Source organism: Stenella coeruleoalba, assembly GCF_951394435.1.
Source record: "Stenella coeruleoalba genome assembly, chromosome: 8".
Classification (NCBI taxonomy): Eukaryota; Metazoa; Chordata; class Mammalia; order Artiodactyla; family Delphinidae; genus Stenella; species Stenella coeruleoalba.
Genome location: NC_137154.1, coordinates 67,819,017 through 68,960,014, shown reverse-complemented (window position 1 = coordinate 68,960,014; position 1,140,998 = coordinate 67,819,017). Strand labels below are relative to the sequence as shown.

The 1,140,998-nt window shown below is 40.8% G+C and overlaps 2 protein-coding genes and 1 long non-coding RNA gene across 12 annotated transcripts; 2 read left to right on the top strand and 1 right to left on the bottom strand.

Moving 5' to 3' along the window:
* The first annotated feature begins 145,760 nt into the window (after positions 1-145,760).
* Positions 145,761-191,647, top strand: SLC36A4 (solute carrier family 36 member 4). Of its 2 annotated transcripts, XM_079928304.1 has the most exons (11): positions 145,761-145,942; positions 156,700-156,823; positions 157,990-158,080; positions 159,536-159,624; positions 160,649-160,744; positions 162,799-162,883; positions 167,731-167,958; positions 169,897-169,995; positions 173,014-173,183; positions 181,441-181,610; positions 187,487-191,647. In XM_079928304.1, the coding sequence occupies exons 1-11, from the start codon at positions 145,891-145,893 to the stop codon at positions 187,792-187,794; spliced, it is 1,512 nt and encodes a 503-aa protein (XP_079784430.1). In that variant the 5' UTR covers positions 145,761-145,890; the 3' UTR covers positions 187,795-191,647. The 2 variants fall into 2 exon arrangements, with proteins under 2 accessions (XP_079784430.1, XP_079784431.1); XM_079928305.1 differs by lacking the exons at positions 145,761-145,942; positions 156,700-156,823 and having other exon boundaries at positions 158,062-158,080; positions 159,536-159,595.
* Positions 191,648-346,972: 155,325 nt separating this feature from the next.
* FAT3 (FAT atypical cadherin 3) lies at positions 346,973-1,044,663 on the bottom strand. 9 transcript variants are annotated; one of them, XM_079929100.1, is made up of 28 exons: positions 921,853-921,915; positions 906,675-909,980; positions 734,992-735,306; positions 558,508-558,569; positions 494,893-495,207; positions 492,359-492,569; positions 483,619-483,758; positions 456,390-456,665; positions 453,743-453,953; positions 444,808-448,881; positions 440,443-440,639; positions 439,271-439,424; positions 436,475-436,708; positions 404,542-404,931; positions 401,788-402,002; positions 400,443-400,580; positions 399,163-399,306; positions 395,987-396,184; positions 392,074-392,872; positions 380,490-380,624; positions 378,330-378,487; positions 370,540-371,008; positions 357,874-358,027; positions 354,892-355,547; positions 351,191-351,304; positions 349,038-349,097; positions 348,249-348,284; positions 346,973-347,620 (listed from the first exon to the last, which is right to left on the bottom strand). In XM_079929100.1, exons 2-28 carry the CDS (start codon positions 909,961-909,963, stop codon positions 346,995-346,997), a joined length of 13,770 nt encoding a protein of 4,589 aa, XP_079785226.1. In that variant the 5' UTR covers positions 909,964-909,980; positions 921,853-921,915; the 3' UTR covers positions 346,973-346,994. The 9 variants fall into 9 exon arrangements, with proteins under 9 accessions (XP_079785226.1, XP_079785220.1, XP_079785218.1 ...); XM_079929094.1 differs by lacking the exons at positions 348,249-348,284; positions 349,038-349,097; positions 921,853-921,915 and adding an exon at positions 1,044,642-1,044,663; XM_079929092.1 differs by lacking the exons at positions 348,249-348,284; positions 349,038-349,097; positions 921,853-921,915 and adding an exon at positions 922,291-922,333.
* Positions 1,044,664-1,100,697: 56,034 nt separating this feature from the next.
* LOC307190518 lies at positions 1,100,698-1,134,799 on the top strand. The gene is made up of 3 exons (XR_013829483.1): positions 1,100,698-1,101,367; positions 1,129,328-1,129,375; positions 1,134,696-1,134,799. It is a non-coding gene; the product is annotated as an uncharacterized lncRNA (long non-coding RNA).
* The last annotated feature ends 6,199 nt before the right edge of the window (positions 1,134,800-1,140,998 follow it).

Sequence of the window (1,140,998 nt, the reverse complement as noted above, 5' to 3'; positions counted from 1 at the left end):
CTGGTCCTAATTTGATCCATTGTAACCATTGAGAACAAATGCCTTTTCAACACTGTAGACTATAAAATACTTGAATACAGTTATCAATATGCTGAATACAGTTATCAGTGTACCTCCAGATTCTCCCTGAGTCTTTTCAATGTTCAATATTTGAGACTGAACATACTAACAGACAATGCCAGAATATACGGTAATGGATTCTGACCCAAAACCTTTGCAGCAACAGTCCTAGAATGGTCAAGACTTGGTCAATGACTGACAGCTTCCCCAATTTTGCCTCCACTTCCAACTCAGGACCAACCAGAGAAAGGCAAATATGTTCCCCAAACCAATCACATAGGAGGCCCTGCTTCTAACGATCCTGCCTCTAGCTTCCCCATGTCGACAGCCTAGGGCTGAGGCATACCTGAAGCCTTCTGGTTTTTCACTGTTAAGCCTTCCCACTCTCCTGCCTGTCTTTGAGTCTGCCAAATGCAAGTGATAGCTGACTCCCTTTTTATAGAAATCTTTGAATAAATAGCCTTCATTTGTTCTTATTGGGTGGTCTTTGTTTATTTTCACAAGTTATCTTTATTTCCTTCAATTGCTTGTAGAGATTTTTTTTTTTCTCTACCATTCACTACCTAGTATACTGTCTAGGAAATACTACATGCTTAATATACAGTTGTTGAACTGTGTATTAGTTGAAGAAATGAATGACTATTTTAAGATTTTCAGAACCTTCATAATCCTGGTGGCTCTCCTCTGAACAAGTTCCTTCCTGTTTGTCGATTTCCTCCTTGAAATGTATTGTTCAGAACTTTAACATGGTACCCAAGGTATGGTCTAATTAGCTCAGAGAGGGACTCTCACATCCTTTGTTTTAGGTGATACATACTTTCATTCAAGCAGATGAAGATCACCTTAGCTTTGAATTTGGGAGGGGGAAGGGTAAAGCAGTGATATCATATGACTTTTAAGGCGAGTTTTTTCTTGCTAAACATGCTTTTTCCTTTTCATGAATGCTATGAGTAGAGCCACCTACTCACTATCTTGTGATTGTTTCATTTTGGGGGATGCTCCAAGGGCAGGGATTTATATTTATTTTCATTACATTTCAGTGTTACAGTTTCAGCCTCGATGTAGGTTGTCATCACTGATTCTTTAAGGAAGCAAACATTCACAGGTGACTTCTCCCCACTGTGAGAGGAACTAGGAAGATAGAGACACAAGACCAACTGCCTGTGTATAGGAAGACTTGCAAGGCAGGCAGGTACAGTAACAGATTGATGAATACATACAGTTCTTTTGGGAACAGAAAGGAGGGGCCCGAATACCCCTTGGGTATTGGACAGCGTGGACTATCACAGAAGCCTTCCTGAAAAGAGGTAACACCTGAGCATATATTTTGTGATCCTGGTACTGTCAGAGAATATATTCACTATACCTCCCAATTTTGTGTCAGCAGCAGATTTTATAAGCATTACTTGTTTTACATATACAGTTTTTTTTCATACAAGTGATTGTTAAATGTCATAAAGGACAGGAGACAGGACAGAGCCCTCTGGCCTTCCATTATCAAGCCCTTCAGGGTCACAGTGATCTGTTGATTATTTCTTTTATTATAATCAGATGTTAATCCACTTAATTAACCTTACTTTTTTTCCCCACAAAATATGTGGTGAAAAGCCCTATAAAATATGCCAAAGCCCAAGTACATCTCTGTCTATATGTTCTCTGATGTACCAGCATATTTGCACTTTGAAGCGAGGCTGGTCTAGCATGCAGTGGTCCAGGCGCATCCACGCTGAGTCCTGGTGGCCACTGCTTCCTCTTCTGGATGCTCACAAACCACTGATAATCTTTTCCAGAGTCTCACCTAAGATTCAGTCAAACACACTTTTACATCAAATTCAGCTTTTGGTCATATTTAATACTCCCTTTTGAAAGTCAATTGTCTAATCTTGTAGTATATTTTCCCTTCTTCAGTTTCTCAGAGATAATTAATAGCAGTTCAGCTGTCTCAGTATCAATATCTGTTCCAAAATCTAGTGAACTTTAAAATAAAATACAAAAGGCTTAGTTTAGCCTCCTCCATAACTGGACAGTACATCATTTATATTTTTATTTCTTCCTTTAGTCAAATGCTGACTAACACTATGCTAATTACTTTCCTGTACTTCCTGTCATGAATCCTCATAACATCCCATAAAGTAGACCTTATTATTCCAAGTTTAGAAAAGTTGACTGAGGAGCTAAAAAAGAAAAAAAAAGTTCTCTGAATCTTTCAGCATTGGAGACTGGTTGGATTGTGCTGGATAACACTACTTAAGACATGTAAACCCCCGCCCTAACTATTGGGTTTATCCTTGGGAGCAATTCACAAGAGAAAGATCCTGCGGTCAGGACAGCAGTCTGAATGCATTAAGCCAGAAAGGAGGGGGCACATTGAGACTTGCAGGGTAACATATCAGTCTGGGGATCCTAGAGTTAAAATATCAGGACATCATTATTTGGAGATGAAGAGAGAGCAAACTAGAAAGCTGGTGATGTAAATGGAGGCAGTAGTGGCAAGTGTGTTGGGAAAGGGCAGGGGAATGGAATGTGGAGAGAGTCATTCAGAGTAAAAGGGGCTAGAGTAAGATACATGTAATATATGTCACCCCAAAGTCCTTTAACAATGGGCTTAGGTGCTGATTCTTTTTTTTTTTTTTTTTTTTTTGTGATAGACAGGCCTCTCACTGTTGTGGTCTCTCCCATTGCAGAGCACAGGCTCTGGACGCGCAGGCTCAGCGACCATGGCTCACGGGCCCAGCCGCTCCACGGCATGTGGGATCTTCCCAGACCGGGGCACGAACCCATGTCCCCTGCATCGGCAGGCGGACTCTCAACCACTGCATCACCAGGGAAGCCCAGGTGCTGATTCTTAAAAGGCAGACCTTCATCAGACAGATAACTATGGTGACCACATGATTTGTTATCCAACCCAGGACAATTTTAAAAGTGAAAGGGGCACTAATATTAATTATTCCAGGACAACAGGTATAAACAGTGGCTGTTCTCAGCAAACTGAAATGTAGGGTCAGTCTATACATCACCAGTCTGGAAAACAGAAGGGGATAACAGGTCTATTTAAATAAAAAAAGAGTGAGTTCAGTTTAGGACATGAGAGATGTCTGACAGAAATGGATCTTCACCTTGGGAGAGAGAAGAGGGGCTTTGCCTTAAAAAACAAATATAGAAGTCATCACAGAGAAAGGGGAGGGAGAGAGGAAGGGAAGCAGGGAGAAAAAATAAAGAGGACACTATTTCATGCAACATGGACAAGCCTAAGAAAATGAGTTTCCAAAAGGCTGATAAGCAATCTTATTAGGTCTTACCTTTTTCAAAATATTCTAATAAAACTCATTTTAAAAATGTATTAACATACTATCTGTCTTAGTTATATTACTATTATTTAGTTCTACTAAATGTATAGTGACACAATATATTCAAAGTGGTGAAAGAAAAAAATTTTCAACCAAGACTATTCTAACCAGCAAAGTTATCATTCAGGAAAGATATAAAGAATTTTCCAGAAAAGCAAAAGCTAAAGGAGTTAATCACCACTAAATTGGCCTGACAGGAAATGTTAAAGGAACTTCTTGAAGCTGAAAAGAAAGGGCACTGATTAATAACAAGAACACATATGAAAGAATAAATCTCACTGGAAAGATAAATATATAGTAAAGGTAGTGAGTTAATCACTTATAAAGCTAGTAAGAAGATTCAAAAACAGGTAGTAAAAATAACTATGATTACAACAATTAAGGGATATACAAGATGAAAAGATGTAAAATGTGACATCAAAAACATTAAATGCAGCAAGGGGAAGAGTAAGAATGTTGAGCTTTACAATGGTATCAAACTTAAGTTATTAGCAACTTTATATCAACTGTTATAGATAGCAATTGTTACATGTAAACCTCATGGTAACCACAAAGCAACAACCTATAGTAAATACCCAAAAGATAAAGGAATATAAGCATACCACTAAAAAAAGTCATCAAATCACAAAGGAAGAGAGCAAGAGAAGAAGAAAGGAACAGAGAGGAACTGTAAAAACAGCTAGAAAACAATTAACAAAATGGCAGTAAGTGCACAGCTATCAATAATTACTTTAGGGACTTTCCTGGTGGTCCAGTGGGTAAGACTCCACACTCCGAACACAGGGGCCTGGATTCCATCCCTGGTCAGGGAACTAGATCCCACATGCATGCCACAACTAAGAGTTCACATGCTGCAACTAAGAGTCCACACGCCACAACTAAGAAGTCCACATGCCGCAACTAAGAAGCCCTCATGCCGTAACTAAGAGTCTGAATGTCACAGCTAAGAAGTCCACATGCCAAAACTGAGACCCAGCACAGGCAAAATGAATAAATAATAAATAAAAATAATTTTTAAAATTAAAAAAACTAATTACTTTAAATGTAAATGGACTAAATTCTCCAATCAAAAGACACAGAGTGGCTGAACAGATAAGAAAATAAGGCCCATCTATATGCTGCCTACAAGAGACTCATTTAGGATGTAAGAACACACATAGACTGAAAGTGAACGGATGGAAAAAGATATCTCATACAAATGGAAACTGAAAAAAAAGTTGGAGTAGCTATACTTTTATCAGACAAAATAGACTTTAAAACAAAGACTGTAACAGAGACAAAAAAGGGCATTGTATAATGATAAAGAAGTCAATCCAACAAGAAGATATAACATTTGTAAATATTTACACACCCAACGTAGGAGCACCTAAATATATAAAGCAAATATTAACAGACCTAAAGGGAGAAATAGACAGCAATACACTAATAGTAGGACACTATAATACTCCACTTACATTAATGGATAGATCATCCAGACAGATAATCAATTAAAAAACATCAGCCTTTAAACAACACATTAGACCAGATGGACTTAATAGATATTTATAAAATACTCTATCCAAAAGCAACAAAAACACAGTCTTCTCAAGTGTACATGGATCATATGTTAGGTCACAAAACAAGTCTTACTAAATTTAAAAGGACTGAAGTCATATCAAGCAACTTTTCTGACCACAGTGTTATGAAACTATAAATTTATTATACAAGGAAACTGGAAAATTCACAAATGTGTGGATATCAAACGACATGCTACTGAATAACCAAAGGTTCAAAGACGAAATAAAAAGAGATAGTAAAAAATACCTTGAGACAAATGAAAATGGGTATGTAACATACAAAATTTATAGAATGCAGCAAAAGTAGTCCTAAGAGGGAAGTTTTAGCTATAAATACCTACCTCAAGAAAAAAAAAGTCTCAAATAAACAATCTAACTTTACACCTCAAGGAACTAGAAAAAGAACAAACAAAACCCAAAGTTAGTAGAAGGAAGGAAATAAAAAGATTAAAGAAGTAAATGAAATAGAGATTAAAAAGACAATAAAAAAAGATCAGTGAAACTAAGCTTGTTCTGTGAAAAAGATAAATAAAATTGACAAACCTCTAGCTAGACTCACCAAGAAAAAAAGAGAGGACTCAAAATCAGAAATGAAAGAGGAGATATTATAACTGATACCACAGAAATAAACAGATCATAAGAGACTACTATGAAAAATTATACACTAACAAATTGGACAATCTAGAAGAAATGGATAAATTCCTAGAAGTATACAATCTACCAAGACTGAATCATAATGAAATAAAAAATCTAAACAGACTGACTGCTAGTAAAGAGATTGAATCAATAATCAAAAACCTCTCAACAAACAAAAGTCCAGAACCAGATGGCTTCACTGGTGAATTTTACCAAACATTCAAAGAATTAATACCAATCCTTTTCAAACTCTTCCAAAAAAAAGGAGAAGGGAACTCTTCCAAACTCATTTTATGAGGCCAGCATTACCTTGATACTGAACCCGGACGAGAATGTCACAAGAAAAGAAAATTACCTGGTGAACACAAATGCAAAATCCTCAACAAAATATTAGCAAACCAAATTCAACAGGCATACACTACGATCAAGTGGGATTTATTCTAGGGATGCAAGAATGATTCAACAACCACAAATCAGTCATTGTGATATGTCACATAGATAAAATAAAGGATAAAAATCATATGATCATATCAATAGATGCAGAAAAAGCATTTGACAAAATTCAACATCCATTATGACAAAACCCCTCAATAAAGTGGGTACAGAGGGGACATACAAAAGTACTTCAACATAATAAAGGCCATATGTGACACACCTACATCATACACAATGGTGAAAAGCTGAGTTTTTCTTCTAAGATCAGGAACAAGAAAAGGATACCTACTCTTACCACTTTTATTAAATTTAGCATTGGAAGTCCTAGCCAGAGTAATTGGGCAAGAAAAAGAAATAAAAGGCATCCAAATTGGAAAGGAAGAAGTAAAACTGTCTATATATGTGTATATATATATATATATATATATATATATATATATATATATATATATTATAAAGACTCCATCAAAAAACTGTTAAAAACTAATAAATAAATTCAGTAAAGTTGTAGGATACAACATCAATATACAAAAATCTGTTGTATTTAAATAAACTAATAATGAACTATCAGAAAGAGAAATTAAGCAAACAATCCCATTTACAATTGCATCAAAAAAGAATAAAATACCTAGCAATAAATTTAACCAAGGAGTTGGAAGACCTGTATATTGAAAACTACAAGACATTAAAGAAATTGAAAACAATACAAATAAATAGATATTCCATGCTCATGGATTGGAAGAATTAATATTGTTAAAATGTCCATACCACCCAAATCAATCTACAGATTCAATGCAATCCCTATCAAAATCCCTATCCCAATGGAATTTTTCACAGAAATAGAACAAATAATCCTAAAATTTGTATGAAACCATAGAAGACCCCAAATAGCCAAAGCAATCTTGAGAAAGAACAAAGCTGAAGGTATCACACTCTCTAATTTCAAACTACATTACAAGCTATAGTAATTTAAACAGTATGATATTCAGAGAAAAGCAGACACATAGATCAAAGGGACAAAATAAAGAGCCCAGAAATAAACCCAAGCATATATGGCTAAAGAATTGATGACAAAGAAGCCAAGAATACACAATGGGGAAAGGACAGTCTTTTCTATAAATGGTTTTGGGAAAATTGGACAGCCACATGCAGAAGATTGAAACTGGACTAATACTTTTACACTATACACAAATATTAACTCAGAATGGATTAAAGACTGGAGTGTAAGACCCGAAATTATAAAATTCCTAGAAGAAAACAGGTGGTAAAGCTTTTTGACATTATGCCTTGACGATGATTTTTTGATTCTCACACCAAAAGTACAAGGAACAAAAGCAAAAATAAACAAGTGGGACTACATCAAACTAAAAAGTTTCTGCATAGCAAAGGAAATCATTGACAAAATGAAAATGGAGAAAACATTTGCAAATATCCAAAATATATAAACAACTAATACAACTCAATACAAAAAAATATGATTAATAAATGAGCAAATCTGGGGCTTCCCTGGTGGTGCAGTGGTTGAGAGTCCGCCTGCCGATGCAGGGGACACAGGTTCGTGCCCCAGTCCGGGAAGATCCCACATGCCGTGGAGCGGCTGGGCCCGTGAGCCATGGCCACTGAGCCTGTGCGTCTGGAGCCTGTGCTCCACAAAGGGAGAGGCCACAACAGTGAGAGGCCCCCATACCGCAAAAAAAAAAAAAACCAGCAGATCTGAATAAACATTTTTCCAAAAAAGACATACTGATGTCCAAAAGACACATGAAAAATACTCTTTATCATTAATCTACGTCACTAATCATTAAACATAATGCAAAAAAAAAACCCACAATGAGATATCACCTCACACCTGTCAGAATGGCTATCATCAAAATGACTAGAAATATAAAGTGTTGGCAAGGATGTGGAGAAGAGAGAACACTTGTACACTGTTGGTGGGAATGTAAATTGGTACAGTTTTTATGGAAAACAGTATGAAGTTTCCTCAAAAAATTAAAACTAGAACTACCATACGATCTAGCAATTACACCTCTGGGCATTTATCTGAAGAAAATGAAAACACTAACTTGAAAAGATATATGCATCCCCATGTTCATTACAGCATTATTTAACAATAGCCAAGTTATGGAAACAAAGTAAACGTCCATTGATGGATAAATGGATGAAGATGTGGTACCTGTATGTATATGTGTGTGTGTGGATAGACACACACACACACACACAATGGAATATTATTCAGCCACATAAAAGAGTGATATCTTGCCATTTGCAACAACATGGATGAACCCTGAGGGTATTATGCTAAGTGAAATAAGTCAGACACTGAAAGACAAATACCATATGTACTCTCTTATATGTGGAGTCTAAGATATATATATATATATATATATATATATAAGATATATGTATATATAAACTAAACTCATAGATACAGGTAACAGATTGGTGGTGGCCAGAGGCAAGAGGTGGAGGTAGGAGAAATGGATAAACTGTTTTTTCAGTTTCAAAAATAATAATAAATAGAATTGAACATTTCTGTGGTGGCTCACAAATCCTATTTGCACGTCACATTCTGTACTACACCTGAAACATAATTAGAACCAAATGAGAGAGACTCCAGCAGAACCCCTAGAACTCACTTTTGTAGACATGTCTGTGGTGTCAGCCTGCTCTTTAGTCAACTGTCTCTCCTAAAACAGTAAATGAAAGATTTATCACTTTATGATTTTTAGGTCATAGTTTCATGGTTGTCCTTGTTCAAAATTAATTATTGAATTATAGTTAAAAGTAGCTTTTTCTCAAGCACTTTTTTTTGTTGTCCAAAAAATGTTATTTACTGTCACCATGAGTGTTTGCTGACATACTAGCATTGCAATGCCTATTCTTATTGCATATTTGAGATGGTGGCTCATATTCAGCCCATTCTTTGCTCTCATTTGTGATAAGCTTAATGTTAGGATGTGGAGGAGGTGTAAATCCCACTATTCCAATAAAGCATGCTTAACTGTACTTATAAAGGCCTTATTCTAAAGCCTTCATTATAATCATCAAAAAAAGATGTTTACAGAAAGAAAATGCAATGTCATAGCTTTCAAGTCTCTATCAATGTTTTATAAGAATTCTAGGTACATACAAATTTAAAATCTCATTTTTTTTATGTTCTAAAGGGAATGGAAATTCTGTTTAAAGATCTACATTACAGATAAACTTTTTCTTGAAACTTTTCTATGATAATTATTCACATTCTGAGTAACATCTTGGTTCACAGATCGAATGAGGTAAGGAGACAGTGAAATGTTAGCAAGCACTAACCCTCTTTCTTCAGGGTGATTTCTACAATCATCTAGAAGCATAAATAATTATCTGAAAAATGATTCCATATTAATACATACAAACATAGGATACAATTAATAGTAAATAAATATTTACACACGCATTAGCTTAGATTTTTTTGTTTGTTTTTTTATATTTCTTTTCTTAAGCCTATGGGAGAGGTTGAAACTAAAGCAAATCTGGACATATTATAAAGCCACTGAAAAAGTATGAACCCAAAATCAAATTTGTATCTGACGTATATTGCTATCCCATTTTCAACATCTATAATTACCCTTTATAATTTTTTTGACTATTTAAACATTTAAATATTTAATTATTGACTTCCACTAATAACCATAAGTATGGATTCTATAAGCCAATCTCTTAAGACAATTAAAATTCCCTCCTGCCAAAAGGTCTATCTGATGAGAGACTGCAGTGTTAGTACATGTGAGGACAGTCACTTTACCCTTTTTCTATTTAAAACTACAGCCGTCTATTTCACTGGATCCTAACAGTGAAGAATCAGGCAAACACTGATAAAATCTGTTTTTCCAATGCTAGAAAACTAAGAAATATACTGTTCCCTAAATGTTAGAAATTTCTAATGAAACTTCTAATGCCAGCTTGTTCTGATAACTTCCAAATCTGTATCTGCAGCCTGAGCTGCTGAGCTCCGGACTTCTCTAACCAACTACCTATTCAACACTGACATTCCCATAGGTGTCTATAGGCATCTCAATCTTCACAAGTTCAAAGCAGAATGCTAGACTCCCTGTGCCACAAACCTGCTCCCACTCCAGTCCACTCCATTTCTTTAATTGGCACCATAGTTACAGTTACTCAAGATAAAAAACTCTTCATGATTCTAGATTTGGGTTTTCCTCAAACCCCAGAACCATAGTCCTATTGGCACTGCCTCCAGTATACTAAATTCTGACTACTTCTCACCATATCCAGTGATAAAACCCTAGTCTGAGTCATCCTTATCTCTTGTCTGCTTCCATCCTTATCTCCTATGTGGCTAGTTGCCTACTCAACATCCAGCTTTCCTTTCTTCCATACCAACAGAGCTCTGATGTTATTCAGTGTGGAAATGTGTCCAGTGAAAAAAACAACTACATTTCCCAGTCTCCCCTGGAGCTAGGCAAGGCCATGTAACAAAATCTGGCCTATGAAATGTAAGCGGAAGTTGCCGTGAAGCTGTTGAAAAGAAGGCCACAGCAGTTGCTGTTGGTGTCCCACACATCTCTCACACTTACCACTTCAGGGCACTCAGCCTGACTTCCAGTGGACAGAACCTGCATTTCTTTGCCTAAGTGTCTTCTCTTGCTACTGGAGTCCTCTTTGCCTCCTGTGTGATAGGCCAGCAGTGACAGGGAATTGAAGCCGTCCCAGGAGCAACCTTCAACCAATAACTGTCGGTTACTGGTGTATAAACATTCATTTGCTTCTTGGATGGAAGAACTCTGAGGAGTGTGATTTATACAGGGTTCCAGAGTTTCCCCATCAGGATTTTGCTCCAGTCACCCTCAATGGTACTTGGTTTGATAACCTGCCTTTCCTTGTTTTACTTCCCCAACCCTACAGGTGATAGGCTGAAAAATGGCCACCAAAGATGTAAGGTCTGAGTCCCCAGAACCTGTTCATGTTATTTTATTTGGAAGAAAGTTCTTTGTATAAATTAAGTGTCTTGAGATGGGGAGATTATCCTACATTATCTGGGTGGGCCCTAAGAAAGAGGCAGAGGGAAATTTGACACACACAAGAAAAGGGGATATGAAGATGAATCAGACACAGATGTGAAGATGCTGGCCTTAAGGATCAGAGTGATGTAGCCACAAGCCAAGGAATGCTGGCAGTCACCAGAAGCCTGAAGAAGCAAGGAATGGATTCTCCCCTAGAGCATCTGGAGGGAATGCAGCCCTGCTGACACCTTGATTTTGGCCAGTGACACTGATTTTGGACTTCCAGACCACAGAACTGTGAGTAAATGCATTTTAGTTGTTTTAAGCCACTGAGTTTGTTATACAGCAGTCATAGGAAAATAACAGACCATACTTTCATCTCCCAAATAAACTATTTGTATCCAAATCCTTGTTTCAGGGCTTTGGCTTCTGTAGGAACCCCAAATAAAATGCTGGCATGCTCTCTTTTGTTTTTACCCATTGCCCTTCCTCTGCTCCCTTCCTGGAAGGCAGATGCGATGCTGGAGATGGTTCTGCCATCTTGCAATCATTAGTTGGGGCCAAACAATAAAGCCACACACTGAGGGTGATAAAGCAGAAAGATACATGTAGACTTGGATATACAGCTAATTATTTGATCTTTACTTGGATGGCTAACAGGCATCTCAAACCAAGCTTGCATTTTCTCCAGTCTTCTTTATTTTAATAAATGACAATCTTATCTTTCCAATTGGTGGGACAAAAGCCCACCATCGCATCTCCTTCCTGCACACTCCACATTCAATCCATGATTTCTAAATATTATCAGCTTTTCTGTCACAACATCCCCATTTGTCACTATTTCTACCAACCTGATCCAAACCACTGCCATCTCCCACTGAATTAGAGTTCAACTTGTCTGTCTTTTCTACCCTTGCTTTGCTATGGTCTAGTCTTCACATAGCAACCAGAATGAGCCTTTCAAAACTTTAGGTCAGAAAATGTCACTGTTTTGCTCAAAGCCTTCCAGTGACTTCCCATTGTACAAAGTGAAACCTAAAGTCTTTACCAGGGTCTGGAAGGCCCTACAGGACTTGGTTCTATTTGTCTCTCTCAGGTCACCACCTACCACCTTCCTCCCGGCTTGCTCCTCTCTAAACACACTGGCCTTTTTTTTGTTCCTTGAAAATACTAAGCATGTTCCTGCCCCAGAACCTTTGCTTTTGTTGTCTCCTCTGCCTGGAATGCCATTCCCCAGGCCATATTGAATATATATATATGAATTATATATTTTCATATATATGAATATATATATTTCATATATATATTCATATATATGAATACATATGAAGAGAATCCTCACTTTCTGTAGGTCTTTCTTCAGATGTCACCTTATCAGATGTACTTTGTAACTCTCTACTACCATAACCTGATTAATTTTCCTTCAAAGCAGTCACTACCATCCCTCTGACAGAATATACCCTCATTTATCTGTTAAAATCTGTCCCCCCACTGCACTGTAAGCTCCATGAATCCCTGATGGTATGGTAGAGCCAGTGTCAGCTCTGAACTGCCAACCTGCAGAAAAATAAAAACCCTAATCTGTTTGGGTATTGTGTTATGAGACTCTGGGTCCTTTATAAAATTTGTGCTCAACAGGCCTTTTCTGAGAATGCACCATCAGAGAGATGGGGCGCTGTCTCACTCCTGCCAGGCCATGGTGGAATCCACGTTCTTGACTAAGCATCTGTTGCTACTTGGGAGAAGGGACTCCTCATTACTGCTGGGTGGCCAGGGGAGGGGTTCAGGCTCCCCACTAGTCCTTTGCCAATACCACCATGGCTGAGAGGGGCAGGGGTGTCCTCATGGCCCCCATGGACACTGTGGGAAGTGGGTGGCCTCGTTATCATTCACTGCTCAAAGTGTCTGTTTTTCTTTGCCATCGTAAGTATGTATGTATCTCCCTGAGACTGTCTGTGATCTGAGGCAAGATTTGCGTATTCCAGGGTCCCTGGGCCACAGTACCAAATGTGCCTCATATCCCACTTCAGTTTCTTATATGAATGGTACTGACTTCATCTGTACTCTGACCAGCTGTCCTTCATGAGTCAGCTGTTTTGCTGATCCACCCATTTTTTCCTATTCTTGAACTTTTTAAAAGTATTTTCATAATTTGAAAATAAGATTATCACAAGATATTTGCATTTCTGCTTTTCTCTTTTTTAGAGAAAATTTGGAAGCCATTTCACTGCATGATTCTATAGTGCACCTGGCTCTGTTATGCTCTTTTTGTACATAGCTTTTACATGAGCTACGGTCCAGTGAAACTGCTTTTTCCGCCGCAGGGGAGAGAACTAACGAGCTCCTCCTGTTTCTATCATTTTCATGTTTTAACACCTCTCTGTTTCACCAATGCTCTGACAAGAGGCTTGCAACTGCTCCAAGTGGTTCTAAAGTGCCAGACCACGGAGCATCTGCAATGTCAGGTCAGGGTGAGTGTGCCTGGATCCTGATGTACATGCCTAGGTTTACACATATCATGGCTTATTTCTTTTTCATTTTTTAAAAAATGTAACTAATACAACCAACCTTTTGTAAACATTGTCCTGTAAAAATTACGTGCAAATCTATCCTACACAGAGGTAATCTTTAATCTTTGCCTTAACTTAATAGCAGCTTAACGAGTCTTTCAAAGGAATCTTTCTCTTCCCTTCTTTCTTCCCTCACTCCCTCCTCCCCTCTATCTCACTCCCTCCCCTTTCTTCCTAAGGGTCTTTCCCTCCTTTCAAAGTCACTCAGTGAATTCCTACAACCACTTAGCATTGTGCTAACACTTCAGGGTCTAACTTCAAAGTCTGAGAGATCAGAATTCTACCCTAGGTCCACTTCACTTTGCTTCCTCAGAGAAACAAGAAACTAGAACTTGTTAAATTTGATTACTCTGGAGAGGAATATGTGTATTTTGTGGGGGATAAATTATGAGGGAGGGAGAATAATGGGGTATAGTCTGGGCCACTCAGATACGAGAATCAATCAAATTAAAAATAATTTTCAATGTGCAAAAATAATACATGACAATTTATTAAACTACAAACATATATTGACTTATATTAGAATTATTTACAAATTATAATTAAAACTGTATTTAACTCATAAGAAACAGGTAAATAAAGTTGTGATTATGAATAGGCCTCAGAGGGAAAGGACACTCTAAAGGTTAAGAAAGTTGTATACTCGGGGTCTTTTGTCTTTCCATAAAAATTGTGAATTTTTTTTTTTTTTTGCGGTACGTGAACTCCCACTGTTGTGGCCTCTCCCATTCCGGACGTGCAGGCTCAGCAGTCATGGCTCACGGGCCTAGCTGCTCCAAGGCATGTGGGATCTTCCCGGACCGGGGCACAAACCCGTGTCCCCTGCATCAGCAGGTGGACTCTCAACCACTGCGCCACCAGGAAAGCCCAAATTGTGAATTTTTTGTTCTAGTTCTGTGAAAAATGCCAGTGGTAATTTGATACGATTGCACTGAATCCGTAGATTGCTTTGGGTAGTAGAGTCATTTTCACAATGTAGACTCTTCCAATCCAAGAACATGGTATATCTCTCCATCTATTTGTATCATTTTTAATTTCTTTCATTAGTGTCTTATAATTTTCTGAATACAGGTCTTTTGTCTCCTTAGGTAGATTTATTCCTAGGTATTTTATTCTTTTTGTTGCAATGGTAAACGGGAGTGTTTTCTTGATTTCACTTTCAGATTTTTCATCATTAGTGTATAGGAATGCAAGAGATTTCTGTGCATTAATTTTGTATCCTGCTACTTTAACTAATTCATTGATTAGCTCTAGTAGTTTTCTGGTGGCATCTTTAGGATTCTCTATGTATAGTATCATGTCATCTGCAAACAGTGACAGCTTTACTTCTTCTTTTCCAATTTGGATTCCTTTTATTTCTTTTTCTTCTCTGATTGCTGTGGCTAAAACTTCCGAAACTATGTTGAATAAGAGTGGTGCGAGTGGGCAGCCTTGTCTTGTTCCTGATCTTAGTGGAAATGGTTTCAGTTTTTCACCATTGAGGACGATGTTGGCTGTGGGTTTGTCATATATGTCCTTTATTATGTTGAGGAAAGTTCCCTCTATGCCTACTTTCTGGAGGGTTTTTATCATAAATGGGTGTTGAATTTTGTCAAAAGCTTTCTCTGCATCTATTGAGATGACCATATGGTTTTTCTCCTTCAATTTGTTAATATGGTGTATCACACTGATTGATTTGCGTATATTGAAGAATCCTTGCATTCCTGGGATAAACCCCACTTGATCATGGTGTACGATCCTTTTAATGTGCTGTTGGATTCTGGAGGAATCAGGCTCCTAGACTTCAGACTATACTACAAAGCTACAGGAATCAAGACAATACAGTACTGGCACAAAAACAGAAATATAGATCAATGGAACAGGATAGAAAGCCCAGAGATAAACCCATGCACATATGGTCACCTTATCTTTGATAAAGGAGGCAAGAATATACAATGGAGAAAAGACAGCCTCTTCAGTAAGTGGTGCTGGGAAAACTGGACAGCTACATGTAAAAGAATGAAATTAGAACACTCCCTAACACCATACACAAACATAAACTCAAAGTGGATTAAAGATCTAAATGTAAGGCCAGACACTATAAAACTCTTAGAGGAAAACATAGGCAGAACACTCTGTGACATAAATCACAGCAAGATCCTTTTTGACTCACCTCCTAGAGAAATGAAAGTAAAAGCAAAAATAAACAAAAGGGACCTAATGAAACTTAAAAAAAATTTGCACAGCAAAGGAAACCATAAACAAGATGAAAAGACAACCCTCAGAATGGGAGAAAATATTTGCAAATGAAGCAACTGACAAAGGATTAATCTCCAAAATTTACAAGCAGCTCATGCAGCTCAATATCAAAAAAACAAACAACGCAATCCAAAAATGGGCAGAAGACCTAAACAGACATTTCACTAGAGAAGATATACAGATTGCCAACAAACACATCAAAGAATGGTCAACATCATTAATAATTAGAGAAATGCAAGTCAAAACTACAATGCGATATCATCTCACACCGGTCAGAATGGCCATCATCAAAAATCTACAAACAGGGCTTCCCTGGTGGTGCAGTGGTTAAGAGTCCGCCTGCAGATGCAGGGGACACGGGTTCGTGCCCCGGTCAGGGAAGATGCCACATGCCACGGAGCGGCTAAGCCCGTGAGCCATGGCCGCTGAGCCTGCACATCCAGAGCCTGTGCTCCGCAACGGGAGAGGCCACAACAGTGAGGGGCCTGCTTACTGCAAAAAAAAAAAAAAAAAAAATCTACAAACAATAAATGCTGGAGAGGGTGTGGAGAAAAGGGAACCCTCTTGCACTGTTGGTAGGAATGTAAACTGATACAGGCACTATGGAGAACAGCATGGAGGTTCCTTAAAAAACTAAAAATAGAACTACCATATGACCCAGCAATTCCACTACTTGGTATATACCCTGAGAAAACCATAATTCAAAAAGAGTCATGTACCCCAATGTTCATTGCAGCTCTATTTACAATAGCCAGGACATGGAAGCAAACCAAGTGTCCATCGACAGATGAATGGAAAAAGAAGATGTGGAACATATATACAATGGAATACTACTCAACCATAAAAAGGAACGAAATTGAGTTATTTGTAGTGAGGTGGATGAACCTAGAGTCTGTCATACAGAGTGAAATAAGTCAGAAAGAGAAAAACAAATACCGTATGCTAACATATATACATGGAATCTAAATAAATAAATGGTCATGAAGAACCTAGGGGCAAGATGGGAATAAAGACGCAGACCTACTAGAGAACGGACTTGCGGACACAGGGAGGGGGAAGGGTAAGCTGGGACAAAGTGAGAGAGTGGTAGTGTATATATGGACATATACACACTATCAAATGTAAAACAGATAGCTAGTGGGAAGCAGTCCTATAGCACAAGGAGATCAGCTTGTTGCTTTGTGACCAGCTAGAAGGGTGGGATAGGGAGGTTGGAGGGAGGGAGATGCAAGAGGGAAGAGATATGGGGATATATGTATATATATATAACTGATTCACTTCGTTATAAAGCAGAAACTAACACACCATTGTAAAGTAATTATACACCAATAAAAACGTTAAAAAAAAAAGAAAGTTGTATACATAGAAGAGTACTCCTTTAAAGGAGTTTTCTGAATTCAGATGTGAGAATGTGCTTTATATTCATCTGCCTTGATCTTTGAAAATATGACTTTCACAGCAGATAAAAACATTTTGGTAGATCATGTAGCAGTACCTAGATTTTAGGAAGGATTTTACAAGATTCTATGAGTGAGATCAATGACTCAGATATAAGTCACAGAATAAAGAGTAAATGATTCAGTAGAGAAAATGAGACTTTTGGTTGAAGGTGGATGAACATGCAAATTTTGCTCCCTTCCCAAATCCTACTAAAATAAAGCAAAGGAATATTTTTAACCTACAAGGTTAAACCTACAGGACAAAAAAATGGGAGCTGGTATTGGAAAAAGCCAAGAAGCAACCCATTAGATATTTCTGGAAGTAGGAGGTGAACGCTGGCTGCCCAACTTATACCCTGTAAGCAGGAGGATTTCGAATCACGTTCTCTGGAAACTGATCAGCCTGAGACAAAGGAAAGAGACTACCCTGATAATCAGACAGTGAAGACCACTATTAACAAGCCCTACCCCTATACACTGGATCTTCCCATCAGCTTCCAATGCCATTACTCTCAAATAGGAGCAAGCAGTCAGAGATCACAGACATCTGAGGGAAGCAGTTCACACAGCGAGGTCAAATACACACAGAAAGACATTGTTTGAAGAAAATTACGCAGAAAGAAGAAAACGTCAAAAAATTTATGATTAAGATACTAGAGGTATTAGCTCCAGGAAAAACAAAACATGCAGGAAAGGAAGAGTAATCACAGTATACTATATGGCTCAGAGGTGAAGAGTATTTATAAAGGTAGAGGTATTTATAAAGTCATAACAAGGCAAACAGAATATTGATCCAACCAAAATTATAGTGTATTGAGAGAACAGAGGAATGGTGTGTGTGTGTGTGTGTGTGTGTGTGTGTATGTGTGTGTGTGTGTGTGTGTGTGTAGCAGGGATGACGAGGTGACCAAAACTGAAAAATCAAGAAGTAGCAATGTAAGCATGTTCTTTAGAGATATGGAGATAAATATCAAAGGATTAGCCAAAAGAAATGAAAGTGGTTGCCTTTCGGGAGTGGAAAACTGGAGCAGGAATAGGAGATTGCTGTTTTTTGGTAACAGTGACAAAGAACCAAATGACTTTTTAAATTACATACATGAGTAACTAAGTAAAGGAAAATCTGGATAAATATTGTTTTTCAGTTAGAAAAGATATTTTAAAGAAAAAAATCCATCATATGTGCATCCACTTATATTGTACAAGGAAAATGACATTTTTCAAAACATCACTCCAGAATTCAGAAATTTTGGGACTCTCTGTGTTTTATTGACCTTAGCATTGCTCAGTGCATTTGTGGAATTCCTATTTAGAAATGACCTTCAGAGATAAGTTTATTAAACATAAGCTTTAATAATCTTAAATATATTAGACTGCACAGCACATTGGATGGTGGTTATACTGAGCCCTTAGGGAGCTGTAGCTGCACTGTAGTTGGTGGAATGATTTCTCTGGAAACGTAATTGATTTCTCTTCTAGAGTAGCAGAGGCTGGGAGAAAGGCAGCGCCGTGGAGTAATTGTTGGGGTTTGGAAAGAGGCACAAATTGAAGGATGTGGAGAAATATACTGGAGCCACACCCACAGAATGACTGACTATAAAGGAGTTAATATAAGAAGCAAGAGATAATTTCAAACACTTCTTATTCATATTTTTAATGAGTCAAAGGGTGTATTGCATTGATACAGAAAAGCAATTTACTATGTAAAAGGAACAAGGAAATAAACATACAAAAAAGAAGTATTGGAAATAAAAACATGGTTGTAAATACTAAAGATCTCAAGAGAAGCAATAAAAAACCAGAATGTAATCATTGCTGAAATAAAAGTGACAAAATGCAAGGAATTCCTCCAGAACACAGAACAAAAAAGACAATGATGGAAATTATGAGAAAAAAAGAAAAAGATGTAGGCATTCTAGTAGATTGGAACAAGATGGTGGAAAATTACTAATCAAAGGAATAGAAGAAAATTTCACTGAGCTGAAGAGATTTGAATCTTCAGTAATAAAAGTGTTCACCAAATGCTGTGAAGGATTATTGAGAAAGGATCTATACCTAGAAAGTTATCTTGGTAAATTTGTAAATTTCAAGGATAAAAAGAAATCCCATAAGCCTCCAGATATGAAAAAAAGAAAAAGAAAGGGATAACAAAACCTGGAGGAGAGAATGAGACTGGCATTGGACTTTCCATCTTCAACACTACACTTCAAGACCATGGGAGTAATGACTGTTACAGAGTTCCTGTGTAAGGGTAAAAATAAGACATTTGGACACGAAAAAAGTTAAGAAGTACACTACCTATGTTCATTTTTATGAAAAGATTACCTAAGGCAGTACTTCAGTCAAATTAAAAATGAATTTTAAATAAATTAAATTAAGAACAGGGAAAATTTTATATAATAGTAATAAGCGATGCAATAAAATTTACAGCTGTTAAAGAGGATTCTTAAAAGAGGAATAAAATAGATAACATTATCCTATATATAATCATTTATATATAAATTAATAGAAATCAGGACTAGAAATCCAGATTATTTCTTGGAGGTGAAGTAAGGGAATGCGGAAGCAAAAACAGTACTAAAGGTGAAGTCTTACATAGGATTGAGGGAGGTCAAAGTTACACTAAAAATTCGGGAAGCCAGACTAGAAATCCAAATTTTAAATATTTGTTGGGCTTCCCTGGTGGCGCAGTGGTTGAGGGTCCGCCTGCCAATGCAGGGGACACGGGTTCGTGCCCCGGTCCGGGAAGATCCCATATGCCGCGGAGCGGCTGGTCCTGTGAGCCATGGCCGCTGGGCCTGCGCGTCCGGAGCCTGTGCTCCGCAGTGGGTGAGGCCACAACAGTGAGAAGCCCGCGTACCGCAAAAAAAAAAAAAAAAATTTGTAAAAAATGTAAATTAAAAACTTATAAAATAGGATGTAGAACTTCTAAGAAAAAAAGGAAACTAGATAAGCCTAGCAAATGCTGGCAAAGCAAAAAGGGTCAAATGTTAATATATTAATGATCATAAAATCCTCTTTTTAGTGGCAAAGACATTCCAATTGAGGTATATATATACATTAATCTAACCATATGCTACTTATAAGAGACACAATATGATATTAAAAAATATTGCAAACAAGGGTATGGGAGAATAGAAAATATGTATTGGTCTCTGCCCCTGGTTCTTGGCACAAAGTTCCTAAAACCCTTGTCATTTCCTAAGTGATAAGAACTCTAGGGGCATCTCTTGCTCTAATATTGGTCTTAGACCTTGGTTCCTGAAACCTTAGTAATTTCCTGGGTGATAGGAGTGTCTTTTGTTCTAATGAGGCAACTTTGGGCAGGTTCCTAGATGACTCCTGGATGAGGGCTGGTCACCAGAAAGACCAAGTCATGACTAGAAACTTGGAATTTTCAGCCCCGCCTCTCCCCCCTCCATTCCCTTGTGTAGGGAGATGGTCTGAAAATGGAGTTAGTGATCCATCATGCCTACGTGATGAAGCCTCCATAAAAATCCCCAGAGTATGGGGTTTGGAGAGCTTCTGGGTTGGTGATCAGGTGGAGGTGCTGGGAGAGTGGCATGCCACTCCCCATATACCTTGCACTATGCATCCTTTCCATCTGGATGCTCATCTGTATCCTTTAACAAGCTGGATGAAAGTAAGAGTTTAAAGGTTAAGTGTTTCCCCTAGTCTGTGAGCTACTCTAGCAAATTAATCAAATCCGAGGAGGGGCTATTGGAACCTCCGATCTGTAACTGGTTGGTCAGAAGCACAGGTGACAACCTGGGCTTGCAACTGGAGCTGAAGAGGGTGGTGAGCAGTCTTGTGGGACTAAACCCTCAACCCGTGGGATCTGGTGCTGTCTCTAGGTAGACAGTGTCAGAACTGAGCTGAATTGCAGGACACCCAGCTGGTGTCCCAGAGAATTGCTTGGTGGGGGAAAAAACCTCCACACATTTGGTGACCAGAAGTGAAGTGTTCTCTGTGAAGGTAAAGGAGACACACAGGGAAGAAAGACACAGTAGGGAAGAAATGGGTTTTTCCCTACAAAGGAATGAGAAGACTGAATTTTTTCCTTTATAAAAGGGATGAAGAAGGCTATTACAGACTAATGCAAATTAAGAAGAAAGCAGAGATGGCAATATCAATATCAGGCAAAGTAGGATTCAAATAAAAATCACTCACTTATACTTGTGAGACATTCTATGAAGCTAAACCATATAAAATACCATGAAGATGTAACATCCATGAACCTCAATATATTGAGCAACAAAACACTGGACATATAAAATTAAAACTGCCTGAAATAAAAGAAGAATTGGATAAAAATTGCAATTATAGTAAAGATCTGTCTTAAAATGTGACAGATCAAATAGACAAAAAGGTAATAATGGATTTGAAAAGCATAATTTAAACATAATAATAATAACAATTAAACAGTTTAGCTATATATGTATAACTTTTTAACCTTTTTTCTTAAGCAAAAGAGAATATACATTTGTTTTCAATGCCTAAAGGACATTAATAAAAGTTGATCATGTAACAAATCATAAGAATAATCTTAATGAAACTGAACTATCATATAGGTCATATTCTATGACCATGGATGTAGGTGGATTAGAAAGTAATAATAAAAAGATAATTAAACCCCACCCCCAGAAGTTACATCTCCCAAATATCTCTCGAGTCAAAGAGGAAATCAAAGCTGAAATAATAGACAATTTAGAAAATGAGAGTGCGAACACTAATTCTATGGCCTGCAGCAAAGTTGAGCCCAAGAGGAACTTTAGCTTTAAATGCTTGTATTATTTAAAGAAATCATGAAATCCAGAAATCATGAAAATAACTGAATCATATTTTTCAACTCAAAAATCAGGACAGGATAAGTAAAATAAAACATAAAAGGACAAAGAGCAGTAATTCATGAATAAAACAAAAACAAAGTAAAATGTAGACATGGTTCTCTTAAAAAGTCTAATAAAAGTAGATTATTTATTCATTCTATAGTTATTTATGTTCTGGGCATACACTCTGAAAACAAAAAGGACAAACTTGTCTGATTCACTTTGTTGTATAACAGAAACTAGCACAGCATTGTGAAGCAGTTATACTCCAATAAAGATGTATAAAAAACAACAACAAAAAACCCCCATGACAAAAATAAATAAATAAATGTTTCATTTAGAAGTTTAGGTTGATAATTATGGCACAAACACCTATTATTGGGAGAAATCTTGGATAAATAAAAATCAGACCCTGTTATAACCTAGATGTCAGAGAATCATGACTCACCCACATCATAAATGTTCTGTGTAAATGCTCCCACCTCAGGCCTTTGTGTTTTCTGTTCTTCGTGTCTGGAACCGTCTTCTCCCAGACGTAAGCTCTGCTCAAATGCTGCCTTACCAGGAATCTTTGCTTGACCACCCCATTTTCATCCTCAGCCTGCTTTATTCTTCTTCATATCACATATGAAACATGTTGATATCTCCCATTGTCTCTCCCACTAATGTAAAAATCCCTTGGAGGAGCGGGCTCTAGTGTGTTCACTGCTGTCTTCCTGGTGCTTAGACCAATGAATGGCTCATTGTAGACTTTAGATAAATGAAATCTTCGTCAAATGAAGGTTGCTCCACAAATCACTACTGTGTATATAGGTGACATAGTTTGATAAGCATATAACAAATCCGTGATGAGTGAGGTTTTATCATCTTCATGATCTAAATTTTTACATATTTCTCAATAGTGCATGGGACAGAGGCAAAGCCAACCCGGCTCTCCATTCTTTGGAGACCAAGGTCGACAAGGTCTGGTCCCATGTCTGCTGTTGTAAGTGGTGGCTTTCGCATGGAAACCTCCAGTAATTCTCATTCACTTCTGGTTTGTAATCACATTGTACCCAAATGAGCTCTATGGCTCCCTACTAAATACTAAGTTCTTTAAGGTTTGTTCCTTAACGGTCTTTGTATGAGTCAGAGAGCTTAGTGTTGTGCCTGGCATACAGTCAGTCCTCCATACTTTTTTTCCAAAAGAATGAAGAGAAACAGCAGTCTCCATGCCTCAGATTTGCAGGAGTGAAGTGATATCTGGTACCCAACCTTAGCTTCAAGACCTTCAATCTGCATCATAGCCCTTAGTGCCATCTTCACACCAGGGACTTACCACCTGCTCAATTCAGAACCCTACCCTGGCTCTGCTATGGGTTCCAGGCAGGATGCTCCCCACATCTTTTTGCCATCCATTTCTAATGTAGCAAAATGCTGGGATTGGAGCCAGACATATCTGCTGAATTCAAATCCTACCTTCTCCAGAAACCAGCTGTGTATTCTGGGCCAAGTTCCTGCTTTATTTCTCTTTCTTTCTGCCTTTCTGAACTCACTGTGACAGAGACTGCTAGTTGTTCACCAATATCCATTCTTTTTCCTTTTACTATAGTACCTCTAAGCTTTAACTGGCCATATGGCTGCCCAGTTAGAGACTGCATTTCTCAGCCTTCCTTGCAGCTAGCTCTTGCCCTGGGGCTAAGTTCTGGCCAACGCGGAGTGAACAGAAGCAAGGCTTGTCACTTCCAGGTCATACTCCTAAGAGGAACCGGTCTTACTCTCTCCTCTTGCCCTTCCCCCCTCCCTCTGGCAGGAGCACAGTCATGACGGTGGGAGCTAAAGCAATCACTTCAGGCCCAGAGCTGGAAACCATGTAGTGAGAATGGCGGAGTTGCCCTACCAGCCCTGGTCTGCTCATCTCTGGTCTTGTGGACGAAACAGAAATACACTTCAATCTTTTTTAAACCTCTGTATTTGGGGGTCTCTTTGTCACAAGAGCTTAGACTATACTCTAACTAATATGCTCCATTTTGTTAGTTGTAAAATGAGAATGATACCTAGCAGGTAAAATGAGAATGATACCTAGCAGGGCTGTTCTAAGGAGTATGCAGAAGTTTAAGAATTGTGCAGCTTTTAGCCTGATGTCAAAGTCACAGTCTGAGCAGAATAACTGAAAGTAAGATATCTGGAGTGTTTGACTAGTGCCAAAGTGAGTCACAGTCAAGATCAGGCACTATAGTATCACCCCTATCCCCAATCCCTCTCCCACTTCCTCCACTCCCTCTCAACTCCCTAAGTTCTAGGGTCAGCCAGTGGCCAGTTGGCTAATGAAACAGTAGGAAGAGAAACCTTTATGGTGCTGGTGGCAGGGCAGGACAGACATTTGTCAAAAAGAATTTAATTTTTTACACTGGCAAATGCCATACAAACTCTATTCCTTATCTCTTCCTGAAACGTTTGGTAAAATATCCAGTTCTTGCTGCAGTTTTGAGGAGCTAAATCTGTTTTGAGGCTATGTTTACGTTTTGAGTTCAGCCTTAAGGGCAAGCCTGGAGGGATGCTTGGACACTCAATGCAGCAGGAAAGGAGCAAGCTGGCCAGGAGCTGCTGCACTGTGGAAACCCAAGAGCACATGAGGCCTATGTGGGCATCCATCACCCTAGAAAACTGGAAAATTTCACTAAAAGTTGGAAAATGGTGATTTTTGACTACAGATCCATAGTTAAAACTGGAAAGACTCAAACTATAGATTCTTAATTAAAGTCACTTGAGTTTCTCCCAACCTCCTCACCAAAAATAACTGGTACATCCTCTATTAATACTAAATTTCAAAATTCACATATCATCAGGGAGATTTTGGCATAATTAAGTACCAACGTAATTAAAAAGCAATGTCTCAGCACTTACTCCACTGTATTATGGGCTTGGTTCTCCATGTCAAGAAACTGCTGCATCTGGTTTGTATTTCTTGATTTTTAATCTGTGAGGAGGAAAAAAATGATCTAGATTCCTAAAATGCTTACATTTATTAACCTATAAAACAAGAAAATTTTGCTACTGGCAAACCATGTTGTTATATGAGTTTTTCTGAGTGTAGTACTCTTGGTTCCACAAAACGTAGAAACTTGCATGAGTGTGTGTGCCCCATGCATTTACTGGCTTAGTGAGGGGTTGAAATAGATGCTACTGACTGAAGTGAACATTCATTCACTATCTAATGAACAACAGCTTGGTGCCAGGTACTTTGCAAAGTGCCAACACATGAGATGAGTAAAACAGAATTCCTACTCCAGATGGGTCCCAGCTGAAGGGACTCAAGCTTTCCTTCCTGGTGGTTCCCCTAAAGGTCTGCCTTTATTTGAGTAGATTCTTTCTTTGGTCCTGTCTGGATTTAGTTAGAATGAATATACCACGAGATTTAGGACAAAAAACGTAAAATTGCCTAAAAATAGAAAAATAGAAATAGAAAATAAAAATAGAAAAAGAAAATAAAAATAGAAAAATAGAAATCTTAACAATTCCTCAGTGGCTCTGTGGGCACCTGCTCACCCTTTTGACAATATAGGGATGTTAGTACTTCCTAAAGTAAAAAAAAAAATGGTTTTCCCAGCAACGTAGTTTTAATTAAAAAGAAAAAAATCTATGAGGATAAATGGACAAATATTGAAAAGGACTTTGACTCCTCTGAATAAAAGTTAAACAGCATTCAAGATGGTAGAAAGAGGAGGAAGACAGGCGGGCTCAAGTCCCTCTCAAATCAAAGGGATTAAAGAGAGACCCTGGAATCGCGAGTGGAGCAGAAGGGCGAGGAGCAGGAATGGGCAATGAAAACTTGACCAGTACGTTCAGATGAATAATTTCATTTTGTAGGTTCTCAAATCCCTCACTTTAACATCAGGGAAACTGAGGCACAGACGAGCCAAGTGACTTGCCCAAAGCCACACAACTAGAACACAGACCTTCCAGTTTAGGGAGATCTCTGTTCTGAATTCTACAGGGTCAGTCCGAGCCTCTCTCCACCCGTCCCACAGCCCGCGCCTCCCGGGAGGGTTCAAGGCCAGCCTCCGCGGAACAGCCTGTCTGTTGGGGGTCCCCCGCCCCTCTTGGGCAAGCTGGGCTAAAGGTCGAGGGTCCGAGGAGGGTTACCTGCGCCGCGCCGCGCTCTCCCGAGAGGTCTGAAGCCCCGAGAGTAGGAACGCCGGGGCCACCGCCAGCCCGGCCCGCCCCGAGGGGCCCCGCCGCCCGCCGCCCGGGCCCGCCAGCCCGCCGCGCGGCCTCCGAGGCCGTTACGGCCTCTCGCTCCCGGCCCGCCGCCTCCACAGAGCCGCCGCTGGCTGCCATGGGGACGCGGCCGAACTCGCTGCTGCGGGGGGTGAGGCGGGGGATGGGCTCGGCGGCGCGGCGGGCTGACCCGCGGGAGGCCGCGGCTGCCGCGCCTTGCCGGGCTACCCGGGACCTCGCCGCCCTGCAGTTCTGCGTGTGGGGTCTGCTCAGCAGACGGAGGGCTCCCCGAGACCACATTCTGGGTGCTGTCCACTTTGTGGCTCCCACCGCTTAGCAGAGTGTCCGGCACTCGACGGGGATCCGAGAAATATTTGTCGAATGAATGAACGAAATAACGAGGGAACAAAGTGTAAACAGCTGGGGGGAGGGAGGGTTCTGCATCCAGGTTCCTTAAATCCCCCTGGCTTCCCCCTCCTCTTACCCACATTTGAAATGATACGAAAAAGAAATAGACTTACGGCAAAGAGAGCTGCCTTTCGAGTCACCAAAGTGGCCCCAGCTAGGAAGAGCTTTACTTTAAGCAGCAACTGTACCTGTCTTTCCCATCCAGCGCATTGGGTCCTTAGAGCAACTCTGCGAGTTAGACGGAGCAGATAGTGTTGCTTCCCTTTTAGGGAGAAGGAAATACCTCCTAAGTGGGGGAACACGGACGGAACTCAGAGTGATTGATTCCAAATTCTTTCTTTTTTTCACCAAATTCCAAGTATAACTGATGACAGAAGCTCTGTTTCATGGTTCTGATTTCAAAGAAATGATAGGAAAGAATATATGCATAAATACTTGTACGTACACACACACACACACACACACACACACACACACACACACATATATATATATACCCATTTTTTTTCTACTGATACCACGAGTGATATTTTAAGCACTTAGATTTTGTGTTTGGAAAATATTCTAGCATCTATTTTAGGGACAGAATTCCTTGCAATACATTCAGTCGATTAATTCCTAATTCTTAAAATCTTTTATTTGCACTCCACTTTCATAATATTAACATTAATTTGCTACATTAATATGGCTATCAATTTAATACTGACCTCAATTCCTCCATCCAAATTCCAAAATAACATTTGCTGTTTCTCGACAAATTGAGTTTCATAGATGAATTGTGTCAAGTAACTCAGGTCATTAGTGCTAATAAGTGTTTCATAGTTCTCATTATGTTTGAATGAAGAAAGTGATCATTTTATCTTAACTTGAGACCTTCCATTATTCTGTAAACCTTAGTCATATTCTCTATTCTTGTCTAAACTGAATGGATCAATGTATTTATTCTGACCCCAGGAAGGGAAAATGGAACTAGGAATGAAATTTAATGAAGTTTCAGGATGCCCAACATCACTCTTGCTGTGTAGCTCTTTACCATTGGTAAGTACTTTTATGTTCATTAGTTCCTTATATGCTCAAAATGTACCATGCAACACAAGTGTGACAGGTGTTATTGTAGCTCTTTTTAGCATGTTAGGAACCTAAGGTTTAGGGAGAATAAAAAAATTTTGTCCAAGAGGATTCATCTAGTTCAAGTGCAGCTAAGATATGAACCAAGATCATCTTACTTCAAATCCAGTGCTCTTCAAACTCTGTCCTAAAATTAAGGTTGAGCAGGTTTCTTTAGCAGTCAGAATCTTGCACAGGTAACTGTAGATGTATTTAAAGCCATATTTTCACAAGAAAGAATGAATGTGAGCAGGGCTTGCAAAGCATAGGTATGTGAGAGTTCACATACTATGACAGATTTAAAGAAAATTTCAATACAGAATAGAAATACCCCATTCAATTTAATAGGAATAAAGGTTTCATTTCAGGGTGAGACTTAAAACTTAAAATGCAAAGACCTACCCTCCCCCCCTCCTCACTGCTCCATGACTCCCCGCCATCAAGTAAGAACTGCAAAGCCTTGAATTTACCCAGAAATGTACCTATTATTAGATCTTTTCAGGTGAAATTGTTTGGAAAGGGATGAGGAGAGGATCGAGGATGGTGTTTGGAAGAAAAACTAAGGGATGAATTATGTAGAATACATAATAATCATTATAGACTGAACCTTAAACATTGAAAAACCTTCATTAACAAAACAGTTTTCATGCCAAAATTTATAATAGTAGTACAGAAAACAAACATACAACTTTAATATATGGAAGGTTATATAAATTATCTTTATGTCTGTCTTTTTATCAACATGGGAATATTTATTTTTATATCATTTTCAAAAGAAGGCTAAAAAATTATATATATATATTACAATGAAAAGTTATGACTACCTTATGCATGGAAAATATTTTAGAAAAAAATTTTAATAATAATAATTATGAAATAACCATAGAATTGGAAGAATTCATTAAGGGCACCTAGTCCAACCCTTCATTTTATATAAAGAAACTCAGACCCAAAGAATTAAAATGATTTGACTAGTTTTATTTCTAGTTAATGACAAAAATAGAGATTAGAGTCCAGGTTTTTTCCTTATGGTATCTTGCCACTTCTATAAGTGGAAGCAGGTTGAGGGAGTTTTCTGGAGATGCTTCAATGCATATTCCAGTTGAGAAAATAGCCATTCAGGAAAAGGAGATTCGGTCTTTAGAACCAAGGCCACCCTAGAGACAGCACTGGCCCATAGAAATATAATGCATACCACCTATCCACCCATGTAATTTAAAATATTCTAGTAGTCAAACTTAAAAAGTAAAAAGAAACAGGTGAAGTTAATTTGAAAAGCATATTTATTTAACCCAACATATCCAAAATATGTTTTCAACATAGAGTCCGTATAAAAAATTGAGATATTTTACATTCTTTTTTTCTATACTTAGTCTTCAAAATCTGGTGTGTAGTTTTTACTTCCAGCACGATCAGTTCCTAGAGCCATATTCAAGTGCTCAATAGCCACACATGACTGGTGGCTACCACATTGGACAGCATATCCCTGGAATACGGGTGCCTGGTCAATGTACTAAAGCCCTTTGTTAAGTGTGAAGGGTCATACAATGAGAGAGATTCTAAGTAATTTGGGTGTGATTTGAGAGGGACTATGAAAGTCTCCTCCCTCAAAATCCTCATTAACCTTCTCTGCATTGGGAGAGGGATTGGAGCAAAGCATAACTAGGCCCCTTAGCCAGGCAGGGTGAGGCCTTTCACTGCATCATGACTCACAGTCCTGTCAATTCTCCTCATCAGGGCTGCTTCTCCAAAGAGAATTCAGACAATTCAGGTTTGATGGGAGGGCCTCTTTGTGTGGGCTGGCCAGGGGCCCAGGTGCCACAGAAGCACGTCCTCCTGATGGGAATTAGGAACACCGGATCTCATTTTAGGTTCAGAAAACAAAACTAAATTTTTTGGAAAATGGCTACCATGATTTTTTCCTATAGTTTTCCTTCTTAGAGGTCCTTAGTGTTTTGCTTTGTGGTTTTGAAAATGTAACCCTCTCTTGGATATTAAAGGGAACCAAAGATTTTTTACAGTCTTGAGCTAAAGTTTCATGGGTGGAATAGCTTATTTCCTGGAATCAGGCATAGCAGGGTTAATACTGAAGTGAAAGGTTCCCAACGGGGAAGACAAATTTGGAGCCAGGGGTCAACTCTTTCCAAAAGCTCATCTCTGTTAAAACCTTTCAGGTCTCGAGCTAATATGATAGTGAGAAATTATTGGGTCAAAATCGAAGAAAGGCAAGGACCTAGAGAAGTGAGTCCAGAGCTCAATGCTGCTATTGCCTGGAAGGCATTCGATGTTCTGGAAGGAATAACCACAAAACTGAGCAGCAGTTCTGGTAGTCTTGGGAAGCAAAGTGGCCAAAAGACAAAGCCTGGGCTCACCCCAGATAAGGAGTCAATAAATACCCTCTGCCTTTAAGCTGGAATCCCAAAGAGCTTGGCCCTCAGGAAAATGGGAAGTGGAAATAAATCAGTCCTCTCACTAACCTGCAGCCCAGCTTTGGATCACCTAAGTAATTCAGGACAATCTCAGTCTCTGAGCATGGATAAGGCAGTGTTGGACTGGTAGATTAAAACACCTGGAGAAAGTTAGCAAAAATATTCTCTGGTGAAGATTAAAATCATTCTAGGCCTCAAATTCTTCCTAAGAATAATTTCCCAAATAGCAGAACAGACGCAAATATAATCTAGGACCAGGAAACAAGATACCAGCAGGGAAAACTGGTAGAAAGTACAGACCACAGAAACAGAACCACAGAAGATTTATAATTGGAATCAGACAAAGATTATAAAAATATGGATAATATGATTAAAGAAATAAAAATAAGATTGAAAAATCTGTAAGGAGTGCTAAATATAAAAAGCAACTTGGCGTATTTGAAAAGGAACCAAATAGAAATTCTAAAGCTAAAAAAATTACTAATAACAAAAATTAAGAACACAGCAGATGCGTGTAATAGTAGATTTGATACAGGTACAGAGAGAATTTGTGAACTGGAAAATAGATCAGAAGAAATTTTCCAGATTATAGGGAAAAGACAAAATATTGGAAAATATTTTAAGATGAAGGTTTACAACTTTAGTACTTATTAATAGAATTATTTGTTGTTATGAAAATAAAAATAGATACTATATATGAAAGTATCTAGTACATGCCCTTGCATTTAGTGGGTACTCAAGAAGTATTTGTTGAATTTGAAATTTGGTTATTTCACAAATCATCTTTGTCACTTTTTATAAGTTCCATTTCTTTGTCAAAGTATTCAGGTTTCTCTTTTAATTTTTAAACATATTAATCATAGTCATTTTCTATTCTGTGTCTTATAATTCCAATCTCTGAAATGTTGGGATCTATTACTGCTATTTCTTATCATGTTATCTTATTTTCTTGTATGTTTTATGAGTTTTGACTATAAGATAATTTGGGGGGGCATTTATTTCTGGGACATCTTTGAGGCTAGAATTGAGGTTAAATTCTTCCAGAGGATTTGCATTTGCTTTTGAGAGTTGCCTTACGGCATAACCAACCCCAAATTATTTTATATTAAATTTTTGACGGGAGATTTTCTTTTGCGGTACACGGGCCTCTCACTGTTGTGGCCTCTCCCATTGCGGAGTACAGGCTCCGGATGCGCAGGCTCAGTGGCCATGGCTCACGGGCCTAGCCGCTCCGCAGCATGTGGGATCTTCCCAGACCGGGGCACGAACCCGTGTCCCCTGCATTGGCAGGCAGACTCTCAACCACTGCGCCACCAGGGAAGCCCTTGACAGGAGATTTTTAAGACAACACAGGTAATATAAATGAATGAAAAATAAGTGTAGGGACAACTTATGATATAAATTTCCAGAGAAAGAATTTTCCTTCACTTAGGGTCAAAGTTAAGATAGGTATGTGTTCTGCTGTTCCATTTTTGTGACCAAAAATAAGTGTCTTTTATTTTAGAATAGTTTTAGATTTACAGAAAAATTATGAAGATAATACAGAGAGTTCCCATATACCCCACATCCAATAGCCCTTATTATTGACATCTTTTATTAGTATGGTCCATTTGTTACAATTAATAAACAAATGCTGATGTATTATTATTAACTACAGTTTGTACTTTACTCAGATTTCCTTAGTTTTTACCTAACATCCTTTTTTCTGTTGCAAGATCCCACCCAGGATAACACATTACCTTTAGTTATCATGTCTGCTTAGGCATCTCTTGGCTGTGACAGCTTCTAAGAATTTCCTTGTTTTTGATGATCTTGACAGTTTTGAGAAGTGCTGGTCAGGTATTTTGTAGAATGTCCTTCATTTGGCATTTGTCTTGTGTTTTTCTCATGATTAGACTGGGATTATGGGTTTGGGGGAAGAAGATCACAGAAGTAAACTGCCATTTTCATCACGTTGTATCAAGGGTACCTACTGTCAACATGGTTTATGATTGTGGGTGTTGATCTTGGTCACCTGATTGAGATAGTGTTTGTCAGGTCTCCCCACTGTAAAGTTACTCTCCCCTCCCTTTCCACTCTGTGCTCTTTGGATGGAAGTTATTATGTAGAGCTCACACTTAAGGAGTAAGGAGTTTTGCTCCATCACCTCCTTAAGGGTAGGTTCTCTATATAAATTATTTGAAATTCCTCTGCATGGAAGTTTTGTCTCATCTCTATCATTTATTTATATCTGTATGGACTCATGGATATTTATTGTATACTTTGAATTATAATTCAAAGCTTTTTTATTTAGTTTGTTTCTCAAATTGTTCCAGCTTTGGCCATTGGGAATTCTTTCAGTTAACTTCTATGTCCCTTTGACATACTCTCATCATTGTGGGTTTTAGTTTAGTTTAGTTTTGGGTTTTTTTGAAGCACTTCATGACTTTCTGGCATTATAAGATGTTCCAGGCTCATCTATATCTATAAATGTCTATATCTACAAGTATCTATGAATGCTTCTGTATGTAACCATTTGTTTCTTTATTAGGCTAAACATGAGTTCCCATTGTAATCTCCAACTAACCTATTATGTGGATCATTCTAACCTCCTCTCCTTGCTTATGTGTAAACTCCTACTCCAACAGGAAAAAACTGGCTCCCACCATCCACCATCTATTTACTTAATTACTCAACTGCATAAGTATACAGGTATCACAGTATTGGAAGCATTAACCTGTATCCTCTGAAAAACAACTTTATCAATTAGAGTACAGTACTTATGTACAGTTAATTTTGCCTTTTTCTATTCATACCCAAAGTTACTTAGATCAGTACCTTTTCCCCTTACCTCTTTCATACATTTATAATACAGTTAGAATGTCACATTTTGCATTCCATCCTGGGATCCTTCAACCCCCTAAATCACTTTTTAAAAATTTGTATGCATTAAAGTTTACTCTTTGTCTGTCATTTACTTTTATAGTGAGAGTAGACTTTGGGGATCCCAGTTTTTTGCAGGGGTCTTCTATTGGAATCCTCACCTGGGCTGGTCCTGGGCTTTATATCCATTGCCCTTCTGCCCATAGTCATCACAGTGTAAGAAGAAACACTCAGGGCAAAGCTGCTGTTAGCATTCACTCCCTTGTTAGAGGTCTTGCTTCTACTTGGGTTTATAAATCTATCGGTTCCGTTCTTTCTTTCCAACTCAGCAATATATTTATATTTTATATTTTATTTGTTTTGATAAGGAGGGTTTTTCAGTATACCTAATCAAACATGCTGCCAGAAATGGAAGTCTTTTCTACATTATTTAAAATTTTTTCGTATCATATTATATATAAATGTTCTTTAAGTTTCCTCAGCTCTTTATTTTTAGAAACAGCAACAGTAAAAATTATGAATGAGTTAAATAAATAATGCTTCAAGATCAGCCCCCATCTGCTATAGATGGTGTTGTTAGTGAGAGATTAGAGAACAGACTATAGCAATGTGTAGAGTAAGAGAATATGGCTTTAAAATATATTTAGAACACAGATTTTATATTAGGAAATCTAACTATCATTATTTTATTGTTATTTAATTTTATTGAAATGACTTCTATGAATTGAGAATTACTTTCTGTGTATCTCTGAGTGTCATGTTTCCTAGTTATCCTATAAACAGTGGTTAATGTGCAGGTGGCTGAGTAAAACTGAATTAGAGATACATGAAGAAACAAATTTCAATGAATAAACATTCTATCATCACCACGAGAGACTGCAGCTCCTGTTTTAGAGAGATATCAGTGTTTTATCCATTTTAGTGTCACCCTTCAATGAGCATGTGAAACAACATAAAGGTTGAAGGAAAGTGACTCCTAGTACCTTTGTTTCTTAGGTTTGTGTTGCAAGACTACTCATCATGTTGCCACCATTATGCCTCTTTTCGTTCCTGGTATAAAGCATGTTAGCACTGTCCCTGTTGCTACCTAATATGAGTTGTTATGCCTATCATAAAACGTTATTCCAGGAGGCATCTGAGTTCAGTGTTGAGGGAACATGAGTTTGCCACATTCAATAGGAAAAAAGAAAACCAGAACATTTTTCTCTTTTCCTTTTCCTGGACAAAAATGATGAAACCTCTTAGATATGTCTCAGAAAAGGAAGCAGAGAAATATGTACCATGAAATCTAGTTCCCAGTGCCCTTACATATAGTGCCACTTACTCCCCACCTGCTTGCATTCTACAGTGCTTGATTCTACAGAAAACTTGTTAGAAAACAACTTTTGACAATTTAGGGATTGATCATCTCTAAAAAATAAATTTACATCATTCTGATGGAACATTGTGGAGTGTCACCTGAAAAGTATACTTGCCTTCAGTTTATGGTAACCTCAACATCCAGAAACCAAAATTATCTCTGAAAGTTTGTAAATTGCTTTGTAAAGAAGGCATCAATCTCATTATCATGGGGTTGTGCTGAAATTCATTATGCAGTCCTATATCTGAACTGACTGGGAGAATTTTCTCAGCTTGACCTAGATCCTTAGATGGTAGAGACTGATGATCATTGTGAGAAGAAACCACATTTTCTTTTTTTTTTTTCTCTTTTCATTGTTAAATGTTTCAATTGCATTTCTCACTTTAACTGGGGCTAAGTCACTTACCTGTCATGGCTGAATTAGGTTTGTTAACAATGAAGGAAAGGAAATTCATTCTTCTGAAAAAAGAATCAATAGCAGTAGACAGTGCCCTCCAAGCAGGAAAAAATATATAATTTCAATGTTCATCATTTAAAATTGTGGAATTCTTATGTTGCACCCTTCTTTTCCTTTGAATATACAATATTAAAATACAACTATACAAGTGATTTATTTCTGAGAAATTCAGCTGAGCATTACAGAAAGAAGATGGGCTTTGAATTCAGACAGATGAGATTTTGAATCCCAACTCTGTTATTTAACAGCCATATGACTGGCTAATTTATTTAATTTCACTGAATATTAGTTTCCTCGTTCCATAGTGGGAAATAACAGTAGTTACAGGGCTGTAGTAAATATTAAATTAGGTCAATGATGTATTTAATGTGCTGTGCTTGTCACTCAGGAGGTACCTAAGAATAGTTGGAATTAGCATCACTACATGGTTGTTTCTATTGTAGTGTTATTATTTGTTATATAACTATTCTGCTGTGTTTTATATATTCAGAGAGAAAAACTTTTAGAAGCAAATTAGCCTGGACAAGTTAAAATAAAGAGCTTATTCAGAGAACACCTGAATGATAATTAAATATTGATAAAGGGAAAGGGAAAGGTAATTAAATTAATTGGTTGCTAAGGTATTTTTCCCAATTAAAAGTCAATCCCATGGGGTTAAATAAAGACTTTCTGTGTGTCGAAATTTCATTTACTATTCCATTATTCATCCATTCAAAAACAGCACATTTATGTAATGTGAACTATATGCTAGGCATTGTGGGAGAGGAAAGATCAAGGGGTAGGAGCATGCAAAGGGAAATTCATATGATAAGCAAGGTGCTTTTTTCAAATCATAAATATACAAAAAAATGCTCATCCTCACCAATAAAGAATACAAATTAATAAAAATATCAAATAGGATTGAGAAAAATTAGAAAGACTAATAACATTTAAAATTGGCAAAGAGAGAGAGATTCTCATCTACTGTTTGGGAGAGTATAAATTGTTACAAGTATTCTCGGGAGGCAATTTAACAATATCTACCTAAATTTAAAATGTGCAAGCCTAAAATTCCAATTTTAAGAATTTATCCTATAGAAATAATTTCTTGAGGACATAAAGATATACATACAAAGAGGTTTTGTTGCAGCATTGTTTATAATAGCAAAAAAGGAAGGGGGAGAGCAACAGAATAGTGTACACCTGTATTAGCTATGTATTGCTGTGTAACAAATTACCCCCAAAATTATCAGTTGAAAACAACAAATATCTATTACCTTATTTCTTTAAGGGTCATGAATTTGGTTTTGGCTTAGCTGGGTGCTTCTGGCTCAGAGTCTCTCATGAGATTACAGTCAGGATGTTGAACAGGACTGGAGGCTTTGAAGACTTGACTGGGACTGAAGGATCTGCTTCCAAGATGGCCCACTCCTGTCTGTTGGCAGAGGACCTCAGTCCCTCTCTACATGGACCGTGTGAACCTTTCCGTGGAGCTTCTTGAGCATCCTCATGACATGGAAGCTGGCTTCTCTCAGGAAAAATGATCTAAAAGACAGCAAGAAGGAAGCTGCAATGCCTTTTATGAACTAGTCTTGGAGATCACACATTATCATTTCTATAATATTCTATTCATCAGCACCAAGTCAACAAATCCAGTCTAAGCTCAAGGGAAAGTGAATTAGGCTCCATTTTTGGAGGAAAGTGTGTTGAATGATTTATGGATGTATTTTAAAACTCTTTAACTTGTCCTCTGGCCACAGATTAAAATTATTCTCACATAGAAAATATACTCATCCCCTTCCAACATCCCCCAACCAACCTGTTTCAACAATTTATTGCATCAGTTTAAAGTCCAGAAACATGTCAACTTAATCAGATCCAGGTGAGGCTTCGGCTTGTCAGGTGTCATTCCTTAAGTGAAACTCCTTGAGTATGGTTCCTTAGATCTCAAGCCCTGTGAACTAAAGAGACAAGTTATCCATATATATATACATCCATATACACATACATAAATACATACATGAGGGGATAACTCATCCTATATATATACGGGACAGGCACAGGATAACCACTCTGGACATTCTTGTTCAAAAAGAGAAAAAATGAGATGTCCAAAGCAGTCACTGTTCCATAGCAATTCTGAAATCCACTCAGCTACATGTTAGAAGTTCTTGATTCAAACTCATTCCTACTCCTGACCAGGAATGATTGTTCATGGCTCTTGGCTTCAAGAACCTCTGAAGGTCACCTGGTACATCAGGTACATTTTCTACTTTCCTGATTCATTCCTTGAAAGTTAGCCTATTTTGGAGCTGTGTAGTTTTCTCAGTAAAATTTTGGAGTTCCAAATGCCTGTTTTCATTGTGTACTATCTCCTTCAGTCTAAGCTGGTGTTATTTCTGTAATTATAATTATTTTTAGAAACTCTGTGGGCCTGCCATGAATCTTATCAGGGTTTACTTCATTAGACAAAAGCCACACCCACAAATCTCTTCAAGGTAAATTCTTCTCTACCTTGAACTTCTGCTGAACTATGGAAGGACAGTATCCTTTAGCTTCTTCAAAGCTCTGTTGTTTGAACAGTTCTCTGAGGCACCATCTTAGATCTTCCTGAGGTCATAAGCAAAGTATTTTAAAGCTATACTCTTAGCCTCATCTCTAAACTAGGCTTTCTTGGCAGTGGCCTGGAATTGATCTTTGCTGCAAACACATTTCTTCATTTTAGTTTTGTTTGCCATCTGCAAAGACAGAATTTTTAAAAACCATCCAGTTCTGGCTTCTTTGTGTTTGACAATCCTTCCTTTGGTTTCTCTCTTTCATATTTCATTACAATCAGCAAGAAGAAACCAGGTGGCACCTTCAGCATTTTACCTGGAAATGTCCTTAACTAGATCACCTGGCACATCATGTACATTTTCTACTTTCCACATTACCACAGGGGACAGTCTTACTAAACTTTCTGCCACTATGTAACAAGGATCCCCTTTTCTCCAGTTTCCCTAAAGCTGTTCCTCACTTTCCTGTAAGCTCTCACCAGAGTCTCCCTATGGCAACCAGGCCTCTATTAACACTTTCTGACACTCTCCTCAAAGCCTTTACAGCCTTTGCCCACTACCCAGTTCCAAAGCCACTTCCACATTTTTAGGTACTTATTAGGATAGCACCCAACTTCCAGGTATCAAAATCAGTATCATTATCTACTGCTGTGTAACAAATTACTCCAAAACATAGCAGCTTATAACAACCATTTATTATATCACAATTGCTGTGGGTCAAGAATCAGGAAGCAATTTAACTGGGTGGCTTTGGCTCAGGGTCTCTCATCAGATTATAGTCAAGATGTCAGTGGGGCTGTTTTCACTTTTGTAAATTGAAGTATAGTTAATTTACACAGTTGTGTTAGTTTCAAGTGTACAGCGAAGTGACTCAGTTTTATATATATATATATATATATATATATATATATATATAATCTTTCTCAGATTATTTTCCATTATAGTTCCATTATAGGTATTACAAGATATTGAGTACAGTTCCCTGTGTTATACAGTAGGTCCTTGCTGTTTATCTATTTTATATACAATAGTGTATATATGTTAATCCCAAACTCCTCCCGTGGCATTCTTAAAGGCTTCAGTGGGGCTGGAGAATCCACTGCCAAGATGGTTCACTTGAATGTGTACTGTCAGAGGGCCACTGTTCCTCACTGGCTGTTGGCATGGGACCTTAGTTCCTGGCCATATAGGTCTTTCTTCAGGGCTTCTTGAGTGTCCTCATGACAAAAAACTGGCTTCTCTCAGAATGAGTGATCTGAGAGAGAAAGAGAAAAGGGGAAGCTGCTATGCCTTTTATGATCTAGTCTCAGAAGTCACGTAATGTCACTTCCACCACATTCTATTCATTAGAAGCGAGTCACTAAGTTCAGTCCACACTCAGGGGAGGGGAATTAGGCTCCACCTTTTGGAAAGGAGTATCAAGAATTAATGGACTTCTTTTACTTTGTGAATGTATTTTAAAACCATATCGATACCCATTAAAAATAATGAGGTATGTTAAAAAATACTAACTTAGAAAAGCATTGTTGATATATCATTAATTAAAAAGAACAGAGCAAGCAATGATATATATAGCGTGATTTTTTATTTTATTTTTATTTTTTATATATTTATATATATAGCGTGATTTTTTAATTTAATTTTATTTTATATATAGCGTGATTTTTTTATTTTGCAACCAAATCTTACATATGTAGGTGTAAGCATAAAAGTTTCTACAAGCTTACAGATGAAAATGTTGATAGTACTTACAGAGGTATGGTAGGTGGTTGGAAATGAACCTAGTGGACTGCAGAGGAGTTTTACACATTACATTGAAAAAGAGGAATAATTACAAGTAATTTTTTACTCCTTCTTTGTGTCTTTCTGTGATTCCAAACTTGCTAAAATAAACATGTATTGCTTATATAATTAGAAGGTAGTAAGTGTGCATAACAGGGAGAGATTTAACTTTTAGCTATAAACATTGGATTGAGATTGGAAGAGAATGGAGATGAGACCTTACCCAGATCTCAACATAATGATCAGAAGCCCAACAGGAACACCAGTTTGTTAGTACTGAAGACCTGATTTGTTGAAAGTGGATAAAATCAGCCCTGTAAATTGTGAAAAACATAATTTCAATTCTATCTGTTGGACGACAGGGTGTTGACAAGATTTTAAGAAAGAATATATAACAAAGGATTTCTGATTAATACAGAAGATTGAAACATACCTTCCCTACTCTCCTCTCCTGAAATTCCACTACAATGTCAATAGAAGATGAGCTAGACACACACACACACACACACACACACACACACACACACAGAAATAGAAGAAGAGGGGAGAGGGAGGTAGATACTGATAGAGAAAGAGAGAGGGAGAGAGAGAGAGAGATTGCAATAGAGAGAGAGAGAATGAGAGAGAGAAGGAGGAGAGAGAAAGGGAAGGGAACAGGAAGAGAAAGAACAGGAAGGAAGACAGTGGTGTAATTTTGGCAGCTGGAAAGCTGATGGATTAGTGGTGACTGACTCCTTAGACCAGGGGAAGCTGAAATCTAAGCCTACAAGAGCTGAAGTACGTCAGCTCATGCCAGGGATTTCCAGAAAAGAAAGCTCAGGAATTGAATCCACCAAGTACTTCAAAATATTGGGGAACAGGTAGGGAAGAAAACAGAGTGTTGATTGAACATCTACATAGGGTGTACCCAGATCCTTCCCTCTATACCATTCCCCAGCTGGATAACTGCCTCTTCTTGAATCTGGCAGAAAACTAGAGGTTTACTCTCTGGAGATGTCAAACCAGAGGTCTCCAGACTTAGGGCATTCAGCAGAGAGGAGGACGGAGTACCATACCAAAAACAGGGGAACTGAATGAAAGCCTCTATTCTAAACAACCTCTTCCATGGCTCAGCTCTTAGAATGCTGGCAGTCATATTTAAAGGCAGGAGATTAGAGGATTCCTCTCTGAGGAAAGTGATCAGCCAAAGAGGAAAATGAGAAAAACAAAATAAACTACTTGCACTTGGGAGACCCCTGATGAAATAGCTGTGTTCTACTCATTATCCTTCAGTGAAGCCAAGTCTTTAATAGGCCCTATTCTCTCTTCTCACAATTTTAAGTCCTCTTTCCTAAATATGAGCAAAATAAGAATAACAAGAGATTTGGGGAAACTTTTAACAGCAGACAGACCAAAACAAATAGAAAAAGTTAGCACAGATGAAACAACATAGGAAGCAGAAAAAACAAAAACAAAAAACTATAATCATCTTCACGAATGATTACATCCCTCCATTACATCTATGACACATGCACACAAAAGTTATAAAAAGAACATTTAGAAAACCAAATAGACCTTAGAAATTTTAAAATATGATACAAGAAATTACAATTCTGGAATAAAGTTTAGAATGCATTAATGATAGGTATATAGAAAGTTATCAAATGAAAAAAGTTAACTATTAATTCTAGGGAAAACATAACATTATAAAAGAAAAGAATATAATACAGTACTTAGCTAAGATAAAAATAATGTTCACATAGACAAAATAATGCAAACTCAAATAGTGATCTATTTAAAAATATGATATAGATAAATGTGTGGGTAGATGAAGGAGGAGTCTGTGTGGTGTCCAGGGGTGTCATGATGTATCTTCAACAGTGGGGAGAGCCTAGAAAATCTCTAAAATACAAAATTAATAAATAGTAGAATAAACTTGCTCATTAGAAAGCTGTGGTAGGTATTTGTCATTTCTTTTCAGGCTGTCTAACTCCTTTTGAACAACATACTGTTATATTTGGGGAATTTACTGCCATATGAATCCTGTATCCCCAAAATAAACTCCCAAATTCTGTTCCAGTGTCCTTTTCAGCTAGCACAGACCCATGTGACCTGGGCTCTGCCAGCAGACTCACTCCCGTGAGATTCTGATCTAGAAGTGAGCAACTTGAGGAAGGTGATCCCATATGGAAAGCATTTGGCTGGTGAGGGCTGTAGCAGAGCAATTCAGCTTTGGAGGGCGGCCACAAGGTTGAGTTCCAGAGCAGAATTGACATCCATGGGGCACGTGGTGGTAGAATGTGTCTTTTTTCAGGGGAGTCTGCTGTATGGTTTAATCACTGTTCTTGGAAGCTTAGCATCCCCATGAGCTACCCCATGTCTAGAGTCAGTCTGTTGTTTCCAAGTACCTAACAACTCTCAGAACTACAGAGGCAAATACGAAAAGAATAGCTAAAGAACTTGAAATGGTTACCTCTGGGAGTGAAAATCAAGGGTGGGAAGAGGTTGATCAGGAAACTACTGATTTTTGTCTTTCTCTTGGGCTTTCTAACCATGACTATTTGACTTTCTAGCTATGTACATATATAAGTTTGATAAAAATTAAAACTGAAACAAAAGAAAACAAAGAGACAATAAGAACTATCTTTTGGAGAGTATAAATGCACCACAGAGTGCTGCATCTCCTTTTTTTGTCTGTGGGAGACATCACCAACCGATAAAGCTCTCATTCCCTACAGAGGCTGGAATCTCACTCACAGTCGTTCCCAGCACTTATTTTTAGATATATTGGAGTTCAGTCTTCAGTTGAAAACTCTTTGCCATTCTTGGCCTAAGAGGAGATGCTCAGTCTTGTGTAGGCCTGGCCTTGCATTTCTGAACTTAAGTGAAAGAAAGCCCAGAATATGTTTCACGGTATACAGAATTAGAACATATATCCTAATTCTGAGAAATACCTTTATTAAAGGATGTACGTCAGTACTATAGAACTCTGTTATTCCAGTGAAACTGCTACAGTTGAAAGAAGTCATTTAGGTTTCTGAACATTAACATGAAGATATACTTTGAAGCTTTACAGCACTATGATTAATAGAATTTTATTACCTCAGAGTTTTCAAAGTAGCTTAATCTCTTCACTAGCAGTATCGGCCTAGCATTTTATAAGAAAATCATGTTCCTTCAAGTCAACATATAATTAATTCACATCTGGAGATGAGGCTACTATGACAACATGACAATTTATTGTGGTTTGAACACCTTTGGAAAAGGAATTATTAAAAGGAAGAGAACAGAAATGCTTTGGGATAGAAAAATAGAATACCAGAATTATCTGGACAATTTTTAACAGTCATTTGCAAGGACTTATTGGCACTCTTTTATCTTGGTGTTCTTTCTTTCTTTATTCATTTCTATGACACAGTGGTAGAATTATTTGTTCTCTAATGAAAATGAGTTTCTGTACAAGATTCAAGAAGCATACTTAAATTCATCAAGTACAGCATCTGTTAAAATCTCCTGGCATTAAAGAAAATGTTTAACTGGATTTATTTCCAACCTTTTTATGAAATGCAGAACAATTGAGAACTAATTAGAGATCTAATAACCCTCTCTACTATTTCTACAGGTTGGACCATTGCTTTATGTAGAGAGAGGTATATCAAAAACCACTTTCTAAACAGCTTTAGGGTAGACATGAAATTGAATAGAAGGAATACATTTTTCTCTGAGTCTACTGTCTTCATTGTAAAGGTACAGAAAGACGTTAGCTACGAGATGAAAGCCTTATGTGAAATGTGTAGAACAGGAGCTAGTGGGTTCCCTCAGAGTTTCCTGACACAGCCGTGGCATCTGTGCTATTCCTCAAGCAGGACACATCTGCACTGTCTTTGATTCTTCCTGCTCTCTCACTTTTTTTTCTCAAATTGAAGTACAGTTGATGTAACGTATTATATTAGATTCAAGTGTTCAACATAGTGATTTGACAATCAAATACATGACAAAATGATCAACACAATAATTCTAGTAATCATTTGTTACATACAAAATTATTACAGTATTATTGACTACATTCCTTATGTTGTCTATTACATCTTGTGACTCATTTATTTTATAACTGGAAGTTTGTACCTCTTAATCCCGTTCACCTATTTTGCCAAACTCTGCCTCCTCCTCCCCGGCAATCGCCTGTTTGTTCTTTGTATCAATGAATCCATTTCTGTTTTGTTTGCTCATTTGTTTTGTTTAGATTCCACATGTAAGTGAAATTATACAATATTTGTCCTTATCCGACTCATTTCACTTAGCATAATACCTCTAGGTGCATCCATGCTGTCACAAATGGCAAAATTTTATTCTTTTTTATGGCTGAGTAATATTCCTGTGTGTGTGTGTGTGTGTGTGTGTGTGTGTGTGTGTGTGTGTTACATCTTCTTTGTCCACTCATCTATCCATGAGCATTCAGGTTGCTTCCATATCTTGGCTTTTGTAAATAATGCTGCAGTGAATATAAGGGTGCATATATCCTTTCAAATTAGTGAAAATTTGTTTTCTTAAGGTAAATACCCAGAAGTGGAATTGCTGGATCATATGGTAGTTCTGTTTTTAATGTTTTGCAGAACCTCCACAGTGTTTTCCATAGTGGCTGCACCAATTCACATTCTCACCAGCAGTGCACAAGGGTTCCCTTTCTCTGCCTACTTGCCAACACTTGTTATTGATTGTGTACTTGATAACTACCATCTTAACAGGTGTGAGGTGGTATCTCACTGTGGTTTTGATTTGCATTTCCCTGATGATTCGTGATGTTGAGCATCTTTTCATGTACCTGTTGGCCATCTGTATGTCTTCTTTGGAAAAATGTCTATTCAGAACATCCACCCATTTTTTAAGTGGATTGCTGGGTTTTTTAAAGAAAAATATTGAGTTGTATGAGTTATTCATATATTTTGGATATTAACCTCTTATCAGACATTTTTGCAAATATTTTTCCCATTTGGTAGGCTGCCTTTATATTTAGTTGATATTTTTCTTCTCAGTGTAAAAGCTTTTTTAGTTTGATATAGTCCCATTTGTTTATTTTTCCTTTTGTTTCGGTTGCCTGGCTCCAATGCCAGCCAAGGGCACCTGCCAGGCCTGGTGAAGTGTGGGGGCTGCTTTGGAAGAGCACCGTGCTGTTGGGTTCATGGGTGAATCCAGGGTTAATTGGTTGCATGGGGAGACTCAGTAATGGCACCTGCCAGCACTGGGCCAGCTAGGTAGAGGGTGAGCTAGAAAGAAAAAAACCCAACCAACCAAACAACAAAACTGGCATCCACCAGCTCCTTTATAAGAAAAAGTTCCATCAGATCCCTGCCCTCAGGCACATACCCTAAACTTGGTCAATGAATCTCTAGGTGCCTTTCATACTGCTGCTTCTGTGCTGGGCCTTGGAGTTTTTGTGCGTGCCCCTTAAGTGTGGATTCTCAGTTTCCTACAGCCCTCTGGCCCACTTGGATATAAGTCCCACTTGTTTTCAAAGCCGGATGTCATGGGGGCTCATCTTCCCTGTGTGGGTGCCCCGGGCTGGGGACCCCAATGTGGGATTTGGAGCCCTTGCTCCTCAGGGGGAACCTCTGAGGCTGTGATTTCCCTTCTGCCTGTGGGATGTGGATCCCAGCCAGACCATGTCTCCACCCCTCCTATTCATCTCAATGTGGCTTTTACCCTTTACCTTTTTACTTATTTATTTTTTGGCCACCACGTGGCATGAGGTATCTTAGTTCCCCTACTGGGGATGGAACCTGTGCCCCCTGCAGTGGAAGTGTGGAGTCTTAACCACTGGACCGCCAGAGAAGTCCCTACCCTTTATCTTTAGTTGTAGCTCTCTTTTTTGCTAGTCTTCAGGCTGTTCTCAGAGATAGTTTCCCCATATGTAGTTGTAAGTTTGGTGTGTCCATGGGAGGAGGTGAGCTCAGGATCTTCCTACTCTGCCATCTTGAACCACCTCCACACCTTTACCCTGGCATTTTTCAGTCACACTTTCCTATTCCTTGGAATTTGATTGTGTCTGTCTCGTCTTTATTTTAATCACATGGCTAATGTGCAAGGGCACATGTTTATAGCTTGAATTTTCTGGCCCACAAAGTCTCAGAGGAGGTTGCGTCTCAGGTCCTGGAGAGGAAGACCCAGCAGGGCATGGTAAATGAGATATGGGGCAATGTGGGTAATGACACAGTGTTAGACAAAGCATCAGAAAAACTAGGTTCCCAAATTCTGCCAAAGCAGTGGAGCGACTTTGGGTAAGCCACTTAACCTCTGAATCTCATTTCTCTCATCTGTGAAATGAGATGATTGGGTTTAATCATCTCTAAGATCCTTCCCTGCACCCAATCCCTTAATATTGATGTGGCATGTCTTAACCTTTTAGAATTCCTATGGATGAGTGTTAAACATAGAAAGTATGTAGGAAGGGTAGCCTGTATTCTCTTAGGGTAGAGGTTTTTTTAACCAAAAAACATGACCAGTGTTAAAGCAGTGCCAAGACAAGTAGAGTTCACGTAGGAATCCATTTGAGTAGTTTAAGGTTGCTATGATTATGTCTAGTTAGAAAAAGGTATTAAGAAGCTGAGTATAAAATATCTTTATAGGAACTATCTATGTAAAGAACAAAGCTTCAAGAAAAATGAAACGTAAACTCCCTAAAGGCATAAAGTGACTCACATATGTTTTTAGTTGTTTGTTTTTGAACAATGTATAAAAAGGAATAGTATACTTTTTTGGTAAGGATACTTAACTTGGTTGGGTAGGATATGGGGGGTGGGGGCAATTCAGATCACAGCCTTAGCCCTATCTCACAAATTTGGGCAAAGTAATTATTTTTCTTTATTTCTGGTTCATCATCTTTTAAACTTTGAAGGTTTACTGTTTACTTTTTAGTACTGTATAAAGGAAGGTAATTCAGCAGAGTGTTAGGGGACAAAGACTGTAGAGTCAGACAGAACTGGAGGTGAATCCCAGCCCCATGACTTACCTCTCATGTGTCCTTGGGAAAATGAAGTAATCTCTTTGAGCTCAGTTTTCTCATCTGCGAGGAGAGAACAGAAATCTTCCATTTTTGCCTACCAGGCATTTTTCTACCTTCCCGTAGGGACACTCACTCCACGTGCTTAGCTCAGTAGGGGTTGAGCTCTGTTCTATTCGCATGGTTGGATATGACCTGGGCCTGGTCAACCACATTGCCCACCTCCCTAATCAATCTCAACTTCAGGGAGAGGCAGAACGCCCAAGGGAGCCAATCAGACAATTCCCTGGGATTTTACTCCCAGACTGTAGAGAAGATGCTTCCCTTTTGTTTGGGTTACTAAGGGGGTAGAATATAAGTATGAGTCTATTGACGCCCACCATGATTGCTATAGGAAGAGAGATTTTGGCGAGATAGAGATGGGGATAAGGAAAGGGATATAGATGGAGCTCGAGACAGAGGAGAGGATAGAGATAGAGCTGAGGAGAGGAGTAGAGTTAGGGATAGGAATAGGAATACAGTTAGAGATAGGCATAGAGATAGAGTTGGAAGTAGGGATAGGGACAGGGATGAGGGTAGGGTTAGAGGTAGGGATACAGATAGTACCTTAATAGCACTGTTTGAGCCCTGGATCCAGCTGAACCACTACCCCCAGATCCTTTGGCTAATTGAGCCAGTAAATTCGTTTTGCTTAAACTAGTTTGACTTGTGTTCCTATCATTTACAACTAAAAGAATCTGAACATAATACTTATCTCATGGAGTTATGGCAAAAATTAAATAGAACAAAGCATGGAAAGCACATACCACAGGGCTTGGCAGGGACAAGTTGCCACAGTAAGATGCTAAACAGGTGGTGGCCATTATGATAAGTAATTAAAGCTAACATGTACTTATTTATACTTTTATGCCATTTTTTACCCTAAGAAGGTTCAAGACAAAGAAGGTAAAATATAAAAATTTAAAATAGTATAGTATAAAATGTTGATATGTTTTTTTAAAAAAATAAAAGAGAGGCTGCCTAAAATCATAAGGCCACAGACACCCCAAAACACAACACCAGATGTGGACCTGCCCAAGAGAAAGACAAGATCCAGCGTCATCCACCAGAACACAGGCACTAGTCCCCTCCACCAGGAAGCCTACACAGCCCACTGAAACAACCTTAGCCCCTGGGGACAGACACCAAAAACAGCAGAAACTATGAACCTGCAGCCTGCAAAAAGGAACCCCAAACACAGTAAGTTAAGCAAAATGAGAAGACAGAGAAACACACAGCAGATGAAGGAGCAAGGCAAAAACCTATCAGACCTAACAAATGAAGAGGAAATAGGCAGTCTACCTGAAAAAGAATTCAGAATAATGATAGTAAAGATGATCCAAAATCTTGGAAATAGAATGGAGAAAATACAACAAAAGTTTAACCAGGACCTAGAAGAATGAAAGAGCAAAAAAACAATGATAAACAACACAATAAATGAAATTAAATATATTCTAGAAGGGATTAATAGCAGAATAACTGAGGCAGAAGAACGGATAAGTGACCAGGAAGATAAAATAGTGGAAATAACTACTGCAGAATAGAGCAGAAAAAAGAAAAAAGAATGAAAAATATTGAGGACAGTCTCAGAGACCTCTGGGACAACAGTAAATGCACCAACATTTGAATTATAGGGGTCCCAGAAGAAGAAGAGAAAAAGAAAGGGACTGAGAAAATATTTGAAGAGACTGTAGTTGAAAACTTCCCTAATATGGGAAAGGAAATAGTTAATCAACTCCAGGAAGCACAGAGAGTCCCATACAGGATAAATCCAAGCAGAAACATGCCAAGACACATATTAGTCAAACTATCAAAAATTAAATACAAGGAACAAATATTAAAAGCAGAAGGGAAAAACAACAAGTAACACATAAGGGAATCCCAAAAAGTTTAACAGCTGATCTTTCAGCAGAAACTCTGCAATCCAGAAGGGAGTGGCAGCACAGATTTAAAGTGATGAAAGAGAAAAACCTACAACGAAGATTACTCTACCCAGCAAGGATCTCATTCAGATTTGATGGAGAAATTAAAAGCTTTACAGACAAGCAAAAGCCAAGAGAATTCAGCACCACCAAAGCAGCTTTACAACAAATGCTAAAGGAACTACTCTAGGCAGGAAACACAAGAGAAGGAAAAGACCTACAATAATAAACCCAAAACAATTAAGAAAATGGTAACAGGAACATACATACCTTAAATGTAAATTGATTAAATGCTCCCACCAAAAGACATAGACTGGCTGAATGAATACAAAAACAAGACCGGTACATATGCTGTCTACAAGAGACCCACTTCAGACCTAGGGACACATACAGACTGTAAGTGAGGGGACGGAAAAAGATATTCCATGCAAATGGAAATCAGAAGGAAGCTGGAGTAGCAATTCTCATATCAGACAAAATAGACTTTAAAACAAAGACTATTACAAGAGACAAAGAAGGACACTACATAATGATCAAGGGGTCAATCCAACAAGAAGATGTAACAATTGTAAATATTTATGCACCCAACATATGAGCACCTCAATACATAAGGCAAATACTAGCAGCCATAAAAGGGGAAACGACAGTAACAAAATCATAGTAGGGAACTTTAACACCCCACTTTCACCAATGGACAGATAATCCAAAATGAAAATAAATAAGGAAACACAAGTTTTAAGTGACACATTAAACAAGATGGACTTAATGGATATTTATACAACATTCCATCCAAAAACAACAGAATACACATTCTTCTCAAGTGCTCATGGAACATTCTCCAGGACAGATCATATCTTGGGTCACAAATCAAGCCTTGGTCAATTTAAGAAAATTGAAATCATATCAAGTATCTTTTCCAACCACAATGCTATGAGACTAGATATCAATTACAGGAAAAAATATGTAAGAAATACAAACACATGGAAGCTAAACAACACACTACTTAATAACCAAGAGATCACTGAAGAAATCAAAGAGGAAATCAAAAAATATCTAGAAACAAATGACAATGAAAACACAATGACCCAAAACCTATGGGATGCAGCAAAAGCAGTTCTAAGATGGAAGTTTATAGCTATACAAGCCTATCTTAAGAAACAAGAAACATCTCAAATAAACAACCTAACCTTACACCTAAAGCAATTAAAGAAAGAAGAACAAAAAAACCCCAAAGTTAGCAGGAGGAAAGAAATCATAAAGATCAGATCAGAAATAAATGAAAAAGAAATGAAGGAAACGATAGCAAAGATCAATAAAACTAAAAGCTGGTTCTTTGAGAAGATAAACAAAATTGATAAACCATTAGCCAGACTTATGAAGAAAAAAGGGAGAAGACTCAAATCAATAGAATTAGAAATGAAAAAGAAGTAACAACTGATACTGCAGAAATACAAAGGCTCATGAGAGATTACTACAAGCAATTATATGCCAGTAAAAGGGACAACCTGGAAGAAATGGACAAATTCTTAGAAATGCACAACCTTCCCAGACTGAACCAGGAAGAAATAGAAAATATGAACAGACCAGTCACAAGCACTGAAATTGAAACTGTGATTAAAAAACTTCCAACAAACAAAAGCCAAGGACCAGATGGCTTCACAGGCGAATTCTACCAAACATTTAGAGAAGAGCTAACACCTATCCTTCTCAAACTCTTCCAAAATATAGCAGAGGGAGGAACACTCCCAAACTCATTCTACAAGGCTACCATCACTCTGATACCAAAACCAGATAAAGACGTCACAAAGAAAGAAAACTACAGGCCAATATCACTGATGAACATAGATGCAAAAATCCTCAACAAAATACTAGCAAACAGAATCCAAAAGCACATTAAAAGGATCATACACTATGATCAAGTGGGGTCTATCCCAGGAATGCAAGGATAAGAATCACTATAAGCAAATCAATCAACGTGATACTCCATACTAACAAATTGAAGGAGAAAATCCATATGATCATCTCAATAGATGCAGAGAAAGCTTCTGACAAAATTCAACAACCATTTATGATAAAAACCCTCCAGAAAGTAGGCATAGAGGGATCTTTCCTCAATATAATAAAGGCTATATATGACAAACCCACAGCCAACATCATCCTCAATGGTGAAAAACTGAAACCATTTCCACTAAGATCAGGAACAAGACAAGGCTGCTCACTCTCACCACTATTATTCAACATAGTTTTGGAATTTTTAGCCACAGCAATCCAAGAAGAAAAAGAAATAAAAGGAATCCAAATCGGAAAAGAAGAAGTAAAGCTGTCACTGTTTGCAGATGACATGATACTATACATAGAGAATCCTAAAGATGCTACCAGAAAACTACTAGAGCTAACCAATGATTTTGGTAAAGCAGCAGCATACAAAATTAATGCACAGAAATCTCTTGCATTCCTATACATTAATGATGAAAAATCTGAAAGTGAAATTAAGAAAACACTCCCATTTACCACTGCAACAAAAAGAATAAAATATCTAGGAATAAACCTACCTAAGGAGACCTGTATGCAGAAAATTGTATGACACTGATGAAAGAAATTAAAGATGATACAAATAGATGGAGAGATATACCATGTTCTTGGATTGGAAGAATCAACATTGTGAAAATGACTCTGCTACCCAAAGCAACCTACGAATTCAATGCAATCCCTATCAAACTACCACTGGCATTTTTCACAGAACTAGAATAAAACATTTCACAATTTGCATGGAGACACAAAAGACCCCAAATAGCCAAAGCAATCTTGAGAAAGAAAAATGGAGCTGGAGAAATCAGGCTCCCTGACTTCAGACTATACTACAAAGCTACAGTAATCAAGACAGTATGGTACTGGCACCAAAACAGAAATATAGATCAATGGAACAGGATAGAAAGCCCAGAGATAAACCCACACATATATGGTCACCTTATCTTTGATAAAGGAAGAAGAATATACAGTGGAGAAAGACAGTCTCTTCAATAAGTGGTGCTGGGAAAACTGGACAGCTACATGTAAAAGAATGCAATTAGAACACTCCCTAACACCATACACAAAAATAAACTCAAAGTGGATTAAAGACTTAAATGTAAGGCCAGACACCATCAAAGTCTTAGAGGAAAACATAGGCAGAACACTCTATGACATAAATCACAGCAAAATCCTTTTTGACCCACCTCCTAGAGAAATGGAAATAAAAACAAAAATAAACAAATGGGACCTAATGAAACTTAAAAGCTTTTGCACAGCAAAGGAAACCATAAACAAGATCAAAAGAGAACCCTCAGAATGGGAGAAAATATTTGCAAATGAAGCAACTGACAAAGGATTAATCTCCAAAACATTCAGGCATCTCATGCAGCTCAATATCAAGAAAACAAACAACCCAATTCAAAAATGGGCAGAAGACCTAAATAGACATTTCTCCGAAGAAGATATACAGATTGTCAACAAACACATGAAAGAATGCTCAACATCATTAATAATTAGAGAAATGCAAATGAAAACTATAATGAGATATCCTCTCACACCAGTCAGAATGGCCATCATCAAAAAATCTACAAACAATAAATGCTGGAGAGGGTGTGGAGAAAAGGGAACCCTCTTGCACTGTTGGTGGGAATGTAAATTGATACAGCCACTATGGAGAACAGTATGGAGGCTTCTTAAAAAACTAAAAATAGAACTACCATACGACCCAGCAACCCCACTACTGGGCATATATCCAGAAAATACAAAAACTCTAATTCAAAAAGATACGTGCACCCCAATGTGCATAGCAGCACTATGTACAATAGCCAAGAACTGTAAACAACCTAAATGTCCATCGACAGATGAATGGATAAAGAAGATGTGGCATATATATACAGTGGAATATTACTCAGCCATAAAAAGGAATGAAACTGAGTTATTTGTAGTGAGGTGGATGGACCTAGAGACTGTCATACAGAGTGAAGTAAGTTAGAAAGAGAAAAACAAATACCGTATGCTAACACATATATAGGGAATCTAAAAAAAAAAGAAAATGGTCAGAAGAACCTAGGGGCAAGATGGGAATAAAGATGCAGACCTAGTAGAGAATGGATTTGAGGACATGGGGAGGGGGAAGGGTAAGCTGTGACAAAGTGAGAGAGTGGCATGGACATATATACACTCCCAAACATAAAATAGATAGCTAGTGGGAAGCAGCCGCATAGCACAGGGAGATCAGCTCAGTGCTTTGTGACCACCTAGAGGGGTGGGATAGGGAGGGTGGGACGAAGGGAGATGCAAGAGGGAAGAGATATGGGGACATATGTATATGTATTGCTGATTCACTTTGTTATAAAGCAGAAACTGACACACCATTGTAAAGCAATTATACTCTAATAAAGATGTTAAAAAATAAAAACAATAAAAATTGGCTTATCAAAAAAACAAAACAAAAACACAAACAAACAAAAAAGAACAAGCTGGCTTGTTCAGGCAACAATGATCACAAGGATAAGCCCACATTCACGCATGCACTAGTGCATTTGTTTTGCTCCATAAAGATCTGAACACTTATACATGTGTGTGCATATATGCACATGCACATACACGTACACGCACACACTATACAACAGATCAAAAATGTTGCACTACAATTCCAAGTAGGTTGGTCACAGAGATTAATAATAAACATGAAGCAGCCCTGTCAATTCCAAAATCCAGAGGATTCAGCTTTCTTTTTAATAATGGCAAAACCAGAAACAGCCTTATAAATATTTTTAAACATAAACTCCTAGGCTGTATTCCTTACAAAAGTTTTCAAGTTCAGGGGAATTCTGAATATTTTATGATGTCAAAGGATTTGGGGGGATTTGGGAATTTTTAAGAGCTAAAATTTAAATATTTTAGGTAATAGTCAAACTAAGTATAGTCATTAAATCACTGTTTTAGACACTGTGAGTATCTGTAAATCAGAGACTGGTTTTCCGATTCCCAAGACAATAAGTCCTTAAAATAAACAGTCCAGTGGGTTTTAGCATCAGCAAAGAACAACTTACGAAATCTATGACACTGTTAGATTTCCATCTGTTCCAGGAGCTGTTGACGATACATGTGAGGTTACCCAGGCACTATTTCAAAATGATGTGAACTGTAGGGATCTTTAATCATTTGCAGAGTCACTATGTGAGGACGCCACATGCCAGGTGCAGGAGAGCAGATGCAGTCCCCAATTTACCAGGTTCATGTCACAATTCATTCCCATTATGGCAGTCTGGTATTCAAAATCTGCTTGAAACTAGACAAACATATGCTGGATGGCTGCATGTTTCTCAGGCTCATATATTATACCTAGCAGGTTTCTGGATAAATTAATTTATTCCTGATCTGCAAGAATCATTTGGAATTGTCTCTGGTCATCCATGTCAAAACCTTAAGGTGCTAGAGACTACAGCAGGATGAAACTCCCAGGCTTCCCAGGACCATGACAGAGCCTTCCACACTTGATGCTAATATATTGTAAAGTATGTGCTAATGAATTACAAATGGTGTCACACAGTCTTTGCACGTTGTCATATTAATTCAAGATTTCAGAATTTCAAAATGCATTTTCAATATGGTTCAAGTGTATAAATATCAAGGAGGCATTGACCTTTATCAAAATGATTTTTTCCTGTGTTAAAAAGATCAAAATTTAACATAACAGGGCACACGATTTGACTTTGCTGTAAAGTGGTTGATGAGGAGAACTGTATCTGCCCCCAGATTATTCACATGAGGACGGTGAAACCTTTCATTTGCACTTTTTTTGGGAATGGCAGGAGTGTGGATGGGAGCTGGGGGAGAAAGAGGAATATTGCAACTAGTGAGAAAAGAGAACTGAAGGATGTCAGTTCTTTAATTAACATGCTGCTTGTCATCTTTAGCACAGAGAATAACAAAACCCTGCAGGCACTAAATAAAATGAGCCTTTGAGAGGTTTCTCATCCTAGGCAATCTACAGTTTGTGTCAATTTGGAGTCACTGATGCAAACATTTTGTTCAAATACTTTATTGTTTGCTAGCTGCATGACATCCACAAGAATGTTTTCAAGGTCAAATGAATATTTTGATAAGTCAGAGTGTGGAATTCTGTGAAGTGGGCTCCTTGAGGTAGATCAGGGACCTTGAATGAAGCAAATTGGAGCTTCACCTCAAGTCCCCAAACCACTAATACGCTTACACAGCTATCAATTCCCCCCCACCTTTTTTTTTTTTTTACTTTATATACTTTTTTATTGAAGTATAGTTGATTTAAAATACTATATTAGTTTCAGGTGTACAGCACAGTGATTCAGTATTTTTACAGATTATAATCCATTATAGCTTATTACAAGATAATGGCTATAATTCCCTGTGCTATACAATATATCCTTGTTGCTTATCTATTTTATACATTGTGGTTTGTATCTCTTAATCCCATGCCCCTAATTTGTCCCTCCCCCCCTTCCCTCTCCCCTTTGGTAACCATTAGTTTGTTTTCTATATCTGTGAGTCTGTGTCTGTTTTGACATATTCATTTGTTTGTATTATTATTATTTTTTAACATCTTTATTGGAGTATAATTCCTTTACAGTGGTGTGTTAGTTTCTGCTTTATAACAAAGTGAATCAGTTATACATATACATATGTCCCCATACGTCTTCCCTCTTGCGTCTCCCTCCCTCCCACCCTCCCTATCTCACTCCTCTAGGTGGTCACAAAGCACTGAGCTGATCTCCCTGAGCTATGCGGCTGCTTCCCACTAGCTATCTATTTTATGTTTGGTAATAACACCCACTTTGTCTCCAACAGGATTTACGACTGGAATCAATCAGTTCCAGCCTCAGGGGAGCCCAGATCAGAAGAAAATAAAACAGTAAAAATACTGATTTTTGTCTTACCTTGTCAGAATCTTCAATTTCAGGGGCAAATGTTTTGGGCACCTTTATGACCACCGCATCATTCCCCATACTATTAGAGCAGCAATCACATTGAACTTGTTCATTGCCATGTCCCCATTTTCTGGCCCAGTGCTCGGCACATAGCAAGTACTCAATAAATATTTGTGAACAAAAAATAGATTCAAGGGTCACACGATTAAAACTACCTCTTCAAACTAACTTAGGAAACATCCCAGGGAGTTTTAAGCAATAATTAAAATCTTATATTTTGACTCATGTCCCAGAAACTTCTTAAGGGACTTGTGAATTTCTAATATGCTAACCTCTCATTTTGTAAAGAATCGTTGTGTGTGCTTCTGGACTTATATGCTAACAAATAATTGAGGTATTTATCTACTCGTAACTGTAGAAAACGAGTCCAAACTGTAGGAGCTTTCTGTATTAAAACAACCCTCCCAAAAAAGATTTACTCTTTAGGGGAATAATATAAATTGTGGGACATTTTAAATTGTGATTACATAGACAATTCTAATAGGACATCACCCCATGGAAGAATAATACATTCTAACCAACATTTTCACCTGTTTCATTGGGAAGGGAAGTCCTTTCATGAAAACATCTTACACAGCAGCCATCAGGGGGCATCATTAGTGTGATCGTAGCATTGGGGAACCTCTGTTCCCCATCATACTGAACAACACCTTAACGTGGGTATCTTGGGTTGAACTCTGATTAGAGTTCCCATGGGTTTATTTGGGAGAAAAGGGGGAGAGTGAGTGATGAGTTCCCTCTAAGTAAAAATACCGTAGGACATCTCAGGCTCACTTTATTCTCCCCATTCTCCATTCCCAAGTACTGCCATCACTAATCAAATCGGTTTCATTCTTTCCTAGTTTATCATTCTAAAAACTATGTATTGGGCTTCCCTCGTGGCACAGTGGTTAAGAATCCACCTGCCAATGCAGGGGACACGGGTTCGAGCCCTGGTCCAGGAAGATCCCACATGCCGCGGAGCAACTAAGCCCATGCGCCACAACTACTGAGCCTGCGCTCTAGAGCCCACGAGCCACAACTACTGAGCCTGCGTGCCACAACTACTGAAGCCCGTATGTCTAGAGCCCGTGCTCCACAACAAAAGAAGTGCAACAAGAGAAGCGTACTGCAACAAAAGAGTAGCCTCCGCTCACTGCAACTAGAGAAAGCCCGCGCACAGCAACGAAGACACAATGCAGCCAGAAATAAATAAATAAATATAAATTTAAAAAATAAATAAACAGGGCTTCCCTGGTGGCGCAGTGGTTGAGAGTCCGTCTGCCGATGCAGGGGACACGGGTTCGTGCCCCAGTCTGGGAAGATCCCACATGCTGCGGAGCAGCTGGGCCCGTGAGCCATGGCCGCTGAGCCTGCGCGTCCGGAGCCTGTGCTCCACAACGGGAGAGGCCACAACAGTGAGAGGCCCGCGTACAGCAAAAAAAAAATAATAATAAATAAATAAATAAAAAATAAATAAATAAATAAGTAAAAAATATGTATTGTCCTTTGCTGGATACTTCCTAAAATGTGCATATTTAATACTTAATTTAATTTTTAAATGGTTGCTGTGGCACTGACTGCTAGTTATCGCCCAATACATTATATAAATGAGTTATACAAACATGTTATAAAAGATGATCTTGGTCTATTGACCCGTGGGTTGTTTATCACTTCACCGCATGTTGAGATCTATTTGTTCAAAAGTCTACTGGCATCATGCTCAAAATTGTACACATCCAATTCTTTTAAAAATAGCCCCAATAAGCAGATTTTTAGCCATTTAGAGCCCAACTGCTTTGTATACCCTGTGAAACCTTTCCCAAGGTTGTCATGGTACCTGTCATGTCCTGATAAGGTAGAGCCCTGTGGTTATGAGATCCCAAGCTGCTACGGCCCTTCCGAGCTCTCTGACCCAGAGACTTATCACCCTCTCCTATCCTCCTCTCCTGTGAGGTCTCTTGCTCTTTTCCTCCTAGATGGTTGCCCCCACATTGTAACTTCTGGACTTTCTCCAGCAGTGATGGACTTCCCTTCTCACACAACTTCATCCAAGTGCTCCCCATGTGAGGACACAGTGAGGAGACAGCTGTCTATAACAGGAAGCGGACCCTCACCAGACACCAAATCTGCCAGTGCCTTGATCTCAGACTTCTCAGACTTCAGAACTGTGAGAAATAAATGTTTGTTGTTTAAGGCACTCAGTCTATGATTTTTTTGTTACAGCAGCCCAAACAGAATAAGACAACAATCATCATAGGAGAAAGATTACAGGCAAGGCTCAGAGAAGTGTGAGCAGGAAAGATATTTGGGGAACAGCAAACAGTCTAGTGGTTTAAATCATACAGTGCATGCAGGGAATGATTGGGAGACACGTTTGAAAAGTGTGTTTGGGTCACATTAGAAAGCCCTTAAATACCAGGGCCCTGAATGCCATTGATTTTGGCTGGCAGTAGAGGGTCCCTAAAGGCTCTTGAGTGAGACAGTGATGTGATGGGAGCTGTGTGCCTGTAAGATGTATCTGGAAACTGTGTGAAGACTGGACCAGAGAGGGGGAAGACAGGAGATTAAAAAGATACCACTTCAGTGGCTTTGTAGTTATCCAGCAAGATAATGAGAGTCTGAACTAAAGTGGTGGAGGGGGAAGATACAAATAACATTCAGAGATTATTGATCATTCCTCCAACCGTAATACAGATGATGCCATCCTAAGTCTCTCATTCTATTTTTATCATTGATGCTATAGGTAGCCAGACAAACTGGCATTGCTTGTAGCATGATTATATTTCTTCACATCAAACACATCAACATACTCACAAAGAGATCTTGAGCTTCCCAGAAATAGACAGAGTACATAGGTAATTTACCAAACTGATAGAATTAAATACTCTAATAGAATAAAAACAAAATGGTTAACTGAAGAGCCTTGTTGGCTGGAAACAGCAATTTCCCATAAAGACATTTATTTCATTGAAAATGAAGTTCATAAGTTCATGTGTTGGTGGGGTATCTTTCTATAAAATACATTTGCATTTTTCAAAATACCTACTAGCCTCAAAAACTAATAAAATTTAGGTTAAAGATTTCACTTGGAAGGAAATAAGCATAGTGGGCTTCTACAATGCATGTGAAGTAATTATCTCAAATAACATTAATTGCCCAGGTGCTGCTAACAGGGCCCAGGCAACTGGGACATTAAAACTGCAGCCATAATAGAGAATTATTTCAGAAGTTACTTTAAAAAGCTTTTGCCTATTAGTCTCAGTGGGCTGTTTGCCTCTCTGGCATTTCTTTTACCTCTTCCTCTTCCCCAAATTGTGGGCAGTCCTTTGGTTCTTGAAAGTCACTTGGAAGAAACAAGTGACCTATGCTATACTAATTGTTTTCCATCACTGAATGTTTCCATTTCCACGGGGAATGGTTCAGGACTCATGATCTGACAGGGAATCTATGGAAGATCACTGGCTTTTCCTTGTTAATAACAAAAACTCTGACTCAGATTGGCTAAAATAATAAAGACTTTTATTTCCTCTTACAACAAGAAGTCTAAAAGTAGAACAATCCCAGCCATACCATAATAAGCTTTCCAGGGGCTTTCCTGGTGGTGCAGTGGTTAAGAATCTGCCTGCCAATGCAGGGGACACGGGTCAAGCCCTGGTCCGGGGAGATCCCATATGACGCAGAGCAACTAAGCCCGTGCGCCACAACTACTGAGCCTGCGCTCTAGAGCCTGCGTGTCACAACTACTGAGCCCGTGAGCCACAACTACTGAGCCCGCATAGAGCCCTTGCTCCACAACAAGAGAAGCCACCACAATGAGAAGCCAGCGCACTGCAACGAAGAGTAGCCCCTGCTTGCCACAACTAGAGAAAGCCCGTGTGCAGCAATGAAGACCCAACGCAGCCAAAAATAAATAAAATAAGTTTATTAAAAAAAAAATCTGCTGACCTTTAAAAAAAAAAAAAAGCTTTCCAGGTCTCAGCTTTGTCTCCTCCATAGTTTGGTATTGTCCTCAGGATAGTTTTCCTCATGATCACAAGAAGGCTGCCAGTAGCAACTACCACAACACACTTCCTTTCTTATACCAAGCAGGTGAAATAGAGAAGGAACCTCTTGCCTTTTGATATAACTGGGCTAATTTAGGACATAAGCTCAACCTGAGATAATAACAGACCAGGAGAATACTTTCCTGATTAGCTTAAACCTTAATTCCTGATTCAATCATTGGTAAGAGGGGTAAAAGTACTATGATTGGATTATACTAGTCAGGATCCATGCTAGGGGCTAGAGATGGGATGAATATCCCCCCAAAGCAATGTTCTCTTAGAAAGGCAGAAATTAGAGGTGGGAAGAGATGATGTAAAAAAATGTTAAGAATACATGTATACATGTAGCAACAATATGATCAGTGAGTTGCAAAATAGATTACTCTGCAGAAATGTCAAAGTAGGTGTAAGAGATGGCAGGGAACTGATTAGATGAGTTAATCCTATCAAGGACTTAAAATAGTAGAGGGTAGAGAGAGAGGATTAGGTGTGAAAATTTTTTAAAGAAAGAGATGCTGGTGTGCTATGAGTCTCAAGCCCCCATCCTAAGGGGGAAGAGTGTCTACTCCTATGGGGGCAAAGAATGTCACCTGCATTTCAGTTAACAAAGAATGTCGCCCGCCATCAAGCCATCAGCCATTGCAGCCATGCCCCCCTCCACCCCGCCCATGGTGTGCCCTGGGGGGAATTCCAATGGAGAAAAACATATTTTGGCCATAGATAGTTAAGATGCATATCAAAAGTATAATTCCAATGAGCCGAGACTCTTGGATCTTCTCACACTTAGAAAAGCACTAAAATCATTAACTTGATATGTCTGTTTCTTGGGATTAGCAGTAAACTTTTGATGGTCAACTACATGTTTGTTTTTGTTTCTGAGCAAAAACTCTTATATTTCATGGCTTCTCCCTTACCTCCTTGGAACAGTTCCTTGGAGCTATCTGAGAGCTTATCTCCTGGGCTATAATCTTCAGTAAGGTCTCAGGATAAAACATAACTTGCAACTTTTACGTTGTGTGGGGTTTTTTTTCAGTCAACACCTAACACAAACTGAGTAAGAGGGGCCGAAAGGGAATCATTTGGGTAGCTTGCTGTTTCCCCTGCAGTTACAGAATCAGCATGGATGTGGCTTGACTCCTCTCCTCAAAATCTACAGGCTGGAGATGGGTTGGCAAGCTGTTTTGGTGGCAGAGTGACGGAGGCTTGCTGCTATGCTATGATGGACCTGCACTCACAGAGTTTTGGGGACAAGGAATGTGGGAATGTTTCCTGTGGCCGGGATGTGGGCTATATGTGAGAGCCAGTGGGAGAACCATCTTTAATCCTTTCCATTAGGATCATCGTAGAAACAAAGAGACCTCAACAGAAATGATACTGAGCTGGATCACCCATTCCCTAGAGCTTGTAGAGGAAGGAATTGCAGGCATAGCATGTGTTCGCCCAGATCAGAGAAACTGCAGGTGAAAGACCACAATGATATCAAGGCCTCTAAAAGTGAGTAACTTTAAACGTCTGCCAGACCCAGAAAGTGTGAAGCCGTATTACAAAGTACCAGTCAAATGAGAAACTCTCCTTTCCCTTCCGACCTCTCTGATATCCACTCCCCAAGGGAGCATATGCTGGAAAACAAGTTGGATAAAGAATGAGGAAAGAAAGAAGGACCACACCCTAGAATGCCCTGCAGGTGGCCAGTCTATAGCAGGACCTGGTTTTGTTGATTTTAAATTTAAATCAAGTTCAGAGAGCATTTTAAATTATTGAATTGACACTGTCTTTGTATTCTAAAGTGACTTTTGAACCTTGTATTAGTTAAGAGAGATCCATAAATCATATGCTCTCCAAGAGTTTTCACCCTGGAATCACTTTCCCGTGGCCATGATCTGCATGAGCAAAAGGGATACTCTGTGCCTTGCCTTCAATATCCAGGAAGCTAGTGACTGACTCTCAGACCTCTGCTACAGCTGCCGCAAAAAAGCAAGTGCTTTGACAACTGTGCTTGCAAAAAGCAGCAGAAGCGTGGCCTCTTATGCATGATGTCACTTCCTCCCAAATGTGGCACGGGTCTATCTGCCTGATAGACTCTAGATCAAGCTGAAGGGAGTCTGGGCATGTAATCTTAACTTGGCAGGCTCCAGCAAGAAGCAAGCACACCCCTGTCAGGGGCTGGCATGGGATGGAGGGAGCCAGCCTGCAGTGTCTGCCGTAATGCCCACACCACACACCTGGTGGTCTACATCCTGAGTAGTTTCACTGCATGAATGTGTCTACTCAAGAGACAGGATTAATAAGAAATTGCTTCATGGCCTTACTGTACACTTGGAAGCCATCTACTCACCGGCATCCAGGTGACATCCAGGTGTGACCTCTCTCACTCTCTCCTGCCAACTGGCCACCTTTCTCCTGGCTCCTCCCTTTCCTTGAGCAATGAAGCTTCTCCCCACAGGTCTCTTCAGAGCCTGTTCACATCTTACCCACCCTTTGGGGTCTCCCTGAAGGGCCCCCGGCCCCAGGAGCCTTTCCTTGGCTTTCCAGGTTCCTCTGCGTTCCCTCTTTTTCTTCCTGTCCAGAACACTTCCATTTTGACATGGGATTATATAAGCCTTGGATTCGTCTGCTAATTCATTCATTCAACAAATGTTTAAGGAGCCCATACAAGGTGCTTTGTTGAATGTCAGGTGGTAAAGGCCTGGTGCCTGTCTTCTTAAAGCTTACAGACTATTATAGAGGAAACAGACATTAAACAAGTAAACAGCATGTAAATGTAGAATTACAGATTGCAATCAGAGCTATGAAAGAAAACTTTCAGATGTGTTGAGAGAGTCAATCAGTGCTTTGTCTCGAGTGGTCAAAGAAGGTGTCCCTTAGGAAGTGAAATCTAAAACAGGAGGTCTAAGTAGGGGCTAGCCAGATGAACAGGGGGAGCAAAAACATGCCAGGAAGAAGGAATCATTAAAGGCCTTGAGTCAGGAAGAGATGAAAGCATTTTAGGAATGGAGAGGACAGTACATTTGGGACATTGTGGCAAGGGGCAGGTGGCAGCAGTGAGAAAAGTTTAGAAGTATAACCTGATTATGTGGGTCCTTCCTGGTTGTGTTAGGCACTTTGGACTTAAAGCTAAGGATACTGGAAACATTTTTGAAGGATTTATAGCAGAGCAGTAATATGACCCAATTAATGTTTTAGAAGAATACCCTAGTTCCTCAATGGAAAATGGATTGCTGAAGAGCACGAGTAGAAAAAAAGGAAATTAGCTAGGGAGCAATTACAAAAGCCCAGACGAAAAGTCATAGTGGTTGGCCACTAATGGTGGTGGCAGGGGAGATGGAAAGAATGGTTGATAATTGAGATCATAAGCTTCATGTCTTTCGTGCATGCCAGGCATCTGGCTTGGTGAAAACCTATAGCTCTACTCAGTAAGTAAATATAATAAATCAATACAGTAATTAGTTAATTACATGCTGCTTTAACCTTTTAAAAAGAGGAGCTGATCTATATTGTTAACTGGATCAAACATCTCACAGCAGCTGAGAAAGCAATTATGTAGACATATAGTCAATCTGGTTTGTTTGCTAGGTCAGTCTGGTTACTTTGGCTATATTAACAACTGAATAATATAGACCATGTGGTTATCCAGAGTTCTGTTTAGTCACTGTACTAGTTCAAGATAACACCAGTTCTGTTTAGGTCATTTTCATTGCTCATTAAATAGAGCTTTGAATGCACAACTTAGGATTTTATAGTATATAACCGTGGTTCCTAAATATTTTTTATTCCGTAAACCAATATTCTTTTCTTTTCAAAAACTAGGGGAACTGCTTAATGTGACCCCCTTTAGTTTGTCAAGAATGGGTATTAGAACAAACAATCAAGTAACTACTCTCAGAGCGAGGGTTCTTAGCTGCAAGCGATAGAAACTAAATTCTGTCAGATTTAAGTAGGAAAGAATTTATGATGAGAGTTTTGTGTGGCTCACAGAATCACCAGGAGGGCTGGAGACTTAGGGCCAAGCTATCAAGAACACTGTCCAAATCTTTGATGTGATGAAGATCGCACAGCCACTGCCAGTGCCATTAAGCAGTCGACACCATAGGTTAATCACTAAGATCACCAACGCTGCCACTGGATGGCTCTGAGAACTGACACGTGGCCCTTGGAAGTAGATATAGCCACTGCTGCTGCCACCGTCCCTCCCCAGAATGGTTGCTGGGCAGTCCTTGCTTCACAGTGCCGTTTTCGGTTCAAAGACTGGTATGAACTTACCATTAGTGAAGCGTAGCTCAGGGGCTTGTGTCCTCACTGCAAGGAAGATAGGAAACTGAGCTTCCAGGGCTGGAGGTAGGCAGGGCTTCCCAATGAGATTTACAAAGTGCAGAATTTTCCAAATATAGGAATAGAGTTTGTACATCAGGATCCTAAAAAAAGAGTAACAACTACCATTTATTATCCCCATCAGTTCATATGAGAAAAAAAACATTTAGTTCTAAACTGTAAAAGGGGACAAATTACAGTATATAGAATAGCCTATTAATGGAATAAAGTGTTTTTTTAAATAGAAAACTCACTGTATTGTCCTTACTGTTTTCTTTTCTTTATTCATGGGGAAACTCTGCCTTGAGGCAGCTTGATTGACAGAACAATTTTGGAAACCCTTGTGTATAGAGGACACGGGCCTTGGATAACAAACTTGGTCTTGGCATTTCAGCTCTACCACTTACTTAAGCAGTTGTATAATCTTAGGTATGTTAGATCTGAAATTCAAGGTCATCCTTTTTAAAATGGGGATAATACTTCCTAACTCTTAGACTTGCTGGGGGATTCGATGACATAATATATGTAGATGTATAGCAGGGCCTGGAACATAGGAGCCAGGGGTAGATGCTCCTCTTCTGTTCTTCCCATCTTGTGCTGTAAGGGGTCTGCATCCTGCACTAGAACCTGAGACTCTTAGCCCTTCCAGCCATGGGCTGCACTAGTGCTGTTTGCTGTTGAATCTCCAAAACCTAGCTCAACGCCTACAAAATAAGTGCTCAGTGACTGCTTGCCAAATAGACAAGTAGGGCTTCCCTGGTGGTGCAGTGGTTGGGAGTCCGCCTGCCGATGCAGGGGACACGGGTTCGTGCCCCGGTCCGGGAAGATCCCACATGCCGCAGAGCGGCTGGGCCTGTGAGCCATGGCCGCTGAGCCTGCGCATCCGGAGCCTGTGCTCCGCAACGGGAGAGGCCACAACAGTGAGAGGCCCGCGTGCCGCAAAAAAAAAAAAAAAAAAAAAAAAAGTTATGGCCAGAGCGTGTGATAAGTGCTTAGTTAAGATGGAAATGGAAAAGTCATTAAATTTGTACAATAAGATATTGAGAGAGAGAGAGAGAGGGAGACCACGTTCCCATAAGTTTTATTATAATATACTGTTATAATTGTTCTATTTATTATTAATTATTGTTAATCTCTTACTGTGCCTAATTTATAAATTAAACTTTATCATAGGTATGTAAGTATAGGGAAAAACATACTGTATATAGGGTTTGGTACTATCTGCAGTTTCAGGCATCCACAGGCGCTCTTGGAATGTATCCCTTGTGGCTAAGAGGAGACTACTGTATCTCATTCCATTTTGAATTTTAAATGCTGGATTAAAAATAACCTTCCTAGGCATAAAAGAGCAATCACACATAACAAATATTCACTAAGTCAAAATCTAAGGAAACTTAAAACTCAGGGAGAACTTCAAGTCATTTTTGCCCTGATTATTTTTATTGGCCCAGAAGAAACAAAACTTTATAAATGAGTCTCAGTTCTGATAGCCTTGCATTCCAATGGGGATCAAATTCCATGTCTCCTACCCAAGGAGTTTCACTAGGTCCCATTTGTTGATTTTTGTTTTTATTTCCATTTCTCTAGGAGGTGGGTCAAAAAGGATCTTGCTGTGATTTATGTCATAGAGTGTTCTTCCTATGTTTTCCTCTAATAGTTTGATAGTGTCTGGCCTTACATTTAGGTCTTTAATCCATTTTGAGTTTATTTTTGTGCATGTTGTTAGGGAGTGTTCTAATTTCATTCTTTTACATGTAGCTGTCCAGTTTTCCCAGCACAACTTATTGAAGAGACTGTCTTTTCTCCATTGTATATTCTTGCCTCCTTTGTCATAGATTAGGTGACCATAGGTGTGTGGTTTTATCTCTGGGCTTTCTATCCTGTCCCATTGATCTATATTTCTGTTTTTGTGGCAGTACCACACTGTCTTGGTTACTGTAGCTTTGTAGTATATTTTGAAGTCAGAGAGTCTGATTCCTCCAGCTCCATTTTTTTCTCTCAAGATTGCTTTGGCTATTTGGGGTCTTTTGTGTCTCCATACAGATTTTAAGATTTTTTGTTCTAGTTCTGTAAAAAATGCCATTGGTAATTTGATAGCGATTGCACTGAATCTGTAGATTGCTTTGGGTAGTATACACATTTTCATAATATTGATTCTTCCAATCCAAGAACATGGTATATCTCTCCATCTGTCAGTATCATCTTTAGTTTCTTTCATCAGTGTCTTATAGTTTTCTGAGTACAGGTCTTTTACCTCCTTAGGCAGGTTTATTCCTAGGTATTTTATTCTTTTTGTTGCAATGGTAAATGGGAGTGTTTCCTTAATTTCTCTTTCAGATTTTTCATCATTAGCGTAGAGGAATGCAAGAGATTTCTGTGCATTAATTTTGTATCCTGCTACTTTACAAAATTCACTGATTAGCTCTAGTAGTTTTCAGGTTGCATCTTTAGGATTCTCTATGTATAGTATCATGTCATCTGCAAACAGTGACAGTTTTACTTCTTTTCCAATTTGGATTCCTTTTATTTCTTTTTCTTCTCTCATTGCCATGGCTAGGACTTCCAAAACTATGTTGTCTTATTCCTGAACTTTCAGTTTTTCAGTTTTTCACTAGTGAGAATAATGTTTGCTGTGGGTTTGTCATATATGGCCTTTATTATATTGAGGTAAATTCCCTCTATGTCCACTTTCTGGAGAGTTTTTATCATAAATGGGTGTTGAATTCAACAATTTTTGTTGAATTTCAGCATCTATTGAGATGATCATATGGTTTTTATTTATTCAATTTGTTAATATGGTGGATTGCATTCATTGATTTGCATATATCGAAGAATCCTTGCATCACTGGGATAAACCCCACTTGATCATGGTGTATGATCCTTTTAATGTGCTGTTGGATTCTGTTTGCTAGTATTTTGTTGAGGATTTTTGTATCTGTGTTCATCAGTGATATTGGTCTGTAATTTTCTTTTTTTGTAGTATCTTTGTCTGGTTTTGGTATCAAGGTGATGGTGGCCTCATAGAATGAGTTTGGGAGTGTTCCACTCTCTGCAATTTTTTGAAAGAGTTTGAGAAGGATAGGTGTTAGCTCTTCTCTAAATGTTTGATAGAATTCACCTGTGAAGCCATCTGGTCCTGGACTTTTGTTTGTTGTATGATTTTTAATCACAGTTTCAATTTCATTACTTGTGATTGGTCTTTTCATATATTCTATTTCTTCCTGGTTCAGTTTTGGAAGTTTGTACTTTTCTAAGAATTTGTCCATTTCTTCAAGGTTGTCCATTTTATTGGCATATAGTTGCTCGTAGTAGTCTCTTATGATCCTTTGTATTTCTGTGGTGTCATTTGTAACTTCTCCTTTTTCTTTTCTATTTTTTTTTTAATTTGAGTCCTCTCCTTTTCTTTCTTGATAAGTTTGGCTAAAGGTTTATCAATTTTGTTTATCTTCTCAAAGAACAAGTTTTTAGTTTTATTGATCTTTGCTATTTTGTTTCTATTTCATTTATTTCTGCTCTGATCTTTATGATTTCTTTCCTTCTATTGATACTAACTTTGGGTTTTGTTTGTTCTTTCTCTAGTTGCTGTAGATGTAAGGTTAGGTTGTTTATTTGAGATTTTTCTTGTTTCTTGTGGTAGGATTGTATTGCTGTAAACTTTCTTCTTAGAATTGCTTTTCCTTCATCCCATAGGTTTTGGGTCATCGTGTTTTCATTGCCATTTGTTTCTAGGTGGAAATTCTGTATCTTGATTGAGGTGGTGGTAACATAGGTATATACATTTGCAAAACTCAGTAAACTATTCTTTATATGGTGTACATTGTTATCCATAAATTATGCCACAATTCATATGATATAACAAATTTAAAAATAAGCACAGATGTAAAACTACAAGGAAAAGGAAGAAAATGATTATCCCAGTGATTTCCTCCATCTAGAGGAACATATGGGGGGGAACTTCTAGAGTCCTGGCAATGTTCTATTCTTGACCTGAGTTGTGGCTATCTCAGTTTCACTTCATAGTTTTTTTTTGTTAAACTGTAAACATATGTTTCATGTACTTTGTGTGTATGTAAGTATGTGTATGTATATATTTCACAGTAAAACAAAAAATGAGACATAACAAATTTCATAAAAACAGTGTTTTCCTCTTTTGCACTCATGGAGTGGAAAATCATGAGGCAATCCTCATTACCATTCACAGTTAGGTAAGGGGTACAGTGAACAGAACATGTTACAGTGATCATGTTGGTGGAAGAACCTAAGCTTATTTATTTAAAACAATTTATGGCAAATGCCTTGTTTCAAAAAATATTTTAGTTGCATATAATTTCCCTCTGATGTAAGTATGGGATTTGGTCCCTGCTTCAGTGCTGAGTACAAGAGAAATTTCTCTAGATTTTGAGACGGAGACTCAAGTTAAGAGAGGTTTAACACCCTTGTAAAGTAAACTAGATTCTCTGGATTATGTTTGGACTCTGAAATATATACATTCCAGATAAGTGTTTTTTGTTTATGCTTTTGGTTTTTATTATTACCATGTTTATATTCCCAATAAATTGCCATATTTTTTCACAGAAATGAGTTGATGATTTTATCAGCCAGGATAAGTTAGATTATGCCATGGTAATAAAAAATGGCAAAATCTCAGAGGATTAATAGAATACATGTTAAGTGCTCAGTCACACCAAGTTTCCTTTTGGCCTGGGTGGTTCTGCACACAGGGGTTCTCTATGTGGTGCAAGGTCAGGATGCTGGGCTGCTTCAATCTCATGGTACCTCCATGTCAAAAGGCACTTCCAGGACCACCAATGTGGGGTGGGGGGGGCAGGGGGAAAGGAGAGCTGCACAGTCAAGCACTGGCAATGAAATGTTTCCGCAAGCAAGTGATGCATGCCATGCATTTCATTGGCTAAAGCAAATCACATGTTTATTACGTTCTGGGGAGGGTTGGGGGGTGGGCAGGGAAGCATAATTCCCCTACGTGGTCAGAAGGAGAGGAGAACCGATGTGTTTGTTAGCAGTATAATGTCCGCCTCCATTACATAGCAGAATTAGGCCAAATTAATGTTATATTTTGTAAAGATGAATTGAGTCCCACTCAAATGGCAAGCATAATGATGATGGTAATATCTTACTTTTGTTTAATACTTTGGAAGTTATGAAGCATTTTCTCAACATATTTTTCATTCATTTATTCAGCAGAGTTTAAAGCAATGGTTATGGGCCAGGCACTATGCTAGGTACAGAACATGTGAATAAGACAGAGGCTCTGCCCTTCTGCATGATAATCATGTGGTAATTGCAATATCGAAGCTTGGATGGGTACAATGATGGCCAGAAGGAGAGTGCTCTGTATCATCAGGGAAAGAAAGAGGAGGACCTCTTACATGAAGTGATACTTACTTAAGTCTGGGTTTCAAAGATAAGTAGAAATTTATCAAGCAGAAGGGATGGGGAGATGGCAAAGACAATATAGAGAGTGAGAAAAGCAAGTAAAAAGGCATAGAGAGTTATCTTACATGTTCTCCCAAACCTCCAGGAATTCGGTACTTGCCCCTCTCGCAATTGTATAGGTAAGGAAACTAAGGTACAAAGGAGGAAATGATTTTTCTCAGCTCACAAACTTACTACAACGGAGACTAGAACTGAAGTCTTTTAATCCTATGTTCTAAACACACATCATTAGCATCTAAACAAAAAACACATTTTAAAGTAACGAACATATATAATTCACTCAACATATCTTATCCATAATTAATGGCTGGCATAAAATCAATATTCAGTAAAGGATGATAAAATGTTAAAGCTCTAGATGACCCTGCCTACTATGCACAAGGTATTTTTGCTCCATATGGGCAAAAATTGCATCTCTCTCTTTTTTTAAAAAATTGAGGTATAATTGACATATAACATTATATTAGTTTCAGGTGTACAATGTTATGATTCAAGATTTGTGTATATTGTGGAATGATCAACACAATAAGTTTAGTTAACATTCATCATCACACATCGTTAAAAAATTTTTTTTTCTTGTGATGAGAACTTTTAAAGTTTACTCTTTTAGCCACTTTCAAATATGCAACACAATATTATTAACTATAGTCACCATGCTGTATATTACATCCCCCTGACATTTATTTCATACCTGGAAATCTGTACCTCTCATGTCCCTTTTTTTATAATCATATCTGTGGTTTCAAGTACAGTATCTGATACATTATAGGTTCTGTATAAGCATTTATGAAAGGAAGGAAGGAAGGAAAGAAGGAAGGAGGAAGGGAGGAAAGAATCTCTAAGTCCTTACTTTTAAACTAATGGGAAAAGTTTCCTTAATCTATTTGAGCACTAAAATAATCCCTTAATTTGCATTCATAGACCTTCCAGTCCACTATATGTTTTTGTGTGAGACAGTTCATTTTTCACTATGACGTACAGTAGATAGGACACAGAAGCATGGGTCACAGGGAAAAAGCCCAATGCAGTGCTTTGAACATGGTAGCTATTCCCTAAGCATTCATTGAATGGCTGAATGGCAAAGTCAGGTCGGTCATTATTCATCTGAAACAACACATCTGTGTGGTTTAAACCTTCAGAGACTAGAGATTTATTGCACATTAGCGATTACTTCAAACACTGGAGATTAATGAGGCATGAGATATTACTTCGGACTTCAGTGATCTCAGGAGTTTAGTAAACACTGCAAGCTCTCCAGTCAGTATTGAAAGGTCTGATGGGGCCACAGCAGGCCTTATTTATAGAAACTCTGGTTCTGCACCAGTGATGGGTCTGCCCTTTTTACTGTGAGAGAAGATTCAAAAGACTGTCTAGGGTGATTGCACGTCAGTACTTATCTCAGTGGCATATCAAAATGCCCCAGGCAGTCACCTTCAGGAGTGTGGCTATTCAGATAGCCTTGTAGCTGAAAACACAGAAGCTAAAGGCCACCTATCAGTCAGCAATGAGTTTTAACAACTTACTATGCACCAAAGAGTACATCAGTCAGTCATTGAAATGGATACTAGAGAAACAAACACAAGGAGTATTCTTTGCTCTTAAGAAGGATGCAAACCAGATGGGGCAGTATAAGAGGATAATGAAAGAAGTCTTGAATCAAGTGTCAAATAATCGGCCAATAGCTCTACAAGAAAGGAGAGGCCACAGGGTACCAGGAGCTCCTAGGAAGACTTAATGAAGGGAACGAGACTTGAGGTTGCTTAGTTTTGGACACTCACTCCTGCCTTCGGACTCCTGTGATCCAGGCACACAGTACTTCACCCCATGTGAAATACACACATATATTTCCTGCGACATATATGAAATTATAGGTGTCATGAAGTTATTCATGGGCTGCTCACTCTGCCTAGAATATTTTTCCTCCACTTTTCAGCCTGGCTGAATCCCTCTTCAAGGTCCAGTTTAAAGATGGCTTCCTTTCCCAGGGTGCTCCCCACCTCCTTCGGCACCCGGGCAAAAGTTAATCACTTCCTCCTTAGCGCTCCGACAGCCCTTTGTACGTGTCTCAGACGCAGCACTAACCACGCTGCACTGTAATGAATCGTTCATGTGTCTGCTTCCCCACTTCATGCAGCCTGGCAAGGCATGAGCCCTCATTAAATGCTGCTCGTATGGGTGGATGGATAAATTAACTGCAGGAGAGCTTTCAAATGAGAAACCAGTGGGAGATCTGGTAAGATGGGTTCAGACTTTGAAGGACCTTTTAAAGACAAGCCAAAGGGATGGGGGGAAGGAAGGAAGGAAGAAAGGAAGTAAAAGATATGCTTAAGTAGGTTAAGGGAGAAGACTGGAGCTGGATTATTTTTTTAGATGACCCAGAAAATAAAAGCCCTCCATAATCCCACTTCTCAGTGTTATCTACTATGAACATTATTTGTGTCTCCCCAGCAGTTTTTCTATGCATAGAAATACATTGGCAAATTTCCCTACAGTTTACATTACCACTATTCATGTAGGAGAGTGTCCAAAAATCCAGCCACGCAACAAATATTTATCGTGTGCTCATGAATTACTATATAATTGTAGACAAATCAAACATTATCCCTGCCTTCCATGGATTTTACAGTATAGTGGATAAAACAGCACCTAAAAAATTATATATTGTTAAGTAGATGATTAAAATGTGCAAAGGTTCATCTCCACCATTGCTTTGGATGTTTTCAGCAGAGGCATGATATGATGAAAGTAGCGCTTAGAATGATTAAGATGCCAGCAGAATAAATTGAAAAGGATAAATGTTATGGGGAGCTGGGCATGGGTAATGGCAATGAGGATAGAGAAAAAAGTGAACCCAAGAAATACTTTAAAGCAAAATTTCTTAATCTGTGGACCATTTGGGGCTACAAGGATAACTATAGAATTCTGAACCCTCAAGTTTAGACTTTATGTATAGTTTATCTATGTATTTTTCTATGGACAGTAAGTTTTATAAGTTTCATTAGCCTCCCTGTAGGGCAATATAGCATAGTGTTTTAAAATCACTGACACTGGAGTTAGAAAACCTAGGTTCAAACACTATATCACTTAGTAGCTTTGAAACCTTAGTAGAGTTACTTAACCTTCTAGAGATAACAAAGCAACAAAAGAGCAACGATGTAAAGTACCTATAACCCAACTGTTTTTATTCTACACGGTCCATTATCCAAAAGATAAAAATCAATACTTTAAATAAAGAATGGATGGGAATTCCCTGGAGGTCCGGTGGTTCGGACTCTGAGTTTCCAGTGCTGGGGGCCTGGGTTCGATTCTTGGTCAGGGAACTAAGATCTCGCAAGCCACGTGCCACGGCCAAAAAAATAAAATAAAATAACATAAATAAAAATAAATAAATAATAAGAAAGAATAGACAAGGCTTGATGTCAGACTGATAATGAGGGAGGAGAGAGGAAAAGGAGTAGAAGAAAAGGGATTCTGGCAGAGGAGGTAAAATGGATTAAGATTTACCACAGGAGCATGAAGGACTCCCAGAACGGTCCACCTGTAGTGCACAGTTTTCAGAATGCAAGGAGGGGCCAGATTATAGACTTGCTTTCGCAGGTTTAGAGAGTTTGGATCACTTTGCTGATTACCAAAAATGTTGACTCATTTTCACTGAATACTAAAAGCAGATGTGGCAGAGTGGGGAAGGGAGGAGGGAGGAGAAGAAAGCTGAATGGGAGAATGGGGGTGGACAAGAAGACTTCCAAGGTCCTTCAAATTCTGAACATCTATGAGTAGACACTACTGACATTGCAACAGATGAAATCATTATACTTGACTGGGAGTTGGGGAGGGACTTCAAGACTTTGTTTACAAATAATAATGTAAACATTACCATTAAAAATAATAATGTTTACATTATTGTTATTATAATGTAATATAATACATTACACTATAATAATAATGTCTCTATCTCAACAGAGACACCCTGACAAGATTCTAAGTTGTCAAAGATCATACAACTTAAACATGTGTATCTCATTGCCAGACCACACCATCTATAGTATACTGTCAGTTAATGTATTTATCTTACTATATTTTCTCCTTTTCCTTTTATAATTTTAAGACTAAACTATAGAAATGCTATAAACTGACCATTAAATTATTTTTGTTATACTTCCTTCATTGATTAATACTTGTGTATATCTTTCAATTGTCTTAGAAATAATAGAGTTGTATTGCATTGTTTTGTGTTTTATAATCTTCTTTTGACTTAAAAATATTTTTTAATGCACAAAAAATAGAGGTGACCTGGGCCTCTCTTGTTGTCTAAGTAATCCTTAACATCTGTTAAGCCACTGTGATAAAAGTGGCACCTCGGGCTAGGAGAGCACAACATTTTTAAAGGACTCTGGATAATTTCTGCTCTAGCTGTACCTTGAACACTGTAAAAAAATAGAAGAAAGAAAGAAAGGAAGGAAGGAAGGAAGGAAGGAAGGAAGGGAAGAAGGAAGGAAGGAAGAGAGAAAGGAAGAAAGAAAGAGGGAGGGAGGGAGGGAGGAAGGAAGGGAGGAAGAAGGAAAGAAGGAAAGAAAAAAGGAGAGAAAGCAGGGTACCTTCAAGACGGTGGCAAAGTAAGACATGGAGATCATCCTCCTCCCCACAAATACATCAGAAATACATCTACACGTGGAACAACTCCGACAGAACACCTATTGAACGCTGGCAGAAGACCTCAGACCTCCCAAAAGGCAAGAAACTCCCCACGTACCTGGGTAGGGCAAAAGAAAAAAGGAAAAATAGAGACAAAAGAATAGGGACGGGACCTGCACCAGTGCGAGGCAGCTGTGAAGAAGGAAAGGTTTCCACACACTAGGAAGCCCCTTCGCGGGCGGAGACTGCGGGTGACGGAGAGGGTAAGCTTCGGAGCCATGGAGGAGAGCACAGCAACAGAGGTGCGGAGGGCAAAGCGGAGAGATTGCTGCACAGAGGATCAGGGCCGACTGGCACTCACCAGCTCGAGAGGCTTGTCTGCTCACCCGCCGGGACGGGCGGGGCTGGGAGCTGAGGCTCGGGCTTCGGAGGTTGGATCCCAGGGAGAGGACTGGGGTTGGCGGCGTGAACACAGCCTGAAGGGGTTAGTTCACCACGGCTAGCCGGGAGGGAGTCCAGGAAAAAGTCTGGAGCTGCCTAAGAGGCAAGAGAATTTTTCTTCCCTCTTTGTTTCCTGGTGCCGGAGGAGAGGGGATTAAGAGCGCGGCGTAAAGGAGCTCCAGAAACGGGCGCGGGCCGCATCTATCAGCGCGGACCCCAGAGACGGGCATGAGATGCTAAGGCTGCTGCTGCCGCCACCAAGAAGCCTGTGTGCGAGCACAGGTCACTCTCCACACCCCCCCTTCTGGGGAGCCTGTGCAGCCCGCCACTGCCAGTGTCCCGTGATCCAGGGACAACTTCCCCGGGAGAACGCAAGGGGCACCTAAGGCTGGTGCAACGTCCCGCTGGGCTCCACCGCCGCAGGCTCACCCCACATCGTGCCCCTCCCTCCCCCCCGGCCTGAGTGAGCCAGAGCCCCCCAATCAGTTGCTCCTTTAACCCCGTCCTGTCCGAGCGAAGAACAGACGCCTCAGGTGACCTACATGCAGAGGCAGGGCCAGATCCAAAGCTGAACCCCGGGAGCTGTGCTAACAAAGAAGAGAAAGGGAAATCTCTCCCAGCAGCTTCAGGAGCAGCCGATTAAATCTCCACAATCAACTTGATGTACCTGCATCTGTGGAATACATGAATAGACAACGAATCATCCCAAATTGAGGCAGTGGACGTTGAGAGCAAGATATATATATATTTTTCCTTTTCCTCTTTTTGTGAGTGTGTATGTGTATGCTTCTGTGTGTAATTTTGTCTGTATAGCTTTGCTTTTACCATTTGTCCTAGGGTTCTGTCTGCCCTTTTTTTTATGTTTGTTTATTTTTTAGTATAGTTTTTAGCGCTTCTTATCATTGGTGGATTTGTTTTTTGGTTTGGTTGCTCTCTTTATTCTTTCTTTGTTTCTTTTTTTATTACTTGTAAATTTTTTATAAATATTTTTTATTTTAATAACTTTATTTTATGATTATTATTAGTTCATTCTTTCTTTTTTTCTCCCTTTTATTCTGAACCATGTGGATGACAGAATCTTGGTGCTCCGGCCAGGTGTCAGGCCTGTGTCTCTGAGGTGGAAGAGCCAAGTACAGGACATTGGTCCACCAGAGACCACCCAGCTCCACATAATATCAAATGGCGAAAATCTCCCAGAGATCTCCATCTCAATGCCAAGACCCAGCTCCACTCAATAACCAGCAAACTACAGTGCTGGACACCCTATGCCAAATAACTAGCAAGACAGGAACACAACACCACCAACTAGCAGAAAGGCTGCCTAAAATCATAAAAATGTCACAGCCACCTCAAAACACACCACTGGATGCAGACCTGCCCACCAGAAAGAGAAGATCCAGCCTCATCTACCAGAACACAGGCACTAGTCCCTCCACCAGGAAGCCTACACAACCAACTGAACCAACCTTAGCCACTGGGGGCAGACACCAAAAACAACGGGAGCTATGAACATGCAACCTGAGAAAAGGAGACACCAAACACAGTAAGTTAAGGAAAATGAGAAGACAGAGAAACACACAGCAGATGAAGGAGCAAAGTAAAAACCCACCAGACCAAACAAATGAAGAGGAAATAGGCAGTCTACCTGAAAAAGAATTCACAGTAATGATAGTAAAAATGATCCACAATCTTGGAAATAGAATGGAGAAAGTACAAGAAATGTTTAACAAGGACCTAGAAGAACTAAAGAGCAAACAAAAAATGATGAACAACACAATAAATGAACTTAAAAATTCTCTAGAAGGAATCAATAGCAGAATAACTGAGGAAGAAGAATGGATAAGTGACCTGGAAGACAAAATAGTGGAAATAATTGCTGCAGAGCAGAATAAAGAAAAAAGAATAAAAAGAATTGAGGACAGTCTCAGAGACCTCTGTGACAACATTAAACGCACCAACATTCGAATTATAGGGGTCCCAGAAGAAGAAGAGAAAAAGAAAGGGATTTGAAGAGATTATAGTTGCAAACTTCCCTCAAATGGGAAAGGAAATAGTTAATCAAGTCCAGCAGGCACAGAGAGTCCCATACAGGATAAATCCAAGGAGAAACACGCCAGGACACATATTAATCAAATTATCAAAAATTAAACACAAAGAAAATATATTAAAAGCAGCAAGGGAAAAACAACAAATAACATACAAGGGAATCCCAAAAAGTTTAACAGCTGATCTTTCAGCAGAAACTCTGCAAACCAGAAGGGAGTGGCAGCACAGATTTAAAATGATGAAAGGGAAAAACCTACAACCAAGATTACTCTACCCAGCAAGGATCCCATTCAGATTTGACAGAGAAATTAAAACCTTTACAGACAAGCAAAAAAGAGAATTCGAAAGCTAAGAGAATTCAGCACCAACAAAGCAGCTTTACAACAAATGCTAAAGGAACTTCTCTAGGCAGGAAACACAAGAGAAGGAAAAGACCTACAATAACAAACCCCAACCAATTAAGAAACTAGTAACAGGAACATACACACTGATAATTACGTTAAATGTAAATGGATTAAATGCTCCAACCAAAAGATATAGACTGGCTGAATGGATACAAAAACAAGACCAGTACATATGCTATCTACAAGAGACTCACTTCAGACCTAGGGACACATACAGACTGTAAGTGAGGGGATGGAAAGAGACATTCCATGCAAATGGAAATCAAAAGAAAGCTGGAGTAGCAATTCTCATATTAGACAAAATAGACTTTAAAATAAGGATTATTACAGGAGACAAAGAAGGACACTACATAATGATCAAGAGTTCAATCGAGAAAGAAGATATAACAATTGTAAATATTTATGCAACCCAACACAGGAGCACCTCAATACATAAGGCAAATGCTAACAGCCATAAAAGGGGAAATTGACAGTAACACAATCATAGTAGGGGACTTTAACACCCCACTTTCACCAATGGACAGATCAACCAAAATGAAAACAACTAAGGAAACACAAGCTTTAAATGATATATTAAACAAGATGGGCTTAATTGATATTTATAGAACATTCCATCCAAAAACAACAGAATACACTTTGTTCTCAAGTGCTCATGGCACATTCACCAGGATAGATCATATCTTGGGTCACAAATCAAGCTCTGGTAAATGTAAGAAAACTGAAATTGTATCAAGTATCTTTTCCAACCACAATGGTATGAGACTAGATATCAATTACAGGAAAAAAATCTGTAAAAAATACAAACACATGGAGGCTAAACAATACACTACTTAATAACCAAGAGATCACTGAAGAAATCAAAGAGGAAATCAAAAAAAAAAAGAAACAAATGACAACGAAAACATGATGACCCAACACTATGGAATGCATCAAAGGCAGTTGTAAAAGGGAAGTTTAATTACAATCCTACCTTAAGAAACAAGAAACATCTCAAATAAACAACCTAACCTTACACCTAAAGCAATTAGAGAAAGAAGAATAAAAAAACCCCAGAGTTAGCAGAAGGAAAGAAACCATAAAAATCTGCACAGAAATAAATGAAAAAGAAATGAAGGAAATGATAGCAAAGATCAGTAAAACTAAAAGCTGCTTCTTTGAGAAGATAAACAAAATTGATAAACCATTAGCCAGACTCATCAAGGAAAAAATGGAGAAGACTCAAATCAATAGAATTAGAAATGAAAAAGAAGAAGTAACAACAGACACTGCAGAAATACAAAGGATCATGAGAGATTACTACAAGCAACTATATGCCAATAAAACGGACAACCTGGAAGAATTGGACAAATTCTTAGAAAAGCACAACCTTCTGAGACTGAACCAGGAAGAAACAGAAAATATAAACAGACCAATCACAAGCACTGAAATTGAAACTGTGATTAAATATTTTCCAACAAACAAAAGCCCAGGACCAGATGGCTTCACGGGCAAATTCTATTAAACATTTAGAGAAGAGCTAACACCTATCCTTCTCAAACTCTTCCAAAATATAGCAGAGGGAGGAACACTCCCAAACTCATTCTACGAGGCCACCATAACCCTGATACCAAAACCCAAGCAAAGATGTCACAAAGAAAGAAAAGTACAGACCAATATCACTGATGAACATAGCTGTAAAAATCCTTAACAACATACTAGCAAACAAATCCAACATCACATTAAAAGGATCATACACCATGATCAAGTGGGGTTTATTCCAGGAATGCAAGGATTCTTCAATATATGCAAATCAATCAATGTGATAAACCATATTAACAAATTGAAGGAGAAAAACCATATGATCATCTCAAAAGATGCAGAAAAAGCTTTTGACAAAATTCAACACACATTTATGATAAAAATCCTCCAGAAAGTAGGCATAGAGGAAACCTACCTGAACATAATAAAGGCCACATATGACAAACCCACAGCCAACATCATCCTTATGGTGAAAAACTGAAACCATTTCCACTAAGATCAGGAACAAGACAAAGTTGCCCACTCTCACCACTGTTATTCAACATAGTTTTGGAAGTTTTAGCCACATCAATCACAGAAGTAAAAGAAGTAAAAGGAATCCAAACTGGAAAAGAAGAAGTAAAACTGTCACTGTTTGCAGATGACATGATACTATACATAGAGAATCCTAAAGATGCAACCTGAAAGCTACTAGAGCTAATCAGTGAATTTTGTAAAGTAGCAGGATACAAAATTAATGCACAGAAATCTCTTGCATTCCTATACACTAATGATGAAAAATCTGAAAGAGAAATTAAGGAAACACTCCCATTTACCATTGCAACAAAAAGAATAAAATACATAGGAATAAACCTACCTAAAGAGGTAAAAGATCTGTACTCAGAAAACTATAAGACACTGATGAAAGAAATTACAGATGATACAAACAGATGGAGAGATATACCATGTTCTTGGACTGGAAGAATCAACAGTGTGAAAATGACTACTACCCAAAACAATCTACAGATTCAATGGAATCCCAATCAAACTACCAGTTGCATTTTTCACAGAACTAGAACAAAAAAATTCATAATTTTTTTGGAAACACAGAAGACCCCGAATATCAAAAGCAATCTTGAGAAAGAAAAATGGAGCTGGAGGAATCAGGCTCCTGGACTTCAGTCTATATTACAAAGTTACAGTAATCAAGACAGTATGGTACTGGCACAAAAACAGAAATATAGATCAATGGAACAGGATAGAAAGCCCAGAGATAAACCCAGCACATACGGTCACCTTATTTTTGATAAAGGAGGCAAGAATATACAATGGAGAAAAGACAGCCTCTTCAATAAGTGGTGCTGGGAAAACTGGACAGCTACATGTAAAAGAATGAAAGTAGAACACTCCCTAACACCATACACAAAAATAAACTCAGAATGGATTAGAGACCCAAATGTAAGACTGGACACTATAAAACTCTTAGAGGAAAACACAGGGAGAACACTCTATGACAGCAAGATCCTTTTTGACCCACCTGCTGGAGAAATGGAAATAAAAACAAAAATAAACAAATGGTACCTAATGAAACTTAAAAGTTTTTGCACAACAAAGGACACCATATATAAAACAAAAAGACAACGCTCAGAATGGGAGAAAACATTTGCAAATGAAGCAACTGACAATGGATTAATATCCAAAATTTACAAGCAGCTTATGCAGCTCAATATCAAAACAACAAACAGCCCAATCCAAAAATGGGCAGAAGACCTAAATAGACATTTCTCCAAAGAAGATATACAGATTGCCAATAAACACACATAAGGATGCTCAACATCACTAATCATTAGAGAAATGCAAATCAAAACTACAATGAGGTATCACCTCACACAAGTCGGAACGGCCATCATCAAAAAATCTACAAACAATAAATGCTGGAGAGGATGTGGAGAAAAGGGAACCCCTCTTGCACTGTGGGTGGGAATGTAAATTGATACAGCCACTATGGAGAACAGTATGGAGATTCCTTAGAAACCTAAAAACAGAACTACCATATGACTCATCAATCCCACTATTGGGCATATACCCTTAGAAAACCATAATTCAAAGAGTCATGCACCACAATGTTCATTGCAGCTCTATTTACAATAGCCCAGAGATGGAAACAACCTAAGTGTCCATCATCGGATGAATGGATAAAGAAGATGTGGCACATATATACAATGGAATATTACTCAGCCATAAAAAGAGACGAAACTGAGCTATTTGTAATGAGGTGGATAGACCTAGAGTCTGTCACACAGAGTGAAGTAAGTCAGAAAGAGAGAGACAAATACCGTATGCTAACACATATATATGGAATTTAAGAAAAAAATACAATGTCATGAAAAACCTAGGGGTGAAACAGGAATAAAGACACAGACTTACTAGAGAATGGACTTGAGGCTATGGGGAGGGGGAAGGGTAAACGGTGACAAAGCGATAAAGAGGCATGGACATATATACACTACCAAACGTAAGGTAGATAGCTAGTGGGAAGCAGCCTCATAGCACAGGGAGATCAGCTCGGTGCTTTGTGACCGCCTGGAGGGGTGGGATAGGGAGGGTTGGAGGGAGGGAGATGCAAGCGGGAAGAGATATGGGAACATATGTATATATATAGCTGATTCATTTTGTTGTGAAGCTGAAACTAGCATACCATTGTAAAGCAATTATACCCCAATAAAGATGTTTAAAAAATAAATAAATAAATAAATAAATATCCTCTGGGTCCAAACTAATGTGAATAGGAGAAAGAGACCTGAGTTCTCATAAAAAAATAAAAAATAAAAAATAAATAAATAAATGGATAAAGAAGATGTGGCACATATATACAATGCAATATTACTCAGCCTTAAAAAGAAACGAAATTGAGTTATTTGTAGTGAGGTGAATGGATCTAGAGTCTGTCATATAGAGTGAAGTAAGTCAGAAAGAGAAAAACAAATACCGTATGCTAACACATATATATGGTATCTAAAAAAAAATGGTTATGAAGAACCTAGGGGCAGGACAGGTATAAAGATGCAGACCTACTAGAAATGGACTTGTGGACACAGGGAGGGGGAAGGGTAAGCTGGGACAAAGTGAGAGAGTGGCATGGACATATATACACTGCTAAATGTAAAATCGATAACTAGTGGGAAGCAGCTGCATAGCACAGGGAGATCAGCTCGGTGCTTTGTGACCACTTGGAGGGATGGGATACGAAGGGTGGGAGGGAGGGAGATGCAAGAGGGAAGAGATATGGGGATGTATGTATATGTATGGCTAATTCACTTTGTTATAAAGCAGAAACTAACACACCATTGTAAAGCAATTATACTCCAATAAAGATGTTAAAAAAAAAAAGGAGAGAAGGAAAAATGCAGGTTATTTTCCATTTACTGCTAAGCAAATGTTTGTCTTCAATAAGACAGGTCACAAGTGCTCTTTGAAAATCTATTTTTTATTTGCCTAGGAACTTAGGAAATAAAAAGAAATTAAAATGTATGGTTTTCTGTTCTCAAGCTCTCAATCTAACTGTGGCATCAAGATTTATGCCTAGGAAATAACTATGAAATAAAAGTAGACAAAACCTGGACCGTCCCTTGGGATGCTGTTTTCCTATTTCTTTCCTTTTATGGTGTAGGAGGACAGTTTGTAATAATGTCTTTAATTATGTAAAGCCCAAACTATATCTCCAGGCTGATGATGCTAAATGCATTCCATTTCCTGAACACAATGTGTAAAGCACTAAACGCACGCCATGTTCATCTTCTCTTCCAGAAAAAAGATGGTTCCTCGCACCCAAAGTTACCTGGATTAGTGTCATGTGACCCTGTTACCTGGCCAAAATTGATTGAACCAGAAATCAGGGTCAAAAGTAATTGTCAAGAACTGAGCATAGTAATAGAACTAAATATTTATTGAGCACTTAAGTCTGTGAGTCAAACACTATGCTGAGGTCTCCGTTGGATTGTTTTATTTCATCTTCACAACAGTCCTATGAGATTGGCCAGAATATTATCAAATGCATCCTAATAACAATACACATATAGTTACAGAGATACCCTGACAGGATTGCAAAAGTTGTCAGTAATCATCCAACTTTAACTGCGTGTCTCATGACCAGCCCACATCATCACAGAGGCTTAGTAACTGGTCCAATGTCACAGGCTGGTAAGTGGGGCTGCTGGGGCTTGAACCCACCTTTCTGTTTGCCTCACTGTAGAGCCCTTACTCCTCACCCTTAGCCTGAGTGGTCAGCTCAGCCTGTTCAACAAGGATGTTCCATATTGTTTGGCTTGACTGAATCAAATCCTCTCTCCCTGGAGGGTATGTTGAATGTGACATTTTTAGAGAGAGAGGATGGAAGTAACAGAAATATAAAAGAAGTAAAAATAAGAGAAAAGGCTTAGGAGAATGGACGTTAGCAGAAACCAGGAAGATTGAGATGATAGCTATGTCATTAGGGATAAGGCAAGGTCACAGAAATGCTGAACACACTAAAGGACCCTGAAAATAAGTTCATTTGTATCATTTTTTAAAAGATTCCTCATATAAGCAATATCATACTTCACTTAGTATGATAATCTCCAGGTCTATCCATGTTGCTGCAAATGGCATTATTTCATTCTTTTTAATGGCTGAGTAATATTCCACCATATATATATGTACCACATCTTCTTTATCCATTCCTCTGTCAATGGACATTTACGTTGCTTCCATGTCTTGGCTATTGTAAACAGCACTGCAATGAACATTGGGGTGCATGTACCCTTTTGAACCATGTTTTTCTCCAAATATATGCCCAGGAGTGGAATTGCTGGGTCATATGGTAGCTCTAGAGAATGAATTTATGGTTACCAGAGGGGAAGGGTGGGGGGAGGGATAGATTGGGAGTTTGGGATTGACATGTACATACTGCTATATTTAAAATAGATAACCGGGGACTTCCCTGGTGGTCCAGTGGTTGGGACTTCACCTTCCAATGCAGGGGGTGTGGGTTTGATCCCTGGTCAGGAAGCTAGGATCCGACACGCCTCTTGGCCAAAAAACCAAAACATAAAACAGAAGCAATATTGTAACAAATTCATAAAGACTTAAAAAAAATAAGATAAAATAGATAACCAACAAGGACCTACTGTACAGCATGGGGCACTCTGCTCAATATCCCGTAATAACCTAAACGACAAAAGAATTTGAAAAAGAATAGATACATGTATATGGATAACTGAATCACTTTGCTGTACACCTGAAACTAACACCACATTGTTAATCAACTATACTCTAACATAAAATAAAAATTTTAAAAAAGAAAAGTAAGCAAATAAAAAAAATAATGACCCTGAAAGATATTCAGCATTCCAGCTTCACTAGGCCTGATGCTGTGACACCTCTTCAAAGAAGTTACCTGAGCACATCTCTGCCCTCACTCCCTGAGCAGCCCTACGTGACACAGAAATGACCTTTGGCTTGGGCAACAATTAGGTTCCTAAATAAACTGTCAGAGAAGAAAGTTAACTCTGGTACCTAAAACACATGGAGTGCTCTTTAATTAATGACATAGATTACCCGCATTTCAAGAGAATTTAAGAGCTAATTTGACTATGAATTCACACCAGTTAAAAGCTTACTTGAAGCAGTTTCTGAGACTGAGAGTCTTGGTAGTTTTCCAGCCCCTCAGCTTCTTGAAGTTCTCTCCCAGCATTAAATTAGGCCACCGTTGAGTGAAGATATAGTATTATAGTTTTTGCTCTAAAGGAGAGTCATGTAAGGAGCATCATTTGAAATAATAAATTCACTTTGTTTCACTGGAAGGAAAAGTTCATTTTTCCGGGTGAATTCCTTTAATCATAAAGAGAATTTTAATAATGGATCTCAGATGCCTGGGACCATTTATACAGCTGCTGTTCAAGTACTTTTTGTTCTCACTTAAAAAAAAAATGACCTGTTTTATATGTTTTACTATGATACGTTATCCCGGACATTTTTGAAAGTGTTAGGTTGAACCATCTGAAGTTGGCAGTAGACAATCATTTTTAACCTGTAGAAGGAGCAATTCCAGATGGTTCAACCTGTAAATCAGAAGTAAATACTTTTGGATATACATGCATGGGGAAAATTCCCAAAGGGAATATGGCAAAATTTTAATGTGAAATCCTGTAGTGGGACAATATACGCTTTTTATTTTTTATTTCCTGCTTTTTGTATTTCCTAAATTTTCTATTGCTTCTACTTTGCTCAACAACATTGTTGCTTCTTTCTCTTTACTTCTTTCATAGATTGTGACTTAATACCCTGTACCTATTACCCTGTACTTATTATCCACAGTAACTACCTCGCACTTATTACCCTGTGATTATTATCTCGTATTGCACTTTTTTAAAGGAACAAACCCTGCGTGTCTCTTCTGTGAATTTCTTGAGAGCAAATACTGTGTCTATTTTATCTTTATAGTCACTGTACCTGGCACACAGGAGGGATTCAACAAATGTTTTACCAGTTGAATGAATAAATGTATCTATGTCTGGCTTAACCAAATCAGAACACAATTCATATACAGTTTTTTCAAGTAATTGATTTTTCTAAAAAAAATTGAATAAAGCTTCATAATGACTTCTCATACTTTACATCTTCTATTAATGTGCTAACCTTTGGATGACATACATTCTTATATTATATTCAGGTGACATTTACATTTCTTTTCAGCTTATTCTGACCGAACAGTAGCTTTTAGCATTGCCTGACTATAGCTCGAAGATCATACTTGGATGTTTTCCAGATTTTTTAAATTGAACAGAGGCCATGTTCAAAGGATGTGCTTGACTCTTGTCCTTGTGGCTTGGAATTGTTTCTTTTAATGAACCTAGGATATCCCAATTCTACAGCAGATAACCTTGAGGGCATTTTGACTCAGAGCTTTCCTCTGTGTTTTACATCAGTCAGCCTGTGTAGTTTACAGCATCTCTTTAAGAATGACCGGTTTCAGATCATAATGATGCCTTGGGCTGAAATGTATTAACAGAGCTCCACTTTCCCATGTACACAGAGGCGATAGGCTGTGATAAAAGCCAATGCTTCTCAAAAGTTAATGTGCATACAAGTCACCTGGGAATCTTGTTAAAAAGCAGATTCTGATTCAGTTGGTTTGGGTTGGGCCCGAGGTTCTGCTTTTCAACAAGGTGCTGCAGGTCTGAGTCCACAGTTTGTTTTTCTTCCTTTTTTGCGGTACGCGGGCCTCTCACTGTTGCGGCCTCTCCCGTTGCGGAGCACAGGCTCCGGACGCGCAGGCTCAGCGGCCATGGCTCACGGCCCCAGCCGCTCCGCGGCATGTGGGATCTTCCCGGACCGGGGCACGAACCCGTGTCCCCTGCATCGGCAGGCGGACTGTCAACCACTGCGCCACCAGGGAGGCCCAGCCCTGGGTATTCTTAAGTGCTCCAATTTTGGAGTCTTAAGAGGGTTCATCTCTAGTAAAAGTTCCACAGGCTGGTGGCATTGCATATAAGCCCTGCCCCAGGTTAGCTAAAGTTTCTGGTGGTTCTCCATCCCCCTTCATCTTTCTAAATGCCCTCTACAAGGTACCTCACGGAAGCTCAGGGTTCTCACTGTGGCTTTCTACCTGGGCATCCATAGCCTTTCCCTATTCTCCAAATGTCCTGTCATGCATCCAATCAATCCAAGTTCCCACTTGAAATTAATTTGAAGAACCAGTGCTCAATAATGTGTCAACAGACAACACAGTTTAATGTGGTGATTTTCAATTTGAAAACAAAGGTCTTTGGTTTACATCCTTGCCCTGCCATTCACTAGCTATGGTTCTCAGCAAGTCATGCAGTGCCTGTGGTAGGAGGCTGAATAATATCTCCCAAAGATCCTAATCCCTGGAACCTGTGAGTGTTACCTTGTGTTGCAAAAGGGACTTTGCAGATGTGATTACATTAGGATTTTGAGATGGGGAGATCCTGGATTATCTTGGTGTGCCCAGTGTAATCAGAGGAACCCTTATGAGAGGGAGGCTTGAAGATAAAGTGGGAGAAGGCAATGTGAAGATGGAAACAGAGATAGGAGTGATGCAGCCACAAGCCACGACAGCCTCTAGAAGCTAGAAGAGGCAAGGAACAGACTCTCCTGGAACCTCCAGAAGGAACCAACCCTTCTGATTGATTTTAGTCTCGTAAAACTGATGATAGACTTCTGGCCTCCAGAATTGTAAGAGAATAAATTGCATTGTTTTAAGCCACTAGGTCTGTGGTAATTTCTCAAAGAGCATTGGGAAAGTAATACAAAGTTTCTGTTTCTTAGTCTGTAAAATGGGGCTAATGATAGCAAGGCTAATAGCAGCATTGACATGAGTTTTCAAAGGGATGCCTTCCTAATTGAGGACACCCGAATCAAATGCACCTTGTCTATAAAAGCAGTGCTCAAAGAAGAGGACAGACAGATTTAAAAGAAAAGTAAAGAGATTTTATTTTGTGTTAGGCACTAAGTTTCTGTTCTGAAGGAACTCACAATGAGCTGGGCATAGATATGGAGTCATGACAGGGGCACGTGTAAAGGTTCAAAAATACTAGAAGAGTCTTTTGGTAGAGGAGTTAAGAATAGCCAGCACTTATGGTGCTACTAACCACTTTAAAGTGCCTACAGCCATGCCTGTACCTTTCCTTAAATACACCTGTCCTTCATACTGTTACACAAGCCCACAGGGGGGTAGCTAATTCTGCTTGGGGATGGTGTGGTGTTCAGTTTTATGTGTTGACTTGACTGGTGCTCAGATATTTGGTCAAACATTATATTGAGTGTGTCCGTGAGGATGTTTTTGGATGAGTTTAACATTTCAAATGATGGATTGAGTAAAGCGGATTGCCCTCCCTAATGTGGATGGACCTCACCCAATCAACTGAAGGTCTGAATAGAACAAAAAGGGTGACCTTCCCCAGAATAGGAGGGAATTCCTCCTGCTTGACTACCTTTGAGCTGGGACACTGATCTTTTTTTCCTGCCTTCTCGCTCAAACTGAGACATCGATTCAAGACTGCTGGCCTTCAGACTAGAACTACACCACAAGCTCTCCTGGGTGTCCAGCTCGCTGACTGCCAATCTTGGGACTTGTCTGTCTCCATAATTGCATGAACCCATTCCTTATAATCAGTCAATCAATCAATCGATCTCTCTCTCTCTCCCCATCTGTATCTCTATCTCTATATATGCATCCTATTGGTGCTTTTTCTCTGGAAACTCTAATACAGATGAGTATCTGGAAAGGCTTCACAGAGGAGGTCACTCTTCAGAGAGATGTTAAAATCATGGATAATCTATTTCTAAATATTCTACTTCATAATTATAAATTGTCAATTCCTCTGCCATTCATCCATTTCAAAATACATTTAGGGTTGAGATGAATTTAGGGAGTGCTTATTGTGTGCCAGGCACTTTGCTAGGCACAGAGGTGGTATCAAAGAAGACCTCAGCGCTGACCCTCTAGTGAGGAAGTAAGGTTTGACCCTCTAGTGAGGAAACAAGACAGAGCAATGTCATGTGCACACATGATCTTTTGAAAGTGGCAGTCCCATTCTTACAAAAGAAAAACATGATGCCCAGTTAAGATTGCCAGATAAAATACTGCATGGTTCATGCAACTATTTGTTATTTATCTGAAATTCAGATTTAGTTGGGCACCCTGCGTTTTTAATTGCTATATCTGGCACCTCTATGTCCAGTTCTCACCCTACATCCAGAGGAGTATAGAGACATGGCTCTCCTTTAGGCTCAGAAAGGAAGATGCTCTTCTCTTCTCTTCTAGATTATGGCATTCTGTCCTGCTGCCTCTACCTGGGACTTGCACTGCAGACATTGCCCTTCACACTTGCTGGCAGAGCAAATCCCCTATATATCCTTTCAGAAATGACGGAGGGAAGTCCTGTTGGGACACAGAAGAATGCCTGGGTCTCTGCCACCAGGGAGTGGAGAGGACCTACATGACCTGACCCTATTCTGCTTTCCCCAAAGCCCCACCTTCCTTGATTTGCTGTTTGAGGTACTTTTAGTTAGTTAAGGTCAGGGCCAGGTTGGGAAAGATGCAATCACTGCTCAACGGAGGTTGAAAGCAGGGGATTTGGAATTAGCAAGCCTGCGTTTGAATTGTTACTCTGTCACTTAACTCGCTCTATGAACTTGGGCAGGTGACTTAACCTTCCTAAGCCTCCATTTCTTCATTGATAACGTGGGGATGATCACTCTGCTATGAGGATTAAATACAGTGATGTGCATAAGGATGGTGTCTGGTACGTAAGGACATGTGCTCAATAAATTGTTGCTGTTATTATTAACACTTCTGGGTCTCTTTTACATCTAGTTTATTACTAATTTTTGTTTCAAATATGCTAATGCTAACATTTTTGTGCATTGGCTTTTCTTTAAGTTTTGAATTTGTTTCTTGGAATAAAAGCCTAGGAGTGGGATTATGAGGTCAAAGACTATCAGAGGCACAGACACTGAGCACAGACTCTGGAGCCAGACTACCTGCGGTCAAACCTCGGCTGTCCCTACTGCCTGGCTGTGTGAGTTGGGACAGGTTCCTTCACTTCTCTGTGCTGTGGTATTGTAGAATCTAAATTAGTGTTAGTTGTTATTATGACTATGTGATGGAGCTTAGCGTAACGGGCAGGTTATCTTCAAAAATGATAATAATTTGATAACCTATGGTAACTATCCCATCAGACTAACAGCGGACCTTCTTTGTGTATCATTTTATCAAAAGTGTTTTCACATTCCTTCTCTGCTTTTTAAAAATCTAAATCTTGGTTTTTTGTGTCATGTATTTGTTTATTTTTGTTTTTCACCTTATCTGTCATTTCCATCACAAAATTTTCCATTGTTTCAAGGCTAAAATTTGGTACTTTGAGAAGTGAATGGGGAAGATCTTTTGGGAAAAGGAAGCCTTTTTAGTTTTTAATTCATCAACTTCTGTTTTTAGTTCTAATTAATTCCATTCTTACATTTTCCTTAGGTTTGTTTGTGGTTCTCTTTTTCTGATTTTTTGGGTTGAGTGTCTAATTGATCTATTTCCATTCATTATTTTTTACTGGAGTATAGTTTATAATGTTATATTAGTTTTAATTGTACAACACAGTGATTCAATATTTTTATAGATTATACTCCATTTAAAGTAATTGTAAAATATTGGTTATATTCCCTGTGATGTACATTACATCCTTGTATGTTATTTACTTTATATCTAGTGGTTTGTACCTCTAATTCCCTACCTCTATCTTGCCCCTCTCTCCAGTCTTCTCCCCACTGGTAACCATTAGTTTATTTTCTGTGTCTATGAATCTGTTTCTGTTTTGTTATATTCATTTGTTTTTATTTTTTAGATTCCACATATAAGTGAAAACACAATATTGTCTTTGTCTGACTTATTTCACTAAGCATAATACCTTCCAGGTCTATCCATGTTGTTGCAAATGGCAAAATATCATTCATTCTTATGACTGAATAATATTCCTGTGTGTGTGTGTGTGTGTGTGTGTGTGTGTGTGTGTGTGTATCACATCATTATCCATTCATCTGTTGATAGACACTTAGGTTGCTTCCATATCTTGACTACTGCAAAAAATGCTGCTATGAACATTGGGGTGCAAATTAGTATTTTTGCTTTCTTAGGGTATATGCCCAGTAGCGGAATCATATGGTACTTCTATTTTAATTTTTTGAGGAACCTCTATAGTGTTTTTCATACTGGTTGTACCAATTTACATTCCCACCAACATTGAACTACAGTTCCCTTTCCTCCACATCCTCACCAACATTTATTATTTGTTGTCTTTTTGACAATAGCCATTCTGACAGGTGTGAGGTGATATCTTATTGTGGTTTTGATTTGCATTTCCCTGATGATTAGTGATGTTGAGCATCTTTTCATTTGCCTGTTGGTCATTTGTATGTCTTCTTTGGAAAAATGTCTATTCAGGTTTGCCCACTTTTTAATCAGGTTGTTTCTGGTTTTGTTTTGGTTTGTTTGGGGTTTCTTTGATGTTGAGTTGTATGAGCTCTTTTTCTTTTTTTTTTTTTTTTCAGTACGCAGGCCTCTCACTGTTGTGGCCTCTCCTGTTGTGGAGCACAGGCTCCAGACACGCAGGCTCAGCGGCCATGGCTCATGGGCCCAGCCGCTCCGCGGCATGTGGGATCTTCCCGGACCAGGGCACGAACCCATGTCCCCTGCATCGGCAGGCGGACTCTCAACCACTGTGCCACCAGGGAAGCCCTGGGCTTTGTTCTTTTTCTACTTTAGATGAAAAGGTTAGGTTGTTTGAGATTTTTCTTGTTTCTTGAGGTAGGCCTGTATTGCTGTATATTTCCCTCTTAGAACTGCTTTTGCTCTGTCCCATATATTTTGGAAAGTTTTGTTTTTATTTTCACTTGTCTCAAGGTATTTTTTTAATTTCCTCTTTAATTTCTTCATTGACCCATTGGTTTTTTTAGTAGCATATTGTGTAGTCTCCATATGTTTGAGTTTTTCCCATTTTTCTTCCTGTAATTGATTTCTAGTTTCATACCATTGCTTGGAAAAGATGCTTAATATAATTTTCTGTTCTCTGAATTTGTTGAGACTTGTTTTGTTTTGTGGCCTAGTATGTGATCTATCCTAGAGAATGCTCCATGTGCACTTGAAAAGAATGTGTAGTCTGCTGGTTTTGGATAGAATGTCCTGAGGTTATCTATTAAATCCAACTGGTCTAATGTGTCATTTAAGGCCACTGTTTCATTACTGATGTTCTGTCTGGATGATCTGTCCATTGATGTAAGTGGGATGTTAAAGTCCCCTACTCATTATATTATTGTCAATTTCTCCCTTTATGGCTGTTAATATTTGCTTTATATATTTAGGCGTTCCAAATTAGGTGCATATATGTTTACAAATGTTAAATACTCTCCTGTATTGATCCCTTTATAATTATATAATGCCTTTCTTTGTTTTTTTATTACAGACTTTGTTTTAAAGTCTACTTTGTCTGATATGAGTATTGCTACCCCAGCTTTCTTTTTGGCTTCCATTTGCATGGAATATCTTTTTACATCCTCTCACTTTCAGTCTGTGTGTGTTTTAGCTCTGAAGTGAATCTCCTGTAGGTGGCATACAGAAGGGTCCTTTTTAAAATCCAATCGGCCATCCTATGTCATTTGACTTGAGCGTTTAGTCTAATGACATTTAAAGTTATTATTGATAGGTATGTACTTACTGCCATTTTGTTATTCATTTTCTGGGTTTTTATAGTGCTTCTCTGTTCCTTTCTTCTTCTTTTAGTCTCTTCCCTTGTGGTTTGACGCCTATCTTTGGTACAGTAAGTCTCCTACATATGAGAAATTTATGTCTGTCAAAGATGCAAACGTGTGTTCCAACAACGTCAGATGTGAGTGAAATTGCAGCTTGCCCTCTGTCTCCTATTGCTGACGATCCTTCAGCTCTACCATCTCCCACCTCCTCTCCCTCCTCCAGTCAGTAACTCTCCTTGCTTGTTCACTTGATGCCAGCCCCTGTATGCCAGCTGTTGTACTGCACTACTGTACTTTCCAAGGTACTGTACTGTAAGATTAAAAATGTTTTATTTTGGGGCTTCCCTGGTGGCGCAGTGGTTGAGAGTCCACCTGCCGATGCAGGGGACATGGATTTGTGCCCGGTCTGGGAAGATCCCACATGCCATGGAGCGGCTGGGCCTGTGAGCCGTGGCCGCTGAGCCTGCGTGTCCAGAGTCTGTGCTCTGCAACGGGAGAGACTACAACAGTGAGAGGCCCACGTACTGCAAAAAAAAAAAAAAAAAAGTGTTATTCTGTTGCTTGTTTTCTATGTATTATTTGTGTGAAAAGTATTATAAACCTATTACAGTACAGTACTATATAGCCGATTACGTTAGTTGGGTACCTAGGCTAACTTTGTTGGACTTACAAACAAATTGGACTTATGAATACACTTTTGAAATGGAACTCATTTGTATGTAGGTGGCTTACTGTGTGATGTTTGTGTTTCTTTTGCTCTAGTTTTTGTATATCTATTGTAGGTTTTGATTTGTGGTTATCATGAAGTTCATATATATTGACCTATATCTACTTGTATAAAACTGATAGTTATTTAAGTTCAAACACATTCTAAAAGGTCTACAATTTTTACTCCCCCGCCTATGTTTTTTGTTTTTGACATCATATTTATGTCTATCCTTTAACTGTTTATTGTAATTTTAGTTGATTTTACAACCTTTGTCTCTTAACCTTTGTATTAGCTTATTTAGGTGGTTGATCCACACCTTTACTATATATTTGCCTTTATCAGGGGGATCTTCCCTTCCTATAATTTCTTATTTCTTGCTGTAGACTCTTCTATTTCACTTAGAGAAGACTCTTTAACATTTCTTTTAGTGTCAGTTTAGCATTGATGAACTTTTTTAGTTTTTGCTTGTCTGAGAATCTCTTTATCTCTCCTTCAGTTCTGAATGATAACATTTCTGGATAGAGTATCCTAGATTGTAGGGTTTTTGCCTTTCAGCACTCTAAATATATCATGCCATCCCCTACTGGCCTGCAACTTTTCTGCTGGAAAGTCAGCTGATACCCTTATGGAGGGTCCCTTGTATGTGGCCCTTTGTTTTTCTCTTGTAGCCTTTAGAATTCTCTCTTTATCTTTAACTGTTCCCATTTTAATTATGCTATGTCTTGGTGTGGGTCTCTTTGGGTTCATCTTGTTTGGGACTCTGTGCTTCCTGGACCTGGATATGTTTCTTTCTTCAGGTTCAGGAAGTTTTCAGGCATAATTTCATCAAATACATTTTCTACTCCTTTCTTGCTCAGTTTTCCTTCTGGGACCCTTATAATGTGAATGTTAGTATGCTCATTCATTATTACTTAATAATGAAAGAACTTAAAAATACAAATTTACCTCTGAGTATAAATTTGGCCATATCTCAAGTGTTTGATATGTAGTGCTATGATTGCTGTTTTCTAAGTAGTCTGTAATTACAGTTTGATTTCTCCTTTGCTCTAAGTTTCATGGAGACAGTTTTATTATTTTCAGAAAGTTGAATTTTTTTGTTCACACTTGTCAATAATTTCTGTTTCTATTGTATGTTGATAAAGGATATTGATGGAAAATTCTGTTTATTTTTAGAATTTATAGAGATTTTCTTTGTGGTTTCCTATATAATCAATTTCTATAAGTAATCCTCTGAGCACATGAAAAGGAAAAGTGCAATAGTCTAATTTTCCTAGGTATAGAATTCTACATATATATTTATTTCATTACCTCATAATTAAATTATTTCTCTTGTCTGTATTAAGATTTTTAAAATGGGTGACCCATGGATGAGCTTCAGGAGATCTGTGTGCACTTTTTTTAGGGAGAAGGCTCACAGTTTTTTCAAGTTCTCAAAGGGATCTGTGGCCCCCAAAACATTAAGAAACTCTGCTCTATATCCTACTTGATCTGTCAAAGAGTAAGAAAGGAGAGTTAAATTACTAAATATAACTTAAAATCAACACTAAAAATTATTCTGAAATAAATAAAAATTATAATTATTTTATTAAGATACAGGATTCCTGAGAAACGGTTATATTGATATTTACTACTTATACATCCTGTAAATAGTGCTAAGTGGCTTTGCTTATTTTATTCCAGGACCTTGAATGAGATTCATAAGGAAGCTGGGCTTCTATAGGATAGCAGAAAAAGGGCTAAGTCCCTTTAGCAAAATTTATTCTGGAACAAGTTGGTCACATGTTTTCCATTTTCCCTGTGAGTTTTGCCCTCAGTCTTTTGCAATCTCCTCTGATGAATTCTTCATTTCTTCTTTGAATACTCCTCCTCAGTTAATGCTCTGAGGAAAAAGTCCCATTTTCGAAAGCTAATCATGTCCTTAAGGTGACTCAGTTCAAAGTCACGTACTTCCTAAAGTGAGGCAGAGAGGTAAATGCATCAATTTCTAGGATGGGAATGACAGCCACTTAAAAACCAACAGCCAAACTATAGGTGTACATGGAACAGAAAGTATCTGCTGACAAACAAGTCATGCATTTTTAAATGATGTACATGAAGAATTTAAAGTCCACCTTAAAAGAAAAATTGAAGAGGTCTTAAAAGGAACAGTGATGATTGAAATTATGATTTATGCTCTACAAAAGTCCCTATACCTAATCCTTAGAAGAATTAGAAGTTCTCAGTGCTAACTTATCCAATAGATACGCAATACTAGGCTCCTATGCATAATACTTTCAGGGCCCATGAAAATACCTTAATTTTAATTTTGTTTAAAAGCTGAAGAAAAAATGACTATAACAGTAATAATGTATATATAATAATGAATACAGCCTGGATTGCATTTGCCTTTATACCAATGCAGTCATAAATATAACTGATAAATATATATTATACATAATATACATATATATTACAGATGTACATCATGGGTCCCATTTTTTTTTTATGGAAGAAAAGACCCATGAAGGCAAAAGTGCCTACATCCCATTAAAGTCATAATGGGGCCATGCAAATAATTATCTTCTCAACATTGTGAATGGTCAGTAACTAAGTAGATGCCTTTTGAAAGTTTTTGATGTATGTTTATGCATGATTTTGAGGCATTGTTTAAAATAAATTATATTCTCTTAGTAGAATGAAAATTAAGGCTGTGTAGCCTCTTTATATCTGTGTTTCTTTCTTCCTGTTTGCTTCACTCTGGCTCTTTCCACGAACTTTTACTTGCTCAGTTCTTGCACATGGCTCAATAGTCCCCAGCCCCAACTCAGCATCAGATCTACCACTGACATCGGTTTTTTGTGGATCTGAGTTCAAATTCTCTGCTGGAGCAGCCTCTAGTCAGCTGTTCACTGTACATCCAATTAGCTGTGACTAATCTTTCTCCTCTCATTCTTCCCCCCACACTCTTGCATGCCCTTCAGTCCCCATGGTATGTGTGGCTGGCCCTCCTGCAAGCTGTGTTGGGGCAGCTAACGAAATATCTTCTACTGTATAGTTTTAATATGACTAGATTATACTCACAGCAAAAAACAATTACAGGAAGAATGAGCCTAGCAGTAAGTAGTGGTCTTACTATAATTATATTATTATACTTTCTCATGCCCTTGATTGTCATTTTGCTGCCTATTCAACACATAGAAAACAGGAGGCTCCTCCCCAGGAAATGCCACTTGCAGAGACTATGTCCAATCTAGGCATCAGTGAAGAGCTACGTTTCATAATCAAGCAGGATTCCTGCCTTGAGACTAAGCCATTATCTGAAGATTTACAGACATCCCTCTAAGTCCCTTTTTGCTGGATGAGTGACCTATCTGAGTATTCACATCACATATGCTTCCTGTCACTTTGGGGTTGTAATAAGCCTTCTTCATTAATGGCTATGTATTAGGAACATCTGAGTAGATGTGACTTTAATAGCAATTTGAACTTTATTTAATTATCACAGTGTCACACACTTTTCTACCTTTGTAGAATTTTAATACTCAATAAGCACAATATTGTTCCACTATAAAGAAGTATGATTGGTGCATAGCAATTTGGTATTACTAAGACTTGTATTATCTATCTCAGGTAAGATGAACTATGAGATACAAAACTTTTATCTGTCATATTTTCAATTTATAAGTGTCACTCCTATTTAAATTGAAGAACAGGAAAGCTTATGGTCTTTCGTGATAAGAAGAAAACCTTGAGCAAAAAATACTATATCAATGACAGTTGTTTTTCCTTTAATATTATCTTACTAACAGAGAAGTAGGAAAAGTTCTTTTATGGATATTGTATCAGCCATGGTTAAGTTTTGAAGAGCAGAATCTATTCAACAAGTTTAAGAGAAAGGGATTAATTAAAGGATGTTTTATCATTTACTGTACCATTGGGAGGCAAAAAAAAACAAAGGCCCTTTTTTGAGGGCTGAACTTCCAAGATCAGCTCCCAAGATGAAACTATGGAAATGGGTCAAGGGAATAGTTGCCTCTGCAGTGGTCAAGAGGCTGCAGATTCAGGAAGCTGATATCTTAGCTCCCTGCTCCTAGACACATTGCCTCTCTGCCAATGCCACTGTCCATAGCCAAATGGTGTGCCATCTTGTCTCTCTTCCCATATGGCTTAGGTCTGAATCAAGCCTCATTTGACTACACTTGCTTTGTGAAGGTCTAACTGCAAGGAAGTCTGAGAAGTGTGGTTTTTAGCTTTCTGGCCTCTATATGTTAAAAGGGGACTAGAATGGGGGTTGAATGAGCCAATTTAGAGTATTAACCATGGGTACGTGATTGGGTAATATTGAAAACTTGAGTAACAAAGGTGCAAATAAGATATGGTCATCTTTGGGGTTTATTTTTCCCCTTTCAGGACTGGAAATGTATTAATCACAATCTTTGGTTCATGATACACTCATATCAGTGACCTGTGTATGGACCCCAAATTACTTAATAGTAAATTAATATCATGGACCCACCCATCACCAAAATAATAGCTAGGTCCTTGACAATAACCAACATGTAACCAAATATTCCCTGATACTCCCTTACCCTAGGAAACCATCACCCTGAATTTCATGTTTTATTGCATCTATAGGTATACTTGCAAAATACCTTTTAAAAAATTTTAGTAGTTTCTGTACTGTTATAAAGATGGAATCATACTCTATGTAACATTTGGTTCTTACTGTTTTCATTGAATATTCTGTTGCTAGATTCATCTATATTTTTGCGTTTCACTGTAGTTCATTTCAACTGTTGTATTCTATTGCTGAATATGATAATATTCCATTATGTGAGTATTCATCCATTTTTCTCTTAATAGACATTTGGACTGCTTCAAAATTTTGATGCTGTGAATAGTGCTGCTGTAAACATTCTTTCATACATACAAGAGTTTCTCTGGGGTATTTACCAAAGATGGAATTACTGGGTCATGGGAATTTTTTAGTTTGGATTGGAGTTCTACATGTTGAAGGTCATCAAAATATATATAATTTTCAGCCAAGTCTGGTTTAAAAGTAATAAACTAGGGCTTCCCTGGTGGCGCAGTGGTTGAGGGTCCGCCTGCCGATGCAGGGGACACGGGTTCGTGCCCCAGTCCGGGAAGATCCCACATGCCGCGGAGCGGCTGGGCCTGTGAGCCATGGCCGCTGAGCCTGCGTGACCAGAGCCTGTGCTCTGCAATGGGAGAGGCCACAACAGTGAGAGGCCCACGTACCGCAAAAAAAAAAAAAAAAAAAAAAAAAAAGTAATAAACTAATATAATCATCAAAGAATATGAAGGGCTTAGAGTTTTTTCTCAAAAGGCCTATATTCCATTGGAAGAAACAATTAATATTTTATCTTTGGTATTTTTTGTACCTACTCATCTTCCAAAATACTTCTTACCCCAGGGACCCAACATACCTTTCCTACTCTCATTTGAGAGTGGTCAGCTAATAGAAGTTCCTTGATATTCAACAAACAATCATGCTTCTTAGACTACAACCTTAGGACCATGATCTCCATCACATTTCTCCAAAACCAATTCCTGTTCACAGTACACTCCCTTAGCCATTGAAGCACAAAGCTATTCTGCCACACTGTAGGGAAATCTTGGGGTTCCAACCACATTAGTAGGAAATTGATGAGGACACAGGGTGTCCATTAAATCCAGCTTGATTTAATGTAACATAATCATCAGAGGGTGATCAGGTTTTTGATTTACATCAGGCTGCCTAAGCTATAGAGAGAACTCTTAAATTTCATATCTGTCATAGGATGGGTTCCCCTGGAAAATGACTCTGATATAAAGATTTATGTGCATGTGTTTTATTGGGAGGACTCTCAGTTACAATAGCTGTCAGGGAGTGAGGAAAGCAGGATTGAACAAAAGAAGTTAAATTGCAATACAGTTGCAAGAGAGGCCTCAGCTGAATTCCTGGGAAGCTCCGACTGAGATGAACCTTTAGAGATGTCCTGAATTCAGCAAGGGGCCAAGACCTTTGTACCACATATAGAACAGTTATAGGATGCATGCTGCCCTTGGGAAGGGGGTGTAATCTTGAGTGAGTCAGCTCCCTTTGACCAACGGTGATTCATGGGGAAGGCCTCTTGGCAGCTGAGAGGAATGACTGCTCAGTTCTGAAGAGGGATCTGGGGAGCATATCACAGCGTCCGCACAAGTCCATCTCTTGGGCTACATGGATCCATTTGCTTCTTACAAATTCACCCCATCTTGGAACAACAACCTGAGGATTCTTGTTGGTCTATTTTCTTGGGGAAAGTCACAAGAGGAAAGTTAGTGGCCTAAACTATATGCCCCTTCAGCTTATGGTCATAAGTGATGCTCCAAGTGTTGCTCCTTCCTCTACTGCCCATTCTAAATTCCCCACACCCCAGCTAGCACCTCTGCTGGTCTAGGTGGCTGACCTGGTGTGACAGTTCAGACTCTCATTACCGTGGGGTCTGAGCCCCTAGTCAACATGCAATTCTTGGGCCATGGCTACTGTTAAAATTAGGTAAGAGAATAACAAGGGATACTGCAGTGGTTCATTGGGATGCTAAATATATTCTTTTTTGCTCCTGCTGTGTAAGAACATAGCAGCTCTATTCACAAAGGCCGAGACATGGAAACACCCTAAATGTCCATCAACAGATGAATGGATAAAGAAGATGTGGTGTGTACACACACACACACACACACACACACACAATGGACTACTACTCAGCCGTAAAAAAGAATGAAATAATGCCATTTGCACCCACATGTATGGACCTAGAGATTATCATATTATACTAAGTGAAGTAAGTCAGAGAAAGACAAATACCATATGATATCACTTATATGTGGAACCTAAAATATGACAAAATGAACCTACAAAACAGAAACAGACTCACAGATATAGAGAACAGACTTGTGGTTGCCAAGGAGGAGAAGGGGTGGGGAGGGGGTGGACTGGGAGTTTGGGGTTAACAGATGCAAACTATTACATATAGAATGGATAAACAACAAGGTCCTACTGTATAGCACAGGGAACTATATTCAATATCCTGAGATAAAAAAACCATAAAGGAAAAGAATATAAAAAGAATGTATATATATATGTATAACTGAATCATTTTGCTGCACAGCAGAAATTAACACAACATTGTAAATCAACTATATGTCAATAAAAAATAATTCAGTGGCACCCTTACTTGTCACCTGGTGGAAGCATTACGTATCTGGGAATCAGAACCTCTAAACATGTAGAGCATATAATGTGAAGATAAAAGCATAAATTACCCCAATGGGTCACTGGTGGTGATGATAAGTGGGACCGCTTCTACTTCTACTCCTTCTTGGACCTATGTAGTCTACATATTGGGTCCAGTACCTTACAGTGATTATTGGTTTAGTATACATATCAGGCCCTAAAGGATGGTACACCATACTCATAAAGCATCATCACCAATCTGGTGTCTTAACTGTGCCTTCAAAGAGCTGTTCCATTGCTCTATCACGCCAACATCCTCTGGCTGGTGTGATATGGAATAGGACTATTGGATCTCATGGAATAAGTCCCTTTGTTGTGAATCAGGTCCCTTGGTCGATTGCAATGTTATATGGGATCCCATGTCAACAGATCAGTTATTCCATGAGCCCTCAGATGGTAGTGCTGGCTGAAGACATGCAGGCAGGAAAGGCAAATGCATACTCAGAATATACATCAATTCTAGTCAAGATGAAGTGCCAGGGTCAAAGTGGTCCCATTTACTTATTTTGCCGTCAAATGGCCGGTTAGTCTCTTCAGGAATGGTATAATAGCAAAAGCTCAGTCCTTGTCTCTATTACTGACAGGTTAGACATTTCACAACAACGGTAGTTGTATTAGTCTTGGAAAGTGGGAGCCCAGGTTATGAGGCCCACGCACAGCATTTATCCTTGAAAGCATGGCTCCTCTTGTCATGCACTCATTGTGCCAGTAGTGGGCTGGCCAAGTCATTCTGTCTACTTGGTGATTTAGTGCTTATTTCATGGTGGATGCTCTCTAATGTGATTTAACATGTCATACAAAAATCTTCGCACTTTTCATCCACTCCCTAAGGTCCATACACAAGCCTCTTGCCCAGTTCTCCTGGATTGTGACCTAATCTTTCTTCTTCTAAGCCCCTGACCATGAGTTTGTACAGACGCACACACACACACATTTAATCTCGGGACAGTTGTCTTTCCACACAAAGTGTCTGGTCAGGTACATTTTCTGAACTCTTTGGGAGGATTTCCCTTCATTATTGTCTTTTACAGCCATTCTTGATTGGGGCTGCAGTGCAGTAATAGTCTAATTTCAGTTTCACCTACATATTGAGCTGGCTCACCAATGAACCAAGTTCGTTCTATTTCCTCTTTCATCCCCAGGTCATAAAAGACCCATCTTAGTGTGAGCTAAGGGAGAGGCAACAGTGGTGGATGGCATGGGAGTCTAACTGACCTGATCATTCAGCTTACTTATGCCCTTTGTCCCTGTTCACACTGGTCCCAGATATACCACTTCCATCTTTTGGAGAATTGCTTCTGGAACTGCCAGACTTCATGATTTAGTGAGTCTGACAGAATCCTGATCGTGATGGACAGTTTTGATCAAATCATCACCTATATCCTATGGTCAGGCTCTATCATGGCTCTTTTTCAAATAACGTATAGTTCTCTGCTGTCAATGGCATGCCTTACTCCAGAGCCCCAGAGTTCCATGTTGTGATTTTTCTTACTGAGATTTGTCATAAGCTTCACGTGGCCTCTCTCTACACCACAGATACATCTAATACTACGCGGTCTGTCATGTTATATGGCTCAAGTTGTAGGGCCACTTGTCCTACAACCTGAACTGCTGCAAAGCCTGTTCCTACGCTGGTCCCCACTCACAGCTGGCAGCCTTCCATGTCAATTGGTGACTAGGCTAGAGCAATTGCCAAGTGTGGAAGTTGCTGCCTTCAAAGCTGAGAAGGCCTTCTAGATGTTGTGCGTCTTGCTTAATGGTGGGAGGTACAAGTTGTAATAATTTATCCTTTACTTTGGAGGGAATGTCCCAGCATGGCCCACACCACTGGACTCCTAAAAACTTTAATGATGTGAGTCCTTGAGCTTTAAAGAGTTTATATCCACTCCCTGGTGAACATATGTCTTTCAAAGGCTTCTAAGGTTTCTGATGTACTATTTGCTCATCTGGTTCAATTAACATGTCACAGACATTGTAAACCAATTTGATGTACTATGGAATGATGAGATGGTCTTAGCCCATTCAGAATATACTATGACAGAGGATGGTAGAGTTAACATAGTTCTGGGGCAAGACTATAAATGTACACTGTTACCTATCCCACTTGAATGTCAACTGATCCTTCTTCATGGTAGGGATGGAAAAGAAAGCATTCACCAGATCAATAACTGCATACCACATACCCAAGACCGTGTTAATCTGCTCTAGCAAAGATACTACAACTAACACAGCCACTGAAAATGGAGCTACTACTTGGCTGAGTTTGTAAAAATCCACTTTCATCCTCCAGGATCTGTTTGGTTTTTATAGGGACCAGACTAGTGAATTAAATAAACGAGGATATGATGGGGCCATCATGCCTATAGCCTGTAGGTCTTTAAGGGTAACACTAATCTCTGCTCTTCCTCTCATCAAGTGATATTGTATTGATTTTATAGTCTTGGTCAGGAAGAAAGGAAGTTTCAAAGGCTACCATTTGGCTTTCCCCACTTCAATAGCTCTTACCCCATACACAAAAGAACAAATGAGAAGGTTCAGCCAACTACCAGGATGCCCACACCAACTATATATTTGGTACTGGGTCCATGGAACCAGTGAACACACAGTGAACCGGGAACTAGACCATGACTCCATTTATTACTTGCCTCCATATATCCCCACTCTCATAAAGGGGCCATTTTGAAATAGGCCTCAGTGGTTCACATGGGTATCATTGTCAACTTGGACTCAGTTTCCAATAGTCCTTGAATGTGCAGATATTCTTCTTTGAGTATATGGTAGCCTGAATAGATGGCTGTAGGTTCCTCTGGGGAAGGACTGGACTGGGGAATCATTACTCCCATATACTTGCCATAGGTCCACACACTTGCAGGTTCCTTCTTTATGGGGACTTGGCCTCTCCTTCAGCCAATGGGTTCCTTGACTAAAAGTTGCTCAGATAGGACGGGGGAGAAATTGAATGGCAATGCATTATAACTCAGCCAATCCTATGGGGAGCTCTGAACTGGGATGGCCATTCAGAGATGATCTGAATCAAAGCAAGGGGCTGGGCCTTTGTATCCCCATATCAACTAGTCACTGGATGCAGGCAGCCCCTGGGGTGAGACCACAGACTTGGGCCAGGCAACTACCTTCAGCTGAGCGCAAGGTCCGGAGAGGGCCTCACCTGTGAGCTGTCAACTTACATTTCTCAAAGCTGGGGAAATGAGTTCCTTGATCTTCAAGGGGGCATCTGAGTTTTGTCTTATGGTACCATTATAATATCAGAAGTACTTTCTCTGGAGTCTCTTAAGCACCATCTGAAAATTCTCTCCTCAAAATCCAGCTAACACCTCATTAGCAAGTTGTCAGTGTCTTGGCTGTTTTCTTTTCTCAAAATGTGTTCTACAGAACACTAATACTATGAGATGTCCATCAAAAAGAATTCCATAACCAAACAAGTTTGGGAAATGTGGCCTAGCTTATGCCACTCTTGCAGGCTCACAAGCATATTAACACATTAAATTCTCTGAGATGACTGTCAGTATAACAAATTGTTTCCTAATATTAGTATTTCTAAAACTTTACTTCTTTTAACAGTCCATGCAACTAGAATTCCAGAGAACAAACTTTGGATGAAGCTCTTTAATGCTTAAAGAGATTTCTCTTGGCTTTCAGCTTTCAAGGATTTTTCTAATTGATTGCTCTTCAATCAGGTAATGAATGTATACCTTTCTTTTCATTCCCACTGCTCTCAGCCTGATCTAAGTCATTATGATCTTGCAAACCTAGACTACTGCCATAGTCTCCTACCAGTGACCTTCCCCTAAGCTTCTCTTACTTTCAGTCTTTTACATAGACCTGAGTAGAATCAATGGTCTAGAACTGCACTCTCTAAAAAGTATCCACTAGCCACGCGATGGAAATAAAACATGCACAGATGAAGCAACTTGAATTAACTAGAAAATAATAGATCAACCACAGCATGTACTTAAAATAGCCTATAATAGTGTGATTCAAATTGAATACATAAAAGCAGAGGAGAAGAACTCTTTATTCCCCAGCATTGTGTACACAGTTTCAAAGCCAGAGGTCAGAGGACTGTTTTATGATGACTGGCTGCCTTGCCCAACAATATGCCAGATGGAGGCTTAAGAAATTGTCTCTCAATTCTAAAATAGTAACGTCTACAAAGCTGAACACTGTTCCTCTGGTTTATCAACCATTAAGGAATAAGCGGAGGGCCAGATTTTTTTTTAACAGAATTACCTGGAGTGATAATGTTCTAAATAAAGATCACATGAAGTAAACATCAAAGTTAATAAAATTACTCTCTTAGTTTCCTTTATTTCGGGAAGGTACTTAACTGGACCCATGTAACTTTCTTGGCCTGTGCAAAGGATAATATAAATCCCTGAAATTCATAAAAAGATGAGGCTCTCTCCAGAAGGTATAGGTCTCAGGGTAAACCACACTATGTGGTCTTCCCAACAGCCAAATGTTCATGCCATTGAAATCTGGATAAAAGGGACACAATTTTAGCTTTAGAGAGGAACTGAAGGGCAAGAGGATGCAAAAGGGCAAGATACAGCCTGAAGAACGAAGGATTGGGGATGTCAAATGGTTGGGTACAGTTCCATTTACTAATTTACTAATTAAACATTTAGACTAAGAGAGGCAAAGTAAGATGAATATAGAGTCCATAAGTAAAATAGATGAGGGAAGCGGTAGAGAGAAAAAATAGCAAAGCCTCAGATGTCGTGCTCCCAAGTAAGAAAGGAAGTAGAGAATAGTTGGGGCCAGGCCAGCTAGAGACTACATGTCCCATACAAGGAGGGCACGGCCTCTACACAATTTCCAATTGTTGCCAAATGGAAATTCAGAACTTGGGTTGGCAGAACTTCTGATTTTATAAGAGAAATATTTAAAATATTCCACTTAAAAAAATGTCCTGGGGATCAGTTGTAGGGTTGAGGGAGCGATTTAGTATATTTAAGTCCAGAACTACTTTCATAACTCATGCTTTGGACCTTGACTGGTCCAAAGCATGAGTCTATCTTGAAGAGGTTGATGTGATCAACATTGATTGTTTAAATGAGTCGCATATAAAACAGGCCACAATATATCATCAGGCTAGATTTAAACATAAAATCTGTAAATGCAAAATCTGCATCTTTGTTATTTAGTGATGACACATTGAGAATAGTTTCCTCAGTCAGGTGCCCAGTAGTTTTCTTCACAGAGTCAAGGAAAACAAGGCTTGGAAATGACCCTTTTCTCTTTTCCAATGTTAAGCCCTTCAAAACTGCTTCTTAAAGACATTCAGTCTTCCATCATTGGCCTGAACATTAATGTTGAGATCATAGATGCCAAATGAACCATGGGAATATCTCAAGGGAGGAAATCTTTACAAACAAACGCAGGTTTTATCTTCCTCATTCAGAACAGCTGCCTGATATCACATAGGCAAAATCTTGCTATAACACAGTGTTTTGATGTTGTATAGGTGCTGCCATTATAGAGAATGCTGCCTACAGAGGTTCATGGCTCATCAGGAAAATGTTGCTCAAGTACCCTTTCTTCCATAAGAAAATTCCAGAAAGGCTGTTTTTGTATTTTTATCTTAAGAACCCTGGAGACTCCCATGAGCCTAACTAGACTTTTACATGTTGAAAGTATCCTGCTGCACTGATGGGAAGGAAGCAGTAGCCCCTTAAGTCATCAGACAGCAGCTATGAAATGGCCCCCAATTCCTAGGTACAGTTGGGACAAGAAAGCCCTGGATGGGAGGGTAGAGGAAGGGATCCTGAGGGGCTATTTTCAGAGCTAACTGCAGGGCTGTGGTCAGGCTTAATCTCATAGTCATAGCAGCAAGTGCTCTGTGGAGAAGAGAAAAACAGAGAGATTGTCCTAGATGTCACTTTTTTGGGAGGTGGGGTGGGGGAGGAGATGGAGAGGGCAGAAGATAAAATATAATTAGGGTCAGAGTCAAAAATTCAGAATCTTTTATAGGTAGGAAAATCTGTCTGCTGTTCCAGCTAACCCCATCAGTCTATCAATTGCCTGTCTGTGATACTCCCTTGCTATATTATTTCTAACTCCAGCTTGCTGTTCCCTATTTAATTCTTTTGAAAAAGGATTGAACTAATGAACTTTTATGAACTAATGAACTAATATTGTTCATTTTAACTAAATTTTACCTATATAAACATTGTGATTGGACCGGGGGGAAGAAACCCACAAGGACTTCAAATATCAAAATTACCAAATAGATATAATAAAGCAACTATGCTGACGTTTTTAAAAGAAATAAAAGACGAGTCTGAAAATATTTTATGGAACAGAAACTATGAAAAGGGATATAACACATTTGAAAAAAAACTAAATAGAATGTCTAGAAATTATATATATATATATATATATATATATGTGTGTGTTTGTGTGTGTATATACATATATATATATTTGATATTAGAAACTCAGTGTACAGACTTAGAGATGGAAACAGCTGAAGATAAAATTACTAAACTGGAAGAAATAACTGCAGAAATTAAAAAGAATGAAGCACATAGAGACAAAAAGATGAAAATATGGAAGAGGAATTGAGAAACATGAAGAATAAAATGATACATTAATTATATCTAAAAAAAAAGGTCTAACATACATTTAATTGGAATTTCAGAAAAAGAGGATCAAGAAAGTGGGCTGAAAGATAACAGCTAAGAATTTTCCAAAACTGAAGAAAATAATACATAGTTTCAGGAAGCATAAACAATCATAAGAAGGATAAATAGGAATAAATGAATCATAGACAAATCAAAGTGAAATTGCAGAATACAATGGCAGAAAAATCTTAAAAGTTGACACAGATAAAATATTACTTTTTTTTGAAGTTTATTTTATTTTTTTATGCAGCAGGTTCTTATTAGTTATCTGTTTTATATATATTAGTGTATATATGTCAATCCCAATCTCCCAATTCATCCCACCACCACCACTCCCCAACCCCCAACTTTTCCCCCTTGGTGTCCATATGTTTCTACTCTACATCTGTGTCTCTATTTCTGCCCTGCAAACTGGTTCATCTGTTACCATTTTTCTAGATTCCACATGTGTGTTAATGTATGATATTTGATTTTGTCTTTCTGACATACTTCACTCTGTATGTGAGGTGATAACTCATTGTAGTTTTCATTTTCATTTCTCTAATAATTAGTGATGTTGAGCATCACTCATTTTCATGTGTCTCTTGGCCATCTATATGTCTTCTTTAGAGAAATGTCTATTTAGGTCTTCTGCCCATTTTTTGACTGAGTTGTTGGTTTTTTAACATTGAGTTGCATGAGCTGTTTATATATTTTGGAGATTAATCCATTATCCGTTGGTTCATTTACAAATATTTTCTCCCATTCTGAGGGTTGTCTTTTGGTCTTGTTTACGGTTTCCTTTGCTGTGCAAAAACTTTGAAGTTTCATTAGGTCCCATTTGTTTATTTTTAGTTTTATTTCCATAATTCTAGGAGGTGGATCAAAAAAGATCTTGCTGGGGCTTCCCTGGTGGCGCAGTGGTTGAGAGTCCGCCTGCCGATGCAGGGGACATGGGTTTGTGCCCCGGTCCGGGAGGATCCCACATGCTGCAGAGCAGCTGGGCCCGTGAGCCATGGCTGCTGAGCCTGCGTGTCCGGAGCCTGTGCTCTGCAACGGGAGAGGCCACAACAGTGAGAGGCCCACGTACCACAAAAAAAAAAAAAAAAAAGATCTTGCTGTGATTTATGTCAAAGAGTGTTCTTCCAATGTTTTCCTCTAAGAGTTTTAGAGTGTCCTGTCTTACATTTAGGTCTCTAATCCATTTTGAGTTTATTTTTGTGTATGGTGTTAAAGAGTGTTCTAATTTCATTGTGTTACATGTAGCTGTCCAGTTTTCCCAGAACCACTTATTGAAGAGGCTGTCTTTTCTCCATTGTATATCCTTGCCTCCTTTGTCATAGACTAGTTGACCATAGGTGTGTGGGTTTATCTCTGGGCTCTCTATCCTATTGCATTGATCTGTATTTCTGTTTTTGTGCCAGTATCATATTGTCTAGATTACTGTAGTTTTGTAGTATAGTCTGAAGTCAGGGAGTCTGATCCCTCTAGCTCTGTTTTTTTCCCTCAAGACTGCTTTGGCTATTCAGGGTCTTTTGTGTCGCCATATAAATTTTAAGATTTTTTGTTCTAGTTCTGTAAAAACTGCCATTGGTAATTTGATAGGGGTTGCATTGAATCTGTAGATTGCTTTGGGTAGTATAGTCATTTTCACATGTTGATTCTTCCAATCCAAGAACATGGTATATCTCTCCATCTGTTTGTGTCATCTTTAATTTCTTTCATCAGTGTCTTATAGTTTTCTGCATACAGGCCCTTTGTCTCCTTAGGTAGGTTTATTCCCAGGTATTTTATTCTTTTTGTTGCAATGGTAAATGGGATTGTTTCCTTAATTTTTCTTTCAGATTTTTCATCATTAGTGTACTGGAATGCAAGAGATTTCTGTGCATTAATTTTGTATCCTGCAACTTTACCAGATTTATTGATTAGTTCTAGTAGTTTTCTGGTGGCATCCTTAGGATTCTCTATGTATAGTACCATGTCATCTGCAAACAGTGACAGTTTTACTTCTTATTTTCCATTTGAATTCCTTTTATTTCTTTTTCTTCTCTGATTGCCGTGGGTAGCACTTCCAAAACTGTGTTGAATAATAGTGGTGAGGCTGGACATCCTTGTCTTTTTCCTGATCTTAGAGGAAATGCTTTCAGTTTTTCACCATTGAGAATGATGTTTGCTGTGGGTTTGTTGTATTTGGGCTTTATTATGTTGAGGTAGGTTCCCTCTATGCCCACTTTCTGGAGAGTTTTTATCATAAATGGTGTTGAATTTTGTCAAAAGCTTTTTCTGCATCTATTGAGATGATCATATGGTTTTTATTCTTCAGTTTGTTAATACGGTGTATTACATTGATTGATTTGCGTATACTGAAGAATACTTGCATCACTGGGATAACTCCCACTTGATCATGGTCTATGATCCTTTTAATGTACTGTTGGATTCTGTTTCTAGTATTTTGTTCAGGATTTTTGCATCCATATTCATTAGTGATATTGGTCTGTAATTTTCTTTTTCTGTAGTATCTTTGTCTGGTTTTGGTATCAGGGTGATGGTGGCCTCGTAGAATGGTTTGGGAGTGTTCCACCCTCTCCAATTTTTGGAAAGAGTTTGAGAAGGATGGGTGTTAGCTTTTCTCTAAATGTTTGATAGAATTCACCTGTGAAGCCATCTGGTCGTGGACTTTTGTTTGTTGGAAGATTTTAAATCACAGTTTCAATTTCATTACTTGTGATTGATCTCTTCATGTTTTCTATTTCTTACTGGTTCAGTCTTGGAAGGTTATAGTTTTCTAAGAAATTGTCCATTTCTTCCAAGTTGTCCATTTATTGGCATAGAGTTGCTTGTCTGTTACGATGCTTTGTATTTCTGCAGTGTCCGTTGTAACTTCTCCTTTTTCACTTCTAATTTGATTATTTATTTATTTTTAAAGATTACCCATTGGTTTGCTTTATTTATTTATTTATTTATGGATGTGTTGGGTCTTCGTTTCTGTGCAAGGGCTTACTCTAGTTGTGGCAAGTGGGGGCCACTCTTCATTGCGGTGCGTGGGCCTATCACTATCGCGGCCTCTCGTTGCAGAGCACAGGCTCCAGATGCGCAGGCTCAGTAATTGTGGCCCACGGGCCCAGTTGCTCCACGGCATGTGGGATCCTCCCAGACCAGGGCTCGAACCCGTGTCCCCTGCATTGGCAGGCAGATTCTCAACGACTGTGCCACCAGGGAAACCCTCTAACTTTATTGATTTGAGTCCTCTCCCTCTTTATCTTGATGGGTCTGGCTAAAGGTTTATCTATTTTTTTAATCTCAAAGAACCAGCTTTTAGTTTTATTGATCTTTGCAATTGTACACTTTGTTTCTATGTTATTTATTTCTGCTCTGATCTTTATGATTTCTTTCTTTCTATTGATACTAACTTTGCGTTTTGCTTGTTCTTTCTCTAGTTGCTTTAGATGTAAGGTTAGGTTGTTTATTTGAGATTTTTCTTGTTTCTTGAGGTAGACTTGTATTGCTATAAAGTTCACTCTTAGAACTGCTTTGTTGCATCCCATAGGTTTTGGATCATAGTGTTTTTGTTGTGATTTGTCTCTAGGTATTTTGTTTGTTTGTTTTTGTTTTTGCCTTACGTGGGCCTCTCACTGTTGTGGCCTCTCCCATTGCAGAGCACAGGCTCCAGACATGCAGGCTCAGCGGCCATGGCTCACGGGCCCAGCTGCTGCACGGCATGTGGGATCTTCCCAGACCGGGGCACGAACCCGTGTCCCCTGCATCAGCAGGCGGACTCTCAACCACTGTGCCACCAGGGAAGCTCCTCTAGGTATTTTTTGATTTCCTGTTTGATTTCCTCAGTGACCTCTTGGTTATTTAGTAATGTGTTGTTTAGCCTCTATGTGTTTGTGTTTTTTACATTTTTTCCCCTGTAATTGACTTCTAATCTCACACTGTTGTGGTCAGAAAAGTGCTTGATATGATTTCAATTGTCTTAAATTTATTGAGGCTTCATTTGTGACCCAAGATGTGAACTATCCTGGAGAATGTTCCATGTACACTTGAGAAGAAAGTGTAATCTGCTGGTTTTGGATGGAATGTCCTATAAATATCAATTAAATCTATCTGGTCTATTGTGTCATTTAAAGCTTGTGTTTCCTTATTAATTTTCTGTCTGGGTGATCTGTCAATTGGTGTAAGTGAGGTGTTAAAGTCCCCCACTATTACTGTGTTACTGTTGATTTCCTCTTTTATAGCTATTAGCATTTCCATTATGTATTGAGGTGTTGGCTATGTTGGGTGCATACATATTTATAATTGCTTTATCTTCTTCTTGGATTGATCCCTTGATCATTATGTAGTGTCCTTCCTTGTCTCTTGTAACATTCTTTATTTTAAAGTCCATTTTATCTGATATGAGTATTGCTACTCCAGCTTTCTTGTGATTTCCATTTGCATGGAATATCTTTTTCCATCCCCTCACTTTCAGTCTGTATGTGTCCTGAGGTCTGAAATGGGTCTCCTGTAGACAGCATATATATGGGTCTTGTTTTTGTATCCATTCAGCAAGCCTGTGTCTTTTGGTTGGAGCATTTAATCCATGCACATTTAAGGTAATTTTCTCTGTGTATGTTCCTATGACCATTTTCTTAATTGTTTTGTGTTCGTTTTTGTAGGTCCTTTTCTTCTCTTGTGTTTCCCACTTAGAGAAGTTTCTTTAGCATTTGTTGTAAAGCTGGTTTGGTGGTGCTTAATTCTCTTAGCTTTTGCTTGTCTGTAAAGCTTTTGATTTCTCTTTCGAATCTGAATTAGATCCTTGCCAGGTAGGGTAATCTTGGTTTTATGTTCTTCTCTTTCATCACTTTAAATATATCATGCCACTCCCTTCTGGCTTGTAGAGTTTCTGCTGAGAAATCAGCTGTTAACCTTATGGGAGTTCCCTTGTATGTTATTTGTCATTTTTCCCTTGATGCTTTCAATAATTTTTGTCTTTAACTTTTGTCAATTTGATTACTATGTGTCTTGGCGTGTTTCTCCTTGGGCCTATCCTGCCTGGGACTCTCTGCAGTTTCTGGTCTTGGGTGGCTATTTCCTTTCCCATGTTAGGGAGCTTTTTGACTATAATCTCTTCAAATATTTTCTCAGGTCCTTTCTCTCGCTCTTCTCCTTCTGGGACCCCTATAATGCAAATGTTAGTGCATTTAATGTTGTCCCAGAGGTCTCTTAGGCTGTCTTTATTTCTTTGCATTCTTTTTTCTTTATTGTGTTCCGTGGCAGTGAATTCCACCATTCTGTCTTCCAGGTCACTTATCTGTTCTTCTGCCTCAGTTATTCTGCTATTGATTCCTTCTAGTGTATTTTTCATTTCAGTTATTGTATTGTTCATCACTGTTTGTTTGTTCTTTAATTCTTCTAGGTGTTTGTTCTTTAATTCTTCTAGGTCTTTGTTAACATTTCTTGCATCTTCTCAGTCTTTGCCTCCATTCTTTTTCTGAGGTCCTGGATCATCTTTACTATCATTATACTGGATTCTTTTTCTGGAAGGTTGCCTATTTCTACTTCCTTTAATTAGTTTCCTGTGGTTTTATCTTGTTCCTTCATCTGGTACATAGCCCTCTGCCTTTTCATTTTGTCTATCTCTCAGTGTGGTTTTCGTTCCACAGGCTGCAGAATTGTGGTTCTTCATGCTTCTGCTGTCTGCCCTCTGGTGGATGAGGATATCTAAGAGGCTTGTGCAAGCTTTCTGATGGCAGGGACTGGTGGTTGGTAGAGCTGGGTTTTGCTCTGGTGGGCAGAGCTCAGTAAAACTTTAATCAGCTTGTCTGCTGATGGGTGGGGCTGAGTTCCCTCCCTGTTGCTTGTTTGGCCTGAGGTGACCCAGAACTGGAGGCTACAGGCTCTTTGGTGGGGCTAATGGTGGACTCTGGGAGGGCTCATGCCAAGGAGTACTTCCCAGAACTTATGCTGCCAGGGTCCTTGTCCCTGCAGTGAGCCATAGCCACCCCCTGCCTATGCAGGAGACCATCCTACACTAGCAGGTAGGTCTGGTTCAGTCTCCTGTGGGGTCACTGTTCCTTTCTCCAGGCCCTAATGCGCACACTACTTTGTGTGTGCCCTCCAAGAGTAGAGTCTTTGGTTCTCCAAGTCCTACTGAAGTCCTGCAATCAAATCCTGCTAGCCTTCAAAATCTGATTATCTGGGAATTCGTCTTCTTGTTGCCAGACCCCCAGGTTAGGAAGCCTGACGTGGGGCTCAGAACCTTCACTCCAGTGGGTGGACTTCTGTGGTATAGTTGTTCTCCAGTTTGTGAATCACCCCCCCCCCCCGCCAGCAGTTATGGGATTTGATTTTATTGTGATTGTGCCCATCCTACCATCTCATTGTGGCTTCTCCTTTGTCTTTGGATGTGGGGTATCTTTTATGGTGAGTTCCAGTGTCTTCCTGTCGATGACTCTTCAGAGTTAGTTGATTCTGGTGCTTTTGCAAGAGGGAGTGAGCACACGTCCTTCTACTCTGCCATCTTGAACCAATCTCCTAAAATACTACTTTTAGTAGTATTAGTAACAGAGTAAGAGTTGGACCAAAAGCTGACTACTCAGCCACAAAATGGAACACAGAATATTTTCAGTGTGTTGAAATTAACTGCTAATCTAGGATATTATACCTACTTTTTATTTCAAAAATGAGGAGAAAAGACATATTTTTAGCTCAAGGACATCAGACAGAGTTTAATATGAGCAAACCCTCACTAAAGGAAATTCTAAACAATATACCTCAGGTAGAAGAAAAGTAATCCCAGATGGAAGGTCTGAGAAGCAAAAAGAACTCAAGAGGAAAGAAAGTGATAAATAAGTGAGTATAAATAATAATAATGCATTAAGTTAAAAAACAAAGAAAGAATGAAAATACATGATGATAGGGGACTTCCCTGGCAGTCCAGTGGTTAAGACTTCACCTCCCAATGCAGGGGGTGTGGGTTCGATCCCTGGTTGGGGAGCTTAGATCCCACATGACTGGAGCCCAAAAAACCAAAACATAAAAACAGAAGCAATACTGTAACAAACTCAATAAAGACTAAAAATGGACCACATTAAAATAAATCTTTAAAAAAAAAAGAAAATACATGATAACATTTATGTTGTGTGGGTTAGAAAAATGGATGAAAATGTTCTACGGAAAAGACAAATACCGTATGCTAACACATATATATGGAACTTAAGGGAAAAAAATGTCATGAAGAACCTAGGGGTAAGACAGGAATAAAGACGCAGACCTACTGGAGAACAGACTTGAGGATATGGGGAGGGGGAAGGGTGAGTTGTGACAGGGCGAGAGAGAGTCATGCACATATACACATTAACAAACGTAAGGTAGATAGCTAGTGGGAAGCAGCCACGTGGCACAGGGATATTGGCTCGGTGCTTTGTGACAGCCTGGAGGGGTGGGATAGGGAGGGTGGGAGGGAGGGAGACGCAAGAGGGAAGAGATATGGGAACATATGTATATGTATAACTGATTCACTTTGTTATAAAGCAGAAACTAACACACCATTGTAAAGCAATTATACCCCAATAAAGATGTTAAAAAAAAAAAAAGAAAATGTTCTACGGTTCTAAGGTTATATTATGAAGAGGGGTAAAGTATTAATTAATTTTAGAGGTTTATAATTTAAGTGTAAACGTTGTAATATTTAGGAAACCACTACAAGAATGGAAACAGCAGGCACATGTTCTAAACTCATGGAAATAAAAATAGAATGATAAAAAATATTCAATCCAAAAAAGACAATAAAGGGGAGAATAATAAAGAGGATTGGTGGGACAAATAGAAGCACAAAATGAGGTGGTATATTTAAACCCAAACATTATCAGTAATTACATGAAATATATATTAATTAAATGCTTCTGTTAAACTTGTATTTCACCAAACTGGAAACTACTTAAATGTCATCTACAGTAGAATGAATAATTATAGTATAGACACAGTATGGAATATTGTACTGCAAAAAATAAGGGTAAAGACAATTTAAAAAATCTGCAGCTATATACAACAGCATGGATGAATCCTACAAATTTAATACTGAGCAGAAAACAGAACACAAAAGAATGCACACAATATATTCCATTTAAATAGAGTTAAAAAATAGTCAAAATTCAACTACTTAGTTTAGGCATGCATATACTGAAGGAAAAACTATTTTAAAAGTAATGATATGATTATCATTCAATCTTGAACAGTGTTTATCTCTGAGGAAAGGGGAAGGTTTGTGAGCAGGACATGACACATATGCGGGGAGGGTCTGGAAGGCTGCTAATGTTCTATTTGTTATTCTGCAATGACTGCAGGGTGTTCACTTTATAAATATTTGGAAAAATGTACTTATATGCATTTGTATGAATGTAGGTTACATTTGACAATAAAATGGTTTTAAATCATAAATTTAAAATTATTTACTCTCATATTCTCATGAATATGATTTATTGTCAGCCAGGTATTCTACTCATTATATAATTTTGAGTGCTCTGCAGGTACTCATGCAAGGGGACGGATTTCTGTCTTCAAGACACATAATTTGTACAGGGGCCTCTAACCTTTCCAAGTTTAATAATGCATTTTTCATATAAACAATTTTCAGCCTCAGGAATTAGGCATTTTAGTAGCTGTTACTTGGAGATTTGTTAATGGGAGGGGGAAGATTTTATTAAATCAATAAAGCCTTTTAATAAATTTTTATTTTATTATTTTATTAATCACAATAGCATCTATCTGTCAAACAGTAGAATGTATTTATATGAGCCAAATATTTCATTTGTAATTTCATTGGTAATGCTTTATGTGCATATTCATTCATTCATTCACAAAAGCCTTATTGAGATCTACTTCTAGCCAGACACTATGACTCTGGGTTCATGGACCCTGAGCAATATTTTTAAGTCCCCTCTACACAGGTCTGTGGTACCCAGGTTGAGAATCATTGATTTATATCACTTCATCATAGTAATGTCTCTATACTGGCCTCTCTGCTGAGAACTTCACACAAAAAATTAAAGGGACACAGATCTTGCCACACCAGATAATAAGGATATGATGCAAAGTCATGGCTGTGTACACAGATTCTCAGAAGGGACCAAATCTAATATATTTGTTTTAGGATATTATCCCTTTTATTTCTCTAGCAGCCATTATTTGCCTAGGATTCATCACAAACACTAGATGGACATTGTTCTGCTTCTCAAGTCTATTTTATTTTTGTTTATTAATTCTAATCTTATATATATTTCCAAATTCACCTCCAAATCTGCCCCTTCCTGCAGTGTAGCATAGGAGGTAAGAGCATGGGCTCCAGGCTCAATCTTTACTCGTGACTTCAACAAGTTAATGCGTTAATGCATCTCTCTATGTTAGTGAAGAGTCTCTTGGATGCAAGCATCAGAAAACCTTGCTGGAACCGTATTGTTTGTAATTTAGAGAATAAATTGTTAGTTTCTTGATTTTCACTTTTGTCCAGATAAATGGCACTGGAACTAGACATTTGCTAAGGAATAATAATACTAATTTGCAAAGATAGGAGACGAGGAGAGCAGTGCACAAGAGGTATTGTAAGATATTCTGGATAAAGCTGTACCTGGATTCAGCTGTGCCTGAACCAGATTGATCCTGACTTAGAACAACTGAACATATGCTGCATTGCCAAGGTTTTGTTTAGGTCCCACTTCTGCAAGGGAGCTGCTCCTTACCAGGAAACTCCTAGAGGCCATACTGAACTGGGAGGGTTGTTTCCCTGAGTAGCTGCAAGAGTGTGTGTGTGTGTGTGTGTGTGTGTGTGTGTGGCAGGGGGGTGGGGGGGAAATGAACTGGACTCAAATGACTCAAATGGGCAAAACCAAGGTTGCGGGAAGGCAGACAGTTCCAGAAAAAAAGTGAGGTCATAATTAGATGATGAAAAAGGAGGCAGAAACTGATGGAATCAAGACCCAGAAAACATAAGAGGTCATAGAGCAGAGTGGTTATACGTGGATCCAAGAGCCAGAATCCTGGGGATGATAGCCAAGATCCACTAGCTTCTGTTTCACCTTGGGCAGGTAACTGAACCTCTCTGTGCTTCAGGGCCCTCACTGAGGAAATGCACATGAGAAGTCAAAGTGTGATACTTGTCAAGCACTCCCATCTATGCCTGTACCATGGAAGGGACTCAACACATGTTAGTTATAGTTACTACTCCATCAGCATCATGTTTTGCTTTCACAGTCCATATGCTGGTGTCTGACTGCCCAGTGCTCCCGAGTTTTACAGGAAAGCAGGGAGCCACCACCCTCTCCCTTCCAATCCTAGCTCTGAAGTTCCCACAGAAGATATCTTCCCTGCATGAAAGCTATGACTAGAAAACAGGGTCACATTGTAAAAAAGTGACCACTCACACCAAAATAGATGAACTAGGGATCATAATTCAAGAAAAGGGGGAGCAAATCAGTTTCCATAACAACAGATGTGAGGAATGACTTGGGAGATAACATAACAGTACAAACAGCCCATTGATGGGCCACCTTTATTCAAAATTAAATCGTCCTTCTCTATACACAATGCCAAAGTGTACATTAAACCTGAATATGTGACCCAGATGGAACTGTGCTTAGCCAGGTCAAAACTGATATTTCTGTGGTTAAGAAAAAAAAAAAGATTCCACTCCATGAGATCAACACTTTTATTTTATATCTCACCAGGTTTTTATTCTGTGGCTTTTCTTTCAGTGCTCTACTTCTCACTGTTTTATCTCAGAGTTTCTGAATGTTCTCCTCTAACAACCAATATAAACACAATAAACAGTGTAACAGTCAAGACCCTTGATATAGAAGTGGAGGCACATTAGCAGCAAGGCATCCAACGACACTGAGATAAAGCAGAGAAAAGCACAACATAGCTGTGAGTGGGGCTCAATGAAGAAGGTACAGTGGTGGGGATTGTGGTGTGGGGAGAAGGCTGAGAGCTAAATTTCAGGTGTTATCAGAATATTACATAGGTATGTTTGTGGCCAATTATAAATATAAGAAATGCTTAGAATGGTATTATAAACAGAGTAAGTGCCAAATAAATATTATTCAAGTGAATGTAGGAATGAATGAATGAGAGATCAGGCTTTTGCTACCATTAGCATATAGGCATTTTGATAAATCATGGAATCTTAAAATTAAAAGGGGCCCAAAAAAATCCCTTTGTCTACTTCCCTCACAAGTGGTTTTAGCTGAAGTACCTCAGAATCTCGAGTGTGAATTAAGAGCCAGTAAGAAAGAAAGAAAAAGAAATAAACACTGAAGCATAGTTTTGTTTGTTTGTTTGTTTTTTCTTTAGGGAATACAAAGTGTTCTAGAATAATGGATCACTGAAGGACAGTTTTTAGCAAAAAAGCTATCATGGGAGAATTGGAAAGGACCCCAAAAAGGTCACCTGTCATGCCATCTCTCCTTCAGCTGTAAAATACAGAAATCATTAGTTAATACCAACACTGTTCTACATTTGTATAGTACTTTTGGTTCCCAAAGTGTATTCAAAGACATTATCTCCATTAATCCTCAGCAGGAAGTAGGTATTCTTTTCTGGTATCAAAAGAAATGACTAGCCCAGAAGTAATGGGTACTTGTTGACTTACAGAAGCACAGTTACCTGAAGACAGAAATATGGAATGTCTTTATAAAAGACTGCTCCACAAAAATACACACTCGTTCATTTGGTAACAGGGAGAGCTGTTGAGTTAACTGGTATCTTGTCTTTTTGAAGCTGTAAATTCATCAGCATTAATTTGGAAAGTATTTTTCTCTCCCCATCCCAAGACCACAGCAAGGATGATTATCCAAGTGGGGAGGGGAGGGAAAGTGGGGAGTGGTCCCGCCCTTGAGAAGACTTCTCAGGCACTGGGAAGGGTAGAGGGGGTGTGTGTTCTGGGCCTCACCTTGTACCTGTGCACCATTTGTAGGCAGTGTTGGAGAGGGACAGGATTTAGAAGGGAGTCCTGCTGGCAGGGGTCAGAATAATGGGGGTGAGGGGTATAGTGTAATCCTCCCAGAGCAGCGAGCCCAACTGGTTGCAAAAGACCAGAGCTTCACTGTACAGCCCTTTACCTCCACTTCCCTCAACTGCATAACTCTCTTAACCCTGGGATTTTGCTATGAACTGTAGGAGGTGGAAAGAATTTTTAAAAATAATAAACTAATACTGGACTTGCTGTGAATCTTGGTAAGTTGATATTTGATTTGATTTAGAAATATAAAGAGGTAATGTTTCTTGCACTTGAGTATCATAGAACAATTGTGCTTGGGTTAGTCTTCATTCAATAAGCATTTATTGAGCACCTACTGTGAATATGAACATACTTTAGGATACATGCTGGGGATGTAGTGAGAAACAAGACAGAGATGGTCCCTGTCTTTGAGAAGCTGGTTCCATCTATCAGGAAAGATAGACAAACAAGGAATAACACTGCAATGTGCTGAGTGTTACAACAGGACAAGTACAGGCTCTGACACACCAGTGACCAGGGCTACGTAACCTGGTCTGGGGGCCTGGGAAGGCACCCCTGCAAAAGCCATATTTAAGCAGAGGCCTGAAGGATTCTGTCCTGCATTACGCACTTCACTCCCACCATTACCATATTAAGCCCTTACCACCGTTATAGGGTATTCGCCATTTTCAAATCTCTCACTCAGTATTAAGCTCCTGGAGGTCTTGGAGCACGATGTAAAAAAAAAATTTTTCAAGTCTCTGTATCCCCAGAACCTCTTGCAGTCCCCTTCAAACAGCAGCCTTTCAGTGCACGGCAGCTTCGTGGAAAAAAAAAAAAAAAAAACAGAATAAATGAATAAGTGAATGAGTGAGTGAATGAATGGGTGGAGTCTTAATCGCACTATATGGCAGAACTGCTAGTGTTTCTTTTCAAAGGATGCAGGCTGTATGCTGCATCCTAGCTAAGCAGTGCCAGGACAGTGCTCTTGTCCACGTGGCCAGGTGAGAAGCATCCGCTAATTAAGGCTACACTGCCACTGTGAGGACAATGCAGGTAGTGCCAAGATTGGGCAGGACCTGATACCCGCTTTGGTTCTCAGCTTCGGGCTGGTGAGAGCACTACCAATGCAGACTCATTGATGAAGTAGGGAAAGGCCCCCATCCTCATGGCCCCCTTATTCAGGCAGCCACCTGCCCTACTGCAAAGCAAGGGCTTGCGGTCTCTCTTGAAAGTGGCAGCCCAGGCAAGAAAATAGAACTGCATCTTCATGGCACAACTTTGGGGACACAAAGAAATTGCCACATTTCTTCCTCATACATAGGCTGGAGAGGGGACTTCTAACCCCGCCCCACTGCTCCCATTGCCCTGGAAGAGCCCCTTGTTGACCACTGACTTAGTTCAAGTTGCTTTAACCAAATGCCAAGCATAGGGTGGCTTAAACAACAGAAATTTATTTCTTACAGTTCCAGAGGCTGGAAGTCTGAGATCAGGGTACCAGTGCAGTCAGATTCTGGTGAGAGCTCTCTTCCTGGTTTGCAGATGGCTGTCTTCTTGCTGTGTCCTCACATGGAGAGACAGACGATCTCTTTCGGGTCTCTTGTTCTAAGAGTACTAATAATCCCTCTCCTGAGGGCTCCACCCTCATGACCTAATCATCTCCCTAAGGCCCCACCTCCAAATATCATTACATTGGGGATTAGGGCTCCAGGATATGAATTTGGGGGGCAGGGAACACAAACATTAAGTCCCTAGCAACCATTCTTGGATGAACATGATGCATCGCCCCATCGCAAGACCTGGCACGCCTTAACTGAAACGTTCTCCTCATTGGCGTCACTTCTTCTCTCCTCTCCAGGGAGCTTTAAATGCTGGTAAACACCTTAGAAGGAATAATGTGCTAGCGCCTTCCCCAGGGAGTCTCCTGGCCAGTCCCCCAAACTTCTGTCCTGGCCACTGCTGGGTGGCCTGAGGCACTGGGAGCCAGGACACCTGGGTTCTAACCCCAGCTCTGCCCATTCTAGGCATTAAACCTCAGGTTAGTTGATTAATGTCTTTGAACCTTAGCTCATCTGTAAAATAAACATGAAAATACCCTATCTATCTTACAGGACTGCTGAAAGAATCATATGGTATGTATATTAACCCTCCTTTGTAAGCTTTAAAGCACTACACACACACAAAGTATTAGTTTCATTAAGTCCTACATGTCTGAAAAATGTATGAAATAGCGATGCTGAAAAAATGTGCGTTCATGTTGTGGAATTCTCACTGTCTCTGCTTGTCACCCACATAGCCCCGGGAACCACGAGCCTGTGTCCCTTTCCCTTCTTTCTCTCATTTCTTTCTAATTAGATCACTGAAACAATAGTTATGAGCAAAATTTAACATCCAAACTATTTATTTAGTGCCTACTATGTATCAGGAAGGGTTCCAGGTGCTGGAGATACCAGAGATGAATGTAGACAGGTTCCTGCCCTCATTCACTGGGGCTAGAGCAAGGGGGTGAAAGCAGTCCCTGCCCACAGGGGCTTACAGTTTAGTGAGGGAGGTGGGAATTAAACAATCACACAAAACTTAACTCATGCTAAGTATACAGAAAAGAAGGCAAATGTTTCGTATTGTCCAGAGTTTCTATCTTGTCCTTAGAAACCCCCAACTATTAGCCAGGGGGGAGCATTAACTAAATTTCCAATATTTTAAAACTCCTTTCAAACCAATACTTTAAACAATTCTCCATCAGGCAATGCTCAGAATCACCAGCAAAATGCTCAGCTTTTCAGACTGTCCTCCCTTACTTCTGTTTCAGTTCCAAAACAGGTGGGGCGGTATAGGATGTGAGGCAGGGGCAACAGTTGAGGTCCTCAAGCTGTGCGTCCTCTCTCTCTTGCAGTCTCCAGGGAAGTGCCTCTTGCAAAGTGCCTCCTGTCCTCCGGCGGACCCGAGTCTTTGCCACATTCTCTCTCTAGCCTGTGGGCTTGACAGTCTACTCCTGACGTCTATTGTGACCTGCCATGGCTGACCTGATGGCGGACCCAATGACTTTCCACTCAGCGTCTATTCGATACGGGAACTGAAAGGTCTCAGGAGAGTTAAATCTCACGGCCTCCATCTGTGACCACACCATTAGATGTGAGACCTGCCCCAAAGACCTGAATGAGAGAGGGCGGTAATGCTCCTACTGATCTGATGAGTCGTCCCCAGTCCAGACCCAAATGAGGTCTACTGGGACGCACACGTCTTGTTCTCCTCTCGCTCGCTACTTCTGCCTCTTCCCACCAATGCTTGGGGTTGGAAAGTAGGTGATATTTCTTTTACTGCCTATACATGATATCTGTCTCATCGTACCACTGGTGAGTCTTGTGGCTTCACTAAATACCCGTTGGGAGAACCTGGATGCTAAGTCCCTGCTCCCAGTGAATTCATTATCCCTGTTCACTCCCTGGTCTCCCACAGCTGCTGACCTTTTCCACACTGCTTTCCGCATGCCTGGACCCCGCTCCCCGACTTCCGTCTAAAGCAGTGCCAACCATGGATGTTACATGCACTAGACTCCTCCTGAATGACAGGGAGTGAGGGTGTGGGGATGCAGCAAAACACAAGATGGGAAACAATTGGAAATCAACTGGTAGAAGGCACTGACTTTAAAGACCCTCTGCTGTCCCCACCATAGTGAATATCTCGCTTGTGACAATCTCAGCTCTTTCACAAAGCCCTGCCTGCCATCGTTTCCTGGACTCCTTTCACCTCCCTCTAGCCAAACATTTCTCTAACTCTCTCAGTACCAGAGACACTTGTTAACAGGCAGCCAGTCTACTACTCTGCTACGGAGAGAATTTTAGTTCTCATTTTATCTGATGCTAAGCTGAGAAGCAGCACAGAGTAATGGTTACGCTTATGGGTTTTAAAGCCATTCTGCCCAGGTTTCAAATCTGTACCACAGTTTCCCCATCTGTAACTTGGAATAACCAACAGCTCTACTGACTGGGGCTATCATGAGGGTTATATGAGGAATATACGTATGTAAGATGCTTATAACTGTGCTTGGTACCAAGCGAGCACTCAATGAAAGGTAAATGTTATTTTCTCAACTTCCTCTTTCCTAGGCTATTCCTAGACCATTGGTTCTCAAACTTTAGCACACAACAGAATTATCTGGAGGGCCCAACCCTGGAGTTTCTGATTCAGTAGGTATGCAATGCAGCTGGGGAACCTGTACATCTAATAAGTTCCCAGGTGTTGCCATGAAGCTGCTCCAGGAATCATACTGTGAGAACCATAGGTCTAGACAATTGTTTTCCATTTAAGAAAGTACCATTAAGGTTTTCTCCTTGACATGAAAACCATTGATCTCGCCTTCCTACCCTTAAGAAAAAGTAGAAGCTTCAACTTGTACTTTGTACAAATTCCACAGGCAGAAAAGAATATATTGAGTATGTTGCGTGTTCTGTGCGAAAGAAGAGAAAAAAATATACACACGTAACTTCATTTATTGCAAAAAAGAAACTTAGGAAAGATAAACCACAAACTAAGAGAAATGTTTACCTAGAGTGGGGTAGAAAGGACAGGAGATAGAATGACACTTCTCTGAGTATACTATTTTTTTGTATACAGTTTTAACTTTTGGAAGCATGTTAGTATTTTGCATACTTAAAAATTAAATCTTGGGCTTCCCTGGTGGTGCAGTGGTTGGGAATCTGCCTGCCAGTGCAGGAGACATGGGTTCGAGCCTCGGTCTGGAAGGATCCCACATGTCATGGAGCAACTAAGCCCACGTGCCACAACTGCTGAGTCCGCGAGCCACAACTACTGAGGCCCGTGCACCTGGAGCCCGTGCTCTGCAACGAAGAGAGGCCACCGCGATGAGAGGCCCGTGCACCGCAACAAAGAGTGGCCCCCGCTCACTGCAACTAGAGAAGGCCCGCGTGCAGCAATGAAGACCCAACACAGCTGTAAAAATAAATAATTTTTTTTTAAAAAAAGAAAGTTTATAAAAAAAATTAAATCAAAAGTTTGTTTTTCTTTTAAATCGATTTATTTATTTATTTATTTATTTATGGCTGTGTTGGGTTTTCGTTTCAGTGCGAGGGCCTTCTCTAGTTGCCGCGAGAGGGAGCCACTCTTCATCGTGGTGCGCAGGCCTCTCACTATCGCGGCCTCTCCGATTGTGGAGCACAGGCTCCAGATGCGCAGGCTCAGCAGCTGTGGCGCATGGGCCCAGTTGCTCCGTGACATGTGGGATCCTCCCGGACCAGGGCTCGAACCCATGTCCCCTGAATTGGCAGGTGGATTCTCAATCACTGCGCCACCAGGGAAGCCCAGGTCCTCTCCACAAAAAGTTTGTGGAGAGGAACTGAATAAAAATTGAATTAAATAAAAACAGAAACAAATTAAGTTAACAGTATATCAAATGGATGACAGAACTACATAGAAGGGGGAAAAAAGAGAATGAACCCAAGTCATTTGGAACACAGTACTTAGATATATACGCTCAGTCGAAAGAAAAACAGAAAAGCAAACATATATTGTTTTTTGTAGTGATATGTGTGTAGCAATTCTGAAACTATTTTGTGTGCATTTTAGGACTAAGCAAATGAGTAAATATAGTGATGCTTCTGGAGGGCCAGGTTTTCCATGTGGGGAAAAGGAAGTACAATTTATGGAATTGGGAGAAATAAGGAAGAACCTATGTTATTTGCTTAAAATTGGAGATATCAGTATGAAATCATAATTTTAAAAAATTAAAAAATAATCTGTATATGTGTATATATTTCCCAGGTCAGTTTGCTGAAAAAACCTAGAAGTAATGCAACCCCAGTAGCAATGAACAGACGTAGCACTAGCATGTAGCTCTTGGTGTTTAAATATCATTCCCCATTAAAAATAGCTGAGTCAAAAGTACAAGATAAGGGCTTCCCTGGTGGCGCAGTGGTTGAGAGTCCGCCTGCCGATGTAGCAGCTGGACTCATAAGCCATGGCCGCTGAGTCTGCGCGTCTGGAGCCTGTGTTCCGCAACGGGAGAGGCCACAACAGTGAGAGGCCCGCGTACCACAAAAAGGAAAAAAAAAAAAAAAGTACAAGATAAGACTAGAACATTTTGTGTGCAGAAAATCTTTAAAAATATGGGACTTGGGCTTCCCTGGTGGCGCAGTGGTTGAAAGTCTGCCTGCCAATGCAGGGGACACGGGTTCGAGCCCTGGTCTGGGAAGATTCCACATGCCGCAGAGCAACTAGGCCCGTGAGCCACAACTACTGAGCCTGCGCGTCTGGAGCTTGTGCTCCGCAACAAGAGAGGCCACGACAGTGAGAGGCCCGTGCACCGCAATGAAGAGTGGCCCCCGCTCGCCGCAACTAGAGAAAGCCCACGCACAGAAAAGAAGACCCAGCGCAGCCAAAAATAAATAAATAAATGAAATTTAAAAAAAATATATATATGGAACTTGACTGTGGAGAACAGTTGTGAGGTCCCTTAAAAAACTAAAAATAGAATTACCATATGATCCAGCAATCCCACTCCTTGGAAAATATCAGGAAAAGACAAAAACTCTAATTTGAAAAGATACATACACCCCAGTGTTAATAGCAGCACTATTTACAATAGCCAAGACATGGAAGCAACCTAAGTGTCCAAAGACAGATGAATGGATAAAGAAGTTGTGGTGTATATATACAATGGAATATTACTCAGCCATAAAAAGAGCAAAATAATGCCATTCGCAGCAGCATGGATGGACCTAGAGATTGTCACACTCATGTCTGAGTGAAGTAAGTCAGACAGAGAAAGACAAATATCATATGATATCACTTATGTAGAATTTTAAAAAATGATATAAATGAACTTATTTACAAAACGGAAACAGTCACAGACATAGAAAGTAATCTTATGGTTTACCAGAGGGAAAGGTGGAGGAGGAATAAATTAGGAGTTAGGGATTAACAGATACACAATACTATATATAAAATAGATAAATAATAAGGACCTACTGTATAGCACAGGGAACTATATTTAGTATCTTGTAATAATCTACATGGAAGACAATCTGAGAAGAATATTTATATATATAATATATATATATTCAGTATATATATACTGAATCACTTCACTGTACACCTGCAATACAACACTGTAAATCAACTATACTTCAATTAAAAAATGTACAAAAAATAGGGCATGTAAAAAAGACGGAGGAAGAAGCGTGGATGGATTTCTACTGGCCAAATCACTGACAATTTGAGCAAAATAATAATAATAAAGAATAATGATAGTAATGGATTATAACACATTGGGGAAAAAAAACAACCAAGAATCCATGAGTCCTTAACGATACTAAAAAAAGAAAAAGAAACAAATAATAAGGATGGCAGGAAGGCTGTTCTTTATAGTTGAACGTCAACTAATAAATGTAGAAGGAATAATAGAAAATCACCATTTTTAAACCATCATACCAATATTTGGCTTAGATAAGAATTATCAAGGAATGCTAAAATGATTACGTGGAAGTCCGTTAGGGATGAGCATATTCACACATCCTGAAAATTTCTCCTCACAGATTATTAACTATAAGAGGAAAAAATTACTTTTACAGTAGGCAACACTGTAGCAAAGTAATCATCGATGGGATAAACTGGTATCACATGTTTGCTGATAAGATGCACCAAGGTCAAAACATCACTTATGTAACATTCCTCCAAAAGTGTATAACCAGAATTTAATCATGAGAAAATTATCAGACAAACCCAAATTCAAGAATAAGCCATAGGGCTTCCCTGGTGGAGCAGTGGTTGAGAGTCCGCCTGCCGACGCAGGGGACACGGGCTCGTGCCCCGGTCCGGGAAGATCCCACATGCCGCGGAGTGGCTGGGCCCGTGAGCCATGGCCGCTGAGCCTGCACGTCTGGAGCCTGTGCTCCGCAACGGGAGAGGCCACAACAGTGAGAGGGCCGCGTACCGCAAAAAAAAAAAAAAAAGAAAAAAAGAAAAAGCCATAAAGCAAGTGGTTTATGCTTTTCAAAAATATCAACATCAGAAGAGACAAAGAACGGCTGGGGAAAAAATTGCAGATTAAAGGACATTAAAGAGCTATGACAACGAAATGCAAGCCACAATTCACTATTGGGTGAACTATTAGGGAAAAAAACCCACATTGTTATAAAGGACATTACTGGGACAACTGCTAAAAATTTTTATGAACTGCCTATTACATAATAGTGTTATATCATCATTACATTTTCTAAATGATCATTGCTCCATGTAAAAGAATGTCTCTCTTCTCGAAAGATAGATGCTAAAATATTTAGGAATAGATGGTTGTGATGTCTGCAACTTGCTCTCAAATGATTCATCAATAAAATTATAATATATATACATATAGTTATGTATGGAGAGAGAGAAAGCAAATGTGGCAAATATTAGCAATTGGGGAATCTTAGTGAAGGATATATGGGAATTTATTGTTCTAACTTTGTAATTTTCCTATAAGCTTGAGACTTTTGCAAAAGAGAAAGGTGAAACAAATTTTTTAAGTCTTTAGGTGAAGTTCTCTCCCCAACAAGATGACATTATTTTCCCTTTAAGCCCAGGGGTCTTCCACTAATTTTGTTTTACTATTACACTTTTCTGTTGATAACTTTTCCTTCCCTGGCTTGGGAAGCAGGTGGAGAGAAGGTGATGGGCACGATTTGGATTCAGTGCATTTACGGTGTCTCCGAGAGATCCAATGAGACAGGGACTCAGGGGAGAGGTTTAGGCTAAGACATGGAATTAAGTGTCAGGTGGTGATACTTTGAGTTTTTCTGGGGGGAGCTTGGAGAATAAGAGTATCACAATGAAGGAGACTAAGAAGTGGCACACATGAAGGGAGAACCCAGGGGTGCCATGTCTCAGGAGCTGTGGAAGGACAGAATTTCAGCATGGAGGCCATGGCCAGCAGTGTGAATGCCCCGAGGAGTAAAGCAGACATCTGCAAAGTCCACTGGATTTGGCAAGTAGGTGGTCCTTGGTGACCTGGTCAACAGCAGCTTCCAGGGGGAAGGCAGTGGGATTGGTGTCAAAATCATGCTTGGGTGTATTGGGAGTGAAATTGCTGAGTCTACAATTCTGATAACCCTATTTTGAAGACAATGAGAGCAAAACTGTAGCATCATAGTGACAGCTGGGTGAAGGCAGATTTTTATTTTTGATTTTTAAAGCTGGAAGGGATCTGCCCATGGAAATTTGCAGAAGTGGAAAGGGGAGATTCCCAGATTAGCAACAGTGCAGAGGAACCCATGGGCAGGGGATCTTCCAGCCCTAAGGGGGGAAAAGAGTGTCTTTTCCTACCTCGCAGCCTGTGGTCCTCAGGGTCCTGCCTTCTGTCCTGGATGCCCTTTCTCTTCTATAGGGTTCTCCTCTCCTCTCTCAAAAACAAACCAGAATGTTCCCTTCTTTCCTAATATCTCCCCTGATGAGCCACCCACAGGATCCCGCAAAGCATTGTACCGATCTGGGTGGGACTCAGAAGACAGCTTAGATTTTTCCACTTGACTTCCTGTGTTATCCTTCCCGAGCAGCAATTTTCTCGTCTTTAAAATGGGAAAATATACTTTATTGTGTAGGTTTTTCTGAGACTAACTTAAGATAATATATGAAAACACTTTAAAAACTCTAAAGCGAACGTGATTAAGTAGCTTCCAGTTTTCATTGTTTGTTGTGTGCATATTTTGTTTGTTTGTTTAGGTCTGTTATGATTGTGGCAAAGATTCACCCAGCAGTTATTTGTCAAAGGCTTACCACGTGCCAGACTCTCTGTCCTCAGGATCCGGCAATGTTCTAGTGACCAGGAGACCTGGAAGTTGCCAAGAACGCTCTCTACAGCCACTGGTTTCTGACTGGGCAGCTCACACAAGATCATGAGCCTTTGCTTTTTGGGAGGATTAAAAAAAAAAAAAAAAAAGCGTAGCAACACAGACATGGACTCTGTCCGTGTTTTGTAATTGTGATGAACCGTATAGCACAAGTCAATGGGAGCCAGCTGGCAATGATCGCAATGAGGTTATAACTGAGGACAGCTTATAATAATCTAATTTTCCACTAGGTGACAGCAGAGCCCACGGTATTACCTTAATCATTGTTCCTTTCCAACAACTAGGTCTGAGAATCTTCTGAAAGATCCTGCCATTCTGGAGGGAGTAATTGTTGCTAAAACGATGATACATGGCTTTGAGATGTCATTGTTGGTCTCCTGAGAGACCTAAACTCCAGATTTTTAAAATGAATTTTAGTTTTTGACATTCTAAGTCACTTGAATTTATGGAAACAACTACAACAATAATTTTAAAAGCTAACATGTATTAAGCATTTGCTACATGCCAGGCATTGTTACATGTGTTCAGGGCCCCTGAGACAACGCTACTTCTTAGAGGCTTCTCAGGGACAGAAAGTTTCCCCTTTAATAAAGAGCTAAGCCTTCCCCATGCTGCTCCTGTAACCGTAACACTAGCTACATAAACATGGCCTCACAGTTTACCCTGCCTGGGAAAGGAGGAGTTTGGCTAAGCATACGAAGAGCCCTTTATAGGGTTGTACAGACAATTTCATTTATAATTGGTGTTTCTCAGAGCACTTTTCTTTTTTAAAAACCTTTTTCGTCAAACTCATGTTAACCCTTGGTCGGGTCCCCTGTTGGTGGTTCACTCATCTTGGGAATGTCTGGTGAGTTTCTAAGTGACTCAATGGAGTCTTTTTTTCAGGGGCTGAGGCTGAAAAGCCAGGCAGAGTGAGTTTGACCCACTGTGGCACAAAGCCTTAACCATCAGAAGGAAGAGAAGTAGAGCAAGTGGCTGGCATTTGATTCTGTCCCGTAAATGTCTTCTAAATGCTTGTCTTGGCCCTGAGGAGAGCAAGGACTGAGAAGTAAAACGACAGGGCAGTTTTGGAACACGCTGAGGCACAAGCAGGCCTGCTTTGGTTTTATTCTACCCGAATATAACACAGAAACCGGAGAGGCATTCTAGCTGGCTCCTACACAGCTACTTAAACTTGTTACTTATTTCTATATCTGAACGAATGCTATAAGTATAGAGAAAATTTCAAAAGCACAACAAATCATACAGTTAAAAAGTAAGTATTCCCTCGCACACTTATTCCCCACAGGCACCCACTGTAACCACAGTTAACAGTTTCCAATGCTGCCCAGCTTTGGCACCCAGAGAGAACCGCTATGCTCAGTAGAATTGCAACAGAGATGCTGGCTCCTGACACAGCAGCTCGGGGCAGCTCAGATAGCGCAGTCTGTTAACACATAACACCTCCTACTGACTCTCAGGGGCTAGGAGGTCACGGTGTGTGGGAAATTGAGCCAGAGAAAACTGGGAATTAATGAGGAGATGGCCTTATTTCTACCCATAGACTGATGTGCCCTGGGAAAATTCAGTGTACTATTATTATAGAAACGGCATATGTTCTCAGATGAAAGTTTAAAAATACAGCTAAGTATATCTCCTTACGTAAGTGCAGATATATATATGTATGTGTGTATATATATATATATATATACACACATACATATATGTGCATTTTCACATGTATATATGAGTATATATTTGATGCAGTTCCTCCCTGCAATATGGACCCAAGAATTAGCAAACAATGTCTCCATGAGAGAAAAGCTGAGATTCCTAAAGTCACCAGGAGCCTGATCCCACAAGGTCAGCTGGAACCACGAGAAGGAACAACCACTGCAGAGTGGCAGCCAGGCTGGACGAGCACACCCCAGCCCCTGGCACTGGCCCAATGTGCATTCACAAAGCACATACGCTGCTTGACCATCTCAGCTGACACCTAGCGTAATTACCGCGTCCTGTTCCAGTCACAAAAAATGTCCCAAGTTTGTCAATAAATTATATGATCACACTAAATACAATTCTTCTGTGCTTCATCTTCCCCAGCACAGCTCCTTCAGGGGGTTGGAATGATTATGGACCTCTGAGTTAGGGCAGGCTTAGGAGTCTAGCAGCTTACGTACCCAAAGCTCTAACCATCTTTCTCTCCCTGGGGCCTCTCCTGTCTAGCAGTTCCCTATTTCTGGGGTCCTTGAACATAAAAGGGCTACCTCCAGTCCAGACAATGAAACTCCCCGCCCTCCCTTCGAAGATTGGTTGTCCTAAATCCCTATATCCCCTTTCTTCAAAGGCCTGCACTCAATAGCACTAAGGGAAGTTACTGCTGAGAAGGGTAATTTCTCAGGATAGTTCTTTTGGGTCCCATCAAATCCCTAGCATGTCACCTGTAACACAAGAAAAAGAAGAAAATAAAACTCCACCATAACCCTCAACTAGAAATTTCCAGTGGTTACTATTATCAAAACATCTTCTTCTGGATATATAGGTAAAGTCTTTTATTAGAGCTAGCAGTTTTTCATCTGATTTGTGTAACTTTTCCAGATAAACAATCATGATTTGCAACTAATAACTACGTTGACACCCTTCCAATCTTTATTTATTTAATCTTTTAAATATTCTTATTTTAGAGTCTAAAACTTCTAGGATAAAATTAAATAATAACAGTGATAGCTGGCTTGTTTTCTTCCCGACTTTAGTAGAATGCCTCTAGTATTCTACCATAAAAATTGATGTGTGCTATTGGTTTAGGACAGGAATTGTGTGAAGGGAGTATCCTCCTATTCTAAGTTTACCAATTACTTTGGTTGTAATTTATAGAATAAATTGTTAGTTTCTTGATTTTCACTTTTGTCCAGATAAATGGCACTGGAGCTAGACATTTGCTAGGGAATAATACTACTAATTTCACAGCATTGTTGCATTAACTTATCACATTGCCTAGAAAGTAGCAATTGCTCAATGAATGCATTGTTATAGCTATTGTTAATAATAATTATTATTCTATCCTTCAGTGGGATCATAGTGAAAAAATCTCCTTAGAACAGATTTTGAACAGTTAAAAGTGTTAAATCTAAGGCTATCTAATGATCATTCTAAGGTCACTGTGCTCTTTTCTTTAAGAGTGGTAGGGTGACCAACTTTCCTAGGTTGCCAGGATTGACGGGTTTCCAGGGATGAAGGCTAGATGTACATTTCTGATTGTCTGGTACCCTTCACCTAAGGTTGCCCAGGGTCATCTCAAATTCAGTATGTTCAAAACCAGACTCATCATTTGAGCTTTCAAATATGATCCTTTTTCAGTTTTTTCCATCTCTGCCAGGACTAGTACCAACCAACCAGTACAAACTTAGCCTGAGCTTAAATATCAGAGTTATCTCATTCCCTCCCCCCATCTGGCCAATGCACAGACCCAGCTGGTTCTAACTGTGCTATGTTCAGCTCAGCAGAGCATGCCCACTGTCACCTCCCATCAGGCCTCCTCACACTTCACTTGTATTGCAGGGGTGTATTAACACAGCACCCCGAGATTAGGCTGTGTCCCACCTGATTATCCTCTACGTTGCTGCTTACGTCTTCCTAGAGCTAAAATCTAATCACAGCAGTCCCCAGAAGATTAGTGGTTCTCAACTGGGATGACTCCCCAAATTGCCCAGGAGTTTTGAAAAACTGAACTGCAAATGAGACTTACTTAGTCTCTGGTATTGGGGCAAGGGCCTGTGTACTTTAAGAAAGCTCCTCATGGGATTCTGATGACTAAGAGTCATTGCTGTAATGGAACCTCAATGCCTAGTGAAAACACCTTAGATTTGTTATTGCGATATTTAAGGCACTAACTTTTGCTTCGAGCCTTATCTCCCTTACTCCTTACATATCCCAAAGTCTGGCGCAAACTGACTACAACAGTTACTGTTTCCTGAATGCCTCCTGATGTGTCATACCTTTCATCAGTCTGCTTTTGTTACCAGGAATACCCTTTCTTCTCCATTTGTTTCTCTCAATTATGCCTTTTTTTCAAGGGCAAGCTTAAATGAGACTAATTTCGATAAAAATACATTTAAAGCACTTAGAATAGCTCTTGAGTGATAATAAGCCCTCATAAATACTAGTGGATGTTGTTATTATGATGATATAAATTTAAAAATTCTATCTCCATGAATCCTTACCTTCCCCTAAGTCAAAACTACTCTCTCCTTCTTTTTTGTTTCCATTGCCCTTTGTTTCTACTCCTTTTAGGGTACTTGTCAGATTCTATTTCATTTTCCAGTTATTTTTGTACCAGCCTCACCTCTCCTGGTAAGTGCATCCTTTTTGATGAATTCTGTGCTGGTCAAGGACCACATCATATTCAAAACCCTATAGTCGGGGCTTCCCTGGTGGCGCAGTGGTTAAGAATCCGCCTGCCAACTCAGGGGACACGGGTTCGAGCCCTGATCTGGGAGGATCCCACATGCCGCGGAGCAACTAAGCCCGTGCGCCACAACTGCTGAGCCGGCGTGCCTAGAGCCCGTGCTCCGCAGCAACAGAGGCCACCCCAATGAGAGGCCCGCGCACCGCGATGAAGAGTAGCCCCCGCTCGCCGCAACTATAGAAAGCCCGTGGGCAGCAATGAACCTCCAACGCAGCCAAAATAAATAAAATTTATAAAAGCAAACAAACAAAAGCCCCTCTAGTCCCCACTTAGTCTTGCTCACAGTTATATTCTCAACAAATTTTTACTCTTTTAAATTGAGCTCTAAATGATCCATGTTCATTGCCAATCCAGCCAGAAGCAGATGTTAAGGGGCATTTCCAGCCTTCATGCCCAGCACGTCTTGTCTCAGAGCTGAGCAGCAGAGAAGCCTAAGAGCCCTTTAAATTAAAAGTGGCAAGAGAATTTCCAATCAGAGTGGGGAGAAGAAGACATTAACGTTGTTTGAGTACATACCGTCTGCCAGGACACCATGGTCTGCTCGCCCTTGGAACAGCTGTGTGGCGTGGAGCTGCTCTTGCCTCGTCATGTACTCTTCCCTCCCGTTGTTTGCTCAATGTAACATTTACGTCTGACATTTGCTTAGCGCACCTCCCCAGTTGTTTCTGAGCCTGGTAAAGAGGAAACAGTTCACTGGGTGGTAACGCCAGGTACTCAAGATTTTCCTCTGAGAATTCGGGACCAGAGCTGTCGAGCAAGGGCACAATTTGTGACTGATGTGTTAGCAGTGCTCTTTTGAAAAGTGTAACGTACTGTTAAAAGTCAAAATATCTATAATTTGTCCTTACTGTCGGCTAGGTGGCTATTTAAATTGTTTTCGAAGGATGAGTTTCAAAGAGCAGTGGCTTTATCCAAATCCACCCTCCTGGGAGGGGTGACAGTATTGGCCCATGGCATTATGTCCCTGTGAACGGTATCAGAAATGTAGATCCAACTTGCTGGAACAAGGGACAAGAGTGGCTCTCTGGGCACGTGCTCCTATGTTGGAAGGTGACTAGCACTGTGCATAGGGTGGCCATAAACTTACTATTCGAACTGGGACATTCCAAACAACGGAGTAAATTGGGGCTATCTCAGGCAAACTGGGACCTTTGCTATCAGAGCATGGATCACCCCATGGGAAATGGAGTCGAGGCAGCCGCTCTTTTCAACAACAGATAAGCACCGAAAGAGAAGGTGTGAATCCTGAGAGCAAGTACAGAGATCCCTGGATGTGCCGGATTAATCTTGAAGTGACTGAACTATTCAATAAGTCTCTGTACTGCGACCTCACGTAAGAGCAGGCTTCTCAATCAAAAGAGCAAGTCATGCATTGGGTCGGCTGCGGAGAGTCAGGCCTCTTCTTGTAAACACCGCCCTGTGACAATGGGGAGGCGTGGACTCTGCCTGGACACTGAAGCTAACACCTGAACTGGGAGTGTCAGTGGGGGGCGGTCGTCACACTGACTGCATCCGCCGTCTTCTGGACTCTCCAGCCAAGGGGTCATCCTAGGGCCTCTCCAAATCCTGACTCCACCTTCAAGGCTCAGTCAGAGGTGAACTGCTCTAGTAAGTATTCTCACGGTCCTTCAAATGCCACCGCTTCCCACTTCCTCAGAACTGCTATACCTCCTCTACTACAGATTTTGAGATTTAAGGGGAAATGCATCACCAGCCCAACTAGAAGGCACCTCTACTTATTTTTAACCCCTGTCACATTGGGAAGTCGTTCAGTCCAGTTGTTCCGCCCTTGGCATATACAGCTGTGCATGGGTAAGTGTTCTTGCACGTGGACTGTTTTGTGTTCCCAAATTGATTGGGCAAATGAACCATTGTCCCTCCTCCACGCACATGACTTAATGATCAATGAATACTTGTTGATTTTGAGAAGCTTGTTTTGTATGTAGAACCATCCTGGGTTTGTTCCAAGTGGAAGAGCTATTAACTTCAAAAATTACCTGAGCTTTCCCCTTATTTCTCAACACATTACCAAAAAGCCCTATCCTAATCTGGTATGGATAATCAGATTGCTTAGAGACACAGCGGCATGGAGTCAATATTTTAGCCGGCAGGGTGATGCTGACAGCCTGAAGTATGCAGTGGAAATGGTATAATCAGTAGAAGCTTTAAAATCCATCAGATCAGAATTGGGGTCCTGGGTCTGGTTTTTACTATGGGGCTTTGGGATTCACTTCCTTTCTGAGCATCAGTTATTTCTAAAATATTGATAATAACATCTGTTTTGCAGGGCTGTTGCGAGGATTAAATGAGATAACATATAAGAAAGCACTTAGCATGAGGCCTAGAACAGAGTAAGTGCTCAGTAAATGTTAGATAATCCTCAAGCTGAATGGGTTCCCTATGTTGTTTTAGGGGATGCCAAATCCTGTAAGCCTAGGACAGAAGATGAGAGTGGTTGTACAAAAAAGAGGAATAAAGAATCTCAGTGATTACACCTGATGCCAGATGCCTGGAAAGGAGTGTGGTAAAGAAACAATAATCCTGGAGTTTGGATTGGCTTCTCTGGAACCTTTCACTTTAAATGTAATCAGTTGTAAACTGTATCCTCAGCCTGAAAATATTTCAGCAAATTTGAGAAACTACAGAAAAGCGTTTCCCAAAGTTTGGTCCATGGAACACCAGTCGTAAGAGTTAATTCATGAAAAATGGTTCTGATGTCAAGTGTGTTTGTTAAATTCTTCATCACCCTCTTGGGTATGGCCATGCACGTTAACATATTAGAGACTATGAAAACTCTGCATTAAATAATACAATAATAATAATAATAAAACTCTGTTTCGTTTTGTTAAACTTATTTGACCATGGAACACTTTCCACATGACATTTGTTTACACTGACTTTACTATTCCAAAAACAAATTTCAGGAAATACTGCTTTAAAATGGTGGCTCTCAAACTTTAGCATGCATCAGAATCACCCTGGTGGGCTTGTTAAAATACAAATAGCTGGGACACACCCTCAGCATTTCTGAGTCAGTAGGTCTGGGGTGGGGGCCAAGAATTTATATTTCTAGCAAGTTTCTAAGTGATGCTGATGTTACTGGTCTAGGGACTACACTTTGAGAACTACTGTTATAGAATATAGAAATTCCACCAGGCTCTCTCATGTTATTTCCTAGAGCAATGCTTCTCAAACTTGAATGTGCCACCAGTCACATTGTATTGTTTTATAAATAGAGATTCTGATCAGTAGATCTGGGGTGTGGTCTGAGATTCTTCATTGAAAGACAAGGATGCTGTTGGTCTATGGACCCAACTTTGAGAAGTGAACCAATAGAACGTGATACTGCCCAAGCTCTTTTGCTCTCCAAGTAATGAGGCATCCTTCTATCAAAACTTCTGGTAAGTATTTCTGTAAATTCCAAGTTAACCAGAAAAGTAAACCGATTTCCTTTGTCTATCTGGACAAATACAAAATTTCACAGAGGATTTGTGTGGAGCAAGTTTTCTGCTGACATTATCAAGCTAACATAGACTTGAGTAAGAGCCTGTAATCTTTTCTTCGTATGATTTACCGTAAACCTTATAGTCATCTGAATGAAAGCTTGTATTCATTAGCTGTGGGTGACAGGGACCCAACGTAACAATGATACAAATAAGATTTCTCTCTCACAACGAAGTCCAAGATGATGCTACTAGTTCTACTCTAGGAAATCATCAAGGGCCCAGGCTCCTTCTGTTTTGGTGGCTTGTCATCCCTAGAGTGTTACCCTTATGTGCATGGTTCAAGGGCAAGACTCATACGCTGCACTTATTCTTTCTGCTCAGATCTTATTGGCCAGAGTCTAGTCATACAGCACACATGGCTAGGTTCCCATGTGCAGAGTTAAAGTTGTATTTCAATGAAAGAAAAAGAAGGGACAATGAATAATCTCTGTTATAGCAATGATACTAATAAATTGTGGAAGGGGAGGGAAAATGGGGGCATGGGGATAGCAATTTGCTTGAGGGACATTCACTTAAGGTATTAAGACACGCTTGTGTGTTACTCTAGACCTGGTGGAAAGTACTGTTGTAAAATACACTTTTTAAATGTTTCCTGGTTTATCTTTCTTTCTCAACAGTAAAAGAAGATAATGACAAAGACAGTAGATGGTTCAGCAGCAAATCTTTATAAACCCGTTAAATGGGATTCAGGAGTCCTGCAAGGAACCAATTCCTGTGAATAGCAGCCGTTACCGACATGTTCTTCCATTGGTTTGGATAGTGTACAGGAGAGCAGCTTTTCTGGGGGAAATTCTTTGACCATTCAGTTGTAACAACCTGGAATTCAGCCCAATTTGGGCTAGTGGCTTCATTTTTTCAGGACATGCTTAAAGAAATCAAGCTGTGGAACATGCATAGCAACTGTAAGGCACTATTTTGTACAGCACGAGGCTGTAATTTATGGTCAACTCCAGGAGGTACCCTCTTATGCATGGAAAACCTATCCGCCATGAATGGGAAGTCTACTCTGTCGCCATTCCTACTGTACTAGTCCAAGTCCAGAAGGTATGAGGCCAGGCAAATTTTATGCACGGAGAGCTATATTCCAGAATCAAGTTTTTTTGTTTTTACCTTTTTTAATTGAAATATAATTGATATATAATGTTTCAGGTGTACAGCATAGTGATTCAGTTTATATATTTATATATAAACACATATATATATTCTTTTTCAGATTCTTTTCTATTATAGGTTATTCCAAGATATTGAATATAGTTCCCTGTGCTATACAGTAGGTCCTTGTTGTTTACCTATTTTATATATATATAGTGTGTATCTGCTAATCCCGAACTCTTAATTTATCCCTCCCCGCCATTCCCCTTTGGTAACCGTAAGTTTGTTTTCTATGTCAGAATCAAGTTGTGGTAATTGACATGTAAATGAAGATTATTATTAAGAGTCTTGTTTTTAAAAACCTAAGTGTTGTGATATAAATAGCTTTGTCTTTTATTTCCTCAAAGAGCCACATTTGAATGATAGCCAATAAAGTCAAACTTGTTAGATGGTAAAGAATTTCTTGACACAATTAATGTAGATCCACAGAGCTGATTAGAGGATGAATTAGGAAACACGTACATTATGCAAAATGAACTGTTCCTTGGTCAATTTCTCACTTCTCTGACTTAATACAATAGCCCATCTTTAAGAAGTCAATCACTGATCTAATTTATTATAAAATGGATGCAGTCTATTGAGAAAATCAGGTCAAAGTGCTTAGCCATTTTATGAGGGAAAAATCAAACAATGAACAATTATGGGCTATTATGACTGAGAAACAAAATTGACAGTAAGAGAAACCATATGAATGGAGCCTAATGTGGTTGGCTACCAGCTTGGCCTTAAAGGAAACAGGGTGGTGACATTTTCTTTTTAAAAGGGTACCTTTTTCTAAGGACGTCTTGTCTTATAAACTTCTGAGGACACGAGCTGGAATGCAATCCTCTAGCTGGAACATCTCCTGTCTCCTGAGTGGAAACTTTCTAACTTCCATGCCACTCTTTTTCATTACAAAAAAGCAGATTATGTGTACTTATTTTCTCTAATGAGGTCCACTGGGGATCGGCATCTCCTAGGCAGATTTCCCTAGTGAGGTATGGTTCTACTCCTTCCCAATGCAGCTGGTATCACTCAACGTTATTAAATTGTGAGAAAGCTCCTCAGATCACCGTGGAGACTGTTCTAAGTAGTGGAAATTCTAGGATTCCTCAGGCCTGACATGTGTCTCTGGTGACCTACTTACCATAAGTAAGTCTTTCACATACTCCCTTTGAACTGTGATAAAAAGTAGGCTACACAAAAACTGACGGGTATGGCCTATCAAATCAAATCCCAAACCAGACCCTGATGTTAAAATCCTGAAACGGAGGGGACTTATCAAGTTAAATTTTACACGTGAGGATACTGAATTCTTAGTGACCAGAGAAAACCCAGACTTCTGTACTTGGCATGACAATAGTTTCATTAGAAGGCAATGCAGGTTAAATAACTTCCTTATAGGTTAATATTTAACCAATACATAATGCTTAAAATGGAAAGAAGCACAGTTTTGAAAGCACTCTTCTTCTTTTAAGCCTTTTGGAAGGACACCTGGGATTTATTTAAGTACAAGTTTTAAGCCTTCTTACCATTTATATTAAATACCAAAAGGAATAAACAGCATGTGGGAAAATAAGTGTGTGCTTCCTAGCACTTGCCGTAAGTCACTTTTTCTATTGCCCTTCACAGGGTAATATTTTCAGAGGACAATGTTGAATATGTGGGTAGTGACATTTATGTCAGTTAAGCCCCAACAGTGAAGCCCAATTACCTGATTTCCTGAGGATCTTCCTTACCTTTCATTCTATGAGAACAGACAGACAATATGTACAATGCACGAGTGACTCAATCACACCACCAACCAGTGGCCTGCAGTGTGGAAATGCACCCACAACCTGCCAGCTCAGGAGTCAGGCCCTCCCTCAAGTGGCTGGGAGGCTCAATGGTTTGCAACACGCATCCCAGCATTGCAACTGAACTTGGTTTTCAGCTGTGGGACTTTGGGCAAGTTGCTTCATCTGTCTAAGCCTCAGTTTTTTTCAGCTAAAAAATGGGGTAATACAACACCTGCCTCGCAGGGTTGCTGTGCAGGGTAAATGGGGTAATTTATGAGTGAAACTCACTTAGCGTGGGGCTTGCCTCCATGAAAGTTAGATTCCCTTGTTGTTACATTTATTACTATGACTACTTTCAACAAAATTAACTAGACCATTGTGATGTGAGAACTCATTTTCTTACCTTTTTAAAATATGACTTAGAAGAAAAGGTTAAGAGCAAGAATCTAAAGGGACCAAACTGAACTAACCTAACCTAGCTCTTATCATTTCACCCCCTCTTTTTAACCCCATCTTTGCCCCACTGCCAAATGGCAGAAAAATGGAGCCTCCGTGGACAATTTTTCCAGGATAATTTACAATTTAATATACAGTCCTAGGACAGTATATCCTCAGTAGGGCCCTCCAGGAACTGGACATGGGGAAGGGAAGATGAGAGGAGGGGACTGCAGAAAATTCTATTCCCAACTTAACAGCCCTGAAGAAAGGGGAAGAGCCTGGAGATGATAGATGGATAGACAGAGTGAGTGACATATGATAGGGGCCCTCACTTGGTACCCATGTACTGCTCTACCCAGCATGCTTTATTTTTTTGGTCAGAAGCCTGAGTGTTTTGCCAAAATCAAGGCAACAGCTGCTTCACTAACTGCCGCCCTCCTACCTGACGATTATTGGCCTGAATCAATAACCACCCCCAAGAAAGTTACTGAGGTAGTAACGAAAGCCATACAGGATTCCAAATTTTAAGAACTTTCTGGGATACGGATGTGATTTCCCATTGTCTGAATAAATGTTTCTGGAGACAGTGTAGTTGAAACTTGACACTACTATTGGATTTTGAGCAAATCGTTTAACTTCTCTTACTCTCAGTTTCTTCATTTGTAAAATGGAGATTATACATGAAGTCTTCTTAGGGAAATAAATGAGATTATGTATGTGCAGTTATAAAGGTCTCACCAGGAAACAGCTGGCATATGCATACGTACTCATACAAAGTGCTAATTGAGGAGAGTCGAGGAGAGGAACTATTTACAATGATATGGGCAGCTTTTCAAGAACATCAACAGGGGATGATGTAGTATCCGAGGGCAGGCAGTGGGGAGGAGGAACATTCCTGCCTCTATGCCTGGAAAGGCAATAAGAAGGAGTGTTTACCAGGACCCTGGAGAGGGCTGCCCGACAGAAGCTGTGACTTTCTTAGAGGGATGCAGCTAACCTGTAGGGACTTAGTAAGGAGAGTACCAGAAAAATGAATTCCTGACCTCCTTCACCTCTGTCCTAGGATCGACCTCCTTCCATTATCTCCAAACCTCAAAACCAGTTGGAGGCCCATTGAAGCATTCTATACAGGACAGCCTTCTGGGGCCCAGAACAGGATGGAAAAAGTGGGAAAGGGGATCTGAGGGGGAAATGGAAGACAAGTGGAGAACGCTTTCAGGCACATAGTATTTTGCCTGGCGCCTAGGTGGTATGTAATTATAATTATTACGGCAAAGAAAAGAATACACAGACCAGGTTTCAAATTCTAGCTCTACCTTTGTGGGCGTGAGTGGCAAATAATCCAAGAATTTTTCAGAAATGTTCAAAGCTTTATAAATGTAGACTTTCTGAACATTTTCAGAAATGTATTTCAGTTGTCTGCTTATTGTCAAGAGGATTTTTCCAATAATATTGTCTCGTATGCTCAGTGGTACATGTTTCAAGCACAATCTTAACTGTATTGCTTCAGCTTTCTGGGAAAAGACCCTAAGTGTGGTCGATCTGGGATTTAATGGTAATTCCACTGACACCCAGTTCATTTGGGTTCCCTTTGTCTTGAAGTGTCAAGCTTTTCTAGGGAGTCCTTCTTGGGTCCATTAATGAAACAAGTATTCAATTCAGAGTCTTCAATAAATGCCACGTTGTGTGGAGAATGTACCTTTTCCCAATCCAAATGACAAAAAGACATTATTTATGATGGTGATACAATTTTGCTTATAAATAATCTAAAAGCAGGATGTAGCAGTAGTTGGGTAAATTGATATTTAAAAACTCTATTTCTTGTAGGCCAGCAGTCTTTCTCAAGACGGGTCCCTCTCATTTTGACTATACAATTTCAAAGGACTTTTGAGAAAATCTCCTCTCTTCAGTTGTTCCCAGTCATTCGAATGTAAATTCTGAAACTGCTGTCTCCCCAGTCACAGAGATAACTGACATTAAAAATGAAGTATTTGAAATCAACTAAGAACAGGAAAACGTAAATTTTAAAAAATAACAAACTTCACATATAGATGACTTTCTTGAATACCTGTCTTGACAAAACTTAGTGTTTGGCAGGGACCATGACTTTCCCTTTTTGTAAATTTAGTGTTTGTTTTTATCATGTACTCAAAGAATCAAACAAGACATAATGAAAAACCAGCTCTCCCTACAATTCCTTTTCTCAAGAGGCAACCACTTCGAACTCCTTTGGTAGTTTCATTTGGTATTTACCTCTGTATCTGTAAATAACACTCTTACAGTAGTACTGATGTTTCAGCTTTAGATATTATCTATTTTCTCACAACTCTGAAAAGCGAGGATTTAGCTCTTTTACACAGCCTTCATAGAGAATATTTCTCCCCACCACACCCACATCTTCGAACAGAGTTGTAATACATTCTCTGTTAAAGTTATGTTTTGTGTTTTTATTATTATGACTTGACACATTATTCACTGCCAAGGAAAATGGCGCACTGTACTTGTATTTCTTTTATCAATGTTTTGTGTTTGAAGGTATCCCTTCTTGGTACCTTCTGTTCTCCTGCCCCCATTTGGACTGCTTACTCTCTAGGACTGCTGCACAACTGGGACCCTGGCATTTGGCATTTTCTTGGGATTCACCTCTCCTGTGTTGGATCCCTGCTTTCCTGGATCCCATGTCTACTTCTTCCTAGGTTTACTCCTTAATTGTGATGGAGCATTCCTCCCAAGCTTTCTAAGAGAAGGAACATAGGAAGTATATGTTTTGAGCTCTTATATATCTTAAAATGTGTTTATTTTATGCTTTCATCTGATTGATAGTTTGGCTAGGTATCAGGTTCTAAGTTGGATGTGTTTTACTTCGGAAGTTGTAATGCAGTGCTCCACTGTCCTCCAGCTTTTGTTGTTGCTACTGGGCAGTTAGATGCAACTGCAATTGAATGTGATCCCTTCCTTACCTTTTATTTATTCATTTTTTATCTCAAAAAGCTGTTAGGATCTCCCTATTCCTTTCAGTGTTCTAAAATTTTACAATTTAGATATGTCTTGGCTTAAGTCTGTTTTCATCTGCTGTACTAGGCATTCAGTGTTGTACTGGGCAATCCTTCTAATTTGGAAACAAATACCCTTCAATTCTGAGAAATTCTGTTGTATTATTATTTTGATTTTTCCTTCTCCTTGGACCCGCTAGACGAATCCTTAATTTTATTATTTTTTCTATTTTCCTTTCTTTTTGTCTTTTTGTTCTACTTTTTGTTCCATGAACATTCCTTTTTCCGTGGCATTCTATTCTTGTTTTATGGATGCACTATCTTTTAAAAAATTTTTATTTGAGAATACCAGGTTTTTTTAGTTATCTTGTACTACTTGCATTCTCTTTCCCCTAGGCACAGTTTTCAGTTAATTTTAATCTACTAACTCAGTCATAAAGAGTTAAATAAAACAAACTTATTGGTAATAAAAGTATGGTTATCAGCAACAATTACTCCAACAAAGAAACTCTTAAGAGGACCAGTGCTGGTCAGCATGTTTCCTAAATTCTTCAACAGAATACAGAAGTCATTAAAGTGGATATTAATTAGAAGATGGTGAGAAATTATCTCTATATACATTGAAAACGTAAGAGGGTAAAACATATTTAAGATACATAATAAATAATATTTTACACAGAGGGAATCAAAATAGAGTAAATGCTGAGGATTTGGTCCACTCAGCTTTTCTTTTTTGGAAACTGTTACCTTCTTCACACTGTCATCTGCAATAATTTCATCAGTCCCTACCACATATATGACTTTGTTCACCCCTCACTCTTTACCAGTCTGGGGTGAGAACCTGATCTAAGTTGATCTAATCACAATTCTTTCCTGAGAAATTTAAAAACTGAAACTGAAAAAAAAGAAACTAGTGTCTTTCTGGACACCTGAACTGTAAACTATAGAAATTGCGAGGGTTTAGGAACCATGTTTCCTGCCAGATAAACCTTAGAAGCAGAGGACCTCTGCAGCAAAACACTGCACAGATATACAAGCAGGTGCACAGAGAAAAGCAATGGCAGGAGAAGGAGACAGAGTCTCAGAGGCATCAAAATCAGCTGTTCCTGACCCCAGTCAAATCTCTGTCCTGGGGATCTCAGTAAAAGTCCCCCTTTGTCTTAAGTTAGTTTAAGCTGGTCCCTCTCTCTAGTACCATAAAAAACTCCTAATTAATATGTTCAGTTTACTTGATGCTTTCTGTGAACTAGGCAATGGACTAATGTTCTAGATACTTTATCTCATTAAATCTTCACAACAAACTGTGAGGTTGGAAATATTATTTTACACATGAAGAAACTTTTGAGATCTAACTACTGTATAAAAGATGCTATCTAGATGTTCCACAGGTGTCTCAAATCAACATGTCTGAAACACAGCCGTTTCTCCATCTGTGAAATGGTGAAGGCTATTTTCACAGCCTGAACTGCTTTTCTCCCTACATACATCTAACTCCTTCTAATCTTGAGGTGTCAGCTTAAATGTTCTCCGAGAAGACTGTCCTGCCTACTCAATCTGAAGTAGTTTCTCCAGTAGCACCCTATTACTATTTTCTTCACCAACACTGTAATTACATAGTTAATATTTTGTTTAGTTCTTTTCTTTTGCATCCTCCTATACTAGACTATGGACTCCAGTTCATACCAATATTCTTTGCCATTACAGACCCTGCATCTAGCATAGTCCCTGGCACAGGGGAGGTGCTCCATAAATGTGTTTGGATAAATTAAAGCTTTCTAAATATTTCCCTTCATGTATCCATGAGGCTATATTCAACAACTTTCAACACCTATTTACTGAACCACTGATACATGCAGGGCACTCTGCTAGGCCTTTTGAGACACAGACAAAGATACAGCTTCTCTCCTGCAGGCATTCACAGTATAGCATAAGACTCGGACAGGGAAATAATTATAAGGCACAGGGAGAGATGTTACAACAGAGATATGAACAAAGTATGGTAGTTACAAAGGAGGAAGTAATTGACATATGATCCAGGAAGTTAAAGTGAGGAAAAGAAAGAAAGGAATCGCCAGGGTTCAAATAGTCAGATTCTTTATAATGCCTTTATTCTAATATAGCTTTTCCCTATACCCTCTTCCAATTTACAAGATCTGGAGCAGAAGTCACAGTAAATATCTTCTCAAGTAGTGCAATATGAAACCATATAATTGTCTTGAATTTTACGATCATCCCTATCACTTGGCTTATCTCCATATCAGTCTGTAAAAACACTGAGCCTGGCTGCCTGCCTCGGCCCAGGCCTCCATTACAGGTCAGACCTTTTTCCCTTCCACACTGCCAGATCTGCTTTTCCTGATGCTGAGATTAGAGGACAATGGCTTTTAATCCCTTTTAACACTCAAAGGATAATGTTGCTCTTTCAAGACACTGTCCCAAGTGTTCTCACTACAATGGGTGGTTTCTTGGACAGTTACCTATCCGATGCCTGTCTTCTCTCCCACTGATCTGTAACTAGGTACCCCACCCGAATACGGCTTAGGGACTATTCCTCTAGTTATGATCCACCACGATAGAGTTCTTTTTTCTCTATCTCCCCTACATCTTTGTTATGTGTCAGGAACATTTTACAGAAAACCTTTCTTTGGGGTTTGCAAGTGTATGTTTGTGAATGACTGGGGTTGATTTAAGGAAAACAAAGGGTTTTGGCAAACCACTAGTAAAACTCACAAAAGATGCAACAGGAGGAAAGGTACAGATATTACGTAACTGCGTACTTTTTAAATCTTAGCATTTTAAATATTTATCACTATCACCATGTAGTTGTATCAGTGATCCTAGAAATCAGACACACACACCCCATCAAAACAACAACAACAAACCAACTTTCCTCAGAAGACCCTACTGAAATAGAACGGACAAAAAGAAAAAGTCTTATGTCCTGGCTTTAAAGAACTATGAAATGAAAAAAAAAAAAAAAGAGCAATTTCAAAATTAAAGCACTTTCATTCTATCCAAAAGCCTGCTTCAGATGTACCCACCTGAGGGGCCAGCTGCATATTGTAAGCCCCAGCTCTGGCTGCAGACAGAATTCCATCTTTGCCATTTACTACTTTATTATCCTTGGACAGGTTACTTAGCTCTGTGCGTTTAGTTCCCACATCTGTAAAATGGATATACACATTAGAATTATCGCACAGGCTTGTCATCTGAATTAAATAAGACAATGCATGTACAGTGCTTAAGAATATTTGACACTGCATCAGTATAATTACTCTTAACCTTAATTTCCTTTCAACACTGCGGCTAACGTCAAGTATCTGAAGGGCACTGAAAAATCCTTAAAGTGAAACTATCTGACTAAATGAAACGCTACTTGAGGGCACCCTCTATCTCTAAATACAGGCATAGAGATGGAAAAACAAGTAGTCAGAACTCCAACATGGATGGGGCAAATGCCCTCCTACTTTGCATTCTTCAAGGTGCCTTGCAGAATGCTAAAGCCTTGCAAGTAGATGGCGTCCTGGAATTTGAGCTCGTGGTCATCTGTAAAGACACCCTCCCCACCCTCATCCCCACCAGGGAGCTATAGGCCTGGGTCTCCGCCAGCTCTAAGTTACTACCCCCAGTTATCTCCAAAACGTCCCTCCTCTCCCGTTACCCTGCCCTTCTGCAGCCGGACCTCCTCTCACTCGGGTCTTCTACCCCGAGCGCTGCTCACTGGCCGCAACCCAACGCCCCAGGAAGGCTCCTCGAGCCCCGGCGCCTCGGCCGGGCCGGGCCGCCCCACTGCGCATGCTCCCCGCCGAGCGGGTGCGGTGCGCCGGGCCGGGCGCGGTTCCCGCTCAGCCGGGAAGGCCTTAGCCACGCAGCGGCAGGAGCGCGCGTCCCGGGGCGGCGGCGTCCTGGAGACCCCCGAGAGATGGAAGCTGCGGCGCCGGCGGCGGCCGAGGCGGCTGGGCACGAAGAGCTCGGTGGGTGCTGGGCGCGGGCGGGGGCGCTGGCCGACGTGGCGCAGGGATGCGCGTCCGCGGGAAGCGCCGAGGCCCCGAGCCCGCGCTCGGCCTCGGCCGGGGGTCTGGGGGGGGGTGCGGGCGCCCGCGCGGCCGCCCACCCTGCCCCACGCGTCAGGGTTCGCGTTTCCTGTCCCTAGACAGGGAGAAACGCGGAGTGGCTTTCCGGTCGTTGTTGGGGTTTCTTGGGGGTCAGGGTTCTTGGGGTTGGGGGTCTGGCGTAGGTTTGAACGTAAAACCATCAAAGCAGACCTCCCTGGGACATTTGGTTTGAGCCGAGGCTTAGGAGGTGACTGACCTCCGAGTCAGCACCTGCACAGGAACGAGTTGTCCGATATGAGAGCTGGCTCAGGCGAAAAGCTAGGCCCTACAGAGGGCGTCAAAATGTACGTGTGTGTGTTTGTGTGCGCGCGCGCGAGCGCGCGCTGACGGTTGTCGTGCGCTGGTGTACGTTTCAAAGGCAATGCAGAGCCTTCGCAGACTCTTAACGGTTTTTTTCCAACGATGCTTTAAGGAAGTTGCCATGGTTTGGCCTTTCAGACACGGCAGCCCTGTTCAGAGTCCCTGGTGAATCCTTAATTTACCGTCTGCCACCCCAGGAGTGGCGAGTGGGACGTGCTGACCAGACTGAGATACGACGTGTAGTTGGCTCACTTGGCAGAGTTTGTTTGCCTGCTTTCCTCTGGTGTCTTGTCTCCTTGGCGACAGGGAATGCGAAACTTTGTTTATGGTTTCCCGCTGTCAAAAGTAAAACAAAAATAGAGATCGAGGTAGTAATAATATTGTTCCTCCCAGTTAGATGCATTGTATTAGGAATATTTGTAATTCGCTGCTAAATGATTAAAAAAGAAGTTGAGCTTTAAAGAAATACTTTATTATAGTAACAGATTGCTGTCCTGTAATAATGTGCAGGGCACTTTGCAGTTGATTTCTTTCAAGTCACAGTAATGGTAGAAATAAACGTAACATGTTATTGAATGTTTGCTGTGTCGAGCAGTGTAAGTGCTTTACATATGTTTTGTTTCCTTTAATCCTCACAACAATGGGGAGGTAGGTGCAATTATTATCCCTGTTTTATAGATAGAATAATTTTAAGCTCATTAATGGCAGTACCCAGATAGGAATCCAGGTTTATCTGTTTTAAATTCGAGGTGGGAATTTACCAGAACTCCAACATGGATGGGGCAAATTCCCTCCTACTTTGCATTCTTCAAGGTGCCTTGCAGAATGCTAAAGGTGGGAAAATGTGCATTCTCATGCATTGCTGGTAAAAGCAGTATAATATACTTATCCTTAAAAATGCACACATTGTTTGACTCAGCATTTCTACTTCTAGAAATATTTCCCAAGGAAATAAGTCATGTAACATATCAATAGATGTTCATTACGTTATTTATAAATGTGAAAAGCTGGTGACTATCTAAATGTCCAATTAAAGGAAATTGTTTAGGTAAATCGTGATATAGCCATGTAGTCATATACTGAATAGCCCTTTAAAGTCATGTGGGAAGATGTTCGCCATATGTATTTTTACTAACTGAAAAAGTTTTCTAAATTATTTTAATTTTTTAAAGTTATGTCTCTTCATTAATTCAACACATATTTGTGGAGCTTCTCCTATGTGCTAGGCACTGCTTTAGGCATTTGGGATACAACTGTGATACATTTGTGAACAACACAGATCAAGATTCCTGCTCTCATGGAACTTATATTCTAGTAAGAGGAAGCAGACAATGAACAGTAAAGACAATTATCAGTTAATTTAAAGTACATTAGGCTAAAAGTGCTATGGAAAAAAGAGCAGAGTAAGGGAAATCCGGAGAGAGCGTGGGAGTTAGGCAGTTTATAGCATTTTATAAAGTAGTCAGAATGGGCCTTATTGAATAGGTGGGACTTGAGCAAAGGCTTGGAAGAGGTGAGGGAATTAGTCAAGTGGATATCTGAGGAAAGACTCTTCTAGGCAGAAAGAACAGCTGGAGTAAAGACAGAAGTAGTGAGGAGGGCAAGGAGGCTGAAGCAGAATGATCAAGGTGGTGATGAGGCCAGATTATGTAGGACAGCGGTCCCCAACCTTTTTGGCACCAGGGACTGGTTTCGTGGAAGACAGTTTTTCCACCCGGTGAGTGCGGGGGGTGGGGTGGGGGGATGGTTCAGGCAGTAACGGGAGCGATGGGGAGCGGCATATGAAGCTTTGCTTGCTCACCTGCCGCTCAACTCCTGCTGTGCGGCCTGGTTCCTAACAGGCCGTGGACCGGTACCGGTCCACAGCCTGGGGGTTGGAGGCCTCTGATGTACGGTCTTACAGTTCCATGTGAAGCCTTTGGCTTTTGCTCTGAGAGAATGGGGAGCCAGTGCAGGGTTTCAGCAGAGGAGAGACATGATCTGACTTAGATTCTAAAAGGATCATACTGTGTGAAGAGTGCACTGTACGGGGCTAAAGTAGAAGCAGGGTATTTCAGCAATTCAGGAGACAGGTGTACATGTCCTTCACAGCAGTAGTGGTAGCAGCAGTGGGAGTGGAGAGAAATGGTTAGACTCTGGATATATATTTAAAGTAGAATGAGAATGATTTCCTAACAGATTAGATGAGGGTTGAGAGTGAGACAGAGACAAGGATAACTCCAGGGACCTGAGTGTCTAGAAGAATGAAATTGCCATCAGATGAGATGTTGTGGTTGTTGTACAATACGTCTACAGATTCTCTGATGTTTCTGTCGTCAAGAGGAGGAACTTAATTTCCTTGCTTTTGAGTGTGGGCTGTATTTAGTAACTTGCTTCTATTGAATAGATTATGGTGGAAGTGATGATGTTTGACTTCAAAGCTAGGTCCTAAAAGGCATTGTGCCAGGCTCTCGTTTTTGGATTAGTTGCTTGGGGAGAGGCAGCTGCCATGTTGCAAGGATACTCAAGAATTGTAAGGAAGGGCCCACATTGCCTAGAACTGAGGCATCCTGATGGCAGCGATAAGTTGTTACACAGTAATCCATAGCCAGTTGAGATGGGTTAAGCCAGGAAGAGCAGGTTTGGTGGTGAAGATGAGGAGTTCAGTTTGGGGCATGCTGAGTTTGAAATGTCTATTAGATATGAAAGTGTAGATGTCGAGTAGGCAGGTGGATTTATGTCTAGAGTTAGGGAGATGTCTCGGCTGGAGATATGAATTTGGAAGTCATCATCATGAAGATAATATTTAAAGCCATGGGACTGAATGAAAATATACTGGAGTGAGTGTATGTGTTTGTGTATACTCTAAAATGTTGCCAGCAGTAGTTTCTAGGTGATGAGGTCATTTTATTTTCAAAAATGTTGCTTATCTTTATATTTTCTGATTTTCTACAATGACCAAATATTATTTAATTTAAAAAAGAATTTAAAAAATGGGGTGTCTGTGTGAAAAGCACTGGTAGAGTTGTTAAGATACAGGTTTCCTTAAGGTCTGCACATTATTTCAAAGAGGATGGGGACCTCTGGAAGGTGAGCGAGTGAAGCTTCATCTCCCACTCCCCATCGCTTTAATTACCTCCTGAACCATCGCTGCACCCTCCCCCTCCCAGTCAGTGGAAAAATTGTCTTCCATGAAACCGGTCCCTGGTGCCAAAAAGGTTGGGGACCACTGCTGTAGTGAATTTAGCAGTTTCCTGATTGTTGCACATTTAGGTTGTTTCCAAATTTTCAGTATAGTGGTTTTTTTTTTTTTTTTTTTTTTTTTTTTTGCAGTACGCGGGCCTCTCACTGTTGTGGCCTCTCCCGTTGCGGAGCACAGGCTCCGGACACGCAGGCCCAGCGACCATGGCTCACGGGCCCAGCCGCTCTGCGGCATGTGGGATTTTCCCGGACCGGGGCACGAACCCGTGTCCCCTGCATCGGCAGGCGGACTCTCAACCACTGCGCCACCAGGGAAGCCCCAGTATAGTGTTTTGATTAAGATCTTTGTGCAGAAATCCTTTTCTCCATATACTGGATTTGCAGAAGTGGAATTACTCGGTGAAAAGGATAAACATTCTAAAGGTTTCAATACATATTGCTAAATGAATGTGATTTTTCTCTATTCTGACAACAGGTGGAAATTTAGGTTGATTTTAGGTTAGAAAATTCAGGTTGAAACAATTGCCTGGGCAACATAAGAGAGCATAAAAAGCACTGCCTAAGAATGTTCCAATTGTATGCACCATTAATGTATACATATGGTGTATAATGTATGGTTTATAATATTGAATGAAGCTAGTACTTCTTATTCATTTATATTTTTCTATTTGTAAATAGAAATAATTTTGTCTAGGTAGTTTGATATCCATTGATTAATAATTTATTTTTTAAGGCATTGTTAATTCTTTTTTTTAACTGAAATATAGTTGCTGTACAGTATTAAATAAGTTACAGGTGTACAATATAGTGATTCACAATTTTTAAAGATTATATTCCACTTATAGTTACTATAATATATTGGCTATATTCCCCACATTGTACAATATATCCTTGTAGCTTATTTTATACCTAATAGTTTGTACCTCTTAACTCCCTACTTCTTTATTGCCCCTCCTCCCTTCCATCTCCCCACTGGTAGCCACTAGTTTGTCCTCCATATCCGTGGGTCTGCTTCTTTTTTGTTATATTCACCAGTTTATTGTATTTTTTAGATTCCACATATAAGTGATATCATACAGTATTTACATTTCTCTGTCTGACTTATTTCATTTAGCATAATGACTTCCAAGTCCATCCATGTTGTTGCAAATAGCAAAATTTCATTCTTGTTTATGGCTGAGCAGTATTCCATTGTGCAATCTACAAAGTCAGTGCAATCGCTTTCAAAATACCAATGACGTTTTTCACAGAACTAGAACAATTACATTTAAAATTTGTGTGGAAACACAAAAGACCCCAAATAGCCAAAACAGTCTGGATAAAAAAGAACAAAGCTGGAGGAATCACAGTTCCCAACTTCAGATTATACCACAAAGCTACAGTAATTAAAACGGTATGGTACTGGCACTAAAGCAGATACAGATCAATGGAACAGAAAGAGAGCCCAGAAATAAATCCACACACTTATGGACAATTAATCTGCGACAAAGGAGGCAAGAATATACAATGGAGAAAAGATAGTCTCTTCAATAAGTGGTGCTGGGAAAACTGGATAGCTGCGTGTAAAAGAATGAAATCAGAACATTCTCTAACACCATATAAAGCATTGTTAATTCTTAACTATAGTAATCACAAGCATTTTTCAGAGCTGTCCAATTCAATATTTGGCCAAAGGCAAGACATTGGCAAGTAATAGACTTTATGTGTAATGTAAGTTGGATTTTGTAATTTTTAATTACTTTGCATGAGTATTCCTGTTTTATTTCATATGTTCTTACCTCTATTAAAGCTTATCCAATGTTAGGTTTTTAAGTATTTGTCTCCTTCACTAGTCTCAATTTCCTTCTGTCTGGCATAACATATTTTGTCTGTATGCATACTCAGTATTATAGCACCGTTTGTAGCGCATAAGTGCTCAGAATTATTAATTATTAGTAGTAAATGAATTAAATTAATGTCAGATTTATATTTTAAAATCCTGTAAAGCAAAATTTTTTTCTAATATTTCATTATGTAGGAAGGGGAAGAAAACTAATATTTATTGATTACTTATTATGTGCCAAGGACGAGGCTCTATGCTTCATATATATTATCCCATTTCACTGTCACAAAACCCCCATGAGGTAGAAATTACTACTCTCATTTTCTACATGAAAAGATAGCCCCAGAGGAATCCTGGGTAAAATATAAATCAGATCATGTCATGCCTCTGCACAAAACTTTACTCTTGTCCAGCATGGTAGCCTTTAGCCATATGTGTATCTGATCTGAAATATGGTTTGTCTGAATTAAAATATGCTGTAATTGTAATATACACTCTGGATTTCTAAGACTTAGTATGAAAAATAGAATGTAAAATATCTTGTTAATAATTTTTATATTGATTACATTATCATTGAAATGATAATATTTTGGATATATTGGGTTAAGTAAAATGTTATTAAAATTAATTTTACTTGTTGCTTTTTTGCCTTTTGCTTTTTGATAATGGCCACCCTACCATGTATGAAGTGACATTTCATTGTGATTTTGATTTGCATTTCATGATGATTAGTGATATTGAGCATCTTTTCTGTTGGCCATTTGTATGTCTTCTTTGGAGAAATGTCTGTTCAAATCTTTAGCCAATTTATTAATCAGGTTATTAGGTTCTCTTTTTATTTGTTTTTGTTTTTCTTGCTCTTTAGTTGAAGGAGTTCCTTATGTACTTTGGAAATTAACCCCTTATCAGATATATGGTTTGCAAATACATTCTCCCATTCCTTAGATTGACTTTTCACTCTGTTGATTGTTTCCTTTGCTGTGCAGAAGCTTTTTAGTTTGATGTAGTCCCACTTACCTATTTTTGCTTTAGTTAACTGTACTTTTGGTGACATATTCATGGAATCATTGCCAAAACCAATATCTAAACCTTTCCTCCTATGTTACAGTTTCAAGTTTACATGTAAGTTTTTAATCCATTTTGAGTTGATTTTTGTGTATGGTATAAGATAAAAATCCAATTTCATTCTTTTGTATGTGGATACCCAGTATTCTGAGCACCATTTGTTGAAAACACTGTCTTTTCCACATTGTGTATTCTTGGCACCCTTGTTGAAGATCAGTTGCATAGACTGATTTCTGGGCTCTCTATTCTGTTCTGTTGGTCTGTATGTCTGTCAATATGCCAATATCATAATGCTTTAATTACAGAAGACCTTAAATATCCCAAAGAATTTTGAAAAAGAACAAAGCTGATCACACTTCCTGATTTCAAAATATATTACAAAGCTAAAGAATCTTTCAGTATCTTAAAGCATAACTTTACTCTTGTGAAAAACTGTTGTGCTGAGTTCCAAATAGCACTGGGATAATGGCAGCTGCCTAAATCCTAATCTCTTCACATATCCTCCCCCAAAACCTGTTAATTCAACAAGGAGCACAAGTAAACACATTCATGAAATTATTCTTATAGCATTAATAGGAGACCAAGGATACCACAAACTTCAAATAATCTGTAAATAGAAAAATAAACAAAATTTCAAACAGAGCTCCTGTCACTGCTGCAAATATGGAGAATGGAGGAGGAGTCTTTAGAATCTCTGTGGAAAAGAGGAGGGGGAGCAGGAGGCTTGGAAGAAGCACAGTGAAAATCTCCCTTAGAAAGAGAAAATCTAAACTAAAGTGTTAAAAGTCTAAACAGAGGTCAGGTCGGGGAGTTGGTAATTCACAGGGAAGGAACACAGGGTATTCCTGTATTCCAGGAATACAGGGAAGGAATTTGAACATTAGCAGGAATAGAGGAGGCAGCCTTAGCAAAACATTGCCTCTGGAGGAGAAGGAGATAAAAAAGCAGTGGAAATGCCCCTCAGATCCCTGGAAGTAAAGAGAAGAAGGAAAGTAACAGGGGGGAAATTGAAGATTCTGCAGAAATGGAAAAGAACCAGAAGACATGCCAGTTACTCCCTACGACCCCTGATAACTCAACATCATCCATTAAATAAACTGAACTTCACTGTGCTAACAGAAGGAAATACTGTCAAACTAGGATCCCTGTCAATGAAATGCCTAGCAATAGGAGAAATCATAAATAAAGAATAAATTACAAGGTGCCTAAGGGAAATATTGAAATGAAAATTTAAGTCATTGAATTTCAAAGAAGAATTTAAATGAGGTAAAGAAAGACAGTAAAAGGGTTCTAGAGAAAGTAGTTGAAATGGAAGACAGACAACAAAGATCCAGCATGTAATAGAATCTCTCAAAAAGAAAAACAAAATATTTGAACCAAACAAATGCTTAAAGATATAATCCAAGAAAATTTTCCAGAAATAAAGAAAACCTAAATCTGTATATCAAACAGACCTACTTTGTACCCTTTTGACTCAGACTGCTCAACCCTAAGACATATAATAAAACCATTAGACTTTTAAAACAAGGGAAGATTCCTCAGGACCTCAAGCGAAAAGAACAAATTATGTAATGGCTGAGAAAATTAGTCTGACATAAGACTTCTCAAGAATAGCATACAAGGTAAAGTAAGAGTAGAGCAGCATTTTCCAAGAAACTCAAGGGTAGAAAGTATGAGCCAAGGATGTTCTGTCTAGCTGTCCTTCATATCAAGGCTATAAAATATAGTTTAAAACATACAAAAATTCAGGGAATACTGAGCTCATGAGTCCTTCCTGAGCAATCTACTGGAGCAGTGGTTCTCAGAGTGTAGTCCCCAGACCAGCAACATCAGAGTCCCCTGGGACCTTGTTAAAAATGTATATTCTCAGGTCCACCTCAGACCTGCTAAAATCAGAAGCTTTGGCATGGAGTATATCAATTTGTGTTTAAGCAAGCCCTGCAGGTGGTTCTGATGCACATTCTACAGGAGAATGAACTTCTTCCAGCAAAGGGATGATTGAGGAAACTTTGGCAGAGGACTGATCACAAGCATTTAACACATTGATTGTAGATTTAAGTCTAAGACATGAGTGGCGACATGATTGAACAACAGTATGTAAAGCATTTTGTAAATTGCCAAAGTAGATAGAAAGAATACAACTGAAAGATGAGAGAATAAGAGACACAGAAAGGCAAAAGTAGAATTAGACCGTTAATTGTTGTATAGGTGGAAGTCAGAGGACACCATTTAAAACTGATAAACAAGATAGTAAAAGAATAAGAATGGGCTTCCCTGGTGGCGCAGTGGTTGAGAGTCCGCCTGCCGATGCAGGGGACACGGGTTCGTGCCCCGGTCCGGGAAGATCCCACATGCCGCGGAGCGGCTGGGCCCGTGAGCCATGGCCGCTGAGCCTGCGCGTCCGGAGCCTGTGCTCTGCAACGGGAGAGGCCACAACAGTGAGAGGCCTGCGTACCGCAAAAAAAAAAAAAAAAAAAAGAATAAGAAAAAAAGAGGATTAAGGGCACCATAAAAGATAAAATGGCAAAGGTAGCTAGTAGAATAGCTCAACTAAATGCAATACATGATCCAAAAAAAAATTACTAAGAGAACCTTATTAGTACAGTTGATGAAACTGGAAAATAGAATGTAGATTAAGTAAAAGTATTGATCAATATTAAACTACTTGAACTTGATTACTGTGAATATTCAGGAAAATATTCTTGTTCATAGGGAATACATGCTAGTGATAGGGTAAAATGGCATGATATATGTAATGTACTCTCAAATAGTTAATAACAAGTGATAAACATTTGAGAAAGAAAAAGAAAACATGGCAAAATGTTAAAATTTGTTGAGCCTGTAAAGGGTACATGGGAGGGTTTTTTGTACTATTCATGCAAATTTAAAGTAAGTTTGAAATTATTACAAAATAAGTTTTAAAAAGTTATGTCAATCAGTCATTTCCAACTAAATCATTTAGGTTACCCCAATTCCCTGTTACGTAGGTTTATTGTATGTATTTGAATGGAACAAACTTTCACTTCTTTAAAATATCCTATACTTCAGACCTTACTAATGCATATCAGTCATCTCAATAAATTTGAATTTAGTGAATTTTACGAGAACAAGACAGACAGTGATGCCTAGTGTTATCTTTCTCCTCAGAAGGAGCAAAATCATGCTAAAAATTGCTAGATATAAGAATAGATTGTGGTACTAAAAATTTAAAGATTGGAATGGCTTTATAATTTTCTTAAAGCATTTAAAATTATGCTTGCCAGCAATTCCACTCCTGGGTATATGTACAAAAAAACCCAAAACACTAGTTTGAAAAGCTACATGCACCCCAATGTGCACAACAGCATTATTTACAATAGCCAAGATATGGAAGCAACCTAAGTGTTTATGAACAGATGGGTGGATAAAGAAGATGTGGTATGTACGCACAATGGGATACTACTCAGCCATAAAAAAGAATGAAATTTTGCCATATGCAACAACACGTATGGACTTGGAAGGTATTATGTCAGACAGACAAATGCTGTATGATATCACTTATGTGGAATCTAAAAACTACAACAAACTAGTGAGTATAACAAAAAAGCAGACTCACGGGTATGGAGAACAAACTAGTGGATGCCAGTGGGGAGAAGGAAGGGGGGAGGGGCAATATAGGGGTAGGGGATTATGAGGTACAAATTATTAGATATAAAATAAGCTACAAGGATATATTGTACAACATGGGGAATATAGCCAATATTTTATAACTATAAATGGAGTATACCCTTTAAAAATTGTGAACCACTATACATACACCTGTAACATATAATATTATACAACTCTACTTCAGTTAAAAAGTTTTTTTAATTTTTAAGAATAAAAATAAATAAAAATATGATTACCATTTATGTACTCAGTATGATTTGAAGCTAACAAGAGATGGAAGTTCATTTTATTATTTCTTCACATTTTTCACCCCGTAATTCTATCATCATTTACTATAAACCTCAGGTAGACAAAACAGAAAACATTTTGCATTGAATACTTATGCTTTTCACTTTGCACTGCTTAGTCCAAACCAAATATCCAGCAAATGAGTCTAGTTGTTTCTTTCTAAATACGGTAGAACTCAAAAGTATTAATGTGAATTAACTTAGGGTGGAAATAGTAAAGATGCGTACAAATGGCATGTCCTATTAAAACCGTTATTTATACCAGCTTTAAGCCAAGTTTTAAAATGGTAGTGAAGCACTTTTTCTTTTTAAAGATATGGATATAATGAGACCCTTAATAAATGAGCAAAACTTTGATGGGACATCAGATGAAGAACACGAGCAAGAGCTCCTGCCTGTTCAGAAGCGTTACCAGCTTGATGGTCAAGAGGGTATTTCGTAAGTGTTCAGGTTAAATGTCATTTTCTCTTTTCACTCAGTGTATATTTTGTAATCATCTGCTATGGACCAGGCACTTAAGTAGATACTACAGAAGACACAAAGATGAATAAGATACGGTTCTCACCCTCAAGGCGTTTATAGTCTATTTGGGAAAGAAGAAATACATCTAAATTACAGAGCCGTGTGTAGGAATTACTAAAATGATGATATGTATCAAATGCTATGGATCTTGAAAGAAGGGAGATCAGATTGAGAGGAAGAGAAATTTTAAGAGAAGGGGCTTCTGAAATGGTTAGGAGTTAGACTGTGGGAAGTAGGTAGTAAACACTTCTTTATGTTGAGTGAATGGTATGAAACAAAGTCAAGGTCCCAGGGAAGCAGTGGAACATTTTTTAAACTTTTTTTGTTATTTTGTCATCATGAATAGATTTGAATAAGATATTATTCTAATAGTGATTTAACAGTTAAGCAAAGTAACATTTTAATTGATCAAAAAAGAATAAAGTAAAAAAATTTTTAGGCAAGCATTTTTGTTTCATAAGTTAAAAATTTGTGCTATTCTTCCTAGTTTAATTTGTTTTTTCTTGGTCAAGAGACCTCCTTCAAATGCCTCTTGGAAACTTTTCTTAGGTGAAATCCCTTGGGAGTTCATGTTGTCTGAAAGTTAATTAGTATTTATCTTACCTGATGATACACATAGTTTTAGAAATTGTATGTTTTTTTCTTTTAATTAACTTCCTCTGAGGTTGATAATCATAGATCAGCTATGTTTAATATCATGGTTACATAGATAGTGCAACAAATTGCTGTTTTACCAGCTTAGCTGTATATAGTCTTCAACATTGTTCTGAATATCATAGCAGCAAAGAAACTTATGAGAAAATTACCTTTTCTTTATTACTTTAATAAATACAAAAATACTTTCACTTAAATAACTCATTTAATCTCCATAGTAACCCTCTGTATTCCACTTTTAAGTAGCAAAGATAGGACTTGAAGCAAATATAACTTTTGGTTCATTCAACTTCTGGTTGAATGGAAATGTTAATTTGATTCCTTGCCTAGATTAATTTTTAGTTCCCTTCTAATGCTAAAACCATGGTCATGTGATTTTAATAGCTTTTGTTCTAAAATGTTTAAATCTTACAACTTTTACTTTTCAGATTTGTACAAACTCTTATGCATCTTCTTAAGGGAAATATTGGAACTGGTCTTTTAGGACTTCCACTGGCAATAAAAAATGCAGGCATAGTGGTAAGACTCATCTTTGTAATCTCTAGTTAAAATACAGTTATCAGTCTTAATTTACAGCAAAAATTACAAGTTAACATCTGACCTAGTCAAATGTAACCTGGTCAGGTGACAACTAGATAATCATTTAGCTGTTGCTGATAAAATTATGTGAACTGTGATAATAATATCTAAAAATGAGAGTTAATTACCCTTTTCATTTCTACTTAATTACTTATTTATAATATTTGACAGAAAGATCCTAAATCACTATTTGATTTTTCCAGGTATGGTTATATCTTATTATTCTTTTGGATTTTCAGGAATTTAAGTAATATGTTCATATCAACAAACATTTATAGAGTATTTGTATTGGCGAAATTTTATAGTTTTTTAGATTCCAAATAAAATATGTAGTTTTCAGACTTAAAGAATAATAGTTAAGAAAAGGAATAATAATATCTTTTTTTGTTGTTTGTTTTTGTTTTTTTGCGGTACGTGGGCCTCTCACTGCTGTGGCCTCTCCCATTGCGGAGCACAGGCTCCGGACGTGCAGGCTCAGCGGCCATGGCTTATGGGCCCAGCCGCTCTGCGGCATGTGAGATCTTCTCGGACCGGGGCACGAACCCAAGTCCCCTGCATTGGCAGGTGGACTCTTCAACCACTGCGCCACCAGGGAAGCCCCTAGGAATAACAATATCTTTTGAAAACAAATATTCAAAGTTTTGTTAGAACCAATTATTGTAATTATAGAGAATCCTGATAGGGGAGAATTCACTTATGAAGTAGTGAAATTATATTTAACTTTTTTTAACTGACCAGTTTTCTTAACAACAGTTGTAACTATCATCTTTCTCTGCATTGGACTTTGTCCACCCTAATTTAGAGAAACTTTAAAATTTCTGATTATAAAAATAAACTTTGGCAACATTTTGTCTGTCTCTCAATAATCAGGCATCATTTTAATTTTAGTAAATAAGTACTTGAAAATTTTTATGTAACACTTTTTCAAATAATTATTTTCTAGGCACAGTTTCTCACACGTAATTCTCAACAAGCAATCTATGGAAGAAGTAGATTGCCCACAATGCCAGATGATACAGTGCTTTTTAATCATTTAGATAATGATTCATAGTTGCATATACTTATAATGGTGAGACACTGATAGTCACAGATTTGCCATCCGATGTTAAGTATGATGTTGTATTCTATTCTACTTTGTTGCATACCTATACTCTACATTCATAGCTTTGGATAGCCAAGTCGATAAAATGGAATCATATGTGGTTGTCTTAAATATTACTAAATTCTTTCTGTATCAGGTTCACTAATTTCCCTTATGCAAATGACTCTTTAATCATTTTGTCTAACAAATATTTACTCACTGCAAATTAGTAGTCTGTTGTCTCATTGTTTATAAGGTAACTTGATTTTTATTAAACTGAAATATTTAAATATTATAAAATGTTTCCCTCACAGCTTGGACCAATCAGCCTTGTGTTTATAGGAATTATTTCTGTTCACTGTATGCACATTTTGGTACGTTGCAGTCACTTTCTATGTCAGAGGTAAATGTGGATTTGTCAAGTCTATTTAATTTATTTTAAATCTATATATTTATTTAAAGTATCAGATAGTCTTATATTTCTACTGTGCTTTGCGACTAGAAGTTGTATTTCCTATAATCTGTAACATAGACAAGTCTAGGATAATGAATATGGGAAAACGTAGGATTTCATATGATTGCAATCTAGTCAGAATATATATACTTCTTTTAAAAGAAGTGAAATAGAATGGTTTCTTTTATTTAGTGTAAGTGAAAAAACTCAGGGAAGTTATATGGGGAAAGTGGAGACAGCAGGGCTACTTTTAATTAAAGAATAATGGTCTTTAATTTGTTAGTAATTTCATTTTGGGTGTAATGCCTTTGCTGCTCTTTGCTGATATGTGGGTTGGTAGATAGTCAATGAAACAATATTTTGTTTTCTTTATTTTTGCATCATAAAATGATTCTATTGGATAGTGAACCAACTTTTTAAAAAAACGAGTATTGTCTATTCTGATAAACTAACATTCTAATCTTAACTCTTTTTTGTTGTTGCTAAATGTTCTTAAAACTTCGGGCACGTCATTTATGATCTTTAAATAACAATATATACTTAAAAAAATAGGAGAGACAACATGGCTATTTTGATGATTAAATAGGGTAATTTGTGTAACAATATATTATAAAGCCCTGTACAGATGTATTAAATAATGCCGTTCTAAGAATGGAATAATTTAAGCTTGAACAGTGCAGTTGATGTTTTTAGATAATTGAAACATTTAAATCAGTGAAACACAAATACTACGTTATATGAATGCAACAAATACATAAACTTTAACAGTGGATAAAAACTAATATACCGGTAAGAAGGGTATATAAAAATTTTTAATTTCATGAGATAACTTTAGAAGTATGCAGATCTCAAAATTTCAAAAACTCCTCTGTCAGTGTATAGCCCATTTATCTGATGTTCTTTTCAAGAAATGGATTTATGGACCAATTAAAAATTTTTCTTTTTCATATGCATGTATGTCATTAAATTTCAGGTTTAAAAGGTCAACATTAGGGTATAGTGACACTGTGAGTTTTGCTATGGAAGTAAGTCCTTGGAGTTGTCTGCAGAAGCAAGCAGCATGGGGACGGTAAGTACTTGCTATGTTATTAGTAATTATTTTAAGTATTAATAATATTTAAACTTACATTAATTTTAAGTATTTCAACCTGGCAAGATACATTAACAAAATTGTGATAAAGTTGGGAGGAAACAATATTTAGAGTTAGACAGACTTGGATTCAAATCTCAACTCTACCATCTTACAAATTTATGACCTGGGTCAAAGTATTTTTATTTTGTTTTAGTTTTTCACTATCAAATGAGTAATCCTGTGAAGTATTATTATGGTAGTCTAAATAAAATGATATTTATAAAGCACCTAGCTAACCTCTGGTATAATCATGATCAATAATTAAGTAAAGGAAAAAGAGCAAGAGAAATGTTGCTATCTCTATTTCAAATAAAATTGTGGTGTTTAGCTACATGTTCTTAAGACATCCAAAGTATGTATTTTAGCATAATCTTGTTTTTATTTTTGTATTGTTTAAATGTAACTTTATTATTGGTGGACATGGCTAATCAAAATCAGGTAAATACAGGACTGGAAAATAAGCACAGGCAATTCACAACATGCTGGCTATGGTACAAATGATACATGCGGTGGAAATTAAAAGAAGGAAAAGAGCAGTGTTAGTAGAGTAGTTTATGGTTCAATATGGCCTTTCTGGGGATTTTCAGGACGTTAGATGTGTTTATGAGCTGCTCAGAGTTCACAGCCTGATATGCTGTGTAGGAGAAGGAAGAAAACAGAGCCTAATGCCCTAGGGATTTGCCCCCAGAACCCTGTCTTCTTCCTTCTTTGCCCCCAGTCTATAGGCAACTTTGTCTATTTTTTTCTATCAAAAAGAATGGCTTTCAGATAGAAGTGGCTGGAATGATTGTTGGTAAGGATACTAAAATCAAAGGTGGATGAAGAGATCTTAAGGGAATACCTTATATGTAATTCATCAGTGAGAAGAAACTTGAATTCATTTCAAGGCACCAAAATTACTAACTAAATGAGATCCCTGAAGAACGATAGAGAACTAGAGAGTTATGGCAAGAATGAAGATGGGCACGGGCCCTTCAAGTTTCAAATGGGAGGAGGAGGGTCTGTAGATTTTTTAGACTAGGTTGCTTGACAGCTTGACATTAATGGTCAAACAAGAGACTATAACGAATTAGTAAATGCAAGCTCTTGTGTCACTAATTGTTCCCAGAACAATAGGGAAAGGTATGGGCTGTATACTAATAACATGTAGGCCGACTTTTGATTATAATAATACCCAAATAAAGCTCATTTGACCGGTGATTCCCCTTTCCTACTCCCATGTGCTGTTTTATGTAGCTGGAATTTTTTAGAGTATCTAAAAGAATATTAACAGAGCTAAGCTCCTGGAGCGGTCTCTGGTGGAATGACTTAGGGCCATGCCCCCAGTCCTCTCCCATTCCTGTTCTTATTAGTGATTTGGATAGTAGGGAATATGTTCATCCTGTTTGCTGGGAAATACACTGGGTTGATCTGAAAAAGATCTTGAGAAGTAGGAGAGATGGGCTTAAAGTAACTGATGAAATGTTTTCATGAAATCATTTTATAGACAGATACTCTTTTTTTTTTTTTCTTTTTTGCGGTACGTGGGCCTCTCACTGTTGTGGCCTCTCCCGTTGCGGAGCACAGGCTCCGGACGTGCAGGCTCAGCGGCCATGGCTCATGGGCCCAGCCGCTCGGCGGCATGTGGGATCTTCCCAGACCAGGTCACGAACCCGCGTCCCCTGCATCGGCAGCTGGACTCTCAACCACTGCGCCACCAGGGAAGCCCTAGACAGATACTCTTAAACTGTTGAATTTCAGAAGGAAATGATGGGAAAATACGGGCTTTTAACTTATGTAACATATTTTTGCTTAATAATATTTCTGGTGATAAACAGATCATAAATATGTGCTCTTTGTAGAAAATAAATGCTTTAAGCCTATTTCTTATTGTAATGAAGTAAAAAGAATAAATACTATTATGAAATGTTTTAAAATAGTTAAAAAGAGAAAAAATACATCGACATCTTAGCAGCTCTTATTAATACTTATTTGTGGGTATCTCTTTTCAGGAGTGTGGTTGATTTTTTTCTGGTGATAACACAGCTGGGATTCTGTAGTGTTTATATTGTCTTCTTAGCTGAAAATGTGAAACAAGTAAGTATTTTTCTCCAGTTTTTGAAATCATTTTCTTCTGATGCCATGGTTATGGCATCATATTTCCTCTGAGTAAGCTGTGGTTGAATATGAAAATGTGTTTCTTTCATAAATCATGTATCTTTCCAGATTTTCCTTTAGTCGTTTTTTTTTTGCAAGTTGGATTCTGCTATAATTGAATTTTACGTTTCTTGCTATTATATCAATAATGCTTGTTCTTTCAGATCAAAACAGGCATAATTTACTGATTCTTGGCTATTTGTAATTTAGACCTCAAAAGCAGATACACGGATGTTTTGGTAGCATATTTTTTACATTGATATTTTATAAAACAGTATATAAGGCATTAGCCAGCAGCCTAAAAAGTGAAGTTAAAAAGTGGGCATTATTAAAATCTCATAATTATTGCCATTGTCTAAAAAGATACTGTGTCCAGAAATGTACAGTAGTTCTCTCCATATTATAAAGGTTTGTTTTAAGAGTGGTTTGCAGTCTTGGTAGAGACTGTCAATTTGAACAAACATGCAAAGCACTGAAATAAAAAAGCTCCCCTATCAGAATAATGCCAAAGCACATTTCTTTATGTGCTTTAACTGGTAGTTGGCCTATTATTCCTACTTCACCCTCTGCTCTTCTTTATTTTAATCAATAACATTTATTAGTATACACAAGTGCATGGTGCAGTAGTAGGCATTATATATAGTAATATGTAGAACTTCTCATAAGTATTTTAATGCAGAATATGTGTTCTACAGAATCTATATATCTAAGTATATATTTGACTCATTTTTCTAAGTTATAAACTGCTTCATTTTATATTTAGACCAAGATTTGGCAACATTTTTTATAAAGGGCCATAATAAGCATTTTCTGTTTTGCAGGCCATATGATCTCTGTCTCAACTCAGCCATAGACAGCAATACATTAGATATGGCTGTATTCCAATAAAATTTTATTTGCAAAAATAGGTGGTAGAATGGGTTTGGTCTGCAGGCCAAAGTTTAATAAAGCCACCAGCTTAGGTTTTTAATGTTGGAAAGGGTCACTGAGTCTTTCTCTTATAAATAAGAGAGTTGATGGTTTTATCAGCACGACTCATTATAGATGATGTGCCTTTGAGTTTACAAGTATTTAGTTCCACAAGTCACATATTTTTAGGGCTGCTAACTAAGTTAAGAGGCTGTTTATTGGCAAGATAGACATACCATCTTAGCAGTCATTTACATAGAATACAGTGGAAATGGTGCCTTTCTAGGATTGTGCAGCATGGTAGTACTATAGCTTTTCTATCATCTCCTAAGAGAGCTACCAACAAGCTTGATTTAAAGTTATAAACAATGCTAATAATGCCTTATAATATTATATTTATAAGCTATGATATATATCCTTTAATTTTTTACAACTACTCTGTAATATAAATTCTACGCTCATTTTATGAATGAGGAAACCTAGTCTCACAGAGCATGAGCAGTGTCCCCTAGGTCATGTGAATTGGGCAGAAACTTAGGTGCCTGACATAGCTGCCACACAGTATATTAATTGTTCATCACTGGGCAGGACATTGTCTGATTTTAGTTGTGTGTATGTGTATGTGTGTGACATAGACTGTGTTAAGTACATAAAATAAATATAAGCTTAGGATTGGTGACTTTCTCCTATGAAATGATATCAGATGCTTCCAAAGTTGAATGGAAGAATTTAACTCATTTGCACATATCCTAAGAAGACCAGGTAGAAAAAGTGACTCTCTGGAAGGTAAGGAGAAGCTTGCTGTAGATAGATGAAAGATCTTTTGAGGCATGAAGAGCAACATGGAAAAAGACATTCAGTCAGACTTGAGACTTGAAAAGCTGATTTCGCAACGCTGAGCACCTCACCTCTGCAGAGCAGACAGATGGTCATTGAAACAGCATCATCAGAGATTTTCCCTCTCTGCAGAGGTGTTCTCACACTTGATAGCAATCTCCAATAAAAAACACATGGTTTGATTAAACCTTACTAATTGCTACTACTTTTACAGTTAAAATTTGTAAGATTTTTACCTCCTTAATCTACATAAAATTAAAGTTTCAGTATTTCATCGAATCAAAGAATTAAGAGTTTAGTTCGCATACAAACGTATACATCTCCTGCTTTGTAACTGTCACATGGCCGTTCTTGATCCCGTTAAGCCACTGTGGACAATCGACAGGGGGAAAAGAACTGTGGTGCTTCCAGTGATTCTAGTCCGTGGTGGTTATAGTAGCTCCTCTCTGTTCTCACTCTAAGACACTCAAGAAAATGTCAGGTAGACAAAATAGTGTATATGAGCATGAAGAGTTGGGAAGGGATTTTACATTCAGAGGAAAAAAAATGTTGTGATACCAAAGACCATGGACTTTAGAGTCAGAAGATCTGAATTCAAATCCGTGCTCTCAGTTTTAACTCACACATTGGGTAAGACCCTCTTGTGCCTCGTCAAGCCTCGGTTTCCTTATTTGTAAAATGGGAACGGTAGCAGAATCTCCCCATGTTCCTCATAAATTTATTGTGAGGCTCAGCTGACAAAGGTTTGCAAAAGCCTTTATAAAATGCATTATGCATTTTATATGCAGTATGCAAATGTAGCGTATTGTGTCTTTAATTCTACCTTTTAGCTTTGCTGAAGAACATAATCTGCCTTTGGAATTTTAACCATTAAATTACTGAATTGAAAAGTTAATAAATAGTAGAATTTAGTAAATTTGAGATCTCAATGGAAACAACTGAATTTAGTAATTTTATTTTATAATATTTATTTCAGTGTTTTGCATTTTGGTAAACATGTGAGATCATAGGAAGTCCTATTAGATAGCCAGTCTCTGTCTCTAGAGGGCACCAAAGGATTCAAATGTTTACCTGAATCTTGCTCTGGGTATGTATCTACATTTTTATTTTACTTTATTTTTTAATCTTGAGAATTTTTATAATCATCTTCCTGCCAAAGAATACTAATTATTATGAGAGATTTGTGGTAGAATTGATTTCAAATTCCCAAGCACCTAAAGACTCAAACAGTCCTTTCTAAAATTGGTTATATAACTGCTTTTCTCTTACCAGGTATCCTTGTTAGAGCTTAACTTTGATCATTATCTAATCTGATTATTGGACGTACTTCTTTGATACAGAAGTATTTGGCTCTAAATAATTTGATTACAGAGGAAATTGGGTCAACAAATAAAATACATTCTTAAAAGCCAAGTAATGTGAATTATCAAATTTGCTTCTATTTCAAATTATAGAAAATAAAATTAAAAGTTTTAATGGACAATTACAATATAAATGAGAGCTATGCATTTCTTAAATGGTACATGGTGTAACCTGAGAGTTTGTTAGTCCTGTGTGAGTTATAAATTGCCAATATAACTTAAAACTAGTAGATATATTCCCTGCAGTTTAAGATGATGTATACATTTGTAGTGACACTAAACATTGCTTATTGTGGATAAGTGTAAAATTAAACACTTAAGTTATTATTCATATCAGGATTTTGTTCTGTACTTCTGACTTTTTGGCCTTTTGTTACTGTATTTAAGGAGAGAGAGAGAGAGATGTCAAGGTGGAGGCCAGGTGGCTACTTGGGCAGGGCCCCTCTTTAAGGATTGCAGCATTTTGGTCAGGTAAACATGTACCTGTCACAAGCTAGATTCTGGGGTCTCAGGCCTGGGTTTGAATCCTAGAACCAGGACTTACTGGCTTGATATTACATAGGGTGTTGTTTTTTTTTTTACCCTCCCTAAACCTCAGTTTCCTCAGCTATAAATTGATATTAATACTACCACCCACCTCAGAGTGTTGTTTTGAGGATTAAATGAGATGTTGTATAACATTTAGTTCAGTATCTGACACATAGAAAGTACTCAGAAAATACTTGCTGTTATTACTATAGGGTCTGGTTCTTAAGAATTTATGTATCCAGAGACTTGATAAGTCTTTGCGTTCCATTGTGTTCAAAGGAGGGTACAGTATTTGGGGCAAATAGATTTTCACTGGAATTTATATTATAGTTTGATCTGCCTGTGCTGTGAGTTTTAAAGATTATTTTTAAAGTCCTCTATAATTCCATTTCTATTTTTGTAAGTTGGATTATGTGATTAATTGAATCAAGGACAATTTTTAATAAATGGAGCCTATAATCATTGAATCTCTTTTGAAAGTTGAATATAGTTTTATAGACGTGGCTGAATAAATTCTGAGGCAAAGTTGATTTATCTTGTAGAAGTTTTTTGCTCTAATAAAAATCTATTTAGTGTCTAGCATGCATGAAGATAGTTGATTTTTAACAAATATTTATTGACAGTGATGATGATTCATCAGCAGTTGCTTTATAAAATACCTTTAAAGTTAGGCTCTGATTTCTAAATTTAATTTTGAGTACTGTACATTTCTAAGAGGTACTTAGAGATTGTTTCTTACTTTGAGAAAAGTATGTTAGTAGAATACCCAGTGGCCATTTGGGACAAGCATGCTTCCACTTCTGATTATCTGAGAAGCAGGTTGAGCCTTTCTAGGCATCATGAGCACCACAGTCACAAAGCTTCACAATAAATTAGTAAATCCATCCTCATAATTTTCTAGTGAACTTTCTTTTCACAGTATGATAAAGTTATTTTGCAAAGAAGATTATCCTATTTTAATTATCCTTAAATATGATATATATATTTCTAAGACACTAGAGTATCTTAAAACTGTGTCTTTTATTTATTGTAAATGAATTTATCATAGAGTGTATATAGATCATAATTTTTTTCATATTTCTCCTTTATTATTATAAGTTGATGGAAGTTTTTTTCCCCCCTCTTCCTTATTCTCCTGGTAATCCCGTATAGGTTCATGAAGGGTTCCTGGAGAGTAAAGTGTTTGTTTTGAATAGTACCAATTCATCAGATCCATGTGAGAGAAGAACTATTGACCTAAGGATATATATGCTTTGCTTCCTTCCATTTCTGATTCTTCTGGTCTTCATTCGTGAGCTCAAGAATCTATTTGTGCTTTCATTCCTTGCCAACGTTTCCATGGCTGTGAGTCTTGTGATAATTTATCAGTACATTGTTAGGGTAAGTATAACATGTTTTTAACCGTGTCATATGTTTCTTAACAAGTAAATGTTTTTCACTTTGGAGGTAAAAGTAATGATAAGTAAAGACTCTACTTCATATGTGTCACACAGGAGATAATCAGGGAACTCTGGTTTCCTTCTCGGGGATACTGTTTAGTTGAATAAGCAATATATGACATAGAGATTGAAAGCATAGGCTTTGTAGTCAGATCTGGTTTTGAATCCTGGTAAGTATGCTTCTGGGCTGTATGATGTTGCTTCAGAAGATAGTAATACCTGACTTATTAGAGTTGTGAGATTTAGGATCGTGCCTTAGTGCACTACCTAACGTGAAACAAAGAACTCATTAGTGTTCTGTTTATTCCTTTAAGATTTAAACCAATCACAAGAGACGGGAATATAGACATGATTTTATAATTCTCTTTCACTTCTGAACCTTTATTTGCTGCCACCACTTCAGCTCACTGCCACTACACTAGGCTGTAACCTCTTTATCTGATGTATGCAATAACCTCAACTCATTTCATTGTCGGCAGTCTGGAGATCCTTAGCCAAGTTTCCTTAAAATATTCTATTGATGGGATTCAGGGGATCTGCAAATCCCTTAAAATTATTGATAAGATTTAGTGTTTCTGTATGTATATATGCATTTTTCTACTGAGCAGCTGTATAGCTTTCATCTCTCATAGGAGCCAGTGACTCAAAAAAGGTGGAGAATCCTATTTTTTCCTGATACAGTCCATTTTATACATTGCTGCCAAAGCAGTTGTCCTAAAATCTCCATTAGCAATTCATTACAAATTCTTTTATGATGGATCTATGTTGCCTTTTTGCCCCATCTTAATTCCAAAGCCTGTAGACTCTTTGTTATAGCATGTGAGAGTGAAAGGGGACAGGCAGGAAGATCTCACAAGGCTTTCTGGAGTTCGTGACCCCTTGGCTGGACATGTAGGAGTTAGTGGAGCAGAAAAGGAGGCTCCTTAGGTAGAGGGAACCATGTGAGCCTTGAAGTACAGTTTAGCGTTATCCAATAATCCAAACATTTTAATAATTTTTTCATTTTGACCCTAGCTTATGTTTCACCATTATATCACACAGTTCTACCTATGCTTCAGATCTTCTAAATCTATTCCCCAAATTTTCCCTGTGCTGTCACACTTCAGTTTCTTTGTTCATCCTCTTTCATTGGCCTTGAATTCCACTTCTAGTCAGGTAAAGGCAGAGAACACAGGCTGGTGAGGAGACTTGGGCTAGCTGGAAGAAGTAGCCAGTGTGGACCCAGGGATCTTGAACAAGATGCGCAGTCTGTGAGCTTCCAGATAATGAGAGTTAGAAGAAGGCTATGAGTCAGGACCAAGAAATCAAAGCCAGAGTCAAGGCATAGGCACAAGTAATAAGGGTAATGGCAACTGTCAGGTCAAAGAGTAAGATGCTGAAACCACGAGGAGACCTGTTCTAGAGAACAGCACAGCGTTATTGGGATAGAAAGCCAAAGTCGGGAAATCTTAGAGACCAAAAGAGCAAGGAAAGTAGAGTGGGGAATGAATTTCATTGGACACCGTCAGCAGTGGTTGATAACTGACTATATGGCTCTCAGCTCAGACGTTGAATGTGCTTATGTATTTCCTATTATGGCAGGAGCCATACCCAGTGAGAACAGCCTGGGACTTACAGGTGGAAACAGGTAATCAGGAGCATTTAGCTCAGATGGAATGTATGGGCTTGAGGGAAACAATTGCTTTTGGCAGTGAAATCCTAACGGCTTGGCTACGTTTAACATAGGATGCTTAAAGTTTTTATTGAAAGAGTTATTCACATTTATAATACACGTTTGCTGCTGTGAAGCTCAGAAGTATATGATTTCGCTCTTCCATTTTAAATTCTTTCAAGTACGTAAAGATGTAAGTTATTGACATCTTATTTTTTCTTTCTCCAGAATATGCCAGATCCCCACAACCTTCCAGTAGTGGCTGGCTGGAAAAAATACCCTCTCTTTTTTGGTACTGCTGTATTTGCTTTTGAAGGCATAGGAGTGGTAAGGATTTAGTCTTTATTACTGTTGTTTTAAAATCTTAAGTTAACACAAGGACTTATTTACATTTAAAAATGCCTGTTTTTCTTTTGTTTCTATTTTTTTTATTCCTAGAAAACGATTTGCATTTTGGTACGATAGACTTGAATTATAGTTTACTTCTACTTACCAAGACTTTTATCTTAGATGTATCACTTTTTCTTAATCTGTAAAGTGAGAACATTTGAATAGATGATTTTTTAACATTTTATCGTGGAAATTTTCAAACCTATACAAAACTTAGAGAATAGTGTGATGAACGCCTATGTAAGCATCACCCAGCTTCAAAAACCATTAACTTATGGCTAATTTTGTTTGATCTGTATTCTGTCTACTCTAGCAAGTCTGGGTTATATTCAGACAAATCCCAAACATCATATTTTATAGACTAGATGATTTTAAATGAATTGAAATTGTTACAAAGTTACTATTGCATAAGAAGAGTCAAATATAAATTCTCTTCTTAGATTTATACGTATCATACTTGTTTTGAGAAATGATGTTATCATAAAGCTAATACCAAGAGATACAAACATCCCGAGAATTCTGAGATCCTAAATATTTCCATTAAAGATGCTTCCAGTTCATTTCAAGCCTAGAATATGTAGATTTGGGGAAAGTTGAATATTGCTGTTTACTCCACAGCTTATGTTTCATAGCCTGATGGTTTGGTATGGGAGCAAAACCACTCATAAACATCTATTTATACGAACCGCAGACAAAACAGAACTAAAAGACAATTTTATGCCATTTTACTTGGGTTTCTGCTCTCTCTGAATTCTCCTTTATAGAATTCTCACTAATTCTTACAGCTCCACTTATCTGTGTTACAGATATAAGTGTAGATTTTCATTTCTGCTTTAACTAGTAAGCTCTAGTTAACTGTTGGACATTTCCAGTTAAGTGTTGTTCCTCTGACATCTCAAATTCAAGAACTCCGAAGTCTGACAGATACCTTTTTTTTTTTTTTAAATCTAAAACCAGTTTCACTTTCTCATTTCTCTATTTATTTTAGTTTTACTTCCACTCACTCAAGCTTGAAATGTTGGAGTATTTCTTTTCACTGTGTCCCTGGTTTCCCCATTCCAGTCAGTAATTAAGACATGTTGAGTCTTCTTTTCATATTTCCCCAAATCTATTCCATAAAGGAGATTATGTGTAAAACATTTAATGCTGCTTGAGGGAGCCTCTGTAAATGTTCATTTCCTTCTCTTCCTCCTTTTCTAGCTGCATTGACACCGTTCTTGGCTTTAGCTTCTTATTTCAGGTCTGGATTATCTCCGGAACATACAAATTGTTCACTGTTCTGTTTTCTGTTAATCACTTAAAATTTCCACGTAGACCTGACTAACGCACCTGAAAAGTGGAGATGAAATTAGTTATTATCTCATGAGGTTATTGTAAATACGATGTGATGTATTACATGCAAAGCTTTTGAAAAATACCTAGCACATTGTAAGCACTCAGTAAATACTTGTTATTATTATTACTTAGTGTCTTTCACTGCATGGTCAAATTGTATGGTCAAAATCTCCAAATATTTGCCTAAAAAATTAACCTTTCAGTTAGCCTTTTTTCCTTTAAAGGTTTTTTTTTTTCCCCATAATGAAAATATTCATCTTATTAAATTGACGGACGTTAGATACAGATGGATAGATATAGGAACAGTTATAGACATGTATATACATGGGTTAGTATACATCCATATATTTCCTAACTCTGTCTGCTGAGAGAACTGGAAGCAGTGGCGCCCAGTAGCAATGAGCACACTCAGCGCCCAGATCTTGAGTTCTAAATACAGTTCTCCAACAAAGGAACCAAAGTTCTTTGGAGAAATAGCTGATTGTAGGGCTGAAGCAAGGAAATTCAATGTGGGTCTGGAGCATCTTGTAGTGCCAGAAAGTATGGAAGTGCTCAAAAAACAAAAGAATGGATGCATGTCAAAGGGACACAGGACCCAACCTGATAGAATTCATGAGACCAAAGATGGAACGATATGAGCAACAAAATAAATAATAGTGTTTGGGATTCATACTCAAAGTGTAAAACAGATATACATGAATCCATACTTATACAAATAAATGATTAAATAAATAAGTACGTAGGGCAGATTTTCAAATAACTTATGTAGATACCCACCCTCCAGGAGCTCTAATTTAATCCCCTCTATCTGTAGTGACTTACTTCCAATGAATAGAGTATGATGAGGCAGGAGGAAAAATCTCTACAGGCAGAGAAACCTGGCAAACACTGTCTTGCCCAAGTGATCAAAATTAACTTCACCAGTGATAAATCACGTTGATAGCATGGGTGATGAGAAGGGCACTGCACCTCTGTGGTATCCTTTTCTGAAACCTATTTTCCCAGTCTAGTCATGAAGAAAACACCAGACAAACCCAAATAGAGCGACTGTGTACCAAATACCTAACCAATGCTCCTCAAAGCTGTCAAGGTAATGGATAATAAGGAAGGACTGAGAAACTGCCACAGACCAGAGGAGATTAAGGAGACAGGACAGCAAAATGCAATGTGCTGTCCTGGATGGGACCCTGGAGCAGAAAAAGGACGTTAGTGGGAAAACTAGTGAAATGCAAATAAAGTTTGGAGTTTAATAGTAATGTACCAATATTGGTTCTTAGTTGTAACACAGGTACTTAGGTAGTGTGAAATGTTAACGATAGCGGAAACTGGTCAGGAATATATGGGAGTCTTCTGTTTGTCTCTGCATCTTTTCTGTAAATCTAAAATTATTCCAGAGTAAGAAGTTTATTTTAAAAAACCTGACAGATAGTTTTGCCTACTAAGAGCTGATTTCAAATCTTTTTATTTTAAGAATAAAAAAATCTGTAGTGTGAAAAAATATGTAACACGTAGAAAAATACATCTACAATTATGTTTGCATATAAACTATAGAAAGATTCATTTGTGTACATATAAGACGGGATATTAGATTGTTTTAAATTATTTGCATTCTCTTCTTAGGTCCTTCCACTGGAAAACCAAATGAAAGAATCAAAACGCTTCACCCAAGCATTGAATATTGGCATGGGAATTGTTACAACCCTGTATGTAACATTAGCTACCTTAGGATATATGTGTTTCCATGATGAAATCAAAGGCAGCATAACTTTAAATCTTCCCCAAGATGTGTGGTAGGTAGACAAGAGTTTGTTAACCTAGTTTGTGTATTTTGTAGTATAATTTACCAATGTTTCATGACAAAGGTGTATTCTTGGTTTTATGATTTAAACATTTAAAATCTTTACTGCGATTTTTTTATTTGTGTAATCTAAATTTTTTTCATAATCTTCAGAAGAGATCACCTGTGATTTTACATATTCTTGTGGGATTTTTTTAAAAGATTCAGAATTATAGGGTGTTCCAAATTTGAGTAACATATAAGAGTAAAACATGACTTTTATTTATTTATTTATTTTTATTTTTTGGATTTTTCGAATTTTATTTATTTTTTTATACAGCAGGTTCTTATTAGTTATCCATTTTATACATATCAGTGTATACATGTCAATCCCAATCTCCCAATTCATCACACCACCACCACCACCCCCCCACTGCTTTCCCTCCTTGGTGTCCATACAAAACATGAATCTTTTAATATACACTCACCTTATTAAAAAAATTTAATACTTATCCTTGCTGTCAAAAATACAACACTCTGGGTTCCTGATTAAAAATTACAACCCATCACTCATGGCCCTCACTGTTTTACTGGTCACCTTTAATACTGTATGTGCCCCAAGTCCTTTCTGAACACAATTAGGCCACATTGTACAGTTGAGCCTCAAACAACATGGGTTTGAACTGCATGGGTCCACTTATACGTGGATTTTTTTCAATTAACATATTAGAAAATAATTTTTAATTAATTTTTATTGGAATATAGTTGCTTTACAATGTTATGTTAGTTTCTACTGTACAGCAAAATGAATCAGCTGTACATATACATATATCCCCTCTGTTTTGGATTTCCTTCCCATTTAGGTCACCACAGTGCACTAAGTAGAGTTCCCTGTGCTATACAGTATGTTCTCATTAGTTGTCTATTTTATACATAGTGTCAATAGTGTATATGTGTCAATCCCAATCTCCCAATTCCTCCCATCCCTCCTTCCCCCTTGATATCCATACATTTGTCCTCTATGTCTGTGTCTCTATTTCTGCTTTGCAAATAAGATCATCTATACCATTTTTCTAGATTCCACATATATGTGTTAATATACGATATTTGTTTTTCTCTTTCTGACTTACTTCGCTCTGTATGACACTTTCTAGGTCCATCCACGTCTCTACAAATGACCCAATTTCATTCCTTTTTATGGCTGAGTAATATTCCATTGTATATATGTATCACATCTTCTTTATCCATTCCTCTGTTGATGGACATTTAGGTTGCTGCCATGTCCTGGCTATTGTAAATAGTGCTGCTGTGAACATTGGGGTGCATGTGTCTTTTTGAATTATGGTTTTCTCTGAGTATATGCCCAGTAGTGAGATTGCTGGATCATATGGTAGTTATATTTTTAGTTTTTTAAGGAACCTCCATACTGTTCTCCATAGTGGCTGTATCAATTTATAGTCCCACCAACAGTGCAAGAGGGTTCCCTTTTCTCCACACCCTCTCCAGCATTTATTGTTTGTAGATTTTTTGATGATGGCCATTCTGACCAGTGTGAGGTGATACCTCATTGTAGTTTTGATTTGCATTTCTCTGATAATTAGTGATGTGGAGCATCTTTTCATGTGTTTGTTGGCCATCTGTATATCTTCTGTGGAGAAATGTCTATTTAGGTCTTCTGCCTGTTTTTTGATTTGGTTGTCTCTTTTTTTGGTATTGAGCTACATGAGCAGCTTGTATATTTTGGAGATTAATCCTTTGTCAGTTGCTTCATTTGCAAATATTTTCTCCCATTCTGAGGGTTGTCTTTTCGTCTTCTTTATGGTTTTCTTTTTGTTTTTATTTTCATTACTCTAGGAGGTGGGAAAATTGGACAGCTACATGTAAAAGAACGAAATTAGAACACTCCCTAACACCATACACAAAAATAAACTCAAAATGGATTAAAGACCTTAATGTAAGGCCAGACACTGTAAAACTCTTAGAGGAAAACACAGGTAGAACACTCTTTGACATAAATTGCAGCAAGATGTTTTTGACCCACCTCCTTGAAAAACTTGTTGAGAGTTGCAACAATTTGAAAAAACTCAGAAACTACATAGCCTAGAAATATCAAAAAAATTAAAAAGTTAGGTATGTCATAAATCTATAAAATATATGTAGCTATACATATAACATACAAAATATGCGTTAATTGACTGTTTATCAGTAAGGCTTCCAGTCAACAGTAGGCTATTAGTAGTTAATTTTGGGGGGAATCAAAAGTTATATGCGAATTTTCAGCTGTGCGGGTTGGCACCCCTCACCTCTATGTTGGTCAAGGGTCAACTGTAAGTAAATAGTATGAATATTCATATTAATATTATATACATCTTAATATTTTCTTTAATATTAGAAGCATATTCTGCTAAATGAAGCAATATACAGGGTTTTTTCTTCTTCCAGAGATTGGTCTTTGGAGATTTAAAAAAGATATTGGCAGTTATTACAATGCAGACTTGCTACCTTATTTATGAAATGGAAGGTAACTCCTTAGTTTTGATAAATGCAAAGAATAAATGCTGATTTAATTGAAATCACACCGCTCCTTTAGCTGCTTGGGTAAAAGTCTGTGAAACCTTAAGTTTAAATAGTATATATTTTGTAAAATAGATAGCTAGTGGGAAGCAGCCGCATAGCACAGGGAGATCAGCACAGTGCTTTGTGACCACCTAGAGGGGTGGGATAGGGAGGGTGGGAGGGAGATGCAAGGGGGTATACGTACATGGGGATATATGTATATGTATAGCTGATTCACTTTGTTATAAAGCAGAAACTAACACACCATTGTAAAGCAATTATACTCCAATAAAGATGTTAAGAAAAAATAAAGCATTGTTTCCCATTAAAAAAATAAAATAAAATAAATAGTATATATTTTGGCTGGCTTCCTAATGAGAGTTTGACTGCTATTCAGTAATCATTTGAATCCTGGGTCTTCACTGGAGTCCAGAATGTTGTTAGAACAAAGGTATGTAGGGAACTATTTATGACAGAGAGAAAGTACCTAGAATAGTTTCCAGGTTGCACAAGAGGCATACATGCAGTGTGTTATTTATTTATTTTTAATTGTAGTTTTACTTTAGCTATGACATATTTACAAAGGTATTTCAAGATGGAACATGTTTTAATGTCATACATTTGTTTCAAGCTGGAGGCATGACTACAAACAAGATATATGGTTGTTCAGCATTTATTTCATTAACCTGTTTTATAGTTGATTATGTAATTTTGTTTCCTTCAAATGTGCTTCTTTTTTTTTGTAACAGTTTAATGTGGAGTAGAAACTTAAGTAGCTTAATATAAGAGAATCAAGGCTAAAAATTATGGTAGCTTAGTTCCTCTTTCAAAGACAATATGTCTAGAAAATAGGATGGTATTTTTCTCCACTTGGAATAATATTCAGACTAAATCCTGAAAACAAATTTATAAATAAATTTGACAAGTACTTTTAATGTCAACTATAAAATGTAGGTGGGGAAACAATCTCAGAATTCTTCCCTACTCTTACTCACGAAAGTATTTACCGAAAGTCTTAAGGGCGAAAGTGAGAGTGCGTGCATGTCAAGTTGAGACGTTCCTGTCCGCAGGGAATTAAGAACATGGTGAAGGAGCAGTGGGCAAGGCTGTGGAGGGAGTGCTTTTGGTATTCACAACTAAATCCTGAGCGAGTGATACTGTCCCTGCAGTAGCTTTAATTAATCCTTCCCTTTTTCTGCATCCCCTTCCCACCTCTTGCCTTATCCCTAATTGCTGTGGCTCCCCAGTTAGAAAGGAACTAGTCGCCAGCCTTGATTAAAAAGGGACTATCAGATCATAGTTTCTATTCAAGAAAGCCTAGCTAGACACCTGCTTTTTTATTTAGAAGAGGAGAGCCTTGTATCCTAAGAAACAAAAATCTGGAAAAAACAGGAAAGCAAGTCAAGATACTCTCCTTTAGAGAACTTGTAACACCTTCTCATTGTGTATGTATGCCTTCTGTGGCCTATAGTCTTATTTCTTTATGGTCTTCAGCTGGGACAGTTAAAATACTAGCCATGGCTGGGGGATGCTGGAGAGGAGATGCTTGTCTGTTATAGTGATAGTCTTCCAAAATGAGAAGTTTGGACTAGAACAGTCATGGGGTTATATCTAATGTTCCTTTCTTGAAATGCAACCCACCCGTGCTTCAGGCCATAGGCCTAGCAATTTAGAGAACATACAGTGTACTCTTTGTCGGCTGGGCATGAAATCCAATGACTGTCACAAGAGCCTAGGGAACTCATAGCCGCTAGCTATGGGAAGCTGTAAAGGGCTTTTGATGCCACATTGACTTAAAGTCTCAGAGTTCATACGGGGTAGTTCTACAAGAAAAGATTGAATTAGAAAGCAGCCCCAGAATAAAGCGAGTATGGATTAGAGAGGCTCCAAGTTATTATTATTTATTACCCTCAATCTTAGTGAGGCATCATTTTTTAAAACTAGTTACGAATAATATTGTTCAATATATTGCATTTAGCTTTTGAAGTAAAGGCTGTATTTTAAAGATGATAATGAAGTAAATTCACAATTCCGAGCTAGAACATTAGCACCTTGAGGGCAGGAACCCTGCATCTTCTGGGTTTGTGATGCATCTCCACAATCTAGCGCATAACTCAGCATTTAAGAGGCACTTAGTAAACGTTTGTTAAATAGTGTTCTAGGCATAAAAGCATTTCTCTTATTACTACTAGTCTTAGTTGAATGATGTTTTAGCAGAGGTTTTCCAAGGTTTCCACTAAAGTAACCCAAATAGCAGACACACTTCCACTAACAGATATCAAGGATATTAGGTTTTCATATAGACAAACACTGAGAAGCAGTTAGGTGACTTCTGCTGCCTCACACGTGGCATTCTTCATGAAGCACACAATGGATAGGGGAGATTCAACCAAAAATAGGAAAGTAGCATGTAAGAACCAGGAAGGTATGGAGTAGGTATTTTAATTTATTTAGAATATTGAACTGGGACTTCATTTCCCCCCCAAAACAGAACAAACCTTCAGTCTGAGCTCATGCTTGCAGCATATAGGAGCTATAGGAGGCTGAGTATTCTGGGAAATAAAACTCACAAATAGTGGCAGGTAATCAAGCCACACTACACCTTAACTGACCCTACCACACAATCAGGGAGCTGAACTCTGAGGAGTTTGTCCCCTGAGATGAAAATATTTAGGCAAGAATGGACTCACCAAGAGGCACAGTAAACAAAGAAGTAGAGCAGTAAATTTAGGGAAACTGGAAAAAGAAGGTTTGTATATTCTGGACTATTCCCTCTGTCCTCTCCCTCAGTAATTCTTCATGATCTTCCAATATTAAAGTTGCCTGTATCTAGGAATCCTGGCCCAAACGGCTTCTGCTTCTCCTTTCCTCTGTCTGTCATTTTCTTCCTCACAGTGAATATTATTACATTGAAAACGTAGGGCGTCTATCAAATTCATTTTTCATCTAACAGATATTTATTGTATGTGTTTTTTGTACTAGGAAGTGTTCCCAGGCACTAGTGATAACAGCAGTGAACAGATAAAAAAATCTCTCCCTCGTAGTGCTTACATTCTAGTGAACATGCTACAGGATTGTAGCTAGTTCTCACAAAGACTTCTTGACAGATCTTAACCCTCGAGATTCTTGACAGTCATGAAAGGTCCAAGAGGGAAAGTGACTTACTAGATTCTTTCCAAGGGTAGCTTCTGTATTCAACCTTGAGAGAAAGAGAATCAGTCAGCCACCTATTTCCCAGGTTAGCTTTAAAAAAATTAAGATATTCTTATCTATGAATTTTGTTTAGGTATTGATTTCTTAGCCAATGTGGGGAAAAGAATAGAAACATTGCAGTTTTTGAAATCCTCTGTTTTCAAAACTTATGTTTTCACTGGACCGTTGAGTTGTTTTCTCCCCCATAATCTGATTCTATATATTGACTGCAAAATAATTATTTAAAAAATATATTTCTGCTCTTTACTAAGATACTACATTTCTTTGCTACCAGTATAACAGACTTTGTTTTCAAGCAAGAGTCATTTCATTTTTGAAGTATTTTTATTTGTGATAATGATTAGACGTAGTTTCTAAGAATCACCTATCCATACCCATTTTTGATCATTAATATTAATTTAATTAACATTTAATAAGTATCTATCCCCTGCCAAGTGCATGGGGGTTTATACAGAGAAGAATAAAACATAGCCTCTAACTTTCAAGAACTTTGGCACTGAGTTTTGTTTTGTTTTGAAGACTTGTTTTCTTTTTCTTTCTTTCTTTCTTTCTTTCTTTCTTTCTTTCTTTCTTTCTTTCTTTCTTTCTTTCTTTCTTTCTTTCTTTCTTTCCTCCCTCCCTTCCTTCCTTCCTTCCTTCACTTTCTTCCTTTTCTTCCCTTTCTTTCTTTCTTTCTTCTTTCTTTTAAATTTTTAGCTGCACTCCACAGCATGTGGGATCTTAGTTCTCCAACCAGGGATCAAACCTACACCTGCTGCATTGGAAGGCAGCGTTAACCACTGGACCGCCAGGGAAGTCCCTGGCACTGAGTTTTAAAATACCTTTTAACGTGTACCATATGTTATTTAAAAGTTGTTTTATATTCTTCTATATCATCAAAACAAATTCCTATCACTTTAAGCAAGTTTTTTTTATCCTTTTGAGAGACAGTTTACTGGGTAGATTCTTCTTTCAACTCTTCATTTCTAAAACTTAGTACCTATGGACAGTTACCACAGATACATGCTTAAAACCAAAATGAGAACAAAGGTTGATAAGATATAGAAAAGTTGAGTAGAGAAAAATAGTACTTGAAAATGTAGATATCAAACATAGAAATTAGTGGGTTCTTAAAACAAAAAAGAAGTAAAAGTGGAAGAGTTGATTTTAAAAGACTGTAGCGCTTCTCTTAAACACTCATTTCTGTATTACTCTTTGGTGGATGATTAGCAAATATACCAGCTTCTAAAAGACCCAAACCATTTTATTTCCCATTTCTACTCTGTGTAACACCAAGTGATAGTAATTACATATAATTATTACTGAATGGTATTAATAATAACCAGATTTTTAACCCATACAATTTGTTTTATATAAATAGAAAAGTAATTATACTTATATACATAATGATATATTTTTAGATATATTGGTAATCATATTTTTAAAACATGTAAGTTAAAATATAATTAGAAAAAAAGAAATGTTGTAATAATAAACTGATAAGAATATTCATTTAATTCTCCACAATTACGTATCAGAGTATATGAAGCAATCTTTTGGTTATTTTGTACATTTCAGTAGCTTGACCATTTATGTTTAAGCATCAAGCTGAGAAATATATCTTGAATCATTTTAAAATTAAGATAGTATTGTTGCTGGCCCTAAGGCATTCCTTCTTGCCTTAATTATGCTGTTTGTAGTATTTTCAAATCTATTTCTCTCTCCCTCTTTTTTTTTTTTTTACAATTTTTTCACTTTGTATTTTGGGGACTTCATTTTTTTTTTTTAACATCTTTATTGGAGTATAATTGCTTTACAACGTTATGTTAGTTTCTGCTGTCTAACAAAGTGAATCAGCTATATGTATACATATATCCCCATATCCCCTCCCTCAAATCTATTTCTACTCAGCTTTCTTCCTTCCTCCTTCACTCGTATGATGAATACATTATATAAGGAGACTTACCGAATTCCTTCTTGCTTGACGACAGTTTAGGAAACTGTTTATAATCTTGACATCTAAGTGATACCATGCAGGATTTGTCTTTCTCTGGCTTATTTCACTTAGCATAATGCCTGCCAGGTTCATGCATGTTGTTGTCTTAATCTAACTTTCGTTTTAATGACTCAAATAAACAGAGAATAGACTGGTGGTTGCCAGGGGCTGGTGGATGGGGAAGAAGAGGAGAGTTTGGTAAAAGGGTACAAATTTTCGGTTAAAAGATGAATAAGGTCTGAGGCTCTAATGTATAACATGGTGACTGTGGTTGATATGTGTTATATAATTGAAATTGCCAAGAGAACAGAATCAAAGTGTTATCGCCAAAATGGAAAAAAAAGGCAAATATGTGAGGTGATGGATATGTTTGTTGATTAACTCAGTTGTGGGAATTCTTTCACAATGTATACATATATCAAATCATCACGTTGTGGACTTTAAATGTATTATAATTTTATTGGTCAGTCGTACCTCAATAAAGCTGGAAATAAAAGAATGACTAAATTTTGAAATTTTTTAACAGGTTATATCAATCAGTGAAAATTCTCTATTCCTTCGGCATCTTTGTGACATATTCAATTCAGTTCTATGTTCCAGCAGAGATAATTATCCCTGTGATCACATCCAGATTTCATGCTAAATGGAAGCAAATCTGTGAATTTGCTATAAGGTCCTTCTTGGTTACTATTACTTGTAAGTATCACTGCATATTTATAGCATAATGATTTTTATTGTTGAATTTCTTATAATGAAGCTACTTAAAAGTATATTTTTTTATATTTTTAAAACAATTTTGTTCACCTAGCTGGGATACATTTTGGTTTAAAATTCTGTTATTCTATATCTATAGAAGAACAACACAAACTAGCTCCTATCACACTTAAAACAACTAATCAACTTATTATTTTGGAAATGACCTCACTCATGATTGAAATATAAGTATATTTAAATCAGATGCATAAAAGACCCCTTATATTGTTGATACACATTTTACTTTGGTTTTCTAGTTTTCCTCAACTTTTTTGTATCTGTTAACTTTTGTATATTTAACATTTTAACTCTCCATGTCTACCTATACGAATGGGTTTTTTTCTGTTTTGGTCTTTAATAATTTCAGTGGCTTATTTTACTTATTATTTGAAGGAGTGTGTATAATCTCTTATTAAAGTTTCACATTGTAGAATGCCTCCACAAGGTAGAATTAAGGATGGAGGCTCGTGGAGAGGGAGCTTGAGTTTGGGATAGTGGAGAGAGTATGAGTTTTACAGTCACACTGAACTGACGGTTCAAACTCAGGCCTCCCACTTCCTTGCTGGTGTCTTTAGGTAAGTTACAAACCACCTTTGAGTCCTGCTTTCCTCAACTGTGAAATGAAGATAAGACATTTAAAAATATTAACAAAGTAGTTAGAAATAATTGTTTTATTGCCACCACTTTTACGATAATCTCAAATAGAAAGATGACTGCAACACTGAACTAACGGGATTGCTTAGAATGATACCAGGGACCAGATTACTGGGGATTTTGGGGAACAAGCAGCTTTGGAAATTCTATAGAAGATGTGAATCACCATCTTGGCCCACTCAAGGTTAGAGAATGGTAGAACTAGAAATTCTGGCAACTCTGTCAATTACATTGAGCAGCTTGGGGTGGAGCTTATGCCTAGATTTAAAGAATTGGGTGTATTACATTGTGTTCAAAGAAAAAGCAAAACTGGGAAAATTAGATAAAACTTATTTTTCAAAGTAATCACTTAAATGAAATAAGTAAACTAAGAAGGGAAATCACATTGAGGAATGACGTCAATAAGCCCATACTTTGACGACTAATGAAACATTCAGGAGGAAAAAGTTACTTTAAAACATTTTGGAATATTTTTTACACATTGATTTTATTGACATTTTGACAACTACTAAATACAAAGACTTATTTCAGTCAAAGTCCTTTTATCAGTAGATGTAAGACCGTTCTATTCTGATAGTATGTCTCCTTTTAGAGTTAGTTACTGAATTTTAATAACTTCATCCGTTTCTGCACATGGGCTGCTGTCGTTATGTTGAGCTGCCTGTCTGCTGAGGTACAGACCATACTGCACATCTGTTACCAGGGTTTATTCCCAGAAGCCAGGGCTTTTCCTCAGGAGCTGAGTTCATGTCACAGAGGATTGCAGCTTTTTCTTTGCTGCTTCTTTCTTTTAGTTAAAAGTAGGTAAACCTACTTAACCATATATGAGGGTTATATTTACAGCATACTTTGAACAAAGAGAACACAGAGCGTGCCATATTCTGTCCTACTTCCCTGAAACACATCATTGGACACTGAGCTTCATTTACGTCTTTGGCCCATCCTTCCAAATTAAAGTAAAAGCCAAGTGATATTCATGACGGGACTGTTTTGAATCTGTTCTCCAAAGCACTTGATAAGCTTCTGGGTCAGGCTCTTTATTGATGAATGCGTGGAGAGCTGATGGGGCCTTGTCATATCTGTAGAGCAGGCAGTGCAGCACTTGCAATGAGAGTGGAGCCTCAGCTGGGTTTGCATGTTTCAGCGTTCCATAATCCCTTCCAATTACTGAATCCACGTTTACAGGATGGGTCTTCAAAGTAGTGGGCTCATCAGCTTGGGTTATACTGGTTATGTCCAAGTCTCCGTTTAGTATTTGAATCACTGTTTCACAGTATCTTCTTGGTGGAACTCAAAAGCTTGAAAGGATGGGTCAGACTCTTCCTGCATTTCCCTGTAGGCACTTCCCTGCTAGATAGGCATTGCACAGGTGAGGGAGAAGAGTGGATAGAAACTGGCCAGAGGCCACCTTGGACTACAATAAATGCCTTTTATTTTAAAAGCAGACCTGTAGAAAAAGCTGTTAAATTTTGATTTGACATGAGTATTTTGATTCCCTGTTTGAATTGAACCTGCAAAATATGTTAAATACTGCTTATTTCTGTTATTGTCCAATTCATTGATCCTTCTACTATTTCTAATTTGAAAAGCCCTTGGATCTGAGAGTGTGCTTTCTACTTCTAGTAAACTATGACGACATAAAGCATAAATCTTTGGTAGTTTGTAGAATACTAAGAAGACGTACTAAAATCCTTCATTTAAGTTAGTTGTCACTGCAGATGAGAAAAAGTACCATTCTGTACCCTAATATTCTATCTTAAGAGCCAGTAGGTATATGGAGAGGACCATTCACTCTTTGTGTAATTAAAATTTATGTGCTAGAGTGTTTCTCACAGTTTTGTTGTTGATGTTACAATATCAGGCATTTTATTTTATTTTCTGATATATCTGCTTTCACCATTTAGCTGCAAAAAAATGGACCTAAATAGGCTCTTTTTTCATGTTAGAGGAAACTTTGTACCTTAAGGATACATTCTTTTTCTCTATAATATAGTTTTGGGAAATACTGGATAAGCTTAATTAGTACTTAATAGATATATTCATAACAACTGTCTGTAAATGACATGGGGCAACCTATTTATAGTAATCCTATAGCGAATATTTGTAATGAATAAACTATCCTTATCCCAAGCTTTCCTTTGACTTACTGTTTTTGTGATTTTTGAGTTCTTCTATGTTGGATTTGCCTAAAGTGTATATATTTCTCTTCTTCGTCTGACTAATAACATTATCTAATAACGTTTCAAGCCATTTTTTACTTGCAGATATCTACTGGTTATATAACATTGAAAGAATGACTTTAATCAATAAATTTCATGATTTAAAAGTGTTTAATAGGGCTTCCCTGGTGGCGCAGTGGTTGAGAGTCTGCCTGCCGATGCAGGGGACACGGGTTCGTGCTCCGGTCTGGGAAGATCCCACATGCCGCGGAGTGGCTAGGCCCGTGAGCCATGGCCGCTGAGCCTGGGCGTCTGGAGCCTGTACTCCGCAACGGGAGAGGCCACAACAGTGAGAGGCCCCGTGTACCACACGCACACAAAAAAATTAAAAGTGTTTGATAAGTGGAATTTTAGTCCGAATGCGTAAATTCTAAAATACTATAGTGTTCCTCCGCATGGTTTTCCAACATTTCACTTGATTTACTAGTAACATATTGGATTATCGGAAAACACTAATGATGAAAAGTAGATTCCATTCTTCAGATGGCAAGGTTGTAGTCATGTTTGTATGGTTGTCCTTTTAAATACTGCCACCTACTATAAGTAGGTGAAGCATGTTTCCACAAAATGGATATAGTCAATGAATTTTAAAAGGTTCTGATTGTGTTTGAGAGTTATACTTTATAGTTCCCTTGAGAGAAATGTTAAAAGGATGTGGCACGCATCCATTAAACAGGGGTCCACTTTATAAAGTATTTCTAGTTTAGAGTTCCAACTTCTTCAAATTCAGTTGTTTTACTTAGGAAGGTTTCTTGTACTTCAGCCTTGTAGGTGTGCAGCTAGATTTATGATCTCAAAATAATTTTTAGGGTTTTAGCTTTTGTAATAATGTAAATAAAAAGTGGTAAATAATTGTGGTTGTAAGAAATGTGGTGTTTCCAAATTAATCCCACATCCTCCTGAAAAACATCGAGGGCCACAAAGAGAATAGGGGAGGGGAGAAAACCATAAACTGAAAATTAAGAAGCAAAGAAGCCAGTAGACTGCAAACTCAAGACTTAATTACAAAGAGCATGAATTAAATTGTATATATACCACAGAAAGTTCAGTAAGAGACAAAGACAGAGAAAAAAGAAAAGCAAAAGGAGGTAAACTTAGAAATAAAAGAGGGATAACAAAGATTGGAGAGAAAACTGATACCTTTTGAAGACAAGTAAAGAAAGCCAACACATACATAATTAGAGTCCTCACAGCTGGAACTGTGGTTACATAGTCACCTTTGGTGGCAGTGGTGATATAGTTGTCACAGCTTTCATGTGAGCAAACTCAGCTGTTATTTCTGATGGCAGCTCCAACCCTCAACAGATCATTCAATGAACCATCTAAGGACAATTTGGAGAAAGAATATGAGTCTTTTTAAAAAAACTTATTTATTTTATTTATTTATTTTTGGCTGCGTTGGGTCTTCGTTGCTGTGCGCGGGCTTTCTCTAGTTGCGGCGAGCGGGGGCTACTCTTCGTTGCAGTGCGCGGGCTTCTCATTGCGGTGGTTTCTCTTGTTGTGGAGCACAGGCTCTAGGCACGTGGGCTTCAGAAGTTGTGGCACGCAGGCTTCAGTAGTTGTGGCACGCGGGCTCTAGAGCGCAGGGTCAGTAGTTGTGGCGCACGGGCTTAGTTGCTCCGCGGCATGTGGGATCTTCCCGGACCAGGGCTGGAACCCAAGTCCCCTGCACTGGCAAGCGGATTCTTAACCACTGAGCCACCAGGGAAGTCCTGAATATAAGTCTTGATTTTTGCAAACCTTCTGTCAGTATTTGGTAAGATAAAGATCAAGAAAGTTCCAGATCAAAAGTTGCAGAAGACTTGATGGTATCTTGGACTAAAATCCTGTTGACAATAATGGTACATTATTTTTTTTTAACTTTTCATTTTGAAATCACTTAGAAAAGTTGTAAAAGAAAGTAGAATTACCATAAGCCCTTTACTCAATTTCCTCTAATGTTATCAGCTTACATACCACAGTATAGTTAAGGAAATTAACATTAAGACACTGCTGTTAACTAATCGACCTTATTTTGATTTTGCTAGTTTTCCCACTGATACCCTTTTTCTGATCAAGGAGCCAATCCAAGGTCCCACGTGAATTTAGTTGTCATGTCTACTTAGTCTCCTCCAGTCTTGACAGTTATCTTTTTTTATCTTTCTTTATTTACCTTGATGTCTTTGAAGTGTCAGTAATTTTGCAGAATTTCCTTCAGTGTAGATTTGTGTGATGCTTTCTTATGATTAGGTTGAAGTTAGGCATTTTTAACAAGAGTGCCACAGGTGATGCTTTGCACTTCTCAGTACATCACATCATGGCATCAATATTGGTGATGTTAACGTTGATCACTTGGTTAAGGTGGTGTCTGTCAGATGTCTCCACTGTAAAGGTACTCTTTTTCCCTTTATAATTGATAAATATCTTGTAGAGAGATATCCTGTTCTCATACAGTTTTTGCCCACTAATTTTAGCATCCTTCATCGACTTTTCCTGCAACAGTTATTACCGTGGTGTTTGCTTAATAATGATTTTCTATTTCCAATGTTTCTTCTATTTTGGTTAATTGGAATTCTAATGTAAGGAATAGCTATCTCTTCTCTCTCATTTATTTAATGATTTATTTATATCACACCACCCCAGGTTTTGTGCTTTATAGAATGAGCTATATGGCAGAGTAATGAAAATACATTCTTCACCCAGAACTTCATAGCAAAAATTAAAAGTCGTTTATGTAAGAAACTCTGTTGATAAGTCAAAGTCCGAGAAATATCACTCACTGTTTTGGTTTCTCTCTTTGTTTTCTTTTTTAGCTCAGAACAGAATGTGACAGATTCTCCCACAAGCAATAGTTTAGTAGTGCCTACTTGCATCAATTAATTTTAATGTAGTGAATGTATCTACAGTTAGTGTTCATATAAGTATTAAAAATTTACATAAGGAAAATTTGTATTTTCAATTTTCTAGGTGCTGGAGCGATTCTGATTCCTCGTTTAGACATTGTGATTTCCTTCGTCGGAGCTGTGAGCAGCAGCACATTGGCCTTGATCCTGCCGCCTCTGGTTGAAATTCTTACATTTTCTAAGGAGCACTACAGTATATGGATGATCCTGAAAAATATTTCTATCGCGTTCACTGGAGTTGTTGGTTTCTTGTTAGGTGCATATGTGACTGTTGAAGAAATTATTTATCCTACTGTCAAAGTTTTCGCTGGCACTCCACAAAGTTCCTCTTTAAATTTGAATTCGACATGCATTACATCTGGTTTGAAATAGTAGAAGCAGAATTATGAGCCTCAAGTCTGAAAATGATGAAAATAAGAACATTGGAACACATTGCCATACACTTAAAAACCGTTTTCTTTCGGCACAACATTGATATTTTGGCAATAAATTATAATTCTTTACCAATACTGATAAACTACGACAGATTTGTGGTTTTACGTATTAGCAGCAATTTCAAAAATTTTAGTTCTGAAAATTGAAAAAATTAAAATGTTAAAAAAATTAAAGAATGAAAATGCTTCTGTTATTCTTCTCTCAATCAAATACTTTAGGATTCTCTCTTTTACCTCCATGCTACTCTGTTGCCACCCAGTTGAGGAGAGAACAGGGTTTCAACAATAAGAGAATAAAAGAAGTATAGATGACTAAAATCTGACCATCCCAATGAATTTTAAAGTATACTTTGTATATAATGTAGAACTATCTCGATTATGTTTTTATTAGAGAGCCAAATACTTATGTTTTCCCTGTGGAAGTTTAGAAAACTCTCATTAGCCATAATGTAAGAATCAGAAAATCCCCCAAACCAGAATTATTTTGACACTATTCTTTAATGGTAGCTGATCTTCATACTGAAAACCAAAAGGCACTGTGCAAGATTCTGACTTAGTGTTTCAACCAAATTTGAGAGACTTTAAAAGTTATCCAATACATATTCCCTTGTTTTTTTTACCTGAGGAAATGAATAGCCAGGATGGTTCAGTAACTTGATCAAGACCCCTCAGCCTTGAGATGAAGAGAACCTGATCTTTTGATTCCCAGTCCAGGATTTTTTATCTTTCACTTCACATCCTAGAAAAAGAATCAGTTATGTTGTTTAACTTTAGTATTAAGTCTGTTTAATTATATTTCAGTATTTTGTAAGTCATGATCTTTGACAAGTATATGTGACCTGAGCAGAAAGTCAGGGAACTCTAAAAAGCCTGCACTATGGCCATGTAAGCCTCAACATGGGAAAGAAGCAATCAGTGCTTTTTAAACAGAATAGAAATGCCTTGCTGGTTTAACTGCTGGATGGTAGAAGGTGCCCAGCTGTCCTATGTGTGGATTTAGCTCTCCTTATTGTTTCTTTCTTTCTAGGTTTGTAGGCACTATCTTTCCTAATGGCAAAAAATAGAGATTTGACACAATACAGGACTTGTGTACTCTTTTCAGCCTCATGGCTTTCCTTATCATAGCCTTCTATTGATCTGAATGGGCAGAATAAGAGAAAGATTCAGGCCTAGGAAAAAATCAAGACAATAATAAACTCTGCTAGATACTGAGACACTCCAGGCTTCTTCCAGAGAAATACCTTTTATTCCTCCATATTCTTCAAGCCCAGTTATTAACCAAAACAAAGAATCTCAGTGGGCATGGAATATGAAAATGGTTAAGTTTAAAACTAAGAATCTTGATATATTTTTTTTAATTCATACTTTAAAACTCATCGAACTTTTTAGTCAGGTTGGTGATACTCTAATTTGTAATACTGTAAGATATCACCAAGATCACAGTAGTGTATATATTCTGTATTTTTATATGTAAATGTTACCGCGAGTATTTTTTTGCTTACATCATTGAGTCATCAAGTATAATCCAAAGATATATCAGAAGCTTTATTTTGGTACAGATTCTTAAGAATCAAAACTTTTTAAAAAACATTTGCATTGAGAATCACCAATAATTGTGACACTTTTATGTCAAATCTGTTATGTTGAACCTTTAGTCACGGGAGAATGCGGAAGAAGTTATAGGCAAAGTAATTGTCATTGAAACTAATGTTATATAATCTTGAATCTAAGAGTAAATTAGGTGTTTTTTAATGTATAACTTGGTATAATATGACTTGAAGACTATTATTTAATAGAAAGCACTATTAGGTTTTTGTCAGCTGTCTTCAGATAGTATTTCTAGTCTATGTGTGATATTTTATTTTTATACTTTCGCCTTTGTTTATTTTCCTTATGGAATTTATCACATTTAATGAAATTTCAAATAGCTGATAATAGTAATATATAAATTTTAAATTCAATGAACAAATGGTGGGTACATTATCAACCAGGCCTCCTTAAGCAATGAGTGCTGACTCGACATACAGTACTCAATTCACTAAATTATCAGTACTTTAAATACAAGAGAAAAGTTGAAATGCAGAAAGGAAGAGGGGCTAAGAAGGGAGAGAGCGGTTTTAATTCTTAACAAGAAATACTATTTAGATGTATAAATGCACTCTTACTTAAGGATTTTTAATGATGTGTTTTATTTGCAAAAAATCAAGCAGTATTTTTCCTCTGAAAATTTAGTTTTAAAGAGTCATAACATTTTCTAAGATGCTTGGAGAAGATATTTTGATTAAACCAGCTGTTGATTTTACTTTGGGACCTGGAAAAATGAGAGTGATTGCACCTGTCAAATTTTGTATCCGGTATCTTTGGTCCATTACATTATTGCTTAAATGACTTCAGCATTTCATCTGCCACCACAGTAAATCACCCTCTTCTCTGAAAGCTAATCAGGTGCCTACGAGCCTTTTCTACTAGTGGAGTGGGGGGGGGGGAGGAAAGCTTTATTCACCTCTGATGACCTCTGAGCTAAGTCAGTCATCACTGTTCCCTTACAGCCAAAAGGGTTTCACCAGTTTCAGAGTCAACTTGTCAAAACAGTGGCTTTCAGACCTTTTTTATTTTTTATCAGAGTATTTTCTTGTCCTGCCATGGCCAGATTTCTCCACGACTGAAGACCTAGTTTTTTCTTAGTTAAAGACAAATTTGTATGGTGTTACCAAATGAAAAAAAGCACTGTGTTAGCAAGTGCTACATTATGTTTTAATTCTGTCCTCTCTGGATTCTCCTCTATTAAAACAATTTCTGCCTTTTGCCTATGTAATGCAATTAACATTTTTGTAAGCATTTTATGCAACGTGCATGTTGTAAATGTCCTAACGTGGGGTGATTTCATTCACTGTTTTCATAGTAGTTACAGAAAAGCTCTCTAACTGTAAAGTACTATACAAATATTAATTGACGTCCTACATTAGTGCCATGTCCAGCTGTGGACATGCTTACTGTAGCTTCCCCGTGGCATCTTCTGGGACTGACATGCCAGAGATGACAGTACAGCAGCTTAGTACTGCATTTGTTTACTAAAAGTATGTACCCACTCCTTTCTTCATTTGAAAGGGAGAGGATACATAATAGAGCTAATGGAAATAACAAATAAAATTATGTAAGTGATACCAGTGCCTCAATGAATATGTTCTGTTGAGAAAATAATTTGGTAAAAATATAGACCATTGATACTATAAAATGAGTTTTTAAAAAATGAGTCTTTTAATCTTTTTGGCTCAACTAGCTCCCCTTCATAAGAAAATTTGAGAGACTTTGATCTAAAAGTCATAACAAGATACTTCTTAATACTAAATGGCTGACTGTAATAGTAACACTTTGGCAGTATGATTAACCATAATTAATCTTACTTATGCCACTAGTGCTCACTAGGCTAAACACCTTTCTGAAAGTGGTTGGTTTTAACCTAGGGGATAAGAAAACATGCTTTAGAAATGCTGTTTATTGCCCTATGATAAAATGAAGTGACAAATCACTCTCATTCTTAAAAATTTTATATCAAGGTTACCTAGTTCTTATGTATACACATACACACACTCCAGTAGTCAGTGGAGTTAGATACTAATTTGCCATTTAAATTGGATCCAGGAAGGTGATGTGTTGAAAGATTACTCTGAAGATTATTCCATTAGTTTTCTTGATGAGAAGTAGGAAAATATGTGTTTATACCGTGAATAAATTAAGCTATGGATTTTGGTTTTTCAAAATGATGTTTGTTTGAATGAAAACTAAATATCAGTGCACTTGAGTTTATTCTTTCTCTTTTAACTTATTTTTCTTTATAATATGAAAAAATGTCTTAAAGTACTGTAACTTCTGAATTTTCAATAAAATATTATTTTGCTTGCAAATACCTTTTTAAATAAATTTTTCTTTTATAAGGTTAAATGACATTGAAAAAGGTCATAAACTGGAAAAGGCACTAGTATATTCTCATAATAACATTTTAATAAGTCTTTGCGGTTAATTCCTTGTCATGTGACCCTCAATCTTGGAAGCTGATATTATGCACCTCTGGGATTTAAGAGCAGAAGTTGACTAAAAATGAAAGGTCGTACTCAAAACCATGACCAGAACTTCCTTCAGAGTGAATGCAGGGAGGGCAGTCTGCAGATGCTGCATCCATGAGGTCATTTACCACTCTCTTAAGGTCAAGAATATGTACCAGTCCCACTAATACATTTTGCTTGCATTATGCCAACCCCAAATCAGAGACCATAAAGGTATTTACACGTTTACATCAATAATTCTGCTCTTTGAACTTAATTAAAGGACATACTATAGTTCATCAGAAGAGAAAGACCCTATACCTAAAGGTGCATTGGCAACATTATGTTTAATAGTGAAAAACTGAAAACAACCTAAATGTTCAACAATAAGGAAATCATAAATTCTGATATCTTAGCCTAGCATACAATGGGGATCATATTAATTATACTAATGTTATATTGAAGATTAGTAATTTGATAAAGAATAAATACATACAATTAATTTTTAACTGCAGCTATGTAAAAATATGCTTTTGGACCAAGAAAGGAGGATCGGCAGAAAGTGGAACCATAGTGCTAGGAGAAAGAGATGGGTTTTACTGTTTTTAAGTGACTAGTTAAAGGAAGGCTGTGAGAGAAAAAGAAATAAGATTTTGAGAGAGGAACAAGGAGTTTATAAAGCTTTAGTAGTAGGAGTACATGTTCTTGTCAAGCAACAGAAGGAGCATAAAGACCAAAAACAAACAAACAAAAAAAACAGCCAAACAAAAAAATAGAGTGGGGATAGGACTGGGTACATAACATACAGGTATAAATGCAATGAAATACCCTGTGGAATACTTGCTGGAGGAGAAAAATTAAATATGGCCACCTTATAAAATTAGTTTTTTTTTTTAATGTAAAATGTTTAGTGTTTGTTCTTAACAGATACACACTTTCTCTCAAAATTTTGCATATCCATTTATGGGGTTCACATTTCAAGGGGTCCACAGACCCCAGGGGAAAGAATTCTTAGAAAAGGTACATCAGTTTTTGAAGAACAGGTTTGGTTCAGAGTTCCCCTATGGAGACAGATTTGTTTGAAGGCTTAAATGGTACGAAGGTCTTTGATCTTCACTGTTAACCTGGTGCCATGAAGCACAGGACCACCTGTACGAGATAATAGAATGCTTCTCACATGAAAGTTAATACATTCATCTCGCCAAGGAATTAGGGAGTAACTTCCCCATCCTCCATCCTGGATCTAGATCCGGGCTACAGGACGAGGGCTGGACACTGACCACCCAGCCTGCACTGAGTGGAGAGGAAAGGTATGCTGGGCGTGGATCAAGGCTGAGCAGGTCTTCAGTAGAACAAGAAAGTGAACAAAAAATGGGCAGTGCAGAAGCAAGTGCCTTCAGATCATGGACCTACCGAGCCTTACATACTTTTGTAGCTCCAGTACCTGACAATACTCCACGAGGGCACAGACTAAGTGCTACAGACTCCCCTGTCGTAAATCTTCTCTCCTTCCCCAACCTCAGCTGTGCAAATATCAAGGGCCTCACTCACTCCCTGCCTCAGCCTCCAAATTACACCAAATTGCCGGTTGCACCACAAACACACCATACACCATCTGGTTTTCATCTGCATGACTTCATCACGTCTTTGTGCTGAAACTACTTCCTTCTACTCCCTCCCCCATTGTTTCCTGGCCAATCCTTGGTTATTGTTAAGATTCAGTTTAGGCATGCCTTCTACCAGGAAGCCTTCCATCTAGCCTCTCCCCCAGCCAGAACGAGTTGTGTACTCCTTCCTTCACACTAGCAAATGACCTTGGGTTCATTAACCCACTTTCCACACTGTGGTAATTCATTTTCTGTGTCCATCTCTCTATTAAATTGGGAGTTCTACAAGCATACCGTGTGTGTGTGTGTGTGTGTGTGTGTATAGATACATATATTCATTTTTTGGTTCCCTCTCTGTCTGTCCTCCCCTAGAGAATATAAGTTCCATGAAGGAGGCAATTTTGTCATTTGTGTTCCCTACTGAATATCCAGTGCCTAGAAGAGTGTCAGTCACATTGGAGAAGCTCAAAAAATATTTGTGGGATGAATGAATGAAATGACAAAAATAACAAGGAAAAACCCATATTAGAGTTCTGGCACTTAATAAAATCTTCAGGTGCAGGGGCCAAGTCAAGCTTTTTGTACTGGCCCCTCCAACCCCGTGTCTATTTATTGAATGACTGTGGCCGACGACACTCTTTTCCCACTTTGTATGTGAGCTCAGCCAGCTACAGAACTATAAAGCACTCAAGTCTGAGTCTCTTATAGAAAACCCTATGAAATAGTCAAGTCTTAAGAACATATTCAGGAGATTCTGAGAATGGATGTGAAGTCTATAAGTAGGAAAAGATTGAAAATCCTTCTTCGCAATCCTTTATGTCTTCATGTTTTATACAAGCAGATTGTTCTGTAGGAAAAAAAATGAGGTTACACTTTCTGCCTATTGTACAAAAGATTACATCTGACTTAGAATGCAAGTGGACAATTTCTGCCTAAAAAAGTGTCTGTCTAAAATATAATATCTAGTCCTGATATCTGAGGGTATTTTCCTGAACTTTTGATGCCTAATGTATCCTTGCTGCTAAGACTCATACATTCAGTTTATTGGAATCTTCTCATGCAGGAGAGTATTCTCTGGCTGTTCCGAGAAGCTACCTCTTGTCAAAGTGCATCACAGAATATGCCAGAGAGGGGCCCCAGTGCAAATCAAGAATGAGAAGCTATCACTGTTGGGAAAAGTGATTGCAAAGGTGATCATTTTGTAGAAATACCTAAAAATGGAAAGTGAAATTGAGAAGAATAGCAGAGAGGGCAGACAGCAGAAGGAAGAAGAACTACAATTCTTCAGGCTGTGGAAGGAAAACCACATTCACAGAAAGATACACAAAATGAAAAGGCAGAGGACTATGTACCAGATGAAGGAACAAGATAAAACCCAGAAAAGCAACTAAATGAAGTACAGATAGGCAACCTTCCAGAAAAAGAATTCAGAATAATGATAGTGAAGATGATCCAGGACCTCAGAAAAAGAATGGAGGAAAAGGTAGAGAAGATGCAAGAAATGTTTAACAAAGACCTGGAAGAATTAAAGAAAAAACACCTAGAAGAATTAAAGAACAAACAAGCAGAGATGAACAATACAATAACTGAAATGGAAAATACACTAGAAGGAATCAATAGCAGAATAACTGAGGCAGAAGAACAGATAAGTGACCTGGAAGACAGAATGGTGGAATTCACTGCCATGGAACAGAATAAAGAAAAAGAAATGAAGACAGCTTAAGAGAACTTTGGGACAAGATTAAACGTACCAACATTCGCATTATAGGGGTCCCAGAAGGAGAAGAGAGAGAGAAAGGACCTGAGAAAATATTTGAAGAGATTATAGTCGAAAATTTCCCTACCATGGGAAAGGAAATAGCCACCAAAGTTCAGGAAGTGCAGAGAGTCCCAGGCAGGATAAACCCAAGGAGAAACATGCCAAGACACATAGCAATCAAATTGTTCATTGAAAAACAAAAAACAAGACAAAACAAGCTAGGGTACAAATGCCTCAGAGAAAACAAAACAAAGAAACTGTGGGTATGTTTGAAAGCCATATCAAGATGCAGCAATACAATATAAACAAGTGCTTGACAGAGACAATGCAACCAGAGTAGATTAAGAATTTGTTTGTTGCTACCCCAAATAAGCTGTCAGCTTTCGATTTGATTGTGGACTTAGAATTTTCAAGGTACTACTCATTAAATCTCTCCATTAATTCTGGGTCCATGTTTGACTTGAATATCCAGGTTTATCAGATGCAGCCATCAAACATTTACATCCCCAATCACGTATAATTGTCATTTTAATCCTCTAATTTACCAGCAGTAAAAGAGGCAGGAAAGAAACATAATGCACAATGCTTGAATTATTGAGCCCAAAGTGAAAAAGGTTAGCAATGAGATCATCCCTCTTCCACTGACATGAAATAATTAATCTTACCATTAGTATTATGTTCCATTTTTATAATTTAAATACTTATCATGTCTCTTTCTAGTCAATTAAAATTAATGGTCCACGAGCACACTGAGTAAACCATTCGGTGGTTTGGGGATAACAAAAATTTGAGAAATGCTGGTGAGAGACTGTTGGTGGAAGGAATGGCTAAGGGAATTGGCTAGGCTACAGAAGACCTGACAGTAATGAAAGAGCGCCCCCAGGTGGTTTTCCCTGGTTGTGGACATGGAAAATTGGGAATCAGTGCTGAAAACGGGTGCAAATGTCGGCATTTGCCGTTGGTGACGACAACGAATATGGGGATGACTGAATCTTTCGACACTTAAAATATAAGTGATGGAAATGATCACATTTTTGTAAAATAAATTGCATCATTAGTCACCATTTTTCAATAAAAATTGAGACACTGACAGAATGACAATAGATCAGAAACCCTTTAAATCTGCCAAACAATGCAAACAATTTTTCCTCTGACAAGAAGATTCACTTGCCAAAATTTCAAAATGCAATATTGCTTTTTGTACGGTATTCGGGGCATCTTCTCTCAACGATTACCGTGAAAAAGCTCATTGAGCTTTGGGAAAAAAGAAACAGGTGAAAGAACAAATATTTTTGGTATCCACATATTTTGTTAGTCTTAGGTCTAGAAATATCGTCACAGCAAGAAAGAGAGAAACTCCCTAGATACTAAACCTCATAATATTATCACCCTTCAGTTCAACCTCATTTTCAAAGTTGATTAACTCGATGAAATTGCATCATGATGGGTATAGCTGGTAGGAAAAGATTGTTCTAATGGTATGTTAGTCGGGACAAGTAATATAGCTGCTCTAAATCACCCCTGTAGTCTTAGGCAGAGGGAAAATGTGCTCCTAGGAGCTGTAAACATTATAAAATTACTACTTCTTAAAAAAAATTACTACTTCTTGCTCATTATAAAATTTTACTTCTTGCTCATGTCACAATGTGCTGTACGTTGGACCTGCCTCTCCCATGTGGGGATACAGTGATAATAAGTTCTTTGCATCTTGTGTCACTGCCACATTAAACTCATGGCCTCCAAGGTCACCAAGGAAGAGAAAGAGAAAGCATGGACAACCTTTAGTGGAGCTTTGTGGCCAGACCTAGAAGAGGGGTACATCGCTTCTACCCACATCCCATTGCCTAGAACCTCATCACATGGTCTGTGTTACTAATTCCAAGAGGGACTAGGAGAGTCTTTCTGTTTGCCCAGGAAGAGGGAATGGGGTTGGCAATCATGTAGTAAGTCTCAGCTAGAGATGGTAATAAAAATACTATTTTACACCAAAAAATAATTATACTATTAAGATCCAAAAATCATGTAAATTTTTAAAATAAAGCACAATAATTTAAAGAAATTTTGAGCTTAAGGGTTTCGATGGAGTTAAGCTATGGACCCCTGAGAAAACATATTCGCACGCTGATGTTTGAAGAGATATCTCAGTAACGAAGTTTGAGAAGTTGCTAGCAATGTCCTCAGACTGAGCAAGCCACATGTTTTCATCTTCATCTTGGTGATTAATCAACATCAGAGAGTCAGGATCAGGTACATGATCTGTACACTTAGCACAAAGCTTCCTCTCACACATTCCGTCCCATCATTCCATTAATGGACATAACCGACTCATGAAAGATGGAAACAGCTGAGGTGCTGATCTTATTAGCACTGTGATCTGAACAAAGAGACCTCAACATGGGAACCTAAAATGAGGAGGTGATTGAAGATTAATTGCTGTTGTAAAAGGGGTGGAGGAATCCAGTCTGTTCAGACTTTAACAATTTAAAAAAAGGAGAGGAGAAACTTCACAGTGGAGAGGAATATGGAATGATGTTTCACACATGCTTCACTCCTGAAATTTGTATGTAATTTTTCTCTTCAACATAATGGTTAGAACTGCACAAGAATCAAACAAGGAATGCAGCCACTGCACCAAATTTAAAAGTCCCTTCTGAACACTGCAAGGTGTCAATAAACATTTGATGAATTAAGGAACAGAGGTAAAGAATTGGATTGCAGTACTGACAGCTCCTGAGTATAGCACCCGGTCATTTTTCATTAAAAAGGTAAAGTCAATCATTAAACTTGCTGTTTTGAGAATCAATTGTCTGGAATTTCAATAGCATTAAACATGTAATCATTACATGACTTCAAGTAGTTACTGTAAGTTTCATGTTGTTAAGTAAAAAGCATAATTTAATGCAGTTAGAATAAATACATCTGGAGATAACAGGTAAACGTGAAAGTAACCAAACCTTTACAATGAGTGCAGACCCTACCAAATCACAGATTAACCCTATGTGGTTTGCAAATATTTTCTCCCAGAGTGTAGGTTGCCTTTTCATCCTTTTCACAGGGTATTTTGCAAAGCAAAGATTTTAATTTTGATAAATCCCAATTTATAAAGTTTTCATTTTATAGCTCATGCTTTTGGTTTCAAGTCTAAGAACTCTTCACCTAGACCTAGATCCTAAGGATTTTCTCTTACTTTCAAAACAAGTTTTACATTTTGACCTCTTACATTTAAGTCCATGATCCATTTTGAGTGAATTTTTGTTTAAGGTATGACGCTTAGGTCAAGATTCATTTTCCCCTGTCGATGTCCAATTGCTCCAGCACCATGCAATAAAAAGGCTATCGTTCCTCCATTGAATTGTTTTTACACCTTTGTTAAAAATCATTTGGGGTTATTTGTGGGTCTATTTCTGGGTTTTTTATTCTGTTCCACTAATCTATGAATTTATTCCTCTACCAATATCACACTGTCCTGATTATTGTAGCTATAGAATAAGTCTTGACGTTTGGTAGACTTTATTCTTCATTTTCAAAATTGTTTTAGCTCTTCTAGTTCCTTTGCTTTTCCACATAAATTTTAGGATAATCTTGCCTGTATCCACTAAAAGCCTTTTAGTAGGTTTTTTTTTTGGCATAGTTATTTGCTTACAACTTTGAAAACAACAAATGTGAGAAGTCATTGTGTAATCATTTTATGTTCACATCAATTGTGTTCCCTTCTTTCTGGAGGATTCCAGTTTCAGCCTGAGGTCTTCAAGCCTGGTAGTAGTCCGTCTATGTGGGAGCACAGAATGGCTCCCATCAGAAAGAGATGGAGGTCCTCATGCTCCCTTTCCACCAGCTTCTCACCCCCAAGAATCTGCCTCACTTGGCATCCTGAGTATAGTGCTGTCTAACCCCTTGGTTTGGCATCTTGCTCCTTACTTCTAATCTGCTGCTTTGTGTCTCTATTAGACTCCATTAATGGAAGTCCAATGCAGAGAATAAAATAACCTAGGAATTATTTCAGCTATTTCTGATAGTCACTTCGCCAGTGGTAGCTGAGAGTTGCCACCCAAGCACTTCATCTAAAGAGTTTTCACAATAGGGCTCAGCAAGGCTTAGGGGCACTTGACTTCACAAATGGCACTTAGACCATTTATGTAAGAGACTTGAGCATCCCCAGATTTTGGTATTGGGGTTGGGGGAGACCTGGAACAAATCCCCCATGGATAAGGAGGGACAACTCTATATATCATATTTTATCACTTCTTTGTGGAGGACAATGACACTGAACAGTTAAGGGATCAAATTAATTATCATCCTCTGACATTATTCAGCTTTAATGGCAATAGCTCTTGGCATTTTTCAAAAGTCAGACAATGAAGTAGTAACTTCTTTAGGTGATTATACGAATGCTGCCAGGTAGTTTTACTCTCCTTAAAAATGTAAGGAGACAAAAAAAAGGAGACAAGCTCAAATTAGAGCAGGTCAGATGTGAAAAAGAAGTTCCCAAAAGTGTGATAGGCATGGAAATGTTTTATTGAAAGATGGAGTGCGTTATCTTGAGATGTCTGCAAAAGATTTAAAGATTTCAGCTTGGAGCAAGAGGAATTGATTAAATTAATTCAGAAAGTCTTTACAGTCTTTAAAGTCTTTTCATTATTAAGGAAATTTTGAACCAAAATTCAGATCCTTGAAAACATGTCTAAAACCTCTTTGGTTATAATAAGGCAAGACCAAACAATCCCAAATCTCTCTGAATTTGAGGATTATTCAGACAATTAAGATTTTTGTATGAATTTAGTAAATTAATTTGGATTAATGTTACAATTAAGATTTTATTACCGATTAAGACCTTCAAAGAAGAGTTGGCTTTGCAATGAGAATTGCAATGTTACTTCAATATGGCTGAAATATTTTGGACACACACACTCATATACCATACATAAGTGTGTTGCAGATGAATGTGTGTATACTCCTATGTCATTAAAACTCTTCTAAAGTATTTATATAATTAAATGAAAACTTCTAAAAAATATATTTTTTATCTCAGTTACATGTTTAGAGATATAAAAGCAAAACATCTGACACCCAAATGTTGCAAATAAAAAAAAATTGAAAGCTGTGCTATAAACAACACATTATAACTGCTGAAATCCCAACACTATGGATTTAACTGAATTCAGTTTCATGAACATTGAAGGAGCATCTTCTAGGTATTGATCTCTATGTCGAGTACAAGATTTTCATCTCATGATGGCGGACTCAGCACATATTGGGCTGTCCTCTGTCATCAGACCCCTCTGAAATAACAGCGAAGAGATACAAAGGGAATAAAGGCATTATAGCAAAGAGAATCGCAGGAGAGTTGTCAACAAATGAAGGAGACTTGAACTCCAGGACCTTGATTCAGACGTGTAAGCTCCTCCATCCATTAAACCAGGGGTCCCCAATCCCCGGGCAGAGGACCTGTTAGGAACTGGGCTGCACAGCAAGAGGTGAGCGGCGGGCAAGTGAGCGAAGCTTCATCTCCCGCTCCCCATTGCTCCCCGTCACTGGCATTATTGACTGAACCATCCCCCCGCAACCCCGTCCGTGGAAAAATTGTCTTCCATGAAACAAGTCCCTGGTGCCAAAAAGGTTGGGGACCGCTGCATTAAACCATTGATGTCTCTGTTGCTGACTCTGGGCTTTTTCTTCGGTATTGAAGCTGCACAAGGACAGGCCTTGTAGGCCTACGGGGTGTAGGGGGGAAATGAACAAGGCGGGTGCTAGTTGGCACTCTTGATCCCTCGTTCCTTGCCCCCATCAAGGAAGCCCAGGCGGAGCAGAACTTATACCCTCACTCCAGGACAATGAGACTGTGAGTAAATGCTCCCGTTTCACCAGGATGTATCAATGGGGTCAAACTGGGAGCTGAACTTCCACTCTCACCTAGACCGGTACCCTACACCTAAATTGAGTGACTGCCTGCAAAAATGAAGAGAAATAGGATCCAGGACTGATCTTGGGTAGCCTTGGCCTGCAGCAGCTTGAAGCAAGATTTCAGTTCTGCAACCAGAGATTGAAATCAGGCCAAGGCAATGAGTGCTGAATCCTAGCCACTAGACCAGTGGCCAGTGACAAGGCCCTGGCCTGTTGGCTTTGTAGAAATGAATTCCCACAAAGAGACAAGTAAAGTGAAAGTAGTGAAACAAGTAAAGTGTTTATTAGGAGGAAAGAGTCTACGTGTGGATAGACACATGGGTGGGCTCAGAGAGAGTCATGCCGTTGTGGTAGTTTGAATCACTTCTATGGGACATTTCTTCCAGGTTTCCTTTGGCCAATCATCTTGCTTTGCCTGGTTCTGAGTCCGTATTTGGTTTAGCTCAGGGTCCTCCCGTGTGTGCATGCGCATCTCTTAGCCAAGAAGGATTCTAGCAAGGAGGTCTATGGGTAGGTTGACATGACTAACTGTGGGGTGGTGCCCCCTCCCTTTTGACCTCCGAGGGGCCTTTCTGCACATGTGTAGTCGGGAAGGCCTCCTTGACTTCGAGAATGAGGAATATGTGATCTCGTATCTGGTCAGGGCACAGCTCCTTGCTCCGGCTATTATCTTCATCTTGGAGAATCTGTGCACAGGGGACAAACTCCAGCTGCTCAGCCTGGGGCCCATCTATCTCCTGCCTCAGGATCTCACAACATACTATCCAAACTGTGGGGTACAACCAAAAAAATCACTTATAACAAGAATCATCTCAACGTGAATGAGAAAACACAATCCATGGACGCTGCAGTGACAGAGATGTTGGCATTAGCTAGCGAGGATTTTAGAGCAGCCACCATAAAATGAGCAGTTAAGACCATGTTTGAAATAAAAGATAAAATAGAAAGTCTCAGCAAATAAATGATATATATGAGGAGAACAAAGTAGAAGTTATAGAATGGAAAAAATACAATATTGGACATTTTAAAAAGTCCTCCATAAACTGACATAAAGAATGAGTCCTCACTGGATGGACTCAATAACAGAAAGAATGTGACAGAGGAAAGAATCAGTAAACATAAAGATATGAAAACAGAAATGACCCAATCTGAACAACAGAGAGAAAATGGGTAGAAAATAAATGAACAGAATCCCAGGGACCTGTGAAACCATAACAATAAATCTAACATTTGTATAATCAGAGACGCAGAAGGAGCAGAGGAAGAGTGGGGCTCAGAGTATTTGAAGGAGATAATAATAATTTAGACCTTTTTGAGCAAGAGATTCCTCTTTTATTTTTTATTTTATTTAAAAATTTTTATTTTGTATTGGAGTATAGTTGATTTATAATGATGTGTTAGTTTCAGGTGTACAGCAAAGTGATTCAGTTATACACATGCATATGTCTATTCTTTTGCAGATTCCTTTCTTGCATAGGTTATTATAGATTACTGAGTAGAGTTAAAACAGCAAAAATTTTCAGAGGCCTCCCCATGGTAGTTTCCATACTTTTTATATGCATCCATAGGAAAAATACAAATAGCAAAAAACTACAATGAATTTAGTGGTGCTTTTAAGTAAACCTGTATTGTGTTATCACAATTACCTTGGACATTAGCAAGCATGCGTGTATGTGTGAAATATTTCCTCAGCCGTCCAAACAAGACTTGTTGTACACCATCGTTTGCAGATCCCATGACATAACTCTGACTTCTAAGGATGGTCACTGGTTCATCCACTTGTTCATTCATTCAACAAATACTTACTGTTCCCTTAGTCTGGCCCACATACTGGGAAGTGTAGTGTTACAGAGAGATTTCTGCACTGGACACTGCTGTTTCGCAGCTGACCCATCACTTTCTGCTGCTGTAGGAAATGTCTCCTCTTGGCACTGGCCAGCATCAGCTTATCAGTGTGTAGCTTGTAAATCTGATGAGGACCTAGTTGGTCTTTTTCGGTTTTGTTTTCTGAAGTTCTAAAAATCTTCTTTGTGTTAGAAAGTCATTTTGGTATTTGCTATTTAATGTTCCGTAAACAATCTTTCCTTGTAGTTGGGTTTTGGTTTTGGTTTTGGTTGTCACAGTGTCCTGTACTTATTCAACCCTTCACCAAAAGCCCAGTCTCATTCTGGTTGGATCTTTCTGTTATGGAACTACCTTCTAGTTCCCCATGACAATTGCTGCCTGCTTTGTCTGTTACCATCACTGTTGCAACCACTGTCAATAGGTTTGGTCAAGACCATGTGAATTACTGTCAAATGAATTAGAAATTTGGGTGAAGGGAACTTGTTTCTACTTGGATTGAATTTTAGGCCCAGCAAATATTTTGTGACCATCTTGCTGTGTTGACCAAGATGGCAAAAGGTCACATTTCTATTCCTCATCTTACTAATTACTGAAATAACAATTCAGTACAATTGCTAATTAACTAAAAGTTTGTGAAAATTAAATGTGATGTCAAAGGATAATTTTCAAAAATTGATAAGAAATCATGACTTTCAGATATAAAATGAACAAAGATTTTATTCAACTTATTATATGCATGAATTATAATTCAGTAAAGAAATGTTGAAATAAATTTACAAAAACTATTCTAGGCATAGGGCAATAGTCAATTTTATCCCAGCAGGGCACATCTAATTTACATTTCCATAGACAAAAATTGTTTGCATTGCTGTCAGTTTGCAACAAATTAACTTCTATCTCAACAGAGTTGTAAAATAGCCTAGTCAAAGTCACCTGGTGATGGAATTAAATATCAATAATTCCCGGGGCCTTCAGCCTTTTATTGAAAGGACATCCAGTAACCTCTCGCCCATTTCAAAGTCTTAAATTTTTCTCTATAGTGATAAAAGCTATAGTTTTCCTTAGCACAGTTATGGAAGGCAGAATAAAAAACATATTTGCTAAAACTACAGAGGAAGAAATTGTATCTCTTTTATGTCTTGTGCTTAGTTTTTTTTAACAGATAAAAAGAACAAAGCAAGTATAAATATTAATAACTATGGTGAAGACATTGTAAAGACTAACTTCACTTTAGTCATCCAAAATATGAATAAAAAATGCAATAACTATTAACTAAATGCAAAATAGAAACTCATGGTAAATGTGTGTTTTGCTTATGCACAAAGGGCATACACCCTATCAAATGAAAATAGAGATTTGTGGTTTTTTAAGATGTGGAATTATTCCAATCAATTCTTTTCCTTTCAATGAAAAAACATGCACCCCCATGTTAGTAAGTCAGCTGGGAACATGGGCTCTTCTTGCTTAATGTAAATAGCCTAAATGTGACATTCAAAGTGATCTCAGGTGGCCTCAGCCTGCAGTGGCTTGAAGCAGGATTTCGGTTTCCAGCTAGAGATTGAAGTCAGGCCGCGGCAGTGAGAGTGCTGAATCCTAGCCACTGGATCACCAGGGACCAGTGGCAGTGACAAGGCCCTGGCCTGTCAGCTGTGTAGAAATGAACTTCCACATAGAGATGGAAAGTAGTGAAACAGATAAAGTGTTTATTAGGAGGAAAAAGGGTACTTGTAGATAGATCCACGGGCGGGCTCAGAGAGAGAGCTGTGCCCTCGTGGTAGTTTGAATCACTTCTATGGGACATTTCTTCTGGGTTTCCGTTGGCCCATCATCTTGCTTTGCCTGGTTCTGAGTCCGTATTTGGTTTATCTCAGGGTCCTCCCATGTGTGCGTGCACATTTCTTAGCCAAGATGGATACTAGCGAAGAGGTCTATGGGTAGGTTGACATCACTTACTGTGGGGTGGTGTCCCCTCCCTTTTTGACCACCAAGGAACCTTTCTGCACATGTGTAGTTGGGAAGGTCTCCTTGACTTCGAGAATGAGGAATATGTGGTCTTTTATCTCTTATGTGGGCAGGGCCAAGCCTCCTCTCTTGCTCCTGCTATCTTAGAGTATCTGTCTACAGGGGACAAACTTCGGCTGTTCAGAATGGGGCCCATCTATTTCCTGCCTCAAAAGGAGTCTGAGAAGCAATTTCCTTAAACTATGGGCATTTGGTTGCCTTATTTGATTTAAGATTAATTTATTCTTTTGTCTACAAGTTCAGTGCATTTTAATTTTCAAACAGTAGTTTGTTCAGCAAACATTGATTATATATCTTTACTAAGTGCCTAAAGCCATACGAACTAGTTTTGTCTTCTATCATTCAATACTATAAAAAATGTTATTATTAAATCAAATTGTAATCAACCATCAGAGGAAGGCTAAGATCAAAGCAAAATTTTTGAACTCAACTGGTAGGAAAGCTAAGTGGGTAAGACAGCACTGGAAAATGCTCACTTCTTTGACTTGGATTTCCAAAAGACATTAAGAGCTAAGCAGTATGTTTCTCCTGCAGCTCCCCCCCACAACCCCATACAAATTCACAGACCTCACAGAATTCTTTGTAGAGTTCAGACAAATACGATGGTCATTCACTTTTCCACAATTGTACCAAAACAGAATTCCACACCTTGTCATGTTAATTTCCACTACCGGAATCCCACCCCTATCTCCTCCGTCCATACTAGACTGAGTTCTTTCTAGGGCAAGATTTGTGTCTTGTACTTAGGTAGGCACCATACGCATGTTCTTAGCACCTAGAGTGCCTAGCATATAGTAGGCATTTTTTTTGAGTAAAAAGTTTGTTAACAGGTTAAAAGAAAGAAGAAAGAACAAGTTGATAAAAAATGAACAATTAGAGATTTTTCTGAGTTATCAAACATCCTCTATAAAAATTCAAACTTCTCCTAAAGGATTACAGGATCACCAATAAATGACACCTAGCTGATTACTTTCTGATACCCAGCTGTAAACAAAAAGGTGTTGGAAGTTCTGATGAAAGAGCCTGGGGAAGGATGGAGATGTTGTTTCTGAGCTTGGGGCAGGAAGGAAAAGACAGTGCCGGGAATTGGGAGAGACAGCGAGAGATGGGAGAGGTTTGAGAAATAATCTCCTTTCCTTCATAGCTCTGCCCCTTAACTACTTGCCTGGGAACTGCTAGGGAGCCATTTCTTTTTATAGAGACCTGTGCACAGCAGTAATAAAAGTTGATTGGGTTGATGAATGCTCACCATCACACATCAACCCCATCATCCCACCTTGGAGGGCCAAGGAGGCCAGTGCAAAAACCAGGGTTCTTATAGCCTGGGTGAGGAATGGATTCTCCAGACCCTTCTTCTTCCTATGATTTCTGTTTCCTGGGTAAGGGAATGTTATCCACTGGGAAGAGCAGGGATCAGCCCTGCAGGAAAGGGCCCCTTTTTCTATGAGGAGAACTGAACTAGATTGCCAACTTGCATCTCACAGGCAGCCTTGCTTCTAACATCACTGAAGGCACGGTGACACCACAGAGGAACTCCCTCAAGTTCCCTCTCCTCCTTTCCTAACACCTCTCACAGCAGCACCACCTGCATTTCTTTCTCTCTTGGGTGGGCAGGTAGAGTTATAGACATGAAAAATGCTGAATCTCACAAACAAGATGTCCTCTAGTAGGTGGATAAATAGACTGGTACATCCAAACAATGGAATATTATTCGGTGCTAGAAAGAAATGAGCTCTCAGGCCATGAAAAGACATAGAGGAATTTTAAATGCATATTACTAAGTGAAAGAAACCAATCTGTAAAGGCTACATACTGTCTGATTGCAACTGTATGACATTCTGTAAAAGGCAAAACTATGGAGCAGATATCCTAGTTAATGTTTTTAGCGCTGTAAGCAGTTTGGGGCAGGAAAGAGCTCTTTGCAAGAAAAGAGCTCTCTACAGGAGGCCCCTTTTGTCTTGTCACTAAACTTAAACCAGACACCCCCATGCTCTATTAGGAGGTTTTCTAATGATTACTGCTGAAGGATGTCTTGCAATCATAAGAACCACGAGGGTCAGTCCAGTGGTAAAATTGGTTTGGAAAGGGGAGAAGTCTGTGGGGATCTCACTAGGGCCCAGGTGGGTGCCCCAGGCATTTCTAGCTGGTAATGTTACTATCCATGGGCTGAGACCAGCACAAAGCATTCGGGGCACCATGCACACACACTAACAATGCTGGAATGGCCACTTCTCATTACGTACTAGAATACTGGCTAGAACATTCACCTGTCTTGAGTGGCACATAATAGAAAATGCAATCCAAACTGGGATAAATGAGAAAGAAGATTTGTTGGTCTGTGTGCCTGGAAAGTCCAGCAGAAGAGCAGGCATTAGCCTTTCTGATCCAGCAGCTTAACAATGTCATTGCCAAGGGTGCAGTTTGCTCGCACGTCTTTCGCTCTGCCACCCAGAATGTTAGTTCCATTTACAAACACATCCCAGTAAGTTGGAAGCTGCCTGACTTCCAAATGAAGACTTGCAGGAGAAAAGGTACATCTTCTGCCCCAGCATTCCAGGTGGAATCCTGATCGGACTAGATTAGATCATGTGCCAAGTCTCAAGAAGATGACCATGGAGAAGACAGTCTCATGGTCACAAGTGCTGCTCAGCCCTCGGTATCAGGGCTCACTGCAGGCTGGAGGGGAGGCTAGTCTCCCCAAGTACAGGGTCTGCAAGGGGCAGAGATGGAAACCTGAGTACTGTAAGCAAGAGGGGAGGGGTGACCAGTGCTGAGTAGACCCCCATAAATGTCCACTAATTCGCCCGAGGACACTGTATGGGAACCGTGAGTTTAAGTGCGATCAATCACTGGGAGTGATTGAATGAAACCAGGAGTAGAAATAGAATAATGCTGGCTGTGAATTTTGTGAGCATTTCTTTTTTAAAAAATTTTTAATTGAAATATAGTTTCAGGGGTACAGCAAAGTGATCCAGTTATATATATATATATATATAAAACTGAATATGTGTGCATATATATATATATATAAATTTTCAGATTCTTTTCCATTATAGATTATTACAAGATATTGTGTATAGTTCCGTGGGCTATACAGTAGGTCCTTGTCGGTCTTGTTGGTTGTCTACTTTACATATAGTAATGTGTATATTTTAATCCCAAACTTCTAATTTATCCCTCCCCACCCTTTCCCCTTTTGTAACCATAAGTTTGTTTTCTATGTCTGCGAGTCTATTTCTGTTTTGTAAATAAGTTCATTTGTATGATTTTTTTTTTTAGATTCCACATATAAGTGACATTATATTTTATTTGTCTTTCTCCATCTGACTTATTTCACTTAATATGAAAAATTTTAGGTACATCCATGTTGCTGCAAATGGCATTATTTCATTCTTTTTTATGGTGGAGTAGTATTCTATTTTATATATATATATATACTACATCTTCTTTACCCATTCTTCTCTTGATGGACATTTAGTCTGCTTCCATGTCTTGGCTATTGTAAATAGTGTTGCTATTGGAGTGCATGTATCTTTTTGAATCATAATTTCTACAATATAGGCTCAGGAGTATGATCACTGGGTCAGGAAAAAGGTATTCCATGCAAATAGAAGTCAAAAGAAAGCTGGAGTGAGCATTTCTTTCTAGAGTTAAGAGCAGTCACTAAGTGTGAAGGCCTGTTTGTTTTCAGAGCAAGAAATCCTTATTTGGGGAGTTAGATCTGAAATGGTGCCCAGGCTGAGTACGAGCTCTTCCTTTGGCCGAGTAGGTTTCTCCTGGGCTTTAAGTGACTTGGCTGCGAGTGAGGACGAACAAAATCACTGGGCTTCCTGGAGGTCAGCACAGCCTGGGATGCTGTCTGTGCTGGCTGATGGGCATTCTCAGCACACAGAGAAAATAACAACTTGAGTTTCTGCTTCTTTGTAGCAAGGAAGCTCATAGGAGATCTCAGAAGTCAAAAAAAAAAGAGCTTAAGCCAAGTGTCTGGCAATACTCTGACCTGGGAAAGGAAGCCCAGACCATGGGGAAAGTGTTGCTTACAGAGGCTTCACCTCTATTGGCCTGGCACACACCTCTCTGCTTTGGGCCACTTCATGCCCTGAGAAGGAGTTGACATATCATGAGTCCTGGGTTTCTTCATTGCCCTTCAACAATATTTAAGGAGGAGCTGGAGAGTAGGGATGATAATGGACATGATGGAAAGGAGAGGAAAGAATGGCTGGAGAGCGTGGGGGCATGTGCATATGTGTGTATGAGATGTGACTGGACCAGCAGAGGTGGATTGGTCCATGGGGGCTACCTCTAGACACAACCCAGAAAGTTCCCTGACTCTGTGTGTCCTCTTAGTTTTCTTCTGTCTGTCTGAAGAATCTGGTCTGTAGGTCTGAGTCACCTGGACATTGAATTGCTAGAAGGGTGAGCAGGAAGGGAGCAGATAGAGCAAACCACACAGTACCCACATGGCACCCACATGGACACAGTGCCACTGCACAAAGCCAGGGAGGGGCCCGCCTTTCAGACCCAGCCAGAAAGATGAACCATGCTGCTACCAGTCATGAACTCCCACCAATACAAGGAGGAGGTTCAGTCAGGACTCAGGTGACAAAGAACAGAAACTCTCTCAAGTTAGTGCGATAAAGGGGAACTTTCTGGACCCCAGGGTAGCATGTACGACCGTGCCTAATGGGGTCTGGGAGGTTGCTGGGCAGCTGCCCTCTCCACCTCATTTTTCTTGACCACATAGCCCTTAACTTGGGTTCTTTCCACGCTTCTGCTCTGGTCTCCTCTCAGCAAACAGCTTTCTCTACCTTCCCATAAGTTCAACTTGCACGTGGCTTGTTGTACCATGGTGCTGATTGATCCCAGCTTGACAAGACTTTATAGCTCCAGTACTCAGAACCTGTGACCACCCTTCCTGTGCCAGTTCGTTAGTTAGTTAGTTAGTGAGAGCCAGCAACTCTGTGGTCAGGGTGGAGTCCCTTGGCATAAATGTGGCCACTTAGGCTCCTTCTCTCAGTATGGGCTGTGGGGATGAGGTGATCATGCATATTGGGGGCATGTTTATATTAAAAACTAATTTCTTATTTACCAGAAATTCAAATTTAACTGGGTGACCTGTATTTTTATTTGCTAAATCTGACAACCCTATAGGGGGCACTCTGAGGGAGTCTACCATAAGGGCCAAGGAAGCGATAATCTTTCAAGAGCATCTTTTTGTCTTTCAGTCAAAATATCAGCTTTGCTGTTTGTAACAAGTTTGAATCACATAATTTTCTAATGAAAGTTATGAAATGGGAATAATTATCTTATTAAATAAAAATAATTAGATAAGATAATTATTTACATTGTTCTGAAATAAAATATGAAATAGAATAAAAAATAAAGCTAATGTGAGTGGGTGGCAGATTTGATCCTATGTGTTCCAGGGGCCGGACTGAAGAATCACCAGGTAAAGTAAGTTAGGCTTCTAACAAACTGTGGAGACTCAGTAATTTTTGGTTCCATTGCAGCTTTCACCTTTCCCCTGCTTTAATCCACTCTTTTATAATGAACAATTCTCACGACTGTCCCATGAACATCCAGAGTTTCTTCTGGGGGCTTCTAATCAGTAACTTGAGAAATATTAATTAGTTATAAAATACATTTAATAATAAATGTATCTATGGAATGATGGCAACCCTGTTTATTGTTTTAGTATGTGTAAGAATGACAAAGAAAATGCAAGAATTGTTAAGGTAATGGGATGGTGAGGGGTTTCTTTTCTTTACAATTTCATTTACAGTCGAGGTGCTGAGGTAAGGAATACAACTTTATTTGGAAAGCCGGCAGACCGAGAAGATGGCAGACTAGGGTCCTCCAAAAGCCATCTTATTGGGTCTGGATGCCAATTTCTTTTATAGAACAGAGAGAGGGAGGAGGTGAGGAAGTAAAGTAAAAAGACCATTTATCTTGCAAAACATCTCCTTGCATGGCCTGCATAGGGGAGGGGATGTGTTAATTTCTTCTTTTCTGCAGCCATTCACACACAGGTGGGCACAGTCAGATTGTCACCCTGTGAGCCGAACAAAGGCACTTCAGTTTAACATTCAGGCAGAGGGGCAAGGTTCTCTGAGGCAGGCCATTATGTCTGATTATAACAAAAGCAATGAAAAGCAAAGGTTAAAGTCAAAGAAACAGATCCAACATGGAGTCAAAATTGGCTCTTCCCTGTTACAACTGGATTAAAATGATAAACGACCACTCTACCCAGTGGAGGAGTAAATTCTTTCTAGAGGAAGGTTACCTCTTCTGGAGCTTAAACATGGTTTTGTACACGATGCCTGGCAATAAATAAACATTATTAGGCATGCCAAAGACAGGACACTATGACTAAAACCATGAGAAAAATAGTTCTAGAAGACCCAGGTGATCCAAAGATTAGAGTTAGCTGACAAGGATTTAAAAAGAAACATGATTAATATATTTTTTAAATAGAGGAGGAAATAGGTAAAATAGATGCAAAGATGTAAACTTTCATTAGAGTTTGGAATATAAAATAATTAAATTAATTCTAGAACTGAAAAAATATTATAAAAGAACTAAATAAAAATTTGAACTTTAAAATACAATAACAAAATTTAACAATTCAGGGGTTGTGTTTGACAACAGATTAGACACAGCTGAATAGAAAACTGAAGAACAGGAAGTTAAGTCAGAAGAAATTATACAGAATGAAACATGGGGAAAGAAGAGGATGAAAAATACAAAAAGAGGGTATGAGACATAAAGGAGGTAGTGAAAAGGTGTACTATATGCTTAAATGGATTTCCAGAAGGAAATGAGAGAAAGAAAAGGACAGACACCATGTGTGAGGTGATAATGGCTGAGAATTTCCCAAACATATGAATGATCTTCAATTCACAGATAAAAGAGAAAGTTCTGCAAACCCCAAGTATGATAAGTAAAAACAAATCCACACCTAGACACCTCAAAATAAAACTGGTGAAAATCAAAGACAAAAAGAAAATTAAAAAAGTAGGCAGAAAAGATTACCTTCATTGAGGAACTATTACACTGATAGTTGACTTCTCAACAAAATCAAAGTATAGAATTTTGTAGAAAGAGAATAGCTATCAGTCTAAAATCCGATACCTGGCAAAAAGTTCCTTCAAGAATGAAAGTGCAATAAAGGTATTTCAGATATGCAAAACTGAAAGAATTAATTACTAGCAGGCTCTGAAGCCAGAAAGGATATTATCCCTGAATGAAGTTTACAAATATTGGAATAAATAATGAACAATGGAAGAAGGCAAAAATATCAGTAAATTTAAATGAATATTGTTTCTATAAGCTAATAATAATAATAAATTGTGACTTATCCATATGTTAGAAAGAGAAGGACACAGAAAGGGAAAGGAAACAGAAAGAGAACAAAGAAAAAAGTAAGAGAGAGAGATGGAGGTAAGGGGGAATTTAAATATATAACAGCATATACATCAGCAAAAGTGTAAAAACTGGGAGAGGGTGAATAAAGTTAAATTATTTGAAGCTCCTTTCTTTATTGGGGAAGTGAGAGGAAGTAATAAATTAATATTTGTTTTCAACAATTCTAGAATTAGTATTATAGTTCCTAAGAGACTAGTAAAAGAACATATTACTTCTACATGAGCATAAGAAAACAAAAGGAATCATCAAAAAGAATCCGAAAAAAGGCTAAAAAGGAAAGGAAAAGGAACATAGAATAGGCAAGACAAATAGAAAGTACATACTTTCTATGTACAAATATATAACAGATAGATATAAATTCAAATACATCAGTAAGTACATTTAATGTAAATAGCTTTATATCATAAAAAAGGTAAAATAATTCAGACATTAAAAACAAACAAAATCTAAACACAAGCTGCTTATAAGTGACATGCCTTAAATAAATAGATACAGACCTTTGACTGCAAAAGGACAGAAAAAAATGCAACTATACCAATATCAGACAAGATACGTTTTAAGTCTGAAAGCATTACTAGAGATGAGAGATGCTTCATAATTATAGAAGGTTCAATTCAACAGGATAATATAGCAATTCTGAGTTTGTACGAATGAAATAACATGGACTTAAGCTATATAAAGCAAACACTGACAGAACGACAAGGAGAAATCAACAAATTAACAATTATAATGGGAGATTTAACATCTCTCTCTCAGTAACAGCTAGAATAAAGACACTAAATCATTAAAGCTATAGAAGATTTGAACATCATGATAAACTTGATTTAATGGACATATCTAGAACATTGCACATGACAGCCACAAATAGACCTTCTAATGGGTCATAAAGCAAGGTGTGAAACAAACTTCAAAAAGTGGAAATCATACATTATATTTTCTGTCCACAATACAATTAAGTTAGGAATTAATAATAAAATATAACTAGAAAACCTTCTTATGTTCAGAAATGAATAAATATATTTCTAAATTTTTAAGAAGATGTCAAGTGATAAGTTAGAAATGTAGTACCTTGGACTATAGCTCAAAGCAACGCTTAAAGAAAAATATTTGTTCTTAAATGCATATATTTGAAAAGAAGTAAAGCTGAAGATTAATGAGCTCAGGATTCATCTAAAATTTGAAAAAAAACCCTGCAAATTAAATCTAGAGAAAGTAGAAAAAAAGAAATAATGACAAGAACAGAAATTACTGAAATAGAACAAAAGTGGACTAGATCAGCAAAGCCAACATGGTTTACAACAGCCCAGGGGAAAGGAATTAAAATTTACTGCATGCCTGTTCTGTGTTTTACAGTCTGCTAGGGCCCTTAAAAATGCTATTTAATTCCTTTTAATAGCTTTATTGAGATATAATTTACATACTATAAAGTTAATCTATTTAAAGCATACAGTTCAGTGGGTTTAGTACATTCACAGGGCGTGCAACCATAATTACAATCTAATTGTAGAACATTTTGGTCCCCACACAAAGAATCCCCACACTCCCAGGCAGTGACTCCCCATTCCTTTCCAATCTCCCCTCCCCTCTCAAGCCCCTAGCAACCACTATTCTACTTTCTTTCTATAAGTTTGCTTTTTTCTGACATTTCATATAAATGACCTCTTACAATATACTGTCTTTCATGACTAGCTTCTTTCACGTAACATAATGTTTTCAAGATTCATTCATGCTGTGGTATGCATTAGTACTTCATTCCTTTTTAGAGGTGAATAATATTCCCTTATATGAATTACCACATTTTGTTTATCCATTCGTCAGTTGAATGACACTTAGCTTGTTCCCACTTTTTGGCTATTATAAATAATGTTGCTGTGAACATTTATGTACCAGTTTTTTGTGGATGCATGTTGGATTTCTTGAGTTGCAGGAGTTCTTTTTGTATCCTGGATACAAGTTCCTCATTAGATACATGATTTGCAAAATTTCTTCCCATTCTGTGGGTTGCCTTCTCACTTTCTTGACAGTACTATTTGCAAAACAAAAGTTCTAAATTTTGATAGAGTCTTAACAGTTTGGTAGTTTTAGCAGTTACATTTAGGTTTATGATCCATTTTTTGTTTATTTTTGTGTATAATTTAATGTTTACAACAGCTCTGTAAGATGAGTGCTATTCTATTCATTTTACATGAAAAATAACTGTGACTCAGAGTCTAAAGTAGCTCCCCAAGATGAAACCAGCATGCACTGAAACAGGGACTCAGACTCAAATTTCAAATCAAATCCAGATACAAAGTTCACGATACCAAAAAGCCTGACTGGCATTTCTAGCATATGAAATCTCAGTCCTTTTTGAAGTTGGCATTTTATTCAAGGGTATACTCATTTCATAAAATGCTGTTTCATTTAGTGTTTAAATTGAAAAAAAATTAAAGCAGTTTGGCCAACATCTTCTGGGGCTGAAGTTCATTAAAAGGACATGTACTATAAGATGAAAATACATACCAGAAGACCAACTAGACTCTCCAGAGCATGGTTAATGAGTCTCCTAAACCACATCCCATTACATTTTATTTCTTAATTAAATGCTATATAAACTATTAAAATGCACCATTTCTACTGTATAGCTAGCAACAGCACTACTATCAAAGGACAGTAAAGAGGTGTCTTAAACCAGCTGCTTCATGGCATCAAATAGCTGATGTTTTCTTTGGGTGAAGAAAACTCAGATGATGCATAAATGAAAAATAGTTACCAGGAGAAAGAAGAAAAATAAGTCAGGAAGGAGGGAGCCATCACTTATTTTTGAAGGCAAAGTATCTAAACAATGTTTGTTTATGAAACTGTCAGCCTAAAATGAGTCTAATGAGCTGGCCATTTAGGAATATGTTTTGCTGGAAAGTTTCAAAGCCTTGTACAAAGTGCAGAGAGAGAAAGAAGAGAAGAAGAGGGAGAGACAGAGAGATACACACAAGTGATGAATGCTTTCTTCTGTATAGAAAATCTGATGACTAAACACTTGCTCCCTGATTTGGAGGTGGCCTAGAACTCAACTCTCCTATGGGTCTCCCAAGAGACAAATTAAAGTACTTGAAACTACTTCGCTGGAAGAAGAGATTGGCAGCAATGGAAAAAGTGAGCCATGCAGGATGTGCTGACATTACAAGTGTATTAGCAAGAACTCTAAGGGGAATTGTGCTTTTGGTTTACTGTCTTAGTCCATTTGGGCTGCTCTAACAAAATACCATAGACTCGGTGTCTTAAACAATAAACATTTACTTCTCACAGTCCTGAAGGCTGTGAAGTCCAAGATCAAGGCACTAGCAGCACTGATTCCTGGTGAGAGCTCTCCTCCTGGTTTGCAGAATGGATATCTTCTTGCTATATCCCTATGTGGACAAGAGAGAAATTATCTTTCTGCAGTCTCTTTTTAAAAGGGCACTAATCTCATTCATAAGGACTCCATCCTCTTGACCTATCACCTCCAAAGGCCCGGTCTCCAAATACCATCACACTGGAAATTAGGGCTTCAACATAAGAATTTGGGGGAGACACATTCGATCTATAGCACTTACTAATACATGAACCGCATACTATAAGTAGAAATGTAAGACAAATTACCAAGAAGAATTTAGTGAGCTTCATACAAGTACCCTAGAGCATAGGCAGTCAAGAAGTGTGTTGTTGTTGTTTTAGTAACAAACATCCTGATTTTCGAATAAAATCTTCTAATCAGTCTCAGAGCTCCCAGTATGTGAAATAAATAAATACAGAGCCTGTCTTCTCTTAGTGGAGGAAATAGCCCATAACCCCAAATTGTTCTGTCTCCTCCACTTTCATCTAAGATACCTTTTGTAAAACATCGGGAAAACTACAGCTGCTCCAGCGCAATAAATTTTCTTTATTTTTTTACAGCGTTAAAAATATTTTAAATGAAATGGTGGAAATAATAGATGGCAGGTATTTTGTTTTTAAGACTTCAAGATTTGTCTTGGCAAAAACAAAGCAAAAAAACTGGCAACTATACATCAGCAACTCAAAGTTTTTAGAAAAAGCAATTAAACTGTTATGCATTGAGTTGTGTCCTAGCAGAAAGATGTTGAAGTCTTAACCTCCAGTACCTCAGAATGTAACTTTATTTGGAATTCGGGCTTTTACATAGGTTTCATTTCAAACTAAATTTCATTTCAAACTAAAATGAAATTTTAGTTTGGGCACTAATCCAATATAACTGTGTCTTTATTAAAAAAAGGAAAAGGGAAATTTGGCCCCAGAGCCATACATGTGTAGAAGGAAGATGATGTAAAGACACAGGAAGAAATCCATCTACAAGGCAGGGAACACTGAAGCTACCAGAAGCTGGGAGAAAGGCACAGAGCAGACCCTTCCCTCACAGCCCTCAGAAGGAACCAGCATGCTGAAACCTCGATTTCAGACTTCTAACCTCCAGAACTGTGAGGCAATAAACGTCTGCTGTTTAAGTAAGCCACCTAATTTCTGGCATTTCACTATGGCAGCCTAGGCAGCTAATGCACAAACAAAACTTGAAATCTCAGAGTCTGGGGAACACTGGATAAGCAGACTCAAAAGAAAAATAAGACACTGTCTTTTCCCAGAGAAGGAAGGCAATCAACCTCAAGGGAGTCCCTCCCATGTCCCAGGCATTGGGAAATGTTTGATTGTACTCATTATCACATCTAAATTCTCATAGCAGCATTAAGACATTGGTTATGAATCCAGTTCTATGGATGAGGAAATTGAAACTCAGAGAGAATAATCTGATCTTGTCCAAGATCATAATACCCATAAGTGGTGAGGCTGAGTCCAAAAACATGATAGGTAATATTACTGAACATTTCCTATGTCTAGAAGCAATTATAAGGGGTTAACATGTATTAACTCATTCAATTTTCATAACAACCCTGTGAAGCAACAATACAATTATCTTCAAGGAATTTTCCGCATAGATATCTTGTAATTCTTTCTTAGATTAATTCCTCTAAAATATGGTTTTGTTGCAGTTATAAATTTTTCAGTTGTTTATTGATAGTAGAAATAAGTGTTATTAATTGTTGTGAGTTATAGAACACCATGGTTAGTGTCTAGGCTCTAGGTCCACACCATCTGCAGTTTCACCCCTTGCTCTGTGACCTCGGGCAAGGTATTTAATCTCACCTTTGTGCCTTTGTTACTTTATTTGTATAATGGGGATAATAATAACACTTATAGAGCTGTGCGAATTAAATGAATTAACATATTTAAATTATAAAACTGGTTTATAATAAGTATTATCTCTCAGCATCATTATTTATTGTTATTATCCCATTTTATCTGTAAAATGTAGTTTTTGCCTGTTTGGCCAGAAAAATAGGTTTTCAAGTCAGGCTGACCTGGGTTTGAAATGCAATTCTGTCATCTACTAGCTGTGTGACTTTCACAAAGTTCTTCTCCAGAAGATGGGGAAAAGACAGTCTCTCTAATAAGTGGTGCTGGGAAAAGTAGACAGCTACATGTAAAAGAATGAAATTAGAACATTTTCTCATATCATATACAAAAATAAACTCAAAATGGATTAAAGACCTTAATGTAAGACTGGAAAACATAAAACTCCTAGAAGAAAACATAGGCAGTACACTCTTTGACATAGCCCTTAGTGATAGTTTTCTGAATCTGTCTCCTCAGGCAAGGGAAACAAAAGCAAAAACAAGCAAGTGGGACTTAATTAAACTTAACAAATTTTGCACAGGGAAGGAAACCATGAACAAAATGAAAAAACCTACTGAATAGGAGAAAATATTTGCAAATGATATGTCTGATAAGAGGTTAATATCCAAAATATATAAACAGCTCAAACAACTCAATATTAAAAAAATCTGATTAAAAAATGGGTAGAGGAACTGAATATACATTTTTCCAAAGAAGACATACAGATGGACAACAGGCACTTGAAAAGATGCTCAGCATCACTAATCATCAGGGAAATGTAAATCCAAACCACAGTGAGATATCACCTCACACCTGTCAGAATGGCTATTGTCAAAAAGACAACAAATAACAAGTGTTGGCGAGGACGCGGAGAAAAGGGAACCCTAGTCAGTGCTAGTAGGATTGTAAATTGGTGCGGTCTCTGTGGAAAACAGTATGGTGTGGTTCCTCAAGAAACTAAAAATAGAACTATCATATTATCCAGCAATTCCACTCCTGCGTATATACCCGCTAAAAAACAAAACCACTAATTCGGAAAGATTATGCACCCAAATGTTCACAGCAGCATAATTTATAGGGCTTCCCTGGTGGTGCAGCATAATTTATAGGGCTTCCCTGGTGGTGCAGTGATTGAGAGTCCGCCTGCCGATCCAGGGGACACGGGTCCGGGAAGATCCCACATGCCGCGGAGAGGCTGGGCCCGTGAGCCATGGCCACTGAGCCTGTGCGTCCGGAGCCTGTGCTCCGCAATGGGAGAGGCCACAACAGTGAGAGGCCCGCGTACCGCAAAAAAAAAAAAACAAAAAAAAAAACAGGTGGGTTTCTGTATTTAGGTCATATTATATACATTTCTGTGGAAATTTCAGTAAGACATCCTCTTCATCATCAAATTGTCTGGCAGGTTATTACATAAGTGTATATGTTGTTTCGAACTTCAACCTGATGGTGCAAATTTCTCTACTAAACTCCTCATTTCTGGAAAAATAGTATTTGCAATATAATCATTTCTTATTAGGCATTATCAATATTACTAAAGGGGCTCAAGTAAGAACAATGAAGAAAACTTTCTCTGTTTCTCACTGAGATTGACAACGTCCTTTCAGACAAAGGGATACACGTTGCTTATTAAACTTTTATGTTTTCCTTGTCCTTTTGCAAACACTCTCACGTCATTTTTAAGTTCTTTTCTCCCTTTACCATTAAGTTGTTTTTCTCTTTCCATATACACCTGTCTTCATATCAAGAGGGAAAGATTAGCCATTAGAGTCCAGATACCCCTCACATTGTTGGATTTATCTTTCAGTTTATGTCAAGGGAGAGGTAGAAGGTCGACCTTCTTCTTCTTCCAGCGTTTTCTTTCTGTGTGCATAATTGTAGTGTTTTTATGTAATAGAGATGACAAGACCCCTTTGTAGTTTGAACTCATGCTCTTCCCCCAATCACAGGTAAGACAAAGAGTACCACTGAATGGATAACAAGGAGTATCATATCATTAGTACTTAGCTACCTCATTACTGTTTTAAATAGCCTGTAATTACTTTCAGCTGCTACTAATGAGCTTCAACTGTGGGGAAAACACCTCCTTAAGTAAACATATGGAAAACTACATTTGCTCACCTTTTCAAGTCAGTGGAGAGAGTATATTGGCAGGCTTATTGGCAGTAAAAGTCAGGATGATTTCTTTTCTGTGGACAATCATGTTGAACTTTCATCAGATTGACCATATTCACTCCACATTTTGGCTTCTATTTTTCCATGAGATTTTTCTATTCAGGGATCAATCTCTGTGAAGCATCTGTTTAATTTCATTCAGTTCACTAAAATCTGGAGAAGTTTTAGCTGAAGGAATAATTTTTTTTCCCTGGTGAGCATCTTCAGCTCACATGTTCAGAATGATTAGTGTAGACTCTTAACAACCTTGGTAAAGCATATAAAGAATTATGAATAGTGTTTACTCTCCCAAAAGCACCCTCCTTCATTCCATTCCTCAGGAATTCACTGAGCATTTACTATACGTGTTTTTTTTTTTTTTTTTGCGGTACGCGGGCCTCTCACTGTTGTGGCCTCTCGCGTTGCGGAGCACAGGCTCTGAACGCGCAGGGTCAGCGGCCATGGCTCACGGGGCCAGCCGCTCCGAGGCATGTGGGATCTTCCCGGACCGGGGCACGAACCCATGTCCCCTGCATCGGCAGGCGGACTCTTCTTTTGCGTACCGCAAAAAAAAAAAAAAAAAAAAAGAAGTAAGGAGTTGAGTATCACTTTTATTTGTAATATATTTAATTGTAACTTTAACTTAATTTTTAATAATGGCTGTATTTAACAACTGAAAACTTGACACTTGTCTCTTGCAAGCTGGCTAAAGCCAGCTCCAGCACACCCCTGCATGAACCCTATCATACTTCTCAAGCCCACAGATATCTCCCTCTGTACACATGTGCCATCTATATAACTATTTTCATAATTTATTCAAGCAATCATTTATTGAATGGCTACTATGAACCAGACATTCTAGTTCAGGAATTCAGGCAAAAGGCAGATAAAGAAATAAAAACACAATTTCAGCTATAATCAGTTCCACCAAGAGGACAGTGACTGGGGGGTGAGAGGTACCATTTATAGGGAAGAGAGAGACTAGTGGATTGAGCGGAAGTGGGGAGCTGAGGCAGAGGAATAGGGCTTGGTGTTAGAATACATTAGGTTTCAGATGACTTTAGACACCCGAGGAGGAGATGCAATTGGACAATTTCTATGTAGATTCTACAGCTCAGAGTGGAACCAAGGCTGAGGGTATAGTTAAGGGTATCATAAGCATAAATGGTATTTAAAGTCACAGGAGGTGATGAAATCATACACAGAGTAAAGATGGAGAAGAAAAAAAAGACAGAACCCTGATACTCCAACATTTGGAAACCAGGTGTTATAGGATGAACTCTGTCCCCCTAGAATTCTTATGTTGAAGTCGTAATCCTCAGTACCTCAGAGCTGGACTGTATTTCTGTTCGTGCAAGTTCGCGTGCCCGATGCACAGTGAGGCCAAACGAACCAAAACGTCGGAGTTTGGAGCAGAGAAAGTTTGTTGCAGGGCCCTGAGAGGGAGGAGGTGGGCGGCTCATGCCCTAAAAAGCCCAAGCTCCCCGAAGGGTTTCGGCAAAGCATCGTTAAAAGCCAGGTGATGGAGGGAGGTCCCAAGGTATGTGATCAGCTCATGCACAGTTCTCTGATTGGCTGACGGTGAGGGAACAGTGTGGTGTCACAGTGTTAACATTATCAGTACTTAAGCTCTAGGAGGCCTGGACCTATGTGCTCATGCCCAAGTAGTTAACACCTTCTATTTGGTGGGGGGTTTTCACATCTGTAAAAGAACTCAGGAAATGTGCATCAAATACTGTTATCTTGGTACTTCAGAGAGGAGTTAAAGCAGTGGATATGGGGGAAGGCCTGTCCCAGAAAGGCCCCCTAGGGTCCTGCTCGGTTACATTTGGAGACAGGGTCTTTAAAGAGGTAATTAAATTAAAATGAGGCCAGGTGGGTGGGTCCTAATCCAATGAGCCTGAGTCCTTATAAGAAGAGACTTTAAGACACAGACAAGTAGAGAGGGAAACCACGAGAAGACCCAGGGAGAAGATGGCCACCTACAGGCTAAGGAGAGGGGCCTCAGAAGTAACCGATCTTCTTGACACCTTTATCTCAGACTTCTACCCTCCAGACTTGTGAGAAAGTAAATTTATGTTGTTTAAATCACCCAGTTTGTGGTACTTTGTTATGGCAGCCCTAGTAAACTAATACACCAGGCAAAGAAATGAAATATATTTTGCCTTCCATCCACTTTTCAAATAGGTATTTCTTCTTTCCTCAGCTAAACTATAAGCTCCTTGAAGACGGGAACCTTGTATCCACCCAGTGTCTATCACACAGTAGTGGCTCTTATCATTCTTGCCTGTGTGTGCATTTAATTGGGTCCAACGGCAGCAGAAGAGTGGCTGGAGCCCTTTATAGAAAGCAGAAAAACTGCCGAGAACATCAAGATCTTTGTTCCATGCAAAACAGCTCTCAGGCATTCACATCATCCCCTGACAGTGTGCTTGTGTTATAGGAATACTGGAACGTCTTATATGTGCACTGAATTTCTTTCACACATCATCTTTCCCCCCAGTCACCCACCTGCAAGATAGGCAAAGTGTGTATTTTTACCACCATTCTACAGCAGAGAAAGCAGGCCCAGAGAGGGGCAGAGACTAGCTTAAGGCAGGTCTGGGGCAAGGTCAGGGATTTAATTCAGGTTTCCTATATCCCTGCCTGATAAGAGTCCTAAGGAGTTCTTGGTAAAAAGGCTGATCCCTCAAGGGAACTCCAGGATCCAAGAAAGTATCACATTAAAAGTGTCTTCAAGAGTATAGGACAAAGAATTCCCCAGAGAACAAATAGCACATAAACCAAGGAAGGAAGAAACAATCTTTGTACCAAAGTCAGAAGTAAACAAGTTTGTATTATGCGTTATTCAGAAAAGACATTCCCTATCATGACCCAGAGTGTCATTTCCCTTTACTAGGCTGGGAATTGATCATTTTAATAATAGACTCAGGGGTTCCAGAGGCAGGAACACTTCCTGCATTTGTAAATACAACCTAATTTCCTTTCTTTTAGAAATGACCAAAATGCAGGCTTTGGGTACCAACAAGGAAATTAATATAATTTGCTCATAATATGTTTCTCCAAGGACAAACCTAGAATACATATTCTGACACACCTTCTAACTCATAGTCTCTCCAGACTCTTCAAAGACTGGAGGCAGACTGATCTGTAGCACAATTATCTAGCATAAGTTGCTTTTTCATCTTTGTCTTTGCACAGGATGTAATCCTTACACAGCTGAAAAGCTTGCAAGTGCGTATTTGCCCTGCCAACAAGTCCTCCAAGTGTCAGTGGTCCATTTCACAGGAAAGAACACCTAGCTACCTGCAAGCCACAGTTGGAAATTTTCTGCACATAAAACTTGTTGGACCATTTTAGAAAGAACTGACTGGTGCATTTACCTTTTTGCTTAGTGTTGTTTTTATTTTTATTTATTTATTAAAAATCCACATTAAGTTTAGTTTCATTTACTTGCAGCCAGATGCATCCCAAGAACAAACATAATTTGTAAATGTCTTCAGTCTTTTAGTCTATTACTTACGTCTGTAACATGCTATTTTTTCCCCATATTTTCCATTTTGTATTGTGATAAAATAGACACAACGTAAAATTTACCATCTTAATCATTTTTAAGTGTACAGTTCGGTGGTATTAAGTACATTCATATTGTTGTGCAGCCATCACCACCCATTTATATACATTGTGTATTTTTATATTTAAAAAATATATTTTTATATTTCTAAAAATCATCAAATCAATCTCTTAATCAGCAAGTCACATCTGTGATCCACATAACAATCTATACACATCACAGACACAAGAAGGCAGGAAGAAGAAGCTGTCAGAGGGGAGCTGTTGGATGGGGAGAAAGTGGACTAGTGAAGGAATTAGAGTTCCCTGGGAGGCCTAGGAGTGTTTTGAGGAGGGAGGTAAAAAGAGAATGAGAAGGTCATAAATTGTGTTCGATTAGGAAGAGAATGTGGTTTGAGACAACACAGAGGGAAGATTTCAGGAGAAAGTGGAGGCATGGAACTGAGGAAGTCAGGCAGCAAGTTGAAAAGATAGAAAAATGCTGACCTGTCTGCTGTGGGTGAGTCATGGAGATGCGCCCCCCCACCCCCACCCCCCGCCCCGCAACCTTGTAGAGAAGCCCTTCCTAGGGTCCAGACTCAAAGCTCTATCAACGGGCCAGTTGCATCCATTCACTTGTGGTGATTAAAGGGCCAGTTGCATCCATTGACTTGTAGCCTTAAATCAGCAAACAATGCTCAGATTGCTAGTCCCACCAAGTGGTACCTCAGCTGTCCTTTTGGCTGAGCTCTGCTGAGTCTCCAGGAAGATGCAAGGTCTGGTGGAATCTTGATAAAAATGGCTCAAAGTGTAAAGAATTCATGTTTACCTGCAATCAAAACACATGCTGCATCACACAGTGATTCCTGTAACAGTAGCAAGTACACCTAGTCTGAGGAGTCAGGGATCTTCCTCTGAGGAAATGACACCTAGGCTGATATCTGAAAGAAGAGTAGGTACTGAGTGTACCTGATGATGAACATTTGTACCCTTTTCAGTTTGGGGAAATATGAGAGTTCCAGTTGCTTTATATTCTCACCAACACTTGGGACTCTCAGACTTTTTATTTTTAGTTATTGTGGTCAATGTTGTACCTTATCACGTTTAATTTGCATTTCTCAGAAAAGTCATGAGGCTGAGTCTCTTTTCATGTTTATCTGTTATTTGGATATCCTCTTCTTTGAAGAGCTTATGTTTTTGCCCTTTTTTTTTATATTGAGTTCTTTGTCTTTTCCTTATTGACTTGGAGGAGTTCTTTCTGTATTCTGGTTGAGTCTTTTGTTGGATATTATTATTGCAAATATCTTCTCCAATAAATGGCTTGCCTTTTCACTTTAATGGTATTTTTTTAAGGAACAGAAGTTCTTAATTTTAATGAAGTTCTGTTAATAAATCTTTTTTTATGCTTAGTACTCTGAAGTATTATTTAAGAAAAATTCTTCTACCCCAAGGTCATGAAGATATTTACTTCCAAAATTTTCATTGTTTTACCTTTAGTATTTAGGACTATGATCCGTATGAAATTAATTTTTGTGTATAGTGGGAAGCATAGATCAAATTTTTTTGAAAAAAACATATGAATATGCAATTGCTCCAAAAACATTTATTTAAAAGACCATTCTTTCTCCTGAATTGTAGTAATGCCTTTATTATAAAGTGACTATAAGTATAGATTTGTTTTTGAAGTCTCTATTCTATTTCATTGGTCTATTTGTCTACCCTTACAACAATACAAATTGTTTTGATTTTTATAGCTTTAAAATAAGTTTTGAAACCTGGTAGTTCAGTCCTTTATCTTTGTTTTTCTTTAAAGAATTCTTGGCAATTCTACATCCTTGAATTTCCATAAATATTTAAAAATCAACGTTTAAATTTCCAACAAAAAACCTGCTGGGATTTTGGTTGAGACTGTATTGATTGAGACTGTATAGATCAATTTGAAGGTAATTGACATCTTAAAAATATTGAATTGTCCAACCCCTTAATACAGTTTATCTCTCCACTATTTAGAAATGTAGATTTCTCTCAGTATTGTTCAATAGTTTTCAGTACAGTGGTATTGCATATCTTTTGTTAGATTTACTTAATTACTTGGTGGTGTTTGACACTATTGTAAATTGCATTTTCATTTTCCAATTGTTCATTGCTAGTACATAGAAAAACAATTCATTTTTATATACTGTCCTATGTTCGATGATCATGCTAAAATCAGTTTTTAATCATTCATCTAATTAGATGTTAATTTTGGATTTTTTAATAAACAATTATTCCGTCTGTGAATATGAAAGTTTTACTTTCTGCTTTCTGATATTTACGCCTTTTATTTATTTTCCTTGCCTTATCCCACTGGCTAGGACTCCCAGGTCAATGCTGAATGGACAAACTTGTCTTTTTCTCATTTTCATTGTTTAGATGCACCTGTACCTCCTGAGACATGGGAATACTTAGGAGAAACAAATGGTTTTTTAAAAAGAGAACAAGAATTGGAAGCTGTAGCAAGGTTAAAGAGGACTTGTGTTGATTTGGGATGACTTCATGAAACTTCAGTGATGACTGGGACAAGGATGGAGATGAAGCTTCCCAGGCTTATTTTGAAAGGCTGTATCTCTTTTGAAAGAAATGTTGATATTTTTAGACCTTACATGAGGACAGTTATGAAGTATGACTGTGAGGGTGTTGAGGAATGTTAAAAGACTGTTCAGAAAAAATATGGTCAAAAAGTGGATGAGACTTCTACAGAATGTAAGAGGAAACTTAGAAGAGAACTTTCTAAAAAGTAAAAACTCAAACAACAATGCATCCATGGAAGGAAAAGGTGACAGTAAGAATTCCCACAGAGAACCATACCATCACTCCATAGATTTTTCTCAGAATGTTTTACACACACACACACACACACACACACACACACTCACACACACACAGACACAATAGTGACAATGGCTTTTAAATACATATTAAACACAGTAAATACATAGCTCAATGAATGAACCAAGTCACAGGGACCTTTCTGAGACAGCACACACATATATATATACTATGAAAAAAACTTCTGTGACAGGTTACACCTCCAGGAATATCTGATTCCCCCCTGCTTGAACTATATATAACTAGTAATGATGAAGGTTTATCTGCAATGAATATCTGTTCTTCCTGTCTTGTAAAATTAGAATAGAGGAGCTTCTGTGGACTAGTCAATAACCCCATTTCTTAATTAAATGTGAGTCTGATAGATCAGCCAAAGCAATTTGCTATCCTTAAGGGACCTTTATTGAGTTGTCACTTAATAATAGTGATCATATATGACCAAGTCTGTTGAAGCACTGCTGGGGAGAGTGACACAAATGTCAATTTCTTCTATTTTTAATTTGTTAAGACTCTTGAAGTATTGAGATTTGATACAGCAGTTAAAACTTCAAGGTTAGTCCTTTTAAAAAAGTAAAACTTTAAGTTAACTTAAAAGAGAAAATGAAACAAGTGAAATTAATTTTAATAGGTTTCATTTAACCCATTCCCAAAATATTATCACTTAACATGTAATCAATATGAGATATTTTACACTCTACCATCTCCTACGAAGTCTTCAAAATTCAGTATATTACCTTATAGCACATCTCAATTCAGACGAGCCTCATTTCAGCTGCTCAACAGCCACACGTGCCTAATATGGGATACTATAGTTCTAGGCTTGATTGGATATAAACATTTTGGGCAAGAATACTTCATAGACAATGTTGTACACTTCATATCAGGAGGCCTAGGATGTCGTGGTGTCTCACGATTAGTGATGTAAATTTTATCATTTGATTAAGGGGGTGATCATCAGATTCCTTCATGACAAAGGTATACTTTCATTCGTACATCAGTGAGAGATCTGTAGGCTGATACCTTGGCGCCATGCAAATATCCTGTTCCCCGATCAAATTTCACCCACAGATGTTAGCAACCAGTGCTGTTGTTTGCCTTACCGTAACAGAGGCTGGACTCTCCTGACTCTAGTTCCATTATTCTTTTATATTCATTAACTTTACATTCGTAAAGAAGAGCTTTATCTCATCCTTTCCCCCTTTTTCGAGGATCACTATGGCTTGTGGATTTTTATTTACTTGGTATGTTATGATTAAATCAGGTTTTAAAATATTCAAATTATTGTAAATTTTGGTGCCTTAAAGCTTATTTCTGTAAAGCAACTGGTAAATGTGTCTTTACTTAGACACTTGACTAAATAGTAGTTTTCCAAAAAACCTTATAATCTACTTTAAGGTAAAATACTGATAACATTTCAGAAGAGGAATATTCCATAGTCTGTAACATGGCTACATCACAGCTGTTTTTAAAGGTTCATTTCTTATACTAAAAGTGTCAGGGATTATCTGTTAGCCAGAATGTAAAAATGTATTCCACCGTACTCTGTCTAAACAATGGGGTTATTTATTTTATAAATAAAACAACTGGTGCTGAGGCAATCATAGACTGCTACTGCTAATCTTTCACTGTCCACAGACGTGCATCTCCCGACAGGCGTTCCATCAATCGTGGTGATAAAGATTATGATGTCATTCATAAGCTGACTCGTGGTATTTTGTTTATTTTGTGTTACCTTATGGGTGATTTTTCACTCTTTCCCCAAACTCATACCTTCCCCCACGCTAATAAATTAAGAAATTTATTTCACATCATTTTAAAAGAAGAAAAGCAGGAATCCTAAAAACTCTCTTTCCTTTTATAAAGTAAGCCAGGCTTTTCCTGTATGAGCAACTATCCTCATTCAACATCAGGATCATCTGTAGTTCCCCAGATTCACCAGACAAGCATGTTTGGGAAGCTGCACATCCTTCTATGCCTTCATGTTTCTTCAAGATAAACAGTGGAATTTGTCATACGCTTAAGCGGTGATGGAAACATCCCTCCCTTGGGCTGGTGCTTCCCTGTGCCAGGTTGCATGGCAAAGTAGTCCAGGTTAGTAATAATACACAAAACATTACTCACTTACTTTTACTCCTATAGCCCTCTTCTGACCTCACGGCTACTTGCTTATGTTACTTCATCTTATTCAGCAGAAGTGCTGGATTTTCTCTGCAGCATCAAATTCGCATTGTCCAATATTTCTGCTCGTGGAATATGAGTTTGGTGCAGGGATGGTCCATTGACCCTCAGGAAAGACATGTCTAAGCATCTCTTCTTTTTGAACACACTCTTAGACCAGAGCTGGTATAGAGCACAGCTGCAGTCTTTGTCTTCCCCAGTCTATTTAATCAGAGCTGGATGAAATTTTGTCATTAGTACTGTCCGGTAAAAATATAACATAAGCTACAAATGCAAGCAAACTATGTGATTTAAAATTTGCTGAGGGGCTTCCCTGGTGGTGCAGTGGTTGAGAGTCCGCCTGCCGATGCAGGGGACACGGGTTCGTGACCCGGCCTAGGAAGATCCCACATGCCGCGGAGAGGCTGGGCCTGTGAGCCATGGCCGCTGAGCCTGCACGTCCGGAGCCTGTGCTCCGCAACGGGAGAGGCCACAACAGTGAGAGGCCCGCGTACCGCAAAAATAAAATAAAATTTTCTGAAAGCCATATATTAAAGGTATAATGAATAGGTGAAATTAAGTGCAATGATATAGTTTAATTAATACATGCACAAAAAAATCATTTGAAGAGATAATAAATATTTTAAAAAATCATTAATGGGATATTTTACACTTTTTAGAAATGATACCTTTGAAATTTGGTGTGTATTTTATACTTACATCACATCTCACTTTGGACCAGTCACACCTCAAGTGCTCAGTGACCCTCTGTGGCTAATGACTGCATTGAACAGCACAGGTCTAACCCTATTTTCCTCTGAAAAGGAAATAAAAGCATATTCTTCATTTGTTCCATCTGATGACAGCTCACCAGATAAAACTTCTTGTTATATTCTGCTAACAACTGGTCAGAAGTCTCAGAACCAGAAAGATAACAGAACATGCTAGCAGTTGAGGAATTTGACTGTCTCAACTACACTTTGCAGTGCAGATCTGGTTTGGGTGGATAGAGGAATTTTACCCTTAAGGGTATCAAGGGCCATTTCCGTGATGATAGGCAATAGATTGCAGTTTTGCTGTGTTTGGAGGATGCTCACATAAGTAATTCCAGTAGGCTCAGATTCCTTAGCCTGCCGTCAGACACTGCCAAGTCTGCATGGTGCAGAAGCATGCGGCCGGATTGCTGGAGGATTACCCTCCTTTCAGCCTCCCAGAATGAGCATTTCCTTGAGACACTCAGAAGCAGCTGATTGGGTGCAAAGACACCTGCTTTCAGTGGGAGTTCATCAAGGAGCCAAAACGTTGAGGAGCTTCCAGTGCATTTAATTTACCCAGAGGTCTCTGCAGGGACAACTAGGTGGCACTGTGGAGGGCTTCCAGGAGGAAGCACACATGGATGGAGTACATCTTTCTAGCCTATGTAGTTATCTGTAATTTGCCTTAGGCAGGTGCTAAAAATTTTGTGATTATATTGACAGCATGGTTTCCCTTGCCCTGGTCAGAACATAGTTAGAATAAGGATAAGGACCGTAATGGTAGCATGACATGCTTGGTGAGGCATTTAATGACTTTCCCTATTGCCCATACCAACAAGCTTACAGAGCTACCATTCTGCATCACTCAGTATTGCAGGAAGTTTCCATAGATCAGATGTGTGGGAGACAGTACTCTTCCTCACTGTGTAAAGACTACCAGCACCGGACAATTTCCTAAGAAACTTCTGATAACATCTTATCTCCATTTCCCACTAGTTTTGTCCCCTCTCATCCCACCCCCCACACCCCCGACACACCCTCGCATGCGTACACAAGTTTTTCCCAGAATTAAAGGGCCTGGCTCATACCATTGTCTGTCAAAGGATTCAGCAGCCATAAAGGCATGCCTTAAAGTCATTAATAATCACACACATAAGGTCCCCTTGCAGAGTTTCTTTTCCACATTTTCTTTATCCTTCACAGTCCTCCTTACAAATGATGGCCTACTGCTGCTTGACGACACCCGAGGGTTCATTTTCCCTTTTGGCAATAATCAAACCTGGGGTCCTTTAAGCCGTCAAAATTAACTTTGGCCGCTCTACCCAGCATTCAGTGTGGTATCATTATTTAGAGCACCGTCGTGTTTTAGAGCTATAATACTTGGGGTCTGCAGAAATAAATCCTCAATGTGATACCCAAGTGGTAATTCACTAGAATGTTCACCTAGATAATTACCTAGAGATGGGTTCCAGTCCTCCTCTGTGATGCTGAAAATCTCAGGGTCACACATGCCAAAGACACCTGCTCTGTAATGCATGCTGTAGTAAAGTAGCCTCTGATGATGTCTGCTCTGGTCCACGTGGGGCCTTTGGCATCCTTCCAACCAAACAAAGCCATGTCAGCACCTCTGAGTTTTCAAGAGGACATATCCAAAGAAGATGAAGACTGATGGTTGCAAGCTCCCACGCTTCTCACTAAAGTGGTATTGGAGAGATTGGACCATACTTCAAATTTATTCCTCCAGCAGCAATTTCATTAATATGCTGGGGGTTCAAAGTAAACATTCTCTAAAGCAACTGTCCTCAATACAGGACCGCTGATGACCGCACCCCAGCTGGGAAAGTAATGCTTCCTGCTTATGACAAAGGTGATAAACAAAATCACCCAGAGGACTTTAAAACGCCAAGCTTCACACGTCTCAGGAACATTATCTGTCACTTCCAGCACTGCATTTACTCCTACAGTACCCTACAGAATACCAAGTCACTGCTGTGGCTTTATATGCCTGGAGGGATGGGTTAGCTGATCTCAGCCTGGGTGCAGTAGAGCACAAATACTAGCTTTCCATCCATCCTGAGAACAGAGCAGAAAAACATGCCCATTAGCGTGAATACAACTGGGCCCTTTTCCAGATCAAAATGATGGTTTTCAGTATCTCAAAGGTATCATAATTAATCTGTGGGTGTATTTCATCTTACCCTGAAAGTGATATAAACTTACGCTATCAGAATGGCAGAATGGAGTGCCATCTCACCCGTCTTCGAACAGTGGTGTAAGCAGATAGCATTCATTCAAACTCCTCTCCCCCAAAGGGATCCCTGGGTTGCAGAGGCAGGGGTCAACCATGCAGCTTTCGAAAGCCCATCCTGAAGAGAGACCCTCTAGAGAAGGTAGTTGACCAGGGACCTAGAGGATGTCACCTCACAGGCTGCTCTAATCACAGCACTGCGCTCACTCCTCTGAAGCAGGTGAGGCAGCCAGAGAAGAAAATAAGCACTAAATTCACTGGGCACTGACTCCAAGGATCACTGCTCCCATTGCAGCAGGCAGGCCACGTGGAGATGTCCTACAGTACCCTGGATACCCTAGCACTCGACAACTAACCAGGATGGAAGGACCGTCCCACCCAGAGGTGGCCATCGGGGAGTCACCAAGTCAGCACGCGTGTATGGACAGTTGAGGCTGCTCGGCCATGCACACAGAATAGAGAGCGTCATGTCCACTGCATACATATTCGAAAAGATAGATTTGTCTGAGTCCTATCTTTGCAGAATACCAGCCGCAATCAGAAGCTGTACATTCTTCTTCCAGCAATGCCATCACTCTTTCTATGGATCAAACAACTTATTCTCTTCGTTCCACTGTAAAACTCTTCTCTGTCAACTGGTATCATCTGGCTGACCTCTAATATTTCAGAGCTCTCATGGACCTACATATTTTCGATTCTGAAGCATTTTTGTAAAATGGGGGCGTTGTCCCATATTCCCCAGGAAGCCCAAGGCTCAGAGTGGTCTCTTCCCAAGTGATCGTCTGCTGTAATGCACTCACGCTAAGTCTTGAACTGTGGGCGATAAACAGTCTCAAAGATCAGCACTGGGGCTTCCCTGGTGGCACAGTGGTTGAGAGTCCGCCTGCCGATGCAGGGGACACGGGTTTGTGCCCCGGTCCAGGAAGATCCCACATGACGTGGAGCTGCTCGGCCCGTGAGCCATGGCCGCTGGGCCTGCGCAGCCACAACAGTGAGAGGCCCGCGTACCGCAAAAAAAAAAAAAAAAAAGATCAGCACTGATAAATTCGTTTAAATATTATTAAAATTGGTTCTCAACTTCCCCCTTTAACTTATTCTGAACATGTGTGCTACATAATTTAATATGAGCTGTGTAGCCTGGGTTCTTATATATATTCTAAGTATTTGGGGGACCCAAAACCACATAGATATTTACCCTTCATAAAAGTCCTCCACTTATGCCATAGCAGAGCCTCACATTCAGATTTCTTTGAGGAAACACATCAAAACTCTGACCATTCAGTGTCTTTCTTGAAAGTTAATCTGCGTGGTATTGTCTTTCCGTTGTGCCATTCTGAAAGCTTAGGAGGCGAGGAGCGGGGAATGCGGTGTGGAACAATTCTCATGCTATGATGATAGACAGCTGTGAAAAAAATATGTGTGCAATTGCGTTGGTGTTTATTCTTACAAGTTACATGGCATTGGCCACAGATGTGAGTCAACCCAGAAACATCCTATTTGTCATTCTGTTATAACAATCAGAGTACAAATGTATAAAAACAAATTGGGGGCATCGCTGACCCCCCAGAAACAAGGTGTTCCCATTCACCATGGTCACGTATTAGCCACATCTAAATGTTCCTCAAACAATTCCCCACCTCTCTGCTGTGTCATTGTTTGAAAGGAAGATCCCCAGGCCTTGTGAAGCACCCCTACCTGGGGCACCAGCAGCATCTTGCTTTTCTCTGGGAATTGCATCAGGGCGGCAGCAAAAATAGGAGTGAGCCTCCAAGGGATTAAAACTCACAAGGTGTGAACATTATAATGAATCACCTGAGTACAAAGAACAGATTTTAAATTTCTCTGTGCCCTTCCCTCTGATTATTTACCACCATCATGTTATCCTCCTCAATCTATCATCAATAAGCTTGCTTTACTCTAAAACAAGGAAGCCCACAGCCTGCTGGACTCACATGAGGCCCAGAGCTATTCACACTTCTCTTGATTATTGGAGATTATCATTATTAACCTCGAGGTCCACCTCCGCCAATGAGTCTCTGCAAACTCTCGATGGCTTCTATAAATTATAGTGTCTGGTTTCCATTCCCAAAATGGAATTTGTGGTCATAGTCAATACTATGAAAATTTCACATAGAAATTCTCAGTTTCTTTAAAAAAAATCTTTTCGACCTCCCCGTTGTGGCCTCTCCCGTTGCGGAGCATAGGCTCTGGACGCGCAGGCTCAGCGGCCATGGCTCACGGGCCCAGCCTCTCCACGGCACGTGGGATCTTCCCCGACCAGGGCACGAACCCGTGTCCCCTGCATCGGCAGGCGGACTCTCAACCACTGGGCCACCAGGGAAGCCCCTGCCATATTCTTAATAATCTGTGTTTCTAACTTCAATTCCGTTATTGTAAGCAGCTAAGCATTTCCATCAAGATGGATGAGAGCTTGCTATTTTAACCCCACAGTGGTTTATTTGCTTCCAGCCAGACTACATAATATTATAATCTATATACATACAAAATATATGTATATATTATATATACATATTTGTAATATTAAAATTTTCAATAGCACACACCTGTGTGACAATTTCCAACTCTTAGCAGACTTATCACTGGCACGTTTCTGTGCATCCAGGGGAGGGCTAGGGGTGGTATTTGAAACTGTTTTCAAATACCACCATTTTTATGGCAGCTTCTCTCATATTCATATAACAAAAGCCATCACCATTATATAGAAGACGGAATATGTGTTCAAAAAAAGCCACACATTTCCTTAAAAAAAAGTTATATACAACCAATTTTAAACATACTTTCCTACTAACCCTCAAAAAGGAAATGTTTTCACTTACCTTGTGTTGTAGGTATAACTGGACACATGGGGTGAAAAGGTATCAATACAACAAACCAGTCTCCCACCATTTGCCACCATAATTTATTCAAATAGGTAAGAACTGCCCCATATTCACTCCCAAAATGTTTGCTTCAAATTACTGGCAGGTGAGATTCAGGGATCAATCAAAGTGACTTGGTGGGATTAGCAGGTGGGCACGCAGCCTCTAACGTGGAGAGAAAAGAGTGGGCTCAGATTACCCCTTTATTTTTGTTCATGAAGGCAAAAATAAAGCACAAATTGAGAGGAACATCTTTCCTTCCAAAAACCAGGTTAGTTACTACACAGACCGTTTATATTTTTGAGTCTTTTCTAGATTGTCAGGAAAGGACTCTTACCACAGCCTGAGGAATAAAGAGGCATTTGAGCCATTTCAAGTCAAAAAAGTGTCCTTTTTTCTAATGTCCCCAAATAAGATCACCAGCCCCACTCCAGGGATTTGTTTGCTTCAGATGTCTTTCTGGAGACTTGAATCTTCCTGGAGTTACATGGTTGGTCCAGAGATAGCCCACTCACAAAGCTTCTTTCTTAAATACTGCCGGGGAGATCAACATTATACCATCTGACAGGAAAATTTATGATCCTGATGACAAGATCATGCCCTTATTAAGTGGTTAATGAGACATACTTTCGGAACTACTCCATCCATGTTGGTGCTGGCAAACCTTTATCCATTATTTTTCAAATGAAAGGATGCTATGCTCATATGCAGACAAGATACCGCTACATATCGTTGACAAAATGTGTTAATAAAATTACTACTCATTCCTACAAAAAGTTATAAAAATACTACTTAGAGTAGCAGAAATGAGTCTCTTGAGAATTATTTTAGCCCCTCCCACAGTAACCTTGGGAGTTGATGGAGTGCCAGGATCTATAGATCCAAGTTCTTTCATTCCAAAGTCATGTCTAAAATGAGTGATATGCATGCCGATGGAATGTTTTGTTTTAGGTCTCATTGTCTCTTTTTTGGAAACATTTAATTTTTCAGTGCTATAGGAATAGGGGAGGTGTGTTTTTGTATTGCTAGCAATTGCCAGAATCATCAAAGGTCAATGGTGAGAATTTTTGAGTCTGACTTTGTGAGAATTTTATACTTTTAGAAAATATGGTCTATTTTCTATATAGTAATTTATTTAAAAATACTTTAGTAGTAAAAATGTGGTATAAATCCCTGTTCAGGTTAACCTTATATTATTCAGAAAGATTTGTTTAACTGAGAGTGTCACTCCCCCACACCAGCCCTGCCCACCCCCGGGAGAACATTTTCAGAAACCCTAGCCAAAGAGTGAAGTTGATTCCCTCTCTCAGACACACAGCATCACTGGTTGCTGGTTTACACGTCTTCTGGTGTTTGAAGGCAGCTGTTCTCATTAGTACCCTCTAGCTGTGGATGGGAGTTAGAGACCACCACTTCACCTGTTTGCTCACACCCTGGGAATAAGAGAGGAGTGGCTTTATGTTTCCAAAGGAGAGAGGTACCTTCCAGTACGGTTCATAGGGCAACAAGAAGCATTTTTCAGAATAGGTCACTCTTTCACCATTACATAGGACTGGAACAGCACAGGTGGGCTGTGCACATGGACTCTGTGCCCAGAGAGAAGAGAAACGTTCAGCTGCTTTGTGGGGCTTTCCATTCACCAAGGGCTTTAATTACCTTTAGAATAATGGCAGCTCCAGATCTATTCTCTCCAGCCAGGAATTCTTACCTGAGCTCCAGACAGACAGATCCATCCAGCTGTCCACTGGCTCTAGTGTCCCACACATGATCATTATTCTCTCCCCAAAACCTGTCCCTTGCTGCTGTTCCTCCTCTGGAGGAGGAACATCACCCGCCATCCAGAACCCTGTGTGTGTGTCCATACTTCTGAAAGGTGAACAGCTTAATTCAATAGAATTTTGCTTTTCATTCATGGTGGGGGAGTCTGTCTCCTTTCTGTCCAGCTGAAAGATGCCATTTTCATGTGTGGCTCCCAAGGTCACTCTGGACAAGGACACCCAGGCATATGACAAGGGCAGAGAGAGTACATTTGGCCTGCAGCCTGTAGTTTGCTGACCCTTGATTGAGAATGTCAGCTCCATAGAACCAGGAGCCTTGCCTGTCTCATTTATATTTCCCGTGTGCTCAAACATATTTGACCTTCTTGGGGAAGAATCTTCATATTGTGTTTGAACTGAAATCTGCTGGGGTGCTCTTCAGTTCAAGCAGGATGCAGAGGGAAAAATCTTTACTAGATTCTGATGTTTTCTCGCTAATGAAAGAAAGCACTCAGCATATATAAAAGAATGTGTTAATTAGGAGTAGACTTGATGTGTGCATTTAAGGCTTGTGAGCAAAATCAGTTTCCTTTAACAAGTGTATCTGACCATCTAAATGAACAAATAAAGTTTCCTAGAATAAATGTTAAACAAGTTTTGTGGTTCTAACAAATGTATGGCTAAAATTTACAGTGCTGTGAAAGTAAATGAAATTTTTGTAGTTAAATAACTGAATATCTTGGAGAACTGTCAACTTGCTTTTCAACACCCTGGAATTATTGGTGGGAGAGAAAGAGAGAAATTTTAATTAAGAGAGAGATATGTAACCAAGATTCATTGGATATCAGTAGGCACTGAAAAAGGGAACATAATACAGACAGGGATTACTTGGGCCAACTTTCCTCCTGAAAACAACTGCAAATACTATATCTAAAAAATACCTCCTCTGTCTGACTTATTTCACTTTGTATGATAATCTCTAGGTCCATCCATGTTGCTGTAAATGGCGTTATTTCATTCTTTTTTTTATGACTAATATTCTATTGTGCATATATACCACATTTTCTTTATCATATAAAATATTATATGACATCACTTAGATGTGGAATCTATTGATTTAAAATGATACAAATGAACTTATTTACAAAACAGAAATAGACTCAGACATAGACTACAAACTTATGGTTGCCAAAGGCGAAAGAGGGCAAGAATAAATTAGGAGTTTGGGATTAACAGATACACACTGCTATATATAAAATAGATAACCAACAAGGACCTACTGTATAGCACAAGGAACTATATGTAATGTCTTTTAATAACATATAATGGAAAAGAACCTGAAAAAGCTGAATCACTCTGCTGACACCTGAAATTGACACAACCTTGTAAATCAACGATACTTCAATTAAAAAAAAAAAAACCTCCTTAAAAACATTGAAGAGTTGACAAGTATGCTGGTTATCAGGGATGTTTAGCACTATTTCAAGTTCTCTTCCTGCTCATAGTAGCTTTGCACTTCCCTACCCTCTTGAAGCTGATGCAGCCTTGTGACTTGCTTTGGACAGTGAAATATGAGCAGAGGTAAAAGATTTGTACTCCTCTTGGCAGACCTTCAAGATCAATGTGTGATTCACCACGACACCTTCCTCCCACCATGACAGCCAACAACACTGCAGACGATCATGCCTCTGTCAGCCCGCATGGATCCGTGAGAAGGGAAAGTGTGGAACACACCACTGCAAACTTGACACAGAGATGTATGTAATCAAGAATACATCTGTGTTGTTTTAAGTCACTGATATTAGGGGACTTTGTACTGCAGCATACATTAGTTTATTCTGACTTATGTATTAAGATTGTAAGAAATTACCAGACTAAATTGTAAGGGAGAATGTGAACCCAGATGGCTTAAGCAGGAATAGAGCACATAGAAGCTGCTTTTACCTTGGAGACACTTGCTGATCTGGTAAAATTTGAACTTGGTTTTGATGGTCTTGTGGTGCTGGGGATAGAGGTCAAAGTCCAGGGACTGTCAAAGGAGACCCCTATCATTTTATCCTCAAATCCTAAAGGAACTACATATTAGGGTAAGGTTGAGTCAGAAGGAAACTCACTCTCTGCGCAAGAGACTTCAAAGAAAGTTACCTTAGCATAGAGTACAGCCAGGAAGGGATTAAAAACAAAAACCAAAACTCATCCTTGCAAAATTGAAACCAAAATCTAGCCCTGTAATGGATTTATAGTCCAAATTCTCATCACATCACCTGGTGGCACTAGCCTGGAAATGCCTCCTTAGATGCTTTACAGAAGAAAACACAAATTCTTCCTACAGGAAGGATCTTTTATCCTAGACCTAAAAGAACACCACAAGTAATATTTCCAGGACAGTGATCAGTAGTATACAGTAAGACCAACTTTACTAAGTACACAAGGAAGCAAAGCACTATAAGTTAGAGCCAGCAAAAAACAAGAGTTAGCAGACAGAGAATTATGAGGATTTCAGATATTAGAATCATCAGAAGCATTTTTGGTTTTACTTTTAAAGAGGCTTATTTTTAAATAGAGACAAACATGAAAATAGCTGCAGGGAAGAATGCAGTGATGTAGAAGATTACAAAATGAATCAAATAGAACTTCTAAAAATGAATAATGTGGTTCCCTGTTGCAGAATATTAATGACCTACCAGACAGGTTTAAAAGCCAAGTAGACAATAGATGAAAAGAGAGAGCTAAAAGAGAGGCCAGCAAAAAAGTCATATGCAGCACAGACAGGTAAAATAATAGAAAACATGGAAGTGAGGTTAAGAGATTGAAGGACAGAGTGAGACCTTCTAATATATGTTTAAGCTGAGTGCTAGAAGGAAGAAGGAATAGATGGGGCAGAGGTAATATTTGGTTAGATAATGGTTGAGAGTCTCCCAGAACTGATGGAAAAATACCAGTTCACAGGTCTGAAATTATGATTCCCAAGTAGGATAAGCATAAAGAAATCCCATCCAATACACCATAGTGAAAGTGTGTACAGTTTTGCATGCAAAGAATAAACGTTAAAAGCAGCAAGGGGAAAAAAAAAGGTAGTTTCCTTTCAAAGGAGCAATTTAGTTAGATCACCAGCTGACTGCTGAAGATCTTCTGTGGGAGTGTAAGGAGACAGGAAAGTGTTATCTTCAACATGCTGAGAGAATGTAAACTTCCCTTCTCAAACCTATAAAAATAATTTTTTAAATGAGAGTAAAATTGACGTTTTTTCCAGACAAACCGACACTGAGAGAGTTCACCAAAATCAGTTCTGATTAGAATGAAATTCTATGGATGTATTTTAAGTACAGGTGGAAGTCTGAGGTACTAGATGGAAGGAAGAGCTAAGAAATGGTAGATCTGTGGGTAATTCGAAATGGACATGGACTGTATAAAACAATATCAATTGTTCGTAGGATTTTAAAAATAGAATGAAACCAATAATCTAGGAATTATTAGAGGTGTAAATGAAGTAAGTGCTCTAATGTCCCTGTGTGATCCAGAAGGAGGGTATAAGATTTGATTAACTCCAGAGGTCTGTTAAATATGCATGTTTAATTTCTAGGGTAACCACTAAAAGAAAAGAAGGTTCCAAACTATTGGAATTAAAATGAAATTACAAAAAAAAAAAACAATGAGTCCCCCCCCCACAAATAAAACCAGCAAGAAAGAAGAGACAAGGAATATAGAATAAGCGGGACAAATAGAAAGTACAGAATGTATACTGGTAGACTTAAACCCGAGTAAGTCAGTAATCATATTAAATATAAATGTATTAAATGTCTCAGCTAAACAATTAAAAATTGAGAAACCAGGGGATTGATCTTGCTTAAATGAGGACAGAAAAAGTTGAAATTAAGAAAATAGAAAGATACACAATGCAAATATTAACCAAAAGAAATATAACTACGTTAATATCAGTTAAAATAGCTTTAGAGCAAAAAGCCTTAATTAATGATTAAAAGATCATTTTTAATGATAAAGCATTAATTTACCAGGAAACATAACAATTATAAAATCCTATTCACCAATAATGTCACCTCAAAATGTATAAATCAAAAATTTATAATACAAGGATAAATAAATCTAAAATATGGCAACAGATTGTAACATAATTCTGTTAGTAATTTGTAGAAGAAGCAGAAAAATGATTTCTAACCATATACAAAATTTTAACAAGTTAACAATCCCGACCTAATAGATGTATACATGATCTATCTGACAAATGCAGAATACATACTGTTTTCAAGACTACATAGAATGTTTTTATAAATTGAACAAAATAGGTCCATAGTGTATGACCAATGTATTTCAAAGGTTTGCACTCATTCAGAGCATATTCCCTGACCACAGTGAAATAAAGCTAAAAATATAACTAGAACATATCTATATTTGGGAAATCATAAACACTTTACATAACTCATGAGTAAAGAAGAAATTATAACTGAACTTAGAAAACATTTTACACTAAAAATTAACAAACTATGACATATCAAACTTGAGATGCAGCTAAAGACAGACTCAAAGGAAATTTATCTTTTCAGTGTGCATAATAGAAAAGAAGGGAAGTTAAAAAATCAAAGAGCTAAGCATTCAAACAGCAAAATGAATGCAATGAAATTTTTAAATGAGACAATAAAAATTAAAAAAGAAAAAGAAAACAAACATACAACAGAAACGTTCTTGGTAAAATTAAGAAAACTAACAAATTCTTAGCAAGATTCATAAAGTAAAAGAGAGAGAATTTACAAAAGAGAGAAATCTCTCATTTGCAGCAACACGAATGTACCTTGAAGACATTATGCTAAGTGAAATAAGTCAGACAGAGAGAGACAAAAACATATGATCTCATTTATATGTGTAATCTAAAAAAAAAAAACTGAACCCTTAGATGCAGAGAACAGATTGGTGATTGTGGGGGTAGGGGGCGGGGCATGGGAGAAATGGGAAAGAGGGTTCAAAGGTACAAACTTCCAGTTCTAAAATAAATGTGTCATGGAGATATAATGTACAGCTTGGTGACTATAGTTAATAATATTGTATTACATATTTGAAAGTTGTTAAGAGAGTAGCTCTTAAAAGTTCTTATCACAAGGAAAAAAATTGTAACTGTGTGGTGTGGTGTGGTGATGGATGTTGACTAGAATTATTGTGGTGATCATTTCACAGTCTATATAAATATTGAATTATTATGTAGTACACCTAAACTAATATGTCAATTATATTCAATTAAGAAAGAGAGAGAAGGTACAAATAATCAATGATAGAAATATAAAGAAATATTACTACAGATGTTGCAGATATTAAAATATAGTATTATTATAAACAATTTTAGGCAAAAACGTTAAAAATTTATATGAAATAGACAAATTTATAGAGAAATGCAATTTATCAAAACTGACAAGGAGAAATAAAAACTTTGAATCAGGTGAAAATCATCTAACAAATTGAAATCAGGTAGTAAAGAACTTCCCACACAGAATACAAGCCCAGCTTATTCCAAATGCAAATTCTATATATTTTTTAAAGAAAAAGGAGAAAAGAAAGGAAGGGAAGAGAAAGGAGGAAGATGAGAGAAGGAGAGAGAGAGTATAAATATTGGAAAGGAAGAAATAAACTTATCATTATATGAAGATAATGCATATATTTATTTAAAATCTAAATGAAATCTACTGAAATTGATAAAAGAATTTAGCAGGGTTGCCACATTTTAAAAAATCAATATATAAGAGTGAGCTATATTTCTACATATTAACAAGAAAATTCTAGAAATTACATTTTAAAAAGTATTCCATTTACAATAGGATCAGCATTGTTAATTGCAAACAATGGAACTGACTCCAGCGATTGGGTAGCTCATGTTGATGCTAAGATTCTAGGAACAATGGTTTAAAATCACGCAGCAGAACTGCCCTGAAAAGGAGAGGAATTCAACCACTCCTGCCCCGACTGATGCCTTCTCTGCTCTGGAACTCAACCTTGTGACTGCCCTTCAAAGCTGAATAATTCTGTCAGAGTCCTCACCCATGAAGGCTTTCCCACAGGGGGCCGCCTTCCTCAAGTTGCTCACTTCTAAATTGAAATCTCATGTGGGTGAACCTGGTTGGTGGAATAGGTGCAAAGGACACTGTGGAACAGAACTTTCTGGGTTCACTTACTTTAAAAATATGAAGTATCTTGAAAAAAATCTAATAAAATGTGTTCAAGAACTTACAGAGAAATTTATTGGGCTTCCCTGGTGGCACAGTGGTTAAGAATCTTCCTGCCAATGCAGGGACATGGGTTCAAGCCCTGGTCCAAGAAGATCCCATATGCTGTGGAGCAGCTAAGCCCGTGTGCCACAACTACTGAGCCTGTGCTCTAGGGCCCGTGAGCCACAGCTACTGAGTGCACATGCCACAAGTACTGAAGCCTGCGCCCCTAGAGCCCATGCTCTGCAACAAGAGAAGCCACCACAATGAGAAGCCTGTCAACACAACTAGAGAAAGCCCACGTGCAGCAACGAAGACAGAACACAGCCAAAAATAAATAAATAAATAAATAAAAAGAACTTACAGAGAAATTTATAAATGTTACTGAAATAAATTAAAACAGGCCTAGATAAATTGAGTAGTATACTACAATCATAGAATCAAAGACTCAATATTGTTAAAACGTAAATTTTTCCCCAAACTTATGTACAGATTTTTATAATTCCAATCAAAATCCTAACTTTTCTGTGGATTCAACAAGATGATTCTAAGACTTTTTTAATAGAAATTGCAAGAATGGAGTAGAGATTTTGGTCTACAGGAAATCAAGTCTCATTTTAAAGTTACAGTAATTAAGAACATGCGGCTTAGTTCAGGGATAGATAAATAGATCAACGAAACAAAGTAAAGAGCCCTGGAATGAATCTATCAATATATAGGCTGAGACACATGATAGAAGTGTCACTGCAGAATAATGGAGCAAGGTCAGTCTTTACGTAACAGGGAAGAACAAATCTGACTCCATATTAGATTTTTTTCCTGCACTTTAACCTTTGCATTCTATTGCTTTTGCTACCAGTTAATCACTAAAGTGATGTTGCCTACAGTTTAAAATATACATAATGGCCTATCCCCTGGAACCCTGCCTCCCATGCCTGAGTTGAATCTAAAATACCTTTGTTTAGCTCACAGGAAACATCCTGACCAGGCCCACCTGTGAATGGCTGTAGGAAAGAAGAAATTAACACATCTCTTCAGGAGTCTGGCTGGAACCAGCAAACATTTGCAACAACTTATCAGCTTTTTTACTTTACTTCCACACCCCCTCTCTTTGCTCTGTAAAAGAAACCAGCATCCAAACATGAGCAAGACGATTCTTTGCGACATTAGTCTACCATCTTCTTTGTCTGCTGGACTTCTGAAAAAATTCGCTATTCCTTGCCCCAATAACTTGTTTCTTGGTTGATTAGGCTGTTGTGTGGTGAGCAGTATGAACTTGGACTCAGTAATTTTACCAGAAGTGGTGCTGAGACAAGTGGATATGGGTATGGATAAAAATGGAATTGCATTCCTACCTTATACCATACACAAAGTCAAGTCCATGTGGAAGGCCAGATTATAAAGGATAGAGGATGATTCTTTCAAACGGTAAAAGGTTAAAAAAAAAGAAGAGAAAGAGTAGTAACAGAGGAAAAGTTTGATATGTTGGACCACACCAAAAAAATTATAAAGAGAATAAAAAGGTAAGGCACAGAGAGGGAAAAGGTATTCATATCACATAAAACCAACAAAATACTAGAATCCAGAATACAAAGCAAACTCCTACAAGTCAATAAGATAGAGATTAACCCAGTAGAAAAATAGACAAAATTCTTGAACGTGTACTTCACAAAAGAAGAGATCCAAATGCACAATAAGCATATGAAATAGTGCTCAACATACCAGTCATCAAGGAAATGCAAATTAAGGAGATAACATTGCTTGTCCTCCTGATTGGCAAAATTTAAAACATCTTGTGCTATCCAACGGTGGCCAGGAGAGGGAGTCTTAATAGGCACCATCACTCTGAAAAACAATTGGGTGTGTTAGTAAATTTGAAGATGCCCCACTCCTAGGAGTATTCTCTAGCAAAACACGTGCACCAGGATACATGGCTGTTCATGGCATAAAAGAACACACACTGTATGATTCCTTTGTACCAAATTCCAAAACAAGCAAAACTGACTGATGTTATTTAAGTCATAAAGTGATCAAAGAAAAGCAAGGAAATGATTATGACTCAATTCAGGGCAGTTATTAACTCTTTGGGTGGAGAGGTTTGTGATGGGGAAGGGGTACAAGGGGGCTTCTGGGGTGTTGACAATATTCTCTTGCTTGACTACAGTGGTAGATATGTTAGTATTTGCTTTATAATTATCACTAAATAATCCTTACATACTATACATTATGCACTATTTGCATGTGTTACATTTCACAATGAGAAAAGAAGCAGTGTTTTATTTTATTATTTGTTTGATTTTAATTATTCTGTATTGGTTTATAACATTATAAAGTTTCATGCATATAATATGATATTCTGACTTCTGTATACTCTACAGCCTGCTCACCTCCAAAAGTTTAATTTCCATCCATCACCATTCTGTTCGTCCCCTTTACCCATTTTGTTCTCCCCCCACTCCCTTTCCCTCTGGTTACCACTACTCTGTTCTCTGTATCTATGTGTTTTTGTTTGTTTTATTCATATATATTTTTTTGTTTTTATTTATATTCCAAATATGAGTGAAATCATATGGTATTTTTTAAAAGTAAGACCTTTGTTTTACTTGCCTAATCCCCTGATGGTGCTCCTTTTTCATTGTGCTCCTGTGATCATAAGAGTGCAAATATTCCCTGACTTTCTCTTTCTCATTTGCTGAGAATCCAACACTTGGATTCTCCAAATACTTCCTTCAACAAAATTATTTTCTCTATGAAATATCATAGTAACATCGTTTCTTTTAATACTTGCGAAGTCTGATTTAAGTTTAAGCTTATCCTTGAATTCCACGTACAGTAGGTGCTTAAATTTGTCAAATGAATGCATATCCCATCCATACAATCCTTTTCAGTATAAAGAGTCTATCTCTTTTTTTCTCCTAGGAAATATCCCTTGATTTTAATTATAGTTGCACTGGAAGCCTCTGTGGGGACTTGTAAACTTGTTGAAAGTACTAGAAACCAGAGTTGAATTAATTCCATTTTTCGTAAAGAAGAAGAAAGCGGATTTTGCAAGTCTCTGACAGGTCAGGATGAGGTCAATTCAAAGCAAGATTCTGGGAAGGGTTGATTGTGATCATATAGATTTGATTTTAGCACTCTTAATAAAACAGGATGTGAACATTTTCTTGTAAAACTAAATAGTAGACAAAGCTTTTTTCCTGCTAGTAACCAGCGTGAATTTTTTTTCAATTTCGATAAGAATTATGTAGTGTACTGTCTCAAATTTTACTGTAAGCTCCTAGGAAATAGCTTTAGGCTCTACATATCAACTATGAAAACCTTTACAGTCTGCACAATTGCATTCTCTTTTCTGCCCTTGGTCAGTCTTCCTATTCTGACTTACAGCTCCTTGGTCCTGCTTTATCTTGCTTATTTGTGCTATAATTACAATGTATGTTTTCCGTATAAGACACTTTCAAATCCTTAGTAAAACAAGATAAAGGCAGCAGGAAGAGAGAGGAGGTGAGAAAGGAGGCCAGGGAATGTAAACCTGGTAGAGAAAACCATGACCGTAGGTTCCAGCATGGTTTCTTTGAGCAACAAATCATGGTGGACAAATCTAATTTCCTTCTTTAATGATAAAGAATTAGATTGGACAAATAGATAAGGAAGGTAGGGAGCATAGGTACCTCTGTTTGGGCAAGGTCTTACCTGAAGTGTCATGATACCCTTCTGGTCGGCGTGGAGAAATCTGTAACAGAAAAGCACCAGGGAAATTTAGAACACTTGCCCTCAAGTCAAGAAGGTGACCCAGAGGGAGTTTCTGAGTGACAAGGCTTGTGCTTGGACCCAGGCCCTGGCCACAGGCTCAGTATCTTCACCAGTGACTTGGGTACAGACCTAAACAGCATCCTCATCAAAGTTGCTAACATAGTAGATGACAATTGGGACCATGCACGGAATGCAGTATATCAAAACTGAACGAGGCACGGAGTAGGAGTGAAAAGATGCTGGTTTCAGATTCTACCTCTGCCCACTTATTAGGGTATCATCTTGGGCAAGTCATTGATGAGCCTTTCTTTCATAACCTTTAAAATGAGAATGTTAATAATATTTACCTTGAGGCTTGTTTTGAAAATTAAAGGCAATATATACAGCACCTGGCATAGAGTAGCTACTCAATAAATGTCGAATATATTTGATTGCGTAATTAGGATCAGAAAATATTCGGCAGACTGGAGACATGAATCAAATCTAATGAAATAACATGAGATGGTTTTATTTTATAATTCAGATTTGGTCAAAAACAAACAAACAAGCAAATACATCAAAACAGCTTGCAAAAGTTCAGGAAGAGAAAGCTGCGGGCATAGCTCTCTCTACAAAACTGTCTGCACTGGACTCTGACCGGGTCGCTTTGTGCAAACCTTTTAGCCAGAGCAGATCTTGTAAAGAAACTGGGAGCTTTTAGTCAAAAAGCAAGATCCCCATATGTCAGTTGTGTGATCTGGTACCACTCCGACAACAAAAGCTGGTGGTTATTCTGCCCTAGGAGTCTGCATGGCAACCTTCCAATGACGGAGACCATCGATCCCACCACAGTCATTTACAGCCCCCAGGGCAGCACATGGAAAGCATTTGCTAAATTGCATCTCCCTCACTCTGCTTTTCCTAAATCCATCTCGTCCCTGCTTTGACCACATTCCAGGAAAGCTCTGGCCCTCCTTAGAATTCAGAGGTAGAACTTATTCTTGGTAAGGACCAGAGATATATTGGATTAATATTTTATCTAGACAGATTCTTGACAGCTTCCAACTCATAGAGAATAAAAATAATCTCTTGAACGTCTTTATGCCTGAAGAGACCAGGAGGCTTAAGAGTTTCACACAAATCCCCTTCACCAGGTCTGAGGAGAAATGTAAATCTGGCCTTTGTTTTTTGGCCCCATTTATTCAACAGAATTTGGTGTGTAGCCACCATGTGTCAGGCACTACATTAGAAACATAAAAATTGTCCACCGAAATAATCAATGCCAATTTATGATAGAAATAGAAGAGTCTTATGTGAGCCAAACTGAGGAATATAACCTGGCAGACACAGATTCCAGAAGCACTTGAATTGTGTTCCTCCAGACTGCAAAATGGGGAAGTCTTACAAAGGTAAAACCCACAAAATTATCAATACCTAAGTTGTTTGTCAAGAATTATAACAGGAGGGGCAAGAAGTAAGGGTGCTTGTTAAGCAAGGATTGATTGGGGTCTGAAATGGTCACATAGTTACAAGGGGAGACCTTGAGACCATAAGGTTGCAGTTGGCATCTGCTAACAGACACTGTTTTGAGAACAGGCTGGTGGCATCCTTGAATCTGATACAGTTCAGAAAGTTCAAGTTCTCAGTGATACAGGAACATGCCTGAAACCATGTCCACGATGGCCTCTCAACTCTATATTAAATGAACAACAGTTACTCCATTTTTATTTTTTAAATGCATTCTTTTCTTTAATGGGTAAAGCAGATGTATAATGCAGGCTTAATAGGCCATAAACAGGCTGTTCTGGTTGGCCTAAAGTTCAAGTTAAATCATGTGTAAGCCAGAATGACTTCCCCATAACTCAATATGTGAAAATTTTTTTCGGTCAAAAAGAATAACACTGTCTCGTGTTGATCCCTTAACTGGCCTTGCCCAATCATGCCAGTGGTCACGGACATCCCATGGAAAAGCAGTAAGCTCGTCCCTCAATCCTGGCTCAACTCCTCCAAACTCGTATACCCTCCACCCACTGTGACAGTCAGTTCTCTGAAATTCCCAACCTGCTTGCTTGTTTAATGCCTCATCTATTCTCATTTGACTTACACACTGGACTCAGACTCTTACCTTGGCTCTGGCCCAAAGTCCACCCCGGGCTGCATCCAGTGACAGCCTCCACATCCCACACCCTGTGCCACAGGCAAGTCGAGTCCAGGCCTGGGTCGCTGTAGGTTCGCCGGCAGCCTCCCCTGCTCCTTAACCACCCAGGAAGGGAGAAACAGCAAACTTCAGTGGATCTGTCAACTCACAAGGCCCTCCAGACCTGCCTGTCCATCCCACGGCCAGCACAGCTTGAAGGCTTCCTCACAGACCCCCCCCGGGGCCCCCAAGAGCAGACCAGGTGGGCTCTCTGTATTCTCCTTGGGAAATAATCCATGCAAATGCACAGATATTTAATACTGGTATTCACAGGACTCCCAGGACCTGGAAGGGATAGCCAACCTGTTGGGTCTCTGCTTACCTTTAGCTGTTGCCTCACTGATGACAAGCCTGCACCTGCTTCAAAGCCAGCCGAGCCTCTGCTCTTGACGTCCCACAGCTGAGCTGCACAGCTAACTAATGGCCCACACAGCTGGGCGCCCGGCTTCCAGGTGACTTCAGCCATGAGCAAGTCTCAGCAGCATATGCTCATGCTAGAATCAAGGAGCCTTTCATAGGAACTCAAACTGTGGCAGCATTTCACAGGCAGGAACTCTTCTTTTCTGCCATTAACCTATCTCATCGAAAATGAGTGTTATTCCCCAGGCTTGAAGGAGCTGGAATGTTTCTATTAAGAGAAATTGCACAGTGTAGCCAGAAGAAATCTGGACTAAGCAGAGAAAACTAAAATTTATTAAGCACCTACTATTTTCCAATACTTTAATCTTCATCACAGTTCAATTTGCTAAATATTTTTACCTCCACTCTACTGATAAGGAAACTTTGAGACTCAGGAAACTTCGAGACTTTGGAAAACGTGCCCAGTACCATGTGGTTGGTAAGTGGCAAGGTCAGGATTTGCACCCAGGTCTACCTGGAAAACTTATCCACCTGCTCCACCACCAGCCTCCTTCGAGCCAGGAGCACTGGGGGGCCATCTTGGATGGTGGCTATCACACACCACATGGACCAGCCTCTTTCACTCACTTGCTGAGCCCACTGTCTCCTCTCTCAGAGGAGAATGGCCGACCTCACAGTACTTGTGATAATCAAATGTGAAGGCATTTTAACAACTCTGAAGCCCTGAGGCCTGAACTACACCCTTGAGGTAAGAGCTGTTGACACCAGGGAATCTGCATGCGCCCTCAGTGGCTGGGACCTTAGGCCACAATTTAAAAAGGAAAGGCAAGTTCCCCCGGGGTAGGCAAAGTGAGGGACACAGTCAGAAGATTCAGGTGCCCCACTTCACTCGCCCTGGGACGTATCTCTACATGGGGACTGGAAGGCTGTGACTTAGAGTCCATCTTGTCTCAGCTCCTGGGCTAAAAACCTGGGTGATACCTAGTGCGATCCAGGTATAAGTATGAGCCTTAGGGAAAATGTGGGGTTTCTTCTTTCTGAGTAAGGGGGGAAAGAGGGTCCTGTAATCACTGAGAGTGAAAGCTAGTGGTACTAACAAGGCCAATGGGCAAGACCCAGAGGAGCCTGCCTTCATGAGTGGGGATTACAGTCATTCAAGAGAGGCAACGCCAGGATGAGGGCCTTCCAGGAGCAGCTACAGAGAGTGTGAGAGTAGGGGAAACCAAGGAATCCTCATAGGGACTCTCAGAAGGGGACCTTTGCCTCAGGCATCTGGGGCAAATGGACAGGATGGATTATAGGGTCACCTTTGTATTGGACTGTCCAAATTAACCACAGAAAAGAAATTCAACTCCTTACGGTTGGTTAGGATACATCTGTATGTTAAGTTGTTGGGGAAACACTGGATCTTTCCAACCTGACCAAGATTCATATCATCTCTACAATTCATGCCTTCTACATGAAAGAGGTTAATCTGATTTTTCTTGTGAGGGTACCAGCCAATTTGCATATAAGTGTATGATGCCAAAATGAAGCAGTATCTCCATCATTTTAAATCAGTGATAACGTTTTCTCTCCCTTATATTCATGGAAGAAAATTAAAAGATGCAGACAAGTGAAAAGAAGGAAAAAATACCCATTCTCCTGTGACACAGAGATGGCCCCTTGGGGGAATCTCTTGAGGGGTTACCCTTCCACATGCATTTTTACACAAATATTTTCTAGAAGTAAGGTCATGCTATCCCTGTTGATTTATGTGCCTTTTATTCACTCAACAATACGTTTTTAAAATATCAATAACTATTCATCTTCAACATCATTTTTGATGATGGCATATTATTCCACAGCATTGATATAACTTGATGATTCTTCTACTGGTTGAATATGTAGATAGTTGACAATTAAAATTTTAAATTTTGGGTGGCATATTTATTTATTTTTAAACATTTTTATTGGAGTATAATTGCTTTACAATGTTGTGTTAGTTTCCGCTGTATAACAAAGTGAATCAGCTACATGTATACATATATCCCCATATCCCCTCTGTCTTGCGTCTCCCTCCCACCCTCCCTATCCCACCACTCTAGGTGGTCACAAAGCACCGAGCTGATCTCCCTGTGTTATGCAGCTGCTTCCCACTAGGTATCTATTTTACATTTGGTAGTGTATATATGTGAATACTACTCTCTCACTTTGTCCCAGCTTACCCTTCCCCTTCCCTGTGTCTTCAAGTCTATTCTCTATGTCTGCGTCTTTATTCCTGTCCTACCCCTAGGCTCATCAGAACCATTTTTTTTTTTTAGATTCTATATATATGTGTTAGTATATGGTATTTGTTTTTCTCTTTCTGACTTACTTCACTCTGTATGACAGGCTCTAGGTCCATCCACCTCACTACAAATAGCTCAATTTTGGGTTTTTTTTATGGCTGAGTAATATTCCATTGTATATATGTGCCATATCTTCTTTATCCATTCATCTGTTGTTGGGCACTTAGGTTGCTTCCATGTTCTGGCTATTGTAAAGGGTGCTGCAGTGAACACTGTGGTACATGATTCTTTTTGAATTATGGTTTTCTCAGGGTATATGCCCAGTAGTGGGATTGTTGGGTCGTTTGGTAGTTCTATTTTTAGGTTTTTAAGGAACTTCCATACTGTTCTCCATAGTGGCTGCATCAGTTTACATTCCCACCAACAGTGTAAGAGGGTTCCCTTTTCTCCACATCCTCTCCAGTGTTTATTGTTCGTAGATTTTTTTCATGATGGCCATTCTGACCGGTGTGAGGTGATACCTCATTGTAGTTTTGATTTGCATTTCTCTAATGATTAGTGACTTTGAGCATCCTTTCATGTATTTGTTGGCAATCTGTATATCTTCTTTAGAGAAATGTCTATTTAGTCTTCTGAACATTTTTGGATTAGGTTTTTGTTTTATTTATATTGAGCTGGATGAGCTGCTTATATATTTTGGAGGTTAACCCTTTGTCAGTTGCTTCATTTGCAAATAGTTTCTCCCATTGTAAGGGTTGTCTTTTCTTCTCATTTATGGTTTCCATTGCTGTGCAAAAGGTTTTAAGTTTCATTAGGTCCCATTTGTTTATTTTTGTTTTTATTTCCATTTCTCTAGAAAGTATGTCAAAAAGGATCTTGCTGTGATTTACAGCATAGAGTGTTCTGCCTATGTTTTCCTCTAAGAGTTTTATAGTGTCTGGCCTTACAATTAGGTTTTTAATCCATTTTCAGTTTATTTTTGTGTATGGTGTTAGGGAGTGTTCTAATTTCATTCTTTTACATGTAGCTGCCAGTTTTCCCAGCACCACTTATTGAAGAGACTGTCTTTTCTCCATTGTATATTCTTACCTCCTTATCAAAGATAAGGTGACCATATGTGTGTGGGTTTATCTCTGGGCTTTCTATCCTGTTCCATTGATCTATATTTCTGTTTTTGTGCCAGTACCATACTGTCTTGATTACTGTAGCTTTGTAGTATAGTCTGAAGTCAGGGATTCTGATTCTTCCAGCTCCATTTTTTTCCCTAAAGACTGCTTTGGCTATTCGGGGTCTTTTGTGTCTCCATACAAATTTTAAGATTTTTTGTTCTAGTTCCGTAAAAAATGTCATTGGTAATTTGATAGGGATTGCATTGAATCCGTAGATTGCTTTGGGTAGTATAGTTATTTTCACAATTTTGATTCTTCCAGTCCAAGGACGTGGTATATCTCTCCATCTGTTTGTATCGTCTTTAATTTTCATCAGTGTCTTATAATTTTCTGCATACAGGTCTTTTGTCTCCTTAGGTAGGTTTATTCCTAGGTATTTTATTCTTTTTGTTGCAATGGTAAATGGGAGTGTTTCCTTAATTTCTCTTTCAGATATTTCATCATCATTGTATAGGAATGCAAGAGATTTGTGTGCACTAATTTTGTATCCTGCTACTTAACCAAATTCATTGATTAGCTCTAGTAGTTTTCTGGTAGCATCTTTAGGATTCTCTATGTATAATATCAAGTCATCTGCAAACAGTGACAGTTTTTCTTCTTCTTTTCTGATTTGGATTTCTTTTATTTCTTTTTCTTCTCTGATTGCCATGGCTAAAACTTCCAAAACTATGTTAAATAATAATGGTGAGAGTGGGCAACCTTGTCTTTTTCCTGATTTTAGAGGAAATGGTTTCAGTTTTTCATCATTGAGAACAATGTTGGCTGTGAGTTTGTCATATATGGCCTTTATTATGTTGAGGCAGGTTCCCTCTATGCCCACTTTCTGGAGAGTTTTTATCATAAATGGGTGTTGAATTTTGTCAAAAGCTTTTTCTGCATCTATTGAGATGATCATATGGTTTTTATCCTTCAGTTTGTTAATATGGTGTATCACATTGATTGATCTGTGTATATTGAAGAATCCTTGCATTCCTGGAATAAACCACACTTGATTATGGTGTATGATCCTTTTAATGTGCTATTGGATGCTGTTTGCTAGTATTTTGATATCTATGTTAATCAGTGATATTGGCCTGTAGTTTTCTTTTTCTGTGACAACTTTGGTTTTGGTATCAGGCTGATGGTGACCTCGTAGAATGAGCTTGGGAGTGTGCCTCCCTCTGCTATATTTTGGAAGAGTTTGAGAAGGATAGGTATTAGCTCTTCTCTAAATATTTGATAGAATTTGCCTGCGAAGTCATCTGGTCTGGGCTTTTGTTTGTTGGAAGATTTTTTGTTTTAATAAATTTATTCATTTATATATTTATTTTTGGCTGTGTTGGGTCTTTGTTGTTGCATGCAGGCTTTCTCTAGTTGCGGCGAGTGGGGACTACTTTGTTGTAGTGTGCAGTCTTCTCATTGCGGTGGCTTGTGTTGTTGTGGAGCACAGGTTCTAGGCACACGGGCTTCAGTACTTGTGGCATGCGGGCTCAGTAGTTGTGGCTCACAGGCTGTAGAGCGCAGGCTCAGTAGTTGTAGCACATGGGCTTAGTTGCTCTGCAGCATGTGGGATCTTTCCAGACCAGGGATCAAAGCTGTGTCCCCTGCATTGGCAGGTGGATTCTTAACCACTGTGCAAACAGGGAAGTCCCTGTTGGAAGATTTTAAATCATAGTTTCAATTTCAGTGCTTGTGATTGGTCTGTTTAAATTTTCTATTTCTTCCTCGTTCAGTCTTGGAAGGTTGTGCTTTTCTACGAATTTGTCCATTTCTTCCAGGCTGTCCATTTTATTGGCATATAGTTGCTTTTAACAATCTCTCATGATCCTTTGTATTTCTGCAGTGTCAGTTGTTACTTCTCCTTTTCCATTTCTAATTCTGTTGATTTAAGTCTTCTCCCTGTTTTTCTTGATGAGTCTGACTAATGGTTCAATTTTGTTTATCTTCTCAAAGAACCAACTTTTAGTTTTATTGATCTTTGCTATTGTTTCCTTCATTTCTTTTTCATTTATTTCTGATCTGATCTTTATGATTTCTTTCCTTCTGCTAACTTGAGGGGTTTTTTGCTCTTCCTTCTCTAATTGCTTTAGGTGTAAGGTTAGATTGTTTATTGGAACTTTTTCTTGTTTCTTTAGTTAGGATTGTATTGTTATAAACTTCCCTCTTAGAACATCCCTTAGGATGTTCTAAGCATCCCTTAGGTTTTAGGTTGTCGTGTTTTCATTGTCATGTGTTTCTAGGTATGTTTTGATTTCCTCTTTGATTTCTTCATTATTCTCTTGGTTATTTAGTAGTGTATTGTTTAGCCTCCATGTGGTTGTATTTTTTTACAGTTTCTTTCCTGTAATTGATATCTATCTAGTCTCATAGCATTGTGGTTGGAAAAAAAAAACTTGATATGCTTTCAATCTTCTTAAATTTACCAAGGCTTGATTTGTGATCCAAGATATGATCTATCCTGGAGAATGTTCCATGAGCACTTGAGAAGAAAATGTATTCTTTTGTTTTTGGATGGAATGTCCTATAAATATCAATTTAGTCTATCTTTTCTAATGTGTCATTTAAAGCTTGTGTTTCTTTACTTATTTTCATTTTCGATGATCTGTCCATTGATGAAAGTGGAGTGTTAAAGTCCCCTACTATTATTGTGTTACTGTTGATTTCCCATTTTATGGCTGTTAGCACTTGCCTTATATATTGAGGTGCTCCTACGTTGAGTGCATAAATATTTACAATTGTTATATCTTCTTCTTGGATTGATCCCTTGATCACTATGCAGTGTCCTTCTTTTCTCTTGTAATAGTCTTTATTTTAAAGTCTATTTTGCCTGATATGAGAATTGCTACTCCAGCTTTCTTTTGATTTCCATTTGCATGGAATATCTTTTTCCTTCCCCTCACTTTCAGTCTGTATGTGTCCCTCGGTCTGAAGTGTGTCTTGTAGACAGCATATATATGGGTCTTGTTTTTGTGTCCTTCAGCCAGTTTATGTCTTTTGGTTGGAGCATTTACATTTAAGGTAATTATCAGTGTTTATGTTCCTATTACCATTTTCTTAATTGTTTTGGGTTTGTTTTTGTAGGTCTTTTTGTTTTTTGTGTTTCCTGCTTAGAGAAGTTCCTTTAGCATTTGCTGTAAAGCTGGTTTGGTGGTGCTGAATTCTCTTAACTTTTGCTTGTCTGTAAAGGTTTTAATTTTTCCATTGGATCTGAATGAGATCCTTGCTGGGTAGAGTAATCTTGGTTGTAGGTTTTCCCCTTTCATCACTTTAAATATGTCCTGTCACTCCCTTCTGGCTTGCAGAGTTTCTGCTGAAGTTCACCTGTTAACCTTATGGGGATTCCCTTGTATGTTATTTGTTGATTTCCCCTTGCTGCTTTTAATATTTTTTCTTTGAATTTAATTTTTGATAGTTTGATAAATATGTGTATTGCCATGTTTCTCCTTGGATTTATCCTGTATGGGACTCTCTGTTCTTCCTGGACTTGATTGACTATTTCCTTTCCCATATTAGGGAAGTCTTCAACTATAATCTCTTCGAGTATTTTCTCAGACCCTTTCTTTTTCTCTTCTTCTTCTGGGACCCCTATAGTTCGAATGTTTGTGCATTTAATGTTGTCCCAGAGGTGTCTGAGACTGTCCTCAATTCTTTTCATTCTTTTTTCTTTATTGCACAGTAGTTATTTCCACTATTTTTTCTTCCAGGTCACGTATCCATTCTTCTGCCTCAGTCATTCTGCTATTGATTCCTTCTAGAGAGTTTTAAATTTCATTTATTGTGCTGTTCATCATTGTTTGTTTGCTGTCTACTTCTTCTAGGTCCTTGTTAAAAATTTCTTTTATTTTCTCCATTCTATTTCCAAGATTTTGGATCATCTTCACTATATTACTGTGAATTCTTTTTCAGGTAGACTGCCTATTTCCTCTTCATTTGTTTGGCCTAGTGTGTTTTTACCTTGCTCCTTCATCTGCTGCATATTTCTCTGTCTTCTCATTTTGTTTAACTTACATTGTTTTGAGTCTCTTTTTCACAGGCTGCAGGTTCATAGTTCCCGTTGTTTTTTGAGTCTGCCCCTAGCAGGTGAGGCTGGTTCAATGGCTTGTGTAGGCTTCCTGGTAGAGGGGACTGTTGCCTGTGTTCTGGTAGGTGGAGCTGGATCTTGTCTTTCTGGTGGGCAGGACCATGTCTGGTGGTATGTTTTGGGGTGTCTGTGAACTTAGTATGATTTTAGGCAGTCTCTCTGCTAATGGGTGAGGCAGTGTTCCTGTCTTGCTAGTTGTTTGGCATGGGGTGTCCACTGCTGGAGCTTGCTGGCCATTGGGTGGAGCTGGGTCTTTGTGTTGAGATGGAGGTCTCTGGGAGAGCTCTTGCCAATTGATATTATGTGGTTTCGGGAGGTCTCTGGTGGTCCAATGTCCTGAGCTCAGCTCTTCCACCTCAGAGGTTCAGGCCTGACACCAGGCAGAAGCACCAAGACACTGTCAGCCATAAAGCTCAGAAGAAAAGGAAGAAAAAAAGAAAGAAAAAAGTTATTAAAATAAAAAAATAATAATTAAAAAAAAGAGGAGAGCAACCAAACCAATAAACAAATCCATCATTGATAACAAGCACTAAAAACAGTACTAAGATAAACATAAATATCAGAAACACTTCTGTCACACACAGTAAACCCCAAGTCTACAGTTGCTCCCAAAGTCCCCTGCCTCAATTTTGGGATGATTCATTGTCTATTCAGGTATTCCACAGATGCAGGGTACATCAAGTTGATTGTGGGAATTTAATCCACTGCTCCTGAGGCTGCACAGAGAAATTTCCCTTTCTCTTCTTTATTCGCACAGCTCTTGCAGTTCAGCTTTGGTTTGGGCCCAACCTCTGCGTGTAGGTTGCCCATAGGCATCTGTTTCCTGCCCAGACAGGAGGGGGTTAAAGCAGCACCTGATTAGGGCTCTCTTGCTCACTAATGCAAGGGAGAGGGAGGGGTACAGTAGTCGTAATTGGAACATGGGGCAAACCTGCAGTGGCAGAGGCCAAGGTGATGTTCCAACAGCCTGAAGCACACCGTGCGTTCTTTCAGGGAAGTTGTCCCTGGATCATGGTACCGTGGCAGTGGCGGGCTGCACAGGCTCCCAGGGGGGTGTGGATAGTGACCTGAGCTTGCACACAGGATTCTTGGTGACAGCGGCCAGAGTGTTAGCATTTCATGCCCATCTCTGAGGTCCGAGCTGATAGTTGCGGCTCTTGCCCATCTCCGGAGCTCACTTAGGCGGTGCTCTGCCTTCTGTGGGCATACGGTGAAGGAATCCCCTTTCCTTGCACACCCCGAAACAATGGTCTCTTGCCTCTTCAGCAGTTCCAGACTTTCCCGGACTCCCTCCCAGCTGGCTGTGGCGCACTAGCCTCCTTCAGGCTGTGTTCACACAGTCAACCCCAGTTCTCTCCCTGGGATCTGACCTCCAAAGCCTGAGCCTCAGCTCCCAGCCCCCACCTTCCCTAGCGGGTGAGCAGACAAGCCTCTCAGGCTGGTGAGTGCTGGTTGGCAGCGATCCCCTGTGCAGGAATCTCTCCGCTTTGCCCTCTGCACCCCTGTTGCTGCATTCTCCATGGTTCCAAAGCTTCCCCCCTGCACCTCCTGTCTCCGCCACTGAAGGGGCTTCCCAGTGTGTGGAAACTTTTCCTCCTTCACAGCTCCCTCCCAGAGATGCAGGTCCTGTCCTTTTTTCTTTTGTCTCTGTTTTTTTCTTTTTTTTTTTACCCTAGCTAGGTACATGGGGAGTTTTTTGCCTTTTGGGAAATCTGAGGTCTTCTGCCAGCATTCAGTAGGTGTTCTGTAGGAGTTGTTCCACACGTAGATGTATTTCTGATGCATATGTAAGGAGGAAGTTGATCTCTACATCTTACTCCTCCACTATCTTGAAGGTCCCCCTGGAGCATATTTAAAATAGACCTAACAATATTTAAAAAATGCACAAAATATCCATGTGAAAATTGCATTTTGACTACTATAAAATAGATCAAAATTCTTGTAGTTAAATCTTTGTGCTTATCTTTCATTACATCACTAGTATAAATTCTTGGAAGTTAACTACTGTCTCAAGTTGTGTGCACATTTTCTCCCAAATTTTTATTTTTAAAATATTCAAGTGTAGAGAAAAAACAAAAGAATAGTACAATAAACATATAACTTTCACCAAATTCATTTCACCACATTTGCTTTATCTCTCCCTATAATTTTATTTTGGAAAGTATTAAATACTACAAACATGACGTTTCACCCTTGTCTACTCCAGTTCACATCTCCTAAGAACAAAAGTCACTAACCCTTTAACCACAACACTAGTAGCATGCCCCAACTTTTGACATTGATTCAGAAATGTTACCCAAATTTCCCCAATTATCCTCCAAATTCCTGTTAGCTGTCACCCGCATTTCCAGGATTCAATGACAAGTTATGCATTACATTTGGTTGTCATGTTCTTTTTGTCTCCTTTAATTTGGAATAATTCCTTTGCTTTTTATTTTCTTTCACAATGTATTCGTTATCTACTGCTATATAATAAATTACCCCAAACGTAGTGATTTAACTCTAAACACTTGTTAACTCACATTTTCTGTGTGTTAGGAATTTGAGAATGGCTTAGCCATGCAGTTCTGATTTGGGGTTGGTCATGAGACTGCAGTCATAAGTCACTTGAGGATGCAGTCATCTGAAGGCTTGAGGCTGGGGGCTCACTTCCAAGGTGGCTTATTCACATGGTGGACAAGATGGTCTGGCTGTTGGCAAGAGGTCTCAGTTCCTCACTACATGGACCTCTCCACAGGACTATTTATGTGTCTTTCACATGACATGGTGATTACCTTCCTCCAGAACAACTAAGAATATACAAGGCAGAAGCCACAATGTCTTTTATGACCTAGCTTTGGAAGCCTTACATAGTCAATTCTGCAATACCCTATTATTTACACAAGTCAGCCCTAGTCAGTGTGAGAGGGGACTATACAAGGGCATGGATACCAAAAACCTAGGATCACTGTGCGGGGGGGGGGGGCATCTTAGATTGTGGCTATCACACATGACATTGACATTTTGAAAAGTCCATGCCAACTGTCTTATAGGATACCACACGTTCTAGAGCTGTCTGATTGTTTTCTTCTAACTAGATTCAGATAATGTGTATTTCCCATTGTATTACATCTGGAGATGCATAATGCAGTTTGTTCTCTTACCGGTCATGCTAAGTTTGGCTACATAGTCGAGATATGCACACTAAGTTTTTGACTCACTATTACCTTCTTGACCATCTGTCTTGGCAAAGCATCAAAATCACACATGCCAATGTCTGGGTTGATTTCTCCACCAAAAAATGGAAAGTTTCCTTGTATTTTGGTTACTGAACCAAACTTTGGTCTACTTACCCAAGCAGCACAGAAAAGCCAATCTACTGACACTGGGTTGTGGTGAAGGAAAGTAAAGCATTTATTACAAGGTACCAAGCAAGGAGCATGGGCAGCAAATGCTCAAAAGGCCCAAACTCCTGAATGGCTTCTGGGGAAGGGTTTTTAAAGGCAAGGTGAGGGAGAGGGTTGCAGGGTGCCTGATCAGCTCATGGATATTGCTTCTTCTAATTGGTTGGTGGTGAGGTCACTAGATGGTATTTGGGGAATCTTAATTATCAACCTTCTAAACTGGTCTGGGATCTATGGTGGGCAGCAGTTAAGTTCTTCCACCTGGTGGGGCTTTTTAGTATATGAAACACAACTCAAGGATATGGCTCAGGATTTTACCCATAGCTCATGAGGAGAAACTAAATGTCCTTGACTTTGTTTTATGGCTAAACAATTATTATTTTGTCTTGACTGTTTTCCTTTGTTTCTGCATTTTCTCACTTCTCTGATTAAATTTGTCTTTGGAACTTGGGGGAGGCCTAGGAGGCTAAAGTTTTTCTACAAAGAAGAAGCAGGGGAAAGGGGTGGGGGAGGGAATGTCTGTCCCCGGGAAGTTCCCACAGGGTCATGCTCGGTTTCATTTTTACACTACTTATCTTTTAGTTAGCAACAACAAGCTGTATGTGTGTGTGTGTGTGTGTGTGTGTGTGTGTGTGTGTGTGTGTGTGTGTGTGCTGTGGGGAGTAGGGTGTTTGATGTTGATATCGATGGACATTCTGAACTGAAGAATGCCATTTCAGTAGGGAAGAGGTGAAGGGGCACACCAAGGAGTGAACTCTGTTTTATTTTTCCTTGTATTCTGATTGCCTTATACAATGTTAGACAAATAAGGTAATAGGCACTTAACAAACATGTGTTGAATAAATGCAAAAACAAACAAGAAAGGAAAGAAACCAGGTGAAGTAGAAAGGCACTTTCTAATTTATAAAATTGTAGAAACCAAAATATTACTTTCCACCAAAATAAATGATTAAGTCCCTCAGAAGTGCAGCCCCTCCCATTCTCATCTCAGGGTGGTTTAAGTCTTCCGTCCCTCCTGTCCTCAGGTCCTGCCATCATGAGGGCTCTGACTTCTGACAGTCCAGGTCTACAGTCTCCATGCTTCATTAGAAAGCACACTACATTCATCATAATAAAATAACTTTAAATGAGAAAAAGAAGAATACATATGTGTATTTGCACAAAGCATTTCTGGAAAGAAAGAAGAAAAACTTGATACCAGTTACCAATAGGATGGAGCTGCTAACATATCACTGTGTGCTCTTTTGTGCTCTTCATATTCTTTAGCATGTGTCTGCTTTCCTCTTGTTTAAATAAATGGCCAAAAAAAAACAAAAAGCACACTACATTCTAAACCCACTTTTCCTTTTCTGTACCATGATGACAAACTGCTCGCATTGCATCTTGAGTCTTGCTTGACCACTTAGTCACCCCAGGAAGGAAGTAAAGTACTGAGTAATGATATTTTCCTAATGGTGAGAGCCACGGTAAATGGAATTGCCTGAGCTAATCTGAATGCACTTCTGTGTTCAGAATTACCCTCTCACATTCAATTCCATTTTCAATTCATTTTCTCTGTGCCATATTGATTCATGAGACCTTTCTGTTAGTTGCATAAAACTGTAGTAATGTGTCCCATGCTGAACAAAATAATTAAAATGGAAGGTCTCAGTTTGTAACAACCTTTTCCATTATAGAAAAAGAACATGGAAAAGCACCAGGTACCATGGAGTTAAATGCCCCCTCTTCAAGCCTACCTCATTCAATGCCCTATTACCAAGCTAAGCTGGGTCAGTGGAGGATGACCTTCTCAAACATTTTCTTTCTCTGATCCATTTATATAAATGCAAGAACTGAGAAGCCAGAACATAGCAGAAAGAAGAAAGGAAAGGAAGGAAGGAGAGATTTACCCAGACTACTGTGTCCAGGCACCATCACACAAGCTATTAACACCTCACTTGAGAGATGAGGGCTGAAGGGCATTAATAACTTGCTCAAGGCCACAGGTAGTCAGGAAGTGTCAGGCGGAATTTCAAAACTAGGTTCTCTCTGCTGCCAAAGCCAGTGCCCTGAACATCACACCATCACACTATTATGCCTTTTTCACAATTGGGATAAAAAGCCCTACACCTCCAACTTTTGGGGGCTTATCTCCCATACCTCCACCCGCCCAACACAGTCATACACACCCTGAACTTCAGTCATAGTAGACGATTCTCTAAATACACGATACACTTTAAAGTTATCTAAGGGTGTATATATCCAAAGGAAATGAAATGAGGATCTCAAAGAGATATCTGTGTTCCCATGTTCATCACAGCATTATTCACAATAGCCAAGATATGGAAACAACCTACCTGTCTGTTGACAGGTGAATAGATAAAGAAAATGTTGTATACGTGCACAATGGAATATTATCTAGCATTTAAAAAGAAGGAAGCCTTGACATTTGCAACAACAAGGATGAACCTGGAAAGCATTGTGCTAAGTGAAATAAGTCAGGCATAGAAAGACAACATTGCATATCTCACTTATATGTAATTAACCTAAATGTCAAATTCATAGTAGCAGAGAATAGAATGGTGATTACCAGGGCTTGTGGGGAAGAAGGAATGGGGAGATGTTGGTCAAAGGGTATAAAGTTTCAGTTATGCTAGAAAACTATGTTCTGGAGATTTAGTGTACAGCAAGGTGACTACAGTAAACAACACTGTAATTTATACTTGAAATTTGCCAAGAAGGTACATTATAAGTGTTCTCACTACAAAAATAAAAATGGTAACTGTGTGAGATGACAGATACGTTATTTAGTTTGATTGTGGTGATTATTTGTTACACTATATATATCTATGTCAAAATATCAAATCGTACACCTTAATTGTATGCAATTTTATCTGTCAATTACAGTTCATTAAAACTGGGGAAAATTTATCTGATGATGTTTGACGGGTAATATGGTTACATTCAAAAAGTATATCATGAACATCCTCCTGTCCACTTCTGCACCCCACCTCCCAGTTTCCCTCCTCTGAGTCTACACATTTTGTTTCTTGTTCCTTTTCAGAGACATCTTATGCATACATTGCTGAATACTTCTCTTTATTCTTTATTCTATTTTGTCCACTTTATTTACATAAATAGTGGTCTTCCCTACCTGCTGTTCTGCACCTTGTGCTTTTCCTTTATACTATATCTTGGAGATCATCCCATATCGAATTATAAGGAGACTTGTCATTCTTTTATGGTGCCATACTGTTGCATTGTAGGACTACACTGATGTTTCTTTTCACAGTCCCCTGTGACATACATTTAAATTGTTTCCAGTCTTTTGCTACTACAAGCACTGTTGCAATAATTAACCTAGTATGTTTTGCACAAGGATGAGTGTGTCTCTAGGACAACTCCCTAGAAGAGGAATTGCTAGATGACACGTCGGTGCCTTTGTAATCATGAGAGATCTGCCAAACTGTCCTCAGCAGGGCTCAGCCCAGCTTACGCTGCAACCAGCAACACACAAGAGGGTTTGTTTCCAGCACTGCTGATCGCACGGTAGCATATACATTTTTTAATCACTGGCAATCTGATAGGTAAAGAGATCAGACTATACATCTCAGGCATCTGTGCCATTGCTTTCGTAGTTTCCTCTGCCTCTCACACCCAGCTCTCTCTGACCGGTGGCCTATCTACTCTGAGCAAGGCCCAAAGGCCAGTCTCTATAAATCCCACAAGCAGAGGACATGTTCCCACAGCACGTTGTCCTTTCTGTTATTACATGTTCTACATTATGTGTTTAGGTGTCTATCTTCCTGACTATTAATTTCTCTAAGACAGGAGCCTTAATCACCTTGGGGTCCTCAGCACCCAACACCAGGCCTAGCCCATATGTACTTGTTTAATGAACACTAAAAATATTTTGGTTGCATGTGAGTTGGTGACAAAATTAGCACACTAGATTTTCGTAGTTTGAAGTACTTTCTCCTCTGATATATTTGGGTGATGCCCTGCCATACTGGAGCCTCTGCGTCAGGAGCCTCCCCTGCTTTGCCTCTTAGTACCCATTCCATGCAGACAACATGGAGATGGTGACTGGAAAAGAACTGTAGAGTCCATCATCAGACCTGACTCCATGCTTCCTGGAAATGGTCTGGCTTTGACTTCTGAATGCATGTGAGCAAATCTGGAAAAATACTAAATCCTTTCTGCTGTCACGAGTGCCAGGCTTCAAGGGAACTCACCCCATCCAAGACTTAACTAGAAAGGTGTTACAGCTTTAATATTTCAGCCATGGAAAATGTCTCCCAATTTTCCTTGCAAATGTTCATCACTTAAATAAAAGGCTATATTATTGCCAGATAGAACAAGGCAGATTGCTTTTAACTGCAACCGTGGAGCTAGTTTGTACACTAAATATGAATGTGAGGTTCATGAGAACCACTCCCGACTACCCTGAAAAGGAGATGAATGTGACTTTATCACCAACTGTGCCCATTTTTCTCATTATGCAATGTGTCTTCCTCCTAGCCTACTTCTAAGCTAGGTTAAATGAAGAGAAATGATGATGTATCACATCTATTTACCTTAATTTCATTGTTTCTCATCATAAGCCATTTGTATGAGAACTGACATTAATTAATTCCACCTTCATCTATCATGTAGTTCAACATTTAATCTAGTCCCATGTATCAGATAAAAATATAGTATTCTAAACTCTGGAGTTTTTATCTTGAGTGAAACAGGAGGTCATAAATCTAAGACAGCACTTGTGTCTCTTCCTTTTGCCTGCCACTCCATCAACTGTAAGTAGCTACTGGCTTCAGGAAAGTTCAGGAGACAGAGCCATCAAGATTGATGGACTTAATGTGGAGGTGTGTATTACTGTGGCCAGACTCTCAATTCCTAATGACTCTCAAAATATGAAGTCTATTCTGAGGAATATTATCAGAAATTCTAGAAGCCTTCACTTTGAGTCAATTCTATTTCTAATATTTCTTTATTGTTGTGGATTCCTTTTTTTGAGCCGCAGTCCAGACCCAGCACATTCTGACTCTACAGCTTTGGAGAGCCAACCAAGAGGTTAAGGTCTACAGCACTTTCTCAATCACCTGGAATGGCATCAACGTCTGCCCGTGTTCCCTCCCTACAGCCTTCTTACCCAGAGCTCAGAACATTTGACCCTCAAGTGTAGGCTTGGACCTACCCCTCACACTGCTCAGTGGTCATGTTATAAGTGAGTGGATCTCTTATCTCTGTTCTAAAACTGGGCTCTGCCTTTTCCTTTACAGGTCCATGGCTATGGCCCTGTCATTCTCCCTGACTCAAGTTTATGTGTCCTCTGAAGTTCTCATTTGCTCTTGTCATCTCCCTCTGCTCCACCCTAAGGGCTGAGACCCTTCCCTTGCACTTAAAGCTTTGGCTAGGCCTCTGATTGCTGCTGCCAAGCACATTCCAGCCTACACTCCTAGCTAGCCACCTGGGGGTAAGGATATCCTGTACATCTCTGGGACCACAGACACTGGCGGTTTGCCTCAACCGGTTACCTCTCACCATTGTCCTTGAATACCTGATTCTAGGTGTTGGATGTACTTCTTCCCAGTCTTATCAATGCAAGAACATCTCCCTCACCCCATTGCTCTGTTAGTACATGCAGATCCAAAGAATTCATCCAGACCCTGCTCTGTCTGTCCTCTTTTGCTGTGGTTAAGCTATCCTTGCCCAGTGATATCATGATAGATGACAAGTCCTAGCCATGTAGTAGACTTAAAAACATTTTTGGGGAATTTCCTGGTGGTCCAGTGGTTAGGACTCTGTGCTTCCACTGCAGCGGGCACTGGTTTGATCCCTGGTCAGGGAACTAAGATCCTGCATGCCGTGCAGCATGCCCCCCCCCAAAAAAAGTTTTTAAATCTTTAATTGTTATTAAATAAGACATCCTCACATTGAAAAAACCAATAAAGAAGTAAAGTGTAAACTGAGGGTCCCTCTCCTTCAACCACAGTCCATCCTTTTCTCCAAAGGTAAAAATTTGGTAAATATATCTCGAGACTTTTTATTGTGTGAAACACATTATAATCGGATGAACACACATAAAAAAGATATATTTGAGGGGGGGAAATGATACCATACTATACATGATTATCTTCAATTTGTTGTTGTTTTTCATAATGGACACAATTCCATGTTGGTATGTAAATCGATCCTTGAACACCTACATAGTATTCCATAGTTTTTATGTACTATTTTCTAGTTAACCATAATTCTGTTGATATAGAATCCAATTTTTCAGCGCTACAAATAATGAGGTGATATACATTCTCATACCAAATGGTACAAATCGTCCCACACGTTAAATTGTTAGGTACGTACATTTACAAGAGAAAGAGACAATGGAGCAGCTGATCATGCAGTTGGAGAGAAAGGCAAGGAAAAAATCATGAAGAGCTTGTGAAATTCATAAATGCGAAGACATACAAGAATGATTTTCATAGGAGGATGAAATAACCATTTGTACATTTTGGAAAAATCACTTTGGTTGGATTATGAAAAACAGATTAGAAGGGAGTGAGATTAGAGCCACAGCAATATTAAAAGATTGTTGCCACATAACATCCAGGCTATTGTGATATGTATATACGTGGAGGGGGGGTGTTCACACATCATTCAATAGGTTAAATAGCCCTTCAAGCTACATTAATAATGATTCATCATTTTAAAAGGCAAAATAATGAATTCACAAATACACTGCTAGCATATTGATTTTTATCGGTAATGAGGTAAAGCAGTCAACAAAGTATGTACATAAACAGGAAACTGGGCAATAAAAGTTGCCTACAAATAAGCTCCTAGAAAGATTTTTCTGAGTCACCAAAATAAAGGAGACTTAATCTCAGGCTACATTTTAAATTCCATCCAACCTAATCTTCTCCCTGGATGAAATTTTGAGAGGGGACATCGATCTTTTTGAGGTCTAAAACACGACTTTAGATCCAATCAGTTCTAAACAATGATTCTGGCTATGGTATTGGGATAACTGGTGAGGCAGGCAGTACCCTTCAAGGGCTCTTGAAAGGGGCTCCAATCAGATCGGGGTAGGGGGTGTTCCCCACTTAAGCAGCAGGGATCTGAAAGCCAATATGCTTAGAAAATAGTTCATCTCCACTTGGTCCTCAGGATACAACCCATTGTCCCTCTGCATTTTCTTACAGACTAAGAAAGAACATGGGCATTTCCTTTTACGTTAGAAATGTTCACCATTGTCTTTACCCACATTTTTATTTTATATTCATTTAATATCAATCGATCAGTTAATATTTGGCGAGAATCAAAGAAACACCCCTGAACTGGTTCTAACCTCCAGCTGGAAAGTTTTCAGTAATTCATGAGCAGATATCATCTATCTCAAGACACTAAAAGCTCAAGGGAAGAGAATTAGACAGGAAATCTGAGGCTGAACAAAACGGGAGTCATCGGGCAGGTTTGCATCGTCTATCTTTCCTGATAATGGTTCTGCTACTTGTCATAGGATGTGGTTGTTATAGTGACAGCATAGAGGAGTGGGGGGAGTAGAGAGGGCAAACTTGGACAGCAGAGTGAAATGTAGCAAGGTAAAAGAGCTGTGGGCATATTTGCTTCTTCTCATTTAACCTTGCTCAAGTCTTAAGACATCCATAGCCTGCTGACATGATGAGGCCAAGAAGACCTTGGATTGGCTCCTTTATCCTCCCTGACACTGACATGCAGGCATTCATGCGGGTTGTGTCCCACTGCACCTGACGCCTTCCACTCACTTTTGATGATTTTTCTGTCATTCCCCCCACCCATGCTATCTTGCTTCCATCACAACCACTTCAGCAGTACATCAACCCTTGTCTGTTTATGCTTAAGGTTTCATTAGAAACAATGTGTCTAGATACTGTGTGGTGTGCTGTCACCTGTTTTCCCCCAGCAGCATATCCGAACCTGAGCTCCATTCAGGCAGGATCCTCACTACATAAGATGCCCAACACAGTGCCTGGGACACATTTCAAGGTGGATTTATAATAAGGGGAAGAAGTAGATAAATGTTTCAACACACTAAACCAAAGGAACAAAAGATAGAAAAGAGAAGGACAGCTATAACAACAGTACAGGACTATCCCAGGATACCTAAGCTGATGAGCTTTGGTGTGTGGATTTTGTGTGTGTGTGTGTGTGTGTGTAAACAATACAAAACAGACTAAAAAAGAATCACCAAAGACTTTGAAAAGAACTAGAAGAAGCCAATCTGGTAAAGCCAAATGCAATTCTGAATTTTAACAGAGGTCTAGTTTTTATACTTTTTGCCTAAAAGGAAAAAAATAAGGATTTTACATTCCCTTTGACTTATTCTCCTTAAACATTTTGGAAATCTTTCAAAGCACTTTTAGAATGAGCTTGTTGTGCCCTGGTGATGTGCAAGGCCCAATGTTGGCATCTTCAATTGAAATACAGGTGGCACTGCAGACAGTGACAAAATAAATATATAAACAGCTCTAATATGAGGCAAAGTAAAGGAGGTAACAGCAAGAATGTGTGTGTCCAGGGGGATGGCATTTCAGAGAAGGGAGAGGCCTCAGAGCTCGAGGCAAACATGCATAACCATGTGTGATCATGGTCTCTGAGAAAGACAGGATTCAAGCAGGCAGTGCGGGCAAAACACAGGGAATCCTGTCTAGTGGTGGACCTCAGATGGCTGGGTTTGGCTTGATGCTTGTCAACTCTGCAGAAGATCACCAGAAAGCCTCTTGGTCAAAGCTAAGTTCATGCAGCCGGCTTCAGGAAGGGAGAACACCACATTGACGGACTTAGTAGTATCTCAGAAGGGGGAGGTCAGGGAGGGCATTTGTAAGGTTTGTGGGGGGGGTCTGCGTTTAAGTGGTTTAAGGTGAGTCTTTCACGGTGGGTAATTAATTTGAGGTAACAAGTTTTGTGACATAATAGTTTAGGAATAGCAAGTCTTGATAAGTAAACTGTTGTCTACTAGGAAGCTTTCTAAGCTGCTCAATATATTAAAAAATAATACCCTAGTTTCAGGAAAAGATTTGTAAAGCACGTGAGTTTTCTCTCACTCTTGCTTACCGTCGTTTCTCCTGCATTATATATGAAGTTCTAGGGATGGGACAACTACTTTGCTGAACAAACTGGTGCCAGGCCCTTGACTACATGCAGTCATCAATTCTCCCCGTGAGCGTTGCAGGCGGTTATTAACCTCCACATTTCACAGATTAGGAGCTTGAGGACCCTCTGACGCAGGTCAGAGAATTTAGACAGTGAGTAAGTTCTCACTGCTGGTAAGTGGCAGGTCAGTACTGAATTCCACATCTGTTTGATCGCCAGCCCATGCTGCCTTTCAGAGGCTCAGTGCGCAAACCCAAAGTGCAAAGGGTCCCTCGGCACCTCCACCTTCAGAGCAACATGGCTTCATCCTTCTGCTCCTTCCTCAAGGGACAGGCTGCTCCTGGTGGCCAGCTAAGTCCCCCCCTTGGAGAGGCCTCTGCCCACACCTCTTCTCTTGCAGCACAACGATCCTGCTCTTTATTGCTGTTACTGTCACAACCCCTGACACTCTCCGCCCACTCCCCACCACCACCTTTGGCTACATTCATGAGCACTTTCTCTGGACCAGGCTTGTCTAAGCGCTCTGCAAACATTGTTACGTTGGGTTCTCACAGAAAGCCTTGCAGGCGGATGGGGAGTGAGGCATTTAAAGGACTATTTCAATTTAAACCTTTAATGGGTTGAATTCTTCCATTTCTCTTGCAAGCATTTGACTTCAGGTGGACAGAAGCTAGCATGACTGGTTCTGACAGATCCACCGTATCAGTTTTCTTGCAGTTTTCCCTTGTATCAGTGGATTTTCTCTAAACCTAGAGACCATAGTTTCCACGTTACCCGGGATAGTCTGATTTGGACATATTGTCTTTACAGAATCATTCACAGTTCCTCTTTCATTTCCAAAAGCACTTGGTCAACCTACCTAAATCTGCCTTTGCAGCTAAGGAGAAAGAGTACATGTTTTGCAAGACTGTAGGGCTCACTGCAGTCTGTAAGTTCGCGCTGGTCTCAGAAAGCCTTGCCCAGTGGCAGCATCTTCGCAACCAGCAGGTACATCCCAGCTGTTTTCTTCTCCTGGCCCAGGCCAGGCTTTGTTCAGATGAGTGATGCTGACTGTGTGTGCACGGTGGCTATCTCCGCACCTGATGGGTCACGCTAGCCCAGGAGTGGGCTAGAATTCCTCTTCGCATGATGAAGATGAAAATGACGTGATTTGCAATCCATGCTAAGGAAAACAACAAAGGAAACACGAGGGCTGGGGAATTTTCATGCCCCGCATCAAGACGAATTTCCCGGTTTCTTTAGAATGCATTCATCATCAACAGCAGTGTACGGGCTCAGGCTGTGGGCTGTTGGCGGTACAGAGCCTGATTTGGAAATTGCAACTTGGTCTAACGTTAAAGTTCTGTTTTTTTAAACTTCCGTACACAATTAGAAAAATGTGCTACCATAGCTATTAAAGAGAATTTAGCCCCTGAGAAGGGGGTTATAGGGAAAAAAGAGCCCCCTCAGAGATACTGTGGATAATGAAGCAAAGTTAAGAATACTTTGAAGAAAAAAGATGCTTGCTTGGAGATAATCTAAATTGACACCTGTGTCAGTGTTCCTGCCAGACAAATAGGTACCTTATGAGATATTTACACAGTGGGCTTTCCATGATATGGACCTTATTTTCAGCAGTCACATGACGTGTCTAACTAGTCTAGTCTTACATTACTCCTGTGGTGGTGGGCAGAAGTGATTGTTCGGTTTTATAGATGGGGAGACTGAGGCTTGGAGAGTGCCCTGGATTCTTCCATGTGAACTGACACCTCCTGCTGGGGTCCACCTCCTCCATACCCCCCTTCACTGCCCCTCTCTACCACAGAGGTGTGGAGACCAAAAGAGTCAGGGGTTTAGAAGGAAAGCCTAGAAGAGTTTTCTCCTTGCTTTTGAAGTCCCTCCCATAGAACTATGAGCTGCTCAGCGGGGCGAGACCATCTGCACCTCCTTCTGCTGACCAAACAGTGCCAAGCACAGGTAAGGCAGTCCACAGGTAAGAATCACTGAGTGCAGCTGACTTGGCATGTGGCAAATCAACGCCACCATCCCTCTCTCACACCAGGCACGTCTGGCGGGGCACAGCGGCCATCTGAAGCAGGTTATCGGCAAATTGCTTCATTCCACTAGGCCCTTTGGGTTTTTTAATTTAATTTAATTTAATTATTTTTTAAAGTAAAAAGAATTTTTATTTTATATTGGAGTATAGCTGATTAACCATGTTGTTTCAGTTTCAGGTGTACAGCAAAATGATTCAGTTATACATATACATGTATCTATTCGGCCCTTTGTTGACCTAGCTTCAGGGTGGGGTCCGCTGGCAAGCAGATGTGGGCCTCGTCTGTGAGCATTGCAGGTGGCTTGTTGACCTCCAAGCTTCCACTTTACTACCATAAAAGAAATGGCACTGCTGCTCTATGAGTGTACTCAGAGCTGATCATAACTTGTCAGCATGGGATTTTCTAAAGAGAAGAAATAGAGAACTGTATTACTACTGGTAATCTTTTTCATTGCCCAAAACTGAAAAAACAAAGAATAGTGTTACTTAGTTTACCCTAGTAAAACAAAAATGCGTTTTGGAAAATTTTATATTTAACCGTTTGAATTTATTCGCTAAGGTCATTAGGCCAGTCAGTAGATCTTTCACGTTTAGTCTCCCTCCATTGGGTCGTTGGGTCTTAAAGAGGCAAAATATGTGTTTGAAAACGCACTAAGATTCACACATCCAAATGTGTGTTGTTCTTCACGACGGTCCTCTTGGGGCATTGTACGCATGTTCCTACAATGCTGTGGTCCCAGGGGACGTGTGGAAATTCCTCTTTGGGAACTACCTTTAGATGTCAGTCTATAAACTGCACAAGAAGATCAAGCTCAGCTTCCAGGTGTAGTTTTCAATGCTGGCTGCACTTTAGACTCACCTCATGGGGCTTTAAACAAGACTCATGACCGGCCTCCCATAAGCCAATAAGTTAGAATAGCTGAGCATTCTTGATTATTTCAAACTTCTCCAACCATTCTAATGTGCAGCAAGGACTGAGAATTACTCCTCTTTCTTTAACAGATACACCCAATTTCTCTTTGAATGATTTTTGACTGTTTGCAAATTTTAAATCTATCATCAAAAGGCAGGAATGTAGGACTTTCCTGGTGGCGCAGTGGTTGAGAGTCCGCCTGTCTATGCAGGGGACACGGGTTCGTGCCCCACTCCGGGAAGATCCCACATGCCGCGGAGAGGCTGGGCCCGTGAGCCATGGCCACTGAGCCTGCACGTCCGGAGCCTGTGCTCTGCAACGGGAGAGGCCGCAACAGTGAGAGGCCCGCGTACAGCAAAAAAAAAAAAAAAAAATTAAATGTTTTGACATTGGGAAGTGGCGCTGGAAGTTGGAGTGATCTGGGGTAATCTCAGTCCTGCCACTTTGAACTTGACCTAGTCACTGAACTTCTTTTCTCTGTGACTATTGTTTCTTCTTTTCTTTTGGAGCCCTCCTTCCCCCTCCTCACACACTCCACATGATTCTTTCTGTGAAGAAAATCCCTTCTTTCCCATGTGGGAATACTGGTCTCTGCAGCGCCCACTGGCTTCCTGGCTGAGTGGCAAAGAAGCTTTTGGCCCTTGCAAGCACATGTGGAGAGAGTCAAGAGCGGCTGGGGGCGGGCGCTAGCTCAGCCAGCTGTTCCCGGGAAAGCAAGTCAAGCTCTGCCGTGTTCATGTGGCTCATCCCCTAATAATGCCCCAGAAGCTGGCAAACAGCTTGTAACTAGTGGGAAGAACACATTCAACTCCACGTGGAAAGTGTTTCAATTACTCTCCCCCGTTACTCCTGGGGCTCCTATAAGGCTGAAATCAACCAGTTTCTGCTGTAGATCCATCTGCCCTCAGACGTCATACCATCTCCCGACTTTCTTGACACAATTCCAAGTTAGACGAATAAAATTCTTGCTTTGTCTCCCATCGGTAAGAAGCCAGACCCTGTCTAGATGACAGTCAAAGGGAGAGCGAGTTCTCTATTCATGTTTTCTCCAGACAGGTGAGAAATCAACCAGGACACACAGCACTGCTTAACATCCGGTGCACAGGTTTCTAATGAATATTTATATCACGAGTCTTGGCGTGACTTGTTTCCATCTGCCTCTATCAGACAGGGCGTATTAGTGGAGACAGACCTCAACAACAAGGTTTTGTACTAATATGGAACTCCCTTCCCTTTGCATTCATATACAAAGCACGTCCCTTCACACATACAGCCACCATAATCCCCTCCCCCCGGCCTACTTTCTCCTTCTTTTTGGGAAATCTAGTCCTTAATGGGAACCTGGAAATCTGAGAAGGAGCCAGCAGATGTTCAGCTATCTAGTTTTCATCAGATAGGAGAATTCTGGAAGATAAAGCTCTTCCCTGTACCCACCCTATTTTCCTAGAGGAATTTCTTGGTTTTAAATTGTCTCTGGCCATTGAGCTAAAACTGGCAATGTAGAAATAGATAGTCATCGAGTCATTTGCTCAACAAATACTGCAGAGTGTTTACTAGGTATTGGCTCTGGCCTATGCTGGGGCATGGTGAGCAAGAGAGACACATCCCCTCCTCTTACGAAGCTCGTGGTCTCATAGAAGAGACAATTCAATAAAATCAAGACGTGATGAGGGTTACGATAGGGAAGTAAACAGATGATCTATCGTTTCTAACAGGGTTAAACTTTCCATGCCTTGAGGTCCTCTTCCATCCTCCATTTGTTCAAACGTGTAATATATTTATTGAGCACCTATCACACTTGGGTAGGGTGCAGTGATGGGTGAAAGACACGCCCCTGCCATTGAGAGGCTGACAGTGCTGTTGGGGAAAGAGACACAGAAACAGTGGCTCTTCAGTGTGGTGAGAGTGGGTTGGAGGCCAGCACGAGGTGGTGGGAACAGCGGGGAAGAACTAAGTCGTCTTGGGGCTGAGGGCAGTACTGGAGGTTGCGGCTGGTTAAGCAGGACAATTCAGCAAGGGGCCGGACAAAACCACAAAGGCCTGCCTCCATCCCAGGATGGCTGTTCACCTCAAATGGGATCCTGCATGGGAAAAAAATTTAAGACATAATAACAGTCTCCAAACGAATGTGAGATACTCTTGTTAGTTATATTCTGGGATAGGCATCTGAAATAACTGAACAGATAATTTATTAAAAATGTGACTTCCTCACAAATACTAAAACAATGCACTTTTATATTAACATAAGCTCCTAATTAGATTCCCAAATTCTTTGAGGGTGGAGATGGTTTTCTTCCCAAATCACATTGTTTGTGAAAACCCTGGAGCGTGTGGATGAATCATACAAGGGCTGAGTTGAAATCTAACATCACGTTAATTTAAAAAGAAAAGGATTACTAAGCAAGCTAATCATATAAAAAAATAGGATGGGGGTATTTTAACCACTTAAAAGAATAAAATATATTTAAGAGCATATGCACCCATTTCAATAATTAACTGAGATGCTTATTACAAAATCATATTCCATAACCATCAAGGCATTGCTTGGAAACTCTTATGGAGTCATTTTATTACTTTAATTATAACAACAACAAAAAAAAAACCACCACAATTGGTATAGTACCTTGACGTTTATAATGTGCATTTACGTAAACTGACTCAATTGTTTCTCACAAGAATCCTTTAAGGTTGATTGCATGATTTCCATGTTACAGATCAAGAAACCAACACCCAGAATATGTGAACAAAGAAAGAGGGAGAAAAAGCAAAAAGAGACACAAGAGGAAACCAGGAAAAAGAAATGTCAAAGGGATTAAGGGTGTAGAGTGTTTGGTCATCCACAAGAATGAGAAAAAGCAGAAAAGTGCCCATGTCACCTGCCAGTTAGGAGATCAGCAGTGATGTTAGCAAGGGTGAATTCTGTTGAGTGTTGGAGGATAAACTTTTGCACTGGAGGCTGCCCTCCCAACCAGCTTTGCCTTCAAGAGAAATGGAGAGAAATGGATGGTACTTGGAAAGGGCTATCCTTGGATGGAGAGATTGTGTAAGATATTTTTTTTTCTCTTCTCTTTCTCTCTCTTTTAAATGAGAGAGGCTTGTATCTGACACACAATAAGCACATAGCAATCTTTTTCTCATTGGAGTATAGTTGATTTACAATGGTGTGTTAATGTCGGCTATACAGCAAAGCGATTCAGTTATACATCTATATACATCCTTTTTTATATTCTTTTCTATTATGGTTTAATCACAGGATATTGAATATAGTTCCCTGTGCTATACAGTAGGACCTTGTTGTTGATCCATTCTATATATAATAGTCTGCATCTGCTAACCCTACACATAACAATCGTAGCTATTATTTATTATTGTAATTTTTATATTATCAGCTACATTATTATTTATATTATTATTAGTTTTTATATTATTATAATTATATACAATTATAACAGTTTTATATTATTATTACAAAGAACCAGAAAGAGACTCAGAAGGTTGGACTAAGCTCCCTGGGAGATAAGATGTGAGAAGTCCTATAGGGTGAGGACGATGAAGAAATTAGGACATTGCATCTAGAGTGTAAATACCCTCAGAACTGCAACTTTACTTCCCAACCCCCTAACTTTTCCTCTTTCAGCCATAAGTATTTTAAACTGTAAGACCTCACAGCAGCATCAGGATCTTCTGAGTTTTGCCGCATATCATGCTAAATACAGACTCCGACTTTGTGCGAGGGGAAGAAAAAGGCAGTCTAACATGAAAGTGGTCACACGCGGGGCTGCTAAGGACTCTATGGGAGGAATTATCGAGGATTATGAGCTTTCCTGATTATTTGGCTAAAGACATAATTAAGAGATTTAAAATGCTTTCATTTTTGCCTGGTAAAGAGAAAATAAGTATTCAGAGCCGAAATGTGAAGTTGGAAAGTTCAGGCAATACCAGGGACAGAGTCCAATGGAGCCCAGTTTGGTTTTCAGCTGATAAGAAGCCCTCCGAACCCCAAAAGCTCAGCAGGTTAAAAGATGCCTGTCACCAAGGGGCATCTCCAGGCGTATTCAGTGGTAGGATAGAGCCTGGATGAAGTGGGCTCCACCTTACCTTGTAACACCTGAAGGGCAGGGGCTGTGGGTCTATTAAATATTTCCTCCAGGCCTTTCAAGAGCTTTTGCCTAGGGCCAGCCTGCTTATTCGATCATCCTTTACCTCCTCGATCAACAAGTGGGAGGAAAAGGGGCCGCATGGCAGGCTCCGCTCTAATGTAACTGGGGATGCCAACACGTGCCAGGCTGAAAAGCCCCATCAGGAAGTCTGCAATGCAGTCACCGGTTCTGGATACGAGATGATGCAGACTCTACGCATCGCTGGGCATCCAGAGGACAGAGTGGATTCCAGACAAGGACCTGGGTGTTCGGCAAGCAAATCCTCCATATTTTCTTTTTTTTTTTCTATACGCGGGCCTCTCACTGTTGTGGCCTCTCCTGTTGCGGAGCACAGGCTCCGGACGCGCAGGCTCAGCGGCCATGGCTCACAGGCCCAGCCGCTCCGCGGCATGTGGGATCCTCCCGGACCGGGGCACAAACCCGTGTCCCCTGCATCGGCAGGCGGACTCTCAACCACTGCGCCACCAGGGAAGCCCCAAATCCTCCATGTTTTCCTGTCTAATAGTCCACATCCTTTTTCCTTACAAATCACAGGGATGTCCTAGGTATGGCTATGCCTCCGCTCACTCATAACACCTCTCCGACAGCCTCTTAATCCATCTGCGGTACAAAAATCCAGTGTCCGACCGTGGCTCTTGGTCGTCACCAGGGAAGTTAGGGTCCCTGTGCTGATGGGCCAAGGATCATGAACGCTGTTGTGCTCTCCCCTTGCTGATGGAGGCTATCTCGATGTTACAGTAAGGACACGTTTCTCTCAGCTCTCTTCTGTGTGGCTGACAGTCAGGATGGCGCAGGTAAGGGCAGGAAGCTCGATTTTACAGGCAGTTTAAAGCGGGCAGCCTCCAGCCAGACGGGCAAGAGGCATATACACACTACTATATATAAAATAGATAATTAGTAAGAACTTGCTGTATAGCACAGGGAACTCTACTCAATACTCTGTGATGACCTATATGGGAAAAAATCTAAAAAAAAAAAAAAAAGAGTGGGTATATATATATGTATAACTAACGCACTTTGCTGTATACCTGAAACTAACACAACATTGTAAATCAACTATACTGCAATAAAAATTTTAAAAAAAGACAAACTCCCTAAGGAGTCACTGGGGCACAATTTTACGGAGCCCACTGGCCACACAGGAATAGCAGGGATCAAGATGTACCCTAGTGCAGGTGCCACTCAGTGTCTGAGGACAAGAGGCAGGTGTACTTTGGGCTTTCAGTGCTCAGAGCAATTCAGTTCCATGAGAATTGTACTGATGGCGTGAGCGGTGCTGAGTAGACCTCAACTAATGAAGCAAAATTAATAGCTTCTGTCTCACTGCCTTCCTGGCATCTTGTCCACTTCAATTTGTTTCAGCAAGTCTATATTCAGTTTTAGAAATGGAATAAAAGTCTCTGCTCTCAAGGATCTCACAGTCCAGTGGGGAGAGAAAAAAAACTAAGAGCAATACAGTGAGGGAGGTGTTGTATGGGGAGGGCACGCGGGAGCCTGGGCTGGGCTGGGGAGGGGGGAAGACAGTAACCACACCTTTTATGCTATTAATGATAAAAACCAACAGCCCGCAGGGGAGCTGAACAAGGGGTTTGAAAGAGATATTAATAGCCGAAAAGAGGCAGGGAGCTTCCCAAGATGATAGAGCATCAACCTAGATGGGTGGGATGACAGGGGGCAGGGAGATCCAAGAGGGAGGGGATATATGCATAAATATAGCTGATTCACTTCATTGTGCAGCAGAAACTGACACAACATTGTAAAACTATACCCCAATAGAAAAAAGAAAAAGAAGAACACAGACCGTGTGGGAAAGACAGCAGCTCATGTCGCATTGAGTGGGAGAAGTGAGACAAGTCTGTGACATTGAGGGGGTTAGGCAGGTCCCGGAGGCTTGTTCCAGCCGTGCTCTGGAGCTGGACACCATTCTGTAGTTGGAGGGTGGTCCCTGGAGGCAGGGGTGACCCTGGCCGTGGTAACAGGGAGGGTAGAGGAGTGGGGAAAGCTGTCTGGTGACTATGAACATGGTTTGCTCAAGGGAGGATGAGGGTGTATATTGGGGCAGTAGGAGTAGGGGGCAGGAAAGGGGGAAATGGGGAGATGCTATGAGACAAAAGTCAGGAGGGCTTGGGGAATGAAGGAACCAAAGAGGACTCCCAGGGATCAGGTGTCCGAGAGAGGAAGAGAGGAAGGAGTTCCAAAAACTAGCATCGGGTAAGCCGAGGGAATGGAAGGTCTCAAGGAGGGAGTGGCCCTCAGTGTCACACACAGCACAGAGGGGCATTTCCCATGAGGGCAGACCCCAGGGGGCTGAGGAGGAAATGGGAAGCAATGAGGTGATTAATGGATGCAAACTGTTATATTAAGATGTCTGGCTGAAAAGAGGAGAAAGGTAGCCCCGAAGTTAGAAGGAGACATAAGACCAAGGAACGATTTTTTTCTCTTAAACAAAGGAGCCCCTTGTGTGTGTGTGTGTGTGTGTGTGTGTGTGTGTGTGTGTGTGTGTGTGTGTAAGCTAAAGGGAAAGAGACAGAAATGGAAAATACAGAAGAGAGAGAAGGAACTTGATGGAGGAAAGTTCTGTGAGAGCAGGAGAGGAAGAGAGAGAAAATACAGGGATGAACATTGGTGAGGTCTGGGCTGGGGATGAGTGACAGGGGCGGGCACAAGGAAAAGTCCTCAGAGCCTGAAGTGTGGCGGGCCCCAGAAAGCACACACCGAGAAATATGAAATGCCACCAGTGCCACGCAATGTGTGAGGCTCTGGAAACATAGCAAAGAGTGTAACACACACCTGGCCTTACCTTCTAGGTTGGGGCAGTGCCCTGAATCTGCCCCCCATCTTCCCTCCATCCCTTCCTGTCTGCCCTACTCTAGTGCCATCTCTAAAAAAGTCACCCCAAAGCACGAGCAACAGAACCTGAAGACAGGGGAGTCCCTCCCTCAAAAAGGACAGTTAATCTAACCACCTACCCCGCTGTCAGGAGCATCCCTGCTATGAAGGATGACAGTCTGCTGCACAGAGAAACTGGGTTTGTAATAGTCAAGTAGAGGATACTGACACCTGCTAAGAATGCTGCTGTGACTTTAATATGGGCTGTGTGCCTTAGTCATTGGAAATACACATGTTCTCATTGTCACAGCCCTATTTTCTTAATAACGATGAATTAAGGAACCAGACTCAATTACAGAAAGCTCTAAGATAAATGTTTCTTAAAGTAAGTCCATACCCTTCAGTAAGAGAAGACCTGATTAATAGTGGAATGGGTGCTAACTATTCAAACTGCTGTAGGTTTTCAGGCATCTTCTGAAATCTCAATCTGCCAAAGTTATTTAGTTTACATTAATATTATGATTTTTCATAGTATGTATGACTATCGTCAATACAGCCATGGGTCAAATAAAAATTGGTTGTGTGACCGGAACAGCCTTTAATGAATGTGTCAGGAATTAATATCATTTAGATAAAGTGTGAAATTTTTTTCTGGTGCCGAGCTGTAGCAGACTCAAAGGGAGTTAGGAAGGATAGGACATACGGCGTGCCAGCAACTTAACATGCTCATTACCCACCCAGGTCAAATCAATAAGGTTTCCATGAACTTCGCTAGGACGGCAGAAGAGGCCAGCCCTCCTCGGGACGGAGGAGGGGAGAATAAGCTTGTCTCCTTCAGGCAAAAGGAAGAAGCACCCTCAACCTTCAGCCACCCCGCCCATGGTAGGCAGCCCACCAGGTCTCCTCTAAACACCCTGCTAGTCAGGAAGAGAGGCCCTGCCTCCTCCTTGCCTCCCTGGGCAGGAAATGAATTCTTGTGGCTGCTACAAAAGGGCGATAGGATGGAAATACTAAATACAGCTTTCTGAGAGTAACCTGCTCTTTCCTAGGAGATAAGCCTCTACTCAAAGGACACAATCATATCTTGAAAAAGTTACTGCAGATAATATGAGCATCCACTACTGAAATGACTGAGTTAGAAAGCTTACTTTTTTTCTTCCAGTTTTATTGAGATATAATTGACATCCAGCTCTGTATAAGCTTAAGGTGTACAGCATGATGATTTGACTCATATATACCATGAAATGATTACCGCGATAAGTTTAGTGAACATCCGTCATCTCATATAGATACAAAAAGAAATAGGAAAAAAGACACTTTTCCTTGTCATGAGAACTAGAATCTACTCTCTTAACAACTTTCATATGTAACACACAGCAGAGTGAGTTATATGTGGCCTGTTGTACATTACACCCCTAGTACTTAGTTATCTTGTAACCGGGAGTTTGCGCCTTTTGACTGCCTTCTCTCAGCTCCCTCTCCCCTCAGCTCCTGCCTCTGGTAACCAAATCCACTCTTTGTCTATGAGTTTCTTTCTTTGTTTTTGAAGTATAATTAACCTATAACAATATGTTAGTTCCTAGGGCACAATACAGGGATTCGATGCTTCTTAACATTTCAAAATGATCGCTACGATAAGTCTAGCTACCATCTGTCACCATACAGTTACTTCTTCTTAATAATATGAAGTTTCCAATATTATGCACAGAAGCTCACATTTTTATTTTTTGTTTGTTCTTTAGATAAAAATCATGGAGTCACAGGGCCACATAAAATATATACAACAATTTGTTTAAAATAGCCTTTCTGAATGGTCAGCCTCCTTAGAAAAGCATGTTTAAGCTATATAGTTGGCTTTCTGCCATCTTTTCATTTTAATTCACTCTAATATTTGAGTTGCCTCCAAGATCCAAACTGGGCAATGACAAATTGACAAACAGGTCATTGAGCTTCTCCCCAAGCTGGAATGGTCAGTGTGCCCCAGTGACCCTCAGGGCCAGAGTTTAGAGACTCCCTCCCTCTGGTTTTGTTCCCTGGCACACCTGAATATGGGAAAGTTGAAATGAGAGTGGACTGAAAGGGGAAAAATATTCTCAGAATTGCAACACTATTTTGCCAAATCACTATTTTAATCTTCGTTTAGTCCTACGAATTCCCTGTCTTCATTAAAGACCACGGTTATCACAAAACAATTTAGTTCCATCCAAGCAGAGGCTGCAGATGTCTGCTTCTGGCACTCTCTTGTTTGGAACCAAGATGAGGAGATAAGTCTAGGACGAAAATTCACTGGAGCGTTTCCATTCATTCACTCATTGTCTCAGCAATTATTTCCTAAGCACCTGCTGCGTGAACCACAGTGCTTGGCAGGCGATGGAGGTGTTGAAGATGGTGAGATTTCTGTGGCCAGGGAGGGGCACCATGGGGACCCGCACACATTGGAGCGCCTTGGAGAGCTATGGCTTCCAGCTGCTTGGATTTCCACAGCGCCCCGGTCTGCCAAAAAGTGCTCAAGAAAAACTTCGCCCGATTCACGCTGGCGCTGATGCACCAGTGCTTCCTGGTCCACTTGCTAGAGCCGCAAGTCGGGGAAAGGCAGCAACTCACCCTAACTTTTGAGTTCAAGACCAAACTCGGGGACTGGTGAGAGAGAAGGGAACGCGGCGCGGGGCCCTGACGAGGGACAGGATCAGGGTCAGGGGCAAGACCAGACACCAGAGAGGGGCCCGACGCAGCAGCGGGCGTGGCGCTCACCTGCGTTCCGGAGCTTGCGGTTCCCGAGCACCGAGAGGAAGACCAGGAGGTTGCCCACGATGGCCACCGCGGTGGTGATAATGAGCCCGGCGGACAGCGCGGGCGCCACTCAGGGCGGCCGGGGGCTCCCGGAAGGCCGCGCGCCTCCTGCCCCAGTCCAGACCCGGCTCTCCGCTCGGCCGCCCGCCTCGCAGCAGTTGGCGAAGGAGCCATTCTCGGGTATCGTGGACCCTCCCGCACCGCGCCAGCCGCCACGCACCCGGTCTCTCCGCAGGCTGGGTGTGCAGTGCCAAATCTGGCGCTCCTGCCGCCCCCTTCCCTACCCAGGTCGCGCGGGCCAGGGAGAAGGCCAGTGGGGAGGGGCCTGGAAGAGAGAAACATGGGCAAGGGACAGAGAAAAAACGTAGGAACGGGAGGAGGATTTGGGGTGCAGGCGTTGCCCAAGGAGCGCGTCCCCCGCCCCCCCACTGCTAGCTCAGGAGAAGCTGCGACGGCGCCGCCCCGCACTGCCACCCGGAGCCCAGCACGTGCCTGGCCCAGTTCGGGCCTCAGTGCCTGAGCGCACCGTCAGAGAAGCTGTGTTTAGGGACACCCATATTTTCGGACTAGAAAAGGTGCAGTTCGTCGGGGACCTGCTGATTGGTTGTCGGAAGGAAACCATAAACAAGACCAAAAGACAACCCTCAGAATGGGAGAAAATATTTGCAAATGAAGCAACTGACAAAGGATTAATCTCCAAAATTTACAAGCAGCTCATGAAGCTCAATAACAGAAAAACAAACAACCCAATCCAAAAATGGGCAGAAGACCTAAATAGACATTTCTCCAAAGAAGATATACAGACTGCCAACAAACACATGAAAGAATGCTCAACATCATTAATCATTAGAGAAATGCAAATCAAAAGTACAATGAGATATCATCTCACACCAGTCAGAATGGCCATCATCAAAAAGTCTAGAAACAATAAATGCTGGAGAGGGTGTGGAGAAAAGGGAACCCTCTTGCACTGCTGGTGGGAATGTAAATTGATACAGCCACTATGGAAAACAGTATGGGGTTCCTTAAAAAACTACAAATACAATTACCATATGACCCAGCAATCCCACTACTGGGCATATACCCTGAGAAAACCATAATTCAAAAAGAGTCATGTACCAAAATGTTCATTGCAGCTCTATTTACAATAGCCAGGAGATGGAAGCAACCTAAGTGTCCATCATCGGATGAATGGATAAAGAAGATGTGGCACATATATATAATGGAGTATTACTCAGCCATAAAAAGAAACGAAATGGAGCTATTTGTAATGAGGTGGATAGACCTAGAGTCTGTCATACAGAGTGAAGTAAGTCAGAAAGAGAAAAACAAAACAAAGTGAGGTAAGTCAGAAAGAGAAAAACAGACCTACTAGAGAATGGACTTGAGGATATGGGGGGGGAAGGGTGAGCTGTGACAAAGTGAGAGAGTGGCATGGACATATATACACTGCCAAATGTAAAATAGATAGCTAGTGGGAAGTAGTCATATAGCACAGGGAGATCAGCTCGGTGCTTTGTGACCACCTAGAGGGGTGGGATAGGGAGGGTGGGAGGGAGGGAGAAGCAAGAGGGAAGAGATATGGGAACATATGTATATGTATAACTGATTCACTTTGTTATAAAGCAGAAACTAACACACCATTGTAAAGCAATTATACTCCAATAATGATGTTAAAAAAAAAAATGAAGGGCAGGGTTTGAGGTCCCCATGGGGCTGTACAGCCCCAAAGAGGTGGTGACTCCACGCTATGGGGACAGATCCCAGAGCAAAATAAGGGAGAGGGTTACACTCTAGGCAGCTGCAGGAGAAAGACGAACCTGTGCTATTTATTGAGCACTTGCTGTTTATGTGGGAAGTATTGGTGACGTCTCTGCCCCGTCCTCCTTAAAAAGCCATGACAATACTTAAATAGATTTAGGAACATCTATTTAAACGTAATAATACTTAAATAGATGTATGGTCAATACTGGGGGTTATTATAATGTGGTTTTTGGAGGGGTTAGAACAAGAAGAAGAGTGCACTATGGTTACAGGAAAGAAGGAACTTAGATGCCCTTCCTTTAAAAGGCTTGAACACTTTTACTCTGATAATAACAACTGCTCATCCCTCTTGAGGGTAAATTTATGCCAAGCACTGTCTTAAGCTCTGTTTGCATCACTAGAATCAAAATGACTGATTATCTATCCGGCGAAGAAGTAAAGTACCTGGAACTCTCATACTTTTATGAGAATGCAGAATGGTACAGCCACTTTAAAGTGCTTGGTAGTTTGATAGAATTCTTAATTTATGTTTTATAGAATTAAAACATAATGTTTATGTTTTAATGTTTTCATGTTTTAAGGCATATAGAATCTATGTCTTACAGAATTAAACATATACCATCCTATGACCAGAAATGAAAAGAAAATGAAACATATGCCCACAAAAAGATCTGTGCACGAATTATCCAGAGCAACCTTACTTACAGTAACCCAGACATGGAAACAGCCCAAAGGTCCCTCGAGAGATGAACGGGTAAACAAATTGTGGTAATTGTGAATACCACCCAGCAATAAAAACTACTGATATACACAACAACATGGATTAATCTAAAAAAATATTATATTGAGCAAAAGAAGCCAGATACAAAAGGGTACATTCTATACAATTCCAATTATAGAATGGCCAAAAGGAGGAACGTATCATCTATGGTCATAGTAATCAGAGCAATGGTTGCCCATGGGGGTGAGGATTGACTGGAACAGAACATGAAATGAATTTCTGGGATGTTATTTGTATGTATGTTATTATATGTAAATTATACTCTCCCACCGCCCCCTCCCCCAAATAAAAACAAAAACAAAAAAGAATGCAGTGGAGAGGAGGGACTCTAATGGCGTGATGATGCGGAAGAAGATAATAATTAAAGCAATAAACTCCTTGAGAGGTGAGCCCATCCGGAGCCCAAGGAAGGTAGATTATTGTTAGGAGAGAGAGGCTTTCTTCCCTACAGTAGAAATGAAGCAGAAGCCAGTACAAATTCAGAAGTGTTTCTAGATTGGCATGAGATGAGGGAGTTCCTCTCTGGCTGCTGTATTCTCAGGGTGTTCGACGCTACCTCATTAGATTCAGGGGAAAAGAGTGTGGAAGAGTCGAAGACAGGAGAAGGTCTGAAACGTCATTACAGAAAAGAGAAACTTTAACTAGGAAAGCATGGCAGGTGTGTCAGGAGAGCATGGGCCACTGTGCAGCTTAAGATGATGGTTTGAAATGAAGCCAGTCAGCCTTGCTGTATTAAGCAGTAACTTGGAGCCGCTCAGGATAGACACAGGGAAGGCAGAGTGATCTTCGCTCAGGATTTCGATTTGCCCGTGAGGAGTAACTAACAAAAGGAAGTGTGAGGGTGTGATGGGAAGATGGACCCTAGGAGGACATTAAACAAGAGAAGTTGAGAAAATGGGGCAGTGGGGGGGGCTGGTGGGTCATGGGAAAGAGGCGGGATCAAGGGATGGGAGGGGTTGAATTCAAAGAGTTGTGGTGGATGAATCGGAAAACATAAATTGTGGGATTGAGAGAGTGACTTGTTTGAAACTGACATTTCTGAGTGTGGATTTTATTGATATGAGGGCTCTGAGGTGATGATGGGAGTGGGTTGCTGGACGAAGCTTGTTTGAAATGAGAAGGTCGAGGACCTAAGTCACGGGCTGAATGTTATGGTGGTGAGAGTAAAGGAAACCCATGATTTGGGGGCGAATCCCCAATGAACAAGGAGGAATGAGCAGCCAGTCTGTAGGAGAACAATAGGAATGAGGAAGAGACACAGCTGGATGGTGTCTAGGGGCATTTTCAAAGAAGGGACAGCCATGCTCTCCCTGTTCTTACAAGTGCACATGTAGCAAACATAGAGTAGCACTTCTCTGGCTGTCAGTGGCCCTCAGAGCAATAGGTAAGTTAAATACAATATATGTTGCCCCAGTTCAGACACACCAATAACACACAATCGGTTAACTGTGTATGAAACACAGGGTATTTGCCCTGTGCTGCCCTGGTCTGGGATCATACACATAGCCACAACAGATATCTCAAGACCTTTGGACGTTGGAATTGGGGTACTTGCTGCCAAGAAGTCCATGCTGTCTCCTGGCACAGCTGACCAGGCTGTGCCTTAAAAGGTCAGAAGAATGGTATAGCCAACTTGAAAGACAGTTTGGGACTTCTCTGGTGGCGCAGTGGTTAAGAATCCGCCTGCCAATGCAGGGGACACGGGTTTGATCCCTGGTCTGGGAAGATCCCACATGCCGCGGAGCAACTAAGCCCATGTGCCACAACTACTGAGCCTGCACTCTAGAGCCCGCGAGCCACAACTACTGAAGCCCACGCTCCGCAACAAGAGAAGCCACTGCAATGAGAAGCTGGCACACCGCAACCAAGAGTAGGCCCCGCTTGACACAACTAGAGAGAGCCCGCACACAGCAACGAAGAACGCAGCCAAAAAATAAATAAATAACAAATAAATTTTTTAAAAAAGACAGTTCAGCCGTTTCTAACAAAACTAAACACACGCTTATCACATGATCCATAAATTGTACTCCTTGACATTTCTCCAAAGAAGTTGAAAACTCATCTCCACACAAAAGCCTCCACATGGACGTTTATAGCAGCTTTATTCATAATTTCCCAGAACTGGAAACTACCAAGATGTCCGTCAATAGGTAAATGGATAAATAAACTGTGGTACATTCGTACAATGAAATGTTTTCCAGCACTAACAAGAAATGAGATATTAAGTCATGAAAGGACATGGAAGAACCTTAAATGCATATTACTAAGTGAAAGAAGCCAATCTGAAAAGGCTAGTATGTTTCCAAATATATGACATTCTAGAAAAGGCAAAACTATGCAGGCACTAAAAAGATCAGTGGTTGCCAGGGGTTAGGGGAGAAAGAGAGATGAATAAACAGAGCACAGAGGATTTTTAGGGCAGTGAAACTACTCTGTGTGATACCACAATGGTGTATACATTTCATTACATTTGTCCAAACCCATAGAACATACAACACCAAAAGTGAGCTCTAATGTAAACTATGGACTTTGGGTGATTCATACATCTTCTGGCAAAACAGAATTCACCCTACTATCAACAAGACAAACTAAAGCAAATCTAGGGAGAGAAGTCACGATGATGGGGAGATCGGAGCTATGACATCCAAGGTGATGGACAGGAGTGCCCAGATTTAAGAGAGAGGGTATCACATTCAAGGAACTGAAAAGACATCCCGAAAGAAGTAAGTTCAGGCCTGAGAATCAGGCTAGACAATAGGGCAGGAACTGGTCCAGGGAGGCCTCAAGTTCACCTTGAGGACTCTGGACTTGATCCCAAGCACAGTAGAATCTGTTGAAGGGTTTGCCGGGCATCTGCATCCTGCCCCACTCCGGCAGCTTTCCCTTCCAATGCAGAGAGGATGTCTGCCACAGAAAGCAACTCCCATGTTGACGTCCAAGTGTAGAACGGTGGTGACTGCTTCCAGTGTTCCAGGCTCATGGCCTCTTAACATAAGAGGATTCTTTTCATCATAGGTGAGACCAACAGTGACTGCCAACAGTGAAATTAAATTATATGGGAAGAAAATTCAAACCCGAGAGAAGGGAAAGGAGAGAGCCAAAGGAGAGAGGTTCAAGATTCCTAGCTGGTTTCTTTAACAAGTAAATCAACATTTTGAACACCTATGGAGTGTCCTCGGGCTACAAAAATGAGCAGTACTGGCATTCTTTATGCCTGACCCCCAAGTTCAAACACAAATCAAAATATGCTCACAGAAGCTCAGCTTCCCACATCCCAACAATAATATCTTTCACTCTGAATTGTACTTGAAACCTTTTCCAAACCGCTTTTACCCAGGCCATCTTGTATCTCCTTTCAACAGCTCTGTGAGGCCTGGGGGGGCAGGTATGATTGGCCCAGCTGGAAAAGAAAGGAACAGACTCTTGGAGATAAATAATGTGCCAAGGTTGGTGGCTGATGAATGGCCAAGATGAGTCTGTAACCCAGCTGTCTAACAGAATCCAATTCTTCTTCTTTTTTTTAAATAATTAATTAATTAGGTTGCACCAGGTCTTAGTTGCAGCGGGTGGGCTCCTTAGTTGCAGCTTGCGGGTTGCTGAGTTGCAGCTTGCTGGCTTCTGTTGTGGCATATGAACTCATAGTTGCAGCATGCATGCCGGCCCCATGCGTTGGGAGCACAGAGTTTTAACCACTGAGCCACCAGGGAAGTCCCAGAATCCAATTCTTTGATTGAATGTATAATGGCTTATATTCCCCCATATGAAATATACAAAGCATATCATCAAAACTTGCTTTAGGTAATCAATTTGCAACATGGTTGAAAGAGCCAGTTGCCCTTTTAGTAATACCAGAAGAAATAATCATAGCAGCCCCAGCTAACAATGAGTGTTTTCTGTGTGCTAGGAGACATATGGATACTTTCATTTAACCCTCCCATCTCTATGGGATGGGTAGGATTACTGTCTACTGTGAAGAAACTGAGATTCAGCTGGTAGGTCTCAGAGCTAGGATGAGTCCAAAACCTGGTACACTTTTTCTCTTGCATCGGGGAATATTAAAACCTCTGGGCTCTTTTTCACCTCAAGAGAAGGGGAGCTCGATGATGTTGGGCAGGTTGAACCCTGGAAGAAAAAGCTTGTGTGAGTTTTGAAAAAGATGGCCTTTATTTAGATAACTTAGAAGATATACCACTGCTTAGCATCGAGAAGCTGACCTAATCTTTTCCTGAGGTGTAATCTGGAAAGAGGGATATTGTACGAGAAAGGAGTGAAAACAAGACAAAACAACGAAAACAACAAAAGCCCCACCTCTGGACAGTCTTCCTCCTGTTGCCCAGCACGTGCTCATGGCAGAAACCAGCAGAGTGATCCAGGGACCCAGCTGGGCCAGGCAAGGTCAGAGCAGCAAATTCTCTCCGCTGCTGGTTGCATGATCTTTACCTTTTCTGATTTTTCTTTCCCTTCAGAGGAGGCATCAGCCTAAGAGTTACTGTCCTGGTTACTTCAGATTTGAGTCAAATCTAACAGCTTAATGTTCAAGCAGCAGGGCTTGACCCTTGCCTTGGAATCCAGTGAACTCCAGATCAGTGTTTATTATCCCACACTATCTAGGATGAATTATTTAGCATATATGTATCATTTATGTATTTATCTAAATAATTTAAATTGTTTAATTCTTGCTTTATTGGAAGACTTTTTTGTTTATAGTTTACAATTAACCAGAACAGTATGTTTTCCTAGTAAAAATAAATTGAAGCAGAAAATCGTAAGCAACAAGATTCCAGTGAAAGGGCTACACCAAATTTGGGAGGGTTTTGACTTCTGCAGAAGGAAGTTTATCTTGGAATCTTAATGCTTTCCAGTCACAGGGAAATTTCCCAGTCACAGGGAAATTCATTGAAAGGACAAGCTGTTAGGGAAGAGAGGTCTCCGAGCTATTAGGGAAGTATCGTCCAAAGGCCAATGTGGATTCCATTTCCGGGGACAGAGGGTGCTGGTGTACCCTCCTGGAGCCTCAGCTGGGTGGGGTGTGTAACCACCCTCCCGTCTCGTGGGAGCATGTTCATTTTAGGAGAATACCCCTGTGTTCCTGCAGAGATGCTGTTAGCAGACCAGGCCTCTTCCCCAGAGACTGGCTCTTATCAGCCCCCAAGGGCCTCAGTCAGTAATGTCCTACCTTTGCCTCCAAGGCCAGTGAATGGGACACTCAGCCTGGGGCAGAATTTTAAACATGAGTGACTTGCTCTATGTTCTCCCTGTGATTGCTTAATTCATGCTATTATTTTCCAGCCAAGTTAATTTGCCAAGGCCTGGCCTGGTCCCCAAACTAATATCCACAGCCAGCTGAAGCCTTCTTGATTATAGAGAGTTGAGTCTGTGCCTGTACTTGGAGAAGCAGCCCTCCATAATGCATGGCAGTGCCTGTATCTTTGGCCTAAAAGTCACCTAGACCAGACAAGCCTGGTTGTCATTAAAGAACATATGGATTAAACATGGAAAACCAGCTTGTTTGGAAGGGGCTGTCATCACCTGTGCTACCAGACAGGGGGCAGAGTACTGCCAGCCACCACTTGATTGACTTCCTGTGATCTGTTGTTGAGGACATGAATGATTTGATCTGGAAAGTGGCCTGTCCTAAGAGGAGACTGGATTCTTCATCCTGTGCCCAGGAACATCATGGGAATAGATGGGCACTTGGCTGAAGTTCCTGAGAATTCACTGTCCGCTGTTCCACCCAGCACACACCTATCCCCACTTTTGGTCCCCGCCTCCACTCCCTATACACAGGATCCTCTGGCATTCAGGATATACCTTCATCAATAGGAGAAAGCAAAATAAGGTTGGTCCTCTTGTGGGGTCTATATCCCCAGGCCTCTCATTGTCACCCTTTACTCCTACACCTCTTCTTTTTACTTCTGCGCCTACATTCCCTAACCAGGGCCGCATCTAGTAATAATATTTGTTTATCGAGCATATTCAGATAATGTGTTACCACTTCCTGTGCATTACTAAACAACAACTCTCCGATGTAGGTAAGTTTATTATCCATGTTTTACAGATGAGGAAACTGAGGCACAGAGACATTAACTAATTTTCCCAGGGCCATGGAGCTAAGAACTGGCAGTCCCAGGCTTGTCTGATTCCAAAGCCACTTGTCTTCTTGGTTAATAATATCTCTGAGATATAGAGTGTAGTAGTTAACCCTAGAGCCAGACCACTAGCTGTGTGACCCTGGACAAGCTGTTTAACCTCTCTGTGCCTTAGTTTCTTCATGTAATATATAAAAATGAAAAATATATAAAATGTAAAGTCTTCACACGCAGATCCAGAAATGTCCTCATTTGACATTGAAGTCCTGGAGGATTTTGCAGCTGGTGGGGAAGCCAGGCCAGAGGCACCTTCTGGATCCCTGCGCTGGACCTCTCCTCTCTCACTCTGTAAGCATACTGAGACAGGTGGCCCAACCCGGGTTCGAAGACATCTCCTCAGTAGCCAACCTCGTGAGTTTGCTGTGTGCAGGCTCACACAGACAACTGACTCAGCAGAACTGGCTAGTTCTGAATGTCTAGACCCAGATCCTACAGGCAGGAAAAAATATAACCGGTGAAGTTACAAGTGCCCATTGCACGCATACAAACGTTTCTAAGATCCGAACCTTGGAGTGACTGTCTGACAGCCTGGTCTGTAAGGATGTGATGTTGAGGGTCTTACCTACAGTCCTTCGACACTCTGAGGGTCAGGGAGCAAAGCTTGGAGCCTCGACTAAATTAAAGCTAACCTACAGCTGATGATGACTCAGGCCCCACCCTCCTAACATGAAAATGAGACATATCCTGGGCATAAGGCTTCTGCTTACCCCCATCCTCAGGATGCACCAGGCACCTCTTCACCTCCCCTGCCCTCTGCTTTCATATCTTCCCTTTTTAATGAGCCTTCTTTTTTGGTTACCATAGCCAATCCTAGAACCTCGACTCTTTATGACATTCCTTTATGGTCAAATATCTCATTCTGGTGTCAGACCTTGGGTTCCTCCCATTCTTGGTTGGAAAATGCAGGCAGCATACCTTTGTCACCTTTAGTCATGACCACTCTTTGTGGCACAGGCTTAGGTAACCCTGGCTGTGTTTCATTCTCATCTCAGAGAAAACGCAAATAGGACTACAAACGCATTGAAGAGGACCGTAGATTATTTTTTAAATGTCTTGGGTGTACAGGGGATTATGTACATACCACACGGCAAAATATGTCGAGGTCCCTTTAAGCTTTGCCTTCTCTTTTCCTGAAGTTGTTTTCCCCTCATCAGCTGGATCTCTTTGCTGCTGCTCACTGTCCCCCTTTGCCCCAGCCTTTCTCTTCCTCTCCAGATTCTCCGGCCCTGAGTCCATTCTAGAGAAATATAGGTCTCTACTAACCTCCTTAACCCGTCACCCTCGTTAGCAAAACAAACTCTCAGTGTTTCTTTTCTTGCCCACTTTCCTTCTCCAACTGGAGGAAGGGATTTCACCCTTCTTAGAAAGCAGTAGGAAAGATATGAAAAAATATTGTTTCATGATGAGAAAGAGGAAGAGGTTGAACATATATCGCGCAACCATTATATGCCAGAGATATTCTCCTTTCCTGCCCAAGTTAGTATGTGTTATTCATCCAGGGATACAGCAACTTGCTTAAGGACAGGGCCCATTTCTTCAGGGAATGAAACCAGGTTGGCTTGGCCACAGAATTATGGCTCCAAAGGTGTTTTCTAAATATTTTAAGTAGATGCCAACCATTAGAAATAAGATCTGGGGCTTCCCTGGTGGCGCAGTGCTTGGGAGTCCGCCTGCCGATGCAGGAGACACAGGTTCGTGCCTCGGTCTGGAAGGATCCCACATGCCGCGGAGCGGCTGGGCCCGTGAGCTATGGCCGCTGAGCCTGTGCATCCGGAGCCTGTGCTCCGCAACGGGAGAGGCCGCAACAGTGAGAGGCCCGCGTACCGCAAAAAAATAAATAAATAAGATCTGAGCCAAAAAAAATGACATCTGGCTTCGCTTGAAAAATTGGAGTTTTGACATGCCTGGCCTGACTATAGTCGAGCTTCATTGGAGCTGCCACTCCCACCTTCTTTAGCTGGGGCCTGCATGCCACAGGGAACCGCCACTCTCTACCGTGCTCTTCATACCAAAGGAGAATCCATTGCCATCTATCAGCATGCTTGTACTATTTCCTTATGGTAAATAGTTAAAGTTAAACATAGGTACATAAGAGATCTCGGGGGTTGTGCCCCTTGCTCCTACCCACTAGTTCACTGATCTCACCTGCCTGGCTCCAGTAAGCACTCAAGGTTGGGAGCCTACACGACTGAGGGCTTCTTTCCTAGCTTCTCGTGGTTCTGGTGCCGATGTGTGGCAGACATCCCACCATTCCCGATGGAGTAAATGACCAGATTAAATCCCACAGGCCAGGGGACAGCCTCGCTGTCTAATGTCTGCTCTCCTGCATCCTCCCTCCCTCTTTCCTGCTCTTGCCCAAGAGAAGTAGCCCCTCCTCGGTCCCTCGACAAACCTTGGAGTGTCCTTTTGGGCCAGCTAGTCCAAAATCTTCTGAAACACCCATGACTATGTAAGCAGGAGAAATATTTCGAAAATATCTTAGCAGCACGATATCAGTAAACCATGGTAGGGAGTTCCCAATTGCTGGGTTGTTACAAGCCAAGTCTAAGTTAGATATAAATAGCTCACAGTTTTGTGAATCAGCCAATTTAGTCCAGAGATTGATTTATAATCTATTAAATCACTCAGCTTAGGCCTCCTTTCTCAAAGAGAATTGGCCAAGTAGGGGTGGGGTGGGCAGGAGAGACACTGACAAAGCAACAAATAATATTATAGGGCATCTGTTCTAGATTTTCCAGTACCCCTAATTATGCCTTTTTAAATAAGGATAATTTATTAATTGGGCAATCAAATGTGATCTAATTCTTATGCCTTTATAAATATTTTCATATAAATAATTTTAATAATTAGGGAGAAAAATTCATTGTCACACTATCTGTCTAGATTTTATATGATAGTTAAACTATACAGTTCCTTTCCCAATAAAATTGATACTTGCTGGGGAAATACAAAGAATTCTGAGGCTAAGGTCACCGGGTGACGTTAGGGCTGGGGAAATAAGATATGTATTCCTCAAGCCTCCTCGGAAAAATGATGATTTTATTTCTTATTTGTGCCTACCTCTCTCTCTAGTCTACTTCACTTTTATTTTATACCCCATTTAGCTCCCTACTGGTTTCTAACAAATGTACCCTCTCCCTCTCATTAGACCAGAAAAGTATGAGGATGGAGTGTACCTTCTTTTCCTTTTTTAGCCCCATTAGTTCCTCACATGGTACCCAACATGCAATAAGCTGAAAATTGCTCCACGAATGAATGAAAATATTTTTCTGCTGAGTAGAAACTCTCACACGTTCCATCACTGTCCCCTCTCACAGCTATTCCTCACTGCTCCCTCCTCATGTGGAGGGAGACCCTGAGTGGGGTGGGGACACTGGAAGAAAGAAGCCAGAACCAAACCCACCTGCAGTTTTTCCCACTTCTGAAGGAAGTTGGGTATGCAGGCGCATCATTGCATCATGACTGTGATGCTGGTGTGAGCTGGGGGTGTGGGCTCACAGGAAGGGGTGGTCAGCTGGACACCTGGTCCCTCACTGCTGTGCGCCCACTCTGAGGACTAACCCAGCTATTTTAATGGATGCCCTCAAATAGCCTCATGCCCTCCTCAAACTAGTCCACTGGCATCTTATCCTTAATGCTTTAAAAATGAAGTTACCACAGCCATCCCCAAACCTGCTGGTTCTCTTTCATCTCCTTGTAAGAAGACCTCCCATATTCATCCAATTCTGTCCATTCGCTGCCACCATCCTATAGGTGTTACTGAACTCAGGTTCCGCTGCTCAACAATCTAATACTGAGAGACAAGTGTTGCGTAAAAGGAAAGATAGTTTTATTGAGGAAGCCAGCAATCTTGGGAAGAAGGTGGACTCATGTCTCAAAGAACCAACTCCCCACTGCCCAGGTTTTGTTCAGAGATAATAGAGTAAGTCCTCTACGTACAAATGATTTCTGTTGCAAGAGCGCGTTCATAAGTCCAATTTGTTTGTGAGTCCAACAAAGTTAGCCTAGGTACCCAACTAACACAATCGGCTATATAGTACTGTACTGTAATAGGTTTATAATACTTTTCACACAAATAATACATAAAAAACAAACAAACACAAAAAATAAAGAAAACATTTTTAATCTTACAGTACAGTACCTTGTAAAGTACAGTAGCGCAGTACAACAGCTGGCACACAGGGGCTGGCATCGAGTGAACAGGCAAGAAGTGTTACTGACTGGAGGAGGGAGAGGAGGTGGGAGATGGTAGAGCTGAAGGATCGTCAGCAACAGGAGACGGAGGCCAGGCTGCAATCTCACTCACGCCTGACGTTGATGGTACAGGTTCTGGTTCCTTGATGGATTCAACTCTATCTGCCCTCTTGGAAAAGCGATCCAGTGATGTCTGGGTAGTAGCTCTTCCTTCCTCATCATAGATGACATGGTAGCACTGGATTGCTTCTGAACGGCTGCTGCAACCTTTGTGTACCATTCTATGTTTGGGTCCTGTGCCTTAAAAACTAACAGTGTCTCCTCAAATAAAGAAAATCCCCTTGCCATTTCCAGCTACATCACTGCTGCTTTTACTCTTGCTTCCAGACATCCTGGGCTTGAAATAAAGTTACTGTACTACTGTACTCTATACAGTACTGTACAGTACAGTACACAAAAGCACAACCACTTGTAGAGGATGCACGCACATGACAATGTACGGCAGGCACGTGAACTAACTTATGTGATTAGACATGTGAATGCATGTTTGCATCTTTGGAAGTTGGCAACTAGAAGGTTCATATGTAGGGGACTTACTGTATAGGGAAAAGAGGAAAAGGACTACTCACTGAGGAGAGGGGTGAGGGGTGAGTGATTGGCTTGAGGACACTCTTCTGATTGGTTGGTGGTGAGGTAACCAGGAGTCAATATCATCACCCTTTTGGTTCTAACTGGTCTGGGGTCTACGTGCATATAGTAGACTTGGTGGGAGTTTCAGTATCTGCAAAACAGCTCAAAGGATGTGGCTCAGAATATTATCTAGAGGAGGAAACAAAGGTCCTTGACTTTGTTTAATGGCTAAACTATTATTATTTTTTCTTGTCTATTTTCCCATGTTTTTGCATTTTCTCACTTACCGATTAAATTTATTCTTTGGAACTCAGGAAAGGCTTAGGAGGCTAAATGTTTTCTATGAACAAGAGGCAGGCAGAAGACTTGGAGGGGATCTGTCCAGGGGAGGCCCCACTGGATCCTGCTCGGTGACAATAAGGATAGGGTGACAACTCAAGAGCCCCAGATTAGTCAGTCTCTCTACTCCTACCTTGCCTGTCTCCAACCCTTTTTCCATTTAGTAGGCAGGACTATTTTGTTTTTTAATGTAAATCAGCTAATTCCCCAGCTCAGTACCCTTCAATGGTTTCCTCTCACACTTAGAATGAAAACTCCAGGCTCCTTCCCCTGGTTGCATGATTTGACCTCATTTGCTACCAGTGTCCCCTTCTCCCCATCATTCTAGCCTCCTGGCCTCCTCATGGGCAGGGTCTCTGCTCTCTCTGCACCTTCTCTCTGAAATGATTCCCTTTCACCCTGTGTTTGGAGGCTCCTTCCTAAGAGAGGAAGCCCCCTTGCCACCCCCAAGCACCACCACACTGCCCTGCTTCATTTTCCTCCTGGCACTTAGTATTAACTGCAATTATCTATTCCACTTATTTCTTTACTTTTTTATTACCCACCTCCTCCATGTTGCAAGATGTTAACAGCACACAGATTTTCAAAGACATTGTTTGGGGTCTTTCCTTGCCTTTGGTGAGAGGATTCCTGCAACTGTAGTTGCATACATGAACTCGTTCATTTTAGTCAGCAAAAAGATTAAAGAATTATTGCTAACTTTTCCAAGGAATGACAATGGTATTGTGATCATATATCTAAAAAGTCTTGATCTTTTAGAAATATATATTAAAATATTTAGTACTTATATATTGACATGAGACAATGTCTGAGAATTGCTTTAAAATACATCAGAACAGGGCAATGGGGGTGGAAATAGATAGGAGTGTTGATGAATTGGCTGTAAGTTGATAATTATGAAAGTTGAGTAATACATGCATGGGAGTTCATTACACTAGTCTTTCTACTTTTGTATATGTTTGAAATGTTTCAAAATGAAAAATAAGAAAGAAAAATATTCTTACCACATTTTCTGAAACCTGTCATAGACGTAAAGGCTCTTTCATTTAGACAGAGACACACTGTCTGCACTTCAGATCATGCCAACTCAAGTTCATCCTTGGATTGGGCTATGCACATCTCATTTTAACAGCTGGCAGAGGTCCACGGTGCACTTCCAGAATGTAAGCCCTGAGAACAGGGAACTTACATGGTGCTCCTGGATGTACTCCAAGTCTCCGGACTGGTGCCTGGAAAAAAACAGGCACTCAGTAAACATTGTTAAACACATAAATAAAGTACCCGTTTCAGTTCATGTCATCCTTATCTTCCCAGTCACTCAGAGGACAACTTCGAAATCACCACTGCCTTCCTTCTCTGGACCGCCTCTCTCACATGCGGCCCTTTGGTTCATCCCAGTGTCAATGTCCTTCATCACCACTCACCTCCACCATTGCAACAGTCCAAACTGGTCTCTTTATTCCAGCCCTTCCCCTCGCTAGAGCATGCTTTGAATGTTACCAGAGAGTTCTTTCTGAAGCACATTGAAAAATCTACTTGAAAACTTTCCCTGGTTCCCCAATCTGGCCCCTTATTAGTAATAAACATATTTTATATTTTCACAATGTCTTATAGATGGCAAAGCTCTCTCACATGTCTTTTGATTGAATCCTCATGGTCCTCTGAGGCAGAAATCTCTCTCCCCATTTTACAGATGAAGAAACTGAGACTCAAAGACTCAAAATTAAACAGTGATGGAGTATAGACAAGAATTCAGTGCTCTACAGAATAAGGAGTTAATGGGAAGGAATGTGACTTTGTTGTGGGTTGGAGCAGGATGTAGACAGGGTGTATTGTTAGGTTGTTCACATCTTTTGTGGATTCTTGTAGTGTGTGTGTGTGTGTGTGTGTGTGTTTTATTATAATGAAGTAGAAATTTTCACTTGAGTTCACTTGTGAACAAGGAGGGCTTGTTCTTTTAGCAAAGCTGCCAGGTAGGAGGTGAAGCACACTTTCCTACAGGTGGGCTGGCAGGGCTGAAAGAGGCTGGGAGGGAGAGCTTTCTAGCAGTGGCTGAGCGTGGACCTCTCAGCCGGGAGTTGTGTCTACACAGGCCCTCCAGAGGCTTGCTGTGTGGTATGCTAAGCTAAGGTAGTTCTCTCATGGCTCCTTCAAAGAACCTGCAGTGAAGACTAGCGAGTCACAAACTGGGGGCTGTGAGCCAGGTGCTAGTGGCAGCTGTGATTTTTCAGAAGTGTAAAAAAATTTCTGAGCCAACATTTACAGATGCCCAGAGGCTACGTGGCTTAAAAATCAGAAGATCTGGTGTCCGAGGCCCGTCTTCCAGCACACCCACCCTGGACTGAGCCACGTGACAGCTGCCCTCTGAGGAAGAGCTGAGTCTCAAGCCCAGACTAAGCTGATCAACTTTTCCATCATGCCTTCCGGCTCCTGCAAGCATCTGAGTTTGGGACCCTAAAGCTTCATTAGCTTTAAGACGTTTGGAGCAAATGCTACCCTCACGTTAGGTGCGGCCAGAAGGTTGCAGAGGTCTTTGGGTTATTGCATCTTTTCAATGAGAGTATATTATCTGTATGTAAAATCCACGTGGATAAAGAGAGAAATAATCGTCAAGTACTCTTCCTGCCAGTCCACAGCTGCCTAACTCATACTTCTACCTTATGATCCGGCACACTTCCCTGTGGCTCAGGCATTCGGGGTGTGCCCATCTACCCGGGTCCCTGTCTCTGAGCTCATGCTGTCAACAGGAACATCCTTCCTGCGCCCTGGAAGCCCATGTCAGATTCATCTTTATATCCTTCAAGTCATTTTCTACTCATTTGCAAACATATCCATATGTGATTCTTTTTAACCTAAACGAGGTCATACTTTAAACACTGATCTTCAACTAGAATGCAAACTCTTGAGGACAGGAGTTTTGCCCGAATTGTTCATTGTTATATCTCATATACCTATACCACTGCTTGACATATAAGTGCTAAATAAATATTTGTTCCATGAGTAAAGTGAAAAGGTAAACTTGTTTTCTTGCTCATAATGTCTGAGAGATCTTTCCATGCCAGTAGATATACGGATCTATTGAATTCTTCTGAATGGCTGCATACCAGTCCATGTTATCAGTTACTGTAAATAAACACCTTGGTGGCATTTATATTCTTTCCGAATTTTCATTATTTTAAACGGAATTGGGAATGATTGTTTCTCCTTATGCATAATATGACTTGCGCAAGTAATTTTTGTAGAAATAATTCCTGGAAGTGAACTTTTGGGGTCAAATTGTAAACTTTTGGGGTCAAAATTTAAAAATTTTGAAATATAGTCACTTGGTGCTCTTAAAAGTCCAGGCCAATCTATAGTTCCATCGGCAGAGTATGAAAAGTGTCTTCTTCTCTATTGCCTTGCTAACCCTAAATATTACCTATCTGCTTTATTTGGCCAAATGGATTTTAGCACCTTTATTTTCCAGGGGAAGAAAAGGAGGGAAGACAGAAGGAAAGTGGGAAAAGAGGAAATGAGGCGGGTGCATGTGAAGGAAGTGAAAATGTGCCTTGTTGGATTCCATTGACAAGAGGTATTTCATTTTGATTCTATAAATTTTATAAGATTAATGCTAAATCTGGAATATATTATTGGCCATTGGTGCTTATCTCTGAAATACTTCTGGGAAAGTTGTCAGAACATAGGAAATTGTTGTCAAGAAAAAAACAAAGAAGGAAAATTATAATTAGATCTCTATAAACATTGCAAGATTATCACCATACACGTGAGGAACAAAATTGTTTTCAAGGAAATTTTAGCTATTTTGCTGTATATGATATTCACAAGAACCTGTAGGTGTGTTTTTCCATTTTTATTGATTCTCTGAAGCACAGAAAATCCAAGCGATTAGCCTAGCATCACTCAGTCAAAGGCAAAGACAAGACTTAGAACCCTGCTTCTGACTCTCAGCCCAGTTCTCTTTCCTCTATGGTCTGCACAGTGATTAAACCACCTTTCAGTCAAATGTGGTCCACAGAAGCACATCAGAGATGTTTTTCAGCTCTTGCAACGTGACACCTTCAACATATTGTTTAGAGCTGGTCAGTGCTGACATGATATCGTGGCTCTGAGAAGGAGAAAATGGTGAGTTACTAAGAACTTCTGTGTGTGTGCTTAATTCAAATCTATTATATTCCAAATGGTGTAGAGCCTCTGGAATGATCATTGCGCTCAATAAAATTAATACACGTAGCTTTCAGATGCAAGGACTCCTCAACTTGGGGTCCAGTTTTAAAACAAAAAATATAAATAAACAAACAAACAAAATACTTGACTAGATTATGTTCTCGAGGGCAAAAATGATTTTATTCACCTTTGTCTTGCCAAGCGTGTGCTTGGCATACAGAAGGAGTTCAAATATCTGTTGGATAGTTACAATAATAGCATGCCCATATTTAAAAACATGTAAAGGAATAACTTCTCTGGAGTTGCTGAAGAAGAAGACAAACAGTTGCATAAAGATTCTTGCATATGTGCAGAGTCTCTGCATTCTCTGAGATGTGTGGATGTATTGATATAATAATTAAGAGCGGAGGCTTTAAAGCCCAGATTTCTACAAAACGTCTGTTCAAGACCATTTAGGATTTCTCTAACCCTCTCCTCAAAATCCTCCCAGCCTCCTTCCACTGCCTGCACTCCTACATTTTTAGATATTTATTTCAACCACACTTCGTTTCCAGGTACCAAAATCTATATTAGTTACCCGTTGCTGCCTAATAATTTATCATAAAATTAGCCCCTTAAAATAACAAACGTTTACTGTCTCACAGGTTCTGTGTGTCTGGAAACCGGTGTGATGAGCTGGGTGTCTCACACTCAGGGTTTCTCACAAGGATGCAGTCAAGATGTTGGTTGGAGCTGCAGTCGTGAAGGCTCACAGGGATGACCCGCTTCCTAGCTCACTCACTTGACTGTTGGCAGAAATCAGGTCTTCTCAAGTTGTTGACCAGACATCAAGACCTTGCCACACCATCCTCTTGATGGAGCAGCTCACAACTTGGAAGCTGGCTTCCCTCAGAGCCAGAGGCAGAGAGCAAGAAGGATGCTCAAGACAGAAGTGACAGCCTTTTTGTTACCTAATCTTGGCAGTGACACTCTACCACACTTGCCGTATTCTGTTTATTAGAAGTGAGTCACTAGGACCAGCCCACACTCAGGGGAGGGTCACACAAGGGCACGGATACTGGAAGATGGAGTCACTGGGGGCCATCTGCCACTTATACTGGCTTAACATATGTACCTTCCATTCTTTCCTTCCCTCCTTTTCCCATCCTCCCTCATTTCCTTTCTACTTTCTTCCAGCACTTACTGTGAGTCTACCACCACCAAGGAGCTACACCAGGCTCTGGCAACACAAAGCCTGAGAACACGGAGGTGCCCAGCCTAGAAAGAGCCAGCAAAAATAACCATTTCCCAAGCTCAGTCCCTCACTCATTTGGCCATACACATGGATGTCCTAAACCTTTTCTTGCTTTCTTTCTTTTTTCAAATTGAAGTATAGTTGAGTCACAATATTGTGTTAGTTTCAGATATATAGCAAAGTTTTCCAGTTACATAATACATATTTTTTTCAGATTATTTTCCATTATAGGTTATTACAAGATATTGAATATTGTTCTCTGTGTTATACGGTAAGTTCTTGTTGCTTATCTGTTTTACGTATAGTAGTTTGTATCTGTTAATCCCATACTCCTAATGTATCCCTCCCCTCCTTCTCTTTCCCCTCTGTGGAATCTAAAAAGTATTACAAATGAATCTATGTACAAAACAGAAACAGACTCACAGACATAGAAAACAAACCTACGGTTACCTAAACATTTTCTTATTCAATGTTTTCTTTAAGTTGATTCGCCTCTAAACTCTGACCTCATCTAAGCCAGTTCTTAACACTGGCTGTCCTTTAGCAGCACATCAGGGGGCTATTTAGCCTATGGGTGAAGGAGATGTGGTCCACATGGGGCAGTTCTTCCCATCACCCCACAGCTGCTTTACCACCCACTTACTCCCACCTCACCCCGAGGGGTCACCAGCAGGGAGGTGGTGGCTTCCCTGGGAGGAGGCTGCTCTCCTGCCCTGCAGCTCCAAGCTCCGCCCCTCTTATTGCCCCTCCCCACCCGCGCTGTCCCCGCACTTGCCCCTTTCATCAGTGAAGGGGCAAAAGGACCTTGCTGCAGCCACACACAGCTCTCATTTACAAAAAACAAACTCCTTTGCTTTCTTAGAAAGAGATGGAGCATTACTGTGGGTGCTTGTGACCCCTGGTGGTAGAGAAGGGAAAATACAAGCAGTGGAGTCTAGGAGGCTGGAAGGTAGCATCTGTCACCTATGTCCTGGAGTCTCCACTGACACTGTGCACAACGGTCCACAGAGGGTGAAAGCAACACACACACAACGATGAAACACCCTGCCTTTCACCTCGTGTTAAGCAGCTTTATTCACTTCTAAGCAATCAGCACCTCCACTAGTACAAAAACGTCCAGAAGATACAAATGCCCCTATTGTATCTGCATTTTTGTCCCCAGTATTTTGGAGCAAGATGTTGGAGGAGCTTCTCAAACTTCCCAGATACCCTACTGGCCAGGAGGACTAATCTATGTCTCTGGGGGCCTGGGGGGATAGTCCTAAGCTGCAGTAGCCAAACCAAAATTGTTTTGGTTTTTTTTTTTGTTTTGCGGTACGCGGGCCTCTCACTGTTGTGGCCTCTCCCGTTGTGGAGCACAGGCTCCAGACGCGCAGGCCCAGCGGCCATGGCTCACGGGCACAGCCGCTCCGCGGCATGTGGGATCCTCCCAGACCAGGGCATGAAACCGTGTCCCCTGCATCAGCAGGCGGACTCTCAACCACTGCGCCACCAGGGAAGCCCCCAAAATTGTTTTGAAGTTTCATGATTTATTATTAAAAAACTCATGTGAATGCTGCATTCCAATGCACTAATATATCACTATATTTAACATAAAATGATATTTTACCCAACTCTCTGAATAAAATCAACTCTGTAGAAGGAGTCATCATCTTTATGCAAAGCACCTTACCCATGACCCCTGGGCCTAAGGGTCCCCAGTGTGAAGGGCATAGAGGTCATGGTCCTCAAGGAGCCAGACTCCTCTGGGTCCAATCCCAGCTCTCCTGTTTCCTGTCCATGTCACGCTGGCAAAGTAACTCCGTGCTCTGAAACACAGTTTTCTTATCTGTAAGAGCCATGTGAAGCTCTGAGCTCTGGAGAGAGCCAGAACTGCCGAGAATGGTGATACCATTATCCATACAGTGTTTTACAAGTTACCAAGCATTTCCGTGTGTTACCTTATTTAGATCAGGTACCTCGATGTGGAAGGAAGCCAGAAACCCAGGCTTGTGCCCGGAGGGACTCTGTGCTCCCCGACAAGTGATTTAACACTTGAGAGCATCTATAGCCTCACGCATGAATGACCTGTGATAATGATGTTGCAGGTTCTTGGGATAATTAAGCATAATTTCCCCCCTACCCCTTCATGAGTTCTTTTGGCTGGCCTAATGATTAAACTGACACAAGACAGCTTAACGGGAGAAAAGAAAAACAACACATTTAATTCATACGCACAGAGGTCTTATAGAAATAGGACAATAGGAAATGACCAAAGTATCATTTTCAGACAAAGAAACTATTTGTGAAGATTTGACAGAACAAAGGGGCTTGTGCTTGGGGCAGCAGACTAATGAAGGAGTAACAAAGTCTCTCTATACAGCTTTCTTAGCCTTGAATTCCCTGACTCTGGTGATAAGGTTGCTTTTTATCTTCCTGGTATGGGGAGGACACCTTTACACGGGAGATTTATTTCCTGCATTTGGGGGCAAGAGAGGGGTCAGGTGTTTGGGGTTTTGTTTTTTGGTTTTTTTTTTTGCGGTACACGGGCCTCTCACTGTTGTGGCCTCTCCCGTTGCGGAGCACAGGCTCCGGACGCGCAGGCCCAGCGGCCATGGCTCACGGGCCCAGCCGCTCCACAGCACGTGGGATCCTCCCGGACCAGGACACGAACCCGTGTCCCCTGCACCGGCAGGCGGACTCTCAACCACTGTGCCACCAGGGAAGCCCTGGGTTTTGTTTTTTTAATCTCATTTTTTCCCCCACAGGCTCTTTCTCAAGTAACTCTAGTTCGAAATAATCAATATGACATTGAGGCATATTTGAGGGCAGCCTGCCCTGGGCCCAACAACATCTGTAACGTGGGCAAATCTCAGTAAGCAGTCAGTTTCCCTGGTGCCTGGAAGCAGCTGCAGAGTGTGGGTAAGTACACCAGCTCTGCAGCCAGAATGGCTCAGCTCCTACTAGCTGGGTGACCTTGGGCAAGTTACTTAACATCTTCTGGTCTCAGTTTCCTCATCTGTCGGAGAAGTATGAAAACAGCATCCTCTCAGAGGGTTGCGAAGATAAATGGCTTGATAGAAGACACACTCACAATAGTGGCTGGCCCATAGAACGTTAAGGATTCCAGTAGGTATTTGTGTGTAGTTGATTGGCCATAGGGAAACAGAGGCTCAGAGAGGTTCCCCTCAAAATCAACATGCCTTCCTTTCCCCCAGTGGAAGATCCAGGATTTGAATCCAGATAAAGATTCCAGATCTAGTCATATTTTTGCTGTTCTCCAACAGGGTCTCCTGGGAGTAGGGGCTGTGCACTCTACATCAATTTATCCTCCACTGGAAGCCTCAACTCCTTGGAGTGGGCCCATGGAAGCCAGGGTTCACCCAGTATTCCCTAATATAAACAGCAAAGCTTCTCAGGTTAATTATTTCTAGTTCATGAAATAATGCATTATTGCTTCCTGGAGAGGTTGGAAGGTTGGAAGATAGACAAAAGTCCTGTGTTTAATGGAATTTCTTTCTGAGACTAAGCAGCCTTCTCAGTTACCTTAAGATACAATAGGGAGCCAACACCATTGTTCTGATACCTAATACCTGCCTGGGCTCAAAAGAGTTATAAAACGTAAAAGTAGAAAGAGACTGTAGGTCATTTCCTCCAAATATAGAAGGGAATTGAGGTCCATCGAATGTAGAGCCCTGACCCACACTCTTATATCTGTTTTGATCTATTCTATGTAATAACCAGAGACTTCCTCATCTGGGCTCCACCAAACACTTTCCCCCACCTATTAACGCTGCCTACACCCACCCTCTGTCATTCTGTGTCCAAATGTCTTCTCATTTCCCTGAAAGACTCCGAATCTCCCTCTGACCTTCCTCCTACTTACTACAGAGAGAAAGTAGAAGCCATGAGGGGAAATGCCTGTAACTTCAACGGATGCACCAGCCGCTCCTTGCCTGTCCCTGGAGAAGAGGGGTCTCTTCCAGTGCAGTGTCTGGGTACCATGCCATCATGCCTTCTTAAGGAACTTATACCATATTGGTTTCCTCGCTTTCTCATAAATCTCCCACATCGCCCTCTGCTGGTTCCTTCTACAGTAAGTCCCCTACATACGAACGAGTTCTGTTCCGAGAGCGCGTTCGTAAGTCCAATTTGTTTGTTAAGTCCAACAAAGTTAACCTAGGTACCCAACTAACACAATCGGCTATATAGTACTGTACTGTAATAGGTTTATAATACTTTTCACACAAATAATACATAAAAACCAACAAACACAAAAAACAAAAAAAATGTTTTTAATCTCACAGTACAGTACCTTGAAAAGTACAGTAGTACGGCACAACAGCTGGCACACAGGGGCTGGCATCGAGTGAACAGGCAAGAAGAGTTACTGACTGGAGGAGGGAGAGGAGGTGGGAGATGGTAGAGCTGAAGGATCGTCAGCAACAGGAGACGGAGGCCAGGCTGCAATTTCAGTCACGCCTGATGTTGTTGACACAGGTTCTGGTTCCTTGCTGGATTCAAGTCTATCTCCCCTTTTCAACTGAAAAAGCGATCCAGTGATGTATGGGTAGTAGCTCTTTTTCCTTGTCATAGATGACACAGTAACACTGGATTGCATTCTGAATGGCTGCTGCAATCTTCGTGTACTAACTGACGTGATTGGATATGCAAACATGTTCACATCTTTGGAAGTTCACAACTAGAAGATTTATATGTAGGGGACTTACTGTAATCAAAATTTGCACATGGTTCTGCCTCTCCCATCTTTAAGAACCAATGAAAATCTTCATTGATCTCACACCTCCCTCCAGCCACTTCCTCATCTTTCTCCTCTCCAGGTTTCAGCCAGTTTTCTCCAGGTTGTCCAAGCTCATGGAACTCCATTTCTTCACCTCTCATCCTTCACAAACCCGGCAGTCAGCCTCACACCCTCACTGCATAGCCAACAGGGCCATCACCAAGGTCACCAACAGATGACCGTTATGTTAATTTATTCATGAATTCAAGGTATGTATTTGAATATCTGCTGTGCTGCGGACACTGTCCCAGGCACTGAGAATACACTGTAAGCAAATAGCAAAAATCCCTGTCCTCATGTGGCTCACCAGCTGGTCATGTAGGAGTGCAAAGGTCACATTTCAGTCTTCATTTTCTTACCAAAACTCAGATCTGGCTGCTCACCCCTCGAAAGCCCATACTCGAGAGGCAAGTATTGGTAGAAAGGAAAGTCTGCTTTATTTTGGAGGCCGGCAACAGTGGAAGAGGAGGACTCATGTCCAGAAGCCAACTCCCCACTGCTGATCAGTGGGCAAGAGCTTTTAAAAGAGAGTTTCAGGAGCGTATAGGAAGAGGGAAGGGGTACATGCAGAAACAGTAGAGTCAGCTCCGACAGACATCTTGAAGTTAATCATACAGTTGTCTGGTCAGTGTCGTCTTGATTGTTTTAAGTACAGTTAATCTTCTGTTCCATTTCTTTGGGGCCAGTTCTCAGAACAGTATCAGCTTATGTAATGGTTACAATCTGGTCATCATGGAGTTAACTTCTACCTGGTGGGGGTTTCAGTATCTACCGAACAGTTCAAAGGATATGGCTCAGAAGATTATCTGTAGCGCTTGAGAGGAACTAAAGGTCGTTGACTTTGTTTAATGACTAAACTATTATTATTTTGTCCTGTTTGACTGCTTTTCTTTTGTTTCTGCATTTTCTCACTTCTCCGATTAAATTTATTCTTTGACTAAAGTTTTTCTGCAGACAAAAGGCAGGCAGAGGACATGCAGGGGTGGTTCTGTTCTGGGAAGGCCCCAGAGGGTCCTGCTCTGTTTCAATTTTACTTCATCTTCAATGGAATCTAATCACTTATTATTTTTTTTAAATGCCTTGTGTTGGGCATCACTTCTCTTAAATGGCTGGTATAGCTCAGATTCCTTATCATCCTACCTGATTTTAAATTTTTTCATTCAACACATTTTTATTAACTACCAAGTATGTGGCAAGCACTCTTTCTGGGGCTGAGAAACAGCAGTGAACAATAGAAAGACGAAAATCTCAGCCTTCATGAGGCTTATGGTTCAGTGGGAAGGTAGAAGGAGAGTGCCAGGTGCAAGTGGGGCTAAATAGGGTGATCAGTGTCACTTCACTGATAAAGTGACATGGAACTAAGGAGACAAGCTATGCAGCATCTGAGGGAAAAGCATTCCAGGCAGAGGGAACAGCCAGTACAAATGCCCTAGTGCAGAGTAAGAGGGTGAAGAGTTGACAATAAGGTCAGAGAGGAAATCAGGTGGGGGAGTGTGTGTGTTAAATTGTGCAGGGCCTCGTGGTCCACCACTCTGAGTGAGCTGAGGGCTATTGGAGGGTTTTGTGCCAAGGAGAGAAATGATCTGACATCTGTTCTAAAGGGAACACCCTGACTGCCTTGTGGGGAACAGGGATGATGGTGGCTTGGACGAGAGTGATGGTGGTATAAGGGTGAGAAGTTATGGAATCCAACAGGGCACTGTGGAGCTCCACAGGGCTCTTCTCCCTGAGGAGAACACTGACCTTTTCTCCCTGGGGAGAAGAACCATGGCTGCTTCTCCCTGAAGAGAAGAACCATGACCTTTTCTCCCTGAGGAGAGAGCCCTGTAGTGAGATGCCACTTGGGTGACCCCATCTCCTTCCACAGCTCCAGCTGCCTTCTGCTCAATGACAGGTCCTACCCAGGCATCTTCTCTGAGCTTCTTCTCGGTGTTTCTATCTGGTTCTTAAAGTCACCTCCAAGTCTGCATGTCTTGCCCCTCTTAGACATGCCACCATCCACCCAGTTGCTAAGCCAGACATTTTGAAATTCACCTTTGATACCTCCCCCTGCTTCATCTCCACATTCACCTAGCTCCATGCCTTGGAGTCACCACTTCTCTCCACATCTTCTCTAGGCCACCATTGTGTTGGCACTAGCCTCCCAACTGGACTCACAATGTCCACGCCTGTGCCTCCAATCCCCACCCCTTCCCTAAGCTGAGGCAAAGAGAACTTTTAAAAATACAGATTTCAACAGATCATACCCCTGCTTAAAATCCTTAAATTCCTTCCCATGGCTCCTAGATAAATCCTTACTAAACAAAATCCTCACAAAACAAAATTCCAAACATACCCTGAAGCACCTCACTCCTTCCTGCGTCTCCAATCTTTCCCCATACCCTCTCCATCCTTCTCTGTACTCCAGACGTGTTAACCTTCTTCGGTTGCTTCCCACTTTAGGGCCTTTGCATGTGATGTTTCTCCTGCCTGGAAGACTCTCTGTCACCCTCTTTACTTTCTATATCCTCTAGGCCTCAGCTCATGTAACTTTCCCAGAAAGACCTCCCACAAACCCTAGGTGATGTCAGAGCTCTCTCTCCATATACTCACAACACCTTGGATTTCTCTTTCACAGCATCATCACAATTAGAGGAAATTATTTAAGTAGCTGTTTAATGCTTATTCATATGCTATGCTCTGTATCCTGTCTGTCTTCTCATCATGGTACCTCCCGTGCCAAGGACAGTGTGGGCAACAAAGAAAAGGCCCTTAGACATAAGCAAGAAGGTCCCTGCCTGGCTCCTGCTCCTGCCCTGCTCCAGTGAGACCTCTTCTCATGGCGCGAGGAGTCTACAGGACCAAGGGAAGTGTCTATTCAAGGCTCTGGATGCCCAGGGCCCTGGAATTATTTACCTCAAAGGCCTGGGATCCACTTAGATTGCCCCCCTAAACACCTCTTACCTGAGTTTCCCCTCACAATGGTAGGTGATGCCATCAGAGGGAGCCCCCCTGTAGGCCTGGGGTGGGTGAATCTGCACAGTGCAGTTGGGACACGCAAGCTAGGGCACCCATATGCCCGTGTGCAAGGACACAGTGTGCAGACTGAGCTGGGATGGGAAGAGAAGGTGTCAGGCCATGGGCGGGGTCGAGGTCAGCAGTCCTGCCGCATTTGGGCACAGAACTCTGAGAATTCCAAGAATTCTAAATTCAAACCAGGCTTTCCGGGTCAGCTTGAAAGCAAATAAACCATTTTATGTAACGACTTGTTACCTCGATTTAGAATTGTTGAATGGACACATGCTATGCGGATCTCTATTTGTATTCTAGCCCAGAGCCTGATAATAAGTTCTGTTAAATGAATAGAGTTTATCTCTGGATCTCAGCTCAACTCATGGAGTGACTAGATGAAAAAATGGACGGACGGTTCATGCAAATCAATCCCCTCAATAACAAATGCATTTTATTTATTTAAGTGAAGATCCGAGTATGATCCGAGCTGCCGCGTATGATCTGTCTACCGTGGGTGAGACACTTTTCTCGGCTCAGCTCTGACTTGGATGTGTCCTTTCCATGATTCAATGACAAGCATGATTAATCACAATAGCTATCATTTATTGGGCCCTTATGTTCAGGCACTGTTTTAAGCTCTTTACATGAACTGATTCATTTAATAGTCACAATCCTATGAAATAGGTACTGTTATCATCCTCTTTTTACAGATGAAAAATTGAGATTCAGAAATGTTAAGTGACTTGCCTAAGGTCACACAGCAAGTGAGTAGCAAAGCTAGAGTTAAGTTCCCAGCAGCCTGGGCTACGTATGTGCAGAAGCCCAAGTCTTCCTGTGCCTCTCCCTTGTTATGAATCCCTGGGAGCTCTTGGAGTCTAAGCCCGAATCTAAAGGTGTTAGGGCCGCACTCCCTAATGCTGAGTTGCCTTTGCAATGTGTGAGAAATAATAAGGGATTAAATATGGAGTTTAATTAGCCAGATGTGTAATACCACCCCGACGAGGGAAGCATTCCGCGCAGTCTCTACATTCAGTCTCCTCTTGTAGCCTTATAGGAATGCGGAGGTAGAACAAGGAGCATCTCATTCGTTTTTAATAAAGTTATTGGATTTTCATTTAATAATCGTGACATCAAGGGGCCTGGATGGGGGAAAAATCATAGTTCCTTAAAGGTGAACTTTTTACAGGCTGTAAACTTTAATTAGCAAATATACTGACTCCCTGAAAATGCTCTGGTCTCACCTGAGTGGGTATTTATTGTTAGGCTGGGAAAACCCAAATCCCAAAGTGAAAACAGAGAAACCCCTTCCTGTTCTCAGGCAATAGGATCACTGGTAGTAGCTCCAAGGACCCCCAGGGGTGGTCTAAGCTTCAGGGCTGGAGTAAGAGAAGTAGGATGGGGGAAAGAGAAGGGAGGCAGGACATAGACTCAAAGCTGTGGATCCTTCAGAGAATTATGTCCCCAGCTACATATTTTCAAAAGATGCTCACATTCTCTCCTGTGTGTTGAGGGGAATAGGGGAGAATGAGACCATTACCAAGGTCAGGCTCAGTATCAGATTGATATACGCCCTGCTCTCAGGGACATTAAGAAGCCCCTAGAGAAAATATAGGGGAGCTTCAGACAATGTCAATATTAATCAACAATTTAGATATTTTGCGTGACAAAAATGTTTTTATTTTAATGTTATTCTCTGCAGCATTATTCATAATAGCAAAAAAATGAAAACACCTTTTGAACTCTGGGATTGGTGCTCAACGCATATCAATTCTCTTTTCCTCTTCACCTCTCATCCTGACCTTCCACTTCCAATTTTACAAACCTGTGTTTCACAGAGTCGTTCGTTATGAGAATAAAATGAAACAAAACCTTTCTTTGCTCAACACAATTGCCATTTACTAGTAACCATGATTTGTTGAAATGACGTAATGTAAAATTTCCTAACACATGGTAAACATTGAACACATTTGCTAAACAAAACAAAAATGGTGAGAAAATGGCTAGACTTAAAATGACAATGCTCTCCCCTTCCAAGCTTCTGTGGATATGTCCCAAACCAGAGTGATGGAAATAAACCAGACTGCAAGCTTGGGATGGTCCCAGTGATTTCAAAGCAGGTAACAAAATCCAGGCTTTGGCAGCAGTGTTCCTGAAATAAACTGCACACACTTCTCAGAGGAGAGTTACTTCTGGTCCAGAAATTGCCTACCTTCTCAAATGGTCATTCAGAACGTACATTTGTCTTGCACCAGCAAGCACGGGCTGTCTCCATGACTGAATCCGATCTACTCCTTGACACAGTCACCTCGTCTTCCCCTCTGCTTGGTCTCCCACCCTGCTACACAGATGGTTCTTCCCTTCTTGTCACACAGCCTGTTTTGGTAGGTAGATCGCACGGGCCCGGACTTGGGAAGCCTGGAAGTAGATTCTGGCCTTGTCCTGACCCTGCTTTAGCAATTGACCCTCAGCAAGCTGTCGGCCTCTCTCTGCTTCAGTATCTACATCTGCAAAATAGTAATGGTCTGGGACTTCCCTGATGGTCCAGTGGTTAAGACTCCAAACTTCCACTGCAGGGAGCGTGCAGGTTCTATCTCTGGTCTGGGAACTAAGATCCCATGTGTCACATGCCACTCACAGCACATCCAAGAAAAGAGTAACAGTCTGGTCACTGTGTGACCGTCATGTTTGAGAATCTCTTTCCTGAAATGTTTACTGAACCCTCCCACTCTCTCGCCTCCGGTCTGCGCTACCCTAGCTGTGTGTTACTGAACCCTCCCACTCTCTCGCCTCCGGTCTGCGCTACCCTAGCTGTGTGTTACCTCTCTATTAAAACACTGTGGATGCTTTGGTTTCATCTTTCTTTTTCTGCATCCCTGGATCTCAGTCTCCTTAGTGCCTGGACAGAGCGATGCTCAAGAACGTTTGATGAATGGATGAATGAATGAATGGGAAAACACTAAAAAGCACAATGCTCTAGGTTAGGCAAACTTATTTATAAAAGTCCAGAGTTTATAGCTCAGGCTCTGTGGGTCTGTTGCAACCACTCAGTCGGCTGGTGTGTCCCAAAGCAGCCACTGACGTAGGTAAATGAATAGATGTGACTGTACTCCAATTGAATTTTATTTATGGACACTGAAATTGGAATGTCTGTCATCTGATTTTCACATACCATAAATCATCCTTCTTTTCTTTGATTTTACTCAATCATTTTAAAATGTAAAAGTCATTCTTTACACACGGACCACACAAAAGCTGGTGCAGGCCAGATTTGGCCCACGGGTCGTAGTTGGTCAAGTTCTGCTCTAAAGTAATAGTAGATATTGTTTTTATTACAGGTGATGCTGAGACTGCCCATGGGTCCCTTTCCTTTCATGTGGATAGATACTGAGATCCGCCGAGTGTGTGACATCAGGCCTGTGTCTCCCCACCATCCGTAGGGAGGATCCTCCTGTCACCTGCTGCTTTTTCATCCTGAGGGTCTGACCAGCTACCTTTCTCCCTTCACTCTGTCCCTTCAAAGGATCTGTGACCCTCCTACCCCTGGGTACCTGGGCTGGTTTTCAGCACACAAGTCATCTTCCCAGCAGTGCATCATATGTGAGCAGAACGAGGGTTATGGGGGTTCTGACATTCTTTGCACATGTAATTTGGTTAAGAATTGGGGTGAATTCACCTCTATCCTTTCTTATTCATTGTGCAATTATAAATAATGATTCATACTACAACACCTTTTATTTATTGAGCACTTACTATGTGCTCAAACAACGCTGTGCTAAGGGATTTTTCACATTGTACCTTATTTGTAAAATGATTTCAAAGTAGAATTTGTTTCTTCATCACCATGATGGGCTTCTCTCTCTTTGAAGACCTATTTAACAGAGGAAGGTTGGTAGGAACCAGCTTTGGAAGTGTAACAGATTTGTTGAGAAGGGAGGCATAATAAAACCGTCAGTTACTGAGAGTTTAATATATACCAGGTACCATTCTATAGATCCTCCCATGAGAGGATCAAAGCAAATGTAAGAGGATCAAAGCAAATGTAGATAATATCATTATTTCAATTTTATGGTGCGAACCAAGGCTTATGAAGGTTTAACTGGTTGACAGTCATTTATCTATAGGAAGTAGTAGAGTGAGGTTTGGCCCAAGTGGTCTGACTCCAGATCCTCCTAACTTCTAACAATTCTGCCCACAACCTTAAAGTCATAAGTGTATCTCATCATTTTCCACCATCAGCATAAAGTATTGGCAAAGTCCCCTCATCTCCTTCCTTTATGTTATTTTTATATCATTCCGTATTCTTTTTAAAAATCCTGTTTCTTCCACCATCACCATTGTTTTCCCTATCTCTTGTTATGACCTTGAACTTGAAATCATTCTATCAATTCAGTGCCACAACTTGAAAAAGGTATTGGAGGGGAGAGGACCCTTCAGAAGCTTTCAAAAGATGACCTAGTGACCTTTATTTCCAGCTCAAAGGATCATTTAAATCTCCTTTTGGTTAAGGTCCCAGCCTATTCATTATGATTGAAAATATCCAGTGTGCTCCCATAGGCCTACATGAAATACCATTTCTACCATAAAGACCTGAGAATAACAAAATATACTTGCATTATATCAGGAAAGCAATATTCCAATGGGTTTTCTGTATCTCAGCAGCTGCAGCTGTAAAACAGGGATTGTAATAGTGTCCAGCTCATAGGGTTATAGTGAGGATGAGATGATGCGATGCATGAAGAGTGCTCAAAACCGTGTCAGAAGGTCAATACATACTCTTCTTTAAAAAAATTTTTGTTTATTTATTTTTGGCTGTGTTGGGTCTTCCTTGCGGTGCGCAGGCTTCTCATTGCAGTGGCTTCTCTTGTTGTGGAGCACGGCCTCTAGGCGCGTGGCCTTCAGTAGTTGTGGCTCGCAGGCTCTAGAGCGCAGGCTCAGTAGCTGTTGTGCACAGGCTTAGTTGCTCCACGACATGTGGGATATGCCCGGACCAGAGCTTGAACCCATGTCCCCTGCATTGGCAGGTGGATTCCCAACCACTGCGCCTAGGAAGGCCAGTACATACTCTTAATGATTCTTGTTATTTTACAGGTAACCCAGTCTTTGGGGTGACAAGTCTACTGGTGATCTTTGCAGTTTACAGTCAGGTTCTTGCTTTGTTCAACAATCATCAAAACAGGCTGGAGGTATGAGTCTTTTATCTTCCCAGTCCAGACCCAAGATGGGGATCTACGTGGATTCAATGGTCAGAGACAGGGCACTGTTTTGTGTTTTAATGGTGTGAAAAAAGGACAGCAATAGCTTACATTAAAAAAAACTTTATTCTCACGTTTACAGAATCAATAGGGTTTGAAGGGGTCATTTCAATGTCCCAGTTATATTCATACTACATTACACAGAGGAAATGATAAGCATATATCCTATACATACATACATTATATGTAGTATTCAGAAGTCTGGGGATTCAAGGTTTGGGGACATCTCTTGTGATTGTTAAGTGCCAAAGATGAACAGGAATGTGATTTGTTTCTTTATATAAGAAATATGAGGGGCTTCCCTGGTGGCGCAGTGGTTGAGAGTCCGCCTGCCGATGCAGGGGACACGGGTTCGTGCCCCGGTCCGGGAAGATCCCACATGCCGCGGAGAGGCTGGGCCCGTGAGCCATGGCTGCTGAGCCTGCGCGTCCGGAGCCTGTGCTCCGCAACGGGAGAGGCCACAACAGTGAGAGGCCCGCGTACAGAAAAAAAAAAAAAAAGACAAGGAATGAGAAATATGACCTCCATGGGGACTGCTCTTCTGTACTATTTTTCTAGGCTCTAAACCATTATTTTCCAAACTGTATTCCTTAGTGCATTAGTTCCATGAGTGGTTAATTGTGTACCTCTAAAAAAGGGTTCCCCAATCAAATACATGGAGTGAACTTTAAAATGAGTTTTCTTTCAATGAAACAGGGTTCCTATAGAATCTAAAGCATGGATTGCTCTGTTCTCATCACTGATGAGGCTGCTGCTCTACCCTGTGCTAACGAAGACACAGTTCTCCCGCCACTACATTTTTATTGGCTTCTCAGGTACTTAAATTGTACAGATTTTTGTTTTTTGGGGTTTTTTTTGCGGTACGCGGGCCTCTCGCTGTTGTGGCCTCTCCCGTTGCAGACCACAGGCTCCGGACGTGCAGGCTCAGAGGCCATGGCTCACGGGCCCAGCCGTCCCACGGCATGTGGGATCTTCCTGGACCGGGGCACGAACCCGTGTCCCCTGCATCGGCAGGCGGACTCTCAACCACTGCACCACCAGGGAAGCCCTGTACGGATTATTGTTCAGCTGGGGCACTTCTCCAGAACATTAACTTCACCAATTACTAATGAATTTTCTCATTGTTTCTTCTTTTTCAGTTTCATTTTCTGCGGGTTAGAAAAATAGATTTCCTCCACATGCTGACAATAGCCTCAACTCACCTGCCTAACCTTACCCTCATTCTTTCTGTTTTCATTCCTTCTGTTCTTGCCAAGTCTTTCGACTACTTCAGTGCTTCACCAAAGGTGGCAACCTTGACCTTTTCTACTTCATGACATCCCCCTCTGCACCCTCATTCTTTGCATGAAGGCTACAGATGTTTATGGCCTTGTTAAAGTAACTCCTCATTCATTCGTTCACTTGTTAAACATTAAGGACCTACTATGGGCTGGGCAGTGTTGTAGGATCTGATTGAAAGGATCAATAAATGAATGGATTTCCTCCTGCTGGAATTTGGGAAGGTCTGTTAAGTAATGCATGGCTAGGTTATGTTTATCTTTTCGGGAGAAAAGTGCTCTATAAATCAGGGAACTATTATAACATTTACATATTGGTCCCATGAAAAATGATTTAAGCAGTTTCCCTATAGTACGCATCCTGATAATTTGCCTTTATATAGCACATTATTGGCAAAACAACAACTTTGTCCCTCTGAGTAGCTTCACTTAAAGTGGCTTTCCTTTAATTATCTCTCACAGAGCAACTATAAAATGATTGTAAAACAATAGGCAAGTATGTGTGTTATCCATAAAGGCTAAATGACAGTTAAATTATAAACACTGTGCAGTGAACCTGACATTCCTCGGGATAATATTTTAGATGTTCACCTGATGTACTGTCAATTCTGGAGCATTAACATCTGGATTAGGACAGATGTGCATCTGGGGAGGTAAGGAAGAGAGTGTGTTTGCCTCAGGAGCAACCCAGAGGAAGGAGAACCTTGCTTTACCCTCTAATTTTTTTTTGTCTGTATCTTACTGTCTCTCAGTAGACCAAATGAAATGATTTGCAAAGGAGACCAAGGTAGTCATAAAACATGTATGTGTTCAAGGGCTAACAGCATGATTTCAGATTTATAAGATGCTTTAAATATTAACTAACGAATCGACACAATAGATAGCTGAGTACTTCCTTTGATCCTTCATTAGTGGACTCTATGCAAATCACTGTGAATGGCATCTTGGAGACAGCAATGAATAAGTTCGTTATGATCCCTGAGCACGCATCAAAAAAAGGAAGTGTCTGATGATATTTACATAATCACTTTTCTCCTCCAGTGCTCTGGACGTAACATCTATTTTTTTGCCAGCATTGCAGAATTAAGTTTAAAATCCTCAATCTCTACTCACTTTGGGTACAGTTGCTCTGTGGATCCCTCATGGACCCTACAGTGTCACTACCAACCCATTGGCTGATTCTCTTAAGGACTGGTGGAGGGAAAAGCAGGAATGTTTATCAGTCCTATTCTATAGGTGAAGAGCCTGCGATTCAGAGTGTCAATAGCTCATGCAAATTCACACTGATAAATGAGAGAAAGAACCTGAACTTAGATTTCTAGAATCAAGGGAGGGAAGGGTGCTCACATATATGGGATACCACAAAATGATCTTCCCTACAGCATATGCTTCACAATGAAAAAAGTTAGAATTGGAAACATGTACTTTCACATTGCTACGTGAATGGATGAAAGAATGAACGAATGGGCAGTTCTATGCTGACATCTTCCACCGACTTCTCAGACTCTTGCTGGCTTCAAAAGGAAATCCCCCGGGACATTAACTTTACCTGTGTCTGTAGCATCTCTCTTCTAGCCATGCCACCACCACCCCTACCTCATCCTATTTCCTTCTCCATCCCTGTTGAACCACAGATGAAAGGAGCCCCTCCTTTGCCCCAGTTCTTCCTCTGGGACACTTCTCTGAGCAGGGCATGGGGCTGGAGAAGGGGAAGCCTTGAACAGTTTCAGTCTCCATCCTGTGCTGCCTCTGGGCTGAAGTTCACAATTCACTTGCTTTTGGATTTATACTTCTATCTGGCTTAGGACGCAAAGTGAGTAGAGATTGGGAGACTCCAAATTAACTGCAGTCTCGGCAGAGAGATGTCACCCCTAGAACACTGGGGAGGAAAAGCAATTATGTAAATAAATATGATGGGGAGCTTCCTTTGTTGGATGAATGTTCAATAGAGGCACCTGTGATCAAGTCTGTCAGTAGGGTCTACTGAAGGCTTCTGCTCCCACTGCCTGTGTACGGACCTCTGTATTGTGATAGCCTACTGTGTGTGGGTGTGAGTGCGTCACCCTAGCTGCCTGGGACTGTCACATTAGCTGGCCTGGGAATTCCTAGAGGTACGGATCCTTCTTGAACCACACCTGACACGTAAATGTTTACGTATTCAAATCAGATTGAATAGGACTTGCCTGAGACTCAGTTTTTACATCTAGGATGAGGTGCTGCACTAGAATGATGCCTAGGGGACTTCCAGGAGGTAGCATGTCCTGACTGCGGTAAGTATGTTGTTTTTAGAAAGGAACATGTCTTGATTAAAATTCCACCCCTACTCCTGCCTACATGCTGGTTGTGTGGTCTGGACAATTCATTTTACTTTTCTGAGCCATATGTGAAATAGAAGTTAGGCAAAAACAGCTTTGGGGTGGGGATGCAGCAACACAAAATGCTCCGGAAATATTTGTTGAATGACTGATGCTCAGAGAGCTCATAGGAAAAGCTTTCCATTTTAATAGGGCTTGACTAGATCTTCCCAACTGCCCTTTCCCCTTAAAGTTGTCAAGTTCTGGAACTTGAAGGCCCTCTCCCTTTGTCTCTGTGTAAGGAGTTGTTGGAGTAGAAAATCACTAATTTAGAGTCACTCCAATATCCAGTTCTTTGTCTCCTCCGGTGCTTGGACTCCAGCTCCTGGAGTGTGGGCTGGATAAGCCTGGTCTTGCTTCCCTCTCGCGCTGTTGAGTCAGGGAGAGCGGATATCCTAGTCTGCCTCATGCTTCAAGACCACCACGGGAAAGATGCTGTGTAAGTATTTGTGCAAAGAAATAACTCCTTCTTTCTTAGGATTTGATTTCCTATTTTTGCAGGTCTGCAAACTGGATAACTCCTTATTCAGGTGATCAGACCCTGGGAAAGTCAGCTTTCCCTTCTTCTCATGCACACACTTGAAATTGGACTGAACTAAGTCAAAACAATTCTTTTTTTAAATTAATTAATTTTTAAATTAAAATACAATTTGTTTACAATGTTGTATTAACTTCTGCTGTACAGCAAAGCGATTTCAGTTATACATGTATATACATTCTTTTTCATAGTCTTTTCCACTATAGTTTATCACAGGATATTGAATATTGTTCCCTGTGCTATATAGTGGGACCTTGTTCTTTATCCATTCTGTATATAATAGTTTGCATCTGCTAACCCCAAACTCCCACTTCATCCCTCCCCCACCTCTTCTCCCCGTTGGCAACCCTCAAGTCTGTTCTCTATGTCTGTGCATCTGTTTCTGTTTCATAGATAAGTTTACTTGTGTTGTATTTTAGATTCCACATATAAGTTTCAGGTGTACAGCACAGTGATTCAGAGAGATATATATATAACTGAAATATACATATTCTTTTTCAGATTCTTTTCCCTTTTAGGTTATTACAAGATGTTGAGTTCAGTTCCCTGTGCTATACAGTAGGTCCTTGTTGTTTATTTTATATATAGTGGTGTGTATCTGTTAATCTCAAACTTGTAATTTATTCCCCCCCCCTTTCCCCTTTAGTAACCATAAGTTTGTTTTCTACATCTGTGGGTCTATTTCTGTTTCGTAAACAAGATCATTTGTATCTTTTTTTTTTAGATTCCACATATAAGCAATATCATATAATATTTGTCTTTTGGCTGGCTTACTTCACTTAGAATGATAATCTCTAGGTCCATCTATGTTGTTGAAAATGGCATTATTTCATTCTTTTTTATGGCTGAGTAATATTCCATTGTATATATATATATATATATATATATATATATATATATATATACCACATCTTCTTTATCCATTCCTCTGTCGATGGACGTTTAGGTTGCTTCCATGTCCTGGCTATTGTATCAGTATTAGGTGTTGAACCTTTACCTTTAAAGTTCCCCATGACAAACTCCAGTTTGTTTCACTTTGTGGGTTTCTTCTAAAATTTACTGGTACTGTTGTGCAGACTTAGTCTATGTCTGCGATGGGTTCTGTCTCTAGAAACCTGAATAAACTGAGGAGATCTCATAGCTACACCTCTGCTCACTAACTCTAAAGACCAAGAGGCTTTGGTTAATAGTTACGTAGATAAATTAATTAATAGGTGTATTTAGTTCATATGCCAATATTGGTCACATTGTCTAGTTTTTTATGAATCAACCCTCTCTGGAGTAACTTTTCACTACAAAGTCACCTCTTCTTGTATTTATGCAGTTGCCCAACAAGCACATCTTGATCTTATAACTACATTTGTCTCAGTGAATTCTCATTGCACTCTGCTTGTCATTCTAAATGATTTTATTTCATCCCAACTCCTCTGAAGCCTGTATTACAGTCACTATAGATTCACTTCTAATTCTTAAGTGTCCCAGTCCAGAAACCCTGATGACTTTCTGTTTATACATTGTAAATACTATTTCTAATAAAATGAAAATGAATTGCCAGGACCCTTCGAATTTGTAAATAATGCGAATATTTCCCTAGCGGCCGCCAATTACACTAGGCTGGGAAAGTCGTTCTATCAGGAGTACTTACCCTTCAGCTGATTCCAATGTCAGAAAACCTCTTCATTCTGATTATTCTTTCAGTTCTGAGTCAGCCAAGCCGCAGAGATGTAATGTAAATGGCTTAAATGGAAGAAGTATAATAATAGTAATTCTTAATGAGGAGACAGTCTGGCTCAGCGGAAGCCTGGAAACCCCGAGACTAAGGGGTATCCTCCTGTTTCTTCATTTATGTGTACCGTGACCTTGGGCAAATTGTTCGGTCTGTATGTGAGCACTTCACCTCTCAGTGAGTGGAGTCTGGCAGCACAAGACAGGGAAAGGAAGACAGGACCATAGTAGATACTGGTTACGGATCACTGGCCACGTGCCAGGCACTGTGCAGGATGATCAAGTTCAACCTCAAGCGAAGCAGGAGGTAAGTATTATCCGCATTTTACAGATGAGGCAACGGAAGCTCAGAGATAGAAAATTCACATAACTGGGAAGTAGAAGAGGCAGGATTTAGACTCAGGTCTACCTGATTCCGAAGTGCAATTGTCTTACATTCTGAATTTGCCTTTGTGCTATTTCAAAGAGGCCAAAACAAGATGGTACTATAGTCTCACTTTAAGACTAGGGAATTTCAGATCCAGACCAGGGAGAGATCAGCTCAACTGCACCAGGTGGAAGGGCTGCAGAGTCAGGAAGGAGTCTAGACTCTGACCCTTTAGAATTCACTGCAGGGTCCTCTGGGTACTCTTTCAGGGGCTTGAGCTCGACTTTGGGATGAGGGAGAAGATGTTGACAAAGTCGTGTGTTCCTTATCTTGATGACACGGGGTCCCACCCCTTTTCTGACCCCCCCTCTATTTATGTGGCATACACGTCAGCTGCACCCCTCGGCTGAGGCCCCATTCCCCACTGCCAGGACTCCTGTGGTGGCCTCCTAAGGGGCTCCCTGCCTACAGCCTCAGTCTCTCGGAGCTTCTCATCACTGAAGGAACAGAGTCATTTTTCCCCCGAGGGCAATAAAGGGTAATCAAGAGATTGAAGCAGGGGGATTACATAATTAGACTTACAGTTTAGGAAAACTAAACTCTGAGGAATTAATGCATAATGATATTCCCCCTTCATCTCTTTAGCCATTGTTTTCTCCCATCCACTTCCTGTCCTCCAGGCAAATTGAGTACAGAATTGTGTTCAACTGATTATTCTACCCGACCAGCGCCTCCCTCCTCTATGAGCCTTGAGATGCCATGGTCTTGAAGACCTGTTAAAACTTCTCTGTGAAGAGGTCCTCATCACCCTACACACTTGGGAACTGTCCAAAAGAGCCGCATTCCCAGCCCTCATGATACACTCATTACATGGAAATAGTTTCTTTGTGGTCTGTCTCCCTTACTAAAGTGTGAACCCCTCAAAGACAGGGGCTGCATCACTCACATTGAATCCACAGCTCCCCAGGCAGAGCTAAGCAGTGGTCCCTCTTACGTGTTAGTGGAATGAATCAGTGGGCTCCGTAGCTCTGCTTCTTCTCTTCTAAAAAGTGACCGGGTGAGGGAAAGTTGTTAATAGTGGGGGACCAAGGAGTTGCAGAACCTTTGGATAATCCTTTGAATATCTTAGACCTTGATTCTTCTATAAAATTGGGGGAGGGAAGGGAAGGGACACATGTTTCCTGAGGACCCCACTTCTCTGACATTCTAGCTTTTTGGTTCTTTAGGGGTAAAGTGGGGATGATGATTTAAGAATGAGAAATGGGCAGTGCTCAAGGAGGTGGGCCTCAATGGGATGGGGAACACTGAAAGTCTAGAGTATTGGCCTCTTGCCTTCCTGGGTCCAAGGTTGGGCTGGGGAGAGGGGCTGGAGAAAGTCAGCATTGACCGTGTGTGAGTGATGGAGCCCTGCTGAGAACTTTCCCCGGGAGGGAAGAGGACATGCTCAGCCTCGAAGAAAACTCCAAATAACCACAGCCAGCCTCAAAGCAGTCCCACAAGCTCTCCCTCAGCAATCCCAGACTGCTGACTTGACGGAGCCCCAGCTGGGATTGCTGTCCGTCATGGAGCCTGAGAGCTTTCCCGAAGTCAGGCCATGACTGCTTCCTAATTCGGAAGCCTCAGCCTCCGGCAGAGTGTTGAGCACTATACTTCTCAATAAACTGCTCAACGAATGAATGAATGGCCACAACCTCTCAGCACCTTAGTCTTGGAAAGTCGCATGCAAAGTCTGGCGCCATGCAGCATTCATTCCCGCCAAAATTATTTATTTCTCTTTCTTTGTATTTTTTTCCTCTTTCCAAAATCTTCCCTTCCCCCACTCCACCCACACACCTTCTCACCCACCCTCTCTTCACCCCTATATTCAATCAGTCCAAGAAGTAGTCTGTGCAACTGGGCTTGGGGGTAGGGAGAGGCATTACTTAACCAGTTCCAGCTCTGGTATCAGATTTGGGTGGAACCAGAGGAGGGTCCAGTGCTAGGTTTAGAAAAGCAAGAGGCACAGCTGCTGCAGCTCTTGCTGGATTAACTTTGTTTCTTTTTCTCTGGAGGTAGGGACTTGCATGGGGCAGGAGAGAAGTTGCAAACTATGGCGTGTTGGGGTTTCTTGTACAGGTTTCTTGTTGGGGTTTCTTGTACAGAGTATCACCTCATGGCACTTAATAAGCTAAATTACATGCTCATTCATCATATACTGGGAATCAGGCCCCCGAGGTCTGCCTGTGGTGTATCCATCCATCCATCAAATATTGGCAGAATTTGTGCCAGATGTTAGTGTGACCCCTTAGACGTACTTAGTGTGTAGAGACAAGTAAATATCAGGTGGTGATAAATGCATAAAGCAAGGGAGCGGTGAGAACGGTAGAGGTGGAAAGTGGACCATGAAAGATGCCAGGCAGTGAAGATTTCCAGTCACCCAAGCACGATGGCAACTTGGACCGGGAGGATAGTCATGACGGAGATAAGCAGTGAGAAGTGCTGACTATATTTAGAAACTGACAAATATCTAAAAATTGGATGTGAGATATAAGGAAAGGGGGTTAAAGGTGCCATTTACGTTCTTGGCCTGAGGAATTAGAAGGATGGAGCTTCTATGATGAGAGGTGGGGGTGGATCGCTAACTAAAAGAGATGCTGTTCTGGAGAGGGGAGAGGTCCAGGCTGAGATAATCAGGGGCGTAATTAAAACACGGAAGTTTGATCCCTTGCCCAGAAGCATCTGCTAGGAGGTGCTAGGACATGCACATACACCCAGCCTTCCTGGAAGTAAGTTAATCAGCTGCATGATAATTGCAATCAGTTCTCTATTGGAAAAGTCATCCATCTTCAAACACTGAGAATGCTATTAAAAAGTATCAAGGCCTAAGAGGGCTGTTGGAGTCCTTTCTGTAGCCATGTTGGGAATGGGCAGGAAGTGATATTCCCAATCACTTTGGGACTTTGATGTGCAAGATTTAGACCAAGTGCGCAGTGATCTATTTTCTTTTCACTGATCAATAACATTACCTGTTCCTGCCTGTCAAGTTGGCTTCCTTTCATGTGCAAATCCCCAGGGAAACCCCACACCCAGCACAAACCTAGAAATGATAGTGGGATGACACATCAGAGCTGTCCCTGTGCCAGGTATCAAAAAGCTCACCTGTCTCCAGTGCCTTGAAGCCTGTCAAATTCCAGCTGCTGTCAGCATGACTCTGCCTAATGGAACCCGGACCAGCTTTGGAGTACCTCAAGCCTGTCAATGTCAAAGGCTACCCAGACCCAGGCCAGTGCAGGAGCTGTGGCTGGGATAGAGCGCAAATTGCTCACCTGTTGGATTCCTCATGCCTCCTGGGGTCTGTGGAAAATGGCTCGTCCTTTTTGTCCTCAGAACACTCTATTTAAAATTCTCAAAATCATAACCACAACTTTGCTTAAAATGATTGAGGAACTAAACTTCCAACTTAGATGTGTCCTTAATATATACTTGAAAAACGTTTGTTGATTCGTGAGTGAACGTCAACCTACTTCTGTTGAAATAAGTGAATGTCTGAGTGCCAATTTACTCAATTTTCAAGAACACTCACGGTCTTGACCTCGTTTCTTAAAGATTCCTTAAATTCAATTTGAAAAGAAAATTAAAAAGTGTCATGGTTAATCCTCTAACTACCATATTCTCTACTGAGTAATTCCGCACTGGGTGGGAGTAATTCCACGGCTGGTAAGTGAGCGAATCTCATCTGATTAGAAACTCCAAGAGCCTCTCTGTGCAGCACAGCAAAGAGCCACCAGAGTTTGGCACCGAACTGTGGCTACGGCAGTTCAGGCTTGTAGCGAGAGCTCCGGCATTTTACCTGAGAAGTCGTTTGTGCTGGCCCAGGCCCCCTCCTTTAGTCCTTAACATGATGTTGCAAATGGACCTAAGGCACCCTGTTCGTTCACAGTGATTAGGTTCTTGGTGGGCAGGTATTGGAGGCCTCTAATTGTTAGATATCACGCCTACCCCTGAGGCCAGTTAGTACGATGAACCGAGTCTCAGACAATTCCTTCACATATGCTTCTATTAGCAGGCATAAAACAATCACGTGTCTGTTGTAGAGTCTGATGAAGTCTCTGAGCCACCGGAGACCTTTCAGCCTCTCATGAGCACCTGGTATGCAGGTGGATGACATCCCAGCAGTAGGTTTCAGCTGGCCTTCTAGTGGGGGACAGAACCCCCTGAAAATGACTCAACACAGGATAGAATCCTTAGGTTCCGGCTGCCACTTCAAAGGGTCAAGGCCCCTGGGTTCACCTGTTCATCCAGGAAGATGCCCGTACAATAGTTCTAGTCAACCCACGTGTCAACTCTGCTTACTTCACCAGTGAACACTCTTTACTAATACCCATGACAACAAACAACACACCCTCTGGTGCTGATTGCAGATAAATACGGTTGAGACGTGTGATTATGCTGTCCCCTACACCTCTGAGGTCAGAGGGGCTTCTGATTACTCTTTCAAATGCTAAATAACCATCTCTAGAGTCTGTTGTCCCACGTAGGGAACTTCAAGTATTAAACAACCACCCCTACCGTACAGAATAAAACTACCCTACCCTGTCACGACATGCCACCTTGGGCCCACTCTTTCCTGAGAGGTCATGTTGCCCCAACCCAGCCTCCTCTCTCACTTCCCGGGAGGCTTGACTCACTTTCCGAGCAGCTGCTTCCCTTCCAATCATGGATGGATGCTGGGGGAGCTTCCCTGCTGTCACTGGATCACCCAAAAGCCTCAGACCCAAAAGGAAGCACCCTGGCTCTGAAATTTCAGTCTGTGCCTGTGTCAGACTCCAGGGCTCTAAAAAGCTTCCTGTCAGGTCATCTGTAAGCCCATCTCCTCAGGCCAAATAAGGAGGCTCTGCAGCTCCCAACTCACTCCTTGGGGTGGTTTGTGCTTTCGTGGAGGGAGCTCGTTCTGCGCTGACACACAGCTCTCACCGGGTCCCAGCCACTCAGCACACCAGGCTGCAGCTGACAGCCCCCGAACCTGAAGACTCACTGCAGATGCCCTGCTTCCTCCACCTGAGTGAGGCCAGGAAGACACAAAGTCACTTATTCTTTCATTCATTCATTCCCTCTTTCACCAGATGTTCATTGATGGCAAATGGGGTTGAACTGGATTGTACACTTCATCCTGTTCACTTAGATCCCACCATCTGGCAAGGGAGACAGACAAGTAAATAGAAAAGTATAACATGATATAAGAAATGCTGTGACAGGGCTAACTTCAGGACGCTATGGAGAACACAGGAGGAGCAACAACAAAGCTTGAGGAATCAGAGAAAACTTACTGGAGATGTTGACCTCTTAAAAAAATACACGTACAAAGGCCCGGAGGGAGCCGAAGCCCGGAGGTCAGGATGGGGGGCCTGCGGATTGGAAATGTCAAGAATGGGCAGGTCTTTGAAGGGCTGTGATGTCAAGCTGGGGTGTCTGGACTTGGTGGTGAAGGCAGTGAGAAGCCAAGCTCAGGTGAATAGTGTTTCTCTGCATGAGAAGTGTAAGTTTTGAGCCGCCTCGGAAACTTGTCTTGGGCTCTAATGCAAAGAGGACATCGTGACTAGATCTGATTTGACACTCCCCTCTTCTGCTAGGTGGTCAGGGTACCCCTCTGCCCACTTTCATCAGGCCTGAGAGGGCCTACTAGTGAGGGCATCCATGTCACTGGCATGGAAATAAAGGAGCAAATCTACCAGACTGGGATAGTCCCTTCCCAGGGTAGAAGCTAAAATGGAATTCTAAAATGACTCTCTTGTCATTTGTCTGAATACAATGGATCTCTTCTTGTTATACTAAACCAAGTCCCAGATTCCAGAAACACAAATCCAAGCCGCTATTGCCCATTCATATAAACAATTGGTATTTTGGCCATGTAGGGAGATGCACCAGCTCATGTTTACAGAGTGGTTTGCATTTAATGATGACAACGTAACACAACTGAGAAAAGCCACCCTATGGAAAATCTGTTTTCCTTCTGCTTTGAAAAGAAAAATCCCACCACATCAGACAGAACAAACATGTCCGGCATTCACAGATAGCAGTAGACGAAGACCCTCAAAGAGAAATCTGCCCCCCTCCTCTTTACTTGTAGGTCAACTTGAAGTTGGAAATATTTCCAGAGAAAAACTTCATACCTTACTCACTCACATTCCCGTAATTAGCCAAGCCCTAATTATTCCCTGTATTGTCTTTGGCACATTCCTTTTATGAGACAATGGCGTGTTAAGACAACGGTTCATAACTCAAACACAGGGCCAATCTAAATGAGAAACTGGGGGAGGGCTCATGGGACGATTACATTATTCATGAAAAGACATCAGAACAATTGGAGGATAACATTAGGTTTTAAATCACAGCGGCAATTACAAGACAATTATCCAAAATGGTGTAATTGCCGCAGCTACAGGGTGTGTGGCAGAACCTACACAGCGTTTGTGCCACTCGCTTTTAACACCATGATTAAAACTGGTCTGTTTATTGTAAGAGGAAATTCTACAGAAGAAAACGTTTGTATTCCCTCCTTCTATGCCCCATAGAGCTGGCAACCCGAGCCTAAGTGAAAAATGGAACCAGAGGCCACGCTCAAGTCTTTCAGGCCCCCCTGCTTTGCTTACTCCAAAATGTGCCGCTCTCAGTTACTCTACCTTGTCCTTGAATTTCAATCCAAGTACAGAACCTGAATTCCACTTTTTCTAGATGATTTCCCTCAGCCAAGGACACCCCATGTGGGGCAGTGGGAGGTCACTTGCTTAGCAGGCAGCAAACTGGGGTGTACTCACTGTTTCAATATTTACTGACAACCCAATTTAGTATCTGCTCTTATAAAGGCAGCTACCATGCACTGAGTGCATACAACATGCAATATGCTTTTCATATCTTTTTATTTATTTATTTACATTGAGGTATAGTTGATTTACAATGGTGTGTTAGCTTCCGGTGTACAGCAAAGTGATTCACTTATATATACACACACACACACACACATATATATATATATTTTAGATTCTTATACATTATATGTTATTATAAGATGTTGAATAGAGTTTTCTGTGCTATACAGTAGGTCCTTGTTTTTTATCTATAGTAGCACTATTTACAACAGCCAAGACATGGAAGCTACCTAAGTGTCCATCAACAGATGAATGGATAAAGATGTGAGATACACACACACACACACACACACACACACACACACACACACACACACACAAATGGAATATTACTCAGCCATATAAAAGGATGAAATAATGTCATTTGCAGCAACATGGATGGACCTAGAGATTATCATACTAATTGAAATAAGACAGAGAAAGATAAATATTATATGACATCACTTATATGTGGAATCTAAAAAAAATACAAATGAACTTATTTACAAAACAGACTCACAGATGTAGAAAACAAACTTATGGTTACCAAGGGGGGAAGGGAAGGGATAAATTAGGAGTTTGGGATTAACAGATACACACTACTACATATCTTTTCTTATTTAACTTAACCTCCATGGGTCTTGGTTTTCTTTGTATTATTTATTCAACAAGTATTTCTCTATCTAGCCTCTTCTTTTTAATCAGGCTCTGCTTTGTTTTTTGGGTTTATTTTTGCAGTACACGGGTCTCTCACTGTTGTGGCCTCTCCCGTTGCGAAGCACAAGCTCCGGACGCGCAGGTTCAGCGGCCATGGCTCACGGGCTTAGGCGCTCCGCGGCATGTGGGATCTTCCCGGACTGGGGCACGAACCCGTGTCCCCTGCATCGGCAGGCAGACTCTCAACCACTGCGTCATCAGGGAAGCCCAATGAGGCTCTGTTTGAACAGCTTGGGTTGCATCAATGACAAAACGAAGCCCTGCCTTCTTAGCGCTTACCTCATGGGAGTCATTTTGCACAACCTCATGGATACAAGGTACTGTCTACAGCATGGGTAGAGCCAAACGCTGATTGGCTGCCAAACATTGTCCACCTTTTTCCTAATCTCCCTCTTTCCTTCCCTTTCCTTTTCTCTCTCCTTTCCTTCCAGGCTGGATTTGCTTCAGAACTCTGTGTCTTTTCAGATCAACTCAACAAACACTCCTTAAGCACCTGTTAATTTGATAAGGAAGGTCTAGCAATATTTAAAATGAGTATATCTTTGATCTTACAATTTTGCTATTAGATCTTTATTGTACAATATTCTTGCACAGGATTGCTAAAATGTGTTCAATGTCCCAAACTGGAAACAAAAATATCCATCGACAAGGGAACTGTTAAATAAATTAGGGTGCATCCTTGCAGCAGGATATTATGCAGCTGCTGAAAGAATGTACTGATTGTAGGAAGATGTCCAGGGACTTCCACAAAGTGAAAAGGGCATGTTTCAGATCAGTGTGTACCATTGGGTCCCATATTTGTAAAACAAATTTCACACATTTACATTTCATTATTTTAAAAAGCCAGAGAATACGAATCAAATTATTATATGGGGGTGCCTTTGGGGAGTGAGTTGAAGATAGGAAAGATTTTAGCTTTCTTCTCTATTTGTCTTCTGCTTTTAAATGTGTGTAGATAACTTTTATAGTTAAAATAAAAACATATGAAGAATTCAGAGATGACTAAGAGGACATGGCTTTCAGCCCTGGAGGAAGTTAACATTATGTGTCAATTTGGCTGGTCTATGGTGCCCAGATATTTGGTCAAACATTATTTATAGTGTTTGGTTAAACACTATTTTGGTCAAACAGTATTCTCTGAAGGTGCTTTTTTGGATGAGATTAACATTTAAATCAGTGGACTTCAAGTCAAGCAGATTATCCTCCATTATATGGGTGGGTCTCACCTAATCAGTTGAAGGCCTTAACAGAGCAAAGACTGATCTCTCCAGAGCAAGAAGAAATTCTGTCAGCAGACTGCCTTTGGACTTGAACTATAACTCTTCCCTGAGTCTCCACACTGCTCGCCTACCCTATCAGATTTTGGACCCACTAAATCACCACAATCCCATGAGCCAATTCCGTAAAATAAATCTCTCTCTCTATGCATCCTGTTGGTTCTGTTTTTCTGGATAACCCTGACTAATACGAGGAGCATATGGTTTAGTGGACTAATGACTCTCCCAGGGGAGGGGTGGATCCTCCAGGGAGTCCTTGAGCTAAACATGTGATCAGTGAGAACACCAACACAGTGACTTGGGGGTTGTTTAGAGCTCCATAATTTTCAGCCACCCCAAATAAATGTGAAACCTAACAGTGTGCTTGGCCTGCAAAAATAGCTTCAAGAAAGTCTTCATAGGACCTTGTGGAGATTGCCTCTGGAAAACAAGGCATGGAGTTTTAGAAAGCACCCATACCGATTCCTCATGACCAGCAGGGCCCTGGGCTTTGGTCTCTAGGTCTCCCAAGGCCTCATGGAAGCATCCATGTCTCCAAGGGGGTTCATCCTCAAACACAAGACCCTCCCAACCCAGTGGACAGGCTCACGATCCTGGAATGTCCAGAGAGAAGGGGGCCTCCTTCTTTCTGATACCAGCCTCAGAAGATTCAAGATTCTTCTCATTCTCCCCTCCTCTCAGCTTTCCCAGCTTGGAAGCTTCATTTTCCATGAATTCATCCATGACCCTCAAATATAAAGAAGGTAAATTATTATTATTTTTTTAACATCTTTATTGGGGTATAATTGCTTTACAATGGTGTGTTAGTTTCTGCTTTATAACAAAGTGAATCAGTTATACATATACATATGTTCCCACATCTCTTCCCTCTTGCATCTCCCTCCCTCCCACCCTCCCTATCCCACCCCTCCAGGCTGTCACAAAGCACCGAGCCGATATCCCTGTGCCATGCGGCTGCTTCCCACTAGCTATCTACCTTACGTTTGTTAGTGTGTATATGTCCATGACTCTCTCTCGCCCTGTCACAGCTCACCCTTCCCCCTCCCCATATCCTCAAGTCCGTTCTCCAGTAGGTCTGTGTCTTTATTCCTGTCTTACCCCTAGGTTCTTCATGACATTTTTTTCCCTTAAATTCCATATATATGTGTTAGCATACGGTATTTGTCTCTTTCTTTCTGACTTACTTCACTCTGTATGACAGACTCTAGGTCTATCCACCTCATTACAAATAGCTCCATTTCATTTCTTTTTATGGCTGAGTAATATTCCATTGTATATATGTGCCACATCTTCTTTATCCATTCATCCGACGATGGGCACTTAGGTTGTTTCCATCTCTGGGCTATTGTAAATAGAGCTGCAATGAACATTTTGGTACATGACTCTTTTTGAATTTTGGTTTTCTCAGGGTATATGCCCAGTAGTGGGATTGCTGGGTCATATGGTAGTTCTATTTGTAGTTTTTTAAGGAACCTCCATACTGTTCTCCATAGTGGCTGAACCAATTCACATTCCCACCAGCAGTGCAAGAGTGTTCCCTTTTCTCCACACCCTCTCCAGCATTTATTGTTTCTAGATTTTTTGATGATGGCCATTCTGACTGGTGTGAGATGATATCTCATTGTAGTTTTGATTTGCATTTCTCTAATGATTAATGAGGTAGAGCATTCTTTCATGTGTTTGTTGGCAGTCTGTGTATCTTCTTTGGAGAAATGTCTATTTAGGTCTTCTGCCCATTTTTGGATTGGGTTTTTTGTTTTTTTGTTATTGAGCTGCATGAGCTGCTTGTAAATTTTGGAGATTAATCCTTTGTCAGTTGCTTCATTTGCAAATATTTTCTCCCATTCTGAGGGTTGTCTTTTGGTCTTGTTTATGGTTTCCTTTGCTGTGCAAAAGCTTTGAAGTTTCATTAGGTCCCATTTGTTTATTTTTGCTTTTATTTCCATTACTCTAGGAGGTGGGTCAGAAAGGATCTTGCTGTGCTTTATGTCATAGAGTGTTCTACCTATGTTTTCCTCTAAGAGTTTGATAGTTTCTGGCCTTATATTTAGGTCTTTAATCCATTTTGAGCTTATTTTTGTGTATGGTGTTAGGGAGTGATCTAATCTCATACTTTTACATGTATCTGTCCACTTTTCCCAGCACCACTTATTGAAGAGGCTGCCCTTTCTCCACTGTACATTCCTGTCACCTTTATCAAAGATAAGGTGTCCATATGTGTGTGGGTTTATCTCTGGGCTTTCTATCCTGTTCCATTGATCTATCTTTCTGTTTTTGTGCCAGTACCATACTGTCTTGATTACTGTAGCTTTGTAGTATAGTCTGAAGTCAGGGAGCCTGATTCCTCCAGCTCCTTTTTTCGTTCACAAGATTGCTTTGGCTATTCGGGGTCTTTTGTGTTTCCATACAAATTGCGAATTTTTTTTGTTTTAGTTCTGTAAAAAATGCCAGTGGTAGTTTGATAGGGATTGCATTGAATCTATAGATTGCTTTGGGTAGTAGAGTCATTTTCACAATGTTGATTCTTCCCATCCAAGAACACGGTATATCTCTCCATCTATTTGTATCATCTTTAATTTCTTTCACCAATGTCTTATAATTTTCTGTATACAGGTCTTTTGTCTCCTTAGGTAGGTTTATTCCTAGATATTTTATTCCTTTTGTTGCAATGGTAAATGGGAGTGTTTTCTTGATTTCACTTTCAGATTTTTCATCATTAGTGTATAGGAATGTCAGAGATTTCTGTGCATTAATTTTGTATCCTGCTACTTTACCAATTCATTGATTAGCTCTAGTAGTTTTCTGGCAGCATCTTTAGGATTCTCTATGTATAGGATCATGTCATCTGCAAACAGTGACAGCTTTACTTCTTCTTTTCCGATTTGGATTCCTTTTATTTCCTTTTCTTCTCTGATTGCTGTGGCTAAAACTTCCAAAACTATGTTGAATAAGAGGGTGAGAGTGGGCAACCTTGTCTTGTTCCTGATCTTAGTGGAAATGCTTTCAGTTTTTCACCATTGAGGATGATGTTGGCTGTAGGCTTGTCATATATGGCCTTTATTATGTTGAGGAAAGTTCCCTCTATGCCTACTTTCTGCAGGGTTTTTATCATAAATGGCTGTTGAATTTTGTCAAAAGCTTTCTCTGCATCTATTGAGATGATCATATGGTTTTTCTCCTTCAACTTGTTAATATGGTTTATCACATTGATAGATTTGCATACATTGAAGAATTCTTGCATTCCTGGAATAAACCCCACTTGATCATGGTGTGTGATCCTTTTAATGTGCTGTTGGATTCTGTTTGCTAGTACTTTGTTGAGGATTTTTGCATCTATGTTCATCAGTGATATTGGCCTGTAGTTTTCTTTCTTTGTGACATCCTTGTCTGGTTTTGGTATCAAGGTGATGGTGGCCTCGTAGAAGGAATTTGGGAATGTTCCTCCCTCTGCTATATTTTGGAAGAGTTTGAGAAGGATAGGTGTTAGCTCTTCTCTAAATGTTTGATAGAATTCGCCTGTGAAGCCATCTGGTCCTGGGCTTTTGTTTGTTGGAAGATTTTTAATCACAGTTTCAATTTCAGTGCTTGTGATTGGTCTGTTCATATTTTCTATTTCTTCCTGATTCAGTCTTGGCAGGTTGTGCATTTCTAAGAATTTGTCCATTTCTTCCAGATTGTCCATTTTATTGGCATAGAGTTGCTTGTAGTAATCTCTTATGATCTTTTGTATTTCTGCAGTGTCAGTTGTTACTTCTCCTTTTTCATTTCTAATTCTATTGATTTGAGTCTTCTCCCTTTTTTTCTTGATGAGTCTGGCTAGTGGTTTATCTATTTAGTTTATCTTCTCAAAGAACCAGCTTTTAGTTTTATTGATCTTTGCTATTGTTTCCTTCATTTCTTTTTCATTTATTTCTGATCTGATTTTTATGATTTCTTTCCTTCTGCTAGCTTTGGGGTTTTTTTGTTCTTCTTTCTCTGACTGCTTGAGGTGCAAGGTTAGGTTGTTTATTCAAGATGTTTCCTGCTTCTTAAGGTGGGCTTGTATTGCTATAAACTTCCCCCTTAGAATGGCTTTTGCTGCATCCCATAGGTTTTGGGTCGTTGTGTCTCCATTGTCATTTGTTTCTAGGTATTTTTTTATTTCCTCTTTGATTTCTTCAGTGATCTCTTCATTATTAAGTAGTGTATTGTTTAGCTTCCATGTGTTTGTATTTTTACAGATCTTTTCCTGTAATTGATATCTAGTCTCATGGCGTTGTGGTCGGAGAAGATACTTGATACAATTTCAATTTTCTTAAATTTACCAAGGCTTGATTTGTGACCCAAGATATGATCTATCCTGGAGAATGTTCCATGAGCACTTGAGAAAAATGTGTATTCTGTTGTTTTTGGATGAAGTGTCGTATAAATATCAATTAAGTCCATCTTTTTTAATGTATCATTTAAAGCTTGTGTTTCCTTTTTTATTTTCATTTTGGATGATATGTCCATGGGTGAAAGTGGGGTGTTAAAGTCCCCTACTATGAATGTGTTACTGTCAGTTTCCCCTTTTATGGCTGTTAGTATTTGCCTTATGTATTGAGGTGCTCATATGTTGGGTGCATCAATATTTACAATTGTTATATCTTCTTCTTGGATTGATCCCTTAATCATTATGTAGTGTCCTTCTTTGTCTCTTCTAATAGTCCTTATTTTAAAGTCTATTTTTGTCTGATATGAGAATTGCTACTCCAGCTTTCTTTTGGTTTCCATTTGCATGGAATATCTTTTTCCATCCCCTTACTTTCAGTCTGTATGTGTCTCTAGGTCTGAAGTGGGTCTCTTGTAGGCAGCATATATAAGGGTCTTGTTTTTGTATCCATTCAGCCAATCTGTGTCTTTTGGAGGGAGTATTTAGTCCATTTACATTTAAGGTAATTATCGATATGTATGTTCCTATTCCCATTTTCTAAATTGTTTGGGGTTCGTTATTATAGGTCTTTTCCTTCTCTTGTGTTTCTTGTCTAGAGAAGTTCTTTTAGCATTTGTTGTAGAGCTGGTTTGGTGGTGCTGAACTCTCTCAGCTTTTGCTTGTCTGTAAAGGTTTTAAGTTCTCCATCAAATCTGAATGAGATTCTTGCTGGTTAGAGTAGTCTTGGTTGCAGGTTTTTCTCCTTCATCACTTTCAGTATGCCCTGCCACTCCCTTCTGGCTTGTAGGGTTTCTGCTGAGAGATCAGCTGTTAACCTTATGGGGATTCCCTTGTGTGTTATTTGTTGTTTTTCCCTGCTGCTTTTAATATGCTTTCTTTGTATTTAATTTTTGACAGCTTGATTAATATGTGTCTTGGCGTATTTCTCCTTGGACTTATCCTGTATGGGACTCTCTGTGCTTCCTGGACTTGATTAACTATTTCCTTTCCCATATTAGGGAAGTTTTCAACTATAATCTCTTCAAATATTTTCTCAGTCCCTTTCTTTTTCTCTTCTTCTTCTGGAATCCCTATAATTCGAATGTTGGTGTGTTTAATGTTGTCCCAGAGGTCTCTGAGGCTGTCCTCAGTTCTTTTCATTCTTTTTTCTTTATTCTGCTCTGCAGTAGTTATTTCCACTACTTCATCTTCCAGGTCACTTATCTGTTCTTCTGCCTCAGTTATTCTGCTATTGATCCCATCTAGAGTACTTTTAATATCATTTATTGTGTTGTTCATCGTTGCTTGTTTCATCTTTAGTTCTTCTAGGTCCTTGTTAACTGTTTCTTGCATTTTGTCCATTCTATTTCCATGATTTTGGATCATCCTTACTATCATTATTCTGAATTCTTTTTCAGGTAGACTGCCTAGTTCCTCTTCATTTGTTAGGTCTGGTGCATTTTTATCTTGCTCCTTTATCTGCTGTGTGTTTTTCTGTCTTTTCATTTTGCTTATCTTACTGTGTTTGGGGTCTCCTTTTTGCAGGCTGCAGGTTTGTAGTTCCCGTTGTTTTTGATGTCTGTCTCCAGTGGCTAAGGTTGGTTCAGTGGGTTGTGTAGGCTTCCTGGTGGAGGGGACTAGTGCCTGTGTTGTGGTGGATGAGGCTGGATCTTGTCTCTCTAGTGGGCAGGTTCACATCTGGCGGTGTGTTTTGGGGTGTCTGTGGCCTTATTATGATTTTAGGCAGCCTCTCTGCTAATGGGTGGGGTTGTGTTCCTGTTTTGCTAGTTGTTTGGCATAGGTTGTCCAGCACTGTAGCTTGCTGGTCGTTGAGTGAAGCTGGGTGCTGGTGTTAAGATGGAGGTCTCTGGGAGATTTTTGCCGTTTGATATTATGTGGAGCTGGGAGGCCTCTTGTTGACCAGTGTCCTGAAGTTGCCTCTCCCACCTCAGAGGCAGAGCCCTGACTCCTGGCTGGAGCACCAAGAGCCTTTCATCCACACGGCTCAGAATAAAAGGGAGGAAAAGTAGAGAGAATCAGTAGAAGTATGAAGAAAGAAAGAAAGAAAGAAAGAAAGGAGGGAAGGAAGGAAGGAAGAAAGAAGCAAAGAAGGAAAGAAGGCATGAAGGAAAGAAAGGAGGGAGGGAGGGAGGGAGGAAGGAAGGAAGGAAAAAAGACAGAAAGAAAGAAGATACAGTAAAATAAAATTAAGTATAATAAAGTTATTGAATTAAAAATTAATTATTTTGGAAAAAAAAAAGGGATGGATAGAACCTTAGGACAAATGTTGGAAGCAAAGCTATACAGACAAAATCTTACACAGAAGCATACACATACACACTCACAAAAAGAGGTAAAGGGGAAAAAAATCATAAATCTTGCTCTCAGAGACCACCTCCTCAATTTGGGATGATTCGTTGTCTAAAGTTGGGAAGGAAGGAAGGAAAGAAAGAAAGAAAGAAAGAAAGGAAAGAAAGAAAGAAAGAAAGAAAGAAAGAAAGAAAGAAAGAAAGAAAGAGAAAGAAAGAAAAGTATAATAAAGTTATTAAAATTAAAATTAATTATTAAGAAAAAATTTTTTTAAAAAAACCATGGACGGATAGAACCCTAGGACAAATGGTGGAGCAAAACTATACAGACAAGATCTCACATAGAAGCATACACATACAGATTCACAAAAAGAGGAAAAGGGGAAAAAAATCATAGATCTTGCTCTCAAAGCCCACCTCCTCAATTTGGGATGATTCCTTGTCTATTCAGGTATTCCACAGATGGAGGTACATCAAGTTGATTGTGGAGCTTTAATCCGCTGCTTCTGAGGCTGCTGGGAGAGATTTCCCTTTCTCTTCTTTGTTCTCACAGCTCCTGGGGCTCAGCTTTGGATCTGGCCCCGCCTCTGCGTGTAGGTCGCCGGAGGGCGTCTGTTCTTCACTCAGACAGGACGGAGTTAAAGGAGCCGCTGATTCTGGGGCTCTGGCTCACTCAGGCCGGGGGGGAGGGAGGGGCACTGCGTGCGGGGCGGGCCTGCGGCGGCAGAGGCCGGCGTGACGTTGCACGGCGCCCGCCGTGCGTTCTCCCGGGGAAGTTGTCCCTGGATCCCGGGAACCTGGCAGTGGCGGGCTGCACAGGCTCCGCGGAAGAGTGGTGTGGATAGTGACCTGTGCTCGCACACAGGCCCCTTGGTGGCGGCAGCAGAAGCCTTAGCGTCTCCCGCCCGTCCCTGGGCTCCGTGCTTTTAGCCGCGGCTCACGCCCGTCTCTCAAAGGTAAATTATTAACACTTAATTACGATGCCTTTGTAGAAGCAAGAAAAATATTTAAATATAACAGAGTTAAAAAACAGAAGATGAAATGATGTCTATACTGTGATTACAATTATGAAACATTATGCAAATGAATGAAAGACTGTAAAGTAATGATAGAAAATGAAAACAGAAATTGTTAGGGTAGTAGCAGTGTGGCGAGTTCTCCTCTCCTGCAACAAAAGCTTATTTCATATTGCTCTTGTTGCTTATCAATCAAAAATATTCAATCAAAATGAAAGAACAGTCATTTTGCCTGAGGAGGACAGGGTTAGTTATCTCTACTGGGTTTGTTTCTTACCTCTAGGACTCCTGGAACTAGAAACTAGAATCTTAGCGGGTGCCAAGCACCTATCATGTTTGTACCTGTAAGCAGCATCTCATCCCAATTTTGTAAGGTAGATATGGTGTTTTAACACCAGATTTCAAAATCCATGTGTCAGCTGGGTTCGTTCCTTCTGGAATTTCTGAGGACAAATCTGTTCTGAGTCTCTCTCCTAGTTTCTGGTGGTTGACAAAAATCCTAGGTGCCCCCTGGCTTGTAGTCATGCCACTTCAATCTCTGTCTCCGTCTTATGGCATTCTCCTTGTGTGTGTGTTCTCTTCTTATAAGGAAAATAGCCATAGTGGCTTAGGGACCACCCTAACCCAGTGTGACCTCATTTTAACTTGCTTACATCTGCAATAACCCTATTTCCAAATGAGGTCACATTCACAGGCACTGGAGCTAGGATTTCAACATCTTTTCAGGGGACAAAATTCTGAGTGGGACCTTCTGAAATCTTGATAGTACAGTTAGAGATTTTATAGGTACTAAATGAGGCAACAGATATTGGAACATCATTGTAACTCTCTTGAAAATGCACGTCGGATAATTGATGTATGAAAAAGCATCTCAAGTACCCTTGGAAATAGTTAAATAAGCGATGCCTGAAAGAATGTGAAAAATGGGTAATTTAAGCACAGTAGATTGTAGCCCATCTTCTGTGAATGCTGGGTTCATAAAAAAGTGAATTTTTTAAAAAGTGAATTTAATTTTTAACTATGAGTACTAATTGGGGTCTAAAGCTGTTGACAGCCTCTTCCTGTCAAGGAAAGAGAGTTTAATTTGGTGGTAACTCAACATAACCTCCATTATATATCAGAATAATTTATTCATCCCCTTTGTCCCGGGGCAAGTAATGAAATAGATTCACACACACACATGCACATAGTAATTACAAAGAGAGCAACATGGGCAACTTAGTGTTAGAGAAAACGAGAGTCAATTGTAATTTGTACATTTTTCTCTCAAGTATTTTTTCAGCTCTGACAATCATTTCCATGATTTAGATTCAATCATTTGATCCTAACTTTTGCTGCAAAATCAAAAGAAATAATTTAATTTGCTCATTGCACTGTCTGAACATTGCTCTTTACATTATCCCAAATTTAAACTCTATGCCACATGACAGGAAAATTAAATTTTCTCATTGTTAAAAATGATCAGAATAATTCAGAAGCATGCCTCCAGGTTACAGTTTCTCTAATTACCTTGTATCTTGAATTCTTAATTAATTATATTCTGAGACATGAAAAAGTCCCTTTGTGCTCAGAGCCCATCCTAAGCTTTTTCCTGTGCTAGGTGAATTATTTACACAGTAAATCTTATCACTGCATTTCAGTCTTGCCCCTGAAGTTGCTGCCCTTTTGGTCATTTTAATCTCATTCCTCTCAGAGTCAATTTCCTACCATTTAGAACAAGCATTCAGACAGTTAGCCTCCCCACATACCAAGATCTCGTCACCTGTCACTGAATTCCTTTGTGACCTAGTTAAATGACATTCTTTTTTTGGGTGGGGGGCAGTCACAGGAATGATACAGCCTTAAAAATCTCTGCCTGGGGCTTCCCTGGTGGCGCAGTGGTTGAGAGTCCGCCTGCCGATGCAGGGGAAACGGGTTCGTGTCCCGGTCCGGGAGGATCCCACATGCCGCAGAGCGGCTGGGCCCGTGAGCCATGGCCGCTGAGCCTGCGTGTCCGGAGCCTGTGCTCCGCAACGGGAGAGGCCACAACAGTGAGAGGCCCGCGTACCGCAAAAAAAAAAAAAAAAAAAATCTATGCCTGGAGAAGGAGCTCCTGAAATTGATCAGGGGCTCGACTTCATTAGAAAATAACTGGGTGAGAGAAAGATGGGCCTCAACACGGATGTGCAGCCGCATCAAGGCCCCGTACCTCTTATCTGTGCAAAACACATTTATTTAAATAAGAGGCTGGATAATGCTCCAAAGAGTTTTCTGGCAAAGCATGACTCCAGAGAACACCGGAGCATTTACTCAAAGGATTTGTCTTTTTTATTAATAGCTTTAATCTTTATGAACTGAACTGTTCCTCCAGCAGCCAGACTAGTTGGGGCTCTTGGAAATGATGAAAGCTGCTTCTATACAGGAGGACCAGGATGAAAATTAGGAGAAATCATATGTGGCTACGATTGGAGTGTTTCTTGTTTGTCAGACACTGTATGCATTGCATCATTGTCTTCCTGTAACCTGCCCATCTTGCAGATGAAGCAACTGAAGTACATACAGAGTGATTAAGGAACTCACCCAAGTTCACGCAGCTGGTATGTATCAGAGTCCAAGTCAAAAGTCCAGCCGTGCTTCCCAGACATTCATGTACATACATACGTATCACCTGAAGAACTTAACATGCAGATTCTGATTCAGTGGGGCTGGGATTCTGTACTTCTAGCAAGCTCCCTGCTGAGGGTGATGCTGCTGGCCCATGGACCACTGTCTGAGAAGCAGGATGGTAGAGCCTAACTCCACAGCCTCTAAAGCAATACATTATAGTTCCTGTCGATGGTCCTTTTTTGTTTTCAACTGACAGAAGCTCATATGGAAATTCATGTCTTAAGGCTTCCTTTGAGTTTCTCTACATCACACAGATAATCTTCAGGTTCAAGGTTGTGGAATAACGATGGCTCAGACACAGACTGATGTTATGAGAACCTCAGCATTCAAGCTCTGTAGAATCTGCTTACGTTTTTCTTGCCAAAATCTGTCTTGCCTGGACCCTCCTGTTCAAATGTACAGCCTGAAAGCCAGGCATTTAGTGTTCCAGTGAGAATGAGTTCTAGGTGCTTCTGCCAGTCAGCTGTCTGGCCTTCCTCTGTGAGCCCTGCCCTGCACAGGCAGAGAAGAGTGGCCCAGGTGACAATATTTATAGAGACTTAATGGGTCATTTCTCATGGTGGCAGCAAGTTGCCATAGCAGTCCCCAACCTAGGAGCTCCTAAGAATCTAGAGCAGCAGTATGGCCTCTGGAACATGGGGCCAGCTCCATGTACTTGGTGGAGAGAGCGAGTTATATGTTGCTACGTATTGTGTGTAACTATTGGTGGGATTATTATTTGATGAAACCATTTCGACAGCAATTAAAGTGGGAGAAACACTCAGACTTAAAAATGGACATATTCTTTGACCAAAAAATTCTGCTTCCAGAATCCATCCTTCAGAAATCCTAACACATGTGTACATTTACATAAGAATGTTTGTGAGAGCCTTGTCTGTAATATCCAAACATTAAAGTAGTCCATCTAGAAGAGCATGATTAACTTATATGTGGAATCTAAAAAGTAAAACCAACGAATGAATATAACAAAATAGAAACACGTTCACAGATACAGAGAAGAAACTAGTGGCTACCAGTGGGGAGAGGGAGGGGGAGAGGGACAAAATAGGTGTGTGGAATTAAGAGATACAAACTACAGGGCTCCCCTGGTGGCACAGTGGTTGAGAGTCCGCCTGCTGATGCAGGGGACGCGGGTTCGTACCCCGGTCCGGGAAGATCCCACATGCTGCAGAGCGGCTGGGCCCGTGAGCCATGGCCCCTGAGCCTGCACGTCCGGAGCCTGTGCTCCGCAAGGGAGAGGTCACAGCAGTGAGAGGCCCGCATACTGCAAAAAAAAAAAAAAAAAAAAAAAAAAAAAAAAGACAGTGAAGCCTCAACTCTGCATTCTGGTCTAATGGGGGAGCCAGTGGTCTGCTGGTGTTGGCTTACACTGCTTTTCTAGAGTCCCAGGAATCTGTGTGCCAGTTCACATTACCTTGGTAGTTTGAAACCAGCCATGATACAAGTGTTTATATTGAAACCCAGCAGGACGCTGTGGGGTTCCTGGGCATGGAAGTCTTTCTGTGTCCCCCGCTTCTTGTTTGTAGGGAATAGGCTTCAGCCTCCGTGACCTTCCCTGAGTTCCAAACGGTAGGTTCAAGCAGTTGTTCATCAGGGAAGGGAGGGGATGCAGAGACTAGGGAGAAGCCACCAAGAAACAATAGTGCAGCCTTGGGACAGGATCCTGGTTCTGCCTCAAGGGATACACATAACAGTATCTGCAGAACTCAAAGCCCCAACAAATGGAGGATGTTAACTACTTGATGAAGTATTCTTCATTCCAGAGAGAAGGTCACAGTTTGATAACCTCAGGAGAACCACAGAAGCTCATCAGGAGACCACCTGAGACCAGATTAAAGGACTGCACACCCTGATTCTCATCAGCAGCCCCACCCTTGAACCACTGCTAGAAAACTCTTCACCAATTCCCCCGGGTTGGGACACACAGTGTTGAAGGGCATGAGCCCACTGTATCCCCCTTTGCCTGGCAAGCAATGAAACTCTTCTTTTCTACTTCACCCAAAACTCTGTCTCCAAGATTCGATCTGGCACTGGTGCACAGAGGCTGAGTTTTCTGCATCGATACCACGGAAGTTGGCAGATGCAACAAATTGGTGCACCCTCTCTTTTATCCAGTTCTTAAGCATTTACGTGCCTACCAATACGCGGATGGACAAGTAACCAGAGGATGCAGCACACCTAAGTCTGCCCGCGGTAAGGATTTCCAGTAAGAAGAGACTGAATGCCTAGCCAGGGGACAGTGGCTCCAGGGCTCCAGGATCCTGGTCAGGGGCAGGTAGGTGGAGTTTTGCTGCTGGTGCAGGCAGGGCCAACTCCAGGGGTGGCCCAGGGCCTGAGGAGGGGCCTTTATGCAGCTGGTGCTCAGACAGTGTGGTTCTTACAGCAGGACCTCACCTTCCCTCACCAAGGCTGGGCAGAGGGTGCTCCTCCCCTTCTGGAGTCCTTCCTGGTCTCAAGCTAACCTCTTGTAATGTCACTTCTCTGAAAGGTCAGTTTGTCCCTCCTCCCCAACTTGCCCTGTATATATTTTGACTTTCACTCTGTATAAAAAAATTTCTAGAGCTCTGGTCTTTGGAGGAAAACTCAAGTGCTAATTGTGCCCCAAGCCTTTGGATTTATTTATTTATTTTTTTTTGAGGGGGGACGAGGCTTGTTGGAAAAAGCTGCCTAGAATGCGTGGGGATGTGTTTACGAATGAGTTCTGCAGAGATGTGGCTCGACGACCCTTATTTGCTCAAATCTCGAGCACTGTTTTCATTCTAATCAGGAGAAAACCCTACAGGGTGTGTGCCCGGTAAGAAGCTACAGAAAGTTCCAGCACAGGTGCGCCAGAGCCAATGGAAATCTTTCTGGAGGTAAGAAGTTTCTGAGAAAACTACCATCCTGACAAATATAAGTGCCATGGGAGCAATTAGCCGAAGACAAATAAAAGGCAACACTTAAAAAGAGTCAACACAATTGCTAATTTCATTTTTTTCTTTTTACTTGAAAACTTGTTTTAACCATCAAATTTTGGCAGTTACAAACCTGTACACTGTTGGTTTTTTTTTTTTTTTTGGCTGTCTTTTTTTGTTTTTCTTTTATTTTTTAGAAAAAGAACACAAGACTGAATACTGCCAACAGCATTATATGCACAAAAAAATCTATTTCCATAAGGGACAAGACCCACTTTAAGTGTTAGCTTTCCCTTTGCATAACGTTTGGTGTGTGATGTGTGTGCAAGTTTAGGTGAGTGCACATGTGTGTGAAGAAATGATGTAATTCATTCTGAATCTGAAATGGCGTAAGAATCAGGTATTTAGTAACTGAGCAAAACACACTTGTTTTCTAAAATACCAATAAAAGCATTTTCTTGGAAACAGAGAGAGTTAAATGAAAATAGTAGAACCAAGGAAAGGTTACAGTACTTTTTGAAATGTTTTAAAAACATCATTTTCAAATGTGTGTGTGTAGTTACCTCAGAAGTTTGCAGAACAACAGCATGGATGACTTAGAATTATATTCGACCCCCCAAATTAAAGCATCCTGATAGGCATCAAATACAGTATATCTACAAAAGCCTGGAAAATTGAAACCATTATATACAATTTTATAAACATTTTAAACACCAAAACATACATCTTTTACAAACCAGCCTGTTTGTAACAGGTAAATTTACAAGACAATCTCTCTGATACAGTGCTTAAAAAGAACTGCTTCCATTTCCAAACACATTTGAACACATTTGTCACTTCCCGAAATGCAGTATTATGGGCTCATAAAATTGTTAAATAGTAGCAATTCAGGTATTTGTTTGCCAGAAGGGTACTACAGTACAGACTAATGGGTCCAAACACGCTCCAAATGACTCTATGATTCTCGAGTGCATTCTAAACACTGGAAGAGACTAATTATGGCCTTTGTGTAATATTACATACTTGTAATTATTGCTTTTTCATTATTACATAAGGAAAGAAAATCTTAGTCTTTTCCTGTCTCTTAGCTAGCTGGCTAAATGTTAACTGATGCCAAATCCACACATGGAGACTTTAAACCCCAGAATTATACAACCAGAAGCTTAAAGGCATTGTGGATTTCCACCAGAATACTGTGCAGTTGAACATTGCAGGACAAAACCCAACACAAACACAGAACCCGCCTTCTCACAGACCACACAAAATGATGACGCTAAAGAAATGCCTCTTCAAATCTCCATTTCTCATGGTTTGAAGCTAAAAACATAAAAGCCTAACCACTTTAGCAATATCTGTGCACTGGGAAGGCAGCCGAGTGGACAGCCCAGACAATTATCTGGGCAACCCATGCAAAATGAACACCAGATCTTCCTGAACTATTTCCCATGAAAGTGCTTTCTGGGTCCTAAGTGATTTATTTTGCTAATGTCTATTCCCCGACGTTGATTAGGTAGACTCAGCGTTAATGGGGGCAGTGGGCGGGGTGAGGGTGGGAAGTAAACAGGAGTTGGCCAATAGTGTTTTCCTTGCTTTTTTTCCCAGGCTCTGCTAGTGATTCCCTAGGGTGGTTCCAGGTAAGTTCCAGGAATGCATCATCAGTTCCCTTTCTAGGTCTTCACCCTGATTGTCTGATAGGGTAAACCTCAGATGCATAGACCTGACCTGTTCATATCACTAAGTCTACCTCAATGGCATTTCATGAACTGGCAGGACATGAGTACGTGGAAAGCTGGCGTGGAACGAAACTCAGCAGAAAAATACTCATAGAAGAGAGCAAATAAATTCAACACCTATTTCATTTTATCTTTTACAGCCCTATAGCTTCTGCTTACTATATGACAAACATCGCTAGTCCAGCTATCCTCAACCTAATCAGAATGTGTGCAATGCAAGTAAAATGCCTACAATAGGCTATGGAAAATGGCTTCCAGAGGTAGCACATACATGTTAGAAAAATATGTATGGGAAAGATACAAATTGGCTTAAATCTTTCCCACGTGGTTCAGCATGGTGAATGGGTTAGGAATAAACACCAGGGCGGGGATGGGGGAAAAAGAAGAAAAATAAATGCACCTAGTAGGTAATATAATCAAAGTTTTACTGAATTTGCTGACTGGTCTTAGTTCCATTCTGTAATTATCATTCCTTCCTGATTTTAGTAAACATTCATTTGGCGAAAGCAGTTTTGATAGATGTCCAAAGAAATGTGTGAATTCTGTAACTGCACCTTTCCTATGGGGGCTGCAAGGAAACCTAGGATCATGAGGCTTCCAGAAAAATACTCTCCATGAGTTCTCTCTTCTGGTATATTCCAAAGCAGGAATGGTGAGAAATCAGAAGGTCTAGCAGAAGCAGGCCAAATGGATGGGTTCTAGTTCTTGTTCAGCTACTTACCTGCCTGTGTGAGCTTGGGGAAGTCCGTTCCCCTCTCTGGGTATGTTTACTCTTTTATAAAATAAGGGGATTGGACAAGCAGACCTTAAGGACCCTTCCAGCACTTGAATCAGTGGTCACCCCACCTAGTTCCATCTTGGCCTGACTGCAAACCATTTCAGAATCTACTGGGAAAGCTATCCAAAAAGTGAAAAGATATCACGAGTTTAAAGATAATGAAGTATGTCACAAGGTTATCTGGGATACATTTAGCTACAGAGCTACTCTGCAGAAAATCGGGGAAGATATCCTGAAGAAAGAGGTATTTTATACAGGTCAGAGCCAAGAGTGGCCACAATTTTCATGGGTGATTTCACAACCGCATTAGGGTCTATTTATTCCTTCATTACTGTGTTGGTTAGGCACTCTGCCTGGAGGGGATGCTGTGTAAGCAGGACTGACTCATGGGCATTAATCTCCTTCTAATATTTCCTGGGGGCAAGAAATGAATTGTTGGTTTTACTTTGATTGTTTTTTATGTCATTGCATTATCGAAAGTGTAGCAGCAGTTCTATTCTAGACCATTAGTTCGTCATTTTCTCCATGATTCTTGCAAATGGTTTCTTACATAAGAGAAATATCAAAGACTTTATTCTCCCAAGCAGCCTTAGTGAAATTCATTTATTTCAAGACCACAGTGTGGATAATGCTTCCATGAGTAGGTCTGACTAGGAGATAGGAAGAGGAGAAAAGCTGAGAAACCTGTGAAGTTTATGCATTATACTCAGGAAGCTTGGGAATGAAAAGGAGTTTTTTCTTTTTTCCTTAACCACGATCTTTCAGAAACTGACTCCTGCAAAGAAGTGGATTGAACACAACTGAAGCAATTAAAAATATGTCTGAGTGGATGACACACAGATCAGGACAGTACGGTGGACACACCAATGCCATATGTCATCAGAAACTGTGGACACAGAGATTTGCTCATATGCAGACAGTGCAAATATGCATTTATTTAACCATGGCCGCTGCGCCCGTGGCCACGATCTGATTGAAGCAAAAGAGGAAAGTCACTCAACCCGTCAACTTTAAGCTTCGACTACCGGGTTTTTGTATTTCCAGTGGGCTGATTCTCCTGTCAAATTTGGAAACTCAAGGCTGAAGCCCACAGGTCAGATGAGAGGAGAAACCCAGGGTGTAATGAAACTTTACACATTTTTCAAATGAGAGTTTAGTTCTGGAAAATTATAACAAAATACAGTTTTTTTTTTCCCTAAGAAAGCACAGTTTTGCTTCAAGTTCATATAAATGGCAGTACCAAAATAAAGTTAACTGAACCAGAATAAAATACGGCATTTGGTGTTTCTCTAATATCCTCAAGATCAGAGAAATTGGAAGGTTGGCCTCATTGGCAGGATTTTTAACATAGTCTATATCCTAAAACCTTCCCGTCAGCTTTCCTCAAGAGCAGCCTTACTGAGTGCAAGCACATATTTGTACATAGGACCAGAAACACACACTATTATAATTTACACACAAGAACTATCTACTTTCTTCTCCTTTTTTAAAAACATAATTGCATTTATAGTGATGATGCTAACAGTTTAAAACAACACGTACCTTTTATCTGCATTATCAAGAATTGTGATTATCTAGCTGAAAACTTTGAAAGTATTATATTTTCTTTTTTTTCCCTGAATTTGTGAATTCTGCTTAAACCTCTCAATATCTCTCATTCTAGAGAACAATGTACCAAAATATTCCTTCATTTGTCTTTTTATTTCCTGATTCTCAGAACAAAGCCCAATTTCTGCAGCAATGTTAAAATTAAAGTTACAGCCAAGAATATTTACTGGAAAACACAAAGACAGATAATCACATTCTTTCTAATGTTTGCACAACCTACAGAATGGTACCCAAATACCCTCACGTATTCCTCTTCATTGATATCTTTCTCAAAGATCATAAAATCCAACTATATTATATTGGATGCTTAACACAAACAAACAAACAAAAATAACTGAGCATACTAAACATGTTACCCAAACCTAATTTTATAGCTGAAAATTGGGCAGCTTACTAAAAAAAAAAAAAAGAGAGAGTTGATTTGAAAGCCTTCATCCCATTTTCTTATTTATTTAATAATATTTATTCCTCTTTTCTTTTGCCTAAGAGACTAACTTTTCCAACAATCATAACTACTATTTTCATTCCCCCCTCCCCATTGGCTCAAAATTACATGCAACAATGCCTCTTGGCTTGTTGCCAGTTATTAATACTGCAAGGACAGGACGGATGCTGTAACACTTTTCCAGGGCACAGTACTGCACAAAGCCATACAGATGGACTGTATAACAATGGGTGAAATTGTTTCCCCCTTTAAAAACTAGGTGCGTCTTGTCGGTCATGAGCGCAGGGACGCACTGCCAGGGTGATGGGTCACCTCTCAGAAACAATTTCTGAACCTTTCCTTTTCAGCCAGCTGGAGTCGAGCTTGCTTGTGACAGTATGGCTCGGGAAGAAGTTCCCAGAAGAAAATCCCGCATTTCCCGCTCGCTCAACACAGGACCCTTCGTGGAGATGCGAGCCCAGCCAGTCTCCCTCCGCGTTTCTGTAACAAACCGCGCGCATCGCCCGAGCGCATCCTCTACACTTGGGTCTGGTGCTGGGTCTCCATAAAGGGAATGTGAAGGCTGGCGAGGCTGAGCTCCCCGACGCTCTCATAGTCACTCATGGCTACTTCAGAGTCTTCGAAGCCGCAGCTGGCTGACACATCCGAGGACGAGGTGCCTCTGGAATTGTGCAAGGAGAGAGACACACTGTCTGCTGGGCCCGCTGCTGTCTCTGTGCCCTGGTTCATGCTCACGGCAAAAGTACTGAATTCACAGGTGGCGGGAGGGCCCACCAAATCCGTTTCGTTGGGGAAGGGGTGGGGAGGGAGGTACTGGCTGGGATGGAACTGGGGCCTTCTCCTGCAGTCTGGGCTCAGCGTGCTGGCCAGTGAGACCGGCTGGGAGGGCGGCAGGGCCTCATACTGGTCCGGGAAGTCCTCTGGCAGGGGTGGGGGCAGCTGGTCCTGACTCAAGAACTCCTCTTCGTGGGGGGGTGGGTACTCGCTGTCGATGTCGTAGCCGCCCAGGTAGTAATCGCTCTCCAACTCCCGCGTGCTGCCCTGGTGCGCCGAGCCTCCCTCCTGGTTCTCGTAGTTGGGTACCTCTTCTATGTCCGACAGGCGGGCCCCTGGCATCCAGTCAGAGGTGTCCCAGTGATAGGCTGTGAGAGAGAAGCCGTGTCAGTTAGTTTCCTCCAGAATGGAGCTGGAGTCAGGGCTCAGAAAGGAGCAGGCAAGGAACCTGACATGCAATTCTTAACATCCAGGAGACCCTAAGAAGCCAGGGTCACCCGCATGCTTTTTACAAGGGTCTCTCAGGACCAGCCATGCTCTGGCCCGGGAAGTACAAGGCAATGGCAACTCTGAGGATGACACCTGGTTGCTGCAGCATCTCCCACTCAGCCATGCCGGAAGCGATGGCCAGTGAGGGCATGCCGAGCAAACAACAGTTCTAGAACCCTCTCTCCTCTTCCTAGCCATAGGCTAAGTGCACATCCAGGCTGGCAACATGCTCGAAGAGGTAGATGCATCAGCCGTCCTGTGGGCCACAGGAGGGAGGGAGATGTGCGTGCAAACAAGTGAGTTGCTGGAGCAGGGGAGAGGCTGGGGGAGGGAGGATGCTGGGCTGGGACTTTCACCTCCAGTACCAAGCACACAAGACACCTGGAACATGCAAAATTCAGATCAAAGAAACTCAGAAAAGATGGAAGGAGAGTGACAGGGTAAGAACAGACTCAGCAATTCCAAACGCATAAGTAACATATTATGCTGGGGGCATGGCAGAATCACCTCGGTTGTAGTTCTGTCCTTGGTCCGTGACAGACACTGTTTAAATACAAAGTGAGAAGTAAAACTGACAGTCCAAGTCATGTGAAGAAGGTACAACAGAACATTTTAGAGGATGTAAAAAAATGTTCCTATTTCTCCTTGTTGTTATTTGCGAAACGAAAAGATAAGTCGCATCTGTACCAGGCCCTAATAGTATTAAATCACTAATAAAAGTTACCCGATTGAAATCAATTCCCATAATATTGTAGTTTTGAATGATTTCTTAAATATCCCCAGCTCACAGTAGGTGCTCAATCAATACATGTTGAATATAAGAATGAATTTAGTATTAATCTGGATTTCGATTAAGTGGGTACTCTTCTCTCGGAAGGGATTTTAGAAAAAGAGTACCTCACATATGAAAAGAATTATGACCTGGATTTTTTTTCGAAATTGTAAAATTCACTCCAATCCAGAGAGAGACGTTCAGCGTCTCATTGAAACCACCTGTACCGCCCCCTCTGCTGCCAACTGATTAAAATCACCTCTAGTTCATAAAATAAATAAGCTACAAAGCTATATTGTACAGCACAGGAAATATAGACAATATTTTACAATAACTATAAATGGAGTATAACCTTCAAATATTGTGAATCGCTACGTTGTACACGTGAAACTTATATAACATTGTACTATACTATACTTCAATTAAAAAAAAAAAGTCACCCCTAGTTCAAAGTAACAAGGAAGTGATATTTCCAAAAGGTTAACTCTGCACAAAGAAATGCTATGGAAGAAAACAGTAAATACCTTCATTCTCTATAGTGTCAACTACATTGTTGACAAGCTGAATGACAGTCACTATGGATGCTTGTGGCCAGGAAAAGAAGACAGGAGGGAGGAGAAGGACAGCTTCAGGTTAGTTATGTATTTTAAACATACATTCACTTGTCTTAACAACAACAATGGTAACAACAAAGGCATGGCATGCAAACACCCAAAGCTTCCCATAGCCCATCCATTGGACTCCAGTGGACACTTTCATCCCCCTGGCTTCTTGGAGGAAGGGAAACAGCAACAAATCCAGGGCCAGTCCTCCTGAAAGGCACGATCGGCAGGAATTGCTGGGTCATAAATTCACACCTCGTGGCCCAGTGAAATCAATCTAGGAAGGCAAAGGCCATAAGCTTATGCTAATTTCTCATTAGTGACTCCCAAAGGCTCCAAGGAAGACCTCACTATCCCCAGGGATAATTACTTGCTGGTCAGCCATGCTGCTCTGAGCCAAATGCCAGTGATGAAGGATAACCTTTGCAGCACTGATGGTTTCACACTCACATGACGTCACCGATAGCCTAGAACGACCCGAGGCCCAGATCCCACCCGTAAAGTGTAGATGAGACTCAGCACTTGGCCTCTGAAATAGTCAGAAACTGGGAAGGAGATTTCTGTGCTCATATGGGTTGCCTGAGCACCTGATACCAGTAGCTTCTGGAGAGGTGATCAGGCACTTTAGGAAGCCTTCTTTAGTCAGGGCCAACCTAGAATGCTAAGCCTGAAAGCCCAAGTGTGTGATGAAGAAGAGCCTGTGAGAATAGTCAACCAGGCATCATCGCTGGAGCTGCTGCCTGGAGTTTGGAAACACTACGTTCTTAGCTGCTTCTACATAAAATGCAAACCAGCGACAACTTTTCTTCTGGCTGGGGATGAAGAAGGGAGTAAACACCAAGGTAAAGAAATCTGGAGGCCTGCCTCTGACCTTCTGAGATTGCTCAGAAGAAATCCACTGTTACATGGTTTGTTACCCCAATGGTCAGATACACTGAGGTTTCCGCACCTCTCAGGAGTGCCAGGGATTTGGGATGGAGGTGGAAGAGATTTGGGGCTGGTGATGGGGAAAGCAGACTATTTGACTTCCATGACTGCTTCTATGGCCTCGGGGCTCCTTTGTTCCTGTCTTTCCCTGGGGCGGGCCGGGGGCGGGTGGTGGTTGGCAAAGACTATGTCATTTTCATTTTGTTCTTCGGGCTACAAAATGCCCAGCACAGGATTCAACATTCAGGAGAAACTCAGCAAGGGTTTATGGGGTGAATGATTACATAAATTATAAATATCCAATTTTGCCAATTGTTGATAAATGGGAAAGTAGAATAAGGTATAGACTAAGGTAAGCCTGCCTGTCACTGTCAATGACTACTTGAAATTATTCTTTGTTCACCACCATGTGGTAAATTCTCACTGTTTTATGACTATTTCTGCACCCTTTCCCTGCCCTGGGGAGACCAACGCATCCTCCAAAGCTGGTTCCTCAAGCTCAGAAAACCCAGTCCTTCATTAATGCCCTCTCCACAAACATGGCTTCACAGGAGGTAGAGGCTGCAGCTTTGGGGTGTCAGTGAGGTTCATGAACCACATGGAATCGTATGCAACATTTTGGGGGTATGTGCATTTTTCTAAGGAGCTGATCCATCGTATCTAAGATAAGATTCTCCAAAGGCCCATGACCTCAAATGATTGAAGAAGAATGAAGATACTACCACTCTGGGAAGGAGGTTCTACGAGAAGGAGGTCTTGCCTCTGAACTAATTTCTAATGATGGGGAGGTTGGGTGGATAGTGAAGTGTGAAGAGATCATCATGAGCTAGAATAAAAAAGGAAACAAATCACACTTTGCTAGAGAGTATCCTTTGGGATGAGGTAGTGCCATCATGTACTAAGAGGACGCATTACTGGAGGTCTGCGGGAACCTCCTCTACTTCTGTGCCTGCTCCCAGCTGCGGCTCAATGAGTGCTTGCTTTTTCAGCGGACACGCAACAGTGGAGCCCAGCGAAAGCTGTGAGCATAAGCAAAAGCCCACGCTTGGGCCAGGAAACAGGATGGGTCCCAACACCTTCTCTCAACCAGTGATCGCCAGCACAGGAAACAGAGCCCACCAGGAGGGACAAATTCCATGACTTCTTACCATTGTCGTCACCAGAATCTGACTGGAAGGAGCTCAGGGACTGAACTTCTGAGTTGCTGCCTTTATTACTGCCTGCAAAGCAGGTCACTTCTCCTGGGTCATCAACCCCTTTGTCTTCGTGGACAGCCAGAGAGAAAGCAGAAATGACACTGGTTACCTTGTGCATATTTCCAGCCCCGCCCCCTGCCAGAGTTCACTTCTTGGGGCACTTTCATTTGCTTAGAGAAAATAATTTAGTGCACAATAGAAAACTGACTGTACCATCAGGGGCAAAGATCTGTCAATCAAGAAATTTACATTATGGATTCGAAACCCTTAACCTGTGGTAAATGAGCTTCCAAATAGCTGACAGCCGAAAGTCGCTGTTCCATCCTCAAAGGGAAGCGACTAAGTGAAGAGGAAAGCTAGGATGAAGTGGCTGGGCTGCTCTTTGCCATTCAGAGTTAATTTAGATCATTTACATGAACTGATGTGGTGTCAACACCAGGTTAAATGAGATTACTTTTAAAATAGGAGTATAAATATTTTATAGGCAAGAATGCCATTACACTAATCCGAACTTCCCTCTCTGGGGAGCGAGTGGAGTTCTCAGCTTTGCCTTCTAGGGGGCAGCGCCACATCATTTTTGGGAATGACAGCATTCGGCACTCCGGAGGACAGCAGTCAGCGGTGTGGATGTGCTCTTAGCCACACACTTCTCCTTCTTTGCCATACAAAGAGAGCCTGCACACACACACACACACACACACACACACACACACACACACGCACTACAGGGCTACTTTCTTATTTGATGGACTAAAAGAAGCAATAAAAACCCATATCTTGAAGTTGTCCAGCGAAAAATGAATTAGTCACCCAGAGACTGTCTCGCCAGCTAGCTCTGCCTTGCTTAACAAAGGGGGAAATGTAGTCGATAAAAGCTCAACAATACTTTGGGGGGACATGTGAGTTTTGGCCTGAGGTGGATTCTGGAAATAAAGCTGTCACATTACGAAGTGGGTGGAGGGAACTGATCACCAGGAAAATCATCACAGAATGTGACGGTATGAAGAGACGGGGACTCGTGATTAAGGGAACAGTTGTTCTTCATGACTAGAGAAATCGCTGTTTCTTCCCCAAAACGTGCAGGCACTGCAGCTCTGCATCTGCCATCAGATGCTGAAGCCACAGCAAAACGATGAGTTGGATAAGCAACCGATACAAGTGGACAGAGATGCCAGGGAGATATTCACCTCCCAACAGCCATATGGCAGAAAACATGTGCCTTGGAAGAGCACAAGGTGGGCACCAGGCTTAGCCCTGAACACAAGGAAGGAAATGCCAAATGATCCACCCTGGTGAGTATAGTGCTGTGCACAGAACTCCTTTCTCCACTCTTCCATTTATTCAAAATCTTCACTGCTAAATGAAAGGAGGCTTTCTACTAACCAGGGGATTGGCAAGGCTGCAGTAAAGTCTAACTCCACCACTAATTCGAGAGGGAATATATTTATGGTTAAAATCCAAGGGGAAGGACTTGAAGTATAAGTGTGTCTACTCAAAGGTGGAGTCAGCAGAGAGCATAGTTGGAGTGGTACTAGAATAGAGGCTGTCCTCCATCATCAGACGACTCTCTCCCTCTCCCGTCCCTCTCCCACTTCCCTGGTAAAGCTCCCAAGAGCGGTCTGGGTAAAAGCACAGGCTTTGGACCCTGATGCACCAGATGCCAATCCTCACCCCTCCCTTTCCTAGTTACTGCTCTAAAGTAAGTCATTTCACTTATCCACTCCTCCAACTGGTCCCATGTGGGGCAACTGTGGGGATTTAAGGAGACGATCCAGCACACGGCAGTGGTGGTTTTTCATGTTCATCTGCTGCCTCTGTTTTCTCACCAAATCTCTTCGTCCTTAACCCTTGCATGCTGAACTCTGTCTTGAGGACTCATTGGGACATTCTTGAGATCACTAAGAAACTTCTAGGTGTCAAGTGCAGTATTTTGTTAAGACTGTGTCTTCCTGGATGGTTTTACGGTGCTCAACCCTGCTGACCTTATTGCTGACCTTATTGGCTTCTGCTTGGCTGCCCTTTCTGCTTTCCTTGCCCTCTTTTTGTTGACATGTGTTTGTTTCCCTTCCTGGCCCCATCTCCCTGCCCACCTCCCACATGTAGGCATCTCCAAGAACCTTTCTGAGGCCCAGATGGACCATCCTCTCTCTGTTCCTGCTCCCTCGGTGAGCTCACACTCTCAGAGATTCAATCATTTTTCATGTAGTTGGTGTCCAAACTTTCACCTCTGGCTGCCTTCCTCCTAAACAACAGAGCCAGACACCCTCAGGTAACCCCTCACGTGTCCCCTGCACTGACTGAGCTGCTTCCTGTTCCCATTAGGCCCTCTCCAATAGTTTCCTACTCAAATCTTACTCATGCTTAAAGACACCAGTAGGAATGCCCCCTTCCTTCATGGAGACGCCCTGTATCTCCTTGGGTGCATGTGCTTTCTAGCTCCATTTGAAACCAGCCTCCTGCTACCCAGGGTGTCACTGCTACTCGAATATAAAGCCATTAGGCCTGATGAAAAGTCGTAGGATACAATGGAGCTTGCCTTAGTTTCATTCCGACTGATGTTAGGACAGAGAAAACAATCACCACCTCTCCCCAGGTGTTCATATAGGACAACAAACTGGTCTCTGCTCCCTTCCTCTTTGGTCCTATTTAGTCTCTTCTCCCTGGATCAGTCAGAGCCATCTTTTAAAAATGTAAATTAGATCAAGCTACTTACCTGATTAAAAACTGCATTAGGGTTGCTGTTAAAATGTATCCACTCTCCCCACCGCTCACCAAGCTCCAATTACATTGACCTTGTCTATGTTCTTCAATATACTAAAGTCTTTCCCACCCCAGGGCCTTTGCACTTGTGGCTCTTCTCTTTGCCTAGAATTCTGCTGTATGAGGCCAAAAGGAGAGGGAAACACTAGCATCTGGCCTGGACCACTTTTCCTGCTTGTGGTTCACCTTCTTGTTTCCTGAACCCTGCATTCCAGCCAAACAGACGGACTTGCTTTTCTTCTGACCATGTGGGCGCCTCTATGTGGTGGAACACCCTCCTTTTCCTGGACCTTTTATCCACCATGGTCCAACTCAAATGTCCCTCTGCTCCCCTCAAGTCTTCACCCTAAGACTAGAAATACTCTCTTCTGACCTTCCATAGCACACTTCCTGTATATCACATAAGTGGCTACGCTGCTTGTTTTATTGCCAATGGTGTGCTATTGTGAGAAGAGCATGGGTTCTACCTAAATGGGAAAAGAATTTGAAAAAAATAGATACATGTATATGTATAACTGAATCACTTTGCTGTACACCTGAAAGTATCACAACATCGTTAATCAACTATACTCCAATATAAAATAAAACTTTTTTTAATTTTAAAAAAAAAGAAGAGCATGGGTTTTAGAGGCTGGCAGCCCTGTATTGGAGTACCAGCTTCCTCTTACTAGCTGTGTGATATTGGGCACATTATGTATGTTCTCTGAGCCTTATTTTCCCCATCTGTAAATGGGGATAAGAACCAGGGCAATATTTCAGGGCTGGTGTGAACATTTAGGGTCAGAACATGTCCTACTGAGAGCTCTGTGCCTCCGGGGCGCTCTCCCTTCCCGAATTTCCTTCCAGTAAACACGAGCGGAAGAAATAATGATGCATTACTACTTCCGACTCACTTTCAGTTCCGGCATCCCAGCCATTCTTCCGGATGGAATCGCAGTCAGAACGGCAGGGGGACACGGCAGGGAGGTTGGGGGCCACACTGCACACGACCACACCCCGCCTGGCCGTCAGGATGCGCGGTGACTCGGGGTGAAATGTAGTCATCTCCTGGTGCTCGCCGCCCAGCCCGTCCACGATCTTGTCCAGGTTGCTCCTGGAGTCGCTCTGGAAGCACGGGGTGTAGGCCATGGGGCGCACGGGGACCTGCGGGGGCCCCACCTCCTGGTAGACGTTGCGGCTGTCCCCGCCGCCCCGCAGGTTCCGGAATGGAATGCCGTTGCTCTTGTTGAGCAGGGCGGCCGTAGCAGGGTCCTGCACCAGTGTGATGTTGTTGCGGGAGTAGTTCTTGCGGAAGACCTTCTTGCGGAAGAAGATGAAGAGGATGACGAGGACGAAGATGACGCAGAGGACCACGGCGATGCCGATGAGCTCCTCCTTCCCCACGTAGGAGTGGCCGGCCTGGATGTTGGGTACCACGACGGGGCGCAGGCCGCAGTACTGCCCCACGTAGCCTGGTGTGCAGTTGCAGAGGAAGGAGCCAAACACGTTCACGCAGGCGCCGCCGTTCTCACACTCCTCCCGCTCGCACTCGTTGACGTCCTCCTCGCACCTTCGCGACAGAACACACAGAAGCCCCCCTCAAACATCAGGACCTGCGGACGTTCCATGTTAAAGCGACATCTTTAAAGGAGAAAAAGCGGACTTCCCTGGTGGCGCAGTGGTTGAGAGTCCGCCTGCTGATGCAGGGGACACGGGTTCGTGCTCCGGTCCGGGCAGATTCCCACTTGCCGCGGAGCGGCTGGGCCCGTGAGCCATGGCCGCTGAGCCTGCGCGTCCGGAGCCTGCGCTCCGCAACGGGAGAGGCCGCAACAGTGCCGCGTACCGCAATAAAAAAAAAAAAAGAGAGAGAAAAAGTACCTAAAGGGTACCTGAAGCAAGACAAAAATGATGTGATGCAGTGTATATGGGAGGTGGGTGAGCATTTAGGCGCCCACCGTAGACCCCGGTGATCATCGTGCATTAAGGGATTTCTCCCAATGCAATCTCTCCCACATTCTGACCCTAGCGGGTCGGAGGAAGGAAACGGCTGCCATGGGAGAGAAGAGAAGGAGCAGAAAAAGAAACCACAGATGCTGTTGAAGACGTACTGGTCTCCAAAATGCTCAGGGCCAGATGCATCTCAGAATGTAAAATTTTGCAATTTTAGAAATGACATACAGTACATATCTTTCATATTATGTAGAATACCCACCCCATCCCAGGAACTGGTGCTGACATGGGCCCCATAATCAAATATGCCAGTGTCTCTACAGTAAAGCATATGGATATTCACAATAAATGAGGGAAATAAAGACTAGAAGTAGCCTCGGAATGGGTTTGGCTGACTTTGCCACCAAATTAGTTTGCCACGAATTTATCCTCAGTCCTTTTAGTTCTCAGAGCTTCTGGGATTGTAGAGCTACACTTAAAGAGCTGTGAAGCTAGACACCCTATAATAGAGTTTCCAGGGAGGAGAAAGTTTGGTTCTGACATTTCTCTCTAATAGATACAGTCATGTTTGGTCTCTCTGGGAAGCAGGGGTAATAGGGCGTATGTAGGCAGTGGGTGGAGGGCTACATAGCATCGTATCTTCTGGATTCTATGCTTATGTTAAAGGCTAAGGCTAACGCAGATTATCAGGAAAAATGATTAAAGCATTCTAACGAAAAATAAATCCATTTTATTCTCGTTAAAGCAATCGATGACTTGTTTTGAGTATAATTATAAGGCAAACATGTAAGCCTTACTCTTTCTTAGTTTAACATTATTTAAGAACATAGATCTTTCTTCTTCCCTGTCCTCTACTTCCCCAGTTATTCTGATATGTTCATTTTAAAAGGCCCGATCACTTCTATCTTTGGTAATCCACCTTTTAAAATGTAGTCAAATGTCCCTAATTTGAACAGATTGAGGCCAGGTCAGCTGGAAATTAGTCAGAATCACAGAGTATTTAAAAATAAATGCAGCTTTATTACTTTAAATTACATCCAACAATTCAAAGTCAGCTAAGTATTTCCTGGTAAAGTCCTCAGGAGATTTACTTTAATGAATACGTAAGACTGATCTGTAATTAGAATATCACTTTGCTTGAGATTACATACACATATATATATATATACTTCTAAAACCATCAAGGATAGTTGAAAGCGTTGTTTTACTAAGAACTTAAAACATTCCCTTTCCATTCGGCTCACACTTTAATTTCCCTCTTCCTTGGGGGAAAAAAAGATTTGCAAAGGAAACGTAAGTTTTCAGTTTCTCAGAATGATCATAAAATGCTAGAAAGTAGAGCCCAGTTTATGAGTTCTGGGGAAATGGATAGTACATCTGCCTCAGAGCTATACTGGAAATATTAGGGGTCAGAGAAGACTTTCTTTAAAAGGATTGTTTTCCTGATTACAGAACACATAGTAATTGTATAAGTTTCTGAAAATATAGAGAAGTATAAAGTAAAAATATAATTAACCCATAACCCCACTACCCAGAGATAATCCCTGATAACATTTTAGTCATTTGTAAGCACGCTTTATATTCAGATATTAACCCTTTGCCCATCCTATTAGTGGTGAATATTTTATGCGAGTTAGGTGGGTTTTTTTTTTGTTTTTTGCTTTAATATTTATTTATTTGGCTGCGCCGGGTCTTAGTTGCAGCATGCGGGATCTTAATCGCCGGTGCGGGGTCTTTAGTTGCAGCGTGCAGGATCTTTTTTAGTTGTGGCATGCGGGATCTAGTTCCCTGACCAGGGATTGAACCCGGGCCCCCTGGATTGGGAACGTGGAGTCTTAACCGCTGGGCCACCAGGGAAGTCCCAATCCCAGTTAGTTTTTTACTGTTTGGTTTTCTTAGCAACAAGAAGCAGCGTAGAGAAAGACTAATTGCACAATCTCACTTACGTGACTCCAGTGAGCCCAGCTTTGCAACTGCAGATGAAAGTGTTTCCTATGGGGTCACAGGAGCCTCCATTCCGGCAGGGGTTTGGGAAGCAGGCTGTGATCTCCGATTCACAGTTTCTCCCGGTGAACTGGGAGAGACAGGTACACTGATAACCTGGAGAAACAGAGGAACTCATGAGCCACGGATGCCACTGGTAATGCTCAGAGTGCACGGACTCGGCCAGACATGGCCTAATTCCTCTGAATCAAATCTTAGGCAGGGCCCAAATTCCCAAGATGATTAGCAAATTGGTTATTTTGAACTTGGAACCCATCTTGCCACAAAAATGCCAAGTAATGGTTTGGAGCTTGTGCTAGTCCACAAAAATTCACCTAATTAACCACATACATGAATGCTAGTGAGAATGGTAAGCGACACCCAGGGAACAGATCCCAAAAACAGAAACCAGGATGGGGCAGAAGATGCTTTCCCCACCAGGCTGCTACTGTAAAAGGTAGGATGTCTCCATGAAGGAGTTTATCATAGGTTCCATACTCATTTCATTAGAACTCATTCTACAGTAGCTTCCTGAGAAGGGGTTTATAAGAAGTCAATGTTGTGAGACCTTGCACATGTTTTTACTCCACCCTTACACTTCTTTGATAATTATGTATGGAATTCTAAGCAATTCCCTCTATGTTACTTTTGAGAAATCCAAAGTTGTTTTGGTTCCTGAAGTTTGTGTGTGACCTAGTTTCTTTTTGTCGCTAACAGTTTGGAGGGGCTTCTCCTGTCCCCAACAATTTTCTGAGCTTTCACAATGATGTACACTTAACTTGAACCAGTACTGGGCTCTCACAATTTCTCTCACTGGAAATTGTGAAACTTTATTGCATTGATGATTTCCTTTGTTTTCTCTATTCTGTTTTTATGGAAGTTTTATGGTTTGGATGTTAGATCATTTGGATCTTCCTTTAATTTTATCTTTCTCTCATGTTACACTTCTGTGGGGTTTTGCTTTACTTTCCGAGAGAATTTCTCATCTTTTGAAACTTTTATTGAGATTTTCATTTATGTTATCATAAATAGTTTCTTCCAAGTTGCTTTTCTCTGTTTCTGTGATTTGGTCTCTGTGAAGGTAGATTTTACGTATCAAGCTGATTAGGCTACGGTGCCCAGTTATTGGTCAAACACTAGTCTAGATGTTGCTGTGAGGGTATTTGTGGATGTGATTAACGTTAATAATCAGTTGACTTTAAGTAAAGCAGATTACCCTACATAATGTGGGTGGATTTTATCCATTCAAAAGAAGGCCTTAAGAAGAAGGAATGCTGCCTCAAGACTGCAACACAGAAATCTTGGCTGAATTTCCAGCTACGAGGATTTCAAAGTAAAGACTGAAAAATCTACTCTTCATGAATTTCCAGCCTGCTGTCCTGCCCTATAAATTTCAGACTTGCTAGCCCCACAGTCTTGTGAACAAATTTCTTAAAAATCAATCAATCAATCAATCAATCAATCAGTCAGTCTATCTCTCTCTCTACCTACCTATCTATAATGTATCTATCTACCTTTCCATCAATCATCTATCTATCTGTCTATCTATCGTATTGTTTCTGTGTCTCTGGAGAACCTTAATACAGTCCATCTCTTCCACATGAGAGGATTTCCTTTTTCTGGTAATCCTGGCTTATCAGCTCATATTGAAGAGTGGGGTCGAAGAAAACTAGAAATCGAAATCTGATAGGAAGCTCTAAGCACATCAGTGGGGCCTGTCAACAACAATACTGTGTCAGTATCCTTGGGTTGGTCAAGGTTGGTTAATTTCCACATTAATGGCTCTATCATCTGCCCAGAAGGAGGGTAAAGGCCTGGTTTCTAATGTTTGAGGGAGTGGGTGGTAGTAGAGGAAGAGTATTAGTGGGTCTCAGCATCCAACAAGCACATCATATTTACTTTGGTTCGCAAATAACCATCCTCACTCTTATCTGAAGGGCTCTTGGGCCAACCTCTGCTCCGCAAGTGGTCAGTGACTGATGCTGGGATATTGTAGATTGATCTCTATAGGTATAAGATAGCTAATAATCTATAGATTGAAATACAGCATGCTCTCATGGACGTTTTACTGAATCGCCACTCCAGAGCACTCTCACATACAGGAGGACATTATGACTGTGTGTGGGTGTTCACAGGTTTGGAGAGAGAAGGACTCATCTTCAGGAGGCAAGTGGAAGAGGCAAGAGAGAAATCTTTACACTCCTAAGAGGAAGGAACTGGGTAGCCCCAGCCTCCCTGGCACTAAGAACCCAGAGGGCCAGAGGTTGAGGCTCTGAGAGAGAGACATAATACTCTTGAATGCAACACCAATGAAACACCAGGGAACTAATATATAAGGAAAGACCACTGTTGATGCAAACTGTGTCCAGAGATGGGCGGCCTGAAGTCTATGGGCAGGATGCATTAGTCTGGGGTCTGCTTGCTTCAAATTATGCTGCTGACTTGGGGTAATTTTTTTCCAATTTGGGCAGTTGCTCACCTAAATGGAAGTGGGGATTGCTGAAAGCAGTTGGAACTGGGAAAAATGCTTCTTTTTGTCACCTGGCTAGTCTTTGGTGAGGATGGCATGCCATTTAGAGGGAGAGTGACTTGTGAGAATGAATTCAATTCCTTTTAAGACTAAAGGGCAGGGCGGAACAACCACAGTAGGGAATCTGCAAAGCAGGGCAGTGATGAGTAGGGAGGGCAGTCAGGAGGGGGAACGTAAGGCAAGGTGGGTCAGCTCAGGTACAGTTCCTCCTTCTCCAGCTCCTATTTGACAAGCCCTGGCCTTTTCTCAAATAAAACCATAGCAGCAGTAGTAGGGGGCCAGGGAGGGGCAAGGAGGAACTGTCTGGAAATAAGGGACATTTGAATCACTATTATGGAAACTGGATTCTAACGAGGGTCATGGGTTTGATTATTTTGATTGGGTGTCTTTCTGCCTTGGAAAATCAGAATTTAAAATGAGGCACTCCCCTTGGGGCTTCCCTGGTGGCGCAGTGGTTGAGAGTCCGCCTGCGGTTCGTGTTCCGGTCCGGGAGGATCCTACATGCCGCGGAGCGGCTGGGCCCGTGAGCCATGGCCGCTGAGCCTGCGCGTCCGGAGCCTGTGCTCTGCGACGGGAGAGGCCACAGCAGTGAGGGGCCCGCATACCGCAAAAAAACAAAAACGAGGCACTCCCTCTAGTGCACTGTTTTACTCTCACACATTTCCTTCTGCATTTTGTCATTTTCATTATCTTCTGTGGGATATCCAGTGCTACTTGATGCAGCCGTCAGCCTGACTGATTAACCTATTCACTGAGTGTCGAAGCCATCGGCAGTGGTGTGCTCCTGGAGCCAGCTCATCTAGGGTGGAAGGTACTGAATTTTAAGCATTCAAGAATTTGGCAGACAGTTATTAAACCACTGGTAGCCTGATGCCAGCAAGGCTGGGAATATTTACACCACAGAAATCAGCAAACACGGCAGATCCGGGCTTTTGTTTTTAGAGACTTGGTTTTCCAGCACACCCCTGAAATAGGGACTGGGGATACAAAGCCAGAAAAACACCATCGACGAGCACAGAGAGCACTACAAACTTTGCACGAGGCAGAAGCCCTGTTCTACCTCTGAGAAAACTAGCTGTCCATTTTGAAGAAGATGATGATGGTGGTAGCTAACATTTAGTGACATTTATTATGGACCAAGAACAGTTCTAAGCACTTTACATGTATTAACTCATTTAAATCTTAAAACAAGCCTTGGTACTATTATTATTCCAATTTTATAGATGAGGAAACCAGGGTACAGAGAAGTAGAGTACTTATTTGCAGTCATGAAACTAGTGTAGACTTGAACCCCTGTAGTCTGGCTTCAGAGTCCTGAGTTGTTCAGTATTATCCTGAATTGTAAGTTTAACAATCATACTTTATTACACTCTCTATCTGGATTTCTCTGTTTATTAAAAAGAGAAGCAAACTTTCTAGAATCTGTTCTCGTGATGTCAAACCCATGGGACAAGGGAGGCAGAGACCCTTTTGAAGAAATCTTGCCTAAAAGCAAGAAAAAACTTTAAATTTGGAGGGATTTTTATGTCAACATGATGAAAGGGAAAAGCAATTGGATTTAAAAAAGTGGTCAGATTTTCTTTTTTAATGAAAGAAAAGTTATATTTGCTATTTAGCCTTTGTGAAAGAGGCTTGTTGATAAAATTAACCTGTTCTAACGAAGCATTATTTATGATCTCATTATCCTGGCCTGGGCCTTATTATTAATAATTTTTAAAATGTCAACAAGTCTGCCATAATGATATTAAGTGATGTAACGTCTAAAATCACTTTGTCATTCTATGAAGGATCACAATAATCCCATGAAAGGTAAATAAGAGGCCCCATTAACATCCCTACTCTATGGGGGTGCTGGAGAGAATAGTGGCTTAGTTCAACTATGTATAGCTAGTAAATGATGAGTTTGAACTTGAATCCAGGCTTTCAGATTCTCAAATCTTTCTACAAGACTGTATTGGCATTGGAATTTGTCAGTAAGCCAGAACTCACAACTTACTAGGAATCAGGAGGGGCCTGTAGTTACTCCCCACAACTCTCCAGGGAGCCAATGAGATGCAGTGAGACGGACAGCATCAGACATCCTTCTGGGAGCCAAATAATCATCAAATAATAAAGCTAATAGCATAATAAAGCTTCTGCTCTCCCAAAGCATTACCATATGTTGATATAAAACACAAATAGAGGGAACAGAATTCCCAAAGATAGCCAGGCATTATTTGATCACAAATAATATTTTAACACTTTTGTGAATGTAAAAGAAAAATAAAATTCAGGGGATAATCTCAAAGTCTTATTAGAAAGAGTAGATTTTTTGTCTTGGGTTGGGGGAGAAGTCAAATAAGTAAACTATCACCAAGAACAGCAGCTTATTATGCGCTAGGAAAAATGCTAAGAACTTTCCATGCATTATCTCACTTAATACTTGACAACAACCCTCTGCTGAGAGTACTATTATTTTACCAAAGGGGAACTGAGGCTTACATAAGATTGTTTGCCCAAAGTTACACAGTCAGTAAGTGGCAGATGCTACTTCGTACCAGTTTCCAGATGTAAAAAAGATAACTGTCACACTAGCACTGAAATACCTATTAAAAACAAACAAAAACAATGCCATAGCTTCTCTCCTCTCAAATCCTTGTGAAATGAAAAGTGTATTTTATTTTATCTAAAAAATTTTTTAACATCTTTATTGGAGTATAATTGCTGTACAATGCCGTGTTAATTTCTGCTTTATAACAAAGTGAATCAGCTATACGTATACATATACTCCCACAACTCCTCCCTCTTGCGTCTCCCTCCCACCCTCCCTATCCCACCCCTCTAGGTGGACACAAAGCACCGAGCTGATCTCCCTGTGCTATGTGGCTGCTTCCCACTAGCTATCTATTTTACATTTGGGAGTGTATATATGTCCATGCCACTCTCTCACTTCGTCCCAGCTTACCCTTCCCCCTCCCCGTGTCCTCAAGTCCATTCTCTATGTCTGCGTCTTTATTCCTGTCCCGCCTCTAGGTTCTTCAGAACCAACTTTTTTTTTTTTTTAGATTCCATATATATATGTGTTAGCATATGGTATTTGTTTTCCTCTTTCTGACTTACTTCACTCTGTATGACAGACTCTAGGTCCATCCGCCTCACTACAAATAACTCAATTTCGTTTCTTTTGATGGCTGAGTAATATTCCATTGTATACATGTGCCACATCGAGAAGTGTATTTTAAAGCCTTGCCTCAAAGCTGTGCTCTTGTTTACAATCCTTCTAGTTACAGCCGATACAGATGGTTTTGAAATCTGCACCCAGATGAACTTAAAATGCCCCCTCCTTTCCTTGCTCAAAGAAGAACATTGCAAAACCTATGAAACGCAAAAACAGAAGTGGTTTGAGCAATTATAGAATGAATTTGGGCTGTGTAGGCAAATAATCAAGATAATTCCTAACTTACTCCTTTGACTTTAAGTCATTTTCCGACCTGATTCACCCAAGTAATAGCGTCCACCTTCGGCCCTGTTCACCTGGGGTAGGTGAACATCATTCTGATCCAGTTTGGCTGCCTCGATAAGGAAACATCTACCTTCCGCACGAAGGTGGAAGTAATGACAGATGTGCAACTAGCACTTGGGATCTGAAGTCAGCGTCCACCACTATGCTGCTGAATTACGACTGCATTTAGACACTCCAGGAACTTTACAGTTTGGGGAGGCAGCTGTGATGTGGTGGGTCCGTCTAAGTTCTGGCTGCTCCTCACCAGCTGGGTGTGATCATGGCCGAGCCGCCTGACCTCTAGGGACCTCCCTGTTTTTATCTGATAATTAAGCCTCACTAATACCCACTTCATAGGGGATAATAAGGTTTCTGGATTCATCAACCACAATGCAGCCCACAAACATTAGGTGCTTTATTGTTGTAATTACTGTAATTACTATGGATTCTGAAATCAGCTTCATTTCTGGGTTGCTCATAAAGCAAACAAAAGAAAGCCATGGGAGTTTTTTCACTCTGACTTTTAGGCTGAATATTGGGAAGTACTGAAAATTCTAGTCCACGTGAATCTCAATGAGTTTGAGAAAACTGGTGGCCACGTTATCACGTGAGATGCTAATCATAAGTGGAGTGAGCTTAGCTGAGGACTATGGCCTCTGTCATTACTTCACCCTCTCAACTTGTAGTCACTCTGACCTTTCTCTTTCCTTAAGCAGGGTCCATGCAATACCTTTAGACCTTGTAAGATGAAAACCTTTGCAGGTGAGACCTCTAATTTCCCCTAGGAAAGCTGGTTCACATTTCACATATTGTATATTGGGCTGAACCTCTAATACTTTCCTTGAGGACCTGGAACCATTTAATGTGTTTTTAGGGTTTTTCTATTAATATCAATATTATATTATTAATGCTGTTACCATGAGGCTTTTCTAAAGTACCCCCCAAAATTACCTCAGTATTTAGAAGAAAGTCACCCAGAAAAAAAACCTTTTTCCCCATTAGCTGCAAAGCTCAGTCAAATTTGTCCATAGTATGTTATCTGGGAGCCTGGCTTTTCCTTTCTCTGTCCCCCTGTGCTCAGTGGGCCAGTGGGCTGAGCACATACAGGGAACCTGTCTAATTCCCTTAAGCCAGCTGTGAAGGGTGGGAGGCCACATAACTGGATCCACTGGTCACAGAGACAGCAACACAGAGAATTTAACACAGAGCTCGACACAAATCAGTCACTTCATTAAAGTCTGATAGACTGAATTAATCTAGACACTTACAAGTTAGGGGCCCAAAATACTCAGCAAAATGATGTGCTACTCAAAGTAGCACAGGTCACTCTGTAGCTGAAGATGCTTCTATGCCCAACTATTAACAAAATCTGGGAACTTGTTGTTTTATGCACCTCGCTTAGAGGGAGTAGGTATGCACTATTACTTTTATCTTTGAAAGGGGGCTCAGGTGACCCCAAACTTCTGACTGTCTGGGGAACAAAGTTCAATCTTTACACTAAATCAATTATTAAAAATGCAGGCTGTGCATCTGACATTCAATTTCTGAATGTCTTATGTCTCCTGTAATTCACTGATTCACATTCTGCAAATACAGAGTTTACTGGCATTCCCAAATGTCAGTGGTTCTCAAACTCAGAATTGCATAAAACTGTCTTGGAGGCTTGTTAAAAACAGAGATGCCCGAATTCCACACTTGCAGATTCTGAGATTCTGATTCGTAGGTTTGGGTCTCTTTCTTCCTCCAAAGTTTTCACTGAGAAATTTTTTCTTGGTGGTAAATTCAGTAACTTGCAAATACAACTCAGTGACCTAGGAGAATGTTCCTTGGATGTGGACAGTGGATGACAGAGGCAAGTCAATAGATTCTCCTTTTCCCTTAACAACCAAGAGACTCTTCTATAACAAGCTCTTGTTTTAATCAGGTCCTCAGATGGTACAGAGGCACCTTGGAGTTTGAGAACCACTATATACAACACACGAAAACAGAAAAGAACTCATTTGTTTTTGGCGTTTCAGGGCAGTTCAGAGACAGAGAGAGAAATCAACGTATCACCTAGGGATATTGTTAAAGTACAGATTCTGATTCATTCTGAGTTGCTGCATTTTTAACATTTCCGGTGATGTGGCTTCTGCTGGTCCCTGGAACACACTTTGAGTAACAAGGGTTAAGAGCATAGGCTGGGGGGCTGGGCGGGGGGGAGGAGTTCCGCAAACCTGGATCACATCCTGCTTCTTCACTTTACTGTGTGATGTTGGGCTAGTTACTTAACCTCTCTGGCCTGTTTCTTTATCTGAAACATGGGGGTTGAAGGGAGCAAAGAATAGTACCGATCCAGAGTACTGGGGTAAGAACTGTGTCACAGCACAGGTAACAGTACCAAGCACATAGTCACAAAATGACAAACTAACAAATGGAACTCTACCATCGAAAAAGTTATCAACTTCTCCTTTTAAGAGTTAAGCTTGCAGTCTCATGAAAGTCATCTGAATGACTATTTCTGACCTGGTAGTCATCAGTTGCTGCCTTGCTTCGCCAAATTATAGTTTAGCCTCAACTTGGCATTCCGGTCGTGGGCTTGAGCTGAGTAGGATAGGATAAGGCACGAAGGACTGGGGCCTCCTTTTCAGATCGTGGGTGCTCACTGGGCTGCTGCCGACCCACTGGGTCTGGAAACGCAGGGGTCACGATGGGACTAGGCCATTTCTTTTCCATGGTGGTTGCTATTTCCAGTTCATGTTTATGAAATACATATAATTTTAAGGCTTTACCAAGAGAGAGCCTTCCCTCTGTGGTTGATTTATAGAGTCATATTTACCCTCTTATTACAAGTCAGCGTTCTGGGCTTTGACTCCCCTGGGGTTCCCGTGGTTTGCTCCTGGGACAGTCAGAGGGATAACCCTGGTCAAATCTGCTGACCATGCCATTCCAAGCTAGTAGACTCGGCTTCCTTGCCCCTCATGCCAAGGGTTTGGTTGGGTTTGGAGGTGGCTGAAGCAGAATCCTGCTTCTCTGAAAGAAATCTGCTTCTTGCTGTGGGTTGCCTGCTATTAAAACTCTGAATGCTCTGGAACAAGGGCCTGGTGCTAGATTGTCACAATTAGAGAGTGGAGTCTGTCACCAGGAGAGCCAATGACCAATACCCCAGCATTCTTGAAGGGCCAAGAGAATGATTATGCTAAAATATGTCTCGTGGAATTTTAGAGCAACACATAACTCAGGGTTCCAACAACAGTAAGATGTTCAAACCATGAACTTGTGTTATCAACATTCTCACATGGAGTCACTTTAAGCACCTCACTCTACTTTCTCTAGTTCACATTTCCTATCTGAATACTCCATGCATCCTAGCCTTCGATCTGGGGAAGCAAGACTCTTTTCCTGTGATTAGATACGCTAGTAGCCAGAGGGAATTCTTCCAGGCATGAATATTCTTTCATTAATGACTCAGTATTATTGTTCTTTTTATTTTATTTATTTATTTATTTATTTATATTGTTCTTCTTAAACCATCACTCACAACTAAGATGACTTTTCCTTTATTTATTTATTTATTTATTTTTCTGGTACGCGGGCCTCTCACTGTTGTGGCCTCTCCCGTTGTGGAGCACAGGCTCCGGATGCGCAGGCTCAGCGGCCGTGGCTCATGGGCCCAGCCGCTCCGCAGCATGTGGGATCCTCCCGGACTGGGGCACGAACCCGTGTGCCTTGCTTCGGCAGGCGGACTCTCAACCACTGCGCCACCAGGGAAGCCCTCCTTTATTTTAAATAAGCTTATAATTAGCGAAATACTTTCATAGATATGAGGTAAAGGGAAAATTGTTGGTTCTTCCTTTTCTTGTCCTCCCATCCCTCCCTACTATTTGGCAAGAATTTAGGGAATTTGCAGATAGGATACGGAGACCTACCAAGAATCCCTCTGATAATGGGGGCAAGAAAATGGATTCTCTCTCCTCTTTTCTTAGAAACCAAAACCCCAATCCTGACAGCCAGGAAGCAGGTAGGTACCTCCTCACACATCAGAAGAGGGCTCCTGGACTCCCCTGGTGGTGCAATGGTTAAGAATCTGCCTGCCAATGCAGGGGACACAGGTTTGATCCCTGGTCCAGGAAGATCCCACATGCCGCGGAGCAATGAAGCCCGTGCGCCACGACTACTGAGCCTGCGCCCTAGAGCCCGCGAGCCACAACTACTGAGCCTGCGTGCTGTAACTACTGAAGCCCTCGCGCCTAGGGCCCGTGCTCCACAACGAGAGAAGCCACCGCAATGAGAAGCCCATACATCGCAACGAAGAGTAGCCCTCACTTGACGCAACTAGAGAAAGCCTGCACAAAGCAATGAAGACCCAATACAGCCAAAAAAAAAAAAAAAAGGCTCCTGTGCCTTTGATTCCCCAGGGCAGCAACAGAAACACTCTTCCTGGATTTTCTGGTGAGTGGCCACGAGTTTGGTGGCCCTGGGCTCAGTACTGTTGTGCATGAGAGCACGGTACTTCCCCATCTGGATCACACCCGGGGGCTCCTGAAATAAGGACCACTGGGCCCTCTCAACTAAACAGGTAGTAGGCTTGAGAGAAGGGAGTTGTATAGATGGAGGTGAGGAAAGACACTTTCTTTGTCTAAGGAAAACATTAGCCTCCTGGTACAAAGGAGAGCTGGAGCTGATGAAAGGCTTTATTCCCTTGGAAGAAAGAGTACCTCCCGTAGAATCCCAAGCCCAAGCCCAAGCCCAATCACAGGGGAAAGTGAGGAACAGGGAACAAAGAGGAGTTTGAGAGAGGATGCAACCCATGGGTAAAGTTGGGTCGCTGGGGAGGGGGAAGCAGGTTCTTTAGACCATGTGAAAAAGTATATGGCAGGTGGGTCCTCAGTACTGAAATTTGGTTAAACCAAAGAGATTAAAAAAATAGAGGAAAATTGCTGTTTCTGATGTGGGTCATAGGGGTCATAGTCATTTAATGAACATACCTGCACTGAATATTTAGCTCAGGGATTTCATGGCAATTAAAAAATTAAAATGTACGCTGAAGAAAAAGCAAGATTCCTCAGTCTTTTTCCTTAATACGGTGATTATTACTATTTTAAAGCTAACCCATTGTGGAAGCCCATAGCTTTGCCGGCAAAAACAACGTCCTGCCATCGTTAAAAGTATGTTACAATTTGTGGCTATGTACCCAGCATTTGACATGGAGTGGTGTTCTATTTCAGCCCAAATTTAATTACATGCTCCTTTTATATATTGTGGATGGCTCACAGTAGCAGCATTATTTTGCCTGGTGAAAAACTGGCCACGACTTGTCATAATGGGCTGGTTTATAGAACCACTGAAGTATAGTTACTGCCCTTCATTCAGGAATTATGGCGCCGTAACAACCCTTTACTTACATATACTGCTGAGACAGTAAAAACAGCAAATACACTTCTTAAATCGAGACAGCAGAAATTTCCCCCCAGGGCACTTGGCCCTCATTGTGGCAGTAACATATGCAAGTCTAAGTAACTTCGTTGTCTGTGTTTCGGCACTGCATCATTTCATGGGCAGTTTATAACATTCTAATAATAAAATCGACTCTACATTTGGAGTTGGGCTTCACGAACATTAGATGGTAATGCACACAGCAGAATCTCTAAGTGATTTGTGAGGAAGGTTTAAATTTGGTAATCACACTCCCACTGAGAGGCTCTGCAGAGGAGCTAAAGTGGAATCAGGAGTTAGGCCGTTGCGGTGGCAAAGCCTTCAACCAGGAGAGCGCCTGACCTAGTTTATATCAACACGGATCCTGCATCTGGGTAAAGTCAGGGATGCTTTCATCGTCAGACTCCTAGGACTTAAATAACCTTGGCTTTCCCCTCAAACAATAGAAACCCTCTATAAATCTACACCACTCCTCCCCTCTTTTTTGGCCTCCCCTGTTCTTTCTTTCGTCTTCATGATGTATCTCTGGGGGGAATTTTACAGGGGTAAAGTTTCATTGCCCTCACTGACTGGTTTGTCCTGATATTTCATGTAAATTGCCCTCTCCTTATTCTCGACTTTCTAATCCTTCATAGAGTTGTCCTTAGACTTATTTGTAATACACACGTTTTAAAAGCATGCTCTAAAACATGTCCACTACACTTCTATTTCTGGGGTGGTGGGTTCACCCCACACATCCTTTAGCTTCTAGTAGAATTATATGGCTACCCGTGAAAGGATAGTGCATGGATGCCATAACTCAGACTGCTACCCATTGTTCTGCAGTGACTTGCAAGTGGTCCAAAGGGGCAGATACTTAAAAGGAGATCCTATTCCTCCAGGCTGCTGAGGCCTGGAAGGGTGTGGAGTGGGCAGGGAAGGGGGCAGCCGTGCCAGCCAGCTCACTGCGCCTGTGGGATGCTGCAAACGGATTGGCTAAACTGGACGTTCCTGTAATTGTCAAGCTTTGTGACTTCCTTAAAGGGGATTAAGAAGCTGGGCCAGCATTATGGGTGCATACACCTCTCTGGGAGAGCACTTGGGTTGGTCATGCTTGTGACAGCGAGTCCCCCTTCAGGTCTGCCCCCCATCGCCCCTACCCCCCCTACCTCCCCCCACCCCCTCCCGGCAGGGGCAGGGTGCCCAGGGTGCAGGCGCACTCACCCCCGGAGGGCAGTCCGGCGCAGCTGCCTCCGTGCTGGCAGGGGCTGCGCTCGCAGGCGTCAGGGTAGAGCACGCAGCCCAGCTTCAGCTCGGTCAGGCCCACCACCTCGGCGAAGCTGCTGCGCTTGTTCTGCAGCGGCAGTTCGTTGTTATTCAGCACCACGGAGTCCAGGCAGCCCTGGAAGCCGCTCAGCACCTGCGTGACCCGCGTGTCGGTCAGGCTGCGGATGTTATCCGCCTGCACCAGGGCCCCGAAGTAGATGGTACTCTCGGTGCTCAGCGTCTGGAAGTAGAGGGGCGCCCTGCGCCGCTCCACGTAGCTGTCGTCCAGGGACAGGCTCGTGAAATTGCGGTTGAGCTCCAGGAAGACCGAGTGCCAGCTCCCGTCGTTGACAGCGCGGCCCGAGATGCCCAAGATTCCGGGGCCGCTGCCGCAGTCCAGCTGGAACCACAGCTTGCCGTCCACGATCTGTGCGGGAACGAACACCGCAGCGCTTTTTAATATGCATCTGGCAATAAGTTCCTGGACACCCTGTTCCCAACCAGCCTGGATTTTAGAATGGACAACGCTTTTGATCCAGCCATAAATCTGCTGTGGTTTGATTTTTAATAATAACTCTCCCTCCTCATTATATGCCGTGCAAATGCATGCCTGATAGTTCACAAATCTTCTTGTATTTAGCAATATGACCACAGGTTCAGAAAGCCACACTTACATATTTAAGAATGCTCCTATTCTTTCCGTCTTCATCCTTTAAAAATTCACAGCTATTTCTTGTTTAGGGAGTCTGTTTATTCTCTGTGCCCTTCCTAGTTACTACCAGCACAGGAATGATTTCTGTGGACTCATTAATATTAATTACGAATATTTATTGAACATCTACTATGTGCTAAGCAATGTGCTAGGTGCTATGGGGACCACTGTTAGCAAAAGTGGTCTGCCCTCATGGGGCTTATATTTGAGTGAGGGAGATGGCTATTAATCAGATCAGCACAGAAATACATATATACTCCCCAGGTAAGTTTGTGTGACTGTGCTGTAGGGGAGAGAAAGAGGCCAGGTAGATTTCTTACTTCGCAGCATCATACATATTTAAGATGTACAAACCCTCCTATTAAACACTAGCCATCTTCTTAAAACAGTTCTTCAGGACTGCTGCTCATCATTTAGGTTAAGATTATCTCACAAAGTGCTCAGGGCTTGGCCATTTGCTAAGAATGTATGTATATTTGATGACCTCTGGAACTCCAGAAGGATCTGGTTAACTCTTTACACCTTGTAGATACTTCCAGCCCCTGATCTGGGGTCAGCTACAACAGAGACTTGCCTGCTTTTTTTACTGCACTGGTGCAGAGAGGGCATCCAAGTCCCCCCACCCTCAGCAGCCTGACCCCAGAGGGACACCAAAATCAGGAAAGTGTGCTACTAAAGGATGCTGGCGAGTTGAAAGCTGTTGGGCAGGTACTGGTCCTCCATGGAGACCCAGGTTCAACTGTTGCTGAGGACACAGGCTGGCCTTTGAATCCTCTGTCGTCCACCGTCATCTGCATTTCTCAGAAATGCAAGATGGTTTGAGGATCCAGGGATTGAGGGCTGGACCCATGTCTAGTCAACAAATTGTTATTGGTCCCTGAAGGAATTCACAGCTAGAAAACTGTGAAACAGAAGCTACTTTTCTGGTCTTTGTCCCTGGATCTCGTGGAGGCCAGTGTCTCAGTCACGCCAGGGCAGCTGGCCTTTACTTAGGATCTATGTATAGTCCTTTGTGAAAACCTGGGTAGAGAACATGAACTTGTGGAGAAAGAGAGGGGAAGGGACAGAAGGGGAGGGAAGACAGACCTTCCAGGCACTAAGTGCCAAGGAGGTACAAATGTCAAGTGAATTCATAGAAATAAACTGAACCAGTCTTTCCAAAATGCGTTTGGCTACTGATAGATCTGTTAGGAACGATCACAACCTCACCCACCATCACAAATGGGGTATTTTTCTACGCTTCAGTGTCTTCCGCAGAAACTAATTCTTAGGGTCTCTCATGACTGCCCCTATGGCTCTATAAATTTGCTGTCACCCTCTCTTCCTGCATGTAAAGTTTATGCCACATAAATGTGTGTATATGAAAGGCAGGGGCTCTGTGAACCAGGCAGAGCCTTGGGAATTTAGAAATGAGAAATCTAATTCTGGCTTCGTCATGTATCATCCAGGTCCCTTGGAGGGCATCGGTTGGCCCCTCTGGGTTTGAGACTCCTTCTATGGAAAGCTGTGACTTATTTTACAAGGAGACTGACTGTGTCCACTGCAGCACGGTCAGCCCCTCATTCACAGTTAGTACATACATCCTGCGCTCTGTAATGCAAATGTACGAATGTGAAAAGACTGGAGACAAATTTTAATTTTCTTTTCAGAGACCTTTCGTGTGTAATCTTTGCTGTTGCCTTTGTCATTTTTTCTGTTGTTGTTCAACAAAATGGACTGAATGAATATTGTAAATCAGGCCAGAATACTTGCTCAGTGACAACTCCTGGATAATATCCATATCTTTATTTCAGTGTAAGTAATCAAATGATCAAATGTGACTTTAGGGACTACCTGCCCCTGGCACAGTCCATCTGCTGTTCTGCTCAGTGGCTACAGAGTGGGGTCCCCAGTCTATCGAGGAAAATCTTGTGGTGAGGGTGCAGTTCATCTAAGGTTTGGAAAAGGATGTATTCAATTAATATATTACTTGGTCCATTCCCCTCCCTAACGCCCTACCTCTTGGGATAATAACCAAGTTACAAACTCATCCAGGAGAACTGATGTGGCTCTGACAGCCTCACATACATCGACGTTCTATCACTAAGGAACATAAAATTCTCCCATGGTAACACCGAGCATGGTTAAGTTTCCCTTTTTCTTTCCTGTTGAAAATAATAAGAGCGGCAAAACCGCTGAATGAATAGAAAGCCAGATGCCTACATGAGCCTCAGGCTTTTGAAAACAAAAATGATCCGTACCTTCAAAATTCTAGGAGTTTGGAATTATAAGCCTTGTCTAGATGACAAACAAGAGTGTGGATACCAAAAGCTACCTTGCAAAAAGTTAATGTTTGGCCATTTCACAAGTATATTATGCCAGGGAGAGGAAAGAACACTTTCATATCTGAGTCCTCTCATCTTGGAAAATTATGTGCCGATCATATTTAGTTTTTCTGTCTTCAGAATAGGGTTTATCCAGTTTTAAAGGATCTCTCTTTTAAGAGGACAAAGCTTTCTCAAAGCAGAGGGCAAGCTATTTTAATAGAAACTGAGGTGTGCATGAAGCTGTAAGAAAAGTCTACAGCGAGGATCTGAATGATGTGCGGGGGACGGGGGAGGGGGCAGAGGCACGTAGGCAATGTGTTCAATGAAATGCATAATTCAGAGTGTGGCCCTACTGTTACGAAATATGCAGGTGTTCAGGGTTGTCTGAAATCGGTGATGTGCTTTAACCTGGATCTTCTGTGGCCTGGAGCTTGGGAGACAAGCTATCAGAGCTGTAAGAAGTCATCTTGTAGGAAAGTACGATTTTGAGTAAAAAGTATGAATTATGGCATAAGTCTTACTGCTTCAGATTGTTCATGCGTAGCTCTAGCAAATGCACCATCATGATAAAACTTTTAAGGGGGTCATTAAATATTCTTTGAAAAGCGAACTTCTTGAAAACCTATTTTTAAGGCAGCCATGAATAGCTATCTGGCATACAGTAGATGCTCAAAAAATACACTTTGAATGAATACGTGAGTGAATAAATCTCATTCCTTCAAATCTCTTCTTTTGATAAACACTGCTGTACTCCTGACCTGTTTGCCACTGCCAGAGGGCCAGGTCCACTACTGATTGGTTTAGGCAAGTCAATGATTCTCTCTGAATCTCAGTTTCCTCACAGGCGAAAAAGTAGGCACTCACATCTATGCACAGGAGAGTGAGAATAAAAATATATGTACGTGAAAGTACTTCATAAACGCTTAGGTATTTCATTATTACTATAACGTGTAATTATAAGTTAGCTCACTTCTCAGTGATAGCTTTCATATATCCTTGAAACTCTGGAATCTTGTGAGGTCTTCCTTGTTACTCTTCTGATCTGTGTTGCAAGGATCTGGCTCTTCCCAGTGGACTGTTTTATAAACCAAATGAGCTTTCCTTGACTATCTTCCTCTTAGTCCTGGGGTCTTAACTAGCCATGTCTGAGAATCATCAAAATGAAGTCATGTTTCATCTATAACTTTCCCCAAAGATCAAATGTGATATTTCTAGATTAACAAGCAAGTACTTCTTGTGCTTCTGCTATAATATTGCACCTGAGAGATTAACATAGGGAAAAAGTTACTTGTGTCTCTCCTGGTGATCTGACATGTTTCTTTTATAGGTTCGAGGACAGCCACAGCATCTATCCCACCATTTTCATCCTGACTTTGGCTGCCAGGAAACTCAGAGTTATGGTTTGTGTTCAACTAACCCCTGGTCTAGATTTTTCAATGACGATATTCTGTCCGTCCCTATTTCATTGGTTGAGTCTTAACCTTTTGTTTTCATCTTTTTTAAAATTTAAGTATAATTGACTTATCAGGTGTGCCACATGACTCGATATTTTTATACATTACAAAATGATCATCAGCGATAAGTCTGGTTACCATCTGTTGCCATACAAAGTTACTACAATATTAATGACTACATTCCCTACACTGTACATTACATCCTCATGACTTATAACTGGAAGTTTGTACCTCCTAATCCCCTTCCCCTATTTTACCTATCCTTGCTTTCATCTTAATGGTGCTTTGATTTTATTGCATTTGAGTATTTATGGTAAGCCTGGAATCTCTTTTGGAAGAAGACAGGGTATCAATGATGAACAGAAGAACGAGCGCCTTTACTGCTGCTAAAAGACAGCGTTGCTCCTCGTCCATGAGAATGTTCACTTCCCGAGGTCTCCATGCAGTTCTTCAACTGTCTTGAAGGGGTGCCCTTCACCCCACAGATCGTCTTAAGTACTTTTTAGGGAATGTGCTTTAACCGGGAAAATATAAACAACCAAGAGGTGCAGTTTAAACAAAGCATTTCAGCGTAGTCATTGAACCAAAGTGCAAGGCACATACTGTGCCTAAAGCCAATGAAATTAAATCTTGCATGAGGCTGAAAATGTTAAGCAAACAGATTCAAATCCCCTAAGTGGATATTCCTGGCAACTGTAGGAAAGTATCTGCAGTAGTTCAGTACAGCTCTGTCCTGCTTTGGGCAAAGCCAACATATGAAAAGCAAACTTACAGAACAGACAGATGGGGGGTGATCATTCGCATCACAGAGGGACTAAGGGAAGGGTTCCTTCAAATAGCAACCATCCCTAGTTTATTAGAATTCCATTTATAGAGATTCAGTTTACACAACTTTCAGAAACACGCTTGTTTCACGAAATACAATATACCTTAGGAGCTAGCGCTGACTAAAAGGTTTAATTATTCTTCTTTCCCATCTCCAGGGTTTTGCACATTTTAGACACTTGCCAGTGAAGTGTCAAATGGCAAGCTCCGCTTTAGGATCGAGCCATTCACGTCCAATATTTTTGTTCTCTTTCAAATTTAACGCCATTTAAGAGAATTGCTAATAGAAAGTATTTGCCTCCTAAGGACGTTCAGCAACAAGCCTTACTGAAGCTTGAAGGGGAGAGGTGCGAGGTCAGCGACACCCAGGCGCAGCCCCTGGGGGCTGGTACGTCTGAATGGGCAGAGCACCTTCCCAGTAATTATACAAACCCCACTGCTCAGGGCTAGTTAGAAAGTGAGCTAAGGACCCTAGGCAGGTTGCTTCACAGGCTAGGAGGTTAAAAAGACAGAACTTAGGTTTTTGAATTTATATTCTTCCACCATGAAGATCTGGTTGGAATTCATTGTTTTCTAAAACTGTGCATCCAGAGCGTTTAGCTTGTTTTCTTTTGAAAACACTGCTTTCCTAACAGAGCTGAAATGATTCTCTGAGTTGAATGAGTCAGGGTATTGGGAGATTGCCCATGAAAATGGCCCACTTTAAACTCCAGCTCTGTGCTCACTCCCTCTGGACACCAAGTAATACCTGGCAGTACAAGAAGGAGGTACATAAAGGTCTATGTGGTAGGAGAAGCCACAGGCATTTAATGTTCTACATACTTTCCTCCCTCCAGGATTAAAGCCTGGGTCATCTAATCAACTTGGATGTGACCTAGCAATCAAAGAACAGAAGCTAAAAAAGCCCACCATGATCCCAGTTAAGCTTAGTGACAGAACAGTAGGAAGGAGAAAATCACTAGCCATTTCCACTTGGATGGGTATCTCCTACTGGACAGACTTCACCCGTCTCTGAACACACTTACGGTGGGCTGGCATAGCAGCCTGGTGAGAATAACGTTCAATTAAACATGTCTTCCTCCTACTTTTCCCTTCTCCTCTCATCCTGGAAGGCTTAATCTTGTCTACAGATGCCCAGATGTGATTCTGGATGAAATGAGTTATAGTTACAAAACTGAGAGCTGGGGAGAGCATCGAGATAAAGAGCATGGTGTGAGAGACACTGGAAGTCAGGTCCAGGCCTGCCACTTATTAGCTGTACAACTTTGGGTAAATAACTTAACCTCTCCGAACCTCTATATGCTCCTTGATCAAATGGGGCTGATCATATATATATATAACACATTTATTATATTAGCTTTATGACACAAATCAAATGAGGCATGTCATGCTGTTAGTATTATTGTTGTTGTTTTCATGAAGGGACCAGAAGCTCTGACCTGACTACAAATGCCAGACTTGCTCTAAAGCAGTGGGCCCCAACCTTTTTGGCACCAGGGACCAGTTTCGTGGAAGACAATTTTTCCGCAGACAGGCTGGGGTGGGGTTAGGGTTGGGGAGATGGTTCAGGAGGTAATGCGAGTGATTGGGGGATGGTTCAGGAGGTAATGCGAGCGATGGGGGGGATGGTTCAGGCGGTAATGTAAGTGATGGGGGGGAGGGTGGTTCAGGCGGTAATTGGAGCGATCGGAGGGATGGTTCAGGCGGTAACGCGAGCGATGGGGAGGAGGGTGTTTCAGGCGGTAACGCGAGTGATGGGGGGATGGTTCAGTCGGTAATTGGAGAGATGCGGGGGATGGCTCAGGCGGTAACACGAGCGATGGGGAGCGATGGGGCGCGCCAGGTAAAGTTTAGCTCACCCACCTGCCGCTCACCTCCTGCTGTGCAGCCCAGTTCCTAACAGGCCGCAGACTGGTACCCGGCCACGGCCCAGGGCTTGGGGACCCCCTGCTCTAAAGGAAATCTGGTGCCTTTGGAGGGTTTCTGAGGCTGGACATGTTTTAAAAATTGGTATACTTGGGCCATAAGAGGGCATATGGAATCTTCTACAGCCCAGATGTCCAGCTTCTTCCCTGAGCGAGAACACAAGTGACCTTCTACCCGTGTTGTAGAAGAGGATACAGTCAGTCTATTGAAAGGACCACCCTACCGTGGAACTGATCAGGAAACACATTCTAACGAACTGATGAGTGATTACAACTCAGAGGAGGCCGGCTCTTGAACCTACTCCAGAGAGAGGTGCCCCAGTCTCCGAAGAGCTAATTTTGAAGCTGAATGTATGAAAGGAAATGGGGTGTTGGCACACTTCCCACTTCTGCTGCTGCTCCCCTGGCCCTAAAGCCGGCTTCTGGTTTCTGAACTTAAAAGACAAAATGATTTCAGACCCCAATCCAAGAGCCAAAATACTAACGTGAGAACTGACGGCGGGAAAAGAGAACCTATTTTCATTACCTTCAGAATGATGCAGGGGTTTGCTCTGGTGTACATTATAATCCCATTGCTTTGCAGTGTTCGCAGACGCAGGGCCAGTTTAAAGTCCTCTTCTTTGCTATTTTCAGAAAGCCGGTATTTGATGTAACTGTTTCCAGCAAAGCTGAGAGAAGTGTGCCCTGAAAAGACCATGATGAGGAGATATAGATACTTTTAACATCCAGAAACGAGCAGGGACACATGAAACCACCCAACAACTACCAAGCAAGTGGATGAAAGACCATGGGAAGTTAGGGAAGCCACTGAGGAGAAACCATTTTGGATTAAAAACTGTTTCTCCATTTCAGGTCACACTCTAATTTCAAAGTGAAAAAAAATTTACTAGTCAGATGCTGAAAAATCTTAGTTCTCTCATGTCAAGGACAAGTTGGTATATTCTCTAACCTGAATTTTCTTAGTGTCACTAAATTCCCAATTCTATTTTCTAAAATTAGCACTATTAAAAGATATCCCTTTATGCCCACCCTCATCACTTAGATATTTAAGAATTTTCAATACTATGAAACAAGGGAAAGACAAAACTATTCTCAAAGAATATCCAGGGCTTCCCTGGGGGCGCAGTGGTTGAGGGTCCGCCTGCCAATGCAGGCGACGCGGGTTCGTGCCCCGGTCCGGGAGGATCCCACATGCCGCGGAGCGGCTGGGCCCGTGAGCCATGGCCACTGAGCCTGCGCGTCCGGAGCCTGTGCTCCGCAATGGGAGAGGCCACAGCAGTGAGAGGCCCGCGTACCGCAAAAAAACAAACAAAAAAAGAATATCCATATTTCCCAAGTATCCTAATGCAGAACAGACAACTTAGGTCATTTGCACAAATGTTGATAAGGATAATGATATAAAGGAAGTTCATGTCTTGTGCAGTCACAGCTCTGCCTTTTGACCATCAATTTCAAGGCTCCCCTTCCTAGAATCTTTGGTTGCACCCACATCACCCAATTCTGAGTTAACCCTCTCTTTTTTTATTGTCTCCATCTTTATGTTTTAACAAGCAAAGTAATGGCTGAAAAGCCCTCTGGCTGGGGGGGGGGGGGAAGGGTGGAAAGTGTGGAAATATGCCAAATGGATGATAATCGTGGATTATGAAGAGTTTTCCATATGGAAAGGAGAAGGGAGAAGGGCGGAAAGGGACACCTGAAGTTAGGAGACTTGGCCTTACTGTCACCCTGCAGACCCACCTGCTGTGTACACAGCAGGTGTGTTGGGGTGAGGTCAGCATAAATATCTTTTAAGTCTAAGCCCTAGAAGCCTTCAAAGGAAAGTATGCGGGTGATCTCTTCAGTTCAGGGGCAGCTCCATTCTCGAAGTCAACTCTGAAAGAGCTTTGGCTTCCATTTTTAAGAACGGTGCTTGTCTTTGCAAAGGCTGAGTTTCTAGAACCCAGTGCTTAACAAGTGCCTTGCAAATACTAGGCGTATTTATTCCCATTATAATGGCTATTATAATCATCACTCAATAAATATTTCTTGGATTCCAAAATTGGTATCAGTGTGCCTATATTTGAAATACATCTTCTGCCAAAAAAAAGGTTCTATTTGTACCAAAAATGAACAGGACTCTTTTTAGAGGAAAGAAGTGGTAGAGCATATGTGAATCAAAAGAAGTACTGAAGTTGAGTGATAATCAGAAATGGAGGATCATTTGGATTGAAGTAACACAAATACTGATTTTTTTTCTTTCTTTAAGAAACAGAGGTGAGCACCTCCCTTGCCTTTTGGGAACACGCAGTTAGTTGTACCTGTGCAGTGGAGAGTCTCTTGATCTAGGCTGGACTTACCCTACAGAAGGTCAACTGAACTGGCTCAGCTTTACCTTCTGTTGAAAGGTGGAGGCTCTGAACATCAAAGGCCATGCCACAGATACTCCGACTCCTCTGCCTAACCAACAGCCTTCTATTTTCCATAATTTCACACCCTTAACATCCATGTGACATGATTGAAACACATGCTGTGACCTCCCATTATATAAGGAGCCCACAGGCATTGCATGTTTCCTGAGCACAGGCTGCAGCTGTAATAAATCTCAAGTATTTGAGGGGGGAGGCTAGCTGGGGTCCATGCGGAAGGAAAACGTTGCATGCAGACAGAATGTGAATTTAGACCCTCGTCATCCTGCCCCGCTCTGCACCTGAGCACTCTCCGAGCTTCCCCGGTGGACACTGGCAGAGGAACGGTCTCCTGCTGGCTTCGTAACCGACACACTGCATGTCCCCTGGACACGGCTTCTCCAAGCAAGGATCGTTGGACCCTGGGCACAGTCCTCCTGTGACAGAGGGGAACACGCATGATCAGTAGAAAGGCAATCACTCTACACTCCAGGAAGTCCAGGAAGCACAGGAATGGGTCAAGAGCTGGGCTCTATAGGCTCTGAGCTGAGAGACAAAATGGCCGCCCAGAAGCAGGAATGCCTGCGTGAGCTTCACCTGGTGTGGGTGCCCATCAAACATCCCTGCATCTGCCAAAAGCTCACTGCCAGAGAGAAGTACGTTGGGGGCAAAGAGTCAATGGTGCGCCTCTGTTTAGGATAAAATATGCTAAGGTTGTGACTGGGCCAACTTCTGGTGAAGAAAGATCATACCACGTGGGCTCTTGTAGTCTTTATTGGATGGGGCTCCTGCATACTGGGGGCCATTTGAATGCATCACTTGAGTTTAGACTTCTTCTATGCTCCTTGCCTGGAGCCCTGAAAATCTTAGGTAGACTTCACAAGACGTCAGCTGTTGTTTTCAGACTGAGGGAAAGAAGACTTTTCTAAAGAAAAGTATGACTCATTCTAGATTGTGAAAGCACAACTCGCATCGTTTCCTAATCCCTTCTGCTCCCTGCTATTGTATTGATTAGCTGTAAATGTGCCCTGCTGGCTATCAAACATAGCAGAATTTTCCTTGGCAAAGGAAGGCTTCCTCTTCACCTGTTCAATGTTCATAGCACAGTGAGATGAAAGGTTAATTCCTCAGAAAGAAAATTCTGGAAGGCAGATTATCTGATTAAGGTGGAATTCAGGACCCAAGGGAGTTTTTCAGAACTGTGGTGACGGCAACTATGGGTCCACCAAAGAAAACGCACTTTCCAAAGGTCTTGGATATTTCAAACGTAATTAGGTGAGAGTTTAGGTGGTAAAAGGACTGTAGAAAAGAAGACACAAATTGAAAACAACTCACAGCTGGGTTAGCAGTGGACCAAAGAAGCACCTTTTCTCTGTGAACCAAGAACACACTGGGCCTCAGCAGCATCTTTCCTCAGCAAGATCTGGCCCATTCTCTTCTTCCTTTCTATACCAACTCTTTCCTCCTCATTAAGCATATTATTCCATTATACAGTCATTTCTTTGCCCAGGAGAAAGCAGACATTTAATGCTAACTACACATAAACATTTTAGGAACTGTAATCCTGGAGGGGAGAGATGTAAGTATAGCACTAGCAAACTCAGAGTTCATAAATCTTATTTTCCACTGGTTGAGAGCTCAGCCATAAAAGATACTCTTGGCAATGACCCAGCTTACAAAGTCTTAGAAGATGAAGGGATTTTTAACTGAAAATTCGGACTGATCTTCACAAATGGTTCTAAAAGACCTGAGTGCCCTGAAATACATCTTCCTCATTTCATTCCAAGAAATCTTTATTCCTGCCATGTATTTATCAATATTTATAGAACCTAAAACAGCTGTTCAGCCACCTTATGATCTGTTTCAAGTGGCTTTTGATACCAGATTTTTTTTTTTAATTTTTTAATTTTTTTGGCCACACCATGTGGCATGCGGGATCGTAGTTCCCTGACAAGGGATCAAACCCGTGCCCCCTGAAGTGGAAGTGCGAAGTCTTTACACTGGACCACCAGGGAGGTCCCTTCAAGAGGCTTTTGATAACCAGTTTTGGAATTTTTGATGCATTCATCCAACAACAAAAAAAATTTTAGGGCCAGCGAGGTAATAGGCCTGGACATATAAAGATGAAAAAAAAAAGGTCCCATCTCTTCCTCCCCACAGGAAACAACACACACACAAACACATGATTACAGTACAATAAAGTAACTGCATTGCGAGAGGTATGTGAGTGCAAGGGAAGCCCTAGAGAAGGAACAATTGTGTTTCCTGGGAGAATGTCAGAAGTCCTTGCAGAGGAAGAAAGCATTTTAAAAACTCTGGCTTGAAGGATGAGCTCTTTTGAGTAGCAAGGAACTGTGTTTCTGGGGAATGAATCTACCATCGTTAGTGGCATGACCATATGCACGTGTTAATGTTTACCTACGGTAAGTTCACAACTCTCCCAGCCTACTCTGTGCGGCCTCCATGATTGGATTCATTTCCGTTTCTGAGGCCTGCAAACTCCTAGGTGGCTCCTACCTGTTGACTAGTTAGCATGGGCTCAAAAATGGAACCACGCCACAGGGAGGTAGCAATGAGCATAAAGGAATCACAGAATTCATCCCATCAAATGGATGTAACTCTAAATTACCTGGGCATTAATTTCCAGTTAGACATGGGAACAGTAATTTATGTATTTAAGAAGTCTGTTCCTTTCCATTCTGTGGACGTGCCTCTTCCCAGGTCCTAGTTTAGCCGGCCAAAAGATGTCCTTTCTATAAATGTCTGTGTTTGTTTCTGAGATACAGCTATATATACTACATTCAGAGTCTTTTTTGCCCTAATGCAATGGCTACGTTGCTTAGAAAACTTGCATTATGAATAATGCAGTTTCAAAGCCTCTGTTTGAAAGGGGAAAAGAGGACTAGATAATTTCAAACCCATGATAGCAAAGCTATTTTCTCCTGCCAGGAGTTATGGTAAAAAAATAATAATGGGGCTTCCCTGGTGGCGCAGTGGTTGAGAATCTGCCTGCCAATGCAGCGGACACGGGTTCGAGCCCTGGTCTGGGAAGATCTCACATGCCGCGGAGCAACTAGGCCCGTGAGCCATGGCCGCTGAGCCTGCGCGTCTGGAGCCTGTGCTCCGCAATGGGGGAGGCCGTGACAGTGAGAGGCCCGCGCACCGCGATGAAGAGTGGCCCCTGCTTGCCGCAACTGGAGAAAGCCCTCGCACAGAACCGAAGACCCAAACACAGCAAAAATAAATAAATAAATTAATAAACTCCTACCCCCAACATCTTAAAAAAAAAAAAATAATAATAATAAAAATTTAAGAAAAAATTTAAAAAAACCCAGCTGTAAGTGCATATAATAAAGGTTAAACACTGTATTTCAGAATAAACACAGCATTTGAGTACTTCTCCCTTTTATTCACATGTTTTGGCCTTTTCTTTTACCACCAGTCCTGCCCTGGTAGTTAGCATTGGGCTTCTCACTTTATCACCCATATCGCTTATATTGGGTTAAAGCACAAAGTCACTTAGATCGGTAACTGGAGTTCAAATTCACAGCTCTTTTTCTTCTTCTTTCCTTATGTCATAACCGTAGAACCCATATAGTTAAATTCATTAAATTAATGAATTGCATTAGATCCAGCCCCCCTTATAAAAACTCTAGCTGGAAGACAGATAGAAAATATATTAATATATTATAATAAGTGCATTCTAAATTAATATAAATATTAAACATATAATAATGTATATTTCTATTCATTCCAGCAGTCATTGACTTTGATAGGTTATTTTTCCTTCCTTTTCTTTTTAATAGGTTTCCTAAGGCAGAAGGGACAGTTCTGGCAAGCGATCTGCCTCTCGATGGTTTAAAAATCCTAGGGGGCCTCCTCCCTGCCTCCCGGCCCAGGACGGGAGTAGCCGTAAACGTTCTGGCTCCAGCTGCTGCTGTCAGTTTGCTCTGTTCACCGTCTGCTCTCTTGTGGCTCAAGGAAGTATGAAGGCAGATTAGAGTCTGGACGTCAGTGTAAATGTAACATGCTCCTTAGCTGGGGACAGATGTGAGCATGTGCACGAAATGCAGTCTTTTCCAAGTAGAGAAAGACTTCTGGTTACTGAAAAACAGGTTTCCCCAAACCAAATACTCCCCATATGCGATACTGTAGTTCTTCCCTCTCTTCAACTATGATAAGGAATTAGGTCCTTTCTGAAATATTTATCATGAGAGGGACTTGACCCTCATACGCCAACCCTGAACAATGCCGTGTGTCCTTTGACCTCCCATGTACCCAGGCCTGGGTCTTTGGGACACTTTCCTGGGGATAACAACCCTCTTCCCAGCCAAAGCCGTAAAGTTTCCAGCAACACAGAATCCAGTATGCTTTCAATGGGTGTTGAGGGGTTAACTTGTTTTTAGAAAACATATGCTCACATCATCCCCTTTGCAGAGAAGCACTCATGCCTGCTATCGTTAGGAGTCTTAAAGACCCTCTCTCTGGTGGATGAAAGTGCCTCATCCACTCCCATACAACCGTTAAGGGACAACAGTGTCTGCTCCCATTGGCTTCTGGGAGGAAGTTTATCTTATTAACTGTCGTTAAATAATCCAGGTTTAATTAACTTGTTCTGTGATCAGTGACAGCTTGGGGGGAATGCAGGCTCTAGACCTTCATGATCTGCATCTCCAGGCATCCATCAGTTTGGTGCCAGAGTGAGCATGAAGGGAGAAAGGTCCCACTTTATCAAACCCACTGACACCATTTGTGGTGAGTCAGGGCAGGGCAGAAGGATCAGATGTTTTTAGCAATTGTCAGAGCATAAAGCAGGCAGAGAAATCTCTATTTCCCATCCCTAGGTCCCCTCTGGAAGGTGGGGCACTGTAATAGGAAAGGGTGCGGCATTGACAGGCAGCAGCCCTGGATTTTGGCCCTGACTAGTTATTCAACATATTTCCTGTGTGGCTCTGAACAAGTCACTTGACTTCTCTGGGTCTTGCTTTTCTTTTGTGAAAAATGAGGATAATGATTCTTCGTAGAGTTGTGAGCATTAGATGGGTTAATGTATGTGAAAGCAACTTGTAAAGAAAAAAAATTAGAATAAAAACAAATTACTACAATGTCCCCACACTGGAGACACTAGGCTGACAATATGGCAGAGATCTAAACTCCAGTGTAATCCTTTTCTTGCTGTTCTTTCTGGGTCAGATTCACGATTTGTAAACTGACAGATGATATGAAATACTGTGTGCACGGGAGGAGCTTTTTATTAATCAGCGTCACAGGCCATGTGCAGCTGGGTTAGCCCCTCCACAAGCTTATCTCGGACAGAGGTATTCTTTTCACAAAGTCTCTCTACCAGGAGAAATGTGCCCATGATGTGGCCATTCATCACAAGGATTACCACCCCTGAAACTTCGCTCGGTTGGAAATTTAGGTCACTTTCTACAGAGCTGACAATATACAATTCACTTGAGCAGAAGCTCAGAGCTTTGGAACCTGCAGGGAGGAGGAAGGTGATCCTCCCGTGGTTTTAAAAGGGTCTTACTTCCCTATGTATGACTCTCCTCTCCTTATCTCCCCAGAATTCCCACAGCTCCCAGCGTTAAGTCTATGCCTTTAGCTAATACATCAGTATTTAGCTGTGACTATTATTGCTGCCACTTTGAGCTTATTCAACCTCTTGATTTATATCACTGCCTCATTATACTGAGAATCTAATGACTGATGGTAAACATCCTACACCCTGAGTTCACATGCTTTGCCAAGATGCCACGTCTCAGCCGATGCCACATAAGTCAATAAGCTTCCTTCTTAATTCCTGGCCTGCATGAAGTTTTAAAGCACATTCTCCTAAGGTCCCTTGGCTTTGAAGTGGTTTCTTGTGGTTCTCCCAGAAGCACAGAATCATGTTGATTGGTGTTTGCTTGGCTCCGCCATATTTTCTGGATGATTCTGCTAAAGGCTGAGTACAGTTTCATTCAACATATCCTCTCTGGGGCAGCTGTGTGTGGATGGAATATATAAGGGGTTATCCACATGGTGAGAAGCTGGTATCACCTCCACACTGGGTACCTCCAAACCTCTCCTGGCACTTCCAGGACTCATGCATGCTGGAGATCAGGGATCTGCAGAGACATATCTGTTGTGAATGAGAAATAAAAACTTCCCAGTTTTTAGGGGGAATCTGGTTAAGATTCGGAGATAACACTAAATTATTCAGAATCCCTGGGGTTGGGACAATGGGCTCTGTCCTTTGAGAATTAGCATTAACAATCCCCAGCCCAAGTGCAAACCCAATCTCAGGTTGTTTTATGTTTGTTTGTTTGTTTTTTTTTTTTTTGTGGTACGCGGGCCTCTCACTGTTGTGGCCTCTCCTGTTGCGGAGCACAGGCTCCGGACGCGCAGGCTCAGCGGCCATGGCTCACGGGCCCAGCCGCTCCGCAGCATGTGGGATCTTCCCGGACCGGGGCACGAACCCGTGTCCCCTGCATCGGCAGGCGGACTCTCAACCACTGCGCCACCAGGGAAGCCCTGTTTTATGTTTTTTAAAAACTCATCAAGGCTAAGTTTTAAGTGTCTTACTGCCTTGCAGAAGCGTTCATCATTTTATTTTATTTTATTGTGCTTACGAGAAGTACATCACTGTGGCTGCCTCTCACAGGCTCCTTTTACCTGTCTTACCATATTTTTCCAGGACTGTCCAGACTCCCCACCATCCAACTCAATCCAACTGAGCTCCCTGTTGTTCGCTCAGTACATGATGCCGGTTCTTGGCCCATGAGAATGGGGACCATGTTAGCCTCACTCACCACTGTATCTCCAGCAGCCCGCCTAGGGCTTGGAAAAGTATTTAATTCACTGTTGAGTGAGTGAGCAAATGAAAGGGTGCCCCGAATCCCTGGGCTTTTCTCTTCACTTCTCTCTCTGCTCAAAATACCTTCCCAGGACTATTCATTGCTTCCAGCGCCTTTCATGGACTCCTTCAAGTAGGACAGAGGATTCCTTCCTTTATGCTTTTTCTGTGCCCCAACTACAGGAATGACAACTCTTTCTAGCTCCTATTTTTCACAGCCAAGGAGCAAAGGAACTTCTGTTGTTTGTCTAGAAAAAGAGATTCAAGGGGTCCTAAAAACTATCCTTAGATGACTGGAGGGCATCTTGTACAGGAGGGGTTAGACAGCTCGGGTTCTGTGTGGCTCTAAATGGTGGAGCTGGGTGACATCACAAGGAGGTGGATTTTGGTGCCCTAGAAGAGAGAAGTTGTCTTAGGTCCATCTTGTGAGGTAGTGAGTGCCCGGACTGGGGTTCAAACCTTGGCTGAATTATTGTGCCAGGAGTACAGTGAACAGGATGTCTGTAGTGGGTGGGAGGTTGGACTGGGTGAATTTCAAGTTCCTTTCACATCTGTGCAGAGGTGATAGGGTACAGTGGTTAGGACTGCCAGGTGTGAATCCTAGCTTGACCCTTACTAAGTTTGTGACCTTGAGCAAGTCAACTGATATTTCCAAGTCCAAGTTTCCTTAGCTTTTGAGGAAAGTTAATGATACCTACCCTTTAGGGTTATGATGAGGGTTAAATGCAATGACACCTGTGTGAAACACAGCTCAGTAACAGGTCACTGCTCACTAAATGTTAGTTGCTATGTTTGTCCCTGCCTTTATCTGTGCACTGCACTGCACGCGGTTTCTCGCCTCTATTCCTTGGCTCTAATGCTCCTCAGGCTTGAGCACTCCCTCCCCATCACCTACCTAATTCTAGGCATCCTTTCAGACCTAGCGCAGGTGGCATCACCCTCAGTGTTCTTCTCCCTGCCCTGCAAACCCTCACAGTGGCATCATACACCACTGGCTGAGGGCACGGCTGCTGTCACCCTCAGCCCTGCCAGCACAGAGCTCACCCACGGCAGACGCTCCACGCGTTTTACTGGAGCTCCAGTTTCTAGTCTGGGTTCCATATCTGAACCAGGACTAGGCAAATCAGGCATCCACTTCCACTAACATTCTCATAAACACATTGGTCTTAAACTCTGATGGTCTCGTGGCGAGTCCATTCTCTTGGACAAAGCGTCTCCTTTTTGATCTATTTCTAGATTAGACTTTTGAAAAATCAATGAAAATTTTCCAAACTGGACAATCATCACTGCCCCATGGGCTGCCCCAATGCTCTGTCCTCTGGCTTCCGCAGAGGAGCTCAAGGGCCTTTATCATTCCCCATCGTTTAGGTTGGTGTCGGGCTTTCTTACCCAAGTGCCAAAGTTCACCGAACATCTAAAGTTTACCAGGAGCCACCGCACGACCTCAGAACTCTCTCTGTAGCTCTCAAACTTTTGTTCAAACGTGATGCTTTGTGGGGGCTGGACTATAATGAGGCTCTTTGGCACTAAATTTCAAGCCTGTTTGCATTTTGTCAAAGCAACTCAGCATTTTGGTTTAAGATGTAAATGATGTTAATCTGACCCAAAAGTCTGCATGAGAGAAAGATGGGTTGGAAGTTGGGAGGAGGGTAGAATATTGAGGCCAAATCTGTATAAATATTACTACACAGCCCAGAATGGGCAGCTACCTCTATTTATCATCCTAATTATTCCACCAAGTGGTGGAAAAGTCCATTTATTGTATCTGTCAACCTTCTAGGATAAACAGACAAGCAGCAGTACTGGGTGTGCGTGTGTGTGTGTGTGTGTATGTGTGTGTGTTTGGGGGCCTGGGGGCATTTACTGACTTCAATTACCTCTCCTTTCCAATAAATGAGAAAATGTCTAAAATGATTAATGCTTTCCTTAACAGTTCTTCACTGTATTTTTATTTACGAGGATACTTCAGAAAAACCGAGAGAGCCATTACTATGATAATTAAGAGTTTGCCCTCTGAACCCAGAGGAAACTGTTTCTATTTTACGTTGATGTGAGATTTCTTAGAGTTTGGTTTCCTCACCAAACTCGCCAGAATTAGAATCACCCAGGCTACATATATAGTGGCTCCCAGGCTCCACCCAAAACCTCCTGCTATATTTGAGTGCGGGTCTCAGGAGTGGGCATTTCTAGTAAGCCACAGGCATAGTGGAGTCTGAGATCCTCTGCTATTCTGCCATGGGTCTATGAGGTTGGTGATCAGTCAGGAAAAATGGGGTTATTTGAATATTCTTATAGAGTACATAGCACTGGGGTTATGAATCCTATAAAAAATGGAAGAGTTCCTGTTCTTAAGATGCAGGGAATAAAACAAGGGCCCAAGATGAACCTTTATTGAATCAGCATGCCCTTCTCATCAGCCGTATGGCCCTGGGCAAGGCAGGCAGCTACCATATTTATAAAAGGGAGATTATCGTATATCAGCTGCTGAAGATGGGGATTGGGCCAGATGATGTTCTGAGGTCCTTTTACCACTAACATCCAGTATTTTATTTTGCAGCTTAATTACAAGAGTGACTTAAAGGTGCAAAGGGGCTGAGAAGTGAGGCGAGTCTGCACAGAGTTCTTGTTCAGGAAATGCTCGCTTTTTAAACCGAGAAAGCCTCCTCTTGGGACGTCTCGGGGCTGAATCACAAAAACTTCCAGCATTCTGGGTTTCCCGGGAGTGGAAAGATTTATGGGGACTCGAGGACAGGAGCCCTGGGCCAGGATACCACCTTGAAACTCACTGCATTTAAAACATCAGTGTCTCATGCAAAATGCAGAGCAAGACCCCTCTCTCCAACAAAATCTAAATCCCTGCTTTGAAGAAAACTGCTAAGCCTGCCCTCCCCCTTGTCTCTTCTTGAAGAACTCATACTCATCCCTCAAAACTTAGAATATAGGTGGTCTCTGGTGCCTAAATGTCACAGAAAGCTTTCCTCTGGCCACGATAGGGACTCTGTCCTTTTTCCTCCCCAGCATTCCTTATAACACCATTAATGCAAACAGGTACTTGCAACAGCTGAGTTCACAATAGCCAGCTCCTAAGAGCAGGAACTGTGTCTTTTTTCACTTTGAATCTGCAGTGCCTAGGACATTGCCGGCACCACAGTTTTCTACTGAACGAAATGAGTTCCCAGAGCACAAGGATTAATTAGCTGGTTTAGTTTCTCCTGCAGAGTCCGCACTGTCCTGTCTCGAACCTCTTTTGAACCCTGCTGTGAATCACTGCAGGAAGGCTCTAGCAGAGCTCTGGTACATAAATCAATTTGCCTACAAAGGAAATATAGGTAGGGTCTGGACGACTGGCATTCATAAATCCTGCATGTTGGTGGCTTCTGCCAGAAATGCATTTCACCTAGCACACATGCTTGGAGTTCCTTTGGAGCTAATTTACATATTCAACAGTTTGGATATCACTGCATCTACGTGATGAAAACACAAACAGAATTCACTGGGGACCACGAAGTGAGTGGCCAGCACTCTTCTAGGCTGCTCGGAGGTCATCAAAAGGTCTCTCGAGGGAGCTGTGATCTCTGGGGCCTTCCTCTGATGAACTCATTCTCCAAAGTGCAACACAAAACGTTCTACAAGGGAAGAGGGCAGGGGCCCTGCCTGTCCTCAATTACCTAAAGGATGTTTTATAAATGGCTTCTCTTCTGGCCACAGTACCTTTAGGCCAAGTTTTCACTGGCTAGAAAAACTCCAGGTGCAGTTTTCTTCGAAGAGGGCAGTGAATTTATGGTGCCACATGTCAGAGAGAGAAAAAGAGGGAGAGAGCAAGGTTTCTTGCTGACCACTGTGGTCATGCGACTCTGCAGCTATGGCCTCTGACCAGGGAAGGTCAAGGTTCAGAGACTCTAGTTACGTCGACAAATACAAACCATTCCATCTCTGCCGCTCTGAGGGCTGAATCCACCCCTTGACTGTGCTCCGGAATATCTGGCCCCTGTTTTTCACTGAAGCAAATCCAGCTGCCTTTCCCCTCTGCGATCGCTTCTGAACTTGTTTCCCTGCCTCTGGCCCGGCCCCGTCTAACCCATTCACCTCTGCAGCCAGCAGGCTCTTCATGAAATACAGACCTGATTCTGTCACTTCTCCCCCGTCAAATGAGCCAATGGCTCCCACTGCTTTGAGATAATTTCTAGAACGTCACCCTGGCTAATGGCTCTTCTGTGATCACTGGGCCGACTCACAAGTCTCCTTTGTCATCACTGGAAATCTCTTTCAATCCCCTCATTGTAGGTTGCTGTCTTGCCCCTAAGCCTCATACAAACAGCCCCTCCACTGGAATGCTGTCCCTCCCCTACCTGTTATCACACGTCTAATTCCTACTTTTTTTTTTTTTTTAACATTGAAATATAGTTGATTTACAGTGACGTGTTAGCTTCAGGTGTACAGCAAAGTTATTCAGTTCTATATATATATATATATATATATATATATTCTTTTTCAGATTCTTTTCCATTACAGGTTATTACAAGATATTGAATATAGCGCCCTGTGCTATACAGTAGGTGCTTATTGTTTATTTTACATATAGTATTGTTATCTGTTAATCCCATACTCCTAATATATACCCTCCACCTTGCCCCTTTGATAACCATAAGTTTGTTTTCTATGACTGAGAGTCAATTTCTGTTTTGTAAATAAGTTCGTTCATATAATTTGTGTTTGGATTCCACATGTAGGTGATATCATACGATACCTAGTGCAGCCACCGTGGAGAACAGTATGGAGGTTCCTTAAAAAACTAAAAATAGAGTTACCGTATGATCCAGCAATCCCACTCCTGGCCGTATATCCAGAAAAGACAAAAACTCTAATCTGAAAAGACACACGCACCCCAGTGTTCACTGCAGCACTATTTACAATGTGCAAGACATGGCGGGAAGTAAATATTTTGTCCAATGAGTGAATGAACGAATGCATGCATGCCAGGATGGTAATTCAGGCCACCTCTGAAAGCTCAGGACTGGGGAGGGCATCCTCCGAACCGCACTCACCGTTACAGGTGCAGCGCACGTTCCTGTAGAAACGCGGGCACACGAAGCTGATGCGAGCTGTGCTGTAGGTCATGAGCGCGTGGGAATCCAGCGACAAGCCTTGCTCGCAGTGCTGCTCCTGGCAATCCAGCCCGGAGCAGTTCTTCTCCAGGATGGCTGAGATGCGCATGACGTTCTCCAGATGTCTCCTGGCATTGGACAGCTTCTGGATCAGGTAGGCCGGCTTGTAGAACTCACTGTTGGGCGTCTCCACCGCGAACAGCATGTCCAGCTCATGGGTGCCCGCCACGGGCTGGATGCTGATGATATGCAGGCTGTCCTGCTTCTGGGTGAGGACCGCGTTCCGCAGGGTGCGCCGGAACCCGTGCATGTGCAGCCCCACAAAGTCCTCGGGGGATACGTTCTCGAAGCGGATGGTGACGGTGTTCTGCAGCATCTCGTGCACCAGCTGCTCCACATGCACGACCACGTCGATGGGCACCTGGAAACGGCCATCACTCACTGACACGTTCAGGATGTACTTCCCGCTGTCCAGGCCTCCTAGGGCGATGATTTTCCCATCATGACTGTTCACCTTGAACAAGCTTTTCTGCTCCGATTTCAGGGCAAATGTGAGGACATCATACACATCTTGATCTGTGGCATGGATCTTCCCAATGACCCCACCAGGAAAGTCGTCCTCCATGGTGACAATGAAAATTTCCAGGGGGATGGCTGTGGGCTTGTGGATGCTTTCCTCGATGACCCGCACGCGGATGTAGGAGTGAGAAACTTGCTGAGGTTTGCCTGAGTCTTTTGCCTAAAACAACCAAGAGGGAGAAAGCCAAGGAAGTAAGAAAAAAAACATAATAATTAAAAAAAGATCAACAAAACTCTGAAGATGTCTGTTCCTTTAACCATGTTTGCTTCTTCCTCCATCCCCTGCCACTATTCTGCAAAATGTTGAGGATGTGCATTTAAGTAAGAGGAGTGATTTATCACCTGGGGTCCCCATATGTACACTCTGTTATGGACAATAAAATGTGTCAACACAATAAAGCCATGGGGGTGAATTGGGAGGGAGAACAGAGGGTGCTATAGGATCCAGCATGCCCACAACAGGCTGGCCTTGTTTTAATTTTGGACAGAAGCCACAGGGGAACCCCATAAAGTGGCATTCCCACTTGTAGGAGAAATCTTTGTTCTCTTTGGCTTCTTTGCTTTTGATTGGACCAGACAGCACTTTTCTGCACATTTAAGAAACAATGTTATTTTAAGTGAGAAGTACACAATATCAGGGTTTAGAATAAAAGATGGTACACTGAAGGGCAAAATAGGTAGCCTGAAAAAACCCATTTTGACTTCCTTCTTTACATAAGAATTGACAGAACCACTACCCTGAAACAGATCATTACTGAGAACCTGCCATGTGCAATGTGAAGGTAGTCAGTGCTGTAGGACTTCTGAGAAGGGCAGATTCTCAGGGGCTGGGTCCCCAGGGCGGGTATCTCGAGATGTGGGGCTGCAAAGGACCTTGCAGGCCAGGTACCGTCTGAGGAGATGTGTCCTTGTATGTAGAAGGCAGTAGAAAAGCACAGGCTTGCTCATCACAGAGACCTGAGTTTGAATCTTGGCTCTGCCTCTATGTGTCTGGCCTGGAGTAAGTCACTTAACTTCTTCGAGCTTCAATTTCTGTATCTTTAATTTGAATCAAATAGTCCTATCTACCTCACAGGATTCTTGTACTGCGGGGATTAACAGACAGAGTGATTGCAACGTACTTAGCACAGGCTTGACTCATAGAAGTACTTAGTATGTGACAGTTAATGTAATGTTGTCATTTTTATTATTACCATCACCATATGCTTTTAAAAATGAATTATATGAACCGGAGATGCTGAAATGGAAAATTCATGTAAGAAGAGATAAATTTAGCAAATTAGGTTGAACTTGAAGTGAAACTGTGTATGGCCTCAAAAGACAGTGATGGGGCATCCCTGGTGGCGCAGTGGTTGAGAGTCTGCCGGCCGATGCAGGGGACGCGGGTTCGTGCCCCGGTCCGGGAGGATCCCACATGCTGCGGCTGGGCCCGTGAGCCATGGCCGCTGAGCCTGTGCGTCCGGAGCCTGTGCTCCGCAACGGGAGAGGCCACAACAGTGAGAGACCCGCGTACCGCAAAAAAAAAAAAGACAGTGATGAGTTTGGACTCTATAGGCCAGAGGTTGCCCACTTAGATGTTGAAAACCAGAAAGGTGACAGAAAGGCATGAAGCCACTGGGTGTAAGGTGGCGGACTCATGGGCTTGTGGCCTGAGAAGGACTGCACAGTCGTGTCTGCCTAAAGTCTGAAAGAGTCAGAATTCACAAGTTTTCAGGCACTAGGGAGCTCAGATGGATTTAGTTTAGGGGTTGGTACACTTTTTCTGTAAAGGGCTAGATAAGAAATAGTTTAGGCTTTGGGGTTATATGATCTCTATCAACTACTCAGCTATCATTCCACCAGAGAAGAAGCCCAGAGCATATGTAAATGAATCGGTGAGGCTGTGTTCTAATAAAACTTTACTTATAAAAACAGGCTGAGGACAGGATGTGGTTCAGGGGCTATTATAGTCTGTTGACCTCTGGTTTAGTGGAATGACATAATCAAAGTGGACTGATATAATCAAAGTGGAATGATTAGCCTGGAGGGGTGTAGGGATAGATCAGAAAAGAATGAGGCGGAAGCCAGAGGAACACCCGGGAGGCTTCCGCAATAGTATGAGTATCGGGCGATATAGAATAAAGTGGGGTGATGGCAAAGGGAACATACCTGATGCCCACGGGGACCTTATGAAGGCAGAAACGTGCGACTTGGTGGTAGTTTAATATAAGGGACTAGTAGGAGGAAGCTCTCCTACTAGTTTTTAGGTTTACTAGTTTTGGTGTTTACAAAGTCTGAGTTATGAAATATGCTCTCTAACAACCAGAGAAGGTATGCAAAGGACTGTACTAGCTTCTGTGAGAAGGCACTAAAACTCTCTCCTTGCCCTTGAGGACCTATACTGTGATATAAAATCATTCACATAATATTGTTGGACGCGTGGGTGGCAACTGAAGAGTTTATCAATGTGCTTGGACCCAAAAGTCATTAATTTGGAAGGTTTCGTGGAGTAGAGTAAGCCATAGTTTATCCAGAGAAATAAGGTACACAATGAAATGCTACATAAAGAATGGCTATTGTTGTTACTGCCACCATCAATAATGAGTTTAGGTTGCCCTCTGTGCCAACTGTGGGTAAAAAAAGTCACTCAGTTTCACTGATGGGACCCACATCTTGGTACTGGCAAAATTTGCACCCAGTGAATTTTTGGTGCTCTCTCTTTCCTGCTCCTACCCACACCCTTCCCATAACTGCCACTTTTGCCTCTTTGTCTCACTTCATTTTACACCATGACCTTGAAGAAGCTGAAATGTTGGGAGGCCATTGCCATCTGAATCCCTGTTCCCCTCCCATCTCACTGGGGAAACGTACCAAGTTGAGGTCTCTTCAAAAGCAGAGGCCATGAAATAGCTCAATCACATTAGGACAAGGATTGGTTCCTTCCCCACTCGGGTTGACCTGGGAAACACTTCTCAGTACCAAGTAGCAAGGCTTGACAAATGAGTTGTCTTTGGGGCTCGACTAGAACCCCAGGAATTTTCAGAATGCAGATTTAAGCCCAGTGACCGTCAGCCCGGCACACCCTACGGGAACGTCCCACTTCAACAATGATGCTTCCTTTCCCTCCTGTTCAACTTCACATACAGAGGCCACTTTTATTGGTGTGAAATTGAATTTGAAATTAAAATGAGTAATGATTTATGTTGACTTGCTTGACAAAGAAAACCCAACCAACGGGCCCAGCAACCAGCACGAGAGAAAGCTGGCCCGATGCGGCCAGAGGACGAGGCTGTACCTGGACACACAGCACATACTCTGGAGACTCCATGTGCTGGAAGACCACGGCTGAGCGCAGGATCCCATCCGAGTCCAACACGAACGCCTCCTCTTCGTTTCCCGACAAAATAGAGAAGGAGAAGGGAGGCCCATTGTGAAAGGAGTCTCTGTCTGTCACCACGAGCTGCAAAATGCTGGTGCCTACTGGCTTATTTTCCTGCATAAGAGAGTATATTAAAAGGGAAGATAAAATTACACCTCTCTTCACATTTAAAAAGAAAACCCATCATTACCAGCTGAGAGTGCTGTGCTAGAAACAGGGCTTTTTGCGGAAGGGATTCCCTGTGATGTTATCTTGTCTTCTGAAAATGTGCTGGTCTCTGTGAGCGTCATGTTTCCCATCCTTCGCTGCCACTCCACAGCTGCCCTGTGAGACAGTGAGCTGCACGTGAAAACATGAGGACTTGGCTTTGAATGGGTTTGCAGGTTCCAAGGATGCTGCTGGTTATACCTTGTCCTCGAAAGGCTGGAACTGCCCTGAGTTCACCCGAACGGCTCCAGAGATACACGGTGCTCATCAGCCTTCATGACGATGTCAGAAATCCTTTCGGGCCAAGAAAACATCAACCTTTCAGGATGGGAAAGCACTTCGTCACACTTACCACAGCACAGTTATGCGGAGGCCCAACATGGTGACACAAAGTCACAATACCGGACTCTTTAGGGGGACATCCTGGCAACTTCCCAGGAAAAATACAAAGGCGGGTGTCAGGTGAAAAACAGGGCTTTTCACCCCAGCCATCAGAACACAGTTTTGCTATTTCTTAAGGGAAGGGAAACGGGATGGGATGGATATTCCTCAGTTAGCGAATGAAGAGAAAAGGAATCTGTAAGTTTCGGAAGTCCGGATGTCATTATGCCAACAGGATTTTGCAGAAACTCTGCCTTCTACCCCAGATGGAAACACAAAGGCTCCTAGTTACTCCTTCTTGGGCCCAAGGTTGTCCTTACTTTGAAAACACCAAATTGAACTCTTCGGTAGCTCAGGCACTGACTGGTTTCCTTGCTCTGCTCTGTTTAGACTTCAGCATTCCCACAGCTCGGGCCTGAAGTCATTTTCATTCGTTCAGGCCTTCTGATGACATTGACTTTGGATTAACTGAGTTTGGGTCCCAGAGATGGAGACAATGATACCCTGCATGACAGCAGTCACGGGCGGGGCGGGCGCACTCATGTGTTAGGCGCTGAATTAGTCTTATGAGAACCATGTGTTGGAAAAAGAAAATCATTCTGGGGTGAACAATGGGAGGAGCATTTTTTTTGCAGGAGAAAAGAACCTCAGATACTTCTCATGTTGCTTCTCCTCTCAAGTGGCCTTTTGGTTGTCAGGAACTAGACACCGTCTCCCGCTGGAATAAGTTGTGGAAACGTCCCAGCCCAGTGTAGATTTATTAGTGCAAGCTGACAGTATCCTCAGCCCCACACAACACAGAAGATTTATTGATTTGTTTGCTCTCTCTATAAAAGCCATTTCCTCCAGACAAGAGAGAGGGTAAGAGGATGTGTGCCTGAGGGGTCGCATCCGAGGAAGGAGGGTGAAAGAGAACACAGACGGGCCCAGTGTTGCAGACAAGAAGCCACGGTCCCCGCTCGTGGGCTCAGAGTCTCTGTTCTCTCCCTGCTGACTTCCTGGAGCGCGTGTGAGAACAGTCTGTCAAGCTGATCGACGCGTGTCATAAACTGACCTTGAGTAGCCAGAGCCCATTTGGCGCTGGGCTAGTGAGCGGAGGCAGGGGAGGGGGGGCAGAGAGCAGCATCGTGGGGACAGGTGGGGAGCAGAGCCATGGAGGGAAGCGGCAGTAGGGGAAGGGGCAGAGCCTGGGGGGGAGCTCTGTGGAAGCTGGAGAGGGGCAGGAATGCACAGCTGCTGGAATGAGCATCAGAGAGGAGAGGAAACCAAAATACCGCTGGGGAAGGAATCGGGTTTCGCTGAGAAAGGGGTAGGAAGGGAGCAGAGAGCTGCTCAGCCTGATTCTGGGGGGGCTCAGTGGTGTGGGGAGCTGGGGGCCTATAGATGGCCAGACTCAAAGTCTTGAATGTTGTTCCAAAGGCGCCCCTCAAGATGGGCAGGTGATTCTGAGGCTGATTTCCTAAAGTATCCATGGTCCCCACAAGACACATATATCCATCCCTGTCTCCTGTAAGTCCTCCATGCTGACAGTATTCCTGGACTGGATTTCCTGATCCTCTTGAAGTCGGACTTTCAGCTTCTAGAAATACTGGGAAATGGACGTAGCTTGGCGCTTAGTACCGTGCTCACGAGATATCTTTTGAATTAAAAAAAAAAAAAAATAGCTGGGAAGAAAAGTCGTTCTCTCTGAGAGCAGAACACCAGCAGTAAGTCACTCTCTCCTGCAGTCTAATTTTAGAGAGCAAGTGGGTTTAAACTGCTAAACAAACTGCTTATGGAAGACTGATTTTTTTTTTTTTTTTTTTTTGCGGTACGCGGGCCTCTCACTGTTGAGGCCTCTCACGTTGCAGAGCACAGGCTCCAGACGCACAGGCTCAGTGGCCATGGCTCACGGGCCCAGCCGCTCCGCGGCATGTGGGATCTTCCCGGACCGGGGCACGAACCCGTGTCCTCTGCATGGGCAGGCGGACTCTCAACGACTGCGCCACCAGGGAAGCCCTGGAAGACTGATTTTAATGAGGAGCAGCTCTAGCCTGATGGCCAATCTCCCTTTGACAAACAAGATGGTTCGTATCAACCTCCCTCCCCTGCTAGAATAGCACAAAGTGGCTTAAAGGCAGCCTGTCACTGTGGGAAGAGAATAGTCTTTTCAGAAGACAGACCCGAGTTCAAATGCTGACTCTATCACCTAACGGTTTCATGATCTTGGTTGAGCTACTTAACCTCTCAGATCCTTACCTCCTTCACTATAAAGTGAGGGTGGTCGTGAGGACAGACCGTGTACGGAGAGCACCTGACACTTGAAAGAACCCCATTGGCCGTAGCACTGATCGACGTTTTATGAATCAGTTGCAGTAGAAGAATCAGGCTCTTTTCATACTAGCCCTATGATGGGATGAGTTGATATTAGGTAAAAACAAGAGTAAACCAAGATGAGTAACTAACAGCGGAGGAAGGAGGATGAGTGCATAAGGACAAGAGCCTGGGAGGCCAGATTTGCTCACCTGGATCACAGCGGTATAGTTAGCAGGTGTAAATACGGGGCTGTTGTCGTTTACATCAGAAATATCAATGTTGACAGTGGCAGTTGAAGACATCGCAGGAATGCCGCTGTCTACTGCCTGGATGAGCAGGGAGTATCCAGACACCTGCCAAAGCACAAAGGGCCGACAGTGAAGGATCACAGCGCTTGCTTCCTTCTGGGCTCGCTCAGGCGCTGCAGGCTTGCAGTGCTTTGCGGAAGATGAGCCATCTTCACGTTGAGTCTCTAGACCGGGGTTTTTCAACCTCGGCACCAACTGGCCTTTGGGGCCAGATAATTCTTAGTTGTCGGGGGCGGACCTGTGCGTTGCAGGGTGTTTAGCAGCGTCCCTGGTCTCTACTCACTAGAAGTCAATATTGCCTCTGCCTGCTTGTCACAACCAAAAATGTCTCCAAATATTGCCAGATGTCCCCTGGGGGTAAAATCAGCCCAGGTTAGAACCACAGCTCTTGGCCGTCGTTCAAACTATAACAGTTGTCACAACCGATCTGTCCTAAGTATGACTTTTCATACTTTGGGAGTATATTACGGGCTTCTATTACCCAGTGAAGTCTTTCTACGTTTAAGCGTCACGCCTATGGCATCTTTTTCCATATTTAAATTTCACTTTGAAGACATATTTTTGGTCCAAAAAGGCAGTGTTTAGAAACTTAGTTTAACCTCGGGCAGAGGAATCTGCTGGACCATTCTTTCTGACCTAGATACCTTCAGGTTATCCTTTTGTATCTGCTCACTTAGGGTCCATGCTGTTCATGAAACCAGGACCACAGGATCCCGACGCTGAATATACTTTTCTGCTTTCTTGCTTTGGAAGGACCAAAATTCAAACCATCTAGAAAGCCAGGTTTTTGCTTTTTCTTTAAAGCCTCCAAAAATAAGAAAATACCAGCATCTACTGGCAACAAATTCTTTCTAAGGTCTAATGAAAATACTTCCTGCTGCATTTTAGTCCATCCCTATTTACTCCCATTATTCAATGTGTGTTTTTTTGTTGTCGTTGTTCGTTTGTTTCTTTTTTTTTTTGGCTGCACCTCGAGGCTGATGGGATCTTAGTTCACCGATCAGGGATCAAACCCAGGCTACGGCAGTGAAAACGCAGAGTCCTAACTACTGAACCACCAGGGAATTCCCACTCGCGTTATTTAGAATGGAGAACCTTCCCACTTATACTCAGGGAGTCTGGCCTGATTTCAGTGAAGGGGTGGGTGTGGATGGGAAGGGAGCAGGCCTAAACTAGCTTACCCGTTCCCGGTCCAATTTCTTTTTAACCTTCACAAGTCCCAAGACAGGATCCACAGCAAATTCACTGTCTCGATCTCCATTCACAATGGAAAATCGAATCTGTCCATTGGGCTGGCTGTCTGCATCTTCTGCTATTAGCTTCACGGGACACAAGCAAAACAAAGCAAAGACATGACACGACAGACAGAGAAAAGGTTTATTCTTAGGGTCCCAGGTCTGTACAAATGGGCACAACTCTGAGAGTTTTCTTAGGCGTTCTACTCACCAATGCCAGGGGAAGAGATTTGGGGTTGGCCGAAGGAGGAAAGCACCATTACTAGAGCTGCCGTTTTATTTATGTTCATTTTTATCTGCCTACAGCCTGATGCTTGCTAGGCCTGATTTTCCTCAGGCCTTGAGCCGGTAAGGATAGACCCAACACTAACTGATAGGGATACTTCGGGGATTCTTTCCCAATTCGGCAAAACAATGGTCTCTGCCACTGAGTCAGGTATTTTCTAAATGTATGCATTCCCATGTTAAGGAAGTCCAAGAAAATTCCCTTTCCCACATGGCAAACACACAGCCCCACTGTCTGCTGCTCCACATTGGTGATGCTGGGATTTATATGTATGGAAATAGTCTTGTAATCGTTTCAGGCCCCAGGAGAAATGGCCTGGGAAGTCTACCTTGGATGTGTAAAGAATGAACAGCTGGTGCTGCAGGAGCCAGATATGAGGGTGGGTGGAAGGGACCTCTCCCACCTAGGGGTAATGAGGGTGTTGAGGACGGGACTGACTCACTGTTCCCAAATGTAATTTCTATGTCTAAGAGAACCTGTGTCCTCCTAATACATAGCTTGCTCTTATTGGTATAGAAAAAATTCCTTCCAGAAAGAGCTCCTTTAAGAGTAACCAGTCAGTCTTAAGCTTGATCCCATTTGTAGCTGTCCTTCTGTATGTGTGTGTGTGTGTGTGTGTGTGTGTGTGTATTTGGGGGGGGTGGGAAGGATGTTTTTATTCTGTCCTTAGCCATCTACTAACTTGTCATCCAAGGTCACAAGCTAGTAGGAGCTATCATTAGAAATTCATTCCATGGTCTGTTTTGTTTCTCAAAAAAATACACTCCTGGGAGGAACGTGATGAGTGATCACTTACACCTTGATATAAATGAACTTTATCAGACCCTTTCTAACAGAATGTGGAGAAGGAGTAGTTGAAAGGCTGGTGTCTGACTAGAGTTCTTGGGGACCAAAGGACGCTGAAAAGAGGAAGTGCGAAGAGAATCCGAGATAGACTCTGCTCCCTTTTTTACTCTCTTGAGGATTATTAGTCCCAGGTGTCTGGACCACGCCCCTGGCACCTACCGAAATGACAGAGTCCCCGACCGAGGCGTCTTCACTTATGACGGCACTGTAGACATCCTGGCTGAACTCGGGAGGGTTGTCATTCACATCTGTGAGGTTGATGTTGACAGTGGCCATGGCACTGAGGGCGGGGGTGCCCCCGTCTTTCGCTTCCACCACCAGGTAAAACTTTCTGCATAGTTCAAAGTCCAGGACCTCAGACACGGAGATACTCCCTTTGAAGGAAAATGGGGAGCTTTAGATTTGATTAGGAGAAACTCTGGTCAGCAGTCCCACAATCATGGTAATATTTGTAACATCATTTCCAGCCAAGAGTTTGAGATATTCAGGAATTGGTTTACTTAATACCCAGCTCAAAGCAACCCAGAGTCTGATTAACGCTGTCAGTTAAAACATTGCTATCCATCAGACACAATGCTGAAGAAATCAGGTCTTTGCATGTTTCCGCAATAGCTTCTGAACTTCCCTCGGGCAGCCTGAAAATCTCTGGCATTATTCACTCTCAGGCCATTTGGGAGGAGGGACTGGAGCAAGCATCCCCTATGAGCATCTCCCCAGGATGGTGGACCCAGGCAGACTGAGAATGTGCCAAGATGCGTGGACGTGATTGTATGACCCCGTCCCTCATCAGTAAGTACATACTTGCAGACTTAACCTAACTCTTAAACTGAATTAACCACTAAGGTGCCTCCCCTACTTATAAGCCGCTTTTCTGAAACTTTTATGGCACAAAGAGGACAAAGACCTCAGAAAGTTCAGGATGTAGTGATGTGCGGAAAAGGAAACACTTGGGAATCTGTTACCAAATAGCAAGCGTGAGTTTAGTGTCTACAACTACAGAGCAGAGCTAATACCCATGGCACAGAGTTCTTAAATTATGCAAGGAGAACAGGTGAAAGCAGCTAGGTGGGGGCACCTCCGCGAGGGGCTCCTTGAGTGTTCTTTCCTTCCCATCCTAGCCCTTTCTGGTGGGCGACCCAGTCCTGACTCCTGCACTTGGTAGCTGGTCATTGTACCGTCTGCAGAGCAGTTCTCGAGGGCATTTACCTCTCTCTCCCACCTGGAAAACAGTCACTAGGACCGAGGTGAGTACATCACATCTGTTCTCTTTCCAGACAGGCAGCTTCTCAGGGAGCTAAGCCTGCCCTTCTACTTAAGGTGAGAAATAGAAGTCGTACCTAAAGCAAGAGCCTCTTTCTCTCCATAATTATGTTTTCTTAGCAATTACCACCCCTAGCGCTTTATTTCGCATCCCAGCCTCGTTATCCAGAGCCAGATTTAAACAGTACTCAACCATTTCCCCATGGTATTCATATACAATGGCCATAACTAGACATGCTAAGGCTAACACACATTTAAATGAGGAAAATCCCCATACATTTTAATTTGAAGTAATGCACTTAATAAACAGGGTTATTAAGTGGGAGAAGCTGCTGCTGCAATCCTTCCATTAACGTTTCCACCCTCCTATACTAAGGCAGGGACTACGTGTCCTGCAATTTTTGCACCCCCATGGCATAGCAGTGCTATATAGAGGTTAGAGCATGTATTCCAGAGTCAGGGAGATCTGACTTCAAATCCTGGATCCTCTGCACCACCCACAACTTACTCACATTGGAAAAATTAACCTCTCTGAAGCCAATTTGCTCATACAGAAAATGGGAGAAATAACTAACAACTTAATAGGAATCTGGTGTATCTGCCACGTTACACGAACATTGCTAATTGCGATAGTTTCTTGCTCATATGTCTTGGATTATCCAACAGAAAACAGACCTCCTTTGCCCTCTTGCTCAACAAGTACATATTCCTTGAGTGATGATGGAATTATGTCCAGTGGCCAGAAGGTATGAGGGACTCACTTTTCTCATCTGTGAAATGGGCTGCCTTGCTTATTCACAGGGGGATAGGTAAACAAATAAGAATATCCACAAAAGAGCTTTGAAAATATTAATATAAACACTCTTTGAAAACGCAAGGGTGAGTATGTTTACTTTTCAAAGAATTGCCAAACTTTTTTTTGAATTATCCTCTTCACTTACTCAAAACAGCCCTACTAGTTATTACTCCCCGAGGAAGAGAAAACCCTAGGGTTCTCTTTGTTCTCTTGGTTTCTTTCTAGACATCTCTTCCCCAGGAGATGCCACACCCTCCCGCAGAGTTTGAAAAGGGCGTGGTGAGAAATGGCAGTGTTCTGACTATGGGAGCAGTGAGTAGGAATCAAATACAATGCCCATTCCAGCCGGCCAAGTGCTGGGTTTAGAAGGCCTGAAGGTCACCGTGCAGATCACTCATTAACATCTGCCTTGGTAGGTGACCAGAGAGTGGCCACCTGAGCGTGGACAGTGGCAACTGGAGGCTAATCCCCAGGAGCTGTTCCAACATAGAAATATAGGACCCAAGTAACAAAAACAAGCAAACAGAAAAGAGAGAGAAACAAACAGACCCTGAGGCTCCATCTGCAAATACTATCTCCCCATCTTGAACCACATGACTGTTCCCAAGCTTGTCAATCTGAAAAATCCTGGAGCCAACCTAGGGGCCAAGTATTTGCCCAGTGAGCCCACAGCAAGGAGCTGAAACTTAGCAGGGGGCATCGTTGGAACAGAGTGTCAGAGGGCACTCTGGGGTCGGCATGCAGGTCCTGCTCTGAGAAGACTTGTTTCCACCGAGAAGGGCGGTTGATTAGAGGGTTAGGAGGAGAACCAGGGTATAGTGAAGCCTTAGATTCTAAGTTGGTTGCTGTTTACCCACCTGTCTTTGGGTTGATCCTAAATTTCCCTTGCTCATTTCCAGACCGGATGAGGTACGTAATCTCGGCATTTGTGCCTATATCTTTGCTGGTGGCAAAAACAACAAGGACTTGGGTGCCAGGGGAGGTGTCCTCAGGCACCGTCACCAGGTAGTCCCTCCTCTCAAACACGGGGGGGTTGTCGTTAATGTCCAGGACGGTGATGGTGACAGTGGCCAGAGAGGACAGGGCCTGGCCGGGGCTCTGGTCGGTGGCCTGCACGCTGATGCTGTAGGAGGACTGTTGTTCTCGGTCCAGCGGCTGCTCCAGGATGATGATGCCAGACGAGATGTCGATGGAGAAGAACCCGTCGGCCGAGTCGGCCAGGGAGTACACGACCTTCCTGTTGGTGCCTGTGGGAGACGCGAGAGCGTGAGCGGAGAGGGACGCAGCCGGAACGCTCTCTGCGCTAGAAGACTGTGGCTTTGATGACTGTCTAATGGCCACACAAAGAAAAACGGTAACCGTGGAAACCAATGGCTTTGGTCCTACGACGACTTCAGTTTATAACAAATCTACAACTGAACCAAATGGTAAAGAAACGGAAAATATGGGTAAGAAATATCAGAAATAGCTGGATCTAAAGCAAAATGTTTTGCATGCATGTGTCACGTTGTTATGAGTCCTTCCTTCAATATTTTCAAATAACTGACCAACTGTCTTGATCATGTTAGAGAAACTGACTTCAGTTCTTCTGGCTCGTGTGGCTTGGACAAGTTACAGTATTTCTTACCTGCCTAGGCCACAAGGAAGATGAAAAACGCTTTGAAAACAGCGAAGAACATCTAACCTATTATTATTCAAGCCCTCAAGCAATTTCTTCATATCTTTATAACCTCCATCTGAAACTGGTATCCTGAGGATCACTATGCGTCTCCTAATAAACAATCCAGCAACTTAATAAAAAAAGAAATAGTTGGATCTTCTCAATATATTAAAGAACACCATGCATCCTTAAGAGAAACTCTAAGATGCCAACAGGTATAAGCGTCAGGATGTGCCACAGAAAGAGAAAGACAAATTAATTAATTAACTCGACACATTTTTATCTAGACTCTATCAGGCACTATTCCAAAGACTAGAGATTCTCATAATGGACAAGAGACAAACATTTCCTGAGGGAAATTTTTACTTTCTGGTGAGAGTAAATAAGAAATGAACAAGAACAAAGAATCAGTAAAATACATGGTATGTTTGGGAATAAAAAGAGAGAAGAATGAAGCCATAATGGGGGGGAATCGTGAGTGCTGGGGGGAGAGGGAGTTTGGGACCTGGGGAGAAGGGTGGTCCTTTTAATACAGGTGGTTGGAAGTTTGGCATTTGAGTGAAGACCCGAAGGAGGGAGGGAGGGAGTGAGCAGTGCAGAAATCTGAGGAAGAACGCTGTTGGTGGTAGTTGGGAAGCACTGGAGGGCTCTGAGGAGGGGAGTCACACGGTATGAATTAGATATTAACAGGATGGCTCAGGCAGCTGGTTATGAACAGAACAGCAAGACAGGAAGCAGAAACCCACTGGCAGTCTCCTGCAGGAAGACAGGTGTGCAATAAGGGCATCTGGAATGGACGGTGGTGTTGGAAGGGGTGAGACGTGGTCGGGTTCCAGATGTACTCTGAACACGTGGGTGTGAGAGGTGAGGGGCCCTAAATGTATTCTGAACTTGGAGGTGGTGAGAATAGATGGCTTTCTCACCGTGGAGCTGGCAGGATGTGGGATGTGAACGAAAGAGAAGATCCCAGAATGACTCTTAGGTTTGGGCCCGAGCGACTGAAAAGAGGGAGTTACCATCAGTTGCCATGGAGAGGACTGACTGCGGGAAGACGATAGGATTTGGACGAAGATCACGGGCCCTGTTTAGCATCGATTAAGTGTGAGATGGACATTTTATATGTAAGTGGAGATTCAAGTAGGAAGTTAGCAGAGGAGGCTGGAGATCAGAGGAGGGGTCCAAACTGGAGTTACATTTTTGAGGGTCTTCAGCATTCAGAGAGCCAGCAGAGCCATAAGAATGGATGCGGTCATGGGCTTCCCTGGTGGCGCAGTGGTTGAGAGTCCGCCTGCCGATGCAGGGGACACGGGTTCGTGCCCGGGTCCGGGAAGATCCCACATGCCACGGAGCGGCTGGGCCCGTGAGCCATGGCCGCTGAGCCTGCGTGTCTGGAGCCTGTGCTCTGCAACGGGAGAGGCCACAACACTGAGAGGCCCGCGTACCGCACAGAAAAAAAAAAAAAAAAAAAAAAAAAAGAATGGATGCGGTCGTAAGGGAATATAAAGGGAAAAAAGAAATACAGTGGCCAGTAAGCCTAGAGCACCCCATCAAAGGAGGGAGAGGATCTAGTCAGAGGGTGGTCTCCAGTTCCATGGCTTAAAGAAATGCACGTAGTTATCAAAATACCATTTTACCTTAATATATACTAAAGCTAAAACCTACCAACCAGGAAATGTTCATTAACAACCAACAAATCAATGAATGATGATTGGACCAACTTCCGATTCTGAAGATTGACTTAACTGTTTTCATCCGAGGAGCTCAGCACTTCAAAATGGTTTATAAACCTCAAATTCACTAGGAGTTACAGTTTATAAGAAAGAAAACATAACAACTTCATAGGCCGAAAAAGCATCATGTTGAGCCTAAACGCTCTTAATGAAGACAGTCATCAGTCATGACTTTAGCTATGACAACTACCTGAAAATGTCTTTTGCGAATCAGGGACCCCTAGAATATAAGCTCTTACAGGGAGGGCCTACGTACTGTCATTTTCTACTACACCATCTCACCATGGGGACAGGCCTTTGGCAGTAATAAGAGTTAAACATTTTACTCCCTCAATGTACAGTTTCCCTTAAGCCAAAATTCCAAGCAAACCAATAAAATCATGGAGGGAATGACAGAAATTGCATTATGTGGCTTTAACCAGAAGGTCAACATTGAGAGTTTGCTCATGGTTCCATTCCAGAGAGTCCATTTTTTCCAAAGTTTCATCATTTACTTCTATTTCTCTTTCAAAACAACCACCCCGTGATATATGAACATCAACCTCTGATTTTATTGGTGCTGGGATGAAAAACAAGAAGTCTTTGCTCTTTCCTTGCTGTCCCTTGAAATAAGGCCCCAAAGCAGGTGTTTTAGGGATGCTTTCTGGCTACTTTCACAGGTGGCTGCAAGATTAAACTTTTCAACATAAATTCCTGGGGTGAATACACAGAGGATCGCGGAGGTGATCAAGCTTGCACCTGAAAAACAATAACCCTGCCTGGGTGTCGGAGCTGACTGTGTGCCCTGGAAGCCGCCTTGACTGACGGGATAGTGTCAGGACACCTCTCAAAGACACAAAAATGCATTTATGGAAACACATCAGTGATTGACGTAAATACACCACATGGGTTTTCAAATCACACATGTTCCCTGGGGATTTGACTCCCAGCCCCAGCATATGGAAGAGCACTCTTACCAACAATAAGATGGGGCAGGAAGTTCATGCAGGATCTTTCCTCTGAACATCTGCTGACAACACCCACTTCACTGACGCAGGGATTTCCCTGGGGCCACTAGCATATGTAGGTAAGCAGAAGCGACAAAGTCCTATTTTCAGATGTGCTCCTGGATAAGCTTCCTCTTCAGGCTTGAAGATCACGTAGGAGGAAGGCCATTTCTGACCCTGTTCTGAAAGCCATGGTGCTCCAACCCGCTGAGTTAGGAGAGGTAGGGGCTGGGTTTGCACACTGCCCCTCTCTGTGGCAGCAAGGCCCGAAGGGAAGGTGCTTTTCATGACCGCCTGTGTTTCCTTCACTGGGACAGATAGCTGAAATCTAATTAAAAATACTGCCTGTGTTCCCAGTCGGCAGATTTCTCTCCCAGCCCTATTCAGAGGCCCTCGGCTCTGCTCGGACCTCCAAGCAGGAGAGGCCGTGTTTTCAGAGCTTCCAGCTCAGCCGGCTAGCCCTGTTGTTGGAACCCTGCATTTACAAGGCTGACATTGACCAGCCACACAAAGACCACGGCTCCCCTCTGAGTAGGTTCTGTTCCTTTAAAGCTTAGGGACAGGGAGTTTCTGCTGTATCACAGCAGAAAACCATCCCCAACAAGTTGTGGACCCAAACTCCCCCCACTCCCCGTATATTTTGCTTCTGACAGTATCTTGTGCATTCACACCAGGAGGAACAGGGAGATTTACGGTTTACCTCTCCTTTCTGTTACCAGTCAGACTTATATGAAAGTAAGACTAGAAAAGGTTGGGGCAGGTTGGGCACCCAAACCAACAAACCTGCTAAGTGGTATCTCTTGTGATTTGGTAGTTCTGAAGAAAAGAGCAGGATATATTTTTGGAATGTATCTAAACTCCAATTTAGACACAATTGCAACAGATTTCAGTGGTTTCTAGAAATCAAGTCAGATGCATAAATGTCAACGTGCAGGCAATACTTCTGTTGGAGCACTCGGGTCTTTTGCTGTATTACCAGGCAATGGGGGCTCTTTGTTAAATGAATGCAGGTCCTGTCACTAAAGTGGAAACTTTCTATCCAAGGGCGTTTGATAAATGCCATTCTTCAAATCACCAGCTTTTCGCTACGCACCGGGCAGAAAAGATGAACCCGAGCAGAAGACTTGCTTGCTAATTGGTCTAATGCTCTCACTGCATGTCACAACGTGTTATATTAAGGTATAACATTAATCCATCATTTCGTGTCTGTGTTTTTAAGTGCGTAATTCTCTTCTCCAATTTGCACTTAATTTAATGAGGACGGAGCTACTCAGCTTCTCAAGATGCTGAAATGCCAGACTACCAAGAGAAGTATGATTTTCATCGCATGTGAAGTTTCTGCGCGTTAACTGTGGCACATGGAGCGGGCAGGCCTTCAGAGGATTAAAATCAAGTAAACAGAGAATGCTTAAAATCCCGATTTGCTCAAAGGAAGTAACAGGTAGTGGCATTTTGTGGAGTGGGGTGAGAGGAAAGAAATAGCATGTACAAATTCCCAGAGAGAAGGCTATGAAATCCTGGGGCAGGTGGGTTGCCAGGGGCATCTATATTCCCTCCCTTGGAAGATTTCTAAATGGAGGCTAGGTTCCTCTCAACTGGGCCAAATGAAAAGAGGGACTGTTTGGGGAGCATGGACTGTACAGAACAGTCAAAGTTTTAAATGCTTAGGAATGAAGGCAGTGTGGTGCAGTCTTGGAAGACAGGAGATCTTGCTTGTAGCCCATGGGTTTCCCAAGTATACTCATGTAGCTTAACCTCGTTGGGTCTCAGGTGTCTTCATTTTTAAAATGATAGAACCTAGTCCATTGAAGTGTAAGATGATCTTCCAGCACTGTGATTCATTTGCAAGTTAATTAATGGAGTTGGTTTCATTTTTATTTTCAAAGGGCTGACCCTCTCCTCCAATTGGCCATGAAGTTGCTGGACCTGGGCATAAATGGGCTGAGTCATCAAAGGAAAAGTCCACGTTCGACCCAGTGATGATGAGCTATTGGACTGTTCCGGATGGGATGAAAACTTAACACAGTAGCTTCATACCATTCAGTTACATGTTGAGAGTTCACACATATAGTTTACAGCAAGGCTTTTATACCTCAGTGAGAAATAACGCCCACTGCTAGGATCATCCCCAAGGATCTCACCTAGTGTCAGAAGAGCTCAGCTTGATACTTGAGATTGTTAGAATCAGTACCAACACCAAATGGCCAGAGCAGCCAACACAGCAAGGACACTGAGACTTTTTTTAACCTGGTCTTTAAAAATGTTTTCTCCCCTCCTTCTGAGATCAAGCTCCCTGGGCTTAAGGAACCTACAAGAGTTCTACTCTTACTCAGGGGGTCTCATGATGGCTACTGCTTTGACTCTGTCAGGGCAGGGCCGTGTCTGTGACCTTCACACTCTATCCTCCAGTGCCTGCACAGGATCTGGCCTGTAGGCAGCACACAGAAAATGGGAGTTGTACTAAATTGCTGTAAACTGGCTTTTCTAAAGGGACTTGAATTTATACAGAATAGATATCTGGGGAAAAAGTAATTTGAAACAGTCTGAACAATCATACTCTAGAAACACTTTTAATTTTGGTTCTAATCCTGTGCTTTCATATCAGCTTGATTGATATACTGAGGTGTCATAATTTATGTACAATAACCTGAACACTTTGAAGTGTCTAGCTCATAAATTCTGAGAAATGTACATCTCCGTGGAACCACTCTCCGCATTAAGATACAGAGCATTGCAATTGCCCCTTACAGTTCCTTCACGTCCCATGGCTGTCAGTCCCTCGATCCCATGACCTAGGCAATCTAATAAGTTGTTTTGAACCAACACTTTCTCCCATCTTCATGAATGTCTATTTATCAGTGCTTGAAATCCCACAAGTACATTTAGATTTCAGTCTTTAGGACCCAGGCGTGGTGATTAAGACACATTTAAGCTACAAGGATTACCTTTTGAAGAAAAATGCTAAACAAAGCTTTGGTTCTTGAATATGTCATTGCATTCCTTTGCAATAGGCTTATCCTTAAAATATAGTACTTTTGAGAAGCACAAGGGTTCTGTCTTTCTCACCGGAGACCCTGGCTATGACCCTCCCATTTGATAAGGATTTGTCAAGTGCCACTTGTTTGACTATTCCAGGCACCATGCTGAGGTGAAGTGGAGCCCAAAAGATGCTTCCTTAATTCTAGGAGCTTAGCAACCTGACAAGGAATTACGTAAACTATTAACTATGTATTAAAGTAATATCTTAGCTATCAGATCGTTTAGGGTTTCCTGCATGTCTTCCAATCCTACCTGAACTGGAATGTTGAGTTCTTTTGATTCTACCTCTGAGAGACTTGTTGAACGTCTGTGGCCGAGACTCACAGTCAGGCAAGGCTCCACCTTCTCTCACCTACACTGTTGCAAGAGACCCCTAACTGCAAACTCGGACTCCATCCCTTCCTGGCTAAATTTAACCAGAGTTAAGTTCCTAAAACGCTGGGTCCAGTCCTGCCCCACCTGCTCAAGATAGTTACCGACTTCTCACTTCTTACAGCAAGAAGTAAAAACGATTGAGAATGGCTTTCCAGTCCTTTCCAGTCTGGTTCCAGCCCACACTCTCCAGGTCACTTCCTGCCCCACTTCCCTGTTGGGTGGTCTACTGCAGTCACTCCTGAAGACACACTCACATTTACTCTTGCAGGCCTCTGCTCATGCTTTCCCTTCTACTCAGAACATCCTCTTCCCCGCCTTCACTTGTCAAAATCCTACATATTCTTTGCAGGGTCTCCTCTGGGATAGCTTCCTTAACTTCCCCAGTTGCCCCCTTCCCTTTGCTTCCTTAACATCATTATTGCATTCTCATTAGTTATATTTATATCCTTTCTCCCACTAGATTAATGTATCATTTAGGCAGAAGGACCATGTCTGTTTTTTTCCTTTCCACTTTACTTTTCCCCCCAGTTTTATTGAGATATAATTGACATATAGCCCTGTATAAGTTTAAGGTGTACATAATGATGTGACTTACATATATCATGAAATGATTACCACAGTAAGTTTGGGAATAGCCACCCTCTCAGGTAGATCCGAAATTAAAAAAAACAATTTTTCTTCGTGATGAGAACTCACATAGGATTTGCTCTCTTAACAACTTTCATATATCACATACAGCAGTGTCCATTATACTTATCATGTTGTACCTTACATCCCTAGTACTTATTTATCTTATAACTATAACGGGAAGTTTGTACCTTTTGACTGCTTCCATCTGATACTCCCCACTCCCAGCCGCTGCTAAGGGACTGTGTCTTATTATCTTTGTATCCTGGTTCTGAGACCAGGGCCTAGCACACAACAGGAGAGAATGAATGTTGAACTGCAGAAGAAACAGCCAGGGGACCACAGCAAGCGTATGATGAGCCTGCTAACACGATGAAGGTAGGGGTGGTGTGCACACTGCTGTTACATGTCCACCGCAAAGGCATGGGCCAAAGAACCGAAGAGCCTCCAAACAGTGCGAAGTGGAGAAGTCAGAAATATTTAATACTAAAAATGTACATAAAACATTCATAGGGCTTCCCTGGTGGCGCAGTGGTTGAGAGTCCGCCTGCCGATGCAGGCGACACGGGTTCGTGCCCCGGTCCGGGAAGATCCCACATGCCGCGCAGCGGCTGGGCCCGTGAGCCATGGACGCTGAGCCTGCGCGTCCGGAGCCTGTGCTCCGCAATGGGAGAGGCCACAGCAGTGAGAGGCCCGCAAAAAAAAAAAAAAAAACCAACAACAACAAAAAACATTCATAGATTATATACAAAGCTATTGCTAAATAGATGTTCTCATTTGTAAAATAAACTAGTAACTACACAATTTTCCAAGAATAAGGACTGGCTGAATAGAGCACAGCACATTCATATCACAGAATACTATATATATCATTACATAAAAGTGTAAAAGAGTATACAGTGACACAGAAATATGTTTGCAAGCCAGTGAAAAAAGGTTACAAAACAGTATCTAGTTTAGAAGCCCATTTCTGTAAAGAACAAGGTGGAAGGGACTTCTATCAAAATGGTAACATTGCTTAGAATTGACTGTTTTTTTCTTTTTGTCTGTCCTTCCAGATCTTACACAGTGGACACAGATCATGTTTGTAATAAGTAAAAGAACTATTATAAGACTCATGTACATAGAAAATAATTCTTTAGTATCAATCTTAGAGAGTAGTCAAATTTTCAGGTTATTTTCCAGGCCAGTTTATTTCTCAACATACATACTACTTGAAATAATTGTAGAAAAAGGTATTTTTATAAGATTCTTTTTCTGGATCTTTCCATTCCTCATTTTAGTTTTTGCTCAGAAAGGCACTGACTTTACTTAGAAAATCACTTTTTTGGGGGTCAAAGTTCTTATTATAAAGTTATTTCAAGGGATACATTCTTAAAACTATTTAAGCAGTAGAAGAAAGTTGCTAGCCTCAAGTTCTTCTCTCATTGTCTGTGGGAGGCAAATAAAATTCTATCACAGTGAAAGAGCTCAAACTGAACGTTCTTTTCTGTCTTTAAAATATGCCTTCCGATGATAGGAAATAAAGCAGAAAGTTGCCCTGAGGAGTTCCATGAAATTGCAATTACTTCTGAAGTCAGAAATGACTTTTAAATAGACTCTCTAATTATGTCTGCTTTAAGTGCCTTTTAAAAGTTTTTCATTGGGTGATAACTAATCCTGACACATTCCCACATGCAAAATACCAACTCTGGGGTTCAGTAGTCCCTTTTGACTCTTTTTGAATAGTCAAAAAAAAAAAAAAAAAAAGACAGAAGGCGGCACCAGCCACAGAGTAAGGGAGATCCTGACTGTACCAGAAACTTCTTGGGGACTTGTCATTTGGGCTGGCACCGGCTCTGCTGGGTAAGACTGGCCACAAGATGTGAGTTCTCACAGAACATAAAAATGCAGGGGGTCCTTGCGTGTGTGTGTGTGTGTTTCTGTTTATCCTTCATAAATTCATTTATTTATTTTTTTATTGGGGTATGGCTGTTTTACAAGGTTGTGTTAGTTTCTGCTGTACAGCGAAGTGAATCAGCTATATGTATACATATATTCCCTCTTTTTTGGATTACTCAGCAATTAAAAGGAACGAAATTGGGTCATTTGTAGAGATGTGGATGGACCTAGAGTCTGTCATACAGAGTGAAGTAAGTCAGAAAGAGAAAAACAAATGTCTTATATTAACGCATATACGTGGAATCTAGGGACACTTGTTTAAAAAATGTTAACAAATGACTTATTTACAAAACAGAAACAGACTCACAGAGAAAACAAACTTATGGTTACCAAAGGGGGAGGCATTAACAGATACACACTACTATATATAAAATAAACAACAAGGACCTACTGTATAGCACAGGGAACTATATTCAATATTTTGTAATAACCTGTAATGGAAAAGAATATATATATATATATATATATATATATATATATATATATATATATATATCTGAGTCACTTTGCTGTACACACCTGAAACTAACATAATATTGTAAATCAACTATACTTCAATTACAAAAAAGAGTGAAGAAGTTCAGTGCAGCCACAGCAGAACATTAAACCAACGTGGGGCCCTTCTAAACACGGGGCCCTGTACAGTTGCAAAGGCTGCACACTGATAAAGCTGGCCCCATTGCTGAGATTGCCTTCTGTGATCCCTCAGAAGTTGCAGCTCATCAGGGTATAACTCTTTCAAGCATCTATGGCTTGGCACTTTGCTAACTGGGATAGTCAATAAATTTACTTATGTATTAATAAATTTATTAATTTATTTTATAAATAAATTAATCCATCAACCACGTACTCAAAACTCCATCTCTATTGGGGCACAGAACTTCTATGCTGAACTGCTACTCAGCAGTAACACTAAAAATGTTTCCTGGGTGGGTTGTTGACTCTGACCATTGGATCAATTCATTCATCCATCCAATAAATATTCAGAGGACTTCTGCCATATGGTAGGCACTGGGGATACAAAGAAGAGGGTCACAGTATCTCTACCCTCAAATGTCTCCTATTTCTCAGGAGACAAACATGTATATAACTGATTGTTGGAGAGAGGTGGCCAGGGGAAGTTTCCCAGAGATGGAAACAACTGAATTGAACCATGAAGGAAAGACAGGAGTTGTCAGGAGTACCAAAGTGGGAAAGTGACAAGAAGAAAGGGCATTTCGGGTGATGTGAACATATGTGAAGTTAAGAAAGATGAAATTGCAAGGGGCACTCAGAGAAGGGTTAAGGGATCAGTATTGCAAAATTACACATTTAGAAGGGCAGGTGTTGAAGCTGTCTGTTTTTGGAGCTGCTAGTAAATTACCAGAGCTGTTATAAGCAATTATAGCTACAGTAAATGAAAAACTGTGCAGAAGTTAATGGATAAATTAGCAGAGAGAGAAGAAGGAAGATTGAAAGGGGTGAGAGGGAGAGGGTGTGTGGGTGGGAAGTGCTATGTACTATGGGAGAAGTTGTTCCAAGAGCTCCCCACTGTTGATGGACAACATAATTGCCCCCATCAAGGAGGCTTCACAAGGTGAAATGATAGCACGTATCCTGCAGCAAAGCTGATAAGCACACTCCACTGACTCTCAACATCCCCTGCAGAGGCACCGAACCAAAGCTGGGGTCCTTGGATTCTGCACAAAATGCACAGGGGTGATTAGAAATTCCTCCAGACAGCTAGCGCTCCCTTAAACCCATCCTGTGTACTGCTGTGTGTTGGATCAGGATCGATTCAAAGGAGCAGCTCAGAAGGCTGTTACCAACCTGTGGCATCTATGGATGAGACAGCGTGTGAATGTGTGAATTCACGGGAATGAGTCACAGAGGTCAACTCTAAGAAATCAGAATTCCCTGCCTATAGGTGACCACTGAAACAGTTCACTAAGATACTCCTTTCTGAAAGGAATGTGCCGTTTTATTTGGTAACTATTGTTTTGACCTCCCCCTGCTTGGATGATTTTAAAAAGAGTAATAATAATAACGTATATGTGTCCAATGCAAAGACTCCTAAACCAGGCAAGACATCACAGTCAACTATAGAAAAAAATGTACGTCCAGACCCATCTCAGACTTCCTGAATCAGATTTTGGAGATGGAGCCCTGGCCTGTATGTTTATTTTTAAAAACTCCCAAGGGGATTCCGGTGTACAGCCAGGGTTGACAACCAATTTGTCTCATTTTTCTGGGTTATTTTATCTCTGCTGCTGGATTCTGGATTTGGGAGGGGGCAGTTCCTAGTGCCCTAATCAACTGAAGGCATCCTATTTTCTTGGGCATAGGGGAGGTCAGTCCATTCCCAAATTAAGCCCCGTGTGACAGAAATATTATCTCCAATGACTGGAGAGGGGAATTTTCAGCCTCTGAGATTTCTACACAAGGGAGCCCAGGCTCTGTGTGTAAAAACACTTGAGAAAGGAATCCACATATGTTCTAGACATGACGTTAGGGGATTTAGGTGGAATGTCTACTTCTCCCAACAACTTGGCAGTTCAGCAGACATGTATCGAGCATGTACTGGGTGGCTGGTGCCTTGCCTGCACTGGTGACTGGGCTGGTATGCCAGCCCACTAGGAGCTCACAGTCTGGAGAGAAAACAAGTAATTAATATCTCATCTTTCCAGGGAGGAAGAGGAGTTCAAAGGGGTTGGGGAACTTATTTAAGGCCAGACAGTTAGTAAGGGTTGGAACTGGGATATTTAATCTGGTCTCATCCCAAAGCCCCTTTGTGATTCCCAAAGTGACAGGACAATGTGACCCAGAGGTGATGGGGTGTCACAGTCTGCCACGTAGCTGCATGTAGTGCAGCAGACGTCCTGATGCTGGTGGAAGGTAAAGAATTCGGGGTGGGTTTTATGGCGCCCTGGAGCTCTTTACTCAGGACTACTACCCATTTTACAGACGCCTTGGGAGGGGGCACAAAGCCTTTTTGAACTTCAGTTTCTCCACCTGTCAGTGGGAGTATCAAGGTCTGCCCTAGCCGTAGCAAGATTACATGTGTAAGGGTTTGGGGCTCTTTGGAGAAAGGCTTTGAGCATGAGGTTATCTTTTTTGATATCTACAACAGGCACAGGGCTTTGGCTACAATGTGCTCCAGAGAACAGCTCATGTCTCTGTCTTTAGGGGGATTATTTAGTTTTTACAAACATTTTAACAGTTTCTCAGCTGCCTTCAAAGATTTAATACTTCAGAAAATAGCAGGGCTTGAAAGTTAAGAGAATAAATCATAAGAGTTCCTAAAAAAAAAGAAAATAGCAGGGCTTTGGGGAAGGAAAAGAAACATATTAAATCACTGATTTATGCAGCTTAGAGGTAATAATTTCTAAGGCGTTAAGGAAAGACATAGAATACATGATACTTAAGAGCACACAGGCTGACATCAGAATTGAATCCTTCTCAAAACATCTTCTGGAATATATATATTTATATATGTATAACTGAACCACTTTGCTGTACACCTGAAACTAACATAACATTGTAAATCAACTATATTTCAATACAATTTTTTTTAATTTTAAAAATAAAATAAAATTTTCATCTCTGTCAGAAGAATTGATGAAGCTATTAAAAGTTATTAAGGGCTTCCCTGGTGGCGCGGTGGTTGGGAGTCCACCTGCCGATGCAGGGGACATGGGTTCGTGCCCTGGTCTGGGAAGATCCCACATGCCGCGGAGCGGCTGGGCCCGTGAGCCATGGACGCTGAGCCTGCGCGTCTGGAGCCTGTGCTCCGCAACGGGAGAGGCCACAACAGTGAGAGGCCCGCAAACCGCAAAAAAAAAAAAAAAAAAGCTATTAAAATATATAAAAAAAACAAACCCCACAACATCTTCTGGTAGAAATGACTAGAGAACAGAAAAGAGGATTGAACTGAGGTGTCAGGGTACCCTCCATTTAGATCCAGCTCTGCCACTAATGAAGTCATCTTGGGTAAGTCTCTTTATCTCTGAGCCCCAGTTCCCTCCTCAGAAAAAGAAGGGTTTTGACTGGATTTAGTCTCAGGTCCTTCCCAGCATAACACCCCAAGATCTATAAGGACTATGATTCACAGAAGGAGTAGGCCTAGTGCCCCAGGGAGAATCCATGAACCCAGGAGAAGAGCAGCAAAGAGCAGCCAACAGCTGTTACATCATCACTCACCCTGCCCACGTCATGGCAGCCGTGTTCTCAGCTTTGCTGAGCCGCTTCTCCTGGAGGCAAGGCCCTGTTTTGATTGCCCCTGACCCACGGGAGCCCTTCTTCCCTCTGGGTAAAGCCTGTGAAAGGATAATGGCTATGGTGGGGAATTCTTAAGGATTCGTGGGTAGAATTCAGGAGGTCCATGAACTTGCACTAGTGTATTAGTTCTCTATTGCTCCATGCCAAACTACCCCAGAACTTAGCAGCATGAAACAACAAATATTTAGTACCTCATCATTTCTGTGGGGCAGGAATGGCTTAGCTGGCTGTCTGTGGCTCCTGGTTTCTCATGAGGCTTCAGTCAAGCTGTTGGGCAGGGCTGCAGTTTCATCTGAAGGTTCCAGTGGAGGCAGGCGTGGGGTCCACTTTCAAGCTCACTCATGCAATCGTTGGTGGTCCCCAGTCCCTTGTCATGTGGGCCCCTCACAGGGCTGCCTCACCATATCCTAGCTCTCTTCCCCAGAATGAGCGATGCAAGAGAGAGTCAGAGGGACTGCTTTGCCCAGAATTGTGTCCCCCACCAAATCCGAATGTTGAAGAGCTAACCCCTAATGTGACTGTATTTAGAGATAGGGCTTTTAGGAGATATTAAGGTTCAAAAGGTCATAAGGGTGGGGTCCTAACCCAACAAGATTGGTGGCCTATAAGAAGAGGAAGGCAGAGAGAGCTCTTTCCCTCTCTGCGCACACCAAGGAAAGGTCACGTGAGCGCCCAGTGAGAAGGCAGCCACCTGTGAGCCAGGAACTGACCATGCTGGCACGCTGAGCTGACATCCAGCCTCCAGAACTGAGAACATTAGTTTCTGCTGTTTAAGCCCCTCAGTCTATGGTATTTTGTTATGGCAGCCCAAGCAGACTAATACAGAGAGCATGCCCAAGAGGGAAGTCACAGTCTTTCTGTAAGCTAATCTCAGACGTGATATCAGCCATCACTTCTACCATATTCTATTCATTAGAAGTGAGTCAGGAGTCAGCACGTCCAGCGGACTCTCAAGGAAAGAGACGGGAAGACCAAGAGGTAGGGGGGTGGTCGTTGGAGGCCACCTTAGAAGCTGCCTACCGCCGAGGGAAAAATTTACATCTTTATTTTCAGTAACCTCTAACTGGATTTAGCACAACATTCAATGGTAAATGTTGGCAACTGATCACAGTAGTATGGGCAGCAGCTGTGCTTCTGTAACCAACAGAAATCACAACTATTTTCATAATTTATAGTTGTGGCACATACCCCCCCTGCTTACCACTACTCCAAAATATAAAAGTTATGAGATCTACTGTGTTAGATCTTATTTAATGTATTAAGGCAGAAATTCATATTACTATATAACAAGTTTAAAATATATTTGGACCCCATTTCTTCTGTAACTTTTTGTATTTTATTTTATGAATTGTAAAACATTATCCTGAGACACGATCTGTAGGTGTCACCAAACTGTTAAAGTACTGGTGGCACAAAAAGTTTAGGAATTCCTAAGCAAGTGGCTCTCCAAGTGCGGTCCTGGGACAGCAGCATTAATATCCCCTGGAAATTAGTCCGATTTCCAACAAGCTCTCAGGTGATACTCTTGGTCCAGGGACCACTTTTTGAGAACCACTGCCCTTGACTAAAATATAACTATTGATATCTATTAACCAAGCCTCCTTTGGTGCCACTAACTAGTTTTTCTTTCAGGGCAAGTTAACCCTTCAGAGTTTATTCGTATGTTAAATAGAACAATAACAAAAATATCTGCCAACCTGCAGAAGTTGTTGTGAGAAGAGGAAATAATATATCTGCAGTACTTGGCACGGTGCCTGGTATATAGTAGAAGCTCACAAAGTAAATGTTATTAGTCGTATTATGATTTTTGTCATTTAAAATTCTTACCAAGCCCCAGTCTTGCCTTTCGGGGCTTAAGAGTAGGAGAGAAGAGATATGCAAGCAGTTCCATGTAAGGAAAATCTTGAGATGCTGCTGGAGATTAGAGCAGGATATCCAGCTGCAAAGAGGGCAGATGTGGCTCAATGTAGTTCCCTCATTTCTAGTCACTCTTGGCTGAGCCTCTCACTCACCCTTCAAGGTTGGCAAAGCAAGCACTACACTTGTCCTTCTAACATTATACTCATAAAAGAGGAAACAGTCTGAGGGAGACCAGTTACTAGCTGAAGGTCATGAAGCTTGCACACGGCACAGGGCACTAATCATCCAGGGCTTTCCACACACCCTTGTGGCCTCTTGAACTCTGGTTACTCGGAGATGTGTCCCTGAAGGACATTTAGGGATTAACCCCATGATATGCAGGGTCTAGAGGAGGCCAGGGGTGCTGGCTCAGCTGAGGTATGAGGCTGCCAGAAGCTATCTACTTGGGAAGTCCTAAAAGAGAAAAATGGCAGGCCACCTGCATGCCTCCATTGTGGGATACATGGGTACCTCCAACTTCCTTCACAGACTCCACAGACTGACACTTCTTTCTGTCCCACACAGCTGGGTGCCAAAGGCTATGGAAAAGGAATGCTTCAGAATTTATCTCTTTTGTCAGGTGTGACATTTTTCTTTTGCTTTTGGGGCCCAGTGTAAAGGTAACATATTCAGCTAAGTCCTTCCAAGAGTACATGCTGAATGGATATTTGTTTTCCTCCATGAGACTAGAAGGTGATGATGAAAGATTTAAAATCAAACTCCATTACAGGGACCTCTGTGAGACCAGAAGGGTGACGAGGGAATATTTAAAATCTAACACCATCCCAGGAGTTGACGCTTTGGCCATCATGTCTGAAGGTAAGGGAGAGCTCCAGTAGACAAATGTTTCTGACTCTGACAGACTGGTCTGAATGACCCTCCCTCAGACTTCATCCCAGGACGATGCAGGAAACAGCCAGCCCAGAGCGCTCGACCCACATGCTTTTCTGTCATCCTTCCAGCATTTTGTGGTGCACTTGCACTTAACTCATCTCTTAGCTGTTCTTCCTGAGTCTTTTTTCACGGCTCAACAAGTGGCAGCCACACAAGGCTAGGAATGTGTCAGAAGAGGCAAGAAACAATTGGAGAGATCCATTTAAAGTGGTTTGGTCAGAAAGATCTCTATTTAATAACCCTCAGTGGTTATTTTCGTGAACATTCCTCTCAGGCAAATAATTTCCTGCTCTTTCATGAGGAGCTACACGCTCAGAGCAAATGATGTTCTGAGATACTGGGTCAGCCCTTCATTCTAACAAGATCCATTCTCTGGAAAACCAAGTTCATTCCAGCTTCTGCCCCATGAGAGCACGCTTGGAGTCATGATGCCATCTATCTCCCTCGTGAAATATGCAGAAAATGAATCCCCAAATGGACTGCAAGCTTACATTACTACAGTGAATGACAGTTCAAAATTAAGGACGCTGAGGGCTGCTGGAAAACAAACACTTGGGTAAAAATGGAAAAGTTCTGGGAATTCCCTGGTGGTCCAGAGGTTGGGACTCCGCACTTCCTGGTTGGGGAGCTAGGATCCCACAGGCTACACGACGCAGTCAGAAAATAAAAATGGAAAAGTTCTGTCAAGAGGTACGTGTTCTCTGTTTCTTTCCTGTTCTCTGTTAATATGAAGATCTAACTATTAACTTTAGAGGGAAAAGCATCATTCTGGAAGACTCTGAGAGAGAACTTCTCATCTTTTCAATTTATGTAATTCACTCTACTCGTTGGGTCTGTTCATTTCTATAACCCAGCACCTACAGAGCCCTCAGTGGGTGAGGAACTTCTCTTCCCCACTTCTTTGTGACTCCCTCTCATGTTGCCTTTAGCCCCTGAAACTAGCTCCCTTCCCTCACCTCAGAGCGTCCAGCCCAGCTGCCGCCACGTTAGTCTCCTCTTACCACATGGAGATGTCTGAGGGTGGATGTGTGCCTCCTAACTGGGTTATCCTCAGCATCTCCCTCTTAGTTTCTTCCTTTGAGTGTCAGTTGTTTTTTTTTCTTTTTGCCCCTCTCCTTCCTTTGATTTCTAAGGTCAAGTGGTCTCTCCAAACTGCTGAGGCTCACCCTCCCTACACATATGAGTAATGCTACCCTCTCCAGTCTCTTTGGGATCTGCTGGGGCAGTTGTCCTTTCCTGCTTTCATCATTGTGGCAGAGACAACAAGTGCTCACCAAATACCCCATGGCCTCTCCTAAATTCCCCAGCCTCTTCTGACTACTTCTGGGCAAGGGAAAGTGACAGTGATGTGGGTCTCTCCCAGGCTGAGTTAGCTAAAAGCCTGTGTGCCTCCTTCATCCCTCTCCTCTCCTGCTGCAGTGACTTTGGGCTCCAAAGGTCAAGAAGATCCTGTTGACAGGATGGAGGGACCAGATCTCCACGTCACTGAATGGACTCATGCTAACCTGCACTTCAGGGCAAGAAATAAACTTTTGCTGGACTAAGCCACTGAGATTTTTAAAAAGTTACCTCAGTCTCGTCAAGCCTATCTTGGCTAATACAATCCTCACCTCTTTCTTTCTCTTTTGCTACTGGATCGTTCCCCTCTTCTTGACCCAAGTTCAAGCCCCCACCCTTTTTTTTTTAACATCTTTATTGGAGTATAATTGCTTTACAATGGTCTGTTAGTTTCTGTTATATAACAGAGTGAATCAGCTATACATATACATATATCCCCATATCTCCTGCCCCTTGCGTCTCCCTCCCTCCCACCCTCCCTATCTCACCCCTCTAGATGGTCACAAAGCACCAAGCTAATCTCCCTGTGCTATGCGGCTGCTTCCCACTAGCTATCTATTTTACATTTGGCAGTGTATGTATGTTCATTCCACTCTCTCACTTCGTGCCAGCTTACCCTTCCCCCTTCCCATGTCCTCAAGTCCATTCTCTAGTAGGTCTGCATCTTTATTCCCATCTTGCCCTTAGGTTCTTCATGAAGATTTCTTTTTTTTTTAGATTCCATATATATGTGTTAACATATGGTATTTTTCTCTTTCTGACTTACTTCACTCTGTATGACAGTCTCTAAGTCCATCCACCTCACTACAAATAACTCAATTTAGTTCCTTTTTATGGCTGAGTAATAGTCCATTGTATATATGTGCCACATCTTCCTTATCCATTCATCTGTCAATGGACACTTAGGTTGCTTCTATGTCCTGGCTATTGTAAATAGAGCTGCAATGAACATTGCGGTACATGACTCTTTCTGAATTGTGGTTTTCTCAGGGTATATGCCCAGTAGTGGGATTGCTGGGTGGTATGGTAGTTCTATTTTTAGTTTTTTAAGGAACGTCCATACTGTTCTCCATAGCGGCTGTATCAAATGACATTCCCACCCACAGTGCAAGAGGGTTCCCTTTTCTCCACACCCTCTCCAGCATTTATTGTTTGTAGATTTTTGATGATGGCCATTCTGACCAGTGTGAGGTGATACCTCTTTGTAGTTTTGTTTTGCATTTCTCTGATGATTAGTGATGTTGAGCATCCTTTCATGTGTTTGTTGGCAATCTGTATATCTTCTTTGGAGAAATGTCTATTTAGGTCATCTGCCCATTTTTGTATTGGGCTGTTGTTTTGATATTGAGCTGCATGAGCTGCTTGTATATTTTGGAGATTAATCCTTTGTCAGTTGCTTCATTTGCAAATATTTTCTCCCATTCTAGGGGTTGTCTTTTCGTCTTGTTTATGGTTTTCTTTGCTGTGCAAAAGCTATTAAGTTTCATTAGGTCCCATTTGTTTATTTTTGTTTTTATGTTCATTTCTCTAGGAATTGGGTCAAAAAGGATCTTGCTGTGATTTATATTGTAGAGTGTTTTGCCTATTTTCCCCTAAGAGTTTTTTTTTTTTTTTTTTTTTTTTTTGTGGTACGCGGGCCTCTCACTGTTGTGGCCTCTCCCGCTGTGGAGCACAGGCTCCGGACACGCAGGCTCAGCAGCCATGGCTCACGGGCCCAGCCGCTCCACGGCATGTGGGATCTTCCTGGACCAGGGCACGAACCCATGTCCCCTGCATTGGCAGGTGGACTCTCAACCACTGCACCACCAGGGAAGCCCTGAGAGTTTTATAGTGCCTGGCCTTACATTTAGCTCTTTATTCCATTTTGAGTTTATTTTTGTGTATGGTGTTAGGGAGTGTTCTAAGTTCTTTCTTTTACATGCAGCTGTCCAGTTTTCCCAATACTAATTATTGAGGAGGCTGTCTTTTCTCCATTGTATATTCTTGCCTCCTTTATCAAAAATAAGGTGACCATATGAGCGTGGTTTTATCTCTGGGATTTCTATCCTGTTATGTTGATCTATATTTCTGTTTTTGTGCCAGTACCATACTGTCTTGATTACTGTAGCTTTGTAGTATAGTCTGAAGTCAGGGAGCCTGATTCCTCCAGCTCTGTTTTTCCTTCTCAAGATAGCTTTGGCTATTGGGGGTCTTTTGTGTTTCCATACAAATTGTGAAATTTCTTGTTCTACTTCTTTGAAAAATTCCATTGGTAGTTTGATAGGGATTGCATTGAATCTGTAGATTGCTTTGGGTAGTATAGTCATTTTCACAATGTTGATTCTTCCAATCCAAGGACATGGTATATCTCACCATCTGTTTGTATCATCTTTCATTTCTTTCATCAGTGTCTTATAGTTTTCTGAATACACGTCTTTTGTCTCCCTAGGTAGGTTTATTCCTAGGTATTTTATTTTTTTCATTGCAACGGTAAATGGGAGTGTTTCCTTAATTTCTCTTTTAGATTTTTCATCATTAGTGTATAGGAGATTTCTGTGCATTAATTTTATATCCTGCTACTTTACCAAATTCATTGATTAGCGCTAGTAGTCTTCTGGTAGCATCTTTAGGATTCTCTATGTATAGTATCATGTCCTCTGCAAACACTGACAGCTTTACTTCTTCTCTTCTGATCTGGATTCCTTTTATTTCTTTTTCTTCTCTGATGGCTGTGGCTAAAACTTGAAATACTATATTGAATGACAGTGGTGACAGTGGGCAACCTTGTCTTGTTCCTGATCTTAGTGGAAATGGTTTCAGTTTTTCACCATTGAGAATGATGTTAGCTGTGTGTTTGTCATATATGGCCTTTATTATGTTGAGGTAAGTTCCCTCTATGCTTACTTCTGGCGGGTTTTTATCATAAATGTGTGTTGAATTTTGTTGAAAGCTTTTTCTGCATCTGTTGCAATGATCATATGGTTTTTATCCTTCAATTTATTAATATGGTATATCACATTGATTGATTTGCATGTATTGAAGAATCCTTTCTGGGATTATTCATGGGATAAACCACACTTGATCGTGGTGTGTGGTCCTTTAAATGTGCTGTTGGATTCTATTTGCTAGTATTTTGTTGAGGATTTTTGCATCTATGTTCATCAGTGATATTGGCCTGTAGTTTTCTTTTTTTGTGACATCTTTGTCTCGTTTTGGTATCAGGGTGATGGTGGCCTTGTAGAATGAGGTTGGGAGTGTTCCTCCCTCTGCTATATTTTGGAAGAGTTTGAGAAGGATAGGTGTTAGCTATTCTCTAAATGTTTGATATAATTCGTCTGTGAAGCCATCTGGTCCTGTGCTTGTGTATGTGATTGGTCTGTTTATATTTTCTATTTCTTCCTGGTTCAGTCTTGGAAGGTTGTGCTTTTCTAAGAACTTGTCAATTTCTTCCAGGTTGTCCATTTTACTGGCATATAGTTGCTTATAGTAAACTCTCATGATCCTTTGTATTTCTGCAATATCAGTTGTTACTTCTCCTTTTCCATTTCTAATTCTATTGATTTCAGTCTTCTTTTTTCTTGATGAGTGTGGCTAATTGTTTACCAATTTTGTTTATCTTCTCAGAGAAGCAGGTTTTAGTTTTATTGATCTTTGCTATTGTTTCCTTCATTCCTTTTTCATTTTTTCTGATCTGATCTTTATGATTTCTTTCGTCTGCTAACTTTGGTGTCTTTTTGTTCTTCTTTCCCTAATTGCTTTAGGTGTAAAGTTAGGTTGTTTATTTGAGATGTTTCTTGTTTCTTGAGGTAGGATTATATTGCTATAAACTTCCTGCTTAGAACTGCTTTTGCTGCATCCCATAGGTTTTGGTTCATTGTGTTTTCATTGTCATTTGTTTCTAGGATTTTTTTGATTTCCTCAGTTATCTCTTGGCTATTTCATAGTGTATTGTTTAGCCTCCATGTGTTTGTATTATGTACAGATTTTTTCCTGTAATTGATATCTAGTATCAAAGCATTGTGGTCAGAAAAGATACTTGATATGATTTCAATTTTCTTACATTTACCACACTTGATTTGTGACCTGAGATATGATCTATCCTGGAGAATGCTCCATGAGTACTTGAGAAGAAAGTGTATTCTGTTTTTTTTGGATGGAATGTCCTATAAATATCAATTAAGTCCATCTTGTTTAATGTATCATTTAAAGCTTGTGTTTCCCTATTTATTTTCGTTTTGGAAGATCTGTCCATTGGTGAAAGTGGGGTGTTAAAGTCCCCTACTATGAGTGTATTACTGTCGATTTCTGCTTTTATGGCTGTTAGCATTTGCCTATGTATTGAGGTGCTCCTATGTTGGGTGCATAAATATTTACAATTGTTATATCTTCTTCTTGGATTGTCCATTGATCATTAAGTAGTGTCCTTCTTTGTCTCCTGTAATAGTCTTTGTTTTAAAGTCTGTTTTGTCTGATATGATAATTGCTACTCCAGCTTTCTTTTGATTTCCATATGCATGGAATATCTTTTACACCCCCTCACTTTCACTCTGTATGTGTCCCTAGGTCTGAAGTGGGTCTCTTGTAGACAGCATATATATGGGTCTTGTTTTTGTATCCATTCAGCCAGTCTATGTCTTTTGGTTGGAGCATTTAACCCATTTATATTTAAGGTTATTATCGATATCTATGTTCCTATTATCATTTTCTTAATTGTCTTGGGTTTTTTATTGTAGGTCTTCTCGTTCTCTTGAGTTTCCTGCCTAGAGAAGTTCCTTTAGCATTTGTTGCAAAGCTGGTTTGGTGGTGCTGAATTCTGTTAGGTTTTGCTTGTCTGTAAAGGTTTTAATTTCTCCGTGGAATCTGAATGAGATCCTTGCTGGGTAGAGTAATCTTGGTTGTAGGCTTTCATCACTTTAAATATGTCCTGCCACTCCCTTCTGGCTTGCAGAGTTTCTGCTGAAAGATCAGCTGTTAACCTTATGGGGATCCCCTTGTATGTTATTTGTTGTTTTTCCCTTGCTGCTTTTAATATTTGTTCTTTGTATTTAATTTTTGATAGTTTGATTAATATGTGTCTTGGTATGTTTCACCTTGAATTTACCCTGTATGGGACTCTCAGCATTTTCTCGACTTGATTGACTATTTGCTTTCCCATATTAGGGAAGTTTTCGACTATAATATCTTCAAATATTTTCTCAGTCCCTTTCTTTTTCTCTTCTTCTTCTGGGACCCCTATAATTCAAATGTTGGTGTGTTTCATGTTGTCCCAGAGGTCTTTGAGACTGTCCTCAATTCTTTTCATTCTTTTTTCTTTTTTCTGCTCTGCAGTAGTTATTTCCACTATTTTATCTTCCAGGTCACTCCTCCGTTTTTCTGCCTCAGTTATTCTGCTATTGATCCCTTCTGGAGAATAATTTCATTTATTGTGTTATTCACCATTGTTTGTTTGCTCTTTAGTTCTTCTAGGTCCTTTTTAAATGTTTCTTGTATTTTCTCCATTCTATTTCCAAGATTTTGGATCATCTTTACTATCATTACTCTGAATTCTTTTTCATGTAGACTGCCTGTTTCCTCTTCATTTGTTTGGTCTGGTGGGATTTTACTTTACTACTTCATCTTCCGTGTGTTTCCCTGTATTCTCATTTTGCTTATATTACTGTGTTTGGGGTCTCCTTTTCACAGGCTGCCGGTTCGTAGTTCCCATTGTTTTTGATGTCTGCCCCCAGTGGCTAAGGTTGGTTCAGTGGGTTGTGTAGGCTTCTTGGTGGAGGGGAGTAGTGCCTATTTTCTGGTGGATGAGGCTGCATATTGGGTTTCTGGTGGGCAGGACCTCGTCCAGTGGTGTATTTTGGGGTGTCTGTCACCTTATTATGATTTTAGGCAACCTCTCTGCTAATGGGTGGGGTTGTGTTCCTGTCTTGCTAGTTATTTGGCATAGGGTGTCCAGCACTGTAGTCTGCTCATGGTTGAGTGGAGCTGAGTCTTAGCATTGAGGTGGAGATCTCTAGGAGAGCTTTCACAGTTTGATATTACGTGGAGCTGGGAGATCTCTGGTGGACCAATGTCCTGAACTTGGCTCTCCGACCTCAGAAGCACAGGCCTGATACCTGGCCAGAGCACCAAGACCCTGTGAGCCACATGGCTCAGAAGAAAAGGGAGGAAAAAAGAATGAAAGAAAGAAAAGAAAAGAAAAGAAAGTAATTAAAATAAAAGAAAATATTAAAAATTAATTTAAAAAAAAGAAAAGAAAGAAAGAAGAGTGCAACCAAATGACAAAACAAATCCATCAATGATAACAAGTGCTAAAAACTATACTTAAAAAAATAAAAATAAAAGTAAACAGACAGACAGAACCCTAGGACAAATGGTAAAAGCAAAGGTATACAGACAAAATCACTTGAGGAAGCATACACATACACACTCACAGAAAGAGAAAAAGGAAAAAAAAAAGAAAGAAATATATATCATTGCTCCCAAGGTCCAGCGCCTCAATTTTGGGATGATTCATTGTCTATACAGGTATTCCAGAGATGCAGGGTACATCAAGTTGATTGTGGAGATTTAATCTGCTGCTCCTGAGGCTGCTGGGAGAGATTTCCCTTTCTCTTCTTTGTTCGCACAGCTCCTGGGGTTCAGGTTTGGATCGGCCCCGCCTCTGTGTGTAGGTCACCTGAGGGTGTCTGTTCTTCACTCAGGCAGGACAGGGTTAAAGTAGCAGCTGATTCGGGGGCTCTGGCTCACTCAGGCTGGGGGGAGGGAGGGGTGCGGAATGCGGGGCGAGCCTGCGGCAGCAGAGGCCAGCGTGATGTTGCACCAGCCTGAGGCGCGCCGTGTGTTCTCCCGGGGAAGTTGTCCCTGGATCCCGGGACCCTGGCAGTGGCGGGCTGCACAGGCTCCCAGGAGGGCAGGTGTGGATAGTGACCTGTGCTCGCACACAGGCTTCTTGGTGGCTGCAGCAGCAGCCTTAGCATTTCATGCCCCTCTCTTGTGTCCACCCTGGTAGTCACGGCTCACGTCTGTCTCTGGAGCTCGTTTAGGTGGTGCTCTGAATCCCCTCTCCTCAGGCACCCCAAAACAATGGTCTCTTGCCTCTTCCGCAGTTCCAGACCTTTTCCTGGACTCCCTCCCGGCTAGCTGTGGCGTACTAGCCCCCTTCAGGCTGTTTTGACGCAGCCAACCCCAGTCCTCTCCCTGGGATCTGACCTCTGAAGCCCAAGCCTCAGCTCCCAGCCCCCGCCCGTCCCAGCGGGTGAGCAGACAAGCCTCTCGGGCTGGTGAGGGCTGGTCGGCACCGATCCTCTGTGTGGGAATCTCTCCACTTTGCTCTCTGCATCCCTGTTGCTGTGCTCTCCTCCGTGGCTCCGAAGCTTCCCCCCTGTCACCCCCCATCTCTGCCAGTGAAGGGGCTTCCTAGTGTGTGGAAACCATTCCTCCTTCACAGCTTCCTCCCACTGGTGCAGGTCCCGTCCCTATTCTTTTGTCTGTTTTTTCTTTTGCCCTAACCAGGTACGTGGGGAGTTTCTTGCCTTTTGGGAGGTCTGAGGTCTTCTGCCAGCGTTCAGTAGGTGTTCTGTAGGAGTTGTTCCACATGTAGATGTATTTCTGGTGTATGTGTGGGGAGGAAGGTGATTGCCTCGCCTTACTCTTCTGACATCTTGAAGGTCTCTGAAAAGCCCCAACCCTTAAAACCCAACTTAAATGCTACTGCCACTTTGTGAATCCTTCCTGAATTGTCCCACTTGAAAATTCATTGCTCATGTTTTCATGTTCCCACAGGGACCTGTGCTAGCATTTTACATGTATTGACTAATCGTTACAAAATCCCTATTTTTTCTGGAGAAAATCATAATTCCAAAAGATACATGCACCCCAATGTTCATTGCAGCACTATTTACAAAGCCAGGACATGGAAGCAACCTAAATGTCCATTGAGAGACGAATGGACAAAAAGATGTTGTACATATATACAATGGAATATTACTTAGCCACAAATAAGAATGAAATAATGTCATTAGCAGCAACATGGATGGACCTAGAAATTATCATACTAAGTGAAGTAAGTCAGACAGAGAAAGACAAATATCATATGATATTGCTTATATGTGGAATCTAAAAGAATGGTACAAATGAACTTATTTACAAAACAGAAACAGACTCACAGACTTTGAAAACAAACTTATGATTACCAAAGGGGAAACATGGGGGGAGGGATAAATTAGGAGTCTGGGATTAACATATACACACTACTATATATAAAACGGATAATCAACAAAGACCTACTGTATAGTGTAGGGAACTCTACTCAATATTCTGTCATAACCTATATGGGAAAAAATCTGCAAAAGAATGAATATAGGTATATGTATAACTGAATCACTTTACTGTACACCTGAAACTAACACAACATTGTAAATCAACTGTAGTCCAATATAAAATAGAAATTAAATTTAAAAATAAGCAAAATTCCTACTTTTACAGATACAACTCTCTTATAACATTGATTCCATTTTTCTTTGAATGTTCTTTTGTGCTTGCCTGTTTCCCACTATGACTGTAAACCGCTCAAAGGCAAAGCCTCCCTACTCTGTCATGATTAACAAACTTATTATCTTTATTCCTGACTTTTTCCTGAAGGACTGTACTTTAATTCCCAATGTGTCTCCAGTTTTTCATCCTTCTACACCAGGTCCTGCTTCAGGCCACCTAAGCTATTTCTGTGCAAACAGCACCTGCACCTGGTGCACGAGTTTGAGTTCTTGTCTAGCCTGTCCATTGTGCCTTCAATCCAGTCAGTACCAAAATCGACAGATTTCACATGTAAAATCTCTCTCTCCTCTGCCCCTTCCTTTCATTTATTTATTTGGCTGTGCCGGGTCTTAGTTGCGGCATGCGGTATCTTTGTTGCCGTGTGTAGGATCTTCATTGCAGCATGCGGGATCTTTAGTTACGGCATGTGAACTCTTAGTTGTGGCATGGGGGATCTAGTTCCCTGACCAGGTATCAATCCTGGGCCCCCTGCATTGGGAGCATGGAGTCTTAGCCACTCGACCACCAGGGAAGTCCCTGCTTCTTCCTTTTAAATCCCAAAGCTACTACTCGAATTTTGGCCCCTGTGATCTTTCTTGATACTCTCCTAGAAGATTTCCTAATACCCATGTTAGATGCTCCTATCAGATTAGCATTTCCCAAACCCAGAACTGATGAATTTCTTTTCTCCAAAGTGCTCAGTGGTTCTTTTCTATCTATTGGTTTAAGCACACAATTCCTGGTGTTTGTGAACCACCACAATCAGGCCCAGATGCCTTCTCTCATCTCACTGCCTTCTCTCTGTCCTTGACCATGTGATGACCTCCCAACTATTTAATTGGGTCCAGAGTTTCCCAGCTTTGCAACTTCATCCTCCTGGTTCCTGTTTTCCTGAAGGCCTTTCTCCCTCCGCCTGTTGAATCCCATTCATTCTGCGAGCTATGCCTTTTATTCAAGGTCTATGTGTTGCTGATTCATGCCCTTCACTACTGCATAGAACCTGGGCCTGTCACTGCACATTCCTTGTATAGTTCCTTCCAGAATGCCTGCTACGTAGCTACTCACTAAATATCAGTTATATTGAATGGAAAATAAATGTAATGAATGTTACAAGCTTCCAAGTTTCTCCAAAATCCCTGAAAGAAGTTCTAAACTTTGTAGGAAATATTTTACAGGAAAGGGGTGAGTTGCTCATTAGAACATTTCCTTGCTTTATGTCCCTGATCCATAAGAGGAAAAATATGTCCTCTTGAATCTCAAATATCTGGACATTCGCCTCTCAATAAATCATGGTCTCTGGCATATTTTCCAGTGCAAGTTTACATTTTATTTCCATGTCACTTTGCCTAAAATGGTCACAGATTTTAGCTCCAATTTTCACCTCTGCATATTCCATTTGCTAGCTTAAAAAACCCTCAAAATTGAGAACCTGGACACAATTCCTGTCTTAAGAGGTACGGTAAATAGTAAAATATTAACCCCAAAGAGGTGGTGCAAAAAAAAAGTCTCCTAATCTTTACTGAAAGTATTAAATTTTTGTAAATGTTAGGTCTTAAAGTCATGTCATTATTTCATGGGATTGAGGATGTTTCCATTTTACAGGAAAACTAAGAATTTAACGCTGAAATCTAGACAGTTGCCATGCTATTTCTTAGAACTCATAAATTGGGTGCTAAAATGGTCTTGTCTTCCTCTGTTTTTATTTTATTCCTGACCTAGGCAGTTGGTTCATTGTGAATAATGAATTTGGCATAGGAAAAGAGTTGTTTGGCTAAAAGTAATAATATTTTTTAAAATTAGGAAACCAGGATATGAAAGGTTAGCAAGTCACTGTAAGCATTTTGAATTTACGAAGCAATGGAATCGGATTTCAGATTAATATATCTTTGTCTTTTCTCTGCGGTTTATAGTGACTTAGTATATACTGCAGCCAAATGCTGTTGAAATCGTTTGTAACTTTAGGTAAAGGAATATGCTTAACTAAAGAAGTTTCATGAACCAAATAGCCCTGTCATTTTTACAAATGGAACCAATGTTCTTCACTAGGGCCAGAAACCAGTTAGACCACTTGGATGGATCTCAAAGGAATGATGCTGAGTGAAAAAGGCCATTTTCAAAAGGTGACAAACTACACGATTCCATTTAAATAACATTTGTGAAATAACAAAATTATAGATACGGAGATTAGTGGTTGCCAGGGGTTAGAAACTGGGAAGGAAGTGTGCGGAGGAGGTGGGTGTGGTGGTTACATGAAGCTTCACAGGTGATAAAGCTGCATAGAACCACAACCACACACAACCACACACAACCACACCCACACACACCCACACACACCCACACACACACACCCACACACACCCACACACACACACAACCACACACACAACCACACACACACAACCACACACACACAACCACAAACACACACACACAACCACACCCCTCCCCACACACACAACCACACACACACAACCACACCCACACACCCACACACAACCACACACACACAACCACACACACAACCACAAACACACACACACAACCACACACAACCACACACACACAACCACACACCCACACAACCACACACACACAACCACACACACACAACCACAAACACACACACACAACCACACACAACCACACCCCTCCCCACACACACAACCACACACACACAACCACACCCACACACCCACACACACCCACACACACACAACCACACACACACAAACACACACACAAACACACACACACAACCACACACAACCACACACACACACACGCACCTGCGCCAAAATCTGAGTGTACTACAGTTATGCAAGATGGTATCATTGGGAGAAAGGGTTGGGTGAAAAGTACATGCCACCTCCTGTACATTTTTGTTTTTGGCAACTTCCTGTGAACCTATGATTATTTCAAAATTAGAAGTTCTTTAAAAGTCAGACATTTCCTTGTCACTTTAGAGAGGGGCCTATGAAGTCAGGTGGTAACATAAGGAAGTGAGGTGGCTGGGGATTGGGAGGGTGAGAACTGGCTGGTATCAAGGAGGCAGCTGCTACTAGGCTCCTACCATGGTGGGACTGTGCACCTGGAATTGCTGAGTCTTCTGAGTGCTGTTTTTAGAAAATGCCAGAAATTGAAAATTCAAATCAGTATCTCTTGACTTTTATTGACAATTAGTTAATTCAAACTTTTTGGAACACTGTATGTAAGCCAAACTCAAGATACTGGAGGGCTGGATTCAGTCTTAACGATTCATGTGCAAACTCAGCTTCAGGCCAGAGGCTGAGTTTGGCCACCAGATGATTCGCCCACTCCACACACTGGTCATCTCAGTATGCAGCTCAACGCTCCTCTGTGCTGCCTTACAGAAGACGGAGAAATGGGGAATCAGGCTGCTAATGAAAATGGCATGAGCCCCCAGTCACTGACACCCGGGACTCTGGAGAATGCGGGTTTGACTCTGGAATCCCCCTTCAGGCTCTGACCTAGACCTTCACACCCACCTCCTCAGCATGGTGCCTGGAAATAGCAGGTGCTCAGCTTGCCTTTTCAGAGGTGTTCATTTGTTCTTTCCCGACTGTCTTAGTTTTTATTTTTTTAAAGCTAAATGAATTCTACAAAAACTGAGAATATGACCCAGAATCTGGTATCCTATGCTCTGGTTTTCCGGAAGCGAATACAATAGCCTGGTGAACACATCTTATATGAGCAGCACTCATAACTCCGTGTCTGTTTGAAGCTCTGAGCGTAAGCTAATTTTTTGCTAATTAGTGCAAATGAGCAGAGGGAGGTGCCGATAAGGTCGTTATTCTGGGTTTGGTCTTTGAAAGACTTTATCATCTCCGTCCTGCTAATGCCCAGAGTCTGGTCAACCCTTCCTCTCCAACTGCCAACCCGGACAGCTGACTCAGAAGAAGTGAGAAGGACGGAGCTAACTGCATACCCTCCAGCACAACCACATCTGTGAGTCCATAACTTCTCCCCACCTCCACTGTCTGAAACATCATGTGCACTGATCAGACTCCCTCTGTGTTCTGTACAATCTCTAGTACATGGAGCATACCCAGTTCCTTTAGGAAGGAGGTGAGTAGAAAAACTCCAATTTTTTAAAATTGAAATTTTAGTTTAAATTAAAACATTTTTGATCTTAAAATTTCATCTCTGGCCCAATTACACATTCTCAGAGTCAAATTTAAATTATTAATGATTCATTTGCATGATTTCTGTCCTCTTTTCCCCAAAAGTCTGCTATCAAGAGTCCACAGAATGTTTTCCAATTCTCATTTAAAAAAGAGTATTTGTAAGTATTACATAATTATAAATCAATAAAAGAGTCTTTTCTGGAGTTCCCTGGTGGTCCAGTGGTTAGGACTCGGCGCTTTCACTGCCAAGGGCCCGGGTTTGATCCCTGGTCGGGGAACTAAGATCCCATAAGCCACGTGGCACAGCCAAAATGAAAAGAGTCTTTTCCTGTTTATCTTTTTTTTTTTTTAACCAAGCTTTACAATATGCAGATTTTTAAAGGGTTGGTTCTCAGCCTCAGAAATTATGCTAATGAGGTAAGAACAATAATTCATAGTGTAGCCACTAATTTCTCTAAGGGGAAATATGCAGAGACCCTGGGCTCTACATTTGTTTTCAACTAATTATCATGTATTTACTTTTCCATTAGTCCAATAATTTTTCTTTCAATTCAGAATTAAGCAATAAGACCCTGAATTATATAAAGGCCTGTTTAGCATAACAGACACACCCCATCATCCCCCAGTCCCCTGATTTACAGCTCTTAAAATGCACAACCAAGAGGCTGTCTATATGCCCTTTCGTATTTAGATTCCATCATGCAGTCACCTCAATAACTTATGCATTCTCAGAAGGACTACCTAGCAATTAACTCCGATCTTTTCTAACTCACCATCTCATTATGTAAAGTGGATTGGAACACAAACTTTATTAGCAACTTTCAATTCTAATTCCTTCTTATCGCCCACACCCACACCCCTCCTAGTAATGTCAGTTTATATGAGCAAAATACTCTGGAAAACGGCAGTTAAAAAAAGTCCACATTGGACTGGCAGCACATTTCGTAATTGGTCTTTGCACTATGGGGTACCACCATAAATCGAGATTGCCGTATTTCAGCTAAAGCATGGGATGCAATTCTTTATAGAAATGGAAATGAATTCTCCCTGCCACACAACACAGCATTTTAACTATGTTCAGGAGGAATGGGCAAGTAAGAAAGCTATTATTTTTATGCTAAAGGTTAAAAAAAGTGCAAACCCCAAGATCTTTGTTAAAAGGTAAAGGAATTCATAGTATCGCTTCTTCAAATCCTAGAAAGAGGCGGGAAGATGCCTTGCAGAGTTCTCTTGTGCATATGAAGTGTGTCAGTGGAAGAGCTGAAATGTGGTTTAATGTACTTGTTTTCATGGTAAGGAGCCAGGGTGGGCTGATGAAACTAAAGGACAGGTAGCACCTGAAGATGTGTCAGATGTACAAACAGGGAGGCATCCCATCAGTGCAGCTAACTTACCGACATCGGGATCTACTGCTTGAACTCTGGTCAACAGAGCCTTGGTGGCTGTGTTCTCATAGACACAGGCGTTATAGTGGTCGGACGAAAACACTGGGGGGTTATCGTTCACATCCTCCAGGATCAGATGGACGTCAGACTGGCAGAACCTGCCACCCCCGTCGGTGGCCCTGGCGATGAGGCTGTATGCAGGGACCCTCTCCCGGTCCAACAGAGCCAAAGTTTTTAACTCACCTGTGAAAATAAATGACGTAGCTTTTCAAAAACTGTCTTGCTTTGAAGAGCAGAGAATCAATTATTGTATATACAGAATCCCCAGTACAGGAAGGATCGCTGACATCTGGCTCCAGTGCGTCATGCTTTGAAAAATCGAGCAAGTTCAATTTTTTTAAGCATCAGGGAAAAAGTGATGGGATTCTGGACGCAACAAAAAACCAACTGTACGACCTTCAGATGAATTAATCCCACTGTGAAGCCTCTTGTTTCAGGGATTCCTTCTCTTGGCAGCATGGAGAAGCTCCACACCTCTTTAAACATCTCAAGGACTGCTCTGGAGATCGGCCTTGTTTCTGGATTTTCTCCAGAAAAAAAGCATGAAAAATGGACCAGTATCCTTAGTTCTCTAACGGTCAATCAGGTCCATGATTTGTAAACTCAGAAGGGGCAGTCTGTCTGCTTCCAGATATTTAACATTTTTTTACCCCATCTTTTAGAGAAAAACAGTCAAAACAGGCTGGCTTTAAGCAGAAAGAGGTCATGAAGGAGTCCTACTGTGCCAGGCGAACCCCACTTGCTGGAGAGTGGTAGGGCCTGTGGCTGCTGGGGGAGGATTCCAGTGGGGGCTTATCTGAGAAGCTTAAAGCAGCATCTCTTTGGCAACCAACATGGAGGGAGGTTATGTCTGTATTTTAATCACTCAGATAGCTGTACTGGTCCTGAGTGTCAGCCCCTGGGGGGATTTTGTTATTCTTGCTACCTAAATTTCAATGGATGAGGGCAATAAGCACAATGACAGAGCTGAATAAATACTGTTTGGTGAAAAGTAGGACTCATGAAATATTATTATGTACTCTTAACAAAATCAGTAGAAGTCACTGGGACGAAGCCATCTATACTTATAAAGCTGTCCCTCCTATGGCTTCCTGACTGCAGCCAGTTCTCAAATCTAGCCTGGATCATTCTCCCCTTCTCCAAAACACCCAGGGGTTTTTCAGTTGGGCATTCAAGACCCTCCAAAATCTGACCTAAAGTTGTTTTTCCACCACTTTTCTCACGAGCCATTCTGTGGCTCCTCTGACCAGTGACAGTGTTGTACACAGTTTTCCCTGGATGTGCCGTGCTCTCTGCCCACGCTGCCCCCGTGACCGGCAGTGTCCTGCTTTAGCTCCTAGAATCCTGGCTCATTTCAAATGCCAGCTCTGCTTTAAAAGTTTCTCCTTCCCTCTTATCAGAATATTAGCTACTTCTTCCTCTGTGCCCAGATATATCTCTCCTGATATCTCTCCCGGGCACTCATTCTGTCTTTCACTATTATTGTTGTTATTTCTGTTATTATTAGTATTGACTTACAGCTCTGTCTTCTCCACTGGGTTACAATATCCCTTGGGGATGCTTTGTTTGGTTCATCTTGGAATCGAACACAAATATCCCATAAAGTACTTTTAGGTCTAGTAGTTAATAAATGTTACCTATTCAATAAAAAATTGCCAGGCCTCTTTAGCCAAGTAGCACATTGTTATGTAGCTAAGCCCTTCCCAGTTAAGATGCACCAGACATGGGAGAGAGCTAGGGAGGAACTAATACCTTCTGGAGACTCAGAAATTAGTTGTTGTTCATTATGATGAACACAACACTGGAAATATGCAAATCATTCAATCTTTACACTTCATTGAAAAATTGTCAAGGGATGGGCCATCCAATACACAACACTGAGATAATTTACCTCCATAGAAAATGCCTTTTCCATTATCTATGGCCTTCAATGCGGGCATCTGCCTTTGGGGTACATAACCTTTCACCTTATAAATTTTACCTCAATATGTAAGCAAGTCTGAGGACTCATAGCTTTGGAGAAACTAGACAGGAATGATGAATAAAAACCAGACAAGGGCTTCCCAGGTGGCGCAGTGGTTGAGGGTCCGCCTGCCGATGCAGGGTACACGGGTTCATGCCCCGATCCGGGAAGATCCCACATGCTGTGGAGCGGCTGGGCCCGTGAGCCATGGCCGCTGAGCCTGCGCGTCCGGAGCCTGTGCTCCGCAATGGGAGAGGCCACAACAGTGAGAGGCCCGCGTACCGCAAAAAAAAAAAAACCAAACAGACAAGTATGTTAATAAGCATCCCTATGGATGTAAACCATAGGGATGTAAACATAGGGATGTTTCATCCTTATGGATGAAATCCCCAAAAGGGATTTCAACAGGGCAAAACTCTCCTTACTATGCACTGCTGTCTGGTTTGCATGGAAACTTGCATTTGTGATAGAATTCTATTTATACTATTTATAGGTCAGCTGCTTTAACTCATGGATATGAGAAAGAGGAGAAGCAAACAGACACATACGATTACTTGGTGCTGCTAAATGTAGGTAAAGTCAGGGCAAGTTTTATAGGCCACGTGAGGTTTCTGTCCTCCAAACACCATGTGCTACTGGTATTTCTTAAGAGTTCAAGATAGCAGGGCATCATATCAAGGCTCTTGTATACTAACTACCCCCTAGTGATAAGACCATGTGAGAGTTTAACTTCTCTCGTGGATTAACAATGGCATTTACCCAAAGAATAAATTTCGCCTTACCACTTTGTGGATCTAGAAAAAATTCATTGTTTCCAGATCCATAGAGTGAGTATCGTATATCTCCATTGGATCCAATATCAGCATCCTTGGCACTGACCTTCAGGATGATTTTGTTTGATGGAATGTCTTCGGGAAATAATGCTGTATATGCAACCTAGGCAAAGGTAAAGAAAGGGAATTGAATCATTAGTGTTTGTGGGGCAATTGTCATATTTAGCATTATAAATGATTTCTTTAAAAATGCATTCGTATAATTTATCTTCAGCTATGTTTTTCCTTTATCACAGAATCATCTTATACCATATGATGAAACAGAGAATATCTCTTGCTTTGCGCCTCCCATGCTCGTCATCAACAACTACTGATTGGGCACCTACTGTGTGCTAGGTACCACTGAGATGCTAGAAGTACAACGGAGAAGAAAACAGACAAAAATCTCCACCCCTGTGGAACCATGACCCACATCACATATTGATCATGCCCCTCTCAGTTCTTGGGACCCTTCAACTCTTTAAAGAGCCACTACTAACATCTGGCATTAGTATGAGAGACTAAATCTATTTGCAACACTTTTCTGAGCTAAAGAGCACTAATACCGTCTCTCAATCCACATGTAAGGAAAAGGTAAATGAAGGGTGATTTAACTTTGGTAAGAAAGGAAATAAAATCAATTACTGGCACCTTGCATTCGCTGTCACGCTTTGAACTGTGGTGGAAAGGCCACTTCTTAAGGGGTCTGGAGACCCAGCTTCATTACCAACGTTGCTACCAACCAGCTGTGTAACCTTATACAAAAAAAGTAATTCATACTTCTGAGTGGTCCATTCTTCTTTTATGAAATAGGTGATTCAGACAGAAAAATTCATAGTGTCCTTTATGAGTCCTTAAAAATTATTTAATTTTGAGACTCCTGGTTTTATTTTTCTGTTTGTTTGATTCTTTTGGTGGGCAGAATTAGGTACTGATCGTGCTAACTATACTCTTTTCATGTTTATAATATTTCATCCTAGAGTCTGCCTCTTACCCTCTTATAACCATTTGGAGCTTGTTAATTAAGGAGATAAGATGAGAAAGCAGCCTGGCCTTAAGGAGAAAAGTGAAATGGGTTTTGACTTAATTTTAGATAAGCAGAGTAAAAAGCAGGATATATCCGACACAGCCACAAATCTCACCTGATCACACACTGGGCTGTTGTCATTCACATCACTGACAGTCACTTCCACCATGGCCTGAGTGACAAAGAGCCCATCAGTGGCGGTGATATTGAGGAAGTAAATGTCTTGTTCTTCTCTATCTAGAGGTCTCTTCACGTAGACCTTCCATTCGCTCTGCACCAGGCCCAGGGCAAACCTTCCTCGGGGGTTCCCTCCTGTGGTGAAAAAAGAATTTTTGAAGATGTGAAATGAAAAGCTTTGATCACCTACAGCAAGAGGCCTGTGTGGGGTCATCCAGGTGCCTCTCAAACTGCATCGTTTACGATGCTGAAAAAAAATGGACACTCACTTCCTTTTGACTCTCCTGCAACAAAGCACGATATTTATATGCTTGGCTTGTGTGGAAAGTAAAACAGTAACTTTCCAAGAGAAGAAAATGCACTTAGAGAAGCTGGAGATGATCTCTTGTTTAGCTCCCCTTAAGGACAATCAAATTCAAACTGTGAACAATCAATCTTCTTATCGGGCTGATACAACTGTCTTTCCACTTCGTCTCAAGAGAGGATGTAATACACTATAGCTCTTGTTACCAAGACAATTTCATTAGCCGATGATCATGCAATCAAGGAAAGGCAGTCAGTTCTAATAAGGAATCTTAATGAAGCCTTTATCATACAGCAGCTCTTCTTATAAGGACAGAAGTTTGGGGAAGAAAAGTTTGTGTGACAGAGGAAGACCCATTAGGATTAAAGAGCCCCAGTGCAGGGTCATTGAAGGAGCCGTTCAAAGATAAGCACTGCAATTAGATCAAATTTAACACAGGGAAGCTGGTGAAAATGGAAGAAACACGTAGAAAAGCTAGAGTGGAACCGCTCTTGATGAGGCTGAAACAATGAATGTAGTCCCAGCAATATGACTTTCCCACATCACTGAATTACAGGGAGACAAAAGCAGCTTGGAGGAAGGAAGAAGAAAACCACCTTGACCTTCCAAACCTGAAGGGGGAAATAATGTCACTTCAAACACGGAGGAAGACTGGACGAGACAACTGGCAAGAAGTCCGGAATCCAGTTAGGTCATCGCCGTCTCGTTTGTTTGAGCATTCACACGTATTTGTCACCTGCTCTGGGCCAGGCACTGTGCCAGGCAGTGGGGCTACAGCAGTGGCCAAAAGTGACCAAAATCCCTGCTTTTGTGGTGGAGCTCACCTTCTGATGGGAAAGACTGACAATAAACAAATAAATAAGGAAAGCCTACTGCCTGCTGGCTGCTGCTTCACTGAAAAAGGGGAGCCACCTCATCTTCTTACAATGAATCTGTAAAAGAACAGAGGGCAAACCCATGGTCCTGCCGGAGGGACTGAGTGAGAAGTAGTGGAACCTTGAGCGTCAGACTGCACTCTGGATATAAGGCATGGGGGGTGGGGGGGACAGGCATCCAGGGGCTCAGCAGTGTGGAACAACTGTAACCAAGCAGGACCCTATGAGGTCTTCCTACAATAGACCTCCACCTGCCTTTTGTCTGTAGGAAAACTTTAACCAAAGAATAAATTCAATCAGAGAAGTGAGAAAATGCAGAAAGAAAGGAAAACAGTCAAACAAGACAAAATAATAATACTTTAGCCATTAAACAAAGTCAAGGCCTTTATTCTTCCTCAAGGGCTATAGGTAATATTCTGAGCCATGTCCTTTGAGCTGTTTTGCAGATACTGAATCCTCCACCAGGTAGAAGAATTTAACTGTGTGCTGCCCACAAGCACGAAGACCCCAGACCGGTTGGAACCAGGAGGTTGATGAAGCTGACTCCCCATTACCTCACTACCAGCCAATCAGAATGTCTGTGAGCTGATCACGCCCTGCTCCTTGAACACTAGACGACTCCTCATTACCCTCTCCAGGGTGGGACACACAGTCTTGAGGGTATTAACCTGCTGTGGCCCCCTTTGCCTGGCAAAGCAATAAAGCGATTTCTTTCTACTTCACCCCAAACTCTGTCTCCAAGATTTAATCTGGCACCGGTGCACAGAGGCCAAACTTTGGCAAAACAATGACAGGATAAATGGACCGTACTGGGCAGATAGTGCAGAGAAGGTGAGGGCTGCACATTCCTCTAGGGCAGTGGTTCTCAACTCAACTGACAGTGGCTGTGCGCAAACCCCTGGGACATTTGTCAGCGAGAGACATTTCTGAATGTCACATCAGGGGTGATGCTGGTGGTGGTGCTACTGGAAACTAGTGGAAAGAAACCAGAGGTGCTGGTAATCATCCTACAATGCCACAAGAGACTTACCCAGCCCTCAATTCCAGTAATGTTGAGGCTGAGAAACATGCTCTGGTGAGGCACGGGGTCCTCCCTGGAAAATCACTTTCCTCTACCACGGGCTACGATGCAATTTTACTTCAGTTGAATATGATTTCAGCATGCACAAATGTAACCTCTCTATTAAATGCTTCTGGTGCAGGCCCACACTGCTCTTTTGCGAAATAAAATGATTAATCGTCCTTTGTTCATCAGTGGCAGGTCAGCCAAGTTGTGTGACATCAAGAGCAAAAGTTAAATCTAATAAAAATCCGTTGGTGGTTGGCACGGCTAATAGTAGCAGTAGCTTGAAGCTACTCTGTTCTCATTACTTTAGTAAAGTTAGTGGGATGGTCCCTTAAACCATCCACTGAGAATTCAGAGACGATGTGTAAATAATTAAAGCTGAGTATTTAACCATTCTTCCAAATAGAAAAGTATCCTCAGAATGCCTAAGAAGGGTTTCCCTGGTGGCGCAGTGGTTAAGAATTTGCCTGCCAATGCAGGGAACACAGGTTCGAGCCCTGGTCCGGGAAGATCCCACATGCCGCGGAAACTAAGCCTGCGCGCCACAACTACTGAGCCTGCACTCTAGAGCCCGCGAGCCACAACTACTGGAGCCCGCATGCCTAGAGCCCGTGCTCCACAACAAGAGAAGCCACCACAATGAGAAACGCGCACTCTGCAATGAAGAGTAGCCCCCGCTCGCCACAACTAGAGAAAGCCTGTGCGCAGCCAAAAATAAATAAAAATTTTTAAAAAACTTAAAAAAAAAAGAATGCCTAAGAAGCTTTTTGTCTGAAACTGAATGCAAATGAATCAAAGTTGTTGCTTTACTCACCTTTCTTTCCTTACCACTATCACCCATGTCTTTACTGCAGAAATATACATTTCAATGAAAAAAAAACCCACAATGAATGGTATCAGACAAAGCACAAATGCATTAAGACCTTTAAACAGAAAACAGCACCGAGAAAACCGTTCCATAAAGAAAAAGAGTAGTGCTGTGGAGGGGAGGTGTGGTGGTCCCGAGCAATGACACATATGCTCTTCTGTGGATCTTATTCTGCAGTGATTAATTAACTTTCCCACTAACATACTTAAGCAGATTCTGTGCCCTGAGGGCACTCTAATTAATTCATTTTTCTCTTTGAATAATGTAGTTTTTCTAAAGGGAGGCCACCTGACTACAAGTACGGATGGATTCTTTAAAATCTTTTGGCACTTTGCTTATGTTCTGCCTTTGAATGTCATGACATCAAAATACTAGCTTTAAAACCCCCAAATAGTTTTTAGGAAGACTGCTCCCATACCACCAACCCTCTCCTCTTTGCAGTTTAAGGCCAGTCACCCCCAGAAAGCTCTTCCTGATCAGTGACACCTCTTCTTCACTCTGACATGAGATCCTCTGCCCCTTAGAGTAATGGTGATGCTTTTTGGGCGCTCTGGGTGACCTCATTTGTCTACCTTGGCTTTCCTATTGAACTGCTATTTACTATCTGGAAAGACAGAAAAGGGATCCAAGAAAATTGTGATGTCAGAAGGCATACCCTTTGACTTGGAGTTATAATTGAACATTTTTCAGCAAAAGGTCAAACCATGCCCTTTGATTTGTATATGTGTGTGTTGTGTGCGTGCACGCATCTGAGTTTTTACTACCAGGAAAGACTTGTAAGTAAAGCTATTTATTTTTCTTACTGTTACAGAAAGTAGGAGGAAGGCATATACTTAAAAAAAAAAACATACATTCCCCTGCCCCCCAATCAAAAAGAGCTGTTATTTTCATTTCTTCCACTGAGATATTTGGCTGGACTCTTTTTTAAATGATAAAAATTGACTCGAGGACTGAGTACCAATCTGGGTAATCTGTCATAGGCAAAACAATGAACTCCCAACTAAGGCTGAGTTAGTAACAACTAAAAAACTGACGCTACTCAGATATTTTCCTCAGCCCCAGAGAGGTAAGATAACTCTTCAAACCCTCATCTCATCTTCCTTCTTCTCTCCTACTCTTACCCCTCTGCCACCTTCCATCTTTCTTCAGAAAGCAGAGCACACAGTGAAAATCAAGGGTGACAGACTTACCTGTAATATGATAGCTCACTTGTCGATTGATGTCAGAAGAGTCTCTGTCCCATGTGCTGAGGACAGCTACCACCTCGCCCGGAGGGTCGCTCTCCTTCACGTTCCCTCGGTACACCTCGTGGGCAAAGACCGGAGCGTTGTCATTTATATCCGTCACCCTGACAGAGACCAGGGCTGTGGAAGAAAGAGAGAAGGCCTCCCCGAGGTCGGAGGCCACCACGGAGAAAGTGAACGTGGGGTCTGTCTCGTGATCCAGGTCTCTCAAGGTACTGATCCAGCCTGTGTTGCTGTCAATGTTGAACGCTTGCATCACCTTTTCAGGTTGGGAATCTGAGTGGAGGGAGTAGGTGACCTGCCCATTGGCTCCCCAGTCCATATCGATGGCCCTCACCTGCGTGAGTTTGGTGCCCACAGGCATCCCTTCCATGATGATCGTCTCATAGCTTGAAGTTTCAAAGACTGGCTTGTTGTCATTCATATCCAGTACCTTGATGTCTACATCCACCGTGAACACAAGGTCTACCTTGTCCAGGGGTATAGTGGCTGCTACTTTGAAGTGGAAAGCTGGGCTGATCTCATGGTCAAGACGTTTGTCCAGCTTGATGGTGCCTGTGTCCTGTTCTATGATGAAGACAGCTCCTTTGTTATTTTCCAGCCGCTCCCCATTAACTGTGCTGAACTTGACTTTCTGATTGGGCAAAATCCTCAGGGTGTCCACCGTGCTCCCAATGGCTGTATCTTCTGAAATGGTGAAGGAATACTGAGACTGGGTGAAGGACGGCAAAAATGTTTCAGGGGGTAAAACGTGGATGTAGACGGGGATGAGGGAGTGCTTCACCGGAATGCCCCCATCCACTGCTTTGACAAAGAAGGACAGCACTGTGTTTTTCAGCTGGTTAAAATGGCCTTTTGTGACCATCCAGCCATTGTCAGGATCGATTTCCAGGAGGTCAGCCACCGAGACCGAGGCCTCGCTATAAAGGGAATAAGTAATCCTTGCATTCGCTCCATCGTCTGGATCCATGGCTTGAACCTGAGTGACCAGGTGACCCCGTCCGACATCTGCCCTGACGCTGGCTCTGTATTCCACCGTCGTGAACTGGGGGGCATTGTCATTTTCATCCACCACAATCACCCTCACGGTGCAGAAAGTTGTTCTCCCTCCGCCATCAAGGGCCCTCAGAAAAATACTGATGTCTCCTTCCAGAGGGTTTTCCCGGTCGAGCCTTTCTGTTGTGATGACCTGTCCATTGCCATCTATGAGGAATCGATCCTTAGCAAAGTCATTGATGATGGCGTAGCTGACCTGCCCATATGTCCCTGGATCCCCATCCGTGGCTCGAACGTGAATCACCTTTGTCCCAGCGGCCGTGTTCTCTCTCACCTCAGCTACGTAGGTGCTTTGAGAAAAGGCAGGGCTGTACAGGTTGGCCCCGAGGACCCTGATATGCACCTGGGCAGTGCTAGTGAACAGCCCATCAGAGACGGACACATTGAGACTGTACAGAGGCTCCATCCGCTGCTTCCGGTGGTTGGAGAGCGTGATGACGCCACTCTTGCTGTCCATCAGGAAGCTCGTCCGGTCGTTCCCAGATAAAATGCTGTATTCCAACCTGTCAAAATCAGAGCTGTCTGCATCGGAGGCTTGCACACAAGTTACAAAATGGCCCCGGGGGGCTAATTCACTCACATATGACTCATAAATGAGCTGATTAAAGACCGGAGGGTTGTCATTCACGTCCGAGATGTAGATATGAACCAGGACCTCGCTGCTCAGTGATGGGAAGCCATTGTCTGTGGCTCTGACTTTCAAAGTGCAGTGCTGCACTAACTCATGGTCCAGCATCCGCGCTGTCAGGATTAAGCCGCTTGCGCTGTCTATGTGAAAATAATCTGTGCTGTTGTAAGTATCCTGGACAATCTGATAATGGACCATTTTATTGTTTTCTGAGTCTGCATCCGTAGAGACAACTTGTAAAACAGGTGTCCCAATGAGAGAAGCTTCTGATAACGTTGTATTGTACGTGGGTTGATCAAAAATAGGGGGGTTGTCGTTGACATCATTAAGGAGCAAGTCAACGGTGACTTCAGCCCTGGCCCCAGTAAGGGCATCACTGGCTCTTACTGTCAACTTGTAAACAGATGTAATTTCATAATCCAAAGGGCTAACGACTTTCAGGACCCCAGTGTCAAAGTCGATGTTAAATTGTTTATAAAGGTCCCCATCAATAATGATGTATATGATGCCTTGGCCTTCCGGGCTGGTGGCGTTGATGCTTAGAATGGGGGTGTTGACGCTGATGTCTTCGTTGATGGATGCTGTATAAAAAGGCTTATCAAACACAGGCATTGCTTTGTTGACAATAGTGATGGGAAGTTCCACGGATGTGGACAAAGAGGGTTTTCCACCATCTCTGGCTAGGATGGTGACTCCATACTCAATGTTGGACAAGTCAGAGTTGAAAGCTTCTTTTAAAACAACTTTCCCTGAATGAGGGTTAATTTCAAAGTGGCCATAGTCATCCTGTAAGAGGTAGGTCACTTCTCCATTTGCACCTTTGTCTTTGTCAATGGCTGTCACTCGGTAAATCAGGGTGCCAGGCTCAGCGTCAACTTGCACAGCAGCATAGTAAGGGAGGCCCACAAAGACTGGAGAATTGTCATTTATGTCTTCGATGTTGACCCTGACCACCACCCTTGCCACCCGTAGGTGGTCTAGCTCTCGGCTGGCTTCCACAACCAGCTCATATAACTCTTGTTCTTCACGGTCAAAGGGGACTCCGGTGGTCTGAATGACCCCTGAGGTAGATTTTATCTTGAACTTATTTCCTGGGTTTAAGATGCTGTACTTTAAGGGCTCATTAAGGCGATTTCCCACTGCATTGACAATAGCAACTTTGGTTATGTTCGTGTTGTTCTCTGAGATGGAGGTGGAGTAAAAGCTTTGTGTAAAGTGGAGGCCGCTGTCCATGGCTTCTTTAACCAAGATGGTGACCATGGAAGTACTGTAGAACTTTCCATCAGACACCTTAACTATCAGCATGTAGTGATCTTTGGAGAGGTTGTTGTTTTTAATAGTGAGCACTCCACTATTTGAGTCAATTAAAAAATGATCCAAGCTACCTTCCATTAGGCTGTACGTCAGTTCCGGGGGCACCTCGGAGTCAGGATCCGTGGCACTAACTTTCAGAACCTCCACTCCAACATAGGTAGGTAGAAGTAAGACAGTCTCAAACACGGCCTGAGTGAACACAGGTGGGTTGTCATTCACATCTGTCACTTCTATGTTGACTTCAACGGGACTCTCTGCCGTCAGCTGGGGGCTACCACTGTCTCTCACGTGCACATGAAAATGGAAATGGGCGATGGTTTCATGGTCCAGGTTCGCGATTGTTCTGATCGCACCTGTGCTGGAGTCCACTGTGAAGAACTTCTTGGCCGTGGACTCAACAATCTGATACACAAGCAGAGCATTCCGATTGCTGTCGGCGTCGGTGGCTCGAATCACCAGCGGGCTGTTGTGCAAGCTCCTGACGACGCTGTTGATGGGGGCTGCCTCGCTTAGGCTACCCGAATACTGAGAAAAGAGAAAAACTGGTGCATTATCATTTTCATCAACAACCTGAATATTGACTGTGATGTTGGAAGCCATTCCTGCCATGTTCGTGGCCTGGACAATGAGTTGATAAGAGGAGGTATGCTCGTAATCCAGTGCCTTGCGTGTGGTGATGACTCCAGAATAGGGATTTATGGTGAAAACCCCATCAACGTTTCCATCTTTGACTTCGTAAATGAGGGTGGATTGACTGATGGCAGAGATTAGAATGACTGATGTTCCAATATCAACATTTTCATTTACTTCTGCTTGGTAGTCTTTGTGAGTGAACTTGGGGTGAGAATTATCAGACATGGTGACAGAAATTCGCACAATCGCGGTGGCAGACATCGGCGGGGAACCCTGATCCGTGACTTTGACTGACAGGACAAACTGACCCATTGTTGTCATGTCTGGCTCTTTAGAAACACTGATGATGCCCAGGACTGGTTCTATCTTAAATGTGTTCCCAGTGTTCCCTACAACAGAAAAATCAACAGGGAAATGAGTTCAAGTGGGTCATTTTCTGAAGATTAACTCTTCATCTTAAGGCTACTTTACACAACATGGCAAACAGCAATTATTCATTTTCACTCCTCCTCATTCTGAAATAAAACGAGAGACTTCCCTTTTAGGGGTATTCAAAAGCAACTGAAATGAGTTTTCCAGTAAATTGTGAATTTCAGATCAGTATCTTCTTAATTCAGGTTAACAAGAACAACAACACAGCTCTGTGTACATTCAAACTGGGAAATAGGAGAGTTTATAGGAAAGACTTGCCTGCTTAGGATTTTCTTATTTCCAGACTGGGCTGGCACATGCCAATGACACTGATAAAAAGGCATTTACCCTGAAACCAGTGCCATAATTCTGTGTTCTACATTATAAGAAAGAGGGTTGTAGGGATTTCCCTCGTGGTGCAATGGTTAAGAATCCGCCTGTCAATGCAGGGGATACAGGTTCAATCCCTGGTCCGGGAAGATCCCACATACTGCAGAGCAACTAAGCCCATGCGCCACAACTACTGAGCCTGTGCTCTAGAGACTGCAAGCCACAACTACTGAGCCCACGTGCCACAATTACTGAAGCCGATGCACTTAGAGCCCATGCTCTGCAACAAGAGAAGCCACTGCAGTGAGAAGCCCGCGCACCGCAACAAAGAGTAGCCCCCGCTCGCCACAACTAGACAAAGCCCACACGCAGCAATGAAGACCCAACGCAGCCAAAAATAAATAAATAAATTTAAAAAAATTTAAAAAGGAAGAGGGTTGTAGGAATCGCTTCAGAACATTATCATATAGTCATTCGGTTTAAGACTCTCCCAAAGGTAAGCTTTGCTATGTGGAGTTGGTATAGTTTCACATATATCATCAAAACCAACTTCATCCCAAACACTGGTTGGTGAGGGGGGTTTGCTCAGGTATGGAGAATTCTTCTCAAGTCACCATTTGCTTTGTAAGCTGTGAGAATTTTTTCTGACTCTCCTTCTATTCTTCACTTCCCTACACCCCAACACACACAGCATATGCACACACAGACATAAAAGTAGACACAAAATGTATAATGGTTCCACCTGTAACCATTCTAGTTGCTCAATATTTGAGACGTTTCTGATGAAATAAAGTGTTAAAAATCTGAAGCAGCACAGAAACCAAGAACTTGAGCATAATCCTTATGAAACGAAGAAACTGGCACCCCACTTTGACAAACCTGAAATGGGAAGGGCTGTGAACCATGACACTGTGGAAAAGAGGAGGAGAGAATGGGGAACACAAAACTTGAAGAATGTAAAGAATGTGTCTCACAGGTAGTGAACAGTGGGAAGCAGCATCCTTCACCATGTTACGTTTTGCTTCTCTCATGAGGCTTTCCCATGCTTCTCAAAGAACACATGCTTGTGCGTCTAGATTTTTTTTACATCACAAGTTAAAAGTTTGGTTATTCAATTATATCTGAATTTTTCTCTCTTTTTGAAGTGCTATAGTATGGCAACAAACAGACTTTAAATGTCTTATCATTAAGATAGGCTCCAGGATTGAGAGCGCAGTTAAATAATGTGTTTGAAATATACAACACATACAGCTATTCGCACACTTCTTACTACATACTTATTACTTAAACTTTTCCATGTCTGAAAACAAAACTGTCATGTTCGTATAAAATCTATTTCTATAAGATGCTTGTTTATTTCTCAAGAGGGAGCAAGTCCAACAAAGAGATAAAGAATTTGATTCTAGACCCCAAATATGAATATTAAACAAAATTATCTTTGACGTCAGCATGAGTTTTTACTTTGCCACCTGAACATGACCATTTTGTGGTGACAACAAGAAGGTCAATGAACTCATGAACAAACTTGCAAATTTTCAGTAAATAGCACCGTGGAATTACGTGTGATTCCAATATTCGATTCATAGACCCTCACAAGGAGGCAGGAATCATTTCACGTTAGCATCTCAGGAGAGGAAAATATAGAGATACCTGAGTAATGGTCACCTTCCAGCAGTGGCAACACATGCAACCCTGAATGATGAATGCCACATCCTCACTATGGTGTCCTATGTGGAGTTTCAAGGTGAGTCCTTTCTTACTCCAGGCTCGTACATACACAGCAAGATATATATGGCAGGGATGAAGGAAGGCCAGCTTCCGACCTTGAGTAGAGCTTCCCCATCCTGCTGTTCCATGGCTGCTGACCTGCTTGTTACCCCCTTCCAGGATGCTGTGCTCATATGTCAGGTCCAAATGGGCTCTTTGCCTCTTTCCCTCTCCAGTGCACTCTCCCATTTTCTTAGAATCCACTTCCTGCTTATTCTCTTCTTCTGTACTTAAATCTTTGGAAGCTAATCTCTGCTTGCTTTCTTGGAATCTATGACTTCTTATAGACTCTTGGCAACTGGGCAAAAGCTGTGCTGACCTTGCTTATCATTATTAATCTGGTATACAGCACAGTGCCTGGCACAAATAAAAGGTGCTCAATAAATATTTGTTGAATGATTGAGAGAGGTAGATCAAAAAAGATGTTTAAGTCTCTAACTGTATATATCTTGGGGTCCAATATGCCCCCATCCTAACTCAACACTTTCTTAGTCCTGGTCTCTCCTGTACTGCCCTGTCTCTGAGCCACCCATGAACCACTGTTGGCACCAAATGTCAAACCTGAACTAAATATAAGACTCAAAGTTCTGCACTTGAATTCCACCTCAGTCTTTCAGGCCAAAATGAAAAGGTTCAGTAGTTGCTTTAGGCCAGACAGGGGATAGGAAATGTATGGCCCACCAGTAAACAGAGTAAAATCTTGCTTCTCTGAGGTTTTTGAGAGCACGCAAATAAAACATATACTTTACACCAACCTCTTGTTATTTGATTCAAAGTCCTGAACTATCTGGGATCTGCTTGTATCCTACCATGATCCGTGAAGAAACTTGACTTAACTAAAACCAGTCCAGGTCAAGTGTAGGTCTGTCTGTCCTGTAATTCTCATTAGCTTTTTACCCATCCAATCAAAGGATACTTTTTGAGATACCAAGCATTCCTGTGGGTTTTCTGGAAACTCGACTTTTCTATATAAAAGATGTTTTAAGGAAATAACTTTTCTCTCTAGTTTTAGCCAACTGTTGAAGAAATGACTGAGTCCTTTCTCTATGTTCAGCACCCGGCTATAGTCTGTGGAAGCGGAAAGATAAGCGAGGCAGAATTTTCAGCTTTATGGTAAATTACTCTTAAATTACTCTGAGAACCTCCAAATTGGTTTCAAAATGTCTGGCTATCTGAGAGGAGTATATGTAGTAGCCTTCATGACAAATATAAAAAGCAAGTACGCACGCAGACAAATGCTTAGAAGATGTTAAGAAAAGTAGAAATAAAACCCTATATCAAAATGATTACAATGTCATGAAACAATGTATATGCATGAGTGAATTACGAGAAAAGGAAAAATACATAAGATTAGGGGAAAACTATAGAACGGACATAAAGAGTTCTTGGGTTAGGTGACATTTCCTGCGGCAATATTTAAATATATGTATTTTAAAGTTTCCCTATATTATTTGTGAAGCTAAAAGAACAAGGACTGTGTAATGAAAGAATTAAAATATCCTCTGACAAACAAGAGATGAAAAATAGCGTTTATAAAAAGAGTACTGTCAGGCTTTAGGCTAAAAGGAAATTCCATGGAAATCTGGAAAAGAAAGGGGTGAATTCTCTTGGGGTACCTGGCTGTTCTGAACCAACATCTTTTCTTCTTTTTTGGTATAGAGTTTAGCACAGACTCATGTAAAATGTAGGTGCCTAATAAAGGAAATAGATTTAGATTGTCATTAAATACAGGGGCTATTTTTAAAGAAAGTCATTGGCTTTTTTTCTAATATTTTTTAGTCCAGAACTGTCACTCTAGCATTCATATTTTAATTCAACCACTCACAAAAATGCTCCATATTTACATCAAGGGAAAGAAGCCTTTCCAGTGCTGGCATGAAAGGAAACAGCATTTGGCATCATGCACGACAGACATAATGTTGCAGAATGTTTTGGGAATATGAGGCTTGAATATTCAAAAAAGACAGAACAGGGGAAGGGAAAATAGAGCAGATAAAGGATATTTGTAATTTTTAGGCTCACAGTCCTGTCTTTGCTTGGACATTCATCTCTTCTGTCATAAATGTTTTCTAACTGTCCAACTGCAAACCATCAGGAAACTACGGTCTTGCTTTCTAGATACTAAAATTGATTTTAAAAAGAAATCTCAAATTTAACAACACGAGAATCTGCATTTATTTATCTGTCAGGTTAAGCAAGCAGTTCAGTACCTACCAACTACTCTGCTACTCAGATCACCTCCAATGAAGTGAGTTTGTGCTAAACCTAACCCTAACCCTAGGAATTTCTGAAGCCCACAGCCCACAGCTCACCTACTGACAAGTAAGCATTGACCTTTAAGATTCAATTCACCGAACTCTCTGGCAGCCCTCAAATGACGGGAGGCTTTGGTTATTTTAGTCTGAGGCCAAGGCTTGTTGACCCATCAGTAAAAGCCACCGAGTTTATTACACATTCTTTTCTCTTCTCCATTCCAGAAAAATCTGAGATTGAACACAGTGAAAGGAACACAGTGAGATTGAACACAGTGAAAGGAAACTCCTTCTTCGCTGTCAATGATGGAAAACATCTTACTGAAATGCCAAGAACCTGATACACCATCGTTGTGCAAATAGGGCAGTTGCTTGGCCAAAAAATTCATCTGGAGACATTCCAGTGGTAACTATGTGAATTTTACATGGTGATAAATACTACTGAGGGTCCAATGCCATGCATGACACTGCAATCTGCACCAGCTCTCACCTGCTTCTATGGTATATATGAGTTCTGCATTTTCCCCTTTGTCTTTGTCCAGAGCCGTCACTTGCAGTACAGCTGATCCCAGAGCAGCCGATTCGAACACAGATGCTTCATACAGCGGGTTGGTAAAATAGGGGCTGTGATCATTAGCATCTTCCACGTTCACAATGACTCGGGCCAAGTTTCTTCGATAAGGAAACTCCTGATCTCTGACCTTTAGGCAAAATATAAGAAGCAGTAGGACTAAAATCTTTAAGTTGCAAAGAATTCACCTGGCTGTGCCTAAAGTGAAATCAAAATGAAATAATGCACAAAAACCGCTTGACCCAGTCCCAGACCCAGAGAAGGTATTCAGTAAGCAGTGCTATTATAGAGTGAGGACGCTGATTGTGAACACAGTGAGAGCTGGGGCCACGCTGTCTTTATTGCTCAGCATTACGCCTGGCCTCTGGTCTGTGTTCAGTCTGTGCTTGTAGAACTGATGTCAGGATATCGCAAACACAGCACTTTCCTCTGCCCCCCCTCACCCTCCACCCCCCGGAATTTGTGTATACAGTTGCTAATGGAATGGTGGATAGAGGCCCTTGTAAAGGGGAAACTAAAATGTGGAATGTAGCCACTGTCATTCATTCATTCATTCAACAAACCTTTATTATCATCTATTATCTACCAAGTCCTGGGATTGACTCTTGTGGTTCAGCAGTGGATGAGCTACAGTTCCTGACCTCAAGAACCTTATAGTTGACTGGGGAATCCAAACAAATAAGTAGAAAGATACAAGGCCCAGAGGTAAGTACCAGAATATGAGTAATTAGTAAGGATGTTAGCCTAGCTTGGAAAAGGTAACAAAACGAAGTAGAAGTAGTAAAGTGCTGGGGGGCGGGGTGCGTGGCATATATTTCAGGCAAGAAGAACCAACATAAATAAAGTCCCAGAACTAAGAGAGAACGCTGACCACTGGGAAGATGAACCAAATCTTAATTTTTGAAATGTGAGACCCCAGCACTGTGAAATCACCAAAGAACTTTGCCTGATTGCTTTAAAGTTTTCCCTGGTTTGCATACGGCAGAAGCTTGCAACTAATCAATTCTTTAACTCTAACACATGATTTTGCTATCATTGTATGTAGCATTAATCCAATGTGTGCTTTTTGCTTGTTCAATTTTAGATCGCCTAACTTCAGAGAGATTTGAAGAAATTAGAAAATATACCAAGAAAAGCTATCAAAGGGAAAGGGTTTTTCGGAAATACTAACCTAAAAGGAATTGAGCAAAATGACTATAAGGGCTTAGCTTGGAGAAAGGCAGCATAAAGGAGTTGTTTGCTCTAAATATTCAATTACATAAACGATAAATGATACAGGGTAAGTGCACTGAATTCTAAGTTTGTTAAGGAAAGAATGAACAGAAATGGCTTGAAGAAATCGTGAGAATAGAGTTAGTCACTGGAAGTAGAGTTCTGCTCCTGAAGAGATATATGCAAAAGCTAGCCGGTGAGTGTGATGAGTTTCCCTGTCTGTAGACCAGCCTGCCCCACCCAAGGACCAAACTTGACTCTGTACTTTGGGATTATTGAAATCTAGGTCTGTTCCAATCGAATGTCCAAAGGTGCAGGGACTTTGTCTCTTTTATATCCTCGGTGCCTAGAACAGAATTTAGTATACAGTAGGTGCTTGAGAAATATCTGTTGAATGAATGAATGAATGCCCAGAGGGATGGATCTGATGAACCCTGAGTCCCTCTTCCGTTCCCTGGAGTCTCATCTGGAAACCATAGCCAAAGGCATGGAACTCTAGTTTCTTCTTGCCCAGAGACTTGGAAAGGAAGAGTAGTACTTAGTGGAACAGTACTTCAGCTGCTTGGGAATTGGTAGCATCTTAGTGTATTTTAAAGCCAATCAGTACAAAGATTACATCTCTGCCATCCTACCTGGTCTTAAGGAACTCAGGGGGGCCCTGTTAGGCAGTGGCTGTACAATTGTCCATAGGGTTCTTGGATAGTTAAAGGGACAGGTTTTAGGTCATAAACAAGGGTGTTTATTACTAATCTTTACTTCCCAATTATGTAAACTAGCCAAACTTTGTTTTAAAATGAAAGCATCTTCTACATAATTTGGAGACCCCATGAACACAAATTCAACATTCTCTGTAGGCTTTGGTGAGTTTTGAGATCTCTTTTGTGGGCCAGTATTTACCACTAGGTCCAATGCCAGTGCAATAAGTAATCAATCAGTTCTCTGAATGCTTCCAAGGACTGAGCATTATACAGGTTGATAAATGATTACCCTTGTAATTAACTTCTCAAGGAACTTCTTTTAAACTTTTCCACAAAATCTTCTGGATGTGAACCAGTACAGAAACACGGCCTGTTCCTTCCTGCTCAAATCAGGCTGTCAGCAGCCTTTACTGAGCGGCCACTGTCTGTAGAGCTCATCTAATATTTCAGTTTGGCAAACATATGGAGTCACTATCTAACAACAGTAATGCCTCACTGAACTAAAAAGGCAAGAATGAATGCAACCCTGTGGTTGAAAAGACCAAATTTACTACTACTTACAAAATTCAAGGGCCCTGTACATCTGAAGGCTAAGGCATGTGCCTTGGATGGTCAGTGATTCTGCTAGGAGAGCATATTAAGCAGTTTGGTCCTACCATTATGTTGAGTATGTGCTTGTCCTGGGCTTCGTGGTCCAGCCTCTCGGCTGTGTAGAGCACGCCAGTGCTGGGGTCAATCCGGAACTTCCTCATGCTGACAGAATCTATGCTGCTGTGGACAGTATAACTTAGCTTGTGCTTCTCATCTCTGTCTGTGGCTTCAATCTGCAATATCTCGGTATCTGGAAGCACATCCTCGGAAATTGTCACATCGTAATTTGGCTGAGAGAATTCTGGGCCATTATCATTATTATCCAGCACTTTGATAAATACCTATAGTTAAAAGGAGACAAGAGTGATGACTAATGCCAATTTACTCATTGCTAGTAAAAGAGGTTCCCTCCTTCTCTCCTCCCTCTATGTTCCTGGATCCCAGCTTCTAGCAACTACTTTAATATGTAGGAAGATTCTTATGAAAGCACTCTGTAATTAGAGGTTGACGATAAACCCGTAGTTCACATTAGCAGGAACATAAACTATGAGGATCAATATTCTCACGATTAAGTGAACAGATGAGACAGCCTCTGGGATGGGGGGGTAATTCTAGGAGATTATTTGAGGCACAATGTAAGAGATCACAAGGTGACCTTAGTTTGTTAAGTTCCTATTATCTTACATTCTTGTTATGTGCTTCTTATAGTAGACCTAATGTGGAGGCAGTGACAAGATAAGTAACAAAGAGGCAGAGGAAAGGGAGGTGTGAATACAGAGGTGGCTCTCCTTCAGATGGGAGGTGTCTAGCAAAGAACATGGTACTAATGATAGTTAAAATATGAAGTTCCCAAGTTGTTTCAAAATTTTTCAAGCAGATTTTATAAAAGTAATAGCTTAATTAACCCTGAATATTCATCACTCAGCTTTGATAATGATCAATTCATGGCTAACCTTGTTTCATCTTTATGCCCATTCATCTCCACCTGCTCCCTCATATTATTTTGAAGCAAGTCCCAGACATCATATAATTTCAGTGTACATCTCTAAAAGATAGGGACTCAAAATAAACACACACATACACACAATACCACTACTGCATCTAAACAGAGAAAACAGGAATTCCTTAATGTCTTTAAATATTCAGTTGGTGTTCATACTTCTGTAATTGTTTTGTAATGAGTTATATATGTTTGCGTACATGTGCATATATATTTTCAGTTTCTTTTAAGCAGGATATGAAAATAAGGCACAGACATTGCATTTGATTGACATTTCCTTTAATTATCTTTTAATTTGTAGGTTCTCCCTCTATCTTCATCGATTTCCTTGCAATTTTTATGTTGTTATTGTTGGCAATCAAAAAATTGAGCCCTTGCCTCTTTAGTTCCCACAGTCTGAATTTTGCTTATTGTATCCCCATGGTTTTGTTCTACATGTTCCTCTGTCCCGTGTATTTCTTATAACTTGGTAGTTTTATGTAGGAGACAATAAAATTCACATTCAATTTCCTTCTTTTTTTCTTGACAAAAATCTTTTATGGGTGATATATTTTCATCTGGAGAAACATAATGTCTAGTTCTCTATCTTGTTCCATGATATTAGCAGCCATTGATGATCATGATATAGATAATATTAATTCATTAAAAATACAAAACAGTAGTGTTTTAATTCTATGATTTCTTCCCCACTTATTAGCTAGAATAGTTCTAAAAAGAAAGTTTTCTTCAATTATTCGGTTACTCTGAAGTACACTTCATGTTGAAAAGGAAGGAGAATTCTTTTCCTTGATCATTTCAAAATAATGAGTTGGTTCTTCAGCTCCTCCCAAAGTGATCAATAAGGTATTTTTTTTCAAGCATCATTATGAGCTCATGAATTTAATCACATCTGATGTATTTCTGTCTACTGCAGTTACTATATTTATTGATGCACAAATGGTCCTTCCTTGGCCATGGGGAGCCTCTTCAAGTTGGCTTCTGCAATGTTCTGACACAACCCAAGTAGTCTTTGATAGCTTCCTTGCTTTCCAATAATTGCTGCTGGTAATTTTTTCAGGGTCATCTTGTACATATTTTCTGCCCCAGTCTTGAATTATCCATTTCTCCAAGAAGTGTTGGTTTCTTTTTAGTTAGAAGTGGCATTTAGAGACCACAGTCTGGTGCTAGGAATGCTTATTGCTGCTAGCTTTGCTAGTTTTTCAGTGGACAGAGTCAGGAAAGTGTTTTGTTTTAAACAATAATTTCATGAGTTCATATTGATACTACCAATTCAAAATTAAGTTGTCAACAACCTTGTCTATCAGTGGCATGGCACCAGCCCTGGGACCCCCTGAATCATGTGGCCAGCTGCACTGGGATCCAGCCCCATCCACTGTGGGACAGCAGCCACTGCATGTGGCAGGGCCTGGCAGCCAATTGAGCTGAGAGCCTACCAGCACATCCAGAGTAGTTGACCTTGCCACAACAAAAGACTTCATGCAGCCCACATAGGAGGCACCACTAGAACATATAGCCCTGGTGACAAGAGGGTAGTGTGCAGCTGGGCTGCATAGGATGTCTCCTACACAAGGCTACTTCTCCAAGACCAGGAAACATAACTGAACTACCTAATACATAAAACAAACACAGAAAATAAGGTAAAATGAGGAGACAGAGTAATATGTCCTAAATGAAAGAACAAGACCAAACACCAGAAGAAGAACTAAGCATAGGGGAGATGAGCAATCTACTCCCATAGAATTTAAGAGGATGATCATAAAGATGCTTAACGAGCTTGGGGAAAGAATGGATGAGCAGAGTCATAAGTTTTAACAAAGAGTTAGAAAATATGAAGAAAAACCAAACAGAGCTGAGGAACATGAGAACTGAAGTAAAGAAATACTCTAGAAGAAGTCAACAGTAGATTAGATGATACAGAGTAAAGGATCAGTGAACTAGAAGACAGAGTAGTGGAAATCCCAAGCTAAACAGAAAACAACAAAAAAAAGAATTACAAAAAATGAGAATAATTTAAGAGACCTCTAGGCCAACATCAAGCACACTAACAAGCACACTAAAAGTCCCAGAAGGAGAATAGAGAGAGAAAGGGGCAGAGAGCATACTTGAAGATATACTAGCTGAAAATTTTCCTAACCTGGGAAAGGAAACAGACATCTAGGCCCAGGAAGTACAGAGTGTCCACGCCAAGACAAATAATAATAAAAATGTCAAAAATTAAAGATACTCATCCTTTTTTATCATTTTTATTTTTTATAATTTATTTTTAAAATATTTATTTATTTGGCTGCACGAGTCTTAGTTGCAGCATGTAGGATCTTTCATTGTGGTGCATGGGCTCCAGAGCGCTCGGGCTTAGTTGCCCTGTGGCATGTGGGATCTTAGATCCCTGACCAGGGATTCAACTCACATCCCCTGCAGTGGAAGGCAGATTCTTAACCACTGGACCACCAGGGAAGTCCCAAGAGAGATCCTTAAAAGCAGCGAGAGAAAAGCAACTAGTTATAAACAAGGGAACTCCCATAAGACTCTCAGCTGACTTTTCAGCAGAATATTTGCAGGCCAGAAGGAAATGGCATAATATATCCAAGTGCTGAAAGGGAAAAAAGCCTACATCCAAAAATAATCTATCTGGTAAGGATATCATTCAGAACTGAAGGAGAGATAAAGAGTTTTAAAGACAAGCAAAAGCTAAAGGAGTTCATCACGAGTAAAGCAACCTTACAGGAAACATTAAAGGGATTTCTCTAGGTGGAAAAGAAAAGGCCACAAATAGAAATTTAAAAAATTATGATGGGAAAAATCTCACTGGTAAAGGCAAAATATAGTAAAGGTAGTGGACTAAGCACTTATAAAGCTAGTAGGAAGGTGAAAAGACAAAAGCAGTAAAATCATCTTTATCTATAATAAGTAGATAAGGAATACACAGAATAAAAAGATGTAAAATATGTTGTCAAAAACATAAGATGTGGTGCAAAAGGAGTAAAAATGTGGGGCTGTTAGAATGCATTTAAACTTAAGAAATCATCAACTTAAAATAGATACCCATACATATTAGATGTTATATATGAATCTCATGGTAACCACAAATCAAAAACCTTTAATAGACACAAAAAAATAAAGAGAAAAGAATCCAAATGAACACTAAAGATAGTCATCAAATCACAAGGGAAGATTGCAAGAGAATAAAAGGAACGAAGGAGAATTACAAAAATAATCAGAAAACAATTAACAAAATGGCAATAAGTACATATCCATCAATAATTACTTTAAAAGGAAATGGACTAAATGTTCCAACAAAAGACATAGAGTGACTGAATGGATAAAAAAGAAAACAAGACCTACATATATGCTGCCTACAAGAGACTCATTTCAGATCCAGAGACATGTACAGACTGAAAGTGAGAGAATGGGAAAAGGTACTCCATGCAAATGGAAATCAAAAGAAAGCTGGAGTAGCAATACTTAGACAAAATAGACTTTAAAACAAAGACTGTAACAAGGGACAAAGAAGGGTATTACATAATGTTAAAGGGATCAATCCAACAAGAAGATATAACAATTGTAAATATATATTTACTCAACATAGGCACACATAAATACATATAGCAAATATTAACAACATAAAGGGAGAAAATAACAGTAATACAATAATTGTAGGGAACTTTAACACTCCACTTATGCCAATGGACAGATCATCTAGACAGAAAATCAATATGGAAACATTGGCCTTAAATGACACATTAACCACATGGACTTAATTGATTGATATATATATATATATGTGTATATATATATATATAATATATAGAACATTACATTCAAAAGCAGCAGAACACACATTCTTTTCAGACACACATGGAACATTCTCCAGCAGAGATCATGTGCTAGGCCACAAAACAAATCTCAACAACTTTAAGAATATTGAAATCATATCAAGCATCTTTTCCAACCACCACATTATGAGACTAGAAATCAACCTCAAGAAAAAAACTGCAAAAAACACAGATGTAGAAGTTAAATAATATGCTACTAAACAACGAATGGGTCACTGAGGAAATCAAAGAAGAAATAAAAAAAATACCTGGAGACAAATGAAAATGGAAACACAATGACCCAAAATTTATGGGATGCAGCCAAAGCAATTCTAAGAGGGAAGTATAATGATGTAAGCCTACCTCAGGAAACAAGAAAAACCTTTAACCAGACTCATCAAAAAGAAAAGGGAGAGGGCCCAAATAGATAAAATTAAAAATGAAAGAGATGTTACAACTGATACCACAGAAATACAAAGGATCATAAGATATTACTATGACAAATTTTATGTCAATAAAATGGACAACCTAGAGGAAATAGGTAAATTCCTAGAAACTTATAATCTCCCAAGACTGTATCAGGAAGGTAGAAAATATGAACAGATCAATTACCAGTATTGAAACTGAATCAGTAATCAAAAAACTCCCAACAAACAAAAGTCCAGGACCAGATGGCATCACAGGTGAATTCTACAAAACGTTTCAAGAGTCAGTATCTATGCTTCTCAAAATATTCCAGAAAATTGAAAAGGAAGGAATGCTACTGAACTCATTCTACGAGGTCAGTGGAACCCTGATACCAAAACCAGACAAAGATACCTGCCAAAAAGAAAATTCGAGGCCAATATCACTGATGAACATAGATGCAAAAATCCTCAACAAAATATTAACAAACTGAATTCAACAATACATTAAAAGGATCATACACCATAATCAAGTAGGATTTATCCCAGGGATGGAAGGATGGATGGTTCAGTATCCACAAATCAGTCAATGTGATACACCATATTAACAAATTGAAGCATAGAAATCATATGATAATCTCAGAAGATGCAGAAAAGGCTCCTGACGAAATTCAACATCCATTTATGATTAAAACTCTCAACACAGTGGGTATAGAGGGAACACACCTCAACATAATAAAGCCCATATATGACAAACCCACAGCCCAACATCATACTTAATGGTGAAAAAACTGAAAGCATTTCCTCTAAGAAAGGAACAAGACAAGGATGCCCACTTTCACCATTTTCATGCAATTGGAAATTCTTTTACGTATTGGAAATCCTAGTCACAGAAATCAGACAAGAAATTTAAAAATTCAGATTGGAAAAGAAGAAGTACAACTGTCACTGTTTGCAGATGACATGATACTATATATAGAAAATGCTAACACCACCACCAAAAAACTATTGGAACTGATAAATAAATTCAGTAAAGTTGCAGGATACAAAATTAATATACAGAAATCTGCTGCATTTTTATACATTAATGATGAACTATCAGAAAGAGAAATTAAGAAAACAATCCAACTTACAGTTGTATCAAAAAGAATAAAATACCTAGGAATAAATCTAACCAAGGAGGTAAAAGACCTGTACTCAAAACTATAAGACACTGACTGATGAAAGAAACCGACAATGACACAAACAGATGGAAAGATATACCATCTTCTTAGATTGAAAGAATTAATATTGTTAAAATGACCATACTACCTAAGGCAATCTACAAATTCAATGCAATCCCTATCAAAAAAAATTGGCATTTTTCACAGAACTAGAACAAATAATTCTAAAATTTGTATGGAAATACAAAAGATCCCAATCTTGAGAAAGAAGAAAAAAGCTGGAGGTATCATGCTACCTGAACTATCCTACCAGGCTACATTAATCAATGAAATATGGTACTGGCACCAAAACAGAGACATAGATCAATGGAATAGACCAGATAGCCCAGAAATAAACCTATGCTTATATGGTCCATTAATCTATGACAAAGGAGGCAAGAATATACAATGGTGAAAAGCCAGCCTCTTCAGTAAATTGTGTTGGAAAACCTGGACAGTTATATGCAAAAGATCAAACTGAACTACTTTCTTACACCCTATGCAAAAATAACCCCAAATGGATTAAAGACTTAAATGTAAGAGCTGAAATCATAAAACTCTTAGAAGAAAACATAGGGATAACACTCTTTGATGTTGTGTTAGCAATATATTTTTTGAATATGTCTCTCCAGGCTACGGAAATAAAAGCCAACAAACCCAAAAACAAAACCAAATGGGACTACATCAAACTGAAAAACATTTGCACAGTGAAGGAAACTATCAACAAAACAAAAAGGCAACCTGCTGAATGGGAGAAGATATTTGCAAATGATATATCTGATAAGGGGTTAATATACAAAATATACAAAGAACTCATACAACTCAACATCAAAAACCCAACCTGAATAAAAAATGGGCAGAGGACCTGAATAGACATTTATCCAGAGAAGACATACAGATGTCCAATAGACACATGAAAAGATGCTCAACATCACTAATCATCAGGGAAATGCAAATAAAAACCACAATGAGATATCACTTCACACCTGTCAGAATGGTCAAAAAGACCACAAATAACAAACGTTGATGAAGAGGCTGAGAAAAGGAAACCCTCATGCACTGTTAGTAGGAATGTAAATTGGTAGTGCTGTTATGGAAAACAGTATGGAGGTTCCTAAAAATTTTTAAATTGAACTATCACATGATCCAGAAATCCCACTTCTGGGTATTTTTCTGAAGAAAAAAAAGCACTAATTCGAAAAGACATATGTACCCTTATGTTCATGGCAGCATTATTTACTATAGCCAAGATATGGAAGCAACCTAAGTGTCCATCAATAGATGAATGGATAAAGAAGGTGGTGTGTGTGTGTGTGTGTGTGTGTGTGTGTGTGTGTGTGGTGTGTGTGTGTATACATACACACAGAAACACACACACAAACAATGGAATATTACTCAGCTATAAAAAAGAACGAAATCTTGCCATTTGCGACAATATGGATGGACAGAGTATTATGCTAAGTGAAAAATCTCAGAAAAGGACAAATACTCTATGATTTCATTTATATGTGGAATCTAAAAAACAAAGTAAACATAACAAAACAGAAACAGACTCATAGATACAGAGAACAAATTGGTGGTTTCCAGAAGGGAGAGGAGTGGGGAAAAAAGTGAAATAAGTTAAGGGGATTAAGAGGTACAACTTCCAGTTACAAAGTAAATAAGTCACAGGGATGTAATGTACAGCAAAGGGAATACAGTATAATTGATAATATTATAGTAACTTTTTATGGTGACAAATGGTAAGTAGACTTATCATGGTGATCATTTTGTAATGCATAAAAATATCGAGGCATTATGTTGCACACCTGAAACTAATACGATATTGTAAGTCAATTATACTTCAATAAAAAACAAAACAAAAGACAATATTAAGGTACCCATCAAGGTTTTTACTTAATTTCATTCTTTTTACCTATCTTCTTTCTCTCATGATGACATTTCTCATGCTCAATGACATCACCATAATTATTCACCTATCTGAATGTTCACATATCTGAAATACATGCCCAAGTCTCTGAATAACACCAACATTGTTATTATAATCACATTACAATTATGGTCATTCAAACTAATTTAATATTATTTTGTCTTTTTGTCCCTTGGATTTATCCCACTAGGCATATACAGTCAAATTAGTATATGTAAAGTCACTTAGAATAGTTCTTCCCTGTGCATACATGCTCCCAACTGGATACACATATATGTTCATCTGCTTCCATTTACTTTCAAATTTTAGACTTGCTTTTTTAACATTTAATTTTGTTTTATATTATATGTAAATTACCAATGTTAAATTTACAAAAAGTTATAGTCAAGCTTAGCTTCTGTATCTTTCTCTTTCATGTATTCCCTTCTTCTTCAGGTAACCTTTTTATCCATCTATTTTATTAATATTAACATACTGTATACACTCCCCTCAACAGGTTATTTCACTTAACATTATATCCGGGGTCCCCAACCCCTGGGCGGTGGACCAGTAGCAGTCCGTGGCCTGTTAGGAACCAGGGCTGCACAGTGGGAGGTGAGCGGCAGGCAAGCAAGCGAAGCTTCATCTATTGCTCCCCATTGCTTCCCATCACTCACATTTCCACATGAACCATTCCCCCTCCCCTCCTCGTGGAAAAAGTGTCTTCCATGAAACCGCTCCCTGGTGCCAAAAAGGTTGGGGACTGCTGCATTATATCAATAGTTCTCAACTGAGGATGACTTTGTCTCCTGGGGTCATTTCACAATGTCTGTAGACATTTTTGGTTGTCACAGCTCGGGGGAGGGATTTTCCTAGAACCTAGTGGATGGAAGGCAGGGGAGTTGCTAAACATCCTAAAATGCACAGGATAACCCCTGCAACAAAGAGCTATCTGACTCAAAAGGTCAATACTGTTGCTGCTTCATATCATGAAGACCATGCTACAGCAGTACAGAAATACTTCTCCATGGATAAATGTATCATAGTTAACTCAATCAGTCCTCTATTGACGTGCATTCCTATTTTTGCTCTTCGAATGACCGTGCAATGAAGAGCCTTGTGCTTGTGTTTTTTCACATTTTTGCTAACATATATTTCTGTCCCAATTGGGATCGCTGAAACAAAGAAGTGCTTATATGGTTTTGTGAGATACTTCCCATATTCCCCTACCTATAAGTTTGATTACTTTGCCTTTCTATAGCAGTATTTAAGAATGACTGTCTTCCCACAGCCTTGCCAACAGAGCATGCTGTAAAACTTTTGGGTTTTTGGCCAAGCTGATAGATGAGAAATGTCATCTGAATGTATTTTAAATTTTTCTTTCTCTTGTTATGAGTGAGGTTGAGCATCTTTTCATATGTTTAAGAACCATTTGCATTTCTTTTTCTGTTAAAACTATATAAGTTCATTCTTCTACGGGTTAGATGGTACTTTTTTCCCTTTATTTTGGGAGCATGAGGATACACATTGCAAATGTTTTCAATTTTGTCATTTATCTTTATTTTGTTTATGGTAATTTTTTTTGCCATGCAAAAGATTTTATTTTTATTTTCATGTAGTTGAATGCATCAGTCTTTTCCCTTATTGTTTCTGGATGTTAAGTCATAGTTTAGAGTATTTTCTACATTTCCAGATTTTGGTGATCATGCTTATTTTTTTTAAAAAAATTGAATTTAAATGCTTCTTTTTTCTTACATTTACATCTCTAATCCATTTGGAATTTTTCCTAGTATATTATGTGAGGAATGGGTCCCATTTTATTTTATTCCACATGGCTCTCTATTTATTTCAATGCTACTTTTTAGCAGACCATCACTTCCTTACCGATTTGAGAAGTCACTTTTACTGTATACTAACTCTACCTATGCAGATAGTATATTTCTGGCTTTTCTATTTTGTTCCATTGGTTTATCTATCTTTTCATGCAACAACATCAAAATGTTTTAATTACAGAGGCTTTATAGTATTTTTTTCCTTCCAGTTTTCTTGAGACATAATTGACATAAAGCACTGTGTAAGTTTAAGGTGTACAGCATAATGATTTGACTTACATACATCATGAAGTGATTATCATAATGAGTTTAGTCAACATCTATCATCTCATATAGATACAAAATTAAAGAAATGAAAAAACATTTTTCTTTGTGATGAGAACTCTTAGGACTTACTCTCTTAACAAATTTCACATATAACATACAGCAGTGTTAATTATATTTGTCATGTTGTACATTACATCCCTAGTACTTATTTATCTTATAACTGGAAGTTTGTACCTTTTTACTACCCTTCATCCAGTTCCCCCTCTCCCTCCCACCTGCCTTTGGTAACCATAAATCTGATCTCTTTTTCTATGAGTTTGTTTATTTGTTTGCTTTTGCAGTATAATTGACCCACAATACTATGTTAGTTCCTGGTGCACTAACTAATCACTAAATAGTGATTCCATATTTCCATTATATATATTTTAATTGTTTGGAAAAGCTAGGCCTTCTCTTTGTTCTCTTCAGGATTTTCATGGTTATTCTTGATTGTTGTTGTTGTTGTTTTTTTGTCTTTATTGAATTTGTTACAATATTGCTTATGTTTTATGTTTTGTTTTTTTGACCATGAGGCATGTGGGATCGTAGATTCCCAACCAGGGATCAAACCCGCACCCCCTGCATTGGAAGGTGAAGATTTAACCCCTGGACCTCCAGGGAAGTCCCGATTGTTGTTCTTCTAAATTAACTTTATAGTCAACTTCTATAGCACCTGACAAAATGATAGCATTTTAAACTGGGGTTATGTTAAAAGTACAGGATAATTAAGGAAGAACTAATTTCTTCATGATGGAGTCTTCCTAACCAAGAACATAGTTTGTCTTTTTTCATTTGTTCAAATCTACTATTTTGTTTTTCAGGAGTGTTTTAGTTTTCCTCAGATAGGTTTTGAACACTTTTAAAGTTTATATATGTGCTAACCTAAATAGGTTCTTTTTCATTACACTTTTTCACTGTTTTTTTTTTTTGGGGGGGGGGTGGGCTATATATGGAGGCCATTAATTTTTGTATGTTAAATTTATAAGCTGTTGCTTTACTAATTTTCCTATCATTTGAAGTAGTTTTTCCATTCCCTCCTTGGAGCTTTTCAGATATATAATTACACTACATGTAAATAGAGGTCAGTTTACCTTTTCCTTTATAATTCTTATAACACAAATTACTTTATCTTAGCTAATTGTATTGGCTAATACTTACAGCACAATGTTAAATAGTAGTGGAAACAGTGATATTCTTGTCTTATTCCTGACTAATAAGAAAGACTTTAGTGGTTCTCCATTAAATAATATGCAAGCATCTGGCTGCATTCTAGACAATTATTTACTCTTAGAAATAAATTTAGTCAGACCATGGTTGTTCTTATAAATAACTGTACTATCCATCACTTTGGTGGAGATGTGCTTTTTTGAGTGAGAGGAAAAGGGCCGTGCTACGACTTCTGTGCCAGGACGACTTGCCGTGGGAGTGAGCTTGACGCGGGGACAAGCTTTGCTTGTAGTTTATGGTAGAAAAAGTTTAGAGAAGTGTGCCTATAGCATTTTGGGTATTGTTTTATCTCCACTGTATTTGGAAAGCCATACTAGATTCTTTGAATGCCAATTCTTTCCTTTAAAAAGTTCCAGTTAACTTAGTCAAGATGCTAAAATATTTGTGTTCACAGAAGCAGTCATATTAATGGGATAAAAGAGCCTTTCCGGCCAGCAAGCCTGCCCTGACCTTCCTGAGGTTTCAAAGTTGATGTGCTCTTGAAAAGCTTGCCTCTTTCTGCTTGCTTTGTCCTGAGCCTAATCTACAGTCTGAACAAGTGTTTCTCTGTAAAAGACTTCCCTTTCCTCATTTGCTTTTTATTTCCCACAGTTGGGGCCATTTGTGAGCTCCTGAACTACCAAACAAAGCAAAGTAACTCTCAAAGATGTTGTGTTCAAAATGGTAATTGAAATGCCTAAAGAAGTACAATGGATTCAAAGCAGGAGGAAACCTGAGTGTGGGAAGCCTCTTCAGAGCTGGTTTCAGTGCTGCTCACCACAAACACTTTGGGTTTTGCAGGCTCGTCTAAGCTAAGTCTGGGTAGATGCCAAGTCCAGCCTTACAAAGGCTCATGGCATGAAGTGTCCATGGGGTGAGTTGGAGGCTAAGGCCTCTGTCTTTTATTAGAACCAATTAAATCCTGAATTACTGAAAATTCTGTCCTGCCTCTGTTTGCATTTCAAAACCATACTTAAAACATTCTACAGTTGTGATTTCAAGGATGATGCCTCTTGTATTCTCTCCAAGCCTGCAAGTTTTGTTTTTGAATGCCTAAGGAGAAAAATCGTGTGCTTGTTTTCCAGTTTATAAATCTGTACCATATTCATTTCTTAAACTGTATTATCTCTTGTTTCTCAATGACGAAAATGAGAATCAGAGAAATTAAGGGATGTGCCCAAGTCACAAGGGCAAGGCCACGCTCAAATCTAGGTCTTACGGAGCCAAATTCTGTATGCATTCCATTATACAGTTTCCATGTGCACTTAAATTATATACACATTAACTATAAATGTACAAAACATACATGTGAACAAACATGTGTGCAAATATTACGTACCTTGCAATACAGAAATCCTAATTTACCAAACACATAACTGACACGACCATTCTCATTTCAGGAACATTAATCAGGGATTATTCTGAACAGAAAGTTCCCTGCTGGGTTTCCCTGGTGGCACAGTGGTTAAGAATCCGTCTGCCAATGCAGGGGACACGGGTTCGAGCCCTGGTCCGGGAAGATCCCACATGCCGTGGAGCAACTAAGTCCATGCACTACAACTACTGAGCCTCTGCTCTAGAGCCCGCATGCCACAACTACTGAAGCCCGCGCGCCTAGAGTCCGTGCTCTGCAACAAAAGAAGCCACTGCAATGAGAAGCCTGCGCACCACAATGAAGAGTAGCCCCCGCTCACCGCAACTAGAGAAAGCCCACGCACAGCAACGAAGACCCAATACAGCCAAAAATAAATAAATAAAATAAATTTATACATTAAAAATAAAGAAAGTTCCCTGCTGCCTTTAAAATTGGAATCCATTGTTAAGAATTGATTTACTCATAAGTTGCCAGGCACGGATCTATTACATTCAGTGAGATTTTATCATTATTATTTTTTTAACAGAAAGTCTCACAGTAGAGTTGGCTTGCTGCCTTATTTCATCTATATAATTGCACTTGTTCCAGCATTGTCTTAGCCTAAATATACAAGGAGCTTTGGGCCACTGCCTTTTTCACCTGCTAAGAGGGAGATGATATTAAAGGAAACAAAAGAAAACCCTTGATGAGGGTGTCCCTTGAAAGCCCCTCGATCCAGGGATCATGGAAAGGCATTAGCAAAAGTGATTTGTTTCTACCCTCCACCTCCTTTTAAGCTGGTGCAAAGTGGAGGAAAAGGGTAAGACAAAATCCAAATCTTCAAGTTAAAGTCTGCTTTGTAAGAAAGGAGTCCAGTTAGGAACTCCCAACCTCACCTAGAGATAAGAGAGGAATGGAATCCCCATGGCTGTCAAGGGCAAGGCTAACCCAAGAACGCACATCACAGACCACCCAGCCCCAGAGAATAGGGACCCGCTGGCTGGAAGGCTTAGCGGCCAACCTAAATTAACTGCCTTGTGGGGCTTAAGAAATGTGGAAATGATCTGAAAGAGAGTTTTAATCTCAGGTTTGGCTGTGGAGCATACAAATACAAGCTGATTTTCATATCTTTATAGATCAAAGCAGGACATGAATAAGAAAAGCATATGAAAATCACAAAAGCACGTATCATAAGTCCCTGAATAAAATCGATGTAATTTTTAGATTATCATTTGGGCATGAATATCTCTGCCGCCTTTCATGAATAACAGTAAAAGCCACACACGTAATATTTTATAGTTAGTAGGTATATTATTACAGTTTTAAGTTGAGAAAAGACTACAATAATAAAACCTACATGTGTCTGACATGTCACAGCTCTCATGATATCGCATAATATCTTATTTATTCTTACAATAAACCCTGAGGTATGTAAGATCTTACTTGCATTATGTTGGAGAAACTGAGTCTCACAAGAGATAGAGCTTCCTCCTGTGGTAACACAGTCAACCACTGGTTAAGTGCTGACTTTGAACCTGGGTCACCTGATTCAGGGTCAGCGCTCCTTCCACTAGACCAAATACTTCCCCTAATGAATTAAGCTGTATATTTTATATACATAGACATGTAAGGGAAAGTTCCTAAGATGGTATCTGATTTTGAGAAGGAAGAAGTGGCTTTGTATATCTACCTGTGTACACCTAGGGTGGCCACCTAACCTGTCTGTGCCTCAGTTTTTCACTGGAAAAATGAATGTAATGATAAAACTTGATTTAACTACTCCCAGAGTGTCAGGGAAATGAAGCTTGTTAAGTGCTATTATGCAAATAACAGATGTTATATATTAATTTTCATCTCTTGGTCTTTTGGACGAGCCAGGCTCTAGATTTATTTAAATTTGCAATGAAGATGCAGCAGCTTATATGGGTTTGGTAGATATGTGGGGAAAGTTGTTAAAATTTGTCATTTCTCATGCTTGGTAGTGTGTGTCTCTGTAGCTCATAAGCTCAGTGGGTGGCAGGGAGGGCTATAAAGAGGTTGGGGTATTTTGCTCTCTTCCTAGCGTGTATGACCAGCGATGAAACATTCTAATGGCCATAGGCGGTGCCATGTTTACGGGGCAACCACTTAAACAGTGTCCCCCTCATAACTAGTAGAGCCAGATGAGCGTCTCTTCCTGCCTTAGAATAGGTAGCAAAGATTTAATCCTACTTTTGCGAGGCAGCACGGTGTAGTGGTTGAGAGTGCAGAGCAGTCTCTGGAATCCAACTGCCTACATCTAGACCCTGATCTACTCAAGTTACTTAACCTCGTTTTGCTTCAATTTCCTTATGTGTAAAATGGGGATGCCAACAGGGGATTCTTTTCCTATTTCCAACGTAATAAGCTATCACAGATTTAGCAGTTTAAAATAACACCCATTTATTATCTCCTAGTTCTACAGGTCAGAAGTTTGAGTATAGTGTGGCTTAGAGTCTTATAAGCCTGAAATCAAGGGGTCGTCAGAGATGTGTTCCCTTCTGGAAGCTCTGGGGATGAATCAGTTCCAAGGTCACTCAGGTTGTTGGCTGCATTTAGTTTCTTGAGGTTAAAGGCCCGAGGTCCCTGCATCTTTGCTGGCTGTCAGCAGGATCCTCTCTCAGATCCTTAAGGCTGCCTACATTCCTTGCTGTGTTGCATCTTCCATATTCAAACTAGCGATGATGTTTCAAATTCTCTCATATTTGGAATCTCTGACTTCCCCTTTGCTGCATCACTTCCGACTCCAGCTGGACAAAATCATCTGCTTAAGGGCTCATGTGATTCGACTGGGTCCACCTAAATAATCTAGGAGAGTCTCACTGTCCTAAGATCTGTATCCTTAATTACATATGCAGGGCCCCTTTTGCCATGTAACATATTTACAAATTCTGACGACTAGGACAACATAGACATCTTGGGTGTGGGACGTGGGTGCATTCTGCCCACCACAAATAGTACCTGCCTCATGGAGTAATTGTGAGAGCTAAGTGAGTTTGTTTGTTTTTGAATATAATATAAACACTTGGGTTTTTAATCTATTTTAAGTGTTTCAGTCCATTATAATAATTATTCTTTTTGATGCTCAAATTATCCCATCTTTGACCAGTGGAAGGCAGTTCAAGTTGTCTCTCGTCACCTTCTAACAAGATTCCACTAGGTTTTTCTGGCAGGATAAGATGCCCAGGCTCCTGCCCCAAACCTGGAATCAGCTATTTCTGAGTAATCCTGGTTCCTTTCCATGGGAAATGGTATGTAGAGACCACAGTCTGGGTGCTAAGAGTAGAATCTCTCTTCAAATGGATTTGTAGTGCTCTTGTATGTTTGGACAATAACTTCATCCTTCTCAGCATCTCATTATTCCTGTCCCTAATGAACCTCTGGTCTCACCTGGATGTTCCCACTTCCCCTCTTATTTATAACAGCCAGTGTTCCTGTGATTCCTCACCTTTCCGCCAACCAGACTGTCCCACTTCTCTTAATTTTTTCATTCTTCTCATCTAAGCCAGACACCCTTGCTCATCTCTGACCTTCTACGACATCAAGTGGGGAATACTTCCATAATGCTGAAGAATAGTGGTACCATTTTTCACAGATTATTTCCATTTTAAGAAAATTTCTTGAAGGGAGCTAACTTCCTATTTGCTATCCAGGGCTTTGGTAGGCAAACTTAACTCTTTCTTAACCCAGAACAACAGTGCTTTGAAACACCATGGCAGCAGCCAGCCCAGTCACCAGAGCAGGGAGGCATCAGAAAACCAACAACCCCCTCAGATATGTATGTTTCCTAGGAAGCCTGGGTGACTGCATGTTGAAATTTTTAACTAGAGTTTCCGAGTAATGAAAATATTGAGGAGTTAGTTTACCTTAACCATTTTTGAGCCACCTACCCACTTAAAACATGATAAATACTAAGGGGCTACTCTCTGAAAAAATATACATGCACACCAAAATATATCAACAATTTCATAAGCTTCAAGGATCTGCCAGGGACTCAAACTATCTTGAAGAGCCTAATTTGTTTGCACAACTAGGTTCTGATTTGCATCAGCTTGTTGGAAGCAGCTGGATGTGGAGGTTGGGAGGGGGTGTGGACAGAAGGGAACATAGCTGGAACCAGGATGTTGGTTTTAAATTTCTCCACTCAACATTATTCATGCTCTGGTCTAGACCAATGAATGTTATTTCTGGTGCCCGTCATGAATTATTTGCTACCATTCCACAATATTATATTTGTAGAAATTGGAAGTCAGCTCTTAATAACTTGGGATAATTCTTGGAATACAGAAAGCACTCAAAAATGTTGGCTGGTTTTAGGCAAAGAAAAGACTGTCAAAGAGCTGTCAAATGTGGCCAACCCGGGAGGGACCATCAGGAACCAGGAAAAGCTCACTAACATACTCTGGGTCTTGTGTGCTTACAGAGCTCTTGACAATTTCTATATGGTTCATCAGCATTGACAGTGCCTTAATGGATCATCTCTCACTTTCTACCCCAAGACTAGTCAGATGGTTTCCAAGATGGTTCTCCACTAAAGGCTTGGGATGCAGCACTGGATAATCCCTTTTTCAGAGCACTGTCTCAGGCACTCACTTATTTCTCACAACAACCTGTGGGGCAGTCCCCATGATACAAATGCTCAGAGACGTTAAGTGATAATGGTAATAATAATAGCAGTAGTAGCTACTATTTATTGAGCATTCATTATGTTTCAACCTCTTGCTATTATTTTTTTGTTTAATTTATTTTTTTATTCAGCAGGTTCTTATTAGCTATCCTTTTTATACATATCAGTGTATACATGTCAATCCCAATCTCCCAATTCATCACACCACCACCACCACCCCCGGCTGCTTTCCCCCCTTGGTGTTCATACATTTGTTCTCTACATCTGTGTCTCAATTTCTGCCCTGCAAACCGGTTCATCTGTACCATTTTTCTAGGTTCCACATATATGCGTTAATATGCAATATTTGTTTTTCACTTTCTGACTTATTTCACTCTGTATGACAGTCTCTAAATTCATCCATGTCCCTACAAATGACCCAGTTTCGCTCCTTTTCATGGCTGAGTAATATTCCATTGTATATATGTACCACATTTTCTTTATCCATTTGTCTGTTGCTGGGCATTTAGGTTGCTTCCATGACCTAGCTATTGTAAATAGTGCTGCAATGAACATTGGGGTGCATGTGTCTTTTTGAATTATGCTTTTCTCTGGGTATATGCCCAGTAGTGGGATTGCAGGGTCATATGATAATTCTATTTTTAGTTTTTTAAGGAACCTCCATACTGTTCTCCATAGTGGCTGTATCAATTTACAATCACACCAGCAGTGCAAGAGGGTTCTGTTTTCTCCATACCCACTCCAGCATTTGTTGTTTGTAGATTTTCTGATGATGGCCATTCTAACTGGTGTGAGGTGATACCTCATTGTAGTTTTCATCTGCATTTCTCTAATAATTAGTGATGTTGAGAAGCTTTTCATGTGCTTCTTGGCCATCTGTATTTCCACTATGGAGAAATGTCTATTTAGGTCTTCTGCCCATTTTTTGATTGGTTTGTTTGTTTTTTTAATATTGAGCTGCATGAGCTGTTTATATATTTTGGAGATTAATCCTTTGTCGATTGATTCATTTGCAAATAGTTTTTCCCATTCTGAGGGTTGTCTTTTCATCTTGTTTGTAGTTTCCTTTGCTTTGCAAAAGCTTTTAAGTTTCATTAGGTCCTATTTGTTTATTTTTCTTTTTATTTCCATTACTCTAGGAGGTGGATCAAAAAGATCTTGCTGTGATTTATGTCAAAGAGTGTTCTTCCTATGTTTTCCTCTAAGAATTTTATGGTGTCCAGTCTTACATTTAGGTCTACAATACATCTTGAGCTTATTTTTGTGTATGGTGTTAGGGAGTGTTCTAACTTCATTCTTTTGCATGTAGTTGTCCAGTTTCCCCAGCACCACTTACTGAAGAGACTGTCCTTTCTGCATGGTATACCCTTGCCTCCTTTGTCATAGATTAGTTGACCATAAGTGTGTGCATTTATCTCTGGGCTTTATATCCTGTTCCATTGATCTATATTTCTGTTCTTGTGCCAGTACCATATTGTCTTGATTACTGTAGCTTTGTAGTGTAGTCTGAAGTCAGGGAGTCTGATTCCTCCAGCTCCATTTTTTTCCCTCAAGGCTGCTTTGGCTATTCGAGGCCTTTTGTGTCTCCATACAAATTTTAAGATTTTTTGTTTTAGTTCTGTAAAAAAAATGCCATTGGTAATTTGATAGGGATTGCATTGAATCTGTAGGTTGCGTTGGGTAGTATAGTTATTTTCACAATACTGATTCTTCCAATCCAAGAAAATGGTATATCTCTCCATCTGTTGGTATCATCCTTAATTTTTTTCAACAGTGTCTTAATAGTTTTCTGCATACAGGTCTTTTGTCTCCCTAGGTAGGTTTATTCCTAGGTATTTTATTCTTTTTGTTGCAATGGTAAATGGAAGTGTTTCCTTAATTTCTCTTTCAGAGTTTTCATCATTAGTGTATAGGAATGCAAGAGATTTCTGTGCATTAATTTTGTATCCTGCAACATTACCAAATTCATTGATTAGCTCTAGTAGTTTTCTGGTGGCATCTTTAGGATTCTCTTTGTATAGTATCATGTCGTCTGCAAACAGTGAAGTTTTACTTCTTCTTTTCCAATTTGTGTTCCTTTTATTTCTTTTTCTTCTCTGATTGCCATGGATAGGACTTCCAAAACTATGTTGAATAATAGTGGTGAGAGTGGACATCCTTGTCTTGTTCCTGATCTTAGAGGAAATGCTTTCAGTTTTTCACCATTGAGAATGATGTTTGCTGTGGGTTTGTTGTATATGGCCTTCATTATGTTGAGGTAGGTTCCCTCTACGCCCACTTTCTGGGGAGTTTTTATCATAAATGTGTGTTGAATTTTGTCAAAAGCTTTTTCTGCATCTATTGAGAAGATCATATTGTTTTTATTCTTCAATTTGTTAATATGGTGTATCACATTGATTAATTTGCAATATTGAAGAATCCTTGCATCCCTGGGATAAATCCCACTTGATCATGGTGTACGATGCTTCTAATGTGCTGTTGGATTCTGTTTGCTGGTATTTTGTTGAGGATTTTTGCATCTATATTCATCAGTGAGATTGGTCTGTAATTTTATTTTTTTGTTGTATCTTTGTCTGGTTTTGGTATCAGGGTGACGGTGTCCTCATAGAATGAGTTTGGGAGTGTTCCTTCCTCTGCAATTTTTTGGAAGAGTTTGAGAAGGATAGGTGTTAGCTCTTTTCTAAATGTTTGATGTAATTCACCTGTGAAGCCATCTGGTTCTGGACACCTGTTTGCTGTAAGATTTTTAATCACAGTTTCAATTTCATTACTTGTGATTGGTCTGTTCATATTTTCTATTTCTTCCTGTTTCAGGCTTGGAATGTTACACCTTTCTAAGATATTGTTCATTTATTCCAGATTGTCAATTTTATTGGCATAGAGTTGCTTGTGGTAGTCTCTTAGGATGCTTTGTATTTCTGTGGTGTCTGTTGTAATTTTTCCTTTTTCATTTCTAATTTTATTGATTTGAGTCCTCTCCCTCTTTTTCTTGATGAGTGACTAATGGTTTATCAATTTTGTTTATCTTCTCGAAGAACCAGCTTTTAGTTTTATTGATCTTTGCTATTGTTTTCTTTGTTTCTATTTCCTTTATTTCTGATCTGAACTTTATGATTTCTTTCCTTCTGCTAACTTTGGGCTTTTTTTGTTCTTCTTTATCTAATTCCTTTAGGTGTAAAGTTAGATTGTTTTTTTGAGATTTTTCTTGTTTCTTGAGGTAGGCTTGTATAGCTATAAACTTCCCTCTTAGAACTGCTTTTGCTGCATCCCATAGGTTTTGGATCGTTGTGTTTTCATTATCATTTGTCTCTAGGTATTTTTTGATTTCCCCTTTGATTTTTTCAGTGATCTCTTGGTTATTTAGTAATGTATTGTTTAGCCTCCATGTGTTTGTGTTTTTTTCCTTGTAATTGATTTCTAATCTCATAGTGTTGTGGTGAGAAAAGATGCTTAATATGATTTCAATTTTCTTCAATTTAATGAGGCTTGATTTGTGACCCAAGATGTGATCTGTCCTGGAGAACGTTCCGTGCACACTTGAGAAAAAAGTGTAATCTGCTGTTTTTGGATGGAATGTCCTATAAATATCAATTATATCTATCTTGTCTATTGTGTCATTTAAAGCTTGTGTTTCCTTATTAATTTTCTGTTTGGATGTCTGTCCATTGGTGTAAGTGAGGTGTTAAAGTCCCCCACTATTATTGTGTTACTGTTGATTTCCTCTTTTATAGCTGTTAGCAGTTGCCTTATGTCTTGAGGTGCTCCTATGTTGGGTGCATATATATTTATAATTGTTAAATCTTCTTCTTGGATTGATCCCTTGATCATTATGTAGTGTCCTTCCTTGTCTCTTGTAACATTCTTATTTTAAAGTCTATTTTATCTGATATGAGTATTGCTACTCCAGCTTTCTTTTGATTTCCATTTACGTGGAATATCTTTTTCCATCCCCTCACTTTCAGTCTGAATGTGTCCCTAGGTCTGAAGTGGGTCTCTTGGAGACAGCACATATATGGTTCTTGCTTTTGTATCCACTCAGCAAGCCTGTGTCTTTTGGTTGGAGCATTAATCCATTTATGTTTATGGTAATTATCAGTATGTATGTTCCTATTACCATTTTCTTAGTTATTTTGGGTTTGTTATTGTAGGTCCTTTTCTTCTTTTGTGTTTTTCACTTAGTGAATTTCCTTTAGCATTCGTTGTAGAGCTGTTTTGTTGGTGCTGAATTCCCTTAGCTTTTGCTTGTCTGTAAAGCTTTTGATTTCTCTGTTGAGTGTGAATGATATCCTTGCCGGGTAGAGTAATTTTGGTCGTAGGTTCTTCCCTTTCATTACTTTAAGTATATCATGCCAATCCCTTCTGGCTTGTAGAGTTTCTGCTGAGAAATCAGCTGTTAATCTTATGGGAGTTCCCTTGTATGTTATTTGTCATTTTTCCCTTGCTGCTTTCAATAATTTTTCTTTGTCTTTAATTTTTGCCAAGTTGATTACTAGGTGTCTTGGCATGTTTCTCCTTGGGTTTATCCTGTATGGGACTCTCTGCACTTCTTGGACTTGGGTGGCTATTTCCTTTCCCATGTTAGGGAAGTTTTTGACTATAATCTCTTCAAATATTTTCTCGAGTCCTTTCTCTCTCTCTTCTCCTTCTGGGACCCCTATAATGTGAATATTGTTGCGTATAATGTTGTCCCAGAGGTCTCTTAGGCTGTCTTCATTTCTATTCATTCTTTTTTCTTTATTCTGTTCCGTGGCAGTGAATTCCACCATTCTGTCTTCCAGGTCACTTATCCGTTCTTCTGCCTCAGTTATTCTGCTATTGATTTCTTCTAGTGTATTTTTCATTTTAGTTATTGTGTTGTTCATCTCTGTTTGCTTGTTCTTTAATTCTTCTAGATCTTTGTTTAACATTTCTTGCATCTTCTCTACCTTTGCCTCCATTCTTTTTCCGAGGTCTTGGAGCATCTTCATTACCATTATTCTGAGTTATTTTTCTGGAAGGTTTCCTATATCCACTTCATTTAGTTTCTTTTCTGGGGTTTTATCTGGTTCCTTCATCTGGTACATAGCCCTCTGCCTTTCATCTTGTCTGTTTTTCTGTGAATGTGGTTTTTGTTCCACAGGCTGCAGGATTGTAGTTCTTCTTGCTTCTGCTGTCTGCCCTCTGGTGGATGAGGCTAAGAGGCTTGTGCAAGTTTCCTGATGTGTGGGACTGGTGGTGGGTAGAGCTGGCTGGTGCTTTGGTGGGCAGAGCTCAGTAAAACTTTAATCCACTTGTCTGCTGGTGGGTGGGGCTGGGTTCCCTCCCTGTTGGTTGTTTGGCCTGAGGTGACCCAGCACTGGTGCCTACCTGGGCTCTTTGGTTGGGCTAATGGTGGACTCTGGGATGGCTCATGCCAAGGAGTACTTCCCAGAACTTCTGGTGCCAGTGTCCTTGTCCTCATGGTGAGACACAGTCACCCCCTGCCTCTGCAGAAGACCCTCCAACACTAGCAGGTAGGTCTGGTTCAGTCTCCTATGGGGTCACTGCTCCTTCCCCTGGGTCCTGATGTGCACACTACTTTGTGTGTGCCCTCCAAGAGTGGAGTCTCTGTTTCCGCCCGTCCTGTCAAAGTCCTGCAGTCAAATCCCAGTAGTCTTCAAAGTCTGATTCTCTAGGAATTCCTCCTCCAGTTGCCGGACCCCCAGATTGGGAAGCCTGACGTGGGCCTCAGAACCTTCACCCCAGTGGGTGGACTTCTGTGGTATAAGTGTTCTCCAGTCGGTGAGTCACCCACACAGCAGTTATGGGATTTGATTTTATTGTTTTTGCGCCCCTCTACTGTCTCACTGTGGCTTCTCCTGTGTCTTTGGATGTGGTGTATCTTTTTTGGTGAGTTCCAGTGTCTTCCTGTCGATTATTGTGCAGCAGTTAGTTGTGATTCTGGTGTTCTTGCAAGAGAGAGTGAGAGCACATCCTTCTACTCTGCCATTTTGAACCAATCTCCCTTGCTATTATTCTGTATATGTAAACTCATGTAATCCTCACAGCACCTCTAATGATGTAGGTACTGGTACCCCCATTTCATAGATGAAGGGACTAGGGTGCAGAGAAATTAAGTGACCTGCACCGGCTGGAGGTGACTCAGTTAGTAAATAGCAGAGTTGGGATTAGGACATGGATTTATTCCCTACAAAGCCCAGTTTGTCAAATACTATGCTATTTATATAAAGCACAATAATATCCTACATAAAATCAACAACTCTTTTTACTGAGGCCCTTGTCCAGGAGGTTTTTGTAAAGAGGATGCTTTGTTCTTGTGTTTAGTACGTCTGCATCCTTATAACTTGAAGTCCACCGAACCCTTTTACATTCTGTACTCATGCTAGAGAATCTCAGAGAGGAAAAGGATGTTTATTCGTCACCAGATATTGTAGCTCTGAGGCACAAGAATTCTGGGAGAACAGGCCAAAACTGAAGATGAAGGAACGGTTTTCTTGTAGACACAGAGGTCCCTGAGGCTGTGATTTATTTGACATTTGTGAAGTGAAATTCAACAGGTTTTTTATGGCTGATTTGAAGCCCATGTCATACCATGTTTTATGGTTCCAAATGAACAAAGTAGAGAAAAGTTCCCCAAAGAAAACTGAACAGGTGTTTTGGGGGCTACAGGACATTTCTGTTATATGGTGAAGAATCTCCATTTGATGGTAAATCATTAAGTTGCCTCAGGTCATGGGTTGGAGTGTGCTTTAGTGGTTTCTAAAAGAAGCCTAGAATGCCTTTCCTTTCCACAAATATCCTTTTAGTAAAAATGTCCTTGACACTGAGGGCTTTGACTAATTCAGAAATTGCTCCTGTCAGCACTGCCAGAGGAGCCATGGCAGATGTGAGCAGAGGCCTGGACTGGCAGAGGCTGGTGGGTCCTCAGGCTCAAATACACCCAGATAGACAGAATATTGGTTTTCTGATGGTAATAATGTTGGCACACAAATTTATGCTTTGGAAACTGTTAGTTCTCACTTCTTGAGAAGGTCATGGCCCTGGAGACACAGGGTAACTTGGGAGCTTTTGACAAGAAAATCTCTTGATATCCTAATTTATTAACCTATTGAGCTTGGGCTTGCCAAAGGGAACCTCCAAGTTCACCCCGATTCTCTAATTCCTGAACGGCTCTAGAGACAAGCCTAACTGTACACTAGTCTGAAGTAAGATCAGCAAAAGCAGGATGTGAACAACGTGTACATTCAAAGTCTTGTAATACATGCTTCCATATTAATTTTTTTAAAGTGGGTGCACATCAGTTATCTGGGTTTAAAACTCTGAACCACTGTGACTTCAGGCATGTATTACAGTTCCCTGCACATGGTATGAACTCAAGAAATATTTGTAGAAAAGATGCTGTTGAATGATTTATCATCTGGTCCTAATGAATTTCTGAAATAAAAGTTTCATAGATAATTTTTTTTTGGTTAACATTTATCAGTTGTGTGCTTTGGAGATCCAGCATACCTGCCATTCAGACCCTATTGAAAATGTAATATCTACTATCCATTAATTCATTCTAAAATATTTAATATGTATCTATAACATTCTGGGCACAATGAATCACCATTTAATTCCACTGTTATGAAACTCTGGAGAAAAGTAAGTAATGAATAGGATTCCATGCTTTTATTTGTATTTTATCCAAATACGTCTTATGTTTCTAAGTGGTGCTAAAAGGTTGAAGTTGGATATGTTAAGACACGGCTAATTTAAAAAGTCTAATTTAAATTCCCATTTAAAGTGAATTAGCACTAAAGACTTAGCAATGCTACAAGTGGGTTGTTTTGTATTAGTCTTTAGATTGTGTGATTCATGCAGGATCTCAATCTTGGGGTCTTTTCCAGGTATCTCTATCTTTTGAAGATACTCTGAAGCAGTCTGGATTTAGGTAGGGCCATACAATTTACTGTCTCAACTGGGGTAACTTTGAGTGTGATAATTACACCGGTGCAATAAGTATAGATGGGATTCTCTCAGGCAAATAGGGTCGTATATTCATCCTAGGAAAGGACATGGGTTGAAAGATCAGGAGTTGATACACACGGGCTGCCTTATCAAGTGCATGTCACGTCCCCTTTCTGGGTTTCAGTTTATCTGAATGAAAAGTAAAAGGGTTGTACTAAAACCAAAGCTACTGTTTCCTTCAAACTCCACCACTTTACGCTTACAAACAGTCTCAAAGGAAAGAGTCTCATTATGTTTTTGAAACAGCTTCAAACTGAGAGACAGCTGGACAGACAAACACATAAAACCCTTCTCCTCTCCCCTTTTAAAAACCACACTGTTATAAAAGCTTACATCATAGTTGAAATAAATCAACACTTGCTTACTTTAGGGTTGGTAAACATTTCATCTTCAATACCTGAAGCATTGTGTTGAGAAGGATTCTGAGGCCACATCTGCGCTCAGCAGGAAAGAAACCGAAACAAACAAACAAACAAAGACCCTTGATCCATTAGTGATGGTTTCTGGGGTCATGGGAACAGAAGAGAGAGGCAGGGAGGGTGGGAGGGGTTAGGGGCTGTGTGTGTGTGCCAGTCCTCTGCTATAACTGGCTTAAGGTCTCTGGTGCTAAAATACAAAACAAACAAACAAAAATCTCATATGTAGGGTAAATCTGCTCCATATTGATATCTAACACTGTATTAGTCTCACCCAGAGTTTTTTTTTTTTTTTTTTTTTTGGTGCCGTACGCGGGCCTCTCACTGTTGTGGCTTCTCCCGTCGCGGAGCACAGGCTCCGGACGCGCAGTCTCAGCGGCCATGGCTCGCGGGCCCAGCCGCTCCGCGGCATGTGGGATCCTCCCGGACCGGGGAACGAACCCGTGTCCCCTGCATCGGCAGGTGGACTCTCAACCACTGCGCCACCAGGGAAGCCCTCACCCAGAGATTTTTTTCTCCTCTTCCTTGTTCTCAGCGCCCTTTCATGAACACTCAAGTAGCAGAGTAGAAGTGATGGTCCTCAACCCTGGCTGCATGTTAGAATCACATAGGACCTCTGGGGATGGGGCCCAAGCTTTATTGGTTTTAACATCCTCCACAACCAGGGGATTTTACTGTCCAGCCAGGATGAAGAACCACTGGCATAGGGTCTGGAACGGGAGATGGGAGCCAGGACACCCAGCTCTCTTGTTCTTTATTAAGGCTGTGTGACCTTGGATATATTACTTAGATTATCTTAGTTTGTAAAATGAATTTGGACTCAGGCATTCTCTAGCTTTAACTTTCTGTGACTAAAGCATGAGGAGGTGAAGAATATCATGGTGAGTTAACTCAGACACTACAGATGTCCTTCTCTTTGTAAATTCAAGGAAAGCTGACTTTGTTGTCAAAGAGATAAATCTTACAGGAAATGATCGGGAAACAAATACACATCACTCTCCCATGCATGAAAAATCATAATTTCTTGAAAGAGGCAGCTAAGTTATGTAATATTGTTGATAGAATCCTTTGTCTAAGCTGTTCTTGCAAATGCTTTTTTTTTAAGTGCTAAAAATCCATGGACATAATTTACTACTTTCAACACATATTTTAATTGCTTGTACCTCTGACTTTAGCAGACTTCTCGGCATTCCCACTATTTAGTAATTTGACATCTTACCTGAGTGACAGCAACATTTGTCCCATCGGTGACTTCCACACTCATATTATAGATGGACCTCTGCTCTGCATCCAAAGGTTTTGCAATGACAATGGTCCCAACGCCCTTCTCTGCGTCAAAAGAGCTGTCAAAATTGCCCCCTGACGAGTTCACAAAAACAACAGGAAATTAGCATATCTGAAAAGTTATTACACATATTGAAGCATACAGCTTTAAAGGGACATCTTATATAGAAACGTTTTTTGACAGGCATCCCTATTGCTCAATTTTGTACATCTTAAATGGGACCCTTTGTTTTTTAACTTAATTCATATTTCAAAGCACAGCCTCTACAATGCATAACAAATATCACAAAAAAGAATGTATTGCAAAAATCCCCTCAGCACTAATGTTATAGCAGTGAAGCATAAACTGACTCCAGAAAATATTTAGAAAGCCGAAGTTCCTTCAACCCCTTGTGGCTTCTGGGCTAGGAATTTGTAGATCCTTTGCTTTTCCAAAGTATTGATAGATTAAATTCTAGGTAAACAAACAGTCCAATTATTATTAACAAAAATGAGCAGACACTCTGAAATCCATTCCAGGATTGATGGTAAACATGTGGTTGGTAGAGTTCAGATTCCCTCAATTAGATGTCAGAAATAAAGTTATAAATATTAGAAAATAAGAAAAAGCAATAAAATTGAATTTCTTATTAAAAGTTCTCTCTCTGTAAGTTGGGATATTTATAGAAATATATTTTTGCCATCTTGACAGTGTGACTTAACTTCCTCCCCCCAAAATAGAAAGTTTATGGGAGATTTACAAAATGAAATCTGGAAAGAAGGAGATGAAAACATCAGCTATGGAACATCAACTGATAAAATAATCCATAGAAAAGTTTAGAAAACTTTACTTTTCTCCCCCTGAACTAGGTGTAATCCATAATCTGTAACTAATGTGCCTAAGACAGCATAGACTTTGTGGAAATTACTGTAGGTGTTTCCATCTCTGTGAACCAAAGTGTAGTTTATGATCTTTTTCAAAATGAAAGATTTTTTTTTTTTAAGGGGAGAGAAGATATTGGTATAAGTGCTGGAACGATTTTAATTAAGTATCAGTATATGTTCACAAGCTCTATTTACTTTAGCCTGAAATTTCATCATGTCCACAAATTTTGTTCTTGGACAGTAATTTTATTTAACTACAGCACGTAGGGCAATGCATTTACTGAATTTCATATTTTAGAAAAGAAATCTTGGCTTCTCTTTTTTGCATTTAATTTTGATTATCAGTCAACAATATACAATTTCTATGATATTAGAATTAGAAATGGGCAGATGAGTTAAAGGAAAAGAGAATTTTACCTGAACTGCTGGAATCTGATGTATAATGACACGAAATAAATAATATGGTGTATTTAAAAAAAACCTGGTCATACATATGACCAGGTTTTTCAGATACTTATTGCGTGTAGCTGTCATATACACTTGAGATTATTTAATTGCTAGAGAGAACATAATTGCCCTTGACATTTAATTAAAGTTAAGGAGATATGGGTGTACCAGAGAATTGCTTGGAGATGTAGTTTTCAAAAATTTCATCTCAAAAAGAGGCTCATCTTCCACTTAATATCTTTAATTGATTTACTGAGAAATACTAAATGTTAACTCCAAAAAATGTCTTTTGAAGAACAGGATAAAGAGAAAGGGGAGGAAATCTAGGCTGAAAGGGAAGTAAGCCTTAGGTCACCATGCCTATTTCAAAGGGAATGTTTTCATCTTGATAATCACATGAAATGAAATGTACGACTGATTCAAGTGTCTTGAATAACCCTCCTAATGAGCAAAGAAAAATCATTTGCTATCAAGTGGTATATTATGAAAAAAAAACCTCTGCCATGGAAACTTTCAGAGAAAAGACATAAAATTGCCTCAGACTGTGTAGAAGGAAAGATGGGAAAGCAACTTCTCAAGCCATTTCTAGTGGGTATTAAATCATATTTTAAATCACATTTAAAATCATCTTTAGAATGTCTTCCTAACCAAGATTTTTACTTTCTTAAATTTGAGTACTATGATTTTTTGGGGGGGGCAGTGGAGGAGAGTCAATTATTTTGGAAGGTGAAAATTTGTAGGTCAAAGTAAAATAGAAACTACACTAACTATAAGCCTTTAATTTGCTCCAGTTTGAAGACAAATAAAAATGAAATTTAGAGAACACACAAGCAAAGATTTCTAGTTTCAGTTACTGTTTCCATGGGGCAACTCTATTTCCTCTCCCTCACTGCCCTAGAGTCACATTTTCCTCAGGGCCTTCCCTATACAGAAATACATCATCGTTTCATGTGCTTAGTGGCATAAAATTTACACATTTTACATATGGCATATAGATTGTGCACCTTCTTATTAGTCATTTTTTGTATCAAAAAACATTTTTGGCTACTTTTATGGTGGTGTTAATTTTTATTTTATGTTGGAGTATAGTTGAGTAACAATGTTGTGTTAGTTTCAGGTGTACAGCAAAGTGATTCAGTTATACATATACATGTACCTATCCTTTTTCAAATTCTTTTCCCATTTAGGTTATTGGAGAACACTGGGCAGAGCACAGGGAACTCTCCTCAATATGGTAGTGATTTTTTACAGTTTTCTCTCCTCCTGCCTGTGTGTGTGTGTGTGTGTGTGTGTGTGTGTGTGTGTGTGTGTGTATCTCCCCCATTCACCTTTACTGTTTCAAATACTCTAGAACAGAAAAGTTGAAAGGGGCAGGGGAGATAGACAAAGAAAGCCTGTGAGTGTCTTTCCATCCATCAATAAGGCTAGCAGCCTCTGATACTCACTTCTAGGGCTTTAGCTCCTAGTTAAACCAAGATTTCATGTAAAACCAGGTTCCCCAAATCTTCCCTGAGTTTTAAAATGAATTTCTGACAAGGGATACAGAATCTGGACCAGCAGTTCACCATCAACCCTCCCGCAATTTCATAACCTACCACTTAAGCCTCCCATTTCATGAACGACTCCATCTCTCTCCCCCAGGCCTCAGTTTTCAGGCTCCCTTTTAGCCTGAAAGGTTATTTCATTTTGTAGGAACCCATGTCCAATTCATCTGGGGTGAGAATATTAAATGGAAGGAGTCTGCTTTCACTAGCAGCATTCTGTTTAAAGAAGATGTGCTTCCTCAGAGCCAGTAACAACATGCAAAGCCAGAGTGTGCTGGGGCAGCAGCGCTGGGCTAAACAAAGGGTGGGGAGGAGGGAGGACACTGCGGAGCTGGTCTGATTTCAACAAAGTGGGGAATTAAGAGAAGTCACAGCCTGAGCGTTGCTGCAGGGGTGTGAGGCAGAGATGGTTAAAAGCGAGGTTGTGAACAGCCCACATAACAGAGAATTCACGTCAGGGACATTTCTCTTTGACCATTTTCGGTCAAGACGGGTGTTAAGGAGTAAACAAAGAGCACGAGAGAGGCGTGTTGGATTTCTATTGGATTCTAAAATTAAACATTGCAAGTCGGAGTGTCCCAAAAAGCTTTAAAAATGGGACAGGAATGAAACTACTTTGAGCCAGCAGCTACTGCTGGAATGTACCGGGCAGCAGGGTGTTGGGCCATGATTTAGTTAAGCTTTTCTTTAAAGAATCACCATCTCTCCATAATGAGATCCAATGCTGACTATCTCACAGCTTTCCCTTTAGAGAAGCTTCCGGGCCTCTCCCCTAGCTATGATTCCAATCCACTCTACGTGCGATGGTAAAAATACCAACCAAAATCTAGTAGTCACCAGGGGAGACGAGCTATGGGAGAAGCTTCCAAAACACTGAGCCGCTGAATCTCAATGAATTACAGGAGTTGTTCGCAAGCTGTTCATTCAAGTTCAGCATGTACACCTAACTTAAGGAAAAATGCTAAACACCATTTCTATGGCTTGATCATGAATAATTTTCTGCCTTGGAATGAAGCAAGCACAGTACGGGGCTAAAACGGATATTTACATGGAAGGCAGGAGATGCAGGCTGGAGGTGGGAAACAGTGGTAGGAAGGAAAATCATGTCTAGAATCTGGTTTGAAATTCATTTTCTTACAAACGATAATATCCGAAGCTGTTTTAGGCTTTTTATTATTTTCCTAAAGTCTCTTCAGGTGTGTTCCTATGGACCACATTGTTGCTATGGAGAAAAGAGAGGCATGTTCGGGATCCAATTAGAAGAAATGATGTCAACTGATGACTCTGAGCAAGCGTCATCGTGATGGAGGAAGAGCTGTATTAAAAATGGGACACAGACATGGCTTCACTTGGGAGGGGTGTGGGGGAGTTTTGTGATAAAGAAATCTGGCCATGAGGTTAGAGAAGACCCAGAGAGATGAAGTGCTAGTCAGGGTACCATCAAAGACTTTACCTTGCCTATTTGATGGAACCCTATTAAGGGATGGCTCCATTAGGGACAAGGTTGTCTAAGGACGGGTATAAGCTTATGAGACAGAAGCAGTCAAGAACCCAAATTCCGCAGGAACCTATGACAAACTAAGGGCCCAGGCTGTGCTTCTGAACCTGCAACACAGAAATGTATTTCTGCTAGAGCTGGACCCATGTGTTCCCTTGTACCATCAGAGGATTATTTTCAAAGAACAGGCTTTCTCTCCTCTACATATTGGGTGAGGCAAATGAACAGAGATATTTTAAGTGCTTACTGTCTACAAGGAAAACAGTTTTTCTAGTCTAAGTCAGGGGAAAAGCTAGAAAAGTGGGTGGTAGCCTCCCCCATCAAACTGGAGGTAAAGAGGAATGGTTTCAAGTGTGTAATAAGGGTGATCTTTACAATACAAATATTTGCCCGTGGGATAAGGATACAGGGACCAGATTGCATGCACATTAGAGAGTATGTAAATCAAGATGCTGCTGAGTTGAAATCATAGTCTCCCGAGAAGTGTGAAGATATGTGATAAAGCCACAAAGGATTGTGGGTTAGTTTTGTTCCCTTCATTTTCTTTCCCTTTTAACACAGGGAAGGAACATGCTGTGCAATGGGCTGTTTAACCACAGAACAGCTGAACTTTATAATGTTTCCTTTTAATTATAGCTTTCTTAACTCGGTTACAAGTGGGCTTCTGTTTCTGGAAGCTGAGGAGAGTCCAGCTCCGTAACATTGTAAGCAGTGGTGTCTTTGGAGGCACAAGAAAGTATCTGGCAGGTCCTTGTTGGCGGGGTCTGGACTTGGGAACGAAATCTTGCTCTCGACATGGTTTTTGTGAATTCATATCACGGTGGGAGGAAAAGAAATGCAGTTAAACAAGATTCGGGCAGATTTCGAAATATGGAAATGAGGAGACAATACTCTCAGGGGAAAAGGCATGCTGGAACACTATTTCTGCTGATTTAATGAGAATTCATTAGTTATGGCATTTGTAAGCTATAACTGTTAGGCCGGGAGGTGGTATTGTCTGTAACCATAAGTGTCTGTATAGGTGTCTATCCAGCTACAGTACACTGCTATGTTTCTTAAGTACTGAGAATCACTTTCCCTCTCTCTCCTCTATGTTAGCCTGGCCAGGGAAGATGTTTAGGTAAGGAGGAAGGGAAGAGACAGCAGAGAGTTTCAGTGGCCAAGGATAAACAAGCAAGAAAGCTTGAAAGTAAGAATGAAACATCTGAATATGATAAAGGAAACAATAGGTTTTTAGAGAAGGGGAAAGGTGTTGTCAGCAGGTTGAAAAAAATATGACTGTCTTAGATCAGAAAGGATTTTCAGGAGGGGGATTTTCTGGAAGGAGGACCATATCCATTCTGAGTGCAGCCAGCACCCGGGGAAAAGTTTGTAGTTTTGCCGTGAAATAAAGAGTTGACATTTTAATATGTTGGCTGGATGCGGGGATGGAAATAAAATCATGTTCTGTTTGAGCATCTGGCCCAGTAAGTTCAATTTTCAGGAGAAGCTTGACTAGATGTTACGAGATATACAGTGAAATCTGTGATGGAAGTATCTACACTAGAGGAACAACCCAGTAGGTCTTCATTAAGAGAAGTACTTGTGTACTAAAACTGAGAGGATTCTATAAAAAGAGTATAGATTTAGGAATAAAGATGGAGAAACATGAAAACGGATGCCATGTTTTTGATCATGATTCCTGGATATGGATTTGAAGCAGCCTAAAGGGACTCCTTCCAGTGAGGACTTTCACTTGTCAACTGCCTGTCTCTTCTTGGACCAGTCCTCATTTGGTCAAAGGTGCTGTGTTGCTCAGGCTGGGAATACAGTGGAAGGTCACACTGACTCTGGATGGGTCTCAGGAGGCATCAGTAATGTTAACACATGGGCTGCCTGGGGCATCTCCATCGGTCACCATTGTTTATTCCACTCACCGTGGATGGACAACAAAAGAAGCATTGGCAGAAGGAAGGAATCAGGAGGAAAAGACCTTGACCTTAAGGGTTAACATTGAAGCTAAGATAAACACAAATGAAAATGTACACTAGCACTAATAATTCTGGCATGGAATTCATGCAAGTAAGGTTACATGTAGCACCACTAGGCATGCTTACCTATACACACCATACACACACATGCAGGGATGCTGAGGAATTGCAAAAGTGACTGGATAACTGGGGTCAGGTGGTTGGTCAGACTGAGCATCAGCAAAAGCTGTGCTTGCAAGATTTCTGACAAGAAGTGCAAACAAGGGCATCCTGGGGTGGGTGGGATGTGCTGCACGTCAGGAGGTTGCATGCGTGCATCACACAGGGAGAGAAGCAGTGCTGTCAGGCTGTAGAGGTGCTTGCAAACTGGAGCGTCAGGGGAGGAGGGAGATGAAATGGTGGCTGATGGCAGAGGGCAACTCCTCTCACATCTCGGGACAGCATGGCAGGAGCCCTGCAGCCTGTTGGCTTTCCACTGTACTCTTCCTCAAGGTATTTAAAAGAAGTCATGAGTGCACCAGGGACACATTGAGACTGAGATGCATCTTCTGTGACTGACTGAGGGTGGTTCTGAAGGAATCACCAAAGGTGACAGCACAGACAACCAGACGATGCATAGGTGTGACCCTCTGTTTCACAAAGAAAGAAGACACCGCATTGGATAATAACTTAATGACCTGAAAATGACTGAGAAGATACAGAAGCGGAGACATCTTTAATGGATCAGAAGAGGGTCCATTTCAAATGCGTTAAGTGGAAAGGAAGACGGAGTTGAAAGCTTGGGAATGAGGATGGTCATGTACAGGGATGGTGTGATTAATGCCCATTAAGTAAAACACAGATGTTCTACTGGCATTCCATAAAACGAAATAGGCAGAAAACAAGTCCTTTCTTTTGGGGAGTTCAGAGGACCCTCTACTGAAGTTTGATTGGGGGCCATGGGGCGTTCTTTTTCTGTGCTTCATTGAAACAGATGTGGAATGTTCTAAATGCTTTCCCCAGACCCAGCCATTCCTGGGAAGAGAGGCAGGTTCCTACCCATCCTATCCAAGCAGTGACATGTGGAAGGAAATGATTCCCCCAGACCAGCTCTCTAGATTCGCTGCCTTCCACGGAGAACCGTGGGAAGTCAGCTCCAGCTCGACGCAGTGTCAGATCCAGGGCTGACGCACTCTCTCTCCCCTCGTTTTGTTTCCTGGCCCTCAGCACTTATTTCCTCTCCACTGCCTCTCGCTGCCTGGTTGTGGAGGGCAGTGGTGCTGTTTTGCCCTCTCTTTTTGTAGCCTTGCGTGCTTGCTTGCTTTCTTTCAAGGAATTTAAAGGTTGGCTTCCAAGGTCTATCCTGCCTGCATCCATCTGCTTTCTGTATTCGGTTCTCACGGGAAGCTCTCCCTGGCTATATATCTAGGCTGCATTTCCTGCTCTTCCTATTGTGGACAGCAGCCAGGGACTCTCCTGGTGGGGCCTTCTGGTCTACGAATGGCACTCCTGCTGCAAAACCGAGGGGTTGGGATCTACTTGAATTTAATTTTCAATTGGAAAAGGCCCAGTTAAACCAACCTACAAAAAGATCAAAACAAAACAACAAAAAGCCCACATACCTCAAAACCAAAGAACAAAAAATTTTTTTAAGAAATCAAAACAACCTCCCACCCCTGCCCCAAATCCAAACCCATCAAACCTCAAACAAAGGAGTCACTGGATACGAGTAATGCAATAGCTGTTAGAGGCATGTATGAAATTTGTGGGCTGCACTTCAGCCTGTCACAGGCAGTTATGAAAGATGTAATTTAATTTGCTTAAAAAAAAAAAACCCGTAAAAGGCAGATTGGATAGCTGTATTTTAGCAAATGTGTTTGCACTAAGGGTACCTTCTGTTGAACAGTTCTGCCCACAAGCTGTCTGTAGAATATAGAACATCTCTCGAGCATGCTTGCCACCTTGAAGCAGGGCAGTCGGGAGCAGAAAAAAAAAAAAGAACAGAATGCAGAAAAAGGTGAAGAAAAAGAGAGAAATGAAGGACAGCAAGTCCAGTACCATCAATACATTTAGAAATGAGATTAGCCAAGTGCGACAATAGAATTTAAATGACACACAGAAAGACATTAAGATTGCAGTAAATAACGTACTATGGAAAATCCAGCCAGAGAGCACTTTCTGTTCAGCTTAGCTACAGAGTCAGAATGAAAGCACAGGTCGATTATTCATTTTACTGGCTCTTTTGCATTCCAGCACTATATATCTTTTAATCTTAGTGCTAATCGTTGTGTTTTTTGTTTGTTTGTTTTGTTAGTTGCTCTGAACAGTCAATGATTACATTGCCCAGTACTGCTCTGGAGGAGTCGAACTTACCAACGATGTCAAACCACAGAGGGGTGTTAGCTGGCTGCACAGACACCACCCCTACAATCTCGGTGACTCTATCGCTTTCCATGACTGTAAAGTTATAAAATGGCTCATCGAAGGTCAACGGTACAGGTGAAGGAGGTGGTTTCTTAATCCATTCAATGTGGAGGCGGGCCGTGGAGGACTTCTGAGGGCGCCCATTGTCCACTGCCTTTATCTACTCGCACACGGAGAGAACAGAAAACTGTCTTAGAGCCCGGATCCTGGTGGAAGTCTCGATCTGTCACTCATATGTTGTTGGGCTGAGAGTCCTTCCTTATCACAGGGCCAGCAAGGGGAAGAAGACAATGGAGATCTGGAGAGAATGGGCTCAGGAATTGGGGAAAACAACTTGGTCATGTAGGGGGCCCACACCACATTTGCCAGAAGGTGATTTGAATCACTGCCAACCTTGCAGATGTGGAAAACTTGAAAAATAAATGGTGCACTTACAAATTTTAGTGTTTTACGGACATGAATGATAGTTACATGAGTAGCAAGAGCTAATTTGATTCCTTATACCTTTGGTGGTAGTGTTGGAAAGGGAACAAAGTGCATCACATAGACACATAGAATTGTCACATAGGATTCCAGGAGGATAATGGGAGGGAGTGTGGGAAAGGCATCAACCTTGCAAAATTCGTCTCAGAGGCCCTTCAGTTACGCTAACTCTGAAGAGGTGAAAGAGACCTCTCTTGGTGGAAACATGGGCTCCTCGAGCCAGTGGGGTAAGGAAGAGGGTGTTAATGACTCTTCTTTATGGTCTGATATAAGGACTGAGTAAAGCATGTTTCCTTGCTCAGATATGCAGGGTTAACAGCTGTGGTGTCCTGGATTTAAATGTGTGTGTTGGGTGGGGTGGGGGGGAATGAAGTTAAGTCCGACAAGCAGACATCAATGACAGAAATTTAAAAATCAAAATAAAAAATGGATTTAAAAATATTACATCAATAAAAACATTTTTAGGTGCATAGCTAATAGCTATAGCCTTTAAAAACAGTGACAACTCATAGCTCCCTAATGCTATGTTCACGGATGAACACTCTACCCCAGAAAATTCCTGTGAGATGAAGGACGCTTGAAGGTAGATGTCTTAGGTAGGGTTTCCTAGGAGCAGAGTCTGAGATAGGGATTTGTGTACAAATGGTTTCAGGAGGAAGTGTTCTCAGGAGAAAGGGAGTGAAGAAAGCAGGATGGACGGGGAAGATGCTAAGCAAGGGTGTGGTCTCAGTTGAAGTCTAACTTCAGCCTGATCCCAAAGGGAGCTCTGAATAATTGTATCAAAGTGTTGGATCCACCTGGAGGCAAGGAGGTTGGACTTTTATATCTGGTGTCAGTTAGTAGTTATTGGCTGTGGGCTGCTGGGCTGGGGTAGGAGTGTGGAACCTCTTGGGCCAAAAAGTTCAGCCAAGGATGACCCTCTGGAGAAGGGGGCAGCTGTGAGCCCTTAGCAGCCAACACTCACAACAGTTGGGGGATGCCTGCACCAGCCTGATAATGGGGATCTGGACAGGGTACCAACAGTATCCACTGCAATCCATCCAGTCCTCAAAGATTCCCATTGGCAAGTCTCACACAACTGCAACAGCACATATTACATGAGAGCTGCTAATGGTAGAAACAGGGCTGTTTTTTATTATTATCGTTATTTTCTTTTCTCTGCCCACTCTTCTGGATACATTACTGAGCAGGGAAAGGAATCCAAGTCCAGACCATAGGAGTACAAAGATAAGTAAATGCACTCTGACTACCCTTTAAAATAATAAAGGATTGACCATTCACAGTGGACAAGGCTGAAGACTAAGAGAAGGATGGAAGATGGTGCTAACTCTTGACAGTTGTTGAGACCCTGGGAAGTGTCCATCACCTGTGAGGCTAAGCAGTCCCCCTTTGGGCATAGGCATTACAAGTCTAAAGTGGTTAGGGGTGGGGAGTGCAGGCTGGCACCTTAGATATGGGAGTTTAAGCCTCTATTTGAGATGGTGCTCTTGTTTGGTTTAATTTTTAAGTTTCTAACAATGAAAAATTTAGTCAGTTTTTACTTAAGTTTTTTCACTTTTAACAGAATGAGCCTAGCTATGATTGTGTCTCACAATTTATACAGCTAAATTCATGTTCTAACCCATTGTCAACAATTACAAGAGTTGTTTTCTTTGGGAGATTTTCAGGACATAATGAGTGGTGGGAAGGTTATGTCACTCTGCTATTCCCCTCCCCTCAGTTTACATCTATGCTCAGTACCTTGAAGTGATCTGGGGCCACAGGAAGTGTAATTGAGTAAATGATGGAGCAGGCTGTGTACTGGGAATGGGGAGTTTGGCTGATAGGACACAACCAAAGGAAATGGCCTCATTAAGAATATCACTGAAACAGAAAGTAGCCTTCCACTGTTGTGTGGCTGCACTTTTTACCCCAGAGATTTTTTGCTTAAAAAATATACATGACTAAGAAAATAACTTCCTCCCCCGCATTAATGTTATTGAGGTTCAAAAAAATCTTACCGTTAGAATGTCATAACTCCCTGCTGTAAATTGCTTTCTGGAAGAAACCATGCCAGTCTTAGGGTCAATGAAGAACTTTCCATCATCATTCCCATCCACGATACTGTAGGAAATTTCTGCGTTGGGGCCCTCATCTCTATCAAATGCAAAAGCCCTATAAATGGGTTCTCCCCTCTTCTTCCGGTCACGTTCTGGCAGCTTGATCTGGTAGACCTTCTCTGGGAACTGGGGCTTGTTGTCATTTTCATCCAAAACCTGAACCACCACCCAAATGGTTGACTGTTTTGGAGAAAAACCACCATCTGTCACAGTCACCTGAGTTTTGAAAGAGAAAGCATTTTACAATTAGAAAAGAGAGAAACGTTTTTCGCCACTCTTTCCCCTGCCATCTCATGAAAGGTCTATTCTGTGCCTTAGGGCATCTCAACTTCTCTTATTCCTGTAGCTCATGTCAAATGCATAACTCTTCATAGTTCATCCATAAAAGCAGGGAAGGCCCTAAATCCAGTCATGGAAATCATTGCTGAAAGGGCAGGAAGGAGGCAAGGCTCTTATTGTGGTGTGGAGTGGAGAGGGAGAAGAAATAGGATTGACTTTATGAAATGTGTCAGGTTATATAGCTGTAGTAGACTTAAAATATGCTCCCCTCAACAGACACAAAAAACAATATAACCTTTATTATATGTTAACCCATGGGTATTTCATCTAATTCTTGGGAACTGCTATCAGCATTCGAATTCCTTCAGTATTCATGTTCCTTTCTTTCTTTTCCATCTTCCTGTAAAATTTGTGATTTTTACATTGTCACCAAACAAAAGGAAAACTCTGATGTATACTTCACAATTCTGATGGCTGGTTGTAAGCACCTTTGACAGTTAAAATATGTTTTTAACAGTCACAAAATAATTTTTTTCCTCTGTGGGAAGTCGGGGGGATGGCCAACCCCTTTCCATATCTGAGATGCTATTCTTATGCGTGTCTGTGAAAATTGACAGATGAGAGAAAAGAAGAATATGTAGATAAGGAATTTGCATGGCAGATGTAAAATGTCTTTGAGTCTTAGTGTGAATAATCTTCTTCTTGGTCATAGTGATGATAATTATTATCATATTAATACTTAATATGCAGATGGGGCCATATAAGCACTCTTCCATGTACTATCTCATTCATTTTCCAAAAACACTCTCCTCAGTAAGTGGGGCAGTTTTGTTTACTCGCATTTTGCAGGTGAGAAAACAGAGGCTTGAGGTCTCATTATTATGAAGCCTAAAGTCAGGTATTGAACTTTTGGCAATTCTTGATATTGTGTTTAACCACAAAACCTAGAGGAACCTCTACTCAATCTTTAAATCATTACCTTGAATAAGACAGCTTATTACCTCAAAATACATACTTGGAGGCTGGAAGGAACATAAAGATGCACTCAGCATCAATAGGAGAAAAACAACAGTAAATTACAGCCTCTGGTCATCCAGTTTTCCACCTAATGAAGCAACCTGACAGGAAAAATGAGGGGAAAAAAAGGCCCAAAATGTGGAAAAACAAATTTATGGCTTTTTACAAAATGGAACTGCAATCTAGTTAGGTTTCTTTTACAAGCAGCTTAGGAGAATGGATTTAATAGACTTCAGATGAATTTTCGTAGGAGTTCTTGCTTTCTTTTAAAAATCCATCACCCTGATACCAAAACCAGACAAAGATACTACAAAAAAATAAAATTACAGACCAATCTCACTGATGAATATAGATGCAAAAATGCTCAACAAAATACTAGCAAACAGAATCCAACAACACATTAAAGGATCATACACCATGATCAAGTGGGATTTATCCCAGGGATGCAAGGATTCTTCAATATATGCAAATCAATCAGTGTGCTACACCATATTAACAAATTGAAGAATAAAACCCATATGATCATCTCAATAGATGCAGAAAAAGCTTTTGACAAAATTCAACACACATTTATGATAAAAACTCTCCAGAAAGTGGGCGTAGAGGGAACCTACCTCAACATAATAAAGGCCATATACGACAAACTCAAAGCAAACATCATTCTCAATGGTGAAAAACTGAAAGCATTGCCTCTAAGATCAGGAACAAGACAAGGATGTCCACTCTCGCCACTATTATTCAACATAGTTTTGGAAGTCTTAACCATGGCAATCAGAGAAGAAAAAGAAATAAAAGGAACACAAATTGGAAAAGAAGAAGTAAAACTGTCACTGTTTGCAGATGACCTGATACTATACATAGAGAATCCTAAAGATGCCACCAGAAAACTACTAGAGGTAATCAATGAATTTGGTAAAGCTGCAGGATACAAAATTAATGCACAGAAATCTCTTGCATTCCTATACACTAACGACAAAAGATCAGAAAAAGAAATTAAGGAAACAATCTCATTCACCACTTCAACAAAAAGAATTAAATACCTAGGAATAAACCTACCTAAGGAGGTAAAAGACCTGTACTCAGAAAACTATAAGACACTGATGAAAGAAATCAAAGATGACACAAACAGATGGAGAGATAAACCATGTTCTTGGATTAGAAGAATCAATATTGTGAAAATGACTACACCACCCAAAGCAATCTACAGATTCAGTGCAATCCTTATCAAATTACCAATGGCATTTTTTACAGAACTAGAACAAAAAGTCTTAAAATGTGTATGGAGACACAAAAGACCCCGAATAGCCACAACAATCTTGAAGGAAAAAAAAACAGAGCTGGAGGAATCAGATTCCCTGACTTTAGACTATACTACAAAGCTACAGTAATCAAGACAATATGATACTGGCACAAAAAAACAGAAATATAGATCAATGGAACAGGAGAGAAAGCCCAGAGATAAACCCACACACCTATGGTGAACTAATCTATGACAAAGGAGGCAAGGATACACAGTGGAGAGAAGACAGTCTCTTCAATAAGTAGTGCTGGGAAAACTGGACAGCTACATGTAAAAGAATGAAATTAGAACACTCCCTAACACCATATACAAAAATAACCTCAAAATGGATTAAAGACTAAATGTAAGACTGGACACTATAGAACTCTTAGAGGAAAACATAGGAAGAACACTCTTTGACATAAATCACAGCAAGACCTTTTTTGACCCACCTCCTATAGTAATGGAAATAAAAACAAAAATAAACAAATGGGACCTAATGAAACTTAAAAGCTTTTGCACAGCAAAGGAAACTATAAATGAGATGTAAAGACAACCCTCAGAATGGGAGAAAATATTTGCAGACAAATCAACGGACAAAGGATTAATCTCCAAAATATATAAACAGCTCATGCAGCTCAATATTAAAAAACAAACAACCCAATCAAAAAATGGGCAGAAGACCTAAATAGACATTTCTCCAAAGAAGACATACAGATGGCCAAGAAGCACATGAAAAGCTGCTCAACATCACTAATTATTAGAGAAATGCAAATCAAAACTACCATGAGGTATCACCTCACACGGGTTAGAATGGGCATCATAAGAAAATCTACAAACAACAAATGCTGGAGAGGGTGTGGAGAAAGGGAGCCCTCTTGCACTGTTGGTGGGAATGTAAATTGATACAGCCACTATGGAGAACAGTATGGAGGTTCCTTAAAAAACTAAAAATAGAATTATCATATGAACAAGCAATCCCACTACTGGGCATATACCCTGAGAAAACCATAGCTCAAAAAGACACATGCGTGCTTCCCTGGTGGCACAGTGGTTGAGAGTCTGCCTGCTGATGCAGGGGACACGGGTTCGTGTCCCGGTCCGGTAAGATTCCACATGCCGCAGAGCGGCTGGGCCCGTGAGCCATGGTCATTGAGCCTGTGCGTCCGGAGCCTGTGCTCCGCAATGGGAGAGGCCACGACAGTGAGAGGCCTGTGTACAGAAAAAAAAAAAAAAAAAGACACATGCACCCCAATGTTCATTTCAGCACTATTTACAATAGCCAGGTCATGGAAGAAACCTACGTGTCCATCGACAGACAAATGGATAAAGAAGATGTGGTACATAAATAAAATGGAACATTACTCAACCATAAAAAGGAATGAAATTGGGTCATTTGTAGAGATGTGGATGGACCCAGACTGTCATACAGAGTGAAGTAAGTCAGAAAGAGAAAAAAAAATATCGTATATTAACGCATATATGTGGAATCTAGAAAAATGGTACAGATGAACCGGTTTTCAGGGCAGAAATAGAGACACAGATGTAGAGAACAAACGCATGGACACCAAGGGGGGAAAGTGTGTGTGTGGGGGGGGATGAACTGGGCGATTGGGATTGACATATATACACTAATATGTATGAAATAGATAACTAATAAGAACCTTCTGTGTAAAAAAAAGAAAAATCCATCCAGTTTCCTTCCAAGGTTATTTTCCCAATTGGTTTGTTATGTTTTACAAAAGAAACACGTCAGGCCATTAGGTGCCAAGGCTGGATTTTGACTCTTGAGCTAATTCTTGGACATGGTAATTTCTGGAGAGGCATGTTTTACTGCTGCTGCTGAACTAAAACGTTATACTCCCAGGTGAGCTGTGTTGACCAAAACATGTTGATTTCTTGGCCGCTCAACTCCTCTGCCTCTCTTTACTGCTTGAACGGCTCCTTTTCCAAATCCAGACAATTCTCGCTGTCTTTACCGTGCACAAAATCACCTCCTCATTGCTTGTCAACAAACTGCCTGCAGTGGGCTCCGAGGTGGAGCTCTGGGGCTGCCTCAGGGCCAGGTGGCTGCCAAGGAACAGAGAGGCCCTCCTGGCTGCAGTTCACTGCTCACCTGAGGATTGTGCTGCTATAAAGATGTTTCCTTTCAGGGTTGACCTGGATTTAAAAACCCAGGTCCTCGAGGTATCTGCTTATAGGCAGGGAAGGGTGGCAGCTGCAGAGGCTCATGAAGCAGCCTCCACGCATGAGATGGGAAGCAGGCACACCTACATCACCGCCTCACCCTGGGTACCAGCTCTCATGCTCCCTCAGGCCACGTGGGCATCCTTCACGTGCTCCAACACAGTGTCTTCCACCTCAGGGCATTTGCACATGCCGTCCTCTCCCCCTCCCTTCACTGGATCTTGCCTACTCATCCTTTGGATCTAGCTGAAATGCCATTTCCTCAGAGACGCCTCCTTGACCTCACAGACCAAGCGCCGGCCCCCCACTCTCTCCACCTCCTGAATTATGTACTCTTAATTCACCCTATAGTTTTCTTTTGCAACACTTACGGTTGTGGAAATTAATTAAATACATTCTCCACCAAGCTGATAGGCTGCATAAGGGCAAAAACAGATTTTGCCTTTTTGTTCACTGCTCTCACCTTTGTGTCAAGCCGTGCTCCATGTTTACTTATTTAATAAATTAGACTCTAACTCAGGTACTATTTGGACAAGATCGTTAGCCAAAGCTGTCTCACCTTGTAAAGCCTTCGTAGATCATTCAAGGCCCTTTATGAAGTCACCGCAAGCTGCCTCTCCACCCATAACGCCTCCATTTCCTTATCCAAGGCTTTAACTACCACCTGTTTGCTGATCATTCCCCGATATGCACTCTTGTGTCTAAACCACGTTCCCTACCTCCAAGCCAATGCGTTCAACTATTTCCCAGGAATCTTCTCTGTGGACCTCTCACATGCACCCCAACCCCCCAAAAGTCACAGACAAATCATTATCCTCAAACCTCCTCCTTCTTCCACTTGTGTCGTCTCAGTGATGACCACCCCCCCACATTCACTCACACACTGGTCTGCACCAGAATCCTGGACATCCATCTAGTGTCCCTGTTCTAACTATCCACATCCAAGCAAATGTGAAGGCCAGCAGGCATCTCTCACGTGCACCCCTCACGCCAATCTCTTCTGCCATACTGCCCTGGGACAGGCCTCATTTGCATCTTGCTTGGACTCCCACAGGGGCCTCCTGGTCTCCCTGCCTCTAGCCTTCACCTTTGTTGTAAGGCGTTATTTCTTCCTCAAAAATCTGATCATGTCACTGACCTGCACAGCATTTTTTCAGGGGCTCCTTGAGGCTGAGGATCTGGCCTGCCTTGATTCTCAACATGTGCCACCTGCCCCTTTCCACCCTCCATGCTCAGCTACACGGTGAGCCTGGGGGGTCCTGAGTATGCCATGCTCTTACACCTCCATTCCTCTGCATAACTGTTTGTTTACATAGAAGGCTTTGTTTTGGGAATACGCCTGACTCATTCCAGAAGCTTGAATTCAAACACTCCTTCTGCGAAGCCATTCCTGCTTCCTGCAGACTGCTGTGGACGCCCTCACCTTGTTCCCACTCCACTATGTGCATAGTTCCAGGATGCTAATTATCATCTTACAATTTATGTGTCTGTTTGCTTGTTGGTCTGTGCTCAATCCTTCCAGACCATGAGCAACTTGAGGTCAGGGACCATCTCATTCCTTGCTCTGTTCTGACACCTGGGACAGTTCTAAGTGCCAAATACATGTTGTTGAGTGAAACTGAGAATTAATCTACCCCAAACTCTTCCCTATGATAATAAATGGAGAGAACATTCAGACAGTGAAGGGTCTCTGCTTCTTTACCTGTAGGAAATGAAGAGACTGATAACGTAAGATCTCCCAAGTGCTTTATGATTCTCTGAATGGGGTTCAGGTAGAGGTAGGCACAATTTTAACTGTGCACTCTGGGGTTCATACCCATCTTGCGTCACTGAGGCCATTGCCGATCCCATGATTACTCATAACGATTTCTAGCTACTTCCAAAACTGTGCTTGACACTGTGGACACTTGTCTACAGTTTACTCAAATGATCTATTTGTGTGTTGGCTCCTTCAGGACACTGTGAGCCACTCGAAGGTAGGAACCTTGTTTTCTTCATCTCTTTCCTGGAAACTAGTGTACTGTTGATAAACATCTGCTGAACTGAACTAACTCAAAGTCTTAAGGTCTGTTATCACTCCTCTAGACCCACTCATGTCTCCAGCCATGTTGGTACCTGGAATATTAATTGTTGACAATTCCGTCAGCTCCTCAGACTTCACATTTCATGCTGCCCTAGACCTCAGCCCATCACGTGGAATTAGCCTATATGGAAGGAGGAATAGCACTGGAGACCTAAGCCAAACTGAGATGAATCCCCATTATCTCCTCCTCTGTATCATTTTTCATTAATGATGTAAGGAATTAGCCATTGTTTAGAAACTATCCATGTGTCCTCTCACTCTGCCACCCTAACCTAGATTTTCTGTTCTCATCATTGATCAATAGTCAGTGGCTTGGCAATTAATCAAAGTTCTGAAAGATTAATTTCTTTAGTTATTTACAGCTAACAAAAGGAACCAGAAATAACACAGTACCCCTGAAAGGACAGCACAGCCCGTTTCAATTTTCTATGATACCCTTGTGGTCTGTGAATACCAGGCAGAGCCAGAAGGCACTCAGCATGGCCCAATGCATTATGATGACAAAATTACAAAGAGGAACCTGTTGTTAAGTCTATCCGTGGAAGATGCAAGAGCTTTATAGGACCAAAAATGCGTGAACGTTGAGAATTCTGGAGTTATGGCAGCTGTTGGAAGGCCATGTTTCTCAATCATTGAAACTGCCTGATGTATTTATTTTAGTTTTACCTCTCCATGTAGTAGAATATAAGTACATAAGCTGCCTGAGAGCCGAGACCTTGTGTTTCGTCCACTGCCTTGTCCCCAGTGATTACAAGAGTGTCTGAGAATATATTCAATATTTCTAAGATGAAGAGTTCAATTCTGTCATTCTCTTCAGCCCTTAATTTACCAAAAATGGCTATTTCCAGGCCACTAACCACTGGACTGCCAGGGAATTCCCCCATATTTAAAATGATAAACCTCTCTTCAGGAATTACATATCTCCCCCCCTGCTCCACTTTATATTTGCCTTTGACACTTTATATCATCTGATATATTATATACACTTCACATATAAGCTTGTTTATTGCATGTCTCCCTCTTTAAGAATATGAGCTCTGTATATGCATGGATTTTCATCTCTTTTGTTCACAGATATTTCCTGAGCATCTACAACAGTGGATGTAATAAGCATTCAATAAATATTTGTTAAATGAATTAATAAAATATTCATCCAGTGCCTTCTTGGTACAAAACTCTTTTCTAGGCAAATTGGGACATTAACCAACCAACCAACCAACCAACCAGCGAGCATGGATTCCTATCAAATTCACCCCTCCCCCATGCCCCAAATCCTCTGCAGTGTTCCCGACCTGCAATCATCTGGCCTTAATTTAGATATTTTCAATAAGAAGAACTAATCCCTTATGAAGCAGTCCACTTGTTGTTTGATAGGTTCAATCTTCCCAAAGTTCTTCTTCTTATTGAACCTGTTTCTATCTACCTATTCTTAGCCTAGAGTGACTGTAGCTTCCTATAGACTACTTTTACTCTTGGTAACTCTACAGAAAAACTCAAATTCCTCTCCCACATTGTCCCAGGTATCTACTGCTGAGTAACCCCAAATTAGGTGGCTTAAGATAACCATAATCTTTTTATTAACTCTCCTTGTTCTAGGGGTTGAATGGAGCAGTTCTTGTGTGGAATCTTTCATGCAATTCAAGTCCTAGGTATCTGGGCCTGTGGTCATCAAACAAGTCTTTTGGTTGATGGTGGCCACTGGCTGGGACCTCAGCTGGGGCTGAGGTCAACGGGCCCAATATCTACAAGTAGCCTCTTTGTGTGGCCTGTGCTTCCTCACAGCATGGTGGCTGGGTTCTGAGCAAAAGCCCTAAAGGACAGGAAGTGGCAGGTGCCAGTTTCTTAAGGCTTGAACCAGACACTGGCACAGCAGCGCTTGATCCATATTCTGTTGGCCAGCAGTCCCCGAGTCCAGATGCAAGAGGTGGGGTCATAAACCCCACCTCTAGATGAGAAGAGGGTCAAGTAATTTGGGAGCTATATTTTAAAACTATCATACTCATAAATCCTTAAGGATATTTGAGAATCCACACCCCAGACTGAAAAAATTCTAATTCATGTAATGTTCTCTCAGGTCATTCATTATGTATAATGAATTGCTATTCATTATACTGGTTGCCTCTGTCAGGATGGTTTCTTATATACCAGCTTCCTTCTTAAAATACGATGGCCAGGACAAAACAATGGCATATCAACCTTGCTCAGACTTGTGTAAATTGCTGTAGTCTTAGAGACAATCTCAAGTCCATTTATTCAGCTCATGACTCTACTTATATTGAGTGGCAGTCCTGTCACACAGCTCTGTGACATGATTGAATTAAACCATTTAGGTCTTTTTCTTATGAGAAGCACTAAACTATAAGTGTGTGGTTTCCTTCTGAAGGCCAAAGTACAGGATTTTACATTCATTCCTATTCAATTTCATCTTACTGGAGGTTTTGGCTCCCTATCCTAGGTTACTGGGATAATCCTAACGATGACAGGAAGCAGGTATCAAAAGCTTACTAGGGGGCTTCCCTGGTGGCGCAGTGGTTGGGAGTCTGCCTGCCGATGCACGGGACGCAGGTTCGTGCCCCGGTCCGGGAAGATCCCACATGCCGCGGAGCGGCTGGGCCCGTGAGCCATGGCCACTGAGCCTGCGCGTCCGGAGGAGCCTGTGCTCCGTAACAGGAGAGGCCGCGGCAGTGAGAGGCCCGCGTACTGCAAAAAAAAAAAAAGCTTACTAGGCATCGAGGACTCACCGTGAGAGGCACAGCCCAAGCTCCTTCAATTGTTCCTTTTGTTGTTCAAACAATCTCATGAGATAGGTACTACTATTACAAGCCATTTGATAGACAAAGCAACTCAATTTATGGACTTGTCCAAGGTCACACTGCTCATCGTGGCAAGGCCTTGTTTTATTCCTAGCTGCTTGATTTTAAACCACGGATCAGCACACTACAGGCCAAATCTATCTGGACACTTGTTGTTGTAAATAAAGTTTTATTGGGTTGCAGCCACACCCATTCATACCATCTATGAACATGTTATCTATGACTGTTTTCCTGCTTTAAAGGTGTAGTTGAGTACTTGAAGTAGAGATTGTATGGGCCACAGAGCCTAAAATATTTGTTATTTGGTTCTTTACAGAAAAGTTTGCCACGATCTCTCTTCTAAACCTTGTGTTCCGCTGCCTCTTTGGTTACACGGATATCACTGACTGCATGTCTGCTTTGCTCAGTCCTCTGTGTGATCGTTTACATTAGCACGATTTTTCACAGGAACCCTGGAGACACTGCCATTTCTATTCTACAGCTGGAGACAATAAGACCCAGAAGCGATGTAACTTTTGCAAGTCCATTCAGCCAGTAAGTGACGGGACGTGGGTTTGCACCCCAGTCAGCTTGGCGTCCCAGCTCCTGCTCTTTTCCCTATCCTGAGCAGCCCGTCCTGTGTAGAAGCATCTGTTAACCATCTGTTTAAAATTCCCTCCCCAAGTGTGGCTTTGGATCAGTATCAAGCTCGTAGCTGTGCTTCTAGAGTCAAGCTTTTCCCTCCTTTGATAATTGGGATCATCTTCGTCTCCTGCCTTGTGGCACCCTTCCTGTTCTCAATTGCTGAAAGACTGCCACCAGGTCATGGGTCGTGGCTACAACTTCTTTCAGCTTTCCAAGACTTATTTCGTGCAGCTGCACCTTCTCTTACTATTTTGTTACACGTCTACACCTTCAGCTCCCTCTTACAGAATTCGCCACGCCCCTCGCCCTGATAAAGGCAGTGGGAGGAGGGAGGGTGAAACTGAGTGGTCCCCAGTGGCCACTTCTGTTATCTCTTACTCATCAGGCAATTAGTGTTTACTCTGTGCACTTACTCTTCTAAGTCCTTAATAAATATTAACTCATTTATCCTTATATCAGTCCCAGGGGGAAGGTGGGATAATTATCCCCACACGGCAGATCAGAAAGAGGTTTAGTGGGACTTCCCTGGAGGTCCAGTAGTTAAGACTTCGCCTTCCAATGCAGGGGGTGCGGGTTCGATCCCTGGTCGGGAAGCTAAGATCCCACATGCCTCGCAGCCAAAATGACAAAATATAAAACAGAAGCAACATTGTAACAAATTCAATAAAGACTTTAAAAATGGTCCACATCAAAGAAAAAGAAAAAAAAAAGAGGCTTAGGAAGTAAAGTGGATTCAACCTGGGCCAGGGTCTGTGCCCCTAACCACCACCCCATGCTCTCTCTCATCTAAATGCTCGTCCCAACCCCTTCCTGTGAACACGGTTGGAACATGCCCTTTCATTGGCCTCGGCACCATCGTTTCAGCTTTGAGCAAAGCTGGCAAGTCTATGGCACGTGGGCCCTGGCAGCTCCAATCTGGCAGCTGTACCCTGAGGCCACAGTAGGCATCAACAGTTCACTCTTTACACCGCAGGTGGGATGTGGCCTCACACATCTAGGATGAAATCATCCAGAGTGCTGTTACTACCGACCCATCTGCCACGGTCTAGGCTGAACACGCCCCAAATCCCAAATATCTCAGCCTCCCGACTTGGCTGCCACATACCTTCTGCCCATCTGGCAATACCCTTTCTTCTTCCGAAGTACTCTGTGCCCTTTTTCTGAGTCTCCTGATTGGTCTGAGCTATTTCAGCACCTGATACTTTTCTAAAGCAGAAGACAAAGCTTAAAGGAGAGTTATTTTTACCTCCCCCCCCCCCGTTTCATTATCAAAAGTCTAAAGACCTGGCTAATAGATTCTGTGCAAGGAAGAACTCTAAAGATAAAGCCAATTAAACTAAGGCAGAGTTTCCAACCACATGAGGCAAGTCAGTGTCAGATGTGCTGCAATATTTGATCCTCCTAACTCTTGAGTAGATGCCTGTGACCTCTTACAGCTGGATCTCTAACTGGGGCTGGCCTTTCCCTTTACCTAAAGGTATCATACAAATGTTATCATCTTCTATGTGCACCATAAAGGGAAAATGGTTAGGAAGCCCTGTAATAAATTACAAATAATGTCACCCTTCTCTTGGATCTGATTATATTCTAACACAATATGCCTGGAGGTCACTGGATTCAAAGGACACTCTCTCCATGGGTAAGATTTTAGATTCTGGTGCCGCTGACAGTTAATTCTGGTGAGGTTGCCTATCTACTTTCACCAAGGACCAGTTGTGGATAGCACAGTTTTTACCACTTACCTGTGCTTGGGTGTCTCCATTTATGGTCACCACACAGGTAGGCAAATGGATGAAAGGACCACTGTTGAGTATTTTCTTATCCCTGCCATGTCGCCATATGTATTGCAGAACCTCAGGGTAGGAGAAAGTCTCTTTCCTGACCTCTATTATATTCAGGAAAGCACAGTCACTAGACGTTAAGAGAATTCAAGAGTACGTGGAGTTTAGACCCCATTCTGCCTCAATCTGCTCACTTTACAGATGAGGAAATGGGTGTAGACCAATGAGCTTCTTAACCCAACATCATATTACTGGCAATAACCTCAATCTTTCCAAGAGATTAGTTCCACAATTTCAAGCTGCCCTTTGAGTTTCAAATGAGGCTACATTCATAAATTCCCAGAAATAAATATCTGTGTGATTTCAATATGGCAGAGGCTTTAATTTAGGTATTTTTCAAAATGCTAGACTCTTGAAACAATAAAAGAAATGTGTTTAGAGTAGATGTTATGTTTACTTTTCATGTTTACTTTTTATCTTCAAAATGTTTCCCAAACATTAAATCTTTAATCCACCCAAGATAGCAGAGGAGAGGTTGAAAACAACTTTATCTCCTCCTCACAAGTGAAGCAACAGAGAATGACCTTCTCAAATAATAATCAGGGGCTGATACCAAGGCAGGGGGTGGAATTCAGGCCTGTGTGCCTATGGGTTCAGACTCCTGCATTGCTGGGAAGACAAGTGCTTCCTGCCATTTCTAGAAAGGAAACTATGAGCAAACAGTAAATTAGAGGGTAGGTTTCAAAGGAGGAGCCACTCTTTTTTTTGCGGTACGTGGGCCTCTCCCTGTTGTGGCCTCTCCCGTTGCGGAGCACAGGCTCCGGACGCGCAGGCTCAGTGGCCATGGCTCACAGGCCCAGCCGCTCCGCGGCATGTGGGATCCTCCTGGACCGGGGCACGAACCCGTGTCCCCTGCATCGGCAGGCGGACTCTCAACCACTGTGCCACCAGGGAAGCCCTAGGAGCCACTCTTGAAGATAAACTTTCTGAAACCCCCAGTATCACTCATATTTTCCATGGAGGAGGAAAAGAAATAAAAAACCAGCCATAAACTATCTGCCTTAAATTTATTACATGTAATTCCTCTTATTTGACCTATAATTTGGCATTAAGAAACTATGTGGGGATGGGAAGGTATCCTGGTCCCTTCCCACCCTGCATTCCCCATCCCATGTTGCTATCTATTAGGTACAGTTGAGGGACATATTCTCAGGTATTTCGGGAGATGTATATTTACTAGGTTGAATACATTTAGAGAACGGTTTGTTTTATAAGGGAAGAGTCTCTATCTGAAATTTTTAAAAAGGAAGGGATGAGGAATGAAAGGAAAGAAAGGAGGGAGGGGAGGAAGAGATGAGAGGAAGGAAAAGAAAAGGAGAAAAGGAGGAAGAAAACATTAAAGTATGTGGTGAAGTAGGGAAGGAAAGAAGGGGAGGAAGGAAATAAGGAAGGCAGGTAGGTAGGTAAGATTTAAGAAGAGGTGAATCTGGATGGAATAGAGCAGTTTTCTGAAGAGAATAGGAGAAAGCCATTGACAAAGTCATGGAAACGAGAAAATTCATTCACTTGGATAAAGAAGATACAGTGTATATATACAAAATGGAATATTACTCAGCCACAAAAAAGAATGAAATGTTGCCATTTGCAGCAACATGGATGGACCTAGAGATTATCACACTAAGTGAAGTTAGTCAAAGACAAATATCATATGATATCACTTATATGTGGAATCTAAAAAAATAATACAATGAATTTATTCACAAAACAGAAACAGACTCATAGACATAGAAAACAAACTTATGGTTACCAAAGGGGAAAGGAAGGGTGAAAGAGATAAATTAGGAGTATGGGATTAACAGATACACATGACTATATGTAAAATAGATAAGCAACAAGGATTTACTGTATAACACAGGGAACTATCTTCAATATCTTGTAACAACCTATAATGGAAAAGAATCTGAAAAAAATATAAATATATAACTGAATCACTTTGCTGTATACCTGAAACTAACACAATATTGTAAATCAACTACACTTCAATTGAAAAAAAATCCATTCACTAAATGCTAGGATTGCCAATCTTTGGGGAACAGATTGGAAAAATCTAATGAGAGTTTGCTCTGAACTGTCTTTCAGAAAGTTTGCTTTTCCTAAAAAGTTGTTTTTGAAAAGGTACAAACCAGAGGGGCTCCGTGACCCATGGAACCATGGAAGTTAGGTCTTCAGGCCACTGAATCATACTCCTCATTTTTGTGATCTTTCTCCTTGCCCAAAGACACCACATTACTGGGAAGCCCCAGGACAAAATCTGCTCACAGTCCATCCAGAGACAGTGCGCCTGTGGTCTGTCTTCTGCAGGGTATTGATTCCCACAAGTCTGTGAGCCACTCCCAGGGCTAGTGCAGTGCTAGCGCAGAGTTGGTGGTCAGTACGTATTTGTTGGTTAAATGCACGTTTGAACCTTGTATCTCAGGACAATGAAGGCATCTTTTCCTTGTCACGTGTAGACCCAGCAACTGCTAAATGGCAGCTTTTTAAGAAAGATCCTTGACCGATTCACTTGGGCAGTGGCTGCTAATATTACATCTTTGTCCAAATCTCTTCTTCGCACTTCAGGAAATAAAGTATTTCCCAGCCTGACATCTCTTAAAGCTTTTCTTTCCCTGCAGAGAGGTATACATCAGCTACTAATCTCATCACATTTCCATTTCCTTCCAGGCTCATCCGCTCATCATTTTCTATTCATAAAACTTGCTTGATTCTAATCTTCCCTATCAGCAGGAACTAAACACCTCCTCAAAGTTTATTTAGAAGGATGGGGATTACCACACATGTGCTAACTCCCCCTTTCAGACAGATGGGTCCAACCTGTGTGCTCACATGTGGGCCATTAAGAAAGTTCTGCCAGGAACCAAGGTGTGACATCACATCACCCCTGGGACTAAATCCCCCTGCCCTATTTCGCAATTCCCCTGACACCAAGGCCTCAGTCAATCAATACATGATTCCACGCTCCCCTCTCTGTGAAACAGAATCCACCAGGTATGAATTATAATGGGAAGTGTATATGAGTAGCTTTCCCCTCTATTTCACAGCACCGGACCTCACACCTTACGTTACTTTTATGCTGGCAGACTCTCATGCCTTAGCTCCATTGATGCTGTGATTTGGTTGTAAGCTCTAACACTCTCCAGGCACCGGATTTTTGGTCTTTCTTTCCACAGTAAGGGCTTAATGCAAAGATAAGGACACTGTTCTAACTACCAGCTCAGGAAACACAGCTTTTCTCCTCTCAGCAATTCAACCTAGGTTTGCAGGGCAACTTAGCGGGTCATTTAATACTTTGTCTACCTAAAAATATGAATTTTAAGGCTATTAATTTAAAAAATTGAGGCCCATGTATGATCGCACATATGGACTAAGGGAGGGATCATGAACTGGTGGCCAAGAGATATACTTTTATTTGGCCCATACAGTGTATTGAAAAAATTTCTGTCTCCATTGAAAACTAGAGAGATATCACATAAAAATTCAAATGCCCAGTATCTCCTGAAAAAATCACATTAACTGGCCCACCCCTCTCTATTGTGTTCCTAACTGCCGCCATGTCAGGTGTCATTCATCATCAATACTGTGCAGACATTTTTCTTGGAGTAGAGAAATATTTCTCACTATCCACATTCCTATCAAAAATGGCAGGGCTGGGCTTCCCTGGTGGCGCAGTGGTTGAGAGTCCGCCTGCCGATGCAGGGGACACCGGTTCGTGCCCCGGTCCGGGAAGATCCCACATGCCGCGGAGCGGCTGGGCCCGTGAGCCATGGCCGCTGAGCCTGCGCGTCCGGAGCCTGTGCTCCACAACGGGAGAGGCCACAACAGTGAGAGGCCCGCGTACCCCCCTCCCCCGCCAAAAAAAAGGCTATAAAAGTTAGATGGAGAAAACTGTATATTCAAAGGCAAAAATGGAATAGAGCATATTTCTTTTGGTAAGTTAAGTACATTCTCATAAGTTTAATATGCAAACACTCAGCCTGCTACATACTTGACTCATTTATGATACCCGAGTGGGCTCCGTAGACATTTGAGTGTGTAACCCTTGGTTGAAGGTCTTGGTAAAAATCTCTCCCTAATGATAGGATGTATTTATATTTTCATGTGTGGTAGAGAGAAAAACATAGCTCTTGGCAGAGTCTGTTAAGAGGAATATAGATGGACCTTCATCATCATTCCTTCTCCAGGTATTATGATTGCAGATACTATGGTTTTAGAATAATTAAAAGTTTGCAAAAAAAAAAAATTAAGGCAGCTTTGGCCACGCGATCATTTAAACAAGAAACATGAGTCATCTTGAACACTTCTCTTGCTTTCCTCCCACATCTCACCAGTCATTAATTAGGGATACTGAAGCTGTGAAATAGAAACAGGTGTCCTTCCTCAGGATGGATGCAGCCCTGCATCTGGAGGCACAGCTTGGTGACAAAGAGTGCAGGCCAGATTCATGCCCAAGGACCACCTTGGCCAGGAGTCCCTGAGCAGGGCACAACCTGTGTCACTCCAATGACAGCCCTGACGAGTTCTACCTCTGAAACGTCAATTGTAGCTCTTGGTTCTTTCTTCTCTCTTCTTGGGGTCCAGCTGTCATTATCTCCTGCCTAAACCAATGCACCTGTCATCAACCTGGTCTCCCTGCCTCTGGTCTTGCCTCTCCTGAGTCCTTTCTTTAGAAGACCAGAGAATCTTCTAAAATGAAATTCAGATGATGTCAATCTCCTGCTGAAAGCTCTTTAATGGCTCTCCATTACTTAGGAGAGATTTCCATAAAATGTGTCATGGAGAACACCAATCCTGCAAGGTGAAGAGGGTCCAGGATCCGAGAAGTTTGAAGAACACTATAGAACTTTCTTGGAGCTTCACGATGCACATAAGCAGAGTGATGGCTCGGAGAAAATCTAAGCAAAGAAGTTGCCTTAATGTTGTTTAAACCAGCATTTCCCAAGCTTATTTGACAACAGAATGCTTTTGCTGAGTGATGTTTATTATCATCCTTCATATTTGACATTTCAAGGAACATACTTTGGAAAGTGCTGAATTACAGGATAAAGTCCATACTCTTATTATTTATTTATTTTTGGCTGTGTTGGGCCTTCGTTTCTGTGTGTGGGCTTTCTCTAGTTGTGGCAAGCAGGGGCCACTCTTCATCGCAGTGCACGGGCCTCTCACTATCGTGGCCTCTCTTGTTGTGGAGCACAGGCTCCAGACGTGCAGGCTCAGTAGTTGTGGCTCATGGGCCCAGTTGCTCCGCGGCATGTGGGATCTTCCCAGACCAGGGCTTGAACCCGTGCCCCCTGCACTGGCAGGCGGATTCTTAACCACTGCGCCACCAGGGGAGCCCCATACTCTTCATATTAACCTTCAAGATTCTTCAGTGTTGATACAGCCTGTCCACTGGGCTATTCTCAACCTCTAGTTTCCACCCACTCTATACCTAAAGTTTTAATCACATAATCAGATCACTTATTCAACAAATACAGTGCTTACAATGTGCAGGGTTTTAGACATGGGGTATACAGTGGTCAGCACGATGGGCTCCCTTCCTTCCGGGACCTCAAGGTCTACCTGTTCTTCTAACATGAAGCATGTACTTCAACACCCTTGCAGCTTTCCTGGGGTTCCCACTGCATAGAATCCCCATTACTTCCCTGTTCTTGCAGTTCTTACAAAATCCTCCAAGGCTCCATGCAAATGTCTGTTCTTTTATGATGTCTTCTCAAGAGATCATGTGCAGGTAGGATTACTCCTTTTCATTTTTCACTTGATTTCATATACTAATACAATGCTGATCACACATCTAATTATTACATGTCTGTCCTCTTTAACACCATTGCATTGAACTAGCCTGTAAGCTCTCTGGGGATGAAGGCAATGCCACATCAATCACTATATGGGCAGCATCCTGCATGATGTCCCGATACATAATAAATGCTAAACTAACATCAGTTTCTTTTGTTCATAAGAGGCAGCAGGGAAAAAAGCCCTGCTTTGGTGAAGGAATTATTTATCCTGTTTTTTTTTCTTATTCTAGTGGCATGTTATCTTAATTTTGAATCATAGCAGAGATAGTTAATAAATTAGGATAAATTAGGTAGATATCCTATGGGTTAGAAACAAACATTATTCATTATCCCATTAACACAGCCATTAAGAAGCCTGTGTTCTCTTGTATTCAACACAGAACAGGTAGGGTTTGTTCTTTATACATGATAAAATAAAAATCCCCGGGGAAACATGGTTCAGGATACAGCTACTAAAAGAGAAAGATGGTTCCTCTTAGATATTTAAAGCATCTTAATTACTTTCACAAGACAAAAGGGAGCATATGCAAGTTTTAAATAAAGATCAATTCAGTAGACTTAAATAGATTCACAAAGATAAATTCAAGGGTGAATATAATGATCAATATGCACTATTTAGGAAGTATTTATCACGTATCTGAATTCAGCAAATTTGTCAGATGTGTATTTACATTCATCCAGCTTTTGCCTTCCAGGGGAATATAAGACAAACATACCCAGTCCGAGGTCTAAACTATGTCTCCTCTTCTGGGAGCCTTCAGAATTTATGCTTATTTCTATCAAACCATCTGTAAGTCTGTATTAAAACTGTCTGTGAGTTCCTTGAGGGCAGGAACTGTGTCTTTCATTTTCCCATTCTCAGTACCTAGAGCAGGATGAATGAAAGCAATGTATGGAAAAGTAAACTGCCAAAGCTATGAAAACTCAGCCATGAAAAATACTAGCAATAAAAGAATTCCATGCTGTACCCAGAAAATGAAAACAATCACAAATAAAAAATATAAAACCTATCCATCAAAGAGCCTAGAAATGTTCATATTGTAGTGAAGAATGTGAAAGAAAAAAATCACACGGATGCTCTAGTATCCCTTTTATTATAAATTCTTGAAAATATGAATGACTGTTGCAAAATCAAGAAGGCAACAATTTTCTTTTTAAGCATTTATATATTTTTTTAAAAATCCCTTCTTCCAGAGATAAGGAAAAGAAAAAAGCCAAATTATCTTTTGACCATGGAATCAAATAGATTTCACAAATCCAATAACTTAAGAAAATAAATAATCACGTGAAAAACTTAAAAAAAAATGACTAAAACTTCCACTTTGTTCCTCGTCAACACTACCTATTGAAATCCCGTTTAAAGCTTAATTCTTCACTTTTCACTCTTCAGCAGTAGAGGCAGAGGGCTAAGTAAAAACATTCTCATCATTATGCCCCAGGCAGCCCTTATCACCAGGCCTAAGTAATGAAAAACAGTGGCTGGTGAACTTTCTGCCCATGTCAAAAGCAAAATAGATTAAATGTGTTAAATCATCAAAGATAAATGAGTCACAATGCCCAGGAAGCAATTAAAAATGTATAACTCAGGGGCTTCCCTGGTGGCGTGGTGGTTGGGAGTCCGCCTGCTGATGCAGGGGACGTGGGTTCCTTCCCAGGTCTGGGAGGGTCCCGCATGCCACGGAGCAGCTGGGCCTGTGGGCCGTTGCCGCTGGGCCTGTGTGTCTGGAGCCTGTGCTCCGCAGAGGGAGAGGCCACAGCAGTGAGAGGCCCGCGTACCACAAAAATAAATAAATAAATAAAAGTAGAACTCAGTTGTGCGTCTATAAACTCTAGAAATAGTCTTTTTGCCCAGCCAAAACTATTGAAAAGGCATTTGAAACAAAAGACCTCCAAGAAGTACTCAGTTTCTCTGCTGGGTGGAGATATAATACAGTAGTTTCCACAGATGATACTTTACAATCTTGAATTTTATTCTTGGAGTGAGATTATGATGATCAGATATGACTCCCTAGGATGTACCATATTCAGACGGGCCACCGTTGTCCCCATGCTTAACAGATACACCCTCCCCATTCATTTTGTGAACCGCGGCTTGCCATTGCCAGGACAGTTCTACTTTCTCTATTTCCTCCCCAAACTTTTTCTCAGAAAATCATGTCCACAAGTACCTACGAGTGAAACCTGAGATCCCTGGTGGGCAGCGCTGGAGAAAAGTGAATAATGCATAATGAATATCTCTTTGCAAGAACTCTACTTAGCAGGGAGCTGAAACTATTTTTACTTTATGGCAAAAGCACTCTGAGAGAAATATTCCCAAACCACGTTTCAAAATGTGTGAGAGGCAGCGGAGATTGCCAAGCACTGGGTGAGATTTAACACCACTGCACACTCAGGGAAGGTTGAGGTGTTTTGCTCCAATTGTCCTGAAAAATCTCATTCCGGACGTAAACATGGAACTCTGTGAAGGTGCAAAGTTCCTTCTCCTTCTGGCTTTGTCTAAGGAGTGTTTCAGGGATCCCAATATTTGACCAACGTAAGAAAAAAGAATTCACTAAAATATATGGAAAATGTCCTAGGAAGCATTATAGTTTGACAGTAAGAGGAACTGGCTTATGAAGCTCCCAAGCAGATTGGATTTTTACTAGAATAAAAAAACTAACAGAAACAGGGCTTCCCTGGTGGTGCAGTGGTGGAGAGTTCGCCTGCCGATGCAGGGGACACGAGTTCGTGCCCCGGTCCGGGAAGATCCCACATGCCGCAGAGCGGCTGGGCCCGTGAGCCATGGCCACTGAGCCTGTGCGTCTGGAGCCTGTGCTCTGCAACGGGAGAGGCCACAACAGTGAGAGGCCCGCGTACCGCAAAAAAACAAAACAAACAAACAAAAAAACCTCACAGAAACAGACTCCCAGACATAGAGAACAGACTTGTGCTTGCCAAGAGGCAGGGGGATGGACTGGGAGTTTGGGGTTACTAGATGCAAACTATTACATTTAGAATGAATAAACAACAAGGTCTTACTGCAGAGCACAGGGAACTATATTCAATATTCTGGGATAAACCAGAATGGAAAAGAATATAAAAAAGAATGTATATATGTATAACCGAGTCACTTTGCTGTATAGCAGAAATTAACATGACACTATAAATCAGCTATTCTTGAATTAAAAAAAAAAACTCAGCAGAGAGCTTATGAAAAAACTGACTCTTGAATAGACTTAAAGAGGGTGGGAATATATATTGATCATAAATGGTTATCAGTTTCCATGCTCCAATGAATAGGCCCACAGCCTTCCTTGGAAATCTCCAGAAATTATTCAAACAGAAAGATCACACAAGGCATCAGGACGTTGTGTCAGCAGCAGCTCAAGGCTACCTGGCAATGAATGATGTATGGCTGTTATCCATGTTCTGGTCCTTTTGGTTTTGAAATCTGATGGTCAGGGGCCCAGGACACAACGCTGCAGCCCAGGGCAGGCTGAGTGTGAGATAACCTGTGCTCTCACAAAGCTGTCCCCCTCTGCTGTTTTGGGTCCCTGAGCCAGATCAAGTCTCAGGGCTCTTTCCCAGTGCTTTTGAGTTTGGTGGGTCTGTCGCCAGGGTGATTTACTATTGAAAACCACAGGGTGACAGGGACCCTTCATATTCTGGATCCCTAAGCCACTACAATAACATCATTGACGCCACCTCATTCATGCCACCCCTTTGGAGCACTTTCACATCTGTGATCTCATTTGTTCTCCCAATGAATTGACTAGGGAAGTTGCTCAAGCAATATTAATCCCATTTGACAGCAGATGGAAGACCCAGCACAGCACAGGGTCCAGTCCAGGCTGATGCTATGACACCCTCACAGAATCACAGGACACCAGCTCGAATTCACATACACTCCTAGGGAAAATCAGCTAAAAGTGGGGAAGTATCATATCTTTATATATGCAAGTGTATCGTTTATATTAGAATACTTTGCATTCACTATTATCAATCTGAAATATGCATTGTGTTCAATAATTACTTCTTGGGGACCTGCAATGAGAAAGCACTCTTGCGGGGAGAGATTATGAAGATAAATAAGAGCACAGTCTCTGCCCTATGTGAACTTACCATCTGGAAGAGACAACAGATATGTTTACAAATAATGAAGGGGTGATGGAAGAGAGAAAAAGCTCTCTATGTGGGCTGTGTATGGAAGTAGTCCGTCTAAAACTTCTTAATGCGTCATCAATGCAATGGCGCCTGGGGTGTCCCAGGGAACCCGGTGTTTTAAAGGAATGCCCTTTACTTTTGGAAAATCAAAGTCCCAGAAAAGAAATCTATATTATTGATTTCTCTTTTTCTAAGGCGATTATGGAAGTCTTCCTCAAAAAGTGAGATGTTTTTAAGTGTATCTGGAGTGATGTAGTTGTGTTGTTTTGGAGGGCTGCCCAGAGGATTTCTCAAGGTTCTGCTTGTCCTTAAGACCTGTACTTCTCACAAAAAATGCTATAGAAGAAAAGCTCATAGCCTTACACATCTTTTTTTAATGGGTTTATAGGCTATCAAGGTTATTTACCACTGATTCTCAGCTCCCCCGCCTCCCCTGCCCCTCTAGTCCCGTGTCAATGTGAACAAGGAAATAAGTAGTCCTAGTTGTTTCATAGCCTTCTTAGAACCAAGAGGGTCAAGAGGGATGCTAGCTTCTGGATGACCTGACATCAAGGACAGCAGGGTGGAAGAACTAGGTTTCTTAGCATCTTTACACATCTGAGCAATTCCTAGCACTGCATGGCTTCTGGACTCTTGTTATGTGAGTTATGTGAGTAATACATTTTCTGTAACTTAACGTTTATTCTTCCCAAACTTCAGTAACTAATTCCACTGAATTAAATAAACAAAAAGTTAAAATAATTAAATATTTGAATTTTAATTTTTATATTTCATTGAAATATACTGAGATTTCTGACTGTTCATTTTTAGAAATTCTGTGTCAAAATTGAACTAGCCAGGTAAATTCTTATCTAATGGCTGGGTCATCAATTTTAGTTATTCACGTGGCTTTATCATGTGTTCCTTTATGAATAAACTTTCCTACGCATACATGCAGGCACACACATATACACAGTGATGCAGACGTACACACACTCTGTAACTGTGGTTTAGGAAGATGCTCTGGGTGAGGTCCTTAACCTGCCTCTGGATGCTGTAGGTAGGGATTAGGATCAAATTACTTGCATCTGACACCACCACATCATAATAGAACAAAATGCTCTTTGCTGTTCTTTAGACTATAAGTACTGTGGCTATCCAGAGAGAAACCCTGTTCATAATGAAAGGACCCCAGATAAATGGAAATCAGAGACTAAAATCAGGGCTGGTATATCCTCTTTGTTACAGAGCGTAATCAGCAGACCAGGCAGATTATTCAAAATTCCAATTTCTTCCCCCTCTGCTGACAGTACACTTCATCTTGTGCTTTGCCAAACATTTTGAATTGTGACTGAGAATTCTGTGAGGTATTACTGCTTCAGTCTTCTGAAAGTTGCAATTAAGTACGCTCTATGTAGATGTCACCTTGCCACCTTTTTGGAAAGGTATAAGAGAAAAAAATTAGCCTTCAGAGGAAATGAATTCATAGTTAAGACTCTTTCTTCTTCCTTAACCACATTCTGTTGTCTCTTTGTGGCGACAAAGGTCTGTAATCAGAGCCTGGTTCCAGCTTTCTAAAGGTATCAATGAGATGAGCAGGAGTGGGGTGGGAGGGTCGTATCTCCTTTTACACGTATGAAAGGAGGAAAAAAAAAAAAAAGACCACCCTGGAAGTGACTGAAATTGCATCTGAGTGACAGATCTTTTAAATGAATGGATCAGATTCTGACCAGATAGCTCAAATACTAGGAATCGTTCTTTTTCAAAAAGGTACAGGTGTTGTTATATTTATGACTTTCTTCCCAAAGACAAACTTTCTACCATCTCAGTAGCTAAATGAGGGCTGGGGACTTTCTGGAACTTTTGGTTAGACAATGCTAATGGCCTCTGGCAGCAGGGATTCAGAGAGAAGGCACAGGTATAGCCTTAAAATGGATTTGTTCTTTTAGCAGTCTCTTGTGGGTCTGACCAAACACCTAAAGGGTCAATTGGCATTCTTTATTTTCTATTACTTAACAATTCTGCCTCCACATGCCATTCTTCTACTCCATTTCACTCTTTTGCAGTGTAATTGGGTTCTACTGAATCAATGGGAATCGTTTTCATGGTTATCTGAACGCAGTCTCGTGGCCTGTGGGTGAGGAGATTACAGTGTGCTCTGTGCAGGGTGAACATCTGGGCCTGGGGAGCATCCTGCAAGGCTGGGGTCATAAAAGTCATTATCTTGTTCATTTCAAAAAGCTGGTGGGCTGGGGGCACCTCAGCTCAGGCTCTCTGCTGGTGTTTCTTAAATGGCAGCTCCAGATGGAGATGTGAAATGTCTGTCAGTGCAAACAAGTCGGCTGCCAAGAGTGGGACTTCTTCATGATCTGGAAGAATAACTCGGTTCTCAATCACGGCACTGTGCAGAAGCTCAAGGAGGATCACACTATATCTTCAAAGAGCCATCTCCAAGACGGTGGAGAGCAAGAGAAAAACAATACTTCTGGATCACAGAGGTTTGTGTTCAATTCCAGTTTTTCCACTGCTTCCGAGCTGATCCAACCTTTTGGAAAGTTATTTAAATTATGCCTCAAATGCCCACGTCTGTTATATGGGAATAGTGATAGCTACCTCATAGAGATCTAGAATTAAATGAAATGTTCTGTTAGTTATTCAGAAAACATGTTTAGAGCACCAACTACCTGCCCTGGGAATAAAAAGATAATATATCCTCCACCTCTGTCTTCCAAGAGCTTTCTTTTCCCCCATTGCAAAATGATTACCACTATAGCTGACCACCCCCATTGCATCACATAATTACCATTTCTTTCTTGTGGTGAGAACATTTAAGATTCACTCTCTCAGCAACTTTCAAGTATATAACACAGTATTTCCCAAAAAAGGTATACAAATGTCCAACAGGTACAGGAAAAGGTGCTCACTAATCATCAGAATCAAAACCACAATGAGCTATCACCATATACTTGTTAGAATGGCTACCATCAAAAGGACAAGAGATAAAAATTGTTGGTGACGATGTGGAGAAAAGGGAATCTTTGTGCACTGTTGGTGGGGATGTAAAGTGTTATGACCAAGAGCTTTGAGTCTAGTAGTGTACATAAGTGTCCAAAACAGTACCTTGCATGTAGCTGATGTTTAATAAATATGTTTGCTTTTTACTAAATTATTTTCTTTTAAAATGTAAAAAAACTTATTTTAAAATTTTTATTATTTTTATAATTTTCCTTTAAAATTGTTAACATGCTCATGGAAGCAGAGCAGTAACTACTATTATTAATTTCTTTTTTTTTTAACATCTTTATTGGAGTATAATTACTTTACAGTGGTGTGTTAGTTCCTGCTTTATAACAAAGTGAATCAGTTATACATATACATATGTTCCCATATCTCTTCCCTCTTGCGTCTCCCTCCCTCCCACCCTCCCTATCCCACCTCTCTAGGTGGTCACAAAGCACCGAGCTGATCTCCCTGTGCTATGCAGCTGCTTCCCACTAGCTATCTATTTTACGTTTGGTAGTGTATATATGTCCATGCCACTCTCTCACTTTGTCCCAGCTTACCCTTCTCCCTCCCGTATCCTCAAGTCCATTCTCTAGTAGGTCTGTGTCTTTATTCCTGTCTTGCCTGTAAGTTCTTCATGACCATTTTTTTTTTTTTTGGATTCCATATATATGTGTTAGCATACGGTATTTGTTTTTCTCTTTCTGACTTACTTCACTTTGCATGACAGTCTCTAGGTCCATCCACCTCACTACAAATAACTCAATTTTGTTTCTTTTTATGGCTGAGTAATATTCCATTGTATATATGTGCCACATCTTCCTTATCCATTCATCTGATGATGGACACTTAGGTTGCTTCCATGTCCTGGCTATTGTAAATAGAGCTGCAACGAACATTTTGGTACATGACTCTTTTTGAATTATGGTTTTCTCAGGGTATATGCCCAGTAGTGGGATTGCTGGGTCGTATGGTAGTTCTATTTTTAGTTTTTTGAGGAACCTCCATACTGTTCTCCATAGTGGCTGTATCAATTTACATTCCCACCAAGAGTGCAAGAGGGTTCCCTTTTCTCCACACCCTCTCCAGCATTTATTGTTTGTAGATTTTTTGATGATGGCCATTCTGACCGGTGTGAGATGATATCTCATTGTAGTTTTGCTTTGCATTTCTCTAATGATTAATGATGTAGAGCATTCTTACATGTGTTTGTTGGCAATCTGTACATCTTTTTTGGAGAAATGTCTATTTAGGTCTTCTGCCCATTTTTGGATTGGGTTGTTTGTTTTTTTGTTATGGCGCTGCATGAGCTGCTTGTATATTTTGGAGATTAATCCTTTGTCAGTTGCTTCATTTGCAGATATTTTTTCCCATTCTGAGGGTTGTCTTTTCATCTTGTTTATGGTTTCCTTTGCTGTGCAAAAGCTTCTAAGTTTCATTAGGTCCCATTTGTTTATTTTTGTTTTTATTTCCATTTCTCTAGGAGGTGGGTCAAAAAGGATCTTGCTGTGATTTATGTCATAGAGTGTTCTGCCTATGTTTTCCTCTAAGAGTTTTATATAGTGTCTGGCTTTACATTTAAGTCTTTAACCCATTGTGAGTTTATTTTTGTGTGTGGTGTTAGGGAGTGTTCTAATTTCATTCTTTTACATGTAGCTGTCCAGTTTTCCCAGCACCACTTATTGAAGAGGCTATCTTTCCTCCACTGTATATTCTTGCCTCCTTTATCAAAGATAAGGTGACCATATGTGGGTGGGTTTATCTCTGAGCTTTCTATCCTGTTCCATTGATCTATCTTTCTGTTCTTGTGCCAGTACCATACTTTCTTGATTACTGTAGCTTTGTAGTATAGTCTGAAGTCAGGGAGCCTGATTCCTCCAGCTCCATTTTTTGTTCTCAAGATGGCTTTGGCTATTTGGGGTCTTTTGTGTTTCCATACAAATTGTGAAATTTTTTGTTCTAGTTCTGTGAAAAATGCCAGTAGTAGTTTGATAAGGATTGCATTGAATCTGTAGATTGCTTTGGATAGTAGAGTCATTTTCACAATTTTGATTCTTCCAATCCAAGAACATGGTATATCTCTCCATCTATTTGTATCATCTTTAATTTCTTTCGTCAGTGTCTTATAGTGTTCTGCATACAAGTCTTTTGTCTCCTTAGGTAGGTTTATTCCTAGATATTTTATTTTATTTTTTTGCAGTTGTAAATGGGAACGTTTTCTTAATTTCACTTTCAGATTTTTCATCATTAGTGTAGAGGAATGCTAGAGATTTCTGTGCATTAATTTTGTATCCTGCTACTTTACCATATCATTAATTTCTATTTGCTTGTCTATCTATCTACCTACGTCCATCCATTCATCCTTCTAATCATTCATTCATGTACAGTCTGTGTCCATCAGTTTAACACACAGACATCTGGAATGAACAAAGGATTTAGTGTTCAGTGGACTTCTGGGGTGCCTGAAAATTTGAGGGCAAAAGCTGTATAAATAATCACTTTCATGACACTAGCTTCATGGAGTGGTCTTAAGCAAATGACTTTGCCCTAAGATAGTGAAATCTTCTTCCAGGAAAGACCCCTGTGTGAACTGTGATGATTACTCTCTCTGAACTGCAATTCAGTTTTACAATCATGAAAATGGCTATGATTAGCCCCCTAGTGACCTGAAAGTGTTAATGCTACTTCCCAAGGTGTCAAGCAAACAATCAAGGAGAAGAGAATTGGTGCCGGAAAAATCAAGCTCATCATTCAGCACAAGGTGGGGTCAGATCTGCATGCTCCAAGTCAGACACGACCTGCCCGGGCTCTACTGAGAGTTCCATATGGTGGCTTTTGAGAACGCCTGCCTGTTCGATCAGCCACCAAGTTCCTTTAATTCTACCAGCCAAATCTATTAAAAATCCATCTTCTCTTCTCGATCCCTACCTTAGTTCAGATCGTATCCATTCCCCTCCAGACCGGGGCAATAGCCTCCTGACTTGTCTGTTTTATCCTGGTCCTGTTCCAACCATAACCCTCCTCCCTGTTGCAGGCTCAGGGATCATTTTGTACAGCAAACCTGATCATTTGCTTGACAGCATTTTCAGCACAACCTCCCAACACATCTGCATACCATGCCCACTCTTCCTCTCTCTGTATGTGTACACACACCTCACTCCTTCTTTCTGGAAATAAACATACCTTATTCTTCTTCTTCTCACCTATCTGGCAAAGATTTCTTTTTTCATTTTTGAGCACTTACAGTGGTCCAAGGAAACAAGTGCATTGCTTTTTTTTTTAAAAAAAAGTAATAGACTTTTTATTTTAGAGAAGTGTTAGGTCTGCAGAAAAGTACAGTTTTCACATGAGGTCTGCAGAAAAGTACAGTTTTCACATGCCCCCTCTTCCCAGTTTCCCCTATTGTTTTTTTGGGGTTTTTTGCGGTACGTGGGCCTCTCACTGTTGTGGCCTCTCCCGTTGCGGAGCACAGGCTCCAGACGCACAGGCTCAGCGGCCATGGCTCACAGGCCTAGCCGCTCCATGGCATGTGGTATCTTCCTGGACCGGGGCACGAATCCGTGTCCCCTGCATCGGCAGGCGGACTCTCAACAATTGCGCCACCAGGGAAGCCCCTCCCCTATTGTTTATATCTTGTATTACTGTGGTGCCTTTGTTATAACTGGTGTACCAATATGGATATATTATTATTAACTAACGTCCCTGGTTTACAGTAGTGTTCATTCTTTGTCTTGTACATTCTATGGGTTGACAAATGAATAATGACATATGTCCATAATTACAGTATCGCATACATTAGTTTCACTGCCCTAAAAATCCCCTGTGCCCTACCTATTCATTCCTCTCTCACTCCCTGAAAACTCCTGGCAAGCACTGAACTTTTTACTATCTCCAAAGTTTGCCTTTTTCTAGAATGTCATATAATTGGAATCAAACGTAGCCTTTTCAGACTGGCTTCTTTCACTTAGCAGTGTGCTTTCAAGATTCCTCCATGTCTTTTGGAGGCTTGACAGCTCATTTCTTTTTATCATTGAGTAATACTCCATTGTATGAATATACTATAGTTTGTTTATCCACTTACTTATGGAAGGATATAATAATTGTTTCAACGTTTTAGCGATTATGAATAAAGCTGCTATAAACATCCGTGCGTAGATTAAAAAATATATATATATATATATTTATTTATTTGGCTGCATTGGGTCTTGGTTGCCACACATGGGATCTTCGTTGCAGCGTGTGGGATATTTAGTTGCTGTGGCACGCGGGATCTTTTAGTTGTAGCATGCAGAATCTTTAGTTGCGGCATGCGGGATCTAGTTCCCTGACCAGGGATCGAACCGGTGCCCCCTGCGTGGGAAGCACGGAGTCTTAGCCACTGGACCACCAGGGAAGTCCCTGTGTGCAGATTTTTGCGTGAACACAAATTTTCAACTCATTTGGGTAAACACTAAGGTGCCTGATTGCTGGTTCCTATGTTTAATTTTGTAAGAAACATCCAAACTATCTTCCAAAGTGGTTGCACAATTTCACATTCCCAGCAATGAATTAGAGTTCCTATTGCTCAACATCCTCACCAGCAAATACTGTTGTGTTTTGGATTTTAGTCATTCCGATAGGTGTGTAGCATGTATTTCATTGTTGTTTACCTCCACTTTTCTTTTTGACAGCCAGCTCAAGTGGTTCTATTAACTTTGTAATGAACTCAATGCTTATAAGAACTCTCTTATATCAGGTGTTGACGTTCTTGAACTAGAACCTCTACGACTACTATGATTTTCAGATATCTGCAGGCAATGCAAGTACCATTTCATTTATGTGCTTAATGAATATTTTGTTAGTCATAACATTGTCAACTAAGTCAGATAAACAAGCTTATGATATAAACTTAGCTATAGCTAGATATTACGTATAATAAATGTGCCCTGGATTTGACATCACCAATAACTGCAAGAGCTCTGAATCTCTCAATTTCAAACATAACCGTCTGTGACATCACCTCCTACCCTCCCAGCCTGCCTCCCTCAGCACTCCTGCTCAAACGTCACTATTACTTGTGAGACCCGATATCCACTGGGCTTTTCACAGATTCACTATCCACCATGTCCTTCATTCATCCCCTCCTTACTCAGCTTGGATTCTATTCTAGCCCACTCAAGGGCTTTGCTCTTGCAATTTTCACTGCTTTTCCCTGTACCACCATTTTTAAAAACATTTATTTTATTGAAGTATAGTTGATTTATTATGCTGTGTTAATTTCTGCTGCACAGCAAAGGGATTCAGTTATACACATATATACAATCTTTTTCATATTCTTTTCCATTATGGTTTATCACAGGATATTGAATATGGTTCCCCGTGCTATACAGTAGGACCTTGTTGTTGATCCATTCTATGTATAATAGTTTGCATCCGCTAATCCCAAACTCCCAATCCTTCTCTCCCCCTGCACTTTCCCTTTGGTAACCATACATTTGTCTTCTATGTCTGTGAGTCTGTTTCTGTTTTGTAAATAAGTTCATATGTGTTATATTAAGATTCCACATATAAGTGATATATGATATTTGTCTTTCTTTTTCTGACTTACTTCACTTAGTGTGATAATCTCTAGGTCCATCCATGTTGCTGCAAATGGCATTATTTCATTCTTTTCTATGGCTGAGTAATATTCCATTGGGGTGTGTGTGTGTGTGTGTGTGTGTGTGTGTGTGTGTGTGGATCACATCTTCCTTATCCATTCATCTGTTGATAGACATTTAGGTCACTTCCACATCTTGGCTATTGTCAATAGGGCTGCTATGAACATAGGGGGGCATGTATCTTATTGAATTACAGTTTTGTCCAGATACATGCCCAGGAGTGGGATTCCTGGGTCATATGGCAGCTCTCTTTTTAGTTTATTGAGGAACCTCCATACTGCTTTCCATAGTGGCTACAAAGATTTATATTTCCACCAACAGTTGTCCACCATTTTTGATTCCCTCAGTACTGGATCATTACTTCAGAATAAGTAACAGCAGTAGTCATCTTAAAACAAAATGAAACAAAAACGTTTCTTAACTCAAAGCTTTTTTGTTATTGTTATGGCTTCATTTCTTCACTCTCCTTCATAGCAAAACCCCCCAAAGACTTGGGTCTACTTGCTATTACCACTTCCTGACCCCCTCTCCCAGTCAACCGGGCTTGTGACTGCACAGTTCCATTGAAACAGATTTATCAGTGTCACCAATACACTAGCCACAGCCAATGGTCTGTTCTGTCTTCACCTTACTTGACTCCTCACTACTTCTGACACCTCCAACGATAGCCATTGTGAAACAGAATCTTCCCTGAGCTTCCAAGACACCCCTGCTTGCCTGCTTCCCTCCTGCCTTCACTGTCTCCCCCTCTGCCGTCTCACTAAGATGTTGGGCTGCCCAAAGCTTTCAGCACTTTCGTCTAGTCTATCTACATTCTCTGTCTCATGGCTTCAAAAACTATCCATATGCTGATGACTCCCAGGTGTAGATCTCCAGACTTGACTCTTTTCCTAGAGCTCTAATTCCCTTGAATGAATTAGAGTGTAAAATCGTTTAATGGCTTCCCATTACATTTGGAGTAAAATACAGAGGGTTTTTTTGTTGTTGTTGTTTGTTTTTTTAAACCCAGTGTTTTCTTAACCACGTCTAAGTGCTTCCTCTTACTGCTTTCCCGACTCCATCTCTTGCTGCTAACTTACCCATTTAATTGGTCCCAGCGACTCACAGTGTGCTTCTTTCTGCCCCTGAGACGTTCATTCCTGATTGGGGCCTTTGTACTTGCTGTGGCTTCAGTAAATCTTTTTTTTTTTTTTTTTTTTTTTTTGCGGTACGCGGGCCTCTCACTGCTGTGGCCACTCCCGCTGCGGAGCAACAGGCTCCAGACGTGCAGACTCAGCGGCCATGGCTCACGGGCACAGCCGCTCCGCGGCATGTGGGACCTTCCCGGACCGGGGCACGAACCCGTGTCCCCTGCATCGGCAGGCGGACTCTCAACCACTGCGCCACCAGGGAAGCCTGGCTTCAGTAAATCTTATCCCCTACCTGCCTTCTTCTTTTCATTTAGGTCTTAACTCAAATAGGATCTCCTCAGAGAGGTCATCTGCTGACTATATTTGCTAAAGCAACTCCCCCGCTCACTCAACTATATTATTTTACTGGTTAATATACTTCTTGTCCATTTCATCCCACTTCAACACCAGCTAAATGAGGATAGGCACTGTAACTGTCTCATCTCTGCTTTATCCTCAGTACCTGAACAGTGCCTGGCACAGACTAGATGCTCAATATATACATTTGGTGACAGCTGACGTTATCTCATTTAACTGCAAATGTGCCTTAGCCTTTAGAGTTCAATTCAAATGATTGATTTTTCTATCCTGCTTCCCTGATCAAGGAGACCTCTTCTTCCTCTAGAGCTTTACAGCCTTTGGTACAGACCTGTATTTGAGCCCTTATCCACGTTCACTGTGATTGTTCCCTTGAATTGCCCCAAGAAGAATTTGCTGTGTCCCCAGTATTTGACCCACTGCCCAGTACATATTAGGCACTCAAATATGTGGGATTCTTACTGACATCACTGACACCAAACTGAACTTCAGCTTGCTTCTTTATCCCCACCAGAGATTTTTTTTTTTCCAGAAGAAGGAGGTAGAGTCCCATACACAGGATCTGGTTATTAAGAACTCTCACCATAATTAAAGTAGTGATGTTCCCCTATGTATTAAAACATCAGACACTCAGAGAGTGTTTCGGAGTCTGGAAAATTTAATGCAGCTTCCAAAAGTGCCAATTTATCACAAGGGAGTTACTGAGGACCCTGAACATGCTGGCTTATTAAGCAGAAGCACTTATTAACCAGATGCTTTCCAGCAAAGAAAAGTATACTTATAAGTGCCTCTCTGTTAATAAAATGTCAGACTGAAGCAACTAATTAACACTAGAAAACTTATTTAAAAAAACGGAAATAAAGAACGTGAAGAATCATTTACTTACTCTTGAACAATCATCTATGTTTTGATGATCCCCAGATCTGTACCTCCGGCTTCAATTTTTTGTTTCTCCCACATACACCCAAGGTCCAAATGGGAAGTTTCGCTTTTTTGACTGCCTTGCATCTAAAACATAATGTGCCAAACTCAACTCACTATTCTCTCTCTCAGAACACATCTGCCTATTTCATCCTGGAACCACCATGCCCTCATCTATCTCAGCTTATAGACTTAATAGGCTCTCCCCTCTACTTTTCATACTGTTGGTTCTTCTTTCCTGAAGACTTCTATCCATCTCTTCATTTCTGTTTCTGTTGCTCTCCCCAACACCTGGTCTGTAGTTTCATAACTAAATAACAATTACATATCCGGTATCAAGCCCCAAGTCTCTTCCTCATCTAGGACACTGTATACATGGTGCTAAAGCACCATGTCTGGTACGTCACTTTGCAGATAAGAGACCACCATGATGACCAAATTCCATTATAGTCTTGCCTCACCATACTTATTCAAATTGGTTTCTTGAACTTTCAAACATGAGCCTTGGGCTAGTAACCCCAGAATATGCGAAGTTTACTTGAGTCTTCATCCCAAGCCCTTCCAGAACACAAGACTATTTTAGTCATCCATTATATGGTTACCAAGCACTCTATGTCTCCCAGTTGTATCCAAACTCTCTAGTAAGACCCCCAAAGCCTGTTGACATCCAGCTTCGCTCCTCAATCTTTGCTACTCTGGTGTTCCCACCGTTCCTGTCCCTTTCCTCTCTCTCTGTCTCCTGTCTCCCCTAGATTTCAGTCAGCTACCTACCCCTCAACAAACCTGCCATCTTTATGTCTGGAACACCCTGTTCAGTTTCTTCCTGGGATGAACTTCAACTGTTTTTAACATCGAATTCAGTGGTTTTCCCTCAGGAAGCTGTCCTTTGTCACTTTCCCAGCAAACCTGCTCTGTGATTGCTTGCACGGCACTTATCAAACTATCCTAGAAGGTTTGTTTACTGTCCATTTTTTCCTCACCAAATCATGGCCTCTTTGAGGGAAGAAACAATATCTTACTGATCTTTGTAATCTCTAGAAACATAGAAGGCACTCAAAGTATGCTTATTGAGTGAGTGAGTGATGGACAAAAGAATACCTGTCCAAATCTCATCCTATTTTCAGGAGTGTAGATTGGGCCAATTCACTTTCACAGGCTTCTCTATGGTTCAATTCTATTTTGATCTTTCTATGCATGGATTCCTATAGCATCCAGCCATTCTCTGTATTATAATTAAATTCTATATTGCCATATTGTCTTGCTCTCTCATTCCTGAAAGATAGGTCTCTTACGCCTTTCTGGCAATGCTGTGAGCACCTAGCATAAGAAATAATTAGTAAATTGATGAATGAATGAACTGGGTGAAAAATAGATCCCCAATTGCAAAAATAAAACCAATGGAAAAAGTAAAACTGAAGTTAGAAGGCAGAGTCATTCTGCGGAAGTTGATGGGAAACCACAGGCAACTGAAATTTATGATCTATAACTTGAATACGAAACTCTAAATACAATTAACAAACATTTATTACGCGGTTTTTATGTGCCTGCCATTTCCCTAGATACTGGCATTGTGCCATAACTTAATTTAATGAACTGACCAAAAAAAAAAAAATCACCCTGAAATTATAACAAAAAAACCCCAAATCTATTCTATTAGAGATACAAAGAGAGAACACAGATGAAGGAGCAACCAACTGTACTCTCGAGGGTCTTCTTACTGTCCTGAATTCTTTTTTCCCCCCAAAATGAATCTAAGGTCTCATAGAAATTCTTAAGCCACCAGAGAGCAAAACACTTTCATTACCTTAGATTTGAGATGATATGGGAGCCATTTGCTATGCAGAAGTTACAGAGAAGAAGTAAGAGTGAATCTGGATCTCTTAAATGATGCTGGACCTTCTGTTTTAAATGCATGTTTTGTAAAGCCTGCGTCTCTGTGCCTTTCAGTGGGAAAAGAGCTGGGAACTCCTGTGAGATAGAGCTGAAAGATGGGTGCTGCTGTTCTATCCCAGTATTTCTTTTTTTTTTTTTTTGTTGGTACGCGGGCCTCTCACTGCTGTGGCCTCTCCCGTTGCGGAGCACAGGCTCCGGACGCGTAGGCTCAGCGGCCATGGCTCACGGGCTCAGCCGCTCCACGGCATGTGGGATCTTCTCGGACCGGGGCACGAACCCGTGTCCCCTGCATCGGCAGGCGGATTCTCAACCACTGCTCCAACAGGGAAGCCCCCCAGTATTTCTTAACATGTGCAGTATTGATATTTGGGGCCGTATAGTTCTTTGCTGTGAGGGCTACCCTGCACACTTGGGGTGTTTAGCAGCATCCCTGGCCTCAACCCACTAGATGTCGCCTTCCTTGTGACCACCACCAAAAAAAAAAAAAAAGTCTCCAAACATTACTAAATGTCTCCCGGGGGCAAAATTGTGCCTTGTTGAGAACGAGTGATCTATGTTGTGCTTTGGAAGAACTTCTGGGTTTGAGAACTGAAACGCAAACCAACAGTTAGTTTCTTTATATGCATTTCCGTATGCACTAAAAACATTTTTCCTCTCTTAATGACTTTTACTATGAGTTTTCTTTTATGACATAGCTATTTACATATTATATATGGATAGGTATGTCTTAGTCACATTGTACATACAGTTTCATCTATGGTCTTTCATTTATCTTTGTTAAGAAACTCTAAATATTCAAGACCTCTCTTAATAATAAGGATAACCTGTCTTCTAGGATTAGTTACAAACCTAGTGATCTCAAATCTAGTCTCTGACAATCCTTAAAGTTCTAAATAAAGACTTCCCAGGAATATAAGTTCTAAAACACTGCAACAGCGTAAAAATACTCCCTAGCAAGTGTCAGAGACCCAAAGGCCACATCTAATGAATTTTAGGTGTTCAACACTGCTGTGTAGAGGCCCAGGAATGCTGTGACCAGCCAATATGTTCTCTCGAAGGCTGAGAACTCTGAGAAGGGCAGAAGGTGACAGAGAATTATAAGAATAAAAAATGAAGAAAAGGAAAGGGAAGCGGTGAGATCAGCCCCAGTGAAGGCAATGGGAAGCAGTTATAGAACAGCATGCAGCAGGCAGAGGGAAGCCAGGAGCTTACAGGTGAGTGAGACAAAATACAGAAACATGTAGGAAGTTTAGGATGTCACCTTAAGGACAAAGATCATCTTTAGGGCATGGGAGGAAACAGAAAGGGCCCCTACACAAGAGGAACATGAGAGACTTTAAAGAAAGCCAGCCCCTGCTCCTCTGTCAATGCCCACTTGGCCCTCGGTCTGCACCTGCTCCGGCAGCCCCACTGCATCACCCATGACAACAGATGTGGTGATGCTCAACTCTACTCCCGTAGTCTGTTTCGGCAGGCAGACACTGCATTTTCTATTTTTATTCATTTAAAAATAAAAAGCTCTGGCTAACAGGTCCTCCTCTCAGACTCGCTCATTTCACACCATGCTTTTATTTTTTTTAAAGCTCTTATTACAACTCAAGCTAAATAACTATTTGTGTAACTTTTATTTAATGTGTGTCTTCCCTGTTACAGATGGTAACTCCCATGAGTTCAGGGGCAACATCTGTCTGAGTCACCTCTGTACACCTACTTTCCTAGCCCATAACTTGTGGCACTTGATATTTATTTTAAAAGAATAAGTCTTTGGGGCTTCCCTGGTGGCGCAGTGGTTGAGAGCCCGCCTGTCGATGCAGGGGACATGGTTTCGTGCCCCGGTCCGGAAAGATCCCACATGCCGCGGAGCGGCTGGGGCTGTGAGCCATGGCCGCTGAGCCTGCGCGTCCGGAGCCTGTGCTCCGCAACGGGAGAGGCCACAGCAGTGAAAGGACCGTGAACCGCAAAAAAAAAAAAAAAAAAAAAAACAAAAACAGAATAAGTCTTTGATTATCTACTTTGTTCCCTGAGGGCACCAGATATCAGAAGAAAACCAAATTGCTAAAAGTCGATAGGCTGAAATAAACAATATACAGAATGACAAGTTTGCCAAAGCCAATTTGGCAAAAATCAATGTGCTAAATTTACCAAAACATCTTATTTCTTGTAACTGTTTACAAAGTTAATGAAAATTCATATTACATTGAGTGGTTCTAATAGCTTTTGACGATTTTAAGGAAACATTAGATGACTGTTTTTTCATTTTATTTTAAGAGCAGCATTTTACTGAATGTTCATTTTATTGAGAGAGTTAAGAATCAGAGTGATTTAGATTTCTACTGAATAGATTTAATATTAAGATAAATTTAATAGTTTCTCAATCTTTTGAGTAGTCCCATCCTATTTCCTTTCTACTGCTTTGGACAGTTCTCATTTTTCACGTTAAATCTGCCTGCCCACTGCTACCATGGTGACATATCCCATTTCTCAGATATCCCAGTGGCTACATAATAACAAACAGGCTTATCATTTGAGACGGAAAGGCTTTAGACATTCCAGATTTCTTTAGTTGTTTTTGAATGTCATTTTCTGTTATGCTAGAGTTTGACCTTTTTCATACTTTCAACCAGAATGACTTATCAGCCTTAATTTGGTGTTTTTGGCAACTTGTTAAATTTTATCATATCAAGCGTGAAAGGGTGGTTTGGGGGCATCTATCTTCCATCCTTTGCCATTAAAAATATTTCAAATTTTGTCATTTAATCATTCTTTGACCAATGACACAAAGGGTCTTTCAACTTAAGATTTGTATTCTTTTGTTTTAATTAATTAATTAATTTTTGGCTGTGTTGGGTCTTCGTTGCTGCACGCGGGCTTTCTCTAGTTGCAGTGAGCGGCGGCTACTCTTCGTTGTGGTGGCTTCTCTCTTGTTGTGGAGCACAGGCTATAGGCACGTGGGCTTCAGTAGTTGTGGCACGTGGGCTCAGTAGTTGTGGCACATGGGCTTAGTTGCTCCACGGCATGTGGGGTCTTCCCAGACTGGGGATCAAACCCGTGTCCCCTGCATTGGAAGGCGAATTCTTAACCACTGTGCCACCAGGGAAGTCCCTTAAGATTTGTATTCTAACAATGAGTAACCATACTCACCATATCTTATTGATATGGTTGTTCTGGGTCTTTCCTCAGCAAATTCATGTTTATGATGAATATATAGGAAACTAGTGTCATCCTGAAATTGTAGTTGTTGGCAATAAAATATATTTTTTCTAAAGATTAAACATATTGACAAGAAAATTAAACTATCTGTGACCCTTAGTTTTTGAGAAATTAGATCTTTTTAAAGTGCTGGATATAGAAAAGAAAAACTTGAACTTTGTAGAAACTGTCAAAGCTGTTAAAGCAATTCAACCCAATGTGAAGTTCTGTAAACTTTATAGTTGGTATTTTAATACATTTGATGAAGTGGCTTAAAGCTCTAGACAAGGGAGGTTTTTTGTAATTGATTAATTATAAGTTTTAAAAATTAAACAATCTTTAAAATTGAAAAAATAAACGGTCTACTTGCAGAGAGATAATGGAGAGATGTAAAATCTCTCCAGTGTGGCACCCTGACAAGGTTTTTGCCACTATTCCACTCTTGACTCGACAGACAGAAATGTTGAAAAAGAGTCTCTAAATAACTGTAAACCTGAGGGTTATAGAAAAGAAAAAGGATCTTGCTTTGAAGAAAAGAATAAAAGCTCTTTATAATCCTAAATTAACATGCTATTAAGAAATTTGCCTAGTACTTTTATTAGAAAAATCTCAACTGTATCTGAGGCAACAGATTATAGAAAGAAAAATTTAAAATACCATTTAAGACGCTAGATTTCTCTATCTATAGAATGAGCTTTTAAAAGGTCTAAAGGAAGAAGGTCTTTTTTTTTCTCTTCTTCTTCTATCAGGTATCTTGGAAGCAGGCATTTAATATGATACCATCACTTGGGGAGCTGTGTTTATAGAAAATGAATGCCTAGGGATAGGAAATCAAACTGAACACTCCACTTTGATTAGGTAGCTGGGTGATGGATTTTTCTCCTTGAGACCAAAGCTTGAACCTGAAGAGGATTTTCAAAGTTGGATTGTAAAATTTTTAATGACTATGCACAAAGGTCTTTGGTTCTCTTAACTAATGTCAAATGCTGTGGAGCTGAGTGGCTTTTCTGACTCGACCCCGGCCGTCTGCTTTTCACCTATAAGGTGAGTGCCCCTCTCTTAGGGACAACTGGCAGTAAGATGATGATGTCACAGATTTAACAAGGTTGTGAGATCATATTTGGCAAATTCTGACTAGTTGCTATTGATTTTCCTTTTGATGAGTAGCTTAAACAAGATTGTGGATATTATCTATTTCTTTTCTAACATTAGTCAATAGGAAATAGGGTGTTATTTCCCACTCTTGTCTTGATATGTTTCTTGTTGTTTTCATGTGAATGCTTTGGTCTACTCCTGAACTTTTCCCATTGCTGTGAGAGAAGTTCTAGCTGGTAAGTAACCAGAATCAGAACAAAAATTAAAATGAAGTTGATTCTCAATTAGACAATGTGTACTAATTACAGCATCATTTTAATCCCATCCTGGGTTCTCCTTGCTCCTCTAGCTTTGGGCTTCTATTTAATGCTATTCATTTTAGGAACACAAAGAAATATGTATGCTAGGTAAATCTGTGGCAAAACTCAAAAGCAAAATTTGAACAATTTTAGCCATAGCTGCTGTTATCCCTGCCACTTTCAACGGGGTGATTAATATAAAATCAAATACACGTGTAAACATTATGACTGTACATTTAACAACACCCAGGGCCAAATTATCTTCATCATGAAACTTACTTTATTGAAAATGTAAGGGGTAAACTGAATAGCACCAGTTAGATTCAGCTAGATTGTTTGTCATGGTGGATTGTAAAAATGGTCACAAAATTTTGTAGCTCCTCATAGCGAGAGGTGAATTCTATTTCCCTATGTTTTGAATCTGGGCTGCTTGGTGTTCTGGACTGAATGTTTGTCCCCCATCCCCCACCCCACTGTGACGGCATTAGGAGGTGAGGCCTTTGGGAGGTCATTAGGTCATGAGAGTGGAGTCCTCACGAGTGGATTAGTGCCCTTATAAGAAGAGCCCAGAAAGCTAGCTTGCTCTATTTTCTTCATGTGAGGGTACAACATGAAGTTGTCAGTCTGCAACCTGGAAGATGGCTCTCACCAGCCCCTGTCCATGCCATGCTGGCACCCTGATCATGGACGATATAAACAGTCTACGGCAATTTTTTATAGCAGCTCAAACTGAGTAAAGCATTTGGTGATTTGCTTTGACCAATAAAATGTAGTGGGAGTGACCCCCTGTGCAAGTTCCAATCCTAAGTCTGAAGCTAGAGGATGAGCGGCCACATGGAGGAAAAGTGAGCACCTTGGATGCCAGCCTGCCAACTGCCAGACAGGTGAGTGAGTCTGTCCCAGATCAACTGGCCTTCATGTCAACTGAATACAATCTCTTGAAAAAGCGGAGATCAGCCAAACCACCCCAGATAAGACCAACCTAGCAACCAACAGCATTGTGAGCTAAATAGAATGATGGTTGTTTTAAGTCATAACCTTTGTTACATGGCAATAGGTAACTGATGCAGATGTTTCATCTTTTATACTTTTGACTCTATGGGAGCAGGCCCATCACAGTGGGACTCAATAAACACCTGCCAATTGGCATGAGCATCAAGGATGCAGCATTTGTATCTCTTAAGATGCAGCCATGGCCACAGATAAGACACAACTTTTAGGAAATTTCCTAGGAAGTTGATGTTTTCACCTTTAATGTTGCAGTTACTCCGTTTCAACTGAAGTTTTTTAGGATCACTGATGCCTTTATAAGTATATGTAAATTAAACCATTATTTCATTCCTGCATCAGGACATAGCTTTAAAAAAAATCAGCTTTATCAAGATATACTCTACATACCATAAAGTTCCCCTGTTTAAAGTGTTCAATTAAATGGGTTTTAGTATATTTACAGAGTCATGCAGTCATCACCAAAATCTAATTTTAGAACATTTCATCACCTCAAAAGGCACACAGCTTTTTGCTTCATATTTTCTAATACCGATAGCTAATAAGGACCTTTAACATCCCATTTAATTTGTGATAACGTATTTCCTGCATCAGCCCAATTATCCTATACTGAAACACATGCAGCGTGCCTTGTTACTAAAAACCATGCTATGGCATTTAGAATCCTGGACCATCACACAGAAATCCGAAGAGTAAAACAACCGCTGAGTTCAAATGTTATTTGCATTAAAGGAGCTTATTTAGCAGATTTTGAATTTGAAGTCCCATGGTAGTTTAGTAATTTATTTTTAATGCAGAAATATTAAGCAAATTTAGATGGCTATTAAGACACTTCAAATTGCTATTAACAAGATGAAGAAGAGTTAAGTTCCAGAAGCTGGAGTGTGGAATCTAGAAATGGGAATGTGGAATAGAGTTGAGATATGTTGCACACTTCCAGAAGTGTTAGAAAGCATGTCGGCTACTCCATCATCCAGTGTGCAATACTGTCCAATAAAGGGTGTTCCTTCACCAAATATTTCACAGTTCAGTATTTCAAGACACGTTTTTAATGAAAACATATCTCTATTTGTATGGTTAAAAAACAAAATGGCAGGGAAATAGATTCATTTTATAGAAACTAACACCATAGCTCACCTTAGGTGTACCTACCTATTTCCTAAAGAAAGGTTAACAAGATTACATTTTTAAAGCATTTTAAATTATAGATTAAAACACCTATACTGGCAATGACTTCTTGATTCATTTGCAGTATATCAAGCTCTAGGTAAAAGAAGATAATCAACCCCAGAGTTTCAAAGATATTAAAGTGTTCCTGAAGATCAATTAGTAATTATTCCACAACAGGTTTTAGTGCCTAAGAGTTAGATGCTATGATAAGCAGTGGGAGAATACAGATGACAATCAACCTCTTATTCTACTTAAGAGACATCCCCTGGGATCTCTCTGTAAAGTGGATGGATTTCAAATTCTAGATCCCTGCATTCTACATGTTCTGGTCATAACTAAGAGCATTAATTAAGCCCCGATGGCATGGAAAACATCTCAAGGGAGAGTCATGCAACAAACATTTATCAACCACTTCAAATGTGCTATGGGAGACACAAGGTGAAAAACAATCTGTCCCCCATGGAGTAACCTGAAGGCATGACTCTCAGCTTTTCCCCCAGGGTCAGGTTTCCCTTAAACAGAGGAACGACAACGGAAAGTAAAGTCTTCCTTAGACTTTTCTGTGTGTCTCAGGAGGAAGCATCCACTTATTAATTACTAATACCAAACTTACTTCCAAATAAGGTTTGAGAACACTTAATAGGAAAAGCGTGTGTACACGTTTAATCATTAAAATTAGGTATATATGTAACATATGATCCAGCAATCCCACTCCTGGGCATATATCCAGAAAAGACAGAAGCTCTAATTCAAAAAGATACATGCACCCCAATGTTCATTGCAGCACTATTTACCATAGCCAAGATATGGAAGCAACCTAAGTGTCCTTTGACAGATGAATGGATAAAGAAGATGTGGAATATATATATATATATATTTATATATATATATTTATTTATTTATATTTATATATTTATATAAATAAAATGGAATATTATTTAACCATACAAAAGAGTGAAATAGTGCCATTTGCAGCAACGTGGATGGGCCTAGAGATTATCATACTGAGTGAAGTAAGTCAGAGAGAGAAAGACAAGTATCATATGATATCACTTATATGCAGAGTCTAAAAAAATGATACAAATGAACTCATTTACAAAACAGAAACAGACTCACGGACATAGAAAACAAACTTCCGGTTACCAGAGGGGAAAGGAGGGGGAGGGATAAATTAGGAGTTTGGGATTAACAGATACATACTACTATATATAAAATAAACCATAAGGGCTTACTGTACAGCATAGGGAACTATATTTAATATTTTGTAATAAACTATAATGGAAAAGAATCTGAAAAAGGATATATGTATGTGTGTATATATATATATATATATATATATATATATATGAATCACTTTGCTGTATACCTGAAACACAATATTGTAAATCAACTATACTTCAATTAAAAATGCTTTAATGAAAAATTAAAAAAATAAATTATATATACATATTTAAAAGGAAGGTAAAAAGAAAAGTGTTGGGGGATAATAATATGAAAAAAACCTAGGATAAGGGAAGCTACTACTGTTTAGCACAACAGTTCATTCCATAAAAGAGGGCTGAACTCTTCATCTCAGAGAGGAGGAAATGCCCCTTAGCCCCACCTCTAAACTCTGAGATCCTGCTGCAAGGGTCCTTCCTGGGAAACAGTGAATAACATAGATAACAGTATTCTGAGTGGCACTTTTAAAAAATATTCAGAGATAGCTGGATATGGCTCTGTAGCATAAGAACTTCAATAAAAATCAAGAAAATAATGCTGTAAAAATATTTCCATGAGAAGCCAGAGTAAACCAATCCAGGTAGACGGTGTTCTGGCAATCTGACTTGATACAAGGATATAGTTCAAAGCATAGAGCACTGAAGGCTAACATTCCTCAGCCATTCCTTTGGGGGCATCAACTTACAGGAGATGCAGAGCAGGTCACTCAAACTTAAGATCATTAGAATTACCTGCAGTGCAACTGCTCTCTGATGGGACTCTAAGCATCAGGACTGGATACAGAGAAACTAATGTTCACTAGTAGAAGTTCATTCATATACACATATTTACTGAGCACCTACTATGTACCAGCACTAATCTAGAGGCTGAGATTCAGGGAAGAACATACAGACTCGGTCCCAGCCATTACTGAGTTTACAATCCATAGAGGGCAGAGAAGGTAGAGAAATAAAATAATATACACATAATTTTGTTTAAAAGATAATTTCAGGCGCTAAGTGCTATGAAGACCCTTGCAATAAAGAGTAACAAAGAGTCTGACTCCATTTTTCAGTTTGCTGATGGCTTTCAGGCCTCACCACATTCTCTTCCCCTTACACTCCACATCTGGGCAAGCTGATAAAAAAGCTCAGGTGCACCTTTGGTGTCTGCAAGAAATTCAAGCCATGTCAGCCCCAGCTCAAGGGCAGGAACCCTCACCCCAGCCTCACCCCAACTGCCATATATATAACCCCAAGCCCATCTCCCTTCCCTGCTTTCTCAAGCAACTTTTGGACCAGCTTAGGCGTTCACCCTGCTCACCCCAGAAAGCACATTACTCCAATAATAGACCCTTTCATACCCTCCTGGTGAATGTGTGGCAACATGAGTCTTGACATTTGAACCAAAGTTTGGATGGAGGGGCCATATTGCCTCTGAGAAGTGATCACATCACAAAACAGGGCAAAGTCTCAGGATTACATACACTATAAGAAAAGCAGCAAGGTCTCTTGTGGTTAGGCTCAGAAACTGAACAATGTCACTTTTGCTGAATGCTATTGGCCATAGCAAGTCACCAAGCCAGGTCTTCACCTCTTGATAGGAGGAGCTGCGAACATGTGTGGCCATTTTTACAATCCACCACGACCATCTAGCTGAGTGCAGTTGGGCAACACCCAGTGTACCCATTTCCTGGTAATGTGAGTAGAAGTCTTTTGATGAATATCACGACGGATAATTTTGTCCTGATGAAGGGCTTCTCCACTCTGCAAGAGGTCGGGGCTGGGGTCCCAGGGGGCCAAGTCTTATCACCTTATATCCCTGTGAAGCTGAGTATAAAACCTGCATATCCTAGGCACTGAAGAAATTATTATAGACGTGAACTAAAGTGCATTTTAAGCTAAGCACAATGTCATAGCTAAAGCATAGGAGTAAAAGGGAAACATGTCTGTCATGAAACATTTTGAAAAATTTTCCATATATGTCCATACATCATCTCATACATCATTCACATTTTTCAGTCATTTTGAACTCAGCAGTGTCAGACTGAGGCCTCTTGTTAGATGGATGACAAAGCCATTGGAGATCATTCTGACACTCTAATAACATAATTAGGCACCTGATCTGTAGGAGGGTGAGTCATCATGAGCCTCCCGACAGACCTGTGAGATGGGATAGAAGGGCTCACCTTGGGAAGTGTGATGCACACACCCGCAATTCTATGGACGCGTGCTAGCTGAAGTGCTGAATTAACTTACCCCGTTGGAAGGCAAACGTGTGTATCTGATTATGGATGCCGCTGCCTTCCTTAGTTCTCAAAATGCCCTTGTGATCTTGTATCCATTGGGCAAAATACTTACTGACTTCGCTAGGACTGAGCTAAGCCTTAGGAACGATGAAACATACAGGGGTTTTTGCCTTGAAGAAGAAGGAAACTAACGATAGTTGATATATTGCTCTATGCTAGTCTCTTTGCATATGGTTTCTACGCAGCACTTACAACAGCCCAGTGAGGTTTTAATATTATAGATTATGAATTTGTTCTAAGTCTTTCACCAAATATATGGCAGAATCTTGATTCAACCCCTGGTCAACTTCAACCTACACACCCAGGCTCTTTCCAGCCTATAACAACAGGTTTAGTCCAGTTAGGCAAATATTCCATCAGTTTCGATTCTTTGTTAGAATACTAGACCAGTACTACAGTTATTAAAGGAAAACCTCCCTACCTTCCCCCAATGAATCTCTCTTTAGATTCTACCTCTACACAATTGCGATTCCATGGGATGATGGGTTCATCAGACAACGTGGCCCTGGTGAATGAACTGCTTGCTCGTCAGGGTCAAGTCCCAGGTACACGCAGTAAAGAAGGAAATTAAAATACATGGACGCTAAGTCAAACTCACCTCTGCTAGAAACAGTGCAGTTTCCAGATTAAGTCCTCCCTGATAAATCCAGCTCTTAACTCTTGTAGGACATACAAATTGTTTCTCACAATTGGGTGCATAATTTTTTTTTTTTTTTTTTTTTTCCGGTACGCGGGCCTCTCACTGTTGTGGCCTCTCCCGTCGCGGAGCACAGGCTCCGGACGCGCAGGCTCCGCGGCATGTGGGATCTTCCCGGTCCGGGGCACAAACCCGTGTCCCCTGCATCGGCAGGCGGAGTCTCAACCACTGCGCCACCAGGGAAGCCCCTGGGTGCATAATTTTATTACGTACTGTTCTGCAGTTAATTATTGATTCACTTGTGTTATTCTGGTGACCTCCAACTGTTTTAGGGTAAACTTGAGTGTAATTACCATGTTTTATGTGTTGCAAGTACTCACGTGTATGTGTGTATATGTGTGTGTACACAAATATGTGTATCTGTAGTTACTTATTTATTGTATTAACCATGGGCTGTTAACCAAATTTCACACCAAATATTTGCATATTCTCATGAATGATAATTTACATAGATTTAAAGTCAATTTAAGTATGCCCAGAGCATTTTATTACACTTATTGATAAAATAGATTGTTAAGAAGTAGGCTAGTTGCCCGACAAGCCTCAAATGAGATACGAGAAAAGTTAAGGATCTTTTTAGGTAACCCCAATGGTTTTCTCCTTTTAAATGAGGTTCTAGAACAGATGGGGATTTCCCTTCATAGATCATTCATTCATTCATTCATTCATACAACTATATAGTTCCAGAATGCTTACTGGATGCCAGATACTGTGTCAGGTATCAAGGACACTACTGGTATCAGAGCTCTCTATGGGTAGTTTCTATTAAGCTAAAAGGAAAATGCAATTTCATAGGAGAAAATATGTGGAAACTATCAAGATATTCCAAAGTCTAACGAAAGCTGAATTAGGCTGACGCACAAACTTGGTTGTTCTGATTAAAAAATCGTGTTCCAGCTCCATTTGATTTCGATTTCAACCTCTTCCATGGACACAGGTTGATTGAGGTTGGTCAGAGCTATTTAACTGTCACAGATCTACTAGAATTTTCTCTGTTTCCTTCTTTTTGTGTTAGGGGATTGTGATGTAGATGGCTTGGAGGATAGAGACTGGAAAAGCCAGGATATTGAGCCTCTAAATTTTAGTGTGGGAAGTAAAGTTCCTCTGCGTTTAAATGAATTCTTGGACAACCCAATGGCTTTGCTCCAAAAATGGCCTGCTGGAGTGGAGGATAATCTCACATGGGTCATTACACTTCCAAGCGTTAAGCCTCAGAATGAGCATTAAATTAAAATTCCCTGCACCTAGTAGGCAGAACATTGTGATACTCAAAAGATGTGGAAGTGCTAAATGAATTCTGAGCAATAATATTATTACCACTGCATATTTATTGAGTTCAACAGGGTGCTAAGTACTGTACAGACAGATAATACAAGCAGCCTATACAGAGAAAAGCAACAGCAGTAGTCTTATAACAGTCTCCCATTCATCTGCTTTAGGAATAGACAGTGTAACTAGACTTGTTAGAAATAATCTCCTCTTTTCAAAAGCATCCTCAAGGTTTTCTACGCTTTTGTTTGATTGGAAAGTGGCCGATTTTCCACAGTTACCATTTATGAATGTAGCCAAGTCTCCCAATTTCAAAATTACCACAAGAATGCTGCAGGCATTAAAATGAAGAACTTCATCCCCTTGCAACTGGAAATTACAAATGGAGTTTTCTGGGAAATCTTAAATCAGCTGTAAAATATGATATTATGTGCCACTATGTTTTTTATTTGAGTGGGGAAATATGCATTCTCAAAATTAATAATATTGCTCTTTTTAACTAGCCTTCAATTTTCTGAAAAAAATGCATACATTTGAATGCCAAAACAATTTAAAAATTGATGAGTGAAAATATTCAAAGTTGAAGCATGAAGCAAATTTCCTTCTTTAACAAATCTAGACACAAATAGAGGAAAAGTTCAAGTACAGTGTACCCAATATGTACATGCAAGAAGCAATAGGCATGAGAATATGCAATATGCAAGAATAACTTGGCATACACAGAAACTAACTGAATTTCAGAATCCTAACTTTATTTAAATGCCAGCCCATCAGGGTTAGAAGAAGAAAAAATTAAGCATTTTAGAGAAAATGGGTTATAAACTGTCACTGTTGAGTTTAGTGTTCTGACAACTTTGAAAGTAACTATAATGTAATTTCTCAAGTTGGTAGCTAAAGTAATGGAACATCTGGATGCCAATGAAACGTATGACAATCAAGGAGAGAACAGAAAAGCAGCGGGAAAAATGCTTTTCCTCTGCTTATAATTCTTTGTGGTTTTGAACTTTTGTTCCAAACCTTGGCTACGGCAGTCAAAGGCAGCTCTCTTCTCAATGATTCACCTATCATTCCTGATCCTATGAGCCTACGTCTGGGCCTACTTATCATTTCCAGTAGCTGTCCTTTCCACCAGCTTGCCTCCTCAATGTGCTATCAGGCTTCATGCCTGAACACCTGTGTGAAGTGGTAAGCAGTATGTATGATGTCTCACGTAAATGGGTCAGATTTCAACCTTGTAGGCTGGGTCTGGACTTTGGAAATGGTGTCTCCAGATAAAACCTTTATTAAGCAAACACAGAATCCAGTGCATGCTGTCCTGGGGTTAAGTGACCCTAACGTGGACAATATAATGAAGCTGAACTGTAGAGAAACAAGGTCCAGATACATTTGTCTTACCAACAGGCAACCTCATAGATGCTGCTTCCTTCTATGGTTTCTGAACTGGCCTTGCCACTTGTCAGATGACTAAAGTTACATATTTATGTCATCGGAAATATCTGGGCCCAGGCCTATTCAGCTTAAGCTCCTCGCGGATAAGAACTAATTGTAACTGAGTTGAGATTCATTTTCTCCTTCCTCCGTCTAACCACAATAAAGAGGATGGAGAAAGAACATTTTTTTTTTTCAATTCAGTTCAACCCATACTTACTTGGGGTCTAATAAGTGTAACCTCAGTGCCAGGAGGAAAACTGAAATTGTTATTAAGGACTTCATAATCTATGGTCTCATAACAGAGACATACTCATGAATGATATATTTCTTTCCATTTTTACCTTAAGAAGGGATATTTCATAGAAGCATATTATTTTTCCTGCCCTCCCTCACTAAAAACCACACTTCAAGGTTGTCTGAAAGTGGAGTCTCTCTGGGTGCAAAGATGACTTATTCTTGGCATGTGCACCAGAGTCTTTCCAGAGTCCCTTTTACTTACCAGCGCCAAGTTGAAACTGATGTGACATGTATAGGGAGTCAGGGCTGCCCTTCTTCCTACTAGCTCTCCTTGCCATCATTTGATGGGATTTTGTTTTGAAGCACGGGAAGGCGTATGTACCCTCTCAAAGACGTGTCAAGCCTCAGATACAGTTTGGTTTGGATCCTTTCCCTCTTTTGACACCACAGTTTGTCACCAGTAGAGAATGCAGACAGCCATGCCAAATGTGAATGTCGCCTGCATGCCCACATTTGGCAAATGTTGACCCAGATCTTTAATTTGGGATTTAAACAGTTCATCATCTAGTAGACGATATCTAAGGCCTGCTTAATGCCGAAATTTTATGATTCTGTGGGATTTATTTGCACTTTTGTGAAAAGATGCTGATAATACGTCATTTTGCCTTCACTGAGAAAACGTTATAAAGGAAAATATTAATCTACAGTGGAACAGATGGGGATAGTTCGTGTTTGTGGAAAAAACGTTCAGAAGTATAACGTACCTATTTAGTTTATGTGTTCAGGTTTCCAATATAATTTTCCAAATGACATGAGTGAATATGCAGTAGTCCCTTTTTTTCAAGTGTTTTGGAGATATTTATGTAAATATTTTCTGACGCTGCATACTTTTGCCTTCAATAAGTGAATTCTATAAGGTAGGGTCTCACAACTTCAGTCAAGGGAAGGATTTTTGCTTATATTTCTGTGCAGGCTGGTCAAGGGCCTGAAACAACCTGCTAAGTGATATCAGATCATGTCCAGGGTCTTTCTTTCAGTTGATCTACAAGCGGGAGGTTAAGGAAATGCCTGCTTGAAAGTGGACTCCAAACCCACACTACAGAAGTGTTAATAGGAGAGCTAGGAGGCTAGGCTGTATCCATGCAGTCTTCCAGAATAAGTGATGATGGTCCATTACTTAAGGTCATTAAAAACCCTACCACAGACTGCTATTTAATGAGATCTCATGCAACCAAAAAAAAAAAAAAGCCATACTGAATCTGAATCTTTTAACATAAAAATTTCCCACAATAAACTGATAAATGCAAAAAGGAGGTTATAAAACTATAGGTATAGTATGATTTCAATCTTTTTGACAAATTTTATGCAGGATTATATGTAATATACGAGCTTATACACATAAACGCAAAATAAAAGTTCCTAAAGTTTATACTCCAAAACCTAAAAAGTAAACATCATTTCATGCGGAAATTATGAGTGTTACATTTTTCTTCTTTTTTGCTTATCTTTATCTCTCTATTTTTTAAACAATGAATGTGTATTATATATAACATGCTTCTGGTACATCATAGTTACATGTTTCTACTTATTCTGTAATTTGAAATAACTGTATTTAAAAAAGAAAATCCTACCATAGGCACTAAGTAATTTCTCAAAGAAGAGTTTTGAAATAAACTCTAATTTTCTCCCTTTCACTGAAGTGTATAGACACATGCTTTAAACCATTAGAAACTGAGGTCAATCTTCCTTACATATGGATGTCCTTGTGATATGACAGGAACTTTTAAATGAGTTGCTCCTGGAAGCATCATTTTTGAAGACGGGTAAATGGTTTCGTACAAGTATCTAAGCACATATCATGAGTCTGTCACAGTCTTGCACAGAGAGATTTGTAATTCTTCATCCTGAGGTGGAGCAAGCACGTCCTGCTACCACTGACAGACAGAACAACGTCTCCTGTTGTAAAAATGCTAAATAAAAACCCCATCGTGTTCTCTAGCTGAAAGCACCTCTCTAATTCCTGGACACCACAAGAGTCTGTCTGCCGTAGCCTTGTCTCCCTGCTGGCAATGCTGTAATGTGTTTTAAACTTAATTTTAGCCTTTCTGACTTGATGGTAGTGATGATAAAGGTGAGACTTTGCCAAACTTATTCACAATGGCAAAGAGGCTGCCCCACACTGTAAAGAGAAAAATTCAGTCATCTGGTATCTGTGGGATACCAAAAGTTGCTTTCACAACACTCAATTTAAAGGCAACACAAGAGAAGATCAATTCTCTCTATATGGAGAAGACATTCTGCTTTTTCAGAACATGGGGCTTGATTGATCAGAGGCCCCCTGCCCCGTGGGTACTAGTTTCTTCATTTAAAAATGTCTTTGTGACGCTTCTTAAGAGGGCTATTAATGAGTACTTATACATTAAAAAAAAATTGAGCTTTTCCTATTTCATTTGAAATAGTATCCTAAAAGTAGATTTTATCTCAATTACATATTAGCAAAGTATACCTTAGCATGAAACTTAGCCCCATGTCCAATTTAAAGATTTATTAGCATCTTTAAAAATGTATAGTGGCATGCCAAGAGTTGTAACAGGGTACCTCATGAAAAGTCTTCCTTCTGAATTATGTATTTATGACCTCCTGAGGATGACAGATTTCAGGCAGGTAAATGTGATGTAAGAACTGCTTTTAGGCTCCAAACACGCACTCAGGGGTTTGCAAGAGGCCTCTGTACTGACTGCGATGCAGTGGGGTGAAGGCTTTTCCCTTCCTGCATGGTAGCTGGCACCAGGGGAGGCCTGCCAACCTCTTGCCTAGGCACCGACTTTTGTGGGTTTCTGGGCAGTACAGATCACTGTAGCCTGGGAAGCATGGGTTATCTGGTTTGTAGATTTCCTGGAGCCCTAAACTTAAAGTTCAATCTTTTGTGAACTTTAATGCCCATGATGTTCCAGGTATTGTTCTAGGTGCTGGGAGAACAAAGAGGGGCACTCCTTAGCTTGGCCCCCCCATCCTACTGCTGGCCTCCGCCAAAGACAGGGCCAGGAAGGGAGACATTGCCGAATCTCTAGGGAGCCCATCCTGCAGCTTGCAAACAGAGCTGAGATGGCCTGAAGGAGAGGCCGAACTTGAAACTACCAAGGGCAACGAATTTTGAATTACGGTATCTGTCACTGGGTATTAACCATGGTGTGGAAGACCTCTACGGAGAATCTCTTGCCTATTCATGATCAGTTTTATTATTTCCATTCAACTGAGGTGTTGACATCTGAATGAATCAGGAAAAATTCCCATTATGTGTTTAAATATTAACAACTAAACACAATTTAAGGCCTTAACGTCACTATAATTCTGGGGAAAGCTTGGGAGTTAGTGATGAAGCTGGCTAGGCCTAGAGATGGCTAACCTGGAGAAATTAACGATCTGGGAATGCTACAGCTCTGCCGTTTGAGCTAGGATGCCTTAGTCTCCCATCTCAGAGTTTGGCTTAGAAAGCCAGGGGAACTGCACATCATCCAGCAGAGCCCCAGTGACCTTCTTCAGAGCCAGGCTAGACCCACGGTTGACTCCTTATTCTGCCTATCTTTGGAGAATGAGCTGTTCCAACTTAGATGGTCATAATCCATTTAAATGGATGCTGGCAAATGGAAGAGGATAAATCTCTGAAACTTTGGGCTTGTCTCCAGAAAAGGAAGGAAGAAATGAGTACTTTTGAGTGCACACCATATGCCAGCATCTAGGTACATTCATAGATGCTATCTTGCTGAAGTACTATAAATATATTCAACAACCATGAGCCAAACTATACATGCAATGTAATATAATGCACTAAGTGCTCTGAATTCTGCCACAAGAAGACTGCTTCAGGAATCAAAGGGAAAATTTTAAGCTTCTAATCATAATAGCTGACACACGTTAAACTCTTAATATGCGCAATGTACATGCACCATGCCGATCCTCACAAAATCCTATGAAAAAATATTATTATTATTATCCCAATTTTACAGCTGGGGAAACTGAGGCTAGGTAGATTAAGAAAGGTTACGTGAAAAAAAAAAAAAAGAAAGGTTACGTGGCTAGTGAGTGGCTAGGCTTCCCTGTCTCCAAATCCTAGGCTTTAACCATCTCTGTCTACATTTGTTGTACATGATTAGTTTGATGTAAACTTTAAGAGGACTACTATAATTAGGACATTGTTATGAGAGATGCCTTATTTCTCACTGAGTCAGATTAAATAATTGTGCAAAATACATTCAAAAAGATGAAATAACCAAATTTATTACAGGTTTTCTCAATTTTAGAGGAATTGTATTTGCTCCAACATACTGACCTATTTTCCTGGGCTCTGAAATCTGGGACTCTCTTGACTTACCTTCCTTACAATCATCTGTATCCTGCTTACAACCCTCTCAGCATTTCACTAAACCAGTCCTGCTGCAAAATAGATGAGGTTGGTAGCCCCTGATTTGCCATGAAAGCAAGTCCCTTGAAAGGTCCCAAAACAACAGCTCATTTGAATAAAGCTGTCTGCGGCATGCAGGAAGCAAGCCAAAGTCGTTTTCCTTTTTACTAATAGAGGCAATTGAGTTGAAATCTCAGGTTCTGAACCTGCTGCCACTCCATTTTTTATTTTCCCACAGACAGACTTAAAGTGCTCAGCTGGGTCATATATGGTGTTAGGCATGGGTGTGGGTGGTTTCTGCAGCGCCCCAATGAAATCAGACTGGACGGATCATTCTGTAGCTCACAGAGTGTGTTGCACAAATAAACTAGAAAAGCAACACAGTGGGAGAAGAGGGAAAAGGAGCTAGGGAAGCAAACGGCAGAGGGTCAATTTACCATCTCGGCACTGTGGAGAAGCCAGTCCGGGCTTCCGGGCCGTATGGTTTGTTGGGAGTTCTCATGATTGTTCAGAGCCAGGCAGGAAATCTGAACCTCTTCTCTGAAATGGGATAAGCCCTTTGTGTGATACCAGGCTTGCAGGGTAAGGGGTCCCCCCACCGGCCCACAGGACCCAACCATCACTTGCCCCCGAAACTTGAAGGAAGCAGCAGCATGGTACCACATCAGGAAACCATTCCTAAGTGAAAACAAAAGCAGAGTCTTGGCTCCCTGCAGCCTGTGTGTGCAACTCAACAAGCTGTGATCCCACTGGGGCAATTATCTATCTGCCCGCACATCCCCGGTGAGCAGAGCGCCAAAAGCCCGCTCCTTTCCAGACTGAGCCACTGGCTGGAAGGACCATCCCAGGTCCAAGGGAACAGGTTTCATTCACTGTTACTCTACTAATCAGAGTTCAGACTTAAGGGGAAACAAAACAAATGCAACCTTTCGCAAATAGGTAAATTAGAGGGTGGTTATTTATGGAATCAAAGATTTATTTCAGATAACTCTCCTAGCATATGTAAGTGTTTGCCTGCAGGTTATGAACTTGGAGGCTAACCAGGGGCACAGACAAGCAAGGTTAAGAGGTGGAGAACTGCCAGGGGCAGACAAAGCAGACATGATGCCCAAGCAACTCTCTGTCACCCAAGGACCCAAAGCAACCGCTCCCTCCTTCCCTCGGTTCACATGGAGGCTGAGTGGGAAGACGGCCCTCAGCTGAGAACCTAACCAACTCCGTACACTCTATCATTTCCAACCTCAGCAGTCTCTCTTAAGACTTAGCCCTGAGCTCATCTCTTATTTTTTTTATGGGCCCAAAGGGGCATGCTGTGAAAAAATGGGTGAAAAGATGACAAGAAATTAATTGCATTCTACAATACATGTGAATGACTTCCCCTGTGAGATGATTACGTATTATGAGGCAAGTAAGAAATCTTCCTTTATATCAAATGTTGCAAAACAGGGGCTCACTGGCTTACCAAGTGTTCCAAAAAATGGAGGTGCCAAATTTGGTATGCAGATCTGATTTTGTTTTTGTTTTTGGAAAAAATAAGACTTTCTGGTAAAACTGGCTGCTTCATCTGCCACTGGCTGAACTTTTATAGAAGGGGCAGGTGAGACCCACAGTACTTCTCCCTTCCACCCTCACCAGCACACATGCTGGTCCTCTGAATTACCTGCCCAGTCCTGTGGGCATCTGGCAAACTCTGTTTTGAACAAACTATCTTAGAATTAATTTTTGCTTTGAAAAATTTGCTTGTGTGTCTGATTCAATATTTACTCTCCCGTCAGTTGGGAAAATCAAGTGGTCCGTCTGCAATTCACACTGCTGGGGATGTTCTCACAAAAGATCATTCTTAAGGACCCACACAAACCTAGACTGCTCTGCAGGAATTAGAACGGCAACCCTTGCTCTTACCTCATACACATGTGTGTGCACACACACACAGACACATACACCACCACCACCAATACTCCTTTTTAACTGGACTGGAGTGCCCAAGGCCATCCCTGCCTGGTTTGCTGGGGCACTGATAAGACATAAAAATGACACTGATTTAGGAAACTCTACGGATGGGAAGGGTTTGTTCCTGAGCAAGAATAATTCCTGTGGGTAAAGAGACAAGATTTCTGGGAAAGATGAGCTGGAAATGCTCCCTGAGGAGAGTGGAGGAAGCAGGCAGTCAGAAAGGCAGTTGCTTGAGCCTAGGGAAGCAGGACAGGCCTTCTGTGAAGAATTTCACTTGCAGGTTCTCCCCCCGCTTGTAGTATGGAGTGTGGAACATGGAGATAATCATATTTAGATGGAGGTTTTAGCCTCCCACACTGTAAGTGTAGTTGCCCTGGTCCCTTAGTAAAGTCTAATGCATGTACGTAGCCTTGTAAGGTGGTGGTGTGAGAAGAGAGGGGCAGGGACAGGCAATGAATGGTCTGGCCTGCTGTATGAGTTACCAGAGCTGCCATTACAATGGACTACAGACTGGGTGGCTTGAACAACAGAAATTTATTTTCTTACGATGCTGGAGGCTTAGGAGTGTTACCAAACCAAACTTGGGTCTGCTCGCCTGTGCACAGTAAAGCCAATCTACTGACACCGGGTTGTGGTGAAGGAAAATACAGCATTTATTGTAGGGCAGCGAGCAAGGAGAACAGGCAGCTCATTCTCAGAAGACCTGGAATTCCTCAATGGCTTTCAGGGAAGAGATTTAAAGGCAGTGTGAAGGAGGGGGCTGCAGGGTGTGTGATCAGCTTGTGCACAATCTCGGATTGGTTGGCATCAAGGTGAAGTTTCAAGCATCATCAACTTTCCGGTTTCAACCAGTCTGGGGTCTATGTTCTTGCGGTCAGTGGTTTTCATCTGGTAGGGGTCTGTTTCCTGTAAAAGCAACTTAGAAGTGAGTGTCAGGCCTTCATCTATATCTTTCAGGGAACTGGGAGTTTGGTGATTCTGCGGTGTGGCAGATTTATAGTCTAAATTGTTACCAGTTTCCCAGCCCAACAGCTCTTCTTTGTTTCCACCTCTTCACCTTTTCTAATCATTAGTGATTGAGTCAGCCTTTAGAGACTCAAGGAAGGCCTGGGAGACTAAAGCAAAAGCCTTTTCCTTCAAAGGACAGGGACACAGGGCCTTGCATAGTTTCAATTCCCCCTTTTCTTTGATACTCCTCAATCTTGAGGGGGACAGGTTCAGGAAAAGAAAGGGAGTAAAGATTTGGATAGAGAGGTTAATCATAAACCCAGCAGAGGAACTCCGTTTTAGGGGGACTCAGTCTTAGGAGTCTGAGGTGAAGGTATTAGCAGGGTTGGTTTCTTCTGAGGCCTCTCTCTTTGGCTTATAGACGGCCGTCTTCTCCCCGTGTCTGCACATGGTCTTCCCTCTGGATGTGTCTGTGTCCGAATTTCCTCTTCTTGTAAAGACACCAGTCATGCTGGATCGGAGCTTACCCTAATGGCTTCGTTTTAATTTAACTACTTCTTTAAAGACTCCAAATACAGTCACATTCTGGGGTACCGGGGGTTAGGGCTTCAACGTACGAATTTTAAGGGGAATCTTAAGGGGATGCAGTTCAGCCCATAACACCTGGTATACAGTCACTCTTCTGTTGGAGTCCACACTGGCACTCCCAAGACAGGCACAGCATCCTCTCAGATGGACTTTGTCCTGGAGCCTGGGCTGGGGCCCAGCAGCAGAGCGAGCCCCTGTCCAACACTGGGCCTACTACTCGGAAGAGCAAACAGCTGAGGGGGTGGTAAAAGAACAGCCAAAGAGCGTAAGAGAAAACCTCCACGTGTATGCTGATCCTTGATGGGGGTACTGAGCTGAGCCTTGGGTAAATCTGTTATAAAACGAGAGTGGGAAAAGATGATTCCATTTGCCACACTTTAACACACTGATGGACGTATAGGCCTATATATGTTCTATAAGAAGAGGAAGACCTATACTGGACACTACTATGAAGTGATTGTGTGACCTTGGACCCGTCTCTTCTCTTTTCTAGGTCTCAGTTTCTGCATCTATATAATGGGAGAGAAGCAGTTTGGATGACCTGAATGAAAAACAGCCCCCTGATTCCAAGACAGCAGCTAACTGTAGTAGCTCATAAATAATCAGCAATGTAATCTCTGTGAATAGACCTCAGCACGAAGGGCAAAGAAACAAACATCCAGTGGGAAAAACATACTAACTCCAAAAACAGAACCTTGGTGCCTAGCCCAATATCAGGCTCAGAATAAGCCTTGAAGAAAGGAAGAAAAAAAAGAGTGAGTTGCCATTAACTCCATCGAAGTTGATACAGCACAAACACGAACAACTAAGACTAGAGAAGGTACAGTCCTAGAAGTAAAGAACAGTAAGAGAGGGTTCTGGGGCTCTCTTGGGAGCTCTGGAGAACAGAAGTCACGATCACTCTCCTTTCGAGGCCCGTGCCTGCTACAGGTGCTGTTTTTGTGCATGGACACACATCTTTTCCTGAAGGCCTACTGGTACTTCCTGTGAAGTTTTCTGAGGGTGGCAGAAAAAAGAGCCTAATGAGAGAAACTGCCATTTCACTTGGAGACAAATTATCAAAATATGGACGGCTTAATGTGTTGAGATAGACCTGCAACTCTTCACCACCAGAAAGTACCATCACCTCAAAAGCAGCTGCTGACTAAAGTAAGAAACCACTAAGGATGTGCACTCACTAAAGAAATCAATTTGCATCCCAAGGCAAGAGGAAATGTTATAAAAACTTACCGAAGAGCAATATTTTTTTCCCCTCAGAAAATAAAACTATAAAAAGGGATGAGAATTTCAGACAGGAAGAAAAAATAGTCACAGGAGATGCACCTTACAGAGGACGATGGATGAGTATTCTAAAGAGACAGATACTAAATAATTTACATTCCTATAGATCTAGCATATTCCTCTGTAATGTGTTTTGTTATTTATACCGACTGCACTATAAAATCTCACCACCTTCTCTGGGCTACTTCAAGATATACCCACACAGACAACATAATTTCTCATCCTCTGTCTTTATACTGGGCCTTGTCATCTTTTTTGATTTTCAAATAAAATACTCTCTCTGTTCTCTTAGGGAGACTTTTACCAGAACCATCTGCCCCTGAACAGAGAAGCATTTCAAGATCAAAAGAGAGGCAAAATCATACTCTTTTTTTTTTTTTTGCTGTACGCGGGCCTCTCACTGTTGTGGCCTCTCCCGTTGCGGAGCACAGGCTCCGGACGCGCAGGCTCAGCGGCCATGGCTCACGGGCCCAGCTGCTCCGCGGCATATGGGATCTTCCCGGACCGGAGCATGAACCCGTGTCCCCTGCATCGGCAGGTGGACTCTCAACCACTGCGCCACCAGGGAAGCCCAAAATCATACTCTTTTAGCAAACAAGATAAAGATTCACACATAATTAGGCTGGGATTATAGTATTATTTAAATGGATATAACTTTTAAGAATAATCAAACTGCTGTAAGCTATTCAAACACGGGCCAGCTCTGAAAAAGAAATGGAACTGACAAGGTGTTTATTGAGGACAAGGAGAGCAGGGAGGGGAAAGAGTGTGGGGCAAACAACGGTTTAACAGAATAGTGTCCCTACGTGCCAGACTCTCTGTGTAGTTCATTGATGAAGTAGGGATTAGTAGCCCCATTTTACGGATGAGCAAATGGAGGATCAGAGATAATTTAATTTGGCAAAGCAGATGGAGAGAGGCAGAACAGTCCATTCTTTCTGTCTCCAAGCCTATGCACTTTCCTGTGTGCTAATACCCACCTCTGTGATCTCATCTAGGAGTAAAATAAAGGTCTCAGAGTAATCATTCATTCACACACCCTTTATTGAGTGCCCCCTGCTTTCCAGGTACTTAACTAGATGCTCTAAATAGAGAGGTGAGTAAGACAGTTGGTGCTGACAACACCCGCCACTGTCCGTGGAACACATTGTCCTACAGAGGTCATCCTGGGGACGTCTCACCTTTCATTTTTCTTTTTTTTTCAAGTTGAAATCTTTTATTTTGCTAAAATTTATGTATTTTGTAAAACATATTTGCTAAAATAGAATATAACCGTCCACATTCTCTGGTTTCTAGACATTTAACCGCTGATGACTTCCATAAGATATTGTTCTTCATAGTTCAGATGCCTGATCTGAACAAATGTGACTCCATATTGGATCAGTTTATTTTACTTTAACCTTTGTATTCTATTGCTTCTGCTACAAGTTTAGAATGTTGCCTTATAGGATGAAATATACAGGATAGCCCATTCTAAAGCCTCTGCCCTTTAAAGGTATAACACTTCTCCATTCATATAGAGATAAAGTTGCAGAACAGAGAATAACATTTGTCTTGTTGGAGGAACATCATGTCTCTTGATTCATTGGCCTGTCATGCAGTGAGCAGTATGAGCTTGGACTCGGTAACAATTTCATATGCTCTTTACACCAACCCCATGTTAGAAACCATTATCTGCTCTTTACAGATGAAGGAAAGGGGGTTCAGAGAGTTGAGAGGCTGTCTAAGTTCTGTGAGCAGTGCCCACATATAACCTCAGGCCTGCCTGAATGGAACATCCATGCTTTCCCACACCACTTTCATGCACTATCTTGATAAATCAAGTTTCATGCCCGTAAGGAGATTAAATTTAGTAGGTGAGGAAACAATCTATACAAGTGATTATAAGAAAGAGTTAGTGCATTTATTCCCTTATTTCACAGCTGCCTTCCCTGTTAATGAGGTAATCAGGGCTAAAGTCACAACCACTAAGCTAAAATGTTAATTCACCGTTTAGTCTGTGCATCATTTTCAACTTTGTGCATCTATTTGCTAGAATTAGCCTTCTACCTCCACTGCAATCATAACTGGCTATCAAGGAATGCATATGACTTTGAATAAATGAGCTGAAAATTCCATATTTTTGCACTTCATGGTAGGGAGAAAAGATCAGGCCAATATTTTCACATAACAGATTTCCAAATTAGGCAAGAAGTAACACTTAGAATTCACCAGAGAAATATAAGCTGTACTTGTGAAGTTTTCTGTAGTCCTTTGCTGCTCTTGTTTCTTTAGCAAGCTCCTTAGATTCTGGTAATGACAATCCCGTCTTATAGTCACAGATTTGAGATGAATGTTCTACAGACTCCAAAACCCTTACAGCGCATACACAGTCAAGTTAAGTCTCTGAAATTAATGCACAGGCAGAGTACCCGCAGTATACAATTGAAGTGCTTTCCATCATGGGGATAGCAAACTATAAACAAATCATTAATGTCCTTCTGGCTACCTATGCAGAAGTGTACCTGCCAGGTCAGCTTCTAAATGGATCCTTTCAAGAAGAGTCCATTTTATTTGATTGGGAAGGAGAGATATGCAATAGAACCAGAAGGTTAATGTGAGTTTAAAAGGAGCATAGGGTTATCTTGGCAATTAAAGGCTTTCCAAGAGGTTAATTACCCACACCCAGTGCTTACAACTCACAAAATGTGTCAGCAGTTACAGAAATTTGTATACAGCAGAGAACTCTCTTCTGCACTCTGCATGATATTATTTTACTCACTTTTTTTGCAGGGCTGAGTTAAAGCAATATTCTTTCCATGATCCATTCAGAAAAAAGAAATGAAGGCCATTCAAATGCTCACAGCAATGTTATATATATATAAAAAAAATGTGGCTAAGAACTGTATAATTTAGAAAGTGAGAGCAAGACTGTACGTGAGAGAGAGAGAGAGAGAAGAGGAGGAGAGACAGAAAGAGTAGGAGATAGAGATTCAAGTGGTTTTTGAAAACCTTAGCAGGGTAGTTTACCAAATGAAAGAGCACCTGTGATGGGGAATCCTGGCATGGGGGCAGAGCTGGGGGGCGAGTTAGTGTAATTCAGATGACCTGTAGGTTTTTAAATCTCTACCCTGGAAACTTCAGAAAACCCATATCTGCTTGCTAGCCAGAATCATGATGGGATTTGTATTAGACCCTCATCCAAGTCACCATCATCTTTCACCTGGGTCCCTCTCAAAGCACCCGCCTTCCAGTCTTCCTGCTACGGAAGCCCTGTCCCAGCCCGATTCTGCTCAGAAGGGCCAGTGATCTCTCACTCTGCAATCTCATCATGCCCCGACCCACCCTGCTTACTGGCTTTCCACTGCACTTGGGAGAAAATTCAGAATCCTTACTACAGCCCTATTTGCTTTTTCCAACTTATTTCCTACCACCTCTACGGCCCTCTGACTTTATACTAAATCACACTGGTCTGGGTTCTGTTTCTCCAACAGAACCTTGGCTTCATGTCACCAAATGTCACCTCCTCAAAGAGGCCCTCCTAACCGCCCCATTGAATGTTGCCTATCACCCCCTCATTTTCAAGCACTATTATGGAACCTTCTTTGAGTGGTCTCAGAGAGTTTGTGTCTGAAGTGATAGCATGTATTCATTGATCACGTGTCTCCCCATCCTTCCTGTTCATTCTGTATCCCTGAGACACAGCTCAGTCCTGGGGACACGGGCTGAGTCCAGTGGTTGCTGCCTGTGGCTCCTTCAGTCCTGCAGTTGCCTGGAGCTACTGTCTGTCTTGGAGTGTGGAGATGAAGCTGAATCTGTAGGAGAGTTCAGGTATTGTGACACCATATGATAATAAAACCACAATGATACTAACTACGTTTTACTGAGCACCCGTGTTGTCCAAAGGACCAAAGTGTTGAGTGAGTATTCATGTAAGTCTGTAAACGATGTGAAACTGTTTAGGATTCTTTTGGGAAGTGTATTCAAATGCCCGGAAAACACTTTTGCCTCTTTTCCCTAGAGTCACACTCTGCACGCCCCCAAACACCCCCAGAACACCACCTTTCCAGGGACAAGGCAGTAAGTGATCTCAGGCAGATCCCCCAGTTAATGAGACACCCTCTGTTTTCCCTGCTGGGAGGTAATAGGTTCAACTACCTGAGAACATAGCCTCTCCAGGAGGCCTGGACACTGCTGCAAAGGAAAGAAGCCCATGAATATAACATAAGGCGTTTTTATTCTGGCAAACCGACTCTAATTCTGGACCAGGTATGTAGCCCATTAGGATGATTTTGAAAAAGAATTAAAATAATTATTTTTCGGCAGCCTGGAGTCTTTCATCTTTTTGTGACGGTAGCAATGTTTTAAAAGGCTTATCACAAGGCTGCATAATAATAATAATCCTTTATTATGTGTAGTGCTTTAGGAGTTTTAAAAATACTTTGATATAAAATATCAAGTTTGATCCTAACAGAGATCCTTTGAGGTATATGGAGTAGCAATTATGTGCCACACTGAAGTCCAGGGCAATGAAACAGCTTCCAAGGCTCCAACCTAATCATAGCAGGGAAGCCCTAGGACCCAAGGCACGGATTCCTAGTCCAGTGTTCTTTAAATAAATCATTACTGCTGAACTGACTTAAAGGGGAATTTCAGAAGAGATCTGAGGAGTGTGTGAGTGTGTATAGGACCTGTGGATTCCAGTGAGTGGTTCTTGGGACTGACAAATCATTTTAGCAGCATGGGCACAATAAAACAAAGCTCTACCTCCTAAGCATTGTCATCCGTTCGGTATCAGACTGTCACACTTAAATCGCCGCGTCATACGTACTACCCAGGCTTCAAGCTTCCCAATAAAGATACTCGCTATGTATGGAAAGAATGTTCCACAAGACTCTTTCGTATCTATTTTCTCATCCCTGGTCTTTTTTCCTCCAGAAATAATGCTCTTATAGTTTTTATTGCTGTTGTTTCTGTCTTCATGAATTATAGGAGCACATTTCATGGTTTCAGAAACAGTCTTCTCAGGCAGTGAGAATCAACTGGCAGCTTTCTCTCTCTCAATCCCTCTCCCAAGAAAAGAAACGAGGGGCTGAGCAGAGCACTTCTTCACAAAGGACGTACTTCACTTTTACTGCGGCACTTCGGCCCACTCTCTTTTTACCTCTGAGGCCATGATGGCTTACAGGGCTCTGCTCCTGAACTTTCTTTTCCAGTTATTGACAAAGGGGCACAAAGTCCATACATCTGCTTGCTTTCAGGAAACGCAAAGTCCCCACCCTGCCATCTACTTTCTGCACACAGGAGTGCATTCAGAGGAATGCACCAGAAATCTCCAACTTCGGAACCAACCAGCCCAAGAGAAACAGCCGCATTTTGCAACCCACTGTTCACACACATTCAAGTTCCAGTTCCCCTGGAAGGTTAAAGCAGTTGAGGAAAAGTCACTTTTAATGAATACCGGCTCCCTCTGGGCGCTTACCTCCAGAAAATGTTCTGCCTGCTGTTCTCGATCCAATTTCCTTGAAGTTGTTGTAATCAGACCTGTGTAGAAATGAGAATATTTGACTTTTAAATATCTGGGGCAAGCAGCTTACTGAGGGTGGGAAGCAAGTCCAGTTAAAGCAAAAGCAAAAGCAATGGGGAACAGTATAACTGGCCAGTCCTTAGTGACAGTCAGATGGTCTCAGAATTATTCTTCAAACAAAATAAAATTTACAAAGAAAACTTGAAAAATTTGTTTCTCAGTTCTGCTTACCACATATGAGGTATTTTCATCACTTTGGGGATATGAAACCTCACTAAAGAACCATTGTTTTTCTGGAACTTCAATGATTCATTTGCATATGACTGATATTCTACCATAGGAAACTTATTAAAGATTTTAAGAGTTCTTGAACAATTAATAGGTTGTTGAAGCTGATTAGAGGCAGGCTATAAAACAGAACTTTTCTTATTTAACATTTTTCTGCTTATATAATCTTTTTGGTTATACTTGACAAAGAAGGTTATTTCTGTAATAACTACTTGTACACATAATTATTTCAAATATAATATCTCACATACAGAAGATCTCATATACTGTAGTTTTATCACTTTGTATTATTTGTTTAAATCTTTACACAAAATAAGTTCCACGTGGGAAATATCTATCTTTCCTATGAATGGCATTTCCCATAAATGAATCACCCCTTTGAGTATAAAGGCAAAGAAAAGGGAAGGAGAAGACAAAACCGTCAAGGACACCCAATTTGTCTATTGCAAGTTTTATTATGATTATTGTCAAATGGCAATGAGGAGGTCAAATTTACATTCTATTTTTTGATTCTTCAATGCCCCTGAAGATAAGACACCATGGACCGGGCTCCTTTCATGGCATATGCTGATTGACATGAGATAACAGAGAAATCACACGAAAAGCTCACTCCCAATGCTGGTGAGGTACATGAAATATAGAAAAGGTATTTTATCGAAATCTGCTGAGGAGCTCACATTTTTGTTTTCAGGTGGGAGTAAGACTACCAGAGGTTAGATGACTTCACATGGCCTTCAAAATAAAATCCCACCGCAGCTGGCATGGCTGTTTACAAGCTGACCCTGAGACAGGAGGGAAGGGCGCAGGGCACAACCTTTCAAAGAGTGACATAGCCGTTGAGGATATAACAAAACTGGCTAGAACCGATTAGGCCCAAGAGGGTGGAAGATTAGACTTCCAGCAGACCTTGAGCCTCCTTATATGCTCATTGTAATACATTAGTATCAGCTAAATGACACACCCACAGGCACTATGACAGCTCTGAGGCTAACCTTAAAAGGCCAAATAGTGAGTGGTGCCCAGTTTCTGGAAATCCCCACCCCTTCTCTGTAAGTGTTGGAATAATCCTCCCACTTTGTTAGCCCATGAAATTACTCAGCCTGTAAAAATTAACACCCCGTATTTCGGGCCACTCTTGCCTTCTGAAATGTACCGCATTCTGTCCATGGAATGTGTATCTCCCTAAATACACCTTCTTTCCCACTTAGTTCTTGGGGCAGAGCTCCCTTGCCGGGCCACTTATATCCCTCAAAAGCACCCTATGTTAATAAATCTACTTCTTACCTATCACTTCACCTCTCTCTGAATTCCTTCTGTGCAGAGACATAAACAGCTTGAGTTTTAGTAAGTCCTGACCCCAGGTGAGTGATTTTAACTAAAAGACAGTGGGTTCGAGTTCCAGCCCGTGAGTTCAAGTCCCAGTCTGAGTTTTGGCTGGGTTCGAATCCCATCTGAGGTGCGATTGGGTTCCAGCCCCAATCTGACCTGTGTGGTTTCAAACCCACTCCTCTCCACTCTCACCTGTCCACGCTCCCCACGGGAGGGAAACCCACATTCCCATTGCATAAATGATCTGCCTCTCCATGAATGCTTTCTGGAATGTGCCCCACTCATCCACAGATTTTTTCGAATTTAGCTCAGGTGTTAGCTCAGGTGTTGGAGAGGTGACCCCCTCTCCCAGTGTTAAGGGTCCACCTGATACATACTAACAGAATGAGTATACTCCACCACAGTATCATTCCTGGCCTTTTACTGCAATCCTTTGCTCATATGTCTATATTTTACCGCCAGACAGGTTGACAGAGTGACTTCACGGGAAACACCTGCCTTCCGATTCAGAAGCCCTGTGGTCCACCTAAGCCCCTGGCCTAAAACAAAACAGGAAGTTCATTAAGGATCAGTTGACAAAAGTTGCTGTAGAAAAGATGGATTATTCATATTCTAATCTTCAGTTTTGCTACAGACAGACTTAGAAAGTGTTTGTTTTGGAGGGTATTATTTTGTGTGTGGGGAGAGTATCTGTGGATGGGGAGGGAATGTGTGCCTTTAGTATTCATTTAAACCATTTCCTAAATTCCTCTATGTGAATGGCACAGTGCTAGGCACTTCTGAACTATTGTCAGAGTTGACAGAGAGAAGACCGTTCTCAAGAGTTTCAAGGGAGAGAATCAGTAACTTCCCTTTCTCTAGCTACCCATCAGAACCTCCCGGGAAACTCAAAAAGAGATCCTGTGCCCCACTCCATCCCTCATTTACTGTGTCTAAATCTCCTGGGGTGATACCTTGAGATGGTCCTCTGATTCTAAGAGAAGGCTTTCTGCAATTCCACTATCCTTTGTTGAATCTCACTATGACTTTTATTGACATGAATTTTTCTGCCCATCCAAGAATGAAATACACCTGAGAAGCTTTAGCATCTGGATCCGACCTTGGGCTCAGTGTGTGTGTGTGTGTGTGTGTGTGTGTGTGTGTGTGTGTGTGTGTGTGTGTGTGTGTGTGTGTGTGTGTTGGGAGGGTGAGCGAGGGCGGGATGGAGATGTGTGAATGCACTGGTGCACTGAGGTGATAAAGGAGGAATAAAGAGGAGCCTGCTCTCTGAGTCACATGGACTAAGGGTCAGCTTGGTCACACCAGGGAGCATCTAAAGCACAAATCCGATGCCTGCATTTTCAGGCCATGCTATCCCAGAAGATTATATGTCACGGTGGCTCTTTCCAAGTGAGATGTAAGTGTGTTCTCCAAAGGGGGTGGGAGGCTTTCACAGACCTCACCACCTCTTCAGGGGGCATCCTCTGTTAGAGGTCACAATGGGAATGAGAAATACTTGTTATATGGAGGCTACACACGGGTGAAAGGGCTGTCAGCCTCTGCTCTTGTTCGCCTGCTGCCCTTCCAAGAACAAAAGACCAGGAACCCTTTTGCCCTCTGTCTGCACTCCCCACCCCCTGTAGGATCTCGTGTCATTTCAGGTCCTCCTTGCCCAGGTCATGCAGCCACAGCCCACTGTGGTATGACGGTGCTCAGGAAGGAGGTCAGCTTCCTCTCCCGATTATCCTGAGGGTAATTCTTTAGGAAAGCCACTTCTTTTCACAATGCCCAGGTATAGGTGGGAGAGCAGTGTGGCTCCCTTCCATCTGCCTACCTCCCCCAGGATGTGCTTTTCACCTATTTATCAGTCAACAGGGAAGAAGACAGGCTTCCTGAAAAGTCTGAAACAACATAAACAGTGAACCTGGAGCTGTGAGAAAGCCAAGGAGTTTCTGTTTGTGGAGGAAAGGCAAGGAAACCTCTGCATTTCTCTGGGTTTCTATCACCTTTATTTTCACAGATCTAAAGTAAAAGGCAGAGGAAAAAAATCTACGTCAAAAGTGAAAATCAGGGCTTCCCTGGTGGCGCAGTGGTTGAGAGTCCGCCTGCCGATGCAGGGGACACGGGTTCGTGCCCCGGTCCGGGAGGATCCCACAGGCCGCGGAGCGGCTGAGCCCGTGAGCCATGGCCGCTGAGCCTGCGCGTCCGGAGCCTGTGCTCCGCAACGGGAGAGGTCACGCAGTGAGAGGCTCGCGTACGGCAAAAAAAAAGAAAAAAAAAAAAAGTGAAAATCAGTAGGAAATGGGACAAGTTGGGGCAAGGGACAGAGAGTGACTTCTAAGGGGTACAAGGTTTCTTCTGGGGCTGATGAAAATTCTCGAAAATTACAGATTATGGTGATGGTTGCATAGTTCCATAAGTATTCTGAAAACCATTGAATTGTATGCTTTAAACAGGTGATTGTTACTGTACATAAATTATGTATCAGTAAAGCCAGATTGTTATTGTACGTAAATTATTTATCAGTAAAGCCATTTAAAAATCAGTAGGAGATCACAAACTCTGCCTTGTAGATTTGAACACGTCTTTCATGTTTAGAAGAGACATCTTTTTTTTTTTAATTCAACCTGCTTTTTAAAATTAATTAATTTATTTTAAATCTTTGGCTGCGTTGGGTCTTTGTTGCTGCGCACAGGCTTTCTCTAGTTGCGGCAAGCGGGGGCTACTCTTCGTTGCGGTGCGCGGGCTTCTCATTGCGGTGGCTTCTCTTGTTGCGGAGGACAGGCTCTAGGTACCCGGGCTTCAGTTGTTGTGGCACGTGGGCTCAGTAGTTGTGGCTCACAGGCTTTAGAGCGCAGGCTCAGTAATTATGGTGCACAGGCTTGGTTGCTCTGTGGCATGTGGGATCTTCCCAGACCAGGGCTTGAACCCGTGTCCCCTAAATTGGCGGGCAGATTCTTAACCACTGCGCCACCAGGGAAGTCCCTAGAGAAGACAGAACTTTAAAAATACTTAAACGGGGGCTTCCCTCGTGGCGCAGTGGTTGAGAGTCCGCCTGCCGATGCAGGGGACACGGGTTTGTGACCCGATCTGGGAAGATCCCACATGCCGCAGAGCGGCTGGGCCCGTGAGCCATGGCCGCTGAGCCTGCGCGTCCGGAGCCTGTGCTTCGCAACGGAAGAGGCCGCAACAGTGAGAGGCCGGCGTACCGCAAAACAAACAAACAAAACCAAACAAAAAACACTTAAACGGTTGAATGACTAAGTGAAATAAGCCAGGCAAAGAAAGACAAACACTGTACGATATCTCTTACATGTGGAATCTAAAAAATACAACGAACTAGTGAATATAACAAAAAAGAAGCAGACTCGTAGATATAGAGAACAAACTAGTGGTTACCAGTGGGGAGAGGGGAGCAGGGAGGGGCAATATAGGGGTAGGGGATTCAGAGGTACAAACTATTAGGTAAAAAATAAACTACAAAGATGTATTATACAACACGGGGAATATAGTCAATCTTTTATAATAACTATAACTGGAGTATAACCTTTAAAATTTGAGAATCACTATATTGTACACCTGTAACTTATATAATATTCAACATCAACTACACTTCAAATAAAAAATAAATTAAAAAATACTTAAATGATTGAGTGAATGAATGAATGAGTTAGTTTAGGAATCTGGTAGGAAGAGGGGCTGGAATGAATAGAGCCATCAGGTTTGTCCATGGGGAATCTAGAACATAAAAATAATGAAAGGTACATTTTGGGTTAAAGTCACAACTGGTAGTTATTTGCACTGAAAATAAACCTTGTTGTCAAGACACAGCCAGCTAAACTAAGAAGGGGCAAAAGCTTTCTTCCTTCTAAAGTTGCGTACTTAGGATGAGCTTGGAGCTGTAGCTGCCCGGTATGTTTTACAGTCAGACAGCAATGAAGTGAGCCATTCCTCCCGGTCCAGAGGAATTAGTCATAATTGCCAAAGCTGCCTCTTCCTTTCTAAACAACTTTGTTGTAGCTGAATGCAGTTGGGTCTTAGAACAGGGCAGAAACTGTAACAGATCAATCTCCCTCTTCAACTGCTCTGATTCATCATTGTAGAAGGCACCCTTATCCTGTAATCTCTGCAAGAGAGAGGCGTATACATCACACATGTAACTGTAGACCCATTGGGCACAGTAAGTTGGGGACTGACATGATGAAATCGAATTTCAAAGATAAATCATAGGCAAGCTTTTGAATGTGGTTTGGAGATATAAACAAACACATCATTTGATATAATTACATATGCAAACCTCCAATTTAGGAGGGGAATTACGCCAGTCCTAAGTGAATGATACGCTTTAAAGAGGACGGGAGAGCATATGGCTGGAACCGTGCAATTACTTTAAAAAGGACTGTTTTTGATTTTTTTTGCTGTGGAAATGGGGGAATCTAACGACCTTTCTGATAAACAGACTGAGCATGAAAACATGGCTGCCTTTTCCAAAAAGAACTTAAAATGTTCTATGTAGTTATGGTCAGAGAAGTGATACTTGTAAGGATGACATATTTCCCCTGCTTTTCCGGCCTGTGGGTGTCCGGGGTCTCAGCTGTGTAATCTATTGCCATGACATTGACATTTCCCTTAAGTACTGCTTGAAGCAGTGTAGGTCTTAGCTGTTTCAGCATAATTTTCCAGGACTGTTGGAAACTGAGTTTGGTATTACAAATACAAATGGAGTATCAGCCCTGTGAGCTACAATTAGTGATTACTCTCTGTCTTTTTTCATATTCAATTTCGTCTGCTTACCATTTCTCCATGCCTACCCTGGCTATCTGGTAAACCCTCTCACCATCCTTCCAGATAGTTCAAATGTCACCTATCTGCAAAGCCTTCTCTGACCTTTCCTCCTCTAGCATGTGGTAAGTAACTCATCTATTGTTTGGATCTTTTTCTAGACCACAGTTTCAGGAAGGCTTTGGGTGGTTCACCAGTTGAGCTCAGGAACCTCAATCAGTGCCCATTATGTTTGTTGAATACAACAGTACTACTAGTAGAGCACCCAATATTTGGCTCTAATTATTTGTTAAAGAGTCAATTTTCCCTAACAGGATATAAGTAAACGTAGTTAATAGATCTTATTCATCTCATGTCCCTGGCATTTAATATAGAAACTGGTACATTGAGGGTATCAAGCAAAACTTGTTTGAATCAGGGTGACATGGATGCAGTCTCTCAGAACGCTCAATATTGTTTTCTTTTCTTCTTTTTTTAAAAAAATAAATGTATTTATTTATTTATTTTTGGCTGTGTTGGGTCTTCGTTCTGGTGCGCAGGCTTCTCATTGTGGTGGTTTCTCTTGTTGCAGAGCACGGGCTCTAGGCATGCGGGCTCCAGTAGTTGTGGCACGTGGCCTCAGTAGTTGTGGCTCCCAGGCTCTAGAGCGCAGGCTCAGTAGCTGTGGTGCATAGTCTTAGTTGCTCCAAGGCATGTGGGATCATCCCAGACCAGGGCTTGAACCCATGTTCCCTGCACTGGCAGGTAGATTCTTTTTTGTTTTTTAACATCTTTATTGGAGTATAATTGCTTTACAATGTTGTGTTAGTTTCTGCTGCATAAAAAAGTGAATCAGCTATATGTATACATATATCCCCATATCCCCTCCCTCTTGCGTTTCCCTCCCACCCTCCCTATCCCACCCCACTAGGTGGTCACAAAGGAACTATCTGATCTCCCTGTGTTATGCAGCTGCTGCCCACTAGCTATCTATTTTACATTTGGTAGTGTATATATGTCAATGCTACTCTCTCACTTCGTCCCAGATTACACTTCCCCCTCCCCATGTCCTCAAGTCCATTCTCTACGTCCACATCTTTATTCCTGTCCTGCTCCTAGGTTCATCAGAACCATCTTTTTTTAGATTCCATATATATGTGTTAGTGTATGGTATTTGTTTTTCTCTTTCTGACTTACTTCACTCTGTATGACAAACTCTAGGTCCATCTACCTCTCTCCAAATAGTTCAGTTTTGTTTCTTTTTATGTCTGAGTAATATTCCATTGTATATATGTGCCACATCTTCTTTATCCATTCATCTGTCAATAGACACTTAGGTTGCTTCTATGTCCTGGCTATTATAAATAGAGCTGCAATGAACATTGCGGTACATGACTCTTTTTGAATTACGGTTTTCTCAGGGTATATGCCCAGTAGTGGGATTGCTGGGTCATATGGTAGTTCTATTTTTAGTTTTTTAAGGAACCTCCATACTGTTCTCCATAGTGGCTGTATCAATTTACATTCCCACCAACAGTGCAAGAGGATTCCCTTTTCTCCACACTCTCTCCAGCATTTATTGTTTGTAGATATTTTGATGATGGCCATTCTGACCGGTGTGATGTGATACCTCATTGTAATTTTGATTTGCACTCCTCTAATGATTAGTGATGTTGAGCATCCTTTCATGTGTTTGTTGGCAATCTGTGTATATCTTCTTTGGAGAAATGTCTATTTAGGTCTTCTGCCCATTTTTGGATTGGGTTGTTTGTTTTTTTTGATATTGAGCTGCATGAGCTGCTTATATATTTTGGAGATTAATCCTTTGTCAGTTGCTTCATTTGCAAATATTTTCTCCCATTCTGAGGGTTGTCTTTTCATCTCATTTATAGTTTCCTTTGTTGTGCAAAAGTTTTTAAGTTTCCTTAGGTCCCATATGTTTATTTTTGTTTTTATTTCCATTTCTCTAGGAGGTGGGTCAAAAAGGATCTTGCTGTGATTTATGTCATAGAGTGTTCTGCACATATTTTCCTCTAAGAGTTTGATAGTGTCTGGCCTTAAATTTAGGTCTTTAATCCATTTTGAGTTTATTTCTGTATACAGTGTTAGGGAGTGTTCTAATTTCATTCTTTTACATGTAGCTGTCCAGTTTTCCCAGCACCAATAATTGAAGAGGCTGTCCTTTCTCCACTGTAAATTCTTGCCTCCTTTATCAAAGATAAGATGACCATATGTGCATGGGTTTATCTCTGGGCTTTCTATCCTGTTCCATTGATCTATATTTCTATTTTTGGGCCAGTACCATACTGTCTTGATTATTGTAGCTTTGTAGCATAGTCTGAATTCAGGGAGCCTGATTTCTCCAGCTCCGTTTTTCTTTCTCAAGATTGCTTTGCCTATTCAGGGTCTTTTGGGTTTCCATACAAATTGTGAATTTTTTTGTTCTAGTTCTGTGAAAAATGCCACTGGTAGTTTGATAGGGATTGCACTGAATCTGTAGATTGCTTTTGGTATTATAGTCATTTTCACAGCGTTGATTCTTCCAATCCAAGAACATGGTATTTCTCTCCATCTGTTTGTATCATCTTTAATTTCTTTCATCAGTGTCTTATAGTTTTCTGCATACAGGTATCTTGTTTCCTTTGGCAGGTTTGTTGCAATGATAAATGGGAGTGTTTCCTTAATTTCTCTTTCAGATTTTTCATCATTATTGTATGGGAATGCAAGAGATTTCTGTGCATTAATTTTGTATCAGCAGGTGGATTCTTAAACACTGTGCCACCAGGGAAGTCCGATATTGTTTTATACAGAATGGCCACAATGGCCCCAAAGCATGGGAGTTAAAGTTACCTGAATGCTTTCATCCATTCTTTGAATAATTTTAATGTTTTCCCAACTTTTGGACAACCTCTTCTGTGCTGATAGTTGGAGATCATTAGAACAGTTCCTGATAGTCTTATTTTTTAATTTTTCAGTGGCTAGTTAAAGATTTCAATCTTTAATGTTAGATACAGGGGCTACTTGCCCATTCTATGGTTCTCCAACATCCTGGTTTCTATCTAATTTATGAGGAAAGGTGGGCAAAAAATAATACAGTAGTATACAACATTTATTGAGTACTATGTACCAAACACTATACTAAACAGTTTGCATATGTGACCTCATTTAATCTCACAAGAGTTCAGAGACACAGCAACTATTTTGACTCTGTTCAGAGTAGGAAACTGAGGGAAATAACTTGCTCAAGGTCAGCTATGACTGAGCCATTATTCAAACTCAGGGACTCTAACTCTGAAACTTCTCCAGTATGTTCCTAGCAGAAAAGGATACAGAGCCATGGCAAAGCCACCTGCGTAGGAGCCAGGAGACCTGCGTCTCAGTTTCACCTTGGTCAGTAACTGGCTATGAGATTTGAGCCATCACATCTTTTTTTTTCTAGACCTGTTTCCTCATCTAGGAATACCCTGAAGTCTCTTTTAGATGTGAAGAGTCTATAGTAATATAGAAACATTACAAGGCGATCATTCTTCTTCTTCCTTTCCTGCTCCCTCACTGGACCCCACTTTCTGTTATGGACCTGAGTCCAGCTGTGCAGGACATGGGAGGGTCACCCAGGCAGGAACAAGAGGGGCTGTGTTCTGGTTTTTATTTATCCACAAAATCAACACTTAAGCACTCATATGCATATTTCTAAAAGGAGCAAAATAAAAACATCAGTTAACTATGAATGTATGTTTTTAAGTAGGAAAAAAAAACAACACTGTTGTTATTCTCAGGTTTATTGTCTCTTCCACAAGATTCTAACTTCTAGAAATGTAACAGAGAAGAACAAACCTGACTCCATACTGGATCTATTCCTTTAGCTCTAGGGCTCTGCATCTGGGTAAAAGAATGTTGCCTATAACCGGAAATATATATGATAGCCCATTCTCAAGGCTCTGACCTTTAAAGGCATAACACTTTTCCATTCATATAGAGATTAAAAAGTTGCAGAAAAGAAAATAAGAATTGTCTTGTTGGAGGTTTATAGGAATATTGTGACTAGATGTGGACAGCTGCGAGAACAAAGGATTCCTGCACCAAGTAGTTTGCAACAACCAGCCACACCCCTTCCCCTTTTAGAATAAAAGAAGGCTGATCAGGTAAGTTGGTTCTTTGGGACACTAGTCCACCATCTTTTCGGTCTGCTGACTATCCAAATAAAGTCACTATTCCTTGCCCCAACAATTCATCTCTCGATTTATTGGCCTATCATGTGGCAAGCAGTAAGAGCTTGGACTCCGTAAGAGAAAGTCTTTTTCTACCTCTCATTTCAGCCTATTAGGAAGGCTTAAAATATTCCCTATAGTATTTACAGATGGACATCAGACTGTGCACTGAATTAATTCAAAGAGAATGAAATGGACACAGTACATGGAAGTTTCAGGTTGTAGAAAAAAATTAAAGTTGAGGTGAAAACACATATCAGGTTTGCTTAAAAAAAGACTAAATAATGTTTGTTTGGACTACATGATGTTTCTTTCAAAAGAAAAACCAGAAGGAAAAAACATATACATATGAGAGGGGTTAAAAAAAGGATTCTGGGAACTGGCCCCATCAGGCATTCTTCTTAAGTAAGGGCTGTTTCATTGGATGTAAAGATTTGGAGTTGCTCAATTGGGCACACAGTGCTGCTATTAAATTTCCTTCAGAAAATCTGGGGACTTCCTTGGTGGTCCAGTGGTAAAGAATCCACCTTCCAATGTAGGGGATGCAGGTGTGATCCCTGGTCAGGGAACTAAGATCCCACATGAAGCGGGACAACTAAGCCCTCGCGCCACAGCTACTGAGCTTGTGTGCCTCAACAAGAGAGAGAAAACCCACGTGCCACAACTAGAGAGAAGCCCATGCTGTGCCGCAACGAAAGATCCCACATGCCTTAACAAAGATCTCACGTGCTGCAACTAAGACCCGATGCAGCCAAAAAATAAAATAAAATAAAAAAAATTAAAAAAAAAGAAAATCTGACAGGAGAAATCATCGATGGAATTCTAAGCCTGCAACTTGGACTTTTCTTTGTAAATAGTGATTTCCAAGATGCTGATAGAAGTTTTAAAGCTGTATAAGTGAGAATGCATCTTAAACCGAAGTATGAAAGACCTCGTGAGTCAAACATGATTCATAGTTGTTGGTTTTCTGTCACAGGTAACTTTCACTTATTTTTCTTTGCAAGCCAATGGATAGAATTTCCCAATTCTGCCTTAGCAGTAGGGAAATCGCAGGCAGTTCTCTCCTGCCAGAAACACTTTCCCCTTTGGATACAGTATTCTGTAGGTACTACAGGTAGCAAAGGGGAAAAGCCAGCTTGTAAAGGAAAAGTGTTCATGCTGGCTCATACCTTGCACCTTCCCTTCAGGCCTGGATGACAGATGGACTTGCCTGCAGCCTGGAGGGAGAGTTCTGAGGTTCAGGCAAATCCCGCTCCCTCACTGTGCTACTCATTACAGATGAAATCGATTGGGGGATCTGGGTCAAGGCAACCTGTCATTAGAGTGAAGGATAGGATAGTGGCTAACAAGGGAGGGGTAATGCTGAGGATGTATGGTGGAGAATATTTCCAAAAGCCATCTCCTCTGAGTAATTCTCTCTCATACAAGGTGATCCTGCCACACGCACCCCCCCCCCACACATGTACATGTACACACACATACACTTAGGACCGGAGATGCTGTGTACGAGTCTCATTTTGCCAGAATACCTGGATACTTACCAGTCCCATCTGTTCTTCCCTCAATTCCTTGCCTCATCACCAATCCTCATGGCTCTCTCCCTCCCACTCTCACACAGCCCTCCGGCTCTGCCTTCTAATTCAGCCTAGATGAAGAAGTATTTGTGCACCTGAAGAAGTCTCTAGGCGATTTAGCTAAACCTTGAATGCCATATTGGATTTCTTCAGAGAAATTAAGCTACAGATGGTGAACCAATATTAGGGATGTCGCAAGAAATGATGCCATTTTAGGTGCCATTAACATACCACTGATGTGTGTGCTCAGATGTGCAATATGGCGCACGTCTCCCCATTTCTCTTTCTGCCAAGATATATTTTTTTACAGAATTCTGAATATTGGATGATCAAAATAAGGAAGAAGTGGCTGGCAATCTAAATTATACTATATGGATGGGTTTTAAAGATTATCTAGCCTGAGAGGCACCATGAACCACCATCATGTACCATCAAGTAAACAGTACTTAGGCTGTGACATCAGACTGCCTGACTTCACATCCCCGTTACCAGCCCTAGGCAACTTCCTGTTCTTCAGTGAGTTATTTAGCTTCTTTAAGTAAAATGAGGCTTATTAAATTAAATAATCAATTTTAAATGCTTGGCTTGCTTCCTGGGACATATTAAATGCTCAAAAATGTTGCTCTTATTGTTAGTTCCAAGAATAATGCCTGGAGTATCATATGTGTTCAATGGTCTAATCTTGCTTCCTTCCCATCTTGAGATTCCCCTCACATGGGTCTGAACATTGGGGCAACAAAAATTGTAAACTTTCTACTTCTTACCCTGTCATCTGACAGATAAGGAAACCAATGCTCACAGTTTAAATAACTTGTTCAAAGATATATTAATAAGAAATCCTTCATCCATGCATTGTTAAATTTTATTGAGAGGTGAGTGTATATTCTTATTTCTCAAAGTGTGACGTGGCTTCGCAGCATCAGAATCACCTGGGAGCTAAGTCAGAAATGCAGAACTGCAGGCTCCTCCCATACCTCGGTGATTTGTACCTATGCTAAATTTTGAGAAGCCTGACTCTAGACCATTGCTGTGCAAACTTGGCTGTGCACTGGAATCACCTGGGGAGCTTTAAAAAATACTGATGCCAGGGTCCCACATCCAGACATTCTGAATTATTTGGTATGGATGGGGGCCCAGGTACAGGGATTTTTAAAAAGCTCTGGATGGTTGTAACAGTAAGCCAGGGGTGAGAATCACTGTATATGCATGCAGTCGTTACCAATAGGTGCTGGGGTTATGGTAATTAGTTTTTCTGGCTTATCTAAAGGGTCTAGTTTCTCCACAATGAACAACACTCAATTTTATAATATAAGATAATTTAAAGGCCAGTAAAGTGAGACACCTGGCACGTGGACCCCTGCATATCTTCCTATGAATTCTGCAAGGTTCTATGCTGAACCCTCCAAGAAGAGGACTAAACTATGTTTGCCAGATCTGTTCTGACTTCACATCTGCTACAGGCCTGGTGTCTTCCCCTAATACACTGGATTACCTCAGCTACAGTTTTCCATCTTCACCCTGGCACACTTTCTTATATTGTGTTACACGTTTCCTAGCATCTTCTGGCCCTCAGGATCCTCATAGCAGAGGTTAAACCCCACCTCCGTGGTGATGCTACCTCTCTCCCACAAAAGCATATTTTTACTTGAGACACCGTGGGAAGAGCCAAGAGGATACAAGAGTAAGTCCCCACATTTGCCCTCATGAAACTAACAATCCAGTAAGGGAAACAGACATGTACGCAAATAACTATGATACTAGGTGTGAGCAAAACACCCTGGACAACTCTGGGTGCCCTGAAGAAGGATTACTGCAGAATTGTGCAACTAGAAAAGATGAGGGAATAAGTTGAATTTGTCCTGGTTTTTAATGGTGAATAAGATTCTAACAGAGAAGTTGGAAGAAGTTAAAATGTCAAATCTGTAGCTAAGAATCATGAGACAGAAGGTTAATGAAAAAGGTAAATCTAGGTTTAAATCTTGGCTCTGCTATTTCTTAGCTGTGTGACCAAGGACAAGTTACATCACTTCTCTGATCTCAGTCTTGTCATGTCTGACGTGGGGATAGTAATAACTCCCTCATAGGCTTTTGGTTAAAAGTGATCCAGATAAAGTGCTTAGCATGGTGCCTTGCACTTAGCAGATGCTGTTTTGAAAAATAGAAACAGCATCTATAAAAGGCAGTGCATTACCTTTAATTTGTATTAAAAACCTGAAGAGCACTGGGATGCTATTTCTGATCACATTTTAAAGGAACACCTTATTGTCTCTAGATTGTTCACCTCTGACAATGTCTAAAAAATGTAATAACCAAACAGCTAAAAGCTGAAGTTTCCTTCTGCTTATTCAAATGAACGCTGTAAAGTTCATTAATTCCTGCCACACTCCAGAGGTGTGAAAGCCACCACTGCACTCCCCTTAGAAATGATTTCACTGCAAATAACGTCTCTACATCTGTTTTCACATGACAGATAAAATCAGGAGGACGGTTAAAGTGCAAATTACTCAGAGGACGTGCAGAGTCTTGAAAACACACACGTGCGTTGTAGGTGTGCAATCCTTTACGATCATCTCTGCTCTATGAGGTCTTAGGTAAGAGCCATGTTTTGAAACCCAATTAAAAACATCTGGGAAAAACATCACTTGTTATGGAGAGCTTTGAAAGTTATCAGAAGACTGACAACACTCTTTTTTTTTAGATATCACACATTTTCCAGTTAATTTTCACATAAGTCAATCCTTTTCTTTTGTCCTAAATTTTTATATACACTGTTATACCTTATTACTTTTCATTCTACCTAAACCTTATTACTTTTCATTCTACCTATCTGAGAATTTGTAATAGGTCTGTGGCTGGTTGAAGTTTACCTTTGTACTACCTAGGTAAATTAATAGGGTGGAAAGTTCTCAGGGGAATATTTAATGTACTCCAGACAAACCATTTGCAAAGCACTTTAAGAACCCCCATTTTGATGTTCTAATTGCAAATGGCCCACGTAACTATTCATTAGAGTCCATCCAAGCAGGTCTTTTGTTTGGCAACATTTTGTTAACACTAGCATTAACCTTATGTGTTTATTTGAAAGCAGGAAACGTGTGTTTCCTGAAATATTCTAGAATCTGCATTTTCAACTTCTGTTAAATCCTCCTCAATGAGAGTCTGAATTAATGGAATTCCACGGTCCTTCTCTTCTTTGGGAAGACTACCATCTCTTGCAAGAATGATGAAATTTGTGCTTAATCATTCATCAATGAATGCAACGACTTTGTCAAGCCTTTTAGAATGTTGTGTGCCTTTAAAAATGTTGTGTGCCTCAGTTTCTTCCTCTGCAACATAGCAATGATTTAATGGGGAAGCAATTAACTTCTTCTTTACTATGAATAACATATGCTATTTTTTCCTTTATAAATATAAGTGGAAATAAAGGCGGAATTAGAATCCTTTCTAACTCCTTGAGAAAAATGCTTTATCAATTCAGGGAGGAGTTGTATACTCCCTCTACTCTTTTGTAGAAAAATTTATGAACAATTCCATTATAGCTTTATCACTTTGTATTTTGTTTGCGTGTTTGTTTTCTTCAATAGACTGTGGCTTCTCCAGGCCATTGTATTTTTACTCATCTAATGTTTGTTAAAGGAATATCTTTTAAGAGCCTAGGCTTATCTGTATATCTTTCAAAGTTCCTGGCATATGGATGGTGATCAATAAATATTAGCCTATTGGATGAATAAACTATGCTACTGAAAATGTGTATGGAAGTGTGTGTGAACATAGGTGTGTGTAGCACCACCCAAAGCAGGTAATGGTCCACATTCATGGGAATGATCACTCAGCATTTATATTGTGGCTTGCAAAGCTTCCATGCCTTTTGGAAAAAGCTTCCAAATAAATTCTAAATGGAATTATATGCTGTGATAATTAGTATTTTGGATTTTTACCATACAATGTTACAAGTTCATAAAGCCATGTTTTTTGGTATCTATGTCAGAGTCTGCAGTCTGTGTGGCTAATTGAGGTTAAGGGGGGGAAATGGCAGATTGCCAATGCTAATGAGTTTTTCATTACTCTTTCTAACATGTATTTTATTCCTCTTTTGCCTTTACTTTTTTTTTCTTTTGCGGTATGCGGGCCTCTCACTGTTGTGGCCTCTCCCGTTGCGGAGCACAGGCTCCGGACGCGCAGGCTCAGCGGCCATGCCTCACGGTCCCAGCCACTCCGCGGCATGTGGGATCTTCCCAGACCGGGGCACGAACCCGTGTCCCCTGCATCGGCAGGCGGACTCTCAACCATTGCACCACCAGGGAAGCCCTGGGGCTAACAGTTTGTACTGGGTGTGTACACAAGACGTACCCATATAAAAAACCAGCAAGCCAAATAAAAACACCACCCATGTTAAAATATCATCATCTTTGCTGGCATTCTGAGTAATTCAGTATCTTCCGAACAAATGGCTGTGCATACAGAGTCTGAGAGTGGATTTTTAAACCATTCAAAACAGTGTCAGTCCTTCTTTCTCAGTGAAAATGAGCTCAATTCTGCTGTGGTTGTAATTAGTGGATAATTAGTACTTGTACGTGTCGATGCTACACGTGATGGAACTGGCGCCCAGTTTAGCACCCATTCAACAAGATTATTTAATTTTGCCGCAGTTTTCATTCTTGTGAGTCACATTGGTGCCCTGGCACTAGAAGACCTGGAACTCAAGCTAGACTAAGGTTTGAAATTATATTAATGGGTTTCATTTTTCCCATGGAAAAGAAAATTGCTGGAAGGTTCTGCATTAAAAAACCAGAGCAGCAGACAGGACAGAGGGCAGGACGCATTGTAGTGTCTCATCAGCCATTCTAGGCTCTGAATTTTTAATATAACATGGACTACAGTTTGAGCCCGAGTGTTGGCTTGGCACCACTGGGGTACTTGCCTTCAGAGAACGCTGACAGTACTGGCGGTGGATAGAAAATTATAGCTAAACTGTTGAAGAAAGGTAACACAGGGGCACAGAGGAGTCAGCCTTGATCTCCACCTGAGAGTGCAAGGGAAGCCTTCCCATGATGACTTCTCTTGGTTGAAACAGCAGTTTGCCAGCTAGACACGGAAGAGAGGACCTTTCACAGTATTCTGATGGGACAGGAAAAGTGCAGTAGGGAAGAACAAATCTGACTCCATATTGAATCTGTTTACTTTAACCTTTGTATTCTATTGCTTTTGCTACAAGGTAAGAATGTTGCCTATAGCCTGAAATATACAGGATAGCCCATTCTCAAGGCTCTGATCTTTAAAGGTATAACACTTTTCCATTCATATAGAGGTAAAAAGTTGCAGAATGGAGAACAACATTTGTCTTGTTGGGGGTTTATAGGAAAGTTGTGACCTGACCTACGTGCACAGATGCAAGAACAAAGGATTCTGACACCAAGAAGTTTGCAGCAATCAACCACACCCCCTCCCCTTTTAGTATAAAAGAAGCCTGACTTCTAACTCTGGTAAGATGGTTCTTTGGGACACTAGTCCACCATCTTCTTGGTCTGCTAGCTTTCTGAATAAAGCTGCTATTCCTTGCCCCAACACATTGTCTCTCAATTTATTCGCCTGTTGTGTGGTGAGCAGTACAAGTTTGGACTCGGTAACAAAAGCACACAGACAAGAAGGACCCCAGTCCTGTTTCAAAGTTACTTCAGGACACCTTAGGGGAAACCTTGGAATTTTGTATTATTTATTGTTGGAAATGGAAAGAAAATAAGACCTTTTTTCTTACAAGCATTCAATCAGTCAGCTCTGCAAGGTGCTCTTTTAACTTTTAACATGGAAGTGTTTTTACAGCACTGTAGGTGACGATGGGCAAAGTTCTCTCTCTACTTCTGTCAGACTCAGAAAAAAGGGACCAAGACGAAGTTGCAAGCAAGTACCTGAGCCTAACAAAGTGACAGGTCGGGAATGCTAGGAGAACGTCGGTGAGTTACCATTTAAACAGAGCTTCCTCCCCACTCCCTTTGCCTCCTCTAGGAAGCAACACTTTTGGAAGGTGGGCAACCATCTGCCCAAGACTATCCTGGTTTTAGCATCAAAAGTCCCAGTTCTGCATCCCAAGAAACCCCTCAGTCTTGGGCAAATCAGGACGGTTGGTCGCCATAGTTTTAGATCACAACCGAACGCCAGGTTTCTGCAATGAACTTATTCAAACAGTAAATTTTCAAGGCCAGACACATCTTCAGAGTGTTTACTACTTGGCCTGGTATCCCCCTTGGGTTTGCAGATGAGGAAACTGAGGCCCAGAGAGTGGCAGCACCTTGTCAGATTCCACAGTGCTTAGCTCCAATCAGGTGATGGCCCTGCTCAAAACCACTCAACTGCTTTATGACTTCTTTTTGTCTTCCTTCCATGATCACACATTTTCCTAATAGAGCTAACAACTGGCACCGTTTTCTAATTATTCTCCATGTTGCCAGTGGTGTGCTGAGCACTTTACATGCAATATCTCATTTAATCCTCCTAACAGTTCTAAATTACTGTTCCTAAATTGTAAATACTATTATCATCCCCATCCCCATTCTGCCGATGAAGAGATGGACTCTCAGCAAGACCAAGCAACTTGTGGAAGTTACACAGTTAGTGAGAGATCTGAAACTTGATCAAGTTGTCTGACTCCAGAATCCTTGTTCTTAACCACAAGGACACAAGACTTCTCTTCTGATTCAATTTTATCTTCCACTATTTCATGTAAAATGACTCCATCATTTAACCAAAATATTTGAAAAAGCATAGGAATGATTTTGCTTATTCTGTCTTTTATTTTGTCTCTCATTCATTATTCCATTCACTGGAAAAGCATCTTCAGATAAGTGTCTATACTTGCTTTTCAGTTCCCAGTGGGTTCGGGGCCACATCCAATCTTTCCATTACAATACTGCTTCAGAAAAGTGCAAATTTAGTGTGTGGACAGTGTTTTTGTCTTAAGCCATTGAGTTGTTGTATGATCAATTCAATTAAGTGTCACTGGGACCCCTGCCCCCCACAATTAACCGAAGGATACCCTACAGGGATCCAAACACCATGCTTCTCTTAAGAACTCTGCCAAGACCAGACCCATATAATTTGGATTCTGCTGGATCTTCTCTGAGGGTTTCTCTCCTTAGGTTCTGTCCTCTTCCATGTCTCCTTGCTCATCTCTTTCTTTTGAAAGAAAGTCTTCACACTTAACAAATTCAACTCAATTCACCAAAACATTGGTAATTTATCACTAGATTCCAGCTACTCAGCAATTCTTCCTTCACATTGAACATGTAAAGCTTATTTCTGCTTTAAGCCTTTGCCCTTGCCCTTCCCTGGGCCAGGATCCATCTCCCTACACCCCCTCCACTCCCCATAGCTGCAGGGCTGATTCCTTCTTCATCACACAGACCTCAGTTCAAATATCATCCACAGATGATATTTCTCTGATCACCACATCTAATATCTCCCCCTCCTTGTTTTATTTTCTTCTGACCCTACTGTCTGAAATTATCCTGTTTGCCTACTTGTTTACTTATCTATTGTCTGTCCCCTTCTCTAGAATGTAAGCCTTGCAAAGGCAGGAGCTTCGAGTTCTTATGCACTGTCATATCTGCCGCACCTAGAAGACTGCCTGGCACATAGTAGTCCCTCAGTAAATGACTGTTGAATGAAAGGAGAAATGCCTCTATGAAAAAATACTTGTAAACATTGCTGAAGCTCTCCTGTCCTTGCCTTTAAATATTTTGCATACTTTTCATTCTACTTGCATTTCCCCAGTGAACGTTTTCGGTATGGGTTTTGATTACATGACTAAAAGTTTCTGGATGCTCTCCATTTGGGAACTAGCCTGAAGGACAGTGGACAGGAGTGAAGAAAGATCCAGGTTTGGTTCCAAGCTTCCCCACTTCTCAGCTAAATGATCTTGAGCAAGTGACTCAAACTCCTTGAGCTTCAGGTGCTCAAGGCTCCTGAAAGCACCTATAATGCAACAAGGAAGGACTTGATGTGCTCCTTACTCTCTCCTTATATAGTTATTAAGTATATTTAACTTTTATAATTTTACCTAACTATCTGTCCATACTGAACAAGTAAATGATGAATTTGAAAATAGGAAGAATATATGGAAGTTCAGGAAAATCTTAGAATTCTCTATTCTCTTTCAAAAACCCAGGAGCTTGGAGTGTCAACTGTCAGGAAAGGTCTGTTACAAGTTTGGTTCCACAGCAATGTCTGGAGGTCAGCACCCTGCTGGCCGGAAATTCCAGGGAGAGGACGTAACTTCTACCACAGACCAAAGAGGCTAGTGTGAGGGTTAAGCGATCTAATCTCATTTGAGTCAATGGACTGAATTAAAATCTCAGAGTTGATGTTAATCTCCTGCAAATGAGATCATCAGAACAGCTCTCTGCTCCTCTGGGCAGGCACCTCTTACATCCATATCCCTTCTGCTCAGTTGTAATTTTTTTTTTTTTTTTTTTTTGGCTGCTCTGTGCAGCTTGTGGGATCTTAGTTCCCTGACCAGGGATCGAACCCAGGCTCCAGCAGTGAAAGCACCAAGTCCTAACCACCACTGCCAGGGAATTCCCTCAGTTGTAATCTTCTACCTGAGTAAATGGGCTCCTCTGTGGCAAGCCCACAGGTAGAAGTTTTCAGCTCTCTCTTTTCTTTGACCCTGCCCCTGTTGTTTTGCTAAGGGCATTAGTGGCCTTTGGTAAGAAAGACGGCAGCAGAGGATAGTGGAGAAAACTCCAGGGCCCAGAGAACAAGGCTAAACCCCAGTTTCTCCCCTTATATACTCTATAATCTTATGCAAGTCACATAGCCACTCTGATTCAGTGTCTGCATTCTCACAGGGATAATAACAACTTCTAGCCATGTAGCACATCCATTTATCATCATCCCTGCCACCGTATCTTCGTAGCCTATTGAGTACAAAGTCTCAACCCCACCTGATGTTCAGCCCCTTTTGTGATCAGCTCCCAGGCTTCCTTTCTAGCCCTAAATCTCCTCTACACGGTGTCCAGACATAGGTTTTAATAAATGCCAGTTGAGAGAATGAATGAAAATGAGAGGCTCCAAGTAAGACAACTTTAAAAGAGCTATTTCAAATAAAAAGTGTTACTTTAACAAAAATAGGACAGTGATTAAAGTCTCTTGGTTTTCACATACAGAGATATGAATAAAAAAGGTTATATAATAATAGACTCTACAGCCATTCTGTAATTAAACAGTCATGCTTTGACTAAGATCCACTTCTCCTTAACCTTACCTATTTCAAAACCCAGTCTAACTTTCATCTCATTTATGGAGTCTACAAAAACGTATTGAATGCCTTTGGGCTATGCACCAGGGGTCCTTAACTCCTTTGGGAAATTTCCAGGTATGACCATTTGGGTCCAACGCCTGCCACTTCATGTGCCTGAGCGGGAAGTGTCTTTGTGGCCATGATGCTGACCTCGGCCAAATCTAGGTTAAGATGACCAGAATCAAACAGACTAGATTCCAGTCCAAGCCTTGCTATTTACTTCCCATGTGCCATTGGGCAGACTCTCTTTCCTCATCTGTTAGGTGGGGAATAATACCAACCTTTTATGTCTTCCTGTAAATATAAATTACGATCATACACATAAAAGCATGAAGCATGAGGGTTGGAGCATAGCAGGTGATGAGCCCATGTGAATACCTGCCTTATCCTGGCCTTGGCTGGACCAAAACTAAACCACGCATTGGTAGTGGAGCCTTCATCTTGGTGCAATGCATCATATTACAGCAAAGGTAACAACAGTGATCGTAAGCCAGAACAGATAGCTGCCTTCAGTGCTTTACAGGCATTCCCTGTTTCTTTTTTCTGATGCTTGTAACCTCCACCTCTACACTTATTGCCTGCTCCCCTGTTATTACATCCCGGAAGGGATGTCACAAAAGGCTGCTCCTGTCAAGTGGTCTCAGGATGAAAACAGAAAAGACACGAGTATCCAGGCAGCTGCATCCTCTTATAACTTTCTCACCTGTGAAAGCGAGAGGCTGGAGGCATCACCCCAAATCACCCGATTGACCTAAAAGGGGAGAGCGTTTGTTTTTCTCCTGTGAAAACTTTTAACAAGCAATAATATGAGAGAAATCAATCATGTGTTTAACTCCTCTAGGAAGGATTCTTAGCGGAGAATACAATCAAGTGAAATTTAAGTTCAATTTGACCCAAGTTCTCATAAGATAAACACTCCTCAAATGGAGGATGATGGGAACCTCATTATTTAGAATTGGACAAATAACCTACGGCAGTATGATTATAACCTGGCAGCAGCTACGGTTTGCTCAGCAAACTGTCTGAACCTCTACTGGGAACATTTAACACCACATGTATTTTGAAATCACAGGCTACATCTACAGGCAATAAAGACTGTTTGTTATCTCTCAGATTCATTGCAGTTGCACAAACACCCAGTTAACTCAGCTATAACACATCTGCCCAGAGAAATATTTACTTTTGGAGCCTCCAGGGTGTGCTTTAATTTTTTCCTAATTGCTATCCATTGAGTTCTAAGTTTAAGTGCTGTTGAGATGGACTTAGGTCCTATTTCTATCCTGAGAAGTTCACTGCTATCAAACGCAAAGAGCAGATTCTCAAATGACCTTAGCCGTACTCTTAGGAATTGTTTTCTCCCTGCAATCGTGCAGGTGAGATTCTCCCTGAACCTAAGAAGATGAATTTTTCTTGCTGTTCATTCGGCTTCTCAGTAGAGCAAATGGACAATAAATGTTTCTCAAGGATCACAAAGAGGGTAACACTCATGCTTCTGGCTAGAGAATTAGATTTCTCAGCCACTCAAGCCATAGGAAGCGAATTTCAGGACACGTCTTTAAATTGTGAGGTTAACAAGCATTTATATCCCATTAAAAGGATAAAAAAATGGAGTCAGAGGAAGATCAGTTTCAGAGGAGAAACAGGAATAAAGTCTAGAAGATCTTGTTCCCAGAGGGCGTACTAATTATGAAAACATCTTAATAAACATAACATTTATCCTGCTCCTTCCAAATCTCTAATTATGTACATTTTTTCTAGATCACTATGTGCCTTTAAGAAGCAAAGCGAAGGAACACAATTCAGATCCAAGAGGCAGGTTGGAGTGGGTACGGGAGGAAAAGGGAGGAGTGACATACTGACCCCAGGTTCTCAATGTTTTTGCACTCAGATCCACACCTCTCTGTGCGCCAGAGCACGTGTCCAGAAACCTCTTCCTTTTTTTCCTTGCCCAAGACCTCAGGAGCCCCCAGTCCTCGGAGGCACCAATGACACAGTACTTTGTCCTCTACATCTCCAAATTCCTCATTGCTTCCCACATCACATCCAGCACCTTGTCTGGACCACACAAGAAGGGCTCCTCACTCACCTGGGTTTCATACCAATCTTCAGATTTCGGACCGTCTCCATTCCAGACTCCTAAGACTTTTTTTTTTTTTTTTTGCAGTACGCGGGCCTCTCACTGTTGTGGCCTCCTCCGTTGCGGAGCACAGGCTCCGGACGCGCAGGCTCAGTGGCCATGGCTCACGGGCCCAGCCGCTCCGCGGCATGTGGGATCTTCCCAGACTGGGGCACGAACCCGTGTCCCCTGCATCGGCAGGCGGACTCTCAACCACTGTGCCACCAGGGAAGCCCCAGACTCCTAAGACTTTTTTATTGCAGAATTAGAGTCCAGACTAGGTGGAAAAGTAATATATAATGATCACATTGTAGCGAAGGAAATAATAGCCCAATACGTAATGAACTAACATAGCACCTTGTGAACATTTAGGCATCTCCTAGACGCCAAAATACCAACTGAATTGCAAACTTTTGGAGGAGAGAAATCATGTATCATCCTTTTTTGCACCTGGGTGCCTACCAGTTAACCGCCTCCTGGAAGCCTCCCTAATTCCTTATTCTCCCCCAGGATGTCTTATACAGTCTTCTTGCACTCACACGGTGCCACATGCTAACATCTATCATGGCACGTACCACCAGGATTGTTATTGCTGATATACTGATACTTGTCTGAACTTGACCATGAGTTCCTCATGACAAAGTCTATGTCCTCAGTGTCTAATACTGTCTGACCCACAGTAAATATAGAATAAAGGCTTGTTGGATGAATACACACAATAGGTGTTCCTTAGTGTTTGTTGAATTGAACATAATTGGATATTTAACAGTAAAAGTTAAAATTAAAATGACACTTGGAAAAAGCTTGATAGTTTATAACTTCTTTGCCGAGTACTGAATATAAGTTGGTCATGTGAAAATGAGGAAATAATCTAATTTCAATTTAATTCCCCTTTTAAATCACTGTAGAAAATTAGCCTGACCTTCTGATCCCAAAGCCTGAAGTAAAATAGCCTAAATCGAAAGCCAAATCAAACTAATGAATGGTTTTTAAGAATAACCCCATGCAGAATAAGAATAACTAACTCCTAGAGTTGGAAAGAGCTTTAAAGTCCATTTCAGAGCCAGTACATGAATACTTTTCGCAATATTCCTACCAGACAGTCAACCAACCTCTACCTGAATTCTACTCACAGTGTCATGACAGATCATCCTTCACTTTTGAATCTAAAAGGGGATCATAAGCTCCTCCTTCTAGGGATAAAAATGTGTATCCCTATAATGCTCACCTCAGCCCTCCCTCCAGCAAAACACAGAAAAATCTTGTCCTGTTCTACACGGCACCTATTCAAATACTTAATGACAAACACTAGATTTCTCCTTTGTTTTTTCAAGAATAATCATTACGTCCCTATTTCTCCCTCTGATTCAAGGATTTCAGATCATGTTCAGTCACGGTCACCCTCCTCAAAACAAGCTACCCAAATCTGTATATCTGGTTAGATCATAAAGAGATAAAAACAATATGGTTGCCAGAGACTTCCCACCGTAAATCATGACCATTTAAAACAAAGGACAGGGCTTCCCTGGTGGCGCAGTGTTTGAGAATCTGCCTGCCGATGCAGGGGACACGGGTTCGTGCCCCGGTCTGGGAGGATCCCACATGCCGCAGAGCGGCTGGGCCCGTGAGCCATGGCCGCTGAGCCTGTGTGTCCGGAGCCTGTGCTCTGCAATGGGAGAGGCCACAATAGTGAGAGGCCCGCGTAACACACACAAAAAACCAAAAAAAAACCCACAAAGGGCAGAGTCTTCAGCAGTATTTACTTCAAGGTTTCCAACGTTTGGAAACGCTGCAAAACCCATTTCTGCTCTAAAGATGCATCTGTTAGATTTTCCTGCCCATCCAGCAATGGGCAGCCTGCAGACCACATGGATGGAGGGCCTGACTCTGAAAGGGTCTTTCAAATGGGATAATGATGCCAGGGTGCTGGGTCAAGTGAACCATGATTAGACTGATGGAGAGTCTGGGGATGAGAGGGTACCCACTGCATATTTTGTCCTTCTTGCTTAGCGTTTAGCCCTGCCAAAGGCCTCATTCATTCATTAATTTATTCCAGAAATTATCTAATAAGCCTCTATTATTGCCTAAGCACTCAGATATAAAAAGAATATAACAAAGAGCAAAACGGATACAATGCCTGCCTTCATAGAATTTACAGTCCAGTAGGAAAGATGCACATTAAACAAATAACACACACACATAGGATGGGTTGCTATAGTAAGTGCTTTGAAGGAAAATCAGTGGATGCAATGAAATGGATAAAAGGGGACCAAATTTACACTGCAGGGTACAGAGGCCAGTTTAAGCAAGAGATCTTAAAGGTGAGTCCTGGAGAATAGGCACAATTTAGTTGGCCTGAGAAGGGGAGAAACATTCTGGGCAGTAACCAGTATGTAGTAGCAACGTGAGGTGGAAAAAAACTCGGTGAATTAGTGAAAATGAAAGGAGGTCAGGGGACTTCCCTGGTGGTCCAGTGGCAAAGAATCCGCCTTACAATGCTGGGGATGTGGGTTCGATCCCTGATCAGGGAACTAAGATCCCACGTGCCTCGGGGCAACTAAGCCTGTGTGCCACAACTACTGAGCTCACACGCCTCAACTAGGGAGAGAAAACCTGCACGCCACTAGAGAGAAGCCTGTGCACCACAACGAAGAGACCACATGCCGCAATGAAAGATCCCGCATGCCTCAACGAAGATCCCGCGAGCCGCCACTAAGACCCGACACAGCCAAACATAAATAATAAAATAAATAAATAAAAAATAAATCTTAAAAAAAGAAAGAAAGAAAGGAGGTCAGCGTGACTGCAGAAGACCAAGCCAAGGAGTCATGGGGTGGGCTGAGGCTAGAGGACCAGGCAAGGGCTTTGTATGTTGGATTTTGGACTTTTTTAAAATTTATTTTTACAGCAATGGAAAGCTACTTAAGGGTTTTGAGGAAGGAAGTGACATGATTGATTATCAGCTCGGGAACTGGAGGCTTCCAGAGCCTTCCTCTTGTCCTGTGAGTAAGCTCCGGTTAGACATGGAGTGGTTTTGTGTCCAATTTGTCTACCCTAACCTGTCTCACTTCCCCACTACAGGTGTGACCCATTTATAAAATGCTTTTTCTCTTTTGCAATTCAAGCCATTTCTTCTGCAGATGCGATCACAGTGTAAATAATCTAGCACCCACTTCGCTACAAAAAAATTTCAGGCAATGGAATTCAGGAAACTGTCATGAAACACTATTTGGCCCCAATTCCCAAGCACTCAGGCCCGCTGGCTCAAAAGGACATCTGATATGTCAACACAGCTCATCCCCTAAATGAGGCTGTTCAGCTCATTAACAAAGTACTTCCTTCCAGAGGTAATTTGAGCATCCTCTAAAAGGGTGCGATTTGCTGTGTTTCATTAATAAAGGAACATGTAATGCGGTTGCTGATCTGTATCTAGAAAAGGCTGCACAGTGGTTTTGTTGAATTGGGCAGGGAGAGGCACTGGTTTTAGTGCTGACCAGTATCTTGTCAAGTGAAATTTGTGAACAGGAAGTCTGCTTTAAGGAATACTCCAGAATGGAAAGCAGTTATCTCAACCCAAAGGAATGAAACACCCCTATTACAAACACATTCACTGAAGATAAACTAGAGGTTGCCCATGCTTTAAAAGCATGTCTAGAAAGCAGATGCCACGTCATCAGGAATGAAAGCCATCTCTGGGCAGCGCCAAGAGGAAGCGTTAGAACATTAATAAAAATAAGGATACAACTTCTGGTTTTTCCTTTTAGCCAGAAAGCACCACTGTGGTATCCATATGAGAAGACTTATCATGCCTTTTGACAGCTAAGAAAACAGACACAGAGGAGTTAAACGGCTCCTCTGTAGTCACATGGCCAGTTGTTGATGAAACTAGGTCTTTGACTTCTGATCCATTTCCTGTCTACAGCCCATGCTGCCTGTTTGGAAGGGCAGTAGTACTAGCTAACTCTCATGTAATCTCTACCATCACACTGCAAGGCTGGCATGGTTATTCCCATTTTATGGATGGGAATTTTACTCTGTAAAATGATTTGCCCTAGGGCCTGCAGCTAGTAAGTGATGGGGCTGGAATTGGAAACCACGGTTGCCTGTCTGCAAAGTATAGGCTCTTACCATTTTTATATTGCCACCAGCTTCTGGATAAGAAGTCCAGCCAACTTTTCCTAATGCAGATAGGAAAAATGGGCTGTTTGCTCATACAGGCCATAACAGGGACAGGCAAAGTACTAAGGAACTGGTAATTGACGTGTCCAAAGCATGGATTCTGTGTAGGACAGACCAGGTCTAGGAAGAACAGACAAGAGAAGGGTTAGGATCAAAATCTGTGTATTCACAAAGCCATGGACATGGTAAACACGGTGCCAGTGAAATTCAGAAGGCGGTTGTCGGCAGGGAGTGAATTATTTCATTTAATTAGCACAACTGCACAGCATAGATTTTGTGATCACCGCTCTACAGACACTCAGGAGCACTGAGTGACTATGCGAAATCACAAAGCTAGAAAGCTTTGGAGTGAAGGTCTGTCTGTCTGAAACCAAGCCCAAACCCTGAAGGGTGAAAGAGTCAGTGTATAGCAAGTGAGAGAAGGGATTACTTGAGATGGCAAGAGTCAACTTCGATCCTTTATCTTAGGGCATAGAGTAGTGTGAAACCATCAAAAAGCTGAAAGAAGATCTAGATAAATCATGGCTGAAAGTACCATAAAAGATGTCTCGGAAAGCCAGGGATGGTTTACAGGCCCCCTTGTAATCCTGTAAATTAAAGTCACTGAAGACAGCTATGTCCTCACTAGACAGCCTTTGGAGTTGTTCAAGTACCCTGCTTGGTTTACGACGTCTGTACTTCAGCTCAGTCAAGGGGCTCCTTCCCTGGTTGGGGACATTTTCATGCTGCTTGGACACAACCCACTCTGAAAGTGGACCCCAATGCCAGAGTAGCACCGTGGAATATTAAAGCTTAGAAGATGCTTAGATGTCATCTAGTCAAACTCTCACATTTTACAGATAAGAGATTGAAGAAACTGAGACCCGTTTACTAAGCAATTTACTTGGTGTCAGGCACTGTGCTAGGAGCTTGACACACATTCATTCTAAACCTCACAATGATCCTAGAGAAAAGTATTGTTTCCCTCGTTTTACAGATTATTGGAGAGCCAGGTTCAGGAAAGTGAGGACTTGATCAAGGTCACACGGCTTTCAGGTAGTAGAATCCAGATTCAAACCCACATTGTGTGAGCCCACAGCCCATGTTATTTCTCCCTCTCTAGTTCAATCTCTCTTTCTACACTGGAGACCCCGACCACTGCCTGAGGCCAGAGTGTCTCAGAACAGCCTGGATCACTTTAAAAACAGAGATCCCCGGACCCTCTCTGACAGACCTAACGAACCTCCTGTAGGCAAGGATCACGTCTTCTTCCTTTTTTTTTTTTAACTTTTTATTTTATATTGGAGTATAGCCAATTAACAATGTTGTGACAGTTTCAGGTACACAGCAAAGTGAGTCAGCCATACATATAGATGTATCCAATTCTCTCCCAGACTCCCCTCCCATCCAGGCTGCCACACATAACATTGAGCAGAGTTCCCTGTGCTATACAGTAGGTCTTTGTTGGTTATCCTTTTTAAATATAGCAGCGTGTACATGTCGATCCCAATCTCCGTAAGTATCCCTTCCCCCGACCCTTCCCCCCATCCGGTAACCACAAGTTCATTCTCTAAGTCTGGGATCACGTCTTCTTCTTTGCGTTTTCCACTTTCTGTGCTGAGTTCCCGAGAGGAACTGAGGATGTGCATTTGGAAAAGGCTCCCTTCCTGGGTAACAGGATGGAGAGTGATGGATTGAGGTCACATTCAGCCACCCTCAGTCCTGGGACAGGTGACTTATGGGAAGGTCCACTGAGCAGCTTTTGTAAGATCTCCTAGTGAGTTTTGACAACTTTGTTGTCCTGCCACCCAGTTCTGAAGACACACTGTACTCCCAAACCAGAGGAGACAAAAAAGGCAAAATACCAACCCACCAGCCAGGGCAGGCTTCATGCTTCTCTGATGATCTTTCCTAATAGGGAGCCCAAGGCAGTCTCTCGTCCCTCCACCCTTCCCTGAGCCAGGTTCTATTTACACACATCACTAGCTGCTCTTGAAAGGGCCTTGGTGGCGAAAGTCGCTCACGATCCACTTTTATATGAGAGTCTGACATTTGGGAAGCAGAAAAAAAGAAATCAGTTCAAGCCAGTAACATTTCTATGGGAAAGGCCCCTGATCCACAAAAGAGTGAGTGAAAGTGGCAGTTAACCCTGTGGTGGCCTTATTGTTCCTCATTCATGCTTGGGAACACTAGGACCTCCGAGAGGAGGGCTCGGAGAAAGAGGGCTGCCACCTGTTGCTAGGGATGACATCACCACCCCAGCAAGAGCCAACATTCTTTGGGCAGCTTGTGTGTAAGTCGTTAATCAGCACTGGCTCCTCTGCAGCCCCATTCACTAAGGTCTCAACTGTCAGCACTCTGGCTTCAAAATTCCAAAGGCATCTGCCAAAATGCCTGGCCTCCATCCTAAAGGGACTTGGCTGGCATTCAAAATTACCTTGGAGGGGAGGGGTGAGGGTGGTGTGGGCATATTCTCTCAGCTTTTTGTCTCTGTTGTGTTTGTTTACAAGCCTGAGGGGGTTAAGTAGGAGAGAGGAAAGGGTATAAAGGGCTGGAGAGAAGAACAAGAAAAACCTACCTCATCCAGTGTAATGGGAATAGGAAAGAGTGTAATAGGGAAGAACAAATCTGACTCCATATTAGATCTGTTCCTTTTCCTTTAACCGTTGTGCTTTGTTGCCTGTGTTTAGTTATGCCAGCTCTGCACCTTTTGTAAAAGAAGGCTGCCTATAGCCTGAAATATACAGGATAGCCTATTCTCAGGGCTCTGACCTTTAAGAGTATAACATGTTTCCATTTCTTTGGGCAAGAGCCGCCCATCTCCTTGCTTGGCCTGCAATAAACCTTTCTTTGCCCCAAACTCCCGTGTTTCGGTTTTGTCTGGCCTCACTGTGCTTTGGGCACACGAACTTGAACTTGCGTTTGGTAACAATAAGTCCGATGAAACACTTTAACGTAAGTGCCAAAGCCCACTTCTCACTAGTTTTTTTTTTTTTTTTAATGTTTAATTGCTGGAAATTTTCTTTAAGAATTAACTGCAAATGGATACAAACTACTATATATAAAATAGACAACAAGGCTCTACTGTATAGCACAGGGAACTATATTCAATATCTTGTAATAACCTATAACTTATAATGGAAAAGAATCTGAAAAAGGATATATATAAAACTGAATCACTTTGCTGCACACTGGAAACTAACACAGCATTGTAAATCAACTATACTTCAATTAAAGTAATAAAAAAAGAATTAACTGCAAATGGTGTGGCAGTCATATAAGAGATCTGCTGTCCATTTGGAATCATAGATGTTATAGATACAAGTGGAATCTTCGGCATCACCCCTTCAGGTTACAAGTGAGTAGTAAACTCAGGCTCAGAGATGCTGTGTCTTGGCCCTGGTCCTCTGTTGCCATTAGCCAGCTGCTCACCAGAGCTGGTTTCCTCTTCTTCCTGGGCACACAGCTGGACTAGACTGCCCAGCTTCTCTTGCTGCTGGACACGGCCATGTGACTGACTCCAGCCAATGGAATATGAGGAGATGGGATGTATGTCACTTTCAGGTTTCCCAAGGATAATCTTCCATGCCCTGCCTTCATGCTTTTTCCCCTTCTGCTGGCTTACTGCACTCAACATTAAGGCTGGAGTATAGTTCAGTTCTCCTACCTTCCCCTCCTCCCTCAGAGCAATTTACATCAGCAACCTGTCCCTTAAGGATATATTTTAAATACCCTTCAAATTCATCCTTAACTATGGATTAGAAATAAAATCTGGATATGCAGACCATTATACATAGGATGGATAACCAACAAGGTCCTACTGTATAGCACAGGGAACTCTATCCAATATCCTGTGATAAACCATAGTGGAAAAGAATATGAAAAAGAATATATATATATGTATAACTGAATCACTTTGCTGTACAGCAGTAATTGACACAACAATGTAAATCAACCATACTTCAGTAAAATTTAAAAAGAAGAAATAAAATCTGGATAAATTAATCTATCAAGTATTACCTATTTCCCTGCCAAATTAACATCCTGATCAATTAAACCATCAAACACAAATGTTTTACCCAGACTCCTCTCAAGCTTGATGTTCCTAGTTCACTGCTTTTACTACATTCATAACTCAACCCTTTTCTAAGCCTCTTTTTAGCAGCAAGTTGCCACCAGGCAATGTCATAAAATTTGCATCAAATGAGGCAGAGAAGGTGTTTCAGAATAGAGTGCTAAAAGAGAAAAGATAAGCTTGGAGTGCAAGCGAATTTTTGAAGTGGAAGAAAGGGTAGACCCAATTAGAGCATTTTCCCCCACAGAAAATGTCAGCATCCTTGGAAGACCCTGGCTATACAGGTAGACATGGAATGTTTCTCAAGGTGGCTGGCGGAGAACAGAGAAGGCGAGGACCACACATAGCTCATTTCCCTTGAAGCTGAGACAAGGAAATGAAAACACCGAGTTCCTGCTTGACTGATCTCTGCTTATTCCCTTAATTTTTAGGGGTTCAGGGACCCGCCACTGAGGTGATGCCACTTCTTCCATAATTCAGTTGAGGAAAGTGATAGAAACCCTAGAAGAACTCTCTTGGGGACTTGTTGGGAACTATATCTATTGCTATCACCAGTCTTCCCTATCTTGAGTATTTTCTTCTTCTTTTTTTTTTTTTTTTTACTAATTAGAAAGAGAAGCCTTGCTGTCAGTAGAACCAGATGAACACAACTACAGTTGGTACTTGTTACATTTTCAAAAATCTGTTATTTTCACTGGAGTCGTTCTTCTGTACTTGACAACATCACGTCGTGAGATGCATCTGGACAAACATTCCTCTCTGGCAAGAGCACAAGAAAGATGACTGGAGGTCAGGTATGGCAGGGCCGTGGCATTCAAACCAACTGCCAACATGCACTTGTGGGAGGTTCTTGAGGAATCTTAATTTATTTTTGAGGCAAACAGGGACTCTTCTAACCTCTTCTGTCTCACAGTATTAAAATGATTTTGGCTGTAGAACATAATTGGATAAAAATGACCTAACTAGCTCTTGGAGGAGTTTGAGCACAAATCAGCACAGCAACTGTCATCGATGACAAATGGGACAAATATGACTCCTTGCTGAGGATTTTAGGATATGAATTTCAGACCAAACATACAACCAAAGAAAACTGTTCCTTCTTCATTAAATCTAATGCTGCAAAAAAATCCCAAACAAATAACCAATCCACTCTTGTTGGCAGTGAAGGTGGGTGCAGATGGGAAGGACATACTAAACGGGGGGAGAGGAATTTATAAAACATTCAAATGGCAAACAGATAAACAATATAATATTTGAATATTTTATATAAGGAAGATGTTTTCCTACAGGATCAGAAGTTAGTCTAACAACTAAAATTCTGGGACTAAGGTATATATCAAATGCATTACCTATTTCACATTCTCATCCATAAGCTATATTGGTAATTATTATTCTCTAAAGAGATATAAAATTTCTCTTAAAAAGTGTATGTGGGGCTTCCCTGGTGGCGCAGTGGTTGAGAGTCCGCCTGCCGATGCAGGGGACGCGGGTTCGTGCCCCGGTCTGGGAAGATCCCACATGCCGCGGAGTGGCTGGGCCCGTGAGCCATGGCCGCTGAGCCTGCGCGTCCGGAGCCTGTGCTCCGCAACGGGAGAGGCCACAACAGTGAGAGGCCCGCGTACCGCCAAAAAAAAAAAAGTGTATGTGTGTGCATGTGTGTGTGTGTGTGTGTTGTGTGTGTGTGTTGGTAGGAATGACACATTTGCCAAGTGCAGACAATGTGTTAGATGTTTTATCTCTACTAACTCATTTTACAGAAGAATAAAAAGTAAATTTAAAGGAGATTTGAGAGCCGGGTTAAGAAATGGCATATCAAGAATCCGTCACACACCGTGATTCTGATTGTAGTCATCTCTGTCCTTCATTCATTTCACAGACATTGATTAGAGTCTCCTGTATATCAGGCAGCAGCAGGAGAACTAATGTCAATCAGACTATGTCACTACCTTCAAGCAGCTTACAGCCTGGTGGGAGAGGCAGATATGGGAAAAGAGCTTGTTAAAATGCAACAGATTAAAGGTGCTAAACTACTCACTCTATGCACTAGCACTACAGGAGCACAGAGTAATGAATGGACTGGTCATTTTGAAGAGGAAACAAAGGGAAGAATCCAGTTGGGTTTCAAACGATGAGTAGGAGATTGCCAAGCAGGGAAAGGACACGCCATGCCGAATGTGCATTTTGTGTAGAAGCATGTAGATGAGAACAAGCATGTATACCTGGAAAACACAAGCCCAGACATGGTGTGTGATGTGTTGGGGGTAGAGGTGTTAAGATAGGCCAAAGGTAGAAAAGGCCAAATTGTGATGGTTCTTTTATTATACTGTAAGAAGCATGGTTTTAGACTTTGGTAACAGAGAGCCAGTGGTGATTTTAGAATCTCCAAGTCATACGAGTTTATCTGTTTTCAAACAATAACCAGTGGCCACATGGAGGCTGACTAGGGAGGAAAAAAAATAGAATTGAATCAGCTGATATAGGATGGCAATGAATAAGCGGAAACAATCAGGTTCATGAAGTAGGAGTGAGAATCTATCAGATGTGATGACTGGTGTGCTGTGGGAAGTGAGAGATGGGGCATGTAAGGAGGATTGGTTTGACCAACTAAGTGGGTGGGTGTGCTGCTTCTCAGAAAAGAGGAAAGAGTTTAGACTGGTAGAACTTTTGGACATGCCGGACGCAAGATTCTACATGAGACATCCCGCTAGAGGGACACCAGAGGCGGTTAGATATTTAGGTCTCCAACTCAGGAGAGAAGGCAGGGGCAGTGATGGTGTACCTGGGTGTCAGTCAGCAACTACCCTCCTCCTGAACTGTCACTTTCGTGCAATAACTTCCTCTAGCTCCCCCACTGCCCATGGAATTGGGCGCAGACTCCTTATTCTGGCTTTCCAAGACTGTCCTGAACTAGTACCAACCTCTTCAGTCTTCTCTCCCTCAACCTGGATGCTCAAGCCAAGCAAACCACCTGCCTGCTTCCTAAACACATCCTTAGGTATTTGCTGTTTCCCCAGCTCAGCATTCCCTTCCTGCCTGCGTTCACTTCACTGTTGATATCTGACGTATTTCAGATTTCATCCCAAATCCCATCTCAGCCATCCAATGTTCCCCCAATGGTACCTCTCAGTGATAAACGACCTCCTCTTCCTCTGGCCGCCCATAACACGCAGTTCACACCTCTGATGCATGGTCTTGCCTCCTCCGCCTGGCCCATCACTGTCTCCATAAGTCACATTGTAATGGGAGTTTACCAGAGCAGGGCCATCCCCATAGGACATGCTAAATAAAGGAGTGCAGGCTCCTTGGGCTTCCAGCATTGAACGTCCTTTTCTCTGCTCCTGGGAACACAGGGTCTTGCTATCACATCGGAAGCTAAAAGCTTCAGGGCTGATCACTTGGGCCCCAGTGGGGAATAGACCGTTCAGGATGATGTGATGAAACATGACAAATGACTTAGTGAACTGACACAATTGCAAAGATTAGACCTTCTCTCTTTTCTGGTGTTCATCCAGCTTCTCTACTTGTCACGACCCTTCCTGCCATGCCTGAGCATTAAGACTTCCATGTGCAGAGCCCAAGAAGAGGCAAAAATGTGTTTTCTTTGGCAATTTAAGCGTGAGGTTTTCATGTTTATATACTCATTAGATTTAAAAAAAATGATTATTGCCACTTGTGTGAAAACATAAGCATCTGTGACCCCGACGATGGCTAAATTCAGGCTGTAACCTCAGCTGTCAACAGCTTAAGATCTTTCCAGGAAAACAACACAACTCGACCTCTAATTATAAAGGAATTTATTCTGGAAAGGAATCAGGTTAATGAGGGGTGGACCTCGGAGCAGAGGCAGCCTCTTCTTCTTTGTAAATTCTCTCATCACCTAAGAGTTAAGAGATGCAGAAACAAGTAGAAAGATGCTCTCCACGCCCCAGCTGCTGCCTCTAGTTTCTGTTGTTTGCCAGGCTGATACCACACTGATAATGGCTCTTGGCATAAGATGCCTTAGTCTCACCCTACATTAGTTGACAAGACACTAGCAACTTAGATTCTGAATGCCAACGTGATGGCTATGTCCTTAGATTCTGGATGGATATGTCCTTAGAAGGAGCTAAAACATAGCTCCTTCTATATTTATACTGGTCAAGCATGTTAATGTTATTCTAATAATTACAGTAACTGTAGTAATAATGTTAATACAGAGGTAGAAGAAACACAGATCATCTGCTTGGCTACCAAGAAAGCCAATTCTTTTGTATAATAATCACCCACATTCACAGATGTGTAAGGCATGCATCTTACATCTGCTTGAAGATCTTCTGGCTGTTAAACAAAATACAAAGATTCTTTGCATCTCCCATCTTATAATTCCTTTCTCACAATCTCCGCCTGGACTATATAAATAGTCAGTTCTTATTTTAGTAAAAAATTAGATGCTAATTTATTGATCATCTGTAAAACGTCTCTTCCCCCTCTCCAGTTCTTTCTGAAACACACACTTTTTCAATTTCTAAAGACAACTGAGTTTTTCCCCTACGTGAATTTCTTGATGTTTCCAAACAGGTCAGTGGAGATGGGAACACTTATTTATGTAAGAGGACATGTGTCAACATGCTCTAAAAGAAGAAAGAAAAAAGGACACCAGTGATTCTTCATAGGAGCACTGCCAGCCACATACTTTAATGCCCATCCATTATGCCTTGGAATCCATGTGTGAAACTGTCTTCATGACTCTAGGGGGTCCTTGGAGGCAGGATGTGGATCTTGGAATTGAATTCATTTCAGGGCTTCGCCACATATGGTGATGGCATCTCCTCGTCAGAACAGTGGGGCAGTTCTGGACACATCATGGACCATGGCCAGGGTTCAAAAGATCACATAACTTTCTGTCCCCTCGATGTGATCACATTTTATCAAGTTTAACCCATGAATATTTTTTGCGTACCCTTGACTCAGATATAACTGTGTGTTGTTTGTGGAATCCGACAATTTGTGTCTGATTAGCTTATTACCACACAGGCACTTCCTGGAAAGCCCCTCTTGCCCCGCCCCCTGTCACCCCGCCCCCAACCCCCCCCCCCCCCCCACACACACACACACATCCCAACTCCACCTGCTCCTCTTGGGTTCGGAGCCATTTCCAATACCACTCAACATATTTCTTTGGCTCAATCCCACAACTATTTTTACTTCATTATCAAGTACTTACAAAATGAAGTGGCCAGATTAGAAAAAATATATATGTGTAGATAGAGAAGTAGAATAATATTTTTTTAAAGATTACGTTTTACTAGGTCTGTTGATACTACTCTTTTTGCCATGGGACCTAAATGTTGAAGAATCCCCACTGTGAAGACAGATGTTGCTGTTTAAGACATAACCTAGAACATGATATATTTTGTGTGCTTCTGAATTTGGAGAAAAATTTAGGTGAAAGCTATATGATGAAAGACTTCCAGCCCATGATGTCGGTGGCAGGCTGACACTGTTATTTCCCTTTGTCTCAAAGTTGTGAAACCCAGAACAAGGAAAAGCTAATTCCACAGTTTAGGACCACAATTTAAAACACTGCAAGAGACCCAGACTTCTCATCCCCTGCTTTCTTCTTAGCGTAACACTGACTCTCACAATGATTACAGTCGCTCTCAAAAAGTAACGGCCTCGGGGGCTTCCCTGGTGGCGCAGTGGTTGAGGGTCTGCCTGCCGATGCAGGGGACACGGGTTCGTGCCCCGGTCCGGGAGGATCCCACATGCCGCGGAGCGGCTGGGCCCGTGAGCCATGGCCGCTGAGCCTGCGCGTCCAGAGCCTGTGCTTCGCATCGGGGGAGGCCACGGCAGTGAGAGGCCCGCGTACCGCAAAAAAAAAAAAAAAAAAAAAAGGAACGGCCTTGGGACACCTCTCCACCATGTTGAAAACGAGATTTCATTAGCAAGTGGGCTGCAGTCTGGGGCGAGCAGGACTGGTCATCACTTTTGGACATTTTAGTGGACAGACCTCTACTCTGAACCTCAGAAGAATAATGCCTACTTATCATCACCCAGCACCTGCCCCCACCACTTGGTAAGATGGCAAAGAAAATGAAATGCTCTTGACATTTGTATTCAGTCGGGACTCTAGTGTTAATTTAGGAAATCATCCCTTTCATGAATTTAAAGATACCTTTATAAGCCCTGTTCCCCCCTGACCCACAGCACAAATATTCTTGTATTGCAAAGCATCAATTTATTCTTAGCTTAGAAGCTAAAATACTATATGTTATCACTTACATGTGGAATTTAAAACATAACAAAAGGATGAATATAACAAAATAGAAACAGACCCCCACCGAGATATAGAGAACAAACTAGTGGTTACCAGTGGGGAGAGGGGAGCGGGGAGGGGCAACATAGGGGTAGGGGAGTAAGAGGTACAAACTAGTATGCTTAAAATGAATAAACTACAAAGATATATTGTACAGAACAGGGAATACTGCCAATATTTTATAATAACTTTAAATGGGGTATAATCTATAAACATTTTGAATCACTCTGTTGTACACCTGAAGCTAACACAATATTGTAAATCAACTCTATTTCAATTTAAAAAAACACTTTGAAATAAATAAATAAAAGGCAGTAGAAATCCAATGAGTTATCTGGGTTTTTATTATATTATACTCATACTTAAGTGGAGCACCCTACAGTTTATTAGACTGTGAAAAAAAAAAAACCCTAAGTGGTGCACATAATTGGTACACTGTCTTCCTTAATTTTCCTTTCATGTTTTCCTTTTGCTGCCTGGAAAGTACAACCGTATTCCCAACAGGTGGCTCTGTGAGAGTCCCAAGAAAGCTCTAAATCTTGGCTGCTGCTTCTGTGTTTTTTTTTTTCCCCAGTACCTTTCCAACATTCCTCAGAGAGCTACTATGTAACAGTGGCATTCCCATAGGGTTGGTGTCCACATATACCGGGCGTCCAATCTGAGCGCCCTGAGATGCTCTTGGCAGAAGCTCCATCACCCCTCCCGCTTAGATACTCCCTGCAGTGTGTCTTCCTCATTGTCAATCATCACTCATCACTCACATTTTGGGAACAAGGTCATCTACTACCATCAGCTTCACACCTTTGTTCTTTTCTTTTATGCTCCAGGCTTTACAGTAGGGGTCCGACCGAGGCAGCAGCCCTCCTAAGATATTATTTCTCTAGAAACCAATGTTCCTACACTAACACTTGACTGTTTTTCCTCTCAGCATTTTTCACTGGCAAAATGGGGATAATGATGGGGAAGCTGTGAGGGAAATTGTAAGATAGCACTTGTGAGCATTCTTTTTTTTTTTTGCGGTACGCGGGCCTCTCACTGCCGTGGCCTCTCCCGTTGCGGAGCACAGGCTCTGGATGCGCAGGCCCAGCGGCCACGGCTCATGGCTCATGGCTCACAGGCCCAGCTGCTCCGTGGCATGTGGGATCCTCCCGGACCGGGGCACGAACCTGCGTCCCCTGAATTGGCAGGCAGACTCCCAACCACTGCGCCACCAGGGAAGCCCTGTGAGCATTCTTAGAAAGAGAAAGTGAAAGAAGAATCATTCTTTGATGTTCATCGGCCCGGCTTTATAACAAATGGGTAGGAAGGTAGTTTTCCTATCAGCTCTCTGGTCTAACAACTGCACCCTCATTTGGGAGTAGACAGTTGAACGTACAACACAATTGTGTTACACTGAGGACTTGCTGTGTTATTACATTCCCTGTGTTCTGTCCTCCAATAAGGATGAACAGCAGAAATAGCATGGAGTTGGGAGTCAGACCCCCTTGGATTTACATCTGAGTTCTGCTGCTTGATCCTGGACAAGTGAATTCACCTCCGTGAATTTTAGTATTCCCAACTGTTGTAAAGAGGGAGGGACAGCTAGCCAGGCTTCCCTCAGTGAGGGTTATGTAAGAATGCCTAGCATATTTTAGTTTCTTTTCTCTCTTCCATAAACTCCTAGGTTGATACATAGCATGAGAATCTAGGTTCCCCATCCCCAAACAGGAGCTTCAGTTGGATAGTGAGGGTTTTTTTGGTTTATTTTTTTAGATGTTGGGGGTAGGAGTTTATTAATTAATTTATTTATTTTTGCTGTGTTGGGTCTTCGTTTCTGTGCGAGGGCTTTCTCTAGTTGCGGCGAGCGCGGGCCACTCTTCATCACGGTGCGCGGGCCTCTCACTATCGCGGCCTCTCTCATTGCGGAGCACAGGCTCCAGACGCGCAGGCTCAGTAGTTGTGGCTCACGGGCCTAGTTGCTCCGCGGCATGTGAGATCTTCCCAGACCAGGGCTCGAACCCGTGTCCCCTGCATTAGCAGGCAGATTCCCAACCACTGCGCCACCAGGGAAGCCCAGGATAGTGAGGGTTTGATAGACTGAAAGGGGGAAAGGGATGATGACAACACTGATGATGATGATGACAATGGCCAAGATCTTGAGGACAAGGACTAATTTTTAGACCCTTTACCCCTAAGGCACCTACAACTCATTCAACAAGCCGTAGACTAAGCTGATGGAGCAGGTTGAACCAGCTGGTTCCTCAAAAGAGCATTTACCTACTCAGAAAACGTCGTGGGTCCTTGAAGCATGTCTAATTGCAGAGAAGAACTTGAGAAAACAGTGGCATAACTTCACAAAGACTAAAAATGCTTGGGCCTTGTGTTTTACGTAATCACTGAGCCAACAGCCTCTGGGAAGGCAGCCAGGCAAAATGGCAAGATCAGTGGACTGGGGCTTTGCAAAACTGGATGAACTCAGAGGAAGCCAGAGGCCATTCAGTCCGGCTTCCTCCCACCATATCACTGATGGATGCCAAGCAAGTCCTTCTGCTCCGTCCCTTGTTCCTGACTGAGACCCTGCCTCATCCTAATGCCCACACTCGGAATCATTCTGAATCTAGCCCCATGCTGCCCAATACACTTGCCACCATCCTCATGTGGCTACCGATCACATAAAATGTGGCCAGTGCAACTCAGGGTCTGACTTTTAAATTTCACTGAATTTTAAGTAGTTCAAATTAAAATTTAGAAACCGATACTAGTTTTGGAAAACTTTTAAATAGGTTTGGAACCACTTGGATATATGAATCTATTTTTTCAACTGTAAATTTTATGAAATCTAGATACAGATGAAGAATTTCTGATGAAAACAGCATTCAAATTGAGATGTGCGATTCGTGTAAAATGCACATTGGATTTTGAAGATTTGGTGTGAAAAATAATGTAAAATATCTCATTCATATTTTTATATTCATTACATATCAAAATTATGTTTTGTACATAGTAAGTTAAATAAAATATATTATTCACATTAATTTTCCCTGTTTATTTTCACCTTTTTTTAATGTGGCTAGTAGAAAAATTTTAATTACATATGTATATCATATTATATTTCTATTTAACAGCACTGGCCTATACACTCCAGAAATGGAGATAAAATTTCCAATATTATCGACTGTTAAAAATGTGCTGGGAATATCATATCTTTTGTAATGGATTTGTCGGGTCTAACAGGGCAAAGGCTTTGGAGCCTAGAGCTGAATTTAAATCTGGCTTCTACTGATTTAGATATCATTGGTGTCTTATTGCCTGAGGTCTCCCTGAACTCTGATACAAGATTCGAAAGAATTTTCTTTCCCTTTTATCTCTAGGTCCTCTGAAAATTTGATAAATATGCCTTCTACTATTCGGTTGAATGATAAAATGCTGTGGAATTCATCTGAGAGGGTTTCAAAGGAGACATGTGAATGCCACAGCACGCTCCAACTTCCCACCATCATTTGTAACAGTCAAGACATCTCCCTCCACAGCCCCATGGAAGGGGCTCTTCTATACTCTACATGTTGACTTCATAGCCCTCACCAAGAACCTGGCTCACTCAGACTCCAGGGCCACACCCACTATTTGCTTTCTGTGTGCCCACAGTGCAAATAATAATCAAACGGTGCCTTCTGCCATCAGAATTATGACCTAAGAAACATTAAATGCATACTTTTACCTTTTCACGATTATCTTTATTGAGCAAAATTGACTCACTCTAAGTTATTGGGCACATGACTGGATGCACTACAGGAGATGTATTTTGCGGATGACTAACCACTCAGTGTAATAGGGGATCAGCCCAATCCCTATTCTGGGGGTGGAGGGTGCGTCTTTTGTGATGCCACTAAAGAACAGACATGCTTTATACAAAGAGATCTGAAAAATGCTTAACAGTGTTACTTTCCAGTGGAAATATAAGCTTTCGATTCAAACCCACCCTCTCCTCTCCTAGGGCAGAGTCTTCTCTAGTTTAATTCTTGGTGGTGGTAATCAAGTTTTCTTCTGTGCCATAGATATCCCCTACCTTTTCTCCCCGTCCTGTACACACACACATACACACACACAGAGCAATCTGTAAGGCAGGTGTTTAGGGGGAGGAAACATGTGGTAAAATGAGCAGCAGAGGAGGGGGCAGAGAAATAAATAGGAAAAGGCAGAGCTCCAAGGGGCACATCTCAATTGATCTGTTTCAGTTCCTCCATCTATAAAATGGAATCCGGGCTGATAAATTCTTCCACCCAGGGATGCTGTATTAATTGGCTAATTAATGACTGTAACTCACTCTTAAAAATTCAAAGAATGCCATTAATGCTAAGTATTTGCTAGGTATTTTTTTTACACAGAAACCACTTAAAGTAATTAGCAAAACGATGGTTGCTCTGAATTAGAAAGTAAATTTAAACTTGAGAACTCATTATTGGGATGGCAAAAAAGGCAGAACTCATGGTGGTCTAAGCCATCGTTGTGAGAATTTTATGTCAGTATCTGGTGGTTTGGTTGTGTCATTACATCAAGAAGATGGGCTATATGCCATAAGCAGATGGTTTGGGTTATAAAAACAAGTATGTAGCAAACAAGACATCCATGCAGGTGCAAAGAATAAAGTAAAAAAGAAGGCATCTATATGTTGGAGGCTGAGGACCTAGCCCAAGGCAAGAAATCACTTCCGAGCCCCCAGGTCCCTAGACCAGAGCTATAGAGTGGATTTTAATGGAACAAAGCAAATTCATCACCAGTTAGCTATCTATAGGCTACAGTTGAGACGAAGGGAAATTTAACAACCAAGCCCCATCTTCATACCACTGAACATGACATAATTTTGTTTCTATACCCAAGATGACCTAGCACTCATAGTTCCCAGCAGAAACATTTGTCAAAGGGAGCAGAGGCAATGGTTTGACTCAAATGTGAGGTCAAGGAACACAATTCCATGGACTCATAAACCCAAAATTCAGAGGTCTGTGAGCCTTTGCCAGCGTGTGGGCAAAGATTTCAAGCATTTCGCAGCCCAATCCGTCTTGTGCCCCCCAAGAAATGCAGTGATGGACAGGATGGAATGGATTTAGTGCATCTAGGAGCTTAAGATTTAGTTAGGGTAACTCACTCATTCAACTCATTCATTCATTCATTCAGTATATATGCAATGAGGACTAAATGCAAGGTGTACTGCTGGACAATGTGAGGTTACAAAGCTGAACACGAAACAGAACTACTCTCAAGGAGCCTCCTGCCAAACTTCAGAAATCAACCAATAACAAACTACAAAAATAAACACATTTGCACCCAGCACAAAGCTCAGTACCTTGTGGGTACTTAAAGAAAGTTGAATAGCTGAACATGAGGCAGAGGGGGTAGATGCCATGTTCAAAGCAAACACTCTGGCAGGTCATAGTCAGGAGAGGGTACTTCCCACCAAGGAAGGTTGCTGGAGCACCTTAAGTGAGAGCTGAGCCTGAATGATCTGGAGCGGACAGATGGGACAATGAGACAAACGTGTACCGAAAAATCACAACAGTGATAACAAGCATTTATTATTGCTTATTTTGTTAAAAGGCTTATATAACTATCACGTTTTGTCCTGACAACAAACCCGTTTATAGATAAAGAAACAAATGCAGAAGAATTAAGCAATACATTCACAGACACAAAGTGACAGAGCCAGTATCCCTTCATTCATCTACTATTCACTAAGTGTCTACAAAGTGCCAGAAATTGCTCTAGGTGCTGGGGATACAGAGCTTTACAAAACTGATACTGTTGCTGCCCTCCCAGGGGGTTGGAATACTGAAGGAAATGTATTCATTACTTACTAATTTAACTCCTGAACACTGCCGAGGATGCAATATGTAAAGTCCCTTAAGTAAGTGGATTTCTGCCATCATTGACCAAGAAAGAGAGTCAAGCTAATCTGAAAAACTGCCACAAGAAAATAAAGGAACAATAGCTTAAAATGGAGTGATTTAGTAATTTATAAGCAAATTTTAAGACAAAATATTAAAAGGTTTAGAAATATTACAACATCTCCATGAGACTTCCAGAGAGCTTTGAGAAGTGGTGGGTAATGTGCATAGGTGTCATTTTTCTAGAACCACAAGAGACCTTGTTTTAGAGGCAGTACAACTAATCTATTCCAGTGAAAAATAAAAAAGGAAAGTGTGTGTATTTAAAATTCACTGAAATATTAATGCTAATTAGAGTCATACTTCGGGAGCCAAGAAGAGAAGATGTAATTTCTTAGGTTCACATCAGGAAGGCATAACAAGGAACTGGACTTTCCAACTACAATTTATGAAACAGTGAACAACGCAATGATTTAAGATTGATCGTAAACCAGACTCCATTGTTTCTTAATACTGCCAGAGCAACCAATTGCTTTAGGAAAGAGAGTTCTGGGTGATCCCCAACACACTTATAATTTAATACATTTTTGGAAAGCAGAGATCTGGTTTTGATAGCCTTTGTCAGATGCTAATACATACAGAGCATCATACTGGTGGGGAGGTGGGCTACAGAGATGATTCGGGGCTCCTATTTCCAAGAAGCTTACCTAGAGTGAGGTTTGGAAAGTCCACTACACTCCAACTTGTAACACCATCTGCTGTAACGCCAGACAGCAGATGAGGGCCACTGGAATGGTAGAAAGGGCCACTGGGACACGGAAGCAGTTTCAATGAATTCTGGCTTGGGGATTAATATAGGCTTCATGGAGAAGGAACATGTTAGTTGGTTACTGAAAGATGTGCACACACAAACACTGCATGACAAGCAGAGAAGGGGATTTTAAGCAGCCTGTGAGCCCAAATGCAAGATATAAGCAAAGGAAATGAGGTAGGAGCCAGGGCCAGAAGAGGTGGTAATACTTCAGGGAGCATCTCCCCAACTCCTGTATTTAAATGGGAGATGCAAAATTGTTGCAGTAATACATACAAAACGATGGCTACCATTTCCCAGCCAAGTGCCTTCAGACTCTTTTCTTCTCGCTGTTTCTGAGGTTCAATTAAAACAAAGGGAAACATTCATCTGAAGAAGACAGTCTTTTGGGTAAGTGGGAGAGAATAGGAGAAGCATGGCATTCCACAGCTCTTTATCCCATGTAAGCCACTGGTTTCTGATTTTAATCAAAGCCCCGTTTGCAGCTCTGAGGAACACAGGAACAGTTTTATTGGAAAATGTGGGCCAGGGTTTTGCATAAGTTTATCTCTTCAAAGTGGCCTAGTAAATTCTTGAAAGCAAAATCAGTTTGATGGCCTTAAAAGTGGTATTGGAATTAAAAATTTAAAAATTATGTCAGTTTGACTATCTGACCTCCTTAATGCGACAGGCATATGTCTGGATAGGGCTTACAGATTTGATAAGAACCAAGCTCCTTTCAGGCTGGACTGGAGGGGCCTTTCTGTCAGTGGCAAAGAGTGGGAGGTGATCAGAGCACCAGCCTTGCGAGCAGGGCTTTGGAGTCAGCTGCCCCAGTTTCACCGAGGACAAACTGTGGAGTTTTGGGGAGGTGAGAAACCCTGTATTTCGATAGGTATGTAAAAGGCATCATAATGGCACCTCCCTCACAGGTTTACTGGGATGACTACAGTGAGGCTACGTGTTCAATAATGTCAGGGCATATATGAGTGAGTCCCTTACTCTCAAAGTGTTTACAGTCCAGACAGGAAGGTGGACAATTTAAAACGAATATGTTATGCAAATTATCGAATCAATTTCCATCTCTTTAAACCAAAGCATCCCTTAGACGTCAACCTTCAAAATCTCAGGAATTCAGGAGTTGGATAGGAAAGATTTGACAAGGAGGGCTTTGGCACTGCCTATGGGAGACAAGTGCTGACCTGTTAGATGCTCATTCCCACACTTTCCAGAAGAGGTAAATAGCAATAGATTGGAGGAAAAACTGGGAAACCGGGAAGTGTGCAGTGGGTCACCCACTCTTTTATCAGGGGCATCTGTTCTCATCATCAGTTTCATTTCCAGATACTGAGTGTGCACCTCAACTCTGGCCAAGATGAAACTCTGTGGAGTAGGGGCTATGTGGTTGTATTCTAAGAACGAAAAAATTATGTCTGAACTCATATTAAAAGACCCAGATTTCCCCCACTGAGACTCTAGTCTAAAGCAATACACAGTCCCAGATGGGATTAGAAGAGTGACGGGCATTTTTTTATTCCATACTGAGACTGAGTTCATACAGCAGGAAAGCTTGTTCCACGTTTTACCTGTCCCTGAAGCTGGGTGTGTTGACCAAGCCCAGCAGTCCTCTTGGGAGCAATCAGCCTGCAGCACCAATAGTGCTGCCCTGACTTACCTCAGCCCAGCTGGCTTCACAATTCTGTGTCCCTTGTGCACATCTGTCTCCCTCCACTGAACAGTAAGTTGCTAAGTGAGGTCTAGACCCGCTCAGGTATCTCTCCCCACTGTATCTCTTTTGAGAACAGCTGCCATTTAATAACCAATAATTGGTTATCAAATAAATAGGATGATGGAGCTACAGGAGATGATCAGGGCTGTCAGCCCCACTTTGCTTCTCGAGTGAGTCCCCTAAGCCAAAGGAGGACAGTACCTTTCCATAACTGCAACCAACATCATGAGCTGGGTTGGTTCATAGGTAGAAAGTTCACCAGAAATAATGCTATTGCAGAGAGAGGGCTGGATTACTGATGAGATAAGGGTGCCTAGTACTCCTAGCTAACTAGGTATCCCTCACTGAATGGTTACCATGTCCCTTGTGCTTAGCTAAGCTCTATGTATGAAATATCATTGAATCCTCACAATTGCCCTTTGGAGCAATTATTTTCGTTTTAACCACATTTCGCATGCAAGGAAGCTGGGACTTGGAGAGGGTAAGTAATGCTCCCAGGGCTGAAAAGGGCTGGATCATGGGCTCAGTCCTAGGGTTGTTGGTGTCTGGTACCAGCACGTGAGAACCAGCTGTGCTCTCATCTTTTGCTAACTGTATTTAGCGATTTCACTTGGGTAGCTTGAACTTGGCCGTGGTGGGAGTATATCACCATGGAAATCAGTAAGCACTATAAATCAGGTCTTTATGTGTGTGTGTGTGTGTGTGTGTGTGTGTGTGTGTGTGTGAGCCAATTCTTCCCAGCACATCCACTGACTACAGCTGTCTGATTCCAAAGTCTCTCTGCTAATGAACCATTACCCCATATGTAATCAATAGACAATACTGCATGGACGTGGCAATGCCTGCATGTTGGCATGACAAGGGCCGTGTGTAATGATGACTGCAGACAGAAGGACAGAGGTATGTGGGGAGACTAGAAAATGAACACTGAGTATTAAGATTTGTCAGGAAGCCCCACACACAGCAGGTGAACACTGTGCCTGAAAGACCCAAGCCACCAGAAAGTTATGTTCTTGTAAAGCAGAAGGAATAGTTCATTAGTTTCCACCACAGCCTGGAACAAATATCTCTCAAGATCAACTGGTGCCCCTTCTCTGATTCCTAGCAGACTTCTGATACTTGGAAGGAAGAGCAGACTCCAGCATTCTGGTTGTTAGAAAGTTATACACTCAACTGTAATGACCGAAAATGACACTTCTGTCAGCTCCTTGTGGTCCTGGTCACTCATTCTCTAATGCTTGACCCCTAGGTGGTCTGATGAAAGCACTCGTCTCTATACACAAAGATAAGAACCCAGCAGTCTCCTCAGAGGAACCTGACTTCCTCTTCATTTATTTCTTCTAGAAATTGACACGGGAGAAAGAAAAAGGCAAGAATGGCAAAGGAGGTCATATACACAATGGTACAAAGTGGGTGTTCAGTCAATGCTTGACGAACAAAGGAGAAAAGGTAGTGAAAAAAAATCACGGTTTTAATTTGATCCTAAGTATCTCATATCTAGATCTCTGATATCAAAACGTGTCTAAGACAGCTCAGTCTGGCTTCATGGGGATACAAGGCCCATTTTCCTTCATTTGGTATCCTTTGCACTACATGACAAATCTATGAAGCCCTCTGAGATTAGAGTCTGACCAGCAAGAGCACTCGGCCAAGATGCCGATGCCTGCTCTGTACCTTTGGAGAGGATCCTTCTAAAACATGGTGGATGGACGCCAGAATAGGGACCTGCTGGCAATCTGACAAGGAGATAAGTCCTCAACCACAGGTACAAGAAATGGGGAGTGAAGAAAGAAAACAGCCCATCGCACAAGAGTTCTAGAGCTCGGTATTCAACTCAGGTGTAGCCTCTGCCTCGGTCAGGCCACAGTTCCCAAGGATGAGTGGGAGGCGTTTGCAGATAAAGCACAAGCAATTTTTTAAGTCATAAACCTCCAGACGAGCATCAGAAGCTGATTTTTATGGTACTCCCTAGAGTCTTGCTTGCTATAAAACACCATCCTAAGGTATCTGTAGCTGTGGACTTCCATTTTGAGGTTCATAACTCTCATAACGGAAATCAATAGACCCAGTGATCCTATATTCTTCATAATTAGTAAGAAATGCTGGTCTTCATCACAATTCAGGGTGAGACCTGTTTCATCACATGCCCGGACACTTTTTCACACACTAGTTATGAAAGACAAATATCACCTTTTATGCCTCACTGGGCAGGTACATGAAGCTGAATTATAAAGACAAATAGAGGCAAAGGGACTCAGAATAGGACTGTGGAGAGAAGGGATGGGAAACAGATGGAAAGGAGAGTCAACTGCAAAGTTACCCAGGGATACTTTGCAGCATTCCTGGGTGATCCCTGTTGTTTCTTTTTTTTGTAAATATAAATTTATTTATTTATTTTTGACTGCATTGGGTCTTCATTGCTGAGCGCAGGCTTTCTCTAGTTGCAGTGAGCAGGGGCTGCTCTTTGTTGCGGTACATGGGCTTCTCATTGCAGTGGCTTCTCTTGTTGCGGAGCACGGGCTCTAGGTGTGTGGGCTTCAGTAGTTGTGGCACTCAGGCTCGGTAGTTGTGGCGCACAAGCTTAGTTGCTCCGTGGCATGTGGGATCTTCCTGGACCAGGGCTCGAACCCGTGTCCCCTGCATTGGCAGGCAGATTCTTAACCGCCCTGCGCCACAAGCGAAGCCCCAATCCCTGTTGTTTCTTGACAGCTTCACACTGTGGGGTCATCATAGGCCTTATTTAAATGTGCATCTTCATGCCTGCTATGAGTCCCTGGTCAAAAGTTTGTGTTTCCAGTTGTTTGTTGGATCCTGGTCTTGGGACACAATTTTGAGGATGGCCTGTGTTTTGGGGTCAGGTCCCCCAGGAAGTAGACTGAGATGAAGATTTGTGTTTAGGCAGTTTATTGAGGAGCTTCTTGGGATCAGCAGTCATGAAGCTGTGACAGGCGTAGATTAGGCAGATGGAGGAACTGAAATGCAACAAAAGCCTCAGCTGATCCAAGGACAGCTCTGGCGCCAGGATGACCCTGCAGAGTTGTTCTACCTTGAGGAAAGCAGGCATCGGTATATCCCTGGATGCAAACTGTGTCTGGAGAGGGCATATTGGTTCTCTTCAGCTAAGACTATTCCCAGAGATGGAATCAACAGAGGGTCATCGCTGCCAGCACTCCCAGAAGCAGGAGGGATGGTGTCTCAGCCCTACGGAGCCTGCAGAGCACACCACAGCTACCGCTATAGTTAAGAGCAGTCAAAGAGGCCACAGGCATACAATGCTATGAGAGTGCCTTGTCTGATTTTCAGGGCTGTCAACGACTGTAATCACCCTTCAACTCACCATTTTCACCTTCTTTGCAGAAAGTCTCATTCCTCCCAACAAAAATAGGGCAACTTGATTCATCTGCTATTTACTCTACAACCCAGAAAGAATTTTATCATTTCGCTACCCCACTCACCCCTCCACTCACCAGAACAGATATGGCAGACCAAGTCATCAGAATGAAGACAAAAATGCCTTCTCCAATTCCAATAGCCCTGGTCTCTTAACCACTTTCCTCTTCCTGGGACATTACCAGGTGAATTTCTGCTGAAATCTTCATTCAGCCCATTCTATCCCTGGGAGGTGACAGTAATCTACTGAAATCCAGGTATACCGGTGAGATGAGACTAGGTTTGCTTTTCATAGGGTGAATGTACAGCATGGTAAACAAGCACACTGTCATTTCATTTAGCGATTTCCTGTTCCGTACATCTGACATTTATTAAAAAACCCTGCTCATGCTGGAATGGTCTATTTGTCCCATCGAACATGAGACAAACGTCTATCTACTATTTCCTGTGTTCCTTGTTTAGAAAGCCAGAAAAATTAAGATCCAGAAATATGATAAGGGAAACAGAGCTTATTTGATAGGCTGCTCGTTGGCGATAAAGCATAGTGTTGTCTTTCCACCTCTACTCTAAGCTTGCTGGAAGTGCAAAATGTTATCTTACTTGTCCTGAGACCTCCCAGACCCCCCAGCAGAGGTTGCTGCTCAGTGCAGAGGAACTGAACAATGTTATAAGAATTTTGAGTTACTCTCTGAATGAGGAAATAATTTAGAAGAAAATACCCATGAAAAACTCAATTCCTTGAGAAACATATAGGCTGTATCAGCTTGAAATACTTTGTCATACTGATGTCAGACTTTTCCAGTTTTCCAGTTAAGGCAGGCTCCTTTATTGTAGCATTCAAGGATTCAGTTGGGTGATCACAACTCACCTTGTTCATTTTATTTCTAGCAATTACCTCATTTGAAGTCCATGGCTCACATTTGCTCTTGTTCTTAACATCCTCCTGTACCTGGATCCTAACCTAAACTATATATTCTCTTTAAATGAGGATCTATGTTATTTGTTCTTAATGATTTCTATATCTTTTTTCTAACTCTAACAATTTGCATAAGCACTCAGTTCCTGTTTGCTCAATTTATTTTGTGGATGGTTTTGAGGTAGATTAAAGCAAAAGCTCATACAATGAGCTAGCAAAACGGAAAGGGAATTAAAACATTAGGATTAAAGAAGGAGATGATTCAGAAATGCCACACGGAAGGCTCAACATAATTGCCAGAGGTTCAAGTTGGGTTCTGAGCCTCCAGAAGCTAATGGGACGAAGCAAAGAGGAATTGTCCTGGTTCTTACCAGAAAGAAGAAAGCAGAACAGATCTAACAAGGCTTATTCTTAGCATGATTCTGAAAGATAACTCTCTACAAGGTATTCTCTAAGGAGGGACGCAGTCAGTGTTTCACAGGAAATGCAGTCGAAAATTATATATGTTGTTTCCTACAGCGCCCTTCCCAAAATGGTGATGGTCATGTCCTTTTATCTCCAACTTACTGCCAACTAACAACTTTTAATTAAAGAAATGCTGTTAATGTTGTCGATCCTTCTTCTACACCGATATTTAAGCAGATGTTCCTTCTTTGGGAATACCCTCCTTCAACATTTTTTAGGTTTTGAAATCTTATCGTTTCTTCCAGGCTCAGGCCAAAGCTCACCATGGCTTCCATGAAGTCTTCCTTCAAACTGCTGATTTCTTACTCTGCATTCATGTGACGGTCACCTAGATAGCACATACCATTCTTGTCTAAATATTGCTTTCCGGTTGTTCGGTAAATTTGCTTTTCAGTTAGATGGTGTGGTAGATTCAAGATGGTGCAATTATTTCTGTTACTAGAAGGGGAGTCACTTACCCTCCCTTTGAATCTGGGCTGACCTTAGGGACTCACTTAAATAATTAAATATGGTGGAAGTGGTATTATGCCCATTCCAGGCTTATCCTCTCAGATAACTGGCATCTTCTGTTTTGCCCTCACGAAACCTGGCGTTGCCACCCTGTTGGAAGCCCAAGCCATGTGGAAAGGCCACGTAGACGCTACAATCAAGAGTCCCAGTTGAGCCCAGCCTTCCATCAATCCCCGTCAAGGACTAGATACGATGAAGCTGAGCACCACCAAATGACCTCCATCCACACCATGCAGAACAAAAGAACTCCCAGTGGAGTATTGCCCAAATCCTTAGCCAACAAAATCTTGAGAGCTAATGAAATGTTAGTCGTTTTAAGCCACTTAATTTTGGGGGTGGTTTATTATGTAATATTTGGTAGCAAATCATAAACATGCTGAGGCTGAAATCATGCATTTCTACTTAGTTTCTTAATTCACTTCAACAAATAACCATGGAGTATCCACCATGTACCAGGCACTATTATAAAAGCTAAGAGATACAACGAAAGAAATACAACAAAATCTCTGCCCTTTTTAAGCTGACATTCTAGTGAGGGAGGTAGACAATTAACATGAAAACAAATAATGTTACTTTTGTAACATCCAAATTGCCAGGTACAGAGCTAACTATAGAAAGTGACTAAGGGATGCTGTTACTTCTGTGCCCTCAACACAGGTCAATGTGTCACTCTCCATTGTACTGAAAAACAACAACCAAAAGAACGTAGCTGAAACTGAATCCAAGTATTTGAAGACTAAGTTATTAACAAGTCAGATAAGCCAGAGAAGTTGATAAACAACACGTTTCTGGAACGATAGGTATAATGAAAGGATGTCTACCTATTTCTCAAAAGCAGTGTCTCTTTTACCTGTGGAGCCCTAAAACTTTTATTAGGAAAATGAGGGCAAACCTCCAGGTCTTCAGAAATGTAGGTTACTCCCTAACCAGTGTAAAGCGTATCGCTCCATAAAATATCAACATCAAAACAATATAGAAAAAATAATTACAGACAGTGTTAGTCTTGTAAGTTGATAAGGACCAGATGGTCTTTTGTATTTATGGTTTTCCTTGTGCATACAAATGCTTTGGGGATCTAATTAGCCTTCTACAAAACTCAAACTGGGTAATTACTATCATTATCCCCTTTTCAAATAAGTCTGAAGTCTAAACTGCAATTATGGTTTTTATCTTACATTTGGTATTCACATATTTTAAGAATTGTTCTTTGCCATCTACTCAGAAAACTTCTTAACATGAACCGAAGTAAATAAAGTGCAGGAGGATGATAAAAAACTATTTTTTAAAAAAAGATGCATCACTCTGTTAGAGGAAAGTGCTGACAACCACCGAAGCACTTTCTCAACCAGAGTCCTGTTTCTGTCACGTTTTCACTCCAATCGAGAATAAAGTCCCTGTTCTCTGAGACTTTAGTTTTCCACTTACGCTTTGCACAGCAGAAGAGAAGAATTTTTACATGGAGACAAAACCAGTCACGCATGTTAGAGAAAGGATTCTCTGTGAGATTCAACGTGCCAGCCATTTAAATGAACTCCTGACTCTGCCCCCAAAGTGCAATACCTGGGCTGGCGATGAGCTACGGAAAAGAAGCAGTGCACATAACAAGGCTGGCATGTCATCTTTATTGGATTTTTGGCCCCGGGACAGTCAAGTCACGTGACAACAACATCTCTGGACTGCAAGGCGAGGGGAGACACGATCATGTGCGCCAGTGAACTCATAATAGAGAATTCATCAAAATCTATCTCCAGTGAGAAGTACGTGGGCGCGGGGGGTGGGGGGTGTGAGGAAGCAATTGTTTCATTTCAGGCACAAGGCCAAGGATTAGAGGTGATCAGGGGCGCATGTGTCTTCCTTGACAGGACAAAACACGGACACTGACAAGTGATGAAGAACCGGCACCTCTCCTGTGACAGCTCCCAGGGAAGAGGGTCAACAATACTCAGAATGTCTGGCTGACATCTCAAAATTTGGCATCGTGATGACTGGTCCAGAGGGCAACATCCAAAAATAGTTGACAGAGAGAAAAAGCCAGGTGATGAACCGGAACTGAGGGGGACGCCTGGCCCTGGGGAGGTACTTCTACTAAAGAAGGCTGCTGTATGTCGATGCAGGTTTCAGAGGTGGCCCCCCTGACCTGCCTGACAGAAGGATGGCTCTGGGGCTGCCACCTGGACCCTTCACCCTGGAGACTGCCCTGGGCTGCAGGCAGCAGTGCAGGCGCCCAGACATTGACAAGGATGACTGCAAGTTAAGACTTTATATTCCCTGATAGGATTGCAGTAACCCTGCAGCCCACTGAAAAGAATCTCCAAGGCATGCATTCACTCTTCTGTTTAATAAACAAATAGCTACCAGGCATCTTCTTAGGGTTATGCATGGTGTGAGGTGATCTATGCAAGTTCAGGTGTCAATGAAGACATTGGCCTTACAAACACTGGCATCATAAAAGGCGTTAGAGACGAAGCCCAACACTGTGGCAGAGTCGAAGCGCCCGGAGCAGTTCTGATGGCCTGGCAGGTGTGTGCACAAGCAGTGGTGAAGTCTTTGTGTTGGGGGATTTGTCATGCAAGGGACTGTCTGTCTATCTCTGAGTTCATGCATCTCCTTGTAATCTCATCTTAACATCTGTACAGCAATTTTTACGGTATCTCTTGACTATCATCATTCCTCTTGTTGGAAGCATGACAGGTGATATTGTTCCAATTTTACAGATGCACAAGATGGATCAGAGGCAAGATGAAAGGACTTGCCAGAAGCTAGACAGCAAGGAGGAAGCCTAAGCAGGACTCACACCCAGGTCTTTTCATGATAAATGCAGACTTTCCAGACACTTCCCTGTCTCATGGGGCTTTCGCTGAAGCCTCCAAATGGAAGTTTGGGTGCGAGGGCTGCTAGGCATCATGAATGTCCCTCTTGCTTCTGAGGTTGCAATTCCAGGGTCCCAAGGAATCTGAATCAGGGCAGGACCAGGGTATCTGCTTTAATTAACATGCAATCTGATACAGCAGGAAGAGCAAAGATTTACTGTTGGCAAGAATAAGTGGCCTGGATGAGCTTCATCAAATAACCTCTTTAGGAGTCTGCTTCCTCACAGGTAATCATACCTGTGGGTATGTAGCAATTAATAGTGAACCAAAAGCATCCTGGGGCTGATATCATGTACACTACTTCATTTATTCATTCATACCACCTCACCAGGTCACAACGAGCATGGAATGAGATGATGGGAATAATGCACAGGTGCAAAGCCTGGCACAGGGTAAGGATTAGTTCTGCTCCTCTTTCCATCAGACTCCCCTGTGGGTTTCGTCTATTCTGAAAAGGCGAGGAAAGGGTTTTTAAGAGTTCCCACCATGGGAATGCCCCAGAACTCTAGGTGTCTAGGGAGAGCCTTGCTCTGGCTAAATGTCAGGGAGGAAGCCAGAGGGAAGTGTCAGGCCATGACATAGTCTGCTGTCTCCCCAGGAGGGCAGGGGGTAGAAGCCATGTCCCAGTGCTCTCCAGGTATGCTTCGCCGGTCCTCAAATAGCCAGCAGTGCTTCAGAGTGTGCCCTTGTTCAGGGATGCATACTAAGGGGAGAAGATAATAGCAACCATCTTTGCAATATCATAAGCATTTCTTGCTGATTTAAATATATTCTCAATCCTCCGGTTAGGATAAAATCCGAATCACCTTCTAACAACCGTCTAGCAGAGTGGGCTTCCTGCCAGTCAAAGAGTTTTGTAGGGCCTGGACAGTTACTGAGATGACAGTCCAGTCTTGTACTGGAGGTTAAAATAGCAGATTGCATCAGCTCTGTGCCCTGATGGTGATGCACCCTTTCAACTTGCTCGGCTGATGGGGCAGGTGGGCCATGCACCTGCATGAAGGCATCTTTGAGTCATGGTACTCGGGGACCCGAAGACAATCATGGCGCAGGGTGAAGATGGCAAAGAGGATGAAGCTTAAGGCCAAGGCATTTCTGGCAGGTACTTTTTCTCTACCTATATCCATGGCTGCCTTGGATCATTTCCTCAAATTTCACAAAGGCAAATCACAAAGGAAGATTCACAGGCTCCTGTTTCAAATACATGCATCTCACAACTTACCACAGCTGCTCCCATTTGCAGGGTACAGACGTGGTCCAGGTTAAACCATGCCTTTCACAGGGATTCAGTCTTCCTCAAAGGACTCCAACAGTGTGCTTTGTGATCTCCTTCAACCTCATGTTCCATAGATCCCAGTATCTTAGTAGTAATTAGTATGTTGAAATAATTTTTCAGCTAACCTAACAGCTAATTTTTGTCTGTGTTTTAAAGTTATAGTGATAAACTTCACTTCCAAACTTAACACAAATGATAGAATAATAGGATGGTTATAACTTGTAGGCACAATAGTTGATAGGTGTGTGTGGTGGGTTGAATGGTGGCACCCCAAAAGATAGGTCCATGTCCTCCTAACCCTCAGAACTTGTCCATGTAAATTCACTTGCCAAAAGAATCTTTGCAGTTGTAATTCAGGATGTTGAAATGAGATCATCCTGGATTATCTGGGTAGACCCTAAATCCAAAGACAGGTGTCTTTAAAAGAAAAAGGCAGAGAGAAATTTGAAACATGGAAGGCCATATGAAGATGTAGGCAGAAGCGGAGTTACGCAGCCACAAGCCAAGGAAGGCCTGGAACCACAGAAACTGGAGGAAGCAAGAAAGGATTCTCTCCTAGAGCCTTCAGCAAGAACCTGGCTCCGTCATACCTTGAATTTGGACTTCTGGCCTCTGGAACGATGAGAGGATATGTTTTTGATATTTTAAGTTATCAAGTCTGTAGTAATTTGTTACAGCAGCCCTAGGAAACTAATATAGTATGTTTATAACATGTAGATATATGATCTCTATATCTATGTATTTATATCTATATCTGTGTTTCTCTCTCTCTCTCTTTCTCTCTCCAGTGTGTATGTGAATTATATGGTGAATTTATTGTTTTATCATGTCGGGTCTAAAGTCCTTCATCATCCCAGGTTGCAAGATGGGACAAAAAACAAGAGAGACTGTCACCCATTGACCAACTGCATTCAACACCTGTGGCTTATGTGGGGAAAATAAATAATTACACTGGGGCTCTTAAAATGGGAATTGAATAGAAATAAATCCATACAGGGCTATCTCTTACTCAGAAGGAATCATTAAATACTAAACAAAGTTAGTGTACCTGAAAGAATTTGAGCTAACTGCATTAATAAAAAATATATTCAAATGGAAAGGTAGGGTATACTCAATATTCAAAGGGATATACAGCATGAAACTTAAGAGTAACGGTTCATATAAAGTATTTTGTAATTCCATGTCCTTGTTTTTATGTGGATGCATTTGGGGAAACTTCCTGATATGTTTCTAACCTGTTCTACAAATAATAATAGTTACAATGGTGAATTAATATAACCATTAATTAACCATTGTAATGTAATGTATTAATTAATAATTAATGATTACTGAGCATTTACTTTGATTCAGGCACCAGGCCAAACAATTTACATGCATTATCTGGTTTAATGAATCCCTACAGAAGTCCAACGAGGAATGGATCATTACACCTGTTTTTCAGGTAAAGAAGTAAACATCATGTTCATCAACATGAAGTGACTCACCCAAGCTGGCGGTTGTTCTAACAAGCAGGACTGATAGGACTCTGCCCCTCTGCTGTCCAGAGTTCCTGACCTAATAAGTACATAGTGGGCCTGGGGCAGGTGGAACCTAAAATCTGTTGTGGGATCCTCTCATATACTTATAATTAGTGACAAGACCCTGATGTGGCCTCTCCAAACTCCCTGCCCCAATTTAGTTGAAGACAGAAAAAACTAAACAAACAAACAAACAAAACTCCACAGTACTGAAATGAAGACTTCCAGGAACTAGGCGGTATTAAAAAGACGAATAGAGTTTGGACAGGGAGAGTGGGGAGAAAGGCACTCCAAGGAGGAAGAATTGGGAGGTGGAATGCTAAGGCTCATTTGGAAATCTGTCCTGGCATTGACCATGGACGCCTCCAATGCCAAACTCATGCACCTGAGTACAGCCCAAGCCCTTTCCTATCAGGTGATTAAATAAATTTACTATCTAGAAAACACACTTGTAAAGAGGTTAAGAGTGAGTAAAAGCCATGTAGTTCATAAGATAAAGTGGTGATTCTCAATGGCAACAGAGACTACCTGTAAATAAACCCCACAGCTGGCTGGTAAAGGACTGAAAAGCACAGTATATTTAGAAGCGAAGGCCCCAGAGGCCCTCAAACTCATGTTCCTCACTGGTTGAGGAGATTCACACAACTCTTAGACATTTCTGCTACGAGTTAGGGATATTCCTGCTAGGGATATTACTCGGCTCAGGTATATTATCTAGTACCACGATGAAACAATAAATGGCTCCCAGCAGAAGTGGCAGGCTAGTGGTAGGCTAGATATGAGAGAGAGAGAGAGAGAGAGAGAGAGAGAGAGAGAGAGAGAGAGAGAGAGAGAGAGATAGAGCGAGAGCGAGCGAGAGCGAGAGAGAGAGAGAGAGAGAGAGAGAGAGAGAGAGAGAGGAGAGAGGTGTGATACTGAATTTTTCACAACTGCATTGCAGTGCTATGTGCTGAGAACTACAGGATGCTGTGATTCTACCTGAATTGCAGGAAAAGCCACCCGGCTCTCTGTGTATTCATGATCCTTAGAGTTTCATTTATTAGACTAGAGGAATCAGGTTTTGTTGACTCCCCAACGTAAGCAGAATGGGGGGAACATTAAAGACAGTGCCAGGGAATCTTGCTCTAGAGTGGCAGGTATTAAATATGAAGCTCCTGAGATCCCCCTATGGCACTGTCCTTATTTCTCTCCCCTCACGTGCATATGCTGATTCACATAGAAGGGAAGGGCTAGAAGGTTGATTCCAGGATAAGAGGGGATTTGGTCTGGAACGCAGCCTGACTTATTTCATCAATGTCTGTGCCTCGAGCTATTAGCATCAATATAGTTACCATACTATAATAACTAATTAATGTAGTTAAAGGAGAATGTAGTTAATTGAGAAATGTAGGTACATAGGGAATGACATACATTGACTGTGCTTGGGAATACGGAATCTGTACCTTCTCAGTTAGACAGGGCTAATGTCAGACTAGTAGAGGCTCTAAGAGGCTAATCATGAATCAGTGAACAAGTACCATAACATTCTGAAACATGACTAATATCATTACCAGACCAATCACCATCGAGTTCCTTGATTGTATCAGGTTGAACTTCTGGAAGAAGGGTTTGATGAGCATTGGAAACCAGGTCTGCCGCCCATAATGGGCCCAGTTTCACTTCTTGCTTCATGTATGTATACAATCCAGAAAAGCAAAATTCACATCAGAATGTTTTCATGACTTTTGAAAACTATTACTGACACTGATATTTGCTGTGATGCATACTAGTAAGTTTCCAATACAATTGTAAGACCCACAGTGCGTCCAAATGGTTTCTGGAAGAAACCACATTTCAGAACTCCTATTCATTTAGATTTAAATCCCACAGCGCCAAGTATGGCTTTCCCCATTTATAAAATCTGGACTCCATAAAGCCCAAAGTTATGATACAACAGAGCGTACTCAATTCTCTCAGAGGTAAAGGGAGAATCAGAGAGGTTTTATCAAGATGGACAGTCACGATGGGATATACTTGAGATCTTAAACCAACTGATGCAGAAACACGAGTCAAGAATGCTCAAGAAAAAAGTCTTAAAGTAGGATTCTGACTACTATATTGCACTTGGGTCAAGATCATGTTCAGTAGATCATGAAAAGGCACAGGAGTTCAAGGTTATGTATATACTTGCATGCACATGCCTATTTGCTTTCCATATTATTTGATGTAGCTTAAATTTAATATGCAAATGGTTGCCCTATCACCCAGTCCAATGAGTCCCTCTCAACCTTTTTAAAAAGCATGTTAGTGAGCGTTGTGTATTGCAAATTGAAGTCAATAAAATCCGTGTGATGAGATTCATGTTTTCACATGACCCATGCCAGCGGATGCACCACACACAACATGGAGTACATGGGATCTCTGAACCTCAAGAGTACAAGTTACCTGAAGGAGGGGTATGCGCTGTATTAAGGTAAAAAAAGAATATTCAAACGACATGCAGCTTTTGCTAAGAGTCAATTTTATTTCCAGCTGCCTCCTATGCCTGACATGCTGGTTCATTTATTTTAAAAACAAAAGCCCATGTATAATATATACCGAGAAGATATCATTATCCAGAGACATGACAGAGTCAGTATTATTTCCACAGTACAGAAAGTATTCAGTAGCTCAGCAAGGCAAGATAAACCCCCTTATTCACAGTTACCTTGCTCTTGTTTTCTTGGGAGATTTTCATAAACCACATGGAAGTGAACACTCACAAAGTTCCTACAGCTCTTTCAGCTCTTAACAATGTATGTTGATGCCTGATCATAAGTTACTTGCCTATGCAGTGAAAATGAACATTGTGTAGCTATTTATCAAGCCCTGCTGTGAAGAAGGCATTGGTGACCTCAGTGTGGTTAATGATGGAGACACCGTACAGTGATTATTAGTCTTTGCAATGACACACTGCAAAAGTGAGAGGACATAACAACATTTTCAGCAAGATAGGTAGCAGGTTACACTGTCTTAATTTTGTTATTAAGTGAAACAAAAGGTGTAGAAATGGGATTCATCCTTCCGGACCACCCCTCCCCCCGCCCCATTAGCCATTCTCTTTTCCAAGATAACAGCATGGGGTTCTAAGAAGTACAAGAAGTTTGGTACTTTTTATTAAACCAATATTTGATGGAACATTGGTCTTTCAATCATTCATTCTATGTCTTACACCACCTCCTCAACAGGCTGTCAGCTTCATGGAGGCAGGGGCTGTCTTTTCCTTTTCATAAGTCTTTGGACCCCGCCCCCTTTCTCACTTTGGTCCTGACTCTCCCAACAGAACTCCTGGAACTGAATTTTTACCCAGTAAAGGTTTGCTGTAGTTGAATGAGGGATCCTTTGAACGTTGACAGAAATGGGCAAGTTGGAGGAGGGTGGAGAAACCACTCTGAGAAGAAAGTGTGAATGGTAGAAATAAGACATTGTTGAGTTTGCAGTGACAGCAAGATGCCCAGTTAGAAAGGATGGACAGGACCAGTACTGAAGTTCTGGGTGATATTGATATTTGGAGCCAAGAGAACTTAATTTTACTTAGGATTGGTCATTAGTCATTTGAAGAATGAACTAGCTGAGGCTAACAATGAAAAGGACACAGATGCATTGTCACCATGGTTCTTTTGCCAGAAACGGGCTTACTGATCAATCTAGCCTGCACCTTCACCTAAGCAAAAGGAGGACGTCTGAAGCCAGTTCGAGCAAAGTCTTCAGTGAATTCCAAACTGTGCTGTCAACAGAAAGCCCAAGAGCTGTTATGAATCTTGCTGACTTTATTATTTTTTTAAATAACACGTTGATTTCTCCTTTACTGTTGGATCTTTGCTTCTCAGAAACTAGTAGATGCCCAGGGATGCTTTTGAGAGCTGCTAAAATTCACTGCCCAATAGTTAGGGAGATCTAATTTGTCTAAATTCTATCTAAACCTCTCAAGCCATACTCGTCTCTGCTGTATTAAGTCCTTTAAGAAGCTGTAATGACTGAAAGGAATTGTAATTCACAAAGAACTCTGACAGGAGTAGGGATTATGGATAAGGTAATGATAAGTCTCTGATTTATAGAAAGAAGAGTCTATGGTATAACTTACCCTCACCTTCTTCTGCTCAGTCCTACATCATGACCAAAGTCAACGGATGCCTTTGCATCTTTTAAGAATAAAGACTCCTGTAGGAACCACTTACATCTCTCTCTTAGGCTGTGTTACTGAACACCTGGTATGCTTTTCCTAAAGAAATTATAGCCACTTCATATTGAAATATTTATTTTGAGTTGTAAGACAGAACACTTTTCTCCTCTGCTCTAATCTTCCCTTAACACAAAAGACTGTAAGTATTTAAGTCACTCCAGTTACACCAAAAGAGAATAATCAGTTTCTGTTCAGTATTAGCTGAGTTAAACAGCAGCTCTGTTTCCAGAAAGATAATAAGGTCAAAAAATTAGTGAGAAAACAGCAGGCATTCAGGGGAATTTAACTGTTCAACAAATGACTGGAAGGTGCTTCAAAGTCAATTTAAATAATTTTTAAAAAATTACACCCTGACTTGAAGCCTAAGAACTCTTTTTCTCTATATATAATTAAAACATAATGCTGAAGACCTCATCAGGCAATGATTCCTGATATTTTAATAATAAAGTAGAATATCCTCATGATATACCTTATTATTATAGATTTTAACATACTACAGATTAAATCAATTCTAGTGGAAAGACTAACTACAGCACCCAGGAAAAGCCTGGTTCAACCAACTCTTCTGCATAATGGTTTCCTCAATATCAGTGACAGGAAAATGCCCTACTGAAAATGTTGTCTTAAATATTCTGCTGGAGAAGTAGATCAGAATGACAGGGGGAAGAAATCTCAGCATCCTAGCGGGCTCATGCAGGAATAAAGCTTGTGAGAATCCGGGCACAGAGGAAGCAGTGTAAGGATTGCCCAAGAAACAGCTTGTATCTGTCTGCTCAGGCTGCCATAATGAAAGACCACAGACTGGGTGGCTTAAACAACAGAGTTTCATTTTCTCACAGGTCTGGAGGCTGGAAGTCCAAGGTCAATGTAAGGGCTTGGTCAGTTTCTGGTGAGGACTCTCTCCCTGGCTTGCAGATGGTCGTCTTCTGGCTATGTCCTTGCATGGCCTTTCCTCAGTGCATATGTGGGGAGGACAGAGCAAGCTCTCTGGTGTTTCTTCTTAAGAGGTCATTAATCCTATCAGACCAGGCCCCAGCCTTATGAGCTCCTTTAACCTTAATTACCCCCTTAGAGGCCTCACCTCCACATACAGTCACATTGGAGATTAGGGCTTCAACACAGGAATTTTGGGAGGATACAAACATACAGTCCATAACACTCTTCATCTCATTCCGGTGCTCATTTCTTTCCTGTCCTTTGTGGAGTTCCAGGTCCTTGGAGTGTGCATGACTGTCCCTAGCTGAGGAGAGCCTGGAGAGGATCTCACCACCTCTCTGCTTTCTGAGGCTCTACAGAAAACCCCATACTCTACACCCTGAAGGACATGAGCAGTGCGTGATTCAGGGATTAGAAAATGAAATTCATGGAAAAAGGTCAAAGGAACAAGAATTGCATAGCTGAGAGAAGAGAAGATGGAGGGGACTTAACAATCTTTAATATAGGAGGAGATAGTATGCACAGAATTCTGACCAGCTGCTCCGTCTTGCTACTGGGGGCCAATCAGGAGAAAAGGGAATTCAGCTGCAACACTGGGAGAGATTTAAATGAGATATAACGGATAGACTGTTGGACAGTACAAATTTGTCACCTGACCATGAGGACTGAGAGATAGGAAAATAGATTACAAAGCGGGGACTTGGGCTTCCAGGAGCTGTAAGAAATAAGGGTCCAATTTATTCAAAGAAGAAACATAGGTGGCCAATAGGCACATGAAAAGATACTCAACATTGCTAACTATCAGAGAAACGTAAATCAAAACCACAATGAGGTACCTCCTTACTCCTGTCAGAATGGCCATTATCAAAACGTCTATAAATAATAAAGGCTGGAGAGGGTGTGGAGGAAAGGCTACCTTCTACACTGTTGGTAGGAATGTAAATTGGTGCAGCCAGTATGGAGGTCCTTTAAAAAACTAAAAATAGAACTACCATATGATCCAGCAATCCCACTCCTGGGCATATACGTGGAGAAACTCTAATTTGAAAGATACATGCACCCCAATGTTCATTACAGCACTATTTACAACAGCCAAGACATGGAAGCAACCTAAAAGTCCATCGACAGAGGAATGGATAAAGAAGATGTGGTGTGTATATATATATATATATTTTATATATATATATATATATATATATTCAATGAAATATTAGTCATAAAAAAATGAAATAAAGCCATTTGCAGCAACATGGATGGACCTAGAGATGATCATACTAAGTGAAGTAACTCAGAGAGAGGAAGACAAATATCATATGATATTACTTATATGTGGAATCTAACATATGATACAAATGAACTTATTTACAAAACAGAAACAGACTCACAGACATAGAAAACAAACTTACGGTTAGCAAAGGAGAAAGGGGGTAAGGGAGGGATAAATTAGGAGTTCGGGATTAACAGATACACACTACTATATATAAAATAGATTAACAACAAGGGCCTACTGTATAGCACAGGGAACTATATTCAGTATCTGGTAATAAACCACAATGGAAAAGAATCTGAAAAAGAATATATATATAACTGAATCACTTTGCTATACACCAAAAACTAACACAATATTGTAAAACAACTATACTTCAATAAAAAGCAAAAAATGAAAGAAACAGGGGTCTAAAATGGCAGGAAGAAGTAGTGGTAGATCAGAAACAAAGAGTTCTGTTGTGTGAAATGCTATCCATTTCAGACTTTACTGTTGGAATCTCTGCATTCCCAAATCTGTCCTGGCCTGTGAAGGGCTGCCATGGTCAAGAAGAAGACTGTTTATAACACAATATTCTATCAAGCAGAGGACAGAGGGCCTCAATTCCTTGGCATAAGGAATGAAAAGTTATGTTATACCACGATCATTATAGTATGCTCCTGTACCCATCTCTGCTTTAGTCCAAGTTCCCTGAGAGAAGAAACAGTTCATTTAATGCCTATATCCACAGCACTTACTAGCACAGTACTCAGTACATACAGGTAAGGACAAATAAATCTTTCCTTCCTGGAGTAAAAATAGTGACACCTACAGGCAGAGGAGGAACCCAACTGAACCCTGACACGTTCAATTTTCCTGTATCTTTAACCTCATCTATTGAAGGTCTCTCTTGAAGAACACCATTGGAATGGAGATCAACAGTGATCAGACTCAGATTTATCAAGTGATCTACTGCCTTCCGTCCTTAACCTCCAAGACGAATAAGTAGCAAGATGAATAAGGGCCCGATAGAACATGCTTTGCTGACCAATCTATTGTTTAAAAATGGGAGCTCATTATCTTTCACTCTTAGGCTTGAACCTTTTGTTCTCCTTTCCGAAACCAAGTCAGTCCCCTGAATTTGAGGACAGAGAATGAATAACACACCGTGGAATTATTCAGAAGTCTGTTGGACTATGCTGAGTCCCTACTCAATTGTCGACATTGTAGAGTTCACAGGGCCATTATCTTGATTTTTAGGACGCTGGCAACAAACAAGGCTCTTAAAGTTACTCTCTGACATCCTATTTGGCTTATTTTGGTCTGGAAAATGTAACCATCAAATCCACTGTTCTCTAGGAACATCCAACAGACAAGAAATAGCTCTCTGAGGCTCCGTGGAGCCAGGACTCGCTTACATCAAACCTGGGAAAGCTCTCTCTTTGATATTAAAAGCTATTGACCCATGAGAGATTAAAACCCCTTCAACTGTAGTCCTCTTGTGAGTGAGAAGCACCCTATGTTTGTGAACCTACTTATGCACAGAGTTGGTTATATTTAGTCAACCCCCCAATGTGTCATAAAGTATGAGAGAATGAAGGAAAATAACCAGGAATGCACAATTAATTTATCAAACAAATATAGTCAATTATACTACCAACATTTCAGTGAATTAATATAAGTAAAGGTAGGAGGTACAAAATAAGGAAAAGCATGTAGAAAATAACCATAGGTGGCAATGTCCCCTCAAATACGAGACACTTTTTCGGAGGCAGTGAAAATAACTGTACCTACTTCCCAGCCCACTGTGCCCACGTGGTCTAAAACCTATGTTTCTCCAAAGACCCGAGAAATGAAGATAGGCACTTCCTTTCTGACCTTACGCCCAGAATAGAAATTAACCTCTGATTACACATCCACAGTGAAATTTGGAAGAATAAATTTACAGGCCAGAAGGTGAAACCGTGTCAATGCTTCTCTGTCTCCCGCCTCTGACCCTGGAGCACATGGAATTTCCCTGATGACACAGATTGGGGCTGTGTTCTATTAGAGGAATTTGTGTACAACCATGTCTTGTTTACCTTCTCGACATTTTTGCAGCCCCCTGAACAGAAGCTGGCCCTAAGGAGGCCTCGGTTAACGTCTGCAGAAGAGAAATGACTGCCTCGCCTTCAGGAGCAGTCCAGACGAGTCGAATAATGCTTTTTGAAACCATTTTGCAGGAGCTGATTACCCAGCTGTTGCCTCAGCTCATCCCCGAGCTACAGCTCCTTCCCCACTTACCTGCCTACCTCTTGGCTATTTTGCCTCTCATTAGTGCCTTTCATGAAAGTAAACTGGGAAGGAAAAAATGTGAAATTCGTATGACTGCCGGTTTGACAGCAGGAGAAGACAGATAATACAGAGTGACTCAAGATTCTTATATTATCTGTAGATTTAAATTATCCATACCATGCCTTGTCCTCATTAGCATGGACAGTCAAGGTCTTGCTAGAATGGCTATATTTACTATATGGCAGGTTATGCAGCAAATGAGCCTACAAGTCTTCATAGGTATTCTATGTGGATGGTTTTCCATAGAGTGGCTGAAGCCAAGAAAAATACTGCAGATATAATCCTAAAAGCAGTAACTGGAAACATGGCCTCTCAAATGTCAACTATCACCCATGGCTACACTAATAGTCACTTATTTAAGTTGACATATTTCCTCCAATAAACTACAAACGCAGCTATCATGCAAAGGGCCAGAAAACCCAGCAGGTCTTACAGAGGGAGGCGTAGGGTCAGAAGGAAGCTTCCATAATAATCAAAGGAAAAGATGGAACTTTCATTTCTCCCAAGTCATCATCTGATTGGACAAGGGCTTGCTGCCCTGAGCTATGCTTTCTGCCTGTCCCCAGGGGAAAAGAATGACAGGTTTTTGGAGAACAGTATGGAGGTCCCTTAAAAAACTACAAATAGAACTACCATATGACCCAGCAATCCCACTACTGGGCATATACCCTGAGAAAACCAAAATTCAAAAAGAGTCATGTACCAAAATGTTCATTGCAGCTCTATTTACAATAGCCTGGAGATGGAAACAACCTAAGTGCCCATCATCGGATGAATGGATAAAGAAGATGTGGCACATATATACAATGGAATATTACTCAGCCATAAAAAGAAATGAAATGGAGCTATTTGTAATGAGGTGGATAGACCTAGAGTCTGTCATACAGAGTGAAGTAAGTCAGAAAGAAAAAGACAAATACCGTATGCTAACACATATATATGGAATTTAAGAAGAAAAAAAAATGTCATGAAGAACCTAGAGGTAAGACAGGAATAAAGACACAGACCTACTGGAGAACGGACTTGAGGATATGGGGAGGGGGAAGGGTGAGCTGTGATAGGGCGAGAGACAGTCATGGACATATACACACTAACAAACGTAAGATAGATAGCTAGTGGGAAGCAGCCGCATGGCACAGGGAGATCAGCTCGCTGCTTTGTGACCGACTGGAGGGGTGGGATAGGGAGGGTGGGAGGGAGGGAGATGCAAGAGGGAAGAGATATGGGAACATATGTATATGTATAACTGATTCACTTTGTTATAAAGCAGAAACTAACACATCATTGTAAAGCAATTATACCCCAATAAAGATGTTAAAAAAAAAAAAGAATGACAGGTTTTAATTTTTCAATGATATTTTGTTACAGACCCAACAGGGAAATCAGAGACTCAGTGAGGAGACTGCCATTGTGATCCTTTGTGACAGAGAAGACCCAAGCCACACTGACCATGCCTGTAATTCCCTGCTAATTGGAGTAGGTCTGGAGAGAAGATACAAGGGTGAGTAACTCATTGTCAAGTTGTGATTCATAGCAATGAAACTAGAGAAAGGTCAGTTTTAAACAAAATAGCTGGCTCTTGCAGTGTGAGGGAAAGATTCCAGCTGACCTAATTTGGTGCTGGGGACCTGAAGGAGGGGAAATAAATTGAAAAATTCTCGACTTAATACCAATACCAATCTGGTGGCTGGCAATTCGGGTTTTAAACATGCTAGCCCTGAAAGCTCATCGCTTTGTGTGTTTGATCTGTAAGTAAGAATTCCCAAAGAAGCTGTGTGCTGGATGGCTCATGCTTTCATTTATCTAATTCTATTGATCACCTGCCAGACATTCAGCTAGATGCTGAGAATATAGCATGAAGCAACCATATTTTCTAACTTCACGGCTCTAACCATCCAACAGGGGTGGTGAGAGCATGAATTACTGCTAGATACCTGGCAGAACTGTTCAAAGTCTGTCACAAAGGGTAATAAAGGCCTGAAGCTGGGAGAGGAGAAAATACAATCAAGAAATATTCAGGAGAAAAACTAGAAGGATTTGGCAATGTTTAATGTTAAGGGTAAGAAAAATTAGACGAAGATGACTTCAAGTTTTGGCTTCATTGAGAGTGGAATCTCTCCGGGGAGAAAACAGGCTGTGGATAATTTAAGGAGGAAGACAAGTTTTGGACAAGCTGAGCCTAAGGCGCTTACAGGGTATCTGGGCACGTGCGTCCAGCACACGGAGATTTTCATGAGAATCTGAAGCTTAATTAAGAGATGGTCAGCGTTGTAGGGACATTTGGGTGTCATCAACATATCTGAGGTAGTTAAACCATAAGAGGGGATGAAATTGCTCAGTGTCTGAGCAATTTCGTAGGGAAATACGATTAGAAGGTTGCGCATGGTATCCTGGGGTAAACCAACAGCTGAGGATAAGGATGAGAAATTAGAATCCACAAAGGATACCAAGAAGGAACCGTCAAAGGGGCAGGAGGGATGCTCCGGAGAGCACAGTGTCACAGGTGCCAAGTGGGGAGAGAGTTCCAAAACGGGTGTGACCCACAATGTCCAGGGCTCTACAACAGGGCCAATGTGCCGCTGCACCCAGCAGTTAGGAAGAACCGCAGTGACCCTGGCAAGAGCACTTTCACTGGCATGAGAAGGATGAAAGTCAGATGGAGGAGGGCTGGTGAGTGGGCAGGAAGAGAGGAAATAAGAGGCGACAAGTATAGATTAGTGTCCCAATACTTGACAGGGTCACCCAGGCAGCATGCTAGAAACAGATCTCTGAGCCACACTCTGAATCTTCTGAATCAAATCTCTTCTGAATCAAGAGGAACCTAGGAATCTGTATTTTATCAGGCTCCCCTTGTGACTCTGATATAGAGGTTGGTTGGGAACAGTAGACTATTCTTTCAAAACACTTGGCACAAAATAGAATGAGAGAGACGGGTGGGAGTCTGATTTAGATGGGAGGGGGAAGGAGCAATCAAGACGGGAGACACTTGAACATACTTAAAGGTTGGTGTCGGGGGAGACAAGTGACAGGTCAGGAGAGAAGAGGCAGAAAGAAGATCCTGGTGATGTTAACTGCTTATCACATAGGAAGAACGCAACAAAATGTCAGTCTTCTCTCTTCATTTTCCCTTTAGCAGAATGAAATGTCTAGCATAGGTATGAGTCATTGAATTCTCTCCCTGCTACTATACCTTGATTCATTTCCAGTTACACCGATTAATAAAGAATGATCAGCTTGTAGGAGATGATCTAGGTGCATGCTACACAGTAATTGGCTCTGCTAGCGAGTGCTACAGTTTTACGTAGTATCTTACGTAAGAAAAGTTGTACATCCTTCTTTCTCTTGTCGCTGTTTTAATCCTGAATGTCCAAGAAGCCAGTCTGTTTGAGAGCGAATAGAAGTTCGACTAAATTAGGAAAAGAAAATTTGATGCAGTTTTTCCTTCAAAAAGTCTGTGATAGGATGATTTCAAGAATTCCTGCAGTGCAGTGTGTTTGTGTGTGTGTGTGTGTGTGCCCGCGGGCGTGTGCATGGGCCCTTCTTGTTTCAGGAGATCAGGCTGCTAAGTCACCACTTTAAATAATAGCTCCACACACATGACATCATAATAGTCTCCACAGCAACTGTGAATGATATTACAAACCTGTCTGGGACTAAATAGGAAAGATATGCAAGAAGACAGGAGTGGGCGATCTCCTAAGCAACAAATGTGCTTTTTCCATGGAAACACCACCTCGTGGAAGAGAAAAGGAAACAGATAATAGACATAGGTACACAATGGTTCCTAAATATAGCATTTCACTAAGCACTCTGTCAATTGCAATTTAAAGACCATTCAACCTATGAGAATAATCGCTGGAAGAAAAGCTTCCCCTAGTTTAATGCTTCAAGAGAAGGAGGGCAGAGGCATTTTTCTTGAGGTCGGTCATCACATATCATCACAGCTGCTCATAAAAGAGGGCGAATGGGAATGGAGCAAGATATCATCAGTTCAGGTTTGCTCCCGCTTTAAGACAACACCAAAGAACAGAAGCCTAACTTAAGAAGCCAGATAAATTATGAGTAGGTAACGAGCATTATAAAAATCCCGTTATGAAGAGAGTCAAGATAGACTCCTTTGAAACAGCAAGCTCCCTCGTGAACGGATGATAAAATGTACCTTCTAAAAGGTTTTTTGGGGTTTTTTTTGCGGTACGCGGGCCTCTCACTGTTGTGGCCTCTCCCGTTGCGGAGCACAGGCTCCGGACGCGCAGGCTCAGTGGCCATGGCTCACGGGCCCAGCCGCTCCGCGGCATGTGGGATCCTCCCGGACCGGGGCACGAACCCATGTCCCCTGCATCGGCAGGCGGACTCTCAACCACTGCGCCACCAGGGAAGCCCCTGAGAGTTTTTTAAACAGTTTTAGGGAATAATTTGCTCAACTGCTAACGACAGTGCGCATATTCGTTACTCAGAAGTAAAGATGAGATTGCTAATGGCCCACTATGTGCAGTCACCTGCTACACCCTGGGCATCAGTATCTGAACTATCCCATTCAGTGACCAGATGAAGAAGACTGTATCGTCTCGGGTGTCACATGAGAAGCGCGAGCAAACATTTTCCAGGACACACGGTAGGTGTCTGGCTATGACTCAGACCTGTTTCCTGACTCCAAAGCCCCTGACTCTGCTCTCTGGGCTCAGTAGCCTCCCTGCCCAGGCTGCTTACTTACAAAGCTGTTCACACCGTACTTTTTCCTGTAATCCTTTCATGATTAGTGTCAACTCATCCTTATAATGCCGTCAACCTATTTATCAACAGCGGGCACATTTTGCTCTCTACGTTATAATCATCCACTGTTAGAGAAAAGGGAGACTTCAAGAGAGCCTGTCCAAGTTATCTTTTTTTTATTGCTCAGGAAACCAAAGTCCAAAGAGAGTAAATTCCTTCCACAGAAGTGAGACTTGAGTCACAGTATTGCCTGGCTCTCGAACCCCAGCTTCTCCCCAACCCACATTCCTATGACCTAATCCTTGTTATTTACTGTTGATAAATTATTTTCCTAACTGGGCTTCTCTATCCCCTCTTCCTTTCTCTTGCTTTGTCTCTGCTAACTATAAATTCCTGGAGATTTAGGAGACATTTTATATCATAAAATTTTAAACCCTGGGGACTTATTTCACAAAGGACTCCCTTTCACTCTGTTAACTGCTTTAAAGGAGACTTTCAGAGGACCTGGCTGCCTTTTTCCATCCCTCCCCAGTGCATCATAAAGTTGTACATCTTTAGGTTGTATTTCTCTTCTCTGATGTAATAGAACCTTCACCTATGAATCAAGCCATCGACCTTATTTGTTCATAGAGGGCCACTGAAATGTTGCCTCTGTCCTCCTTGCTAACCTTTATATAAAGAGGTCTCTTTCATTAATCTGCAGGAACATTGATTAATGTTAACATGAGTTACATGCATATCAAAGAAGACCCCGATGCTTTCACAACATTCAATTTCCTTTGAAGACCTTTAAAAAGTAAGACGTCTAGATTACCCATCACTAATAAATGGGGATTTGCAGGCTGATTAAAATTCACAGGGAGAGGAAGTCTATGTCTATTTCAACAATGCTGCAGCTTCATTAGTAAGATTCACTCATTTTTTACTTAACTGTATGTCCCTGGGTGAGTTAAAAGTGTAGTTATATCAAATGGCTCTTACTGGGATGAAGAGCCTTAGTGATTGGGTTCCCTCCATATCAGAACAAGTATCATGCATAGTTTATGAGAAGTAAAATAAGCAACCTTAATAGCTGGCAGAACCAATGGAGCGAAGGATATCTGCCTTGACAGCCCTGTGGACAACCACCCCATTTACTCCATACTCTCCTTAACTCTTTGTTGGGTTGGGGAGAAAATTCAAACCTCTTCACGATCACCCCAGTTCCTTGTGAGAGCTCACGTCACTTTTCCATCAAGACAAAGTTCTAGAACTACTCCTCATTCATTCTGGAGCTGGCATGTATGAGAAACTTGAGAGTCTTCTGGGATATAATATTTGGCCCCAAAAGGACCCAAGCAAGTGTCAGAAACAGAAGCCACCGAGTCATTTGCTTAATTTCATTTCCTTAAATGAAATTAAGGAAAGCATCAGGTTCATGTTTGGAAGAACCTCCAAAATTGGATGTGCCATGACAATGTCAAACTCCCTTTTCCTTGATCTAAAATATCTTTCTGCTTAGCCAACAAAATGATGCAAATAAATTCTTTTTCTGTAACTCTCTAACCTAAAAAGACCCAGCATGTTATTTCTCCAAATTCCCTGATTAAATCAGGGGAATTAAATCAGGTTACCGAATGAAATCTTAACTTTTGAAACTATTATCTCAATTGTCTTTCTTTAAAAGGACCTTTCAGTAAGAATAATTTAGGCAAATACAATACCAGTGTCTTTCTTCAGCTGGGGAGAAAAAGAACCTTGGATAAATCCAAAGTCAGACTTTGAGGCTGCTCCAGGGGCTATAATAAAAGGAGCTTTCCAGAGTAACACTTGGTCATTTTCCAAACCTCAGGCCTCTTCCAGCTAATCCTCCATTAGGATGTCATTCGTTTGGTTCACTTCAAAGCTCTGGCTACTTTCTTGTATTTTTCTGAAAACAAGGAGTTATCTGTGGAAATGATTTTGTCAGGCGATTTGGCAAGTCACTTACAACACTCATCAATGTCAGTACTTTAATTAAATCCAGGAAGTCCCTCTGCCGGATGTGATTCTCCTCTCTGGGTCGCAATTTATCTCCGCCTTCAGCAGGACCCAATGTTTCAAAGCGACAAAGGTGTGGAATCTCAGGCCTGGGGTTAGCTACGTATGTCTCAGGATTTGGGCAAGACTGACTAATCTGCTTTAAAAAAAAAAAAAAAAAGTGAAGGACAGATACTTGGTTTACTGACTTAGAGGCTGACAATGTACTCACCCTACCTCACGCCACAGAGCATGAAATGACCATAGCCAATGACAACTTGGGGGAAAATAAAGAGTCAGTATGGTGTCTGAGTATATTTAACTGCTAAATTTGACATCTTTGCTCTCTGGGCTATCTGTCTGAGTTTTGTTGGGGGTTCCAGCTGACAATATGATTGTGGAGAGTTTAGAGAGGCTGTTTTTGCTGGCCTCAGGTGTCATTGCCGGGGATGACAGCCGCTACCTTGAGGAGGAGGGAGTTGAAGCACGGATTAATGTCATCCGAGAAGAATGTCTTCAATGCCATAGAATCTGACAGCCCTTGAATAAGCTGGACAGCTCATGGTTTCTCCACAGGGCCACTCCTTTAGGCACTGTCAGGGGACTAAACCAGTAAAGTAAGATGAACACAGAAACAAAGGTGCTGCATAGGCATAAAACGAAAGTCACAAAAGCAAGCAGCTTATGTGACCATAATACTATAATATATTTAAGCAAAACATGGCACGGGCAGCATAGCATGAAACCAGTCTCATTCTCCTACCCCTGCATCTACCAAATCTCCTTCTCTCTTGCTCTCGGTGACTGGCTCCACACCCACTGTTACAGGTTGAGTTGTATTCCCCCAAAAAAGATATGTTGGATTTCTACTCCCTCAGTACCTTAGAATGTGATCTGACTTGAAGAGAGGGTCTTTGCAGAGGTTATCAAGTTAAAACAAGGTCATTAGAGTGAGCCCTAAACCCAGTAAGACTGGTGTCCTTAAAAAATGGGGGTGAAATTTGGATACAGGGACAGACACACATAGAGGAACAACGATGTGAATAAACGAAGGTAGAAGATGGCCATCTGCAAGCCAAGGAGAGAGGCTCTGAACAGATTCTGCCCTAACAGCTCTGCTGACTCCTTGATTTCAGACTTCTAGCCTCCAGAACTCCTAGAAAATAAGTTTCTGTTTAAGTCATCCAGTTTGTGGTACTTTTAACAGCAGCCCTAGCAAAGGAAAACTCCCACCAAGCCAGACACTGACATTTCCTCTGTCTCTCTCTCTGGACCTATAGCCAAGCAGTGTTTGGTCCCACTAATTCTACCTACCTAATATATTCAGAATCCATTCACTTTTCTCCACCCATTGTTAGACTTTAGTTCAGAACACCATCGTCTTTCACGTGGGTCCCCACCAGAGGCTTCTAGCTGGTTGGCTGGCCTCAGATCTCATCATCCTCCAATTCCCACTGTTGCCAAGGTGGTCTTTCTACATTGCAAATCTGTTTCTAAATCTTCACCACATACCTCTTGGCATCAGGGTAGAGAAAGTATGCTTAGCCTATACGTGCCAGACCCTTCAGGATCTGACCCAGCCAGCTTCTCCTAGACTTTTATCTTGTTAATTTTCCCTCCCTCAAAATCATGCTTCCAGCCTTACCTGGTTTCCTACACCTGACAGGCTCACCCATCTACGTGCGTTGGTTGATGTTATTCTCTCTGCAGGGAACATCCTTCCCCTTGCTCTTTACCTGGCAAAATACTGTCCTACCGCAGCCAAGTGTTATCACTTCTGGGGGCTTCTCGGGGAAGCTTTCTCTCATCCCAGGTAGGCTTAGCTCCTTTCCTGAACTTCTTCCATGGTTTCTGTGCATGTGCTATCAAAAGTCTTGCTACATTGCGCATTAATAGCATCTGGCCTGTGAACAACTTGGGAGCAGAGGCTATGCCTTGTGTGCTCTTGTATCCTTGTTTGTTTTGTATCTAGCCTGGTGCTGGACACATATTAAGAACTTCATACACATCTGTGGAATGGGATAAAAGTTTTAATATTTAAAAGCAGGTGATCCTAATTCTATAACACTCTAAATGCTACAATTTAAGAAAACATCACAGTACCTTTCCTCTCCCCCGCCCCAATTTATTGATAGTATCCTTTATACAGCGGTGAGCAAGTGATAGATTATCTTGCCCTCATACAACATTGATATAGCATATTCCCAATCTCTTTTTGGTGCTCATAACCAAAAACATGAGTCCACGTATACTCTGCTCATCCATCTGATTTACGACTAATTAATACCAATCTGATTTAAGTCAATTCAGTGCAATTCTAACAAACACACATGCACGGTGAGTACTGCTGTATATGTTGCACGTTAAGTAAGGGACTGAAAGGGGTGGGAGTAAGGAGGGCAGATGGCATGGGAAAGATCAGAAATACTAAAGTGAACAGCAAGGTCCCTGTGTTCTGTGTAAGCTCAATGATCATTGTAAGCTCACCAATCATCAGGGGAGGCATACCTCCTTCTCTGCAATATTCAATTAAGCTGCTACATGGAACGATGTAGGGTAGACATGACAGAAATGGCTTGTGTTCACATTCTTTTCTAAGTTTCTAAGATGATGTCAGGGCTGAACACTAAGGCTTTCAAGAGCAGACAGTGAAAGGCACTCAAAGACATCCCTGGGGTCAGCCTCGTTACAGGAGGTGTCTTGAATCCAGACTTACTGGGAGGCCACCCTGGGGGAGCTCTCAGTCAGTGACTGATATATCCTCATGGAACCACCCAGGAACACAGCCATAATTCTTTAAGAGGAAGCTTGTTCACACAGCAGAAGCAGACATGAGGCTGCTTTTGCAGTCAAGTTTCTTATAGAGAGTCTCAGGGAAGCAGAGCATCATTTCAGGCAGAAGATTTAAACTCCTTTTAATTAACCTCTGTGGCTTCACTGTGAAACTAGTAGGGCTCAAAGGAGAACTCCACATGACCCTGCACTTGAGAGGCCCTCCTTTCCTATCTTTTCAGTTGATTTTTCACTTCTTCTTCCTAAAACCTCATGAAAACAGGTCACGCATGACTTGTGATGTGTGATGCTTCCGCCCGAAGGTTGATATATAAATACACACAACATGTCTGTTTCTTATCACAAGGGAAAACCTCGCGTGCTCCCCAGAAGTCAAGGCTGAGGAAGCAGCAACAATAGATTCACAATCAAAATCACTCAACAATGATCTCACCCTCTATCTCTCTATTTGCTTGTGTAAACATTTGCTGTTGTACGTCCTCTACTGCCTCCAAAGAATTGCTCAGCAGAGGATTATTGGGAATACTGTCTAGGATCAATAAATAACATATATAATAGTATGAAAATAACTGCACTAATAACAGGGACCAATCTCAGGAACTCTTTCATAATTATATTCTACAAAAATTTTAAGGTGCTGGATGCCAAAGGTGAGGGCAGAATTCTTACCTACAATGGGGTATCTACACAATAAGCCCCTAAGTGTGGATCTAAAACTTGAATATATAAGAATTATGTGGTTTGCTAAAATGTAGATTCTTGGGCCTCTACTCAGAGTACCATGCCAACATCTGATTTTTTAAACAGGAATCCCAGGAGTTTCTGATAGAGGGTTACTGCTGATCAAGTCATAAGAAACAACACTGTGAATATTTATTCAGGATGGCTTTTGTTACAGGCTCATACAACTTTCATGTCATTGTTACATGAACTCAGGCAATTCAAAGAACAGACTTTAAAAATCGCAAACATTCAAAGAACAGCATGGATTACAAGGGTAAGCCTTTAAAGTGAAAGAACAAGTAGAAGAACCATCCTGATCATTAATGGTAAAGGAAACAAGTTGGTCATGAGCTATATGTGCTGTGGAAATTAATGATGTGGAGGACCAAGCCACATCACACAGTGAAGCTTTTGTCAAGTGTCTGTGGGTGATTCTCTCCATCTCCCCCAAAGAACTGATCTGGTTAAATGAGGTTCAGCATTTCAAGGAGGAGGATTAGGGAATGAAATATAAACCTTAAGGATAAGCTAGAAGTGCTGGTGATTTAATCCATTGGGAAATAGTTCATCTTAAAACTAATTTTTCTTTTCTCCCAACTTCTTCCACAAGACAAAGAATTCTTCTGCTACCTCCATTTGTTTGGATATTCTTGATTCCCTGATGAACCTAGAGCACACGCAAATACATTCTCTGGTTGACTGGGAAGAGATATTCAGGGATAAAAGGCAGGGCTAAATTTTGTAGTCAAATTAGGAAGTAGTTTTTAAGGTCAAGCCTTGATTTAGGATGGTACTTTCTATGGACTACATGTTTGTATTCCTCCCAAATTCATATGTTGAAACCCTAATGGCTAATGTGATATCTGGAGATGAGGTTTTGGGAGGCAATTAGGTCATGAGGGTGGAGCCCTCATGATGGGATTAGTGTCCTTATAAAAAAAGTCTCCTTCCTCTTTCTGCTCCCCATCATGTGAGGATATAATGAGAGGACGGCTGTCTGCAAACTAAGAAGAGAGCTCTCACCAGACACTGGATCAGTTAGCACCTTGATCTTGGACTTCCCAGCCTCTAGAACTGTAAGAAATAAATGTTTATTGTTTCAGCCATCAAGTTTATGGTATTTTGTTACAGCAGCCTAAAAAGACTAAGGCAGTGACAGAGGGAACAAAAAACAGCACAAAAGATCAAATAAAAATGTCTTTTAAGGAAATAAACACAATGGACTCAAACATCAATTAAAAATCTGCACTGCAAGAAGAATTTAAAAAAATAATGCAATGTTGGGAGTGTAGTAAATAAAAGAAAGAAACCAACTAACATTTTCCCTCATTATCTGAGGAGATAGTATGAGTGAAATTTGGTTAAAAAAAATGAAGCTAAGCTAAGATTTTTGTTAAAGGAAGCTACTGAAGAGAAAGGTGAAAAAATTAAACATGGGGCTTAAGTCAATAAAAAATTTATACTATTGAGATTTCTGTGTCAAAGCACAGACTGCATAGAACAACTAGGCAAAAGATCGACAAGGAAATAGAAGACTTGAACAATACTATAAACTAACTAGACTAAAGAGACGTCTATATATCACTCAGCAACAAACTACATTTTCTCAAGAACACATGGAACAGGATAGATTGCGGATAGGCCATAATACAAGACTCAATAAATTTTAGAAGATTAGAATCATGCAAAATACATTCTCTAACCACAATGAAATGAAATTAGAAACCAATAATAAAAGGAAGTTGTGGGACTCCTCATGTACATAGAAGTTAAACACACTTCTAAATAACCCATGAGTCAATGTAGAAATCACAAGGGAAACGAGAAATACTTTTGAGATAAATGAAACCAAAAGTATGACATACGAAAACTTATGAGATGCAGCTAAATCAGTGCTTAAAGGGAAATTTATAGCTGTGCATGACTGTATTTAAAAAGAATAAAAATTTCAAATCAATAACCTACACTTCCACTTCAAGGAGCTGGAAAAAGAAAAGTAAACCTAAAGCAAGTAGAAAGAAAGAAATAATAAAGAAGATAGTGGGAATACCAAAATAACAAAAATAGACCTGGGGCTTCCCTGGGCAGTGGTTAAGAATCCACCTGCCAATGCAGGGGACACGGGTTCGAGCTCTGGTCCAGGACGATCTCACGTGCCACGGAGCAACTAAGCCCGTGTGCCACAACTACTGAGCCTGTGCTCTAGAGCTCACAAGCCACAGCTACTGAGCCTGCGTGCCACAACTACTGAAGCCCGTGGGCCTAGAGCCCGTGCTCCACAACAAGAGAAGCCACTGCAATGAATAAGAAGCCCATGCATCGCAACGAAGAGTAGCCCCCACTTGCCACAACTGGAGAAAGCCCACGTGCAGCAACAAAGACCCAATGCAGGCAAAAAAAAAAAATTAAAAATAAATAAATAAATAAAACCCAGGAGTCTTAAAAAAAAAAAAAATATATATATATATATATATATATATATATATATACACACACACATAGACCTATAATAAGTAGAGAGACTGAATTAATAATTTAAAAAAATCTTCCCCAAAATAAAAGCCCAATTTCAGATGGCTTCATTGGTGAATTCTACCAAACATTTAAACATGAATTAATTTCAAATCTTCACAAACTCTTCCAAAAAATATGGGAGAAGGGAACACTTCCCAACTCATTATAAGCATTATCTTGATGCCAAAACTATCATAAGAAAACTACAGACCCATATTTTTTATAAATATATATGCAAAAATTCTCAATAAAATATTAGCAAACTGAAGCAAGCAATGTCTAAAAGGGATTATACAACATGTTGAGCTGGGATTTATCCCAGAAATAGAAGTTTGGTTTGACATCTGATAATTAATATAATATTCTATTTCAATAGACTAAAGAACAAAAACCATATGACTATACTAATAGATTCAGAAAAAATGTTTGACAAATCCAACACCCCTTTCATGAGTAAAACACTAAATAAATTAGGAATATAAGGGGACTTCCTCAATTGATAAAAGGCATCTGAAAAATCCCCACAGCTAACATAATACGTAATGGTGAAAGAATGGATGCTTTCTCTCTAAGTTCAGGACTAAGACAAGGATGTATGTTCTTGCCACTTCAATTCAACTTGTACTGAAGGCTCTAGCCAGGGCAATTAGCGAAGAAAAAGAAATAACAGACATCAAGTTTGTAACAGAAGAAGTAAAACTACCTCTATTTGTAGATGACATGATCTTTTATATAGAAAACCCTGAGAAATACAAAAAGAAACATTAGAGCTAATGAGTTCAGCAAGGCTGTAGGGTACAAGATGAATACACAAAAATATCAATTGAATTTATATGCACTAACAATGAACAGTCCAAAATGAAATTAAGAAAGTAATTCTATAGGAGCCCATCGCATCAAAAAGAACGAAATCCTTGGAAATTAATATAACAAATAATTAAGTCATACATACAAATGTATGACTTGTACTCTGAAAACTACAGTGTTGTTGAAGGAAATTAAGACGAATAAATGGAAAGATATCCCTTGTTCATAGATCACAAGACTAAATACAGTTAAGATGGCAATACTCCCCAAATTGACCTAGAGATTCACAGAATACCCACAAAATCTCAGTTGGCTTTTTCTTAAGAAATTAACAAGCTAATAATAAAAATTCACATGGAAATGCAAGGGACAAAATAGCCAAAACAATCTTGAAAAAGAAGAAAAAATTTGGATGAGTCAGCCTTGCTGATTTCAAAGCTTACTATATAGCTACAGTATTCAAAACAGTGTGGTACTAGCCTTAAGATAAATGTATAGTTCTATGGACTACAATTGAGGGTATGGAAATAAACACTTCCACTTATGATCAACTGATTTTCAATAAAGATGCCAAGACAATTCAAAGGAACAAAATAGTCTATACAACAGATCCTTCTGGGACAACTGAATATCTACATGTAAATGAATAAAGTTGGATCTCTGCTCACATCACAACAAAAAAAAGACTCAAAATGAATCATAGACCTAAATGCAAGAGCTAACACTATGTAACTCTTGGAAGAAAATACAGGATTAAATCTTCATGACCTTGGCTTAGGCAAAGCCTTCTTAGATGTGACATTAAAAGCACATGTGACAAAAGAAAAAAGATAAATTTGAGTTCATAAAATTTTTAAACTTTTGTTGTTCAAAGACCATCATCAAGGAGGTGAAAAGATAATCCACTGATTAGGAGAAAACATTTGTAAATCATCTATCTGATAAAGAACTTGTATCCAGAATATCTAAAGAACACTTACGACTCAATAGTAAAACAAACAATGGCAAAGAACCTAAATGGGCATTCCTTCAAGAAAGAAATACATATCCTCGATAAGCACATGGAAAGATAGTTAACATCATTAGCCATAGAGAAAGGCAAATAAAAACCACAATGAGACACTGCTTCAAACTCAGTAGAATGGTTAGAATCAAAATAAACAGATAAAGACAAGTGTTGGTGAGGAGGTAGAGAAATTGCTCATATATTGCTTGTAGGAATGTAAAATGGCATAGCACCTTTAGAAAAAAATCTAGCAGTTACTCAAAATGATAAACATAAAGTAACCATATGACCACATCCACTCCTATGTATATTCCTAAAAGAAGTGACAATATATATTCACATAAAAACTTGTACATGAATTATTCATAATAACCAAAAAGTAAAAAAATCCAAATGTCCATTAACTGATGAATGGACATACAAAATGTTCCATACAATGCAATATTATTCTGCAATAAAAAAATGAAAAACTGATACATGCTACAACACAGATAATCCTTGGAAACATTATGCTAAGTGAAAAAAGCTACTCATAAAAAACCATATATTATATGATTTTATTTATATGAAATGTCCAGAGTAGGCAAATGTATAAAGACAGAAAGTAGATCTGTGGTTGTCAGAATATAGGAGGATTTGAGGGAGGTAGGGAATGACTGACAATAGGTACAGGCTTTCATTTTGGGGTGATGAAAATGTTTTAAAATTGGTTGTGGTGATGAGTGTACAACTCTGTCAATGCACTAAAAATGATCGAACTGTACAATTTAAAAATAAGCAAATAAGGCACATATTTCATCACTCATTTTATTACTATCAGCTTCCCAGTTAAGCTGTCTGATACATTGATGAAGGAAGTTCTTAGGGAGTCAGCTGCCTCATTTTCCTTGGCCAGTTCCCAAGTAGAGGCTGAAAGGTGGGGTTTGGAGAGTAACCCCAAAGGATTAATGAGAGAGGAGAGTTGATGGGTCCTTAAATATGAGTATTGTTGTTTATGTGTGTATGTGTGTGTGTGTGATGTGCTCATGGGATTTTCAAAAATGAATATTGAAAACCAGTGATTAAAAGAGGAGTTAGAACCATTTTTTCTTCTCGTTGCTTTTTTTTTTTTTTTTTGTGGTACGCGGGCCTCTCACTGTTGTGGCCTCTCCCGTTGCGGAGCACAGGCTCCGGACGTGCAGGCTCAGCGGCCATGGCTCACGGGCCTAGCTGCTCTGCGGCATGTGGGATCTTCCCAGACCGGGGCACGAACCTGTGTCCCCTGCATCGGCAGGCGGACTCTTAACCACTGCGCCACCAGGGAAGCCCTCTTCTCGTTGCTTTTTAAATCAATCTAAAGTTGGTTTAGAATTTAATTGCGTTATTTTAAAACAGTTCATTTTTTACGCTTAATTACTTTCGAACTTGATTATTTTCACCCTTGATAAAGGTGTTTTAAAATTAACTCTCTGGTTTTCTTGTTTTTTAGATTTTAAATTTATTTATTCATTTCTTATTTATTTTTGGCTGCATTGGGTCTTCCTTGCTGTGTGCAGGCTTTCTCTAGTTGTGGCAAGTGGGGGCTACTCTTTGTCGTGGTGCGCAGGCTTCTCATTGTGGTGGCTCCTGTTGTTGTGGAGCATGGGCTCTAGGCACGTGGGCTTCAGCAGTTGTGGCACATGGGCTCAGTAGTTGTGGCGCACAGGCTTAGTTGCTCCACATCATGTGGGATCTTCCTGAACCAGGGCTTGAATCTGTGTCCCCTGCATTGGCAGGCAGATTCTTAACCAATGTACCACCAGGGAAGTCCCTCTGGTTTTCTTAAGTCCTAAATAGAATAGCTAGAAAATTCCACAACTGAGGAAAAGAGAAGAGGTTAAGAAGTAACAACTGTGAATGACCCAGTCTGGTGACTTCCAAAGTCTTCCTGACCGAAGAAGGCCAAGGGACATTATTCTAAAAAAACATTAAGACCAACAAAACAGAAACGTTGCGCATATATACCCTATTATATACTCCACATGAGCTGCAGGAAACTCTTAACTTAGAATCCAAGAAGGTGATCCTTGAGTTTGATAATAGGCTATGATTTTCATTTAAAGAACTTTAGTAACTCTAAATATAGGAGATACTTTCAGTAGGTAAGTAAAGCTTACTCCAGGACCCCATCCTACTTTTTAGCTTTGTTACTCAGTCTCTTCTCCCCAACACCTGCATAATACACATTCACGCTTAACGGAAACATCACTATTTCTCACACATCTACCCATCTATGTGCCTTTGCTTATACTCTTCCCTCTGCCTATGGTGCCTTTTCAGGGTTTTATCTTCACCTATCAAAACTGCAGCCATCCACCAATGAACCTATCTATGCAGCAGAAACAGACGCACAGACATAGAGAACAGACTTGTGGTTACTAAGGGGGAGGGGGCTTGGGAGAGGGATGGATTGGGAGTTTGGGGTTGGTAGATGCAAACTACTACATATAGAATGGATAAACAACAAGGTCCTACTGTATAGCATGGGGAACTATATTCAATATCCTGTGATAAACCATAATGGAAAAGAATATAAAAAAGAATGTATATATTTGTATAACCGAGTAACTTAGCTCTACAGCAGAAATTAACAGCTACACTTCAATAAAATATAAATTGAAAAAAAAAAAAAGACTGCAGCCATCGTTCAAGTTCTGTCTTCAATGCCACTGTCTTTTAGGAAGCGTCTTCTGATTTCTCCAATCAGTGCCATCTCTCCCACCTGTGAACTTTACATAGCACTTCCTTTGAACATATCTTATTTAATTTTTTTTCTTATTTAATTTTATGTCACAGAAAGTATGTACTTAAATTGTCCCTACACTAGAATTTAAGTTAGCAATGGATTTGGTTCAGAGAAGGCTCTCAAATATTTGTGAAATGAGAAAGAACACCATTGCTTCTCTCTGACACGATCGATGTCATTTCTCTTCAGTCAATCTTTACCAATTCAATTCCCCGCATGAAGACAAGCCTTCTGACAGACCTGCATATAAATCCTGGCTTAATTCAGGTAAGAGAAGTCCCTGCACTTATTTCTTACTGTTTTTCTTATCCTGCTGTGTCTATGAATATTCCCTAATTAACCAGCACTCCAAGCCCTGTTATAGTCTCCAACTTTCTCCCATTCCTCTAATTGAGAAAAAAAAAAAAAAATCCCCTGGTAAAACTGATAAAATAGATTCATATCATTCTCATTATCAGGTATGGATTCAGAGTCAATGTGCAAAATGGGGGGTTTTTGTGGCGGTGGGATGGAGAGGTAAGTAACCAGTTGTCATTTTTATGGTTATTCTGAGACAAAGAGAAAACAATGGTTTAGTATAAAATTGAAATGTTTTTGTACGGAACACCTTAATAAGTAAGACAAGGGAAGAAAAATGTGGAGACACTTTAAACAATAAAATAGCTAACAGTGAGTGTCCCCAGTGTGCCTAGTACTGTGTGGATTAACCACTTTTCACGTATTATCTCTTTCAATCTTCAAGCTGCCCTATGAAGTAGGTCCTATCTTTCTCCCCCATTTTGAACAGGAGGAAACTAAGACATAAAAAGTTAAGAACGTTGTTAGAGGTCACACAGTGAGAGCAAATGTGCAAGTCAAGTTTCCTTATGCAGTCTCAACTCTTCTTTCTTCTGAGGCGTAGAGATGTTTGGCCCTTCGCAATATTTCCTGAATGACCTCTGTTGAGGCCACTGCAATTGGATCTCTTCCCTCCCCCAATTATTCCTATACCACCGATGTATATCAAGGAACAGAAAGAAGACAGTCAATCAATAATCTTATTTGGTCATTTACTAATTCTTCCTTGAATTCAGAAAAAAAAACCTCTTTGAAGATCTGAAGCCAAATAGGACACATTAGAGATCCAAAGTCAAAGAAAGAAACTAAACTGGCTTTAATCTCTCCTAATCCTGGATTTTGAAATACTCTCCAATTAAGTGTGTTCAGACAAGAACATCTCACATGAAGGACGCCAAGGACTGAGACCAGTAATAGTCTTTGCACATTTGCTCTTTTACTCCGGGGGGAGTATCTGTTAAGTGCCTACTGTGTGTGAGGCATTGTCTTCAAGTCAGACAGACATGGTCTTTATCCAGTGAAGCTTTTAGGATGGAAGAGGGAAGCACTAAAGCAATGTCTTTAATGATGTGATTTCAATTATAAGTGCTCTCAAGAAATGTAGGGTACTTTGAGATCTTAAAGAGGGGAACCTCACCTGATCTGAGATGCCAAAGACAGATTCCCTTGAGGACAAGACACTTAAACCAAGATTTCACAGGTAAAGAGAGGAAGATCGGAAGCCTGTAACTTAAAAGGGAAAAGTTTTAAGAGACACTAAAAGTCTAAAAAAGAGAAATTGGGCCTAAATACTGAACTGAAATATACAAATGATTGAACTTTAGAATATCTTTAAAAGAGTGTAGGTTTATTCTTTTCAAATATGTAATGTAGCATAAATAAATGCTATTAGAGTGTTTCCAGAGATAACACAAACTTGTTTTAAGGACTAGGTATGAACTCATTAGAATTACTCTGCAGAGTCCCAATAGTATCTTTAAAAAAATTCAAAAGACAGTGTCCTTAAGAAGAATCTGTCTGACAAAAACCCGTGCACAGACTAGATGCTCAGTAAATACCTCCTGTAAGGGTGACTGAAATACTCCTTCTGATATAGATTTTACAGCTATATATATGTATATATGTACATATATATATTCTTTTTCATATTCATTTCCATTATGGTTTATTACAGCATATTGAATATAATTCTCTGTGCTATATAGTAGGACCTTGTTGTTTATCTATTTTATATATAGTAGTTTGTATCTGCTAATCCCAAACTCCTAATTTATCCCTCCCCCCCTTCCCCCTTTGGTAACCATACGTTTATTTAAGACGAACAAACTTTTATTTGCAGCTCTCATAACTGCTGGTTTTCACTTTTGTATCTGATCTCTAGTTTTGTTTTGTTTTTTAATCCCCAAACAAGCTTTGATACCAAAGTACATTGTTTTGCCCACAATGTCTCTCAGCTTAGACAGTACCTGAGCTAGAATGAGCTTTTGGCACACTTGTTTTTCGTGAATGCACAAAGCAAATCCACATTCAGATTCCATCAGGGATCAAGTGCTTCACCCCAAATATACACACACTCTCACACGCGCAAAGCAAATACACAGAACAACCTGCAAATTCCAAACAAGTTTTAACCTACATTTACAATAATTATGAACTAGAAACTCTCCAACCCCCATTTCATGCCTCTGGAAGTGCTTTGCTATTATCAAGGAATTACTTAAAAGTTCATTTCTGCTATGGGAGTTGCAGAGACACACCGTGGAACAAAGGCTGTACCTAGTACATTTGAGTTCTGAAAACCGAAGGAACCACAGTTAATTGTTCAGTGATCACGAATAAATATCAGTGGGAAAGCAAGGACCTTTTTGCTCCGTAAGTGCTCAAGGATACATTGCTCAAAATGTATGCAAAACAAAACAGCTATGTTATAAGCAGCCGCGTTCATAAACCTCAGATACAAAAGTAAAAAATTAGGAGATATCTCTGGGAAAGGTTTCCATTTATCTTAATGCTTTCCCTTCCTTGCTCTGTGCCACAAAGCTGTAGCCTGGGGAAGCCTGGCAACGGCTTGCTTCCAGCCTTTCCAAAGCTCCTGCAAAGGTAGGTTCTGAGTGTTCCCTGGCTGGCTGACTCTCTGTGGTTACTTCCACCTTCCCTGGCTGAGATGCTGTTCCCTAGGCACTGAGAACACTGCCGAGTTAGATAGGAGTTTTGTTTTGTTTTGTTTTGTTTTTAATGCTGAACTCAGGACTGTATTTTCACAAAGAACATTATCTCACTATCAGGTTCTTTTTAATTCCCTGATTCTTACAAGCATAATTACCCAGGAACGCTCCTAGGCAATCAGCTAGCTAGCCCATTAGAAAAGCTATATCCTGTTTCATGCTGCTGTGGGGAGAGAAGAGGTAGGCTGGAGAAGTTTTGAGGTAGGATGCAAAAGGAAGACACAGGCAGAAAATATGTAACCTGAAAATTCACATATTTCACACCCAAGCAGGATTTCTCCATTTCATTTTCCATTAAAAGCTGAGTAATTGCAATATGAATGCGTGAATACAGATTGAAAAGTAACAACTAACAGCATATCATTCTGTGAGGAGTTGAAAATGAAAAGTAACTTAACTGAGTGTTGGCAAGTATCAATATCCCAGTAATATAAAACCCATCAGAACTCATGTGTGTAATACTGCCTCAAACAACTCACCGGAAATGGAAATAAAATACATTAACCTAATGTCTGAAGATTGTTAAGGTCAGGGAATTGGTATTTGTTCACAGCAAAAAGGCAGTGATGACTCAGCTCCTTCAGATATATGTGAAATTTGTTACACTTATCATCCAGGTATCATTATCTTATGGTTCCTGCAGGGATCCCAGCTTTTAATTTCCTGAACACACTTAAAACCTCAATGACAATGTTAGACGTCATGGTATTTCATTTTAAGGTGAAAAAGATCAATGTTCCAAAATGGAAGGCACTCTTTGTTTACTTGACCACATTTCTAAGGAAATTTAGGTAGATATGAGAGATGTTGGTCCAAAGCCTTATCAGGATAAAGGAAATTGGACAGGGCTATGGTAAGTGGAAACCAATAATATTAAGGGTGACCAAACACATACTCACATTTACTCACAGGTATACAGAGAACTTGCCTCACAAATGAATCAGCAAGAAAAGTAAATTACCTTTAAAATGGAAAATTGAGAAATGAGAAAATGTAAATGAGAAATTAATAATAATTTTTTGACCAATGTGACTCATGTGCCAGGAAAAGTTTATAGTAATACATGAAATATGGGGGCAATTTTAACCACATGGTATTCAAGAGGCTGCTCAGCATTTGAATTGTTTATTTTAAATACATGTTTAAAATATAGTTCTGCTTGGTTAATTAGTTTAAAGACTGAACAGCAAAACAATCATTATCCCTTCATATATGCAAGAAATTCCTAAACATTTGCTTCTAAGCTAGTTTGAAAACAGTGCGGGAAGAACAGATAAAGTTCCCCAAGGAGACATAATATCCTGTTACTAACCAATTGTTATATTCAAATGTCTCTAGAAGTTAATTTTAAAAATCAGTGTAATTGCTACCCTGTTTCTTTGATCAATGATGACAGATTAAGGCAGCTAGCTGCACTAGAGCAAGTCATTTTCCCCGTCTCTTAGTCTCCTCTGTCAGCAGCCACTCTACCCTGCTTCCAGGCTGGTGAGAAAGAGGTGAGAGAGTGTAAGAGAAATGATGGGTCTCCGTGGGAAAATCTCATGAAGTAAATTTCAGCGAGTACTTTCACTGATCACCAACAAAAATTTCTAAGCATCACAGGAAATTCACATCCACCAAAAATACTAAGTGGGCTCCAAACCAAGAGATACAAACATTACAACAGACTACTCAGGTGAAAACTAAGGTCACCAATGGGATGTGATGGTTAGATTACACATCTTCATTGCTAATGGTTGGCGGCTTGGAACAGAGAGGATGAAGATGCAGGAAGTTGCCAAGCTGCTCTGTAATCTAACAATGTGTTAGGGTCACTGTTCTACCCTCCATTGTCCCATGTCACTGTCTTAGTTGGGAAGGGGTCCCCACGGCAAACCAAATGAAATTGAAGAGAGGTATGGGTACTTCCCACCCCCATCTGCTCACAGGAACTGATTAAGAACCAGACTGGGATTAAGACAGAGTCAGGTTTGAGTCATGAGCAAATCAGTTTCCTCAACTTTAAAATGTGATTTAGGGCTTCCCTGGTGGCACAGTGATTAAGAATCTGCCTGCCAATACAGGGGACACGAGTTCGAGCCCTGGTCCAGGAAGATCTCACATGCCGCAGAGCAACTAAGCCAGTGTGCCACAACTACTTAGCCTGTGCTCTAAAGCCCAGAAGCCACAACTACTGAAGCCCATGCGCCTAGAGCCCACGCTCCACAACAAGAGAAGCCACCGCAATGAGAAGCCCGCACACCGCAATGAAGAGTAGTCCCCACTCGCCGCAACTACAGAAAGCCCACGCTCAGCAACGAAGACCCAATGTAGCTAAAAATAAATAAATAGAAAAAATATATAAAAAAATAAATAAAGTAAAATGGGATTTAATAATGGCAACCTCAAGATTAAATTAAACCATGCATATAAAGAAGTTAGAACAACAGGCACAGAGTGCTTTACTCAACAAATGAAAAGTGCTTTTATTACTGCTATTATCATCTTCAGCAAATGGTTTTTTTTTCATCTTTGCTCACTGGTGAGCTGGAAAGAGGAGGTGGGAGGACAGAAGCAGTCCAAAGCAGTTCACCTCTCCTGCAGGCTGGAGTTCCAGGCAATGCCCAGGGACTGGGTCTATGGGGTGCCAGGTCCTTGACCTAGAGAAGTGTCCATTCTCGGGCAAGGACATGCGGACTGCACTCTTGCCTTGGCAGGAGGAGGGATAACTGCAAACTGGGTGAGCCTGGAAAGGATGATGAGGCTTCACTCCGAATGAGACCAGAATTTTCTGGTTAGTAATTTAAAAAAATAAAATAAAACCTCATTAGGAAACTCTTAGGACAGAATTATGAGGCTCGAACACTGCAGTAACAGAAACCTCATAACTCGTTGGCTTGAGAAAACACTGAAGCTTTCTTGATTTTACGGAAATAAGTAGAAAGCTGGAGGGAGCTGAGGTCTGGGAATCAGTCACCAGTTGTTGATGGCCTAATGAGGGAAAAAGCAGACGCTTTATCACACAACTAACTCATTCAGCTTGTAAATGAGGAGAGAACATGAGTTTTCGGTTAAAGGATGACATTCTTTGTTCACTGAATTTACTGTCTGCCCCCTCTAGCATGCTTCCCTGGGCTCGTCACCCATTCCAAAAACTGATGCTTGCAGGTGATGTGGCGAAGGGGCCCTGGCGAAGACTATTACATACTGATCACTGGACTATGGGCCCAGGACTGTGGACACTCCTGGCAGCAGTCTAGACTCTGGCTTTCATGAGTTGACTTGGGTAAGAATGACCCTCCCTGAGTTTCAGTTTTCTCATTTGTAAAACGGGGATAATAGTAGCTATTTTATTGCATTATTTTGAAATTTAATTTTTGTAAGGTTTAATTTTTTTGATTTGTATAAAGCATACAAAGTAGTAACCTGTAAGTTGTTTCAATTATTATTATGTCATTTGTACATTCAGAGGGGATTTCTCTGAATTTCCAGAGAGGGCTTTCTCTTTATACTTTATTCTTTCTCATAGCACGCTTTTCTGTCCCTCAATATTTACTAATGTGTGTTTATTGAAGCATCTTTTCCTGCAGATGATACCTGTCTAAGGGCAGATATCATGCTTGTTTTGTTCATCACTGCTCTGCAAGGCCGTGGCCATTGCTGGGTAAGAGTCAGCACCTGGTAAATACTGTGGGATGAGGGCCCACCAACCCCAGTCACTGCCCAGCCCACTCTAGACGTCAGACAAGCGTGGTCCCAGGTGCTCCAGGATACCCTCCTTTGACACACATGCTGCTGATCTACACCCTTGGCCAGAGGAGGTTGGCTCGATTTTGTCACTTAGACAGGAGTCAATAGGTATTTGTCAAGCTCCTCTTGTCTGTCAGACTATGTGGATGTGAGAATTCAAAGGAAGACACAATTCAGGCTTCTGCCTCGCAGGAATTCTGATTGCGAGTGCAGCAGGAAGTTGGAAGGGGACATATTCATGATGCTGGAGGCACTGGGGCAAATTTCATAGCACGCGGCCGGCCCCGTTATAGCTCCACGCCCTGAATGCAGACTGTGGGCTGGGCACTATTTTTGGTGCTTTGCATACTTACCTCATTTCCATCTCCATAAACATCTCGCAGGAGGCATTACATGTACCGATGAGGAAGTACAAGTTCAAAATGTTTAAATAACTTGCTCACGGGCACTCAGCTAATAGATATCAGAGCCCAAATTTGAACCCAGGCCTGTTTGACCCGGAATCCTCTGCTCTAAGCATTACTGAATGTCCCTACTGCCCTGGCTTTTCTGAGGAGTATGGGCACTGTGCCAGTGAGGGAGGCAGGGGACCAGAGACCAGCCCTCCTGGAATTCAACACTGCTGCTAGGAACAGAGTAATATGATGTAGGATGGGCATATACATTGGGGTCAATTGGGGTCAGTGACAAAATCTCTAAGTTTAAGTAGTGAAAGGAAATGCTCCTCTTGGAACAGTGATTGGTCGTGAGGTAGAGCAGGGTTTGGCTTGGGGGAAAGACTATGGGATTGGAGACCACCTAGGGAGGATTATAAACTAATCACCTGCAAAAGAGGACGATTCTTGTGTCACTTATTCCTTTGTGATTCCCAGCCTGGTAGTGGAGATGTAGAAGATATTAAAGTATAATTAAATATAATTAAGTTGATAAGGTTATTCTGTACTCCTCAAGCACAAATTCATAATAAAAGAGAAGAAAATAATCCTTACCAGCAAATTGGTCCATACATATTAACAGTTCACTTTTTTACAACATATTTTTTGAATATTTTCCTATTTGTTTAGCAAGGTTACCCTGGGAAATATACTTTCAGGGATCTGCCCCTCTGGGTGGGAGTACTGAAAACTCATCAGCACAGCTGCTGGGCACATTCACAGAACAAAACACATATAAATACTGAGAGGACCCTCAAGGAAATATATATGTGACATGCATTTCACTGTAAATGAAATCTGTGTTGACCTCCTCTACATAGGGAAATTCTGGTGCATATCACAGCATTTCATATATAAGCAGCTGGGAGGGTATTTTAGACTGAGCGTTAAGTGTAAGGTAAAAATACATATCTTAGTTTGTTATCAGGATGCAGAATATAAGAATCCAGTACATGTGAAAACAGAGATCTTAGAATGTCTAAAAGTCAGGAAGAAAAATGTATCATAAAAGGATAAATCATGCTTCTTTCTGGTACTATATTTTCAATGCTCGTTATTTAAGTACAAGCTGGTGAACTGTTCAGAGCTGTTCAATTTCACAAACATACAGTAGACACGTATTACGTACGAAGCTTGGTGTTAGGTGTTGTGACGATCCAAAGATAGGGCAAGACCTTGGGGGCACAGAAATCGATGGGATAGAAGCAGACCCCAGTAAGGGCTCTGAGAGGAAAAATAAAAAACATGCACTCGAAATATCTAATGATTTAAATGGACTCTATCCCTTTATGAGAAATGTAAAACTTCTGAAATTCCAACTCCTTTTCGAAATTGAGGTGCAGTTTTATTTCATGGGGCTCTAATAAAGAGCAAACTCCTTTTATTGAAATGGCCAAGCGATTACCCTTGAGAGTTGCAAATGAACAAACACAGTTCATTATTCTCCCATCATTGAGACTTTGGTGAGTTGAAGGCTCTTGGCCTAACTCATTCATACACAATCTAGTCCTTTGGAAGGAAAGCAGAAGTCACTATGGAACTGCGGGATCCTGGAAATGCTTTTCCCAAAACAGCACGTGACAGGCATAGCTACCACGAGGGTAGATGGGGCAGCAGCAGACAGCTGGAGAGAGCCTGCAATTCTCACTAATGACTTGGAAGCCCAGTGAAGCTTACCAAAGTCTGAGAGTTACTGAGAAAACATAAGCCATCACAACAAGACTTCTGTACATTAATTCTGATTAGTAAAGTTTCGCTTAAGTGATTTATCACCCTGTCTCACAGTATGCACACTGAAAGTAATGAAGTCTTTGCAATATGAACTTTCCTTATAGCACAGGGCTAGTAAATCTTTGTTGAAAAGCATGTCGAAGCTGCCTGGATGATTATTTTTTATTTTTTGGCTGACACCTGGCAGAGCCAACAAATAAATGAAATGAAAATTTGCCACCAACCCTGAGTCCACTGAATCTTTTGTTCAAGGGCTCAGAAACCTTGCACTATGTTCTTCTTTTTTTTTTTTTTTTTTTTAACAAATCAAGCAATAAATATCTACCATCCCTTCTATCAAGGAAGAGGCTGCTTTGGGGTTGGAGTAGATTCCAATAGCTGTTTAGTAATGAGGAAAACAAGCATGAGGGTCGAGCTGAATAGCAAGCCAGGAGTACCAAGTGGCAGCTCATCTGCGCTTCTCGGATTTACCACATGCTTCATGTGCACCTGTATCCCTAAGCATTCTTGCAGAAACATAAAGCATGGGGGAGGCAGAGTGGTGAAGAGCAGGGACTCAGAAGTCAAGCAGTCTGGGTTCAAATCCTGACGCCATCTCTCATTATCTGTCACCCTGAACAAACTAACCGGCCTATTGTGTCTGTCTCGCCATCTGCCCAACTGAGATAAAAAGGGATGGGCGTCTCAAGTAAGGTAATACACATAAGCACGGAGGACTGTGCCTTGCACATGGTAGAAACTTAATAAACATCAGCTATGATTACTCTTACTGAGGGAGAAGCAAAACCAAGTGTGTTCTAAATACCTGGCTCGCATCGGCCCAGTTTCATCTTCCAAAGCCCCAGATTCACAGAGTGCACATGCTAGCAGAGTTTAAGGACGAGCTCTTTTGGAATGAGAAACTGGGTGCAGTGTAACTTCTTCTATGGGAACCCTCAGAGGCAATCAGGTCTTGGCACTGATGGTGTGAATACCAACTCTAAGCTGTTCTGCAGAAGGATAAACAGAGAGATGTAGCCTTCTCAGCTACAGAAGTTTATTCCATATGTAACAGATTCCATTGGAAGATTCCACACGTCCCTCCCTCCAACTTTATATCCTTCACTGCCATTCTTCTCAGACTATCTTCCCACACCGCCCCGCTCACACAAACACACACACACACACCCCTTGCATACTAAGCTTTTTACTTCGAAGATGCCTGCTTGGAATGGCTTCACCCGTCTATACACTCATCTCCACTCCTGCCCCACCTCCACCTTCTTCTCCTCACAGCATCCAGGCGACCTTTCAAAAAACAGTTGGTTCACATCACTCTCCACTGAAAACCTTCTCCTGGCCTCTTGTTGCCCTTATCACAAAATCTAAACTCCTATGTGCTCCTGCCCTCCTCCCTCTCTGATAACATCTCCCACCCACCCCCTGGCTGCTGCCTCAGCATCTTCTCCTCTGGTCCTTGACGTTGCTAAGTTGGCTCTAGCCTCAAGGCCTTGCATTTCTGTTTCTTTTACTGGAACTCTGTTCCTCTGCTCTTCCCACGGCAAGATCCGTCTCACCGTTCAAGTTCCAGCCAGAAGCTCACCTCTCTTGTGGCCTTCCCCAGCCACCTTCTCTAAAGCAGCCCCTGATGGCCGCACCCCATCAGTCTCTATCATTATCTTTGCTATTTTTCTATCTCATTTGTTTCCAGCACTTATTACCCTCTGATGCGTTCTATATTTTTCCCTTACTTGTCCTATTGTCTTTCTACTCTCACATACATGTTCCAGGAGAACAGAAACCTTGCTCGGCTTGTATACTCTATCTTCTGCACCTATAGTACAACCTTGCCCATAATCTTACTCCATAAATATTTATTGAACAAGTACATGAAGGAGTGAGGGAGGGAGGGGATCTACAACTCTAAGTAGTTCTTTGAGGTTCTACTCAAGAATAAGCAGAATAAGAGTTCTCTTTTTCTACAAAGCCTTCTCTAACGGCTTCACCTAATGTGAACTCCCAATGCACCTACTCTCACAATTAGGCATTTTCTCATGAGCATACTTGTCCTGTTTTGTCTGAAGAAATGTGCATCTTCTCTCCCCCACTCACCTAACTTCCTTGAGAGCAGCAACCTTGACCATCTCAGAGACAGCTGCAAGTCAGGAGTGATCAGAAGTTCATGTACTCAGCTAGGGGAGAGGCTGCTTGGGTCTCACTAAGCGTCTATATACTCTTATTTTAGGCACAGTTTCAGCATCCTAGCAGATTCTGACAATGAGAAATGATAGTTAAGAATAAGAGGTAAAGAAGACAGCTATAAAAGAAAAAAAGTAGGTATAAGAGGTCAAAAGGCATGTGTGGGAGGGGGATGGCATTACATGGTGAGGGCCAACACTCTGCCTACCTCAACAATGTCGTGAAAGCGACTTCATTACAGCCCATGGAATCATGGATGTGCTGGGGATCACAACCAGTTTTTTTTTTTTTTAATTGGGGTATGGTTGCTTTACAACGTTGTGTTAGTTCCTGCTGCACAATGAAGTGAATCAGCTATATGTATACATATATCCCCTCCCCCTTGGACCCCCCCCCCAATCCCACCCATCTAGGTCACCACAGAGCACCGAGCTGAGCTCCCTGCGCTATACAGCAGGTTCCCGCTAGCTATCTGTTTTAAACATGGTAGTGTATATATGTCAATCCCAATCTCCCAATTCATCCCCCGGCCCCACTCCCTGTGTCCACACGTCTGTTCTCTACGTCCGTGTCTCTATTCCTGCTCTGCAAATAGGTTCATCTGTACCATTTTTCTAGATTCCACATATATGCGTTAATATATGATATTTTTTTTCTATTTCTGACTTATTTCACTCTGTATGACAGACTCTAGGTCCATCCATGGTTGGACAAACTCTAGGTCCATGGTCTTCTCAGGGTATATGCCCAGTAGTGGGATTGCTGGATCATATGGTAGCTCTATTTTTAGTTTTTTAAGGAACCTCCATACTGTTCTCCATAGTGGCCACACCAAGAAAATCATAATTTGAAAACATACATGCAGCCCAGTGTTCATAGCAGCACTACTTCAATGGCCAACACATGGAAACAACCTAAATGTCTATCAACAGGTGAATGGGTAAAGAAGATGTGGTACATATATACAATGGAATACCAGTCAGCCATAAAAAAGAATGAAATAATGCCATTTGCAGCAACATGGATGGGTCCAGAAATTATCATACTAAGTGAAGAAAGTCAGACAAAGACAAATATCATATGATATCACTTATACATGGAATCCTAAAAAAATGATGCAAATAAACTTATTTACAAATCAGAAATGGACTCACAGACATAGAAAACAAACTTCTGGTTATCAAAGGGGAAAGGAGGAGGAGGGATAAATAAGGAGCTTGGGGTTAACATATACACACTACTATATATAAAACAGATAAGCAACAAACACTTACAGCTCCCTGTACAGCACAGGGAGCTATATTCAATATCTTGTAATAACTTATAATGGAAAAGAATCTGAAAAACAGTATATATATATATATATATATATATATATATATATATATATAACACTTTGCTATAAGAGAAAATGTACACCAGAAACTAACACAACATCGTAAACCAACTATACTTCAATAAAAAAAGATATTATTGGGATAAATAAAAAAGGAGTCCTTTGAGGTATAAGCACTTAAAAGTATAGGTTTCAGTTGTAAGAATTCTCCCCTTTGGGTGGGACACCTTTTTCCAATGAGGTCAAATAAATAAGGCATTCTTGTTGTAAGCTTAGCACAGCCCTGGGCACATACTTTTTACTGATGGAACTGTTTCCTTGGGGAACCGACAGCCTAGAATGTGAAATCTAATCTCCACAATCCCTAATTCACTTTGCTAAGGGACAACCATTTGATCTGATATTTTCTGGGATTGTGATGGGGGTTGGTGATTGGCACTTCTGAGCTTTCTACTAAAGTTTCTTCCTGGGATGTTGAGACCATGCCCTTAGGAAAGAAATGAACTCCCTGGATAGTAACACTAAACAAAGGGGTGAGAAGAAGCAGTGGAACATTCTCATCTCCAGATGTGAAGCAGTCCAGAGGGGATGTCCTCTTCTCAGAAGCTTATTCTATGGCCAGCAGGTGCAGGATGGTAAGGAGGAAAGAGCACAGAGCTAGGAGGCAAAAAAAAAAAAAAAAAAAAGAGCACAGAGCTAGGAGGCAAGAGAAACTGACACTTATTCTTTCTTTTGTACTAGGAACTGTGCTGAGTACTTTTTAACCATTAACTCACTGCATATTAAGAATAGTTCTACTAGGTCTTTTCTATCACCACCACCATCATCATCATCATCATCATCACACTGAAGAAGAAACTGAGGAAGAGAGAGCTTAGTAACTGACTAAGATTAGCCAGGTAGTAAACAGAGGAGCCAGGCCTCAAATCCAGACTTGGTCCCACCACTTTCTAGTTGGATGTCTTACGCATCACCTAAAATTTCTGGGCTTCAGTCTTCTCATCTATAAAATGGGACTAATCCCCACTCTTTCCCTCACAGAGTTGTGTGAAGTTCCAATGATGCCCTCAAATCCCTGTGGAAACTTCTACATGACATACAAAAGTAAGCTCTATATATCTGATTATACAGATGATTTCTATGTGAATAGCCACGTAGCACAAAAAACATGTTTTTCTCAAGCCTAAGAAACCCATTTATAAAAGGAAAATGTACCTAGACTTTATACAACAAGTTCATATGTTTTTTTCCCCTCATCAGAGTCTTCAATATCGATTTCAAAATTGTTCTCCAACTATGAGCTTCTAAGAAAAAGTTACCCTGCGGAGATTGTTCTCTTAGGAAACTCCAAATAAAATACAGACCTTTTAAATGAATGAGGCCATTTGTATTCCCATGGGTTACTGATGCATTTTGCTTCCATATTTCAAATATTTTCCGAAAGGCTTTTTCTTCTTTTGATTCATATAGGTCTGGCATGTTGAACTTAGTTATAAACTTGAGACTAGTCATGCATCCCTGGGTCATTTGTTTTGTATCCTGTTCTCAATAATATATAATAGGACCTACTTCAGAAGAAAAGTCTACATTTCTCAGAACATACTTGAAACAACATTTTTGGCAATCAAGGAAGGCAAGAAATATGCCAAACCTTTTACTCCTATTCTCTATGCAAATACACAGCTAAGGAAGAATTGCTTAAGAAATGGTCAAAGGGGCTTCCCCAAACCGAGAACTCTCCATCCACGAAGGGGCCTCCATAATGGAAATGGTAGGGCTTGGCTAAATTCATAGAGACCAGAGTTTAAATCATGGCTCTATCCCTTCACCAGCAATGTGAGTCTAGGGAAAAGACTTAAACTCTGAGTCTCAGTTTCCTTAGCTATAAAATGGGAATAATGATATCCTATAAATTGCCTGTCACTTGTAGGTGCTCAATAAAATGTTAGCCAAAAAAGAGGATGCATTCATTTAACTTTGAGAAGATCTGATGGATCACTATGTAAAGGCTATCAGTTAAGCTATAACTTAATGCAGCTGTAAGAGAAGACCTCCATAGAGTCATTTCTAACCAGAACATCTACCCATCAATGACACAGTTAAATGTGACAGCAGACAAGTTCTCAGCCATTGAGCTAATTTATGAAAACACTGTGTAAACCATAAGCACATCCAAGAGGATGAAATGAGATAGGTTTAATGAGAAAGAATACTGGAGCAGGGGAGGTGTTAAAAGGAACAGAGTGAAGTAAGGAACGGGCACAGAGAAGAAAAGAAGAGGATAAACTCAAAAGTGAAGGGAACAAAATCCACACACATTCAATATTGGTCATTCAAGTGATGAAGGGGAGGAACATGGGGAAAGAAAATCACTAAGTCTCAGTACTACAGGGTGGGCACACTAGGAAAGAACTACTCAGTAACTGCGATAAAGCTCATGAGAACTCAGGTAGCCTTGTTGGGGGAACTGGGCCCCAGCAGCTGGTGGTACTAAGAAAGGAGGGATGTCTGACAGTATTGAAGCCTGATATAGGTTGTTTAGTCAAAACTTTTTGATAGAGATTTCCCTGGTGGTCCAGTGGTGAAGACTTCGCCTTCCAGTGCAGGGGGTGCAGGTTCGATCCCTGGTCAGGGAGCTAAGATCCCACATGCCTTGTGGCCAAAAAACCAAAACATAAAAAACAAAGCAATACTGTAAAAAATTCAATAAAGACTTAAAAAAAAAACTTTTTGATAATCATGGCTACTAGGAAGCTGGGAGGAAAGCAAGTTTGTTGTTCTTATAATTAGATACCAAAGAGCATGGTATCTGACTCAGCAGAATAGAGAAGGAAGCCCATTCTCACTGTACCCATGGCTCACTTCCTTGCACTGTGCATGAGAGGGTCAACAGCAAGATGGTTATGTCTCTCATCATACATCATCGTGCACTGAACACGGTCTGCTGGCCACCCAATTCAGAAAAGCATATCACCAAAGCATGGCACACCAAACCACCATCAGCCCCTTGGGTCATCTGGAACATACGTGTAATCTGAACAAAAAATTGTGTTGGTTCCGAAAATGTGGCCCAAGGCAAGCTCCTGAGGTCCCCACTGATCTGACTACCCCCCTATCCTATACAGAAAATTACAGAGCTGTTACTGGTGTGTCTTGGAAAGTGAGATTTGGAGGGTGCGAGTGGTGGGCGGGTCGGGGGAGAAGGTGGTGGAGCTGGGTTCCACAGTGGGGAAGGCCTCACAAACCGTGTACTGGCCCAAGAAGGCTAGGCTCTCCCAATGAATTATTTTAAAAAGAATGTATGTCCTGGCTATTGTAAATAGTGCTGCAAGAGGGCATGGCGGGGGAAGGGTAAGCTGGGACGAAGTGAGAGTTGCATGGACATATATACACGACCAAATGTAAAATAGATAGTGGGAAGCAGCTGCATAGCACAGGGAGATCAGCTCGGTGCTTTGCGACCACCTAGAGGGGTGGGATAAAAAGGGTGGGAGGGAGATACAAGAGGGAGGGGATATGGGGATATATGTATACATATAACTGACTCATTTTGTTATACAGCAGAAACTAACACACCAGTGTAAAGCAATTATAGTCCAATAAAGGTGTTAAAAAATAAAGAATATATGTTAAAATGTAGCGTATTTCCTAGCAAAACAGGGGTTACCCTGTGGGAGTTGTGTGTTGATAAGGATAACCTGGAAAACATCACTCTCAGAAGCCTTCTTACACCAATGAGCTCTCTCTCCACCACCTCAATCCCCCCAATCGTTCCTGGACCACACACACAAACATTACCCAATGCTCTCTCTTGTTTTAGGCTAATCAATAAAAAATGGGTATCGATTACTCCTCCAGGACCCAGGAACCTGGATGTCAAGCATGAAAACATGATAGTTGAGGGTGGGGAGGTGGTCTAGGACTCTGACCAACACCGTTACTGTCTAACATTAATAGCATTTGAGAAGGTGCCCGTAAGCACATGAGGTGTCAGTCTCAGGGGTGAAACTCCATATGAATGAGGTCATATTTATTTATTCCATCTAATGCCTGTTACACTACCAATGAGTACATACAATGCTTCCTAATGAGAAAGTATGCCTTGTATCTTGGAATAAGATGTGGGAATAAGCTTGCCTTTATAAAGGACTTAATTATTACTCCGTTATTCGGGTTACAAAGGTCTTGTTCTTTTCTTTCTTAGTTCACAAACCAACAAAAGAGAGACCAAATTCAACAACAATGGAAATCCTGGGCCAGGAAGTACCACCATGATGTTCGGGAAGAAAAGCAATTTGTGTTGTGGACAGAATGCATTTCTCTACCATTATAACCACAGTCTGTTAAAAGTCTGTCAGGAAATAAATAAAACACTTTTTGTTCCGTTGCCCACATCCCTGTACTCAATTCAACAGATTCCAGCCTTCTCAGAAATGCAATCGAAGGTGAAGTCAAAGAGGACACACAGCTGGGGAGGGGAACTGCCCCAGAGGAGGCTCGACGGGGACACGGGCCCCTCAATACTTGCTTCACCAGACACTCTGCCTCCACCACCCTCTTCTGAACTCACATGCTGTTAAAATCAGATTCAACCAAGAGGTTCACATCCCTGACACGTCCCATCCTTCCTGCCAAAAAGAAGCATTCATCTTACCAAGGAAAAGAGGAGTGAAATTAAAGAGCTCACATGGTTTATGCAGAGTACACGCAGGCAGCAAGATGATCCTTATTCCTGGCTCCAAAGGAATACTATATGTATGAATGAGTACTTTAAGATGTATGCCTTTTCTACCATTATATCTTATTTTAAGTGAACCCTACTGCCTGTATCTATTTTTTCCTGCAAGCAATCCACCTCACGCTCATTCAGAAGCCCTACCAAAATAGAAAGCGCTCTGAAGCGTACTGTGGATTCTGGCAGCAAACATCAAGGGTGGGGAAGGGGGCTGGGTTTTATCGTAAAGCAATCTGGGGTATCATTGCAAACTGTATAGGCAATCTTTCCACTAAGAGCCTCTGCCTTCTGAGTAATCCATAAGTACCAACAGACCCTAAGCACCATCCATAAGTTCAGGAACTGTTATCTTTCTCACCACCATATCCCCATGCCCAGCACAGTGCCTGACCCACGAGGCATTGAAAGTATGTGTTCAATACAAATGTGGCCCACTGACTAAGTGAAGAATGACAAAGGTATGAGGGGAATTAGGACACAGAAGTGGCAAATGGTCTGGGTTTCATGGTTCTGAACACCTGGGGAGCAAGGAAGACTATTCAATCATTCTCTTATTCTCTTCTGCAGATGTGCAAGTTAAATTACTGGGATCCCAGAGTCCCTGCAGTGCACACACCCCCAGCTCCCTGAATCCTGCCTCTGATTCTTTCTGGTTCTAATGCTGAGCCCTCACTGTTACACACGCCACTGCTTACCAATGGGTGAAAAGAAGATTGGGGAGAAGGGGCCCCTGCTCCACCTATTTTTGTTCAGGCTGTGGATGCAGTGCAGAGTAACGATCTGTGTCTCTGAAATCACAACCTGGAAGTGGGAACATATGTAACTGAGATAATGCTTTAAAATAAAACTTATCATACCTGGTTATTACTTTTTGCTTCAATAGTCTTTCCTGACCTAGCTCAGGAATCAAATCCTATATTATGATGGTATGTGTTCCAATAAGACATTAGTAAATACATTTGAAATATAATCTGCTCATAATCTTAGGATTCCTTTCAATGTGAAATCTTGAGACAGGGTGCTACACCTTGCAACAGGGTCAGTGTTGCCCACTCTTAACCTGTTGTTAGTTACCCTTCCAGAATGTGGAAGGGACAGAATACATCTGATTGTTAGCTGAGGTCAGCAGGTAACTTTTGATCAGTCAACTGACTACAAGAGAAACACTCTCAGAGCTCAGTACAACCCAGCCCAGGGTCTTTCACCAGCAGGCGCTCCATAAACATTTGCTAAATGGCTAATTAAAACCAAATTAGACCACCTCACACCCATTAGGTTGGCTACTATCAAAAAAACCCCAGAAAACAACAACTGTTGGCAAGGTTGTGGAGAAACTGGAATTCTTACATACTGTTAGTGGGAATGTACAATGGTGAGGCTGATCTACAAACAGTATGGTGGTCCTCAAAAAATTGAACATAGAATTACCATATGATTCAGAAGTCCCACTTCTGGGTATATACCTAAAATAATTGAAAGCAGGGTCTCGAAGAGTTACTTGCACACTTGTGTTCATGGCAGCATTATTCACAATAGCCAAAAGATGGGAGCAGCCCAGGTGTCCATCCACAGATGAATGGATAAACAAAATGTGGTGTATACATACAATGGAATATTATTCAGCCTTAAAAGTGAGGGAAACTCCCACACATGCTACAACATAGATGAATTTTGGGGACATTATGCGTGCGAAATAAGCTAGTCACAAAGAGACAAATAGCACGTAATTCCACTTATGTGAGGTACCTAGAGTTGTCAGAGTCACAGAGACAGAATAGTGGTTGGGGAGAGGGAATGGAGAGTTGCTTAATGTGTACTGTGTTTCACTTTTGCAAGATGAAAAGAGTTCTGGGATTGGCTGCCAGACAATGTGAATGTACTTAACGCTACTGAACCGTACACTAAAGAATGTGAGAACAGTAACATTTATGTTATTATATTTTGCCACAGTTAAAAAAATATAAATCCACAGAAACAAACAAAAAAGATATCCACAATACCTAAAGAGAGATCATTCTTTAATATCATCAAATACCCATCAGCAGTCAAGTGTCCAATGGTCCCATAAATGTAATGAATACTTTAAATAGAGCTTGTTTTCATCAGTACCAAAAAAATGGTTCATATTCTTTTAAAAAAAGAATTAGGAGATTTAGAAGATTCCTGATCTATTGTTGGGCCATATGATTATCTACAAAAAAGTTGGTGTCTAGACAAGTTTAAAAATGACACATGTCCCTTGATCACAAGATAAGAAGGACTTGAAGGCAGGGGCTGTGTCTTATTTACTCTGTATCCCCAAAGCCTAAGGAGGAGCACTGAATAAATGGACAGATAGTGCATTCTTTCATTTTAACTACTGCTGAAACAAGACAGGTCCAAAGAAACAGAAAATGTTCATTTTCCTTTGTAACAATTCATATGTCAGAAGCTGGATGCTATTCTGCCTGCAGCCAAGATGATAAAATTGCATGCCTTTTTAGGAGTAAAAATATTTTAAGTTCCTGTCATGAGCTTTGTAAAACAACTGGTATGCTTATAGTTTAGGAAAAATTGACTTGGTATTCCTACTAGTCTCTGCAATAGTGAAACTGCATTAGACATTAAAAAAACTCTTTCTGAGAGGATAACATTATAGGTGGAATAAGGCAATTAAGAGTGACGTAACTCTCTACATGCCACACTCTGACATGCCATCCGATGGCCTGAACCACGCCTGCATACCCCCACCCAAGGCCTTACCCTGTAACTCTGAGGCCCCCCTCTGGCCCCTCCTCCAGCCATGCTGCCTTTCCTGACTGCTGCGGGTTCTGAGACCAGGCCCCACCCCATGCCTGTCACCCCCACCTAGGCCCCACCCCCAAGGTCTTTTCCCGCCAAGCAGTGTCCTGAGCCTAGGCCCTGCCCCCACCCTAAACCACGTCCCCACCTAAGCTCCGCCCCCCCCCCCCCCCAGCCAAGGCCTTTTCTGGCCTTTTTTTTTTTAGGTTGTGGTTCTGTTTTACCTTGTTGATTTTTTAATATTTTTATTTTTTCTAATAATTTTTTTTCCAATTTTATTTTATTCTTTATACTTTGTTATTGTTCTGCTCCTTTTGGCTGTTCCCCCCAACCCCTTTTTTTTTCCTTTTTCTGTTGTGGTTCTGTTTTACCTTGTTGTAGTTGCTTCACTTACATATTGATGTTTCCTAACATAGTTTTTATTTTTCTTATTTTATTTTATTTTTTATTCTTTGTTATTATACTGCTCCTTTTTTTTTTCTTTGCTTCTGCCACATCATGTGGCTTGTGGGATCTTCATTCGCAGACCGGGCGTTGAGCCTGAGTCTTGTGGTGGGAGAGGCGAGTACAAACCGCTGGACTAACAGAGAACCTCAGACACCTGGGAATACTGATCAGAGTGAGGTCTCCTAGAGGTCCTCAACTTGACACCAAGACCCAGCTCTGCCCAGCTGCCTGCAAACTCCAGTGCTGGATGCCTCAGGCCAAACAACCAATAAGACAGGAATACAGCCCCACCCATCAAAAAAATGAGACAACAAAAAAATAGGTTACAGACAAAGGAGCAAGGTAAAAACTTACAAGACCAAATAAATGAAGAGGAAGTAGGCAACCTACCTGAAAAAGAATTCAGAGTAATGATAGTAAAGATGATACAAAATCTTGGAAATAGAACGGAGCCACAGATCGAGAAAATACAAGAAATGTTTAACAAAGACCTAGAAGAACTAAAGAAGAAACAAACAGTAGTGAACAACACAATAACTGAAATGAAAAATACACCAGAAGGAATCAATAATAGAGTAACTGAGGCAGAAGAGGGAATAAGTGAACTGGAACATAGAATGGTGGAAATAACTGCCGAGGAGCGGAATAAAGAAAAAAGAATGAAAAGAATTGAGGACAGTCTCAGAGACCTCTGGGACAATATTAAATGCACCAACATTCGGATTATAGCAGTCCCAGAAGAAGAAGAGAAAGAGAAAGGGTCTGAGAAAATATTTGAAGAGATGAGATCGAAAACTTCCATAACATGGGAAAGGAAATAGGGACCCAAGTCCAGAAAGTGCAAAGAGTCCCATACAGGATGAACACTAGGAGAAACACAAGAACACACATATTAATCAAACTAACACAAATTAAATTCAATGAAAAAATATAAAAAGCAGCAAGGGAAAAGCAACAAATAACATACAAGGGAATCCCCATAAGGTTATCACCTGATTTTTCAGCACAAACTCTACAGGCCAAAAGGGAGTGGCAGGATATATCTAAAGTGATGAAAGGCAAAAACCTACAACCAAGATTACTCTACCCAGCAAGGATCTCATTCACATTCTACAGAGAAATCAAAAGCTTTATAGACACGCTAAAGCTAAGGGAATTCAGCACCACCAAACCTGCTTTACAACAAATGCTAAAGGAACTTCTCTAGGCGGGAAACCAAGAGAAGAAAAAGACCCACAAAAACAAACCCAAATCGGTTAAGAAAATGGTAATGGGAACGTACGTATCAATTACCACCTTGAATGTAAATGGTTTAAATGTTCCAACCAAAAGACACAGACTGACTTAATGGATACAAAAACAAGACCCATACATATGCTATCCACAAGAGACCCACTTCAGACCTAGGGACACATAAGACTGAAAGTGAGCAGATGGAAAAAGATATTCCATGCAAATGGAAATCACAAGAAAGCTGGAGTAGCAATACTCATATCAGATAAAATGGAATTTAAAGTAGACTGTTACAAGAGATAAGGAAGGACACTACACAATGATCAAGGGAGAAATCCAAGAAGAAAACATAACAATTATAAATATTTATGCACCCAACATAGCAGCACCTCAATACATAAGGCAAGGGCTAACAGCCATAAAAGAGGAAATCGACAGTAACACAACAATGGTGGTGTTTAATGGGGTGTTTAACACCCCACTACACCAATGGACAGATCGTCCAGATGGAAAATAAATAAGGAAACACAAGTTTTAAATGACACAATAGACCAGACAGATTTAATCAATATTTATAAGTCATTCCACCCAAAAGCAGAAGAATACACTTTCTTCTCAAGAATATTCTCACAGAATATTCTCCAGGATAGATCACATTTTGGATCACAGATCAAGCCTCAGAAAAGTTAAGAAATTTGAAATCATATAAAGTGTCTTTTCTAACCACAATGCTACATGATTAGGAATCAATTACAGGAAAAAAACTGTAAAAAACACAAACATATGGAGGCTAAACAGTGTACTGCTAAATAACCAAGAGATCACTGAAGAAATCAGAGAAGAAATAAAAAAATACCTAGAAACAAATGACAACAAAAACATGAAGATCCAAAACCTATGGGAGAAAGCAAAAGCAGTTCTAAGAGGGAAGTTTATAGTAATTCAATCTCACCTAAAAAAACAAGAAAAAACTCAAATAAACAATCTAACCTTACACCTAAAGCAACTAGAGAAAGAAGAACAAAGAAAACGCAAAGTTAGCAGAAGGAAAGAAATCATAAAGATCAAACCAGAAATAAATGAAAAAGAAATGAAGGAAACAATAGCAAAGATCAATAAAACTGAAAGCTGGTTCTTTGAGAAGGTAAACAAAATTGATAAACCATTAGCCAGACTCATCAAGAAAAGAAGGGAGGAGCCTCAAATAAGCAGAATTAGAAATGAAAAAGGAGAAGTAACAACTGTCACCACAGAAATACAAAGTATCATGAGAGATTAGTATAAGCAATATATGCCAATAAAATGGACAACCTGGAAGAAATGGACAAATTCTTAGAAAAGTACAACCGTCCAAGACTCAACCAGGAAGAAATAGAAAATATAAAGAAACTAATCACAAGTACTGAAACTGAAACTGTGATTAAAAATCTTCCAACAAACAAAAGCCCAGGACCAGATGGCTTCACAGGCGAATTCTATCAAGCATTTATAGAAGAGCTATCACCTATCCTTCTCAAATTCTTCAAAAATATAGCAAGGGAGGAACAATCCAAAACTCATTCTACAAGGGCACCATCACCGTGATACCAAAATCAGACAAAGATACTACAAAAAAAGAGAACTACAGGCCAATATCACTGATGAACATAGATGCAAAAATCCTCAACAAAGTACTAGCAAACAGAATCCAACAGCACATTAAAAGGATCATACACCATGATCAAGTAGGGTGTATCCCAGGAATGCAAGGATTCTTCAATATACGCAAATCAATCAATGTGATAAACCGCATTAACAAATTGAAGGATAAAAAACATATGATCATCACAATATATGCAGAAAAAGCTTTTGAAAAATTCAACACCAATTTATGATAAAAACTCTCCAGAAAGTGGGCATAGAGGGAACCTTCCTCTACATAATAAAGGCCATATATGACAAACCCACAGCCAACATCATTCTCAATGGTGAAAAACTGAAATTATTTCCACTAAGATCAGGAACAAGACAAGGTTGCCCACTCTCACCGCTATTATTCAACATAGTTTTGGAAGTCTTAGCCACAGTAATCAGAGAAGAAAAAGAAATAAAAGGAATACTAATTGGAAAAGAAGAAGTAGAACTGTCACTGTTTGCAGATGATATGATAGTATACACAGAGATCCCTAAAGATGCTACCAGAAAACTACTAGAACTAATCAATGCATTTGGTAAAGTAGCAGGATGCAAAATTAATGCACAGAAATCTCTGGCATTCCTATACACTAATGATGAAAAATCTGAAAGAGAAATTAAGGAAACACTTCCATTTACCATTGCAACAAAAAGAATAAAATACCTAGGAACAAACCTTCCTAGGGCGACAAAAGACCTGTATGCAGAAAACTATAAGACACTGATGAAAGAAATTAAAGATGATACAAACAGATGAAGAGGTATACCATGTTCTTGGATTGGAAGAATCAACATTGTGAAAATGATTATACCACCTACAGCAATCTACACATTCAATGCAATCCTTATCAAACTATCAATGGCATTTTTCACAGAACTAGAACAAAAAATTTCACAATTTGTATGGAAACCCAAAAGACCCCAAATAGCCAAAGCAATCTTGAGAAAGAAAAACAGAGCTGGAGGAATCAGGCTCACTGACTTCAGACTATACTACAAAGCTACTGTAATCAAGACAGTATGGTACTGGCACAAAAACAGAAATATAGATCAATAGAACAGGATAGAGAGCCCAGAGATAAACCCACCCACATATGGTCACCTTATCTTTGACAAAGAAGGCAAGAATATACAATGGAGAAAAGACAGCCTCTTCAATAAGTGGTGCTGGGAAAACTGGACAGCCACATGTAAAAGAATGGAATTAGAACACTCCCTTAACACCATACATAAAAATAAACTCAAAATGGATTAAAGACCTAAATGTAAGGCCAGGCACTATAAAACTCTTAGAGGAAAACATAGGCAGAACATTCTATGATATAAATCACAGCAAGATCCTTTTTGACCCACCTCCTAGAGCAAAGGAGATAAAAACAAAATTAAACAAATGGGACCTAATGAAACTTAAAAGCTTTTGCACAGCAAAGGAAACCATAAACAAGATGAAAAGACCACTTCAGAATGGGAGAAAATATTTGCAAACGAAGCAACTGACAAATGATTAATCTCCAAAATATACGAGCAGCTCAAGGAGCCCAATATCTAAAAAACAAACAACCCAATCCAAAAATGGGCAGAAGACCTGAATAGACATTTTCCCAAAGATATACAGATTGCCAACAAACACATGAAAGGTTGCTCAACATCACTAATCATTAGAGGAAGGCAAATCAAAATTACAATGAAGTATCACCTCACACCGGTCCGAATGGCCATCATCAAAAAATCTACAAACAATAAATGCTGGAAAGAGTGTGGAGAAAAGGGAACCCTCTTGCACTGTTGGTGGGAATGTAAATTGATACAGCCACTAAGGAGAACAGAATGGAGGTTCCTTAAAACACTAAAAATAGAACTACCATACGACCCAGCAATCCCACTACTGGGCATATACCCTGAGAAAACCATAATTCAAAAAGAGTCGTGTACCACAATGTTCACTGCAACTCTATTTACAATAGCCAGGGCATGGAAGCAACCTAAGCGTCTATCAACAGATGAATGGATAAAGAAGACGTGGCACATATTTACAATCGACTATTACCCAGCCATACAAAGAAATGAAACAGAACTATTTGTAGTGAGGTGGATGGACCTAGAGTCTGTCATACACAGTGAAGTATGTCAGAAAGAGAAGAACATATGTCATATGCTAACACATCGATATGGAATCTAAAAAAAAAAAAAGTTTCCGAAGAACCTAGGGGCAGGACAGGAATAAAGACGCAGACATAGATAATGGACTTGAGGACACAGGGTTGGGGGAAGGGTAAGCTGGGACGAAGTGAGAGAGTAGCACTGACATATATACACTACAAAATGTAAAATAGATAGCTAGTGGGAAGCAGCTGCATAGCACAGGGAGATTAGCTTGGTGCTCTGTGACCACCTAGAAAGGTGGGACAGGGAGGGTGGGAGGGAGACTCTAGAGGGAGGGGATATGGGGATATAAGTATACGTATAGCTGATTCACTCTGTTATACAGCAGAAACTAACACAATGCTGTCAAGCAATTATACTCCAATAAAGATGTTAAAAAAAAAAAAAAGACACATGTACCCCAATGTCCACTGCAGCACTATTTACAATAACCAGGACATGGAAACAACCTAAATGTCCATCGACAGATGAATGGATAAAGAAGATGTGGTACATATATATTAAGGAATATTACTCAGCCATAAAAAGAAATGCAATTGAGTCATTTGTAGAGATGTGGATGGACCTAGAGACTGTCATACAGAGTGAAGTAAGTCAGAAGGAGAAAAACAAATACCGTATATTAATGCATATATGTGGGATCTAGAAAAATGGTACAGATGAAGCTATTTGCAGGGCAGGAATAGAAACGCAGAGGTAGAGAATGGAAGTGTGGACACAGTGGGGGGAAGGGAAGGGTGGGATGAACTGGGAGATTAGGTTTGATATAAATAAATTACCATGTGTAAAGTATATAGCTATTGGGAACCTACTGTATAGCACAGAGAGCTCAGTTCGGTGCTCTGTGATGACCTAGATGGGTGAGATGGGGGCAGGGGGGGAGGTCCAAGAGGGAGGAGATATATGTATACATATAGCTGATTCACTTCATTGTACAGCAGAAACTGACACAACATTGTAAAGCAATTATACTCCAGTAAAAAAAATAAAAATTAATAAAAATTAAAATTAAAAAAGAGAGTGACATAATTAACACACTGAATCCTAGCTGCTATGCTTCTATTGCTCTGATCTGATTGTTTACATCAAATGAATGCATTCTTGGGATGCATAGAAATACATGAATACATTCCACAGTGTTCCAGAATCCTTCCAAAATCCTCTCCGAGAATATTCCTCTTTTACAGGGCTCCTTACCTATAAGGCCTGTACTATGGACACACCCAATGCAGAAGCCCATTTGTGGGAAGCACAGGGGCCCATTAGGAACCATAAGCTATTCCGGCACTTACTTCAGAAATGAGGGATATTAAACTTCAGCCTTAGAGGATATGAGGTCACCAAAACCACATTTCAAAGCCAGAGGCCGTCCTAAGTACTTAAAAGTGGATTTTATTGTTTTGCTCCTAGGCCAGGTAATTTACATTTGGCTTGGTTATAGAATTCTTTCAAAGGGTCCTGAATTTGAAGATGTCCAGGCCATTAGCTTCCTGTCTTTTGTATTTGATTTAAACACCCACAGAGGTCAGCCTCCTTGGGCTGATGGTTGAATTTTAAGTCCAGCAGTAGAAATGGGTTGGGCTGGCTGCTTTCCAATTTCTACCCCTTTCTCCCTTGTGATCAACTCAGCCTCTGGGTCAAAATCCTAGCTCCCCTAACCATATAAACGCATAGAGGGATTGTTATTCAAATATGAAGGGAAAGAAAGGATGTAAGAAAAAGGCAACAAATATCTCCTTTGTTTTGTACCTCTACATCAGCATGCTATGCCCAGCACATAGTGAATGCTGATAAGCTATCATAGTTAAGGCTCAATAAGCAAGTGCTTTGGAAGCATTTGTACCTGATCAAATGAGATGATTACTGTAAAACAGAGGACTAGTCTATGGATAAATAAATGTTAGCTTTCGAGCACTCTTTCTTCAGTCTTTTTATATAAAGTCAGCTATTTTTAAGGTATAACAGAAGCAGTGATAACTAGCTTAAAATCTGAGTTTGGTCTTATGATGAGAAATTGTACTTTGTGAGCCTGACGACCTTCTGTCACACGACTCCTCAGATGCGTATCCATCCACGATTTGGCCTCTACCTACTCATGTGGTTTTTCTCCCTTACCCTCCACACCCCCTCCAAACACACTAGTGTGCTCTCTTTCTGAACTTTTCCATCTTGTAGCTCAGCTCTTCCTCCTGACAGGCAAAGCCTTCCTACCATGCGTGCCCACCTAAATTTTAAAGGCCAAGTTCGAATCTTCCTTCTCCCAAGAAGCTTCTGCCACACTTTCTCATTTTGATTTACTCTGTTGCTCCCACTCCCAACCTCCTACAGTATATTGCTGAAACCTTGATTATATCACTTATGAGTAAGTTCCCTGAACTAAAAAAAAATCTCTACGTGTTGGCCTCCATGTACCAAGCGCTTGAATCGTATACACAGCACGTGAATCACAGCAGCTGCTTAAAGAATATTTATAGAAATGATACCAAAAGAAAACAATGAGAAAAAAAGATTCCACAGGGAGAGAAATTTGTTCCAACTTAGAATTCTACTGAAATTTTATTTGGGGTAAATGTGAGCACCTAGGTACCTATTTGTATTGGTCTGATGTAGCAGGCTGGTATTCCATGGGCTTGCTGATGGTACAAGATTGATTTCCTGTATTTAAGCATCCTTTTATGACAAACGGTGCTTGATATGGAAGGAGACAGCAGCCTCACAATATGAATAGCCTCAATTAGGCCTCAGTTAGACGTGTCACATCTTTGTTACTGAGATCGGAGGGGAAGAAATGTCCTTTATGTGGCCACAGAGAGAGAGACAATCAGAAGTCATTCTAAAAGATAAGCTTGCTCAAGTAAAGCAAATATGATTGATATATCCACTTTGCTGAACAAGTGAGCAAGTTTAAGTTTAAATAAGCAGCACAACTTAATTAGGAGGAGAAAATTGTGCCTAGGTGGCATTAGGGGAGAGAGGGTCAGGATTTGGGATCTATAGATTGAAACTTGCTATACTTCTTCATACCTGAATTAACTCATTCAGTGAAAATATACTGAGTACCCATAAGTGCTAGTTATATGCTCTTTGACAAAACTTTCACTAGGAAAGGGGAAGTGCTGCAGAAAATAAATCTGTGGTGGAAACTGTCACTTGCCCACCACTATCTGTCCTCTTTTTTCACAGTAATGGAAAATCATGGCCACTCAGCTGGAAACCACATTCATTCCTTACCCCTCTTTACGGCTGGGTATGGCTAGTTCTGGCCAATGGAATGTAACTCCTAGGTCATCTGCAATGTAGAGGTCAAGCCATATGCCCTGGACTTCCTTCCTTTCCTTTTCTCGTGAGCTAAAACATGGATGTGCCTAGGACTCAGCTTCAACCATAGAGGTCAAGGTAATACCCAAGGAAATGGTGAGGTCATAAGATGGAAAATTTCTAGTCCTTGATTGATCACATGGAACAGAGCCACCCCATCTATGTGGACTGTCACCTCATACCTGTCACATTAAAGAGAAATAAACTGTCTTCATTATGCCACTGTACTTTGGAAGTTTCTTCATGATGGCAGCTTAATTTTTATCCTAATAAAATTCCTCATTATTCCCTAATATAAATTGCCCCAGAACTATTGGAATGTGGCTGCATGTAGCCTTTTCTAGAGTCAGAATGGGGACCAGGCTATGATGATCATATTTTGTGGGAAATGTGTCACATACTATTTGCTCTTCTCTTTGTCTACTTTTGCTCCATCCAAACTCATCTGGCTGACGTCTGAAAAAAAGACTGGCTGATTTCTTTCTCACCTGCTCTGATGGATACCAGTGAGTTGCTGAATGGTCTGGAAGAAGCTTCTTAACTCTTTTCATCTGCGACAGCATAAATACCCATTTTCCTCTGTGCAGTATTCTGTTAATTCACATCAGTAGAGCAGAGAGTATTCCAAAGCAGGACTATTACTAAGCCTCCTTTACTGCAACTGCATAAGCAACATTGCAGCTAATCACTCAGGAAGTAAAATCAGTAGGAAGTTGTCAAGAGGGTCAGCCTGTAATTAATCAGTGAGTTCCCTGCCAATAAAGATAGTACATTCTGGTACATGTGTAACTGAATTTAATGGATGTACCATACTGGCGAGTTACTGGAAAAGGAAAACATTCCATCTTTGCCCTGGAACAACACCTTATCGCAAAAAACAAATGAAAAATCTGTGCATCATGCCAAATAACATCAAAAGGAAGAATAACAGAGGCCATAGCTAGAAACACTGTTACTCTACAATGGACTCAAGGTGAATGACAGAAAAGGGACATCACTGATGAAAACATGCATGCTCTCCAAGTCTCGAGCACAAATCTATTGGAAAAGATCCTTAGACCTTGTATGGTCATCCTTTTGATAGTAAAGCAAAGTAGGAGACCTAAAGTCTTGGATTTTTTTTTTTTTTTTTTTTTTTTGCGGTACGCGGGCCTCTCACTGTGGTGGCCTCTCCCGTTGCGGAGCACAGACTCCGGACGCGCAGGCTCAGCGGCCATGGCTCACCGGCCCAGCCACTCCGCGGCATGTGGGATCTTCCCAGACCGGGGCACGACCCTGCGTCCCCTGCACCGGCAGGCGGACTCCCAACCACTGTGCCACCAGGGAAGCCCTTGGATGTTTTTAAGTGACTCAGAGGTGTGGTGAGGGATTTTACAGCAGACTTTTAATAAATGGAGAGTTGTTAGTTCGTGTTGCTGGCCAGCCTTGCTCCAAGTCCACTGCTGAGGAAAAATGAACAAATTTTTTCCTTGCTGAGATTCAGCATTAGGCAAAGCTTGCAATCTCGTCTTCTCCAAGCCTCCCTAGGAATGAAAGTTCTATGTTCTAGTCCCATGATGTGGTCTGAGTCAACAGACTCACCATTCTAAGAACATGATGCAACATTCAAGATCAATATTTCATTTTGCTAAGTTAAATACGCTATACTTTAGCATTTTTAATTATTAAAAAAAGCTTAAGTAGTTAAAGTGAGAGGGGGACATTTTAGTTTGTGTGACTGCAAGTATTTTGGCAACACTTATCAAAAGTCTAAAAAATATGCATTTCTTTGACCTGCAAGTGTGCTTCTAGGAATTTTTTTCTAAAGGGGAAATAAAAGCAGATCCACTTAGAAAGATGTTGACCAAAGCACCTTTTTAAAAAAAAAAAAATTTAGTTTATATTGGAGTTTAGCCAATTAACAATGTTGTGACAGTTTCAGGTGTACAGCAAAGGGACTCAGCCATACATGTGCATGTATCCCTTCTCCCCCAAATTCCCCTCTCATCCAGGCTGCCACATAACATTGAGCAGAGTTCCCTGTGCTATACAGTAGGTACTTGTTGGTTATCCATTTTAAATATAGCAGTGTGTACATGTCAGTCCCAAACTCCCTGACTATCCCTTCCCCCCATCCTTCCCCCGCCCCATACCCATAAGTTCGTTCTCTAAGTCTGAGTCTGTTTCTGTTCTGTAAATTGGTTCATTTGTATCATTTTCTTTTCAGATTCCTCATATAAGGGATATCATACATACTGAGTGAAGTAAGTCAGACAGACAAAGCACCTTTTTAATAATAGTAAAAAATTTAAAACAGCCCCACCCTGGATATTGGAGACAAAAGAAAAGAGGGTACATGGGATCTGCTGAAATGAAATAACATTAATAACGAAGTTATTCAATATTAAATATTAAATAATGAAGTATAATTAAATATTCCACTTTCTACAGATCAAGGTCCTTTCCTTGAGGATCATGAATATAATTTAATGAATTCTTTTGAATTTAAGAGGATTATAAAAGTGGGCCCATTTTAGTATCAAGTTAAAAATCCTTAGAAAATATCACATTGATATTTTCCCATGTCTAGAAGAAAGTGAAGTAAAGAGAAGAACATCAGCTGTAAAGATTCTCATCACTACCACTGCAGGTAAATGTATACTAACGAGAAATCAGGTGTGTAGCTCTGTACATTTCATTTCTGCCATGCCTCTCACATTTGAAATTATTCAAAGACAAGGAAAACCTCTTTCCCTTAATTACCTGGAACCAATGTTCTAAAAAATTCTCCAGTTAGTATCATTCAGAAACATGACTTTCACAAAAGCAATTTAGGAAAAGAGGTTGCTGAAATATAGCCCATTTCTTAAAAGCACGGTATTTCAGTGAATCAGAGTACGTTCTCAAAAGAAAGCATATAAAAATATTGTCATTATTCAGACTCATTATTTGCAATTAACAGAAACTCTTTTTAATCCACAATTAGTGGAGTTTAATAATCCCTGATTCTGGGGACTTGGTTAAATTCCAAAATTTTAAATTTACTGACAAAAAAAACTAGAAAGTAACAAGACAACTGTTACTGCCCAATATTATTTCTTTCTTTTAATATTATTCTTAATATTTAATATTATTATTTAATACCATTGTTATTAATAATTAATAATATTTATTATTATTATTTCTTTCTTTTAATTTTTATTTCAAAATAATTTCAAATTTACAGAAAAGCTGCAAGTAGAGTGTAAAGAACTCTCATATATCCTTTACTCAGAGACCCCACTCAAATTTGACTAGTGGTCCTAATAATTTCCTTTCCAGTCAAAGGATCCAATCCAGGATCACATGTGGCACTTAATGGTCATGAGTCTTTAGTCTTTTCCAATCAGGAAGACATTCTTCAGTCCCTCTTGACCTTCATGACCTTATCATTTTTGATGATGCAGGCTGGGCTCAGGTGTGCTTATTGATACTGAAGTGTCCCTACTGAACAGAGCTAAGAACTATCTGTATATAAATACACACACACGTGCCTTACATCTATATTTATCTCTACAGATACCTATATAACTTGAAAACATACCAACGCCTCTAATTCCAATCCAACATCACAGAGTCAGTCTAGCCTATCTCTTCTCCTATTTGCAACGTCATTCTTCTCTGACAGTAAGAAAACTGGCTTCCATTATCCACTTACTTATTTGCTCAATACCCAATATGTCACTAGTCTCATCTACTGACATGACCCAGCCATTGATCTTCTCAGCACTTTCCTCTCTCCAGCTTTGACCTCAGTCGGCCCAACTCCAACCTGGCATCCCCCTTAACTTGGGCTTTTTTTCCTTTCTTCTGAAATAGAAAGGAGGGGGAAAGAAGAAGGAAGGAAGGGAGGGAGGGAAGAAGAAAAAGAATTTTTGGTAGCAATAGGTATGGTACATTTCAGGGACCAAAAATAAAAAAAAGAGTAAGAGCATGGGCTCTGGAATCAAACTTGGGTTGGAATCTTGAATCTGCTACTGAGGAGCTGTGAAAATTTGGGGAATTTACTTTACCAATTTGTGCCTGGGTTCCCCATCTTTAAAACAGAAATCATGTGCCTATCTTATAAGACTAATTTGTTCACATATGTAAAGCATTTAGAAAAGCATTTGGAACTTTGTAAGGATAATTGAATGCTAGCTATTTTATTACCTATGTATAGAAGTGCATCATTTTTCTCCTCAAGGTAATACTATAAGAGATGTAACTGTGAGACAATCATTTTAATGCGTTCAGTCAAGCTTTCTACCTTAAGATGTCCTGGCAAGTATACTGATGATGGAAACTATAGAAAAACAGTGCAAAATTAAATTTATAGTCACCAGAATTAGAAACAATGAAAATGAAACTCATTATAATATCCAGTCCTAACTCCTTCCTATTCTTCAATCCCTCAGGTCTCTAGAATGTCCACATCATAAGAACAGAGACTGGGTTATCTTGATTATCAAAGACTTGTAAATATTAATTACTGTCCCAATAACTTCATTGTCAATGACTGCTGTTATCATTTCCATAATTTTTCTTCCCATGGGATGTTAAATTAGGTGTTTTCTCAGCAGTTAGCATTCCTAAAATGAAGGTCTCTACATGAATACAAAAGGGTATCATTTTAAATTATAAATCTCTAGCTCAAATAATCTAAGTAAATTCCACAGGCTATTCAAAACACAGCTCAAGGCAAAATACTGCCCTCCAGCTGAGATAATGACTTAATTTTCCAATCAGGGTTGTTTTTTGGCTTTTTTCCAATCTACTGAAAAAACGTTCCTCTGCATGTTTAGAAAATGAAGTGGAAATATTCTAATTTATAAATAGTTACCACACACATCTCTGTGAGGATCACAAACTATCAAAGAATTAAAGTATATGCATTCCCATTCTTTTGTAACGCTTTTCTTTTTACTATCACGCTCACCGTATCAGTAGCCTGCCTAAGACTGGTTTCCACCTCTATTTCATATTCCTGGGCGTAACGATCTCACAAGTCTCATGGCGCTAACATGGCCACAAAGTGAAACATTAACTCAGCCTATGCTCTCACCTTTGGCTCTACAAACGGGTTCAGGAACTTTTACTGAATGTTTGTGTCCCCCCAAATCCATATGTTGAAACCTAATCCTCAGTGTGATGGTGTTTAGAGGTGGGCCCTTTGGTAGGTGATTAGGTCATGAAGGCAGAGATGTCATGAATGGGATTAGTGACCTAATAGGAAGAGCCAGGAGAGGGATCCCTTGCCCTTCCCACCATGTGAGATTACAGTGAGAAGACAACTGTCTATAAGGAAGCGGGCCCTCACAAGACACTGAATCTGTGGGCACCATGATCCTGGACTTTCCATATTTATTTTCTCCAAACTTTGAGAAATAAATATCTGTTGCTTATAAGTCACCCAGTCTATGCTATTTTGTTATAGCAGCCAGAACAGACTAAGACAGGCACATATGAGCAACAAGGCAAAAAAGCTCCCCCAAATGTATTGCTTAGCCTCCAGGAACAGGCTTAGCTAAATGTCAAGTAGCAGGAAAGGCTTTCTGCACCATAAAAACCACTTCAATAAACTCCGTGAATCACAGTTAAATCAATTTTTTTAATGACTGAAAATACAAAGATTGGGTCTTTGCAGAATCCAGGGCCCACCGCTTTGATCACCAACGTCCTTGTGAAAATGAAGTCTCTGTGCCCTGGGAGGGAGGTGAGGAAGCTGTAGGCAAGTGGCTGCTGAGCAAAGGGCACACCTAATCCCAGCCATCCACAGTATATAACAAGCATGATAATAAGAGCCATTGTTTACAGAGAGTCAAAACTAGCCAAGCCATACAATGTCCTTTAATAGTCTCAGAATACAGAGAGGCAGCTATATTTTATCACAATTTTTTAGACAAGGAAAGAGAGAATTAAAGACTTTCTGAAACCTGCCTGAGTTCACCCAGATAGCAAGGGGCAGAGCCGGAAATTAAACCCTTTTCTATCTAAGGGTGATCCTTGCCTTGCCACAAGAATTTGCACTTTGCTTAGCACCCATAAGAATTTTGTCTAACCTCGATGACTCAATTAAAATGCTTCATCTACTGTCTCTCTGGTTTTCAGTATGCTGTTTGAAATCATTTTCTGTAGGCAAGTAGAGTCAGACAACCTCAATTCTAAAAGTCCTTTCAACTAAAAGTGAAAGAAGGAAGAATGGAAGGGAGGGAGGGAGGAAGGAAGACTCTTCAGTTGCTGAGCTGCCTGGGAGCTGCATAAAATTAAAATCTTAGACAAAAATAAGCAGAACATCAACTTCAGATATAGCTGATAACAATGACAACGGAGTTGTGGCCTGTGGTCAAAGGGTACGGGAGGTCTTTTTGGAGTTTTAGAGACACGACTGGGAAAGTTGTGTAACTTTCCAGACCAAGGGTCATCAACAGAAGTGTTGGCAAAAAGATGGGCAGAGAAGGGAGAAAGACTCAGAATAGGAGGCAAGAAGCCCCAAAAGATGTACCATTTACACTTTGCAGTTTCGTTAAAGATCCTAAAGGCAGAATATGTGTCAGATGAACTTTATCCTAGGGTGGTCACAACCTTTATCCTAGGTTAGTTGAGCTTTTTTTTTTTTTAATTTATCTATTTATCTTTGGCTGCACTGGGTCTTCGTTGCTGCGCGGGCTTTCTCTAGTTTCGGCGAGTGGGGGCTACTCTTCGTTTCGGGGAGTGGGCTTCTCATTGCAGTGGCTTCTCTTGTTGCCGAGCACGGGCTCCAGACACGCGGGCTTCAGTAGTTGTGGCACACGGGCTCAGTAGTTGTGGCACACGGGCTTAGTTGCTCTGCGGCATGTGGGATCTTCCCGGACCAGGGCTCCAACCTGTGTCCCCTGCATTGGCAGGCGGATTCCCAACCACTGCGTCACCAGGGAAGTCCCTGGTTGAGCTTTATTAGTACTTTAGTTTGATAGGTTACAGACTTGCATCCATTTTCCTCTCAGTCTGGTTTCCACAGACCAGCCCACAGCAAAGCTTTCCAGCAAATCCCTGCCTTCACCCAACAGAAAGGAGGGAAATACAAAGGAAGGGGAAGGCTATCTTGCAAAGCTTCCTACACTTTTCCCCTGTTTTTCTTCATTAATAGAGAAAAGAGTTTCTCTATTCAAGGAGAATATTCCAAGGCACCCTCCCTAATGGGAAAGGTCTATGTAATGCTAATTAGATTCACTAAATGCAAAGATATTTTCTTTTAGACAAGGGAGCCTGAATTAAATTTGATTTAACATAATTGTAGGAGATGGGTGGTTTTAAAAAAAATATTCTGCAAAGTGCTAATGTGATTTCACTGTAATAACTGTCTAATAAAGGAAACCAATATTTACAGGGAAGTATATTAAGTGTAACAAAATTGCTAAAGAGTATTTAATAGGTGCCTTACCATGCTCAAGATATTTCACCTCCACTGCTTTCCACAGTACCTACTGTGGCTAAGTTTTGCACCTAGGTTTTGCTTCTACGCTCGGAAGAGGTCCATTCCCATGTTAAAATTAGAGAAATGCATTTTCCAACTATTGAACAGCCCTTTTATCTTCACAACAGAAGATCCGAAGATGAGCTGGAGTTTATATGATTCACTCCTTCAAGACAAAGTGAAATTAGGTTACCTTGAACTGGAGTTAATATGATTCACTCCTTTAAGACAAAGTGAATTAGGTTATCTTGAAAGGTGTCATGCCATTCTGTGTGCCATCACATTATTTCACACTTACTGAGCTAAGTATAGTGCTTAAAGAACCTTTCCAGCCAACAGATTTCATCTGAAATCTAGCTCTGGGCAAATGACTGAATGTCACTGAGCCTCAGTTTCCTCATTTATAAAATAACAGATGTAATAAACGCTTATCTCTTAGGGATGTTGTGTAAAAAGGTTGCTAGATTTAGCAAATAGATTTAAAATACAGGCCGCTCAGTTAAATGTGAATATCAGATAAATAACAGATAACATTTAGGATCACTCTTTAGTGTATTACAGGACTCAATATTTGCATCCTATATTTTACCTGGCAACCCTACTTGTGTATATTAAGTTAAATAATTCATGTTGAGGTACATACTGTGTGCGTGTGTGTGTGTGTGTGTGTGTGTGTGTGTGTGTACCCACATACATACATATACACCAGTACAGTCATATTTTCTGGGGGAGGTGCAATGGCAAAAGAGAAGTCTGTGGAATCATCGCCCCTGGAAGACTTTATAAGCTAGCCGTTAAGATGAGATGCCCATTCCTGGAACAATCATAAAATGACAAGTCAGCCAAGGCCAAAATCATAAATGCAATGTATGGGTGAGGATGGAGAAAAAATCAGATGGCCTGAATTTAGGACAAAAAAAATCATAAAGAAAGTATCTTGAATTGGGTTCTAAAGAAATTGTTATGAAAAAAAAAAATGACTAAAGAAGAGGGTGTTCTACACGAGGGGTCATCCCAGTACAAGCAAATTTCCCCAAAGAGGTATGAGCCTGTGGTCCTCAAGGGTCACCAAGAATAGGCCATCCAAGAGATGGGACTATTTGACGGAACAGGGCAAAGAAGTTCACCTAGAGAGGGTGAGGGCAGATTACACAAGGTTTTGGATGCTGGTGTAAGAAGCTGATTTGTTAGCTCCATAACAACTATAATTCCCTTTCCTACAAGAGGACAGCAAACCTCTGTGTCCCTGCTAGGATCTGGGGGATGCTGGATTGTGACTTGCATTTGGGCTGAAACAAATATAGGGAAAGTAGAGCCAAGAGCCAGTTCCTTTGCAGAATTGAAATGGAAAGCCAAACCAAGAGCTGCCCAGTGAGGGCTGTGACATGATGGAATGATCCAGAGAGGCCAAACTCAAGCATGTGGAAACAAGTTAGAAACTAGGAACCTCAAAGCAAACATGGGAAGATGGAATCGAATGAAAAAGGCAATGGTTGGAAAAGCTCCCCGAGCTACTAAACTGTACCTGTGGGGTTTTTATGGGTTCTCAAAGCTTAGCAGGAGAGGGCAAGACTGCCAAGGGATCCAAACAGGCTCTGATGAGGTAGCCAGGGCAGGAATTCAGCTATAAATCACCAAGAGAAGCCCAGAACAAGATGCCAAAAGGAAGAATGACCAGAAGACACTCAATCCAAAGGCATAAAAAGCAAGACAATGGATGGTGCATAAAGAGGAGGCAGGAGGGGAAGCAGATTCAACAGATATTTAGTTAATATCCAATATGTGCAAGATGACATTCTAGGCTTTGCAAAGAAGAGAAGGATAAGTAAAACATCAATGCCTTCAAAATGCTCCTGATCAAGGGGGAAAAGAGCGAGATTAAGATAGAGAACAATAAACAGCCAGATTCTGATAAGGTCAAGAGAGGGCATGAGCCAGGTACCATGGATGTGCCCAAGACAGGAAACTGTCTTACCAAATTGGGGATGAGGAGGGAATCGGAGAAATGCTTTTTGAGTTGAATCTTAAAGAATGAGTAGGATTTTAACAGGTGCAGCTAGTGTTGGGGAAAGAGCATTTCCAACAAAGGTGACATCAAACGATCATGGTAGCATCACCAGATGAAATGGAACTATGGGTCCAGGATATATTGAGGCATCTAAGTAAGGCTGCTCTGGAATTGGGTGGAAAAACAAAACTAGAGTTAAGGTGAAAATGAGAACCACAACAGCAGATATGAGTCATTCTTCTTCTTGACCTAATCTTCTACTTAACACAAATAGAAAGCTTATATTTAACTTTTTTCCATGCTAACTTAACAAAAACAAGATTATGATGGAGGCCGCCTTACATGCCTTAAGCAATTCAAACTATTGGGCATATAATGTACCCTGAATAACTAGGCTTATGTCATATTCTAGTCTATGCCAAATTATTTGTTTACCTTAACAACTGGAGTTTTTTTAAAGCATATTAATTATATTGAAATATTCAGAGATTACATAATTACTGCTTTTTATAAACTTTTAATAATTTTCAAAGAAGGCATCCCATTTTCTTTGCCATCTGGGTACAAAGATGTTTCATAAGGTGATGGAGTGTGGCTAGTCCCCTAACTTCCAAAATCTTTCCATGACAGGTACTGACTATGGGGCAGCTTTTCTGATGCCATTGCCAAGGTAGTCAGACTTCTGTAGCTATGAGAAAGAGTAACGGTATTATTTCTTCTCGAAAATGGAACAGAGGTCTTTACTTAATATGCCAAGTAGCATTTGATTGGGGTCCTGCAATGCTGCAGCTCTTCTAGTGAGAGACTCCACATACTAAAGCACTCTGTCCCCAAATTTAATTATCTTAGGGCATGACCACACGATATGATAGAATGTACCCTTTTATCCACAGCCTCTAGCAATCCGCTGAGATGGAAAGGTGGCCTATTATTAAATATATCTCCAGAAAAAAAAGAGAGAGTCTATAAATTCAATCAATAGTGCATTCCAGTAGCTTACAACCTTCAGACGCATCAGGGTCTCCCTTGGGCACTGCTTACAATCCTCTGGTCATAATTTAAACCAATTTCTTTTCATTCTATCCTCCAGTCACCATCCATCTCTCATATTTCTCTCATCCTGCAGCCTTGTCTCTTATTTTATTCTCTCCTTTCAACCTTTCCCTAACAAGTTCTGCTTCCTAATTCTGAGTCATTTTCACTGATCCATTCCTGACCTTTTCCAAATATTTCATTTGTCATAAGGTCTGACATAGCAATTTAATAAGAACAGACCACTGATCTTTATGTTACAAATTTTACTCCCAGATTAGTCTGGATTTTAGCTTACAACACTATTAATGGGGCTATAGATACTCATCTGGTTTTGAATAAAGAACTGTCTTAGTAGAACCACTGGCTCAGAAATGCCCTTATAAGGTAATAATACCATCCAGTCACCAAGATAACCGACTATTTTTATTTTCATCAGTTTTTCATTCCTTTCAACTCCTCTGTCAAAGCCACATACTTAATTATTTTTCCAGCATTGGTTTTTTATGACATATTAGACGATTATGGTGAAAAATGTTACTTTGCCATGTGCTTTTCTTCGAAAGAACATAAAGCTTCTCTCACAAGTGATCTAATGTGTCCTTAAAACACTCATCTCTGAGAGATGGAAGGTTTTATTACTCCTTATTTTATAAACAGGCAAGGTGAGGCCTACAGAAGAGGACATGATTAAGGTTTGACAGACGGGTAAAACAGGGGTGAGAATTGGGGTGGACATCCCCAGCTCTCTGCTGCCTAATGCAGCTGGAAGATTGCACTGGATAATAACTCTCTCAAATTTGCAGTCCATTATCAAAATAGGAAAAATTTCCAACCCCATGTAACGGTGCTGCAGGGAACAACATCACCTGGTGGAAAGCCCACGTGGTATGTGTTCTGAAGTCTTCTTAAAGGTGTGACTTCTAGTAGGTCACTCACGCAATCTGGGTTTTTGCTCTGTAAAGTGGTCTCAATAACAGGGTAAATGTTATCAAGGGTAAATTAGAGAGTACACAACAGGACTTCCAAACTAGCTACAGAAGTTTTCACTGCAAATGAGCAAACCATCCTCAAATCCTCGAATCTTCAATGCATTTTATACTTAATTTAAATGACTTGGCACACGCACAATCTGTTAATAAAGAGAACCAAGTAACCCTGTGAACACTACTAGTCAGTGTTGGTAAAATAATCCTGCAAACACTAATAGTGAGTGTTGGTCAAATTACTATTTTTTTCTTTTTTTTATCCTTAATATTTAATATTCAAATAGTACTTTTCTTGCAACTATTTCAGTATCTCTTTGAGTCCATAATTGTTTAGCCTGCACATAATTTTTAAACATGAAGCTCAGAGCTTACATAAAAGCTATGTGTCCCTTTATACCGTGCATACTATAGGTATTGCATAAGGATCTGCTAGATTATTTCTAATATATTGGTTACTTGCAAATAATTTACTTTTCAGTGTGTGCACTCTCTTTTCACAGTTCTCTCCTTATCTCTTTTTCTATCTAAACCTCAATTCTTTTCTCTCCCAGTTTTTCCACAAGATACAAGTGAAGGAAATAAAACAATAAAAAATTATACCACAAAAATTTTAAAAAATCACAAATAGATCTGCGTTTTTCTTTGGAAATGGCCATTATCTGCCAACATTCCGATGCCCTGTGAATTTCTTTGTTGAGTTCCAGGCAGTCTACCTGCAGGAATCTCAGTGCCACAGTAGTAATTGTTTTTTAAAGCATCTTTTCTTTCTTGAGGAGGTTAACATTTTATTGTAATGCATGTACTGCTTAATGTCTTCTTGGAGGTTATCAAAAGTAAAATCTAAGTTAGAGAAGGAAGGTTTTTTTTGGTTGTTGTTCTTGTTGTTTAAGCTGTTTTTTTATCACTTGCAGGAAAGGTATAAATAGTTCTCCCTATGTTTCTCCCTCCTCTACGTGACAAAGGCTCCACTGATTGGAACTTTTGCCTGGAAGTTAATGCCAACTTTCAGAGGAGGTATTCCTCAGAGGATGCCAACTTAGTGTGCTTTGCCCAAATCTGCCATTTTTAGCATTTCCTCACAGAGGCTAGAATTTGAATGGATTACTCCTATGGCATAAAAACATTTCACGAACTGTACTTACTGAAATAAGAACAGCTTACACATCCTGCTTGGGAATGAACATGTGGTCTACAACACGGAAATATTAACTCTCTTCTCGGGCTAAAGATTTATAAATTTGCTTGTGATACAATCCACCTGTTTGTCAAAATGTCCCAAAGACCTCACCACAAGATGCTATTCAATGACATAGGTAAGGTCGTGTTAAGGTTGGGACCAACAAGTAATTGAAACCAAACCAAGTAACTAAATATTCTCTAGGAATTAACTTTAGGGAGCTCTCAACCACCAGAGAAATGGAAGGCTGTGTTGCTTCTTCAGTTTCACCCCTTAAGGACCTGACGTCCTTCCTTAAAAAACTACTCTGATCATTTGCATATGCTGCAGAATCCCATCCCAGGTTGAAGCAATTACCTACATTGGCAAAGATGATACTGAGGATCAGTGCACATTTTTTTTTGGATTTATTTATTTTATTTATTTACTTTTGGCTGTGTTGGGTCTTTGTTGCTGCTACACGTAGGCTTTCTCTAGTTGCAGTGAGGGGGGGCTACTCTTCTTTGCAGTGCGCGGCTTCTCATTGCGGTGGCTTCTCTTGTTGCGGAGCACGGGCTCTAGGCGTGCCGGCTTCAGTAGTTGTGGCTCGCGGGCTCTAGGGTGCAGGGTCAGTAGTTGTGGTGCACGGTCTTAGTTCCTCCACGGCATGCGGGATCCTCCTGGACCAGGGCTCGAGCCCGCGTCCCCTGCATTGGCAGGCGGATTCCCAACCACTGTGCCACCAGGGAAGCCCAGTGCACATTTTTAAACTCTCAATTTATAATTCATTTTTATGACAGCTCATTATTAAACTAAAGTAATTCATAGGTAAACCTCAAACTAAGTGTGGCAGATTTTACTACAACCTAAAAGGCTAGGTATCTCTACTTTATCACAAATTCTGACTTTCCATTTCTAGTCTCAAAAAACTGAAAATAGTCCTGAAGAAAAGTCTTCTTCAATCTGCCTACTAACACTTCTGCATTAAAAAAAAAAAAAAAAATTAGCATAATTATAAGAAGAAGATTCTCTCAGGGAAGAAGAGAGGGAGAGAGGAGTTTCAGTTTATTGCTGAAACTGTACCATTTAGAAGTACATGGTACTTCTAAGTACATGGAGTCAGCATGTGCCCTTATCACTAAATTATAATTACAATTCAGTGAAGTAACTATTATCAACCCCGTTTTACGGATAAAGAAATTGAGACTTAATGAAGAGAAGTGTTAATATTATCAAAAAGAGAACCCCCTCTACCCACTCTCCCAAAAATACCAAAAAACAAAAACAAACAAATAAAAACCTCAACCAATTCGTTTACAAGATCTTTAGAAGGGATAATTATATACTTGGATAATTAAGTTGAGAATATGAGAGACAAAATATAGAAATGGTGTTTAAATGCAAATTTGATTCATTTCAGGACATCTCATCACAGACTTGCACACAGTGTATTATTATTACTATTATTTCTTCTGATCATTTGCAATCAATTTATGGTGTTGCCTGAGAAGTAGAAAGAAGTAGAAGAAACCAGACTGAGGGTTATGCTGGTATCAGGCACTGAACGGGAAGCCAGAGGGATAAGTGTTTATTTCGTGCCTTTAATGTGTCAGAAACTGGGCTAGAGTTTACCTATATTCTTTCAGGTAACTCTTACATCACCTGTATTAGTCTTACATATCGTCCCTCAAAATTCATGAAGTAGCTAAACGATATCCATGGCAAACAACAGTATAAATTATTAATAAATGAGAAAATCAGGGTAAACAGAGAACAATGATAGGACAGTTTTTTTTTTTGTTTTTTTTTTTTTGCAGTACGCGGGCCTCTCACTGTTGTGGCCTCTCCCGTTGCGGAGCACAGGCTCCGGACGCGCAGGGTCAGCGGCTATGGCTCATGGACTTAGCCGCTTCGCGGCATGTGGGATCTTCCCGGACCGGGACACGAACCCGTGTACCCTGCATCGGCAGGCGGACTCTCAACCACTGTGCCACCAGGGAAGCCCTGATAGGACAGTTTTTAATAAAACAAGTCATAGCGCAGGAGGGAAGAGATATGGGAATATGTGTATATGTATAACTGATTCACTTTGTTATAAAGCAGAAACTAATACACCATTGTAAAGCAATTATACGCCAATAAAGATGTTAAAAAGAAAAAAAGAAAAAGCAAGTCATAGGCATCATAATAATAATCTGTTTTGTGTGGTTGAGAGCTTGGTCTCTGAAGACACCAGATCCGAATCCGAGTGCAGGCCAGCCGTCAACCCCACTCCTTAACAGCGGTGGATCCTTGAGTCAATGACAGACACAACTCAATGCCTCAGTCTCCTTCTCCGCAAAGTGGAGAATGATAATGGGAGCGTCACTACTCCCACCCAGGGCTGGGATAAGACATAAAGTCAAGAACATAAATACCTAGCACAGTGACTAAAATGAAGCAACGCTCCACACACATTAGCCATCGATATTAAAAATAGTGCACACTACGTAGTGTACAAAGAGGTGTGCCAAAGACCCAGTACATTTACTAGAAGCTGATCAGGATTTGGCTCAATCTCCAACACACTGAAATAAGAAGAAAAGAGATCTCCTTCCAGATTTACAGCTTGTATTAGCAGAAAACAGATCAACTGCTAAAGAGAAGTATAGCTGCTTCCCCTCTGGTTAAGGAGGCTGGTGACAACACTTCCCGTGGTGGCATTATTATCCTCATTTTATTGACAAAGAAACAAAGCCCTGCAAAGTTAAACTCCAGGCTCAGAAGCACAAATGAGAGGATGAGGAGTGCACAGGGCTCGTTCTACTTGAGTCTACTGCCAGGTGAAGGTGTCTGGAGTCCACTGAGGGATCTGGGGCACACCATCATGGGAGCAGACACTTCTGTCATCTCTGACATGCACCATGAACACATTTCAAATTCTAAGTTAGATGTCAGAATGCGGAGTTTGGGGAGGGATTTTTATTTCCTGTTGCTCTGTTGATACAGTATCATCTCAGACACGTGTGTCTAACTTTGGCCGCCAGAGACCATAACACATAAAACAGGTGTGTAGCACTGCTCTGTGGCAAAGAGCCTCACCTACTGCTACACTATTTTCAACTAGCAGGGAGACATAAATCAAATTTCTCTTTCCTCTGAAGGCCCCTGGAATGTTTGGAGGCATGTCAGCCTTGTGAAAACTAATGTTTGCTCTTTTATTAAACGTGCCTTGAAAGGAATCTGTCAGTTATATGTTGTGGCTGGATGGAGACCTTTCATTGGAGGTGATTTCAATTTTCTTTATTGGTTTTTTTAATTGACCAGTACGTTAGTTTCCTAAGGCTGCTGGAACATAGTGCCACAAGCTGAGTGGCTTAAAGCAACAGAAATTTATTCTCTTATAGTTCTGGAGGCTACAATTCCAAAATCAAGGTGTCAGCAGGGTTGGTTTCCTTTGGAGGCTCTGGGGGAGAATTTGTCCTGTGCCTCTCTTCCAGCTTCTGCTGGCTGCTGGCAACCCTTGGCTTTCATTGGCTTGGAGCTGAATTAACTCCGTAAGTTCGATCACTGTCTCTGTCTTCACGTGGCCTTCTTCTCCCTGGGTGTCTCTGTGTCTTCTCCTTTCCTGTGTCTTCTAAGAACACTCACTATTAGACTTAGAGCCCACTTTATTTTTTTCAAGTTATTCCAATGAGAACCTTATTTTATTTTTTTAATTGAAGTATAGTTAATTTACAATGTGTTAGTTTCAAGTGTACAGCAAAGTGAGTCAGTTATAGATATATTCATATTCTTTTTCAGATTCTTTTCCCTTATAGGTTATTACAAGATATTGAGTATAGTTCCTTGTGCTATACAGTAGGTCCTTGTTGTTTACCTATTTTATATATAGTAGTGTGCATATGTTAATCCCAAACTCCTAATTTGAGAGCCCACTTTAAATCTAGGATGATCTCATCTCAAAACCCTTAATTACATTTATTCCCAAGAAAAGGTCATGTTCACAGGTACTGGGGTCAGGACTTGGACATACCTTTAAGGAGGGAGTATAACCCAGTGTAACCAGTAAAGTCTGTGGTTGTCTGTGTTCACTTCCAACAAAATTGAAAGTGGAGAGATGTTTCTAGGAGTCGTGGAGAGACTTCCTGTTGCAGTAAAGTTTGATCGTTTAGGGAAATTTCTTCTATTCCCTACCAGCATAGTCACCCTTAGGGGGTCAGGGAGCAGAGGCTGAATTAGCCACTTCTTCAGGATCTTCCCACAGCACATTTATTTAAGCATTTATGACCCAAGATAGTAATTTAGCTGATGCTTCCCTACTAGTCTGTTGGCTTATGAGAGACAAGAACATCCCTTTTCATCTTCGTGCCTTAGCACCTGCACAGGTCTCAGAACATAACAATTAACACAGTTAAGCTACAGGGAAGGTGGGGAAAAATGAAAGAAACTGGAATAGAAGATAAAATAGCATCAGTTTTGTACGACTCATCACTGTTGCCTAAACCAAGCCATGGCATTTCTCAGTTTTGACATGAATCTATTTCTAACAATCCACCTTCTCTTTTTCACATGCATTCCAGGCACCATCTTCATGTGGCATGTTTCTTAAATAGGTTAGCAAGATACTGCATGATTATCAGTTAACTCATGAGGAAATCAAATGCTTAAATTGTACGTAGTGAAAATTCAATGTATATTACAGAAGATGAAGGGTTCTGTTGTCATGGTAACCGAACAGGCTGAACAACTCACCCATTCGGCAATTAGCTACTTCAGTGACTGGTTAACCAGTTAAAAACAGCTCAACGTACACAGTCATTTTAATTCTTTTACTCCTGGGAGAGACTTCAGTTTTATAGCTCTCCTGACATGTGAGTGGTCCTAATGATTCATGGCCATATGCTGCCTTTCATCTAACTATGTTATTAAGATTGCAATGTTGACAGATTTTTTAAAAAGCGTGGTCAGTTGTTAATACTCTGCTCGAATAGCACAGAGAGAGACATTAAAAAAAAAATATCCCTTGACATTTAGGGCATGGATGAGAAAATGCTGAACTATCTGTAGTGCTTATTTCATTTTATTTTTGTCGTCAGATGCTCAGGGTTATCATTTCATCCTGGCTGGCTTCAGGCTGAATCTCATTTGAGAATCTGTAGGCTTTTAAGCATAAAGATTACCCATGAAATTTGTTGGTAGAATAATACAGTAACTTAAGTAAATTATACCTTTAAAACAGTAGACCTCTAATAAGATCTTTCAATTTAAATTGTACAATGAAGGATGTCTTTCCCCATGTTTTACCATAAATCACAAAGGGTGGTGAGCCCCATGAAGACAGGAGCTGTGTCTCCTTAATGCCCATGTGAATTTCCAGTGCCAGGGACATAGGTGACACTCAGTCAACACTGTCTGAATGAAAAAGGGGATTTATGGTCAGGTACCTATGAGGGCTGTAAAAGTCAAATGTCATTTTGAAGTTGAGACTTCAAGCATTCCTTCCATCCCCAAGTATGTGACCGGCAATGCTGTAGTTCAGATGTTTTCAGACATACAAAAATGCTACATCCCTGAAAACTCTCACATAGTTACCCAAGAGTAAAGCCAGGAGAAAACAGGAAGAAGGATGGTGAGAGAAAAGGAAGAAATCAAATGTGGAAGGGAATCAAAATGGGGAAGAAGCAACAAAAGAGAAGCAAGATTTAGACAGAGAAAGAAAACCAAGGACCAGAGAGAAGAGCTAAGTACTGGAGGAGAAAGGGAGAGAAAAATTAGAGATAGAGAGAAAGGAAAAGTGACAGCGTCTGTCCTGGTCTTGACGGCCTTGTGCAGAAGACACGTTAGTGTCTGTTGTTAGCTGACAACAGTATCACGTGTTCAAATTCCAGCGAATAGTAACATTTTGCAAAACTTGTCTTAAGTCATGGTAAAACCTGCAAAGAGAAGCGAGCTGCCCCTGCACGGTGAGGACGGTGGTGACAGTCATTCCGTGAATGAGCAACCTTTAAGCTGGGGAGACGGGGCTTAACTGAGCTCATGACTGCCGACGGTTCGGTTTGGGGTACAGGTCCTGTGGTTGGTGGCTGCCCCTTGTCACTGACTCTCAGAGCCCAGGAGGGAGCCACTGGCCGTCCTCCCCTCTGGCCCCTGGCTGCCTGTGCCCCAGCACCCGAGCAGCACAGACCTGGAGCAGGACATCTGTCCCTAAGGAGAGGGGAAGGACACTTCAAGAGCCTCCCTCCCTTGGCACTTAGCCTGTTCATCCAGGTCCCTTGTCGATGCCCTGGTTTTCCCCTCTTTCCCCTTCTTTCATTCTGCACTTCTAGGCTCTTTTGAAAAAATCTAAAAGATCCCAATGTTTATAGCTAGAGTTTTAGAAACGGCTAAGAAGTTTGCTCTTCATTTTTAATCCAAGCACCCAATACGGTCCCTGGAATAGAACAAAATAAAATGGTAGTCGACAACCTTTATTGAATACTGGATAGAGGACAGGAATTTCATCCTCAGAGTATAAATGCACCAACAAATTAAGAAGCTTCTGACACTGCAATTACATCTTGTTGGGAAGTTCAGTTCCACCAGCTATTAAACAATGAGAATCTTGAGAAACCCTGGAGAAGGCTGTTTCTGTGTGATCAGAACAGGGTCCAAATAGATAGGCACTGTGCCTCTTTTAATCAGTGGCATTAAAATGCCAAGTAGAGCCTGCTCTTTGCAAATATCCCTTGAAGGCGGACAATGCAAAGTAAGTTGTGTATTTATTTAATTTACTGAATTTTCTGCACATAAGTGTCAAAATCTTTCCTATATGTTTTCTTCAAAATAGTCTGATGGGTGAAAGGAATGCTAGAGGTATAGATGAAACAAGATTATCGAAGGGTTGATGGCTACTGAAGCTGGAAAATGGGTGTACAGGAGTTTGTTATACTCTTCTCTTTCTTTTGGTGTATGTTTAACAATTTTCATAATCAAAACATTGCGAAAATTTCCCAAGATAACATCACTAATGATTATCCAACACCATGCTTAGATTCTCACTCACGCAGTCCTTAATCAGACATTTACTGAGACGTAATATATGCTGAAGCTGCTTTATACGCAGAGTGACCAAGACTGTCTTAGGGAGCTTACCCTCTAGAGGAGAGCTACAACATGTGCATCTATTATTATTATTACATGGCAGAGGCTGAAAAGCGCTGCCAGTGAATATAGGGCTAAAGAGTGAATTCAACTTAATTATAATTTTTCATCCTAGCCAACTACTGCATGCTCATTTTACCCTTTGCTCAACAGCAAAATCCAGTTTTACTACATGGTGCCCACACAACTGTGTTAAGGACGCACTGATCACAATTCTCATCACCAAGTGAAATTGTGAATTTCAGACACCTTGCTGTCAGAGACATTAAAGGAACGTACATAGTCAGACAAAAGCGAGCAATAACACATCACAGGCTGACAAGGAGGCCTGCGGTGAGATGAAGCCCTCAGTCGTAGCTCCAGATAGCTTGAGCTGTTGGAAATCACTTTTCCAACCAATTACTGCGATGAGTCACTGAGATGGTAAAAGCTTGCAATTCCCACAGCAGACACCAGTCTCCTAACGAGGCAGTGAGCATGCTAGCTTCCTTAAATATGCAAAATGATCAAATTAAAGGGGGGAACTTTAATTGAGTGGGGATGTGTCCACTCCGCTTCTTATGAATGCAATAGGACATGTAACGCAGTTTCTGTTAGGGAAAACAACAATAAGAACCACGACAACAAAAATTACACAAGCAGCAGTCTTCCAGTACAGCAGGAAATCTACCAAACTTACCAGTTGGGAAAGTAGGCGTAATAGTATTTTTAGTGTCCCAGTCTCATCTTTCCTTACCCTTCTCCTCGTGGTTAATGTTCCCTCCCTCCATCCACCACATCAAATATTCAAAACAAGCAAGAACTTAATGACATAAATGATAACATCATTTAAACTTTGACTGAAAGCTATGTATACTTATGTGGACTTGCGTAGAGTTTCCATTTTGACCACAGTAGCTACATTGATTCAATGTTCTAGGAGCTGTGCCTTTTTAAGCACGTTCCTCCTACCTAAGAACGATGCTGTAAATAATTATGCTTGTTATCTTCACTTTACAGAAAAGGAAACTGAGGCACTAAGGTTAAGTAACATAAGATCACAGAGCTAGTATGCAGGGGAGCAGCGATTGCTCCTAGGTTGGCTGGTACCCAGCTTAGCCACTGGGCCAGATACAGACGCACTAGAGCTTAGACCTTATGTGTAAACAGAGGGCTTGGCTACCTGCTCAATGAACTTCAGTCCCGTGACACCTGATGGGGTAGACACAATGGGGGAAAAGAAGACCTTTTAACTCCGGAAAGTCAAGCTACACCCAGAACGTCCTCGGAAGCAAAACCAATGGTTTTCTTTCTTTTTAAAATTTTTAAAAAAATTTTTAATTTACAATAGTGTGTTAGTTTCAGGCATACAGCAAAGTGATTTGGTTATACATATACATATGTATATACCTGTATTATTTTTTATTCTATTTTTCCATTATAATTTATCACAGGATACTGAATATAGTTCCCTGTGCTATGTGTGTGTCTGTTAATCCCATACTTCCAATTTATCTCTCCACTTTGGTAACCATAAGTTTGTTTTCTTCGTCTGTGAGTCTGATTCTGTTTGGTAAATAAGTTCATCTGTATCATTTTTAGATTCCACATATAAGTGATATCATATGATATTTGCCTTTGTCTGTCTGACATGTCACTTAGTATGATAATCTTTATGTCCATCCATGTTGCTGTAAATGGCAGTTTCATTCTTTTTTATGGCTGAGTAATATTTCATTTATATATCAATATATACCACAACTTCTTTATCCATTCATGCGTCAATGAGCATTTAGGTTGCTTCCATATCTTGGCTATTGTACATAGTGCTGCTATGAACACTGGAGTGCATGTATCTTTTTGAAGTAGAGTTTTCGTCTTTTCTGGATATATGCTCAGGAATGGGATTGCTGGATCATATGATAACTCTGCTTTTCGTTTTTTAAGGAACCTCCATACTGTTTTCCATAGTGGCTGCACCAGTTTACATTCCCACCAACAGTGTAGGAGGATTTCCTTTTCTTCACACCTGCTCCAGCATTTATTATTTGTAGACTTTTGGATGATGGCCACTCTGACCCTTGTGAGGTGGTACCTCATTGTAGTTTTGATTTGCATTTCTCTAATAATTAGCAATGTTGAGCATCTTTTCATGTGCCTGTTGGCCAAAACCACTGGTTTTCATGAGGACCGGGTGGTGACACTAGTTCACAGTTTTAGTCAGTGAAAGAGACAAGTAAAGATAATTAAAATACAGTGAGCTGAGGGTTGACAGGCATCCAGGTGGAGAAGCCACCAGAGGTCAGAGCACCGTGTGAGTAACGGTTTGGAAACATCCACGGTGACTTCACAAAGGGCATCTTTCAGCAGAGTTTTGAAGGACAAGTTGAAAACCATCAGGTAAAGAGAATGAGGATGACATTCGAGGCATGTACAAATGTAAAAGAAAAGGCTTAACAAGACTAAAAAGCAAACAGTGGCCAGAGAGTGAAGGTGCCTGTATGCCAGGCTAAGGAGTAGGGACTTCATCCTCTCATCGATTGGGAGATATTCAAGGGTTTTAAGGGCTGATAACCAGTCTAGCCACGGTGATCTAATGGTTGCCTGAGGATCTGTTACACTTTTGTGTATCTGAGCCTAATAGGAACACATTTTCTGTTCTTTGCATTGCTGGCACTAAGCACAACAAAGCATTGTCACCTACAATTTTTGGCTCACTCTGAAGCATATGCACAATATAAAAATGGCTTAACTGTCTCCTTTTCCAGTATCTGATGATGCCTGCAGGATACTGTGAATACTACAAGTGGCAGGTCGCCACCTAACTCACGGATAAGGGGCAGTGCCTATATTAATCTGAGTATTAAATATGAGTAAAATTTAAATTCTTCTGATCTTGGAGGAGAGGTTAAAGTAAATGTATTTAGAAATTACAAAATGCATTTTGCTTGTGCCCACTCTGCTGCTCCATTTGCCTACGGACACATGCTGTATGTATTTTTTCCTCGCTATATTCTCAGTGCCTAGAACAGTGCCAGGTGGCAGAGTAGAGATTCAATAATAATTTTTTAAAATTATTTATTGATTGATTGATTTTTGGCTGTGTTGGGTCTTCGTTGCTGTGCATGGGCTTTCTCTAGTTGCGGAGAGCTCTCTTCGTTGCGGTGTGCGGGCTTCTCATTGCGGTGGCTTCTCTTGTTGTGGAACATAGGCTCTAGACACGTGGGCTTCAGTAGTTGTGGCTCACAGGCTCTAGAGTGCAGGCTCAGCAGTTGTGGCGCACAGGCTTTGCTGCTCCACGGCATGTGGGATCTTCCCGGACCAGGGCTCGAACCCGTGTCCCCTGCATTGGCAGGTGGATTCACTGGAAGGTGGCACTGCACCAACAGGGAAGTCCCCTCGGTAATATTTTGTATTGACTGAAAGGGGTGAATTTGTTTTAATTTTAAAAATTTTTTATACAATTTTTAAAGGTTACTTTCTATTTTCAGTTATTAGAAAATATTGGCTATATTTCCCATGTTGTACAATACATCCTTGAGACTATCTTACACCTAATAGTTTGTACCTCCCACTCCCCCAACCCTATAATTCCCCTCCTCCTGCCCCACCCCCATGAAAGGGGTGAATTTTAAATTGGGTTTTAAAGCAGGTTAGGTGGAGGGAAAGTCAGTCTCAAGAATTTATTGATTTTTTCAGCTAAAATGAGTCATTTATCATAATGTCGATCCTTGCCTCATATCTCTTGGCTGAAAGTTAAAGAACACTGAGACTTTTTTTTATTATTGTTAATAATAATGACAATATATTTGGATAACCTTTTAGTTTTTGAAGTTGGTTGACATAAATATGTTTTCCAATCAATCACAAGATATTGAGATGACTGCTCAAAAATGTTTTACTGATAGGAGTACATGATCAAAAAGTTGGGAGACCACTGTGTTACTTAGTAAACCCCCACGATTACTTACAGTCCCTTACATGATTACTTACAGTCCCTCCCTCTTCCTCACATATTTTCTGCTGCTTCCATAGAGCCAATATTATGAACAGAGAATTCCTTTTATACTCAAAGCATAAAGTAGTTATCCAGAAACCATTTTGAAAACATTTTCTGAGCAATTACTCCACAGATGACATTGGGCTTGGGGGAGAAGAATCTACAGGCAGAAGACAGCAGAGAAAGAAGAGGCAGAAGCCCCCTGCTCCAGCTCTTCCCAAATATAGTCCAAAAATCAAAGCTGCTCATAAAAATCATCTCAATGCATACTCTCTGAAGCAGTGTTAAATGTTATATCCATTATACAGGTAAGATGATTGAGGCTCAGCAACGTTAAGTACTAATTTACACCAGAGTAACTGGGAGAATATGAATTAACATTATAAATATATATCTCAGCTTTCTATATGCAAGGGGTTATTCTAGAGAATATGTAAAATGCAGAAAGAGGAGAGAGAGACAGGCAGACAGGATAGTTGCCATAAAAAAAAATTCTGTTTTGTACAGTTTATGTGGCTACCTAGTATAGGAGGCAGCCACATGTACACATCATATATAAACAAATATCCAGGTACTGACTCATATATGAAAAAACTTCATGTTAAATGGTGAAAGGCTGAAAAGTGATCATCAGAGTTAAACAGAACCAGGTAAGGGATCAATTAACACTGCTGTTGAGAGGTGAAAGCATCCAGATAATAGAGCAGAGGGGTAAAGGGAAAAATTACCTTGGGCATAAACTTTAATTACTCAACTTAGTGAATGAATATAGATGCTATTACGATCAACATCTCCAAATACCCCTTTTTCATGGCCAAGAGCCATTTAAGATTATCAAATGGTTGATGCCAATCAGAAACAAATTTACTATTCCCTCTGAGAAAACAAAAGGAGAAAGTCATGGTAGCTATGAAAGACAAGGTTTTTATGGAGTTGGATAAATTCCTACCTGTAAAAAAAATATAGCTCAACACTATAAAGTACTTTTAACTGCATGGATTTTGGTGGACATTTTATGAAAATTAAACAAATAAATAGTTTAATTTTCTCTGTATAAATGCTATACTTTCCTTAAAAGAGCTCTCCGAACATTATTAAAACATAAAGCAGATAACATTCATGTATGAGGCAGATAAAAATGTCACAACGGAACCATTTAGGGTAAACACACAAACACACCCTCACACACACACACACACAGTAGAAAAATCTGAAAGACTGTCAATACTGAAGGAGAAGAACTAGAAAAGTGTCAGCCACACTGTATACACTGTAGGGTACTGTAGTGACAAAAACATCCGTGAAATTTGGAGAATTTTCCTTGCAGGTGCCTCAGATAGGCTATTAAGTAACTAAAAGAGAAATTTTCTTTCCTACTGATAAGTGCTGCCTAACCAGTCTTAAATCACCTTTTAAATATTCTGTCAAAAAAGTTGATAATATAAGAGGGTAGTGCATTGACAGGCATTCTTCCTTTTCTAAAAGCTTCTCTCAGAATTTCTAAAGCATGAAAAGTTTTTGCAGTAAATACTCCAGTATTTCTGAAGAAATGTTTACAAGGCCAATTGGTGACAGCAATAGAATAATAACAACAAAAAAAATAAGCAACAGATAAATCACAGGAGCTGAAATATATAACTCAGTCAAGAATTGACCAATAGGGGCTTCCCTGGTGGCGCAGTGGTTGAGAGTCCGCCTGCCGATGCAGGGGACATGGGTTCGTGCCTCGGTCCGGGAAGATCCCACATGCTGCGGAGTGGCTGGGCCTGTGAGCCATGGCCGCTGAGCCTGCGCATCCGGAGCCTGTGCTCCACAGCGGGAGAGGCCACAACAGTGAGAGGCCCGCGTACCGCAAAAAAAAAAAAAAAAAAAAAAAAAAATTGACCAATAAACAACATCAAAACACCAACCAGAGGTAGCCCAGCACCTATAATGACCAAAAATGATGTTTGACTGTGGGGATGGAAATCTTTAGAAAACCCAAGGATAAAATTAGATGACAGAAGTTTCTATGATCATGCACAGTAGAAACAGTATTTTTCAACAAATCCCAGTATTCTCAAACCAAGGAATATACCCATAAAAAGGAAACTATGTCTTAGGACAATAAAAGTAAGTAGGAAAGCATAGGGGTAAAATTTTGTGACTCTGGATTTGGCGACGTGTTCTTAGATGTGACAGCAAAAGCACAAGAAACAAAAGAAATGAGCCGATAAATTGGACTTCATCAAAATTAAAAACTCTCATTCATTCTTCGAAGAACACTATCAAAAAAGTGAAAGACAATCCACAGAATGGGAGAAAATATTTGCACATCATATATATCTGATAAGAGACTTGTACCTAGAATATATAAAGAACTCTTACAAATCAATGATAAAAAGAAAAGTAACCCAATTAAAAAGTGGGCAAAGGACTTGAATAGACACTTCTAGAAAGAATAGATATGTCTATAAAGAAGGTATAAAAATAGGCAAGAAGTACGTGAGAAGATACTCCACATTATTAGCCCTTAGGCAAATGTAAATCAAAACCACCATGTGACATGGAAGCAACCCAAATGTCCACCAACAGATGAATGGATAAAGAAGATGTGGTATATACATACAATGGAATACAACTTGGCCATGTAAAAGAATGAAATTATGCCATTTGCAGCAATGTGGGTGGACCTAGAGATTACCATACCAAGTGAAGTAAGTCAGACAGAGAAAGACAAATATCATATGATATCACTTATATGTGGAATCTAAAATATGACACAAATGAACTTATTTATGACATAGAAACAGACCCACAGACATAGAGAACAGACTGTGGTTGCCAAGGTGGAGGGGTGTGGGGGAGGGATGGATTGGGAGTTTGGGGTTAGCAGATGCAAACTACTATATATAGAAGGAATAAACAACAAGGTCCTATGTATAGCACAGGGAACTATAGTCAATATCCTTTCATGAACCATAAAGGAAGAATATGGAAAAGAATATATATATATATATATATACACACAAAAATATATATATTCAGTTTATATATATATAACTGAATCACTCTGCTGTACACCAGAAACTAACACAAATTGCAAATCAACTATACTTCAATAAAAAATAAAAATCACACAAACCAACAAAATCCCACGATGTGATACCACTTAACACCCTGTTGGGTGGCTAAAAACAAGAAGTCAGATAATAACATGTGTTAGAGAGGATATGGAGAAATTGGAACCTTCAAACTCTGCTGGTAAGAATATGAAATGGGATAGCCACTTTGAAAAACGGTAGGGAATGCCTCAAAACTTTAAACATAGAATAACCATATGACCTAGCAATTCCACCCCTAGGGTATATTCCTAAGAGAGTGAAAGCGTATATCCACATAAAAACGTGTACATGAATATTCATAGTAGCATTGTTCATAATAGCCACTACAACCCAAATGTCCATCTGCTGATGAATGGGTAAACAAAATGTGGTATAGGCAGATAACATTCAGCCATAAAAAGAAATTAAGTGCTGATACATATAACAACATTAATAACCTTGAAAACACTATGCTCAGTGAAAGAAGTCAGTCACAAAAGACCACACATTATATGATTCAATTTACATGAAATGTCTAGAATAAGCAAGAAAATAGAGACAGAAAATGTTAGTTGCTACTTAGGGCTGGGGCACAAGGGGAAAGGAGAGTGACAGCTATAAGGTCCAGGTATGTACAAGTTCTGAAACTGACGTGGTGATGGTTGTATAACTCTGTGAATATATTAAAAAAACACCGATTGTACATAAATAGGTGAATTGTGTGGTATGTGAATTGTATCTCAATAAAGCTCTTACAAAAAAAAGTTACTTGGAGGTTACCAGGGGCTGAGGCTGAGGGTGAAAATACACACGGTATCACAGAAATAAAAGAAATACAGTACATAATGGGGTTTTGAGGTTGACAAACATAGGTATGGATTCCAATTAAAATACTTATTAACTGAATGATTTGGGGACAGTCACTTATTCTCTCAAACCTCAATTTACCGCTTCTGAAAAGAAAGTGACAATTACACCAAACTTACAGAATTATAATGATGAGCACCATATTTCCAGTTTGCACTGAAAACTCAGAATTACCTCGTTTCAGTGGCCCACAGACCCCTACAGCTACCAGCAAGTGCAAAACACAAACAGCGTCCTTAAGAGGAGCAAGTGCTCGCCTGTGTACCTACATCCCCAGCCTACAGGTCTGGGCCCTCTAGACCACTGCGTGTGGCACTCCTGGAATAGTAATTGAGATCTTAGGGTTGAAGAAGAAGAATTACTCTTAAAATGCAAAAGCAATTTCAACTTTTAAATACTATGTTACTAAGTCTCAAGTCCCTCACCTCTGGTGCCGAGAGACTTCACTGGTTGTTATGCAGATGAAATAAGATGCATGGAAGGAATTGAGCACACAGAACACCTAGCGTGTTAGAGCATTCTGAATGATTTCTCTGAACCATTGGCAGAAGCCAGAAAATTGTGCTGAACAATGAAGGCTCTGGCTCAGTGTTACTTTCACTGATCTGTGTTTTAATACCCTCTGAAGTTCTCCCTGACCCACACTAAATGGGGCTTTGGAGGCATGCGAAGGTGAAGGAATAGACCCTGGAAGGTCTCCCCAAATTAGCTCTTTGCCATCGAGGAAAGCAATTATCCAGGCAGGTGCTGAGCAACTATTTGGAAAAGCTCCTGAAAAATTCTTCTCTGGGTAATCAAAAATATAAAAACACCACACAAACAATTTTGCCCCTGTATTATTAATTACCTTTCAGGACAGAAATAAAACAAAACAAATTATCCCCGCTGAGTAGCATGATAACCAGAGACGGCACCAGATGAGCTAAGCCTGTTTCATGCCAGAGACAAATAGGGCTTGCTCGGTGCCAGAGATAAATTGGACAGACTCATCTCCTACTAGAAATAACCCTCAAAATACAAAAGCAGGTTTAAGCACTCAGCAGCTTAAACACACACACACACACGCACGCACACACACACACACACACATACACCAGTAGTACATACAAAATACATCATGCTCTGCACTCACGCTTTGGCTTCTGAGAGACCATTTGAAATGTAATGTAATGCTGGTTAGGCACGAGCTTATCTTCAGGAAAGGAAAACTCCCTTTTACCTAAACAAATATTTTCTGGAGTTATTCAAATAAATTCCTATCAGCGGTTAGTAATTATGCTTCCTGGAATAAGCCCCCTGACAACCAGTACCTCTCAGAGGACAGAAAATGTCCCCTTCTCTTCCAGAGATCCAAGTCTTTTGCACGCCCAGACCCATCCTAGAGAATGATGGCCCTTTACGGGATGCTTCACATCTCAAAGCATTTCTCACAAGCCAGAGGCTGGCGGCAAATGCCTGATATGATAGCAGGAACCATCCACCTTGGCCAAATAAAAAAAGCCATTCCAAAATAAGGCCCATAAAAAAGCCTTCAGGCTTACAAAACTTGCACATTTTGTCAAAGGCAATCCTGGTGAATCTTTACCCCAAAATAAGTCACCCCTCAGGAATAGAGGATGAACTCTTTTATTTTCCTTACTAAATTCAGAACATTTCTAGGTTCTTAGCACATAAGAGGCCAATATTTCAAGACATATTAAGGCATCCTATGATTCTATTTTCCTCTCTTCCAAACCAGGACAGCCTTACTAAACCATAAGTTCTATCACTCCCTCTATTGCTCGTGAATTTACAAAGGCTCCCTGCAGTCTGACTGGGGCAGAGAGCTGCAGGCTGTCCCCAGACCATGGCTGGATTCAGGGTAGGCATCAACACCGGAGTTTATCAAGAATGGAGCAATCCCATCTTGGCAAGATCAGGGCTGCAGAGATAAGGGGGCTGGGGTTAAGCAGGGGGGAAGTCGGGGCTGACTTCTGGCTTGTTGGTTGGTCACAGACCACAAGGCCCAAGGCGGGCAGTGAAGGTGGACCCACAGTGACCAGAAGAACTTTAATTGGTTTAAGGTCAGTACTCTGAACAGCTTTTTGGGAAGGAATTTAATTTAACAGCTTTTGGGGAAGGAATTAATTTGGGAAGGAATTTAATAGTTAAATTTAAACTTCCTTTGAGCCTGTGATATTTTGCAGGTTATCGACCTAATCACAGTAGAAAACACAGGTGGAGGAGAGTCCTAGGAGGAAGAGGGATCCCACAATCCATCCCACTGCTTCCCATAACGTGGTAGTGGGGTGCACTGAAGGTAGAAGCAACTGAACGGGAAGCCAAGGGGACTCACATAAGGCAGTGTCAACACCCTTGATAAAATACGAGCCAGATTCTTCTGTAGAAAGTGAAGATGGAAGAGTGAAGGGTTCAGTGGGAATACTTGAAAGAGAAACTGGGAGGAATGGGACAGAGAGTAAAAGGAAGATAAAAAATATGAAAAATGGGTTTGCCAACCAGCAGTTAGAGACTATTTAAAAAGTTGAAAGTGATAAATGCATTAATTGACATGAATTCAAATTTTAATTGAATCCCTACTATAAGCCAAGTTTGGATCGGGGCACAGAGATGTATGAAACAGTGTATGGAGCTCAGAGTTCCGTTGGGAGACAGGTAAGTAAATAGGAAGTTACAATTCAGTGTGTGGTTAGTGCTGTGATCGTGTGGTTAGTGTGTGATTGGGCATTTGTGAATAATAATCTGTATTGGAGCTCTGATTTTTTTTTTCTTCCTCTAGTGGCGCTTGGCAGCCTAAAATTAACAGAACTGAGGACTTTAGTGACCCAGAGGTATGGACTGATAAATTGGGTGTGGAAACAGTGTGTTCATTATTGTGTTTCAGCACCTTGGAGAGTACCGGGATCCGTGAAGAGCTTTGATTCCACCCCCCACTTTTGGTGGGGGAATTAGAACACAATTACATGAATTAAGGAATAAATCATCATGGCTTTTCACTGAGTAGGGAGGCATGTGAACAGAGAAAGAAGACAAAGGGATTGTGAGAATTCAGTTTCAGGGGCAGGACTCAATGAAAACATACTGGCTTTGCCTTGTTAATGACCTGAAGAGTAGAGAAGTTGATTTTGTTTGAAACGATGGATTTTTGATAATCATCATGAAGTCATTATATGCCCTGAGGACAACAGTGAAGGCAAGGATAGAGAAGATGTTGGTACGGAACACACAGTTCATGGGAAAACATCTGGAAGGCTGGTAGATAACAGCGAAAAGAATGGAGAGAATTTAGGGCAAGAGACTGAACATGTTCTTCAACCCTCCTCCTCCGTGTTACGCAGAATAAGAGAATAGCCTCTACTTGAGAAGGTTTCCAGAGTGAAATCCTCTACAGGGAGGTGGCTATGGGTAAACTCATAAAAACAACAATAGTCATAGCCAACATTTGTTTAGCGCTAATTATTACATCCGGGTGCTGATTTAATCACGGTGCATGCCATTGCCCCACGTAATCCTCGCCATAACCCAGCATGGACAGCACTGTTAGTCTCATTTGAAAAATGAGCAGGCTGAGGCTTTCCGGATTCTTGTTGAACTTGCCTGATCATAAGCCCATAGTAGCAGAGCCAGGAGGTCAACACAAAGTGTACTCTTAACCAATAGGCTACAGAAAAGGATGATAAGTGTAAGATTTGGGGTGAGTGGGATAATTTATGTGTGTTTGTATGTTTTTGATTAAAAACATAAAATGGCATAAACTTCCCAAAATGAATCTGTGAGTACTGCTGATTCTGTGAATGACTGAGCCGAGTCTCGCTCTGGACCAGACATGAGGAGGGTGGGTGGCTGCCAGGATTAGTCAACCCAGGCCACCGCTCTCCCTTTCTGCTCAGAACACCAGGCACAAAGGGGCAGTGATAAGAGCAGCTTCCCTGCTTGGCTGGGCTGTGGGCGTTAGCTCAGAACTAACTGACCAGAAGGTGGCCTAGACACGCCTGAATGGACAAAGCAATACAAACCTTAAAGAAAAAACAAATTTGTCCCAGGAGTTAAAGTATACAAACTGTTATCCCAGAAGGCACTTGGCTTCATAACAAAGGAAAACATCTTCAAACAACCACAACTTCCCATTTCCATTTAAAACTAATTTTGTGGCATGCAGTTCAAGTTATTTCCAATGTAAAGTTACATAAGAATATTATTCCTAACCATAACCAAAGGAAACATTTTTTATTTTTTGCACTCAGCTCCTTAAATCGTTAACACTGCAGTACCATACCATAGCAGTGATAATCGCAGAAGCTCAGAATCATCACATCGAGCCATCATGTTTTCCAGGAAGAGAAAAATGTATCTGGGCTTATGGTATCTCTGCAAATTTTCACTTTAAAGCACCAACTAGTTCTAGATATCACAGGAAAAAACTGGAATGATTTTTTTTTTTTTTTTTTGGTCTCAAAGCTTTTGTTATGACCAAAGGATTGTAAAACATGCCTCTGTAATATTAGGTATTCTCTTTCTAAGATACTAGTGAATTAGCACAGTCAGACGAATCAATAAAAAGTGCCACCAGCTCTTTAATCCCCAGTGGCATCATTACCCCAAATCACATAAGCTTCTGTGCAGCAGACACAGAATCAGAAGGTGTGGGGAGGATGTTTCATACTTTCTCCAATGCCAGCCACGGAACTGCTCGCAGCCAGCAAAGAAACTGGCAACAACACATCAGGACACATATCACATATGGTTCCTTTTAAGGAAAGGGGACTCTTCTGCCTTATAATCAGCACACATGGGCCATAGGAAACTTAAGGCCTGGAACAAAAGCAGGGCACAGGAGGACACACTTCTTGACTTTTATATTATGTTAGGAGGAAGTGAGATCAAAGATTGGGGTTAGAGTTAGGTTGTAGATATTACAAGCATTAATATCATCCACCAAGTCACCTACTTCTGCTATATCTTCTCTAGTTGTGGGTTTGAAATACACAACCAATGCTGCCAAGTCCTCCATTTTCTTTCTCTCCTGAACTAAATCCTATCCCACCCTGCATCTCACAATGATAAAGAAATAATGAATTCTAGAACTTCTGTCCTCGATTTCCCCATCAGTGCCCCTCTAGGGCTTAGATTTGCTCCTAGTGTGGCAAAAAAACCCAGCTTCATTCTCTGTTCTGCACATAAATTTCTGGTTTTCATGAATAATATCAACCTTTCCACATTTGAAAGCTAAACAGGTGCCTGGTAACTCCAGGGTCAGAGTATTCCCAGCGTGAATTCCTTCTTTCTGGAAGAAACAACCTCTCTAAACTCTAAGTTCTTTTAAGCCAATACTTGTATCTCATTATCTTGACACAAAGTAGAAACTCCACAAACATTATTATTACTTCAAAAGGAAAATATCTGTTATTTGGACAAGATCTAGCCTTTGACCTAAGTATAAAGAGATGATGCTTATACTTGCAAAAATACAACTGGACTGTTTATTTTTAGCCATAATATTATCAAATGCCATAAGGGAGTAATATTATTCCTTGAGAACTGGGGATTTCTTTCTTTTTCTGTTTCTATTTTCTTTTATGCCCCTCTCCCATTTCTATTTTCTTTTTTCTTTTCTTTCTTCATTAAATTTTTTATTAAGACTTTATCAAGGACAGGACTTCCCTGGTGGCACAGTGGTTAAGAATCCACCTGCCAATGCAGGGGACACGAGTTCGAGCCCTGGTCCAGGAAGATCCCACATGCCGAGGAACAACTAAGTCCGTGTGCCACAACTACTGAGCCTGTGCCCTAGAGTCCGTGAGCCACAACTACTGAGCCCGCGTGCCACAAATACTGAAGCCCGTGTGCCTAGAGCCCGTGCTCGCAACAAAGAGAAACCACTGCAATGAGAAGCCTGTGCAACACAACGAAGAGTAGCCCCCGCTCACCACAACTAGAGAAAGCCCACATGCAGCAACGAAGACCCAACACAGTGAGAAAATGAATAAATAAATTTATATTAAAAAAAAGACTTTATCAAGGGTGTTAGAGACCATGTTAGAAGAAGAGAGTAGCCTCTTCAGCAAAAATACCAATAAGTCCTGAGCCTTTAAGAAACTTCAAGTTATCTTATAAATAGCAGACCAAGGACTTGAATCCAGGACTCATTAATCTAAAACCAGAATTCATTTCACCATAAGAGTCTGCCTCTCCCCCTCTCTCAACAGTCAATGAAGTACATTCTTTATATTTATTGACAGTAGTAAATATGAGTGCTGTCCTTCGTTTTAAAAGCAGAATATTTTGTTTTCCGTTTTCCTCTCTGTAAAAATCTTCAGGTGAGCTGGAATTTACTAATATGATTCTTAAACATGACTTTTTCCATTTGAGTGTGTGACTTGCTATAAAAAGAGACACTCAAAACTAAATAATTTCAAATTTAATTATTCAAGTGATAATTAGTTACAAACACACCTTTTTTTTTTTTTTTTTTTTTTTTTTTTTTTGCGGTACGCGGGCCTCTCACTGTTGTGGCCTCTCCCGTTGCGGAGCACAGGTTCCGGACGCGCAGGCTCAGCGGCCATGGCTCACGGGCCCAGCCGCACAGCGGCATGTGGGATCCTCCCGGACCGGGACACGAACCCATGTCCCGTGCGTCAGCAGGCGGACTCTCAACCACTGCGCCACCAGGGAAGCCCCAACACATCATATTTTTATGTTAAAGAAAGAAAGAGTGTCCCTTTCAGTGATTTTGCCATGGTTTTCTACTGTCATTCAATAACTGCTTGGTGCTGAGAAGGCTGAAATTTTCATTTGAATTCTTATATTTAAATTTTAACATCACTGGCTGCCACTTCAGGGTATGAGCAATTTGTAATGTTAGCAATTCTTTGGAAGCTGAATATTAAAATCTACTTTTATATTTCAAGGGTTATTTCTAATTACATGCACAATTGCTGATCCATCTGCCTACTACATAGATGTCTGTGGTTATATATGCTTGAATAATTACTGAAAATTAAATAACATCGTAAACAGTCAAATTAATTTCTTTGAGCATACTAAAGGCAAGAAGGCTGTGCTAAGACAAAATATGATTTGCCCTAAGAGACATAAAGACAGGCTTATCTTATACCTCACTGAATTCGGCACATTCTATCCTTACTTGATAGAATCTTTTTAAAAAAATTCTGAAATTTGAAACAAGTAACTCCTGAGAGTTATTACTGAACATCAACCAAACTTAGCTGGATGAGTAATTTAAAATTTTAGTCTAAAGATGTTTCATGTTCAACCAACCTTAGCTGGACGAGTAATTTAAAATTTTAATCTAAAGATGTTTCACGTTCAAAACAAGTCCACAGCGTGTTTCCTGTAATAACATGACCAAGTGTAGCAGTTTCAATAAGAAATGATTTCATTGCGTGTTCTAATGTAATAGAGAACTGTAAAAGACTAAAAATTCCTGGCCTGTCTTCTGTTTCTACACTAACAGGCATTCGTTGTAAAATGTGAAACAAAATAAGAAAGGCTGGATTTCAAAGTCCATGAAAATGATATTTTTCCAAATTTTAGTAGAGAAGTTGAGGAAAAATGGCTGAGAAAACACACAAGCACGCACACACACACACACACACACACACACACACACACACACACACACCCCTCACGGGAAAAAGACAAAGATCACCCAAGCAAGTTGCAATAGTGAAACCGGTCAGGTGGGAGGAAGCCTAAGGAATAGGTCTCCCTGTTTTAAATGCAAAAGGTGAGAGAAAATTAGATCCTCTGTTTTAAAGTTGGCTGAGAGCGTTGGTATTGACATAATAGTTTTCTTAGAGTAGAGAGATTTAGAAAGTCCCAAGAAAGGCAAATTTGAACCATATATTTCCACTACATGTTCTTTCAGAGAATGACCCCCAGGCTGAACCCAGACATCTGATGAAGTTGAGGATATTTTCTGGCCTCCAGTTGGTCTATAGAAACCACTGGGGCTTAGCCCTGCCCCAGAGGGATCGGATCGAAGATACAGATAGAGGATGATGGGTAGAAAGGAAAATGTACTTTGAGGTTCAGACTCATCTGGGCCATAGAATTTGGGAATCTGGAGGCTGGGCCACACTCAAAGACAGGCTAGTGAGGGGCCTGAGGTCAGATCCAAGTGGTAGCTCAGGTACCAGGAGAAGAGCAGAAAACAAGTGCTGGTTCATGGACCTAGTGACAAGCAGCAAGTGGGGTGGGTAGACACCTCAGAGCCAAAGAGGCAGCTTAGCTGGAGTGCTGCTGGGGGAGGTCAGAGGGGCAAGCAAGGGGCCTGCTGAACACAAAGAAACCCATAATGAGCTGCCAGAAGACCAAGGGTATACTCCAGTTGGGACCAAAAGGCAAGTGTCTCCTGGATCATCCCGGGTCCAAGATACCCCAAAGACCAATGTATGTCAACACATCATCATATCAAGCCATGTTTAAAACCATGTTTTAAATGTTAACTAAAATCCTTTTCCATAAGTGGTTTCTTACGAGTACAGCTCTCCGCGATGCAGACCTAAGTTAGAACCCTGCTTCTCTATCTGCTGGCTGTGTGACTTTGGGAAAGTCACTTGACCTCAGTTAATAATATACACACCACTTCACATTGTTGTGAGAATTAGAAAAGATACTGTATGGAAAGTGTTTAGCACAGTGCCCAGCGCAGGGCTCTTCCCCAGGCAGTTCATGTTCTCATCCTCTTTATGCTGGCTCCCTCCCAGAATGCCCTCCATCACACCTCCACCTATGGGTTTATACACAACCCATCCTGAGACTCCTGGAATCTGGGTTTAGTGTCCCCCAACCCTGGATTTCCACAGCGTCCTGTCTCTTCAGAAGACTCATCACACTGTGCTACTCCTCCGCATCTATCTCTGTGCCCCATTGAACCTTGAACTCTATGCTGGCAGCAACCACATGCACCTTATTTGCTGGGCCATCTCCAAACTCTAGGAAGTGCCTGGCAAATAGTAAGCAAAGCATTAACTTTGCTGAGTTAATAAATGAGTGAACGAGTTCAGGGTCTGGATCCTCTGTAATCTCTTAAACAATGTTGAGCTCTCCTTTTCTCAATTAAAGTAGCTATTACCCATGATAATATTTTTTCTTAATTACACAGATTTATACTGTGGCTTATGTCCTGCATATACGTAGGTATACCCCTAAGAATATATTTTAAATTTTCTTATTGCCACCCTCTTCCACATTTAGCAGGGGGTCAACAAACATCCAATGAATTAAATTAGGTTCATGACTTTTGGCAAATCAATTAAACTTTGTGTATCTCAGTTTCCTTCCCGGTAAAATGGTTACATAAGCTCCGGACACCTTTGATTCTATGCTTGTACTAAAAGAAAAGAACCAGGTGTGAATTACCACTCAACACATTGATATACAGCACAGACCCACACACACAATCTGTCTTCTTATAATTTTCAATTAAGGTGCCATAGGATATCAAGAAGCAGAGGACTCCCAAATCAAATCCTGTATCCAAGGAAAGAATTGCATTTCCATATGGAAGGGCACTCATTTTGCTAAGCACCTGTAAAGACCCAAATCTGCTCATGCCAAGGACAGTTTTAGCATGAAGCCTATCAAATAACATACTTGCACACACAAAGCCTGTTTTTTTGTGGGTTTTTTTGCAGTACGCGGGCCTCTCACTGTTGTGGCCTCTCCCGTTGCGGAGCACAGCAAAGCCTGCTTTTTTGAGAGAGAAATGTAGCAACCAGGTGGAAGGAACAAGGTAATTTCAAAAGTCCTAGCTTTCTCTTAGCAGGGGATTTGGGTAATAGCTTGCCAATTGCTGGTTACTGCTGCCAAGGACCAAGACTGCTGTGTTCAAATTGCTGGCAATGGCCACCTATTGTTTGTGAATTTCTATCTTAGCAGGGACTCTGCAGAGAGGCTACTCAGGACAGCAGGGAAGTGGATTTGGCCAATGCTCGCAGGGGTCATCACTGCCTAATGTAGAGAAGTCGCAAGAGAGCAACTTGAGAAAGAGGACACGTGTGAAAATCTCCCTGAAAAATTTCCTGAATCTTTAGCCAAATATAAATATATACATATACATATATATACACATATATATGTATATACATACAGATGGATTATGTCTTCTGCAAAATAAATCAAAATAATATTAATAATTATCCACTCTAATCACTGAACATTTACAAAACCAGAGCCTGCAGCCTGCTGGCTCTTCTCGCTTGGCTGGTAGTCTATTCATTTAAGCTGGGTGGTGATACACCACACAATAGCTCACACAACCGGATGAAGGAATCCACTGGGAAATTTTTGTCTGGTGAACTCAAATATAGACACTTTGGCATCTCTTTATGGCTTAACTCCCTAGTGTTGTCTGCTAACTACCATAGAAAATGATTTAAAACAAAAGTTGGCTTTTAATTCTTGAAGGTTTCTCCCCTTTCTGGTCAAAAGGCCCAGCATTCTAGAGGCCCTGGAGTAAATCCCAACTGTTGTATTTACAAGCGGTGTGATTTGGGCACATTTAGAAAAACTCTCCGGGCTTCAGTGTCCTCATCTATAAAATGCAGCTAATCATAATGCCCTTCTCCGGCTGGCTGAAATGAAATTGAGTGAGAGCATATGTGTAAGGCAGCTCCTATTACTAAACAATGTTGGCTATCATCTCTGTCTCTGTATCCACAGTGTACTGGACAAAAACACAGGCTCTTGAGTCACTGGCTCTGACCTTGAGTCCTTATCCTGCTACTTACTAGTTGAGTGACCCTGGCGAGTTCAATTCCTGAATTTCATTTTTTTCAGTGATGAACTGGGAACGATCATATTGATCATTAACTATGCTTGGCAGATACACCAAAGTATGAGTCATCATCATCATCAACCTATACCTTCACTAAATGCCAAAATCACAACATTCTCGTATATCTTCTTCTACTGTTATTTGGGATCCACTACTTAATCTGTGTTCCAGCTCACTGGGTCATGGAAACCACGAGGAGAGAAAGGAACTTCAATAATAGGCTGATGGCAGGTGAACAATAACAACCTTAATCTCCAACATAATAAAACTATGTTATGACTAAAGGAGCAGAAAATATTTTGAATGGGCTTATGGGTTTGAAATATTCTTATATACAACTAGATCCGCTTGTACTAAAATATGGGTTATCGCTTGTCCTAAAGGAAAATGTCCTCATAGTGGGGGACAATGCCTAAGATAAGAAAAATGTGAATGAGTCTGTGAGGAAGTGTGTATCCAATAATATCTATTGCCTTTCCAAGATGAAGAGGCAATTATGACATTTCCAGGCATTAGGGACTATTCTGCACATACAAGAAGTATTCCATAATGGGGTTTTCAGGCTTATATAGCCTTAAAACCAGATAGTATCATGATCTTGGCAGGCTAATTAGCCAGACTTTCTTTTTTAAAACAACTGACTTAATAGACTAAATAAAAGAGAGTATAAGCCCGATGCCAACACTCAATGGTCATTGCTGGTGGCCAATGGAACCTGCAAATGCCAACTTCTCTCACTTCAGTATTACATTCTAAATTCCACACCAAATAACTAGCCTTATAATTTAGGAAAAGCTTTGATTTAAACTGTGTTTAAAATATTTTCCTCTTAGTAAGGAAACTGTCTCTCCCTCTTTTCTCTCCTGTCTTCCTAAAACAAAAACATAAACAAAAGTCTGTCTTTGAAAAGACCGTTTACTGATACACAAAAGCTACATGGGTATACATTTCCAGGGAAACTTAAGCAAGAATCTAAGCACCAAGTCCTTTGAATAAATTACTTTTAGAAATTAGACATAGCTTTGAAAATGGTTACAAGGGCCCTAAAATTTGAAAACTTATCACCATCAGATTCAGAGGAAAGACATGAACTTTTTCATATTTAAACAACATCATCAAGCTAATTTCCTTTTGCTGTTCTTTTCTCATGGAAAAGTGAAAGATAATTCAAGTACTAGAAAGGCAGTCTCAGACTGTCCTTGTGTTTAACCGGAAGAGCCTAAAGCAAACAACTGAGGCTGAGAGAGAGTTCCATAGACATTCCCTAGGGAGGAAGTTCTGCTAGGATGAACCGGTAACGAAAGGTCTCAACCATAACTGGTTAGAAAAGCCCTTGATAGGCCAGAAAAAAATTTATTTCATCTCCATCTTCCAGAGGAGGAAACCAAGGCTCAAGGAAGCTAGGTAACATGTCACTGATCTGGCAAATGACTGGACTAAGGATTAGGTTCAAATACGTCCGATACAGTTGACTAAAAAGGCTTTGATTCTACATGAATGGACACTGCCTCTCATTAGCCAGGATCCTCCTTTGTAAACTGAGGTCTTGGACTAATAAGATGATCTCTAAGATCTCACTGGGAACAAATATTCTATAAATCAAGGGCCTAAACACTGCTCTGAGATTCCAGCCACCAAAGTCCCTGCTCCTATAATGCAGAAGGCACCCCCTGGCCCTCCTTCAGCCATGCATCCCCCAACAAAACCAAGAGTCTGAGGACCAAGGAGATGTGCCCACTTGGTGTCACTGCATGACCCTCCACACACATTCTAAAGTCTAGATTCTGCACCAAGCTCTGGTTTTAGGGATTCTGGAATTCTCTGCCTCAATGACCACCTATAGCCTGTTTCCAGGCCTGAGTGGGTCTCTTCACTGGATCCATTCTCCCTGGGGTAGGCCACGCCTCTGCATTGCCCAGGACAGAGGGTTGGTTAAGAGGCAGCTGTTTATAGGAGGCAAGTGTTGGAGCGTGAGAGAGCAGAGCTTAGCCACGTGGCCTGAGGTATCCACACATGTGCACCTGGAACAGAGCCGGGGGTGAGAAGAGAAGCTGGGTAGGAGCAGGGGCTTGCAGGGCCTGCTCTTTCCACTCTACTTTGTCTGGTACTCGTAGGATGCAGAGAACTCTAGTTTTAAATATGGCCTTTCAGCTTTGAATATTTGTCAAAGTCTGAGGATGGAACATATTTTATTAAGTTTTGCTAGCTTGATTTATTACTTTTAAATATTTATACTTGTGGCATGTGGGTCTCTATTTGTTCTTATTTTGACCTTGGACCTGCGAAAGTTAAGGCCATAGGCACGTTTTGTTAGGTTGGTGCCTATGACTGCCTCTTTTAGATTTAACTAACGTTCTATAAAACTTGAGGGATTTTGCATGAAAACCGTGATTTACAGCATCCCTTGAAGAAAGAGCTGGCCACTTCAATGCAACATTCTGTACTCAATCATCCTTTGGGATTAAAAAGTGGCAACCCTCTTTTATGGGCTGGCCAAAAAGTTCGTTCATATTTTTCTGTATGCTAGCTCTAGTAGCGCTTAGTTGTCTTTAACTTCATTTGAAACAATTTTGTTAGTTGTCTTGTGACAGCTGTCATATCAGCATGCATTTAAAAAAAACTTACCAAAATTGGTGAATTTTTGTGTAGCCATTTTAGTATTGAAGATGGAAGAAAAACAGCAACATTTTCAGCATATTATACTTTATTATTTCAAGAAAGGTGAGAACGCAAATGAAATGCAAAAAAAACCCAGACTTGTGCAGTGTATGGAGAAGGTGCTGTGTCTGATCAAACTTGTCAAAAGTGGTTTGCGATGTTTTGTGCTGGAGATTTCCCGATGGATGATGACCCACAGTCAGGTAGACCAGTTGTAGTTGATAGTAATCAAATCGAGACATTAACTGAGAACAATCAATGTTATACCACGCAGGAGATAGCTGACATACTCAAATATCCAAATCAAGTGTTGAAAATCATTTGCACCAGCTTGGTTACGTTCATCGCTTTGGTGTTTGGGTTCCACATAAGTTAAGTGAGAAAAACCTTCTTGACCGTATTTCCGCATGCGATTCTCTACTGAAACGTAACAAAAATGTTCTGTTTTTAAAACAAATTGTGACAGGCAATGACAAGTGGATACTGTACAATAATGTGGAATAGAAGAGATGGTGGGGCAAGCGAAATGAACCACCACCAACCACACCAAAGGCTGGTCTTCGTCCAAAGAAGGTGATGTTGTGTATATGGTGGGATTGGAAGGGAATCCTCTATTATAAGCTCCTTCCAGAAAAGCAAATGATTAATTCCAACAAGTACTGTTCCCAATTACACCAACTGAAAGCAGCGCTCGACGAAAAGCATCCAGAATTAGTCAACAGAAAACACATCATCTTCCACCAGGATAATGCAAAACCGCATGTTTCTTTGATGACCAGGCAAAAACTGTTACAGCTTGGCTGGGAAATTCTGATTCATCCTCCATATTCCCCAGACATTGCACCTTTGGATTTCCATTTATTTCGGTCTTTACAAAATTCCCTTAATGGAAAACATTTCAATTCCCTGGAAGACTGTAAAAGGCACCTGGAACAGTTCTTTGCTCACAAAGATAAAAAGTTTTGGGAAGATGGAATTATGAAGTTGCCTGAAAAATGTCAGAAGGTAGTGGAACAAAAAGGTGAATACGTGGTTCAATAAAATTCTTGGTGAAAATGAAAAATGTGTCTTTTATTTGTACTTTAAAACCGAAGGAACTTTTTGGCCAATGCAAATAGATGGGGGTTGGGGGACGGGGGGCAGGATTGTCTGTTTGGCCACCTTCAGTGGTTTCAGGTAAAGCTGCCAGCTAGACCTGTGTAGCCAATGTCCTGTTTTCTGTGCAGCTATTTGACCAGGCTCATACTGCTCCCTTATGTTACCACCTACCTGTCCTGGCAGGCATCTGAGCACAAGACACCTGAGTTGAAGAAACCTTAAGGTATTAGCTGAATCACCTCACCTAAAATTAATCTAACTGAGCTTGTTTTGTGAACAAATAAGTGTGATTTGATGTGACTGAAGATATAACCCCTGGCCTCACAACTCTCTCACTTAAGACAAGAACATGCTGTAATCACTTGAATTGAGAGAGAAGTCTCTTTAACTCTCCATCTTTCTCCGGTTCAGGGCACACTGGATGAGCAGTTAGTTAAAGAGGTCCTTCCTGACTGTGCTCACAAAAAGAAAATTACCCCCTTAAAAAGCTTTGTTGAAAAATAATGAATTCGAACAATGAGAATATCATTTGTATCCTCGTGTTGGAGTCTGTCTTTAAAAGAAGGGCAATGTTGTTTGTGCTTCCATGTGACAATAATATTTTTTCTGGATGTTGAAAACTCTAGGGTGACTCTAATTTCAGTTCAGATCAGAAAGCGCCAAGATATGGTTTATGAAAGCAAAATTAATGATGCCCTCAACATCCCTTCTTGGTTTTTTTCTCCTCATCATGTATTAATCTGCTGGGGATTGTTCTACATGTTAAAATACAAAGTATGAATTGCTGTTAATACGCTGTTGCCAGGTTAAAGTACTAGAGAATGTGAAGATGTCAGAAAACAAATCCCAGAGCGAAATGAAACACTGTTTTCCTTAGCTTACAATTACCATACAAATAGACTCCTTCTGAATTTAAATTACAATGACAAAAAAAAATCCTTTACATTCACTTAAACACACTGACAAGAATGGAAGGGCAGAGGAGCTGCACACTGCAGTTCTGGGGCTAGTATCACCATTTCTACAGTTTCACATGCAAAAACACAATCAGACAACACACTCTCACTTTGAAACTTGGAAAGTATCATGTTGCAAAACATTACGGCAGACGACATTTCTTGAATTAAAAGCAAAAATCTGTTATCTTCAACCACAGGGAAAAGTTATTATAAACAACGTATGGAAAATCTAACAAGCACGCAGAGAGAGAAGTGGAAAAAAATGACAATTTCTCTAAGTGCAGTTGTAAATGTTTCCAGGATCAAAAGCTTAACTTTAGAAATGCCCGGTCACATCCTACTATCAGTTATCATCTCAGGATGGGAAGGCTATTTGCTAAGCAACAACACATCCAGAGGTGGCTCAGAAATGGCTTTGGTATAGAGCATGAAACACCCATGACTGCACAGGCGAAATGCTATCTTTAAATAGATGCTTGGCAAGGCAAATTCCCATACAAACCCAGGACAGTGGGGAAAGGATGTGTAACAGGGAAGAACCAAATCCGACTACATGTTGGATCTGTTTCTTTTACTTTAACCTTTGCTTCCTGTTGCTTTTGTTCACTAAAAGGTCGCTGTCTATACACAATGGCCTGCCTCAGGGAACACTGCCCCTCTGCCTGAATGTTAAACCAAAGTGCGTTTGTTCAGGGAAACATCCTGGCCCTGTCCACCTGTGAATGGCTGCAATAAAGAAGAAATTAACACATCCCCTTGCCAAGGCTGGCCATTCCAGGGGACAATTGCAAATCTTATGGCCTTTTTACTTTACTTCACTTGCTCATCTCCTCTCCCTCTCTGTGCTATAAAAGAAACTGATATCCAAACCCCAATAAGATGGCTTTTCAAGAGGCACTAGTCTGCCATCTTCTTGGTCTGCAAAGTCGTATTCCTTGCCTCAGCACCTCGTCTCCAGATTCACTGGCTTGTCGTGCAGGGAGCAGAGTGAGCTTGGTCTCGGTAACAGATGTACCCGACCACCTCTGCTTCCACACCTTCATGTATAGGTCTCTTCTCTCCTTGACACCTGCACATTTTCAAAATCAAGTTCACATCGTCCCTACTCCCCAGCCTTTTGGTTTGGAAGGTATAATGCATGGCCTCTCGACAGAGAGAGTACAAATTTGGACCCCCTCATTTGTAACCTTTCAGAGTAAGAATTCTGGCAAATTTATTCTCTCACTAATCTATCCAATCATTTATTTATTCATTCAACAAATAATTTACTAAACATCTACTACTTGCCAGTCACTGTTCAAGACAGAATATACAGGGGTCAACAAACAGACAAAAGCCCTGTCTTCGTGGAGCCTCCATTCTAGTGGGGAAATAAAGAAGCAGCAAAATAAACAGGTTACAGATATACTCTGTTAGATGGTGGTAAGTGTTTATGAGAGAAATAAAGCAGGGAGGGGCATAGGAAGAATTGGGAATTGCAGTACTAGATGGGGTGGGCAAGGAAGGCTGCCTTAGAGGGTGGCACTGGAGGAAGGAACTAGTGAGCCAATCATGCGGGGGATCAAGGGGAAAAGCATTCCAGGCATCAGGACCAGAGCGGGCCACAGCCCCAGGCCGAGAGTGTGCCCAAGTGCACAGGTGACACAGCAGTGAGGAGTGGGGCGTGGGGGGCCAGAGAGGGGAACCCATCAGAACCGTCCTTAGAGGCCAAGGGAAAACTCGTGCTTTGACCTAGTAAGACCGAAATTTTTTGAGCATCTGTGGTACAGTGAACGTTAATTACAGCACATGCACATGCCTCTGACCGCTCAATAAGACATGGACATGGTGTCTGGCTCACCTCATCTCAAAACCTGTCGGAAGGGAGTTAGTTGCTTCACTGCCACAAGATCCAACCACAAGAATGGCCATTCCCGCTCAAACAGGAGCTCCCTGAGGGCTGAGGTGGCCGGCTAACCCTGCCTGCCCCCAGAGGAGGGCGCTGCCCATCGAAAGCACCAGGAGTCTTTGTCAATTCTGAGAGCTCTCCTGGTTGGGGACAGGACTCTGGGAACCTCTACTAAGGGTGATGACTCTGCTAAAGGTCCAGGTTTCACAGTGTGATTTCCTTCCTGAGTTGGAGGAGACAGGTCAGGTGATGACAGTCTGTCTGATTTGTGGTTAAAACAGATCCGTGGCTCTACATTTACTTTTTAAAAAAACTTTTACTGAAGTATAGTTGATTTACAATGTTGTGTTAATTTCTGCTGTACAGCAAATGGATTCAGTTGTACACACACACACACACACATATATATATATATATATTCTTTTTCATATTCTTTTCCATTATGGCTTATCACAGGATATTGACTATAGTTTCCTGTGCTATACAGTAGGACCTCGTTGTTCATCCATCCTATATATAATAGTTTGCATCTGCTAATCCCAAACCCCCGATTCATCCCTCCCCCACCGCCTCCCCCTTGACAACCACAAGTCTGTTCTCTGAGTCTGTTTCTGTTTCAGCTCTACATTTAGTTTTGAAAGGATACCAGCTTCTCCTCACCAACATCCTTTTAGAAATGTATTCACTTTAACGTTTAGCTGAGAACTGTATACCCCCAAACAGAACCATCTGAGATTCTTCTTTCCACAAGAGGCCTGACGCCAGGGTTCAGGCATGCTCCTCCAGTGCATGGAAGTATTGGTTTACAGTCATTCTTGTCTTGACAAAGAACCCAGGATGCAGGGGAAATTAAAGCTATTTATGGGTAAGGAGCCATTTGTTCAGTAGGGATCAATAAAAATGACATGAAGTACTGCAAAAATTGTAACAAAAGTCTGAAGACCCTGCCTATCTTAAGGGATGACGTGTTATTCCTTTTGCACTCCCAGGGCCTAGCACAGCACCTGACACGGAGAAGGTTTTCCATATGTGTTTGCTGAATCAATTAATTCATAATTATTACATAAGTCAAGGCACAATAATATCAACTCATGGAAGGCCAGAAAATACTGAGTTTAGTTACGATGAATTTATGATACAGACCAAACCCACAGGTACACAACACGCTGCTTCCAATATTTTGTTTCTAATGAGGTTTATAGACATCTGGCCGTATTTTTATCACAACCCCTTTCTTTATTTTAACTCTCAGTACAATGGTTGGCCTTCCTCAGAAATAAAGGATCTAAGTAAGATTGCTTAGTAACCGAGATATGTCTGCCGCTTTTGATTCTCAGGTATAAAATTCTAATTCTAGAGAACTTTTCCATAGGTGGCCTAGGTAGACTTTCATCTTGCAAACCAGTTTATTCTAATCCTATCATAGATAAAATGTGTGAGAGTTTTAATACCGTGAAGCATCATATAAATTACAATTATGATTGTAATTATTATTATATCTATTAGCAAAGACTAACTCCCATTTTCCTCCTGTTTATAAAAGTAAAAGGCATTTCCCAAATAATGACCTGCTTTCCCCGCTCCACATGTCAAATCACATTAAAATCCAACATATTAGAAGGACAGCATCACAGAGGTAGAAGGTCACTGTGACATTGTTTTAACCATGCCCGCACCTTTAACCATTTCAGTTAATGTTAAGACCTGCCACAAAATTGATGCTGCAATTCCCAAAGCACTTTGATAACCTAGGATTAACTGATTTTAAAAAAAGACTAAGGACCACTTAATTTTCTTTTGTGAATACTTAGGAAATTTCCAGGACTGTGTACATTCTGATGACTTGTAGACTGTGTCAATATAAACTTTCTTTCAATTCCTCAGAGGCAACTGAATCCAGAGATGACATTTTGAAAATAGTTCAAATGTCAAATGGAAGTTTAAACAAAAGCAATTAGGCAGGAGAATTTCAGCCATGGTTGGACTTCAGAAAGGTGTAAGCACTCTTTGCTACAAAAGGAGTTCAGAAATCCCTGAGCAATGTTAATAAATGATACGCATTATCCAAAGTATGTATTTCCTTCCCCCCTCCCTCCCTCCCTCCCTCCCTTCCTTCCTTCCTTCCATGTTTCCTTAGAGCATCTGCTGTGTGTAAAGCACTGTTATTGGAATGGAAAACAACTCCCTATTTCCCACTGTACCCTGGTGCCTACTTCAGTGTCTGGCACACAGTAAGGGCTCAATAAACAACACTGAATGTTGAATAAATGAACAAGTAAACAAATGATAAGTAAGAAACACGCCTTTCTACTCTGAAGACTCTTGTTTTCTTATAATACAAATGCCAGCACATTTCTTATACTATGAACAGCCTAAAAAAAACAACAGAACATTTACTTGGCTTTACTTGCCTTTGCCACAGATAGCTTGGAAGTTGGAAACCAGAAAACCGTACCAGAAGAAAACTAGAAATCACCTCAGAGATTAGCTAATAGGAATCCAAGTAGACAGTGAAAAATGAAGTTGCATAATTGTAGGGAAAGCCTAGTAACTATGGCCTATGTCAAAAAAAAAAAAAAAGAAGAAGAAGAAAATCATCCAGAATACTGTGATATACAAAGGTACTTATATTTTTTTAAAAAAGTATAGAATGGTTTCCTTTAGGACAAGAGGACATCAAGCAAGAACAATGCTTTGAAGGCACACGAAGAGTTTGAAGGGACAGAAATTACTGGAATAAAAACGTTCTCCCTCAGTCAACAGGGAAAGCTTCAGAGCTCATAAGGTTTATGTGACAGGAGTTTCATGAAAAGAAACCTCCCTCACCATCTTACCACCTATGATTAATTTTGAAAATAAAGTGGGCTTTGAAAATAATTTGTTTCCTACAATTTTCTTTTACTGGAAATGGACCAGAATTGTACCGTCCCACATGGTGTTCATACAGAGGCAGCCTCTTCATCAAAGCAGTCAGTCCAGGAGAGGAGCAAAACCAGCCCTGTGATCACTGAAATTAACGCCACAAAGCCTGGTTACTGATGCTGTGCACTTTTACTCTGTGGGAGGGGTCTTCAAAGTCACCCTTCAGAGCCTGGTGATTCTCAACCTACTTACTATTCGAATCCCTTATTTATACGATGTCTCAGCAGATGAGAAGCATCAAATTAGAAGACAGAGCCCTGGGACAGAGAGGCATGCTGATAATAGAAGCCAGTGCTGTCAAGCTGAGCTTAAGTGAGGAAACCCAAACAGTAGTACATTTGATGGCCCCAGACAACCATTAAGATTCCAGAGGGAAATCCTGTATCCATGACAGACTACGTAATTTGCAGGGCCCAGTGCAAAATGAAAGCACCAAGCCTCGTGTTCAAAAATTATTAAGCATTTCCAGATAGTGCCAGCAGAGCATTAAACCATATAAGTGGCCCTTCTGAACATGGGCCCTAGGTAACTGTCTGGGTTGTAGGCCCACGAAACCAGAACTGCTGGTATCGTCATGTTCAGCATACTATGCTTGCTGAGTTGAAAGACACATTTAACACACTTTAGAAAGTGATCCAGAAACACAGGTGTTTATTGTAGTTTTGGCACTTAAAGGTTTTTTTTTTTTAATTGAAGTATAGTTAATTTATAATGTGTTAGTTTCAGGTGTACAGCAAAGTAATTCAGTTATATATATATATATATATATATATATTCTTTTTGAGATTCTTTTCCATGATAGGTTATTATAAGAAATTGAGTATAGTTTCCTGTGCCCAGTAGGTCCTTGTTGTTTACCTATTTTATATATAGTAGTGTGTATATGTTAATCCCAAACTCCTAATCTATCTCCCCTGCCCTGCCCCATCGCTATCCCCTTTGGTAACCATAAGGTTGTTTTCCATGTCTGTGAGTCTATTTCTGTTTTGTAGATAAGTTAAAGGGTTAAACTTCAGTTACGTGGGAAAACCACTTATGTGTAATTCCTCTATCTTGGGAGGTACTAGATATGACTAAAATTCCAACATGTAACTTCAATAACAAGCTCCAGATTCAGCCTCAAACACGGGTTTTCCCTTTGTTATAAAGTGGTTTTTTGTCTTGCAAAAACAGCCTGTTTGTTTTTTTAGGGCTGAGAAGTTTCCTATATCTTTGTGTTCCTCCCACACCTATGTACAGAGTCCCAAATCCACAAAGGCGTATTAAATCAGAGAGCAATGAAAACACAAAATAACTTAAGCCATCTACTAATTATGATAACCCAGTAGAGTACTGATAGAGATCTATCGAAACCATCTCTGGTATTTCTAAACATATAAATATAAATCCACCAGGTATATTTGATTAACTATAAAAGTGAGACTTTGGAGACTGATTATCAAAGCCCACTTTACATTGAAAACCATTTCATTGGACACTAAAAACACTTAAATACACAATTATAGAAATACGTCTAAATCCAGTTTCATAATAAACCATTTTAATAAATAACCCTATTTCCCGTGCATGAACATCATTTCTTCAGAGAAAAGCATTTCTCACTGTGACAGAAAACAATTTAACTAAGTAAAAAAATGAACAATTTAGTATGTACATTGCCAAGATAAAGTATGTCTTTATAAAATAGGAAATTTTACAGAGAAGAGAAATTAACTTAAGTGGTAGGAGGTAAAATTGGATTTGCCTTCCTTAACTGAAGTATCTGTAATGGCAACATATTTAAAAACGGTGCACTGGCAAAGGCTCAGCACTTTCTACCTGTAATAGTAAGTTTCTAAAGTGATGGATTTATTTTACATCTCCTCACTCATGATCTCAGATGTTTTCCTTCCGAAAATAGCCTATAAATATTATAACATTTATTACTGCCGGAAAAATGTCCCGTATAAGCCCTTAATATTATTTACTTAATCTATTCATTTTAAAGCTATGTGACAGCAGCAATGAATCACAGCTGATGGTGAAATAATTCTGCACTATGAGATCTGAAAGAGTAGGGTTCTTGTTTTATCATCCTTGGACCCTCTATGCCTAGCACAGTATACTGGTGTACAGTAAGCACTCGTAAAAAAAATGAACATTTAGTATATATTTGATACCTTCAAGGCTATTTAATCAGACTGATTCTTCGTCAATTTTCAAGAAAGTATTCTTTATAAAGCACATTTTGATGAAAGTCAAGAATGTTGGATGCATTTAATAATAACTATGATAGCTAACATTTGTTGAGCGCTTCATATGTACAAGGCTTAGCTAAGTGCTTTATAAAATACATTGATCTGTTAAATCTTAGCAACAACTGAGTTAGTATCCCCATTTTCCTGATGGACAACGTGATCCATAAGAGGTTAAGAAACTTGTCTATCACCATAAGGTTAACATGTGAACGAGATGGGGCGCCAATCCAGGAAGAATCCATGCTTCTCACGGGTGTACTTGGCGAATTTCACAGGGTGAAACTCAGAGAAAACAGGTGGTTATCATGCACATCTTGTTCAAAAGATTAAGGATAAATGGGGTTGTCTAAAACAGGATAATTTGCTTTTAACAGAATTGTTGGCATATTTTCCTATGGAACACTACAGATAAAATTTAAACCAGCAAATATCCATCTAAGAACTAGTAATAAAGAGAGACAGGGCTTAATCCAAGCACATGCTGGAGACCACAGATACTTTAGGTCATGACTCACAGAATTTCACAAATAAAAGATGAAAAGTGATGGTCAACATTCAAGCTAATGTAGATGAAAAATCCCAGCAATGATGTGACTTATAAAGACAAACGCCTTTCCCTGATTTCTCCCTTAATTACTAAACCTAAAGGCTCCTTTTAGGCTTTAACCTTTGTGCGCAACTGACACTAGAGAACAGTTCTTCTTTCTTGAGCCTCTCTCCTGACTTGGTTTCCACAGCAACAGTCTTTTATGGTCCTTTCATTTACGAAAGAGACACCTATATCAGACTTTAATGGAAAAAAGTACGTATTATTACTGCAGGGTACGTCAGAGATTCTAAGGGCAAAGAGTACAGCTGAGTGTCACTAACACCTGGACCAGCCATTGGGAAGCCTTCAGGGTCAAGCCTATCAGAGCCTGTCTGTCTCTCCCTCAGCTGCTTCATGCCCACAGCCTCTGTCTTAGTCCATTTGGACGGCTCTAACAAAATATCATCAGCTCACTGTTTTAGAAACAACAGAGATTTATTTCTCACAGTTCTGGATGATGGAAGTCCAAGATCAAGATGTGGTAGATTCGGGGTCTGGTGAAGTCCCACTTACTGCATCTTCTAGCTGCATCCTCACATGGCAGAAGGGGAGAGGGATCTCCCTGAAGTTTCTCTCATATGACACTAATCCTATTCATAAGGGGTCCACCATCATGAAGTAATTACTACCCAAAGGCCCCACCTTCAAATACTTCAAATTGTTTCAGCATATGAATTTTAGGGAGACACAAATATTCAACCACAGTTGTCAGGTTTACAACTCTTCAATTCTACCCCCACTAGAGATTATCTCTGAATCCCAGCAATAAATTCCTGGGAGAGAGAATCTTGGTCCCAGTGTCAAGGAGGGAAGGATTGGGGGTCAGTACTCAGAGAAAAAGGGATGATGTTGTGGGCTACACAGATATCTCTAACATTATTTATAACAAGGTATCTTCTCTGTGAGATTTCAAGCCTGATGTTCCTTTTCACTACACCCCGAAGACTGTCTTCACCTCTTGTGTTCACCCCTTCTCAGAGTTACCAAGTTCCAGTTAACTGTATTTCTATTCTGTCTCTCCTATCAGCCCCCTTCTTTTCTTCCCTTCAATGTCACTGTCACCTAAAGACTCAAAGACTTAATCAGACAATATGGATGCCAAATTAGCTAAAATAAACTCCATACATATGAAGACAATATCACTTTACATTTACTGAGAATTTACTACACGCTAAATGCTTATTAAAGTATTTTACATATATTAACTCATCTAATCTTGGTGGTGAGCCAATTCATTAGTTAATGAACTTACCCCCATTTTCACAGTGGAGTAAACTGACGCTCAGAGAGGTTAAGTAATGTGCCCAACATCACACAGCTAAGAAGTGGTAGAGCTGGGATTCAAATGCAAAGACATCTGATTTCAGTGTCCAATCTCTTGGACACTACTCATTATGGCTTCTTTCCTGCCAGTGTTATTATGAAGCCCAACCATGATACTGAATGGCAAAGTGCTAAACAGACATTTGTCCTTGTGCTATTAAGTCACGAGACTACTATCAGTAACTCACCCCAGGTTGGTTTTGTAATTTTATTGTTATATTTCCATATGCTTTCCTAGAATAATCTACCTCAACGTGAATAAAATCTATGGATTTTTAAAACACTTGTTCATTTTTATAAGAATGTTGAGAAACTAGGAACAAAGTCATTTAAAAATGACAGCAAATACCAAGGCCAGACTATAAAGTAGCAACAATACTAAAACTGGACTTTGGGTTCTCAAGGTCAATGGTGAAACTACACTTCATCCTGTATTTACTATTCAGGTAGAAACTTCCAGTGCTTTGAAAGAAAAGTGCTTCCAGAGAATCCACTTTAAATGACTGAAAGGTGACAAAATAAATGAGACTCTGATGAGATTCTGATTTATGAAGCACACCAAAGACACTCAATAGTAACTACCACATGGCCTTGTGAGTTACATAAAAATACTCCCACGGGCTTCCCTGGTGGCGCAGTGGTTGAGAGTCCACCTGCCGATGCAGGGCACACAGGTTCGTGCCCCGGTCCGGGAGGATCCCACATGCCGCGGAGTTGCTGGGCCCGTGAGCCATGGCCGCTGAGCCTGAGCGTCCGGAGCCTGTGCTCCGCAACGGGAGAGGCCACAACAGTGAGAGGCCGCATACCGCAAAAAAAAAAGAAAATACTCCCACAATTGGCCCTGTAGGGCATGAGAGCACCACCCACGGATGATCTTTCAGGAGTCCTGAAATGATTATAGCAGCTCAATGCCACACAAATCACTCAGCAAATCCCCTATCCCTTTTATTTATTTATTTTTAAAATTTTCATTGTAGTATAGTTGCTTTACAATATTGTGTTAGTTTTTACTGTATAGCAAAGTGAATCAGGTATACATATACATATATCCTCTCGTTTTTGGATTTCCTTCCCATTTAGGTCACCACAGAGCATTGAGTAGAGTTCCCTGAGCTATACAGTAGGTTCTCTCATTAGTTATCTATTTTATACGTAGTATCAATAGTGTATATACGCTCCCTTTTAGAACTCCCCAAATCATTAAACTTAACCAGATCATAAGTACTGCAAAACAAACAAAAACGATCTATCTAACTAAAGCCTGGATTGACTAATGCAAAAACTGCTAAAATTCTTAGGTTCCATCCTAAGCGACATGATATGATGTTTGTCTTTCTCTGTCTGGCTTACTTCCCTTAGTACGATAATCTCTAGGTCCATCCGTGTAACACTTATATACGGAATCTAAAAAAAAAATGATACGAATGAATTTATATACAAAACAGAAATAGACCCACAGACACAGAAAACAAACTTACGGTTACCAGAGGCAAAGGCGAGGGAGGGATAAATGAGGAGTTTGGGATTAACAGATACACACTACTATATATAAAATAGATAAACAACAAGGACCTACTGTAGAGCACGGGGACCTCTACTCAGTGTTTTGTAATAACCAAGAAGGGAAAAGAATCTGAAAACGTATATATATATGTATGTATAACTGAATCACTTTGCTGTACACCTGAAACTAACACAACATTGTAAATCAAGTATACTTCAATAGGAAAAAAATCTGAACAATATATTAAAAAAAAAAAACTGGAAAAAAAACCCTGCTAAATTCTTAACATTTGGTGTAGTAAGAAGAGCACCATATACTATGAGTCCTTGCTTATACCAACCACCTTTACTCCCTCAGGAGAACTCAAGCTTCCCATCTGTACCCTTGGACTGCCCCTTGCATAGTTTCCAGGGCCTGCCGTAAAGAAGTACCACAAACTTGGTGGCTGAACACAACAGAAACTTCTTCTCATACAGTTCTGGAGGCTAGAGGGTGAAAATCAGGGTGTCAGCTGGGCCATGCTCCCTCTGAAGGGAGCCAGTCCTTTCCTGGCTTCTGATGGATGCTGGCAATCCTTGGCATTCCTTGGCCCGTGGCAGCATACCTTCAATCTCTGCCTCTATCTCCAGCTTCCCATGGCCATTTTCCCTCTGTGTCTGTGTCTCTGTGTCCAGCAGTCCTTCAATTAGGGTCCACCCTAATGCAACAGGACCTCATTTTAACTTGATTACATTTACAAAGACCTTATTTCCAAATAGGGTCACATTCATGGGTACAGGGGGATTAGGACATCAACATGTCTTTTGGAGGGACCCAATTCAGCCTCTAAATACCTGCAAAACAAAGAGTGTGTACAATCATCGAAAGGAATTCCCTGAGCACCAGAGTCCTCAGATCATTAATGCATTCATTGAGTTGCTCATGTTTTCACTTTCAATGGCATATGTCTTTAGCATTGGAGACCATTAATCAGAGCAACACTAGTTCTGTATGACCAGCTGGTTGACCTTGGGCAGGTCACCAAAGTGCCCAGAGGCCCAGTTTCTTCCCAGGACTGTGGTAAGAGCTAAATTAGATAATATGTGAAAACACAGGTCTGGCTTGGGCACAGAGCAGACCTGCACTCTGGCTTCCCTGGCTTAAGGTTCCTCTTCCCACCTTTCCATCACCCCGGGAGGGAGGGGGCACACATCAGGGAGTATCCAGGAGTCCCCCTAACAATGTCGGGGAAGAATGAAGAGAGGTGGGCAGTGGTTTCAATTAAAATTCACTGTTTCTCTCAGAACAGAAGAAAGTAATAAACCAATGCAGTAAATTACTGCTGTGGAATTAATGCCCAGATAAAAGAAATAAAAGGGAAATTTACGACCTTAATCAATCTCTTTTTTCATATATACATATAACTCCATCATCTGCTTTATTTACGTGACTCTATCACCCTCCCAAATAATTCCCAGTAATTTCCAGCAGCAGCTACGCCTGCAGCTGAGCCCCAGGAGCAGGCTGGGTATCTACCGGAGATCTAGGAACACCGCCCCTCCTTCCCACCCCTCCTCAGTGGGCTAGAGGACATGGAAGAGCATGGAGGCCCGAGCAATACCACCAGCCACACAGAATAAGCAGCGTCCATCGCCTCGGGGAGGCGCCTCTGAGCCACCTGCATGTGCAGGGGCAGTTTCCAGCCAGGCATCTCTTCGCTCCAGCTCGTGTCTGTTCAGTCTTCCCTCTCTTTTACTGAAGTTCCTCAAACCTGCCTGGAATTCAATTTTTTTTTTTTTTTTTTTTTTTTTTTTTTTGCGGTACGCAGGCCTCTCACTGTTGTGGCCTCTCCCGTTGCGGAGCACAGGCTCCGGACGCGCAGGCTCAGCGGCCACGGCTCACAGGTACAGCCGCTCCGCGGCATGTGGGATCCTCCCGGACCGGGGCACGAACCCGCATATCCTGCATCGGCAGGCGGACTCCCAACCACTGCGCCACCAGGGAAGCCCTGGAATTCAATTTTATAAAAGTCAAGACCTGAAACTCTTTTTTTCCAAGTAACAGTCATATTAACTCAAAGATCCGAATCTGTCTCTCATGAAGGCTGTTGCCTAATTAGCAGAGCTGTCCATCGAAACGTGACTCAATGTGGGGGTCAAAGTTTTCTTTCCTATGACTGATGGTGGCCCCAGTTAGCAAAATCTTCACAACCCATGGTGTATCCAAGGACCGTGATCTGATACACTGGTCTAAGTCCCCACAAATCTACCAGTTCCCTGAGGCTTGTATATGAACACTGCGTACGTACAAGGGATGCCAAAGACCTCAGAGAGCCTTAATCTAGATACAGGACTGCAGACTCCCCAACTGAGGGCAAAAGGATTTTTTTTTTTTTTCACTCCCTTTCATTCCAGGGAAGTAATAATCCTCATATTTATCTGTCAGAAGGCTGACATTAAGCAGGAACAGGATTTGGAGCTACTTAAGTATTTCAGGGGAATAAACTCTGGGACCCTCAAAATAACCCCTTGATGCTGTTTTCTGAAGAATGCTGTGCAAAACCGACTTTGGTGAGAATTCTGTCCAAACATTCAGAGTTGAGAAAACAATAACTTCCTCCACTTTCATTCTGCTGGAAGTTTTGTTATTGTTTTGTTCTTTTTTTGCTAATGGATTTGATTTCAAATATTCATAAAGCCTTTAAAATACAAAGAACCTGGAGTGAGAGGGAAGTGAGAGGCAGCTTTGGATTTCTTCCTTTTTTATTTTATATCATTTTATTATTGTTAATAATATATATTTGCATCTGTTTCTATATAGAGATATATGCACACAAGCACTTTTTGAAAATGTTAACAATACCACCACACCTCCCTAATTAGTTACTCATTTTGTAGGGTGTTTTGTTAAGGGCAAGTGAAATAGAGTCTTAGAAAATATTCCACATTAGTTCAGTGGTTTTCAATCGGGGCATTTTTTACCCCAGGGGATGCTTGACAGTGTCTGGAGGTATTTTGGCCATCACAACTAGGGGAAGGAGCACTACTGGCATCTCGTAGAAGCCCAGAAATGTTGCTAAACATCGTATAATGCCTAGCACAGCTCCCAAAACAAAGACTGATCCAGTCCAAAATGTCGAAAGTATTGAAGTTGAGAAACTCTGAAATCGGTACTTACATTCACAAGAGCATTCAAAAAAAAAAAAAAAAAAAAATCAAGGCACAGGAAGGCAGAACCTCAGTCCACTCTAGGTGAAAGCACGCTCTCCTCTGCAATGTCCCCCTCTGCACCCTCAGAACCCCGCCACCCCCAGTTCACACTTATGAGTTGATCAAATGGGAAAATGCACAATCTCCCCAGTGACACAATGACAGTGCAGAAAAGTTCCCTTTGTCCCTGTTCATGTGAAGCACATTCACAGGGATGCAAAGGTCACTGCTGAATTTAAATAACCTCCTGTGATAAATCTGCATGAGGCCGATTTGTTCTACTGGACTCGTTGGATTAAATGAACACAATTTAATGTTCTATAGGACAAGGCCTCCTTTCATGGCTGAAAGAAGGAGCAAGGGTGATTTACAGTTTCATACGTACTTATTCGCTACATTATCTGCTTTGTGCCTGGACTTATGAATAACAACTCATCATCCCGCGGTCATTTCTACCCATTCAGGAGAATTTAGCTTTCCATTAGGAAGGAACAAAGAACAAGAGACTGTAACAAGAGATTTCTGCAATGTTCACTCGAAAGAAAAATCATCAATATTTGTCCCCTTGTCCTTCACCTTGTGTGTTTTTTTCTTTGTAATCTCTGATGTTATAACATAAAGCCAGGTCTCCTTCTGTTTTCCAAGAAAAGGTAGTTTGTTAAGCAGATTATCCCCAAACAGAGCTGGGCATCAACAGAAGGCTTAGCTTACTTATGATACCAGATTATTTTTAAGCACCACTCTCTTATGAGCCATTGCTCTTTTTATAATGATAAACTAATATCAAATGTTTGTTGATTCATTAAAGTATTTCGGAATTCCATTTAGCAACAGTTTCTGTTTAATGTTATATATCTGGAAACAAGAGAAGTGTATCCAAACATTAATATAACCCAGAATTTTTATTAACCACAAGTCTTAGGTATCACAATGTTTCTGCTCATGGACCATTAAAGAGACAGGATTTTCATTTTTCTCTACTTCATAAAACAGAACGTATAAGCAAGGGTATGAGAGTTGATTCTGGGGGTGGGTACAGAGAGCACTTTGCATTCATGGTCAAATTTCAAAACCCCAGCACTGTAAGTCAAGAGTATACACCTGAAACTAACACAACGTTGTAAATCAACTACACTCCAGTAAAATTTAAAATAAAGGAGTGTACGGATAAATTACAAACTTGGCTACCTTGTCCTCAGGTCATCGCTCAGCACTGTGTTACCTCCCTCTTTTGTTTCTCTTTGGATACTGAAGTCTAGAGTCTTGCTAACCTAGTTTTCAGGGGAGCAATGTCAGCATCACATAGGAACTTGTTAGAAATGCAAATGATTGAGCTCCACCCCAGGAATCCTTAGTCTAACAAGCCTGCCAGTCAATCATCATCATGCTGAAATGTGGTCTAGATTTTTCTCTCTCTGTTACTCCTCCAGGTAACACTTACCGGCTTCGTCTTATACCATACACTGAAAGGTAAGCTGGTATTATTTATTTATTTGTTTGTTTGTTTGTTTATTTTTGGCCACGCAATGCAGCAGGCTGGATCTTAGTTCCCCAACCAGGGATCGAACCCATGCATGCCCCCTGCAGTGGAACCAGAAAGCATGGAGTCAACCAGTGGACCGCCAGGGAAGTCCCAAGCTGCTATTATTTAGAGTTGGTTAAAGAACTAATAACATCCAATATTATAATAAGTTATCCCTCCTCTTTGTATAGGGAAAAATGTCTAAGCCCAAGGGAATCAATCGTTAAGGTTAGGCTTTGAGGTATTCCTACAGCACACATGCTTTTGAAGAGGTCCACTTTCTGTCAGCTCGCCTGAGAAGAGGAGAGGGCAGCAAGTCTTCCTACACATAAGTATGCTTTGGTCAGGTTAATCCCAAGAGGCTCACACAAAGCGAAAGCAAGCTGAGCTTCACCTCCGCTCAAATTTAGGTGGCAATGCCAGCGGCCAGAGCATGGACCAAAGAGAGACCTCCCAACTGAAGGAAGGAATTTAGAAAGCCCATGCCCTGGCTAGTCAACCATTAAAAGGTCTGGATTAAATAAGGCTCACTTCCAGAAACACAGGCTCTCAATACAGCATTCCCTAATCCTGGATCTATGTTTAACAGAGGCAAAGGAAAGAATAAAGGGATCTATCTTAGGTATGTTTTTTCCCTCTAAAAAGTTATTTTTTTAGGCCTCTCAGAAGGAAGATATAAGACCCAAGGCTTTTAAAAATCTAAATATCATCAAACAAGAATAAAAGAGATGTGAATAGTTGCTACTTCTAATGTCTTCCAACACTCCAGACATTTATGAGTCTTTTAAAATTCCTTTTCTAATGATATAAAGGCCTCTCCAACTAGCTCAAGTAGCAACGGATGGGTTTTCAAGGTCAGCTTAACTTGTTCATAGTCCCTGGGTAATTTTCTCGCTTCTCTCTTTGCAGACTGACCCATTCTTCAGGGCCCATTTCAGGGGTCTGCAAAGTCCTCACACCATCCTCTCCTACTCCAGCTGGCACTGAACTCTGCCCCACCCAGACATGTTATCCTGTTCACAGCTCATATTCCACAGAGTTTGACCATTTATTTTTTATAAACTGCCTTACATTTTTGCTAAAGTACGTAGTCTGTGTGATGGTCCTATTTTTCCCATGACAATAAATTCCCTGAATGCAGTAATGTCTTATACTTCTGTTCTATCACCCATCCCACCAATACCTGGAGTCTAGAACAGCAGTGGCACACAGTAGTGCACAATACACTTTATAAAACCCCGTGGAAGGTTCCAGTGCTACACACTGATTAGGAAGGAAAGACATCACCGCCTTTCAAGTATGTCTCGTTTGCAGCAACATGGCTATACCTAGAGATTATCATACTAAGTGAAATAAGTCAGAGAAAGACAAATATCATATATCACTTATATGTGGAATCTTAAAAAAATGATACAAATGAACTTATTTACAGAACAGAAACAGACGCATAAACATAGAAAACAAACTTATGGTTACGAAAGGGGAAAGGGGGGGATAAATTAGGAGTTTGGGATTAACAGATACACATTACTATACATAAAACAGATAAACAACAGGGTCCTACTGTATAGCACAGGGAACTATATTCAATATCTTGTAATAACTTATGATGGAAAAGAATCTGAAAAAGAATATGTGTGTGTGTGTGTGTGTGTGTGTGTAACTGAATCACTTTGCTGTACACCTGAAACCAAGACAACATTTTAAATCAACTGTACTTCAAAAAAAAGACAGTGGGGTTCGGGAGAAGTATGCTTGCAACTCATGCAAACTTGACTCTAGTGGGGAAAACAGGATGATTAATAATAATAAAAACAACAGGGGCTTCCCTGGTGGCGCAGTGGTTGGGAGTCTGCCTGCCAATGCAGGGGACATGGGTTCGAGCCCTGGTCTGGGAAGATCCCACATGCCGCGGAGCAACTAGGCCCGTGAGCCACAACTACTGAGCCTGCACGTCTGGAGCCTGTGCTCCGCAACAAGAGAGGCCACGATAGTGAGAGGCCCGCGCACCGCGATGAAGAGTGGCCCCCGCTTGCCACAATTAGAGAAAGCCCTCGCACAGAAATGAAGACCCAACACAGCAAAAATAAATAAATAAATAAATAAATAAATAAATAAGCCAAGCATTTGAAGCCCTTATTAAAAAAATAATAATAATAAAAACAACAATATTTATCGAGTGCTCCACTAAATGCTGGCATGCTGGCACTATGCCAAATGGTTCCCATACTGGCGACACGGCTACAATAAACATTCTGAAATCCTAGAGGAACTTCCCACACCTGTTCCCCAATTCAGCCTGGATGTCCACTCAGCAGCCAGCTTGGATTCCTTTACAAGTGCTGGAAGGAAGCATTAAAGTCCCTGCTCACCCAGAGGGACAGGTGAGCACCAGCCTGCTGGGTGTCTCCTGCTCAGAACACGAGGGTAGGACTCCCCTTACTGAGTAGCTAAGGCAGGCGCATGCAGGAAGCTGCCTTTGATTAAAATCACCTGTTCTGCCTGGAATTAATCAAGCGTTCTCTGTACAGGCCAGAAAGGACCTCAGAGCATTACAGCTTTTGTTTTCCTTCTTAAGCCACAGGAATTACCAAAGAAAGTCCACAGACTACTGACTCTAAGTGATTTTAGGTCTGGTAGGAAAAAAGAAAACAGTTCTTTAGGTAGAGAACAGAGTGTTCATTAAAGAAATCTCTCTCCCTTTCTGGGTCCCGGACATCTGTTATCTGCTGCAAGCTGTGGACCCTAAGTATTGACATTATTCGAGTTCGCATTAATCATGTTAATCTTTATTTATTATGTAGCACATTGCCAAAGCAAAATGGAACTCTATAAATTTCAGCTCTACCACAGAGGAAGGAATGAAAGGTCAGTTTACCAGAGTCCACAACCAGTTGAAAAAATCTAAAGCATAAATATTACCTAAATATACCAGTTAGGTACACCTCCCCCTTCATTCCTGAAAAATGTTACATTAACATAACTATTGCAGACAAAGGACTTTAGAGAGACAGGAAGTATGCCAAAAATTAAACCATCTTTTTGGAGAGCTTGTTGAATCGGATGGAAATTGCTCCATAGGCAGCATTATATTTAGAGCAACAATCTTAACAAGGGTTACACCAGGCTCATGGTTCTGCGAATCTCAATAGAAATAAGAAGAGTAATAACATGATTCTTCTAGAACTTTGTACTTCACCAATGGCCTTCAAACACATCATGAATTCAGACTTCTTGAGCAACTAGTATGAAGTAAGCAAGGTCATTTTCATTTTCTAGATAAGAATCTGAGGAGATTAACTGATGTGCCTGTAATCAGAGTTACAGCAATCAGGATGGGGTATCAACTTTCTTTGCAGTTTCACTGTGCCAGGCACCGTGGTAAGCATTTTACATGAGGACCGCTTTATGCCTTGCAACTATCCTTTCTCACTAAAAACCGAAGTTCAGAGAGGTTCAGTAACCTGCCCAAGCTCACAGAGCCCGGAGTGTCTGATTTAGTCTATGTTTTCCCTGCTGTGGTTGATGGTGTTTCCCAGTTAGAAGTGCAGAGCAAGGGTTCGAAAACCAGGACTTCTAATCCCAAATGCTACCCTCCTCCATGAGACACTCCCTAACTACCACTCTTGCCCACCCCATATTGAGTGAAACTCCTCTACCATAGTCGATTATTGCAAACCTTCACTCTACTTTCACTCTGTCATAAATATTTGTCAGTTTAGTAATTTCACGTACGTTGGGTCCCTGATAGGCTTGGGCCATCTCTTAAGTTTATAACTCTCTCTATAAGATCCTGTTTGGAAACTAGTAGGCACAATAAATGCTTGGTGAGTGACTAAATGGATAAACAAAATCCAGTGTTTTCTTATCGTGTGTCTGAGAATTACAAAGTGTGCTATATGTTCCTTTTAGACTATTAGAAAAGTTGGTCTAAAATGTCATTCCTGGCACAAATCCTTTTTAAAAATCTACAGCTAGGATGGAGACATTATAAATATGATTAAGGCTGTTATGTAATACAGTCCAAATTTCGATAATACAGGAATTTCTGAAAATCCATGGGCAAACTTTTCAAAGCTTGATAAAAGACAGCTTTAGTTACATGAGTCTCCATGTTCTTCTCTCCAAATACTGCGTGGTCTATGGTCTTCACTTCCAGTCCAAATTCTTCCCTGTGACATTTATTCTTTCTTTAATTTCAGCCATGAGTGGAGGAAGAGACCAGTTGACATTGCCCTTGTGCAGTGTCTTTTATAAAAGAGGGTGCTGGGTTCACTCTTACTGGCTCAAGTGCCAATGGAATCAAGAGGGAGGATTCGGAATATGACGGGTGTGTTTCAGGCTCCACAGGGGCTGTGAAGTGTGAAGACGTCTATGCCCTCAACTTCTTTCCTGTGACTTTTTTTGTCTTTGTTCTTTTTCCCTCTTGACCTTCTCAAGTATCTGAATTCACTTCTCTGTCACCATATTACACAGAGCTCTAGGTTACAGTGAGAAAGTGAATCAGGAGGGTGGGGGTCCTCACGTGCATGGGAGGCTCCCCGTACTTAAGGGGGTGTTGAAAGGATGGACGTGGCTCCAGTTCTCTGAGTCTTCTCCTTCAAGTTCAAGGATGCCTGAATCAGACACTGATAGCTGATGACCACTCTCTGTCTTCTAATGAAATTAAAGTCAGATCCTGATTCAACACTATTCAAATGCTAAACTCTGCTTAACAAAATGACTGACCCACTCATAAACAGAAAAAAATCAATAGCTTCAGAAAAACCCTTGGCATTCTCTTTAACTTATGTTAATGGGAACCTGGCATTTAGAAAACGCTTGGTGTCAGTTATATGTTTCTACCTGAACAAACATGAGCAGGAGAAATAACTATCAACTCGATCAGTACTTTGTTAGGGAAGTGGGACATGTCCCAGCCAACAAACATCAATCACCTAGCCTAACTTTTGACCAAAATCAACTCACCCAGAGCGAGATAGCTATAGTATCTTCTAATTCTTCTAAATTTCATTTAATTAAAACTCTATCCATCACATCTCTCACTGAGTGTTTTACCTGCTTGTTCAGATCTAAAAGAGACAAGTCACAAGAAAGCAACACACTTCTGAGATTTACTCCGCAAAGCACTTTTTTCCAGTGTATGTACTTGTCTCAGAATGCATTCAACCAAACTCCACACCTGCCCTTTCTGGTCCTTAGTCAACAAGTTAAGTTTTCAGTGCACTCTCTAGAAACTTTTTGAGCAAAAACCAAGAAAATTGAAATGTGTATGTTTTATGTAAAGATTTAGGTACTGGAAGTTCTACTAAACATTGACATTTCATTGATGGGTAGTACAGAAATCACAAAACATCTGGGGCTTAAAGTTAAGGCTCTAAGGAGATTATTTATGGCATGCTGGCCTAAGGCCAAGCAAGGGAGAAGTTCCTAGAAAGAGAAGTGTGACAAAGCCAGCTACCCATAGAACCCAGCATGGCCCAGGTTACTCTCTCCCAAGATAGAGAAAGGGGGCAGCTGGCTCTCTGAATGGCTCAGGAACCACGTTTTACAATTATGAGTAAAGCAAATCTAAGGCTTCCTGTGAAAGCCTCCGATTTCTATTAGATCACTTCACCTCAATGTCAGTTGAAATTAAAACATACCAAACCAGGCAGGTAAAACGCTCACCTTTTCAAGCAATTCCCAGAAAGGAGGATGCTGTTCTCCATACAATAAAATAAATAAGAGCGTATAGCAAGTGTCAGACTCATGAATTTAAAAGGTGGACTAACAACTAGAAACAGTCGTACGAGCATTCCCTTACCTGTTTTGATGTTGATGGCAAAAAAGTTCTGAGGATTCCCACTTGTAATCCTGTATGTCAGTTTTTCACTGGAACTAGAGTCAGGGTCCTCAGCCTGGATCTGAATGACGGATACATCCTTCGGAGAGTTTTCCATGACAACAGGATAATAAATAGGTTCAGAGGTCAGCGGGGCATTGTCATTCACATCTTCAATTTCAATGTAGACCTCAATCGTGGAATAGAGTGGAACAACGCCCCGATCTGTGGCGTACACAGTCAGCCAGTATGACCCTGTTGTCTCTCGATCAAGAATGTCTGCAGTAGAGATGACTCCTAAGAGAAAGCAGGGAAAGTGTAACTGCTATAGCAAAACAGGAAGACATTAGGTCAATCACCCCAAACTGAGGACGGCTGTGCTAAGTGATCTTGGCATATGAAAAAAAAAATCCATCACACAAAATTAAATGAAAGTGTTTCTCTTTACATCAGAACACTATTTTCTGCAAAACTGTACTAACCAGTTCTTCTACCATTTGAGAAGTATAATTATATTCACAAATACTTTATTTGAATTTCGGGGGTAGACGTATCTACACACACACACACACACACACACACACACACACACACACACACACGAGACAGTTGGGAGCAATGGGAAGAGAGTGGGCCAGAGGTCAAAACACTTCCCATGATGCATGGGAAATCAGTGCACTATCGCATCAAAATTTCCATTTGACCTGATATTGAATTGATTTCCTATACAACCAAGAGCTTTCCTGGGATACATTATTTTGTCTGTTCATTCACAAAAATGAAAAACACCTTTAAAATATTCTTTTGCCTGTTAGGATAGAAACTATTTTGCATGCAAAAGTACAAACCTCCTTGATACTATTTCTCTACAAATCTAATGTCACAGTTATTCCAAAAGAATCAGAGAAGAAGCCGTAAGCCATACCAACATACTTTCTGAATGAGCTCTAGCCCCCTCAAGAACTCTACAGAGTGCACTAAATAAACTCTAAGCCGCTTTGAGGGATACTCAGGGACAATCATTTTAAATTAGGAGCAGAAAAATGCCCAGTCTGCTGCCTTCCACCTTTCCCATTTCATGGTTGAAACAAGCACCAACCAGGAAGTCAAACATCTGACAGCAAAGCCAAAGAGAAAATGCTGTGCTCTTGAATATCTTTACAGCCCTCACCCAACCACCAAGGCTATAGAAACTTACTACAGGAACTGTTAAGTACTTTCCACTGCGATGGGAAAACTCTGGGATTCAGCTTATAAAATCTCTAAAAGTAGTCAGGATACACCTGGAAGGCGTGTAATTCATGTAAACCTTTATACCCTAAAAAAGATCCGTGGAAGGAGTCAAGAAACACTTCTCCAGTTCTGACCTGAATCTTATATCCTCTGTACTCCTGTTGGATTAGGCACATAATTTGGCCTGTAGATCTTGCATAAGCAAACTGCCAAGTATAGCACCTGGGAGGGAGGAGGGCATCTTTCCAGAAACAGGCCAGAAAAGTGAAGGCTGCCTGTAATTCAGAACAGCTATACGATTCAAAGGGAGATCGCCCAACGGATGCTGAAGTTTCTGTTCTAAAGTTATCCACCAAAGAACTCTGTAAGCTTTATAATTCTCTCTTATAATGAGGGCATCAAGTCTCAGATGTGAGTACGTAACTTGTCCAAGGTCACACAGCTAGTTGCAGAAGAACTCGGATCTGTCTTCCTCGAATGTTCCAGTTTCAACCCAGACTCCATGACTTACTACCTCTTTGACCGTGTACAAGGCGTTTGAACCAAGCAAGCCTAGTTCTATCACCCATATCTCAGTGCTGTGGTGGCAATCATGTAATTAAATGTATGCCGAGAGTTTGGCAAAATGCTTGCAACACAGCAGATGCTGAGTATATGTTAAATCAATATGAATCAAAAGCAACACCCAAAGTCTTGTAAATAGTAACCACCCCCCAAAGCAAGGAACAATCTTGAGAGGAGAGAAGTTTGCGATGGAAAGTCTTGTTAGATATTTTTTTCTCCTCTGGTCATGCGGCATATTGTTGCTTGATCTTTGTGACTTGCCCATGATACCTTTTCATGAAAATATCTGGCCTGTTTGGGGAACAGCAAAGTCAGTCCACTAAAAAGAGAACTTAAGAAGGAACAAAATCAAAGAAGTTAGGTCAGCTTTGTCTGTACCTCGCCTGACCACATACCATGCACACACGCACTTGTGTGTACGCGCGCGCGCACACACACACACACACAGATTTGTAGTCACAGAATTGCTCTGGGATCCCTGGAAGTCACTTATATCCCTTTTCTTGGACCTGTCAAACTGGGACAGGCTCTGGACCTTACAGGCTTTGGACATTAAATGATTGTGAGAAGTCCTTAGATGAAAGGCATCCACTAATGCAAATTAAAATATATGGGTGGAATTTTACTCTATTTTTTAATGAAACATCAGATACGTCCTCTAGAAATTAAAATTCTCTCTCATTAAGATAAAATATGTCTATGGCTATATTTACTCATTAAGTAGAAGTGCAAATGAGTATCTTGGAACATAAGTGTTCAGGCTTTGCTCTCATGATCCAAAAATTTGAGGACAAAATGAAAAGAAGGACTATGAAATGTGTTGACAATTATTATAAGATTCATCCAAGGCTCCATATTAACTATATTAAACAACCAATGCCTAATGATAGCATTTTCTCACTTTCTTCAGTGCTTCACAGCTAATTATGATCCACGTGGTCACAATTAAAAATATAAATCCACATGAGCTTTTCTATCAAGCAAAAACTCACTTCTGAGGTTGCCCAAAGACTGCCAAAATCATGTCATAGCCCATAGCTTTGTAACAGCTACCATACATTCTTTATTACTTTTTTTCAATTATGGCATAATTGACATACAATAAACTATACACATTTAAAGTAAACAATCTGTGTGACTTCCCTGGTGGTCCAGTGGGTAAGACTCCACGCTCCCAATGCAGGGGGCCAGGTTCAGCCCCTGGTCAGGGAACTAGGCCCGCATGCATGCAGCAACAAAGAGTTAGCGTGCTGCAGCTAAAAGATCCCGTGTGCCGTACTGAAGATACGGCATGCCGCAACTAAGACCCGGTGCAGCCAAAATAAATAAATTAAATAAATTTAAAAAAAATAAAATCCTCTACAATTTCTCTAAAAGAATTTAAAAATAAGCCATTTGTAAGTTTTGACACCCGTGAAACCATCACCACCAAGATAAAAAATGTGACGATGACCTCCAAAAGTATTCACCTTCCCATTTTTAATCTAATTAAAATGCTCTCAAATTTTCCCTACCCACAGACAACCAGATTAGCTTTGTCACTACAGACTAATTAGCATTTTCTAGAATTTTACAGAAACGGAATGATACAGTATGTGCTCTTTTTCTCTGGCTTCTTTCACCCAGAATAATTATTTCTGATTCATCCATGTTGTTGTACATTTAAAAATACAACAGACCTTCTAATTTATGAGTAGTATTCCATTGCACACATATAGCACAATTTGTTTTTAACCATTGACTTGTTGGACATTTAGGTTGTTTTCAGTTTTTAGATATTATCTAAGTATCTAAGAAATCTTTGCCTATCCAAGGTCACAAAGATTTTTCTCCTGTGTTTTCTTCCAGAAGTTTAAAGTCCTAGGTTTTACATTTATACCTATGATGAATTTTGAGTTAATGGTTGTATATGGTACAAACTATGGACCTAAGCTCATTTTTCATATGTGGATGTTCACTGTGCCAGCCCCATTTGTTGAAAAAAAACTATCTTTTCTCCACTGAATTGCCTTTGCATCTTTGTTGAAAATCAATTGACCATATAAGTATGGGTCTACATTTGGACTCTCTATTCTGTTTCATTGATCTATTTGTCTATTTTTATATCAATATCACACTTTCTTAATAACGCTTCATAATTAGTCTTGAAGTCAGGAAGTGTAAGTCTTGCAATTTTGCTCTTCTTTTTCAAAGTTGTTTGGGTTATTCCAAATCCTTTGTGTTTCCATATGAAGTATAGAATCAGCTTTAGAATCCATATGAAATTGAGAAAAACCTATTCGGATTTTTACTGGGATTATAATGACTCTATAAATCATTTTGGAAAGAACTGACATCTTAACAACTTTGAGTCTACTGATCCATGAAAATGGTGTATCTCTTTATTAATTTATGTTTTCTTGTATTTCTCTAAGCAATGCTGTATAGTTTCAGAACACAGATCCAGCACATCTTTTGTCAAATTTATCCCTAAGCATTTCATATTTTGATATTATTAGAAATGGCATTATTATTTTAATTTAAATTTAAATTGTTTGTTATTAGTATATGAAATACAACTGATTTGGGGCTTCCCTGGTGGCGCAGTGGTTGAGAGTCCGCCTGCCGATGCAGGGGATACGGGTTCGTGCCCCGGTCCAGGAAGATCCCACATGCCCCGCGGAGCGGCTGGGCCCATAAGCCATGGCCGCTGAGCCTGCGCGTCCGGAGCCTGTGCTCCGCAACGGTAGAGGCCACACAGTGAGAGGCCCGCATACCACAAAAAAAAAAAAAGAAAAATACAACTGATTTTTGTATATTGATCTTGTATGTTGCAACCTTGTTATACTCACTTATTAGTTATTACAGGGTTTTTACAAATTCCATAGTGTTTTCTACATAGATGATCATATTACCTCCAAATAGGGACAGTTTTACAACCACTATCATCACCTACACATTCATGACTATTTAATCATTGTGTGCTGGGATTATGATAGGTGCAATAAATGCATTCATCATTAAATTTTTTAAACCTATCATTCATTCAGCAAGTATTTCTTAGTGCCAAGCACTCATGAGGTAGTTACTATTTTTATCGCCATATTACAGGTAAGGAAAGAGATTTAAGTTAAGTAACTTATGAATGATGACTCAGCCAGTAAACAGAAGCTCCCATTCTCAAACACTGGTCTGTCAAACTTGAGACTGGTTGCTCACCAAAACAACATTATTTTCTCTTTTTTTTAACATCTTTATTGGAGTATAATTGCTTTACAATGGTGTGTTAGTTTCTGCTTTATAACAAAGTGAATCAGCTATACATATACATATATCCCCATATCTCATTATTGTCTTTTTAATCTATATAGACATCAGAGTCACATAGTATTTTATGTCCAAAGAAATTCTTTTTTCCCCTCTGTTAGAGAAGTGTCATTAATTGGGCAAACAGTGTTGAGTTAATATGATACTTTCCTATTTGACTTCTCCAAATTGACTGTAGAAATCATAAAAAGGTACTTCTTGGTATTTCTTTGTAGAATATAAAAACACAATCACAACAGTACTGATTCTCTGCAAAGAGAGTCTTTTTTTTATTTATCAAAATATGCAGAACATAAATGTTTGTGACATATTCGTAGTCCGTTACCTAACACAGTCCCAGAGTGTTTATCCCCAGAAAAGAGTCTCCTTCCATCTGCCCGTTAGAGAAAGTACATTCTACAAGAAGAGTATCTGGCTGCTTAATCACTGTGGTCTCACTGCGTACAACAGTGCCTGGCATGTAGCAGACACTCAAAAAATGTTCATGTATGAATTTAAATCCTCACACTGAATCAGCAGTAGGTTAGTTTACATCACAGATGAGATAAGTCAGCCTCACTAAATCAGATCTGGAAGGGACTTCGAAGATCAATAGGTATAACCAAACCCCTAATAATCAGTAGGTATATGCTCCCACATGATGCCTGACCCAGCACCCAGCCTCTGCTCTGAGTTTGGTGACAGGGTCCGCATCGTTTACTAGGGAGTTTCAGCTAATGCAGAGTTCTTCACACTGAGGCAAAACTTCAGTCTCTCTAATTTAAATGTTTTCCTAACTCATATCCTAGAATAAAATAGAACAAGTCTGCAAACCACCATTCACCTGTGATAGCTCTTCAAATATCAAAAAATGACCCTCTCCATGGTTTTTCTTCTCCAGACTAAGAATTTCTTCCTCATGTGCCACATAGGCTTCTATTCTCTTCTTCCTTGTCTCTGCTCTGAACCAAGAATGAGCAATTAATAAATCTTATTTAAAAAATAAACCATCCACAGTGAGCTTCTAGCAAATTTCAGGGAGCGCTGCTCAGTAGAAAGAACTCAGGTGGAATATCCCAGATGCAGATACATCCTTAACCTCTTTGCATTTTCACCTATCACAGAAATGCTCAATGTGGATTCAGTTGAGATGCCAAATTTATGCTGATATTCACGAAAATAAAAAAAGTCTTTAGAAATACAGTTGGGATTTTTTTATTTTTGAGATAAGCTTATGTTTATAAAATTTTTCTTTTCCTGTTTCTTCTTTACTTGCTGTATAAGTCTAGTAGTTGACTAGAATTATTTGAGAAACCTAATATTTAATTGTATAAGCAGATACACAAACAGTATTTATTTATTTATTTATTAGAACTGTGCACAGCTTGAAATGGAATTAGTTGATCCCAGCATGAAGCACATTAGCTGTAATTGTTCCTTCTTATTCACAAATATTAGAAAAACTATATGCACCTTTTTCTCATAGAATAAGCCCTACATATTGGAGATGAAAAGAAAAACATGTATGGAGCTGCTCAAATCAGATGGCCATCACACACTGGGTTATTTAATTTACCTTTTTTCCAGCCATATCCCCATATGTGGCACCCAAAGTCTCAAATGACATCTTGCCCCCAAAGAATGGCAACCAAATACCCACAACAGCTCTAAAACGACCTGTCAACAAATGGTTCAGGGAGTGCTTTGGAGGTTGTGGGCCCATGACATGATGAAAATCCCTCTGCCAGGATAAGTACTATAGATTCTGAGGCAGTTAAAAAAAAGACAACAAAATTTTAAAAACACCCTGGTTGCATATTCTTTGTAGATACCTCTAATAGACGTTTACTTGTGCATATATATTTAATTCTTATTCCCAATCAGTCAAAATATTAACTCCCAATTCTCAGTGCATTTAAAATTTGTATTGACTTTTTATTTTGAAATAATTATAGACTAACAGGAAGGTGCAAAGAAATGGACAGGAGTCCCTGGGCAACCTTCACCCAGCTTCCACCAATGTTAACATCTACATGTATTTTTAAATTGCTTATTTCTTCAAGAATCAAACACTTAACTACATTTATTTCTGAGAGAATATGAATTCTTTCATGGGCTCTATAACCCCCTTTAGCCAACCCTTGCTTGTCTTTATTTAGGAGGATCACACAGTTACTATTTTTCTTTCTTTTCCTATTCATCCCCAGACTTGTATAAAGCTCTTATTGCCTTAGGAAGGATCACTGTTCTGAGCAGAGTGTGGTGATAATTAAGGGAAGAATGGGGATTTTATCCTCATAGGCCCAACCCAGGGTCAGTCCATGCACACCCATGGTCATATCTATAACTGTTACCACTCCGAAATATACTGAAATCAACTGAAATCAGCTAAAATGGGATGAACCAAGATGCATAGAGCAATTGCGGGTGGAGAAAATCTTAATTTAGATGTTTAAAATGCTTCAAATACATTTTAGCGTACACGTATTATATATGCATACGCTTTTATATACTTTATATATCACGTATTTGACACATAATATATTTAAATATATAATTTAAGGCACTTTTTAAATCGGGAATTTTAAGTGAATCACCCAGCTGATCAAGCGGCAGAGTCAGGCCTGGAATCTGGAGCTGTGAATCTGAGTATGCACGCTTTTCATTACTGGAGTTGCCTGCTGACTTATCCACATGTGTCCATTATCATGAAAAAGAAGGCAATTCCATGCCCCTGCGCTCTCAGTGGGTTGGTATCAGCTCTTTAGTAACAGGAAATTCAATAGTTTCATTACTTTCCTCCATTTCTAAAAGTTGCTGCAAGATATTATTCTGAATCCATTTTTATATCTTCTCAGAAGATTCTCAGTTGTTGGAATGGTTTGAGACCGGGAGAATTAGAAGACTGAGTCTTCCTTAAATATCCAGTACTCCTTTGCTTTTGTACAAAGGAGTCTGCACGTACTGCTCCTTCAGCCCCTGTCTCCCCAAACCAAACCTTCTTCTCTGTTCTTCAAGGAGGTTTCAGATTCAGAGAACACCCCTCACCCAGCCAGACAGGGGTCTGGGGTGGCCTCCATCTGCCTTTATCTTAGCACTTTATTTTTGTCCCTTTCCCAATCTACGACAAGCTCCCTATGGGCAGAGACCATTCTATCTTGTTTTTCTCTATTCTAGGATGGTGGCTAGAAATTTGGAACACTCTAAATGTTGAATAAATGAATGAAGGATAACATCATAATATTTGGTAAATGCAGGCAAGTTGGGATGTCTGGCTCTTTTACAGACAAGCACTCTGACGCATAAGCTACATTAGGAAAAACAAAATGAGTCATCTAGCTATCCTGTTTGCCTGTGATCACTAGCCAGAATAAAATGGGATAGACTGAGCTTGTCATGGATTTTAGACGTCTCTAGCGTATATGCAGAACTGATAGTTAAGTGGCTCTGAAAGTCAACACTCCATCTGTGAATTATCCTATGTGATAAGACAATTTTCTTAAAAACCATGTCCAGTTTTGAGTTGTCCCTTTACTACCAAGAATAAGGATGGTGTCATGGTAACATCTTCAAGGCTTAAAGCCAAGATGCAGCTTGATGAAGACATCAGTTGATTTTATCATGCACTTAAATGCTGCACTGCCCACAGGCACACACCATAGGCAGCCAGAATTAAAGTCCCGGGCCCCCAGATAGAGAACCAGCAAGGCGCTCTCTCTCTGGCCTCTCATCCACTGATTCTCACCGGACACTTTTGTTCTACTCTGTTCCCTCCTCTTCATGCCAACTCCTACTGATTAGCTATCTTTCATCTTTGCAGAAGGAGAAGCAAACATCCACAGCACAGTCGTGGGGAACAATTATGTCCTGAAATGCAAGCCGCCTTCATTCCGTGTTATTTCACAAGGCTCAAAGCTGGAGATCTGCACATTAGATTAAGGTGAAAGGCTGCAGGCTGAATTCAAGCTTTTATTTGGAGTTAATGAAAATGGACAGCTCTCCTTGTCTGTTTGGGACCCAGAAATTCTAAAACTTAGCTGCGTGCTCGAAAGCTTCACGTGAAGTTCCGTGCGCTCAGTAAACATACACTTGGTATTTGATTTTTTCTTAAAGACAAACTTTTCGGGACCTGTTTTCAGTGGACTCAAAATGTACACCTGTGCTCTCTCTTCAGTAATTCTGGTCTGTGTAGCTGGCACCAGGCGCCAACAGCCTAAAAACAGGAAATGGACAGAGGACCAGGCTGTGAGCGACACATCCAGCTTGCATTATTCTTTGTTTGTTTTTTTTCTTCTTTTCTGTAACCCAGATTATTCCCAGCCTCAGATTCTTTCTGTGGTCTGTGCTAATTTGCATACCCCCATACCCAGCAAAATGATCTGGATCCTCACAGCCGAATAGAAAGGAAGATGGAAATTTAAAGCAATGGAGAAAACGATCTCAATATATGCAATAAAGTCAAGAAGTAATTTTGTTAAGTGTCTAAAAACATGGAGGTTACTTCACGAAGGGCAGTAATTAGCTGGATTCTGTTTCTTTAGAAGAACTGAGCATAAACTTCAGCGCAAAGCATTTTGGTTAGATACCTAGAAATATTTTCTGATAGTAATGGAGAGGAACAAAGGGATAGCCCTCTGAGGGAAGCTGAAGTTTCTGTCTATTCCTATGTTTCAGTGATAGGAGAGAGAGAGAGAGAGAGAGAGAGAGAGAGAATGAAAGGAAGGAAGGAAGGAAGGAAGAACGGGAGAAAGAAAGGGAAAGAAGAAAAATAAGGAGGAACTCTTTTGCCTAGCAGAAGCTTTTGGAGTATTCACATTGGTTACTTAGGTAAATCTGTGTTGAAAACAAAATAAAACTTCATTGTAGAAGAAAATATGCAAAACAAATGTTTTTAAAACACTCATTATTTCATGACTCAGAGATAATGACTGTTAATATCCTTGATGTATTGCCTTGTCCTATATTATTTTCACTCCAAAGCAGCATATTTCTCTGTAATGGTGGATCCTCACGTACCATCGTCTACTGAACAGCTTTCCATATTGATAACTGTAATTCTATACGTTTTGTTTTTAATGCCTGTGTAGTAATGCCCACTTGCCCATTAGCCCACTAATAATAAAATGTAAGCTCCCTACACGCAAGAGTTTTCTATGTTGCATCTCTGTTGTATACCCCAGAGGAGTGGCTAGTACACACTAGATGCTCAATAAATACTTGTTGAAATACACAGTGTTTATCATTTATATAATGAAGGTCCTCTTGCTAAGTCATTTATTAGGTCATATTTTATTTTTCACTATTATAACTCATGCTTAGATGAATAACCTTGCATCTATATCTTTTTTCAATTATTTCTTAGGATAAATTCCTAGAAGCAGAAACGATGAGTCAAAGGGTCTGTACATTTTTAAATGTATTTGAATCAACTGTCTTCCAGAAAGGCTACACTAATTATAATCTTACCAGCAGTTTCTGATCACATTTTTGACTAAATCTTTATAAGATCTGTATTGTTGGCGAAACAAAAACCCAAAATAGGGACTTCCCTGGTGGCACAGTGGTTGGGAATCCGCCTGCCAATGCAGGGGACACGGGTTCGATCCCTGGTCCGGGAAGATCCCACATGCCGGGGAGCAACTAAGCCTGTGCACCACAACTACTGAGCCTGCGCTCTAGAGCTCGTGAGCCACAACTACTGAGGCCGTGTGCCACAACTACTGAAGCCCACGTGCCTAGAGCCTGTGCTCCGCAACAAAAGAAGCCACCACAATAAGAAGCCCGGGCACCACAATGAAGACTAGCCCCTGCTCGCTGCAACTAGAGAAAGCCCGCGTGCAGCAACAAAGACCCAACGCAGCCAAAAATAAAAATTAATTAATTAATTAAAAATAAACCCAAAATTTTAAAAAAATCTTCAATTTACCATCTATAGAGGTAACAGCTGACCTTATAAAAACCTTTAATCCATTTCTCATTGTATTTTAACCGTTGGACTCAATGACAAAATGCCATGTTTTTGTGGTGAGATAAAACATTATTGACAGAGAGATGGTGCTAAAAATTTTATTGAAAGGAAAGACTTTACATGAGGCACAACTTTAATTAAATGAAAATCTGTCCACAAAACCAAATTCTTCAGCCTTGAAAAGTGCTGTGGGATTTTTTAAATGAAATGTCAGAGCACAACCTTTAGCTCTTCAAGTAACATTAGATATTAGATATTAGTCATACTTTAATCCAATATTTAGACTTATTTACTACCAAATTTCATTCAGCATAAAGGACACCTGGATCCTCTGAGCAGACTAGCTCTATAAAAGTCTTCATTTGGACTGGGAAATTTTTAAAATTTTTTCCCACAGTTTTATTGTGATACAATTGACGTACATCCCAGGATAAGTTTAAGGTGTATGGCATAACGGTTTGACTTACATATATTGTGAAATGTTTACCACACTATATTTAGTTAGCATCCATGATCGTATGTAGATACAATAAAAAATTTAAAAAAAATCTGAGACTGGGAATTTGAGTTTTGCTTAGAAAAGGCTTTTCACTTTCAAGAAGTTAGACTTGAAGAAAGACCCCCTGAACCAAAATGACTGGGTAAATGCTTTGGAGTGTGTGCACATACAGGCGTATTCTCAGAAGCTCCTGTGTTTACTCTGCAAGCAATGCAGGATGGTACAAAGTCCACTCTTAAAAATGGGACTTCTCCACTTGAACTTTCTGGAAATTTTCCCTTTTGGAAAACTTTTTCTCCAAGTTAAAGGGAACACTTTTTCCTTCTTTTTGATTTCTCCTATTATCAGAATATGGAAACTATAAGTCAAGCCGCATCCACCCAGATACAAAGCTCTTATCTGCCACCCCACAGGGAGCAATAGCCTTCAGTAACTTCCTAATAAAATAATGAAAGCATACAGCTCACTTATTCTTTTCTCAAGTGAATGCACTCTGACTTTCACAGCTGAGTGGATATTTACCAAGAAAATATTTTTACTGAGGTTGCACAGATAACTGCATATTTGATACCCAAATAGCTGAATTGATTCCCTTGGCAAAAACACAATCTAGGTGATGGAAGTGAAACACAGAGCAAACAAAGAAAGCTGGATCAGGGTCTAAGTTTAGTATTGTGGTTGCTTTTTGCTATATGTGGCCAAAAACTTAATAACTACGTTTATTAGGATACGTTTATAAAAGCTTACCTAGGAGAAAAGTACCCTATAGAACTTCTGTCTTCTTTCATCCTTTCAGGTTAAATCTCACTAAATTGTCTTTTCCTTTGATCAATGTTGTGGAAATCACACAGACAATGCCATACTTAAGTAATTAAGTTAGGTTGATTAGGTTATAGGGACTATACATGCCCATTAGAGCACATGAATAAAATCCTTGAAACCACCTTACCTTTCTTCACAATGGAAACAATAAACTCTTTGTTTTCCTATTTATAACCAAATAAGCACCTACAATAGCCCAAAGAAACCAGGGCCCAGAAGGAGGAAAGTGTCTGGTTTTCGCTAATTGAGTCTCCCCCATTCTCATCTTCTATAGATCCCTTGGATTGTTTTCCAATTTTCATTCGCATTTCATCCCATTAAATGGTTCTAACCTCTGACAAGCGCACACCACCCCAGATTCATCTTCTATTCATTACTGAGATGAAATGTGCCCACTTGCTCTGTCGACAGCACCAGAGGCATTGACAGGACACAGATAAATACTCATTCTGTCTGATCAGCCTTGGAGGAGAAAACAAATGCACACTCCTCATCTAGCTATAGTCCTTAAAATCAGTGCGCACAGCACAAGGCATTTTTGGTAAATATGTAGCTGTTGACGTGCAGTGAGAAGTGAAAAGAAGAGGGAACAAACACTGCTATGAAGACTAGTTTGTTGTTACCATGCTGATTTTATGCTGCAGGTAGGAAAGCTTTTTCAAAATTTCTATATTTAAAAGTGCTTAGCAATTCTAAGCTGTGTAAATAGCAATACAGGTAAATGTTAGTTTTAGGACAAATTATTGAGATTTGTGAACAAATTGCTCTGCACTTTTCTCAACATGGAGACGAAAAGTCATGTTGATTTTTCTCCCCTTTGTAAGAACATTAATTTAGATACTGCCTATAATGTGACTCAAGTAATATGCATGGGATCAGAAACAACTATATTACGAGCTCTGAAAACAAAGCAGTAATAATGTGATCGCTGTATTACTGTGCAAATTCAAGATAATATGAAAATTATTTTATCATATGATATTCCATTAACATACTGATTAAAACATGTACGTGAATGGCTCCCACGAAGGGTTCTGATGCTAGTACAGACAGTGTATGGACATTACTGATAAATTTCCAATAGCCAAAGGAAAGTTTAGTCACTGAAATTAAAATGTATGAGACTGGTATTTGGGAGGTGTCACTCAACAAATGTGGCTCTAAGTTAAACTTAGGATAGCTCCTTGTCAGACAATATGGACAAAATAAGGTCAAAGAGAAAAGAGAGGAGGAGGTGTTCAGAAAGGAGGCCTCTGGGTTCTCATGGGCATTGCTACACCCACCATTCCTTCTTTCCTGCATCTAACACTTCAGAGTCCAACAGGGGTGAAATCCCAGGTACCTATGGAAGGTTGCAACAGCAAAGAACAACATGGGAAATGTGGCATTAAAGAGGACGCAGGGAGAAAGACAAATACCATATGATATCACTTATATGTGGCATCTAAAATATGACACAAGTGAACTTATCTACGAAACAGAAACAGACTCACAGACATAGAAAACAGACTTGTGGTTGCCAAGGGGGAGATGGGGGAAGGCTGGAGTGGGAGTTTGGGATTAGCAGGTGCAAACTAGTATATATAGAATGGATAAACAACAAGGTCCTACTGTATGGTGCAGGGAACCATATTCAATATCCTGTGATAAAATATAATGGAAAAGAATATGAAAAAGAATGCAAATATATGTAGAACTGAATCACTATGCTGTAAAACAGACATTAACACAACATTGTAAATCAAGTATATTTCAATAAAATAAATTTTAAAAAACTAATATAAAGAGAACAGAAGAATAACCTTGGATTTTCAGGAGATCATCCTGGACTGTAGGTTGCACAGGGAATTTTTGTGTTGGGGTCCATTCTGACCAGCTATCTGCTCAAAGCCTTAGGGATGCTTTACAGGCACAGAGGTACTGCCTTGCCTTTCCGAGGAACACGTTTCATTGCATGTGACCTTAATTCTGGGCTGAGTGTCTATCTCCCCACTAGGCTGTAATATCCCCCAGGGCAGAGAGGATCATGCCTGTCTTACTCAACACAGACCCAGCACCTATCTCAAAGAGCCCATCTCAAAAAGCCCCTGACAGTTTGTGCACAAAATACTTGAACATTAAATATTTGTTGAATGAGTGAATGGTGTTTCTACTTCCAATGGAGCTTTGATGGCTGTGCAGGAAGAGCCCAGCCAAGGATTATTATAAATCCATTAACAGTGGCCAACATACGGCAATGAGTTACAAAGCAAGAAAAAAAAAAAAAAAAGCACCTAGTTAGCCCCAGCAGACTGGAAACAGGAAGAGCTGCTAAAAGCAAAGTTTAATTAAAATAGCAGGAGGCCCAGCTGAGAAAGTCTAAGCTTCTCACCGGGTGTCACGGTCTTCACATAACCCATGTAAAGCCACAGTAGAGGTGGATCAGTAACCTCACCCCACTGCAGAGACAGTCCCAGAGAGGGCAGCGACACATACCAGCACCACACTGGAACTTTCAGCTTCAGCTCCTCCAACGTGCATCTGGTGCATAACCGGAAGCTGCGACCAGAGATGTAAACAAACAGCCAAAGTCATGAGTCAAGTGTAACATCTGCTCAGTCTCCAACAGAAAGTCTTAGCAAGTTCGAGAACAGTTGCAGAGGGAGAGTCAGCCAGAGCCATTCTCTCCAGCAGAGACCTGAGAGCCTTTGCTCAGAAAAACTTGGTTTGTACATGAGCAGGTGAACCCCAGAATCCAGAGTTAGTTCAAAGGAGACAGCAAGTCTACCTCGGCAATCTCTAGTAGGCACGTATGGCCATCTCAAAGACCTTTCCACTCCTCTCTCCAATCTCATCTCCTGCCACCCCCCGCCCCATCCACCTGGACACTCCAGACACCCTAGAATGGCTCATGTTGTCCCCTCTGTCTGGAAGAACCACCCTCCTACACCTTTAAGACACAAATTCAGCACTTCCTGCTTTGTGAAGCCATTAACCCCCAAAACAGACTTGGCCACTTATTCCACCACTATATTTATAGCTGCCTTTACTATGGCACTGAATACACTCTTTTGCAGTTTTTTTTGTATGTCTGACACCTCAGTGAGTGTCTTAAAGGGGGTCAATGTCCTATTCATCTTCTGTGCTCTTGGTCCCTGACACACATAATCACTTAGCCAGTGTGAACTGGATGAAAAGGAAACCCGTTCCTGAGCTGCAGCCATTCACAGAAATGTCCTGCCAGGGAACGTGCCAACAGGTAAATCTTGTTGGGAAGATCGTAAAGTCCAAGATAACAGGATAATTGTTCTTGTGAAAAGAGAAATTACAGCAAGGAAGAGGAGGCAAATGTGTAATATATTCATTCATAACCAGTTCAAGGAATGCTTCAAAGACATGGCTGATACAGGATTTTTAAATCAGCTATAAAAATGCTTTATTTTTAGTGGGTAGAACTGATCTGTCCTTTGCATGATTTCTTGCAGAGAACCAGTATTAAACTCCTAAGTCACAGTTGTTCACAACCAGCGGACCTTTGGAATACCTTACTTCTGTTTCTGCTATCAAATCCGAGCCCTGAGCAGAGACCAGAAAGGTTTCAAATGCCCATCAAACAAACAGTCATATTCTCTGGGCAGCATCCAAAAGAGATGGGTGGGAAAAAAATCACTAAAATAAGTTAGACCTGCTCCCTCCATGCCCGAGTCTGAGCACCGACCTCCCAAGAAGTCTGGCTCGTTCGTGGAATCTGTGCGGTCTTCTGGCTATTACATTGTATTTTTCATGGCACAAGTAGCTTTTGTGTATGATCTGGACCTGACAGCTATGGCTGTTCTAAAATGAAAAACTACAACTATTTAGCTTCCATTACATAATAATTCACAATCTCTGATGTAAATGTTCAAGTCACTTAGGACTCTGATTTGGAACAATGTATCTGTTTTAATTCAGATGACAGCAGTAATTCATTTAGACAACATGATTCATATAATGTGCTTCTCCTTCACTGTAACCTCTGCCGTTATGAAACGACACTGTTTCATGAGACCACCTCGAAAGAGTAAGAAGCAAATCCGTTTACATATGAGTCCTATAATTTATCCAACGTATAGAACTTTTTCTTCCTACAGGCAGAGAAAGAACAAGGGGTGCATTATTTTTTAAATTATAATTAGTAATGATCACTTAGTAAGATATGAAATCAATTTAATAGGTCCAACCTGTATATTTTTTTGAATGAAATATAATAGGATGGAAAAATCAGAGTGTGTTCTGTGTGATAAGGATAAACAGTGTTTTGTAAAACTTGTACGTGTGAGAATGAGAGAAAGAGTAAGTACAGTGGGTTGTGATACAAAATGTATTTAAATGTATTTTTTACTGAGGCTGATAGCCAAATAAGGTAGAAAACCACTGATAAAACAACTGTAAAGGACTCCAATTCTGAAGTCAGGAAGCACGGTGAAAATGCAGGTGAAAAATCCTAATTTTATCTCTGTCATTTATTGGTGATGTGCCCTTGTGCAAGAAACAACTTCTCTGCCTGTTTCCTTACCTATAAAATAGGGATGGTACCTCATAAAGTTACTTGAGGTTTAAATAATATAATGTGCTTAATTCACCTATTAAGATAATGGTAGGGAACACTGTTTACTATTTAAAATGCCTAGCACAGTGCCTGGTATATAATAAACACTCTTTAAATGCTAGCAATTAATTGTTTTGTATATTATTATTTTTAAAGTATTACTATTGTTATGTAAGGTAATATGTGTATTATGATCAGGTATTGCCTAAAATGTAAGAATCAAATATCACTCTCCACGTTCACTGGACATCACTAAGCAAAGTAGCCTGGCACTCTTTTTCTGTCCTTGCCACCCTTTCTCATTCAAATCGCTTGATGTTCAGCTGTAAATTAAACCCTGGCTAACAATACCAAGGAACTGTGAACTGAGCACTGTATTAGCATTTCATCAGCTGATCTTAAACTCACTTCCCAGACTAAAGCAAAGAAGATAGGTAAATAATGTTAGAGCGATAGCTACCTTGTATTGAGTGCTTATAGGCACTGTATTAAACCCATTTTATAGATGAGAAAACAGGTTTGAAAGTTTCAATAATGTTTTCCAGGCCGTATTATTAGTAAGTGAGAGAATCAAGCTTTGCTCCCATGTCCATTTGGCACATCTTGAGACCCTCCACACGGTAAGTTACATGACGATCATCAAATCCAAACATCCACCTGTGGCAGGCCTCAACTTGTAGCATCCTTTTGGTCTGGGTTTGAAGGCCCATTATATTCATGAGCTTCCTACTCCCCAAACCCTCTGCTCCATCAATAGGCAGTTGTGACTGTTAGAAAGCCGTTTCTCATATCTGGCCCACATACTTGCCTGCCTACACTTTCCACCCACTGAAACAGTACAGAGTATATATTCAGTCTCTTCTACCTCACATAACTTAATATGATGAATGACTCTCTCCTCTCTGTCTTTTCTTCTCTGGAGTCAACATTCTTAGTTGTCTTTGGACTTCACTCTTACGTGATGACTCTTACCCATTTTCCACATGCTGTTCATCTTCTTTTAGATGATATTCAATCTGAAAACATCCCTTAATGCAATACTCCTGATGCATGTGGCCTGTCCAGGTTACTGGAGAACTGGTTTGTTTAAAACCACACTTGTGTATCCCTGTCCTTGGAAGCTGTGTTAAGCTCCTTGGAAACAAACTACCTCACACTCTGCTTCATCTCCAGGTTTTGGTCACCGAAAGTATCAAAATAGTTTTCAAATGAACTGCCAGGCCATCTTTCCACCCTGCATTTCTACAACCACACTTCTGAACCTCAATGAAAGTTTTATTTGTGTCCCTATAATATTTCCTTGCCTTGCTTTGGGCCCAGCTTTCCAGCCTAGAGAGGTCACTTCGATTCTTAATTCTGTCTTTCATAAAATTAACTCTTATTCTCAGGAGCATATCACATGCAAGCGTAAAAAGCATGCGGTTACATTAAACCGTTATAAGTTGACAGACTATTTGAGCAGATGGAAATATATATATACACCCACAAAAGCGTCCATTTTTGCTTCTCTCATGAAACTGTAAACTCCACGAGTTCATGAGCACTGCATCCCTCTCCTTTTACTACATCGTGTGGGCACAAAGGTCACCATATTCATTTTCACTGAATGATTATTAATTTTCACGTGTCAAAATTCACTGCTAGAATTGATGATAAGCCAAGAGGCAGGAGAGGAAATAAAACGCCACACATGTGAAGTACGGGTGCAAAGGCAAGGACTGGCACATGTTGCTTCCCTGAACCCAATCAATCATAGGGTTGACAGAAAATGGAAATTCTTATTAGAAAAGAGCCCGACAGAAAGACAAAGAGAAAGAGACAGGAAGAAAACATGCACATGCACATGCCTACATACACACACACACACACACACACACACACACACACACACAGTTGACTGGTGAAATCTTCAAGTAGTTACTAGAAGGCTTTCACACATGAATACCGCCATTTAATGGCATTAGATCCTTGACTTTGTGTTACTATTAATAGACAGCCTATTAGGGCCTTGCTATTAATGGGTTTCCACAAGGCAACATGATTTCCCAGTAGTATATTACCATTAATTGGTAAAAGGCACTCTAGGAATACCAGTCTAAGACAATAGCTCAGCCACAATTAAAACAGAATTGCATTTGCTGACCTAAACGACAAAGCAAAGTGTGCCTGGGAAATTCTCTGCAATATTTTACCACCTGAACTAATTAAAGATCACTTTCTCCATACAGCCAAAGAGCAAACAGAGAAATACCCCCAGCTGAAGACTTTCTAGTTTGATGGTTACTATAATGAGTTCAGTCCCAAAGGTACAAGACAATAGAAAGCAGCTTCTATCTGAAGGCTGTGAAATGAAACTCTGACATCCCTTAATTTTGGAGCAATTCTTTCTTGTGTAGTATCAACTCCATCCAAAGGCCACAGTCCAATTTTTCTACAATGAACATAGGGAATGTAGGGGGGAAATTGATCTCATTGTAGCCTGCTAAATTTCTTACACAGATTTAATGTTGACAAAGATTAAGAAGAGCATATCATCATTGCCAGACAGTGTGCTGGATGAATTTCATTTATTAACTTAGGGGAGTCTTCCTGCATCTAAAGCAGGCAGCAGACTAAAAGTGTTTCTACTATATGATTGAAGTACCTTTACACAGGCAGCCCTAGGTACCCCAAGTTATTGCTCTATTCCCTGGAGGTAAATTAAGGTGATACTTTTCCTTTTCCCCAACTGTAATAGGATTGTACATTCTGCTTCTGGCAAAACCGATTACACTATTACCTACTGCCAAAACCTCATTCCTGAATGCTGATGTGTGTTCTGTCACATTTGGCTTGAAAAAATTACCTCTTACTACTTTGTTCTGATAAGGGGGAATCCTGCAAGAAGGCTGTTTTCTGGGAGAGAAAGAGAAACACAAAGGAAAAATGCATATTAGACACTTAATGTGAGTTACCAGACGTCATTATTTGAAAACACTTCATCTTGTTTTTCCTTCTTCAAATTCCTTTTACAATCAGATCATGTTGGCCAGCACATTAGAGCATCAATGCTGTCCCAATAGGTGCAGGTTATTTTTAATCTTCAAGATAAATCTGGCCTTAGAAGAAAAATTACCTCATGATAATAAGATATCTAAAATTAAACTAAATTATATAATAACTTAATCTGAAGTAATGTTCTATGGCCCAATACAAATCTTTGGGAATTGATCCTTAAAGGAAAAAATAAATATGTAATGTGTGTGATGAGTCTTAGTATTTGTGTCAATGAGCCTTTGTAATTCCAGTCAACAAATATTTATTGAGCATCTACTACATTGCATGCACTTTCTCAGTCTGTGGATACAGTGTGGAATGTGAAAGCCCAAGGAGACTTAAAAACATTTTCAATTTTACAACATTATTTAAGTTTTTTCTAGCATATTGCATAGGCCTCAGTACAATCTCAATCTGAGTATGAAAAATTTCTTCATCTATCAGACCCCTGACATTTGTAAAGGGAAAGGATATTCTGCATTAATACCCCAAGTCTCAGATGCTGTTATAGCTTCTTCAACTTCTATGCTATCACTTTTTTGACAAGTCACATTTTTTGTGCACTCCCTTCCAGCACAAGTTAATAACTGGCTTTCCAAGTTTCTCAAGATGTAATATTTCAAACGATGGTCATTTGCAACAAAGCAATCAAAGCTTTGCTCATGTACAAGGTGACTCAAGATGCCATGGAGAACAACAAAGCCAAGTTCAGATGTGACTGCTGGGAAGTCAGCCAGGCTCACTCACTCTGCGTATCCGTCGCTTCCATGCAGCATTCCAAAACCAGGAGATTACAACTGGATTCTCAGCAAAATTAGGAAGTGCTCATATCAGGTACCCTCAGAGCAGTTCTTATTCAAGAACCGTTGGTGTTAAATCCCTGATTACTAAAAGTATACTCTGCTGGGTACGATTTAGCAAGATTTCACTTGGTTATCAGTTATAGTTAACATTTGGATAATAGATGACAGTTGCCCTTTATAAATTGTGATAAAATACATGGTCCCTAGCTACCACTCAGAAAATCATCTCAAATGATTAGATCAGCTCACACCACGTGGAGACTTTCCCAATTCCTTTCCTGCCTCCCCCCAGCAGAATTAGTCACTCCATCCACTAGATTTCCATAATAAATTCTCTGTACCGCTAATAAAGCACTCACATGCTATACAGCAATTATCCCTTTTAACATATCTATTCAAGGTCATAGGACATACAGCAGTCACTTCTGTATCAAAAAGATAGTAGGTCTTCAACAAATGTTTACTATATGAATGACACCAAAATAGCCTTTATAAGTACACCTGCACTAAACATTATAAGTCATCGCATTACAGAGCAGTGGGGAAAGAGGAAACTCTGAGAAGCCCTTTAGTCCACCTTTGCTTTTAAGCAAGACCTTACAAAAAAGCCCCAAAACTGCATTCCTTTATACAGTATCCTTGTCCTATTGATTGATGGTATCTGACCAATTTAAGCTGTGTCACCTTAATAATTACCAGATGATGTCATATCAGAATGTCTTGGAGACAGACCCGGGTCAAGGTCTGACTCTGTCATGAACCAGCTGTGTGACCTTCAGCCAATAATTAAACTTCTCAAGGGCTTCGGTTTCCTCCTTCATAAAAATCGAGCTGAGAATGGCACCTACCTCACAGGGGAGTTAAGCGAGAAATGTTTGTGCCAGAGCCGCATCGACTTTAGTTTCTATTTGTATCGAATTTTCCAGGCTAAAATGATATTTTCCCAACGCAAAGCTCTGCACTAGGCACCTGCTGGTGGTATTTAAAATGCACAGACATTAACTTTGATTTGAATCCTTTCACTAAAAATAAACCTCCCAACAGAGATTCACTTATCAAACAAAAATGGCTCAGACCTCAATTAAGTGCCAGGCAGCAGAGAAACAGCTGTGGTCCCTTCTCTGATGGAGTGAAAAGACTAAGAGGGGATGGAAACCAAACGCACTACAGTGGAGAAGATGAAGTGTGTCACTGGATACACATCAAGTTCATAAGGAAGGGGAATCCCAGGGACCTAAGGAAACAGGTAATAGAGATGCAAACTGGGCTACAGAATTCCAGATAAACTCTAGACAAATGCAGCTGAACTCCATCACCAAAGTCAGATTCAGTGCAAAACATGCTCTACTCAAGTGAGGAAGCTAAACAGAGGCCATCCTGTGGCATGTGAAGTGTTTAAGTAATCACAGTGAAGGGGATGGAGGACGGAGTGCAAGTGTGTGAAATCACCTTACGATTATCACCTACCACTGTGAATGCTGGGCATATAATAGTACTTCCCAGCTCTGGAGTGTTGCCTTCGGGCTCCAACAGCATGGAAGGGTCTCTTCAAACCCTATTCTCAGAAAGTAAAACTTAACCTCCTCCCTCTTTTCCTAAAGTGGTTTGCAAGACTAATACCTTTGGGCTAGGTGCTGAATTCCTTCCTTCCTTCCTTCAATCCAACAAGTAATTGGTAAGTGTCTGCCACGTGCCCATCACTGCCCTAGAGACAGAACCACCAGTGGGACTAGAGCAGAGGCCCTGCACTTGGGGTACAGCTCAGAGGAACTTTGACATATGGCTGTGGAGTGTGAAAGATATGGCCATGGAAGGGTGTGCAGGGGAAAGAGAGGCACAGATGGGGATGCTGTGAACTCCGCCTTGGAAAGGTGTCATAGAAGGTCCCACAGAGGAAAAGCATGTGATCTGGGTTCACAGGATGAATAAGATCGCTAGGCAGGAGAGGAGTTATGGGAGAAGAGGTTTTCCAAGAGGCAGTAGAAAGTCTGGTGCTTGTAAAGGAGGGTGCCAGGGTTAGAAGTGGGGAGGGAGGGAGCAGGGGTGAGGTGGAGAGGCAGGGGGAGCAGATGGCAAAGGTCCATGACATTACATTCATACAACAAACACTTACTGACTGCTATGTGCCAGTCACTGGGGATAGAATCGTGAGCAAAATCTCAATTCAACTGGAATATTCTTTAAGTAAAAAGTTACATATGCTGTAAAACCCATTGGCTTTTATTAAATGTCCATTCAGTAGGTGGGGCAGCTGACGGGGTGGTTATGTGATGGTAGCGATCCTAATCCAGGCTTTCACCCAATACCCTGCACAAGAGATTTAATCAATCCACAGCCCCCCAGTTTTTTGCACTGAAAATCGTCAGTGCTCATCTTTTGGATGGATCTGCCCCAGAGAAAATGCACTTATAAGGAAGATTTTCCAGATTACCAAAATTAATAGCTAAAACTTGGAAATGTCTCCTCAACTCTGATTTAAACCAGCTGATTTGGATTCCAATAGCTAAGAGCTCAGGACCAAAATCTTCCCCATCCCACATGGCTCGCACTACAAAGAACTCTATTAAACTACTCTGTCAAGGGTCTGAAAAAATAGTGTACTGTGTACATAGTTCTATTACTCTCTCAGGACCTTCCAGTGGATGTTATGTCTCAGAAGTCGCTGGAGTTGGTTAGACGACCTCTCCAATATGGACTCCATTTACTAGCTGCAAGGAGATTATTCCCAGTGATGACTAAAGACAGGAGAGCGTGTGTTAGCCATTGACTCAAACAGCAAACTTCCTTGCTCTGAAAAGTTGTAGGTGCCTGAGGAAAAGACTTTCAAAACTGATCAATGGTTTGATTTCTGCTTCTTTCCTGCACATGGGCAAACTGGAGATAATGTGCCTCTAAACTACTTTAGGAGAAATAATGGAAATCACAGGGACAAGTATCTTCAGTTGTTTTGAGCCAAATCAGCCCATCAATATTTGCTGAAGATTTCATTGTGTACAAATTGTTGCAGCTGTCTAGTGCCATCCCATTAAAATAGGCGTTTGGGAGAAGATGCACACCTGAGGCAAGAGACCTGTCACTAAGCACTTGTGTGACCTTGGAGAACTCACCCTTGCGAGAAGCCTCAGCACCTCACCTGTTCACAAAGAAGGATGTCCTTCGCCCTGCCTACCTCGCTGAGTTGCTATGAGGAGCAAATGAGATGAGTCTACAAACGCACTTCAGAAGACGTTCTCCTATCCTTGAGGAGGTTATAGACCAGCAGGGAAGGAAAAACATACTAGACTGCTGTAGATTTCTATTTACCTGACAGCTTTAAAAAAAAAAAAAAAAATCCTTTAAATTCCATCTCCCAAACCAGTTTTCATGCTGCCCCTAAATTATGCTCAGTGGTTTCATGATTTAAGGTTATAATTTATGTATTAGGATTATTAATGTGTTAGGATTATTTGGTCCTTTGGTCCATTCCTGGGTAGAATTGCGAACTTGAAATACAGTGTTTTTTAAGGTAGAAATCGCATTTTCCACACATTCTGTTAAGGCTCCCACATTACCCAGGACAACTTCCCCTGGTTGTTTCCTGACAACACCAGCAGTAACATATAGGGTGGTCGGGGCGGGGGGGGAGGAGTGCAGGTTCCACAGTAGGACTGGTTGCCTTTAAATCCCAATTACTTATTATGGAAAATATTGGGCAAGTCACCTACATTCTCTAATCCCCAGTTTCCTCACCTGTGTAGTATGTATGACAATACAACCTCTTATCTTACAGGGTTATTGGGGAAAATTTAAAGAAGAAAGTGTACAGAAAATGCCCACCACGGTGCCTGGCACATTAATGTTTATTAATGATCATGATGATGGCAACCAGAGGGTAGATGCAATAAACTCAGACCACAGAGCGGATATATGCAAGGGACACCCTAAAGTCACTCACACATTGGGTATGTTAACCATAGTGACTTCTCAATTAGTGTCAAAGACGGGTCAAATGCATTATCTCTAAGTAGATGATACTAACCACCTTTTTACCAAAAATGCAAGTAAGCATCAGAGAACTTAAACAATTTGCATGAGATCACAGAGCTACTAAGTGATGGAGTGAAGACTCTCCCCCAGGTCTGTGAGGCTCCTGCTGATTCCAGCAGGCCATTCTCCCAGCCCACTGCTGATTCTAGCTAAGTCTCTGAAACTCTTGGACTTCATATATGGTCAGTTCCCAGTGGCACCAAGACAATGAAGCTTGAAGGATCTACTCATAGTTCCATTCCTGCCATTATCCTTCAGCATGTCTGTAAATCCTTTTTGCTTCCTTCCCTGTCTCCTTCTTTATATGCATTGGGGCACAGGTACCAGGGCTGTGAATTCAATGAAGATACATTTTTCATAGCCCGTTGGCCCTGAGAACTCCAAGTCTTGTTGGGGACACACAGGAAACTAACAAGCATTGTTAAGTATTATAATAAAGATGATCACACATGCTATGTGATTACAGGAGGGAGAAAAGTACTATGGGTTGAGCCTTGGAAATGACGGCCGTGCCCATCCTTGAGGGTGGAAGGGCAATTCAACCAGAGTGAAAGGAGCGTCAGGATATTCAAGGAACAGCAAGCAGAGGAAGGTGTCTGAAGAAGTAACAGAAGATTGGGCCAAAGCTTACTTAAGATACCTGAACTCCAGGGGGAGTTCAATCTGGACCAGGGGAACTCTAAGGACTTAAGACAGGAAACTACACACCATCAGTAAAGTGCCAGGGCAGTAGCTACAGCTCAGAGTAAGGCCAGGAGCCGAAGGACAGGAGCTGTGAGTGTACATAAGAAAATGCTGTCCACCTCCTAGGGGTCTAGTGCAAGCAGACCCCCAGAAGCCATGGCAGAAGTCACTGAGCCAGAGAAGAAATTCTGGGAGTTCAAGCTAGGCCTGGAGGGAGTGCAACCGGGAGATCGGTGCAGACAAGGTTGAGACCTCCATCCAAGGTGAAAATCATCCATGAGAAATGTCTAGAGTTGTCTAGAGGTCAATGCTGAAAAATTTCACCTTGGAGAATGACAAAACGTCAAATTCACTGAAGTGTGGAGGAGAGAAGACTCTCTGCATCTTATGCAAAACTGAAAGAAAACAAAGCCAAGGAAAACAAAAACTCTGTAATTCCCCTTATTTTCACCCCTGACTTTTATTTAACCTTATTTGTTTTTGCCGGCAGTAAAATCCAGAGAACATCTTGATGATAACTGCCTCAGGGAGAAAGGAACCAGCATTTGTTCAGCATCTACCGTATGCCAAGAATTTTAAATGCTTTATTTAATTGAGTTCTTGCAAATCAGCCGGTGAGACTCAGAGAAGTGAAATAACTTATCCAAGGTAACAACGCTCTGATTTACCGCTGCTGCTGCTGCAGGGTTAGTACCAGATTGGGATGGTGGGACTATTGTCATGGTAGGCTCTCAGTGTGAGCTCCAAAAGATAGGAATGCATCTTATCAACTTTTTTTTTTTTCCATCTTATCAACCTTTGTTTCCTCCAAAGCACCAATCAAAATGGTTGGTGCTGTCATCACACTGTCATCATCCTTGTCATAATAGCAGTAAAAACAAAGCTAACATTTATGCAGCATATCTGCTACCAGTGTTTTAGATTCTTTGCATACTATCTCTAATGCTGAATACAATCTTGCTCATTAAGTGTTATGAGCTCCATTTTAGAGACGGAGAAACTGAAACTTAGGGGAAAGCATTTGTCCTAAGTCACACAGCAAACAAAAGCCCAAACCAGGATGCAAACCCAGATTTGTTAGTGCACACATATGTATAGGGTTGATGAATATATCAAATAGAATGGATTTTCACCAAGTTGAAGCTGTGGTATAATACAAAGGAGGGAAATCTTCCACGATATGAGTACATACATAGTTATAAATAGGTTCAGAAGCACATAGGGCTGGCAGGTTGCGTTGGCTGGAGATCCACAGCCCTGCATTACTGCAGAAGAGCACACTGGGTACCACTTCCACATCCTGGCCCATCAAAATTCTCTTCAGTATAGACTGTGCAAGGGACATTGTACCAGGGGCCATGGATACAAAGCTAGGAAAGACGTGTTTGGCTCATGTGTTCAAATGTTCACCTACATGTGGTTCGATTCTTAGAAACACCCACTGAGGAGAAACAAGCCCAGATCTGTGAAGCCCTGAGGCTGGGCTTGACTGTATCATCACTGCAGTATAGTCTCTGCATGAGCATCTTAAGAATTGGTGACATTCACAGGCTGTCTGGCAGAAAGAATTATTTATTCTCAGGAACAAAGTGAATTTATAATCCAACTCTTAATGTGAATTACTGCTGGAAAAAAAGGAACTTAACACATCGTTCTAGTGTCATCCCACTACTCCTCCCAGAAACACTGCAACAATGCCAAAGAGCTCAGGATTTCTTACACATGAGGCACAATTTCAGGCCTCTGTACTTTTGCAAACCACATTCTTTGTCAGGAATGCCCTTTCCTTCCCTTGTCTGCCTGGAGAACTTTTAGTTATTTTTAAAAACACAGTTCTGGTGTCACCTCCCCCAGGAAGCCTTCCCTGACTCCTCCAGCTTGAGTAAAGTTTCTTAGCCTTGGCACTATTAACATTTTGGGCTATATAATTCTTTGTTGTGAGAGGTAGGGCTGTCCTGCACATTGTAGGATGTTTGGCAGCATCCCTGGTCTCTAACCATTTAAATGTCAATAGCACCCGGCCAGTTGCAATAACAGATGTCTCCAGATATAGTTAAATGTGGTGCTGGGGTAGGAGGGATTGCCACCAGTTGAGAACCACTGAGCTAGAGTATTCTGGTGCTAGGTCTGTACCTTGGTCATACTGGCTGAGCCTTAATCTAAGCAGAGGAATAAATCATTGGAAGTCCCTTCTGGTTCCATGTTTCTATGCTAAGTGAGGTTGAGATTTAAAAAGAAGAATTTGCCAGGTGGTCCACTCTGGCAAACACGAGATCCCTTCCTATATTTTTAAAATTTCTTCACAGAAGAGAACTATCCTAGTGAGGACAAGAGAATGATAAATTCAAGCTGTATGGACCTTGGACCCTGTGCTAAGTTTAGGTATCCTAAAAGTGGAACTAATTTTTGCTTCCTCATAACGTTTCTGGGAAAAGTGTAATACTTACATCAAGCTGCCTAGCAAGACCACATCTCCCCTTGCCCCAGAAGGTTAGGAATGGGTTAATGTGTGAGAAAATGCTTCATAAATTGTAAGTGCTAAACAATGGTGAGGTGTTACTATCTGGTTTTTAAAAATCAGTAATAAAATTTGAGCTTTCTTTTCTCAATGTAGCATTCAAACAAATTTTTAAAAATCCCTGTTATATGAATTAGCAATAATAATGACCTCCTTTCACACACATGGTCTCTTTCGATGGTCTCTTTGCTCGGGCTGGCGTCATCTGGAAAGTGAGGAGACAACCTGAAAGAACTAAAGAATCGCCCCATGTTCCCCGAGCCAGAAAGCAGACACTCAAATCCAGTTTGTGAGAACAGCCCTCTTTCCAGTGAGCACTGAAGTAATATTTTAAATACAGAACAAAGAGCCATTCAGCCAGCCTTTCTGAAATTTGAATTACATCCCTATATGCACAACTAGGTAGACAGTGGAGACCATTAGAACTGATTATGTCGATGGCTATCATCATTAGTTGCACATAAGCCAGGATTAAGGATTTGTAGACATAAAAAAGAGCTATTTCTTTTGTCAAAAGCAATTATAATTAATTCTCAAAATATGTATATGTTCAACCCAAATCAGATGAAGGAATAAACCAAGGGGAGAGATGGGCTCCTGCCATAACTCCATGTAAGAACTCTTAATTAAACCCAGACATTCAAAAGTATTTTCAGAAGAAAGGTTAATGAAATGGGGTAGGGAGGGAAAACATCTCCAGAGAACCTTGCAGACTCTAGTTTTCTGGGCCAGCTCTTTTGTTGCTCTCAGGATAAGTAAAAAAGCTACAAAATGCATTTCTCTTTTTGGAGTCAAGGCTGGAACTAAGCTCCTCTCCAGCACACTGCAAAGAGAGCTATGCTGTAATGTATTTTCCAGCACTCTAACCAGCCCTGGAGAAGAGTAGCTGAGTTCTGGACACATAGTACTTGATCTCAGAGAGAAGTCAATATAGTTTGGTTTAGATGAATAATGCCTATTAGCATCTGGTAGATGTTACAACTTTGGAAATACGTTAAAGGAAGAAGGAAAATCTTAAGAAGCAAAGATGCTCAAGTGTTTGACCTCATACAATTACTCAAGACTACCTTTCCTCTGTGCTCCACGGCAACAACAAATCAACAAATTACAGCTGATGGTACAGAGTTCACTGGAACCCATGATCAAGAACGAACCTAACAGACTCTCCATATGATCTCAACACAACCCAGCGGGTGGAAAGTGGAGCTTAAGGGCCAGTACAATTAGAGATTGAAATACAGAGGAAACTGCATTCCATACAAGTGGAGAGGATACACATGGATCCGGGAATAGGCCTCCTGGTAATAAGTCCTGGCCCTGTTACTGATCATTCACTCATCACCTATGCACTGTAGCTTTTGACTGTCCATGTCATGCCAGGTACTGCAGGGAGTACAGGAGCTGAGATGAGAAACAAAAATGGTCACGGTTCCTACTCTCATGCAGCTTATAATCTAAAAGGGGAGATGGACATGTGCATTAAAAAATTAAAATTTCAAGCAGTGAAGTAAAGGAATATGCATCTACGGGAGATCACAACAGTCACAACACAAAAAGCATCACCCTCACCATTTACTGAGAGCATACCAGGTACCAGGAATAGCCCTCTGCATTTAACTCATTTGATTTTTCTAACTTGATGACATAACCCCACTTTACCATCACCCCCTTTTACTGCAGAAGATGTTAATGTTCCTAACTTGATGAAGGAACCTGCACTCATCGCTTTAGTATTGAAGAAATGGAGGCACAGAAAGGTTAACAAACGTTGTCCAAGATTCCACAGAGAGTAAACGGTGGAACTGAGATTGAAACCCAGACAGATGGATTTCAGCAGCCATACTTGTAACCTCCAAGTGGGTGTGTAACAAGGACTCCTTGTCCAGGCTGAAGTCAGAGAAGGCTTTGCTGAGGAGGTGACCCTTGAGGTGGAAGGTGGTTATGGGTTCATCTAAAGAGAGATCAGAAGTGAATCTGGGGGGAGGGAGGTTCTAGGCAGAGGAGGGAAAGCAGGGAGTGGGGCTTGAGTGGCTGCAACAGCAGAACATGTGAGACAGGCTGGAACCTGGGACCTGGGACCCTTTACTGCAGTGCTTGTACCTGGTCAAACATCTCCAGCAACAGAATACAGAGAAGCTATAAGGGACTAAAAATAACTGCATGCATGCACAGTTGGGGCAAATTATGAACAACAAGATAAAAAAGGCCAAAACCCAACTGCCACTTCTGAGATGTCAGGAGCAAAACAGGGTACTGTGTGCATGGTCCCTGCACACAGCACCGCCAAGGGGATGGGCAGACCACCTAAGTCCCCTCTTTGGCCCGATCCCTGGACCCAGCCCTACTCTCACCCCATATAAGGGATCAGCTCACCACCGGTCTCAGGGAGCGAGCAAGGCGACCTGGTACTTGTTTCCGCTCTCTCTTGCTGCAGCATGAGCCCCAGTAAAGTCTTGCCTGAACTCCTTGTCTGGCCTCTTATCCATTTCTATTGATTAGAGAATCCAAGAACCCTGGTCGGTAACACATGCATCTTGCAGGCCAAGGTGAGAATTTGCATCTTTATCCTAGAGCAGCGGGAAGTTGCTGAAAGGCTTTTAGGAAGCAGTAATATGATTTGTGTTTGAAGAAATTCTCTGGCTGCAGTGTGGACAAGGCAGCAGACAGGTTCAGAGGAGGTATGGAGAGAACAAGTAGGATATAAGCAACTGTCTAGGGTCCAGGCCAGTGATTCTCAAAGTGCAGTCTCTGGACGAGCAGCATTACTGTCCCCAGGGACGGTTTTATAAATTGAAATTCTTGGGACCCACCCCAGACCTATTGAATCAAAAACTCTGGGGATGTATTAGTCATCCACAGCTGGGTAAAAAATCACCACAAACTTAGCAGCTTAAAACAGCTTATACTTATTATTTCGTAGGTCTGGGGGGCCACTGCTTAGGTGGGTCCTCTGCTCAGGGTCTCATAAGGTGGCAGTCAAGGGATCGGCGGGGCTGTGTCTTCATCTGCAGGCTCAACGGGGGAAAATCGGCTTCCAAGCTTATTCAGGTTGTTGGTAGAATTAATTCCTTGTGATTGTAGAGCTGAGGGCCCTGGTGGCTTCCTGCTAGCTGTCATCTGGAGGCTGCTCTCGGGTGCTGGAGGCTGCCCACAGTTCCTTGCCTCATGAGCTTGCTCAAGGTGGCTGATTCCTTCATCAAACCAGCAATGTCTCTAGAACAAATCCATTAGCAAGACAGAGCCTTCTATAATGTCCCATAATCATGGGAGTGACACTCGTTACCTTTGCCAAATGCTATTGGTTAGAAGCAAGTCACAGATCTCTTGCACAAAGGGAGAGGGTTCTATCAATGTATGAATGCCAGGAGGCTGAAATTGTGGAGGACCACCTCAGAGTCTGTCCACCATACTCTGTATTTTAAGAAGTCTTCCAGGTAACTGTGATGCATGCTCAAAGTTAAGAACTACTAGTCCAGACTATGGATTTAAGGGGCATGTAGAAGGTACAATCAAAAGAACTAGATGCTGTAGCAGCTCTATTAGACTACGTAGTTTAGCACTGTAGTCATGAGCATGGCCTTTGGAGCCATGAAGATCTAGATTCAAGTTTCTGCCACTTTCTGGATTGTGTGACCTTGGACAAGTTACTTAACCTCAAGCAGCTTCAGGTTCTTTACCTATATCACGGCAATCCCATGGAATCTACTTCTTAGAGTTTAGGGCTGTGGTGAGAGATAACTGATGATCAGTGTAAACTATGTCTGGATGTCTGACACAGAGATATGCTCAATAAATGCAGGCTACTATTAAAAACATCTGTGGGATTCAGCTTCCTCTGTAAAAATGAGATTAGATCACATAATATATAAGGCTCCTGATTCTAGAATTCAAATATTATAGATGAAAAATCTTGCTTTACAGAAGGGTGTTTTTTTTTTTTTCCTTTCCTCTGCTACCTATAATGGTAATAGCAACACCCAGACTATGAGGTTTTTGTTTTCTGTGTGTTTTTTGGTTTTTAGTTTTTTTGTAAATCTACTGTGTTACTGGAAGGAAGCCCCACCAGCCTCCTTTTTGCTAGAGAAAGGTCTTTTGTGTAGACCTCCCGAAAGCTTCGTATACCCTCCAGGGACCCAGTTCCTGTACTTGCCTCCTCTGAAAGAAATAATCCGAAACCGATTAAAACAAGTCATACAGACACCCTCAAGGACGTATCTAAACAATTATTAAGTGAGGATCCCATTCTATGGGAACGTGTGCTTTAGGCATTTACCATGAAGTATTGTCATTGTGGATTTACTTTTCTATCTCCCTTACTTGACTAAAAGCTCCTTGGAGGCAGGAACCACATCATACTGCCCTGGATAAAGGGGAGGAGAAGATTCTTCCTGAAAGAGGTGATGACTTTTATACGCCACCTTTTTTCCTCTATTCTGTCATGTCCCCTCCCTCTTCCCCAATCAAGGTTATACTTCCCAATATTTGGGGAAAGCTTTGCACTAAGAATGCCTGCGAGTAGGGATCCGAAGAGAGTTGGACACTGGGGTAAGATCTTGGTAGAATATAAAGGAAAACTAATTTCAAACCCTCCTCTAGTTCTCTGTGCCCATAAAGGTAAAGATAGAGTTCATCGTTGTATAAAGAAAGCTGTGTTGTTAAGGAAAACCACCTGAATGGGCTTTTAGCCTTGCAAAGGTGAAACAAAGACTCAGAGAATAGAGATGAGGATGCAATAGAGGAGGACACGAGGAAACTTCTGGATGATACCAAACTTATAGCTATTGGTTGTAGAGTTCTGAGTAATGTTCTTTGGGAAGGCAAAGAGGAAAGATAGACTATCTGGGATTGTTAGACTGAACTTGATTGCAGTATCTTGCACAAAGAAAGTGCTTAAAAATGCTTACAGATTCAACTACAGAATGAATGAATTAATGAAATCAAATGCCATATTCTTCTCCCTGTACATTGTAATTTGATCTCTTGTCACTGACTGCTGAAATAAGAGACGGACATGGACCCAAGAGCAGACTCATGTGTAAAACAAGCACCAAAAGATGCCCATCTAACATAGGCACCGCCATCTGCCTAAGTTGGAAAGTACAATTTAGTAAAGAAACAGACAGAACACGTAGTTCAGAGAATGTTAATCCACAGTCAATAAAGTAACTAACCAATCCGTAGTAACAGCCCCCCAAAGGACAATTCTGGAGTATTTTATTCTGAGAGCAAATTAAAGCAAAACAAAGAGGAGTCTACCAAAAAAACAGCAGACTCTCCTCTATTTCACATATGAGTCCTTAGAGGAACTCATGGAAATTATCCATATCTTACCCATATCTCCTACCTGCAGTGTACAGTGTCAACCTAAAATCCCCTTTGTTCGAGCGCAGCTACACTGGATGAAATCTGAGCTGAGGGCGCTACCCTTTCTATTCCCTGCATGCAGGATATGTTCAGAATGAACTATTCATGAGCAGTATTGATCTAGGAACAGAGTCAGAGTTTTGATAAGGTTACAATGAGCCAGTTACCCAATCAGAAGTCCTTTCATCAAATCTTTAAAGATTACCTTAAAACAGTAGAATTCTTAGGGTACATAAAAGCTGGTATTTTATTCTTTGCCACTGAGAAGTGTTTCCATGCTTTTCTGGTGTGCTCCAGCGGCTGGCAAGCATTCCCACAGGACCTGTGGTTGTTGAGCACATACAAATTTGTGTGCTTGTGTTGGGGGGAGGGCAGGATGGGGACAAATGTTTTCATTCACATCATATATACATGACCATAGCATTCGCTTTTCAGACACTACTTTGGGGTTTGGGGCTTTTCATTTCTGTGCGATCTATTGGATTTGGTTCTCTTATCAAGATTACTGAAATATCAACATGTGGTCCAATTATTTCAGTGGTCTAAACACAGCTTTAGTCTGGTCCTTTTCTGTATCAAGAGAAGCATGACTTAAGAGATCACTTTTCTGGGCTTTTCTAGACACTTGGGACACTCCAAGCTCCCATATGTCTTCCAAAATGAAACCAGCACGGAGAAGAGATGAACAACATATATTTCAGTCTTCAACATTATTTACTATATATGTTTCCAGAGAGTAAGTAATGAACACACATACAACCCAATACTAGGATTCCAAGCAGTTAAAATGGCCTGTTTTCATTACATTATTGGCTGCCGTGATACAGGCAAGCTTCTCTTTAATTTGAAGAATTGTTCTATTTGCAGTCAACTGAGATTCAATATGACCTGTTTTTTCCTTAAAGGAGCCACCTATGGGCTTACTTCTTTGTACTTTAAACTGTGAATCTTGTTCTCCAAAAATTGTACACTGAGTAAACTGTTAGGCTTATAAACATACACGTGAACACTCCCTCATTCACTTTCATCACACACACATTTTCAAAGACGTTTCTCAAAAATTACTTGTCTAATTAACTTCTTTATGAACAAATTCTCTTCACCTACAGATGAGCTACGGTGGCAATCTAGCAACTGGGTGTCGGATTTCAGAATATTATTAATAGTGGTTATTAGCTGAAGATACAAATTAGAGGTGAACATAGAGAGTGAAATTTGCAGTTACTGCTCTGCGGAGAGATGGCAAGAACCACTCAGTCCCTCTAATCTAATTTACATACAATAAACTGGGTTTTAGATTAAATGATTTGTTTTTTTTCCCCGTAGTTCACATAATTTACATAAGATAAAATTAATGCGTCGTTATTATCATCCTCCAACATTTTAAATCTTTGTTTTTCTTTCCCTGAGGAGGCCTAAGGAAGGCAATATTCCATTGTTCTAAAGTGATTTTCATTTTCTCCCTTTCCCAGGTAGATTTCATCTTGAGTGGAAAACTATACCTGTATCTATCCACCTGGTACAAAGAGGCACTCTTATTAACAGTCTTTAAGAAGTATCTTCCAGAGGTTTCTTTCTTTATGATACTACTCAAACACGAGTGAAAATCCTAACATGGGTAAAATTTGTCCAACCTCAGAATCTACTTTATGGTAATAGTTCTAGAATAAGAAAGTAAATAAAATATAAAATAACAACAACAAAAAATAAAACTGTTAAGGGGGGGTAGAATACCACAGTGAAACTGGTGAAGTAACGAGAATTTATTTTTATAATTTATGTAGCAGGCACAGGGCCCAAGTTTCTATGCCAAGAAGACAGACCTTAGGACAGAAGATTGATCTCTTAGAAAATTTGTGCAATGGTCACGTTGAAAAAGTGAAGGAATGACAGCCCTTGACCACCTGTCTGTCCCACATGCTATTCTTAGGATCATTAACACTGATTATGACACATGATATACCACTCTCACCTTAGTGTGTAACAGCAATAAAAACTGCCTTAACTGGGCAGGCTAGATGGGAATTACGTCACGGCAACAGGCAATCAAAACTTGCGATCTGTGAGAGAGTGGGCAAGTCAGTTAATAATCTTGAAAATCAGTTGCCTTATTATCTGTAAGAATTTGAAAGATAAATGTAATAAGTATTTACAGAGTGCCTTTCTGTGTCAGATACTATGAAAGAGTCTAGGTTATTCAACCCTTTGTGGTAGATTATGAGCCTAGTGACAGAAGAGGATGTATCTTCTGCACGCATCACTGTAACCTCTAGGGGTATGATGTGCTTGGCAGTGCTTGACATGGCAGAGATGCTTAATACACTTGCATGGAAGAAAGGGAGCAAAATAAGGGTAGAGGAAAATATAGATGAGAATAAAAGAGAAATGGGATAGGATTCATACCCACACAGTCTCACGGTCTAATAGAGTTGCATAAATAAATATTAGAAAACAACTTTGTTTAGAAACAACAAAAGAAAATAAAAGAGGGAAAATAGTGTTTTGCAGGGGAAGTGGGGAAACATTAAGAAAGGAGTTGGGTTATGATGGACATGCCGAAAATTTCCAGAAAAATGTGCTCCTCCCACACAATACTCAGAGTTCGTTCAAATACTGTGTTATCTGTGCACTGTAGTTCATGTAGCTTGTCTAAGAATCGGCACCGGCTGGTGGCTATTTTTGTAATATGAGTTTTACCAAAAGACGCACCAACATCTCCCAGTTCATTTACTTGGCTACTCCCAATACTTGGTTGTGCCAGTGTAATTCAAAGCACCAAAGAGCATTTATGACTCTTTCCGTACTGTACATGCAGTAATTTTTCTTTCTTTTCTCCACCTTGATTTATGATGACAGCTGCTCTTTGTGACTGCCTCTGAGATTGCTGGTCAGCTGAAATCTGTTGGCTGACAGCAAAGGCATTATAAATCCAGGAAAGCTAAAGGGAACTCTCCTTCTCCTCTCACACCTAGGGAGGCTGCGCTTTCTACCAGGAATGCAGTCTCAGCAGCGGAGGCCGATATGGAGCTGGGGAAGGGTCAGGCGCAAAAGAGGAGGGAGGAACTGGATGCCCAGGCCAGTCTCCAGATGTGAGGTGGAAAGCAGAGGTCTTGGGGGTTTCTACAGCAAGCTGGCAGCACCGCAAGGTAGAGAAGAAGCTCAAGCAGAGATAAAAGGATGCACTGGGATGAAGCAACTGAAGTACCGATGCAGACCTGGCAATGGGGCCAGAGGACAGTGATGGGCTGTAAAATACTAGGTGACTTTGGAGAAGCTTTTTTTTTTTTTTTTTTTTGGTACGCGGGCCTCTCACTGTTGTGGCCTCTCCCGTTGCAGAGCACAGGCTCCGGACGCGCAGGCTCGGCGGCCATGGCTCACGGGCCCAGCCGCTCCGCGGCATGTCGGATCTTCCCGGACCGGGGCACGAACCTGCGTCCCCTGCATTGGCAGGTGGACTCTCAACTACTGCGCCACCAGGGAAGCCCTGGGGAAGCTTTTAAATTTCTTTAAAACGTAGTTTCCTTGGCTATAAAATGGGAAGACATAAAAGAACATGCCCACTAAGGCTGTTTTAAGGATTAGAAGGGAATACTGTGCATTCTCAGCAGAAGACCTGACACATAGTAAGGACCCCAAAGTTACCAACGGCGACTGCTGTTACGGTTAAATCTATGATCCCCACTATAAGAATTTTAATTCGAAGAAATGCTTTCATAAGTGCAAAAGGCTACCCATTGTAATAATGTTGGAAATGATGAAAAATGGAACATGATCCAAGTATTCACTAACAGAAGCAGGGTTTATGGTGTAGTACATCCTTACTGTATTAAAATGAATGAGATCTACTCATGTGCACTGACATGGCAGGTGCCCAAATGTATAATTAAGTAAAAACCACATTCAACAATATATATAGTATCAGCCAATTCCTCTAAGTAAATTTCATTTAAAAAATTTTGAAAAATATAAGCATTAAGTTATTAGAAATGGATATCTCTGTGGAGTGAAATTAAAGGAGACTTTAATTTTCTAAATTATACTTTGCATAGTGTGTTTTAACAAAAATGTATCCATTTTGTAATCATATTTTTTACTATTTTTTCAAGGAGCAGATTTTGGGATGGCTGAGCTTTTTCTTAATAGTCTTTTCTCAATGGTCTGTTTGCTACATGGTGTCCTTATGGGCACTAGAATCACATATCTGGTATTTTTCTACTTCCTAGTCAGAAATTTAAAGCCACCCCTGATCTGATAACTCACAAAAGAGAGAAATCAAAAAGTGCAGTAATTGACAGGACAAGAGCTACAAGCATGAAACACTTATATTTTAGATGTTGACTCAATTCATTTCATTAGTCAATTTGCTTCTTAAAATCCTGAGAAATTAGCAGAACTAATTCAACATTACTCTGTAGTTTTCCTTGCATAATACTAAATGAACAAATCCAAGTCCCCCTTCAATTAAAAACAGTCTTCAAAAAAATTTCACAACAAAATAAACTGGATTCATGCACTAAAATAGGTAATATACTATTCCCTTGAATTTAGAAGTTTCCTCTAACCTCATAGCTTATGCTTTGATTGTTTTTTTCCCAGAGCTTTAGAATTTGATTTCTGAAGCAATAATGCAAAGCTAAAAATATCACCAGGATCCCAATATATAATACAAAGAGGTAAACATACTAGACAAACATAATTTTTCAAACTATATATAATTGGAATATCATCATTGCCCAGGAAATTTTACTAAGATGAGCAAGGGTAGAAACAGCATGATTCCAGTTTAACTGACTGAAATAATTGAGTATTTTCCTTGCGATGCATACTCATATATGAGACAGCAAGTCAACAAATGCTAAAATGAAGCAAAGATCACACTGACGATCCAAGTCTTCCTGATCAACAGTTTAGGTTCTTATAAATGAAGCCCTCTTAGTCATCTTTAAGGAAGAAACTCTAAGTTTGCAACAATATTTTGTCACATATGAATGAACAAAAGGATTGGACGATAACAGCAGCTTAGTCGCTTCCCTAAGCTTCTTTCACACAACACGTTTGCAGGAACTCCCTTTAGCATCTTCTCTTACGGGCTCATCCACAAAGATCGTTTCACTCCACATGATTTATGCATTTCTTTACTTGGCTATGCAGCATTCAATGAAAGGATTTTATTAAACTCACAATCAGCAACTGGTTGACTCCCCTTGTGCTTATAACAAAGCATTTACATTCACTTATGGTCACAATAAAATGGGCACTGCTTCCATTTATATGATCCTGGAGCCTTTCTGATCTCCCTGAAAAATCCATGTACATCGTATAACGCTACGGAAAGGGGACCTATGGAGGATTAGCTACCTTTTGCTCATGATCTTTGAGGACACTGGAAAATCTGTTTTGTGTAAACTTACCAGGGAAGCAGAACACCAAGTCAGTTGTTCCTCTTGCCTTTCACCCTGTGGGTTGCATTCCCAAAACACACTCACCAGTGCAATTTTGGTATAGGAAGCCATTTGATGCAAATGCTTTCCTTAATTTGATAGTAAAAGTTCTAGTATTAGTTTGCTTCATAATTCAAATATGCAGAGGCAGCCAACTCCAAAATACATCAACTCTTTGAACTTCCTCCACTTAAAATGTGTGTCTCTGGCACTGTTTTAATGGCCTCCTATTCACCCTGTTATTAAGGGAAGGGTTCCCGTCCTACGGTCATGGGGATGGCTGGACACAGGACACTCAACACTGGACAGATGAGATCAACTGCAGTTTAATAGTCCCAAACACTCACAGGCCAGGTAAGGGGAATGCATGCCAGACAGGACCACACAGGGGCTGCACTTGGGAACAAAGTGAAGCCACAGGGGCTATGGGAGACAGGCTTTAATACCAAGACCACCCCTGTCTCTCACCAGACAACGTGATTGGCTTGTCTGAATAATTCTGCAGGCTGGCAGGAGCCAGGCCAGGTCCCTTTGATAAGGGAGAGTATTTATTTGACCAGGGAGCCGAGTGGGGAGAGGAACTTGCAGTCAGGCCATGTAAGGCTTTCCTGAGTTGACCAGACGCTATTAGGGCAGCACATAATACTGAGCCCCAATTTTAGGACTTACCCCAGAGGCACATAGTAAATACTCATAAATATTTGCTAAACAAGTGAGCGAATGAGTGTTGAAAGAGGAACCTTGGGCTAGACACTGAACGTCTTAGCTGCACTGCAGCCGTTTATAATGTCTATAAAATGTAAATTGTAGTATCTTTTCTGTTTATCTCAGGAGGCTGTTTGTGGGCATAAAATCATTAACATATGTGGACAACATCCCAAAGCCTTTAAAAGGCCTGAAGGGTCCTCCACAGATGACCTGTCACCCTTCACATCCATCTCCCTCATATTCCAGGCACACTGGCCTTTTTCCATAGATGGCTCCACAGCCTTCATGCAAGAGCAACGGAAGGTAAAGATATTCCCTTAACATGCTTTCAAAGCACCCTGAATTTCATCTACAACTCAAGTTGAAATTGTCTGTTTGATGTATGTCTCCTGAATGCCTGGCACACAGTAAGTGCTCAAAAAAATGTCTGTGGGTAGAATAAATGAATAGAATGTGATACAACTGTAAAAGCATGCTTAGAAGCTATAAGCATGACACACGATTAAAAGGGCAAAATTATCATGACTTCAACTGTGGGGAGAGTCCACTTACACCCTCGTCCACCTTGCCTCCCCGCCCTGAGCCTCGTAGCTGTGGCGCCATCTGCCTTGCAGAGAAGGGACACTTGGTCTGGGCTCGTGGGTCAGATCACTCAGGCTTTTTTACCTTTCCCAGCCCAAGAGCTGGCTTCTGCCAGAGCAACCTATCAGCCACCTACGAAGCAAGAGGAGAATTTGCAGCGTTAATAGACGTCCATTTTTTTTACAGCGTAAATGGAATTTGACACAACCAGAAAAGTCTGTAAGAAACCAGTCCTCCCAACTGTTATAGGTAACAGATTATCATGAAAAATTCTCAATTTTGTAGAGAGTTCTACACAAACTGAACAATTTTATTGGTGGAAGAAGCTGTGGACGGCATCTGACCTCATCATTTGGTCTATAAGATGAAGAAATGGAGGCCCAGAAGTGACTTGCCCAAAGTTACACTAGCAGCCAGTAACTAAGCTGGAGTGAAATCCAGGTCTCTAGCCATATATGTTCTTTTCTGCATTTTCTGCAGTGTTCTTTTCTTTCGTGTGTGTGTGTGTGTGTGTGTGTGTGTGTGTGTGACAATAATGAAGATGGTGGGTTCCCATACTGACATGCAAGAGAGTGAACAGAAGCAAAGCAACATAATTTTTCCAAACTCAACAGATGTGAGTTGAAATACACATACATTCTTATAAATGTTTGCAGGTATGTTTGTCACCAAAGGGGGTAAAACCTTTTCTTCAAGGGAAGTTCTTTCCCCTGAAAGTAAATGAGTGGGAAAGATTTAAAACATAATAGTTTTGATTATCAATTAAGCACTGGCATACTGGTTGTCTATAATTACGTTGAAACAGCCATTTTTGGAGGTCAAAAACAATCTAATGTTGTCAGGGTCAACTGGTTCAGGTACTACACATAAACAGAAGTAGAACATCAAGTTTCTGCCCTCAAGAAGTTTACATCTTCTTGGAAAGAAAAGTCAAAAAGTTATAAAAAAGAAAAGTAATAACCCAGAGCAGTAGAAGGGGTTGGGGGATGCAGCGTCGTCCTGTAACTACTGTCATGTGTTTACATTGTAATGGGGTATAAATACAAATAGTTTATTCTTTGAACAACTATTTTCAACCATGCCCTATCAAATCACCATTTCCTGACCCTTAATGACAGGCTTGCTTGTAGTGACTTTTAGTTATTAAACTTGGGCCAATCCTGTTTCAATTGCTTTCCCAACATTACCTCAATGAATACTCCCCAAATGTCCAAGAGTAGATACTATTATTGACCTTATTTTCCATTGGGAAAAAATCTGAAGTTCAGAGAAGTTAGTAGACATCCCCACGAGCCGTGAGATAGTATACAGGAAAGTTCCAGATTTACATGCTACCGCTTAAGCAAGGAGGCAGGGATTCATGGCAGGGGGCAGTCACAGGTAGTCACTAAATGAGCTGAAGGACAATGCTGGTGAAACTGGAAGAAACACAAGGACACCAAGCATCATGCTGAAGTTAAAACCCACAGAAATCTGGCTCATGACTCAATAAGGAAGTCCAGAAAGAAACTTTTAAAGAAGAGGAAAAAATGGCCTTCAGGATGTCAAGTCGGGGTGACTGGGAAAATGATGTTGTCATCTGTATAGTCTGAGAGAGCGCCAAGGTGATGAATTACCAGCTCACGATGTTCTCTGTGAAATAAATATCTTGAATACCGAAATTAGTATTTCCCAGGCCTAGAAAAGCATTTTATCTTGAAAATGTCTGGCCTCACATAGCCAGTTCTTAACTAGTAAGAACACAGCGGTTCTTAACTGCCTTAAATAACTTTTCTACACTGTAATTTTTCCCTTAAGAACACTTCAGAGAAGTAACACTTCACTGTACTAGCCAACTCAGTCTACAAGGCCTTCTGGTTTCTACTCTGAAGGCTATTACCAGGGATAGAGTTACTGACTGTTAATAAGCCACCTGGTTTCACAGACCCACACCATCCTGCCATTTTGACAGACCTCCCAGAGCATGCTCTTGTAAGTTAACCAAGGTCAAGGCTGATTATGACTTGCATACCCAAAGCTGTCTAACCGATCTCATGTTCTAATACGGACATGGAAAAATTCAGTGAACCCTGCACAGATGCAGCCCTGTACATTTCCTGGGCCTCTGCTCTGGGGTCAGGCGCCAGCTGTGTCAGGTGTAAGAGCGACAAAGCTGAATGACATGTTTTCTGCCTTCAAGAAGCTCACATCCAAGCCTGCACATGGACAATAGAATAAATAAGTACACTAACACAAATTAAGTACTAGAGGAGATGTAGATATAAAGGGTGAGAGAGTAATTGATTCCAGTGAGATAATAAATAAGGTCAGGGAAAGAACATGATGGACTATTTGAAGTGAAGACATGTCTATAAGAACAAGTGCTCACAAAAGCATAGGTATATGAATTACCCAGAAAAGAGAGGAGAGGCACACTTAATTTGGGGAGTTAGGTTGCATATCTCATTTTGTACCTATTTATTCACTTCCCTAAAGGAGTCTGACAGTTTGTATTTTTAGAATATTGCATTCACCACCTACAAAAAGCATGAGGCCATGGACAACAAAAATACACTTCACACCAGAAACCCCCAAAGAGTGAAATCTACATTGTCATCTGCTATACAGAACAAATAGTCTTATGTTACCATAGAAACCCCACTCTCTTTGTGGGAAAGTATTTTAAATAAAGCTGTCAGATTAAAGCTGTCTCTATTAAAAATAATAAACGAAAGACCAATCATGGTCCCTTTGGATTTACCAAGAAAGTTCATCAATGAACTTTCCACCAGCTATTAAGAAACAAAAATAGGGCTTCCCTGGTGGCGCAGTGGTTGGGAGTCCGCCTGCCGATGCAGGGGACGCGGGTTCGTGCCCCGGTCCGGGAAGATCCCGCGTGCCGCGGAGCGGCTGGGCCCGTGGGCCATGGCCGCTGAGCCTGCGCGTCCGGAGCCTGTGCTCCGCAACGGGAGAGGCCACAACAGTGACAGGCCCGCGTACCGCAAAAAAAAAAAAAAAAAAAAAAAAGAAACAAAAATAGTAGCATATGGAGGAATGTTCAACACAATTAAAGTACACCATTAACATTTTACATTACTACCTCTGACTGCTGGCAGTCTGAACAGAATTAAACAACTGGTTACACAAAGCAAGGCTTCACATGATGGTCAAGGTGGTGCAAGAAATAAACAAGTAGAGGAGAAAGTCACAGCAAATATACTTGATATGGGTAATTTTCTACCATTTTCCAGAACAAATTAGTTTTTAGCTCCTCTGTACCACTTTCTTCAACTCCAAATGCAGAGCACTCATGATAACTGGCTTATTTTAGTAAATGTACATTACCCTCTTCCATCCATGTTCCCCCCACCAAGCTCTTTGGGTGTCCCAGTTTACAAGTTTATGGGTTTCATGAGGGCAAGGATTAGCTTCTTATTCTCAAAGAGCTCACTCAGTACCTAACACATAGCTCACTCAATTTATTTTGATCAATTCAGTGCAATCAAATGTCTTCTGTGCCACTCCAAGTGAACTGCTAAGTCATTCACTCTCCACTTTCTGCACTATCATGCTATTGACTCGTTTTGGGCACGCTGCCTGCTTCTGCGCATATAGTGTATGGTGTGTGTGCTGCTCCACTGCTGAGTCTCATAAAATTCCAAACTTTCTTTCTGCTTCCACAATAAGAGACAGAAGAGACAGTAGACTTTGATGTAATTTTATGACCCAAATATATTTAGATGGCTTCTAAGAACGGTTTTGAAAGTGGGTTACACAAATGAGAGAGATCCTCGCTCTAACATTGCCATTTGTTCAACTGATTTGAGCTGACCTGGTCAGGTGGCTCCAACATAAAGATAGTGGTGATCTAGCCAAAGCTGAAACAAAACAAAAGGCTGCCCTCTTTTTTTGGTTTCTTTTTAATTAATTAATTAATTTATGGCTGCGTTGGGTCTTCGTTGCTGTGCGCCGGCTTTCTCTAGTTGCGGCGAGCGGGGGCTTCTCTTCATCGCGCTGCGCGGGCTTCTCATTGCAGTGGCTTCTCTTGTTGTGGAACACGGGCTCTAGACAAGCAGGCTTCAGTAGTTGTGGCACACAGGCTCAGTAGTTGTGGCTCGCGGGCTCTAGAGCGCAGGCTCAGTAGTTGTGGCTCACGGGCTTAGTTGCTCCCTGGCATGTGGGATCTTCCCGGACCAGGGCTCGAACCCATGTCCCCTGCAATGGCAGGCGGATTCTTAACCACTGTGCCACCAGGGAAGTCCCAAGGCTGCTCTCTTGACATGAGTCCTCCAGTCATATTCTGTGTTTCGTAGATGCCTCTTTACCTCCCACTAACCCAGTCCTGGAATCCCCCCGCCCCACACATGCTCACCCACACTTGTGCACACACAGGCTCACTAGCTCACTGCTGGCCAGCCTGGTACCTCCATTAGACACGTGAACCTAGAAAGGGAGTTCATCTCTCAGTTGAGTTGTCTCATAAATCACTCACCTCTTCCTTTGCTCCACATTAACCTTAGGTCTTTAGTTTCTTCCTTTTCACTTGATTTTATGACCTGCTCTCTCAATAAAGCCTTTTTATAAAGATTTGTATGGAGGTGACTCCCTAAAAGTAAACTTCAATTTATATATGACTATGATGATTCTAGTCTGTAACGGTAGATTTAAAATATCACGCTCCAAACACATACACATAAATAAGTGAACGAAGGATAATCAGAACTCTTAACTATTTGAAATATTCTCATATATTTCTTGTTCTGCTGAGGTTCTCTGTTTGTTTCTTTGTTTTGCCTTCCTCTGGTCAATAAGTAAGTGCTAGAAAACTAACAGGGAATTTAGTATTTTGTAAAGTTAGGAACTGAAAAATTCCACCCCTAAGAGTGAGAATTGTACAGCTTTGTCTTTGTGGGGAACATGCAGCCAGCTTTTCACATGTATATGTGGGTCCTTTCTGAACTGTTTCACCGTTTCCCTGACCCTGGGGTCCCCACATGAATAGCAGTTCAGAGCAGCATCCCAGGGTACATCCATGGCCACTGTTCATCAGTGACCCAAAGACAATAAACAGACAGCCTGGAACAGAATAGCCAGCAGAGTGCTACTGGTACGTGGAGTTCTCTGCCAGGAGGGGAGCAATGCAGCTTGGGAGAGGTCACTAAAACTAGCACAAGGGTTAAAAAAAAAAAAAAAAGAAAGATGCAGAGAAGCTTAGAATCTCCAAAGAGACAGGAGAACTAAGGAAGAGTGGGATCCCAGAAACTAGAGGAGAGATACAATCTCTACATTCAAGGACCATGCCATGAAAATGGTGAGATACTCAAATAAAAAACAGCCTTTAATCAAGACCCACAACGGTAAGACCTAAAAGAGCCATCCATATCCAGGTAAGGCATGGAGAAGCGAAAATTATTGAAGACCAGTGGACAACTAAGAAAGGTGATGTTCCCATGGGGCCTTCCATGTGTCGTCGCCATGATGACATCACTGCTTATGATAGAATCAGTGAGGAACAACAGGTTATACAGACAGCAAAGCACAGCTTTAGGCATCTCCAGTATTATCCCCACCTTCCAGGCTTCTTAACTCCTTTTTGTCACCAGTCTAGGAGTAATCTGATATCAGCCTTTACCTTGGCCTCACCTAAATGGAAAGAAACACTCTACTCTTTCCCTCTTCACTTGAGAACTTCAGGTTTTAGCTTTGATTTCTGATTTTTGCCTCAGAAGGCCTTCTGAGGGCCCCTAGCTTACAGCAGTCACCCCTATTCTAGGAGCCCAGCATCTCTTCTGAGACACCCCGACCCTCTGATCCCTTGTCTGAGGCCTCTTGCCTCTGCCACACCACATTCTAAGCACCTGGAGGGCAGAGATGGCACGATGGCATCTATCCCTTCGATCCTATATTCCCAGCGCATAGAACACACTCAGTCTGTGAGTTCTGACCAATAAGGGTAGAATCTGTGCCCACCTCACTAGTCTCAAACCCAGAATTAGTTTGGCTGTAGTGGCTTGAGGCTGTCATAGGACTTAACCTATTCTTCACTATTCTTTAACCTATTCTTTATATTTTATGTATGCTCTTTTGAGGGAACATATTGGTAGATCTCTCTATTATATCTCCCCCTGGTAATAAATTTCTGATAAAGAAATGTATCACTGGCACAACCATCCTTCATTAGAAGAGAAATTATGATAGCCTATTAGCTGGCCTAGGAGCCCCTGATACAAAATGACTTGCACTTGTGTTGGGAACAACCAGAGGCGTGAGCCTCAATGCAGGGTTTATTGGAGATCACTGGGGTGGTCCAGGAGAGCCTTTCATCCCAAAGGAAAAGAAGGCCGCTCCTTTATCTCCTGACAGTCAAGCATCATACCTTCCAGTTGGAGTTAACATCACCTAATAACAAAGTATCCAAGCAATGTTTGTGATTTCCAGCCTCACAAGCATGCTGGCAGCAGAAGCGTCCTGACAAGAGCCTTAAGTGACAGCGATAGGTACAAAAACAAATCCTGCGGATGCCTGAGGAAGTCACTTCTTTAACAGTCTTTCTACACAAAACGCCCATGAAGAACCCAAATCTTTCTGGACTAGGACTGCAGGAATGGCATATTCTCTTTAACCTACGGAGAAAAACCATTCTGAGCTTCTCGCCAGTTCCGAGGTTCACACAGTGTTTTCTCTGTGAAGGGACTGGCTGACTTGCATGAGGCATAAAATATATGATTCATGGGACACCCGGCTTTAGGAGTTAGTTTTTCACTTCAGTGCAAAAACAAGTGTCTCATAAGCACTTGGAGAGCTCTACCACATTTTGTCACAGGAATAAATCCTAAAATGCAATCTATTTCTGTCCGTATTGATGCCTAAGATGAAGGAATCAAAGACGTGCTTACTAAATTTGCAGGTCAAGTTAAGCTAGGTGACATTCCAATACTATAAATGACTGGATAACACTTCAAAATGCTTGCAATCAACTAAAAAAGGATCCCAGTGGAAAAGGATGAAATGCTAAAGATGGATAGAAGATGGGAAAAGATAAGATGGTGGCTGACTGATTTGATCTTTCTCTTTTCTTTCTCTACACCCCACTCCCTGAGCAACCTCCTTCTCACACACACATGACTGAGATTATTGCTAATTGCAATTAAGTTAACAAACATTTACTGAGTACCTGCTGTATGGTAAGTACTGCACCAATTAAGTGTACAAACATTAAGGACATAGTCTCTGACTCTAAGAAGTTTATAAGCCTAATTAGGGAAATAGATACACACACCAAGAGTCACAAGTGAGGACCAAAGCCTGCAGAAGTTGATATTCACAGGGACCCAGGGGTACTCAGGAGAGACTGAGGATCAGGGAAGACTTTCCCCAGCCATTTCCATTTAAGCTAAATTTTAAAGGGTAAGTGGGGTTTACCAAGCAGATAAAGGACAAAGAAAATTTCAAACCTGCAGAAAGAACAATCTGGAAATCACCGATGAATGGAAGAGTGAGCAGCCTTCTAAGAACCATGATCTGGCCTGTAGAGTGAGAGCTGGTTAGGAGAGTGCAGAGCTCGGATAATTAAAGGCCTCCACTGCCAGGCTAAGGGGCTGAACATCATCTAGCATCTTCAGAAGCATTTAACTGCAGGGCAAGATAAGAGCTTTACAAAGACTCTTCTGGCCACTGGATAAAGGCGAAGCAAAGTGGGGATGGCAGGCAGTCTGGAGGCCATGACAGTTATGTCGTGTTTACACTGAAGAGTAGATTCAAACTCTGAAAGGGTGTTGGTAGTTCAGTTTTTATGTAGAAAATTCAGTTGCAAGGGAGGCTCACAGCACTGTAGGTTGTACGTCGTAGACACTCAAAAACGTGTGTTGACTTGAGTTATTAACTTAGCTGGAAACAACTTGGGAGTCTAACTAACCGAGGGCCAGGTAGTTTTCTTTACAGAGAAAAATTTGTTCCGCTGCATTCAAAAATACCCTTGACTCGTCAGCGTCTTCAATCGCTTGTTGGTTATCACAAGACAGATTAGAGAGTATGGGTTCAAACCTATCACGAGTGGTAGAAAAAATATTCAAAAGTAAGCTACAGAGACCAGATTACCAAGCTGCCATCAGAAATGGTGTTGGCCAGTGTTGGAAAGGGCCGGAGGAATGGATAATCACTTATAGTACTCGTGGAAGTAAAAATCATTCATTTATTTTTCAGAACACTACAAAGTGCAGTGGAATAATATGATATATACACTATGTACTGCTTATTTAGCTTAAGAGCTAAAACTCACAGATATAAATAAAACCCCACCCCATTTCCCTCCATACATCACTACAAAATGAATTTCTCATTTTCATGCACACTTTTTAATATATTTACTCCATGTTAATATCTCCAAAGATAATATATGATGTTTTGTTTGTTTTAAATATTATTTAAATGATATATATAAAATACAATAAGCTGGCTTTTTTGATTCCTCTTTTTTCTCTCAGTATGTTTTTTGAGATTTATTTGTACTGATCAATGTAGCTCTGGTTTATTCATTTCACATCTATATAGTATTCCACTGCATGAATACACTGCCCTATGTTAGATCCATTCTTCCAGAAATGGACTTTTTAGATGTTCCCAGTTTCTTATTATTAGAAGCAACACTGTCATAAACTTCATGCTCTTTTAGGAGAGTTTTCTCCAATATTGATTAGTGTCAGTGCATTTTCAACTCTTCTAGATATTGTCGAATTGTTGTCCAAAGTTGTTGAAACAATTTACACCCTTCCCAGCAGTGCATGAGTTTCTATTGCTTCACAGCCTCAAAATCACTTGGTTAGAGCCAAATTTAATTTTTGTCAAGCTGATAGGTGTGAAATGGTTCTTGTCATTTTAATTTGTTTTCTTGATTACCAGTGAAGGTGAGCATCTTTTCATGTTCACTGACCATTTGGCTTACTTTTCTGTATACTAATCCTTCATTTAAAAATTTTATAGAAAACAAATTATTGTTATATATTAACTTTAAGGCCTTAAAAATGCTTTCATACCCTTTAACCCAATAATTACACTTAATTAATTAAAACTAAGAAAGTAATAAAAGTCTGTTAAAAGATTTAGGCTTCAAAGATGCTCATCAAAACATTGTTTGTAATAACAAAACTTACAAGCAATATACTTAAGTAATAGCCAGAAACATATGAAATTCTCCAACAACAAGAAAAGGAATTGGCATAACCATAAATAGACTGCTATATAGACATTAAAACTGACATTTATAGAAGAATGTTTAATGTGTAGAAGAATGTTAAAAATATATTAAATGGGAGAAGCAGGTTGCAAAAAATATGACAGTGTGATCATTGTTAGTTTATGGGATTATAAGTATATTTTCTTCTTTTTATTCTTATCTTTTTTCAAAAATTTCTATAAAGGATATAAAATGTTTTTTTTAAAGCTATGCATATAAATATAATGGGGAGACTCTTTCAGAATTGGATTATCAGGAGAAAAATTAATCTAAGAGACAATTTTGAAAAGCACCAGATTGCAAAGAGCATTGAAAGCTACAAATAAGACCAGTGTGTACATGTATGCAAGACTTCTGTTCCCAAGACCAGATATTTCAGCCAAACCCACTGAAAATGATCACCCTTGGATCACTGCTGTCTCACTTAATGGAGAATAATAACCCGAGAAGTTCTGTGGGTTCCATATACAGCAGGACTCAGTGTTTCCCGAAGGATTTACCATCTAAGTAAGACAGATGACACAATTAAGACAAACAGACACCGGATGGAAAAGGCAATTTGTACCTCAGTCATGGAGTGGGCATATGGTTTCTATGTCTAGGCTTGTATTTGAGGACAGCTTAAGGAGTCAAACGAGATCTAAGTAGAAAATATAGCTAGAAGTGGATTCTGAGGGTTATAAGAAGTACATTTTATGCAGTTGATGGTAAAAGACATCATCAACTCAGAACGAAAAGACTGATTTTAAAACACCTCGACCAGAAGTCTAATGGTTTGAACCACTGGCATAACTGTCTTTCGTTTATGAAACACTTGCTTATAATCACCCCCATTTTTGAAAGAATCAAGGTCAAGTGTAGAAAAGAAGAGAGAGAACATCCTTCATAGTTGGACTCAGATCAGCCTTGGGCATGTTTCTCAACCTCTTTAGACTCAATTTCTTCATCATAAGAATGGGATAGTAACACAGTATCAACCTTGCATGGCTATTGGACCTTTAGAAATAATGAGAATAAATACTATGTGCAGCATGCTGGAAGCACTCAAAAAGGGGAAAAGGTGAATCCCAGGAATACGGTGGTTTCTTCCGCAAATGGAATTGGAGCATCGTTGGATAATATACCCCAGATATTTAACTGCTGCACTATGTAAACTAAATGAAACTCTAAAAGCTTTGATTAAAAGCTTACTAGCAACACCAGTTGGTTTCAAGCTTTATTTTTTCTATTTAGATTTTCTATTTAGATTATATTTATATATATATTATATATATATATTTATATATATTTTCATCTTAAATAATCACAAGGTAGAACGATTTAAAAGATACTTTATAAAAAGGAGTCACCCACAGTCAAAGACAAATCCTAGCTCCCCTGGTTTCTTGCTCCTGTAAAATATACAATTAATATTTTAATCTAGCTCCTAAAATAGTATCCAACCATTTGTCCTTTGTTTTGCCAAGAAGACACAGATGGTGAATCAGCTTATAAATCAGCCCCCAGAAGTCTTGAAGGCAAATAAGTGCTTTATAAATCAGGGTTTTAAAAAGGTCTCATTTTTATAACAGTTATTACTTTGAAGCAATCTTTCCCTAATTATCTTCATTAAACAGGGCTAATTTATGAGTTCATGAACAATTTTGGGTTTTTGAATGAAACAATCAAGATCCCACATGCCTGCCTTTTCTCTTTTAATTATCACTAACATATACACTGACCTTGATCAGCCTTATGATAGGTTCATTAAGCTATGACCCTAATAGACAGTGAAACCGTGCTGAGAAATTATTATTCAGCATTAAAACTCAGAATACACTTGAAAACAACTTTGGGATGATGAGACACCTTGGTAGTTTGGCTATGACCTCACATCCAAGAAAAAGAAATGATCAGGAAAGAAAAGTTATATATAAAGATTGACACAAGCCTCTAAAACTATGCAAGCTCTCCACACATTGTTTGCCTTTGTGCTGATCTTATCTCAGTTTCTCAGAGGGAAAAAAGGGGACATTATGTTACACCTCTCTTCTGAATATATTGAGAGCTAGTGCATTATAGATGCTATAAGAAAGAGTATATATGACAAGAGGACTTCCTAAGGCTTCTATCAAGTTTATAAGGCACCACATTAGGTCAACCATATTCTAATCTGGTGCATTTTATTATAAGAAAATGTTTACTGTTGTCTAATTGAAGAAAAGAAAGTGAAATTTCTATAAAAAGGCATGTGGCATGGAGAGTTACTTTATACAGTGATTCCTCTGTTAGTACAGGGCTACAATCCCTGATCTATCCATAATTCTAAAATCCCAAAAGCTCTGAAAACTCATTTAACTGCAAAACCTGATCTAACCAGAAACAATTTAATGATTAAACACAACCTGGGCCAATGTGAGACTCTTATACTCAACCCACCACTGTGACTCTCCATATGTTTTGCCACTGAAATATTAAAGTATTTGATTACAAGCTACTGCCCTAGACCCAGCTGAGGATGTCATGTAAATGTTACAGTATATGCCCCCTCCCCCATTGCCTTTCAAAAATTCTGGAGAATTCTGAATTCTGAAACACATCTGGTCCCAAGGGTTTGGATATGGGATAATGGACCTGTGTTAACATTTGTATTTTTCTTTCTTCTAATGGGAAGAAGGAGGAAGTTAATGCTGTAGCCTTAGGGTTGGAGAAACACTGAAGCCTCAGCAAATGTTCAGAGATGGTGATGTTCTTGCCTCCAGATTAGAGGGCACCACGGTCAGGTCAGCCTTCAACAACATTCATCATCAAGTGTGAGGTTCATTCTGGGCACAGGATGCAGGCACAGCCTGAAGGAACTGACAATGGGCGACAGACCAACAAAAAGGAACAAATCTTTGACTACAGAGCCCTGGACGTATGCAGACGTGATTAACTAAATTATATAGAGGCCAAGGGATAAGGGCAAGGAGGACTGGTGAGCGAGGTCATCATGGGTTTGCTTCTTTACACAGAGTAGGAATTGAAGCTGGGATCATGACTCTTCTCATTAACCCAAGGAAGGGAAGGATTAATGGAAAAAGCAAGATAATAACTAAAGGGTCCCCAAGGTGCATACATGTCTGTGTGTGTGTGTGTGTGTGTTCACAAAAGAGAAGAGGATAGTTATTATACATGTCAAAAGACATTAGGAAATGAGTCACAGATGTGGCAACTTGGCCACGCCAAGTGGACAGCAAGATGGGGACAAGGTGAGGGATGCTGAGTGCAGAAGTGATAGATTTTGAATCATGGTTTCAGAACCTAGAGATAAAATTCTAATAACTCAACATCCAGGAATGATTTTCTTATTTATATATAAGCATACCTCATTCTATTGCACTTTGCTTTATTGCACTTCTTTACAAATTGAAGTTTTGTGGCAACCCTGCTTTGTCGGACAGCAGTTAGCATTTTTTAGCAATGAAGTATTTTTTAATTAGGGTATGTACATTGTTTTTTAGACATAATGTTATGGCACACTTAATAGACTACAGTATAGTGTGAACATAAATTTTATATGCACTGGGACACAAAAAAATTTGTGTGAGTCACTTTACTACAATACTCGCCTTATGGCGGTGGTCTGGAACTGAACCCGCAATATCTATGAGGTGTGCCTGTACACCTCTCAATTTTAGGTTTTCGATTGCTTGTTGTCCATTTGACGTCCCCACCTTCTCGTTTAACTGTATAATTGATAACAGTAATAATCATCCTGTATATCTACATAGATAGTACTCCATAATTTAATAAATACATTCAAAGCATGATTTGTTGAGACAACAATGTTCCAAGGACAGGTATTATTATCCCTAAAAATGAAATTGAGGTTCAGAGAGTCAGAGTTCAAATCACCGTTTGAGCTTTCCTACCTTGGATAAATATATTAAGCTATTAAAGCCTCGGTTTCCTCATCTGGAAGATGAGAACAATAGTACCTACTGTACAGAATTGTTAGCAGAATTAAATGAGGTGATATATATGAATGTGCTTTTCAACACTTATTAACACTAAAGCCCTATAACTAGTGCCTGTAACTGTGGCAATTACATGTGTGACTTTGTTCGTGTTTTAGTCTTAGGACTCATCCCCAATCTTTGCTCCTCTCTTCCGCCAAGCCACAATTTATTTTTGAAGGCACAGCTTTATAACATAGCCGAAGTCAGTACTGGGAAGCCTCAACTCAATTTTCACTTTAAAAATAATTTTGATAATTATACTGGCTTAATACGAACTTTCTGGCGTAAAGCAAACCATAGTTTAGCAAGATACTCAACATTTAAAATGCAATTCCATTAGCTTGCAATTAGTAGTTTTCACACGTACAGGAAAATTAAATTGATTTAGCACCTTTCTCCTGTCCACAGTAATACTGAGGATTTTTTCCCTTGCCGTTATTGTACCCTGGCTGCGAATATTAGTTACCCTAACTGCGTATCACATAAGTCAAATAAATGCTTCCTCCTCCCAGCCCTCCCCCCATAATCATGTCTGCAGCTGCTCCAGCATGTTTCAATGGCCATCCACTGGAACTCATTAAGAAAGCATTATGTATAGTAAATTAAAATGCAAGGTCTATGATCTGCAGACAAGACAAAAAGATGACAAAGCTTATCAAATACATGCTTTGGCCTTCTCATTAGCTCTCAGAGTTTAAACGGCATTGTCCTCTCAAACAGGTCCGAGCGCATCTTTATTTGTTAGGAGCAGAGCAAAGTCAGGCAAGCTTTACGTGTTACAGATATTTCAACATTTCAAAGAAATAACTTTAAACGAAAATTGGAGCCTGCGATTAAGGTTTGGGATAGTCTAAGAAATATTCAGAAGTAGTTATTTTCGTATTCACCCTTTCAATGTTCTTTCACAATAACCAAATCCATCTGCTTCAGCATTACTGGTCAATCCATGATTATGAAATGCAATGGTATTATTTCATATGAGAAATAGTTCCCACATAGGCCTTTTAAGGGGCTTTAGATGCACCTCTACTGAGGCATTCATGGCATGATAGCTGTCCCCTGAGCTTCCCTCATGGTTGAAGATATCCCTGCTAATGGGAGCCCAATGGAGGGATGGGGAGGGAGCCTCAAATCATCCTGTATGAGAAACAACTGAAGTGGTTGGGGATGCTGACTTGGAGAATCAAAGCCAGGGGGTATATGACATCTGCCCTCAGATATTTCAATACGGAAACTTCCACCAAGGATGAGACCTACTCCGCAGGAAGAGAGAGGGGCAGATATGCCAGAGCCAATAATTAGACTGCATCAGGAGGCAGGCCCGCTTGTGATAGAGCTGTGTTCCATTTAGATGACCATCACTCCCGAGGAATGTTAAAGGAGTAACCGTCCCTCCACCAGATGGGACTAGGTGATCTGTAAATGCCCTTCTTACTACTGGGTGCTATTCTTCATTAAAGCCCTAGTCAGCCTTTACATTGCTGACTGCAAACTTAAAGATGACTCTGGTCTTATATCCCCAGCATCTAGCACAGTGGGTAGCACACACTCTTGAGACCAGCAGCCATGCTTTACTGAGCATTTACTATGTGCTAAGTATTCCACATTCACTGTGTCACCACATTCATGGACTTTCATGAGATACCTAGAAGGTCTTATCTCTGTTTTACAAGTTAGGAAACTGAGGGTCAGAGAACTTAATCGTCCAGAGTCACACAGACAGAAAGGGGTTGAGAACTACAGTTCAAACTCATGCTTTTCTAACTGTAAAGTCCAGACATTGATCCTTTGCAGTCCTGTAACTGACAAGTCTCAGCACAGATATGGGTACCAGAGTGCCTACGTAAGAATAACCTGGGGTGCAAACACAGATTCTAAAAATAACCTAGAAAAGCTGACTGGGTGAGTTTCAGTGGGAACCAAGAGCTGGCATTTTTAACAAACTCCTGAAGTCAAATCGGATGCTAATAAAAATGGCTACCATTTACTGAACACTTATTAATTGCAGGTTACTACACTAAGTGCTTTACATGGACCATTTCATTAATTCTCCCAGGAACTCTAGGAGGGAGCTGCAGTATTGTCCCCATTTTACAGATAAGGAAACTGATCTTTGGAGGGGTTCAGAGTCCTCCCCAAGGTTACACATGCTGTCAGCTAGCAGAGCTGGAATTTGTCCACAGGCCATTTTGTTCTGGAACTAGTACTCTTAACTAGTACTCTTAACTAGTACTATATTATCTCCCAATAAACACAAATGATTCAATAATTTGTTAAAGAGTATCAGCCACTCATTTGTTGAGAAAAGGCTGATATAAACTAAATGCATTCCAGAGACTATATTTAGAAAACAGTATATAAATTTGTATACATTTGTTAGGCATCTTTTAAGTGCTGGCACAAATATTTGCTCCTTGATGAAGCTTATACCCCTTAAAAATAAACTTCTCACTCTACGGTTGCTTCAAAGCCCATCAAACTACCCTCTGTCCTCACCCCCCACCTCCCCCCGACTCTTGCAGGGCCTTTCCAGAGGCCACAGGACTCGTAGATCTGGGTGCTTAGTTAGCACAGTTCTCAGCAGACACCAGCGTGTGTTTATGGGAGGAAAAAAATAAAGGGCATAAAAGGTGCCTAACGGACAACAGATTTGGTTGCAGGAAAGCTGTATTTCTTTCTGAGACAAAAGAGAGCATGAGGTGTTGGAAGTTTTGTTGGCCAGGGAATAAGACAAACATTCTTTTAACCTCTTACATTTTACTGGAATTCCGATTCGTAAAACAATTCTCCCCGCCCCCAGCTTTACTGAGGTTCTACTGGAATATAACAAATCTAAGTTGAAGATGATTTGATATGTTTATATTGTGAAATGGTTACCACAATAGGGTTAGTTAACAAATCCATCACTTCACATAGTTACGTTGCGTGGGTGTGTATGTGTGTATAATTAGAACTTTTAAGAACTACTCTCTTAGCAATTTTCAAGAATACCACACAGTACTGTTAACTATAATCCCATGCTGTACATTAGAGCCTCAGAACTTATTCATTTTATAATTGGAAGTTTGTACCCTTTGACCAATATCTCTCCATTTCCTCCGCCATCCAGCCCATGGCAACCATCACTCTACTGTCTGCTTTTATAAATTTGACTTTAAAAAAAATTTCACATGTAAGTGAGATCATACAGTATTTGTCTTTCTCTGACTCATTTTACTTAGCAGAATACTCTCAAGTTTCATCCATGTTGTTGTAAACGGCAGGATTTCCTTCTTATTTTATGGATGAATAATATCCCATTAGATTATATATAGGAATAACATTCACATATATATAATATATTACATTTTCTTTACCCATCATTCTTTGCCCGTTGTTGACAGACACTTAGGCTGTTTCCACATCTTGGCTATAAAACATAATTCTTAATGAAAAGCATCATCAAAGGAGAATCAGTCACTGCATCAGGATATTCAAACTTGAAAGCTAATTAATAATACAGATTTGGAACTCTCCAGCATGAACTGAATGACTCTGGGTAAAACATGCACAAAGCATCCTAGATTTTCTCTGAGAATAAAAAGGGAGGAGACTGTACTTTGTGGAACTTCTCGACGTGTTCCTCTACGCTCCCCTGGGTTCTCTCCTCTCCTTCGTGTTTTCTCATCTGGTTTTGCCTTCTTCCGCCATTTCTAAACACAGAAGGATGATGAATCTGCCTTAACAACCCAAATAAAATCTTAAAGCTAAGATGAGCGGGCATTTGCTTTATAAGCCAAGGGAAGGAGAATGAACTAAAGACGATGTAAACAACATAAAAACACTCACGGATTCGGAGTATAGGATTCTGGTCCTAAGAATAGCCATGGATACAGCAAATTGCTTTCCTGAGTCCCAAATCATTTTCTTCCGGCAGATTGTTACCCTCAGTCCCAAAGGGAGAATATCAAGGCACTCCCTGCTTTTTTTCTCAGCCAGGTTGATCTCTGGCTACCAGCGTGTCTTCCTGAACAGGAAGGATTAGTCATGTCACAATGCTTGTTGAGCCCCGTGGTGGACATGAGAAATACCAGTTAAGTCACCTTCCTTGTTTCAGTCTAGAAGAGGAGACAACACGTGAAAAAGCACTTACTACACCGTGATAAGTATCGTGATTGGGACGCTGTGGGTACACCAAGATGAGGCAGAGGGAGAGAGGAGAGTTTCTCAGAGGAGACAGACTTCTGACCTTAACCTTCAAAGGCTTCTCTCATCTGGCCTCTGCCTCTAACTCCAGGCCCCTCTCTTGCTACTTCACTACACCTCTGCCCCATCTGCCACTTATTTACTGAAAGACCACCTTTTTTTCGCTGAAGTCAGCCCTTCACCCAGTGTCCTCTGCCTTGAAGTCCCCCCCCAGCTCTTCATCGTCACCTCAGGTGTTGATCTGAATGCCAGCTCTTTCTCCAGGTGTGGCTGTTTCTAACTCTGCTCTAAGGGTTCTCCAGCATCACAACTCCCATCCTTTTTCATATCCCAATGTTCTCTTTTTAAAACAGTGCTTCGCGTTTTGTAAACAAACAAGTTATAAATGTGTTTACTCTAATGTTTATAAACATGTTTACTCTGATTTTATAAATGTGTTTAATCTGATTTTGTCTATCATTTCTTCCAGACCATTAACTCCATGAACGTGGGGACTACGCCTGATGCAGTTACTATATCACACAACCAGGCCTGCTGGGGAAGGAGGAGAAAGTGCCAGGCAGCAGAGCCAGCATGAGGGAGGCTCCTATCTCTGTGCTCTCATCTTCTAGAAAAATGCAAAAGGACCCTCCAAGGGACCAGGATTAGAGCGAGACAAGCAAGGTACCTGTCTCAGGTGCAAAACTTAAGAGGGTGCCCACCTAAAACACCATAATCTAGACAGAAAATATCCTAATACAACATTTAAAAAAAAATCAACATTAATGCAATCCTTGATTAAAAAGTATCAAAATTTTAAATAAAGGCAGGATCAGTATTACAGAGTTTTCCTTTAACAACAGGCTCGAAGATGGTAAGGCACGGCACAGCCCTTCAAACACTTCCTTGGTCCTTACAGCTCAGAACAAAAAGCATCTCCTATTTGGTTTCTGGATGACTTCACAAGATATCTGTACGTCAGCGGTGATGGCTTCTCAGGAGAGGCGTCCCCTCCGCTGTTCACAGAGAAACATTCTACATCATAAAGCTTCCCACTATATGTCTATAACATAATTATACTTTAGCTTATACAACATCCGTAACATACACCTAATGAGAGAAGAGATGCTGGGTGCATGTGCCTGCATGTGAATGAGCATGTTCCTGCAAGGTATAAAGGTCACTGACTCGCAGCATGATTCTAAATTTCATCTATTTGTCTTACTAGCAGTGGTGCCTTTGGACTGGTAGCAAGCACACTCTATATCATGGGACCCCAGGCACAGACAGATATACTTTCTAATACTGTTTTCAATTTCACACGAGTGCTTTCTTGCCTGCTAAAAAAATCACTGTTAAAAAAAGTAAGGGCTTCCCTGGTGGCGCAGTGGTTGAGAGTCCGCCTGCCGATGCTGGAGACACGGGTTCGTGCCCCGGTCCGGGAGGATCCCACGTGCCGCGGAGCGGCTGGGCCCGTGAGCCATGGCCGCTGAGCCTGCGCGTCCGGAGCCTGTGCTCCGCAACGGGAGAGGCCACAACAGTGAGAGGCCCGCGTACCGCAAAAAAAAAAACCAAAAAAAAGTGAAATCCAAACCCACAAACACTGTCACAGATAAGGCAGCAGCACTCCCAGTCCATTCATTTGTGTGACTCTGACAGCTGCGTAGTTAGTCCAGCCCTGCCGCCTGCCTGTGGGTCAGAGCGGGACCCGTGCAGAACACGATGCACGGTGTGCATCAATGCAGGGATCACTGCTCTGCTTCAGCAGAGATGTGATTTCCCAACTGGCACCTCCCTTTGCAAAACATCACTCATTCACTAGAAAATAAAAACACATCAACAAGCTGCCAGGGAACATACAAGAGCTTAATTACCTACCCTCTCTTTAATATGTGGATTCAGTATTTATACTTCCATTTCTCTAACCTCTGAAAGAGATACAAAATCCATTTCCCAGGACTCACTTTACAGAGCACTGTTAAAATTAAGCTGTGCCCAAATATCCAAGGCAGGCATCATTGGAGGCAAAACGAAGACAGAGAACAGCTGCTTTTTAAAGCTGGCTAATAAATAGGTCTCTGGCAGCAATAAACTCTGAGCTAAAGACAAAACAAAGGAAAACATATTTTTTTCTTTGGCTTGCACTAACCATAGCTCTTCTTGTTTAATATTACAGTTTGAAGGAGCTCCAGGCTTGCCAACAAGGCATGCAAAGTTCAAGATTAACTAGTATTTGAAGCAATGGCAAAAACACACCATGTCCTGCAACAGCTAGCTTCCCTTTTTTTTTTTTTTCTTTGCGGTACGCGGGCCTCTCCCGTTGCGGAGCACAGGCTCCGGATGCGCAGGCTCAGCGGCCATGGCTCACGGGCCCAGCCGCTCCGCGGCATGTGGGATCCTTCCGGACTGGGGCACGAACCCGTGTCCCCCTGCATCGGCAGGCGGACTCTCAACCACTGCGCCACCAGGGAAGCCCGCTAGCTTCACATTCTTGAATCCCAGGGAAACGTGGTTTTGATGTTTGGCCAGAGAGATGTGTGGTGACCTCAAACCAGTGTTGGCTGTTCCCCCAGTTAAGCAAGTGGGGTCCTTGCTCTACCCTCAAATGAGCAGGAAGAGAATGAGACCCCATCTGCTCAAATTTGAAAATTTGAATTTGACCAGAATGATCCATGTAGTGCTTTCAATTCATTCCATCATCAAATACTTCCAAGCCCCTCTTCTGCTCCAGGCGTAGACAGGGAAGTTAGCTTTTCCAAGAATGTGAGGAGCTTATTTAATGGAACCTGACCACAGCTTGCAATGTAAGCACACATGGTGTATTATGACTATAATGTGGAAGAGGACTCAGGCTCAGAGATGCGCTGAGATTTACCCAAGCTGCGAAGCTGGCCAGGAGCGGAGGCAGGCACCCAAAGTGCCCCCTTCAGTTTCCCGCATTTCGTGCTCTTTTGCCTCCTGAGCACTACGGGAGCAGCTGTCAGGACCAACTGGAAGGCCCTATGCGCAAGGGGATGCACTGCGGTTTCTGAAGCCACAGGCTCTGACGGCTGAGAGAGCTGCATCACACCCTGCTGCGCTCGCACGGGCCAACGCCACCTCATTCAGGAAGCCGTCCTTCCTGGGCTGTGCTCTACCAGGGTCCTTGCACTGCTAAAGGACAGATGGTCCCACACCTTAGCAGACCTGCTGCAGTGAGGGTCACAGGACTGTAACAAAGGACAATCTGCATTTCAAGGTTGTCAACCAATGCCTTCTTAATATGGAGAGGTGTAATCAACGGTCTCAACACATTATGATAAATAGGTGTAAACGTTGCTTAAATTCAAATTTAGCAAATCATTATCAAGTGCCTGTGCTTGGCCCCCAGAAGGCGTACACAATGTTGGTTGATGAATTTCGCTGAATGAAGGCAATGGGCTAAATGCTGATGGAATCACAGTGCAAGGACTCCCGTGTTCTCCTTAGGACTAGGTTCAGCTCTGCCTGGCAGCCTGCTCAGACCCCAGACCATGCAAACCGTGCTGCCTCTTGTCAGTTCTCCCAACAGGACATCACACCATATAAACGCTAATCACGTAAAACATCTTCGGGAAAGCCAGTGAAAAACCATCTATCTTTCAAATGACAGTCACAATGGCCCGCACCACTTAGGAAACTGAAAAGTCCCTCTGCTGTGGCTGGAAAGTGGAATGGCAGAAATAAGGGGGGTGCAGAGAGCAGTGTTGGGTTTCTCAAAATTTCTTGGCAAAATATGGAAAACAAGTTCGACCTCACTCTCAAATGAACAAGTAGTGGAGATAAAATATATGTTACGGGCCCTAGAAGTTTAAAGAAAATGATTCCGTGGAAAATGAAGCTAATGTAAACCTACATAGTCAGGGGCAAAGCGTACAAGTAAATGTCAGAACCTGGAAAGAGCAACAGAAACACTGCTTCCAAATATAGATTAATGGGCATTGTGGCATTTATTATTTATCCGTTAGCCCTGTATAGTTCTACCCACTGCTTCAAGTCCCCAAGGAAAAAATACAATAAAATTCCATTAGTTAAAATATTTAGAACAACGGAACTGGAATACCACAGTCTCATTATAGTGCTCTTCATCATAGAAGAAAAAATTTGGAAACCACCTGATAAAAGGTGGTGTTTTGGGGAAAACTAGAGATTTTCTTCTGGCCATAAGTAGGAGGCTTTGAAGAGGAAGGTAATTTTTTTTCTTACCTGTTTCTCTGTGAGAGATAAGTAAACTGCTGGCTTAATTCTGACCCAATGCCTTAAGATGTTTCAGTTTGTTCGTTTTAATGTATAATTATATTAAATAGAATCTTATTCTGAGAGATCAGACTGATTTGGATGAGGTCATTTTTGATGATTATTTTAAGGCAAGGATATCCACTAATATTCATCATCCCTTTCTCTGGACATGCAAGGTGGGCCAGGGTCCTTTTTGCAAAGCAACTCACATGCAACTACCAGAAGCTCTGCAGAGTGATTACAACCACAAAATCCCACTGCTAGCTTCTCAAAGCTCACAGGTCCAAGCCACACCAGACCATACACGCTATTCTCCCATCTGAAACACTCTTATGTTTCTTCTGGACCTATTTGTACTTATCTTGTATTTGTCACCCACAATATCTCCTTCAAGAAGGTTTTCCAGCTGCCCTCTCTCACAGAACTTTTGGCCTTTCTCTGACCTCTTGGGGCAGAGGGTCATAGCCTCCAATAGCAAGGGGCTCAGGTGACTGGCAACGCAGAGAAGGGTTAGTTCTTTTTAGTCCTCATCTACAGGACCTCCAGGCTCTCTTTTGCTTGCCTTGGAAAACACATTCTAAATATATCACATTCTATACTCCATCTGCCCTTACTCTTAGATTTACTGCTTGGGATCATCTTGCTCCTGTGTCCTCCTCTATCCAGGAAATGGATGACAGTTCCACCTTGGCCCTTACCTCCTAGCTATAGACCCATGACCATCCTCTTTACTCGTAAGTTTAGGTCAAGCAAAACACTGGAATGAGCTGCATGCCATTTAAGCATAAGATAGTTTCATCATAGTGCTGTTCTCCATGGCACACACACACAGAGGAAAGCACCAGAAGTGGAGGTTGGTTGAAGGAATTACAGTGCATTCGTACAATGAAATAGACTTCAGCCATTAAAAAACATTTGTTGTTGAGAAACATTTATTAACAGATAAAAATATTCACCATTAGGGATAAAAATAGGTTGTAAACAGTATGGATAGTATAATTCCATTTTCAGAAAATGTATATATATACACACTAAGACAGGGATATGAAGAGCTATACATCAAGGTATCAACCACGTGTATCTCTGAGTAGTGTGATTGTGGATTTCAATGTTATTCCTCACTTCACGTATTTATATTTTATAATTTGTCTATGATGTCCAATTTATTGCTTTTACAATAAGAAAAAATTAAAGTTTTTGTGTTGTTGTTTTGTTTTTTTTTAACAGTCATTAAAGAAGGCAATGATGAGGTACTTGGGGTGAAAAAGTTGGAAATTACTGTTCTTGATTACAAGTTATACCACATATGTGGCAATGAATCATAGGTTGCTTATAATTTCATATGCTAGGTCTGCCTCCCCAGGGAAACTATAAACTCCAGAAGTAATAATATTATTATAGAACTTCCCCGGTGGTGCAGTGGTTAAGAATCCACCTGCCAATGCAGGGGACATGGGTTGGAGCCCTGGTCCGGGAAGATCCCATATGCTGCAGAGCAACTAAGCCTGTGTGACGCAACTACTGAGCCTGTGCTCTAGAGCCCGTGAGCCACAACTACTGAGCCCCCATGCCACAACTACTGAAGCCCGTGAACCTAGAGCCTGTGCTCCGCAACAAGAGAAGCCACCACAATGAGAAACCTGCGCACCACGACTAAGAGTAGCCCCACTTGCCGCAACTAGAGAAAGCCCACATGCAGCAACAAATATCCAACACAGCCAAAAATAAATAAATAAATATTTTAAAAAATAATATTATTATATGCAATAGCTAATTGTTCCTGAGTATGTACCAGGAGATAGGTACAGCTTTAGGTGCTTGATACGCTCTACTTATTTAATACTCATAGAGACCCTATGAAATAGGTATTATTTCTGCACCTTTTTAGATGAAGGAACCAAGTGATGGAGAAACCTGCCCAGGGTCACTCAGTTAAGAAGTAGTAGAGGCAAGATTCTAGTCCAAGTCCTTCAAAATCACATAGAACTGAAAGGCAAAAATCTCGTTGCAGATTCTCAGAGCCCAAGGATCCAAACCACACCAGACCACACAAACCTTGCTCCCCCATCTGTAATGCTCTTCTATCTTATCTCTACTTATTTATAAATGGCTGAACTAGAATATTATATTCTTCAAGAAGCTTTTCCATGTTGCTAATTAATAGTTGCCATTGATATATATTTACTAAATAATAATAATAGAAGTTAACATATATTGAGTGTTTATTGGGTTAAGAGTTTGCATCTTATAACGCTAGCTCTATTATCATTCTATCATAAAAGAAAAGATTCTGAGAGGTTAAGTAATTTCAAGATCCCAGATTAAGGAATAGAGCTAGGATTTAGGTCCTAGCTCCGTTTAGGTCATCTCACTCAAGAATTCATGTTTTATCCCACCATTCAATTAATAGAACTTCTGCTGTGGTCAAATGAAAAAGACTATATTCACCAAAAGGCATTCTTTCCACCCAAAGTCATGCCATATCCTCAAGCTGGCAGAAGCAGACAATTGTCAATGTTTTCCTTGCTTCCTTGATTTGATTTCCCAGATCACTGCCTATAGGAAGCCATGCTTCAGCCTGGAAAACATCAGCCCATGAATTAACAACATAATTACCGCATGATATCAGCCAACACTGCACAGTAGTGAACAGGTGTCCTGGTAGAGTAAGATTAATGAAGTGACTGCAGCAGGAGCTTGTCAGAGCCACAGTTTCTGGGAACAGAGTCATCATGTTGAAATTGCAAGGCTTGGATAAACTGAAACCATACTTAGAGAATTATCTTGATTCTCCCAGACTAGGTTCAAACTATCCCCTGATTTTTAAAATAGAAATGTTATCATCTTCACATTCACAGAAAGGAAGAAAGTATTTAAACATCCTAGTGTCAAGGATATTCAGAGATGTTCCCTGAAGCACATTCTCATGCAGTGGTTGGTCTACAACCATCCTACCATGACTGCCCAAACTCGGCTTCCATTCAGATCCTAGAAGATTGTCAATTCTTGAATGGAAGGCACATGGGAATTCCATGTTCTGTAGGAGCATGGGCTCCAGCACTGAAGAGAGCTGACAACAGGGGAAGCTCAGTCAAAATTTCCTAACCTGCCTAAGCCTTATTTTCCTCATCTATACAATGAGGCAATTCATAGAATTGTAAGGATTAAAAGAGATGATGCATATTAATAGGGCTTGACCCATGGAAAACACCAAGGAAAGGTTAACTATTACTATTATCATCTATTTCCTAATAAATGCATGCACACATTTCTACGTAAATTACACTGTAGTTGAAATTTCTCTGGCCCTCAAAGACCAGTCCAATGTTCTAGTGAAATACCTTGTTTTAAAAATCCACATCCACCTGTCTATCAGGGTTCCAAAGGACAGATGGTCCCACACCTTAGCAGACCTGCTGCAGTGAGGGTCACAGGACTGTAAGAAAGGACAATCTGCATTTCAAGGTTGCCAACCAATGTCTTCTTAATATGGAGAGATGTAATCAACGGTCTCAACACATTATGATAAATAGGTGTAAACGTTGCTTAAATTCAAATTTAGCAAATCATTATCAAGTGCCAGAAAGTCAACTTAAGTACCTACCTAAGTAAAATTAAATGTTATCCTGACAAGGTTAAATGAGGTTTCTGGATGCCTTCCTGCTGATTTTCATTAAATAATAAAGGCTTCCCCCATTTGTGTTCCCTCTCCATTGCGGAAACTTGACAGTGGAGCTGAATGAAACAGCAACATCAAAGAATTAGAAATGTGTGTCTACGGATATTCACCATATGATCTGCATTCCAGATGGGGCTGTTGGGAGTAAAGGAGAACTGGATGCACCACACTCCTGGAAGGAAAGGCAGGGAAGACTTTCCCACAGGGGCCATCTTGGAATGGACCCGCATTGTCCAGAAGAGTAGCCACTGGTCACATGTCGCTACTGAGTTCTTGAAATGAAGCTGTGGGAACTGAGGAATGCTTAAGTGCAAAATACGCCCTGAATTTTGAAGATTTAATAGGAAAAATGGGGAAAAAATGTAAAATATCTTTAATAAGATACTTTAATATAACTTTTTTATTTATTTATTTTTGGCTACATTGGGTCTTTGTTGCTGCACACAGTCTTTTTCTAGTTGTGGCAAGTGGGGGCTACTCTTCATTGTGATGCACGGAGTTCTCATTGCGGTGGCCTCTCTTGTTGAGGAGCATGGGTTCTAGCCACGCGGGCTTCAGTAGTTGTGGCACATGGGCCAGGCTCATTAGCTGAGGCGCACAGGCTTAGCTGCTCCGGGGCATGTAGAATCTTCCTGGACCAGGGCTCAAACCCGTGTCCCCTGCATTGGCAGGTGGATTCGTAGACACTGTGCCACCAGGGACGTCCTCTATTTTTAATATTAATATAACTTTTATATCTTGGATCTAGTGGGTTAATAGAATATATTATTAAAATTATTTTCAACTGGGTTTTCTTTGTCCATTTCACTAGAAAATTTAAAATCACATATGTGGTTAGCATTATCTATCTATTGGATAGTGCTGATTTAGACCATGAGGTACTCAAATCATACATGTGTGTACAACATTTTGCTTCCCTTAAATGGAAAATCATTTGATGGTTTATTAGACAGTTACTAGGTGTTACATTAAAACAAAACTGGGATAGGCAATAAAATAATGCCTTGGACAATACAGTCCCCCTCAATAAATGTTAGTCATTTATATACATAGTTTTATCATGTTGAATACAGTGAGTCAAAGTGTAGGTTTAAATAAAGCAAATTTCTTTGGTCCAGGACTTCTCAGAGCTACTACTCTACTTTACACATACTCTATATATCAAAAAGATACGTGAAGCTTTAAATGATACATTAAGCAAGATGGACTTAATTGATATTTATAGGACATTCCATCCAAAAACAACAGAATACACTTTCTTCTCAAGTGCTCATGGAACATTCTCCAGGACAGATCATATTGTGCATCACAAATCAAGCCTTGGTAAATTTAAGAAAATTGAAATCGTATGAAGTATCTTTTCCGACCACAACGCTATGAGACTAGATATCAATTACAGGAAGACATCTGTAAAAAACAGAAACACATGGAGGCTAAATAAAACCCTACTTAATAACCAAGAGATCACTGAAGAAAACAAAGAGGAAATCAAAAAATACCTAGAAAAAAATGATGATGAAAACATGATGACCCAAAACCTATGGGATGCAACAAAAGCAGTTCTAAGAGGGAAGTTTATAGCAATACAATCCTACCACAAGAAACAAGAGGAGGAACCAAGATGGCGGAGTAGAAGGACATGCTCTCACTCCCTCTTGCAAGAACACCAGAATCACAACTAGCTGCTGGACAGTCATCGACAGGAAGACACAGGAACTCACCAAAAAAGATACCCCACATCCAAAGACAAAGGACAAGGCATAATGAGACGGTAGGAGGGGTACAATCAAGTAAAATGAAATCCCATAACTGATGGGTGGGTGACTCACAGATGGGAGAACACTTATACCACAGAAGTCCACCCACTGGAGTGAAGGTTCTGAGCGTCACGTCAGGCTTCCCAACCTGGGGGCCCGGCAACGGGAGGAGGAATTCCTAGAGAATCAGACTTTGAAGCCTAGTGGGAATTGATTGCAGGACGTCGAAAGGACTGGGGGAAACAGAGACTCCACTCTTGGAGGCCACACATAAAATAGTGTGTGCATCGGGACCCAGGGGAAGGAGCAGTGACCCCAGGGGAGATTGAACCAGACTTACCTGCTAGTGTTGGAGGGTCTCCTTCAGAGGCGGCGGGGGGTGGCGGCTGTGGTTCACCGTCGGGACAAAGATACTGGCAACAGAAGTTCTGGGAAGTACTCCTTGGCGTGAGCTCTCCCAGAGTCTGTCATTAGCCCCACCAACGAGCCCAGGGAGGCTCCAGTGTTGGGTTGCCTCAGACCAAACAACCAACAGGGAGGGAACACAGCCCCACCCATCAACAGTCAAGTGCATTAAAGTTTTACTGAGCTCTGCCCAACAGAGCAACAGTCAGCTCTACCCACCACTAGTCCCTCCCATCAAGCCTCTTAGATAGCCTCATCCACCAGAGAGCAGACAGCAGAAGCAAGAAGAACTACAATCCTGCAGCCTGTGGAACAAAAACCACATTCACAGAAAGACAGACAAGATGAAAAGGCAGAGGGCTATGTACCAGATGAAGGAACAAGATAAAACCCCAGTCTGGGATCTCCAGAAGATTTAAGTAACTCAAAAACTAAAGTATGAGGTTGTTTGCACAAACAAGCTGCAATGGTAGAATGGGATATATAATAAGTAAAACACACCCATACCCTTCCTGATTCACAAATAACAAGAATAGATAGTTCAGAACAGGCAAAAAAAAAAAAAAAAGATAAAACCCCAGAAAAACAACTAAATGAAGTGGAGATAGGCAACCTTCCAGAAAAAGAATTCAGAATAATGATAGTGAAGACAATCCAGGACCTCGGAAAAAGAATGGAGGAAAAGATCAAGAAGATGCAAGAAATGTTTAACAAAGACCTAGAAGAATTAAAGAACAAACAAACAGAGATGAACAATACAATAAATGAAATGAAAACTACACTAGAGGGCTTCCCTGGTGGTGCAGTGGTTGAGAGTCTGCCTGCCAATGCAGGGGACGTGGGTTCGTGCCCCAGTCCGGGAAGATCCCACATGCTGCGGAGCTGCTAGGCCCGTGAGCAATGGCCACTGAGCCTGCGCGTCTGGAGCCTATGCTCCACAACGGGAGAGGCCACACAGTGAGAGGTCCACATACCACAAAAAAAAAAAAAAAAGATTATTAAAAAAAAACTACACTAGAAGGAATCAACAGCAGAATAACTGAAGCAGAAGAACAGATAAGTGATCTGGAAGACAGAATGGTGGAATTCACTGCTGCGGAACAGACTAAAGTAAAAAGAATGAAAAGAAATGAAGACAGCCTAAGAGACATCTGGGACAACATTAAATGCAACAACATTCACATTATAGGGGTCCCAGAAGGAGAAGACAGAGAGAAAGGACCCAAGAAAATATGTGAAGAGATTATAGTCGAAAACTTCCCTAACATGGGAAAGGAAATAGCCACCCAAGTCCAGGAAGCAGAAAGAGTCCCATACAGGAAAAACACAAGGAGAAACACATTGAGACACATAATAATCAAATTGGCAAAAATTAAAAACAAAGAAAAAATGTTGAAAGCAGCAAGAGAAAAACGATAAATAACATATAAGGGAACTCCCATAAGGTTAACAGCTGTTTTCTCAGCAGAAACTCCACAAGGAGTGGCATGATATACTTAAAGTGATGAAAGGGAAGAACCTACAGCCAAGATTACTCTACCAGCAAGGATCTCATTCAGGTTCGACGGAGAAATCAAAAGCTTTACAGACAAGCAACAGCTAAGAGAATTGAGCACCACCAAACAAGCTCTACAACAAAAGATAAAAGAATTTCTCTAAGTGGGAAACACAAGAGAAGAAAAGGACCTACAAAAACAAACCCAAAACAATTAAGAAAATAGCCATAGGAACATACATATCGATAATTACCTTAAAGATGAATGGATTAAATGCTCCAACCAAAAGACACAGGTTTGCTGAATGGATACAAAAACAAGACCTATCTATATGCTGTCTACAAGAGACCCACTTCAGACCTAGGGACATATACAGACTGAAAGTGAGGGGATGAAAAAGATATTCCATGCAAATGGAAACTAAAAGAAAGCTGGAGTAGCTATACTCATATCAGATAAAATAGACTTTAAAATAAAGAATGTTACAAGAGACAAGGAAGGACACTACATAATGATCAAGGGATCAATCCAAGAAGATATAATAATTATAAATATATATGCACCCAACATAGGAGCACCTCAATACATAAGGCAACTGCTAACAGCTATAAAAGAGGATATTGACAGTGACACAATAATAGTGGGGGACTTTAACACCTCACTTACACCAATGGACAGATCATCCAAAATGAAAATAAAGAAAGAAACAGAAACTTTAAATGACACACTAGACTAGATAGATTTAATTGATATTTATAGGACATTCCATCCAAAAACAGCAGATTACACTTTCTTCTCAAGTGTGCACGAAACATTCTCCAGGATAGATCACATCTTGGGTCACAAATCAAGCCTCAGTAAATTTAAGAAAACTAAAATTATATCAAGCATCTTTTCTGACCACAACACTATGAGATTAGAAATGATTTAAAGGGAAAAAAACATTAAAAATAAAAACACATGGAGGCTAAACAATACGTTACTAAATAACCAACAGATCACTGAAGAAATCAAAGAGGAAATCAGAAAATACCTAGAGACAAATGACAATGAAAACACGATAATCAAAAACCTATGGGATGCAGCAAAAGCAGTTCTAAGAGGGAAGTTTATAGCTCAAGAAACAAGCCTACCTCAAGAAACAAGAAAAATCTCAAGAAAACAATCTAACCTTACACCTAAAGGAACTAGAGAAAGAAGAACAAACAAAACCCAAAGTTAGCAGAAGGAAAGAAATCATAAAGATCAGAGCAGAAATAAATGAAATAAGAACAAAGAAAACAATAGCAAAGATCAATAAAACTAAAAGCTGGTTCTTTGAGAAGATAAACAAAATTGATAAACCATTAGCCAGACTCATCAGGAAAAAGAGGGAGAGGACTCAAATCAATAAAATTAGAAAAGAAAAAGGAGAAGTTACAACAGACACCGCAGAAATAAAAGGCATCCTAAGAGACTACTGCAAGCAACTCTATGCCAATAAAACGGACAACCTGGAAGAAATGGACAAATTCGTAGAAAGCTATACCGTTCCAAGATTGAACCAGGAAGCAGCAGAAAATATGAGCAGACCAATCACAAGTAATGAAATTGAAACTGTGATTAAAACTCTTCCAACAAACAAAAGTCCAGGACCAGATGGCTTCACAGGTGAATTCTATCAAACATTTAGAGAAGAGCTAAAACCCACTCTTCGCAACCCCTTCCATAAAATTGCAGAGGAAGGAACTCTCCCAAACTCATTCTATGAGGCCACCATCACCCTGATACCAAAACCAGACAAAGATACTACAAAAGAAGAAAATTACAGACCAATATCACTGATGAATATATGCAAAAATCCTCAACAAAATACTAGCAAACAGAATCCAACAGCACATTAAACGGATCGTACACCATGATCAAGTGGGATTTATCCCAAGGATTCAAGGATTCTTCAATATACGCAAATCAATCAATGTGATACACTATATTAACAAATTGAAGAATAAAAACCATATGATCATCTCAATAGATGCAGAAAAAGCTTCTGACAAAATTCAACACCCATTTATGATAAAAACTCTCCAGAAAGTGGGCACAGAGGGAACCTACCTCAAAGTGATAAAGGCCATATACGACAAACCCACAGCAAACATCATTCTCAATGGTGAAAAACTGAAAGCATTTCCTCTAAGATCAGGAACAAGAAAAGGATGTCCACCTCACCACTATTATTCAACATAGTTTTGGAAGTTTTAGCCACAGTAATCCGAGAAGAAAAAGAAATAAAAGGAATACAAATTGGAAAAGAAGAAGTAAAACTGTCTCTGTTGGCAGTTGACATGATAATATATATAGAGAATCCTGAAAGTGCCACCAGAAAACTACTAGAGCTAATCAATGAATTTGGTAAAGTTGCAGGATACAAAATTAATGCACAGAAATCTTGCATTCCTATACACTAATGATGAAAAATCTGAAAGAGAAATTATGGAAACACTCCCATTTACCATTGCAACAAAAAGAATAAAATACCTAGGAACAAACCTACCTAGGGAGACAAAAGACCTGTATGCAGAAAACTATAAGACACTGATGAAAGAAATTAAAGATGATACCAACAGATGGAGAGATATACCCCGTTCTTGGATTGGAAGAATCAACATTGTGAAAATGACTATACTACCCAAAGCAATCTACAGATTCAATGCAATCCTTATCAAATTACCAATGGCATTTTTTACAGAACTAGAACAAATCAACTTAAAATTTGTATGGAGACACAAAAGACCCCGAATAGCCAAAGCAGTATTGAGGGGCAAAAAAGGAGCTGGAGGAATCAGGCTCCCTGACTTCAGACTATACTACAAAGCTACAGTAATCAAGACAGTATGGTAATGGCACAAAAACATAAATATAGATCAATGGAACAAGACAGAAAGCCCAGAGGTAAACCCACGCACATATGGTCACTTTATTTTTGATAAAAGAGACAAGAATATACAATGGAGAAAAGACAGCCTCTTCAATAAGTGGTGCTGGGAAAACTGGACAGCTACGTGTAAAAGAATGAAATGAGAACACTCCCTGCATAAAAGTAAACTCAAAATGGATTAAAGACCTAAATGTAAGGCCCAACACTATAAAACTGCTGGAGGAAAACAAAGGCAGAACACTCTATGACATAAATCACAACAAGATCCTTTTTGACCCACCTCCTAAAGGAATGGAAATGAAAACAAAAATAAACAAATGGGACCTAATGAAACTTAACAACTTTTGCACAGAAAAGGAAACCATAAACAAGATGAAAAGACAACCCTCAGAGTGGGAGAAAATATTTGCAAATGAAGCAACTGACAAAGGATTCATAGCCTCAATTTACAAGCAGCTCACGCAGCTCAATATCACAAAACAAACAACCCAATCCAAAAATGGGAAGAAGACCTAAATAGACATTTCTCCAAAGAAGATATACAGATTGCCAACAAACACATGCAAGAATGCTCAACATCATTAATCATTAGAGAAAGGCAAATCAAAACTACAATGAGATATCAGCTCACACCAGTCAGAATGGCCATCATCAAAAAATCTACAAACAATAAATAGTGGAGAGGGTGTGGAGAAAAGGGAACCTCCTTGTACTGTTGGTGGGAATGTAAATTGATACAGCCACTATGGAGAACAGTATGGAGGTCCCGTAAAAAACTAGAAATAGAATTGCCATATGACTCTGTAATCCCACTACTGGGCATATACCCTGAGAAAACCATAATTCAAAAAGAGTCATGTACCACAATGTTCACTGCAGCTCTATTTACAATAGCCAGGACATGGAAGCAACCTAAGTGTCCACTGACAGATGAATGGATAAAGAAGATGTGGCACATATATACAATGGAATATTACTCAGCCATAAAAAGAAACAAAGTTGAGTTATTTGTAGTGAGGTGGATGGACCTAGAGTCTGTCATACAGAGTGAAGTAAGTCAGAAAGGAAAAACAAATACCATATGCTAACACATATATATGGCATCCAAAAAAAAAAAAATGGTCATGAAGAACCTAGGGGCAGGACGGGAATAAAGACGCAGACCTACTAAAGAATGGATTTGAGGATATGGGGAGGGGGAAGGGTAAGCTGGGACAAAGTGAGAGAGTGGCATGCACATATATACACTACCAAATGTAAAACCGATAGCTAGTGGGAAGAAGCCGCATAGCACAGGGAGATCAGCTCGGTGCTTTGTGACCACTTGGAGGGGTGGGGTACAGAGGGTGGGAGGGAGGGAGACGGAAGAGGGAAGAGATATGGGGATATATGTATAGCCAATTCACTTTGTTATACAGCAGGAACTAACACACCATTGTAAGGCAATTATACTCCAATAAAGATGTTAAAAAATAAAAAAGATATGTGGCCTGTGTTTTTCATACTCATTTGATCACACATCATTTTTATTCTTTTTTTCTTTTTGAGCATCTTAAGGGACTAATTTTTTTTTTTTTTTTTCAGAAAATGTTTTGGGAAATGGCTCTAGTCCTTACTTGGACTGTGAAGAGGTAAAAAAGATGAGTCTTCTATTTAGGACCAGAGAACTTAGAATTTGATTAGCACAATAAAAGGACCCAAAGAAAGGGGAAATGCCCATTCAGACTGGCCTATTGTATACAGTACATAGTACATAGTAGTAAATGATAAATACTTAACTTATAGCATTTGGTTTTATTGGTGAACAGCATGAAAAGCAGCATTTGAGCAATAATTTGCCTTACTATGACCCATTCACTGAAGCCAAGCTCTAAGAATATCTTTTCATTAATTTCTTAACGTCCAAATCGCCTCAAAGCTGATTTATTCTGGGCGAGAAGTAGAGAGCTAATCAGCAGTGGTGTGAGTGGTAGTGGGTAGAAATCAGTAACAAAAACAGGGATATCAATTTAGCATTGCCACAGTGGATGTTTATGGGGCAGTTATCCCCCTGCCCTCTTTTTAGACATTTCTATCAAAGAACTAATATGTGCTTGTTCCATTTAGCATTAACTGAATCACAACGCACAGATCATTACAGCACTGTCCCTATGGATATATGTTCCGATCACAGTACTTTAGCGATCCTCCATGCTTTTCAGAAAATCTCTTCTCTGTCATATTCTTATTTATTTATTTATTTATGGCTGAGTTGGGTCTTTGCTGCTCCGCACGGGCCCTCTCTAGTTATGGCGAGCAGGGGCCACCCTTCACTGCGGTGCACGGGCTTCTCATTGCAGTGGCTTCTCTTGTTGCGGAGCACGGGCTCTAGGACATGGGCTTCAGTAGTTGTGGCACGTGGGCTTTAGCAGTTGTGGCGTGCGGCCTTCAGTAGTTGTGGCACGTGGGATCTAGAGTGCAGGCTCAGTAGTTTTGGCTCATGGGCTTAGTTGCTCCACGGCATGTGGGATCTTCCTGGACCGGGGCTTGAACCCGTGTCCCCTGCATTGGCAGGCGGATTCTTAACCACTGCGCCACCAGGGAAGCCCCTCTTCCATATTCTTTATCAACTACCACTCCTAAGTAATTGATCAACCCCTCCTTAGTGGCAAAGATGTTTATGACGCTCTTCACAATGACAAAGGATTTCCATTAAACTCTAATTGCCTCTTGGTAAATACTACTAGATGCCTGGATCATTTCCTTGAAGGTGTGTGACGTCTCTGTAAAAATCCATGTTTTGGGACTTTCTTGGTGGTCCAGTGGGTAAGCCTCTGCGCTCCCAATGCAGGGGGCCTGGGTTCGATCCCTGGTCGGGGAACTAGATCCCGCATGCATGCCACAACTAAGAGTCCACATGCTGCAACTAAGAGTTTGCATGTCAGAGACTAATATCCTGCATGTTGCAAGTAAGACTTGGCGCAGCCTAAATAAATAAATAAATGTTTAAAAAAATAATCCATGTTTTTATAGCTAGAAGGATACTCTACGGACACACAGATACTATCACTTGCATATTTTTGGCATTAGCTCCAAATGAAATAAAGGTCATAATGAGTCCAGAGGAAGAACACACCCTTTACCAGAGCTCACCAGCAGAGAGTATGTACAGATGAAATGCTAATGCTCATTGGCTGAGAGCATATCTACAGTCTGCTCTTTTAACTCCCATTGGCTGAAGGCAAACACCCATATTCAGAGCAGTCATTAGGTAGATAGATAGAATTCTATCCTAATGGATTGTTCTCTCTCTCTCTCTCTCTCATTTGTCCATCAGTCTATCTATGTACATTTAAAGAAAATTTCAGAGAAAACAGGGCTATAAAGAATCACAGTTGTTTGGAGAAATGTTTAAAAAGATATACACTCAAAAACATTCCTTGCACATTTTTTAGGCAGGTACTTGTGACCAATTCACCCTAGGCACTCCCAGAACTTAAGAAAAGAAAATGCACATACACAATTATTGTGGTCTAAAAGTTGTTTTTGTTGCAAAAACGTTAATGTAACCTACAACTAACTTTTTTCTCCCCTGTGAGGAAGTTTAGTTCTCGCCCATGTTCATTAATTTGGTTGCCAATGGTTCACGTCCCTCTGTTTCACATGATAGGTGCTACCAAGAAAAATAAAGGGAAAATTCATTATTAAATTTCACAGAAGTATCTACATGCGTATGATAAGGAACATCCAAATACTGCTACACTCACATAACTAATGTTCACTTCCCTTCATTCAAAAAGGTTTGCTTCTTTCCTCCTTTAATGTCTTTCATAAATTTGTTCTCCAGGGACTGCTGGCTGCTGTTAATTATGCATATCAACTCCCGCTGTGCCAGAGGAAACTTAATTATTCTAATTTTCAAGGTCATAGAAATATCCAAAGGTGCCAGTTTGACAGTCCAAAGAATAACCGTAGCCCAAGGGAATCAGAGGCAGGACTTGTTATGGAAGGCTGGTTACAACCTTATCCACAGAGCTGTGCTGAAGGTTCACTAGCTTCCCAACCTGAATTAAATTGTTTAGGACAAGCTCCCCAGAGTGACCGGCCAATGAACCTGGCCATAAATAGGAAACACTTCCTCGCCACATGCAGGGAGCGCAGTTTTCTTTCCAGGGTCCCTCAAAGCTGCAACTTCTTACGGACAGGCAAGTGCTTACTATTGCAACACCACTTAAACCTTCCTGCTTATCTGCTGAGGTTTCAGCCATGAGGACAGAAAAGAGAGAAAGGAAGTGTTCTGTAGAATTTTAAATAAAAGCTGTTCTACAGTTGCTGGGAAAAGTAACTCCAGAGAAAATTTCCAGAGATGGACCAGCAAGAATCAGGATCCTGTTTTACATCATCTTGATTTCTCAAGGAACACTTATCTGGAAGCTTTCAGTATGGAAACAGGCCATACTGAAAGATGAGTTTCTAAACAATGCGAATCTATCTGGATAATAATATTTCAAGGGAACATAACTTATAAAATGTCCATACTATCAGTTTAGCATAGCCACGAAGGCAAAGGATATTTTAGGCTCCTTAAAATTACTAAGAAGTAAGTAGGCTTTGGGATTTCACGGCTTCTGGGCTATAACTTCAGATTCACTGGAAGGAGATTCCAAATTCCCATGTCCAACTCTGGGTACAAGATTTACCTTTTTCTTCCTACTTCCCAAATCTTGCTGCTGCTCCTAATTGCTTCCAGCCCTGTGTGCTTCATAAAGCCTTTCAGGAACCAGAGGCTGTGATACCATATCTCCTTCAGGACATTTATCTAGCTTATTCATAAAGATCTTCCAGCAAGCCTCCTAGTGGAAACTGCACCCATAAATCCCTCCACCATCACTCCACACCTCCCCCACGGAGCCACAAGGAAGCTGAGCTCTGAACATGAACACAGTTTGAGAGCAAGGTCCCGCCCCTGCAGGAAACTGTGTAAGCTGTCTTAAAGATGATGCCATTCAGCCATCTAATGCCAAAAGTTTAAAAACTCAATTAAATATTAAGCATCATGATAATCACATGTGAAAGAAAGGGATTTAAAAAACAACAACAACAGCAAGGCTTCAAGGCAGTTAATGGGTCCTCAGCTGGCCTGCTAATGCTGAGAACATCAGGTCAGGCAGGAGGTATGCAGATGGTTGTCACAGTTCATTGGTGCTGAGGCAGCATTCCTCTATGGCTAAGGAGGTGGCACGGCTGGGCAAGAGATGTCACGGGGAAGGAAGCTGATTTGCAAATCATCTGTGGTCCAAAAGCAAGTTTCTCAGACGTGGGCTTTGGTGTACAGGGTGAGAGTCAGTTTTGAGAGGAAGAAGTCCAGTGGCCAAGATAACTTCATAAGGAAGTGACCTATATTATGGAAAACAAGGCCACCAGAACTTTCAACAGCCAGTTAACAGCAAAAGCAGAAGTAGCAAAGCCCAAAGGAGAAAATACCTGCCTATGCTTCTTGGATAGTTGATGTAAAATCTTGTTTTGGATCCTAGAGGATGAATGACCTTTTACAGTTCTTTCCTATGTCAAGATTCCAGTCATTCAATTTGGAGAAAAGCTCTACCTCAGCCTCGGTGGAAGAGTGGAAAGATTGTATTGAAATTTCAGCTCCCCTGCTAAGGAGCTGTTGAAGCCTTTTGCAAGTTACTGAGTTTCTCTGTGCCTCAGTTTTCTCATCTGAACTTTACCCTACACTGTTTTCATGAGAGCATATATTCCCTAAACATGCTCCTATGCCCCCTCTCCAACACTTGACTCATTCCATCCATCTCTAGTTGGAGTGACTCATCAGTTTAGCACATTTGGGAAGAAAACTAGGTGCACTCCACTCAGCTCTACATTTTCTCCTCTTGCGGTTGAGCTGCCCATAGGGAAGCGCAATTCATCTGCCTAATTCTGGGATTCATTCTTTGCAAAGCTCACTTGGCTCTGACACTAACTTACATCTGCCAACTTAGCGTCTCTACAATAAAGATGATATTCTGGCCTCCATCTTTGCTCTTTTGCTTTATTTCTCAAATTATTCAGAAGTCAGGCTGAGAAGAGTGATACTCTTTCCTAATCTCCCTCAGGCACCCCCATCAACCTGCAGACTAGGTATCAGGATGCTGTGAGGAGTAAACGCGGAGGCATCTGAAACCATCTACCCCTGAGCTCCATTCAGAGTCGGATTTCACAGAAAATTGGCTGAATCGGAATCTTGCACTCCTTTGCTGATCTGGTGACCCAAGTGGGCCTCATACCAATAGGCCAGCCAGCCACAAGCATCTCCAGACTCAAGACAGAGGCTGGCACCTGGGTAGCCACACACTGCCCTTGGAAACTACCTGGGCAGCAAAATCTGTAATCCTTGTAATACATTTTGGAGCACAAAAAACTTAACGGCAGAATTCAGAGATCAGTGGCTCTAAAGTGGGCTTAGTGACAGTAGTCTAATCCCAGAGACTCTGAATGCAAGAAAGCTGGGAGGAGGAAGCCTGAAATCACAGTCTTATTTCCCCAGCACACTTTCAGCAGGCAACAAGGACAGTAAATTAATGAAGAGGGAGGGAATCCAGCCCGAAGGAAAACTCCAGCTGTGGTTAAAGGAATTTATCACAGAGAATGAGAAAAGAAATTGGAATCCTGAGCAAACATGTTTGCTAAAAACTAATTCATGTTCTAACCTCAGAAGTGTGTGGATGTATAGTTTTTGTTCTGCCTGCAAATATGTCCTGTGCTACCCAGGCCTGTCAGAGTGCAAATTTTGCATCTTCAAGATTAGGAAGGATGATGAACCATTCTTAATATAAAAAATAACTGTCTCCATGACTTTAATAACAGAACAGGCTCAAGACTTATCATTCATAATGCTATACACTTTTCTGCCCCCAGAAAACAAGAAACCTTCAAGAGTCACTTCTTAAGTGGAAATGCACATAAATCCAGGTACAGTCATGGAAAAAAACAGGGGAAAAAAACTTGGCGAGAGCAAAACTGACCATTCAGCTCTCTAGGGGTAGATAGATTATGATGGCTAACATTTACTGAATGCTCGCTTTTCGCCATATATTGTTCGAAGCACTTTCATAAATTAATTTCCTTAATCTTCGCAACAAACTTTGAAGGTAGGTGATATTTTTACCCCCATTTTACAATCAAGGGAATTGGCCACAATAAAGCAAAAAGACTTGTCCAAGGTCATAAAACTAGTAAATAGCTGAGCCAGGAGCCAAACCCAGGCCATCTGGTTCCAGAATGAGTTCATTCAGCCATCTCCCAGAAGCCCTCCCTCTGGCTCTAGAATGAGCTTTTACAACTCCAGGTCGATTTGAACCTCATTCTGGGTCCTGCCTACCTGTCTCTGTGTTTGCAAGATTTTATTCAGCATCCACCTTCTACAAAGGTACAAGCACTCTAGACAGGCCTATCTTCCCTTCCTACTGCTCAAGGGATTAGCTTTGGATAAAAGGAGCCACTCTGGTTCTTTCCTTTCCACTTCTCCTTCCAGAAGTGTTTCCACATCCCTGACTATTGGTCCTCGCTCACAGCGGGGGATGGACATGCTTATATGAAGACACTTGTTTTGGCAACGTACACAGGGAAACCTTGTCCATATTCAGCAAAAGAAGTGTGTTATTTCCAAATAAGACCAGGGAAACTTCACTCTGTGCCTTACCCTCATAGTACTTATATATAAAAGTTTACCTTGCTTTGTACAATTACTGTATTTCAGATTGAGGTCACAGGAATTTTCATTATAATATTGTTTAGCTGTTACTGGGCATTTGGTGGGCCAGGCTTGCACATCTTGAAGAGCTCCACCTTTTTTGTCATTCAATCTCCACCTACAAGTAGATATTACTGTCCTCACTTTACAGCAAAGAAAACTGAGATTTGAAGAGTTCAAATACTTCCCCAAAGTGACTCAGGGAGTGAATAGTAGAAACAGGGTATTAGTCCAAGTCAGCCTAACTCTGAAATATGTGCTCTAAACCACCATACACACACACACACACACACACACACACACACACACACACACATATATATATAGTTATGTATATTATATATATAAATATGTATTATGTGTGTATAGCATTTCTAGTTACAGAATATGTGAATAACAATTATTAGGCTACATTCAATCAACATTTATTTGCTACAAATTTGTTCTGCAGTATGCCAAACTGCAAATTTAGAGATGGGTTTTAGACAGGATAGTCAGTCTCAAAAACCTGACAATCTAGTTGATTTTAAGAGATAGGAAGTGCTGAAAATGCTATGACATAAGACTGCAAATCCAGATGTATCAACTCCAAGGACTACTTGCAGATATTTACTTTGATGACTACCTGCAACTATTTGAAACTACACAAAATGTCTTTACATAAGTGAAAAACTGAATATGAAAAAATACATGTTCCATTTGCAATGATAAAAAAACACCAGCAGGTCAAAGACTGAAAGATAGTACGCAAAACACAAATAGTTTTCGTATTAGGATGGGATTATGAATATAGCCTATAGACGTATGGATATCTTTACAATTTAATACATGAGAAGATTATTATAGAAACATTATATTCAAGAAGATCATAGCATATTACTTTTTTACAAGTGAAAATAAGAGAATTGTGTAAAGGGACCACTCACTCTACAAATATCTATTGCATCCTTTCTGGTCTTTGATTGGAAAGCTTGTTTTAAACCTGATATTGGTTAGGAAAACTGAAATCCAAAATTAGTTAAAATTAGATATAAAAGAGATTAAAAGAGACTGAGAAAAGGGCTCATGGAGGAGTTAATTGGTAAGTTTAGGGCGAGTAGAGGTATAACTGTTAAGAGCATACAGAAACTGCCTCTGCCACTTCCTAGCAGCAGGACTTTGGGTGAGTTTCCCAACACCTCTTTCCTGGCCTCAATGTCCACATCTGTAAAATGGGTATAGTAGCACATCACACAAGGTTGTTTTGAGATTATGAATATAAACATTTATATCACTTATGACACACATCAGTTAGTATTTTGAACTCACTTTCACTTTCCATAGACTTCTTTTTCCCTCCAACTAGATTTTAACTTGTTTGGCTGGGGGATCAATGACTTTGGGTCAATGAAATGTTGCATAAATATATGACTATTTTCATTCAGTGTCAGATAAATTCTGTCAGATATCTGACAGACAAATTCCCCAAAGAGACTGATTAGTGTATTCATAAGGAGGCAAACAAATGGATTCAGAGTTCAATTTACACTTCAATTGTGAAGGACATAATTTGTTAGCATCAGACCTTTTGCCCTAACAGCAGGTTTTATAAAGAGAAAATACCAATTAACCTGAGGTCATTACTACAAAACACCAAACTGTCCCACATCTACTTGTGAAAATCACTCCCAATGTCCTTAATACTTTCATCATTGAACTAATGATGGAAAAAGGCATGGGGAAACAATCACAGATCAGAAACGTGAATAGGTTCCCTTGTTGGTGGAATTATAGGTAATTTTTCCTTGTTGAAGACAATACATACATAATACATATAGACACACATACATAAAAATAAATGTTCAGCCATTCTTAATCTAAAATATCATCAGAATCACTCACAGACCATCTTAAACATTCAAACTCCTGCCCCCTATCCCAGAACTCCAAAGATTCACAAGTTAGAATTTCTGTGAATAAGTTTTTTTTTTTTGTTTTTTTTTTTGCGGTACGCGGGCCTCTCACTGTTGTGGCCTCTCCCGTTGCGGAGCACAGGCTCCAGACGCGCAGGCTCAGCGGCCATGGCTCACGGGCCCAGCCGCTCCACGGCATGTGGGATCTTCCCGGACCAGGGCACGAACCCATGTCCCCTGCATCGGCAGGTGGACTCCCAACCACTGTGCCACCAGGGAAGCCCCTGTGAATAAGTATTTTTAAACAGACATTCAAATGATTGAAAGGCTCAGCCAGAATGGACTATCACTGGATCCATGTGGGATGTCTTCCTTTGCTCTGAGTAAGGAGCTTCAACAACCCAGACCTGGATGGAAGATTTGCTTTCCCTTCCCAAAAGGAACCAGTTGGGAACTCTTCTGGGAAGGAAATGTAAATCAGTGATTCTCAACCTAAACTGTATCAGAATCTCTGGGGAAGTCTTTGCAAAACACAGTCACCCAGGTCCTATCTCCTGCAATTCTGACTCCATTGTTCTGGGATGGTACCCTGAGCATTAATTGAAAAAATTTCGAATGTGATTCTAAAACACAGCTGGGTTTGAGAGCTACTGATTTTAAAAAGTATTAGTTCCTAGGGCTGCTATAGCAAAGTACCATAGACTGGGTGGATTAAACAACAGATTTTGTTTTCTCACATTTCTGGAGGCTGGGAAGTACAAAATTAAGGTGTCAGCAGGGTCGGTTTCTTTGGAAGCCTCTCTCCTTGGCTTGTAGATGGCCATCTTTTCCTTGCATCTTCACATTGTCTCCCTGCTGTGTGTGTCTGTGTCTAAATTTCTTGTTTTTATAAAGACACCAGTCAGATTTCATTAGGGGCCATCCTACTGGCCTTATTTTAATTTAATCAGCCCTTTAAAGACAATCTCCAAATGCAGTCACATTCTGAGACACTGGAAGTTAGGACTTCAACATACAACTTGGGGAGTGGGGCACAATTCAGAGCATAATAAACAGTTTTGAATTCTATTGTGTATTATCAAAATGACAGAAACTTTTCCTTCTAAGACAGAAGCCATTGAAAGGGAATAGTCATTACATTTCAGTTCTGTGGTGTCTGCTAATTTCCTCACAATGTATCTTTGAGAAAGGAAAGGGCATGTTCATTGACAGCTGCCACAATCAAGTATCCTGAGCATTCTTATCTGACTTCTGTGAAACCGAGCCATCCATTCGTAAACACGTGTGCTTCTAAGAAAGTAATATAACCTATATTGTGCATTATTTTGCCCAATAATATTCATTAACATCCTTAAAGTATTTTTCTTCTTGGGAACCTGGTGGACATTTCCCCCTTTGTCTGAGATAAACTCTAACAATTATCTATGTTTCATTCTTTCTTCTAATGACACAATTTTTATTATATTTCTTTATCAAATTTTCAGTGTAGCATTCACTCTATGGAGGACCCTAGTTCAAGCCTTTTTACAAATAGATTAGCTCACATTGTAAACTCCACACTGTACATGCAGAGCTAGGAATGAAAATATGGAATCAACTGATAGAAAAAAAAAATGTCAGCCTTTGAATCAGAAGTTTAAGCTCTAGCTCTGTCACTTAAGCTTCATGACACATAGAAAATAATGTCACACCAAAAAGTCAGTTTCTTCACTAACTCGCTTTGTAAATTACAAAAGAATAAACGACTTGAAGGACATTGTTAACACCTCTTCCTCTTCTTCTTCCTCATCCTCCCATTCTTCCTAATTTCTTTTTTTCTCCTCATTATTTTCTTTCTTCTTGTTATTATTATAACCCCACCACCAACAGCTTGACATTTTGGAACAAGGAATTGAAAGAGAAGAACTCATTAAGAAATAGTTATCTCCCTACATACAATGAACTGTTTTCTTGCAAAAACCCTTCAGGAAATAGCTCAAAAGGGAAATGTTTTAGAACAAAAATAAAATACATGCTTCCTGCTAGACTGGCCTTGGCGACTTGAAATATTAACTGGACAATTCTCATGTGTAAGAGACCACATTGCTGTTCATCTTTGGTTTTCAACTTCTGTTTGTAGGACCAAGTCAAGGGCTTAAATCACATACTGGGAAGAGTTCAAAAGATTCCAGGAGAACCTGAACATTTCTATAAAAGCAAAATTATAAAAAAAAAAAAAAAAACATGTTGCGCTAAGTCCTTAGAATGAAACACATATGCCAGGAATTTTTTCAGTAGCTCTGTAAGCATTTGACAATACAGAGCGGCATGCACTTGGGGACTTTAGGCTACTGATGTCCCATCCCTGCTCCCAAACAGCCATGCTAAATTTGGAAAGCTTATTTTTAGAAACAATGAACTAGGGAGAGCCTCTCTTCTCTCAAAAGACTGGTTTCCTGAGTTGATTTTTCTCTCACTGATTTAGGAGATTTCAGAATTATATTTCCAGGTTTGAAAACATAAGCTCATATAAATGTACAAGACCTGAAAATATTCCTTGACAAAACCTCTTAAATAGTTATGTTTACAATTACAATAGAATCAAAACAGCAATATAAGAGGAATCAACTTTTGGCAGGTCTATCAACTTGTGTTTGCCCATCACCGTAGTGTTTTCAAAGTGCTTATGTATGTCACACACTATTTCATTTGTGCTTAGAAACGTTTCTTGGAAATAGAAAGAAGGGAAGCCTTACCTTCGTTTTAGAGGATGCTGAAGCCCCAACACCTCAGCTCAAATATCTCAACTACTAGGTAGCATGGAAAAAATCGGACACTATAAAGATGTACTTTGGGGCTCATGATAATTACCTGCCAAGCTTCATCAGAGAAGGAGGACACATCCTGCTTTTTGGTTCAATAGTGTGAAAATATGGCCTCTCTGGGTACCAGAGCAGCAGGCAGATATAAACACATTAAATGCAGGCAGTTGTATACAGTGCGAGAGCTTGACCAGGATCATGTCTTGATTCCCCTTACCATCCATCAGCTTTGCAGGAAACTTTCTGTGTCTGTGCCTGACTGCTGCTTTGTAAAGTGCATTAAGTCTACATTTGCCAAGTAATGTTTAAGTTTCTTCAATGCAGAGACAGTATGGATACATCTGTTTTATGTATGTATGTATGTATGCATGTATTATTGGTTGTGTTGCACATAGCAATCTGAATGCCACAGGTGCTCAAATATACTCCCTAAGTGTTGCATCTCAAAAGAAAGCCAACAATTTATTTCCGGGCTTCAATACCTCACAGAATGTCTCATGAAAGAGATGCACTATTTTTCAAAACATATCAAGTCTAAAGTAAGCCCTGGCTCATGAATGTGCTGGCAGAAGGTGGGCAGCTGAAAGTAAAATTAAGTCTCTGAGGGATCTTTCTAGAGTTTACTGAAGTAGTTTCATGCCCAGGAAATTGATGAGGTCCTGGATAAAATACATCCCTAGGAGTTTCCTGGTCTACAGTGGCTGGATCTAGAATTATTCAGTTGTTACTACTTATATTTTAAATCCTAATGGAGCTCCACTTGGGTCTGTACGTTAGTTAAGGGACAGAAAGAGAAAACTGTTTTGTGGTGGTTTAAAAACAGACTCCCCTAATGGGCCTTTGAGATGCCATTTTGACTTTTAAATCAGCAGGACAGACAGCAGATCCTCTGGGTTCTGATAGGGAACAATGAAATCAATCAAGCAGCTAAACACTGATATTAAAGGCCGGTGGCACCCACTGTGGAGTTTCCATTGATCATATTCATCCTTCCCGATTTGGGGGTCAGCTATAATTCACAGTCAGTGCTAAAATGCTTGAAGAAGTATTTATTATCTTCCAGACACAATTTATTGCTTTTGATTATTCATTTTTCATTACTATGGGAAAGCAAGATTAAATTGTTTCAGAAGTGACTGCTTATATTAATCTTTCAAACACATGCTCCACGTAAAACTCTCTGTCAGGGAAACAGATATCACTCCTGCTGCCAAAACAGCCATAGATAAAAGTAAACAAACACGAAATAAAAATAATTCTAGCGTCCATTTGGAGGCTGGAGAACAGAAGCAGACAGAGAAGATAGAGGGTAACGGGTTCAGAGAACAGGGAAAAATGCTTGAGAGTGCATTTATTAGACCCAGCAAATTTATTCTACGAACATTTTAATTTCAACAGTCATTTAAATTAGCTCTTTATTTAACTGTGAAATTAGATTACTCCTCCGTCTCATGTGCAGTACGCTTATGAACTTAATAGACGACAAGGAGTGAGACGGGAGTCACAAGACATCTTTGAATCCAAACAAATTGCCTCTTGGCACTTGGAGAGATTGGAAACAACCACCTCACTTTACACAACAGGAACCTGAGACCCAGAAAGGTTAAGGGACATTCCTGAGGTCACACAGCTAGAGAACAGCAAAACCAGAACTACAACCAACTTTCAGAGCAAGCCTATTCCATTAGACCACTCGGTTAACACGTAATCGGCTAGTTTGGGGGTTTGAAAGCACAATTATGACCATGCTTTTGGTAAAATATTACTTTCCTTTCGACTTTCCCTCCTTACGGAAACTCTCCTTTGACACTGCATGGCATTCCGCTCCGTCTCTAATTTCAGTTTCTTCAGTTGACACCCGTGCACCATGACCACTCATGCAGTGGATGCACCTTAACACTCTAGTCTTTCTTCTTTATATGCTGAAGACTCTAATTACAAACGCCTCTGAGCATCACTGCCTGAGAGCTTTTTATTCCAGCCACAGAAGTGCAAACCACCTGTGCAGGACAATCTGGAAGGGCCAGCATCCATGTCCCTGGGAGCAGTCCTCAAGCAGCAATGGTCCGAGAGCTGTGGACAGGGGCTGCCTTGGCCTCAGCTGGGATAAATCTAAGGTGTGTTACACATCGTTTCCCAGAGCTTTCCAGCAGGGCTGAGCTCCATTGGCCCAAAGTGCTCACTGGCTCCATGACACACCCTTTACTGGCTTCTTTCCCTTCCTGGCCTCACTTCCTTACCCCCTACTAATGTTGCCCAGGATCCCCCCTAATTAAGGGCTTGAATTCAAATCCTTGCCTCCAATTCTGCTTCTGGGGAAACCCATTAACCAAACACTATGCTGGACATCTCTAATTCTGCACTTCAACTTAGGCTGTTCTTTCTGTCAGGAGACACCTCCTGTGCATAACCACCTTTTCCGAGTTACCCATCCTCAAGGCTCTGGGCCAGGCTCTGCCCTCCCAAACCTCCTTAGCCGATCAGCCAGGGAGACCGCCACCATCCGGAGAACTGTGCACCTCTCAGGAGCACAGGTCCCCTATGAAGATGTTTACATGTGTATTTACTTTGACTACAATCCACAGACTAAATCATGAGCTCCTGGGAGGCCAACACCCTGTCATGTTCATTCTCACCTCCACGAGAGCAACTGTGGTTCCATGTGGTAGGCTTTGCTCCACGTCTACTGAAAAAAGGTGAACTTTTTAGAAATGTCCCTAAATAATACCATGTGTTTCTTCTTGAAGGATGCTTCCTTATGGCGTTATTTTTCTATCTTACGGGGAGATCTGGCTTTCACATTGTATAATAAACATACCTAATAAGACACAATATATAAAAGAAAAGTTCTAAAATACTCTCAATTCTGTTTTAGATCAGAGGTACTGGAGCCTGGAGCCTGCGTGTTGCAGAAAAAAATTTTTTAAATAGCCTTGTGTTTTGTTACTTTGAGACCATTTGTTAATGCTGATGAAACAAACGTTCCTGTAAGTGAAGGAATTTGGGCATCAGAGAATCCAATTATATGCAACATGAAATTGACGTGGAGATTCTTGCTGCTATAACAAAGGAAGGCTCTCCCACAAGCAGCCATAGGCCAAAATAACGATTTGTGCCTCGATCAAAGTTTTTCCTCGTATATGAAACCTGAACCGGATCTGGGTCCCTTGGTTTCCTGAAGTTGGTATGACAGCTTGATCATGGATCTGGTGGCTTAGCTGTCTTACAATCCAAAAGCCTGCAAGTCCCCAGCAGCTCCTAAGTCCATTTCCCATAAACTTGGTGCCCCAAATTTATCTTGGGGGAAAGAACACCATCTAATCCAGGGGGATCAAACATTATAAGCAAAAACACGAGGACAACTTGGCCTTCTCTCAATCCCTGCACTTCCTCTCCACTCCATCAGTCATAATCTTGAGTCAGGACGTGATTTCCCTCATCCCAGCAATAATATCCCAGTGAGCGTCGGAACCTCGCTTTGTATTTTTTAACTCAAATTGTGTTTTGGTTATAAAATTTAAAAATTCAAACAGTAGATAAAAGCATGAAGAATAAAGAAAAAAATCACCTATATTCTAGAGATGGAGAATGCAGATGGCTGCAGAACAATGGTGAATGTATTTAATATGACAGAGCTGTGCTCTTAAAGAGGGTTAAATAGTAAATTTTATCTTATGTATATTTTAATTCAATTAAAAAGTCACCCAAAGGTAACCACTATTAATATTTCAGTTTAAATCCCTTCCGTCTTCCGGACTTTTATGAATGAAGGCATAGGCCATCATATATCCACATATATTTTTTATGAGATCATACCAACATAACATTTCATACCTTCTAAATAACTATAGCATTATTCTGGTAATCTTTGTTGCTAAATAACATCATTTTTAATGACTAGATAACATTAAATTATATAGATTTGCCATCCTTTAACCAAGACCCCATTATTAGATATTTAGATTGTCAGTTTTTTGTTTAATAAATGTATTTTATTTATTTTTGGCTGCGTTGGGTCTTCATTGCTGCGAGTGGGCTTTCTCTAGTTGCAGTGAGCAGGGGCTACTCTTCTTTGCAGTGTGTGGGCTTCTCATTGCAGTGGCTTCTCATGTTGCAGAGCACGGGCTCTAGATCACAGGCTCAGTAGTTGCAGCACATGGGCTTAGTTGCTCTGCGGCACGTGGGATCTTCCCGGACCAGGGCTCGAACCTGTGTCCCCTGCATTGGCAGGTGGATTCTTAACCACTGCACCACCAGGGAAGTCCTAGGTTATTAGTTTTAAACCATCATCTCTGCATACTTTTCTAAAATCAGAATTGCCAGGCCAGAGGGAGACACATTTGTAAGTTTTCAACATAAACTATCAGAGTACAAGCTATAATTCCACTTTATCTAAAGAAAGCCTCCCTTCCTATCCGTCCTCACCCAATTACTCTCCCTTAGCCCAGGTCTAATCATATCTCAGTCTCTCTTTCTTTCTTACTGTCTGTCTGTCCGTTTCTCTCTCTCTCTCTCTTACACACACACACACACACACACACACACACACACACACACACAGACATACACATACTAATGATTGAACTTTAAATTCCATGTTGGCATCCAAGACAGCCATGATCAGGTTTCAACTACTTTTTTAGAGTTTGCATCTCGCTCTTGCACTCATGCATTACACAGCAGAGCCAAGCTGGATTACTCCCAATGTTCCCATTAAGACCCTCAATTCCCTGTCTCTGTGTCCTTCCTTCCTGGAATATCCTCACCCACCACGAACACCTGTTGAAAATGTAATTTCGCAGCCCAGCTCAGTGTGGATTTGTTCCTGCCCTTCTCCATGCTCCATCATAATAATAGCTAATGTTTACTGAAATGCACTAACCAGGGGCTTATTTCATTTAACTTACAACAGCCCTGTGAGCTATATTGAAACAATTTCCCCTTTCATGCAGATGAGGACACTGAAGCTTGGAGAGGTTAAATAACTTGCTGAAGGTCACATAACTAAGAAGAGGAAGAGCTGGATCCAAACCCAGTTTCTCTGCCTACAATTAATCACTGCGTAATTAACACGGGCAAAAACCATAATTCGAAAAAGAGTCATGTACCACAATGTTCATTGCAGCTCTATTTACAATAGCCAGGACATGGAAGCAACCTAAGTGTCCATCGACAGATGAATGGATAAAGAAGATGTGGCACATACATACAATGGAATATTACTCAACCATAAAAAGAAATGAGTTATTTGTAGTGAGGTGGATGGACCTAGAGACTGTCATACAGATAAGTCAGAAAGAGAAAAACAAATACTGTATGCTAACACATATGTATATGGAATCTAAAAAAAAAATGGTTCTGAAGGACCTAGGGGCAGGAGAGGAATAAAGACACAGATGTAGAGATTGGACTTGAGGACACGGGGAGGGGGAAAGGTAAGCTGGGACAAAGTGAGAGAGTGGCATGGACATATATACACTACCAAACATAAATACACAGCTAGTAGGAAGCAGCCGCATAGCACAGGGAGATCAGTTCAGTGCTTTGTGTCCACCTAGAGGGGTGGGAGAGGGAGGCTGGGAGGGAGGGAGATGCAAGAGGGAAGAGATATGGGAACATATGTATATGTATAACTGATTCACTTTGTTATACAGCAGAAACTAACACACCATTGTAAAGCAATTATACTCCAATAAAGATGTTTAAAAAAAAAAAAAAAAGAAAGAAAGAAACTGGAAACTCAGAGGCCAAAATGGAACCGATGGACCTCAAAGGCCAGAGCCATGTCCTATTGGGTCCTTGCTCCAGGATCTGAGAAGCAGATTTTCATCTCTGTCCATAGGATAGGTAGTTCCTGATAGAACTAGGAACTGGGTTAGGAAGAGCCAGGTACCTGAAGTTATGCTAAGCTGGCAGACAGTGTCTTAACTCTGACAGGTGGGAACCCATTCCGTCCAGAAAAGATTCCTGTCAAAGTAGAGTTAACTTTGCATGTCAAACTACAGGGAAGGGCTTCCCTGGTGGTACAGTGGTTGAGAGTCCGCCTGCCGATGCAGGCGACACGGGTTCGTGCCCCGGTCCGGGAAGATCCTACATGCCGCGGAGCTGCTGGGCCCGTGAGCCATGGCTGCTGAGCCTGCGCGTCCGGAGCCTGTGCTCCGCAACGGGAGAGGCCACAACAGTGAGAGAGGCCCGCGTACCGCAAAAAAAAAAAAAAAAAACTACAAGGAAGATAAAGAGCCCTTTACATCTGAGAATCCTCAGGGTGTGTCACAAATGAATGAAAGCATCATCAGAGGTACTTTATGCATTTGCAAGTTAGAAACCTGGGAACTACTGGACCACAAAGATGATGTGAGGTCAGAAATGGTATTTCATTCAACTTAAAATCCCAAGCACTTACCACAGTACTGGACACAGAGCAGACAATGAAAATACAAAGAAAACAGGAAGGCAGAGAGAATCCCAAAGAATAAAGTCCTTAGGAGCTGTGTTATCACCTTTGGCTGTTTCTTGTGATTCTAACGCCAGTTACTATCAGTCACAGTATAGACACCGGGGAAAAGCTACCCACTGGGGCACCGAAATTTCATACATGAGAACAAAAATTTAGAGATTATTTGGGACAGCCATTAAAAAAAAATAAAAACAGCTTCATTTAATGAATCCTGGCGTACATATATCAATACTAAGTAACGTGTACACTGCTAGAATTGCATTATGTTTATCCAATTGCCAGAACAATTCTGAGAAGCAGATGTGACATCTTCACGCTACGGAGGATCAGAGGCACAAAAGGTCAAGCAGCTTGTGTCACACAGCTAATGAGTACGGGAGACTGATTTTAGGTCAAGATCTACCTGGCTCGAGAACCTGTGCTATGAACCAACATCAAAGACTCTAGACTGAGGCAAAGGTTCTACAAAGGCAGATGCAGGAGAGATTCCAAGTCCCTAAATCCTACTTGGGTTCTCTCCCCATTGTATCATGACCACGAGCTTCTAAAGTGATGACCTCAAGCTTGCCTGACCACGTTTTCCATAGAAATAAGGCAGTCTGATGGTTGTTCAGACTAACTACTGATGACGATTCTATTCAACACAGATTTATTTTCAAGAGTGAAAAGAAGTACTTGGGCATGAGCCCGTATTGTGTTGGCTGTCAGCAGAAATGATGTAAATAAACCAGAACATGAGATTCTAAGAGAGCGACAGTCTCCCTTCATCCTCTTTCCTAAAAATCACGTGTGATGCACTGGCAGGGAGGAACGTGAGCATCCCCAACAAGAATTTCCACTGCAGCCCCACCTTGCTTTCCTGGCCTGTGAGTTCTTCAAGTCCTGGACTCACCAGGCTCCCTTAATCCCTTGTGAGGTGAAACACGCCAAGACTGATAGTGCCTCTCACCTGGCCAGTATCCTCTGAAGCTTATCACTCTCAACCAGAGTTAATGGCTCCCTTGAAAAAGTAGCTTTTTGTTGCCATTTAGCAAGCAGCTCAGCCCTCCATGAAGGTATCCAAGGATGCTGAGGGTTGCTTCGCCCCTGGCCAACCTCAGGACCCAGAGCTCGCAGGGCCCAATAGGAAAGCTATAATCCTATATTCAAAAGCAACTAGGAAGCTATCTTTTAAAGAAATCCAAACAAGGGAAAAGTTTCATTCACAAAGCAGTTCACTGCAGCATGATTTACAATAATAAAAAAGAATTGGCAAGTATCTTAAAAGTCCAACAGGGAAGAACGCTAAATGACTTAAATATGATGTGCTCACATGATGAAAGATGATGCTGACTACAAACATAATGCTTATAAAGGTACTTATTGTCACTGGAAAGTGTTCCCTTATTAAATCACCTGACAAAAACACAAGACATAGAAGTACGTAAGCCATGCAATCTTACAATTTTTTAAAAGTTCACAGAAAACAAGGTGGAAGGAAAATACTCAAACATTAATGATCCTACTACACTATGATCAGTATCATTTTTCATTCCTGCTCCTTCTTCGTACTTCTTCAATAGCTTCCAAATGTTCTATAATTGGCAAACAATCCTTCTAAAACTAGGGAAAATACAAAACTTAAGATATTCAGCGTTAAGTTGACTATCGGGTCGGCGAAGATGAAGGACAAGAGTTTCACTTGGATAGTTTTCAATATGAAAAGTTGCAGAATTCTCTCTCCTTCTTCAAAGATCCTAGCAAGGCCAGCTTTCTGCTCAGGGTTTACCAGTTACTCTGTTGCAGCCAACTATAGGGCAAAGCTGCCTAATGGGTAGTTCCTGCCACTTCATGAGAATTAAAGCTTTCACAAATTCTCTGGCACTTCAGAGCCCTCACAGTTTATCTTGGAGCAAGAGAAGTGGCAAGTTGTTGACTACTTATAGAGAAATTTTCGTAGCAGTTTCTATAGGATAAACAGTGTGTCCCAAGCTATTCAGGAGTAGTCTTCTCCAAACATTTCATAAAAACATTTTGTAAGATATAAAACAGCTTTAAATACAAAGTTACATATAACTCACGTTTAGGTAAAAGGTGATCGAAACCACGAAAGTGAGCTGTTAAACCTTTTTCAAAAAATTATTTTAAGAAGTCACAAGGTCAAATTGGAAATACTCAATAACTTCATGGCCAATAACTATGAATAAAAGTAAACAGCACAACAAAAAGCCTGATAAACTGTCCAGCCTCAGCAGAGCCTTGGGGCACTAAAGAAAGCTTTGTAGCTATGTTCATCCACCATCTGTCCTTAAGTAAGTGGGGTGTGCTGGATAATTTTCCATGACAGCTCAGCTAGACTATGATGCCCAGTTGTGTGGTCAAACACCAGTCTAGATGTTGCTGTGTAGGTATTTTTTTATGTGATAAACAGTTAAGTCAAGAGACTTTGAGTCAAGCAGATTACCCTCCAGAATGTGTGTGGGCCTCATCCAATCAGCTGAAGACCTTACAAGCAGAGACTGAGGTTTCCCAAGGAAGACGGAATTCTCCTCAAGTCTGCACCATGAAAACCCTGCCTGAGTTCCCAGCCTGCTGTCCTGCAGCAGCATTTGGACTCAAGACTGAAGCATCAACTTTTAGCTGAGTAGCCAGCCTGCTGCTCGCCTGCCTTATGCATTTCCAACTTGCCAGTCCCCATTAAGCACGTAAGCCAATTCCTTAAAATAAATCTCAATATCCTCCCCGTCCTCTCTCCCTCTCTCTGTCTCTCCCCCTCTATACAGATAGATGGATCTAGATGTATATAGATCTATATATCCTATTGGTTCTGTTCCTCTGGAGAACTCTAATACAGGCAGAGTGACAATATTTCTTAATTAGCTTGAGGCAGTCCCGGTTTACACCTGTTGTGGTCTAATTAAGAGCTACCCCTTTCCCTCTGAAATGTGTCCTGGCTGGGATAAGAAATCATATGATCTCTTTACACAAAGAGCTAAAGATAGATTTACGATATTCCCAAGTAATAAGCTCTTTTCACTTACAATGTTGTGTTTCAAATTTCTCAGTGACCCACAGTAAGAAATATATTTTCTGTCACAAAACAGAACTGACCCTTATGATGTGCAATGCAATGGGCTATTTTATATTTTATAATGTGTCATTTCAAATGCTCTCTGCCACCCACTAACTTTAATGCATGATCCATGGATGGGATCATAACTCAGTTTGAAAAGCACTGACTTGGACGAATTCAGGGCTGGCTGGCATGCAGTGTTCCCAATTGCCTCAGGACACACTGGGGACAGGGAAGGAGGAAGGGTGAGGCCCGTGTATCAGAGATTTTACTTTGTCTACACTCCACCCAGTCTTCAGTATCACTTCTCCTAAATATAAATGAAGCAATAGTAAATAGAAACCCGTCAACCAGGAATATGATTCTGGAGTGTTTTCCTTGAGTGCATATCTAGTTTCTTGTGACTCCTACATACAGAGAACAGGAAAAATGAATCCATTCTACTGGGTTATGCTGCCTCTCGTTTCACTCTCCTCCAACTCAGTTAATTTCCCTTGCAGGAGGACCCATAATGTCCAGATCCCATTTGTGGCCATTCAGTAAATATCCACTGACTGCCTACCAGGCACAGGGCAGGCAGGGTTTCCTCTGCCACCAAGTTCCAGCAGCTCTCAGCGGCCATAATCCCAGGTGTGTTTCAGGCTCCATGGCCCAGCTTCAGCCTGCTTTCAGTCTTTTGTCTCCCTCACCACACACCTTTCCATGCCCAATGCAAACACACTTATCCATACATGTACCCTGGCCCCAGCATCCTGCCCGAGCCTCTGGTCAAGCACGCTTCTCTCTCACCCCATGCACCCTACCAAGTTTCTTCTTTTCAAAGCCATTCAGCCTCCATCCCTTCTTCTTAAAACTATTACTGTTTGCAGATGGCATGACGCTACACATAAAAAATCCTAACAATGCTACCAGAAAACTACTAGAGCTCATCAATGAATTCAGTAAAGTCCCTGGATACAAAATTAATATACGGAAATCTCTCACATTCCTATACAGTAACAATGAAATATCAGAATGAGAAATTAAGGAAACAATCTCATTTACCATCTCATCAAAAAGAAAAAAATACCTAGGAATAAACCTACCTAAGGAGACAAAAGACCTTACTCCAAAAACTGTAAGACACTGATGAAAGAAACTGATGACAACACAAATGGAAAGGTATACTGTGTTCTTCGACTGAAAGAATCAATATTGTTAGAATGACCATACTACCCAAGGCAATGTAGAGAGTCAATGCAATCCCTATCAAATGGCATTTGTTACAGAACTAGAACAAAAAATTATAAAATGTGTATGGAAACACAGACTCCACCCCCTTGACATGGAGTTCCAGCTTCTGCCAGTGACTGAACAAGCCCCACAGCTTCAAGATGGAATTTGTCTCAAGCCAGAGGGGCCCAAGTTTAACACAAGCACTTTCCCAGAAAAAATTGCCCTCAGGAACTGAAAAAGTGAAGGGGGATCAAAGAAGCACAAGCCAGAGACAAGGGAAGGAATGGGATTGGAAGAGTCAGGCAAAGGGGGCAGGACGGCACGGTCTAGTTCAAGAATGAATGGGTCAGGACTCAAACAAAGGAGGAAACATTGTGGAAGCAGCTACAAAAGAGAACTAGGTATCTCTCTTTTATTTATTTTGTTGCTCCAGGTCTCTTATTTGCAGCAGGCAGGCTCCTTAGTTGTAGGAGGCAGGCTCCTTAGTTGTGGCATGTGTACTCTTAGTTGCGGCATGAACGTGGGATCTAGTTCCCTGAGCAGGGATCGAACCCAGGGCCTCCTGCATTGGGAGCGTGGAGTCTTAACCACTGCGCCACCAGGGAAGTCCCACTAGGTGTCTCTCTTGATGGCAGAATCAATCACATTTGACAAGCTAGGCCAAGGAACAGGTGACAGAAAGGTGGCAGACACAAAGCAGAGCTCAAAACTTTGTTCTGCTACATTGACTGGTGGACCCAGATGAAGGTCACCTCACTATCTCAATCTGCATTTGTCAGTATCTGCATCTGTCAAAAAGGGAGGAAAGAACAGCAGTTTATGGACAAGAGAGGCTACGATGAAGCATGTGAAGGCTTAGCTTGCTGACCTCGGTCTACCTGGGGCTCAGTGAATATTTGTCCCCTTTCCTGGCAGTCAGTACCCCCTCATAAATGAAAAGCTGCCTCTGGCTCCAGTCTCCAAGATTACAAAGGCACAAGAAGATATGGCCAAGAGAAAAGGGAAATATATCTTTAATGTTTTGAGACTGACTGTCACTCAATAAAATGAAAAAATTTTAAGCAAAAGACAGTAGTTCAGAAAGCTTCCTCTTCAAGTCTGTTTAGAGACAAAAATTTAAGATCTCCAAAAGTTGCTGAGGCAAATTCCATAAACCCATGTAAGCACACAATTGCTCAATTACCATACACAAGGTCACCTGCCAATAAAACATGAGGAAGATATAAAAATAATGCAGATGCCTTATGCAGGTCTAGATGGCTTCAGCAACAGATTGAAAGAGACTCGACAGAGAATAAAACACCAAATTGAAACTTATTAATATAAGATCAGACGTCTTTTCTAATTAATTTTGCAGACAAGAGCTCAATGAATGAAAACTGAATCATATCTTCTTAACTAAAATGCATAAAATGAATTTTTTTTAATGCCTAGGTTCTCAGCAATAAGAAACTATTAAATAGCAAGGCAGAAAAATTAATGTAATTAAATTCAAAGTGATATTCAGATTACATTAAAAGTGAAATTCGACTGAAACAAAAACTGAAGAATTATTCTTCAAGATATATTCAGATAAAACCATCTTATCCAAACCTCAAAGAATGCTCTGTTCATTCTTTTGAAAGACACATTTCTATTGAGTTATGCAATATCAACGGGCAGGAAAATTATCTGAGACAGGAAAACATTAGTTAATGGAAAAACGAGAAAGTTAATAAACAAAATCAAACTGGGTATTTTATAAGTGCTGCTGAAAATACAATTCATAGAAGTAAAATACCATTGTTATGATGGAGCATAATAAACCGATTACTTGTCTTAAAGGTTATGTGTGATAGAAATCATTTTAATCAACTGAGTTACTGTTTCTTACCAATTTGATAAAAAGGGAAAATAGTGTTAACAGGGAATCAAGTGCTCCTTTGGGAGCTTAAAAACACGTCAGCTGGGTTTCTAAGTGCACTTTAATCTGTTTATTTTTCCCTTGCTTTTTAAAAAAAGAAAGACAGGAAAGATTTAATGAGTAAAGCTGCAAAAGTCCTGGAATTTGTAGAATTTAAATAATTAGTAAGCATTTAGTTATGATGGGTATTCTCTCTGCCCTCCAAGCACCATCAGAGTGGAGAGGTAGATCAGTGCTTACGTGAGCCGGGTCTTCTAAAACTGTTGAATCCTTTGGGACCAGAACTTGGATGTGAAATCCTGCTCAATATAAAATTGGGTGGGATATGAGAACGGGGGCTCTAGGATGTCTCCATGAATGAACGCTGAGTGAAGCTATCTATGTGCAATCTTGGTTCAGCCCTTCCACCACTGCATCCTTTATGAGTGGTCAAAAAAATATTCATTTTTGGGAAAGCAGAAACCATAATGTAATGACTTATTAAAAAGACCTCTTCCTATTTTTACTGGAGTATAGTTGATTTACAATGTTGTGGTAGTTTCAGGTGTACAGCCAAGTAATTCAGTTTTATATATATATATATATATATATATATATTCTTATTCAGATTCTTTTCCCTTATAGGTTATTACAAGATACTAAGTATAGTTCCCTGTGTTATAGAGTAGATCCTTGTCGGTTATCTATTTTATATATAGTAGTGCATAAGTTAACCTAAGACCCCTCCATTTTACAAATTATAATTATCAGCTAAATTGCCCTAATAAATATTAAGCATCAACAATACCCCCAAGGCAGGGTTCTACAAACTTGCTCCGTAAAGTGTCAAATAGTAAATATTTTAAGCTTTGTAGATTTGGACGGTTTCTGTGGCAACTATTCAACTCTGCCATTGTACGGCAAAAGCTGTGTCCCATTAAAACTTAACAAAATCAGGCGGCCAGCCTGCAGGCTAGGCTTTGCTAAGCCCTGCTCCTATAATCAACTATAGAAATCACAACGGGCTTAAAATCTAAATGGGGGAGACCTTCAAGATGGCAGAGGAGTAGAAGTGGAGATCACCTTCCTCCCCACAAATACATCAAAAATACATTTACATGTGGAAAAATTCCTACAGAACACCTACTGAACACTGGCAGGAGACCACAGACTTCCCAACAGGCAAGAAACTCCCACGAACCTGGCTGTGTGGCTAACAGGATCTTGGTACTCTGGCCGGGTGTCACACCTAAGCCTCTGAGGTGGGAGAGCCGAGTTCAGGACATTGGAACACCAGAGACTTCCCGGCTCCACGTGATATCAATCAGTGAGAGTTCTCCCAAAGATCTCTCTCTAAATGCTAAGACCCAGCTGCACTCAATGACAGGCAAGTTACAGCGCTGGACACCCCATGCCAACCAACTAGCAAGACAGGAACACAACCCCACCCATATCAAACAGGCTGCCTAAAATCATAATAAGTTCAACAGACACCACAAAACCCAACACTAGAGATGGTCCTACCCACCAGAGAGACAAGATGCAGCCTCATCCCCTAGAACACAGGCACCAGTCCCCTCCACCATGAAGCCTACACAACCCACTGAACCAACCTAAGCCAATGGGGGCAGACACCAAAAAAAAAACGGGAATTACGAACCTGCAACCTGGAGACGCAAACACAGTAAGTTAAGCAAAATAAGAAGACAGAGAAATACACAGCAGATGAAGGAGCAAAAAACCCAGCAGATCAAACAAATGAAGAGGAAATAGGCACTCAACCAGAAAAAGAATTCAGAGTAATAAGAGTAAAAATGATCCAAAATCTTAGAAATAGAATGGAGAAAATACAAGAAATGTTTACCAAGGACCTAGAAGAAGTAAAGAGCAAACAAACAATGATGAACAAAATAAATGAAATGAAAAATTATCTAGAAGGAATCAATAGCAGAATAACTGAGGCAGAAGAAGGGATAAGTGACCTGGAAGATAAAATAGTGGAAATAACTACAACAGAGCAGAATAAAGAAAAAAAATGAAAAGAATTGAGGACAGTCTCAGAGTACCTCTGGGACAACATTAAACGCACCAACATTCGAATTATAGGGGTTCCTGAAGAAGAAGAGAAAATAAAAGGGACTGAGAAAATATCTGAAGAGATTATAGTTGAAAACTTCCCTAATATGAGAAAGGAAATAGTAAATCAAGCCCACAAAGTGCAGAGAGTCCCATACAGGATAAATCCAAGGAGAAAAATGCCAAGATACATAATAATCAAACTATCAAAAACTAAATACAAAGAAAAAATAGTAAAAGCAGCAAGGGAAAAGCAAAAAATAACATACAAGGGAATCCCTATAAGATTAACAGTTTTTCTTTCAGCACAAAATCTCCAAGCCAGAAGGGAGTGGCAGGACATATTTCAAGTGATGAAAGGGAAAAACATACAACCAAGATTACTCTATGCAGAAAGTATCTCATTCAGATTCAATGGAGAAATTAAAATCTTTACAGACAAGGAAAAGGTAAGAGAATTCAGCACCACGAAACCAGCTTTACAACAAATGCTAAAGGAACTTCTCCAGGCAGGAAACACAAGAGAAGCAAAAGAACTAAAAAAACAAACCACCCAAAATTAAGAAACTGATAATAGGAACATACATATCAATAATTACCTTAAAAGTAAATGGATTAAATGCTCCAAACAAAAGAAACAGACTGGCTGGCTGGATACAAAAACAAGACCCATATATACGCTGTCTACAAGAGACCCACTTCAGGCCTAGGGACACATACAGACTGAAAGTGAGGGGATGGAAAAAGATATTCCATGCAAATGGAAATCAAAGGAAAGCTGGAGTAGCAATTCTCATATCAGACGAAATAGACTTTAAAATAAAGACTATTACAAGAAACAAAGAAGGACACTACATAATGATCAAGGGATCAATCCAAGAAGATTTATCAGTTGTAAATATTTATGCACCCAACACAGGAACACCTCAATACATAAGGCAATTGCTAACAGCCACAAAACGGGAAATTGCAGTAACACAGTAATAGCAGGGACTTTAACACCTCACTTTCACCAATGGACAGATAATCCAAATGAAAATAAATAAGGAAATACAAGCTTTAATTGATACATGAAACAAGAGAGACTATTGATATTTATAGGACATTCCATCCCAAAACAACAGAATACACTTTCTTCTCAAGTGCTCATGGAACAATTTCCAGAATAGATCATATCCTGGGTCACTAAACAAGCCCTGGTAAATTTAAGCAAATTGAAAACATATCAAGTATCTTTCTCGACCACAACGCTGTGAGACTAGATATCAATTACAGGAAAAAAATGTAAAAAATACAAACACATGGAGGCTAAACAATACATTACTAAATAACCAAGAGATCACTGAAGAAATCAAAGAGGAAATCAAAAAATACCTAGAGAAAGATGAAAATGAAAACACGACAACCAAAAACGTATGGGATGCAGCAAAAGCAGTTCTAAGAGGGAAGTTTATAGAAATACAATACTACATCAAGAAACAAGAAATATCTCAAATAAACCTAACCTTACACCTAAAGCAATTAGAGAAAGATGAACAAAACAAACCCAAAGTTAGCAGAAGGAAAGAAATTATAAAGATCAGATCAGAAATAAATGAAGAAGAAATAAAGGAAACGATCGCAAAATAAAACTAAAAGCTGGTTCATTGACGAGATAAACAAAATTGATAAACCATTAGCCAGGCTCATCAAGACAAAAAGGGAGAAGACTCAAATCAAAGGAATTAGAAATGAAAAAGAAGTAACAACTGACACTGCAGAAATACAAAGGATCATGAGAGATTACTATAGGCAACTATATGCCACTAAAAGGAACAACCTGGAAGAAATGGACAAATTCTTAGAAAATCACAACCTTCCGAGACTGAACCAGGAAAAAATAGGAAATATAAACAAACCTATCACAATCACTGAAATTGAACCTGTGATTAAAAATCTCCAACAAACAAAAGCCCAGGACCAGATGGCTTCACAGGTGAATTCTATCAAACATTTAGAGGAGAGTTAACACCTATCCTTCTCAAACTCTTCCAAAATATAGCAGAGGGAAGAACACTAGCAAACTCATTCTATGAGGCCACCATCACCCTGATACCAAAGGAGACAACAATGTCACAAAAAGAAAACTACAGGCCATATCACTGATGAACATAGATGCAAAAATCCTCAACAAAATACTAGCAAACAGAATCCAACAGCACATTAAAAGTATCATACACCATGATCAAATGGGGTTTAGCCCAGGGATGCAAGGATTCTTCAATATACACAAATAATGTGATACACCATATTAACAAATTGAAGGAGAAAAACCATATGTAATCTCAATAGATGCAGAGAAAACTTTCAGCAAAATTCAGCACCCATTTATGAAAAAAACACCCTAGAAAGTAGGCATAGAGGGAACTTACCTCAACATAATAAAGGCCATATATGAGAAATCCACAGCCAGCATTACTCTCAATGGTGAAAAACTGAAACAATTTCCACTAAGATCAGGAATAAGACAAGGTTGCCCACTTTCAGAACTATCATTCAACATAATTTTGGAAGTTGTAGCCACAACAATCAGAGAAGAAAAGGAAATAAAAGGAATCCAAATCGAAAAGAAGAAGTAAAGCTGTCACTTTTTGCAGATGACATGATACTATACATAGAGAATCCTAAAGATGCTACCAGAAAACTACTAGAGCTAATCAATGAATTTGGTAAAGTAGCAGGATACAAAATTAATGCACAGAAATCTCTTGCATTCCTATACACTAATGATGAAAAATCTGAAAGAGAAATTAAGAAAACACTCCCATTTACCACTGCAACAAAAAGAATAAAATACTTAGGAATAAATCTACCTAAAGGGACAAAAGACCTGTAGGCAGAAGACTATAAGAAACTGATGAAAGAAATTAAAGATGATACAAACAGATGGAGAAATATAGCATGTTCTTAGATTGAAAGAATCAACACTGTGAAAATGACTATACTACCCAAAGCAATCTACAGATTCATTTCAATCCCTATCAAGCTACCAATGCCATTTTTCACAGAACTAGAACAAAAAATTTCACAGTTTGTATGGAAACACAAAAGACCCCAAATAGCCAAGGCAGTCTTGAGAAAGGAAAATGGAGCTGGAGGAATCAGGCTCCCTGACTTCAAACTATACTACAAAACTACAGTAATCAGGACAGTATGGTACTGGAACAAAAACAGAAATATAGATCAACGGAACAGGATAGAAAGCCCAGAGATAAACCCACACACATATGGTTACCTTATCTTTGATAAAGGAGGCAAGAATATACAATGGAGAAAAGACAGCCTCTTCAATAAGTGGTGCTGGGAAAACTGGACAGCTACACGTAAAAGAGTGAATTAGAACGCTCCCTAACACTGTATAGAAAAATAAACTCAAAATGGATTAAAGACCTAAATGTAAGACCAGACACTATAAAACTCTTAGAGGAAAACACAGGCAGAACACTCTATGACATAAATCAGAGCAAGATCCTGTTTGACCCACCTCCTACAGAAATGGAAATAAAAACAAAAATAAGCAAATGTGACCTAATGAAACTTAAAACCTTTTCACAGTAAAGGAAACCATAAACAAGACCAAAAGACAACCCTCAGAATGGGAGAAAATATTTGCAAATGAAGCAAATGACAAACGATTAATCTCCAAAATTTACAAGCAGTTCATGCAGCTCAATATCAAAAAACAAACAACCCAATCCAAAAATGGGCAGAAGACCTAACTAGACATTTCTCCAAAGAAGATATACAGATTGCCAACAAACATATGAAGGATGCTCAATATGACTAATCATTAGAGAAATGCTAATCAAAACTACAATGAGGTATCATCTCACACTGGTCAGAATGGCCATCATCAAAAAATCTACAAACAATAAATGCTGGAGAGGGTGTGGAAAAAAGGGAATACTCTTGCACTGTTAGTGGTAATGTAAATTGATACAGCCACTATGGAGGACAGTATGGAGGTTCCTTAAAAAACTAAAAATAGAAGTACCATATGACCAAGCAATCCCACTACTGGGCATATACCCTTGAAAACCATAATTCAAAGAGTCATGTACCAAAATGTTCATTGCAGCTCTATTTACAATAGCCAGGCCATGGAAGCAACCTAAGTGTCCATCGACAGATGAATGAATAAAGAAAATGTGGCACATATATATTGCTCAGCCATAAAAAGAAATGAAATTAAGTTATTTGTAGTGAGTTGGATGGACCTAGAGACTGTCATACAGAGTGAAGTAAGTCAGAAAGAGAAAAACCGAATACCGTATGCTAACACATATATATATGGAATCTAAAAAAAAATAAATAAATGGTTCTGAAGAATCTCGGGCCAGGACAGGAATAAAGATGCAGATGTAGAGAATGGACTTGAGGACACAGGGTGGGAGGGAAGGGTAAGCCGGGACAACGTGAGAGAGTGGCACTGACATACATACACTAACAAATGTAAAATAGATAGCTAGTGGGAAGCAGCCGCATAGCACAGGGAGATCAGCTTGGTGTTTTGTGTCCACCTAGAAGGGTGGGATAGGGAAGGTGGGAAGGAGATGCAAGAGGGAGGAGATATGGAGCTATATGTATACGTATAGCTGGTTCACTCTGTTATAAAGCAGAAACTAACACACCATTGTAAAGCAATTATACTCCAATGAAGAAGTTAAAAAAAAGTCATGTACCACAATGTTCATTTTAGCACTATTTACAATAGCCAGGATGCGGAGGCAACATAAGTGTCCATCAACAGATGAATGGATAAAAATGTGGCACATATATACAATGGAATATTACTCAGCCATAAAATGAAACAAAATTGAGTTATTTGTAGTGAGATGGATGGACCTAGAGTCTGTCATACAGAGTGAAGTAAGTCAGAAAGAGAAAAAACGAATACCGTATGCTAACACATATATATACAGAATCTAAAAAAAAGAAATAAAAATGGTTCTGAAGAACCTAGGGGCAGGACAGGAATAAAAATGCAGATGTAGAGAATGGAGCTGAGGACACAGGGAGGGGGAAGGGTAAGCTGGGACGAAGTGAGAGAGTGGCATGGACATATATACACTACCAAATGTAAAATAGATAGCTAGTGGGAAGCAGCTGCATAGCACAGGGAGATCAGCTCGGTGCTTTGTGACCACCTAGAGGGGTGGGATAGGGAGGGTGGGAGGGAGATGCAAGAGGGAGGGGATATGGGGATATATGTATAGGTATAGCTGATTCACTTTGTTATACAGCAGAACTAACACACCATTGTAAATCAATTATTCTCAAATAAAGATGTTTAAAAAAAATATCTAAATGAACTTTCCAAGTTTCTCCTGCCTGTGACATCCTTAAGGGAATGATCTTTATATTAAACAAGTTTCCCACATTCCTTTAGGACTGTAACAGGTTATCCTTGTAAGATGGCAAGTATCCCTTTAGTCAACTTGTGATTTTGTTATTTCGCCAGAGGGATGGCATGAAGTCTTTCAAATAAATTACAAAGAGTACACCTGAAATTGACTTGCTGGCTCCAGATCGTCACTTATCTCATTTAAGACCAGGCAGGGGTCCTGGCTTTAGTGACGGGTACGCAGTTGAAATGAACAAGTATACAACAGTGACACCAGTCACAAATATAAAGCATTAGAAAGGTAGAAAGTGAAATTCAAACCTCCTCAGTTACCTTGCTAATCCAATCATGGAGATAAGCACTAACCCAACACACCTAGGGATTAAAGAAATCCGAGGTCCTAAAGAAATGTAATATAATCCTCCTATCTCTGCTTTATATCGTATTATTTATCTTCATGGGGATCTTCAGTTTTTTCAAGCCCTAAACTTTCTGCTTCAGGCACCCTTTATAACAGGATTAACAAAAACTAGGGCCCCATGAATTTCCTGGATCTTTGTAGGTCAATATAAATACCCATCACCTGCAACCTGTACAAGGTTTTCCTGGACGTCAGCTCAATTTAGAAATGTGGAAGTCCCTTAAACCACTTTTAAGAATACTACATAGAAATGAACACAGCATACCACCATGAAACATAAAATTTGACAGCAACAGAAATGTTGTGTTCATGAAATCTGTTTTATCATTAAATGCTTACCTAAAGAAAATAAAATCCAGAAGTCATAATAATGGTTCTGGAGAGTTTCTATAAAGACCACTAATACATTTAATATAGAATATGAATTGGGGGTAGGGGAGCAGGAAGCCTGCACTAAAGGTTTTTCAGAACCAGTAAGTCAGAAGCCTGGTGGGGAGGCAGACAGGGAAAGGTCAAAGTCTCTTCTGAACACTCCTTTGCTTTGCTGGTAATTTCTAAAAGCTAGATTGATGTTTGACCAGGAGGTCCAGATATTATAAAAATGTTTTCTTCTCCAGGCCTAGTGATTTCCTAAAAGCTACAATAGGTACATCTATGTTTTGCAAAGACTGAAAGCACTCTGAGGGCAGTGGTTCTAATATCTCTCTTAGTGTCATGTACTACAAAGGCAATTTCCAGCAAAGTTATATCAATTAAAAAAAAAGAATAGAATTTTGATTTGATAAAGAACTCAAACAAATTCCCTAAGTAAACTACATTTTGCATCTGTTACTGCGGGCGTGGATGACCCCTCTTGGCTGGAGTGGTCCCCAGAGCAGCAGGGTCAATAAGCCCTTCAAATGCTTCCTGGGGACCTGCAGGCACAGCGAGGCAGACGTGCTCTAAGTTGCATCTTTACCAAAGGTGCTCACCGCCTTCTAATGACGCCTGGAGGGTGACAGCGAGGATCTCAGCAAGGCACCAAATCTGACAGCTGCCTGGTGGTGCTATAATGGAAAAGTTTTTCTCTTTTATGGAGAGAGGAAGGTTGTTTAACACTTTCACTGAAGTTTGTTGTTGTTGTTATAATTATTCCTAAATATTATTTTTTAAAATAATTTCTTCTCTAGCCTAGTAAAAGCTGGCTTCTTCAGGGTATGAGGTTATCACTACATAAAATACATTTACTAAGTGAAAGATTTACTAAGTGCAGCCGCAGAAATGCTAAAGTAAAAACTGAGCATGGCATTAGCATTAGCATTTACTAATACTACCTCGGTTATCCACTATGAGAGAATTGTCGAGACGTGTGAATTATTCTCCTTCGTGTGTCAAAATGTATTAAAAGGTATTTTGATAGGTGATAGAATCAGAGTTGGAAGGAGAATTTAGATATCAGATACAGAAACAGCTCATTTTGATCAAGATATAAGTGAGATTCCGCTAAGTGAGAAGCCCGAGGCGACACCCCCCCATCGGTGACTGCAGAAAGGAGGCTAGAATTCCCACCTCAGTGTCCCCTTCCAGCACCCACTCAACAGGTATGTGCAGGGCACCTGCTCGTTTAAGGGAAAAGCACCTTCTGAACCTACTACTATTATTTCCTCTCCTACATTTAAGGAAGGTGTTTCTCACGTAAGTTGAAGAACAGCTATTGCTTAAATATCCCCAGGGAGCACCAATGATACTGTATGATATGATTAGTAAAGTCGGAATCTATTACTTATTTGGGTTTTTTTTCAATTTTATTTTTGAAGATTCCGTAAGTCAATTCTTTCCCATCAAGAGTGGTTTAAGACTAGGTACATAAATCTCCCATCTATGTGACTCAGCCCATGCTGTGTGGCTCTGCCCGGTAACTTCTCCACTGTATCTTTTCCCCTTCTGATAAATTTCTATCCATCTGATAAATCGATTCAGGTATCAATTCCTCTCTGAAATCTTCCCTGACTCACACACTCCTGGAAAGTTGACCATGGCCTCTTCCATGCTCAGTTTTTACCTTAGCATTTCTGTGGCTACACTCACCCATCACACCCCTCGGTAGTTACTGTTTACACATCTGTCTTCCTACTATATGATACATTCTAAGAGAACAAAGTCTATTCTTCTCATTTTGCTGTTTCCACAATCCAGCAAAATACCTAAGAATTATTCAATACGTACTTTTTAATGTTGAATTTGAGAGTGTACAATTCAAAATCGAGACCCTGGAATGGGTTTAATTATATAATGAGAAACAGCCCTATTACCAGCTGACAGCAAACTCTTCCCCACAGCTGTGATGTAGAAATAACCTTCATAATAGGTTAGCATTTTTAAAAGTAGGATCTAAACAACAATAAAATCACCACGAATTCCTAAGAACTATCAAAACAGCAGGTTGTATCAAGGCAATGATAACTAGGAATTCATTTCTAAACCTGAAAAGGGAGCTCAGACAATCAAACAATTGCTTCAATACCCTCTTTTATCTTCCGTTCCCTTGCTCCAGCTCCTGGATCATTCTGCATGGCTGGTATTTTCCGAGGCACACATCCAAGCTGGCTTGGCCAAATTCCCCAGGCCACTGCCTAACCTCCAGCATCTGTCCTGGCACCCATCCTCTCCAACCAAAAGTCAGACACATCCATCTTTCTCAGCAGGATGTGGACAGACCTGCACCTGTGAAGGATGTAGAGGAGCCTTTGAGAAAGGGTCTCATCAGTTTCTGTGTGCTTGCCTCTGAACTGGGACTCACGAAACAAGGGTATCTCATAGGTGACCTCATGCCTCACAAAAAATCTCATCCATCAGGCAAAGTTTCTGGGGTGGGTTGGTAAAATGTTAATTCCTTTCAAGGGACTGGTGACAACTTTTTATGTGAGTTTTTTATGTCACAAGTCAAGTCAGTGTTGTGTAATGGATAAAGTACTGACGAAATTTAGAAATAATCTGATCCAGGTGGCACAGCATATCCATTTTCCCAATGAAAGAAAAATGTATAAGAAACACTAATTCGAGTGTCATATAAATTATCATTAATGTGAACATGAAAAGTTAAACAAATGGGTTTCAAGGAGTTCTGTCTGTGTGAAGATGGTTTGCTCTTAATTGTAAGCAACAGGGTTTAAAACACAACAACAAAAAAAAATTTTATACTGGAAAATGAGTACATTTACCCACATGATTATTCACACTCTTTCTCACCTTCCAAGTCATAGGGGCTATAACAAAGCATATTTCAAGGGCCAACTTGGACCTTGCAAAGCCAATGGCACCAGGGAAACCCCCGAAGTTAGTCCTACACTTCAGATGCTTTGAACCATCTGCCTTGTGCCTGGTGGTATTTTTGTTCCTTTCTGACACTGTAGATGTTCTTTCTTTCAACCGTGATAATACAGGGTCTTCTGGAAGTATAGCCATTGATATATGAAGCACGGAGGCACAGTATGGTCTGCTGAGACCCCACTCTTCTGAAACTGTGGCCAACATGAGGGGAATAAGTTGCAATTCTGCTGCTCCAGTGATGCAGGAGGACAGATTAGCTAATGGCCTGGGCCATCTGTCCCCAATCCAAGCCTTCTGATTCTATGCCCGTACTGGTTCAGACATGCCAAGAACACACAAACATCCAGGAATGCAGTACCCAAGGCATGTAACAAAACGAGAGGCTGATCAATCTGTGGAACGCCATCAGCACTCATTGCTGAGTAAATTTGATCAAATGAGAACATATTCTAAAACTTGGGAAATGGCAGAATTATTCTAGGCTTATAATTTACAAAGAGAACAAGTTAAACAGGCACCATGATTATTCAACCTGAAACTGGCAGGAGAATCCATTTTTTCCCGAGGACATCAGTAAAAGAGAGTTTCGTATTTTTTCAACTGGGAATGTTCTGAAGCAAAGACACCACTTCAAAAATATTAAAACACAGCCCAAATTGATCTAACTAACTGTATTCTTTAGATTTTTTTTTAAAGCCCAGTTGCAAAAGGTTAGTGTGTTGTGCTCTCCTGATGAGAAAATTACGCTATTATTATATGCAGCTTTGTCAAACACATTTCCAAGAAAGAAAATCATCTAGCCCACATGATGTATTGCTTGTAGGCAAAGAGGAAGTGGAGAAATACAAAACTGATGCAATGCTTTATAAAGGCAAAATAAGAAAAGACAACCTAAAGTAAAAATTCTATGAACATCACTATATTTTGTTTTGCAATGGAAAACCACAAGTGCCAGAGAAATCACCTAGAAGGTTTAACTTTCTAATCAATGTCAGGTATCCTGTATTGGCCAGAACACCAACGCATGGAGCATTTTTCATGTTCTCTCTACAAACATCAATCTCTCACTTGTTCACTAGTTTCTGGGGCAGTTCAGATTTCATAAGAGCTCCTAGTTCCTTGCCCATAAATTGGGGGCCTGGGGCACGATGATCTCTCCCAGATTGTTTTTAGATGAGTGAATTTTGTTGTAAACAAAATGACTCAAAACAAAGCCTAAGGGGGAGAGACCTTCAAGATGGTGGAGTAAGGCGTGGAGATCACCTTCCTCCCCACAGATACAACAGAAATACATCTACACATGGAACAACTCCTACAGAACACCTACTGAATGCTGGCAGAAGACCTCAGACCTCCCAAAAGGCAAGAAACTCCCCACGTACCTGGGTAGGGCAAAAGAAAAGAGAAAAAACAGAGACAAAAGAATAGCGACGGGACCTGCACCAGTGGGAGGGAGCTGTGAAGGAGGAAAAGTTTCCACACACTAGGAAGCCCCTTCACTAGTGGAGACGGGGTGTGGGCAGGGGGAAGCTTCGGAGCCACGGAGGAGAGCGCAGCAACAGGGGTGCGGAGGGCAAAGCGGAGAGATTCCCGCACAGAGGATCGGTGCCGACCAGCACTCACCAGCCCGAAAGGCTTGTCTGCTCACCCGCCGAGGCGGGCAGGGGCTGGGAGCTGAGGCTCCGGCTTAGGAGGTCACATCCCAGGGAGAGGACTGGGGTTGGCTGCGTGAACACAGCCTGAAGGGGGCTAGTGCGCCACAGCTAGCCGGGAGAGAGTCCGGGAAAAAGTCAGGAGCTGCCAAAGAGGCAAGACACCACTGTCTCGGGATGAGCAAGGAGAGGGGATTCAGAGCACCGCCTAAACGAGCTCCAGAGACGGGCGCGAGCCACAGCTATCAGCGTGGACACCAGAGATGGGCATAAAACGCGAAGGTTGCTGCAGCAACCAAGAAGCCTGTATGCAAGCACTGGTCACTATCCACACCTCCGCTCCCAGGAGCCTGTGCAGCCCACCATTGCCAGGGTCCCGTGATCCAGGAACAACTTCCCCTGGAGAACACACGGCGCACCTCAGGCTGGTGCAACATCATGCAGGCCTCTGCCACCACAGCTCGCCCCGCATTCTGTACCCCTCCCTCCCCCTGCCAGAGTGAGCCAGAGCCCCCGAATCAGCTGCTACTTTAACTCCGTCCTGTCTGGGTGGGGAAGCGACTCCCTCAGGTGACCTACATGCAGAGGCGGGGCCAAATACAAAGCTGAACCCCAGGAGCTGTGGGAACAAAGAAGAGAAAGGGAAATCTCTCCAAGCAGCCTCAGCAGCAGCAGATTAAATCTCCACAATCAACTTGATGTACCCTGTATCTCTGAAATACCTAAATAGACAAGAAATCATCCCAAAATTGAGGCGGTAGACTTTGAGAGCAACTGTAGACTTGGGGTTTGCTTTCTGCATCTGATTTGTTTCTGGTTTTATGTTTATCTTAGTTTAGTATTTAGAATTTATTAACTTTGGTAGATTTTTTATTGATTTGGTTGCTATCTTCCTTTTTTTTAGACATATATATATATTTTTTTACTTTTGCTCTTTTTGTGTGTATGCGTATGCTTCTTTGTGTGACTTTGTCTGTAGAGCTTTGCTTTTACCATTTGTCTTAGGATTCACTCTGTCCTTTTTTTTTTTTACTTAGTATAGATTTTAACACTTGTTATCATTGGTGGATATGTTTTCTGGTTTGGTTGCTCTCTTTTTTCTTTCTTTCTTTCGTCTCTTTTTTCATTACTTTTTAATTTCTTTATTTTTAATATTTTTTATTTTAATAACTTTTTAATTTTATTTTATTCTTTTTATTTATTTTCTTTCTTTTCTTCTCTATTTTCTTCTGAGCTGTGGGGCTGACAGGGTCTTGGTGCTCCGGCCGGGTGTCAGGCCTAATCCTCTGAGGTGGGAGAGCTGAGTTCAGGACATTGGTCCACCAGAGACCTCCTGGGTCCACATAATTTCAAAGGACGAAAGTTCTCCCAGAGACCTCCATCTCAATGATAAGACCCAGATCCACTCAATGACAAGGAAGCTACAGTGCTGGACGCCCTATGCCAAACAACTAGCAAGACAAGAACACAACTCCACCCATTAGCAGACAGGCTGCCTAAAATCATAATAACGTCACAGACACCACAAAGACACCACCAGATGTGGTCCTGCCCACGAGAAAGACAAGATCCAGTCTCAACCACCGTAAAACAGGAACCAGTCCCCTCCACCAGGAAGCCTACACAACCCACTGAACCAAACATAGCAAACGGGGGCAGACACCAAAAACAACGGGAACTACGAACTTGCAGCCTGCAAAAAGGAGACCCCAAACACAGTAAGATAAGAAAATGAGAAGACAGAAAAACACAGAGCAGATGAAGGAGCAAGATAAAAACCCACCAGACCTAACAAATGAAGAGGAAATAGGCAGTCTACCTGAAAAAGAATTCAGAGAAATGATAGGAAAGATGATCCAAAAACTTGGAAATAGAATGGAGAAAATACAAGACACATTTAACAAGGACCTAGGAGAACTAAAGAGCAAACAAACAATGATGAACAACACAATAAATGAAATTAAAAATTCTCTACAAGGATTCAATAGCAGAATAACTGAGGAAGAAGAACGGAAAAGTGACCTGGAAGATAAAATAGTGGAAATAACTACTGCAGAGCAGAATAAAGAAAAAAGAATGAAAAGAATTGAGAACAGTCTCAGAGACCTCTGGGACAACAATAAACGCACCAACATTCGAATTATAGGGGTTCCAGAAGAAGAAGAGAAAATGAAAGGGACTGAGAAAATATTGGAAAAGATTATAGTTGAAAACTTCCCTAACATGGGAAAGGAAATAGTTAATCAAGTCCAGAAAGTGCATAGAGTCCTATACAGTATAAATCCAAGGAGAAACATGCCAAGACATATTAATCAAACTATCAAAAATTAAATACAAAGAAAAAATATTAAAAGCAGCAAGGGAAAAGCAACAAATAACATACAAGGGAATCCCCATACAGTTTACAGCTAATCCTTCGGGAGAAACTATGCAAGCCAGAAGGGAGTGGGAGCACATATTTAAAGGGTTGAAAGGGAAAAACCTACAGCCAAGACTACTCCACCCAGCGAGGACCTGATTCAGATTCGATGGAGAAATTAAAACCTTCACAGACAAGCAAATGCTAAGAGAATTCAGCACCGCCAAACTAGCTTTCCAACAAATGGTAAAGGAACTTCTGTAGGCAGGAAACACAAGAGAATGAAAAAAAATTCAAAAACAAACCCAAAAACAATTAAGAAAATGGTAATAGGAACATACATATCGATAACTACCTTAAATGTAAATGGATTAAAAGAGCCAACTAAAAGACACAGACTGGCTGAATGGATACAAAAGCAAGACCTGTATATATGCTGTCTGCCAGAGAACCACTTCAGACCTAGGGACACATACAGACTGAAAGTGAGGGGATGGAAAAAGATATTCCATGCAAATGGAAATCAGAAGAAAGCTGGGGTAGCAATTCTCATATCAGACAAAATAGACTTTAAAATAAACACTATTAGAAGAGACAAAGAAGGACACTACATAATGATCAAGGGATCCATCCAAGAAGATGTAACAATCATAAATATTTATGCACCCAACATAGGAGCACCTCAATACATAAGGCAACTGCTAACAGCCATAAAAGGTGAAATTGCAGTAACATGGTAATAGCAGGGATTTTAACACCTCAGTTTCACCAATGGACAGATCATCCAAAATAAAAATAAATAAGGAAACACAAGCTTTAAATGATACATTAAACAAAACAGACTTAATTGATATTTATAGGACATTCCATCCAAAAACAACAGAATACACATTCTTCACAAGTGCTCGTGGAACATTCTCCAGGATGGATCATATCATGGGTCACAAATCAAGCCTTGGTAAATTTAAGGAAATTGAAAGTGTATCAAGCATCTTTTCCGACCACAATGCTATGAGACTAGGTATCAATTACAGGAAAAAATCTGTAAAAAATACAAACACATGGAGGTTAAAAAATACACTACTAAATAACCAAGAGATCACTGAAGAAAACAAAGAGGAAATCAAAAAATACTCAGAAACAAATGACAATGAAAACACGATGACCCAAAACCCATGAGATGCAGCAAAAGCAGTTCTGAGGGAAGTTTATAGCGATACAATCCTACCTCAAGAAGCAAGAAACATCTCAAATAAGCAACCTAACCTTACACCTAAAGCAATTAGAGAAAGAAGAACAAAAAAACTCCAAAGTTAGCAGAAGGAAAGATATCCTAAAGATCAGATCAGAAATGAATGAAAAAGAAATGAAGGAAATGATAGCAAAGGTCAATAAAACTAAAAGCTGGTTCTTTGAGAAGATAAACAAAATTGATAAACCATTAGCCAGACTCATCAAGAAAAAAAGGGAGAAGACTCAAATCAATAGAATTAGAAATGAAAAAGGAGAAGTAACAACGGACACTTCAGAAATACAAAAGATCATGAGAGATTACTACAAGCAACTCTATGTCAATAAAATGGACAACCTGGAAGAAATGGAAAAGTTCTTAGAAATGCACAACCTGCAAAGACTGAATCAAGAGGAAATAGAAAATAGAAACAGACCAATCACAAGCACTGAAATTGAAACTGTGATTAAAAATCTTCCAACAAACAATGGCCCAGGACCAGATGGCTTCACAGGCGAATTCTATCAAACATTTAGAGAAGAGCTAACACCTATCCTTCTCAAACTCTTCCAAAATACAGCAGAAGAAGGAACACTCCTAAACTCATTCTACGAGGCCACCATCACCCTGATACCAAAACCAGACAAGGATGTCACAAAGAAAGAAAACTACAGGCCAATATCACTGATGAACATAGATGCAAAAATCCTCAACAAAATACAAGCAAACAGAATCCAACAGCACATTAAACGGATCATACACCATGATCAAGTGGGGTTTATCCAGGAATGAACGGATTCTTCAATATACGCAAATCAATCAACGTGATACACCATATTAACAAACTGAAGGAGAAAAACCATATGATCATCTCAATAGATGCAGAGAAAGCTTTCGACAAAATTCAACACCCATTTATGATAGAAATCCTGCAGAAAGTAGGCATAGAGGGAACTTTCCTCAACATAATAAAGGCCATATATGACAAAACCACAGCCAACATCATCCTCAATGGTGAAAAACTGAAAGCATTTCCACTAAGATCAGGAAAGGGACAAGGATGCCCACTCTCACCACTCTTATTCAACATTGTTTTGGAAGTTTTAGCCACAGCAATCAGAGAAGAAAAGGAAATAAGAGGAATCCAAATCGGAAAAGAAGAAGTAAAGCAGTCACTGTTTGCAGATGACATGATACTATACATAGAGAATCCTAAAGATGAAAACTACTAGATCTAATCAATGAATTTGGTAATGTAGCAGGATACAAAATTAATGCACAGAAATCTCTTGCATTCCTATACACTAATGATGAAAAATCTGAAAGTGAAATCAAGAAAACACTCCCATTTACCACTGCAACAAAAAGAATAAAATATCTAGGAATAAACCTACCTAAAGAGACAAAAGACCTGTATGCATAAAATTATAAGACAGTGATGAAAGAAATTAAAGATGATACAAATAGATGGAGAGATATACTTGTTGTATTGGAAGAATCAACATTGTGAAAATGACTATACTACCCAAAGCAATCTACAGATTCAATGCAATCCCTATCAAACTACCACTGGCATTTTTCACAGAACTAGAACAAAAAATTTCACAATTTGTATGGAAACACAAAAGACCCTGAATAGCCAAAGCAATCTTGAGAACAAAAAACGGAGCTGGCCGAATCAGGCTCCCTGACTTCAGACTATACTACAAAGCTACAGTAATCAAGACAGTACGGTACTGGCACAAAAAGAGAAATACAGATCAATGGAACAGGATAGAAAGTTCAGAGATAACCCAAGGAACATATGGTTACCTTATCTTTGATAAAGGACGCAAGAATATACAAGGGAGAAAAGATAGCCCCTTCCATAAGTGGTGCTGTGATAACTGGACAGCCACCTGTAAAAGAATGAAATTAGAACACTCCCTAACACCATACACAAAAATAAACTCAAAATATATTAAAGACCTAAATGTAAAGCCAGACAATATAAAACCCTTAGAGGAAAAATTAGGCAGAACACTCTATGACGTAAATCACAGCAAAATCCTGTTTGACCCACCTCCTAGAGAAATGCAAATAAAAACAAAAATAAACAAATAGGACCGAATGAAACTTAAAAGCTTTTGCACAGAAACGGAAACCATACACAAGGTCAAAAGACAACCCTCAGAATGGGAGAAAATATTTGCAAACAAAGCAACTGACAAAGGATTAATCTCCAAAATGTACAAGCAGCTCATGCAGCTCAATATCAAAAAAAGAAACAACTCAATCCAAAAATGGGCAGAACACCTAAATAGACATTTCTCCAAGGAAGATATACAGATTGACAACAAACACATGAAAGGATGCTCCACATCAGTAATCATTAGAGAAATGCAAAACAAAACTACAAAGCAGTATCACCTCACACCAGGCAGAATGGCCATCATCAAAAAATCTACAAACAATAAATGCTGGAGAGGGTGTGGAGAAAAGGGAACCCTCTTGCACTGTTGGTGGGAATGTAAATTGATACAGTCACTATGGAAGATTGTATGGAGGTTCCGTACAAAACTAAAAATAGAAGTACCATATGACCCAGCAATCCTACTACTGGGCATATACTCTGAGAAAACCGTATTTCAAAAAGATTCATGTACCACAATGTTCCTTGCAGCTGTATTTACAATAGCTAGGACATGGAAGCAACCTAAGTGTCCATCGACAGATGAATGAATAAAGAAGATGTGGCACATTTATACAACAGAATATTACTCAGCCATAAAAAGAAATGAAATTAAGTTATTTGTAGTGAGGTGGATGGACCTAGAGTCTGTCATACAGAGTGAAGTACGTCAGAAAGAGGAAAACAAATACCATATGCCAGCACACATATATGGAATCTAAAAAAAAAAAAAAAAAATGGTTCTGAAGAACCTAGGGGCAGGGCAGGAATAACGACATAGAGAATGGACTTTAGGACATGGGGAGGGGCAAGGGTAAGCTGGAACGAAGTGAGAGAGTGGCCTGGACATGTATACTCTACCAAATGTAAAATAGATAGCTAGTGGGAAGCAGCCACATAGCACAAGGTGATCAGCTCTGTGCTTTGTGACCACCTAGAGGGGTGGGATAGGGAGGATGGGAGGGAGACTCAAGAGGGAGGAGATATGGGGATATATGTGTATGTATAGCTGATTCAGTTTGTTGTAAAGCGGAAACTAACAAAAAAAATTTGGAGACTTGGAATAATTATATATGTACTTGAAATTTAAATAAATAAATAAATAAATAAATAAAAATAAAAGTACCACATCTTTAGAGAAGAAAAAAGAAACAAAACCTAAGGATAGAAGACAAATAGAAATGACAAAGAGAGGAAATGGTACTCCAGCATGCAGCACAACAATGAATTATAAGAACTGAGCATTACTAACAGAGCAGAGATCCATCAAAGGAGCCTCTGTATCAGGGCCCTCTCAGACCTCCTCACATAAAACGCAAAGCAGACAGAGAAGGTAGGTGTGGCATCACCCATTTACATAGCAACAGAGAAAAGGACAACCTATGCCAACATCACCAAGATAAACACACAGATCCCGGAGTTGGAAAGAGACTGAGCCATGAAAATTGCATCTCTTTCATGAAAGGCTCCATTGAGACCAGCCACACCTTCATCTCAGCTCTGCTAAGAACATTTATTTAGTCTTCAACACTTTACAGACTCCTGGGTCAGAAATTTTCCTCTCCTGCCTGTCAACATATATGGAAATAATGTTCTTGGTGAAAACTCAAATGACTATATAGAAAAGTGTCTTAAATTTTCAACTTTGTGCCATTCAGCAAACCCACCCACACTATTTCCTCTTCTATTGCTTTTAGTTCAAGCCGGAAATGCTGAAATTCTAGACATCCAGTGGAGTATGAAGGGGCCTCTCATGGCAAGATACAGCACAGGGAAGCCCAACTCAGACTAAGGACACTCTCCAAAAGGAATCTTTCCCCCATCCCTTACCCACAGAAACTTAAGCATAAGAAAGTGATAAGAACAGAGGTGTAAATGGAGAAAAATGTGGCACCTTTTGACAGATGCCATCTAAATATTTTAGGGCTAGATGAGCAAATGATAATGGTGGATAAAAGGCACGTGTGGTGGGCTTCCCTGGTGGCGCAGTGGTTGAGAGTCCTCCTGCTGATGCAGGGGACACGGGTTCGTGCCCCGGTCCGAAAAGATCCCACATGCCGCGGAGCGGCTAGGCCTGTGAGCAACAGCCGCTGAGCCTGTGCATCCGGAGCCTGTGCTCCACAGCGGGAGAGGCCACAACAGTGAGAGGCCCGCATACCGCAAAAACAAAAACAAAAAAACAAACAAGCAAACAAAAGACACGCATGGTACACAAGTGTCAGTACACATAAATAATAACTCCCATTTGTTAAACACCTACTATGTTCTTTTACATACAATAACCATCTTTTCGACACATGGTTCATGATGATTATCATGAAAGGCAGATCCTTTTCTTCCTATTGTACAGAGGAAGGCGGGGCACCATTCTCACTGTCTGGCCTATTCCCCCAATAACTGTGTTTTCAAACCAAGAAGGGTTCCTTTGCTGACTTTAAAAATTCCATAGATTCCCACCATGGTAGTTGGACTTTTACTGTGTTAAGAAAGCATAAGAAGTTAAAATAATATTTTGCTAATCCCTATTACAGCTAAATAAGTGAGGGAAAAAAGAAATGCATTTAGGTGGAAATCACAATAGTTACTGAGTCTGCAGACAATGGCCAGTACTTACATGGATCTAAGATTCCATGCGAACAATCCCCAGTTCCCCATGAATCCAAGGACAATATGTTGAAAAATACACTCTCTTACTTCTGTAGGTAAATTCCCACAAAGAAAAGTAATATGTGGGGCTCAAGATATTAATCCACTTGCCTGCAGAGGCAAAGACCTCAACCAGCGCCAGCTATAATTTGGGTCTTTGTAACTTTGGAGAAATATGGAAGATTTGGGGAAAGCCCAGACAAGGGCAATGAAAATGATAAAAGGGTGGGAAGGTAGGAGAAAAAGCTGACGAATGAGGATTAATTAGCCTGGGGAAGAAAAGACAGTAGGGAACTTAATATTCTACTTGAAATACAGCAAAGGCTGTTACACAAAATATGATCACCGTGTTCACAATTCCACTGAGAATGAAAACAGAGGAAACAGCCTTATGGAAAAGCATGATGAATTTACATTAAGTCTAAAATAAATCTTTCATTCTAAGAGTTGGAGGCACTAAAATAGATGGCGGCTTAAGGACTTTGCAAATTTTGCTTTCCTGCAGTGCCGACTCATGTTCTGTCTGCTTCTCTTGCCCCACTTAAATACCACCTCCCCCATAAGACCCCGAGTCGCTCTTTATACACTGAATATTTCTCCAATTTTAGCAAGCACCAGTATCACCTGGAGGGCTCATTAAAATACAGATTCCTGGGCCCCAGCCCCAGCATAGGTTCAGGCGGGGCCAATGAAATTGCATTCCCAACAAGCAGCAGGACTGCAGACACACTTTCAGAAGCAATGAAATAGATGCAATCTCTCCCTACTCTATGTCTCCTAAAAATACATTTGTAATTCTCTGGGCATCTGCCATTGTTCTTCTACAATGTTCTTATGGCATTTTATGTACTTTCCTACTAGACTTTGGTCTGATTCAGCTTTGAAATTTCTACAGTTCCTAGCACAATGGGAGTAGCATGCAGAGCCTAAGTAACACCATCTTTAACTTGTTCCCTTAAAAGTAGGTCATTCTATGAAATAATGCCGTTGGCAGAAACATGGATGGACCTAGAGATGATCGTACCAAGTGAATTAAGTCTGGCAGAGAAAGACAAATATTATATGATATCACTTATATGTGGAATCTAAAAACATAATACAAATCAACTTATTTACAAAACAGAAACAAACTCACAGACATAGAAAATAAACCTATGGTTACCAAAGGAGAAGTGGGAGGAGGAGGGATAAATTAAGAGTTTGGGATTAACATACACACACTACCGTATATAAAACAGATAAATAACAAGGATTTACTGTATAGCACATGGAACTATATTCAATATCCTGTAATAACCTATTATGGAAAAGAATCTGAAGCTATACACCTGAAACTAACACAATATTGTAAATCAATCATAGTTAAACAAATTTGTTTAAAAAGTGGGTCATTCTGGGCTTCCCTGGTGGCGCAGTGGTTGAGAGTCCACCTGCCGATGCAGGGGACGCGGGTTCGTGCCCCGGTCGGGGAAGATCCTACATGCCGCGGAGCGGCTGGGCCCGTGAGCCATGGCCGCTGAGCCTGCGCGTCCGGAGCCTGTGCTCCGCAACGGGAGAGGCCACAGCAGTGGGAGGCCCGCGTACCGCAAAAACAAAAAACAACAACAACAAAAAGTGGGTCATTCTGACTTTGTAACTTGCCTAGAGGTTTTCCTGGCTTTATCATTCCTCATGTATTTCTTTATCCTGTTTCTTTGCCTAAGTGACCCTACAGTTTCAGGACCTTCCAATCTATGCATAGGAAATTGTCACATATACCAACTGTACCTAACATTCAAGAAAAAAAATCTAGGGTGATATATGAAAATTTCCTTCCAGTAAGGTTTCTTTTTCCTCATTAGAGTTTTGGCTTATGTCCCCAAGACTATATTCCAAGAAAACGGCAGGAAAGGAGCCATATTTTTAATTTATTTTTTATTTTGCCTGGTTCTGGCAGGAAGGCCAAGGAGGTCAATGAGGAAATGAGGACCTGGCATGTCTGAAATCGTGCTGGTTGCAGCTGAAGTCTGGGCCAGAAACTGATCTGGAAAGTTATTCAATAAACTCACCCTCCTTCCCATCAGCTACTAAGCTTACTTACTGGCTAAGAACTAAAGGCAAAAAATGACACAAGAATTTACACACCAGCAAGAATATGGACCCCCTAACGGAAAAACTGGGGAAATGCCTCTTGGGCTTCAAGTTAACTCAAATTGACTCAACAAAGGTGTTTATCAGATTATATGCCCATATCATAATCTCTCAGATGTCTCAAAAGCATGGTTCAAGCTCCACTCTCCCCCGTGATTAGTCCCAGAGTGATTATTCACAAACACACACACACACCATAAAAGAAATTCAAATACAGTGAAATTTTAAATGGCCACATTATGCAATTAGTATACAGGTGAAGAAGCCAGGACAGAAAATGGTACAAAGGATTTCTGGATTTGTGGAATCCCAAAGCTGCAGTACATCTGATGATAACAAAAAAACAACAACAAAAATATCGCGGACCACCTTACAAAGAGCAGATAGAGTCATAATCCTAAAAAGATCCTCAGGTAAAAGAAATCTAAAAAGTGGACTTGTTTTTATTCCTTACATCTTGACCCTTGTTTATTCCGTGCAATGTTTTTTTTTTTCCTTTTCCGAAAACCAAACAATGCATGCTCTTTGTTACTTCTTACAAATGAGTGGATAAACAAATGCTCCAGCACAGTTTAGCAGTCAGAAAGACGATGTCCATTCCACTCTACTTCATTCAGGAAAATTCAAGGTCTGTTATCCCAACTGCCAGTACAGAACGCTGTCTGAGGCTGGCAAAACACAAAAGAAAATAAAAAATACGAGTCCACTTCATCGAGGAACCACAACAAGAAGTGACTCTAAGCTGTAAGTGCTACCCTGCAATCACACCAGCTCAAACTGTGAAATACGGTCATTATCTTATGGAACTGATCTAATTTTGTACTCAATGCCTTAAAATAAAGGGTTTCTTCTGTATACCAAATACAAGGACTGGGACCAAAAAAAAAAAAAGATAATAATTTGACAGCACTTTCAAGCACAGCTATTTTCCTTCCTTCTGTCACACTAAATAGTACCAACTGACAACAACTCCACAGGCTCAATGAATGAATGAAGAAGATGTATTTGCTGAGCTGCGGAAATGCCACAAATAAACTATAGCAGAGGACTGATACTAGCTCATTAGAGGGCTTAATACGCAAGCACAAACAGTATATTTAACAAAAATCTGCAAAGGTATTGGAATGCAGCTGGCATAACACTTGATGACATTTTTTTCTTCAGTACAAAGGAAGGGAGGGGAAAATATGCTTATCTCTTTAAAAATATCAAGGTTCACGCTGCACTGTGTTTATATATATTTACATTTACATATATATAAGAAAACTTTGTTAATTCAGGTTAATAAAGAAAGCAAATACACTGGGGTGACATTTATTAACATCTGTGCTAAAATCAGGAATAAGAATTATATATATAATACTTGGCCGGAGGAATTTAATTTCAAATACCATGAGAAGAAAGCCCAGAGAAGATGTAGAATCTTTTCTTAGGAGATTTATCTGCAGAGCAGGAAATAAAAACAACGCTTCTATACATAACGTTTAATTCATTAACAGTTGACAGGATTATTAAAGAACAATATTTAAAGATGGGCATACTTTTAAAACAGAATTCTGCTGAAAATGATTCCATTTTATTTTCTCATCAAAGAAAGGCCTTAGCCTAATCCCATAATTTGATAGAATAGAATTAAAGTCACTCTCTCATTTATTGAAGTCATTAAAAATGTCTTCCTTAGCTTCACTGTTCCCTAATTTCCTTTGGCATTAATGTGCTTGCTAATCCTCTCACTTTCTCAACATCACCACTTATGCAGATTGTCACACTTTCCACATTTAATCCCTGCTTCTAAGGATTTTTCTGCCCTCCTAGACTATGATCCACGGATCACTGAAAGGGGTATCCACACCAAAAATGTGCCTGAGAACCTGGATCCCAGCCTGGCCAGGCAAAGAAGGATGAGGTCTGAGTGGGCACAGTGGGTAAGGGAGGAGCTTGAGGGCTGGCCTTTGTGAGTGTCTGCTATGTGCCCTGCCTGGGTGAGGGCTCTCAAACACATTTAATTCATTGCAATCTCGCGACTCAGGCTGTGATTCTTACCCCCATGTTATATGGAGTTAGAGGAATAGACTCAGAGAGCCTAAGCAACCAGCCACGGTCGAAACAGCTAAGCAGCAAAAGGGCTGGAATTCAAACCTCAGGCTATCCCAACTGCTATGGACTGAACTGTGTCCCCCAAATTCATACGCTGAAGCCCCTGCACACCAATGTGTGTGTATTTGGAGACAGGGCCTATAGGAGGTAATTAAGATTCAATGAGTTCATGAGCATGGGGCCTTGATCTGATAGGACTGGTGTCCTTATAAGATGAAACACCAGAGAGCATGGCTCCCTCTCTCTGCCCCCTCCATCTCGTTCTCTCTCTCTCTCTCTCTCTCTCCCTCTCTCTCCCTCTCTCTCTCTCTCTCTCTCTCTCTCTCTCTCTCTCACTCTCTCTCACTCTCTCGGCATGCACTCAGAGGGAAGTCCACATGAGGACAGGGCAGCCATCGAATAAGCCAGGAAGAGAACTCTCACCAGAAACTGAATCTTGCTCGAAACTTGATCTTGAAATTCCCAGTCTCCAGAGCTCTGAGAAAATAAATTTCTATTGTTTAAGGCCCCCAGTCTGTGGTATTCTGTTACCATAGTCCGAGCTAACTACTCTTCCTTGCCTCTTTGCCTCACAGGAGGCAAAGGTTCATTCCCCCTCAATTTCTGCAGCAAAAGCCTCGTTCTATTCCCCTTGGTCTTTCACTGTCGCCTTATTAGCTGCATCTATATGAATGAAATGGATGATTCTGAAGGAGGCTCATCACAATTTAACAGGAATTAATGTCCTCTTATTATAAGGGACCCTACAAGCCGCTGCTTCACAGTCAGCAACAACCGGACTTGATTCATGTCAGATGAACATCAAGAAAAATCCATTTATGACCCCGAAGTCATGAAATTTAGCATAATTACACATGCTCTTGTTTGGGTAATTTTTTCTCTCCTCATTAAATTAGGGGTCTACATTAGATTTCAATCTGATCAGTCCTGACTAGTTAGATGTCTGGAATCAAGGACACTTCCTCTCAAATCAACCCAGGGTTTCGCAGGCAGACTACACTACATGCATGAATCAAAGCCAAGGTACGAGCACTGAAAAACTTAGAAAATAACAGTTTGACGACAGCAGAGAAATTCACTGAAAATTTATTCATGCTTTCCCTCAACAAACATTTACTGAGTACCTACTACGTGCTAGAGAGCATTCTAGGTCTTTGGGAGATATATATGGAGCAATAACATGTGAGCATCGTTCTAAGAAGCTCTGGAGCACCGTGCCTGCCTTTCTTCTCACCACTGTAATCCCAGCTCCTCAACAGCACCCGGCACTTGGTACTGCTCCACCACCAAACGAATGAATAAACACATTTTCTCAAAAAGGATCCCTTACGTGTTACTAACCAATCTCCGTCTCCCAATCTTTCTCTCTTAAACATACTCTGCCCCTCCTACTCTTTTGCAGTATCTCCTAAATAATTTTTCTAGCAAATAAAATCATCTGGCTTAAGCCTGAACAGACAGAGTTCCCTTGAGTCTGGTCTCTGGCAATTAGAATAATTGTCATCTTCAAAAAAGTTCAGCCTTCCAGAGTCCCTTTCTCTAATTGTCTCCAGGAGTCTAGCCTTCTAAGATATAAGAGAAAATTCCTTAAATCATTACCTTGACAACATTATGAAGAAACAGAGGCCTCTCCGGGGTCTGTAGGGTGGATTCCTCGGCTGGTCAGGAAAAGGGCACAAACCTGAAGAATCTGCTGTTGCCTAGAAGGATGTGTCTATCTAATCCATGTTGGCAGCCTCAGTTACCTGGGTCCTAGAGGCACCTGGGATCTGCCCACTGGGGAGCTACTAGGACGTGCTGTTACTGGTTCCCGGAAAGGGACTGAAATCAGTGTTCCTCCAGGCGAGGTTCACATGGGGCCCATGATAGGAAGGATTCCACGTGAGTTATCTTTCCCTTTGGAAACAATTCTGGAAGTCCGTGCAGTCGGTACGACTTTCAGGCCAGCAAACTAAGCATGTGCATGAAGGAAAGAAATCAGATTATGTTTGGGGAAATGAGATGCTGTTCCCTTGGTTACTCTGATTTAGGAAACACTAAGGTATTTATTTAAGAAAGGGAACAATGAGTTACAAAGCAACTTTGAAGTATCCCTTATGTGTTAAATATACAATTAGAAAGGAAGTGTATAAACTACTAAAATATGGTTTTATCGGGAACTGGAGTAACACAAGAAACAAAACAGCACCAATTCTGGAGACTACTAACTCCTAAAACAATTTCTCAAGGAACAAGACAGTCTCCATAGAAACATTAAGACAAAGTCATAGAATGTAAGGCTCAAATGGTAAAAAAGAATCCTTTTAAAAATTCTGCTGTTGCCACACTAAAAAGCGAAAATTGAACTCTTAATGGAGCCCGAGAAGGATATATGAGCAGCCATATATAAATCAAGCAACATGAACCAAGGAATGAAGCGTTTTTTTTTGGCTTTTACAATAACAAGGCATATTTCAAGGGTCAAGGTTATGTCCTGAAAGAGTCAAAGTTTCAGAATGTTCATGGGTTTCACTAGGAAACTCGGAAAAGTCCAAAACGATTTTGCTAAAAGAAAGCAAAATGTCACTGGTCATAGAACATTTAAAATTTTTGCAAATTGACTAAGGATATAAAATTTCTAGCCACTCCCACTCGTTACTTTCTCTACCCCACCAAATATATACTTTTTCTAAAAGTTCTCCAGTTGGTTCAAGGCTCTTCATGTATAAACGGGAGCCTCATTCTCATGCCATCCTTTGATACCACTCAAAAGAGGACTTGATGAGATCACGTTATATAGCCAGTTCTTGCCAAATAATAAAACCTCTTTGAACGGGGCTTGAGAGGCTGTGCCACCATGAATGTCACATACAGCCCCCGGATGTACCTCAGTACCACCTTTGCGTCTCTAAAGCATCACGGGAAGGCGTTAGGATGGAATCTTCCACGATAAGAGTGATATATGTAAACCTGGGGAAAGTAGAAGCAACCCCTACACCTGGAAGTGAAGTATCTGTCAAACAGAAGAGTTCTGCTTGGGAAGAAAGAGCCATGAAGAACACAGGAAGAAGCCGTAAATAAGAGGTGTTTTAGGACAACTGCCAGTAAGCCAGCTTCATCCACTGGTCATACTGGGCTCTGGAGGCCGTGACCCACACACTACGGGGTCAGGCCATGACCAAACACAGATGGAAAACCTCCAAAGTCCACAGATGCTCAGTGAGGGATAGTGTGAGGATCTGACAAGGATGGATCATCTACTCGAAGTTATTCGGGATAGTTTACTTGGGATTAGATTCTTCCAGCTCTTTGTTATTCTTTCTCCTGCCTGACAAAATTAATCACTCCTTATTCTGGGCCTCCCATACCCAGTCATACATTCCACCAGTACGGCACCTGTTGCAGTGCATTTTAGTTACAGACACATCTGTCTTTTTAGTTGCAAAGCTCCTTGCAGGAATCATTTCCTTTTGACCTTTGTACTCTGAATGGTGGCAGAGAGACTGGTATAGAATAGATGCTTGATATTTGTAAAATGGAGGAACAAATGAATAAGTTCACAGGTGAAAGTTCCAAAACTTTTATTTGTTTTCCTTCATAGGATAAAATCCATACCTCATACTTATCTTCTACCACTCCTCAATATAAACATTTTTCTTCCCACTGGAGCAGAATGACCTACATTGACCCACACATTCCCACCTCTAGGCCTTTAACAATGCTGAAGCCCTGGACTAGAACATCCTTATAAACCCGTTCTACCTCTGAAAATGGCAACCCCAAATTTTAAGGTCTAGTTCAAATCTAACTCCTTTATTTTGACTTCCTAAACGTTATCCCCCGCTTTCATCTCTAAACTCCTACTGTACTTGTGATCTGTAATATCTTCATGACACTTAATCACATGTTGCAATGAATTGTATTTAATTTGCTTTTTCTGGGAGTCTCTGTGCCAAAGGGCAACCCTTCTTCTTATGGAATAAGTGGGAGTAAGCGTGGCTCAGGGAAACACAGCTAGTCAGTGAGAAACCTAGGAACGGAACAATTTAAGAAGACACGGAGGGTAGGGACTTAGAAGATTGGGTAAAATAGCAAAGAAACAAAAACCCTAATAAGAGATCAGTGTAATGAGACATCTTGCTCAGCCACCGCGGTCTGTTTCTACTCGTTGCCATTACAGTTTTCTTTTTGCCTCCGTCCTCATCCTTTTTTGTCTTTGTTCAGAGACAGAATAGTAGATGAGAGTTTAGGCTCTGAGCTATGCAAGTTGAAATCTTACTCACCCATTTATAGCTATATGAGTAAGCAATTGCTTAACTAACCCCTTTAATCTGTTAATCAGATCTCTTAGTTGACAAATGTCTTAATGTTGAACTATCTCCTAGGAGAAATCCTTCTCAGACATAATGTATTTCTGTAGGTTACACTGTTGGGTTCAGTTGCTAATATTTTGCTTAGGATTTTCACATTTATATTTGCAAGTGAGACATGCCTACATTTTTCTTATCCTGGGCTTGTCCAGTTTTTTTTTTTTTTTTTTTGCGGTACGCGGGCCTCTCACTGTTGTGACCTCTCCCGTTGCGGAGCACAGGCTCCGGACGCGCAAGCTCAGCGTCCATGGCTCACGGGCCCAGCCGCTGCACGGCATGTGGGATCTTCCCAGACTGGGACACAAACCCGCGTCCCCTGCATCGGCAGGCGGACTCTCAACCACTGCGCCACCAGGGAAGCCCGCTTGTCCAGTTTTGATAAAAAAGGTTAGCCTTATAAAACAAATTGTGCCATCTGCTTCACTCCCCATCCCCACTTTTTAAAATTTCCTGGAAGACTTTGTATAAAATGGAGATTATGGACTCCTTGCAAGTTAGGTAAACTTGATGTAAAAATATGGATCAGTATCTTGGTGATGGAGGCCAGGTTGGGTGGAAGTGGGAAGACAGTGGAAAAGTTTTGATTTCTGACTCTACTGTCTCATGTTCACCTCACACTTCCCCACTTCCTTTAAGATCGTCTCTTTGTCTTTGGTTTCCTGCAGTTTGAATATGACATGTGTAGGTATGGGTTTTTGGTATTTGTTTGTTTGGTTGGTTGGTTATATGGTATTTAACCTGCTTGGATTTCTCTGAACTTCTTGGATCTATGATTTTGTGTCTGTGATTAATTTTGGAAAGTTCTCAACCATTATTACTTAAAATATTTCTTCTGCCCTGTTCTCTCTCTCTCTTCTGCTGCTCATAAAAGAAACACTGCATCTTTTATACTGTCCCACAGTTCTTGGATGTTCTACTTGCCTTTTTTCCCATTCTTTTTTCTCTTTACATTTCAGTTTGGGAAGTTACCTTCAAGTTCACCTATTCTTTCCTTTTGACTATGTTAAATCTAGCTATGAATCTATCAAAGGCATTCTTTGTTTCTATTACTGTTTTTTTTTTTAATTTCTGTCATTTCCTTTTGATTCTTTCTTAGAGTTTCCACCTCTCTGCTGACATTAACCGCATGGGCTTGTATCTTATCTATTTTTTTCACTAGAGTCTTTAACATATTAACCATAATTATTTGCAAATCTCTGATCATGACAAAATCCATGTCATATCTGGGTCTGGTTCTGATGATTGTTTTGTCTTTTCAGACTGTGCCTATGTGTGTGTGTATGAGTGAGAGAATTTTTTCTTGCCTTTTGGTATGACTAGTAATTTCTTACTGAAAGCAAGACATGTCCTATAGGATAGTTACTGAAATAAATAGGACTTTAGTGTGAGAATTTATACTAATCTGGCTCGGAGATAAGCTGTGTTTAATGTTTGGTGTAGCTATTGGTACCCAAGGCTTCAAATCCCCAGAGTGGGCTTCTGTGTTCCCCCTCTCTTAGCTTTTGGGCTTCCCTTTTTATTCTTCTCAGAAAGAACCTGTGTTTTGCAGCCTCTTCAGCTCTACCCCTCTGTTACGATTACTGGAAGCTTGTGAGTGTAATGGTAGGATGTGGGGGAGAGGAGTGTTCTCAAATCCTCACTTACGTCTCAGGCTTAGTGAGCTTGTGTCTCAGGGGTGTGGCTTTCAGAAGTGTTTTGTCCCTCTCCAGGAGAAGAGCCTTATTTCTCAGCTCCCGGGCTATAACCTTCCCAGTCTATTTCCTTAAAGCTTCCTCCCCTGTTGACTGTGGCTTTTATTTATTTATGTTTCCCTTAGGTGAGAGGAAAGGCTTGGAGGCAGCTGTGGTGGAGCCAGTTCCCTTCCCTCAGCTGGGATAAGGTTTTAGAATTGCCCTCTAGAGAAGTCCTTCCCCCTTGAGAGTAGACCTTTGTTAGGGACAGGAGTCTCAGAGGGTTTCCTTTATTTCATCCCATCTCCTTTCCCAGAGCCAGGACGGGAGCTTTCTTGGATCCTCCTTCTGAGCACCGGGCAGGTTCCAAAGGTAAAGCTGGTGAAAATGTGGTGACCTACACATTCTCCTGGGTCTATTTCAGCTCCCAGGAGCTTCTCAATCTCCCACTTGTCTACACTCAGCCACTAGGAATTCGTCAAAATTTCTATCAGAATGTTCCTACCAGTTTATAGCACTTACTGGTTGGTTTCCGTTCCAGGTAACCAAATTCCACGAAAAGTCAATTTCCAGTTTGATCAGGTGTGTTGTTGTTGATGTGTATAAGAATGCTGCCTGCCATGTCAGTAAACAAAGGAAACTGCAGCTATCAGCCACTACAGCTGCCCCCAAAGGTAAGCCCTGAGGGAACTCAGGATGGAAACAGAATGCCTGCCATCAGGCCATCAGACACTGCAGCCACTCCCCCATGGTGCACCCTGAGGATACTCAGGATGAGAAGCACAGGATACTGGCCCTAGATATCTGAGATGCATATCAAAGGAATGATTTCAGTGAGCCCAGACTCTTGCACCTTCCCACACGTAGAAAAGCGGTAAATACCTTAACTTCAGATATCTGGTTTTCTTTCATTAGCAGTAATCTTTTGATGTTCCAACTACCTGCTCTTTGTTGCAAAAAATCCTATATATCCTGGCTCCCCCCTTACCTCTTTGGAGCAGTCCCTCAGAACTATCTAAGATGCTATGTCCCAGGCTTAGGTCCTCAGTTTTGCCCACAGAATAAAATGTAACTCTCAACTTTTAGCTTGTGCATATTTTTTCAATCGACATTGTAATGTCGGGGGTAACAATATCCAAGCTCTTTGCATGTCAGAGCTGGAGCTAGAAGTCTCCTTTTTATGGTTTTAATCTTTTCGGGTTTTCTGTTTCTTTTTGGGTCAGTTTCAGTAATCTATATATTTTCCGGAATTTTGTGCATTTGATTTAGATTTTTAAAAGTACTGGCACATAGTTGTTCATATCATTCTCTTTGTGAGTGTATGCACATACACAAATTTTTAAATTTCTAATAACCCTGTAAATAAGCATTCTTTTGAATATGACTGATTTGTGTTTCCTCTCATTTGTTGATCATATCAATTTTCATTGTTTTATCGTATATTATACTCAGTTTCTACTTTTATCTTCCCTCTATTCGGGTGTTTGTTATTTATCTGGCATTTAAATGTCCAAGTCTCAGTTACTTTGGGAAGAAAACTACATGGAGAATACTTTTCTCATAGAGATGTTTGTAAGAAAATGCACATCTGACAAAGAATAAGTAATGCACAAATGTAAGATGATATGACCATTGACTGCCAACCCACAATACTTTTAATTTCAGACATCTTTATTTTAAATGCTTCCATAATCTGGTTCATGTACAGTGCTTTTACCCTTTCTTACCAACCTTATCTTCTGAGCATTAGACCTGTTTGTTGAGCACTGTGATCTGCAGACAGAACACTTAAAAAAGCACAATCAAAGTCAAAGCATATTCCTTGTGTGGATAAGTGATCCAAGGCTAAGACAGTTACAAAGAAAACGTCTCTTAGTTGTTTCAAGCAGGGCTGCAGATCTCCTGTGTGTTTCTTTGGCTTTATCTCACTGAGTTAATAAAAACACCACTTGACATTTCCTAGTAAATACCTAGTGAAGATACATATCTGCCTTTTTAAAAGTTCAGCTTAAACCCACTTTGCTAGATAAAAATACTGACACAAGCAAAAAGTCACCTACATCAGTAGAGAAAGCTCTTTCTGTGAGGTTGTGCGTTCTCTTCCTTACAATCTCAGAGGTGTTAAGGAAGAGCCAAGAGAAGCCAATAATCCCTGCACTGAGATAAGAGCATACATCCCAAGAGCATCCTTGAAGCAGAGCAGGCACAAAGAAACACATCTATCAAGCTCATTTCTTTCTCCATATTGTTTCACATTTAATGTGTCTCCTATTGGCTGGTATATGGTCAGGCCACTCACAGTGGCTGTTCTCTTGCTCTCTGTACATCCCCTGCTTGACCAGTGCCTGCTTCACCTACACCCTACTCACCTGCCTACATACTTGCCCCTGCCCCAGGTAGTGACTGTTCTTATCAAAGGGGCAGTGAGGGGCCTGCCCCCTCTGCTAGTTTCCCTGGTAACCAATGAGCCAACTGGATGTCAATTCCCCCTATAACTGACAATCCCTCCTTCCCCTGGGAGCGAAGACAGTAGCCACATCCTGACCACCATCCACAGCAGACAGTGGGGTGTCGCTTCAGACATGTAAGCTCCCCTGACTCCTGGCTTTTTCTTTGGTCTTAAAGCTGGGCAAGTGCAGGCCTTGTAGGCCTGGGGGGCGCAGCCCAACTGCTGGGTTCTTCTTTCCCAGCCACATGTCCTGTATCTGTGGTAGAGGTACAGATGGGGAGGGCTGCAGAAGATTTAGACAAGAGTCCCCTGAACGGAGAACTGATTCATGCAAGTGGTCATCAAAATGTAAACGCTCCCTAATCTACCACCACTTAACCAACTCACCAAATCAACCACTGCTCTCAATTCCTTCGGTAAAATAGGAACCCACACCCATGGCTAGACTGAATGGGTTTAGCCAGTAGGCCCTTCTCCGTGATCTCTTGTCTTCTACTCCCACCAACTGGGCTGTTAGGCTGAGAATCAGCTGGGTTTGCCAGCTTTACTTGTTAACAACATTGTATAATTTAAGCAAATATTGCATAAGCTAATAAAATATGAGTGTGAACAAAAAGAAAATTAAGTTGAATGAGAATGGATTTTTGTTAAATTAGCCGTCAAATTAGACATGAGTAAGACCACTGTGAAACTTTCCAGGAAAATAGTTAACTATTTTCTACATCGGTAGAAAAAGCTTTACTCAGAATTCTACACTCAGATTGCTCTGTGTTTTAAATTCTCACTTCATTATTTTGAAAAAACCCTCCAAAAGGAAACTATAAGTGATATGGGCTTTACGCAAGAAAAATGATGTGAAACATCAACCATGGGACTCTTAAGACAACAACAGCAGCAGTAAGGAACACAACTCTTGGTCCAACATTAAAAGACTGGAGAATAAATGAATAATTTATATCTTGTACGGTATGTGTATATAATTGTTAATAGTCTGAATTTTTTGATTAACAACTACAGATCCTGATCACGTCAGACATAATGGATTCTGTGTAGCTTCACCGAGCAGATTAAAAGGTACTGCTCCTAATTTCCCTCTCATTTTCACTTCGTTTTTTATTACATTTAACTTACCAAGTATCTCATTATATTTTCCTCTTAATTTTCACTGCAATCCTGTAATGTAGGGATTATGATCTCTATGTTTTATAGGAGGGAACTGAAGATCAGAGAAGCCAGGTTCAAACTCAGAACCACTGTCCCAAACAGTGTTTCAAACTTACATGAAATTAATTTTGTGAGAAATAAGCAACATTTTTAATAAAAGAAGAGAATAGATGTTAAGACATTATTTAAGGGTTGGTGTTTATGATGGGTTGAATTGTGTCCCCCCAAAAAAGATACGGTGGCATCCTAATTGGGGCTATCTCCCACTCCATTTCCTCAGAAAGTGACCTTATTTGGATATAAGGTCTTTACAGAGGTAGCCAAGTTAAAATGAAATTATTAGGGTGAGTCTTAAACCAATACGACTGGTGTCCTAATGAAAAAGGGAAATCTCACCAGGGACAGAACACACACAGAAGGAAGATGATGCAAAGACACACAGGGAGAAGAGAGCCAAGTGACTGCGGTGATATCTACAAGCCAAGGACACCAAAGATTGCCACAAAACCCCAGAAGCCGGGAAGAGGCAAGGAAGGATTCTCCCTTAGAGTCATCAGAGACAACACGGCCCGAGCCAAACTTGATCTCAGACTCTGGCCTCCAGAAGTAAGACAATAAATTCCTGTTATTTTAAGCTACCCAGTTTGGGGTACGCTGTTACAGCAGCCCTAGGAAACAAACACAATACCGTTTTGAGAAAGTCTTTGTAGAGTCCCTTTGGAGCGTGTGCTTATGTGCATAGGGATGTATATTCTGGTTCACAATGTAAAATTTAATTCCTACTGTGGATTGTGGCCAAAAAAAGTTTGTGAAACAGTGTTCCATAACACAGGCAAATATACTATCACTGAAATCTATCTGGGCAATCTCCTTAAGACAGGAGACAGGAAAAAAAGAAAAAAGAAAGATGGAGCGTTTGCAGGGTGGGGAATGGAAGGAGGTTCCAGCTTTTCTGGGAAGATAGGCAGGGAGAGCAGTATAATTAAATAGAGTAGCTGTTGGTCGGGGTAATATACTGTATGAAACTGGCCATGCATCACTTGCAAGAGAAGACAAAAATAGCTGTTTTTGGCAGGTATTTAGGGAAAAGGTTTTTGCCAATCCACTTTGCATAAGTAAAAATGATTTAACCCAGCCCAAGCTTCAAAAGAAACTGTGAGGCATGTTAATGATGTTGGGAACTCCATCCAGACAGGGAGAAAATCAGAGTAATGGAAAAGCAGACCTTCAGGGACCCATGCGCTGTTGACAGCAGACGGCAGAAGATTGCTTAATATTCCTACACAATTAAACTAATTCCCTTTAAGCTTCCTTCACATACCATAAACAAGATCTCCTGATCCCTTAGAAATTAACTTTTCACATCTGGGCAAACGTATTGCTTAATGCCCAAATCCCCAAAATTCCAAGTTCTTTTTTTTTTTTTTTTTTAACAGAGGGCAAAACAAAAACCACTTTGTGAACAGTTTTAGGCTTGCTATTGTAATGCACATTGTGACACAAATTATGGGGCACAAAATTCCTATAACGTACCATCATATTATCATTAACAGAGAAAAACTGCATTATTACCAAATCTCATGTATGCATAAATGTATGTAGTCAATTAAGGTGTCAAAGGGACAACAAAAGGAAACCCAATGACTTATTCTGCTACTAGAACAGGAGGGTGAGATGGGGTAGCCTAGCATGACTTACTCGTGAGCTGCAGATGCTCATCTGATCACTGTATTTGCGTAGCATCCTGGGCTGGGGGAAGCCGCCGATTCATACACACCTCAGTACCCATTACCCACCGGCAGCAAACCATCCTACGATGCTATCCCTCCGTGTAAACCAGATCTCCCACTCCCAGGTCAGAGTCAAACAGGCTGGGACCTGGGACCTGGAACCTTGGACCCTTTGCTGCAGTGCTGCAATGCTTACAACATTGAGCAACAAAATACAAAGAAACTATGAGAGATTAAAAACAACTGCACGCATGCGCGGCTGGGGCAAATTATGGACAAGATACAAAGAGACCAAAAATCCAATTGCCACTTCTGAAGAGCTGGAAGCAAAAACAGGGTGTTGGGAGCAAAAGCAGGGTACTGCGCATGCCTCCTGCACACAGCACCACCTAAGGGGTGGGCAAGACACCCAAGCCACCCCTCTGGCCTGACCCCTGGACACACCCCTGCCCTCACCCCATAGATGGAAACAGCTCACCCCCCTTCTTGGGGAGCCAGCAAGGGAAACTGTTACTTGTTTTTGCTCCCGCCTGCTGCAGCAGGAGCCCCAATAAAGCCTTGCCTGAATTTCTCGTCTGGCCTCTTATCAATTTCTATTGATTAAAGGAAGGTCAAGAACCGTGATCAGTATCAAGATGAGAACGAGCAGATGGACCTTTAAATTCTGCCCTTCTGGCCCCTATAAAATACCTGCATATGAGGTAGCAGGGCAGCAGAGCAAGTAGGGCCACAAAGGTTTAGATAAGGAAACAAATCACTCACAGTGTAACACTCTACTCAGTAGCTCCCTGTCTCTGGTTCCTCAGAAATAAGGCGGATTTACAATCATACTCATCTCACAGAGTTTTTGAGAATTAAATGAGATGGTAACTGTCAAATGCCTGGCTCACAGATGGGCTCAGATTTATGATATGCATCTTTGATTTAAACTTACCCTTCTATGTGAGGGAAGCTATCACCCAGTCCTTCTATAAACATTTCAGTGTCCTGAATGGGCACGGGACTGAGTAGGCATCAGGGTGGGATGGCTGTTAGGGAAGGGAGAAGGGGAAGGATACAAGGGTGAAAAGGCTAGTTTCCCTGAGCTGGACAGGCTCAACACCTACAGAGAGAGACACCCAGGCAAGTGTACACCACAGCACAGCTGGTTAAATATTACTTGGGGTCAGGGATGCCAAAGACCAGAGAAGGTGACACTGAACCCGGGTGACAGGGATGCGAAGTAAGGAGAAAAAAGAAGGCATGAAAAAAAAGTGTGTCTTTATAAAACGGCAAGAAATGTGGTGAAACTGGAATGCAGGACTCTTAGACAATGGTAAGAGAGAAAACTAGTAAGAAAGACCTGGGCGTACAGTCTCATTTTGTAAAATCAAATGAGCAAAAAGGTGTCCATATATAGAAGGGGACTGAGCGTCAATCAGATGGGCTGCAATATTTCAACAAATATTCATTGAGCACCCAGTAAGTGATCGGTGTGACCCAAATGCTGAATAATGTCAATACTGTCAAACAATTCAAGTGTCTAGTTCAACACTAAGTCTCTTCATTTTACAGAAAGACAGAACAAGAAATCAGTAAAGGACAAAAGGAGGATATATCTAGGGAAATTATAGAGAAAAAGTATTTAGAACTACTGAAAATATTTAATTAATAGTCTTAAACTGAAAAAACAAAAAGGTTATTTATAGCACTCTTAACTGGGTTAGAAGGGATTTGGGGTTCAGGTATTCATTCAGCAAATACTCAATACCTGCTATGTGCCAGGCATTCTTCCAGCCAATGGGTGAGGCAGAAAAACAAAACAGACAAACATCCCTGCTCTAATGGATACTGAATTCTAGGGATATAGTTATGGTGTTCTAACTTGAAAAGTTAGAGAGAAGTAGGAAAATATTAAAAACTTTTAACCTCTTTTAAAGATTCCAATAGCCTCCATCTCTGTGTATATAGATAGATTCAAATGCTTTATGGCATGTATATTAAGGAAAAATATTAATTTCCTATTAATTGTGGAAACTCAGGAAAGATTGTGAATCTAATTTGGGATAAAAGAGTTTTCTGCTTTAATTCTTGTATACAGATCATTCGATAAACGTTTAAATTTTTATAATCTGTTGGTGACTTAACCATACTGTAATGCCTCCTAAATAAATCTTATTTGTCAGTATTATTCTTTCTCTGAGTGATTTATTGAGTACCTCCTCAGGGCTCAACGTCGTAGTGGGCTCCTAGGAATAGAAAAGAAAAACACGAGTAGCCCTATTTTTAACAGGCTCATCACTTCTTTAGGAGGAAGCGGGGGTAGAAAATAAAACATATACTTTGTTGGGCTTCCCTGGTGGCGCAGTGGTTGAGAGTCCACCTGCCGATGCAGGGGACACGGGTTCGTGCCCCGGTCCGGGAAGATCCCACATGCCGCGAAGCGGCTGGGCCCGTGAGCCATGGCCGCTGAGCCTGTGCGTCCGGAGCCTGTGCTCCGCAACGGGAGAGGCCACAACAGTGAGAGGCCTGCGTACCGCAAAAAAAAAAAAAAAAAAAAAAAAAACCACATACTTTGAAACAACTAGAAAGCAATCAATTCTTGAGATATTGCAAGGCAGCACATCAACAGCATATAAAATTCATGTGTTAGTGCCAATAGAAAGTGGGATACTCCCCAACCAGAAGTTAAGACACTCTTTCCTGCCACTTAGGAAAACAACTGCTTCATGCTATTCTGTTTAATGATGCTTCTCACTAACAACAAGCCAGTAGATTAGGCCTTGGAAAAATACTGCTCTCTTTGTAATTAATTAATCCATTCATTACACTGTCAATTACTGTGGATCAGAAGTAAATTCAACATTATTTTTAATACCTATTGTTTCTGAAATCAAAATTACAAAGTATCCCACCACTTCCCTTCAGCTATCAAAGCCAAGCACAAGCTGTGCTTATCCCAACCGAGATGCCCGTCGTTGATCTATGATGCCTCACCCCTAAAAGACTTGGGGATGCGGGTCTTACTGCTGATGAGAACATATGGTTTGGGTAGTTTGGCAGGAGAAATCCTGGCAGAAGAGTCTCAGAGCATCAGCAGATGCTGCCATAGCACAGGCATCCAAATGGTGGCATAATTGCCGCTGCTGCTTTGATGCCACGTGTTTCACTGTGATGACAGCAATGCCTTCCTCGAGAAGCTGGTGGCAAAACAGAACCCCTCCCCAGTCCCCACAGGCAGAGACACAGGAGCGTGAACAAACACGCTCATGCCCCACATGCATGCACGTGCACACAAAAGCAGGTGACGTTGGCCTTCCGTGGGTCTCTTTCATCTGTCTCTAATGGTGTAAAGCCAGCTGGAAAGGGAATGGCAACTAGAGGACTATTTTGTTCTTCGCTGACATAACTCTGACATTTAGGTTCCATTCAGAAAACAGGGAGTCACCACCAGCTTTCCACCCAACTCACAGTCAAGGAAAAGATGGCCTGTTAGCAACTCAGAGATGGGATCAGAGTCCCCTGGTCTCCCTGGCAGTCTGAGGCACTGCCAGGTCCCGAAAGCTGTCACAAATTGCTCAGATTGGTCTTCATCAGACTCATTCAGTTGGTCAACAAATCCTTGTTGATCACCGCTATGGGCTTGAAGGGGAGGGGACTTCAAGAGTCACAACCACAAAAGAGCTGAGGGGTGCTGCGCAGCGTCCTCCTTCCGTACCTGTTCATCACTTTCTGCCATTCATTCCACCTTGACCGAGCAGGGCCAGTCTAGCACTACAGTCAGTCTGGAAACAGTTTCAAACAAGACAGATGCGGTGGTCCCTGACTCTAGTAGAGGAGTGAGCCAGACATACTGGCCAATACAGTGCAGCATGCATCCTGATGCAATAAGGTATCAGCTGGTATAGAGACGCTGAGGGGTGGGCAGCACACTGAGTCCCAAAGAGAAAACACCATCAGCCAAGTTGGCTAGGGAGGAGCACAGCCGAGGCAGAGGGAGCAGTTCTAGAGCCGGGCAGAAATTTGTTCTTGTGCGTCAAATACTCCAAGCTCTTCCTCTTCATCTGTTAAATAAGAGAATGTGAGGAAAGAACCTGGGGCTCAATAATTCATAGCCATGGGCTTCCCTGGTGGTGCAGTGGTTGAGAGTCCGCCTGCCGATGCAGGGGACACGGGTTCATGCCCCGGTCCGGGAAGATCCCACATGCCGCGGAGCGGCTGGGCCCGTGAGCCATGGCCGCTGAGCCTGCGCGTCCAGAGCCTGCGCTCCGCAGCGGGAGAGTGCACAGCAGGGAGAGGCCCACATACCGCAAAAAAAAATCCATAGCCATCACTGTCATAACTATGGTTATATTAATCGTAACAATAACAGCAACATTTGCAGATGCTTAGAGGTAAGAAAACATATGGAACATTCTGGAAAATTAACATGGTTCAATTTGGCTGAAATATAATGTGTATTTGTGTACATGTGTGTGAGAGAAAAAGAGAGGAAAACGTAAGGAGAGAGAAGGAGAAAGAGAGAATAAATGGATTATCTGATAGTAGATGTCAAAGTTACTTCCAACTTGAGCATGATGCTAAACTGCTGAATTCCAATGGAATGGACACAACTGAGCATTCCAGGCAACCATCACCACTCCACTGGACAGCAGAATAACTCCTGGGCACTACGAACAGAACCTTAGGACACATATCCTATCTATCTCAAAGAACTGTTGATGTTAATGAATCCCATCCCTAACTCTGAGGTGCCAAGAAAAACTCCACAAAGGACAGTAGAGGTAAGTGCATGGAAAGACGGCCACTGTCATGCTAATTTAGATAAATCTCCAAGTGGGAGGGAGTAAATGATCTAAAAGCACAAAACTGCCCAGCTGTCTATTTTGAATGTCAAACATTTGTGTAGTGTCCATTTGTCACTAACTGAATGAAAAGCAGACAAATTAATGAGGTGACAGAACACAGAGCTAAACCACACATAAATAAGAACTCACAGTAAAGCATACAAATTGTCCTCCCTCGACACTGGAACAAAGTTACTCTGAAGAAGGGAGGGGAAGAAAAACATTATGCACAGGATCTTGTACAAAGCACAGATCCAGGAGCTAAGATGTCAACATAAAGAATCATTTGCCTTCAGCCTTGGGGCCTAAGCTTATAGGTGACTGACACTGATTTCACTTTTCAGTCAGAATAAAAATTAGGAGAATGAGGGGCCACACAGCTTGGGATTTTTGGGGGACAGGGGTGTTACACTCATTGGCAAGGCTGCAGGAACACTTCGGGATCTTCAACTGTCTGACTCCAAACTCCAAGCATTATCAAGGATGCTAGCCCCAACCTGCACCTACAGGCTGAAGGACGGCTTGGAACAGGTGGAAGAACACGAGATTTTTGTCTCTGGCAGACAAACCCAGAGTTCACATCTGCTGGGTTCTACCTCTTTCCAGTTATGTAGCCTCAGGCCAATTTATTTAGCCTCTCTGGAGCTGTTTTTGAATATTAAGTGGGTCATTCGTACGTCCGTGAAAAATGCTTAGTAGAGCCTTTCATCAAGCCACTATGAAGATCAATAAACAAACACACAAAAGATAGCCTCAGTGACTCTCCAGTGCCCACAGGCTGAAGTCTGAACTCTAATCTCACATTCAAGGCCCCCGATGCCAGATTCTAGCCCTAACCTATAACTACAGGATTTAAGTACATCCACAACACTTATGCTTTTCCACAGCTATGCACTCTGATCCCCTCCTTGAAGGCTTCTCCTACCCTCTCACTTCCCAGGTCCTACTCATCCTCAAGGTCCAGCTTTGGTCCCACCTGCTCCTGGAAACCATCATAGAGTGTCTTTACTTTTTTCAAAATATAGTCAGTCCTACCCAGGTCAGAGATTGGTTTCCTTTGCAAGGCTTTGAGTATCCCGGGTCATGAAAAGGGGAATGCTGAAACTGGGCGGTTCACATCAAGGCTCAACAGAATCTCAGGAGGAAATATTGGATCTAGTGGGTGGTCCACCAGTACCATGCAGACAGCAATCAATGAAGGCTTGATAAGCAGTGGTAAGCAACTACCGTGGTTCCTTGAGCTGACATATGGTGCCCATTCCAAAGGTGAAGGAGAGTAGGTTTTGGCTGAGCTCCCAGACATAGCCATGGCCAGCATAGGGCATACTCTCCACACTTGGTTTTGCTTGTCTCCTTGACCAGCCCAGGTCTGGTCCCATCACTGCAAGTCTCAGACCCCTCCTCCCTGCTCAAGTCTTAACTAACTCTCCTTCTCTACCAACCCAAGGATCCTCAGCTAGTCTTGGGAGAATCAAGTGGGGAGAGGGAAGCTTCTAAATCTTCCTCTAGTCTCTTTCCAATCTGTGATTATGGCATAAAGTCTAGGGTCAGCTTTTTCAGAGACCTTCTTTTTTTATTCTCAGGAGGCTTTTCTTCTCCCAACAAAACTTAGCTCTTAAGATCAAAACCTGTGCTTTTAAAACTGCTATTTTTGATGTAGACTTCAAAAGCCTATTTTGGAAGTAAAAAATTATATATATATAGCTTTTTTTTGCTTTTGCTTTCTTTGCTTTTCTATGGACATACTTCCTGCTTATTCTGCTCCCTGCCTAGAATGTCCCTAATTCTCCACAAGGCAATGTGAAGACCACCAGCTGATTAGAAAGACTGAACATAAGCCAGTGTGGAAAAGAACAACTTCAAGTTTAATATGTCAGGGTGTTACACTGCTGTGATTGCACATTTAAGAGAATAAGCACTGGAAACAAACAGACCTGACATTTACTCTGATACTTACTAATATGTGATCATTAACTTCTCTGTGCTGATTTCATCCTCAGTAAAAGTGAAAAGTAATAGTACGTGCTTCCAACTGCTACTGAGAAGATTATTATAAAGCACTTCACCAAGATGGTCACAGCCATACCACTCAATAAATGAGAGTTTTTTATTGTGTACCATTCATTTGACAATTGATTATGTTTTACCTTAAGGTATATATAATATCATTAGTCTTTATTATTTAAGTCTATTTTTATTTCATTATCCTTGCATGTGAGCCTTCTCTCCCCAGCTAGATTTTAAGTTTGTCTACTGTTTTCTCACCTGTAAAACAAGAATAAGAATAACGTGCCTTGTGAAGTTATAATCATTAATGGGAGCGGCTATGAGTATTTAGTCTGATTCCAGGACAGAGAACACTAGCCATTACTGTTATATCCCGGAAAGGCAAAAAACAAGTGCTCAGGAAACTCATCTATGAGCTTGAATCCATGCAGGGAAGGCAGGAGGCTTGGGAGATACTGTCAGGGCCCCCACTGATATCCTAATGACTTTGCCATTTCAGGGTGCTTTGTATGATTTCCCTCCGCATCTCTGTGTCTGAGAGATTTTCCTGAAACGAATTAAGGCTATTTTGCCTATCTCATAGCAGGCTGAATGTGCCAGGGAATTAATCGCCCCCATCCCCCAGCAGCCCCCAACCAGTGACTGAACTAACATGGCACCTCAATACTTCAGCTCCCTCACCCCTTGAACAGAATAATTTCAAAATGTGTTTTACACCATTTCCCAGAGTTTCTCCTTGGAATCAGCCCCAGTTATTCTCTGTGGTAAATGTCCTTCATTGGCTGCCTTCCATTCTTGAATTTCTTCCTCTCTCCCTGTACTAACACTCTTTGCTCCCTGCTAATAATCTCCCTAAATTCAAATTATGGGAAACCCAAGCTAAGAGAGGGGCTCCTGTACTTGTGCATTATTCAGAGCTTCCACAGAGAGGTAGTACCCCTCCACCCACCTTCAGGTACGGTGACGCTAGTGAATAGGGTGGTTTAGTGAAAGGAGCCTAAGTCAAAAGCTCTAGATTTGGTCTTGGCTTTCACTCAACTAGCTGTGTAACCCTTTGCTATGGATTGAATGTTTCTCTCCTCCCAAAATTTCTATGTTGACATAATCCCTAAAATGAGGTATTTGGAGATGGGGCCTTTGGGAGGTAATTAATTAGGTCATGAGGGTGGGGCCCTCTTGATGGGATTAGGTGCCTTTATAAGAGACAGGAGAAACTTCTAATTTCTCACCCTGTTCATCCATTCTTCTCCCAAGTTCTTGGATCATCTTTACAATCATTACTCTGGACTCTTTCTTGGGTAGATTGCTGGGCATACATCAGGAGAAAACGCTAATTCAAAAAGATATGTGCACCTCAATGTTCACTGCAGCACACTGACAACTGCCAAGACATGGAAGCTACCTAAGTGTCCATCAACAGCTGAATGGATAAAGAAGATGTGGTATATATACATAATGGAATACTACTCAGCTGTAAAAAAAGAATGAAATAATGCCATTTGCAGCAACATGGATGGACCTATCAAATTTTCATACTAAGTGAAGCCAAGTCAGACAAAAAAAGACAAACATCATATGATGTCACTTATATGTGGAATCTAGAAAAAATGATACAAATGAACTTATTTACAAAACAGAAATAGACTCACATACATAGAAAAGAAACTTATGGTTACAAAGAGGAAGGGAACGAGGAATAAATTAGGAGTTGGAAATTAAAATATACATACTAGATAAACAAGGCCCTACTGGATAGCACAGGGAACTATAATCAGTATCTCGCGATAACCTATAATGGAGAAGAATCTAAAAAAGAGTGTGTGTGTGTGTGTGTGTGTGTGTGTGTGTGTGTGTGTGTGTGTACATATCTGAATCACTTTGCTGTACACCTGAAACTAACACAACATTGTAAATTAACTATATTTCAAAAAAAATTTAAATAAAGAGGAGAGAGCTTGCTCCCTCTCTCTCTCCCACTCCCCCTGTCATATGAGGATGCAGAGAGAAGACAGCTGTCTCCAAAACAGGAAGAGTGTTCTCACCAGAACCTGACCATGCTGGCACCCTAATCTTGGACTCCCAGCTTCTAAAACTGTCAGAGCATAAATTTCTATTGTTTAAGCCACCCAGCCTATGGAATTTTGGTTAAAGCGGCCAGAATTGTCTAAAACACCTTGAAAAGAGTTTTCAATGCTCGACTTTTAGTTTTCTTACCTTTAAAAATGGGGCTAACAATAACACCTGTGCCACGGTGCTATTCTGAGAGTGAGATGATAAATTTTGTGTGTTACCATGGCACTTGCTGGGCGCAGCAGGGAATAGGAAAGTTGAACAGACAGTGGCCTTGCCCTGAAGATGCTCCAGGAGAGTGGAGGAGAGAAGACTCAGACCGAAAAAACTGCAATACAAAGAAGCACAGATAGAACGTAAAGGAAGTCCAGTGCAGGGAAAAGGACACGAGTCTGCCGTCTATTTGAAACAAGGTAAACAAGCACGCAGACTGCCCAGATAGCATTCCTACGTAAAGAATTCCTTAGCGGGCTTCCCTGGTGGCGCAGTGGTTGAGACTCCGCCTGCCGATGCAGGGGACACGGGTTCGTGCCCCGATCCGGGAAGATCCCACATGCCGTGGAGCGGCTGGGCCCGTGAGCCATGGCCGCTGAGCCTGCGCTCCGCAACGGGAGAGGCCACAACAGTGAGAGGCCCGCGTACCGCAAAAAAAAAAAAAAAAAAAAAAAAAAAAAAGAATTCCTTAGCACTCCCCAGGCAATTATGCTCTGAGCCCCCGTACTATTTTGGATACACTTCTATTACAACACTTTACTCGTTGTTTTGCATTTATTTGTTCGGAAACCCATCTTCCCCAGGAAGTTAGTAACCTTCTTCAGGTCAGGACTACCAGGCCCTGTTGCTTTATACATGCAACCCCTTCATCACGCCACCAGGAAACTTACTACGATATCTGATACACAATAGTAAGTCCTAAATAAATACTGTTGAAACATGTACCCAATTTGGTATCCTGCCTCTATATGTAACCTGAGAACAATTAAGAAGTAAATTATAGCCACAGGTTCCTGTTTCTGAATATTTCTTTTCTTTAGTTTTTTTTTTTTTTTGTATTGAAGTATAGTTGATTTACAATGTTGTGATAGTTGCTGGTATACAGAAAAGTGATACAATTATATATATAAATTTTTTCCCTAGATTTTTTTCCCTTATTGGTTATTACAGGATATTCAGTAGAGTTCCCTGTGCTATACAGTAGGTGCTTATTGGTTATCTATTTTATATATAGTAGTGTGTTTATGTTAATCCCAGACTAATTTTTCTTTCCCACCATTTCTCTTCCAGGAACGCTCTTGACCTGAGGCTTTGAGCACTATAAAACAAATGGGCAAGAAATATTACCTTCCATCCCCTGGGCGACGGTCAGAAGATCAGGAGGCCTCTCTCTCGAAAAGCATATTAAAATGACCTGGCCCAGTGCTGGCGGGGAAAGGGCAGCGCCCGATCTAGACTCAGCCACAAGGTGAAGGCACATTTCCCTCTAAGAACCGGTTTTTCCTTCGCTTTCAAACACGTAAATAATTATGATCCATCCACAAAACCATGCTGAAATCATAAAACTTTCATTACCTTATCAGCTTGGACCCAAAGCATCAAAAACAGGTCAGTGCTAATCTCCATCTCCCTGCTTCTAAGTGCTGCCTCCCACAAGCCTGGCAGAAAGCCCCAAAATGGAAATGAGGTGTCCAGAGTAGTTCCCTTCACCAGAAGAGATCCTTGTCCTGTATTTAGAACAAGCACAGCAGACCTCAGTTCTTTATGGACGGGACAGTTATGCTAAGAAGACAGAACTTAACGTAAGCCGGTAACTCCCCAACTACTTAGTGAGGAAAAACCAAGAGATATATATTGATGCAAGCAGAAGAAGGTCATTTGCATGAAAAAAGCCATGCTTTCCAGCATTACCTCTACAGCAGTGCTTTCTCTGGGCCACTCCCATAGGAAACTGTTGTGTCAGAGGCTCATCAAAATCCACTGGTATGTTTGGCATCTTCCCACCTGAACAATGACCTTTCCCCTGTATATTTAATCTAGATGAAAGGTCTTGGGCTTCCCTGGTGGCACAGTGGTTAAGAATCAGCCTGCCAATGCAGGGGACAACAGGTTGAAGCCCTGGTCCGGGAAGATCCCACATGCCACGGAGCAACTAAGCCTGTGTGCCACAACTACTGAAGCCTGCGCTCTAGAGCCCATGCCCCACAACTACTGAGCCCACGTGCCACAACTATGGAAGCCCGCGCACCCAGAGCCCGTGCTCCGCAACAAGAGAAGCCACCGCAGTGAGAAGCCCGCGCACCACAACGATGGGTAGCCCCTGCTCGCCGCAACTAGAGAAAGCCCGCGCGCAGCAACAAAGACCCAACGCAACCAAAAATAAATAAATAAATTTATATTTAAAAAAAAGTTCTCACCATCCCATGCGCCTCATGACGAGCCAGAAACTTGAGGACCATCATTAATTCACCCCACCACCACCCATCCTTCCAACGCAGACACATTCATGGGTTGCCAAATTTGATGAATTCTGCCTCCTTAATATCTCGCGAATCAGTTCCTTCGCTCATCCCTGCTGCCCCACCCTTACTTCAGCCACTTACTTCTGGATTTTCCACAACTAGTCTTCCTGATGCCAGTCCACACACCCCCGCCGCCACTCCACGTACATGTGGCTATTGACTAGCTTTCCAAAAGGCTGCTCTGATCATGTCACTCTGCTTAAAAATCATTCATTGGCAACCAGCCCCATTCAGCCTTAAACTTAAAGACCCATGCCCCTCCTCGCTCTAGACCTCTAGCCATGCTGAACTAAGGATGATTTTTCACCTTGCCAGCTTTCTTACTCTCCTCAATGTTTGCAAATGCCACTCTTGTGTCTTGGTTTATAATGAGCCGCACCCACCGCATGAAGCTAATACCCAGTCTTTATTGGGATGTAGTTCAACTGGGCCTCCTTGGGGAAAGGATGCTCTGATACCCTCTCCCTCCAACGCACATAAGCACACACACACACCAGCTCCCACAGCCCCTGGACATTGCTAGCTTTCACCATATATCACAGTACATTATAATTCCCCTTTGAGTCACAGGTCTCTCTAACTGTGTTCCCTGCAAATGTCTTTGGAGCTACAAAATCTGACAGAGCTCCTGCCACTCAGTGAGGACTCAGGAAATGTTCGTTGGAACAAAAAAATGAAAAAGATGAATGCATGAAGGCACAGCATATTTCTTATTCTGTGATGGAATGATCTGGCCCCAGATCCACTACCCAGTAACAATCAGGCTGTAGTGGGAGCGTTTTAATCAACTGAGCACACCAAGGAAACCTCCCAAATAAAACAGCCCCCAGGGAGCTCTCCCCTCAAATGGGTACCAAGTGGCTCACAACTTATTTATTATTTCATGAATCTTCTCTTGCCTTCTCTCTCAAGTTTAAATGACCAAAGGGCAGTGACTGACATACATTCATTCAAGAAATATCTAACAAATACTAATGTGTCAGGCAATAATCATAACTGACACTTACACAGCACTTACGGTACACACACTGGGCTAAGCAGGCTCCATTATGTTGGTTTTTTTTTTTTCCGGTACGCGGGCCTCCTACTGCTGTGGCCTCTCCCGTTGCGGAGCACAGGCTCCAGACGCGCAGGCTCAGCGGCCATGGCTCACGGGCCCAGCTGCTCCGCGGCATGTGGGATCTTCCCGGACCGGGGCACGAACCCGCGTCCCCTGCATCGGCAGGCGGATCCTCAACCACTGCGCCACCAGGGAAGCCCTCCATTATGTTTTTGTGTTGCTCTAGGTACTGGACTAGGGACCAGATACATAACTTTGTACGGCATGGGAAACACTCCACCTAAGCATTCATTCAGTGTCTTTTCCAACAAACATTTATTGAATATTTACTATGTTCAAAGTCTTTTAATTAGATCGAGGCATTTTCTTGAAGTAGGTATCCTTATTTTATCAAAGATGAAACTGAGATACAGAGAGATCAATTAATTTCCCCAAATCCCACAGCTGAGAAGTGGCAGAGCTGGGATTTCAATCCAGGTAGCTGGTTCCAGAGTTCCTTTTTTTTAAATCCTCTAAACAAAACCACCTCTTGCTCATGTCTTCAAAAGAATAAGAATGGTTATCTCTGAGTGGTGGCAGTAAGAGTTTTCTTATCTCCCTTTCTAATCACCCCACCTTTTTGGTTTTTTTTGCTTATTCGTGTTTTCTAGTTTTTCTACATTGAGCCATGTCATCTTGAGGATAATTTATAACAACAAAAAAAAATGATTTGGCTGACCATGAGATGAAAACAGTTGCTGTTACATTATAAAGAAAATATGCAGAGAGATAATAAAATGCTAATTTGATGAGCTGTCTAAAATCAGCATGAGTCCACTTCCAGACTCTCCACTGATGGACATTCAGGGACCCCAGCCCACTTCCTGTGCTGCCAGCTATCCCAGCCGGAGCCACAGCTAAGGAAGATGTTGCCGTAATTTCAATGCTTACAAGTGAATTTAAGAAAGAGACGTGATCAAGAAAAAAAACAGGAAGACCTGGTGGTTGGTGCTGTTTTCTTAGGAGAAAACTACAACCTGATTTCCAAGTGAAAACATTCAAGTTCAAGCTCTGTTGTCAGCGCATGGGAGTAGGCGCTAGGTGTGCCCATGCTGTGCTGTGCAGCCTGAACTGGCAGATCCTCTCTCTGCTCTGTCTTCTGGGTGTCTGCAGAAATCTGGGTCACTCAATCACATGGCTGACCCACATTTACAGAAACCCAGCCTTCCCATCCTATTAGAAAAACAGCAGGTTTGTGGAAGCGAGCTTTATGAATGACTAAATTTACAGATAAGCCCATTTTAATTAGCTAGAGAAGAACCCCACTCCTTCTTCCAGACAAAGCCAATACTGATTTTTCTACATCAGCACATCTGTAAACATCTCCCCGTCTCTTCCACTGCCCTGGTTAATCTACTTTAAATTCCTTTTGAATATCATTAATTTGCTTCCCTCACTTTTTAAATTTGTACATCAGAAGGGCAGTGCTTTTGAACCATCAATTTTCAAGGGATGATGGCAGTGCGTGATCCCCCAGATGCGTGGTAGTCCAGCTTCTGCATGTGCTTAAATTCAGTTTGCCTCAGATTTCCACAATGAATCACCACATTGTGAGAGTGGGGGTGGAGGGGGGCGCTGAGGGAGGGATTAGCTTAAGTGAGTTGTGAGTCAAATTCTTTTCTGCGGTTTCATGGTCAGAATTCTGAGACACACACATACTCCAACTACTTTCCTTTTTCTAGGAATAAACCCTCTAAAAAATACAGTTTTGTCATTCAAATGTGCTACAGGAATTTCCCTTTCTCTTTGGGCAGCAACCCTGTACCTATTTCCTCCCTGATACACAAGACAAACAGAGAAAGGATCAGGGCCATTTAGCAAGAATGGGAGGATCAGGTATGCAGATGAGAAAATGAGGGATGACCAGTGTGAAACCTTCAGAGATTTTTACAGGGAAATGCCCATCTCTATACCCTTCCCAAAAAATCACTGCTTCAGAGTTAAAAGATGCCCCCCTGCTTCCCATCACATAAAGAGGGAGGCTGGTATTAATGACTTACCACATTTATGTCTGCACATGTTCCTGTGGGGAGGCAAAACCTCCTTGTAAAATGCACGTAGATTTCTTTGTTAGGCTCTAGTGACTCCTGGGAAGTATACCTTACAATCTGAGCGTTCCAGATGAAATAACCAAAGAAATTTGTGGGTTCAAATTTATATGTTTGGATCAGCAGGAAAAGGGACAGCATGCCAAATTAGGCTCAATTTTCTTTTCTTTTTTAAAATTTTATTTGCCCATCTCTTTACTTCTTTCCTTTCTAAAAATGTGTTTGCTAAACTGTGGATCAGGGAAATTCTATAGATCTAGCATAGCTGGATGTCAGCAAGGCATTTGACAAAAATCTCTCATGAAATCCCAGAGGACATGACAGGGAAAATGTGGGCTAAATGACAAGCCAGGGAAAGGGGTATAAAACTGATTGAATTTCAGTACACACAAGGCAGTGTCAACTTAGAAAAGAGTCTCCAGCGGCTTGCCTCGGGACTCTGAATCCAGTCTTGCATCCATCAACATTTTTCCTAATGACTGGGATTAGGTCATGGATATCTCACCAAATTTTCTCATGACTCAAAAAGGAGGGACAACAGATATGCTGGATAACAAAGCAAGGCCCCCAGTGGCTTCCATAGGCTAGGACGGTGGTCCTCCAAGTATGGTCTGCATATCACCTATCTCAGAATCATCTGATTTAATAGGAATCATCCAGTTTGAAATGCAGATGCTTGGCCCACTCCATACCTGCTGACTCGTGGCAGACACTCTTTAAGAAACACATGTACCCCAATGTTCATAGCAGCATTATTTACAATCTCCTAGATATGAAAGCAACCTAAGCATCTATCGACAGATGAATGGATAAAGATGTGGTGTATATATATATACACATATATATATATCACACATATATATACATACACATATATACGGTATATACACACACACAATGGAATATTACTCAGACATAAAAAAGAATGAAATAATGCCATTTGCAGCAACATGGATGGACTTGGAGGGCCTTATGCTAAGTGAAATAAATCAGACAGAGAAAGACAAATACTATATGATATCACTTATATGTGTAATCTAAAAGGTATAACAAACTAGTGAATAAAACAAAAAAGAAGCAGACTCACAAATATAGAGAACAAACTAGTGGTTACCAGTGTGAAGAGGGAAGGGAGGAGGGGCAATATAGGGGTTGGGGATTTTTTAAAAAGGGTTATTGTGGGATTATATGAAATCACGTGTGTGAAACTTTTGAAAATTGTAAAGCACTGTAGAATTTAAAGAATCTTTCATTCAATTAAAAAATCAATTAAAAAAAAAACACTGAACAAGAACACAGTCACCTGAAACATTAGGTCCTGACCTATAGTTGGTGGGTCCGTGAACATCTTTCCTTATACACACTTGAAAAAAGCCGTCAAACTATGGCTATCTCAAAATTAGTAAAACCTGAAGGAGGAAAAACCCTCCAGAGTGTTTGTTGTTGTTATTGTTGTGTTTAATTCAAGGAAAGACCAAGGAGTATCTTAAAATGAATTTAAGCTGGAGGCTGACAGGCATCTAGGTGGTGGCAGAAGGATTAAAGCCAAAGGACACTCAGGTAGAATGAAATAACGTTCCAGTGTAACCCTCAGGGGTCCCTCTTGTGAGGCAGGACCTCATAAGAATCTCCCCTCAGTAAATGGAAGGTTTTGTTCCAAGTGCCTTCCTGGGACAGTACCTCAGCAGGTAATTCCATTAGCTTTGGCACTTTAATAACAACCAGATTTACCAAATGAAAACTGCAGAAAATATTGAACAAAGGACAAAATACATATTGCTTGTTCCTGAAAATGACACTCTAGCTGACACCCGCCCCCCCCCCCCCGGCAAAAGTCTCTGTGATTCTTATATTTTAAATAGCAACTCTGAAATCCACTTCCAAGAGTCAGTGTAAGACTCATGCAACTTTCAAACTGGAGGAAATTAAAAATACATGTGAAGCCATGTCTTTTTACTATTAAATACTGGAAGTCGATATTAAAATCTGGAATCAAAGGAAAATTCAGATCCTACCCCCTAACAGGAGGCGTTTTCATGAAGTCTGCTGTCTTCTAACATAATATGCAATTGATCTGAGCCAAAGGGTTCAATTTTCTCCTGGATCTTCTGGCATTTTATGAGATCTGGCCCTCTGAAAGTAACTAATACTGCAATGAAGAAGCAACAAAAACTCATGAAGCAAAAATCCTGCCGAAAGTATACAAACTACCCTCCAATGTTTGAGAAAAAGACAGCATCTCATATTTCTTTCATTCCCTTTTTAATGCCTGGTACACTCGACTTCCCATAATGAATATTCGGTGTTCAAAAATATTTCCTTTAAGAAGAAAGAGAAAACAGAATGGGGTACTTAAAATGGGAAATTAATCCATACATTTCCAGAATGTTACTAGGATCCTCCAAAAAATACAATTCTAAAATGAAAAAAAAAAAATAGTTCAATTATCTTTCAGCCATCTCGCTATCTGCTTGAACAAAAATATATGGGTTTACTCCTTAAAAGTCAGATCAAAGCTGCTTCAGAAAATTAACATCTTTCTTTTATCACTAAAGGGAAGATAAAGCAAGATGTGGTTTTATTCTTGAAACTCACCTCCTGGATTTACGATAACATAAAAGAAATCCCTGGCCCTAAGATCCCACCTTCTCTTTTAACAATGGGGTAATTGAATCACGTGGCATCTCATTCTTTCATATGGCTATATTCTATGCTTATGAAAAAACGAAACAGAAGATAGAAAACAGACTGGTGGTCTCCAGGTGCAGGGGAGAGAGGGGTGCTTAATGGGTACCCAGTTTGGAACTAGATAGAGGTGGTGGTTGTACCAATGCCACGAAACTGAACACTTTAATATGGTTAATTTCATGTTATATGAATTTCACCTCAATCGAACAAAAACCAAAAACAAAATCAGGAAAATACCAATGTTTCCCTAAGGACATAATCCCATGAGCAGCTCATTGACAGAGAGAGGTCAGTTGTGGGTATGGGGCCTAGAGTGGGAGTCTATATTCTGGTACCCACTCATGGAAATGTGACCCCGTATCTCTCCCAACCTATGAAAGAATTCTGGCTGCTAAATAAAAGACTGACGTGTTACCGGGAGGTTATCTACTAAAAGGGAATTGGCTTAAGGATGAAGGGATCTGGGTTTCACCTTGGCTCTATGAAGAGAGCTAAATTATGCTGTGTATCTCTGAAGTCTGGATAATCATGCCTCAGAGGGTGGCTGCGAAGGTCACATGGGCACCACCTCACATGACAAAGCACAGTTCACATGGTTTCTTTTGGGGTGCTCAAAAAAGAAGAAAAGAAACAGCTGTATAACCACAGTTGACAGATGAAGCAGATGGCCAAGACTGGAAAAGGAATGACGGGGGCATGCAGAACCTATTAAGAACCACGAAACGCTGAGGGCCACAGAGCAAGTTCACGTACCAGGTCCACACTGTTCACTCCAGGCATTAGCAAGAGGCACAGTAAGTGTCAAAGGTCAACCACAAAAGGGAATTTTGAAGGTATAAGAGACACACTCTATGTGACAGGCGTGTCCACATTTGTTTTCAAACTGCACCTTCCCCACATAAAATCCCTGTTATAAAATTTAACACCAGTTATCTTGAGAACAGACCCTTACCTGTACCATTTTGTTCCTGGCTTGCTTGAATACACACATACACACACACACACACACACACACACACACACACACACACACAGACAGAAATCTGATTTAATGATTGTCAGGCTCTTTTGTCATAGACCATTTTCCTGGCCCCATGAAACAGGGTAACCCCATCAAAAGTGGCATACACTACTTGCCAGGAGAAGAAAGAAGCTATGGCTTGGTAAATACAGAAATGTCTGATAATTGAATGCCTTATGTTTCAAATTTATGAATGTCTGGGTCTGTGGGGACAGGTACTCCTGAGCACCAGTGATGCCCATTACATTCCTTTCAGAATGAGAAAGGCTAAAATAAATATACAAGGAATCCTGACCATGTTTGGTATATAAAATAACTCATTTAGTATATAGTACAAAATCATTTGTGGAACAAGCTTAAAACTATGTTATCCCAAGAAGAAAAACAGAATATTTCCTACCTAAGAAGAAGATGGAATGAAGGGGAAGACAGAAGATTTTTAAAGAAGTCAGAAAAGTGTTGCTGACAGAAAGCACATGGACGGGAGGGTGGTAGGCAGGGTGACAAGGCCAAAGATCTAACTTGGAAAACCGGTAAAGTACTTTTGCAAAGAAATACCAAAAGAAGTCAATGCATATAAAGTAGAAATTAAGGATGAAGATAACCTTTAAGAGAGTGGTGAAACTGGAGTCCCTTGGCACAGTGGAAATAGTATGGAAAGTCTTATATAAAAACTGCTGGCTGAAATGAACTCGAAGTTCCAGCCAGGGTATGAGGTAGCACCCACTCAAGGAGACAAGGATGCAGAAAGGGTTAGTGAGCTGAAGTGATCAATAATAGGTTTATGGGGTCTTACTGACAAATAGCAGGGAGAGAAGAAAGAGAATAAAAGAATTATGTGGAGGACAAAGTCCTTCCGATAACAGAAATAGAAAGAGTCAGCCTAAGCACTGGCCATAAGGGCATTAAACACATTACAAGAGAAGAAGAAGCCAGGTAACAAGAAAGCACTGGATATCTGAGAGGATGAAATTTATAAGGAAGCAATGGGCAGCTCTGTGGACATTTTGTTGGTTGTATTCAGGTAGGGAGAAAGAAAGCTTACATAGAAGTAAAAACCCTACAGTGGTCAATGAGACATAGTGAAAATCATTAAAAAGTCAAATTATTTTCAAATGTAAGCTTTTATCATAATTTTTCTCTCTACCTTCGATGGCTGGGAAAAAATAAGCCAGTATTTGCAGGGAAGCTCTTCCATAGATAGTCCACATCTCAATTTTCTTTATCTACGTATTGGTTATTCAAAGCTTTGAATCACAGAAGAAGAAAAAGGTACTGGAACAAACCCTCCTGTACTCAAGAGGTGAAGCTGATGGCCAGAAAACACGTCTTCTTCATCTAATCCAACCTCTCGAGAGGAATGAGACAGAGACATAGAGCGCTATTGGATATACACAGCCAGCCCCTTCTTCTCTTCCTTTCCTTCCAAAAATTTCTACTCAGCATTGATTATATGCCAAGCTCTGACTAGGCAAGACATAGGACACAATTGTGCACAAGAAATAAATCTTTGGAATTTTGGGATTGACATGTACACACTGCTATATTTAAAACAGCTAACCAACAAGGACCTACTGTAGAGCACAGGGAACTCTGCTCAATATGCTGGAACAACCTAAATGGGAAAAGAATTTGAAAAAGAATAGATGCATGTATACGTATAACTGAATCACTTTGCTGTACACCGGAAACTATCACAACATGGTTAATCAACTATACTCCAATATAAAATAAAAAGTTTTAAAAAAAGAAACAAATCTTTGGAAATCCTTTGTAGTGTATATATCTCACATCTTCTTAAATCAATCATCTGTTGATGGGCATTTAGGTTGCTTCCATGTCTTGGCTATTGTAAATAATGCTGTTATGAACACTGGGGTGCATGTGTCTTTTTGAAATAGAGATTTTTGTCTTTTCTGGATATATGCCCAGGAGTGGGGTTGCTGGGTTGTATGGTAGTTCTATTTTTAGTTTTTTAAGGAACCTCCATACTGTTCTCCATGGTGGTTGCACCAACTTACATTCCCACCAACAGTGTAGGAGGGCTCCCTTTTCTCCACACCCTCTCCAGCATTTATTATTTGTAGACTTTTTGATGATAGCCATTCTGACTGGTGTGAAGCGTGACTCACTGTGGTTCTGATTTGCATTTCTCTAATAATTAGTGACATGGAGAATCTTTTCATGTGCCTGTTGGCCATCTGAAGATATGGTATATATACACAATGGAATAGTACTCAGCCATAAAAAAGAATGAAATACTGCCATTTGCAGCAACATGGATGGACCTAGAGAATATCATTCTAAGTGAAGTAAATCAGGCAGAGAAAGACAAATATTATATGATATCACTTATATGTGGAATCTAAAAAAATAGTACAAATGAATCAACATACAAACCAGAAACAGACTCACAAACATAGAAAACAAACTTATGGTTGCCAAAGGGTAAAGGAGGGGAGGAGGGGTAAATTAGGAGTATGGGATTAACAGATACAAACTACTCTATACAAAAAATAGATAGGCACCAAGGATTTACTGTATAATACAGGAAACTACATTCAATATCTTATAATAATCTATAATGGAAAATCTGAAAAAAACATGTATATTATACGTATATATACACATATAACTGAATCACTTTACTGTACACCTGAAACTAACAATATTATAAATCAACTATACTTCAATTTTAAAAAGAAGGAAAAAAAGAGAAATAAATCCTGCCTTCAAGGAGCTTTACAATCAAGCAGAAAGAATAAGACAAATGCACAACTGATGCTGAACCAAGATGATGGGTGTAGTTCAAGCTGGGCCTCTACACCCAAATCTTGCACATGCTCGGCTATTCCAACAAAACCAGCTGATTCCAGAGAGTTAGCTGGAAACAGCCAGTTCAATACCTTGGTAGTATGACTATAAAAAAGTTCTGAAGAAGTTTTGTCACCTGCCTTCTGGGCAGCTGAAGAATCTTAATACAGACAGAATACAGGATACAGAGTCTAGATATGATTTTACATGACTGGACAACAGTTTTTATTTCCTAGGTAAATGTCAAGCACAGTTGAATTTTTTACAATTATCATGTATAAGCTATTAAGTTTATCCACCAGCAATAACTCCTATTTCTGGTTGAGTGTTCCTGGAAGAAAAATATAATTAAACTTTGAAGATAGATTGTTCAAATTGTTAGTCCTAAAATTACATATTCATAGACACAAGAAGAGTCAATATAATACACTGGAAATATGAAGTATTTGGGTAAGTCACCAAACCTCCTTGTGCCTCATTTTTCTCATTTGTGAAATGGAGAGAGATTAATAACTCACAGGATGCTATAACAATAAAATGAGATGCCACATGCAACAATAACTTTAAACCTTGTTATCATTATACATTATATGTTCTCGTTCAAGTTGCTGTATTCAACTACAGTTGGTGGTCAGAAACATTGGCTCCTATGCACGAACTCTTGTTGGGTTTCATTCATTTCTTTATAGCCATATGTGTACAGAATGCACAGGTTTGAAAATTTGTGCCTGAGCATTCGTAAGCCTTTAAAGCTGCTTACAACTGAAAGTTTTTAATGTCCACTGAAGGGAATTTACACTGTATTTACGACCTGCACATAATCATTACCTTCCAATAAAAATGACTCATTAAATAAAAAGCTATTTTCACCCATGAGCTCTTAGGATATATTTGCTTACTAAAGGAAATCCAATAACCTCCTGCTCGGTATGTTCTGCATTTCTTACTACAGTTATTTGTGGTTCACATGTCTATTCAAGGTTCGCCAAATCTGAGTGACTCACAAACACCAAAAGACAGAAAACAATAACAAGAAACACACAAGCTAACAAAACCACACTCATTTTCCGAAGTGAGAGATGCTAGGATCCATTTGAGAGGGACAGAGAACTTCTGATCTTTATTTGGCTTCTGGGGAGAAGCCAAAACATAGCAGGGCTGCTGTTTCCAACATCTTTATTAAGAATCCCATGTGCCAACTAGGAAAGATTCCCCTGCAACAGAGAGAAATCTTCTTGAAAGTGACAGGCCATCTACTCAAACCTGGGTACCAAGCTCTGTATGTTAATTGAGTATCTAAGGTCCCCAGAATGATGGACTATTTGCCCCAAAGCCAACACTACCTCTGTGTTACCCACACGGTTGCTTTCCCACTATAGCTCTGTCTGCCTGAAATCAGAACTGGTACTAGACAAAGCAGATGATTTAATTTTACTAAGGCCTGGAAATTCGACCTCACAGCTGGAGAAACTGCATTGGGTTTGATCAGAACAAAAGAAGGCAGAAACCTCTCCCTCCCACCTACCCCCACCAGTGGCCTGGCCAGCCAATTCCAGCAGAGAATATTCAACACCCCTGTGTTCACCCAGGGAAGTCAGAGGACCAGGACTGGGGGCAGGCATCACTGTGTTTAACAGACCCTGCCAGGAGCCACAGGGCGATCGTTGTGTTTGTTTGTGTTTTTCATAGCTCCCTAATATTTTATAACAACAATGCTACTGTTTCTCATTTTAATGTGTAGTGTTTTCATGTTGGGCTTATTTATCTTACCCCAAACAACATAATAATTGCAGAGTAGAAAACCACTTCGGGAAAAATAGTGTTTGCATATGCTAATGATTTCATTTCAAGAGTTCCACGACTAAAAACTGAGCATGTGTGATTAAAAAAAAAAAAGTGTGCTTTCATCTTCGCTTCAAATGCTAGGTATGATGTTTTTAGGGCAGTATACAGCAGAATGTAAAATAAGTTGTAAAATACCGTAGAGGATGGTCACCCAAAATCTTCACAAGTGTAAAGTGAACATACAGTCAACTCCAGCGTAAGCCATTCTGGTAAAAGGTGATGTCGGCTTATGGCAAAGTCGGTAACTCCACACCTCAGTAATAAATATGGTTAATGATGACAACCTAAGACATCAAAAGCGTCTTCTGAATCATCGAGACAGCTCTGAGCAAAACAGTGTGCATGCTTATAAGTCCTCAGTTCAAGACTCAGTGGTACCACTGACCAGCTCTGGGGCTGTGGAAAAGTCACTTTATCTCAGTAAGTCTCATCTTCCTCAAATGTCAAAGCAGGGCACTGGGCGAAATGTGCTCCAAAGAATCATCAAAGAGTTTTGAAAAATCCAGTTCAATTATAATTTTAGCAGGAAGTGTATTAAATTACTCCAATTCTTTGAAAATTATTAATTTAGGTACAGGGTGTGTACATGTTTATTTTATTAAACAGGACAGAACACTTCCACTTTGCCTGCACACATGCCTTATCTTCCCAACTAGAATAGAAGTCCTCCAAGCAAGGAACCAAGATCCACTCCCAGCAGTTAAGACATTACACCTGCTCAGTTGGACACGTTTTAATACAATACCTTTGATAAAAATGAAAGCACAGTTGCTGTGAAACAGTATCAGAAAAATAGACTCTACAAGGAAGATGGGAAATAGTTATATAATTAACAAGGGAAATAGTTTTTCCTCTTATGACGTAGGCATGTTGAAATTAAAGGAAATTTGAGATGGGATACATTTACATCAAGACTTTTGAGTCACTGGAAAATACTTTAAAACAGGATACTTCTGTGTTGAACAAATCTGCATTTACAATCGTGTCTTTTCAATTATATTCTTCCTACAGTTCATAGTGATTTTGTTAATCACAAAGAGTAGTTACAGGGTTTGTCTGTGGCAATCAACTGAGTTTGTGCTCCATCTTTCTTGCCTCCCTCCAAGTTGAAATAATAAGTTTCCACATCTAAAATCCCTTCAGGACTTAATCCAGAGACCATCTTCTTAGTGAGGCCTTCTTTGGAACACTCCACCACCTGATTTTTCTGCGTGATTTTTCTACTTAGCACTTAAACCCACCTAACATTTTACATGTTATACTTATCTTGATTATTATCTCCTCCATTAGAATGTTAAAAGGATAAGATTTCTGTCCATTTGATTCGCTGGTCTAGCTTGCTGCCTAGAACAATGCTTGGCATATAGTAGGTGCTCAATGTATATAATAACATACCATATATGAAAATACCAAATACATAACATATTATAACTTATATAACATGTAATACTATATGACATATGTATTATAAATTATGTTGTTTTATATTATATATTTTATATTATATTTATATTATATACTGTATTATATATTATTATATTTAGTACATATTCTATTTTGTTTATATATGTTCATTATATTATATATTGCATGATATAATATACAATGCCTATTTTAATGAACTGCTGAATATTGTAGATATTCCCTTTAAGCTCCTAGCAAGAAAGGCACATAAGAAAATCGATGCACAGGGCAGCAGCAGGGGTGGGGGCAGGCATTTTTCTAAGAGGACCCAAACATGTGGGCTCCAGGAACAGTGTGTGGTCAGGACAAGAGCAAGGGCTGCGAGTTAGATGATCTGAGTTGAAACCTTGGCTCTGCTACTTCCTAGCTTTGTGAAATTTAGCAAGTTATTCAACCACTCTAAACTTCAGTTCCCACTCCTATAAATCTGGGGTCATAAGAGTCCTTGGCCCATAAGTTTAATGTGAGGACTGCATGAGTTCCAGTATATAAAACACCCTGCAGAGCCTCTAGCAGATAACAAGCTCTCCAATAAAGTGCTAGATGATGGTGGTGATGATACCAATGAGGAGGATAACAAAGATGATTGTATTGTGACAAGGAACGAAGATGGGAGAGTAAGTTCAGCAGACAAAATTCTCACAAAATCCTCAGCTTCTAGTCTCTCTTCTACCTCCCCCTGCATTTCTAGCCCATGAATTCATGCACAAACATTTGATAAAATAGCACTCAGATATCAAGAAAGGAGAGGTGTTAAAACAGGTTTTGCCCACATCAATCAAAGAACATGAAGTGCTGGTACTTCTTCCCATGCAGTTCTTACCAGTCCAGGGCCCAGAGAAGCAGGAATCACAACACCCTGACAAATCAGAGCTATGGGGAAATGTGTCATTTCGTGTAACTGAGTTTTGTAAGTAGCTTAGCATCTGCTCAGGTAGGCATCACAATTTTATGGGTTGTGTTTCATGTTGCTTAGATTTTATTTGTTTGTTTCAACGAAAAATCTGTCCCAAATACATTGCAATTCTCTGCCCAGACCCTGTTTGGGCATCGCCAAGATCCACTCAATTCAGTCTGCTCCACTACTCTCCCACAGCCTCAATTGTTCACCAGCTTCCTGTGAGGAACCCCCAGTGCAACAGCAGGAAAAGGAGCTCACTCACAGTAACGCAGGAATGCTGACCAGGCTGTACCCACAAAGTACGGCCCAAGCATACCCAACGCAACTTTCCCACCAGCGGCCCAAGCATACCCAACGCAACTCAGAAGAGTTGGGGTGTTGATGCCCCCACCTGGTGGCAGATCTGACCAATAAGAGGTCAAAAACAGGAAAGAGCCAATAGAAAAATTGCTTGCCCTTCCCTCCAACTCCAGGCCAAATGGCCCAAGATGCAGAGGTTCTAAGTGGCCTCCCTGGAGACGGCAGGGTGACTGAGAAACAGGCTGGTTTTTGTTGTAAAGCTGTGACTAATTTAATATACCAATTTATATTTGGACTCCCTTCCTTCAGGCCTGGCCTCCTTCTTTCCCTCATTCTTGTTCCCCTGGGATTGCACCCTTAATAAAACATTAGCATGTACTGTAATTTTTGCCTTGGGCTCTGTTTTCTAGGGAATCTGGGCCTCTGCAATAGTTGGGACTCTTCATTATAATGATCATCTCTTATACTGTGAGGTAATGAAGTGATGGGCTCCCTTTGGGTCAGCCCTTAAGGAGATACTTAGGGCTGTTCATCCAGAAAGTGTCTGAGGTATAGTGATTAAGAGCTCAGACTGGTGCTGGCCTGCCTCATTCAAATCCCTGCTCTACCACAAGCTGTGAAACCCTGGACAAGTAATTTAAAATCAAGCTTTTGTTTCCTCATCCATAGATGTCGATAATCGGGGTACCTACCTTACAGAATCCTTGTGAAAAGTAAATGAGTTAATACTCTTCAATGCCTGGCACGTAATAAACACCAGTGGCAATGGGGGTTAGCCACTGATTTCTCTCCCTGTCTGATGAACAGGGCTATTTCTCGTTGTTGTTAGTATGCCTACCTACAGCAATTTCTATGCTGTGCAGTTTCTAAAATACTGTAGTATTATACATCAAGAAGTCTAGCTTACTAGAACTGTGTGCAAAGTAAAATTAAAAAGCTCTAGGTAAAGGGCTTCCCTGGTGGCGCAGTGCAGGAAAGAAGAATCTGCCTGCCAGTGCAGAGGACACATGTTCAAGCCCTGGTCCGGGAAGATCCCACATGCCATGGAGCAACTAGGCCCGCGCGCCACAACTACTGAGCCTGCACTCTAGAGCCCGCGAGTCACAACTACTGACACCCACGCGCCTAAAGCCCACGGTCTGCAACAAGAGAAGCCACCGCAATGAGAAGCCCATGCACCACAGTGAAGGATAGCCCCTGCTAGCCGCAACTAGAGAAAGCCCGCGCACAGCAACAAAGACCCAACGCAGCCAAAAATAAATAAAATAAAATTAATTAATGAGAAAAAGAAAAGGTCTAGGTAAAAACCCAAGAGTTCATGTATAGCAGAACGCATTCATTCTAAAGATCATTTAGAAGGCTCCCAAGAGCAATTTTTTCTTACACTCTGGTTCTTGAACATATTCTACCAAATTATCAAGTTCCAATTTAGCTAATTATACAGTTTTGAGTCATGTGGTATGACGGTGGAATATAGAATTCTGACTTAGCATTAACACCACTGGGTGTCTACACTATCCTAGCTGTGAAACACAGGAATTTAGTGACCATAAATGAAACTCTTACTCATCCCAATTCTGATTATTTGCCTTCTAGGATAAAACTACCTGACAGACAGATGGACAACGCCTGCACTTTTATTTATTTATTTATTTATTTATTTTAATAAATTTATTTATTTTATTTATTTTTGGCTGCTTTGGGTCTTCGTTGCTGCGTGCAGGCTTTCTCTAGTTGCGACGAGTGGGGGATCCTCTTCTTTGTGGTGCATGGGCTTCTCACTGTGGTGGCTTCCCTTGTTGCGGAGCATAGGCTCTAGGTGCGCAGGCTTCAGTAGTTGTGGCACGCAGGTTCAGTAGTTGTGGCTTGCGGGCTCTAGAGCGCAGGCTCAGTAGTTGCGGTGCACAGGCTTAGCTGCTCCACGGCATGTGGGATCTTCCCGGACCAGGGCTCGAACCAGTGCCCCCTGCACTGGCAGGCGGATTCTTAACCATGGCGCCACCAGGGACACCCCGACGCCTGCACTTTTAGCAATCAGGACAATGTTTTATGAAATTGTCATCTAAAAGTTAATCACCGTGTTTTCAATTCAAGGCTCTTTCAGTCTAATCGTGTGGCAAATATTTCTTTAGAAGTATACTCAAGGTGTGAGAAAGATATGTATAACTCTACCCACGTTCCAGGAAAGATGCTGATATGCATGGGGAACAGGGGATAGACAAACATGGAAGAAAACCTTAACCCTGCTTTGTATCACCACAGCCTCATTCAAGATCTCAGGGCCTCATGCTGGCTCAATATGATGTGATATCTATTGAACAGAATTCCCTGTTAAAGCTGACCTCAAGTCAATGTTTCTTTTTAAAAATAACAGGGCTTTATCAAGGTTCCAGAAACATCTTACCAATGCCAGCAGCCCATGGGGATGGAAATTACCGATTGTGAGATGTGCTACTGATATGTACGATATAGTAGCAATAAATTAGATTATCAAAAAACACTTTCATAATAATGTTGAAATTCTGATTAAGTGAAACCCCTAATGGTTTAGGGGAAACCTCAAAATCATGCTTTTAGGATACAGATAATGAGTCAAAGCAAAAGAACTCTGGGACTGTCGTTAGGACAGCTCTCAAAGACCCTTTTTTCTTGGCTTCCAGATCCTAGTGTATACTTCCTAGTGAATTCCCAAATAGGTGTTATAAAAGAGAGTGGGCCCAAGAAACAATGCATTTCTCTCACCAGCCAACCACTCAGAAAAGGCAGTAAGCTCAAAACTCTGTATGTTTTGAACTTGCAGACTTCTTACTCTTCAAGTGCTGCTTTGGCTACACGCTTCCAGGGCACCTCCTTGAGATACTTGGAGATATCAGGGAGCCAGATCCACTCACATGTAACCGTGATTTTATGTCCTTTGCACAGTTTTGTCTGTTGGTTCAGTAATACATGAGAGTGACAAAAACCGTAAACCTGGTCTAGGGGTAGGCAGTCTACAAATCAGGACTAGCCTTTGTGGCCTGGCCCAGCTCATTCCCTCCCTCCAATGATCTTGAAGACTTAACTTCTTTCAGAAAAATGTTCATTTACCAACACTCCTAGGCAACACAACTAGGCACATTTAATATGAAGCTATCAAAGTCAAAGCTTCCAAGCCCCATAGAGGACCCTAGCAATGATTCACAGGGTTACACATTTCTATAAATTTTGCAAAAGTAATATACTTAAACCACAATCATTTAAAACTTCTTTCTCTTTCCCCTCAACTTCTCCTCTATTATACTCTGCATTACCAGATAAAGTAGTTGTAAGCATCTGAGGGATCTAAGGGAGAATGAGTTGAAGATACATTAGGTTTGCATTTAGTGGCATATATTTATGTGGTTCACCATCAATTCCATGTATAGACAAATTGTTGTTAGCTGTCCAGTGTAGGAATGGCTTCCCAAAACCCTTCTACTACCCACTGCACCGAGACACCCAGCATTGTAGCATGGAAGTGAAGGGAAAGAACGTGTATCACCATATGACCACATCCTGGGGTGGCCAGCACTAGAATTACGGCCATTGGGAAGGAGAGACTAGGTACAAAACGTACAGAGCCAGGAGCTAGTCTGTGGAAAATTCCCCAATCATCAGACATGTAAACTTGTAATTAGAAGATTTGGTTCTTGCCTATAGAGTCAAAATCAAAGTTTTGCAGCAAAGTTTTCTCCTGAAATGCAGCATAAGTGCACCATGAGTTCTTTCCTTTGGTGGATTAGATTATCAGACACGGAAATTACTAGACGTTTTTTGTTTACAGAGCACAGACCTGTAGCAGTTATTATTAAGAGCAAGTAGATCTGCAACAGTTCATACGAGAAATAAACTTGATAGAGATGTTTTCAACTTTGACACCGATGGAGAGAATACACATAGCACTACCAATAACAAGCTGTGACTCTAGAGAAACATTTCTAAACTCTCAGTGAAAAAACAAACTTCAATCAACCAAGTTGGAGGAAAAATAATCTTTCTGCACTTTTTATAGAAACAATTACAAGATTATTATCCTATAAGAGGCAATCAAAGAAAAAAGGCAACCAAAAAATGCAGAGGAAATAAGTATTAGAAAGGTGTGTTAGACAATCAACAAAATATTATATTTTTCCTGAGCTTTGTGATATTTGTGTTTGTTGGCTTTCAAACTCATGAGTTACTGTGATTTCTTTCCTCATTCTAAACAAATACAAAGATTTTTTTAGTCATACTTTTTATAATTTTTCTCAAAGCAGGCACACAAATTGCATGAGCTTTAAGCCTCACAAAACCTGGATCCATTTCTGGGGTTATGCATTCCTTGACAATTAAGCCTTGCTTATATATCATCATCAACTGACTTTAATGCCCTGGTTATCTCTCAGACTGCCTTGTCTCTAACTGGAATTTGTAAAAATCATCCCACTGTGCCAAAGGGTGATGCTAAGGCCGCAGTGACCATGATGAATGGCCAGCACAAGGCACTCACTTACGTTGTGTCACTTGGGTATCCCACAGTTTGCAATTACATGCTTTTCTATCTCTACTACCCATCCTTGACTTAATCATCTATGCATCTTCTTCAGTGCAAAGCACTGTGCCTGCAGAGAATCTGTGCACTATAACTGTGGCAAGTAGAGAAGGAAGAGGTGGAGGATGAGGGGAAAAGGGAGCAGAGAAGCTGCGAGAGCAAAGAGGCAGACTTTTAAGAATGTGGGGAAAAATTAAAAATGGTTTAAGCTCTATTTTATAGATCTTGGGGCTAAACCACAAAGCCTTTATGTTTTTACCATAACGTGTGTGTGTGTTTGTGTGTGTGTGTATGCTGGTGTGTGTGTACCTCAAATTCTTATCTTCATTCCTTCAACATTTATTCACTTTTTGACTCAAGATATTTCCTCTTCAATATATTATTTTTACTTGGTACTATTCTCACTAGCATGCTGCTTTTTAAAAGCAACTCGAATATTAACTATGCTATGTAAATGAAAATTGGTGAATTTAATCACAAAGAGTGTGGCCCTAGAGGAGCTACTAAGTCCTCCAATGTCCAATGGGAAAATTTGGACAGTCCTATTATATTCAATCATTGTATACCAGTGCCCAGAATTTAATATACGTTGAATTGAATCCCACACACAACTCTTTGTAGATTCTGTCTGTCGATAAGACATGCGTTCATAAAAACTGGCAAACTAAAACTACAGGCTGCAGCCCATTTTCATTTTCATTTTCTTTTCAATGAAACACTGTGAATGTAGCGGCATCGCATAAATATTTATCAAACTCTATAAACCTTCCAAATGTGATGATAAATGAAAGTATCCTTCAACAGGCATATAAAACACCTGCCGAAAAAACATTTTTAGGAGACTGAAATGAGACGCAAGCTATCCGAAGTCACAGAAGGCAATAAATTTATCCCACTACCTTCTGGAGAGCCACTAATACATGAAGCAAGCATTTGATTGTTTTTGTAACCTCTGCTTACTAGGCCTCTGAAATTTCATTCTTTGTTAACTGAAGAAGTAAATATAATTCAGTATCACTTGGCATTGAGGAAATCATGACGCTGGCATGAAGGGCCAGGTAAGCCATGGGAAACTTCTATTATTAAAATATAAAAGGAAGGGCTTCCCTGGTGGCGCAGTGGTTGAGAGTCCGCCTGCCAATGCAGGGGACACGGGTTCGTGCCCCGGTCCGGGAAGATGCCACATGCCGTGGAGCGGCTGGGCCCATGAGCCATGGCCACTGAGCCTGCGCGTCCAGAGCCTGTGCTCCACAACGGGAGAGGCCAAAACAGTGACAGGCCCGCGTACCGGAAAAAAAAAATATATATATATATACATATATATATATATATATATATGTATATATATATATAAAACAAGACTGATTTCAGAGAAAAGACCACACAAGTTTCTAGGTTGTTGGCTTGCCACCCTATTTGGATTTCGTCTTTATGCTGGTCACTAGTTTTATCATTTACTAGTTACCTAGGGACAATAGCAGCTCAAAGTTGATATACAAGGCAGGCATAATTACAGATTCGAACCAACAGTCTTCTATTAAAACCTAAACTGCCTTCAGCCAACAGTTAAGAAAAAAAGGTCAAGAAGGAGGCACGTGCTGAAAAGAGTAATAAAAACATGCTCTTCATTATTTTCCAGAAGCGTCTAATCCTCTCTCTGGCCTGATTTACATGACAACTACTACGTTCATCTGAATGTTATGGAGTGTTCAGGGTTCCTCCGGGAACATTATATTTCTCTCAAATAATTATGATCAAGAAGTCTAGAGCTAAGGTTAAAAATCCAGAGCCGAGAAAGGTTTCTGCTGTCACTTGATCATAACTTCATTCCTCTCCTTTACTTGCTCTGGTCCCAGGGGCAAATTTTGAGCCAAAATTCAGTGATTCTCTTTTGATCTAGATGGGTAGAGACAAAATATCACCTTGAAAAAAGAATGAGGATGGGCAACACCATTTAGTTTGGAATCATCATGAATTGCACCAAAGCCACCGAGTAGCATCTGCCTTACACCTCAAATTGTCAAAAAGGAGGTGAACAGGAAAGTTTGGGGAGAAGAAACTGGAAAGATTACCAGTAAGATAGTAAGATAAAATATGATTTCAGTAAGAAACAGTAAGACAGTAAGATAAAATATGATTTCTGGTGCCTCTGAATATCAGAAGAGGGAAGCTTATATTTTATGACATTATGCAAGAAACATGACCCTATGGATATTACCCACCTTTTAAAATATCTGGGTTGGGACATCCGATTTCTGCAATGACAAAAGCTTCTCAAATTTCTAACAATACAAATTTTCCCGTTCTTGGTTTTCATCCACCCACTCTTGACTCTCTAATTATTACTCTGCAGATAAAAGAGTATTAGACTCAGCACTGGCAGCCAGTAAACATTCTTCAGTTGAACTAAATAAATAAAAGCTCTATGTATTTATTCTTTCCCTGGCCACCAGTTGAAGTGAATCCTTCTCCCTATAGAAGATCAAGTACAGCATCTCAACACTGGAGAGCTTGAAAGATCCTGGTCCCACTATAGAAGGCCCAGGTCTGATACCTGTAGCTCTCTGTGTCACCACTGCCTGTCCCAGTGCCTTCCACAAAGGTAGTGTCCAACTAATGTTAAGTTATGAAGACAATAGTGAGAGCTGTCACATGCTTTGTTAGGCTGTATTATTATTCAGTAATTATTATTATTAATTATTCAGTAATTATTCATTCCTCTTCCTCCCTCCCTCTGTAAGAGAAGTACTACTCTCTACCCCACATCAATGTTGAACTTGGCCCCAAGACCTTCTTTGGCCAATGGAATGTGGGCCAGTCTTGAGCAGAGGCTTTAAGAGGCACCACAAACTTCCATCAGCCTCTTGCACTCCTGATCTGACTTTGAGAACACTACATCCCAGACAGTGAGTACTCCCTTCAGCCTGGGTCCTGAAGTAGGAAACACATGTAGAACAAATCGTAACTCAATCTACAGCCTGCAACAACTTCAACTGTCTTCCCAGACTTAAGAGCAAGAAGAAAAAAATCTCTGCTTTTATAAGCCACTGAAATTTTGTGATTGTTTGTTATACAGTAATAATACAGAAAAAAATCTGACTAATACGTATGCTTAGCAAGGTTATTATGGCACACTGCAGTGGAAAAGAGGGGAACTGACATGAGATTTGGAGGCCATTGCACTAGAGCATCCAGTTCTAACAACTTCCAGATGCCTGACCCTGTTTGGGCAAACCTCACTGAACCTCACCTGCTGGATTACTATGACAACTAGAAAGTACCCACAAAGCACCTAGTGCTTAGCACACAATAGGTACTTGATAAATGGAAGCAATAATATAATTAGTAATAACGGATGGTAAAATATCTTCCTAATTACCCATGATTAATGTGCTAAACTGGAAATTGTTTATCTGGATTAAATACTTCTTTAACACCAGGTAAATAAAAGAGTGAAGTCACTGTTCAAGTTTGCAGTTTACAAAAGAATCTAATAGAAAATCACTGTTTAAAATGTACAGTGTGTTCTGTATAAACTTTCTAAAACTTCTGAGTAGTCGAGAATATGCATTCCTATTATGTCAAAGAATAAGAATGCGTTCTTTGTGAAGGAAAAAAAAGATTAAATTGCATCTTCCAGACTGGTCATTTAAATTGTCGTCAAATCCACTGTAGTTGGGGGCCCCTCAGTTAATCCATTTACTGTGAACATTATTAAACATTTATTAAATGCCCATGCATGGTAAAGAATTTCAAAGGTATGGTTTTGTTCACTGAGCTCCAAAAAGGTCAAGAACATAAAACTACTAAATGGATCAACTAATCCCAGCATAAGCTGTCTCACAAAACAGGAGCACTGCAATTACTGAGGCACAGAAATAGATTTTGATCCATTGGGAAGGCATTCAGAAAACTATCCCCACTAATGAATAACAGAAAATTTATTTGGATTGGAAAACTTGACTAGAAAAGAAATTTATCTAAAACATGAGCTCAATTCCCTGCCTTTCCAAAGAATAAGGAACAGGATTTTACAGAAAAGATATAATCTGATAGACACACTCTAAGGAGCCCAGGTAAATTTAGGGTAGTGTTTCTGAACCACACACAGAAGGACCGCTTGGAGTGCTTGAATGAAGATCCCTCAGCTCCTACTCCAGTCCAACTGAATCAGAATCTTTGGGAATCAGTCCTGGGGATCTGCATTGCTGACAAACTCTCCAGCTGATTCATGTGCATGCATAAGTTTAGACCCATTAAACAAGGCAAGCCATGACAGAACCTTTGCCGGATGACTTAAGGTTCTTGAAAGACGAAGACTCCAACAACTTTAGGCCATTTTATTATACCCAAGGGGTCATAGGAAACAACAGAGTCCAAACTTAAGACCCAGTAACAGCTGTAGGGCTAAACAACCACTCATTCTACCAGCAGCTCAAGCCAGGATTTTTAGAGCTGGGAAGCAAAGAGCTGATTGATCATTCAACAGTAGCGCAAACCCAGTAGCGCCATGGTGATGGCCTCTCTTGTTGGACATACATTTGCCAAACTTCTCCCTAACCCTAGCATCCCCGTGGCACAAGTCCAGGCAATCATTCCTCATCAGCTTTTTGGGCTGGGATGTTAAAATCTGCAAGAAGTGAGACAGAAGGAAGATGGTAAAGAATATTACCATATGGAAATTATAATCTTCATAAAGATTTCAACATTAAGTTGAAACTTTTTTCCTCTAACCTAGAGAAAAAGATAGTTTTGCTTCCTAAAAGAGGGAAACAAAATGAAATAAAAAGGAGGAAAAGATTGGGATTGACATATATACACTAATATGTATAAAACAGATAACTAATAAGAAACTGCTGTATAAAAAAATAAAATAAAATTCGAAAAAGGAAGAAAAGAAATAGTCACTACGGTTTTAAAAATGAATAATTCTCTAGGAAAGTAAATCAGAAACATGGGTAATGAATCCAAAGAAAAGAGCACTGAGTTAGGACTGAGGAGAGCTGGTTCTAGATCTAAATCCTCTAATGGGTATGTGGGTTTGCACAACGCACTTAGCTATTTGTTACCCCAAGGGAGTTGATGTCATAAGAAAAGAGATTTTTAAGTCACAAAGCAATGTCAAAATGAAAATGGAATTATCATCACTCATGGCAAAACTTATTTTATACAATCCAGAATATAAGGGAATAATGCAAAGTAGGGAGTTGCAGAAACAGACTCATAGACATAGGAAACAAACTTATGGTTACCAAAGGGGAAAGGGAGTAGGGATAAATTAGGAGTTTGGGATTAACAGATACACACTATTATATATAAAATAGATAAACAACAAGGACCTACTGTATAGAACAGGGAACTATACTCAATATCTTCAAATACCCTATAATGCAAAAGGATCTGAAAAGGAATATGTATATATATACACACATATATACATACACACACACATACATATATAACTGAATTGTTTTGCTGTACACCTGAAAGTAATACAACATTGTAAATCAACTATACTTCAATAAAAATAATTTCTATTTATGTAAAGAATTATAAAAGCAGCTACATCATCAGATGACTATACACACATTTTCTGAAATAACACCCAAGATGAGAACAAAATAGCACGGTACAAACATGGAAAATCTAGGCCACTCTCACCAAATTGCACCTGCTCTTCTCTGCATTAAGCTACACCAAGATGAAACTAATGAAAACAACTCATTGTGGCTTGATGTAGTCATGAAGGTTGCAGTTGTTAATGATTCAGCCTGACACCTTCCTGTTGACCTACCTACCTACATCCACCTGAGTCCCAAAGGTAAGCTTCTCACACTGAAGAGCCACACAAACAATGGGACTGTGAGGAAGAAGGAAGGTGATTAATGGCTGGTGCCATCAGCCAACAAGCCCAGGATTGTAAGGACTTTGAAACCCGTTTAACACTTTATTGCCTTACAGATTTTAGATCAACACCAAATTCATGTGTATCTAGGATCATGCAAGGAAGCCCATACTTGTCTTTAGATGTGAGACAGCAGTGTATACTGCAGTTACTCAGAGCTACACTTGAAACCAGGTATCTTCTCTGAACATCAGTTCATGAGTTGATGAGTATTAGTTCCGGAGGGGCTGTTGGGAGAATTAAATAAGACCCGACTCTAAAACCCTTCATATGGTGTGTCGCCTATTGCAAGAACTCGATGAAGTCATTATTATTAATAGTAAAGTATTAGCATAGAATAGACACCCAGTAAAGGTTACTACTTTTTCTCTCTCATTTTGTACCTCAAAGGTAAAAATACATTCTAATCAAATGACAAGCTATATATAATAAGATAGAGTATATGGCTACATCAGAACCCAGTTTTCTTGACATTTACCTTCTCCTTCATTATGGCTATGGAGATCAATTTTACAATTTACACTAGCCAAAATGAGAAACCATTTATACAAAAAATTTACAACTTACAGTTTACATTTTTGACAGTATACACAGTTTTGTAACTCCTATCCAATATTTAATACCTTCTCAAACCCTTTTTCTAGTATAATTAATGTACAACTAGCATCCCTATGATGACACCTTCCCACTATCCGTTTTCTTCATCATCATTACTGGGAACAAAACACCCTGTGAGTGTTGTAGAAAATGATTTACTGGATACAAATGTGCCCCCAAACTGTAAAGTGCTAATAGTACCATTCACACAGGAATAGAGAAGACACAGTCCCTGTCTTAAGATGTGTACAATCTAGAGAAGATTAGAAAAAGGCACTGTGTTGATCAAGGAACACACACACACACACACACACACACACACACACACACACACACAAGCAGGTGTCTAAGCACCTGTACATTTAAAGGCAAATAACGACAATAATAAGAATAGAAATAAAATCTATACCTGTATCTATGACAGTGTATAAATAAACAGGTAGGGGACAATGAAAATATTGGGACTATTTTGTCCCATATTTTAAAGTGTTTCTGTAAAAGGTAAATCCTTACAGATAAAATCTTAAATAAATAAATAAAATCTTAAATAAATAAAATCTTAAATAAATAAAAGGTACCACTATCTTTAAATAAATAAAAGCCACAACGTGCCTCCTCTAGTCTACCATGAAAACATTTGTAGAAGGTTGCCTCCATGCATTAATGGGGCCGATACAGTGCAAATGCCTGTCATTCAAGGGCCAGATGTGCCTGGGAAACACAAGAGACCAAGCAACTAATGCAATATCACTTTAGAAAAGCCTTACTATAAAGGGAAACACTGGTATATAAGATCCATTTGAAAATCCATTTCACACTTCTAATTTAAAGCCAATTCAAATGTAATTTACTTTATCAGGGCCCTTAATTTAGTGAAGGTCAGAAGTGCACTCAACAGAGGCGAAAATTATTTACATTTATTGAAAGATAACCTGGTGATGGCAACGCTGAACAAGAAAAACAAAAACCAGGGACTCCCACTGAAAACCACTGGCTATCACTGTATAAATAGGTTTTCTTACAAGTCAATGCATTCTACGGAAAAGCTTTTACTTGCATCACCTCTGCACCAAATGCAACCTCATTTGTCATTCCGTTTGAGTGCAAGAATAGCCATTCACTTTTCCAATGTTGACAATTCATGAGAAGAGAAACAATAATTCTGGCACAAAATATGAAACTTACCACTCTCGTCATCTATGTTGAACCTTCCAAGACCACTGCCATCCCTGATGGAGTACTGGATCTCTCCATCCCTCCCGGAGTCCTCATCGTGGGCAGTAACCTGCAGCACACTTGTTCCAATCCGTGAGTTTTCTTTTACAGATCCAACAACAGCAAAGTCTGGGAAATAGGGAGTATGGAGGTTTTCATTGACGTCCACCACTTCCACCTCAACAAAGGAAACGGATGACAGAGAGACAGGCCGCCCTTTGTCTTTGGCCCGAACGGTGAGGTTATAGAACTGTTGCTTTTCATAGTCGAGCTCTTTGCTCAGGCGGATGGTGCCACTTGCTTTATCTATTTCAAATCTCCCATTATAATCATTGACCAAAGAATAGCGCACTTGACCCCCCAGTCCCAGGTCTGGGTCATGGGTCTCCAGCCAAGCAATGACAGTGCCAATGGGGAGATCTTCAAGAACCTTCACACTATAGCTACTGGGAATGAAAGCCGGGGAGCAGTCATTGACATCATCCAAGAAAACCTTCAGGGTGACAACCGAAAACAGCTGCTGGCCACTTTCTGCCTTGTCTCTGGCTTCTATTTTTAAAGAGTAGTTTGCTTTGGATTCCCGGTCCAACTGATCAGCTACATACACAATTCCAGTGGAGCTATTGACGGCAAACTGCTGTGTATCTGTCAAGACTGAGTAAGTCACTTCACCATTAGAACCCAAGTCTTTGTCTCTGGCTTCCACTTGAATAATCTCAGTGCCAATACTTGAACTTTCAAGAATGTTAACTGAGTAACTGTCTTGAAGAAAAATCGGGCTATTGTCATTAGCATCCTCCACATTGATGGTGAGCAACCTCCACGCAGACTTTTGTGGATTACCTAAGTCATAGATAGTGATATTAAGGAGATAGAGGTCTCTGTGTTCTCGATCCATGGGCATAAGGACTTGAAGTTGCCCGGTCTCCATATCAATATTAAAACAACTATCCGTATTCCCATCGGATATTGTAAATAGCACCTTTCCATTGAAGCCAGAGTCGGCATCATAGGCTTTAATCTTCAGGATGTTAGCACCAACTGGCAGATTCTCCTTCACGGCCACATCAGAAGGAAATGACTTGTCAAAATGTGGCCCCTGCCTATTAATTGAATAAAAGTCAAGAAATCCATCTTCCAGATTCAGCTTCCCATTTGCTTTGGCCTTAATGAGCAGTTTCTCTGCCAGCTTCTGAGCCACGCGAGTTTCTCGGCAACTGAAGTTCTTTGAAGACACCTTCCCGTGCAGGACTGAAATGTTAACAGACATAGGATCCGCAAAATTCTCCCCATCGGTGGCTGTAATCCTAAGGGCAAAATTTCCATTTTTAATTCCAGGATTCATCAGTGACTTTTTAAGCTGCAATACACCAGAGTCTGGGTTTAAATAAAAGAAACCAAGTTCATTTCCAGAGATGATTTTGTACTTTACAAGTTCCAGTTCATCGATATCGATCGCTGAGACAGCTGTGATATGGCCCCCAACTGGAAAGTCAGAGGAAATAATTCCCTGGCAAGCCACTTTTTCAAAGAGAGGGCTGTTGTCATTGACATTTCCTATTCGAATAGTCACATTGACCTCACTTTCATGGCGGTATGGCGAACCCCAGTCAGAGGCTCTGACAATGAACCTGTATGTTTCTGGCGAGGATTCAAAATCCAATGCTTCAGTTGTGCTAATAACACCTGTAAACTGGTTAATGGCAAATGGCAACAAATTCAAGCTGGCAATACTATAGGTGATGTACCCATTTTCTCCTTTATCCTTATCGGAAGCTGAAACTGTCAAAACGCTTGTTCCCGCTGGAACACTTTCATTCACAAAAGCATCATACAGTGGCTGCTGAAATTCTGGGGTGTGATCATTCGCATCCTCTATGCTGATGGTGACTTGTGCTTTTAAATCTCCTTCTTTATTTGTCACCCCTAGTTTATAAACCTCCTTCTTAATGGTATTCAGTGGCTGTGCTGTGACGATCAGACCTGACCGAGGATTAATTCTGAAGTACTGTGCATCCTCTCCAGGGGATAATTTGTATTCCACATCTAGAGGTTCGGGACTTAATTTCACTATAGCAACCACGACACCAGGAGGGGAAAATTCACTAATGCTCACATCGTACGTTTCTTTTTCAAACCTAACTGGGACAGTGTCTCTTTTGGGGTTGGCAATGTGGACTATCTTTACTGCTGAAAATTTCTGAGGTGACCCCTTGTCTTTGGCTTGAAGAGTGAGATTGTAGCCATAGGGAAAGCTCTCCCAGTCAACCTGCTTCTTCTCCTTAATCCTGTACTCATTCATCCACTTTCCTTCCTTAGCCAGGAAGAACTGATCTAAAGGATCCCCAGCCACGATGGAAACAGACTCAATCTCTCCATTGGCTCCTTCATCTAGGTCATCCACGGTCACCAGCGCATATATGGGCTCTTTGTCCAGTGCGGAAGGAACATGAGTGACCACGTGGAGAGTTGGAGCGTGCTCATTTATTCGTTCAACGTGAACGTAAAGCTTTGCAGTGCTGCTCACTCCATTGTTTCCATAGAGCTTCATCCCCCGGTCCACAGCCAAAATTTCCAGATCATACCTATTCTTTTCATCATAATTTAATCGTCCACTTAAAGAGATGACACCACTCGTGGGGTGAACTGAAAAGAGATCAACTTTGTTCTTAAAGTAGTAGTAGAATTCTCCATTGGAACCGATATCTGCATCTGTTGCTGTCACCTGGGCAACACTAGTCCTTAAAGGTGTGCTTTCTGCGATTGTAACAGAGTAGGTTGTGGGTGAAAATAAGGGTCTCAGATCATTCATATCTAAAACCTGTATGCTCACTTTAGTCCATGCTTCCAAATCTTCTCCTCGAACAGAACCTTTTACTATCAATAAATAATTGTCCTGAATTTCCCTATTCAATATGGCAGAATTGCCACCTTTAGTTCTTATTCTGAGAAAACAGAAATCTGCAATGATGACTTCCTCTGCTTTGAAAAAGCCTTCTTCATCTCCAGACACTATTCTGTATTTGATATCCCAGGACAGATCTATTAAGGTGATGCCCATTCTACTCTGGCTGTTGACGTAGGTCCTTGCTGCCGAGTTCTCATACACGGTAGCATTATAAATGGAATGTGTGAAGTGGAAACCAAGGGGCCCGGTCCCCGGCAGCCCCTGAGAGACAGTGGCCAAAAGCTTGAGAAGCAGGAGGATGAGGCAAGAGGGAGGCCGTGTACCTACACAGTATCCCATAGTTATATCCATCACATCATACTTCCATCCTGGAGGGGGAAAAGGAAAGAGAGAAAAGATACATTAACCTAGAGGAACATGGGAGAAGGAACAGGAAATAACTGTTATGAAAGAGTGCTTTTTAAAAACTTTATTATAAAATCTTTTTACTAAAACATCAATATGAGAAAAAAAAAAATTAGAATCCTTACCACTACTAGATGGAATACCACAAGGAATTCAAAACCACTAGGATTTAAATTTACCTTATTTGATTTTTTTTAAATGACACTTTTACACTGCTGATAGCATTGTTTATTGGTAGAAGATTTCTTGCATTCTGAAGGTCAATTTAGAAATATGTTCTGGAAGCCTTAAAAAGTGCATTTACCTCTGACATAAAATTACCTTCTAGGCAATTATCCTATGGAAATAATTAGACAATTGTACATTTAGAGCACAGTTTAAAATACAAAAGATTGAAACGATATTAACTGCTTATCAATAGAGAAGCAATTAATTTGTGGCACATTTCATAAAACAAAATACTATGAAGCCATTAAAAATAATGATAAAAAATAAATAATGATAAAAAGATGTATATTTTCTGATGAAGTAAGATGTAATGCTAAATTTAAAAAAATCATAAAACAGAATGTATATATGATATCATTCAATTATTATTTAAACATTTATATATACAAGTGCATTTTTACGTTTAAAATGAATTAACTGTGTTGTGGGTTTGGGGGCACCTTTGCATTTTCTAATATTTCTTCAGTTAACATTGTTCATCTATGGTTGTGTAATTACTTTTATAACTATGATCTTTAAAGAAATGTTTTCAAGGTATCACCATCTTCTGTTGTGTTGACTTTTAAACTGATCAAGATTAAGGCATAATCTACTACCATGAGGATGAACAAAACAGCATGTAACAAACAAAGCAGGAAGGACCATCCCTAAGGAGTTGCATGAGCTAAGCGATATTCACAAGTGGACTGTGCCACTAAGGACAAGGGAGGTAAGAAAGATTTTGTGCAAGAAAAATTTAAAGAATGACAAGAGATTTATTTTCTTAAGAGTAACTGAAGGAATTACTTCCAATTACTTTTATCAGTCACTATTAAATTTCCAAGTCACCACAGCTCTGACTATGTAGATTATCAAAACATTTTCCTATTTTAACTCTAAAATCTGTCAAGTGCTTTAAAAATAGAGAGGAGAAATGCTATTTAACAGGGAAGAGCTAAGCCTATTTACACCATGATGGCTCAGATTTTTAGAACAACCAAATGTATTAGTTATTCCACCAAGACATATTCACCGGACCCTCCCATTTCCTCTCTCCATCTCTTCTATAGGAAACAGAATGGGAGAGAAGAGGAGATAGGAAATGAATCCTTTAGCCGGCACACTGTGACTTAGCCCTTTTGTTACATTTAATCCTCACAACACCCTAAGTACGGTTTCACCCAACTCCATGTTAGAAAACTGAAAGAAAAGTTAACCCACTTGGTTGAAACACTGGCCCAACCAATGTCTCCCAGCTGGTACGTAGCAGAGCAGGATCTCGAACCCTGGTCTTTCTTGCTCTAAAAGCCATGCTTTTTCCTATCACACCACCATTCTTCCTAAATTATCTATAAGCAAGAATGAAATAGTCAAGGTTCCCTAGAAGCACATATGACATAATTTCATTCTGTTGAACTAGTCAGTATTTATCATTGATGGAAAAGCATAAAACCCACACGTCCTCTCTATTTGATGATCTCCATTCTGGGTTTAAACTAATTGCAATCACTGGCTGCAAGCTAAAAAATCCCCTATGGAAGTTTAGCATCTACAAAGATATCTTTGTAGTTTATAAAAATATCCAAGGTTGGCAAGACACATGCTATTATACCCTTTTTTGGATGAGAACATCAAACCTCATTTTCCTAGTAGCACACTCTCTCCACACCCCATACACTTTCTCATTTTTTTCCCCCCAACTCTGCCTTACAGGAGACTCTCATAAGTGAAATTCTGGGCCTGCATTTGCTTGGTTCCTGAGGAGGAAATATGCCTTGCTGCTGTCACCCGGTAAAGTACCAAGGAAACACTGAGTAGGTGGGTAGAAAGAGTACAGTTTACTATACGGATTTTGTAAGCAGAATAGACAATAAAAATGAAAAGCAGAAAGATGGGATGACTTTTTATAAAAGAAGTTAATTTCATATGCAGTTCCTCCGGCTGGCTGTCCTTTGGAAATGCCCCATGTGCTAAGTTCTGTGCAAAGCAACAGCTTGGATGCAGAAGGTTCAGGAGAGTGAATCCCAGGGGACCAGTGCGACTGGAGGTGCCTCTCCGTGGAGGACACTCAGCTGAAAGATGGGAGTGACAGAGCCCTCTGTAGAGACCACAGATAGAAACCAGCAGAAGCTTTGATAAGAACCCGTATGACTCATGAAATTCTTTTATTTCATCATCTGAGAATGCTCCAAAGCAGAAGAGGTATTTTAAGGTTCACTGTGAACACAGTGGAAGGAGACAAGGTTTTTATAAGGGGATGACCGAAGGCATGTGCACTCTCTTAAAGTAGCAAACAGGTTACTCCCAGCATCTCCAGGGAAATACAAAGCAAGTTTCTGCCTCGTTTCCCACTCACTAGTCTACACCCAGGGCACTCCTGGGGTTTCACCAATATTTAGCCCAAGGAGTCTGGACTCTTTGATCACCAGAGAAGAAAACCATTCCAATGGTAAATTCAGTTGAATTGAAGTTTTCTTAGTCTGTCTCCCATCCCCACCCTAAGTCCAGATTGAAGGAAACCTGATGGGATGAGCCGAACTTGGGCACCACTCTCTTCCCAGCATGCAGTCCGGCATGTACCACCAACCACATATTACGTAGGAGGCATACAATAGTAGTTTGCTGAACAGAATATTAAGGTACAGAAGTAAACAGAGGCCCAGAAGCCTTTAACATGCTCAGTTTCCAAATCCCCAAAATAAGCACATCTTACTTCAGGAAACAGAATCAAGAAATTATACTGATTCAAAGGAGCCTTAAAGAACATCTGTTTCAATCTCTTGAGTTTACAGATGAGGAAACTGAGGCCCATAAAGAGGACGAGATTCCCTAACATGAGGTCTCAGATCTCCCCGGTTCGAGCTGATACCAAATGGAAATGTGTGTCAATTGCATCAGTTTTCCTTTGAGTTATATTACAATTTTAGCGCTGTGGTTTATCAACATTTTGCAGCCATCTTTGTTTTCTGACATCTTATTAGTCTCCCTGGTGTTACTGCCTCCTCTAAGTAGTTAACTGTTTATAAGTAAACGTTGAAGTGCCCTGGGGGAGAGTTACTTTTACAAACCCTTCTGGTGAATCCTTCAAAACACAGAATGCTGTCATAATATGAAAAACATCATTCATGTTAACTATTTGAAAATCAGTACTTTTGCATACTGAGTTTTTCTTTCAGCAAGATACACTGCTGGAATACTTTTCTTATAAAGCAGAACCAATGGTCTTAAATGCAAATGAAAAGACTTCAAACCACGCTGAAATGGAACTGTATTATTGTGCTCTGAAATTTGGATTTAACTCCAAAAACTTGAGCAGGATTGAGCTTGTTGGCTTCAGTTGTTAAAACCAAAAAATATCTCATGAAGTTTTGGTATCTTTATTTTTGAAAAAAAAAAAAAAAAAGTCTTATATGGCACAAATTATTTCAAAACCTTGAAGTTTTCTCCATCAATTTAGAAAATAAACAAGTGCTAGAAGTGAGAACTTCTTTAAAATTCTGCAAAGTAAGTACTAGAATTCGTTTTTGGCTTCCTTTTTTTAGTATGCCAAGATGACTGTTAAGATGTTTTCTTAAAAAAAGAGTCCTGCTTTCTCCACACTGAAGCCAAGCTATCTGTGAAGCCAATATGATAGTGATGGTGTTTGAGAAGCTCTGCACACTGATTTATTTTACTGCTTCTGGATTATTTTAAAGAAAGCACTTAGTTCCCAACCTCAGAGCCTATTTTCTACGACTTAGTAACATAATCAATAATTTTTGATATAATCTCCAAAGAGATCATCAACTCATCAATCTTCGAGACATTTATTTTCCAGAAGCAGTCCAGCATGCCTCACCATCCAGCCCTGTCCACTCAGGTAGAGGGGATCTTAGCCTGGGATGCAAAAGGGCATGCGGATTTTCTTTCCAGGGATGAAAAAATACCACAGACCTCAGGGCAATGAACAGCTCTTACAAAGGCCACCTCTCTGGGAGTGCCTTGACTCAGTGGAGTCCTGGAGTGCCTCTACTTGCTTAGGTAACCTGAGGAAGCTGTATTTTGCCATCAGTTAGCTGGCCTCTTTAAACAGTTGGGATATCTGAACAGTAGAAACAGCATCTTAGAAAAGCATTCTATTTTTTACTCCATCTCTTCGTATCTTACAGATTTTCAAAGGGTTTTGTAAGCCAGAGATGATGCTTGGGGAATGTGCTATGACAGCCTGTGAAACAAAGAACAAAGTCAGTCTCTGAAGGGCCACCCCTTTACAGACATCCTTGACGAAGATGCCTTATGTTCAAACTGCAAAGGGAAGGTCAGTCACGGCTCAGGTGTGCTGCGACTGTGTCTGAAACCTACACAAACGCTCTGTGTACACTGGTTCTAGAACACACACTCTGGTGCATGACTGCCTGGTTTGAATCCCAGCACTGCTCTTCATTATTTTTTTTTTAACAAATTTATTTATTTATTTATTTATTTATTTATTTATTTATTTATGGCTGTGTTGGGTCTTCGTTGCTACGCACGGGCTTTCTCTAGTTGCAGAGATTGGGGGCTACTCTTCACTACAGTGCGCAAGCTTCTCATTGTGGTGGCTTCTCTCGTTGTGGAGCACGGGCTTTAGGCACGCGGGCTTCAGTAGTTGTGGCTCGCAGGCTCAGTAGTTGTAGCTCATGGGCTCTAGAGCGCAGGCTCAGTAGTTGTGGCGCACGGGCTTAGTTGCTCCGCCGCATGTGGGATCTTCCCAGACCAGGGCTCGAACCCGTGTCCCCTGCATTGACAGGTGGATTCTTAACCACTGCGCCACCAGGGACATCCCTAGCACTGCTCTTTAGTAGCTGTGTGACCTTGGGTAAGCTATTTAACCTGTCTGTGCCTCAGTTTCTTCAACTACACAATGAGAATGATACTGCCTACCAAATCAGATTTGAGTTAATAAATATAAAGCACTTAAAATAGTCCATGGCACGTTTTAAGTATACAACTGCTGGCTATTAATATCATTAACTAAGGCAGTTTTTAGAGAGGGCAAAATCTGTGAGTCACAAGAGAGGGATAATGGAGGAAATTTACAACCTTCAGTGACATTTTTTTTTTCCAACAAGAGAAGCCACATTGAAGGGAAAGGAAAGGATGTCTTCCTTACGAAAAGTAAAGGATCACTCCATGAGACCCAAAGGTCAGAGATACCTGACTTGAATAGAGGTTTGCCACTTACTGGCTGGGTGACTTTGGGGTAACACTTAAAGCTTTTTTTTTTTTTTTGCGGTACACAAGCCTCTCACTGTTATGGCCTCTCCCGTTGCGGAGCACAGGCTCCGGATGCGCAGGCTCAGCGGCCATGGCTCACGGGCCCAGCCGCTCCGCGGCATGTGGGATCTTCCCGGACCGGGACGCGAACCCGTGTCCCCTGCATCGGCAGGCGGACTCTCAACCACTGCGCCACCAGGGAAGCCCCACTTAAAGCTTTTTAAGTCTCAGTTTCCTTATCTTTAAAACAGGGATTATACCAGTTCCCACGCTCATGAAACAGGCTTACAGCTACGTCTGGCACACAGTAAATGTTTCACAAATATGTACTGGCACTATAATTATTAAGGTGTTCAGAAGAAGGGATACGAAGTAGAAAATAACTGAAAACTGGGCTGAGGATAAGGGGTCAAGAGGAAGACAATCCATGGGGTAGTCCATCCCTAATAGGAAAGATACCTTTCCACAGACCCAGGCTCCTGACATGCACGGGTTGGAGTCAGAGCCAGGGAGGGCTTTGCATGGTAACACAGGCTAAGGGTTCTTGCCGAGGCTCTGTAACTCATTCCCAACTCCTGAGTGAACACTTTCAAACTTAGGAAACTATAGCTGCATTAGGGACCTAGTCCTCAGATTTGGCCTTTAATTCCTGACAAGTTCTAGCAGGATTCCTCCTTGCAATGATGAGCCCCAGCACAGCCAGATACTGCTAAGCCCTATCTTCTAGAGCAGCATATTTCAATATGGCTTAAATTACCATCCTCATGGCACTACTTTATGTTCTGGGTCCTTGCTCCTGAAATCAGTTATAGACTGGCTGTATGACACACTTGGGAATAAAGTTTTACTCTCTGGCTGATGGTAATGGCTGCCTGAAAAGTAGAAAAAAATGTTTACTGTGTAGTTTTCTTAATACAAATCATTGTAGCTAGAGAGTGTACCGGATAATATACTAAGCATTTGCGTCACAAATAATTCATGTCATGCCATTACTCAGATGACATTATGATATACTAAACCAGAGGCATGGAAACCCAATGAGTTTTACAGACACAAGGATCATAAAATTGTCTCATCCAACAACCCAGTTTTAGAGTTGAGGAAACACACCGAGAGAGGTTATGTAATTTGGACAGGGTCACACAGCTCGCCAGTAAAAAAGCTAAAATTAGACCTCAGATCTCTACTGTGAATCTGTCTCGTTGCTATTGCTTCCTTTATAATACAGGTCTCTACCTGTTCATGCCTATAATTATTTTCCATCTTCTTAGATTTAGCTAAAATGCCTCATACTTTATGAAGCAATCCTGGAGATACCCACCTGCATCCAAAAGTGAGCTCCACATCTAAAGCTGAGATTCTTAAACTTTAGCAAATGTCGGAAACATGGTAGGACTTGCTAAAGCTCACATTGCAGGGCTCCACCATAGAGATTCTGGATCCGTTGGTCTGGGGTAGGGGCTGAGAATTTCTTTTCTGACAAGTTCGCAGGAGATGCTGGTCTTGGGACGACCAGTACTCTGAGAACCACTGACCTAATCTATATGCACCTCGTGATAGCACTGCCTTCCTTGTATCAAAGTTACTTATGTGTGTTTGTAAATTACATACTGGACAGTAAGCTCCCTTGTTTCTTCTTCTTTTACAGTATCTAACTTGAAAAGGCAAAACTTCAATCAATTTTTGTCGAGTGAGACTTGTCTAGCCAGTGTACATGGTCTAGACAGTGTACTTCACAACATGCTCCAGGGAGAGGATGAAAATGAGCATTGGACAAATCAGGAATTATAGTCATTAAACCTAGACACCTTGGAGAAATAGTACACCATTTCCCAAACTGTGTCCTATGACACATCATTCTATGATATGAAAATAGGTGTGCAACTAAAAAACGTTTTAGGAAATGCTGGTTGAACAAAGCTAAACGGATTTCTTAATTTAGAACTTCTTGGAGCCTTTACTATGCTCCAAAATAAACATTCCCCATCTCCCTTCCTTAGTCACCTCTAATAATTTGCCCTGCTTTGTTAACTCCCTAGGAAAGGACAATCTGTATTTATTGTCTACTTACACTAGGAAAAGCAAAGTTCCTTGGTACTTGGTCAGGATTCAGAAATTCTCATTGCATGCACAGACATACTATGTAAATTTTGATCCCAAGGGATAGTATATGCACTACTTCTAAAATGTATTTGATCATGAATTTCCTCCCCATTCCTACCCCCTCCCCATACCACCACCAGCAGGAGAAGAAACAATATTTTGTTGGGGAAACACTGATTGAGTCCAAGCTAGATATTGTGGCTCAGACAGGTCAAACAGCTGCCTGGAAAGCTTTGGAGGTGAGGGCTAATCCCAAGATTCTTGAGACTGGTTCATTATTCTTCACCATATCACAGGGTATGTTTTCCCATTTCAACTAAGCTGAGACTTATCCCTGAAGAAACTGCTTCAATATTTGTCATATAAACACATCTCCATGCTCCAACTGAAGAAAAAGCTGAATGCTCTATAGTGTGCTGTATATTCTCTTTTCTCATTAAAAAAAAAGGCAAATAGAGAATTTTCGCAGTCCTATGAGCTACAAAGACTGGTATGAGGGGAAGAACCTTATTAAAGTTAAATAATCATCCTTATATTTTCATAGTTTTTATTATCTGTTTTTACTTAGTCAATGATCAAAAGCAGTTTGCCAAATCAAAAATATTCTGAGATGCAAAACCTAAAACCAAGTTCATATTTCACACCTCTCTGGAAAGTGGTGCTTGTCTACTTGAGCCCCAAGCCTAAGCAGGGTTTTACAAGCAAAAGAGTATTTCACTGACAAGGATAAGATATCAACTTCTGTCATTCTGAACAAGGACCAAATCCCAAACCAAAGCCTCCAGTTGGCTCTGCCAACCAACCAAGCAGAATGTTACCCAAACCCAATCTTTTTCATTATAATAATACTGTAAATTCTCATTTTTTCCAGTTGTGCACATCCTTCTATTGTCCAAGAGTGGTCTCTCAGGAGAAAAGTCAGTCAGCATGAAGCAAGTGTAATTCAAGTTGGTCCTAAGAAAAATGGAAGATTCAGGCCACACAGCGGCAGTGTTATGAACACCCTCCTTTATTTTCTCCCCAGGTGCTAGAAATATTTCCATACAACAGTGGTTAACGTCAAGTATCATTTCATCAGTAAATGCTTCAAATTCAGGGGTAATTCAACCAGGGGCTATAAGAAGGAAGATTAGCATGTTGTTCAAGGCTTTTAAAAATCACTTTTCCCTCTGGAGAAAGAAATTCATCATGGGGTAAGAGAAAAAAAAAATGTATGGAGTGGATATAATTTGCTTCTACGCTTGGCTGTCTGGGAAAATGTTCCAGAAAAATGCATGATTTCAATTTTTCTCTGGTGGGCCTCGCTGACAGAAACCAAAGAGTAAATACATTAGTGTTCACTTATGCTCAAGATTTTTTTTAAATGAAGGAAAAAAAAGCAAAAAAGAGGCTTTTCCAAGTAATAGCATTTACTCTTGCATAACTGCCTGAAAGAAAAAAGAACCCAAATAGTTTCAGATGGAACAATTGTTTTTAACAGTGTTCATTCCAATAGTTAGGGGGCAAAATGCAGTTGAAGGGAAATGTGTTCTCTGAGCCCTTAGCTTAGTACGTTCTGACACAACCCATATTTACTGCTGTGTTAAGTCCCTGTGGTCTGTCCTACTTCCAAAAGTTAACATCCTTTCAGCCATCCCAATTGCTGTACCCCTTTAAAAGTGGGTCTCCTTCAAGGAAAAGAGTATTCTGCATAGTAAAATCAGGCATCAGGAAAGTAGAATATGGGGGAGCATCCCTCAGTACCTCCCTTCCCCACTGTGATAAGTGATGGTAACGTTAGGAAGTGCATCCTTGGGAGAGCTGAGGAAGGGTGAGGTACACAGAGCTCTGGGACCAAAACAAGGTAACGGGGTATCAGGTTTCCCTCATCCCAAAGAACCTAATCACCAAAGGAAGATGTGAAAATGATAAAACACCCTAAAGACTACTGGAGGACTTCTGGGAGAATGCATTCAACTCCAAAGTTTTCCAAAATTACACATGGGATCTGGTCTTATTCCGGACAAAGCAGGTCACAAGTTCTAGAAGGCAGTTCTGGAAAGGCCTAGGTGTTTGGCTAAATGCCCCCCCCCCAAATGTAAGAAGGCAGCAGCACTGGTCCCTAAATATTATGCACAGTACAGCATTGCTAAATGAATGTAAAAAGAAAAGAGATACACACTCAACTCTCTACAATGGCGTGATACTATATGTGTCACCTCATGAAGGCTGGGGAACGGGCAGATGAAGATGGGAAAAAGAATACGTGGGCAAGAAATGAAGAAACAATACATCTGGGAATGGGTGAGACTCTTTTAAAAAAGGTATTCTAGGCAGCAATCCCAATACACTCAAAAAGGAGAAGAGATGAAAAAACAGGTTAACTTATGGAAGATAAACACACTATGGTGAGAGGTAAAGAATACAGAAGAAGGCAAAGAAGATGATTTGGGAAAAAGCAACGAAAAGAACTGGCCAAGATTTAAAAGAGCTCACATGTAGGTCAAAAAATGCAGTCTCGAAGTTTGCTGACAATCCAGAAATCTTGTCAGTCACGTCTCCTCACATTGACATCACTGACAACCGTGCCTTAGCAAACAAGGCACAAATGCAGATTGGCTTCCTTCAGCTCTCCCATACTCTCCATTACGGTTATTTGTTACTGATTCATGGGTTTATACTGACATTGCTTGGATTAGTACCCAGTGCTAATGAGACCAAGGTCACAGGTTCAATCCCCACTACCCAGAGTCTTCCTAATAACAGGTCATCAAGGACAGCTGAGCATCAACTTCCCTCCATCTCAACTGAGAAGGCCAAGGATTCAGAATCATGTGTCAGTGGGGTCTTCACGTTCACTAAAGAAAACATATTTCCTGAGAGGGATGAGATATTTGTACCATTTCTGTACATCCACATGGAAGGAGTTGTCAAAGAACCTCGGAGCACCTAGATAGTAATTTTCAGCATAACCAACCTTAGCCTAACATATTAGGTCCAGGGCGGGGTTACTATCCCAAAGCACTTGTAAAAGGACTAGGTGTAAGCACCCAGTGCCTCAGAGCTGGCTTGATAAGAACTGTGCCCCCTCGAATGGAGCCAAAAGGCCAAGGGTAGGTCCTATCTTTGGAGAATAGCTACTAAGCACACACGGACAAGGCTGGTCAGTGGAGTCACCCTGAGAGATGCTAAACTGCTACTTTCTGCATCTCTGTCAATACTGCTGCACATTACAATTTTGGAAGAATTAGGACCCAAAGTGGTGGGCGTGGCTAATGAAATGGTTTCCTGGGACATCCCCTCACCCCGCTTCTTGGGACCCTCGTATCATTTTGGAACCTGAGAGCCAGAAGTGGAAAACCAGTCAAATGTAGTAGGTTCAAAAAGACAGTGAAAAGAAAAAAAAAAAGAAAGAAAGAAAGTGAATGTTGTAAGAATGCAGCGAGTTCAAATCCAGGACTTTGGAGCTGCAGATTAAAGTTCACTAACGGCTGACGAGAATGAGGGTGCCACTGAGGGCACATTTCCTGTGCTTTCAGGATAATAAAGACCAAAACTGTTAAAAATGCCTGAGAAGGTTCTGCTGAATGTGGCCCTCGCTTCTTTTCTGGACTCATCTCTAACCACTCTGCATTTAGCCACACTGGCCTTTTTCTTGTTCCTGGCAGATCACCTCCTGCCCCACACACTTTGTACATGCTGTTGCCCCTGAGTTTAACTCTTCCCAGCCCCATCTCCATCAGGAAACACGTTCCCAGTCACCACAGCTTCTGTATCCCTCCAGGCACATTTCTCCGATCACCAAGACTAGCTGTGGCTTGTTGCTATTGGTCCTCAGAGCACCCAGAACATTTCTTTCATCACAGTTATTACCATTTTAATTATATTTTAATAAGACCATTTGGAGGGCTTCCGGGAAGATGGCGGAAGAGTAAGACGCAGAGATCACCTTCCTCGCCACAGATACGCCAGAAATACATCTACACGTGGAACAACTCCTACAGAACACCTACTGAACGCTGGGAGAAGACCTCAGACCTCCCAAAAGGCAAGAAATTCCCCCACGTACCTGGTTAGGGCAAAAGAAAAAAGAATAAACAGAGACAAAAGGGTAGGGACGGGACCTGCACCTGTGGGAGGGAGCTGTGAAGGAAGAAACGTTTCCACACACTAGGAAGCCCCTTCGCGGGCGGAGACTGCGGGGGTCGGAGGGGGAAAGCTACAGAACCGCGGAGGAGAGCACAGCAACAGGGGTGTGGGGGGAAAGCAAAGAGATTCCCGCACAGAGGATCAGGGCCGACCGGCACTCACCAGCCCTAGAGGCTTGTCTGCTCACCCGCCGGGGCGGGCGGCGCTGGGAGCTGAGGCTCGGGCTTCGGTAGGAGGACAGGGAGAGGACTGGGGTTGGCGGCGTGAACACAGCCTGAAGGGGTTAGTGCGCCGCGGCTGGCCAGGAGGGAGTCCGGGGAAAAGTCTGGACCTGCCGAAGAGGCAAGAGACTTTTTCTTCCCTCTTTGTTTCCTGCTGCGCGAGGAGAGGGGATTAAGAACGCTGCTTAAAGGAGCTCCAGAGATGGGCGCGAGCTGCGGCTAAAAGCGCGGGCCCCAGAGACGGGCATGAGACGCTAAGGCCGCTGCTGCCGCCACCAAGAAGCCTGTGTGCGAGCACAGGTCACTCTCCACACCCCGCTTCCCGGGGAGCCTGTGCAGCCCGCCACTGCCAGGGTCCCGGGACCCAGGGACAACTCACCCGGGACAACGCACGGCGCGCCTCAGGCTGGTGCAACGTCACGCCGGCCTCTGCCGCCGCAGGCCCGCCCCGCACTCCGTGCCCCTCCCTCCCCCAGCCTGAGGGAGCCAGAGCCCACGAATCAGCAGCTCCTTTAACTCCGTCCTGTCTGAGTGAAGAACAGACGCCCTCCGGCGACCTACATGCAGAGGCGGGGCCAAATCCAAAGCTGAGGCCCTGGGAGCTGTGAGAACAAAGAAGAGAAAGGGAAATCTCTCTCAGCAGCCTCAGAAGCAGCGGATTAAAGCTCCACAATCAACTTCATGTACCTGCATCTGTGGAATACATGAATAGACAACGAATCATCCCAAATTAAGGAGGTGGACTTTGAGAGCAAGATTTATGATTTTTTCCCCTTTTCCTCTTTTTGTGAGTGTGTATGTGTATGCTTCTGTGTGAGATTTTGTCTGTATAGCTTTGCTTCAACCATTTGTCCTAGGGTTCTATCCGTCCATTTTTTGTTTTTGTTTTAATTTTTTTCTTAATAATTATTTTTTATTTTAATAACTTTATTATATTTTATTTTATTTTACTTTATCTTCTTTCTTTTTTCCTTCCTTCCCTCCTTCCTTCCTCCCTCCCTCCTTTCTTTCTTTCTTTCTACTTCTACTAATTCTTTCTTTCTACTTTTTCTCCCTTTTATTCTGAGCCATGTGGATGAAAGGCTCTTGGTGCTGCAGCCAGGACTCAGTGCTGTGCCTCTGAAGTGGGAGAGCCAACGTCAGGACACTGGTCCACAAGAGACCTCCCAGCTCCACATCATATCAAACGGCGAAAATCTCCCAGAGATCTCCATCTCAACACCAGCACCCAGCTTCACTCAATGACCAGCAAGCTGCAGTGCTGGGCATCCTATGCCAAACAACTAGCAAGACAGGAGCACAACCCCACCCATTAGCAGAGAGGCTGCCTAAAATCATAATAAGGCCACAGACACCCCAAAACACACCACCAGACGTGGACCTGCCCACCAGAAAGACAAGATCCAGCCTCATCCACCAGAACACAGGCACTAGTCCCCTCCACCAGGAAGCCTACACAACCCACTGAACCAACCTTAGCCACTGGGGACAGACACCAAAAACAACGGGAACTACGAAACTGCAGGCTGCAAAAAGGAGACCCCAAACACAGTAAGATAAGCAAAATGAGAAGACAGAAAAACACACAGCAGATGAAGGAGCAAGATAAAAACCCACCAGACGTAACAAATGAAGAGGAAATAGGCAGTCTACCTGAAAAAGAATTCAGAATAATGATAGTAAAGATGATCCAAAGTCTTGGAAATAGCATAGACAAAATGCAAGAAACATTTAACAAGGACCTAGAAGAACTAAAGATGAAGCAAACAACGATGCATAACACAATAAATGAAATTAAAAATACTCTAGATGAGATCAATAGCAGAATAACTGAGGCAGGAGAATGGATAAGTGACCTGGAAGATAAAATAGTGGAAATAACTACTGCAGAGCAGAATAAAGAAAAAAGAATGAAAAGAACTGAGGACAGTCTCAGAGACCTCTGGGACAACATTAAATGCACCAACATTCGATTTATAGGGGTTCCAGAAGAAGAAAAGAAAAAGAAAGGGACTCAGAAAATATTTGAACGGATTATAGTTGAAAACATCCCTAATGTGGGAAAGGAAATAGTTAATCAAGTCCAGGAAGCACAGAGAGTCTCATACAGGATAAATCCAAGGAGAAATGTGCCAAGACATATATTAATCAAACTGTCAAAAATTAAATACAAAGAAAACATATTAAAAGCAGCAAGGCAAAAATAACACACAAGGGAATCCCCATAAGGATAACAGCTGATCTTTCAGCAGAAACTCTGCAAGGCAGAAGTGACTGGCAGGACATATTTAAAGTGATGAAGGAGAAAAACCTGCAACCAAGAGTACTCTACCCAGCAAGGATCTCATTCAGATTTGATGGAGAAATTAAAACCTTTACAGACAAGCAAAACCTGAGAGAGTTCAGCACCACCAAAACAGCTTTACAACAACTGCTAAAGGAACTTCTCTAGGCAAGAAACGCAAGAGAAGGAAAAGACCTACAATAACAAACCCAAAACAGTAAAGAAAATGGGAATAGGAACATACATATCATTAATTACCTTAAATGTAAATGCACTAAATGCTCCCACCAAAAGGCAAAGATTGGCTGAATGGATACAAAAACAAGACCCATATATTTGCTGTCTATAAGAGACCCACCTCAGACCTAGAGAGACACACAGACTGAAAGTAAGGGGATAGAAAAAGATATTTCATGCAAATGGAAACCAAAAGAAAGCTGGAGTAGCAATTCTCATATCAGACAAAATAGACTTTAACATCATAAAATAATAAAATATTAGAAGAGACAAAGAAGGACACTACCTAATGATCAAGAGATCGATCCAAGAAGAAGATATAACAATTGTAAATATTTATGCACCCAACATAGGAGCACCTCAATACATAAGGCAAATACTAACAGCCATAAAAGGGGAAATCGACAGTAACATATTCATAGTAGGGGACTTTAACACCCCACTTTCACCAATGGACAGATCATCCAAAATTAAAATAAATAAGGAAACACAAGCTTTACATGATACATTAAATAAGATGGACTTAATTGATATTTATAGGACATTCCATCCAAAACAACAGAATACACGTTTTTCTCAAGTGCTCATGAAACATTCTCCAGGACCAATCATATCTTGGGTCACAAATCAAGCCTTGGTAAACTTAAGAAAATTGAAATCATATCAAGTATCCTTTCTGACCACAACACTATGAGACTAGATATAAATTACAGGAAAAGAACTGTAAAAAATACAAACACATGGAGACTAAACAATACACTAGTTAATAACGAAGTGATCACTGAGGAAATCAAAGAGGAAATAAAATAATACCTACAAACAAATGACAATGGAGACATGACGACCCAAAATCTATGGGATGCAGCAAAAGCAGTTCTAAGAAGGAAGTTTATAGCAATACAATCCTACCTTAAGAAACAGGAAACATCTCCAATAAACAACTTAACCTTGCACCTAAAGCAATTAGAGAAAGAAGAACAAAAAACCTCAAAGTTAGCAGAAGGAAAGAAATCATAAAAATTATATCAGAAATAAATGAAAAAGAAATGAAGGAAACGATAGCAAAGATCAATAAAACTAAAAGCTGGTTCTTTGAGAAGATAAACAAAATTGATAAACCATTAGCCAGACTCATCAAGAAAAAAAGGGAGAAGACTCAAATCAATAGAATTAGAAATGAAAAAGGAGAAGTAACAACTGACACTGCAGAAATACAAAAGATCATGAGAGATTACTACAAGCAACTCTATGACAATAAAATGGACAACCTGGAAGCAGTGGACAAATTCTTAGAAATGCACAACCTGCCAAGACTGAATCAGGAAGAAATAGAAAATATGAATAGACCAATCACAAGCACTGAAATTGAAACTGTGATTAAAAATCTTCCAACAAACAAAAGCCCAGGACCAGATGGCTTCACAGGCAAATTCTATCAAACATTTCGAGAAGAGATAACACCTATCCTTCCCAAACTCTTCCAAAATATAGCACAGGGAGGAACACTCCCAAACTCATTCTACGAGGCCACCATCACCCTGATACCAAAACCAGACAAGGATGTCACAAAGAAAGAAAACTGCAGGCCAATCTCACTGATGAACATAGATGCAAAAATCCTCAACAAAATACTAGCAAACAGAATCCAACAGCACATTAAACGGATCATACACCATGATCAAGTGGGGTTTATTCCAGGAATGCAAGGATTCTTCAATGTACGCAAATCAATCAACGTGATACACCATATTAACAAATTGAAGGAGAAAAACCATATTATCATCTCAATAGATGCAGAGAAAGCTTTGGACAAAATTCAACACCCATTTATGATAAAAACTCTGCAGAAAGTAGGCATAGAGGGAACTTTCCTCAACATAATAAAGGCCATATATGACAAACCCACAGCCAACATCATCCTCAATAGTGAAAACCTGAAAGCATTTCCACTAAGATCAGGAAAGGGACAAGGATGCCCACTCTCACCACTCTTATTCAACATAGTTTTGGAAGTTTTAGCCACAGCAATCAGAGAAGAAAAGGAAATAAAAGGAATCCAAATCAGCAAAGAAGAAGTAAAGCTGTCACTGTTTGCAGATGACATGATACTATACATAGAGAATCCTAAACATGCTACCAAAAAACTACTAGAGCTAATCAATGAATTTGGTAAAGTAGCAGGATACAAAATTAATGCACAGAAATCTCATGCATTCCTGTACACTAATGATGAAAAATCTGAAAGTGAAATCAAGAAAACACTCCCATTTACCACTGCAACAAAAAGAATAAAATATCTAGCAATAAACCTACCTAAGGAGACAAAAGACCTGTATGCAGAAAATTATAAGACACTGATGAAAGAAATTAAAGATGATACAAATAGATGGAGAGATATACCATGTTCTTGGATTGGAAGAATCAACACTGTGAAAATGACTCTACTACCCAAAGCAATCTACAGGTTCAATGCAATCCCTATCAAACTACCACTGGCATTTTTCACAGACTTGGAACAAAAACTTTCACAATTTGTATGGAAACACTAAAGACCCCGAATAGCCAAAGCAATATTGAGAACAAAAAACGGAGCTGGAGGAATCAGGCTCCTTGACTTCACACTATACTACAAAGCTACAGTAATGAAGACAGTATGGTACTGGCACCAAACCAGAAATATAGATCAACAGAACAGGATAGAAAGCCCAGAGATAAACCCACACACATATGGTCACCTTATCTTTGATAAAGGAGGCAGGAATGTACAGTGGAGAAAGGACAGCCTCTTCAATAAGTGGTGCTGGGAAAACTGGACAGGTACGTGTAAAAGTATGGGATTAGATCACTCCCTAACACCATACACAAAAATAAGCTCAAAATGGATTAAAGACCTAAATGTAAGGCCAGAAACTATCAAACTCTTAGAGGAAAACATAGGCAGAACACTCTATGACATAAATCACAGCAAGATCCTTTTTGACCCACCTCCTAGAGAAATGGAAATAAAAACAAAAATAAACAAATGGGACCTAATGAAACTTAAAAGCTTTTGCACAGCAAAGGAAACCATAAACAAGACCAAAAGACAACCTCAGAATGGGAGAAAATATTTGCAAATGAAGCAACTGACAAAGGATTAATCTCCAAAATTTACAAGCAGCTCATGCAGCTCAATATCAAAAAAAAACAAACAACCCAATCCAAAAATGGGCAGAAGACCTAACTAGACATTTCTCCAAAGAAGATATGCAGACTGCCAACAAACACATGAAAGAATGCTCAACATCATTAATCATTAGAGAAATGCAAATCAAAACTACAATGAGATATCATCTCACACCAGTCAGAATGGCCATCATCAAAAAATCTAGAAACAATAAATGCTGGAGAGGGTGTGGAGAAAAGGGAACACTCTTGCACTGCTGGTGGGAATGTGAATTGTTACAGCCACTATGGAGAACAGTATGTAGGTTCCTTAAAAAACTACAAATAGAACTATCATATGATCCAGCAATCCCACTACTGGGCATATACCCTGAGAAAACCATAATTCAAAAAGAGTCATGTACCAAATGTTCATTGCAGCTCTATTTACAATAGCCCGGAGATGGAAGAAACCTACGTGCCCATCATCTGATGAATGGATAAAGAAGATGTGGCACATATATACAATGGAATATTACTCAGCCATTAAAAGAAACGACATTGAGCTATTTGTAATGAGGTGGATAGACCTAGAGTCTGTCATACAGAGTGAAGTAAGTCAGAAAGATAAAGACATATACCGTATGCTAACACATATATATGGAATTTAAGGGGGAAAAAATGTCATGAAGAACCTAGGGGTAAGACAGGAATAAAGACACAGACCTACTAGAGAATGGACTTGTGGGAGGGGGAAGGTTAAGCTGTGACAAAGCGGGAGCGAGGCATGGACATATATACACTACCAAACGTAAGGTAGATAGCTAGTGGGAAGCAGCCGCATAGCACAGGGAGATCAGCTCGGTGTTTTGTGACCGCCTGGAGGGGTGGGATAGGGAGGGTGGGAGGGAGGGAGACGCAAGAGGGAAGAGATATGGGAACATATGTATATGTATAACTGATTCACTTTTTTATAAAACAGAAACTAACACATCATTGTAAAGCAATTATACTCCAATAAAGATGTTAAAAAAATTTCTTTAAGTAAAAAATAAATAAATTTATTTTTAAAAAAAAGACCATTTGATTAATATGTGCTCTCCCAACTGGACTATAAACTATATGAAGGAAGGGACCATCTCTTAGGGTCATCATTCTTGTCCCACACCAAACCTAGTGTTTGGCACATAACAGGTCCCCAATACTTGCTGTTGGATAAACTATAAATGTCTTATGAAACCATGGAATTAGAGCAGTGGTTCGCAACTGGGGACTATTTTGTCCCCAGAGTACATTTGGCAGTGTCTGCAGACATTTTTCATTGTCACAATGAGGAGAGAGGTGCTACTAGCATTTGGTGGGCATGGGCCAGGGATGATGCTAAACATCCTACAAGACACAAGACAGGCTCCCAAACAAAGAATTAGCATCAGGAGTAAGATATCAATTAATGCTGAGGTTGCAACTGGACTAGGGCAACGAGGGCAATTATATTGAGAAGGGTAGTAGCAAGTATATACAATAAAACGACTCCCAAGAAGAATGGTTCATGGAAGAGACACTGCACAGAGCTCTTCTGCTGCCCTTGAGATGTTCACAGGATATTGACCCAGGGAGAACAGCTCTGAGTGTCTGGTACTAAGAATTGAGCTCCCCTCTGTGAGGGACGGGTTGGCCTCCATCCCCACAGTGTGAACCTGGCTGGGTTCTCAGCTACCTGCCCACAACACAGAATGAAGAAACCTTCACCTCTCGGTGGTGGAACCATTTGACCTGATTTCTCCAGGAAGTATTCACGTGTGGCAAGACCATCAGTCACCCTGACAGCTAGATTCCCTGTTTGCTCCCAAGGACTAATGTTCTCCAGTTTTCCAGCAACCTGAGTTGTATCTCACTCTTTACAGAAGCATTTATTCTGCCAACAGAGCCAAGACCCTGGGAGATTGATCTTTCCAGGTCAATGGAGGGCCACCTCTCTCAAGGGTCACATAATTTTCTCTGCATGACTACGAAGACCACAGCCTCCCCAGGCTTTGAGCTGCCTCACTTTTCCATGGCTTCAAAAGAGTCATTTTCCTCAGCAGCGTGGTCTACCAGGCAGGGTTCTCAAACCCAGTCCTGGATTGAGAGGCCAGGCACAACTCCCCAAATTACCCCAAGCTACAAGAACCTAAATAGATTTTTAAACACTCCTTTGCATCAACAGTTGCTGGAAAATAAATGGGGCTGCAAGTCTAACAAGGCTTAAACCAACTACTCCCATTCCATGAAGTTAAATAGAGCTTTCTTCCAGTCCACCCTGAGTCGGTGTAGTTAAAAACCAAGTCTACACTTTTCCACCAATTATGTATTACAAATAAATAGTTTACACAAGCATGTGTAAACTGTGAAAGGCGGAAGCCGCCATACCGAGCAACCACGGCAGATGTTTAGGGACAGCTGTACAGGGAAGCTGACAAGAATTTAGATGAAATTTACTTTAAAGTCCCACAAGAGTGAGAGAAGGTTTGTTTAACCTTTATCAAACCATTCCACCTAAGGGGTTCAGATCTGAATTTTCCTTTAGAACAGATTTCTGTTGTGTTTAACATGCCTTTCCCACTTCCTTTTTTTAACTAAGGAAAGAAGCCCTAGTGGTTTGACCATTATGAGCAAATTTCATCCAACCATTACAAACGTTAAGCCCAGAAGCATGCTTTTCAATGTCCATGTGTTATTAGTAAATGCGAACAGACAAGAGTAAATATTATTAATAAAGAATGTAGCAACAGAAAAATCTGTATACCAAGCACTTTAAGTTCTGAGCTTCACGAATCCACCAGGCTATACTATAGTTTACAAAAACCTCTATTTCCACATCCAAAAGAGAAGTGCTAGCTCTCAGCCTCACAAAGGTTACAATACCATCCTTCCACTACTTATGTGTTTTTAGGAGAAAGAACAAATGATATTAGTGAAAAATTACTTAGATTAAATGTTCCTAACTAGAATTGTAGGCATCGCTACTCTTTGCCTCCCATATTTTCTGCAAGATCAAATGCCAGTCATTCAATAAGTATTTGTTGACTTGGGAAATGGTAATAACAGCTAACACAGAATGAGTGCTTACCACATGGCCAGACATTGTGCACTGTTTTGTTATCTAAGATAACTTGAACACTGGTGCTTCCAGAGTTAGGGAGGTTAAGGAGGAAGGAATTTCAGAGGTAGTTTTGTAATAGGGAAGAACAAATCTGACTCCATATTAGATCTGTTTCTTTTACTTTAACCTTTGTACTCTGTTACCTGTGCTTAGTCATGCTAGCTATGCACCTTTTGTAAAAGAATGTTGCCTATAGCCTGAAATATACAGGATAGCCCATTCTCAAGGTTCTGACTTTTAAATGTGTAACATTTTTCCATTCATATAGAGATAAAAAGTTGCAGAACAGAGAATAACATTTGTCTTGTTGGAGGTTTACAGGAGCATCATGACATGACCTACCTGGACAGGTGCAAGAACAGCTGGAAAAGGATTCCAATACCAAGAAGTTTGCAACAACTAACCATGCCCCTCCCTCACCTTGCCTTTCAAAATGCTTTGCTGAAACCCTTTGGGGGGGATTCGAGGTTTTTTGGGCACGAGCCACCTGTCACCTTGCATGGCCCTGCAATAAACATTTCTCTGCTCCAAACTCTGACTTTTCAGTATTGTTTGGCCTCACTGTGCACTGAGCACGTGAACCTGTGCTCGGTAACAGTTTGGTGCGTCAACCTTGCCATGGAGGTCGAAAGATAATGCTCAGAACTCAATACTCATCACGTGGGCTTGCTGATGGCAGGGCCAGGATAAGAACTCAAGCTCTAAACCAAAAATAAACAGTTATAAACCTATTATCTTTTAAAATAATTTCTAGAAGTACAAAGAGAATGTTTATTTACCATACTCTGATAGAATTGCAAATGGAAGCCATATGGTCTGCAACCCTACCTCTACCACTGCAGAGTTTATTTGGATTCAACATGTCACTAAGAAAGAGTCAAGAAACATTATTTGGTAGTTTAAGGTTATCTGGGTTTACCATCGAAGAGTTACTGGTGATGTGATTTTATTAAAAAATGGCCCCCAAAAGTCAGTTCTGTTCCAGATTATCATAATGTTGATCTCTCCACTAAGTAAAAGTGAAGCCAACAAATAAATGATTTGTATATTTTTGCCCTTCACAATTCAGACACAGATTATATAGAATATATACTCATGTGATTCAATACATATCAATCTTCCTTTGAAACTTTGGACTTTGATTTTGGGGACAATTTTGGGATGTCCTTCTTGCTCTAGCTTCTTCCTTTTCCACTGATTTAATTTTAGTTTCAGTTCCAGAATCTTTTTGTTTTTAACAACATGTTCACAATCTCTGTCATATTGTATGCAGTTACTTCTGGACTAGGACCTCCTCAATACAATTAGCCTATAGTTAGAAAACAATGTGAAAACACTTAACACTACTGAACACTATATTTAAAAATTGAGGGCTTCCCTGGTGGCACAGTGGTTGAGAGTCCGCCTGCCGATACAGGGGACACGGGTTCGTGCCCCGGTCCGGGAAGATCCCACATGCCGCGGAGTGGCTGGGCCCGTGAGCCATGGCCGCTGAGCCTGCGCGTCCGGAGCCTGTGCTCCGCAACAGGAGAGGCCACAACAGTGAGAGGCCCGTGTACCGCCAAAAAAAAAAAAAAAAAAAAAAAAAATTGATAAGGTGGTAGATATTGTGTTATATGTTTTTAAATCACAATTTAAAATAAAGTATAAAAAACATTAGCCTTCCTCAAAGCCATGCTCTTACATTTTTTTACATCAGATTTATATACTGATATACTATGCAAAGCCTCTGAGATTTTTGGAAAAGCCACAGTTCTTTTGGAAAGTGGGTGTGATTGTTGTAGATTACATAATGGCAAACAATCACCTCACTCAAACGCACGGAAGTACCCAATAACTCTAATACATCACTTCTGTCCATCATCCATCCGATCAATCAATTGCAAAACCCCACTGCCTGACAAGAAAACCATAATCAACCACTTAACCTAAATAAAAAGTCAAAGGAGTGAAATCTTCCGTTTCGAGTCATTTGGGAATTTTGCATACATTCAGTGTCTGAGTCAGGGGAAAGACAGTTGGGGAATGTTTGCCTTTTTTTTTTTTTTTTTTGAACAAAAACAAGTATGTAGGTTTCCCTATGTAGATCAACAGAAGAAGGATCCAACACTGAGGAGGGGAGGAAATGGGCTAAATGTAACTCCCGGGATTCTCAAAGTGAGCAGATGACAGTGATGGTGTCCCGTCTCGTGTTCCCGGTGCAGCATCATCAGACATTTAACGCAGTCAGCGCTTCTCCTTTCTAATACATGCAGAGTTCCTCAGGATCCTGGCCTAGAGTGCCTTCAGGATAAGAATTTCCACAGGTCTAATCAATGGTGAACATACAGGGCAGCCCGACATTCCCTCACAGAAGCCTAATTTAATTGTGATCAGTTCTTATCTGAGTCAGCTCTTCACTGACAGAAGAGAGCATCTCTGAACAGGTTTCACAAATGCTGGCCCAGGGCTGTTTCAAAGGCTTCCCATAATTGAAGCAGCTATCTTTTCTCCTCAAGGTGGTGTTTTCGTATTCTACCAGGGAGAGAATTATAAGCTTGATATGAATGCCATTATTTGCACATAAGATGCACCCTTCTAACTCAAGGAAAGAATCACTCCTTTATCAACGACACTCTCTGGAATCCCTCTATAGATGACTGAAATTTAAAAATGGAGAAAGAAAGAAAATCATCAGCTATAGATTAGCCTCTTAGGTGGGAGTATAAAATGAATCCTGACAAAAGTCATAAGCCATTAGTAACATATTTTGCAAAGTCTACCAAAGATAATGATGTTACTTTCTTTAAGTTATGACCCTCACTTCCTTCGTGAAGTCACTCTAAAAGAGAAGAAAGGCAATATGGAAATACTGGAATACTGGTCAGTTCCTTTGCTTAGCAATTCCATTTTCACCCTCAGTCCTTTACCAATTGTAATCTACTTAACTGGGAGCAAAATGAAAAAGGTTTTCTCCCCTTTTGATTTTGTGGAGGGGCGGAGGTGGGAATCAGGGGAGGGTCATGATTAAACAGATGCTTTAGGAAGAGTACTAATGCTTCACAGCTCAAGAGTGTGGGATATAACTGGAGAGAGCCCTAATATCTTGTCCTTTCTTCAAAAATGTCTCACTGCTGCCTTAATGGAGAAATAAAAAATACTTTTAAATTAAAACCTACATTTATGAGGCAGATGTAGGGAGGATAATTTGAACATGATTAAGGTTGGAAAAAAACTTTCACAGTTTTTCTTGTCTTTGATACTTCAAGATAAGAATCTGGAGAATTCTGAATACGTTCCAGGACTTGCAGCTCCAAATTCCCTACCAGATAAGGAAATTCAGAGAGAAAGAGCAGCTGTATAGATAAGAGGAGGAGGAGAGGTGTAGAGGGACAGCCAGTGAGTGCTGACTATACTTTCCTCCCGGGCACAGGTTGGGGTGCAAGTTGCTGCTTCACTTGACTGCCCGACTCCGTTACACCAGAATTTCAGTGATTCAGGTAAGTCAGTTAAAATGATTAGAAAGCTAGCATTGCTAATATGATTTAATGAGAATCTGAAACACAGAGAAATCCCCATTACAATAAATATTTGTAACTTCACAAAGAGTGCAGATCAAATCACTGGTAGCAATGTCCAAATACCTTGGTTATGATTCCATGTTGAATGACCTTGCATCAGCTATTTGACCTCTTCGGTCCTCCCCAGCTATTTATAATTTAAGTATCTGGCTTTCAGTGCTGCTTATTTTCAGCTCAATTTTAGTTATTACCCTATAAAAGTGATGCTTGGGTTTTGGCATGACCTAGGAACCATTAATTATCTAAAATTCCCATTTATTTTATGATGAAATCATATAACCCCCACTGTTATTAAGCCCTGGTTCAGCAACCTAACTTAATTCAACCAACATTTATGAAACATCTAGCAGAGATAAACTTCAAGGAGCTTAAGGGAAGGAAAATGCTAACAGAACACGGCAATACTATAAAGATGCAAAGTGTTGTAAGAATTCAAATAGGAGGCTAATTGTTTTGTAGGATGGAAAATAGAGAAACTCCATGAAGAAGGAAGCGTTTAATAGTATTTTACTGAGTGCCTACTAAATGCCAGGCATTGTGATCATATACGCCTTACCTATATCATTTTATTTCATTCTCACGATAAATTCATGAGGTATCACTACCTCTGTTTCTCACATGATAAAAGTGAGGTTTGGAGAGTTTAAGGTTCTTGCCCACGTTCTCATTCACATATGATAGAACTACAATTCCAGCTTGGTGTGTCTGACTGCAACGCCCAGGCTCTCGCCCACCACGGTATTACACTCTCATGTGAGGTGGGTCACAAAGAATTCTAATGATTGATTGGAATCTTTTTGGTCCCAACTCCAAGAAAGTGAAAACACAGATGTGGGAAAGTGCAAGGCCATGAAAGAACCAGTGACCCAGTGTAGCTGGACTAGAGGAAGCAAGAGGACACGATAGGGAAAGAGGTAAATAAAGCTCAAGAGGTTGGCCTCCAAGCCTTAAATATCAAACTGAAGATCATGAACTTTAGCTTGGAGGCAATTCTGGAACCTTCTCCCTACCTATTTTTGTTGATTAAGGAAGCATCAGGATGGAAGAGCTGCTTCAGGAAAATTATAGCTCTGTAGCTGGTATGTGTAGGATTCAATTAAACGAAAAGATAAGAACCAGGGAAGTCTGATAAGGGACACTAAGCTAAGAGAAGGCGATCTTAAGAAACGTAATATAATAGCCTTTAGTCAAGTTAATTCATCTCAGCTTTAGTGTTTTGTATATGCACTCTTGTCTAATGTATTATTTCTCCTCTTATAAATCCCCTTTGTTCCATATCAATACTACCTTTATTCAACAAAGTAAAAAATGATTTTTCTTGGAAGGAAAAAAGTCACAAGAATATAGTAGAGAAAACTCTTCTTTAAAAGCAACGTTCCAATTCTGTTTTCATTCACATTAGGTTTCATTGTATTATGAATTTCACAAGCTAAAGACAAGAATGTTAGTATCGCACTACTGGAGTATCTCAGTCCATGATCAGGGCAAAGAAGTGAGGAGGCAATGTTACGGCCACTTTGATTCAAAAGGACATCAACTTCTCCTGAAGCCCTGCGGCAGAGACTTTCATAAGGAGGGGTTCACCGCCAAAAGTACAGCCCGCACCTGCCCCGGGGGTCTGTATCCAGTGCTATTTTACTAGGATCTGCATTTCATGTGCCTCCGCCACAAGCCTTTATTTGGTCAAACTATAATATATGATCTGCCTGAAGAGAAAATATTTATTCAGATCAGAGAAGGACTTTTAATATCGTAGAGAGGTTTCGATGGAACCCACATTTAGAAAAAAATGGAAGAAAGAAAACATACCTTATGCGCACTGCATTTCATGATCCATTCAACCATAGATAATGTTTAACTGTGCAACAGGAGTGCTCAACAATGCTAAATGACTCTCGATCTATTACATCCAGAGACAGGCTGAAAACTTATCTCAAACGGCACTCCTAAGCATACATTTTATTTGACATGATAAAGTATTTTATTTTCTTAACATTTATTGTTAAGAACAGGTTTTATTTTCTTAACATTTATTTATTCAACTCTGTACAGATTCAATAACAGAATCTGAAAAGCTGTAAATGTGGTTGGAGATGTTTCTCTCTCTCTCTCTCACACACACACACACACACACACACGCATACACACTGTCCTCCTGTCAGTTTCACTAACAAGAAATCCCTTCCTTTACTCCATTACGATAATTTGCAAGCTAAAGTCAATGGAAACTCATTAAAATGCTTCACGTTATTCAATATTTGCTATGTTTATCAGATATTTAAAGCCTTTCCTTTCAAAGTGCTAACGCTCCCAATAATAAAACAATTACACATTTTGAGACATAATAGCAACATGTAAATGAATATTTACTCAAATAAATAACAATGAGGCAATAAAGTACTCCATTTATTTGCATAGTTTTTTGTCCATTACCCAATGTCAGGTCCTTACAATTTATAATAAACCCTAGCCAAGCAGTGGAGCTGAAGAAACTGGATTTGGAAAGTGAGTAGGAGGTGAACTCCTGCTTGCTTATGACCCTGGGCAAAACATTTCAACTTTCTGACCCTGTTCCACCTCTCCTATCACACAGAGCTACTGTGAAGCTATGTATCTGAAAGTAACCAGAAGTGTAACATATGAACTGTTTCTCAGTATACTGAGGAGGAAGCCAAGGACAAGAGAGAGGAGATGTCTTGCAGAGTCCAAATCCAGTGGGCAACAGAGCCAAGACAGCCGGGCTAGATTCCCCCATAGGCTGACTCACAATTTTGGGGGCATCAGCAAAGCAGAAAGGGGAAGAGTGTAGCTTCCATAAATTCATGCCAAATTCTGCAGTCATACAGTCAAGAAATATATTATTTTAATTTCAATATACATGGAGACTTGTGACATTTCCCCCAAAACAGCATTTTATTTTGTTTTACATATGGTCTCTAGGATAATAATTCAGCTCTTCTGCTATCTCCTTCAGTTTTCTTTCCACTACCCTACCACTGCTTTGGGGTTTGTCTGTTAGTTTTCTTCTTATGCTAAGGATTTACAACCCTTGCTTTAAAATATTAAAAGTACAAAACCATTAATGTTTGAGTTTAAGAACATGCCCGATTTCTAGCGACTATGAAAAATACATTCAAATGAGGCTGACGTTTATTAAGCCCAGGTAAGAACTTCCTATGATATCACCAAGTGTACAAGTTTCAATCTTACCCCACAGCTTATTACTGCAGAAACTGTCAAGGTACTGACTCACTCACAGGTAAGGCTCAAGAAGGCTTGGAAAAGGGTAACAAGCTAGAAAGGAAGAGGTTTGGGGGTTTTGTGTTTCTGTGTGTGTTTTGGGGTTTGCCTTTTGTTTCTTGTGTGTGTGTGTGTTTCTTTTTCATTCAGCAACAGCCTCCTTTTTGCAACCTGTTCAGACCTCCCTGCATGAAGCTCCCAGGCTATCACAAAAGAACTGGATGCTTGTGCAACGATTACCCTCTGTTTACTGTCTGAGACAAGAAACAAAGAAAGATAGGTGCCCAGCAACAGAAGCGCAGCAGGAAGAATTTGAGTTGGCCCCCATCTTTCAGAAGCTGAAGTTAAAACAAGTTAGCAAACAGAGACAGTTTTCCCCCAGCAACTCCCTGAATCCTCAGGGCTCAGCTGGCTTGAGGTTTTAACTGACAAGATTGTGTTAGGTGCAAACAACTCCTAAGGATCTATGAAAGCAGAAAGACTAGTGCCTGTTCAGAAATTGCCTGTCAAGATCCAATTCCCATAGAGTTCTCCAAGGTCTAGTTTTGGAAATGTCAGCTCTGGAGTAAATGAAGAGTCATGGGGTTTTGTAGCAGGTAAGTGAGAATGCAGCCAAAGGGTGGATGGATGCTCTAGTGCCTGTCTCTAAACAGCCCTTCATCTGCCCAAAACGAGAGGTGGGGGGACTTTTTGACACTCCAGCTGGAATTCCAGCATTTTAATTTGAGCTGGTGCAGAAACAATACAGAAGCATTATGAGATTCTAAGAGGGACACAGATACGCCCCAGCTCTCAGCATTGCAGGTGAATTTGGAGCAGAGTTCAGTGATAATCTGTGATCATCACCAAACCTCTGTTTAACATCTTCTATGTGCACAGCACTATGCTAGCCGGACACTGGGGGATAAACAAAAGTAGACAATGTGATCTTCACTTCAGAAAGCTTAACTCATCACCCCTATATTTACAGTGTGGAAAAGACAATTCAAATTTCCCTTTTAATGTCATAGTTCTTTAAAATGTATCTATAATGCCAGATGTTTCAGGGTACAATGAGTCAAGATACAACCTTCAATGGCATCAGAGGAAACTTGACCTATATCGGAAAGAAGGCCAAAAAAGGTTCACGATCATTTGTAGCACTGGTACACCTTATAATCTCACCCTCTGCACAGAATTTTCCAAATTATTCAGGTAATTTTTATATGGACCAGCTAGCTTTTTCTTCACAGCAACTCTCTGAAGCAGGCATTATTTCTCATCTTACAGGTGGGGAAGCTGAGGCTCAGAGAGGTTAAATGACTTGGGAAAATTAGTCAGCTCCTAAGGTCCACAGCAAGGACAAACATCCCAGGGTCTTGGTTCACAGAGGTCTCGATTATTATGGACCCCAAGCAAAATTACTTCAGCTATGCTTCAAGTCAGATGAGACAAGCATTAATTCACGAGGACAGCTTGTTTCTCTTCAGTAGATTTAAGTTTAAGGATTTTAGTTTAAGTTATAATTGGTTTAGTGAAAATCTAATCTTCAGAGACTTCTCTTGAAAAAAATTTTGAACGCCCTTTTGTGATGTGGCGTGCATCTATGCGTGTCTGTTCCATCCTGACAGAGACACGGCAAAGCTCAGGGTCTGGTTCCCTCCCTGCTCTCACCTCTGACCTTGGGATGACCACATCCTTCACATCCCGATATCCTTTTCTGCTCCCTGTCGTGAATCTAAAGATTCAGAGAAAAGGGGACTCAAAATAGATCAAAATTTCACAAGTGATCTTCAACTGCCTTGCAGCCCACCATCTTCCTAAGATCTGGTTTCTGTTTTTCTAAGAAAGACTTGCTGAGGATAAATCCCTTCTGCATGCATTTTTGTCCTGACCTCATTTCCTCTATAAGCAATTCTCTAAGCCAGTTACCTATATATGTTCCCTAAGTCATTCATACACTCGGGTGACTTGAAGACATTTTTCATGAATTCCGCTATTTTCTCATTCTGCACTGACAACAATGCATCTGCTTTATGAGTGGGATTCTCTTCAAGAAGAAATATACTAAGTTCTGCAATCCAGCATAAATGCAGGTCTTCCTCAGACTCCACTAAACTTTCCCCTTCATCTCAAGATGCTTCCCCTAGAAAATATCTTCTTGGTCATCACACCTGTTCTTTTTGTTGTTGTTGTTGTTGTTGTTGTTTTGCGGTACGTGGGCTTCTCACTGTTGTGGCCTCTTCCGTTGCAGAGCACAGGCTCCAGACACGCAGGCTCAGCGGCCATGGCTCACGGGCCCAGCCACTCCGTGGCATGTGGAATCTTCCCGGACTGGGGCACGAACCCGTGTCCCCTGCATCAGCAGGGGGACTCTCAACCACTGTGCCACCAGGGAAGCCCCACACCTGTTCTTTTGCACTGTCTACTAAGGAACCAATTCAAATGACTAACTCATTATCTTTCATTAGTCACTAAACCCTCATGCACTGGTCCTGAAACACATCATGATGGGCTTAAAAGTAGGGGCATGCGATAGTTTACAGCTTCTAAGATCTTGGTGGGGAAATTGCTTCAAGGGACCCCAACACCCTGTGAGTGATCTGGATCACCAACCTCACCCCGAATGGCTCTCCAGATCCTGGATAACTAGGACTTCATTTTATTTTTGGTGCAATTTTATATCTTATTTTCTTTCCTAAATAACTGTTAATTTTTAGCGCTTCATAGTAAAATGAGAAGTATACCTACAGTCATACATGAATCAGGCATCTATACCCTAAAACAAACAAACAAACAAAAGCAAAAGAAAAAAACTTTAAAAGGACTAGAAAAAAAAATTATAATATTTCCAAAATCTTAGCAGGGAGAAGTCCTCCCTAAAGATGGCACAATGCTTAGAAAGCCATAAAGGAAAAGGCTAACAGATTTGACCACATATAAATTAAAAACATCTGAGTAGCAGAAGATACCATAAACAAAAGACCAACGACAGACCAGAGAGAGCTCTTACAGAGGAAAACAAATACAGTCAGCTTTCCATATCCACAGGTTCTGTATGTGTGGATTCAACCAACCATGGATCAAAAAGATTCAAAAAAAAAAATTGCAGAAAGTTCCAAAAAGCAAAACTTGCTGCTTGCTATTTACATGCATTTACATTGTATTTACAACTATTTACATAGCATTTCCAATGTATTAGGCATTACAGGTAATCCAGAGGTGATTTAAAATATAGGGGAGGATGGCCTAGATTATATGCAAAGATATGCCATTTTATGTAAGGGTTTTAAGCATCCGATGATTTTGGTTTCCAAGGGGAGGAGTGGGGTGCTGGAACCAACCTCCCATGGATACAGAGGGAGAGAGAGAGAGAGAGAGAGAGAAAGAGAGGGAGAGGACTGTACTGATAAAGAAATTTGGAACAAGGACATGAACTAGCCCTTCACAGCAAAAGACATACAAATAGCAAAAAAAAAAAAACTATGAAAAAGATGTACAACCTTCACATGACCAGGGAAATATAAATCAAATGAGAGCCTGTTTTGTTTATCAAATTGGCAAACCAGAGTCACATTCCCCAATGTTGGTGAATATGTGGGGAATCGGGCACACTCAAACTCTGCTACTAGAAGGGTAATTGGGGATGATAGCTTTGGAGGACGATGGGACGGCACTTTCTTTGACTCTGCAATTTCACTTCTTTGAATCTATCTACAGAAATACTGGCATAATATGTTCTACGACATTGTTTTTAGTAGTGATGTCCTAAAGAAAGACTAAATGCCCTTCAGTAAGGAAGGGTAAATACCTCTGGTGACTCCATCCAGTAGAATATCAGGCACCCGTTAAGAAAAATCAAGTCTTTTTTACTAACAGGGAAAGATTTTCTTAAAACAACTACAATTCATTTTTTAAAAATATGTATACAGATACATACACTGTATGGTGTAGAAAAAGGTCTGGAAGATCACACACTCAAAAATCACCCGAAAGAGGGATTCAAAAGGGGTAGAGATTTTACATTTTATTTTACATTCTTCTTTATCTCCCTTAAATACGTGGTGGCCCTTTGGCCAATGTACTTGATTCAATAGGGAAAAGGAAGATGAGGAAAAGGAAGTGGCACTTGTGAAGAGGTGCTTCTTACAGAAGCCAGAGCCCAGGATGGGAAGACTTAGGTGCAAGGTCTTGGTTTTTTACTTTTTAGCCAGCCGGCCTTGAGCATTATCTGCTCAACCCGTCTCAGCTGCTCAAATGAAATAAATAAAGTCCCGGAGGGATATCCCTATTTAGTTCATTTTCCTGGTGTGACTAAACATGATGATTAATGTGAACGCCTTTTGAAGTGGATAAAGCATTACACATAGCGTTATTCTTATCTTCTCCACATATCCCACAAACTAGAGATCCTTTTCAGGGCCATGCTCTTTAAAAATGCAAATACCCTCGCTAAAGTTCAGCATCATTTAACGACCTGACGTCCATCAATGTCATCAAATAATCTGGCAGCTAGCTGAGTCTGGCTTTATGTTCAGAGAATGGAAAAGCTACCTGGAGAGGGGAGTGGTATTCTGAAGCAGGAGGGCATGTCTGGGTGGAGAACAAGCATCCAAAGCACTTAATCTCTGGGAAGAACTGAGAAGAAAGGGAGAAGGGCGATGTCCCTAAATCCCAGGTGGAGGGGCAGCAAGAACAAGACAGAAACCAAAGCCCATGCAACACTCAGAGTTAGTCTGCAAAATTAAAAATCACAGCCTTTCTGGGTATTACCCTGTCTCTTGCGAGAAGAGGAAAACAAAGATAGTGACAGGGGCCCATGGAAGCTTCCACCTCTTCTTTACCCATTTTTATATCTGTTTAGACTCAGAGCAATAACCCAAGAATCCCCAGATTACCTTAAAACTGCACACCCCAAAGTGAGAGCAACACCCTGATTTTAGAAGCTGAAGAGGCCAAACAGACCCATTGTTTTATCGGTAAGAACACCCTCAGATTAAGTGACTTCCTCAAAGTCATTGCCAAATGATCTTTACTGGCAAAACCAGTGGCTGGGACCTAGGAATCTCAGCTAAGGGGTCGGCTACTGTCTCCATTACGCAGCCATGTGGGGAGCTGGTGATGTCCAAAGATCGCTCAAGGGCTACATGCAACAGAAAAGACACATTCAACTCATCTTCTAATTATCTTGGGAAAAGGCACTTGGCTCTTCTTGACAAATGATTACAGAAAATTGCCAAATTCCTTTTACTAGGAAAAAACACACAGACTAGTAAATGTTTTTTCAATGTTTTACAAGCTGCCATACTATAAATTCTTGGCTTCTGACTTTTCTGAAACACTCTGCCCGCAAATAAGAATCCATCAGAGTCTGAGCACTCCAAGAAAACCCCATTGTCCTGGTCTTTCAAACACAATGCGACCTATTTCTGTCCATTCCCTGCCTCACTCTGCTTGAACTATAAAGAAACTTGAATTCTCTGATTCCATGGTTCTGACTCCTGGCTTTGCAAGTAGAAAAAAATAACAATAATAAAAGGAAATCTTCCATTCAGCCTAAGTGCCTTTGAATAGGAAGCCTACAGAGGTATTTTTTTCTTTTTATGCAGAAAAGAAAAAGTCAGTAACAAGCTGCATGATAAGCAAAAGCGATTCCATGTCTTTTCATAAATATAATTGAAAAGCATCTAGGCTGTATAAGGAATACCTTAAAGTTCTGGTTATGCCTGTTTCACCTCGAGAAAATGATAGAGGAAAGGAAAGGGAACTTCAAGGTTGCTTCTCAGATGCAATACTAGGATAAGCAAGTCGCTACTTTGTATTGGGCCAGTGAGTGATGATTTTAGGAATGGTTTAGTCCCTAGAACTATTACAGAATTATCCAACTTTGACTCACTAATCTAGATAATGAAACTGAGTCAATATACTTCCCTATTTCTAAGTGAGTCTTGGGAGTTCATAAGACAATAGGAAATTAGCCTCCAGTTTCTGATAAAGTAGGAGTGAGGGTGGGGGTGGGGAAGGGTGGGCTCTCACCTAGATGAATGCAGACTGTGCAAGGAGAATACACCAGGGGGCTTCCCAGGGTCCCAAGAGGGTGAGTCGGGAGCAGCAGGCTTCATGCTTGTTTGGATGTTTTTTGGTGGAGAACCAGTCATGGTCAAAGATGGTCCAACATCACATCCATTATATCCATCATAAACTACAACCATCCTGATGGATGTAACCAAGGGAAGGGAAGCCATCCTGAAGCAAAGGATGGAGACTGGGGCAGGCAACTGGTTGGTTCAAATGCTTCCTTCTTTGTCCATTGCACCTAATAAATAATACAGACATTAACCGTGTTCAGTTCACATGGAGGAGGGTTAGAGCGATTAGGATTAACTGTTTTCCCCCCGGCATTTAATTCCTCTAGTGCAGAAGGCAGCTGGTACAGAAACTAAGCTGAGGTCTGCAATACTGCAGAAGACCATTTTTGTCTACTCAATATTCATCATCCTGCTGTTGCCTAACTAACACCATATTTATTTAGAGAGCAAATATGTCCAACTCCAGGTGATGATCACAGTTGGTCTCCTTTGCAGGTAGGATGTGATTCAGTTTAGGCCAATGAGACTAGCAGAAATAAGGGATGATACTGGGTGACAGGCAGCATGCCCCTTCCTCCTTCTTTCTTTCTTCCTACCTGAATGGGGATGTGATGTCTGGAATTCAGTAGCCATTTTGCAACCATGTGGGGAAAAAAGGAGGGAAATCTTCGAAAATCTTCGAGAATCATAGAAGCACTGACCCTAACATTGCTGAGGTTCTTAACCAAAGCTAGCAATCACCCACCTCAGGACTACTTGCTATATTAGAATGATAAACTATTTGTTGAAGCTGTTGTAGCTGGGTTTTCTATTACTTGCTATCTAATGCATTTCTAAAGAATACAAACATTTTCTGTCTTCTTCAAAATGAAGCGTTAGATAAAATACATTTACATATAACTAAGGGGGAAACTCGAAACACAGCCAAAGTAAAAAAGAGAAGTTAAGGAACACCTTAAGACTTAAGGAAGACCAAAGACAGCCACCAACATAAGATAATTTCCTGAGAGCAGAGATGTATTAATTCAGAAATTCTATTCCAGGTTCATATCCATATCATTTACCATTTAGTCTTTCAAGGAAAAGAGATAAAAAATACATTCATTTTATGTTAGTGAAATTGACTCCAAACAATAATTATAGTACCACTTACAAAGGACTTACTCTGTACCTCACACTTGTGTTTTAAATGCACTGTCTCATTTCACCTTAAGATGACCCTAGGAGGTAGTTTTAATGAGCTGCTTTTCACAGATGGGCAGCTGGGGAAACTGAGGCGTAGAAACTAAATTACTTGTGCTAAATCACATAGCTAGTACAGGATGGACCCTGGGTGACCCCGATGCTCAGAGTGCTTAGCAAGATTATGTTGCCTACTCAAGAAGTACTTGTTTTAAACTACTTTGCCAACATGAATATGGTATGGGAGCCAGGCCCTAAATTACAAAGGCTTAGGCATGCATGAAAGAAATGCATACATCCCCACAAATAAAAAGAATGACCCTTAATCTATGTCACTCAAGCTGCTGTAGACATGCCCCAGTCCTGCATTCCAAAAGCACAGACACCATTTTAGCCAGATGTCAAATGAGAGTTAAGGTAAGGAGTGATCTGACGGAATAAAGAAATGTCAGCCTCCAATTAAAGCACAAGTAAAAACAGGAGAAAAAGAAGAAGAGGAATTCTACCCATTCTGTACACCTAGGGAGTCATCGATAATAGGCCCAAGGTTTCTAACTTAATAGCGACCATCAACAGAGGGCCTTCTACCTTTTCTCAGCAAAAAATTTCTTTCATGCAGCTCTAGCCACAGGGAGCAGCATATTTTCGTTGTGCTACAAGGAACCAAGAAGAGGTGTCTTCGGGTCCCCACCAACTGTTCGGAGCTGTCAAGTCTGGCAGGCACATCAGAAAGGATAAAGTCTAGCTGGTCATAATTGTACCTTAATGACTTCACAAGCTATAGGACTCTCACCTGCTCTAAATGTCAAATAGCAATCCCCAGAGAATGTTCAGATTCCAGAGATATCTCCCCAGAGCCCTGACATAATTTACCTAACATGCTTGAAATGGGTTTTAAATGTGATCAGATTAAAGGTCCTGGTTCCCGGAGTATCCCTGCCAGAATCATCTTCAAATTCCCGGTGACAGTCTTCAGTCAGGGCCTCTGTCTAACCCACAGGGAGTTCCAGCTTGCAGAATGTCAGCGATAATTGGTCCTTTCTTCAGGGAATCTTCAGATCAATTATTATCATCATGAAATGGGTTAGAGGCCACCACGTGTGCACTGCTGTTGGTGCTTTGTTATCATATTGTACATGCACGTGGCTTCACTGGACCCTAAGACAAGGTCTACAGTGAACCTGAGTCTGCACTTCAGCAATTAAGGTTTTCGATGACTGAACAAAAATTTTCAAAGCCCTTTCATCTACCTATGATCTCAAAGGTCCATGGTACTGAACCTCAGCCACAGTCGCTTGAACAGAAATGGTGATCTGGTTTGCAGTGTCTTAATAACTGAGCGGAGACTCAAATGTGAGTTTATGAGAAACAGCTTTCTACACAGAAGGATATTCAAAATGAAAAGAAGGTTGTATTTGCTTTTCACCTGATTCTAATGGCTGTGAAGGGAGTTACCGTTAGAGTGTATCATCTCCTCTCAAAATACAGCTGCACCCCAAACGTCTTCATGGATGTCCACACAGAATCCTAAGTCTGCAGTGCATTGCCTCAGTTCCACAGCTCAGCTCTGAGGCTCTCAAATGTGGCATCAGAGCACGTATGAGGAGAAAGTTAAACCCCTTTGGAGGGGCTTTCCCAATTTTTTTCCCCTCAGAAAAATCATCTTCTTTTCAGGATCAGTATTTTCTGTATTGTATTTGTCTAATTATATCATTTTAATTAAGTCATTGTCATAACCCCCTTCAGCATAATAAATTAATAATCTAGAGTCCAGTACTAGAAACAATCAAGATTTTTTTAAAATTGAGATCATTCACTCTCTCCTCTCTTGGAAGACTTATTTATTTTATGCCAAGAGCTTATCAGGGCTTCCCTGGTGGTGCAGTGGTTGAGAGTCCGCCTGTCGATGCAGGGTACACGGGTTCGTGCCCCGGTCCGGGAGGGTCCCACGTGCCACGGAGCTGCTGGGCCCGTAAGCCATGGCCGCTGGGCCCGCGCATCCGGAGCCTGTGTTCCGCGATAGGAGAGGCCACAGCAGTGAGAGGCCCACGTACCGATTAAAAAAAAAAAGAGTTTATCACACTCACTTTAATTACAAAATTCCCTATCTCTGGAGATTTGAGTTTTAGAAATCAAATAAGTTTAAGCATTATTCCCTAACAATTTGAGAGAACAGAACACTTTACTACATATTACATTCAACATCTTGGGAAAGTCTGCTGCAAAAAAGAAAAAAAAAAAGTCTAAGGATAATATAAATGAAATAAACAGCACTATAAAAAATAATAAATAACACATCACTGTGGGCTCAAAAAACTGCACGTGATCTTTAGTGCTATCTGAACCACCACCACACACAAAATACACAACTCAAAGGAAAGTCCCAAACCAATACTTGTTGATGGTCGTATTTTTTTTAAGCCTTTAGTAAGAGAATGCACTGACCAGCATTTTCTAAACTGTTAGTTCCATAAATGTCGACATGCATTTCTCAGACAAAAGGAGTTCGGCAGTTAAATAAATTGGAGCAGGAGGGCTGCAGTCTGGCTGACAGTGGTGCCTTGGACCCCTGCTGAAATAGATGAATTCACTGCCTAAAGGTGGTCTCCCAAAGGTGTTTTCAATGGAAGTCCCCAGTTCCCACCTCCCACAGTTTTGATGCAGTGAGTCTTTGGAGCCCAGAAATTTGTGATTATGATTTCATATTTGGGAACTACCTCTATAACCCACGTTGGAGATTTACAATGCACATCAGCAGATTAAAGATTACAAAAAAGCATGTGTAAGAAAAACCTGCTTACTTCCTTTAGCCCAATGTTTGCTAAACTGCTTTGACCAGGGAAACTCCTTCTGTCCTCCCCCTTCCCCTCCCCCATAACTATTAACATTTTTCCATTAAATAAAGTTCAGTAAACACTAATACAAGTAAATGCACTGTTTTCATAACCTTCATATTCTCAGAATCTCATCATATATATATGATATATATATATATATATCATAGATAATATATAAAATTTTTAAATGAGTTTCAGAAGAAGATTCCCATAATACTTCCAAATCCGAGTTGGGATATCAAGGCTGCCACACCACCTGTCTGTATCTCAGTTTGCCCATTTCTAGAAATCCATGCCTAAATGGTGTTTTCTCTATCTCATGGGATGATATGTGATTTGGACTTTGCAAAGTACTTTACAAGACATTTTCAAGGTAAAGGCAGATAATTTCTGTTAAAGGATAACTCTCTCCCTCCAGTCACTTTGGACCAACTTCAATCACAGGCAGGAGCTTTCATATTAAATAAATGCAAACAGAAAAATAAAGACTATTAGAGTCAAGGTCCCATATTTTAAAGCTGGATAAGGCTGAGGCCATGTAGGTAAAAGGAACTGCTCAAAAGCAGTCGGTTAAGAGTAGTGACTGCATTCCTGACCCCGGCCAGAATACTTTCTTCCACCATGTCCCCTGTAGCCTGTAATTCTAGGAGTCTGAAGACATAAAAAGCCTTCAAAAAAGTTGTGAGCACTAAAACAGTATAAGGCCACTCTAGTTAGCCTCAAGTATATACTTACTGACAACAAGGAAGAAGCCACAATCAACTGCAATAAGGTTTTACCCAGCCCAGCAAAGAGAACTTGATATTCAGCAATACCTGTGAGCAGGGCTTTACTGATTGTCCAACAAAGCCACTCCAGCTCTCTCTTAATTCCAATCTCTTTCCCCACCACCAGCTCAGCCTCTTTCTACAAGGCTACCTTAGCCAGTGCACCAGGCAACTTGCCTTTCTGATGCTAATGCAATTCAAACAACCAAATCCTTTGATTTCCCAGCAAAATTACCTACCTGAGGTCATTCAGCTATAAAAAGGCAAAACGGAAAGGACTTCCTCTAAAAAATTTAAACATTATATTACACAAACAAAAGAATACAACTAAAGTTGAGGAAGAAGATATGTGAATCTCCATGTCCACATGTTTGGAGGGAGAGGACAAAAACATTTTTAAAGTACATGTTTCTGGTTTTCTTCATCCTTCATTTTCCCTCGATTTTTCCTTCCACCCACCTTCCTTCCTTCCTTCTGACTTTCCACCTTCCTTCCTTCCTTCCTACCTTCCACCTTCCTTCCTTCTTTCCTTCCTACCTTCCACCTTCCTTCCTTCTTTCCTTCCTACCTTCCACCTTCCTTCCTTCCTACCTTCCATCTTCCTTCTTTCCTTCCTACCTTCCACCTTCCTTCCTTCTTTCCTTCCTACCTTCCACCTTCCTTCCTTCCTACCTTCCACCTTCCTTCCTTCTTTCCTTCCTACCTTCCACCTTCCTTCCTTCTTTCCTTCCTACCTTCCACCTTCCTTCCTTCCTACCTTCCACCTTCCTTTCTTCCTTCCTTCCTTCCTTCTTTCCTTCTATCTTCCTCCTTCCCTTCAGTGCCATCTGTCCTGAGGTCCCAGTTCCTCCTCTGCCAACTCCTTAGTGGCACAGCCAGTATGCTCTGTATGTCCTAGGATTGGAAAGGCAACTGGTTAATTCCTTCTTTGTTCAAATTAAGCCATGGCTTTCCCTCTTCCCAAGGCACCTGGCTCCAGAGTGAAGGAGAGGAATGTGGGAAATCATTGCCTAAAAGCTACCATGAGGCTATGAAATAGTGTACTCAGCTCAACACACAGCAGCACAGAGGTCCCACAGACCTTCCCTAACCTAGACCTATGATCATAAGTAGAGTTGATGTGAAATCGAATGAATCTAAAGTGTGATCTAATCATTATTTTTTCTTCTTCAACACAAAGAGAAGGTGGGTGCACTGCAATTCCTGCTGTAATTTACCCTGTATGCATTTTTCAGCTTAATTTTACAGATATTAGAAAATAGATCAACAATTTGGTACTTTCATTTGCCAAGACTAACCGAATCAGTTAATTATGAAGTAGTCAAGAGGTAATCCAATTCAACTTGTTATGCATGGATAGCTAGGGGCTTATTTTTGGCATGATATTAAAAGGACCATTGTAAACACAAAAACAGACAGATTTTTTTTTAAATCAAAGCGACTAAGAAATATGTATTTTGTTTATATTTTTTCAACAACCAACAGTTATACTGCTGCCAACAATCATGTTATCTTAGGGTGCAGCCTGTGTCTGAGAACTGAAATGTCTCTTTCTCAGCTCAATGAAACCTTCTACACTTAACGGAGCTCCAAGTGGAGTGTCTTCTTTATACTTCCTAAGGAATCGCTTCTTTCTTTCCATCTTTGTATTCCTAATTCTGCTTTGTTCCAGGCATATCAGAGAACTATAGACTCTACAGAGGCCTTGGGGATCTTTCAGCCTAGCATTGTCTATTCGCTTTTCACTTGGGACTCCTTTTTTCACTCTAATGTATCACCACTGGAAACCCCTTAGGAAAACTTTTAATCATTTCATCCTTTCTGCATGGTAGATGATAAGGGATTTAAAATAAAGCATTTCACTTGAGATCAATATATTATTAAAGATTTTATCTAAAGTTCATTTAATAAAATTTTAATAACATTCATTATGTATGAAGACAAATTCCAGTTTTTTCCCATTTAATAAGTAAGAAATGCTATTTCATTTACCTTAAGTTTGTAAGAAAACTAATCATTTGTCTACAATTTAAATTTAAAATAAAATTATATAAGGTTTCATCTTAGGCTCAAGCACATATTAACATGTACATTGAGGCTTAACTGCACCATACTGCGTGAAAAATAAAAAAACAAACATCGTGATCTGATAGCTGAAATGTTTGCATCATAGGCTTAACCCACTTTTTTTGGTAATTTTCATGGTTTCAGGTTTCTATTTGCACACACATCTCAATAAATAACCATAGAGTGGATATGAATAATTTTTTTTTAACGTTTTTGGCTGTGTTGGGTCTTCCTTGCTGCGCGCGGGCTTTCTCTAGTTGCAGCGAGCAGGGGCTACTCTTTGTTGCAGTGCGTGGGCTTCTCATTGCGGTGGCTTCTCTTGTTGCAGAGCATGGGCTCTAGGTGTGTGGGCTCAGTAGTTGTGGTGCACAAGCTCAGTAGCTGCGGTGCACAGGCTTAGTTGCTCCGTGGCATGTGGGATCTTCCCGGACCAGGGCTCGAATCTGTGTCCCCTGCATTGGCAGGCGGGTTCTTAACCACTGCGTCACCAGGGAAGCCCCTGTGAATAATTTTTAATCTCGGTGAATGAAGAGCCATAGTGGATGGAGCAGGTACTGTGTCTTCTATTTTTAGCACCTGATATGCTATATAAGAACCCTGTTCAACTCAGCTTGAAGATCTGCTCAGGACAATCTCAAGGTTATTAATAGGATTATTATTTTTATGCTTCTTGGCAACTTATTTGTATTTCAACGTCAATTTTCTTGTTTCCTCTCCTCAACCAGAAATTCATTAAGGTGATGAATTAAACTGTGTGTGTGTTTTAGTCAGCTTTGGCTACCATAACAAAATACCACAGGCTGGGCAGCTTAAACCACAGAAATTTATTTCTCACAGTTCTGGACGCCGACAAGGCCAAGACTGGAGTGAAGGCTGTTTCAATTCCTGGTGAGAACTCTCTTCCTGGCTTTCAGACTGCTACCACCTTCTCACTGTGTCCCCACGTAGGGAAAGAGAGAACTCTGGTGTCTTCTCTTCTTACAAGGGCACCAGCCCTATTGGATTAGGGCCCTATTGTTATGACCCTCATCTCTTCACAGGCCCCATCTCCACAAACAGTGACATTGGGGTTAGGGCTTTAACATATAAATTTGAGGCGGGTACACAAATCTTCAGTCCCTAACAGGATATTTAATAAGAGTAAAAACAGGTTAAGCATATATAATGATCAAGGCACCTGCCCTCTAGCCAAGTGAGTAAGTTCTGAGCATGGCCATCTGACCTAAGGACTGTGGATGTGCCCAGGAAGCTTTCAAATGGCTACAGTTCAAAGGGAAAAGTTCTCATGAAGGAGCTGGAGAGAAGCTCCATTTTACAAGTCAGGACGAAAGAGCCTGCCCATGTGGCCTGACAGGCACTACAGCTAGAAAACAGAGGAGACCCTAGGACAACGCAAGGGCTCCATTTGCAGCTCCAAACTCCGGCCGTCATGTTCAGTTCCCTGGAGAAGTTCTGCAAAGTTCTGGAGGGCAAGTTCAGTGGTGAAAGAAATATTAACAGAGTAGGTAGTGGCAAGAGGATACCCTGAGCAGCATATGGTGTAACTGCTTGTGGCCAAAAGTCAGAACCCTGAGAAGCATCAGAAACAAAAACACAGCCTCCAATTCCCAGGCTCACAGTAAGCAGACACTGAAGACAAACCAACAACCCTACAGTATAGATTACCTCTCTACCACGTCTGAAGATGACAATTGCCTTTCCCTTCTACCAGACCAGGCCAGCGTTCTTCCTTGTTTCGTATGATGAAAAGTCCAGCATTTATTTATTTATTTTTTGGTAAACGTAAAAATGATCCAATTTGCATTCATTTGATAAAGTTTTATACTTCAAAATACAACATCTACATGTTTTAAAATCTGAACTTTAGAATCGGTTAAAATTATGTCGTCCAATGACCTTAAATATTAATTAGCCAAGACCAGAAAACTCTCCTTATTCCTAAGATTGCACCAAGTATATAATCATCTTTCAATGGTCTTCACTTTTGGGAATGTCATACAACTTTCTCTGAAGTTTGCAGTTTTGGAAAATGATTATTCTGAAGTAAACCTATAAAGGCACTGGAAAAAAAAATGCAGATAGGAAAAAGCATGCCAAGTTGTCCACACTCATAGAAAACAATGCTAGGACATGCTAAATGTCCTCATCACTAGCCTCTAAGAATTTTATCACACCAAGATCCATTACAGTCAGTTCTGCTATAACAAAACATAAGTGTTCCCAAAAGTCATGATACAATGCAAATCATGCAATAAAAACCATAGGACTTAGGGGGAGCATGGGGTTAGGGGTAAGCACTCCAAAAGGATATCAGTAACATTGTTAAAATGCAGGACTTTAATATCAAAGTTTTATTTGTGTTAAACGGTTAAGAAACACATAAGAACTACAATAAACATGGCACTTTACCTCATTAAAAAAAAAAAGCTACAGTTTGCTTTGGACTTGGGTGCAGGAAGAGATGCGTTTATTGTGAAGTGTGGTAGAAAAGCGATCTGAAATGGGACGGAAAGTTGTTTCACACCAAATGTGGATGGATGGGGCTCATAATTCATAAGTAAAATGAGTATGTAGATAACCGGGTGTTGTACACACTTTGGGGTAATCCTACGTGGCGTTAAGCTTGGCTGCAGTTTTCCGCCTTCACCTAGTGTCTCTCTAGGAGGAAACTGCACATAAGCAAATACATTTCTTTTATGTCTGTTCTCTAATATGTCAATTGCTTTGCAACAAATCTGCATTTTCAAAACAAGTGTTATAGCAGAAATGATTACTGAGAATTGATTAAACTTATAAAAGAAAAACTAAAATTCAGAGATTAGAAACCTGGGAATGACTTAAGGCTCATCTCTTCTAATTCAAGTCTTCAAATCACAGATAATATTAACATATTAGTATCTCTGAACTTTTTTTAAGGGTCTTGCCCCTATTGTCTAGATACTCTCATAATTTTTCAAGACTGAGTCTAAAGTAGAAAAGACACTGCAGGAGAGAAACTTTGATAGGAAAAACAAATGCTTAGGTCACATACCAATTCCAGGTCTATGGAGACAGAGCCTCATCTGATATGTAATGTCTACCTAGGTGCCTTCAGAATTGTTTGGGAAATACATAATAATTATTGGGTTGGCACAAAAGTCATTCAGGTTTTTCCGTAAAAGCCCAACAAAATTTTGGCCAACCCAATATTATTCAAGAGGCACACTTCTACTGGATCAAGTGAGAAGATACACACATAACCCAAAAATACACATGTGGAAAGAGAATGTTTTCAATTGGCTGGGTTCTCTCCATTGTATCATTTTGAGGTTCATGAGAGAGTCCTGGGACTGGAGTACACAGTAATTTCCAAGAGGTATGTTAGTATCATTGCTATAGAAGTCACTTTGTTTTGTGTGCTAGAAAATGATTAAAGGGCCCTTATTCATCTATTTTCAGAGGTTTGAAAAAGTCTGCAAAAGAAGTCCAGCCTTTCAAAAGAAGCCCTATTATTTCTCAACTTACATGTAGGAAGCATAGAAGCTGGGACATGCCCTTCTTTAAATTCAACCAAAGAGGAAGAGGAACAGATTTTGCAATGAGTTTTATCCAATGTGGCCTGTTAGAATCCACTCTGAAAACATTTCGGTATTTAACATTCATTGGATATTACTGAACACCTACCATGTACCAGGCATGGATGTAGAGTTCCAGGACAAACTCCCTGACGGTGGCATCACTCAATCACTTTACAGGTGAGTCCTATGGACACGCCCAGGCTGACAGTCACTGATTTAGTACATTAAAAAAGTGTCCAATTTTATATAAGGGACAAATCTAGTTTAAACTTTAGAAAATAAAGTATGAAACACTTGAAAGAGAAAAAAAATTTTCATATGAAGAAGTACCTGGTTTCTTTTTTTTTCTCCTTGTTTATTTTTTCTTTGTATTAAGAAGGAGATGTTTGGAATAAAACATGGGAAGAAAGATTTTTTTTTTTTTTTTTTTTTTTTTGCGGTACACGGGCCTCTCACTGCTGTGGCCTCTCCCGTCGTGGAGCACAGGCTCCGGACGCGCAGGCTCAGCGGCCACAGCTCATGGGCCCAGCCGCTCCACAGCATGTGGGATCCCCCCGGACCGGGGCACGAACCCATGTCCCCTGCATCGGTAGGCGGACTCCCAACCACTGCGCCACCAGGGAAGCCCGAGGAAAGATTTTTAAGGTCTCCAGGAGTATGTGCTGATCTGAGCCATCTCCTGTTGATCTCAAATGGAAGGTCAATCTTAGTTTTGGACTTCCCTGGTGGTCCAGTGTTTAAGAGTCTGCGCTTCCAATGCAGGGGGCACAGGTTTGATCCCTGGTTGGGGAAATAAGACCCCGCATGCCATGTGCGGCCAAAATAAATAAATAAATAAATAAATGGAAGGTAAGCCATCCTGCTGACACATTAAAGAAACCAGAGGGACTTAATGACAAGACACTGGACAGTGAGGGTTAGGGTGAGGGGTAGCTGTGGGAGAGAAACAGCCTCTAAAATCTGGGCCCTACTCTGTCGACTCAATCTCTAGTAGTCCCACTAGGAACACGTGAGTCAGGGTTAAGGAATTAAAACTTTCCCCTTTTACAGACAGCATCCTCGCTTCAGTATCCACGTTACTTCTTGTTTCTTCTCAAAGTCTAATCACTAAAGAAATCCAGTTCGTTTTGCTAATATCACTAGGTTTTCTAAGTAGATGCATCAATATGTTGGAGGAATATGCATCAATATTGGAGGAAACATTTCCCAGAGGCCCTTTGGCCCAAATTTTATAAAGTAATAAATAAAATAAGTTGACTTAAATTGGGTGTCCAAACATACACCTTTCCTTCATTTATGGCTCATGAGACAGATTGATAAATAGAGCCAGATTGCAACACACATCACACGCCCCAAGTAGCAACCATAAAAGAAAATATCATTAAAGCGACCTCCACCTCCAATAAAATACAGCCTACACTCCTACCAAAGAGTCTCTATAAATCACCAGTGCTTACGAAAATAAGGTGTAATCATTTTTTTCAATAAAACTCAGTTGGTTTCCAACTGTACAAATTCCATAGCGATGGACAATCTGTTTTTGAAATTATGTTTCTTTAACCAAAGGTAAGCTTTTTTCCCCAGGGATAACAGGCATCTGATATTCTAGTTTCAATTACTTTAAGTAGGTAAGTTTGAGAACCATAAGTTTAAGGTCTCTATAATTTTATAATAGTTCTGTTGTTAAGATTTTTTGGCCTATATTTCAGTTCATATCTGAATTCTAATCAGAAATGGAAAATTTCCTCTAAACACACATAAAACAAGAGGTATAATTGGTGATTCCTATTTATCAACATATATTTACACACGCTAAAGTAACTGACCAATCAGTTATGCTACTTCTTGTTTAAATACTACTTGTAAATGCTACTTCTTGTTTAAATAGTCTCTAACTTTCCTCATTCTGACTACTCAAATGCACTATAGTTCTTAACTGGTAAAAATACAATCCGCTGGATGAAAATATTATTAGCTTGGGATAAACCTACAAGTCCTATTCCCAAAGTTTACAGAAATCACTGAAAATAGTGACTACGTGTACCCCATCCCTCTTCACTGGTAAATAGAAAGTTTTAGATGAAAAGAAAGAAACATCATGGAATCAAAAGTTTCTTGCTTTTTTTATTCCCCTGGAAGACATGTAAATAGACCTTCCATTAATGGCCATAAGATTAGCCAAGATTATATTTTCTTCAGATATTTTTTAAAAAATCAGAGAGATCTAACAGGATAGGCCACAGAAGTCAAGCAAAAACCCTCATTCCAATCTTCCCTTAAGAGCCAATTAGTTGAAGGCCTTAGAAATAGAACAATGCACCAATTCTTTGCAGCAGCAAATTACAGAAGCCCTTACCTTTTAGTCAGAATAAGTGACAGATACCCAGCAGACTAAACTCAGCAGGCATGCCTGCAACACACATTTCTCAGCGGACTCCTTCTGCAGCCCCCAAAGAACTGCGCATAAAAACTCCAGCCTGCCTGCTCCATCCGTCACTGTCTGAGATACCCACCCGCTACCACGGTAACAAGAAAGGGCCAAACTAAGCAGCAATCTTAGTTTCTTAAAGACCTTTGTCCTGGAAAAACAGAAGGGAAAAGAGCACGGGGTAGGAAGAGGGAAAAAGGGAGAGGAACAGAATAATGACTTTCATGAAGGTGAAGTGGCGTTTGCCATAAACTAAATGCACAGCTACCAGCTTATTAAGTTTGAATGGCTCTGCCTGCGAGCTCCTAAAAGTATCTGCTCTTTACCTCTGCCTCATAAGGGGAAAAAAGTGTGTGTGTGTGTGTGTGTGTGAGTGAGAGAGAGAGAAACTAGCAAGTGCATGCCAATGCCTGGATGCCTGGACAGGGAAGGGGAGACTACTGAAGGGATTGGGGGGAGGGGTGGAGGAGAGAGCTAGGATGTGACTCACATATGGAATGAGCCTTAGAACAATGAGGACAGGACAGCCAAACCAGTGTACTCTGGGGCAGCAGTTTTCAAAACAAGTCTTCACAGCTTTGCAGGAAAGGGGGGTGTGGGGAAACATAACACAAAACAAGCTAATTGAAATAAGCAACTGGATACAAAATGAGCTGGCCAAATCACCAGCAACTGGGACACTGTGGGCTCCTGGATTTCATTTTTATGCAGCCTGTGGGTTATTTCCCCTCCTCACTAGAAAGCTTTCAGTCCCGAGGGTTTAGAATTCCAGAGGACCCAATTAACACCATACTTGGCTAGCTCCCTGGTATGATCAATATGAAATAAACTGGCTCTTAGCATCTCCATAAAATAACACAGCCCAGAAACTGGGTCTACTGCTTTTTCATTTCCTCTGTAGAGTGACAGCCAAACTGGGGGTGGCAGGGGGTGGGGGTAAGCCACACACATACCAGACATTATGTAAGGATAGAAGAGCATGAGGACTTGGTTGAACATCTTTAAGAAGCTTAACTCCAATAGAGATTTTTGGTTTTGTTTTATTTATTTATTTTTGGCCGCGTTGGGTCTTCGTTGCTGCACGCAGGCTTTCTCTAGTTGCGGCGAGTGGGGGCTACTCTTCGTTGCGGTGAGGAGGGCTTCTCATTGCGGTGGCTTCTCTTGTTGTGGAGCATGGGCTGTAGGTGTGCGGGCTTCAGTAGTTGTGGCACGCAGGCTCAGTAGCTGTGGCTCGCAGGCTCTAGAGCACAGGCTCAGTAGTTGTGGCGCATGGGCTTAGTTGCTCCGCGGCATGTGGGATCTTCCCGGACCAGGGCTCGAACCCGTGTCCCCTGCATTGGCAGGCGGATTCTCAACCTCTGTGCCACGAGGGAATTCCCCCTAATAGAGTTTTGAAGCCAATGAAATCATCTCTGCTGTATCCTCAGGTCTCTGATGGCCTGCAGGCTGTTTCACGTGTGAGGTTTCCTGAGCTTTAACTCATAAGGGACTCCGGTGATTGCTGGGTTCTTCATAGCCGAACTCTGGTGTTTTGGCAAATGATTCACTCATATACATTTTAGAGAACCTGACTTGGTTCCCTCAATATACTTCATAGCAAGGCTTCCTTAAAAATGGGATTCTTTCTGTCTCTGATTTGATTATCAAGCAATTGTTTTTTTTCAAAGACCAAAGATAAAACATCAAACACAACATTGCTAGGGGGAATCCTCCTACACCACTGGTGGGCATGTACACTGGTGTAGCCACTATGGAAAACAGTAAGGAGATTCCTTTAAAAACTAAAAATAGAGTTACCAGATGATCCAGATTTCTCTGGATATACGCCCAGCAATCCCAATCCTGGGAGTATATCCAGAGAAAACCATAATTCGAAAAGATACATGCACCCTGAATAGATACATTGCAGCTCTATTTACAATAGCCAAGACATGGAAGCAACCTAAATGTCCATCGGCCGATGAATGGATAAAGAAGATGTGGTACATATATACAATGGAATATTACTCAGCCATAAAAAAGAGATAATGCCATTTGCAGCAACACGGCTGGACCTAGAGGTTATCATACTAAGTGAAGTAAGTCAGAAAGAGAAAGACAAATATCACATAATATCACGTATATGAGAATCTAAAATAGGACACAAATAACCTTATTTAAGAAACAGAAACGGGGCTTCCCTGGTGGCGCAAGGGTTGAGAGTCCGCCTGCCGATGCAGGGGACACGGGTTCGTGCCCTGGTCTGGGAAGATCCTACATGCCGAGGAGCGGCTGGGCCCGTGAGCCATGGCTGCTGAGCCTGTGCGTCCGGAGCCTGTGCTCCGCAACGGGAGAGGCCACAACAGTGAGAGGCCCGCGTACCGCAAAAAAAAAAAAAAAAAAAAAGAGTTATATATAAAACTGGATCACTTTGCTGTACACCAGAAATTAATACAACACTGTAAATCAACTATACTTCAATTAAAATATTGCTAGATGTATTTCATTAAAAACAGGAACCATTGTCAAGTGAGGGTTCCAAACCATCAGCCTCTTCATTTAACAATATTTAATTGATGTTTCTAGCATAACTAGTTTAATTTGTGATTTCAAATCACTTCTATATTCTGTCCCCTGCTTACTCTGGAAACACAGATATGGAAGTAAAAACTTCTGAACACGCACACACGCAACACACACAGACTGTAAAAGTCAAGAGAGAGAAGGCAACTTCAGAATGAATGCCTTGTGTCTTGTAATTCTAATCTTCGATTTCAGAAGTGTGTGGCCAGAAAAAGAAAATGTTTTTGGTAAATTCAGGGTTAGAATAGCTAGGCCTTGACGGGGCGAGAGTCATGGACATATACACACTAACAAACGTAGTAAGGTAGATAGCTAGTGGGAAGCAGCCGCATGGCACAGGGATATTGGCTCGGTGCTTTGTGACAGCCTGGAGGGGTGGGATAGGGAGGGTGGGAGGGAGGGAGACGCAAGAGGGAAGAGATATGGGAACATATGTATATGTATAACTGATTCACTTTGTTATAAAGCAGAAACTAACACACCATTGTAAAGTAATTATACCCCAATAAAGATGTTAAAAAAAAAAAAAAAAGAATAGCTAGGCTTTAAAAAAAAAATCACTCTGATAAAATTATTAAAGATCAAATTTCCCTAAGAATAAACTCGATCTAAAATGTTCATAGAGAAAGAGGTCATTAGTTCCCATGTGTTACAAAAGGTCTTCAAGAGTTAAATCACAGAATATGAAAACCTATGTTTAAATAATTTTTAGGCAATGACACAAGCTGAGGAGGGAAATAAAATTAATAAGTGACAGGAATGAGGGGCTGTCAACACCAGCTCCAAATTTCATGCTCCTTGGCTTGATCCTATATTTTATTTAACACAGATTTCTACATATGGATAATTGGCCTCTTCTTGTGAGGTCTGGTACTTGAAAATCTGGGCTGTGAGCTTATCTGACAGATAGATGAAGTGGGATGAGCTTGTGGCTGGGCTGGGGGTCGAATTTTCAAGTATCAGCTGCAACTCCAAGTCAGTCCAAGCCATGTTGCTTCTAAGTGTCCAAAGTGTGCTCCTCTGGGCAGTGACCTTTTGGATGCAGCAAAGCTGATCTTCTGACCAAATGTGCTCAGGTTCGGACTGCTGACGTGGATGCTTTTCATTTGCATTCGCCTTTATTTGATTCTAATTTTGCCTAGCCGAGTAGTGAACCAAATCCAGCAAAGGAAAACTTTTTTTTTTTAATTTATTTTTTGGATGCGTTGGATCTTTGCTGCTGCACACGGGCTTTCTCTAGTCGTGGCAAGAGGGAGCTACTCTTTGTTGCAGTGCACGGGCTTCTCATCGCGGTGGCTTCTCTTGTTGCCGAGTACGGGCTCTAGGCACATGGGCTTCAGTAGTTGCAGCACGCTGGCTCAGTAGTTGTGGACGTAGGCTGTAGAGTACGGGCTCAGTAGCTGCGGCGCACGGGCTTAGTTGTTCTGCAGCATGTGGGATCTTCCCGGACCAGGGCTTGAACCCGTGTCCCCTGCATTGAAAGGCAGATTCTTAACCACTGCGCCACCAGGGAAGTCCCAAAGGAAAACTTTTGAAATAGATTGCGGCATCCGCTTGATATAGTTTTCTTCTCTGCTGTTTTGAACTGGTGAGCCAGAATGGAAGGAGACTGCATGACCTTGTGTGGGGCCGCCTCGGTCAAAATATTCCCAGGAAGCAGGAGCATTTCAGGTATTGTGGGGACTGAAGCTTATACCATGTGGAGGACCCTCTTTAAGAAACAAGTATAAAATTATCAATTCAAAATTAAGTCAGAAGGGTTTGGAAGAGGCCCCTGAGCGAGAAGCGTTCTGAAGCCAAAGCTTCAATAACTTCACGATAAATATGCCCTATTATCAATAGGGTCTCCCTTCAGAGCAACTTAAGGGTAGGAAGACTCAGGTAACTGGGTGGGTAAAGCTGGACCGTCCCTGCCCCCTTCGGTAGAACTTTGAGTATCTTCTCTTATTGGTGATGATGAGAGGAGAGTGCAACCTTGAGAAGCTAAAAAATTTAGTCTGATATTCAAGTAAAATGATAACATCAAAGGGGAGTCTCCATGCGCTTTAATTTTCTTAGAAGAGCAACTAGGTATATGCAGAGACAGGATATGTGGGAGTTAGTGAAACCATTAGTTCAATGAAGCTTAATATCTCCTAAAGGAAAGAGTTTTACTTCTTTTTTTATTTCAAATTTACAAAACAGTTGAAAAATGAGCACAAAGAGCTCCCATGTATCTGTCACTCAGCTTTCCCAAATGCTCATATCTTATACAACCATATAACAATGATAGGAAATTAACACTGATGCTACACTCTTAACTAATCAACAGACTACACAATTTTTGCTGATTGTCACAGGCATGTCCCTTTGCTGGTCCAGAATCCAATTCAGGAGTCCTCACTGCATTTAGTTGTCCTGGGTCCTTACTCTCCTTAAACCTGTGACATTTCCACAACAGCCATCACTTTTACATTTGAAAAGTACTAGCTAGTTATTTTGTAGAATGTCTCTCAATTTGAGTTCACCTCATGTCTACTCATGATTAACTCAGGGTGTGTATTTTTGGAAAGAATACCCTAGAAGTGATGTTCTCCTTTCTCCTGCATCAGACCAAGGGTTACATGATAGTGCTATGTCGTGTAAAAATAACTTTGATCATTTGGTTAAGGTAGTGGTTGCTAGGTTTCTCCACTGTAGAATCTAGACCCAGGAGGAACCCTGATTCATTAGGCAGCAGGAATAGAGGTAGAGGTCAGCAAAAAAGCTACCAAGCCCCCTTCTGAGCACCCACAGAAAGCCATCCTGAGGCTCACTCCTCAAGCTGGCATGCCTTGGAGAACCAGAAAACCACCAGGAGAGGATTAAGGAAGGAAAAATCTTATGAGGAAAAGGTTAGAGAGTGGCTTGAAGACCACATCACTTTGCTCCCTGACTTTCCAGGTACATGCTCTGCAAATGCCCTTTAAAATCACTAGACCACCAAACAGAATATGTTGTCAAACCCCATGAGCTCTGCATCAAAATCTTTACATAACCATACAACTGCTAAAACAGGCTTCTATATTTATTATATTACTAGAATCAAAAACTCTCTAAATTACATTTTAATAGGCTGTCAAAACTTTCTCTAGGTTTTCAACACCAGGTGCTACATTTTCATCCAAAATGAAATGCTTATGTGATGAGGTGAAGCCAGCCCACTCCCTGCTTTGATACCATGGTTTCTCTGACTATCCATCCCAAGTTACAAATGTTTTCTAAGGGAAAAAAATTAAAAAGCTAGTTCAGCACCTAAGCTCTGCTACTGAAACTCTGAGGTAAACAATACATTTATTGTTCTTAAATTCATCTTTAGGGCCAGAATTTCAAAGACCATCTAGACTCTATAAGAGCAATATACTGAAGAAATGCCTACCACTTGGTTCAAAGTGCAAGACTCAATTCTTCAAATCCTAAGGTGATCAAAACTGTGTTAGCTCCTTTAACCAACTACGTTAGTAAAACACTAACGTGTTTTAAGAGCTGGAAAACTAAATACTCTGAGAGGTGAACCTTTGGAAGATACTCACAAGATACAACCACGTGGGCTGGTGTAAGAGACAGGGATCTCTATTCTGACAAACGGATTAATAACCCCATCGCCATGCAATTAAGAGAGGGAAAATGGAAGAGAAAACAACACAACAGAATTTTAAAACTAGCACCAATCTTAATTTTAAAATAAATTTTACCTACAAATTTGTCAATAACTCCCTCGCAAAGCTGATTTCCACTTAATGGGAAATCTGTGCATTAAGAATCAGCACAAACTTAAAATTATACAGGGGATCTCAACCCTCCTCATTAATTGGCGTCGACCAAGCATCCACAGACACATCAGTCTGGTAGAAGCTAACCATCTCTGATCCAAACTGCAAACACTCCAGTGAGGTCGGGCACCCCTGTGACTCACAACCTATTTTTCCACAAGCACCTGCTCCATTCATTAGCTATGCACTAAAATAGAAGGTGACAAATTCTGAATCTGTGCTTATTTCCATTATTGTTATTAATTAAATACCATTTTGGTGAATAAAATTAAACTAAACCCACATACATGAAATTACTTCCTCCCTTTCCTCGAAATCTTGTTAACGTAACACTGCCAGAAAATTAATCAACACCACACAATTGTTAAATGATCAATAAAAAGAGTGATTATAATAATAAATTCCAACTTGAGACGAGTTCTCATTCAAAATAGATCTATGAGTTCTGTTTGGATTGAGAAAAAATTGTTCATAAATGTAGAAACTGTTTGTAAATGCAGTGCCTTCTATGCTTCTATGCTACTATGGAAGTTAGATAATATTCCACAAAGGGGTGATTTCTACCAATTGGTATTAGCAATTTTTTTCTTCTTTTTCCTTAATCAAATTCAATATACATATAAATAGTGCTGAGCCTGAAAGAAAAAAAAACTTAGGAGGTAAAACAACCTTTCTAACAACAAGCCTAACATGAGCAAAGGTTAGGTAGATAATTACAATTTACGTCCACACAATGAACTGCCAGAGTTTTTCAGCTACTAAATGTACTCTAGTTCATTATGTAGCCATGCTACAGACAAAGGCCATTTCTTTCCCTTAGAATTTCAGTTTCGGCGACATGAAACCACCAGGAGGATTGAATATCATCCAATAGTATTTTAAAACTGCACAGAGAAATACTTCCATCTTTTGCTAATGATCACCAAAGAGAAACAAGGTAACAATACTCTCACAGTGGAAACGGTTATATGTACAATTGACCACAGGTTTGAACAACGTGGGGCCACTTACACACGAATTTTTTTCAGGAAGGCCAGTGCCCCTAATCCTCACCTTGTTCAAGGGTCAACTGTATGTATGTGTGTGTGTGTGTGTGTGTGTGTGTGTGTGTCTGCATCTCCATCCCTACAGCAGAGACTACAGAAGTTAACACCCTGACGTTTCATTAGGATGTGTCAGTGGGATTCTAGGAGGTTCTGCAGAGTTAGCCTGTACCCTGAATGGTTCAGGGTTTCTATGGGCCCTTTAGAAAGAGGTGGGGGATTTTGTGGATACTTGTGCTTACAGTTTAACCTAAAACATACACGCGTGCGCACACACACACACACACACACACACACACTCTAGACCTAGTATAAGGCATACAAAGATGATCCAGTTATGACGTCTGACACTTCAAGCATTCTGATCCCCATGCTCCCTGGTAATAACTGCAGCAAATCATAAGCTCCCTTAGAACAGAGAAACAATAGTAACAGCTTAACTGGCTGTTCTGAGTCCCAAGGCTGAGAACAGTAGGTATAACTGTCCCCACTGGAGAGGGGTGATGGACTTGCCATCGAGCAAAGCTAGCTCCACACCCCTTATCCCACTGCCCACCTCCAGACTATGTAGAAGAGGGTGGTTAAAGTAAGGGTGACTTGGGCTTCCCTGGTGGCGCAGTGGTTGAGAGTCCGCCTGCCGATGCAGGGGACACGGGTTCGTGCCCCGGTCCGGGAAGATCCCACATGCCGCAGAGCGGCTGGGCCCGTGAGCCATGGCCGCTGAGCCTGTGCGTCCGGAGCCTGTGCTCTGCAACGGGAGAGGCCACAACAGTGAGAGGCCCGCGTACCAAAAAAAAAAAAAAAAAAAAGTAAGGGTGACTGGTTGGCAGAGAGCTGCAGGCCCAGAATTGGGGCATTTTATGCCTATGGAAGGAGAAGCAGGGGGAGGGAGAGGGGTGCTCATGCAGCCACTTCCACCCAAGTGGGCAGGGCCCCCTGCACTCAGAACTCTCAGTGGTTGGAACCCCAGGACTTCCCAGTCATGGGCTTATCCATTGTATCTCTCTCTCTCCTTTGTCATCCTATCCTATTCCTTCAACTCCATGCCCTTATTCCCTTTGGAACAGTCAGCAGTCATTAAGGAAAGAAGACAAAAACCTCCGTGCTGTCTCTCTCAAACTTAACTCATATATCAGGGTGGGCCAGCTGACTTGATGGAGACAAACAGCTGAAAAAGACAAAGGAGATCAGAAGCCAAACTCTGACCCTGGGATGCCAGTTCCCAAAAGCACAAGAGTGGAGGGTCCAGGCCTCCATGATTCAGAAAAAGCTCTGTGAAACACCTGCTGAAGACCACTCATGAAAGGCCAGCAGCCCGGAGCCAAATGTGGCAAAAGAAAACATGCCATCCCGCCGCCCTTACCTTCCAGGTGCCAGGAAAACTCAAACCAGCCCAGAGAGAAAGAAGAAAACACTGGAAATGTGCGAAGAGCTCAGTTTTAAATAATAAAAATGTATGTTAGATGAGAAATACAAATCGGGTTAAAAGGGAACCAAATGCCTTTCATGGATTAGACAAATACATACTGAAGGCTTTCTACTGGTCAGGCACTGTTCTAGGTGCAAGTAATCCATCAGTGAACAAGACACACAAGATCCCCACTCTTAGAGAGCTGTCTAAGCTGTCTTAACAGACAAAAGCAATTACGAACAAGGACCTACTGTATAGCACAGGGTGTTCAATATCTTATAATAACTTATGATGGAAAAGAATCTGAAAAATTATATATATATATATATATATATATATATATATATCTATCTAATGGAATCACTTTGCTGTTGTACACCTGAAACTGGCACAATATGGTAAATCAACTATTCTTCAATTAAATAAAAGCAATTAAGAAGTAACTTCACACAGTGATGTGTGCTATGAAGACAAAACACCTTGACAAAGTGATGAAGAGAAACCTGGATGAAAGGAAGGGTCTGTTTTAGAGAAGGCCTCTCTGAGACTGAGTCATCAATTCAGAGATCTGGGACAAACATATTCTGGGCAGAGGGAACAGCAATGGCAAAAGCCCTGCCGTAACAGCCGGCCTGCACGTCTGTAAACTTCCGTTAAGCTCCTATTCTTCACAAAGGAGAACTAGCCAAATCCCTTGCCTTTGAAGGCCCCATGGTATAGTGGGGAACACAGACCCAGTGACATAATAAGTGTACCCCAAACTCCCACCCAAACCCCAATGGGAAGAGTCCATGAACATTTCTAAAATGTGACCTTTGACCAGAGTTGGATTTTGCCACCAGACTTGTTAAAAACACTCTGGGCCCAGTAAATATAATGAGGGAAGGAACAGTGGCATGAGAGTGTATGACATGTCTGTGAATGACATCTGTACCCTGTAGAAGTTACTCTTATGGCATTTAAGCACTGAATTCTATGGATTTGTTCCATGTCTTTCCCCCTTGTTAGAATGTACATTCTTTAACAATAGCAAACTTACTCACTTTGAATCGTAATAATCTAGCACAATGAGTTGGGTGAAGAGTAAAAAGACAGGTTCACAGCAGTTAGTGAAGGTTGAAAGGTGAAAGTTGGAGAGAGCTGGACTTCTTTCTGTAGGTACGGGGGCCATTAAAGGTTTTGCAATTCACAAGAAAACCTCAAGGTTGACAACAGTGAGCTTAACCTACCAATGAACCCGGAAGCCTGACCTTAGAAAGCCTGTACTGGTAGTGCTAACAGCTACTGCTGATGTGGTTTAAATGAAGATTTGGCTTTTTGTATCCTTCAGCGAAGAGACATATATTCATTGCAGTGCTTTTTCAGACATGAAGCATGGTTTTTAAAACTTGATAATCTCATCTACTACAGGTTTCCTGCTGTGATTGTCAAATATATAAGTCTTCGCCCCTTCCCTGTGATCCACCACTCTGCTATTACCTGGCTCCACACTGAATCAGTTAACCGATGTGTACGTATCCTCTTCTTCTTCTGTGCACAGCAAGGATCATCCTGTGAGATAACGTATGCTTCACACATCAGAATTATAAAATAGCCTTAATGGCCTTTGAATAGAGGAAGCAAGTTTATAGCATTTTTGTTCCTACTGTACATGATTATGAGTCCAACCCTTTCATTTCATCTTAAAGATCTAGTCCAAACCAGGTACCCTGTTTGGCTCCTGAAAGAGCTCAGATGATAACCTGGGTTTCCTGGCTTCAGGTCACCAAGGGACCACACCTAGTCCTTCTTGAGTACTTTGAAGGATGCCTAACACAATGGCTCAGCACTTCCAAAGCTCAATACATTCCCTCAGATTAATTCATCCACCCTGTGCCCCACCATTATAACTATTGTCATGTCTATCTCTGTACCCCAGCGTACCTCTCCAATCTCTACTCCCTTTTCAGACCTCAGCCAGATGTCAGGGCATTAGGCTCATGGAAACCTTGAAGCCATAGAGAGCAGACCCCCTATGGTATAACACTGTTCACCAGCAGGAACTCTGGCATGGCAACAGATGCAACATTTGGCCAGCCAGAAATAACACAGATGTGGCCACACATCTTCAGGCATACGAGGCGCTAAGATTAGATAAGTGTCTGAATTTCAACGAAAATGAAGCAGAGATGGAGGAAGCCCAGTTGATAAAATAGATCCAATCCTTCAAGGGACCCATCCCAATTATGGAAAGGTACCAGGGAGCTCCACTGATCAGGTTCAGACGCAAACTGGACACCCCCAGTTTCCCAATCTCACTCATACCCTGACAAGTCCAAAACTGTGTTGGGATGAAAATTTTTAGTTATTTAGTCTGCATGGGGTTTCTGGCTTAGAGATAAAAATTAGAAGTAACTTAACGATTATCTTTAATAGTATGATGACTTATCATGAGAAAGATAACAGCAGTTAGTTGTCCAGGTCAAAAATGTTGAACCAAAAATCAGATCATCAGAGAAAGCATGAGACTTCAACAAGTAAGATGAATGTCCCTTTCGCTATGCTACTATTTGTAATTCAAGTTACTTGCTAATGCTCTAATACCACCTCATTTTACAAAACACCAATTTGGAAATTAGAAAGGTAAGGCACATAAAGGAGACATCACTATATACAGAGAAGCCAGAAACCCATCAAGAGAGAGGGAAACAATTGTTCTCTAAAGGAATGAGACCCATGGGAAAGGACTACTATTCAAAGTAAACTAACAAACGAACAACTTTTCTGCAACAGTTTTGCACATTTCCATTTACTATGCACAGAAACATTTCCTTTAGCTGAATGCATTTATCTCTCTAAGACAGAAAACCGTAATTTAATTAAAGTTAAAATGAAGAACTTAAAGATTTGCTACATTATTAGATCCCTTTGAAAGAGTTAAATGTTCCCCTGCTCAGATCTCCTCTCTTCCTGTGCTTCAAGATAAGTACTGAGAGATTTATGTGCCATGAATTTCCAATTACCCATTTCCACCAGCTGGGCTGTCAATCACCACTTGTCTTATCCTGGATGTCTTCACCACCCCCGTTTCCTTGTTGTGCACACAGAAACAAGCTTATTCTTCCCCAAAGAGCTTACCACCAGGCAGGAAAATGCTGGGTTTTTATGTCCAGCTTCCACTGGACAGAATTTCTGACTCCAGTTACTGCCACCCCATCATTCCAACATATTCAAATAAAGCCAGAGTTGCCACAGATTGTGAACAATTCAAGATTTCAAAAGAGAATTTACATCGTGCACCTTCCCAGTGTCCACTGAAGCAGAATTGATGAGCTCTCAAGAGCAATCCCTCCCCCACCTTTGACATCTGGAAGCAGGTGGGAGAATTCTAAATGATGACTATGCTCCCTTAAGACACCAGCAGAACACACAAACCAGTACATTCGCAAATGGGTGCTTACATAATAGTTGTGAATTTGGAGGAAAAAATATTAATGGTGAAAGCTCTTCATTGCTTTTGGCCATAGGGTTTGTCTGGAGGATGGACATCAAAATTAAGATATCAAAAAAATTCTTAAAAGGACTCTACAAGGCCTGGATATCAGTGCTGCAATTAAACACCTGAAAAGTAAATGACAGCTGTCTTTCGATGGTTAGGATGACAGTGGTGAGTCTTGATGGTACGATTTATTTCTTGTAATTGTGCCCAAAACATGGATCTATTCAGTTGACGGTCACTGCCTACTTACTTTGCAAAAAGGCTTAGATGTTAAGGGAGATACAAAAATAACTAATACAAGTCCTTTCCCACAAGAAGCTCGTAGAAATATGTGCATAAATAATTTCAATAAAAGAAAGCCTGTCATTAAAAAGTCACTGAAACACTACAAGAATTCAGAAGAGGCAACACGTTGCATCTGGCTGAAGGAGGACAAGAATTCGAGGACAGCTTCATGAAGAAGGACTGTACCAGCGATGAACTAAGTCCAGTCAACTACAATTATTCCAGGGCTGTGGCCCATCTAGTCTTTGGGCTTCCCCTCTCCTCCTGTCATACTTTGCTTTGCTTGTTTTTAGACGACAGGACAGAAGCAAGGTAACTGAAATCAAGCTCTAATGCTGCTGCTTATTTGAAGCGTGGGTAATGTTGATGCCTACAGAGGTTTACGTTACTAAAATGAAATCTAGGGATCACTTAATACTCACTGCTCTGGGTCATGGAGTGGTCTAAATAACACAGGAGGCACATTCAAATTCAGGAAGGAAGTCAGTCCTTCCTTCTAGGTTCCAAGCCTGGAGAGTGCTAAGGCATCGGGACTGCCATGATTCTGGCCATCAGGTGCAATGGAGTCATCCTTCACGTCCCATCCTGACAAATAGGGAGGTCAGTGGTGAGGTGGAAAAGGCAGGCTAACTGCTAGCTCAGCTCCATTTCATTCTGGGTTTCAAAACATCTATTAAATATTTCATCAGTTTATTCCACTGATTGTCAAAAACCCATCGAACAGACAGGCCATGACAAGTTGGATCTGATACGCAGTTGGCCACTAGTAGCTTCCTGAACTTGCTTTCCATCCCTAGGTCATCATTTAGATGGTGATAACCAGCACTGCTAGTGCTAGGATTCGCACTCAGAGCCCAGGATCTCTGGTTGACCCTCGTACTAGATACACAGCTACCCTGAGAGTCAATGTCTAGTAAGTCTCCCTCTGTAGCCGATAGAATGAAGTGCTTACTATTTGTGCAGTCTGTTTTAACCATTAAAAATCCTGAAATGCATGTATGATTCTACCATTTTCAGAGGTGGAACTAAGCCATGAAAACATAAAGTAGCTGCTTCAGACACACACCTGAAAAGTGCAAAATCCAGGATTTGCATTCCTTTCTTTCCAACTTCAAAGCCTGTGACCTTGACCATGTGCTCTTAGCCACGACTCTGTAATGCTTCCCAGAAACTGTGGAAATTAGAGGTGGATTTCTGAGTTTTTAACCTAGGGAAGCTGTCAAGAATGTGGGTCTGGGCTTCCCTGGTGGTGCAGTGGTTGAGAGTCCGCCTGCCGATGCAGGGGACACGGGTTTGTGCCCCGGTCCGGAAGGATCCCACATGCCGCGGAGCGGCTGAGCCCGTGAGCCATGGCCGCTGAGCCTGCGCGTCCGGAGCCTGTGCTCCGCAACGGGAGAGGCCACAACAGTGAGAGGCCCACGTACAGCAAAAAAAAAAAAAAAAGAAACAGGCTAACTGATTTAGAGAACAACTAGTGGTTACCAGTGGGGAAGGGGAAGAACAAAGGGGCAAGATAGGGGTTGGGGATTAAAAGATACAAGCTACTAGTGTAAAATAAATAAGCTACAAGGATATATTTTACAGCACAAGGAATATAGCCATATTTTATAATAACCATAAATGGAGTATAACCTTTTAAATTGTGAATCACTATGTTGTACCTCTGAAATTTATGTGATATTATAAATCAACGATACCTCAATTTTTTGAAAAGAATGTGGGTCTAGACCTGGAAAATCTCTCTCAACTATATTTAGACACTCTGAGTCTGGCCCTGACCACTGAACCAGGAGAAACCACTAAGTGTCTTCCTTCATCTGCTCCTTACGTCCTATCCCCCCTACGTACCAGGAGCAGCGGCACGTGATCAATCACCCAACTAACCGAAACCTGGTGAGAGTTGAACTCAACCTGGTAAGATGGCGGTTCTCCACCTTGCTGCACACTCTACTGGCCTGGAGCAGGACCTGGGTGTTCAAAACATCCAAGGTGATTTGATTGTGCATCTGAGAATGAGAATTATTGTGTTAAAAGAAAAAAGTCAAGGGTTTGAGGCCCCTTCTTTCCAGTCAACAGAACAGCTGGCTTCATCTCAGGATTTTGTGGAAGCACATGGAGATGTACATATATCCTGATGACCTACAAGGATCAGAGAACCTCTGAAAAATTATAAAGAGCTTCCTGAGAGCACGGCTGTGCAGCATTATTACTACAAACAGAGCTGGGGTCCTTTCCTGGGTGCTCTGACTGAGCCTCCAGTGGCCGTGAGCACTGGACGCACGCCCTCAGGATCCTCTCCTGGAGGCCTCTCTCTACCCACGCCACAATTATTTTCTAATTGCTCAATTAAGAAAGCCAATGGCTAATAGATTAACTAAAATGGTATGTACTGTATATTCCAATTGGATAAGGAAAAAATTACTTACAGAATATCTGAGGCTCCACTTTAAAATGGTAACTGATTATATCAGGGTCAGGTGGTTATGGGCATGATTATAATTTTCTTCTTTATATTCATGTACGTTCTCTAAATCTTCAACAAATAATTAAATTACTTTTGAATGAAGAGAAAGAAAAAAACCACACGGGCTGAAGGCTATGGACTCCTCTAAGGAAAAGACTGACCTCCTTCCCAGCAACCTCACCACTGCCCCTCCCTCTGCAGGGAAGAGAGGAGCCGTGGAGCTGGTAGAAGACCTCACACCTCCTCCAGGGCCTCACCCTCCTCTCTGCTCTCCATCGTCACCCTCTCCCTGGAGATCAGAGAGGTCCTGGGAGGGCACCCACCACAGTTGCCAAATTGCTCTTATCCATCGGCTCGGGTCACTGAGAGCTGATTTTATTCAGAAATGTTCAGGATGTCCAAGCCCACTACCCTGCCCTTCTTAAAACACCCTCGCTTTCAGAGTTCAGTAGGAAATGCCAGCTCGTGCCCAGAGCATGCATATAGCCCACTGCCAGGCACAAAGAAGTCTCTCGATAAATGTCAGTTCCCTTCCTTGCTGCTGGGATCCACACCAAAACCCCCCTTTCAGATAAAAGTGGCATTTCAGGTGCACAGAAATGTGCTATACACAGTACAGTCTAAAAGTTTTTGTACATAGTCACAGAGCTATGCAGGGGCATAAACTGGATCTGCTTAATAAACACGGCAGCATCTCCATTCTGTGGTTTAAAATGACACATGCTAATTTTCTGGAAGACAGAAGGCGAGTGTCACACAAATTAAGTTTCCTCACAGACAAAAGCAGCTGTCTTACCTCACTTCCCATCCCCATCGTCATGTTCAACAGCTCCAGCTTTGAAACTCTGGCTGGAAGTATGTTTAAATTTGAGGGGAAATACAGTTCTGGACATCTGGATTCATTAAAAAATAACCTAGCCCCTTCTCTCCCTAAGGATAATAATGATAAACCCACACTTAATGTAGTCACAAACTTATGCACTTAGCATATTTTTTAAAAAATATTCTTCTGTTTATCATTCATCTGAGAATATGTTTAACCAACAGGCTGTGCCTTGATTTTACAGGTCATTGATATCCATTAATTAATACACTTGTTTGGGTTCCACATCCATGGTTAAATTTTGCCTTGTGATAGATAAGAGGGATTGAAAGATCGACCAAACTTTCAGATGCTAGCATCTGCATATGCAAATCAATATCTTTTTCAGAGAATAAACTGCAAACATGAAAGCAAATCACGATGCTGCTAACCCTCCTTCATTTGTATTAAAAACAATAATTGCAAATCTTCAGTTGTGTTCTCCATACCAGGCTAAATCCTAAAGTATTTGCCAGAGAGACAGGGAGAGAACGTTTCACAGGAGAGGGGACAGAGCAAGCCAAGGGCCAGGGTGAGGAGAGAAGGTTGTGTGGGAGCACTTGTGTATTCTTCCAGAAGGATGGAGCACACAAAATAAGGAAGTACTGCAGGATCTTTAAAATCCATTCCAGCTCTGAAATCCTCCTATTTGGGTGATCAGAGTAGATAAGGGCTTTTTCTGTGGCTCAGACCTAGGAAAGCAGAAATAACTTTTGGCCCCCCACAGCAAGACATCACATTTAGACCAAACTGCTTTGTCGAGAGAGAGGTAGGAGGCAGGCACTAAATCTATGTCCAGCAAAGTTAGAGACTAGGCTTCTCTTCCCAACTGAGTTTCTGACAAACTAACACTCCTCCCTCCGCAGCCTGAAGCACAGGGCTGGGTCCCAAAGCTGAGGGTACGGGCTGGATAGCAGCCCAGCCCTTGAGCAAGGGATCCACACTGTTCTCACTCTGCCGTCTCTCTCCTCTCCCACTGGACCCGATTTCATGACTGGGTGTCAGGCTCCCACCAAGGGCAGAAGCACCCGCCTGGTGAGAAAGGAAGGACCCACCCAGTGAATCTCTGAGGAGTCAGTCCTTCCAATAGAGCAGAGGAGTTAAGACATCTCCTGACTTGGCCACTTCCTCACCTTTGAACTTGACAAGTTACTTAAGCCCTTTAAACCTTAGGGTCCTCATTTGCAAAATGAAAAAAATGCCCACCTACCTCACAGAATGTGTGTGTGTGTGTGTGTGTGTGTGTGTGTGTGTGTGTGTGTGTGTGTGAGTGATAACAAAAAGCATCTAGCAGAGTGTAACCCAGAGTAAAGGCTCAACAAGTGTTAGTTATTTTTGTTATGGTTGGTCTCTTTAAAGCACACTTGGGGGGGCATCTGGATTCTCATATATCTTAGCAAGTCCAAGCCTTTCAAGTTAGTATGTATAATATCACCATTATAATTATGCAAAAATTCCCTGATTAGTTAGACAAGTCACACTGGTGTTCTAAGGTGGCCGGTGTGCAGCTGAAGAAAGCATTATATAAATTAAACCCATTGCTTCTGCTGGTGAGCTTGGAATATCTCTTATTAAATATTAACACCACAGAAAACAGAACCTTTGAGCCACGAAAAGGCAGATTTTGCTGGAAAGCATTCATTTATTCAAGGCACTGATGGCTTATTATGAATAAGGCCCCATTAAGGAGCGAGTGATACAGGCACAGACAAAAACCAGATGATATAATCTTTGCCCCAGCGAGGTTTACATTCTGGCAGAGGCAGAAGGAAAAGAAATGAAGAGAATAACTAACACATATGATGATAGGGACTGTGGAGAGAAAGACGGCAGGAAAAGGAGATAGGCAGCGCTGCAGGCAGGTAACAGTTTTCAATAGGGCATTCCGGGAAGGTGTCACCAAGAAAGTGAGGCTTGAATAAGGGGAGGAGGTAAGGGAGTGAGCTATGTAGGTGTGTAGGGGAGAGGATGCCAGGCTGAAGATGCAGCACAAGTAAAGGCCCTCAGGTGGGAAGAGGCCTGCTCTGCTGGAGGAACAGGAATGAGAGCACTGTGGCAAGAGTCAATGAGGTGGAGAATGGGAAAGATAAAGTCGGAGACAAACAGGGTCCAAGTTCCATAAGTCTTTGCTAAGTTGACTCGGAGTCAGATAGGAAGCCAACAGTGTTGTGAGCAGGGGAGTGAGATAATCTGATGAGGGTTTAGCAGTATTACTGAGCTGAGGTGTTGAAAAAAAATCACAGCACAGAGGAGTAGAAGTAAGGAGACCAGCTAAGAGGCTATTACAATAATCCAAAAGAGAGATAATGGTGACTTGAACTGAGGTGGGAGCAATGAAAAGTGGTCAGATTCTGGAACTATTTAATTTTTAAAGTATATAATAAATATATTTAATATAGATATACATAATTCATAAATACAATTTATAAGTTTATGTTATAGTTTATTATTCATTATATATATATATATATATATATACAGGAGACACCAAGCTGGGAGGATGATGGAGCTGCCATTATTAAGGAAGATGGCAGAAGAAGCAAGTATATGGGGTAAAGACTTGCAGATCCATATTGACCATGTGAAGTTTCACATGCCCTCTGAAGGTCCCATTTGGATGTTGAATGAAACACTGAATATACGAGTCTGGAGTATGAGGGGGTGTCAGGCTAGAGCTCTACATTTAGGATGTATAGATGGCATTAAAAGCCACGAGACTGGAGATCATTAAAGAATGAATCTTGTTTCAGAAGAGAAGGGAACTGATCCCAGGGCACCCCAATATTTTGCGACAAGGGAGACCAGGAGACATCAGCAAGGGAGACTGAGAAGAAATGGGCAGAATAGTAGGAGGAAAGCCGGTGTTTCCTTCCATGAAGAATGAGTCTCAAGGAAGAGGGAAGAAATGATGGATTGTATCCAATGCTGCTGATGGGTCAATTAAGAAGAGGGCTGAGTACTGACCACTGGATATAGCGATCACCGGGCCACGGATGACACTGACAAGAACTGTTTCAGTGGAGTGATGAGGAGGAAACGGAAAGGAAGTGAAAGAAACAAGAATAAGCAACTCTTTAAGGAGTTTTACTGAAAGGGGAGCAGAAAATGGGGCAGTGTCTGGAGGGAGATGTGAAATCAAATGAAGGATTTTTTTTTTTAAGATGAAGGGAATTCCAACATACATGCATGCCATTAGAAAGTAACAGAAAGCAGAGGATGACACAGGAGAAAGAGACAGTGCGATAGGAATTTCCATTTAGAATCAAGGGACCCAGAAATGGGTCCCCAAACCTGAGCCTGGAACTAAAACACAGATAAGAAGCAAGGAAAACTGTCCCCATCTCGACAGGCACTGGAGTCGGACCTGGGGGATTAACCCTTCCAACACTGGAAGTTTCCAAACGGCCAGCCAACGTGTGTGACTAAAACCATCAAAGAGATCACTTAGAGAACACCTGCTCTTAGATGGGCCCCAGAAGGGTTATCTATGATTGTTTTTACAGCCCTGCATCTCTCTGCCTCAAGGCCTGACCTAGAGCCCTGACTCCTGAGCCCTGCAAGGAGGGCCTGGAGCTCACAACAGATCATTTTCAGGCTCCAGCAGTTCTGAGGTGGAGTTGTCAGCACATTCACAAGGAATAGAAAGGGAAGCAGTGACGTGGGAAACCTTGCTTTTCCTAGATCAGGTTTAACAACTACCCTTCACCAAAGAGCTAACCAAGTGTGGTCCCAGCAAACCAGGAAGATTTTAAAAATTGCAAATATTTGATTCATGAGGCTCATTCCCTAGCAAGATTTTTTGAATGCTCATAGGAACATGATGGAATTTTAGATGCTATAGGTTTGTTTTTGTTTCAACAAGGTCCTTACCTTCCTGCGACTCCAATTGGAGGGGTGGAAGAGGGGAGGCAAGCAAGATAGATAATCACTTGCAGATTTACTATATAGATAAACAGACAGATGATAAGAATGAACACGTTAAAACACAGAAGGCATAAATTCATTCAGTTATTGATGTGCTGCCCTGTTCCAGGAAAGATTTGAAGTAAGGAAATGCGTAAATAGCCAGCCTACAGAGCTAAAGGACAGGAGAGGCAAGAAGCAGACTCAGGTAGTATTTGGCTCTAAGGCTGCAAAGCTGTCCTTTCATAGCTCTGAGCCACAGCTTTCTCATCTCTAAAGCAGGGGATAGAACCAGAAGATGGCAGGGCCTCCTCTACCTCAATGCTTTTCAGATCTCACGATTCATCTTATTTCCCAAAAGGTATTTCTCAGCCCGGCAGTGACTTCCCGTTGACAAATGCACGCCTCCATACACACACCTAGATCAGAGACCACTCATTTGCTCTGCAACTTTTCTGCGCCTGCCAAATGGCTTCAAACTCAGGTCACTTTAACAAATGCCCTCGGTTCTGTGGCCATTCCAACGTGTTCAGTTCACAGCAGACCCATTCTGGAAGAGCTGCCCCCTGGCACAGGGGGCATCCTGGAGCAGACTGGCTCTCTCCAAGCCAGCACCACAATGTTGAAGAGGCTGGGAGGGCTCGGGGCAGTGATCACAAAAATCGGCATTTTAGAAATCCAACTCCACAAAGCAACTCATAGGGAGCACAGCTGGCTTCTTCAAGAAATATTATGGCTGCTACTTGAAGACCAAAGGGGAAAAAAGAAGGGGATCACTTAGAGGGGAGCACAGGTATTTGGAATGGTGAGGGGAGATCTTAACCAAGGAGGAAAAATGTGAAATTTGGAAGATTTGGGATTTGCTTATTATTTCTGCACAAAATTCTACTTCTTGACAGTGACATTTCTGATTAAAATGGCAAGATGGGAAACCCAGGTCCAAAATCAGAGCTAAATATGGCTACAGTACAAAATATTATACTGTACACCAGGTAGAAGAAGAACATTTGTAAAGGCCTCACGGTGTTTCTGAATAAGTCTCTCAACCACCCTGCCCATTTACTACCTTAGATATCACAGCAAGTTCTCACTTCAAACCACCTAAGTACGCAGATTTTTAAACACCACTTAAACGATCTTCTCCCAAAGAATTCAATTACCATGTATAGCCTATTCCTCTATTAAAAATTAATAAATTTACTAACTCCTAGGCTGGAGGCCTTCATTTGTTTCATAATGAAAAAAAGCTTTGATCTGCAATTCTCCAAGGCTGGATTGTTTTTATTCTTCAGCTCTTCTCATTAAAAATAAATACCTCCACTCTCTAAGATACACCTGCAAAGCACTTAAAACACCCATTTGAACAACAGGAAACCTATTTTCGTTTCCCTGCAAAAGACTCTACTGTTTCAAGTGCTTCTGCAGTGAGAAAAGCGCTTTTCTTCAGTACCCAGGCACCAATCTGGGGGGTGAAGGACCAAAATTGAAGATTTGGCACTAATCAGTATTTACAGAGCAAGCTCAAAGGGCACCTTCTTAAAGCTGAAGGTCTGAGCTATAATCAGAATTCTTCACATATTGTCTTTTGCTCAAGAGGGAGTAATAAACCAACGTGAAGTCACAGATTGTGTCATTGAATCCTTCAGGCTACACCCCTAATGCAGTCCAAACCGCCAGGAGCAGCTTTTTTTTTTTTTTTTTTTTTTTGCGGTACGCGGGCCTCTCACTGTTGTGGCCTCTCCCGTTGCGAAGCACAGGCTCCGGACGCGCAGGCTCAGTGGCCATGGCTCACGGGTCCAGCCGAGGAGCTGCTTTTCTTAAACCGATGCCACAAGCCTTCACAGGAAAAGGCAAATGAGCTCTTAGTGCATAACCTAAAACATGGCTGGCACCAGCTAGAGTGTTTTCTCCCATGCTATCACTACAGTAAAATGCTCATAACCAGGCTCCTAAGTGTTTAATGTATTGTGAAGACGAGGGAATTGTGAGGCTTTTCTAAACAAACTAGTTATCAGAGAGTATTGCCACTTCACATATGGTCATTCAGGAAAACTGCTACACCAGAACCACATTCTATATTTAAATAACAGGAGCCATTCCACTCCAGTAACTATTTGTTGATTTACATAAAGAACAAACAGAGTAAGTTCCCTCCCATGTATATAAGGGAAGGTTTCTCAAAGCTATTTCCAGAATCTGGGCATTCGCCTCCTTTACTCACCGCTAGATTATCCAGGCTTCTGGGACATGAAATTTAGAATAATCAAAAACCCTGGACTGATCCTGTCACTGGCAGTGAATGCCTGCCTAGAAGTCGATAAAACAGACTTGACCCCTGAATTCTTCCAATCCACAGACACCGCATACTGAACGCCTGCAACAAATCAGCTGCGGGAATGACAAAGCATCACCAGCAATGTGTATCTCCGTTGCCAAAACTGGGGAGTTTCCCGTTAGGAGGCATCTCTGATCTAAAGCCTCGAGCCAAGAGTGAAGGGAGGCAGTCGGTCTCCAGGGAGAGGAGGGGAGTCACGCTGCTGGCTAGGAGCAGGTTTTGCCAACACTCTTATCTTGGGGAAGAGCATTAGCAGTGGTACCCAAGAGTGCACCCACTGCCTGCCATCCTGCCCACAGACCCCACCAACATCCACCGCGGAGGGGCAGGGGAGCAAAGTGGAACATTCTAGAAAACAAAACACAGAATCCCCCAATACGCTGCCATTTCCACCCTCTGCTGCCTCAATTCAACACACATACACAAACACATAAGTGACTAAAGAGAATTTCGCTTAATTTTGGCATTGAATTAAAAATATACGAATGCCTCCTCTTAGGAGACAAAACACTGACCTGCACAACAGAACCAGACAGAAGATTCTTCTGCCAAGATACTGGTTTTCCCTAAGTATAAAGGAAATAATTCCAAATTTGGCTAAGATACATGCTTTCATGAAAACAGAGGAGACCTAACTGCCTGTCCCCAGATATCACACGGATGATCAAATAGCCACTTGAGTAGACTCCTCAAATGAGCTGCAAGAAAGGGATGACGCTCTGAGTAAAACACGTTTAGCACTTCACAAGCTGTACCAGTATCCTAACTCTTTCCCATTCCTGCACATAGTCAACTTACTCCCATTCTAGAAAGCCTAACCATTTGGCAAAACAATGGTAATAATAAAAATACCATGTTAATAGATAACAGCTTGTTCCTAGTAAAAACTGGATGTGCATACCAGTGTGTATCTAATTGGAAAAACAAACAGACTGGGTAGGTTTTCAGAAAACCCAGTTGCATGTGTAGCTGCGCACATGCGACTCATAAGCAGAGCCTGCAGAGCTATGTTAAATACCCTGCTCTCTCTCACTCCTCCCCTATGAAAAAGGGGAGACGTCAGTCTCTGATGTCACCATGCAGCCTCAACTTTCCTGAATCACCTCCTCACTCGTGTCCTAGGGAGATCCACTGATTTGATGACAGTTCGCTGCCTTCCTCTTTTTGCTCCCTCCCAACCCCCACGGCATAAGGAAACCAGGAAGATAATACCTGTAGTGTCATTTTCCTAGGGGTAAATTCTATCACCAATAAGCTAAGAGCACCTAACTCTGACCTAGATGGAAACTTCTGCTTCTGATGTCCCCGAGGTGAATAATATTATCATTGGCTATACTTCAGCAATTCGATTCCACTCAGATGATATTTACAGAGGATCTTCCATGTGCCAGCACTGCACTCAGTCTGGGGAGACAAAGCAGCCTCAGCCAGTTGCAGCCACCTGTGGAGACGACTGACCTGCAAGCATCCCTAGGACAATACAGTAAGTCCGCTACATATGAACGAGTTCTGTTCCGAGAGTGCAGTTTGCTTGTAAACCCAACAAAGTTACCCTAGGTGCCCAACTAACACAATCGGCATAAGTTTATAATACTTTCCACAAACACATAAAAAACAAACACACACACAAAATAAAGAAAACATTTTTAATCTTACAGTACAGTACCTTGAAAAGTACATTAGTACAGTACAACAGCTGGCATACAGGGGCTGGCATCGAGTGAACAGGCACGAAGAGTTACTGACTGGAGGAGGGAGAGGAGGTGGGAGATGGTAGAGCTGAAGGATCGTCAGCAACAGGAGACGGAGGCCAGGCTGCAATTTCAATCACGCCTGACGTCGATGGTACAGGTTCTGGTTCCTTGCTCGATTCAACTCTACCCTCTTGAAAAAACGATCCAGTGATGTCTGGGTAGTAGCTCTTTTTTTCTCCTCACAGGTGACACAGTAGCACTCGATTGCATTCTGAGCAGCTGCTGCAACCTCCGTGTACCGTTCTACATTCGGGCCCTGTGCCTCAAAAACAAAGAGTGCCTCCTCAAATAAAGAAAATCCCCTTGCCATTTCCTGCGTCGTGAATCTCTTCGGTTCTTCAGTTACTTCTTCTTCCTCTTGTCTCTCTTCGTCTTTTGCCTGGGCCTCCAGTTCCGTCAGGTCTTCATCAGTGAGTTCCTCATGTTGCACAACAAGGAGTTCAGTGAAGTCGTCCTCTTGCAGATCTAGCTCCAGCTTCTCGCTGAGGGTCACTACGTTTCTGGAGACCTCTTTGGACTCCTCATCCACCTTCTCAAATCCACGAAAATCATGAACAAACTGCGGGCAGATTCTTCCAAACCCTTTTCATGGTGTCGGCCGTAACCTCACTCCAAGCAAAGTCAATGTTTTTTATGGCCTTGTAGATGTTATAGTCCTTCCAAAATTGTCACAAGGTTGTTCCTGATTCATCACTCACCTTTACTGCCTGACAAAAAGTGTGAGATAAATAGTATTTCTTTAAAGTTGCTATAACTCCCTGGTTCATAGGTTGGACGAGCGATGTAGTATTTGGTGGCAGATGCACGACTTTGACGTTATGATGAAAGTCATCCACGAATGGGGGGTGGTCCGGAGCATTGTCAAGCAGCAAAAAAAGTTGAATGGGATGTCCTTCTCCCAGCAATATTTCTCTACTTCTGGGATAAAGTGGTGGAAAAACTAGTCCTAGAAAATGGACTGTGTAACCCAGGCTTTGGCATTACTCTTCCACACAACAGGAAGAGAGCACTTGGTTATGTTTTCAAGGGCTCTTGGGTTCTCTGAGCGACAAACTAAGAGAGGCTTCAGCTTCAGATCGCTGGAAGCATTGCCACCAAACAACAGAGTTAGCCTATCCTTTGCTGCTTTATATTCAGGCATCAACGTTTCCTCCTCACTGATGCAACTTCAGTCTGGCATCCTCTTCCAGTACAGTCCTGTCTCATCCACATTAAAAACCTGCTCAGGTAAATACGCGCCTTCATCAATAATTTCTTGAAGCGTTTCAGGAAATTCCTGGGCAGCTACCATATCTGCACTGTCTGCCTCGCCACTTACTTTTACGATGTTAACGTTGGCTCTAGCCTTGAACTGACGAAAGCAGCCGTGGCTGGCATTACAAGACGCACCCTCTGATTCCTTGCAGTGTTCTTCTTCAAATCTTCATAAAGGCTTTTAGCTTTCTCTTGAATCAGCATTCAGCTGAGTGGGACTCAACCCTGATGCTGGTCTTGCATCCACACACTGAGAAGTTTCTCCATCTCCTCCATCACTTTTCCACACTTCTTCAATATTATTGTCGACATCATGGCACAGCAGACTTCACGTTCCATGATCTTGTTCTTTAGAATCGTGCCGATAGTTGAACGATTCATGTTATATGAATGAGCAATGTCTACCATCTTTTCTCCTCGCTCCACTCTGAACTATTTTCATTTTTGTTTCCATCGTTATCGCTTGATGCTTCTTAGCAGTACCAGCTACATCACCGTTGCTTTTACGCTTGCTTCCGGACATCCTGGCCTTGAAATAAAGATAGTGTACGACTGTACTCTATACAGTACTGTAAAGTACACAAAAGCGCAACCACCTGTAGAGGATGCACGCACGTGACAATGTACGCCAGACACGTGAACTAACTTACATGATTGGACATGCGAACACATGTTCGTATCTTTGAAAGTTCACAACTTGAAGGTTAGTATGTAGGGGACTTACCGTATTTGAGGTACTACGTTGGCAGCACGTGCAAAGAGCTAAGGGGCAGAGCAACAAAGTCCTCTGAGCACTCAGCCTCTGCAAAGTTCATCTAAAAAAATCCAGCACACGTGTTTTGAAACAGCGTGGCCCAAGACTGACAAATGAAAACAACACTCAAGTACCCTAGGGTGGGATGGGCCCATTCCAAGGGCCCTGGCTTCTTTCCCATCTTAGTCCTACTCAGTCCTGAGCTCTTTGAAGGACTGCCCAGGCTTTGATTCTCATAACATGATATTCCCATTCTGATGCCTCACCTTTCTTTACCTTAAAACCTAAGAGGTGGAGTCTTTAGAACTGGTGCAAAGGCCAGTGAGCTGCAACATTATTGGCTATTTGTTGCCTCCTCTGCAAAACCCCATATCAGACCCAAAAGGACCAGAGCTCCTTTTCCAACATGATTTCCATTTTCTTACCTTGGTGAACCCCACACTCCATCCAAAAGGAATCACTCCTGGAATCACAGAAGCTTTAATTCTTTTCCATTTCCATATCTTTAATACGCTGCTTCCACTGCTGTAATGCCTTCTCTCCTTTTCCTTCATGTGCATCCTTCAAAGCCAGCTCAGATGCCAATGCCTCTACCATCTTCCCAATGGAATTGTACTTCATTCTGCACCTAACTTTCTTACGTGCTTATATACTCACCACACATTTATTAAAAACCTATCCTGTGCTATGCCTGGTACTAGAGCGGTAGAAGTGAACGGACAGAATTTCTGCAAGCCCTCACAAAACTCACAGAGACCTGGACATACAGAAATGCAATACAATAGGACACAAGACTTAATAAAGTCCCAAGAAAACTTTTGTGTCCCAAGACACAAAAGGAAAAATATCATCTGCTTCAGTGGGTCAGCAAAGGCTTGAAGGGAGAGGTCTTATCACCCTTTCTAGACGTTAAGTTACTTTAGGGCAAGGTCAGCACCTGGTTCGTTCTCTCAAAGTGCACTAGCTCAATAAACAGTCTGTGAAATAAAGGAGTAAATGCATGGATGAATGAATGACATATCCAATGCACCCGGTGGCTCTCACTTTGTACAAGGCCACTTTAACGAAGCCTTCCAGAAAGCACCAGGATTCCAATTGCACTGAGAAGTACATCACTAGCTCTTCCTGAATTGAAGGTGAGACCAGAAGCTTATTCAAGTGAACAGGTCATCAGTGACTGTAAAAGTTGCAAAAGAAACTGGATTCAACTCTTTAGGGCATTCACTGAACTGCTAGCTAAAAAGTCTCCGGAACCCAAATGAGGAAAACTAATGAGTAGAGAATCTAGGAGGTGTTACGGAGCCAGTATCTTGATAGAACCAGGCTTATCTGACTGTCACAGTATCTAAGATGCTTCAGAAAATGATCTAAGGTTTAATTCTTGATGTGGCCGTTTGGTGTCAAAAATTTTGTCTGATAAACATTATAATACTCCAACCTACACACCAAGTAAAAAATCCTAATGCCTCTCAACTCAGGAGCAAAGCTTGTCACAGATAAGACTCAGATTTGATTTTGCTTTAATGGGAATAAAATGGTTAGTGGTACGATCTTTTCTGAGGAGATAACACCAAGATGAGAGAGGAAGATTTTCCAGAGAATTGGTCTGGGCTTTAGACAGAGCACTGAACTGGAATTTGCACAGGAGTAGAATTCTGAAGATTATGTTCCAGTACCAGCCCCATAACTTAATTGTAACTATGGAGAAATCATTCAAACTCTATACCCTAGTTTTCTTGTCTATAAAACAAGGATGAGCATGCTTATTTCGGGGGCTTATTTTATAAAAGTTAAATCAGATTGTAAATTTCAGGTAAAAGTAATGGATAAAAGATAGACTGATGATTAGTAAAGTTCCATCCAGTGCTGAAATTACCTTTGTTCACAGCAAAGTTAATGTTCAATGAAAATTAATTTATACTTCCTAAACAGCCTCCTTATAGGAGGCCAAAGCGAATCACTTATTCTTGTTCTATAAACGAGGCAACAGAGTAAGAAGTTGAGTTCTACTGTTTCCATCTTCCAAATTTCACTTTACACTGTAAACTCTCAAGCTCCATGGATAGAATACCTCCTGCCACCCCAATCCAGCCTCTTATCAACTCATATTGGTGGATTTCAGTAGACTCCCAACTGATCTGCCTTCTTTCTGTACCTCCCCCTGACTCCAGGTTTTCCTCACTACAAACCACCTTTCCAAACACTTTACAACACTTTACAAAGTGCCCCTTGGGAGGGGCACTTCCTAATTCAGAGCTATTGTTTCCCTTCCCTCTTCTCTTGATATTCCTGTGGTCCTCAAAATCCAGTAGTGCCCATCACAGAGGACAGGAAGCCACCCACGACGTAAACAGGCAAGAGTAAACAGGGCACATAATCAGCAAACACTGTGTTTATCATCCTTGAGATAGACTGTCTCCTGGGATGGGCTGGTCTCCAGAAAAACGTCCCTTATTCTATCACCATATCTTTTCTACTTGGCACTCATCGCAAGGGGAACTAACATGAATCATTGCACGTTGCAGATTAACTTTGTGCAACTAGGATTCAAGACTAAAGAGTTGAATCACAACTTGTTTTTGTTCATCCATTTATTTTGACAGTTGCTTATAATTTGTTTATGTAGGAGTAGTATATATACATAAAATTTTATGAAGTATATGAAGTATGTGTGTATATGTATGTACTTCATAAAGAATACATACATAAAATATTTATATATAATTGTTCACCCACCTCAGCTTCCAGTTTCCATTAGTATATATTATCTAAAATTATTTCTAGATTTAATAACCCTGAAAATTGTGACCCTTAAAATTGTACGTGGAAAATCCAAAGAGGCCCAGCAAATTCTAGATGTGTAGAACATCCAAATATATGCCTACCTATAGGAAGAAATATTATAATAAAGAAAAAACATGAAGGAATGTTTACTCCAACAGTCCAAACTTCATAAATGTCCCAACAATTTACTACAAGGGAGCAAACCCCAATGAAATATCCCTAACAAAGCTGCTTTCCAACCCAATAGTTGGTCAGTTAATCAAAACAGGTGATTAAAGTAGGAAATCATGCCTTACACACGTAATTTTAACATAAAATACATAGATATGAGTTCATTCACCCATCATTTGAGATGGCCAAGTCCTCTCTCAGCTCTATTCTGTGTGAACGGCACACACAGGTTTGCCTATGATTTCCAGTTAGGCATTCTTTAAAGTAAAGTAATAACTTAGGGATACTTCCATAGCAACCTTCTAGAGCTTACAATTTTTCCATTCTTATACAATTACCTCACTTCCCTTATTTGACAGAAATTTTTTGGAAACTAGCTTTTTCCCGGCATTTAATGTGGTTTCCCAGAAGCAACTATCTTTAAACAGATGCGTTTCACTAATATTTAATTGAAACATATAAGTACAACTGGTATCAGCAAGTTTGAGCACAACTAAAATTTATTCTTGTAAGCACCTAACAACTGTTGGGGGCAGAAGCATATGGGCACTTTAACGAATAAGCTACCAGCTGCCAGTGATCAGTGAGTCACGGGCATCAGTCAGACTGTTTTATCGGAGTGGGAAGGGAGTGTCTGTGAACCCAGAAAGGAACTCAGCAAACCAGTTAGTTAGGAAAGTTTCTACCAGAAAAGGAAATGATTTAAAAGCAAATATGGCTGTCCTATGCTATTACATCAATTAGCGGTTGCCACAATAATGTTACATAACAAACTACCCCAAATTCAATGGCATAAAATCAATCATAAGCATTTTATTCTCGTGCTTATGGGTCCCCAAGTCAGCTGGGATCTAGGTTGGTCAGCATCTCTGCTTCAAGTTTTGGGTCAGCCGAGCTTGATTCCTCACTGTGGAGGAGGCTGGGTCTGCTCGACACACATGCATTCAGGTACCCAGGCTACCTGGGGGAAGTTCTTCTCACAGCAATGGCAAAGCACAAGACACCTTTCAAACCTCTTTCTGTGCCATGAATGCTAATATTCCACTGGTCAAAGGGAGCCACCTGGCCACACCAGTCATCAAAGGACAGGTAACAGACTCCACCAACCTTGAGGGCAAATCAAGCCATATGGCCAAGTGCAAGATCCCAGAGTGAGAAAATATATTTCTCCCATGGAGACAGGGAAGGTAGTGAACATTTTCAACAATAATCTAATCTACCATACAGACCAAAGTAAAAGGCTTCCTTGTGGTCTTCTATAGGTCAAAATTCTGGTTAAAATTGATTGTCAAAGTCACTTTTAGCTCTATCATTTTATGATGTTACAATTTTGTGACTACTTTGATAAAAATGTATTGCTGGACTGATTGATAATGTTAATAGAAATAAAAAGATTTAGTGTTTTAGGCATTGTTTTGTTAAATAGTTTGAGCTAAAAAAAAACAGTTTTATTCAGGTCTAGTTACCCATGCAGATTCAAGCACAGAGAACTGCAATTTAGCAGAAAAAATGTTCCATCATACGACAGCAAAGCAGCCTCCTTTTCACATTCAAAACTTGATGTAGTGAGTTATCAGTTTCTTTTAAAAACTATTCTTACTCTATATGTATCACATACATATGACATCATAAGCATATGATAAACTATGTACTCTTAAATTTGACTGAAATTTTAATGGTGAAAATATTCTAAAAATGAGACACTTAACTCCTTCATTTTATAGGTTAGGAAAGTTGCTGGAAAACTGGAATTATTGAAAATAAAAGGTTGTGATTAATAAGCATAAATGTACACAAGTCTCCAATTTGGGAATTATTATCATCAAATGAACATTTAAAAGGTGTCCCTTATTTTCCACAGTGCATGTGCTCCTGAAAAGTAACCATTCAATTGGTAGTTGTGTTAAATTAGTGGCAGAAACAAGCGCTGTCTTCTAATGAGGAAGAACAGTGATTTGTGTACATGATGAAGGTAAGAATCAAGATGAACTTTACAGGATAGATAAGTACTGACAAAATGAAGGAGACTTAGGAAATACAGTCCAGAGAACCTGGGGGAAGGGAGTCATAACTGATGTCTTGGAAATAAGAAGCGTGGTGTGTTTGCCAATCAATGGAACCAAAGATGAACGGAGGGGTCTCTCGGCATTTAGAGAAAAACAAGGTAGAATACAGAGACTGAGACCAATTATGGCAGCTTTTGAAACCCAGACACAGGCGTTTGGATTTAATATGGTGAGGGAGTTAATGCTGAAAATGTCTGAAAGTGGGAAGTCACTCTGGCAACATGGATGGACAGCTAGGGAGAAAGTAAAAAGGCAGAGAAGTCTTGCAGATGTCTATGGCCCTAATTCAGCATGAGATAAGGAAATAAGGGTCTGGCCCAGGATTATAGCACCCTTCAGGGAGAGATGGAGAGATGGAGAAGGCTCCTGCTTTTAGTGTGGTGCCTGGGAAGACCGAAGAATCAAGGGCTTAGAATTCATGGTTCATCTTGCTGCAGAAGTCCCCTGTTATTGTTGCTATGTTGATTCATATTGCATTAAATATCTGACATACACAATTAAAATGTGGAAGTGACCAACGTGTATGTGCGCAAATGAAAAAATTATATGAAAAATGTTTCCTAGTAATCCTCAGTTAAAAGTCGTCGTTCTTTCTTTCACAACTACGAGAAGCTCTTTATATTAACATTCGTAAAAGCAAACAGCACAGCAAAATAAACATACAGGAAAGGCTAGACAAATGTGGGCGCCCACAGAGTCATAGGAAAGGTCAAGAACTCAGTGTTTTATTTTCCTCTGAGTTTAAAATAATAGGTAAAATGAGACTATTAAGATGACAGAAAGGTCAATACACTATACTTCTGACCCTAAGCTGATAAAGAAAGCGGAGAAATATAATGAAATAACATAAAGGTTTTCACTGAGTGTAAAATACTTTTCAAGATTTAAAAGTGCATGTACACCCTTGGCCAAAAAATCTTCTAGAAGAAGAAGTCCTGTAGAGTTTAATTATATAAAAATGCCTTATAACTAACATCACATTCACAGAAGATGAGATTTGAAAATAAACCAGAAGTGGTCAAACAAATTAATGCATCTAAAGTGCTCAGATTCTCGGACTCTAAATTTAAACCTAACATTTACAAGCTATTTACTTGCAATTAATTGCAATACTATTTAATTTTTTAGAAAACCTTCTTTTTTTCAATAATTCTAAATCAAACATTAGTGACCCTCCAAGTAATCAGAAATTTTTAATTGAAGACCAAATCAAGAAAACTTGCAGTATTATTACAGTAAAAATACTTACTTTGTGAAATAATAGAAAAAAATACCTATCTATGTACTGGTCTCTGCTCCCAGTAGTTGGCACAGAGTTCCTAACATGCTTCTAATTTCCTAAATTATAACAGCACAAGGAGCATCATTTTGTTCTAGTATTTGGTGTTTGATTCCTGACAAAGAGCTCCTAAATCCCTTGGAATTTCCTGAACAATGGAGGTGTCTTTTGTTCAATGAGGTGACTCTTGGTAAGCTCCTGTATAGCTTCAGGATGGGGGGTTGGTCACCAGAAAGACCAAGCCATGATTAGAAGCTTGAAACTCTCAAGACTAAAACATGATTAGAAGCTTGGAACTTTCCACCCCATCCTCATCCTTTGGGAAGAGGAGATGTACAGGAGACTGAGTTAATGATTGAGCATGCCCATGTGATGAAGCCTCCATACAAATCCCCAAAGTACAGGTTTCAGGCAGCTTCCAGGCTGGAACACGTGGAGGTGCTGGGAGAGTAGTGGGCCCAGAGAGGGGATGGAAGCCCCGCACCCCTTCCCACATGCTTTGACGTGTGTACCTATTCCATCTGACTGTTCATCGGTATACTTTATTATATAATAAACTGGTAAACGTAGTGACCCCCTGACTTATGTGAGCTGTTCTAGCAAATTATGGAACACTAGCAGGGGGTCATGGGAACCCTGATTTATAGCCTAGTCCGTAAGAAGTACAGGTGACAACGTGAGACGTGCCACTGGTGCCTAAGTGAAGGCAGTCTTGTGAAACTGAATCCTCAACTTGAGGGATGTGATGCTACCTCCAGGTAGATAATGTCAGAACTGAGTTGAACTACAGGACACCCAGCTGGTGTTGCAGAAATACCTGCTGTGTGGAAAACCCACATATCCAGTGTCAGACAGGAAGTAAACACAGGAGCGTGATTTTCCAACTTATGCTTATTTTCCAAAAAAAAAAAGAAAGAGAAATCTCCCTTTATTATGCTCCATCATTCCTCTATAATCATGTTCTAGATTATGCATGTGAAGAAAACAGTGACAAAACAATACGGGCAAAAATGTGAAACTTCAAGAATTTTAGTGCCTAAGAAAGACAATGAGAGTACAAACTGATTAAAGTAATAATGAAAGTTTTAGAAATATCAAGACCTGATTCTTTTTTTTTTTTTCGGTACGCGGGCCTCTCACTGTTGTGGTCTCTTCCGTTGCGGAGCACAGGCTCCGGACGCGCAGGCTCAGCGGCCATGGCTCACGGGCCCAGCCGCTCTGCGGCATGTGGGGTCCTCCCGGACCGGGGCACGAACCCGTGTCCCCTGCATCGGCAGGCGGACTCTCAACCACTGTGCCACCAGGGAAGCCCAAGACCTGATTTTTTTTTTTCTTTTTTTTTTTTCTGATTTTTTAATAAGGACACTGAGATATACCATCATAATTTTCATTAAATTTTTGATAACAGCAGACATTTCATTATGGGCTATAAAAATCAATGTGTTGAGCTATGCACTAAACGTGCAACCTGCTGATAGCAGGCCCCTCATAAAGTCAGTTTATTATACCAGAAATGTTCTAGTAAACTTAATCACAGTCTACAAATCAAGCAACTTTGCATGCTAACTTACATCAGCTCAGAAGAATAATAATGGTTAAAACAAATGAGGGGATGAGAGCATCATTTTTTACTCTCTGTAGAATAACAGAGCCCAGAGACTCAGAGCCCCATGAACTTGACTTTGAGAAATCTATTCTGGCTACAGAGCTTTATAGTTCTCCTCTAATTTGGTCCTGTAGGACTGAATATAGTCTGTTCTTCCTCCTTCATCAACTTCTAGACCCTCTGACTTTCGCTTCATTTTACACAGAGGCTCCATAACAACTTCATTTGCCAGCTTTTAAATTATTTTGATAAAGTGTATGATATTATACAGTTATTACAACTAGGACCGTAGGAAACATTACCAGATTTATATCACCATCTCCCATTAAATGGCGACTCAGTGTGTCGGTAATTTCCTTTCATTGAACTTCAAATCCTAAAATACCCAAGATCTCTTTTATTATGTCCTCCTTGATCCCTGCAGGCTTAGAATGTTACAGAATTTGGAAGGGCGGGGCGAGGATGACGGCAGGGGGAGGGGTAGAGATGAAGGGGAAGGGCTTAATAGGACTGCTACAAAGATGGTGAAGAAGTAATTTTATTTCTCTCCCAAAGCTGAAATGATTTTAAAGGCAGAAGACATTAAATTCCATACAAACAAATTCGGCATCTCAGCATCACTTATATAAAACACATGAGATAGGCTATGTAGGTGGTTTATAATTTGCGTAAACACATGGTACATCGGACTCATGATTTCCAGATACTATTTAGGATGAGATTCAATTTACTTAAGTAAAACAGAGGACTGATTTAAAGGAAAATATGATGTAAGTAGAGGTACAGGGGGTACCCATCAGTGGCATGTCAGTAGAAGGTGGTACATGAAAATCTGACTTAGGGAAACCACTCACACTGCTGACCTCTGTTTTCAGAAGTGTGTTTAAATTATTTAATGTTAATAATCATGTTTTTCTGCATTAATGTTTGTTCAGAAAAGGAAAGCACAGTCACAGCAGTAGAAAGTTCTCCATCATCCAGCCAAAGCAAAACACTGTTTCCCCAGCCACGGCTTGAAGGATGTGCCAGTTCCATTGTGTTTCCAGATCCCCCTGCTGTGGTAAGACAGGTTCATGGAGAACACTTCTGATTAATTTCCTTTTTGTTTTCCTTCATAATTTACTAAAATAAAGCATCCACTAGTGTCAGATCCAAGAATGTAAACTGATTCTGTATTAATGTAAATAAGATTATCTACTGAAAAAAAAGTGGACCTCAGAGTACATGGCTGATGCTTCCCCCAGTTTCCCTGCTGACAGATACAATATTGACAAGGTGTAGGGTCAGATCTCCATCTGAAGCTAGATAGGAGGTTTGCAGATCAATACTTTATTGGGCTCAACAAATCTTACTTTTTCAAAAGGTCTAGCAGGCTTCCTGGGCAATCCTTTCTTTAACAAGGTTGTCCAAGGTCATTGACAATGACAGAAGTGAAGGATGCCTGAGGATTACCCTTCCTTAACATTGCAATCATTTGAGGCACATTTTCCCTGGCTGCCCCACCCCCATACCACATGAGCTCCTCAAATGGCCCCTCTTCACTGCAGCCTTCCCTCTTCATTCTCCCCCATGTAACCTACATATAACCTACATCCCAACCTACATGTAATCTCCCCCCTTTCAAACACCCACCACATTTTGCTCCTTTCTTTCCTCTGGCCTAAATCATATTATGCCCTTTATGTTGATTATTCCCATATTTATTAATGAAGAGCTCCCTGAGCACATGATCCATGTCTCAGTTATCTTCCCAACCACTGTCACCACAACTACTCAGTAACTCACAAAATGTCACACATTTACGAGGAACTCAGAAAGTAGTCTAATTGTGCCATGCGAATGCAAACTTTATGCTGGAACAGAGAGTCCTTAGCCAGAAAGATGGTAAAGGTCACTCAGCCTTACATGCTAGACTTCTATCCTGCTTGGTCATCTGCAACCAGGTGGGACTCCCATGGAAGTAGGGTACAGTGAACAATGGTACCCACCCTCAATTTCCCCTCTAATACCTTTCAGTGGCTTCACTGTTCCTTCCCATAATCACCTCTACATCTGATGTGAGCAGGAATTTACAATGACATCAATAAAAGGGCTCTCTTTGATGAATAAGCCAGGGATTTCTCCTTTGGCAACCCAAGAGGAGTAAGGTGGAGGAGGATGACTGCTTGAGAGAACTGATCTAAATTCTTACACAGCTATATAATAAAAAAGATGCAGTCTTAAGGCAAGCCACTCCCGATCCAGGAGAGGAGGGAGAGAGATTAGTAGAGTCTGCTTCCAAGAGTTGCCACGCACAGGTTAAAAATGGGACAACGATATTAAGACATAAAATAAATCCACTTCCAAATGGGTACAGGAAGACAGAAAAAGGCAAGTTACATAAAAAAGATTAATAGGGGAGGATTGGTTCAAGATGGCAGAGTAGAAGGACATGTGCTCACTCCCTCTTGTAAGAGCACCGGAATCACAACTAACAACTGAACAATCACTGACAGGAAGATGCTGGAACTCACCAAAAAAGATACCTCACATCCAAAGACAAAGGAGAATCCACAATGAGACAGTAGGAGGGGCACAATCACAGTAAAATCAAATCCCATAACTGCTGGGTGGGTGACTCACAAACACTTATACCACAGAAGTCTACCCCCTGGAGTGAAGGTTCTGAGCCCCATGTCAGGTTTCCCAACCTGGGGGTCCAGCAGTGGGAGGAGCAATTCCCAGAGAATCAGACTCTGAAGCCTAGGGGAATTTGATTGTAGGACTTTGACAGGACTGGAGAAACAGAGACTCCATTCTTGGAGGGCACACACAAAGTAGTGTGCATATCAGGACCCAGGGGGAAGGAGCAGTGACCCCACAGGAGACTGAACCAGACCTACCTGCTAGTGTTGGAGGGTATCCTGCAGAAGCGGGGGGTGGCTGTGGCTCACCGTGAGGACAAGGACACTGGCAGCAGAAGTTCTGGGAAGCACCCCTTGGCATGAGCCCTCCCAGAGTTCACCATTAGCTCCACTAAAGAGCCCATAGCATCCACTGCTGAGGCACCTCAGGCCAAATAACCAACAGGAAGAAAACTCAGCCCCACCCATCAGTAGACAAGCTGATTAAAGTTTTACTGAGCTCTGCCCACCAGCGCAACACCCAGCTCTACCCTCCACCAGTCCCTCCATCAGGAAGCATGCACAAGCCTCTTACACAGCCTAATCAACCAGAAGGCAGACAGCAGAAGCAAGAAGAACTACAATCCTGCAACCTGTGGAACAAAAACCACATTCACAGAAGGAGAGACAAGATGAAAAGGCAGAGGGCTACGTACCAGATGAAGGAATAAGATAAAACCCTAGAAAAACAACTAAATGAAGTGGAGATAGGCAATCTTCCAGAAAAAGAGTTCAGAATAATCATAGTGAAGATTATCCAGGACCTTGGAAAAACAATGGAGGCAAAGATCAAGAAGATGCAAGAAAAGTTTAACAAAGACCTAGAAGAATTAAAGAACAAACAGAGATGAACAATACAATAACTGAAATGAAAAAGATACTAGAAGGAAACAATAACAGAATAACTGAAGCAGAAGAACAGATAAGTGACCTGGAAGACAGAATGGTGGAATTCACTGTTGCAGAACAGAAAAAAGAGAAAAGAATGAAAGGAAATTAAGACAACCTAAGAGACCTCTGGAACAACATTAAACACAACAACATTCACATCATAGGGGTCCCAGAAGGAGAAGAGAGAAAGTACCCTAGAAAATATTTCAAGAGATTATAGTCAAAAACTTCCCTAACATGGGAAAGGAAAGAGCCACCCAAGTCCAGGAAGCACAGAGTCCCAGGCAGGATAAACCCAAGGAAAAACACACCAAGACACATAGTAATCAAATTGAAAAAAAGTTAAAGACAAAGAAAAATTAAAACCAACAAGCAAAAAACGACAAATAACATGCAAGGGAACTCCCATAAAGTTAACAGATAATTTCAGCAGAAACTCTACAAGACAGAAGGGAGTGACATGATATATTTAAAGTGACAAAAGGGAAGAACCTACAACCAAGATTACTCTACCCGGCAAGGATCTCATTCAGATTCCACAGAGAAATCAAAAGCTTTACAGGCAAACAAAAGCTAAGAGAATTCAGCACCACCAAACCAGCTCTAAAACAAATGTTAAAGGAATTTCTCTAAGTGGGAAACACAAGAAAAGAAAAGGACCTAAAAAACAAACCCAAAACAATTAAGAAAATGGTCATAGGAACATACAAATTGATAATTACCTTAAATGTGAATGGATTAAATGATCCAACCAAAAGACATAGGCTCGCTGAATGGATACAAAAAAAAAAAAGACCCAGGTTCTTTCCTCGTGGTGCAGTGGTTAAGAATCTGCCTGCCAATGCTGGGGACATGGATTCCATCACTGGTCCAGGAAGATCCCACATGCCACAGAGCAACTAAACCTAAGCACCAAAACTATTGAGCCTGTGCTCTAGAGCCCACGAGACACAATTATTGAGCCTGCGTGCTGCAACTACTGAAGCCTGCATGCCTAGAGCCCATGCTCTGCAAGAAGAGAAGCCACCACAAATGAGAAGCCCCCACAATGCAACGAAGAGCAGCCCCTGATCACCACAACTAGAGAAAGCCTGTGTGCAGCAACAAGGACACAATGTAGCCAAAAAAAATTAAAAATTAAAAAAAAAAACAAGACCGTATATATGCTATCTACAAAAGACCCACTTCAGACCTAGGGCCACATACAAACTGAAAGTGAAGGGATAGAAAAAGATATTTCATGCAAAAGGAAATCAAAAGAAAGCTGGAGTAACAATACTCATATCAGATAAAATAGACTTTAAAATTAAAAATGTTATAAGACACAAGGAAGAACAATACATAATGATCAAGTGATCAATCCAAGAAGAAGATATAACAATTATAAACTTATATGCACCCAACATAAGAGCACCTCAATATATAAGGCAATTGCTAACAGCTATAAAAGATGAAATCAACAGTAACATAATAGTGGGGGACTTTAACACCTCACTTACACCAATGGACAGATCATCCAGACAGAAATTTAATAAGGATACACAAACTTCAAATGACACACTAGACCAGATAGATTTAATTGATATTTACAGGACATTCCATCTGAAAAGAGCAGATTACATTTTCTTCTCAAGTTCACATGGAACATTCACCAGGATAGATCATATCTTGGGTCACAAATCAAGCCTCAGTAAATTCAAGAAAATTGAAATCATATCAAGCATATTTTCTGACCACAACACTATGGGCTTAGAAATAAAGTACAGGGGAAAAAAATGTAAAAAACACAAACACATGGAGGTTAAACAATACATTGCTAAATAACCAAGACATCACTGAAGAAATCAAAGAGGAAATCAAAAAATACCTACAGACAAATGACAATGAAAACACAACAATCCAAAATCTATGGGATGCAGCAAAAGCAGTTCTAAGGGGGAAGTTTATAGCAATAAAATCCTAACTCAAGAAACAAGAAAAATCTCAAATAAACAATCTAACCTTATACCTAAAGGCACTAGAGAAAGAAGAACAAAAAAGCCACAAAGTTAGCGAAAGGAAAGAAATCATAAAGATCAGAGCAGAAATCAATGAAATAGAAACAAAGAAAACAATAGCAAAGATCAATAAAACTAAAAGCTGATTCTTTGAGAAGATAAAATAAATTGATAAACTATTAGCCAGACTCATAATGAAGAAGAGGACTCAAATCAATAAAATTAGAAATGAAAGAGGAGAAGTTACAAAAGACACCACAGAAATACAAAGCATCATAGGAAACTACTACAAGCAACTCTATGCCAATAAAATGGACAACCTGGAAGAAATGGACAAGTTCTTAGAAAGGTATAACCTTCTGAGACTGAAGCAGGATGAAATAAAAAATATGAACAGACCAATCACAAGTAATGAGATTGAAATTGTGATTAAAAATCTTACAACAAACAAAAGCCCAGGACAAGATGGCTTCACAGGTGAATTCTAGCAAACATTTAGAGAAGAGCTAACACCTATCCTTCTCAAACTCTTCCAAAAAATTGCAGGGGGAGGAACACTCCCAATCTCATTCTATGAGGCCACCATCACCCTGATACCAAAACCAGACAAAGATACGACAAAAAAAGAAAAGTACAGATCAATATCACTGATGAATATAGATGAAAAAATCCTCAAAAAAATACTAGCAAAAAAGAATCCAACAACATATTAAATGGATCATAAACCATGATCAGGTGGGATTTATCCCAGGGATGCAAGGATTCTTCAATATATGCAAATCAATCAGTGTGATAAACCATATTAACAAATTGAAGAATAAAAACCATATGATCATCTCAATAGATGCAGAAAAAGCTTCTGACAAAATTCAACACCCATTTATGATAAAAACTGTCCAGAGAGTGGGCATATAGGGAAACTACCTCAACATAATGAAGGCCATATATGAAAATCCCACAGCAAACATCATTCTCAATGGTGAAAAACTGAAAGCATTTCCTCTAAGATCAGGAACAAGACAAGGATGTCCACTCTTGCCACTACTATTCAACATAGTTTTGGAAGTCCTAGTCATGGCAATCAGAGAAGAAAAAGAAATAAAAGGAATCTGAAATAGAAAAGAAGAAAAACTGTCACTGTTTGCAGATGACATGATATTATACATAGAGAATTCTAAGGATGCCACCAGAAAACTACTAGAGCTAATCAATGAATTTGGTAAAGTTATAGGACACAAAATTAATGCACAGAAATCTCTTGCTTTCCTATACACTAACAATAAAAGATCAGAAAGAGAAATTAAGGAAACAATCCCATTCACCATTGCAATCAAAAGAATAAAATACCTAGGAATAAACCTACCAAAGGAGGTAAAAGACCTGTACTCAGAAAACTATGACACTGATGAAAGAAATCAAAGATGACACCAACAGATGGAGAGATATGCCATGTTCTTGGATTGGAAGAATCAATATTGTGAAAAGGACTACACTACTCAAAGCAATCTACAGATTCAATGCAATCCCTACCAAATTACCAATGGCATTTTTTACAGAACTAGATCAAAAAATCTTAAAATTTTTGTGTTCAAAAGACCTCGAATAGCCAAAGCAATCGTGAGAAAGAAAACAAGGAGCTGGAGGATTCAGACTTCTTGACTTCAGACTATACTACAAAGCTAGAGTAATCAAGACAATATGGCACCTGCACAAAAACAGAAATACAGATCAATGGAACAGAAGAGAAAGCCCAGAGATAGACCCATGCACCTATGGTCAACGAATCTATGACAAAGGAAGCAAGGATAAACAATGGAGGAAAGACAGTCTCTTCAATAAGTGGTGCTGGGCAAACTGGACAGCTACATGTAAAAGAATGAAATTAGAACACTCCCTAACACCATACACAAAAATAAACTCAAAATGAATTAAAGACCTAAATGTAAGAACGGACACTATAAAACTCTTAGGGGAAAACATAGGAAGAACACTCTTTGACATAAATCACTGCAAGACCTTTTTTGACCCACCTCCTATAGTAATGGAAATAAAAACAAAAATAAACAAATGGGACCTAATGAAACGTAAAAGCTTTTGCACAGCAAAGGAAACTATAAAGAAGACGAAAAGACAACCCTAAGAATGGGAGAAAATATTTGCAAACGAACCGATGGACAAAGGGTTAGTGTCCAAAATATATAAACAGGTCAATTTTTAAAAAACAAACAATAAAAAAAAACAAACAACCCAATCCAAAAATGGGCAGAAGACCTAAATAGACATTTCTCCAAAGAAGATATACAGCTTGCCAACAAACACAGGAAAAGATGCTCAACATCACTAATCATTAGAGAAATGCAAATCAAAGCTACAATGAGGTGTCACCTCACACTGGTCAGAATGGCCATCATCAAAAAATCTACAAACAATAAATGCTGGAGAGGATGTGGAGAAAAGGAAACCCTCTTGCACTGTTGGTGGGAATGTAAATTGATACAGCCACTATGGAGAACAGTATGGAGGTTCCTTAAAAAACTAAAAATATAACTACCATATGACCCAGCAATCCCACTCCTGGGCATATACCCTGAGAAAATCATAATTCAAAAAGAGTCATGTACCACAATGTTCACTGCAGCACTATTTACAATAGCCAGGACATGGAAGCAACATAAGTGTCCATCAAGAGATGAATGGATAAAGAAGATGTGGCACATATATACGATGGAATATTACTCAACCACAAAAAGAAATGAAATTGAGTTATTCGTAGTGAGATGGATGGACCTAGAGACTGTATACAGAGTGAAGTAAGCCAGAAAGAGAAAAAGAAATACTGTATGCTAACCCATATATACGGAATGTAAAAAAAAAAAGAAATGTTCTGAAGTGATAGAGTGGCATGGACATATATACACTACCAAATGTAAAATAGATAGATAGTGGGAAGCAGCTGCATAGCACAGGTAGACCAGCTTGGTGCTTTGTGACCTTCTGGAGGGGTGGGATAAGGAGGGCGGGAGGGAGACACAAGAGGGAGGGGATATGGGGATATACCTATGCATACAGCTGATTCACTTTGTTATACAGCAGAAGCTTACACAACATTATAAAGCAATTATACTCCAATAAAGATGTTTAAAAAAAAAAAACAAAAACAAAAACAAAAATCCAATCAAAAAATGGGCAGAAGGGCTTCCCTGGTGGCGCAGTGGTTGAGAGTCCGCCTGCCGATGCAGGGGACGCGGGTTCGTGCCCCAGTCCGGGAAGATCCCGCGTGCCGTGGAGCGGCTGGGCCCGTGAGCCATGGCCGCTGAGCCTGCACGTCCGGAGCCTGTGCTCCGCGACGGGAGAGGCCACAACAGTAAGAGGCCCACGTACCACACAAAAAAAAAAATGGGCAGAAGACCTAAATAGATATCTCTCCAAAGAAGACATACAGATGGCCAAGAGGCACATGAAAAGCTGCTCAATATCACTAATTATTAGAGAAATGCAAATCAAAACTACAATGAGGTATCACCTCACACCGGTTAGAATGGGCTTCATCAGAAAATCTACAAACAACAAATGCTGGAGAGGATGTGGAGAAAATGGAACCCTCTTGCACTGTTGGTGGGAATGTAAATTGATACAGCCACTATGGAGAACAGTATGGAGGTTGCTTAAAAACTACAAATAGAACTACCATATGACCCAGCAATCCCACTGGGCATATACCCAGAGAAAACCATAATTCAAAAAGATACATGCACCCCAATGTTCATTGCAGCACTATTTACAACAGCCAGGTCACAGAAGCAACCTAAATGCCCATCAATGGACAAATGGATAAAGAAGATGTGGTACATATACACAATGGAATATTACTCAGCCATAAAAAGGAATGAAATTGGGTCATTTGTAGAGACGTGGATGGACCTAGAGACTGTCATACAGAGTGAAGTAAGTCAGAAAGAGAAAAACAAATATCGTATATTAACGCATATACGTGGAATCTAGAAAAATGGTACAGATGAACCAGTTTTCAAGGCAGAAATAGAGACAGACATAGAGAAAAAAACATATGTACAGCAAGGGGGAAAGGGGCATGGGGAGTGGGATGAACTGGGAGATTGGGATTGACATATATACACTATTATGTATAAAATAGATAACTAATAAGAACCTCCTGTATAAAAAATAGAATAAAATTCAAAACCAAAAAAACGATTAATAGGCTGTGGCAGGATAATTTCTTTAGATGAATGGGACAAATCTAATTTACTCAGTCCAGCATATCAAAGGGAATTTTTACCTCTCTTTTTAAAGGAAAAATTAAAAGAGCTACAGAAACCAAGAGGCAAATATAATCGACCAGTGTTTATTGAGCAGCTACTATGTACCAAGCACTGTTGTTCTGGGCACTGAGGGGACAGCAGTGAACCCCATAGACAGGCTCCCAAGGACCAGAAATTCTTGTGGTGGAAGACAGAGAGTAGACTATATAAACACAATCATTTCAAGTACTAAAATGTGCTGTGAAGAAGATGAAATAGGATCTTTCGGAGAGAGAAGTTTGAAGAGGGATCACTTCAACTAGGACAGTCAGGCGTGGCTGCTTGGAGGGGTTGAGTCAAGACATAAATGATAAAAAGCAGAAGATGAAAGACTTGGAGGAAAAGGAAGCAGAAGGAGCAGCAGAGACAAAGGTAATGTGGCAGGACATTTTGGAGGTTTACGTTACAGAGAAAAAGCCTGTGTGCCATGATAACAAGAGAGACAGTGAAGGGAAAGGAAATCAGAGAGACAGACAGGAGCTAGGTCACAAGGAACCTTGAGGCTAGGGTAAGGAGTCTAAATTTTATACCTATATCAATGGGAAGCCACTGGAAGTTTATAAGCAAGACAGCGACATGACCTGATCAACACTCTGGCTCAGCGTGGAGGATGAATTTTAAGAGTGGGAGACTGGAGGCAGGAAGTCCGCTCCTGGACGGGAGCCGCTGCAGTGGTCCAGGGAAGAGATGTTGATCCCCTGAACAAGGGCTGGAACAGTGGAAACAGTGAGAAGTGGTCAGGTTCAGGATATATTCTGCAAGTAAAACAGACAGGATTGGATAATGGTGTGGATGTGGGAAATGAGGGAAAGAGAGGACTTGAGGATGATTCCTAGGTTTTTAGCCTGAGAAAATGGGTGGATGATGGTGCCATTTACGGAGGTTGAAAAGACGGGGGTAAAAGCAGCTTTCAGGGTGGGGGCTGGTAGAACATTAGTTCTCTTTAGCCACATATGTATACATCCCTCAGACGTCCAAGTGGGAGTTCAATCGGATATATAAATTTAAGAGTAACCTATAGATGGTATTAAAAGCAATGTTAAATGATATCACTAGAGGTAAGGAAGGGGACTGCAGATAAAGAGAGAAGAGGGTCCAAGTTCAAGCCCTGAAACACTCAATATTTAGAGGTTGGTAGGAGCGTCAATAAAGGAGACCAAGAATGAATGGCCACTTCGGTGGGAGGAAAACCAGGGCAGGGTAATATTACTGAAGACCAAAAATGAAAGTGTTTCAAGGCAAAGGGAGTGGTCACCTATACCAAAAGCTGCTGAGAAATCTCACCACCTTTGGCAACTTAGGGTCTTAAAATACAGATCAACAAGACGTCATCAATCACCTGGAGAGAAAGAGCCTTAATGGAGAGGAGAGTGGCTACAGCCAAAGTAGTAAGGGAACATCTTATTCTTCAGACGGCTTCACCATCAATTATTTCTGAAGTGTCCAAACTAGTAAATTAATGCATGTTAAAACAAGTGAGTTTCAACTGACAGCAAGAAAATGAAATCGTGGGTAGCACCAGAAGGTGTAAGGTAGAACTCTTCCCAAAGCCCAACTTTCCAAATTCCCAAAGTTGCTAAATGGGAAGGGGAAGTGGGTCATAGTGGGCAGACTGGTGACAAGAGAACAGTGTTCTTGGTTTGATTCTGCAAATCGTCTTACCCATTTCAAAAATGGTGATACTCAACACTATGTACCCTCTGTATACACATGAATAAGGAAGAAGACAGGTAAATATTTTATTGCCCAAGAGCACTTGGTACTCGGTATATGCACAGAATTGCTATATTACCCTTTCTTTTGCCATCCTTCTAATGAGAAATCTGCTCAATACAGTTTCCGTCTTATGACTTCAAGCCATACGCTCTTTCAACAAATAACTGAAAGACGAATTGAAGAGTGAAAGTTCTGTTTGTTCCAATTATACGACCCAGTATGAACCAGATTCATTTTTTCATGGGATGTGGATAAACCAGGAAAATGAAAATAAATCAGTAGAACAATTTCCAGTCTCATGTAAATATCTTGTGAAAAGAACCAGTGGGAGTATTACCCAGTACACACTTGCCTACAGATCTAACACAGACCTAAGTGATTTGAATTCAGGGTACTTCTGAGTGGTCGAGGGGCTAAATGGCCAGGCAAAAGAGTGTTTTTAGCTCATTAAGACCACACATCTCTAGCTCCTGAGGCCGTTCTGGAATCTGTCAACATTGTGAATCATATCATAACTATAAGGAAGTCTTTTAAACTTAACTTTTGACCTTCGGTCTAATGAATCCTCTAATTCTACCGGTTCAAACTGTTGAATAATTCAACAGTGTTCTGACCCAAAGCAATTTAAAATATGGTGATATTTTTGCTCAGAGATGAAGAGGAAAAAAGAGCTGATTCTGCATTCCATTCCAGCTCATCATGTTAAAAACACCTGAATACATCTATTTTTTAACTTTTCCTATGCTGAGGAAAAGGCTGAAATGGAAAAAATAATGGTTTCCAACCAGTGTCTTTTCTGTAACCAAAATCTCCCTGGAAAATGTCTCTTTCTCTCCCCCCTTCCTTAAAAGGAAGAAAATTGTAAGTTGGAACACTGCTTACCAAGGGGTATATTTTGTGGGTGTTTCTAAATGCCAGAAGTTTTCTGAAGCCAAGGGTAACTTATATTTTAGTCAACTCTGTATGAATGCCTGGGGAAATATGTAAAACATTAATCAGGGTAACCACAATTGCATACTCATCATCTGAACGGAAAAGAAATATATACAGAAGAACAACCAGAGATTAAAATTAAGTTAGTGAAGTGTCTGAAAGCTCAATTAGCTTCTATGCAAAAAACAAAGCTTTAAAAAAAAAAAAAAAAGGGAGGGAGGATTGTGAAATTACAGTCTCAAGGAAAATTATTTTTACTTTTGAAAAAATTAAGAAAGTGGAATTCTATATTAATCTTTTTTACAATTGGCATACATGTTCAAATTTTTCCAAGTTAAGTAGTATCATATATTAGAAAGATCACTGTTTAGGGGAGTAAGATACCTGGGTTCTAGTCCATTCTCTTTAACACTAACTAGTTGAATGGCCTTAACTTGGGGTAGTACAAAGAGTATGGACACTGACACTAGAGAGATCTAAATGTAAAACTCATCCCTGCCTTGTGCTATGTTTCCCTGGGCAAGCTCCTTAACCTTTCTGAGTATCAGTTTCCCAATATGTGAAATGGGGATAATAGTTATCACACAAGGTTAAGATTGAATAAGTTAGTGATCTGAAATGATTAGCCCAAAGCTGGTACTAGGGTTTGTTCTCCTTCCTTTTTTCCCTCTGAACAGATTAGTTGTTTTTGGTTTTGTTTCCTTAATGAGGAACTTAGGGCAGATAACTAAATTCCCTTTATACTCTAAAAAGCTATAATGTTAGTGAAGTACACTGAAAGAAGAAGAGCCTCAATTTTCGGTAATTTAAGCAGCTTCACGAGGAAGTGCTACCTTATTCAATCTGAAGAACCAGCTCCCCAAATCCTAACAAATCAGGGCTCACATACGTCATTACGCAAACGACATACTCTTACACAGTCCCATAAAAAGATTTTCACAGACTCGATTACTTAAGAATTTCAGGACACCTTTATTAGATTGAGGTATGTTCCCCCTATGCCCACCTTCTGGAAAGTTTTGGTGTTGAATTTTATCAAAAGCCTTTTCTGCAACTATTAAGATGATCATATGTTTTTTATTCTTCAAATTGTTAATGTGGTGTATCACATTGATTGATTTGAGGATACTGAAAAATCATTGCATCCCTGGGATAAATCCCACTTGATCGTGGTGTATGATCCTTGTAAGGTATTGTTGGATTTGATTCCCTTGAACAACAAGGGGGTTAGGGCACCTCTGCACAGTCCAAAACCCACGCATAACTTACAGTCGGCCCTCCTTATATGAGGTTCCACCATATTCATGGTTCTGCTCTGGTGAATTCAACCATCTACAGACCATGTAGTACTGTAGTATTTACTATTGACCAAAAATCCGCATATAAGTGGACCCTCACGGTTCAAACCGGTGTTGCTCAAGGGACAACGATAGCTCCAAATAAATAACGGTCACCAATAGCTTCTGTTGCGAACTGTCAGAATTAAACATTCCATTTTTACTTCGCTTTAATGCTTTCAGATAAAACTACGTTTTAGCCACTTAATCAGAGGATATAAAAAAAATGGACAGGATGTGAGTAGTCTAATTGGTAGCTGTATTTAGGGGGGGTTCATTTCCCATCACCATCACTGCTTTTTTCCATACTTCCAAACCCTTTAGTTGTTCCTTCCTAAAAGCAATTGTTCCCAAACTGCCAATCTTGGCCCAAAGGCCCTCCCCAAGTTCTATGCATCTTCAGGCTGCTGAGGGGACCTCTAGCTTCTATGCTCTTTCCCCTGACCCCAGCAAAACATATCCATCATATTCTTCTTATACTAAAGGTTGACTAATTAGAACGAATTAGATTTCTGGTAGGAAGTTTCAGCATTTACTTAGACATTCTTTACAAACATGAAAGAATGTACCTACAATGAACAATCTCTACATTGTTTTCACCTTTGAGGAGTGTAGGTGCATACAAAAAGAATTTGCTTTCTGTCCCACTGCTTCTGTCCTGAATAACAAGTAATATGACAAACTCATGGAGGCCAAGTACGTTTCTTTTCCAGTAAATGTTGTCGATAAATGAGTTGGTACAAAGCATCAGCATTGTGGAAATTTAGGGAGCTATGGCTGGTGACATGCAAGGCACTCACTGTCAGGCAGGCAGCCTTCCAATACTTTTCCACACCAGAGTGGAGTAGCGGCTAAGTCCTAGGTTCTTCCAGAGGATTTCTATTGGCACAGGGCAGCACGCAGACACATGCTAATGGACCCTTTGCTTATGGGATGTTACTCTGTGGGTGATATGCCAGAATTAACTGAGAACCTTGGGGCATGAATTACAGAGAATGAAAATCATCAGATGAAATCAGGAAAAGGCACCCAAAAAGCATACCCAGATTTTCAGGTGGTGTTTCCATAAAATTTCCAGCAGTCACCCTGCAAATAGAAGACACATTCTCCCTGCAAAACAGAACTGTAAATGAGGTGAATCTCTGAGAACCATTCCTGCTACCCATCAGCAGAGGACTTTCAACCAGAGGGTGGGCAAAAAGGCTTTTCAGTCACAACCCTCCAGACAGAGCAGGCTGAGGCTGTCAGGGTGGAAAGGGACATGTATTTCTCCAAGGCAAAATGTTGTTCTAAAGTCCCTAATATAAAATACGCCCACTAGAGTTAACAAAGGAATGAAAGCACCCTAGATTACACTTAATTTTCTGACACAGACAGTGATAAAACTGAAAAATACCTATCAACAGAGGCCACACAGCTCAATATGCCTCCCTAATGACATTTTACCAAAGAGGATTTGTACGTGTCAAACACGGAATAAACAGCATTTTGGATCTGAAGACACTTTAGCTCCTGCTTATACTAAAGAGAAAATACAGTTTCAAGGATGTTTGGGCATAATTTTTCATTGTGAGGCCAGGTTCTCAAACTAGAGAATGAAATGAACAGCGTGAATTGCTCAGAGAGCTACGCTGATGAATTTTGAAAAGAAGTGTAGCTTATTTATTATCCTCTTTCTCTTAATGAAAAACTAGTCAGTATTTCTTTAAAAGCAGCATTTAGAACCTGAGATAAATCTCCTTCCAAGTTAAACACTTGGAGGAAAATATTACAAATCGTGCCTTATGTTTAATAATAAAAAAGTAGTTATTGAAGACAGTTTCAGTTCAGACAAATATTCAAGGTAATCTGAGAAAACGGGAAGAAATGATGAAAGGAAAGGGGAAGGAAGAAGACAGGAGAAGAGAAAAGAAGCCTGGAGCCTCCTGCCTTTGCCCCACTCAGGAAGTATTACCAGCACCAGAGGCCTTGGTGTTCCCCTTGCCCTCTCAGGGAACGTTGAGTACCATGTTGTAATCTTCTGTCTACGCATCTGTCTTCCCCCTGAGACTGGGGCTCTATGAAGATAGAAAAAGAGGTCTGCGCCAGGCATCATTTTACCTGCATCTCCTAACACAGTGCCTGGCACTCAGCCAATATTGAAGGGTACAGAAAGGAGAAAAAAGAGAATGGAGGGGTGGATGGAGAGAATATGGGGAAGCCCAAGGCTGCAGAGTTGTACTTTTAAAAATCTCCTGGAGATGGTTTGCAAATAGCCTTGACTGTGAGGCTAAGAGCTATGAGAAATTACAGCTATTTGGTGGTATTTCTAGACGCCTTCACAGGACTCACCAAATTTTGTACTTATTGTCTGTCTCATAGATTTAATAGCCTCCCCACTCACACGATGATGGCCTAAGACTTAAGAGTTCAAGGTGGGACTTGTGAATATTTACAATTAAGTGCAAAACAACTTTGTTCCTCTTATAAAAAACCATGCCCTTAATCAGCAAGAAGCACCCTATTTCCCTCAAGATTGAGGAATGTATAAAGAAATAAGGGGAAATTGAAATAGCACATAACACATTGACCAGCAAAAACTGGCTTTGCTTCCTTAAAACAGGTTGTTGAGTATTCAAACCTGTAGTTATTTCACAGAGACAGCACTATGCATGTGCAAGATGGGAATCTATGGCTCCAGGATGACCCCGGAACCAAAAATCTTGAGTCTACAGAACTCAAAGAATAGAAACGTTGCCACTGGAGCCCTTTACAAAGTAAGAAGTCCTTCAATAAGGAAAAATGGCTTCCAGATGGATGAGTTGAGACTAGCCAATCAGCTTTTGCCAAGTTCGCCCTTAAATTTTGCTCTGAACTCTGGATGGGAAAGACAGATTTGAGTCCTGCCTCCTGTCCTCTTGCCCGTCAGCTTCGCAATAAAGCTCTTCCTTTCCTCCAAAGCCAGCGCCATAGTACTGGCTTCTGTATACGTCAGGCAACCGGCTGGGTAACAATCCTTCCTCGCATCTCTCCAACCTCTGTCTCCGTCATGACATCTCCTTCTCTGACCCCGACTATTGTAAGGACCCTGTGATGACACTGCCCACTCAAATATTCCAGGATAAACTCCCCATCTCAAGATCCTTAACTTAATCACATCTACAAAGTCTATTTTGCCACGTGCAATATTGTGATTTATAAGAAACATGTATATTTGGTCAGGCGGCCAAAATATTTTTTCAAATATATTTAGTCTTCATCCACAGTTCCTGGCTCACAGTTCCCCAAACGCTGGGAACTTCCTGGGCAATAGGAGCATCTTTTGTCATAATATTTGGTCTCTATCCTTAGTTCCTGAAAGTATTTCAGAGCCATAAAGGTGTCCTGTTATTCATAACAAGCCCTTTTTCACCACAACTAAGTTTTCGTTAATGAGATGACATTTGGAAAGCACCTAAGGATGGGGGCTGGTTGTCGGGGAACCAACCTTGAAGAGAGAGTTGGAACTTTCAGTTCCACCCTTGACCTCTGGGGAAGGGAGAGAGGCTGGAGGTCCAATGGCCAATGATTTCATCAACCATTCCTATGCAATGAAGCCTCCATAAAAACAACAAAAAAAGGAGGTTCAGAGAGCTTCTGGGTTGGTGAACGCGTGGAGATTTGGGGAGAGTATTGCACTCGGAGAGGGCATAGAGGCTCCGCACCCTTTCCCCATACCTTGCCCTCTGCATCTCTTCAATCTGGCTGTTGCTGAGTTATATGCTTTTATAATAAACCAGTGATCTAGTAAGCAAAAACAAAAAAAAACAAAAAACTCCTGGGAATTCCCTGGCAGTCCAGTGGTTAGGACCCCACACTTTCACTTCCGAGGGCCCAGTTTCAGTCCCTGGTCAGGGAACTAGGATCCCACAAGCCTTGCGGTGCAGTCAGATAAATAAATAAGCAAAAAAACAAACAAAACAAAATAAAATCTCCTTAACAATGTTCATTGTTAGCCTTGTGGAGCAGAAGCCAGTATGTCTGCTATCTTTCAAATAAATATAGGGTTTCAGCACCTAGCTGGCTCAAAAATTGCTGAACCATCTACAGCTATTTGATTCTTCAGTGATCCTCTTAACTTACACTGTGGGTCCCAGAGAAGGGACCTCAAGAGAAAAAGCCCCAGGGAGCCTGGGGTATTTTCTAGACTCTTGGCTTAGCAACTGTTTTGTTTTTTCCTCCTCTCTTCTACCTTTTTCTTCTTTCCTGAATGCCAAGAACGCCCCCCACAGAATATTCACAGAATGAAGTCCTTACCATCTGTAAAGGAGGGGGGGGGGCACTGTGTATCTCTGATTCTGAATCCTCTTTACCCAAGGCGATTTAGATTTCAAATCCAAGTTGAAAGAAATATGTGCTAATCTTTAAACGAGAACAGTAATGAAAGATGTCTAATCTCTCCTCATCATTGCCCTTAAGAAGAGATGTCAGCATAGTCTAGCGACAGCCAAGCTGAATTCCAGGAACTCCACTAAGGGATGGGAGTGAAAAGGAGAAACAATTGCGTAACTGAAGAAATATGGTTAGTGTCTTCCTCACTTCTTTGTCTTTGTAACCTGAAGTCAGAAAAGATAAATATGAAACGTGAACTTAAGCAATATTCCAGCTTTGTGCGTTTATACTCTAAAAAGGAGAAACTGAAAATATTTTCGTTGTCATAGCAACCTGGATTCACCCACAGTAAGTGTATGGTATGTGACAGTGGTCATCCTGAATTACTGGTTAAGCTCCCTCTAAATACACAGTATGTTCTACAGGACAAGGGGCAGAGATGACTTTAATGTCCTTAAAACGACCCACGATTGGTTTCTACAATTTAACCATTTCAATACACATGTCACTTACACTACAGATAACCATTTTCATGTTCTGTTCTTCAGATGTGGAAACCAATGCAATAAGCCCCACTATCCTGAAATGGGTACAACACGAAAACAAGGCTCAAAATTCAAGTCTCAGGTCATTCCAGATTCAAATCTGAAATACATATTAGCATTACAGTAATGTCGCTTGGCTTGTCATGAGACAAGGAAAATGTCGTGTTACCCTGGTTCCTATTATTTATCATTTCTATACTTAAACTAGCTGAAGTCAACAAAATGACACCTTAGAATACACAGGGTAGAAGAGGCATAATGGTAAAATCGAAATGAGACAGTGGGCTTGACAGTGCTTGGTCAGTAGCTCAAATGTAACTATGGGCCTATAGTATTTAACTACTCTGCACCTAAGTTTCTCAATAGAGGTAATAATACCTACCTCGTAGCACTTCTCTGAATACTGCCTCTCTAGCACAATGCCTAGAACACAGTGGTTGTTCAGGATATGTCAGCTTTCTTTCCTCCTAAGAACTGATACCAAATGTAGATCCCTGCTCTTAGGGGCCTTAGAAAAGTAAGTCAAGATGAAAAAAAAGAGAGAAGGTTAAAAGCAATACCAAGTAGGATATGATCAATGCTAACAGATGATAAATTGGGGAAATATTTCATCATTTGTTCATGGGGAAGCATTTAGAATTCAAAATTAAAATTATAACACACATATATACTTATATTCAAATGCCACACTTTTAGAAAAAATGGAATTTTTTCTAAAAATGGCATACCACATTTTAGAAAAAATGGCATACCACATTTTAGAAAAAATGGAATTTTACCTAGCAGATCCAATCTTCACAACCTGTGCAGACACAAGGAAGGAAATTTTAGACAAAGGATAAACAGTGTTTTGCAAACCCTTAAAATCTTTATAAAGCAGCAATACAGTTATTACTCCCACAGTGTTGATGAAATGAAATCTTTCTCAAGGAATCAATTTTCTATTTACGACAGTCTAATGTGACATAATGGCAAATGCTATACATATATATATATATATACACACATATATACACACACACTATATTTTATATATATAATATATATATTTGCTTTTTTCTTTGTTTTTTTAAAAATGCTTTAGTCTTTAGAAGAAGAGTAAAGATATATATATATACACACACACTATATTATATATATATAGATATTTGCTTTTTTCTTTACTTTTTTTTTTTTTTTTTTTTTTTTTTTTGCGATACGCGGGCCCCTCACTTTTGCGGCCTCTCCCGTTGCGGAGCACAGGCTCCGGACGCGCAGGCTCAGCGGCCATGGCTCACGGGCCCAGCCGCTCCGCGGCATGTGGGATCCTCCCGGACCGGGGCATGAACCCGTATCCCCTGCATCGGCAGGCAGATTCTCAACCACTGCGCCACCAGGGAAGCCCTTTTCTTTACTTTTTTAAAAAAATGTTTTAATCTTTAGAAGAGTAAAGATATATGTGTGTGTGTGTGTATATATATATATATATATATATATATATATATATATAAATAATTCCAGACTGTGATATGACACAGAAAACCTGAGGAAACCAGGTTAAAAAATTGAAAAAGAAAATGCTGGACAGAACCTTGAGAAGTGTGAAGCCCACAGAAGGTTGGCAGGGTTAACACTGAGATGCCCCACCACACACAAACCATTATCTCTTCAGCACTGCACTGTGAATACTGGGAACAAAACCACCAAGGATTCCCGGTGGATGTGACAAATATTCCTTTTATTAGAAGAAACAACGTGGGGTACAGCAACCAGCTACAAAGTGAAAAGGAATAAAGAAGGAAAAGAAGATAAAAGACATCATTGTAGGGGCACCACAGGCCCAAAGAGGAGTACCTGCATTTCAGTAGCTATTTTGACCAGAATAACTGTCTCTATTTCTCTATGCTTCTATTATTCTGTTCTTTATGGAAGAGAACTGACAATCATCCTTCAGAAGTATTTACAATCACTTGCTTTGGGGCCAGGTGTTATAGATTCAGAAGCACGGATACTGACACCTCACCCTTTCTTCTGGGAATGTTTTCTAACCCTGGTCTTATCTCAGTCCCACATGGAATCTTCTCATTTTCTCAAGAAGGGTATGTATAGATTCCCAAATAGTTACCAAAGTAAAACTTGTTTCAATTCTTTCATTAAATTATTTGAAATATATCATGCTCTGCCCATTCACAAAGGACCAGCGAAAATTCTAATTGATGGAGAAACGGATTTGTTTAATTTCCTGAGATGGTGAAGGTGTCATTAAAGGGTCTGATGATCTTTTCTGAGTTCCAACAAGAAGGACCAGGCAAAGGATGCCTTAAAAGTGTCTCATAATTGTTAAGGGATTGGTGTCTCCAAATTCTGAGGTAAGGTTTCCTCAGCTGATGGAAAGAGCTTAATATGTTAAGTGACTCCTCTGAATTCAATAAAAGTGGAGCAAATTCAAAAATTTGCTCGTTCTATCCAGTCCTCAAAAGAGTTACCGAAACTACTTCTTGACACCTATTTACAAGAAAATATAGGGGAAGGAAAGATGAGGAATTCTGAAGGATATTAAAACTACCCATGAGCAGTTATTACCAGTTAAGGGCAGCTAAAGAGGGCTCCTTCTATTTTGTGATCTGTTCAAGAGTGGAATTTCCAGTTAAATGTTCCTTCTCTGGACGTTCTTGTCATAATTCTGCCATTTCAGATGCCTCTGGTAAGCAAAAGCTAGATCTAATATGGTAGCCTCTGGGCATGTTCCCTTAGGTCACATGGAAGCAAAATAATGCCTAAGTCCATTTACTCTTCTAAAGACTAAAGCATTTTTTTAAAAAAGTAAAGAAAAAAGCAAATATATAATAAAGGAAAGCAATACAGGAGTAAGAAAATCTGGAATTCAGGAGAAAGAGGACAACATAATTTAAATGAGTAATTAATTAGAAGGCATTAATTTGGGGAATCCTTAATGAAAGGAATGACTAAAATGCCTTTGCATCCAGCCAGCATGAGTAGGTCAAAGAGCCAGGGCTTCAGAGATTCAAAGTACATTGCCCTTACCTCTTAGTTGTGGTATTATTCTGCTTTTAGAAGGAAATCTTTTGAGAAATCAAGTACTAATATATAAGGTATGTAACCACCAAGGGGTTAGAATAATACAAAGGTTTGTAAGATACAAGACCCTTAGATTGAATATTGTACTAAACTGGGTGCAGCTGGTGACTGCCATTTTGCTGTTCTATTCTGAGCTGGGCTAAAATGTTCATAAATAAGAAAATAGCCAAATTAAAAGACAAAGAGAGAGAGCAAACTAAGGTTGGTACCTCACCTTAAAGCACACTTCTCAACCCTTGTGAGTACGAGGCCCTTTTAATACCACCCCCAAAACAGAAAGGAATTCAGTTTTTATTCATTAAGTTTATAGGCAATGCAGGTCTGACACACACTGCAATCACCCAGAGGTCTGAGGCCCCAGGCTGGGGAGAGTTGTGTTAAGATATCTTTAAACTCGGCATATTCCTCCTTACCTTTCCTATTTAATGATATGAACTCAGTAAATGGCTTTCTTGCTTGGATGAACTCCTCCCTGCATTCTAAAATTTCTCCCATGAAGAAACTGAAATAATTTTGCCTCTGAAAATACTATCTTTTCACAAATCCCCTGAGTACAGGGATTTGGGATGATTTATGGGAGCAACACTCATCTGAAGTAGTACATTGTCACAGCATTTTTTAATATGAATAATGATACATCTCCTTCTTTTTCAGTAACTTGGCCCTATAATAAACTATCACCACACCACCCATGGCTAATGATATAACATTTTTTCCCCAGCTATTCATACTGCTTAATATCCACAGACAAAAAGCGAATAGGATACCCACTACTTAAGTTATTTTGCTGTCTGTCTGATGTCCTATGTGTTGGCATACTCAGCCTGCAATTCTCAAAATCTCCTCAACTCTCCTATTAAAGGATGTTCTAATGTCCACTTTAACTTAGCAAAGACAGGCTGTCCACTACACGTACCCCCGCAGGTACAACCTAAGATGGTAACTACACTGTCTCAACTTCAGGATGACAGGAGAACAGGTGATATATTAACTTTAGGATCTGTTTATTAGAGATATGTAAAATAGGCTTCATGGTCTAGATCTTGGGTCCTGAATTAGATTACAGCTTCCTTCCTGTAACATACCTGGATGGGAGCTTATTACACTGATGCATTTACCCACAGGGTCTTGAAAGACCTAAAAGAACTGTTGAAAGTGGGAGTTTACAAAGATTTTAAAGAAACTGTCAGCAAAATTCAACTAAAGGAGATCAGTCTAGCTATTTCTATGCCATCTGTTCCAATTTCATGCCTTACCACTTTTATAAGCAAATAAGAAAGCTGATAAGGATTTCTGCTCTTCCTTTTCCCTGTAGGACAAAATTTTCAGAGCCCTGAGTCAAGGTTTTTGTTTTTTTGTATATGACTCCTTGAAGACAAACAGGAGTCTGAGTTCAAGCACACAAATGAAGACTCTTAAAACACACACACACATCCTGCTTATAAGCTGCTAAATCTGGAACATTCCTAACAGGAAACAAAAACAAAACTGATGAAAGAAGAGGGCTAGCAGGGAAAGAGGCTACAGCCGAAGGCTGCATCTGCCCAGGAAACCAGGCCATACTGACAGGTTTGTAAAATGGGTGCTTAGAATTCTGCATGACAGCTGTACAAAGCTCTTCAGCTTCACTTTCCTACCTCAAAAACAGCAGCTGCTCAGGGTGTAACGGATCCTATCCCTGGTAAGTAAAACTGTCTTATCCTTGAAAGACTGGAGGGCAAACTCCAGTCTCACCTTTAAAACACCCCAACCGTGGCTTCTGTTCCCCATCCCTTACATGAAAAATACCCAGAGGAAGAGGAGATGAAAGCAGGTTGAAAACTTTCTTCTCTAAATTCTGGGGAGGTCATTTAGGTGGCTTTCAGTATTTAAGAAAGCTCAATCCATTAGCTTTCAATGACAGGTCCGGTTCCTTTCCAATTCGTTTAACTCAACAAAATTTCAGGTAGCTTAGAAGCCATAAGGTTATTTACAAGTTGTTAGATGTAGAGAAAGATTTCAGTTCCTTCTGAAGTGCTGAGTTTTGAACACTAAATACACCCACCTATACCACCAGTCCCAAGCGGACCTCTTCTCGTGTCATCTACCATATATAAAGGCAAGACAGGAGCTTGAAGGTTCTCTTTTTTTTTCAGCTTGTAATATTCATATTTGTGTCGGTCTCTTTGGAAATTTCAACCCATTTCTTATTTATCACTCAATGCACAATTAGCCTTGATTATAAACGTGGCCAGGGTAAGTGCCACCCCAAATTATGGCCATCTTAAGTGTCAAAGGGGGAAACTTCCTATCACTAACTAATTGACATACCCTCCATCATTCATAAATTGTACTTTTCTGCTGTAAATGTCAAGAAAATCTAAATCTTATGCAGCAGCAGAAAGTTCAAAAGATTTCCATATTGCATTTCCTGTTCCTCTTTTTTCTTACTTTCTGAGAACTGATGGAACCATTCCATTCTCTATTTTTCTTAAACAAATAATATTTGGAATAATAAGTCATGAGAATTAAAGACGTATTTTACAGATGTAGAATGCTTAGATGCTTAGGGGGGTGAAGCTGCTTGCTCAACATTACATGGCTAAGGAAGTATCAGATCAAGTTCTGAAAGAACGCCAGCCTGGCCACAACTCCCTCCTGCCCAACAACCACACACACACACACACACACACACACACACACACACACACACACACACTTCTCCCTCCTCAACTAATTCTGTTAATGTCACCACCTGTCTCTTTGTCATCCAAACTCTAATCCTTCAGCTTCTCGCCACAGCCTTCCCACACTACTGGTTCAACTGCTGGTTCTCCTTCCCCAGCGACCTTGGTCTCTGGTCTCCATCTGCATCCCACCTGCTCTAGGTCCATCGCCTATCATCCTCATTCTAACCCACCTGATTCTTTTGTGTCTGTCCGTGCCCCCATGTTCCTACAATCCACTGTGCACACCACACTGCTTCCAGGTAACTCTACAATAATCATGGTTCTCATAATGATGCCAAGATGCTCACATCTTTTCAGCAAAACCTGACTGTCCAATGAATAAAGCCCAAGCTCCCTCCTTGATGTCCACTACTATTCAAAATCTGGCTCCGACTTTCTCTGCCACTACCATCCTCCACACAACCAATATGCCAATCAAATGAAACCATGCACAGTCCCCTGCCAGTCACCTCTGTGCTCCCCAGTCCTGGGCCTCTGCTGGTGCTGCTGGACCCAGCCGGACCCTCCTTTCTTGGCACAGGCAAGACTGCAGCTAATTCAAATGATCTCTCCCATGATCCCTCAAGCCAAGTTGAAGTCTCCTTTGTCTGAACTTTGTAGCACTTGGATCCCTTAAAACTCTCGCCATAGTATACTGGGTATTTTTCTTTCTTCTGTAATTGAGTTACTTCCCCAATCACGAAAGCAGCAAGTCAGTGTTTGTTCCACATGTGGGTCCATCGCAGCTATAACACGACATTAGGCACCCAGCAAGCACTCACATTTATCGGTCCAATGAACGTTATGTGGGATCACAGAGGCTGGCTCCCTCTATTGAAGCGTATTTATTCCCAAAGCCAAGCACAGTCTTACACATATCGGCCAATAAGAAAAGTTAGAGGGGTAGGAGAGCAACAGACACTTTATCTTCCTGGGCCATCTGAATAATAACCAAACACGTTAAAATAGAACAGTTTTGGGGACGCATCCAGTGGGGGTGGGGTGCAGGACTGAGTTTAATGTTCCTGGTTCCAGATACAATTTCCAAGCAAGATGGATGTGGGAGGTGGGCGGTGTTCTGGGTGAAAACTGACTGCATAATGGGTCCCTTTGAGCAGGAAACCCTGGTATGCAAACAGCTAAGCCACTCAACAAATACCTTTATATTCCATGGAAAAACAAAATGCTCCATAATAATTAGGATATACTGGTCATTAAAATATAGTCCCAGCTGCACCCAAAGCCATCTTGAATGGAGCTGAATCTCAGCATTCAGCAGTGATTCAGAAAGGGGAAATAAGGTTATGGAATTTGTGAGTTTCAATCACACTTCAATCCGTTTCTCCTGCATGTGTCTCCTCTGGCCTGTCTCTGTCCCAGAACACACCCATTCTTCAAAGGCTAGACAGGAGGGCAGGAGTTTATAGTCCTGAAGAGAAATCAAGGAGGTTCGGGTTTCACATTTTTGTTGTTATTTTTTTTAATGCAATTTTTTCCTTCCTAAAATTTTGAGAGATGGAAAATCCATTAGGTAATTATGGCCAACCCAAGAGACCAATTCAAGCTTGTTCCCTACAGTTCACTCTCTAGCAATTTTCCAGTCCAGTTCCCTGGGGAAATGCTGAAGTTGTCTCCCCCAGAGCTCCTTTCAAATTTAGCCTGAACCTGGTACCACTGTAAAGCTTTAAATGTAAACTATAACAAGACCTGAGCTGAAACTGCAAACAGCTATGAAAACCAGGACCTCTGCTCTTCGCAAGGGAGCAAAACAATCCTAGGCACAAATGGAAAAGACCACGTCAGGTCTTTATGCATTTGTGAGTTAATTTCACCACCGTAGCTGTTCTCCGCTGCAAGCCTCCACACATAGAAATTTATTTTTCGGTGTTGTCATTCTCAGAAGAAGTGACAACAATCTGAGCTAAGGCATGAGGTTTTCATTTGGATTCTTGTAAGTAAACACCAGAATGGTCAATAGCAGGCTATAGACTTCTAAAACTCAAAAAAAAAAAAAAAAAAAACTAGTAAAAGAGAGGAGCAAGGTTTGCTCATAAAACTAAGACCTGTTGCTAGTGTTACCAAAACTCCAAGTTTCCCAGGGGCTGAGATTGTACGATTTGCAGTCTCATTATGGTCAAGAGTAAAGCACTAGTATCAGGGCAGATCTGGGTTCTAATCCAGGCTCCACAATTGATCAAGTATATAATCTCAGACAAATTAAGTGACGCCCTAAACCTCTGTTTCTCAATGGGCATAATAATGCCAACCTCAGAGAACTGTGATGATCTTGACACAGCACAAGTAAAATGTTAAACACAAAACGTCCTGTGGCCCAGAGTAAATCCACAGCAAATGCAAATGGTAATAAAACACTTAAATGACTATTAAACTCAAAAGAACCACAGCACTAAGTGTAAGCAACCTTACACTTAGAAAAGCCTTGATCATAAAAAAGAATGAAATATTTGCAGCAACATGGATGGACTAGAGATTATTATACTTAGTGAAGTAAGGCAGACAAAGAAAGACAAATATTATACGATATCACTTATATGTGGAATCTAAAAAATAATACAAATGAATCTATATATAAAACAGAAACAGGCTCACAGACAGAAAACAAACTTCCAGTTACCAAAGGGGAAAGGGAGGAGGAGGATAAATTAGGTGTATGAGATTAACAGATATATAAGCAACAAGGATTTACTATATAGCACAGGGAACTATACTCAGTATCTTGTAATAACCTGTAATGGAAAATAATCTGAATATATATATATATATATATATATATATATATATATATATATATATAAACTGAATCACTTTGTTGTATACTTGAAACTAACACAATATTGTAAATCAAGTATACTTCAATTAAAAGAAAGAAAGAAAGAAAGAGAGAAAAAGTTTGATTCACACATGCCAAATGACGCCTGGATTTTCTTTTGGTTTTGTACTTTGGTTTTCTAATTCTCTATCTCCTTTTTACTTAGTTGTCCCCTTGTTTGTTTATAATATTAACAATATTAAATTTGGAGGGTATCTTTTATCTTATGACCAACGGTGTTTTATAACCTTTACAAATGAGTCATGTACAACCTTGCTCACTTGGAAACTCCTTGACTATAAATTCCAAACATTTAAAGCATTCCTCTGTCACTGAGGGAAACCGTGAACGTTTTACCAGTGTGTGTGAACTAAGTGTGCACTCTTCTCAAGGGGTCTCCTCTGGACCCCCATCTTCTTCCTGGAGCAACACACCCTGCTCCATGAAAGACCTATCTGCTGTGCCAACAGACGGATGCCCAATCCTTTCCAAGTGAAACTGGGAAATCACGAAACAAAGCAGCAAAAAAATACTCAGCGTCATTTAGGCTCAGGATAATGGATAATGGATCCACTATCACACTTCAATATCCAGATAAGAACGATGGGTTTTTGTAGATCAGTTTTTCACAAAAGTTAAGGGTATTTGCATCAGAGCTCAACGTTCTAGTTTTACATTTGACCCTTGAACAACGAACACGGGTTTGAACTGCATGGGTCCACTTACATATTTTTTTCAACAGTAAATACTACAGTACTCCATGATCTGCAGTTGGCTGAATCCACAGATGCAGAACCTCGAATATAGAGGAACTGCTTACACAGAGGGATAAGTTATACATGGATTTCCCACTGCTCCCCTGACCCCCATGTTGTTCAATGGTCAACTGTACTTGATTTTCTCTGCTGTAATGGGGTAGCTGTCACCTCCATATTTCAATTACTTGGGCCTTCTCTGGTTTCACCCACTCCTGACATCCTTGTCCCAGTAAAGGCCCTGTTTCTAATTAGTAACAGTCTGAAATACACATGGCAGAGGAGTTTCTCCCTACTTAGTCAAGAGCCCATTCATTCACCTTTACCCCACTCCTCTTGGGCACTCACTTTGTGTCAGGTCCCCCTTCAAATATTCATAAAACTCTACAGGTTAGGTGCTATTATTATCACCTTTTACAGAGAAGAACATTAAGGCACAGAAAGGTTAAGTCAATTCCCAACATCTTAAAAGCTGGGGAGTGGCAGAGCCAGACTCAGTTCAGAGCATCATGTCTGAAACTACTCCAGTAGGCTGCCTCCTTGGTACCCAAAATGCCCACAACAGTTCCTTTTCCCTGAAAAAATGTAGAAATCTGATTGTTTCAGCGTTCATTTATTCATTCATTCAGTATGCTTTTTAATTAAGTTTCTTTTCTATGGCAGGGACTGTGCAAGATAGCAGGGTTCCAGTAATGAAGAAGACACGCATTGTATCTGCCTTCAAGGCAGCTATTGAGAAATTCTTATTCAAAAAACGCTAATATTAAAACATACCCAAATAATTAAATAAAACTCACCAAAGAAAGCCCTACAATAAAAAAAAATATGTAAGTAATTAATTAATTAAAGTCAGGATCATTGCTACAAGCCGGGGAGGACCCTGTGAAAGGATGGATATAGCAGAGGGCCCCATCCTGGTCTGGAGGACCAGGGAACACAGATCTCTGATGTTGATGATGGGGCCCTTAGCTAGGGCTAATTTTAGCCATAGCATCTACAAAGGCAAAGTGGCCACTGGACTTGTTTCTATAACATCTGGATTCCTGATTCCAGCCCAGTGGAATTGTTCAGCCAATTGCTATTTTTTGTTTTTTTGGTTTTTTTGTTTGTTTGTTTGTTTGTTTGCGGTACGCGGGCCTCTCACTGTTGTGGCCTCTCCCGTTGCGGAGCACAGGCCCCGGACGCGCAGGCTCAGCGGCCGTGGCTCACGGACCCAGCCGCTCCGCGGCATGTGGGATCTTCCCGGACCGGGGCACGAACCCGCGTCCTCTGCATCGGCAGGTGGACTCTCAACCACTGCGCCACCAGGGAAGCCCTATTTTTTGTTTTTTAATAATACGAGATGTCTGCCAACAAAGCTTCAAAATGCCAACTTTCCTTCCACCTCTCCCTGGCTGTCTATGTATGCCCAGGTATTGGGTAAGTTTCTATAAAAGTTTGATAAAGTAACATGTCATAAAATGCTTTCCCCAGCCCTAAAATCTCAAGTAGTTCTCTACCATCTAGCCTGGCATCCACCACCAGTTTGAAGTTTACCTAAAGCTCCTCCCTACCTAAGGATTTGAAAGTTTTAATATATAAATGCTTTAACATATTGTAATGCCCTGTTTTTCTCCAGTGCTTTGTGAACAGCGTTAATATTTCTAGCCATCAAGATCTTAACTCTTTGAAACTTCCTTTTTACACTCTGTCCTTAAAAATCTTTCTAAAATGCATTAATACGATGTTTTATCTTAGTAACAGCCTGGTGACTAAAATAAAACTGATCTCTGATTAACTCAGGATCTTGGATCCTTCTGCAAGATTTCTCAGGATATCAACATTTCTTAGATCTTGCCTCATTGCCTATATTTGGATGTGCAGATTAGGGTCCTTGGTGTGGAAAAGATGGTGTAGTTTTAATAGATGACAGTGAGCAGACAGATTTGCTGGATTTCTACTTTTCCTCCACCTTCCATCTCTCAGCAAGAAGAACTAGGTAGAAAGGACCAGGGGATATGTAAGAATCCCCCCTAATTCAGAGCCCTCTTCCTCTGCAATCAGAGAACTCTGCTTTCATCTATTTCAAATCTAGAACTTCGGTGGAGAATTTCAATGTCAAGAAATGTTGCCACTGCTTTCAGAGGTGAGAAAACTACCAATACCTGATTGGAATTAGTTCAAGTATCCGAACTCAAATAAATTAAATCTTGGAGCGATCTAGGAATTTGCAGTGTGATCTTTTCAGTCCAGAAGTCATCAATAGTAGACGACTAACAATCTTTCCTAAATCCCTTCCAACTTGAGATTCTATGACTCAATGAATCTGTTGTCAGCCTGGACCACTTACCTTGATGTTTCTGCAGTTAAAAAAAAAAAAAATCCCCACGAAGGCTGACTTTCTTAAAAGTTGTCCCTTCTAAAAGTACTGGGAAGAAAAAAATATGGCTAGCTCACAGGTGCAATTTTGCGGTACTTAAGGTCTAAACCCAGGATTGCTTCACATTAAAGAAACCCGAGTTACTATAAAGAGATGCTCTCTATAAATTCCAAGTACTGAATAATTATCCTCAAGCTTTCCAGTTGGTTTACTTTCCAAAGAGCCAATAAATATGTCCTAGGAGTCCTTGGCAAGCAAAAGCACCAGCTCCTTTCACATGGAAGAAAAACTCAGAGCAGAAACCAAGAAAATAAGCAGGAAAAACTAGCAAGAATGAAGGGCAATGCTGTTAACTATGAAGTTGGTGATTTACATGATAGGTTTAAATCTACCAACGAGAGGACAGATCAACTGAAGAGAGCTCCCCCAAAAAAGAGGAGGAACCATAGCCGAAGTGCATTAGTGGGAAATAGAGAAGCGGAAGCTGTCCAGGATGTGGCGGGGAGAGGAAGAGAGGGTACAGCCCTTTTACGGTGTGATGGACCAATCTTCTTCCCTCTGAGCGGATGTATTACCCAGATCCACTCAGCAACACCGGACAGGGAGAATCCACTTCACCATTACAGTGAGAAGCTTGGGCAAACGTGTGAAGGTCGTGCTCAGGGTCACTCACAACTGCCCAAAGGGAATAAAAGACACACCTCCAGGCTGCTCCCAGGACGGTGGGGGAGGGGTGACTGAGTTTATGCAACAGGCCCAGGTACCTGCAAAATACTGCTTGATTCGGGCAAAAAGGCACAAGCAGAAGGAAAATATGCAATAATTTTAGAAAGAGCAGGAGGTACCTGGGCTTGAGTGCTGCTCTCAGAGTGACAGTCAAAGCCCCTGGGAAAAACAACATAGAATATTTGTGACTCGTTCCTCCCCACAACTTACTCCACACCCAGCATTCTATAGGGCAGGAGGGGAGGAGGGAGGTGATGAGAAGATGACCTTCCAGCAAATTTGCAGTAGGGGTTCAGAGAGAGAGAATTACTTATTGCTGTTGGAAGATTACTTGCACTTACTTGCTTATTCTTTGCCAAGGAAATGACCTGAAACAGTTGGACCTGGGAATCTAACTTGTAGAGCTCCCCTGATTCTAATGCACAGAAAGGTTTGGGAACCACGGCTTAGGAAACAGCTTTGACACTGGCACGTGACTGTTAGGGACTCAAGTGGATGGGGCCAAGAAACAGTGAGAGGAAAAGAAATGATGCACCGTTCCAATGCCGTGCTTGCAGCCAAGTAAATTCTTTGCGATGTTCAGCGACATGATTTAGAGGAAGACTGTTCTGTCCTTGATGTCACCTCAGAGAAGAACCATAGCACAGGATTCATGAGAAATGGTCATAAAGTTCTAGACTTAGCCCTGCAGCTGTGTAACTGTGTCACTTTGGGGCAATCCAGTTGACAGGGTCACAGAGGGCAGCTGAACCTAAAGGATTTCACTCCATTTGATTCCATGTCTCTCCAGCACTGACAGGGATACACAACTTAGGAGAAAGAGCTCTCAATTCCAAGGATTGCTCAAAAAGCTGGTCTTTGGCAAAGTTGCTAAATTTATTTTCTGCGTTCTTCCCTCTGGTACTTCATTCCTTTCATCAGGTATGTGGTTCCTGACTCCCCAGGGCCTTCTAGAAGTACCACCTGGCCCACTGGCTTCTAATGCCTTTACACATTTATGATCAACCCTCAAAGCCTTGATAATTCATCAAGTAATAGTTGTTGAAAGGGGGGAGGAATAAATTAGGAGTTTGGGATTAACATATACACACTACTACATATAAAATAGATAACCAACAAAACCTACTGTAGAGCACAGGGACCGCTACTCAATATTCTGTAATAACCTATAAGGGAAAAGCATCTGAAAAAGAATGTGTGTGTGTGTGTGTGTGTGTGTGTGTGTGTGTGTGTGTGTATCACTGAATCACTTTGCTGTACACCTGAAACTAACACAGCATTGTAACTCAACTATATTTCAATTTTTTTAAAAATGGAGTACTATACAACCCCAGATTATCTAATCACATTTTAAAAAGTAACCAGTGAATTACTTATGTGGAACTTCCAAGTTTGTTAAAGCAAAATAGGAGGGAAGGTTTTCCCAAGTAAACTAATAGTACTTTTCAACACATCCGTTTGTTTGTTCCTAGGATCTTTCCAGATGATAGCTAATTCAAAATGGATAAAAGCAAATCAGATCTTACCTATTAGCTCTCTTTCCCCTCAAAAACCTGGAAGTTTCATGAAAGCAGGACTTTGCCTGTCTTGTCCCCCATGTATCCCTGGCAAAGTAGGCACTCCAATTTCCTATTTCTTCAATGAATTAATGAAAAGGTAATTTTTAACTATGAAATATAATTTGTGGGCTTTTATCCAGCAGATTCAGCTTTTTAAAATTAGATTTCTACTTTGAGTAATACTAAAAGAAATATGAATTCCTTAAGCACATTACTGGAGACGTAAGAGGTAAGGAAACCAGGGTAGAAAAAATATCTGGTTGTGGAAAATCATGAGGTCATTACACTTCAGTAACATCATCAATTCTTTTTCATTGTTTTAACAATTAAGTACCTGCTTTTTTGTCTAAATGCTAACATTCTAGAGGTTCCTAAAAAAATTAAGATGAATAATTAGATGAATTCAATTAGTATAACCTGATATATTCTACAGGTTTTAAAGAAAAACTACGATAGCCAACATACTTGGTTTCCATTATTCATCATATGTGGAACCATCAACTCGTCAGTCTCCCTCAAGCTCAGTTTTCTCATCTATAAAGATGAAGGACAGTATTTCCCTCAGAGGCCAGAGGTAAGGAAGCTTACATGAGACTGTCTATACGTTATTTAGCACAGTACTGCCTTTCAATTAATAATGATGCTTATTTGTACTAAAGTACTTGAAATGTATTTTATTTCAGTTTTTCAGATTCTGGTTTCAAGGGAATTTCTCTGGATCTGTTTATTTACTAAAACTGTCTCAAGAAAGCATCACATGTACTGTAGACAGTGACTGATCCACAGTAAATATGGCTATCTTCTCTCACCTCATTTCGTGGATATGACTCTCTGTAGCAGCATGGTAAGACTTCATGTCATTTTACTAAACTAGCGCAAAAGACACACTTCTGCCTGTAAATTCTGTTTGCAAACTCTGTGAAGAAAAGACAGCTATTCCCAGAACATTTTCCGTCCTCCTTCTGCTTCCTCCTCACAGAGAAAAATAGAAGCAATGGCTCTGAACCACCAAAGTGAAGACGGGTTCACAGCCTCCCTTCTCCAGCCTCAATTGTTTTGCTCTTTCAAAGCACCATCCCTTTAGAATAAGCCACTTCTCACACGTGAGGGCTTAGAAGCCTGGAGTGCTTCAGAAGTCAGCTCTATTAATTACAGACAACCTCAATGGCAGTTTTTGCTTTCTTTTTCCCTTTTGATGTATTAAACTGGCTGTCAGAAATTAAATTAATGCAGAAAGGAATGGCTGAATATCTCCAAATTAAATCAGCTGTTAAAGAATGCCTGGAATATGATTTTTTTTGTTGCTAATGCTGGACTACAAACCTACAAAGTAGACTCCCTTGTTATTTAAGAGGACAACAGACATTAATATTATACAACTGCATAGGCCTTTCCATAAAAGTCCCACGTGACTGGTTTATATTATAAGAAAAAATGCATAGATGCCAAAAATAGGAAACTATCCCTTCAGTGTTAACATACCAGTTCGTATCAGTAAATAAGAAAAAAAAATGAGTATTTTAGGATTCATCTCTAAAATAAGAATTTTAAATGTCATGTAACTGCTTTATATTAAAATCAAAAACACTCAGGTACTAAAAATAGGAAAAAAATTCTTACAGAGTTTAAATATCAGTTTGTATCCAGAAAGAAGAAGTGGATGTTTTAGGATTCATCCATAAAACAGGAATTTAAAACGTCCATAGTGGAGAGAACAATGACTTTTTTTCATGAAAAGGATAATAACAAAGTTCAATTCCTAAGATTTATAAATTTGAAAAACTTTTAGAAGCAGAAGAGATCATAGGTATCCAGTCTTATTATTCTACTGCAGGCACATAAAATGTAGCCCTCCAAGACCGACGAAAATCTATTCTATCCTGTACCAGGATTATGGATTTGCAATCAGGTAGGAATATCTGTTGTTATTTGCAAAGGTGGCATTTCATTACATAATTAATACTGAATTTACTTATTTATTTACTGAATAATACTTTTAATATTTTAAAATAATAATTTATTCACTGAATAATACTTTTCTTGATTGTGAAGTCTCTCCAGCTCTCCCCAATCCTTCCATGTGTGTAAGGTGAGAGTTTCCATTAAACCCAAGAGGGCTGGCTGTTAGCGCTCCAGGTTTTTATAAGGTGTTTCCACTGCTTTTAAATCTGTTTCATCATAATGACACTGTCTTTTGATGTCACTCTTGCATATGAAACTGAAGGAGGGAAGATGAAGTTCTTCGTTACTGTGATTCGAGTATCAATCTTTTCCAGTAGTCTCAGTCTACACACACAAAAGCCAAGAAGCCTATTAAAAGAATGTGATTTATGAACTTGTAAAACCCAAGAAGTCAATCAATATGTAATGAAGTAAAGAGAAAGAGAAAGAAAAGCAGGCAGGTGTGACAGAACGCTCGGTCGATAGCAATTACTGGCATGTCTGGATTGAAAGCATTCAGTTCGCTTACGAAGACCTCCAATTCTGATAAACCCTGATTGATGAGTGAGAGACACATCTCGATTACACGTGCCTCTGCGTTTTCACTTCTCCTCCAAGTCACAGGTGGTGGCCCTGTACTTACAAACACACGCTGCCTTGTTACAGTCTCCCATTCCCCCTTCCGATCAATCATTTTCATCTCAGTTATTCCCTGCAAGTTCATTTGAGTTTGTTTCCAGAATGACGTAGTTGTCAAAACGTTCCCATATTTTGTGAGCTAAATGCAGGTACTTTAAATTGATACAGGCACTGTGGAGAACAGTATGGAGGTTCCTTAAAAAACTACAAGTAGAACTACCATATGACCCAGCAATCCCATTACTGGGCATATACCCTGAGAAAACCATAATTCAAAAAGAGTCATGTACCAAAATGTTCATTGCAGCTCTATTTACAATAGCCCGGAGATGGAAACAACCTAAGTGTCCATCATCGGATGAACGGATAAAGAAGATGTGGCACATATATACAATGGAATATTACTCAGCCATAAAAAGAAACGAAACTGAGCTATTTGTAACGAGGTGGATAGACTTAGAGTCTGTCATACAGAGTGAAGTAAGTCAGAAAGAGAGAGACAAACACTGTATGCTAACACATATATATGGAATTTAAGGAAAAAAAATGTCATGAAGAACCTAGGGGTAAGACAGGAATAAAGACACAGACCTACTAGCGAATGGACTTGAGGATATGGGGAGGGGGAAGGGTAAGCTGTGACAAAGCAAGAGAGAGGCATGGACATATATACACTACCAAACGTAAGGTAGATAGCTAGTGGGAAGAAGCCACAGAGCACAGGGAGATCAGCTTGGTGCTTTGTGATCTCCTGGAGGGGTGGGATAGGGAGGGTGGGTGGGAGGGAGGGAGACGCAAGAGGGAAAATATATGGGAACATATGTATATGTATAACTGATTCATTTTGTTGTAAAGCAGAAACTAACACACCATTGTAAAGCAATTATACTCCAATAAAGATGTTAAAAATAAATAGATAAATAAATGCAGGTACTTTAAGTTACTTTTAAATCACAAATAAGCCTTCTAAAATGCCTATCACACCTTCAAATTCAGTCTGAAAATGCTAAAGTGCTTAAATCTAGATGACCAATTAGTGATGGAGCACAGAATTCGGATTTTAGAATATTCAAGACTAGCCCCTCACTAGGTCCCTAATTAGTTCCACGTTCCTGGACAATTTATTAGTCCTCTCGGAACCTCGGCCCATCTGTAAAGAAAGAAGATTAAATCAGATTCACTCTAAAGTTTCTTCCAGCCCCTAAGACTCCATGGTTTTTACATCTTTTCAGGATCACTAATGGAGCTATGGTGTTACAATTTATTCTATCTCTTAGGAATTGTCTATCTAGTACAGGTTATTTATTCAAACACCGAACTCTATACCTCACTAAAATGTATGTGGAAATGTTATTGTCATGTAGTCAGTTTTGAGATTGGATGTTGGTCTGCCAAAGTACAATCACCATCAGTGGTTCTTCTTTCTCTTTTTTCCAATATATATTGTTTCCCCCAATGACAACAGACATAAAGTTGGGATAGAGTTTTTGAAAGAAAATTTTATATTTCTTTTTCATGTTTCAGTTCTGAAAATACTGATGGATGTCAAGTGCAGGGTAAAATTTTCTGCACAGATTTAGTCAAAGGGAAAACTTTTATACGTTCCAGAAAAACAGGGTATTCATAATATCTGACAGTTATTCTAATAATCTTTCCCCAACATTCATTTACCTTTCATATTTATATCTTTCCTTTGGAAATTCCAAACTGGAGGGGAAATATGCAAAGGGTAATGCCATCTGTATGAGATATGAAATCTAGTGTGAGATGTTATGATTCAAATATTAAAAAATGATACACTGTTTCAATTCATTTTCTCAGATTTTTCAACTGATACATGAGAGCGTGAGATATAAATCAAGCCATTCCCGTTAAAAAAAAAAGCATCAAAGACAAAGACAAATTCAAAACATAGTCCTCTTTTCTGTAGGTGAAAGAAAATGGTTGTATAGAAAAAGAGAGGAAAAAGGAAGGATTGGGGAAATGGGGAGATACTCCTTTTGAAGCATGAATCCTCTGTGGTGACAACATTTAACCATTTCTTTTAAGCCCTTCTTAAATGTTCATTTAAAGGTTATTTTTCTTAGTTCATTAAAGTTATCATACATGAGCTTGCATTTTTTAGTAGAAGGGATCCAGTTCCTTTTTAGAAGGTAATTTGCAACCAAAAGCTGGAAAATAAAAGACAAGTGAGCCCAAATATTTTACAACAGACAGACTTCCTCAAAGAAGTCAGCAACAATACAGACTCGAAGGTACCAGCAAATGTTCAATGATGCCCAACAACTAGTAAGGCTTGGTAGGGAGAAAAACTTGCTCTCTCTTTTATAGAGGGAATTGGAAAATAGCTTCCTTCCTATTTGCAAGGAACAGTCACAGAAGTTCCAGTTACCAACAGAGACGTACCCTACTTGTCTATAATCTTTCTTCATGCTTCTGCCAGGGCAGAAAAATGAGGAAAGAAAGAGGGAAAATGTGTGGTGAGTTGCTTCAATGGTCACACAAGAGATACGTCATGCCAGGCAATGGCAGAAGCAGACCAAAAGAACAAGAACGGGGGAGCCCCACAAAAAGCAAAACACGACAGTTTCAAGGCTCCTCCAGGTAGAAGAAGAGGCAGGTCCCCTGCTGTGCCAAGAGCTTCCTCCTCTCCTGCCATGACTTAAGTAACTTCAAGATCTACCTTGCTAACCTATCCAACCTACCCCCCTCAATTCCTGAACACACCCCCTCAACTCGACTTCAGAGCCTAATTCCGCAGCCACAGCCCAGGCCCTTGGAATTGCCACGTCTCTGAAATCGCTAAGAAATCCCAACATCTCTAATAATTTCCAATCCTCCTCAACCCCCTTACATCTTCCTCTAAACCTGCTCTTCTTCATCTTTACCAAGACTTCAACCTATGACACGGGTACCACTCTTGGTTTCCTTTGCTTCTCCACTTTGTTCTCCTTCATACTCCCATTCACAGGCATCTCCAAATCTATCGCCTCATGTCTTTCTGACCAACGCCTCTTGACAACCTGCAATTCTGAATAACCCTCCATCTGTTACATGTTCTACATTTTCCAGGCAGCTACAGACTACAGGGAAATTCCATATATCAGGGTGACATATGGACGCTCATAAATGAGCTTAAACTCCAGCAGAGTCCTCAGTGCTACCTGGTATGCATAGTACTTATCTTTGGTATACTCTCTGCCTCACTGCCTACTCCAAACCGTCACCGCTTTCCTTAAAATCCCTACTTTTCCCACAATCTCTTCACTCTAGCCTAGCTTCCAACCTTTCCAAGAAACAAAGGCTATGGGTTGGGAAGCCTCTTACCTTCCTTCCTCGAAATGGAATGATACTCACCCGCTCTTGTCTTACAGAAGTATTATCCTTCTCCGGACCAAGGGCAATTTCTGCAGGCTCTCTTAGTCCCCCTTCCTGCCCTGTTTCTTTTGAGAACTTTCCCCCATTAATGATCTCTTCTCTCTTGTATTTTCTTCTGCTCCCTATTCACGACCTGCTGCACAACCTGTGGGGAACCATCTTCTTAGGAGACCATGTGTTTGCAGCCCAGCCTCCTGCTTCTAGTGGCCCTTTCCTCTCTGCCTATAAACGTACTTGTTTTCCTCTTATCCTCATAAGAACCTTCTCGGACCCAATTTTCTCCTTAAGCGTTAGCCTCGAACCCCTCCTTTCTTTCACTGCCAAATTTCCTGAAAGAGGATTCAGAATTTGCTGCCTCCACCTCTTCCTTCACTTCAGCCCACTGCCATCTGGCAGGCATCCCTCCCCACCACTGTATTCAAACGACTCAGTCAACAGTGGTCATTACATCCTAACTGCCAAATCCAATGGCCTCTTTCAGCATTCATCCCCTCCCACATCCTTAATTGCTCTAAGACAATAGATGAGGATGATTGCTTGGCTTTGGGGATACTCCCCTGGGTCTTCTACCATGGCTCAGATCACTCTTCCTCTGTTTCCTTTTCTTCTGCCCAATTTTTAAACCTGGATGTCTTCAACAGTCACCTTTTTTTTTCACCCTAGAGCAGGGCCTGCAAACTAAAGCTGACCCAGGAGCCCAATCAGGCCAGTATCCTCGTTTTGTAAATAAAGTTTGATTGAAACATAGCCACACCCCATTTATTTACATACTACCTGTGGCTGCTTTCAAGCTGCAGAGGCAGAGTTGAGTAATCATAATACAGACAGTACAGCCTACAAAGCCTAAAATATTTACTATCTGGTCTTTTACAAAAAAGGTTTGCAGATCCATCTCTAGAGGGTCTACACTGTAGCTCCCAAAGCTTGGTCCCGGAAGAGCAACACTGATATAAACTGGAAACCTGTAGGATAAGCAGTCCTTGAACCCCACCTCAAGTTTACAAAATCATAAATTATGGAGTGAGGCACAGGAATCAATGTGTTACAAACCCTCCCAGTGATTCTGACGTTCACTGCAGTTTAAGAACCTTAGGTCGACACAATGACCCTGGACAATCTCCAGGGCTTCAAGTACCACCCGTGCACGTGATAGAGACTCTTGAATCAAGCTCTGCTATGCTCTAAGTTAGTATTTTCAACTAACTCCTGGATATTTCCCCTTGGAGGCTCATTCAGTCATTCAACAAACCCTTTCTCAATACCCTGTATAGGATGAGCTGTGATCTGTGCAGGAGTTGGGTGGACAGCCAAAAATACATCTCATGCAATATTGGAGATATGCTAAAGAATTGTTGGTTGTTCAAATTCAAATTTAACTTGAGATCTGTATTTTTATTTACTCTACCTAGCAATCCTATGCGGGAGCTATAAAGTGAACATAAAAGAGCTTTTACTCAGGAGTAGTGAGTGCGGAGTTCAATCAGGGAGCCGATGATATAAACACAGTACAAAACAATACACTTACCTCAAAATCTCACATTTCAAAAATCTCCTCCCCTCTTCCTACGTCAGTTAATAGCTGCAAGGTCTTTTGGGGCTATGCTACTTCAAAGACCTCTTCTAAATACCCCCAAAAGAGATTCTGACCCTAGAGTTGAGGGAAAAGTTGTAAGGCAGAGAGGAACATTCTAATCAAGTGTGTGTACTAGAAGAGGGTCGCCATATGAATCACGATGGAATGATAAGAAAGGCATTAAATGTATTTGGGTGCTCATTTCTTTAAACTCTGACCTTAATCCATTGTTATATGTAATGCACAGTAACAGAGTTGATATTTACTATTCTAAGGCATTTTAATAAAGATTGGATCCATAGTTTAAAAAATCATGCCCAGTGAAAAGTTCATGATTTGGAATCTGGATCTAAAATTCAAGTCCTTGGCTTATGGTTCAGACCACAAACCAAAGCCTTGTGGCTCAACTGGTAGCATTTTACCCTATTAGCAGGCCAAGGACCCAGGAAGACCTCTTTAACGTTGGGTTTGCAAACACTGATGACAACAGTGATGTAGAGCAGTCTTTCAACCAGCATCTTTTGCAATAAGAAAGTCGATTTCTAAAACAATGTATTGGGTAGGATGCAAAATGTTAGACCTACTAATTTTCAATTTTCTGACAGTTTTCTACTGAGAAAAAAAAAACAATTTCCTAAAACAGAGAACAAGGTAATTTTTTAAAAAAAAAATCAGGGCTTCCAGCAAAGAACATTTCCATCTAACTCTGAGCAAACTCATTTTTAAAACTTTCCTCAAAAGCCCCAGAAGAAAACTTACCACTGTGATAATTCACCCACGCCTGAAAGCATTCCACTGAATCATCTGTGTTATTGGAAACAGTGACAGCAGAGACAAACAATATGCAGACTTTATCTCATTTTAGCTTCTACGTTCTCTAACTTTGTCTCCTCTTTTCATTTTAATCAATATTGGTTGATTTCAATTCAACAGGTCACACACCCAACATCTGGTTTAGGTGGAAAACCGAAGACCATAGAGAAGGGGCAGCTGCCTGCCAGGGCCCAAGATAATCTGCAAACCAGATATAATTATTCCCGGATTTTAATATTTCTAACATCATTTTGGTAAATTCCAATTTACAACTCATAAATTATATTTGTCTCTTTACAAAAGAATAACTTAGAGGGCTTCTTTACATGAAAAGATTTCACAACAATTAAAAAAAAAAACCTCTGAAAATGACATATTCTGTTTCCTAGAACGCACCTACTAAATAAGATTTCCTTCTAATTGTTGACTGAATAAAGAAGAATTGCCAGGATAGATTAGGAGCATCAAGTTGAGAAATTTGACTCTTCAAGTGTTAGTTATCGGGTAACTGGCCACCCTCGGTTCCTGTATCAGGGTGCTCCAGCATTGAACAGGGAGTCCTGCTTTCAGAGGTGTCCATAAGAGATCAGAAATCAATTCCCAGGTGAGTTCAGAGAAAACACTTCTCTGCCCAAACTAGCAGAGCACAGCCACTGCGGCAATACCACGTCTTATTCCTTGATGGTTACTGTAGGCCTTATCTCACCCCCATACCTTAAATTCCTCGAAGTCAAGAACAGTGTCAAATTGACCCCCTGGCCCTCCCAGCACCCAGCAAGATGCAAGGTATAAGAGGGTCGCCATGAATGTTTATGATCCAATAAAGACGAGGACAGGAGGTGGGAAACCACAGAGAAGGGTGATTCTAAGTTTTCACTCTAATGTTGCACTTAACTGGCCCTTGAAATATTGTTCCAATTTTAACTACTAGTAGTTTTCTACTGCCCTTGATCAAAATCATGAAGGCGTAATGCCGCTCTCAGCAGAATTCAAGATAACCTGTCATTATCAGATGTCTGAGCAGTCCTTCACACCAGTAGGCAGTCAGATATGACACTCTGAAAGGTACTGGTTTATAAGAGGCCAAAGAAGCTTTTAAAATTTTTTTTTGGATTTGATTAAATACTTTAATCCAGAGATACCTATTTAATCCATGAAAAGGGTCAAATCCTCATTCTGTAATTCTCCATGTGAAACACAGAGTTGTTCAAATCACCCCTCTCATCAATGTCAACATTTTAATTCTTAATGTGTAAGGGACCGTGGTGTAAGATGAATGTTCTTCTCCAGAGTGCCTAAGCCTTCTTACACCAAGCACAAGGCATGCTTTCTTTGTGTTAGCAGTTATTTTACCCAAGTTCTCAGAACTAACTCAGTGTTTACACAGCTCTGTATCTGCTCGTGTGTAAAGAAAATCCACTACACTGAAATAATCACTAAGAGAATAATTACATAATGAATCAACCATTTACAATATGGCCAGTTGCTCAAACTGCAAAATGCTCATTCAAAACTGGAATTATAAGACAAGTGGATCCTACTTTTACAATCATACTGTAAACGAATCATACTAGCAAATCAAAAACACCCTTTAACCAAGCAAATGGAACACCAGCAATAATCTGTACTCATTAAAGGTAGTTGGTTCTTACTGAATTAAAACCAGATTCCACCACTTACAGTAACTACTTACTATTAACACACCTGCTAAATCAGATGAAATCAAGTTTGAACTGTGGACAATTAATTTTAAAGTATTACGTGAACATTTACCAGCCCAGACACACATTTTTCTACGGAATATTTGTAAGAACTTGTCACAAATGCAAGTGAATAAAACATCTATCTAAATGTATAGTATTTAGCAATGATAAAAATACTTGAGACAGCAAAGGAAACATCACAAATGAGCTTTCCCAATACTGTCTTGGCATACAAACAAGTGTATCTTGCAAACAGGAGTACTGGGTTTCCTGAGGTACCCACAGTCTGAGAAGCGCAGAGCAGAGAAGCAAAGAGGTCCCTAAAATGCAAACATCCACTAAAGAAGGAGCTGTTGAACTCAGCAGACTCAAATAGCAGGTTCAAAGCCAACAAAGAGTTAAACACCTAGGCCACCTCAGTAATGAATGCTTAGTAAGTTGGGCCAACGAATATCAAGTAGATACCGGGGCTAGAGCAACTGCTAAAGGGATGACCTCCTTGAATCTCATTTGCATAGCAATGAGATGTCACAAAGGCATTAAGTCTGCAACCGCAATGCTGTTTCTAATCCATGCTTTATTTTGTTGTGACATTTAGCAAAGTGCTTTTTAAAGTAAAACAGAAAAGATTCCAGCAATGCAAGGCTGGGTGTGGGGGGAACATGTATGGATTATAAAACAGACTGGAAAACAGCTATGCAAAGAGCAACTGAGCAAAACCAGCTGAAAAGAACAGTAAAGTAAGAACTTTCAAGGATATTTCCAGAGTGAGGCCAGGTAAGTAAGTTGCTGGCTTTTGTCAACTGATATATGTTACTTGGGCCAAGAATAATGCATGTCTACTCACAACAGACAAAACAATATGTCAATAAAATGAGCCAAACTCTCTCCAAGTGTATCTGTTACAGCCTTATGAGGCTGTTGCCTGTAATGATGCAAAAACCTTCAATTACAGTTTAGCGTTTTTTTTGTTTTGTTTTGTCTTTGTTTTAAAGACTTGTGCTTGCAAGTATTATTATCATTAACTACTACTAAGGGAGATTGAGGGCTTTTTGCTCTACTATTGAGGAACGCAACTTCTTTTTAATACACTGGATTAAATTACACATACAGCCAAGGCTGCAAAAGAACAACAGAAAAAAAAAGCATTGAAGTCAAGCTTTTGTGTGAAAGCAGTTACAAACTGAAAAGGCATTCAACAAAATCTTGAATATTCAAGCTCTACCTATACTAAAAAAAAAAATACTTCCAAACTTCAAATGTCACAAGTTCATTTCTCTCTCAGAATCTTATGCATCAAATTCAAACCCAGTCACAGTGCAATTAAAGGAAAACAAAACAAATCTCCTGCATGATGGCTTAAACATGCAATTTACCCAGTTACAGTTGTTTCACTGCAGTAATTACCAAGGAACATAAAGAGTTGCACTCATTTCTGTCATAAACACAGGCAAAATGAGAGTGAAGTTTTAGCTGCCTGTTACTAAAATTCCTGAACCACATTTCCAAAGGCATAAAAAATAACTCTCTCACTTTGTGATTTTGACAGAACCTCAAGTTATTCACCAGACCATATGAATCTACTTTGGGCAATGAAATTAATATTTCAGTAAGTCTTCGTCCAAGAAACAGGAAGCCTTTTAGTAATGACCTTGGACCGGATAATAAGAAAGGCAAGAAGGGGCGGCGGGGGCAGGGGTCCAAAGCCAGAGGGAAATTGTGATTCAGAGTTTTATGCAAATAAAGCCCCTAATCAAGCTAATGCATTTATCTCCATTTTTCTCTTCCATCTTTTTATTTACATTCAGCTGAGATATCAAAATCAGAAAGCAGCAGATTTCCCACTTCTCGATCCAACCTGTCCTGTGCAACCACAGTCATGGATAACTGTAGGACAGTCACTTGGAACCTAACAGCCCAACTCCCAGGAGTAAGATGAACTCAGACCAGCCCAACAATTCTGAAGTTAGTTCCAGCAAGGTTGCAACAACCCACATTTACAGGCATTGGTTAACTTTTCCACTTCCTTTTGTGTTGTTATGTTATCCCGGAAGGGAAAAGTAATTTCCAAGAGGGAACATCTGTACTCTTCCCATGACCCTCTGGAGGGGCTCCATTTGCTTCCTGCTGACCTGGGTTGCATACTCAAGTTTTAGAAAATCAAACCAGATTTGCCATGCACTGGCAGGTGTTTTAAGGGATACTGCAGTCTGGAGAAGGATGCCTCTGCAGGATTACTAGAGGGTCGCTATAACAATGAGTGAGGCTGAGGACAGGCCAGGAACTGAGAACTTCACCAAGGAGAAAAACAACTGGTAGCCCAGCAGAGGGATAAAGAGCACAGGTTGTAAAGTTAGATAAAGCGGAATTTGAATCCTGACTCTGACACCTCCGAAAGTATGTCACCTCGGGCAAGTCACTTGTCAAGTGTGCCTCAAGTTCTTCATCTGTAGAGAAAATAATAGTACCTGTCTCATAGCGTTGTTGGTGGATAAATGAGATAATATGTGTAAATCTCTCATCAATGTTAGTTGTTGTAAAAAAATGTAAAAGTGAATGACAAATTATAAATGGTAAAGTTCTAAACAAATGCAAGTTTTTGATATTGTCAGGAATTACTTTCTAATAGTCATCTACCAATAAGTGACTGCTGACCAGCAGAAGTTTGGGAATATTCTGTTTTTCAAGGATTCTTAATCCACATTCTTTTCTCAAGTATCTCCTTTAAGTTTTATCATCCATACAGTAAAACGAGGATAAAACGCCATTTATGACTAACCAATTAATCATATGCACAGTAATTGTTATTGGCGTCATTATTTTTCAGATAATACAGCGAAGTATGTTTCTGTGCGTACTTCTCAAACTTGGATTAACAGCAGTTACATCAGGGTACTTAAAGCTCCTGATAAACAAGACGAAATCATGGGGAGTTTGGGCACCTTCCTCATCTCTAATAGCCCCATGCCGCTGCAAATAAGCATCCAATCTAAGTAAAAAACTACACTTGAAATGGGAACAAAATTTCAAGACAGGTTCCCCAGTCCCTCTTCCAACCAAATTGCCACCTCTGATTCTCTCTTCGTGGAATTCCCAGAAAAGTCCCAGAGGATACACTTGGAGCAACTTTAGGTGGGTCCATTGTAATGAAAGACTTGGGGCAGAAAAATTAAGCACTTTGATAATCAAGTAACTTAAAATATTATTGCACATTCAACCAAACACATTATGGAACAGACTGTAAGTTTCCCATAAGTGTTTGTAGAAAAATACTCAGCCTTCAAAGAAATCTGACTGATGCTATGGCCTATCTTTGGGCTTCGCCACCAAGCTCTGACAGTATGAGACCAACCTCCTCTTCCGGTATGGGGATTTGTGTGGCTACATTTGAGAAGCCCTGGTTGTCGACAAGAGCTGTAGGTTCAAATCCCTATCCTGCCAACTAAGGTCTGTGACCTTGGTTCAATTCCTAACCATTATTTGTCACCTATGAAATGATAATGCTAACAACCACCTCCCAGAACACAGTTGATGCTGAAACAAAAGCACATATGCAAAGAGCCTGATGTAGTAAATGCTCAATAAATCTTAGCCATTTTCTTCTTCCATCCCCTATTCCCCTTTTCCTCTGTGTTATTCGGGATCTCAGATCTTAATGATGCTTGGAACTCCACCAAACATCATCCATAACTTCTCTCAAAAATGCTAAATCCTTCCAGCATCCAAACCTATACAACATCCCATTCATTCATCCATCCAGCAGATATTCATTGTGCATCTATTTTGTGGCAGACACTGCCTATGAGTGAAAGGGCTAGAAGGCAAGAAAGGGTGTGCAAATATATTACTCAGGTCATCATTTCAGAGATGAAGTGTTTTCCATGACATCAAATGACTATGAAGCCTTCTCAGTTGGGGGAAGGAGGGAAGCAAGGACAAAACATGCTGAAATTCCAGGTAATTCCAGTGAAGTTTAATGTTCTCTCCGGCGTTCACTAGGATACTGGGGTCCCAATCCAGTTCTCATCAGGGATATTAAAAATAACCAAAAGCTATCAGTAGGGCCAAGAAAAAGAAATGAAAAACCCCCAGACCCAAACAAAGAAGAAGGCTTCCTGCAGCAAAGAGCTACCAAGAAGAAACTGCTGGAACTTGGTCACCTGTGCTTCATCTACACAGCCTGCCCATTTACTGCTGATGGCAGCAGTAACAGCCACCACACCATTCAGACTCAGTGCTCACAGACTGCTCCAGCCTGCCCAGAAATCTGCATGGAAGCAAAGGACCAAAATGCCTTTTCATCTAAAGAACTGTGAATTAACTCTCTGCCTTTTTAATTACTCTCAATTACTTTCCCACTATTTATAAAGATTTTTTTTTTTTTTTTTTGCACAACAAAATCCAACTCTAATCAATATATGCAGTATATCCCAGCTGATTAGGGTAATTCTTACTCCACCATGATGCTGGAGTTGTGCCAGCCTTACCTAGCACACAATTAAATGTCTGCTAGTGCCTGCTGCTACCCAGCAGGCCTCATGAGTTAATAGGGAAAAAACAGGATTCACATTTGCCTCTACCAGCCCCTAAGTGCCCTCGCTCCCTCTCATCTGCTTGTAGACACGTACAAAGCGTGCCTGGAGAAATAAAGGCCTTCCACAATTCACACAAACCTAAAAGGCACCGGAGCATCAGTAAAGGATCTCTGAAGTCTAACTCATCATCTTCTCATTACAGAGAATGAAATGAAATGAAATCCTTCCAGAAATAAGCTAGCGTTCTTCCCACCCCCTAATTCCAATATGCGCTTGTAAGCACATTCTAAGTACAGAAAAGACATGGCTATCTAGACTCACCTAAATCCAATATTATGAATTATGTTCAGTGTACCTTCAAGCCAATTTTCAATAAACACAAATCACTTAATAAGAAATTAAGAGCATTACACATTTCTCATGCTCCCATGAATTCAGCATTAATGAGATTTTGTCTATTAAGCTCACAGAACGACAAAGTGTCTAAAAGACAGACACGGCCTTTTCCAATTTCCATTCATTCGAGAAATAGTTATTGAACATGTTTTGTAATATGACATTCCCAAGACACACACCTGTTCACATGCCGATTTCACTGGCCTGCCCCTCAAATAATGCTTTAGTGCAGTGTAATTGAAAAAAAATAAACAAGATACTTGGAATTTTACAAGACTTGCTTTTAATTTATTCTATTACTAACTGCCAGGTAACTCTGTGCATTCATTTATACACACAAGCTTTACTACCTGCCAGACACTGTAAATTCAGCCCTTAAAGCAGGATTCTCTTGCCCACAATGGTCAGAACTGGGTAAGCAATACCCCTGGGAACCTCTGTATCTTCGTACCCACTGGAATGGTGCATTGATTGTAATTTAGTGTAACAAGAGTTACAGCAAAGGTGTTTACAAATAATTCAATTTTTAAATATAAATTTAAAAGGCTTCAAATTTTCTTATAATAACAACATTCTTACATATGCATTCTATGCTTTCCTGAGAAGAAAAGACTCAGTACTGAGAAGTGCTCCCCACTCCCAGTAAATCTGACCTTTGACTGTGAACATCCATCCAACGTGCATGTTTTTGTACCCTTAGGTTAATAATTCCTCTATCAGAACCTCCCGGAAAACAAAGTGATGCTACTAAAAGGTAACAAATATTTGGATGTACCCAACATGCCTTCTTGCTGTCTTCACCACACTGGCTGAGAACTTATTGGAAAGATCCACAGCTTTGACAGACCAGCCAATCAAGAACCTGGGTGTACATGCCTGGAGGGTCTTTTGTTCAACTAGAAAATGAGGACCTCGAATATACTAGAGTCGTCCTTCAGTATCCATGGAGGATTGGCTCCAGGGTCCCCCTTGGGAACCAAAATCCACGGATGCTCAAATCCCTTATATAAAATGGCATAATATTTGCATATAACCTACACACCATCCTCCCAAATACTTTAAATCATCTCTAGATTACTTATAATACCTAATACAATGTAAATGCTATGTAAATAATTATAAATTCAATGTAAATGCCACATAAATAGTTACTAGCGTGGCAAAATCAAATTTTGCTTTTTGAAACCACTTGGAAAATTTTTTTTAATATTTTCGATCTGTGGTTGGTTGAATCCACAGACACAAAACCCGTGGATATAGAGGGCCAACTGTATATCCCACCAGTACCAGTATCATAAGAAGTCCTAATATCTCAGGGATATTTTTCAATGTTTGGTCTTAGATGTTCCATTGTGAAAGTCAATAATATACTATTCAAGTTAAACATCAACAAATATGGTCATTCAGTTTTAAATATTAAACACTGGTAAGATCCAGCAGTAATAAGAATGGGGGATCAAAGATTTATGTTATTTCACTGAGCCCAGGGAATGATGGTCTATAGGAAGGAAGAGACACCAACAAAGGTAAGTTCATTACAAGATGGAATTAGGTTTCATGATAGTAACACAAACTGTAGTGGGCAACCACGTGTAGAAATATCAGCAAACAAAGGATGTTGCAGCTATCAGCCACTACAGCTGCCCCCAAAGGTGAGCCTTGAGGGAACTCAGGATGGAAAGAGAAGGCCTGCCATCAGGCCATCAGACACTGCAGCCACACCCCATGGTGCACCCTGAGAAAACTCAGGATGAGAAGCACAGGACACTGGCCCCAGATAGCTGAGGTGCATATCAAAGGAATGATTTCAGTGAGCCCAGACTCTTGCATCTTCACCTTTGTAGAAAAGCGTTCATTTCCTTCACTTGAGATGTCTGGTTTTCTTTTATTAACAGTAATCTTGTGACGTTCCTACTACCTGGTCTTTGTTGCAAAAACTCCTATATATCCTGGTACTTCCTTTGCCTCTTCAGAGCAGTCCCTCAGAACTATCTAAGATGCTGTGTCCTGGGCTTAAGTCCTCACTTTTGTCCACCAAATAAAACAACTCTCAACTTTCAGGTTGTGCACTTCTTTCAGTCGACATCACAAAGGAGCGGATATCATCAGAGGTGTACTTCTGGGTTGCACTGGGCTGGCCCTACTGCCCAGAAATTCTCAAGCTTTATAACATTTCCTCAGTCTCCACAAATGACACGGACATTCCCATCCTCTCTAACTCCAGGCGTGTCTTCCCCATTTAGCTTCCCCTCTGATGCTTCTCTTGAAAGCAGTGCAGAGGGAGAAGGACAAACTAACTTTCAGTTCATCACATATTTAAAAGAAAATATATTTTCCATAGGTATACACTCTTGCTTCTTTTTAAGAAAGCTGATATACAAACATTGAAAGTTGAAAAACAGGTAAATTAAGGAGAAACAAAATATTCTTTACTTTATAAAAGAATGTGCCAAGGATCTGCTTAAATAGTGAGTTTTCCCTAATTGAATGCAGTTAAAATGTGATTTGCTTGGAAAAGTGGAACTTACACTCACATTTAAAAACATATCTATTGTATAAGAGCAATCTAGGCTTATTCACTTTGATTATTATAATAACCACTGATGAGCTGTATTGTATGAAAGTGGCAAATGCTATAAAAATACCTGTACTTCCCTCTCTCTCTTTGGAGAGGAAGTATAATATGTTATTAATCCTACCTACTTAACAGAAATAGAGAGAGTATAAATTGAATAAACTATATGTACTGCTGAATACAACTTGGGAATAAAGTCATTAACGCAAGTAATTACACATACAAAATCTGCACTTCCAAACTAAGAGAAGATTATCTAATGATTGGATAATTCAAGGAGATCTAGGAAATTGATTTGGCAAGGTAGTATGTTTTTGTCTTACATTTCCCAGTCAATTGCCTAGACTGCATAATTTCCGCACTGTAGTCACTGTCTTCTGAATGTAAATGGAAGGCATACTGTCCCCTTGCTAATGCAGGCATTTCCAAGGAGATGATGTCACTTCATCTCAATAAAAGCTGCTGGTGCCACCTTTCTGACTTTGGTCCCACAGGCATTTTGTCCTTTTCTGGGCCTATCTAGGTAAACAAGAGTCAATGGACAAAGCTAACTTTTGAAGGGTCAGGCACCACATTTGTTTAATATGCCGCGTGCAAAATCAGTACAAGGTAATAAGAGCACTCAATACATTTTTGCCAACAATGACACACAGGTTTGAAGAACCCAGCACAGGCCCTCAGAAAGGCTAACAATGTAATGTGTACTTAGTTCTCCCAGACTGTGAATGATCTGCTATGTCTACGGGAAAGATGAAATGCCAGATTACATTAAACTGCTGCTAGTTAGAGAACATACCTATGAAGACAAGGAATTAAGAGATCGTATAAAACTAGCTGTTCACATTAATACCAGTACAGGAGGCAGCTAAAAACTGTAATCAGGTAGTGGCAAATCCTCAAGGATTAGGTGAACTGTGTTTCTCCCTCTTCCTCACTTGTTGTCAACATTCCCAAGTTATTTCTTTATTAATTACAGTATTTTCAAGGCTTTATAACCATCAAATGCAGTTCAAAAAGAAATACATCCCACAACAAGGATATTTTAAAAAGAAAAGAATTTCCCAATCTCCTGTTTAACTGGGAACTTTTCCATAGCCACAATCTGGAGTAAAAAGGATTGATACCACTAACTGATCAACAATAAAACTGAAAAGGACGCAGAGAAGTGTGGATTTCAATATCAGATAAATACAATATAGAGGGTGAAACATGCCACGAGAAAGAGACCTTCTGTCAATAAATGCAAGTCCTGGTTCACTAATTAAACCATGGAATACAGCATCTGAATATGCAGACACCAGACTTCAGCATTTCTTAATTATATTCAATTCCAGGCATATTTTTCCATTTAATTGACATTCTGAAATGCCTTTACAGTCCTATCAGATAGGTACCAAATTCTCAAGGGAGATTACTACATACTTTTGAATTCTGGTTCATCTGACTGAAATGGTTATTATGAAACCTTTTTGGAAATGTGGGAAAGATGCACATTTTCTCCCTAAATCCAGCAATGCTAAAGTTGTCTGCATTTGGCCTACTTTCGTGTGTGTATTTCTTTACTGTGAGGCTCTCTACAGCCAGGCCAATCTGATGAAACCGTAGCTACACACTCCAGCCTGGCACAGGTCCACGCCACATGTATCACACAGTGCATTTCTCAACCTATCGCGGCACCAACAGCCATCATTTAGCCACCACTTAGAGCCAAACAGAATTTCAAACCAGTCTTAAAAACAGACTTCAGATGCCCAAAATATTAATCACATACTCAGATGTTTAAAAATCAGCAAAACGTCATTTGTAACAGATGCTCTAGGTTGCAAAAAAGATCAAGCTACCCCTTCTCCCAAGATACAGCCTCCTTCTGCTTTTGAAGAGAACACACACACTCACTGTTTATCTGTTAGGAAAAAAACATGATATTTATACTGTCATTAAGCACATTTGTCACTAGATTTAATCTGTATTATCTGGCATGCTTTCAGATGTTTATGAGTGTTAAGTAATGTTCAATGATACGGATATTTAGTAGCACTAATAATTTGGAGTTTATTTCAAAATGTGAAATGTAATAGCCGCTCCAGTGTGCTCACTATTTAACCTTCTCTGGTACGGTAAAGGCTATAATTTTTATCAGATTGTTGGGAATTTCATTTACTTGAAGTCCTAAAGTTACAATTAAACTTCCGGTTAACCTTTCCTATCTGTGCGTCACTCTACAGCTAGGCTTGTCTCTGACATCTCAAAAAAGAAAAGACAAGAAATAAAGAATAACTGAAACCGTATTTGCAACTGCTTTGCAAAGTGCAAGTTTCAGCAACTCACGCTGAACATCCAAGGTAAAAGTTCCGGCCTTTTCACCCATACACTCATTCTGAAAGCTAGCATTACTAGGCTTACCATTCACTTGACATTTTTTTTGAATGTTAAAAAGCCAGCAACAGACCTGAATGCTGAATTCCTAAGTGACAGAACACCTCAAAGTTCTCTGTGCTAAAGCTAATTCTGAGATTACTAACTAAGCGTCAGAGGAAAATGGAACTAAGAAGACGCCAATTACATCAGTATATGGGAATGAAGTTTCTTCCTAACATGTGCCAGAAGCATGCCTGCCAAACTTCATAGATCCCTTCACCTCCAACATTAAACAGTGCTGTGATTTTTTTCCTTAAGTGTACACGTCTTGAGGCACAACTAGACTGTAAGCTTCTTGAAGACCTGATTCATTTTTTTGTGCAATGCGTTTCTTGTAATCCCTACAAATAGAAAGAAAATGGAGCATATATTGATGGATCACATTGAATTCATTCCCCAAATTCAGAATTACATTAAAAAAAAAAAAAAGACTCCAGATAGAGCGAGAATCCAATGTGAAAAAAGGAAGGAATTTCTGTTCCTGAAGATGTTTGAAACTTTCCAAATATCATTTACCAGCTCCTAGACAGCACCACGATTACCAGCTGGAGAAGGCACCATGGCGAACTAGAGTCAAACAGGCTAAATCCACATTAGGCCACAGGAAGAACGTTAAGCACCGGCAAAACTGAGAACCAAGAAAAACACAGGAGGATGGAAGCCGGGACCTTCCTAGTCACCTCGGTCAGGGCCAGTCCAGCTTAACTTCAACACAGTAAAGAGTCCCAGGGGTTACATTCCCAGCAGGAGAATGCAGAGCACGCGTTTTTGATTTCCATTCAAATTCCCTGGGGTCTGGGAGCTTCGGACAGGAGTGAACTCTAACTCCCAGATGGAGGTACAGCCTTTGTAGTAGTGGTCCTTGGCCTTGGCTAACCAATGAAATCCCCTGGGAGGCTTTAAAAAATACTGATGCCTGGGCGCTACCTCCAGAGAGTCTGATTTCAACGGTCTGGATGCAACTAGTGAGTCAGCTGTTTTAAAAGCCTTTGGGTGATTCCAAAAGTGCAGTCAAGGTTGAGGACTCCTACTTTAGTTTCACTTTGGGGAGCTTTGGGTGGTGTGAGAAGCCTCCCAGAGTTCCCTGTTGAATAATAATAGGTAGTGCCATAAAGGGTCCATTAAATTTTATGCAAAACAGCAAAAATGAATGATTCTTTAAAGAATCAGTAGTTGCCTCCCTAAAAGGCAACTTATTTGCGCCCATACTTTCTTTTTTTTTTTTTGGCGGTACGCGAGCCTCTCACTGTTGTGGCCCCTCCCGTTGCGGAGCACAGGCTCCGGACGCGCAGGCTCAGCGGCCATGGCTCAAGGGCCCAGCCGCTCCGCAGCATGTGGGATCCTCCCGGACCGGGGCACGAACCCGCGGCCTTTGCATCGGCAGGCGGACTCTCAACCACTGCGCCACCAGGGAAGCCCACGCGCCCATACTTTTTAAATACTACCAGCAGGAAAAAAAAAAAACCTTTAAAAACCCAGAATTAGTGATGGAACCACTAGGAAGCCAGAGTGTGTGAATACATAGTGGAGGAAACGGGGGCAGGCAGGTGCACCTGCATGCAGGCTCGCAGACACACTTAAAACGCCTAAAAGTTCCTCTTTGAAGCTGGGGGTGGGGAGATGGGGAACCACACAAGCATAATGGAGAAAAGGGCCTGAATAAATTCTGGTGTCTTACCAAAATACTGAATAACATTCCAACAGCCTATTTGGCCTGTTCCGTGAGTGTGTTCTTCCAAAAAGGAGCACTGTCCTAAAGAAATGAAAGAATTGATTAATTTTGTACTGTCTTGCTTACATTACAGTTTCACTAAGAATTATGAAATTGGATTATATTCACTTTTATACTCCCCCTAAAAGTTTGCTCAAGTTCATATTAATCTATCCCTCCAGGATCCTGCTCAGCGACACTCTTTTGTCGATTAACGAATATGTCATGTGTTGATTTCTAGTTTGCACACATGGGTATCCTCCCCTCTTCTCAACAACACAGTAAGCATACAGGAGCAAAGGATACATTTTACTTTGACAATGGGCATATCTGAATCCTGCTTAGGGTCGTAAATATTACTGAAAAGAAATTTAAGTGAAATAAATTTCTTCAAGAGATAAAAGAAACAAAAAAATAGGTTTAAAAAAGTAAAGCTTTTTTTGAAAGGAAAAAAAATAACCAAAATGACTTTAAATTCAGTGTGACATAACAGAATAAAAATAAAAGGATAAATTTAAGACACACAAGGCGAAGAATTAATTAAACAAATTTCCTTTATCAAATAGAGGTTGTAATCCACAATCCTGGAACCCTGGAAGATCGGAAAGGTGAAATACTAAAATCTGCTCAAGGCTTCCTCTCAGGGTCCCATGTATAACCTTTCTCTCCAGGCCAGGCAATACTCTCATAAAGCATTTTCTAAAGAAGGACAATCTCACAACCCTCCCCCGACCTCCTCCCAGGCCTCCACATTCATACATATCTATCCAGCGAAGGAAGTAACACACTTTGATTATATAAAGAGTTTGCTCATTAAGTTTTGAAATCTGTTCTCTATTTTCTGCAACCACCATCATGCCAGGAAATCCATTCTCAAATTTTCAATCCTTCTACTTTAATACAAAAATATCTCAATCCTAGAACTGGCTAAAATTAAGACTAACCAGGGAGTGCCATTCCAATCCAGAACTACTAGAATGGTCATTTGTCACTGTTACATGTAACTGATAGCCTATTTTGGTAGGCCAGAAACTGGCTCGAAGCCACCAGACAAGTGTCAAATACGTTCTCAATAAATTCAATCTGTGGCATTAAACTGAGCCTTTTTGTTTTTATTTCTTTAAGGAAAGGTAAGCTTTCCTAAAGTTATTCTTGGAAAGAAATTTGGGGGAAAGAAGCAGTGTAAACAAAGAAAGAAAAAAGCCAGTTAAAGAAGTAGATACTCTTCAATTGACAGAAAAATCAGTAAGTTTGAGAAGCCTGTAGAATAAAATGGAGCAAAACACAGAAAAGAAATGTACCATCAGGGTCTTCACAGAGGAAGTCACCTAAGCCACAAATATTTATTTAGTATCTATTAGGCAGTAGGCATGGTATCCTCAAAGGACAGACTATAAAAATAGAGCCAACCCTCACAATGGTGTAGAAAGAAGCTCATAAAGACACATTCAACAATTAGAGATTGAAACGTATTTCAGAAAATTGCATCAATAAGCAAAGCAATCTACTCTGGGGTGTGTTTCTTCCTTTAATTTTTTAAGACTCTGCACATCTGTGGAAATCAGGGGCTTTCTTATCTTCAGGAAGGAATTTGGCAGCAGACATGTCCTCCCCACTAGGTCTGTCAGATCTCTTTTAGATTATCATTCCTTCCTGGTGTTTGTCACAATCAGCAAAGACAACAGCTCATCAATAGTCCTTCCCCAGCAATCAAAGGAAATCAATCCAAATGTTTGGTCCCACCTGATCCCATCAGACAGACGATCCCCACTCAGTGCTCTTGCAGAAGGAAAGAACCAAGGAATGACTCACCATTCAAGTAACCAAACATCACCAATATCATCCTTTCCCTCTTGTTCAGCAGGAAAAAGCCAACCTACCCGTCAACCGGACAGAAGTGGGGTGTCAAGGAAAGCCACACCCAACTCCACAAACAGGAAAATAAAGCCACCATGGTCCTCTTTGCCTCATGAGCTATTAATAAAGCATAACAACACAAGAGCCACTCCTCACACCCGCTGCTAATGACTAAATATCCACTCCTCACTGGTAACTGCCTACTTCTATTTAACATCGTTCATTAGTAAGATGACAGTGGGTCATTCTGCAGCATATGAAGAAAGCGAGGCTGATAACATAACCTGACACATCAAAAAGGTGTCATCAAAGTTATGTCATCAAAAAATTCTTCTGTGAGCAGCGTGAAGAGCCGTTGATTTACAAAAAGCTGTGAGCTGGCAAACTAACCATACAGCATACAGGTCAGTGGGCAGCCACTCTGTTTATTGCTACTCATTTCATTTTTGAGTAGCTCAGCACAACTGTAATTGCTAGTTAACAGATAGACTGGGTCCTGACTATTTTTTTTTAAAAAAAAAATCCCCAGAATGACTCTGCCAGGAACCAGAACAAATAAATTTGAAAAGAAGGGGAGGGGGGCTTGATACTGGTCAACAAACACTGGCTGTGAAAATCCTACAGCTCCAAGACATGGAGCCAGCCCAGCAGCTGACCGATTTCTGATCTCTGAGCCAGCTGCCTTTCATGTGAAGGTCTCTGTGTGGCTCTGATATGAAGACATTATAACTGGACAGTTCTGGGAACTTTCTCATCCCAGCTCACTGTGCACAGAAACTGGCCCCACCACCATTCATTGTCAAAGTTCCAAAAAAGGCAACAACAAGGATTCACGATTAAATATCAGCATATCGCTTAATTCTAAGAGACAACTTTTCTCCTTGTAAAACGTTAAATACCCTTCCCCCACTCCACCCTACGAGGACAAGAAGCACATCAAAGCGCTAAAGTTATGCATTTTTTTGTCTTTGTCTCTTGGCGCCCTGGTTTTCTTGTCTGCCCTTTATTCTCTCATGGCTCAACTGCTCCAATTTAGGAATACGAACTCAAAAAAAAAAAAAAAAGGAGCAGTTGGCTCGGTGCAGTTTCCAGGATTCTGCAGAATCTCAATCTCTCCATCTCTCTCCCTCCTTCTCTCTCTTCCATTCCCTCCCTTTCTTTCCTTCTCAGATTCAAATCTCCACGTCACAAACCAGAACATCATTCGGGCTTTCGATAAACGTTAAGAGAAGTTGCATGCCTGCCGGTGGAAGCGAAATCCCGGCTCTCTTTGATTGATACTGAGAAGGGAGCACCTCAGTTCTCGATTCCTAGATGGCGGGCTTCCCCATTCTACCACCTGGACTTAACGCCTGGATGCGGGCAAAGTCGTCTACAGTCCTTCTGGTCGGTTCTCAGTCTTTCTGCATGTATTTTAACCTAGCCTGGGCGGAATCAGAGAATCTAATCCTAGCAACAAAGCCGGGAGCACAAATCCACCGTGATGAACTGGTCGGCCCGCTCCCCCGCCCCCGGCCTCCCACCGCCCCTGACTCGCCTTTAAAAAGACAGGCGTTGGGGCCAGAAAATTAAAACGTCCGAGGCGAGGAGGAGAAAAGCGGCGGAATACAAGTGGCCAGAGCGGTTTGGGTTTCGTGGTTTGTTTACGTGTCTCTTTTTTAAACATCAAGGACCTACAAACGTGAACCCAAGCTAGTCCAGCCCCCCCGTGGGAGCGTCGCACTGCCCTAGGCGCTGCCCAGACAGCTCGCCCCCGGCCCCTCCCGCGTCTGGCTGGGGCCAGGGTGAATGGGGGAGGTTCGCGCGGGTTTGTCTGACACTTGTAAATGGAAGTGGGATCCAACTTGAAAAACAAACGCGCCGGAGTCTGGGGGCGGGGAGGAGCGGGAGACTGGGGGGAGAGGAGGAGAAAAGACTCTTCAAGCAGCAGCGCGCTCCGCGCTTCCCTCCCAGCCTCCCACCGCGGCTGCTGCAGGTTCGCCCCAACCAGAAGAGTCCCGCTCGGCGCGCGGTGGCGATGAGACGGAGCCCGGGGCCGAGGAAGGTTGAAACGACCAGACGCCGCGAGCCCAAGACACCGAGCGGCCACGCTCCAGGCCGCAGGCGCCTCTCCCTCCCGGGGGCCTCTCCAACCCGCCCCGCCCCTCCACGGTGACCTCGCCAGGTCCCTGCAGGCTCCCTCCCTCTTCACATCCTTTCTGGGATCCCCTTCCACTGCCAGGTTTGCCCCCATTATCACGCGGAGCTGCAGCCGCTGGATGCCACCACCATCACCACACACACATCCCAGGAGCGCCCTCCTCTCCTCTGGTCGCAGGCTACCCAAGAGGCTCCCTTACTTCACAGTCAACCTCCCGCCACCCCCGCATCCTTGCCCCCTGCTCGCCCCCGCCCACTAGAGCCGAGCAGGGAAAAGCGAACAATGAAAGCTGCTTTCCGCGAAGCCTAATCGCGGTCAATGTTTAACCGTCTCGGAAAGCACACGCGACAGAAGTCAGCGGGAGAGTGGAGGGAGGAGTACGGACCACAGGGCTGCTAAAAATTCCCCGGGCCCGCCACCTCGTGCAAGCCGGGGGGCCAGATGCACTTTAGCTCAGCGACCCCCACTGGCGGAATCCTGGTGCTCAGCGCGCCGCGAGAAGGCTGCCCCGGCCACCTCGGCTGCCTCCCCGCCCGCGCGCCTCAAACCCCCGCCCGGACCTCGCACCCACACTGGTCGCCACCGGGGAGTCTACCCGGCACCGCCCAGGAGGGGGCCCTGAGAGTGGAACTGGCGCGCCCTCGCGTTCGCCCCCACTCCCCAACCCAGGGAGGGCCGCAACGCACCCCCAGGACACTCAAACCCGCGCGGCTTTCTTTTCAAAGACAAGCAACCTTCACGCACGCCCGCCAAAATCCGTGCACTCCCAAGGCACTCCGTTTCCCTCTCCCTGTCAAGATAGCAGGGAAAGTCCCACCTCCCCGCCACTCCGTAAAAGACTGTCGCCCCAGTCCGAGAGCCGCTGCCATTCAGCACCTCTCACCCTGCCCATGACCCCCGCAAACCGGAGTCAAGCATGGAGTGGACCCGCAGAATGTCTAGTAACCCTTTGCCCTCCCTGGCCAAGGTGGAGTGTGGGCTCCCTGCTCCACCCGGCGCCTCGCCAAGCGACGACCCAACTTGAGCCTCCGGGTCCCTCAAGTGCATCCATTGGCATCTGAACGTCCCCACAGCGCCCGCCAGGCAACGGCTACCAAGCAGGTTCGCTGCCTGGACCCTCTCATCCACCTGCAGCGGGCGGCCGGGGCTCGGGGGGTCGGGGGATGGGTGCACTGATCTGCAAACCCCCTCGGGTCCCCTCTCCAAATCCTCAGCCCCAAACTTAACCAACTCTACATGCCAACCTCCCGGCTACCGCCACGAGACCTAGTCTCCTTCCCCTCTTTTTTGCAGCGGCAAAGACTGCTCGGAGCTGTGCTGAGGCAGGAACTTTACAAGGTGAAAAGTTTCCCCCACGCGCTCCGCCGGCTCTCGCCTACCCGAGCCCACCTCGCAGCCACTTTACACCCGGCAGCTGGAGCTGTGCTCCGGAAGGCGCGCTCCAGCCGGTGCACCGGGCAGCCAAATAATCACGTTAAAAATGCCCACGCACCCTTGCCTCCGCCGGCGATCCTCCGCTACACCAGGCGCTTCCCCCGCTGTTCTTCCTCTCCCGGCGCTCGTGCCCGGGGCGAGCCGGCCACCCGGCCGCTGCCGCCGCAGTGCCTGTAGCGCGCTCGCGGGGACTGGAGCCACGAGCAGAGGCGCTCAGCGCTCGGGACGCCGCCGCCAATGCCGCCGCCGGGGCTCGCAGGCGGAGGAGCGGAGCTGGGACGAGGAGAACGGCAGCGGGAGGAGGGGGACGGTGGCTCGAGATCCCAATCCGCAGCCCAGATCACAGCGCAGCCTGCCGGGAGGAGCGCCGGCTCTCGTGTGTGCCCCGAGCTGCCGCCGCCGCCGCTACTGCTCGGCGCCTGGCTGCTCCCAGCTCCCCATCACAGCCGACGCCGACGCACGGCCAAGCCCCTCTCTCTCATCTCCCCCTCTCCCTTCTCTGTCGCTGTCTCCTCCTCCCAAACCGCGAGCGCAAAGGGCGAGGGGGAGAGAAGCACCGGCGTCCGGGATGACTAGCGATCTCGGAGCGCCGCGCTGGGGAGAGGGGGCGGGTGGAAAGGGGGATGATGGGGGAGGCGCGGCGAGCTGGAGGGCGCTCCGGGCGCCGGGCCTGGAAGCTGGACTAATTTTAGAGCTCGAGTCTTCCCCCACCGGGTCCCTGGGGCTCCAGGATAACACCAACGTTCCTTGGTGGCGCGGGCGAGACGTGGTGCCGGCTTCAGAGAGCTCACCCACACCGCTCTCAGTCTCATCCCTACCACAGCCCCGCGCAGAGGTCCAGCACATGTTACTCTCGGAGGACAGATGAGGAAACTGAGGCACATGGAGATTAAAATGGGTAATCTAAGATCCCGAGGTTACTTTGTAGCTTGAAGATGAAACCATCCAAAGTGACTTTTGATTTTATTACGTGCTTCCCAGAAAGGGTTCCTGCTGCTTTCCCATACATTTCTGGATCGTGGGGTCATCCAATTCCCCTGTGGAGGAGAGAGTATTAAACTAAAGGAGTAACCGTGGCGCATTTTCTTCCCTCCTTCCCTGCCCCCAGATCGTTTTAAACATTTTTATGTCGAAATGGAGGAGAGGTACTTCTAAATGGAATGAGTGATTGATTTGGGGCTTGATGATTTGCAACTGCAACCTGTCCGTCCGCCTGTTCCAGTAACTTGTGCGCCCCCATCCCTCCTACGCTTCCCAGACCACACCCCGACTCCACCCCCGACGCACACTCTGCTGCCGCGGACCCTACACTCGTCCTGCTCTCCGTGTATCCTCGCACTTCCGCCTTTCTTCCCCTCAGAACTGAGAAGCGTCTTAACAGCCCCCCCACCTCCGTCCCCCATCCCCACTCTCCACACACAGCAACGCGCATCTGTCCTTTTAGCAGGCACACGAGCTGGCGCGTTGCCCCGATGCTCTCTCCCAGGCGGTTTGTCCCCAACTCTACCGTTGGCACCAGGGGAGAGGTGAGCTAGGCCTGAAGATCTCTTCTCCAAAAGAAATCCTTACTTTTTTTGAACCGTGAAATTCTCCTTGGGGCATGAGGTAGGGGTGACTACCGGGGGCTTTGTGCTCAGTCACTAGAGCGAGTCCTTTGAAGAGCCAACTGAGTTTACCTTTCTGTCCTTCCAGTTCTCAGCCTGGGGCCGCTGCCCTGCCGCAGCTACACAATGGCCCCGCCGCTCCCCACAGGTGGCAGGTTCCCCTTGAAAGCCTCCAGCAGCCTGGCTGCCTTGACTGCCCCATAAAGCACAGGCATGCTCTGGTCACTCTGCCCTGAGAGTTTAATGTGAATACTAAACAACAGTGACAGCTCCCCATACATCAGCTAATTCGGAGGTCATCAGCATGATGTTACCTAGGGCTTCACTGTCACAGAAAGCCAGAAGATGGGTCTGGAGTGAGGGAAAGCACCACCAGGGCTAGGAAGACTTTCCTGTCCTCCAAAATGTTATCATTTGAATAATTTAAATCTGATTTTATTTTTATTTCAGTAACTTTCTAAGGCACTGGAAAGTTTATTATGGGGTGTGTGTGTGTGTGTGTGTGTGTGTAACCCTGGCAGGGCATTTTGCTTGTGACCAACAGAATTCAGCCAACTGTGCATCAAAGGTTGTAAGGAATTGATATTTCCCACCCAGGGAAGTGCTGAAATGAGTTGGCTCCCGAAACCAGGCGCTTTGGGTAGAGTCAGTGAGTGGTTGTTTGGCCACTAGGATGCTCAAGGAAAGAGTGCTGGCAAGGAGACAGGACATCTTCCACCTTCCGCCTGGGAAGACTGCCAGGTGAGTGTAGGTGTGGTTGCTGCTACAGCTGCTACTGCTCCTGGATTTCAGCTCCTCCGAATGTTCTCTTATGCCTCGGAGGCACCTTACAGATAAGTACAGAAATCTGTCTAAATTTCAGCCTCCCCTATCCCTAGGCAGTACATAGATAATAAAGTAAACAGTCTTTACTCCCTTGGCAGACATAAGCCATTTACAGCAGGGGGTTAGAGACTTCCTACAAGAATGATTAGATGGTTTATCTAGTAGGACACCCCTCTGGTCATTTAAGATTTGCATAGTACTTAATACTTATTCTCAGAAGGCCATTTTATTTCTTTAAAAAGTGCCTACTGTGTGCTAGTACTGTAGTAGGCTCGGTGTGGATAACATAGTAAGCTTTATGACAGCAGGGAGTCATGTGAGTTTATATTTCTATCCCCAGTTCCCTACACAGGTCTAATACAACTCAATGAATATTAGTAAATACCCAATAAATATTCAAAGAATGAACAGAAAATGAAAGCTTGAGAATCTTCCATTAAACCCAATGAATATGATACGTAGGACATTCCTTATAGGAAAGTAGGCCAAGAAATGAAAAACTGTGAATTGAATAATAAAATAATTTGATTAAAATAATAATAAAATAATGTTGCTTGCTATATCACAGCTCCCATGTACCGCCTCCTATCCTCTGGGCCTGTCTCTTTTAGCCACTGCAGGAGCCAAGTTCAAAATGGGCTTCAACTGGCTTCACACAGGTCCAATCTGACAGTGTCTCACCCGAGGCCTCTCTTACATCTCTTGTCCCACCCAGAGGCTTGTTGGTTGAAGTTTTGGTTTAGAGGAAAGCCCAGAAAGAAGTGTGACAGCTTAAACACCCTGTGGTAAATCTTTGCCCAGTGGGAGTCCATGGGTATCTGTTCCCTTTTCCATCCTCCAACAAAGGGTCCTGGAATGTGTTCCATAGAGCTCCCCGGGTGGTCTTCCTGAGGAGCCAGTCAGCTGAAGCAGTGGCCAGCTTGATAACACATCCTCCGCCTGGCTCTCCATCTTTAGCTGGGTCCCCTAGGGTCACACTCCCCAGTAAAGTATTTTCAGTAAGTCTTTGTTATCAGTCTCTACTTTCTGGCAAAATGCCAAGCAAACACCCACCATCAATTCTAAATATTTACATTAAGGAGCAAATTATTTTTCAAAATGTGCTATAGCATACCCACACACACATGCACATACATGCACACACGCACACACACACACACACACACACACACACACACACACTGGCTCCTCTGTGATCAATTATATCCCACCCAGATCTGTTCTTATTAATCCCATTCACTGTGTTTCTGTGCTCAGAAAAGCAATGATCAGATAGGATGACATTTGAGGCAGGGCCTACCTCAATGTTAGCCTTCCATAAACATTCCAGAACGGTTTCCTTTAAAGAAGAATTTGTTACCACAATGGACAATTGAGAAAAGTGCTGGAATTTCCTCCCTGGAAGTATTTAATCAAAGGATAGGTGTTTATCAACTTGGGATAGGAGTGGATCTGTCAAGAAACTGTGGTATTAGGATGTTTTGGAAACAGATAAAGTCAAGTTATATCATGGCAGGGAGTCAATTTAGGGTGGTGGTGAAGCGAGCAGGCCCTGGAGGGAGACAGAATGACAGTTAGAATTCTCACTTTCCACCTTCGAGTTGTATTATCCTGGATAAGGTACCTAGTTTCCCTAGATTTTAGTTCCTTCATATGTAATATAGGACCTGTATAATGATAAGTATATTGTAAGAATAAATGAGATAATTCATAAAGCATGTGCTCAACATATAATAAGCACCCAACAAAATTTAACTATTACTCTTCTTTTAGATACAAATCTTTAGGCAACAATTTTGTATCATCTGATCTTAAAGTCAGTGCTAGCAGCTGGAACGAAGTTCAGACTTACTACTATCCCTTCCATGCTAAAATTCTGTAATTCTCAGCAATTAAAGGCCAAACTTTTATTCAAGTACAGCAAAATGATATTCCAGATATTCAATATCATGCAATCCATAAAATGTATATATTCAACATACAAGGGGATCACTTGTGGATGGGAACATCTATTTATATCCTTTTTTGCTCTTCATTAATAAATAAACCTCCTTAGATTTCAAATTCACCTTTTGCAGGATTATTATATATAATATTAATATATATTATATTATAATTAACAACAACATCTTGTCATATACTACATATATGACTATAATTATAATTCACATATCTTCATAGAAAAATGTTTCCTCATTTGACTCTGTGTATTATAAAACATCAAAGAATATAGAAGAGGGACTTCCCTGGTGGCGCAGTGGTTAAGAATCCGCCTGCCAATGCAGGGGACACGGGTTCGAGCCCTGGTCTGGGAAGATCCCACATGCCTCAGAGCAATTGAGCTTGTGTGCCGCAACTACTGAGCCTGCACTCTAGAGTCCACGAGCCACAGCTACTGAGCCCATGTGCCACAACTACTGAAGCCTGAGCACCTACAACCCATGCACTGCAGCAAGAGATGCCACTGCAAGGAGAAGCCTGCGCACCGCAACAAAGAGTAGACCCCGCTCGCTGCAACTAAAGAAAGCCCTCACACAGCAATGAAGACCCAACACAGCCAAAAATATTAAAAAATTAAAAATTTGTTTTTAAAAAGGATATTATAATAGGGACATCCCTGGCAGTCCAGTGGTTAGGACTCCACTTCCTCACTGTGGAGGGCCCAAGTTCAATCCCTGGTCGGGGAAATAAGATCCCACAAGCTGCACAGCACAGCCAAAAAAAAAAAAAGAATATACAAGAGACTTTGGATACACTTTATGTTTTTTGGGTCACAGACCTCTTTGGTTAAACTTACAGAACATCTTCTTAAAAATACACATATACATACATACACATTCTGCATTCTATTTCAGTAGTTTCTGAGTCCCTCTAAACTCCCTCCACAGAACCCAGATTAAGGGAAGTGTTGCACATGAAAAAATTTAGTCCAAAACTCACGTTCTGTCTCTTCAAGTTTTTAGTTACTTTGGTTGCTTTTTCAAACCTCCTGTAAGGAATACGTAGTATCTCAGGAGTTGTAGGCACAAACTGTACCTGAAATGAACTTGGATTATTCCAAACTCTTAAGCACTTCCTCTTAAGATAAACATGTATAGCCAAGGCCTCCTGTGTTGGGGGACCTACTATGCAACTAGAAGTTCTCTGAATGAACTTCCACTTAGACTACAAAGCTTAGTAAAAAAAATAAGGAATTAAAATATGCTAATTTGGAATTTACAAACTCCAGATGAAAACTCAACAGTAACTAAATTAAAACAAGAGTAACTGCAGGATTTGTTTAGAATTTAGACCAAAAGAGACCTTGTTACAGAGGAATATTTTATCACTGACGTTTTTAGAGTTGCAGGTGTATAGTAATACTAAAGAGCAGACTGACTTCTCTTTTTAAATCTTCTTTTAAAATTTCTACATACGGAGAGCGCTTCTATCCAACCAATGCCTGCACACTGGGCAGAACTCTCCTACTGCCCCACCTTTTGTACACAAGCCTCTGATGCTTCTTGCAGGGGTCCTTCTTTGCCACTGAACTATCCTAAAGCTGATCAATCCCAATCTCCCTTATTTTGAAACAATAACCAAAGAAAACTTGGACAGACCTAACCGCTTGGCTTTCACCAAGCAAATTGTATTACCAACTGTCCTTATCCTTGGGGAAATTTCTCTTTATACATCTGTCTCTGGCTACAACTCTCCCCGCTTTGGCTACACAGAGACTAATAATAAATGTAATATCAGACACTCATTTTTAAGGCATCTGCAATTCTATATTCTTTAGACCATTCCTCTTTTTCTTTTTTAGTCATTCAAGCAATACTTCCAAGCAGCTACATACTTGGCTCTCTGCTAAGTGCTGAGGATATAATCGTTAGCAAAAACTGATATCTGCCCCCTTGGATCTTTGGGCCAGTGGAGGAATCACTATTTATCAAGTGATTATATAAAGAAATGTAACAGGGCTTCCCTGGTGGCGCAGTGATTGAGAGTCCGCCTGCCGATGCGGGGGACACGGGTTCGTGCCCCGGTCCGCGAAGATCCCATATGCCGCGGAGCGGCTGGGCCCGTGAGCCATGGCAGCTGAGCCTGCGCATCCGGAGCCTGTGCTCCGCAACGGGAGAGGCTACAACAGTGAGAGGCCCGCGTTCCGCAAAAAAAAAAAAAAAAAAAAAAAAAAAAAAAAAAAAAGTAACAGTAAGAAGGACTACAAATGAATGCTTCAAGTTGTTTGTTTAAAGATCACTCCCCATCCTTCATTTTTTATAAACTAAAGTTCATGGTATTAAGCAAACAGGATATTTAGGGTTACACCTGATATGTGTTTTGACATAATACTATAAGTGATAAATGTCATCAAATACTAAGGTATTAAGAGTTTCAGGATCCCACTTCATCATCTTCACCAAAAGTTTTCATCTACCCTATTGACCTTTACCTAAACCTTCTTTTCTTCGAGTATCTTGAGGTGAAACTTTAGTTTTTTATTCAAAATCACTGCTTTTAAAATTATTCATAAAGTATTGATATTGTCTGCCCCTATATTTCAATACAATAAATAAGTTGTATTATAAATAAAACATGCTTATGTGGGCTAATCTAGTCAGACCACAATTTATAACATATTTCTGTGGGAAAAACATTCCAAGTTTAAAACAAGTGGCTTACAAACTTTGGGAACACGGCTTATTTGTAAATTAAGATGTTCCTTTACCAATCAAAGGGAAAGTTGCTATGTAACATAAAAGTGAGGTCACCATTTATTATAAGTTCCATAAAATCTTAGACTGGAAAAGAGTTGGAAAAGTAGTTAGAATTTATCTCCTGTCTTTTAATTTGCCTAAGTGTCTTAGCTACTTATTGCTTCAGGCTTTAGTGCATCTCCTAAAAAATAGTCCAGGCACAGAACAAAGACTTTTGTCTACTTGCTAAAAGGAAGAAGTATGTGATCTTCTACCTTATTCATTGACTAATCCAAAAAAAGAATGTTAAAAAACATCCATCTAAACTCAGGAGCCCCCAAACCAAAGAAAAGGAAAAAGCCTTTCCAAGAGGTTGGTGAACAAATTATAGCAATTGATTTTATTACATGGTTTTAATTGAATCAGCAAAGTATTATTAAAAATAGATGTTGGCATATTGCCTTAAATTAAGGAACATAAACCCCCTTTTCATTTTGAATTCATGAAAGGTCTACTTACCCTTATTTTTGGAATACTTTAGCTCAAACATTAATACCTATTTCATTTCACCGGGCCAAATGTTAGCCATGAATGTCAGCGTAATTTTTCAAAAGTGAACTGCATCAAACTATTTGCATAACAAAAACGTCACTGTGAACCAGCACCTTGCTGCCTGTGGCTGTTGTCAAAGAATGCTGGCAGAACATCATCTATTTTTGTACCTGATAACTTTGTTCATCCAGAAATAACTACTTGCCAAATACAGTTGATTTTCAGTAAAGTGAAAAAAAAAAACCAAAAAACAAAACGCTACTGATTATGAGGAAGTAGCAGCTTCAAGGAGTTGATCATAGGATTCAGGTATTTTTGTGTTTTCATTTCAAAATCTGCCAGTCCAAATTCAAACCAGATTTGTGGTGATTAAATGTTCTTTTCCTCTGACTCTGATTCAGGAGTCAATTTGAAAAAAGCTACTTCTCTCCATACATTTTCCATTGGGCAGATTGTGTCACTAGACAGCATTTATGAAGCATTGACAGCAACTCATTCATACACTAAAAACCTACTGTGTGCAGAGGGGCAGATGGAGATCTTTGTGGCATAAATGGTCCCTGAAATCAGGAAGCTTGCCCATGACAGCCCTTGGATTCATAAGACTGACTTTTATGGATGTTAACAGACCTCTCAACCTTAACACCTTTATTCTCAATTCTTTGCTACCCCACCAAGCCCAGAACTGATAAACCTCCAGTCCCAGTGGAGTGTCTGTGTTCCCAGTGGCATCCAGCCTTTACCTCTGTGATATCACTTCTCACACTGCCTCATCCTTATCTTCATCTGGTTTTGTGTCCGTCTTTCCACCAGAATAGGAGCCTCTTGAGGATAAAGGCTGGTGATTATCTTTGTATCACCAAGGTGAGCATCACATGGTGGGTGCTCAACAAACTCTTTGCAGGTTGAATGAATAAATACATCTCAGCCTCGTTTGAGTTTCCAAGAGGTGGCAGAGCATGGAGTTGCCATAGGAAACCTTGTACTGTTTTCATTTTCTCGAGAGAGAGAGCCCTAGATCAGTAGATCTCAAAATGTGGTCCCTGGACCAGCGGCATTCATGTCAATTTGGACGTGTTAGAAATGCACTTTCCCAGGCCTCACGCCAGACTTAGGGAACCAGAAATTCTGGAGGTGGAGCCCACAGATTTGAGTTTTAACAAATTCTCCTGGTGATTCTCTCCTCTGATGCTTGTTAAAACTTGAAAAGCACTACTCTTCACAACACACATGTGTTCAGAGTAAGCCCATGTGAAGCCTGATCTGTGTCCTCAAGGATGGAAGTACCACACCCCCTTAACTCAACCTGTAAATCTATGCACAGGCTGCAGTCAGGTAGTCTAATTTGTCAAAAACTACACATTATTCTCTTTCCTCCTGATGACGGGGTGGTGTTTGGGCTTGAATTGCCAGGTAATTGCTTCAATTAACCAATTCATTTAGCTTAGGCAGGCACAGCTGGTGGGAAAACCCTCCACAGTATCCAAAAGGTGTTCTAACCTACACCCCGCAGGTTGGAACCAACTACAGACCTGCTGGGGAGGGGAAATGAACCATCTGGGGAGAGAACAGAGGCTATGTCTGCATTTATTTGGCCCTGTTTACAACTTTCTTTCCTTTACACCCTGGTTCATATGATTTTATGCTACCAGGGTCTGGCATGTGAGTGATAGAAGGAAGTGCTTCTCTGTATCAAGTACACTTTGGATGCATCTCCCCCATCATTAGAATCAAAATAGGGGAAGTGGAGGAGACCGGGGAAATTCCTGCTGCCTCGGCAGCTTTGATGTCCTGACAATGTTAAGTGCTGTTTTGCATGGGTGTGAACCTGAACTTGTCTGTGCACCTTATGAATTCTGTTGCCATCATAGTCACAGGGGCACACAATTTCTGAAACCTTGAGATGGGAATTTTGAGGCAGGTAATTACAAGCAATCCTGGTTGGTTGTAAGAAGCAATCGGAAAGATGGCGGAGGATTTAAGACGTGGAGATCACCTTCCTCTCCACAAATACATCAGAAATACATCTACACGTGGAACAACTCCTACAGAACACCTACTGAACGCTGGCAGAAGACCTCAGACCTCCCAAAAGGCAAGAAACTCCCCACGTACCTGGGTAGGGCAAAAGAAAAAACAGAGACAAAAGAAGAGGGACGGGACCTGCACCAGTGGGAGGGAGCTGCGAAGGAGGAAAGGTTTCCACACACTAGGAAGGCCCTTCACTGGTGTAGATGGCGGGGGGGGGGGGGGGGGGGGCTGGGGTGCGGGGAGAAAGCTTTGGAGCCACGGAGGAGAACACAGCAACAGGGATGCAGAGGGCAAAGTGGAGAGATTCCCGCAAAGATGATCGGTGCCGACCAGCACTCACCAGCCCAAGAGGCTCCTCTGGTCACCTGCCAGTGCGGGCAGGGGCTGGGAGCTGAGGCTCTGGCTTCGGAGGTCGAATCCCAGGGAGAGTACTGGGGTTGGCTGCGTGAACACAGCCTGAAGGGGGCTAGTGCACCACAGCTAGCTGGGAGGGACTCCGGGAAAGAGTCTGGAACTGCCTAAGAGGCAAGAGACCATTGTTTCAGCTTGCATGAGGACAGATGATTCAGAGCACCGCCTAAACGAGCTCTAGAGACAGGCGTGAGCAGCAGCAATCAGGATGGACCCCAGAGACGGGCATGAAACGCAAAGGCTGCTGCTGCAGCCACCAAGAAGCCTGTGTGCAAGCACAGGTCACTCTACACACCTCCCCTCCGGGGAGCCTGTGCAGCCCACACTGTCAGGGTCCCGTGATCCAGGAACAACTTCCCTGGGAGAACGCACGGCGCGCCTCAGGCTGGTGCAAAGTCACACTGGCCTCTGCTGCTGCAGGCTCGCCCCACATCCGTACCCCTCCCTCCCCCCGGCCTGAGTGAGCCAGAGCCCCCTCGTCAGCTGCTCCTTTAACCCCGTCCTGTCTGGGCAAAGAACAGACGCCAGAGGGCGACCTACACGCAGAGGCAGGGCCAAATCCAAAGCTGAGCCCATGTGAGCTGTGAGAACAAAGAAGAGAAAGGGAAATCTCTCCCAGCAGCCTCAGAAACAGCGGATTAAAGCTCCACAATCAACTTGATGTACCTGCATCCGTGGAATACCTGAATAGACAATGAGTCATCCCAAAATTGAGGTGGTGGACTTTGGGAGCAACTGTAGACTTGGGGTTTGCTTTCTGCCTCTAATTTGTTTCTAGTTTTATGTTTATTTTAATTTATTATTTAGACCTTATTATCATTGGTAGATTGGTATATTGATTTCCTTGCTCTCTTCCTTTTATATATATATATATATTTTTTTTTTTCCTTTTTCGCTTTTTGTGAATGTGTATGTGAGTGCTTCTTTGTGTGATTTTGTCTGTATAGGTTTGCTTTTACCACTTGTCCTAGGGTTCTTTCTGTCCATTTTTTTTAGTATAGTTTTTAGTGCTTGTTATACTCGGTGCATTTGTTTGGTTGCTTGCTTCTCTTATTTTTTTAATTACTTTTTTATTTTAATAATATGTTTTTAATTTTTTATCTTAATAACTATTTTTTTCTTTCTTTTATTTTTTCTTTTCTCCCTTTTCTTCTGAGCTGTGTAGCTAACAGAGTCTTGGTGCTCTGGCCAGGTGTCAGGACTGAGCCTCTGAGGTGGGAGAGCCGAGTGCAGGACATCAGTCCACCAGAGACCTCCCGGCCCCTCATAATATCAATCAGTGAGAGCTCTCCCAGAGATCTCTGTCTCAATGCTAAGACCCAGTTCCACTCAACGACGAGAAGCCTCCAGTGCTGGACACCCCATGCCAAACAAATAGCAAGACAAGAACACAACCCCACCCACTGGCAGAGAGGATGCCTAAAATCATAATAAGGTCACAGAAACCCCAAAACACTCCACCAGATGCAGTCCTGCCCACCAGAAAGACAAGATCCAGCATCATCCATCAGAACACAGGCACTGGCTACCTCCACCAGGAAGCCTATACAACCCACTGAATGAAAGTTACCCACTGGTGGCAGACACCAAAAACGATTGGAACTACAAACCTGCAGCCTGTGAAAAGGAGACCCCAAACACAGTAAGTTAAGCAAAATGAGAAGATAGAGAAATACACAGCAGATGAAGGAGCAAGGTAAAAACCCAACAGATCAAACAAATGAAGAGGAAATAGGCAGTCTACATGAAAAAGAGTTCAGAGAACCAATAGTAAAGATGATCCGACATTTTGGAAATAGAATGGAGAAAATACAACAAACGTTTATCAAGGACCTAGAAGAAATAAAGAGCAAAGAAAAATGATGAGCAACACAAGAAATGAAATTTAAAATTCTCCAGAAGAAACAAATAGCAGAATAACTGAGGCAGAAGAACGGAAAAGTGACCTGGAAGGTAAAATAGTGGAACTAACTACTGCAGACCAGAATAAAGGAAAAAGAATGAAAAGAATTGAGGACAGTCTCAGAGACTTCTGGGACAACATTAAACACAGCAACATTCAAATTATAGGGATCCCAGAAGAAGAAGAGAAAAAGAAAGGGACTGAGAAAATATTTGGAGATTATAGTTGAAAACTCCCCTAATATGGGAAAGCAAATAGTCAATCAAGTCCAAGAAGTGCAGAGAGTCCCATGCAGGATAAATCTAAGGAGAAACACCAAGACACATAGTAATCAAACTATCAAAAATTAAATACAAAGAAAAAATATTAAAAGCAACAAGGGAAAAACAACAAATAACATACAAGGTAATCTCCATAAGGTTAATAGCTGATCTATCAGCAGAAACTCTGCAAGCCAGAAGGGAGTGGCAGGACATATTTAAAGTGATAAAAGAGAAAAACCTACAACCAAGATTACTCTACCCAGCAAGGATCTCATTCAGATTCGATGGAGAAATTAAAGCCTTTACAAACAAGCAAAAGCTAAGAGAATTCAGCATCACCAAAAAAGCTTTACAACAAATGCTAAAGGAACTTCTCTAGGCAAGAAACACAAGAGAAGGAAAAGACCTACAATAACAAACTCAAAATAATTAAGAAAATGGTAATAGGAACATACATATCAATAGTTACCTTAAATGTAAATGGATTAAATGCTCCAACCAAAACACATAGACTGGCTGAATGGATACAAAAGCAAGACCCATATATATGCTATCTACAGGAGACCCACTTCAGACCTAGGGACACATACAGACTGAAAGTGAGGGAATGGAAAAAGATATTCCATGCAAACGGAAACCAAAAGAAAGCTGGAGTGGCAATTCTCATATCAGACAAAATAGACTTTAAAATAAAGACTATTACAAGAGACAAAGAAGGACACTACATATTGATCAAGGGATCAATCCAAGATGAAGCTATAACAATTGTAAATATTTATGCACCCAACATAGGAGCACCACAATACCTAAGGCAAATGCTAACATCCATAAAAGAGGAAATCGACAGTAACACAATCATAGTAGGGGACTTTAACACCCCACATTCACCAATGGACACATCATCCAAAATGAAAATAATAATGAAACATAAGCTTTAAATGATACATTAAACAAGATGGACTTAGTTGATATTTATAGGACATTCCATCCAAAAACAACAGAATACATTTTCTTCTCAAGTGCACATGGAACATTCTCCAGAATACATCACATCTTAGGTCACAAATGAAGCCTCAGTAAATTTAAGAAAATTGAAATCATATCAAGTATCTTTTCTGACAACAGTCCTATGAGATTAGAAATCAATTATAGAGAAAAAAACATAAAAAGCACAGACAATGGAGGCTAAACAATACACTACTAAATAACCAAAATATCATTGAAGAAATGAAAGAGAAAATAAAAAAATTCCTAGAAACAAATGACAATGAAAATATGACGACCCATTATCTATGGGATGCAGCAAAAGCAGTTCTAACTGGGAAGTTTATAGCAATACAATCCTACCTCAAGAAACAAGAAACATCTCAAATAAACAACCTAACCTTACACCTAAAGCAATTAGAGAAAGAAGAGCAAAAAGATGCCAAAGTTAGCAGAAGGAGAGAAATCATAAAGATCAGATCAGAAATAAATGAAAAAGAAATGAAGGAAACGATAGCAAAGATCAATAAAAATAAAAACTGGTTCTTTGTGAAGATAAACAAAAGTGATAAACCATTAGCCAGACTCATCAAGTAAAAAAGGGAAAAGACTCAAATCAATAGAATTAGAAATGAAAACGGTGAAGTTACAACTGACACTGCAGAAATACAAAGGATCATGAAAGTTTACTACAAGCAACTATATGCCAATAAAATGGGCAACCTGGAAGAAATGGACAAATTCTTAGAAAAGCACAACCTTCCAAGACTGAACCAGGAAGAAATAGAAAATATAAACAGACAAATCACAAGCACTGAAATTGAGACTGTGATTTAAAATCTTCCAACAAACAAAAGCCCAGGACCAGATGGCTTCACAGGCGAATTCTATCAAACATTTAGAGAAGAGCTAGCACCTATCCTTCTCAAACTCTTCCAAAATATAAGAGGGAGGAACACTCCCAAACTCATTCTACGAGCCCACCATTACTCTGATACCAAAACCAGACAAAGATGTCACAAAGAAAGAAAACTACAGGCCAATATCACTGATGAACACTGATGCCTAAATCCTCAACAAAATACTAGCAAACAGAATCCAACAGCACATTAAAAGGATCATACACCATGATCAAGTGGGGTTTATCCCAGGAATGCAAGTATTCTGCAATATACGCAGATCAACCAATGCGATACACCATATTAAAAAATTGAAGGATAAAAACCATATGATCATCTCAATAGATGCAGAAAAGGCTTTTGACAAAATTCAACACCAATTTATAATAAAACTCTCCAGAAAGTATGCATATAGGGAACTTACCTCAACATAATAAAGGCCATATATGACAAACCCACAGCCAACATCGTTCTCAATGGTGAAAATCTGAAACCATTTCCTCTAAGATCAGGAAAAAGACAAGGTTGCCCACTCTCACTGCTATTATTCAACATAGTTTTGGAAGTTTTAGCCACGGAAATCAGAGAAGAAAAAGAAATAAAAGGAATCCAACTTGGAAAAGAAGAAGTAAAGCTGTCACTGTTTGCAGATGACATGATACTATACACAGAGAATCCTAAAGATGCTACCAGAAAACTACTAGAGCTAATTGCGGCGAGCCGTTTCCGACCAGCAGAATAACGAGCCGCCACACGCAAGATTCTTCTCGTATCACACTTTATTGGAGCACAGCTTGGTTGAAGAAAGATGGAAGGAAGACCCCGCAATCCTATAGCAGTCTGCTTATATAGGGATTAAGAACATGTGTCGCTCTGTGATTGGCTTTCGCCGATGGTGCGATTTGTGAGCCAGCATCGGATAGGTCGCTACTTTAAAACCTCATTAGTATACTTAGCGCAAGCGCAGTGGCCACAGGAAGGATGACTCAGCTTATTTCAGCTTCCTGCCGCGTAGCAGTTAGCTGACCGCGCCCTACATCTCCCCCTTTTTTATTTATTAGAACACCAAGCAGAATGTAGCCCGTACAAGTGTTCACCTCATGATGTGCTCACTGTTCGAGGGCAGTTTTCCGTTGGCATGTTTGAGACACCTTCCTGCGTGCAATGCCAACAAGGGCTGCAGGGTGCAAAGGCTGACTCAGAATAATGGCTGATTCCCTATAGAGGTGCAATGGCAACAAGGCCTCTCTGTGCAAGGGCAATCAGGACAATGGCTGACTCCCTATAGAGGTGCAATGGCAACAAGGCCTCTCTGTGCAAGGGCAATCAGGACAATGGATGACTCCCTATAGAGGTGCAATGGCGACAAGGCCTCTCTGTGCAAGGGCAATCAGGACAATGGCTGACTCCCTATAGAGGTGCAATGGCAACAAGGCCTCTCTGTGCAAGGGCAATCAGGACAATGAATGAATGACTCCCTATAGAGGTGCAATGGCAACAAGGCCTCTCTGTGCAAGGGCAATCAGGACAATGGATGACTCCCTATAGAGGTGCAATGGCAACAAGGCCTCTCTGTGCAAGGGCAATCATTTCGAATTATTCAGGGCGGAGAGCCAGGCTGCGGGAGAATCTCCTTCATTAATAGCCAGAAGTGCCTGAGTGAGCAGGACCCTATCTCGATGTGCCCTGATGCGCACACGACAGACCAACCAGAGACACAGCATAATCCCAAATACACAGCAGACTCCAAAGATTCCTACCCCCACCCACTCCCCAAAGAAGGAAAAGGCAGAAGAGAGCCAAGAGGCAAAATCTCCAAAGGCAACGGGCTCCAGCCCGGCAGCACTCAGTTGCACAATCTGAATAATCCTTTGTGGAATTCCAACTAATACAAAGACTTCGATTAAGAATCATCAGGAACATCCAACTCAGCATCTTCTCTGAAGTTCTCTTCAACAATTCTCGTCAGTCTTGATGGCACCCAGATCGGATCTTGATCCTGTGGGGAGACACTAGAGATCCCCTGGATCGAGTAATAACACGATCCGGGCCCTTCCATTGATTGGATTCCCCCTTTTTGTTTTATTAAGAGTTCTTTAAGCTGATCTGCCTCATTGACAAACCCTGTCGTTCACAATAGGCTTTCATTAGTTTACTAAGTGGATTATAGGGCAAGCCTGTAATATGAATCACCTGCATTTCTTGACAAAAAAGAGCAAAGCTTTTGGAATGCCTCTGGGGTTAACCCCAGTCTTTTGGGTAACAACTCTTCACAATATTCCTAGCCAAAGCTCTGGTAATGTTAAATTTTTTTTTTTCTTAAGACTGTAGATGAAGCTTATGAAACTCTTGAGCCTGTGTCGTAGAGTCTAGCGCTGTTAGAGCGCGTGTGGATCCAAACAGGTTGAGAATCATCACAGCGTTCTAATTGTGCATTTGTAATAGCTTGTTCTACCTTTTGAAGTGCCTGATGGGCTTCTGGGGTCAATTGGCGTGGGGAATTAAGATCAGGAACAAAGGTTTTCTAAGCAATTAGTCCCAATCTCAATTTCTTGAGGTACTATCTTATTCCCATGTACAGCAGCTCCTAAAAAGTTTACAACATCTCCCTTCTGTATTCCCTCGGGAGCAAGAAACAATCCCCCATTCCCTAAATATTTAATCAAAACGCCTAAGGCCTGTTCAAGCAACTCCATACAAGGGGCTTTATCTCGACTATTCAAAGGAATAGAAAAGAAACAATCTTTACGCCATTTCCCTAATTTTTTCTTAATTATTCCAGGGTGACTGGGAGGGTTCTAAATGCCCTAATTGTAACTGCTCATCCACTAGTTTGGATGCCGCCTCCAGCTTTTCCTTTGACAAAGGCCACTGAGGTACCCACACAGGTGTTGTGGTCCTCCATGTAATCATAAACTCAGTGACCCTTGAGAAAAACCCAAGCCTCGGCGGTTTAAATTTCCGCGGGCTCCTATAGGGGCGGTCATGCCTTATAACTTACGTCTTATCCCTCTATTAGATATCAGGTTGAAACAAATATAATTCCTTAAACTCATCTAGGATTGGATATAATCCTGGCACCGTTTCTTGCTTTTCCTTTTGTTTTCTTTTTTCTCTTTTCATAATTTCAAACCTATCTACCGTAGTCCCTGCTTGTCCATTCTCTGATGCGCTATCTTGACACATGCTAAGAGCCTTGCGTCCTCGTTGAATAATTTCTTCACATTTTCCTTCCTTTAGGCAAGAAAGTATCATGCTCCACAAGGGGAGAGCGCCTCGAGAAAGTTCTCCCCTTGTGTTACACTCCTCTAGGTCTTTTCCGAGTTTTTCCCATGACGGAACAGTCAAGCTGCCTGATACCCCAAACCACGGCGCGGCACTTTCGATATCTTGTAGCAGCCTACTTATGGTTTTATGAGAGAGCTTTAGCCCTCGGTCCCTTAAAAGGGCTTGAATAGGCTCATGAAAATCAGTTGTAGGCTCCGTGGACGAACTATTCCCAAAAATGCTTGACTTATCTATCGGCCAGGGAAGACACACTCGATCGGGCTGGTGGCACCGTAGCCACAAGCAAACGAAAAACATGAGAAACACTAAAAGGACAAAAGCGAAAGTAAAAACTTCAGGCTCCAAACCCCCGAAAAACATACCTGACTGGACTACTCACCGACGGTTACCACTCCGTGTGTCGAGTTCTGAATCGGTCCTCCATGCAGGGCGCGAAGTTCCCGGGTTTCGGCACCAAATGCGGCGAGCCGTTTCCGACCAGCAGAATAACGAGCCGCCACACGCAAGATTCTTCTCGTATCACACTTTATTGGAGCACAGCTTGGTTGAAGAAAGATGGAAGGAAGACCCCGCAATCCTATAGCAGTCTGCTTATATAGGGATTAAGAACATGTGTCGCTCTGTGATTGGCTTTCGCCGATGGTGCGATTTGTGAGCCAGCATCGGATAGGTCGCTACTTTAAAACCTCATTAGTATACTTAGCGCAAGCGCAGTGGCCACAGGAAGGATGACTCAGCTTATTTCAGCTTCCTGCCGCGTAGCAGTTAGCTGACCGCGCCCTACAGCTAATCAATGAATTTGGTAAAGTAGCAGGATACAAAATTAATGCACAGAAATCTCTGGCATTCCTATACACTAATGATGAAAAATCTGAAAGAGAAATTAGGGAAACAATCCCATTTACCATTGCAACAAAAAGAATAGATTACCCAGGAATAAGCCTATCTAAGGAGACAAAAGACCTGTATGCAGAAAACTGTAAGACACTGATGAAAGAAATTAAAGATGATACAAACAGATGGAGAGAAATACCATGTGCTTGGATTGGAAGAATCAACATTGTGAAAATGACTCTACTACCCAAAGCAATCTACGGTTTCAATGCAATCCCTATCAAACTACCAATGGCATTTTTCACAGAACTAGAACAAAAAACTTCACAATTTGTATGGAAACACAAAAGACCCTGAATAGCCAAAGCAATCTTGAGAAAGAAAAATGGAGCTGGAGGAATCAGGCTCCCTGACTTCAGACTATACTACAAAGCTACAGTAATGAAGACAGTATGGTACTGGCACAAAAACAGAAATACAGGTCAATGGAACAGGATAGAAAGCCCAGAGATAAACCCACACATTTATGGTTACCTTATCTTTGATAAAGGAAGCAGGAATATACAGTGGAGGAAAGATAGCCTCTTCAGTAAGTGGTGCTGGGAAAACTGGACAGCTACATGTAAAAGAATGAAATTAGAACACTCACTAACACCATACACAAAAATAAACTCAAAATGGATTAAAGACCTAAATGTTAGGCCAGACACTATAAAACCCTTGGAGCAAAACATAGGCAGAACACTCTATGACATGAATCTCTGCAAGGTCCTGTTTGACCCACCTTCTAGAGAAATGGAAATAAAACCAAAATAAACAAAAGGGTCCTAATGAAAGTTAAAAACTTTTGCACAGCAAATGAAACCATAAACAAGATGAAAAGACAACTCTCAGAATGGCAGAAAATATTTGCAAACAATAAAGGATTAATCTCCAAAATATAGAAGCAGCTGATGCAGCTCAGTATCAAAAAAGCAAACAACCCAATCCAAAAATGGGCAGAAGAACTTAATAGATATTTCTCCACCCAAGACATACAGATTGCCAACAAATACCTGAAAGGATGCTCAACATCACTAATCATTAGAGAAATGCAAATCAAAATTGCAATGAGGTATCACCTCACACAAGTCAGAATGGCCATCATCAAAAAATCTACGAACAATAAATGCTGGAGGGCATGTGGAGAACAGGGAACCCTCTTGCACTGTTGGTGGGAATGTAAATTGGTACAGCCACTATGCAGAACAGTATGGAGGTTCCTTAGAAAACTAAAAACAGAACTACCATATGACGCAGCAATCCCACTACCGTGCATATACCCTGAGAAAACCATAATTCCAAAAGAGTCATGTACCACAGTGTTCATTGCAGCACTATTTACAACAGCCAGGACATGGAAGCAACCTAAGTGTCCATTGACAGATGAATGAATAAAGAAGATGTGGCCCATATATACAATGGAATATTACTCAACCATAAAAAGAAACGAAATTGAATAATTTCTAGTGAGGTGGATGGACCTAGAGTCTGTCACACAGAGTGGAGTAAGTCAGAAAGAGAAAAACAAATACCATATGATAACACATATATATGGAATCTAAAAAGAAAAAAAAGGTTCTAAAGAACCTAGGGGCAGGACAGGAATAAGGACGTTGCCATAGATAATGGACTTTAGGACATGGGGAGGGGGAAGTCTAAGTTGGGACAAAGTGAGAGAGTGGCATGGACATATATATACTACCAAATGTAAAATAGATAGCTAGTGAGAAGCAGCTGCATAGCATAGTGTGAACAGTTCGGTGTTTTGTGACCACCTAGAGGGGTGGGTTAGGGAGAGTGGGAGGGAGACGCAAGAGGGAGGGGATATGGGGATATATGTATACGTATAGCTGATTCAGTTTGTGATACAGCAGAAACTAACACACCATTGTAAAGCAATTGTACTCCAATAAAGTTTTTTTTTTAAAAAAGAAACACTCATATTTTAAGGAGTTACATGGAAAATATTTTCATTTTCTTCAATTTGTACCCAAAATCAGTAAGTTTTGTTTTAGCCATGCTGCAAGTATTACTTTCCCTGAGATATTGGAAACCTGGTGCCTGTAACTTTTTATTTGCCTTTAAGACAAAATTTACTGGAGCCTTCTATCTTTCCGAGTTGGAAGGCTTAGGTGAAGAAATGTCTGAAGAAAATTTCATTTCTCAGAACATATTTCTGAGCTTGTTTGAGAGTGACAGTAGTGGTGTTACAAGGTATTGAAGCACTCTCCCAAAAGCTAGTGGAGAGGCCAGAGTGGTGTGAAAATCTCCGGCAAACCTGTCAAGCATCCTCCAACTCATTAGGGTAGCACAGAGGGTTTTTAACAGTGGTCCCAGTCAAGGAAGCTGGCCCAGTCTTCATATTGACAAATACCATTTAGAGATCACATCATATTTTTGCTTAGTGTTTTTTAAAATGGGGGCAGAGTATATTTTGTTTTTTAAACTCTGAATAAACATGCATGCTTTATCCCATGATAGTTAGAATATTCGGAAGCTCTAGAGAATTCAGGAAACACCAGGTTTTAATTACTAGAAGTCTGAGTGTTACTTATGGGAGAGGATTTATAATAATATTCTGTTAAGGTTAAGTTTGGACTAATAGACTCCATAAGAATCAAGATGGAAAAAGAGTTCGTTCATTTATTAGCCCGTATACTTACTTGGGCAAGCATAAATGCATTCTATACACACTCGTGAGTGTCTATTATGTTCCAGAAGCAGAGGGTCTAGAGGTTAGTATGACACAATTCCTGCTTCAAGAAGCTTGCATCCTACTCTCGCTGTATCTGCTCACCTTTTCTGTGCCTTAGAACACAAGTTAGCAGCAATTTTAATTCAGCGTAATAGTTATACTTGCTTCCTTTGCAGGGTCCCTGTCCCTTTCAGAGTATCTCCAAGTCCCCAACTTGCTTTTATTGTACAGAGAAAAGGAAGCTCTTTTTTCTTTTTTTTTTTTTTAAAGTGAACAACTATTTAAAAAACATTTCCAGAACAGCTACTAGGATCTCAGATGCGTATCTCTACTTCACATGATGTAGAGGGCCCTCGACTGGTTCCTGAACAGTCCCCAGGGGATGGTTTCCAGGAGTGTTTTCTCCTGGAGCAACCGGATTCCTCTGGGAATAGGAACAGCTGCTGATGGGAGATTGCTCAGCACAAATCATTCTCTTGCCCCCAAAAGGGTTAGAAACAGCCCTTCTGAGAACAGACTTGGAAGCTGCTTCTTTACTGTCGTGGCACATGCCAGTGCAGGAAGGAGACGGCTTCTCCCTACTTGCACTCCAACGTGGTACATCCTTGGTCAGTTTCATTAGCATTTCCCTAACAATTGATTAACTTGGAAGGAACAGTAGGGTTTATTTAGTCTGAATGATCCTTTCATCCTAAGTATAAGCAGAATATCATAGTGGTTTGAGTTTGTTGCTAAATAACAGTCTTTCCCAATTCTTGCTTTTCCCTAAGAGGGTCATTCCCTAACTTGCCCCAGCATCTTGGGTGGTCTTCCCTCATGTCCCTGGTAAAGACACTGAGAAACTGCATCAGCAATGATCTCGCAGCAAAGTCTGCCGCACACAAGTCCATAGCTCTTGAATGGAGCCAGTTTGAAATCTTGGCCAGGATCACTGAACTCCAATCAAGCCTCCAGGCTGAAATGACCCTGCATTTGTCTCACAATGGCTGTCTCCCAGCATTGGCAGTCTCTGCCCTGCAACAGAGACACACAAGGACCTTGCCAACCGAAAAGAGCAAAGAGGCAGAGAAAGAGGGAAGGGTAGGGACATTTTACTGTCCTTTTTTGTTCTAAATCAATAACCTCAGATATATTTTTAATATATGCCACCTAGCTAGCCTAACCAAAAATATGTAGTTGCATTAACCATTCAACCAGTTATTCTTAGATGCCAGATATAGTGTCTGTTTTGTTTGCTTCTGGACATATTCCTTGCTCTCAATATGCTTATACTCATGTTTTAGACTCCTAACAAAGACCAACAATCATAAGGAACATTTTTTTCTTTCTTTTTCTTTTTTTTTTTTGCGGTACGCGGGCCTCTCACCGTTGTGGCCTCTCCCGTTGCAGAGCACAGGCTCCGGACGTGCAGGCTCAGCGGCCATGGCTCACGGGCCCAGCCGCTTCGCGGCATGTGGGATCTTCCCGGACCGGGGCACAAACCCGTGTCCCCTGCATCGGCAGGCGGACTCCCAACCACTGCGCCACCAGGGAAGCCCATAGGGAACATTTTTAACTGCCTAGACATGTAATGAGAGATTTGTCGTTTCTGGGACATGAGAAATTTTTGCTTGCTGAGATAGTCAGGAACTTTGTTGAAGAGGTGCAACATGGGCGAATCCTAAAGGATGGGAGGGGATTCAGAGAGAGCGGCAGAATGAATTGGTAATTTCAAATGACTTATATAAAGGGATCACTGTGGTGGGCAGAAATGCATAAGACCTAGGACAGTGAGAGTACTGGGCTAGAGATTTTCAGTGGGAGTTTTAGTGGAAAATACTGACATGAAGTCTAGATTTGAAAGATCCTGGAAAGCTAGGCAGGGGAGTCTGAGTGTCATCTTAAGGCAGCTGAGAGACACTGAGGATTTTCAGTTGAGAAATGACAAGATGAAGACAGTGCTTTAGGGCACTAATGGTGATTTGTATGATCTTCTTTGAAGAGGGGAGAGCCTAGAATTAGAGAAACCAGTAAGAGTGAGGAGGGCAGTGGCCAAGAGGGTGGGATTTGGAATTTGATAGATCTGTATTCCAGTTTTAGCCGCTTCATTTCCTAGATTGTGCAAGTCACTTCACCCTTCTGAGTTTCAGGTTTGGATAATAACCTTTATCCTCTTAATACATTCAGCAAAAACTCCTGAGAACCTACTCTGCCAGGCTCTGTTTTGGGCACTGGGGATAACGTGGTGGGCAAAATGAACAAACCCCCTACGCTGAGCTCCAATTCTCCATGGTTATAGGAGAATTGGGAGGATGAAATGAGGTAATGTACAATAAATTGGTGTCCATGGTGTAGAACAGATGCTCAATAAATGGTGACTAGAAAGTCCATGGTAGTTGTACTCAGGTAATGAAATAGAAAAATTCCAACAATATGCTCTTCTAGAACGATTGGCTGCCAGAGAACAGACACAGGTACACATTTCAGGATATGGATTCCATGCCACTGGCTCCTTCTCAAGGAAGCCTCTATCCTTTTGTTTCAACTAGGCTGGACTTCAATAACTTGAAACTTTCACACCCGCGTGGACTTATCTTGCTTGTCGCAGACCCATTGAGTCAGACGCCAGTGATCCAGGAGGAGTTTCCCCCTCTCTGGATGTCTGGGCCGTGCAGTCTGCCACAGGCCTTTCCTCAGCCCAAAGCAAAATGCCTTTTCTTCCCTCGGTCAGTCCTATATCCTCCTGCTTTCCACCTGACAAGAGAGCGAGAACTGGGATTATCTCCTCAACATCCCTGTGGTCAGGCCAACTCTGCTAAAGCAAAATGTATCCTTAAAGGATTTGTTCATGATCTGAGCACCTGTGGTTTTTCTCGCCAGCTGGTGGACCAAAAGAACAAACTATGTTTGATATCTTTAATATCTTCCAAAGCAATGCCAAGAAGAAGCACTGAAACACATTTTATTTTTGTTCTGCATTTGCAACTCTATAATTTGACTTGGAGTCTGCTGCCAGTGAGTTATTCAGCAGTATTTCCTGACTCTCCATTACAGGTGGAATATTGTGCTGGATGTTAGGGTTGAAAGTCTGGAAAAGTCCGTATTCCTCATTGTTATACTTCAAAGGAAGTATCACTAGACTGGGGAGACAGAAAACAAGGGTTCTAGCCCTGCCTGCGGCGTAGGATCCTAAACAATGCATTTAAATTCACTGTGAAATCTGAACAATATTAAAACAGTTAACATTCACGGAATTACTATATGCTTGATGTACTAAGTGCTTTACATATATTATCTTATCTTATTCTCATAGCAACCAGACAAAGTGCATATTATCATTATTCTTCTTTTATACATGAGTGAGGCGAGGCTTGGAATGCCCACCCCCCCCCCCACCACACTGCCAGTAGTGACAAAACCAAAGTTGAAACTACATCTCTCTAAATCCAGAGCCCTGAGGCTTAACCTTCATTCCCCAGGGTCATTATAAACCTCTAACTAGTTAATATATATAAGAGTATACTTTGAGCTTGTAACAAATGTAGAAAATGCTCTTTTGTCAACTGTAAAACCTTTGAAATAAAGGGTTGTATCTGATTTTCGTGTATATCTTACTCATACTTGGTGTGAATGAGTGGGTGATCAAGGCGTATTGGATGGACAAAACATTTGTATACTGTGCTACCTTACTTCCAGCCGCACTGCCATATCGAATTAATGTCCACTGAACTGCCCCAAACGATGCTGTTTACTGAATGGGGACTGGATATCGTTTATGCATTGAAATGAAGTGCCCCTAGCTCTCAAATTCTATTTTCAATTACTACCCAATTTTGAGGACATGCATATCTGTAATAGGGTAAACTGTCATTCTTAGGAATTTCTACCTTGTTAAACTGAGAGTCTGTCCTACGAGATTGTCATGACTGCAGTATGAAGAGAGCACAAAAATGCCAGGGGAGAATCAAGCAAGCAATGCTCATTCAGGGGGAATAAATAATGAAAGGCATCACAGAGTAATTATTTTTAAGAGGGTTTTGAAGGAATGGCAGGCGGTTGTGACTGTCCTACTAGGATGTGACACACCAACCCCTGTCCCCTGGTTTTCTTCCCTCATACTTCTCTTGGCCTCCTAACATTGTAAGACTAACTGTAAAATTAGTAGTTCTTTTAAACAATATTTACTGTTTTTTGGTCTTGTGTTTTGAATATTCGTGTAGTTGCAGACAGAGTAGACAAGGCATTAGATCAGACACCACTTCTGCACCACTTCCCTGTCTCTTTTCGGCTCAGCACCAGCTTCCCGGACCTCATGTGGTCATGTGGCCCCAGCTGACCATGCCTTTCTTCTGGCTGATGACCAGGGATCCACCTGATATCCATGCGTGTGCAAACCCAAAGTGCAGAATTAAAGCTCCGTGGACTGAATCTGAGTCCAATGGGAGATGGGTGCATGTGGATAAAGGCTCTTCCTTCTGTCCTCCTATGGATGACCTTGAGACTCTGGTTATACAGCTTCCTGAACATTCCTGTGGCAGCCAGCTTGATAATGCATCCTCGTATTGGCTTGCCCTCCTTCCCCACTTCTCTCCTCTTCTCCCCCACTTTTCCCTCCAGTAAATTAAGAGCACACATACCCTCAACCACAGGCTCTGCTTTCTGGGATACTCAGCTTGTGACAAACGTTAAGAATGGGAGGTCCATATCTTAGCCATGAATATCCTTAAAACCAGGTCTTTATTGTTTGATTCATGGATATCAAATGTGACCATGAGAAATGTAGAAGTGAAAACGTATCGATGGATTTGCTGAACTACCCTAAAAGCATAAAAATCATGTCCTTCAAGAATATTTAGTGAAAATGATCTGGGTTAATGACCACAATATTAAAGATGAATAAAAGTAAGCTATCTATTCTCTGTGTTCTAATTTTATGTAAAATATGTATTTATGTATATGCAAGAGTAACATGAAAGAAAAGCACTAACGTGTTAACTATGGTTATCTCTGGGTGATGGTATAATGGCCGATGATTTATTTAGTCTTTTTATAATTTTCCTTATTGTTTATGACCATATTCTACTTTTAAAATTAGAGGGGAAAAAATCTAGTTATTAGAAGTGAGCCTAAGGAGTCATTTATTCCTTCTTTAAAGTTTTGTTCTCCATAAAAGCAAATGTGTGTTTCTGCCTGAGGAAGCATCCCAGAGCCTTCTCTTTTTCACAGATCAAGAGTCGATATGGTTTATGCTATAATTCAGTTGCCAGTAGAAGCCTAGAGATGGCTTTACACTTCAGGTGTGTGGGAGCTGCCATGGCAGTGAGGCAGACGACACATTTACGGGTAGGAGGATGATGTTAATGACAGTAATGATGGGGGAAAAGCACAGACTGAATACTGACAGCGTAAAGATGTTGTCAGAGCACACAGGTGAATACGGTCCCAAAGTCTAGATTTAATCTGCATTTCTATAAGACATCCCGACAGCCAGCCCTGAGCATCACCCTCAATTGGTGATGATTGATAAGGAGAACTAGGTACAGAGACTCTTCTGGGCCTTTAGCATTGTAATTGCTCTACATATGGGTAAAATAGGTGGCTGCCTATGTAGCGTAGTGGGAGGATTCTGCCTAACCCCAACGTCCTTCATAGGTGCCTGAAATTCCTCCATTATTACCTCTTTGTGATAGATTAAGCAATATCCACCCCCAGGTTAGGCAGAATCCCTCAATGTATTCCTGGGAAGACATTATATTATACCATTATCGGTACTTATCATTTTATATTATTAGATTTTTCCATCTTTGAAAACAAACTAAGAGCAGATTAAAAGAACAAGGAGTAAAAAAAAGGAGAGTCTGACTTCAGATATTCTGTAGGAGCAAGCTATTGTCTACTGTTAAGAGAGCCAAAGGACTGTGTATTATCAAAATAATAATTTCACATATTTCTCTCTCTCTCTGTCTCTCTATCTGTCATATATCTATCACACATAACCTCAGGCCTATGTGACTGCAAGGTCCAATTTTTTTTCATTTATTTATTTTTATTTATTTATTTTTGGCTGCACTGGGTCCTTGTTTGCTGTGCGTAGGCTTTCTCTAGTTGTGGAGAGCGGGGGCTACTCTTCATTGTGGTGCATGGGCTTCTCATCATGGTGGCTTCTCTCGTTGTGGAGCACAGGCTCTAGGTGTCCAGGCTTCAGTAGTTGTGGTGCTCGGGCTCAGTAGCCGTGGCTCTCAGGCTCTAGAGCACAGGTTCAGTAGTTGTGGCGCATGGGCTTAGTTGCTCCGCAGCATGTGGGATCTTCCCGGACTAGGGCTCGAACCCGTGTTCCCTGCGTTGGTAAGTGGATTCTTAACCACTGCGCCACCAGGGAAACCCTGCAAGGCCCAGTTTGACTGCAAAGTCCATAGGGTAGTTTGCCCCCAATTCTTCACCCTTTCTATATTTGCTTCCTTTGCCATGTGACTTTACAGTTACTCCCTCTAAACTTTGAACTGAGCTATAAATCTTGCTTTGACCAATGATCTATGAATAGAAATGGCAGCCAAATGCCATTGTTATGATAAGAACATGCCCCAACTGGCCCACTGATCCAAGATGAGAGATATTTGAAGTAGGATCTCCTCACAGAAGCACAGACTAGATCAGCTGGCCCCCAGCTGGCCCACAGATGTGTGATCAGTAATTCATGATTATTAGTTTAAGCCAACAAGTATGGAGTGATTAATTACAGAGCAATACCTGAGTGATACAATGTTCTTTCTGTTCTTACAACCTAAATTCATTGGATCATAGCTCAAAAAACTTGGAGCATCCGTGTGGGCATTTTTTTCTCCAGCACAATGTTTGGCATTTGATATGCGATTGATAAATGTGTGTTAAATGAATGATTCTTCACAATAGTTTCCAACTGATCTTTTCAGCCTTAACTCTATGTTAACGGTAAATTGGGTCCCCCGCAAAAAGATATGTTGAAGTTCTAACCCCCAGTACCTCAGAATGTAAACTTATTTGGAAATAGGGCCTTTACAGTAGCAATCAAGTTAAGATGAGATCAGTAGGGTGAACCTTATCCTGATATGACTGATGTTCTATAAAAAGAGGACATTTGGATACAGAGGCGGACACACACACACACAGAGAAAAGACAATATGAAAACACCAGGGAGAAGATGGCCAGGTGACTTGACTGAAGCATCTACAAGCCAAGGGATACCAAGAATTGCCAGCAACCACCAGCAGCTAGGAGAACACAAGGAAGGATTCTCTCCTAGAGCGGCAAGAGAGAGCGTGGCCCTGGTAACACCTTGAGTTCAGACGTTTAACCTCCAGAACTGTGAAACAATACATTTCTGTTGTTTTATTTCAAAAGAAAACTTATGGTTACCAAAGGGGAAAGGTGAGGGGGAGGGATAAATTAGGAGCCTGGGATTAACATACATGCACTGCTACGTATAAAATAGATAACCAACAAAGACCTACTGTATAGCACAGGGAACTCTACTCAATGTGCAGTAATGGCCTATTTGGGAAAAGAATCTGAAAAAGAATGAATACATGTATATGTATAACTGAATCACTATGCTGTACACCTGAAACTAATACAACATTGTAAATCAACTATACTCTAATAAAGTAAAAAATAAAAAGAGACCCACTGTTTCATACTTTCTTAGGGCAGCCACAGGAAACCAGTGGACAGCTCCACTACTTTCTCTCTGCTTCAGTCACATCTAGCCACTGCCTTGTCCATGTACTCCTCTCTGCCCTTATATGTAAAATTCCCCTCTTTTGGAATTCTCTTTTTCTTCCTCAGCTGTTTAACTTCATATGCAACATTGTGAAGCAATTATACTGCAATAAAAATGTGAAGAAAAAAAAAACCCAACAGAAAGCTCACCTCGTCCGAGAAGTGTGATCCAAGTACTGCAAGGAGAGTTCATTTCTCACTCTACTGTGTTCTTATTTTTCTTGCTTCATAACTGCCCTGTAGTATGTGTTGTATTGTGGTTCTTTACCTGTTTGGATGCCTTTTTTTTCCCCTTGTGGACTGTAAACTCCTGGAGGGTAGGACCTGTGTATTATTTACCTCTCCTTACATCTTCCACTTCTGCTATAGTTTCTGGCTGTTAGAGGTCCTTGTTCCGTACTTGCTGACTGACCACAAAGGCTTAATGAATGAGGCTTCCTTTGGGAGTATAGGCTTGAGAGGTGGCCAGGGGACACGATGGTGGCTGGAGGGCACTGGTATCTGTGGGGAGAGGGCATTGTGTGGGGCTGGAGAGGCAGACAAAAAGGAAGATATAGGCTGGATACTTAAGCTTTTTCTCAGAGGAGAGTCCAACTCTCCCCACAGGAAAGGTGTGAGTAAAAGTGCCCTTCTGGTTCTAGTCCATACACTTAGCACCTGATTATTATTGTTGGAAGTTTATAACTGAAGAGAAAAAAATGAAGAGGGCCAGAAGCCTCCATGTAACCAACTTTCTCAGAGCCCTGACATTAGAGAATAAAGATCTTGTGGAGGAACACGTTAACGGGCAGGGCCTTTGAAGTCAGGAAGACTGGGGTTGGAATTTCCCTTGTACCACTTGTCTACTGTGTGACCTTGACTAATTTCTTTAACCTCTCTGAGCCTCTGTTTCCTCATTTATAAAAATGGAGATGTCTCTTTCTGCTTCATAAAGCTGCTGTAAGGATCAAAGGATACACGCAATCTGAAAGAGATGGGAGCATGGGTGGTGTTCTTAAACACCAGCTTCCCTGCTTTAGGCCTAATCAATTAATAACTCAATCCAGAACAGGGATGCGGCCTCTTTGGCAACACGAGCAAGCAATTAGAACATTCTGATCCTTAGATCACACTGCTTTATCCTGCGCTAATCGCAGTAAAATACACGTAAGTGATTAGAGGGTAGAAAAAATTGGGGCAAACCATACAATTCTGAAGAATTTACATCAAGTTCAACCCTTTATACAGTTTTATAAATGAAAAACTTACGGAAATCAAGGTTGAGATGAAAATGGACAGACTCTTAACTCAAGCAGTAAAAGGGGTCTCTTTTTGTAATGATATAAGTACAATAACTCCTGGTTGAATTTTATCAGGGTTCACAGGTTTTTCACTGTTGGATAGAAATTGCAGTATGGTACCTGCATTCAGGAAAGAATATAAATAATATATTCATAAATGCCAACAATTTTGTGCTCTTATTTCATACCTGTCACCTCACATTAGGAAATACATCTTTCTGTGGGTATTCAAACACGCCAACCTTCCTTTCGTCTTTAGAACTGTTTCCATTTCCATTATTAAAGCCTGTTCAGAGGCAAATTCTTATTCTTGAAAATTGCAGTTCATGAAAAACATTTTCAAACTGAGCAAAATTATTTCCATAGCATCTGGTTCCTTCATGTGTGCATTTATTTTTATTCACTAGAAGAGATTTTCTGGCAGCCAAATATAGATTCAGCAACAGGTTGGCAGGTATGCCAGGTGCTTGATTGTCCTTATAGCCATGGGTCAACCTCTACTCAGAAGGGCCGCCCCAAATATACCTTCCAAATGAGGATTCTTCTCAGCCTCATAGCGGGAATAGAGACAAAGCTTTGCTTTATGGTGAGTACAAATATATTTAAAATATATTTCCCCCTTGAGGTTTAAGTTTTACTGTGTGTAAAAAAGAGAATGTGAGTTTTAGTGCCTTTCCTAACCAAGATCTCCTATTAAATTCTTTAAATTACATGTGTGAAAAATAAAATTAAAGAAAAGCAATATAAATAACAGAACTGTAAAGCATGTATAATAAACACCTCTAAATCAAAAGGGCTCATAAAAGTAATATTTTGAAGCTTTTACTAATAACAATCTAAAAACACTTGAAAATTAATATACCTACACAGTGCTGCCCTTTCTCCTCTAGGAAGCTGAAAGTGTTGCACTGATACTCTTTGCCTACCTTTAACACATGCTACAGGTTGTGGAAAGCACAGAATTTATTTCTCTTGATTTGTGTATGGGAAGATCTGACCACAGAGAGGTCAAGTAGGTCTCCTGCTTGCTAAACCCCACGTTACAAATTTAAGATTACACTTTTTCAAATTCTTTCACACAGCACATCTCATTTTATTCTAGCCCAGAAGATCTGGCTTTAGTCATCCCACACTGCCTTCTCCCAGCCCAGAGCCAAGTGGCTTCCTTTGTAAATCTGGTGTTCACACCTCCCTTCCAGTTATGCAGTTGCTTGACTCCTTTCCCCAGATCGGCCCTCAGGCAGAAACCAGCTCAGATTAGGAGAGTTTTGTGCAATCTTCTTCCTCCCACAAACTCCTGTCTAACAATCAGACACTCCTCGGTGTACTAACTCAGATGGTATAAAACTAGCTGAAAAATTAAAACACTGAAGACAAGGGTCAGACCTGACTACTTTAAGCCTCAAGATAGTCCTGTAAGGTAGGCTTTGCTTTCTCCTTGCAGGGAGTCATGAGTGCCTGCATTGACTCTTCAGTCGTTCATGGATAAGCTGTGCTCATTACTGGGAATACAAAGATAAGAGACCTTATGTTGAGATAATGTTGTGAATTGTGCATTTAAGTACCATCCTCTCCCCCAGATAGGAAAGAAAAACAAACAAACAAAAACCATAGAATGAGAAATTTTTAAAGAGATTTTTATGCTTTAAAACAAGACAAGTATCTCCATGGACCAGAAATGAAATTTAAATGCAAAGTAAGGACAAGGCTGAAGGACTGTCCTGTTGGTCTCCTGGTTTCCTGTTCCCAAATAAGCAGAGCCAATCAGGAGACCAGTTTATGCAGGACAACTGGACTGAAAGTGCTTCTCAAAGAGGTGGGAACTGGAGGCAGGCTCAGTGCTTGAAAGCAGGGACCAGGGTGCATCTCCCACTGGTGAAACGATGTGGAAAAGGTATTGTCAACTGCTTTCTAGGTTGGAGTCCATACGTAGCTATAGAACTATGGAAACTGGAGGACACATTACTGCATTAGGAGGTAAAATCAGTGTCAAACCAAATTAGATCACTGGAGAAGTCACATAAAAATATAAAATCAAGATGACTTTTGAAATATTGATTTTTTTTATTCTCTTAACGATCAACCCTAAGTATAAATTGTGTCCTAAACTATTTACAATACGGTAGTTTGAAGCCAATATAATTATCAAGATATTGAGAACATTGTTTAAATTTTTATATTAAATTTTTTGTATTATATGTCGATTTACAATATACATTCTATATCAGAAGACTAGTACTGCAAGTGACATAAATACATATACATAAATTGGCTTGCCACCTCAAACATGGTTCACTGATCGGATGCTGGTATCAAATAAATGTGGAGACCATGCAACGGAAGAGATGCTTGTGGTGCTCAAGTGATGAAACACTTGTGAGTGCAGAGTCATATGGGAAACATTTGAGGAGGAGATAATCCAGCCTAGAGGAAATTAGGGCTGAAGGCTGAAGGGCAGATATCATTAGCCAAGCACGGAGGGGGCAGGAGGGCATTCCAGGCAGAAGAAGCAAAATCAGCAAGGGCCTGGCAGACTTGAAGAACACCAAGTCATACTGATGTAAAATGTCTAGTGTTTTCCTTGGGAAGGAATAAAACGTACAGGTTCAACAAAGGAAAAAAAAAAGCACAGGCTTTAGAATCAGACAAACTGAAGTCTGAGTCCAAGCTGTGCCACGAGCTCTGTGAACTTAAGTTGCTTTTCTTTGATGAGCATGGATGCCTCATCTGCAAATGATAATAATCATACCTATCTCATAGGATCACTTTGAGGGTCACCAGAGATGGTGTGCTCTACTGAGCACCATGACTCGCCTATGTCCAATGTTCAGTGATTGCTGTAGGTGGTAAGGATTTTCTAGGAAAGATTAGTGCAGGTAGGCAGCAGTGGTCCAGATCCACCAGGGGCAGCCTGCAGACTGCATTGTGAGCGAGGACAATTTTGGCTCATACATCCTACCCTGAACCTTGCAAGGCAGTAGCCTTCAATACTCTGAGGTAACCGATTAAGAAAATGAGGGGCAAGGAAGAGACCTCTCGAATGAGTCATGATGGAATGGAACAAAGTATTGAAAGAGGTAAGGAACCACTTAGAGAAACTCCCTGTGGAGAGCACTTTTAAAAGAGCATTCTGAACTGGGGGAAAAAAGACCCTTCTCCCTTTTCTTTTTGTTTTTATAAATTTATTTATCTTATTTATTTATTTTTGGCTGCATTGGGTCTTCGTTGCTGTGTGCGGTCTTTCTCTAGTTGCGGGGAGCGGGGGCCACTCTTCATTGCGGTGCACGGGCCTCTGACTGCGGTGGCTTCACTTGTTGCAGAGCACGGGCTCTAGGTGCACAGGCTCAGTAGTTGTAGCTCACAGGCTCTAGAGCATAGGCTCGGTAGTTGTGGCTCACAGGCTTAGTTGCTCCACGGCATGTGGGATCTTCCCGGACCAGGGTTCGAACCCATGTCCCCTGCATTGGCAGGTGGATTCCCAACCACTGCACCACCAGGGAAGCCCGACCCTTCTCCCTTTTCTTTGTCAGGAAAATCTGGCATATGATGCTGCCATGCTCCATAGCCAGGACTTGTCTGAGGGCTGGGGATGGGGACAGGGCAAAGGTTTGCACTTGTTTCTTCCAGCTGTGTGTCTTCAGCAATGCTCCAAGGAAGGCAGGGAAGAACAGCAAGTGGAGTGTTAGACAAAGCAATGTCTGCAAAGAATTTCTATCACCAGGAAAAGAAAGGGGAACGCAAGACAGGAGAAATAAAGTTGGGGTGTGTGTGTGTGTGTGTGTTTCAAGGGAAGGATTTTCTTTTTTCCTTTTTTTACATCTTTACTGGAGTATAATTGCTTTACAATGGTGTGTTAGTTTCTGCTTTATGGCAAAGTGAATCAGTTATACATATACATATGTTCCCATGTCTCTTCCCTCTTGCGTCTCCCTCCTTCCCACCCTTCCTATCCCACCCCTTTAGGTGGTCACAAAGCACCGAGCTGATCTCCCTGTGCTATGCGGCTGCTTCCCACTAGCTATCTGTTTTATGTTTTATCATAAATGGGTGTTGAATTTTGTCGAAAGCTTTCTCTGCATCTATTGAGATGATCATATGGTTTTTCTCCTTCACTTTGTCAATATGGTGTATCACGTTGATTGATTTGTGTATGTTGAAGAATCCTTGCATTCCTGGAATAAACCCCACTTGATCATGGTGTATTATCCTTTTAATGTGCTGTTGGATTCTGTTTGCTAGTATTTTGTTGAGGATTTTTGCATCTATGTTCATCAGTGATATTGGCCTGTAGTTGTTTTTCTATGTTGAAGAACTCACTGGAAGAGAATTGAGTCATTCTATGTTGGAAAACTTAACTCAAAAGAGTGACATTAGAAATCAGAATAGGAGGCAGAGTTCTTCTCAGCTTCATGGGAAACCCCACAGCATGTTGTCACTTAATCATAGCATTGGTGACAGTTTGCTAGTGTTATTGTTGTTTTTTAATCCTCATGACTGTCTTGACTTCTGTTTGAATCGGCAGCTACTAGAAGGCACAGGCTGAAAGACACAGGGAATATCCACCAGCCTGAATTTGCTTTAAATCCTTGTCCTAACCAGTGGACTGCCAGGGAATTCCCTAACTTTATTTTTAATAAAATTTATTTAATGGTAAATTATAATAATGAATTTTTAATAATGTCTCCTTTTAACAGTGATCACACAAAATTCCTGAGAATTTAACAATTGGGTCTTTGGAGACATCATGAGCTGGCTTCAGTGCATTATTCCCTAACCCACGCTTCTACAGAGGTTAAGTTCCAGCCTCTTTGAAAGACCCTCTCCGCCATTGCTACCCAAAGGGGAGGAGGGGATGGAAGGCTCAGGAGGTTATTCAAAAAGGAAGCAAACTCTACCGAGATGCACCTCTACCTGAAGACAAAATCATTATTACACAGAACAGTTAAGCTCCACACACCTTCCATGTCAGAGAATGATTTTTGCTTCACTCTCTGTAACTAAAAGTTCCACCAAAACATTCCTTTATAGACAAAGGAATCATCTGCTCCAAAGCCAAACTCTACTTGCCACCTCAGAAGGCAGACCCTGCTTATAACTTTTTAAATAGATCTCCCTTTCTTTATAATAAGGATTGGCTTAAAAAAATATGCAAGACAACTCTATGTTCTAATGTGCTCAATTTTATTGTAGAAGTTCTGTATATCTACAACATATACACACTGTAAATATTATGTTAATTGTATCGTAACTCTTATATACAACTGTATTTTACATAACGTTTCCTAGTTTTCTTTCCTCACATAATATATTGTATACATTTCCCTGTTGTTTGTAATTCCCATTTTACTGGCTGCATATAATATAGAATATTTCCTGCTGATTATAGTAACAACATATATACAATGGAATATTACTCAGCCATAAAAAGAGACGAAATTGAGCTATTTGTAATGAGGTGGATAGACCTAGAGTCTGTCATACAGAGTGAAGTAAGTCAGAAAGAGAGAGACAAATACCGTATGCTAACACATATGTATGGAATTTAAGAAAAAAAATGTCATGAAAAACCTACGGATGAAACAGGAATAAAGACACAGACTTACTAGAGAGTGGACTTGAGGCTATGGGGAGGGGGAAGGGTAAACGGTGACAAAGCGATAAAGAGGCATGGACATATATACACTACCAAACGTAAGGTAGATAGCTAGTGGGAAGCAGCCGCATAGCACAGGGAGATCAGCTCGGTGCTTTGTGACAGCCTGGAGGGGTGGGATAGGGAGGGTGGGAGGGAGGGAGACGCAAGCGGGAAGAGATATGGGAACATATGTATATATATAACTGATTCATTTTGTTGTGAAGCTGAAACTAACATACCATTGTAAAGCAATTATACTCCAATAAAGATGTTTAAAAAAAAAAATTTATGGAGAACCTACGTGCCAGGTATTGTGGTGCAAGCAAATCATGAATGATGCATAAAGCGCTCATGGTCCCCCTTCCTGCAACTCGCAGTCCAGGGGAGGAGAGAAACATTACACCAGACACGCAAATACTTAGACATTGGTATAAAAGATGAGTGGAAAGCATATGCTTGGAAGGAATAGCAGAGACAAGACCATATAAGGTTTGGCAGACCATTTTCAGAAGATAAAATTTTATTTATTCTGAGTGTAATCGGAAGCCTTTGAAGGTTTTTAATAGGGGTGTGATGGAATGCAGTTTACATTTTTCAAAGCTCTCAGTGGCTCTTATTTGGAGCTCATTGGAGGTGGGAGCAAGAGCACAAGTGAAAGCGTCACTTGGGAGGTTGGGAAGATGCTAGTAGTTTGGAGCAGGGTGGTTTCTGGGATGCTATAAGGACATGGAGTTTTCTGACATGTCCTCTGGGATTAGCATTGAAGGATGTGGAAGTGATTTGATGGAGGAGTTTGAGCAGCTAGGTGGATGGAGCCATTCACAGTTCAGGGAGGAGAAGAGGGTAGGAACAGGCTTCAGGGGTTGGGGATTACTTGGCAGTGGAGGGTCAAGGATTCAGGGAATTTGTTTGTATGGGGCTTTTTTGTTTGTTTGTTTTGCGGTACGCGGGCCTCTCACTGTTGTGGCCTCTCCCGTTGCAGAGCACAGGCTCCGGACGCGCAGGCTCAGCGGCCATGGCTCACGGGCCCAGATGCTCCGCAGCATGTGGGATCTTCCCGGACCGGGGCATGAACCCGTGTCCCCTGCATCGGCAGGTGGACTCTCAACCACTGCGCCACCAGGCTATTTTTAATTTAAACATATTCGGTACTTCAAATTTTGGTAAGATGAGGTTAATCTATCTACTTATTTTCTCTTCTGAGGACAAACATAAAAAGTAAATTTAAAGTTTCAGAGCAAATTAAAGAATACGTCTTATAGGCAACAAGATACACAAGAAACAAAAAAAGTCTTGGAAACTACTAGAGAGAAGAAAGAAGAAAAAGTTTTAAAAGTTTCTGTAAATCACAAAGAACCATTGGAATTATACCATGTTATGAAATTCTGCAAGAACTAGCTGGTTATTGGCATACAGTGATTGGAAGCTTATAAGTTTCATGCATGTAATTTTTTCCTACTTATTAAAATCGGCTTTTGCTTAAACCACAAAAGAGGCTAGGGGTTAAATAGTGTAATAAAAGGGAAAGAAACTCCTTATAAGTGATTTAGCTTATATTGAGGTTATATCTTAGCTGATCCGAGTTATAAGGACTTTGAATAAATTGCAAAGACACTTTCAGTTTCTTTTCTAAAAACAAGACTCCTTCTGCAATGTGATGCCACAAAAAGAATAGACCAGATTTAGTTACTCTCTGGTTACTGGTGGTTCTAACCTGTGTACTCTGGGCTCCAAAACCTTGGTTGTGATTGTTATTTTGGTCCCACAAATTCTAAGTCTTCCCTCTTACAATATCTTAAAGTGTTCTTTATGGGAAACCTCAAAAGGACATCTAATACATATAATTAAATCTATAGGTATTCAGGAAATTACACATAATATCGTAGAACCATGCTCTTGGAAAAGTTGCTTAGCCTCTCTCAGACTTGGTTTCCTTATGTGAATTGTATGGATAGTAATACTTAATTCGTAGGGTTACTTGAGGATTAAAGGAGATCCTGTTTATAAAGTGCTTCTCACTATGCTTGGCAAAGAGAAAGCCCTTAATAACTAGCAACTATTATTATTTTATTTACTAAGGTCAATGCTGTCCTTCTGATACTGTTCTCCTATCTCAAGTTTTCCCCAATAAGGATTTGTTGAAACCTGATTTTCTGTGCTTTACTAGAGTTTGATCTTTTTGTCACTTTATTCCATAATACCTGCTTATCTTTCATTGGAAATTTCTCCTGCACAAATTGCTGCCCGGCTATCACTTATTGAGTTGCTACTATGGGTTACAGGATGTTTCAAAAGGATTCTTCTTGCCTCAGTTTGGGCTGAGGCCCCAAATCAGTAGGTGCGAGTGTTACTGAGTCCAAGCCCATACTGCTCACTGGACGATAGGACAATAAGTTGAGAGATGAATTGTTGGGGCAAGGAATAGCAGCATTATTTGGAAAGCCAGCAGACTGAGAAGATGGTGGACGAGTTTCCCAAAGAATCATTCTACTCAAGTTAGAATTCAGGCTTCTTTTATACTAAAAGGGAAGGGGGTATGATTGGTTGTTGCAAACTTCTTGGTGTCAGAATCCTTTGTTCTTGCATCTGTCCTTGAGGGTCAGGTCATGATGTTCATGTTCCTGTAAGCCTCCAACAAGTCAAATGTTGTTCTCTGTTCTGCAACTTATCTCTATGTGAATGGAACAGTGTTATACCTTTAAAGGTCAGAACCTTGAGAAAGGGCTATCCTGTATATTTCAGGCTGTAGGCAACATTCTTAGCTTGCCCCAAAAACAGCAGAATACAAAGGTCAAGGCAAAAGAAAGAGATCCAATATGGAGTCAGATTTGTTCTTTCCTATTACCCAAGTGCTCTTCTACAATGGAGTGAGGTACCAGGCCACCTATGCAGGATTTGCAGAAAAGCTTTCAGAATTCAGTTTTGTAGCCCTTGAATAACTATCCATTTTTGAAAGAATCATGAAGTGACAAGTAGAGAATGTGTGTGGAAGTTTTTGGAGTGCTTAGGCATTTTCTCTCATATTACCCCCACTCTATCCACACTCACCCCAAGTTGAGTGAGAGGTGCATTGAGGAAACCATTTGACAGATTGACCTACGTCTTCTGTAGGACCTAGGTCAAGCCTAGAACAGCCTAAAGTTACAAGGTTATTGTTGGTTAGATGTGTCCGTAGCATAGCTGGCAGTGTTAGGGAAGCCTGAACAAAGGATGGGTGAACTTGAGCAAAGGATTGGTGAGGGTTGCCTGATGAGCAGATGGGGGACAATATGAGACAAAAATCTGCCCAAAGCTGTTTTACAATGACTTTCTCCAATAAGGATAAGTGATGGGTCCCCAAAAGGGAGAGTCTGTGAAGATTAGACCACTCAAATGGGGGGATTTTAAGGGATCAGCAGTTATGGGAACTCAGGCAGAGATGCCAGTAATGACACTGTCTACAAAGAACTAAAAAAAAAAAAAAAAAAAAAAGAGTCTAAATTTCTGCCAAGCCCAAAGAGATTTAGTTTTAAACTTCCACATAGTCTAAAGGAAACTAAGGGTAGATTATTGACGTCAGGTAAGCAGTAACTTTCCTGCTCCCTTACCTCTTTTCTCTTCCTTGGCTTCTCCCCTAGAAGAGTATGTGAAGCCTAGGGCTGGTAGAAAAGAGGTGGGAAAGGAAGCAGTAGCTCACCCCATCATTGGAGGAAGTCACTGAGAAGATGTGACTGCTGGTTGACCTGCAAGCTGGACCTGGGCAATCAGAGGCTCCTCACCTCTCCCTCCCCATCCTTGGAAAGTGGGTTCTGCTCACCATTCCCATAGTGGGAGTCATTCTCAAGGATGCAGCCTTGAGAGAGCAATGTGTTGCTGAGAACTTCTGGATGGTATATATGACTGATTGTCCACATTAAGGACTCTATGTAAACTTTTAAGAATCTGGTAGGTGGGTGCCAAAGATCTACACATCTTGCGGCTGCCCAAGAAAAGCCATGTATGTAAGTTCCCTTGTTTATTACCTAGCACCTACCAACGTGGAGTACAGTAAGTTCCCTGCATATGAACCTTCAAGTTGCAAACTTTAAGAGATGCAAACATGCGTTGGCATGTCCAACCATGTAAGTTAGTGCACGTGTCTGGAGTACATTGTCACGTGTGTGCATCCTCTACAAGTGGTTGTGCTTTTGTGTACTTTACTGTAAGTACTGTATAGAGTACAGTAGTACAGTATCTTTATTTCAGGCCCAGGATGTCGGAAACAAGAGTAAAAGTGGTGATATAGCTGGTACTGTTAAGAAGCACCAGGAATTGGAGGCCCAGAGAAAGGAAGGAGAGAGACAAGAGGAAGAAGAAGTAACTGAAGACCTGAAGAGATTCACGACGCAGGAAATAGCAAGGGGATTTTCTTTATTTGAGGAGGCACTGTTAGTTTTTTAGGCACAGGGCCTGAGCGTAGAATGGTACACGAAGGTTGCAGCAGCCATTCAGAATGCAATACAGGGCTACCATGTCATCTATGAAGAGAAAAAAGAGCTACTACCCAGACATCACTGGATAATTATTTTCAAGAGGGGAAATAGAATTGAATTGAGCAAGGAACCAGAACCTGTGCCATCACCATCAGGCATGACTGAAATTGCAGCCTGGCCTCCGTCTCCTGTTGCTGACGATCCTTCAGCTCTACCATCTCCCACCTCCTCTCCCTCCTCCAGTCAGTAATTCTCCTTGTCTGTTCACCTGATGCCAGTCCCTGTGTGCCAGCTGTTGTACTGCACTAATGTACTTTTCAAGGAACTCTACTGTAAGATTAAAAATGGTTTCTTTATTTTTTTGTTTGTTTTCTATGTATTATTTGTGTGAAAAGTATTATAAACTTATTAAAGTGCAGTACTATATAACCGATTGTGTTAGTCGGGTACCTAGGCTAACTTTGTTAGACTCAAGAACTGGACTCAGAACGGAACTCGTTCTTATGTAGGGACTTACTGTAGTGTGTGCCTCTGTTTTCAGTCTCTTTTTGCTCTCTGTGTATGGGGGCCAGCTTCAGGTTTCACCCAGGAAGCTCCTGAGGTTTTGAACCAACACCCATCCTTCTGATAGAGGAGAGGAGGAGATTTAATTTTGGATACCTTTATCATGCTGAAGTGAACATATACATTCCTGAAACAAGACTATTGTTTGGACTGCTAGTAACCCATGTATGTACGTCTTACTCATGTGTACACATCATCCAAGCGGGAGTAGCCAAGGTATGGAGACTACCTGAGATTCCACTTAATCGCAGATGAAGAACACATCCCACAGAACGAGACCGAATGCACAGTTGGAGGGCAGGGGCAACTTCCTTGCCTCTGTGAGTCCCACTTAGTCAATCTGCTAGTTACATTTGTGCCTGGCTTTGTACCAAGTGTTTGAGTAATATAGGCTACCGTTTTTGAGCACTAACCACATGGTAGATGCACTGTGTTCTGTCTGCCTCCAGCACACTTTTCCCTACCCAATCTACTTGCCGTATTTATTATCATACATCCGCCCTCTCATCAAAATAAAAGGCCCTTATTTTCTATCCCAAAGGTCCCTGAAACTCCCTGATCTAGCACTTACTAGAGATTTTTTTTTTCTTTTTGGTTTAAACAATTCCTTGTTTAATTGTTCATCTTCTCCAATAAACTGTAAAAAGTGTGAGGACAGGTCTTCCTGGGCTGGTGACTGATATTCAGTAAGGTATTTTCAGAATTTTCTCAGTTAATTATCATAACAATTTAAGATGTTATTGTGCAGGTGAGAAATGTGAAGTTCAGTGGTCATAATGTGCCTAAATTCAATCACTTCTGGTGGGTGATGGAATCAGAATGCACATCTTGGATTGGGGTTGGTCTCCTTCCTGCCAAAGAATGTGAGAATTTATATGGTCCACTCTCCTCTGACAAAAATGACTTGGTTGCTGTCTAAACATCTCTTGGCATTGCAAAACTGAAGATTTTAAGAACAACACAAGTAACCGTAAAGGATTCTACCCATTGAATGTATCATGTTACCTTTAATCATAACGCAGAATCCCAGTAGCTCTTTTTAAAAATGCCAGGGTATTGAAAATTAAATGTAAATTCAATAATTTGTTGGTCATTACTGTCTGTTTAACTCTTTTTTATTGAAGAGCTAAATGTTTTGTACATTTTAAGTCAAAATAGAATACACATTCATTCCTCATCCTAATTCAAAAGTTTAACAAAATTCCTTGGGATTTTTTTTCTGTATCAGTGTGCATATCAAAGCAAAACTGCACAGTAAAAGAAAAGTAAATGCTTCTGAAAGCCTTTCTCTTCCAAGTTCTCATGATTTAAACATTGTACAGCACTGACACTTAAAGTGCACATTTTTTAGACTGAATTCAATTTAGAACTCATTTTCTTATGCCATTCATGCTCAGGCCACTGTGCCAGGTACTGCAGGAGACAAAAAAGTAAATAATCTGTGGATTCCCTCAAGAAGTTTATGATTTGGTGAAGACAACAAAAAGTGAAGTGTTGCAGAAAGATAAAATGAAGAGTTCAGGAAGCAAGGGGAAAAAAAAGGAGAGGAAGAAGTTGTAAAAAAAGACAATAGAACAAAACTTCTTAGAGTTAAGTCAGGACAAGACTTTTGATTAAAAGCCCATTCAGTACAGAAGAAGAGAAAAGAAAAGCATCATACTTGATTTGCTGACTACCTTTTCTTTGTCTCGCTACATTCACTCTCCACCATTTATCACTTTCTAACATGATGGATGATACCATCTGGTCCCCAGCCCTCGGGCTTTTGGGTGGGTTTTGCCACTGGGAGTCCTAGTTAGAGATGGGAGGGAGGAAGAAGGGTAGGCTCAGGGTGTTTGTCTGTGGGTCTCTCTATGTGGAGTCTCTTCAAACACAAGTCACTGCTGCTGTCAGGTCAGTTTTCTGTATGTGACTCCCTGGCCATCCCATCTTTCCTTGTCCCTTTGAGCTTAGGAGTGGTAACAGCTCTGTGATGACTGATCCTGAGTCATGGCAGCATCCCTTGAGACTCTTCCATATCTCCCATACCCAATACCTTTGTAAATATCCTCCAGATTAAATCCTCCTCAACTCTTTTTATTAACTTCAGTGGGCCACTGTTGGAAGAGGTCGTTGAGAGGACATGACTGCAGGTAGACCGGAGAGCTGGGCCCAGGCAATCGAAGGTTCCTCATCCTCACACCTCCCCCGTCCTTGGAATGTATGTTCTGCCCACCATCCGCATCACTGGAGTCATTTCAAGGACAAGGATGCAGCCTTGAGAGAGCAATGTGTTGTTGAGACCATCTGGAGAGTATACATGGCTGAACCCAGTTAAGGACTCTAAATAAACTTTTAAGATTCTGGGGGGGTGGATGGGGAAATCTACACATCTTATGGCCGCCAAGACAAGCCTTGTATGTAAGTTCCCTTATCAAACCTGCCACTTACCAGTCTGGAGTGGTCTGCCTCTTTCTTTGGTCTCTCCTTTCTCTCTGTGTACAGAGGCCAGTTTCAGATTTCACCTGGGGAACTCCTCTGGTTACACGTAACAGCCATCTATTCTTATGGGGATCCTGACTGACAAACAGATCAATCATCATGAAATTTCAAAATATCAAGGAAAAAGAGAAGGACTTTAAAGCTTCTGGAAAGGAAAAAAAAAAAACCTACAGTAGGTATCTACAAAGGAATGAAAGACAAATTGGCAAGAATTCTCTTCAACAACACTTGCTGAGAGATGACAACAGAAAGATGTCTAAATATTAGTCTAAGGGTAAACTATTTTAAATCTGGAATTCCATTCCCAGTCAAGTTACTTTGAGGGCAAAATAAAAACATTTCGTACATTCAAAGATTATACCCTTCCTATCACATCTCTATGCACCCTTTCTAAGAATGAGACTCAAGGGAAATTTTGGTGAAAACCAAGAAAGAAGATAAAAAATTCAAGATACCGTGGGACTAAACTAAGAGTATGATTAAAATTTATCCTGTAATGATAATTTGTGTAGAGGTCTAAAAGAAAACTGTTGTAAATTGCAAAAGATAGTCAGAAGATTCCATGAGGAAAGTCCTCATGAAAAAAAAAAAAAAATGGAGTGGATTATAAGCAGTAGAGAGAATAATCAGAGGGCTGAAAACTGGCAATATTAGTGAAGTTAGTGAATTATTTTGTCAGGAAGAAAATGAAAGACAATTAGAAACTTATGGGAAAATTAAATAGAAAGTTGTATCAGAAGTCATGGTCCAATTATGAAGGAAATAAGAGGCATTACATGAATTAACAACATATGAGATAAAACATTAGTGAATCCGTTTGGTCTGGATAATAGAAACATTCTCCTCAGAAGGGAAGTGAGGTGGCATCAAAGGTAGGAGCACTAATAGTTTCACTGTACATAACTGAGAGTCAAGGTGTACTTTCGAAAGTTGATAAAAAAGATTAACAGAAATCAAAAAATTGGGAGGGGGATAAGAATATGGAAAACAAGGTAAATAAGTTAAAATTTAGCCTTTCATGGCAGGAACCAAGATATAATATCTTAAGTTTATAGCTCAAAAAACAAAATAGCTAATATCTAGAAGGGCTAGTATACAAATATTAAAAAGCTGTTACCTTTAGGCATTGGGATGGTTGCAGGAGGGTGGTGCCTAGAAAGATAAGGAGGGGCAAAGACTGTTGCTTTTCATGAAGACTTCTTTTGTGTGATATTTTTTTGTATGATTTTAAAATCATTATCATATGCTCATAGTGTACGGTTATATTACCTTGACACAAAATGAAATAAAAACCTTTGAAAGGTGCTCACAAAGAAATACAATAAGACACATGATGTTATAAAGTGAAAGACAAATGGTAAAATATATTTGAGGACTACAAAAGGGAGAGGTCATTCTCGGCTAAGAGAACTAGAGAAACCTTCATAAAAGAGAGAGTTTTAAATCAAGGTATATTTTTGAGAAGAAAAATTTAGGATCAAGCCATTTTAATTGTGTGTGTGTGTATGTGTGTGTGTACATAGTGAGTTGTGCATGTATGAATCACACTAACAAAAACTATTGCCTTGAGAAAGAAATCAACAATGTGCTTTCCTTTGGTCAGAGATAGCTGTAAAAACCAAATGAAATTAAATTCTAGTGAAATAATTATAAATAATCATTTTTGCACCTCTAACACCTAGCACGTTGAGTGACATAGAGTGAACACTTGGTAAATACAGGTGAGACTATTAGCTAATAAGTGAGTGAATGAATCACAAGTGATTAAGGAATTACTTTAGGAAAGCGTGCACATCTGCAGCAGGAAAGTCATGGCTTAATATATAAAATACATCAACATACAATATGACCAGTGTGTCGTAGAGTGGAAAAAGCCCCCACGATGAGTGCCAAAGCTATAGGAAAAGGCCATTATCAGGTTCGTGTTCTATAAATCATCGAGTGTACATGAGGCTCAGTAAAAACAGAGGTATGCGATGAACTGCTTGTCTCTGGTCTTCGTACTCACATCATTTCAGATACTAATTGGAGAGAGGTTTAAGGTTAGGCAACAAGCAACCATGCTGAGGAAGTCCAGATTTAGTATCCAAGATACAAAAACAAAACAAAACAAGAACAGAACTGAATTGTAGGCATAGGCAGTCAATTAGAATTTGGCTGTCTTCTCATGGCTACCTGAGGGTTTCCCGGACATAAGTAAGTAAAATAAGTCAGGAAGTATTGCTCTCTGCATTTCTCCCTTTTCAACTATAGGTTTTGCAGATTGGAGGAAAGAACGCTTAACTTGATAACTTTATCCAGGTCTTTCCCAGGCTGGAAACACAAGTACCTGTTCACTAGCATATTTCCAGACTATACAGTTCTTGGCCCAGAGCAGGTGCATTACTGATAACTTTTTAAGAGGAAAGAAACCCACAAATGTTGAAATTCTGACTTATTAATTCACTTCAAAATTGATCTCAGTCTTTTCAGTGTTCTCTGAACATCTTCAATGATGGTGAATTCACACTGGCTGGAAAAAGGAGATTCTATTTGTAGATAGTGATACATGGGTCATATCCCTCTTATATCCTGGCCCCAGATCCAAATTACTGCCCCAGAGTGACCTCAGTAGTACAAAATAACAGGGCACTACTCCCTGCCTTTTGTTTTGAACTCTGTGTATCTACTGAGTTAATTGACTTTTTGGTCAGTCATGCCAAAGGGTTTTTATTCATATTGAATTTATAATTATTTCTCATACTTTTACATGTACGCATATTAAATCATCTTTCTCATGTTGTATTTATGAATTTTGAAAACCAAATAAAATAGTTTATGGTTATCTATGTTATATTTCTGGAGGGGGATATTTTCCATTTAAAAAATACTGGTATATCTTGCATACAGTAAAATTTGCTTTTTTTTTTTTTAACATCTTTATTGGAGTATAATTGCTTTACAATGGTGTGTTAGTTTCTGCTTTACAACAAAATGAATCAGTTATACATAAACATATGTTCCCATATCTCTTCCCTCTTGTGTCTCCCTCCCTCCCACCCTCCCTATCCCACCCCTCCAGGCGGTCATAAAGCACCGAGCTGATCTCCCTGTGCTATGGGCTGCTTCCCACTAGCTATCTACCCTACATTTGGTAGTGTATATATGTCCATGCCTCTCTCTCGCTTTGTCACAGCTTACCCTTCCCCCTTCCCATATCCTCAAGTCCATTCTCTAGTAGGTCTGTGTCTTTATTCCTGTCTTATCCCTAGGTTCTTCAGGACATTTTTTTCCCTTAAATTCCATATATATGTGTTAGCATACGGTATTTGTCTCTCTCTTTCTGACTTACTTCACTCTGTATGACAGACTCTAGGTCTATCCACCTCATTACAAATAGCTCAGTTTCATTTCTTTTTATGGCTGAGTAATATTCCATTGTATATATGTGCCACATCTTCTTTATCCATTCATCCGATGATGGACACTTAGGTTGTTTCCATCTCCGGGCTATTGTAAATAGAGCTGCAATGAACATTTTGGTACATGACTCTTTTTGAATTATGGTTTTCTCAGGGTATATGCCCAGTAGTGGAAATGCTTTCAGTTTTTCACCATTGAGGACGATGTTGGCTGTGGGTTTGTCATATATGGCCTTTATTATGTTGAGGAAAGTTCCCTCTATGCCTACTTTCTGCAGGGTTTTTATCATAAATGGGTGTTGAATTTTGTCAAAAGCTTTCTCTGCATCTATTGAGATGATCATATGGTTTTTCTCCTTCAATTTGTTAATATGGTGTATCACGTTGATTGATTTGCATATATTGAAGAATCCTCGCATTCCTGGGATAAACCCCACTTGATCATGGTGTATGATCCTTTTAATGTGCTGTTGGATTCTGTTTGCTAGTATTTTGTTGAGGATTTTTGCATCTATGTTCATCAGTGATATTGGCCTGTAGTTTTCTTTCTTTGTGACATCCTTGTCTGGTTTTGGTATCAGGGTGATGGTGGCCTTGTAGAATGAGTTTGGGAGTGTTCCTCCCTCTGCTATATTTTGGAAGAGTTTGAGAAGCATAGGTGTTAGCTCTTCCCTAAATGTTTGATAGAATTCACCTGTGAAGCCATCTGGTCCTGGGCTTTTGTTTGTTGGAAGATTTTTAATCAGAGTTTCAATTTCAGTGCTTGTGATTGGTCTGTTCATATCTTCTATTTCTTCCTGATTCAGTCTTGGAAGGTTGTGCATTTCTAAGAATTTGTCCACTGCTTCCAGGTTGTCCATTTTATTGGCATAGTGTTGCTTGTAGTAATCTCTCATGATCCTTTGTATTTCTGCAGTGTCCGTTGTTACTTCTCCTTTTTCATTTCTAATTCTACTGATTTGAGTCTTCTCCCTTTTTCTCTTGATGAGTCTGGCTAATGGTTTATCAATTTTGTTTATCTTCTCAAAGAACCACCTTTTAGTTTCATTGATCTTTGCTATCATTTCCTTCATTTCTTTTTTATTTATTTCTGATCTGATTTTTATGATTTCTTTCCTTCTGCTAACTTTGGGGTTTTTTTGTTCTTATTTCTCTAATTGTTTTAGGTGCAAGGTTAGGTTGTTTATTCGAGATGTTTCCTGTTTCTTAAGGTAGGATTTTATTGCTATAAACTTCCCTCTTAGAACTGCTTTTACTGCATCCCATAGATTTTGGGTCGTCGTGTCTCCATTGTCATTTGTTTCTAGGTATTTTTTGATTTCCTCTTTGATTTCTTCAGTGATCACTTCGTTATTAAGTAGTGTATTGTTTAGCCTCCATGTATTTGTATTTTTTACAGATCTTTTCCTGTGATTGATATCTAGTCTCATAGCATTGTGGTCAGAAACAATACTTGATACAATTTCAATTTTCTTAAATTTACCAAGGCTTGATTTGTGACCCAAGATATGATCTATCCTGGAGAATGTTCCATGAGCACTTGAGAAAAATGTGTATTCTGTTGTTTTTGGATGGAATGTCCTATAAATATCAATTAAGTCCGTCTTGTTTAATGTATCATTTAAAGCTTGTGTTTCCTTATTTATTTTAATTTTGGATGATCTGTCCATTGGTGAAAGTGGGGTGTTAAAGTCCCCTACTATGAATGTGTCACTGTCAATTTCCCCTTTTATGGCTGTTAGTATTTGCCTTATGTATTGAGGTGCTCCTATGTTGGGTGCATAAATATTTACAATTGTTATATCTTCTTCTTGGATCGATCCCTTGATCATTATGTAGTGTCCTTCTTTGTCTCTTCTAATAGTCTTTATTTTAAAGTCTATTTTGTCTGATATGAGAATTGCTACTCCAGCTTTCTTTTGGTTTCCATTTGCATGAAATATCTTTTTCCATCCCCTTACTTTCAGTCTGTATGTGTCTCTAGGTCTGAAGTGGGTCTCTTGTAGACAGCAAATATATGGGTCTTGTTTTTGTATCCATTCGGCCAATCTGTGACTTTTGGTGGGAGCATTTAGTGCATTTACATTTAAGGTAATTATTGATATGTATGTTCCTATTCCCATTTTCTTAATTGTTTTGTGTTCGTTATTGTAGGTCTTTTCCTTCTCTTGTGTTTCTTGCCTAGAGAAGTTCCTTTAGCAGTTGTTGTAAAGTTGTTTTGGTGGTGCTGAACTCTCTCAGCTTTTGCTTGTCTATAAAGGTTTTAATTTCTCCATCAAATCTGAATGAGATCCTTGCTGGGTAGAGTAATCTTGGTTGCAGGTTTTTCTCCTTCATCACTTTAAATATGTCCTACCAGTCCCTTCTGGCTTGCAGAGTTTCTGCTGAAAGATCAGCTGTTAACCTTAAGGAGATTCCCTTGTGTGTTATTTTTGCCTTGCTGCTTTTAATATGTTTTCTTTGTATTTAATTTTTGACAGTTTGATTAATATGTGTCTTGGCGTATTTCTCCTTGGTTTATCCTGTATGGGACTCTCTGTGCTTCCTGGACTTGATTAACTATTTCCTTTCCCACATTAGGGATGTTTTCAAATATAATCCCTTCAAATATTTTCTCAGTCCCTTTCTTTTTCTCTTCTTCTTCTGGAACCCCTATAAATCGAATGTTGGTGCATTTAATGTTTTCCCAGAGGTCTCTGAGACTGTCCTCAGTTCTTTTCATTCCTTTTTCTTTATTCTGCTCTGCAGTAGTTATTTCCACTATTTTATCTTCCAGGTCACTTTTCCGTTCTTCTGCCTCAGTTATTCTGCTATTGATCCCATCTAGAGTATTTTTCATTTCATTTATTGTGTTGTTCATCATTGTTTGTTTCATCTTTAGTTCTTCTAGGTCCTTGTTAAATGTTTCTTGCATTTTGTCTATTCTATTTCCAAGATTTTGGATCATCTTTACTATCATTATTCTGAATTCTTTTTCAGGTAGACTGCCTATTTCCTCTTCATTTGTTACGTCTGGTGGGTTTTTATCTTGCTCCTTCATCTGCTGTGTGTTTTTCTGTCTTCTCATTTTGCTTATCTTACTGTGTTTGGGGTCTCCTTTTTGCAGCCTGCAGTTTCGCAATTCCCGTTGTTTTTGGTGTCTGTCCCCAGTGGCTTAGGTTGGTTCAGTGGGTTGTGTAGGCTTCCTGGTGGAGGGGACTAGTGCCTGTGTTCTGGTGGATGAGGCTGGATCTTGTCTTTCTGGTGGGCAGGTCCACGTCTGGTGGTATGTTTTAGGTTGTCTGTGGACTTATTATGATTTTAGGCAGCCTCTCTGCTAATGGGTGGGGTTGTGTTCCTGTCTTGCTAGTTGTTTGGCATAGGATGTTCAGCACTGTAGCTTGCTGGTCGTTGAGTGAAGCTGGGTCCTGGTGTTGAGATGGAGATCTCTGGGAGATTTTCACCGTTTGATATGATGTGGAGCTGGGAGGTCTCTTGTGGACCAGTGTCCTGAAGTTGGCTCTCCCACCTCAGAGGCACAGCACTGACTCCTGGCTGCAGCATCAAGAGCCTTTCATCCACATGGCTCAGAATAAAAGGGAGAAAAAGTAGAAAGAAAGAATTAGTAGAAGTAGAAAGAAAGAAAGAAAGAAAGGAGAGAGGGAGGGAGGCAGGGAGGAAGGAAGGAAGGAAGGAAGGAGGGAAGGAAGGAAAAAAGAAAGAAAGAAGATAAAGTAAAATAAAATAAAGTAAGATAAAATATAATAAAGTTATTAAAATAAAAAATAATTATTAAGTGAAAAAAACAAAACAAACAAAAAAAAGGATAGCTAGAACCCTAGGACAAATGGTGGAAGCAAAGCTATACAGACAAAATCTCACACAGAAGCATACACATACACACACTCACAAAAAGAGGAAAAGGGGAAAAAATCATAGATCTTGCTCTCAAAGTCCACCTCCTCAATTTGGGTTGATTGGTTGTCTATTCATGTATTCCACAGAGGCAGGGTACATCAAGTTGATTGTGGAGCTTTAATCCGCTGCTTCTGAGGCTGCTGGGAGAGATTTCCCTTTCTCTTCTTTGTTCTCACAGCTCCCAGGGCCTCAGCTTTGGATTTGGCCCCGCTTCTGCGTGTAGGTCGCTAGAGGGCGTTTGTTCTTCGCTCAGACAGGACGGGGTTAAAGGAGCCGCTGATTCGTGGGCTTTGGCTCATTCAGGCCGGGGGGAAGGAGGGGAACGGAGTGCGGGGCGAGCCTGCGGCGGCAGAGGCCGGCATGACGTTGCACCAGCCTGAGACGCGCCGTGCGTTGTCCCGGGGGAGTTGTCCCTGGATCCCGGGACCCTGGCAGTGACGGGCTGCACAGGCTCCCCGGAAGCGGGGTGTGGAGAGTGACCTATGCTCGCACACAGGCTTCTTGGTGGCGGCTGCAGCGGCCTTAGCGTCTCATGCCCGTCTCTGGGGTCTGCGCTTTCAGCCGCGGCTCCCGCCCGTCTCTGGAGCTCCTTTAAGCAGCGCTCTTAATCCCCTCTCCTAGCGCACCAGGAAACAAAGAGGGAAGGAAAAGTCTCTTGCCTCTTCGGCAGGTCCAGACTTTTCCCCGGACTCCCTCCCGGCTAGCTGCGGCGCACTAACCCCCTGCAGGCTGTGTTCACGCCGCCAACCCCAGTCCTCTCCCGGCGCTCCGACAGAAGCCGGAGCCTCAGCTCGCAGCCCCGTCCGCCCCGGTAAGTGAGCAGACAAGCCTCTCGGCCTGGTGAGTGCCGGTCGGCCCTGATCCTCTGTGTGGGAATCTCTCCGCTTTGCCCTCCGCACCCCTGTTGCTGTGCTCTCCTCTATGGCTCTGAAGCTTCCCCCTCCGCCACCCGCAGTCTCCGCCCGCGAAGGGGCTTCCTAGTGTGTGGAAAACTTTCCTCCGTCACAGCTCCCTCCCACAGGTGCAGGTCCCGTCCCTATCCTTTTGCCTCTGTTTATTTTTCTTTTGCCCTACCCAGGTACGTGGGGGGTTTCTTGCCTTTTGGGAGGTCTGAGGTCTTCTGCCAGTGTTCAGGAAGTGTTCTGTAAGAGTTGTTCCACGTGTAGATGTATTTCTGGTGTATCTGTGGGGAGGAAGGTGATCTCCACGTCTTACTCTTCCGCCATCTTTCCGGAAGCCTCCTCAGGTAACTCTTGATTGTTCCAATTTCTCAAAAATTTGGACACTTTGACTGCCTCTATAACATCTCTTTCACGCTGCCTGTCTCAAAGCTCCCGCCCCTGCTCCTCCTGCTTTCTTTACTGTACAGTTCTTTGAGTTTTGGAAAATTTATACAGCCATGTAACCGCTACCACAATTCAGATAAAGAACAGTTTTATTGCTCCAAAATAGTCCCCAGTGCAGTTTTGTAGTCACCCATTCTCCCACTCTCATGTCTGGCAATCAGTGATCTGTTTTCTGTTCCTATAATTTTGCCTTTGCAAGAATGTCATTTCAATGAAATCATGCAGTATGTAGTCTTTTTATGGCTTCTTTCATTCAGTAGAATTCATTGGAGATGCAATTATATTGTTGTGTGTCTCAAATGCGTTTGTTTCTTTTTACTGTTGAGTAGTATTCCATCTTACAGATATACTGGGGGTTTATCTATTCCCCAGCTGAGAGACACTTGAATTGTTTCTGGTTTGGGGCAATTAACAGATAAAGCTGCTCTAAACATCTGTGTGCATCTTTTTGTTTAAACATAGGTTTTCATTCACTTGGGTTAATATTTGGTAATGGAATTTCTAAGTTGTATGGTAAGTGTATGTTGAACTTTATAAGGAACTGTCAAAATATTTCCCAAAAGTGACTGTATTTTTTGCATTTCTCTGAGAACTGTTTGAGAGTCCCACTTACTCTACATCCTCATCAGTACTTGATGTTGTCAGATTTTTTAAATTAGATTTCATTCTAATAGTTATATAGTTATATTTTATTGTGGTTTTAATTTGCACTTCTCTAGTGACTATTGATGTTGAGCATCTTTTCATGTACTTGGTTGCAATATGAAGTGTCTACTCGGAGCATCTTTTCATGTACTTGGTTGCAATATGAAGTGTCTACTCGGAGCATCTTTTCATGTACTTGGTTGCAATATGAAGTGTCTACTCAAATATCTCCCCATTTTCAATTTGGTTGTCTGTTTTATTATTGAATTTTGAGAGTTCTTTATATAATCTGGTTACAAATTCTTTATTAGAAATATGATTTGTAAATGTTTTCTCCCTCTCTATGGCTTGTCTCTTTTCATTCTGACATTGTATTTCAAAGAGTAGATGTTCTTAATTTCGATGAAGTCCAATATATCAAATATTTTCTTTATGGATTTTGCTTTGGGTGTTTTATCTAAAAAATCATTGTTTACCTCAAGAACACAACAATTTTTTTTTACATTTTCTTTTAGAAGTTTTATAGTTTTAGGTTTTACATTTAGGTCTCTGATCCATTTTGAGTTAATTTTTGTATAGACTGAGAGGTATGAATTGAGGTTCATTAAAAAAACAAAATTTCCCCATTGTTATCTGATTGTCTCTGCACCATTTGTTGAACTGACTTTTCTTTCTCTATTGAATTGTCTTTGCACCTTCATAAAAAACTAATTGATACTATATGTGTGCATCTATTTCTGGACTCTCCATTCTGTTCCATTTATTTATATGTATTTCTTCTCACCAACATCGGACTGTCTTGATTTCTCTAGTTTTATAGTAGGTTTGGATATTGGGTAATGTGAAACTTCCAACTTTACACTTTTTTTCCAAAAAGTTTTAGACTACTCTAGTTTCTTTGCCTGTCTACATAAATTTTAGAATGTTTGTTGATTTCTTTAAAAAAATCTTCTTGGGATTCTGATTAGGATTCCATTAATTCTGTAGACCAGTTTGGAGAGAACTAATATAACAATTTTGAATATTCCATTCTTTGAACTGGTATATCACTCCATTTATTTAGATCCTCTTTGATTTCATTCATCAATATTTTATAGTTTTTAGCATACAGATCTTACACTTACTTTGTAATATTTGTACACATATATTTCATTTTCTGGTCCTATTGAAAATGGTACTTCAAAAAATTTAAACTTCTGATTATTCACTACTAGTATATTATTAAATTTTTATATTGACATTGTATTCTTCAGCTTTGATACTCACTAATTAGTTTTAATAGCTTTTTAAAAGGTCTGAAATTTTCTATATCATGCCTATACAATCATGTCATTTGCAAGTAGAGACGGTTGTATGTCTTTCCAATGTGTATACCTTATTTTTTCTTGCATCTCTACTACATATATTTTTATTTAGCCCATTGTTCTAGCCTGTGAAGAACTTTGGAATCATGAAAGTGTCATCTATTTTTTTCACCGTTGATCAGAAAGTTCACCAATTCCTCATCCTAGTTTTTATTTAAAAGTACTGAACTGGATAATTTTTGTAAACAAAACAAAACAAACCCACTTTATATTAGGAGAAATTTAAAGCATCTATAGATGTGGAAAAATAGTATAATGAACACCTCACTCCCATCACAAAACTTCAAAAGCTATCAACACATGGCCAGCCATGCTCCTTCAGTACCTCTACTGATTCCCTCTTTGTGTCCTTACCTTCCGGTTATTTTAAACAACATATTATTTTCAGATAGAGATTTGATAGTGAACTCCTCCACTATGCTATAAGCTATACAGAGTAGGGAATGATGTCTTATTTATAATTTTATGTCCACTGTAAAGCTCAGCACATGGAATATATGTTCAAGATATTTTTGTTGAATGAAACGTTTATGGAATCTCTCACTTCAGTATAGTGCTAGATGCCCTTTCTCCCTTTGCTTTTTGAAAATCTGTCTAGTTTACTTTGAGGTCCTTTTCTATATTTAGTTATTTATACAATCTTCTTTTCAAAGTATTTTATTTGACACTTATGACAAAATATAAGTAATGCATATGTATCAAAGCATAGTAATGCATGTGTACTTAACACCCAACTCAAGTACCAGAATTTCACAGAGTCACTGGACCGCTATGCTCCCCATCTTTTCTAGAGATAATCTCTATTGTGAATTTTATCATTCATATTTTAAATAGTTACATACATATGTAGATGTACATCTTTAACAAGCATATTTTTTAGTTTTGCTCAGTTTTGAGGCTTGTAAAAATGCTATCATGTAGTTAAGTGTCTGCAAATTATAATTTTTAAAATAACAGCATTCAGACAATTTACATTTTATATAATTATTGGTATGGTTTGATTTAAATATACCATCTTGCTCTCTATTTGATCTGTTTTTGTTCCTTTTTTGGCCTTTCTTGACTTCTTTTGGATTAATATAATATATTTAAGATTCTCTTTCATCTCCATTTGTTTTTTTCTAGTTAAATTTCCTTTACAATTTTTAGGTGATTGCTCTAAGGTTTACAATATATGTCTTTAACTTATTATAGTCTATCTTCACATTATATTACATTACTTCATACAGGTTGTGTGAACCTTGCAACAGAATTCTTCCATTTCTTCCCTCCCATCCTTTGTACTATTGTTGTCATTTTACAAACCTTTATTATAAACCTTGTAATACATTGTTACTACTTATGCTTTAGACAACATATTTTCTTTTAATATTATTAAAAATAAGAAAAAAATCCTCTACCCACCCCCCTTTCCCCTTCAGTAACCATAAGTTTGTTTTCTTTGTCTGTGAGTCTCTTTCTGTTTTGGAAGTAAGTTCATTTGTGTCTTTTTTTCTTTTTCTTTTTTAATTTTGGATTCCACATATAAGCGATATCATATGATATTTGTCTTTCTCTGTCTGGCTTACTTAACTTAGTATGAAAATCTCTAGGTCCATCCATGTTGCTACAAAATCCATGTTCCATTCTTTTTTATGGCTGAATAATATTCCATTGAGTGTGTGTGTGTGTGTGTGTGTGTGTGTGTGTGTGTGTGTGTGTATATATATATATATATATACACCACATATACACACTATTTTGTATAAAATAATCAACAAGGACCTACTGTACAGCACAGGAACTAAACTCAATATTATGTAATAACCTATAAGGGAAAAGATTCTGAAAAATCTTTATATATAGATACAGATGTAGATATAGATATAGCTGAGTCACTGTGCTATACACCTTACAAACTATTGTAAATCAACAATACTTCAATAAAAATTTAAAAAATAAAATAAAATAAAATAAATGGAACAAGATAACCAAGAAAAAAATAAGAAAATCATCTCAATTTTAGCCATCCCCTATGCACCTGGGCCTTGGGAATAGGGCATTCTCAGTGTTTCTGTCAGTTCCACCTGTGTCAACCAAACTCTGCCTTGTATCTGTGGCAGGTATTGGGAAGAAGAGTTTCCTGACCCTCCCCTAGGGTAGCAGATTTCTGCTTTGTGTTGGTTCAGAACACTGGGACATAAAGATTTTCCTTTGTCTCTCCTGGGGAAGACATCTTTGTTCCTATCATTCCCTAAGAAGATTTCTGGTGGCAGGAAGGGGAGTGTCATATTCTTCTTCCAGAGGCTGATGGGTTTTGCTATTATCTCTTCCTCAGTGACCCTGGACGCATAGAGGATTTTCTCTTCTTCCCAAAGTGGCTTTTGTTTTTGATGAGAGATGGGTCCAGGGAAGTGGATGATGTTTTTGTGTCTGAATCTAAGCAGAAGGTATTCTCCATCTGCATACACCACTGAAGGGACATCTAGCTGGTCTTCTGTCCTGCCCCTATTCTTTCTTGAGAGCATTATTGGAGCCCCATGGAGAAGAGCTGGTGTGTGAATAAGAACTATCCCGGGTCTGGGGCTCCTAGTTTTTCTAAACTTACATGCTAGCCCACATTTGGCCTTTAGGAATTTGTTACAAGTTTAGCTGATGTCTCACCTTCTTCTCGAGTGGCCTCCTATTTCTCTTGATCTCTGGTAAAGGTAAAATAATGTTCATGTCTCTCTTTAGAGGGGCTTGTCTTTTTTTTTTTTTTTTTTTACATCTTTATTGGAGTATAATTGCTGGCTTGTCTGGTTTTGAAATTCAGTTCTTATGACTGCCTTATGACCTCAGCTCTCTGATGGGTTCAAGATAAGTTATAATTTTGTATACTGTATTTTATATATTATATTATTTTGTATATTGTTTTTGTTGTTGTTATTAGGCTGGGAGCAACATTCTCTCTCAGCTTTCTATAGCTTAAGTGGAAGTGGGGTTTATAAGGATTATTTTCTTCACTCAGCATTAAATTTTCAAGATTTATGTTATTGCTTATAGCTATAGTTCATTTATTCCCCCTGATGTGTAATATTCTAGTATGTGTATATATTTCAATTTATCCATTCTTCTGTAAATAGGCATTTGGGTTGTTTCGGGTAATTTACTTTTATAAACAACATCGCTTCAAACACTCTTAGTCATATCTGTTGGTCCACTTTTGTACGTTTCTCTAGCTTGTATATCTATAAGGGGCGCTACTGGATTATAAGGTATGTATGCTGATGTTCAACCTTACAAAATAATGCTTTTGATTTTTAATTTATGCGACACCTTCCGAACAATAAAGAAAACTGCACGCATCACTTATATTTGTCCTTTTTTGTTTTTTTTTTTTGGTCATCACCTATGTCTACCCTTCCTTTCCTTATGATCTTTTGAGTTCTAATTCCTTCTGTTTTTCTATTTGGATCTTGTGGTTTATGATCCAGCTCTTGCTTTCTTCTTAACCTTATTACTTCATTTTCTTGATTTTTGACTCAGTGTTTCCCAAAATATTTTGGCTTGGACTTGCTACTGTAGCTTGCATTGTGTTGATCTATAGACTATAATAGTCCTCATCTTATTCAGCCACTTAATCCCCCATCTCCAACTCTGGCTAACTGAGCCAGCATGCTAAGTATTTACTCCTTGGCCTACTGTGTGTGTGTGTGTGTGTGTTGGGAGCAGGGGGCATGTGTGAGAGCATGTGCACGTGTGTGTATTACTAACTTGAGGTTATTACAGCTTGAAGTATTACAAACACTTGAGGTTGAAATAACTCTACCAATCATTATCCTTTAGGTAGACTTAATTTCATCCTAGAAACTGGTTTAAGTAGTTAACTAGTCACAACTCCAAGCCACATTTCTCTGCTTAGTCTTTAAGGATATTAAGAAAGATAAAATCGAGATTTAGATAAACAGTGATTTTCTTTTTTTTGCCCTCTAACTGTAGGTGGCTCAGAGAACTTGCTTCATAAGGCACAAATTAAGATTATCCTTTCTGCTTTGGGTTCCTTGTAATGACTCTTCGGCCAGAATTAGAGTGCTCATGGGAAGGCATTAATACTTGGGCCATAATATGTATGAGGACAAATTTAGTGAGCGATTCATTGTTATGCTGGTGATGTCAATTGTCTGGGAATATACTTTATGCTAACAGAAATATACATAAAGAACAAGAGAGAAGTTATGGGAGGAACTAAATAAAGAAACCCAGATTTTCTATATGCTATGAGTTTTATTTTCTACAGGGAAATATTGATTCAAAGCAGCTATGAAGTGCATAGAATACTCTTAGATTTATAGTTGTAAAGTTAGGAGAAAACATGGTCTGTGCTCCCAAGGATTCTAGAATTTAACAAAAATTAGTATCCAACCAATACCAATGAGTGCATCAATAAACACGTGGCAGATAACACGTATAAATAAATATAGATACTCAGAAGGATATAATTCAGTGTTATGCAATAGCTGAATCAGAAAAAGACAGGAAAAGACAGTTCAAGAATGAGTAGCCTCGGGGCTTCCCTGGTGGCGCAGTGGTTGGGAGTCCGTCTGCCAATGCAGGGGGCGCGGGTTCGTGCCCGGGTCCGGGAGGATCCCACATGCCGTGGAACGGCTGGGCCCGTGGGCCATGGCCGCTGGGCCTGCGCGTCCGGAGCCTGTGCTCCGCGATGGGAGGGGCCACAGCAGTGAGAGGCCCGCGTACCGCAAAAAAAAAAAAAAAAAAAGAATGAGTAGCCTCATTGAAAAGATGGCATGAGTAAACATTTCCTCATCCAAAGGTATATTTTAAAATATCTGTATCTTTCCATGCTGCAAACATTGAAGTATTGTACTGGGTGTTGTTGATGACCTGCTGAGATACCCCTTAAAAGGCCAGAACATCTAGCTGCCTTGACTGTTGGCTGCAAAGAGCTCACTGCTGCCCCACTTCCAGAGAGCTGTCTGAACTCAGTGATCTCAGAGTGGTTTCCAAAAGGCAGCGTTAACTTCACCTGGAAACGTACTAAAAATGCAAATTCTCAGACCCCACCCCAGATCTACGGAATCAGGCTTTCCGGGGGTGGTACCCAATAATCTGTGTTTCATGGAATTCCACATGACTCTGATTCACAGCAAAGTTTGAGAACTACTGTACTAGCTGATGGAAGCCGCTTGGTCTTGGAGGTAAGGCACCACCGCCACCCAGCTCCACAGTGGCTGACTGACTGATACAGGGGACAAAAGGCCAAACTCCTTGCCTCTGAAGTGGGGAGAAGACAGCAACTCTGTGATGTGATTTATACTCTAGAGAAGGAGTCAGCAAACCATGACCCTGGGGCCAAAACTGGCCCACGGGTTGTTTTTGTAAATAAAGTATAATTGGAACAAAGCCAGGTTCATTTCTTTTATTGCCTATGGCTGCTTATATGCTACAATGGCAGAGCTGAGAAATTGCGAGAGAGCTGATGAAGCTGCTGACTCTGTTCTAGAGTTTCACTTATTCCCAGCATATGAGGCCAACCCCAGACTACACATGACACCCATGTCCTTGCTTGGTTCTCTCTCCTTTTCTATTCTGCTTCCTTCCCTCCCTTACAGATTGCATCCAAATCTCTTCCTCAGGCTCTGCTTCTTAACAAGGGAAACTGACAGTATACTCACGTTTCTTAATTTTCCTGCTATTTTTTCTGTGTTTCCATTGGCTCTAAAGGAGCTGTGAAGTGTCCCAGACTGATGTGCGAGCAGTGCTCAATAATCAGTTCCCTCCCAGTTGGTCTTTTGGATCTGTGATGCTCCTCTCAGAAAGGGAAGGTGCTCATCATCTCTGCAACTTTTCTTTCAACTGCTTCTCTAATGGAGTGACAGTGATTACCCAGAACGGTCTTTGTCACCCTAGTTCCAAGGGTCACAGGTTATTATTATTTCATCTGCATCTATAATATTTTTTTAGAGCATCAGAGGCTTCCAAGGCATTTATCACCATATGATGCCTGATGTAGCCAATGTCCGAAGACCTCTGGGAATATAAAAATGCTCACACCATCCACCAGCGATGATAAATTATGGATAAGAATGAGGTGAGGATATTGCTGCAATTCATTATATTGAAAATAAGAAAGAGAAAATACGTTGTCTACAGTTTGCTAAAACGTCCTACAGAAAGAATGAAGCTGTGTTTAAATAGCACCCAGTCCTGCAATCTCCTGAGTTTTCTACCTTTGTAATAATGAAACAGCACTGAAACCTTTCCATGATAGTAATCTTCCTTGTGCAATTACTTGCAGTTGATGCTTAGAAAAATATTCATGGTTTCTAATGCAGTAGGCTAAATTTTTTTTCTTACTGAGAAAATAAAAGAAGTAGTAAGGCTAACACACAAAATGAAAAATATAATTAGTATCAATAGTTGAAATAGCCAAAGTCATTTTCTGGAAGGATAAAGAGGGGACTGAGAAGAAAGTGAGAAACTTATTAATGAAATAGGATCAAGCGTGCTGAGGTTGCACTTTAATATTGGCTGAGAACTTGGACTGGGATGAGCAGTGAAGAGGCTATTGTTGTCTGTGAGTAGAGACAATGGATCATTTCATAAAGTCTGAGGAGGTTTCTCAGGACATAAGAGAGGTATAGTTTCTCTCTGTCTTCTCTGAGATAGCTGTTTGCAGGTTGGCGGCCCACTGTAGGATTTTCAAATGGATGGTTTCACACAGCTTGCAGGAAGGTGCTATATATGTATGGCGTAAGAAGAATTTCTTTGCCAGAACAGGAATTTTATGAGCTGAAGTTTAATTTAGAATGTCATTTGTTGATGAATTTCAGTAGAATATTTTACGTCTGAGGGACGTTTACCAAAACCCTTTTCAGCTTTCCAGCTGATTAAAAATCATTGCTGAGTACTAATAAGTGAAGCGTGGGGCACTCAAGATTCAGAATTACATACTCACATAGAACCATTAGATTGATATATATATATATATATATATATATATATATAGTTAAATACACAGTATTCTTCTTACCTCTAGTGCAAGTTGAGTAATACATAATTTTTTATCCTTATGGAATTTTTTTTTTTTTTTTTTTTGCGGTACCCGGGCCTCTCACTGTTGTGGCCTCTCCCGTTGCGGAGCACAGGCTCCGGACGCGCAGGCTCAGCGGCCATGGCTCACGGGCCCAGCCGCTCCGCGGCATGTGGGATCTTCCCGGACTGGGGCATGAACCCGTGTCCCCTGTATCGGCAGGTGGACTCTCAACCACTGCGCCACCAGGGAAGCCCTGGAACTTTTCTTTAAACCTCTTTATTGGAGTATAATTGCTTTACAATGGTGGGTAAGTTTCTGCTTTATAACAAAGTGAATCAGTTATACATACACATATATCCCCATATCTCCTCCCTCTCGCGTCTCCCTCCCACCCTCCCTATCCCACCCCTCTAGGTGGTCACAAAGCACCGAGCTAATCTCCCTGTGCTTTGCAGCTGGAATCTAAAAAAAAAAGTTTCTGAAGAACCTAGGGACAGGACAGGAGCCATTAGGTTTTAATATAGTAATTCAAACCTGACAATGATCAACATGAAGGGGTAGCAGATAATAAAACACTTCACGTTTGTACATCACTTTAAAATTCAAAGTACTTTCATGTTTTTAATTTATCCCCACAACAATACTGCAAAGGGGAATAGGTATTTAATTCATTAATTAACTTAATAATCAAGCTCAAAATAAGCTTGTTATAAAAATAAATATATATGAATTATATATATATATATATAAAATTAATGTTGTTAAATAGATATATAGTAGAGTCACAAATACGAGAATGTGCTTTGGACAAAACTAGAAAAAAAATCTGGGTTCCAACACTGACCCTGATTCTTACTAGTTTTGTAACATTGATGATGTTATTTGACACACCTGAACCTCGACTTTAAAACAGAATATGGTATCATTGAGTAACACCCAAGGTTGTAAATGTGAACTACCCGACACACAGTAAATGTTTAGAGAATTCTGGTTACTTTTATACTTACCTTCAGCTGTATGCCTCCCAAATTAAAAAAGATAAAAAGCAGCTTCTAAGATAAATATCATGTAAAATGGATAGTTCATGACTGAAACAGAAGAAACACTATCTAAAAAAACACAACCAAAAATAGATAGTGCTATAAACCGAAAGTGAGTTAATTTCTAAGGTATGTGTGAATTTAGCTCTGAATTTCCTGACATCTAAAAGGAAACCTCATTAGTTACCTAAAGTTCTCTCCAGACAAAAGAAAGCATACTTTTACAGACAAGAAGCGAAACTTTCCTTGGAATTATGTTAAATGAGGTGAATTTCTGTGGGCCTTTTAAAAACTGGTATTTGCAAACATAGTGGACACAGCTTGGCTCCAGCTTTACAAAAACAACAGAAATACTGATGAGACAGATTCCCTATGGACCCTCTATAACGGCTCAGGGCAAAACCTCATATCATAAATCAGTGAAGGTAGTTCTATGGAGAACTGAGATAATTTGGTCCGAGTACATTGCTTCTTGATGATCTAACTTAAAATGCAGTAGGCTTGGAGAGTCTAGGAGAAAGGGTATGTAGCATACCCATTACACTGTCTTTTTCAAATATCAGATGTCTTAAGCCAGGCCCTGCTGGGTGCTGGCTCACAGACAATTCCTGATTGAGCAACAACTGATGACATGGCTAGTCTACACTCTTGGCTAATGGGAAAGTTACATGCTTTAGACACCAGATGTGGGGAAGGCAGTGTTAACATTATGTTATGAACGTTAAGAGCTTTACTTATATTTTTGCCAAGTCAGAGGACCAACCCATTTGAGTAGAGGTTTGGGAAGCGGGAGTACATGTAGGTTAAATTTGCTCTTTCCCTTACAGAAGAGTTCTGACTTTTCCCAAGGGCTTGCATTCCTCAAGTTCTGTGCCTTACAATGCACAAAGGACAAGTAAGTATCATCTTCATATTCCAAAAGAGAAGTGTCTCTCTGAAGGCTGCAGTCAGCAGCATAGGTGTCACTAGAGCTTTCCTTCTCTGATTCCCTGGACCAGAGTGGTTTACAGTCGTAGGCACTGCCTAAAGCTACAGAAACAATCCGATCACGATTCTACTTTAGCTTATTGCTTCTGCCATTCCTTCTGGTTCAATCCATTTTAGGTCAAATTCTCAATAATCTTGTTTCATGTCCTAAAATTCTGCTTGGGATGTGTGTTTCCACAGATGAGATTTTTTCGTACTTAGCTGGTTGCCCTGGTGTCAATATATGTTTTCAAGGAATTTGGCCCAGTCATGTAGAGTGGACCCAATTTTTCAGAAAGACCATTTCTGTAGCTCTTATAAATAGTTCCATGTATTTTTATGATTCCTCTTTCAAGAGATAGTAATTCCAAGATTTGGAGGACAGAATGTGCTTTGGAAGTTTAAAGGCAGCCTTCTCATTCACATATTTGACACACAAGTGGAATTATGTCAATGCAGGTAGCATTTGTTTGAGAGATTAAACTGTTGTTTGTACAGTACCTGCTCACTTATTTGTAAGATTCTTTTACTGATGATGCTGCAATTTCCATATCCTATACCCCTGACATCCACAGCAAAGGGGGATTATGGCACTAATACATGAGCTTAATTCTATCCAATGTTGCACCTGGATTCCTAGTTAATGACGTATTTCTTTATTGTTATCTGTCTTTTGTAAGAGGAAATTTTCCAGGCATGGGAAATATATCATATCCTCTTGAGTCTCATCACAGAATTAAAATTTGGCAGTTTTGCCTCCATCTTTATTGTTTTTTTAATTACAAAAAAGAAAGTCCAAGTTCTGAAATGTTCAAAGTGAAACATGGAGCTAGTTCTTACCCCCATTCCATCCCTTTGGGGGTAATCCAAGAAAATACTTTGATATGAATCATTTTTGAAAAATTTTGATTAATGTTTAGTCCTAATTCAAGGGTTGAGCACAAAAAAAATATGTTTATAAATATATTGTCTCAATATAAGATTACATAAGATTTTGTGCTGGGAACAAGGATAGCTGTTTAGTGAGGTATTTTTAAATGTGCATGTCTGATTTTTAAGCTGTGATTAAAAACCAACAAATCGAATAAAAATACGTGAAAACCTTCCTATAGCAAAACATGAATTATCGCCATTCCAACAACTCTCCATTCCAGAGCCAATCAGTAAAGTTATTGAGAAGGAATTTTATTCTTCGTTGTTCCGGGTTCACTCAATCAGGCACAAGTAGAGGCAGATTTCCAGGGCTGAAACAAAACCTCTTGTGCCTCAGAGGTTTAGAGGATAGGTTTATGCTGTTTGTGAAGAATATCTTCATTAATAAGCCTAAGTAAATGAATCATTTGCCTATTTTTATCCACTCTGTAAACACTTCAACCGGGACTGGTGTTCTTTTAGCAAGACTGAGTCACACACATGAGCTAACGACATGTAGCTCTGCACTGTGCCTTTGCAACACATCTCCGATTATCTCAGGAGAGGATAGGCAGGACCCCTGCAGCACAGAATGAATGCACAGAGATGTGCAATGAAGGTCTGAATTATTCAAGGCATGCAAGGTAGGGTCTCTAAATCCTTTTCTAATTCCTTCAAGATTCAGTGTAGAATTAGATTGCCTTGACTGAGAAGTTTTCCATGATCCCTTAGGCCTGGGTTAACTGCATCTCCGAGTTTCCATGGTATTCTGTGCACATAGAACATTCTATTATCATCACAGTTTACTTGAATTTCTAAATGGTAAGCCTTTTGAGGGTAAGAATTATGTCTTATTAATGATTGTCTCCGCATCTCCTAGCACATTTCTTGACACACAGTGGTCTCCCCATAAGTGTCTATCAAATAAATAAATACATAAACACATGAATAAATGTGTATTAAGTTTTCCAACCCCATCAGTGGCTTCCAAGCTCCAGCTTCAGGGTTTCAGGGTTTTGCTAACTGGCAACACTAGTCACTAAACATGCTTAAGAAGGCTAGCTTGATCTTTTCTGAGACATGGCTCAGTTGTCACCACTTTCATGATTCTTAGATAGGAGAGGTATTATTCTGAGCTATGTACTGAGTTGACACCGTTCTAAACAGGCACATGTAGGAGAATTTGAGAGGGTGCCTCCCATTTACATCACCTAAAATTCTATCTCAAGAACTAAATATACTCTTAACAGGCAATCCTGTTAAGGAAATGCCAGCACCTAGCTTATTTTCCTTTGTGGTTGAAGAGCTAAAACGTACCTGTAGATCACTGCCAGGGTACCTGTGGGCATTCCCTATATTGGACAAAATAGAACACAGCATTTGAGTGGTAGGGGTGCTGCTTCCAGGGTGGGGAGATAGGCAAGTCTCCAGTACTTCAGCTGCCTGTCCTTGGGATCTCCACTCAAAAAATAACTTTCTGGTGAGAGTTATAACATCTTTTGTAACTGAATTATAATTGTCCAGTTTCTTGTCTTATTTCTTCACAAATATACAAATTCATTGAACCATGATTATATCCTGTTCATTGTTGTGACTTAGCTTCTCATACGTTAAAGTAATACAAGAAGTAATGTATAGGTAATTATTTCTGCTCAGTGGGGAAGATTTCTCAAGTAGTATTAAATTTGGAAGTTATATCAGGAAGGACCAAGAATGTGTTGTTGGTCCTTTTCCTTCCATAACTAAGCAGAGACAGAAAATTAAAGCAGGCAGTTTCACCCTGTATGTGTTGGAGAACTGGGCCTTAGGTTCTTACACTGAACAGACATACCCAGTAGATAATTGAAAACAACCATGTATAGAGCTATAGAAATAGAGATAACAGAGACCCTCCTGAAATTGTTAATTTCTGGAGTTAGTTTTAAAAAACATAAAGAAAAGGGAGGGAAAAGTTTTCATTATGGGAACTGGTAAAAATAAGTGAACAGTGCAGAAAAGAATGAAGCAAGATCAGGTCAGAGAACTTTAGCTCATAAACTTGTTCCTGAGAATTGAACACATTTGTTTCTTAAGAGAAATTAAAGTGAACAATAATGTCTTCATTCAACAACTATTTTCTAGGCAAAATGTTAGGCTTGGAGGATTAAAAAAAATAGTGGTACATATATATGCAATGGAAGATTACTCAGCCGTTAAAAAGAATGAAACAATACCATTTGCAACAACATGGATGGACCTGGAGATTTTCATACTAAGTAAGTCAGACAGAGAAAGACAAATATCATATAGTATCACTTATATGTGCAATCTTTAAAAATGATACAAATGAAATTATTTACAAAACAAAAACAGACTTAGAGAATGAATTTATGGTTACCAGAGGGGAAAGGTGGTGGAGGAGAGATAAATTGGGAGTTTGGGATTGACATGTACACACTGCTATATTTAAAATAGATAACCAACAAGGACCTACTGTATAGCACAGGGAACTCTGCTTAATACTCTGTAATAACCTAAATGGGAAAAGAATTTGAAAAAGAACAGATACATGTATATGAATAACTGAATCACTTTGCTGTACACCTGAAACTAACACAACATTGTTAATCAACTATACTCCAATATAAAATAAAATTAAAAAATTAGTTCAGGCCTTCATGGAGTGCATTATCAAGTAAGAAACAGACAAAACCAGAATAAAATAAGAAAGCAAATAATAAAGCAAGAATAATAACACTTTTTACTTTAAGTATGAAGTGTACATGGAATGGAAACTTACTGTATCTTGAGAGATGAGAGAGTAGAGAAGGTGATGTCTGAGCTTAGTCATGAACTCTTGAAGACTAAGGTGAGGAATACAGATAAAGGCCCCGGATATTTGAAAACAATCCCCAAACAAAGCAAACAAATAAAAATCATCATGCTCTATGTAAAGGAGTAGAAATACTTAGGTGTTTTGGAATGTAAGAAGCAAGACATGGAGTTATTGGAAGAGATTGAAAGGTAAGCAGGGTCACTTCTTTTTTTTTTTTTTTTTTGCAGTATGTGGTCCTCTCACTGTTGTGGCCTCTCCTGTTGCGGGGCACAGGCTCCGGACGCGCAGGCTCAGCGGCCATGGCTCACGGGCCCAGCCGCTCCGTGGCATGTGGGATCTTCCCAGACCGGGGCACGAACTCGTGTCCCCTGCATCGGCAGGCGGACTCTCAACCACTGCGCCACCAGGGAAGCCCAAGAATCAGTAATCTTAACAGGAACTTTAGCTCTATAACATAAACAGGATTTAACATCCATGCAATCCTCTTTTCACACTATTAACCAAGAAGTATGCAAATCAACAGTGTTCCGGTCTGTGCTGACATTTCGTTAATACCTCATTAAGAAGAGTCAGCTCTTGGTACTTGAGGTTGTGCCAGAGATGGAATATTTCTTTTCCTTGAAATCCACATATTTTTCCCCAAAGCTCCAGAGCTTCTTGGAATATCTATTAATATTTGTATATATTTCAGCTGTAATTCAAAAAACAAATGGCTTCTGCTAACATTCCTATACCTCACAGAGGGACAGAAGTTCTGAGCTTCCAAGGATTCACTTTAGATCCAAAGTGCTTTACTTGAGAATATTTGTCCTTACAGCTAACCCTGGTGGTGGTGGGGTTATGGAATAATCTAGAACGGGGTAAGTTTGCTCCATTCAACAAAGTTTTTATTCATTCAGTATTTATTAAGCACTTACTGTGTTCTAAGCACCCTGTGAGGTTTTGTGGATAAAATATAAACAGGTTTCAATCCCCATCCTTGAGGAATCCATTGAGTAGTTGGGGAACATAACTATATATATTTTATAATGTAAGATATAAAATATATAATATAATGTAAGATATATATCTTACAATGTAGTGTATTAAATTTAAAAATCAGATTATGAACAGTGTGCTGTGGGAGCCCTACCTAGGGCATTGACACAGAAAAATTGATATTTAGTCTGAGCATTTGAGGATAATTAAAATTTTTCCATATGAAGAAAAGAATATGTGTGTGTGTGTGTGTGTGTGTGTGTGTGTGTTTGTGTGTGTGTGTATTCCTGGGGTTGGGAATGGAATGGGGTTTAATAAACCCCAACTGTTTCCTGCAGTACAAGAGGGAATGATAGATGAGACTATAAGTGCTATTGAAGCCTAGAGTATTGGGCCAGAGAAAGAGTTCCACCCTAGATAATTTTAACCGAACAGCTGGACGGACCTCAACCAATTTCAGCTCCTGGAGCCCTATTGGAAGTTCTAAGAAATTTCCAATACATAAGGTTATAACTTATTGAGCAATAGCTTCAAGATAATAGACATCTGAGTCTCAAACATCTGAGCCCTAAGACCATTGAGGTCCTGCACTGAAATACCAACTGAGGCCCCAAGTTTTTACTTAAGTAACTTTGAGACCTGGGATTAATGTAGGAGATGGATGATCAACTGCTCATGACTTTCAGGTTTATGTCTGTCCACAGTGCAACACAGACTTCTTTGTTTCTCCTTGTCTGCGGGGTTCTAATGCCACCCTGAAAGAACAAGCAAAATAAATGTCATTCCCTGCATCCTCAGCACGCTGAGCGGTGCACGTCTACCCTTTCAGGAGGGTACCTGTGTGCACCTTGCAGCTAACGTGCTGAGACAAAGTGTCACTTTTGTAAGAAGGAAAAATGTTGGGCCACATTCAAATAGTAGCATTTCTAGAGTGCTGAGTCAGTTTCACAAAGGACTGATTATTCTTCATCATCAGCTGAGCTCCTACGATGGGATTAACACTGGTTGAGATGGGTTTTCCTTGTAGAAAGAATTTGGGTTGGCAAAATCTTTTAGCTCTTTCAAGATCCTGGGGATAGACTATTAGCTCTTTGAGGGCAGTGGCTGTGTCCATCTTGTTCAGTGTTATTTCCCTGGCACTTACAAAAGTGTTCATTATTTTTGAGTAAACAAATATTTCCTGGATAGTGTTATCTAAAAATTTTCTTAGGTATCTCTAAAGTTCTGTTTGAAAGTATTTAAACTTGGTGGATGACAAAAAGCAATGTAGGTGTCAGTCTGTATATTGGGAATTTTCTTATAAAGTATTCTTATGATCTTCCCTTGGAAACAAAGAGTAACAGAAGTCATAAAGACTATATTTAGGGTTTAGATAGTGAATGTATCTTGATTTAAAATAGATAGAACAAAAAATAATTCCACAGATTTATTCATATTTGTCAGCATGACCCCGGCAGAAAAAATGTTTTAGTTACTATAGTTCCCTAGCTAAGACAGAGCAGTTAAGCCAGTAGTAGTAAGACCCTAACCTTTTGCCCTGGGTTTCAGAGGAGACAACAGGAAGGGGAAAGAAAGCACCCATGTTTGAGGTAATAGCCTTGGGGTAGCTAGGTCAGAAGGTGGGAAGCTAAGTCAGGAGGTGGGAAGAAGGTGGTCACTGAACACTCTAAGAGGCTCTAAGCCCTTCTCAGGGCTTGGGACTGACATCCACAATTGTCATCCCATTCATTCAAATGGTCCCTTGAGACCCAACACTACATCTCCATTTCCCTCCAGGGCAGGAAAAGCCAGACAGCACAGCCGAACTCTAGTCCAGAAGGAGTCATCACGACTGTATCTGCTTTAAACTGTTTCTACCCTGAGGGTCTCATGCTTTGATAGGGAGGGTTTATAGGGTTACCACGTACCAAGCTTCCAGGAAGGGCCATTCCCTTTGCTGACCATTGGAGGGTTCCTTGGAGGTGTGCAGTGAGCAGTGTGGCCATGGGTGGTTCTGATCTTCTATGCTGGGAATAGGACTAGAAATATGGCAACCATGGAGGTGGTACAACTCTCCTTTTTTTTCCCAACTTCAAATAATAAGCCCCTTTCTCCCCTTTTAAAATATATGCTTGATACATTGCTTACATTGTTTGAAACAGACAGATAAATTAGAGTCAACAGAAACAGATTGTCTGCAAATAGCTCAACGTGGTACAGTAGCCTTTCTGTGATTCCAACTAGAAATAACCACTTACAGGGCAAAAAAAAAATAAATGCCTATCTCATTTACATCAGCCAAATGCCGGTCAGAGAAGGGATTCATTGTCCTTTTCATCTTAATTTTAATTATCTGCCAATTATTTATCACTGTCTGTAAGCCATAGACTCTCTTAGGTGCTTAACACAGTCTTACTGGAGGAAGGTGCTCACCATCTTTGCAGGAGAGATCCAAAACAAAGCTTACTTCCCTTCTTTTCCTCTCTTTCTTGTTCAAGGAAATAAGAGCTGGTATACGAAAGAGGGAAAAATAACTCAGTAGTTCTGCTCTTAGCATTGGGGGCTTCATTAGGAATAGGCGATTGACAAGTATCCTAGTTTGACAATTGCACGTTATGTATTGCTGACCTGCCGTCTGTGGCTGGTGGCTGTATTTTGGTGATGCATTGGCAAGACAGTTGGTTTTACAGCTAGAATGCTCCCTCGCACTTAGTAAAACATTCTGTCACTCATGACTTCAGATATCATAATTCTTAGAACAAGAACCAGCATTTCCAAGGAAGATTTTCGGCAGTTGCTTGGAGCAGGTTAAATTAAGGCTGCGTGTAAGGTTAATATGTTTCCTTTGATCAAATTGCAAAGAAAATAAAGTTGCAGACTCACAGGACTACCTTTGAGGATTTGCAGAATAATCATGATCCCCATAATTGGTAGGCATTTTTGGTGATTTTATCTACATAGTGTTTCAGATTGTGATGTGTGATAAAAATTATACATTCTGGTTTCTGTTAAGTAAAAGAATTTCAGAAGGAACGGGTTACTTATTTACTCGAGATCTTTGTTTTACTGTTAATAAAATCAGTATATAACTGGTTTACCTCATGCAGGGGTTAAAGAGCAGCTTAGAGAGAGAATAACTGTATGCTGTCCTGTGAATATTTTAGTAGCACAGAAATGCTTATTATCAATAATAATAGTAATAAGAAGTGAGGGATTCAGCTGAAGAAGTCTAAGGCAAGACATTGTCACATTGTTTTCTTAGAATTAAAAAAAACTTTGGCTTTCTTGTGCATGTGACACTTTCCATTGTATTGGAGAGAATAAAAGCTCTAAATGTAGTGCTTTGTTGTCTAAGGAATTCTTGATGGAGACAGACTTCATAGGAAGTCTAAATTGTGTCACTCACTGTCTGAGTTTTAGCATTAAGATCTTTGGAAGATAATTTGTTTATTCTTCATGTAACTGCAGGCTGAATTCTCTCAGGTTATCATCATAGAAGAAATGTCACCCAAAAGCAGAAAATATCCCTGAGATTGCTTCAGGCATGAGCACAAATTTTCCTGTCAAAAAATTAAGTGCAGTCCTGAAGGCTACCAGTATTTGCATACATACCCCTATTCTTTTTGTTTCCCTGGGACTAAAGGGCAGAGTGAGTAGAATCAGGACGAAAGATTATTCTCACACTGAAAAATACTAAAAATTGGTTGATAGCATTTTCCAAGGCTGAGTACACGAAAGATCTCTGTGTACCTGCTTGGTGTATCCTTGAGTTACTGCAAAGAATTGTGAGCTTTAACTTTGTAGACAGGATCCCCAGTCAATTGCTTATATTCAAGTACTTTTACCACTTCCTCCCCAAATATCAGTTTATTTTAAAGAATAGGTACTTTTTAAGTATATATGAAATTACATATAAATTACTTTTAAAGTAATATGACATTGCAAAGGGCAAATTAACAATATTTCCACTGCATGGCATGGGTTTTTTTGGTGTGTTTTCTATGTGGAAAATAGAAAGGCAGCATTCACGGTAAATTCATTTGATTTAGCAATGTTCTTTCACTCATGGAAAGCAGCCTTGGTACAGAAGAGTAGATATTTTGGAAAACTAGACAGAGAGGGGCAAGGGAACAGAGGCTGGCGAGCTGTTGGGAGGGTGTGTGACTCAAAGCCCACCCTTTACCTCCTAAACAGAGGGAAAATGTTAGGGTCTCATTCTGTAATTACAGTGTGGGACTCACTAGTGATCTGATGCATTCTGGAGTCCAAGATATTTCTTGATGAATTTCAGGCATCAAGCTATCCTAGAGGAATTTTGTTTTCTTTTTTAAGCAGATGTTCGCAGGGCTACGATCTTTGTTAAACACCAGCACCAGGGAAACGTTACAGACAGGAATTCTCCCTGTCCATCACATGGATTGGTTTGGCAAAGAATTACTAATGATTTGGAAAATTCCAGAAAGAGTTTGATGTCAAGGTGTTAGGAACACTTTATGCTGAGGCTAGAAAGGTGACTTTCAACCTCTGGGGGTAGCCAATAACCTAACCAAACCACAAATATTTTATTCAAGACACTACCCTAGGCCTTTCGAGGGGCACATAAAGAATTATAAGACAGTCTCTGTAGCCAAAGAGCTGCATTTAGTTGTGGAAAAATTCAAAAGTGGATGAAAAATTAATGGGATAAGGCAGTATATGGAAAGTGCTCAGTGAAAAGTAGGGAAAGTAAAGGTTAAAGGGAAGAATGTGTATGCGTTAGTGTTCTTTGATTCAAATCAACAGTAATGCTCTCTACTTGAGCAAAAGTGAATTTATTTGAAGAATTTTAGGAACTCACAGACTTGCCAGGAAATTTTCCGGACGCGCAGGCTCAGCGACCATGGCTCACGGGCCCATCCGCTCCGCGTCATGTGGGATCCTCCCGGACCAGGGCACGAATCCGTGTCCCCTGCATTGGCAGGCGGACTCTCAACCACGGCGCCACCAGGGAAGCCCTGCCAGGAAGTTTTGAGGGTCTGGCTTGGAGGCCCAGGGACACCAAGCTTGGGATGGCTAAGAAGGCAGGCTTGCAGGAGCAAAGCCAGAAATCTGGGGGTGCCCTCAATCCTGGGATTTGAAGAAATTCTGTGTTAGATCACTCCAAGTGGTGGAAATGATTTGACACTTTTTTATATTCCGCCATAGATGTGGAAATGATATTTATTGCATACTTGGGTTGATGCAAAATTCCTTCTGCTTGGAATGAAGGGTAAATGCATGAGGAAAGAGATCAAGCTGGTAAAGTAAGTGGGAGCCAGATTATGGAGTGCCTTGCTAAAATTATCTTGCTGACAGTGAGAAGCTATTTGGCATGTTTAGCAAGAGTGTATCATGGTAATAATAGCAATATTTTTAACTCTCTATTTTGCAGTGGTGTTTTCAAAGAAAATAGCTACTCCCTTCCTTATTTCTGATGTGTTTGATTTCAGCCTGTGGCTAGTCTCTTTCTGAACTGCTCGCCTTTCTTGTAGCAGTCTCCCTCTTGTCTTCCCTAGGGCAGTGTTTCTGAAAAGAGCATCACAAGGCTACTTGCATCAGAAGTAACTGGGGAGATTTGTTAACATGCGACTTCTGAGGGCTCTACTGGATTAGAATTTTTGGGAGTGGGGGCAGGAATCTGCATTTTTATCAAGTTCCCTAAGTGACTCTTTTGTGCACCAATGTTCAAAAACCACTGCCTCGAGGAGTGCTTAAATAGAGCAGACGGAGGCAGAGCAGAGGGAAGATGCTTTCTGCCTGCCTTTCCTTCTTTTTTTTTTTTTTTTTTTTTGCGGCACGCGGGCCTCTCACTGTTGTGGCCTCTCCCGCTGCAGAGCACAGGCTCCGGACGCGCAGGCTCAGCGGCCATGGCTCACGGGCCCAGCCGCTCCGTGGCATGTGGGATCCTCCCGGACCGGGGCACGAACCCGTGTCCCTTGCATCGGCAGGCGGACTCTCAACCACTGCGCCACCAGGGAAGCCCCTGCCTTTCCTTCTTGATCGTCTCTTCCTCTTCCTTTCATTCTCCAAATTTTGCTCCTCTTCCTCTGTCTTCTCTGACTCACTTAATAAACACCACATTCATCGAGCACTGCTGTGTGCAGAACACTGCCGAATGCTTTTATGGACACTGGAGACTTAAAGGCATACCTGAGGAGCTTAAAATATATGTCTGTTCCAAATAAGCATTGGCAGAAAATCAGTGCTATTTCAGGGTGAGCCTTTTATGGAAAAGATGTTTAGCATTTGCTTTGAGTAAGGCTGCCTTTGATTTGCAAGCTTAGTAAGGCTTGAGTCAGGAAGATCTAAAAATTTTTGGCTGTTGATAAAGGGACAGCAGCTGGTGAAATCAAATGGCAGCAATCAGGGAAAGAGAGTCTCCTTCAGGTCAACCCAGAACCTCAGTGAGAGGATAGAGCCAGTTAGCAATGCTTGGACTGATTCTCTTTCCCCGTATTCACTGTTCTTGTGTGAGATATCATAAAGTGAAACAACACTTATTTAGCATACTTCATGCTTTATAGGTATCCTCTTATTACTAGAATAATACCTAGCACATAGTAAACTTTGAACCAGTATTATTGTTCATGGACTCACTCATCTATTCGTTCAATAAATGCTAGCAATGGTCTTGGCACAGGAAATGCAGCCATGAAGAACAAAATACGAATCCTTGCCCTCATGTAACTTACCTTCTAGTGCTGCATGTTATTTTATGTCAACCCTAGGTGGATAATATAATTCCCATTCTACAGATGAGAAACTGGAGCTTGGAAAATTTAGCTTGCTAGAGGTCAGACAGCTGCGAATTTGGGAAGTCTGTAAGAAACAGATACCCACATCTGTTTGGCTGCCAAACTTATATATTTCCTATGACATCATTACAGCTTCAGGCAGATTTTTAAATAAAAAGCTATCTTCTTTCCTCTGGATAGGTTGGTCACCCTTTGGAATCGAAGTGAATTTCTTAGAAAACAGCTTTTATGCATAAGAAGCGAAGAAGAACTGAGAAGACACCAAACCATCCATCACCCCATCTCTTGCACCCTGTGCAGAAATAAAAAGACTCCAGTTAATCTCCAGTAAACTGAGTCAAATTGAAAACTTACATGCTGTTTGGAAACGTCCTGTCTCGTATCTAAAATATACTCCTGGCTGTGACATTTCTGCCCATTGCTTTTGGGAAGGGCTTTGTGCTCCTGCCGATAAAGCAGCCAACTTGTGCCGCGTTAATAGTCTTGCATGTTGTTCACCTAGTTGAAAGGTTATCCTCCAAGCCTCTCACCCACGTGCTACTTCCTGTTTCCTTTCCATCCTACTGTCTCTTTTCTCTGACAAGCCAGTGTGCTGACACTCCCAGGGCCTGTCAGACACTGCTGAAAATGATCTTAAAAATGACCATGTAAGAGATGTGATACCTTCCTTTTCCAGTGTTTGCATTTTAGAAGAGGGCAAGGCTGAACCCAAAAGAATGACACCTGTCAAGGATGGCTTAGAGACGGTACTGTCTCTGAGGTTCACTCCAGTGCCCCTTCTACTCTGCAGATTTCCCCTTCCTCCCAAGCAGAATTAATTACTTTTTCGTTTGAGTCCATAACATTTTGCAAATACTCAAACTTATCACAGTCTCACCCATTTGATAATTAGCCGTGATTGTGACCTGCATCTTGAAAATATTTGTATGCCTGTGGTGCCTAGAACAGTCTTTGCACTCTGCAGGAGCTCCACAATGGTTTAGTGCATTGAATGGAATTGAAGGAGTTATTCTGGGACAGGGCAAATTAAGAGAGAGTGTGTACTTGACTTTGTGTCCATTCAGAATAATTTGCCAGCGATGTAAATAGGTGTAGGGAGATGAGATGGGCTTTCCAAGTCATTCTCTAAAGAGATCAACTAAATGCAATTTTTTGGTCCCGACTATACACTTAAACACTACAAATTTGGATACTGTCTGTCCCTTATTAACTGCATAGTGACCTTGGACAAGTTACTTTCTCTCTCAGTGACTCAGTTTCTTCATCTGTAAAATGATACGTTTATTGTTAAGATTCAATGAGATAAAGCCGTGAGCACATTCCCCAGCACATAGTAACTCCTCACTAAACGTTCCTTATTTTTACTTCTATTCTCACAACACTTTGAGAGTCATTACACCTTCACTTTACAGATAAAATATACCAGCCACTATCATTTATTGGATGCAATCTTTTGTTCAATTTTTACAGCAAGCTTGTTAGGAGGCATCATTATCATCCCCACTTTCACAAAGAGAAACCAGGCTGTATTCGCAATCACCCAGCTGGGTAAGCAGTGGAGCTGGAATTCAGACTTAACTGATGAACTCCTGAAGTTTCATTCTCGCCACTATGACAAGCTGCCTGTAAGGAATGATTGCCACTTCAAAATTGCACTCAGCCTTCTTAAAATACTTCTGTTCTTCAAATGAAATCCCTCATGTCAGTTCTAAATCTGTAATACTTGGGGAATTCGAGCTTCATCTCATGTAATGCTGCAGTGTGCTCTCTGCACTGCTAAAACCTCAGACACGAGGAGTTTTGCCCCTGAGGCATTTGAATTTCACGAGTGAGTGGCTGGTCTTTACCCCATCTATGAGGTGCTGTGAGAGCCCTCTGGATGGAGGACGGTTGCAAATATAAGCCAGTATTTCTGCACAAGACGAATTTGTTGCAACTACTGAATATATTAGTTCATTATATATACTTCCCCCAAATACTGAGAGCGCATGTGCAACAAACGTTATAGAATGCATCCATTTCAAATCCTGAGCTGGCATTTTACAAGCATTAGTTATTAACATATGAATTTGAACTCTTGTCCCCTGCCAGAGGTAACTGATGGCAGAATAAAAATCGTTGAATATAACTTCAACATTCAAATGTGAATGGATAGGACCAGAGCAAAATCTTCTGATTGGAAACTGGCCCCTTGCCAGCTTTTGAGTTCTGAGAGAGATCTGAGACCTGGGGGGAAAATAGCCAAGATTTAAAATATGATTTCCGTTTGCTTTCACTTTGTTTCTTCAAATGTAACATTCCCATGTAGTTCTCAGTTATGTTTGATCACATCAAAGCTAACTTAGATACATCTTCTGAAATCCTCAAAACATTTTGCTGAATAACCTAGAGAGGTCATTTATTTTAGTGTGAATAAAATCCAGATCTATTAGAAGTGATTGCCAAGCTTTTCTTTCAAGATTGGTACCAGTCCTTGAAAAAACTTTCACAAATCTTTGGCAGAATGAAGGGCAAAGTGGCGTATTTTCCATAAAGCTAAATACATTCAATGATAAGTGCTGATCCTTTATTTTGAGATTTGATTTTGCAAAATGTTCTGTGTTGAAATGTCCGTTTTATTACAAAATGGTGGTATTAGTAGATTGAAGTTTTTACGTTTAACATTTTTGACAGTATCCAAAGTTGCTATCTCTATTTCTGTTTGCCAATTTTTTTGTTTGTTCTTAATTTATTGGACTGTATAATGTAAATCTGGAAACTACTGGTGTGGAAGAAAAAGCATAGGCTTTGAAAGCAGAAGCCCCTGTGTTCCCCTCCTTGTTGGATTTGCTATGACCAGATGAACTGAACCCTTACTGGTTCTATGAGAATTCCAGTTTCTCCATTGGTAATGGAAAGGCAATAGTGTTGTTGAGAGAATTAAATATGATCACATATGCAAAATGTCTAGCTCACAATACTACCTAATAAACAATAAGCTCTCCTCTTTATTTTTCCTGTTATAAAATCAATTCATGAGGAGAAGAAGAATATGAACATTGGTTGAGATTTGGGGGTGGAGCAGGTAAAGGACTAATCATAAAATAGAAAGTGAAGGTCCCAAAGGCAGGTTGTGTTTGAGGTAAGCCTTTTTTTCTATACCTTATAACATTTTCTGATATTGAGGAAAATCTTGGAGGGTAGGGACATATCTTGTTACCTTTGATTCTCCAGCATCTGGACCAACACAGGCTCAGAGGAGCACTGCTATAAGTGGTATGAGTAGACTCTGATTTAGCTATTTGCATGAGGGATCTTTGTAAGGGTGCATTTTCCAGTTTAATGCCTGCAGGGGAAGTGAAGGAAGAAGGCCTAGGCAGAGATCTTTGCCAACACTACAGGGAGTTTTGGATTTAGGATAACTGCTAAGTTGTTCTGACCTGGGGCAGGGGACCTGGGGCCTTTATACTCCCTTCACTGATCAATCATGGGATGTAGGTTGATATGATACAGGGAGGGGGCAAAACTTGGGAGGATTGGCTTTCTTCAGCTGAGGACAATCTCAGGAGAGCAGTTAGCTGCAAGCTCTCAGTGGCTGCTACAGGTAGAATTGTCTCTCCAAAAGATGTTGAAGTCCTAACCCCTGATACCTGTGAACGTGATCTTATTTGGAAAAGGGTCTCTGCAGATGATCAGGTTAAGATCAGGGTGAGTCCCAATCCAATGATGATGGATTAAAAAGGGGGAAATTTAGATAGAGAAATAGACATGTATAGAGGGAAAACAAGGTAAAGACTCAGGGAGAATGCCATCTTCAAACCAAGGAATGCTTGAGGCTACCAGAAGCCCGAGAGAGTCATGGACCAGATTTTCCCTCACAACCGTCAGAAGGAACCAAGCCTGCCGACATCTTGATTTTAGACTTCTTGTCTCCAGAACTTTCAGACAATCAATTTCTGTTGCTTAAGCTGCCCAGTTCGGTTGCGGTAGTTCGTTACAGCAGCCCTGGGAAACTTGAACAGTTGCCAACACTCTGGACATCAGTGCTATGCATGCCTGAGTTATGAAGTGGGGGCAGCCCTTGGCACGACGCAGTGTTAGTAACAGAACCCCATGATGTTTGTGGGATGAAGGAGCCTTCACATTCTAGTTTTGAACAATGCTGGCTCAAGTTTCTCTGCTACAGAATTCTGCTAACTAGGCAATGGACTCATCCTTTCTTCTAATTATGTCCACATACCTCACTGCAATGAAACGCCCAGTCATGCAAGGCTACCTTGAGGCTAACTGTATCCAGAAACTGACAAAAAGAGAGCGCTCTGCACATGCTCAGAAAACACTTTGAATCTGAGGTGACCTAGAAACCAGGTATATTTATGGAATTGAGTCTTAAGATAGGCTAGGACTGTTCTGGGGCTTATGACCACTCTTGCATTGTCAGTTTGAAGAGTTTGTTTAAGGAAATGAGGTTTTAAAATCCATTAACAGTCCTGCCTATGGAGAAGGAAGGAGGTATCACAAAGTAAGAATAAGGATTCTTTATGTCACAATATTGCTTAGTGTAAACACTAATAAGCAATTCTTTTAGGATAGAAGGGAAATGAGGATGGATTCACATAATTGTAGATTGATGTTTGCTGGTACTACATGTTGCTCTATTATCTTTGGATTTTGTCCAGCCTTTCAAAGGCAGGAGATGTGTCTTATTCATCTCTGTAATCTCAGCACCAAGCAGAATGGACAATGCTGGGGATTGAATGTGTGTTTAGAGCTGGGGGGAGGAGGGGTTGGTATATGAAATTGGCTTGCATAATCCTCTTGCTGTATTCCTGCAAGTTGTGGGTGTTAGCTGTATTCTTCTTCCATCAATAGAGCAGTAGGAGAGGAGGAATCCATTGTCTCACTCACGTCAACAACTAAATTGTCATCAGAGTTTGAACTGCAAAATCTTTATTTCAGGTCAGAGACAGGAAATCAAGAAACAACTTGCTTTCTGCTGAACTCCAGGTAAGTACTCAGGGCTTGAAGTTGAGTAAGGTCATCGTTGAATGAATACTGAAGGCAAGATGAAAGTCCTTCAATATTTGCAAGTTTTGCTTTTTGGACGGTATATGATAAGTTTATGCCCATTAAGGAAACCACACAGTTTAGTGCAAAAGGCCCAGACTTCCAACCCCTGCTTGCAAACTCTGAGGATTCATGACAAGCATGTAGTAGGTGCTCAGTAAATATATTTGGAATAAAATTCCATGCTTTATGATAGAAACAGGTTCCCAAAATGGAATATACCAGGGCTCCAGTGAAACGTCTTTCAAGAGAGGAGAACAATCTCTTAGAAGGTACTCTTTTCCTCTCCCCCATCTCCCTTTCTTTCTCTTTTCCTTCCTTTTTTTTTTTTTTTAACTGTTTATTTGTGAGCCTCCTACTCACTTTCCCAGGGCTATAACTCCAGCCCCAGGGAGGAGATACAGTGGTGGGGACTCTGGGCAGCTCCATCTGCTGGATTCAGCGTTTGTGGGGTCCTCAGTAGCAAAGGCGACAAATGTCCACGGTGTGATGAGGATCGCTTTGCTTCTCCTGCTCTCCATTTCCCTGCGGGGTGAAATCTCTCTGAGGGAATCCCTCTTGGTGCCGAGCTGCTCTATACTAGGGGTGGGATGAAGCAGGTAAAATCTTTCCTATCCTTTTCTATGTAGCCATCTTCCATTTTTGAGCTCAGCTGGATTTCTGCTGCTTCTTTATTGTAGTCTAGAGCTTTCCCAGAGCTATTTTCATTTTTTGTTTTTGTAAGGGAGACAAGCATTGGGACCTCCTAGCCCACCATCTTTTTGACATCTGTCTGAGGTCTTTTCAAGACAGACCCTTCTGTACTTCAGAAGCATTCACCTCAGGAACATCTCTCCAGTTTGAGGGAAAACTGAATAACACAAGAACCCTACATCCAAGCAACTTCCCTCAACAGCAGTCTAAAGAGTTGAGAGCCATTCCAGCCAAGCTAGAAGGAATGCTAGCTCCTAATGTGATTCTGAAACTCTAGACTGTTTTGTATTGTAGAGACTTTTCCAGATTGTCAGCCCTGTCAAGTTACCCTGGGGCCAGACTCCCATCTGTTGTCAAAAAATTTATTATAATTTCTTGTGGGGTTTCAGAGAGCAGAGACTATCCATCACTTACTTGGACAAATGACACCACACATGGCACTTCCTATAAGGGATCCAACAAATATTTGCTTGATGACATAATGGCTAGTGAGGTTTGGATTCTGCTATTAGCTCTGAAATTTAGGCAACTTTGAAAATCTCTCTGAGCTTAACTTTCCTGACACCATATAGGATCATGGCAAAGATCAAATGAGAGAGTGGATATCAAAGCCCCAAGCACATGATTGATACATGTTAGGCATTACAGATCTCTTTATTTCTTTCTTCCTCCTTCTAGATTCTCCCTCCTACTGTACATTTACCTGTCATTGCCACCTCGATACTAAGCATAGGACCTACATTCTTTTCTTCTTTCTTTATCCCTCCCTCAACTACTTCCTTCTTTCTCAACCTTTTCTCCTTTAGCCTCTTTCTTTAGCATCTTTATTCTTCCCTTTTACTCAGCACTCAACCCAACTTGTACCTGGCTTCTCTGCCTTTCTGAGAGTTTTGCTTGAACACCTAGTCCCTCTAGCCTACCAAAAGACAGGCGATGGAGACTGGGCTCTTTAGATCTAAATACTAGCTTTCAAATGTCTGTGGGAAAAAGGCTCTTTGTGAAGCTTGTCATCTGCTCCCTAGCGAGACAAAAGGGCTTCCCAAGCCCATGCAACCCACGTGCTGAAATATTAATAGGAAAAGACAGCGAGGCGAGGGCATGGCAGTTTGGGTGTGAGACCAGCATGTCTTCTGGAGCTCTCTTCTGTGGAGCCCCACAGGAGGGATGACATTCAGCGTGCCTCTACCCGGAGGTGCAGATGGCTGCTAAGCCTATTTCAGGGAGCAGACAAGGAAGGGGGTGGGAAAGACTGGCAGAACAGAACCACAGTTCCTTTCTATGGCATCAAGATGCCAAGATCAAAGACAATTAAAGATGGATAAATTGAGGGAAGACACACAGGGAGACAGTTTGAGCCTTATTAAAATGCATTGAAAAACTCTTTTTTTTTTTTTATTGGGGAAAAGGAGGAAAACTTATTCTGATTTGTTTTTAAGTTACAAAAAAATAAATCTCTCTCAGGATTGGCATCTCCTAAATAGGGTCAGTAGGGGCATGGGTATGTAAAAATAAATCCAATAGGACTTTCCACAGTATTTTCCTTAAAAAAGATGCCAATACATTTGTAATACTGCCAAGTTCCAGAGGAACAGATTGAAATACTCAGGATTAAAAATTCAAAAAATTTTTTCCATTGAAATGGCATTTTAATTTCCTTCCCTAGACTACCCCAGGGTGGGGAGGGATCACTGTCTTTCAGTCGTTTTCTTCTTGTCGCTTTTTTTCCCCCTAGCGGTGGGTTCTGGTTTCATTCAAGAAATACAAATACTTAGGTAGATTAGATTAGAAATCAGAGGATGCTTATACTCTTTAGCACAAGGGACAGATTTTTAAAGTACAATGATGTTATGGAAGAGAATTACTAGATTCTAGAGAAAGACAATTTAGTCTTTTTTGATGAAGTAATGCTCAAGCTGCGATCTGAAGGATGAGTATAATTTTGCTGTGGAAAACAGAAAACCAAAACACGCCTGGACTGAGGTAAAAGAGAACACAGAAAATTCAAGGAATTAAAAGATATCTAGTACAGACGAAGTATAAAACACAAAGGGATAGAATGGCACTTGACAATGCTGTACAATAAGTCATATCACTTGGGCTTCTTAGACTTTATCTTAAGGACAAAGGGAATGAAGGTGTTTAAAGACAAGGTTTTTTTTTTTTGTATGGATATGACATAATATTTGAATAAAGTTGGAAGAATGATTGGGGAAATAAGGGGAGGAGGTAGAGTAGTAAGAGAGGAAGTGAGGATACCAATTAGGAGGCTATTATAATATTAGAGAAAATAGATAACAGTATTTTACCTAAATTGCTAGTAGCGGTCCTGAATTACAGATTTTGTCCCAAGTCCTCTGGAAAAATGCTCAACTACTGTCAGAAATGATTTTTATCAAGGTATTAATGCACACAATTTTAAAATGCATAATTGCAAATCAATTCAATGTGGTTTAATAAAGAATTTTCAAAAGTCAAAAAAAAAGATTAGAAATCAGTTTGGGGCTTCCCTGGTGGCACAGTGGTTGAGAGTCCGCCTGCCGATGCAGGGGACACGGGTTCGTGCCCCGGTCCGGGAGGATCCCACATGCCGCGGAGCGGCTGGGCCCGTGAGCCATGGCCGCTGAGCCTGCGCGTCCAGAGCCTGTGCTCCGCGACGGGAGAGGCCACAACAGTGAGAGGCCCGCGTACTGCAAAACAAAACAAAACAAAACAAAAACAAAAAATAGAAATCAGTTTGGGATTTCCCAGTAAAACCCTAAGATGGAAGCAGTGTCCATATGTGCAGATGACAAACTATTAGCTCAGTGTAGTTTATTATTTCTGATAATGCATTCAGGGCTGGGCAAAGGCCATCTTCTCAGTTTCATTCATATGCAATAAATGAGCCTTGCTTTAAAAAATGTATGCTATTTTATTTTTGGCCCTTTCTTCACCATTATAAAGTTTACTAGCTCATCATTATAGTATAGCGCTTAAGAGCTTAAGCTCAAAACCTGGATTTCCTTTTGGGTTCTATTCTATCCACCATTTATTAGTTGAGTGACTTTGGGTAAATTACCTCAATGCTTTAAGCCTTGGCATATTCATCCATAGGATGGGGATGTTAATCCCTGTCCCTGACAACAGTGAGAATGGAATGGGGTCAGCATGTAAAGCACTAAGCAAACTGTATCTGGCAGGCATGCAGGAGTCAATGTTATGTTAACTAGTATTATTTCTGCTGCCTGAAGAGTTTGTATGACACCAACATAATAACTTCTGATATTTTCATAGCACTTTGCAAATTTCGAAGCATTTCCACTTACATCATGTCACGCATCCTGTGAGGCTGATAGGGCAAGAATAACCTAATCTTCCTTAGCATATCATATTTAGACACTTACCCAAACTCATGCAGTTGGAAAGTATTAGGTCGGGCTTGAACCTTGGTGTTTTTTCAGTCCACTGCTATGTTACGAAATATTAATAATATGTTTAAAATTTAGTGAGTCCTTACAATGCATCAAGCACTATTCTATGTGATGTACATTAATGATCTCATTTAATTCTTACAATATTATGGTTTAGGTTCTCTTATTTCCCCATTTTACAGATGAGCAAACTGATCTTTAAACATTAATATCTAGTCTCTTAACACAGTCGCTAACTTTTAGGTAAAAACACTCAGGACTACTTTAAGTATGTCTGAATTTTCAGCTGTGTAACCTTGGGGAATTTCTTTGCATTCTCGCTTCCTTGTCTATAAATTGGGAACAGTAATTGTAGCCCACTTCCCAGAGTTGTGAGGATAAAATAAGAAATTCGAATGTCCTTTGGAAAAATAACATGGGGGTACTAACTATAAATATGGTAATGGCAGTTATGTGGTTTGTGTGTAGCTAAAATAATCACCAATGATCTGGGTATAATTCTTTTTTTTTTTTTACTTTTTCAAATGCTGTGTTGACAATCTATAGACACAGATATGAACAGAGATCACTAGGAGCACGTCAGCCTAATCGTTGCAATTATAACAACTGTGATTCCTTCAAGAAATGGCTACATTAGCAACAATTCCACCGCTCAGATAATTTGACTTTGGATGTCCAAATTGTCCACAGCCAGATCTGTGTGGATGCTGAGGTTTCCAGCTCATGGCTTCTGGACTGACGGCCAGTAAATCCTGGACATCACTCTTTACTGGGTTAGAAGTAGTTCTAAATTCATGGAAGGCATTTTAATATTTATGCAGATAACCCATACGGAATCAGCAGCCACAATTGATTTTGGCTGTTTATTCCTCAACTTGAAGTTCACTTAATGCAATTGTTTGAGAAATGGTGTCTGAGTAAACATCTGTGTGAACAGACTTAGGAGCCCCTTCACCAGTGTTGTTTACCTTAGTATTTAAAAAAAAAAATCAAACAGTGGCGAATTGAAAAACATAACTAGGAGACACTGTACTCTCTTTGTCGAGATAGTTTCCAGGCTCACAGAATGTCATGTTTTCCTAAATGTGTTAACACAGGTAAAGCCTGGATGTAGGCACACCCAATAAATGATCCCTTTCCTCTTCCTTCGCCTTTAGCTCCCCACTGCCTGAGTATAGAGGAGCAGAACGGCAAGAGCTCTGCTACCAGACACCTTGGTAGAACTCCTGGCTCTAACCTGTATTAGTACTGCAGACTTGGTAAGTTCCCTGACTCTCTTTTCCTCATATGTAAAATGGGGCTAATAGTAGACAGTTTTGGATTAAAGATAATGAAGATGCTATAGATAAAGTGCATACACAGTATAAAAATCATTTCATTAATTTTCGGTGAGTTCTCTACCAGTTGACCCTCCTCTCTTACAATATGAAGTTCTAAACCACAGGCCTTTAGGAAAAGTGTTGTGGAAGATGGGATGATGTTAAATGTGAGGTGTTTTACACTCATTATTTTGTTTTCTCCTCACACAATTCTATGAAAGTACCGTCTTTACCTTCCAGATAAGAAAATGAGCCCATAGAGAGGTTAAGTCACGTGTCCAAAGTGCCCCATCTAGTAGGTGAAAGTAGGTGAAAGACTTTGAAATTAAACAAAACACCAGATTTGGAGTCAGGTGACTTTTGTTTAGATGACAGTAGTAGAGTTAATACTACCTGAGCCTTCATCATATATCAGCCCTGTCCTAGGCAATTCCAAGTACCAGCTCCTCATGTTCACAATGACATTCTCCCCGTTTTACACACGAGTAAACTGTGAGGTTACCTATCTTGCTTCAGGTCAACAAGCAAGCAACAGAATCAGGATTTGGCCGCAGGCAAACTGGTTCGAGAATTTCTATACAGTATTATCTGAGGCTACATTCACCTCTGTCGCTCTCAGACATGACACTTCTCTGCTCTGGGCTTCAGCTTGCTAATTGGTAAAATGAGGGGATGGTTTAGATAAACCATAAAATCCCTTCCATGAGTCTATCCAATAGAGTGAATCAATGCTGCCATAATAAAAATGACATCAGGGCGTGCCCTGCAGGTCAGGCCCATACTCACCTCTGAATCCGTAACAGGGACTTTGTACCTTCTCCTCTGTCCCTGAGCTGTTGACACGAAGTTGAGGTTTACTGGATTCCAGAGAAATGTGTTATCTATGTGGTAGGAACTTTCTGTCCTTTGAGGCGATTCCTCCTTGTTCTCCTTGTAATTTTCTTCCCAAATTTGAACTTCCTTTCACTACAGTCAGGGTCAAGATACATGTAGCAAAGGGATGGGTTATTACAAGGGTTGTATTCCTGGTTCCCGAAAGTGTAATTGTAATAGACACACTTGGCAGAAACCCTTACGTTGGTTTCTTGTTCTGTACAATGAGAACTATCGTAAAACAGGCCAAATTGAAGCTCCCCAAACTGCCCCTCAAGTAAATGAAAATAAGAACACATTTTGTAATGCCAGCTAGTAATGTCACCCTCAGGATTGGTGGTCCCTAATCATATCCCTGTTTGCTTCATCAGTCTGGACCCTGCAAAATCCAAGTGGATCATGGTGGGTGATAGTGGGTCACCCAAACATAACCAAATATTAGTGCCAGTGACAACTATATACTGATGTGGTAGCTTTCCTAGAGCCGATTAACACAGAGTACTACTCAGCCATAAAAAAGAATGAAATAATGCCATTAGCAGCAACATGGATGCAACTAGAGATTATCATGCTAAGTTAAGTAAGTCAGAAAGAGAAAGACAAATACCACATGATATCACTTATATGTGGAATCTAAAATATGACACAAATGAACCTATCTACGAAGCAGAAACAGACTCACAGACATAGAGAACAGACTTGTGGTTGCCAAGGTGGTGGGATCGGGGAGGATAGACTGGGAGTTTGAGGTTAGCAGATGCAAACTATTACATATAGAATGGATAGTCAGCAAGGTCCTACTGTATAGCACAGGGAACTATATTCAATGTCCTGGGATAAACCATAATAGAAAAGAATATATATATATATATATATATATATATATATATATATATATATATATATATATATATATCTGAGTCACTTTGCTGTACAGCAAAAATTAACACAAAACTGTAAATCAACTATACTTCAATTAAAAAAATGAAAAAAAAAAACCCGTGCAGACTTACGTACATGGTACGATGCTATTAATTAATTAATTTTCCATACTCATCAAGGAGTATGGCTAAGAGCAGTTCACATTCACAAGAGACAAGTAACAATACACATTCACGGTTTAGTGACAGCTCTGTGAACTCTTATGTTCTCTGTCATAATATATTCCAAAGGGGCCTCGACTCTCTGGACAATTCAGAACATCACATTAGTCTACAAAATTGACCTGATAAACATTAAATGGCAAGTAGTTTGGATGCCTTAGAAAGATACATGCACTACAGAAGACGGGTGATAAATCTTACGAAGATTCAAGGCCTGCCACATTGGAGATTTTAGGGACCCAGTGGTCTGGGATATGCCAGGACGTCTCTTTCAAAGGACAGGACAAAATTATTTCACCTTGCTCCTTCTGCCAGTAAGAAAGAAGTATAGCACTTGATAGCACTCTTTGGATTTCGGAGCCAGTCTGTTCCACACATGGGAATTTTGTTATAACCCATTTATCAGGTGATGCAGAAGACTTCTAGCTTTGGCTGGGGATAAAGTTGAGAGTCATGTGGAGTCTCTGGCAGGACCCAATAGGAGGGTCATAGAGCAGAATCTCGTGGTTCTGGAACAAGGTCCTGCCATCTACTGCAGAGCACTATATAACGTTCTAAAATTTCTCCTGATGTGCTTCTGGGTCCTGATTGAAATTGATCCTCTGACTACGTGTTATCAATTGACCAGGTGAGCAGAACTGTAGATCAAGTGATGTATTATTCTGTCAAACCCACCAAGTCGTAAGGATGAGAATTCCAGCAGCAATTTGTCGCTAAATAGAAGTGGTGCATCTAGGATCAGGCTTGAGAAGGCACAGTGGGATCAAGTAAACTAGAGGGCAGGAGGTCCGGACCCAAATGTCACTTCGTATACCGTCACCTTTTCCTTAGCTCACACCTAGACCCTCATGGTGGGAGTTCCACAGGATCAGGTGATGACGGAAGAAAAAGCCTGAGTTTAGTTCATGAATGGGCTGGCTTTGTATGTACAAAGTACAAGCCATACAGGGACTGTTGCTTCACTACAGCCAATGTACACCATCCTCTTGTGAGTTTGCCAAGAAATTGACATCAATGAGAATTCTGAGAAGTTATACTCAGAAGGAGTAAACTTAATGTAAGAAACACATGAATACAAGTAATGCAAGGGGTGAACTGTAGTGGGTGCTGTTCATGCCTTGCCCAGGTTTTTTAAAATCAACCAGTACATTCATTGTTGCCTGAGAATAGTTCATAGCTGTTCTCCTTTTTGGAGAATTGCCAAAGGATCACCTCTCCTTGGAAGCTATCTCTCCTTCCCTCTTTTGGGACAAAAGACCACTGGCATAGTGATATAAAAGGTCAGCCAGCCCACTTGCCTGAAGATGGGACTAACTCTGTCGTGCAGTTTGTTCTCCAGAGCTTCCCTGTGATAGCAGAATGATGAAACATCTAGATGAGACTATTCAGTTTTCTCCCCCTTGCCTTATCCCGTCACTCACTCCCTTACCTTGAAAATTCTTCTTGAATAAATCACTTGAATACATTTTTAGGGGACACTACCTAACACACCCTATAGCTTTCACTCATTTTGTACCCATGGTTCTTTGTACAAAAGAATGGGAAATCTTTGTGCTAAAATATAAGGGGAAAAATAAAGCATGATATGGTAACGATAAATTGTATAAATCTGTCTTTTCACTATTACAAACTCCAAAATGGAGGCCTCTTGACACCTACCTCTAAACTCATTTCCTTACTAGTCTCTGAGAACAAACTGGTTTAATTCTAGGATGGTTTAAGGAGACTAGTTAAGAAGTTGCTAAGGCATGTCATCCCATTTCACATTTTGAGTGTTTCTTACTTTCCATGAAGAATTGTTCTGCTCTGACCACTTCAAATAACTGTATCCCAGGCTTACTGCCCATACTTGAGTTCCTGCTTTGCTATCTTGCCTGGTACTTAAGTTCCCTCAAGACTGAGACTTGTCATAGTTTAGATGAGCCCTGCTAGGATCTGTAGTCCTGGCCCTGAATCTTATTTCAGCTGTGATGTCTTACTGCATGACACAAGACTCCACTGATGCTAACTGTTTGCTTGTCTACCTGGATCTCCCATTTCACCTCCTCTGAAACTGACCTTTGTACCACTTCCTGGACCATCCTATCGCTACACCATATTTTTCTGGATCCTGTGCCCAACCTGGACTTCCTCCAGGTACCTTTTCCAAGGGATGGCTCATCCCTATGGGCTCTGCTTAGATTTCAGAAACCCTTGGCCTCCCCTTAGCTTTACCACTCAGTTTCTATATGATCTTGTGAATGTTACTTAACATCTCTGTTCCCAATTTCCTCATCTAATAAATGGGACTAACAGTTTATGAAGAATAAATAAGAAAATACTCATAGAGCATCCAGAAGGGTGCCCAACAAATAATATCATTCAATAATGGGAGTTATTTTTGTGAGTTAGTTATTACAATCTGCCATGCAGATCTGTCAGGGAAACAAAAACCACTTTAGGAATTTCTAGCGGGAAGAAAGTTGATGCAGCAAGAGATAGACTTTCACAACTTGGAAGGACTTGGGGCAGGAAGATTTGGAAGGCTGCTGCTAAATTTTAGAACACACTCATGTTTAGGAATCACAGAGAAGCCACTGCCTGTGGTCTCAGCTGCCAGCCTCATGGAAGGGGTTGACTATCAGGTGTTTGCTAGGAAGTTTCTGCAAAAATGCTCTACCTCTGAATGCCCATATGCCTGCGTATAGCTGAAAAGAATGACTTCCTTTTTCTTTTATGTTTTATAAATCTTGTGCAAGTACCTCATTGGTCAAGTATAAATCTTGGAGGAAGAATCACATTAAAGGTAATAGGTCCTAGGCTTTCAGTTCTTGCAGTAGAGGGGAGCTTAAAAATGTAGGGATGGATCAACAGACAATATATGCCACAGTTATTTGGTGTGTTTATTATGATTGCCTTTCCAGCTCTAATCTGTTAAGAATCATGTAAAGGGAAATCTGAGATGGAAGTCAGAGGATATGATAATTGGAGTGAGCATTAGAGCTTTCCTATAGGATCCTTTTTTTTTTTTTTTTTTTTTTTTGCGGTACGCGGGCCTCTCACTGTTGTGGCCTCTCCCGTTGCGGAGCACAGGCTCCGGATGCACAGGCTCAGCGGCCGTGGCTCACGGGCCCAGCCGCTCCGCAGCATGTGGGATCCTCCCGGACCGGGGCACGAACCCGTGTCCCCTGCATCGGCAGGCGGACTCTCAACCACTGCGCCACCAGGGAAGCCCTTTCCTATAGGATTCTGAGTGGATGCCTAGTTGGCTGATCTGCAGAGAGGAATGAGCAAGCTCAAAAATAGAATTTACATGATTGACTGTCATGAAGACATGCCAAAAGTCTGGTCATGGATGTTCTTGGGCAATTTATTGCTTAGCCTCTCAAAGCAGCTAAAAGAAGTCAGAAACAGATATACCTGGTGGAGGGGACATCAGCTCATGGGCTTTTACTGCTGACACTGCACTGCATTTCACCTCATCACACTTGGCTCCAGTAGCAATGCATCTCCCTGTCACATTCAGGAATGACCTCTCAGTTATGGCATTGCCTTCATGGAGATCCAGATACAAGGTATTATCACAACACCAATGTTGGGAACTAAGGATAGAAAGGCAAATTACAGGTAGCTCCTCTATTTCCAGGTGTTTGCACTGTGCCTGTCATGTAGAAAGTGCAATAGTGTGGTTTGTTAAATGAATGAAAGAACATTTAATCCAACTTCTGTGCTTCCATGTCAAGGGCCCATACCTTCTAGGGGCAGTTTATTCCACTGAGGGTTATGATTACTCAGAAGAAGACTCCAAATGTTCTTGCAAGGTTTTGGGGATTGTGATCATGAAGGTAAGGGAACATTGAGGTAGAAACTCCATGGTTCCACTCGGGCAGCTCTCCGGCAGTCTATCTTACCTGAAAAAACAGTGAATTCAAGGTCACTGCACACATGCTGAGCAAATAAATGACTTGAGGGGCTGTCTAGGCTCTACGGAAGGAAGAACATGCCCTTTGGGAATGCTGAAAGGCTATGCTAAGTGCTCTTTGTGATACTCTAAGAGAGTAGGAGCTTAACCCAAAGGATGTTGGGTTCCTTTTACACTGGATAGAAGATAAGTAAACAGATCTCTTTCACATTCCCTAGGGTCACAGAATTTCAGAATCAGAAGGACTCTTGGAGACTTTCTGGC

Bases quoted from the DNA above. Each gene is read 5' to 3' on its own strand.
- FAT3 (XM_079929100.1), bottom strand. From the start codon at position 909,963: ATGGATATAACTATGGGATACTGTGTAGGTACACGGCCTCCCTCTTGC. The intron at 492,570-494,892 runs GTAAGATTTTTT...GTGTGCGAGTAG, and splicing joins GGAGTTATGACATTCTAACG to ATAAAGGCAGTGGACAATGG. The intron at 404,932-436,474 runs GTAAGTTAGCTG...CGTCTCCCACAG, and splicing joins AGCAGTAGATCCCGATGTCG to GCACCAACAGGAAGGTCGTG.
- SLC36A4 (XM_079928304.1), top strand. From the start codon at position 145,891: ATGGAAGCTGCGGCGCCGGCGGCGGCCGAGGCGGCTGGGCACGAAGAG. The intron at 167,959-169,896 runs GTAAGTATAACA...TTCTTTCTCCAG, and splicing joins TTTATCAGTACATTGTTAGG to AATATGCCAGATCCCCACAA. The intron at 169,996-173,013 runs GTAAGGATTTAG...TTCTCTTCTTAG, and splicing joins CTTTTGAAGGCATAGGAGTG to GTCCTTCCACTGGAAAACCA.